Source organism: Meleagris gallopavo, chromosome 3 (genome assembly GCF_905368555.1).
Source record: "Meleagris gallopavo chromosome 3, MGAL_WU_HG_1.1, whole genome shotgun sequence".
Taxonomy (NCBI): domain Eukaryota; kingdom Metazoa; phylum Chordata; class Aves; order Galliformes; family Phasianidae; genus Meleagris; species Meleagris gallopavo.
The window spans coordinates 8,607,889-9,761,321 of record NC_139406.1 but is presented as its reverse complement, the minus strand read 5'-3'; the positions used below and the strand labels follow the sequence as shown (position 1 = coordinate 9,761,321).

General features: G+C 41.2%; 15 protein-coding genes and 7 long non-coding RNA genes across 54 annotated transcripts; 11 read left to right on the top strand and 11 right to left on the bottom strand.

Moving 5' to 3' along the window:
- Positions 1 to 22,631: 22,631 nt before the first annotated feature.
- Positions 22,632 to 30,112, top strand: LOC146544594 (uncharacterized). The gene is made up of 3 exons (XR_014882294.1): positions 22,632 to 23,272; positions 24,449 to 24,563; positions 29,982 to 30,112. It is a non-coding gene; the product is annotated as an uncharacterized LOC146544594 (long non-coding RNA).
- Positions 30,113 to 30,274: 162 nt separating this feature from the next.
- Positions 30,275 to 60,098, bottom strand: ADTRP (androgen dependent TFPI regulating protein). The gene is made up of 6 exons (XM_010708350.4): positions 59,516 to 60,098; positions 52,285 to 52,419; positions 50,829 to 50,930; positions 40,312 to 40,427; positions 35,575 to 35,726; positions 30,275 to 30,400 (listed from the first exon to the last, which is right to left on the bottom strand). Exons 1-6 carry the CDS (start codon positions 59,666 to 59,668, stop codon positions 30,357 to 30,359), a joined length of 702 nt encoding a protein of 233 aa, XP_010706652.1. The 5' UTR covers positions 59,669 to 60,098; the 3' UTR covers positions 30,275 to 30,356.
- On the top strand, positions 45,013 to 53,639 carry LOC146544593 (uncharacterized). 2 transcript variants are annotated; one of them, XR_014882292.1, is made up of 3 exons: positions 45,013 to 47,409; positions 51,213 to 51,275; positions 51,365 to 53,639. It is a non-coding gene; the product is annotated as an uncharacterized LOC146544593 (long non-coding RNA). The 2 variants fall into 2 exon arrangements; XR_014882293.1 differs by having other exon boundaries at positions 45,013 to 51,017.
- A 56,116-nt stretch (positions 60,099 to 116,214) lies between the features above and the next one.
- HIVEP1 (HIVEP zinc finger 1) lies at positions 116,215 to 232,403 on the top strand. 4 transcript variants are annotated; one of them, XR_014882291.1, is made up of 10 exons: positions 116,857 to 117,101; positions 118,587 to 118,733; positions 179,271 to 179,324; positions 196,268 to 202,203; positions 208,440 to 208,573; positions 209,861 to 210,036; positions 212,463 to 212,567; positions 221,745 to 222,262; positions 228,765 to 228,872; positions 232,098 to 232,403. XR_014882291.1 is itself a non-coding variant. In XM_085220199.1 (9 exons), exons 2-9 carry the CDS (start codon positions 118,694 to 118,696, stop codon positions 226,181 to 226,183), a joined length of 8,133 nt encoding a protein of 2,710 aa, XP_085076325.1. In that variant the 5' UTR covers positions 116,215 to 116,356; positions 118,587 to 118,693; the 3' UTR covers positions 226,184 to 226,737. The 4 variants fall into 4 exon arrangements, 3 of the variants coding, with proteins under 3 accessions (XP_085076325.1, XP_085076324.1, XP_085076326.1); XM_085220199.1 differs by lacking the exons at positions 116,857 to 117,101; positions 228,765 to 228,872; positions 232,098 to 232,403 and adding exons at positions 116,215 to 116,356; positions 225,014 to 226,737; XM_085220198.1 differs by lacking the exons at positions 228,765 to 228,872; positions 232,098 to 232,403 and adding an exon at positions 225,014 to 226,737 and having other exon boundaries at positions 116,890 to 117,101.
- Positions 232,404 to 256,997: 24,594 nt separating this feature from the next.
- LOC146544592 (uncharacterized) lies at positions 256,998 to 259,777 on the bottom strand. The gene is made up of 2 exons (XR_014882290.1): positions 258,931 to 259,777; positions 256,998 to 258,817 (listed from the first exon to the last, which is right to left on the bottom strand). It is a non-coding gene; the product is annotated as an uncharacterized LOC146544592 (long non-coding RNA).
- Positions 258,188 to 263,232, top strand: EDN1 (endothelin 1). The gene is made up of 5 exons (XM_085220197.1): positions 258,188 to 258,563; positions 258,647 to 258,800; positions 259,771 to 259,929; positions 260,201 to 260,308; positions 261,959 to 263,232. Exons 1-5 carry the CDS (start codon positions 258,500 to 258,502, stop codon positions 262,095 to 262,097), a joined length of 624 nt encoding a protein of 207 aa, XP_085076323.1. The 5' UTR covers positions 258,188 to 258,499; the 3' UTR covers positions 262,098 to 263,232.
- A 156,285-nt stretch (positions 263,233 to 419,517) lies between these two features.
- PHACTR1 (phosphatase and actin regulator 1) lies at positions 419,518 to 694,865 on the top strand. Its single transcript, XM_085220191.1, has 13 exons — positions 419,518 to 419,677; positions 575,800 to 575,964; positions 623,412 to 623,492; positions 630,049 to 630,234; positions 631,132 to 631,338; positions 639,974 to 640,307; positions 647,105 to 647,313; positions 649,430 to 649,586; positions 676,046 to 676,101; positions 680,690 to 680,751; positions 688,447 to 688,587; positions 691,738 to 691,814; positions 693,862 to 694,865. Exons 1-13 carry the CDS (start codon positions 419,566 to 419,568, stop codon positions 693,875 to 693,877), a joined length of 1,803 nt encoding a protein of 600 aa, XP_085076317.1. The 5' UTR covers positions 419,518 to 419,565; the 3' UTR covers positions 693,878 to 694,865.
- Positions 694,866 to 704,134: 9,269 nt separating this feature from the next.
- On the bottom strand, positions 704,135 to 714,689 carry TBC1D7 (TBC1 domain family member 7). Of its 6 annotated transcripts, none has more exons than XM_003204743.5 (9): positions 714,542 to 714,689; positions 713,702 to 713,900; positions 713,466 to 713,586; positions 712,433 to 712,513; positions 710,594 to 710,781; positions 709,310 to 709,447; positions 707,895 to 708,040; positions 705,172 to 705,301; positions 704,135 to 704,414 (listed from the first exon to the last, which is right to left on the bottom strand). In XM_003204743.5, exons 3-9 carry the CDS (start codon positions 713,575 to 713,577, stop codon positions 704,328 to 704,330), a joined length of 882 nt encoding a protein of 293 aa, XP_003204791.1. In that variant the 5' UTR covers positions 713,578 to 713,586; positions 713,702 to 713,900; positions 714,542 to 714,689; the 3' UTR covers positions 704,135 to 704,327. The 6 variants fall into 6 exon arrangements, with proteins under 6 accessions (XP_003204791.1, XP_010706645.1, XP_085076321.1 ...); XM_010708343.4 differs by having other exon boundaries at positions 713,784 to 713,900; XM_085220195.1 differs by having other exon boundaries at positions 713,702 to 713,808; positions 714,542 to 714,571.
- Positions 714,690 to 723,688: 8,999 nt separating this feature from the next.
- GFOD1 (Gfo/Idh/MocA-like oxidoreductase domain containing 1) lies at positions 723,689 to 793,592 on the bottom strand. 2 transcript variants are annotated; one of them, XR_014882289.1, is made up of 3 exons: positions 793,059 to 793,592; positions 730,178 to 731,150; positions 723,689 to 724,864 (listed from the first exon to the last, which is right to left on the bottom strand). XR_014882289.1 is itself a non-coding variant. In XM_010708342.3 (2 exons), the coding sequence occupies exons 1-2, from the start codon at positions 793,309 to 793,311 to the stop codon at positions 730,231 to 730,233; spliced, it is 1,173 nt and encodes a 390-aa protein (XP_010706644.1). In that variant the 5' UTR covers positions 793,312 to 793,592; the 3' UTR covers positions 723,689 to 730,230. The 2 variants fall into 2 exon arrangements, 1 of the variants encoding a protein (XP_010706644.1); XM_010708342.3 differs by having other exon boundaries at positions 723,689 to 731,150.
- An 18,240-nt stretch (positions 793,593 to 811,832) lies between these two features.
- LOC100550794 (transmembrane protein 14C-like) lies at positions 811,833 to 816,742 on the bottom strand. The gene is made up of 5 exons (XM_010708341.2): positions 816,590 to 816,742; positions 816,294 to 816,370; positions 814,664 to 814,765; positions 812,552 to 812,639; positions 811,833 to 812,359 (listed from the first exon to the last, which is right to left on the bottom strand). Exons 2-5 carry the CDS (start codon positions 816,367 to 816,369, stop codon positions 812,302 to 812,304), a joined length of 324 nt encoding a protein of 107 aa, XP_010706643.1. The 5' UTR covers position 816,370; positions 816,590 to 816,742; the 3' UTR covers positions 811,833 to 812,301.
- Positions 816,743 to 816,881: 139 nt separating this feature from the next.
- Positions 816,882 to 819,541, top strand: LOC146544591 (uncharacterized). The gene is made up of 2 exons (XR_014882288.1): positions 816,882 to 817,073; positions 817,189 to 819,541. It is a non-coding gene; the product is annotated as an uncharacterized LOC146544591 (long non-coding RNA).
- Positions 819,101 to 828,340, bottom strand: PAK1IP1 (PAK1 interacting protein 1). 2 transcript variants are annotated; one of them, XM_085220184.1, is made up of 10 exons: positions 828,205 to 828,340; positions 827,408 to 827,570; positions 825,521 to 825,641; positions 825,351 to 825,425; positions 824,549 to 824,601; positions 823,947 to 824,092; positions 823,763 to 823,860; positions 822,308 to 822,407; positions 820,388 to 820,514; positions 819,101 to 819,631 (listed from the first exon to the last, which is right to left on the bottom strand). In XM_085220184.1, exons 1-10 carry the CDS (start codon positions 828,265 to 828,267, stop codon positions 819,471 to 819,473), a joined length of 1,107 nt encoding a protein of 368 aa, XP_085076310.1. In that variant the 5' UTR covers positions 828,268 to 828,340; the 3' UTR covers positions 819,101 to 819,470. The 2 variants fall into 2 exon arrangements, with proteins under 2 accessions (XP_085076310.1, XP_085076311.1); XM_085220185.1 differs by having other exon boundaries at positions 828,075 to 828,213.
- LOC100548537 (tRNA selenocysteine 1-associated protein 1) lies at positions 827,982 to 841,457 on the top strand. 5 transcript variants are annotated; one of them, XM_085220187.1, is made up of 11 exons: positions 827,982 to 828,140; positions 829,141 to 829,315; positions 831,167 to 831,256; positions 832,258 to 832,334; positions 832,428 to 832,570; positions 833,106 to 833,237; positions 834,114 to 834,233; positions 836,258 to 836,453; positions 836,948 to 836,993; positions 837,783 to 837,951; positions 841,161 to 841,457. In XM_085220187.1, exons 4-10 carry the CDS (start codon positions 832,305 to 832,307, stop codon positions 837,917 to 837,919), a joined length of 804 nt encoding a protein of 267 aa, XP_085076313.1. In that variant the 5' UTR covers positions 827,982 to 828,140; positions 829,141 to 829,315; positions 831,167 to 831,256; positions 832,258 to 832,304; the 3' UTR covers positions 837,920 to 837,951; positions 841,161 to 841,457. The 5 variants fall into 5 exon arrangements, with proteins under 5 accessions (XP_085076313.1, XP_085076315.1, XP_085076312.1 ...); XM_085220186.1 differs by lacking the exon at positions 827,982 to 828,140 and adding an exon at positions 828,336 to 828,475; XM_085220189.1 differs by lacking the exon at positions 832,258 to 832,334 and having other exon boundaries at positions 827,983 to 828,140.
- A 1,546-nt stretch (positions 841,458 to 843,003) lies between these two features.
- Positions 843,004 to 892,321, top strand: NUP153 (nucleoporin 153). Of its 4 annotated transcripts, none has more exons than XM_085220162.1 (22): positions 843,004 to 843,225; positions 861,347 to 861,563; positions 863,719 to 863,967; positions 865,155 to 865,294; positions 865,377 to 865,505; positions 867,649 to 867,765; positions 867,891 to 867,935; positions 868,049 to 868,102; positions 870,111 to 870,257; positions 871,316 to 871,368; positions 874,445 to 874,571; positions 876,075 to 876,212; positions 877,345 to 877,437; positions 877,673 to 877,760; positions 878,080 to 878,199; positions 879,491 to 880,105; positions 881,827 to 882,012; positions 882,540 to 883,382; positions 885,028 to 885,396; positions 887,057 to 887,329; positions 888,431 to 888,590; positions 889,044 to 892,321. In XM_085220162.1, exons 1-22 carry the CDS (start codon positions 843,109 to 843,111, stop codon positions 889,126 to 889,128), a joined length of 4,365 nt encoding a protein of 1,454 aa, XP_085076288.1. In that variant the 5' UTR covers positions 843,004 to 843,108; the 3' UTR covers positions 889,129 to 892,321. The 4 variants fall into 4 exon arrangements, with proteins under 4 accessions (XP_085076288.1, XP_085076286.1, XP_085076287.1 ...); XM_085220160.1 differs by having other exon boundaries at positions 877,670 to 877,760; XM_085220161.1 differs by having other exon boundaries at positions 843,005 to 843,225; positions 861,350 to 861,563; positions 877,670 to 877,760.
- On the bottom strand, positions 891,561 to 898,735 carry FAM8A1 (family with sequence similarity 8 member A1). Its single transcript, XM_010708450.4, has 5 exons — positions 897,942 to 898,735; positions 895,412 to 895,532; positions 893,282 to 893,405; positions 892,932 to 893,071; positions 891,561 to 892,691 (listed from the first exon to the last, which is right to left on the bottom strand). The coding sequence occupies exons 1-5, from the start codon at positions 898,492 to 898,494 to the stop codon at positions 892,547 to 892,549; spliced, it is 1,083 nt and encodes a 360-aa protein (XP_010706752.3). The 5' UTR covers positions 898,495 to 898,735; the 3' UTR covers positions 891,561 to 892,546.
- On the top strand, positions 898,655 to 1,004,354 carry LOC146544590 (uncharacterized). Of its 9 annotated transcripts, none has more exons than XR_014882282.1 (4): positions 898,655 to 900,149; positions 911,169 to 911,211; positions 974,311 to 974,434; positions 1,004,013 to 1,004,289. XR_014882282.1 is itself a non-coding variant. In XM_085220182.1 (4 exons), the coding sequence occupies exons 1-4, from the start codon at positions 968,740 to 968,742 to the stop codon at positions 1,004,300 to 1,004,302; spliced, it is 384 nt and encodes a 127-aa protein (XP_085076308.1). In that variant the 5' UTR covers positions 968,697 to 968,739; the 3' UTR covers positions 1,004,303 to 1,004,354. The 9 variants fall into 9 exon arrangements, 1 of the variants encoding a protein (XP_085076308.1); XR_014882279.1 differs by having other exon boundaries at positions 974,311 to 974,448; XR_014882281.1 differs by lacking the exons at positions 898,655 to 900,149; positions 911,169 to 911,211 and adding an exon at positions 968,691 to 968,826 and having other exon boundaries at positions 974,311 to 974,448; positions 1,004,013 to 1,004,125; positions 1,004,243 to 1,004,354.
- On the bottom strand, positions 902,005 to 968,650 carry CAP2 (cyclase associated actin cytoskeleton regulatory protein 2). Of its 2 annotated transcripts, none has more exons than XM_085220174.1 (13): positions 968,513 to 968,650; positions 957,150 to 957,203; positions 953,556 to 953,656; positions 936,706 to 936,783; positions 924,325 to 924,468; positions 924,009 to 924,094; positions 922,202 to 922,307; positions 910,320 to 910,512; positions 909,290 to 909,465; positions 907,974 to 908,097; positions 907,675 to 907,757; positions 904,862 to 905,002; positions 902,005 to 903,306 (listed from the first exon to the last, which is right to left on the bottom strand). In XM_085220174.1, the coding sequence occupies exons 2-13, from the start codon at positions 957,181 to 957,183 to the stop codon at positions 903,223 to 903,225; spliced, it is 1,350 nt and encodes a 449-aa protein (XP_085076300.1). In that variant the 5' UTR covers positions 957,184 to 957,203; positions 968,513 to 968,650; the 3' UTR covers positions 902,005 to 903,222. The 2 variants fall into 2 exon arrangements, with proteins under 2 accessions (XP_085076300.1, XP_085076299.1); XM_085220173.1 differs by having other exon boundaries at positions 957,150 to 957,274; positions 968,513 to 968,647.
- On the bottom strand, positions 996,020 to 1,006,087 carry RBM24 (RNA binding motif protein 24). Of its 2 annotated transcripts, XM_085220181.1 has the most exons (5): positions 1,005,920 to 1,006,087; positions 1,005,348 to 1,005,471; positions 1,004,284 to 1,004,338; positions 998,995 to 999,046; positions 997,776 to 998,130 (listed from the first exon to the last, which is right to left on the bottom strand). In XM_085220181.1, exons 1-5 carry the CDS (start codon positions 1,006,085 to 1,006,087, stop codon positions 997,975 to 997,977), a joined length of 555 nt encoding a protein of 184 aa, XP_085076307.1. In that variant the 3' UTR covers positions 997,776 to 997,974. The 2 variants fall into 2 exon arrangements, with proteins under 2 accessions (XP_085076306.1, XP_085076307.1); XM_085220180.1 differs by lacking the exon at positions 998,995 to 999,046 and having other exon boundaries at positions 996,020 to 998,130.
- Positions 1,006,088 to 1,020,077: 13,990 nt separating this feature from the next.
- On the bottom strand, positions 1,020,078 to 1,045,535 carry STMND1 (stathmin domain containing 1). Of its 5 annotated transcripts, XM_085220177.1 has the most exons (5): positions 1,045,341 to 1,045,535; positions 1,044,522 to 1,044,702; positions 1,042,211 to 1,042,365; positions 1,037,065 to 1,037,137; positions 1,034,047 to 1,034,893 (listed from the first exon to the last, which is right to left on the bottom strand). In XM_085220177.1, exons 1-5 carry the CDS (start codon positions 1,045,422 to 1,045,424, stop codon positions 1,034,766 to 1,034,768), a joined length of 621 nt encoding a protein of 206 aa, XP_085076303.1. In that variant the 5' UTR covers positions 1,045,425 to 1,045,535; the 3' UTR covers positions 1,034,047 to 1,034,765. The 5 variants fall into 5 exon arrangements, with proteins under 5 accessions (XP_085076305.1, XP_085076303.1, XP_031408598.2 ...); XM_085220179.1 differs by lacking the exons at positions 1,034,047 to 1,034,893; positions 1,037,065 to 1,037,137 and adding an exon at positions 1,020,078 to 1,022,047 and having other exon boundaries at positions 1,045,341 to 1,045,530; XM_031552738.2 differs by lacking the exon at positions 1,034,047 to 1,034,893 and having other exon boundaries at positions 1,035,822 to 1,037,137.
- On the top strand, positions 1,021,396 to 1,024,395 carry LOC104910098 (uncharacterized). Its single transcript, XR_014882287.1, has 2 exons — positions 1,021,396 to 1,021,533; positions 1,022,148 to 1,024,395. It is a non-coding gene; the product is annotated as an uncharacterized LOC104910098 (long non-coding RNA).
- Positions 1,034,811 to 1,092,047, top strand: LOC104910097 (uncharacterized). Its single transcript, XR_014882285.1, has 5 exons — positions 1,034,811 to 1,034,952; positions 1,035,935 to 1,036,025; positions 1,077,565 to 1,077,664; positions 1,079,998 to 1,080,158; positions 1,091,949 to 1,092,047. It is a non-coding gene; the product is annotated as an uncharacterized LOC104910097 (long non-coding RNA).
- A 7,595-nt stretch (positions 1,092,048 to 1,099,642) lies between these two features.
- Positions 1,099,643 to 1,116,575, bottom strand: LOC146544589 (uncharacterized). The gene is made up of 3 exons (XR_014882286.1): positions 1,115,698 to 1,116,575; positions 1,108,268 to 1,108,372; positions 1,099,643 to 1,101,684 (listed from the first exon to the last, which is right to left on the bottom strand). It is a non-coding gene; the product is annotated as an uncharacterized LOC146544589 (long non-coding RNA).
- Positions 1,116,576 to 1,153,433: the final 36,858 nt, after the last annotated feature.

The following is a 1,153,433-nucleotide window of genomic DNA, read 5'->3' as shown; positions in this document are numbered from 1 at the left end:
AAAGGTACAAAACATAATGTAAAATCAAATACAAAATAAAGTTAAAATTAATGCTTACATGACGCATGTTCCTTTAGGCCATAATGGTATGATTCCACAAGCATCTTATTTCTGCTTGATAAATGAAAAAAAAAAAGCCTTTAGTGGTAAATATGTTTGTACCAAGCTAGAGTGAGAGAGACTTTCTCAATTTTTCTCCCCATATTTAATACATTCAGCTTCTGCTGGCTAAATTTTAGCGTGGGGGGGGAAGTCAATAAATGAAATATATGGCTAATTACCTCTGAGGCACTTCCTTCTGTAGAGATATTAAGAATTTATTTATTCAAGTGGCTATGCATAATTTAGAAAAAAGAACAAACGGTGGCAGAAACAAAAAACAGTTTATTTTCTGCAATTCATCATCAAATTGTCAACTAGTAATTAAACGCTATTTGGAAAATATTCTGAGAAAGCATGATGTGTTTTTTCCCTAGCTGATTAATGTTGACCTGTTGAAATGTATTGATGATATTTACTCCTGCTTTTGTCCCTTGTGCTTTGTTTTTAGAGAAGCTTAATTCAGTATGAGTGTATGTCTTAGAGATGCCATTTATACAAACTCTGACGTAAGCTTTGTGGCACTTAAATTAAGTGAAAGTATGGTTTCATTTGCTTTATATTTTATTAAATCAATTGGGCAATATTGATCCTACTTTTTTTTTTTTTCTTTCCATGCAGACTGAGATTATTGCTTTTATAGTCTGCTTCAGCTGATTTCTCATGAACATCTTAAGGGATTCAGGAGAATGTAAAAACAGATTGCTATAACTTAAGGTAGTGTTGCTTTGGTTTTTGCTTGATTTTTTTTTTTTTTTTTTTGTGTATGTGTGTTGTTATTATTTGCAAGTAAATGTTGCTAAGACAAGCTTTTAATGCAGGTGGTAGAGGCACAAGAATGGAAATTGGTCAAAATGCTCAAGTCTTCTGATTACAAACCTTTAAGGGACATGTATGATACTATGTTGCACCTTACACAAAAATATACTTCCATATTAACTGCTAGAAGAAAGCAGCAACTTTAATTTTGTACTCTCTGTGGGTTCTGTCTCTGGGGAGCAGCTTTTGGGTTCTGCCTCTGGCCACAGCTATGCCTCAGAGCCACAGTGCTTCTGGCTGCCTGCCTGATATTTTGGCAGGAACATCTGTGAAAAGCTGAGCTGTGTCTGCATCAAGAGCAGAAGGACAGCAGGAGCTGATGGACCAGAGCTGCTCCAAAGGAGGTCATCCCTGCTCCCAAATGAGTCAAAATGGGCAGTGGATAAAAATCACTTGCTAAGGTATAAAATGGCTTGAGTGGTACGAACTATAGAATATGTTAAAAACAAATACAGGGAACCTACATCCAGTGGAGACGCAGGGCAGCAGGTGAGCATGCCTGAGAGGAAGACGTGCTGGGTTTTGGCATGGAGTTTTTTGTAATGAGTGAAAAGGAAGAGGCCAGGACTGAGGGGGGGAAAAAACTGCAATAGCAAGAGGGTAGATTGCGTGAGCTTAATCTAAAAGGGTAACTATAAAATGGTTTTTTCCTTTCTGCAGGGAGAAATGTATAAGAAGAATTTTTAAAAATACATATATTTAAAACTATAGATATCAGCATCATATATAATCCATTAATGTTACTAGTTTGAATTATGACAGTGTTGTCCACAGTGGTGGCAGGGAGAGAGTAGTGAGATAACAGAAGAAAAGAACTTTTGTTGGAAGCATTAAAGGCAGGTTCAATATAATCTCCTTAATTGCCCATTTGTAAAAGCTCTTTTAGAAGGAAGAAAGCTTTCTTTTACATGTGCCTTATCTTGAGGTTCTTCAGGTATCTCACTGCAGCAAAACATAAGCATGAATCTTTTCCTACTCTTGAATGAAGATACAGTCTTTGCATTAGAATTCTATAACTGTAAAAGGGTTGGAGAGTTTATCTTAGACAAAACTTATATTCAAGTACGTCTTTTGCAAAGCAAAAATTCTGTCACTAGATGGTGATCTTGGCCTTTGCATGCTTTCTGCTCTTCCTTTCTTCTCTCCCACGTTATTTCCATACTGCACTTCCAGTTGGTGACTAAAACAATCACCCTTACCTCCAGTTCAGTTTTAAAGCTGTTTCAAAATATGATTACAAATTAAAAAGTTTTAAGACGTGAAGTCTAAGGGCAAACAGAAACAATTTGTCTGCATCATTCTCCTCCCAGTTTTATCTTTGTATACGATATCCTGTACTCAAGACATTATTATTTATGACTGGTATTGTTCTTATGAGTATTGTGCTGTATAACGTGAATGTTTTTAAAACTCAAGCTACAGAAACAGATAAGAAAACATAGAGCTGGAACACTTACGTGAATACTGGATTACTCTTTATATGACTAGCAGGTAATATAGTTGATTGTTAGTTTTTTAATAGAAGAGTGGAACAGTACTGTCTTGATTTTTGTAGTCCAGGATACAGAACTTTTGACTGGTGTAAATAGGAGAGTTGTTGTCAAACTGGTACAGAATCAAATCTCTCCTTGAAATTTTGACTCCTTACAGCATGTTTTTTTTTTTTTTTTTTTTGTCTACATTCTTTCATTCCATGTGATGCAAATCTAATTCTGCCCCCTTAGAGACATCCAGTGAAAGCAGGGAATTTTTTTAGTAGTTTACTAACCATTTACTAAACTGTATTCTGTGTTTGCCAGTGCAAGTCAGAACTCGGTCTTGCATAGTCCTGCTTTAGGCTCACTTACGTCAGTACAATGGCATTCCATTAAAACTGTTATTCCATCTCGTGTTTTGGAAAGTGAAGCTCCCTTTGGCATTCTCTTTGGTTGGGTTCCTTTGCTTGTAAATATGAAACATATTTCCAAAATGGAAATTTCAAGGATATTAAAACATTTACATGAAACTTCACTTTCTTATTCTTCAGTTTTGTGGCTATACCGCCAGTCAGTTTTCTGCACAAGGGAATGTGAACAAAAAGGGAAGTCTATAAACTTTTCCCTTTTGTCCTTCTGTTAAACATCTATCTAAATGTTCTTCCTTACATGTTCTGCTTTTTCTTTAGAAAATTCCACTCCTGGGTCTTACATATCCAATGTGACCATGCTGGTATCTGGCTGAATGTGTCTCCCAGAGTAAGTGATGTACCAGAAGCCTTCTTGCTGTTAGTATTCTTCTCCGTAGCTCTTGTGGTAGAAATAGAACTACTCACCTGTCAGTTAATCATTGCATTATGTAATGGTGAAGATACTCTTCTTCGATGTTATCCTGTTTGTATCACTTTATAGGTAGCAGTAGTGATTATTTTGTTCTATGCTAAACAAATTATTTGGTGGCAAAAAGGAAGAAAAAGAGATGTAGAAATAACTATGGTGAGTTTTTTGAGTATTTTCTTCTATAGTTCATGTTTTTCTTCCCACCTCTAGAAGTTCAAGAGTTCTGTTTTCTATAGTAGATAGTTGAGAATGAGACACTTTGGTATTAAGACAGGGTCTTGCATTTCAGTCATTACAAAGGACTAACCATCTGCTTAAGTAATTTCTTTGCTGACGGACAGGATCCAGGTCAACTGATGTCCTGACTGGCCTGCTTCATGAAAAGATCAGTCTTATAAACAGTGAGGTCAGTCAAAATTAGATTGGAATTGACTGAGAGAGAAAACTATCAATTCCCATTGAAAGCAGAGCTATTATACAGGACCTCATCTCCCAAACTGTTCTGTAGTGAACTTCAACTCCATCAATAATTACAATGCAAAAGGAAAGTGCCTGAAATTCCTGAGATAAACATAAAACAAACAAACAAAAAAGTACTTTCTCTTATCTGTTTAAACAGTCTCATAATCACAGTGATTTTTTTTTTATGCCCAGACTTGAGCTACTCATTCTCATATTTAAGTTTTAACTTCAAACCTGATTCTACTTCCCAGAAGGTCTTTTAGAAATTGACATTTTGAACAATTCTGTTCATAGCGTGCCTTGGATTTGATAAATATTATTTTCCAGATTGAGTGATTGCTTCAGGAGATTTATTTCAGAGAAATATGCTGATTTGAGCATGTGGTGTTGCAGAACGTTGAGGAAATTCAATACTATTTTGGAATAGAGGAATGAATGCTAGGTGACCTAATGTGGAAGGAGCTGTTTCTCAAGTGTTCTTTTATGTTTTAAATAATGAAGTCTGTCTTTTTTGAAATTTTCTGGCACTATTGCAAGAAAAATAGCAGCACTTGCATTACTTTCCATGTTTGACAATTTTCATCTTGATTGAGAAGCATTCTATGATATAACACAAACTTGTCTGCTGTGTTTGTTAATATTGTTTTTATTGATTTTAATGAAAATGTATTATTTTGTAATGAAATGGAAGAAAGAAAGGACTTTTCGGAGATCTTTAGCAGTTTAATGTGAATTTCTTTTTTGCATCAGAAAGGTAATTTTACTTTATTAGCACATGAGTATGGATTTCAATAAGGTTAATACCAAAATCAAAATTTGGAGATGTCTTTTTTTTTTTTTTGAGGTTTTTTTTTTTCTAAGCAGTCTAAATGTATCTTTTCAGTTTTCAGAGCTCACCTGCTAATTGAAGTCATCCAACTAATTACTTGAGTAGGGAAAAATCTGTAGCAACTATAAACATCAGGATATTTTATGGAAAGTTCTAGTCGAGAAATGAATGGTGAGTCCCTATTACAGACTTTCTGTGCTAATAACAATAATGCTCTGACCTTTACCATAGGTCTGAGGGGGTGTGAGTTTTCTGGTAAGCTTGCAGTGCAGCAGTTGAAAGTGTCTGCCTTTGCTGAGAGGCCTCTGAGCACGTACCACATAGTGTGTGGGTCACGTGTCTGAAAGATACTTTAAATAAACTTTGCATGAGATTTATTACTCCAATAATTGAACAAAAAGGGTAAGGCAAACATTTATTAAATGCCAGAAGTTGCGTGATGGGCTATTGTTCCTGCTGTCAAAACATAACTTAGAAGTGCTGGAAGATTCATTGCATACATTCAAACACTTCCAGTTTTGAACTTGAAACTTGCAGAGCTGTGAATTCTGCAGAAATAATGCCCTCATTCAAAAATAAAACTGAAAGGTCAGACTGAATTCTGAAAGTGTAAGAGGAATGAGTGCTGGTAGCAGCTTTCCTTCTGAGACCAAGCAGTGCAGTGTAACCCCTCTGGAAACCCTGTGCTGATCAGTACTGTGATCTGGATGAGGATGTGCAGCTACAGCTGACTGCGAGATTGTTGCTCCTGAATTTGGATGTTAGGGTGAGGGAAGGAGATGATCTGTTGGTGAAGTTTCAGTTAGCTAGACTATGAGCCTTATCCGACTGCAGATGTGTGCATACGAGGCTTTAAAGTGCCTTTGCTGTTTGGTAAAGTGGCTACTAAGAATTTTAATGCACGTCTTTGCATTAATGCTCCTTTGCAAGGTGCAGCTTAGTGCACGGCTTCTTCAGACTTCTCTTTGGTTGATCTTCCTCAGGGTTTGGTATCGCTCTGCCTTGGCTCAAAAAGGTTCAGCCCGCTGATTTCATCCTATACCCAAATCAGTGATTTAAGTCTGAATGTCCAGTAGCCCCATGCCCACAAGAGCAGTTTATAGTGCAGCACCTGTGTAAAACTGTTAGTGACTGTAACACCATCAGCCCAATTACTACTTCTGAATGATGATCAGGTAATATCAATTGATCTCTTCTGCTTCTCTTTTAGAATTGTCAGGAAGCTTCTCTTTCCAAGCTCAGTTTCACAAACATGCAATTTAATATTAGTGTGGTTGAATTGCTTGGCTTGGGCTGTTACCTGGAAATAAAGACTGAGAGCTCCTGTGTCTCATGATGTAAGAGCATGCACCATTTAGGGGATGGGGTTGAGGGGGTCATAGCATTTGCAGCTAAACCATAGTGTAAAAGAGATGTGCAGACAGTGAACTCGATGTAAGTTTTACTTCTACCTGCAGCAGTGAACGTTCTGTGAGATCTCCCAAGTTCTTACATAGTCTCTGCTTTTGTATAAATAGCATGTGGAGTTGTAGTGTGTTCTAAGGCTGAGCGAGGTGTGAACAGCTTTAGGAGTAGCTTGTTTTCTTCCTTCCAAATCACTAATAGGTGCTACTCTACTACCTTGTCATTTACAGGTTGTTGATGTGGTTATTGCAGCAGCATTCTGCTGAAAGGCTGTAATTTACATACACTTATCTCTGCTCCCTTCTGCTTCCTCTGGCCTCCTGCAATTTGCTTGTTACAGTGAGTATGATATTAAGTAAAAACGTGGAACATTTTTCTTTCATTGTTGTAGTCAGCTGAAGTATTTTGGTACAAAAGAAGTCCTCCAGGCATGCACTGCCTCATATGTTTGCTCACCAAGATAATACAAGCTGGAATGAAGGCATAATTCCTACTGTGTGCTAGTCTTGCAATTCACAACTTCATTAATTTACTATTAATATGTTTTTAAGAGTCTCTAAATCTCAGCTGTCTGCTAGAACATATTCATGCTGTATGTTTGTACCTATGTTAAATCTAAGTCTCCATTTTTGCGATGATAACTTTCTTCCAAATCACTCTTAATTTCTGCTGAGGATTTCTCTCTGATTTTCCTTTTTTTTTTTTTTTTTTAATTAAGAGGATTTTAATGGTTTTATTTATATTCTGATGTTAAATGACAGCTGCTTCTGCATGTCTTGGCACCACTCCCCTGTTGGAACTTGAAATATTCAAAATGATTTGTCTTTAATTGCCTGGGACAGTTGGTATTAAAATTATGGTGCTATGCATGGACAACGTCATATTCCTTTTCTCTAGGATTTGTTTTTGTCTGTATCTTGTTGGCTGTATTCTTTATCTGGGCTACAGAACGTTTCCTTTATGCAGTTTGAGATGGATATTAAGCAGTCTAAAAATATCTATTTTAAAATCTATGACAAGTATGAACTGAAAGAAAAAAAAATACCATAGTAGGGTCAAGCAAAATTGTTAGCTATGGACAGTGGCACTGAGAATCTTTTTGTCTGGTATCCTAACCCCTACTGCCCTAACCAGCTGTGGCATGTCTGATTGCTTTCAGCTGTACTAAAGAAATAGAATGGCTGATTTATGTCAGGCAAGATGATGTCAGCACATAGAATGTAGTTCTTGGTTTTAGGAGACTGGAGAGTCTTACAGGTGTACAATGTGAAAAATCTTCTCTTTGCCTTTCCCGAAGTACCAAGGAACGATCTCCAGGGAGCTGCAGGGAAAATCAAGCTGAAGATGTGTGAGATTTTTCAAGTGTGCCTACATTTTGTTGCTCCTTTTTTGCCATGACAAAATTGTGTTGCAGACAGTGGACAAAGGAGAAAAGATATATTGAGCTATTAACATCCTTTAGGTTGAGAACTGTGGTTGTTTTAGTAAATAGCAAGCCAAGGAGAATGGCTTAGGTTAACAGTATTCCCTAGCTAGAAGAGGACTACTGCACCGTTAGCTAGAGAACATGCAATGTTTTAAATTTAGTTTTGATAAGCTGCATATTCAAAGATCTCTGATATATTTTTCTAAGACAAAATACATTAAAAACAAACAACCAAACCAAACAAACAATATATTGATGTTTCATCCTTTGCAAATGACCGTATTGCAAATGCTACCTTAACAATGTGTTACTGTGTTGTAAAAGATGATTTGGATTGAACGGGCTTAGGGTAGAGCAGTTTTCTTCCTGCAAGTGTTCAACATTTCCCTGGGGTAGCAGTATCATGAGAGAAGGGCTGAAGGAGTAGGAAAGGAGAATATGAAGTCCTGTAGCTGTTCTGTGATGTATGAATTAGGAGTCAGGTGAATATTCCCTATCGCAGTACTGATGTTAAGCCCTTCAGGAGAACTAGAACTACTGTTACTTCAAGCACGCTCTGATTTATTTTCCTAGAAATACTTTGGGTAGCTGTTTCATGCCACTTATTTTTGTAAGTAAGCACTCTGTGTTTTGCTGAAGCAGCTATCAAAGGAAGGCATAAATCAGTACGCACTTCTCACCCGTGATTCTTTGTTGCTGTACATTTCATGGGTGCATTGATCCAATGGGTCTGTTTATTTTTAAATTATTCCTCTTGTGATAGCATACTCAATCTACATAAAGACAGACCAAATATCTGATATTTGGAAAAAAGAGGCTGACAAAAATGTGTAGGGCTTGGCTTCCTGCGGATGTTTTCTATAATATGAAATAAAAGCGAAATTCTGCAGTAAGAGGGCCCATGTACACAGCTAGGTGGAAATAGCTAGCCTAGATTATGCGTAGACAAATGATGTTGCAGTAACCTTCTAAGACTGGTGTGTTAAACATCATCATATGGAAGACGCAACTCGTGGGTCCCATGATGCTGGCAGAAATGATCTAAAGACTCCAGCTACTTCCGTAAAATGTTTACTTACGTTCATTACTGGACAACGCACTGATGACAAAGTTCCTAAAACTCTTCACTCATTCTTTTCACCACAATTATGATGTTTCTAAAACAAACCAACAAACAAAACAGTAAGAAATGAAGAAGCAGTTGCTCAACTTGCTAACCTACCTGCTACTTACTGTTTGTGCCTGTGGTATGGTGGCATGTTGTGCACGCTCCTGTGCATCAGCAGTAGTGTGCTATGCTGCTATCTGGAGAACAGACTTCAGTGCATTCATTAGGATATGTTTTCTTCTGGGCAAATGACCATCTGGTGAGAGGAAATGCCAGTGGAAAAAGTTGCTGAGTGATGCGGGACTGTGGAAAGAAGTGAATGAATGGCTGGTGATTTAGGGGGAGAGAAAGAAATGTTACAGGTTGGTTCTTAGAGGGAGAAGCCAAGTATTTCAAGCTAATTGCCTGGGGGAGAGGAGGCAAACAATTAGAATGAATACAAATGTCTTCTGCTTTCTTTGGAAAACATTTTTAAACGTGTTAGGAAAAGAATTAAGGATTTGTAATAACAGAAATGGGAAGTCTGATAATTAGCCAATTTAGCCCAAACAATAGATCCAACACTCATAAATAAGATCACTGTCTTGTCTCTGGCTGTCACTGAGTAAATCAAGCCTTTTGTAAAACATGTTTTGAATGAAGACTAATTCACTTCCATGTAGCAGCTTCTTATTTTCTTATAAAAGATACAACACTAAAACCAAGCAGCAAGATGTTCATTTTGTAAGCTGAAAGGAAAACTGTGAAATTCAGATGCTGAAACTTTTTGCAGAGACGATGATTCTGCGGGGAGGCTGAAGTCTCCATTTAGTACGAATGATCCTAGCTCTGCTACTCAGCTTTATTTTGCAGTTGGTTTTGCAAAAGCAGTAGGTTATCCCCTGGGCCAGCTAGGTACCTAGTCAAATTGTATAAATAGAGAAAATCCTCAGCTGTGTGTTGGGGTTCTGGGGGAGGGAAGCGCTGCATTTGCTGTTGATTGAAAGCTTCATAGCATGCCTATGGCAACATCCTAAGTCCACCTGCCTGGAGGTTAATCACAGGTCAGAGGGTGCATCTTTAACTCCCTTGAATTAGCTTTCTCTATTTCCAGGGCTTCCAGCTCCCTCAGTGCAAATGATGTGGAATTTTTGTGCTCTACTGGGTCTAATGGCCCTGCTTGGCCATCTCGCTCCTCTTAAACTTTTACATCAGGCTTTTCCAGAGTCAGTCCCTGGGATGGATTTTTTTTTTCACCTTTGAACAGTAACTTAACTGGCACGCAGGCAGGAATGGCAGTGCCTGGGGAGGTTGGGAAGGAAAGAATCTTACAGGAAATAATTGTGTAGGAGGTTTCTGAGGGTGAGGAAATTGAAAGCAAGAGTCAAATCTATAATAGAACTGTGATGAATACATATGTTCAACTACAAGTGGTGCCTGAATAGATTATTATTATTATTTTGCTGTTTTTTTTATTGTTCTAATGTGCTGTTCTTGTTTTGTTTTTAACCGAATATATTAACCTCTGCTAGCAGAACTGAATTGGAAAATTAAATCTGAGCAGCTCTGAACACTTGGGAAAATTCAGACTGTAAATCCAAACCCAGAATCCTTTTCCAATGTATGTGAAAAAGTTCATAGAATCATAGAATCCTTAGAGTTGGAAGGGATCTCTAAAGACCATCTAGTCCAACTCCCTTGCAATGACCAGGGACAAGCGCAGCTAGATCTGGTTGCCTAGCTAATCTTGAAAGTCTTCAGGGATGGGACATCAACCACAACACTAGGTAACCTGTTCTAGTGCCTCAGCATCCTCACTGCAAAAGATTTTTTCCATATATATAATCTAAATCTACCCTCTTTGAGTTGGAACCCATTTCCCCTTGTTCTATCACCATGGACCCTGCGGCTTTGCATTTCTTTAGACTCACAGGTGGGGATGCAGGTGTAATGGAGAAAACTTTGTGTGTGGATTGCCAGTGAAACAATGGGCTGATCTTCTTAAATGTACTTTTTGAAAGCAAAGTGAAATTAATCTCAACCTTTGGGTGCTTCTTTGGGAAATAGTTATGCTGACAAATCGCATTTGGAGAGGCTCAAGAGACAAGGCTGGATCAGGCCTTGGGCAACCTGATCAAGCTGTGCATGTCCCCATTGCAGGGGAGTTGGACTAGATGATGTTTAAAGGTCTCTTCCAACTATAAGGACTCTGTGATTCTAAATAGCCTTTCAGCACTTTCTTTGATCAGGTTGACATTTGGGGTATTCTTAATTAGAACCTGCTGGAAAGCTTGTGGATCATGTTCAGTCCTTGCAAAATTACAATGACTGTTAACATGTCACTGTAATTTTAAGTATGGTGATCTAAACAGTGCCCTATGAGGTCTGTGAGAGATCTGTCGTGTACATGGAGCTAGAAATAAAGCCTGGCATAAGCATCCGTACAGTACCCACAAATGACACAGCGACAGAAATACATTAAACAACGGTGGCAGAAATGAAAACTATCGCCTAGGACACCCACCTGTGTTTGCTGTTTGATAGTTTTGTGGTCCTGTGGTCTTAGACCCTTGCACAGCAGATGGGTGTTTTGTAATTTGGTGTTGCTTGGGGGGGGGAGGTGGGTTTTTTTTTTTTTTCTGTGGATGTGTTTTGTATACATGGTGACAAACTTGCTGCAATTCAGCTAACTGGCAGGAAGGCCTTCATCTCACTGTGGAAATGGTGTGCTGTGATACTCTGTTATGGAGAAGCGATCTTTGATGACTGAAGAATTTTTAACAGAACAACACCATAGAGATCTGTGTTATTTGTACTGCTGCCAGCAGGAATATCTGAGTGCTTCACATCTGAAATAAGCTTGGGATTTTGCTGCTTCCAGCACCGATTGAAAGCAAGGTGAGGTAGTAAGCTTGCTCTGATTCACAAAAGTGCAATGTAATTTCTTTGAGTTCTGGGTTGCTCTTGATCATCCTTTCCACGGTTCCCAGAAGGACACTGTGAGCTGTACTACTGTTAAATCTGATACTGCAGCCCATGTTTCATACACACATACTAGAACCGTGTCTGCTACCCTAGCATGGGAGTTCTGTTTGGTCTGCCATTCACCTTCACCTCTTTTCCCTCAGCCTATGGTACTTGGTTTGTAAGCCAGCATAGTAACCAACAATGAATAATAAATGCTTGCTGTAGTCATTTCATGATGTTTATTAGCATAGGCTGATCCCTGAGCAGTGGCAGAGAATAAAAGAATGAGTACCTCAGAGTGTACTCAATTTACAAGCAGCAGTGAAGGGACTACAAAGGGCAATGCAATGCCTAAATGAAAAGGGTAAGAAGTCCAACTTGGAGAGATGGGTTGGGTTTAACCTTCCTAGCTGGTGTTTAACGCTACATCTAGACTAGTAGTTATTTCTAATATACAATGGAACTACTTGTTTATCAACTCAAAACTATGGCGTTTACTTTATTTTCAATCCATCTTGAATGTGTATGGGTGTTTTCTGTGTCCTTAAAAAAAAAAAAAAAAACCTACTTAAAAAGTCTTAAAGTCACTTTCTGCTGTCACTAAAGTGTCACTTGAAGGCCAGTCCCTCTCAAAAATCCATGGCTCTTTGATTTTTTGTTTTCGGAAAAAAAGCCAGAAGTGACAGAAGTTGCCAAATCTTTCCTTTTCCTTGAAAGCACAGATGTCTAAGGGAGCCCTGCTTTGCAAGGACTTTTGCAACCTTTGTTTTTTGACTCCTCAGGAATGTGACACATTGTTATCACAGTTGCCTAAGACGCTTTAGCAGCAGGTTTATCATATACTGCAGGCTCATGAACCGTTTCCCTGGGGACCACGCTTCATTCTTGATTTACATGGCGTCTCCTCACTAGCCAGCACCATTCAATTCCTGTCCTCTTGGCATCCTGTCTTAAAAACTGACCTTCTATTCTATGTTAGCTGCCCTGAGTTGCTATTGAAAGAATGCCTGCTGTTCAGGAAGACGCACAGTGGTGTCTGGCAAGGGAAAACAGTGCTGGAGTTTCAGTGATGCAAAGGCATACATACTAAAAGCCATCTCAGGAAAAGCAGCCATGTTTATGTTCCTGTCGTTGAATTGATAAACTGTACATATTTGGAATTTTCCTATATTAATACAGGTGCAGAAGAATATAGAGGCACATTAAAAAAAAAAAAAAAAAAAAGCCAACACGTCAAGCCCCAGCTTCCAAAACACTTGCTGATTTCCAACATGCATTTAGGGAGATGCCAGTGTGGAGTTTTGGTGTCTTGATGATTGTTTTTGTGTATGTTTGTGTCTTTTCATTTTAATTTTTTAAGTAATTTGGTTTTGAGATAAGAAAATAAATATTCCCTTTCTGGGAATACGCTGCCAAATTGTCAAAATTTCTTGGAGTTCTTGAATAATAATAATAATGTAGATCTTGATGAAGACATCTGTGGCCCTTGCAGGATCCTTGCAGGACATCTTTAATTTGATGGACACTATCTTAATTGAGGATACAGGTAAAGCTATGTTGTGTATTTGCAAACATGCTCACTGTCAACTCTGCATGGAGGAGTGACCCTCTGAAAGACACCATTTCGTAATAGGAAAGCGCTCATATTCTTAAGCATCTCAGAAATAAGTGTGCCAATTAGAATTCTGCACCCACAAGAGCTTTTAGAGTTGGCACAAAGAAAACATTCTTATCTTACGTTCATTAAGATTTCATTCCAAACTGCCCACGTGCTCCTGCTTTAGAAAATGGATCAATAAGCAAAAATACATTTCTGGATTTATTTTGTACCAGCTCCTTGCAAGTCTTACAGTTCCCAATTTATCAAGGTAGCAAAGTGCATGTGCAGCTTTGTGTGTGCTGTTTTCAGTGAGTTAATGATGGAGTTCATACTTAGGCACATTGGCAAGGAGTTTATCTTGTGCAGTCTGATCAGTTTGCTATTTTTAAGAAACACAATCTAGCTGAGCCTAAGAGCATTGCATATATGGAAACCCATTTGCATTATGTATGGACTTTTGGAATATCTCTATGTGCTTATGCACGTGATGTCTCTACAGCATATAGATCTATGATCAAGTGATCATATGTCTAAATACATTTTTAACGAGTATAGGCTGGGCAGTGTGTTAATGAATAAAGCAAGATAACAGTTTGTTCCATCTATTGCTCTCCTATGAGTAAATCCCCTCCCTGGGCTGTATATCTGGAAACAGAGGTGCTCCTGAGTAGGTTAGCAACTCTAAAACAGTGTGGTTTGGCAGATCTCTGACCTTATTCAGAGGCGTCACAGGGAAGTGTTTGTTCCTTTATTTTGAATATATGTTCATTTCTCTAGAATGTTTGAAAGCCCTGCCAAAGAGCAGTGCCCTAATATAGCCTGGCTTGCTACTCAAGCATTTTTTTGCTTATGATTCAGTTTCAAAAATAGCGCTTGTCATTAAGACTAATCTCAAAACAATAAAAATGTAACAATAATAACAAATCCACGTCTTCCAGAGAGATTAGATAGAAGTTCATGGCCTGATCTTTCTTTCAAATGTAATCTTTCCTAGTCATAGTTTTTAATGCAATTTGAATGTTAGCGGAGACTGAACAAATGGTCATGTTACACAGAGCACTGAGCAGGAAGGTTTTCCCTTATTTTAATGTTTGAAAGATTCATAACTGTAAATTTTGTTCTCTTCAGATATTTGTCTTCAATGCCGACAAAGCTGATACCAAGAGTCAGAAGCTAATGTCATCAGGCATGTACTTTTCCAGTTCTCTGTAAGTTTTAGGGTAAATGACGTTTTGATGGAGATGGCGCTGAGGAGCCTGGTCTAGTAGTTGACAACCCTGCCTGTGGCAGGGGGTTGAAACCAGATGATCTTTGAGATCCTTTTCAACCCAGGCCATTCTATGATTTTAGGGATGGGGAAGAGCTTACAACTACAAAAGCTTTCACCACCTTCAGTGCTAGGGGGCGTCCTGCTGTTACTCTGTGCCGAGCTGGGAGCGCTTTCAGCCTGTAACTCTCTTCTTCATATCATTCCCTGATCTTTATTTGGACATTAAAAAGCAGTGATGTAGTATGCATACAGTCTGATGTGATTATATGCTCACGTGAGTGCTTTTGTGTTAGTCCTTGGCTTTAATCGCATAGATTCGGTGAATAGAATACCTGAAACACTGCTATCTTTCCTAAATGAACTCCTGCTTATGTAGTAATGTGTTTATTTTTTTAATTGCATCATTAAATAGCATGATCGTAATTGCAGTGCATTTGAAATTTGTGAGATTAATTGGTAACGGGGATAAAAATGCTAGCTGAAATCCATCACCTGAATGACACAGGGATACAGCTGGAGGTAATGAAAAACAACGAATAACACAAACACAGGAAAAAAACCACAAATTGCTCAACTGGACTACTAGTGTCTCTGTGCAGTGTCTTTACATTCCTGACTAGTTAGATATGTTTCTTTGCAGCAATTATGTATTCATCCCCCCAGGGGCCCATGTCCTCGTGTAAGTGTCAACATCCATTCCTCTCTGATAGTTTTTGGGTCATGATAATTAGAGGTAGTAAAGACCCTTTGGATCACCATGTCTTTTCCCCAGCCAATACACTTCTGTGTTTTGTTTTCAGATTTTAATAGGAGATAAAATTTCCAAAGCTTTGTCAAATCAATTTTCAAGTGACTCAAGATGATGCAACTACTCAGCAGGGAGACTGTTTTGCATCATATAGACCTGAAGAATGGTCTTTTTAATGATGTTTTCTTGTTTTTCTTTGCTACTGTTATTTTTTTCATTTGATAGGCACCTAAGAATTCCCTACAACTATTGAATTTTGAGCTTGTTCTGTCATGAGCAACTGACTAGCTAATCATGTCATGCATTATCTCTATCCCAGAGTAGACATTGGGTTCAGAACTCAGCATGATGTGACGTTTTATTGTATTGTTTTTGATCTGCTTTCTTCCCTGGAAACTCTTATGCTGTCCTGGACTTAAAGTCAAGTTTGCTACATGAACAAATGCATATCAAATGAAGCCAGATCTGCAAGTGAAGATTTTGGTCAGAGGATCCACACAAGGCACACACAGTGGACAAGACGACCTCTGGGAGCAACCAGTACAGCATCATCAGGGCCAAGATGGGCCTTGTTTTGAAGAGATGAATGGACTAGTGGATTTCTGCAGGTCCTCATCACAATCTCCTACCTTATCCTAATGGATGGCCGGGAGAAGGCCTTGATGATTAGTAACAGGGCAAAGTGTGGCCACACTGAGGGCCTTTTGCTTTGGAGTGGCTCTGCCAAGCCATTTTGCTGGCAGAGTGAAATGCTTCCTCTCTGGAACTGGACCTGCTCTCCACCTCCCCGTACTTGTCCTCAGCTCCATCCCCATCCCACAACTGGAGTCCTCTCAGTTAGTTGGTGGCAACAGCTCACGATCTTTGTTTGTTTTCTGACCTTATAAAATCAAACTTAGTTCCCTTTAGGACAAGATTACCAATCTAGTTGACCAAAGGAATCCAGTATATGTAATGTTTTACGATTTTAGCAAAAGTTTTGATACTGTTCCTACAGTATCCTTAAAATTCTTCTAGACAAAATGTCCAGCGTGCAGCTAGAAAAATGTGTGGTACAATGTGTGAGCAATGTAGATCTCTTCCAAGTCAGGATATTCCATGTTTCTTTGACTGATCTGCTGCTATGTTTTGTGCCCTGCTATGGAAGGTCTGACTTCATTTTCCATCACGCGTTGGGTGTGCCTCTTGTCCTCAAACTGAGATGCCTCCTTCTCTTCCATTCCCATGTCATCTTTCTCCCTGCTGCAGAGCCTTGTGTTAATTGAATGCCTCATGTGAGGGCAGACTCAATCAGAGTCTAGATTCGTTAAGTAAACATTACTTGTGCAATAAAGTACTGTTACTGTTCACACAGAAGCAAAATAAGTCTGAATATCTGATGTTCTGTTCTTCCTCTGGAGCTCCGTATTGCACTAGTCTAATGTTAAACAATTTCTTGTGCATGTCATATTTAATTATGAGCATTGTCTGACTACAGCAGTAAGATAGCTAACAAGTCTCCAGCACAAAACTAATCTACGCCACTCATTTTTTTTGTTCTGATGTGAATTTGATACAATGACAGACCAACTGTATTAGAAATTATGCTTCATGAGTGGCGTTCATTTCTTTCATTAGTTACACTATTTCTAATAATATGCAAACTGTTCTGTACCCTAATGGAAACCAAAAGGTTTCTCAGGATGTGCAGAATAGGTGATGTCCCAGTCACACTGAGGTAAAGAAAATATAGGTGTTGCTTACAACTGTGAATCAATTCTAAATGGACCTTCTGTCTTTGTTAGCTGCCTAGTTTAGATACCTATTTTATTAGTATAAAAGTTAGGGAGATAATTAAAAAGGTAATAATAAAGATTATTTTATTACCATCATTAAGAATAAATAATATTTTTTTCACTTCTGAAATCTCAAATTTCAGGTAAAAATCTCAGTACTGCTTGACACCTGCTGCTCTAAAAGGATGTTGCTTCTTGTTCCATCTAAGGAGGAAAAGTCTTCCTCATGCTGATTGAGTATTCACAAACAAACTTGGATTTAATGAAAGCTAACCAATACTATGCTTAAAAAAAATCATTTCTGAAGAAAACAAAAAGGAGAGGAATATTAATTACCATTCTGTTTCTTAATAAGTCAGTTACTGCAGTTTTTGTCTTGAGAAATCCTGAGCAGATCCTTCCCTTATATTTTGAGAAGGATTAAAGATGTCTGTCTGCTGTATCACACCTGACCTATACTCTCTTATCAGAGAATTGCTTATGTCTTTTCCCTTCATGGTCTGGGGGATTCCAAGAGTTGTTATCTCTGAGGACTTGGCTTCATCTGTTCTGAGATGCTGACTGATCTGTAGAAGTCTGGTTTTGTCACCGTATTTGGAACAACTCAAAGCTGACAAAAGGGTAAGTATTTCTGTTTAATTAAAATGACTGTGGTTCTCCGTGGAGGAAACTTCCTGGTTTCATTTGTGATAACCACAATCCAACTATGAATTACTTTGCTAACAAGGAGCTTGTTATCTGTGTGTGGTCCATGAATAAACTGAGTTTAAACAGATTTTGAAAATGGGAACCCTACTGGATTTGGGGGTAGTTACCATTCTTTCATCTTAAGCTGAAGAACACAAGAGATACTGAATGTCTTCTCTATACAGAGAAGCTGAGAACAACAAAAAAAGACTGAATACAAACATAGCATGAACTCAGTAATGTAGTCCAACTTACGGCTATTTTCTCACATTTCACACGTGGAGTGAAGTGTCAGCTAATAATTAATTTGGTGTAGATTACCAGACAACCCTTTTTCCAAATAGAAGGGGAAAGCTTTCTAAAATGACAGGGGTCTTAATTTTTACGTAGGTTAAACGCTACTATTGTCAGTGCAGCTAAGAACAGGATTTGATCCATCATTTCACTCTTCCATGTGCACTTGTATTTCAAAATGCCTGATTGTGTGGGAATGTGATGAAATTGTTTGTTTGAAATCATGATGAGATGTTAAAGAAGATCCAATCCCTTTTTTCTCTCTCATTTCTGTTCTTGTGGAGGAATTCTCAATCTATTTTGCTATTTGAATCCACTGGCTATAAGCAGCCTGGCTTGAGGTTGAACTCAGGGCTGCACAGCTGCAAACTGTGTACTTTGAGATCAAGTGGTGCCTCTTTACTGTAAATTCATTCACTGCCATGTTGTTGCCAAAGCATGCCCCTGTCAAAATATCAGTTTAGATTGGTACAAAGATAAGACTGTCTTCAACTGTCTGCATGGTACAGTCACCCATCACAGCAAAGTAAGAATAAACTGCTCTGAGCTGCTATGCTGGCAGTAGGAAGAGAGGACAGGGGAAGGTGAGCGTGTGTGAATAAAACAAACATGGAGCTGTAATTGTGACAAAAGAACTTGCATGCTTATTTGAATGCTTCATTTTAGTATGACCATGTCAACTTTGTGGCCAAAACTTTACTGAAACAATGGATGAGTTTTGTTTTTTGCTAATTAAAACCATAATGTGATCATATGGGCATGCATAGTTGAGTGGATGGCCGAAGTTAAAGCCTGATGTAAAAGAAACAATTTTGCCAGCACTGATTCAAAGACCAGTACAAATAAAGGGAATAAAATAGTGATCTTGTGCTGGGAGCCAGAAGGCCTCTTCTGTTAAACCTGCAGTGTTCTGGAAGGACATTCTAGCTGGAAGTGGTATGGAAGTAGCTTTTGGTTTATGTGCTTTTCTAATTGAGAGTAATACAGGCAGCACAAGCCCCCTATGACATGGTCATCAACAGTACTGTAAGGCAACCTTTTCCCCTTCCATTTGTTGTGTGGAGCTGTCCTGGAAATTCAGTCTAGATATGTTTTCACATGCTTCCATCCAGAAGCAGTGGATATGACCAAGTTCCTAGGTCTTGTGTTCTCAAGGCCGTTTCCCTGCTTGTAAATGTGATATGTGATATAAAGTCTTCATCCCACTTTCAGGTTTAGTTAATATTTTGGTGGGTATTCTGATAACTTCAAGTGAAAGAAGAATTATGCTAGGTCAATGACTCTAAATGTGAACTGATTTGCTGCCACTGACTTCAAATAGAGCTGTGCTGATACCCAACTTACGATCCTACCCAAAGTACCTGCAGATCTATTCAAACAAAGCATTGTTTAATATGCTCTTAGGAAGAAGGTCAATCTGCTGAAAGAGAATTTATGATCATTATGCTCTGACATCCAGTCACGCTTAAAGCAGCAAGGAAGCCATTGCTCTGGGATATCAAAAACTCTATTAATACCTAGCAAACTATAAAAGTTTACCTGAAAATCTCTTCATTAGCTTAGGGTTAAGAATGTTCTGTCATACTACCTTGTCTGCCTCAGAGCAGAAGTTTAGAACCAGAGAGTAAGGAGATTCAGTGTTTTAGTGAGGTCCTGAGGGAGGGAGGAGAGAATCTTTGAGCAGGAAAGAGATTCTTTGCAGAGAGTGGTGAGTGGCATCTGCCAGGGAGTCAAGTTTGGGGTGGAGGTAGCGGAAAGGAGAGATAAAAAGAAGTAAGAAGGCTTTCAGTTAACTCAAAGTAATCTGTTTAAGGCAGACAGGGAAAGTTGGAATGACAGAAGAGAGGTGGTCCTTATGTTTCCAGCTCCTCCGGGGGAACAAGGGAATGCCCTGGAGGAGAAATTGAGAAGAGCTACAAAGGCAAAGCTTGCATTCAAATTTAAATGCATTCTTCAATATTTAGCTTTTAGAAATGCTTTCAAGAATCAGCTGAAGGACAGATTGTATAACAGAGGTTGAAGTGGTGACAATTACTTTTTTGGATAAGAGCAGCCTTGTCAAGGAAGAAACTGTGAAGTTTTTCTTGTAGGGAAGCTGGGAGAACAGAGTGGAGAGCAACTAAATGGGGCAGCTGGAAGGTTGTCATATTAATTGGTGGTTTTTCTGGGTTATACAAAGCGTTGTCAAGTTTTGAAGCCTAGTTAAAATTATGGCAAAGGGAATTACAGTTGAATGTATTCTGGAACAAATATAAAGGGGAAAAATAAGGGAGATGTTTGGGAATAGGACAGAGCTGTTTCTAAGGCTCAGAAAAAGATAAAAACAGCAGTTGTCTTTGGGGTGGTTACAGCCATTGATTCACAAGGCAAAGGCTCATGTGATGTATACTTGTAGGAGAGGACTGGAGCATCATCTGAGATGTCCTCAGATGACATCCCCGTGTGACCCTGCCCACGGCAGGGGGGTTGAAACTACATGGCTTTGAGGTCCTTTTCAACCCCGACCATTCTATGATTCCATGCCAGAGGCTCAGTGGCTGTGAGCTGTTATGAAAGTGATGGAGGAAAGAGAGAAGGGAAAGAGAAGGGGGAAGTGTAATCTCTCCTGCAAAAAAAAAAAAAGGTTTGTAAGGAGAGGCTATCTCATAGTCAGAAGCCAAGACCAGCTCTGTGCAGAGGAATGCTGTACAGAATCAATATCAAATATGTGCAGAAATAAGAACTACACGCAAGCACAATGAAGCACGATGGCAGACCGATGGCAGAACTCTAAGAAAGCACAACGCATTTCAGACTTGAAAATCTGAAATAACAGAATGCACTTGACCTGCCAGCCCTAAGTGGCACCTGTAGAACTTCTGTCGCAAGTACGTGCAAAACAAGTGGACAACTGTGTCCTTCGTGTTATTTCCTCTCTGCTGCAGTCACTGCTGCAGAAACACACCCTGGCTGCTGCACAGATCCACGTTGCTGGGTAAGCTGTTGTTCCTCAGAAAACAACACGCCGAACGAGGAGTCCAGTGCATAACAGTGCACTCGTGTCACTTTGGCACAAGCGGAGCAAGCTGCTCTCCTCCCAGCCCCCCCTCCTCACACAGGAATACCCTAATCAGGGAAATATGTGCTGGCTGCTTAGCGGAGGGGTCAGATCCATTTGGATGAAATTCCAGGGCTGCTGTGATAACAATGGCAGGAAGCGGGGTCCTTGAGCTGGCTGTGGTGGCTGCCTGCCCTCAGCAGTAGGGTGCTGGAAGCTCTTCCCACCATCTGCTGCTCCGTGCTGCCCAAAAAGCCTTGGTTGTTCCCTGCACCATGGAGAACCAAAAGCTGACCGAATGCCATCAGAGCTAAAAGGCAGGAAGCCCTCTGTAACCAGTGAACGTTATTCTGTGACTGAACCTGAATCACCTCCTTAACTCTTTGGGAGTGAGAAGCTGTAATGCACTTCATGTGGTCATATGTTAGCAGACAGTGAATTCCCCTCTGCCCAGTGGAAATTCCTCCTGCATGAACATTGCTATAGGAATGCATTACAAGCCTGATTCTCAGATATTTTCAGTTTGTTCTAGTAATTCAAACCCGCCCGAAGGAAATTTTGCACTGTTTATTGCTCTTCAAAGTATATGGGGTAGTACACAAATAATTTCACAAGCTTGTTACTAAACTTCTAATACAATAGTTAATTTTCATTCTCTCAGCCTCTGTTTTGTTTTGTTGTTGTTGTTGTTGTGTTCTGCTTGACTGAACCTTCCCATCAGTTAAGACAGGTGTGCAAAAGGATCCAACCTAGGGCAAGGGAGCACGTCTGGCATTTCCTGGAGCAGCACAACAGTGCAAGTGCTGTGCACTGCGGGAGATGTTTGCCTATCTCACTGTGACCCTGAGATGACAAGGAGGAGGAACCTGAAGGCAAGTGCAAGCTGAAAAGAGCATGAACACATTTTTCATTTCTAACATGCCATGGAGTACTTCGATTGCCCGATAGCAACTGTATGGGAAAATTCTGCCTTATCTCTTAGTTTCAAATTTCTTTCTCCTCTGGGGACAGGAGACAGCACTTACATGCGCAGGCAAAAAATGTGGGAGTACTCTGTGAATTCTCTGATGAGTAGGAAACTCCAGACTCCAATAACTTAACAAAACAAACCCAAAACTCCTAAACGGCACCACCTCAGCTGTGAAAAGGAAACGCATTTTTTCTGTCAGTGTATTCACCATTTCAATCTCATTCCTGTTGTGACTGTTTTTTTTTTTTTCCCTCTCCCCAGCTCCCCAGCTGCTGACAACAGTGCACTTGTGCAACTATTTCCTGCACTTCCCTGCAGGTCACTTCCTTTCCTCCAGCTCTGGAAGGAGGTTGCACCGTGTCACCTCAGCTGACCAGACCTGCACCCACATACTTGTTTCCCATGTGGATGGATGCTGGGGTCCCAGCGAGGGTGTTGCTGCTCCCACACGTGGAATATACTTTTGTGATGAGCATACACACGTTCCCCTGGGGCAGGCATGTCCAACCCGTGGCCCACATGTGGCCTGGCCCAGTCCATCCTGCAGTCACCCTGTGCCACCATGGCGATGGCTCTGCCCCACTGAGTGGCCCGGCCTGGCCCTAGCTCACACCCATTGCTCACAACAGCCACACACAGGTGTGCAATTGGCACTGTATAGACTGGAACCGGGATGTGGAGGGGTCACGGTGCAGTGCTGACTCAAGTGATGGCAAATTATTGTGTGCGTTCTGGCACATTGGCCAAACACAGTCCTGTGAGCAGAAAAATATGTAGCTGCGCTTTCGGTTTTGATATAGTAACAAGAGAATAGGTTTCAAGACTGCCAATCAATATTTCAGTTTATTTGTGACTCCATTTTCAGGCAACTTAAATACATTACTTGTGAATTTTCAAGTGGAATGTATAGAGTTGCAGTCAAATGTTCAACTCAAACAAAAATATGATCATGTCCCTTCCATAAGCTCTCTCCTACTGGAGAAATATCCCTCACTTCACAACTGCACCTTATTTGTGTCTTCATTCATTGGCAGTGCAAGCACTTGTGAGCAATTGTTTTCAAGGATGAAGCACAGGAAGAGCAAAATTTCGTCAGAAATCTCTGACAAACACCTTGAGAGCTCCCTAAGAATGGCAACTCCTGATATCAAACTACGCTCATCTATTAGTTCCTCAAAAACAAGGTCACATATTCCAGCAGATTTATGGTTTTCTTATTTTAATTAAAAATATTGAAGCTTAAAATAAGTTCTGTTACTTATATGCATTAACTATACAATATATTTGACAAGGGCTGCTCTGGAATTAATGGCTTCTATTTCATTATGTAGGCCTGCAGTGTCAGAGGCAGACGTTGGTGGTACAGCAGCAGAGGTTGAACCTTCGCACCAATACTGTAACGTGTTGTTGCTGTGTGACAGATGGCAACAAAGGGGCAGTCTGACAGAATGGCATCTGATATGGAAGTGCATATGGAGCAAAGGTGTGTCAATGAATTCCTCCATGCAGGGTATATACCAATACCCACAGACGTTCATTGATGCTTGCTGAACGTTTAGGGATACCAAACAGTGGATGTGAGCACAGTGAGATGGTGCACGGTGTGTTTCAGCAGTGGTGACAGTGGGTCGCCTCCATCGGTATGGATTTTTATGAGCGCAGTATGCAGGCTCTTGTTCATTGCTGGCAAAAATGCAGAGCTCATGGTGATGACTATATTGAAAAACAGTGTTTTGTAGTTGAGAATTTGCTTTATTAGTGTTATTGAGCTCTTTGTATCTGCTGTTGTCTCAATGGAAATAATTAGGAGGCATTAATTTCAGAGCATCCTTTGTGTATACGACCCTAGACAATTCGTATCCATGCAGTGCACCGTCTGCGAGGTTTGAGGCATGTGTCCAACCTTAATGCTTGCCTGGGCTGTACTGTGTCAAGAGGAATTGTCTAGGGTTGCATATACAAAAATTGCTCTGAAAGGGACAGGGCAGCTGAATGGCACAGGCTTTGCCTACAGCGCTTTAAATATGTTGGTATTTTTCTCCCTTATAAGGTATGTTCGCATTTAAAGAGAGCATAACTCAATCTCCCTCAGGGGCTGGTCTTTTTGGCCACTTGGGGCCTGACTGTTGTTTCCTTTTCTTATTTTTTCTTCTTCAATGTTTCTCTGCTATTCTGTGACCTTGTAATGCCACGGATCATTCATCGAATACCCAGCAATGGCCAAACAGAGGCCCATTACAGCAAGCATACGCAGCATTTTGCCAGCAACAAATATGCTGTGGTTAGTAAACATTGTGTAATTAGATAGCATTACATAGAAATCAGCTTTGGTGTTTGCCAGATATTCAAGTTGTACTTTAAAAAGAAAAACTAGATAATAGCTGCCATCTGAGATAGCTGAGGTGATATTTTTGGCCCATTATGGTTTTGCTACACTTACGATTCAGAACTTAGGTTAAAGTTCAGAGCTCTATTTGATCAGAATCCAGAACTCAGATTTTGAATGACTGAGATGTCTGATAACAAGATGTGAATGAAAACTTGAAACTGTGGATTTTCTCCTTTTGTTCAGAGTGTTCTTTATCAGTGAGATAAATATAAAACTACAGAGAGTGAATGACCGACAGCATAGAGACTGTCACCTTTATTTTGTATCTAGAAATATGCAGAAAGCAACAGTACAAAGTTCTCCTGGATGACCAAGATGCCTTAGCCGTGACTTGGGCTGTTGACAGCAGAAAAGGCAAGCTGCTCCTTCACTTTTTGGGCTCCAGGTAGGAAATAAATAAATTCAGTTGCTAAGGAAGAAAGTCACTGATGCCTATGGTTTCCAAATATTTTGCCTTCACGTTTCCCAGCCGAGACTGGTCACCATTTCATGGTACCTCACAAACTGTTATTCAAATTTGTTTCTTGAGAACTAACACAGGCAAATGCTTTTTAAAAAAGCTTTTCATCAGAAAAGTTAAAGAAAGAAGCCGTAGGAGAAAAATTACCTCAGCTTTCCTTACATTTCCCCTCTTTGAAATTAATTTTCTCTCTCAAATCAGAGCAGTATAAAAGTAGAACTAATCGTGTAAGTGTGTAACTTCTGTGCTCAAGAATAACATAAAATTCTGAGAGACCATAGAGATGTGGTACCTAAATACTTGTGTTCTGCTCTCACCTACACGAGGCAGCAACGCAGGACAGCCCCTTAAAACTCTGCAAGCTTTTAATGTGTGAACTCTTCCTCGTCGTGTGTTTCCCTCTTGCATCCCCTGCCTCTTTCTTCTTCCTGCTTCCCCCACTCCCAATGTTTCTACATGTGATCCAAGTTGTTCTGCTCCTTCCTGGTTTATTTGTGCTGCACACCATCCATAGTCAACCCTGGAAATAAGTGCTTTTGCAAAGACAAGTGTGGGAAAGCAGTCGCATTCTGTATTATTTTTGGCAAGGTAATCTGGGAACAATGGCAGCTAGCAACAAGGCTGCTTTAGCGAGATGGCAGCTTAAAGCCAAGAGGGGACTGCTCCTCAGAAGGCCGTGATCCATTTCAAGCTATGCATTCGCGGTGGGTGTGAGCGCGGCGGGTAACGCTGGGTGCAGGTGAGGAAACCAAGCGCGGCCGGCCGCCAGGTGGCGCTGTGGCGCCTCGTAATCGCGGGTCGGGCCGCCCCTGCCCTCTGCCCGCCTCGGCCTCTGGAAATTGGAAAATCCCCCCCAAAAATCACAGTGTCACGTTCTACCGCGAAGCCAAGCGGCTCAACTCGAGTTCCTTTTGCTGGGGCGGCAAGTGAAGATTTGTCATGTGTGCTCTTGTGGCAGTGAGAGGTGGCTTTAGCTCAAGAACAGGCAGCCAATAGCATCTTCCTATGGGATGAGTGGTTAAGCAGCAAAGATAAACACCAATGAAAAGGATTATGAACCCATATATGAATACCGTGGTTTTATTCCAATAGTTATTGAATACCTTGCCTGGGAAATGGGTGTTTGTTTGGCTCTCATGGATGACTCTAAACCTCCTCTTTCCAATACCGCAGAGGGTCTATGAGTAATTTTGTGGCACAAAGTATTTAATTATGTGCTCTGCCAAGTGAAGGCAAGGTCTCCAATTGAATTTTAACCTCTCTGGACAACTATTTTGGACTAAAATGCATATTTTCTGCATGCCAGATTCTAGCCCCATAACCATCAAAGAGTAAATCTTCAACAAGTTCCACTGAAGGCTTTGAACAGGCAGGCTGGTAACAGTGGACAAGAAGGCTGAGGAACTCCACAGCTTTTATGCTTCAGTCTTCACTGGCAAGTATTCTTCGCACATCCCTCTAACAGAAAGTGGGGACTGGAGGAGCAGTGTCCCTCCCATTGCAAGTGAAAGTCAAGTTCACAACCACCCGAGAATCCTGAATATCCTATGGGTTCCAAGAGATGCATCCTAGAGTGTAGAGGGAACTGGCTGATGTAGGGACCAAGCCATTCTCAATTACATTTGGAACATCTTGGCAGTCAGGTGGTCTCTGGTGAATGAAGAAAAGGCAAAGCTGTACCCATTTTTAAGTGGAATGGAAAGAATGACCAGGGAACTACTGACCTATCAGCCTTACCTCCGTGCTGGGGAAGATCATGGAACAGGTCCTCCTGGAAGCTGTGCTAAGGTGAATGGAGACAGGCGATATGGGAGAACCAGGCTGGCTTTACCAAAGGCAACGCCTGCCTGACCAGCCTTGTTGGTTTTTATGATGATGTAGCTGTGTGAACTGGGGAACAGACACTGATGTAATCTATCTGGACTTCAGTAAGGCCTTAGACATGGTCCCCCATAACATTCTTCTCTCCAGATTGGAAATATATGGTTTTGGTAGGTGGACTGCTTAATGGATGAGGAACTGGTTACGAGATCATACCCAGAGAGTGGTGGTCAATGGCTCAATGTCTGGAAGCAGATCAGTGATGAGTGGTGTCCCTCAGGGGTCTGTAGTGGGACTGATGCTCTTAACATCTTCATCAATGACATTGACAGTGGGATCAAGTCACCCTCAGTAAGTTTGCAGATGACACCAAGCTGTGTGATGTGGTCAACATGCCTGAGGGACAGGACGCCATCCAGAGAGACCTAGACAGGCTTGAGCAGTGGACCCGGGTGAACCTCATGAGGTTCCATAAAGTCAAGTGCAAGGGCTTGCACCTGGATCATCACAACCCCCACGTGGGAGATAAAAGTCAAGGGAGGTGATCCTGCCCCTCTGCTGAGTGCTGGTGAGACCTCACCTGAAGTACTGTGTCCAGGTGTGGAGTCCTCAGTACAGGACCTGATGTCCCTCATGTCCAGAGGGGCACAAAAATGATGCAAGGGATGGAATACCTCCCCTGTGAGGACAGGCTGAGAGAGCTGGAGCTGCTCCATCTGTAGAAGAGAAGGCTCCTGGGAGATCTGAGAGCCACCTTTCAGTATCTAAAGGGAGTCTATAGAAAGAAGGAGACAGGCTCTTTAGCAGGGTCTGTTGTGACAGGACATGGGGAAATGGTTTCAAACTAAAAGAGGGGAGATTTAGACTGGATATAAGGAGGATGTTTTTTTACAGTAACAGTAGTGAGGCACTGGAACAGGTTGCCCAGAGAGGTGGTGGAAGCCCCATACCTGGAAATGTTCAAGGTCAGGCAGGATGGGGATCTGAGCACCGTGATGTAGCTGTCCCTTTTCACTGCAGAGGAGTTGGAGTGTAGGTGACCTTCAAGTGTTCTTTCCAACTCAAACAATGCTATGGTTGTACGAACAGCACTCAGTCATGTTGTTGAGGTTGAATCTTGACCTTAAAACCCTGGCAGAGACCCAGACCAAGAAATCCATGTGGGAAATTGGAGAGGGAATAAATTAGCATGTCTATGCTTTTTGCAGAAGTAAACTGGTGACGAAGGCGTGAGCTGGGATGGAAGCTCCTCAACATGGTGGAGACTGTCTCCAGCTGCTGCTGCTAGAAATAGCTTGGGGTGAGTGTACTGGATAGGTCCATCTGGTGCTGCTCTGCCACAAATAGCAATCCCTTTTATGTTTACCAGTGCACTCTTCTCAAAAGAAAACAGAAAAACACAATTTTGTAAGAAAAAAAAAAAAAAGTCCAGTAATAGGTTATGGTGGTAGGTTGTTTTTTTTTTATGTGCTTTTCCTCTGGTGAATTTAAACCTTCATTTTCTCTCTGCCGAACAAAAGTGGCAGGTCTAAGGAGTATTAGGTAATTGCGGTTGTCAGATTGCACATAGTGTTGGGGAAATATTAATTGCTGTGTTTTTGCCCAAGGCTTTATGCAGCAGCCCCTTCATTTACCTGGGAGCAGGTCATTTCCCTCCCGTTCCAGACTGTGTACTGTTGAGCAGCATGAAAGGATTCCTGTACGGCTGCATTGTGTGTGTAGGCGGGCATCTCATTCAGTAATAATTTCTAATTTATACAGCCATGAAAATCTGCAGCTATAAATAAACAGTTCTGACTGACTTTGCATGCTTACTCAAAACAAAATGTGTGAGAGAGAGAAAGAGGCTGAAAGAAAAATCTAGTGTAAATGTCATAAAGACCAGTGTTCCTCAGTGAAGCCCATCACAGAATCATAGAATGGCCTGGGTTGAAAAGGACCACAGTGATCATCTAGTTACAACCCCCCTGCTATGTGCAGGGTCGCCAACCACCAGACCAGGCTGCCCAGAGCCCTTCTGAAATCAAAGGGAAAATGTTTGTGATCAACAATGTACAGTTTTTTCCATATGCAGCTTCATGTGTGCATGAGAGAAAAAGGAGCAAAGCAAAGCTGAGATCCTGCTGTTTGTGTCTTTGAGGCGAGTATTCCTGATCTCCCTCTCAAAGCACATAACCCAGACCCAGCCTCTCCCTCCTCCAGGCAGCAGGCGGAACGTGGCTGAGAGCAGAGCCTTCCTTGAGTTCTCACTAAAGCAAGTAATGAATGCAAGCAATCCTCCTCACGCTTCTGCAGTCCAGCAGGAAGGTCTTCAGCCTTAAAAGCCGCAGCAGGAGCCCTTTAGATCCTCTGGCTAGTGGGTGGGGAAAGAACAGTCCCATTGTCAGGCCCCAGGCTTTGTATTGAGCTTCCAACATTTAAAATGCTTGCATTAGGTTATCAGTTAAAAAATAAACAAACAAACAAAAAAGCCCAAAATAGCCGTATAAGGAGTATCCTGAACTCTCTCCTCTTCCCTAACTCACTGCATGGCTTTCCTCTGTCTGCCTCTCAGAAATATTTCCTCTGACCAGTGTCTTTTAGCTGAACCCTTTCCACTCTCTCCTTCAACAGAAAAACTGTGTCTAATTTCCTATATTCCCCCAGCAAAGTTAGCTGGAGTGCATTATCTAGATGGACTATGAGCTGTTGAATGTGCACATGCATCTCACTGCATATAGTCAGTTTGCAGCCTAGTTCTAGTGTGTAAACTACCCAGTCTAGAACTTAATCAGGTGCTTAACACCTGAGAAAAACAATTGTACGTACACATAATTTTTTATTGCTCACAGGCAGCTTACAACGTGTTTCGTTTTTCTTAAGCTACAGCAGCACTAAAAAGATGAGAACAAGACCCTGGTGAGCTGTGTGTGCAGTAACTCTGAGCTATGGGTTTGGGCAGTGAAGGCAGAAGTATTGCAGCTGGTTTCAAATCCTCATTGAAATGCAACGCTAATAACAGAGATCTCTCCTGTTCGCATTGACCATGAAGGAGTGCTTACACCACTGCCAGTTTTGTCTGTTTATTGGAGTTTACAAAGCACATCTCCAGTGTTTTAGATGTTAACAAGATGTTGGGGCTAATAACAGAAATCAACTATATTGAGCGAGTTTAGTAAACATGTGAATGGGGTGTAATTATATGGCAGGCAGCTTTATGTTAAACAGTGCTTTAAATTAACGTGCTTTCTGTCAAAGCAATCATACAGTCAGTATAATTAGGTTACTTTTGCTACAAGATTAACTGAAACCAAGAAAAAGGAAAAAAAAGTTGCGTTCAGATTTCATGTTAATGTGGAAGGGGGAGGGAGGATATTTTGCACGTTAATATTCCAGAATGTTTCTCATTAGAAGAATTTGGCTTCGTGGTGAACTTTCTGAGCAAACATTCCTAATTGCAGTCCTTGTTAGCCCAATTTGTTATCTATCTAGCTTGGAAGTCGCAGCAGTGTTAAAATTATCCCTCGTCTTAATTTCTTCCAGACTTGATGAAAGGCAATCCAAACAAGAGCTGGCTTGCGTGCACGGGTCCTTCACGGTGTGTTGCCAACTTGTGAGGGAGTTCATTTACCAGTGACAAGCTTTAACCATGGACACATCCTGATGTACGTTGTGCAAGAGACGAGAAATCTGTGTAAACAGATGAACACGATTTTCTGATTCATAGCAGTTGCGGAGTTATCATGTAAGAGGCAAACGTTTCACATTTTCCACCAGTTTTCCATATGTCTGATGACATAATGGCTTCACCAGAAGCTGCAACGCATTGGAGAAAGGATTTATCACAGCTGCATTTATTTTCCTCTACTTCATGGCTTCAGCATTCATGGAGAGATTGTTTGGCTTGAAGAGGAGCGTTCACTTGCCTTTCCGTTTGTAGTCCAGTATTACTATTGAATCTCCTGTTCCAAGGCAGGGGAAAAAAGAATGTTTTAAAAAAAAAAAAAAAGGTAGAATAGAGAAAGAAGTCCTCAGATAAATCAGGCATGCTGCTGGGAGGTGGCTGTGAACCTGTCCCCAGCCTGCCAGCAGGATCTGAGCTCGGTGGGGATTAGGAGCAAAATGCCTTGGACCAGCTGCCTGCAGGAGTCAAAGGAGCTTGGGATGTCCCTGGCAAGTAAGGGATTGCTCAGTTTCTGCAGGAGGGACTTCTAATCTGCCAAGGACCACATCCTTGGTTGGGAATAGTGGTGCTTCACTAGTGGAAAAAGCGTCTGCCACTGAGCAGCCTGGTTCGCTGTAACAACATGTGAGAAGCTTTCAAAATAAAGCACCTCTGAAAAGGCAGCAGATATGAATCCAAGCAGCTGGGATATCTGTAGGATGGCACAGGACTTACTGTTGAACCACAGCTTTTTGAGAGCATCTGTGCTGCCATGGCACCTAGCATGGCAATAACCAAGTATGTTGGGGTACCTTTATCATCTGAAGCGCTGTCTCAGCCCCTGTTCCTCTGTGCTGATGATCACTTACAGGGAGCCCCTATTTAAAGGTGCTGTATTTGTCTGCAGTCCTCAGAGGGCCTGAAACACTGTAATTGCTGGGTTGTATCTAACTCCAGCCTGCACAGCATGTGGTGATTGACCTGATAAGTAACAAAGTCCTGACATTTCTTCCTTCCTAAACGATCCTGTGAGCATTTAGTGCTGACCAGTACAAAGACTGCAGGGAATAACAGATCAGCCTATGGGACCAGAGACAGCATATTAGCAAACACCTGTTTGTATCTGCCCTCCAGTGATGAAATTGTAAGCCCCGGGTTGCCTGAGCTTCCGCCTGTGTGTCCCTCTCTCCCCTGCAGATCATCAGATAAACCTGTCAGCACCACCAGGGCATGTGACAGATGGTGCGGGTTCCCTTTAAACAGCTGAACTCCTGTACCAAGGGGTAATCTGCAGCTCGGGGGAGTGGCAAGTGTGACGGATATAAATATGCCATCCCAAGTCTGTGGCATAACTAGGATGAATGAATGAGGCAAAAGTGGGTATTCATACGTGGCTTGCAAACTCTGGCCTCTAAACCCTCTTAAATGTGAGTCCCGTTCGTCACTGGCAATACTGCGAGACTGCAGACAAAAACATTATTCGTTCACTGAAATAAATGGATATACCTCGGACTGTTACTCTCCAGTCCTAAAGGCTCAATAGAACAAATGCTCTTGATAGAACAAATGAAGATATATTCTAGAAAAGAGGCTCTGTTTAAAAATCCCTGCTGGACCGTACAGAAACAAGAGGACTGTCATAACGAAGGGTGGATTCCATCTCTATGCTGACAATCACCTGCAGAGCATCAGCATTTTAGGGTTCATAATAAAGCTGCTGTTGTGAGCCTGTGCCAGCACAACGGTAGGATGACTTCTCAACCCACACAGCTTTGCTTTGTACCCCTTCATTTGCCACTTTGCCACTTTGCCACTACATCTCAACTCAGTAGCTGCTCAGGAGGTGTCAAGACTTCAATTGTATGGAGGTATTACTTTGTATTGTGCAGGTTCCCCTGCCCCACGCAGGCTGTGTATCCCAATAGCTGCGCACTGGGTATTAAGGGAGCTTGGCTTCACAAGCATATAAGAACAAAAATAAAAGCCAGGGAAAACAACCCAGCTCCTAAAACAAGTTATATGGTTCTGTAAAATAAATTTTGCACAGAGGTGCTTCAAAAAGAAGAGGGAAAATATGTTAACGAGAAGATTGCCCTCTAATTTTAGCTTAGCCTTGGGTGAATGTATTTCAGCTAAGGCTTTCCAAAGCATTCAGGAGCTCCTACAGGTTCTGTAAGAGCACATTCATCTACGCCTGAGGCTGTTGCTAGTTGCTCACCTATTGCTCCTGCTCACCTGCACTTCACAACATGAAAATGAAACAGCTGCTGAACGTTTTATCAGACGTGCTAGACAAAAGGCAAATGAATCCTCTGCATCTTCAAACACTGGTGCCAGAGACCTCATCTGAAATGTTGCTTTGTCTGCAATGGAGAACTTTGATCCAGAGGATCTGTTTGTCTCAGCTGGAGCAAAACCTGAGGGAAGCTTGCTTGGCTTTTGCTGTTCAGGGTTCTAGTTTTTGCAGATCAAAGTTGCCTGCATGATGTTTCCTACCCGTCAGGAACAAGAGAAGCTATCACACGGTTCATCTTTGGCACCCTGACCCTGCAGCCAAATCCTTGGGCCGAGATAAATGTATGGCAATGAAAGAATCAGCCCATTGTTTCCAATTATCCTCTTTGGAGTTTCTGTATTACTCAACATTGTCTAGTACTCCAGAAACTCTGGGATTTAAAACAAAACAAAAAAAAAAATCATTACTTGGTACTATTTTCTGTGCCTCTCGGCCTGTGCAGCTGGGTTGCCTTAGTTACCATGAATCCAACTGTGCGACTGGAGGGAAAAGCAAGTGAGAAATAATACATTTTTAAAGCCTCTAATACTATATGAGGCAGTTTGTCTATAAATAATAAAACAAATTTAGGATCTGGCATCTTTGGACTATTCTGAAAAGGAAAAAAAACAAGGTTATATTATTAAACAGCCTGCATTTTTAGCTCGCAGAAATGATGCTGCATCTCTCTGGTGGAGCACAGGACATAGCTTTGAAATAACATGCCCTAAGCTGAAAGTCACTATTGTTGGACTTTGGAATAATTTGGAGCTAAATATACCTTTATGGGTGGAAAAAACAGTAAACATTTACGTAGCTGATGCTCTGTTTTGGCAGAAGTGGTGGTGGCCTGAAGCTACAGAGGAACGTGGCAGAGTCCTTCCGGAGCACAGTGCTGTGGGACAAGCTTCATTTGCTGCCTACAGTTTTCCCCAGGATGCCAGTGCTCCAGGAAACCAGGTGTGATGCTCTCACTGAGCTATTTGCTAATCACTTCTTGCTTCTTCAAATAAGCACAGCTTATCTCCATTGCTCTAGGCAGAGTCTCAGGCAGCAGCAGCCCAGGCAGGTTTTGTCCATTCCCACTGCAAATTGCTTTGCTTTGTTGGTTTGGGTTTTGTTTTGGTTTGGTTTCATGCGTGTGTGTTTCTTTCCACCGGCTTATTTTAACTGTATCATCTCTTACTGTGATGAGAAGGTGAGATGGGAAAGGGTAGGATGGAAAAAAAAAGTACGTGGAGGCATTTTTACTGCAAGAAGAAAGGTATGTTGGAATTGCATCTTCATTCTATTTGCAGCTGTTTTTACTCTGGCAGTGCTGAGCAGATTTGTTTCAGTCAGGAATATATTAAGACTCTGGCACACTGTAATTTGGAATACCTTCCCCCTGGCTGTGTTTCAACACTATTGGGATCTTGTTATCAATACCAGCTTAAGGAAGTCCTACCTTTCTCTTGGGTGGAAATGGATCGGCAAAATGATCTGAGTTAAAAACAACCCCTGCTCACAAGAAACAGGCATGTGTGGTGGAGTAGGAAAGAGTTGGAGGTGGTGGGCAGGAGCTCATTGAGATGTTATTGCTCCCAAAGCCCTTGTATAATCATGCTGCAGATGCCACAGAGGGACCAGCTATTGGGGTGCAGCTTGCAGCTTTTTATATCAGTGTGCTGTAAATCTAGGGAATGCCATCAGTCCTGGAGGTAAGCAGCTGAGGATGCATTTAAAGAAATAAGGACAAAGTGAAAAATATAAATGGAGAGATAGATCCAGCACATGGAGAGGCCTTCATGGATTGTGAGAGCACATCAGACATCAACAGAGAATTATCATGTATGCTGCACACATATATATTATCTGCAGTTACATTAGCACGCACTGTAGACCTGAAATTGTTACTACCTACTCCTTGGTGAAAAAAATCTGATTCTTATTTAATATAAGACCTTATATCTAACACGAGACCTAAGCTGTCTTGTGGTGATTGTGTCGTGGTCTTTGATTAAACAGAGAGGTCAGAAATTACTCGTAGTAATGGTTGCTATTTATACGATGCCTCTTTAACCAGAGCTAGTGCAGAGTGCATGCAGATCTGTTTTCAGTTACTCAGAATCCTCATCATGCATCGTATTTATGCAAGAATAAAATTCATCCAAAATTTCCAAACTTGGTATGTAGAGCAAGTGTCTTGTTTGCAAAGGTATGAACCACTGAACTTGGTTATTCAGCACATTTGAAATTCAATCTGCTGCTCTGAGGTAGCTGGGTACGGCTGGTGAGAGACTAGCTACAGACACTCCACTTTGGCTTGACAGGCATGTGAGACTTCACAAAATGGATCAGGCATCAAATGCTCCCTGAGAACAGAGGGAGGTTGTCTTATTTACTTTCAGAGGTGTTTCTGCAGGGCTTTTTCTTTCATCAGAAATCTAGTTTAAGAAATTGCAAATGTTCACACATTTGTCCTAAATAAAATACACACGTTTTCTTGACAGAAACGCTTTCATCCTCAAAAACTTAATCTTGAATGAAAAAGGAAAGAGGCAACCAGAAGGGAAAATAATTAATAATAATCAAGTCTCACCTAAGACTCTCAAGCTTTGTCAGTTCTCTTTCCTCGTCCAGTGTTGTCCTTCTAAGAGACATCGTTTTTCCTAACTGCTCATTTATCCAAGTAAGGTTGACTTTCATTTTCTTTAAAGCATTACTGATCATGCCACTACTGAAGCCAAAGAGAGATGTTTCAACAGCCCATTAAAATTTCCCAAAGTGCTGCTGCATTCACGGAGCTTTCCCTTGGATAGACTAATGCCTTTCTATAAATTGTTAGTAAACCATTCCTGAGTCTGATAAACACCACACGACATAAGTAAGAGAGTTTTAGGCAGAGCTATTTTGCTTCTCTGAACCACTGTTTGAGAAGGAATTCAAAATACAGTGATTATGCTGGTGAAGGCTCTTCTCAAGCCACACTGGAGAAAACTGGCCGAGACATTTGTTTTTGTTTGGTAGAGTTGGCAACCTTCCGGTTTGTCCTGCTTGTTACTAAATACTTAGGACGTGGCAATCTCTATCCAGATGTCACCCCCTGCCCCAATGTATGTGTCTTCCTCTCCCCACCTGCTTTGGTGATCATAGGAATTCTTTTTTTTTTTTTTTTTTCATACGGATAGAAATAAAAAAAAAAAAATTGGACTGACCCCATATCATACGGTTTAGGAACTCTCCAAAATTGTAGAAACAGACGACGATGGCAAGGCTGCTGATGAAAAAGGCTCCTAGCCCAGCTGGGCTGAATGAAGCAAAGAGAGGGTATACCCACTCTCCTGTTACAAAATAAATCCACAAAACCCTAGGTGAGAGGAGAAACAACATTTGGTTAGGGCTATTCAGTGAGAAGAATCACTTGTTGATTTCTGGCTTCTAAAGGGCCACGTTATCAAAACAGTATTGATACAGAGAAGATTAGCTCAGCAGTTGATGCATCTCCTCAATATTTGGGCTATTTTCTGTGTAGCACACTTGAATCACTGCTAAATTAGATGGATTTTGGTGCAGCTTGAAATACACACGGTGTTCTGCTGTCACCTTGGTGGCATTGGCTATTAAAACAGTAAAACAACAGTAAAATAGTAAAATGCTCAGAAATACAGGTGTGCACTTCAGTATAGAAGTGAGGCTTGTTCAAATAAGCCCCTACATAGGTGTTTGCTCTTTAGTTACTCTGACTTTTTGGTCCCTATCCAGAATCCAGGGGTCTATGGTGACAAAGGTGCTGTTTCTCATTCTTTCTATCCTGCTGATATTGAATGCTTTAGAAAGCAAGAAGAGAGGTTTCAGGAGATGACAGGGCATGGACTATTCTCTTAAGTCCAAAATTAGGAGAGGAGGAACAAGTGGGTAGGAAAGAGATGTACTCACTTTGCTCTTTTGTTCCAGGACCAATTGCTAGGCACTGGTTTGGAAGAGGGAAAGAATGAAAAAGAAGAGAATGACCGTCTGATGTAGGCCCTCTCTTTCTGCCTTTTTCTTCTCTTAAGATGAGACGTGACTGCTGCCAGTTCACTAATACTATTTATTCCATTACTTACAGCTCATAAGAGTGGATGGAAGCAAGTGCATACATTTATGAACATAAAAATGGTGTCTAGATATATATTTGAATGGAATATGTAGAGAATATAAAATATATGGCAGGTCTCCAGTGATTTCTATGAGGCTGTGCCCTTATAGCGTAGGGCTGAACTTACCTAAAATGGTCATTTGGGACAAAAGAATCTTGAAAAGATTTAATGATTGACTGGAAAATAGACCCATTGAGTACTTCCCACTACCAGTGCTGACATGGGAACACCATGGCACTCTCTGAAGGTGCCCTGCCTTGCTGGGGGCATCATGCCTCAGGGAGAGAAATGGAAACAGGTTGTTCCACCAGCATGTCACAGAACTAAGATACGAGAGAGCACTGAGGAATAAAACATGGCTGAAAGGATGGCTTCCTGTTTCTCCAAGTAGAAAAGGAAGAGGTAGATTGGAGAGATGAAGAGGGTTAGTGATGGAGCTGTCTTTGCATGAAGATGTGAAGTCTGCAGATTCATTTGCCCAGAGAGGTGGTGAATGTCCCATTCCTGGAGGCATTCAAGGTCAGACCAGACAGGGCTCTGAGCAACCTGATGCCCCTGTTCAATGGAGGACAGTTGGACTAGATGACCTTTAAGGATCCTTTCCAACTCAAATGATTCTATGATTCTATGGTTTTCCAGATTCAAGAGAGGTTCTCTCATCAGACAACCTGGGCTGCAACACAGCCATAAACAGAAAAAGGCCTGTGCAAAGGCCAGGGAAAGATGAGTAGGAATGTCAAAGACCTGGTGCTAACCGAAGCCTGTACAATACAGATATCCATATGCATTCTTCACTGTTCTGAGTCTGCTGTTTTCTTAATACATCTCAAACAGTAAAACAGAGTGAAAAAATGCCTTTATATATTGAGGAACTAGATTTATCTTGATCTAATTTAGCTGCCTGGAATGCCTGATAGGAAGCACTTCAACTGGAAATTCTGAACTTAAAAAATTACTCGACTGTTCAGAAGCACTAAAGCGCTTTCAGTTTTCTGACCTGTGGAAGCCGTGTTTAGCTAGGTTTTTATCTTGGGACATACATTCAGGGTCATGAGTTTATTCATTTTGACTACAGAATGGTTGACAGATTTTTATTTTATTTTATTTTATTTTATTTTATTTTATTTTATTTTATTTTATTTTGCTAGGGATTTCATAAAATGCAACCCAACAACTTGCAAATGCATGTTGCCTCTTTCTTGTGGGCAACGAGCTGTTCAACATACATGAAGCATTCAGAAGTTGATTATTCTGAACATTTAGTTACACCAAAATTCAATGTTTAGCAAGCTTCTGCAGTGATAATTTAGATCTATAGAATGCCCAGAATTATGGAGGAGATAGACAGAAAACAACCTGGGTATAACCAAAGCTGCCAAACTGCTGTGAGACTGAGGACAACATTTAGATAGTGGAGGAAAGTGATGTGCAGCAGTCTGAGAAGGCAGTTTGATGCAAAGGAGAGGTTTACCCTCTCCTTTTGTTTATCTGCCCATTAAAGTTAATGGGAGCTCTGCATTCACTGGAGGAAAAATAAAAATGTTTCCCTAGGAAATTGTTGAATGGGAAGATCCAGAAAGGAGGAGAACATATTGGCCACATTTGAGTTTTCTGAGGTGGTGGTTAATGCAAAATTAAAAGGTTTTTAACTGAAAATGAGCGTACAGTAAAAGAAAAACATTTTGATTCCTAGCAGAGATGAAATATGGGCATATTTTAAGAAAGCCATCAGTTTCTAGATTTTTTTTTTTTTTTTTTTTTTAGGTCTTTATAGATGGTGTGCAATCTATAATGATTTATATTCCCTTACATTGGTAGTTTGATCTTTTCTCCAAAAACACATGCACAGCTGTGAAGAGTAAGATTTATTTTATCCTGATCTTTATTGCTAAATTGATATTGCCACTGAAATGGGAAAGAGCTTGCTATTGTTACCTCCTTTCCAAGATTTAAAAGTGACAGTTCTGAAATTTATATATTCTTCACAGCTTTCAGTGTGATGGCTCCAAGAATAAGGCAGGAGATGCAAGATCCATCCATGCGAGAATTAACATACCGAGCAGTTCTCTTTGCCCTGATGACCTGTAGCTGGAAGCTGCCTTTTCTTTTTAATCCTATGGGTATTCAAAGCTATCAGAGGCAAGTATCTGGTGCAAAAAATCACCAACTGCTTGATTTCTCACTGCCTTGGAGGGACCTGGAAGCTCTCAGCCCATCGATACTAGAGGACGGACAGTGTGATGACAACAGTGACAACTCAAAAAGAGGCTTTAAGGGAGCACTCTGTGTTGTTTGTGAAACATAAGGCACCCAAATGGGGCTATTTAATCAGCAGGTTGCAGCACCAACAGTAAAATATGTGCACATGTTAAGTACGCAGACTGAAAACCTCTTCTGTTAGTTGGAAGCTTTTGTCTCAGGCTTCAGGAACAAGGAAGGCAGACGGGAGGTTCCTCACTGTCTCAGAAGGAGAGAAAGCAACAGCACTGTACTCCCAAGAAGCCCAGATCCAGGTACCAGGGCCCTGGGCCACAGCGGACAAGCACAACAAGGAGCCCAGTGCCGTGCAAGGCCAATTCAGAGAAGATACAAGAAAGACTGAAACATGCAGTCTGATCAATTGCTGACTGAACAGGATATGTGAAAGCTTGCCCCCACCATTATCATTCCCTGACTGGAAACTGGGGGCAGGAGACGTTGTCCTATAGGCATGGCACACAGCAGTTTGCTTCTGCATCAACTTGTGGCCTTCAAGGCTGAGACAGAGCACTTGCTGGGGAGCCAAGGGAGGTGGTAGTCCTGTGTGCTTCAGGCTTCCTCATGGGCATCAGGCAGGACTGACTGGAAAGGACTTGGCAGGGAAACACGTCTCTCACAGCTGTAATAGTATTAGGCTGTGGGCCGGATTAGGATAAATGGCTCCAAACTGGGTTGCATAACATAGAGCTAAAGTCTGCTGCTTCCAAAGCCGCTCCTACGGGTCTCACATCACGGGAGTGTTTCATCTGGGCCGCTTATTTTCTGTTCCTGTATTTCAAACAGTGGGCTGAGGTTACTCTCATCTAACAGGTGGGTGGAAGTGGGAAGGCTGGATCCCTGCGTGGTTCCAGATGCTTCTCAGAAAACTTTGGGTGAGCGCACCCTGAAACTATGCAGATCCACTCCAGAGCTGAGTCTCAGAGTGATCTGAAATGCTAGCAGCTGCCCATAACCTGGATGCTATGAGCTGGAATGGATGCAAAGACAGCTCCAGGGGTGTGCAGCACAAAGAGGAAGTGGGTGGAGGGCTGTGGACAGGGTGTTAGATGGCCTTTATTTTCTCAGGATCCCTCTCAGACAGGGTGGTGGTAAAATTGGGCACATTGCTGGCAATGTAGGCGGTGTCCACCAGTGGAGACGGAGGTGGTAGTGGGACAGATGCCTCCCCAGTACCCATCACTTTGCACCTGCCTCTGAGTATCACTTTCTAACTTTCTAAATCCAGTCCTGTGCCCCTGTGAGATATAAAACTAAGATCTGCTCCCCTGGCTCCTGAACTTTGAGAGTTGATGTTTCTGATAATATATGGTCTTCTTTAAAGAGGCTATGAAAGAGCAGGGGATACAGGTGCGGCCTCAGCAGCTGTACTTAGTTAGAAGAAACCCGCTCTGCCTGTGTCTGGAAATGATCTTCATGAGCCTCACTGGTGTTTAAATGGCTTATCCACAGACCAGATTGTTGTCTGAGAGGGAACTTAGCGTATGTGTAGAGTGTGGTCTTGATGTACCAAAGCAGATCACTTGAAGTATGTGTTCTAAAGTATGTGGTTCTTACCAACTGACATAAAGAAAAGAGGCACAGCCTAACAGGAACAGTCCCTTCTTCTTGGCTGGGTAGCGATGCGGTGTGGCAAGAATTTCCAGAAAAGCAAGTGGTAATACAGCCGTGTGCTGCAGAGAAAAAAAAGAGTGTGTCAAAATGGTTGCAGCGCTGCTCACAAAGCTCAAGAGCTGGCATGTGGGCAAAGGGTATGCTTAGACAGGAGAAAACTATTGCAAAGTCATTGGTAGCTGATGGGAGAAGGTGAGCAGGATAGCAGAGAAAGATGCATAGATTTAAAAAATAGAGGGAGAAAGAAAAAAAAGAAAAACACTGAATTAGTAATTTTTTGTTTCCCCTGTGAAGTCACAACCTGCTGGATGCATAGCATGATGTTTCCTCTTGTCCAAAGGAAGTGGTTCTATTACTTTCAATGTTTATGTTTGTCAGAAACTGTGCTGAGTGTAAGATATGGTAGTATGATATCAAAATTTATTGCTGTATGTAGTATGAGATACCACAAATACGCATGAAATTCTTTAGATGCACATCAGTCTCTAAATGCACACATGTACAGCATGGATGAAAATGCTCTTTATCTATTTCTTTAAGAGGCAGACATCCATTTTTGTCTGTTGCTGCCAAGTAACAGCTGACTGTACGTACTCCCTCAAGACCCCCAGTGCACCCCCAGGAGTTGCTATTCATACCTGACTGTCACACTACCAAAACAACCCATCTGTCTCAGTTATCATTTCTCAGAGAAAACAGAGAGAAAATATTTACTTGATGTTCCAGTTTCTTTCACTTACTGGCACCAATATTTTCTTCTGTTCTGCTTCACAAAGATATTCTTCAGCTCTATGACCCTGACAGTTGATGGGAGAGGTCTAGTTGCATCAGTACAAATGATTCCCTCACTCATTTAACCAGAAAAATGCCTCCAGTGCATACACTCTCTTTCATATATGGTCCCTGTGACTGTCTGTCACTCCAAAATCTTTGCATTAGGGTGCATACCACTGTCGTAACGGTAGTTATGTTTTGGGTTTTTTTTTCTACGAGCGGGCAACTGTTTGTCTTCAAACAAAAATGAGATGCCCATGGAAGACAGCTATGATGGAAAACTTCTTTGTCCTCACAATTAGGCTTTAGCCATTCACAGTGGATTTGTCCATTTTGCAAAGCGGATATAAGTTCTGGTTTTCATCTGACGTGCAACAGCCTACAAAATTCCTTTGGGTAACAAGAAATGTCCTTGCTAGTCCTTTAATTAATTTAAACACTTTTAACAGCTATAAGGTGGTTGCTCCTGCTTGTATTTTTGCTGTACTGAGAAGAATTTAGTACTAGTGACCTGGTGAAATAATCCTTCGTTAAAGCAAACAGTTTTCAGGTAAGGGTTATTTTATATACTTTTTTCCTCAGTTTGGGGCTTTTTGCTCTCAGAGTGAACACAAAATAAGCACAATTCACCAGTATGATGCTCCTTTAATAGAAAAAGTATATGATGCTCTGGGACAGTATTAACAGGAATGTTGTGTATAAGAGCTGGGAAGTTACTGTTCTACTCTATTTGACACAGATGAGATTTTGGCTTGCATTCTACCTCTCATCAAGGACACCCCATTTTGACAGGGGCAAATAATTTGGAACACACCCAGAGAAAGAACAGCACAAATGACAAGAGAACACGTGAATGGGAAAGCAGCCCAAAGACAAGTAGAAACACATTATTGAATCTTGAGAGAAAAGGAAAATGAGATTGACTTTTAAAGACTTAAGATGCTGATACAGCAATGATGATTGCGTTCTCCATATCCATCACAAGTAGGACCAAGAGTGATTGACTCAGTTTCCCTCAAGAGAGATTTGGCTTTATATTGGGAAACACCTCGTAAGGACAAGCAGAGAAGCAAGGACCTAGGGCAGCTGAGCAACCACTTTACAGAAGAAGCTAAGACAAAAGATTGGGTATGTTTCTGCCAAGCCTCAGTCTTCCTCTTACTTAACCATCTGAACCAGCTCACCAAGGGTTATCATGCAGACTCCAAAGCTGATGCAAGAGCAGAGGATGAAAGCATGGAGAAACAGGGGGTCTCCTTTTCTGGTAAGAACACAGTCACAACTAAGACCACTGGCTCTGGGCAGCCTGGTGTAGTGGTTGGCGACTCTGCCCATGGCAGGGGAGTTGAAACCAGATGATCATTATGGTCTTTTTCAACTCAGGTCACTCTATGATTCTATGATTCTATGATTCTATGATGATGACCACCAGCATCTCTACTTGCTTAACAATCCCCTATCTCAATTCATGCATCTTTGTGCTGTCTTACAGTACGGGGATCCCACAGGTAAAGAGAAAGAGGAGAGAAAGGCACCTCATTTGCAATTTCTCAATTTCTCTCTTCCATCAGATGATTGCTCAAGGCATCCCACTGCAGCACTTTGACCTCATCAGACAGCAGAGCAGTGCTCTCTGATACATTCACAGGGAGCAACAAAGGCAAGCCTACTGAGCTAACACGCATGTTGGCACTGGGGAAGTTTAGGAAACCAGCAGTGGTTGTGAGAGACTGTTGGAAGCTCTCCTTTTTATTATATGTTGATTTAGAAAATGCTGATCTGCTAAACTAGTTATTTTTTGGTGGGTTCTCCTCTGTTGGAGGAGATAGAGAAAATACTCAGGGGCCTGTAGATCAAAAAAAGTTTGAAAGTCTCTAGCAAAGCTGAAAATATGGAAACTTTTGGAAATAAACAAGAGTTTAGAGATAGGGACAAGTTCAGATTTCTGCTCTGCCTGATTTATAAGGTCTTGAAGACAAGTTTCTTTCTCACTGGAAGAGTACTGCCACCACCAAGAGCAGGAAAACTGTTTGGGAGTAGGCCTCCTGCCTCTTGTTTTGTGAACAGTTTATCTCAGATCATGAATCTACCCAGATTTGGGAGAGGAAAAAGGAGAAAGAGAAAAAAGTAGAAGAAATATACAATGAAAAGAAAGTAATCTGTTGTAGTGTAGGAAGGCTTTTTTTCCTCCCAAGTTTAATAATGACACTGGTATAGAATTTATTAATGCACGTGCTGTGTTTTCTATACAAATCATTGTAGATTTCTAAACATATTTTGCCATACATTAACCCAGTTTTACATAGCAATGTATTTTCAGCTTTTCCTCGCTAGAAAGACACTGTGTATGTTAACAAGTTGCTCTGTCAAGGGCCATTTATAATTACCATGCAGATAACTTCTCAAGACAGATAGTTCTCAGTTAGTTCATGCACATTCAGCATGATATTGTTTAACCTTTTGGTTTTGGATATGAAGTTTCTCTTTTCTTTACATGTACAACCTAGTAACCAATTGCTGGCTTGGAGAATGTGTGGTGAAATCTTTCCTTGTGTCTCTGCTATCCTAGAGTCTGCTGGTGACTTCACCTGTTTCTGCCAAGGCCAGTTTGTCCATGAGCGGTAAAATGACGGTACAATTTCTGCTGAATAACAGAGCATGTTTACAAGAGCAGATGAGTTCCTCACGACACATATTTATGCAGCAGATACCAGAAGAAAGCATAGCTTGCCACAGAATGCAGAGCCTGCCCTTTGCCTATGACACTCCGTTAGCTTTCCAGATGACTTCCCTCTCATAGCTGATAGACGCTGACTTTGGCAGCATCATTAGCGATAGGCTGTGTATCATAGCTAATCATATCTGCTGAAAGGCTTTAAAGTCTTTTCACATCCTCCTCAAAAAAGATGTATTTTTCCCTCTCATTATTTTTACCACTGGTTTCTAGTCCACAGTTCATTAAGCAAACTTTCAACCCTGTTTAGGTATGCTTTGTCTAAAGAGCACAGCGTTTGTACGGGACCAAATTCAAAGACAAAGTTTTGCTTCTTTCTTTAAAGAAAACATAATAATTAAGCTCAGATTGACACAGATCAAAACATTGGCAAAAATTGCTGGAAACATTGACTCAGGTTTTTTTTTATTTCAATTAACAGTTTCTCAGTTTCCCGTATAAACAGTGAAAGTGTCAAAAATAATTATCCTGGAGAATAAACTATTTTACTGCAAGGTATGGAAAACTGGATGTAACAACAGTGGTGTGTACTGGTCTGCCTGTTGGTGAACTGAACTGAATCACAGAGACGTTTTTTCTCTTGGTAGGAAACCTGTTAGTACTTATTTTTCTGTTCTTTTAAGTATTAATTTACTTGTCTAACAACCTCTGTTTGTCACTTGTAAGCTCTTAGCGTACAAGTTGAGTAAGGATAGAAGCATTCAGAGTGGCAATTCTTTTATTTGTAGAGTGGGAAGAAGAAGGATATGGGACTTTCAAAATTGTCATTTTATTAACAAAAGCATTTGTTTTTCTGAATTATTTTTCCAGTCATTTGACTGAAAAGTCCTCCGTGGCTCTTTTTGTCACTTAGGGTATTCAGCTTGGATTTGATTTCTTTGCTCTGACAAACTCAGGTGAATCTGACCTAATTATAAAATTGCACATTCTTCTTTTTGCTCATGAACTTTGGCATTTGACTACAGGGGAAAAGGTTTCTTAAATGTATGTTGAACTTTGTCTGAAATATTGGCATGCTATCTTGTCTCCTACAGAGAATGATGAAATTATAACATTTTCCTGTTTCTCTCTTCTTTTGTTTCCTGCCCTATGTTGTCAGTTGTTTCCTAGGATACATTTCAGGTTCATGAGTTTAAACTGAGATAAACAGTCCTCACTGGATGTTATTTCCACTGTTGGGTAAGACCACATGGAATTTTCACTTCCAGTACATGTTATTTTTGAGTAATTGTGTTTGTTTATTCAACATTATATACTTGCTGTGCCCTTGAGAATATAAGTGAAAGCAAGTTTCCTAGGGCTAAGAAGACGGGGTTGGTTAGAGCTGTTGTTCAGCTGTAGGTTCCAGCTTTGCTAAGCTTTAAGTCCATGAATATTCTCCCCAGAGCTGCTGAGATCACTCACACGCCTAACGCGTGCATTTCAGTTTGACTCAGCTTGACCCTGTTTGACTCCACAGTCAAGGAAATGATGCCACGGCTGACCATAGCTGTTTGTTTCTCATTTGTCTGCATTTACATACCCTCTGTGTCTGCTTTTCATTAATATGTGAGACTTTAGCAGGGGATTTTCACAAACATTTACCACTGGCCAAACTAAATTTAATTGGGCTCAGTTGGACACCATTGAGTGCTTTTGAAAAATTGCCCATCTTTTTTTAAGACAAATTCCCAAGAGTGCTTGTGAGCTGAAAACCATTCATGGTAGATACCCGTGTTTGTGTCTTCTCATAATAAAACTAAATGGCTTCCTGTCACCATAGACACTGTTTAGCTTTATATACTCCTCATAACTTTCTGGATCCCGGCATTCTTCTCCTTTCTTGGCTTCATCTTGAGATAAATTCCCTCTTTGGATTTATTTTGCTAAGATACTCTCTTTATTCAAATGCCTCCGTTAAAATCTTATTTTATAGTTTGTCTGCATCCATTTTTAATTCTTCTCTGAACCTCCTCTTTTTTTTCTTTTTCTTTTTTTTTTTTTTTTGGAGTGGAAAAAGGTTTAAGCAGCATTGTTCATTGAGATATTCATTAAGATATTTAGCAACATAACTGATTTTCTCTCAGAGTTGTCAGCTGTCTCTTACAATCTTAGCCATGCGAGCATGCTCAAGAACTCACTATTCAAACATAGATAGAGTAGGAAGTACAAGGAGCCCTATTACAAGCACACGTGGTACCAAATTAATTGGGAAGCTACTGCTCAATTCAAGTCCAGTAGCACTCTGCACTGAATTTCAGCTACTGTCTGTGTCTCCCTTTCCCGAGCCTATTCATGTTCATCTTAAAGGCATTATTTTTTTCCATGTTTTTATTTTTTTTGTACACATAGGTAGTTTGGGAGCATGTTTGGGAAAATGGATGAAACATCAGACCAACTGTATGATCAAAGGTAAAGCAGTATCAGAGATTTCCTGTGGGCATTTTTGCGAACAGGGTTCCTGGCTGAATATCTGAATTGTTAGTAGAAAATGTTTTGTTTCAGTGTCAAAGACAGAATTTTAATTGCATTTCTGCCTGGCATTAGATGCATAGTCTAGGAGCTGATGTTGCACTGCAGATGGAAGCGGACGTGGGACTCAGGTGACATCCTTCATTGCAGAATACTTTCATCCAGATGTTCCTTCTCGGGGTGGGATATGGGGGCTGCACCTGTGCACACCAGAGTAGCAGCAGCCAGGGAGGATTCCCTGCCATAACATGTGTCTGTGAAACACATACTTTCTCCCTGAGGAAATGAGCTTATGTCAACAAAAATGGGAACTTCAAAAAAATATATGTAGTGCTGGGAAAAGCAAAGCATCTTTGCTTTGTGGGGTGATTAATTTAATGTGTCATAGCCCTCATGCACACATTCTTCTTCTTTGCCAAAAGCTGAATGTAATTGGAAACCTATGAATGTCCATAGGTGCCAGACAGCTTAAAATTGAGATTCTATGAAATGCAAACAAATTGAAATGTTTGTCTCTTGTATAAGTAACAAGAATTATTAAGCATTAAATACCAATTGCAAGAAGAATTGTTTGAGATGGCCAAAAATGAAACTGTTCTTGTGTACACATTTGGAGCAGGAGTCTAATTGGAGTGGCTTGGACAAGCAGGCTCTGCTCTACACAGTGGTTCTGCATGCCCCAGGCTGGTCAATGTCACAGCAGCTTCCTCAAATATTGAAAGATATATTCATACCCTCATACATGAGTAAGAGTGAATTGCGTGCATACACCTCATTTTCTTTTCCAGATGGAGGTAAACCATACTCTTGCAACACAACATTTCTGTTGGTGTAGCTGTGTCCTCATAGGGAAGGCAGTGATTTAGCTAGGTACAAGCAGCTTGTAGACACCAAGAAGCTCCAAGATGAGAAGAAGACTGTCAAGTCTTGATCCAGTTCTTACTGTCGGGGCACCCAAGTCTGTGACTCCGCGGTATTTCCTTTTTACTTTCAGTTTCACCTTGGCATTTTAGCTTCACCAGAGCAGAGTTCGAAGGTAGATGATGTGGCTTATGTTGTCTACTTTGCTGAGAGTCTGCCAGGTAAGTGGTTTCTTTTTTCTTTGCCTCTGTTTATCATTGCTCCTTTTTAAGTCCTAGCTATTATTCTTACAAGATCTTCAGAACAGTAACTACTCATAACTACACGTCATTAAAATGCCTGGGGTACTAAAATGCTGAATTTTTTTTTTCAAGAAGGAGGAGTAGTATGGCTACATAATAATGTAGGAAAAAGATAGCTAAGCTAAAATTAGCCACAACCTAAAAATAAAGGAAAATGTATTTTTTGAAAGAAAAATTGTGTTTTACAGGAATTGTGACTTGTAGACTAAAATAAAATAAAATAAAATAAAATACAAACCTCCTTTCTGGAAACACAACTATAGTATTTCCATTTTTGGAAATGCATCTGCTCAACATTGACGTATTTTTGAGTGATCTCTTCTGACCCACCATTGCCCTTTTTTGTTCAGCATCCAATTCCATCAGCCCCATCAAAATGTGGTATTCCCCTAAACTACCATTAAGTTGAATAATACATGCATATGATTTAATCCAAGCTGTCTCCAGCAGTTAGTGGTCTTCTGGAGAGTATCCAGATACTGCATGAAAAGAGATAACTGGGAAAGAAATAAACAATTTTGCTTGACAAATGGACCAGTGTATCTTTTGTCCCAGCCATCTTACTCTAGTAAAAAGTCTTGTTCAAATACAATTATTTTCTTGGAGACATAAATCGTAGTTTTTTCTTCTTCTGTGATTCTCAAAGCTTGGTACAAAAGCAGCATTGTTATCCCAGCCAAACAGGAGATGGAACTGAGGCAAAGCCTTTGGGTTAAACTCAGTAGTAAGCTATAAGAGAACCCCAGGTAGCTGGAAGCTATTAGTAAGATTCTTTTCTGCATTAGCCGTCTTTTCTGCAGAATAGGAAATGTTTCGGCTGAAACTGCTAAAACTTGCCTAAAATGGAAGCTCTGGATGATTCTGGCTACGTGGTGGGAAGGCACTGACACCTTCCCACTCTGAGAGCAGGGAGTGAGAAAAATAAGTGGCTAGTTCATTTTTGCAGGGAAAGTGCTGGAGCATCACTGTGGACTGAAGAAGCTTTATATTCCTGAAGTGATTTTGTATGCTTGTTTTTTAGGCTCACTCTTTAGTTACATAACAACATATGCTTTCCCTATTTACCATGTTAAAATAGGCTGAGATAAACTCCCACTGCAAATGATACAGCACTGACATATACTGCTGATACACTGATGTCTTTTTCCACCTCAGTCAGATAGATGCTGCCTCAATCTGCTGTGAAATGTCTGTAATTTCTGAGCCATAAAGCACAGCAATGTGAGAGAAAAAGTGTTTGCTTGGCAATCAGTACCTGAGAGATTGCCCCTTAAAATGTTGGTAGCTCCCCAGATCCTCCCAGTGAATATTTTTGATTGGAAGAAAGAAATACCTCAGCTAAGACTGAAGACCTGAATGCTGTTGGGCTGGAAAATAAAGCTTTTTGTAATGCTAAAAGAGAGCTTTTTTTCTGGAGGGCATTGAAGATTTATTTCCAAATCTTTATCGTGGCATTATTAGAATTTTTGCCTCTGGCAAAAAGAACTTTGCTACACACCTCACCTGTTTCCACAGTGAGGAAGAAGTGGTAGTTCTATCAAATACTTTCTTTTGGAGGCTTTATCAGATTTTTTCCAAGAAGGACAGTGCAGTGCAGTGCACACTGCGCTCTGGTGAGTGATGTGCAGATGATTTCTAAGAGGCCCCACGATGAAAAAGTGTCCCAAAACACACAGATTGTCAATAGCAAGGATCAGTCTGCACTCGTGGCAGATGTCTTACACTCAATAACTAAGGAAAGGAAAATTTACCACCCAGAAACTGTCAAGCACAAGATGTCTGCAGTGTATTAAGAGCTTTAGAAATAAAATACCAGGTTGTGATAGAGGTTTGCTTTATGTGAAGTTTCTCTCGTCAAAATAATTTTGAGGAAGAATTGTTTTCCTTTTTTAACACTCGTTTTTGACATTTCTGAAATGGAAAAGCTTTTTGTTATTGTCAAAATGACTCTGTTATGAAATGTAGATGTAGGTAGGGTAAGGAAGATGTTATAACGAACACGTTTTAGGAGTTCCTGCAAATAGTTCTACCTCATGAAATAAAACTGTAAGTTCTTGCAGCTCCTAACCTTCCGTGTCATAAACAAATGTGGAAATGGAAAGGGCAAATTCTCAGCTGTGTGCCGGGATTAAAACAAGAAGCAGAGCCTGTCTCCCCTCACCACCATCCTGTACCCTCCCCTTCCCCAGGACATCTCCTACTGTGAAGAGTTTAAAATTCAGCAAGCCATCAATACCCAATTCTGAACCTAAAGCCAGTATGATATTGAAGACTAAAGGAATGTTTTCTGGATTTAAGAAGGAACGGTGCCCTTTTCCATCTATTCAGAGGTTTGCACTGGTGCTTAAGAGCCCCAGTGGAGATAGATTGGTGGGCAGAGAGCAGGTGATAAGGTTAAAAGTGCACGATGGCTGCTGTTTATCAGCATATCAGCAGTGCAAACGTGCCTATCTGTGTTTGGGTTCCAGACACATACATTCAAAAACACGTATCTCAACCAAAGGGCTTTTCAAAACTCTTTACAAATTTACCTTAAAAGCACAGCTGAGCTGCTGCAGTGGGTTGGAAAGGGGTGCACTGAAGAAATGAAGTCTGGAGAGAAGTGAAGCTGAGACTTCTGTGTGCTTATTTCATACTTTCTGGCTCCTCCAGTTCAGTCTAGCTCTGAACCTCTCCCTTCTCTCCCCCTTCCCATGAGCCCCATGAGGCCTCCCTGACCTTACAATCCACCCACGGTTTCCATGTTACTGTCATCCTCCTTACACTTGACTGATGAGAAATATGTGATTATTTAACACATCATAAAAACAGCCAGAGCAAATGAAGGAGAAATCTGGAAAGTATTTTTAGAAATCTGTAAACAATCATTTCGATTCAGCAATTCAAAGCTGTGCACACGTTAGCTTATTAGCTGTTGAGCTGTTAGATGTTCTTTGGTTCTTTCACCTTTTTAAAATAAAATTAAGAAACACTTTGTTATACTCCCAGCCATTTTGTATGTCATAGACTTCTGTTTGCAGAAACAATTTCTTTTTTGAGCTACAATAAACAGAGAAGGTTTTTCTTCCCTGTGACTGCACATCATTACATTGGCTTCAGAGGTTTGACAAGCAATGATTCACTGACATTCCTGGTGTGCTAAAAGGCTTCTCAAGGCAACTTCAGGCACATGCATCTGTTTGTTGTGTACAGCTCAACATCAGCGTCAGATAAGCAGGAAGGAGGAGGTGAGAAAGAAGAAGCTGTAAAACTTTTCTGGAAAGATGCCCAACGCAATGGTGGGACACACATTGCCAAGGCTCTCTGCTGTGCAAGAGGCAGGAGTGTTTGTTACTCACCATGGTGTGATTTAGCCACGTTGGAATGACTCCATCAAGGCTTTGGGGATAAACCAGCTCTCGGTTGTAGGTGTACAGGATCCAAAAGGATACAGAAACAAACTGGAAACAGAACGCAAGAGGGAAGACATTTCAAAAGGAAAGAAATGGAATTGATGGCATTTAGACAGTGCTTTCGTTTTCGAGAAGGTAAAATATCTCCCATATGAAAAATGGTGATATTGCCAGATAATCTTATATATCTCGCATGTTACAACATAGAGAATTTACATTGAGGTGCAGTGTTCTGTGCTGATAATGTGAGAAAACTCCTTTTATAAACTGACAGCACTGGCATTTCTGTGGAATGTGTGATCAACTTTAAATGTTTTTTTTCCTTTGCAGATGGGATTTTTTGATGGTCCAGAAGTTCTCTTTGAGGGATTGGCTGTCAAGCCACACTGCTTGGTAATGAAGTAAAAACAGAGCTTGCTAGAGCAGTTCACCTAAAACTTACTCTACCTTCACAATTCGTAAGCTTAATTTCTAATTTTCAGGTGCAAGCAACATGGTGGGAACCCATCTTTTCCAATAAAAGGAGGACTTACAGTGGGAGAACTGAAAAGGAGGAAACAAACTCTGGTGTCAGCAACCAACAGCTGGAAACTGATTTGCAGTTTCTTGTCCTGGCTTTGTAGTTGGGCATACATTGTGTCTCCTGGAAATAAGCTGAAAGAATGTGACTATGTCATGCCTCTGTGCTGGTGAAGATGCATGGGGGATAGGACAAGTACATGGTGAATATTGCTGTGCAGGGAAGATAAAAAAGCCTTCTCTATCCCTGGCAGAAATTCTTTAGTGAGCCAGCTGGCTGAGCTGCTTGGGGACAAGATTTAAGCAGAGTTTCTCAGCCCTGTGAGATTCAGAGGTGATTGCAGGCTTCATTCACACGCAGTGGTACCCATGGGTTCCAACACTCAGCAGCAAACAGTGCCGTCTGTGAGGGAGTAGGTGATCCATGGTGAATCTGATGTAGACCATGACAACAATTAATGTCCTGTGAAGCTGTATCTCTCTGGTGCTTATTTTAAGTCATGCTGGAATTGGAGAAGGAGGTGTGAGGCGTTGTTGTCTCCCAAGCATCCTCTCATGTCCTCCTGGCCCATGCTGCCCTTTTGAGAAATGCCATAAGTGGATCATTCCAAAGCTATTTGGAACATAAGATTAACAGAGGGGTTATACTTCACCCTTTGGGGTCAATCTCTGTTCATTTGGGGACAGTAACCCTACAGTTTTCACAAGAAGCTTTGTATTCAATCGTGGATGCTAAAGGCTTACACTGTCTGCTCTTCTAGATGGTCCAAATCTGTTTTCAAATGGTAAAAGAAGGTCTGCAATCCTTATCTGTTTGACATAGGTGCATGTTTTGCTATTCACATCTATGCAAATGTTATTTGTATGTACAGAGGTTACTTACTGTGGACACTGGGAAAGCCAGGACACTGAAAAGAAGGTCTCTGCTGGAAATTACGCACTTAGCACATCGCAGTTCCTTAATTAGCCTCAAGACATCAGCCAGGAAGGACACCCCATAGAAGACAGCCTGCAAAAACTAAAGTAATTACATCTAATGAGGAAAACTCATCCAGCTTTAATTAGCATGTTCCTTACTGAACTCCATTCTTGCTCTTCAGGGAGCTGTTTTGTTCGTGAGCTGCAAGCCCGCGTGAGGGAAATAGCTTTGGGCTAAATCTTTTTTACTAACTGAAAGTGATTAAATAAAGTAGTTTGGGAGATAACTTTAACGGTATCTCGTTTAACAGACTAAACAGAGATGTGTCATGTGATTCGGATCAAGGAATGGAAGGACATGTTGAAAGCAGCTCCATCGCGCCCTGTATGTTAATTGTTATGTTCAGTGTATCTGAGCAGGAACAGAAGTAAACAAAATTTGGCATGTGCCAGGAGATGTTTCCTGTAAGGGAACTGCTCGATAGCTTCTCCCATGGTTTAGTCAATGCAGGGTCTTCTCTCTGGGTACTCACAGTGCAGCTGACTCCAGGGCTGTACGAGCCAAGGAGCTCAGAATGCTCCAGTATGAAAATCAGCTGCAGAAGTCACCAAACCAGAACCTCTGTTGCTTAACTCAGGGGGATTCAGGGAAGGATTTCAAGTGCTTGGAAGCAGAGATCCAGACTTTACTAACACTGAGTACATTAAAACATAACTAATGAATTTCAGAGTGCATGTGGGATCTTTCTTACAAATCATATGTAAGGTATGAGTGTAAGGCTGCTTAGGGAAGATGGTAGGAGGATTTTGTAAACGATCAGGTAAGTGCAATGTGACAAAACAGAATTCTGCAAATTGCGTGTGAAATTGTGTGTGAAATTGTGTATGAAATTGTCAGAATATTGTGGTTTAAGCCAATACTGCTTTTTCTGATTACTTTGTTTTCTCTCACAGTGCTATCACAGCAACTCATGCTGAACCAGATGTGTCAGACACACAAAGCCAAGCAGAAAAAAATCTGCTATCTCGCATTCAGACAGCTGAGTCTAGTTTGGTTCTGTTAATTCATGGGGTGGCCTCTTTTTTAAGGCTAGAGTGGACCAAAGTGATGCAACATGGGGAAATCAGCCTACCACAAATTCTGGACAGCTACTGATGCTCAAATGCTGTGTTACAGCTTTCAGGATGAGATCTCTTTTGCCATGATCTTATTCTGAATCAATGTTTGTTTCAAGAAAAGTATCTGAAGTTTTTGCTGATTACTTCATTAGTTTGTGAAGGAGCTGAGAAGGGTGGTGCTTGGGAGGGGACAGAATTAGTGCAGCACTTCTCCTTCTAAAATCCCTGTTATGAAAAGGATTGAGGGAAGGAAGGACTGATTTCACCATACCCATCTTCACAGTAGGACTTCTGCACCATGGAGCTTCTGGAAGCTTTGATAGAATATTTTAGAGACCAAGATGTCTTGCATGTGGCCACTCAGGATGAGGTCATGCATCACCTGGTTCAGCTGCAAAACCTCACGTTTCCTCTCTGGAGCATGAGGTGAACAGCTGTATTTTTAATATAAAAATGCACACATGGTTTTGTTCAACTCCAAGGTATCTAAACCAGCTCTTTAAATGTGGTTCCTAGCATAACTTCATACAATTGTAAAATGGCTTGGGTAGGAAGAGACCTCAGGGATCATCCAGTTCCAGTCACCTGCCACAGACAGGATTGCCACTCAGTGCCAGCCAGGGCCCCATGCGACCTGGCCTTAATTGCCTCCAGTAATGGAGCATCCGCAGCTTCTCTGGGCATGAATCTGAGTCCACTTGGGGATTCAGCCCTCCAAGTCATGGTTCTGATACACAGAAGTATGTGCCAGGGTGTAGTGTGCTTAGAGCCATACACATGCTCAACCCAAACACATGTCCGAGTGCGTGGCCTCACAGGACACCAAAACCAAGTCCTTGTAGAGCTAAGAGAAGCCTGGTAATAAACAGAAGCTCTTGTTACACTCTGTAGAGCCAACAGTAACTTTCTGTAAAAAGCCTGAAAAATGAGCATGAGGGTGGTGATGATCTGGTGACACATAGTGACTAATGACCAATAAAGCAGTTAGGGGAAGGCATGGTTCCCAGAGGATGGGGCTATTATTATCTCGTTCGTGTTCAGCCTTATATTAGTCATGGGACAGAGATAAGCTTCTCCCTCCCCATGGCCCTTCAAAATTAATTAAAACAAACAAATCTGAAAAGAAACACAGAGTTCCAAAACAGCCGTGTTGGTCTGTTAAGTATTCTGTCTTATTTAGGGGAGAAGAATGTTATCTTCTGAATGGAAAGTACTCATCCAAATATGTAGCCTGATCCCTTTCTGTAGCTGAGCACTAAGAGCATCTCCTGGAGAAGTTTTAATTCTGTCTCAGCAGCTCATTTTATGTACTGCTGATAGCTCAACCCATGTCCATTGGTATGGATCCAAATGGCATTCAGTCACTTTCTGGTCACCCTGTATTTTCAGAAGCAATGGAAAGACATACAAATAATTTTCAGAGAAGAAAATTGAACCTAGCAAGAACCATCTCTCTGACAGGATGAGAAACAGTGACTTAAATCAGAGCTCCCAACTTGCAGTCGTCCAAACTTGCTCTTACTCTTGTAAGAAAAAAGTGTATCCAAATCTTGCAGCCCTTCTCTAATGGACTAAATGATCTTTAAAGCTCCCTTCCAGCTCAAATTATTCTATGAACGTTGAGAAACGTTGGGAAAATGTTGAGATTTAAAAAAAAAAAAAAAAATTGACATGAAAACATGAAATTATCCCAGATGTCCTGTGAATTTCCCAAAGATTGGAAGCATTCAGAAGACTAACAACTAACCCAAGGGAGAGAGTACGGATATGACTATCCCTTTTGGAGAGATGTTGCTTTCCTTTGCAGACCCTGCACAGCTCCATGGTGCAAGGTGCTTTAGCAACCCTTCATTTGCCAGATCCGTTTTCCAAACTAAGAGTCATTGTGACAAAGGAAAACCGTAATTTTTATCTGCTTCACTGATCAAAGGGGTGTTTCTGCTCTGGCATGATTCACTTTCACATGTAAGATCAGCTGTATGTACATACTGAACTCTCAAACTTGTAGAAATAAACTGGGCTCCAGACTGTGCCCTGAAGGGGAAACAAATCTAATGATTTGGACTGACCTAATAGATATAACAGTCCACATTTAGTGCAGATACATGTCCCTTCACACATCTGAAAAATAGGTGTACTAAATGCGAGGTCTATTTGGAAATATGTAAAAAAAACTTTCAGAAGAACTGAAAATATTTCAGTTATATGAGGCAAAAGCATAAGGACTGAAATGGGGCAGGAATGCAATTAATGGTTTTTAAAGGTGCAGTGTGCTCACTGTTCAATGATTTATTAAGAGATTTATGGCAGAGAGCAGATTTTCATGAGCTCAGCTATTTCAGGCAGTGAATGATTCTGTTGGTATTCTTCTGTATCACAGACAAATAAATACAGAACTAATTTTATCTAACATTTCTGCTCGTTCCCTAGTCGGTCAATTAACTCCTTTAGTGGAAAATCCACTTTGCTTTTTTTTATTTCAACAAAAATATTGTTTACCTTCTGAATCTCGATTGCTATGATCACTTGATAAATGAAAGTGAAGGAACGTGAGAGCTGCAGCTCTCCTGGGAGCACCACATGGCAATGCATTGTGCACAGTGCTCAAAGAGAACCGTATCTAGAAGAAATTCCTCCAGCATCTCTCCAGCAGAGCTGGGAGTCAAACTGCATTCCCATCTCCTGGAAATCATCATGTTTCCCCATATTTCCATAGCAGATTAGAGTGAGCTGGCCACAGCAGCTTTCTGCTGGATTGAATTTAGTGCATTTTTAAAATGCAATTCTGAGCTGGTAGGAGGAATTTTTTGGGAAAGATTCCAAACGATGCCAGAAGCCAGGCAATCATGGCCTGGCAGGAAAGAAAGAGAAGAGCTGAACCAGAGGTCTGTACGGCTCTGGGGAAAGCTTCAGGGGCACAGCTCAGCACGGCAGCTCCTCTGCATCAGCACAGCGTACTGGGAGCCTCTCAACTCTTCCACGGCACTGTGCTTCCGGCACCCAAGGGCACTCCTGGGCCTATTCCCAGTTGTGCAGAAGCACAGCACAGTGGTTGTTTGTGGGCACTGGTATAGGGAAGGAGCTATTTGGGCAACCACTGGTTTTCAGGGGATGCAAGGAAATACAATGCTGGAGATGTGCATCTTAGGACTGGGCTTGATCCCATGCAGCAGAGTTGGGGGGTCAGGCAGCTTCTTTGAGGCAGAAGGGCTGTCGACCATGGAAGAGGAATTTTGTACTCCCTGCGCTGTTGCCACCTTTTCTGTGTCAGAGCAAGGCAGCCCCTCACTACCTTCCTGCTGGCTGACAGCTCCATTGTAGAGTTGGTACCAGAATCAATGCATGGTTAAAGACTGGAGATGAAAGGCTAGAGAAGTGGAGCAAGGGCCCCAGCTCAAAGAGATTTAATGGGACCTGAGCTGCTCAGCGGATTCATAAATGAGCTGGGGAAGGGAGTGAATGTGAAGATGGCAAAGCTTTGTAAGTCTTTTTCTATTTTTTTTTTCTGTCGAAGCTAAGCCTGACTGTAAAACTGCCAAAGAATCTCAGGACACCGAGTGCCTGAGAGATCAAATAGAAAGGCAGAAATCAGTGTTGGTAAATGCAGTGCGGAGTATTTCAGGATAAAAAGCATCTTCGGTTACATGTTTTGAAATGGTGGGCTCTAAATTAGCTATGGCTCTTCAGGGAAGAAATCTGGGGCTTAGTGTGGACAGCTGCCTCATACTGCTGGCTCCTTGCTCAACGGTCATCAGAAAAAAGAAACAGAAAATTAAGGCTTTTTAAGAAACAAACAGACTGGGAAACAACCTTAAGCCACTGTATACATATGTGTGATGTGTTCAGAGCTCAACTACTGCAGTCTGTCCTACTTAGCCCTTCCTGAAACTAGAAAGCATAAGGAGAAAGGCAACAAGGAAGTCTTAATGAAAGAAGTGGCCCTTTGTGAAGAGAGATGAAAAAGACTGAGACTTTCAGCTTGAAGAAAAGAATAACCAGGGGAGGAAATCTCATAGAGGTCTGTAATGAGTAGCAAAGAGAAAGTGAACAAGGACGGACAATTAAATTGTAACATAGCAGTAAATGGGTGCCCAATTCATGGTGAAAATGAAAAGCTCTTTCAAAATGAATTGCTCTTTCACACAAGGCATGGTATTGTGGAACTCATTGCCGTGGGACATGGAAGGAACCAGAAGTATAAACAGGTTTGATTTTCGTTTATAGAGATGAGAAGTAGGTTTTGAATAAGTACTAGCTATCTCAGCTTAGGTTTACCTTCTGGTTGGGTAAGTCCACGTGCCACTGGAAAGTAAGATGGCAGAACTGTGGAAAGGTCATTTTACACCTCCACATAGTCTTGTCTTTGTGCATGTAGCCTTTCCCTGATCAACCGCTGGATACTAAGGTCAAGGGAACCTAAATATCCATTCCAATGGATATTTCTGCTTCCCAAAATGCTGGGAGAGGGGAACTTGTTTTCTCTTTTCAATCTAATGCTTCAGGGGTTTGTGGTGTACTGGGTGGTAGATCTCAATATGACTGTGTCTGGGGATGCAGGATGGAGGTGCTGCTTTGACAAAGGGCATGGCTGGTGCTTTAGAGGGGACAGCTTTAATCCAAAAAAAAAAAAACACAAAGGAGAGGAGCTGGGCACACAGGGAGCAGCTTGTCCAGGACTTAACTATAGATGTTTTAGGCTACTGACAGATGTCCCAGCATGAAGTACTGAATATCCATAAGGCAGTTGAATCCTGGCCATTTGATTGTTGGCATTTCAGAATAAAATAAAATAAAATAAAATAAAATAAAATAAAATAAAATAAATAGAAAATTTCACAAAAAGTCTAAGTGTACTGATATGAAAATAAGTCAACAACAAACCACTCATATGTCATCCTGACTGAAGCAATACATATGTCCTTGTCCTTCCATTTGGCGCTTGCCCACTGACAAGGACCCTGTGGCTCCTTGAAGCCAGGCTGGCATCTGCCACTTTGTGTGCCATTAATTTGGTTGCAAATATTTCCTTGAATAACAGAAAGAGTGAGGCTGGAAGGGACCTAAATTTCCCAAGATCCCTGAGTGTGTCCAAAAGCCCTGCTTGGAGTTGGAGACACCTTAGGCTTCCAATGAACACTGCAGCGAGGTGTCTCCTTCTTAAGAGTAAAATTAAATATAAATACATCCAGTGCCAGGCTTCCCACTGATACTTAACTCTGACTGTCACATAGAACAAACAGAAGACCGAAGTGACCTCCATCCCCTTGGTCACTTTCAGGTTAGCTGAAATCTGTCACCTGCAGGAACCCTCTCCCTGTGCTCAGCTTTTCCACCCCACTGCTGCCATCATCACGAGTCACTGATGAACCTTTTGGAAAAAGTGCTCAACCTCAGAATATCTCAGGCACTTTCATTTTATGTCTGCTTCATATAACATCAGCATTATAGGAGAACCAGAACGCATTATGGTCCACATTTTTCAGCGTAATTTTAGGAAATGCAGCAAACAGTTGACAGCACTATTAAAACACAAGTAATAATGTCACAAGCATCTCTCTGTAGGCTGGAATATCTTCCCCTCGTGTTCTAAAGTGATTTTCAAACTGTGAATGCTTAAATTAGCATTATGCCATGCTTTTTTTCACCCTTTCTTGAATTTACAGGAAATGCAACCTACTAAAGAGAGGAAGTCAAATTGCAAGCAGCACGATAACATGCACTGCTGTTGCTTAACTGTTAGTTAAGGGTTAGATTGCATGCATCAGTCCTGCTGGACATACTCTACTTTGTTCCCCCCTTCTCACTGGTAGCTCATCTGTCACAAAGAGGCAGCTTGCTGTGGAGTACTCACTTTTCAGAAGCCAAGCAGCTTGCCAGCCAATGCTCTTTCTGCATAAAACCTGTGACTACATTTCACTGCACCAAGCACAGGCACCCACTGAGCTCCCTTTGGGCTATAAACCATTAAAGGAAGCAGTTTAACAGCAGCAAATCCACCAGCTGCATATGTCTTGAGGCACAGACGGCAGACAAACAAATAGACATATTGGTATCACTGTACAACACAATTTGCTTACCAGATTGAGGACTGTCAAATATTTCCACTGCCCACCGTAAAGGAACACTTCAGATGGCCGTTCTTCTGTTCTTAGATGTGTGAGTGAATAGAGGACGAAAAAATACCAGACAAGAACAAGGCAATGGTAAGCTGCAAGAGTAGAGATTTCCATGCTTTAGCAAAAAGCGAGTGGTAATCGGTCTGAAAGCAGCTTTTCTTTTAAGGCCCTCGGTGGCTGTGCATGGAGGCAGCAGGGAGGGAGGGATTGCTGCCTCTGAGCAGACTCGGGCCCCTGTGCCACTTTATCACGTTGGTAGGAACATTCACAGTGCTGTGAACCTTGCTTCTGTTTTTCCCCTTTTTACTGCAAAGAGAGGCTGGAGGGGGACGGGGCGAGAGGAAGAATAGGCTTACTCCCTGGATTTAAATGCCTTGCTCAAGATTAGCAAAGATTAGTTGCAGAGTTACATAAGTTTTTTGGTGGTTGGTTGGTTTTTTTTTTTAATGCAGAAGTCTGGGGGAGCTTTGCTACTGATTTTGTGTAACTGACTGCGGTGCAAACAAGTGAGTGAGAACAGACATTCTGCTTGCTTGTAGCTCCAGGTACAGGCACAGCTCTGATTCACTTTGAGCAGCCTTTGTGACTGCCTTCCCTTGTGCCAAAGGGAAACACAGTGCTCAGTGAAAGAGAAACTGAGTTGTTAATAGGCTGGGGAGGTGGGAGGGAAGCCGAGAAGATTAGTAGGCAAAGGTTCTCTGAGTTGAAAAACAGTGAGTGTTGACATTTTTTATGGGAAAAAGCTCAGCCTCTTCCACTCTGCTGTGTGCAGCTGGAGCCCTTCACACAGGAAACCCCAGAGGGCATGGAGCATGGGTATGGGTGACAATGCCAGAGCACTGCACAGAGCTCCTCACCCACCTGCTCCCCTAGCGCTGCCATCCAGACAACCTCTTCCACAATGTGACCAGCTGAGGTAAAGGAGAGCAGAACTAGCACTCACACCGTGGACACAGAGTGAAGATCTCATGGAAATGCTCATTTTTTCCTCCTCACCCACCTTGCCAAAGTGCCTTGATTAGCTCTGGACATTACACCCAACACTTCCTATCTGGGCCCCCATAATCGCAGTGCTGCTGGCAGTAATATGCACCTGGGTATTTTTCCATGCTCGAGCCCTGCAGGATGTGGCAATGGGGTGCTCCTCTCGTCACTGCAAAGGCTTTCCTTGAGCAGGGCTTGGCTTTGGCCAAGCACACTGCATAAAATGAAGTCTTTTTGCATTTCCAGTTGTCCTAGAGGAAGCATTGAGCAATCTGCTGTGTTTTGAATTGGTTTGTTTTTTTTTCCCTTGGATTTATTTTTCCCCTCTGATACTGGACATAAGGCTCCATGTGGGTTGATTTGCTATGAGCTCAGGCAATGATTTGCATGTATGTTGGGAAGTAGTCCTTTCAGTAAGACTTCACTGACCTTTCCCCTGGTTCAGACTACCCACATCCCAATACCCTAAGCATTCCAGCCCAAATGAGATAGTTCTGACTTGTTTAGGAAGATGTAGATGTAGATGTTTTTGTGGTTGTTTGAGGTTGGAGGAGAAAACCAGAAAAAAAAAAAAAAACAGTGAAGGAAGAAAAAAGGAATATGTTTTTGGACATTGACAAGGCCATTGGCCTTTTCCAAAGAAAGGCAGCGGGAAACAGTGTTCAGTTGCCTTTACAGACAGTCTGATGAGGGGCAGTGTGGGATGAGAGGTAAAGACCTCAATTTGCATCCTTCAGGTTGGATATTAGTAAAGAAATTATTCTCTGAACAGTGGTAATGCACTGGCACAGTTTCCCCAGAGAGGCGGTGGAGTCACTGTCCCTGGAGGTGTCCAAGACATGTGTGGATATGGCACTGAGGGTTATGGTTAGCAAGCATGGTGGGGGGCAGGTTAGTGATAATTTCAGTGGTCTTTTCCAACCTTAATGGTTTTATGATTCATGAACTTCTTCCTCTGCAGCTCACCAGGACATATTAAGACTCATCCCTGCAACAAAAGGCAGGAGTAGAATAGGAGTATGGCCTGGAAGGGCCCTTTTTATTATTGATTTGCATATCAAAGGCACCTGGCATTCAGCACTTAAGTTATCTTCACACCAGTCTTTTTGATGGATTTGCTACAGTGCAACTTTAAAAACAGGAAGGCGTCTGCTTTTGCTCAGCAGGTTCGTGAATTCATGCAAATAAATGTAAATATATGCAAAATGGCAAGGTATGTTTTTCTTTTCTGGAAAATCGTGGCCGGTAGGGCTGAGAAAGTGTCAAGTATGGTGACAGTTTTTTGATGTGGACACCTGTCCCTCAGACTGAGACCATCTGCTTTGTTTTCCTATCTACAAGAAACAGGATACGTATCCTTCAGCCTAGCTACAGAATGCAGTTTGAATGCAGAAAAATCGCAAAGGAAGGATGAGTGCCAGGTATGTCTGAAGTCTCACACACCGTGATTCACAGAGTCTTCTTGTGCTGCCAGTGCAACGCAGGGAGGAAATACACTGGAAAAGCAGTACATTGCGCCTTCTCCCCGTTGGGATAAACAGCTATTCAAAGTTCAATGGAACAGAAAATTCAACCCAAAACTTTTTTTTTTTTTTTGGCAAGAATTGAAGATGAAGAAGAAAGAGCGAGCACATCAGGATGCAGACATATCTAGCACTGCTGCAGAGCAGACAGGATCGGCAAAGGATAACCCATTATCCATCTGGTTGGTCCCACATCCCAGCTCACGTGTGCAGCTGAACTACGTGAATGTATTAATGCTCCCAGTATGCTGCAGGGGCTCATCTGGTTTGAGCAGTGATAGCTGAGTTTTTGCTGAAGGAAACTGAAGGCTCCCACTTGGTGCAATAATGTGTTAAACTAAAGGGCAGTGATGACTAACCAGAGCTGTGAAACACCTTACATATGCAAAATGTCCTCTGCTCATATTCTCTTCTAGGGGAGAGATTTAAGCCAGTTTACCTGGTTTTTCTGTGAAATGGCCTTCAATCACTCATTAGAAACTCTTTACTCAGAGAGCAGCGAGGCACCAGCACAGGATGCTCAGAGAAGATGTCAGTGCCCTTTCCCTGGAGGCATTCAAGGCCAGGTTGGATGGGGCTCTGGGCAGCCTGATCTGCTGGGTGGCTGCCCTGCCAACAGCACAGGTTTGGAACTGGGTGGGCTTTAAGGTCCCTTCCTACCCAAACCATTCTGTGATTCTATGATTATTATGGTTCAGGTAGGGGATGGTATTATCATAGACCAACACGTCTGTTTGAGATGCAACAGTGTGTCTCCAATGGTTGGCACAGTACCTCCAGGCTCCCAAGCACTCCTCTTATTAAGCATGTTGTTACCATGCAGTGCTTGGTTCACACCTCAGCCTGTCTGTAATGAGAGTATAAAAGGGAGTGATGAGCCCTCATCCCCATGATGTGTTTGTGTGATTATGTACTCAAATGGGCTGCAAGGTGTAACACACAGAAAAGGCTCCATGCAGGGACTTGAAAGCTGCCTCTGTTGATAGAAACAAACATTCTTGCTTTCTCATGGGCTAGCAATTGGTGAGGTGCCTTTCTTATTATACTTTACACTGGCAAGTTTTGCTTTCTGCCAGAGATGCCTCCATTGATGGCAAAATGAGGCTGAGCAGGAAATCGCCAGCAGGTGGTTGCCTCTAAGGGCAGGTGGGAGGGAAGGACTCAAAGCCAAGGAAGCCACACAGGAAAGGTTTTGGGGATGTGAAAGCCAAGCTGGGTCTTTGTGCCTAGCTTCTTTCCTAGACACGCTCTAAGAATCTGTGAGTGATGTGAAAACAGAACTTGCTCCTATCAGAGGGATTTTATTGGGTGAACAAAGCACGAAGAGTGAGGTAAGTACAGTTTTTCTTCTAATTTTCTGCTGCTTGTTTTTGTCCTCAATGCAATTCTGTTATCCTAGGCTTGAATGCCATAAATAGTTCATTGTTAATTTATTGCTGTCATAAGCTGGCGTGTGTTGAGGATGGCATCCCCTAAAGCAGGACCCATAGCTGCCCTTCTGTGGCATCTTCTGTATTTTATGTGAGCGTTTCCAGAGCTAATAGAGCATATCTCAGCTGTGTTCTGGTAGCTGTTGGTGTTGTAGGGGTTTGTGTAAAGATGCATCGTCTGATGAATATTAGCCAAGAAAGATTTTAGCATGTAGAAGTAGTCTGCCTGAGCTTTATATCCTTGGGGACGTTTGTAATAACGGTTACAGAAACAATTCTGTAGCTGTTCTGACATTCAAAATGAAGCATAATTGACAAAATTGCAAGCCTGGTGTAGTTTGCTCCAAGCATCCTCAAATCCTGAGGAAAGCTCCTGGAAATCATGTGGTTAGTGTAAATCATGAGACGTAATTCATTCTGATTTTATTTGTCGTGGGCTTTAGTAGCTTCTAGGGGTCTGATTTTTCCAGCTCTTCCTCACAGCTGTGTGAGTGACAAATGTAAAGATGCTCTAACTGCTAATCTGGGACGAGGGCTTTGCCTTATTGCATGGCAGTGATAGCTACAACCAATAAAAAACAAATATCCTGAGACCCTGTTTGCTCTCCAGATTTTAGTGCTACTTGCTGCTCATGGAAAGAACAGTTCAACAACATCATGCATCCTTCTGCATGGGCCTCTCATTCTTACCTTCTGTGAGATTTTCTTCATGTGGATGTTTAAGGCCAAGATGGGAAGTGGTTTATCTCATCTTGATAGGCTTCTTCTGAATGTTTTTTTAAAACTTGTTCTATGTTGTCAAAGTTCAGAGGGGTTTTTCAGTCCTGTGGTGACAATTGGTGTGCTGGCAGAAGCTGGATGCAGCAGGTGGCCCTATTTGTGTCTGTGCCCCGATTTCAGTCTGTGCAATACCGTGAGTTGTATTGGTGTTTAAGCTGTGCATTTATTCACACTGCTCAATGAAATGTCACTGTGATACAGAAACAACTCTGTAACAATAACTAGCTTGACACTTCTGACAGAGTTAAATGAATGAAAATTATGACATTACAGTGAAATATTTCCAGCAAAGATAAGAAGGGAGAACTGGCTTCAACAGACACGGAGAAGGCTGAGGTACTCAGTGTGTTCTTTGCCTTGGTCTTTGCTGGCAGCCAGGCTTCCCACATCTCTCGTGTTTCGGAACCATAAGGTAGGAGTTAGGGGATTAAAATCTCTTTTGCTTTAAGGCCAAGTGCAAGGTGTTGCACTCGAGCTGGGGCAGTCCCAGATATGAATACAGACTGGGAGAAGCAGCCCTGCGGAGAAGGACTTGGGGATCCTGGTGGATGAAAAGCTGGACGTAAGCCAGCAGTGTGTGCTCGCAACCCAGGAGGCCAGCAGTATCCTGGGCTGCATCAAAAGATGCATAGCCAGCAGGGAGAGGGAGGTGATTGTCCCCCTCTGCTCTGCCCTTGTGAGGCCCTATGTGGAGAACTTCATCCAGACCTGGGGCACCCAGCACAAGAAAGATGTGGGACTCTTGCAGCAGGTGTAGGGGAGGCTCACAAAGATGATCAGAGGACTGGAACACCTCTCCTTTGAAGACAGGCTGAGGGAGCTGGGTCTGTTAGCCCAGAGAGGAGAAGGCTCTGGGGAGTGACTGAGGTGACAGTGAGAGTGCATTATCTCCTTCCTCAGTCTTGCACTCTCTGACTGCAAGCTTAGGGAAGGAGGGAACAGCTGGACTTACCTCTTTCTGCCCAGACCTGCCTGCTTCTTGCACTGTGTCACATCCTGTGGATTGAGTCAGTGCAGAGATGGCATCTCAAAGAGCACCTTGCTATTGCTGCTTGCAAGGCAAGCTGTTGCTATTAACTTCTTAAGGTAATTTCATGTAGGAATGGACTTTGTTTAGGGAATAGGAGAGAAAACAAACAAAAATATTTTTTTTCCATCCTTACTGATAAAATCCACCTTAACGTTGTTGTTGTTGCTGCTGGCTTTGTTAGATGCAGCACATTGGCATGCTTCTTTTCCTTGTGGCTATCTTCAGGGCTGAGTAAAAGTGCCTCCAGCTTTTTCAACACTTCACTTGGCTATTGGTAGATAATCAGATTTACCTGTGAGGAATCCGAGCTTGGGATAGGCCATTTGCTACAGAACTCTTGTACTGATATGATCCTTTTTGCAGTCCTCTGAAAACACGCTTCATGAATGTTTCACTACTTTTGAGGGACCTGAGATTTGTTGGTCTGTGTGCTTTAGGTTCCTAATGAAATCTGAGGTTGTCCATAGATCTTTGTCTCCTGGACAGCTGCCGTGGGGCAGTGGTTTTTGCTGTTGGCTTTCTGTTTCATATACTTGAAATTTTCTTTCGTTCTTCCTTCCTGAAAGTGGGGGTGGAGAAGAAATAAAGAAACCTGCCCCTGCCAAATTCAAGATGCTGGTTATCAGTACTTTTTACTGTTTACCATTCACGCAGCTGAAAGCTTCCTGTATTTGGCAGTGAGTTTGAGTTCATCTGCAGCCTGCAGGACAGAGCTTCCTCCTTGTTTTCTAAAGAAGCTTTCTTCTGTTGTTTGAGTTTAGACTTAGGAGTGATCCATAGCAGTGCTTTCTGTTTGCACTTTGTGGAGCCCTTTAAAAAGGGAAAGCATTGTGACTCCTGCTGTGAAGGAAACCTGAGCTCCTGGACAAATTGCTCAGGGGTTCTGATCCCAAAGTAATAGGTGGGAATTGGTGAAAAGACGATGGTTTTGAGTTGTCTTTTCTTTCCAAACCATGCCCTGCTGTAGTGGCACTGCCTATATTCACATGGGTGAATGCTGCAGGTGGTTTTGAGTGTCTTACTGGTGATGGCCACGGCTGGTGACCAAGGCATGGGGTAAAGAGGCAATGAATTGAAGAGCACCCAAACCTGGAGGAGACTGTTGCTGGATACCATTAACACCAGACTTGTGTGAGCCCAGCTGGTATTTGGCTGAGGCTGAAGCTGGGCAGTGCCAGCTCCCACAGAGAGGAGTGCTGGTGCCACCTAATGAGGCATCAGTGCCACTTCTCTCTATGCCCTGGGCTGCCAAGAGGAAATATCGGCTTCTGCGTCATTAGTGACAGCTTCATGGTGCTGAACGAGCCTTTGATCCCTTTCTCCCTTGCAAAACTGCGTAGTGGGTGGTAAATTAATCCCTGGAGTTCAGCCCAGCATGTGTACAGAAAGCATAGTGGAAAACGTAGGTGGTGTGCACTGATATTCAAAGCCAGAAGTGTGCTCTTGGGATCTGTTTGGCATGGTTTCCCTGGCTTTGGTGGCAGAAGCTCCCTTGTGCAGGTGTTCGCAAACATGTCCTCCTCTCTGGAGGAGTAACATTATCATTGTGGAGCAGTGTTATCAAAAAAGCTGAGCTGGGTGATGCTAAAATTCCAGAACTGTTTCTTGCTCAGAACTCACCTTTGTGGTTTGCCAGTGTCTCCACAACAGTCGCTGTGATGCTGGACTTGCAGAAGCCATTCCAGCAGCACCTCCAGCTTGCAGAGGTACAGTAACAGCCCTCATCAGCAAGCCTAGTTCTGTGGGAAGCAGCAGGCAAACTCTGAGAACACAAGCCCTTCTTTAGTTGTCTTGTGCTGCACTGTATGGCTACTCTGAATGTGTATAGCCCCCAGAAAATGGGATACCCTGATTACTTATTTGTACTTTGTTCCAGATATATGGTGGGGAAAAAAAGTCAAACACTGTGGAAAATGTGGAGAAAATAGATGTAAGCAAGCTCTACTCTGTTTCAATAGTACAATGACCTGGGCATCTTGATGGTTTTGGGGATTGCTGTTGCAAATCAGGCTTGCCACCTCAGTCTGTAGGACACATGCAGACTTTTAAAAATGTGTTTGAAACGTATTTCTACAGCGAAGGCAAAAAAAGCCCTCCATTCTAATTGGTCTCACTGAATTCACCTTCACTTTGTGAGCTTCAGTGGTTAGCTTTGCATTTAGGCCACGGAGAGTTTAGCAGGCAAAAAAAGATGAAGGCAAGGAATGAAAAATATCCTACAATCTACAGGAAGAAAGTATGCAGATGAAAACAGACAGCAAGAAATGGAAAGAAGAGAGAGCACACAGCTTTCAGGAAGCTGGAGTATGATTCTTCCAGCTGTCCTGCTTTTCAAATGCAGCAGCTGATCTGTGCAAGCAGGTAGCTGTCAGCAGCAGCAGTTATGCTGCTTGTTGCCTTTGGGTGCTCTCTTCTTAAAGGAGGACATGTTGTGAATGCTGTTGGTTTAGAATCAAGAATTGGTTTGGTGAAGTAGAGAGGGGAATTCTGTCTCTTGGAATCCCTGTATTTAAATATATGTATGTATATAGATGTATTGTTTTGTCCACCTGCTGATGAGCCTTCCCTGGGTTGCTTCATTTACAGTAGAGCAGCTCTATGGTGGAGGAAGGAGATTATCTGAATAGCACTTTGGTATGACACCCTGCTATTGGACTCTTCCGGCTCAGAGGTTGCATTTAACTTGCAGTTTGCTTATTTTTTGATTACAGCACTGTCTAAAGCAGGATGAATGGAAATGTTGATTAAGTCCAACATATCTCCAGTGTGCTGCTTAGTACCTGTGTTATGTAACTGGTAGGTCTTCAGTGAAAATCACAAAGCATCAGCAGTGCAGACTTTGTCAAAAAGTTGTGGGAAATCATTAGCAAGCATCTTTTCTTCTTGCCTTGTTCATTTTCCAGCCAGTTAGGTTTTTAGGGGTAGGTGAAGTAGTTTGCAGTGGTGGTTGTCTGCTGTGAACAAGTGGAGAGGCACAGTGCAGTGTGTTGAGATTTGAGTGAAGCATTGAGGAAAGGGATCTGGGCTTCTTGGGGATACAATAGTTGTAAAGAACTGCTGTGTGAGTCACTAGTGTTGTCCTATTAACCTCCCGTCCTTTCCCCAAATCAGGCTGTCCTACCAGCTGCCATGAGGACTCTTGCTCTGCGTTAATGCATTTATTCCTTCCTCCTCAGTCACTGCAGTTGGCAGTTGCCACTCAATGGCAAACTCATGACTCTCCTTCTTGCTCAACTGTTGAGGTGAAATAGTAGTTAATGGTAATCAAGCTCTTCCTCTCTCTTCATATAAATCACTCTGTTACCCCTAATGAATGAGGCTTTGTTCCCTCAAGGTAATCCTATCTTTCCTTGCTTCTGGTGGAATCTTTCACTGAGGACAAACTTGTTTGTTTTTTTTCTTTTTTCCCCAGATGTGGGGAAGTGGGGGAAAAGCAGAAGATAGGCATGCTTTTTCACATTGATTTCATTTGAGTTTTGGTAAGCCTTGCTTGGAAGCTGCTCAAAGCTCGTTGGCCTGACATGTTTGTTTTGGAGACATTGTTCCTTATTAAGTTAGTGGTGGTTACATGCAATGTAAGTTCTTTAAGTGGGTCAGCTACACAGAGGTCCCAGAGGATGATATGTTTTTACAGAGAGGATGCTGGAGTGGGTGAAAAAGTGTCATGAGGGGGTGAACAACACAGAAATCTTTGCTCCAGAGAAAGTAACAACCATCTGACCTCTCTCTGCTTTAGCTTTCAGCCCTCCTTGAGCACCTGCTGGGCTTCCCTCCTAGGGCTGAGGGCATCTGAAGCCTGGTGCAGGTCATGCTGCTCACTTCCTTCCCCATCTCTTGGGACTTTTGGGTTGGGGATGCTAGTTATGATGGTGTCAGGCCACAAGGCATATGGAGAGGAGCTGTATCTGGAGATGTTGTGATACAGGAGTTGATCCTTGTAGAAAGAGGAAGAGCATGGAGTTCCCCAGTGAGAATGACTAAATGCGTCACTTTATGCCAACATCAGAAATGCAGGGTGTGTACTTTCCCCTCCCCCTTTCACTTCTCTATTTTTATTTAGAGCAAAGGAGAATCCCCAGAACCAATAAAAATAAAAAAAACTTTTGCATTTGTTTCATTTTCACACATATGTCATGATTTGGGTATTCCTGTGGTTCTGCAATGGCCATTCTTGAGTGTGCACAACTGAGGGAAGCCAGAGGCAACTGGGACCACTCAGCATGAGGGTTTGGTTTCACAGAGCAAGGCCCTCCTCGGGGCTTTGTCTTCCACTCCCCGGGGTGCTCAGAAGGGGCTGGTGCCTGCAGAGGTTGCTGCTCTTGTGCAACAGCTGCAAATCATCTCCTAAACCCATCCTCAGCCAACAATGAGCACGGCTTTGTTTTGATTTCCTGAGTACTGTGAGGTGCTCAGCAGTCCCAGGGGTTGCAGTGCTTCAGGGCTGCCCTATAGGTGAGCCCATCCAGGGCTGGGGATGCTCACAGCTGGTCAGGACAATTTGTCTTTAGAGACCAGCCGTCCTTAGGAATACAGCAGAAAAACAAACTACTCTCCTTTCATTTATTTCTTTTTTTTTCTTTTTTTTTTTCTTCCCCTCCTGCTTAGCACTCCCCTGGTGCTTCGCCCTCCCTCGCGATGCTCCCACAGCTCCTCTGCCAGCATCTCCCTCCCGGCCGCAGCCCGCAATTACCGCCGTCGCTCCCCAGGGATGCCCGTGTTTAGCACTGTGCCACCAGGGACACCCCACGTGGCACAAAGCAGCCCAGCCTGCAGATGCAAGGCACTGCACTGTGCTCATATACACGTATGCCTATAGGAAAGAGATGATTTAGCTGCATAAACTCTCATTAACGGCAATGAGATCGCACGGCTGACAGCTCCAGGAAGCTGTTTGATAGCTTGCTCCTGACGTGCAGATTTTGAAGCCCGTGGCCATACCTGGTGATTAGCTTTTCAGCAATAATCTGCTGCCATGAAAACAGCCTCTCAGTGGCTCGCGTGAAAAGGCTCCTGAGCGAGCGCCGTGATTCATGGCCAAAAATAATACATCTCCCTTAAACAATGCCAGCTCTGTGGTCCAGGCTGACAAAAGCCAGTTAAATTTAAAGGGACCCTGTTAGAACAGGCCTAAAAATAACTTCAGCCAGCTGTGTTTTGGTGAGTGGGTGCATGCTCACATGGTGCTGTCCTTCTGCTCTGCCAATTTTGTTTTTTGTTGTTGTTGTTCTTTTTCTTGCTTGACTTTGTCTCGCTCTTCTCATGAAGCAAACACAGGCTTTGTATGTCTAAGTATGTTCCTCTTTCCCTGTCCTCCTCCTGGACAAGTGAAATAAAATACATAGAGTGTGCATGTATGGAGCACAGCTGCTTGCAGAGCAGAAACAGAAGAGCTTCAGTTGGTTTCCCCATCTGAAGCAGAAATCAGAGCAGATCTGTGTTTCTCAACATCGTTTGCCAACTAATTTTCCCGAGTCCCCTTCCCTGTGTTTGGAGCGGTATAACTGCTGCTGGAGAATCCCTTGCAGAGGCCATGATAGGAGACATCATCCATCTCCTCAGAGGCAACTGCTCCGTTTGCTCATCCCTCTCCCACGTACCCACCAATATTGCTGGGGATGTTACTCTGAATGGTTCCTGCTCATTTGGAATAACATGCCCAAATTGCACAATTACTGACCGAGATAATAACAAAATGGCCCAAGCATTTCCTTCCCACTCTTTTTCTTGTAGGTATAGATAGGGATTGCCACACTGAAAAGTGAAGCAGAGGTTGTTTTGAAGAGAGAATACCAATGCTGTTCAAGCACAAGGAAACCATAAAATATGATCGGGTGTCTTAGAATTGACAGTGTTCACTTCCTAATGTTATTTCCAAAAGAAATCATGAGTGAATGCTGACATCTTGACTTTGCTATGCTTTGATTTTGCTGGAATGCCATTTTCCAAGGGATCTCTCCCCAGGGTGGTTTATCTACAGTGGATGCTTTTGGCATCAGAGGGATCTGATGTGCACTTTGCTGTAACAGTACGATGCAGTTGGCTACAAATTTGGCTAGTGATAGGATATTTTAACTGCTGCTTGCAATTTAGCAGGTTCCTTTTCTAGAGCATTCTTCCTTGGCTTTGGGTTTACAAATACTTCAGAGGACAGCAGTGTTCAAGGGTGAAGAGGGTATCTGCCACCAGGGGAAGCAAAGAGAATGGAGACTATCAGATAGTCTCAGATATTCCTGCAGGCTTACACTGGTTGGAGGTATAACAAGCAAGAAACCCTTCATTTTGATCTCATTACTGTCACTGAAGTGACAATGGAGTTCAAAAGGCTTTTCATCTTAAGAAGCAGAGAGGATGTCTTCAAGATATTCTTCTGAAAATAGTTAAATGGAAGACCCCAAATCTGTAGGTTTTTTTTTTTTTTTGCATTCATTGATCTGATCTTAGGCAAGGCAGACCAAAAAAGTTCACTTCAGAACTCTTTGACTTTCCATGTCAGCAAATTGTCCAGAGCTTATCAGCATGGATTCATTACTTGCCTGAAGAACCAGAGTCAAAGCAAGCACTGCAGAAAAATTTTGTAAAAAATAGATTCCCATTTCTGCAAGAAGCTACTGGAGTACATCCACCTTTTTGCTAACTTTCTGCAAATTGACTTACTGGTGAGAGTGCTGTGGATTTTTTATTTTTTTAAAGAAAAGGCAAATGTCACACAGTAGTCCCCAAAAAGCAAATTATGAATTAATAATAAACATCAGCATTTTTCCCCCCAAAATTGGAGTTAATCATTCAAATACAGCAGGACTTCTTGATTTGTCTTCAATCAGGACTAATCAGCACAGTCTGAATTTTGAATGTTAAATGCTTATGGAGTCTGCTCATAACTGATCTACATGATAAATTATGCAGACAGTTACATGTTTGATTATTTCAACAATGTATATCCAAAGGTTGGTATCTGCTGGTGGACACTGTCCAACTGAGGCGGATGTGAAGGAATACAGACAGTAATTTCCTACGAACAGTTTACTCATTTCTAAGCTTGATTCTGAGGTTTACAGTTCTTAGCTTTTTTACAATGCCTGTTGCTGTACATTCACGAGGGAGCCTTCTCTCATTGAAAAGTTCTGGGTGTGCCTTGGAGGGAAGCATCTTAGCACTACTGAGATGTGGTTGGCACAGGTCATGTATGGTGCTGCCTCTGGAACAAGATGCCTTTTGAATGTGTGGTGCTCCCATCTGGCTGTTGATGCCATTCCCCTCTTGTTTACGGTCAGTGGTTGTTTTGTTAGCCTGTGCCCTTCTGTGGGGTGGCATTATGTAGAAAGGAACATCTTCTCTTTGGTACCAACTTATCACAGCCCAATGGGAGCATGATCTAATTTGAAGCATGCAAGTTTGGACTTTCTGATGATTTTTATAGGGTTAAGGAGAAGAGTAATATTGTGTTTTGGGCTTGGATTACACGATAGGCTGCGTAGCTAATTAGGACTTTCTTATTTTGGCACAATTTGTATCTGCGGAAAGAGCCTCAAAACGGCCTGACACAGCAATCAAATGTATGTGGTAGGAATGATAACATATACAATATTTTTGCCAAAATGTTAATTTGAAGTAGATTTTATCAAGCTGAATTTCACCCAAGGTTTTCGTTAAGGATAAATCCTAAAAATAGATTAAATAAATAAAACCCTACAAACCAGAAATCCCTTTGTTAGAGGGACCCTGGGCTCTCCCGTTGCTATCATTATCATCTTCCTGTGACCTTGTGAACAATGAGAGTTTTCTGACATTGTCATCTTCATCTATTGGAATGCATTTCTCATTTTGCCACAAATTAGGCAGTGATAGGAAAAGAGTTGTAGAAAATGCCTTTTTTTTTTTTTTTTAAGAAGTTCAATTGTCAGCTGCTGTTTTTCATCCACAGCTCTATCCCTTCCCTGCTTCTGTCTTTGCAACTAAATCCCACCAGTGAAACTGAACCATAAATAAAGATGAAATTAGCTTGGTTATCCAATTTGAGAAAGGTGCAAGAAATGAAAAGTGTACTCATAAGTCAGAGGGATTGTCCTTACTATTTTTTCTTTATTAATAGGGTTTTCAGTCATCAGATAGAGCAAGTACATTTATTTGGGGCCGTTACACTTGTACTGTATTTTCAATGAAGAATTAAGTATGGGGCAAACAAAGGTGTAACACAAGGCAAGATCACCTAGGAAGTTCACACATGGCTTTGCCTCCCTGAGTGATAGGCCTCTCTGCTGGAGGTGAGAACAGAAGGCTTCTGATCTGCAAGAGGAACATTCCATTTCACTTTCTCCAGTCAAAACTCACTCGTACCACAGGGCAGCTCGCTGTGATGCGCTTCTTCAAAAAGTCTCATCCAGGAAATTAGAGGTTTCGTTCTCAGTCTGTTGAAGCCTGTAGAGATCTCTCTTCATTATTTCAGCTAGTGCTGGAACAGGGGCATAACTGATCCTGAAGGAAAATGAAAATGTTCTGGAGAATCCACAATAGCTTTCAAAAAGTACATTGCTGTGTATACGGTGAAGATGCCTTGCTAGATGAAGGAAAATTATATGGAAGTTAATATGCTTTAATTTATAAAGAAGAAAAAAAAAAACACAATCAGGGAAGTTGGCTAGTTGACTAGATAACAAAAATATCCCAAACTCCACAAGTGTATGACAGCAAGTACGCACCAACAGCTTGAAAGAATCTCTAAATACTGGAGATTAGGGAGAGGTCTAGTCAGGCAACCATGTGTTTTAACTCTTTCTTAACTTAATTCACTGCAGTGAATTGTATTTTCCCCAAGGGAAAAGTAGAAAAGAAGATGAAGTGAAACTGGCTTAGTTGTTCCTCTGCCCCAAAAAACGCTGATATGATCCATGCAAAATGTTCAGTTCACCACCCCTGTTGCTCTTTGTGATGGGATAAGGTGAACAGAAAGTTGGCTGTGCAGTTCTTGGGCATAACAGAACAGAAGGACCCCTCAGACTTGATAATCCTGTTTCAAGGCCCAGTGCTACTGGCATGGTGTGGGGTGTGTGAAGACATCAGAAAATAAAAGAAAAAGGAAAGAAGAGAGAGAATTCATTTAATCTTGAAGATTTGTTGCTCACTTGTATAGTGAAACATATGGTGGTTGTTTTGTGAGAGAACTCAATATCACCAATCACCTAGATAGTACCTGCAGACTTATTTGATCTTCCATTATACAGTGGTCCTATCCATTACCTATGGGATTTGTTTCTTCTCAGAAGGATGGCTTGGGTAAAACAAGGCACTTCATGCATTTACACGATGAAATAAATGCTTCTAAGGTCATAATCTCCATTGCTGGAGATATTCAGAAGCTGTTTAGGTGTGGTCCTGAGCAGATGAATGAAGTGTTGAACCTCAGGAAATCTCTTGCAATCTCAGCTATTTCCAGTGGGTATTGTTCTTGGTGATGCATGGCAGCAGGACAAGGAGTAACGACCTGAATCTTGAACACAGAAAGCTGTGTACTACCATGCAGAAGAACTTCTTTATGGTAAGGGTGATAGAGCACTGGAACAGGTTGCCCAGAGAGGTTGTGGAGTTTCCTTCTATGGAGATATTCAAGATCCGTCTGGATGCCTCCCTGTGCAATCTGTTGCAGGGAACCTGCTTTAGCAGGGGATTGGACTCGATGATCTTTTGAGGTCCCTTTCTGCCCTGTCATTGCCATCCTGTCTGACTCAGCTTGGTCTCTCAGAAGTATGCCAATGAGCCTGTCTGAAGGTTTGTTCATACTGCTTAACAGCTAGCTCTGTTTTGGACATCTGCTGGAACTGTCCAAGATGTGCTGCTCTTGTTAAGGTTATCCATAATGCAGTACCTGTGTCAGGGCTGGGGTTCATTCCTGGTCCCCTCTTGGTAGTGTTGAGTTGAGTGTCTCACCAGTTTCCAGTCTTGGTGAGAGAGAATAATAATGAGATGAAGAATGGTGGAGCCTTTTCAACACTTCAGGGCAATGAAAAGTGAACTCTTCAGACCATGCTGCAGTAATTGTGTGTGCTTCCTCTATTGATAAATGTCTCCATGGTTCTGGCTACAACTTCTCATAATAGCAAATGTCAGGGGGAAAAGATAAAATATGTCTAGCAGAACAACTAGACTAGCAATAATACCCCCCAGACATGCCTTTTCCAACCCAAACCTTGAAACACAAGATGGAAAAACATGCCAGAATCTACTTCATTCCTTTTGAAGCTGTCCTTTATCTATAATTTCACCCACTCTGAAGCCAATGCAGTAAGAAGGAATTTGACTGTCAGTTTTTCTCAACTTCAGATACTGTCCATCTAGATTTCCTCTAATGCTTCCAATGCAGACTGTGTTAGAGGAACATATAGTGTGTGCCTGCTTGTACCAGACATGAGCAGTGAACAAGGAAGGCAACTGATGGGTGCCTGATGGCAGTGTCATCTTCAGTGTCTGAGGTGCTGCAGCAATTGGTGATAGCCATGGAGGCAGCGGGGTAAGCTTGAAGAGAGTACGGGGCAGGTACTTTGTTTTGGTCATCCACAGACTACCTGGAATAAACGTTTTGAATCCAAGGTGGAAAGCTGAAACTCTACTAAAAGCAGAGTGTTCTTGGTTCTCACTTTTGTAGAGATGTTTACCCAGAAGTCTGGAATTGCAGCATCCCAAGTTCTTCTGTAGCTCTGTTTATGATCCATTTCCTCCTCCTTAAAAAATAAAATAAAATAAAGCTGTCTCTGAAGGACAGTGAGAGCTTAGTGCCATCTTTTGTGTTTGTTGTTGTTTTTTTTCTGGAGAAGTATGAGATGTGGCAACAAGGAACAATGCAGTACAACGACTTAGCGGAAAGGGAGATACTGTAATTTGGCGTCTTGCGCGGCACACGAGCAGTAGTTTCAGATATGCTTTTCCACATGGATGAATGTCAGCATTGCTAGCAAGTCTTTCTTCTCCAATTCTAATCAGCCCTGTAGCAAAGACACAAAACTGTATTCATAAGTGCTTATATATACGTAAGGGTGGCAAACGGTAGAACCGAAGGCCTGAAAATGGAATTCAAAGGACCAATCATCCTTGTGATTGTTTTTGTTATGAAACAGTCTTATGATGATACCTGTATTTTACAGAAAGGGAGATGTGTTTCCTCCCAGGCTGCCAGAGGAAGCTGCTCTGTCTCTGTTTCATTTTTCCTGGTAATGAAATGTGGAGTTTTTCACCTGACAGATCAATAGCCTTTCAACATCTTTTTTTTTTTTTTTTTTTCTGTCCCCCGTGCTTCCTAAATGAATGTCTGTTGTTTGGAAGCCTAACAGAAAAAAAGAGAAAATGACTACAGAAAAATTTGAAGCAGAATCTTTCATTTAAGCAACTGTAATGCAAGAAAAAAGGATGAAATCCAATTGTTGTTTTTTTTTTTTCCTTCTTTGCGGTGAATGAGGCTGTTACTGCATAATGACTTTGGTAGATGTTGGGTCCTTTTTTGATGACAGACAATCAACCAGAATCAGCGTCTTCACTAACATACTCTGCACCTGGCATTTCAAAAACTTTTAACGTAGATATCCCCAACTTTTGCTGGGTGCCTGGCAATGACTGCTTTGAGTAGGCTGGATTGGTCTTGCTCTTGTTTCCAGCTAGGCAACTGGATGTACTCAAAGTTATCCCAATAAAGCTTAAGTATTGCCAAGACAACAGGATTTGCCTCTCTGCAAAGCAAAGATGCTTAAAAGTGTTCCTACGTTGCTGCTGTGGAGATTCCTGAGAAATTAAAGTTTTGCCTTTATAAAAAATAGGAAAAGAATCTGTGGGCAGACCATCCACCAGTGCAAGTATCTTCTTTTCCAATTACTTCTGAGGAATCAGGACAGCAGCAGATCTTGCTTGTCTCTGGTGGGTACCAGATCCATGAAGGAAGAAGAGTAGGCTGAAAAAAAGTAGCGGGTATGGGCTTCTCAAACCTCTGGTGGATTAGAGAACCCAAAAGGGAGGCAATGTAGGGAGCAGTAGTTTTAGCAGGCTCTAGGCCACTGGGGGTATTTAAGACTCACAGGCAAGATTTTGGCACTCCACTGAAGTTTGTATTTCCAATCTCAGCTACATTTTACACTAGCCTTTGTCCCGAATGAATGTTGCCTTTTATTCAGGACAAGTTGTCTTTTCAGCAATGTTTAAATGTATTTTTAATGTGAATTATCATGTATGGTACAGCTTCTGAAACAGAAAGAGAGGCTTTGAGAAAGCTTTTTGCTGGCAGTAAATTAGATTCAAGTTTCTGTGATAAGCTGTAATAGCTCTTCAGAGCAGATGTGTTTTATCAATTTAAGAACACAGACTCAGAAAACATGTACTGCGTTTAGACTTTCAAAAATGTATTTTCATGTTAGTGTTTACACAGTCAGCAATAAATTTATAGAAGCCATTACTTTCTTTCAGTTAAACATGATGCAGCTTGCAGTGCACCTATTACTTACATATTGAGTGTTGGAGGAGCTTTTCAAGCCACATGTTGCTTCCTACAGTGAAGCTGGGTGCTGGCTGAAATGATGGGCTACCAGCCTAGGTTTGGCCAAAGGAAAAAACATCCTCCAAGGCAGATAATCCACATGCTGTTGTATAGACCCATAGCACACAGGAGAAGACTCCCACAGTTATATCTGTGATCCAGTTCCCTGACATAGGGGCTGCTGTGGCTACTGCTTCACGTGGCAAGAGATGCATCCCTGACATCTCCTCCGCCTCCCAAATGTTGCTCTCAGCCCTGGGGGAGGACATGGTCCAAGCTGCCAGCTTGGGCTGTGCTAAACTCCCAGCAATGCTCTCTCATTGCAGCACTGCCCATGCATCTCCCTCTGCTCAGAGGGATGGCCCTGCATGGTGGTACAAAAGATGTAGCTAAATTGTACAGCCCTGTGATGGCGATCCACAAGAGAATCAACATGGTCCCCATCTCATAGGTGCTTCTGTGGCAAATCACTATTGAGTTTTATAGAGGAAAGAGGTCCAGATTTTCTGGGTATTGTATGGTAGGAATGGAATAAAGTCCTTTCCATTGCATGGCCATCTACTTCTGTTTTGCAACAGCACCAGTCTGTAAATGAGGCACTTTTACTCACCCCAGCTATAAGAATTGATGAACACTGCCAAACCAACACTTTTAAAATCTTTTTCCTGGGAAGAGCATATCTCAGAGCAGGCTGCTCATTTCTGCACAAATGTCTGTTTTTCAACCAGGCTGTGAAAATAGTCAACAGAATTTTCATGACATTTTCACCAGAAAAAGCAGTCAAATGAGGGAAGGTTTTGCAAAGCAGCAGGCTGATTTCTTCACTGCTGTAGAATATAGGGTGCCCATATATTGAGAGAGAGGCCTTGAATAGGACCTTTCCAATACTGCCCACATTACTTCTGTGCATGGAACATTTACCAGTCCTACTGGTAAACTGACTTGCTAGGATTAGAGAATTAAGAGGCTAGGAAAGAGGCTACTTGAAATTTATTTCTTTCTAGCAAGGCTTTCCTAAGGAAGCAAGTCTTATGCAACAGCATTAACTGTCTGGACCGGATCTCTCAGTGGCTGAATTCTTTGGTTATTTTAGGGAGTCCTGCAAAGGAAAATGGTCTGAGTCGTTGGTAAATTCCATCTGTCATGAATATTAGAGCTCAAAAAGTAAAAGGCAAAATGTTTGCCCCAGATTCAGGCAAAGTCTGCAACATTATCATGTTTGTTGCTAACTGCTCAAGTGCCCATATTAGAGAGATAGTTTACGGATGTCCCAACCAAAAAGCTCCCTTGAGAGCTTGAAATCAACCACAAGACACAGACCTGCAAGAAGCTAGTTTTCATTTGGTTCAAGTGTGTGAGGGACTGGCTCTCAAACCTCTGATTCCCCTCACCAGCACCATTTCTGTATGGCTTGATTTCTTTCTGAAATGTTCTCTGCAGCCTTGGAAAAAAAATGCTCAGATCTCAAGTATCTAAGGCAACTTTCCCCTGCGTAAGGCAATGGGTGCTGGTAGACTTGCACACTCAGGGCGTACAAGGAATTTTCCAGCAACCCTTGCAGAGCTGAGGTCAAGTAGAGGGAGTCAGATATTTTCTAACTCGTTCAGTTGTCTTCAATCCTCAGAAAAGCCTCTAGGGTTTTCCAGGCTGGTTCCATTGATGTGACACGATGCTGGCTGTGTTGTTTTCTCTGATAGTTAGATGTTTTTCTGTTTCATTCTGTGGTTAGGTTGAAAGGGGTTGCCCATGGTTTGGGATTTCCACCTCAGTTCCTTCTTTCAGCATGGAGGAAATTCACAACTTCTCCTCTCAGTGCGACGTGATGTGGATCATGACTATTTTTATGAAAATCCTTTTCTAGTCCCATTCTGCCTGGAGTTTCATGACAGCAACCAAAACAGATCTGTTCACTTTCAGTTATTTGCACAGAGTGGAACAGCTCCAACTGTAAATACTGAATCTGATGGCGGAGGAGCCAGCAGCCCTGTGGTACAAGTCCATACGGGCATCTCCAGCCTGAGTGATATGGGAACCTGAAGTGGTTCTGTCTGCTCGAGTACCCTTACATCAGACCATCCCCTTTGTGCTCAGAGTAATAGGCTTTGGACAGGATTGGGTCAAGAGCAGAGAAACTGGTAAATGCCAGTATGGTGTGTAGGAGGAAGTGGTTGTGCCAAAGAAAGCCGCAGAAAACACAGCTTTACATTACCTCATCTCTATTTCACGTTCTTCGTCTGTGGGGCTGAGTTGTCCTGGGGCAGATTTTCTCGTTAATCTGTGCTCCTTGATTCCTCATTTTAGGGCCAGGTGCTCAGCAGGATGAGTGCTACCTCTTATTGCAAGATTCTGTAGGGTCTGCCACCATGGGTACTGTTATGGGCAAATTGTGAGATCTCTTAGCTTTATCCTGAAGTGCAGAAAAACAGCCCTTGTGAATACATTGGTTGCCTATAAAGTTCTGGTGGGTGGCTAACTAGGCTTGGAAGGAGATATTGTAAGAAAAAAGTGCTTGCTTATACCCAGATTGATTGGTCTTCTGGTGGCTGAAAGCAGTGCTGGCAGGGAAATGTTGTATTTTCCTATTGCACTTCACTTGTTTGGCCCCAGGAAATGAGAACCAGAGGTTGTGGTTTCTGCAGCTGCTGATTCAGTTTCACAGATTGCTGTCCCTGGTTGGCAGGTGGATCTGCTGACTGACTTTGGAACGTGGCAATGAAGCCCTGGCCCACGAAGGTGCTCTCGAGGAGTACAGATCAGCAAAATTCCACTTTTCATTTGCTTCAAAGCAGGAATGTAATTTTCCCTTAGATGCAATTCCTCCTTAAAACAAAACCTCCGTGTACAAAACAAAGTTGTGATTTTGGATTGCAGTAGGGGGAAAAGATGAGTCACGTGGTTGTAGTCATGCAACCGCCGTAACTTTACTTTCTGCAGCAGCCACATAAGGCTAATATCTACTAGACACATTAGAAAGAAAGAGTTCAGAGGTATGATTGTGTGATTTAAGAGGAAGAGTGCTAGAAGACTTTCTTAGAAAGGTTTATTTGTGTGTTCTTATGCACTGAAAGCCATTTGCTTGACAAATTCCATGAGCATCTACGGTGTTACTGCTGTGACTGAAAGGCTGAGGCTCGTGTCAGTGCGCATACAAACCCTCTGACAAGAGCAGGTGACATGGTAAGTTCAAACCAGCCAAACAAAAATACTGGCAAAGCCAAAGGTTGTTATTTTGTTTGGGAAAACTTAAGAATGAGTGACCGTGACCTTGGGTAGGAGGGCAGTGAATGTTCCTATTTTTTTTTTTTTTTTTTAAAAGGCAAATTTCTACAAGCTGTCATCACAACTATGGACAGAAGGTGACTGCGCACCAAGCAGAGCAGAAAGCTTTCTGGACATGTTTCACAAGCTCTCCCATACTCAACCTGTTACGGAAACCCCCTGAACAATCTGGCTATTTCATAGTGCTTAAACTAAAACTACACTTTCAGCTTGCAGATGAAGCATTTGGATTTGTGAAAGCACTGCTCAGCACACATGCATGCAGCGTTTCTCTTGCAGGAACACTCTGCAGGCAGGGGAAGCAGTGGGGCTGGAGGAGTCCTGGGTGCAGCCGAGTCACCGTGACTCAAACAGGTCCTCTGTTCTTGCAGGTGGGAAAATGCTCCTCTCGGAGCTGTCTGGGCTTTCTGTATCTCTAAGGGCACCGTCACTGTTATAAATAGCAGTGCTGGGCTACGAAGGAATGCAGGGCTGTGACTAATGCTCTGTTTGAATAAAGCGCCTTCTGCTGTGGATTTACGTTTTTATTTGCAGTTTACATCCAACATTTACAATTTCCCTGTCCTGGAGTGCATGACAAATTTGGTAGGGCGAAGCTTTACTTCCTATTGGTAAACTACAACGACTCCCAGTGTTGGGCCTTTTGCAGATCTCTGCCCAAACGTGGGTCACAGCATAAGAAGGTGTAATTTACTGCAAGAAGGACTCTAAGGCTATATCTGTGGGCTAACATATTGTGTGGAACATTATTCGGGTGTGCAGATGTTAAAGCATCTTTCAGGAGCAAATCATTTTTTTTATATGTAAGCGGAGATGAGAAGTTTACTGGCACAGACTTCATCCTGGGTGAAACAATCAAAGCATTCCTCCAGATTCAATTGCTATTTAATGAAGAATTCAAAATTCAGTAGTATAAACAAAAATATCAGTCTGCAAACATTTTCCTAATCCTCTCAAGCTCGTTTAGAAAGCCTTGCTGCTTAGTAGGATCAAAGCTGGCTTCAAGGAGCAATGGGAAACAAATTGGACTGGGACCATACAAAAGGCCTTGCAGAATTCCTGTTAGACAATATCAATTGCTCTTCCTTTGTCAACTGATGCAGTCACTCCATTGTAGAAGGTAGAAGGCCACCAGATCATGGATGTGATATGCCCTTGATGAAGCCATGCTGACTGTTTTAGATCATTTCCCTGCCTTGTCCATGTGTTTGCATGTGTTCCAGGAGAATCTGTTCTACGGCCTTTCCAGGCACGAGGGTGAGGCTCACTGTAATTCTTCAGATCTTCCTTTCTATCCTTCTTAAAATGGTAAAAACTCAGCATCCTTAATTGTGTTCTTATTGTAGATCAGTATGGGGCTCCTCTACCAGTATGCAGGACAGGGTATGCTCAACCCAGCTGCTTCTGACCAGTGGGAAATCCCACTGGGGGAGTATCAGCGGTGAAATAAAGCCCTTGCTTCAAGAACTCTGCTTTTCTGCCACGTTGCAAGCACAAACTGTGAGGAAGTGAGATAGTGGCTGTTGATTCTGGGGACTTCTGACAGGCACCCATTGCATCCATTGATGTTGTGAAGGGTCCTGGAGGGGATGAGGAGCCTCTGCCAGTGATTGATCACAGACCTTCAGCCTCTTCAGTGTAATATGTGCATCTGACCCTGAGGCTGAAGAGAATAAATGCTTGCTCTCATGACACACAGCAGGTGAGATCATTACTTGAGGAATGCCAGACAGTGTTGTAATAGTCTCACATGCTCATCTTCTGGATGGGCTAATTTTGCTTGAGCTTTAGAAGACAATTTTTTGTTACTTCTGAGGTGCTTTCTTTCCTGATAAGCTGTTGTAAACGGCAATAAAATCTGCTTTATGTTCTCAGCTTTCCAGAGAAACAGCAACTCTCAGGTCAGGTCTGCATGTTGCAGATGGCCAAGCACTGCAGTTGGATTGATGACTTCTAACTTGAGAGCTGTCTGACTGCCATGTACACAGGGTCTGCCCTAGGAAGGCTGCATCTCATTTAAATAATTGAGCTGTACCCAGAGAACCACCCAAACCCAAGCTGCTCACCTCCCTTCCACTTTCCATCTTGTCAAGAAAAATGGAGGTGGATTATTGGCAGAAAGGGCCTACCTCATCATTCTCAGGGACCACAGCATCAGTGCAGCCCTGCAGCTGGACCACAGGAGTGGTGAAGATGCACCTATGAACCTGGCCACCATGGTGTGTGCTTTTGTGGCTCTTGTGACCTCTGCTCCCAGGTCACAGGGTTGCTTCAAGCTGCACTTCTGAGAAAGGGAAATGTCCTAATTGCACTCAGTTTACCTCATGCTGCTCTAGTTCTGTTTATTATACTGAACTCTTTTCTTTTACTAGATCACTTCTGCTTCCCCTACAGTAAAGAGTGCTGACCAGATCATACATTATTCAGAAAATACACTGGGCCTTGTTACATAATTTAGCATTTTTTCCTCCTGTTCAAGCATCTCCAAAATTTACATCATGGAAATTAATTTTCTTTCCTTAAAATCTTCCAATTACTGAATGCCAATACTGAAAGTAACTACAAATTTCTGTTTCATAGAGCAGATAAAAGGTAAGAGGATGCACAGCCTTCTTTGTACCCCGCTAAAAGTTAATGGAATCTCTTTGTTTCACTCTTCTACAGTTATAAAAGTGCTGCCTTATATTGCAGTCTCTAGAAACATAAACCTGTGTATTTATGCACATAGATGGTGACTCAACTGCTTCAGTTAAAAGAGTCTTCCAAAATTGCCATCTGATATGGGAGAGGGGAAAAATTTAGCAAGTAATGCTCAATGTGATGCAAAATTAAATAAGCAGCAAAATAGCAATTCTAACTACCCTGCTCTAAAGTATCAGATGTGTGTATTGACGCAAACAAGAAAACAGGGCTTAACCAGTATTCACTCCGGTATCTTGCAGTACGTAATGTTGGAATATCTCAAAATATAACGGCTTTTGTCCTCATTGGGATAGGTTTTGTCTTGACATAAGCAGGAACAGATAGTGCAGGATGGCTGATACTGTTCATGGTTGGTAACCAGCTTTAACAGCCACCTGAATGTGTGATTTCTGCCAGTCCCTGGTCAAGCAGAGGGTAAGCAGGGGAGTAATGCTGCACTTTCCCTGCCTGAGCTGATTTACTGCACTGGTAATTCTGTCACTAATAATAGAGCAACCGAAGCCAAGGGGAACTCTAAGGCAAAGCAGGGATTTACAGTAACCAGAAAGCGAGGGTTTAAAGCAGCCAGGAAGAGAGATAATTGCAAGTTGCAGTGTTATTAAATTGTAATATCAGGTGCAAAGCATTACGGGACTAACCTAACAGCATGCATGCATGCAGATCTGCACAAAACACTTGCGTGTTCCTCTAGGGTTATGTTGGCATCAACTCAACAATCCCCTAACACAGCCTGAGCATAGATCTAATCCAGCAAGGAAATGCTTGGAGGTGAGATCTCTCAGTGTCTTGCAGTGCATTTAGAACTGATCTGAGTACCGAAACTTCCGTTCCAAATGCATTGCTTAGAGTCCCATTTGGACAGGTGAGAGCTTTATTTACCAGGCAGCCACTCCTCCTGTGCCATGCACAGTCTGAATTTGTGTATGTGGCGAGACAATGCAAGATGTATTGCTGCTGGAGAGCACCACAGTTAGAGGAGGGATTTGAAACAGAAGAGATATCAGTAAGTTTGAGGGGGGGAAAAAAAAATAGCAAAGCAAGGTTTTTACCATCAGGAAGGGAGACCCCTTGTAGCTTTTATCCTGAGTTTTTGGAGGTGGGTACTAGTTTCTGGTACCCTGGCAGAGTGCTACTTGGGGCTGCTGCTTTTTTTCAGTTTTGTGTGATCCATGATCCAATTAGCTGCTGGGCTTTTATAGAGATTTAAAATGTGTCCCTTTCTCCCCATCTTCATATGATATTTGCATTTATTAACTGTATGTACAACAGCAGTGTTCTTCAGCTTAGTTTTCAGGTAAGAAACAAAAAGAAGTCGTAGCATTGTTGTTGCTGCACAGGGGCAATGTCTACTTTTAGAACTAAAAAGACTGTCAAAATAAGGATTATTTTTTTTGCTGCTGCCCTGTGCCACATGCCGGGTTGGGGGACAGTATGGGAGGCCAGTGTTGTGCAGGAGGATGGGGCACAGGACCTCCATTCTCGGCTGAGCTGGAGCAGCCAGGTGAATGGACATGTCCTGCACCACACCTTGGCTCCTGTGGGAACCCGCATTGTTCAGGCATGGGGCAACCCTCCCCGGGCTGTGCTTACAGGTCTATTTTTGCTGCTGCTAGGTTTCAGTTCCCTATAAGCTATTGAGTAGGGCAGAAAAAAAATTCTTCTGGGAAAAATGACTCCGTTGCCCTTTTGGATGCAGTGCTGTGATCTGACCGCCGGCCCAGCGTAGGGCTATTTTTCCAACACCGGGAAACACAGGAGCTGTTGAAGTGACACTTTCTCACTCAGATATATTAGGCCACACACCAGCTGATGATGTCCCTTCCAAAGCAGGTCTGAAGGATTTGTTTGTCTCTGAAAAGATAATTTCTGTTAAACTAACCCTTCCAGCAGTATGCCATTTCTGTGTTCCTGGCCAGACGGCACTTATCTAAATACATTACAAACCAGTACTTAGATCAATGTTTCTCTCTTATATCTTCACCTGAATGATTTTATCTATTTTAAAGCTATGCTATTTTACAGAAGCCAAAATAATGGCTCTTTCTTTCCAGCAAGCATACCTGAAAGCTTCATTAAACTAAGCTTACCTGGGACGTTATACCCCAGACAATTTTGACAAATCAATCACGCTGTCTTAATTCAGAAACAATGACGAGTTTTACTGTTCTTGTGTGAAGTTCTTTTGTTTTTATCTTCTTGGTGCGATTATCGCTCTGATTATCATAGAAGGATTTCATCCGACTTTGAGTTTCGGTGTACTTGAATTCATTATACTGTCTAATTTATATTTGATATAAAATGACAATAGCTAGGAATTGTATTGACAGAACTTTATTGAAGATAATTACTCAATAGGAATCATTTTGGATGAGTTAATCAGATTGAAAATTTGCTTCAATTTTACAGCACTCCTGCGATAAGAAGTGCAGCTATACACATTTTCCTTGCTAAATTGTAGCTATAATTTTGTTTAAAACTCTTTGAGTTCTATCAGGTAAATTTGAGCTCCCCAGAGAAGCCTGTAACACCTAAGCTCAACTTCTGAGATTTGATTAATTCACAGTTGAAGATGATATTGCTGCAGGCAGACATCTTGCTCGTTTCCCTGCGATGGCAGGTTGTCACTTGCTTCAGGAAGATGGCTTGGTGGGAAGGCTGGGAGAAGCTGCTGCCTCCCTTGATGTTATTGAGGCAAGGGGCTGTTCTCCTTTTGTTAAACTGGCAGGAAAACTGGCTGATGCCACCAGAGTCTGGGGTTTTCTCTCCTTCATCCAAACCCCAGGGAAGAGCTTGAGGCCCAGGTTCCCCCCCAGCCCCTTTTCCCTCCAAGTTTCAATCACTGACCTCCATGGGACTAGACACAGGCTCTCATTTAACCTGCTTTGGGATTTCAGAGGCCTTATGCTCAGCGCTTTGCAGAATCAATATACCGACATAAGAAATATTGATTGTAGCTTTCAGTGTGGTTATGCACATTTTCCCTCAATAGGCTGTAGTAATTTGCTCACTCGGTTATGATCTATGTCCACTTGAAAGAGTTGTCATAATTGAAAACCTAAAATTTGCCTTCTTGTTAATCTATTAAAATCCACTCAGAAGCATGGGTCTTCTCTGTGATTTAGTGGCTGTTTCCCATCTTTGGCTGGAAACTGGTATGCATAGGACTGGTTTTCCTGTAATTGCCTTCTGACGAGATGCTCCAGAAATGATTTTCAGCCAGAAGAAAAAAGAAAAAAATTCTGATAGTAAACAATGGAGTGAAGGGAAGAAAGAGACTAACAATTGGCCATGCAGTGAGGTACATCTACGCTGTGCTCACACAGAGGAGGCATTCAGTGGCCACAATAGCTTATATAGGCTTGACCTAGTAAGTGGTGTAATTGTCACTCAGACATATTCAACTGGTATTTATTTCATGTCATATCTAAAAATGAATTGAGTCATAAAAGTGAGAAATAAAGAATACTGAAGATAGGGAGACAGATGTAGAAGGCAGATGAAGACAGAACGATCATGCTGAGAAGTCATATTGAGAGTGTGCAGTGTGGATCAGTTAATTCTTTCGTAGACTATTAATTCAGGGTTTATTTCTCCTTGCTGAAGCCTCATTGTCCTAATGCATTTAGGCAGAGGAATAAAATGAAAAGATGGAGTGGGTATGATTCAACAGCCAGAGAAAAGAGTTGCAGTGTGTGTCCCACCCTTCCACATATTCCATACTTCCCACCATAAAACAATTTCAGATTCTCTTCTAAATCTTGGAAATCACTTATGCTATTGTGCTTCAGCTGGTTTATTGTGTTCATTTTCCTCTTAGCCAAATAGGACTGTTTCTTGGGAAGCATTACAGAACATTGCTGTGTGTTCAACTTATTTTAGTTTGTCTGTTTGCTTTCTGCAAGTCTCAGAGGTTGCCAGCTGCTTGTTCTGAGGGTCTGGGCCAGCCAATTATTAGTGTTTATCTTAACAGTGATTCCAAAGCCTTTACGTAGCTTTGTACGGATTTTTATATTGCTGTTCATATCTGTCTTATCAGCTCTGGGACATCCTAACTCTGGGTGCAAACCAGTCAGCAGAGAGGAGAAAAAGGCAGTCACTGCCTTAAAGGCTGTACAAACGTTTTCTTGATCTTCAGTTCAGGAGATATAAAAGACAATGCAATGTTTGTCTTGTGGTAGCACGCTGACATGACTTCTCCCTCCATCTCATCTTCAAGGCTGGGTCCAGACACTGTTAATTAGCATCAGCTAATTAGCAAGCACAGTTCCATAGTGTCATATCTCAGCAACCCTATTCCTGGTGTCAGATGCAGCACCTGGAGTGAAGCAGTAACTGGGAGTGCTGCTGGAGTGCAATCTTATAAGGGGGAAATGGCATGATGAGCCTGCAAAAGCACCACGTGCCCCTGCAGATGTCTTCAGCCCTGGTGGAAACAGCAGACATGAAAGCTGTACAAAGCTGAGAATGTATATTTGTGGGGAGAACTGCTGGATTTGCTAGACCTGATCTGTTCTGATCCAGAGGGCAGAAGGGCTACACTATCTCCATCTAGCAGGATGTGGCCATTGCCATTTGCATTGTTGTAGCACCCTGTGCAACCACACAACTGTGGGTTCTGCTGTGGTTGCCCAAAGTTCTGGGACAAGGACATAATTTCAGTGTCATGCTTTCTTTGCTTGGCTGGGATGCAGATGGCCATACTAAGTAATCCTGGGGCACTGTGACATAAATCATGTCTGTCAGTATAACATCTAACTGTTTCTTGAACACCTTAAGGTCTTCAAGGATGGGGACTCAACCATCTTCCTGGGCAGCCCATTTCTGTGCTTCACCACTCTTTTGGAGAAGAAATTTTTCCTAATATCCAACCTAAATCTTCCTTGATGCAACTTGAGGCCATTTCCTCTCATCCTGTTGCTAGTTAGAGGCCAACTGTCACCTCACTACAACCTCCCTTCAGGTAGCTGTAGAGAGCTATTAAGGTCTCCTCTTCTTAAGAGCCTCCTCTTCTCCAGACTGACCCCTCAGCTGCTCCCCATAAGACCTGTGCTCCAGACCCCACACAGCTTCATTGTCCTTCTCTGGAAACACTCCAAGACCTCAGTGTCTTTCTTGTAGTGAGGGGCCCAAAACTGAACACAGTAGTAAAGGTGTGGCCTCACTCAGAATCATTTGAATTGGAAGGGACCATTAAAGGTCCTCAGTTGACCTGGGGCAGGAAGGTTAAAAATGAAAATGGAGTTGAAGTAATGGGCTATTTGCAGAAAGGTTGCAGAAAATTAGAACAGAGTTATGGTGTCATTCATAGACAGCAAAACTGTGTTGGTGGCTTTCCCTGAGTTTGGCACTGGGTGAAAAAAAAGCTCAAGAGGACTTCAAAGGACTCCCAGAGATGGGAGTGGCTTTTTGTTCTTTTGATTGTTTGTTTTATCAAATCTGTACTTGGAGAAACTACAGATTTGGTTTTCTCCATCTTGAATGTTTGTAATAGTGTACTATAGTAAGAGAAATTTTGAAATTGAAAGTAACTTTAGAATAATGTGATTGATGGATATGCCTTCTTCAGTGTTGCAACATGGAATTTTAGCCACCTCTTGTCTAAAAATATATAGCACGTATATTTCAAGGAGAGCAGAAGAAAATAATGAAGTTTTGACAAGAATGTAGATTTTCCTCCTTCTCTGGGGGGAGCATCTGACTGCCAGAGCACTAGAAAGAAATTTCTGTAGCAGGAAGCCATCCCTTAATTGTCTTCCATAGAATTTGTCTCTGGTGGACGCCACTTGTATCACAATGACACAACTTTCATCGTTTCATTTTGATGAGAGTTTTTCACACCTCGTGTTCCCACTGAAGTACAGTTTATGCTGCAGTGAAAGATGTGTGACAAAATGTAGAGATACAGATTGCACTCTTTTCTTGTTCAGTCTATTGTGCAACTCTTCCCAGGTTAAATTTGCGAATTAAACTCCAAGTTATTCATATTTTATGACAAGTCTGTAGTGAGGGCTGAAGTTTGGGGCTTTCATCCATTTGCTAACATTCATATCTTTCAAGGTCTACAGTAATAAGTCAGACTTACCCAAGGTCCCCTGCACTGTTATCTCTGTTTAAGGCAAGTCATTCTTGGGAGTACAGATATAGCTGTGTGTGATTTCATTATGAGTTTGCCCTGTGTTTTTATTGAAAAGGGCACTGGAATCAGATTATGTTATTGAAGCATTTTATCTTCTGGTTAAAAACTGGACTTCTGGATTGTAGTTTTGGTTAAACTCACATCACTCTGTACTTGGACTTTTGAACAGTTTTCGTGCAGATTCTGTAATTTACCACTTAGAACAACTAACAAGTTAAATCCATGAGATCCAAAATTACTTCAAGTGTTGAGCTGCAAATGAGGAAGCTCATATTAATGAAGAAATTGAAGGCAATTTGTGTGTTTTAATTCTAGAAAATCGTAACTGGTGACTAAGTCAAAGCGCTGGGCATGCAGTATTTCTCCAGGCTGCTCTGGAAGTACTTCTTGTCTTGACTTGTACAAAGATATTCCAGGCACTAGAGGGAGAAAGGCCAGGTGCTGTGATCAGGTTGTACAAAGGGATGTGTAACCACTGCACAACACATTGCTTTCATATAATAGAAAGATCTTCTGAGAGAGTGAAGAACAACTGTGCAGGAAATGTCCTCTCATCTGATCTTGTCTTATAGTACAGCATGACTGGTTTACTTGCAGATCTTTTCTGGTGCAGTTATGCCAAATTCTTAAACAAGAATATGGTTTAGTAGTAGTGTTAAGGGAATGCATAGAAGGTGTACCAGTGCTGAAGTGTGTAGTCATTGAAAAAAAAAAAAAAAAAGAAAGAAAGAAAAGAAAGAAAAAATCTTCATGTTTCTATAAGAGGTAAAATTCTGTATTTGCTGGACAGGATTAAGGGAAAACTGCCAATGTAAGAAATATGGGGCTGGGTTATGTACGTGTTACCAAGCTTCCCTCACCTGAAGTGATCAAGTACTTCAGCTCAGCTTATCTGGTAGCAGAAACTTATGAGTCATTTTTGCATTGCTTGACCCTGACACCAGCAAATAAATCCTCTGAACTGGGAGGGACGCTCAAAAGGAGAAAATAAGATAATACATAGCCAGACTGAGAGATGTGCCTGATTTGCTAGCTAAAGAAATATGCCTTCGCATTTTTCCTCTTGCTCAGAGAATGCAACTCTTTATCTTCTTACTGCCAAGGAAAAGCTTGGTCACCCCTCTCAGATAAAGCGATCTACTTATCTCATCAGTTCCCGCTGACCCATTATTTATTTCACAAGTTAGAAAGTTGTCAGCATTGCGTAAGAACCATCAGCATGCATATTTGATGACCACAGCTCCCATAAGCAAAACAAATCTGATATACTGCTAGCAGCCATTAAATATTCTGTTTACTCCATAAATGTACGTTTTTAGAAATCTATTGAGAGACGCTGTCCAAGGAGATTTGATGCTTGGTATTTATTATGAAGCTTAGTTTTGAATATAAATGATGCAGTTCCCTGAGAGTCTAGTCAACATTTACATCCTCAGTACATATCCGACATTTAATGAATGCTTAGAACGCATCATTGCTTTTGCTTCTGACTATTGTGCAATGAAATGCAATGACTTTTCGGTTTACACTCTACTGGGATGCATCTGAAAGCTACATGAGCAAGTTCATATTTTAATACGTACCAGTATTTTTAAAAAGTGGAATCACTTTAAACTATGTTTTATGCAATACTTGCTTGTAAATGCACATTCTTGCAATTTTCAATCCTGTTAAAACTTTAACAGCTTTGCCTTTATGCAAGAAAATCTCCCCGGATTTGCAAGTAGACTTCTTTGTGTTTTGCTATCTCTGTTCAGTGCTGCAGAGATTTGATTTATCTGTGCTGAAATGTATGGCTCCAGTGACTTACACTGTGAATAATGCCAACTCTTTCTCCAAACTTTGGAGTTCTAGATAAAATAAATAGATTTACAGCAAGATTTGGGTTATAGTTGTTTTTATTACAAACCTCAAAAACTTGTTACACAGACAGACAGTTAGGAGTGTTCATTAGGGACTGGTATGCCCAGCCTATTGGGATATTTAAGTGAAGGTGTCAAATTTGGGTACCAGGAGGAAGAAGAGAGTCTTTTGCTCAGCAGTTCACCCATAGAGAAGATGTTGAGCTTTTTTGAAACCCAGCCATTTATTTTAGGAGAGATGTTTGGAACTAAATCTTCCTGAAAACCTGTCCCCAGAATGGAAATTGTTTGCACAGAAGTGTGGGGAGGCAGGGAGTACAAATGGGCATCACATGGTCAGGAGGCCAGAGCATGGCGGGCTGATTCTCTACGGGTAACCAAAGAGTGCACTACACAAATCCCCTGTTTAAAGGATTCTCAATTCCCATGAGGTCTAGTTGCATGTCAGGATTGTGTGTTTGTGTGGAAAGAGCAATTGTATTCTATGATGTATCTACGTTTTTTTCCCCAGTGGTACAAAACAGAAAGGCAAAATCATCTAGGGATACATAATATGCAAGTTTCACCATAGCAGATGAACAAAACCTACATTCATTTTTTCTGTATTCAAGGACACCACAGATTTCCAGTAGCTTCTATAAATTTTTTAACCATGCTCCCTGCTTCACATACTTTTACAGACTTTTGTATCGGTATTTGTGGTAGACGTTCTGCTGGTAGCATCAGAATAGCTACAACTTTTCCATGAAGCCTAGGTTGGCTAGCATGTGATTAGATGTTTATATTTTAGAAGCCCTGAACAATGAGCAGAATTACCTGCACCTCACTCTTAGCACTCACTGAAAGAAATAGAAAATTTCGTGTTTCAAACAGGTGTGGCAAAAAGCAGCGCAGTGGTGACAATCTGAATCCATCGTGCCACACAACGCAAGGCCTTTGCTTCTTGGCTAGCAAAATATGGATCTGATTGAGCTGAACATTTTAAATCTGCATCTTTAAAATAATAATTTAAAAAAAAGTGCTTACACCATATTAGTGAACAGGAAAAACTATGCAAAACAGTCAGAAAAGAAAATGAAGTATCAGTTGCACTTTTTAAATGTTTTTTCTTCTCTTTGCCAATGGGTATAACATCGCTGTCGGAGTCTGAAATTAAACCATTTCCCTGTTGATTTGGTTTGGCTTTTTCCAGTTGGAAAGAAAGAAAAGAATATGCTTTTCTCTTCTCTTCTCTTCTTTTTCTAGCATTGCAAAACCCCGCAAGGATTCCCTTCAAAGAAATCTGATCGGTGATTTAACACAATATAAAATGTTATGTAAAAGCACTACGAAATATTCTCATAGAAGCCATTTGGGAAGGAAAAAGAGACAAAAACAAATGTTTCAGACAACATTTCCAAACAAAGATCTATCATTTTAATTATTTTTAGACTCAATTTTTTTCTCACTCAAGCACATAAAGAATTGGCTTTTCATACGTGTTTTGTGCCAGAGCCCAAGCTGGGAACAAGGCGTCTTTCTGCTCTTCAGTATTTGTGGTGGGGGAATTCAGGATCCTGAGGGGAGAAAATGTGGCTAAAAGCAGGATTACAGCCGGGGACTTTAGGAGAGCAGGATTTGGCCTCTTCAGGCCCTGCTTGGAAGAATCCCATGGGAAATGGCCGTGGAAACAAGAAGGGTCCAGGAAACATGGTTGACTTGCAAGGATCACCTGCTCCTGTCTCAAGAATGGTCCATCCCAATGAGCAGGAAAATAAGAAAAGGGGTCAGGAGGCTTGCATGTATGAACAAGGAAAATAAAGTGTACAAGAGGTGTAAGGTGGGCACCACCTGGGCAGGTGACTCGAAAGGAATATATGGGCACTGCTGGAGTGTGCAGGGAGTGGTTAAGAAAAGCCAAAAGTCATCTGGATTTGAATCTCATGGGGGACATAAAAGGTGACAGGAGGGCTTTCTCTAGGTACACTGGCATGACCTAATGTCATTGATGACACAATTTGGTATAATCGATGTGCCTCAGAGGCTGATACATATGCCAATGCTGTTCAGGCTCTTCGCTGATGATCTGTATGATGGCATATGGCACACGCTCTACAATGTTGTTGGAAGGAGTGTTTGACAGGGCAAGAGGGCTGTGCTGTCATGCAGAGGGACTTCAACAGGCTGGAGAAATGGCTGGCAAGAACCTCACCACCGATGGCAGAGGTGCTTCTGCTATGCTGCTGGGGCTAGCGCTGCTCCACAAGAGCTGTGGGCTGTAATAGTGTCAAAACTCTGATGCGAGCGGCTTCCCCACTTTACAGAAAGCAGAAACGGATGCAGCTCCTTGTTAGGGTCATCCCACTTTAGCACAGGGTAACTGTTACCTCATCTAGTGAAATTCCTCTGGATAGTTTTGTGCTGTTGTGAGAGGAGGGGAAAAAAAAGGCTGCTAATTTTGGACATCGTTGCTGTGAGAGTTAAAACTACAGAGAATTTTATTGGCCTGCTGTGCTAGAAGTTAAATATAGGGGCATCAGGAATTTCCCTCCAGGCCAGATAAGTCCCACATAAAATATTTGAACTTTGCAGGCATGCACACCCCATAAGGCAATGTTGAGCATTTAATCTCAGTAGTAATATAAAGAGAGCTTACTCTTCAGAAGCTCTATGCAAGAAGGCAGCTTATTCCTTTTTCTGTATTTTCTTCTTATGCTGCTACGCATGAGGTCTGCTCACCATCCTCCTTACTCCTGCCTGTGCAGTCCCCTTCTCTGATCCTTCCCAGCAACACAGAGCTGAATTTACACTGACTCCATCGTGTGGTGTTACTTCATCTGTGTTACTCCAGCATACCTGAGAAAGTTATTTACCTATTTTTTTTTTTTTAAAGTTCTGGAGTTTGTTCTCTCATTCCTTAATGTTTTTTCTCTCACTTCTTAGAAGTCCCTATGGGAGGTGTTTGTCAACATAAAGATAAAAAGTAAAACTAAAAATAAAGGTAAAAAATAAAAGATATTTAAAAAAAGAGAGAGAGAGGAGAAAATCTACCCGTTTCCAGCAAATCGATCTGTTCTGAAACCAGCCCTCTTTGGATAGATCCCAAACATTCACTCTCTGTGCAGACACCCAGAAATCCCAGGATAAATAACTGATATTGTTCCAGTGTAAACTCCTACTCACATGTAAGCACTCACGGACAGCTCGTTGCCTGGAGAGGGAGGGGACACAAGATGTCTGGTATGAAAGAGCAGGTCAATGGAATTATTCCTAGAAACTTTTGAGATGTTTCTGGAATGAGCTCACTGTGTTAATGACTGCTGCTTTCCTATGACTGAGTGTGCTGGTCGGGTAGAGGAAGAGCGTGCTGTGGTCATGCACTTGAGTTTTGTATGCTTTACAAAGAAAGTGCTCTGACTGGGAGTGGGCTGGGGGTCTTTGGTTCCCCCCATGGGGCTGGGGGAGTGAATGAATAACATAGATAAATAAGGAAAATTACAGCCAGCCAGCGAGACCCACACCAAAAAGGACAGCATAGGCATGTAGCTAAACTTAAGATTTCTTCCAGAAGTGAATACAAGGAAAAAAGTCATATAAGTCTATTTTCTTGTTATATAAGTTGTATTATTTGAAACAGATCATTTAAAGTTTATGCTTATTCTCTTTAATCTTCTCCCAATAAAACAACAAGTAAAAATACATCTTTTCAGCTTTTCCTTATGCCTCCAGCATTTGATACTTAATGGAAAGGGAGTTTACAGTAATCACTTTGTACAACAAGGGAAAAGTTGTATTGTCTCAATCACGTCTTAGAGCTTTTCTGTTTCAGAAATATTACTTCGCAGCATTCTCCTGTGCCTGTAGATATTAATAAGACTGCGTCATTCAGATCAGAGCACCACATGAATTCACCAAACTAACTGCAAAGTAGAATTAATGGAACTTGTCTCATAGTCCTATTATCTGTATGCAGTAGGTAAGCTGGGCAACTGCTGTAAAATTTAGAGCCGTGCACTTGTGTTTGAAGGTACAAGCAGAAATCATTGTTGTGCAAAAACTTGTGATGCAGTCTTCCTTCAGGTACTCCATCCTCAGTTTGTGTTTCTTCTCTGCTTTAAATTGGATATTCTTATTGGGGAAAATAGGGTGATCAAAATGAGCGAGCAAACTGGAAACAAACCTGCCAGCATCTTTCCAGCCTTCTGGCTGATAGCACAAGGCAGAACGTTGCAACCTTCCCAAAAAGAAAGTGCAGAGCAGTCAGCTACTCTGAACTCAGCCATAGCATATGCAGTATTGCTGGCTGCAGTGTGAACGCTTCAGGGCTGAGAGAAGCTTGTGTCAAGGGAGGGTATGACATAGGCTTCCACCATGGTTCCACCAGAAAGGCACAACGAGAAGGAGAGGTGCATCCTGTGTGCCCTTTTGCTGATGCCGTCTGATTTGTTTAGTCTCTGTGTCTTTCTGCAAAACTGCGAGCATTGGTTTTGTTGAGCTAATTGTGCTCTTGAAAGTGACAGACCAGGAAATTCTGATTGCAACACTCATTCAGGAGGCTGCTTTTGGTAGGATGCAGTCTGCATCAATCTGTAAAGCTGTGCCGTGAAAAGTCATTTTATTTTGTGGAGGATTTTGATCTTGCAAAATCTGCCTGCTTTCCAGATTGGAATGAAATCTAAATTTCAACATTTTCCATGAAAAGAAAAATCCTTGGGGTCACTGTGTTTCTGGCAGGCTGCTGGAAAAGGGAGGATGCTGGAAACTCAGGACTTTACATGTGAATAGCAGGACCAGAAGCAGTGGGCTTGCAAACCAGAGCGTTTCCCACCTTCCTGCAGTCCTGGGAGGTTGTGTGTTGGTGATTCAGTTCCTCACCCCAGCAGTTTGCATAGTGAGTCCTAGAGATCTCAACGCTGTATGTCTAGCTCTGCCTTCCCTTCTCCATGCATGAGTTGGTCCAGTCTGTAGAGTGTTTGCTTCATGGCTTTGAGTTTCCAGGCATATTCCTGAAGCGAACATCCCCTTCTGAGAACCAAGAACTTGGCACCCTGCTCTGTAAGAGCTTTGGCATCCAGTGCCAAATTCATGTAGCTGACTTGTCTTTGGTGCCAGCTCAAATCTTTGTCAGAGCTGAACTTGACCTCCATGTAGTGATTTGCTGTCACTGATACAGGCCCTAAGAGTGGTGTCAGGTCTCAGAGACTCCCTGACAACTTAATCAAACCCTTTCCCAGAGCACAACTCTGTGGGTATTCTGGCAGATTGCCTCTGTAGGGACACATGATAGCTGCAACATATAGAGCAGCCTTTGCAAAAGGTTTCCAACCACATCCCCACACTCCCTTCCTGCCCCCTCGACACTATTTATTTTAGGCAGCATGAGAGCAGTACAGATCTAGACAAAACAGTAAAATGTCTGTGTGCCATAGAGGGCCTCAGTTTTCTCACCATATCAGGACATTCTTGAGTACTTTCCTGGGCTGTGCTGTTGGGAACGCAGAGCATCTTCTCTCTGGGCCTGACCCTACACCATGGACCACAGCAGCTTTCCTTTCCTTTAGTGAGCTCTACCTATGCCTTCCTCCTTCCTTCAGGATTAACATCAGTCAGAATGACAGAACTTGACACTGTTTTCCTTAGCACACCTTCCACACTGTCAAAACCTGTTGGAAATGTCAGCGACCCATCTAGTCCCTTACCTCAGATAGACCTGTACTTTCCTTTCACGTATGTACATCCACGCTTCATCCATCCACTGTTCAAGCACTAGCCCCAGGAAAGGTCTCCAAATGTGAGAGGTCATGCAGCAGTCAACAACTGGACATTTGCTAATCAGTGTATCTTCAGAGCATGTGATGTAGATGAGTCAGCATCTTCAGACAGCTTCTGATCACAGAGGACCATTAAGTGTTGCACTTGTGATTCACTTTGAGACTGAACATGCCAAGTTATGTGACTGCAAAAGGGAAAATGGTTTCTAAGGATGGGAAATGTTGCCACCATTCCCCATTTTAAATGTGCCCAAGGACATTAGGAGTCATAGTATAATACTGGACAAATGTAGACACACTTCTACATCTACTTCAAGAGCCAAATTAGACTTCTAAGAGCTTAGTCTGGGCGTCTTCAGCTTCACCTGAACACAAAGAGGGTTGCTGGTGCTTAACATTTCTGGGAAGTAGGCCTAGCATGCACTGGGTTGTGTTGGTGCTCAGCCAAGAGCTTAGGAAGCACAGTCTTTTCTCTCCTTCTGCAGCTTTGGGGCAATCTGTTTTCTTGCAACAATACAGAACTAGTACCAAGAATTTATATGTTTTTTTGAATGGTGGCAGACACTTGATGGAAATCTCCATATGTAGGTCTGGATAGAGATCTGAGTTTGTTTTCATTTTTCCTTTTTTGTTTGACCATCTAGAAACTTTGTACAGAAGACCAGAAGAGCTTAGCTTGTTTAACAAATCAAAACCCGAGTTGCAAGAGTGGTTATAAATACCTGGTAAATAGTGGAAAGAACATTGGTGCTAATGGATAACGTTACCTAAGACAAGATCTAGCTGGAAACAAGGCACTTATAAATGGAAAGCATACTTTTAAGGGGAATGATAGAATTGCCCGCCCCCTTCCTTTTAAAGATAGAGCTTTATCACTTATAAGTGGTTCAGATATACTATGTCTGCCAGCCACAGCAGGGAGTGAAAATCAGACACCCAGGAAATCTTTCCAGCTCTAAGGTCCTATAAGAAGCCTGTGCTATTGAACTGATAGAAAGCTGCCAGAAAAGGAATGCTATCTGAGCCTAAGCCTGCTCATGGTGAATTCATTTGAAAATTCAAGCAGATGATTTCAGGGTAATTATTATTATGTTGCTTGCTTAGCTGCAGCTGTGATTTTCTTTCTGTATAGTGCAGACAGAGCTTTACAAAATGTTTCCCAGCACCTTCTGTGATAATTAACAGCTATATGTAAACCCTGCCTATTGTTGCAGATAGCACAACATGTTCTTAATTGCATGTTTCAGATTAGAAATGGATCAAAATATGAAAAGACAAAACAATAAAATCTTTAGAATTGGTTTCAGTCTTAGAATTTGTTTCAGTGTCTATAATTACTCTTGGTTATATTCTCTTTCTATTGCATACGCGAGAACCCAACTGGTCTTTCATGGAAGCTTTGTGAAAAAGATGAGAAATGACCACTCTTCTCCAAAATTCAAGAGGTGCTTTGATATCTGGTTGTACAAGAGTATATGAGAGAATTTTCTTCTCTTCAAAAGAATATTTGGTCTTATTTCCTTTTCTCTAGTATCTCTGATGATTGATTATGTTTACTAAGACCATGGTACCAAAAAGCACAAGGATAGATTGTGCTGCAGAATTTTATATGGGAATCAAATGGCTGTTTCTCTCAAGAAAAGGTCCCATGAGCTCACAGCTTGCCCCCAGATAATCACAGGTAGGATGAAGGCTGAAGATGCCCAGGTCCCTTATAGACGGTCTGCTGTAGGAATGAGACAGGCAGGTGGTTAAGATATTAAGCTGTAGGACGTGGGTGTCCAGCCTTTTGTGTGCCTGGGCCTCATTTAGTGAATAAAAATTGTCTTGGGCTGCATATATGTAGGTCACTCCAAAAGTAATCCTACTTATTTCCATGGGAACTACAACAGATAAAAAGAGCACAATAACACTGTTTGATAAAGCAAATCTGAGCTACAAAACACTGCTTTTCAACATAGTGACCACCATAAGCTCTGCATTTTCACCAACAATGAACAAGAGCCTGCATGCTGTGCTCTTAAAAATCTGCACCAGCAGAGATGACCAATTGTCACCACAGCTGAAACACACCACGCACCATCTCACTGTGCTCACATCCACTGTTTGGTCTGGATGGGGCTCAATGAGCTGGGGATGTCCCTGTTCATTACAGGGAAGTTGGACTAGATGACCTTTAAAGGTCTCTTCCAACTATAAAGATTCTATGAGACTATGGGTTTTATTTTCAAATTCCTTTATCAAAATGGAAAGCATGCTGTGTATTCTTCACTGTTCAGAGCCATGTGTTTAGCCAGTGTGTCAAAATGAATACAATATCTGCCATCGCTTGTCCCAGCACCGCCCTCCCGGCACCCTGCTTTCAGTGGACACAGCACTAATAGCCTACTGATGGTTTGGTTGTTGCTGAGCAATGGGCACGTGCCCAAAGAGCCACAGCCTTTAAATTGTGGAGAGGGGGTGGGCTGCGCTGCGAGCTGTGCTGGGTCTCATTGCAAGCCATGTTGGGCCACACGTGGCCCGTGGGCTGGGTGTGCCTGCTGCAGGGAATAATGAAATCATGGCCTCTAGTGCAAGAGAGATAGGTCTACTTAACAGAATTGGTCAAGGCTCTGTGCTTGAGCTGAACTGTGTCATCAGCAGCTGCACATGCTCACCTTATGACTAATCAACAGCATAGTTAGGCAGAGTGGAGGATCTGCTATAAAGCGAGCTTGGGGAGAACTGTATAAATACATGAAAGGAGGAGGAGACACGAGGAAAAGATGGAGATGATAGAAAGAATGTTTGGATGCAGTGTCCCTCCTGCACTAGGCGAGTTATTGTGAAATAGATTTGAGTGGAAGATGGAATTACTTCTTAATTGAAATTAGAAAGGAAAATAAATATTGAAATATCGTCACTAGCCCAGTGGACCAGCAGTGATCAGAAAACCAGAGAATATTCTACGGCACTGAGAGGGATTTTATGCAGATGATATCATTCTTTCTTTGAATGAGTGTTATTAATCTGCATCTGAAGCATAAAACCATGAGGTAATGGAATACATTAATTGCTCCAAGCTGCCAGTGTCTCTAGGCCAGCAGTTGCCAGCAGTTTTGGAGCAAGCTTTTGCACTGGCACCTTGACATTTTTTCCTCCCCTTGTACCTAGTAGGTAACTTTCATGTTTGCCACAGGTTCCCGTTTTAGCCTCCCATCACCCAGAGATTTTCTGCTGATTACTGTCCCATATCCCAGCTCCCTGTGTTCCTGCTGCTTTTTCCTGCTGCCAGCTCTGGGAACAAGAGTGCAGAGACCAGCAGAGCTTATTTGCCTGGACTCCTGCACTCTGCTGAGCCTCATCTGCACTGTGGGCACACCTTACTGGTTGGGAAATCTTGCGTTACCTGAACCATTCCCCTAGCTCATCTGCAGTGGTGAAAGGAAAGGTGGAAACAGGGAATATGAGTGGTGTTTTTCCATCACTAATTAAGCACCTTTAAGAACCTTTGGTTCAGGTGGGACCTCATTACTACTTTCTCCCAGCTACTCAGCTTCTGCTCACGAGGAAAGCTCAGAGGATTTTCAGAGCACTGTGTAAATGACCTTGCAGAGCAAGCTATTAGCATTCACTGAGTATGTCCAAGAGCAGAAACTTATGTTAAAGCAATAGTCTGAGATGTAGCACTTCCATTAATGGCTTAACATCTAATTAGATTGTACATCCTCTAGGCCAGATTCTTCTATGTCCAATATAATATGAATAGATAGCTGATACGCAATAGATGTTTTATAGTAGTGCTTAAGGGTTAGAAGGACAAAGATTGATCTGGCTATTTTTCATCTCCAGGTCTCTAACCCCAAAGTCTGGCCCGCCACTCCCAGAGGACCAGAGTTCAAACCTTGTTGTATCTAAGTTGTATATAAGCTATATATTTTTTATTTGTGCAGCTGACAAGCTGAGGTACTCACGGTGTCTGAGAGCAGTTTAAGATATCTGCATGGACACAGTCCACTCTGTGCATGGATGCAGCTTCCACTCAGCCCTGGGTGAAAGGGACAAAAGCAGTCTGTGTCTGTAGTTCCTGCTGCAATTTTTTGGACAGAGCAAATTACTGAAGTCTTCAAATGGTTCATCTCTCCATCACTGATAATCCATCCATATGCCAGCAGACAAGCAGTTTGGAGAGAGAAGTTGAGGGAGAGGAAACTGGGAGATGGGTTTTAAGAGAAGACATAAAGCTAAGAGGAAGTAAGATAACAAGCTTGTTAAGGAGATGGAGCCCATAGAAAGAAGGCTTAGAATGAGGACTGGAGAGAGGAGTCAGCCTTGGTCCAACAATGTGGTTGGAAAATTGGTCTAGCTATGGGACAAGGAAAGGAATTAGGATGAGACAAGACAGAAGGCTAAGGTTGGGCGAAGCGTGTGTTGGGGAATCCCAGTGGGCTCAGACAGTTTTTAGGAGAAGTTGGTGGTAGAGCTAGGACTGCTTGGGCAAGGAGAGCGGAGGAAGAGAATGCATCTGGAGCTGGGAGACTACAAGTAAGGGGAAGCTGGCAAAAAAGAAGGACTGAAGGGAGGGAGGGACTCAATAAGAGGAGAGTGGTTGGGCAAGGAGGCAGGGATGGTGATATGCAACCCATAGGAGGGAGGAAGGAAGAGAGGAAGGAAGGGGTGCATCCATGGAGAATAATCAAAACAGGAATGGCGTTGTGGGGTGGGGCAGAGTTAATCAAGGTTGGGAAAGAAAAGCAGAAGAGTGTGTGCCTCTTGTAACACGTATTTCTTTGGTACGTGCTTACTAGCACTGAAACCCACTGGGAAAGTCTCCCTCTGTCTCTCAATCGCACACATAGACATGCTGGCTGATAGACAGAGCAGTGGTCAAACACTGGTGGAAGATGTCCTTTAGTTGAAGTGGTAGACATCTTCCAACCTACTGTGCAGGTTCCTGTGTGCTAATGACTGAAGTGTTCAGAAACAACAGCAGCACATTTGGCTTTTAGTGTGCTTTTATAAAACAAGGAAATAACGATTATGTCATTTTCTGTTTTCTTTATATTAACATTTAAAAATCAAGTCTATGGGCAATATTATTATTATTAATTATTATTATTAATAATATAAAAATTAAGGTTGTCTGTGGAGCAAAATACTCTCACTTACGAGATTTTCACCTTTAATTTGATGATCATACACTATTTTTTCCTGGGGGATGTAGCTGAAAGTGCAAGATAGATCTCCTGTGGGATGGATTCAGGCTTTTTTTCCTCTTTTTTTTTTTTTTTTTTAACATAGAAATCAGCAGACATATATTACATGAAATGAGTATTAACGAAGGAGACTCGAGCTTGACAGAGCTGTGTCTTGCCCTGAAAAATAAAAATCTCTCCATGGTTCTGCTCTAATTCCTGTATGATGCTAGTAAGGTCTTGACAGCTTATTTTAAAAAGTATATTTCTTATATCCCATGTTCCAAACTTCAGATGCTGATGCTTATGCTTGTAGCAAAAGTCAACATCTGTTGTTCCGTGATCAATTAAAGTGCTGTATAATGTTGAAGCTTCTACAAATAATAATTTTTAAAAAGATAATCAAATTAGGCACTTAAAATTAATGAACAAATGGATATTTGTGATACTACAGTGGTGGGTGTTGCAGGCAGTAGTAATTCTGTCTTCACCACAGGGTTTGACAGATACCATTACTTCAGCTTCGGTACCATGCTTTGAGCAATATGGTGAAAAAGAAATATTGAACAGGAGCTCATTAATGGTGCAATCAGACACAATGTTCTCGCTGCAGCAGATCCTGGCTCATAGGTTGCTGACCCTTCAGATCTGCTAGTAGAACAGCACTTCTGGCTGCTCCTCGGTTTTGTGAAAATGGTCTGGCTCGGTAGGGGCACTGTTTTCTCTGCCCTTTAAAAATACATACACTCCCCACAAAAGAAACAACAAACCTCAGATCATTTGACAGAATTTGTGTTAGGAAATGAGTACAGATGGATCTGTGCTGGCAGATCAGGAAGTGTGATTGCATGCCTGGCAGACAAGGGGTGATGAGCAGCTGGCGGGAGAGCCAGGGCAGTAGGACTCTAACTTGGGATGAGCTGTGATCAAAACACATCTGACCCTGCTCCTCTGAAGGGCCATCCTCAGCCACACTGTGCACAGTGGGGTTTCCACCCGGAGATAAGTATCACAAAGTTGGTCTTTAATGCCCACTGCTGAGGACCACGCTATTGCTGCGTGGGCAGCCTTCCTTGCTGGGCTTCTTATCTACTAAGTGATGAGCTTTATAGTCTGAATAATGCTTTCTGAGCAGGTTTTTGTGCCTAAGTATACATGTTACGTAAAGTTTATGTTATTGTGCATGTGTTTGATTTTTCACAACAAGCTGTATCTTTCTGCTGTCCATTCTTTGCCATCTACCTCGAAATACTCAAGGCACAAATGAATCAGTCTTATACCATGGCCAGAATCACAATAAGTCTATCAAATGGACCTCACAGGGAACATTTAAATCCCACAGGTATTTGAGAGACACTGAGTAACTTCTGGTACTCCTTAAATATTAACAGCTGCTCTGGACTGTTGGGTGAATGATAGTTTGGAAAGCATTCTGTGCAGATCCATGACATAACTGTGTCTCAGCTGAACAGGAATGCTTCCTTTAATCGAATCATTGTGTAACATGTCTGATTCACCGTGGAGTTGCTAAGAGTTGTGTCCCAAGTCTCTCTGCAGCAGATCAGCACATGGCATAACTTGGGGGTAGAAGTGGAAAAGAGAAAATTTTTAAGCCGTGCTTGCACTCTGAATCTTTGTCTGCAGGCTGGCTGGATGCAAAACTGTTTTCCCAACCTAAACCGGAGCCTCAAGGCTTATTTGATTTGTGACCCAAGAACAGTCACAGAAGAGAAAGCAAATGGGCTCAGTGCAGCAATCAAGCACTGCCTGGCAGTGGGGATGTCCTAGCTGTACACCATATGTCATCCTCAGCAAAGATATGCAGATCTAGAAGTGGTTCTGTTAGCTTTATGGTACCAAGCCAGGCAATGACCCCAGCATGAAGCTGGATGGTTTTTAGGCCGCTTCATGTTGTATCTGTTATTTCCAAAGTCTGCAGTGCAAGTACATAAGCTGAATCGGCAAACCTGCTTCTGCTGTGGTGTTCTTTGAGTGACTTTCATGTGCAAAGCTTTTGATTTGATTAAGAAGACTTTACCAGTGCAAAAGAGATTGAAAGGTAGTTACAACGTGAGATCCATTTTGTCTCAGTTTAAAAGACAGCAAAATGTGCAACACTATGGTGACACAGGTTTACTAGACCAGGAGGGTCTGGGGCACATTACCAGCATGTAAACCTTCCTTGAGGGAACTAATTTTATCTGTTGGAAGAAAAATAATCAATTGTCCTTCGAAAAAGAAAACTGAGTTTAAAAATGGAAATGGTCTTCTGCTGAATAGCCATAAAGCTGGAGAGAGCTTGATGAGACATGCTGGATGTGATAGCCTGGAGTAAGTGCCAGTCAGCTGGAGAGGCTATCCACATGGTAACCATTTATGATATGTACAAGTATGCAATTGATTTTTGTAATCCCAGACAAAAGTAGACACTTCTGAAGCATTATCAGCTTGTGAAAAGCTTCCAAAGACCAAAACTACTGCTGAAAAGCCAGTGGGGTGGCTAGCTTCCAGCTTGGCATCTGCCCTGAATGTTCCATTTACCTGAAATTGCCATTATAACATAGTCAGAAAAGGCATTTTTCATTTCCTGCTCCACATTGATGTGCAGAGTTAATCTGCACTATTAGCAACTAAACAGCGGTTTTCAGTTCAAAAACAAATGCCTTTTATTGAGGGCTGAATCCTGGCAGCTTCTCCTTAACAGTGGAGAGGAATGAGGGTTCAAGAAGCTGCCTGGACACAAATGTATCAGAACAGTGCATTTTCCATCAAGTTAGATTTTGTTTTTCTGCTCTTCATAGCTTTAGTTTCTTACACATGAAACCTCTCCCGTGATGCAACCATGCTCGTGTAATGTGAAGAAAAGCCCTTGCTGCTTCTCTCCAGTAGGCTGCTCTGTAGTTTCTAAAGCATTTCAGACTTCTGGTTAGATATGATGTGCAACTGCTATCCTACAATTCAGAACATGGTGGCTCTCCTGGTGGTTGAGTTCACTGTGAGTCTTGTTCATTTTCTCTGAAGTTGCTTCAGAAAGTGAAACTGCCCTTCTCCTCTTCCTGGATAATCCCCTTCTGCCAGTGATCACGAATCACCCTGGGTGAATTCTTACGCGGAGATGGTTCTGAAGTTCTGTTGAGTCATCTGTGCAATCTGAGAGGGTTTGCTTTGCACTGGCTCCAAAACAACCGAGAGGGAATTGCCCTGTGTAATCGCTCACTGTGTTCTGTTATGCTCATATGTAATACCCTGTGCAGTTCTTCTTTGCCACCTCCACCACTCTTTCCAGAGCTTAACTCCGCTCTTGTGGTATTCTTGCTTTCCTGGTTTTAATTAAGTTAGGTTGTGAACATGTCTTTACTTTGCAGTTATCTCTTCTGGTTGAAGATATTGCTGCTCCAGGTATTCATTATTGTTCCTGTGCCAGAGGTCACCATTCCCACTGATATGCCAGCAGCTGGAAATATGCTTACGTGTCCCATTTGCTGCTTTACAAAATTAACTTGTTTAACTTGAACCACTGAAGAAGGCAGTCAGAACCACCCCACAAGTAGTGAGGCAGCTTAGGGAAGCATCCACATAACCTCTCCTGCTGTCTGAATCACAGAATCACAGAATCATAGAATCACAGAATGGCCTGGGTTGAAAAGGACCACAGTGCTCGTCTAGTTCCAACCCCCTGCTTTGTGCAGGATCGCCAACCACCAGACCAGGCTGCCCAGAGCCACATCCAGCCTGGTCCTGAATGCCTCCAGGGATGGGGCATCCACAGCCTCCTTGGGCAACCTGTTCCAGTGTGTCACCACCCTCTGTGTAGAATACAACTTCTAATCTTCATGTGGGACAATAAAACTGCATCTGAAAAGGAAGAGTGAGTAGCAGACATTTATGCACAGCCTTGACAACCAGTTGACTTCCACCTGCACCATTGGTAAAGGTGATGCTAGGGCATGGGATTCTAAATATTAGCAAATTCCATCACAAAATAAATTAAAATCTAATTACAAATCTGCAGCAAAGAGGGAAGAATAAATGCAATATCTGAACTCTGTTAAAGGATTTACATTTGTATGGAAACATTTGTAAAATTAAATGCTTAAAAAAATTATTTGTCCAGGAATAATTATGGCTTTAAACAGACTGTAAATGCAGAGAAAACCAAATTAAGCTGGGACATGAGGTAGAGGAAGTTAGTCATAAGAACAATTGCTTTAATTTAATATACTTTCCCAGCAGTCCTGGAAGGTCCATTAGGATCTAATCCTTGTCCCAGGAAACACAGCTGTTGCAAGCCTGATGCTGTGTGTGTGCATGCACATCTCTGTGTACACTGCTTGTAACAACCTGGACAACAACTCTGAATACTGCAAGTATAAAGAGCAGCTTGGAAAGGTTACCCGTGTGGACTGGAAATATCAAATGGAAAATCAGCTTGGGGAAAATAGTTGAAAAGTAAACAAAAAGTGCAGTAGCAGGAGTAGAAAGCAATAATGCAAATAAAAATATAGGCAGAATGCAGGAAGTGCAGAAGGAGTCTCTGTGGAATTATAATAATTTGTAGCAAGGCAAAATAAACGTCCTTTAAGAGATTTTAATGTAGCCTTGATATAAGTCCAAGTGCAGGCAAGATTATTTGCAGCTTGGAATTTAAATTTAAACTTGCAATCTTTTTATTGCAGCTGTGTATTTCTTTAACTTTTCAGTCTTTTCTTTCCTTGTGGTATTAGATACATTTTTAGAAATTGAGACTGCTCCAAGCCATAGAGAATCTAAAATCATAAGCCAGATGTTTGGAAATGAAGAGAAGGTGTTTAAGAAACACAGCTTTAACATGATGACATTATGCTTTTTATATATATATATATATATACAGAAAGATATACCAGTACAATATACAAGTACAGTTTTCCAATTCTTTTGCTTGTTTTTTGGGTCACACCCTGAGGGGCACTAACAGGTCTTGATGTCCTGACCAGATTCACTGAAGCCTCTACCAGTCTTAAAAGCTCTCAGAAAATATGTAAAGCTTAACATGAGCTATTTGGAGGAGTGCTGGTCTTCGGCTCAGCTCTGCCTGACTACGGACTCCTTTTTCTTTTACGTTTACGATGTGGTTTGGCCTGACAGCTTGAACTTGTCTTTGCCTCACCACCACATTCCCTCCTGGAGTTCACTGGGTGCAACCTATGGACTGGCTTGACCTCAGCTCTGCTCTATCACTATGCTTTGGGCTTGTTGGACATGGCCATCATCTGTGGGTCTGTGCAGCTTGGTGCTGTGAGCAGGCCATGGGATCACCTCAGCTTCTGGCCTCCTCTTCTCTAAAGGAGAAAAACTGCTCTTGGTGCTCTCTGACACTCTCTTGAAATACATATGTGAGTGTGTAGGGATGAGCTAGTGTGGACATTGGTACCAAAATAATAGCTGTCCCTTGTGCAGAAACTTGCTAACTGAAGTCACCTTTATGTCTAATGAAGGACTTGTCTCTAACTGACCTCTTTTCCCCTACACAGGAAACAAAGGAGTGAACGATGGCATAGGTAAGGAACTGAAATGTTCAGTAACACTGCTGTTCCAACACACAGAAAATCTAGATAATACTTTTATTTGTGAAGATGTGAAAATCTGTGACTCAGTTTTGGCGAGAGACCTTTGACCACAATTAAAGATAATCCTATATTCATTGTTATACCTCACGGGCTTGAGCCTGCAAAGCATTGCTTGTCTAGGTAAGAAGTATTTACCAATGTAGTTCATGTGAGTGTTTCAAGAGCTTAGCATTTAAATTGTGCTCCCATAAGGAGCTGCTTAAGAGGCATGTACCAGATGGTCAGCCAACAGGGTAGGAAGATAGAAAAGTGCATGAAGGAAGCTTCCTTCTCCCTCCTAACCTACAACTTCTCAAAAGATGCATCCAGTCTGGGAGGAAATAAAGTATAACATACAATGTCTCCTCATTTGACCTGGATAAGGAAAAGCTGTTGGGAGAAAAGTAGTATGGTGAAGAATGGACAAAGAGACAAAACAGTAGCATGATCAGCCCTGGAAATGGGAGTGGGGAATGAAGAAGTAATTAAAATGCATGAGAAAAGGGTGCTTAAAATAACAAAATCTTATTGGCAGCTTGTGGGAAGAAAGAAGAAATGAAAAGGTGGGTACCACGAGTTTGGCCTCTATAAACCTAACTGAAACTGTCTCATCTACTTCATTCTACAGTCCATAGCAATGCAGGGAAGCGATTCCACATCTCTTGACTTGTGTGATTAAAATGTTCTTGGCATCAGCTTTGGTTTTAATGCGATTGGTTTGTAACATAATTAGAAGGGATTTTGCAGCTTTGTGTATTTTTATTTAAGAGACAACAAAAGTAGTGCACAGTTGTGTTTTTTACTTGGAAAGGATTGCTAAAGCATTATACCAGAATGGCAGTACAGTCTTGATAATAAGATCATGCATAGCAAGCATTGCAGAACAAGCTCTTAATTTTTTCACACAATGCTTCTGACTCAAAAAAACCAAACAAACAAAAAAAAGAAGACAACCTCTGGTTTGTTAGCCATGATCTCAGTCACATTGTGCAAGCTGTTTGCGGGATTGGATCACAAAACAGACCCTGAAATGGTGGCGGGGGTGTCAGTTATGTTTCAGTTCTCTGAGCTTTCTGGATTTGTTAATATTCCCTATGGGTTTTTTTTTGTTTCCATACAAAGTTTACTGCTGAGGCCGCAGTAAGACTGTCAGGGATGTTATGCATGAGTGGTCCCACTAAGCCAATAGGATAACTCATGTGTTCAAATAATGCCTGTAAAATTTGATACAAGGAGCATTTAAGCATATGCTCTCTCTTCCTCAGAGCACTCTTGCTGGCATTAGTGGGACTTAACAGGCACACAAACTCTTTCCTGATGATACACACAGAAAGAATTACTCCACAAGGCATGTATCTCCCCAAGAAGGGTTCATACCTGTGCTACCCTCCCCACCTCTCATACCCCTGTGCCCAGAGCCTCGTGGAAGTGAGTTTGCTCTTTGCAAGCTCCTCTCTTATCCGTGCCCAGCATCTGCGGCATGTGCCTTTGGCTTCTTATCTCTGTAGGCCTGGCCTCCATGCTGAGCTTCTACTGGAGAAGTACCCACTTGGGTGTTTGACACCCCTGCCAACTTCCATGCTGTTACAAGGTGCCTGCAGGCCATGTTTGGGATTTCACTAGACTAGCCAGGTGCTCTACCATCTCCAATAGGATCTTGATAGCAATGATACAATTTACGTATCTCAGTGGAACTGTGCCAATTAAAACCCATGGAGAATCTGATGTCTTAATTTCTCCTTGATTGGCTGTGAGAATATCTGCAAGGCTAATTGTGCTCCATGCCATGTTTTCCTCTCCACAAACACACACACGTTCAATTCATCGGTATGGTTATTCCACTGTTCAGTCAAAATACAATATATGCTATATTTTCGTGACATAGGAGAAGCCTCTGCAACTGGCTGCAAAGAGGGACCTGGGGAACAATTCACCTCTGAAGGAAACAAAGTGTTGCCTTTTCTGTTGTACCACTTAAGCCAACAGATGAGCAATTTTGAGGCTCCCTATTGTGCCCTAGAGTATGTTTTGATATTGCATTTTAAGACATCGCATTGTTTAAATAGAAGATATAGTCAGTTCTGAAATGTTTTGTCCCTTCTCAGAGAAAAGGAGCTTTGCCACCAGGATGCAAGAGCCCATGGCACAACCTCCTGGAAGGGGTGTAACCAGACTTGAAGAAGCCCAGACAAAAGTGGCCTAGTCAGCAGGGCTGTTCTGTGCCAGACAAAAACGTAGTATGTCTCTTTTAGTGCTGCTTACTGGAGTGACAAGCCAGCCTTGAGCCAGGTACCCTATTTGTATCACTTTTGCTCTCTCCGCCTAATTTCCCCCTGTCTTTTATGCCACATAGGTAATTGTTCATCCATGTGTGAAAATCGGTATATGATGGAGTCATGCTGCTCTGATAGGATTTTAGAGAATGAGACCCATGGCTCTTACTCTCTCGGCCTTGTGAAATTTTGGGACAGCTGCAAGACTGCAAGTGCCACATTTTCAGCTTGGATTTGTTTGCTAAAGCACGTTTTGAAACTGTGCTCCTCAGCATTGGAGCCTGACACTTGTTAGCCTTACTTTAAAAAATGTGTATATATAAAGACTTAACAAACTCACTGAACACAGCTGGAGGAACTGATTTCTCAGGAGACCCCATAAAGAGAGAAATTACACAGCAAGGTTATTAACAGAAAGGCATCAAGGTCATTTAGTTATTGCTATAGTCCTTTGGATTTAAAAGAGACTGCAAAACTTGAAATGATTGGAAATACCATAGCTTATAAAAATGCTACATGGCCGGCTTGTGATGCACCACTGCAAATACTTTGTGTATTACTTGAATGCCATTTCAGTCAGGGAAATGAGGCTAAAGGAACCTGAAGCTTCGTTGTTGATCTGCAGCTAATGATTCCTAGTCTGTCTGGCAAATTAAACATCCCAGTAATCAGAAATTTTAGCTTGAGTTTTTCAATGGAAGAGGGATTTTTTCATCTTTGTGGATTTCCTATACTCATATATGTACTGGAAAGGGTATGAAGGGAAAATAAATACAGAGAAAAAAGTCAGGAAATAACTAAAACATCGCTAATCCTGCAACCTTTGAGCTGCTAAACTATTTTTATGTTTTCAAAAAACGACATTTAAAGAGACCTCTGCCATATACATCTGTGGCAAATATAATGCTAGAGTGACATTGAATAGTCAAACATTAAAATTTTAATAGATAAATGTAAAGAAAAAGTATACTATTGTAAAGACCTTGGTAAGGTGGATATGTGTTAAGTGCATATATGCCTTCTGGTTCTTTAATAGATAAAATAAAAGGCTTTAGGGGAAAAAAAAAAAAGCTGGCAAACCATGCTGTATTTAAATGAACTGTTCAGAACTTAAAGATGCTGAAAAAGAAAGATCAGAGCAAACCTCCAAGCTGAAGCAGAGGGAGATAACAGTGGAAAATGTGAGCACTTTACCAAAAAATTCAGAGGTAGCAAGAAACCTGTCAAGCCCAGTTGAAAGTAGAACTACATGGCTGCAAGGAAGTAAAATGGTGCAAAATACAGAATCTATCAAGCTACAGATATAAAATTCTTTCTGAAAAGACAAAAGCAATACTCAGTGGAAAGCCTAAAGCTCACTTTTTTGGATGCATCTATGCTAGCTTCAAAGCACGAGCCCAAGCTCAAACTTGCCTCATGTTTGGACACAAGACTGTGCTCAGGGCCTTGGGTGAGCTCCATCTTGGGGAAGAGGAAGGGAGTCAGAGCTGGCTCAGCCCTTTAATATAACCCCAATGGTATCATGCCCTGCATGGCACATGAGCCTTTGCCTTCTCCCAAATCCTCCTCTGACCTCCTCATAATTCTGCTTGGAAACAACTCCCTCCCAGACAGGCTTAACATCACATCTCATAAAACTCCGCTAGATGTGTGGTGTGCTGAGTCTGAGGTGGTCCAGCCTGCTCAGCAGCGGCATGGGTACAGCCTACCCCAGGCACTGGGGCTGCCTTTTGGAGAAAAGAGTGCTACTGGTTTAACTTGGCTACTATTTCTGTTTCTTTCTTTTCTTTCCCCTTAGATTTTGTCACACTGTCATGGAGGCTTTGGCCAGGCAGGGCCAGGTGCAGCCAGCCTGCAGGGTGCTGAGGAGCTCTTGGGCCTCACCGCCTTCCTCTGCAGTGAGGACTGGTCTCATGTACCCTATGCACGTGGCTTGGGCATGGTGCTACAGCCTCAACAGAGCTGTGGTGCCAAAGGAGACCACACAGGGACGCTACTAGAAGGTATCTTCCTCAGCAACTGCTTTGCTCTGTGACTGTGACTGGACAAACGAGGCCTGGTATGCTGACAGGAAAGAGGGCTGATGCCAGGCCATGGTGACAGTTTGGGTAAGAGGGCATTGCTTCCCATGCCCACAGGAGCTACAGCTGGGAATCACAGAATCATTAAGGTTGGAAAGCCCACTAAGCTCATCTAGTCCAACTGCCAACCCATCCCCACAACACCAAGAAACCATGACCCTCAGTGCCACATCCACATGGTTCTTAAGCACCTCCAGCAATGGTGACTCCACCACCTCTATGGGCAGCCTGTTCCAGTGCCTCACCACTCTTTATGGAAATAAATTTTTCCTAATATCCAACCAGGAAGCTCTCCAGTGAACACATGTAAGAAAGTGGCCCAGCTGTAATGGCTCTTCCGAGGAGAGAGGACAAATGCTGACCCAAACAGATGTTAGCATGGCATCATAAACACAGGTACTTGTTTGAGGCACTCCCACACTAATGATGAACGTGGTACAATTAACTAGATATGGCATCAGCGACTGTGAAGCTCACTGAATGTCCTGTTGAATTTCTGGTTAATAATACCCAACAGAGTTTGAAGATCTGTCAGTAAATTGTACCCCACATCACTTTGTTAACCTGGAGCTGGCCACCACACGCAGCTGCAGTACCTGGGAGAAGCAGAAAATAAGGTTGGACCAGAATTCCTCAGTGAAGCATTTTTCCAGCACATTCGGACAAACACTGCCAGTTTGTCCGAATCAGAAAGTGAATCAGTTTGCAGGATGCCCTGGGAGGGCAGACAGAAGGCAGTGCCATGCAGAAGGTTCCCAAGCAGCTGATGCTCAGGGCAGCAGGCGCTGCCAGGTCCCTGCCTGCCTCCAGCAGAGCACCTGGCTGCTGCTGACAAGGGAGAGGTGTGAGTATACGGGGTGACAGCTACTGCTGGAGGAAAGTGGGAGCAGATGCTGTCCTAACTCTCTGGCCCGGCCGCAAGTGTGGTGAGCCCTGGAAGTGCTCTGAGCAGCAGCTGGCACCAGGTAAGCCAAGATCCTTCCAGTTGAATGGCACTGAATGAGGAGCCCCAGAGCACAAGCTATTAGATAGCAATTTCCTTGACAGAGCCTTTATGTTAATTCAGTACAGACTACTTACAGAATTTCCCTTCTCTGAGAAAATTTCAACTTTTACAGAGAAATGGTGCTCGGTCTTTTTTTTTCCCCTCCTTCCTTTTCAGAACTTCAGAAGTTACCTCAAAAAATTCCCCGAAGCCTTAATAATAAAGATACTCTGTTGTGTGCCAGGATGTAATGTACAATATAACATTTTTACATTTGATGCTCAGTGCAGTTAAATTTACCACAGCGCTTCGCATTCAATATATACTGAGAATTCCAGCGAAATCACACGCTGTTCAATGAGAGATTTATCATGGGGTGCTTAACAATGAATTATTTAAGAGTACCTAATGTATCATGGTTTCCTGAGAGCCTAATGTGTGCGTGTGTATATACTTATACATAAAATACCTATGAGCCATTATAGAATACCGGTTTCTGAGTTTAGGGATTTCAAGTTAAATCTAGAGGATGTTTAAAAATAGGTGTCCTCTTGAAAATGCAGCGGAGTTTTAGCAGGAAAAAAGCCTTAATCTCCCCCATTCGGATACACACACAGAGTCATTTAAAAGGAATCTTGTAGGTGAAACTCTTAAAAGTATCTAAATTCTGCTATGGAAGGTATTCTCAAGGTGCACATCAGTGTGGCATTTCAGATGTTGCTGAAAACTTTTTAAAAAACGTCCCTCGTTTGCAGGTTGGAGGATATTACTCTGTGCCTCCTACAAGCAAGCATACATAGCACTTTTCCCAAAGTTCTGTACTGAGTGGGTATGCATTTCCTTTCTACGATGGAAAAACAGAAAAGGATGAAGCGATCTGGTGTGCCCAGCAGACACAGGCAGGGAACACACAGACTGTCTGTCTGCCTTCTCGGAGCTTTCCCAGGGCTGCCCTCAGGACTGTAATTTCTGCCACCCTGGAGATGAGCTGGAGCCCACTCTTTGGCCCCTACCCCTGTCCATGTGAGATGTTCAGGCTGAGTCTCTCTGGCTGCTTTTTCGGCTCATGGTGGGAACAACTTCATGGGGCCAGACTCTTGGCTTTGCATTGTGTTCTTTGACCCAAACTGCCTTCCAGATGGCTGTTTGCATGTTGAAGTGTGTATCAGCTGGCACCATCTGATACGGAATCACAGAACAGCCCAAGTTGGAAGGGACTGATAAATAAGGATTGTGGACTTCCAACTCCTGGCCCCACACAGGACTATCACCCCATTGTCCTCTTTGTCTCCTCTCCCCTATCAAGGACCTGTCTCCTCTTTGCCACCTCGCTAAGTTGTTATTATAAGACAGCAGTGCTTGTTTGCTGAAGAAGGGCACCTATCACTCTCCTGTACATGATGGTGTGCTGAGAGGACTGGGCTTTCAAATTGCTGGGTGACTTCTTTCAGTAGAACACTTTCCTGCTGGCTCCAGTGGGGTTGCTGTTGTCCACCATTCCATCTTGCAGATGGGAGCTCTGCTTTGAACTTGCTCAGGACCTCACAAAGAGAATGTGGCTGGGGAACTTCCTTCACCACCAGCAGCAGCTGCACTATGTCCCTGTTCTCAGGCACTGTATGAGGAAGGGCAGCATTTGGTGCTTCCTCCCTTATTAAGGCAAGGCGACGACAACCTAAAGCTTTCAGGGTGTGGGTAGGAAGGGAAGAATGCAGCGTGCTGCAAAGGCCAGTGGGACAGATTCAATAGAACAGCTGAACAGGACAAGTCAAAGTCTAGAGATAATTTCAGAGGTCACTCGATCTCAGATTCGCAACCGGTCAGATCTGGAGGACTAGTTTAAGCTAACAGCACCTGCTGGATCATATTCACGTTAATATGATCAGCCTGGTGGCAACTCTGTTCTTTAGCAGCAGCCCTAAATCTGAAAGCCAGAGGGAGACGAACAAAAGCCCCTACCGGGGAGTTCATCTCGTTCGACAAGAAGCAGGGGAACGTTCCTCCTAGAGGTGCTCCCTGAGGGTCTGATCCTCCCATAAATCTCTCATTAGCAGTGGTGATGCACACCACCTCCAGATGGTTTGAAGGCGCGCTGTCCCCCTGGGCTTTTGTCTTCCGCGGAAGGAACGCTACTCCCGGGCAGGAGGCAGGGAGCCCACCGAAGCGCCTCGTCAGCCCTGAGCGTTTTCAAGGTACGGATTAAGTGAGCTCAAGAGGGAAGATGGCCGAGGCTGTGGCCAAGGGCCGGTCTCACGCCTGCACGCAGCTCTGCAGCCCGCACGCAGCTCCGCACCTTCCCACTTCGCTTTCTCCCGTCTCGCTCACAAAAGCCTCGTGCGATTAAATGCCGTTAGATAAGGGAGCTCTGCAAAACTCGAGACCTCTGCAGACGGTGGTCCCCGGCTCGCAGCCCAAGCAAAACACAAATCCCAGGCAGACCCCGAGGATCTCTCCCACCCCCCCCCCCCAACCACGCCGCCCGGAGCCCCTCCCAGCCCGAGCTGCCCGCCCCGCACAGCTGATGGGCGCAGCGCAGCCCCCGGCCCCCTCCCACCTCCCCGCGGCCCGGGCCAAAAAAGGGGCGCCGCGACGGCGAGCTCGACGCGCCTCCTCCTCGTATTTCCTCCCCCGCCCACTTCCAGCGGCGGAGGGGCTCGCTGCCGCCGCCGGCTGCCGCCCGGCATGAAAAGTTCCCGGCCGCAGGATGCGCGGCGCGGCGGTGAGTTCCCCCGGCGGGGCCGCGGGGAAGCCCGGGCGGGGAGGGACGGACGGAGGGAGGGAGGGAGGGAGGAAGGAAGAGAGGGAGGAACCTCCGGGATCTCCGCGTCAAGCCGCGGCGCTGCGTGTGCGTGGCCGTGCCGGTGCCCCGGGGGCCGGGCGGCGGCAGGGGGGAGCGCGACGCGCACAGCGCCCGGCGGCGGCGGAGCGGGGCTGAGGGAGAGGGAGCGCGGGTACGGCCCGCCGGGGGGCACGGAAACCCCCTCGGTGACCCCTCCCCCACCCCCTCCCGCTCGGGCCGGCGGCGGGGCGTGGGGGCGTGGCCGGGAGACCCGGTGACGTCACTGCTCCGGCCCGGCTTCCTGCAATAGAAAGTGAGGGACGGTAAAACACCCCCCCGCCCCCACCCTCCCGCTCGGCCCCACCCCCCCGCCCTGCCCCGGTCACGGCGCGGCTCTCCCCGAGGGGAGCCCGGCGGGGGCCTCCCGCCCCGCCCCCGGCCACGCCCCGCCCCTCGGCGCCGGGGGGCGGAGCCTGGGCCGGCCCGGGAGCGGCGGGGTGGGGGGGGCACGGCGCGGGGAGGAGAGGAGAGGAGAGGAGAAGAGGAGGGCCGGGGCCGCGCGAGGCGGCGGTGGCGGCGCTGGGTCATGTTTGTGTTGGAGGCTGTCAGGGGAAGGAGGCTGCCGCCCGCCCGCCTCCCCGCGCGCCGCCATCGGCCGCCGCCGCCGCCACGGCACCTCCGCCAGGTTTGTAGTGGGTCCGGGGATGGGGGGGGTTGCTGGGCTGCCCTGGAGCTCCCTCCTGGCTGGGGGGAAGCGGGCGGGCGCTTCTCCTTCCTATCTGCATGGACCGAGTGCTTCTCTAAACCTGATTTTAATTTCTTAAATTAATTTTTAATTTTTTTTTCTTTCAATATCTTGTTCTTCTTTTTCTTCTCCCTTGCGTTGCTCCCCCCCACGTCCCCCCCTTCCCCCCCGCCGCCGTCCATCCCCCCCTTCCCCCCCCCCCCCCCCCGGCGCGTACACGCGCAGCGCTTTGTTCGCTGTTCGGCGCGGCGTTGCGGAGGGGTTTTCCCAGGCTCCGCCCTCCGCATTCATTCATGTTTTTTGTTTTTTTTTTTTTTTTTCCGCCCCCCTCCCTCCTCCTTTCCCTTCCCTCTCTCCTCTCTCCGTACCGCGGTGCCACCCGGCCCCCCCTTCCTCCCCTCCCTTCCCCACCGCCACCTCCCCCGTCCTTCGCACAAAGCAGCCCCCCGCTCGGTATTCCGTCCCCGATCCCGCAGATCCCTCTTGTTGCTCCCTTTGTGTCCGTGCCTGCCCCTCGTTGAGTCCGTGCTGCAGCCACAGACAAAAGCAGCGTTAAACGTTAATGTTTCTCTGAGCTGGGGAGTGCGAGTGGAGTGCTTGAAAGGGTTCTGAATTCGGTTTTTAACCAAACGTCCGGCTTGAAAATGCTAAAAACCCTACACGCTCTCTCCTATCAGCAGTCATTGTGCCCGTATTAAGAGCTGTGTTGAAGTTTATATAAATCCAACTAAATTCTTCCTGCTGCTAACTAAGAAAATGTCTCAACTCGAGGTAGTATGACTATAAAAATAAGTGGCATTTCGTTCGGTTGAGCTGGAGCAGTGCAACAGCTCCACTTATACTCTCTATAAGTTCTATAAGTACTTTGCTATAGGTCTGTAAGGGATTTCAGGTAACGAAGCATGCAGGAATTATAGCAGCAGATCATTGGAAAAGGGAGAAAGTGCTGTGAGCGTTCTGTTCCCTGCTGCATGCATAGTGCTTCCCTAGGAGTTCCTCCAGACCTCGAGAGCTGTGGCTTTCCCTGTGTGTGTGCCGGTTCTGCCTTTCCCCTGCACATGAGCATCCCTTATCTTGAAGCCCGATGTCAAGTTTAGTTTAGTTTTCTGGATTTATTTGCGTGAGACACAAGTTGCTGCAAGTCGTTTTCAGGCTAGGAAACAGCTGATGAATGTGGAAAATAAAAAAGGCTCTTGGTTTCCTCGTGCCTCCTGAGAAATGCCAAAATCAGTGTCCCCCTTTTTTAGTTATCGTATTTGAACACCCTGTTCCATAAAAGGATAGGTACAGAAATATTTTGTGCTCCTCACTCTTTTCCATAGCTGATTTAGGCAGGTAGATAGCTTTTTTTTTTTTTTCCCCTTGTTAATTCACACATCTCTTAACTTTTCTCTCTTTTTTTTTTTTTTTTTTTTCTCCTATTAGCATATGGATTAACTGACCCCTCTGACAAGTTTATGGAGCTGCCACCTCTCTGCTTGCTGTACTTTTCATTTCTGGGAGGAGAAAGCAGTGTACGAGATTAGAGGAAAATGCCTCGGACGAAGCAGATACATCCCAGAAATCTCAGAGGTATGTTGCTATCAAGTGAGGAAAAAGGGCTTTTTGGGAAACTTGGGGACGCTTCCAGCTATGGGAGGTTGAAGGAACGTGTGCTTAAGGAGGTCGTTTTGATCCAAACACTGTTTGCCAGCAATTCTAGGAGTAACCCAGGAGGCTTCTCAAATTTTGAGAGAAATAAGCAGAATCTGTTCTTATTCTTGCACTGTTCATGACAGCACTCTCGTTATGCTTAAAGCAGTAGCCAGCTTGAGCTTGGAAAACGCATTGTTTCCTTACTGAAGAATTTACAACTGAAATATACCAGGAGGTGGGAAGTGAGTGTGTAATGTAGGGGCAGTGTGAGAGCTGTCAGCCAGGGGTTGTTTTTCTTAATAGTAATCAGCGTGCCTTGCTGTTGGGGGGATCGGGCTCTTCTCCCAGGCTGCCCTCGCACTATTTATCACCTCTGTCACCGTGCTGCCTCAGGAATCTCTGGGTTTGACCTTGGTCTCCTTGCTGCACTCCCTTACACACAGCTGAGCTCAGAGAGGAGCAGGCGTGTGAGTGACCTCCCCATAAACTGGGCATCTCCTTGAATAGTATCCCAGCACACTGTGCAGAGCCAGGGGTGGCAGATGAACACCAGCAATCTGATCCTGCGATTGTTGCTGTCTTGGTCAAAGTGGCCCTGGAGGAATTAAATAAGGGGGGAAAAATACAGATTAGTTCAAGAGCAGATGTGTGTGCAGAAGGAAAGCACACTTCCACTGCTGCTCTGATCAGCAGCAGTCAAGAGACACGCTTCCACCTGCACCCTCACGTGTGGCTGTGATCAGCCCTTTTAAGGTGAGCTTCACAGCTGCACTAGGGAAACATCCCTTTAGAAAATAAAAGCAGTGACAAGAAGTTTCAGAGGCAGGAACAGCATTTGTTTCTGTGCTACGTCTTGTTTTGATGGGTGGTTGTTTTTTTTTGTTTTGTTTTTTTAAACAGCAACACCCAACAAATGTAAGCATATGTTTCACTTAGAGTACAGTTGAGAGGCTTTTAAGCACCGGTGTATGCAGCTGTACCAAAGGCATTGCATTTGTGACCTGTATCACTGCTACCACGTGGCAGCTCTGCTGTAGAAGACATTTTAGCAGTGTCTTCATTCAGGAAGTGCTGAGTAGTGTTGTTCAGCACGATGGATCAACTTCCATCACAGATCCTGTGAAAGGAAAAGCAACAGTGGGCAACTCAGCAATGCCTGATATTTGGTGCTGCTGTTTCCCCTTCTGAGCAATAAATTAGGTCTCTGTTTTTAATATTGCTGCTTACGAACTTGCTGATACAGCTGACGTTATTTTTCCAATCAAATAGAAAGGTGATCTGATTTTAGTGTTCTGTTATCTACTCTTGTATTGCTTCAAACTGAAAAGGAGTTGAATCTGATGTGAAGTTTTCTCTAGCTTTTTGTTCAGTAAATGCTTAAAATAAATAATTACATTCTTAATTGTGTAAGAAAATAATTACTTTTTTTTCCCTTGCGTAATTTCCCCAGTCACTTAGCTTTTCTTGCCCCTATTAGAGAATTTTTCATCAATTTATATTTCTCCATAACAAACAGAGGTTTCAAATAAATCAAGATGGGTTACATGTTGGGAAAAGAAATAGAGGTAGAGAATGAGCCCATAATTAGAAAGGACAACAAAACCTTTTATTAACAGATAGAAATGGTTGTTGAAACTACCCAGATTCTGCAAACTTCTCCATGTTGTGAGCATATATTGCTACTAAATGGGTTATTAGAGGTGAAGTGATTTGAAAAATCAGTTTACTTCTCATTAGTTATGCCCTATTTCCATTTTTAGTCTAGATAATGAGGAAAGCTGGATTTCAGTTTCTTTATTTTACTTGTTTCTGAGAATGTATCAGAAGGTGCTTGCTGAAAACATCAGATTTTGATGGAATTGGAAGAGGCTGAAAGATTCTGTATTTCTGTTCTCCCAAGCTTATTTTTGTGTATGGGAGGTTGGACCAGCTTCAAATTGAGAGTTTTAACCATTAAAAGTAAAAAACAAACAAACAAACAAAAAAACAAACAAAAAAAACCCAACTAACCAAATGTGTTCTATGTCTGTGGTGTTTAATTTATGGCTATTGGTACAGATAATAACAAGATCTGTAAAAAGAATGTGTGGCTGTGATCTAAGATGAAATAAAGATGCAATATTAAGTGGCTTTTGTTCTCAGGATAAAAGGCATGTTTACATTGTCTAAACTTAATTATTACCTCCTGCACTATGTGCTAAGAATGCCCCATGCCCCAACCTGGCTTCTTCCTTCCTTGTCTCAACCCCTCTGGTTGCCCCATAGTGACTGAATGGCCAGTGGCTTTACCTGGGCTTGTCTGGGATCCATCAATGTTTAACTTTTCTGAGAGAGCACTGTCTAACAACCCTTGGCTGCTCTGTTGTGCATTGGATGAGTTGCTGGGTTTGCACTTGCTTTCCAAGTAAGCCTGAAGAATAAACAACCAGGTCCAAGAACCTAAAATATGTATACAAATTCTGAAGCAAAAGAAAACCAAAGTAACCAAACTCATAACTTTTCCTCCTCCTCCAACTCCTCCCTCCAATCCCCCTTCCCCCTAAAAAAAAAAAAAAGTTAATTTGTGGGTTTCTGCAGCATAGAAATAAGTTCTGAAGGTTTTAATGTTGCCTTTGTTTACTGTAAGTAATGTTTTTGTCTGAGGAAAATGAAATTGCATTGTTTAATGTGTAGGGCGAAATTCAAGGTTTTGGCAAGAAACCTGAAGGCCCTTCTCTTTTTTGACATAGCTTTATTTTACTTATTTTGTATGCTTTTAATAGCATGGATGGCCTCTGTAAAGATCAGATTTGCTTACTTATTTATTAAGTGTGTCTGATTTTTGTTTTGGAGTGTAATGAGCTCCTGTACCCTCTTCCTCTGTCTTGGTTTCCACCTTCTGTTTGTAGATGAGTCAATATATAGTGCCATACTAACCTGATTTTTACAGCAGGAAAGAACCTGTGTCAAGAGGGGAAGCATTATTTTGCAAATAAAATTTATTTATCTGTATATATGTGTATAAAACCAACAGAATAAGCCAGCCGTTTGTTTTCATGATTATGTGCTAGTGACATGGTTTTAATGCTCGACTGCAGCTGAATGAGCGTGTTGTATCTGATGCCTTATGTCAGTGAGGCATCAGCTATGCTATGCTTGTTTTGTTATTTTGTTTTGTCACGTCAGTCTTCCCTGCTTCTCGATGCAAATAGGTCCCTAGGTTTAAAAGCATTAGCATCAGCAGGGGACTGCTTTGGTGAGGAATCGTGTGGTATCAGACTTAAGATGGTGAAGGGGGGGGGGGAAAACCAAAACGCTAACCAGATATCTGAGTTACCTGTCAGCCACGCAACCAGAGTGGATTTCATAAGCAGACATTCCTGATGTTGTCTCAGCCCCTTGGATGGATGTTTCAGCCATATATCACGTTGCTAACGAAAGTGTTGTCATCCTCCAGAAAATGAGTGTGCTGTCAAAGAGGAAAACATCCGTCTTGCTCAGGAGGTGGGCTGGAAACAGTGGGATCGTTGCAGTCTTTACTGCTTACAAGACATCCAGAGCGTTGTCTTTCTTAGAATTAACCTTTTTTTGTTGTGTCATGTTTTAGGCAGCTGGTAGAAGACTGCTTTGCGTGCAGTCACACTATATATTTACATGACCAGTGGATACATGGATGTAGCAAACATTTCACAGAAGCAGAAATGTATTCCCGGAGGTACAGCTACATTAGAGAATCATGCTTTTAACAGTACAGAGTGAGCTTGGTTTGTTGTCAGATGGTTGTGAGGATATAGGAGGAAAAACAGCTCATGTTTTTGTTTGCTTTGGTGTACCCAATTGCAGAGATTAAACTGAGAAGTTATTTATTCTTTGTACTCTGTTTAGCAGAACTGTGATGCACTGATATGAAATTGTTGCAAATATTTTGAACTCGTTCTTTTTCCTAGATAAGCTTTTTTTTTTTTTTTTGAAAATACAAATTCTGCTGTTTCTGTTTTTCCTTCTCAGTCAAATATTTCCATTTGAAACAAATGGTGGATGGGCCCATAAACTTCAAGAACTGTGTCTAAATCTCTTTAACACTTTCTGCTTGTTAAGGAAGTGCAAGTATAATACGTTTTGTTTTGTTCAATAGCTTGATAGCTTTGTTGTAATCTGAAAAGTGTGCCTGAAGTAACTGGCTTCCCAGCAACCTTCTGTGTCTGATTTCCAGGAGAGTGAGGTGTCTGTGATGTCTGAAGAGTAGTTTAGCGAAGGCTCTTAGAGTTAGTTGAAAATTATAATGTGCTTTCAATATTGAAATAAGCTTTCAATGTTGACATTGGAAGCTGATGGGTTAATATTTTGCATTAGTGCTTAGTCATGTAGTCTGTAAGACTTGGGAATCGATCACTGTGCTGTGCTGTAACTCATGATTTGCATTTAAAAAAAAAAAAGGAGAAAAAGCAGTTTTTTATGGGATTCACATCTGTAACTTGTGCCTGGTCTGAATAAGAAATCTGCAGGTGTAACAGTTGACTTTCAGCTCATAGTATTGCTTCTGATATAAATATCAGAATAATGCACCATGTCAGGGCAGCTCAACGTGTATCTTGCCGAAATTTCTGGAGCATGTGTGACACAGGTGGAACAAGAACTCAGAGCTTTGTCTTGGTGATTCTGTTAGAAATACGCATGGATTTGGCAGCAAGTGTTGCTTTCGTGTATCAGATTGTTTCTAATAATTTCACTTCAAACTAAAATCTGCCTGGTAAAGTTAGAAGGATCACCTGGTTCTGTAGGTATCAGCTGGCTGGCCTGCCTGCAATGCAGTGCGTAGTTCATATCTCCCATGACCGTGGGAGCAGTCTCTCTGTGCCTCATGTTTCTCAGTCTGGATGTGGAATGATAAAATTTCTGTTGTTTTTGGTTTTGTTTTATGTATCTGAAGTGCGAGTGTGAGCTTGCATGTTAATAAGAGAGCTTCTTGGCTGCAGCCATTAAAGTCCATTGTAATGTCAATAATATATATTTTTATATTTGAAAAACTAAGATATTCTGCAGTGTAAGAAAGTCTGAATTGAAAGCTGTAGTTTGCCATCCTTTACCTGGTATACATCCCCAAACTTGATTGTGTAAGCGTTTTTGTCAGGGTCTGATCCTGTTCACTGCTCAGGACGGCTGGGCCCCTTCTGTCAGTGGCCACAGGCGATGGTCAAATGTCTGCTGAGAGTGGATTGCAACAGAGGAAAGGCTGGAAGAATGGATAAGACTGCACTGCCTGAAGAGAGCTGCATTTTGTTCTTGCCTCTGCCTTCAAGCTTCTTGTGTGAGGTTGAGTGATTCTGTTAAACCAAGATTCTGCAGCCAGCTGCTAGTTGTGTTCTCTGTTTTGCCAAAGCTGAGGTGCCATGGCACAAATTCTCAGTTTCTGTAACTGTGGTTTGTGTTTTTTGTTCAAATTGTAGCCATGACCTTGCTGAAATGAATTAATTTAATTGGGACCTAGGTGACTCAAGTTGAAGACCCGAGATTAGCCAATGCTTTTGGTACATCTTTTAATCTCTGTTTCCTGCCTGTGAATTGGAGATACCACATCAGTTCCTAAGGGCCTAGAGGATAAGGTGGTTAGTATTGTAAGGCAGGCACTCAGTGCCTAAATAGTGGAAAAGATGGAGAAACTGCTATTCTAATCTTGTGTTTGGGGTATACTGCAAGCAAGGCCCGGAGCCAAGCTGGCTTCCTTTGGGTAAGCAACCTTACTTTTGTCATTCCCTACCTTCAGTGCTTTGCTTCACCGTCTTAACATTTCAAATATATTCTTAAATGTTACTTCCTAGCTGTCAAAACAGCAAACTTGAAAAAGAAAAAAGAATAACACACACAAAAAAAGTAGGAAAACCCCAAGAAATTCCATCGTATCTAACCACAGTGCTTCCCATATGAGTCAGTGCTCTGCTGGGTGGGCATTCAGCACGTAGGCTGTGCCCTCATGGAACAGAATTAGGGATGGAGGAGGAAACTTGTCCTCTGAGTGAGCTTTTTGACGATTGGTGCTGGTGTTAAGAGATGCTAGGGCCTTTGGAGAGAATGAGGCTTATGGGTTTTAAATGTTTGTACCATTTTCTGTAATAGCCTGCTTCATGTGCTTGGCATAATGTCCCTGAGAAAGCCCCTGGGTGCAGGGAGAGTCTTTAGAGAGGAACGTCATTAAGGTCATAGCTTCCCAAGTGGTACTGAAGTTGTTTTAGTTCTGCTAAGACCGAGGGCAGGGAGCGGTTTTTAGGCTGGATCAGCCCTCCCTGGTCCCACACACCCCACTGCCTGCAGGATTGTGTCCAGGGAGAGACAGCACAAAGGCAGGCATAGCTAAAACCCTCCTTGTTTCATGTTGCTTGGGCTTACGAGTGTTTGTGCTGGTCTAAGAGTGGGGAATGGAGAGGAGAAAAAAAGAAGTGCCTGAAGCAGAGCAGGTAGAATTACTGATTTTATTTTATTTTTTAACCTTATTCCTTTCAGTGCATTGAATTGCAACTTGAACTCATTGTGAAACTACACTGGAAACATGTATTTGCCATGTATAAGCAGGCTTTTTGAGAGTCTTAAATTGCCCAGAGATGAGTATATATTTTTATCAGGATAACATTAGATCTGTTCCTTACATCTGGGCTGTTTGCTTTTCCCTGCAAAGCCGCCTCCTTTTGGCAAATTTCAAAACTGAGCAATGGGAGTGACTAAGAATTTTAGTATACTGGTAAACCAAGAGGGAACTGAACTTTTCCTAGTTAACACACTAATTAAAAACACAAGAAAATACAAACAACAAAAAATACCTGTTCCTAAAACTTGACATTCAACTGTCATGCAAAATGGACAAAATATGACTAAAGTTGAAGTAAAAAAAAAAAAAAAAAACATCAAAACACAAGCACGCTTAATTGTAGTTGTAACTGTCAACCCTGATTATTTCTGTATATAGATTGTTGTGTAGCACGTGCTAAATATTAGAAAAAGGGAATAATGCAGAGTGAGCCTGCTGGATGCAGACAGTAGCAAAAATAGGTGCTTCCAGAGGGAGCTAAAATAACATTAGAAAGGGGGATAAAGAAATGGTGTTCCAGGTAAAAGGATTGCAGAGGCACATCTGCACGGATGACGATTTAAAAATAAATAAATAAATAAAAATGGAGGAAACAGCTTAATGGTAGAAAAGAACAAATTGCTTTGTATGGACTGGAAATCTTATCATTGCAGTTAGAATCAGGATGAAGCTTGAAGAAATTATTGAAGAGTAAAATAAAGGTTAAAAAAAATAATTGATACAAACTAAAAAACAGCCATAGAATGGGGCTTGAATATACTGAATATACCTTAGCAGCAAGTTAGATTTGAGGAACAAAAGTGAAGTGAAACAATGCCGATAGATAATTCTGTCTTAACTTTGCATCCTGTATCTTGCTGATTGTTAATTGAGCAAAGCATATGAAATGCTACAGGACTGGGCATTTGCTGAAGCACGAGCTCCAACGTATTTAGAGGGACTGGGGGGAAAAAAACACGTGTAATTGTAGCTGTACAAAGAAAAACAAAAAGTAAGATTTCCACAGTTGTTCTTTGAAACATATCTATTAGAGCAGGTATTTAGCTTTGGGGTGAAACTGAGTCAATTTTTTGGACTCTGAAACAATTACATTTTGTGAGAGATGTTTTCTTGTGAGCGTTTAGAAGAATAGAACTTAAAAAAATAAAAAAATAAAAAAAATTGCCAGCCTGTATCATCCTCACAGCTTAGACCAGATGTTGGTTTGCAGTGATTGTATATGTAGCGTAGCTGTTTTAATGTCCTGTGTAGGCAGTGAACTTGCCCACACAAACAATAATATAATAGCTACTTTCAGGATGTCCCCTTTAGAAAATAGCAGGTAGACAACAAAAAGAGCTTATTTATCAGAGCCTCCTCACAGTTTGAGGGTCACTGATACCCTGAATTACCTGTTACAAAAGAGGACAGACAGGCTTGTGGTCTCACATTTTCTCAAATATTTTTCTTGCTCTAAAACTTTGCAAGTTCTCGCTTGCGTCTGTATTTTCAAAATTTCTATACATCAGTCTTCCAGACTTTGTAGTTGTGTGCTGCTTTATTGCACATCTCCTTTTATATCTAGCAAAACAATCTTTCCAAGTGCGTTGTAAGCATTTAAAAATACTCGGTTGCGATGACTTGTCTGTAAGTAAAGAAGTAACAATGAAATATGCAGCAGTTTCCTTCCAAGCGTACCTTGATCCTACTTCATGGTGCTTGAAAAGAATGGTATGGGAAGTACTTGTTTGCTGCTCCAGGCAAACACCTCTGGGTTCCCTGGAAGGGAGGTGTGCTGGGCCTCCCTATGCTGCCTGCACACGGGGCTGGTGGTGGGGAGTAGCATCTGTCTGACAGAACGCTTTGCTCAACTGCTGAAGAGGTGAAAACTCTTGTTGTAGCCACAGTCATTTGTTGTTATCATCAGAACAGTCTCCTTGTATTCTGACTTGAAAAGAATAGTCCTCTGGTTTTGGGCTTCCGTTGAGTTTGTGTTTGAATCCTGAAATTGTTCCCTTTTGGTGCAGAAGGCATGTCGCTTGAGTTTCTTGTGATCAGACAATTTGATTTCAAATTGCAAACTGCTCTAAATATTTATGCCAGAAAGCATAAATGAGACTTTCCAGAGCTGTGCATTTTCGAGGAGCTAGTTATACAAGTACGTGCTTCCTAGACTTGTTCATTCTTTGGTATGTCGGCCTTCTGAAGCAAGGATTTTAGCTCAGTAATGGCTTTTGAGATTATGAGGAGGGAAATTGAGGCTCTCTGCTCATTTGGAAAAGTAAGACTTTCCTTTCTGTATTAAAGGAGATGAATCAGCTGGACTTTACATTTCCAAATTGCGCAAGGTGCAGTCTTTCCATCCACTTGTTAAGTGTACCATCACTCAGAATATTTACATTAAGAAGGAGGTGGGGGGGGGGGAAAAAAAGTACAGCAGATGTTTGGAGCCTTCAGTGACGCATTTGTGGAGGGAGTGGGGAAGCTCTCGTTTAGTAGGGCTGGGCAGGACTGTTTGTTTTTGTACAATAACTTATAAAATGTCTGTAAAGTTTCTCTCAGAACGAGACAGCTCAGAGAATGTGCTGACATAGCATTTCCCTTATGACCTCTGGTGACTGGAAAAAAAGAAAAAGCTTTGTAATGACCTGCAGGTGTGAACAGTGGAGGACTAAAGCTGAGAAAGTCTGCGTGTGTGTGGCTTTAATCTTTGACTTCAGATTTTGTCTATGCTCATAATTGCATCTGGTTAGTGTAATAAACTGCACTTAACATCTTTGGTTGACAGCTGAAGCAGTGAGCAGAGAATGTGTGATAAAGAGGACCGTGAATCCATACGTTAAAATGCCCTGTGAACTGTTTTCCCCCAAATTCCTATGTGTTTAAAAGATAAGTTTGTGCTCAGTCCCCTTTGTAAATCCTTCTCTTGGGCTAAAACTGCACAAAGTTTGGAAAGAGGTGCGGAAAGGAAAAAGTGGTGGTTGAGCAGGATCCTGTGGTCTAACGTAGCTACAAAACAACTGTGTATGTGTTCCTAGTTACCTATGAAATATGTGGCTCGAGCCCTGCCAAGGAGTGGTAGTCATGGAATATCCAGAGCATGCCACATGATTTCCTCTGATTTTTTTGACCTAATTTTGGGTGCTAGGAAGGAGAAGTTAATGCTGAGCTGTATTGTTTTTAACTACTGAGTGCTGCTAAATCAGATGGAGGATCAAACGCTTGCTCTTAGTCTAAAGATTGCGATGCAGTTGTGATACCGAGCCAGGAAAAAGAAAGGAATGTTTAGAAATGGAACGTAAAATATAGTTTCTCTGATGGTTTTGCTATTCCATTACCTCTGTGGAACCTCTAGCAGTTGTGCCTTTTGAAAAGGAGCACATCTCAGACAGCAGATATACAGTTTATACTCCCTGCTTCAGGATTTCATACAGCAAGAAGTGTTTGTATTTCTGTCCCGGTTCTACCAAGGAAACACGGTGGTGTGTATGTAGTAATCGTATTTAAAATATTTTTACTCTGTAATTTTTATTAGTAAAATACATCCCATGTCAAAATGTTCCTGTAATTCTCAGCTGTCAAGCAGCAGAGCTAAGTATGCATATTGTGATAGTTTAATGCATTGAATCTTAAAAGAGAATTGCCTCCTTCAGTATAAGGACAATGCTTTTGTGAGGCAGATTAGGAACTGTGAAAATACAGAACTTCATTACAGGGCTGATTTAATAATTTTCCAGTAAATCTTTGTGCAGTGTACCCAGTGAATTTGTCTTGCACACATTTGTCGACGTATTCTTTTTCATGGCACTGATTTATGGAACGTTTCAGTTAGTTTTCTTATGTTGTTTTTCCTTTAAAAAGGAAAAAAAATAAAAGCCAGTATATTTCTGTGTACGTGAAACTTACTTACTTTAAAATGGTTTCTGATGTTTAATAAGTCCAGATAATTGTTCATAGGTATGTTTGAAAATAGTGTTTTGTGGATTTTTTTCTTCTGATCATTTTGGAATATAATGTACCAACAGTGATGCAACTTCTGAAGAGACTGTCCTAAGAGCTTCTTCAACAAAGTTCTGTACCAAGATGACAGCATCTTAAAGAGCCTTCTGCACAGGCAAGAAACCCATCACCCCAAGAGCAAGCCTGCGTTTGTTGTTGGCTGCTGAATACACACCTGCTTCCTGCCCAAATGGTCCATCTTCTCTCTTTCAAGCTCTTTAAGCAGGCTTCTCCTTTTCTGAAGCATTCAGTTGCCTCAATTCGCTATTAACATATGCAGGAAGTCTCCCCAGGCAAACTCAGAAGTTGTGGGCTGGAGGAGGAATCTCCCTCTGGGGACCTTTGCCTGAGGGATGCTGTCTGCCCGAGTGAGTGGGTGGGCACCCCAGGCGGAGCCGGGCATGTCCCAGTGCTCCTGGGAGACTTTCACAGGCAGGATATGGCCTTGGCACAAACAGGTTTTAATTTTTAATGTTCTTTCAGTATCTTATGGCTGCCTTCTGCCATGCTTTTTCAAAAATAAGTGAATAGAAAAGTCTTTTTTAAGACTACCAGTTCAGCTTTTTTTACTTAACAACTTTTAAGTGAGTTGCGCTTTTCCTTCTCTTATTCTGCTTCTCTGTAATAAATTCTCACTGTCTACAGATATGGTTTCGTTGCCGTATGGCCTCCTAGCAATCGAGTGATGCTTTAAAAACAGGAAAACTGTACTGTCTTTTTATTCCTTCCTTACTTTTCTTCCTATTCTTAAATTTCACAGACCTTTTGATATTGCTGACATCTTATGCATTCTGGTTTTCTCACTGATCAGAGCTGTGGATAGAAAGATGCTTCAGAGGAAATGACCCTGAGTTTACACGAGGCTTTAGAATCACTGAATTCTTTCAGTTAACCAGATGTGTTCCTCAGGAACAACATCTCATAGTGCAGTGAGAAAGCAGAACAAGGAGTTCTCTATAGAGAAACATGGTATATTAAGAGCCAAGGCTCAGAGATTTGAAGAATGTGATATCTGCCCGTAACGTGCTCAGAAAGCGTTGCCAAGTAATGGATTTTCAGTATATCTGAAAATGGACTCTAAGTGGTAGTTCTGCAGTCTCCTCAAAATAAAAGAGTGAGCGTGTGGATGGTTATATTTCTGGTATGTCTATCAACACACTTAGAACTGCTAGGAGTGCAAAAGGTGTATGAATATTGAAACACTTTCCCCAACCTGCACAGTAATTTTTTGTGCTTTTCTTCCATCTTGTGTGAAAGTTCTTGATTCTCCATTCAGTTGAAGGTCCACACTTGAGCAGCTTTCCTTCTGAGCGAGCAGCCTCTGTGCTTCAGTAAAGCGCTGCCCAGAATTGCACACTAGATAGCTACTATTTGCTGCCTTGAACTGTTAAAAGAACTTCAGTAAAGGGAGAGTGTGTGCTGAGCAGGCTGGTGTGCCCCTCACAGCTTCTTTTTCCATGTATATTTGTAACATCAAGGGCAAGAGAGGTATTGAACCTGTTTGGGTATTTTCTGGAGAACCTTAGTATGCTGTCTGTGGCCAGATGTTAAAAGCTTATACATGCTTGCAAATTTCCTGTTTTCAGTTGGGCTGGGATAGTCTGAGCTCAGTGATGTTGGGCTTCTGTAGCTGGATATGGTAATTATAAAAAGCTATTTAAAAATCCTTAGGAGCAGGGAGGAGTCTGAAAGTTAATGCCTTTTTGGCAGGAGAAAATGGCTCGGCAATCATGTAGTGGTCAGTGTTTTCCTGAGCTTGAAAGTTTCTGGTTAACCACTTAATTCTGTGAGGGCATGCAGAACTTTGAAATGCTTTAAAATTTACCAATGCTTGGAAAAAGGGCAGAGAAATCTGTTTTGGAGCTACCAGAAGGGGTTAATGTTTGTGCACAGTTACGTACTTACTACCTGCAAGTTAATGTGAATGTTGCTTTTCTAGCAAATGCTGACACACAACTCTTCTCTTAAGCCAGTAAGATAACTGTTCAGCTTTCTCCATGAAGCTCTGAAGATACACTTTTGGCGACAGTAGCTATGATGATGTCTTACAGAAGAACCCTCAGAAAATGGAAGGAAAGCTAGCAATCAGTTTTGATTAACAGATCTGCATTCAGTGACTTAAATGTCTCGATGAGCCTGTATGCTGCATTTAAATATGCAGTTCTGTATAAACAGAATGTGGTGTTTGGGGAACAGAAGGAGTCTTTTGAATGCTGAAGACTGAGGATGTGAGGTAGAAATGCGCAGGGGATGCACCTGCCATCCACGCCAGTCTTTAGGCATGACATCTGTGGGACTGATAGTTTCAGTTAGCTGTAAGGTTATGGGGTTTCCTAATCAGATAAGGGAAAAGAAAGTGTGTGTGTGTGTGTGTGTGTGTGTGTGTGTGTGTGTGGAGGTAAGTTATTGTTGTTAGTGTTTGGTTTCTCTTTAGCGCCAAAGAAAGTCGAGCATGTACAAAAACTAGAGATGTTCTGGATTATTTAGCATCTGCTCATTTAAATCTGTATTTTTATTGTGATGTTTGCTTCATATGTGTATGCAGGATAGTTACTCGTACGTTGTTGATTAAGTTTTATTCTTTCTTGTCAAAGCACAGTTCTTTGGTACCAGAATATTGTGGCTTGCTTTGCTGACTCGCTTGTGTTGCTCCTTTGGCCAAAAGGCCAAAAGCCTCAACTTTGCACGTATATCTTTCTGGGTTACAGATCCTGGCTTTGGGGGAGACTGACTGAGCAGAGGTTGGCCTGCCACGTAAGCACACAGTAAAAAATGAGCTTTGGGCAGCTCTGTGGCTTTATGTAGCGGATCTGACAAAAGCATATGGAAAATTCATGCAACAGGGATATTGTATCAAAACAAATCCTGTAGAGAGGCAAACCCAGGGCTTTTCCCTTGCTTCTTCCCTCCCTTGCTTTCTGCATTGTTTGCTTCTCATCTTCTGCATCTTAAATGATTCATTTTTAAAAAATCAACATCATTTGCAAATACTGAACAGTTCCTCAAAGAGTTTGAGGCAAAATGATTGAACTTGGAAGGGAAATGTTCACACGGTGAGAGCATCAGGGAGGTGAGGCACACTGGAAAAAAAACATGGTTTCCTTTCTGCTCACTAACTACCCAAAAAGAGAGAGCATGCTGTACTAACACATCAGGAAGATAAGTCCTGTGTAGAATAATCTTTTCAGTATTTTTAATTTAGCAAATGTTGTAGCTTATGTGTATAGTCTTCCAAAGCGTGCTTGGTTCTATTTCTGTGCCTTCTGACTACTCAGGCTCCTACCTGTCCGCAGGTATGTTTTTGTTAGGGTACTTTTGAAATTCTGTGGAAGGTTTGGAATCTACCTTCTTCCTGGGCTTAGGGAGCAGAGGCTTCCTCTGTTTGCACAGAAGGGCTTCTGTTGTTTGTGGTGAACTGGCAGAGGTTTTGAGCACTGAGAAGGAGTAGAAAGAAAACACATGCAAGCAACAAATAAAACAATTGCCTTTCATAGCAAGCAAGTCTGCAACTGATCTTGCCAACTTTTTTTTGTAGGCATTTTCTTTTCTTTTCTCCTCCCCTTCTGCCTCAAATGTTTTAAAAACTGTTAGACATAAGCAGTACCAAAAATAAGTAATTTGCAATTGTCAATCTTTCTGCATATGCAATATCCAAACTTCTCAGTGCTCTGTTGGTACACTGTTGTTGGTACAGAACCATTCATACAGCCTGCTCTCTTGTCTCTGCCAGAGAGCAATGAAGAAAATCACCAGAACTGACTTATGCATTTATCCTGTCATTTTTCTCCTTACTGTCTCGAAGTGGTCCAAAATCAGCAACAATTGAACAGTAGCATTTTTCACCATCTGTCATTTGGGCTCCGTTGTTCTTCTGTTGTGCTGCTTTTATCTGGCCCTGCAAAATAAGGTGATTCTGCTGCATCCACTCCAGGGCAAGAAGATGAGATGCAGAAGAGTTGAGCAGGCTTCTGACCAAGCTGTGTGGACGCTTCCTAGCCACTAAAGCCTGAGGAGCTGCTGTGGTCAGGGGCGTTGCTGGATCAGGCCCCGCAGTGGACATTTGGGGTCATGGTGGAGATTGTAGCCGGGTCTTTCTTGGCTATCCCATGCAGCAGCATTCCTGCTTGACTTGTTCTCCAGCAGAACCCTTTCCTGAACTCTTTGAGCTGCATGGCTCTCCTTATAAATTTTTATTTGCCTCATGAGCATAGGGCATGAACAGGCAGAAAGTGCTGTGCATTCTAAGACCTAATTCACATGCTCTTCATTCTGACCGTGGCGGGGTTATATTGCCTTTCGTTTGAGGGAGGCTCTTCATGGTGAATGAATTATTGAAATGAAGTGCCTGAAGGTACAGTTAGGCTTCAGCTCATGCTGAAAAGTAATTAACAGCTGGATGTCTCCCCGCTGAGAATTAATTCCTTTCGGTAGTGCCCAGGTTCTCCTCTGTGTCCCTGCAACTACATCACTGTTTCTTCAGCTGAGTGGGTCTGTGCAAGAAACACGGCAAGTATCTGTGTAAATGTACTGGACCTTGCATATAGGAGGCTCATGCTCTTCATTCAATTTCTGAAGCAAGTGCTGGGAGCGTGGGTTTCACATCTGGCTGCAGCCTCCTCTTTGTGCCTGGGAACCTGTGCTCTTCTAGCCTAGGAACCACAGAACATGAATCGTGGGGATTAGATCCTCAGAATAAGATAAAGGGAACAGGCTTCTGGTTGTGTGAAGGTGGGAAAGGCTTTTCTTCATCGCTGTTGCCATCTCTGTGCCCAGGTGTGTGAAGGAACTTAGTGTGGCTATGTGGTGAAGGTTGTTGTGTGTTGATTTTTTTTATGTGCCTATGTGAGAAAAGGATGCTTTTGTAAATGAATTCTAAAATATGTTCCTGTTTCATATGTAAATCCAAACGTGGGAATTGCATATCAGCTAGCTTTGCACTTGGAAGCCGTACAGGGCTAACGGTGATGCAGCATGGGTTGAGTGAAACCATGCTCTGGCTTTTTGTGTCCTTGTGCTGCACAGCTGTTAGCAAACCAATCAGGAGTCCTCCAGTGGGGAGGACAGGGGGGCTGAGCCTCTCCTGGTGCATTAATCCTTTGCTCCCCTGGTAAATCTCTGATAGATAACAACTGGCTTTGCTTTTTTTGGAGCTAAGTCATACTGAACAATCATTGTAACAACACCACAGACCTTTACATGAAAAGCCCATTGGAAAAAAAGCTGAGTGTTTTTCCAGAGATGCATCCAATCTTTCCACCTCCTTTCTTTCTTTTCAGAAAATGCATCTCAGAGATCATTAATACAGTATTATCTTCCCGAGTTAGTGTTCATTTCACTCCCTTCATACTAACCCTGCTGCTGTGCTGGTGAGGAAGTGAAGAAATGCTCTGGAACTCACCCCATCACCCTTGATACAGTAACAAAACAAGTATTAGTTTGAGGTGAGGTAGATAAACATACTCCGGAAGCACAGCTTTGTCCATACCTGTCTGTAGCTGCTGATGTTGGAGCATGCTGCTAAGGGGAAGAGGTGAATAAGTATTCCAGCTGAGTTGTCCTTGCTTCCTCCTAGTTATCCCTTTCCATTTCTGCTTAGGGCCCATGGAAATGCTATGTAATTCCTTAGATTGAAATTTGGAAATTAGGAAAGTGGATCTGTGGTTTTTTTTTTTTATTTGATACTGATTTGTTTTTTATGTGTACTGCTGTCCTGTATTGAGCTCAGTTTTTTTTTTTTCCCTTTTCTTCTTACTTTCACAGAAAAGAGAAGCGTGTACTCATGTCAAGAGCATAATTCCTGCTTGTTTTCAGCAGGTGCTTAAACACATTTGTAAGTTCCAGCTTATCACAGAACAATTCACCTTCTATTCTTTGTATGTAAATTCAGAGCAGAGGACACAAGGACTGGTTTGAGTGTATAAATTATACCTTTCATAAGTGTGGAATTCCCATTGAGAGACTAGGCCTAAAAATACCAAATGTTTCCACAAACAATCCCTGTGCACAGCATGTTGAGTAATACAGCTACAATAAGGAGAGAGTTTCTACTGACAATTTCCCAAATCAAGCTGGAGTCCAAGCTGAGCTTGTTTATATATAGTTTTTATTACTGGTCATATGGTTTTTATCAGAAATCTGGATGCATTTGAATCATGCAGCTTAGTGACACGAAATGACTGCTGCAGGATGGCAGATTTTTGTGTGGCATAGATGTGATAGGGCATCTTCCAGCTAATGGCTTCAAAATATTTTGCAGAATGCAAATGAGCAAGTTAAGGCACGTAAACAAAAGTTGTCAGACTTCTTTTCAAGGTCGGCATGCGAATTATGTGTTTCTGTAATGTGACTGGAGGTAAAAAGGAAATTCAAAAGATAGGGCTGAAGCATGGGTGTCCAACCTTTTGGCTTACCTGGGTCACATTAAGTAAAGAGGAATGGTCTAGGGATCCAAAAGTAATGCTTGCTATTTATTTCCATGGAAGCTACAACAGAAACATAGAACTAAAATAACACACGACAGGCAAAATTTATTCTGAACTAGTACAAAATCTTGTAGAAGGGAACCTGAATTGGTTCATTTTCAGGTTTCAACACGGCAAAAATTTGGGTGCCTGCTAATCTGGAACACAAAGTTCAGTGTGAAAATTGTTGGGATTATGAGTCCAGATACTTGGTGGTGTTTATGTCAAGTAGTAGCATAAGTGTATTTGTGCTGCATTAAGCACCCTAGTTTATTTGTTTTGCCCCACTGTGCCTCCTTTGGAGACATCCTAGTCAAGTGACGATGGATGAAGGTGATGTAGAGAAGCTGTTTATAGTGATAAAAATGATGGTATAGATACCTCTACCACCCATAAATTTTCTCCTTGCTTGTTGGGAAAGAGCTTTTTTTCACTCTTGTAAACCTGTTAGTTGATCTAATTTGTATTTCTGCTTGTAATAGTCTTTGTGAGATGTCAGGCTGTCATTCACGAGTGACACTTGGGCAGTGCAGCTGTTGGGTCAGAGGCACTGATGGCTACTCTGGGGATGGTCAGGTGCCTTCCAGCCTTTGATCATTGTGGTGGCTAATGCTATTCTGTTTAGTCCTGGTAAAACTCACTGAAAATAGTCAGAGGTTTGTGCATACTAACATCATCTTCTTTCTAAATATGATAATGATGTTGGTAGGAACACAGAAATTCCTAAGGCAAACACAGTGTTGACACAAGTGTTTTCTCATGGGACATCAGCACTGAGTTCATTCTGAGTTATTCCTTATACGTACCTATACTTCTAGGCTTGTAGTATTCTCTGAAAAGAAGCTTTATTAGATGTATGCTTCCTGAACTCTCCAACTAGGTTATCTTTGATATTGTAGTCATAATTGAGGTCATATCTAGAAGCAAGATAGCCCAGGTTATATATACGTGTGGGAATGATAGAAGGGGGCAGGAGCAGGACAAGGGTCTGTGGAGGAATCAGTGTGTAGCTTACTTCCCAGTATGAGAAATGTCTGCATCTGTGTATAAATGAAATTTCCAAAGGCCTTTTGCAAACCTGAATTTTGTATTTGCTTGAAATGGAAGTAGTGGAGAGAGAGATGATGTTACCAGAGATTATGGAGTACATTCTTATAGGAGTACAGATTGTCCTGTTCTGAAGAATTTTTTTTTTTAAATTATTGGTGTGACTGAACAGCAGATCTGAAAATGCGTACTAAAAAGCTAAGAACCAAGGACAGACAGTTAATGATAAATAAAAGTCAGCAAATCCCCCAAAACAAAGACAACAAAATGCAAACACAGCCCAACACAACTGGATCCAGATGGAGGAAGTGGGATCTATATTGTTTAGCTGCAGAAAGACTGTCCAGTATTTATCCCTGTTTCCCATTATTTCCAGCACAATGTGAGGAATTCTCCTACATTCATGTATTGGAACCGAGAGTAAGAAAGTAGTAATGAGTCCGTTGTCAGCGTGTTGTGCTTTCTTTAATTTATAGCATCATCACTGTGCTGTGCTGCCTTGAAGGACAGAATATATCCTTTGTCCTTATTCAACATTAGCAGAACCAACAATGATGCATGCAGTTGGCAAAAACCTAAATACAAAGTCCCCATTCATTGTTGCGGAGTAGTTTGTTTTAGCTTTGTGCATGGTGCCTCTGTTGCGTAAGCCATTTGTGGTATAATTTGGGACATCGCACAGAATAATATTGGGCATGAATATCTAGCTGTTGTGCTGCTGAGTTGGGGAAAAAAAATACGTTGTTGCACTGTAGGCCTTCGAACATTTGCTGAATTGAAATACTTTGACCCATTCCCTTGGCAGCATCATATGGCAAGCGCTAGCAGCAATAATGTGTGAGTGCAATCGATGTCCTACTTGCAGAAACATATACAGTTTTACCCTTCAGGAACCTACTGCCAGCTCAGGTGGTTTGTCAGGTGGAATAGATGGAATAGACAGGTAGGAGAAAGTTGAACGTGAAAATACGTACTATGAGTTACCAGTCTGATAGTGTAACAGCGATGTTTTAGTGGAGCTGTAGGAACTACAAAGCAAATAAGAATTTTGTCATTGAGCTCTGGAAAGTTGCTGCCATTAGACATCATTTGTCCTGAAGGTATATCCACCTGCCTTTTGCAATTAGCATTTTGAGCATGCAAAACAGTACGAAGTAGAATATTTTTGACTGCAAGGGAAGGCAATGCTAAGAAGTTAAAAAGAGCCCCTAAAATACATCAAATGGTGATGATGATACTGGAAAAACTGCTTTCTTATCCTGAATGCTATTTAACAAAGTAGTAAAATGCTGTACAGGACTCTTCAGTTAACGTGAGGAGTCTGTGCATTGTGTTTTGAAGGGAAATAAAGAAATAAAAGCAGGTGTTTCTCAGACTCATTTTGCCATTTCAGACTCAGTTGTCTTTGTTGTCTGAACTTTGCTAGGAAGGCACTGGATGTGTCCTGCTAGGCAAAAAAAAAAAAAAAAAAAAAGTTTTTCTTGGCATTTGTTACCACAAGTCCTCAATGTGATCTTGCAAAGTGACTGGAGATGCTGGAGACACTTCAAGTGAAAACAGATTTTTTATCAGCCAAGTGATGGGTTAATTTGTTCATTGCTGAGTAAGCACAAACAAAAAACAATCAGCATTAACAACCAAGCGTAGACTGGGCGATTAATGTCATATACTGTGTTTTGCTTGTTTCTCTAGGATTTTGTCTGAGGTACTTACCGTTACGGAAACCTGAGGGTTCATCGCTGTGTGGGTGTTCTTTATAGTGCTCACTTTCAAAGGTGGAATTAAAGGAAGAAAATTTTGGATCACGTTTCTGTTGATATTTTTGAGTTTTCTTTTTTTTTTTTCCTGTTTTCTTGTCTTTAGTTACATGGCAACCATGATAGCAGTGGTGTGTTATTCCTTAAGCTTATCTGCGAACAAGTCTTGATGATGAGTAGGAGGATGTTCACAATTCCTGTGCTTTACCTTTTAGGCACTGAGTTCATGTACCGCTGTTTTCTAGAGCTATCGCACTTCATAGTGAGATATATGCCATTAACATGCACTGTTAGTTTTACTTCAAGACCAAACCTGATGCGTTAAATCGATGACAGGCTTGGCCTTAGAGGGTCATACTTGTACGCTGTCCTCAACTGTAGCCTGTTCTACGTTTTGCCACTTTTGGGGGCTGGCCGTCGCAGTGGTGAATTACAAATACCATTTGAGAACCTAATTCCATTGTCACTGCAGTTTTTTGCGTTCATAAACAGAAGTGGATAGGAATGTTGATAACAAATTCCAGGTCATCTTGATGTTTTTGGAGGCTTCTTCGTTTGACTGTAAAATTGAAAATACCCAGCTGAATCAGATCTTCTGTACGTAGGGAATGCGTCAATAAATGAATGAGGAGTTCTTGTATTTGGAGACTAATTAGGATGTAAAGGAGGCATGACCGTAAAACGCAAGGAGTGCTCCACCTTCATGGACATGCTTATTCTGGGACAAACTAGTCCTCTGTGTATGTTTAACATTACCCATTTTTGAAGTATTTAATCAAGAATAGCTTGTAGCTGTGAGTAGCTAGGCTTTGTGTATGGAATTTGTGTGTTTTGCTTGGCTTCTTAAAGAGGCAATATCGAAGTATTATTTCACTATCAGATTTCAGGCTGAATATTTTGAGTTACTTGTTTTCCAAGCCCCTGAAATTGCTGTAACTGAGAGAAAGGAAGCAAAAAGTGTAGTTTATACTTTCGATAACAGTATGTTTGTAATCGGCACCTCCTGCTTAATGAATTAGTTGACTGTTTCTTTCATACATCAATAGGAGGGAAGACTGCTGGGATAATCAGCAAGCATTGGCAGAGGGATTCAGCAATGTATATCAGCTAATATTTCTTCTAAATAGTTTCTGTGCAGACTAGATCAAAATTTTGATCGTGTCCCTCTGTGTGTCTAATTATTTTCCAGAAATGGAGTCAAGTTAAATATCGTGATCTGTACAGTACTTATGTTCTTAAACCTGAAGGAAGCATACTGAGTGACTTTATTTCCCTTCTACAATGCAATCACAGCCTACAGAATAAACTCTTACTTTCGATTTAATGTTTTTAACATATTTGAAGGCTTTTCTTTCCAAAGAATTTTCCTGTAATGTCAGTATCAATACCTCTCTTTTTTTTTTTTTTTTTCTTGAATGGTAATAAGATTGTTCTTTTAAAGATACCAGTTGTGCTTGCAGCGTAGTAAGTTGGTTCATCAACACAGAAGCAACAGTGCACACAGACTACTTGAAATTGTTGAGCCTGAATGTGTGTGTACTCATCCCATGTCTGAAGGCTGCCAAATTCTAGATGCCATCTTTCCTGGGAACTAACCAATGCTCTCTGGCATGATTTTAACTTCCCCTTATGTCTATATTTGAAAAAAAAAAAACATACGTGTTGTCTTTAAATGAATATAGTGGTTAACAAGCTATGGATTACAACCCGCAAAACATATTTTCTTAAGTAAGTTTCATAATGCCTAATGGAAAACAAATATCAGAACTACTAAAACAAGAATATTGCTGTACATACATATACTTCATGCATAAGAAAAGGTGCAGGAGAAATCCCCTTCTGAGTCTTTCTTGATTCTGCTTCCTCCTCTTGGCTTTACTTTGCTAAAAATCTGGGGAAATAACCTGTTCGTTGCTGCACATACATTTCCTTGATAGGGCAAGATGTTTGTATGGAGGGAACTGCAAGCTACTATCATTACATTCCCTGCCCTCCCCATAACACCTGCTGGATGCTCTTGGGAAAGATGAGGAGCAGACCCAGGCTGGGAAGGAGTGTGCTGGGATAGAGCAAATTTTCCTTCCATCAACAAATTGCCAAGCTTGCTTGCAGTTCTTTGCTGCCCATCCTGGGTAGCACTGAGTTAGGGAGCTAATTCAGCTAGCAACTGCTAACTTGAACACAGCACAAAATTAGGGGTTTTGATTACAAAGGGCTTGTTTAGTACCGTTCTTAACGTCAGGGGCTCTATGTTGAGCTAAGGCTTTCTGAACTTGGCTTAAACTATATGATTTTTGAAATTTCAGAAGGAAGGAAGGAACCTGAGATGTGTTTATTTGCCTTCTTTCATCTGTTACTCGTGCATTTGCTTCTTCCGTATGATTGTACTGTTGTGAAAGTTAAGAACTTAAGAAGCAAATGAGATTTCTGTAACCTTTTGATTCCTCTGTCAAACCTCTTGAGAAATTATCAAACACTGCCAAGGTTTATGATATAACTAAAGAATTGAATACGTTTTATGATTGCCTAATGCTCCAAGTAGAAGACAAAAAATTGGTTGTAGAATAATGTGTAATCACACATACATATTAACTTTTAGGTGCTTGTGTAAGCACTCTCAGTTCTGGTAAGTGGAAATTGTAAGATGAGATGGTCAGCACTTCTGATCTGAACCACACCTTCCCACCCCTACCCCCCCTTGCCATTAGTTTCTCAATAGTTTGTTGATACTAGTGCAATTTCCATTTAGGAAATAGAAGGTATCTTCCATATTAGCTGCCTCTTTTGATTACAGTGGCTACTGTGAAACGTCTACCCATCTTTCAGAATTCAATTTTTTTTCCATTTTGTGCGTAATAAAGCAGCTTTTTTGTATATGCATGCGTACCCTAATATATATATGTTATTCAGCTAGGAAAACTGTAGTTACTAATGTGGGAAGTTTCTGTGGTTTTCTGATTTATAACCTTATACAACCAGAAAGAGCTTGCCTTTCTTGTTTCAAAATGAGTTGAAGCATGGCTCCTAGGTACTTTCCAAATGAGTACATCATGACATCTCAAGTAGCTAGCCAATACAAATCTCACTCAGTACCAGCTGTTGTTACCCTGTCAAGTACATCTTGTGAAGCCAAAGGCCGTTTCTGCCATGGACTTGTTTAAGGTTTTGGATATTTCAAGAAAAATGAGGATTGATGTGATAGTTATAAGTAAAAGTATTACTACAGCTTAACATCGTTTATTTTTCTTGGGCTTTGGAGCATATGTGCATGTGTAGGATATAGAAACTTTCCATCAAGCAAAGCCCAGTATTACAACAATCCTAATCTACTTCCATGGAACAACAAAAGGAAATAACCCCTTCAGTTAAGGCTGTTTGTACTACAAAACAAAAAGTATGTGTCCAACAATGATTCTAATAACTTGGCAAAAGCTGTTGTATCTAAACTCAACAGTTGTTTTGCATGAGACGTGAGTCCAGAACGATAGTGATGCATGTGCTGTGGACAAGGCTTTGGTAAATGAAAAGTATGGTAATACTGTAAGTGCTGAGGTGTTCTGTGCTGTCTGAATTATTTCCTTGGAGGGCTACGGTTCTTTAAACCTTTCCACTCACTGTGTTGCCAGTAAGAGCCAAAAGAACGTGTCAGTACTATGGCTGAGATCTTCACTAAGGCTGCAGCCCTACAAATATCTCATAAAGCTATAGTAAAGGGTGTTTGTAATCTACCATGCTTGGAGAACATATTTCATCTCTGGAGTCATGTTGGAAGCCATACTGTGAAAGACCGCGTGTATGTGACAGTACTCTTGCCTTTAAGACACGATGATCAGTAAACAAAATTCTCCATAAAATGGAGCTCCAGGCATCCTGGTGATGGCAGAGCCCGTCCAAGCCTTGGAGCAGTCCAGAGACAGGAGAACACAAAATGTTTTTTGAAGCCACCTGCATTGTTCTGTGATCTGTGCTTTGTCCTTTAGAGGCACTGTAGTTTGTATCCCAAATTTTTAAGACATTACTGCAATGTCTGTCTTCTTATCTAGTCTTACTAAGTGTTCTGCATCTTCCATCACTCCTTCAATGTTACTTTCTTTTTCCACCCTCTCTCTGTACATGAAATATTTCTTAATTTACTCAACCTTGATAGAAGAACAAAATTTGATGTTGTCTTTATGGATCGCTGAAGTTTGGAGACATTTGTTTGGAGCAGGAAGGCACTGGGAGTGTCCCTGTTTTACTGGAGTTCAATTTGCTTGACCCTTCACATTTTTCTTCTCTCCCCTATTGTGTGGCATATGGAAATTAGGAGCAGCAATTGAGAAGAGGAGCTAGTGAAAACCAGAAAAGGGTGGAAGGAGAAGAGAGAGCGGAGAGAAATAAAGGGAAAACAGGATTAAAATAATAACAATTAATTACAAAAAGAAAGCTTAGTTGTGAAATGGGGGAAAAAAAGAATACTTTTTATAGGATAAACCCAAACTAAATCCCAGGGAGATGAGAGATATGACTCATTTGTTTGGACATCTGATGGGTGATGGATCTCTATAATCCAACAGAGAGATCTCTGTTTTGCTAGGTATGGAATAAAGAAGCAAGTTAGTTTTTAGCCCCAACTGCTAGTAGTTTGTGTAGACAAAATATACTTGTGAGTGGGGAAAGCAGTATTTTTAACTTAGATGTGCAGAGAAGCTAATTTCAGCAAACAATATGCATTCTTTGCTGCTACAGTGTAGAGAAGTCAGAGGTGATGTTCCAGTAGATTTTTGCAGTTAAATATGTGTAGACCTTGTGGTATCTAACTATGAACCACTCTATTCTGTTTTCTCTGTAGCGTGTTACATGGACTTTGGTTTTTTCCTTGGTTCAGGTGACTCGCAGGACTCGCATCGCTACGTCACTGTTTACTGTTCAGCTGTAGGCTTACTGCTGGGCCAGGGTGTACCTGACCTTTGCCCAGGATTACTGGGGACATCAAGACCAAAGCCTCTCCTCTTTCTGTATTTGGAAATTAAAGGGACTGCTCCTCTCTTGGTGGGCACTTGGTGCTGGGAAAAGAATGAAGAGGTCTGCATAAATGCAGAGTCACAGGGGTTGAACTATATCCTCAAGAAATGATCTAAACAGCTTGCCCTGAAACGAACCTGGCTAGGGCTTGATCACTTCTGACAGGATCTAGCATCTTCATACATACATACATATATATGTATATATACAAGATGAAGGTAACTTATGAAATGAGCAACATAGATGCTCTCTACTCCCCCCCTCTCCGACCCCATGCAATATATAATATCACACACACATGTTCTGTTGAAGCGCATTTCTTTGTCAGAAACATTTGCTTACTGTTTTGGTACAGTCTTTGGTATTGTAATTTGTTATTCTGGCCATGGATAAGGAGAAGTTTCTTTCCTCTTGGTGTTATCCTTCTGCGCGATTGAAGACTCTTTACCTTGGCTCCCTTCAGTTTTCCTTTGTTTAGATTAGATAAGTAATTTATCCTTTCTCTGCTCTCTTTGAAGTATCTTGTGATTTGTCTGTGCCTTTCTGACTGCAGCAACAAAAGTTGACCAAAATGCTCCTGCTTACACTCAGTTATAGAATCATAGAATCACCATGGTTGGAAAAGCTCTCTAAGAACATTCAGTCCAGCTGTTCACCTGTCACCAATATTTCCCAGTGAACCACGTCCCTCAGTACAGCAGTTATGGTGGGTACAGCAGAAGGCTTTCCTCACAAACCTCTGTTCCTGTCTGTGCATTCCAACACAATATTGGCTTTTTTGCAATAATTTCTTATTGTGCACTGCTGTTTCTAGCTCTTTTTCTCAGAGCTTCTCTCTAGCTGTGAGAGTGGAGACGGACTGGTTGATAAAAGGTGGAAAATTTGGTAGTGAGACTAGAAATGGGATCATGGAATGGGAGGAAGGACAACAATTACTCGGTTAGTTGGAGGAAAACTGTTGGACTAAAGAGCGCAAAAATATTTCAATGGACAAAGCTTAGCAGACTTCATGCATATGTTTTTCATGGTCACTAAATTTGATGCCAAAAGGATTTCAGCAATAAATGTGCTGCAGTCTAGCTTGGGTGTAAATGATATGATCTGACTTAGACTAGGAGATAGCCAACGGAATCTGTTTTTGTTGTATGTACAAGACGGTACTATTATTCGTATTAGTGTTAAAAGTATGAATGTTTACATTTCCTTGGTTGTGTGCCTGAATGCTGTCACTTCATAGCCCAAGTAGCTTGACCTTTTCATACCCTTTGTTCAAAAAAACACTTCCGCTGAAGTAATTTTTATATAAAGTGCTAGAGAAACTCTTTTATTTATGCGTATCTTCTTTTGAATAGTAATAGTAATTTTGTACGTTTGAAGGAATGGTACTTGACAATTTTCCTGAATTTGTTTGTCTCACATTTGGAATGTCAAAGTATTGCTGCTGCGTTATGATCTGGGGTGGGTACATGTGCAGAATAGGATGTTTTTAGCTGTTTAGGCGATGTTACACATGCATAGTGAGTTTCTGCATTTTGAAAAGAGGGGAAATCCTCACTCATTGAAACAATTTGTCTTTCAGATTAGGCAAAAAACTGTGGGTCTTTGTAGTGGGCTAAAAGCCTGCAAAATCTCACCACTGTATTTTTTTCCAGTAATCCGAAGATTGTTTGCTCAGCTGCTTCCATTCAGTGTAGCACTTAATATGAGTACTTCAAAAAAGAGAGGTGGCTAAAGCAAGGAATATATATATTTTGAAGTTGACATACACTGCTTGTTTCAAACCTCCTTCCGTGGTTATGTTATTTATTTTGTGTGTGCACGTGTGTGTGAGGAGTTTGTTTGGTGCATAAGCACTCTGGGGAGGGATGTCAGCAATTTTTGCAACCGAATCAGCAGAAGTTGTTGGAAAATGGACAGAAGTGTAGCAACTGTTGTGGTGAGCACTGCGGTTCACGTCGTAGTGTCTGATTCCGATTATGGGCCTTAAGCTCATACTGACAGGCACACTCCCATTGTTTATGAATCGACCTCTAAATGCTTTCTTTTGGAGTTGCACGCAACCATGAGCACGTTGCAGTTCGTTTTGATATTTCCTCATTAGCCTTGAAGGAGCTCTCTTGAAACCTGCTGCCCACTCGTTGTCTTACATCACAGTGAAAGTTCCCAGCTGAGTAGTGCTGGGTAGGGACTGGTGCTGGTCCTAGGTCAGGGGACGGCAGGAAGAACACAAGGGAAAGCTCCCCAGCAGACCCACCTCCATGGAGGAAAGTGCGATGTGAGACTTTGCTGCCTCATTGACTCCTGCCTTCCAGATGGGGAGAAAACCCAACTGGTAACGCAAGAATCTGGGAGCTTTAATTTCTCTATTGATACTTCACTTTGTACCATTTTGAGCCAAAACTTCTGCTTTGTTTTTGAATAAATGTACTGCTCTGAATGCTTGCACATGGTGCCATTGGCCGCGTAGCCAAGGGGTGTTGGTTGTAGCGTTGACCTGGTACTATGCCTTGCAACGCCTGCTTATTGTTAAGTACATTATTTGTTCTTTAGCACGTTTTGTGATCAGTGCTGAACTTCAAGAGTTACACATTTCTCAGAGATGCTGAGTAACTACTGATTCTCTTTTATTTTGTTGTAAATAATTCAAACAGATGCTTATACAAAGCTGTGGGTGCCCTACTGCATAATTAATGCTACAACAAAACCACAGCAGCATTAAAATAAATTAGTTGAAGAGGATCTCTGCCTGCCTGCTACCTACAGAGAAAACTCTGTCCTACCTTTTTAATGTACTGGATATGTATCTCTAGGTCTCTATAGGAGGAGTTTAGAATGGATAGCATGGCTGAAGTCTTTGTGTTGATGTTTAAGAGGGGGTAGAAAGAATAGGAACAAAGATAGCATTCTCACAGACAGTTCAGAGGCCATTTGGAAAGGACCAGTGGATGTGAAGTGAGATCAAGGATTTGATCTAAGATGAGATCTGCATCCATCAGTTTCAATAAGGGCACCACATGTGCAAGTAGGAGGTGGGATGCAAAAAATTAAGGTGGGCATTGGGTATCAACTTGGTAAGTTGCACAATTATGTTTTCCACACTGTTTGCAAAAGAACCTAATATGAACTGCAGACTATACCTTCATTGTGAACTTTTTTTAGATTTGTGTACTAAGTACTTTCAGTACAGATCTTGAAAGTTGGCAATGATTACTTTGCATAGTGATCCTTTTTGAAGTAAAAGAGCCCTGTATCTAGAAGAAAACATTAAACAGAAGAAAGCATTCTGCTTTTAAGTCTCTATTTTGTATATAGATGTCGTCTGAATCTTTTTAGCACAGTATAAGTTAACGTGAATATTTACATATTTTTACATACAAAAATAGAATTTTGAACTATTTATTTGAATATGCAAGTATTCTGCCCTGTTTTGTTTCTGTTTTCTAAATAGTCAGCAGATAACTTTAAGGCTTTGGTATTTCATGCCCTTGTCACAGTAATTTCAGCTCTTGAGTGCTGATACTTGGTTCTATCTTAGCTGTCAGGTTCTGAAGTTTCTCAGAAAGCTTTTACAACTATATTCACTGTCAGAACTGCTCAGCTCATTTCCTTCTTCTTTTTTGCTGTTCATTTGTTTTTTAAGTCTCATTCTTAGCATTTATCACAACATTTCCTAAATCATTTCACATCTCATGGTTTCAGCTAGAAAACTGGTGATGTTGCCATCTTTGGCTGAACATCCCAATGTTGTAGCCTGCAGCAGTGTGGTGGTGCTGGGACCTGGTGAGCAGCTGGTCTGAGAGCATCAGGAGTGTTAATAGTCAGCTCTCTTGAACCTTGCTGAGCACAAAGCACAGTGCAACTGCCCAGGTCATGAATCTATGTCTAGCCCTTTGAAGGCTGTGTTGTCCCATGTCAATGAATACTGTTATTGGTCACTTCAAGCATTTTCTCTGACTAGCAGCCTAGTGACCCATCTTCCAGCTGAGCTTCAAGGCTTATTCTTCCAGAGCTCAAGAGATATGTGCTCACCTTGGCTGTGTGCTTGGTGAATCCGTTTCCTTTACCTTTGTGCTCAGGGAGAGCTCAAACACAGCTCTTCCCTTCCTCATCTTCATGGAAGAGGAAGGCACCTCATGGTAGTTAGTTTGCGCAGCAGGACACTGTTGTGGTATAAAAGAACCTTTTGTACACCTTCATAGAAGACACTGAAAGATTTTTGGCCACCTCAGGGATGAGCACCACAGAAGTCCTTCTTGGAGAACCAGCATCAGCATGGGGTGAGCAGCCATTCTGTTGTCTTCTCCCATGAAGCTGCTGAAAAGATGTGTAATAAATACATCTTTGATCAGCTCTGCAGAATGCCTTCTGACAGACAGCCTTGCTTAGGGGGCTGTATCTTCGGGATTCTGTTGAGTCATGCTGATGATTATTTAAATGTAAATAATAATTGACACACTTGAAAATCTGAATTTCATTATGTGAGGGTACTAGACGTAGATACATGAATTCTTTTTTACATAGCACACTGTAACATACATACTAGTTTTGACAAAGATTCCCCCCCCCCCCACACCCCGACAGAGATGGCAGATAATAATAAGCAACCAGACAGGGTTATACAACAGGGGAATATTTTAATCATCTTTGTCTGGGAGGAGACAGGCCAATGTGAGTTAGCTCTTAGACAGTCTGCGTTACTGATACTTAGCTTCAGCAGATTGACAGCATCTCAGAAAAGAAAATAAGTGTTTGCTATTCCTGTCATAGACTTCTTTCAATCACTGCGACAGATGTTCCAAGCATGTTGTTCCTCTGTTAGGTTTCTCTAGTAGTAAAAATACTGCAGTTTAAATATAGTTTAAACTTGTTGAGATACTTTGAGCATGGTTCAAAATTGCATTATACCCGGTTTAAATCACAGTGTAGTGGGACAAAACCACTGGATAGACTATGCAAGATTTTTTTCAAAACCAGGTAAAACTTTTTATTCAATCATTTTTGCAGCAGTTCCAACAAAGTGCCATGTTTTTCTACCATGTCTTGCTATCTGAGTTAGGATGAAGACTACATATCGTACTGAGTTTTTATTTCCAGAATTTGTTATTTAGAAATGGAAGAAAAGAGTTAACTGGCTCTCTCTTCCTGTATCTGTAGTCTTGTCACTTGTGACAGCTGTATGTTACACATCAGAAATGTGCACATTTTGTTTCAGTTTTTAATGAAAATAGAATTTAGAATTGGGCAATAGATGAAGTAACTGAGCTGAGACTGATAACCGAAATGTATATGAAAGATAGCTATGTTTAGTATTGGGAAACTCAGAAGGTAAAAGGACTGTGGCCTTCCCCACCCCTGTTCTCTCTGTCAGCGAGTTGCAGTTCAGAACTCCCCTCTGTCATCTCCCCTGCTCATACACCTCTGGAAACCACTGGGTCAGCCAACAAGATGCTGCAGGCAGAATGCTGGACAAGTAGATGGTAAACAGCTTCTCCTCTTTATTACTCTGCTCACTTGCTATCTGGATGACTTCTTGATATTCATGAGACCCACTCTGGGAGACTACCACCTCCCTGTAGCTGCTGCTGCTGGCTCTGCCTGGAATTGCATTACAGGGCTCTTCCAGTAAGCTCCGGCTTCCCCTGTGATTTCAACTGCAATTCTAGTCAGTGACATCGATCAGGGAAACTCTTGTTTGGCTGCTGGCTCTATGCAGGCTTTCTGCTCTCTCTTCATGACATCTGTCATCAGGACACGTGTACAGATTAAAATTGCTTAAGTTGCACTGTCTGGGATGAGGCACTCATCTGTTTCGAAAAGCAATGAGTAGATCAGCAGTGGGACACAGTTCAAGGTCTATTTCATCACCTGGACTTTCACTCTGGTGGAATAGGTTGGGTTTTCAACTTCAGAAAATGGAGACTGTCACTTTGCAATCTGTTTCATTACTGGTTAGTTTTGTAATACGCCATAACATTACTCCAAGAAGGAGGTAGAGAAACAGTAGTGCTGTGGTCCCTAGAGCCTAATGACTGGAAACAGCTGACATCCTTGGTGTTCTTGGAGGAGGGGAGAGAAGCTTGCACAGTAATCCCCATTCTGTGAATCTGGTGGCATTAGAAGCAGCGTCTTGATGGTTCTGCTTCTGAGTGAAAACTCGCTTAGTTCAGCAATTTTCTGCCTTAGCAGGAGAGAGTAGCCATTTGGGTCCCCACTGTCATCTCATGTAAGTGGTCTTTGTTTTTTTCCCTGTGCTTGTTTTACAACCTTAGATCAGTATGAACGATCTCTCTTTTGTTAATTTTGAGGGGTTTTGCACAGCAGTGATCACAGAATTGTAGGGTTTGGAAAGGACCTCTGGAGACCATCTAGTCCAACTCCCCTGCTAAAGCAGGTTCCCCACAGCATGTCACATAGGAGAGTGTCCAAGTTTTTGAATATCTCAAGAGAAGTAGACTCCACAGCCTCTCTGGGCAGCCTGTTCCAGTGCTCTGTCACCCTTGAAGGAAAGAAGTTCTTCCTTGTGATTGTATGGAACTTCCTGTGTTCTAGTTTTTGCCTCAGAGCAATGGCTGTAGCTATTTACTCAGTTATTTCTTTATGCTACTTGTGTTGATTTAGTGCCTGTATGTATTTAAACTGTGAGAACAGTGGGAAAAACCTTGAACATTTAACTTCTGTCCCTTTTTGCATTACTCTTCTGATTTAGCAGCAGCCTTGTCACATTTACCCTAGGAGGTTCTTTTTGAAATTCTTGGGGCAGTTTTACTACCCACAGGCTGCTGAACAAGCTGTCTCTTTTTTTTTTCCCAGGGTGATGGTGGTCTTCTCTTAAATGTTTTTGTGAAACATTGTGAAATGTTTTATGAAAGAAAATTATTTGTGCAAGATCATTAACCTTCTTCTTTGGGCGTTAGTCCCTATGGTGGGGCAGTTACACCATTAGGGTTTCAGATTAATTTCTTTTGTTCAGCTCACGTGCGTAGCTGCAAGAGCATGGTGAAACCATTATTTCCTGAAAGGTAAATCATAGAATCATACAATTGCTCAGGTTGGAAAAGACCTGAAAGATTATCAAGTGCAACCTAACCATACTAGCCTAACAAACAACCCCCTGCCAAATCATGTCCCTAAGCATCACATTCAAATGTTTTTTAAACACATTCAGGGATGGTGACTCAAATAGGGACAGATGCCTGAGATTCTTCCTCATTTATTTGTCCCTACCCATTTATGACAGTGGGGTTTGCCGGAAGGTAATGGAGCCTTTAGCTTGGGATTGAACAGTGCTAATTACTGCAGGTGAGGAGAAGAGGTAACGAGGGTAATAAAGATGGTCTTGCATGCCATAGCACTTGGATATAGCTAACAAGAATGGGAGATACCTTGATCCTAATGTAATCTTCTGGCAGGGTGCTTTGCCATCTGTCTCAAGGCCTGCAGTAGATCAGTGCCTCCCACAAGCTCTCCCCTCAAGGCTGTCTCCCCCAAAGGCAAAAAGGAACAGAAGAGCTGCATAAAAATGTTTGCCTTCAAAACTCTCTATTATAAAACTCATCCAAAACTCTGAGCTGAGTCTAAAACTGGTGCAAACTGTTTCCCAAAGTCTCTTTTTCTGCGTGTATAAAGAACATAAATAAAGCAACAACTTAGTACGTGGGGCATAATATTACTAAATGACAGCAAGGAGAGCCACAGGCATGGATTCACTATTCAGTAAGATCTCTTCCTCCAACAGAGGATACAATTTCTTTGTAGGAAATCAGCAGCTGAGAGCGCTGGTGGTGTGTTGTGAAAGAGAAACTGACATGGTTGCAGCCGTTTCACCTCACTGCCGAACGTTAGTGAGCTGTGATGTTTGTATGTAAGGTATGGAACTTGTTCCCTATGCTATTTGTCAGAAGTTTGGGGGGCTTCAAGAGCAGGTTGGGTGTCACTTGTGCAACCGGCAAAGACCTCAGCCTTTGCTTGTAACCTCGTTTGAACTGAGAAGCAGCCGTCTTATCTGCGGCTGTTAATGGCAGAAATACGTTCTGGCTGCAGCATTTTAAAGTTGGCTTCAGAAGGGATCATCAGTGGATAAAGAAGATGCATGCATCGCTCTGTGTGATCCCTCCTGGCTTGCAGCTGCGCATTGAGGGAACCACGTTGGCTTGTCGTGGGCACAGGTGATTCTGCTGGCTTCAGGCTTCTTCCTTCTGAAAGGTACTCATTAGTAGGGACGTGGGGCGGTAGCAGCCTGTTGGTCCTACAGAGGGGAAAAAAAAAAAAAAGACAAAGTATGAAGTTGGGTTTGTCCTCTTAATGGAAAGCGAAACTTCTTTTCTGTTTTCATTCCCTGCTTTAATTTGAAAGAAGGCAGAGAGGGTGTTAAAATTACACGAGGGCAGTTCATTCGGTTGGTTCACAGGGGCTTGGATGGAGTTGGGGAAAAACTGTACGTCCTTAGTCAACACGGTGCTTAAGGACTGCCGTTTGAGGACGCTGTGAGAACCTTCAGCACATGCTTACGGGCTGCCCTGAGTAGCAGTTGGTTTAAGAACACGCTGAAGTGTTTTCCTGAAGGAAGACCTAAGTCTCCCGCGCTATAGCTGGGCGTATCGATTTTTCCACTCCTTGGCCGGCTCCCGAGGGCTGTAGCGGCAACCTGAGCTGCCCGGCAGCCCGGCACCGGCCCGCGGCCTCGCGGCGGCGGCGCTTCCTGCGCCCTCCTCTTGCGTAAGAGGCGGGCCCGGCCGCGCCGCACCGCGGTTGCCATGGCGCAGTGGCGGGGGAGGGCCCGGGGATCGCGGCCGGCCCGCGGCCTCACCGCCGCCTCCGTGGCCGCCGAGCCCGGAGCGGGCGGCGGCCCCGCGGCTTTGGCGGCTCTGGGGCCGCCCTCGGGGAAAGGACGCGCCGGGCCGGGCCGGGTGGGCGCGTTGAGGAGCGTGCCCGGTTCTGGGAGCCTTGCGCTGCGTGCGTAGGTGCTGCGCCGCGAGCCGCACGACGGCATCGCGTGCCGAGGTCCCGCGCGGGACGGCTGCACCATGCGTGGCGGGCATGGCGGAGGGGGACGGCGGCGCCTGCTCCGGTGAGTCCGCTCGGTGCCGCCGCCGGCTGCGTTTCCTCCCGCAGCTGGGGACGGGCGGCGGCTCGGCGTGCTCCCGGCCGGGCTGTAAGTTGGGAAAAGGCGATGTCTCGTCTGGAAGTGGAGCGTTCTGCTGTAAAAGCGTGTCTGGGGAGAGCGAACCCTGCCCTGCTTAGTAGGGCTGTTGTATCGAGCTGCAAACAACGCGTGTAGGGGGGAAAACCGAAGTGGATTTAACTTGCTGAAGCTGTTTTCCAGCGGAGGGGTGAGAAAGGCGTTAGGATGTGAGAGCATGCTACTGGGAAATAAGCTTGCAGTACACCCACGGAGCATTTACTGTATGTTAGTTATAACCCTGTTGTTTTTGTTGTCTGCAATTAATTGAGTAATTTCTTCCGTGACTGAAACTGCGGGTTGAGCGTGTTTGCTCTGAGACGGCCCTCCAGAGCGGGCGGCCTTGGGCTTACGGCATTAATGAGCTCTTGTGCGGTGCTCTGGGGATGGATTCCTGAAAGGTGTCGGTGGGGGTTAATTCCCTGTTACATAAACAGCCAATAACAGCATCTGGCTGTGCTGGAGCAGCTCAAAAATAGTTATTAGCTCCTAGGCTATTACTGGGGGAAAAGGCTCTGTTGGTGTGCGTGAGCAAAGGCACTTTGTTGCAAACGTTATTTGTAGGAAAAAAGGCAAAAATGGATTAGAAGAATTTTTAAGAATTAAAGCGAAAATGCAGCTATATAAGTAGGGAAAGCCTGACCTCGGGCTGTAGCACAGCTTTAGCACTTGATTTTACAGCTGGGACGGTTTCTATTTCCCTGGTTGAAGTGGGAGGGTGAAACAAAGTCCCCGCAAACCGATTTTCAGGAAGTTTGAGCGTTGCACAAAGACGTTTCGAAACAGCGTTGTTGTTTCCATCAGCAAAGTGCTGCCTGTGTGTGACAGGTGTGCGCATAGGCATCTGACAGTGATGTCAGAGCTTGCCAGTGCACCCAGCCGAGTAACATCACTCCAAGATACAAGCACACGAGCAGCAAGGTGAAGCCCAGCCTTGCATTTATTGCTGCGGTATGATGCAAGAGTTCAGCAGGCTCTGGGCCGTGCAAGGAGAGAAATGCGCTGGAAGCTGAAGTGCTGCGGCAGGTAAGGTGGGTGCTTCAGTCCCAGGGGCGTGCTGGGGAGCGTGCATTGCTCCCAGTCAGAGCTGTTTGAAGTTTCGAAGCAGGAAGCAGCTAGCTGATGTGGTCTGGTGGGTAAAACAGGCCCGCTACCTGTTGAAGAAGCCTGCAGAACCGATGCTGGCTGGCATCGACATGCTTTTGGCTGACTGTAGAATAGCATACAGCTGTTCTTTTGAGGGTAATGAAGATACTCCTTAGGATGCTTCTCTGTGAGAAAGCAGCTTTGTGTTTAACTCAGCTTTTTATTTCTCTGATGCTCGTTAGTATTGGCAACTACTTTTCAAGAGAAGAAGTAACTCATGTTTCAGTTGTTTCAGCTCTAGGGATTTGACACATCATTTTAAAAAACAGCATTACTCGACATCACAGCAGCTATTTATTTAGGCTTGTAAGGCAAACATATGCTTTTGCATTAACCTTTCTTTCCCTCACCTCCCCTGACCCCAGAGCAGTTCAGGCTGAAACTCAGTAAGTTAATCACAGTTACCTTGGCAAAACTAAAAACAAATGAAGATGGATGAAGCTTTGATATTATTTTGGATAGGCTGGGCACGCACAGCTGAAGGAATGAGTCGCTGCTGTTTTGGCAGCTACTTTTGACAGTATAGTGTTTCACCATGTACTTCCCTCGTGGAGAAAGTGACACCTGCCCTGTCTGCTTTCCTCCTGGAGCCTCTCTGAAGCTCCCAGGATTGACAGAGAGCCTTCAGCACAGTTTTATAGATGTGCAAATGTCTGAACAGCCTGGCCATAGCACTTAGCTAGTGTCAGGGATCTTCGTCTTGGTATAGGTATGCTTGGCATAGCGAATCGAGTGTCTGTGCATTCCTTAGAAACAGCAGATGTTTAGTGCAGTCAATATAATTATACAGGAGTTCATGACATTTTAAATTAGGAAGAGTTTTTTCTCCTTTGTCTGTTATGTATTATGATTCGATTATTAATCCCAGCCATGCTGATGGTGCTGGAGATGACAGATGACAAGACACAGAATGATGTAGAGAGTCAGCTATTAATATCAGCTCATCCATTCCTGGCTCAGATTGTGAAAAGACATTGAGAAGGCGCCTACAGTACAACAGTGGGATTTATTTTAAGGGAGAAGCCACAAGAAAACCCAAGCTCAAATCTTCCATTAATACATTTGGAGATCTTTTTGTAATATCAAGTCTGATGGGTAAGTTCATGAGGCATGTTTTACCAAATATGAACTACAAGCTTGCTTTCATCTAGGAAGTGGGTTAATACAGGGAGACTGAGAAGCAGAAAGAAGTCTCTTGGACTTTCTCTCTGCCAGCATCATTCTGCTAACCGGGCTGGTAGAGGTTGAGCTTTAAAGCAGCGCACCCACTTCTTTTGGTGTGGTCCAGCTGTCCAGTTGAGACTCCTTATGGGCGTATCATGCTGTTTAGATCTTGACTCTCTGGATCACAAACTAGCTCATGTTGAGCACAGTAAGATTTGAGTCTGGTTGAACATGCCTTTATGTACGAGGTCTTTACTGCCACTGTGAGTTAAAATGGCATTTTTTTATTACTTCATAATTAAGTTTTATCTTTAAAGATCACTCTCAAAGAGATTGAAATAGGCTGTAACCGCGCCTGGAAGTTACGAGTGTAGTCATCAGGAGCTCCTTGAAGTTGAGATGGATGATCGCTGTTTTAATTGCTGTTTTACTGTTGTAAAAACTTGGGGAAAATTAGTTAAAGCCCATCACTAGTATTTTGAGGATACTCAAGAGTTTTGATTGTGGAAGTAATTGCTGCAGGTCAGAAGAAGAGAATGTTTTCTAACTATGCTAATTTTGTGCTGTGCATGCAATAATTAGCTTACACTGTATTTAGGAGGCACATACAGAAGCCAAGTGTTTTTGCAAAAGAGGTTTTGACAGTTTACTTTGCATGGATCCAACTGAAAACAATTTAATAGGGTCTGATTTTTAGAACACGCCTTGCTGAAAATCAAGCTGTTTTAGGAGAACTGTGGTTGCTTACCTTCACTCAACAGCTGCTTTGGAAGCCTTTGGCCCAACTATTTAGCATGCCCTGCCAGAGTTTTTAAGGGCAGGAGGAGTTCATGCCCCCACTTTAGATACAACAGCCATATGTGATGAAATAGTAATACTCAGGCTTCCTTTAAATTGTCATGCGCTAAATGAGAAGATGCTAAGGAGGGCATATAATGGGTTAACTTGAGAGAGTGTTTTATGTGAGCTCTTGGCAATAAGCTGTCTAAATATCTCTGAGACTTCATCTCTGCAGCAAATGTGTTCCTTAGAAACATCCAATAACTCATCATTACAATAAATCACGGCAGCATGGAAATGCTGTTGTGAGCTGAGACGCACGGGAAGGCTGGGGTTGGCGCCAGCACTGAACCCGCCTGATCCAAGGCAAGTTCCTTAACTCTGAGACTAGGATTTTCCCTCCATAAATATTCCCTTATGCACCTCCCCAGCCTCATCCTGCATGTTCTCTTCATTTCTCTCACTGAACTGCACAAAAGCAAGCGTCCCCTTCCCTGTTCTCCATCTGACAAGGAACACTGTGCTGCTGGTAGGCATATTGCTACCTGTTTTCATTGCTCCATTCCTGGACGCTTTCCAATGCAGCCAAGTCCTTGCTTTCATCTATGCCCTGGGATTCCAGAGGAGCTGTGAAGAAGCAAACCTTTGTGTGAGATTTGGCTGCTTTACAGAGTCGCTTGCCACAGGGGAATGGAAGTAATAACAAGGGAGTTCCCACAGATGGATGGATATTGTGGGGCTGTGCCAGGAAGTTTGGTTTCCTAATAAAACTGTGAGATGAAGTCTTCATTCTGTTAAAATTGTTCAAAGCGTTACAGCTGGCCTGAGCACAGTCTGAATTTCGGTGAAGGAGCACAGTTAACAATTTTCTGATACTTAAGATTCTCTCTGCTTTGTAGATGCTCGAGTTCCAAGCATAGGATCACTGTTTTTGGTCCTCTGGTAACATCTTGGTGGAGGAGCAGTGTCTAGAAGTGAGTTAAGGATGAGATATCAGCTTCCTCATTTATTCCATGCTGCATAGAGTTACCTGCATACAAGTGTATGGAACGTGTATATACAACAAAGAAAAAGCTCAGAATTTTAGCATCTTTCATCAGGTCTGTAGTTTGCAATGCATATGGTGCTGTTTGTACAAAAAGCAAAACATAGCCCTATTAAACCACTTAAAACCCAGGTATTTTCAGAATGAATCCTCTGAACATCAGTGTAGCTGTTAATTGAATTGAATGAACAATAGGTGTTAAATCCACACTTGGTAAGCATGTGCCAAACTGTTCCTTATGGGTATATCAGATGATTGGGGCAGTAGATTTGGAGTCTATTTCTGTATCTGCACTTAAAATACGTTGGAATTATGTTCACAGTCCACTGGTGACATTTCTTTTAGAAATGTGTTTCTGTTATTCTTTACAACTTTTATGATTTTAATTTTCACATTTAAAAGAAGACAACGTTCCGTGCTTCTGCAGTTTGTGATGGAAATAAGTATTAATGCAGAGTATTTAACTGTTATAAACTTCAAACACTTGGACTTGAATCTCACTTCTTGAACTACACTTGGCTGTTCTTCACATAACTCAATCAAACAAATGGAAGAAAGCTTTGGATGACACTTTTTTTTTTCTTCTTCAGTTGGGAAACGACAACTTTTCTGGAAAAATATTTCATAATGCAGGACTTGCAAAAGCCCATACATTCCACAAGCAGTTTAGATTTAGGTAACGTGTTTTCTGACAAAGTGTTTCTTTATAGATTTCCTCAAAACAGCATCTTCCTATCAGCATAACAGCCTACAGTGTTCCTGGGGAAGCAGGGCATCAGTCTAGCCTATGCCATTTCCTAAGCTATAGAAAATTGGCCAGCTACTACAACTCTACAGTGCTAGCAGTGCCCTCTGGTAATAGCAAAGGAGAAATAGCCATTAGATCACTAAATAAAATTTAAATTCATTTAGGGTTTTGGAACACCATAATCCTGAAATGAGTATTGACTCTTGTGTTCATAATGCTCAGCTGCAGGATGTGCGTGTATCTTAACAGTGTGCTTACCAACCATAACGTGTTTCAGTTTGTTTTGCTATCACTTTATGGACATGTGTTCCTTGATTTCGGGATAATTCTGGGGATAATGTGCCATATAATGCATTTTACTCTCTAGTACTAAGATATCAATCTGATCTCTTTGAAAACAAGTTCTTATGAAAGAATCTTAAAGGACAGTGTATGGTTTGATGTGCTTCGTCTATTTCTTGTTAGAGGGGATTTGTGGTACAATGCTTAAAGCTCCTGTGCAGAAATTCTTATTGGCATCTACAGGGTATTCCCAAAATGTTTTTATTAGTGCGTTTTACTGCAGCCTTCTGGGTTTTTCTGGCATTAAGCTTTACTGTTAGACTGTTTGGTTTCAAGTTTTACTTTTAAAATGTAAATCAGACATGATTTATAAAGCAAATATCTTTATAAAGCAAAATTTTGTAAATGAGATGGCTGGCCACATTACAAATCTGAACAGGAAATAATATATTGCTAATAAAATTTGTGTTTGCTTTGCCTGAGTCTTGTTAAATAGTGCAATAAAGAGTTACAGTTTCCCATTGTGTGTCTTCAGCCCTCAGTAGTATAGCAAGAATCTAAGGAGTTACTTAAATTTTGTTTTTTTTTTTCGCCATAGATCTTAAGTTCAAAAGCATTGGAGAGAAACACAGCACGTTCATTTTTAGTGTATATTTCTTGGTCATGTAGATCAAAACATGAACAGCTTTTTGGAGGTTGCGTTTTTTAAATCCTGACAACTTCATATTTACTCTCCTTCCTATAAAAATGTCTGATTTCCCTCAGACAACTGAATGTTTTTCTCCCACTTGAAGCAATGCCAAAGACAAAATAAATATTTGTCAATGTCTCTTCAACCTGCTGGTACCACTGGTGCCTCGGAGGAAGTCTGCAGCAGCCCTGGCTGTAGCTGGTGATGGACAGCACGCCACAGGGCTAGAAAGAAGGAAAAAGGTAGACATAATTAAAATATCAGGATGTGCTTTGCTACTAATCCCCGAACAGTCACTTATGCTTGTTTTTAGCCTATGTAGAAACCTCTTGGTCTCAGTTTCTCCTCTACTGGTCTGTAAGCTCTCATACAGTCTGATGGCTGTTCGTGAGTCTTTGTGGAAATGAAGTCGTTCTTCTGCTGCAGAACATGGAATAGCTGAGGAGTACTGCAAGGAGCAGACTGATGTAGTGACTTACTCTGTCTATTGTGCCAAGTCTGTTGGCTGTGAAAACTCAGAGATGGAGTTGGGAAACCTTACAATACTTTCAAAGATAGGATGTTTATAAAATTTGCCTTTGGGTAAGATGACTAAAAATAGTGTTTTGGATGAAAGAATGAATGGTACCTCAGCCACGATGACTTTGTCATGGGACGTAGGACCTTGAGCACAGGTATGGATTTCAGGATTATGGAATGCTTATGAAATACAGTAACTATTTTTGATAGTATATTTAATTTAACCTTCTTGGGAGAAGAAGGGCTAACTTGTTCCCCCTCTCCCTTTTGTAGTGTCTGGTACCATGCTCAATAAACAAGGTCTTGATGCTTAGCAGGCTGTGTTTCTAATAGTAATTTCCATTTGTGGTCTCCAGACCCGTTCCATTATAATCGTGCATCATCATGGGGGTGATTTGCGTTCCTTCATACTTTTAAATTCTCAGATCACTATCTCCCATTCCTACTTAAAAGTGATCGGAGATCTGTTGGATGCTACATGGCATAGATCTATTGATTGATGATGGACGTGATATGTATCTTCACTGAGTGTGTTGTGTTTTTCCTGGACATCTATCCAAATGGAAGGTTTCCATAGTTTTTGCATGGCTTTCAGCTGAAAACCTGTTGAGAAGGGAGAATGTATTTTAAAGAAGCTGTGGGGAGCTACACATCCTTGTAGTAAGGCTCTTGTGACCTATGTGTAGGTGCCTCACCGACTTGACTTTGTTGATGGCTATTTAAATGCAGGGTGCAATTTTCTACATCTTGCTGAATAATCTGCGTTGTCTTGGCTGCTGCTGCCTCCCAAATGCTCTGTCCCATTGGCTTTTTAGTATCCTGCCCTTTGCCATTTTCTTGTGAAATGAGTTAAAGGCTTTCATTTAAAATAGGATAGGTCAGAAAGCTGGTGCCTTTGTTTTGGGTGGTGAGAGGTGGTGAGGCTTGCTGGCGTAGCTTGCTGTTTTATATGGCTTCCAGAAGAATGTTCCATCGAAACTTGATGACCTGCTGTAGGAGGAAGAAGGTGCACGGGTGAAAATGGAGGAGGTTCCTGTGAGTGTCGAGGCACTGCCAATAAGCTAATTTACACATCTGTGGGGGTCCTGAGGGTCTCGGTTACACCGTGTTCAGAGCACCCCTGTAACGTTGCTTTCAGACCTATGTTTGAAAAGAAGTTCCAACTGGAATCAAACCATATTTTTTAAAAATTTAAAAAATAAAAAAAGTGCCTTGGAGTGCTTTGGGTGTGTTGGGTAATTGTGTACACAAGAAATGAAGTTACATAAGTGAAGACACTCCTGTAACCCTAGCCTGGCAGGAAGACACAGCAGAAAACTCACTCATTGCCAAAGAGCTCTGGTAGGTTGGAAAATGGGGAAGTTCCAGCACTCGTGTTGCATTTCGTCAGAGAGAGCTGCTGTCTCTGGCATCTCTGCTTGGTTTTGGAGGAGTCCCGCTTTTTAGCCTGGGGGAGCTGCTCCTTCTTGCTGGAGTTGTGAGTCTCTGTCTCCTTCTCCATCACGGAAGGGGAGAGGTGGGCATTTTCTGCAGGTCAGCACCGGTCTCCTGCTGCCAGAAGCCAGGTAAGGTCCTTCTGGAGGCAGGGTGGTAGTTGGTAATGGAATTCTGGGCAGCAGCTCTGGCTGCCTTCCAGGTGCTGCCTGAGAGGAAAGGGGAAGGACGAGGACGGGTTTAGGGACAGTGTTTGGGACAGCACTGCGTATCAGTTCCCAGGGCAGAAAGGAAAACCTACATGAATTCTAAGTAGAGGACAGTGACATCCAGCTCTAAATTACACTCTTAGCAGTGTGGTTTAGAGAAGTTTTAAAAGAAGGAAGGGTATGGGGCAAAAAAGGTATGTGTATTTCCAAGCTATGCTACATTAAGAAGTATGAATATTTTCAGTTATCGTGATTTATGAAACATATGAGCAGAGCCTAACTGTTTGCTTATGTTGCTTGTGCTACATATGGCAGATTTAAATGAATATGGAACTGTTTCATGTGTTTCTTATATTTATTTCAAATGTAATTTGCTTTGACTGTGAAAACACTTCATGAGTTAAGTTTGGGGTGTGCAGCGGAACAGCAGAGATATTTAATACTTTGCTTAATTTAGAAAAATGACCTTTCAGAGAAAAACACTGTGCTTGTCAGAAATACACTGATGAATTATTTTCTTGTGATGCCAGTGTGTTAGCTGACTTTTGAGAACAACCTTGTAGATAATGAGTCTTATTTTTATCTAAGATCTGTCTGATTGTAGCGCCTCTCGCAAATCCGGTCACTTTAGTGCTGTAAATACATAGCAAGATTTGGAAGCAAAAACAAAAACCAACAAAAAAGCCAAAGAAAGCCCAACAAAAGACCATCTAGAGCCCTCTGATCAGCATGGAGGGAATTTGAAACAGTAAGACCAGCTCCCCTTTGCACTCCTCCGTTCCAGTTCCTCCAAATCACCCTTGCAATGCTATCGAACGCTGTATACTCTTCCCCTGCTTTTAAGTGGCCTTAATAAAAACTGTTGTATGTGTATTACCTGTTTTCACAGACAAAAGCCATGACAAAATGATAAAGACAATAAGAAATTTTAAAGAAACTTCAGAACTTTTAGGTTTCTGACTGCTTTAATTAATTTACATGTGGTAGCTGGTCTTGCTCAGTAAGAAGTCAGCGACTTCAATGTCTTTATTTGTGCAAACGGAGTGAGAGATTCAGCTTTTGGTTAAAACAAACAAACTTGCAGCTTTCTGGTCCATGAGAACTATTTTCTTACCGTTAATTCAACATCATGAAAAATGTGTGCATTCCTACACGTATGCAGAGGGAGAGATGGCAGTTTTGTTTGCAAGCTGTTGAGCTTTGTTTTGCTTTTAGTTTTAGTTTGAGTCAGGACAGTCTCCAGGATGTTCAGATAACTGAAACTCAAAAGTCAGGGGACAAGCTAACATATGTTGTATCATTTACTGAATATTGGTGTTAGGAAGCGCCATTGTACCAAATTATTTCAGTATATTGCTTTGCCAATTACTCTTGTTTTGCCTGGTGTGGTCCCTTGAGTGCTGCTTACATGGGTAGGGCTGAGTGGCAGCATGTAGCTTTGCTTTCCCTCCAAGCCATCTGCTGTCCGTGGGGCTCCTGGAAGATTGCAGGAGCTGGCTCAGCACGGACAGTCTCGTGAGTGGGTTTATACAGACTAAAATATTGCAGATCTCTGATAAGCCCACCGCTAGAGACAGAAAAGTTGCTGCTGAAAATAGGAAAGCCTGCATTGCTATTTTGATCGGTGGTTTTTTTGTTTGACTCAGTGAGCTATGAGTTATATTTTGATGGTTACAGTCAGGTCTACTCCAAAGCAGATGCAGCTGAGCATTTTTGGTAATATTGAGAGAGCATACTCCTAACTTTGCTACAGCAAACTTACTGTAAATCTGCAGTGACCTCTTTTTGGGTGGTAGCTTCTCAGAATAGCTTTAGTTGTTGTTGGAATAGTGGCAAGTCTAAACTGTATTGCACGCATGTAATGTTATTTCATCTGAAGCAAAACAAAGGATTTCAGTGTCTAAGGCAGCCAGAATAATTTTTAACTCTTTCCTTGTTTCTTCAAAGCAAAACTGGACTGATTTATCCCTATCCTAACAATGACAAGCAGAGTGTTTCTGAGGGAGAACACCAACTGTTTCAGTGGGCACCTTTGCAAGAAACAGCTGTAGACCATGAGTGTTTTGTTTTCTGTTTTGCTGTTGCTGTTTTTTAGCTTTCCACACCATGCAATTAGTAGCTGGTTGTTGTTCTGAAAATCACATTTGATCTCTGTCAAGAACACTGTCTGTTTGCCTTTACCAGGGTCTGTTCTTATTAAGGAGCATCAAGATTCTCCTGTACATACCTTCATTATTGTGTGACAAAAACCCAAGAGCCTATACCTTGTTGTGCTTAAAAGGATTTCTTTTCAATGTCAGGAGACAGAATTGATCAATGAATTCATTTATGATAGGAAAGCTACATCTAAAGCACATATAAATATCTGTGTGATAGCAGGGAGGAAAATGAGAGTTGAGATAAATTGGTTAAACAAAGCCTGTGGGAAGTTCAGCTGCTAAGGCTTACATCTTGATATTACAAATAAGATTTATGAGTTTTCAATTTGGTCTTTTTTTCCAGTAGTCCTCAGCTTGACCTTCCCTAGGACATTTATTATTTTAGATACTTGTATTAAGTCAACTATTTTCCACCTCTCTGTAAATTAAACTGCTGTGCTCTTTTGGACTTTTCTCATACTGACTCTTCAGCCGTCTCCTAAGTAATTTTATTGCCCTTTGAACTTTTTCTGTTTCTGGTACTTTCCTTTCAAGATGAGGCAATCAGCATAGAACATGGTCCTTGCTCACAGCACTGCACTAGTTGGATTATTGTTATTATCGCCAGTATTTTTTTCCTAATACACCCCCCAAAATTAATAAAAACAAGCAAAAACAACAACAAACCTTGTGCATTAAATGACTGTTTTCAGAGAGTTGGCAAGAACTGTGGGTCAGTTTTTCAGTGCCATACACCAACAGGTTATAAATTAATTATGCGAGTAGTTGAAACAGATTAGGGATTTGTTATCTTCATTTCCTTCTCTATTTCAGTGCTTTCATCTTTTTTTTTTTTTTTTTTAAATCTCTTAGCATAATTTTAAGACAACCTTCCAGATAAAAGCATTTTTCTATAATTCTCAATTTAGGCTTCTGATGTACTGGTTGGGTTGCATTGCTCATGCTGTCTTATAAGGAGGTGACTCCTGTGGTGTCATGTAATAGACTGTATTTAAATTGTGGATTAAGTTAGGTACTTAAATTATTTGCATACTGAGAACTATATTCTGTTAATAATTTGAAAATTGTATCTATTTTTCCATATTTCAGCCTTGCTTTTTAAAGATCTTCTAATAAGTGCAGTTGTGTTTGCCTCTGCTTTTGTACTACATTTGGAGTAACAATATCTAATCGTTTACCATAACACATAAGCTAATGAAATGGCAGTCACCAGAATCTTCAAAATTATCTGCTTAGGAGTGTGAAGGTATAAATTTTATCCAGCTAGTAATTAGCAATTAAGGTCAGATTCTGTTACTGAATTCTGGCTTGAGTTCATAATAAATATCTGCTAAGTATTTAATTTGAATAAAACTTAATTTCTGGAGGTTCCTAAGAAGAGAACAGTGTAGTTGGAAGCAGTCACTAAATGGGATAACCCAGATGAGAACTATTATTTAACAATAATAATATTTAAACAATCAAACCATAAACTGATCTGATTTGGAGGTACTGTTATTGTTTGGTTTGGTTATTTTTGGAGGAAAGGTATTAGATGCTTAACATTCATTCTATAGCGTGAGGCCAGAAGCAAAATACCTGTCTACATATGAAACTGCTTAATCTTGAGTCATATAGTAGGCAATTAAGTTTGACTTGTGATTATGAATTGTAATTAAAGAAATTGAGAAGCTGGACAGAATAACTGCCAAAGGTGTGAAATCATCAGGGCGTCCATTGTGAGAGCGTATCTTCAGGTTAACTACTGCTTGCCAGTAAAATAGTGTCTGATGGTTATTTCCAAGGGAAATCATGTGGTTATTTTCTGTATCTTTTCCTAAGCAGAGACCTAAAAGTGTATGCTAATCTATGGTCTTCTTAAGAGGAGGCAAAAATGGTAATTTCTGATGCGTAGACTACACTTATCAGCTTTGTACTTCTGTCTCTCTTCCTGCTTTTGTTTTTTCTCCTTTTCGCTCACCTATTTCTGTACAGAGCAGTGTTTGCCCTGCTGTTTTAAGAAAACACAAAAAGGAACCGAGATCCTCCTCCACATATCATGTTAGAGACAGCAGACGCCTCTGGCCTACTGCAGTGTGTGGTGGACTTACAGGAACAAATTTGGGGAAGATACAAGTATTAGGGAGAAGATTATTTGGAGACAACTAATTATTAGGGAAACAGGACTTGGTCCTTGGCAGGTAATTATTCCTGGTTTGTTGAGAAAATCCAGGATAATAACACCCATACACTAGGGCCAGAAGACATCTCCAGTGAGATCTCCCACCAGGCCAACTGCATGCGTCAGTGGAAAGTGATGCATCTCTGTCTTTCATCACCACATGTCATCGGGAGAAATGGCAAACTGACAACTATGGACTGTTTTTTCCTCTCACCTAACACCTTTTTGCTTTCTCCAGGTGTAATGCTTCTTAGGTCTGGTTAAAACAGCATGCCATAGGGGACAACCATGCCCTGGGGTGCATTGGGCCCAGCCCTGCCACCGGGTGAGGGAAGGAGTTGCCTGAGCCATTCTGATCAGCAAGCAGCTCCAGGTCAGGGAGCCTTGGGTGAGCCAGTTGCTTATTGGCAGATGTGATTCTTCTTGGAGAAATTAAAAAGCGCTGTGTTGTCTGGTTGGCCTCCCTCTCTCACACCCTTCTGTTCTTCATGTATGTGAAGTTCGCGGTGTTATTTTTCTTCCTATTTACAATGCAAATTTTTTGTTTCAACTGCACTTCCTCTGACTGGAAATGTGAAATATTTGAGTAGACATTTATTTCATCTGAGCTGTTTAAAAAAAAAATAAAATTCTGTAAATAGGTAAGATGTCTTGTATTTAAACCTGAAATTAACAGATTGGGATATATATGGGAAGAAGGCTATTTAAAAGCTTAATAGTATTATGCGTTTGAGACTGTTTCTTAAGGGATTAATTTTAGTGCTACCGTGAAAAATTCTGAACAGGCATATTAAAAACAAACACAAAAAGTAGTTCCAGGCCATTATACTGGTTTTGAATTTTCATTATTTTAGTCAAGCAATGCATTCTAATTCCTCTTCCCACTCACCGTATTTTTTAGAAGCCATCATTCCAAAAACAATAATTCTTACCATAAATGAGTTGGGTGTGAGTCTTTCTACTTTGTTGTGGCACAGGCTTTACATGGGTAAAATCTTCTTGCTGGAGGACAAAGCTCTCGAGGGCTTGCATCCCTGTCCACACACTTTGGCATGGGGCTCGTGGAGCGAGCTCCCTGCAGGCTTTGTTGCTCGCTTCCCCATGCGACTTGGAGTTGGATGTGTGGCAGCTTGCTATGGCTTTCTGCCATGCGTTCCGCACCGCCCCCTCATCTTCAACCAGACAACGCAAAACGGAGCGTAAATTCTAAATAAGAAAGGAAAAAACACATGAGGTGGTGTTCAGATTGCAGAGTGCCATCAGTTTGTAGGCGTCTGAGAAGCAGCGAGTTAATTACCTTTCCAAACTTGCAAGTAGATAAAGAAAACTTAAGCAGCGTGCTTGGGAAAGGAGTAAGCTTTTGTTTCAGTTCATGTTTTTCTTGTTTTGTAAGAAATCATAGTAGTTTGTTGTTCCATGGGAGCAGGAAGTGTGCTTTGCATGGGATGATTTATAAAATGGTGAAGAAGGTAAATAATGCAAGTAGTTTTGTAGAATTTTAGCTTTATTTTTCAAAAGAGATCTCTATTTGAAATAGTGTGTTAATGTACGCAAATAACTATAACGTATATGACTACATTTTTTCCTCTCTTCACTAGGTAACACCTAGTTTCTTGTAATAAGTAGTTTTTTGTACTTAAAAAAAAAAAAAAGATTAATGAGCTAAATTTGCAGTGTCAGTGTTCCAGGATGTTTTTCCCTGAGTGCTTGTTTGTTGTTCAGGGATATCTTTGAGATCATCAAAGAAGGAATGCTGAGAAGATTCCTCAGCCTACTTCCTTTTTTTTTCTAGGGGGGAGAAGTGGAGGAAGCAGGTTTTGGTTTGTTTTTTGTTTTTTTGGAAGCTTTGGGGTTTTTTTTTTTCCTTCAGATTTGGTGCTGATTAGAATTGAGGATATAGAGGATTTTCTTTTATACACACACATATATGTGTATTACAAACAATGCCCTCTAAAGCCCCACAAAGGCACCTCCAGGTTGTGGTGAAGAACCTGTTGCTATCTGTTTTGGGCACTCTGCAAGACTAGAGTACAGTTTCTGCTTTCATTGGTGATTAGTGGCTTTGTAACTTTAGAACTCATTCCTAAAAGCTCTAGAAGGTAGTGAAACAAAAAGCTGCAGCATTGCTTGTAATTTCAGATCATCCTGGTTTGCTGGGAGCATATTGGTGAATCTACAATCTAATCCTTTCTTAATTCCTTTCTGCTTTGAATCAAGCCACACTGAACTCCTCCCTGATACGTCTGATTTCATGTATGCCTGTCTGCTAAATTGCTCCCTTCTTCTCAGAGTAGCAGCTTGGGAAGTGTCTGGTAGAGTTGCACAATTTAAGCCAATCTGCCCACGACTTTCCTGCTGATTTTAATTTTCTCCAATTAATTCCCTCATCTTTCTCCTACCTGTGTTGTACTTTTCCCTTGAGAGCCGTTTTGTCCCTAGAACAAAGAAGCTAGAACAGAGCACTGGAGGACACCATGGGCTCCTCACATCCTTCTCACAGGTCTGCAGGAATTCCCATGCCCAGACTTCCATATTGCCCCTGGCTCTTTGTTGTCTGTGTTCCTAAACCCAGGCTGCTCACACAATGTTCCTAAACAGTCTATCACTTTTTCATGTTCAGAATTCCCATCTGCATTTTAACTGTTTACCCAGAGAAGCAAATGTGTATTCCTTATGTCAGAGACGTTTGCAAGCCCCTTTGAATGGCTGATCCCACGTTCAGGGCTGGAGCACCCAGCTGACAAGAACATCGCTCTACTGTGCCTCTGATTAAGTTTTGTGTTTCAGGTGCTCCTGCATCACCTTGTAGCCTCAACAGTTTTTTAATGTATTTTGCTTTCTGTCAATCTAGTATCTGTTCACTGTTTTTCTAGAAAGCGGCAACCCATAACATTTAATTCAGCGTATTAAAGAAAAGGTTGGGGAGGAAAAAAAAAAGATTACTTTAGAAAGATAGACTTGAAAAGTCCACAGAAAAAGATCTAGTGTAAGACTTGAGTGTGAGATTTTGGTGGTTTGGTTTTCTTCAGCAGTAAGACTGACTGATGCCATTCTGAATGTCATATGATAGAGTTTATTTGCACACTTCAGCGGGTGACCTGTTAAATCCTTGGAAAAAGAAGCAAGCAAAAAATGAGATGCATTAGTTTGAATAATGGAAAGCTTTAAATTTGCATTTAGTATATAGTTTACTAAAGAGGGATTGAATTTGAAGATAAATGTGATAAACGTGATTGTGTAGCAATGTTCCAAGCGGATTTACTGAACAGCGTAGAATTTAAAAATGAGATACTTTTTGGAGAAGCAAGTATTGACATGCTGTGTTCCAATCAGTATAGAGGTCAGGCAGGGGGGAAAAAAAAAAAAAGGTGGAGTAGAAACATTCTTCTAGAGAAGACCTCAGATTGTGTTAGAGTGGGCCCAGTTATAAGGCCAATTAATGCAGATGCTGTGGTTCTAGTAAGAGCTGGTGAGAAGAATGTTGTGTGTGCCTGGAGATGAGGGGACAGAGGACAATGGTAAGAGTCATAGAATCTTTTGAGTTGGAGCTGACACTTAAAGGTCATCTAGTCCAACTCCCTTGCGACGAGTGGGGACACCTACAGCTACGTTAGGTTGCCCAGAGCCCTGTTCAGCTTTAGCTTGAATGTCTTCAAGAATGGGGCTTCCACCACCTCTCTGGGCAACCTGTTCCAGTGCCTCACCGCCCTTATTGTAAAAAGTTTTTTTCTTATGCCCAATTGTCCTATCATATCCTGCTCGAGAGTCTGTCCCTTCCTTTCTTACAGCCCCACTTTAGATACTGAAAAGTCACTCTCAGATTTCCCCAGACCCTTCTCTTTTCCAGGCTGAACAGCCCCAGCTCTCTCAGCCTGTCCTCATAAGGAAGATGTTCCATGCCCTGGATCATTTTTGTGATCCTCCTATACTGAGGATTCCACATCTGGATGCAGTACTCCAGGTGAGGTCTCACCAGTGCAAAGTGGAGAAGTCAGATCACTTCCCTCAACCAACTGGCCACTCTTCTCTTGATGCAGCATGATTTTGAAAGCAGATGGAGTATTGAGTGAGCTCTCCCTATGCTCATACCTCTAAAAACAAAATTTATCACGTGACTGATATTTACACATTTTGCAGTTAATACCTGTTCCTTAGCAGGCAAACACTGCCTGTCATTTTGCAGTTAATAAAAATGTGCATCTGTCAATTTCAGTTCTTCCCAGCGATTCGGGGCAGAGCAGCAGTAGTGAGGTGACAGTGTTGCTGATTTGATGCACTTTAGCCATGGTAGTAAAGATGAAGATGCAAAATGAAATGCAGAGGATTTCAAAATGCAATTAGGTTGCTGTGCAACCATGTTATAAAATGACAAATGAAATTCAGTGCAGATAAATGCAAAGTGATGTCCATGGGGGAAAAAAAAATATTCCAACTTTTCATATAAATTGAGTTGCTAGTTAACAATCAGGGATGAGATCTCTAGGTCATATATTTGTGTGGAGATGTCAACTGTATACTCAGTAGCTGTCAAAAAGCAAATAAAACATTAGCAATGTTTATGGCAACTGTAGAGGAAAAATAGAGGAAAAACGTATCTGTCACAGTATGCATCTGAGATGCACCTTCATCTTAAATAGTGGGATTCATTCTGACATCTTTCTCCTAATTCTCTTCTCCTTCCTCACTTCCACCTACAAAGAGCATAAAATAGTACTGCAGAAGCTGTCGGTCACACAAAAGGCTATTGAACGGCCTTTGCGTAAGGGATGATGAAGTAGATGCAGCTCTGTAGTCTGGAGAAGAGATGATGGGCAGAAGAAGGATAGGAGGTTCAGGCCATGGTAGAGCTGTGCAAAGGCCCCGGAGGTAAAGATGTTCTGGAGTGGGAGGTGGTAGGATGAAGCCAACCAGAAAGGCAGTCCTTTGTGGCAGGAACCTAGCTGTGGAGCTCCTTGCCACAGAAAGAGTGGGAAGAATTAACATAAGAATTATCTGTGGGACCTGTTGTATGCAAATACAGCTTGTGGGGCTTGCATCACAGCTACATTTCTGCAGTCCAGGACTGTTGTTCAGAAAATGGCAATGAAGCCATGAGACATCTGGAGTGCAAGTCTTAAGAGGAGTGGCTGAGGGAACTTGGATTGTTTCCTCTGGAGAAGAGGAGAGGCCATATTGCTCTCTGCAGCTACCTGAAGGAAGGTTGTGTTGAGGTGGGGGTCAACCTCTTCTCTTGGATAACAGCAGTAGGATAAGGGGAAATGGCCTCAAGTTGCACCAAGGGAGGTTTAGGTTGGATGTTAGGAAATACTTCTTTGCCAAAAGAGTGATCAGGCAATGGGACAGGCTGCCCAGGAAGGTGGTGGAGTCACAGTCCCTGGAGGTGTTCAATAAACATTTAGATGCTGTAGTAAGGGGCATGGTTTAGTGGGGAAATGTCATTGCTGGGTGGATGGATGGACTGAATGATCTTGGGGTCTTTTCCAGCCTTAGTGATTCCAAGACTTACCACTTGCTCAGCTCTGTTTTTTCCCTTGACTCCAGCTCTTGGCAGCTGCTGGAAGCAAGATACTGGACTGGACTTTGGGCTTTAATTGTAGGGGACTTCTTTGTACTTTTTATTTACTTTTTGAGTCTCATCAAAATTGTATTTTGGTTGTTTTCACAGATAGTAATACCACTTATTTACTTAATATCTGATCATTATGACAACTTCAGTATCTAACATCCTACTGAGATTTAATTATTTCAACCATTTACATCAGTCAGAATTTTAGGATCTCATTAAAGAGATAACTGTTCAAATATGCCAATCTTAAGAAAATTAAGATGTTTTCAATAGTACTGCTGGTGCTTTAGGTTCCTGAATGCTGAGTTTATCTACTTGCATGGTTTCTGCCTCATAAACTCCTTGCACTTGAGGAACTCCAGAAATAGAAGGAGAAATTAAAAAGCAGTTTGACTCATCAGAGAACTTGAAGAAAGTCTCCAACCTGTTGTCTCAGGTGATGAAACACAAGCTCTTGATGTTGCTCTGCTTGCAGAACCAGTTCTGGTACTTGCTGGGTTTGGTGAGCCTTCCTGCAGCAGACTTCTACTTGACTTCAAGTGCTTTTGGAGCACCAGAAAGATTAATGGAAGTTGTTCCATGTTTGGCTGGGGAGTGGTGCTTTGGCTCCTTGGCATAGAGGCTGTGTTTGAGACAGTATAGAAATTAAAGAAATCTTTTGGACTCCATGTATTGTTATTTAATTTCTGTGTCAGTCCTTAAATACATGAATGAAAAACACATTTTTTTTCTCCCCAGTTTTGGGGCATAAGATCAAAAGACAGCAAATAGACCAGTGTAGAGGAAGGAGAGGGGACCCTGTGACAGCACAGGAGGTGTACAGATGCTCGTGGCAGCAGCCTAGAGAAGGCAGTGAGCTAAGGGCAACTTTAATAATTTAACTTTTAACTCGATACTGGGGTAAGTGTAGAAAAAATCATAAAGCCAAAATGAAGCCTGGAGTAGTGAATGTTTTAAGAGGCTTTTGAATAATTATTAAGCGAAATGCAGTGATAGCAATCACCGGTAGAACCTGGCTGACAATGCTGTAAACATCAGCATAGCAATGTTGTAATTATTTTATTAGATGGCTGATTAGAAGCTATGGAAATGTAAATGCAATCAGTACCTGTGTTCCTGCTTTGTTTGAAACAATGTGTAAATGAATTATCTCTTGTGTCAGGCTCATGTCTCTCTTGGGAGTAAACAAAGGAGCAGGGACTGGCCTTCAGAAGCATAGCTGCTTCCAGGGGTGAAGAGATGCCCGTGGAAAGATGCTGAGCAGGAGCTCATTCCAAGGAAGAGCCTCACCTGCATGTCAGTTCTTGTGCTAGATGGTTACCTAGCCTCTGCCCATAGGTGCCTCACTGTGCACTGTATGCCTCCACTGGCCCTGGAAGGAGGCATCCAAAAAAATCCTTCCCTGCAACCCTCGTTTGCTCAGCTTTTCATAAGTCTAAAAGCTACGTGATTAAAAAAACAAAACAAAACAAAAAAAAACCAGCAGTTATATCCAAAGCAGTTGATGGTTCCACAGTCATACATCTATGATAGAGACTGAGCTTGGGTTCATATGCAGAGTGTATATGTAATTTATGCACGTATACCATGTCAGTCACATCAGGAGTCATTGCTGTGCTTAAGTAATATGTATGTGATGGCACGGATAGAGCTGTTATATACATAATTTATGTACAACCTCTGCATTGACTGTTTTATTGTATATGCAGTATAACCATACATTGCTGATACTAGTCTAATCTCTAGAGTACAGATTGCATTTTCAAACATGCAAGCAAGGTGTTTTTTTTTTTTGTTAAATGAAAAATAGGGATCTTTATATTCTATTTTTAAGGGAGTTACGTAAAGTATCTGTCATCGGTTTTTCATTTTTAGATGCAAATAATTATATATGGCAGGGAGCATGATGAGCATTCAAAGTTGACATTAGAATGAAAATGCATAAAGTTTTCCTGAAAAGCTGATCAAGTAGGTCATCAGTCAAGGTTATGATCACGACTAGAAGAACATGTTTTAAATCTCATTTAAAATGTATTAAAGAAAAAGATAACTGCTCTTGCATCTTCATACTAGTTACCGAGAGTGTTAAATTCACATTTCCTAATTTTTAGGGGGATTTTTTTATTTCCCCTACCTTACAGCTGCATGAGGAACCTTGAAACCTATTGCTGATTGACAAATGGAGATTTCATCTGTTTCACCTTGCATGTATGGTGGGCTGGGATCAGCCTTGCTAGCAGCTGTCATGCTCGTACCAGTGTCTGGTAACCTACTGAGCCCTGGGCTTTGACTCTCCAAGCCCCCACGGTGGAAAGGAGAAACCAAAGCAAGTGCCAGAAGATGTCAGGTTCCCACACTGTAAAATTAAAGAGAAGATTTAGAGACTACTTTTGCTTCATCTGATCTTTCCTTTTAATCTTGAACATTCCTCATTAAATGAGCGAAGTGAAACGTTTGGGGACAGAAGAATGGTTTTTAATTAGAAGCAGATTTAAATTTGAATGTCATATAGGCTTTGCAAAATGTCTTTTTGCTGCTGTTTGCCAACTTTGCAGGATTTAATTTTGCAGCAGGAAGGCAACGGTGGGAATTTAGGGCCATCAAAGAAGTCTTTGGCACAACTGGCATAGTGTTCTGCCAGGTCTCCCACCTTTGCTTGCTCGGGGATGAGCTCATCCTGCACCAGCACTGCTGCCGCCACCTCTCCTTCTCACCCTCAGTGAAGGGCAGGCTTCTTCGGTGTTGGAGGCACCTCTGAGTTGAAGGAAAACCAGAAAGCTTCTACTTTCTCTGTCCTTTTTCTCCATCCTTCATCCTACCATCATAGCCTGCTGCTGTGTTCGCTTTAGTACACTTTCTTTGTTCTTTTTATTGTCTTTTTTTTTTTTTCCTTCAGTTAGCTACAGGGAAGTCTTAGGATTGATCTCAGTTAGAATTCATCTACTTAATGTTTGGACTGAATGATGCCTGCAGTGCTGAGGAACGAGCTCATGGGTATCCCCTGCATCCTCCCGTGGCCTGCTGGAGCAGGGTGAAATCATCACCCAGGGCAACAATCCAAGCTCAGTTCAACCATCAACTCTCCTGTATCCCTGGGTGAGCTTTAGGATACAAACTCCTGAAGCACAAGGGTTTTTTTTGAGAGAGGTGGACAGTTGCTCCGCATGAGTGTGGAGATGGGTTGTGGTCACTCCATGGGAAGTCTGAGCTGTTCTCAGTGCCAGTATGCTGGTTCATGTAGAGCTGGGTATTTTATTTTATTGTAATTTTTTTTTTTTAAAACCTGGTAGTATTCTTAATGTTTACAGAAGCAACTCTTGTGCACTCAAATACAGGGCAGTGACATAGTGGTTTTAGTCTGATGGGTTTCAGTAATCAGAAGATGGAGATTTCTGCACAGCATCTCAACCTCATGTCACTTACTGTTCTCAAGCTGTGTTTCTCCCTGCTAAAAACCACAAAAATCCCACTTAACGTTCTGATTTCAGCAATACTTCCCAATGCACGTAGCATGATTACATTAATGCACTTTAACAGAAGAATATTTGGTCTGAGCAGTTTTCCTCTCCCCCAGTGATCCAACAGAGAAAAACTAGATTTATATCTTCCATTGTGTCCACTGAAAAACACGAAAAGCATTTTTTAAAGTTATGTTTTAAATGTCATCTGATGGAGAAAGGTAAGAGAGAGTGGGTTTTCTTTAGAAAGCCGCACGAAGCACTTGTCATCTGAAGTTGTTTTGCTGGAGGTATTTTTAGGATGACTCAGGCGTAAGGTCTGAGAGTTCTTCTTGCATTTAACTGAAGGGGGAAAAAAAAGCTGACATTTTCCTTCCAGCTGTTTCGGTTAAATATTTGAATATAAAAACCCAACCTTTTGGACAAAAAAGGATTTTTTTATTTTTAAGTTCTGGTACAGATTTGCACCATATTAAGTGCTAATTCTCCAGTTATCCATAGAGAAGTAGGTTATATTTGAATGCCAGTGAATATTTACCACCTCCTACTCCCTTGTAAAATATCCTGGTGGCTTAAAAGTAGGATTGTTTCCTTTGTTCGTTTGTTTAAAAACAACAAAGCCAAAGCCATAATCAAACCCACAAATGAAAGATTGCACTTGCTTCATCTTAAATTCTTGACAGAAGTTACTGGTTTCGTATTCTGCATACCTCATGCTGTTCAGTAGTTTTGCTTTACTTGCTGAAATTCCTAAACCTTTATTTATCAAACCTTAATTTATTTTTCTTCGCTGACCACAATGCCTTTAAAGTTTTCCATGTGTGAAATGACAATTTTAATACGTGTAATCACATTTCTGTTTGTAGGTGTTGATGTCTTCAAAAAATCTGAAAGTCTTTTAAAACTATATTCTGCTTGTGATGTATTTAAATCCACGTGGTTATGTCCTCGGTGAATATTGGAAATAGAGAACATAAAGCTGGTGAAAGTTTTCATTTATTTTTGCTTTTATTTTTCATCCATCACAGCCCTACCACCTCAAACTCACTCTATCTTCTTAAAGTATCCTCTTAAGGATCTTCCATAGCAGGAGACATAAATCAGCAACCATCTTTTTCTGCGTGTAAGCCTCCTTGCTCACATTCCTAGAAAGCATGGTTACATTATATATTTAAAACCCAAGGAATTAACTGTTTATTCTATGCAGCGGACATCTACTAGTGGATGTGTTGGACAGTAACATGAAAGCCTTTAAAAGTAGAGAAAGAAAAGCCATTCCTTTGCTGCAAATGCTGTAAGAGAAGTACAAGTCTTCTTGTTTGGATGGAGCGTGATGGCAGTGGCACTGTGATGGTCCTGAGCAAGTTGCATTCATAGCTCAGGCAACTGGACTGCAATATAGCACTGTTGGTGCAGATGCTTGAACTGTCTTGCTGCAGGGAAGTGGGCTGAATGCAGCCAGGACAGACAGACAGACAGCTGAAGTGGGTGTTGGTGCAGTGCTGCAGTTCATGGGCACCTGCAGCTACAGCCAGGCTTAATATCGGGAATTGCTACATCTCATAGGCACTCACTGGCTTTTCTTTTTTCCTCTTTGTACTCGTGTTGTGTCATTGTTTTTTATATACATTGCTATTAGGCTGTGTTACCTACAGTTCACTATTTTGTGGTATGCACCTGTCTCTGATAATCAAGAGCTGACTCCATGATCGTTATATGATGTGGCATCTTCGATCTCTTCACATCACGAATGCACGATGATTTCATTATCGTTCCTCTCTAGTGAGCACTTGATGAGAAGTGTCCTCTCCCTTAAATAAGAATTTGTGTGTCACACATTCATCATTTGCTTTAGATGTGCGCCTCTCCAGCAGAACATCTACTGGTGGCACTAGAATGTATCTTACAAGACTCCACAATCCACCGAGGCACTGTTTATAGGATCACAGAATAGTTTGGATTGGAAGGGACCTTAGAGATCACCCAGTTCCAGCCCCCTGCCATGGGCAGGGCTGCCACCCACCAGATGATGCTGCCCAGGGCCCCATCCAACCTGGTCTCAAATGCCTCCAGGGATGTTCTGTCATTGTATGGGCAATAAAGAGGGAGCTGCAACTGCAGCATAGCAAGAATTTCCATTAGTTGTATTATTTTCTGTTGTCCTAGCAAAAAGCAAATGAAGTTCATTTAACTTCATTGGGTGGCTCACTCACCTGTGTGCTTTTCTTCCAGTTCTGCGGCGTTTCAGGGTAAGTTAGTTCTTCTTTCAGCTTAAAGCCTCACACATTGAGGAGATGGCCGCCAGTGTGGCGTCTGGAGCTGTAAAATGCAGTGGGTTGTCAGCGTAAATCTAGTGCTGGGTTGTGAAACATGCCTCAGTGCCTTGGTAAGAAAGGTCATGACCCTTATCAGATGGCTGCCAAGGATGTAGTGCTGTTTGCAGGTAATGGCAGCACAAAGATGCTTCTACAGGTAGGGGTACATCTATGCAATAGGTGTCACTCACTGAGGAAAGCGTTTGAGGAGATGCACGAAGTATAGGAGACTTTTTGGCTAGGTACAGAGTATGTGGTTATCTAGTTATTGTTTTGGTTATCTGTGGTTCTTTGTTTGGAATGAATCTGACAGAGAAGCAATCGGCAGTTTCTGATACAAACTCTCTATTTTTTTATCACCTTTTTGGAAATAAGAGATAATTCAGTTTGGGAGATCAAAGTACTTTATCTTTCTGGCAATCTAATGTAGCACGCTTCCAAAATACGTAAATAATTTTATCTGTATAAAATGGAATGATTATGAACTTAAACACATGGATTTATGGTACCATTTATGTGAGGTATGCTGATAATACTTTTAATAATGAAATTGCGTTTGTCTTTGTAGCTGCATATAAATTTTTGTGACAAATCTTTTACATCTTCTCAAGAGCTAGGTGCTCCCTAGTGCATTAGGTATGTTTCTAAATAGAGGAAATGAGTTTGATGACGAGTCTGCACATTTTGTTTTGTTTTTTTTTTTTTTGGTAAAGTGTTAGTGACATACATATGTAAAAGATGCTTTGTTTGTTTTATCAGTGCTTGGTGAATGAGACCAAACAGTGGGTGTGAGCAATGTGAGGCAGTGGGTGGTGTTTCAGCAGTGGTGGCAGTGGGTCATCTCCACTGGTTCAGATACCAGAACATGGTATGCAGCTCTTGTTCATCATTGCTGAAAATGCATAGCTCATAGCTGGTGACTATCCTGAAAACTATTGTTTTGTAACAGAGAACTTGCTCTATCAAATAGTGTTATCGTGCTCTTTGTATCTGTTGTAGTTCCCATGGAAATGAATAGGAGGCATTACTTTTGAAGCAGCCTGCATAAAATAATAAAATTATAGGCTCATACAGTATTTCAGCTGTTCTTTAATCCAGGAAGCCCTTAAATATGAAGTCTTCATTGGTTAAAGCATATCTGTGTAACCAGGTTGATAATGATCCAGTAGAAGGCTGTTTTCTTTTTGAGTAGCTTGTGTTTGTGTTCAGTGGCCAGTGTATAGGTTTAGAAGAAGCTGTGCTTTATGTATATACATTTTGCTAGCCCTGGAAGGAAGAAGTTTGGCTTTTAAAATTGCGGTGGTATTCTTTCTTATCAGCAGCTCAGCTCACTCGTAGCTGTGGGAGTCTGCCTTGTAGCCATTTGTGTGGGTCAATTTGTTAAGTTTCTGAGCTTCAGTGAGAAAAAGAACCTGGAGCTAGATTTAAAAGGCAGAAACATGGAACTGAAGCGTGCTGAACTCAGTCTTAAAACCTCGGAGAAGGGTTTGATTTAGTTACGTTTTTTTTTTTTAGTTCTGCTTATAATATAATGGGAAAACAATTTGGGGCTTTAACTGAAAACAAGTGGTTCCAACTTCCTTTAGTGGTTCAGCTCATAAATATTGGAGAAGTCATTTAAAACCACTTATTTCAAGTCTGTCGAAGAAAGGGCTGTATCCTTGCATTACGTAGGAATGGTGAGTAAATGGACCGATCAAATAACAGCCCTCCCACTGGTGAAGAGAGGTGAGGCCTGTGCGGAGCCATCCTGATCCTCCTCGTTATGGCAGGCAAGAAGCCCAGTCTTTCCTGAACTGGAGCAGTACTGTCAGAGAAGTTTAGGATGATTGCAGTTCTCTTCTGTTCTTTCTATTTAATTTCATAAAAACTGCAGCCCCCCCCAAAAAAAAATATTTCACAGGCATTTTGGGAGATATCAGTGATGTGTGAAAGCCACATTCCGAGCTCAGGCCCTGGTCTGTCACACCGTAGTGCTGCTGCTCCTCGTCCTTATCAACGTGACCTCTTTTTCCTGATGCTTCTCAGAGGGCAGTGTGCTACCAAAAAGAAATGGATCTTAAATTTTTCGCTCATTCCAGCTGCACTTTTCCTTACTTCTTCCTTTGCACACATAAGCACAGGCATACACAGTATGAAGCTGCTCCTCCCAGCAGGATCTGCTGTGCGGCAATAGCAGAAACACAATTCCTTCTACTGCACTGATGAGTTTGGGGGCAGCAGGCGTTTTGCTGAGAACAGTGAGCATAAAGGCTCGAGGCTGCTTTTTGTTCCTGCTGCGTGTGCATGAACGATGGGTGGTTTCGCAGAGGAATGAGTGCTGGGCTGCTGCTCATCCCCCCACCACTCCCATGTGGCCACTTCGTGTATCAAATCCCATTTGCTGTTTATATCACCATGCTTAATGCTGCATTGTCTTGTTCTAACAGCATTTTTCAAAATCGTATTAAAATACTCCGTGTGCATATTAAAATACTCTGTAATGCATGATAATACCTATTCCGAAGAGTCCCCTGACTGCATAAATTCTTACAGATGGCATGAAACTACAGAGGGATTAGCTGTTGACTGCAGATCTGATGCCATTGCTTTTCTCTCTGCAGTTCTGTGTAATTTAACATGTCAATAGCCTTGCTGGTAAAACATGATGAAATTTTATATGACAGTATTACTCATAATGTACTGCGTATTTACGTGTGAATGGTGTTATTCCTAAATATAAACAGCTAGTTTGAGACAGACTTTTGCAAATGGCTTTCTAAAAACTTGCTTCTTTTCTAATATATTTTAATAATTACTTCTTTTTCTTGCAGACAAAATTGAAGAAGCACAAAAACAACTTAATGGAAAAGAAGACCAACAAAGAGGTAATAAACAAAATCAAAATGAAATAAAAAAAAGCACATTGTGATTCTACAGGCTGATGTAAAGCTTTCCTGCGTCAGTGAAACTGGGCTCCACTGGGCCATGGGCATTGGGTGAAGCCCAGGCTATGTGTATTGCTCATCAGCTGCTGTGATCTGTAACACCCCAATTTTGCAGAGACACAAAAGCTTTGTTCTAACCACTTGAGTAGCTGTATTGACCTTGATAAGGCTGCTGAAACTATGGCACTGTAAACTGCACAGTTCATTGACTAAAGCCTTGTACTAACAGTTTGGTTCATAATATGATTTACCTAATCGTTAATAAGCATATTTGGTTTATGACAAGCAATAAGTGATGATTTCTAACAGATGCTGAAAGGAGATTGATCCTCATAGGCTATTTTAAGAAACAGTTGACCTGTGACAGATTAAACCTGTGTGTTAGGGCTTAGAAAGATGGTGAAAAGTCATTGTATTTCAAGGCTGGCTGACTGCAGGAGTACCTGTTAGGTTTTATGTGATAAAGCTCATCTGTGCACCCACAAAGGAGTGCAGAGAAGCAGCATGGGGAGGGAGAAACCAAATAATCCCTGGCTAGGCTCCCCTGGGCAGAGCCATGGAAGACTCATCTCCATAAGCCCAGAGGAGCACAGGGGTATGAGGGCAGGTGAAAACCGCAGTGGGGTGGAGATTCATGATCTTTGAGGTGCCTTCCAACCTTGGTCATTCTGTGATTCTGTGTATGCCTGTGAGTGTGGTGCATCTGTGTGTGTTTGTGTTTGTGCCTATTGGGAATACATTTTTCAGCTTCACTGATGATCGGACCTGGTGTCATGGAGCAACAGCCTCACCTTTCTAAGTCTGGTGGGTCCGGCATGTTGTACTTTCCACATTTCACTGGTTTGTCTTGCTCTGGGTAGATACTCATTGCATTCATGTTAGTGACCTGTCCTTCTGAGCTCTGACACATCTGTGAGCAGCATTGTAAACTGTTGATACTCACTCCTGGACTCAAAGCATTTTACCTTTTCAAACAGTGAATATTACAGAACAAAAGAAATACCCTGCTGGATCCCAGTGGGGCCCATCTGACCCATTATTATGCTTAGGACATGCAGATTGAGGACAACACCTCAGCTTGGCCACTTTATGCAATCTGTTTCCTTTAGGCTGTCTTTGGGATGTCTGCCTCAGCCCTTTTAGGACCTGTTACCATGAATCCTTTTCTTTCAGTGCTGTTTGCCTTCAGCATTCTCTGGCAATGAATTGCAGAAGTTCACTACCGATTACATTAAGGAAGTACATTATTATATCTTTTTTTTTCTCCCAACTTCCTACTAGTTTTAACAGGTGTCCTTTGGTTCAAGCATCGTTTGATTTGTTAAATAAGAGTTCAACATTCACCTTACCAGCTGCTTTTGTGATTTCGCAAACCTTGTCCATATCCCACTCAGCTTTGTTCTCTCCAGACTCATGTTTGAGTTAATTTTTCGAAAGAAGATTTCATACAGGCTGTCTTGAACGGGTACTAAGACTATGATGTTGCTTTATGCCTTTGTAAAAGGTGAAGGAGGAAAAAAATATGTGGCTGGGGGATAAAAGAAGCCTTCTAAACATTTACAGAGACTTTCCAACAAGCTAGGCCTTCAACTGAATAGACTTGTGATGTATTTTGTTTAGCGTCTCATAGGAAAGCGGCATTGTCATCCAAACATAAAAGCTCAGTATGTGAAGTATTACTGTGTGCTCTTGTTGATGTTGGTCCTAAAGAAGTAACATTTCTCTGGGTTGATTTATTTATTTTTGGATAGGCTTGTTCAAGCTGAAGATGAACTGACCTCTATTTTCAGGATTTTCTTCTCAGCTGTGCACCAATACAATCTTTGTGATCCCACGCAAAGGAAGAAACTTTCTCCACTGTGCTCTGAAAGGGATTGGGTTGCAAAGATTTGCGTGATGATAGCACGTGCCTTTCATGGGCTCAGGAGGCAGAAAGATTATGGCTTAATTTTTGTCTCCTAATCTGAATTTGTATGACTAGTTGTTGAAAAAAAATTTCATATAAAATTGATACGGAAACGACTGGGGTAATACAGTGACTTTGTACCTTTTCTTTTCAACTAAGAAATATCCTTTGCCATTTTTATCACTTTCTTAAGTGTCTAATTTTTTTAAATTATTTTTTGTAATATGAAGTAAATTAAATAATTTGTTTGAAGGCCACTGAGAAAAAGGAAAGTATATTTTGAGGTAAACAAACAAAATGTGAATATGTTCACATAAGGTATTTTAATCACAATGCAGTGTATACAGGTTCACCTTAAGATGGCTGTATATTTTTATCGCAAATTAAATACTGCCCTGACAGTACTGGAGCTGTTAGAGGTGTAGCATGTTTGTGGGGAGGAATTCTTCATAAGTTCAATCATATTGGGTTCTCTGCTGACTACTACTGTACATTGATCAGTCAAAACTTTATACATGTGTGGGATTTAAGATGACTTTAATTGACTACAAAAAGATATGTATGTTATGCATCGCGTTTTGCTGTTAGCTGTAATAATCCAATTAAGTGCAAATTGAAATAGATCTCTATTGAACACAAAGGTAGTAAAGAAACAGACATAGTGTTGAAGTTAGCAGAATTCAGTTACTTAGTATGAATTTGCAACTGGAAGATAAATGTATATTTTGATTGATAGTCCACAAATACATTCAGGTTGCAGATACCTGCAAGATGAGACCAGAAATGTATTCTTTAGGGACCAGCTCCACCCTCTTTTCCTGCTCATCAATTGTGTAAGGTGGATAATTCTTTCATCATTTCATCTTTTCGTAATTGCTCAGTTGCCAATATGAATTTTTAGTAGGAGAACCTCAGCATCTTCTCAACTGTGATTGTTGTTGACATGGCAGAGAAAGTCTTGTTTCCCATGAGTAGTCTGTGTGTTGTCCTTTAAAACCTGGAAGGGATGGTGGTCTTGAACAACCAGAACTTTCTCCTTGTGAAAGCAATGAAAGCTTTCCCTGATGATATCCATTTGGGTGTCACGGTCTGGAAAGCAGTTAGCTGAATCTGCTTTGGCTTTGATCTACTGCTGGCCTCCTCCTAAGAAATCCATCCCAAGAAAGTCTCTCTGTCTTCTCCCTTCCAGACTGATAAAGTCAAGTCCTCTCAGATCCTTGTGGTTACCACAGAGGCTTCTGTTTTGGTCATCCTCTGAACCAGTTCAGCCACTGAAGGTCATTATGAAGCACTGTAAGCATTTGTTTTCTTCTTTATCCATTGCAGCAGTTTTCTGCTTATCACAATAGGCTGCATCCTAGAGGCATCAGTTCCACGAGCACTGTCATAGGATTTTAATTTAGGGCTAGTGGCACTTACCCTAGTTATCTTGATACTTGGCACCAGCAATGCTAAGGCTGTTGAATCTCTCATTCTGCTTCTGAAACTTTTCAGGGAACTAAAGTTGGTGACAAACTCCAGCAACACCAAGATTTGCCAAGAAGAGAGGTTGCAGATCCTGTACAGACGCTCAGTACTGTGGAACTCAACAGAGTTGATGTGGCCTAGCGTATATTCCAGAAAACCCACCGATCCCACAAGCTCTCTGCCTCTTAGCCGTATTATTTTGGATAGCTACTTCTTGCTGTGTTACTGAAAAAAAAGAATCAGTGATAAATGGCTATGTCCCAGGGAACATAAGTGTACTTACTCTGCTTCTCCATTGTGGTGATGGCTGTATCTTTAAGTACGTAAGAGCAGAGGTGATAGGGGATGATCTGGGGATGTGTGTATGTTCTTTGGCTTCATTGCAATTTAGACTTGCAGGCTGTCATGGTTGTTTGTCAGGTATAAATTCATCCCTTTAAATAAGCTACTGTTCTTGTTTGAATCTCTACTCATGTTTTTTACTTTCTTCTGACGTGGGTAGAGTTCAAGTACCAGTTTCTTCAACAGATGAAGTTGTAAACAATTTGTTAACTCTCACTGCAAGCTGTGTGCAATGTAACAAATCCATCCTGGACTCAGACTTCCAGTCCCTCTAATGGCATGCAGACGTCTGCCAAACTCCTCTCTTGATCTCTTCCCAGGACTGGTAGGTATGTCCCTATCTAGCTTCAAGGAAAAGGCAGTTTTCACTCTATTTTACCAACAGTCAGCCACATTTCTCTATTTTCACATTTGATCACTTTCAGGTTTCTCAGAGAGCTTCTCCAGTTTTTTTTACTTCCGCTGGAGATGCTTCATAGTGTAATTTGAACATGATGCTGTACATTCTCATGAATCCTCCTTTTTGGATACTTGGCAGCATTGCTACTCACTGCTTGGTCTCTGAAGTTGCCCTTGCCACATTCACAGTTCAAACTGTTGTGACAGATCTGTCTTGATGATAGTGTTCCCTTCCAGAGTCATCACAACCTTTTCCCTAAGGTTGCATTGGAATTTTACCCAAATCAGTTCTCTTTCTGGGGCCTTACGCTTCAATGTTAGTAGTACCCTCTTCACTTGCATCCTTAGACATAGAAACATTTTTGACAGATCAAGAGTTTTGTTTCATTTTGATCAGGGCTTGTGTAAATGGCAGCAGGGTCTTACCTATGTTTGCTGAGAAACTACCAAGATATAACCATCCAAAGCCATGGTTTGGACTCCAGCAAAGTCCAAGCCATTTCTGTGGTGATGTTGGGGGAAAAAACCGAACAGCCCTATACTTCCAGCCTCTGTCTTGAAGGTACCTGAGGCCTCTATCCACTCTTTTTATAGGTGCTAGTCAGTCACAAGCCTTAACAGGCAGACTTGGCATTTGGTGTAGCAGTTCTTTAGTCAGTAACAACTTATGGGACTATGAAATTCACCAATTACTGGCTTATGACCACACTTAGAGTGTGAAACCACTCATGGTGCAAATATACATTTGAACTACCGTGGAAGGAAAGGATAAAGAAAGATTACTTAGCAGCAGCAAGCATTCTCTGAGATGCACAATCTACTTGCACATATGTTCCCCTCCCACACTTACAGCCCCTTCAAAGTAGCATATTGGCATGGAGGAGAGGCAACTGAAATCAAATGCCCTTTACCTTGTTTGCCCATCTGCTATTTTTTTTTTTTAACTAGAATGTTTTTTTTTCTAGTAAATTGCGCTGCACTGAGAGTTAGGGGAGAAAGTTTGGCATTGTAAATAGAAGCAGGAGACATTAGTTCAGAAATATAAGTTCTGCTGCAGATGGACTGTAGTCATATTTTTATATGTTCTGAGTCCTTCAAAACCCTTCCTTATCCCTCTTGTTAAATGAATGTGTTACTGACAAAATTATAAGGGGAGTTTCAAATACAGGATTAAAAAATATACCAGGGTTCTCTCTAGTTAATCAAAATGCTGCATACATCTTAAGATTGAGTGCCTTTTTTATGTAGCCATGTCCCAGCTTACAGCTGACTCTTATTGGCCTACCATCTGGCCTCAAAGGAGCAGCCAGGTCCCTTCCCTCCTCTCCCATCCCCGCAGGCACTCCTTATCCTGCTTCCTGCCACTGCCGCGCTCCGTGCCAAAAAGCAGGTGGGAACACTGCATGCTAGTGATGTACCCTGCCTCACAGTTTATCAGCTGTGGTCAGGGTTGTATTCTTTCATCCCAATATTCAGGGGAAGTGGGAAATTACAGAATCATAGAATGGCTTGGGTTGGAAGGGACCTCAAGGATCATCAAGCTCCAACTCCCCCATCTCAGGCAGAGCCGCCAATCTCCGTATCTAATGCTAGACCAGGCATGGAATAAAAGGGGGATAGGTTAAAAAAAAAAATCTGAAAATGGGGCAATAAACAAGCGTTTTGATTTAGCATCTTAGAATGGTCTCATCCTCCACAGATGTTCCTCAGAATTTTTCATGTAGATTTGTAAGCATGTGAGACTTCTGATTGATTTTTTTTTTTTTCTTCTTTTGTACCGTTGTACTATCATTAGCCCCACATATTTTCTTTCCGTTTTGTATCTATGAAACTGAGCCCTACATTTTGGACAAGAAATATAACTGAGATCCAAAGTTATATTTGATTCTTTTCATCTTTCTGTCCTTATCTTCAACAACCACACAGGCTAGAAATGTCGTTACTCTAAATGGAAGTACATAATCTTCAGAAGTTGAAGGTTACAGCACTGTCCTGTTTGCTACTTAATGCTGGTGAGAGGATTAGCTGGCCTTTTTATTTTTCTGTTGATGCACACCAGAGCTACCTACATACCTACCTTTTACTTTCCAGATGTTTAAAATGACAGCTAACAATGCTATTTCATGCAATTCAGTTGTGCATTTACTTGATGTCTGATTTCATAGTGTTTATATCTCCATTAAAATATGTCAATACATGTGTCTGAGAGGTAATTTATTTAAATTGTTTTGTGTACGTTGAACTGTAAAGCTTTAAATCAAGACTGAATTATCTTCCTCAAATATTTACAGCAGCTCAGACAGCAGTGATTGGCTTAAAGGGGGAACTCTTGATGTCTGTAACTCATGTAATACAAGATCTCACATTTTCATGAAGTCTCACCTATTCCTAAAATCTCTGATGGTTGCAAATTAAGGGAATATTGTATTCTGCTAATAGTAATAAGGATGACTTCAAAGGTTCTTTCAGGCACATTCAGTCGTGGTTTTGTGCCCAGGAAGGACAGTGAGAAAACTCTGCTGACTTCTGTGGGAGCAGAAGTTGTCTCTGATATCATTTATCCCCATTTCTCTCTGTGTTCAGTAGTTAAATATATTTTAATGTCCCCATGGTGCCTGTGCAGGAAAACTGATAAAAATGGAGATGTCTACATGTTCTTTACAGTAAGAAACATTATGAGAATATGAGCTTAACCTAGCGAGTTTGCTGGCTTCTGTAATCCCCCTGGGTTGTGAGTCAATGTCTATCTGTTATTTCTCTTTCTTTGTTTTGTTAGTACTTTTAGTTTAGACTACTAGCAGCTGAAATCTACACAGTTAAGTCCACTGCTGGTGCTAGATGCAGCAAGAACTGGTATTGTTTTGACAGACAGACAAAAAGACATTGTTTTAAACTGAACTTTTCATCCTTTGGAGCTACTGGGAGTTAAAACATTAATGTGATGTTGAAGTAATAGTATTTTGACTCTTCTTTGCAAAGAAGGGCACATCTCTTGAGTGACATTTCGGCAAGAGAAATTCCATCCTGCAAGTATCACTTTCAAAGGGGCATTATAGAAATTATCATGCAAAAACAATTGTCGAAAGAGAATCTTCCTGATAGTAAATGGGAAGAGGCTGTTCCAAGGTAGGTATGGTATATTGTTAAATTAATAGCTATGTACACAGACTCCATTACCGTCTTTATGCATTACGGCCAGGCCAACCTAGAAGGATCTCTTGCAACATCTGAGGACAGAACAAGCTCATTTTTGTGGTGGGAGGATGCTGAGCTAACAAACTAGTTAATTCAAGTGGCATACCTATGTGTGTGGTGTTAGCTCTAGGGTTGCTAATTTTAGTTGGTGTGAGCTGGGAGCAAGCCAGCTGTGGAAATGCAAAATTTTTTGCTTGTTAGCTTCCTTGTAGCCTTTCTAGTGTATGAGTAATGACTGTGTTTTTGGTACTTTCCAGATAATCCTTCAGTTCACGGAGTTGATAATTTCCTTCGGTCTTCTACTAAAGGAAAAATATAACATGTAAATGAATAGTGAATTAGATACAGTATGTCCCTTTTTGATAGCTGTATGCTGTAGGCTGACTTGATGGAGTCTTTCATAGGTATCTCCTAGAAGTGTGTGTACATGTGCATATTCTCTTTTTACCCTCTCACATCTGTGGAAAAAGGCAAGACAGGATGGGGAAGGAGCTTTGAGCAATTCAATGAGCTTGACGATTGAAGACCTCCAAAGCAAACGCTCCCTGGAAGGAAGATCATCCTTCCCACTTTTGGCACAGAGGAATGAGCTTCCACGGTTGGGACATTCCTGGCTTCCACATTTCCAGCAAATCAACTTTTCCTGTTTTTTTTGTCAAGTGCACAACACCATTTAGCTCTAGAAGAAGGGTCTGTTATGTAAGCTTTTTTCTACTCACTTTGCCAGAGCTCTTACTCTTTCCTGTATTTTTAGATAGTACTGTTGTCAAATTTGAGCTCTTTGCTGCTCTTCGTTGCGTTTGCTATAGGCAGTATGGAAATTTCTTCATTTGATCCCTGTTTTTCAAATGGAAGACGATGTCAAAGAAATGCATAGAATATGACTAAGAAGATTTTTCTGTTTGAACATCACTGTGCGCAAAGACAGTGTAGTTAACATCTTGCTCCTTTCATTTCTGTTTTTTTCCCTTCTGACTCATATTTGGGGAGTTTATATTCAATATCTCATCTGACCAGCTAACTGTGGCTGCTTGCTGATAACCCATACGTTGGTCGTCGTTTCATGAGCTGCTCTGTAATTCTGTTTTAATGGCCTTAATGTGCTAGGGTAGAAGTTGCTCTAATGATTTATTAGCCAAACCTATCTCACCAGTAATAACTGATAATCCTTAAATTGCTAACATAATTTATTTGTAAAGCTGTTCATAACATTGAATAATGTTCTAAGAAGGTTTTTGTATGTCCCTCAGGAAATTTCATATTTCCCCAGCATATACTTATCCCCCAGGCATTTCTAACAACACACTTTCGCCAACTAGTTATATTTAAACATCTTTATTCTGTGGATAACTGGGTGAAACTGGCTTCTGCTTAGACTTTGTCTGAGAGCCCATTCACTTGCCTATGGGGGAAGGTATCCTACCTTTTTTCACGTCTTCGGATTATCCAGCAAAGAACTCCTCAGACTGGAATTGCAGGTAACAGCTATCACAACATTGTCTCTCCACCTGCTAGCAGTTGATACGCTTTACCTTAACAGCATTTAAGTGGTGATTAGTTTTCATAGTTTAGTGTTAATTAAGGCTTCTGTTTAGGAAACTTAGTCCAACTGTCAAATGGCTGAAATGTAGAGCAGTATATAAACTCCATAGGGCTAGAAATATAGCAAGTATTTTTTTTTTTTAATTTCAGCATGTTTAAATGAAAACTAGTGCATGGCCTTCTTGAGTGTTCATGTGTTGACATTTTGTGTGCATAGCTACACATGAAACATTGGTTGTATGGTAGGCGATTGCTGTTCCTCTGTTACTTTTTGTTTGTCTTTCAAAGAAGTGCCGGAGTCTTGTGAAATTTTACAGTGATTCATCTCTGCTCTTTTTTTTTTTTTTTTTCCATAACACATATAATGTTGGGAAATCTTGACTGATATCAGGCATTATGTTTAATTTACTGTGTTTCATGCTGGGCAGGAAATTAGCTTTTTTAGGAAAAAAATGATGTGCTTTCACTTTGGTGACTGGTCAGAGTCAGGTCAGATACACTAATAAGTTACATTTCATTCCTGTTCCCGTATGGATGTTGGCCTTTCTCAGCTGAAGCTCATGTGTTGCCTCAGTGATCAGATGTTTATTGCTATTTGTTCTTGATGGTTTTCCTCTTAAGAGAGGTGCTCCAGTCCCTTCATCACCTTGATGACCCTTCGCTGGACTCTTTCCAGTATTATAGAATCATTAAGTTTGGAAAAGACCACTAAGATCATCTAGACCAACTGCCAACCTATCACTGTCATGCCCACTAAACTGTGCCCCTCAGGGCCCCATCCACATGTTTCTTGAACACTCCCAGGGATGGTGACCACCTCCCTGGGCAGCCTATTCAAATGTATTACTGTTCTTTCTGAGAAGAATTCTTTCCTAATATTCAGCATATATACTGGTTGTTAATTTTCTTCACCCAAGCCGAGAAGTTAATTGCATAAAAGGTTTGAAGATGTTCTTAGTGTCGTTAGTATAGAGTCCTTACACCCCTGAGATCTGTCTCCAACAAGCCTTTCTTGATGTGAGTAGCCACAGGACTTGAAAAGATGCTGTCATACAGGCAGCTCTGGATTGCAGCATGCCATTTACTCTCAACCTATCCCAAGGGGGGGAAAAAAAAAAAAGTTGGCAGGTTCTCAGGCTGGGTGAAACTATATCACAGCAGAGCTTCCTGATAAGTCCAAGTTGTGTGCCTGAGGCAAAGATGTCTTGTTTTCTTTATGCTGAGGTATTATTGCTCAATGCCTAAGCCTAATCCACTCTGCACTTGCTAGTGGTTGCACAGTGTTTCATTTAGTGTGTGCAGAGCAGCCTGCGGTACACCTTCCTCTGTGGCTGCACGTTTAAACCTGTCACTCACTTTACTTTGCTCAGTTGGTTTACGTTCTTGATTATCATGGAAGAAATGCTTATGTTTTCAGTTACCCAGTGGAACATTTGTGTCTACGTAGCTTAGGTTTGGTCAGTTCTTTCAGCACTCCCACACCAGCTCTTTTCTCCCTCATGCAATTTTAAAGTATTGCTTCCTTGTATTTCAGGAAGATGTTACTCCAAGGTGAGAAAAGTGTCTCCCTTTCTCTAATGTTATCTTCAAAGTTACAATTTGCTTATTATATTAATATAATTAATTCTGTATTAACATCATTGATCCTGTGTTAAATATTAATATAATTAGTATTCTATATTAATGTTGTGTATTAATATAGAATTATTCGGAGCAGTAGATTAGATAGTTGAAAAGCTACAGTTTATGCTAAACATTGTTAAACAATATTTTCATGTTCTTAACTATTGCTTACTTTTGGTAGCCAACACTGTGAGTGTTTCATGGAATATCACTGACTTTTTCCCCCACGCGATTGAAGGTTACTCTCAGATGTTGTGCTAGCATTGTCCTTGGAGATTTCCAAGATCCAACTGGACAAAGCCCTGAACAACCCAACTGGCTCCTAGAGCTGGCCTTGCTGTGAGCAAGAAGTTGGATGAGAGACCTGTTGAGGTCCCTTCTCACCTGAATTATCTTCTGAAATACTAGCTTTTGAGGAAATTTTAGTGGTAGAGGCACTAGGTTTCTTGGTGTAACTTGAGATACACATATTATAAGTTTATCAGTCTGTGATGGAAAGGAGTGCTAAAATTTAATTTGACTTTGCAGAAATTAATACTGTCACTGTGCTTAAGGGAACTATTCCAGTGAGTGCTGATGCCATATTAGCATAGCTGCACATTCCTTAAATCTTGTGTTGGCAGGATGTTCACTATTTTAGTTAACAAAGGAAAAATATGATAATGAAGGACTTATTTCTGCATGCAAGTTTGGATTGAAATGACTTTTAAAAGAAGACCGGGAAACCTTTTCCTTGTTGAGATTCAGTGTAGTACCTTTGGTGGGCCACAATTCAGCCCAGGGCTTAGTGTTGTCTCTTAAAAATACCAAGAAAAAAAAAATCATATGTTTACAAGCAGTACAAAACCATAAACTCACTTTTACCTATCTATCTAGTATTTGCTGATGTGAACAAAAGGACAGCCATCAGCATAGATGAACCTTTGATCCAGTCCTTATCAGACTACTTTAGTGTTCGAATGTCAGCTCTCCTCCCCTTTTTTTTAAAATGAATTAATGTCAAATTATGATTTGCATACAGAATAAATGGATTTTGAGATTCTGCTCTTATATGCTTGAACTGATGTCCCCAGCCATAAAAGCTCTTTAGCATAGGTTAAGCCTACTGGCAGATTTGCAGATGTCACCTTTGAGTGCCCCAAGTTCATTGACTTGCACCCTGACCTCTAAAATGGTGAGTAACTGCCCTGTGGCTGTCCCAACAAGTATGAAGTGTGCCACCTGAAGTAAACTGTGATTGACTTTAAAATTGACTCTAAGATCCTCTCTGTGCTTAAAATTAAGCATTGCGCTAGGCTTAATTTTGTTCACGTTTTACTGTTGACTGAGAATGTTTTTATAGTTAGTGTGTGCAGTATATGTAATCACGTTGTGTTTTGGGTTTTTTTTAAACACTTAAGACAAACTGTAATTTCAGGAAAAATACTTGTAGCAGTACTTAGCTTGTATGAAGCTAAAGAGGTCATTTAATAATAATAAAAAATAATAATAATGAAAACTTAGCTATGCCCTGCTGTTTAATGTAAGTTCTGGTGGCCTTAAATTTGCTGGTTAGACTTACTTCTTTATCACATAATTATGTTCTTTTACTTATTCATGGAAACAGGCCCAGTGGGGTGATTTATGACTGCTTTGCAATAGTTTCACTGAAATAAAAATTAAATAAGCATCAGATGTCAAATACAAGAATGCTTTGAATATTTTAAGGCACCAGGAAGCTTAGCTTTAATGAGAATAAGATCCTTAGTTACAGTCTCTCTCTTTTGAAGAGCCTTCCATCTTTGAGTGTCTACTGTTGTTAATTGTCAGCAACCTTTTGGCTGTGTGTTTAAGATACAATATTAATTCATTAATATTTAAACGCATTCTGAAGAGGTTGATTTTGCTTTAGGGAGCTGAAGTTCAGGTTTAGGCTCTGAAATTTAGGTACACATATTGAAAATCTGGTCTTTGCATGCAATGATTTGAAAAATTCTGCAATATTAAGTAAACACAAAAGGGGATGGAAATTGTGCCATTCATTGGTCTGTAGGGATATGTAGTGGTTGCTGGCTAAATGCTTCAGAGGGTTCTGGTGGAAAAAAAGGGAGTTTGGTGGTTTGCTTCAGTTCTTTAAGTACAAGCACAGAACTCTACTGGAGGGGAAAGAAAGAGAGTGGGTGTTATAATAACTTACAGGCTTTGAGACAGGCAGTTTTGAAAGTTTCTTAAACAAAACCATTGAGATCATTTTGTCAAGACAATGCCTACTTCACCAGCAAATGCTAGAGAAGAAAAACTCAGATCTTTATTATACCTCTCCTTTATTTGCTGCATGAGTTACTTCTCTAAATTGCTATCGACACCATCACTTGTGTTCTTTTGCTCTATTTCCTGTGCACAGAGCAAAGTTCAGTAGAGAAATTATAGATGAACAAAGCCATGTTTAGAACTATGGAATGTTTTGAGTGCATTCTGCATTGAGTGCAGAATTGATATTGAAGCAAAATAATTAAGAGTCCTGAGAGCAAAGCAGAACAAAGCAGAACCAGGTAGCGCGAGAAAGAGATGCTGTGGTATCTGAAAAGTGATATGTTATGCATAATGGCATTGTTACCTCTCCTCTTAGACTGGGTGACCTGATCCTATTTGATGATATGAATAAGATGCATTTTAGACATCTGATTGAAGTGACAGCACTTGGCAACAAAACCATTTCACCACCTAAAAAGGAGAATTGCTGTAGCAGCTTCACCACCAGCTGAAGGGCTTCGTGAGTGCAAGGGGAGGCAAGCAGAGCGTGGAGTGGGAAAGAGTAAGAAAAGGAAATCAGCTTCCCCCCACCCCCTCTTTCAGGTCAGGTTGTTTTGCATTGCCTTTGTTTAGTTTCACCTTGTTGGTTTGTGACCCTGGCATCGGCCTCCTGTGGCTCCTCCCAAAGGCACAGGAACGTTCAGCATTCTGGGACCCGTGCTTTCTGCCACTTCTTTTATCTCCTGTGGAAATACTGATGCAGCTGATCTTTCTGCAGCCATCTAGCTGCAGGTTATCAAGTGCATAATGGAATATCTTCAGCTTAAAAGGGAAATACTAAAAGAAGACTTAGAAGGAACAAAACATTAAAAATAGGTGAAAATATGTTGTCAGGTGTTCCTTTTGTTTTTGGTTTTTTTTTTAATATGCTAGAATTTTGATTGCTAGCAAACATGAAGACCATATTTCCTTTAACAGTAAGTATTTCTGAGCTATCAAGGAGTAAAGTTCAGCACAGTGCTTGTATTATCATTAAGCTTTGCAAAGCCATTGTAAAGAAAGTATATGTAACAGGATTTTATGGACAGACATAATGAAGTAAAGATGAGACCACATCTCTAGAATCTCGAAAGATGTAGAAATAAGAAACTAATTCTCATCATTTCCGTAGACTGGAATTTGGTAGGTACAGACAGAGCACAGTTACGAATTTATGAAGACTAAAATAAGTGAATATTACTATATGTAGTGCATAACTTGCCTTTTCCCATATTTTTTTTGTTTCTTTTTCGAATAATTTTTATGAGTTTGCATGATTGAATGATACTTTTTTAAAAAAAGTAAAGCAGTAAATAGATTACAGAAAATGCTGGTGTTATTTTCATAATGACTCATGTTTTTAATTGCTTAGTTGGGAGATTGAAGGTAGAAGGTCGTTGTTGTTTGTTTTGTTTTGTTTTTTTTTTAATACTGTTTTTTAGGCTTTTTCAAGCCACACCACATCCTTCAGCCATGGCTTCCAGTCTCCATCGTGGTGCTTTTAAAGTGTGCTTTTTCCTCCGCACTGTAGCACTGAAGCCCAGGCATGCTATTTAACAAGCTGAGGGAGAAGCACATCATTTGATTGTTCAATTATATCATTACAGAACACCTTAGTCTCTCTGTGTATGTCTGCTTGGATGCTCGCTGTTTGTGGCACTTTTGTCTTCCTAGCCATATGTGATCCACCCAGCTTTCCCCCAAGAGCTCAGTCCAGCACCAACACCAGCAATGTGATGATGGCTGTGGGGGCGTGAGGTGACAGGATAAAAAACTGCAGCCTGTGCATAGAAGGAACCAAATTACTTACAGTCAATTAATGTGGTCATACTTTAAGACATCACCAAGCCATGGCTAAAAGCACCTTTTTATAGAATTATCTTGCTGTTTTCTCTCTGATTCATGTGAAATTGGTTTTGTTGTTATTGTAAAAACAGATGCAATAGACTATCACCAATTTTAAAGAAATTGCCACTAATAATATTAGTGTAAGACACACATTTAGTTGGGAAGTGGTGGAAAGTACAAAACATTGTGATGGAAGACAGCTCTGCTTTGAATTTGCTAAATCCAGGCTAATACACATAAGTTCTGGTGCTAAAGCAATAACTGCAAAGTTCATTTAGTGGTTAAATGAACAATCAGTACAGAAATTTCTTCCTGCGTGCACGAGATGAGCGTGAATTCCTCACAGCCAGGATTTCAGAGGTAGTATTTCTAGAGAGGGATTCTAGCACCTCTCTTACATGATGGCAGAATGTGACAAAGCCCTGTCTCACTCTTCACGGTTAAATTTCCACTGGTAGGGCTGGGAAAGCAACAGGTCAGGTTCCACAGGACTTCCATGTGTGCATTGCGTTACGTATGATGTTTATTCATTAATCACTCTGTTTGCTGGGAGATCATCTCAATAGCCATTTGCTCTACCTGAATGCGTGGGTACGTTAAGTTGGCAATGAGTTGAAAACCAGATTTCGAGCTTCTCAAGCCCTGGCCTTAGCACATAGTCCAGTCAGGTTATGTTTTTGCACCAAGTAGTCATGTCATCTTCTTATCACTGGTCACTTTCTTTTCTCATTCCTAGGCAGGCTTTAGACATTGCCTGAGTTTTCTTTAAATGGAGCTGGAATTTCATGCTGGATTCATCAGCACCAGTATCTCTTGTCAGATGCACATTGTGTGTTGGCTTTCCTCCCACCATGTATTGAAGCCAGCTGGTGTTTCTGCAAGAGGATACTCTGTGCCACTGAAAGGGAGTTGTAGGGTGGATTGGTACCGGGAAATTTGAATTTTCTCCATGAATCTGCTTGAGAAGTTAACTGGGAGAATCTGTCCACTTGTATGTAGTCGTAAGGCTTTTCTTACCTAGGAGTGCACATAAACCTCTGTACCTGAGTACCTCCGTGTGCAAGTAACCATGCTACATGGAGTTAGTACTGCTTCCCAAAGTATGTGTGCAGCTGAATATTTCAGAGGTATCAGACTTCTCGTTACATCAGATCCTTACTTTGCATTGAACTCTGGCAATCAGACAAATATGTTTTCTGGCTAACAGCCAAACAGTTATAAAAGTTGGATAAAATGGATTTACACCCATTTAATATTTAGCTTTTTCTGCTAGCTAAGACAGTGGCTCTGATCAAGTGTTTGTATGCTGGGAAGTAGGTTAAACATAATAAACTGACAGATTGTTTATCTTAGCAGCATCATATTTAGAGGTATGTGATGCCAGGTAGCTACTGAAAAAGAAGTTCATAAAAATCAACTCTGAAATTGAGTCTGAGTGTATTTTTTGTTACAGGGAGGTTGGGCTCTTTAGAAATACATCTACTAGCTACAAAATCATTCTGCTGAATATTATTTCAAATTGTTTGCTCTTCGCTACATTCCTGAAGCCCTTTGTGCATACCTGCTTAAGATCAGCAACAAGTGTAGCAAGTAATGAAATAATTCAAATTGAGTTTATTTTGTTTCATGATGCACAAATAAAAAAATCATTGAAGTGTGACTGATTTTATTTATCTGCCGTCGTTGCTCATCTGAAATGCTATTGAAGTTCAGTAACTGGAGGTCTGAAATACAGTATCTGACAGATGGTGTGGGTGGTTTGTGTCATTTCCATGATAAATCTACTTACAAATATAACCACGAGGAAGATGTCTGCAGTCCTTGAGTAGTGCAACATATAGACAGAAAAGGTGACAAATACAACATGAAAATGGATCTGTGTCTTGGTTCTTCATTTTCCTTCTGCAGTGGTTTCAATTGTTGAGCAAGTGCAGAAGAGAGATTTCTTTTTACTTCATCTGAAAAAGAATTGCTATGAATACCAAAATATTCTTTCAGTAGCCTTTCTTTTAGATATTTTTGGAGCCTATCCTATAGTGAATTACTTTTGTAATGTCTTACAACATCAGTAAACATTACACTTACTAGATGAAAACAAAATAGACTTTTGGTAAGATACATTTACAGTTACAGAAACACTGAAGGCAAGATATTGGTCCTGTTGCCCCAGGGCTTTCTCTGTGAACTGCTCTTACAGTTGAAGTTTAGAGATGATAAAATTGTATAAATAAAAATATAGCTGCATTATTCCATTTTAATATTCTTTCTTGCTCTCTTTGTGTTTTAACAGAAATTACAGATTCTGGTACTAGAGGAAACCAAGACACAATTAAGGGTGTGAAAAGAAAAAAAATTGTGACTGAAAACCATCTAAAAAAAATACCAAAATCGCCTTTGAGAAACCCTACGGAAGCCAAGGTTAAACAAAATACAGACCCTTCACCTCTGAAAGTTCTTCAGAATGCCTCAGAACATGCCACAGCACAGGATCACTTACCTGTGCAAAATGGAAATCAGTGTACCAAACAAAATGGGGGAGTGCTTAGTAGCGAGATAAGCACTGAAACAACCAAATCTGAGATACCAATGCGGACAAAGCTTTCATCAACACATCAGTCCTTAGACTTGAGTAAGAAGGCAGTGGAGGATTCTGATGTGAACCAATTAAGCTTGCCAGAGAAGTCGTCTCTCTCCAAGTCCTTATCAAGTAAAACAAAGACTGACAGTAATGAATGTATTACTTTTGCTGATGGTAGTACATCATCCCCATGTACACGTACTGCTTTTGATGTCTTATTGAAAGCTATGGAGCCTGAACTGAACACCTTAGCACAAGAGTGTCCCCCATATGGGATGCAGGTAGAGAAACTGAGACCAAATAAAACTGTAAGCACCTCTGCTAGTCTCGTGTCCAATACAGTGAGCATCCAGAATCAGTCCTCTTTGTCACAAAATGAGTTTGCAGCTGGACCTCGTTATTTCCCGTGTACATTAAACAACATGCATGTAGCAACAGCAGCCAAGAGTGGACAAGCACAGGTCCAGACCATTTCTCCTTCGCAGGATCTTGTTACTAAAACCAGTCAACAGAATCACCAGGTTGTTGTGTGTCCAAGTTTTGCTGGATCTGTGGTGCAGCAGCAGAGCCAAGAAAACCCCAAGCTCCAGCAGATATACAGCATAGCAGTAACTTCGTCTGGCATTCACACCTCATCTTCCACAGTGACTCAGGTTTTTCCTCAAAACCAGTTAGTAGCAAGTTCATCTTCACCTTTGTCAATTAACACATCTAGTTCAACACATTTGTCTATAGGTCCCGTGTATAATTCAGCCCAGATAGCATCAGTTGTAAACCATGGTGTGGAACAAATATGTAACCTCCTAAAAGACCAGAAGCCTAAAAAGCTGGGGAAGTATGTCTGTGAATATTGCAATCGGGCCTGTGCCAAGCCCAGTGTTCTCCAAAAGCACATCCGATCCCATACTGGAGAACGACCTTATCCTTGTGTGACATGTGGATTTTCATTTAAAACCAAAAGCAATCTGTACAAGCACAAAAAATCTCATGCACATGCCATCAAACTTGGACTTGTCCTACAACCAGAATCTGCTGGTCTCTTTTTATCTCATGACTCAGACAAAGCACTTAGCATTAATTCAGACGTAGAAGAAAGTGGAGAAAGTGAAGATGAAGGTACTGCTGATGAAAGACAGGACGATCAGGAACTGGAACCTGCACAAATAGTGAAAGTCATTTCAAGTGCAGAAACGTTACAGAAAGAAAGCCCTATTCCGCTAAGCAATCCAGACTGTATACCAGGTGATTCTTCATTACATGATACAGAACCACAAGTAAGGGCAGCTTTACCAAAAGTAGTAGTTCACCCTGTAAGCGTTTCTCCATTAAGGGCCGATAGCCCCAAAGTAAAAGACCCAGCACCTGAGCTTGCAGCAACGCAGAGAAAAGGAGATTTTAAAGCAACAGATCTTCAGTCAAATTTAACACATACGGCATCACTCAAAGACAGTGACATAAAGCAACATCAGAAAACAGAAATGGGCTCATTAGAGGAGCAGCTGGGATCTGCAGTAGGAGCAGTGCATGCTCAGCTTCAGAGACAGCAGGCAACAGATTGTTCCCAAGAGCAGCAAGGAAAATGTCTTTTGAGCCCTAGAAGTTTAGGTAGTACCGATTCTGGTTATTTCTCTCGTTCTGAAAGTGCTGATCAAACAATGAGCCCACCAGCTCCTTTCGTAAGAGGACTGCTGACCTCTGAGAAGGACTCAAATAAGAGTTTGCCTTCTGTGCCACGAGCAAGTGGAGTGGTAGCATCAGTCGTGCAAACCGTTTGTGCTGAGAAGAATTTAATTCTTTCTGGCCAAATGCGACCTCCCATGGCAACAAAAACCCTCGAGGAGCGTATCTCAAAGTTGATTTCTGATAATGAAGCCGTTGTGGATGACAAACAGTTAGATAGCGTGAAACCAAGAAGAACATCTCTTTCAAGAAGAGGAAGCATAGATTCACCGAAATCCTACATATTTAAGGATTCTTTCCAGTTTGATTTAAAGCCTATGGGAAGAAGAACTAGTTCAAGCTCTGATATACCAAAGTCCCCTTTCACACCCACTGAAAAATCAAAGCAAGTTTTTCTTCTCTCTGTACCATCTCTTGACTGTTTGCCTATTACACGGAGTAATTCCATGCCTACTACCAGTTATTCAGCAGTACCTCCAAATGTAATACCACCATCTCATCCACTTCGAGGAAGTCAGTCATTTGATGATAAAATTGGTTCTTTATACGATGACGTTTTTGTATCTGGACCTGCTGCTCCACTGAACCAGGGTGGACATCCTCGGACTCTTGTTAGACAGGCAGCAATAGAAGATTCTTCTACTGGTGAAAGCCAAGTTCTTGGACCAGCGCGATCTGTAGAAGAAAGTTATCTGGGATGTAATTTATCAAACGACTCTTTATTGCAGAGAAGCAAGTCCCTGGCACAGGCACCAAGTTTAGAAAAAACAAAGAAGACCCCTCAGGTACGAGGAACAATGTTTGAGTGTGAAACCTGCAGAAACAGGTATAGAAAACTGGAAAATTTTGAAAACCACAAGAAATTTTACTGCTCAGAGTTGCATGGACCTAAAACTAAAGCAGCAATCCGAGAGCCTGAGCATAAAACTGTTCCGAATAGTACACAGCCTCAAATTCTGCACTACAGAGTCACTACTTCAACTGGTGTCTGGGAACAGACGCCCCAAATAAGGAAAAGAAGGAAAATGAAAAGTGTGGGAGATGATGATGACCCACAGCAGAATGACACGAGTATGCCATCAAAGAATGCTGAAAGCCAAAGTAAGCCAGCAAATTCTTCCAGTCTGTCAAAACACAGTGCAACTGTACTAGGTTCGCAACAACCAAGCAACCTTTTACTTCAGAGTTCACAGATTCAGCTTGTGGCTCAAGGCACAGATCTGACTGCCGAGACAAAGATGTCTCCGCTCGCTGAAAAGCAGACAAGTTCAGTTATGCAAGAAAAGGTGGAATTGAAAAGACAAGGGACTGGCATTTCAGTAATACAGCACACCAATTCACTGAGCAGAAATAGCTCGTTTGAGAAATCTGAATCCTTTGAAAGAGTATCACCAGTTTCATCTCAAGAGCCCAACAAGGTTGCAAAACACCTCTCTTTGAACACACTTGCAGTCCAAGAGGATAGACACTCGCATCTGAATACTTCCCAGCATCATCAGCCACTGTCATCAGAAGCAGCTAGAGGGGAAGTGCAGGGAAGCCAAATAGTTTCTAATGAGAGAAGCATCCCAGTGCAGCCATCAAGACTTGTTCGCCAGCATAACATCCAGGTTCCTGAGATACTGGTCACAGAAGAACCAGACAGGGACCAAGAAAACCAATGCAGCGATCAAGAAAAGACAGAAAGATTTAACTGGCCACAGCGCAGTGAAACACTGTCTAAGTTGCCAACAGAAAAACTCCCACCAAAGAAGAAAAGAATTCGCTTGGCCGAAATGGAGCATTCATCTGCTGAATCCAGTGTTGACTCCACGCTTTCGAGAAGTCTGAGTCGAGAAAGTAGTTTGTCTCATGCCTCCAGTTTTTCAGCTTCACTTGATAAAGACGAAATTTCAAAGGTGGACAATTCTTCCAAAACAGAGCTTGTTAATAAGTCAGCAGAATTCCTTATGATTCCTGCTGGCTCTCACGTTCTGGGCGTGCCTGGCTCTCATTATAGGGAAATGAGGCGTGCTGCATCAGAGCAGATCAGCTGCACACAGCCCTCAATGGAGGTAGACTACAGGAGTAAGTCTTTTGATTGTGGAAACATATCTCCATCAAAACCTGCTTCGCTCACAGAGATAGCTGCTCCAAAACTGTCATCTGGAAATGGAGTTACTGGACATGTGCCTCTGCTAGAAAGAAGGAGGGGGCCATTTGTGAGACAGATATCTTTAAATATTGCTCCAGAAGGTCATCCAGTGAAATCAACTTCTTCATTTCAGACAGCCCATGCTACTGATGTGCCATTTCACAGGCTGCAGACCTCCAGCAAATCCTTGGTGAAGTTTCCTTCAAGTACTCAGCATTCGCAAACACACTCACGACCTCACTCAGCAATTCAAAATTGCAACCCAGGTAATATGTCTTTGGTTCAGCAGCCTCTAGATCATGTTTTGAATAATCAAGGACAAACATCTTCAATGCATCAGCTTTCTCAGACCTCTACCAAAAAATCAGCCCAAGGGGGGCAAGTGAATACGAACACACTGTCTTGTCATCCTGATGAGAAGAGAGATTGCTTTGCTCCAAAATATCAACTCCAAGTTAAAACATTGCATATAGGTCAGCCATACCCTTCAAAATTGCTAAAAAATAATCTATCGAGTCAGGCAGTCTCAAGTCACGTTGGGGTGGACCAGAACATGCCCTCTTTTGAGTTGCAGGCTAAACTATCCGACAGTATGTCTAACCCATACTCTGTGCCTCCTCTGAAACAGATTATCCCTAACAACTGCAGCAGTCAGTTACATCAGATTCCTCCTTTTGTAGTTCCTGTCCGTATTCACAGTAGTATGCCATCGTATGGCTTTGCAACTGTTACACCCCTTCCTCACATTTTAGTGACTCAGGATCAGGTAAGCCAATCTGCCTGCAAAACAAATGCTGTGACATTGCCAACACTTGAAGGCAAAGCTCAGCTGCCAAAATCTCACAAAGATCATAAGAGGACTTTGCCAAATTCATTTGAATTTGAAAATCCACTACCAGAAAGTGCAACCAGAAACTCACCCTTGTCAAGCTCTTTGAATATTATTCAGAAAGTGCCAGTGAGTGGACTCTTCCCTCAACAAGAAGCTACGGCTTCAAGTAAACGAATGCTTTCCCCAGCCAACAGTTTAGATATTGCCATGGAAAAACAGCAAAAACGTGTTAAAGATGAAAGTGGAGCTGCATGCATGACAGAAGCTAGGCCACTGCATCCACTGAATGTTCGATCTAATGACCCTATTGGTAAACAAAAGAAACCTGTTTTGGTGAGACAGGTTTGCACCACAGAACCTCTCGAAAATCACCTCTTAGATCCTGATGGTGTTGCACAGCATGAAAAAAGCAGCAAAGCCAGTGCTTCAGACCTGCTGTTGCCTAACCGTCATTCATCTGAAACTGGTGTTTCAGAAACTCTGAAGGTATCATCAGAATCAGAAGACCTTAAGTCTTCAGCATCACCAGTGTTTGTAGTTAGAAAACCATCTGAACCATCTCCAGTGAGTAGTCAGAGTTCTATTGTAAAGGCAGTAAGCAGCAGTCAAGAAAGAAGGTCCCCAGGTAATAGTCATGAGAGTGAGCTGATCAATAGCCAGGGCCAAGCAAAGCTACTGACTACGCTAGCTGTGATGAATGCAGGAGAAATGCAGAGGTTGTCATTTCCAAGCCTCAAGACCTCAACAAGTTTTACCTGGTGTTATCTCTTGAAGAGGAAACCATTACACCTGCTGCAAAATGATCAGAAGATTTCAGCCTATTCTACGTGGACCATTAGTCCCAGCAATCCCAATCCACTAGGTTTGTCAACAAAGGTAGCTCTTTCTCTCCTCAACTCGAAACAGAAAGTGGAAAAACCACTGTACACCCAAGCAAGAACTACTCATCCCAGGTCGGATATACTGGTCTATTCAAGCAAGTGGAAGAACAGCTTAACCAAGGTACTTAACCTATGCCTGATGTATATTTATCATTTACAGAGGATTTGCTTTGGAAATCATGGTACTTCGTAGTTTGGAGAATGCAATATGCCTGACATGTATAATATATGTGCTTATTTATTTCTGTTACGCTGGATCAAACCACTAAAGAGATCCAAACTAATTCCATTAAGAAACCTCTTCATAAACATTTATCTCTTTTCATGGAAATTAGTTCCTGGATTTAAATCTGTATATGAAGTATTTATTATGGCAGAAATGCGTATGGCTATTTTTTAAGTACATAGGATATAACAAAAGTAGTTCTGGTATAAGTATTTTTTTAAACATTCACAACTTAAAACAGGTTAATTTCAGATCATAATTGCATATTTTGCCTTAAAAGTCTGCTGGTATTTTCTGTTATAAGAGAGTGCTTTGAGTGAACAGGTGTCCATGGATACGTAGTAAAGATATTTTTCACCATTGCTGATAATTTAGTGTGGGAGGAACAGTGTACCACTTCCCTTTCTCCCACCTAGGTTAGTTGACAGTGTGAAATAATGCCAAAAATAATGAAGTTTAAAACAGAATTGCAGCTTCCATTTAAATACTGACAACTTCTTAGATCAATATAAATCCAAAAATGCTATTAAATCTTGTGCAATGGAATATATTCAGGGTAATGCTTGTGATGTACATAAAACTATGTAATTCCAGAGTCAAATGTAGTTTATTTCATTAACCACCTTAGGGCTGCACAGATATCAGCAGGATTTCATTACTGGACCATACGGTGATTTGTGTTGAATTTGACTTTCCTGCATAATTGATATGCCTCTGTGAATTGGTAAATGCAACACTTGGCCCTGTAGTATGGCAGTGGGTGTCCATGTCTAATGGATCAAGTGCTAGCCTGCGATGGCTCACCTATCGAAGCCATAAAGCTCAGTAAGGAGAGCCTTGGTCTGCAGTGTGGTTTTGTGCTCTTCTTTCTCCTCTGTCGTGCATTGGGTATGCTTGTTTCTATGCTTCTCTTCTGAACCTGGAGGTTCAGAAAAATTGGAGGCCATGGAGCAGTGTTCCTCCAGAATCACTCAGAGGCTGCCTATTTCGTATAAACATGTATAAACGATTTGGGAGGTAAGAGTAATTATAATTATTGCTTGCCTTAATCTTGCAGTCTGCTCTCAGAAAATCTTTCTGGGCATCAGGCTGGGAATTAAGACCCATAGGGCGTGCAGTCACTCTAGAGGAAGCATACCACAGCCTTGGGAAAAAATGTAGTCTTGGTGATGTTGAGTGATGAAGACCAATGCTGTTAAAGGTCACAGCAGGATGTTCTTGTGTTTGCTAAATGTTTTGCTAAAACACAGAGTTGTCAGTGGGGAAAAGAGCTGCAAGATGAGAAACTGTGTAAGAAGAAGAAGTAGTTTCAGAATTACAGGAAGATTTGAGATGATATCCAGAAACCCTTACGGCCAAAAGAGCATTAGAGTTAAATCTGGGACATCTTGATATCAGTGAGAGATTTCACTAGCATTCATATTGGAGGTCAAAACTTTATTTTCTGTATAACACATTACAGATAAATAGATATGTGACTTGGTGCTAGTGCTGTAAGTGAACTGAAGTACTGGTTCCATATTAGCATGTCCCCTTTTTCAGCCTGCTTCCTCATGTGTTATATGAGATGTACTTAAGTAGTGCTTAATTATTAAAAAGAATCGTGTATAGTTGAGCATTTTGTTCTAAGGAAGGCGAGTCGAGTCTCTCTTTAGTTTTGTCATTGACTCGCATTTGTTTTATTTTTAAAGAATGGCCTATTAGTAGAAATGCTCTGATAACAAAGCTGTTGTGTGCTTCATGAAGAATAAATTTTATCAACAAACAAATTCTGTTTAGAATATAAGTAATATATAATAATATTCTGAAAAATATTTTGACAGCACCCTTTTAAACACTTTAAGAGTTCTTAAATGCTGTAATAGGCAGCTGTCAGGTACATTTATACTGCTTCTTCCACAAAAGAACCATAGTTATCAATTTTTCTTCATTCTTTCTTGCTGACGTTTTGAATGAAGTGTGCTGGCACAGTGAAGGTGAAGAGTTTTGAAGCTCTGCTTGAGGCTGATTTACAGGTTTCCCTCGAGGTTGTTACATAGGAAGAACATACAGTGAGAAATGACCATTTAAAGTTTAAATGGCATCTCAGATTGTACGAGCAAGGTTTAGAAGGCAGGAAAAAAGAAATGAAAGGCACGATAGGTACTGTGATCTAAGACCTCCAGAGTTTGCCTCATTTTATTTCGGTGACTCAGGCAGTAGCATTTCAGCCATTTTCCAGGATGATGAGGATGCTGTCAGAAGACAGCTCTGTGTTACTGATCTCCAGTTTGACCTGGTAATGGAATGATGGAATGGCTGGTGCCCTCAAGGAAGAGTCTAGTAGTGTCATCGTAGAAGCTGTCCTGGATGAAGACAAAAACTAACTTCCCCGTCCTGTTCATGCCCATTAATTCTCTCAGTGGCTTTTCTAGAAGAGAACATCGACAGTCCTTTGGGAAGTTAATATTCCATTTTAAACGAAAATTGGAAAAGAAAATAAATTAACAAAGTAATTCTCAAAAAAAAAAAAAAAAAAAAAAGGAAGAAAGAAAAGGAAGAAAGAAAGAAAAATGTGATTGATTTCTTGCTTAAAAGCTTGGCGGTATACCAAGATCCTTGGAGAACCACAGTTTGGGCTGCCAGTTTTCTGGGGTTTGTGACCATTGTTCAGAAGATGTTTTATCAGATGGTTTGCAATTTTAACGCTGACCGGACAGGCAGCTCCAAGTATTATCACAATGCAATTTATAAATAATAGCAGAAAAGCAGTGCTGTTATCCCTCACCTCTTCTCACACAGTCACAACCCTTTTCGGAGCAATGTGCAGCATTCTGCTGGGGTGGCTGTGTCTGCAAATCTTACAAAGACAAAGCGACTTCATCAGCAACCCCTGGTTTTGCCCCCAGAACCTGGTTGTGTTTAATGAGAGCTCACGTTGTTGCACCACTACTAATCACTGCCACAAAGAAGGCAGTTCTTTCAGCAGTGGGAAACGAAGAGACATGTGAGCAGAATGCAAACAAGGAGGAACCCCAGCTCGATGTTTGCTCTTCACAATTCACTGCTCAAAGGCAATAGGTAAAGTTGCCACGTTCCAGTGGTTCAAAGAACAAAGCACAAAATGGTACTGTGAAAGAAGTTTCTGGAATGAATGCAGCATGTTAAAATGTAACATGGGGTTCACCTGTATGGAAAAGGCTTGTTTCATCTCCTTGGTTTTGGGTTTTTTTTTTCCTCTTTTCTGAATGGTTTTGTTGCCTGAAATCATTGGTGTTGTATCAGGGGCTCTTTCTCTATTCTCTGCATTGATTTTGGCTTCCCTCTCTGAGGTGAGTCAGTAAAGCAGCAAAGTTTGGAGTATGCCAACGTGAAGATTTCCCAGTGTAAACAGGCTGAAGAAAGGAAAGCTTCTACTGACTGGAAAGGTTTCCTTTCTTGGATAATGAGCCACAACAGTCCAACTCACCGCTGGAAAGTAGTTAAATGCAGAAGATTTTTATGTGTGAACTAGTAAAAGTTTAAAGATATTAAAAACATTTCTCTCTAGTGGCTTTGTGCCAGTGGGAAAAATGTTTAGTAAATACTATAATCTGAAATTTATAACTTCAATGATTCAGGCTCCAAGCATGTTTGGGTTTTTTTCTTGTTTTGTTATTTTTTTTTTCCCAGTTATGTTTTAAAGTACCAGAAGTATCTATTGAACTCTGGTCTCTGGGCAGCCCTAACAGTAGGTTTTTTCCAGTTTTATACCAGTAATTGGAGACTGTGGGGTGAAATTGGATCAAGACGAATAAAGTAGAAATGAATCATGGTCTTTGTCTCTATGGTAGGAGAGAGAAAACTGCTAGAAATGGAAGCTGTAAGCAATTGTGGAGAGGAGAGGAACATTTTACAACATGGCCATTTTTCTGCCCTTCCCACTGGCATGTGTGGGGAGTTCCTAGGTTTTAGGTGAGGTATGGTAAAGAATTTTCATGCAGGAAACCCATGCAGCTTAGAAGCTGATTGCACTTAGAGACTTACAGGGGAGCCAAATCCTCTTCAACATGGAAATTTTCATAAAAATTAAGCATGTTTTCTTCATTACCTGTGAGCACCTCTGCAGGTTTCTTTGGCAAACTCAGTGTTTCTATCAGAGCATTTCTGGAAAGGCAGTATTTTGCATGTTAAAGACACTGAAACAGCTGCTAAAAGTAGCATATAACCAGTAAATTAAAGTACATCAGTGGGAGGCAGATAGTAATTTGAACATGTTAGCTTGTCTTATCTCTGTACATAATTGTGTGTATTTAAAAAAAAAAAAAAAAAAAGTGGGTGGAGAGGAGGGGAAAATCCCAGAGGTATTTATCCTGGTGTTAGCTTTTGCACTCTAAGTACTTTTGTGAATATATAATATAACAGTATTTCACCACAGTTTATATAATGACACAGACCCAATACATTTGGAATCTTTATTTTTTTTTTCTTTGTCTTTTTATTATTGAAATTGAAATGTGGAAAAAATATTTAGTATTCATCCTTGATCAGTTACTTAATGATTGTGTTATTCCAGCTGCAGAGAATATTTATGTGGTATTGGATTTATTGCATATGTTCTGTTTTTTTTACATTACTCTTTTCCTTGGTAAATTACAAATGTCACCTGGTTACTCTTTGTTTGCAGTGGAAACAAAAGCAATTCATGTGCTAGATAGTATTACAGGAACTATTACATAGTTGAGTTGTAACTGGTAGAGTAAGCTCATCTTCTGATATTTCCTATCCTAAACATCACCTCCCTCCACTTTGTATGAATACTGTTAAAACACGTAGGGTGAAATTTCTTTCTTCCTACACACAGGCCTGGTTGTCATTTATGCTTTGGTAGGACTACTCATATGCTTGAAAATCCAGCCCAAATCAATGTCAGAACCACTTGAACGCTTATGGCTTGGAGCTGTGCATGCAAGCCTGTGCATATTCCTAGGTCTTTGAATCTGATAGGCAGTCACTTTTCCTCTGATTTGTGTTAATTCCTCATCAACCATGGTCGCCTCAGAAGGGAAGATGGATGCTGAGATCTAGGGGTGGATGATGAGCAGGGACCGGGTCCCAGAACAGCGTCACCCTTCAGTGCTCCTAATGCATCAGTCATTTCAAGTCAGCCAGCAAAGCCATTCCTCTTGGCAAGAATTCTCAAGCTTGCAGCATTAGATTTTATAATGAGTAGAAAACATAAGGCCAGTCTTTTTTCTCTCATCATTTTATTCACTTATCAATATGAGCAAATGTGGTGAGTATGCCAGCTCTGTGGGTAGAACAGTTTATAAATACAGCAGTAATAATTGCTGGCTAATTGGATCTTTCCTTCATTGTTGCCCATTTTATAAATATCCTAGACTCTGGAAGGAGTAGATGTTATTTGGCAATTTTAATTTTTTTTTTATATTTGAGGGGAAAAAAGTTCATTAATAATTGAGAAACATGTTTTTGTTCTGCTAGACCACTGTTGCACTTTCTCTTACAGTTTGGTCTGGCAATGAGGATTAGCCATGGAGTCCTGCTCTGGAAGGGTTCTGGTTGTCCGTTACTAACCTTGCCAAACAAAACAGACAGTATCCACACCACAACAGGAATATATTGTGAAAAATACTAGAAAACAAATGTTACTAGTTAGTACCTCCCATTAGTTTTCCCTTTTTCTTCTTTGTTGGGCCACAGGAAATTAGTTTCTCAGTGATGGGCTTCCTTCTCTATCCATGTAACTCGTAGGCAATGGGCAGCTGGAGCTGGGAGGGTGCTACTGAGATGTCATGGGATTTGAGCCTTGAAGAGAAAGCATCACTAATTGGCTGTGAGCTAAAAAAGGCCACCTGTACCTTCCCAGAGGATGGAAGAGGCAACTCCTGTTGTAGATTGAAAGCATTTCAGTTTTCCGGCTGAATCTCCATATATATTTGCCACTCCATTAATAGTCAGCATGTAGTAGAAAAGAAATTCAGTTAAAGATATTTTTTGATTCTTGTATCTTAAAATATGTTAAAATAATCAGTTATTATAATGGTGGTTTGTGAAAGGAGTTATGCATTTATTCCTAATGCTTTACATATTTGGTGTATGAAAGATAGTAATTTTAATGATAAATGTATGAATATCTCATTTTCTTTCAGCGAGCGTTAAATAGGAAAAAAATAACTTCATCTGAATTCAGCAATAAGGAAAGCTCCGAATCAAGCACTGAGCATGATAAAGAAAATTCCTTTATCAAAAGCGAACCAAGAAGGGTGAAAATCTTTGATGGAGGGCAAGTATTGTACTTTATATATTAGATATTGCTGGGAAGATATTTTATCTTGATTTTAGACCTAGCAGAGACGTTGCTTCCTGTTAGATTTATTTTAAACAACAGTTCCCATTCTGTGGTCTGTGAAAGTTGGTTTATGCTTCTGTGAAAAATGGAAATTCATCAGAAGCGTGGAGTCATGAGAGTTGGGAGAGAGTAATGAAATAGAGAACAATAGGCAGCGTGATTCATTTTTTTCCAAAGGGCAAACATTAATCAGCAGTAAAAGCAGCTAGATACAGCCATAGATGTAAATTCTTTTCCTGTATTTCTCTTCTGTGATAAATAATGTGTATTCTATAGTAAGCTAGTGTAATTGTAGCCAGAGAGGACACAGTCCAGGGCTCAGCAACAGACTACAGTTCAGTTGCTATCTGGCAGTTTGTTGAGGTATATGCTGGCTGCAGAAGTCCTGATTTGAAAAGTGCCATGGAAATATTTACTGAGTTCTAGTCCACGCACTGCAATAGTTTTAAATCAGTTGCCTGATCTGCATAACAGTTGCTTTAGCTTTAGCCACAATGTTGTGCCATGTACAGCATCTTATAAAACAGGATTTATAGTAGGAGAATCTGCCAATAACGCTTGTAAAAGCTTGGGCACAAATGGTGCATATTTTATTGTTCTAGTAATTGGTAACAGTCTATAAGGCTTTCCATTTACAAGTTTATAGTTTGAGCCCAGTCCTGGCCAGCAGGTAGGCTATTGCCAGCCACTCTGCTAGAGCACTGCTGTGTGCCTCTGCACAGCCCCAGATGTTACAGGGAGCAAGTTGCAAAAGCTAAACATTTGGCATCCATGAGCAGAGAGATGACTTTTTCAGGGACTTTTTCCATCAGGAGGCAGTCCCAGTAGCATGAAGCACATTAATAGAGCTTTTGAAAGACTTCCCCACTGTCATAACTGATGTTGTTCCTTCTCTGTATCCATCATGAAGCCTCAAAGATGCTCCTTTAAAGCTCTCCCGTGGTCCTCAAACTTACTTCCAAGAACTGACTCTTTAAAGTATGATCCTGTGTTGTGAAGATGAAATTTGAAATCTTGAAATGGTTAGTCTCAAATGGTACCTTTATTTCAAAAGATACACCATTGATTCTAAGCATGTTCATGATTGTAAGTTTAACAAATACATGCACAGGTTGTTTTTATGTTTTTTATAGTTTTTTTAAATTTGATAGATTATAGTTTCTAACTAGATTTTTTTTTTCCCCTACTACAATTGCTTTATTCTTATGGTGCTGCTACTAGGTACAAATCAAATGAAGACTATGTGTATGTCCGGGGGAGAGGAAGAGGGAAATATATCTGTGAAGAATGTGGAATCCGTTGCAAGAAACCCAGTATGCTGAAGAAGCACATTCGCACACATACAGATGTCCGTCCTTACCATTGCAATTACTGCAACTTCTCCTTCAAAACTAAAGGTAGAGGCACTTCTCTTTGTACATTTTTTTCCCTCTTCTCCTTCTGTATTAAAGCACAGTTCTCAAATCTGGCTGCCCATATGCTAAAGAAGTCACCTTGCTGCGGAGTTCTATTGTTTAATGTTTTCCAGTGTTTGCAGTCCTTTCTGTCTGCTTGTTCAGATAATCATGTATTTGTATGAACAAACTGTGGCATCTCGTCTAGGTTAGAAACTGAAATGGAAAAGGAAAATATGGGAGTATGGTGAAAGCTAGGGCTCATCCTGAGCGAAGATAGGAACACAGTTTTAAGTCCCCACTGATTATTTGGACATATGACATATTTTGTGCTGCTGTTGGCACTCAACAAATTACTGTATTAAAATGGTTTTTAGACCCTGGAAGAATGGAGTTCATTTTCCTCCTTAATCTTCTAACCCAAAGACGGTGTTTAAAGTCTGTTTACAACAGTACTTAAGCACATCCAATTTTAATATGTATATTAAACAATGGTAGATCCAGGACTTGTAATAAGTAGAAGAGCTAGGGTATGTTCACAGTCAAAAGACTTCCAGTGAAAAGTTCTAAGCAATCACATTTTTTTCAGCTTTGAACATCATTCAGGTATAATCTCCCCAGCTATAAGCTCAGGAACATTCATACTTACAGTGGGTTTGAGACTACTCAGCTTTTAGGAGGAAAACTTCACAGGACTGCAAAAAATAGGATTGATAGTCTTCAGATGTGTGATGAACTAACATTGCCTCCTCACACCTTAGGGCATCATATTGTTATGTTGCACCATCTTTAAAATTAAATGCTGGATTGTGAACCCCATAAATTCTGATGAGGATTTTTGCATAGTAGGCTTGCTGGCCCAGTTCCATTAATTAAGCTCTGCCCATTTAAAATTCTCTTATGCCTCAGTTGTAGAAGGCACTTGTACTTGCTTAATGTTCTGCATTTGCTAACCATCACTATTGCCACTGCTAGCAAAATGGCAATAGGATGGGATGGATGGATGCTTGAAGTTTGTTAAACTACCCCTCATGAAAAGCCAGTGTAGGCAGTAATTTCACACAGCATGTAAGGCCAAGAATTTTGCTATTTGTGAGCCAATGGCAATGCCACATAGCTTCATAACAATCATTTCAAAATTTGGAGTGAAATCCTACTCTTCCTTCAAAGTAGGAATTAAATATTCCACAGCTATGGAAGCATTTCACCCACTGTAATTTCTTCCATTTGAATACCTCAAAAAAACTGGATTTTGTAAGATAATGTTAAGTCTTAAATAGACTGTTACTTATAATAATATATAGAGATTGCCCTGAAAGTAATGCCTCCTATTCATTTCCGTGGAAACTACAACAGATACAAAGAGCACAGCCACACTATTTGATAGAGCAAATTCTCAGCTACAAAACACTATTTTTCAACAGTCATCACTATTAGCTATGCGTTTTCACCAGTGACCAACAAGAGCCTGCATTTTGCACTTGTAACAATCTCTGTCACCACTGCTGAAACATGTCACCATTTCATCTCCATAAAGGTTCACCAAGCATTGAAGAATATCAGTGGATGCCATTTCTTCCTCATGGAGGAATTCATTGACACACCTTTGCTTCCCCTGCACTTCCATGTCAGTTGTCATTTTGTCAGGCTGCCCCTTTGCTGCCTTCTGTCTCATGGCAGGAAAATGTAATGGGATATCAATGGGAATTGTGGTTCACATTCTACTGCCATACCACCAATATCTGTCTGGGAGGTTGTGGGCCAACAGAATAAAATAGAAGGCGTTACTTTTGGAGTGGCCCTCATACATTTCACATATTCATCATTTAAAACTGTGATCTACTTTTAACTTTTTTGTGATGATATTTGCCATACTTTCTTTCTAAAGGAGGAGGGAATGGCAGCTCATGAAGCTTCCCAAGAGTTATGCATTCACTTCTGAAATTCAGAGCAAACATTTTCAGGCTCATATTTTGAATAAAATTAATGTGTTTGTCTAAGTTGGCAATGGAAATAATTGCAGTGAAATAGAATCCATAAAATACTAAAAGAATTGCAAGATATGAAATTTAGTTCCACATAGTGATTTTCTGTCAATATTATTTTGAAGACTGGATTAGTCTTTCATATTTGCCAGAAGCAAATGACTTTTTTACACATATGTAAAGTGCATAATCTTCTGTGATTTCCATTTTATTCTGTTTTATCTTGGTGAAGAGCTGAGCCAGAGGCTAGTAGCATTTAGGATGACGAACCTGCTGTAGCCCTTGTCAACTTACATTGAAGGGCAAGGCTCTGCCAGATGTGAAATCAGACTGTACATGTGGTTGTAAATGTAGCCGAATGAGATATGGACATGCTGTGTTTATATCACCAGACATCTGTGTAGTCAAAGAGCAGTTCATTTTTGCTTTTATTTGTTTCTTAAGGAAATTTGACAAAACATATGAAGTCAAAGGCACATAGCAAGAAGTGCATGGATTTGGGAGTCTCAGTAGGCTTAATAGATGACCAGGATGGAGAAGAAGAATTTGGTAAGAATTTAAATCTTTTCTTTGCTGCATTGTTAGATTTATTTTATTGTCACCCTTTACTACCCTTTTTTCCAAAGTTTTTAAATTAATGTACAGGAAGAAGATACAGGGAGGAAAATCTTAGACAGTAATCAAAGGGAGCAAGAAATACTGGAAAAACCTTCACCAAAAGAAATGATGAGCATATGCTAAAGATATGTTGCTGCTGAATTTTTCACAAAGTGTTATGCAGTTTAACTTTATCAGTTTCACAGACAAATCTGAGAAGATTGAAAATACCAGAAAAACAGCTGTTTGGCTAGGAAAAAAATAGTAAAATGTAGGATTTTTTTAAAATAGCTTTGCATAAAATTGTCAAATTTTTGTATACATGTTTTGTAAATTGTATTACTGACTCACCACCCAGAACTATAAATATTTGCTGAGTGCTTTGCATAGGCTTTTCAGGGAGACTGATGATCTTCTGATGTAGAGTGCTGACCTCCTTCACAAATATGAATGGGCATAAATCAGTAAGCAGAAACAAAAGATTTTCATCTGGATCTATTCTACTCTTCCACTGATGTTCTTAGCGTTATGAAAATTATTTGCTAATTGAAATTCTGTACGTCCAACATACAAAACAGCTCTACTGAAACGGAGGTGAGATTGAGGAGAGTTGAGGAGGGCCACAGTGGGTTCACATGGATTTTGCTCAGCACGTTAAGAAATGTGTATCTGTACCAGATACAGTGAGATGTATGACAGGACTGTGTGCTAACACTCTCTTTGGGAGTCTTGACATGTCTTGGTGCAGCGGCGGCATTTTCTACATGCTCCTGCTTTTCAGCAGCAGTGTGAGCTTTGCATTGTGTTTTTCTTCTTGAAGTGGAATAGTTTATTAGATCGCAGATGAGGTTTTGAGAAAGGAAAGCAGTGGCGATCTTCATTTAAACAATAAAGGGCAAGAAAGATGAATGCACTTGCTCCCATATGACAACTGCTAGCAGAATAAGCGAATTGGCTTGAATCTAATTCTAAATAATTCCGGGAATATGACTCAACTAGTGTGATTCAGTTGTGCACTAGGTACCAAGAAATCTGCCTTTTCCTTTTTTAGCACTGTTAGATATATTCATTTTTGGTAAGCTAAAAACATATCCTCCTTTGCAATTGAGGTACCAGAAAGAATAACACAGAAGATAAGCAACAGTAAACAGTTTGTGATCCTTCCCTCAAACACAAACAGTGTTCATTAACCTTTTCAGCCTTCACATGACGGAAAAATTGTCACGACTCCCGTAAGCACTGTTCTGTAGCTTTGTTTAATTTGGTTTTAAATAACACCAGCTCTATCTTTTTCCTAGGAAATGAAACCATTTTATTGATTGATAAGTTGATATTCCCAGTTGACATAAGTTTGCAGTTTAGTATAATGGTAAACGCTCCAAATGTTAACAGATTATCAGTAATACCCTACAGAAATAAGCCATTTCAAGCAGTTGTTGAAAGACTGCTTTTCTTTGGCTCTGACTACATAACTGAAAGACAAAGAGTCCTTACATATAATGTAATGGTTTGTTACAGGTGTGTGTAACTATCCTATAAATGAACTACATTCCCTGACATACAATTTTTGTTAGTTAGAATCTTTTGGGGAGAAATAAACAAAAGCCACAGAACAAGGCAAACAATCACTAGGATTTGCCGTGTAAATCCATGAATCCAGATATTGAGTTGTAAGGCTGCAGTGCATTTTTTTTTTTCAGAACAAAACAGGTAACACTTCCTTTTTTGTCTCCTGTTTTTAACTAAGAACTCAAACAAAAAACATTTTAGTGATAAAGTCCCTGTCTTCTCTAAATGATCCGACTCGGATACCCACAGGAAAACCAGCTGTTCAGGACAAAGCACTAAAAGTCCCATCCAAGAGGCAGGGTAATTAAGCCCATGGTAAACACATGTCTGCCCCAGCTAGACCAGTCCTGCCTCTCCAGTTACCACACAGCACAGTGCATTTACAGTTATCCATGGACATTCAGTGAGTAGCTCAACATTTAAAAAATATGATTGAATCTTTCACCTCACCTAGTCGTACTAGAGGATGTTTCTCTGGGTAACTCAGAAACTTGCTTGCTGGCCCATCTTTAAGGCAAAGAGGAGGAAAAAAAAAGAAGTGTGAATTATTTCCATGTGAGCTTTGTAAACGTAGGTGGTTCTGCTGCGCTCTCTGAAATACTAATTTTTTGGCCACATTTGAATACAAGTGAGTGGGGGTTTTTTTGAGGTGTGTAGGTGGTCTCCTTGCATACAGTACCTTTCACCATCCCTTGGTCCCCTTACTCAGGCAGCCCCACTCTGGCAGCAGGGTGGCCTTGGGAAAGGAGCTTGCCCTGGCAGCCAGAGTCAGCTGGGTCTGATGGCTTTTCCTAGCTGAAAGGCAACGGGAGATGATGTAGAGGAATGTCAGAAAATGTAAGAGGGAATAATTCTGACCTCAGAAATAAAATTTCTTCTTTCCCATAAGCTGTGCAAGTTTGTCTGGTTTCCTGACCCACAGAATGTCTGTCTGTCTATTTTTTTTAACTCAAATACTGATTATTCCCTGATGGCAATAGCAGTATCTACAACTTTCAACTTCAAATAACTAAGTTGTATTTCTTCTAGCAGATGTGGAATTAAAGAATTACTTTTGGAGAGTTAGCCATAAATTTAACAAAGCCACCGGCCTTTTATTTGCTAAGGAATTCGGCAGTTCTGCAAGTATTTTGTACATGCTTTTTAAGCACAGGCTGTCATGATTGGAATATATCATTTTTCAGATTGACATTAGAAGATAGCTTTGACCTGATTGTAATTCAGATTAATAACATCAGCATATTGAGTAAGGAGTGCAAAATAGTGCACGATCCTGAACACAGGTATGTAAACACAGAGCCTGCTTTTTCAGTAATTTGAGAAGCTGAAAATTTGTTGTGCTGTCACATCGAGGGAAAAATAAAGAGATGCTCTGTAGCTGTCTGAGAATATATGTGATCAGAGCTTTTAACATAGCATTCTTTGTGTTTGGACTTGTCATCATTTGGGTATTAGTGAATACTTTCTGGCCTGGCTTTTGTATTCAAAACCATTCCCTCATCCATTTATCTTTCATCTTCTGCTCTGAGGAATGTTCTTGTCACCAAAATACAGGGTTACAATGTAAGGAATGTTAATATCTGAATTAAATTGTCAGGCGAGGTGAACTATTTAGTGTGACGGACTGCAACTGGGGATATCCTCTTCTGCCATCGTGACTGGACGTCTTGCTATTCAGTCTTAAAAACTACAATTTGTCTTCGAATTAAAACAGTTATTAAGTTTGAACCCATTATGTTTCACGTGCACGCTCATATGTAAACGGTAGAGTATGCCAGAATAAATGTAAATAGTAGAGTTATTTATCAATGAAATCTATAGAGGTGGAGAAGTTGTTTAAGTGGTCTCTTTGGAAAAAAAGTTATCTAGAAATAATCAGTACTTTACCTGTAAAAAATCCTAATTTTAAGTTTCAGATGCGTATCATATATGTATGCATATATATCGCATATATATATCACATATATAAAACTACATATATATTTAAATTTTCATTTTCTGCAGTATTAAGTAGACCCTTCTAAAGACACAGTGTTTCTAAGTTAATTAGCTATACCTTACTTATCATAGCAGATTTTAAATTAGTTTCCATGGCTCTTCATTAGCTTAATCATGACTCAGTCTGTGTTTTCACTGCACCTGCGTATAAGAAGTAAAAATAAATGGAAATTCTTACAGTGATATCCTCCTTTTGCAAGTAGAATGGAAGGCTGGGTCTGTGTAACTCACAAGACTAATTATTTTTTTTATTTTTATTTTTAATTTTTAATAGCACTGCCTTGTCTTCAACTAGATATACATTAAGTATGCTGGAGCCTTACACCTACAGCCTGTGAGTAGACTAGCTAATGCTGGGGTGGCTTTACAATATATAGGATACCCAGGAGGACTTAGGGATAAATAATCTCTTTGAAGCAACAGAGATTGCTCTTATTTTTTTTTGTTTAGTTCTGCCTAGTTATTTTCCACGCTCATAGGAATGAAAGTCAAAAGCCCACCTTTTTTTTTTTTTTTTTCTCTCTTGTCTGAGCAGCAGTGGCTAGTACCAGTCTGAGTTTAACCCAGTAGATGTCACTGTGAGTCCTGTGTGGTGATGATGAGCAGTGGACAGTAGCTGAAGCGAGACTGAAATCAGTCAATGAAAACCAATGAGCACAGTTGAAAAGTCAAGGAGACGGAGAGTTTGGATGTGGGTGCTAATGTTGTTTCACCCAGCAGTACTTTGTTTACCCTTACTTCTTTTTAAATTTGTTGGAATGGTTGTGAAACTGTCCGCTATAAGACTAATACAATAGGCAAAAGGCAAGTCTGAGCTTGTATTTCTTTAGCAAAACAGAGGTGAGTTGATGACATACAGACCTTATTTTCAAGTTCCCAATAGTATGATGCCATACTCAAAATATTTCTGCCTTCATTGCCCTAGTATATATATATTTTGTTACATCTGATGAAGAACATACATAGAAAGAGAACAAATGCATGCATTACTAGATACTATATATGCTCATAGAGTATATAAATTTTGTATTAATCCCTAACTGAAGATAAGTACACAATTTGATCTGGTAAGGCCTGCTTTGAATTACTCTGGTGCTAAAAGCCATCAAATTTAGTATAATCAATTATGGAAATAGCTAGTGGACAAACAGGTACTTAATAAGATATATCTTTAATCTGTATAAACAGAACTAATAGTGATACCTATAATTAGTCTATATACTTGTTTCCATTTACTTACAAACTTGTAAAACTTAAGTCATTTGGACGTGTGTTTCCAGGTCTTCCTGGCAGTGAAAGAGCTAGAATGCACATTTTACTTTTGTTCAGAAAACTCTACCTGATTATGATCAAAAGCCATTGAAACTTAATGTCATTGTAACTATAGCAGAAATGGCTCATCTGTAGGGCCTGATGAGTCAGGTCATATGATGGACTAATATACGAACATCTCTCTCTTAAAATTACAAGCTGTAAGTTTAGATTCTGAAGAACCTGTCTGATTGATACTTTGTGGCACAGCAGTGACAAGATGACTGTTGGTAAAAGCATGTGCAGTAAGGATTCCTGTAGAAAAAAAAAACCTTTAAATTGTATTGAGATCCCTGCATCAGTTACCTAGTAGCATCACAGAAAAAGCAGTGCATGGACTTAAAAAGCAGTTTGCTAATGGACAAGTTAGGATGCTGATAATTCCAGCTAATGCTATTGTGCTAAAGAACTTCAAAATTTTTCTTTCTTGCTTTGGGGTAAAATATCAGTATAAAAGTGTTTTTGCAGATCTCTCCATCCATAGCAGAAACAAAATACTGAGCTGATTAACAAACTGAGGACTAAGGGCTAAAGAAATAAAGAAGTAAGATTTCTGCCTATGATCTTTATGCATTTACACCACTTCACTGGATTAGAACACCAATTTTAGTAAGTATAATTACAGCTGGAATGCTTGCAAAATCCCTGATCAAAAGTTGTCAGCCTTTCTAGTACAACTTTGTTTTCACTTGTTCCTAATTTTTGCAGAGTTAATATCTGTAGCTAAAAGTACCAAATTCTCCTAGAAGTCCTAGACCTAGAAGTCATCTTTCTAAAGATTTAGAAGAAAAGATTGCAGCTGACAGAGGATGGGAGACATTCCCTCTTTTTTCAGAAACATTCTTTATCAAAGATTGAGGCTGTCTTGAATGGTTTTTCTGTTTAAATGCTAAGATTTGAAAGAGAAGTAGCCTTCATAAAGCATAACAACTTTTGGGTGTTCTTGAGACATGGAATTACAGGTTGAGATCGTGTAGGGCTTTGGATATGCATTTTCAGTAATGTTTGCAAACTCTCAAAGCAAAGGGTAGGAATGAGAGAAGTGCAGCACAGCCAGGAAAGTGCTTTGGGAGCCCCACTGGGAGCGTGCTTTGCTGATGGCAGCTGCTTCGTCCTGAAGCTGAAGGGTATGTGTAAAATGACTTGAAGAAGCTTTGGATCAGCCATGCATTGAAGGAAAGAAAGGCATTCTTCCTTATTAAGTGTTTTTTCTACCTTATTTTTTTAAATTATTGTTTGCTATTGCTGTTTGGTTTTGGTTTTGTTTTCAGAAAAATCCGGGACTTTTCACATCAGAAGCCATTTCCTCACATGCTAGTGGCCCTTGAATTCATGGCATAGCCCACAGCCTCATACAAAGTTGAACACAAATGGAACAGTAGTTCCATTTGGAAACTGAGTTCTAGTTGTATATTTCAGCTACATAATCATACAGTTGTAATTGTGCATAGTTTAAGACAGGAAGCAAAGAATTATTTTTTTCCTAATTAAAACTTAAAATTAAAAGCCTAATTAAAAAAAAATTAAAGCCTAATTAAAACAAGGTAACTTGTAGGCAGAGTGGAATTATCAAAATGGAGCTGGGCCACCACTCGTAGGTTAACAAGATGGTACTTAGGAAGAATCTTTCACCATGAGTGGTCACAGCCGTGATACCACTTTCAAGTAGACCATGCCTGGTTTTGCCACCTCCTTAAGCTCCAGATTCAGGTCCTCTCACAACTCCACAGATGTACAGTGATGCTTAAAGGGACGACTGACTACAGAAGCTTGGGCACCTCTTGTTTCAGTGGATCCACACGCAAGTATAGAAGGCAGAGCGGTCCTTTTCACATTGCCAGAACAGGCAAGTCAGGAATGCTTTGTTTTTCACATCTGATGTTTCAAAGCAGTGTGGGAGTAAGGGAGCTGTATTCACTGCTGTCACCTCGCCTACATTGCAGGCTCTGGCCCCAGGTAACCACTTTTAAATAGAAGCTGGCAAACTCATAAGGGGTGGAGGTAAACAGAGAAACAATAGAGGGAAATTATATCCCACAGAGCACTGCATTTAAGGAGTCTGTGTCCCACGCATAGTTCCCCTTCTCCCTTTCCATGTTTTCCTTCCAGAAGGCCTCTAGAATGCAGAAAATGCTCTGCATAAGCAGGGTTTTATAGTAAATCTTGTAGTGTTTCTAAATGCTGATTTGAAAATTAGATTTCTTACTTTAAATCAGGGCATGTTCAAGCATATATTTTGCCTGTTTTAAAAATGTGGTGTCAGTCTAATTACTTCAAGTAGTTTCTTTTGCCAGTGGAAACAGTCATTTGTGATGGCCGTCCAACTTGATAGAAAAGGTGATTCATTTAGAGAGAAGGAGAAAAAAGAAAAGAAGCAGTACAGTTTCTCAGAGGAGATAGATGTGTGTTGTTAGTAAAGAGGAGAGTACCACACAAAGAGACCCAGTAAAAACTACAGCACGAAACCCAAGACTTTGCAATGCCCCATGCAGTATTTAAAAAGATGGGAGAAATGTATAGGTCACCCTTTAGATGTAAAACACAGAGCAATTTGTGACGTCTGTTACAGAGGCATTGAGGGAATTTATTTCCATTCAAAACTCAAACATATGTGAGCATTCTAACTTTGTAGATTGTTTTGCTTTGCATATTAATTACCAAGAAGTATTAAATAGCAAGAAATGAGGAATGGAAATGACAGAAATGAAGACAAAATGCTGTTGAACAAATTATGTATTTTCTTCTTTGAATGATTTTGTAGATGACAGTTATAAATGAAGACTGGATAAAATCCTAAACCATATTTTTGTTAGTGTTATTCCAATGACCTGGAGGATTTAACGTATTTTTTAATAACATTTTGGTTTCATGCCTGCTGTAGAAAATGTAGAAAATCTATATTTTCCATATTTAGTTAATGTACAAATTACTGTGTAGGCAAGAGGGGGGCAAAATCATTACAGAGGGATTTTTTCAAAGAAGCTATTAGTCTTGTTCCTAATTGCACTGCTCATTTGAAACCATAAAGGCTTATAATGGTAGGTAGCTTGTTGAGAGGTAGCTCAATTAAACCCATTTATTTTACCTACAGCTCAAGATGCTTATTTTCGTTTTGGTAACTTAGCAGCCTAATGTATTTGTAATGCATTCTACTTTTTGAAAAGGTTTCTTTTTTTTTTTTTTTTTCCAGAGTCATTCATTTTGATGGTAAGTTGCTGTGCAGATTTCCCCAGAACAGAATCTCTAAATTTTTAGCTAACCAGCCATCCCTGCTTTTGCAGAGCCAAATGATTTTTATGCTGATATTTTTCTGGGAGCTCAGCAGACAGACCTTTAATCAAGTATGAAATATTAGTGCATCCAAAGCATTTTGTCTTTTTATAAAATGTGATCCCAGACAGTCTGGCTAGGAATCAGATACAGCAGATGGGATTTTGTCTCTTTACTAAAGAAGATTTTTTCTTTCCAACTTGTGGTATAAAAGAAGGAGAAAAGCTGCAGTAGAGCTGTATTACGTAGAAAAATTTACCGATAGACAGCACAAAGTATCTGTGCCAGTTTGACTTTAAGAGTTGAAGTCAGGAAGGCTTCTTCTTAGGAGTAAAATTTCATGCATAAGTAAGTTTTTATAGGATTAGGGCTTTCTTGCCTCTTAGGACATCTCGGGTGACTTGCTCATAATTCTTTAAAACGTGAACGAAGTGAGAAATCTGGTAAGGTCTAATTTGGTCTCTTTTGCCTGCTAACGAGACAGATTCCTGACTAACAGCCTCCAGTCTTTCTGTTTGTATCTTTCAAAACCCTTTGCAGCAGTGATTCATATTGGGTACAAGGACACCCACTTATGAGTCAGAACCAGCTAGAGAGTATCCCACTGTGAAGGTTGGCAGACGAGCTTCTCATGTCGTCACTGGGAACTTAATGAAGCAGGAATCTGCTCACTTCTCCCCAAGCGAAAAGAGCGAAGGGTGACTTTGAGCAAAAGGCTATAAATGGCTTAAAAGAACAACCAAACCCAGAAGGTGGAAAACAACAGGGAAACGGGAGATGAAAGATTATGTAACTGCATAATTTAATATGTATGCTGAAAAACAAAAGTGAAAATCTTCCTTGTTGGTTTGATGACGTGGGAAGAAGTTGAAAGATACACATGGCGTGCATTTTTTTGGCGTTTCTAATCACTCCCTCCTACCTCTTGTCTAATCAATCTGGAACCTTCATTGGCTTCACTTCTGATTCTTGCTTTTGCAGGTGAGAAGCAAAGGCTGGGCTGTGATCGGTCAGGCTTTGATGCGGAGGAATCTGATGGTGCGGATGAAGATGAAAATGACAATGAAGATGATGATGAAGACAGCCAAGCTGAGTCAGTCCTATCCACAACGCCCTCGGTGACAGCCAGCCCCCAGCATCACCCCTCTCGACACGGCCTGCAGGATGCCACAAGTGCTGATGAGGACAGCAGACTGCCAGACTGCTTTGGTGGGATTCACACGGACTCCATGGATGGTCTCCCAAAAGCACTGCTCACAAAGATGACTGTCCTTAGCGCAGCGCAGTCAGTTAGCAGGACCTCCAGGTCACCAGCAGAGTTTACCCACCAGGAAGAAAACGAGGACAAAGCCCAGGAGAGAGGAGCTGGTCCCCACAGTGCGGGTACTACACTGGTGGACTCTGCTCCTGCATCTCCAGGTCGCCATATGTCTGTGGATTACCCCGATCCAGAAACAACTGTGGCCCACTCCTCAGTAGCAACCACAATCCTTACAAAGGTAGGAGTCCAGTTCTGGGGTTGAGAGTGTTATTTAAAGATCACGTTGGTGATTTTTCAGAGGTCTTGCCCTTGATTCTTAGAGTTGTTGGCTCATGCTTTAAAAGAGTTGAAAATAGCTGAAGCACAGATGTGTAGAACTGTAGAGACAACAGTGTTGCAGTGGCACTACTTTTTAAAATTCTGTAATTCTGTCTGCATCGTTTCTGAAAGGATTAATTGTAATGTGGTCATTTCAGATGAATTTTGGAGCTAGTAGAATGTACTGCAAATGAGATTGGATATTACAGATATGTAAAATGAACGTATGGTGGGGGTTATGAAATTTTCAGTGGAAAATGATATAATTCAGAAGTCATTTTACTCTGAAATACAGCAGGAATCATTGGTAACTCCCAAGGAAGACTAATCTAGTCCCAAAGGTTTTTGCCTTACTGCTGTACAAAAAATTGGGCAGTTGCTTATCTCTCCCCAAATATGTTTAACAGTAAATTTAGAATGAGCACCATATGTTCAAGAAATCTAGGGATTGCCTCTGCAGAATAACAAAAGGAGATAGAAGCACAGATTTGAGACCTGAGTTCCCACTGCTCCCAGTTTTTCTCCAAATGAAGGAGCATTTTGATAGGAAAAGGATCATTTTTGCCCATGACTATTCTGGGCAGACAGAAGTGTGGAAAGATGAAGTCAGTCTATGTGCAAGACTGAAGGTGTATTCAGTAACATTTGCAACCAGTGCTTGTAAAGCTACAGGGAGCCAGCAGGTGTTAAGCATTTTACAGTCCAGCAGTATTCTAATGGAGCTTGATGGGGACAGCATAAATCATATACTTCATTGACCCTAATGATATCTTTTGAAAGTTCTGAATTCTTCCTGTGACCATGAGGGCAGTAGGGCTTCCCAGAGTAATGCCCAGAAAAATGTGATGCAAAATATTGCATAGTTTTAAGTAGTGGAGTAATTACCTCCCTCTCCATATGACTTCAACATAGATGCATGCAGTTACAGAAAAATAAGCAGCAGGAAATTTTCAAAATCATAAACAGCAGGTAAAGATTTGATTATAGTTCAAGTACCTAGTGACTTGTTCTTTGAAAATCTCTACTACTGAATTTGTTTTTTAAAGGAGTTAAGATAATGAACTGTTGGCAAGGAAAACCGGTAAAAATTATTGCCATAATTCATTGTTTGACATATCATCATTCCTGCTTGTAAGAACTGTGAGTGCCATGTGGCAAGTAAGAGTTGGAGCAATTTTGTAGTATGACAGGGAATAAGATGTAGTGGTCTCTGGTCACTGCAGACATCTGTCACAAAAGGTAGGACCATAATATTTGTGTTGTCTGTTCAGTTGTTATCCATAGATATCAAGAAGACATTTGACTGATTTTACTCTCTTAATCAAACAGAACCCCTGAAGGCTCAAGAAAATATTCACACAGATAAAATCGTGAAAAGTTCTTAAATTTGTATAACTCTAACAATTCTCCACATTAATATTAAAAAGGCATGTAAGTAATAAAAGGCAGTAATTCCAAACCAGACTGCCTCCTCCTTTCCCAGTCAGAGGAGTGGTAGCTGTGGTTCTAATGTTTAATCTGCAGTCTGTTCCTACCGTGCATGTTTGTGGATCCAACTTCTTGCCATTGAGACAAGGGATCAAGAAAGTTTAGGAAGGCTGTATGTTCTTTCAAAAGTATCTGTACCAGCTTATCAAGATTTCTAGTGAAATGTCAGACACCACTTAGTCCTGAGAAGGACTTTCAGTTCCTTCTGACACATGTCTTCCCATTTAGAATAGATGACACTGCATGGTCAATAAATTCTATTCAGCTTTAACCAGTACATTTCCTACTATCTGTTTTCAAAAACATTTCTGTTACTAATTTGTTTTTGTGCCTGCTCCAGAGATTTTTTGAGAATTTGGTCAGAGCCACTGAATTACAGTTTAGGACTCTGTAAACCAAATAAAGTTGTGCTGTTCTTTGTGTATTACAGACAGGCCTAAAATCAAAAATTAACTTCAACTGCAATTTAACACTTCTTGATTTAGGTGTTTTTAGGAAAGGAGTTGCCAGCCTTGGCCAGTAATAGAGTCTATATGAGAAGAAAAGAGAGTATATAATACAATTGTTTGTCCAGGTCTGTGCACCAGACCAAGGCAAGATGGGGCAGCTGTGGAATGTGGGTCTCACATCTCATTCCAGTGTCCATCCATGACCTCAGCCTCAGTGGGTGCTGCAGTTATCATTCCTTCTCTTGTCACCCATTTTCTGGGCTAGGGTAATAAATGGACAAACAGGTTGTGATGCTATCTCTGCCTTCCTGAGGCTGCAGTGCCTCTGGTAAGTGGATCTGGTGTATCAGAAGTGCCGGCTTATTTAACATATTTGCCTGTGGTGATTTTCACAATAAACAGCTCGCCAAAGCTACCTTCCTCCTTTAGAAAAAACAGCCACATACAGAGGATACTCAGCAATGTTTTTGAGTACTAGTGTTCAAGAGAAACGAACAAGGATAATCATGAGAGGAAAATTCAATTAGTAGGAGAGGAAGGAGTTGGAAAAAGAAAGGAAGGAAATCAGTTCATTGTTCAAGCTGGGCAGCATTTACCGTGAACCAGTCTGTTGTTGTTTTCATCTAAAACGAAGTGTGAGGGGGTGGGCAGCACGCCAAGCAACCTCGAGATTCCATGTAACCTGGGGGCAACAGCAGCCACCCTGTTAACACGTCCCTCTCGTTCTCCCCCAGAGCACGCCCTCTGCCAGCTCTCCCTCCTCACCCGCGGACCAGAGCCTGCGGACCACGACGGCGTCGCCCTACACCGAAATCCAGGAGGAGAAGCTGCCCGGCGCCCCACTGCGCTCCGCCGAGTTGAGGCCAAGCCAGACACACCTCTTCAGCCACCTTCCTCTGCATTCTCAGCAGCAGGCCAAGGCACCCTACGGCATGGTGCCAGTAGGGGGCCTTCAAGTGGTCCCTGCCGGCCTGGCCACCTACTCCACCTTTGTGCCCATTCAAGCGGGCCCGGTGCAACTCACCATTCCCGCCGTCGGCGTCATCCACAGAACTACGAGCGGCCTCGGCGAGGTGGGTTGCACCGCCTCGGGTGCCGCCACGAATCCCATCGGGGTTGCCGAAGTGAACAGCGTGGTGCCGTGTATTCCTATTGGCCAGATCAACGTGCCAGGCATCCAGGGTCTCAGCACGCCCAGCTTGCAGCCTCTCCCACCCCTCGGCATGGAGACGGTGAACATCTTAGGCCTGACAAACACGAACATAGCCCCACAGATGCGCCCGCCTGGAATCACTCTGAATGCCGTGGGCCTCCAGGTCCTGACTGCCAGCGCTACGCCCCAGGGCAAGCCCAGCCCTCAGGCGCACATCCCGGGCTTGCAGATACTGAACATTGCCTTGCCCACCCTCATCCCCTCCATCAGCCCGGTTGGCGCGGATGGGCAAGGAGCCTCCGAACCACCAGCTTCAGGCAGCAAAGCTGGTGACATTCAGCAAGAACCAGCTCCTGCCAGCTTCCCCGATGTGGGCCACGTGGCCAGGGCTGCTTCTCCTCAGGTGGTTGCCGGTGGCCAGCGGTACAGCGTGAAGAGCCTTGCGGAGCCTGCCCCTGCGAGTGACTATGAAAGACTCGATGGGCCGGGGAAAGGTGATGCTGAAAAGACTGACCTCGCCGACCACAATAAGCCAAAGTGCGACGCCTCTTCGGTTCAGGTCAAAAGGGCTTCCCCGGTACAGCCCCGCTCAAAGGTGAATTCTGACGTTTTAACCAAGTCCCCGCTCCATCGAACTGTCTCTCCGGATAGACAGGTACACAGGCCAGCAGCATTGCCCCGGAGGCAAAATACGGTGCAGTTTAGTGATGGCAGCAGTGACGATGAGGATAGACTCGTAATAGCAACCTAGTTTTTGTTTTCCATTGTGTTTATTTTTTTATAACACTTACAGGTTTCTTTGCAAACCTTCCTTTCCTTAAAGCACATTTTTCTGACACAAACCCATTACTAATCTTTGTGCAATCATGAACTCTTGACCAATAATTGTTGTTTCTTGTCAGCTCCAGCCATTTTTGTACATGTTGTATAGACGATTGTGCCTTTTTGGAGTTTTATGTTTAGAAACCTGTACAGATTGTTGAATATATATATATAAAATATATATATATAAAATATGTATATTAAACCCAGGTAGTTGCTTGTGTTTAGTAAGTAAACATCTTATGTCAGATAAATAAATGATTAAATTATATGTTGCACTGTTAAATGTAAATTTTTATGGCTGTGGGACAAAGTTTCTGTGTACAGATCTAGTATGTAAAACTCCATATTTATTGTATCCATATTAGTCTTGGAAAAGGGTCTGTCCATCTTTCTTGTGTAAGACGGTAGCTTTACACTTCAAAGAGAAATACAGTATCTGTGTTATGAAATATTACAGTAAAATTTTGTTTACTGACTTTATCATTGCTTACGTTGTACCTTCTTGATGCAAAGTTGGAGAAGTGCTCGACTCAGTCATTTCAGTGTCATTGCAATTGCTTTCAGCTTAAAAGGATTTGGCGATGGCATATGCCCACTTGATTTCACCTGCTGTAAGAGAAAGGGTACCTTCTTTAGGCATTTGGAAAAAAAGCTTCCACTGCAAAACATCTGGCAATGATGAAGCAGGGAGGGAATCCTTCGTTTTTTTTACAGTAAGCATCCACCAGCCCAATTTTTTTCCTCTTCATACCTTAAATTTGAAAGCTTCCCTGAGGGAAGAGGGTCAAGATGACATATTTTTGTAATGTTGAACTATAAAGCCACTTTTTATTGAAATTAAAATATTGTTAAACAAGAAAGGAATAGTTCTATGTCTGTTTTTAATTGCAAAATCTGCCCAGCAGTTGGTAAAACGAGACAAAGTTAATTGTTCCCTAAATTTGACTTTGCCTTACTCATTCAGTTTTACACATACAATTCATGTGCCCTTATACTGACAAACTTGTTATGGGCATACAAGACATGGATGGATCCCAGAGTCCTGCAACTGAATAAAAATTGTGTTTGCACACAGTGAATACAGTTCAAGGGTGCAGTGAAAATTTTCATGTGTTCAGCTGCTTGAGGAAAGAAGCCTTGCATGCTGTAAGGAAACGCATTTGTGAAAGTTTCAAGCTGACCTGTGATCTTCAAAGAGCTGCTTTTTACGCTGTGCCCTTGCATCACATTCTTGCAGTGATAAAAAGTTTATAAAACTATTTTAACAAACTAATTCCAGTCGAAAACTGGAAGATGTCGATCAGAAGCAGGATTGCCTATATGAAAATAACCAGGATGAGGGCACACAAAGCAGTTGGAGGAAAAGGGTGGGAAGCAAAGCATCGGGAGCAAAGCTGAATGAGAGCTGAGCTGTGTAGTTCACAGACCAACTCCTGCATCCAGCCCAGAGAAGTAATTCACACCTTGTACTGCTCGTATTCAGGAATGGCAATATTCAAGATCCCTTCTTAACCTTTCTTCAGCTTCTGTACTGTACCTGTGTTGTACTCGTTACATTATTCCATTAAGGTGTGTTGTGAATCTGTAGGCGATGTTGAGTGAGCTTTATTAACTTCCAGAGCACTTCAAGACCAGAGAATCATTTATATTACTGTGATCACCTGCCAGTTTTACTAATCCAGCCATTAGAAACGCACATGCTAGAAATGAGAAATTGCTCTCGGATCAGACGTGAACGTTGGTGACATTTCTGATTGTGTGGAGCCTCCGCTGAGGGCTGAGCACCCAAACCACGAAGCACTCTCAACTCACATTGAAGTTAATGAGAGTTAAGAGTTCTCAGCACTCCGCAGCGTCGGACTTCAAAGTTGTGAGTGTCTCGTGTGCAGCCACTGTGCAAAGTGTCACTGTGCTTTTGTATGTTCTTTTCATAAGCGTGTAGTGATGTCAGTGTGTCTTACATCATTATCATTTATACCAAACGTGAAATTACCTCAAACCATTGCTGCATTACGTATTATTTGAGAGCCTTGCTACTGGCACCAGGGGAGGGTTTGTTGTTAATCAATCCCAGAATCTTTGCATTAGTTTTGACTTCTTCAGAGTGAGCTTATACCAGAAAACTAGAACTGTGCTGATTAATTCGAGGCTATTTTCCTATAGCTATTTTCCATCCTGACTGGATCACACAGATTTACAGCAGTGTAAGCCTATCGCCAACATTTTGATTGCTATTGCAAGTATTAGTATTTCTCTGAATTTTATCAGGAAGCATTAAGAAGCGGCTGTTTCACATGCCCTGAAGTCCTGATTCAACTAACCATTTAGAAACTCCAGAGATTTACCATAGACGTATCTTAAATATTTAACTAGCAATTTTTCTGTGCTCTTCTTCTGAGAATTAATGCCAGGAAATACTGTACTGGCACAGAGAAGCAGTCACCAGTTTAACACAAACTTCATCCTGGTGAATCAGATCGTCTACATGTGTCTCTTTTCTGTTCCAGGTGTTTTGAAGACAACAAAGTCAAGAGATGGAAGTGGTATCTTGAAGAGTGGGAATGACAAGGCAACAGATAATGTCATAATGAGGAAAGTTAGATGTCTGTCATTTGGTAAGTCAACAGCAGTAAAATAGAGGAAAAGGACCAGTAAACAGTGTGCAGTCACCACACTTCACCATATAAAGCAGATGAGGAAGTATTCATATGAAGCAGGATCTCTGATACATCTAACTTTGTTCAAATGGAGTTGGGAGGACATCACACTTTTCTAGAAGATTTGCCACCCTGATGACTGTACTGTTTTCTTTCCCTCTAAAATGTTTCAAAATGAGTTTTCCTTGGGGTACTTCTATAGCACTGGGCGAAGGGGAAAAAAATTCTAGGAAAATGACCAAAGCAGGGAGAAGGTTACACTCCCTACCTCTCCTCTGTCAGTGCCTATCAGTTCCATTTTTGTCACGCATGTAACTAATATCTGTATTTGCACAGACCTGGGGATGCTGCTAGCAATTATATTTTCAATCTGAATTAATTCTTTTTCTACTTTAAATTGCATTTTCTTCTTTCAAATCAGTAGTAGTGCACTGTAGTGCATAATTGCACTCCCCTTGCCACAGGGATCCCTCTGTTCAAGTCAGCAGCAAACATCACAGAGATTTGCCAGTTCAGGATTAGGCACTGGCAGTCTTTGGATGGTGTAAATTATCACAGCTGAATTGGAGTAAATAGCACTGGGTTGTTTACTCAGGGATCAATTTTTAACGACTGTCAGACATCCTCTGGCAAATCCAGGACAGCTGTTCAAACATTAAAAGGCCAGGGTGAGTGTTTCTCCTCTGTGCACCCAGGCACAGTCTGGCATCTTCACACAACCTATTCCCATCAACAGGGTGCAAACAGGTGCTGGCTAAAGACTGGGCACAAGTACAGCTACAGTAAGGACATGACATGGTCAGCTTCTGTGAGAGACATGCAGATGCTTCCCTGTTAAAAGCCAGGGGCCCTCCCTAGAAAAAGAATCGAGCGGTTGCCTGGAGCTCTCCTTTCAGCTTGGACTGCAATTGATTTCTCATTGCAGGACGTGATGTTCGCTGGTAAGGTGGATATCAGATTTTGAAGATGGTTTGTTCTCTTGCAGTCCATGTGACAATATTGGTTTTAGGACAGGGACTCTATTAAAATAATGTGACTGTGTGTTTGGGGTTAATAAGCTGCATCATAACCTACCTGTTCCTTCTTAGTACAAAACCTAAAACACTGGCAGCCGCTTCTGCTGTAGTCAGCCTGAGACCTCTCTATCTGCAGCATTACAACCCCATGCCTGACAGAGGCATTTTGCATACACACAAATTGAAACACACATTGAATGTGCTTTATTTCAGACTGCATTCGTTGGCTGAACGCAGCCTCGGTCACCACAAAAACAAACATATACCTTAAAACAAAGACTTATTTTGCTTTACATTCAACTAAAAATTTTGGATGTTTTATTAATGTAGCAATAACAGATCTATCTCGCCTTCAGTGTACTGACACGTATGTTAAACAGAACACAAAATGACTTTTGCGATATTTTTTCCAGAAGCCCTCATTTTTTGCAAGATAGTCCTCACCGAAAGTTTTATCAGCACTTCAGTTTAAACCCATGAACAGCCCTTCAAAGATACTCTTAGCATGGGGATGGTTTCCTCAAAATCAAAACCTAAAAAGATCGGTTTTGGTGTGACTGGCTTGCCAAAAACCAGGGAAACCAAATAATCTACAATGAAGAGTGCTTGCTTGAGACAGCCTTCAGCCGATTCATCTGCAGGGCCTCTACTTCTGTTGCATTTGAAAGTTCCTTTGAGACATCCCCTAGCAGGGGATCTTTACCTTGCTGTCAAGCTTTGTAAGATGAACACCAGCTGTCTCCCACCATAGACTAAGTGTTACGGCCAGTCTGTAATTGTGAATGTTAAATTAGGAATGTCTTATAAAAGCATGTGGCCGGAATTGTCCTTCCGCGCCTTGAGAAATTCTCCTTTGCCTATGGATGGCCATCTTTAATGATATATAAAATATTAGAGCCTTAGGTCACATAGAAACCATTAATGGCTTTTGTGTCGAGGGTCAGACCGCTGTCATAGACCTGCAATTGTTAGCATAACACTGGATTGCTAACTCTATTCTTGGCTGAGGATAAAAGCAGGCTACTCTAAAATACGTCAGATTGTTTATTAGATAATCTTAAGTGGAATGGCTGTGGGTGGATGAGCAAACAGCAACAAGGATGTAACAGCATGTAATTATTTGATTTGATGTTCGTGTTTTGTTCCAGAAATGCTGAATCATAAAAAAGCCTTATGGCAAACATGTTGCTGGCATTATGTTTGCCCCTCCTCTTCTCCCCTCTACACAGACAGGACAGCTCCACATGTTAGGAGATGAATGGTGATTTGCAGATACTCCATGCGAGACCAAAGAAAACCATGCTAGCTGAAAGATGAGCAGGCTACACATTCCTCAGGTTCTGTCATGGAAAGAAAACTTGCCCTAAGACCAGTAAATTAGCCAGGCATGCTTAGTTTTCTTTGGTAATAGGAAGCTTCTTTCCCCTAAGAAGGTCAAATGTTAAGGCCTGTTTGGTTTTGTAGCTGTGTTCTCTTAGTGAATTTGAAATCCATTACCATGCACGAGGCATTGATGCTGGAAATAGGCCAGCTGAAGGCTGTTTGTGAGTTCCAGTATATCCACCATGTCCTCTTTTTGTTAAGTTAGGTGCTTAAAACATTCTCCTTGTGCTTTAGGAGTTCCACCCCTAAACCAACTGCAGGCATTTGTGAGCAAGGCTCTTCAGCGTCGACACCAAATACCTCCTCCTGAAAAACAAAAACCAATTTAGCAGAGGCGTCAGTTGCATCCAATAGATAGCATCTGTCTAATTTTTATTAGAAGGATGTGCATGGCAGGGAGTGTCACTGCACACATCCAGCCACCTGCCAGGAGCACAGGGCTGCCAAGCACCCTGCAGGCAGTGCTCCATGCTGAGGGTTGGGGATGACCAAGTCTCTGGGGTGCTTGGGCACAGGAAGGCAGCATCCTGTGTTTCAGCCCCATTGGCCAGCAGAGGTGTGTCCCCAGTTTGGAAAAACAATCCAGAAGCCAAAACAGAAGCAAATGTTGAAACAGCGGCTCTTTGCAATGTAGATGTTGATGTTTTCTTCTGGACATCAGAGTTTGCTTTGCCAACAGATCCAGTGGGCGTTCAGAAACCATTTTTGACGCTTGGAGGTTTAAATCATGTTTCTTTGTTTATCCCCATCCTTATAATATCCTCTGACTCTCTCTTATTTACAGTGTTTCAGAGCAAGAGCTCCCACACCTAGTGCTGATGAATTCTGCTGAACTGGGTACTTGGCTTCCTTGTGGATATCCTGTTCTCCTGTGAATCACTGTTCCTCCTCAATGCATCCTCCAACTGAGATCAAAGACACAGAATATATTAGGTATGAAGGCATCAGACAGCTCAAACAGATTAGAAAAAGCACACGCAAAGAAATGCATCCCAGCTTCTCTCTTGTGTCCTGCTGAAAATGGGCACAGCGCAAAGCATTTGCAATATAGAAACAGTAGACGGGGGGAAAAAAGTAGGGGGGGGAAAAAAAAAAAAGAGACTTTGGAAATTATGTAGTTTACCCAGAGCCAGCTACAAATTACCCTTTCCCTTACAGTATTTGCATTCTGTACTTTGTTCTTCCTTGCACTTGGGAACTGCATCTGATGGAGGATGACACCTGTGAGCATCAGCAGAGAACACAGCATCAGCACAGACCTTGGTGGTGCTGGTCTCAGTGTTGAGCCTTGCCTGCAAACACACAATTAAAGGAACATGAAAGCATGTGGTCTGTGTCCTTCAAGTTTATGCGTTGCGTTGTGTTCTTGGTGGTTTTATTCGATGGTCCATTTAATGATACAAACAACTGAGAAAATGAGTGAAATGCCAAAACTTGGGGGCACCAGGTCAACATTGATTATCTTAATCACCCCTTCTCCCCTTGCAGTCTCTGAACACAGGTTTGGACTAAGTCAGTTAAGTCTTTATTTTAGCAGTGTTTGATCTTGAAGTCTGCACAAATAATTATTCTTTTAAGATTCTGAACCGTGGTTGCTGGTTTTTCTTTTTTTCAATAGAATTTTAAACTCCCCTTTTAACGTGTGCCTTTTGATCCTTATTATTTAAGAACAAGAGCTGTGTCTGATTTGGGACAGCCGACGATGTGTTTGGATAACGAGAGCCCATTTTTGTGGGAGTGTTGGACAATCTATTGTGATTTTTCAAGAAGCTGTTCCTCCAGTGAGTGCAAATAGCCAAATGGTGGACCAAAGGCTGCGTCAGTCTTACTCCAACTAAGTAACTTACTCCAATCATCAATGCACCAGAAGCAGTGCCTGATCACATCACTTTACAGTGCTGGAGAGAAAGAGGGGCAATGGCTGGTTTTCCAGTAAAGCTGTCTGCACAATGGTTTTTGCATGGGCAATTGAGCTGAAGCCAGCTTTGCCCGTACCCCTGTTGAGTACCTTTCGAGCTTCTGGTACCAACAAAAAAGGGACGAGATCTGAGATGAGGTTGGACTTCGATGCTTTGGAGGAGGAGGTTGAATACTTCTGAAATAATTCATTTTCAGACCATGACCTTGGTGTGATGGGGAGCAGTGTCCTTCTGCCTGCAGGGTGGCCAGGATTTCACTCATGGATCTCAAAGGCTGAAGCAGGGAGGGTATCCAAGCACAGAACGTGGCTATTTCTGGCGCAATGAGGATTGCTGTTAATGACACAGGAAAGAGATTTTTTTTTTTTTTAAGCCTGGCATTGCTCCTTCAAGCAAATTAACGTCTGATACATTTGCATTTCTACGTGTCATTAACCCAGATGCATACTGCAGGCCCTACAAGCTTGTGTCTGCTGGCAAGGCTAAATCTTGCTCTCTCACGTTCCTAACACACTGAGGGAATTTGGAGTCTCTCAGTTTGAAGCTGACTTGCTATTTTGACTAATTGCTTCTGGTAACAGTTAATAGCGTTCTGCAAAGGCGCTTCATCTGCTGACAGCAGATTGATGTAAGGAAGGGACACAGTTCACGTTTCCAAAGGGAGCATCGGGAAACCCATTACCGGCTTCATTAATCTGTTAATAATAAAATTAAAGTACAAATAAAATGTGACAAATTGGGTTCTGTTGTGAAAGTCACTTTAACAGGAGGTTCTGAATAAAGGTCAAAACAGACTCTGATTTCTGCTGTGTTTTAATAGTAGAATCAGAGGAAAGCAGTGTAGAAACACTGTAATTAATCCGGTGGTACTATAATTGTCCCCAAACGATACAGAAAGAGTTTGACAAGTGGTTTTTTTTTTTTAATCTTGAGAGCATTTACAAAACCTGGGACATGAAGCTTTGTCACACAATGTTTAAATGCTAATCCAATTTCACGGGAAGCTTCCAATAATGAAGGTACAGGAGATGAACAGGCTCTCCTTGCCTGCATATCCACGGCTGCCCATACAGTTGAAACTCAAGTTTACCTGGCACAGGGACGAAAGAGGTTGGAAGAGCCTCCCATGTGCAGATCTCCCAGCAGCAGTCTCAGAGATGAGCCTGATATCATAGTGAGGCACTGGAATGGGCTGCCCAGGGACGTGGTGGAATCATCATCCCTGAGGTGCTCAGGAACCGTGTGGATGTGGCAGTGAGGGACACGGTTAGTGGGCATGGTGGGAATGGGTTGGACAAGATGAGCTTACAGGTCTTAATGATTATCATGTCCTGTGATTCTGTGATCAGAAAGAGGCTTCATCAGAGAGTCAAGAAATGAAATGGGACGTCTCTTTTCTGGTAAGACAAGGTTGGCTCGCTGTGGAGACACGGCTGCAAGGAGCAGAGGGCTTCCTTCCTGCAACCTGGCAGAGCGTGGTCTACTGTGGGCTCCCGAACCCACAGCAGCTCCCGAGGGAGCCCGGACAGGCAAACACAGAAACGCATTAACGCGAGGTATTTGGAGGGAACGGCTCATTAAGTCAGGCAGGGTGACTGCATGCAAAACTGCTAGCTGTATTTTAAAAATCAGCAGGCTGTCCTTTTGGTTTGTGTGAGTCAGGAGGAGTCTGCACAGCTTTCTTCTCTGGTCCTTGGAGAGAGAATCTCAGGCCCGCAGAGAGCAGCACCGTGTGGAGTGAGCCATGTCTGCAAGGGGAGGAGGGGGCTGGCAGCAGGGAGGGCAGGCTTGTCACCTCATCCCTGAGAGGGGCAGTGGGAGGTGTGAACAGCCTGGAGAGGATTTACCCCAGTTGATGGGCTGCAGCCTGCAAAAGGCAAGAAGCCTGGAAATCGGATCTGAGCTGGGCTCAGAAATCTGGAAATGAGTGGACTGTGTGACAGGCTATTAAGCACCAAGCACAGGATGCGGAGGGAGACAGCAGGCTGCTCTTTCTCTGGTAAGAAGGGGCTGGAGAGAGGCTCACGCAGCCATGTTGCTTCGGCACAACATCTAGTGATGCTCAGGAGCACCATCCTGACTCCAGCTGCTTGCTTTATACCTTCAGTTTCACATTTAATACTTACTGGCCATAAATGTCAGGTTAGCTCTCTGTTCCTTATTCTGGACTTTGGAAGTGCTGCTATCCAGGAATGAGATTTCTACCTCTGTAGGTAAACTTGGGGCTGCCCAGGATATTCCTGATGGCTATGACACCTACCAGGTTGCTGACTCTTCCTCACAGTGTTTGCTGGCCAGATTAGCTGTGTTTCAAGGAGAGGGCCTTCCTACTGCTGTTACCTACTTAGAGGATCCCACAGCTGCCTGTCATACAGGCAATGGTACCTCTGGTTTTCTTCTTACCCTTTCTGTACAGGACATTCCTCCCTTGGAACTGTTTTCTCTCTCTTCTTCCCAAAGAGTTCCTCTTCAAAGGCAGCAATTGTAACAGCAAGACCCCAGCCTTGATTTTTGGGGTGCCTCTAGTCTTCTAAACTAATCTGCCAGAACTTTTATAATACACGAGATGAGCTATAGCCAACCCAAAATAAATCTGCCAGATATTTCTTTAATGGTTTCACTGCCACCTTCTTTCTGTTCTGCTTTGGATTGCTGACTATAACATTGATTAAATGGCATTTTTAATCCAGGTTTCTGTGTCCTGTCACCAGCTGCAGTACATCTCTCTATAAAGTTAAAAGGAGAGGCCAGGGAAATCTCTGCCTTTGTGTTCAAATCCTCGTTGTTTATGGCCAGCAGCACTGAATTTCGATTTTTGTTCTCTCTTCAGACAGCGAGCAGCAGAGCACACGTGCCATTCTGCATGGAAGATTGGGATTGGTACATACAAAGCAGAAAACATCTATTTCACACTGAGAAATTAAGGATCAGAATGTTTATTAAGGAAGTTAATTGCTTTTCTTGTTTGTTTTCCTTTTGTTTTGTTTCTTTTGTTTCTTTTTCTTTTTGCAATGGCAGTGTCTCAGCATTGTGCTCACAACGCACTTTGTGTCTCCACTGTCACTCCATTTAAAGCTAAATACCTCTCTGCTCTACAGGTCTTCTTTCAGTGGTGACAAGGAGCAGCAAGGCAAGAATGACACCAAGGCTGAGAGCTGAAGCCTCGCTGATGGACAAGGAGCACAGAGCCGCAGCCTCAAGCAGGGAGGGCAGGGAAATAACTAGGGGTAGCCCGAAGTCCAGCTCTCTCCAGGCAAGTCCACAGCAGCCATGCAGGTCCAACCTCAAACCAAGACACTGGCCCACATGTTTGGCCTGGGTCAGTGTTGATCCATGTCCAGGCAGGAGCACAACTGTGACCATCACAGGTGGGGCTGAAGACCAGAGCCTTTGCTAAAGATCAGTGTTCTAGCTAAGCACTTACATGTGCACCTGGTGTGCCAATCTCATCTACAGAAACCATCTCAAAGCTTCCCATACAGCCTAAGTGGCTGCTGTCCCTTTCATGAAGTTTTTTTTCTGCTCTCATGGGCTTCTCACAGTCAAACAAAATAGTAAGAAACAGAAAAGAAATAAGGTTTCAGCAGTAAAACATTAACCAGCCCAAGGAAGATCAGAGAGAAATTTAATACACCTGCTCATAGTTTGGAATACCAAACTATTACTGAAATGATTTAGAAGATCCCAGATGAGGGTGGATCAGTTGTTGTTTTTCCAGGAGACGCCTAAGAGGTGACTAGCTCACTCTTTGTATAAATTATATGAAAGTGTCAGAAAGGAAAGGGCTATTTCCTTGAGTAAAGAAGCAAAATGCAAGCTTCATTGAGCAAAGAAGCATGTTAGACATGTGTGTTGTTGTAAAGATAGAAGGCAAATGAGGATATGTAGTCAACATGTGAACAGTTTCATGTGGGATGTTCCCCATTCCTTTCAGTCTTATGTCAATATTTGGACATTTTTCTCCATGGCTCAGGCAGTACTTTTGAGCTCAGCACAGAATTTATTGAATGAGACTTTTTTGGTCTGTATTAAACAGAAGACAGGAGAGAATCTGAATTGTCCCCATAGCTGAAAAATTGATGTTCATATGAATTTATGGGACTGGAGCTTCCTTTCATTGTAAGACCAGAGCTTATGGCTGGTTGCCTGCCCTGGGGGGAAGGACAGGTACCACCTAGAGGTGCATGTGTTGGACATCAACTGTTACTGCTCTCACAGCACTCCACCTCTCAAAAGCATCCCTGACTGAGTATTTTCAACACACTTTTAAGGGGATATTTTGCATCCTAAAGCCCAGGCCTGAAACCTGCAATGATTTATGTCACTGACACTCTCCAAATCCTGTCACAGTAAGACTGAGGGATGGTCACCAAGTCAATCGCAATCCATAAAATCAGGTGCTTGTCAAGTCAAAGGGACAAGTCACAGCTGTTATGATCAAAACTCAGCAACGTAAGTTTATGAAATTTCAAGGCCTGTAAGGATCAGAACAGGGGGGAAGATACTGTTGGGCCCTGTTGGACCTGGGCAGTCACTGGTGCTGCAGTCTCTTAACAAAATTATAATTCTAGATTATACCCTGATGCTGGAGGAGTAAGGGAAGATCTGTTGAAAATTAAAAATTACAAAAACAACGACAACAAACAAACAGAAAAAAAACCAACACCATATTAAACTACTGTTATTAGACTACTACCAGTGGGAGGCTGAGGTCTGACCCACCATCCTCCTTTTGCCTGGGTAGAGGATGATGTCCTCAGAGCCAGGAGTGCAGCCTGTGGGTAGGAGGAAAGGTGGGATGATGTGGGGCAAGAAAAGCACAGGTTGGCAGGTCCATGCATTTCAGGCAAAAGTCCTCATATCTTCAGAGAAGTGGGACTTTCGGGCCTTTCTCCTCTCTGAAAACCAGGTTACACCAGAGATACATGTATATTTTGCATACGTGGATCTCCACCACAACTGTCTCCCTCTAAGGAGAAGGAAGGCCAGGCAGGCCTCCATATTACTGAGTGCTTTGGCAGCCCAACCTCTGGAAGAAACATAAGGCTGGGATCCAACCACTAAGCGTTCATCAGGGCCATGAGACCATTCCTAATGGGATTCTCTCCCCCACATCCCTCCCTTCTCTTCTTACAGTTGCTTTAGCTGTGTCCCTTTGCTCCTGATGCTTCTTCATTCATGTCTTCCCTAAGTAAGCCTATGCTTATGACATTAAATACATTTACTGTGTGTTGGTATAAAGCAATTGCTTTTAAATGATTATCTTCCCCTTTCTGTTATTACCTCTTTATTTCCTCTGCTACTTTTCTTCGTGAGTTATGTGAGGAAGAAATTACTGCTATTTTGTCTGGAGGTTTCCCTGAGGAACCTTGTCAAAATGAACAGTCCTTTTACTAAGCTTTTCCATAAAGATTGAGCAAAAATAAAACAAAATAATTAAATAGCTCCTGAAAGAATTCAGTGTCTAAAACCCTGGGGGGAAATAATGGCTCCATCTACGCTGTTTTGAAAGCCTTTATTGTAGCTCAGCATTTATATTCTGCATAGGGTCTTTCAGTGTCATCATCATCTCCATGAGATCTGAGTACTTTCCAGGCATGCAGTTAAGTGACGTGACTAACAGGTGCCGTGTGCTCATTCTCATATCCTCTTCCCAAAGGGAGAAACCAGTGTGCTTGGGAGCCTTGTTTTGGAAGCATATTGCTTTTATTTGAGGCATATTTTATTTTTGCTTTTAGTGTACTTGTTATCATCTGTTTCTGTTGAAGGAGTTTAGTATCACTCCAGGAACAAACGTGCCTCCTAACTGCCCATTCTCCCAAGAGCTTTGTTCCTCAATACGAGATCGAGCAGAAGAAAAGAATATTTGGAAACTTTTTCTGAAGTTAGAAACAAGAGGCTGCTGAATACATAATCTGTTCCTGCAAACCAGTACGACAAATAGTGTCTTGGTTCTCTCTGCTGTGCAAAAATATCCTTCATCTGTACAAAGACATGGTTACCACAGCCCCAGGCTTGTTGTGGCAGGGGAACCTTGAACTCCCTTTCTCTTTTTCTTACAAACTGCACGAGGATTCCTAAGCTTTGGAATTTGCCCTTCTCATTGGATCAAATACTCCCAAATTGTTTAGTTTTCTGGCTCATCTGTATCCCCGCTACCTCTCCGAGAGCGAGAATTAATGTGTTCAGTCCTGCAAGACATTGATCTTGCTGGCACCGGTTCAGCAAACCACTTACGCAAGTGTTTAAATTTTAACCAGGCAGGGGAGCTGAGCCACAAAGGTTAATGGGGCTGCAGCGGGGACCGCGGTGGGATCATCTTCCCTGACCCACAGCCTGACCTACCAACATCCCAATGATGCCATAACTTGAGGGTGACCTCAGCACGTTTGTTTGTCCTGGAGTCAAATGAGTATATAGGGACTTCTATGACTCCACCTTAGCTGGCCTGGCCCAAAAGTTGACATCTACACAGAGGAATTACTGGAAAAAAGCAGATATGGATGGGATTGGCTCCAAGATTTTGTCCAACGGCAGCTGGTTATGAACCCCTTGAGGATCTTTGATGTGGACACCCTCCAGGGAGTGCACTCTCCTAGCTGATATGCTACATTTTCTGAGGTTTTCTTGCCTCCTAAAGGGGCTACATGGCACAACAATGGGATACTAGTACCCTATTTTGGGTATTCAGGTTTCTGTAGGCCTGGACCTCAGCAGTTTCCTCCAGCCCTGTACTATAATGGTAAAAGAAGAAGCCAGCACTATGTGCAATGCCTGCAGCATAGACAGGAGCTCGTGCACATTCTTTGTTCTGTACAGAAACAACAACAAAATTCATCTTAAGCGTGATCACTCATAAGCCTTCTGAGGCAGCCAAAATTGACCCATCCTTTTTTTGAGCGAGCGGGTGGAGGGGAAACAAGCTCCAGTGGTCCCAATTACTCCGTTCGGTAGAAAAAGAATTTTCATGTAATGACCTCAGCAGGGAGTGAGCAGCTCCTTTTGTGTATTAAATTAAAATCTCTGGGGGAACATTAGGCCTTGTAATTTGTATTTCTCAGATGCAATTTAAGTCTTTCATCAAAAAACCTCGTAATGACTGAGCTCTGTTCTACCCGGTAGATTCATTTTCATCTGACGGATGAAAATAGCCAGCAACATGCTAACAAATTCCATGGGGAGAACAATGTAATGATAAAAATAATCTGGTGTGGGCATGAGTTCACAAATGCAAACACAGTGCTTTATGGATCACCAAAAAGGAAAAGGCTGTCTTAAACATCTTCTTTATATTAAGAAAGAGGCAGGGAAAAATTCCCTAGCCTGCTCATTAAGGGTGAAGTACATGAGCAGTTTCCAAAGAACTGAGGCCCAAAATGATGCATCTTCATATCTAACTTAGAAAAAAAATATCCTATATGCTAGGATGACTGCTTGCATAAATACCATCTTTTAATGCTGCGTTAAATTGACTGAGGAAAGGGGAGATAGGGGAGCTCTCCCTGAGTAACAACTTTCACATGCAGGTAGCTGCAGAGAAGATTGTTGCTTGCTGTGCTAATAACTGATGTCAGATCAGACCTCATGCTTTGAGGAGCATGTGTGCTATGCCTGAAGTCGTAGGGCTTTTCTGAGAATTACCTGTGAGTGTAGGAGAGAAGCAAGCACCAAGATTCTTCCTCCAGCTTCATCTTGGCTGTTAGACAGCGTCAGCAGAAATGGACTTCAGACAGAAGGGTTTTCTGGTGGGAAAAGCATTCCTCCCCCTCCGGTTGGAAACCTTATCTAACCTCATTGTTTATCAAAGCACAGTCATGAAGGCATGCTTCCACAGTGATTCATCTTCTGGGGAGAAGCAGAGCCTTTGGCAGGACACTTGGTGATACCTACTCAGAGGACGGGTATACCTGGGCAGCCATGGCCTGAAGGCAAGCTGCAAGCTGATCACCCAGGTCAGGGAGGAGGAAAAAGGGAGAAAGAGTAAGATGGAACAACACGAGGGAACACAACACATTTTTTAAAAGCACCAGTCAAAATAATAGATACGGTCTTTGTATTATGTTGTGGTTCAAGTGACTTAAAACATCTGGCAATCTCAAAGAAAGAAAGATGATCCAGCATATTCATGGCTTTGTCTACAATCGTTTCCATTACGAATTTAAGTACAAAATCTGCTTTAGAACAGGTTTGTCACCTGTTCTTGAAATATTTTCCACCAGAACCCCGAGTTTTTGTGCTCGCTCTACTGCTACATCAACCAGAAAAAGAAGACCCAAGAAGGCAAAGCCCTGTTGTCAATATAGGCAGGCTGGTAACAATGGACAAGGAGAAGGTTGAGGTACTGAACAACTTTAAGAAGTTGTGTTCACTGGTGGCTACTATTCACAGACCCCTCAAGTAGATGAGTTAGAAGGTGGGTCCTGGGGGAGCAATGTCCCTCCCACTGTAAGGGAAGATCAACTTCACAACCACCTGAGAGTCTATGGGTCCCAGTAAGATGCATCTCAGAGTCCTGAGGGAATTCACTGACGTAGTCATCAAGCTGCTCTCGATTGTATTTGAAGTCATAGTGTTCAGGTGAAGATCCAGCTGCAGATGTCTCTGTTCATTGCAGGGGAGTCGGACTAGATGGCCTTCAAAGATCTCTTCCAACTCTAACAATTATGTAATTCAATGATTCTATGAAAACTAAGCCAGTTATGTTGGTGTTTCTGGTGATGACTTGCTGTGCCTGTGCTACCATGGTACCAGCAATATCTCCTTGTAATCTCTGTCCTTCACAGCTCCATCAGGAAAAACAAACAACATAAGCCTGTAGTTATGTTTGTCATAAATCACCATGACTGCACTCTGTCTCAGTCCCATTTCTTACTATCCAGATCTTAGGAAACTTACCAGCAAGTTTGTACTTGACACCACGCTGAGTGGTGCAGTTGATAGGACAGAAGGAAGGGATGCCATCCAAAGATGAGGTTTAACAAGGCCAAGTGCAAGTTGTTGCACTTGGGTTGGGGCAATCCCAGATACCGTGTACAGACTGGGAGAACTCCTTGAGAGCAGCCCAGCTGGTGAAGGATACAGCTGCACTAGAAAAGTTACCTAAGTGACAGCAGTTGTAGCTACAGCCTGTAGCTACAGGTTATTCTGCTGAGATGTTAGACTGGCAAAAACAAACAAATACCAAAGATAACAACAAATACAACACAGGACTGTATCTTTGCTAGAAGCCGTCTCCAGAGACAGTCCAGACCAAGAAGACCAAGCTAACATAGACATGGCCCAAGCTATGTGATTAAACTTTAAAGACAGAACATCATCTGCTCCTAAGCTCCTCAGGGGTAACAGAGCAAAGGAAATGATTGGCCTCACCAAATCCTCCCAAGACATTTGTCTCCACAGAGCAGTCTGTTAACCCCAGAGGAGGTATTACAGGCATGCCCTGAGGCAGGGAATGCACCAGCTCCCTGTAACTCAGTGCAGGCCAGCCGAAGCCACCAGAGAAAGAGATGGATTCCTGTCAAGCTTCTTCCACTGCTAATAAATTCTTATTTTCCTCACTGCAAGGGATATTTGCCATTTCCTTCTGCCTTCTTTTTAACCATGGATACCTGAATGCTGAGTTTCTACAAAGCAGAGCCAGTGAGCAGGCTGTTCCTGCTGCAGTTCTCACCATCTTCTTGCAGGAGGAAAGCACCAAACCCCAAACCAAGGAGGAGATGAACAGGCAGAGAAAAAGGCCGGCGTGTTATATAGGAATTTCTTTGTAAGCAAGAATATTAAAAGGATGAAAATCAATTCATAATGAATTCAGGAGGTTCTCTCTACATATTTTAACTGCTTTATCTCACTGAGGAGGCACTCCAGCCTCACTAATGTACTTTGTTACACAAGCAGAGCACTCCGGCATTGATTTTTCTCTTGTAGAGGATTATGAATCAACGTGATTTAAGCCACTGAGAGTAATGGTCAGCCCTGAAAATTGAGCCAAGCACAGGAACTTTCTGGACAGAAGCATCTTCTTTGTATCAGTGCTTTTAATTACATTTGAAGACATGTACTGTCCATTAATATTTGACCTTTAATCATGTTTTTAAGAGGTGGCTCTATTGAAAACCAGTTATATCATGACGATGTGTGCAGAAGCTTAAACCAAACCATTTTTTTTCTTCTTCAGCACTTTCAGGAACAAGTGTCTAAATTAAAAAGCAAATGACTGCGGCCCTGTCTTGCATCTGGAGACACTAAAAGGATGTGATTGCACAGGGGTGTATGTGAGGTACAGCAACCACAGGATTCTGGGGAGTCCCAGAGCAGCCCAGAGCTGGCAGCCCTGCAAAGCTACCTCTTTCCTATCAGCAGGACTGAGAAAAGCTGCTCCAAGGCATCCAGCACCTTCCTGTTGTGCAATACTTCTTAGGCAAGAGCAGGGAGGAAACCTCCCTCTGCATATCCCTAAGAGCATAAATACAATCCGTAGCGATGGTGTAAGCATTTAGGGCTGGAAACACAAACAAAATTGCTTGGACTTGCATTTCCCACTGTGGTGATCAGTAGTTATTTGCTATCTGTGATGGATGCCAAAGGCAGTGACCTTCAGACTAGAGCTGAACAGGGTCCTCTCAGGGGTGGCAGAGGCTCAGCTCTGCCTCCAGGACCCCAGTACCTGCCCCAAACTGAGAAGACTCAAAGGTTCTCCTCTGGTTATCTCCCCTTCCCTCCCTTGAAGCTTCCCAGTCTCCATGCTGTCCAGATGTGCTGATATTATCCAGCAGGCTTTGCATAACTTCCCTCTTGAAAAAAAAAAATAATAATAAAAGTGCTGTAGTAGCAGTTCCTATGGAAATTTATTATTTTAATAAGATCCTCTGAAGTTCTCAAAACCAAACTAACAGCTGTTCAGAGACCAGTTGTTTCCTCTGAATTCATTGAGTTTCTGGGTGAATGTGGACACTTGGGATATAAATTTGAACACTGCTAAAACAGATGCTCAGAAAACATCCAAGCCAGAAACAGTATTCTGATAAAGCTGAAAGCTGAATTTAGCAGTCGGGTCTCTGTTTTCTCTTCCCTCTGAACAGGAGGGAAAGGCTTACTGGTTTATTTCTGTGCTATTAATGGCAGCAATTAGCTTTACATGTGATGTTGGGAAACCTTTTGTGTTAGATATAGGGTCAGACTGCAGAGGTAAGCCAGAGCTCACGTTAAGAAGCCTCAGCATCAAATTCTGTCCTGTGCTTTCTGCCTGGCATCTGTGGATGTCACTGCATTGCTGCTGGCTTACCCCAGTGTAAAGGTAAAGGAAACCTTCCCAGTATGAGGGATAGCCACAGGGCTATGGTGTAGTGCATAATGACCTTCCATGCTGGAAACTGAGGATCATAATGAAATTACTGTGCAGCAGATTTGAAACGAGGTAATCTTTTCTTCACACAGAACACAACTGAACCATAGGAATTTATCATGAAAATCTATGAACGCTAAAATCTTTCTGTTTTCAAAAACTAGGTAACTTTTAGGAATAAGAGCACAAAGAGGACCACTCCATGACAAGTAACACGAGCCACAGTGGGATGAGCAGGGAACTGAATGGATGCACACGGGGATGCAGTGCACACCTGGACCTTGGGAAAGAGGGAGCAAGGGGAGCTGATCCTCTTGGGCAGGAATGGGTCCAAAATCTCACGTGTCTTTTGGCTCTCAGCTTTCCTGACTGCTGGCTAACACAATCCCTCTGGGATGCCACTGAGGAGATCATGGCATATCAGCCCTTCTTCTATTTATTTATTTATTTTTTAAATACAAACTACTCAGGATGGCATTTACCACGCTTCATTTATGTGAATTTGGTAAAGAGGCTGTAGCAGAATTTTTTTCATACACAGACATCCCCAGGTATTAATCAATCTATTTCCCTTCCTGCCTGGAAAAAGAAGAAAGCATGCTGCCTTAGGACCTCCTGGTGCGTATTTTTCCATCTTATATTTGGTCTTAATTTTCTATTAGACAAGTCACCGGGCAGCAGGACTTATGCAGACAGACTGTTTCCTTCACAGTGCTTGTCCAGATGCAACTCATTTTCCTACCTAAGATGTGTGATGTTTCATTAAGCCCCAACCGTGGTCCTACAGCAGATCTGCAAAATAATTGCCATAGATCTGTGCCACCTTTCTTCATAGGTTTGCAAATGAATGTGAGAAGTGGTTATTGCATTTGCTCACATAGAAAGCCTCTGTGTGAGAGCATAATCTGTTCAGAAACTGCAACCTTGGCAGTTTTATTTATAGAAAGAAAATGGACAATCTTTCTGGGCTGCACAGGGAAATACTGGTGCCTTTTCAAGTCTGGCAGGGGTGTCTTTGCAGAGGGGTGTGGGATGAGCTGTGGCAGTGACACTGCTCCTCACTTGGTTTTGAATATAGCAACTGTGAAAGATGGGCGGAAAGGACTTTTGCAATTCAAATTTGCTTAAGCCATCTTTCTTGAGAGAAAAAGTTGAGTATATCCTTAACTTTAAAGGCAGTGTTAATGTCTTTAAGGGTAACTATAGCCTCATGAATTTAAGCAAGCCATTGAGCAATTTTCTGCCTAGTCCCTGCTTTTCCTCCAGACATGGGTTTGAAGATGAACTACAGAAGGAAGCGTATTGATCTGTCTGTGCAAAGACCTAAGCCCAGAAGGATAAGTATGGACAATTAATCCCCCTGCAATAGTGTAAAATGCTTTTAAAGAGTCCCTTCCATTCCTCCTGCTTCACATACTGACAACAGCAGAAGCCAGGCAGACAGTGGGATCTGGCAGTGCTACGTGTCCTTGGGAGGAAACACTGGCTGAAGCCAACTGAACTTCCTCATGGATGTGCCATTAGGTGGGTAGCATCCTTCAGTGCCTCACAATGACATGAGCAGGATTAGGGCTTATGAGAGGCACGCAGCGCACAGCCCTCAAGGTGGGCTTTGTAGGAGGTTCTGCATTCCCCCCCCACACCTGTGTCCTCAATGTATTTTATCTTATTTATGTAACTAACTTCACATCCATTTTCTCCCCAGAGTTCTCGACAGTTCTTTCATTTTCCTCCTTGTCCCATCCACAACCCAGCTATATTTGGCCCCAGTTAGCAGCTATAATCTTCTTTTTTTTTCCATGTTTCTTTTCTTCCTCTTTTGGAGCTGCATAATCCCTTGGATCTGGAGGCTGTGGTGAGAGGTGAAGAAGTTAGAATAAGGGCAAAGAAGCTGGAGATATTCCTTAGATTTATCATAAAAGTTTAAGTTTAGCCCTGAAAACCCTTTCATATCGGAAGTCTAGCATCCTCACCAAGCAGCAGTTTGCACCACAACTTCTCAGGCTGTTGTAGCTCAATGGGAGAAAGAAGCTGGCCCAAAGCAGTGAATGAGCCAGCTCACCAGAAAAGCTGATGAAGATAAACAACAACAGCTGATTTGGTGAGACTAGGAGTCATGAAGAGAAGGAATAGGTTATTTCTAAAAGATTAAAAGGTCAAAGGCCACAACGTGGAAAAGTCAGTTCAAATCCATCCCAAGCTATTAGGATGGGATCATCTGAAAAACAAATCCAAGGGCCAATCCTTCAGCTTGTTCAGAACTGTGTGTACCAGGGAAAAAGTTCTCCTCGCCACTTACCGGGCACACCTTGATTCAGGGATGAACTCTTGTGATGGCATCATCTGATGTCCCTCTGGCTATGACACAATGACACTGCCTCCTCTTTGTCCAAGCTTTGCTTCCCCATTGGATATAAGTATGTGATAACAGGTAGATGGGAGGAAGAAGCCCCAGGGCAAATTCTTCCTCCTCTGACAAAAAAACAAAACAAAACAAAACAGAGCACTGTCATTTCTCTCAGGTGGTTAAAGTGGGGAAGAAAACAGCTCATCTTCCAGGACAGCACCTGTCTGATAGGACAATACAGAGATAGAATATCTCAAGTTGGAAGGGACCCATAAGGATCACCAAGTCCAACTCCTAGCTCCACACAGGACAACTCAAAACCCAACCCCTATACCTAAGAGCACTGTCCAAACACTTCTTGATCTTCATCAGCCTGGGGCCATGACCACAGCCTTGGGCAGCCTGTTCCAGGGCCTGCCCACTCTCTGGTGAAGAATCTTTCCGTAACCCCAACCTCCCCTGACACAGCTCCATGCCGTTCCATCAGGCCCTGTCGCTGTCACACAGAGCAGAGCTCAGCGCTGCCCTCCGCTCCCTGTCAGGAGCTGCAGCTGCCATCAGGCCTCCCTTCCATTTCCAAATCATTGCACTGCCCTTCCTCACAGTCAAGGATGGAGAACAGCTCTACACTATCTACAGGCTTTCTTTGTTCCACAGCTGATTTCAGGAGTTGCTCCTGTCCCACGATTTTAACACAGACCAGGTTCCAAAACAAATAGCAGAGCAGGAAAGAAAAAAGGCATCCACTCACATTCATGACCTACCAGGCTGCCTATTTAACTTCTCCAACACTTCATCCTGAAAGTCAACATCTTTGCTACCTCTCCTTACAGACACCAGTGCTCTTCAGCAAGCCCAAAGCAAAGCAGCTGATGTTACCCCAGGGGTTTAGGGGCCTGTGCTGCAGTTAAAGCCTGTGCTTTAAAGGAAGGGGCCTCAGTGGGCTCAAGATAACACCACGAACTGGCAGACCCCAGCGTCTGATGCTGTGTGGGATCCCTCTAGTTCTCACTGTGGCTCCTTGCCTAAAGCACACCTGTTTTTCTAGCAGACCTTTGGTGATGAGAGCTCAGCAAAAATGCTCAGCAGAATTCAGCCTGAGGCTGCTGCTACTCAGCCCTGGCATTAAACCTGAGAGCAAGGCACCACCTAGAGGCATGTGCTCTGCAGTAAGGCTAGAAGAGAAGCACAAGCAGGCTCCAGCTCTTTCCTGCCGAAACAACGATGTAGCACAGTGCCTATCAAAAACTAAAAGCTTCAGCGTTCCCGTTTTCCTGTTTTTTATTTTGTCTGAACAAGTTGATTAGTTTGAAAAATAAATGCAAACCTGGAATCACCTGAGAGATGGAGCTGTGTTCAGTGTGTGCTAGGAGGGAAAATGAGCCAAACCGCATGGAGTCTGGAGGGAATCTTTAACAGGAGTATAATCCAGGCAAGGTGTGCTCAGTTCCCTCGAGGCTTACCCGAGGCCCTTTGTGAAAGTCCTGGATTCAAAGTTTATGAATTAAACAAATGCCATTTTTGCAGTTGCTCGTTCTCATCATCCAGCATATCACAACCTTTTCTCCTTGACTAGCTGGAGCAGTCTCTACGGGCCAGAAAGGACAAGGATCACAGCACTGCTGAGGCAAAGAGCCATTTTCCTCACACAAGGAACACTGGCTCTTTGGCACTTTGGTATAGAGCTATCAATTCCCTGTTCAGATCCACCACCCAGAACCTGGTGAGCAAACACCTCCTGAAAACAGATACGTACGCCTTAGCTTTCTCCCTCCTCACTTTCTTCTTGTCAAGTTATTCTTTTCCTTTTTATAACCTCTTTTTCCATTGTAAACCTGTTACTGGCCTCTCCCAAGTGAGAAGTTAAGAAATAATTGCCAACCTTGGGAAAGCAGAGTTCCATTTGTTTGTTTTGTGCCCTGGAGTATGCATCATGAAGTTTATTTCATCTCTGAAAACTGTTACTAGTATGCAGTAGCTCTCCATAACAGTAATTATCATAACTAGAGACCATCCCTGGATCTATTTCCACCTCCGAGTCGGTATTTTCTTACGCTTGGTCTCCTTGTTCAGTCAAGCTCTTGAGAATAAACTCCAGTGCCCACTTTAATAACCAGAATAGTGCCTGTGTAATATTTCTAATGTCTCCAGGCATGCTGAAAACATCACTGCATCCTTGCAGTGAGGGAACCACACCTCTGACAGAACTGAATAACATTCCTGATGCCCCTTCAACAAAGGACCCTTTTGCTTTAGCTGCTGTTCAGTTTTTCCCAGGGACAGGCTCCATAAGAGACCACAGCAGGGTGGCCATATGCACTTGTGAGCCCAGAAAGATGAACTTCCTTGCTCAGTGTTCATAAGGCATCTAGAGATATTTGAAACAGCTCTGTCCCCTGCACTCTGCCATATACTGGCACCACAAAGCAGGAGGCACGTCATGGCTTTGCTCTGCAAACCACTTGAGTGCATGCTTAAAGACATTCACGTCAATGGAACTGGTCTTGCAGTTAATGCTGCTGAGCCCAGGTTAGGAGTTCAAGTGAGCCCACCTAGCAATTTTGGCAGCTGCATGGATTTACTGTAGGAATTGTCTCTCTTGAAAGACCCAGCAATTAATATTTCTTCCTGTGTTTCATTTTAAGCTCACTTTTGGGAGGCTCTGCATGTGGCCCTCATAGAAAGGTGCTCCTCAGCAGCAGCAGTTCTTGGAGATGGGAAGTGCTGTCTGTCTTTGCTCTTTTCCTCATTTGCACAGGGACATTTGTAAGGTCCCAGGAGGCAGCTGATTTATTCCAAGTTTGTTTCCACTGTTTTCGCTTTCCCACAAGCATACAGTAGCACATGCAGAGCAAACCCATGGCTGAGACTTGTTTCCAGTAAGTCTCTCAACTACTAGTGCTGGAAATTCTACCTTCTTATTGTAAAAGATATCTTACACAACCCTGAACAAGCCACAGGGAAAACAGGATGTTACCTCCATTAAAGATACGAGCAATGTTTATGGAGAAAGAGGAGTGGCAGTAGGAAAAACTGTGAATAGCGCCTACAGCAAAAGGGCCCTTAGGTGCCCTGCCTTGTCCTTTTCCTATAACAAGGGCAGAAGAAGAAAATGAAACATGCATCTGCTAATTAACACATAGTGTAACTTTTCTAGAAAAGGGAAGTGGGGATTTCTGTTTTACCTAATTTAGAACTGTTTTCCCATGAAGATAAGTGGGTTCTGATTGGGCTCACTTTGCCTTGCTGCTTTTGGCATAGATTTCGCCAGGGAAGCCATCTAGAAATAAATATGCAAAGCCTTAAGCTGTGACATATGGCCCAGTTCAAAGAGCGACTATCAGAAAGGGAAGCTAGGAGTTCTATTATTTCCATAATGTGAAACAATGCATTTTAAAATATAGTGCCAGCTCCTCTTCTGGGAAACAGCAGTTCTGGTCACTGGTGGCTGGAGAAATTTAACAAAACTTGATGACAAGAGAAAATCTTGAAATATGAGGTCTTTGAATCATACCTCTGCTGTTCCTTATGTTTAGCTTGGACTTTCCCTAGATTAAATTTCCTCGTTTGAGCGAAAAGCATGATTTTAAATGCAGGAACAAGACTGCAGGGTTAAGTCACTGCAGTTATGTATCAATAATAAAATTTCAAGTTTTGCTTGAAGGTTTTGCTTTGAGGTTTGGGCCTTCCTTACTGTTTTGTCCTTCTAAAGTAAAATCGAACTGTTCCCGCTTGGTTTCAGCTGGTTTAAAACTAGCTTCACTTTTCAGGAAGAGTATTTTTACAGGAAAAAAAGGGAAATACATTTGCAAGAGCTTGAGCAAAGCTGCTCTGCTTTGTCAGCAGGAGTCAAGAATCCTATCTCGTGATTTATACAGTCCTCATTTTCACAAGACTCATCCTAAACCTGTGTAGGATGCAGCTGTTCCTGGCTATCTCTGTTGAAATCAGAACCAGTACTGCAATTCTACAGCATAATTCTTCTAGGGACGGTGGAATACATTTGTCCTTAAATAAGAAAAAGATGTCAGTAAAAACTGGGAAGGGTTGATTAATGTTGTGAGGATGACATTAGGGACCAATTTTAAGGCAATAGCTGAACGCCTATAGGAAACTGAAGAAGCTGCATTGCTTTCTTTTGCCAAGGCATACAAAACTCCTTGCAGCTGATTCTACAACAGCAGGAAGGTCTGGCTGCAGCCATCAAGCCTGCAGAGGTGTTTCTGTCACTACCAAGTCAGGGTCTGCTGGTGAAAAGCTCTTAATAGCGATGTGCCTCAAGGATGCTGAATGAAGGCAGCTGGCCTCAGCCCTATTCACTGTATGTGTATGTCACACACGGGAAATGTTGTTGCAGGAACATGAAGTTATATTTTGCCCCTTCCCTGCCAGAGGTATCTCACCCCATCACGTTTCCCAGGCACTTTGCTCTGTGCTGGTGGATGTGCCAATGTTGCTGGCTGCATGCAAACTTGAGAACAGGCTCATTGCTGCAACTGGAGACATGGGGTGGAGGATGTAAAGTCATTGTAGCTCAGAAGTATGCCACTGGCAATTTAAAAGCTCTTTTCCACTTTCCAGGCCCTGTCAGGTAACCAAATCTCCTCTTGGTCAGTGACACCCCTGAGTAATTGCTGTAACAACTTCTTGGATCCGTGTAATCCATGTTTTACCGCAGACAAAGAGTAGATATTTTAATATGTGCAGTCCCTTTAAATATAAGAGAATGTCCAAGGCAACAGGAGAGCTTCTGAATTCTATTCATTTTTGTTTATCTCACTTTATCTACAGCTTTTCTCCTCTGACAGTTTTTGGTATAATTTGTTCAAGCTGAAAGCGGGTGCAAGAAGCAGCTGGAGAGTGTTTAATGTAATATTTCCTTTCAAAGCTGACTTCTCTGGGAGAGACAAGGTCAGATAAAGACTAAGAACTGGCAGCTGGAGAGATGCAGTCAGCATTTCTTTAACCAGCAAAGAAGGCCCTGGTCAAAGAAAACGACAGACTCAACCATCTGCCCATATGGACAATGAGTAAAGCTTTAGTGCTTGGAGCTCTGGTACATACAAGGCTACTTTCCTACTCACCTTGCAAGCAATAGAGCTAACAGATCTGGGTGTAAAGCAAACATCTGGAATATGTAAAGAAAGAAAAACAAGGCCATACCCATGGCTCAGGCTGTGTCTCAGTGTTCCTGATACATGCTTGTTGTCTCACAAAGCAGTGGAATTGGCAAGGCTGCTCACCTAACTCCGCTCAAAATGGAGGTGTAAAAACAGCCCCAGAGGGGCTGCAGCAAGAGGGCTGCACTGTAAAGGAAGTTCAACATCATTCTTGGAACAATACATTTGCTAATTGCCTTAATTTCAGCAAGGCTTTTAGACACAAAGGAAAGGGTAGAGCCAGCTAGATCTCAAAATTCTTCTAAGTTGAGTCTTTGGAGACAGTCCCATGCAAAGGTGGAGCAAAGCTACATAATAGGTGGAAAAACACCCGGCATGTGAAAAGAACCATAAAAAGTCAATTTAACTTGTGGATCCAAACAAGTGTCTTTGAGTGAGATGCATGAAATGAAGATCTTGCAAATACTTCTTAAGCAAAGCCACATAAAATCCAAGAGACGTAAAATTGAAAGAGCTAAAAACTGAGTTGTCTACTGGAGAAGGTAGGATACAGGTTTGGGGAGCTTGGTTCATTTCTCCACCCTTCCAGTGATTTATTGAGGGATCACGGACAGGTCACTGACTCAGACTCACCCCCAGCTAACTCTAGACCTTTTAAGGATGATGCCTAAATTTAGGACATCAGCATCTTAGGCCTCTTTCTACCATCAGAGGAAAGCCATTAGTTTTCTAGAGGGCAATTGAGGTGAGCTGAGGTATTCATCTACTTCAGAAACTGTAGCAGAATACCTGTTGTTAGGCTGAGTGCTGATCTCCTTGTTTTAAAACCCAGCTCTGAATATGGGGATGAATTCTTTAACTAGAATATATTGAAGACCCTGAAACTCTCTGATGAAGATGATCCATCGGTTAGTTGTGCACTGTTGTTAGTGTTTTGCTTAGGAAGATTTTCCAAATTGATGCTTTCTTTTTTACTTCCTCACAAGCCAAACGTGCCAAGACATAAGTAAATAAACGTTAAAAAGCACATTTTCTTCTAACCATTATTTGCAAATAAGTACTCTGTCATATGTTGCTGCATTCACAGAAGAGGTTGTATATAGAACCAGATCTGGTTTTGTACAAATGACAATTTCTGTTATTTTCCTTTACTTCACTAAGTCCTTATGTTGCAGTCTTTGAACAAGTCTCTTGTATTTACTGATGACAGTCTTTACTGCAGTTAAATCCCTGCTTGCGTGCCCATTTTTAAGAGGCTGATTATCAAAACATTTTTGGCATCTTTTCACAATTCTAGAAGACAAAAGTCATACTGCTGCTATTTTGACTTGCGATGGACCTCCAGACTATGTAGAAATTCATCTCTTTTTGTCACAAAACTCCTGCTATTATACTTGCTGCTCCTGCCCAAGAGCAAATGCATTCTGTAGAGGACCTCCTACAGTTTGCTGGGACAGGGGACAGCCCAGCACCTTCCATACCCACAGCTCACTTCAGTGGCAAGTGGACATACTTCTTCTCATGACATCCAGAGGCAGGTGGCTAAAGTAGGGGGGAAGTCCCTGTTAACTCTCACCTAAAAGAATCCTTTTTCCTTACTGTCTAAAACTTGGCCTGGCTTCCAGTGACACATTTCCCTGACACTTCCAGTTCTTTGTTGTGGAAATTACAGGCAGGAGGAAGGTTTCACAATGGTGTCTCTGACACCTGAGTCTTTGTAAACCATCCTTTTTGTGTTTCTACTAACAGCAATTTAAGCCCTGGGAGAAACTGTGACCTTTGCTCAGTAAAGTTGATTTTCTCCTTTATTTGAGCTCTGTGCCATTTTGATTTCTGCTATGACCATGTTTTGGCTGCTTGCTTTCTTTTACAGCACTTTACAATAATTATAACTGTTGTAATTAAATTTATCAAGTCATTTCAAGCTCCTTCAGCAAGGAGGACCCGACCTCCTCTATGTTTAAATAAACATAAACATGGTGGGAAGCAAAACTTGGGCATCTCTGACAGCCTGTCCTCAGCCTCACCTTCACACTAGCTTGCCATAGTCTCACTCATTCTTGACCCAACTTTGCCATGGAGATGTAGCAAGTGATATCCAAAAGGTGTGCAAAACAGGGAAAAACCCATCACAGAAATGGCTTTTTCCTCCTCCTTATATGCTGGGGCTCTAACAGCATGAATCTAGTAACTAGTACGTCTGTCTCTTGTACTGACTCTTAGGATAAGAGAGGGTCCTGATGCATGTTTTAAACAGGGGGCTGCAGGTGCTGGGTTAGTAGCAGTGCTTTATGAAGTCCACAACCATAATGTGAGGTGGACATCTGCATCTTTTGAGAAACCCTGCTAATTGCAGATGAGGGGAAATGAGAAAAGTCGGTTGGTTGCTGTTCAGCTTGGAGAAGATCGACAGGGGATCTTATCACTGTTTATAAATATCTGAAGTGCAGCAGTCAAATAGATGAGGTCAGGCTCTTTTCATTAGTGTGTAGCAACAGGGCAAGGCACAAACTGGAACACAAGAAGTTCCATACTAATACAAGGAATACCTTTTTTATTGTGATTGACAGAGCACTGGAACAGGCTGTCCAGAGAGTTTGTGGAGTCTCCTTCTCTACAGATATTCAAGCCTGGATGCTTTCCTGTGCAACCTGCTGCAAGAAACCTGCTTTAGCTGAGGGTTGCACTCGATGAACTCCAGAGGTCCCTTCCAACCCCTGTGATTTGTGAGTCTGTGGCTCAGGGAAATTGCATGTCACTCTAACGGCCCCAAATAGCAGAAGTATCTGGTAAAGGGAATTAGAAACTTTGTAGGCTGGGTAGTGATAAATAAGGCCATTTCCCAGAAGGCTACATAAGTTAGCTATTTAATTTGCATGTTACCTTCCTCTTGTGTAAGATGAGACTGCTAAGAGGAAAAATACTGTGGGAGAGTCAGTCAGTGAAGTAAAGGGACAGCTAATGCAACTTTCACTTAATTGAGAATTGTGTTTCAAATCTGCAGAAAACAGCCTGTTGCTTCCCTTGTTCCCTGGACAGAAAGGCACAGTTTTACAATCTCTTTTTATTGTTTCACTGATAAGCAGGCATTTCAGATTTCTGACACTATGCAAAATGTCCTTCAGAAATTTCAGTCAGCGCCACGGCCTTTCCAGCTGGAACATTAGGCCAGATCCTGGCTGGCTAGCTAAGTTTTCACACCATTACAAAATGTCATATCTGTGCAAGTTACTTGCACTAGAAAGGGAAAAGGTAGCTTCCAAATGGGCAGTACTGCAAACACAGAGCAAATGTTCAGAGCTTTGGGGCAAACTGACTTGGCATGCACCAGAACAACCTGTTGAGCACAACTTTGTACTATTGTGTGTGACTCCGTGCTTCCATTTTGCAAACGCTGGCTGCTAGTTGAAATTCAGTCTTACTCTGCTTATTTTGTAAGATCCCTACTGTGACTCATATGGATTCCCACTGTAAATAGCTACAAAATTAGCAAATCTTCCTTTTTTGGCAAAACTTCCTAGAAATGTTTCTGTGTAGTACGCAGCTGGTACTTCCCTGCATTCAAGGAGGGCTCGGGGTTACCCCTTCCAGCGGTTACCCATCTCCTGACATGGTATTTTCCCTTCTGCACCACTGGCATGTGAATTTGTTTTTGCATTCCTCTGACGAGCAACAGGCTTGCTTGATTCCGGTTAGTCTTAGGACCTGAAAGCAGAGCAGAAATCGCTGCAAGAGAGGATGTGGAGCTCCGACAACAATAATATGTATGAATCCTTACCAAAAAAATGTTTGAAGATATTTTTGTTTTCTAAAAGATGGAAGGAAGGAAGGAAGGAAGGAAGGAAGGAAGGAAGGAAGGAAGGAAGGAAGGAAATAGAGAGAGAAAGAAAGAGAGAGAGAAAGAGAGTGAATGAGAGAGAGAGAAAGTGATGAGAGAGAGATAGAGAGAAAGAGAAAGAAAGTAGGAAAGAGAGAAGGAAGGAGAGAAGGAAAGAAAGAAGGAAAGAAAAAAAGAAAAAAGAGAAAGAAAGAAAGAAAGAAGGAAAGAAAGAAAGAAAGAAAGAAAGAAAGAAAGAAGAAGAAAGAAAGAAAGAGAAGAGAAAGAGAAAAAGAAAGAGAGAGAGAAAGAGAGAAGGAAAGAAGGAAAGAAGGAAAGAAAGAAAGAAAGAAAGAAAGAGAGAGAGAGAGAAAGAGAGAGAGAAAGAGAAAGAGAGAGAGAAAGAGAGAGAGAAAGAGAGAAGAAGGAAGGAAGAAGGAAGGAAGGAAGGAAGGAAGGAAGAAGGAAGAGAAGAAAGAAAGAAAGAAAGAAAGAAAGAAAGAAAGAAAGAAAGAAAGAAAGAAAGAAAGAAGAAGAGAGAGAGAGGAGAGAGAGAGAGAAGGAAAGAATGAAAGAAAGAGAGAGAAAGAGAGAAGGAAAGAAGGAAAGAAGGAAAGAAGGAAAGAAGAAAGAAGAAAGAAAGAAAGAAAGAAAGAAAGAAAGAAAGAAAGAAAGAAAGAAAGAAAGAAAGAAAGAAAGAAAGAAAGAAAGAAAGAAAGAAAGAAAGAACGAACCAACGAACCTTTGGATATCCCCAGGATATCATGTTTCTGCTTTGTTACTCAAAGGAAACGTGTGTCATTTTTAACACCTATCAAAATGCTTTCTAACAAGGCACTTTGACAAAGAAGCAATTATCTGACATTGACATGAGTCACTTTGGCTTTATGTGCACATCTTAGAGAGAGAAACCTCAGGGAAAAAATATTCTTAAATAAGAGCTGGCACGAAGCAGAGTTCCTAAGTGACAGGCCTGGAAAGGTTGTGTCTATTTTATACAGAAACGATCGCTATCTTTCAACCCACATAACTGCACTGCATTTTTTCTTTCTTAACACCAAGCAAACAGAACAAAGCAGAACAAAAACCCACCTGATTTCTTTCCTAACTTGCAAATATTGATAAAGTATATTGTACCAGTGGGCTAGGATTAGTTTTTATTTGTAGCTAGGTGACCTCTGCTGGTAGATTCTTATCATTACTGTAATAGTTCACACATTCAGGCACAGATAGAGTGATATCCCATGGGGTAAGCGCTGCTCTGTGTGGACAAGATGACACAGTGCATAAGCAGATACAATTCCAGCTCTGAAAAAACAGACTCCCACACTGGAAAGGTGTAAGCAACCATACAGCCTAGATTTCTCCACTCACAGAAGCTTTAGAGAGCAGTTTTTAGAGAGCCGCATACAAAAAGCTACAAGCGCTTCAGCTGAGGGTTAGCTAACATTTCAGTTTATTCAGCATCATGGTGGAATGGCGAGTATTGCTCAGAGGGCCCCAAAATTTCATCCCTGGAGGTTATGGCAAAGGGAAAGGTTTGTCTCCACTTGCGTTCCTTTCTTGTTCTCGACCCACGTGCCAACACTTCTGCTGGAGAAAGCTCAGCAGCAATGCAGGCTTTCTTCTGACTCAGCACTCTGCCGACGCTCTGTCCGCTACAATCCAGCAGCACAGAATAACACCATACCGAAAAAAAAAAACACAGGCATTCACCTGAGGTAAAACAATGCGACTCGCAGCTCGCAGCCTCGGTCTTTGTGATACCCAAGGTCACTCCTATTCTTGCAGCACAGTGCGAGGAAATACCACAAATACCGAGAGGGCCTTATCTGTTTATCAGAGGTGGAACTGGCACGCTCTCCGGGACTGCAGCTCCGCGCAGGAGCTCGAATTCATCCCAGCAGCTCCCCAGAGCCTGGGTTTGGAGCCCGCAAGGTGCTCGGCGTGCTCCACACGCGTGTGCGTTCACCGAAACATCGCACCGACGAGGCAGCGGGTACGAAGGTGTTGAAAAAGCCGCGTTCAGGCGGCGTGCACCAAGAATTCGCCCCTTCCTGACCCTGCTGTTAGGCGCCCACACCTCAGACAGTTCGATGCCACCGCCGGGCCCGACGTGCGTCCCGCGGGCACCTCCGCGCTGCAGCCCCGCTGCCGGCACCGCTGGGGCGGAGCGGCTCCCGCCCGCAGGTGCGAGGTGTGAGGCGCGAGGTGTGAGGCGCGAGGTGCGGGACGGCCGTTCTCCCTCTGCCGCTGCCCAGCCCGGTGCCCCCCTCACCCCTCCCCACCCCCCCGCCGCCCGCCGCCGGCGCTCTGAAGTTCGCAGGCGATTTCCTCCCCGGGCCGGCCTTATCTCGAGCCGCACGTTGCCGCGCGGTGACTAATAGCGGCACAACATTGTCTCGGGATAAAATAGCGCCGGGGCTGTTTACCCGCTCCATGGGGGTTCGCTATAAAAGGGAGCCGGGGACCGCCGCGCCAGCCAGACGCGCCGTGCCGCCCCGAGCCGCCGCCTGCCCCCGCGCCCCGCCGCCAGCGGGAGCCAGCGCCCAGCCGGCCACAGGAGAAGCCTCGTCCCTCCTCCCTCCCAGCTCCTCGGCTCTCTATTAAACCCGTCTCGCAACCTTCTCCCGCCGCCCGCTATGGATTGCAGCCGTCTGCTCCTCCCGCTGCTCGTCGCGCTGTGCCCGGCGCTGCTGCCGGCAGGTAGGTCCTTAACCTCGCACGGGGGGCCGGGTGCTGAGCCGGGTGCTGAGCCGGGTGCTGAGCTACTACCGCTCCCTCCGCAGCCCCCGGAGCAGAAGTGAGCGCCGCATCACCGCCGCCGCCGCCCCCCGCCGCCGCTTCGCATCGCCGCGCCCGGCGCTGCTCCTGTTCGTCGCTGCTGGACGAGGAGTGCGTGTACTTCTGCCACCTGGACATCATCTGGATCAACACCCCCGAGTGAGTGTGCCGCTGGGCTGGGGGAGAAGGAGGTGGTGGTGGTGGTGGGATGGGGGCTTGGGAATGCAACAGAAAGGGGAAAACAAAAAGGAAATTTCTACGCACAGGCTCTCCTGCTTCTTCACCCCACCTGCTGCTTTCCTGCTGAGTTCAGCAGCGAGCCGGTTCGCTAGGAGAACACAGAAGGGATCTGAGCACCCGGGCTGAGTGAAGCACTCCTCGTTGCCCTAATGCACCTGTGCTCCCCGGAGCTCTGGGTGCTGCTCTTAGAAGGTGTAGGATGCTCCTTACAGCCTACAGAGTGATTTTGCCAGCCTGCCTTTGCATGAGCATTTTGTCAGGCTGAAGGCGTGTTTGCACACGAGGTGGCCCCTCACCACCTCCTGCAGCGTCTTGCTGCAGAGCAGTGCACTCACAGCGTTCCGAGCTCTATCCTCTTCTGTCATCTCCAGCCTGGACGTGGCTCTGGGCAGCCTGGTCTGGTGGTTGGCAACCCTGTACATAGTAGGGGAGATGAAACTAGATGATCATTGTGGTCCTTTTCAACCCAGGCCATTCTACGATTCAATGATCTCCTCCCAAAAAACGGGGGAGCCAGAGCCTCTCTAATGCCGGCTTTGGAGATCTGCACAACCACTCTGAGCAGAGAGGATCTGTGTTTTTATTGCTTCTTTCAGCATTGGCTTGGTTACCAAAGTTCAAATAGATGAAGCTTTCTATCACACAGGGAGGGATAGCAGCCTTATGAAATCACAATTAGAAGGTCATTAGCTGTGCTAGTAGCCACTCTAATTACTATGTTGCAGGATCATCAGAAGTATTCGCACGGAAATTATGACCAACAAGGCATTCCCAATCCACAACCTTTACTCACACAATCAATCCCATTGATAAGATTGCCCGATATACCCTGCTATTCCAAATCCACAAAATTATTGGAGTGACTTTCATGTTGTCTCTTTGATCATAGGAAGACTGTTCCCTATGGTCTTGGAGGCCCCTCTCGGTCCAGAAGATCACTGAAGGATATAATGCCTGAGATGCTTTCTGGAGGCAGCAACAGATGCCGATGTGCCAGCCAGAGAGACAAGAAATGTCTGAACTTCTGCCAGATGGGAAAAGATCTCTGGTGCGTCTACTGTTGCTACTCTTTAAAAGGCGGCGTGCGAGAATAGGGCTGGACTGTGGTAGACTTACTCATTTTGGCACTTGCTGAGTGAATAATCTCCTCAGAGCCTTGCCTCCTACTTTGGCGCTCATGCTGCTATGATACACTCCATGGTTTGGCCCAGAAAGATTGCTTATTGCATGCCTTGAGGAGTGGTTGGTGAGACACCTCACCTTGTGGATTGCAGACTTGTTTTTTTGTTTTAACAGCAGCACCTTTTCCCTTTTAACAGGGCTCAGTCCACAGCAGAGAAAACCTCACGTCACCGCAACAAAGCTGGTGGTTGCGTTGGACCTAAATGCATGAACCAACAGTTTGTTGACAGCAGGAAAATAAAGAGGTGAGTTTTTTCTCATCCTGCTGTAGTTCCCCAGGACAGCACTATAGGGTGCATAGTTCTCTCCCATTTGGGTCAACACAGGCTTAGCTGTTGGTTGCAAATGGAGAGTTTTGTGGAAATCAGTGAGGATCTTTTCAGAGCTTTGTCCATGTGTTGGAGCCTTGGCTTGAAAAGACAAGAGTACCAAGCTCTGCTTGGTGTTATCCATCTGCTTAGAGAGAGCAAACTCATATTTAAGAAACTATAAAATAATTAAATTATGAAAGAAATAATAGAACTCGGTATTCTAGTATGTTTGGATGTTATCTCAATTACTTAAAAATATGTCCCAGCTATTCTACTATGAAATGGAGTCTGGTTGCCTTTTCGTAGATACTTTCCTCCATTCTGTTGGGTAAAGAAATTCTATCAGGATGTTCAACAGGACAAGGAGAAGTGGTGATAGGACAAGGGGGAATGATTTCAAACTAAAAGATGGGAGATTTAGATTGGGTGTAAGGGAAAAGATTTTCACACTAAAACTGGTGAGGTATAGGAACAGGTTATCCAGAGAGGTGGTGGATACCCCATCCCTGAAGACATTCAAGGTCAAAATGGACAGGACTCTGAGCAACCTGACGGAGCTGTAGGTGTCCCTGTTCATTGCGGGGGAGTTAGACTAGATGGCCTCTAAGAGTCCCTTGCAACTCAAACCATTCTATGATTCATTATATCTGTTGTTCTGGCTGATGTGGCTGGCTTCCTAGAATGCAGGAGGCAGTTTCTGCCTGTTGTGTCATTTACATTGTCTGATTAAATGTATGCAGCGTGAGTACAGGATTCTAGCAATGGAAAATGACAGCCAAAAGGTTGAGGAAAGATGAAAATTAAATGAATATTTGAACCCAACTTAGTATCTGAAACTAAGAGTGTATTTCAGGATTGCCCTTTGAGATCCATGCATTAAAAAGTTGAGTGGTGGTAGGTGGCAGTATCACTACACAGTGCAGTTCAGAGATGCACATATGCATCAGCTTTGGTACTTTTAGGAACCCCACGGAGGTTGGAAGTCAGTTTTGGAGCTGAGCATTGGTACAGCTATGTCACCTTTGGTGTTCAATCTTCAGCCCTAAGCCTGTGTGAAAGCACAGTGTATGCAAAAGCTCTTCCATATAAATGTAGACTCTCAAGTGCTTTGGAAAGGAAAGCAGGGTTTATGCTAGCAGGCAGCCTGATGGTTTTCAGTGATACTTGGGCTCTAGAGGTCTTAAATAATTTCTGGAAATGGGGCTTATGTCTTGAAAAATGCACTCATTCACTGGGACTGGGTCAGTTTTACCTACAAGAAATAAAACAGCTGAAAAGAGTAATACGGAAGACCTCTTGGTTGGATATGTGCTATTTAAAGGCATTTAAATTTAGATGAATGTTTTAAGTTCTTTTAACGTTTGAATTGAAATTCTGAATGACATATTATATTATATATATAATATATATATATAAATTGGTTTAAATTGGTATAATCATGACAGATGTATATCAGTCATTGGTTTCTGAGGGTCCTATGGCAAAAATTGAGACAGGTTTATTTCATCAGACTGCTGAATGTGTGCACACTGAAGATGCATCTTCATTACTGTAACAATAAGAATATATTTCTTATTTTTCCAGGCTGGAGGCTATTGGTAACAGTATCAAAGCTTCCTTCAGTATTGCAAAGCTGAAGGCCGAGCTCCAAAAAGGACGGAAGCTGAAACATAACAGGGCAAGCAAAAGGCAAAGCATCTGGAGAAGCCTGAAAATGTCCTAGTGGGAGGATCATCCTGTCTTTCTTCTTTACATTTGCTGTCAAAGCATCACCAAAACTCTTTGACTTTTAACATTCCACAATGGCAAAGGGCCTATCTGTCCAACTGTTGTGCAGCAGGACGAAACACTGAGGAAGTCCCGTATTTGGAGCTATAAAAGCCAAGGATTTCATCCTATTGGAATTCAGATGAATGGAGAGAAGGAAAATCCACATTAATACAGCTTAAAAGTCATCGTTCTGAAGAAACATTTGAATATTGCTACTGGAATGTTACCCATCAATTGGGCAGCTTTCAGGGTCTACTAAGAATTTTGCAAGGAAGACCTGACTGATGTACTTAGGGAGAACAGCAAGCAAGATCTGAATGGACAAATGTCAAAGTAAAAACTCTTATTTCTTGATTAAAATGCAAAAATGAAAGCCACAGTGCTACTCTTGTCAGGACTTACTGCATATATACATGTCTACCTCGCATACTGTTTATTGCACTCCTGCTAGAGTATTTTTATACCTTGTTATTGCCTTAACTAATCAGCTGCAACCCTTTGCCTTTTTTCAGAAGTCTAGTTTACTTGTACAACCAGAGTTATCTGAATGTGGGTTAGATGCTGTGCTTGTTCACATAGCCAAAGTCCTTTGCCTTTGGATACCAAAGGATCATTCAACAGATAATAAATGTTGGAAGGCGCTGCTAGGTTTCCCATAACAAGGATATCTGGCTAACAAGTTCTAATAATAGAGATTGTTGTGTCTTACACACCACCAAAACAGCACTGTTGTGAAGCTGTACCAGATACTGTTGTGAGATTCATTCAGTGCCTTGTTTGGTAGAAACACGTAGAGACAAAGGGTTGTTCTAAATTATGTCAAAAGGCTAATATTGGGTGAATGTTTATAGCAGTGAATTTGTTCACGTTGTTGAATTTGATGACAGGTTTGGTTTAATTTTATGTGCTTTTTTTTTTTTTTGTATTTATATTTACACAAGTACTTCATTATATTTACCATGTTGAATACACATTGAAGCAGGCCATATTGGTCTATGCGTGTTTTATGTATTTCTGTATGAAATTGGGAAATGCTTTATGCCTATCGAGGTAAATGTCTTCAGAAATAAATATTTTTAATTACTGTATTGGCTTGTTTTCAGTGTGCCCTGCTTTTTCTGTGCGCTGACATACGAAGCTGACTTGGGTGAACTCTGTGCTCATGAATGCCATTCTATCAGACAATCAGGCAATCTTCCACACAAAAACTTGCTGATGAATTTGAGTCGGCCAGATGAGTTCAAACTGCTCTTTATGTTACTAATGTTGTTTTTCATCCAATGCTGAATATACTGTACCTTTAAAATATTGCCAGTAAAGGTTGGATGTTAATCAGCTAGAGGAGAAAAATGCACGCAGTGGATGCTTTGTGGTCTATATTGGCCCCAGTAGGGTTATATTATTTATTACTATGCCATCTCCAAATTCTCAACCCATGCTACCAAAGCTGAAGATGGAGACCTCAATGGGTCCTGGCCCCAAACTAGGAAAGTGCTAGAGCAGGCATTGAACATTGCACATCTCTAGATGATTTGGGCTAATGTAGTTATAGCTGGAAAGATGCATAAAGCAAATCAATGGATGTAATAATCTCTGATTCTGTAGTGGGAGAGGAAAATAATAATAGTTCAAGTTTTTTAGATAAAATTTTATTTTTGAAGAAAACTTTTATGAGCAGATAAAATACAAGGCATGAGACAAAAACTGGCTACGTTGGCTGTTAAAAAATGCTAGTATTGTTCTAGATTTCTTTGTTGATATTCATTTGCTTGCAACTCACTCCGTATCTCAACACCAGAAGTCTATGTGCAGCCTCTGCTCTGTTTTCTTCATGCTATTCTGCTACTTTCTGTGTGATGATAAAAGCCGAGAGGTGGCAGTGTCGGCAGCCTGGCTCTGTGTTAAGTGCTGCTTGCTGTAGTTTGTGTTAACAAGCTGGACCAAAAAACAGAATTCAACAATCTGTCTCAGAGAATAAGCAAAAGGGAGCATCAGGCTCTTTATCTGAAGGCTGGCTCATGTACAAATACCACGATCCCTCCCAAAGCTTTGCTCCTTCTCAAAGTGAGTCCCGTGGCAGAAAGAGCTTCACAACCCCCAGTGAAAAAAAAAAAGAGAGGCATGGTATGTGCTGGGATTTCTGGCACTGAGGATGTGGCAGAGTAAAAGTACATTCTTATTTATAATAAATGATCTGAGTGAAAAAATATTCTACCTGAAGCCAATGGAAACATTGCTCTGATTGCGGAGGCAAGGCTGCAGAATTAGAGCTTTCATTCTTTTATCTAGAACTCATCTCAATTTTTCTCTCACGAAGTAAACCTTTCATGGATATGAACTGTCTGCCAGTAAATGAGAGTTTTCTCTAGTATGAGATGAGATCTGAGAAGGACAGGTGAGAGAAGACGGTTTTCCACAGTGGCCCTACCCTAATGGTCCCAAAATACACCTGAAATCACAACTCAGGTTAAGATCAAGGAATGGCCCAGTTCCTAAGCTGTTACCAAGTTGTATCTCTCATTTTTCATGGATTCATCATGATCATTGCTGAAATAGCAACAATCTGCATTGGAAAAGGCTATTTCTCCCTAATTTATGCTTGCTGTACTGATTTCATTCAACGCTATGTGCGTTTCTTACTTGCTCCATCTGTTTATTTTCGTTTTCTCTGAAGAAAAGTTGTTTTGACTGCATACCAAAGCAAGGTATACAATAAAACAAAGCTTTGACATGTGAGTCAGGCTTGAAGTCAGGAAAATAATACAATGCCACTGAAATTCCTTCCATCTTATCTACATAATTCTGACCTAATTTTTCCAGAAATGGCAACTCTAATCTGTACCATGTTATCATGAACTGCCCTAAAATAATTCACACAGGATGTCCTAATGTTGCCTATAGAAGTTACTAAATACCAGCCTTTTTGTTCATGTTTCCTTACATTAGGATAAATTTAGCCACTACAACACATTTCTATATTTACAAACAGAATGAGCTGGTTGGACCACTGCTTGAATGCTATCTGATGTTTATTTTCTTAGCACTCAGTTATTTGCCTCTGTGTATATAAAACCGTATCAATTTCAGCTTCATCTGCATTGTGGTGCTATTATTAGGTTCCTTGGGTAGAAATCCAGCTCTCTTTCTTGACCAGTATCTTTGTTTAATTTACTATTCTTCCTTTGTGACCCAGGAAACAAAAGGACAGAGTTTTTGATTTATAAGATGCGAATTCTTGGAAGCTGTGACGGTGAGTGTAAGTATGCAAAGAGACAGAATGCCACAGATAAAGTACAAAGATACTGGCAGGATCATTTTTCCCAGAGTAAACATCATGCAAAAGAGATTTTGGGAGCACAGCCAGAATCAGTGGTCAAGTTTTTCTGTACTTTATATCTCTGATAAAATCTGAACTAGGTGAAAAATGATAGGGGAGCCTATTTTTCTATTTCTCAATATGGTTAAACTATCGGCTGCTACGCCTCTGCGGCATGCCTGGGACAAGCTCCTGTATTCTGATCAGGTCAAGGAGACCTGATTCTGTCTGAAGTCCACCGGGTCACTCGGTCAGCCAACAGTTCTCTCAGTATGGAGGCATCATTTATTTCAGTGAAAACAAGAGCAGAGCTTGACCCAGAAAGGCTTTTTTCTCTCTGATATCACCATGAAGAAAGCAAATGGACACTGATTTGCTGATGCTAGCACAAGACTTCAGTGACTTTCATTGCTGCTGTTCTGCCTTTTAATTTTTTCTTGGTTTTGTTTTTTTGTTTTGTTTTTTTTTTTTTTGGTCCCACAGGCATTTGCTAGCAACAAATTTGATAAATATCTCTTTGGGACAGTTTGCCTTTGGCTCAAGAAAGCTGCTCGTAGGAGAAGAAGAGCCCTATGGAACCTGTGGTTTCATCAACCTCTCCAGCTATTTTGGGGGCTGCAGGAATGAGTTCAGCAATTGTACTTCAAGCTCACATTGTTGTGTTTTTTCCCTCAAGTAAATAATAATAATAACAAAAAATTAAACCACTAAAACTAACTTTTTTTTTTTTTTCCCCAGCTAATGGAAATAAATGTTATGTATCAATCATTAGAAACAAAACTGGTCTCTGCTCTTTTGAGAAGAAAGAAGCACTGTTGTGTAGACTGGTTTTACATTTACCTCTGCTTTCTCCATCTCTTGTCACTGGTGTGATTTAATCAAGCACTTGGTGTAGTGTCCATCATGAAAAATGAGTCAATGTCCTTAGGACACGCCTGTTCAAAGGTAGACAGACACATGCATTCAATGTTCTGATGAACCAGAACTACTCCCCCAGTCATCTTCTCATTCAGTCCCGTTGTTTCAAGAGATTTGTTTTTCTTCTACTTCTTGTTCTCATCCTCTCTTATTTCTAACAGAGACATAAAACAGTGATATTCACAAACTATACAGCAAACTAAAGTGGACAGAAAAATTGGGCAAATGGTGCTCACTGTACTCTTTGCAGAAACAGACCTTTACTTAGTCTACTTGTATGCAGAAAAGTTCTTAAATAACTGTGACCTATGACAAGTGATTTAACCCATAACTAGACTGCAAAGAGGTGCTGGCTACTTTGCAAGGACCAAGCTCCCTCCTGGAGGAAGTAGGGATTTCTGTACTTTCTCATGCCCTGAACTTGCTCACCCACTTTAGTGAGTATCCCTGGAGGAGTGTAAGTGAGCATAAAACATGAACTATAACGTCATCCCCTGGAAATGTAAACCATCCTTCCCACTTGGCCACAGGTTTCCCCTGGGTAATGCCAACTGAGCTGCTTTGCAATGGCAGCTCCACCACTGATACGTATGGTCTCCAAATCCTTCCACTGGTTTTGTAGGTTTCTTATAGCAACATTTTCTGAGAAAGCATCTCAGCTGGGGAAGTTGTCCGCTGGTCACAGTTTCCCTACAGATGTACCAACGTGATGTTATGTGGGTTAGCTTGGAGGAGCTCCACTGCTTCACCTGCCTAGGGAAACAGTCACATAGATACAGCACATGAATATGAAATCTACAAATACTTCTACAGAGACTCCTTTGTCCATATTTCTTCCACATGCTCAAAAGAAGAATTGTTTTCATCAGTTTTCCAAAAACTATACTCCTATGTCTTTCTAGAATCTGATGGCCTTTGTTGAGGACTTGGCCCGTGAATTTCCTTCTAGGCCTCTGCTAATCATTAAGTCTTTCTCAGTATGCATCCAGCAGGACACTTTGCAGCTTTGTGCTTTCCAGTGGTTTGAAAACAATGTGCATTAAAGCTGTTAATTTAATTGTAGTTGGCCCCAAGGCTGCTTCATTATAAACAAGAGAACATCTTTCATTTGGATAGAAGGTGAGGTGTCTGCAAGTGCTGTCTTTGCCCTGAATTGGCAATGGATTATGGATTGTTGATTTCAGTGTTGACCCTTTAGGCAAGTCACAAAGTTGGCTGGGTATCATTGTGCAGTAAAACTGTATTCTTTGAACTAGCGACTTTTTGCTGAGTCATTATTTTGCTCCACAAACATTTCTGAAAATGTCCATACATACACAGAGGTCAACTTTCTAAGCCAACTACAACCTTTCCTTCTTCACTATTTATTTTTCTTCTTTCAAGCATTTCTTTGCTGCTTTTGTGGCCAAGTACAGCTTTTGTGAGCTGTTTCTGGACGAAGCTCTGATCATGGTTGTTTGTTCTACCTGTGATCCATGAACGTCTGAAGAACCATGAAATGTGATTAAAGGATGCAAATTCATACATGCTTTGCAACAACCTGCATATGTGAAATTCTTGGAACAGTTTGCACTTCCACTGGGAATTTTTTAGTGGTCCACATTAAATATAAAGTAAATCTCTGTTATACATGGAAAGTATGTTTGAAAAAAGGTTGCAAAAACAAGATGTCAGAATAGACAAGAACAGAATTGAGTCCAGACTCATAGCAAATAAGAAAGATATTCTGATTAAAAAAACTGTTTGTATAACTGCATTAGCAGGTATTGCAAAGTGTGCATGTAGCAGGGCGGATAAGCACAGTGGGGAAAACTCAAAGCACTTGGTAAATCTGCACGTGCAGTTGTAGTATGGACATGAATGCATGTGTAATACAGCACAATGAAGGTGTTTCTGGTGATATACAACACATTTTGGATTTACTTTCTTCTGTCAAAAAACTCTAGTCTCAAGGGGCTCTCTGTCCCTATATTTATCTTTTTTATCCCCTTTTAATACAGCAGACTCTGGTCAATATGGCCAAATTATTCAGGTGTCCTCACCAAGGATGCTTTAGCTGCTGCTCACAGCACCCTGCCCAGTGCTGCACAATGGTTGCCTTTGCCGGGACTTCTGTTTAAAAAGCTCATGTTGTTTACACGGATTTTTTTACTATGAGGTCTACAAACTGCCCTCACTTTTTCCTCCCCAGACAGCACATTTGCACAGCTCTGAATGGTTTATGGCTAATTAGAAACAGAACACAGGTTTGTGGGGTTTTGTTTTTGTCTTTCTGCTGCATTCATTTGCTTAGCCGCTCTGTAGGGATTTGGCAGGGATATTGTCAAGGAGATAAATAAGCTATAGCCTGTGTGACTTCAGCGTGCTAAGAAATGCCTCCTTTTAACCTGACAGCCCCACAAAATTGGATCAGGTGTCGGAAAGACTGACAAAACATCTGAGGACATGAGATATGCAGCAAATGACTGATCTCCACATCCTATCTGGGTCTACAGTAGCTTTGGAGGGGAGCTGATGCAGAACTGCCCTTCTCCCTCTACCTGACAATCTTGAACAGCTGATATATTGCCAGAACTAATTGTTGCTCTGACAGGCCTTTGATCCCTGGAAGAGTCAATTTATAACTGATGAGCTCCTTTTACATACCTCTGCTGGTGGAGCTGTTGAGATAGTTACAGAATCAATAATCGCTGTCATCTGGGGATCCTAAAGGATCCTAAAGTTTTCTCTCATTTATTTAGGAGGCAGTTCTGAGTGTCTGTAAACGTTCATCCCTAACTTCCCAGTACCTTGCCCAGAAAAAGGCAGGCATTGCTACAGAAGTGAGGCTTGGTATGAGGAGAGAATGTGCATCTGAAAAGCGGAAAAGTACAAGTGGATGTGGAGGAGGAAGAAAGACAGTCTCCAGTCTGTACTCAGCCACTTATGATGGTCTTGCCAAGGAGGAAGACATAATTGAAAACAAGGATAGACAAGTCTTTACCTATATGAAGGAACCAGATAATATTTGACTGAATTACGTTCTTATGGGTGAGAGCAAAGGTGCAGAATTTGGACCTATTTTTCAAGGGCATTTCACGACCACTACATGATGGAGAACCCAAAGAAACCTTCTCCTTGGACTCTCTGAGATATTGCTAATTCTTGCATCAGACTCCTCTGCAAAACTGTAAGGATATGGCAGAGGTCATAATACTCCCGCATAGTCATTTGATGATTTCATTTTTCTCTTTCTGGCAGAAAAATAAAATTATGTTTTATTATAGAAAGATACTGACGGTTAGAGGAGATACAGTTGAGCTTTGTGTTCAGCTCTCACAAAGCTCAACTATCAAAGCTTGTTGGACATCTAGAAAGGGGCAGTACCAGCACAGAAATGGTCCTGCTCTTAGTAGACCTCCCTGAGCAAGGCCTGAAGGTACTGACGGAGCAGTGGGCATTACTAATGACGCCAAGAGAGGCTGAGTTCCAAACAGGCCAGCTTACAGGCAGTGTTAGCATCACCACTGCACATCAAGGACTCCCTTTTTCTTGGGCTATCAGAAGCAAAGGACAATTTCAAAGAACACTGCAATAACAGCACTTGGATCTGAAGGAAAATCCTTGCTCTGCTCTTGCTGTTTGCTCACTCTCCAGTTGTGATAACAAAACAGGAGTGCTCCAGCAGGGCCTGGCTGACTCCTGGAAATAAAGTTTGCAGACATGGACTCAGTACCATTACCACTGACAAATTTTTGAAAACACATCCTCGCAGCCATGAGTCTGTCTTGTATCTGGGAACTTTATTTGCACGCAATCCTGTCTTTCAGTACAATCACTTTTCCTGTGCCTGATTATTCTGATGAGAGAGAGCTCATTAGAAAAATGGAACGACACAACCCAAGTGCAAGCATGAACAATAGGAGGTGCTGACTGATGTTTCACTTCTCACTCACCTCTGAAAGCTTACAGACAAATGTGAGGTTTTGTGGTGAGGTTCAGTGTGGTTACTCCGAAGCTGTCTGCGGCCTGGCCACCAAGGCTTGTTCTCACCACAGACAAAGGAGATGATCCCTGAGTGAAATTTCTCTCTGATGTTCTCCAGATTGAGGAACACTTTGACCAAATTGAGAAAGAAATAACTGAGATGTGCTGAATCTTTTGCCTTAAGTATTTCCAAGTACGCTGACTGGGGTCAGCTGTCACTTTCCCAATATAAGTTGGACTTACTGAGCATATTATGATTTCAGAATTTTGAATTACCTAGAGTGGCCTATACGAAGTAAAGACAGGAGATATTGGTAAAAGTGACATAAATGGCACGTGAACATGCTCATACAGTGATACCCAACTCATCTCCAGCCTAATCCTTCACTATCAAGTGATTTATTCTTAATGAGCAATTTATTTTGAAGAACAGGTATGCTTCTCAGCGAGATAAATTGTTCAGAAACACCACTAAGTAAGAAATAAGGGAGGAGAAAAGAAGAGATACACATCCAGCCTAATTTTGAGATAAACGGTTAAATGCAGAGTCTAGGAGATCCTTTCCAAAGAAATGAGATTGCTCCCAAGACATTATGCCATGGAATTCTGATAAAAGAGGCGATATGGGCCAAGAGGACAGGCTTATAAGGAGATGCCAGAAAATATGACAAAGAGTAACTGTGGGGAAACAGTCTTTTGGCAACATGGAGGTTCAGTAGGAAAAATCTTTGTGTCTAGATTGAGCCAGTTTAACTTACATAGCTGACTGATGCACTTGAGCTGAGAAGAATGGTTCTCTGGAGGCATCTGACTTTCTCAATTGACCGGGCAAAGGAGGCTAGAGAGATTACACCACTTTATCTTCATAAAGTAGCTTTTGTGGGGTACAGCTTTATTAAGCAGAAGGAAATGTGCATTTGGACCTACTGTAGTCAATATCTAATATTCTCATGTGAAATCTGAATTTCCCACAGAAGAACAGCAGAACAGCTATATTTTTTTCAGTTATTCTTTCATAGAAAAATAATTATCTTCCAATATCTTCCAAGAAAGTGCTAAGAGCAATATGCACTGGATAACTGCTATGAAATCAACTGAAGGCATAGTGAAGAAAATAAAGGAAACTCATGGCAAGATAAACTCACCTGCCTAAGCTGGATTTCTAAGACAGGTTTGATTATTATGATCAATCTCTAGGACTTTGCATCCTGAAAACGCAAAAAGACAAAGGGAAGAAGAAAGCAAGAGAGAAACAAGTCTGGTGAGAATTTAATTCCCATGAAATTGTGAATGAGGCTAGCTCCTGCAGCCTGGCCCATAACACTCACATAGCTGCGATGACTCAGGGGCATGAAATGGCTAGTATTGATTAACATAATAAGAGAAAAAAAAGATATTCTTGGTCTTTTCTAACTTAATCAAGTAATCAGAAAGACTGCCACATCCAAGAGATGTTATTTTTAATTGTACATTTCCAGGATAATCTTACAATGGGAACCCTTCCATCCTGGAAAAAAGGAAAAGTTAAACTACTGAAAGGAAGCAGTTCAAAATTAAGATGATTAGAAAGTGAGAATTTCAGTGTGGTTAGAAAGGATGTAGAAACAGCATTGAAGCTGTTTCTTTCAAGAGTGTACATGCCAGGATCTCAATAACGATCAGTTCTCACAGTGCTCACTCCCAGTTTGAAGAAACTTTATGAATCCGTGTCACATATGATAGCAATCAGAAAGTCAGATCATTTAGACAACACTGATATTCCTTGAGAGAACTAGTTTAAGCCAAATTTCTCAATATGAGTTTGGCTGGTGAAAAAATTGAAGTCAGGATGGATGTTTCCAGAATGGTATCAAGCATAAAAAGTGACCATGTCCAAGCCCACCACACCCTGCCCTGAAATATCTAGTGATGTAAGTAAAAAGTTATGCTAGCTTTGAGCCAGGTGAGTACTCACTGAAACTTGCTGAAGTGACTTCATGCACTGAAGACAGAGACCAAAGGTGTGGGATGAGGCCACCTTGATTTGAATTGATTTCTCATTAATGTTTGACAACAGAGGGTACAGCCAACTGCTGCAAAAATATTGTAATGGCAAAGAAGTATTCTCCTTAGGTCTTTAATATTCTCAGGTGATCAAATGTGAGTTACATGCTTACTATTATTTTGGATAAGCTGAAATGTGTTTCTCTTCACTGGATGAGATGGTAAAGATATAGGTAACTTCTAAATTGATCATGACTTTTTAGAGCAGACAAAAACAAGGGAAAGGACAACAGTGTGCCTCTTTTGCTCTTAAAAACAAACACACACAAATAGAAGTGATAATATTTGTTGACTTGCCTCCTGATCCAGAGACTTGTATATAATTACAAAGATGGAGCAAGCTTAGCTTATCTCCTGTTTGTTTACTTGGTATAGATGCTGTCCTCAAGTTCACAGCAACTCATTTGATTTTCACAGGATTCGGAACACAAAGAGCTCTGCTGGGGAAGTTCCTGCAAACTTGAATGGAAAGTAACTGTAAGGGAGGCAACTTCAAGAAGTGCCATCCAGGCACCATCCTCTGTGACTTCCCAGATTAGTGATTGCAATAACATTAAAAGTCATGATCAGTCTACATGTCTAACCTATACAGCTTCCAGAATGCTTGTGACTATGGAAAAGAGTAGAAGAGAAAGGTAGACAGGGAGGACATGGCAGTTACACCTTAAGATACCAGCACATATCTACTCCAAGATACTAGATACTTGCTGGCTCTACACAGAAAATAGAAGTCTGGAAATCTTGCAGGAACAGGATTTCTTTTGAGATTTTGAGTAATGCCTGCTTCTAAATTTCTGGCAGGCAATAAGAGAATTAGTGAAAGACAGAGGAGGAAATTTTGCTGTGTCTTATGCAAGCCCTGCATTTGTCCTCTGACATGTGCTCTGTACATTGACTTCTGCAGGACTTCCGCCAATGCCAAAATGTGTTGGAGATGATTTTTTATATATGCTCAAAGAATTAATTAAATCAGAGTGCAAAGTCATGCAAAGAGCTAGATAGAGCTTATTCCACTGTTTATAGCTTGTGACGAAGGGCAAAATTGCTAAGAATCTGTCAGTCTTTTCCAGCTGCTGATACCATCCTTTTAACATTTGCTCTGAGTGACACCATCAGTGTCAATGCTTTTCTGTTTCCCAGTGTACTTATTTGATTTATCTTTCTAGAGCCTAATTTTGCTGATACATTCATAATAGTTTGTCATGCAGTTCTGGAGGTTAAGTAATGGCAGGAACAGTTAGTTAAACTGAAAGGCAGACTCAAGTCTGCAACCCTGGCCATTAAATACTTTCAGCAGCAACTTAGATATATTTAACCTTTTTTTTCCTGCTACTGTTTCAGTTAAATCTGATTCAGACTAATTTGTTTGGGAAATTCAGTTTCAAACTAGCATTCAATTCCTCCAGGATTTCACTGTCTTGTATCATAAAAGATATATTTCCTTATGTGAAATGATGAGCAAAGCTGAGTGAACTGAAATGCTGCTATGTTGCATCTCCAGCACAAGATGCTATTATGGGAAACAGAGAACTGGTGAGAAAGGGATGCTGTCACAAATGAAAGATTTCAGTATTGTAGTCCTTAATTCTGAACAAAGTAATGCTGACATAAGACATAAAATTATTTTTCATTGTGAATCAAGTGACCTGGAAAGATGTGAATTCTTTTTATATTTTAAAAGGGGAAAAAATAAAATAAAATAATAAAAAAGTATTGTATTCAGGACACAATGACATAAAAATAGACGCATTTTATTTAATCATAGAATCATAGAATGGTTTGGGTTGGAAGGAACCTCAAGGATCATGAATCTCCAACCCCCTGCCACACGCAGGGTCACCAACCTCCCCATTTAATAGCAGACCAGGCTGCCCAGGGCCCCATCCAACCTGGCCTTGAACACCTCCAGGGACGGGGCATCCACAACTTCTCTGGGCAGCCTGTTCCAGCACCTCACCACTCTCTCTGTAAAGAACTTCCCCCTGACATCCAACCTAAATCTTCCCTCCCTCAACTTAAAACCATTTCCCCTTGTCTTGCCACTATCTACCCTTGTAAAGACTTGACTCCCCTCCTGCTTGTAGGCTCCCTTTATGTGCTGGAAGGATGTGTCAGCTCCTACTTCTTTCAGAGCTCTGCAATATTGTGAATGTGTATGTCTGAACAATTAACTAAGTTTCCAGTGCAAATGAGTTACAACTGAAGAACTTGGTATTCAAGGTTGGCAAAATTTTGCAGTTTCGTCATGAATGCATCATCTGTTTTTCTTAATATGTAGCTATTTTTAAATTATGTTTCATATCTTTTCTACTGTTCTTTGATGAAGAGCCTAGGAAACAGTTTAGCAAACTCTGACACACTAGACAGAAATAGCTTCAAAAGAATTCTGATGAATATTTCCCTCCAAGTACAGGAGTATTCAGCCACATTTTATTATTTATAAGGTATACTGTTTAGCAGATGCGTATGTTTGCAAGGTGTCCAACTTATTTTTAATAGTTTCCTTAACAGAACTGGTTCATTATTTACAAATTAAATCCTTTTTTAATAGGCACCAAATTCTTGTAGAACTAATAATGGTGTTCTAAATTTTGGTTTTCAAAGCATTTTTGGATGTTTTTTGCTGACATGGACAAAACAGGCCATTTCGTATCAGGAACTTCCCTTCTGTCATTTCTTTCCTCTACATACTTTTGCTTCTATTTTCCACTCTTTTTCAGTAATGGAAATGTTAAATGTGAGGATGGGGAAGGGAAAGAGGAATAACAGTTTAATAGCAATAAAGGAGAAAAGCTTCAGTCCTGGTTTGCTGTTAAAAATAGGCCAGTCTGTTACAATGATCCTCTCTGTTTTTGCAATTACTGTTGTAGCAACAGCAAGTTTTTAGAGAACTGATAAGAAAAAGTCACTTTATTGCTGCTGTTCTTCAAGGACTCTGCTCCTATTTCAGGCTGTTTTGATAGGTTTGTTAACTAGACCAGGGAGTCCTGGGAAGTTCGATTCAGAATAGCTTTGCAAAATTAAGCCTTTTCAGCAATAGCAAGGATCTCAGTGAGAAACAGAAAAATTAAGGGTTCAGTCTTGTCTCCCTTTATCTGAGCTGCCTGCATTTCTTTGGGAAGGGCCCATCTTTGCCCTGCTGAATTCTTCATCTCATGCCTTGCCTGTCTGTTTCAGACTATGGCAGTGAACTCATGAAAGCTGGATTCCACTCTGAGAAACATTTGCCCATTGGGATGGGATGGAGATGCCCACATCAGGCAACCCACCACACAGCTACGGGACCAATAAAGTCATCCTTGAGTTCTAGCAGATTCTCTGATGAATAATTCTACCCAACTGACAGAACTGGAGAACTGAGGCATGGATGCAATGTACCCATCTGCCAACTGAGCTGCATTACCACTGGGACCTGGAAACAAAGCAGTTAGGAAAATTGAGGCATGGAGTCTTTATTGCTCTTCCTCCAGCTTGTCTGGAATGTCATTTCCTACTTAGCATGCCAGTTCGCAGCTATGACATTTTCATCATGTTCTTTTCAAAAGGAAACAGCCCTGGCCCCTAAAGAAGACTTAACCACCATCCAGTCCCAAGTGGCCTCGTCTAGTTGGTCTCTCTTCCAGCTGTCTGTCTCTTGGTTTTAATGAACTGAAGCCATAACAAAGTCCGGACAACAGAAGAGCAATTCAGTACTGAATTTCTTTCAGCAGTGCTAATTCCTTTGGCCTTTAGAGGGGCATTGAACCAGAAACACACCTCAAATGGGCAGACAGTAAAACAGCGCAAACAAACAAGCTGGGGAAACAAACTGGAAGGTTAAAGAAAAGATAACCTATGTCTGTTCTTGGGAAAGTGGAGTGTTTTCCTCCTGTTCAATTCACCTCATGGCCGGGCAGGCCAGGACTGATGGCACTTGGTAGCTCACCTATAAAAACAAATATTGCTCTATCACCGAGTGCTCCACTGTTGACACTCAATGCCTTTTCATTTTTTTAAGACTCTCTCCAGAATAAGAAAAACTCAGTCTGACTAATAAACATGTGTAAATCTTTTGCTTGATTGGATTTTGTGTACCAATGAACATGCAAGAAAGCAGGACCTCCAGGAGGGCCTGAGAAATTGCAAGAGAGAAAGAAGAGATGGGCATGCGAAAATGCCTAGGAATGTGTATGTGTGAAATAGAGATCAAAGAGCCTTTTCCCTTCTTTAATGCTATGTTACAAGATTTCTTTTTTTTAAAAGAATTTCTAAAATGGCACATGATAAAGAATGTAGAGTAATGGGGCATTTCATTTGTATAACTCTTTTTTTTCTGAGCTGTTTAAGTGATGCTGTGCATGACATATGCTGGAAATGATGAAGAGAAATAATAGATAAGAGTACATTTCAGCAGCTTCTGAATAGTGATGTGCAGGGCTGTAGGTCCTTGTCTGGATGTTGGGCATGTCGAGTTAGATGCCACCAAACACACAGCTTATAGCTATTGGATGATCTCTACAACTTTCCTGGTTTAACAGGAGGTTGGGCTGAGAAACTGTTGGACCTTGATTTCCTGCTATTTTTTGCAAGGCATGACCTTGGGACATCCAGAGATACTCTGTAGGATGAGATGTATGAGTTGCCCTTGCCTAGGATCATCAACCCAGCCTACATACTCTACCAAATAACTATTGAGTTAACAGCTTAATCCTTTCTCAGTTCAGCTTGGACCTCACACAGCACCCTGTAAGGAAATTATTTCTCACATCACTTTTATTTCCACTGTACACCTTCCTGCCAAAAGAGGACTGTTCTGGATGTACGGGCACAGATTACTGTATGTACATCAGCAATTCTTTTGGAAAACACCACAGTTCATCACTGGTGATAAAAATCTATGAGCTCTCCCTCGGGCTTTTTATGTGAGTCACAAAACACAGGGAGCTTGAGAGTCAGTGCAAAACTGGAGGAAAAAAATTGGCTTATTACAATGCAAGTCTGCAGCTGAAAAAGGACTATAGGTTTGCAGGCAGGAAGGTTCTCACACACTACTTACTGTGCTTGTAAACACATGCATTAACCAAGGGAAAAGAAAAAAAAAGGCACTGAAATAGAATAGAATTATTCCAGAATTCTCACTTCTTGCTGTCTGAAGCAAGGTTAATGAAATTGCTCAGCCACGCCAATCTGTTGAGCCAAGAGTTTGCTTACCATGCAGACAGCCAAACACAGATAGGAGATCTGTCTGGAAGACAACCCTTGATGTTGTCCTCTTGTCAGAAGCCTCAAACCTGAAAATCTTGGTTGCGGAAGTGAGGCAGAGCCCCTTTTGGTTCCATTTCCCCTCCTATACAAAAGTGACCTGATTCTCCATGACAAAATAATTATACTTCACTGAAATGCAACCCTACAGTGAAAGCCAACACTGTCAGAAGATATGTAGAGTGTGTACCTTAACCATAAGCTCACACAGAAATACAGTTTTATATATTTATACGTACATACATACTTATACACATACATTTGTATGAAAAAATTGTTTACACTGGACCTGACATCAGCTCACTGAAGGAAAAGGTTCTGTATCTCAAAATGTTTCTTGCAGTTAATCTTTAGTCTATGACCAGATCAGGACTTGGGAAGTTTTCAAGCAGTAGCACAACTTATTGGTGAGCAGACGGTTTACAAAATTGTGACAAGAGTAACTGAACTACAGGAAAAAAAAAGAAAAAAAAGAAAAGAAATATAGCTGGGATGCATAATATTAGCTTCATTTTTAAAAGAAAATTAGGGCTTCTCCATAAGAAACATATTTTGTTGTCTTGGTCAGTAAGCCCAAAAGCAACAATGAGACTACTTAAAATTGTCTCTGTTTTGGATGTCTGTTTGCCAAAGATTCAACCATGTCTCCCTGGCTTGTATACAGTAACAGAGGGGATCATAGAATGGCTTGGGTTCCAAGGGACCCCAAGGATCATCAAGTTCCAACCCCTCTGCCATAGGGAGGACTAACAACGTCTATGAGAAGTACTAGATCAGGATGCCCAGGGCCCCATCCAACCTGGCCCTAAACACCTTCAGGGATGAGGAATCTCTTCTGACCACTGGAGCACTTAAATTAACTTCTGATGGTTTAGCTTCTGCAACCAAATAACGTGACAAGCCACAAGTATTATTAGGAACACTAACATGAATTTGAACATTTCTCCTCTTGAAGGTCCTGTCCTGGAGCAAGAAATGAGGTAACAACACAAAAAGGAGTGCTAGTTTAGTGATCCTGTTATTTTTGCTCTGTAGGAAACCTGGCATAGTTTGGGCATCTGCTAAGCACATACCTAACCTGCACTGTAAGAGGTCACTTGTGCCCTTCAACACAAACACGGTAAGAATGCTTCTGCCTTCTTCTGTTCCAAACTGAGCTTATTTTAGCAGAAAAATACGAGCATGAGAAAAAGGGCGGAGGAGTAATCAGAAGAGGCTGAAGCAAAATGCTAACTGGAGAACAGAAATCTGCATAGTTTATACCCTCAATGGCCTCCTGACTGCTTTCTTAAATTTGTTACTTTTTTTCTTGGTTTGTTGCTATTTCAGCATGAAAACTCAGCCTGGACTCTATTAATGGCATTGAGCAATTTTGGCTCTGCTTAAACTTCAAATTCCTCATTAGAAGAATTTTTTTTTCATTTCCAGAAATGACAAAATGTCATCCCTGATCAAGGATACAAGTTCCAACAAATGTGAGTGGGTGCAAATATGAGAACCTTGCACACCTTTAATGCTTTCTTGTCATCCTGCTTCATTGTGCTTTGTCTAAGAAATGTATTAGCTTTCAGTACTTAGCTCGGGTACCTGGTTTGTCTCACCTACACAACTGAAACAACTGCTGTATGTGGTCTGCAAGAAAGCAGCACGTACGTTGCTGTTCTGGCTGATGTGCCTGACATTAAGACTTTTCACCAGCTAACAGTGCTTCTCAACAAATGTCGGGACAATGTCCATTCTGTGGACAGCTTAGATACCAGGGACCAAGTAAAAGCTTTCTAGTTCCCTGTCTCATCCCGAGATCATCCTCAGTCTTGTTCCAGTTCACACCATTTAGCACAGGCCTCTGCAAGTCTGTTTCCGGGTAGTTTGACTCCTCCTCCACTACTTCCCTTCTGCCTTATGGTACCCCAAAATCACAACAAATAAATTTCTTCCACTTCCTTTGGAGATTGCCCCCTTCCAGAAAAGCTTCCTAAAAATGCTTTCTTGTCTGATGTTGCAAAAATTTTACTGCAGGAAGTTAAACAACTCAGGCTTCATGTTCTAAAACCTTCTTTTAGCTAACTTCTGTCTTACAGTAATTTTATACATATAAATATTTGCCTAGCACACAACAGCCTTCCACACACTGTGGTGATCCAGGAAATGTATGTGATGGTCATGTATGACCTCAGCAAAATGCCTCTGGGAGGTCTCCCCGGTGGTATGATGCCCGGACTTGCGCAGGTAAAGAGCCAGATCTGCTCTCTGTGGGAGGTCTGAAATGTGTTGACTCAAAGGCAGTGATGCAACGGCCTTGAGGAGGAGCAGAAAGCATCCTGCTTGCCTGCACCTCCCTGCTCTCAAAGGAATTACATTCCACTTGGAGATCTGAATCCAGAAAAGCACATAGCTATCCTCGGAGCAATGGGGCAAAAATGTGGTAGGTAGGACAGCCTGAATTTTTGTGTTAGCCTTTTGGCACAAATCCATCACAATAACTCTGTTTCTCTGGCTTTTTCTGTGCTGCTTCCAAAATGACACAGATTATATATGTACAGGGCTGGTTACTTACCATTGTAATTTGTGATTTATCCTGAATTGGTCTTTGTATTTAATCCAGTGCAGTAAGGTCTGCTTAACAGAGTGCTATTCTCCAGCAATTTCTCCAGTTCAGTTTATCAGGGGAAATGATATATGATTGATAAAACATGATTCCTTGAGATGATATTTAACTTGGACCCTAAAACAACCAGCATCCTTGTAATCCACTGCAGTTCTGTTGGCTCCACACACAGATCTCAAGGCAAGTAATGAAATATCAGCAATAACAGGAAGCAGCCATTTTCCATTCTCAACTATACCTTTATGGAAAGACTGCTGTAAAGGAAGAACGCAACTTGGCTTCTACATTTAGTACAGCCACTCATGGTAAGCAGTAAATGTTCAAATCAATGTTATAGAAAGTCAAGCACACATCTGCCCTGCAGGATACTTCAATCTTCAATCAATTCAATTTATGGTTAAATAGCAAATGCATCTTCTGAATTTTTTTTATTGTTGTTTTTGTTTTGTTTTGTTTGTTTGTTTTGTTTGTTTGTTTGTTTTTGGGTTTTTTTTTTGTGAATTGCTTTATATTTTTGTCTGTCATGATTTCTGGAGCACCAAGGAGTTCAAGAGCTTGATTATGCTTTTGTAGGGAAAAAAAGTGCTTTCTTTAGCTTGTCTTAAAACTTCTGCTTGGTAAATTGATGCAGTATCAGACTGCATCAGATTCAAGCTTAACAAGGAGTTTCATTACAGTGATTTAAATATCACTGACCATTTTTCCAGTTCTACACATAGATCTGTAGTTTAATTTCCAAACTCTTTGCAGTCCACCAAGGGCAAGGCGGATGCCAGAAGTCAGCATGTTAGTACTTGCACATGCAACTGTGCGTATTACAGAATGATCAAAACCAATTCTATGACAAACATGGAGTAAAACAGAGGTGAGCAAGAGCTGGCCGTTTGTCTAGTTTCATTACTTGAAGTAATCCCTATACCAAGCAGCTGTGTCACTGTGCTTGGAGCCAGGCTGTGATGATATGACTTCTGTTTCCTGGGAATGGCAGGCAACAGGGTAGAGTCCACACCTGAGAGATTCTGGAAAGGAGAGTGAAGGTAAGCTTGGTGAGATGAGTGCTCTGCTCCAAGAAGTATCATTTCTTGCCCGTAGAGACCACAACCCCCCAAAACAATGGTAGATAGTTTGTGAAGTACAAGATAGATATACCCAGCTAATCATAGTTGATACAAAGTTTTGTACCAATCATAGCTTGGTAGCAATCATAGTGCAAATATTTGAGGTACCGAGCCTTTTCCATTAATTGCTATATGTTAAGAAGAAGAAATAGGATAAGGAATCAAATGAAAGTGCAGCACAACAGAAAATATCCACTGTCAACTGAGGAGACTTATCTGGTCAGTCATTGTGCCTAGATGTGCATTTTTTTGTTTGTGCTGCCCATGCAATGCTCTTCTCCCCAGTGAGAGAAAATGAGTGCCCACCCTCCTTAAATGCTGTTTACAGGGCCTATGATGAGGCACACAATCAGTAGACCTCTTGCTTGTATTTTCAGGATCTTCTATATTGGAATTGGAACTCATCAGAGACTTTTGTACTGGAGCACAGAGAGCACTACTTTGAGACTGCATGCTCCCAGGCAAAGCTGTCCTGCATCACAGACAGGAGTGGTGCCTACAAGGCTGTTTTCCAGGCTGCTGAAATGCTGAGCTCTGCCAGTTTGTATAGGAAGAGAAGACCATCCAGGCCCCCTGTCATCACAAACAAACCAAGAAGTAAATGTTTAATCTCAACAGGACCCTAGAGCATTACCTCCACATGCCACTGACTGTTAGAGGCTTCAAAATAGTTTCCTAATGTCCTCTGACAAACTAGGACCTGTGGTAAAGACTGAGAGCCAGAATAAATAATGTGGCAAGTAAATTGGGAAGAAGAGACCCACAGGATGCCCATGTTCAAGAACAATTGTGCAGCAGGAAAATTGTACTGAAAAGTAACAATAGCCTAAGGAAACGAGTTGTATCTCACATACCGGGAAAGACAGCAATCTTCTTCTCCCCAGAAAATTCTTCTTGGCCCCAGATCAAGTGTTTGGTTTAACACAGATATCATGAACAAGATACACTACAAGATTTAACACTGCTAGGATCTGCAAAACATGCTGTCACGTCAGTATCACACCTAGGACCTCAACATTCTCATGTCTTTTCCCAGTACTTATTTTAAGCACTTCTCCAGTATGTTGCTAACAAGATTTTTGATCAGGGTAGTGGAGATGCAGCAAGGCTGGAAGGGCTCAGATATGCTGAACAATAGGCGAGCAAACAAGTTAGCCCTCACAAAGCTACATCTGTTGGAATTGCATGGCCCTAAAGAGCTAATCCTGAATGGACCTGAACAGTGTGCTAGGTCTCTGTCTCCATAGAAGTGTTGTAGGGTCACTGCTGGGCAACATTTAGCTTCCAGCAGTGGTCCAGTGCAATTGCAGGTGAATGTTCTTACTGCTGGAGATACCTTTTTGAAATTACTGCTGCCTGTTTCCTAGGTTGTTATAGTTTTTTTCACACTCTTGAAGATGTCTAACGAAACTTGTCCAACAATAGCAAACAAACAAACAAACAATAAAAAAAAAAAAAAAAAAACCCACACCCACAAATGCATGACTTAGCTATGCAGTAACACTGTACTTTCCCAATTTGATATCCTCACTTGAACAGGAGATTTGCCTGCTGGTCTTGTATTTGGTGGTCATGGCTAATCTCTTCTGCAGTGGATGATTAAATACACAGGGGCTATGAGGCTGTGAAGGAAACAAGCTGCTCCATGAAGGCATCTCCACAACTGGTACTCCTCATTAATAACCTTGGATGGTTTTACTCTCTTACATCCCAACTACCAAAAAGGCTATGCTAGAAATAAAGCTTTCCCATGTGCCTATCTCAGGAGGGCCTTTCAGCAAGACACTGATGTATACAAAGGCCTCAGCTCCACAGTCTCTCCACATTTTGAACTGTACCTTCCCTGCAATCTGAAAGTGTTTTCTGTATTATTTTCTTTTCACTCTGACTTCAGCAGTAATTGCAATTCATGTCTTTTCAACTAGGAAATAAAAGATTAGCTCTAAATCAAAAGAGGAACGAGGTCCCTATCTGTGCCTCATCTAGTTTCAACAATTTTTTTCATTTTTATTTTTTAAATGAGAATGATCACAGGCAAAAAATCTGCTGACGCCTGGAGAAGTTTGACTGGTGTGTTGGAACTTCATCTCCTACTGGGATTCTCTGAACCCAGTGTTACTATCAGTCTGAAGTCAGGACATCTCAACTAACTCAGACCTGCTATATATCAGATTCACATAATGAGAGCTTACAAGTTGACAGGTGACAGACTTGACTGCAACTGCAATTAAATCTGGAGTTTATTAGCATTCCAAATAATTGTTATAGGTTTACTTAGACAATTTCACCAATTTGCCTTTTAAGACAGGCTTTCTTTGCTGTCCATGTGTATATTTGATAACATCTTTATTTCTTAAAGGTAGAATTAAAGGCTTGATTTCATTTTTGAGTCTTAATGTGTCTCTCAACTGTAGAAGAAAAAAAAAATTAACAGCAAAACAGCATACTTTCCTACATGATGTCTGTATATTTTTCCAGTCAGAGGGCTTTGTCTCCCAAGCCCTAAGCACAATCATTGTATGGTAATCTGCTGTTTGTTATTAGTGAGGTTGTCGGCCACTGAGCCTGCCCAGCATGCATCATCAGTAAGTAAAGCTGTCCAGCATTTGGCAATTACAAGTGCAGTCCTCAGAAAGACAAGTGGCTGCAAACTCGCCTGAGTAAATTTAGGCAGTGGTCAAATGAACAAGAATATCAGACCCCTTCAAGCTGAGCATCTTCTGCAGTCAATGTCCCTAGGGAGGATGCACTCTTCTTCATCGTGAGCCATTTCTGTTTTACACATCAGGACATAGCCCATGGGAGACACCTCACTTTACTCTTTATAGATATTTATCCCTATGCTTACATCTGGATACTTTTACTTTTGGATATTTTGCTGGCAGAGACAGAATACATGGACAAAATGGTCCACTGTGTCATCTATATGCTGTTGCACACGAAACAGTGAAGAACTGTAGGTACGGTGTACTTACATAGTGTACAAATCCTGAAGAAACAGTTCAGAAACCATTCTAACTTACCATGAAGCTATGCATTGCTACAGGTGCTGCAGAGCCTAAGGCTCACCATATTAAGCCAAGACTACAACTGCTCTGTCCTGAACTGAGAGGAGGACAGAGTAATCCACACTCCAGCAGAGGGAAAATATGACAGAATCAAAATTCTCCATTCATTTACCTTGTGTAGACCCAGTGTGTCCGGCTGACAATATTCTACATTGAGGGTGGCAAGTACAGTAAAATGGACTAAGGCTCCCCAAAGTAAGGGAGCATCCATGTACCATGAAAGGATGTTTCTCTGCATCAGATGCAGATTCTTCCCTGCAAAATGTTAAAGCTACTAACTGTCTGTAAAAAAATATTCAGGGTAATCAGGATGTTGACAGATAAATGGATGGGATTCTCAGAATAAAAGAGAGAGATGAACAGGAGGCACAGCTCTATGGCCAACCTTGAACCCCATTGTGGCTCTTCTAAATCCAAGCTCACAGCACCAACTCTCCTATGTTGACTAAAAAAGCACTCCCATGGGGCAGTCCACATTTGCAGGTACAATTTCACTTTGGAACAAGCCCTTGTAGCAAGTGGCAGTGATGCTCCCAGGACTCATGTGCCAATTGCTACACTCCCCTGTTCCTGCTCTTTCTTAGTCAGCCTGTTCTGATGAGTAAGTTAAGCCAGGGAATAGTATGTACTGTATGCCCAACCACAGTCTTCTTCTGCGCCAATACCTTTGCCTCATACAATATCTCTGAGGAAGAGAGATGCAGTCACAGAATTGATACATCTCTTTGTAAGGATATTCAAAAAGGAGATAAATTTTGCAGCTTTATCTACGAAATGCCTGAGCTGAGAGAAAGTCACAAGCAGTACTTTTTTGGGACGTGATGAGAGAAATTAAGTATTCCCTTTTGTGCTGCATTCACAGTCAGTTTAGCTCATTCTGGAGTTCTCTCCCTATAAATTTATTCTTTGGAGGGTATCAGTCCATGACTACTGCACTAAAGACTGACTGAAGGTAAATAGTAATGCACAGCCCAGCATGCTGGCCTCTTTCTACAGGTCTCAAAAAGCAAGGTAGTTTTAATCATGTGACATTGCTTTGGAGTATGTTCTTTTATTACCACTGAACACAGAGGGAAACCAAGGCAGATGGCAAAAAGTCATATGATATCTCTTTTAAAGGAAGGCTCTTTGTCAACTAAAACAGGCCTTAATTTGTCCATGGTTGACCCATATCTGTGTATAATTCTCATCATGCTGGATTTTTCAAAGTATAGTGGAAACCAGAGATCAGAGGGAGAAGGTGAGCCGTTTACAAGGGCTGAATGGGAGCTGGAAAACTTCTGAAAGATGATTTTGTTTTCTTCAGTGTGATCTTTGAAGCGAAAAGGACCTTCCAATCCAGACAATTTAGAGGTCTTTAACAATGCTGCCCATTTTTTAAAATCTGGCTCCTACTACTTTACAGGAGACACATTCCTACATCAACTGTAGAAGAAGAGTGATGTTCTTAGACCACTGGATTCTCCAGGACACCTCTTCATGGTGTATGGACGGAGAGTAGAAATCCCTTTGATCCACACCTAAAAAAGTCACAAAGCTTGAGACATGATCAGTTGTAAACGGCTGAACAAATCTACACAATTACTTTAGAACCGTTATTCTCAGTGAAAAAAAAGAAGGGCCAAAATAGCCTGAACAATTTTTGATATGCTTTCATAGATTCTCTGTAAAATATATTGTACTATAAGTCTCAAAATGCCTTTTTCAGTGTACTTTATCCTGACTTGCCAGTTTTGATAATTTACTGGTTCATCCTGAGAACTTTCTTTCATGCTTAAATAAATACATATGTGAATTTCTTGTGTAAAGGCAAATCACTATTGGCTCATTGTCTATCTCCACATTCATGAAAGTGAATTCTGTGCCGACACTAAGCTAATGTTAGTTGCTCACAAGCCATTAATCCAAAGGGCTTTGAAAAGGTCATGTTTTTTTTTTTTTTAGCTAATAGAATAAAATCCACATAATATAACATTCAGATAGATTGAAAGTTTAGGAAGTGTCTTTTGCAAGCTAATTTAATCCCCTGTAGACTAAAATGTCTGGATAAAGCTCACAAAAGATTAAAGACACTGAGGGACCTGATTTTCTAACCCATTGCATTTTCTATCCCAGTGCAAATCCATACAAATCTTTACCTCTTTGAAGTCATTAACAAATCTCTTGGTTTTTTCAATGGGACTTACAACTTCACTTCTGGTAATTACATCAGCCTGCCACTGTGGAACATCACTCCTGGGAAATGTTAATAATAAAGCTGTCCACTGCCAGATCCTCTTTGTACTAAAGCCATTTAATTTAAATAGTTCTTTTCTCTGCCTTGTTGAAGATGCAAGGATGTTACAGGCTTTACAGATGCCCAGATCATCTCAGAAAGGGAGAAGGTGATCTTTTTAATGACAGTTTGAACTCTGACAGTCTGATTGGAGAGATGATCATGGCTACGTAGCCAGATCTCCCAAGGTTTCAGAGGCAGGCTGCTTCAAGGTTCATCTTCTTTCCTCAAGGCACGGCTTTCCTCCACACCATACTCTGACTTGGTACATGCCTGTCATAAACTTCTGCAAATTGCTCTTTTCTGCTACATATCTCCCTCTTCTCCTTTCCAAGACCCATGTTACTGCCTGACCCAATGGGTGCACGGCAGCTCATCAAATCTGACGGCCTGTGCTCAGGCCACGCTCCTGAGAATGACTCCACTTCATTCTATGCACCCTGATGGATCAGCAAGAAATGGAATAAAAATTTGGCTGGATATGAAAGTAGGTCACCTTTTATCAGCAGCCTTGGCAGGCTGATAAATCTTTCCTTTGTGAGCCTTCTCAAATTAACACATTGCAGAGGCATCCTGCACTGGCTGAGGAGCTAATGTTTGCCAAGGGGTACTTTCCATCGCTCTGTGCCCACATCCTGAAATACATCTTTTCATGGCAGCATGATAGATAACGAAAAGGAAACAGAAGATGTGAACTGTGCTGCAAGGAAATAAGGGAAACACACTGCAGAGTCTCCTTCTTTTACTGGTTAAGTTTCCAGCCAAAATACTCCACTGATGGAAGTACTCTGCTTTGTTGGGGCCTTCTGTTTGTTTGTAATACTTCTCCATTGATTTAGATAAAGACACAAATGCACATAGAAAAGCAAAATAAAGCAGAATTCCTGACTAAAGATCTGGATTTTCTGGAGAAACATGGAAATGATTAATTGCAACTACAAAACTCTGCAACATCTGCAGTATCAAATGCTTGTCTGAGGTGGAGTTCACTGTAATCCCATTGCTGAACACTGCCCAAAGGCTCTCTGTTTCAGTAGCAATATGTCTTCCTATTCAAAATTTCATGTTTTGTGGCCTGGCAGGTTGCTAAAGAAAAAGTTTCTTGTGCACTGCAGGATTCTGTTCCTATCGCAATTGCCATTTCTTTTCTCTACAGGGGAACTGTTGACAGAGCAGACAATAAGTAAAAGCCTAGACGATGATCTAGGTGTTGACAGATAAGATCCGTGTGCTTGTTGTCTCAACCTAGGCACTGTTTATCCAGTACAACGATGGGCTAATTTCACTGGCACTCACTCTATGCTAATGCCACCCATAAACGAAGATTTAGGAGTTAATACAACTCCACCTGAATGCCTGTGCTACTCCAGGTAAATGTCAGCTGAAATACCAGATGCAGAGATTGCATGCTCAATGATTTATTTTGACTTAGGTGTTTTTTCTTGGAGTATCAACGTGGTGCAAGTCTGCCATTGTGTCAGCTGCAGGTACTCCTCACTGAATGAAATTCTCTGTGAGATTTAATGCATATCACTCCCTAGGTATCGGGAAAAGTATAGTGGTAAACCAGCATAATTTGAGACTAGAATCACTCTAAATTACGTATTAAATCCTGTGTTATTCCAATACCTTTGATGACACTGTGGCAGATGCAGGCTTGTGCTGTTTAAGGTAGAATCTGAGCTGTTTTCTCCTCTCTAAGCACAAATGCAATCTTTTGGGAGCAGGAAATCACTTTCACATCTGCATGACAAAGAATTATTACATAGAAGAGATAATTAAAAGCATCACTTCACAGATCTTGTTTGAGTCACATAATTAGTTTTGTACCCAGGTGATAAATGAGGGCCTTGCCAAATGGAACCAGTGCTTTCTGACTTACCACCAGAAAGGATTTGCTAGAATTCTGCCAAAACTTTTTTCTCTTACCACTACCTTCTTTGACAAGCACTTGTAACTCCTTTACTTCTCCAACAATATCTCCCTGAAATCATCACTGCAGGATAAGTTCTGTTCCTTAAGTGCTTCCTTCACACCTCTACACTCAAGAAATGGCTGTGAGATTTATGTCCTTGGCAATAATCCCAGAAAGACACTCATTTCTCAATCTCAGTATCAGAGAGACATCTGAAGCAACTTCCAGTCCATGTGCACTGACATTGATTAGGAACCAGCTGCTGGAAAGTGATGAATATTTAGAGGTGCTCTTTGTAATGACTGTAAATCACAATTAGGACCGAATGGAAAATATAAGTAGCTTGCTGAGAAGATGAATTTGCATTTTGTTAATGAATTCCCCCTGATAGTATCTGTGTTTCTTTCTAATGTTTTTGTATTGCACAAACACCTAAATGATAAGGATTTTCTACCCACACAAAACTAGGCTTGTTGAACCAGATAACATTGCTGCAGATGTCCAAAGTGACTGAAGAGGTGTCAGGAGCATTTTTCCCACTTGTGATCAATACTGGAGGGATCCGGGCTTGCACAGCACAGCCTCGCTGAGTGCAAACTGTGGTGGCAAATGCCAGCTCCAAAACAGATACAGCAGTGAGTTACCTGTACTCTAGCAGCACTTACAGCTGTCCCTAATATCCACCCTAACAGGGGAGATGCAGCTCTCCTTCACTAGCTCCAGTATCAATTCTTGAAAACTTCTCTCTAAGCAGAGCACTCAAATGTTACAGTTATATGAGAATTATGCCATTTAACTTGTGCCACAGTTGCTGCTTGTAAAATATTTTAAACTACTAGAATAAGAGGTAATGAATGTTTGTTACTGTGTGATTATCTTTTCTATTTACAGAATGATTGTGCTGTATCCTCTGCTAAACCCTTTTTTCTCCTCTTGAAATACTTACAGTTGAGTCTATCTATGCTAAACTTTGTAATGGTCAGCTGTGTTGTCTTTTGCTTTTTGTTTTTTGTTTTTTTTTTGTAAATAAATATTGTTAACTGGGAACTTTTAAACTTCTTTTATTTGTCAGATTGAGTCAGAACTTTAAAGCAGAAATCAGCTTTGAAGTGAGGCCTGAAGTAAGAAAGAAAAGCCAACAAAACCTTTAATGTTTTATCTGCAGGTTTGCTGACCAAATCCATCTGCTTTATTTGACAACTGATAAAGACTGGCAGGTGCTCTAATGAGCCGGATTTGGCTGCACTTGCAGATCATCCTTTTGAAACTTGCAATGATGTTGTCCTCCAAATAGCTGAAAGACATGATTGACCCCAATGTCAAATGTCTCTGGGGATGTCTGCATGACCATTCTTGTGAGCGTGTCTAAAATATCCTCCCACACCCCCTTGCTGCAGCTCCTTTACTCCTGCTCCTCCTTACCATACACATGCACACACATTATCACCACATTTGGTCTTTTCCCCTTCCATTTTGGGTCCTGATTTTCCTACAACATATACAATCATAGAATCATAGAATGGCCTGGGTTGAAAAGGATCACAATGATTTTCTAGTTCCAACCCCCTGCTATGTGCAGGGTCGCCAACCACCAGACCAGGCTGCCCAGAGCCACATCCAGCCTGGCCTTGAATGTCACCAGGGATGGGCATCCACAACCTCCTTGGGCAACCTGTTTCAGCCATCACTACCCTCTGAGTGAAAAACTTCCTCCTAATATCTAACCTAAATCTCCCCCGTCGCAGTTTTAAAACCATTCTCCCTTGTCCTATCACTATCCACCCTCGTAAACAGCCGTTCCCCCTCCTGTTTATACGCTCCCTTCAAGTACTGGAAGGCTGCAATGAAGTCTCCCCAGATCCTGCTCTTCTCCAAGCTAAACAAGCCCAGTTCCCTCAACCTTTCTTCATAGGAGAGGTGCTCCAGCCCTCTGATCATCTTAGTGGCCCTCTTCTGGACCCATTCCAAGAGCTCTGTATCTTGCTTGTGCTGGGGATCCCAGGCCTGGAAGCATGTCAGTGTCTGATGGAAAGCGGAGTCCAGTTCCTACCTATAGCATTGGTTCCCACCTCTGGAACTCCCCATCATACATAGAAAACTTCAGAGAACTAAAGGGTTTCCACATTTCATCCATCTGAACAATCCACAAAGATCAGAAGGTTTTCACAGCAAAGAGGACAGGAACTCATCTGTAAGAGCTCACATCTGAGAGAAAGCTTACAGAATGGCTTGTGTCACCCCACAGTTTGTATTAAGAGGGGAGAAAAGAACTGGTCAGTGCTCTGGTCCATGGATACTGTTCTCATTCAGGCGACAGAATTTTATCATTAAAAAGGCACAATTTATGGGAAGAGGTAAAATAAAATCTAATAATTGAGTTTGGAAAGGACTTCCAAAGGCCCTTTGCTCTTCTCAAAGTAGGCCCAGTTTCCAAGTTAATGTCTTCAGTATCAATATCTTCTTCTCTACCTCGTCAAGCATCTCAATCTCCCTGTTTTGCAGGCGCAAACTGGAAATGTCTTTTCTCTATCATAGTCTAAGGGGACAGCATAATCAGGTTAAAATTAGAGCAACTGTTCCCAATTTGTATCTAGCTTTTCAGCTTCTTCTATTTTTTGACTCAAAAAAGAATTTCTGTACCCAGACTCTTGTTTGCTTTTCCAGCTATATCAGCCAGTCTGATAAAAACTGTTACCTCCTCCTACAAACCTTGCTTGCATTCTTAGACTCCCTCAGCAAGAACATTATCTTCAGTGGCAGTTTTGACTCAGCAGTGGACAGAAAATTCTTGTCTCTGAGATTACATGTGTTTTATCTCAGAGAAACTACTGAAGCTGTTATTGAGATAAGGAAACTAATCTAAGATTCAATAAGCTTTCTAAAGGCTTAAATTGTACATAAATTCTCAAAAGAGAAATTGAAGTAAAATGGCCAGTGTAAAAACAGTGATTATTTAGTCTGTATGTAGCTAAAATTTATTTATATTATTTATTCATTTCTCTTTTCTTTCTTCCTCTTTTTTTTTTTCTTTCAAACTTTTTATTGCTGAAGTTGACAACATGCTCAGTTTCCCATTCCAAAGGAAACGAGAAAATATTAGGAGAACAGACTCAAAGAAGCAGGGTTGGGCAGAGATGTAAGTAGAAAGATATGCTGTGTCCAAAGTTCATTTATCTTAATTATGGTAAGTGATTAAAGGACATGATCTCATTCAAATCCCTACCCTGACATCTTCCTCTTAAAAGTGAAAGCTAAACTGCTGATGTAAGAGCAACTATCTTTGAATTGGGCTTTACAAGAAAAAACAAAAATTAGGAGAACTCTGTCATTTCATTTTTACCGATAATATTATAGGAATTTCAGAGCAGTCATTTCTCTATGTGGTCCTGCTGTTCCCGACATGACTAGGCACACACACAGCAGATTTTTCACTGGAGTGCAATCTTGCTGCATTTAATCAAGTCAGAAAATTAGAAAAGCTCCAACTGTATCTCCCTGAGCAAGTCTTGACCCTCACAATTACATTTTCTAATGCTTGGGGAAAGAGAAAAGAAAATAAGATGAACTGTTCAAGCTGCCTTGAAAAGAATGCAGATTCCATCAGTATCCATTTCTATCCATCACTGGAAAGGACTCCCAAAAATGCTATCTAAATTAACTGCTCAAGCTTCACCTGTTGGACTAACTACATTTCTTCCAGGTGCCATGTTACCGTAGAATATGATTTACACCAGGAGATCCCTTCATTGTGGACATGGTCTGTCCTTCAAGGAGTTCACAGTCTGATCAAAGCAAAATGAAGGACAGAATAAAGAACCTGTTACCATCACTTACAAACTGGGACTTCAGAAGCAGTGAAGCACTGATATCTTGAGGGGCAGCTTGTGGTTGCTAGGAAAAAGGGCATGAATAAATAAGCTTCTGTCACAACAGGATAAAATAGTTGGCCAGAAATCCCAAGCTCTCAAGGTCTGTCCTGCTCCTCAAGCTTAGAATACCACAGGAGTATCCCTGATCCTGGAGAGAATTTGATGCACTGGCTAAAATCAGCTCTCAGCCACAAACCTTTCCTCTGGACAATAACTCTTCCATCCAAAATTCCATCACAAAAGCATAAACATCAGCAAGGAGAGTGTTTTAGGAGCCACAGCAAGCATGTAGAGCAGGCAACCCACAAGTTTGTGGGAGGAGTGTCAAATAGGGCATTACTGCTCGTGCCGCTGAGTACCCATTGCTTCATGGCACTGGCTCCCTTTAACTTCTCTTCTTTCTTCTTCTTTTTGCCCTACCTTCCACCAGATAATACTGACAGGGAGGCCTGGACTGAAGAAGCAGGAGAGAAAGTGTTGTTTCCCATAATAATAATGGAGAATTTAGTGAGTTACCCCATCACATTAGATCTCTCAATTTGAAATGCTGAGGGACAAATAAGATCAAGAAGCAGAATGGAATTTCTTCCCTTGGTTTCCTTCCCCAAATATGAAATTTCAGCATGCCAAATAACTGGAAAACTGTAATGCAAGCACAATTAGAATCCTGAAGGGCAAAGGAAAATGAAACACATTGCTGTTCATGGAAAACTCATGTCTAAGGTCTGGACAGATAACCCTAATAACTTCCACCACGCCATTTGAACAGTCACACTCAATGTCTAGAAAATTCATCAGCTGAAAAGAGCAGTCTATCCAGGAAAAATAATTTCTCTCAGGCAAACAAGGCAGCTAATGCAGAAATGGCTGGCTGAAATCCCACTGCGATGCAAGTGTGATTATAATGGATATTTGGACGTAATCTGCATTTGCTCCAGCACTGGCTGTGTTCTTTCCTTCAGGTTTGGACCTAAAAATCTGCTTCAGGCCTTTACTCCTTCCTTGTGCAAAGTAAACACTCACTGTGAACAACAGGGACAGGCACTGAGCACAGACACAGACCTTCTGTAGCATCCATTTGAGTAAATGGTGCATGGTCAGCCTATCTGACAGTCCTATCCCAAGAATAATAAGAAAGTGTTTCCTGTAGTAGTCTGGACAATGCACATTCCTCAGCCAGGCACAGAGTACCATAAAAAGAGTTACTACTGGAGTCATGTAAGGTTAGTACGTCATGTGAATGTGGTAACATCTGTATGTTCATGTCCAAAGTATTCCTCCAACAGGGTACTTTCTACAGACTGGCTGTTAAGAGACTCACTCACGTCCCTAACAGAGAGAGTGTGGGATGTCCTGATGTACTCAGAGGGATGGTTCATAAGGCTTATGAGCTGATAAGGTCAGACACAAACAATGGTTGCTAAGCTAAAACTTTGGAAAAGGTGAATGAAATAAAAGAGATAGGGGATAGTAGTACATGTGGGAGCAAAGTGGGCAGGTATATTCTATACATCAGGAAAGACCTCCATCTAGTTACAACTTTGGGAATACCACATATTTTGCAATTGCACTTGAGGATATAAGGATGATACATTCCAAAGTCAGATCACAGATGAGACCTGAAATACACCTAGACTTCTTTTGAACCAAACAATTACCAAATTATCAACACCCAGAGGTGTGTACCTCAGTGCTCCAGCTATTCTGGGTTCTTGCCAACCCCATCAAAAGCAGAAGAAAACTTCTACTGTTACAATGCATCTACTAGAAGTACTAACATCATTTTAAGCCTTTCTTTTAGGTCTGTATTTCTCTTATTGCTGGTCCTTTGCAGAGGGATATTCAGAGATAGCAGCAGCTCTCCCCTATAGTAAGCCTTGCTTTGTTCCTGGGCTTGGTTTTGGAGAACATTACTTGACACGCAGAAGTAATAAAATGCAACATTTCATAAAATCACCATTCTAATACTTGTCTTGGCTTTATTGCTATCTTCTGTGAGTATGAGTGTTTGTATGACTGCTTTTTGTTTGTTTGTTTGTTTTTCTCCAAAAGTTAGTGTTGACAAGCAAGCTTCATCAGAGAACATAAAATAATCTACTTCAATCTGTCAATGGAGATTAAGATGGGAACATTCTGGAAGGTGTATATATTAATTTTAGGAAGTTCTGAGTGGCAGAGCCTTCAAGTTTAGCCACAGGGTTTGTGGATTCCTCAGGCAAGGCCATCAGCGAAATGGAGGAAACAAACTCACAGCTACTTGACACTGATTTCCACCTTCCCTTCTTCTCTCAACCTGGACATCAGGAAAAATCTATCCTTGTGGGCCATATTTTGGGGTTTCTGTTCTCTTCTGATGTTCATAAGCTGGGGATTCCTTTAACAAGCCTGATCATAGTGAGCCCCTGCCCTTTGACCCCACTGTGGCACCCTGTTATCTTGTGTTTTCTGGCCTCCGTTTTATGCTAGAGAAAGTAGCATTGTGCTTTCCCACGTCTACACCTCAGATCCTCTTTCCCGCTCATAAAGTGATGATAAAGGACAGAGGAGGGCCTTTGCAGGTAGAGGCCTGCTGGGTGAACCAGTGTTACTCAGTACTAGGAGCTGCAGCCAGGGGCACCAGGGTTCCGCCATCTTGTGGCCCCTTGCAAAAGCTCCTGGCCTGGGTCTGGCATCCCTCTGCAGCCTGCACTGGGAGGCAGTCAGCAGCACTTGGCACCCAGCATGTGAGACTGGGCCTCCAGACTCTAAGCATCCCCACCAATTAAAATTAAGAGCAAAATTCTTATGTTTCTAGCAGGGTGTTTGTATTTGCTTTGACACAAGTGGTAGCAGCATACAATCTTTTCCTTAGAAATATGTGTGTCCTGTTTGTATGACCCACCCTGTCCCATGTGCACTCATTCTGAGAAAGTAATGTGGCAGTGAAAAGATCAGTGGAAACAGCCTAGCCTTTCAAACCAGAGTCTATCCACAAGCAGTGTTCACAGAGGCTGGGGCTGCACAGCCCTGCCATCCCATAAACCAGCCTATAAGATCCTATCACAGTTTTTGACTGAGGCGTGTTACCTAGTTGGGCACTTTTATCCTGACGGGTAAAATAGTCTTGAAGGAAGAAAACAATGACTAAGCAGGTATCCACAGGAAGAAATGCCCAGAACTTTATGCACAAGTTGCAGTTCTATTTTTTTTTTTTTTTTTTCTTTCCTTAAAGTGCCTTCAAGTCAGAAAAAAGTTGTTCCATGCACTGATTCAAACTTTAAATGTTCTCCTGGTTGTGACTGCACTGCCACAACTGACACTACTAACTAAAAGGATCTTACTAAAGAAAGGCACTCAATAAATTCTGGACCATGATCTCAAACTGCAGAATTGTGTTACTAGCCTCTTGTTAGTTAAACTCATCTTTCTTCTCAAGCTAACAGTATATTAAACCTCACATCCGTTGAATTGGTGAAATAGATACAGTTCTATTTTATATAAGACCTGTGTGTTATGGGAATAAGGTTGGATAATCCAGCTATAGCTGATGAGAAAGGAAGTGATGGATTTTCTAAAACTAAATCTGAATAAAGAGGCAAACCGAATATATCTATTTCTCTTTAATTGAAAAAGCAAGCTGCAGAAAGAAGGTAGCAATGCTATTAGGGCAAAGGTAGCAGAGGAAAGGTGCCTGCTAAATCATATCTTGTCAACCAAACTAAGAGACCTGTGAGGGGCTGTATTTGAGTTACAAGAATTGAATGTACATGTTTGCACTCATATATGGAGGAATAATGAGAAAGGTGGTAGGGTCTATTACCTTTGATGTCTACTGGAAGCTCAGCTTTAAAAAAAACAAAACAACAAAAAAAACCAATAAAACACAAAGCAAATGGGAGATGAAAATCTGCATTTTTATACCCCAAGAAGGCTCTTACTATAGGATTTGAGTCTTCTGTGGTGTAATTCTGTCTGTAATTACATAGGAACAGCATTTGTGGTAGCGTCAGGACATATATTACCTGCGTTAGGTCTTGAACAAACATGACTTGAGAAGCGTAGGTGTTCTCTAACTTACTCTGTCCACAACACTAGTTAATTGATTTTATTGAGTGCTATGGGCACCCCAAATTTTGAAAAATTGTGCCCTCTAGTGGCTATTGCTGCTGTACTTTGCCACTTTCCAAAACTCTTAGTGGTCCTTCAGGCCTTTGGAGCTGGACTTCACAAGCACAGCAGCCTGGCAAGGCTCAGCACCAAGCAAGTCATCTCACTGAATGAACTGAGAGGTTCTCAGTCTCCTTTTTGCTTGAAGAACATAAAGCTTGCTTGTAATGATTTTTTGTAATTCATTTAATATTTGCAGTTGTTAACAGCTTTGTAATATAATTTGTCTCTCACTGTCTCCTGGAGGGAGGAGGAGGATAGGTGAAAATACTGTCTACTGTGTTTGAATACATCTAGCCAAGGTATTTATTTACTCCTGCACCCCTTATGTCATTTACCTCACAGCAATTCTCTTTGGATTTTGTACAGCTCCAATTTAAAGCTTATGCCAGCAAATTAGCATTTTTGGTGTGAGAAACATTCTCAGCAAAAATTGCTTCTCTCTGGGCTTTGTTTGCCTGCAAAGGCAGACCCATCTGGCTGGGTGTCTTTACTGCACAGAGAAACCAAACTATCTGGGAGTAATGTAGTCAAAATCAATAGGCAGGCATGATACTTGAAGTTCTTCAGAGGTGCCCTTATCAACTCCTTCCAACAGCAGATGCAAAATTAGTCTATATGCTTTAATAATTAACAGTAGTGATAAAAGTTTACAAGGTATCTTTAAGTTAGACTTTTCTTCCTTAATAAAGTTTGTAAACTATACCTCTGTCTTTCCATCTGCTTTTTGATCTAAAGCCTATCTTAATAGAGTTATCATCAACAAGCAGAAGGGCGTGTTAACACATTCCTTTTGCTAGCATTGCTACAGGCTAGAAAATACTTGAACTTTAAGAAACGAAGAAAAACCAAAACAATACAGTAAGATCAAAGCAAAATGTCTGATAATTTTTCTTTTACAGAGTTTCCTTCTTTTCCTCCTCATATTTTCAGACATGCTTCTGCACTTGGAGGTCACCCTAAGCTGTTCTTTGGAGAAAGCTGAACGGAAGCCTTGATAGCATTAAAGCGAACTCAAAAGGAATTAGGATCAGATCCGAGGGCAAAATTTCTGCTTCAATCAAGCTGTGGACTGTTCCACTGCTCTTGTTTTGCATACAAGAACTCAAGATGTGAAGCCAATGTGGCAGAAGCAGCTCTGCAATAAACGCTGAAGAGGACGACTTCATTAAGCATTTGGCTTTTTCTTCTTTGAGATAACATGTGGTAATAGAAATAAATCAGAGCTAGAAAGACAGACCGCTTCCCAGCCTTTCACTTAGCAAAATGGACTTATCCTGCAATGGGACGTTTTTCACCAAAACCACTTGTTTGTATGCATCTGCACTGAGTGTGTACTCTCTTTGAATCTGAGTCCACAGGCAGAAGTGGACACCACGTCAGAGGATCCTAAGTAAGTATCATGTATTAGCCAAAAATAGTCCAGTCTGATTTTGTTGGAAAATAGAAACCAATGAAGTAAATGTTATATACAGAGGTATTAGGATACAACTAACTGGTGCTACTTTTAGCCAGAATGCTAGATTGGAGACATGAAATCAGAGTTCTTCTTTTAGCTCTGCTATCAGCCTGACACAAAGGCAAGTCATTGTACTTTTGTGCATCAAACAGGGAGGGAGTCCTGTTCTAAAAATGCTTATAATGAAATTGTCTCCTTCCAGAAGGGGCATGGAAATCCTCTGACGTGGAGGGTAGTATCATTAAGGCATATTATGATTGCGCAGTAATATTAGGGCAGGACTTAGGCTGATGTCCTGGGAAACACAAACATGCCATTGGTCCCAGGTTTCTGATTTAAATATTTTGATGGTTAAATGTCAAACATTAGAAGTACACACTTCTGAATGAGCTGCAGCCAAAGAAGTTACAAAGAAAATACCTGTGGTAAAATCCAAAGAAGAATCCCACTGCAGGATCCAGCAATTTACCAAAATATTCTAGAAGAGAGCAAAGTAAAATCAATTAGGTAGGCTGGCAATTACCAAGTGCATGTTTAACTTCAAAATAATGACTAGGAGTAGCAAATTTAGCCCCTGTGGGGGTCTTTAGCACTCCGTACAGGGGACTTGTGTCATTCTGCACTAGATTAAAGACTTCATGTAAGCATGTCTGCTGGTAGGTATCTCTGGTTTCAGCCTCTGGTAATTGACTAACTAGCAGTGTTTACAGAGAGCAGCTCTGACTGGAAGTGTGGGGTAGACTAGCTTATGGTGGGACACATTGGAAGCAAGTGATGCCCCACAGCTCCCTTAGAGGCTGTGTGCTGTGCCTCTTAGAGATATGAAAGCCTTGCCTCAGTCTCTGATGTATCAAAAAGGTTGGTGGTGCATCTCTAGTGACCAAGGTGTTTTAGTTGGCGTGGGATGAAGATGGTAGAGTTGCTTTTCTTGAGCTGTGAATGGAAAACTGAGGAGACGTGTCCAAGCATGGGAGTTGCAGATATAGCAGTTATTGTAGTGTTCTGTTAATGGAAGTGATTGCTGGTAGCCTTGTACTAACATGTGTCATGGCCCTCTTTACAATCTCACTTGCAGGCCCGCAGGCAGGTGCCTGCATGCAGAAGCTGATGAGTGCAGTCAGCTCTGTTTTACAAAGATCTGGTGCAGTTATTTGGTTCCTGCTAAACTGAAAATGCAGGTTTCCTTGAGCAAAGATTTGAGTGCTGTGTGTTTTAGGGACCATAAGAGAACTTTAAGATGTAAGGACAATCCCTTGTAACGTTCTGCTATACGGTTAAACCCAAAGTTGTTTTCTAGAATATCATCATCTTCCTGTCTATTGTGGTGAGATTTTGATTCCTTTGTTAAAACCTAGCTTGCTGGCAACTGCCATCCCCCTTAAACTTTTAAAACTTCTTGTTCAGATATGTTTTATTTCAGTGTTCATTTTAATTGCATTCTGAGGTTACCTGACAGTCATTGCTTGACTCGTCTGGCACTTACACAAAGGCCCCACCTACAGCTGAGGTATGAGGGAAAACAGAGTATAACCTGATTCCATTGCAATGGGCTCATGTGAAAACTGTGCTGCAACAGTTTTGCAAGATTTGACAAAACATGAGCTGCAAGAAGGGAAAGATCCAGGAACTTTAAAAACAGGGTTTCTATGCTCTTTTTCTTTTTTTTAATTGCAATATAGGGATTGGAAGTGGGGAAGCATTATACCGCTCTGCAGTCAGCTTCCTCTATCTCAAAGATACCTATATTCTCATTTTCAGAGATCTAAAATCATTTCAAAATAAAGGCTTGTCACAAATACACCTGCAATAAAAATACTATGTAAAGTTAAGTCCATTCTGTGACAGAGGCATCCTAGAGTCTGTGTTTTGCAGGGTTGCCTCTCATTCTAGCAATTATTTTATCTTATGACTGGTTTTCTCTTGTCCAGGTGCAATATCTATAGGCGTTGCCTGATTTCTGCCACCAAACTGAGTTAGTCTTGGAGTAACCTGTCCTACAAGGCCTCCCTCTGCTTCTTGGAGCCTCAGTAGAGGACTGCCCTACTTGTTCAAACATCCAAATTCTGTGATCCTGAACACTTAGTCATCTCAAAGAAGAAGTAGGTACGTTATACTGAAAGCTTTAGATACTGCAGGCTGTATTTTATCCTTTCTAAGGCAGCTCGAGACATCTTATATATTTCTTAGACTCTGAGCCTTTAAAAACATACCTTGGTGATATTTTTAAGCTTTGCTTCACTGCGAGGGTAAGACATATTTTATTTTTGTTTTGTATAATTAACACTTTTTAAAAATAATATTTAATTTTTTTTAATGAAATATAAGTCCATAACAATTGTATGACTTAGTAGGACCATGACAAGCAGTAAGACTATTTACTTGCTACGTAGTCAAAACATCTCCAAGTGCATACAGACCTTTCAAATCTACCCATCACTAACCTGTGGGTAGTTTTCATTCTTTTTACATTGTGTGCTAGATAGAAGAAAGAGAAAGTTTAGGAAACGTTATTGCTTCACGCGGTATCTTAATATACATCTACCACCCACTGTGCATATCTAATGCACTATCTACCACCTAGTATAGCCTGATATTGCACCATAACAAAATTCGGCAACAGTTTGGAAGAAGAAAGTAGCTTTTCAGCTTGTGAGTAGGCCTATGTCTTCCCATCTCCATCAGGCAAATCCACTGAAGCATTACTTCCCCTGCCAGCACTGAGGTATTCAGGTTCTGTTAATTTCTACTTGTCATTACTGGACAGATTCATTCAGATTATCTTTCTGAAGATGATATAAAGCATCGGTTTTTCCCCAATCTACTTCCATTCCCAGCACCTCCACTGACTTCTGCAGAAGACCATCTGTATGATGAAAAGATGCTGCACATACAGCCGGCAAAACTGAAATTAGGCCATGCAGACTCGTCTGTGCTGTCAGACTTACTGTTTATGCTTGCAGTTGCCCCTATAAACCGTAATTTCAATTGTTCCAAAATTAAGCATGATATTTTGCTCCAGGTAGCAACTTGATGTGAAAGGCTTTGCAGGTGATTAGTTAATAATATCACTTAATCTGTTTCAGTAATTTAAATATTGTCAGCAGCTGAACGTGCCTATTGCGAAGTAGCTGCTCTAAGGATGCTTAATCTCTTCGTAAAATGCTTTTGAGATCTACTGATGAAAGTTAGGTGGTATTACTATTATTGTTGTTGTGTCATAAATCTGGGTGTATGCTACAAAATATTTTCTCTGAGCACTCACTTTAATTTGGATTTTAAATAGACCATTGTAGCCAACGTGTACTTCTTGCAGGCCTGCTTTCACAAATTTTGCTGGGTGAAGAGTGTCCAGGCTATGTGCATTAAGCCTGAATTCTACAAGCATTAACTTTGTGAGATTGAATAGCTGAGATACTGCTGTTTTCTGATTGTGAAGCTGCTAATACTGTATGGAGTGTGATGGAGGAAGATGGGTCTTTACACAGGGAGGTATAGCTAATGAGTAGATGGATAAACCCACATACTGAGTTTTTCAGTCAGAGACAAACCCAAGGCAAACAAACTCCTAGGTTAAAGGTAGGTAAAAAGATTTGTTAGTCTGCACCACTGATGGCAGGGCTTGTTGTCCTTCCTGGAGCAGAGCACATAAGAAAGCGTGAAGTCCCCATTTCACTTTGTGCTTTCCCTGACTGTGATCCCTGTCCATCTGATGAAGCAAATTTCAAGTTCTGCAAATGCCAATGTGGCAAAACATTGTAATTAGTCACATATTTCAAGTCTTTTGCACTTTATGCAACAAAGAAGAAACCACAAGGAGTATGTTTACTGTATGCACACAAATACAAGGCCTTGAAACTTGTGCTGATATTCTGGCTGGTTTCTGGCACCTCCTGCAACAAAGAGCTTTGGAGGGGAAAGTACAAGAGTTAGAAAGTGTTATGTACAAGTTAGTGATGTTTATTGTATACAGGAGGATATGCAATATCACTTAACCCCATTCTGAAGTTGCTAGGTGTTCCCATAATGATATGTATGAGTCACCTGGCATGTGCCCAGAAGGACAGACATCTAGCTCTCAATGTAAAAGGCTGTCCTGCTATAGTTTCTTCTGCTACAGAAGACCTAGTATGTCCTCTGAGACAAGAAGTCTTCCTTCCCTCTTATAATTGTTATTCTGACCCAAACAACGGTAAATGGACAGCAGTACTGTGAAAAACAAGACACAGTACATTGGGTTTGAATGTACAAGTACATTGGTTAATGGCTGGATCCAGGAGCGGGTCTTTCTGATGTTGTTGAGACAATTGAAATAACCTCACTGATGGATAAGTCTTTCTTTCTGTTTTCAGTGATGCTCTTTAGTGCTAGGTATGAGGAACCAATCTAATATCCTTGCACTACGACAGGATTTGCAGAAACAGTAGCAGGACACTTGAATGGTCCAATTTAGCCTGTGTTACCATGCTCTCTGGGAAGGTCCTGTAAATAAAGAAAATTGCGTGCAAAGAGATTAGGAACAACTACCAGTCCTCAGAATAAGTGTCACCTCAGGGCTATAGGTATAGGATTGCTCTTTGCAGACCTCTCTGTTACCTCAATACTCCAAGGCCTTGCAGATGATATTTCAGGGTCCTACACTGACTGTCTGGAGGAAAGCATTGCATTCTGCAGGGTACAAAACCAAATCTTTATGTGTTTGTTATTTATGTGCATATTTGCTGCTAAGCTTTGTTGTGAGGATGCGGACGTTAAGTGCTCAGAACCTTCCCTGCATGAAGCAGCCCAATGTGCAGCCTGGATGGATGGTGCTGTGAAGAATAGCCTTTGGCTGCACTGAGTAACACTTCCCTGGGGAAGGCTCTGTTTACCACCATGACGTGTCACTGATGGAGGCAGGAGGGAGAAGGTGTCTGTAGTCCATACCCAACCCTAAGAATTCCCCCTGCCTCCCAGGCTCTTCTCTTTATTTCCACAGACACTTTTGGAGCCTGCTGGTAATGAAAATTCAAGATCTATCAAGAGAAAATGAGAGGAACAACAAAGCAAAGAGGATGCCTTAGTGCTTACTATCCTCTCAGTGGCTCTTCTGGGCTGTGGTTGACTATGAAAAAACCCTGCTTCATTCCTGGGAACCAGAAGCTGTTTATGTGAAGGGAGAGAAAAATATGCTAGTAGAGGATTAAAGATTTAATAGTCATAAAGTAAAGCATGTTCTGTAATGAACTATCAACACTAATTGACTAGTTTCTGCTATTTTTACAATTGCCAGGTGTTCTGCAGTGGCATGATCTGCACCTGCCCGTGTTATTTCAGCAGCACAGAGGCTTTCCTCTCTACCAAGCTGTGTCTTGCTCTGCAAATCTCCCCTGAAAGGGATTGGGAGCAGTTGTTGTTTGGCATGTTGCCATGTTTCAACAAGGCAAAGTGCAAGGTCCTACACCTGGGCTGGGACAATTCCCAATTAGAGACTATGTCATGGATTGAAAGCAGCTCTACAGAGAAGGACTAGGATACTGGTGTATTAAAAATTGGACACGAGCACGTGTACACTTGCAGCCTGGAAAGCCAACCATATCCTGGGCTGTATCAAAGAAGTGTGACCAGCAGGACAAGGGAGGTGACTTCTCCCTCTGCTCCACTTGTATGATGCCCCCACCTGCAGTATTGCATCCAGGTCTGGGTCCCCCAACAACAAAAGGACACGGAGCTGTTGGAGCAGGTCCAGAGGAGGGGAGATTTCCAATATACAAGGAGAATATATCAGACAAATGGAGACACTTCTTACCAGGACCTGAAGTGACAGGACGTGCCAGTGGTTTTGAGTTGAGAGTGCATTTAGATTAGATATAACGATAAAAGACTACACCATGAGGGTGGTAAGACACTGGAACATATTGCCCAGAGAAAATGTGAATATTCCATCTCTAGAAATGTTCAAAGTCTCATTGGATGGAACTTTGAGCAATTTGATCTACTGAAGGATGTCCCTGCCCACAAGGTAGTGGATTAAACTAGATTATTTTCAAAGGCTTCTAATCTAAACCACTCTATGGATCCAGAAACCCCTTTGGGCTCATAGTTTTCATACTTGCCTGTTTGGACAAAAGTGGCTGCGGGAGAGCTCCTTGGCAGCCTTCTCCAAGAGAGTCTGGCAGGAGGCTAATGGCTGCCTGGAGGTGCAATGCCACTCCTGCTGTGTGAGGATGTCTGGGAAACCTGATGCACATCTGTGCCAGGCAGGTTCTTGCAGCTCTGTTCCTTGGTCTACTCTAATCTCTCCTACAGAAAATGGTGTGCTCCCTCTGAGGTGAACATGCATGCCAAGCAAAGACTTGGAGCAAATGTGCAGCCTTTGACTACTTGGTCTCTTCAGTCTCTTCAGCATTCAGAGTTTGCAATGGGTGTAGTAGCTTGCTGTTAGTGCTACTGATTGGGTATCAGGAGTGACTATGGCTCAAGTTCATGGCTCAGTGTTGATGTTCAGCAAATTATTCAATGTAATGGATAAGAAAAAAGGAGAAAAACAGCTGATGCTGGATCTGGATTCGTCTGCTTTTGAAGCTATAATAGTACTGTCTTCTGGCAAATTTAATCATCTGATGTCTTTCTTTGAGCTCCACGCTTGATATTCTCCTCATGCAAGGTACACCAATGCCCATACAAACTGTACTTCCAAAGAATGGAGAACAAAACATAAAGAAGCTGTTGTCATATTCCTGTTCCTAGAAGCTGAGGGTGTGGTCAGACAGCCGAGCGAGGCCAGTGTCGCACCCTGCGGAGGATGTCTGTCCCCATCCCTCCCCATCCCTGCACCAGCTCCAACACGTGCCTGTTTGCATGGATTGTTCAGCCCTCTGCCCTGGCCGTGGGCTGTTTTCCTCCTCCTTGAGTTAGTTTCCTGCTGGCTTGAACTGCCTTATCGGCATATCAGCCATGTGCCAGCAGGGAGGGGAGGTGGGCTGGTGTGGACCCACTCTCCTGCAGAGCTTCTGTCAGCCCAACCCCAGCATCGCACCACACCCTCTGACACAGAAGTGAAGGACACTTCAGCTGTTCCCAAGATAGACCTCTGGATAATAACAATAGACAATAAGAGCAGTGTACTGCTCACAAGCATTTTTGGCAGACAGCAGCAATGCGGATACCAGAGTCTGAAGAGCAATGCTATTTGTCTATTTGTTATGGCAAAGCTATTGACACAAAGGCACGCATATCCAAGTGCTTCTCTTTGCCTTCTGTTGCACTTCATCTTGACGGATAAAGATTTATCTGAATAATTGCATCCTGTTATCATAATGGTGGCTACTTTGAAACTGCTGGTAATTATACTTCAGAAATCTGCTACTAAGATTGGTTGAAATTACTGCTCTTTCCATCATTGCATTTCAAAAATATGTACGTTTCCATTTCTGAAATTGTATTAATATGCCATGTTCCTGAGTCTTGGTCCTGAACTGAACTCAGAAAGATGCACATGGTCTCAGATGTATTTTGAAGAAATAAGCCTTTCTAGTGAAAATTATCCTTTTCCTTTCTCTCTGAGCTGGACCACGTCTACAATTTCAAAGGAGTCTAGTTTAAACTTCCACAAGTGAATGCAACAGTAATTGGGAATATGGTTATACCACAGAACTGATGTCTGCTTAAGTTTTAAAACACTTAAGTTTTAAGTACATTTTTCACGGACATGACAAGTTCTAATAAAAACATATGAACTACAGTGACTCTGAGCCCATAAAGATCTGAGCCTCTCAAATATTTCCACTGGCAAATCAAAGGCTGGATAAACCTTCTTGCTCAATCCTTGGTTCAGAAAGCATTTAAACAAATAGATAATCCTGTTCAGTGGGACATTTAACTGCATTGTGCTGAATGACAAAGGCACACTAGAGTTGAGCATGCAAACAGTTCGTCAGAAGAGATTTCAGTGGAGATCAAAATGTCCTCCATCTTTCAGCCATGAAAGACCTCTCAGGGTAAAATCTAAGGCCAAATTTGATTCCCTAGTTCAATCTTAGTAGCTAAAGCTGAGTTTTTAAGATCTAAGCACCTGTAGGATGATATTTCTTCCTATATTTACCTATTTTCACAGGTGCTGAATGCCTCCATTTGTGTCAGAACTGAGAGGCACAGAACAAATAGGGCTTTACAGCTTATTCCTGGTGGCCAGTTGCCAGCTTCCATGAGAAGTTGGCCACTTCTCTTAGTGTTTCCAGGTTATGGGACAATATAAAGAAGCTTGCTAATTAAGGACTTAAATCATGCTCTGATATTTTTTGAAACCATGCCGGAATTGTCCATAATCTTCTGTTTATCAGCTATTGCTAAAGTTCATTTATTTATAAGCATGACAAATAACCCTCATGTACATTCCTCCTGTGATTTATTGTGCAATTGTTTTGCATTCCTCAAATGTAAAATAAGCCATCAGAACAAGACGTGATGGAAGATATTAATTTGTAAGAAACAAATGGAGAATTCCTTGAAATGAACAATGAAAAACATAAACAAACCAGCTGCTCATATTCTAGTTAATAGATAATAATCTAGATAAGATTCTAGTTGAAAAGTTAATTTTGATGAGTGCACCATGAAATGTGTAAATTGTTTTATTGTAGAAAAGATATTGATTACAATATCTGTCACAATGTCACTTAGTGCTCCAATAATTCATAGATTTGCCTGGAAGACTGGGCTGTTGCTGGGCAGCATCAATTTAGGTCCTGCCTCTCATTGACTTTCAGCTGCAGAAAGTGCAATCTAATCCAGATTCCACTAGGGAAAAATAGAGCTGGTTCAGGCATATTGTGCATGGTGTCAATGGTCATGTTTATATTTAGTCTCCACTCCTCCCTTCTCCAGTCTTGTAATAGCTCATGTTCCAGGAAGGTGAGCTGCAATTTAGGCACTATGGGAAGATATGGAAGTTGTACTCTCTTCCAAAGGCTTCAGGAGACATAAGACTGGGACTGCCTGAAAAGTCCTTGCTGTGTAAGGATGTGGTATTTCTTTACTGCCTCCACTGATCTCATCTGTCCTAATTAAAATCATGAGGCAAGAAAACACCCTTGAGTTGCTTGGGGCTTTTGTGTATAAACAAGCACTTTATGTTCCCCCAGAAATCAATGAATATCTAGTGTATGGCACAGAGGGATTCATCTAAGACAAGATTGGAACCTTCTTCACAACCATTAGTTATAAGATCCTTGAATTAACATGACTTCCTTAGCCAAACTTATATTGGCTAATATGTTACACAGGCACTTACGAAATATGTTATAGATTGTGCTCATATGGTCTTACAGGATAATCTAATTCCTAACCATCCAAATAGATATATGAGCAAGCATGTGATGCTGATTACATTGCTTTTGATTATACTATTAGTTTGTCCTGCTTCAGCCTGCTCCAGGCATTCAGAAAAGGTGCCTTGCTACAAACTGCCAATGAGCAAGCAGCTCATGGCAAGCCCTGAATGTGGCTTTTCTTGCTTGTTCACATGTGCTTTGTTGGATGGTCACCCTGCACTCTTTCCCTTGAGTGGCCATTTTCTGTAGTCTCTCTCCTGTTTGTTAATTGCAAGACCTTAACAATCCGTGTAACCTGTGCCCTTCTAGCAGGCTGGTTCATAGAATCATAGAATTACTCAGATTGGAAGGGACCTCAAGGATCATCAAGTCCAACCGCAGCCTAACCATAGTACCTAACTCTAACAACCCTCTGCTAAATCATATCTCTGAGCACCACATCCAAACGGCTCTTAAACACATCCAGGGACGGTGACTCAACCACCTCCCTGGAGAGCCTATTCCAGTGTTTAACCACCCTTTCTGTAAAGAAGTGTTTTCTCATGTCCAACCTAAACTTACCTTGGCACAACTTGAGGCCATTTCCCCTCGTCTTGTCACCTGCCACCAGTGAGAAGACCTACCCCGCTCTCACTGTAAGCATTTTTCAGGTACTGGAGGAGAGTAATAAGGTCTCCCCTCAGCCGCCTCTTCCCCAGACTAAACAGCTCCAGCTCCCTCAGCCTCTCTTCATAGGGCTGATTTTCCAAGTCCTTCACTAGCCTCGTTGTCCTGAGATTGGTCAGAGGGTTCAAGAGCTACTAGAGAAGGCCACACCTGTATCTCTGCTAGCAAGTACAGATGCATACCCATGTGAACAAGCACATTATGATCATGCCTGTTTTTGTAGAAGCCTGATGAAAACCCTACAGAAGCTCTTAGCACTAATGCTAAGAGCCCACTCTTCCAATTGAGAGCAGGGCCAGTCTCTAAAGATCCAGAAAGTCTGTAGTGGAAGTCTCTTAGACAAATGTAACACTGATTAACAGTAATGTAACCAAATTTCATCTTGGCAAGAGCTGAAACAATGTACAGAGCTCTAACATTACTGGAAATTTGTGAAATAAGCGGCTGTTGCTTGGTTGTTTTGTTCTGCTTAATACCAATTGTTTAGAAAAGAAAACTTTTCTGAAAAAGGAAATCAAGAGCATTTCTCCATCCTACTGTTGCTGCAATAACAGGAAACAAAATTCGCATATGCAGAGTTCAGCTGATAAGAGCTGAATTGTAGGGTTTTTTTGTGTGTGGTTTTTTTTTAAGTAGTTGGTGGCAAGTGATCTGAGAGAAAACCAAACTGCTTGCCATTCTAGTTTACAGTGATCTGAACCCTATATCTTCTAGGACCTTTGCAGACACTGGGATGGAGAACCCCAAGGAGCTTTAGGAGACCTCTTTCCTGAACCAGCAAAATGACTCCAAGTTCACCAGTGCACAGCCATTGGTTGGCATGGTGCTGTAGAACTGTCAACGTAAGGTGACCTGGCAACCCAGGGATGGCAAACATGGCCAGTTGTGCCTCTTCCATGAGTTTCTGCAATGCAGGGTCTGTGGCTTTTCTGATAAAATGCCACACTAACAGATGAAGGAAGTAATCCAGGTAGTCTTTAGGCTCCTTGCCGTCGTCAGCTAGTGGTGGTCTTCCCTCACACGGAAAAATCCAGTAGCATTTCAAACTCTGGAACTGGAACTGCCTTGAGTAACCTATGGGATTAAGGTTTCTGCAGCAGTGCAGCACCATGTATGCTCTAGGGAAAAAAAAAAAAAAAAAGCAGAATGGTTCCCTTAATGCTAACAGCAATACAATTATCAACAGAGTTGATGGTGCTCCACAGCTCACCTTGTCAGGAGCTCTGTGATGCTGAGCAGTTTCCCCTTAAGCTTCTGCATCCATTTAGTTTCTTAGGTTAGCATGTAATGTTTTGTTCCACATTCATGTTCACAGATCATGTAGTAATAGCAGTGGATTTCACTTAATCCCTCCTTTTTACCTAGCCTGAGAGTTAATCCTGCTTTCTGGCAGCCTCTTATTGTCTGCTAAACCTGGCAATGATGAAGCATACACTTTCTGAGTTGGGGCTTGCTCTCTGGCTGGTGATATTTGGTATATGCATATAATGTGTTAGTAAAAGAACTGCAAGAGTCTGTCTTCAGCTGTAAAAACCAAAGCATTTTTAAACAGCTGAAATACACACTGTTGTCTTTTGTCAAGCGTGGGCCAAGACACAGGCAGGTACTCATTTCTGGGGACGTGTAGCAGGGGGAGGCTGCAGATAGGGCTTCTGCAAACAAGAGCCTGTGGGAATGCAGAGTTCCTGCCCCAAAGAATTTATAATTTAGGAAATAATGTGTTTCTATAATGTATGTTTCACCCAAAGGTCCAATCACGCAAATTATTTTAAGGACAGAAATTAAGCTTGTTAGGGTAGCATTATTAAACCATCCACATGTTGTTGCCTTTAGGCTGGGCTGCATTGCAGGCATGTCTGCTGGCTGAAATGCTTTTTTGCTTGTCTTGACATAGCAGAAAAACATATTGTTATTGTTTTTTTTTCCTTTTGAGGGAAGATGGAATACTTTGAATAGCATCAGCCTGGCTGGGATTCCTACCCATATGAATTGCTCTATTGCTTAAAATGCAGAGCTAGAAAACTTTCTCTCACTGGTTAACAGCTCCTTCTTACAGGCTCTGACACTGTTCCGTCCACTTGCCCACTGTGCTTCCACTTCCCTCCACAGTGTCCTCTGTTGTGTTTTCTACCTGGGAATGCACCTCTTACCTACCTTCATTTACATAAATTATATTTAGAAAATGTGTTTTCCTCTCTGAAATAAGGAAACAAGCATCACTAAAATGTAAAAATAAAGCAACAAACAGCTCTATCACTAACGTTACTGAATCTTTGGCTGCTTGTGAAGTGGTAGATGATGCTCTGCTTAACACCTGGGTCAACTAAATTTCCATCAGGTGAGGTGTAGCTTGCAAAGCTGCTTGCTGCTGTGACACACAGCTGAGCAATTCTCATCACATCTTAGCAGGGAAATAACTACAGCCCAGCCATTCTACTGCTAATACTTTTTAACTTAACTGGGAAATGTGTCATCTTTAAAAAATCCATAGGAAGTATGTGAGCTGGCAGTGTTGTTTGTGGAAGGCAACAACATCTTCTTGCTTGGCATCTGTTACTCGTGTTTATTGCTTGCATATGAATAGTGAGGTGTAAAAGCGAATATCAACAGCAAACTGGAGCACATGGGTTCACTTGGTGGAGTTTTTAGACATTCATTGCAAGTTCCTCAGAAAAAACAAGCCCAAGTCCTCACTATGGAACTCCAGAGCAGCATCTCTCTCCTACTGAGCTGCTCTAGAATAATTCATGTCTACTCGTAACCAGAGACAATGGATACTCCCTGCTGTCTAGTGACTAACTAAGCTTTAAATGACACCTTCACTGGGATGAGTGCAATTAAATTGTCTTCAGTAGATCTGAGTGGCTAAAACTTCCTGGAACTTAGTCAGCACTTCTGTGGTGATGGGCAAGACCTATTGCCACTTACCACAGTGGTGAGGATCCTCAGCCAAAAATTCCAGGTGTCGACATAGCTGGAGAACACTGGCTGCAAGCAAAAATTAGCTCCGTGAAAACAATTCTTGATTAATAAATCATTGGAAGCTTTCATAAGGCCTAATTTAATGGAATTTAAAGATGAGAGGGGATTAAATGAATAAGAGGAAGCATCCCGCAAGAATTTCCCCCAAAGCACTGAGGGTGAACAAGAGAAGGGAGAGACGAGTGCACTGTGTTGAGCTGTGTTATGCATGCCTCTGAGGGGTGGTGCACATTCCCCCTGGGGCAAACCCCACTTGCTGCGTCCCACACAGGCTCTGATGGGAGAAACCAGTGCTCACAGGGAACAGGTGGGAAAACCCTGCCTTTGCATTCAGCCCGTGAGCCAACAAGGCGTGTTGTGTCTCGCTTGGTTCTCCTTTTCCTCTCTCCCCCAAGCCCTGCAGCAATCTCCTACCTCACATCTCTGAAAATAAGTGCTCCTTTACCAGGTAGCCCCTGTAAGGGACACGATTCAGAGCAACAGAACCCAGCAGCAAATGTATTTGATAGAATGGAAATATTTTCCTGACCAGTTCAGTGGCAAGACTGTTATTCAGATAGAAAGGACTGACTATGTTTCTGCATGAGCTAGATGAGCGTTTTTGTTGGAAGTATAGAACAGTAATGAGAAAGAACAGCTGTAGGTATTAAAAGTAGTTAACGAGAGGAAACAAGAGTGTTGCTTAAACAGGAAGCTTGACAAAGAGTATGTCATCTAAAGCACAACAATGCTTGAAAAATGCCATGAGAACAACAATAATTTTCTGCCACAGAAGTGGGAGTAGGATTCTCTTGAGCCACAGAATATAATAATTTGGAGTAAATCATTCCCCCCGTTCTCACACAAGCACTTTTTAACGTCAAAAACCAACTGTAGTGTGGATAGGGAAAAATATTACTGTTAAACTCCAAACAGCATTTTGTCTACAGGTGTCAACTTTAAATTGCCATATCAAAGAAGAATCCTACTAGCATGTCTTTAATTAAAGGCCATTAATCTCATGGCCCTACTGAGAGTGTCAAAACAAACAAAAAAGTGCATTTTTTTCCTTCTCAGAGCAAGAGCGTTGTTACACGAATGAGGCAGCAGCTATGCAAAAGGTCCCAGAGGGGCAGGAATGAGTAGAGTTGCCCTGCTAACTGCAGGCTGTAACTGGCACAGCTTGGGGAAAAAGAAGGGGAAAGTGTTTGAATATTCTTCTCAGCCTCTAAAATGTTGCAAAGCAATGCTAATTCTCCACCTAACATGATCCAAATGTGGAAAAGGCTCAGCTTGCAAAAAGCAGTATAGACGCATGGCCTAGACCTTGATAAAGTGCTTGTGTGCATTCTCAAGCAGAAGCTCAGTCCTGATTTTTTCTGCCTCCTGCTTGCATATTACACGATTACTTGGTGAGATCTTTTTAGTTTAGCTTTGGAATGCTCCTTAAGGTAAGAGAATGCTAAATAGGAAAGCCCAGAATCTAGAGGACCATCTGAGGTAAGGAATGAGGTTGTGATAGAGGAAGGAGCTCTGCCCATTGCCATTTGCTCTGTCACTTCAGGCCCAGGTGGAAATGGGACACATCCCACAGCAGAATAAGGAAGAAGACTATTCACTGTAGAAATGACAGTGAAGGAAAGGGAGTAATTTCTTAAACTCCCTCCCCCACAACAACTTACGGAGTTACACAAATTTTAGCATCCACACATTGATTTTTCATCAGGTAGAACAACTGTTCTTCCATTCATTGAAATGCAAGAAAGATGAGAAACAGTGAAAAAATGAAACACCTGATGTAGCACAGTAGAAAATCAAATTATCTCTGCAATGGCATAATGTAGTGTTGCAAACTACAGCATACATTTAATGCTCCCAGTCCTTACATCTCTCATGACAGACCACACGTCAGTAGCAGTCATCTGATGGGGAATGAAGGACAGAAAGGAGAAGGAAACCTGAGTCATCTGAGGTAAAATGTTGTTATGGGTTTAAAAGCATAGCAGTTCATTAGGAAGATCCCATTTTTTCAAGTGGGTCAAGGTGCTGAAATATTCTGCTTTTCAACCAAAGCTACTTTGCCAATTTTCAGATGTGCAGACTTTCACTGAAAAAGAGGAGTTTTCCAAGGAAGATGCATAATTTGTATGGAGAAAGAAAAAAAAAAAGCCATATTTTTTGATGAAAACTTCATTTTTCCCCCATCAGATAATGTTTGCTATCACCTTTATTTGAAAGGGAACTTCCTGTTAGCAGTGCTCCAACTCAAACGTGGGTTGATATCAATGAAAGGTTTTGTTTATTCAGAGATGTCAGGATCAGGCTTTAAGTCTGTAGAAACAAGAGGCCATGCTACTGTTTTACTTGTAGATGTGCAGCTGATGGGTGTTCAGCCTCCAGGACTTAAGATTATTGAGATAAGGTTTCAGATAAACATCCAAATGTTTAGATCTTTATCTAACCCAAAGCTCTGAACCTTTAAAGGATTACCCACCTCCAGGGATAATCCTGTAGTGATTTCAACACCTGTACTGAGTCAAAGTGAGTTCATAGTCTCCTGGCCACAAGAAATGGTTCAAGCCCACCCTATCATTTGTTTTGTATGGCTAAGAGCATCCACGTCAGATCTGAACATGATTAGCTGAACATTCTTATTTAAAATGACTCCTTCATGGGGTAGCTCCAAACAGTTGTCAATAGGGTCACTTATTACCACGGAAAAACAACCTGTGACATTATTCTTCAGCCTACAGAGCAGATATGCCCTGGATGTTCTTATGGTGAATCAGAAGCAATAAGTAACCCACATTTTTATAGGTATTTAAATAGGCAGCTTCTCTGTCAGCATTTTGCTTTGGAAATAGACTTTGCTGCCCTCTTTTGCAGTTGTCATGAAAATGTGTTCGTGCTGGCACACAGGAAAGCTATACTGTAGGTTACAGTGTTGATCCTAAAGTTTACCGTCAACGGATACAGAGCACGGCATCTTGAAAGTGGCTATTTCCCTCTGTTACTGCAAGTATCTTAGACATGACTGAGGGAATCTTGTTTTACACCTCTTCCAGATTCTGAAGAGTGCTGAGCACACAGGAGGATGGGCTGTACGCTATTCTCCGTCTGAGGCAGCAGCTTGTCCAAGTGCCCTGAGGAGCAATTGGACTTTGAGCTTTTTTCAAGCTCCTCCCAAAGTAGTAATTCTTAGCAGGTTTACTGCAGTTCTTCTGGCAAATCCAAGAAATTACTCTGGGTGTAGTTTCATTTTGAGACGCTATGCTGATGCCTCACAAAGAAGCAGGAATTGGGAGGAAAGAAAAAACACTTTATACACATGTATGCAAATGCGTGTGTGTATGTATGTAGTTTCACATTACTTCACCATAGATTTGAAAGTGCTTTACACGTGTTAACTGATCATAACACAGAGATCTCCTTTCCTTATTTAAAAAAAAAAAAAAAAGTATTATTCTGACAACAAAATTATAGACAGAATGTAATCTTCTCTGGGGCATTTAGGCAAATCCTTCAGCCTTCCTGAGTCCTCTCTTAGTGTGAAAGGAAGGCAGAGGTTTTTAATAGAAGGGTTGCCCAGTAGACTGAACCTGAGCAATAAAAAAAAAAGGGCTTACTATTCCTCACTTGAGAAGCTCTTCTGCTGTAAGCAAATATACCTCTGGAAACAACTACTGGCTTTGATCACTCCTGAAGTACAACAGTATTTAAGGAAAAGCTGATCTTATTTTAATCACTGGGTCTTCAGATCATCTTTGTAATTAGAAGGAAAGCTTGCCTTGACAGCGCTCAGGTGGAATGCATTGGAAACATATGATTAAATGGTTAGCTTAAGTTTAGCATTTCACTTCCAGAAAGCAAAACAATTTTTGGGCGCAAGAGATACTTGAAATACCAAATTAATTTACAATGGCCTATGTAGTGGGAGGAGACAAAAGGTGAAATCACAGTGAATTAAAGTCACTTGACTCTCTGCTGTTGCTTTCAGTTGGGATAGACCTAGAAGATTCTATTTGAAAATGGAGTCTCTACAGATTTAGTTTTGCATTCATGTTGAGTTGAGTTGCAGGGAAGTTTACTGACAAGGAAAACAAATACAGATTGGGAGTGTTATCTTATGCCATAGCCATCTGATCAGTCTGAACTAGAAGCTCTTCCCTGCCACGTTGTGCATCCTACTGCTCAGTAACTTCAGACAAATGTTTTTAATAGAGTTCTGCTGATTATACTTTCCACAGTATGTTGTAAATCTCTGGAAGTGGAGGAGGATGTTTTCCTGGAGAGAAGAAACTTGTTTATCCTTTTAAATAAAACTGTTCTCTAGTTACTATGTCAATCTGGCTACCGGCAAGCAGAACTCCACAAAATTATGTGTTAGGAATGTTTGGACTTAGGGAAAATTAAGAATTATTCTAGATGTCCGCAGTCAGAGAATTGCAGTCGATGGCTCTGAATCCAATTGGAGGCCAGTAGCAGTGGTATCCCTCAGTGGTCTGTCTTGGAATCAGGGCTCTTCAACATCTTTATCAACAACCTTGACAGTGAAATAAGTGTACCCTCAGCAAGTTTGCTGATGACACCAAGCTGAGTGGTGCAGTTGATATAACAGAAGGCAGGGATGCCATTCAAAGGGACCTGAAAAAGCTTGAAAACATAACATAAAGCTTGAGAACATAATGAGATTCCCCGAGGCCAAGTGTGAAGTGTTGCACTTGGGTTGGGACAATTCCAGTATGTGTACAGACTCAGTGAGAGCAGCCCTGCAGAGAAGGACTTGGAGGGTTTCTGGTGGAAGAAAAGCTGGACGTGAGTCAGTAGCGCACACTTGCAGCCTGGAAGGTCAACAGTATCCTTATCTGCATCAAAAGTGGAATTGCCAGCAAGAAGAGGGAGGTGATTTTCCCCCTCTACTCTGCACTCATGAAGACCCATCTGCCTCCAGCCCTGAGGCACAGAAGGATTTGGAGCGAGTCTAGAAGAAGCTCACGAAGATGATCAAAGGGCTGCAGCGCCTCTCCTGCAAAGAAAAGCTAAAGGAGCTGGGCTTGTTCAGCCTGGAGAAGGCTCCAGGGAGACCTAATAGCAACCTTCCAATACTTAAAAAGAGCTTATAAACAAAAGGGAAACTGACCTTTCATATGATCTGATAGTGAGAGGACAAGGGAGAATGTTTTTAAACTAAAAGAGAGAAGATTTAGGTTAGATGTCAGGAGGAAATTCTTTACTCAGAGAATGGTGAGGCACTGGAACAGGTTGCCCAGAGAAATTATGGATGCCCTGTTCCTGGAGGTATTCAAAGCCAGCTTGGATGAAGCTCTGGGCAATATGATATAGGGAGTGGCAGCCCTGCCCTTGGCAGTGAGGTTGGAACTAGATGTTCTTTAAGTTGGGTTCTTCAAACCCAAACCATTCTGTGATTCTATGATTCTATTCTACCTGTGTTTTTCACCACACAGTCCACATCTAATTTATATAAAGACGTGGTCCAGGGAGTATTTTCACCCACACTACTGTTATTATCATAGGATACCTACTACTTGCATCTCTGATTCATTGCTTATTCCCTCACCATCCCAAGAAAGGTTTATCCTTTTTAGGGATTTAGCAATAGCAATGGGATAAGTTACTGCATGAACAGACAAGGCTGTATTGTGCACTAGGCAGCCAATAATGTTAAGAGTTCCCAGAAGTTCCTCCAGTTCATTCAGCCAATATTTTCTGATATTCTCACCGTCTTCAAATTTCATTCTAGGTTAAGTAAAATTTAATGTGTGCCATTTGAGAAGTGCAAATGCACAGAAAACTTGATAAAGCCATTTCCAGCTCTGTTTTTTTATATGATGGTGAATAAAGTCTTCTCTCACACTTGCTTGTGTTTCTAACACTTGTCTCAGAAGATCATCAGGAAAAATGCCATTTCCTAAACTGGATTTTATAATCTACGCTACAAGATATGATTCATAGAATGGACTTTCTGGAATCTGTCAGGTACTTGAGCCTGGAACATTTTGCTTCCCAACAAGAAGGAATAAAACATGCAGTCTCAGTTCTTACCTGTAGAAAATTATGGCTGGACCAGGATAATGGTGTCCCATGGAAAACCACTGGTAGGAAATGAAATTCTAGATTTTTTCCAATTCGTTTTCAAAATTCTGCTAAGTCAGAGTAGAAGGTATTACTAATAACAAGCCCCCTGAACAATCAGTTTAGGCATTAGATACATCCTTTGATGTCTCCAAAGAGATCCAAAAAAAGTTTTAAAGGTTTCTATATCTCAGATATTCTGGACTAGAGGCTGAAGCTTGTAGATTTTAGGGGAGAGATGAGGTAAGTAGGAGACAGACGAAATATTTGGGTTTAAACTCTAATGTAGATTAAGATTTCAAACTTGTGAAAACATTTCTCCTATTTGGCTGCTTAATTTCAAACTTTGATGTTAGCCTGGCAATTTCTTTTAAGGACAAACATCTTGATAAACAACCACTTAATTCCATTTATTTCCATTTACAGAAGAGCTAAATGAAGCACAAAATGTTCCAGGAGTGCCTGACTCACAGTAAATGGCAGCCAGTCTTTGCTGAGGGCAGCAGCCATGAGACTATGGCCTGGAAAGCGAGGAAAAGAAACACTAATGGCCTGGAAACGTATGGCTTGGAAAGAAACATTGCCCACAAAAGGAGCAGAAACATCTTCCCTCCTACCGCCCCACTGAGTCTCCAGAAAGAATTCTTCTTTTCATTGTGTTCATCCTGCATCGCTGACACTCCCATGAAATCATGAATTTACATCAGCCAAGTTCCTCAGTGAAAGAAATTAACACACTGGACTGTTCTGCAAGGTAAAGTAGTGGGTGTGTACCTGAAAATGAATGAAACAACACAGAGAATACACATGTTTTAGATTCTATAAACCATGGCTCAGACTGTGTGTTGAATAGTTTTGAATGATGAAGTAGCCTGTTGTTATTAGATTGATGTTTATTACCTGGTGAAGCCTCTACAGCTATTAGTTGCATAAGAACACATATTAAACCTGCTGATTGGCAGGAAACAACTAACTCAGTCTTTTCTTTTGATCATATTGCTGCAATATGTTCTTTACCAGGCATTTAGCTTTTTTTGTAATAGTGGTTTCTTTTTCTGTGACATTCTGTGACAGTTGTATTACTGTTCATCTCAGAGAAGGACTGACATAGTACTCAAATCTACTCCCCACGTAAGTGATAAAATACAATTTTTTTGCATATTAGGCATGAAAATCTAAGCTTCCCAGTGCAAAATATTAAGAAAGTTGTTTTGCCTGCAATTCCTTGTCAACTTTCATTTAAAAACTTCTATATCTAGAACATCACATTTTATTGATTAGTAAAAGGAATCTCGGTGATTCTTCCTTGTCCAAAGCTGAACAGACAAGCAAATCCAAACACCACCTCTTTTCAGAATGGATGTTTGCAGAGGTCACCTTGCTGAAATATCTCCTGAGCTATTTCAGTATAAGATGGCAGCTTACACTTCACTGATCACACATTCATAGGGTAAATATTGGACATCAGTGATGAAATAAAATATTGAAAATGGGGAGCATCTGTGAGTCCCTCATCCCTGGCTAGTGAAGTGAGCAGCTCAGCCGTCTCTGTTCCAGTATAACAATACTCCCTCTTACAGCTTCTCAGATTGTGAATGGAATCTAAAGTGCAGCTGCCTGTCAGGGGAAAGTAAGAGAGGAAGACAGGGAAATGGACAGGAATAGGAGGAAAAGAATAGTAATAACAATGCAATGCTTTGAAAAGGTAGGCTTGACTCCAGCTTAACTTCAAAGACCTCTGAGCTGCATGGTAACTTAGCAGCTGGGAGGTTTTCATGATGATATTGTGCACTGTGCTGTAGTGGCTTCTACCACTGCGACCGAGCCACTCTGCAGAAGACCCTGGGGAATTACCTTGGTATTTAATTTGTGTTATGAAAACAGTGAGTTTGACTGCAGCAGGAATAGTTTCTTCCCAAACAGTTACCAGAATCCTATTGTTGTTCTCCTTCTTGTTGACCTTTTTGTTGGTTTTGCGATTGTAAGAATGATTTTCCCGTCTTTGCTATCTTGAATTTGTTTGATTCATATTGTGCCAGGAATTCTGAAGGGGAAAAAGCAACCCATCTCAGGCAAAACGTTCTGCTCAATGATGGATTTTTAGTAATTTTTTTGAATGGAATTGTGACAGGAAACGCAAAGTTTTCCTTTCTTTAAGCATTTTAATTACATATGGCCATCACACACAAACATATGGGTCCATTTTCAGACATTTCTTCTGCTAGCACACAAGCTTTTTAATTCTTTTTGTATTAAATTAAAAACAAATACTAACTTTTTTAGAGTAGAAAGGCTATAAAAAATCTCATAATGGTATTTGCATCCAGAAAATTATTGAGATCAATGATTTCCTTACTTACTTTTGTTCTCTGATAGTATATACTGTGATTTCTACTCTATCTTTCGCATATAATTCCTAACTGAAGAGAAAAACCCTAGCAGTCTGCTTTGGATAGCTATAGATAATCTTTCCTCAGAATCCTGTTTGCTGTATCTCTATGTGCAACCTCTCCTTGACCTCCCATGAAGGTAAGGATCATATTAAGTCTGGTTCAAGCCACGCTTTACCAGTGTATGTCAAAGCAGACAACGGCATAACAAAATCATTTCCAGTTCAATTCTCCTATGCCTTCTGAGACTTAGGCTGTAATTTCTCAAAGTGTCCAAGATGGTCACAATATTAAGAAGGTATTGTGTTGCCTAGCACAGAAACTGCATTGTAAAATTATTTGACTATTAAATATGTTGGATGGGCAACTGGATCATCTTCCCTTTGCCCTCTGCTAATGGCCCAAGACACTAGCACAAGAGAGTGTGTAACTGTGCCTCAGTCTCTGGTCAGCCCATGTTCGCCTTTATATTCTAACATGTCTTGCATTATATCCACTATACAAGTACCAAGCTAAAAATTAGTGAAAGCAAATGTCTGCTAACTTAGACACAGATGAGTAAATGTATGATGTTGTTTTGAAGACCAAGTCACTAAAGAATATAAAATAATTTTTACATTTTTTACTTAAATGTTCTTTATTGTAGGTAGTTGACTATATCTGAGGTAATATTTGCATTTAAAACTATGCACCACTATGATAAGACAACATAGTCATGATAATATTTACTGTGCTTTTACAGTATGTTCATTCTGTTCCTGCACATTACTTTTCATTTACTACTTGTGGCAGTGTTTTAAAAAAAAATTAAACAAACAAATACCTTTTTGTATGTGTGTGTGTATGATTTGTATATGAAACTTATCTATGCTCTGCTGCAGAGCTTACATTTAAATTGACATTTCTTATCTGCAAGGACAAATTTCTACAATTAGAGCAGTGTGCCTTAAGCTATTTATGAACGTCCTGTTGGGAGACAATTATTATAATTATTATATTTATTAATGTTAGAATACTGTTAAAAACATTCTATCCACTTAAAAGATAGAAAAAACACCTCCCCGTCTTATACCCATTTCTTCCAAGACAGCTTGCAATCAGAATCAAAAACATCTGAGAACAACTTTAAAAGTGTGCAGAAGCTGGGAGGCCAAAGTGGCTTTCATGGACTTAAGAAAATGTGAACATAGTCTTAATACATTTTATTAGGACCTAGATGACTGAACTATGGAACTATGCTGTCTACTGTGTATATTTTGTTCTTAAATTACAGTAATATAAGTGAAATAAGGTAAACATGAGTTGCTGGTTTGACACTAACTTTTCCAGCAATGATGTCATTTTGACACCTTCTATAAAGGTCAGAGGTGTTCTTTAAGCTTATTTCTTGTTCTTTCAATGCAGAGGTCATATATACAGAGGGTTCATGAGTTTTTAAGCCTTGAGTCCACCAATAAGCCTGTCTTGTATGATGAAGATAGACCTTTATGTGTTCCACCAGACTTTTTATTATTTTGTTACCAAAGATACAACCAGTTCACAATAGACATCTGGTCTATTTTTCATTATGCATGAGGTTATTTGCATGGATATTTGTAGTAGTAGATTTTAGCACAAGGTAAAGAGGAAGCACAAGGAAAGCAAGATGCTGCATTTGAGCAAAAGAGAAGAAGCTCAATATGAATAGCCCACGGAGCCTCGTTTGTTATTTTGCTCCATTTTTCTTGGCAGCACCAGCTAATACTCGTCCTCTCAGCACAGATGGAAATGACTCAATAAATCTCCACATGGGGAGTATCAAAACCTAGACAGAGTTGAAATATTACTGAAAAAGTAATATAGACATACCTAATACAAAATCAGGAGAATGAATCCAGTGCTGCAACAGAGCTAGAATGCCAGTATTTCTCTCTGTCCTTTGGCCTCCCCTGGGCTGCCTTTAGCCCATGTAGAGCGTATGTGTTCGCGCGTTTCAAACTCTTGAAATTTAAGCTAGTACACTGAAAAGGGAGAATTTGCTTAGTAGCCATGACTCATCCTGAGACACAGAAGAAAACACTTTTACCAGTGCTCTGGCCTAGATCTAGCCTGTTTCTCAAGGGCGGTCTGGCAATCAATAGCTTTGGAAAAACATTTGGATCCCTGCTGCCAGATCCAGACAGGTGGACACTGATCCAACCAGAACTCTTCTGGCAAAGAGCTCCATCCTGCAAGACCATTGAGGCCTCATATCTTGATGTGGTAAATGGTGAAATTAAACTAAGCAGCAGCCTTGCTAATGGAGTTTTGGATGCTATCCTCAAGCAGTAAGAAAGGACCCAAAATATTCGGGAGCAGGTGGTCACTTGGCAGCTGCTGCCAAACAAAATGTTCTCAGGAGTGTGATAAGGCTTCTGAGAAAGGATTTTTGTCTTCACAGAAAGGTCTTAACACTTTGCAGAGGGAGTGTCAGGTGCGTGACTGGAGTTTCAGGTCAGTGTTTTCTCCATATCTGCCAACTGGCACATGGAGAAAGCTACAGCCACTCGAACACAGAAGTTCTGCTTAAATCCCAGGTGCCACAAGAGAGATTAATCTTGATATAGGGTGCTCTGCTGTACATCTGGGTTTTGTGCACAGTGGTGCCAATGTTAAATGAGACTGGGGGAAAGCCACTTATTTGAGATTGCACAGGTAAGGAAGGGAGGCCTGCTCCAGACCTGTAGTCTAGCCTCCAGGTGATGCTTTCCTCTTTATGTGCAAGCACCCAATTTAGTTGTACAGTTCAGGGCAAGAGTTATCTTTCAGTTCCGTGTTTGTACAGTATCTAACACAGTGATGCCTTTCTCTTTGACTACAGCTTAGAGACGTCATCGCAACACACATAGTAAATAATAATCAGGTCAAAGATAACACTGAATTAAACCAGAGCAAAAAGTCTACTGGAGGCTTAAATGGGTCACAGTGCCAGTTGAGGCAACTGGCTCTCAAAACTAAAAGAGAACATTCCTCTACAGAAAAATAAACACTATTCTTTTTCTCTCTAGCTAGATAAAGTGTTGTGTGCTTCCGATAAATCCATATGGTTTGCTTGCTTGCAGAGGAAAGCATGAACAATTCCCCAGATATCTTCCTCAGAAGTTGCATTATCAATAAATGCCTGTAATATCAGTTGGGTTCTTTAGCCGACACATCCGGCCAGTATCTTAATTGCAATAACTTCACGTCCCAAGAAGCCAATGCAGTGATACACAATGGACCTGATTCCAACCCCTAACCTCCCAGAGCCCGGAAAGTCTTTCAGCATTCCTGCAAACTTACATAAGAGAGAATGAGCAGATAACATTGTACGCTCGCAGTCAAAAATGCAGAATGCTTGTGCCCTCTTGCAGAAAGGAGTGAAAGAATGGCCCCTTAGGAAGTGCTTCTCAATTAGAAAATGGTCTTATAGCTGAAGAATTTGGAGTACAAAACACAAGACACTTGGGATTGCCCAAAATAGTTTTTAACTCTCCAGAATGACTTAATTGCCCTTTTTCCCCTAGTCCACAATGCCTGAAACGTACTGAATACAGACAAAGTGGTGTATGTGGTCTTTATCCATATTGAACTAGGCTTCACCAGCAAGACATATGAAGTGGACAGAGGACAGGACTTACTCTTAAGTGGAGAGGGAAATTCACTTTAATTAGAATATTTCCTTTATTTAATTTTAGAATTTAGAATTGCAAACTGTAGGCTAGAACTGGGAAGTCAGACCAGTCTGACTTTCATCATTGTGAAGGCAGTAGATGACTCCATATATCTCTTGGAAAAGAGTCAGCTTCTGCAAAGGGAGTGTCTGTCTCTGGATCTTTAGAAGGGTATCAAAATCTCTTGAGTGAAAATAATCCAATCAACATAACGCATCTGAATTGTCAAAGGCCTCTTACAGTGCTTACAGTGTTCCACAGTGTGGAAGTTGTTAAGAACCTAAATGGCCAGAGGATTGCAGTCAGCAGCAGAGTCCTACAGGGATCGCTGGTATGCCTTCATTCACAATGAAGAGGAAAGAAGTGATGGAATGGTAAAATCTCCAAGTCTGCAGATAATACTAGGTAGTTTTGCACAGTGAAATGCTATGCCATGTTCAGAAGGACCACACAAGTGGACAAAAGGTGGCAGATGAGGTTCAGGTAGGCTAATGAATGGCAATATTTCTTTGAAGATATAGGCTTTTATTGAAGACTTTCTCATTAGGAGCAGTGAGTGACAGTGCTTCTATAGACAAATAGGCTTTGTTTTGATTATGTTTTCTTCTAAACTACTGTTTAATGTCACTGGATTTCATGGGTATATAAAAGTGAATAAGTGAGATGGCATTGATGTAGTTCAATTAGTCATGAAAGTAGTTAATTCAGTGCACAACTTTAAGCAATTGATATCTGAGAGATTCTGAGAAGGAATCAGGGTGAGAGTGGTCTCATGGATTTTGTTGAGCTAAAATCGAACAGTTCCTGAGTTTGGTAAAGGGGAATACTGTCTTCCTGATCAAAGAGGTCATCTTGGCCTTTTCCCTAAAGCTGTAGTTCTGCTCTCTCTTGTCCTCTTTCAGATCTGTTCAGTGCCACTGGAAAGATTACCAAGCATGATATTCTTTCTCATTGTTTCTGTTGCACTCTTAGTTCATTCTTTGGATGAGTGGGACAGGTAGTACTTTAAAATGTAGTTCCTCAGTGCTCACACCATTCCTGTGAATAGGAGTCAAACCTGGGGTAAAATGCCATTAGAGAAGTTGTGGCACAGAGGGAGGAAAATTCAAGTGTTATTTCAGCTGAAGAAAAAGCTTGTACCCGCCTTTGATCACTATTTGTCACTATTGTTAGTAAATGGAAGCATTACCAGCTTTAAAAGGCTTATCTAAACTCCAGGACAGGACTGTAATGTGTTTTGTGAAAGCTCAGTTAACAGAAAGTGGTTGTAATGCAATCAGATCATATCCTGAAGTCAGATTTTTTTAAAATTTCCAAACAGTGGATGCTTTCCTATTTGTTGTTTAGATTAAGTAGTTACAATGGGTTGAACATATATGAAAAACCTCACATGTTATCTGACTTACTACTGTTGTGGTTTGAATCCTGTAAAAAAAAGTTGTTTTTCTTGCCCCTAATGGTTCAAACTCTTGTTCAAAGCCATATGAGCAGTATTTAGGCCAAATCTATGGATATCAGACAAGATAGAAGTTCGAATATGCCCACTACCTAGCCAATTCCAAGTGTTTGCACAGAGTTAAGAAAAGGCTGAATAAGTTACATGGAGTCTTAATTTTGTGCAGTTCTGAAAATTTAAGCAATATTTCTTCTTGTTAAGAAGGAATCTATATCTTCCTGGCACCTATTCTGATCTACCAGGTGTGTGTGGTCTCTTCCCCTTCTGAAGTTGCCCTTTTGTTCTGGCTTTAGCTTTTTGGAGAAAAAAAAAAACAGCTGGACAGCTTTAGTCTGTTAAATAGTCCACATTACTTCCACGGCTACTCTCCTCACTGACCCTTAACAGTTTAGTAGCTATGAGGTTTAAGAGGCTCAGTCTTAATCTATCATCAAAGGAACTGGAATGTGGCCTTTTGATTGTGGTTTTCCCTGAATTTTAGAAACCCATTTTTGTCAGATGGTCACTTGTATGCTTTTATCTAGATGCTAACGGTGGTAAAATTAATGCAATTTAAACAGGCTTGTCTAATGGCTTTTCTTGCTCCTTGATACTTTGCTCCTCTTCTGACATGAGCTCTTGTTAATGTTGTGTTAAACTGCAAACTGCTACCTAGGGGACAAAATGGTCAGAATCCATGGGCGCACAGTCTACAGAAAAAAGGCTGTCAAATGCTCTCTGGATTATAAGTAAAGCCTTTTATTAATGGGGAAAAATGACATACGAATTATGTGATGAATCAATTATAATACTATGTCTACTATTATATAATACTATATAATACTGTGCACGTGATTTCAGAGACTGCTTTTCTGTAATCTGCACAGATGTCAAGACTGGACCCAAAGAAGCTTGTTACTTAGGGAAAATAGTCATTTTCAGCAAGAGGGTTGGCTGCTGGGTGTTGGGCTGTTGGGTGTTGGGCTGGTGTTCTCAGTGGATTTTTCCCAGTGAAGTAGTGTTCTCCCATGATTTCACACAGGTATCATTTGCCACTTCTTACTCTCCTTTGGATCTCTTTGGATCAACTGTGCTCTGAGCAGTAAATATGAAGGGTAACTGTGGCCATGGTCATGAACCTGCACTGATGTAAAGAATGTGTTCAACGCTGACACCTAAGGAGTTTGAATTGGATCCGTTCCTGCTGCTCCAAGATGCATGTGGGTTCCTCTGCAGCATGTGTGCCTGCTGCATGCAAGACCTCAGTTCCACTGGTAGCATTTTTTTTTCTTTCTCTGAGGATGGATGCATTTAAAGAAAGGAAAAAATAGAGTCAGGAAGGAGAAAGGATCAAATTGTACTAATAGTTTCCTTGCAGTATCCAGATTTGTTGGAAGAATTCTAAACCAAGGCGCTAACTATGGGCAATGCGCGGCACTGGACCATGTATGGATGCTCTTGCTTACACTGATGATGCACATGGACCCGCTGGCTTCCCTGGCACAAACACCAATGGCTGATGTTGTGGAAGGCTTTATCAAGATGCTAGGGCCCATGCTGGGCTTCTGTACATTCAAAAGCCTTGACTTCCTTGTGCGACATTCCTTCATATCCTGTCCTCTCTTGCTGACCCTTTATTCCTTGTTTTGCATGTGACTGACGGCCCTTCGAAACACAAAGCAACAGGATAATGTCGGATGGTGGGAGGAAACATTGTCATCGGTCTGGGATATCATTATTGAAACAGCTTCAAGTTATCAACAGCTTCAAGGGGGGAAAAATGCTGATACTTGTTTTTGCCTTGCATACTATTCCCCATTCATTAATTGGTTTCTTGACTTCCTGACCCACTTTCCTGCAATAATAGTACTATGGAAAATCTAATATTTCTTATCCCGATGTCTGTATCCCTCGGCTGAAGGTTTTCAGTTCTGCTTACTGGCAAACCCTTGTAAGATACTTCTGCCTGTAACTAGACAAGGCCTTTCCTTCCTACTGGACTGGAAATCATGTCCTAATTCTTCCCTCTTACTCACTTTTCTGTTTCTTCACTACAGCTGCTAGGAAATCTAAAATGTAATTCTTCCAGAATTACATTCATCTGTTGAACTATTAGGGACCATCGGAGTGAGGGAGAGTAGCAGGTCTCCTTTCTCTGGAGCCACTGTGCTAATTACTTGCATAGCACATCACCAAAGAGGTTTGACTGTAATGATTGGCGTCTCAAAGCCTGCCACTTATCTCATAATCACAGAGCTTTGCAAACATTTGTTAATTACTTTCTCAGAAGCCTGGTTTCTTTAATTTCGCTATTCTAACTTGGTGCCACAGGAGCCACTGTTTTTAGTAAGGTAATTACTAGCTTCACATCAGCATTGTATAAACTGATATACAAAGCGATTACATTAAGTCATTGCCTAGTTAAACACTACATATGCAGCAGGGTGAGGGCTGCTTCTGACTCCTTCAATTCTATTTTGATAACTCGGACAATCTTGCTTTTTAATCCTGTAAATTCATGTAGGGTCTTCCCTAATGCTTCACTATAACAAAAATTGGAGAGAAGAAGTGGGTGGACAAAAAAAAAATCTCCTTTCTTTATCTTTCCTCTGCCCCAAAGCGAAAGCAGAATGCTAACCAACAACAGATTTCTCATCAAGTAGGTGCTAGGAGCTGAGCTGCCATGGAAGCTGAGTTAGCTGTAGATGTTGCCAAGACTATAAAGTGTAAGCAGTTGTGAATAGCTCTTATACTGAGGAAAAAATATCTGCAGAGGTGCGTAGTAGTGGAAAGTTCACCCCAGAACAGGGATCTTCACTGTGAGGTGAAGGAGTGGTAAATATGAGCATTAAAATTGCTATAGTAGTCTGCTAGGGAGCTACACAGGTGAACTATTTATAATTAATAAGCTTGGTATACTTTGAAGATTAGATAATCCACCGAGCATAACCTGTGGCAGATAACACAGGCCATAGGTAGCCATGGACTGGGGCCAGTAACCAGTGGTGCAGTTTCACAGTTGCTTTGAGCAGTATGAGGCCACCATGCTCTGCTTGGTCTCTCCTGTCAGCAAATCTATGCCCTTCTTCTCATGCTCTTTGCTTTGCACCAGCTCTCGTGGTTGTGAGGCTAACTTAAAAGTACCGAAAGAAGTGTTCTTTTCAGTTGGATCTATAATCACAGTGTTTGAAGCCTATGCAAGCAATGAAGTGGGGTGACGCAGCCAGAGGCTGAGAAGATTGTCCATGGCTTGAGTGTTTAAAAGCACCAGGTTACAGTTGGGATCATCTAAAATATCTCTATCTCAGTTCTCAGCTGATCCTGAATCAGAAATGTTGACATTAGGAAACTCCCATCATTGCCATTTCAGTGACATTTTCAGGAACACGGGACTGCCTTCTGCTACATCACCAGAATAGATGGACCTTCTTCTTTGTCAGAAGAAGGTTTTTTTACTTTATTTTTTCTGTCGCTCACACTGGAAAATGTTGAGGAAATATACAAGCTATGCACAAGGTTCTAGTGGTGTGACATGAGGATAGTAGAGAGGGATAGCTTAAAAGACAAAATGACAATTGCATATCTAATCCTACTGTGTAGTTACCGATATTCTATGAAAATCATAGGGCTAGCTAGCATTTAAGACTGAGAAGTTCTTGTCACTGGGCTATTGTCAGTGTCAGCAAGGTCAATGTTTGAATAACTGCAGCATGTAGTAAGTTACAAACAAGGGTCAAATTCCAATGATTGATGGGTACAGTTCAAATTGTGAGGGGAAGGAAGAGAGTTATTTGCTAAGGTGTGATTTATGTATTTGAAGATCATAAAAAGGAAACAATATGGAAGTAACACTTTTTTTTTTTTTTTTAAAGCCCTTTACACAATAATCATTTGTGTGTTACATTTCTCAAAGGTAAAAGCAGTTTCTCTCCAGACTAAGATAATATAAAGCAGTACAAGTGAGCAAAACTGGCTGAGTAGGAGTTATCATTTGGTTAGTTCTAAGCCACATAGTGAAAAGCAGAGCTAAGATACAGCAGAATACACTGACAAGCTGATTGTGCTTCTTTCAGCAATGCATTTATAATCATCCACATGTAAGCACACTATTTTTTGGATACATGTGAAGTTGTGCATAAGTCCTGTTGAAACCAGTGGAAAAATTCATTTCTGATCAATACTTATGGCACTGAAAAAATCCTTTCTCCTTCGAAAGTTTTGCTCTATTCCCATTTTATTGTTTCTTTTACTGAAACCCTCTGGGTGTTGACTTTTTTTCTTTTTAATGCTGGGTTTTGTCCTTATTTTTTACTACTTCTTCAAGCTGTTTCACAGACTTTTTTCCCTCTGATCTGCTGTGAAAGGCCACCTCCTCTTTTGGGTCTCCCCAGAGCCATCAACATTTCTGTGCAGCCTTGTGGATCTTGAATCTCAGAAGCACATGCTTCTGTCTCCTGTGGGAGTTAGCAAGGACAGGGCTTGTGGGGTAGGGCCCTTGGGCTGCAAAGGCAGCAGTGATGTCCCCTCTGGGGTCAGTGCTATCCCTAAGGACTCATTTTCTCAGAGGAAGGTTTGTACCCAAATGCAAAGTCTGGTATTTTCCTTGTTGCTCAGACTGTGTTGGGAAATATTGCCTTCACCTCTAAGCCCATACATGAGACCTTTTGCTCTGTCCCCTCTTTGAGTTCATAGATTTGTGCATATTGTTGTAATCTTGGCCTTTATGTTTTGTGATCCAACAGTGACGGTAATGAACACGATGCTGAAGGCAATGAATTGTCTAAAGGCCTCAAAGACAAACATAATGCTAATACAGAGCACAAATTTATTAGCCTCTTATATTTACAAGCTGGATGGGGGCAGAGAACTTAGCTTGCAAAGTGCCACATGAGAGCTGAAACCATTATAATGGTAGAAAATCTAGCTGGAAAGCGTTGGAAAAGCAGCTGAGAAGACTGCATGATATGCTGGAATAGAGAGAGTTGGCCAGGAGCTCTTGGAAAAATTTAGGCTGAGGGGAGATGACATGATGATAGCAATATAACTAAGTGAAAGGAAATTGCATGAAAGAAAGGAAGAAGGTTATCTGGATTATCAAGAAAGTGGCTGAACAGAGTTTGGTCTAAAATTAAAAATGGAAAAAGAATCAGGCTAGACATTAGGAAAAAAATTCGTAAACTTGAGTGTGACTGGAATAAACTGTCAGACTGACATGGGTGGGTGAGACTAGATAGGGGGAGACAATAGCAAAAATAAAGTAAGGAAATAATCCTTGTGGTAAGAGTGAGTGGAGTGGATGGCCCAACTCATGTTTTTCCAGGCTTGGCTGTCTATGTATAGTTCAAGGTAGACAGTAAGGTCTGTGCACTTGTCACCAGTGGCTGGCTGCAATAGCATGCTGTGATAAGTTTCTTTGTGCCTCCATACAGTTTTATAGTGATGCAGCTGTGAGGGCCAAGTGCTTGCCAGAGGACAAGCTGCAAGAATTACAATGAAATGGAAAAGAGCTAAACTATCAGTCATAGCTGTGGCTCTCAAAATCTTCCAGGCTTTGGGAGCAACTGCAGCTGGAGAGGTTGTTTTGGATGTTGAAATGTTCACCTTTGCTTTTCAACCAAAAGGTCTGCTGCAGCTTCATCATTTGTATGTCTGCTGTCTCTAAACAAATCCCTTCATCTCATTCCTTCTCCAGTGTAGTGATGCAGACTGCAGACCCCAGCAGATGTTATTGATGGGAGAGCTGTAGGCTCCTTTGTAAATTTCAAACGCGATTCGGTTCTGTGCTTACTTGTTTTGTTTCATATTTCATTCATTACTGGGCAGTAAGAAACCGGATGAGGTTCAACACAAGCAAGTGTAGGGTCTTACACCTAGGGAGGAATAATTGCATGCACCAATACAGGCTGGGGGATGAGCTGCTGGAGAGGAGCTCTGCAGAGAGGGACCTGGGCGTCCTGGTGGACGACAGGTTGGCCATGAGCCAGCAGTGTGCCCTCGTGGCCAAAAAGGCCAATGGCATTCTGGGGTGCATTAAGAAGAGCGTGTCCAGCAGGTCGAGGGAGGTGATCCTCCCCCTCTACTCTGCCCTGGTAAGGCCTCATCTGGAGTACTGTGTCCAGTTCTGGGCTCCCCAGTACAAAAAAGACAGGGATCTCTTGGAAAGAGTCCAGCGGAGGGCCACAAAGATGGTGAAGGGCCTGGAGCATCTCCCCTATGAAGAAAGGCTAAGTGAACTGGGTCTGTTTAGCCTTGAGAAAAGACGACTGAGAGGGGACCTGATCCAGGTTTATAAATATCTGAGGTGTGGCGGCCATAGTGGTGAGGCCAGTCTCTTTTCAGTGGTACGTGGAGACAGGACGAGAGGAAACGGACATAAGCTGCAGCATAGGAAGTTTCGCACGAATGTGCGTAAGAACTTCTTCACGGTGAGGTGACGGAGCACTGGAACAGGCTGCCCAGGGAGGTTGTGGAGTCTCCTTCTCTGGAGATATTCAAGTCTCGCCTGGACGCCTACCTGTGCGACCTGGTGTAGGGAACCTGCTTTGGCAGGGGGGTTGGTCTCGATGATCTCTAGAGGTCCCTTCCAACCCCTACAATTCTGTGATTCTGTGATTCTGTGATTCATATTGATGGCATGAGGAAAGAATGGTGTGAAAAATGAAGGGAATGAAAGGTGTGAATTGGCCATGGTGCTTTATTTGTTTGTTTGTTTACCCATGATGTCAGGGTTTGGGAATTGCTTTTTTGTTTTTCCTGAAATTTGCGTTAATGTAACCTCTGTCTCTTTCAGAAGAAAGACACTGAAGAAAAACATCCATTAGAAGCACTTTTGCACTTTCTTTTTGTTCTCTGTGAGAATTTTTGGTTTCATTTTGTAATGATAGGCTCATACTAAGCTAAAATGAACCTTTAGAGGAAGCAATCCTAAATGTGCCTTCAGGTCCATTCTCTCAGACCAGACAGAAATGGAAGAGAAAGCATGAAATTCTCCTTGCAAAGAGAAGGGGTCTGCATTTCTAACCTAATGAGTCATTTTTCCCATATTTGGTGTTAAGTTCCTAAGAGAGTTGCAGTTACATGCTGGAGACATACCAAGGGAAGAAGCAAAATTTTGAAGTACTGCCAAATACTGCACATTGTTACACACCGATGTGCTCTCTGCACACCCTTTGGGTAGTGGTTGTTGGTATGCAAATACTCAGGTAAATTTAGTCATCCTAAATTTACATGCCTCTTCACAGGGAAAATACTGATCCTGTTCCCCAGTAAAGGCATTTGGAACTCTGCTGTTGATTTACTGCTCAGAACAGGCACTGTTTTTAAAGGAATTTAAAGGAATTTAAAGGAATTCTTCAGGAGAGCAGAGAAAACTGGTGGCAGGCTCCATACCCTGAGAAGGAAATCGGTTGGAAAGGTGGCAACTATTTCTTAAAATCAGAAAGTAAAAAGACTGAATGTAATGACGCTGGGCCAAATGTTTCTGTTTCTGGGTGGCAAGAGAGAGAAGAAATGATGCAGACTTGAGGGAGGAGGGGGCAAAACATATTTTCCAAACTTTCTGCAAAAGGGGAATTCCACGAAAAAAAAAAAAAAGAGAGAGAATTGGAACAGAAACATTGTCCAGGAAAACTTTAAAAGTCACTGCGGAGGATGTGTAAGCTTCAGGACATCAGGGGCCAGAGTTCCCAGGACCTCTTGTTTCCTACCTGTGGCCAACCCAGCGATGACTTGCCCTGGAGTGGGGATGACAGCAGCAATTCCCTTTCCCTTTCCCGTTATCACATCAGGTAGCTCAGCAGGAAAACACTTCAGGACCCATCTTACGTGTGCTTTATCAGAAGATTGTCAAACAGACACGTTTCCTAAAGACTGTCATTCTGAATTGCCCTTTTCTAATCTTTTTCACTGGAAAATTCCTGAAATGCTCTAACTACTATTCAAGGATGCAAAAGAAACTGAAAGGTAGCAAGTAAACTGAAAATTATTTTGAACTGTTTTTCCTATGCGATATAATTCAGATATGCAACTCATTAGGCCATGCTGTCTCTCAGGCCAGGAATTTAGCAAGATTTGGAAAGAGCAGGGAATATATGTCGATGTGCTTCTTTGCAGTAGTGTTAAGTAATCCCAAACCATAGTTTGGGAAGGGTTGTGAGAACTATTAAATTTGGACTTAAGCTTGTGCCCTGGCTGCTAAGGTTTAGGATGAGACCTTCATTGATCTCTCTTGCTACAATGGGCTGAAATGTATTACCTATAGATGTGTATTGCAGAGGTTTTTCCTTGTGATTCCCCTGTATGAACAACCAATGAGTTTCACTATCAGAATAATAGTGCTCATTCACTTGTTTCTCATCCTGGTTGGATGGGAGAGGCTTAAATAACAAGATTTCCTATTAAATGGTAAGACTCATCTTTGATGCACTGAAGACATTTAATTTGAGAGATTATTTGCTTGATGTTCTGAGTTGCCATAACTGCCATTGGAAACATAGAGGAAAAGATGTTTTTTCTCTTTGGAGGGGCTTGGGCCAATATTATTGAGACAAGGAGGGTTGGAGGTGAGGAATGGGCAGCAAAAGTTTCTGGGGTGTCAGGTCTGCACAGGGCCATGCAGGTACAATATCCTCCAGAAAGGGAGGGTAGTTTGTAGGAGGAACTGAATGTCTGGCAGACCACATTTCAAATTCCTGAACTGCAAAGTCATGGCCAAGTTTACAATGACAGACTTTTCTGCCTCACTAATTTTGTCAGGTGGGTTAAGGTCAGCATTTCTAGCATAAAAAAATCACCTTTTTGGCATGATTCACCTCACTTAATTTTAGTCATTTAAGACTAAGTCTAGTTATCAAGAGCCCCCATATCCTCGGCACATGGAGAAAAGCCTGTCTACAGGATGATTCATCTCTCTTGTCTCTGATATCTGTCACAGAACAGGTTGAACCATTCTCAGAAGAGCTCATCTCTTTCCACTGACAGGAAGTCCAGACACACCAGGTCGTGCCATATGCGTAATGCTCAGACAATTCAAGTGAAATAAATCTTCCTCCTTGGGTAGCTGTGCTCATAGCAGAAATAGCAAAAAGCACTAATAAACTTTATTATTATTTAATCAACTCATGCTCACTGAAATGGCCAACAAAATGTAAATTGTATGAGTACCAGCAAAGAAGAGGCTGCCTTCAGAACTATGTCAGCAAAGTCCCACAGCTACATTCCTCCCCCTTTCAGTTCTTAGACTTTAATTTCTGTCAAAATCTCTTCTACTTTTTCTCAGAAGTATTTCACATGGAGCTGAGAAAAAATGTAAGAAGATAGGAGCATACCAGCTCTGGTGTGCACCAAAGCTTGCTTGTTTATTGAAAGATACTAGTTTTGCCTACTTCCTATTCTCTTACCATCAAGGCAGCCAGAAAACTACCCTTACCTTGCCCTCAGCTGATCTCTGATGAAGAACATATGCTACACTTGTAGTGAGATAAACTTGTGCTTTTAAAATGTACACTTGTCTATTGGTACCTCAAGCCAGAAGAATTGCTTGTGTCTTGTACAATCAGAACATACTTTAGCATCTCCTGGTGATGAGATGCTCTAATCTGCAAATGGCAACACTTGTGGCTTTTTCATCTAAGAGCTCAAGAGGTTACGTATTTTTGAAAGAGGGATTTTCTGTGTTTTATTCATAAAAGCAAATCGACTTCCAGAAGTCTATAATTTCCTTGACATGAAGGAAGCAGAAATGAATGACAAATAAACCCATACAAGGGACAGACAGTGTTACTCATGCAATGACTGTCTCTTAGAGGAAGAAAACAAATCCCACAGAAAACCTCAGAGGAGAAGCACGCAGGGAATTTCTGTGCTTTGCAAATCCCTCGTTTTGAGTGCGTAACAGCGCTTGCCATCTGGGAGTCTTCTTGCACAGCCACACTTTGGTAGCTGCTCATTGTCCTTCTAGGGAAATATACAGTAAGTCGTGCAAATAGAGGCGGTGTGGAGACTTCCGTCTCCCACTGGCGAGGAATGTGGGTGTGGATCACACCAGGCTCCAGCCCGGCCCCTCTGGGGCACTGCCGTTGCATGGCCTGAAAACAATAACCACGGGGAAGTGTTAAGAGACCTTTGTGATGGGGGAGGAGAGGAGAAAAAAAAATACCATCCCAGTGCATCTCGTAGTGCTATTTCTGGAGGTCAATGGTATGTGCGTATGTTGACATGCTGCTTTTGCTCACCTGTCCAGGATGCTCATAGAAGTGGGTGGCTGATATTACAGCATGGGTGGTGCAGTGGCCTTGGTTTCCCCTAAGGATGACTTGTCCTTGGATGGGCTGCCAGTTCGCTCTATCACAAGCTGTGGCTTTTCACAACTGCCAAAGAGGGGAGCTCTGCAAGCACCGCCTCTTAGGATTCACCTGGTGGAGAGACAGAGAAAGCAGCACCAGCAGAAGCTCAACAGCATCCTAAAATAGCTAGGTACATGTTTACCACCATCTGCTTTGCTAGCCAACTCTCTTGGTCTTCACGCATATCAAAGTAATTAAGTGCTGCAGCTCATTTTCATGTTGTGTGGAGCTGATGTGTGCGTATCCCACCCACGTTGAGGAGAACGACTATTCCCTGTGCTGTGGTTTGGAGCGAGCAGCTTCTGCTAAAGCTTCTTGTGTAACACCATCTCCTTGCTGGCTATTTCTAATTCCAGACTGCCTGCTTGCTTAAAAGACATCTTAAAAAAATCATTGCTGGGAAGCCTTGAAGAAGGCTGCAGTAACCCATCCTTTGGCACCTCCAGTACAAGAGCAGTGCTATACTTCTGGCACAGCCTTCAGCACAGGCATCCTTCTCCAATGGCTACAACCATGACATGTTCTCTAGCAGAGGTTAGTACCACTCATCACAGCTATTGCAACAAAAACACCAACTGTTTTGGTCGGTGGGATCTTATCGCTAGCAGTAACAAAGGAGGGAAATGTAGGTAGCCAGAAAGGACCCACGGGTGCAGCGGTCAGGCAGTGATGCTAATCAGTATTGTAAGAGTGGATTGCCTGTCTGTTGGCCCTCCCAGCCCTGCTAAGTAGCAGGTGCCAGTGGCAGGTTTGATGTTTTTGGACATTATCCGCTGAGGACTGCAGCATCCATTACTGATGTTGCATCCTCTCAAAACTCAGGTCAGTTATTTAGCCATAGTTATCTGGAAGATAACAGTTACTTGTAGGCACTCATGTTTGAAAGTAGCTGAAATCTGACAAATGTCTCTCAGCTGTTACAAAAAAATAAATGTTGCTTTTCTTCTTCTTTGCTCTGGTTTCCCCAGAAGCAAATACAATAGAAGTAAGCAAGTGTGATTGCCTTTAGCTCTGGTTCTGTGCCTCTTGCCCCAGCAATTGCATAGTAAAGCCATTTGCTAGTGTAGATCTTCTGTACTCCCAGTTCTTCATGTAATCCACAAGAAGCTGTGGCAGGTATGATTTTTAGGCTTCTTGTTAGTGTATCTGTATTTAAAACAATAAAATTATGTGATACAGAGGCTTGCTTGAAACATTAAATTTAAAGGAAAAAGTCACTGAAAGAAATAGATTGGACTAGAAACAGCTGATGATCTGCTACTTGGCTGTTGTAAGGCTGTGAATACAGAATAGTGATAGCTTACAGCATCAAGGGATCAGCACATCCCTCTGATAAGCCTCTGGCTGGTTGGTTAGTTTTGGACAAGGAGAATTATTATCCATGCCGAAGATCAGTGTGTTTCACTCATCACGTCTAGGAACTGTTACTTAACATACAAATAAATAGAAAACAGCACTTTCAGTGTGATGGGTTGAGGTGCAAAGTTCAGGAAAGGTACGTGAGAGGGATTTCCAAGACATAGCTTAGGTGATAGTGACTGCTTTTTGTACCAGGGACTTCCTGAGTCACTTTGGCAGAAGCAGTGCTTGGCTCTGTGTTTTTTCCCAGCTACTGCCTGGATTGAACACCCAAACCCATCTTCTTGGGGAGAAAGAGACAAGATGGACTAGCCAGAAAGCACAAGGATATGGCATTCAGAATTTCACATTCTTAGAAGGAAAGAAATATATTTCTGCCATCTCTGCTAGGAATTAGCTTTGCATTCCTGGCTTCACCTCTGTTATGGAGGTGGTGGGAACAGGGGCTTGGCAGGGTCACTGAGCTCTCCAAAGGATGCTATCTGCCCTGAGTTTGGCAAGATCACACTACCCAGAGCTCCATGGCATGGAACTGCCAAATCATGGGTTGGTCTCGATGATCTCTAGAGGTCCGTTCCAACCCCTACAATTCTGTGATTCTGAGATTCTGTGATTCTTTCAGGAGCTGGGGCCCCCAACACAAGAAGAACATGGAGCTGTTGGAGCAGGTCCAGAGGAGGGCCAAAAAAATGATGATCAAAGGGCTGGAGAACCTCCCCTATGGGACAGGTTGAGAGAGTTGGGGCTCTTCAGCCTGAAAAAGAAAAGGCTCTGAGGAGACCTTACAGTGGCCTCCCAGTACCTGAAGGGTAGGAAAGCTGAGGAAGAATTTTTATAAGGCCATGTAGTAACAGGACAAGAGGAAATGGCATTATGTTGGATCAGGGTAGGTTTAGACTAGATATTAGGAATAAATTCTTAACTGTGAAAGTGGTGAGACACTGGAACAGGTTGCCCAGAAAGGTTCTGGATGCTCCCTCCTTGGATGCATGCAAGGCCAGGCTTGATGGGGCTTTGAGCAACCCAGTCTAGAGGGAAGTGTCCCTGTTTATAGCAGTGGAGTTGGAACTAGAAGATCTCAAAGATCCGTTCAACCCAAACCATTCTATAACTCCATGAACTGCACTCTGCCTTCCTTCATTTCTCAGGCTCTTTGGGATTCAGTGCTTTATCTTAGTCTGCTGGCTTTACTTGATGTCTTTGCCATCACTTTGGACTCAATCCTGTTTTATTTTCCCAAGCTCCCCAAACCAGTAACTCAGTAACTGCAATGAGAGTTCTTAGAGAGTCAGGCAACAAAACATTGCCCCCAGACCTGCATATTTATATAACACTTGCTTTTTCAGGCATGCAACCTGTTACCACGCTTCAAAGTAAGTGACTGCCTTTCTCCAGCACTAACAGCCCAGAATGAAGAAGGCACCTTGCCTCAGGGGACGCTTGTGGCTCTGAGTGATGGGTGTCAGTGCAGCAATTAATCTGCCAGCCACTGGGACAGCTGTGCTGGAATTCAGGGCAAACACATCAACATCCATTCTCAATGGGGATGGGCGTTCCATAGGGTGCAGCGGCCCTTTATTTCTGCTTGTGGTGTCTGCAAAGGGCATGGGTCAAGACCTTGGATCTGAGGAGAGGTGGCCTAGATCAGTCAAGGAAGATGTAAGCAGCATCAGGAACCATCTGCAAACAGCCAACAGCAGGCTTCCTTTCTCATAAAATATTCAAAATCCACAGGATCGTCACTGATGGCTGGATTAGTGTAGGCATGAGAAGGTAGCCTCGAGCCAAATGAAAGCACAGCTTTCTTTTTTGTTACACAGCCAGCTCTGCTTGACTTCACCAATTAAGCCAGGCTGTTCTCTTATTTGTTTGTGCATTTGCTTGCTTGTTTGTTTGTTTCAAAAGGAGAAGGGAATGTCTGTGTTGTACTCTACAGTTGTAATTTGATTTATCCTGGCTTTTCATGTGCTGTTGAGACAAGCTGAGTGGAAATTCCAGTTAGATGTTTTCATTTGTTCCCCATTGGCATGTGGGTTATGGGAATAGAGCAGCAGGCCCATTGGCCTACGTGTCATTAATCTTCTGGGAACAATGAAGAGAGAGCATTTGAATGTGTCTTGTGTTTTCCGGTAGGCTCTCTCTGAAGGATTTTTCATTTGTGTGGCAAGAATAACAAAATAAGGGGGAAGAACAATAAGAGGAATCTTTGTGAAGAGAGCGCATGCATCCATGAGTGCCCATCAGCCTTGCTAGATGAGGCCTGCATCCAAATACCAGGAACAAAAGCCAAGGTTGCAGAGGACTGACTCCCTTTCAGAGCTTGAGAAGCCCAAATGTTGATTAGATTCAGCTTTTGGCAAGGAGCTGTGGATCTACACATCCATGCCTCTCCCCTAAAAATTTCCTGAAGGCAAGGCAGAAGGCCTTCTGACCCATCCCTGGAGGCTTTCAAGGCTGGGTTGGATGGGACCTTGGGCAGCCTGATCGGGTGGGTGGCAGCCCTGCCCATGGCAGGCGGTTGGAACTGGGTGAGCTTTGAGGTCTCTTCCAACCCAAGCCATTCTATGATTCTAAGGTTGGTGTCTGCCAACAAACACATTGCTCTCGTGCTTTTGCTTGAGAGCATCCATTAACACTGCAGGTGGAATGTTTTATTCTGCAGCACTGATATTTTTGTAACCTGTATTCCTTATTCTGTGCTGCTCACTTGTAACAGTTACCAGCTATCTCTCTCACAAGCTCTGTGCTGCTGGGTTGTTGTTTATTTAAACAATTATCGTACTGAATGCACCGGGAGCTGACTAGGATTTTCAATGCAGGATGTGCCAGCTTCTGTCTGCAGGCAGGTATATTTTAGCTCATCATTTAGTCTAAGGATTTACAGACCTGCTGGTAAAAGGGGTGTCTGAGGAATATTTTGATTACAGGGCTGGGCAGGCAACAAGAATTCCATTTTGCAAAATATTTCAAGGTGTTGACACTGATGTCAAAGTGGAATGAAACCGAGACTCTCCCAGATGTTTTTGCCAAAAAATAAAAATTAAAAAAGAAGGCAGGGGTGGAGGGGAATACACATGCACAATAACCGACAGCTCATGCATGCAGATACTCACTTGAGAAGTGGGCTGTAATCTGAAAGAGGAAGAGCGCTCTTACCAACTGGCTACTCACCATCCTGGGGTGTGCCTCCCTACACTAGAGATACTTCTCTGCACCCAAGCAAAAAATATTTTCTGTATTCCTCATTGAAAAGCAAGCAAAAACAATAGGTCTTCAAGGACAGTTTTGGTTTTAATTTACTGCGATTTCCAAGGAAACACCCCCTCCCATTTTTTTTTTTTTTTTTCTTTTATCTTCCCTGCCATCTCCAATTATAGCATTCTTTTTATGTGTTCTCCACAGTGGAATGGATCCAAAGCTAGTGGAATTGCTTATCTTTTTCCAATAGAAACAAAAATAATCAGAATTATTCAATGTATAATAGGAATGTTTTGGTATTCAGTATCCCAACAAGCTGTGTTTTGCCTTAGAAGTTAAGTTTCTGCTAATTCTGCAGTTTATTAGAAATGAATTGCAAGCCTTGCCTTTCTGGAAAACTGATGTCTAGAAAAATGGATAAGCTCTAAGGTACAAAGAGCAAGTATGTTCCATGGGCAGGCACCAAACGGCACTCCCTTGGGGAGAAAGGGAGAGTTGCCAGCAACTATTTTCATTGTCCATACAACGAAACAAAGCAAACAAGACATTGCACTTGGTGTCTTGGGGATTTTCTGTCCTCCTGCAGCATGGGGAGGGAGTGTTAATCAGGGTGATAATTTTAAGGTTTTACCAAAGTTTTATTGTTTTTTTCCTAGAGAACCTTGGAAGTGGTCTGTAAGACAACACTCAGTAAGTTCTTGTGCTGCAGTCTGGATATTGTGGCACTGTATTTACTCTAGAATTAAGAGTAAATATTACCGATAGAGGGAAGAAAAAAAAAACATCACATGCCTGAGATTTAATTGTGTTATTGAGATTTTCATCAGTGAAACAATTGAAGGATTAGGCCTTACGTACTGAAGCTGCCTGTTGGAATTGTGTTTGAAAACTTGTATTCACAGGATAAATGCTGGGAAAAATATCAATTCATGTGTCTGCAAGAAAGATGGAAAATATAAGTGTCTTTGAAATAAAGGTTGGTAAGATTGTGCATTTTAAGAAAATAGTAATTCATAAATGATGGTACTTCAAATTTATCTGAACTAAAGTACTGCAGCATCAAAAAGAAATTCCATACGTGGAACAGCATATCTGAAAATTCATAAAGAAAAGGTAACTGCCTGGAAAAATCTTTAGAACATGTCAAAACATATCCACAGGTAGCCAAGAAAATCCAAGTATCTTTTAAATTCTGTTCTAATTTTTACAGAAAGCAAACTCGAAACCAAGGTTTCAGTACTTCTGTTGAAAATATTCCCAAGAAAACTGGTAATTTTTTGTTGTCAAGGAAAGAAAGCAACAAATCACCCATTCATGACCATGAAATCCTGCTCAGAAGACAATCTGCAGTTGGAACAGGAAACCTCTTACCACAGAATCATAGAATTACCAGGGTTGGAAAAGATCTACAAAATCATCCAGTCCAACTTTCCACCTGTCACCAACAGTTCTCACAACATCTAAGCATTCCTTGAATATCTCCAGGGCTGGTAACTCCACCACCTCCTCCACCCAGCCATTCCAGTGCCTGACCATGGGTATTTCCGTCTGTTTTTACCAGTTTCCCTGTGAAAGAGAGAGGTCTCAGAACAGGACCAGCCCAGAGGATGGAACGGTGACATTTACCATCAACAGGGGATGTGAGGGGCTTGTCTTACCCAGCCAAAACATATAAAGGCAGAAACTGCTGATTAATGGAGGTCTGGTGAAGCTTAGCAGCAAGTATGCCTGACCTGCACACCTCCTGGGCCCCAAGCCACTGTTTGCAGTGTTTGTTGCTTTTCTTTATTATTTCTCCTTGGGGGTTAAAACTAATCCAGACCCACCTCAACCTCATGCTCTGTTTTACATCCAGGTCCAAGTCCTTTCACAGCCAGCTCTGCAGTGAGGATGTGAAGAAAGGCCTCTTGCTGGCACCCTGAGCACCCCATTGCTTGGCTTTCTGGGCTCAGGAGCCCCCCATCAGAACATTCACTCATTCTTCCACCCACCAAATCTTAAGGCAAAGATGGCTGTTCCTCCTCCCATTTTACAAGCAGCCTCATAAGGGCTAAAATTCACCTCTGTACGCAGCAGCATTTCTCAGATAACAGCACAGCCTGACTCATGGTTTCCTTTTGTTCCTCCCTGCCTGTGGTAGCCACCTGTGGCATTTCACCTAGCACTTGGTTTGGAAGGCTTTAGGCAGGGCTCCTTTATTTGTTGTATGTTTGCATGCATAGCACAGAGTGGGAAAACCTGAATCATGGCTGATGCTCCTGAATAACACTGTGTTACACATACACACACACAAAAAAAAACCAACTGCAACAAAGACGAGGATTTGTTGGTACTCAAACTGTACTCAGCATCAAGCAAGTGCAAGCTTCAGCCATATGCTGATGGGTTTCAGCTCCACATGTGGGGAAGGATATCTGTCTTTGGGAAAACCCAGTAAATCTCAATATGTCTCAGTTCCTCAGAGGTGTCTTTGTCCTCCCTTGTGGACTCTGCTGCTGCTTGTGGTGATGGAGGCCACCACATGCTGGCTGCCACAGAGGCAAAGCGTTGTGTGGTTAAATGCAGAGATATACTAGGAACTAAATATAATGGCCCTGCTGATGTAAGACAAGAAGTTATCCATCCATTCAAGGCTTAGGGGAATATATCAGTGTGATATGAGTGTGTACTATATGTTGTTTTGAATGAACTAGAAAGATATACGTTTGCTTCCCTAATACATTACTGATATGATATTTTTCTCCCTGTGTGACTGAGATCATGTTTCTCTTGTATCTGCAGTGCATGAGGAAATAATTTCCTTCCATAAAACCTCTTTCAAACAGAAATCTTTTATTTCCTTAGTATTATCAGAGGAAGGCAGGATGGTTTAAAAAGAATGCAGCAGCTTGGAAAGAGAAGAATGCTGCTTTTATTTTTATGCAGGTGTCAATGTTCATATGGGAATAATTGCTAGCAAGAATCTTTGGAACAAATTAACACCTACCAGAAATACCTTCGGCCTCAGACCAGCAAAGCAATTAAACATGTGCTCAGCTCAGAACACTGCCTATTTTGCAAGTCACTTATGTGCATAATGTTAAACAGGGCCTTAATTACTCCACCAAATCATACAAAAGCAGGGTTGGAAGGGACCTCAAGAGACGACCTAGAGCAACCCCGGCTGATGTTTCTCTAACCTTCCTCCAATTGAAGGGTTTGTATAGCCTCCTCTTGGAAGCTTGTTCCAGCCCTGAGCTATCCCTCAAATGAGGGAGATTTTTCCAAGCTGCTAGGTTAAATCGCTGTGCAAAAGGAACCAATTTTTCTGCCAGTACAGAGAACAAAAAAAGCTTTTTTTGTGGTTGTTAACACCTTTTTTTTTTTTTTTTTGTATGCTAGAAGACTAACAGCATCTCTTCTCTCTTGTTTTCCGATTGCTCCTGTTTCTCCACTATTTTCCCCAACCTTCTCGTATGTAACCCCTTTTTCACATCATGTCATCCCCATTGCTCTCTCCTAAACTTTCACTTGTGCGTTGATCTCATTGGAGAGGGCACCAAGCAAATGCCTCACCAGTGTCACTCAGAGCAAGCTGACTGTCTTGTCTCATATCTACTCTCCTATTGATACATGATGAAAAAAGGCTCTGCTTCTTTTTTTTTCTGTTCACATTGAGCTCCTGATCCTCTATAACCCCAAGATCTCTTCCTGGCATGCTGCATCTCTTCTGCTTATTCAGTCTTATTTATTAATGCATTCAGTAACACCTCATCTTCACAGGATTTCATGCTGCCAGTTTGAACTCCCCTTCTCCTCCTCTTTAGATCATCCACTAGCTTTACATCTAGCTCTGTAAGCGCACTGCTCACTGCCATCCTCCTTCTCTAATGAATAAGATGAATAGAGCAGAGATCAGAATAAATGTGTTAAGCACTTCCTTAAATGTCAGACAGTAAACGATCAATAACTGAACTCAAACTTCAGGTTCTTTTCACTCAGTGGCACATTCAAGTGCCATATTTTCCTGTTTTGCTTCTCAGAACATAGTGTAGAAAGATGGCATCCTGCCTCCTTAATTACTAGACTGCTTACACCGTAGAAGAAATGATCTGACATACTTTGTATTTAAAAATAATTAAATAAAAACCCACACTTGCTGATATTTGTCAACATATTGTTCTCTTGAGGGTTATAACTTAGCTATTTAATTATTTGTTCTATTATCTTTCCATTTATCAAAGTCAAGCAGATTAGTTTTGAATTCCCTGGCTCCTCCTTTTTCCTCTCTGTAAAGATAGGTCCTCTCTCTGCCATTTTCCAGCCCCTTGGGATGCCCTCTTTAATCCCTGAATTCTTGCAGATAATGGCTAATAGCTCAGACTGCTTTGATTAGTTCCTTAATTACAGTAGTGTGAGTTTCATCAGGCCTCATGAACTTGAAAGCGTTTATCTTATCTAAAAATTATCCAAGCAATTCTTTTTTCTATCTTTGTCTTTACACCTATCACCTGCTAAATCAATCTCACAGTTCACTTTTTTTTTTTTTTTTCCCCCCAGACTTCAACAGTCTTGTTTTGGCTATTATCTGTCCTCTTTATTCAGTAAGTAGCAGGTTTTCCTGTGTTGACCTGTTGCCTTTGGACATCTGGGAAGCCTTTCATATCCCTTGCTAGCTGCTATTCATATTTGCACTTAAATACTTGCACTATTTCTTTATCCTCATTCATCAACATAAGTCTGCACTTCCACTCCTATAGAGATTTCTTTGTTATAGCAGTCTTTCACAAGCTCCTGGTCCTATCCTGTTGGTTTTAATGATGCTTGCTTTTTTTTTTTTTTTTACCTCTGCAACTCACACTGCTTTGTGACTGTCCAAACAGAGTCTCACACAGTGACTTTTCTGCATTTTTCTACAATTTCTTCTTGCGGGACATGACTTACTACTTCTTGATGCTGCTGGAGTTTTCTGTCTAGAAATAGATGGTTTTGTTTGTTTGTTTGTTTTGTAGATGTTAGTCTTTTCATGAGCTTGACCACTGTGTGACCAACATTATCACACTTACCTTATCTTTGAAAGCTCACCTTCAATTCGTGCAGCACAAAAACTACGTTCTCTCCTTCCCCAGGCAAACAACCTTTTTTTTAAAAATCAAAATGTTTTGGTATGGTGTTCTAAGAACATGATGAAATATGTCCTGCCCTATTTGGTTCATTACTTATGTAACATTTCCCTGCCACCAGGTTTTTATTGCTCTGAGATTTGCAGAACCTCAGCCCAGTTCATGCTGCAGATGCTGCCTTGTATGCTGAGGTCAGACTCAATGCTTTTAGTTTCATTATGAGATGCAGAAGTCAGTAAATTAAACCTTTCACTGAATGATATCGCCTCCAAAGTCTCATCGACCCAGCTACCTTCACATGTTAAACAGAATACTGCTGCTTCAGTTCACAGTCCACTGAAGACCACGCAGCACCTGATGATGGCCAAATGCCTGATAGTCATCTTACTGTGTGCTTTTCTCTAAACGTGTAATTGCATGCATTTAATTAAAGGAGACTTCTCTAAAAACTTAATACTGACAAGACTTGGCAGTCCTGAATACTCTGGGCAAGTGCTGTCTTTGCATTATCTAAAACCTAATGCACCCAAGCTAAAATCCTTAAAAAATATATAAATATATGTATATATTTATATAGAGAGAGTATATAAATATATACATGTATATACTAGGGAGTTGATAATCTCATCCAAAGCATTAGCTGGTTTTGCAGTGGAGGGTTCAGCTTCAGTTATGTAGTCAGTCAGTCTGAAGCAGCATCTCTATCCAATGCTTCTTCTTTTCCTATCTGCAAGGTATTTCCAAATGTGCAGATCTCTGCTGAGGGTCAAAGTTTTCCCACGTGACTGAGGAGGGGCAAGAAGCTCGCTGTGCTCCTACTACCACCTTTCATGCCTTACATATGGATCCGACACTCCTTCACCAAGCAGCTGTTGTCAAAGCACTTCTTGCTGTTGTGTGTTGCTTTGGTGGCTGGCACCACCACCTCGCTCTGCCCATCTGTGCTGCTGGCCCCATGCAAACCTTTGCAGTCCCAGATGGCTTTATCAGAAGGCTCCTTGCTCCTGTTTAACAAGTGCCATGGTTACAAGCACCGCTAGACTGATGATATTCACATGCAGGAAACAATGCAGGGAAAACAGGATTTGCACGGCTCCGGCTGCACTGCCCCAAGAATTGCAGGAAGCGATTGTACTTTATGAAACCGTCTGTGCTCCACTAGATTGTCTATAGCTTTTAAGGTCAAGCCATAGCACACCGTGTTTGAAATGCCTTTTGTAATAATGCAGACTGTTTATGAGCCGAAGTACAGGCTGTATTGTTTACCCTAAGCTTTGGTTAAAAGGTGCTATATTTCAGCCTGTTTTGCAGGATGGCACGGGGAATCTATCATGGGCCTTTCTGGCACGAGCATTGGGCTCAGTTCAAAGGGGGAATGTCCATCATGTCAACTCAAGCATCCCCCAGCATGCAGAAAGTCACGCAGCCAGCACTGCCGCTGCACTGAACAGACAAAAGAGCTGGGGGGAGGGGAATCAGAAGGGTCTGACTGGTGCCTCTCAGAGATGTGCTCAACCCTGCCAGGAGATGTCCCACATCCTTGCCGGGCAGGCACAGTCCCCAGCAGCCCAGAAGTTACGCTGGAGTCTGAAAGCTGAGAAACATCTCCTTTCAGAAAGGAGATTTTGGTTAGAGATCGTGGCAGGTGGGTCAAAACAGGACAGCAGTATGGGGGAACATGGATGAAATCCCCCCCGTGTGGCTCAGTACTGGTGCTTGACTGGCAAGAGCCTGCACGGTGGGCATAGTCTGCTCTTGGTCTTGTTCCTTTTGCTTCATCTGCGTCACAGAGACATCTCCTGGCCTTGCAAGGAAGGTACTTGGCTTGGGTTAGGCAAAATCTCCTCCCAGACCACTGGACCAAACCAGTGAAGAGCACTGTTTTCCAACAAATAACATTTGAGAAGGGGAGTGAAGGGAACACATAATTAACATTTGCCGCAGATGCTGAGGGATGAAACACTTCTGATAGACATCTTTCACATCCCATCACTCCTTTGAATGCTCCCATTTGTCTGTTTTATCCATCTGTTGGATCTTGACATGAATTAAAAAATTGGCCTCAGCTGCACTCTGTGTACGCCTCCTCCCACCCACGTGCTCCGTGTCCTTCTGTATCAGTCTTGGTGTCCAAAAGAATCACTCAGTTTCGTTTCCCTCTCTCTTTATCTAAATTATGGCATCTCATGGCACTGAAACTTTGAGGAGCCTGACCAGTAATCCATACATATTAAGAAGGGACAACAGAGCTGGACACCCACAGACATAACACCACACGCAAGGATATAGGAACTTCTGAGGACCTAGGGACAGATCCATGAGGTGTGGAGATGGAAGAGGTGGTTCAGGGTAACAGAAGGTCTTCCTCGAAGCATTAGTCACTTTAAAAAAATCTTGGCGCAGGTATATCTTGTGTGAGCCGGCATAAGAATCTGGGCTTACTTTTGTTATTAAGTGGCTAATTGTGGTTAATGCACTCGATGCTGTTCAGACACAGTGTGCCATAGCCTCTAGGGTATTTAAAAGCAGAAAAGCAAAGAGTTAGACAAAGCAGACCTTGAGAACAACATTGGCTTGACTGGCTCCACACATACATTTAAGATTAGTCATGAATGAACTTTAGTGGACAAAGAAAAAAGCTCAGCTCTGGGTAGAGCCCTGTTTCTATTAACATGCTGCTCTTCTTTCAGAATGCATTGAACAGTTGTGACGACACCGTATTGTTTGTTACTGCAGGTTTCAGTTGATTATTCACAGTTTTATCAGATATGATCACTTGCTCAGTTTCTTCTTAGTTTTCTTCCTGGAAATGCTTACCCAGGAGGATGACGACCGCATTCCTAGAGAAATACACGACACTTCTGAGGTTGAGAAATACATCCATGTGTGCTCTGTGTGTGAGTAATGAGGATAATGACCTCACGAAAGCATCAAAGCAACACAGCTTGAGACTCGGTTCTCTTTTTCTTCATTTGGTCACTTTTGCATGTCTGGTAGGATGCACAGACAAATGGGATATGCCTGCACTGAAGTACTTCAGCTCTCACCATAAGGTTTTTCCAGGGAAACAATGCAGTGCTGGACAAGGAGAGCTGACTGAAAAACAGAGATATGCAGTCCAATGAAGTAGGAATTTGCAGCTTAAGGGGGAAATATATCAGAACACATTTAAAGACTAAGATTGAGTAAATGAGAAAACAATGAGAAAGAACAAATACTAACAAAGACAAACAAACACTTTTTGGAGGTGTGCCTGGAAGAACTTGGACTTCCTAACTTAGGGCTAAATTAAACCCTTCTGTAGGCAGAAATACTTGGATCAGTTAGAAGATGGAGGTGATAAAGCTGTCAAGCAAGGGAGGAAAGAAGCACCAAGGCTGTAGGTCAGAGCCTGTGCCCAGCATGAAGCAGTACAGAGCAGATGTCGAGGGCTCTTTCCTTCTTTGAGTACCCATGAAAAAGAAGCAGAAATTGAATGGAGGCTGTAAATGTTATTCTTAAGATAAAGAAAGAATTTTTTTTCTTTAAGTGCATAACAAACCCCTGTCCCAGCATTCTGTGTCTAGGCCTTAAAAAATTATCCTATCTCACGCAACTATTTACAGCTTCTCTGACAACAGGAGATGCAGTCAGCGCTTTTATAATAAACCTGAAGCCTCAAATTCATGCACAGAGTCACAGATACTGACTTGGAGCAAACAAGTAGTGTTAGGATTGCTTGCCTGGTTGCCTACTTGCAGACACCTCTGATCTTTTGCTCTCTTTCTCCTCTTGTCCTGTGAAAAAGATGGGAAGACTTCAGGGTTTCCCTTTCCCCGCGTCCATCCCTGGCACTCACCTTGGAGATGTCTGAAGCTGTAGCTGATGAGTGGATCCTGCAAGATGATCTGTAGTCCCCAGCCACCACCAGGGCACAGCTCTCTGGAGAACATAAAAATAAAATTGTCATAGATTACACAGGAAACTCGAGCAGTTTGGCTGCCTGCTTGTAACAACAGCCGTTAAGAGCTCTGCTTTACTTGTGACCAAGAGTAATTCCAAGGTCAGCAGATCATAACCTTTTATCAAATGACAAATATTTGCCTTTATAACCTCAGCACAGCCTGTGCGAGTGGGGCAGGAAGTTAACTTCCACCAAAATATTCTTGTTTGTTTGTTTATGATGAGTGTCCAGCCTTGGCACCAGGCTGTGCTGAGACACCTAACTGTGTGGTTCTGTCCTCCAGCCCTTCACTGTCATGGAGATAACTGATTGACTTTAAAGATCAGCCTGTGCTTGTAAGTCACTTCCCTCATTCAAGAGCTTCACTCCATCGCATTTTTCACGTCTTTGTTTTTCTTACAGTATTCCAAGTGATTCATACTGTTTTAATTCTGAAGCACAAATATGAAAGAATATTAATATGTTTACAGCTTAAGTATGTTGTCAAATGTTTATTTTCTATTGTTATTAATTTTTATTGTTAATTGCTTGCTTTCAGTCAACACTTTAAAACTTCTGTGACATTATGCAAACGCATTCTCACTCAGAAGTTCCCAATCTTCAGCTCAAGAACTGCATTGCCTTTATTTTAAATGTCACAAAGAATCTGGGATTCTCGCTCCTCACATTCTGTCTCTTGGAGGCATTCTAGTGGCATTTCCAAGCTTTTCCCTACAGCTGCACAGACACCCTTCCTCTAAGGGTATGGTGAGCAGCGTAAGAGTACAGAATCTGGGTTTTGGTTGGGCATGAACTATTTCCCAAGTCACAGTAATTTTGGCAGCATCGAAGGTGATTCAGAAGAGATCAGACCATGGTAAAATCAAAAGAAAGGGCTGTAAAGTTGAGATACGTATTTGCATTTAGGCTGCTCTGCAAAGTGCTCGGGTCCTCAGCACAATGCTTAAAATAAATAAAGAGAGGAATGGTATGCATAAAACCCAGCAGGAGTGAAAGTGCTTTCCTCTTTCACGTGAAAAGTTTGCTCAACAGCAAAAAGTCCAGCCCAACAAATGGCTGCTAAAACATTTACCTTGTACTCCTGTAACATGAAAGAAGCCTGAGGAGAGGTTTTTGTGTGCATTTTTAGTTAAAGTGTGTAGAGAGTTTTAAACAAACCTGAAAGGCTGAAATCCTCCGCCACTGCTATATATCCACCTGGCTTAACAAGAAAATCCCTAAAGTATGTTTGTTGACAGACTAGTAACAATTGCAGAGTTAATGCTGCTATTTACCCCTCTCTTTTCTTTTCTTCTGCCTTTTACCCTTGATGCTTGCAGAAGTTTTGCCTGTATGTATTTTATTTGCTCACTGATTTAGCTCAACTCTGTTTTAATCCAGAACAACAAGAGTAAATGAGGCCTAGATTTCTTATTTTTGTTATGATTGCTCTTTTTTTTTTTTCCAGGTACTGTTTGTCTGCAGATTAGGGAGGCCAGGGGAAAAGGGACATTTGAAGTATGTCTCCTAGGATGCCTTATTAAAGGATGGCAGTTCCTTATCACTACTCATCACACAGCTGTGGCCTCTTAATTCCTGTTGTTTCTCAATATGCATTCTTTAAGCATTTCCATGTTGACAGTGATATAATTTGTGGCATGCCCTCCCCTCTTTCCCCTTCTGTTTTTCTCTTATCAGATTTGTTGTTGCATTATTTTTTGTTCTAGAGTTTTTCTCTGAATTTGTAGGGAGCTATTTTTATGTTCACAAAGTTTTAAAACGGAAGAGAAAATAAAAATGAGATCTGGATGGAAGAATAAGCCGCAGATTTGGGGAATGCTGGCAGGCAAGAACAGCATAGACTCTGGATGCTTCTCGAGGAGTGTGGCCTGGTTTTAAACATCTGCTTTTAAAACTGAAATGAAATGCATGTGGTGGTCTTGAATGGCTCTGAGAACTGGAAGTGATGAGGATGCACTAACTAAGGTATGAAATGTATAAATTAGAGGCTTCATAAGATGCTCCTTGATCTCCTTCACTTCACGGGAGGTTGAGAGATGAGCACTGGAGGTCATTACTTCTTGCTTAAGTACAGACCTTGAGTTGGTGGAAGAAAGCCACAGAAAGGTCAACAATACCACAAAAGCTTTTAGAGTGAGGTAAGAGGATGAGACTAGGAGCTTTTCTCCTTCTGGTATAGGGATAGGGCTGCTTAGGAGAAGATATGCCATCACCTTGTGTGGTTTCTTGGCCTTGTGTCCAGTCTGTTCGACCTTGAAGATGGGGTCACATGCAGTTCCTCACCATCACCACAGGGAGCCTCTGGAGGATGCAGCAACGTCCTTGAAAGGTTATGGGACTTCGAATTTCCCTTTTTCAGTAACTGACCTTGGGTTTAGGCACCTCATCTCACCTTTTGTTTTATGTTTTGCTTTTGCTTTTTGTTCACCATGACAGCATGCACGCGCAGAATAAGAAAATATGAGAATGGGGTTCATTAGGAATATAACAGCTCGATGCCAGATTAGTTAGTTACCAAAGCCGTTAACTATTAAAAAAAAAAAAAAAAATCCTTCTCTCCCCAAAATTGCTAGATGTTCCTGCCAGCCAGCTCATAAACTGAATATAAATTAAATAACAGTTTGCAACAGAGCCAGTAAAGTTGCTAAAGAAAGCATCAACAGAACATTTCCGACATAATAAGGAAGAGTTTTCAGTGGCCAAGACATTACAGCACCATCTGAAATTCCCTAGCGTGTCTGTCCTTAGAAGGTCAGCACAGAGAATTATTGAGCAAAACAAAAACAGGTCTGCACAATAGGAACAAACACACAGAAAGGGTGCAACTTGGTTGTTGTGCATTGTGTACCCATGGTGTGCCCATTTCCTTGGACTTGCTGCTGTTTTCCTTCCTTCTAGGCACTGCTTCTCAAGTTTTCTTGTCACTATTGTGCCAAAAGGGGAACTGTTGTCCTCTTTATGGTCTTTCTTCTCTCACTGTAGTATAATTCTGTTAAATGGTCTCTTCTCTTCCCTTTCTCATTTGCAGTGAAATGTTTTCCCCTCTTCCTAAAGTTTACTAGCAAAATGTCTTTGTCATCCCAGGATGATGCAGCTATCATTGTGATAGGGTTGTTATAAACAGATAAATTCTTGTCAACCAACCTATTTGTGAGCCTGTATGTGTGTTGATACTCAGGGTTGGCTTTGCTGACACCTTTTAAAGGCAAAAAGGCAAGCTAAAGAACAGCCTGGTGATTACTCTTGCCTTATCCTTTGGTCTGTCTTGCCTTGGAATATTTGCTCAGGTCCCATGCTGGCAATTCATTTATATTTACTGGAACTCAGGTAAAACACAACATATTTCTGGATTTTTATGGTGTTTATTTCTTGCTGTGGGGATTTTTATTGAGACATTTTCCGCCCGATGGGAAAACTGCTGTACCTCAGAGTCATTTAATGGCTTTCTTCTGATGAAGTCCTTGCTTCAGGTTTCTTGGATGATAAAAGATAGATAAAACTATAAGACTTTTTTTTTTTTTTTTCCTCTTCCTTTCACTAGACAGATTTCTAAACCCAAGATTTCCGAGAATCATACAAAGTCACCCTGTAAGAGGGTCTCAGGAGATCATCTCCTGCATCTATGTATGTGTTCTTATATTATGTATTATACTATAATATGTATTCTTCCACATATTTCACAGCAAGTTTACTGGACATATTGTCAATCCTTCTCAGCATATGTTAATCAAGATTTAACACATGACTCCTTGTTTGCTCCTCACAGGTTGCATTTCACAGCCTTTTGTCATTGCTTTTGCTCAGCTCTGAGCCCAGCTAAACTTGCCCATCTCCTCGCTGAAGTGTATCACCCCGTACCAGAATGTGTTCTGGTACTTGGCAGCACTTGGGAGATGAATAACCCCCTCTCAAACAACACTTTAGGTCAGGAAATAGTTTTGAGAAGATGAACACAAGTGTCATGAGAAGCTGAGGGCTCACCTGGGAGACTGGTATTGCCCCTTCCCTTCTACTACTGATGCCTGCTTTGGAGATAAGTCTCCTTGACATATTAAATATGCAGGGAGTTAGGCACCAGGATGCTCTTCAAGAGGCATATAGTCAACTCTTGGTACTCATAAAATGCCAAATAACCTTAAAAACATCTACTTTTTTTTAATGATTGGGTTTCAGTCAGGGAAGTTGGGTTTTTGCTCACAGCCACCTGTCTCAGGTCTGCTTTGAGCAGATCTCACACTCAGCCTTGCCAAGACTTGCAGAACAAGCACGATGCTGCCTTATTTTACGTGTTGGAAGACTGCTTTCATGTGTACCCTCAACGGTCTTTTTTTCTTACACTTTTAATATACCTCCTCATATTTTCCAATCTTTTTATTGTCAAGAAACTGAGGACATCTGGACACATTACTTCAAGTGAGGCCTCACCAGTGCAGAGTAGAGAGGCAGGATCACCTCCCTTGACCTGCTGGCCACACTTCTTTTGATGCAGCCCAGGATACAGTTGGCTTTCTGGGCTGCAAAGGCACATAACTGGCTCATTTCCAGTTTGCCATCCACCAGTATCCCCAAGTTCTTTTCAGAAGGGCTTTGCATCCTTACATCCTCCAGCTTGTATTGATAGTAGGGGTTGCCACAACTGAGGTACAAGACCCCACACTTGGATTTGTTGAACCTCACCTGGGCCCATTGCTCAAGCTTGTCTAGGTCTCTCTGGATGGCATCCCATCCTTCAGGAGAGTTGACCGCACCACACAACTTGGTGTTATCCACAAACTTACTGAGAGTGCACTCGATCCCACTGTCAGTGTCATTGATGAAGATGTTAAAGAGCGTTGCTCTCAGTACATTCCCCTGAGGGACACCACTCGTCACTGATCTCCGTCCAGACATGGACCCATTGACCACCACTCCCTGGGTGCAATCTCGCACAACCAGTTCCTTGTCCATCAAACAGCCCACCCATCAAATCCATATCTTTTCATATCTTTCTGTCATAACTTTTTGAGAGAAGGATGTTCTGAGGCACTACGTCAAAGACCTGAAGTTCAGATAGATGACATCAGTGGCTCATCTCTTGTCCACTGACACAGTTATGCCATCATAAAAAGCAACAGAATTGGTCAGGCAGGATGTGAAGCCATATTGTTTGTCCCATGTCACCTCTCTCTTTAGTAATTATCTCACTTCTTGTGATGCATCAGACTGCATATACTTAATTGCATAATTTTACTCTTTTCTGTTGTCTTGTTTCTTCTGAAAGTGACTTTTACACAATTCAATTTATTTTGTCAGTGTTGAAAGTTTGCATAATGTTAGGAAAGTTTTCTTATTGAACAGAAAGTTTGAAACCTCCTTGTTAGCCTAAATCTTTTTCTTTTCACATGAAAAACTTTCCGTACTATTATTATCTAACATTTTTATTTCCTTACATGCTAATTCCTAGCTGTGAGCAGGGGAATCATCCACGAACTGTTCCTTTGGATGGTCACAGCAGTCTTGGAGCTAAGCTGAGGTGTTGGTGCCCTCTAGTGAGCATTATTTAATTTCACGAGGAGTGCGTGTCTCGGAAGTCGATTGCTGCTACGAATACCTTCTTCAGCTTGTGCTTTGGTTAGAACTAATTATCAAGTCTGAAATACTAAGCAGCAGTGGCCCATATCTCTGCAGCCCCAGGGGTCGCTGCTAATGAACAAGAATGAACCATTCACAGCGTATAATTCAGGAAACACATTTAAGAGCATTTCCTGCTCTTGTGTTACCTATAGGAAAATTGCTCTTTTCCCAAGCTTGCATAACGCGTGGTGTGAATGTGTTGAACATCCACCTGTTGCCACCCAGATGCTCTTTCCCCGTCTCCCTGGTGCAAACTTGGACACCATGCCTGTGCTACCTTTTCCAGCAGCATTGCACATGCCCAGTCAGTTATCTCTCCTTATCCACTGAGATTTTTTAGTACCTTAAGGTCTGGACAAATTTTTTAGTATGTGTGCACACCATGGAGCTTTGATCTTTGAGTTACCAAGGAGGAGCACGATGATTCACAAATGGATCCAGTGATCAGCTGCAACTGGCTGAAAAAATCATGATGTAATGTTTGGTTCACTGGTTAGAAGTATGTCCCCTGTAAGATAAGTAGATCACAATCTTAAATCTCTCTGAAATCCAGGTGACAGGAATGCTATGTCTGCTACATTTTCCAGAAGGGCTGGGTCAATCTCTGCAAGTTCTTCTTGAAGAAATTTAGGTGTTTATGTTTACATTCATTCAAATTAATAGCATACATGTACAGTTGCATTTCTCTTGGGAAAATATTGACCAGTGTTTCTCTAGTTGACATAACTGAGGCCAGGGTCTGGCAGGACTCTGAGAAATTTGTCCCTCGTGCTGCACCATGCAGGAGAAGCCTAAGATGTACCCATGTGCTTTACTGCTCTGCACAGCACGAACAGGGAAGCAATGATGGCAGTGGGCAGGGAAGCAATGATGGCAAACAAGCAGTTTGTTGCACTCACAACTGTCCAGTAACATTGCGGAAACCATACATGGCATGGCAAGCTGCCCTGGAGAACTGATTTTCCATGTGGATACGAGACCCTGGCAGCAAGGGCTGAGTCCCCTCTGCAGTTCCCCCTGCAGAGGACAGAAGCTGCCTAAGCTCAGAGACGCTACCAGATACTTCTAGCATTAGGCGTTTTCTGTCTTGTCTGAATAAGGCATGTTTCCAGGTCTCACTGAGACTAGGGAAGGCAGAGGCACAGTTCCAAGGCCCGAGGAGATGTAAGCTGTGAGATTAAGTGATGGGGAAATGAGAGCAGTCATGTTGTCTGTGGCACAACAGCCTCCTAGTGACAGTCTGTGTCACATGTAGAAAGTATAAAGTGGCAGAGATTTGTCCTTTGTGTTCCTTCTTCATTTTTATCCAACACTTTCTAACTCCTCAGCACTTTAATCTCAGCTTAATGCCAATGTCCAACTCATCCGTTGGTGATCTGAAGAGGTTCTTGGAATGACAAGGGGTAACAATCATAATGCAGCTCTTCCTCCTGAAAAAGTGCATGACTTGCCAAAAACAAAACAAAACAAAACAACAACAACAACAACAACAAAAACCAACAAAACTAATACAGAATTCCAGCTGTTCTGGACAGCCACAATCTTTCTGTACTCTACACACTGCAATGTCAGGTGGATGCTTTTTCTATCATATTCAGGGCTGAGCTTGGCTGATGGTCACACTTCCATACAGACGTTGCTTCTGTTTGATAGGGATTTCACACACAGGAAACCTGAATCAACTGGAGAGTGCTTATACAGTGACTGCTCAAGTGACACCAGTGAAAAGCAGCTGACAAAGTAAATGCACATAATGCACTTAACTAGTGTGTTTTCTGGGGCGCGTTCAGGTTAACTGTGTGGGTGGGTTAAAAACAGATTTCTCTGACTATGGCTCTCCCCAGCAAATCCTGTCATGATCCTCCTTGTCAAGCAAGCAGAATCTGCAAGTGGAGGAGGAGAAGCTTGGCAGAGCTGTGGAAAATTTCAGAGGAAACTGTCAGAAAATGTCCAAGAATTACAAAATCGCCTTTTTTATAGGAGTTGCAATGTTTTTCAAAGGGCAGCACTCGGACACTATCTGCCTACCTAGGTGCTCCCATAGGTGAAAAGGGAGGATTTAGGCTTCCTCTTAATTTGAGGACTGCTGCAGTGTATTCAGATGACTCTCACATTCAGTTATAGGTTTGCCTGTTGGTGAGAAGAAACCATTTTAGTTACTTAAGAAAAGCAAGTCTATAAATAGCAGTGTGATTCTGCTACAGATGGGCAGAAACTCCATCTCTTAATCTGAACATTTCATGCTTTGGAGCACTTGAAATATGAGTCTGACGTTTGCATCATTAAATGTTTAGAGTCCTCCTACACAAGATTGTAAAACATGCAATTTTCAGCAGATGTTACTTTAGTCAGATTCTCTCCCTGTTTCTCTGCCTCTCTTTCTTTATTTCCCCTTCTCCTGCTGTTGAATCCTAAAGATTTTCACAGAAAATTATTTTTATAGATGTTTTTATTAGAGCACTATCCCTGCTGAACGCATCTATGAAATTCTCAATTAGATTGTACCCACCTACAGACCCTGTGGTTTCCTGTTAGATTTTCAAACTTGATTTCATCCAAGTTTCTCCCTGGGTACACTTTAAATGTCAAATTATAACTTTCAGCCTGTGATGTTATATATAGTAATTTCATCTTCTTCCTTCCAGCTTTCAGAGAAAACTTTTTCTTCCCTTTTGCACATGCAACCTCCACAAAGCTGTCTGATGTTTCCTGTCATAGTTCACAGAGAAATCTCTCTTTGGAGAGATTCAAACCATTAAAAAAAAATCAGCAATGAAAGATTTTTTAGAAAGTTACTATTATGTAAGGGGAGCAGAACTATTATGTAAGGGAAAGAGTGCTATGGGGAGGAAGATGCACAAAATAATCTGAAAACTTAACTCCTTGAAGGCCCGAGGAAAAGATTGAGAGCTTGTGTATTTTCCTCATAGCATCAGTTAGGTTGATAAAGAATATTGCCTCCTTCTTTCACTTGCTGTCTCCAGGTCATGACAAGATGTGGTGATGCTGCTGCTGCAGTGGTAAATCATGTTAAAACAGGACAGCATTACAGCTGTGTGGTGGTGAGGTCAACCCAAGCAGACAGGATCATATATGCTTATATTTTTAAACAGAAAATTAGGCCAACACCTTCATAGAGTCAGACTCATTAGGGTCAGAAAGGACCACTAAGATCATCTAGTCCAACTACAAACCACTCAGTGCGACATTTACCCTTTTCTTGAAAACCTTCAGGGATGGTGACACTCTACCACCTCCTTGGGCAGCCTGTTCCAATACGGCAACACTCTTCTGAGAAGAAAATTTTTTAGGCCATTCCCTCTCGTCCTATCACTAATTATATTGGAGAAGAGGCTGACCACCACATCACTACAACCTCCTTTCAAGGAGTTGTAGGGAGTGTTAAAGGTCTCCCCTGAGCCTCCTCTTCTCCTGAACAATCTCAGTTCCCTCAGCAATTCCTTGTAAGTGTAGTTCTCCAGACATTTCACAGTTTCATTGACCTTCTCTGGACACACTCCAGGGCCTCAGTGTCCTTCTTATAGTGAGGGAACCAAAACTGAACACAGTACTCAAGGTACAGCCTCACTAGAGCTGAGTACAGAGGGACAATCACCTCCTTGCTTCTGCTGACTATACCACTTCTGATGCAAGCCAGGATGCCATTGGCTTTCTTGGACCCCTGGGCACACTGCTGGCTCATGTTCAGCCAGCTGTCAACACTCCCAGATCATTTTCTTCTGCTCAGCTTGCCAGCCACTCTGCCTCAAGTCTTGTTGCAATGCATGGGGTTGTTGTGACTGAATTGCAGGACTTAGTCTTGTTAAAGCTCCCTGTCCATGCTGTCCTGTCAAATGTATGCTAGAACAGTAACTTACAGAGGCAGTTTTAAAGGCTGAAAGCACTGTCTAAGGCTCTTTCATCAGGAGTCCTTCAGCTGCTCCATGCACCCCTGCAGATGGATGAAAATGAGAACTGGTAGAAGCAGAACCCTGGAGAAGCAGGCTGTTCTTCTGATTCAGGCTTCCTAGCCCTCCAGGAGTCAGTAAAAGCTCTGTGCTGCAATTTCCTACCTTATTCACTACTGAACCTGCTTTGCTTGTTTAGCATTTATCAGGTCTACACTTTGCATGCAGACTATATGCTGGATTTACAGAACAGACATACTAAAAGGAGACTTCTAGCTCCGTTTGTAAGAGTCAGGATAGAAAATCCTCTGGAAAATGAACCGGAGGTTTAATATGGTAGCTTTGCTCTTGAACAAATCATTCCTTAAGGTATTAACAGAAACATCAATTTAAATTTCAGTGCTGCTAATGAGACCACAGAAGCATTATTACTATATGCAAAACACTTAGTTTATACTGCCCCCTTCTGTAGTACGCTGAAAATGAAAACATAATTAAGGCCAGGAATTGCTCCAAGAAAAGAAATCCTATTTACTATTAAAGATCCCTCTGTGTAAATTCTCTCTCCAGGCCAGCTTTTCCTTCTGGTTATTTTTTGTGAAAACACTGTCCATAGCCAGAATATAACATTTCATGTTCGTCCTTTCTAAGTTGGCCTTTGCTAATAGCTGTTCTGCAGAGTAGGTGTCACTTCTCAAAATACCACTGTTACGTAAAGCCTGATTGATATGAGCTAAGGTGGGCAGAAAAGAGTTATCAAAATGTGACTGTTTGAAAGAGAAGAATGTATTTTTGTTTAAAACAGTGGGAGGGCATAATTACCTGTGCTGAGGATAGGAAAGAGATGAGCTCACTTTGCCGACGTTAAGGTCTGCGGAGTGCAGACCTCCCTCTTTGTGTGCTTTCCTGTGCCACACTGCCCTGAAATATCCAAAGGGGTTTCCAAAATCCCACCGCAGTTATAAGAGCCAAACGATGCCACGCTGTTTATCCAAAGAGCATTAGCAGTCAGTGCGTTTACACCACGCATACAGAGTTCTATGAGTGCTGAAGGATGCACAGCGAGCAGCTGGCTGGGGTTCACCCTGTTTGCCCTGGCGTGGAGTGGCAAACAGGGTGAGGAGGTCTATCTCCTGGCTTGGAAGCTGTTGAAAGATAGGGTGAAAACCAAAAAATAAAAAAAAAGCCCTGGCACCCAGAGCTTGGTTCATATTCAAGGCATGTTGCTTGCTAAGTTATGAAAGAGAAGCTGGAAAGTGATGCTTTAAATAAAGATCTGTGCAAATTTCCAGCTTCCCTGTTGCAGGGGATTTGGTTTCAATCTACAACTGTGTTTGAAAAGTAGCTCCCAAAGTCTTCCCTTTAACTCCCTAAGCCAGCTATCTGCAGCATTTCATCCCTCTGAGACCCTGGGAACCCTATTCTCTGCAGTGTCTCTGCCAAGCTGTCACCCTTTTGGCAGGCATGCACAGGTTTTCTAAAGGTTTGTTTTGCCCGCAGAAGGCTCTGTTTTAGTTCTATGATGAGGCCTTGCCATGTAAATGCATTAAATTCCATCTACCAAGAAGCTGTTTTGTTCACTCAGTAAATTGTAGAAGAGAGCAGGAGGGACTTGTACATACACAGCATATTGCAGCCTTGATAAATATTGGAGCTGGTGTTCAGATAAAAAAATCCAATAAAAGGCACTGTTTGCTGAAGAAGTTATTTCAAGATACGTTCTCAGTTCTTAATGATCCTTCAATTATCAACTTTCTGACCAATAATGAGAACAGCTGGTGTAAATTGATTAACAGAAACAGTACTTGGCATTTTTGTAAGTATGCTTTACAACCATTATTCTCACATAGATACTACAGTACAGCTGACCTGTACATGTACATAATCATTTCAAAGTAACCTGTCAAAAGTGACATAATGATACTTTTGAACAGCTTAGCCACTGGTTCTTCAGTGACTTTACTACTACTAATATTTGTTCCAGCACTGTATCCTGAAAGAAACAAATATTTAGCAATGGACTAGAAAGCTCTTTTCCCTAAACAGTAGCACATCTTTTCATAGACTCATAGAATCATAGGATCATAGAATGGCCTGGGTTGAAAAGGTCTTCAGAGATCATCTAGTTTCAACCCTCCTGCTACGTGCAGGGTCACCAACCACCAGACCAGGCTGTCCAGAGCCACATCCAGCCTGGCCCTAAATGCTTCCAGGAATGGGGCATCCACAGCCTCCTTGGGCAACCTGTTCCAGAGCATCACCACCCTCTGAGTGAAAAACTACCTCCCAATATCTAACCTAAACCTCCCCTGTCTCAGTTTAAGACCATTCCCATTTTTCCTATCACTATCCACCCTTGTAAACAGTCCCTCCTGTTTATATGCTCCCTTCAAGTACTGGGAGGCCGCAATGAGATCTCCTCAAAGCCTTTTCTTCTCCAAGCTAAACAAGCCCAGTTCCCTCAACCTTTCTTCATAGGAGAGATGCTCCAGACCTCTGATCATCTTAGTGGTCTTCCTCTGGACTCATCCCAAGAGCTCCATGTCTTTTCTGTACTGGGGACCCCAGGCTTGGACTCAGTACTGCAGATGGGGCCTCATAAGAGCTGAGCAGAGGGGGACAATCACTTCCTTCTCCCTGCTGGCCATCCCTTTTTTAATGCAGCCCAGAACACAGTTGGCCTTCCAGGCTGCAAGCGCACACTGCCGGTTCATGTCCAGCTTCTGGTCCACCAGGACCCCCAAGTCCTTCTCCGCAGGGCTGTTCTCAAGGGGTTCTTCACCCAGTCTATATAAATACCTGGGGTTACTCTGCCCAAATGCAACATCCCACACCTGGTCTTGTTGAACCTCATTAGGTTCAACATTTCTTCTCTTTTTCCTCTTGCAGTGAAGATCTTCCAGAATTCTTAAGAAAAACTGGTAAATTCCCTGAATACTTTGCAATACGTATTATTTGGATCTGCTTAGCTCTGATTTGTAAGATATACACACACACATACACACATACACACATATATATTTTTTAAATCTGAATTACCTTGGTTTTTTGTTTTTGTTTTTGTTTTTTTTTTACTTGAATTCCCTTGCTAAATGTTCATATTCTGTCATATTTTTATAGTTAAATTTAGGTTTCTCTACCATCATTCTGGTCACATTTCCTAGAGAATGAAAATTCCCTTTTGTACCACTTGGAAGCTAAAAATAATAGTAAAAAGAATCATTAAAAACTAGAAATGAATTCAAGTAGAAAAATTCAGATTCAGGCATAAGTTCCAAATTCAGGTGAGACCATCAGAGGTGTGAAGGCTCATAACCCCAGTATGACAGCACACATGGATGTCCCCTGTGCTGAGGTGATGGGCAAGAGCAGCTCCAGCACACCAGTGAAGCAAAGGTATGAAGACATTTTCCCTGTTGTTGACCAAAGCATAGTATTTTCCTCTTCTGGGAGCCAAGGTTCACCAGGAGCTACATCTTTGTTTGCAGTGGAAGAAGGGCTTTCACAATAGAAAGCTTCAATAGAAGCAGTTGCTATGTGGGAGGATACTGAAAACAGTGATTGGCACCCACATTCTTTCTTATGTCTTCTCAAGTGCTTGAACCCTATGCATTGCAGGAAGCTTGTGTTCTTGCAGCTAAGTCCATTACCCTCTCCTCTATCCCTCGTTTTCCTGCTCCATTCCTCTGCCAGCAGGCTTGCATCTCCTAGCTCTTGACACTATCACTGGTGTACACCCACATTTTAGTGGCTATCAAATTTCCAGCTGCACTGACAGTGTGCAGTGCTGAGGGCCATGCATCGGCTCCATCCCAGGGCTGAGGCAGCAAGGTGAGCTCTGCCTCCACTGGGGCACATATATATAAGTATCCTGCTGGCTTCCCAGCCTGAGATATGCTCCTGTTTTATCTCATCATTGAGAAAACAGAATTAGAGCCCTTGTTAAAACCAGCCCCTTAGGCTGGCACTTGCTGAAACTTGGCTGTGGTTGAATCTAGTTGAATCAATGATCGCAAGAGAAAGTACAGCTGCAAAAAGAGACTGTCTCACCCCTCTATCAAAATTTGGAGATGCTGTGAAGTGCAAATTTATTTGTGGTCAGCATCACACACAGAATTTTTTATTTATTTTTTAAAGGCTCTTGCAAGGGGAATGGTTGCTAATGGATCACGTGCAGCCCACCTCCCTGTTTTCTAAGTGTGTAGGTAGTGCAGAAAGCCGTTGGAAACCTTTTGTACTTTTGTAAATTGAAAGAGAACAGCTACTGTCTGTTCACAAAGATGAGAGCCAGAAAGTTAGGAGGAAAGTACTATTAACAACTGACTTTGGAAACCTTGATGAAAGAAATGCGATAATGAAAGATGCAGTAATCAGAGAGACAACAACACAAAGGCAGCAGGATTTTTTTAAGCTAGGCAACCACAGTGGTTAGGAGTAGACCTTTCAGTGTATCATTGCCTGCCTGCACACGTTTGCTGAGGTGAAAAGGACACTGAAACGTGTCCTGGAATTGTGCATTGCTCTTTATTATGATTATCAGTGCTACAGCAGTGCCTGACAACTCTAATGAGTACCAGGGCCTCACTGTAGAAGTCAAAGTATGAAGGAGAAATGAAGAAAAAGTGATTTGGCATTTTAGGCAGAAAAGAGCATGAAACAAGTACTCAGAATGCGGGCTTTAAAATACTGGTTCCACGAGACAGAAAATGTGTGAAAAACAAAAGCGTTGTTCAATATTTCTACGTTTTCAACCAATACAGGGAGGCCTGGGGAGAGCTCTGGGAAAGAAATCAGAGGAAGCAAATGACCAGTAGTAAGGAAAGTGTCTGAGACTATTTTAAAAAGGCTTAAAGATACCTTTTGGAAGAAATAAGTGTTTACAGGGCAGAGAAAATTGAAGCACTGAGCTCTCTAAATATTGTTTCCAATTCCTTTCCTCACATTCACATGTTTCTAGGAGTTTGGTCATGGTGTTTCCATATCATTTTCCCTCTACTCAATATTTAATTGTCACTGCTATTGATCTCCTGTCCAGTTGTGAGTGTTCATTAACTGCAGCACACAAATCATTTAGGTGACTTTGCCCTCTCTGCTTAGCAGATTGGCTTCACGTGTGCATGGTGTTTCCTTATCTTGTTTGGTTGTTGTTTTTTGTTTTTTTTTTTCCCCTAAATGAGTGCTGTCACTGGTTTACTATCACTCCCCCCTCTGGCTTGACTTTTCCCATCTCATCAAAAACAAGCTTCTGCTGTGAGCTGATACCATGTCTTTTTTTTTTTTCCCCCCCATGGCTCTGCTGTTCCCCAGATAGGGCCAATATTTCTCAAGATCAATACTTCTTATTTTCAGTAGCCATGCTTTAAGCCTTGTTGCTATTCAGTGTAATTCCTTCCCTGTTCATTGCTTTGCTGAAACCTTCTTCATAAGACTGATGTCTTGATTAATCAATACGTAATAAAACTGAGATAATTCCAGAACCTAAAGGGGAAATCCCAAGGGAAATCCTGGATGTGCTTCTTTTAAAAGACTGTAAGACCTTCATGAACTTCACAGGGCTAATTAAAGGGCTTTACAGAGATCAGGTATCAGAGGACTGAATTTTTGCTTTTCACCTTGACCAAGAGTAACAGATGTCAGTCCACAACCCAATATGAAAATCCATTCCATGAAAGGAGCACCATGAGAAACTGGAGGTTAGTTTCAGTGACCAAATAACTGCACAGTGTATAAGTTCAGCAGAAATCAAGCACATTAAAAATGAAGATACATTTGAATGGTTCCTTTAGACAAGAAGTGGTAGTGAGGGAAGAGGCCTGGATAATACTTGGAGGCCAGAATTATTTATAGACCCTACTCCTTGTACCAGAGGAGACTGAACAGTTATTCAACATCTACATTTGAGACTCACGATTTTGTAGCTCTATGTTTTATTACACCAATCTGCTTCCCAGACTACAGAACTCCTGCCTGTTTCCCTTATGCTCTTAGCAATCTCACTGAATCTTAATGCACAGGTCCCACGTATGGATACTGCAGTCTTGATCTTCTGTCAGCCAGGTCTGGGTTGCAGCACTTAAGAGCGTCTGTCCGAGGACATAGGAGGACATCAGTTCAGGTTCCTAGTTTGTCTGCTTCCAGTCCTTTCAGAGAGATCAACACCAAAAAAAAAAAAAAAAGTGCAGTCATAGAATAGCTCAGGTTGGAAATGGCTTACAGATCATCTAGTTCCAACCCTCCTGCCACAGGCAGGATTGCCAACCACTAGATCAGGTTGCCCAGGATCCCATCCAACATGACCTTGAATGACTCCATAGATGGGGCATCCACAATTTCTCTGGGCTACCTGTCCCAGTGCCTCACCATCTTCTGAGTAAAAAAATTTTTCCTAACATCTACCTGAATCTCCCCTCTTTTAGTTTAATGAGTTCATGTAAAAAAAGTTGGTCCCCCTCCTGCTTCTAAGTTCCCTTCAAGTACTGAAAGGCTGCAATGAGGTCTCCCTGGAGTTTTCTCTTCTCCAGGCTGAAGAAGCCCAGCTCTCTCAACCTTTCTTCATAGGAGAGGTGCCCCAGCCATTTGATCATCTTTGTGGCCCTCCTCTGGACCCACTCCAACAGCTTTGCATCCTTCCTGTACTATAGGCCCCAGGCTGGACACAGTATTCTACATGGAGTCTCACAAGGGCAGAGTAGAAGGGGACAATCATCTCCTTTGCCCAGCTGGCCACCCCTCTTTTGATGCAGCCCAGGATATAGTTATCCTTCCCAGATGTAAGAGCACACTGCTGGCTCATGCTCAGCTTTTTGTCCATCAGAACACCCAAGGCTGCTCTCAGTGAATTCTTTTCCCATATCTGGAAAAAGTATCTGGAATTACCTCAACCCAAGTGCAACGCTTTGCACTTAGCCCTGTTGAACCTCATCAGTCCCCATTTCAAGCACATTCAGGTCCCTCAGGATGATGTCTCTCTCTATCGTTATTGAGGATATACTCTATCCCTGTCATTTGTTACTGATAAAGACATTGATGAACACCAGTCATAAAGCACCTGGGGGACCGTGACCAGGACACAGAGCCATTGACAACTGCCCTCTGCCTATGACTATCCAACCATTTCTTTATCCATTGATTAGTCCAGCCTTCAAATCCAGATCTTACCAATTTAGAGATAAGGATGTGTGATAAGGCCTTTGTGCAAGGCCACGTCAAAGGCCTTGCACAAATCCAGGTAGACAGTATCCGTTGTCCTTCCTTTGTCCACTGATGCCATCACTCCATCACGAAGTTAAACATCTCATAACTGTTAAGAAGTTCAGTCCTTGCTGAATTCAGGAGATGGGTGAAAGTTTTGCCAAGATTGTTGTGAAAGTACATCTCCTTATCCACCTCCACACCAGAGCACGTGTCTTGATAGCAGAGCTCAGACAGTGCTAACAACACTGCCTTTCTCAAGCACTATAGAAAGACACCTTGAGCAATTATGCCATGCTCCACAATGGAAAAGTACATGCACACGGTTGACATCCAAACACTTACTGCTTCTGTATGCAGCACATTCCCAATAGTTCAATTCTGTACTAAACCTTCACTTTTTAAAAAGTTCATTATGTGGGAGAGGATAAAGCAGGGACAGCACAACTTTGTTCAAGAGCATAAATGGGTTTCTCTGGCAACCATCAGCAAACTGCATTACACAGTAACTAAGTGTAGAAACAGCTATATTTAGGTTTTTGGTCTGCTATTGCACTAATTTTTCCACTGCAGAAAATTTATGTCTATCTGCACAGTAAGTCAGGAATATACGTCTTTGAAATCTGAAAAGGTCTGTCTGACCATTTTCTTCTTTGTATGTTTCTCTTTTCTTTTGAGTGCCTTTCCTGTTCTTCACAAGTTTCTCAGTTTCCTCCAGACTTTTCAAATACTTTTGTTCACCTGCTTCTTACTAGGCAATACGTGTTGTCTGTGGTGCTCTCATGAATCTTGAGTCCCAGCTGCATGCTGAGACAAAAGGTGTGCACACAACAATCCCTGTGCATCCTGTGCTACTTCAAGGAGGATGCAGGTGGGTAAGCAAGGCTGCAGTGCACTGTGGTCTTTCAAAGCTGAGCAATCTGGGAACCTGAGCCACTGGGCCATTTGCAGGGCATAGTAAGGCTGAGAGGATCTGGAACAGTTCATCCTTGTATAATCAATGAAGATATAGATGCTATAATTATGAAATATACCAGAGAGTTTGGCTAAGCAGGTTATTACACTAAAAGAGAATAGACAGAGGGCTTACCCTTGTCCTGGGCTTGCTAGAAAACGCCAAAGGAAGAAACTCCAGAAGAAATCCTTCCCCACTGGTAGTCAGCTCTGAAATGGGTTTAGGAGAGGTGGAGCCAGGCTCCACCCATTCCGGCAGCACAGGTGAATTGCCTTCACCTGTGCTCCCAGGGCTGACACATGGCTTGCCTCAGGTGGTCAATCAGAAGTTCAGGTTGTGATTCGGCAGTTCCCATACAATCCTACACATAGAACACAGAGCATGCAAAGGCAGGCTCCTAATTCCCATTTAAATCATCCAAAATATCTTCAAATTTCAGAGCCTGGCTTCTTCAATGCCTGCTATTCTGGCATTACTACAGCCAATGTGAAAGTCAAATGCTTGTTTACCAAACATCCTCAGCACCACCGCAGATGCGTAATACATAGAAATAGGATAACAGCCCCACTTATGATCTGAGTAGACGGGACTGTACAAACCAGAAGGGTTACAAAACCCCCATTTTCAAAATATTTGTGAAATCGGAGAATGCAAAGAGTTGTTAGAAAGTAACAAATGTCACCTTCAGATGACCAGCCTCCAGGAAAATGCGTCCACTTTAGCAACTAAAATAGTGGCACTTAAAATCACAAAATCCCTTTTCTGAAAGTGTTTCTTCTATATATAATACATAGACGCAATAATACAAGTAATATCCAAGGGATATTGAAAATAATTCTGAAATATTCTGGAAGAAATTTATTATAAAGAACTTTTATTGATAATTTTGCAATCTTTAATTTCTATAATTTTCCTTAGTATCAGTTGATTTCTGTAATCCTTTCTCTCAGCTTACTGAGGAGAGAAATTTACAACAGCTATGTACAGAACAGTAAGCATCAAACTAATTACTACAAATGAAATTAAATGAAAAAAAACCTTACATCTCCAAGAACTAAGAAATAATGCATGTACACTGCAGGGCATTATCTACAAACTTACTAAAGACACTAACAACACTGTTTATACATTTTTGGCAGTTGTATCTCAAATCACAGTGATAGCTTGACATCTAGAGATTAGCTCACAGTCTCATTATCTGCTGAATGAGCTTAATGTTTTTTAAATTACTAAATCAAACTTCAGTCTGACATAGCATTATGTAAGTTTTCTTCCAGCACCCACTCTATCCAAGCTGCCCTCCATCTCACAGTATTCTTGATTTTTGCACTAGTTATTTGGCAAAACTCAAGGCAAACCAGCAGCAATTTCACATTCCACAGAAGAAGTCTTCAGCATAAGATTCCACAGCAAGTTATATATTTACGTAATGTTTAAGCTGATAAAAATGTTTTGTTGAGAACTCAAGTGGTTATTATAAGTTACAGATTATTGCATGTCTTCCTCTGGAAATAGAATTTATAATGAAGTTGGTGAGAGATTGAAAGAGGGGGACAATAAATTGAGCGGAAAACATTTGAACTTTCAGGCTCCAAGGGTGCTGATAATGTGAACAAAGTCCAAATGGGGGCCATGTATCCCTGCAGTTCCTCAGAGATCCATAATGGGCACAGTGCTGTTGAGAGTCTTTACTAAGGGAGAGGATGAGAGGAATGAGTGTGCATTCTACAAGTTTTCAGGTGATACCAGAGCAAGAAAGCAGTCAATACACTGAAGAACAGGTTGGACAAATGGCCCAAGGTGAACCTCATGAAGTTCAACAAAGGAAATACCAAGCCCTGCCCTGGTGAGGCACAATCCCACACACAGAATAGGCTGAGGTCTGAGTGGCTGGAGAGCAGCTTTGCAGACAAGGCCTAGGGGTCCTGCTGGACATCAAGTTGACCAAGAGTCAGCAATGAATCCTTGCAGCAAGGAAGGCCCATGGCAGCCTGGACTGTGTTAGCAAGAACGAGGTGATAATTTCTCCTCTATTTTGCACTTGTGAGACTGCATTTGGAGTGGTGCGTCCAACTTTGGTCTCTCCTGTACAAGAAGGGTGTTGATGCTCTGGAGCAAGTCTAGCAGAGGGATACCAAGAAAGTGGCACACATCAAATATGAGAATAGAATGAGAGAAGTGAGAGATCAGCCAGGAGGAAAGAAGTTGAATGGGAGGCCTGCCGTGCGCAAATACTGAACCAGACGTGAAAATGCACATTGGAGGGACAGGAGACAATAGATATATGTCAAAACATGGGAAATTTTGTCGCAATGTAAGAAAAACATTTTTACTGTGTGGGTGGTCACACAATGGGGGAGGTTCCCAGAGAGGGAACACTCAAAGCCCATTTACTGATATCTGGAATTCAGACAAAAGCAGCGAAACCTCAGCATTAACTAGACAGTCACGACAAAGGCAAAATTCTCTCCAAGTCCCAAAGGATTTCCACCTCATAGGCCAAAAGAAAGGCATTCAACCTTAACCTTTCTCTAATTCCAAAGAGGACGGACGAAAACTACCTAACATTGTAAAATGGAACCTAAAGGCAGGCCAAAATGCCAGGGTGCTTCCAAAAGAAGATAATGGCACCTTCCAAGCCATGTTCCTTCCCTCCTGATGGTCTGGATGTGAAAGGCTTATGATACAGCTGTGTATTCAACCTCAGGTTGAGTTCTCTTGCTAAATGGAAACAATATATTGTTTTCTACTCTTAGGTTCAACAAAAAGCAAATTCTTTAATCTTTAGGATTCTGTTGCCTGAAAGACACAGTCAGGAGTATTAAGCAAATTTTAGGTTGTCTTAAGATGTTTTCTGTGTTATTCAGTTTAGGACTAGCCTGCGTTACAAGTATTTAGGGATCTGACACTAGTGGGATAGAAATTGCTGTTACTACTACTTACAGCAGTGGGGGTTTTTAGCTCATAGGAGACCAACAATATAACAAGCAGATGAAATATGTGGACTGTTGCTTACACAGCACTAACATTTTATAAAAGATATGCAACTTTTTTAGATTTACAGGAACTCTGTCACAGACTTACAAAAATAAATATTCCCTCCCCTGTCTTGCTACCATATCTGCCCAAGCATCAAGCCTTATCTCACATACAAATGCTGATTCTAAATGTCTTATCAATTTACCAAAACAAATATTATAAGGAGATTAAATAGAAGTACATATTTGCATTCTTTTTTTTTTTTTTTTTTTTTTTAACATGTGCACCTAATATTTGCTCCCAGGGGAAAAAATAAAAAATTACAAAAAATTTACAGGGAAAAAATAAAAAATAAAAAATAAAAAATCTCCCTGTATTACTCTCCAAAAGCAGTCAGGTAAGGATTGGTAAACATGTTCAAACCTGAATGAAAGCAGACATCACACCTCTAAAAATAGTGTGCACAGTAAATTGAAGTCCAAAGAAAAGAAATACGCACACTATTTCCATATCACCCCATAAATATCCTGAGAGATTTGTAGGTGTTTTTTTAAACACATTGTAGATTTCCTTCTTCATTTTTTCTTTATCTGAGATAGATGTTTGAGAGAAATTAATTATGTTATAAATTATCAACGTCCTAATCAAAATTTGGATTTTTAATAGGTTGTTAATTAAGATTTAGTCAAGAAAAGCACAGAGGTGAGAAATGCCAGACCTAGTGTTCTAGCTGATAAGTTGCTGGGTTGCTGAGACCATTTAGCTGATGTATCTTGTGGACCCCTGGAGCACAAGCATTCAACAGCAAACACTGTCACTGCGGGTTTATGCCCCTTGTGGCTCAGCTCACAGAGTGGTTGCTTTGGGGAAACAGGGAGTAAAAGGAGAGTTTATCCCCATGGAGAAACGGCGGATTAGTAATAGAGAGGTAACCAACATCCAGAGTTTCAAGGTGAAAGCAGAGAAGGGATGCAAGAGGTGCAAGTCTCCTCTGTATATCTGTGAACCTATCTAACCAGAACACAGCATATTTCCCAGGAAAGTTTCAGAAAGATTTTGTGCTCTCTTGTTAAGATAGGTGAACAAAAGTGCCTGGAGAGTTGGTTGTTTTTTTTGTTTTTTGTTTTTCGTTTTTTTTTTTTTAAAGCATGAGTAACTTCTCTTACACAGCAAATTGCAGCTTTTAATAACTCCCGAGTCCTTGAAAGTGAAGCATGAACAGTGAAACAGAAAGAGCAGGCAGTCACGGCAGCCGCCTCTGAGAGGCTGAGCTCGAGGCCACTCTGCCTCCATTTCAGGCAGATGAGAAGCAAGTCATCACTGCTGCTTCAGCACTTCTGGGAGACGGGTCCAGCAAATGTCACCAGATGCCCCGGTCAGACACCCAGGGAGCAGTGCTGAGGTGCACGGCAATGGGCCTCGCCCTGAGCAGTGTGAGAGGCCACGGATAATCACTGCGTGGGTGGGAGAAGTCTTTCCTCTGTCCTTGCCATGTCACGGCCTTTAAGGAAATGGCAGGAAGGGTGAGGACCGCCTGGATACAATGTACCAGAGGGTGGTATGCAACTATTTTGTAAGCAGCTTGATAAAGACCTGCAGCCTGCGCACCTGGCTGCGCCCTGTCCCTCAGCACCTGTCCAGTCTGTGGGGACTCATGAGGGGCCAGACGGAAGGATGCAGGGAACGGGGGCTGAAGAGGGTACAAGCTGCACAGCGAGAAGGGCACAGAGGCTTGAAGCTGGGCTCTCCGTGTCCCACCACCATGGTAGGGATGGCTTTCGCTGCAGCTGCCTCTAGAGGGCTCCTTGCGTTGCTGGAGAGACGGGGCCCTTTGTTCCCGCTTCACGCAGCATCGCAGTCACAGAAACCCTCCGTGCTTTGCTTTGCTTTTTAATCTTCCTTCTGTTCCCTATAAAATCACCCCTGGCTTGATCTCTAAACTGAAGGTGTGAGGTGCGAGGGGGTCTGTTTGCCATCGGGGAGGCACTGGGGAGAGTCCCCTTTGCCACCCTGCAGCCCTTTCAGTGTTTGTGGCCTTAAAAACCGTGTTCCTTTGCTCTTAAACTCTACCTCGTATCTGCTCATACTGACACTTCTGCTGTGGGGCTGACATGGCGTGGGTATTGGTTGTGCTGCCCAGGGTGGGCTGCCAGAAACACTGAGATTCAAGACCAGTGCCACAGCCAGGTTTTGGCATTTGGACAGAAATTCTGCACTCAAAGAGAAAGCCAGACTAAAGATGTTATTTATTAGTCCCATGCCTCAATCAGGCAGATAAACATGCATCTCCAGACATTTGCCAAACCTTCAGAGGTATTCAGGACTGATTTTCTTCTCCGGGACCAGTTGCTAGAAATCACATAATCATAGGAGTTGAAGGAGGGACCTCTGGAGACCATCAAGTCCAACTCCCTGCAAAAGCAGGTTCTCCACAGCAGGTCACATAGGAGAGTGTCCAGGTGGGTTTTGAATATCTCAAGAGAAGGAGACTCAACAACCTCTCTGGGCAGCCAGTTCCTGCACTCTGTCACCCTCAAAGGAAAGAAGTTCTTAAACTTCTTCCTGGTGTTAGTGAACTTTCTTGTGTACGGTATGTTCTTGTTGCCCCTTGTTCGATTGCTGCACACCACTGAAAAGAGCCTGGCCTCATCCACCTGACTCCCACACTTCAGGTATTTATCAACAGTGATGAAATCCTCCCCTCAGTTGTCTCCTGCCCAGGCTGAACAGCCCCAGGTGTTTTAGCCTTTCCTCAGAACAGAGATGTTCCAGGTTTCTCACCATCTTTGTGGCCTTCCACTGGACTCCCTCTAGTAGATCACTGTCTTTTTTGAACTGAGGAACCCAGAACTGGACACAGGGTTAGGGGGGAAGATAGCCTCCCTCAAATTGCTGGCCATGCTCTTCTTGATGAACCCTAGAGTAACTCGCCTTTTTGGCCACAAGGGCACAAGGAATGTAAGCATGCTTTTTTTTTTTTTTTTTTTTTTGTGGGTAGCAGTTATACTTAGAATAAAAGCTGTGAACATGAAGCTTTAACAGTTAGCACCGTTTAGTCATTCATGTGACATTCTTTTGTACTGCACAATTTTTTATCAGTATTAAAGTTTCATCTGCAATTGTCTTGCCCATTCATTTAGTTTTATCCTAATGCAAAAAAACCAGCCAGAACTGCTTTGCAATGCCTGCAGTGTAAAAGCTGAAGCCATTAATTCTGACTAGTGATTCTCCCTCAATTTTTATAAGCTTTAGAAACCTCTGGATTTCATCTGGATTTTGTTAAGACTAGTCCAGATGTGATCATCTCACTTGCCGTACAGCTCCTCCTTACAGGGAGAGTTCAGCTTCCACTCCTTGTAGCTTTTGCCATCTCCCACTGAAGTAAATAGAAAGGCTCTTGTTAGCAAGGTTGGAAGGGTGCAGATCATCAACCCCCAAAAGGCGCATGTGACTTAGCAATACTGCAAGACTCCACAGCACTTCTGGGATATTGCCAGTTGGGCTCATTTCTCTGTCCAGGAAAGAGAAAAAGCTTCTAGCAGGGAGCAGCCCCTGCCATAAGGAGTAAAGCTGAGACTTTCTGGCTACTAAGGTTCAATCTTCTGGCATAAATCTGTGAACACTGTACATGACAACAGTATAACAAGTCTTTACTAAAACGAGAGTGTGAGTCAAAGCAACAGGCAAAACACAAACACCAACCATCAAAAAAGGAACAAACATCTGATTCGGAAACGTTGTGTGCCAAATGCCCCAACACACAACAGGAGACTGTCATGTTGTTGACAGTATTTTGTCAGACTGTTGTGCAATTTGCTTATAGATATTGTTCAGTACAGACAAAGTAGTGATCAGCCTCTCACCAAGGAATAGGTATATAACTCCTGAAAACAGTCTTTATATTCGACCTTCCTTAGTGCCTCTGTGGTAAGAGGATGAGCGTTTGTGCAGACTGAGGAGTTGGGCTGTGCATTTCACAGGCTGCCAGCCTGATTTCATGCAGCCTTGGAGGGGACAGCCTCTGGGGACTGCTCACAATTGCTTTCGTGCCCGTGATGGATGAACACTGTCTCGTGTCTCCATGCAATCGGAAATCCAATTTGCATGTATATTGCTGATGATTATTCAGTCATTATTTTTATTAGGGAACCACACAGAGGCCTCTTCTGACAAGCAGTCCTGTAGGTACTATATAAAAGCTTTATGACAGTCCTTTCACAAAGGCTTTCTGGTACCTAAGAGGAAGAAAAGAGCTTGAGTGTTTACAGCTGCTGCAAAGCTAAATGAGTAGGATCCTTTCTGCAAACTGTTCTTATTTGCACAGAGCTCACTCACAAGCAGCAACCTCTCTTGGGAGAGCAGAGGGCAGCACAGCAAAGTTCTCATAAGCTAGGCCACATTTCTCCTCAGGACCATTTAGGATCAGATTTGCTGGATTTAGGCACTGCAGAGTCTAACCTCGTGTATGAAAATATGTGAATGATCTGCACAGAGTCCTGCAGACATCTCTGTACTTACTGACAGTCACTTTTACCTTGAACCACTGTGAGATTCACACTCTATAACCACATTCCATGGGTTTCCATAGACTTGACAAACTTTGCTCTTCCCATCTGGCTCAAGACAAAATTTTTAATAAATTTTTAATATAACTGGCCCATTGTTGAGAACGTGCTTATTGCACATCCTATTTCATGGATGCTCCATTATCAGATATTCAGCTGCTACTTCTATAGGATAAAAATGCAATAACTATACAGTATACAAAACACTATGCCCTGGAAATTCTAGATATGTCATATCAAAAATGATGGATATGGCATACGTATAACATAAGGCAATAATCTGCTTGCATCTCAGGAAGCAAAGTTTTAATGTTTAATGTTTCATTTATTATTTTTATCATTTCTTTCCATATCTTGAAATGTGTCAGCACTACATACATGTTGCTAGAAGAATTGCCCAATGTGTAGATGAACATCTGGATCACTCTCTCTTTCCTGAGTATCCTGCACCAGAGATGGGGCAGCCCTAGCTATGGCTATATGTACACACTCAGGAATGAGATTCTGGAGAGCAGCCCTGCAGATCTGGGGGTTCTTGTTGACAGCAAGTTGAATGTGAGCCAGTAGCATGCCCTGGCAACCCAAAGGGCCAGCCATACCCTGGAGTGCATGAGGCCCGGCACTGCCACTGGGTGAGGGAAGGGTTGTCCCCTCTGCTCTGTGCTGTGCAGCTGCACCTCCAGCACTGGAGGCAGGTCTGGGTGCCACTGAGGAGGGCACTATTAGAGAGCATCCAAAGGAGGGCTATGAAGATGGTGAATGCAGTAGAGGACAAAGTGTATGAGGAGCAGCTGAGGTCCCTTGGCTGGTTCAGCCCAGAGCAGAGGAGCTGAGGGGAGGCCTGATGGTGGCTGCAGCTCCTCACAGGGAGCAGAGGGTCAGTGCTGAGCTCTGCTCTGTGTGACAAAGGCAGGGCCTGAGGGAACGGCATGGGGCTGCACCAGGGGTGGGGGTCAGGGGAGAGTTAGGAAATGGTTCTTCACCACAGAGTGGTCAGGCCCTGGAACAGGCTGCTGAGGACAGCTGGCACAGCCCTGAGCTGCCAGAGTTCAGAGAATGTTTGGTAAATGCTCTTAGATATGGAGGCTGATCTTCAGTCCTGTGTGGAGCCAGGAGTTGGTCTTGGTGATCCTTGTGAGTTCTTTCCAGTTTGAGATGATTTGTTATTCAGTATGGCAAAATTACATGTGCTCATCCTGAGAAATATTTGTTCAGTTTGATGCCCTTGGAGTGAAAGTTTAATGGCAGATTTTCAAATTCTTTCGGACAGGGAGGCTGCTGCTACCTCCTGTGAGCTGGGTGAACTGTCTTCAGAGGCCATTACATTTCTATCTGCCAAAAAAAGTGTGAACACCTAGGATGCAACAAATTTAACTGCTGTGAATGACCTTTATTTGGGTCATTTTGAAAAAAAAAAAAGTTCATTTCACATCATATAGGAAATATTTCATTCAAGATTTATGCTTAGGTTTTGTCACAACACTGGTGTGTTAATCCAACAGAAGTGAATGAGTAAAAGACTGATGAATTGGGACAGAAGATCCTGATGAAAACCATATGCACTGAATTACTTACACATGAAAAAAAAACCACCAAAACAGAACAACAAAAAACTAACTGAACAGTAACTGGACTGGTATCTGTGACTATACACATAAGTACACTTAGATAAACACCATAATTCATGGCCCAATATGATCAAATGTGTTTAACAGCTTCAGATGATCTGGCCTTAGCACTTGGCTGGCTTTGAGAAAATCTTAGCACCTGATGTTTCTTTTTTGAAAATGTAGCTTACCAAAAATATCCTCAATTTTCTCTGAAAAAGTAGCCACGTGTCCAGTGCATACACAGCTCGTATCTAGCTCTGCATCAAAAATGTGAAGCTCCTTGCAAAGATAAATCCCTCTCATCTAAGTGTCAGAGCTAAGACATTTCAGTTTATGTATCCAAAGGTATTCACAGGCCATCTGCCAGGTGTGCTTTTATTCTCCAAGATTTCTTAATAATATTCAGGACTGAATTGTTAAAAGTTTTCTTTTTTGCAAATAGGCACTGAAACCATAACCCACCCATGTCAGACACATGCCATGGGTGTACTAAGATACTACATACATCTGCCTGCTTTGCATGTCCAGCCTGGCAATTGAATGGTTCTCCCATATGAAGAGGACAACAGTGAACAGTGAAAGAATGAAATCTATCAGGCTGAAGTGAGAGCCAAAATTTGCAGATTTCTGTCTTTGTGTTTGTTCTCCAGTCTATTCAGTGCATCACACCACAGTAACAACTCTGTGTGTAGAACATCAGTGGCATGGGAAAAAATGGCCTACGCACACAGCAAACTTTTTATAGCACTTTAATACTTCCATCAGAAATTACTGGACTCAACAACATGATTAACTCAGTTTTTGTAATTGATTTTACCAACAATTACTGACTAATGAAAAATGCCTGTTGTTTTTCTGGATGCTCTCACCCTGACCCACGACACATATCAAGAGGCAATAAACTATTTTATTCCTGTTTTCACTTCAACAAATGTCCCTTAGAGCATCTCGTACATTCATTCATTAGAACAATTTGGAGTAGATATCCGAAAGCAACTTTCACTGTGGATATAAAAGGTTCATTACCCAAGACTGGATTCCTATCAATATTTCAACAGGGAGTTCTTTTTCCACTTCCAAACGTTCCTCCAGTCTATCAACTTTTATACTGCTACTTAGGGCTGGCTCTAAGTCAGCAGCTTCATTTCCTAACTCAAGTAGCTTTATGCTTGCTTATTCTACAGTATGTGGGCAGTTTGCCCTGGAAAGCCCTATAATTAAAAGAGTTGAGACAAGACCTCAGCACTAAATTGTCCCTGAATACTGAAAGTACACACACACAAGCAGGGAAAGAAAGCACTTTACACATCATAGGATTGAAAGCAATAAATGCTCACATTGTTCATGTCCATTTAAATGGACAGATGGAGCTGTTTGGGCCTATCAGGTCAATAATCCACAGACTAAGAAGGATTTATGTGATAGACCATAATGGCTTAAATCCACTTTAAAAAGGAGAGTTACAATAACTTGGAACAATGCTCAGTATATTCAGGGGACTGATGCGGTAAATGACAATGGACCTTTTCTGAATTAGCATAGTTGTTTAAAAATTGAGCATAGAGGTGAAATAACAGGGTTTTAAAATGCCTGCATTCTGCTAGTTGTCAAACTACAGAAGCTTTAATGCCAAGTGTCAAAACAGTGAGTCAGAGGCAGGTTGGCAGAACAGCATTTCCTCTGGGACTGGTGCAGGGCCAGCCTCTGTTCTGCTTCTTCATTAAGGAAGCAACACGTGCAACCTTGTGATTTAGTGGGACTGTAGTGATTTAGTGTGATTTAGTGCTCACTGTAAGTGCAGCATATGCTGGTTTGAGGCTTTTGAATTCCCGCTGAGCTGACCTCTAGGCAATCCCTAACCTTTCAAAGGCTCTCACCTCCCCAGAAGCATGGTGAGACCAGCCTGAATGGAGCCACTCCAAGTGCATTCAAAGCCCCACTGCTGCCCCATGGGAAGGGGAAGTGGCCTCCACCTGGCCAAAGTGGGTTACTTGTTGTCTGGCACAGGAGTAGGGCAGATAGCACTCCTGAGGATTTTGCTTGTTCCATTTGCATATTTTAAACAATTTAGTACCTTGATTTGGATTGGGCCAATGTGTGACAGAGGTTTTGTACATCCTTTTCTCGCCAAGCAGGAGGAAAATGTTTTGGGTGCATCATGGAGCTGATTTAATGATGTGGGTAAGTGTTTATTTTGCTGCTATGTGTCTGAGTAAGTCTACAAATAGCAGCAAATATGAATTCAAGCTTTCTTCTGCCTTCTGGGGTAGTAGTCTATTTCTGTATTGTCTTTGCCTGTAAAAAGTCTTTGCTATTTCCAGATTCTTGGCTCTGGCTTTATTAGATTCCTACCCTTTTCCTCACATTCTTTCCTTCTCCAAGCTTTCTTTTTCTTTGCTTTTATCTATCTAAAATATTTGAAAGCTTCTATTATTCTGTCCTAGCAACAGTAGCTTGCTTTCTTTTTCTGCCTCTGCGACAGCTTGAAAGTATCTCATAATTGTGTCTCTCAAAAACATTACAAGGCATTAGACCAGGTTTTTCACTATCTGTAGGAAATATGACTTCACAACAAGTAACAAGAGAGTTGAATTTAGTGGTGGTCATCAACTAGAATGAGAAAATATGGAAGTGGAATCCATGGGCACATCTTGCAGAGGAGCAGCTCCCTGTGGACAAGCTCTCTAATGTTCTTCTGGTCACATCAACTCATTTCATCTTTTCACCCAGAGAGCAAAGCTTACTTTCCTCCTGCCACTAAGGAAAGTACACTCAGTTTGAGGTGTTTAGATAAAAATGTGTCATTGAAACCTACAAACAAATGCAGAATAAAACAGAAGCCTAAGGGAATACTCTGAGCTGCAAACCATCACAGCCTTGGATGAATGCTCCTGTTCAAGTCAAGAGCTGTTCTGCTTGCAGCTCAGAAGGTATATGGTTAAATGCACTGACGTATGGTTTTCCTTGTTGCTTTCAAGGAGTTCAAAAGACTTACACCCACCAGCAGCAGAAATTTGTGGGAGCTGAACAAAGAAAGGGTGCTAAGAGTTTAACTTAACTGCTTCTGGTTGGTTCTGTGTGCTTCTTCTCCTGATGTGTGAAAAGTGTGTGTATGCATAAAATATAAGCAGCTCGAATAGCATTTTATATTGAAATGTGTTCTTTTTTTTTTTTTAATATATGTATATACAAATGGAGCCTAGTCTATTCCAAAACGTTTAAATTGTAGAAAAATGAAGAACTGGACTTCAATTTGAATTTAATCTATTCCTAGAGAATGAGGTTACTACACACAGTAACTTCATTAGGCAAGTGCTCTCTGTAAAAATGATGTATCTTCTCTTAATTTCCTTTCTGTTGCTTTACTCAGTCCTGGTTTCTGTGTCTTTAGATTCATCCTCCCACATAGATGTTATTTATCAAAGGACCTTTCAGATACCCAAGAAAATGTCCACAATCTCAAAATACAGAATTGTAGGTCATGCTTTATTTTGCCCCTTTGATGACCAAAATTGTCAGGAACAGCATCTTTGAAATATGTCACCTTCTCATAACTTCTAAAACGCCGTCATCTTCTTTCCATTAAGCAGTGAGGAAAAATATTATTTATAAAACCTGAAGAGGAGAAAGGAGAGCTGGGGAGGCCTTGGTAGTTTGAAGGACCTGGAATTCATATTTATTCAGTGCAGAACCTAAACAGGTACTTGTCTTAGTCTCAGAGCTGAAGACTTGGATCTAGGATTACAGCTGAATTTGAAGAAGGGTTTATTGATTTGCTGACAGCTACAGAAAAAAAAAAGAAGTAATTTTGATTTCAGATGATGAATATTTAAACAAAAAATCACAGAATTAAGAACTAAAAAGAATCACTTCTAGTGAAGATGTGTCTTGATTGGTCTGAAGCAGCGTTGTTTTCAATTTGAGTTTTCTGAATAATTTTTCAATACGTTTTGGAAGTCATTTCAAATGGAAAAGTTGTTTTGTGCTTGAAAAGCAAAATACATCACTACCAAAAACGTCAAGATACAATGTTTTGACTTTTTCAGGTTGGTTTGTTGTGCACTCCCACTACAACTATTTCTAAGAACAGACACTTCAGTAAAATTGACCCAAATTCAAAAAATATTTCTCTATCATCGAAAAAGCTATAGAAGATTTTTCACTTGATGCTTCAGACAAACATTTGTCCAGTTATGAACACAGAAATAGTTAATAACACCTTATTTTTATAATCTTTTGCCCTGCATAATCCTTTAATGACAGAATTTATACAGTGGTTATCCCCAGTGAATGGATAACCCATGAGTGAGCAGAACAGCAAAATATGCAGTGTGTCAGTGTCAGCAGTGAGACATCAGTGTGTCATGGCAGAGTGAGAAAAGATTTAAGTGGAGCTATTTGTCATGTAACTAGCGCAGAGTTGCACACAGATCTGGATAAAGCTGAAGGCTGAATTTCTGGTATGGTACGTACAGGGAATATATATTCATTGGCTGCAAAAGGCTGAACAACATCACCATGCCTGCAAAGGTGCCTTGTGGTGAGGTCAGCTGGAAGAAGCAAGAACAGAAGTATCAAGAGGTCCAAAATGAAATTGTGGCCCTGCTGAACTCATTGGGAACTCTGCCATATGCACTACACTTGACTTCTTCTTGAAAACAGGTTACTTTTGAGCTTGTAAGGCTGAGTGTGCATCCCAGCTTCATACCAAACAGAAACTTACTTGGGCACGTGTTTTGTTTTTCTTCTTGTCTGTGTCCACTCCCCTGGCCCATGTGTGAGCTGTTTTACACAGAAACATGGTGTAAAATCCTACCGTGTTCTAACAGGTACCAGAGCAGATGTCCATTAAAATGTTATGATATACCATAGTAGACAATCAGCTTCCCAGTGTAAAGGAGCAGATGTAACCGGTGAAATGAGGAGTGCAGGTTTCTTCTGGTGATCTATTGGAAAGTCTTCTGCACTGACAGATCAACAGCAGGGAAATCAACTTACACTGAATACGTTCATACAATGAATTAAACAAGATTTCCTGTATGAAGGATATATTATTCTAATGATGAAACATAAAGCTTCTATTTATGTGAATAAGAGCTAGTATCATCTGGAGCTTCTGAGTTCAGATGTTTGTGTCTCTATTTTCTGTAGAATAGAAAGATTTCCACACCCTAAGACAGCCAAAGACTGAGATACCTCATAAATTCTTCAAGCTTAACTTACAGGCACCAAAAATATATTCTGAGTATGTAAAGGTCCTAAAACAATATAAGCAACAGAGAGTAAAGCAAATGGGGAAAAATGACTTTGTAACCTTAGCAGATTTTTTTCCCCATGTTATGGAGAGAGGGCGATACAAGTTCTCTAGCCTCCACCAGTTCAACTTTATGACAGTCTCTTTGGTTTCTGAGTATTCTGGCCTGTGGATACTTTGCATAATCATTGGAGTTGTTTTGATCTTAATCACTAACACTGGCCATAGAAATTCTGACAGCTTGACTGGAGCCTAGAAATAGGATCTCCACAATTGACGATAAGGGTTTTGTTACCCTCACTGGCCCAAGGGTGTTTATCAGAATGTAAGTCACTTTTACCAAATATTTCAGATTTTGTCTGTGTCTTCTAATTAAATAAAACCAACATATTCATATAATCAACATCATCAAAACCAGGTCAGCCTATACTACTCATGAATTATCACAAAGCATCTGTCACATGCTTAATCTCCTTTTAAAGCGGGGAGAATGCCTTTGCTTAAGCCTATGTCTTAAGTTACTGCTTTAGCTCTCTGTGGTTTGACAGGGCGTGATTGGAGGGCATGATTACTTATTGTACAACATGCATTGTAGAAGCTGACTGATTATCAAGCAGTGGCTCTAAGCAGGTTGTTTAAAGCTTTTAGCATTCTAATGTTAGTCCTGAAAAATCGGTTCCCTGGTACCCGGCGTTCGTGAGGCTGCACCTCAAGTGCTGTGTTCAATGTTGGGCCTCTCACTGCAAAAAACACTGAGGTGCTGGTGTGGGTCCAGAGAAGGGTAATGAAGCTCTGAGGGGTCTGGAGCACTGTCCTGTGAAGAGTGGCTGAGGAAATGGGATGGTTCAGTCTAGAGAAGAGGAAGCACAGGGGAGAGCTCATCGTTCCCTACAACTCCTGGAAAGAGGTTGTGGTGAGGTGGGACTTGGCCTCTACTCTCACGTAACAGCAATAGCATGAGAAGTGATGGCCTCGAGTGGCACCACCAAGGGAGGTTCATGTTGGATATTAGGAAGAATTTCTTCTCAGAAAAAGTGTTGAGGCCTTGGCACAGGCTGCCCAGAGAAGTGGTGGGGTTACTGTCCCTGGAGATGTTTAAGCAAAGGATAGATGTGGTACTTAGGGACATGGTTTTGTGGTGGTAGCTGGGCAGTCAGACTAGATGATTTTAGAGGTCTTTTCCAACCTTAATGATTCTGTGATTCTATGAAAATGTTAGCAGAATTGGAAACTGCTGTGTTCGTTATAATGCTTCTTGCACTTGAATAATATTCTGATTTCTTAGGTGAAAAAGTAGACAGTCAGCTTCCATAAGGGCTGTGACAATGGACCTGTCAGTCACTTCAGAATTCTAACTGTGAGAAGTAAATGGTTTTCGTCAAATCTTGAGGAACTTCTTTCACTGCAGTTGCATATATTTGCATATTGATTCACAGATAAGTGTATGCCAATAGCCACTTCTGTGAACAGATGTTGACTTCTAGAAGTATCAGTTCCATGAACAAGTACATATTTTTGCATGCACAGAGAAATGCATAATCTATATGCTTCCAGCATGTATATAGAGTCATAGCACACTCATCAGCCCTTGCAGAAATACTCATTCTTCTCAGTAACATCAAGCAAGAATTTTAAAAAAGGAGACATACAAAAAAGAAATTGTGCTGCAGGAGTATTGCTAATAGAGATACCATATGCAGTACACTGACATATTTTTTGGGAAGAAAAAAAAAAGAAAGCAAGCAACATTCAATTTTAAATGGTGTTTGTCAAAGAGTGTGATGATTAAATATGTTCTTAGTCATAATCATAACAATTATGTAGCAAATATTGAAATAACAGACACTACCGATAAGTTCAAACATTTGGTATGGGAAGTTCTAGTAGTGGATTTGAAGGAATCTACTATGCATTTCTCTGGCATGTTGGTGTTATCAAAATAAATCTTATGAAATAGGGACATTTAATAGAGAGCTGTCATAGACTGGCATCATATATTGGAAAAAAAGAAGTTTCAAATCAAGTTTCAGCAATGTTTTTGAAAAAAAAATACTTTTTAGCTCAAGGGATAAATCTACTTTCCTGATGACTGAAACAAAAGTTTTTATAAATATGTTTTGAGACACTAATATATTTTTCAGACCAAAATGAAATCAGGCAGTATGTAACACAAACTACAAACTACTAGGTAGGGGAGTTAAATACATATATTTGCTCTGGCTCTGTTCCTCCTTGGGCATTCTAAGGCAAGTCAGCAGTTCTTCCCCAGTAACTGGTATTACTAAAGCAGTTTCTATAAAAATGCATTAAAAATCCAAGATACATGAAGACTGCTCTGAAAGTAATGCACCCAATTTTATTATTTTGGCCCACAGTATCAAAGGTGGGTCTTGGTGGTATGCCAGTAGAAGCTGAACCTTCCTGTCAGTATCTCATTACATTTTGTTGCTGTGTTACAGATGGCAACAGAGGGGCAGTGTGACAAAATGGCATCTGACATGGAAGTGTATATGAAACAAAGGTGTGTCACTGAATTCCTCCATGCATAAAAAATGGCTCCCATTAGCATTCATCAGTGCTTGCTGAACATTTCTGGATCCCAAGCAGTTGATGTGAGCACAGTGAGGGGGTGAGTGTTGTGTTATGTCAATGGTGACAGTGACAGTGGGTCACCTCTACTGGTGCAGATTTTTATGAGTGCAGCATGTAGGCTTTTGTTTATCTACAGCATTTTTGAATTTGGTGTTTTGTAGCTGAGAATTTGCTCAATCAAACAGTGTTATTATACTCTTTGTATCTGTTTTAATATCTGTGGAAGCAAATAGGAGGCATTACTTTCAAAGCATCCTGCATACTTAGCTTATGGATTTTTGGTTTGGTTTGGTTTGTTTGTTTGTCTCAGTTTTCTACTATAACTAGCAAAGAATCCATCCACTTTTATTCTGATGCTGCTTTTGCTGTGTTCTTGTGGATAATACTAAATACACTGACACCCTGAACTTTGTTCCATCAGAACATTAAATAATGGGAAATTTGTTTGTCGTCTTCAATATTCTTTACTGTGCTTTCAATTTGTGCCTGAGAAATCAGATTTTCTGTTATGATAAACAGCCTATAACACTTTCCTCTTGTTTTCAACATGGCAAGTAATCTGAAACAGATCCTTAACATCCAGACCTCCTGCTTTATACAGACAGAGGAAGTGGGTGGCTCAATGGGAGCATGCTAGAAAAGAATTAGAAGAGCAGAAAGCAAATATGAAAGAATAGTATAAAAGAATCACAGAATATCCTGAGTTGGAATAGACCCACAAGGATCCTCAAGTCCAATCCCTAGCTCTGCACAGGACCACTCAGAATTCAAACCTGATGTCTGAGAACATTGTCCAAACATTCCCTGAACTCTGGCATCTCAAGGCTGTGACCGCAGCCTTGGGCAGCCTGTTCCAGGGCTGGACCACTCTGTGGTGAAGAACCTTTCCCTAACCCCCAGCTACCCCTCCCCTGACACAGCTCCTTGCCATTCCCTCAGGCCCTGTCACTGTCACACAGAGCAGAGCTCAGCGCTGACCCTCTGCTCCCTGTGAGGAGCTGCAGCCGCCATCAGGCCTTCCCCTCAGCTCCTCTGCTCTGAGCTGAACCGACAAAGTGACCTCAGCCGCTCCTCATACACCTTGTCCTCTACTGCATTCACCATCTTCATAGCCTTCCTTTGGATGCTCTCTAATAGTTTTATGCTCTCCTTATATAGTGGCACCCAGACCTGCCCCCGGTGCTGGAGGTTCAGCCGCACAGCACAGAGCGCAGTCGGACAAACCCTTCCCTCGCCTGGTGGCAGCGCTGGGCCTGATGCACCCCAGGGTACAGTTGGCCTTTTGGACTTCCAGGGTACACTGCTGGCTCTCATTCAACTTGCCACCAACCAGAGTGCCAAAGTCACTTTCAGTGGGGCTGATTTCCAGCCTATCATCCACCGATGTGTACATATTGTCAGGGTGTTCATTTGTTCTTAAAAAGCCAGGAGCCTAAGTCCTGTCTCTGGGTATAAACTGAGAGCTACTTACAACCAAGGCAAGACTTTCATAATGGGTGTTAGGTGTACTTTTTTTTTTTTTAATTCCAAGATGGTTTCCACATGATTTTCTGAATACATGTCTGAAGTTTTGTCCCAGTTTGCTGGCGATGGTATTCTGGTAGTAGGAAGCAGGATATCACATGTAGTTTCACAAAAGATTTAGAACAGTAGCATGATTTTTCCTATTACTAAAAATGCACACATGACAATGGCTGCTGCAGGTGAACAAATTTACCTAATTAAAGGCAAAACATAGAATGAGTTGCTATTTCACTGGAGTCTTCCTATAGGTCTGCCTAAAGAGGAATAATCTCGTGAAAGGAAATGCTGCTCACATTTACATAGATGATTATGTATCTGCAAGAGTCAGTATGTGAAATGGTATATGCATTCCCTTGCAGTTTATGAGCTTAGAGATCTCATTTACTATTTACAGACACAAGAATAGGGCTAAAAGTCTTTTTATTGGTACGTTGTTACGGGCCTTTTTTTTAATTTTCTATTCTTTAAAAGCCAAAGTTTATGTGGAGTTTATCAATGTAATTGTTTCAGTGTTCCTTTGCATTTAAGGAGTTTTCATCAGGAATAGTTTCTGATGCTGTTTATTCTTGCAGACTGAAGCTTTTATCTGGTGACTTTGACCTTGATACTTCTGAAGCATTACTTCATAATACTTCTGATTACTAAAGTTAGATGCCCACCCGTGTTCCTTTTCCTATTTAGTTAGTGAGTCAGTCTCCCTCCTATACCACAAAATCACAAAACTAGAGTTAACTACAGACAGATTTGGGGAAATCCTTCTTTCAATGTGGTAGCTCATATTATTGCAGTTTCTCTGGTGCAATTCTTGAATAAACCTCCTGTATTTCAATTTTTCTTCAGCTGTCTTCCGTGGATTGCCCTCCTAACAAGGTGCTGACACACTTGGTCACCCCTTACATGTTTGTACTTTACACAGACACGAAAAAATAAAATTTGAGCCTCCAAATATATTGTCATTACCTCTTGACTTCCTAGGAATATCCTTATGTGCAATGTCTTGTTTGTGAGATGCTCAAGGGTGAATGAGGCATAGTCTTAGAGCAGAATCCAAAAAAATTAATTTTTGACCATGTCTCAACTGCAACTAGAACTTGACTACCTTCACTTTCTCTGTCTCATGTATGCATAACAAGTGTAAGTTCACAGTTTGTCTACTATCCTTTCAAATCATTCTAGAGAGATTTGAGTCCTTGAATTGTTTCCAAAGATACAAGACTATTCTTCTGACCCATCCACTAATCAGAACGAGTGAGTTGCATTAAGCAAAAATAAATGAGCTTCCTTAATATAAGAAGAAGCTGGAAGGAAAACAAAAAATTATATACAGAAAACTTTGATTGAAGAATAGCTTGGGTCATCTGTAAATGTAGCCTTGACTCTAACTTGAAACAAGGATTTCTTGGAAGCACAAGGACAACAGATTACCTTGAGATTTCTCATCTCTGTTGGTTTGGGTTACCTCCTTTAGCAATTGCCAATGTAAGCTATGCTTTTCTAACTAAAGGAGTAAGCTGTGAATATAGAGCAAATGTCATCTTAATACTTGCAAAAATATGATACTTTGGAGTATGGTGTGTCCAAGCTGGCTGATGAAGAGAAGTGGTATTTAACAGATTCTCCTAAAAATAAGCATGAGTAGATATTCAGTATTCTTAACTGATGAAAATGCGAGTTTTTGAAAGTCTGGTCTTTGGAACAGTTTCACTGATGAACCTCCTTTCCTTTATAATAAAAATAAAATAATTTTTGGCAGGGTTTTCTATACTAAGTTCACAAGTCTAAGTAAGTCTGTTTCCCAAAGGTTATTTTGGTATCCTATTCTTCCACAGTTAATTAGCTAATGAGCAGTGCAAAGTAACAGTAGCCTATGTGGCTGAAGCAGTACCAGTACCGGTCTCACTGAGTGCTGACTAAACAAGAAGTAGTTGGTAGAGCTCTGAGAGGCAGATCAAACATGCTTCTGAGCATCATTAGAATCACTTCCATATGTTTGTCTACAAATCAAAAGAAGTATCATTACTGTTTCTGCAGCAATACATTAAAAATATTCTTGAACCATTACCATGTGATGTGCTTAATGGCAGTGAGAAATTAGCGAGCTGGTTATATTCAACAGTCTGGTCAATTTCTTGGAACACTGCCTGTAATTTAGTCACTGCACAGGAAACAGAAATACCTTTCTTTCCTCTTTACCTGATTTTAGGATCTGAATACTTTCAGGATGCTTGAAGAATATAGGAGTCAAATAATGGGGGACAGCCACCCATGCACTTGTGCCCCTTCTCTCTGAGACCTCCTCTGATGAACCCCATGGGACCCAAGGGAACAGCTGGATATAAGAAAAAGATTCTTGCCAGAATTCAAGAGGTATCTGGATAACGCTTTCCAAAATATGGTTTGAATTTTGGTTGGTCTCATGTGGAGCCAGAAGTTGGTGATCATTATGGATCCCTTCCAAGTTCAGATATTCTATTTCATGTTGTCTGCCTTGGTTTTAGTATACTGTTTAGAACTCTTAGAAGAGTATGCATTGATATCTACTCATCTAGGAGTGTGATTTTTATATGAACTGTGAGTTGAAGGATTTAGGGCCTCGTTAAATACAGATGTATCCAAAACCAGCTTTGGAGGTACCTTTTACACATCCATCTGCTTAAGTAAATTATTTCTGGTACCAGAACAAGCTGGCTATGATCTCTGACATTTACCAAGGATTAATCCCTGTGTCTTCAGTTATGGAATGTGTAGAGCTACTGGTAACCATACTCAGTCCAGCTGACTACTGCTCAGCCCTTCACATGGCTTTGCAACTGGTTCTACAACACTGGCAGAAGTGGCTTCAAGTCCAGGTGGCTCCACTTGCAGCTGAAAGGGCAGAGCAGAAACTCCCCAGATCTCCTACACTCTTCCTACTCTTTCAGTTTAGGGACCCCATGCATGAGAGGAAGAGGGATCTGAAGTCCCTGCTGATCCCTGCGTCCAAGGGAAAGACATTATTTTTTTCAAGAAAAGTGGTACAATGGAGCCATCCCCAGGAAAGTGGCCCTCAGCACCCTTGCTCTTCTTCCTCCTTCAAAACTGAGCCAATTCATAGGCCATAGGCTCCAACTGCTAACACTGCCTTGTTTTTATGTCCATGCAACACCGTTAAATGACAACACCATGGCCTCCTGATGTCACTGCCATCTCACAGTCTTCTGTTCTGAGTGCTATGGGGAGTCTGTGGCTAGAATGCCACAGTCACTGGGTGACTGAAAACAGTGGCTGCTCATTCTCCATGAGAGAATAGTGCTGCTTCTTCCAAGGAGACAGGATGGATACTCCTGCTGCCAAGAAGAGGCAGCTACTGAAGAGGCTCCTGACGATCAAATTAATGAAGATGGATGCACCTGAGAGTGATGGAGAAGCTATGGAGATAGATCCACTGCCAGAGAATGAGCCACTGGAATTTGCAAGGCTGTAATTCTTGTGCATTTTTTTGTATACATAATTGATTAATCTGTACTTTTAACAGTTTAATACATTTCCTCTTTTTAATCTGGAGGTACATGTTTTCATTTTCATTATGTTCCCATTGTCTCTGACTTTTGTTTTTGATTTTCCTGCCTATCACCAGTGGGAACAAGATAGAAAATAACACTCTGAGATTATTGATATAAGGAGAGAATAATACAAAAAGCAAATTAAAAAGGATAATTAAATGAAAATTTGAAGATAAAGACATGAATTTCCTGAAACAGGAGCAGGGAAACTTAAATTACACTTTGTGCCAGCATCTCTCTTGAACTGCAAGGGAAGATAAATGTATTTCCTTCAGTCCTGTGGCAGTGTCACCACAATTCCCTCTGGGGACAGCTGAATCTAGGATCCCACTAAGTTCTCACTTGCAGAAGTCACTTAATCAACAATTCCTCAGATTCCCTTGCTGAACCTCCCAGTATTTTTGAAGATTTAAGGGAAGATCCATTAAAAGACTTAGGGGCTTTTGCAGGTGCTTAAGTGTTGTTGGACATGTACTGATCTGTGTAGACACTGTGCTGTCCTTAGCATCCTCTGCTTTCTCCCCTGTTACATGTTTTGCAGGACAGCATGACAGATTTACTCTAGAAAATGACTCACAAAGCCTGAGTTTCTTGACTTGCATATTACATGGCAAAGCACCAAAACCCCAAAGCTCTTTACTGAATAGGCCCTTGGTGACTCATGATAGCCTTTGTATGGAGGAAAGTCTATCTTCATGCTTTGACTGTCTCTAGGTGAATTTTCAGCCTGTGGGTTTCTGCTATCACAGATTACTGTGATATTCAGACAAAGGAAAAGAAATTGAATGAGGTGTGAGGGAACAGAGATGGAGCATTTTAATCATCCTTCCCATGAATGCACTATGAGTTAGGTTGCAAAGAATCAAATTCAGCACTAGCCAAGGTGCATTGAACAGTCCATCTTTCCTCACCTCTTAAGGATAAGAGCAGCCATCGCTTTGAACAGCAGTCACAAATAGCTTCTCTAGCCAAAGGTGTAATGACCTCCTCTTTCCTCTCTCTTCCTGTTTACCTGCCCTCAGTCTCAGTTACTGGGAACTGAGCATTTGGAAAATTAGCTCATTTCCTCCCTCAGCTACTTAAGATGGCCTAATTATTATTTCTGTAGTGTTTGCACCTTCCTTCTTCCTTCTGAAAACATGCCAGTATGGTTTTATGTGGGACGCCAGGACCCATGCTGAATATATGATCTTCTTACCAGAACTGGAACTGACCTCACTCAGTGAATATCATACAAAAGCTAAATGTCATATAGAAAGCTGATGGTGGAAGAGGAGCTTTGATCATCTGTTCCCAGTGGGAATTTTAGTAGGGCTGGGGAACTAAAGAGCATGACTGTGCACTTGCCTAGTTTGTTAAGGTGCTGATTGTCTTTCTACCGGCAACACCAAGTTGTAAACCTCTCTTATTCACTGATACTCTTGAGGGGGATTCACAGTTTGTCAGCTTCCAAAGAAAATGAGAAAACATGAAGCACTAACATCATTTGCAGGGTTTTGCTTGGTTGGTTTTGTTCTTTAAGATTACTGCTCAGGTAACCTTTTTTTCCCTTTTATTCATTTAAGAAAGCAAAAGAAAGCTTTGTAAGGATGGATAGAAAAACAGAGCAGGTAGCAGAAGATTTCTGAGGGGAAGATTGATGAAAGCAGAAAACTTGCTACTTGATAATCTTATGGTGCAATAATGAAAGAAGCTATATGTTTTTAGGAAAGAAACTAGTCAAGCACCTGCTATCACAAGCACCTAACTACAGTCTTACATTCATCCTTGTTCTGCAGACCGGTGGAAGTAGATGTGACTGAAATATAGCCCTATATTAAAGAAGTGATGTAATGAATAAGGATTGTGCTGAAGTTTGTAAGTATGTGATCAAATCACCACTTCATCCTATGCACTTCTCCTGCTCAAGCCTGGGACTATTAAAGAATTTCCTTAACTAAAGGGAATAGCATTTTACTTATTACAATGCAAATAGTACTTTCAACTAGGTAAAACTTTCTAGTTCTTAACGGGATATTTAAGACTATAATTCCCTTTTTGCACTCTATAATTTGGGTATTAATCTTTGACTCATTCTTGACATTCTACTTACACCTACAAGTGCTGTGGTGCACACTGTGTTTTGGAATTTAACAAAATTAGATACACTGTACTTTGCCAGAGAATGACTAGAGAAAAGGCATCCTATTTTTTAAAAAGCTATATGAGTAAAAACCACATTTCTGCAGCTTTAGCAAGTCTGTGTGCACCAGAGCAGTACATGTGGGTCAGGATAGCTATTTTCATGTTTCATCATTGGGTCTATGTCCACTAGAGATGAACAAACTGTGGAGAATGGAGAAATGGTTTCTATTTTTTGTTTGTTTTACATGCTTTTAAACATGTGCGTATGCATTCCCTATAGAAGCTTTATGCTACAAAAATTCCAGATGGAAAGAGTTCCACTTTCTCTATCCATTTTATATATAGATGGGTCTCTCCATATCATCTGGTTCCAAGGGGCCAGTTATTTACTTATATTTCATTATCTCTCCCACTATCTTCTAGCCTTATTTACTGATTTCGAAAACATAACAGAGTGAAGAAAGCTACTGCTTTCCTTTTTGTAAGTTCAATTCTATTTGTGCTAGTGGGAACTCATGAGAGCCAAATTCTGTGTAGCAGATCAATGACATCTGATCTGAGAGACTGAGGCTGATGATTGCAGCCTCTTAATGATGCCCCTTTTAGTCCTACTGCTCCCTTTGTATGGAGTTACGCTGAAAGTAATACCTCCTCTTTTATCATATTGACCCATGACATCAGAGGCAAATGTTGGTGATAGGGCAGTAAGGTGTGAACCTTCCCTTCAGTATTCCATTACGTTTTGTTACCGTTAGACAGATGGCAGCAGAGGGGCACTCTGACAAAATGACATCTGACATGGGAGTGTGTATGAAGCAAAGGTGTGTCACTGAATTCCTCCACGTGGTAAAAAATGGCACACATTGACATTCATTGATGCTTCTTGAATATTTCTGAAGACCCAACAGTGGATGTGAACACATTGAGGAGGTTGGGTGGTGAGTTTCAGCAGCAGCAGCAGCAGCAGCAGAGACAGTGGGTCACCTCTGCTGGTGCGGATTTTATGAGCATGGCATGCAGGCTTTTGTTCATCACTGGTGAAAACAACACATAGGTAATGGTGGTGATTGTGTTGGAGAACAGTGTTTTGTAACTGAGAATTTGATCTATCAAGTAGTGTAGTTGTGCTCTTTGTGTCCGTAGTTTCTTTGGAAATAAATAGGAAGCATAACTTTTGGATCAACTTAAGTAGACTATATTGAGACACTGTATCTGCAACTCATATTATAGTTGGCACCCCTTGGTCTAGGGCAGGGGGGTGTGTGGCAGTGACCAAGAATTTAAATACATTGTTCTGTGTGTAATTAGTGTGCCAGTTTGAGTGCTGGTGCCAGAATGGCTATGTCTTTGAAGAAACAGTGCACACTGCTGCTTATGCTACCTATCATTAGTTTATGTATTTTTTCCCTTTCTTAACAACAAATGTCAGTGTCCTGAATCTCATGTGGTTGAGTCTCAGTGTGTGGAGGAGCAGCAGATTAAAATTTGCAGAAAGGATGCAATGTTTCCCAGAAGAAAAAAATCTCTGAAAAGGGGGGGAATGGCACTTGGTCACCTCTGGAGTAAATGCAGCGTGGTTATATCTTACTGAAATCTCAGAAGCACTTGTGTGTTGTGCCTGTGAGCTGAAACACAGCAAGACACAGCAGGCTTGTTCTGGTATCCCTTTAATGATAATGCACCTTCTGCTTTCTGTTGTTCCCCTGCTCCTTTTCACTGAGAAGGTATGTTCTTCTCCCAGGAGCTTTAGCTATTGATTTAAATGAGTAAACATTGAGATGGTAAATTCATTCAGGTAGGGATTATTTTTGCATCACCTGACATAGTGGGGCTTTTGAGAAATGCCTATATGTGTTAGGGACTCAGAAAGGCAAATTATGAATAGTAACAGCAGTGAAATAATACAGACTGTAAAGTATTTATTTTTCTGAAAATTTTTAAAGCTAATATATACAGTACTTATCTAAATCTCCCAGTAAAATCCAGATCTGCTGTGAATTGAGGAGTAAAATGTAGCCAGGCTGGAATCATCCCTTCTAATCTCAGCAGAAGGAAGCCATTTGGGTACTTAAGTCATGGACCACTAGGGACTTAAGTCTGCACTCCCAGGTAAGGGCTGGGCTCCTTCTTGCAGCTAGGTTTAGGCAAAACAGAGTTTCATACCAAAGCAGACAGGGCATGGATGCAGTCCTTTAGCAGCAGTGGCTTTGAAACTCATTGCCAGAGGTCTGCTTCAGTCCTTTGTTTTGTCGAGGACTATTGCTCAGCTATTGCTGAGGAGTTTCAGTCCCCCCCAGAATCAGCAGATATGGCTTCCAGCAGCAGTGGAGGTGCCAGCCCAGCTTCTGTGGCAAAAGAGACCTAGCATCCAGGGGGATGCTTGAGCCAGTCTACTTTATACTTGCCAAGTTTTAGCTTTCATCCTGCTCAGGGTATTTATTACCTAACCAAAGCTAGAATACACATCACTGTAGCTACTCTTCACTAACTTCTTGGGGATGAAGTTGGGGGAGTCTGACTGCCTGTTGTCTCAGAGCCTTTTTATCTTATCTTCTGGAGATAACTATGGAATCTCCAACTTGCCATTACCCTACCCTATCTTCAGTTACTGAATACAACTTACAGGAAACAAATCAATGTGGTAGGGACAGAAGCCATCAGAGAGAAAAGACAGTGAGAGGTCTGGGGCTAGATGACAGGAATTTATTTCTTACAGAAATATGCATGAGTTGTAAGTGTAAGGAAGCTCTGGATTTGAAAATTGCACAAGATATTATTAGAATATTAATGATGAATATGCTATGGGGGCTTTTTAAACCAATAACGACCGTATTTATCTCTGTCACTGTGTTCCAGATGATTGGGAAATCCAATGGATTATTAAGTAAACGAAACAAATCCTTTTCTGAGCTGACAAAACATAGGAAAAGGCCTTTACAGAGTGCTTGAAGAGCAGAGTGCTTGAGGAGCTAGGCAGATTTGCATTGAGCACCGTTAACATGTTCTTCATTAAGAAGAAATGTCAACTGTATTCTTCAAAGATTCTCATGGTGGCTTTCTAGTCACTAACAGAGAAATGTGATTCTGCCTTCAGCAAAGTAATTGAATACGTTATCTCTATGTGAAACATTCTAGTTACATCATGTTGCTCAATTATTCACGATATGCGCTGGAGGAAAAGGGGGGAAAAAGAACCAATTTGTAGCAAAGAAATTGGATGATTTTAAGAAGAGAAATAATAACCCTAAATGGTACTGTAACACTAGAAAGGCTTACCAGGGAGGTTGGGCTGTCTTTCAAGGGAGGTTTTAAAGTGTAGATTAGAGAAACATCTGTGAAGAATGAGCTAGGTGAGGTTAATTTTGCCTCATTGCACAGGGACTAGAAAATTTCTCAAGGTCCCCTCAGTTTTCTATTTCTGTGCTTTCATTGCTGTTGTACGCTGTCTTTTTATTGATCTATCCCAGTATGCTGTTTGTCATTTACATTGCAACTCTGCATTAAGTGCTGCCTTCAAGGACTCTTTCCCTCCACAGTAATCCTTCTGCAGAGTACGCTACATCTCTCCTTTAATAAACACATACAATTCATGTGTTCTAGTCCTTACCTCCTCAGGCTTTTACAATTGTTTCCAGCAAATTTCGTTTTCTCATAGGCTCCAGGCATTTAGAGGACAATTACGGCCTAGTCATGAAAGATCACACAAACTAAAAAATGTTAATATCTCCCAATCTGTGCTGTTCACATGAGGTCAAACAATGGGCTCACAGAGGACAGGCATAAAACACATCTTAATTTCAGCAGTGCTAGTGTTTGGCTAAAGGAGCCTGTCATATACAACAGAGAGCTGCTATAGATACTGTCCAAGTACTCCCTTTGGTAAGGGACACCATTTAATTTAGTCCTACCATATCTTGTTTTTGAGCTAAACAAAGTACAGCATTTTCTCTTACTTCTACAGCCAGATGAGTTATGCTCACTAGAGATCCGTGGAAGCCTCATTGTGAGTTGTGAACATTGTGCAGCAAGATCACTACCCTGGACTTCAGAAGAGCTGATTTTGGCCTCACAGAATCACAGAGGCTGGAAGGGACCTCTAGAGATCATCAACCCCCCTGCCAAAGCAGGTTCCCTAGACCAGATTGCATAGATAGGTGTCCAGGCGGGTCTTGAACGTCTCAAGAGAAGGACACTCCACAACCTCTTTAGGCAGCCTGTTCCAGTGCTCCATCATCCTTACCACGAAGAAGTTCTTAAGCACATTTGTGCGAAACTTCCTATGCTTCAGTTTTTGGTCGTTTTTGGCCCCTTGCTCTATTGCCACAGTAAGAAAATCTTCTTTAAGTATGTCGGTGATAGAAGAAAGACCAGGGAAAATGTAGGCCCCTTCTGAAAGGAAATATGATGACCTGGTTACCCAGGATATGGACAGGACTGAGATCAGTGATCCCAAAGATGCTGACAAGTCAGTGTCTTTTTTGCCTGAGTCTTCAATGGCGAGTGCTCTAGGCACACTGCCCAAATCACAGAAGACAAAGGGAGGGAATGGGAGAACGAAGAACCACTTGTTGTAAGAGAAGATCAGGTTAAAGACCAGTGAGGAACCTGAATTTGCACAAGTCCATGGGACCTGATGAGATGCATCTACATGTCCTGAGGGAAGTACCAGAAGAAGTTGCTAAGCTACTGTATTTGAGAAGTTGTGGCAGTTTGCTAGTTTCCAGTGAATGAAAAAGGGAAAGATTAATCCCCCTTTTTTTAAAAAAAGAAAAATGGAATACCTAGGGAACTACAGGCCAGTCAGTCTTATTTCTGTGCCCAGCAAGATTGTGGAGCAGATCCTCCTGGAAATTATGCTAAGGCACACAGGAAGTAAGATGTGATTGATGATATTCAGTATGGCTTCGCTAGGGGCAAATCATGTCTGACAAATGTGGTGCTTTCTGTGACAGATTTACAGAGTTAATAAATAAGGGAAGGACAATTGATACCAGCTATGTTCACCTGTGCAAAGTGTTTGACACTGTCCCACATCATATCTTGCTTCTAAATTGGAGAGAAATGTGTACCATGGATGGAAAACCCAGTGGGTAAGGAATTGGCTATATGGAGGCACTCAGAGTTGTGATCAAGGGTTCAATGTCCAGGTGGAGATCAGTGATGAATGGTGTTTCTCAGTATTGAGACTGGCACTATTTAACAACTTTACCAGCAACATGGACAGTGAGATTGAGTGTACCTTGGCAAATTTGTCAAAGACATCAATCCATCTTGACAAAGTTATGAGAACCTCATAAAGTTTAAAGCCAAATGCAAGACCCTGGCAATCCCAAGCACAAATACAAGCTGGGTGGAGAATGTATTGAAAGCAGCCCTGAGGAGAAGGACTTGGGGTTGTTGGTTGATGAGAAACTTAATGTGAGCCAGCAATGTGCAAATGCAGCCCAGAAAGCCAACTGTATTCTACGCTGCATCAAAAGAATCATGGCCAGCAGGGTGAGGGAGTTCACTGTCCAATTCTGTTCTACCCTCATGAGTTCCCACCTGCATTCAGCTTTGAAGCCCCCAGCACAAGGAAGACATGGAGCTGTTTGAGTGGGTTCAGAGGAGTCCAAAAACATGATCAGAGGGATGAAGCCTTCTCTCTTACGAAGAGAGGCTGGAGAGTTGGGGTTGTTCAGTCTGGAGAAGGTTGCAAGGAGATCTTACAATAGCCTTTCAGTACCTAAAAGGGGAGCCTAGAAGAGAGCTGGAGAAGGACTCTTTATCAAAGAGTGTAGTGACAGGACAAGGGGTGATGGCTTTAAACTAAAAAAGGACAGATTTAGATTAGACATTTAGAAGAAATTCTTCACCATGAGAGTGGTGCACAGAGATGTTGTGAATGTTCCAACTTTGAAAGCGTTCAAGGCTGGGTTGGATGGGGCTTTGGGCAACTTCATCTAGTGGGAGATATCCCTGAAGCAGGGAGGTTGAAACTTTATTAGGTTATTAGGTTATCTTTAAGGTCCCTTCCAACGCAAACTATTCTATGATTCTGATTAATACGTTTATAGAGAATAAAATTGCATATTTAATCTGACCTACTTGAAATTGTGATGCTCTTTGTACATGTTTGGCTACTTTAAAGTGGGTAACAGAAGAAGTAGTTCAGTCCTAGTATGCTTCTTTCCTAGTATTTTTGTACTCCATAATGTGTTTTTCTGTGTGGTATTCTGAAACAGGTACAGATAAAAGATGTAAGTAATAGAGAAGAGCAAGGCAGATGATCTGAAGAGTCTAATAACTGAGAATGTGCTCTCTGTAACAGAAGCTTCATAACACAGAGCTGTGAAGAATAAATATTCCACATCGTCTTCTTCTGAGAAAGGAGATTAAAAAAATCCGTATTACTTTTATCTTTTCATTATTTTCATTTTAATATTATAAGCCCTAAGTTCAAGCTGACTGTAAGTAACTTCTAAAGCTATAAGGGGCCAGGCAAAGGAAGGATTTCTCAGACTGCTTAGCAGCTCTGAAAAGTTTTTTTTGTATGACAGAGATTGCTGATTGCAGCCTGTAAATGTATTAAATAATGTCACTGCTGCTGGTTTGATCATCAGTGTCTGATTTTCATCCCCCCTCCTTCCTTTATTCTCTAAAGACATTGTTGGTTTTAATAACGGGCTTTCTAAAACTACAAATATGACCTCTCAGACTAGATATTTTTGGTCTTTGTTAATTTCATCATCTGCATTTTCAAAATCAGTATTTTTAATTGGTCACTTGAGCTTTTTTGCAGTGACGTTGAACCTCTGATGCATGTCACTTCAGAAGCATTTTCCAAACATTGTAGGCGTCATGGAGCAATTTTAGCATAAAAAGAAGAGTATAACTAGAGATGGCGGGGGAGCAAATTACATTTTGTATATATAGTATTAAATGCTTCCATTAGTTGCCATAGGGATGGGCAGAAGTTGGTCTGAAATGACAGCTTTCCTGATGCTTGATGTGTTTAAAAAGAAAACATTTTGGGGAGGGTTTTTACTGTTATTATTACCCTGGGAATCTTTTATAGGTGAAAGGGATATATTAAAGTCATATTTCTCTAAAAAAACACAATGAGGCTATGTTAACAGACAAGGCATCACCTTCACCTCTCTGCAGAGGCAATGACCTCTATAAAACATGCATCTTTGTAGCTTCACGGCTGCAATTCCACAGCTGCTCCAAGCTTCACATTTCTTCCTGTTGTGCAATGCAGGACCTACCAGGCAACCATTTCTCCTGAGCGCTACCTATAAATCTGTGCAGTAACCCAAGGAAATCTGTGTCCTGCAGTCACTACTGTGCACATCCTGATTGCAACAGAACTAGCAGGACTAATAAGCAAGTGGTATCCTGGTCTCCTTCAGAAGAGGGGTGGTCAGCAGGGACAGGGAGGTGACTGTCCCCATCTACTCTGCTCTTGTGAGGCCCCATCTGCATTACTGTGTCCAGGTGTGGGGCCCCCAGTACAAGAAAGACAGGGAACTGTTGGAGAGGGTCCAGAGGAGGGCCATGAAGATGATCAGGGAACTGGAGCTCCTCCCCTATGAAGACAGACTGAGGGAGCTGGGTTTGTTCAGCCTGGAGAAAAGAAGGCTGCGGGGTGACCTCATTGCAGCCTTTCAGTACCTAAATGGAGCCTACAAACAGGAGAGGAATCAACTCTTTGAAAGGGTAGATAACAGCAGGACAAGGGGAAATGGCTTTAAGTCGAGGGAGGGAAGGTTCTTTACAGAGTGAGTGGGTGAGGTGCTGGAACAGGCTGCCCAGAGAGGTTGTGGATGCCCCATCCCTGGAGGTGTTCAAGGCCAGGTTGGATGGGGCCCTGGGCAGCCTGGGCTGGTATTAAATGGGAAGGTTGGTGGCCCTGAATGTTTTCATGTTTTCAGACGAGGCTTCTGTTTGTTCAGTGTCATAAACATTCACTTGGATGGAATCAACAGAATATGAGACTTCAATTTACAGATATTTTATGAGCTCCTCACAATGATGTCAAAAAGGTGAGAGATGCAAGCCATATCACAGCATGCAATCTAATCCGGTGGCCATCTGATGTTAGAATGCACTCTCATGTCAAGTATGATCAAGAGCAAAATGTCAGCTGTGCTGTCTGCTGACACTTAGGTCCCTGGAAATTGAATGTGGACAGTATGTGTGCCACACAAAGGGGCAGGTTTTGATAACAAAAAGAAGGTTCTGGTTTTGATAACAAAAAGAAAAGTTTCAGAAATGACTACTATATGGCACACAAATGATATCTAACCAGGAGGCTTAATGTCATAACTTCCAGTGTTTCTCAAAGAACTTCATAAGAAAAGGATCCGGCCCATGAGCAATAAAAGTGAAGTGCTACACTTAATAAGCATAATCTAAATTAACTGGACTTTCCATTGACTTCTACTAAGTTCTCAGTCAAGCACCTCTGAAATGGAATTAAAAAAAACAAACAAAACACAACACTATATTCTAGGCTGTGCCCCATGTGTCTTTTTCCTTCATTTTTCTAAAGAATGAAAGTTTTATTAAAATTGCCTATTATCAGCTGGAGGGATGCTGAGCAAACATCAAATGTTATCTTGAGAAGGCCACCCATAGACTGCAAAATGTCATTTGTCAGGGCAATAATTTGCAGCTTGCTGCACATGCTGTTCTACTAGTTCATGAGGATGTACCACACTCACATGATTGTAGTGTTTCTAATAACTAGTGAACGATGGGCACCAGAATAAACATTAATTTTATTCTCAAAGCATTTGACTGGAAATAAGCACAACCCACATAAAACACTATATGTCCTCAGCTGACGTTCTTTTTTAGAAACCATCTAGATTCCAGCACTCTGCTCAAAAACCTGATTTTCCGTCAGGTTAAAGGAACTAGAGGAGAGGATCTGGATTAGATGTTCCACAGTGGGATGCAAATTTGATGTAGTCCTACAAATTTCTACTGAAGGTGTAAAGCAGTTTTGCTCAAAGCTAAATAGAAATACTTTGAAATCATGAGCAACATAAAGAGTTTAAAGCTCTCCTGAGACTGCAGTGTGTGAAAAGGAGGAGGATGTGGGCAGAAAACAGGCATGTCTGAGGAGACAGGAGAACTCGTGCAGCCCCCATCATGCTAATGGAGCATGTAGCTACAATATCTATTCCTGTTTTAGGTCATGCTTTTGCCATCAGGCAGAAGTAACTTGACAGCTCTACCATCTCACTATCATTAAGACAGAATTAGGTTCTTCTGGCTTGCTATTTTACTTGTCATTTTTGACACAGCATAGCCCTGCACTGTGCAGGATCAAATCTTTTCATAAAGTCAGGACAGCACAGTAATACATAGTTGCATATACTTACATATTTGAAATGCACAAAAACATCCAACTTGCACACATGGAAAATTGTATCTAAGGATAGATGTAAACTGTGGAATAACTCTAGTAGTGAGGTACAATGATTATCGTCCAAGTATACTTGAGGTATCGGGATGATTTTGCCTATTACATTTACTTGTTTTGTAAAATATGTGGCTCCTCAGTAGCTCCAGAGGGTAAGAAACAAAAGGCAGGTGGAAGTTTTTACTGAACCTGTCACTGTTGCTCTCCTAGCAAAATTTATCATTCAAAAGGTAGGCCAAACACCTTTGAAAACTTTGTTAGAATCGATGCCGGTTTTGGAGGATGATATGATGTGAAAACAGGAAAGGAGACTGATTTTATGTAAATAATTCAGAGTCTGGCATTCATATGCATTATTTATCTATGTAAGGTGCCCCGTCAATATTAAATCACACCATGCTATTTGAGAACTGTATTTTGTAATTTCATTAATACTCCATTGTTGTGTCTTTGCCTTACATAGAGTCAGTTGACAAGAAGTAATTTGGTTTTCTCCTAACCAGATAGCAATTCCTGGATTTTTATCAAATTTAATCAAGTTACCGTGCTTCTGTCCAGCTGCTCAGTTATTTCAGAATTGTTTATCCCATTTACAACCAGCAGCCAACTGAAAACAGATTTAGGAATGATCCCCTGGCAATGCAATTTCTTAAAGGCCAATGGAAGACTAAACACATATTTTTTTCCAATCTCCCTGTGTTGACTTTTCCCCCCAGCTTTTGATGAAAGCTGAGACTGAGGTCATTTATACCTGCACTGGCGTTTTTTGGGGGGTACAAATGACACCAAACAGGGAGTAAATGTTGATCTACCTGAGGGTAGGAAGGCTCTACAGAGACATCTGGACAGGGAGGATTGATGGACTGAGACCAAGTGTATGAGTTTGGACAAAACCAAGTACTGGGTCCTACAATTTGGTCAAAAAAACCCCATGCATTGCTACAGGCTTGGGGCAGAGTGGCTGGCTGGAAAGATGCATGGAAGAAAACAAGTTGAACATGAGCCAGCAGTGTGCCCAGGTGGCCAAAAAGTCCAATGACATCCTGGTTTGTATCAGAAACAGCGTAGTCAGCAGGAGCAGGGAGGTGATCAGCCCCCTGTACTCAGCATGGGCGAGGCTGCACCTTGAGTACCACATTCAGTTTTAAACTTCTCTCTACAAGAAAGATGCTGAAGCCCTGGAGCATGTCCAGAGAAGGGCAATGAAGCTGGTGAAAGGTCTGGAGCACAAGTCTTGTGAGGAGCAGCTGAGGGAACTGGGATGGAGAAAAAGAGGCTTAGGGTAGGCCTTAATGCTCTCTAGAACTACCTGAAAGGAGACAGTAGCAAAGTGGGGGTGTACAATCAGTGAATATACAGAGGTACAGTATATCCAGGAGCGTGGCTGATATAATTATTTTACTGGAGTAAGAAAAAAGGACACTCACCCTATCCCGGGCTCACATAATGAATTCCAGTAAAGCAGATCTCCAAAAAGGATGTTTCTGCCTCCAACAACTGCTATGTGCTGGTGGGGCCATAGAGGAAACTTATCCAAAAGATCTGTATTACTAGTTTCATCCATGTCCTCTGCCTCACGTAATTCTACACTACTCTGCTTCTCCCCACACCACTTGTGAGAGTAAAAGCGGGAAGTTTTCTTGTTTTTCCCCTTTATTCCAGTGTAGTTTGTTATAAGAATAAAAAATCTAGTTGTGTAATTGAAGATGATGAAGGTCTATTTAATGCAGAAGAACTTCTGCCTATATAAGGACTGAAGGACTAGGCTTTAACACGTGCTCTTCCAAAAGCTCTTCTCTCTAATATGTTTATCATATAATTATGACTTCAACTTCTCCTCCCTCAAATGAAGGCGTATCAAACTGCCATATATCATATTAGAATAGAGTTTTTTATGCAGGATATCTAACCTTTGTTCTCTATGACAGCACTTTAAGATTTTCTTAAATAATAACTTCTGTAACTTCTTGTTCACGTCACAGGATGCTGGAGGTGCTTCTTTTCAAGCTCATGTTTTCTGCGTTGGAAACTAAAATACTTGCTTCAGAACTAAATAATTGGAGTGTGATCCTGATGCTACAAAAGACAAAAACCAAACTTTCTGCTGTTTTTAAAGAGCCAGATCTACCTTTATGATCTGATCCCAGTGTTTCTGGATATTGATAATTTTCATAGCAGAAACATTAGAAACAAGTACGTCCATAATGGGAGCATCTTTTCTTCTGGACATCTTTCCTATAACTCAGATGTGTTATCTTGGGAATCTCAACCTTGTGAACCTGAAGATAGAGTTGTACAAAACCTGTAAAAACTTTGGAAAACATCAATTTTAGTCTCTGTCACTGTGAAGTGCATGTAACTCTCATTTGAGTATTTTTGCTTTTTATTGTATGCTGTGTGTATCCTAGTATTTGTCTTGCATTACAAATAAGAAACAGAGAACACATTTGTGTCCTAATTTTGTTAGCAATCCTCTCTTTTTAATATATCTAAGCATAATACTGATAATTATGATTTTTAAAAACCTACTTTTCATAGCTTAGGGGCTTAAACTTTTACATTCTTCCTTTATTCTGAATGTATCCCTCAGGAAACAACTCTCTGTAATAATCACCTTGCCTACACTTTTTCAGTCACACATTACATTCTCTCTCCCACTTTCTTTCAGGTTAATATTAGTGTTTGTCAGCAGCAGACTTTTTTTTTCTTTTTCTTTTTTTCTTTTTTCTTTTTATTTTTTTCTTTCTTTCTTTCTTTTTCTTTTTTTTTTTTTTAAGCTCTGAGTCACTACAGTTAACAGTTATGTTCTCAATAGAGAGTTCAGGGTAGGAAAAAGAGCCAGCCCTGTTGCCTACATGTATCTGACTATTAGAAAACCAGAAGGCTAGTCACTTCTTTTAAATGCCAAGTGTTCAATTACTTTCCTCTTGAGGGTTGGTTTGTTGATTATTTTTTTTTGGTTCGGTTTTCTTTTTTTAATTTGGGAAAAAGTCAAATGTGATGCAGTAGGTTACTTAAGCATATGATGAAGAATGGCAGCTTTAGATTTTTGCAAAGCGTGACAACTTTTCTCTGAGGTCGGTTGGGTGGTTTTAACATGTAGCTCGCAAACACTTCAGTCTCAGTCTGCTCCTCTGTAGGTATCTGTCCACATTACAAAGCCATTGCAAACCTATCCTGAAGAGGGGTCTGTGCTGATAAGAGGTCTGGTCAACAGCAGAGTCCTTGCATGTTTGGCTTCAGGGGTTGATGGAGCATAGGGAAGCTTTCAGAGAAATGGAGAGTACATTTTCTGGCTCTATCTGTGGTTGCCCTCGAGTGAGCGTGAACAGTACCGCACTTTCTGAGTGAGCTTCAAGTATATATGAAGTCTGATCTGGGAACCATATTCAACTCAGAACTGTTCTGTTTCATCTGAACATTTTTCTAGACATGTAGGCTTTTCAGCTGAACTAGAGGTAATGGATTTCCCTATGGAGGTACTGAAGGTCAAATGTGCGCTGCCATCCTAAAAGCTTTGAAACCAGGCAGGCGAGGATTTCCCTCATTGTGATTAATGCCACAGAAACATATAAATAAAAAGGTGCAGTTTCTTTCTTGTTGCTAAGTGCCCCCTAGTCAGAGAGAGCTCTTTGGCAGCTGTCAGAACTGCTGCACAATAATTTAAAGTGAACCGTAAAACCCTGAGATGGATGAACGTATCGAAATGGTTGATCGTGCAATGGTCAGCAGAGGTTGCTGGTGACTTCAATGGCTGCACTTGTTGGTCAGGATGGAAGTGACAGTGCAGACTGAAAGGATGATGACAAAGGGGATCAGAAGAACACATCAAAGGCTAATGGACAGGTGTTGTAAAACATTCTCCACCATGCAAAGTTGTACTGTTCTCAGCCTCCTTTTGACTGAGAGATCCACTGCCTGTAAAAAGCAAGCAAGCAGATATTTTTGCAGAACGTGAAGAATAATCTTCTTTTATCCTCTTCTTTTCCATCTGTGTGTCTGTTCCTAGTCTTTCTTTCTTTTTTTCTTGGTTTTCTGTTAAAGAAAGTCAGTGAGGCTAAACGGGCAAACAGTCTGTGGTCCAAAATATAATTAATCTAATAATTATCAGGGGACAGATTGGAAGGATCTACTGTTCAGTAGTTGTCAGGGCAAACATAAACTCTCTCAAATACAAGGAGTGCATAGAGAAAAGCTTGTAGTGTTCTTGCTGTTTGTTTTTGCTTTAATTTGTGTTCAGGAATGAAAACGTTTGTCATACCTCAGAAAACAGGAGCACTGTTTGCATAAGCCAGATCCACCATGGAGGTAGCATTGTGAGACGCCTACTCAATCCAATCACATTTAGTAGGGTGCCAGTGTAGGAGCAACCATGCCTGATTCTACCTGAGAACCATGTAGCTCGCCCCTATCTTTGATACTGCCTGGGTGCTTTGCAGATGCATGAAAGAAATTTTTGAGTGGAAATCCATGGTATAGCCTGCCCAGGGTGATTATTACTTTCTAGCCTGCACCAAAGAACCTATACTCTGAGAGTTTATTTATCTTCTTGGGTTTCTTCTTAAAAGCCAAAAAATCTTTGCTATTTGATTTAAAGAGCTGACTGATGCTGAAATGAAAATCTGACCCTTCAGAACCCCCAGTTTTGAGCATCAGCATTGTTTGGTGGCAGTGCACTTCAGAGGGCAGTTACACCCGATCTTTTGAGCAGATCATCTGCAAACGTCCAAATACTAAGCCTGATGCTTCTTTTGGCCAGAACTTCTGAGATTGCTTTATCACTGCCTTTGTCACATTCTGGACCACTTCCAACATTTGGGGACCCATCCTATGAACTGCTGGGCAAAGCAGGTCCTGATCGTCTCATGAGGGATGTCCCATGCAACTTAATAGCAATGCCTTTGTCAGCCCCCAGTGCCTGGCTTCACTAGGGCTCCAAATCCAAACAATGTGAGACTCCAGGAATGTTAAACTAGATTAACTGGAAGCCAACAAAAAATAACTGTGTTATATTTCAGTTTATTAACTGTTCAAGCCCACTTTCAAATTTGAGAAGAGCATATTATTATTGAAAATATCTCAGTAGAATCTTATTCTGCTTTCACAATCTGTGGATATGCATGTTTAAGCTATCATGACATGACACTGTGCTATTTGATTTATGTTTTTACTGATGCTTTGACTGAGTAGTTTGTTGCAATGTACTGCTAAATGGAGGAAAAATCAGAAACTGCATCAGACAACCACTCTGTATTTCATTCTAGAAAATAGCTGGCAATTATAATTACTCACCATGTTTCTGGCTCAGAATAAAAGTGGAATTGCACAAAAACCACACTGAACATTCATCACGATTAGAAAATGCTCCACACCTTGGAGTGCATTGGAGACATAAGAATAATTTTAAATGCAAATTAAATTGTGGGGGTAGCAAAGAGAACAGATAAAAGACAGTAAAACAAAGCCTTTCACTTTCCTCAAATTAGCAGGCTAATGTAGTATAAAAAAAAGCTGTTCTACTCAGATCTGTGCTAAGAGCTTTCACTTCATCATAATATAAAACAGCAGATCCGTCACCTTTCTGTATTCAGTACTCTTGATTTCGAGGTTGAAGTGAAAATTAGAAGCTGTTCATTCTGGCTCACAGACTGGGTTGCATTCGTTCAGTCTTATTCCATGACAGTGGGATGGAAAGAGGTCAGTAACACTGGTAAGTACTTATCTCTTGCATGTGATTTTATTTATTTATTTTTAAAATCCTTCACAGTGCTTCTGCTTTTGATCAATGCATACTTTCTGCAAAAAGCTTCATCCTGTGTTTTTGTACAAGGCTGTACCTCATGCAGAAATGCAACGATTCCTAGATAATGCTTGTATCAAGTATTACAGCATCTTCAAGAAGGAATGAATCACTTAAAAGTAAGAATTCTGGTATAGAAAAGGTTTCTGGATAATTTATATATTTCATAATACTACTGGCATGTTTTGTGTGTTGCTTTTTTCTGTATGCCTTGCCCAGTAAGCAGTACCAGATAAGAACTGAATCTTTCTGAGACATGATTTACATTATATTCATAGCAAAATATTTAACAGTCTCATTACCCTTGTGGTAAATGAAGAAAGTAGGCATTTCACTTACTGGAAGCAAATTTCTACACAAAACATAATCTTATGGTTAATCATTATGAAACACTTAAAAATACCTCAGAATACGAGCTGCAATGAGGAAGATCGGAATGAAAAAAAACAAATTCTTCAGGAAACTTGAAGAAGATTTTTTTTCTTGGGAAAGTTTTTCTCAAATCAAAACCAGGGGCTTAATTTTTCAGTATGAAGGGTGAGGGGGAGTGGAGAGGATGATCATAGTGTCACCTCCTGTTGCTAAGTAACAACATCTCCTGGCCATTTTTATCTGATAAAGGAAGTCCAGTTGACGTTATGCATTATTCATCAGAGTTCCAATCAAACAATCAAAATTGTTTGCTTACACTGGGGACATTTAGTAAGATCAAAGAAACCTTCCTTGAAACTACTGGAGCTTACACGACTGTCAGGCAGCTCTTGATATTTTGCAGTAAGTATAGCTTCTGGCTTGGGAGTGCTACAGTCAAGTTAATTGCTGAGGAATTTTAAAAGTTTCCTTGCCAAGGTAGGCTTCTGAATTTTGGAAAAGACTGCATGTTGATGAAAGCTGAATTGAAGAAAAAAGAAAAAGCTTTGGAACCCCGGTTTCCTGATTTTTGCCAACGTAATTAAAGGAATTGCTTGAAGCAAGGGTCTCAAGTCTCTCTGCCCAAATCTTTCTATTAGGTTTGTATGGAAAAGAACTGGAGGTATTTTTGTCTTTCTGTCTTAAAATAAACGTCGTGCAGTGCTGTTTGCATGTTTATGATTGTGCTGTATCTAACCGAGGTGTGGAGGAGAGATTGGATTGTGCCTTTTCTGCAAACCTTGGATTTTTATGTGAGTTGCTGAGGACAGATGAAAATGAAGGAGGTAGCATGGGTCAGGTTAATGTACATAATCCCAGGAACTCTGCTGGCAGAGGTGTCTTGGACACACAGATGTAACCTGTGGTCTGGACAGACCCAAAGTTCAGAAGGATTCCAAAAATATAAATATCAACTAAGAAACTGTCCTGGGAGTATCCTACCATTTCTTAACTGTCACTCATCACCGCTTTTAAATTTAATGGTGCAGTATTTTGCTGCTACTTCTTTCTGGTCAGTGAGAGGGGAGAAAAAAGGAAAGGTTGGTTTCTGTTCATTCCTCTGTTCATTTCTTTTCTAGTGCTGTGTTTTGTCGTACGCAGCACCAGTGCAGCCTGTTACAGTGGTGACTGCTCAGCGGTCCCAGCATTGCTGCTGCCCTTGGCACTGAGTGACCTGGGCACCCCCAAGGATTTCTGATCTCATTTTTAAGTGCAAATGTAACAGGCAGAGGAACCTAAGTATGTACTGCAAGAAATAGAGAATGTGGCTAGCATAAAGGTGATTGTACTCAAAAAGTAATATTATTGTAGCAGTGCTTCTTTCTTATGTCTTTAGGCAAAGGTTTAAACCAAATATCCTAAAATAGCAAAGGATACTTGTGGAGCTCTATGAATAGCGATTTGAAAATGTTTTGACTCTAATATGCCAAACTACATCTTTTAATGACTGCCTATGCTGTTGTTTTTGTTTGTTTTTTTTTCCCCACCAAGAAACTCAACAGCTTTTTTCTGTCTGACATCTGTGCTGTTTTCCCAGGAATCTGATTGATCATACCAGAGCATTGCACACACACATTAAGTTCCTTCAAAATGGACTACTTTTTGGATGTCGAGTCTGCTCAGAGAATGTTTTACAGTCAAGGAGCCCAAGGTAAGAGACTCTAGCACTATCTCAACAATTACTGTTTTAACCATACAGCTAAGATGTACAGTGCCACGCAATGGCCAGCCCTTGTGACTGAGCTACTGAAATGTACGAAAGCAGAAAGTCTTCAAAATACACAGGGTGTAAAAGTGATTACAAGAGTAATGATTAGACTGATCTGCCTTGTCAGAGGATAAGGAAAAGCTAAGAAGGCTGCTTGGTGTACAGTGGGGGCAAAAGGAACAGATGAGATCCAGGCTGGGGCTGCAGAATCAGACTGGACAAGCTGAAGGGAGCAGGGAACTGCACACTGCAGGACACAGAGGTGTCCTTCCCTTCCTTTCTCGCTTCTCAGTGCTATTGGGATGGCTTGGTACATAGGCTGGTATAATTCTGTTCTGAAGCTATCACTGACTTGGGAAAGCTCTGAGGCATTTCAAAGTGTTGTATGTAAGCAGCACGCTGAGGGTGGTCTGCATCCTTCCCTGTGAAATACTGGCCCCCCCTGAACAGCAAGGGAGCAAAGGAGTAATCAGACTTGTTTGCTTTAAGGTAGCTGAGAACTATTCACGACATAGGTGATATTTTTGGTAAAGTCAGTTCACATTTTCTTTGTCAGTTCTATTTTTGGAGAAAACTTGCAGTTTCAAAGAGGAGGGTTTTTTATTCCTTAAAGCGTTGTACAAAATGGCAGAAAAATGTAGCAAGCCTTTTTCTTTTTACATGTCGTTCTCCAAAATTGTGGTTCAGTAGTTTTTTTCTCCCATTAATTTCATCAGTTGCTACTCCCATTCACAGCTCAGACACCAGAATTTGGCCTTCCCTCTGGAGGCCATCCTCCCAGAGCTGAACCCACCAGGGGAATGCCACCATCCCAGGACACATCAAGGTCAGCAACACTTAACCTTTGGCTCAACTGAGGTGCTGCATTGCCCAGCTGCTGCCCTGGTCACTGTAATGCATTTGCATCTGCACATCACAAAGTAACACTGCCAGAAACCCCTTCTTGTCACAACACTGCCAGAAACCCCTTCTTGTCACAACACTGCCTTCCAAATTGAACAAAAGCAGAAGCAAATGCTAAGCTCTTCAAAGTCAGGTTAAAACCAGCTGAGCATAATGACTAATTTTGCTCGTTTTTTTCTCCATCTCGAAAATGCAATGGATGCCTGAGTATTGCTATAGAAGCAATGTTAGAATAGGTTCTTTGATATCCCTATGGGAACAGATCTCTATTCCATAGAAACAAAAAATCAGAAATGTGCATTTTAATGCTTTATAAGCTGTATCACTTTATCAACATCACATTTCCTGTGCACTGCAAGGTACAGAGAGGACTGTGGAAGAAGTAATATGTATTCGTGCAATGGAAGACTATTACATTAATATGCACAAGGTAGCTAGTAAAAGTTACACAGGTAATATTTACTGTAAATATTTCCAAGAAGACGGGGAAAAAAATGTTATTTTACCCATATTTGGAGAAATTATATTGTTGACAATGAAATGTTCACCTTAGTACTGGTTGATTCCTTGTTTTAATGCAGTTATTTTGCCTTCTAAAACACAAAAAGAGAAAAAAATCCATTATGCAGAAATGTATCATTTATGATCTGTATGATACACAGGTCATCAGCTGGGGTTTGACATTTAGATTTGTCAGAAGGGCTTCTACCCTTTGGACAAAACAAACAGAAACCAGCACTGATAACTGTGGACTTTCTGTCCATCTGCATGTGAACTTTTTTTCAAAGACACCAATGACAATGACACGCTTCCCTTGTGTATCACAGTGTGGTACAGAAGCTCCCAAATCCTTATCACCTCTGTAAGTGGGAACAGCTCATTGATACAAGAGCCAAACTGCACTTACGCTCAGTCCCCTTGAACTTTTCATCTCTTTCTCTGCTGCTATTAATGCATCTTCCCCAGCTTCAGGAGGCGTTCACTGTCTGAAGTTGCATCAAGCACGAGGAAACAGAGATGGCTTCAATGAGCCAAATGATAATCCTCTGGAAAAGCTTCATCTGGAATGTTTCCTAGAGAAGGTGCCTTTTTCACCTCCCTAAGCCCCAAAAGTATTGAGATGATCTCATTCCTCTGAGCTATTTTACCCCCGTGCACAACAAAGAACTCAACCCTCTCCCAGTGTGCAATTGGTGCTTCCTGTACTGTTCTCTTAACTCCTGGCATCTTTGTACCTCATGCCAAATTTTGTTTTCTACAGCATAGGCATTTCTATATGAGATAATGGAATGATTTCTCCAAACATGGGCAAAAGGAACCTATCTCATTCTTTATCTGCCTTCTGAGAAACAATTAAGCTGTGTTAGCTTAAACTTTCAGAAGAAAAAAACAACAACAAACACCCAAAAACACACTGTTTGTGAGGCACCCATCCAACAAAAATAGCTTAGCTAAGTTGCTAGATTGGAACTGAAATGTATTCAAGAAAGCATTGTCACCAGATCTACCTAATGGTATCACAAGAAACTATTTGATGTTAATAAAATAACACGATGTTATTAGCAAATCATGCTATCAAAGAGCTTATATATGTGCATTAAAACCTCGTTATGCTAGAATTGAGTGAAAGAAGACTACAGCATTCTACTATTTAATTAAAAACAATATCAAAATGTATCATATTACTGTATTTACTACTGTTATTACTGTAGTTATTATTACAGTTATTGCATTACAATTTACTCTGTTCATGGATCATATAATAGGGGTTTATGACCCACTTACTCTTCCTGTGAGATTGGAAGACTTCTGCCTTTTAATCCTTTGATCCTCCAGATCAAGAACAAAACCTCCTTTCCAATGTTTTCACATTAATGACATGATAATGTTACAAATAGCAGCTGGAAAGCACTCATTCTCAACTGTACCCACTCCTTGTGAGTGGGAGAGAAGGGAAGGAATAGGGCTGCAAGGTGTTTGGAAGGAACTCAAAGTGCTATGACAGCACTGCTAGCAGATTATACCAAATCCCAACTGACCTCAGGTCTTCTGCAGTTGAGTGCAGGATTCTCTGACCTTAGCAAAGGGACAGAATCAGGGTCTTGGCACCAGCAGCTAGCTGGTTCTCTATCCCATGCTGCCTGCACTAACACCCACAGGCTGTTTCTACCCCTGTAGAAAGCTGCAGAGCTGCCTTTGCTGCTGTAGGGTAGGAGGAGAGAGGTGTTACCTTATCAGCTGCCTCCTCTCCCATCCTCTCCTTCTGCAGCAGAAGCCATCACCTCCCTCCCGTGGGCTGAGTGCAGAACAGAGGATATTGGCCATTTGGGAGCATGTGCTGCTCAAACAGCTGCTCCCCATTTCCTCCACAGAAAGTGAAAGCAGGAGGGATGGAAAAGTCACAAAAGCTGGATCTGGCGGCAAAGATTGTCTAGATTTAGAAAACTTGGTAAATGAAGCCAGCTGGCTGTAGCCTTCAGATACCAGCCAGAAATATCCTGACTGTCTCTTCTGTGACTGTATGTTGGGATCTAGGAGATGGGGTGTCCTTGCCAACTGCGTAATGCCTGGTGACGCATCTGCAAGTCAGAAATGAAAGAAAGGGGACTGTGGTCCTGTATCTAACACCTTTCTGTAGGAAAGTCAGAATCTGAAATGCAGATATGGACTGGGCTTTAGTATTTGAAAATTGTTTTTCCCTTGAAAATACTAGTCACTTTGGAATGTCAGTGTGTTTTAAACACAAATCCGCTACTGCTGAAGGTATACAAGGGGCCTGGAGCAGGATTCAGCTCACCTGCCCCTTGGGCATTCTCAATGAAGATGTGGCCACCTAAGTCATCTAATTAGTTACCTGGCAGGTGTCAGTGGAGAGCAACAATCATTTTGAAAGCAGGGTTCACCTAATCATAGACGTCTTCCATAGGATAATATAAATCACGACTAATGCTCTGCACCAGATCAAGAAGCCTAAGCAGCGAACTCAGAAAACAAGTGTGCTGGTGATATTTGTTTGCATGGAGAAATCTCATGTTGACAGGCAAGAAAACACCCAATTCAGGAAAGGGAGCAACTTCCCTAGAATATGTCAAGCTGTAATGAAGCCCCACACCACAACCGAACAGGGCAGGCTGGACATCGTGGTCAGGATGCTGTTCTGGGCTGTGAGTCCACCTCTTCTCTACAGACCGACTCTCTGTTCCTCTCTGCTCTCAGGCAACTTTTAACTCAGTCATAAAATAATTTCTAATTTCTTCCAGACCGGTATGTCCACTTTTCCAGTCTTATCTCCTTTTACCCAGCAGGGGGCATGAAACTTAAAATTAACTGCATTAATTGAACATTTCCAGGATGCTCCTACAGACGTTGAAGTTGTTTGCCGGTCCATTTGGCAGGATACACTGTGCATACTTAAGTAACTGAACAAAACTCTCTTGAAGGCTTATCTTAAACTATCTTTGTATCTATAAATTATTTATGGATCCACTCGCATGAGATATGCTCAAAGCGGTTGCAACATTCCTGCAAGCTACTTGACGAATGTGAGGAGTAATTTAAAAAATGCAAAGTAGAATAATATGGAAATAAGGAACAACGTAGTATATTGGGCAAGTGGATAACAGTACAGTACATAGGACAGCCAGATAACATATGCATTGGATGGTATAGACACGTAGGGAATGATTACTCAAGAGATACTCCTTTACTGTTTTTCAAAGTTTAATAAAATACTCCCAGTTGAAGTTTTAATTCTACATTCCCCACTCCAACTCTGTTGCTACAATTTATTTCCCTGTGCTTCGCTTTTGCTCACTTATTTTAATTCATACAGTGCTGACTCATTCTTGACATTTGACTTTAATCACTGCTGGCTACTCAGCGCTGCTTCCCTCCTGCTTTTGCATATTAAATGATGGCCAGTACTTCACAAAAGTATTGCTGCAGTATCCCCAAATCTTAGCCCAGATTGATTCCACTGCAGATGTTCGTTGTGAAAAGCAGCATTTGGACACTCCACCTATCAATTTATTTTTGTTTATAACTCATTGTAAAGATCAATATCTCTTTAGAATTATGACATTTTTCAGGTCTTATTAATGTGATGTTATTTGTTCTCAGAATAATGAGATTAATAACAGCGAATTACTAACAGCAAGTGAACATTCCTGATGTAATCAATTTCCATCCCTTTAAATTCCAGGAAGTAAACAATAAACATCTGCCTCGCCCTCATCCTTCTTAAATGTTTTTTCCCCTTCTCACATCTTGTGTCATTATTTAGAAGTTAGGAACTGGTAACTGAGCACCATGGTCTTGCAGTCAGGTGGATTAGCTTCATCAATTCTATTAAAATAGCTCACCGTGTGTTGTAGTAACTACACTTCAACTACTTTTTGGCTATTTATTTCAATATCCAATCAGCCAAACTAAAGTTAAAAGAATAAGAATCTTCTAATTCTCAGTGACATATCTAAATAGAACCAGAATGCTTGAGATTCACTTATCTATACCCTTAAATGCAGAAAATTTTAGAAAACCTCTGCATTCCTCACAGTTGAAAAAGATTGTTTCTGAATGCTAAATGTATTTTGTTCTATTAAAAAAATAATTTAAAACAACTACAAAACTTCTGCTTGCCCCATTTCATAATCATCTAGCTGTTTTTCTTCCCTTCCCTTTCTTTCTCTTCCCTTCCTTTCCCTTCCCTTCCTTTCCTTTCCCTTCCCTTCCCTTCCTTCCCTTTCCCTTCCCTTCCCTTCCCTTCCCTTCCCTTCCCTTTCCCCTTCCTTCCCTTCCCTTCCCTTCCCTTCCCTTCCCTTCCCTTCCCTTCCCTTCCCTTCCCTTCCCTTCCCTTCCCTTCCCTTCCCTTCCCTTCCCTTCCCTTCCTTCCCTTCCCTTCCCTTCCCTTCCCTTCCCTTCCCTTCCCTTCCCTTCCCTTTTGCCCTATGTACTACTGTTTGCAAGTGTGTATCTAAGAACTTTCAGGTTATCAGTGTCCATCAGACTGATGTCAAAGATCTCATCAGCTTCATTTTGCAGCAATCCTTATGTATGTACTTCTGTGTTTATCTGGGAGACATGAGTCTATCCATCATTCTTCATAAATAACGAGTCATGCCCTCTCCAGTGCTTGCACACACGTTCTACTGTTTTCCTTCCCTTCCAGTCATACCCCATTTCACATCTCTAATACTTCCAAAGTTCTTCTTTACCACTTGAAATTTAAAACAAGTCAAAAGTGAAGTGGCACTAAATCAGCCCACAAGATTTTCTGGTAAACATTCATTTGGACCCATTGTTTGACTGACTTTAAAGAAGAATTTTCACAATCTAGTATTTTTTCTAGCACAGATGGGATATCATATTCTAGATGCATCAAAACCTACCTGAATTAATGATTTTAAAGCTTATACCTAGCCAAAACCACATGTCTGTCTGCATTATCTATGTGCGATATTATGGTGAGCCCTTTCCACAAAAGGAGGAAAACTGAAAGAGGAGAGGGTGCTGGGCAGAATATAGGAAATGAAACAAGATGCTCACATCCTTATCTAATGAAAATAACTAGCAAGAAAGACTCCTACTGTTAGCAACAGCAGCACTGCAATTAAATTGGTTTCAAAGGTATTCTACAAATGTGGTCAAAATTTGCCCTAAAAAATGAATTTTTTCCTCCAAAACATCTTAAGGATGCTGTCGTAAAATCAAAATCCCCTTACAGTTATTTCCACGCCATCTGTGATTATACACATCAGAAACATTGCCTTTTCCATTTCAGTCTAGACATCTCCAGCAGAAACGTTTTAGCACCTCACTTGTAGTGGGATCAAAATCAAGGGTTTTGTTTGCAATTCACAGGCAAGAATTAGTGATGCAAATTAGACTTTGTAGATAAAGACTCTGTTAAACCAAAAATGACCAGGGTATTTGAGTCACCACTAAGATATTCTAGCATTTCAGTCAAAGTTAATTGACAAAAGTGGATGGGAAAATCTAGATGAATATTTCACATTTTCTTTGACTCATTTTAGAAGAATGATTTCACCTCTGAAAGCTTTTCTAAAGAAGTGAGTCTTTAAAAAATCAATTATTATAGCTCTTCAAGACATAAAGCTAGACTTTTGGAAAAAAAATTAATACTAATATTTATATTTACATTAAAGTGTACATGTGAAAATTTGTTTTCATGGGAAAAAATGGAAAACAAAAAAAATTCTTTGCAAACCATCCCTCGTGTTTTCAGTGATTTCAGCTTTCAAAAATAGGACCTCCACTCAATGTAACTACACAAATTGAAATTACATGTTTTGAATGCCTCTGAAATTGCACTATAATCCTTCATGCATTTCTCATTCCCCTCTTCCTAACACATACTTGTGTCACATTTCAATAACATGCAGTATAGTCAAAAAAAACAAATATGAGATGATATATAATCAATTCTAATGTCATTACATATGTTACTCAATTTCTTAAGTGTTTTTCCTCCATAAGTAACTGCTTTTGTTCCCTTTCTAACAAATATCAGACACGATGCTGGCAAAATGTGCTGATTCCTGTCATATCAGGAACAATTCAAGCAGAACAAAAGAATTTAGCCAAAATGACTGGTCTGTGTTCCGTGTCAAGGTAGAATTGTTTTAAAGGAGCTTCTGGATGCTGGTCTCAAATCCATTTGCAGTACAAAATGGCCCCTTAACAGTTATCAAAACGTCATTCCCATAGTCCAAGACCTTCAAGGGGATAGTTCCTAATTCTCCTGTAGGGTGATACCCTAAAAATGTGTAGCAGACACTGAGCTCATTTGTGGACAGTATCTGAAGCTAGAGGCTCATTGTTGGTGATGGACACGTGGTCACATGGAGAAATGTTGTCAGCTTTACCAAAAATATGTGGCAAGTCATTTCCATAATATGGAGTGCAATGAATTACAGTAAGGAAAAGAGCATGCACAGCTGTACTCATGACATACATGCATATTGAGTGCCACTGAATGGATATTTGAACGTTTTCAACCATATCTCCCACTTCTATGATTGGGTAAGAATGAATCTTAGCTCCTGTTGCAAAAATATTTACTCCAAATTAACTCCCTCTAAAATGTTCCTATGCTTACTTAAAATTTCAAGTCATTCTTGAAAACTCCTGTTGGTGATATGCATAAAGGGAAGATAATCATGGTGTTAAAATAATATGTAACAATTAATCCAGGAAACATTTTCCTGCATCCACCTACCTCTAATCAAAATGAATACATGCTAGACCCCAATATTTTGACCTCCAAAATAAAAATGACTGATAAATGACTATAGGAAAGTCCACTCATCTTCTGTTTACAAGAAATGTGTATGTAATTTGGTATTTGGTGGTTTGTTTTTTTTCTAAATGGTCTCCTGTGCTGTCATCCATTCACCCCTGAAATGCATGGATGCCTTTTCTCTAACTTTAACTACAGTTACAGCATGCCAGGTTTGAATGATAATTTTTTTACATGGCTCTTTTATGAGATGTTTTTTACAATTCTGACTTCATATACTGATAAATCTTCCTTAAGTGTAAATTTGATGATGCCATAGACAAAATTCTCCCTTGCAGAATTTTTCCATTCTCTTTTATCTTCATTACTGTACATCCCTGTTACAACTGAATAATAGTTTATAGTCTAGTAGCAGTGTTTACTTTAGCTTAATCTAAATAGCTGGCCCCATTAAATCAATTTCAACTCTTGCCCTTTGCTTTTACTTCACCTTCAAATGTTGTGTTAGAAAGGATCAAAAACTTGAAAGGAATCTATTTAAAACCAGAAAACAAATAAGTTAGAGCAGAAATAACTACTACATCCAGCAGCACAGATTTGCATGTTTGGTAAACTATGTAACTCTGCAAATTGGAAAATAGAGCATGACAGCTTTTGTTAAATCACACTAATTATATGCTATCATTCCTAGCACCTAAGTCAGGTTTTAGGCATCAGAAGGCTTCTAATTGACAGGTATTATTTGGACTCTCAAAAAGAAAAAGAAAAAGAAAAAGAAAAGAAAATTAAAGAAAGAATCCAGAGGCTGCAGAGTTTGCACTTAGTCACCATCAGCTCTCCATCCCCAGCAGAAAAATAGAGCTCATTATTAGCTTATTATTAGTGCAGTAGCTTACAAAAGCCCTGAGATATGGGCTTGAAGAAGGTGATGCCCAAACAGCAAGAAATACCCAGGCTTTAGACTAGGGCAGGGCACAGTGGTATGCCAGGTGTGATTTGAGAGCATGTGTGTGTGCATGGCAGACCAGAATCAAACCCTCTGAAGCCCACCTTGAAGTCATAATAAAAGGATAACATGTGAGGGTGTGAAACTCTCAAGCCTTAGATTCTTTTTGCACCTTCTCATTGAAGAGAGAGCAATCTCTCACAGAGTCCCACAGTGATGTGAATAATCCCACATGAAAGGCAAGGAAGGGGTTTCAAGCAGAAATTCTCCTCCCAGCTCTGTATGAGGTAAAGGGAAAAACAACGTACTGGGAAAGTACTTGTGCATGGCACTCACGCTTTCAACGATCAGACAGATCCAATCTAGCATTTGTGATAACCTCTATCTACTCACAGAGCCGAGGTGGATATATTTATAGGGGCTCTTCTGTTTGTGATTTGTAATTTATAGGCACGACACCAAATGTGCTCAACAGACACTCATAATTACATTTTACATTAAAAACACCGACATTAAAGGGACATCATTAAGGCTGTAAGGTCAAGTGCTGAATACTTATGCAATGCCAGAATGAAGGTTGCCTCTGCAACATTAATTCAGTTTTCTAATCCATATGTATTGTGGTTCAATTTCAAATTGTATGATGATGCAGTAATTTTTTTACTATCCTACCACTTGCTTCATCAGTGGGCAGTACTCACATAATGAACTAACATTAAATATTTTGCTTTCTCCTCCTCTAAGGCATGGCAACAAGCAATTTAAAGCCCATACAGAAGATAGAAATATTCATTTCCTCATGAGCTTTTCACTGGTGCTTCACCGAAGTATATGAATACTTTACAAACATGAATGAATTGATATTTTCAGAAAATCCCTCATGAAAGAAACCGATGATTCCACATTTCACAATTAAGACACTAAGATGTGGAGTGATTAAGAACAAAAATTAGCTGTCAATTTGAGTGCACAAATTAAAACACCAAGAAACTGAATTTGGGGTTAGTTTTTACGTGTATCATCTCAGCACTCCAGGGCACGGATTCCACCAAGTCCTGCAAACTAAGTGAACACTTGGCAACTCCCATTACTTAGGCATCACAGTCTGAAAAACAATATTCAGAGAAGGAGGCACTGCAGCTATGGACAAGTTGTGAAGAATGGTTTAAGTGGCCAAACTGGTAACTGTGAACAGGCAGTTCTGTGTCAGAAGCAGTTATTAGCTGTGTCTTTGAGGCGCAGAGTGCCGCAATCTTTCCTCATCTTGGCATCATTTGAGTCAGCCCTTAAGTTCTGCAGCACATGAGGCAGGGACTTCACACCCTCACCTACTACATGCTGCAGATTCAAATTTCCATTGAACAATTTTATTTCTCTTTTCTTCTCTTTTTTCCCCTTCCCATTCTTTGTCTCTCCATTTCCATCTCTCCTACTATTCTCCTCTTCATTCATTCTTTCTTATCAGCTCGTCGGGCAACTCTGCTCACTGTGCCCACACTGATGTCAGCATCTTCTGAGGAAGACATAGACAGGAGACCCATCAGAAGACTCCGCTCTAAGAGTGACACCCCGTACTTAGAAGAAGCTAGAATTTGCTTCAACCTTGACACAGGTAAGAGCACCTTAAGTAAGTACCCCCTTGCTCACCAGTTGCATGGTGGTTCACCAGAGATCCTGGGATGTCACATCTGTTCTGCTGCATGCCCCTACGTATTTATGAATATGGAACCTTTTAAGAATCTTACTGTAAGTGCTGACCAGTGATTTTGTCCGTGTTTGCTGGGGCAAGGCAGTAACATCAGAGCACACGGAATAGCTTTGCAAACAAGATATATTTACACCTTATCCACTGCAGTCACCGAGAAACCTAAAAGTTGTTGTAAACTTTTACAAAGGCATTAAGTCCTAATGGCAAACTTTGGCTTAAGCTGACATTACAACCACAGAAAGAACATCCAGCGTGCTCCAAAACCTTTGCAGGTTTAAGAGGCAAAAGAAGTAAGTGTTGATTCTGCAGGAATGAGTGAGAAAGGCACCCCTAAAACTGCCCTCAGGCCCTGGGCACCTGCCGGCATCCCTTTGGTGCTGAGCTTGACCAGAGCAAAAGACTCTGAGACGGTGACAAATTAACGACCTTAAGTGACCGCCTTCTTGTTAAGCAATCCGAATCTTCCACACACGTGCCAAAGCGACTCGTACACCCAGGTGCTGGCCACGGGCTCCTCTCGTTGGCCCTTCTAAACGCGTGGCCGCGGTTTACCTCATCCCCATCCCCAGAGCGGCTCGGGGAGCCCGCGGCAGGCCGCAGCCCCGCTGTGGGGGCACCTGGGCCGGGTTCTGGGCGGCGGGGGCAGCTCGGCCGGGCTGGGGGCTCCGAGAGCCGCCTCAGCCGTGCCCTCTGCCGTGCCCTCTGCCGGGCGGGGCGGGCGGCGCCGGGCGCCCCGGGGCGGGAGGGGCAGCGGGCAGGGCCGGCGCTCCCGTCCGCGGATCCTTGACGGGTTTTCCCTCTCTCCCTCCCTCCGCTCCTTTCTCCCTTTCCCTCTCTCCCTTCCCCGTCCTCGCCTCCCCTCCCCCCCACCCCCCCCCCCGCCTCTTTCCCTCCGTCCCTCCCGCCCGCCCCCGCCGCCCCCTCCTCTGCCCGGCCGCCCCGCGCCGTTCCGCCGCTCGCCCTCGCCAGCTCGCCGGGCCACGCTGCTCACCGTGCCCACATTAATGGCGGCATCATCCGAGGAGGACATCGACCGCAGACCCATCCGCCGCGTCCGCTCCAAAAGCGACACTCCGTACCTCGCCGAGGCCCGCATCTCCTTCAACCTCGAGGCAGGTGAGAGACGGCCCGGTGCGGGCTGGGGACGGGGAGCGGGGGTCCGCCGAGCACCCCGGGGCCGCTGCCGGGCCCTGCTTCGCACCTTCGGGACCCGCCGGCTGCGGCCCGGCCTCCCCCGGTCCCCCGGGGCCTGCGTTTGGCCCCCGGCCCGCTACCCGCGTGCTGCCCGTCCCGCCGCCCCTGGGCTCCCACGCGGCCCGCTGTCCGCTCGTGCTGGGGTTGGCCCCGCGAAGTGCCGGGGCGGCCGTCCCCGCCTTGCCCACCTGCTCTCCTGAAATCTGCCATTGTCTCGCCGTTGCTTTTCGTCGCTCTCGAGTTGTGCGCGCTCCACCGCTTGCTGGTCTACCTCTGGCTCCCCAAATTCGCTTCCTCCTTCCCGCTTCCCCACTCATATGCTTTAGGACTAGCTTCCCTGCTCAGCCTCTTGCTCCTCTACCTCTGCCCCTTCCTCGCAGTCACCTCATAGCACCTTAGGTTTTGGCTGTCCCACCAGCTCGTACTGCACATGGTGCTTTCCCAGGTGCTAGGCCCTGCTGTTTCCCTCCTCCGACCTTTTCATCCCTTATGGGCTGAACAGTAAACTGCACCCAAACTGATTTGTTCTCTGACACAAAGAAAGAAGAAAGTACTTTCTGTTGGCTTTCTGTACCGCACCGAACTTCCCCTGTTTGTCAGGGTGTGAGGGAGGATTGATAGCTGGGAAGCCCTGCTGCAGCCTTGTGTCCCAGCAGCAGATGGAACAGCCTCCCTGTCCAGTGTGCTTTGGTGCAGCTCCCTCTTTCAGCTCAGCCTGTCAGCTCCTTAAGAGGGGCAAAGAGCTGCCATGGTTGCTTCTTTCCATGCTGCAGGCTCCCTGTGCCTCCTCCCCCTTTCAGCTGGCTGAAAGTTGGAGATGACAGAAAAGAGATGTGTCTTCTCTGTTGGGTGATGGAGGAGATTCCCCTCCCCCTCCTGTCATCCTTGTTGTAATTACACCCTTGGTAATGGGTAATGTGTGGTTTGGTTGTACCATTGACAGAACAGTTGGCTGCGTTGTGCAGCGGGTCATTATTTCTCTCTGATGGTGACTTCTCAAAGACACACCAAGCTGTGGCAAGTTAGTGACATTTCAGGGCACAGACTGGAGTACAGTGTCAGAAACCAGGTCTTAGGTCTAGGAGGATTGAAAACACAAAGAGCAATGCTGTGTGTAAGATGTAAATTGTGCGAGGCTGCATGTGTTTATTGGACTGCTGAAATACTCCTGTGTTGGCTTGCGCTGTCACAGGTAATAATACTATGTCATGTAGTTATAAATAGATAAACCAGTTAAGAGCAAGACTCCTTCAGGTCACCTGGTGCCTCACATCTCTATGCTGAGCCAGGCGTGCTGTCTTTACTACAAGTCCCCAAGGGCTCTCAAGTCTCTAGGTGCCTCTTTTCTGCAATCCACTGGAAAATGTGATGATTACATTTAGCTTCTTTCTGTTCCTCTGCTTTCCTCTCCTCACTTGAATTTACATCTTTACTTTAAGAGGTGGAATTCCTTTAAAAGAAATTATTAAAAGTAGTGTCGGTTTATCAAGAAATATAAATGAAAAGTGTGTTAAGCAGTGCAAGCGTGTGTTTTCATTAATCCATCTGTCAGTGAGTAGTTTGGAGCTTAAAGAAAAAAAGATTTGCTTAGCAACCAGCATTGAGTGAGTGAGCCAAAGTAAGCAAAACATGCCAGCGGTGCCCACTTCATTTCTGAGCTTTTGGATTTACTCCCGTGGTTCTGCAGAAAGCACGAGCCATGCACCCTGAATGCAAAGACTCTGTATTTTAAGGAAACAGGTGCTGGGCATCTTGTTGAGCCACTTTAGCGTGATCTTGCTGCTCGATGTAGGGTTTGGACGTCGGATTGGAGCCTTACTGCTGGGGGTCCTGGAGGTCTCTCCGCGTTCTTTGCGGCTGCGGGCGGAACACGTGTCTGGGAGCTGTCCGCCGCCCGCGGTGCTGAAGCGGCTCCGCGGCGGGGATGTGGCGGCTCTCGCCGTGTCCGGCTCTCCCGTGGGTTACCTGGCGATGCACTCCAACGTACATGTGCTCCCATGCTTGTGCAGGGGAAGAGAGTGGAAAGGAAGCGATGCTTTGTTCTCTGTCTGAACGAAAGTAAGGTGACACGTGGGGCACAGGAAATAACCTCTGCCTTATGTGCTGATCACTTGTTTTCCACGTAATGCATTCCGTAGCTGTGGCTGCTGCTCAACCACTGCTTACAGAGGTATTTTTTTTCCTACAGCTGCTACACATCGGCTCGCACTGCCCAGTCATTGTCTTCTTTCAGGACATGGTCAGGGCTGGGATGCAGCACGCAGCTGCTTTCCTGTATTGGAACTTAAAATCCCCCTTTATTAATGAAACATGAGCAGAATAAGTGAATACTACCCTTCTCCACTCTTAATTACAACCACTGGTTAAGAAGTAGCAGGTTTTTATCTACTTCTGCTGTAAGTTATAATTATACCATTACTGTTGTTATCTATATTGTTGAACAACTGAGAGATTGCATACAGAGTCAATTTGGGGAAAGCAAAGATTTGGTTGGCACTGTAAAAAAAAGTGATTAGCAATGCAAATTTTGTCTGCCCTTCTCTTCAGAACGTATTTACAGTTTTGCTTTGATTGTCCAAAATATCCTAGCTTATTTTGTTCATTTCTAAATATTGCTCAATTAACTTGCAATTATCACCTAGCATGAGTTAAAAATGCTGTTCAATTATTTGTCCCCAGTATATATTTTTGCTGGTCTTCCCAATCTGTTTAAAATACAGAGCTGTTTTCCAAACTCAGGGTTATTTTCCTTACTACTATACATATGCAAATCCTATTAATCTGAGTTATGTGCTCATATCAAGAGGATAATGTTTCCCAAAGGATTTAGATTACCTCTTCTGCCGAAACTAATGTGGCTGCGTAACATAATAAAAATATAGACAGATACAAATTCTTTTTTCATAGTTGATAATGAATCAGTCCACGTACAAAAATGATTTTTTTAATTTTCTGAAAGACTTCCTCCATTGCCACACTAGAGGAATGTGAAATGCTCTCTTGCTTTTGAGTGGCCATCTTTTGTTTTCTTTATTTTGTTTAGCAGTCTGGTATGGCTCCATCTCTTAACGTGAAGCTTTGGCTTTTATTCCACGTCTTCCTAACATCAAATTTCAATTTTTCTTTCTAACCTTCTTATTCAGGCACCTATAAACTAATCCCAAATTGCTTCTGAAAACTTGAGCCTCCATCTGTGACAACTGTTCAATGGCATCATCTCTCTCCTGAGACTGTTCCATCTGAGTAGCTAATGTGTTTTTAGAGGCTTTGACCTATTTCTTTTCCTCTTGTTGTGAAATATTCTAGGTTTACAGTGGCAGTGCATGGTAGGCAACTTTCAAGCTTTATAAATTAGCAGAGGTAGTGAGTGATAAGGAAGTAGACCACTTACAACTCTCACTAAATGATCCAATACGTGTGTTTGTCTTCTGCCATCCCATTTATATCATATCTGTGGGCTGCAGGGGACAGTATTATCTTGAGCTGATCCGACCAAGTTTTCTTCTATATACAGACAGATACTTTTTTCCTAGCTGAAAAGTAAGATTTGTACTACAACCCATTGCAGTGCTGATGTTAGAGAGATTTCTTGTTAAGGGAGCAAGAAGCCATCTTTACCTTATCTGTCTTCAGGGAGGTCACCAAGTGTCAGTCTTCGCTTAAACAAGGTTGGTTGTCTACTTAGAATTTAACTGGGAATGTAAACTTGGGGGAGAAAGAAAGCTAGTGCCTTGGTGATGGTATAAAGGAAGAATGACTGCAGTATCTGTACTTGGTCAGCCAAGAGGATTCCTTATGAAGGAACATATTTAGCCTCTGTGCTGTACAACAAGGAGAGGGGAGCTCTTGAATTTTAACATCTTCCCACCTTAGACTCAAAAGCATGGGCCAGTGATGCAACTGAATGGAAACCCAAGGTCAGAGGGATGCAGGGGTAGGGATTAGTACGGGGGAGCAGGGAGACAGGTACTGAAAGAACAGGCTAGTGGAGCTCTTGCAGGCAGTGCTAGCTCCAGAGTCCACTGGCTCTGTCCATCCTGAGGCACAGCACACATTTCAGGTGCACTGAAGTCTCTCAGAGATCTCACCCAATGTCTGGATCCTCAAGTGATCTAAGTCATTTATAGATTTCAACCAGGGATCTGAGCCAGACTATAGAAATAAACGTCTCTGCTTCCCTTCAGTGATAAAAACTTGGTTTCATCTCTTTGTATGGAATCACATGTTCTCCTGGGATGTGTTCTGGGAAAGCAAAGCTGAGAGGAAAGGGACTGAGTGGCTCTGCACAGTTTTGCCATGCGGAGGGAAGAAAGATTCTTGCATCTAGAAAGGCAAGTCAGCTCAATGCTGTTTAAAGCAGTGATGATTAACTCATTTTGGGGGAAAAAAACAACTCCAAACATCAGCATCAGCCTGTGTTAGTGCTACTGCAAGGAGAATTAATTCACAGGGTGTAAAGGGGGAGGAGGATCCTGGCAGAAACAGCTGAATGGCTAAGACAAATGTTAGTGAGCTGGGAAATGTTCCTGGTTGTTTCTGTGATGCATGGCTGGTGTGAGAGAGCCTGAACACAAAAAACCTGAGAGAGTGGTTGAGTGTTTCAGACACAAGAACTTCCCCAGTCTGAGCTGAGCACAAAGTTCAAATAAAAAATTTCTTCCATTTTTACTGTCCTGACACTTTTGGCAGTCTTTTTGGGCTGTAGAGCTTCTTACAGCCTTTGTGGTAGGTTGTCTCACTGTTATTATTTGTACTGCTATATTAATTCCATCATATAGCTTTAGAGCTGTACTGAGTACTTTTCAGAGGGCAAAATGATGCACAATTTTCTTTTCTAATAGAATGATAATGTCATGCATCTTAGCCTCATCTGTTGATTTATCTATAATATAGTACATTTTTCTTCAGTGAGCAAGGAGCAGGTTGTATTTTATTAAACATTTATAGAGCTCACTGAGATGGGTAAAGTCTAAGAAAGTGAAAACAAAATTAAGTGACTTAGCTGGATTTTCTACAGGAATCTCCATCCCACCTATTTCTGTTTTTTTCCCCTAAAACTCAACGTTTTGCTTAAAAATCTGTTTCTCAGTTTGCCTCTGGTCACCCTTATGTATGATTTAGTACACTAACACAATTGTCTCTCTAGTCATGTTAAATGTTTTTTGAGTTGTGTTTTTTGTTTCTGTTTATTCAGTGTATGTTTGTGTCTACCTATAATAAAGTATTCTATGTGGTTTAATGATTGGAATAATTAGGAATTTAGCCTACTTTGAATTTATGGGATTAGGAATTATGTTTAAGGGGTAATGTGAAGTGTATATTTGTATTTTTAAAAAGACATCCAAATTATGGTGGGCTCATGATTTCAGATAGGAAAGATTGGACTTAGGAGAACAGGGAAGAAACATGCAGTAGTAGGCTTTGTGATGTGTGTGGGATGTTTTATTTCTTTTTGGAGAGAGATTAGTAAAAATGCATGCTTGGAAAAATTCCACCTTCTTTCTCTGTTCTAATCACTCCCTCAGATTATTGTCATGGAGATTCTCCTGTACTTATGAAGTTGTTTCACTGATTTTTGACAAAGTATTTCTGAATACCTGTCTGAAGGGGTTTGAACAGCTGGTCTGTTCTGTAATCAGGCTTTATGTTACCAAAATTCACATCTGCACTTTGTTTTGATTGAATTATGACCATTAGCCTCCAAGCTGCTTATGTTGCAGCACAACTAGAGACCAAATCTGTACCCATCCTTTATTTTGCCAAATCCAGAAAGAGTGCACACCTGTGAAAGCAAGCCTTTAAGACACACTCCACACATCGTACAACAAGAATAAGCCATTTGAGACAGACATCCCTTTCCAGGACTAGATGAAGTTGCTGAAAATGCCTCAGGATCAACACTGTATGTATCAGGCAAATGGTTTGTTTTGAGAGGTCATAACTACAACTGAGCTTCTTCAGTCTTGTACTTGGCTTTGGAGGCAGCCAACACCAATGCAGTCTCCAGCACTGACATAGCTGTGGAATAACTGTGGCAAGAGATAGAAGGAAGGTGCAGGTTTTCTTCTGGGGCAAGATATGCAGACCTGATGCATTTTACAACTGTCTGCATTAGATACAATTGTAAGGCTGCTGTAGAGCTTTGTTGGTAACCCAGTTCTTCTTGGATATCAGTATCATAGAATTCACTGGAGTAAAACGTTCTCTTTATATTTGCCTTTTGCTTGATAAGGTTGTTAATATAATCTAGTTTGTTCCTGCAAGATGAGAGACTGCAAAATCTTTTATTCTTTCTCATTTCATCAGGAGTTGTAGTTTTCATAGTGGAGCTAGGACTTTAAGGAAAACACGTTTTCTAAAACTTTAGATTTTAGATTTCTAAATTGTCAGAACCAGCAATCCTAACTCTGTAATATTAGCATTACAATCTAGTGAAAAGAAAAGGCCTAATTCCCAGTAACAGGTATAATTAGCTCTAATGCTTAATTACTCTGAGTCAACTAATTGGTTTCATTGGGACTACTGACAGTTATACTCACAGCTAGACATGTAAGTAATAATGCCATCAGAACTACTGTTAAAGTTTGTAAGATTTTGCAGTATGACAGAAGTAGTTGGTGCAGAATGTCCAGAACTGCTTTCAGATAATACGAAGTTTCAGTGCTAATGAAATCTCATGTTATTAACAGTTGCTTCTTGTGCTTCAGACCATGGTATCAGTGCGGAATATTGTACTTGTCTGCATTTGTCCTTTCTTTCTGGTGAACAGTTGGAATGGTGCATCTCCTGTGGTGCAAAAAGTGTCAGTTGCACCATTTTAATTATATTAGTTTGTTTTATATGATAATACAGCTTGTTAATAAGGCCATCTCAAATTTTTCTCTTCATTCAGAACATTTTTAAGATAAAATTGTTTGCAGTTCACCATTTATAACCCTGCAATTCTATTGATTTTTCTTAGAGTGCTTTGATGGTCTTATTTTACATTGATATGCTAGGGCCCTACATGGCTGTCTTCCCTAGGTGTCGTTATAGAACTGATGTTATTGAATACTTGAAAGAAGGTAATTATTGCCATTACTGCAGGCTTTGGAAAATGATGTCATGAGAACTTTCATTCCTTGAAACTTAAATTTAACCTGTAAGAAACAAAATGAAGGTGATGCCCAAAGACAACTTTTATTGAGTAGCAAATTCAGCAAGAAAACAGGGAAGCAAAACTGGAAGATAACATGAGTGTTTCTTCAACACTCCAGACTGTCTGTGGTTTTATGCTGGTTATGAAGTACATAAGGGATGGGAAGTATCTGACAAGTGTTTTCATGTTGATATACCGTATGGACACATGCCATTTTAACTATGATGGGTAATGACTGCAGCACATGTTCCAGCTAACCAGAATATCTATGCATAATTTATAGCGCAATATGATTTTTATGATTAGTGCTAACAGTACTTGGACAGAGAGATATCTGCTTAATAGTTTATAAGCAAATTAAATACTTGATATATTATTAAAGTGGAAGAGGAATTTTCATCAAGGCTAAATCTAATTCTTTGCAAGAGCGTTGGAAATAGCAAGTGCTTGTTGCAAGCTTCATGCCCCTCACTGGGCAGGATCTGTTTCTGTGTGACTTTTGTCTGCCTGTATGTCCTTTCTGTCTTGTGGGAAAAAAAAAAAAGATGTGTTAGAAGTGGTGAGGAACCTACTGATGGACATGAGAATAGCTTTCCACTATGTTCTGTTTCAGGTTTGAAAGTGTGTGAGTATGAAGGCTTTGTTGCATGCTCTGTGCTCTACTGACCCATTGTGAAGAGATCCCATGTCGTGCCCTCAGCTTCCCCTATTTCTCTGCCATCTTTTTCATTTGTGTGTATTTATCAGGGCTGCATGGGCTGGCAGCATCATCATGTGAGTGTGCAGTTTCTTGAAGTCTGTGCTGAGTTGCCATATATGCATTGGGCTTTAAATGGTCACTCTGTGTTCTTAGGATCTCTGATAAGGAGCTATATAATGTACAAGGTGCTTCCCTGATTATTGGCAAGCAATAATTCCTTAGAGCAATTGATCCTGCTCTCTGCTTTGTGAGTGCTCTTTGGTTCGTAGACAAAGGAGTTTATTGAAAATACTGACATGAAGAGCTACAAATAAGCTGAATTAAGCTGCTTGTAAGTAGTCGCTGATTAAAGAAATTTGGCATGTTTAGGCATTCGTGAACGATTTAATTTGTCTTATCACTGTCTCATCAGCACCTATTTCTTATGGCTTACGCTACACATAAAGGCTCTTTGTAGATCACTGATGTGATTAACTTTTCAAAAAACTTTTATAGTTTGTCTCAGAGTTATCACAATTATGTAGTAGGTCAAAAAGGCTAAAAATAAGTAGAAAACAATTGGCTGTTTTAATTTTCTCTATGTGGAAGCGTGGCAGAATCTTGGAACATTTCAAAAATAATATAAAAATGAGATGGGATTAACAAATAACCTGCAAAGTAGTCACATATGATTGAGAGGCAAAAAGAGAAATTAGGAAGGACTGAATTGTAAATCAGCCTTATCTCAAAGCTCTGAACAAACCATTTTGTAGAATGAATTCAATAAGGTTGCTACAAATGATATTTTTAGGAACAAATTCATTTATTAATAATGCCTATATTTATTTATTTTTTTAAAGAAAACATAGGCATCAGTTAATAACCTTGGGGTCAGACCTTGAAAGCTTTTCCCCCTGGAAGCAGTGCATCTAACAGCTCTGACAGTGCTAAGGAGACCCAAAGGGAGAGCAATAAAACTGTTTGGTCGGGAAATATCATTATGTAGATGGAATACAGCTTTTTGTTAACATGTTTTATGGCATAATAGTAGGAAACGAGGGGAAAGAGTCACCAAGATTAAGGTGAAAGAGGGCATGGGATGTCAGTAAGAATTGGCAAGGCTAAACTTAGCTGCTGCCAGTTAATGCTGTCTGAGGCAACAGAAGCAAGTTCTTAGCAGGTGCCCCCAAAGTGGCCCCAGATGTACCTACGGATGTGTGTCAGCAGCCTCAGGAGTGCACAGGGACCATCTGCCACCAGTGGAAAAGGCTTCTAGAGGGCAGTGGAAGGATCGCTCCTGACCAGCGAGGTATTTGCTCTTGCAATTACCCACGTCAGTCACAGGAAGACAGGTCAGAGGCTGTGTTAGCTGCTTCCTCCTTGGAGGTGTTTAAGGTTGTGTTTCTGTACGTGTAGCCAACTGCAATATTAGGTAGTAGTGCTTTATGCTGAGAGGGAGCTGAATGCAGGACCTTTGTTTGCTTGTCTCTTCAGAGATACATTCTGCTTTTAAACTCCTTTCTTCCCTCTGTCTGCTAAAGTGAAGTCTTACCAGCTGTATCAGTGTAGTGAATGAAGAGATACTTAGCTTTCATTAAGGCTTGTAAGAGAAAGAAAAAGATTACTGTCAGCAAGATATAGAAGCATATAGCAAGGCAGTAGGTGTGGTAACAGGATTAGGCATAGTAAAATCCATCATTTAGGACATCTGAAGTCCCATGTAACTTTTTGCTGCTATACTGGAACAAGTGACCTTCATTGTTCACTTGTGTGAAACTGATGGATTAGGTTTATGCATGCAGCAGAACTGTTTGTGCCATAGCCATCACTGTACATGCAGCTTCCTTGGTTGAATGGGTTGTTATGAAAGGCTTGCTTTTGAGAACTTGGTGTTTTATCCACTTTAGAATTTTATATTGAATCTGAGCAGAAGTTTAAAGTGCTTTAAGCAAGGAAATATAGGTTGAATCTCCAAGAAGGTGTTCTTGGTAGCTTAGATCTTCTCTCATACCTTGGTTTAGCTAGTGGTGAAATCTTAGGAGACCCAGGGCTGTACATAAAGATGTCCCTCATCTGTTTGTTTTACTGGTGGAGAAGAATATTGCTATTATGATTGCTCCTGCTTACAGCGTGACCTCTTAAGTAACGTGTCATTCAATGAAAAGACAAGAACATACCTGTTGTCCTTATTCTGTCTTCAAGTGTGCCAGGAAAAGTCATCCCCAGCCAGTGTGTATGTCCTTTCCACGAGACAGAGCCTCAGAACACCTAGAAATCACGCAGACAGAAAGAGTGAGAGTGGTGGTGAACGTGTGCTGTGTGTTTCTCTAATCACAATGAACTGACTAAGCGAGCTCTGTAGTTTTACTTAGTTTTTCCCTCTCCAAGTTTTGGAAGGGATCAATACATTTTTTCTGAGAAGCCTCTGTATACATGGAGAAAGGGAAGAAAGGGCAAAGTGAATGTAGTCATTAAGATATGTTTCCTTCCGTGAAAAGAAGAGTGGACAGAGGAAAGATGTTTCTTTGTGCTAGAATTGAATGTGTTGGGATTTTTTTTGTTGTTTGGTGTATTTTTCCCCTACTTATTGGGTTTTATTTTTGATACAGAGGATTGTATTTTTGTTATTTAGCTTCTATAAGTCTGTATACAGAGTATTATATCTGAGTCAAAGATACCTTTTCTTGCTAGATCTTTTGTATCTTGTGGCACAAATGTGCAGGTATTTATGTACCTTCATAAAAAGCTTTTATTCTCCTCTATAAACTAAAACCTGAGTGCCCACCACTTGCTGCTGACAAAGTCCTCTGATGATACTTTCTGTTTCCCTTGGGAATCTCCTGCCTTAATTCTGTGTAGTAGAGTAGATGCTCCCCCCAAACTAAGCACCCTTCCTTCTGAAAACTTCATTGTAGTCATCCTTCTTTTGAGATTGAAGAAATAGCAGTTATTTGTAACAGAGCTTCTCAGTATTTTTCTTCATATTGGCTAAGGATGTGATGATAAAAGCCAGTGCTTTTTCAACTCTTTTATCTACTGACTCTACAATACCCTGAAACCACTTTGGCCTCAGAGCAAAGGTTTAAATCTTGTGCAAAGAAACTTATCTCATTGCAATATCCTGTCACTACACTTGCATGATTTGCCCATTGAGGGTTATGGTGATAGGTTTGTATGCATGTGCTCCTCACCTTAGGAACTTTTTTCTGGCAGCTTCAAAAATTAAATAAAAGCAATGCTTTTCAAAGTTTTTTCACTCTTTTTTGTCCTCCTTTTCCTCCCAGGAAAAGGATACCAAAAAGGGGCAAATAGACTTATTTTTAATACAATTTTAAGTAGTTTATGGGGCTTGAAAACAAAAGAAAATTCTAAAGAGCTCATCGGACTGCTTTCCTATTTGTTTAAATTATACTTGTATCCATAGGCCCTTTTATACAGTACAGTTCCTGGTTCCCAGTGGATACTAAACAGTTACCTGAAGCTCTGGTTACCTTTTACATTGCATGACTCTCCCAAAACAGCTTTTAAAGGGTTGCAGAGTAATTAAAGTTCACTGGTACAACTGTAACTAGGTGGCTGTATTCAATTCCCCTCCCTAAAGGGTGTAATTGCTGCAGGATATTTGAAATGGCTTTTGAGGAAGATAGTGAAGCATGTCTTAGAGGAGCTTCAGTGTGCTGATCGTTGTGATTAGTGCTTAAATTTGCTGCAATGTGAGCTTGTATTACATAGATAACACAGGTCTGTATAGAACACCATTAGCACATCCTTCTTCAAATAGATACAAAAACAGTTCTGTTACAGTAATTGGCCATGGAAAAGAAAGAAATGCTGTATCATGGCTAAGCTGAGTTTCTTAGCCTTCTCCTGGTTTGTCCTATTACGACTGTGAAAGGATCTACTTTAGGAAAGCACTGATGTGTCTTGGTTCACCGTTAACAGCAGAAGAATGTTCCTGAATCTTTCTTTAAAAGGCGAATTAACATGCTAGGGCCTTGTGTTTCCCTTCTTGCACCCTCATTTTCACTTGGGCCTAAGGAAGCATTCCTGTTTAAGGTGAAAGAGAGGATGTCCACATCAATGCTGAGAGGCGTAAAGCCAATTTGATGGATGAAAATCATGTCGTGAAACAAAGTGCCATTGAAGCTGATTGTTACTTGGCTTGAAATGGGCTACTGGAGAAGGGAGTTACAGCTCTTTAAATGATGTTTTTCATTCTCAAGTACTGCTGTTTTTCTTGTTTGGATAGTCATCAAAATGCAATCATTTAATAAAGAAACATCCTTGCAGCTGTTAGATTCTGTGTTGCCTTCAGACTGAGATAGTTCCCTAGGTACTGTGTTTGCATAGATCAGCCTCCTGGAAACCAGAGCCACAGACACGTGTCTGATGTGCACCTTAGTGCATGGCAGTGGTGTGCCTGGGACACATGTACAGCTTTAGGAAGGCAGGAGTGTTCCCCAGATCCCTAATCACAGCACACCATTAATGTTTGCACAGTCTCTCCCCCCTCACTTGGGCTGCTGGCTCATACAGCCTCTGAATATCTCCATGGCTTACAGTTGTCAGATGTGCCAGGTTTCTTCTTGTTTCTGCCCAAACACAGCTTCTCTGCGGGGAAGGAATCCAAGTCTGCAAAACGTTTGCCAGGGATCTCCAGATGTGAAGCAAGCCCATCTGAGCAATAGACTAAGCCTGCCTCTGGACATTTGTAAGTCTATGTACTTTTCTGTATGTTCAAAGAGCTTCTCCACAGAGCATGCATGGTCAATCAGACACGTTCTAGAAATGTCTATATTTCTGTCTAAGAAAAACTATATAGCAGGAGATGCTACCTGCTATAGCCTTACTACTGTCCTCAGGATACCCTGTGGAAAGTAATTTGTGGCTGACCTCACAGTGCTTGCCCTATAAGTAGACTTTTCTGGGCCAGTGAGGACACTGGTATGCTATATATATCGTTGTGTTGGTACACTAGTACAACAGCAAGGAAAAAAACCTGTATTTCTCACCCCATAAGTCCTAGCAGATAAGTATTAATTAACTATATTGAAATATTAATAGACACTGCTGAGTTAGCTGTAGTCTCTGCAGTTAATACAAAGTAATGGATGCACTGAATTGGAGCAGCAGTTCATCAGATCTGAGCTTTTGCTCTCTGTAGTGTCAAAAGAATAGACAAATCAGAGGTACGTGACTGCTGCAGTTCTTCAGTCATTGCAGAACACATTGGCTATGCTCATCAGAAAATCAGAGAAATAATGGGCAAAGTTTACAGAAGTCATATAAATGCTTTTATTTTGGTCATTTGGGGTGCAGAGTGATTCTTTCAATGTTGACTCGTCTTCAGAGCATTGAGTCTTCTGCATTTGAGGAGAGGAATGAGAAATAGATGTAACAGCTAGCAGGTGGGTACATTTCACTAGGCAAATCAAGAGCCTGGAAGTTTTAAACAGGATTTTGATTCTTATAGAGCCGTCTTGCCAGGCACTGGCAGCAGTGATGGAGGTTGATTTCACTGGTTCTGTATTTTTCAGAATAACGTGATGCACATGATGTCCAAAGAATCAGTGAGCTCCCAGCAAAAAGCATATCAGAAATACATGCAAAGCTAGTGAGTTGTTTTCCTGATATAGGGCCTGTTATTTCAGTCAGAGCTTGCTACCCAGTACTGAGAAACTCTGTTCAGCCCTAGTGTGATGGAGAGTTTACTTTGGTGTATGGACTTTGAAAATCCTATGAAAAAGCCCAGTTTACTCCCTAATTCTACATTGCTTTTCAGTGGCTGACCTGCATGTAGTTTTATTAATTGCATGCTTTTCTTGTAGCTTGCTTATGTCTTGGGGTTCTCAACATGATGGCTGTTGGTCTGTTTGTCAGAATCTGAGAGAAAAGCAAGAGAAAATATGACAGTCTTGACTTGTTCACATCCATTTCTTGTCTTTTTGCTGCCATAGATCTGAACTGGAATGGCTACTGGGACATGGAGTTTGCTGGTAGAAGGATATGAAGGGATGGGAAAGGAATCTTACCCAAATGGCTATGTCCTTGAAGGGTCTGATGAACAAACCCAGGCTATGAAATACGGACTGTGTTCTGTCTTTAGCCTCTTCTGTGTTCAAACCAGACTTTCAAGGTGTTTGGGTTCCAAAATTAATTTAATACATTAAAATAGCGGAGGTCAGAATTCCTGCAGGTTTTCTTTAAAGTGCTAATGACTGTCAGATGATGCATTATCTGGCAGTTAACAAGGCAGCAGGAGACCTAGTAGTAGCATCTTAAATGCCAAGAAATAGAAAAGCCAAATATTCTGCACTCTTGAAAAAGATGAAGGTGAAACTGGAGTGCCTGCATTTCCCTTCTTACTTAGGAACTCCTTCTCATGGAGACTAAAGTTAGTGGTGCAGTGCAAAGCATGAGATGATACTGCATCTGAAGTAAGACGGATGTGCAATTTAAGTAACTACTGGTAATTAATAATTAAAATTTTTAAAACAGCATTGTAAAAGTAGAAGATAAGAAAAAGAATAATGTGCTGCTGCAGTGGTGTTCATAGAACAACTTATTTTCTAAAGTGTCTACAATGGACAATAACTAAAAGAAAAAGATCATTTTTTATTATCAGATTTGCAATTGACAGTTACTTTGACTTAACACAACATGAACATTTAAATACGAGTAATAATAATTAGAAAAACAAAAAAAGATGATGGGGCAGAAAGAAGGGAAGAAGAATACCTGTAACTCAGATCTGGGAATATGCAGAGCTTTTTGCTGCTTGTTTCACTGCGAGGAGGCATTTTTATCTTGATGCTGCACAGACTGCTTTGTTACATGAATCACCAGAAACTGGTAATTCTGAGAGTTGGAAGCTTTATGCCAAGTGTGAAGGTGACAGATTTTGAGTAGCAGCTACTTGCTCAAGCAGCCCTGCTCCTTGCAGTGGGACTGCGCTTGTGAGCAGGGATTGCAGAACTGACACGCTGCTGCTGGGGGATCAGGAGGGCAGGAGAGAAAGGCAGCACGCCTCCCAGAGCATTTCCATCTCTGCTATGTGAGATGGGAAGAGCTGCTCTCTGTGCAGTCAGTCTGGACCCCACTGAGCAGTCCTCCTGCTGGGATGTGTGTCACACCAGGGTAGGTGCCTACACCAAGAAGCATTAAGGTCATTCGTGTTTCTCAGCAGCAGCCGTGCTCTGCTCATGTGTCAGGGAAGAAATCTGCCCTTCAGGGCTTCCCTGCTGTGCTGCCATTCTGTGCCGCTGCCCTGTGGATCCAGCCCTTGAAGACAAGAATGTTTGTCACTCAGTATTTGTCTGCTTGAAAAGCGTCAGTGCTTCCTTTTCAGGTTAGGTCTGTGTCAGTGAAAAGGAAATCCTCTGAGTTAAGCTATTATAAACCCAGCAAGAAGGAGATGTAAATAATGCAAGCCTACTTGCTAAAATTATTTAGGTTTTTCCCCTCTCTGCCTTGCTGGTCTGTAGGCAAGATTTTTAGTACAGGAGATGTTCATTGGATTTTTTGGGGCTTTTGCTGAGCGATCCAAACTCAGGGCTAGCAGTGCATTGGTTGTGCTTGCCACTGAAGGAGGATGAAGGTCACACGTCCTGCAACCTGGAGGAAATGCTGCTCGATGCGTATCAGAAAACGCTGAGGCCCCACAGACTTTGGCATCAGCAGGATCCTTCTCTGGCTTTCTTCTACATCCAGCTCTTAAGGAGTCCCAGGGGAGTTGTTTTTCCTCTAAGCAAGTAGAATGACTAAAAATCCGGTAAGCGATCTTTATGAGCACCATTTAAATTCTCCAGGTGGCATTTGAACACTTTATCTCTGGCCAGGCCCTGTGCTGTTCTTCATACTTGTTAGATCCCAGTGCATATGCAGTTGCATGTTCTGCCACCTTTCATCTCCTTTGCCTGGAGACTAATGCATGAAAAATGAAGTCATGAAGATCCCTATCTCAGCCATTCAGATGGTGTTCTGCTGGAAGAGGTCACTTAGTATTGGGGCCAGAACAACCTCTTGATTCATTTTTACCACTGAAATGGGTGTTCTTTTAGAAGAGCCTCAGTGTGCTTACATAGGTGTAGGTTTTGATCGTACCATAATCAGAAATGAGGAGGTAAAATTGGAGTTTCAAATCAATTCTGTCTTGTGTCTGTCCATCCAGTAGGTTTTCTAATTAAGAGTGCTACCTTTATATTTCAGCAGCCTGGTGAATGAAATATGAGCATTTGCTGTAAAGAGCAGTTTAAGAAATACTTGAAAAGTTAGGAGTATGCCAAGTGCAGCTGTAGGAAAGGAGTTGGTGGCTTCTGGGGTTTATTTTGGTTTTGGTTGTTTGTGGTTCAGCTAAAAGCAGAAACTCCTGCTGCTTCCTGTATGCCTTTTTTGGCTATATACTGTATCAAACGCTGCATCCTTGTACTTTATTAATTTCATGCTTTTATTTTGATGCTGATTCATATGATATCTGGGAAATTAGTACTTGACCAGTCAGAAGAAACACAGAAATAATCTCTTAAATCTGTGATTTCAGTCTGCTGTTTTGCTGTATACTATGTGAAAAAGACATCCATTCATACATATACATATGTATATCATCATTCATACACATACATATGTGAAAAAAGACATTCATACATCCAACAGGCAATCTGTGATCCTAATTGTGAAAGACCTTTTCTAGCCTTAATTGTAGTACTTACGAACTGAGACATCCCTGCTACTTTGCTCAAGCTGTTTAGGGATTCTTCCTCATGCCCATGCTCACTAACAGCTTGCCACATTTCAGAATGGTTGAGCCTCACATAGGAAATGGGGCTTGAGTTACCTGTGTTGAGGGCTTTCCTCCCTTACTGTTATTGTGGTTTGTTGGTTTTTATAGCATGTTTTTACCTGGAGTGTCGTAAGGACATGACCTTCCAGGAAATTCTTTTTCTTTCTGCATACCTGTTTCTGGAAATTGGTACTAAAGCCAGGTGCTTTCTGTTTCATAATTTTGGTTGCGTAGAATTAATCAGACCTCAATGTAGAATGAATTGCTGTGGAACAGAGCATCATTTTTGGAGACTATTGTGGAGATATGAAGGAGAAACTTTCTTCCCTTTATGAAACTTCTTTTTTTATAAAAGGAATGCTTTTACTGGTAGGTTATCAAATGCAAACAGCTGAGGTACCACCATCTGTTGTAGATGTAGCACATCCAGTATTAAGGAATGCCTCTGTGGCCATTCAATGAATAAGAAACTAGTCATATATTCAGTGTAATTGAACGTTTGTGGTAATGTGTATTACTGATAATTTGTACTGACAGTACACTGAAAATATCAGTGTGAATATTTTGTGATAAAACTTTCCATGTGACGAACTCTAAATTTGCTGTAGTCGTTTAAAAATGGATGTGATGTCCTCATGTGGCTTCCTGAAGCATTCTGCTACGTTGTGAGCCAGTCATCTAAAGAAAAAACAGATGCATCTCTTTTGAAATGAATGTTGGGTGCCTTAGATAAACGTATATTTCTTTGTATTTACTTTTTAACGCTTCTCAGACCTCTAAGGATATCTTTGGATCACTTCCTGTTTTTTTCTTAATATAAAAGATTACAGACCTACAGGTATCTTCTGGGCATTCCTTGCCTCCATCCTTTCTGATTACTTTTATAGTTCAGTTTTCAAGGTAATTCAGTCTATAGGTAATCCTTAATTTGGTCACAGGCTGATGAAAGGAAAGGAGATAATGAAAATATTCCTTAGGTATCCTTTGCCCTTTTTGCCAAATCTTACTCTGTTTTCTAAGTCACCAGTGACACTGCTTGTAGCTCTAGTTCATTATTCTGAATTTCAGCTGAGATGCTTTTTCTGACCCTTCCACAGATGTGTTAGTTTACTGTTGTCCTGCTTCTAAGAAATATTTCTATTTCAGAGTGGTTTTGAGTGAGCCATCCACATTATCCTTGCCCTCATTAGTTCAGTACTCACTTTTTTTCTTTTAGAAGAGTTTCTATTCTTTTTTGACCGATTAACTGAGTGTTCTTTCCCTATCGTCTTTGTTCTTCTCCAGTTACTGGGTAGTGATGAATGCAATTGCATGTCTTATACCTTTTCAGTAAAGCAACTCATCGTATTTCCTAGGAATTTCTTTGTTTGGTTACTGGAAATCTCAAAAAAAAAAAAAAAAAAGAAAAAGAAAGCAAATGACTAAACAAGAAATCAGTCAGTCTAACAAACAAAAAGCCTCACTCTCACCACCAACAAAAGAGCATAGAACATCACCACCCTTTCAATTGAAATTATTTTCCTGTGGAAGCTCAGATGAAGAGGACTCAGTCGTCTTCACATTCTGTGCAGATGTTTCTAATGTTTAGCCTGTTATTTTAATTGCTACAAATCAGTTGTTCTTTAATCTCCTATATGAAATTGTTTCCTTTTTTATTTGTGAGAACACATTTAAATCAGCTCCTTTCTTCCTACAAGAGTATGTTTTAAAAGTATACAATACATGGTGCTGAGAGTCTTTGCTTAACCAGATTGGGTTTTTAACTGCAATTTTCTTTTCTGAACAAGCCCATCACTTTTTCAAAAATACTAAATACTGTTATGAATAAGATGGCAGGGACACACAGCTGTAATTTCTGCGTATTTCCAGGCATAAGCAAGAGAAGCTACATTTGAACAAGATTTAATAGGAAAGGCAGACCTGCTGTTAGTACAAAACTTGAACTGCTTCATTTTCTGCTCCTTTTTTTTTTTTTCCCATTTTTTTATTCAAACAAATTTAGAACTATTCCTCAGTGCATTCCTGTCTTATCTGTGAGAAAAAAAATTCGGGAGGGAGAAGGAGAGGAAATGTCCTCAGGTATTGATGTACCCCTAATGCTTCTAAGAAGCTTTAATGAGTGTACTTACTCAACTAGCATTGTAAGCGTAAATCTAGATAAGAAAGTTAAAAGATGTTTTTCAATGGATAAATGCGAATAAACTCGTGTTCCTGATGTTAAAGGGGAGAGTCAGCAATGGAAAGTGAAAAATAACTCCAAGGCTGCCTCTGAGGTTCACGGAGAGGTCTTCATTTCCCAAATGGTTCATTGGATTTTCTTCCTGCAGAACACAGGTTTTGTGCAGAGAAATTCTTTAATCTTCTGCTGAGATAGCAGGGATTTTGTGCTTTCAAAATAAACTTGATCAAAGAATTTTACTTGGACAGTTGAAACTGTTAAATCTTTTCAGTCAACTTTTTTGCAGGCCTTCAGCAGATCTGGATTCATCAAAACCAACATGCTTAGCCGTTCAACGTTAGCAGTCCCTGGACTTGATTTCTCTCTTCTCCCTCTGCAGGCTCTCTGACTTTCAGAGATTTTGAAAGCTTCTTGATAATGGAGTGGCTGCTCTTGCAGTGTGTTCTTTTCATGGCAGCACTGCATAAGTATTTTGCTGCGCTGTGTCACGGGGCCTGAGCCACCTGTGACAACTGCAGCTACACATCAGTGAATGAATAATAACTCTTGTGGATTTTCAGCTGACACGGGTGGCTCAAAGTTGGCTAGCTTTAAACATGATTTCCCATACTTCCAGAAAACTAATTTCTGTGAAGTTGTTTTTTTCCTATACTGCTTGTAAATCTGGGAAAATATTATTTTGCTTTTTCACTGCTTGGTTAAAATTTCTGAACATTTTAGCTTCATAAAACCTTCCATGAGTACATGGAAAGAAAAGTGCAAATAGCCTTATAGTATCACTTAACTGAAGATGACAGTTGTTTGTGATTTGAGATTTAAGACCAAAAGCACATATCTGACAAATGCTTGTATTTGAGAGAGCCATCATCGTGGAGCAGAGCCTTGCAGAGTTTGGAAGGGAGGCACTTTGCAGAGCCACTATTGTTTTCTGTGGTTGAACACCATTTCATTATTTCATACTTGGAAACTTGGGATCTACTCTGATGTATAAAGAAATAGTATTGTGGTAGTTTAAATTAATCTGTGTGTCAATTGCCACGATCTGACCTATCCCTGGCCATGTCCTATGTCTTCAGATGGCACTAGCATCTGTCCAGAATGAATAATCCAGTAAAAGAATAGCCCCTCCTAAAAAAGAGTTTTCAGCCAGATCCACTGACTGCACCAGCTCTCTGCATAGCTACCAAGTAGCTGCCTCCTTATGGAAGGGTACAGGCCATTCACAGCTAAGAAAGAAAAATCCCATATCAGTTTGGATTTAAAGCAGATTACATTACCTTGGAACTGTATCTAAACCCACAACGAGGGCAGCAGTTGCTGGCAGAACTTCCCTATTCTGTCCTTGTAGCATCAGTTTTTTGTTGTTTATATACCTTCCTATAGGAAAAAAATGAGACAAGGTTCTGGCTTTTGGGAATGGAGGGATGATGTGGGAGGCATGCAGTAGAATCAGCAGTACATTAAGCAGTTGTAGTGTGGAAGCAAAAAGAGGGATTGTTAAGCCCCTCGTTCCTTTCCAAATGTAGTTTCTTGAGGAACAACTCAACATTTCTTCATTTCCTAGCACAGGTTGTTGTCTTTTCTTACATCTTCATGGTTTCTTGGATATGACGGCTTGCTTATTGTTAAACAGCTAAGGGAAGTGGCCTTGCACACTCTGCCTTCCTACCATGCAGAAAGGAGGACTATCAGCACGAGGATGGCGGCTCTCACATCTTATTTCAAAGCATTGTCAGCTTACTCCTACGCATCAATAAAGCGTCATTAAAATGCAGGGCTGGAAAGAGCTTCAAAGCGATTGCTGAGTCCAACTCCCTGCTTGTGCAGCTTGTCTCAGGGCTGACCTGTACCCTCTCTGCCTGATGAAGAGCTTTGAGCTCTTCATACTTTGAAAGCCCTACAAGCAGCATTACATTGAATAAAGGTGTATGTTTTTCTTTGTTTGCATGCATTTGTTTAGCTAAACATATGTAAAAACATGAATCATATGATGGGGCACTGTTATTGCTGTAAAAACATAGTTTCCCAAACTTAAACAAGCTGTCCTTCTATGAGCAGTAGAGCCATTTCTTTTTTCTGCTTTTAACTATAGACAGTGACTGTCCTAGTTAAAGCAGTAAAACACTGAGATGTGAGCTTAACTGCTCGCCTGGCCTTAAGTATATCAGTGAAACCTAGGAGTGCTCCTGTTGCAGTCCTTGCTCCAGCTAATTGTGCACATTCTTACCTGTAAAAACAACTTGGTTAAGGATTCCAGCAGCAGGATATCAACCTGTTGTTGTAACAATTTCTCACAAGTACAACAGGAAGCGTGCAATGGAAATTCAGAAAATCACCTCTTAAAGCATTCATCTTTTCATTTGCTCACTGGACTGTCACTTTCATACATTTTACAGTATCCATCCAACCTTAATTTTGGCTCCCCAGTATTCTGTATTGTAGCAATGTGCTGTTGAAGGTATACCATTGCTTTCTTTTTATTACTTAATGGATAAGTTTTCACAACTCATTATTTTCAACAGCACGCGTGAGCTTACCTTACAGTACTGTTATTGGCTTCAGTAGTAGCTTGGTCAACAATTAGTGCTTCAGTCCATCTAATTAAAAACTGGTGGGCAGCTTAGTCCCAACATGATCATTCCTTAGGGTGATACAGGAACCTGAAAACTTGCTCAGAGACAGAAATCAGTAGACTTCTGGGATTAAAGACTGTATTTTTCTAACAGGAAGCAGAAGTTTGTGACTTAGATGTTTATCTCAGGCATACAAATCTCTGCTTTAGTAAAGACCACCAAACTGTTAAAATGGCAAATGTTAAACTCCAGTTTGCAATAACCCAAAATACTGTAGAAAAATGTGTTATGTAAACTTTTCCAACACATGCTTAATAATTATTAGGAAGCTAGATATTACACAGCTTTTTTCTTAATTTTTTTTCCCCACAAGCTTCAGGAAGCTGAATGGAACAGGTGTTTGCTACTTGGCATTCCCAGGTGAATTGGCAGATAGAACTTCAGCAATTATAAAGCTTCAGTACTTAAAAGATGTTATGGGGTTTTTGTAGCTAGCGCTGTCTGGAGATTGAGCAGAAGACCAAAGCTTGTGCACTTGTGTGCAGAGGAGCCTCCTGCAACTCTCTGTATCATCTGCTCCTCTTCCTCTCAGTAGAGCACAAGAAAGGAAAGGATCAGAGGCATCCATGTATTTGCTGTAGCAGAGGTCCAATAACTCAGCTTGGCCAAATATTGTCAGTGAGGGGAGCAGTGGCCTCTGGCTTCACACACACACAGCAGTATTCTGCTGGTTCAGAGCCATTGGAGTCAGCTTGTGAAGTAATTAGTGCTCTACTAATGATATGGGATATGCAGTTTTAAAACTGCAGCTGTAAGCCATTCCTTTCTCTTTGTTCCTCACCCATTTGCTTTTTCTTTCTCTGAGCACATTTTTTACTTCCCACACATGCACAGATACATTGGCTTACCAGCATTTGAAGGTGATGAAAACAGACTTGGAGGGAGATTGGATCACAAAGCCAGGTTTTGAACTCAGTCTTGCAAGTGTCTGATTGCACATTCTTCATTGCTTGTGTTGCACTTTGCTAAATTTGTCTTAAACACCATAGTTGAAACAGCCATGAGAGGGTTGTGGGGAACTTTTGGAAGTTCTCACTGGGTAATGAGGTTAGTAATTTTAAAATGAAAGCCCTGTAGTCCCCAGATAGCACCTTCACAATCTATTTGAGGAGCAAGTAAGAGTAAGGAAAGGCTCACGTGTTCTTGTGACAAACTTAAGTGACAAATCCCTGGAAAGGATAAACTATTCAATTGAAATGATTGATTATTCATTTTTGCCCAAAAACAAAGGCCAGAGAACCAAGAGCAGACACATCCTCTCTGCACAGGAAGTCTCCTCTTGCCAGCCTATTTTGAAGTATATCACAAATATTGCCCAATATCATACCAGATAATTCCAGACCAAAAATCAAATGATTCCTTCGTGCTTCATTTAAGCATTTGTGTTTGTGTAAGAGCTGAAAATTACATTTTACTGGAGGCTGTCTAGCTGTGGGTATGACATGGGCTATTTGTCACGATCCAGAAGTCTGCTGAAGAAGTAACGTTGGCTACTGGTATCTTTGACAGATAATACCACTTCTGACTCGTCTGCCCTTACTTGTATGACATTCTCCAGTCACTGCTACACAGGGGATATGATCTATTTCCGTGAAGTAAAGAAGCTTTGTATGCTGAATAGTTGAGGTTGGAAGAGTGCTTTGGAGATTGTCTACCTTGCACAAGCAGGATCAAATACAGCAGGTTGCTCAGGGATATTTCTAGTTGGGTTTTGAGTGTGGATGGAGACTCCACAGCCTCTCTGGGCAACCTATGGCAATGTTTTGACTGTCCTCACTGCAATCATTTTTTCATATGCTTTAATCTAATTTATTTCAGTTTGTGCCCCTTGCCTTTTGTCCTGTCACTGGATACTATTGCGAATGGCCTGACTCCATATCTTCTCTACAGCCTGCCATCAGATATTTATCGTGTTGATATCCTCCTGAGCCTTCTCTTCTACAGGTTGAATAGTACCACCTATTTTAGCCTCTCTACATTCAAAAGAAGCTGTGAGCACTTAATTGTCTTTAATCACCCTTTGCTGGTCTCACTCCAATATATCTCTGTCTTTCTTGGGGAGTACAGAACTTGGGAACCCTAGAACTGGACACTGCCTTTCAGATAGTCTCATACCTTCCTGATCCGTGTGCTGATACTCAAGGTCTTTTGTTTTACTATTATGTTAATGCCTAAGGAGCAGGTCACTACTGAATTACTACTCGTAACAGGAGTTGCACATTTTTACTGCTACCCTTTTTTTGTCCTGAAGATAACAGAAAGGAGTTGGTAGGGCTTATAAATAAAGAAATTAGAAGACTCTTCTGCAGTGTTTCAAAGTGTCCCTGCAGAGGTTAGATTGCTGTCAGCCTCTGAAAACTGATCTCAAACATCAGCTTTAGAAATTTCCTGCATGTTTGATTCCTTATAATGACCATGATATCTTTTTGTGAATTTTTATGCAGTGCTTTGACATCATTAGGTATAAGGGCTTTTTTTGCATGTGTGTAAAAGATCTGTTTTGTTTTTTTTTATAATGTTAACAGGAATGAATTTGTTAATTACATTTGTCTCATAGTGAAGACTTCTTAGCACTAAGAAGTTCTAATGAGAGATATAATGATGCAGAAGTTTGAAAATCATAGAGCTGCTGGTGGCTGTCACTTAGCTATTTTGTGTGACTTAAAGAGAATGTGTATCAAGTGGCATGAGTGACTCACCCGAACAGGGATGACTCAAGTTGTTGCTATGAATTCTGCAAGAGAAGTTAGATGATGATGAGCTCCCACAGTGGCAATGCTGCAAGTCTCTAGGTGACAATGAAGGAGCTTAATTATTAGCAGTGTGATGAAATTACATTAGGTTACGTTCTGGACAAGAACCGAGACTTTTGCAAGTTGCCCAGTTTCACAGGCTTGGAAGACATATATGAGTATGTTACTAAATCATCTCAGATAACTCTCTCAGTAAGGATGAACATAAGGAGAGTGATGTTTATTACAGTACTTCTGATTGTCCTTGTTTGTTTTATGTAAATGATGTAACTCTCTTTAAACACAGGACCAGGTGTCCACCTGGCTCTGATGAAAACTTTAATGAATATACAGGAGTACTAGTAGCCAAGGTATGTCTGGCATGCAGTGAGAGCTGCTCAGTGGTTCCCACAGCCGAAGGTTGATTCATGTTTTGTAGCAGAAGGTCTGAGTGCTATCAAGGATTCTATCATGCTTCCAGGTAACGACAGTTCAGAGCAAAAGTACAGTGGAAGGTCCACAGACCTACTGAGTCCTTGCAGTACTTCCTTTCTTATGGATAGGGGAATCAGCTGTTGAAATGAAGTTGAATTGAGGGCATGAAAGGCAAAGAAAACAGCCCTTCTTCAATAAGAAATCAAAAGGCAAATTGGACTATTTGAATGCAAGACTGCAGAAAGTCCTAAACTAGTGACCCAGGCAGAATGAAAGGAAAGTGAAATCCCCACCTACTTTTGCTGCCTCTGCTAAAAGAAAACAATTAGCACAAATTTTTTGTCTTCTGCTGAAATGTCTGAACTAGGTGTGTTCAGCAGTTAGCTATATGGCATGCCGGATCTGGGTCCCCCAACAGATCTTTATTCCTCAACTGAGTAAAATCAGATAACACAGCAAATGCACTCACTTGCCTTCAAAGAGAATGGATGTTGTTGTGTGATAACCTAAGATGACAAAGCTTCACAAAGGTTTTCATATAATAGCCATAGTGTTACGACACATTTAACTTCAACTGCAAATTTCAGCTACAGAAAAGGATATTCATATTTCATATTAAAAATGACTGGTGTTTAAAGCAAGGGTACTTATTTTAAAAGAAAGCTATTTTATGGCTTTTCTAAAGTTACTGACTATTCAATGATTAGTCTACTGTCCTAAGAGCTGTCTGAGACCCCAGTGTTAATCAGCTGTGTAAACTGCACTTGCAAACCTGTTTTAGCAACCTGTTTCTCACAAAGTGTTTGTATTCTTATTTATGCAGTTGCCATGTGTTTTTATTTCAAGTCCATTGTTTTACTTGCTTGTTTTCCTATCAAACCTCTTGTCAATGTGGAATGCCTGTTTCCTTCAGTAAATCCAATCATAGGATCATAGAGTGGCATAGGTTGTAAGGGACCTTAAAGACCATCCAGTTCCAACCCCTGCCATGGACAGGGTTGCCAACAAGTAGATCAGACTGCTCAGGGCCCCATTCAACCTGACCTTGAGCGTCTCCAGGGATGGGGTCTCCACAGCTTCTCTGGACAGCCTGTGTCAATGCCTTGCCAACAACAACCACAAAAATCTTATACAGGTCAGGTAAAAGTGTGCCTTCTTGAAAGACAGTGACCTACTGATCTTCAGGTATTGCTGGAGTCCTGCTGCCCACAGTATCAGTGTTGGCTTCTCTTTGAAAAAGCCAGGAACAAGAAGCTCTGATGTAGATCTCTCTTAATTCTATAAATTCTTAGAGCCAATTCTGAGGTTCAATTGCTCCACAGTGATTTTTCTGAAGAAATTTACTGGTGACTTTCATGAAGAAATTCTTCGGTACTTTCTTGAAGATTTGGTTAACTGTACTAATTTTGATTCTAGAATAATTATTTGGGAGAGCAGAGATTCAGGTTGAGCTGTGCCAGAGTAGATTTTGACTCATCCAATCAAGATCCGTCTTTCACCTGCCTAGCAGGTGAATTGTCTTGGATTTTCTTTTTAAATCCTTTTGTTACACACCTTTCTAACTGCATTGCAACGAATGTGGAGACAGACACTTGCTAGGTGTCTTTTGGCCTAACGTGTCACTATATCTTTTTGTTGACTTAGTTGATATAACCATAGGAATTCCCTGTCAACAAATCTAAGACAAATTCTGCTCTTATTAATATTGCGGCTACGCCACTGAATTGTATACAAGTCAAAAATAGACATTTCCAACTACTTTTCAAGACGCAAAATATTTAATGTTCTCACATAACAGGTAGCCTGAATAAGAGACTGCAGAGAAATCAGCAAAGCACTTCAGAAACTTCAGCCTTGACTACTCCTACTCATTTGCTATTCTTAGCGCATTCTATTGCCGTCAAAAATCTAGCTCAAAGCTTTGAGATTCTTCTCACTTCATCAGTATCGTAAGATTCTTTTTTTGCATTTTTTATTTTTAGACATGCCGTATCTGGCAATTAATGCAAAACCTCCCTTCCTGGAGAAAAGTGTGATTGTGAAGTACTGTAAAAACAGATTGTGTTTCACAAATGTTTGAGGGTAGAGGATGAACGTTTTCCTATTTTATTCTTACTCCACACCAGGGGCAGATGTTGCTGTATAGCTGATCCTACTTCAGTTCTCTGAGTAAGATTATCTACACTCCTAAAATTCTGTCCTGCACTTGCTTAAATGTTTTACTTGCCTGGAGCTTAGTCTGAAACAATGACTAGGAAGCCTGTTTCAAATTAATGAAATATGCATCAATGAACAAGTGAATAAACACAGCAGATTGCAGAATAAGAAACATGCAGCATAAGAAATGAACTTTGCTCATTTAATAAATACTGCTTGTTTTTCTTATAACTCATGATCATCCTCATGAGAAATAGCACAGAATGATGCCGTGTAGCACAGGAAAAAGGACTGCATATATGAACATGAGATGGAAAAACAAACAGATTGGACAAGGCAACCCTGGGGAATGTGATCCTGCCTGAATGATAGCAGTGCTGCTGGCTGCCAAATTCCCTTTCCTTAGCATCCAGAACAGGTCTGAAGAGGTAACAATGACATTTATTATTGCTTAGTTTATGGTTGTTACTAAACAAGATATAAAGAACTTGTGATTTGAATAGTAGCCCCAGTACACCATAGAGCCTTATGATTCTTTTTTCTTGTGTTTTATTTGTTGTAGCAGCAGAATATTTTTTAACTCCTGTGGAGGACTAATGGTTACTGAGGCATACAAATCAGAAGGGAATTTTTGGATAAGTGTATAAATGATGGTTGTTGAATACCTCCTGGATGGCAGGGAGCAAACTATTTTCAAAAGACATATAGTCACCCTCTCTGCCTTCTTTTCTGGCTCTTTCTCTTGATTCTTCCTGTCTCCCTCCCTCCTTCTAGCAAACAGTGCTGCAACTGTATATATGTATTAAAGGATCTGTTTATAAATATATGCTGACTTGTATGCCACTGGGATAGTACAGAAAAGCAGTCAATCTTTTGCTTGCAATGGCTCAATTAAAACTTTCATGCAGAGAAAGCATAGTTTTGCTGTGTTAGGACCCATTTAGTGCATGTTTTAGAGGCATTTATGCGGGTTCCTTCTCTGCAGGAGCAGAGACTTGCTAAAATGCCTTCCAGATAGAGGGTGCATCCTTGATCAGACATGACTCCATACAGAGGAAGCCAGGGAAGTTCTGATACTGCTCTTGCTTGACCTGAGTGGGGAACCATCATCATGGAATTCAAAGTCAAGGAGAAGGTCAGAGTCACTTAGTTTAATTAAAAAATAATTATCCAAGAACACCAACAGATTGTGATGGTAGATGAGAAACTATGAAACAAATTAGTTCCAAAAATTTTGACTTTTTGCAAAGTAACATGCAGAACACATCAGACACAAACATAACATCTGTCATTATGCTGTTATTCCAACTATGTAATTGCTTCTTTCTAGATTACTGTTTTACCTTTAAGTAGCAGAAAATATGACTACCAATTGGAATGCAGAAACATGGGCATCATCCACCTGATGCTACAGGGTAGCAGCGAAAACAAACTGGTAGGACAATACCTCTTGGTGATAAAAATCTTCAGGGAGCAGAAGCCTTTGGACTGGACAACCACAATCTGTGACTATCCGTAGGAAACAATAAAAGTGCAGTGGTCGGAAGAGAGAAGTTTTATGCTTTGGATTTATTCAGGTTACTGCTCTTGTCTGGAGGGATTATTAAAAGTTTGTCGTAGGGCTCCATTCTTTTAAAATCAATCAGAAGCCCAGACAAGGAGCACTATGAAGAGCCATGTCCTATATTCTGCATGTAGGCCAGCCTTTTTGAAAAGCATCTTTGCATAAGACTTCAACTGGTGTGCTGGGAAGCCATGCAGAAAAATGTAAACTGATTAAAGAGTGTTAGAATTAGGCTGAACAGAGAAAAAGCAGACCTATCTTGCTGGAGTCCTTTGAAGATCTTACTACAAAGGTACAGTAGGTGTTTGTGTGTTTAGTGATTTGTCTTTAGCTGCTAAAATCAAAGCAGTCAGTGCTTTGGTATAGAAACCAAGTGATCACATCCTTACTGCACAAATATTTAGCATATCACTCACCAGATCCTTCAGAGCTCAAGCCTCTATGACTGTGGCCCAGTATAAAACGTGTGGGTCAGCCGTCTTGTTTTTGTTGTTAATTCTATTGATATCATATGTTTAATACTCCTCATCTGAATTAAGACAATGAAAGTTTACCTAAAAACTCACTTGAGAGTCTTTTCCCTCTGTGTATGACTCAACAAATAGACACTGCTGAGAGGATCAGGAATGCTTCTGTTGTCTGCTCAAACAGAAAACTCTGCTAGAAAATGAATTGTTACTTCAAATAAATATTCCAGTCATGTACTTCCCAGAAGAATTTAACATACTTAGAATTACTGCATCAGATCCCACTGGATGTCTTTTATGCTTGGAAAAAGTCAGGAAGCAGCACGCAGTGTGTGCTTTATTTAAAGCAAAGCAAAACCAGAGTGGTTGTTCAAAAACAGTCGTGAAGAATGAGTCTCACACAGCAGACCAGGGAAGTGGCAATATAATTCCTTTCTGTTTGTTTTAAAAGTGACCAAACTCCTGGCTTTTTGTTCTTGACTGGTCAGGCTTTGAGTTTCCCCTCACTGCACTGAGAAAACAGAAGGAGCTCTAGTGTGTTGGCTGTGTCTTGGGTTGCATTTTGTCTGTGTACGTACATACGCACACACATCTTTTGTGCGTATTTGTGTACAAGAGTGCTTTTCTTACAAATAGCATCTATCCGAGACATCAAGCATATGCAGGCACCTTAATGATCTAACAGTTGGAGACATGCTGACTAGAAATATTTGCCCTGCCTATCTTGATGGCAAGTGCAGAATAATTCAGCTCCCACTAGAAAGTGTAGTGCTGCTCAAGCAGTGTTATTTTTGGGTTGTCGATAGCTGCGTCATCATCATTGGTGCTCCAAATGTAACAGCAGCTACTGACCTACCTGTGCTGCCGTCCTGCACAAACCTCATGAGCTATTTCATGCAAAATTACTCTCTAATTAAGTTGCACAGTGGTAGAGCTAGCACAAGCTGTACTGAGTCGGGGATGCCACTTTACAGTAGGTACCAGAAACTCAGCATGGTGTTAAGTAAATGGAATAAATGCCTCTTCACAGCCCGATGCTCTCTGTGTTTGACCTTGCACTGCAGCTATTGAATGTTGGCAAACAGTACCCTTTCTATACTGTAAACCCAAACCTGACAGTGACTCCAGCTTGAACAGTTATGTCCCTACCATATTACCAACTGAATTTTGATTTGAAAGGTAAACCGAGCTATACAGTTATGTTTTGTAACTTGATAATGCTCTGACAGAAAACAACTACCTGAGGCACCTGGAGGAGTTGAAAAGAAAATCAAGAAATAAGAAGGCTGTAGGTATGGATTCTGTTGCTTTCACTGTGACTAGCAGGTGTTACATGAGTAATTTCCATAAGGAAATGCAGTCTTTTGCTGCTGTTCTCAGCATTCTTAAAATGCAGACTATTTTGTGTAAATTCAAACAGCATTTTTATAAGAATTTGTAGATGGAGAATGTATTAAATCTTGCATAAAATGAAGGAAAAATGATACTAGGGAGACATTATCCAGCTACAGAAACTATTCACCTCATTGAAGTGTGAAGAGATGGGAAAGTGAAAGCCATTGATCTGGTAGCGTTAGAAGACTACATGAATTATCTGGGCTGGTGACAAACCAAAAGGCAATTAGGTATGGTTCACGGCTTGAGGTTACTTTAAACACCAGAGATAGAGAAAACAGGGAGAACAGAGCAGTTACTGCAGCAGGGGTAGAGTAGCTTTATGAGGGCCAGCGCCTCTGAGACCATTGCCATCTGTGGCATTCTGTGACCTGTGCTGCCAGCTGCTGTGCATCCAAAAGTCATTCCCAACTGCTTTATGTGCACCTGTGAACTATTATCACTAATCCCAACTGAAAAGTATGGGGGTATTTCTCTTACTCAAAAAGCAATGATACACTTACAGATATGGAAACAGATGCAAAAGGTTTTGTGCATGTACAGAATGCATACTTGCAGACAGTGATGTATAGCCTGGCATTTTGTTGTGGGAGGAGTTACGGTGTTCATGAAGCTGCTGTGCAGCTATCCCTGGAGAATGCTATCCTCCTTACTTATACAGCTCAGTGTGGCCAAGGACGGCATTCCACTGCACAGCATCAAGAGAGGAGTAAGCTGCTCTGACCATTATGTCACATTTTCTGCCATTTGTTTAAAGATGGGATTAAATGACTTTTGATAAATGTCATGGGACCAGCACATGCGGTTTTACTTTGGTTAATTAACATGGACATGGAGCTGGGACATTGCACTCATCTCTAAATGTTCTCCTAGCCTGTTCACACTTCCCTGTGTAAATAAAAGGAGGGTGTTGAATGTTCAGTTTTGACATTCCTCTCTCATCCTGTTGCTAGAGTCAGAAAGTGAGAAGGGATGGGAATGCCAGCTTCTTCATAGGATTCCCTTGTTCTGTATGAGAAATGATCTGTACTTACACAGTGTCAGCTTTACAGTACAGTGTGACTTCTTTCTTTAACGGCCATAAGTCATAGGCTGCTATCACACAGAATCTCAGAATTGTAGGAGTTGGAAGGGACTTTTAGAGGTCATCATATCCAACCCTCCTGCTAAAGCAGGTTCTCTGTTCATCATAGCTTTCTTATAAGGAAACAGTGTGATTAATGAGACTGGTGTTCTCACCCAGCAAAATCCCTCAGACTTTTTCAGTTTCAAGGTTTCTCTTTTTTTTTTTGTCCCTTCAAACTTTAAAGGAAAAGGGAGGAGTGGGGAAAGAACATACCTACAGCAAATGCTCAGAGATTGGATCAAGATAACGTCTGTCATCATTGTGTTTAGACTGCCAAATTAAAATAATGATTGAAAATGAAGATTAAAATTGGAAGTATTCTTTGACATCTAATGAAAATCAATAATCATGGCATAACATATGGTGCTACATTCAACTCTTAGTGCTGTAGGAGTAGTTTGCAGCTGACAGCTCATATGTCTGTACAGTATGCTTCAGAATCCCCAGATTTAGGTATTCCATTGAATCAGTAACTTTTAAGCTTGAAACATACAACTTCCTCTTCCCCTTTATTCTCCTGCTCCATCCCTCATGCTCCTTAAAAGCAAACCTGTAAAAGTTAAGTGTTTCCTAATGCTTTGCAGTTATCCCCTGTGCTAGTTCTGAGTGATCCTCTCCTTTCTGCTTCCACTATTCCTTTGTGCTAACAAGGTGGTACTTGCAGTTCTGTTCAGGTGAACAAAGGATCCCCAGAGAGCATGAGGTGGAATCTCAGAGCTCAGACCTTCCAGGAAAGCCTACTTAGTTGCTAATTTTCAGTTCTGTAAAAATCTCAATGCAACTGACAATATGGGTTTGAGCAAAAAGCATGCGATTTATCTGTATAATGTGATACCATGATTCCTCCCTGACTGACATGGTAAAGGACGTCTCAGCACCGCTTAGGAGAGGATTAATAAAGGATTCCAGTTCCCCAAATCATCTCCGTACCTTCACAGTGCATGAACTCTAATTCATCCAAATGTCCTGAGAATTATTTTCTCCAGGAAGACCACAGAATACGATCAGTAGAGAGTACTCTCATTAATATTGCTTTGCTTGGATCCCTTCAGGGCAAAATGTCAGACATCTTTTTTCATATGGCATTAGATTTTGTTTGTGTTTCATGACCAGTATCATTTGTATCAAAATTTTTATACATTTTATATTGTGCAATTTCAATTCCAAAGCCATATGTATGTTAATTACAATTGATAAAATTCAAAAAAATGTGACTAATGAACACAGAAATAACAATCCTTATTCTGAATCAAAAGTTGTGAATAATACGCATTTGCAAATTCATGAATGTTAGCTCTTCTGAAGGTGAAAATCTAGTGAAAATATAACCATTCAGCATGAAGTTAAGCTTAGGGATGGGCTTTCTTGATGGCTAAGGTGAACTAGATATTGGGAAATATTGGAAGAAGAAATATTTGGCTGCAAAGGTTTGCATATTAAGAGAGCTGGTATTAGGTACCTGAATGCAAAGCTGAATACATTGCAAAGGCATGGCACTTTCCAATATATTCATTCTGTTACTTTAAAAATGAGTTTTCTCTTCACATATGCAGTAGGGCTGTGGGAGATTGTGTTTAATTTGCTCTTTTCATTTGCCTCTGACCATCCATCCATCCATCCATCCATCCATCCATCCATCCATCCATCCATCCATCTTTGTCTCACTGGACAATCCCACTGTGTTACAGGTACTTCCATCAAATTTGTCATTGTGCATCTACACATGGGGCTCTGGTAGCTCCTATTTGTATCCCAGGCTATACGCCTGTGTGAACATGAGAGAGCCTTCTCTAAACCTGCTTTATTCTTTTTCAGAACTCTTAGTAACTTGACTCTCCCTTATCTCCATTCTCCCATTTAATCATGAGCTGTTTTTGCTGTCCCCAAATGTGCCTTGTTTAAAATCCTCTGCACCAGGTTGGCAAGTCTTTTGGCAAAGGTGCTTTTATCCTGCTTACTCAAGTGGGTCTCTCTGCTCCTGTTCCTGAAAGAGGGATCCTTGGCGATAAAACCCAAAGCAGTGCTTGCAACATCTTCATGATCTGTACTTAATCTTGAAGTGGCAACTGTTTGTCTTATTCTAATTATTCATGCTTATTGCATAAAAAAATAGAGATAAAAATGATTTCAGAATCTTTATTTCTTGGTATTTTACAGCTTCACAATGTCTATTCTGTCACCATTCTAAAAAAAAGCCAACAGAGAACATAACAAAAAAAAAACCCACCACCATACTACATCAATAATTGTACTTACTTTAAGTAAATAAGTGAATAATGTCATTACATAAAATGACAAAGATTGATTATTGGCTAAAATAACCCAGAGTTTCTGGAAATTTAATATTTGTTTCCCAGCAGAGTTGGCTCTATACTTACTCAATTTTGCTGAGGAAAAATTATTGCAGTTGAACTGTGTGGACCCCTATCAATCAGAAAAGATTTCAAGAAGAAAAGGTTAAATGTAGAACTGAACAAGTACAAAATCATCTTGAAGACAGAAATCAGAACACTTTGATGGTATTCATGAACCCTTTCATTCATTTTTCATGAGCAGTGATAGAAGTGATGATTTTTTCTGCAAGAATGTCTGCAGAACTCTGTCTCACTGGTGATTCTTCAGTAGTCTTTTAAATGTAGTAACAATTTATAATACCAATAAGATTTTCCTGAGATTTTAGAAAAAGTTTCAACAAGGGAACGTTTAAAAAAAGAAGCAAAACCAAATCACGTAGTGAAGCAGCTCTCAGACAGCTGTTACAACGAAAACTCTTTTGTATTTGGTATTTGAGAAATTTAAGGTATTTGAGAAATTTAAGCAAATTAGGAAGAATTGTAATGAAAAAAAAGCTTGATAATTTCTGGCAATATGTCTTTGATTTATTTTATGCTGGGTTTATTCTTGTCTTCTGTTCCCTTCCCCCTAAGAGTTAACATTTTGAGACAAAAATTGCTTGCTCTTCATAATGTCATGTTCTGAAAACTGATTTCTGTAATCTATCTTTCAGTGCTCATCTTGGATTCTTATGCCATATCCACCATATTTCCATCTTAGTGCAGACCAGCAACATATGGCATATGGTGAAGAAACAGTTTATATTTCTGGTGCAATCTCTAGCAAAGGTGACTAAAAACTAAATAAATCTCGGGTGATTTTTAATAAACAGGTTTTACCTTTTCCATGGTATTTTCTAGCTGGCTTTTAGGAGTATGTGTATGTGCTGCCCTCTAGCAGGATATCTCCCAGCATAGCTATTGTTTCTATTGATATACAGAGACACTGCTTTTTGGTACACAGTAATTGCCCAAAGAAGACAGGCTTACTTTTTGGAGCCTGATTACAAAGGGGAATTCTCACTCAGAGGCCCTCTACCTGTCCCCATGATCACTTCATAAATATTGTTGGTTGTGACATTCCTAGATGTGTGTTGCACAGAAGAAGAATTTCCGAGCACCCGTTGTCTGTTAGTTGGGCTGTCTTCTCTGAATTCTGTGGCAAATATTTGTACTGCCTTGTTTGAAGGCCTTAAGAAATGCCCCAACTGCTCTCCTTGCAGCAGGAGGTAGAACTTTCTTCTTAAAAACAAACAAATCACATTCGGACACCAGTATATCTCTACTGGGACTGTCCAGGTCTGCTGCATGTGTGAAGGGAATTGTTTACATCTGGTAGATAATAATTGTTGAGAGGTAAGTGATCATTTGAGCCAGAATATCGGAGGAAAAGTGCTAGTCTGAATCTTCCAAGAAACTGAAGGATTCCCTGCATGCCTGACATAGAATCATAGAACCATCAAGATTAGAAAAGACCTTCAAGATTATCTAGTCCAACCATCCGCCTACCACCGATGTTTCCCAGTAAACCTTGTCCTTTAGTAGAACATCTGAACATTTCTTGAACACCTCCAGGGTTGGTGACGCAACCACCTCTCTGGGCAGCCTGTTCTAGCACACAACCATTCTTTGGAGAAGAAATTTTTCATAATACCCAACCTGAAACTCCCCTGGCACAACTTGAGGCCATTAACTCTAGTCCTGTTATGCAGGAGAAGAGGCCAACCCTACCTCACCACATCTTATGAATGACATGAAAAATGTCAGGGAAACAAATACATGATTGTCTAGATTTAAAGATGATGTAACACACAGCTTTTCACTGCTGTCAGTTTTTTTTTTTCCTCTGGAATGTTGTAATTTTGTGCCAAGTTTTAATTTCTCTCTAGCATATGAAAAAAATGCTGCTTAATTACATGTAAAATTGATAGGGTACATCTCTGAGGATGAAACTTGACTTATGAAGACTTAACTTATGCCATTTATAGTTAAACGCATTGAAAACTTCAGTTGAAGTCTCATAGTCTGAACCAATTGCTATTTATTTTTCTTTTTCTGAGTAGGTACTTGAATTTTATGAGTGCTTTGAAGTGAAAGTGAAAAACAGTCTTCCCCTAAATTAACTTTCTTTTCAAATTTTCTTAAAGATACAATAGCTTTAAAATAGCAAATATTGCTCCCTGTCTTTTTTTCATGCAGCAAGACCATCTCATTTTCTTTGTTTTGTGTAACACTATGCAGAAGGTATAGGTGTTGGAAGCAGAGGTGAAGAGGATGGAGCTGCTCAAGCCAAGAGAAAGGCCAAATAACAAATCACTCAGGTTGCACAAGCACAGGGGAAAAAAAAACAACAAAACAAGACAAAAGCCTTTTTCTCTTAACTTCATCTGCATAGGAAGAGATGTGGGGCATTACTGCTAATGCAGCCAGCCACTGAGGGATGGAGATGTGACTGAGTGCCCACTGGCTTAGTTTCATTTGTCTTTAAGGTGCACCTTCGGGGCCTGTTTCCTAATTTGGCTTCTTCCCCCTATGTTATTCAGGGAGGGGGAAAGAAAGAGGGAGCTACAAGCTATGTAGTTCCTGCTCTGGCACCTGACAGCTTCTGTAGAGACACGGTGGCATACTGAGCCTTCAGCAGTACTGCACAACTGCTGTAAAGCTTAAATGCAGTCTTTTGACAGACTCTTTCTCTTGCAGGCAAGCTGTCTTCATTTATTCCCATTACCGTGTCAAGTTGTTCAGGCTTTTTTCCTTGCCTTGAAATGACTTTTTTTTTTCTTACCTCTAAGCTGACTTTCTGTAAGGAAAAAGAGTGTAAGATGGCTGTGTTACCAGGCTGTGCTTCCAGGACCTGATACTGAGGGTCCAACCCAAGAGGGGTTGTGTATTCCTGGTGTCATTACCCTACATGTATTTTGCAAGAATGGAGGGACAATGCTATAGGTACAAGCTATAGGTACAAGCTCTTCATAAAACAAGTAAAAGAAACTGTGCTGAATGCTGTGAAGTTGTTTTGAAAAATCATTGTTTGTTGAGAAACTTTAAAGTGTACTTAGAGTGACCTCTTTGACAAATTGCTTGGTTACAGGATTAGATGATGTTTTTCCAAGTGTCTTTCAACATACTGAGAACTAATTTTTCACAAACTGTATTACTAATGTAAGCATATCCTCCTGCACCAGCAGTAATCTTAAATATTTTGCTACTGTTTTGGAGCATGAAGGAGGGGAGACAGCTGGCTGAATTGCTGAAGTAAATTACAAATTTCAAGTCCGGTAGTAAACTTGTAGCAGACACTTTAATTCAGATTAAAACAACACTTATTTGAGGTCTGCCAAGAATTACAACATGCTGATGAATAACAACATTGGGACCTTTGGTACAAAAAGTAGAGTTTCAGAGGTTTCAAGACGATCATTCTGAAAGTAATGCCTCCTATCTAACTACAACAGATACAAAGAGAACAGTAACAGTGTGATAGAACAAATTCTCAATTACAAAACACTGTTTTTCAACATAGTCTCCATCATGAACTACACATTTTCACCAGCGATGAACAAGAGCCTGCATGCCATTCCTGTAAAGATCTGCATGGCCACCTGGAACATGGCTTGTCTTTCACATCGCTGTCACCACTGTGAAACTCATGACCTCTACATCACTGTGCTCACATCCACTGTTTGATCTCCAGAAATATTAAGCAAGTGTTGATGAATGTCAGTGCATTCCATTTTTCCACGTGGATGAATTCAGTGACACACCTCTGCTTCATCCACACTTCCATGTCAGGCACCATTTTGTCAGACTGCCCCTCTATTGCCATCTGTTGCACAGCAACAAAATGTAATGAGATATTAATGGGAAGACTCAACCCCTACTGCCATCCCACCAGCACCCACCTCTGACGTCATGGGCTATCACCTATAATAAAATAGGAGATATTACTTTTAGAGCAGCCCTGGTATTGTAAAAGCTTATAGAAGTACAAGAATAAAAACACATATTATTAATATTTAATTTAGTACTGCATAGGTGTTAGAGCTTTGCTTGGTGCTTTTACAAAGGGACTTTTTACAGAGCTTGCTTTGAACAGGAATCCCAGTACCTTAATCTTGATGCTTGGACCCCTTATATAGCTGAGGGACCAAGGAATGAATTCACCTAGAGCCATAAACTGATCTGAAGGCAAAGTAAGCAAGACAGAAGGAGGTGCTGAGTAAGGGCTTGGGGTCTCATAATTAGTTTTCTCTGATGTCCTGATTTACAGTGTTTCTCATCTGCTGCAACTGTAAGAGGAACAATTTCACTGGATTCACCCAGTGAGATGAAGATGAAGCAGCCCAGGGCTGCTGATTAACTCTTTTGGAATGTGTCTCACTGTGGCTGCTGAAGCTTTTTACTCTGTGTGTCTGCCTGCTTGCTGAAGACTAAAGCTGGCAGAGAAAGACTGTCCTAGGGAGAGCTGCAGAACTTCTCTGACCTATGCCCAGTTAAAAAATTAAGAAAGGTAACATAAGCTGGAACAGATGTGAAGGATGTTCCTCCCAGAATCACATACAGAGAAAGGCACTAGTAATTATCAGTCTTTCCTTCAAATCAGGAAGCAGAAGACTTGGCTGATGGGTTTTCTTCAATGTGTTCAAGGGCTCTGACCAGTGAGCCACTGCCTAGAATGACTTCCATCTCTGGCCTCTCTTGAAAATCACTTACCTGATGATCTTTTGTCTGGTATGGCTAATGTTCTTCCACATTAGTTTCCTTTGCCTTCAGGAAAATTCAGATGTCTAGAATAACTTCCTATGTTTTATTAACTGGAAAGGATGAGAAAGGAAATGAGGCTTTAAGAGATGCTTATTAGCATTACAATTTTCGAGTATTTTGTTCAAATTAATGATTTCACTTCAGGCAAATGTACGAAATGAAAATTTGAATAGCTTTTAATTTGAACATTAATTTGATTACAGTGGCATCTCAATTCACTGTAGATCTTTTAGGTCAAGATTTCAGCATGTTGATTCCAAGTTTGGTCTTGATGATCCTCAGAAGTCCCTTCCATCTCCTACGATTCTGTGATGCATGGGTGACCATACTTAAATCCTTGTTTAAATGTTACATCATTCTTTCACTAATATTAGAAAAACTGAATGCATCCTTATAAAATCCATTCTTAAACAATATGAGGAACTGTCAGTTTCTTGATAGCAGTGGTGTTATCTTTGCTGTTGTTGTAGATGCATGATTGTCAGCTGCACAATAGCAGTAGCTGTTGTTGTATAGGCCTGATTGAACTAAAGTACTGTGATTGGTGATCTCAGTTGAAATCACTTCATGCAAAATTCATAGAATCATTTTTTTTTTACTGAAACACAGTACTTATTTTAAGACTTCAGTGTGTCTACCTACTTTTCCAAGATTATATTGCAAATTTACTACAGTTTCTGTGTAGGACAATGGGAAGTGATTTTACCCTTGAGCTGATTTCCCTGCTAATTCCTGAGGTGATGCATAGCAAGGAACAAGTTTGCCTTGAGCTCTAGGTCAAGCCTCAGAAACATTCTTACATAGTCCATAGAGCAAGAAGAGATGTAGTTTCTCTGTACCTACTGGAAAGAAGAGCCAATGTGATGGTGCTCCTCTTTCTTTTGCTTGAGGGCATCCTTTGCAGGCCTGGCTAGAGTGGAGCCAAATGAAGACTAGTGGAGGAATTGTCACATTCAGCATGGAACATACTTTGTGCTTGAAAAAGTATTTGTCCTCTCTGATACTTTACAAAAAGTGTGAGGAAACAATTCTCTGAGCTTGTTTTGAGCTTGTCTCCTTGCTCCTACACAGGTAAGATGTGCTGGCCTCCTCATTTTCCAGTCAAAAATAAGAAGAGGGAGTATCGTTTAGCTCTGTGACTCCACATTGCAGCAATAAAGTTCCTGATGGGCTGAAAAGTACTAATTTATGTATTATTAATTGTGCTTCTTATTGTGCTTCTTTGTACAGTTTCTTCTAGCTCAGTTGCCTGTGGTCATCAGGTAGGCAGGTTCAGTACAATTGGTACCTGCAAACTACTTTACACTTTGCCAATCCATTAGTCTTTTTTGTCCTTCTTTTTGTTTCCTAATAGTGAAAAAGTAAAAATAAACATGCTTCACTTCTGGGAAGATTTTCTTATGTTTCGTTTCTAGTGTTTTTCTGAATGACTAATGACTAGGTTTCATCGTCAGCCTGCCCAAGAGAGCCTTAATGAACATCACATTACATTTTAAAAACATAAAGGCCTACTTCTTTGGGAGCACATTTTTATGCTCTATTTTCGTCCCCTTCTCCTTTCCCCTTCTCCTTCCCCTTCCCCTTTCCTCTTCTCTTTCCCTTCCCCTTCCCCTTCCCTTCCCTTTCCCCTTTCCCCTTTCCCCTTCCCTTCCTTTCCCTTCCTTTCCCTTCCTTTCCCTTCCTTTCCTTTCCTTTCCTTTCCTTCCCTTCCTTCCCTTCCCTTCCCTTCCCTTCCCTTCCCTTCCCTTCCCTTCCCTTCCCTTCCCTTCCCTTCCCTTCCCTTCCCTTCCCTTCCCTTCCCTTCCCTTCCCTTCCCTTCCCTTCCCTTCCCTTCCCTTCCCTTCCCTTCCCTTCCCTTCCCTTCCCTTCCCTTCCCTTCCCTTCCCTTCCCTTCCCTTCCCTTCCTTTCCCTTCCCTTCCCTTCCCTTCCCTTCCCTTCCCTTCCCTTCCCTTCCCTTCCCTTCCCTTCCCTTCCCTTCCCTTTTTTTTTACTTCTTTTTTTGCCAGTAGATATGACTAAAAGTGCTAAACTTAATTTGCCGTGGTAGAAAATTCCTCTCTGTAAGGCATCCACCTTAAGTGGGAAGGGATAGAGAGGCATTAGTTTAGTTGTAGAACAAGGCTTTTAATGTGGTCAGGGTTGTGTTAGCAGTACATAAAGGCTGACCCCTTTGGATTTTCACTTCTGAAAGCCTGGTTTTACTCAATGAAAGTAGCTTTAAAATTTTATTTTTTAAACAAGTAGATAACATTTTTGTGCTTCAAAATCCTACCCCATCCCACAACTCTTCTTTCAACTCATGTGTAACTTCAAATGTGCAAATTCTGAGCATGCAGATTTACAAGCCTGTTTTTCAGCATTCAGTTACAAACGCTTTTAGGTTAACACAGCACCATTTCAACAGTCTTCTTTGCAGGGTTCTCACAATCACCATTGCCTGGGAAAATAGGCTTGGTACACAAGAGCAAAGCATTTGCTCTGTAGCTCAAGAAGTACTGCTGTAAACTGCAAAACAGCTTTGAGCAAATAAACTTAAAATAGCATACCTACTTGATATTCTATAGATAAAATAGCAGTAATGGTTGTAAACTGAGCAGCTTACTACTGATTACTGTATCCCCGTTCCTGTGTGCTGAGACCTGAATACTTTGGTACAAGTTCCATGTAGCTGTGTTACTTTACAGAAGTAGGACTCAGTAGAGCATACAAGCCAAGTTTAAATGGAGTAGAGAGACCTTCATGTATACATGGGTACTGCTGCACTATCTGACCAGAAGCAAGTAGGTCATGATCAGCTGCTGTGATATCCTGCACCTGCTTTGTGCCTTACGTTTGTGGTAATAAAAGGAATTGAATCAGACGCATTTCCTAAAGTGTTGCTAATCCAAACATGCACATATATTTTATTTAATAAGGAGAAAGCATAGCATAACTGAGCAAAAAAAAAAAAGGGGAAGAAAAGGCTTTCTGGTTCTTAGATACTATTATAGAACATGCCATAGAAATTAGTTGCAAATACTGAATTCAATCTAATACAGTCTTGTGTAATCTAATTATGTAAGTATTTCTGTGGTTCATTTTGTAAATTGAACTGTGGGAGGACTTTAAGAAAAAAAAGTAAGTCAACCTAAGATATAAAGCAATTTCCTTTAAACTGGAAAAACAAGAAATTGCAGCATTATGCATTTAGTCTGCATAGTAATAAATCATATCACATTAAATGCTTTAGATCAGAGAGGTGACAGTGAGCACTGGAAACTTTCCAGGAATCAGAAGTAGTTAAGTGGTGCGCACTGCAAAGTGGTGCAAAGATATAGGCTTTTGTTTCTTGTCTTATTTTAGAGTAGTCTGTTGGAAATAAGAAAATAACAGGATTTCCTGGGCTTGTGTTGGATCGCCAGCATTCATCTAAAAACAAAATTTTTTTACTTTTTTTTTCAGCTAAACTCTATAAAACAAAAGTAAATAGCTTCTGGAAGCTGTATTGCTCAAATTCTGCTAAATTTAATTCTAGAAAGGCCTGTTTTGAAATAGTATGTGAAGCAAAGGAATGAACTCAGTGAATATGAGGGCATGCAGTCTGTGGACTTTTAAGCATATGGCTTTTACTGTTATACTTCAGCTTCTAATTTGTGTCACTTATCCATCTTAGATTTTTCACCTCTTATAAATCAATTGATGTTTCCTATTCTTTTCTCCCATGCTTTAGTGCAGTCCAAGTGAAGAAGATGACAGTTGCTTCTTGGAGACTCAATGGAACAAGCTCTCAGCTAAATTCATACGTTCCTTTCTACTGACTGCTATGTCCTAGCAAGCACAGGAGAAGGCCTCATGGCACTCTGCCATCCTGAGCAGGGAGGTGTACAGAGCCAGCCACACTTGTGGTTGTTCCCATGACACTCCTGAGCTGGTGGTGGTTTGAGTCTGAGGGCCAGCAGTACTTCCAGAAACCAGGGCTGCTTTGGTTGTGCTTTCAGTCTTCTCCCTTGGCAATGCAATAAGGGGTTTGTGAGGCTCTGAGTCCTGTTGTTGCTGGGAAGCAGGGATGCATGTGGAAATGTTAGCATGACTACACAAGAAAGCTACAAAGGGCTATGAAGATACTGAAGGACCTGGAGGGCATTGTGTATGAGAAGCAACTGAGGTCCCTTGGTGTGTTCAGCCTAGAGCAGAGGGGAGGCCTGATGGCAGCTGCAGCTCCTCACAGGGAGCAGAGGGTCAGCACTGAGCTCTGCTCTCTGTGACAGTGGCAGGGCCTGAGGGAATGGCCCTGGAGCTGTGTTAGGGGAGGGTCAAGGTGGGGGTTAGAAAAAGGTTCTTCACTAGAAGGTGTTCAGGCTCTGGAACAGGCTCCCCAGGGCAGTAGGCATGGCCCCAGGCTGCCAGAGTTCAGGCAGTGTTTGGACAACTCTGAGAAATATGGTCATTGCGCAGTCCTGTGTGGAGGCAGGAGGTGGACACCATGATCCTTGTGGGTCCCTTCCAGCTCAGAATATTCTCTAATTCTAGGACACGATATTTTAACCACTCTGCTATTTAGGCCTGTTACAGAAGGAATTAAACATGAGCTGAAATGTCAGCAAGAGCCTGAAACTTGTTTGTCGATACTCATGCAGAGTTGCCTCTGCTGGAAGTAATGTTGGGGAAGAAGTGTTTAACATAAATCTGTCTGTGAATTTGTTCAACTCCCACAAAGTTCAGAACAAGCTATACTTCATTAAAAGAAGGTATGTTATCTGCAGGAGAAACTAGTGCAAAAATGATTCAGTAGAACTGAAAAGACGCTTTTATAACATGAAGGATATTTCATTTTTGGATCATAGCAAAAGTGTTCTTTAGCCCAGTGCACCATCTTTTTGCTAGAGTACTCTTCAAGTTATGTAGAAAATTTGCAATATTTAATCCTATTTAAAACTCCCTATGTGAATGTATCAGCTTAGTTTAAAATGGACTATATCCTGTCAGAAGAATACACGTCTAATCTCAGCTGGATGTCTTTTCAGGGTTTTAAACTAGCTTAATATTCTGGTATAGAACTAACACTTTGCTTTTCCAATGTAGTGTCTATCCAGATGTAAATTCAAACCCGTAATTGGGCCATAATTATCAGGTATATCAATACTGGTGTTCATCAGAATGCAGTTTTGGCTTGCATTGTCCAGCAGCCTTGGAAAGGGGACAGTTTTCACATGCCTGAGGCAGGGCCAGGTTCTGCATGGAGGTACACAGAAAGAAGACAAGAGGCAACTATCAAATTGAAGCAGGGGAAGGGAAATGAAACTATTAATGCAGTCAATGCCTGGACCAGTTAGCCCACAAAAACTGGGCAGTCTCTGGCCAAAACTGTGAGCACTCAAGTCTGTGATTCTGGGTGCTGGGCTTCCCTCAGGTTAAACTAAGCAGGAAGGCATGCTGAAGGAGTATCTGTCATGCTACACACATTAAGAGCTGTTTGTGCATGTGTCTTCAGAGGATATTTGGAAGAGATCAGATGAGTGTGAATGTAATATAAGAGAGAAAGTATTTCTGTGTATAGAGAGCAGAATAGGAGAGAATGCCGACCTGTTTGTAAAAGACTGATGTGGAGACTATTGAAGTATAACACAATGAAGGTGCATGTATGTTTTGTGCTGTGTGCTACATCTTGATCCTCAGGACACGCTAGGCTGCTAAATTGAGCAATTGTTTTGAGACATAGCTTAATAAAACTAAAAGCTGTTCTTTTACCACTTTCCTTCCCACACTCACTTAGTTATGTTGTTCACATGTCTCATAACTGAGAAAAATAATTGTATATGATCTCTGTTTCTTGAAGGGAAACAGATATACAAGTCTTTCTCATCAAGCAGTTCTTCAGGACTAAAGCACATTTACTGCTGATTTAGCTAACCTTTCCCATCTGGGTCCAGATAGTCCACTTAACTGCTCTCTGCTTGCAGAGGCACATGCTGTATCTGTCGTGCTCCTGTCTAGGATTTAGTCTGGCCAGTTATAGAAAGCCCTAGTATCTGTATTTCTGTGGATACTGATTTCTGTGATTTTTATGTTAGTAATTCTGCCTTGGTATCCTTTGGAGTCACACTGTGATGACTTGGAGTGCAGAGCATCTCTGCAAAGCATGCTCTTACTACTGTATGACATTTAGGACAAGTCACACGAGCTTCCAGTCTCTTTGGTATCTCATCTTGTATTGTCAAGCATGACCTGAGTATCGCAGAAGTGAATTTCCAGTGTTGTGCCTTTCCATTCACTTCCAAGTACAAATAGTTCTTTGGGGATGGGGAGAGGCTGGGGGCACTTGTTTTTAATTTATCCACACTCCAACATTCTTTGGAGTACATAAATACTGAAGACTAAAGAAATGAATTACTGCTATTAGTGGGAGATCAGAATTAGTGCAACGTAAACTATTTTTTCAGCAAAACAACATTGCATATATTCCATGGGAGGAACCTGGTAGGAGCCTTGCTTTTCTCAAAATGGCTGCTGTATATACAAGATTTCCAGTCCACAAGACCATTAAAAAATGTAGATTTTTCAGGTTTCCAAATTAGATTTAGTGTGTGCACATCATTACTTCTGTGAAATACTTTCAAATTGCTCTGATTACAAAACACTTCTTGTAATCAGATCAAGATGAACAGGAAATCCCAATGAAGTACAGCATTTTGTGAGTAATTCTATACAAATACTTTAAATAAACTGTGAGCAATTTCTTATGCAGTGGCTTTAGCTAATGTTATTAGAGTACTTAATTGACTTTTCACTGTGTCAGGTTTAGCTACACTGAAATCAGAAGGGAAGAAAACACCTGAAGTTGAGGCACAGTACTTCATTCACATTGAGGCAAGAGTGACAATTTGTCTTTTACAAGTCTCTGTTAAATTCTAAGCTATAAGTCAAATTATTTTTTTCTTTTCTTTTCCTCTGGACTTCAAGTCCTAAGTTTCTTTCCACGTGGAATAAGGAAATTTCAAAGGTAGTTTTCACCACCTCTGTGCATTTGTGAAACACAAGCTTGTTCCTGTCAGCTTCCACTGAAGTGGTTCATAGATTTCTGTTGAATTTTACCAGATTTTAGATTGAGTTCCCTGTGAGAAATGGTTGGTTGGGAAACTTGGCTCTTTTGGCTTGTGTTTCAGAATTCTTATAGTGTATCTTCAGTAGCATTGTTAGCACCTGGAAATAGTGTTGCACACTAAGAATTGGATGTCATCACACTTCCTCTTGTGATTATGATTTAGTTGTTGAATATACATCAAACTCATCATTTGGGTGTTTAATCATATATGCTGATTTTTCTCAGTTATATTTTTTGTTAATAAACAAGACTGCTTTATCTGGTGTAATACAGGATTTGTCCAAAGATAAGTGCAGTGACATAAGCTTGTATACCAGTTGATATGAAATACTGATATACATTTTATGAAATTGAAGTGAAATAGGTGATACCTTCCTACATAACTGACGATCTTTTAATGTCAGCATTAATGTTCAAAGGCTGCCTTTGCAGTTAAAAATACTGTCATTCAACTGTTTAAGACAAAAGTCTATGGAACTAAGTTTAAGCAAACTGATTTGATTTAATGAGAAGCTTGCAAAACTTCATATTTTTGTAATGGTTGCAATGTGAATATTTTACTTTAACAAGCACTACAACTTGTTTTACGAGGTAGTGCAGTAGATATTTACATAAAACAAGAAAATTAAAACTGGACTTCTGTTATTTACTGTAGTGAAAACTCTTAAGCTCTTTTTTCCCTTCCTCCATGAAGAGTATTGGTGAGAAACTCTTTGGAATATTCATGAATATTGCTGAGGGTTGCGGCAGAGACATATTTAATAATTAATGCACTGGAATTATTTATGTCCCTAATATATTGTAAAAGTTTCTCATTTCAGTAATGCGAAGTCTTGATGGTGCAAGAACATTGAGAACATAAAGATGAAAACAGCCATTGAGATTTGTTTGTCTCTTGAATATATGTCTCTTTAAATATTTTAAAGTTAAAGCTATATTAAATACTTACATATTCTTTATGAATCAAAGCTTGTTAGATTTTAGTGAAGCCTTACCAAAATGTCAAAGTGAGATTTTTTTTAATAGAATGTAATTCCTTTCACTAAAAAGTATCATAGAAAATACTGTTCCTGATCTATTATTGTCTGGCTTGTGCTTACACACAAGACTTGTTCTGGATGTGTATTAAGGATTTGGTTTGCACACTTTAGCCATTATTCCAGCATTCATGTTCTGCTTCTGGTTTTCTCACTGTAGCATTGTAGCATTCTCATTGTAGCATTTGTGCTTGGCTTTATTCTGTATTATTTATATGGGACTATTTCATAAATTGATCAAGCTCATTTTTATTTCTAATTGTCTTCTCTAAACCACTGTGCTACTCCTTCAGTCAAAACCCACCCACTCTGATACTATTAGGGTAACTGCTGGAGATACTGAATGTGCCCATGCCAAGGAATGACTTCTCCCCAGAGATCTTACTTAAAACACTCTTTGCTTTGTTCTGAGTGATTAATAGATACTCTTTTAGATACATGTTCTCAACCTGTTGATGAGTCATTTAAAGGAATAGTACCAACAGGCTTAGGAAAACACAATAGTACCAACAGGCTTAGGAAAACACAATGCTTTACATCACCTCTTGTAATATTTCTCCTATTTTTTTCCCCTGACCTTCCTTCTAACACATGAGGTCAAGTAGGAAACTAGGTTGATTAGACTTAAGCTTGTTCTCAGCAAGTCTTTGCGATAATTTGGGATTTAAGATAAGATGAGAAAAGGTGGTAGACAGCTGATTGTTTAAGAATTAATTTAGTATGATTCCAGAAAATCAAGTAGCCTTGTCTGTATGTATTTTTCTTCCCACTCTTACAGATTGGACGTGTTTTTTTCTCCCAAAGGTAACACTTGCTGATTAACAATCTTTCCAGCTTGTTTCTATGGAATAGTGGGTAGATATAATTGTCCTGTTGACTTGAGTAAAAATAACTTCACTAAATACGTCTTGACCTTTTCTTTCTGTATTTTGACCTGTCATTCTCTATTGTTAAATCTAACTTAAGTTCTTAATTACAAATGCTTTTTTTTTTTTTAATTAGATTTTGAATGCTTTTGTAGATTCTATTCTGCCTTGAGAAATGGACCTGTTAAGTAACTGAAATAATGTTCTTCCTCTTGATCCTGATGTATTTAGAGAATCATCAGTTTCAACTTACATAGCCTCTCTACCTAATTTTCTGGTTTTTTTCTCCATATGAATTCAAAACGTTGTGGTTTTGCTTACATGTTTTACATTATTTGCTTCTGATTTTTATGTCTTTAAAGTGTCTCATTGCTTCTTATTATGGCAGTTGTTTGCCATACTTTTATTATGCTCACACCCAGTAACTGCCATTCTTCTGAATATCTCTGAGGTTGTCCTTCCACGGGTTTCTAATTTTGCTACACTTTTTATTTTTTAACAAAACTTGATTGTCCTTACTTTGTATTTATTCATACCCATAAATCACAGAGCATCTATTCAAGTGTTCTATTAAGATTATATTCAGTGTCTAGATTTCCAGACATTTTTCTACTGGACAATACATTAAAGGCATGACTGGTGATCCACTGGCTCACACATCCAGTGTGAGCCAGTGCTGTACCCTTGCTGCAATGAAGGGTAAGGATAACTTGGGCTTCACTGAGAAAAGAGGTACTGGCATGTTGAGAGAGATGATCCTTTCCCTCTGTTTAGCACAGATGAGGCTGCATCTGGAGTCTGATTATGGTCTCCACAGTACAAGATAGGTATGCAGCAAAGGAGTACAAGGATGATGAAGGAGCTGGAGCACCTGTCCAGGGAATCTGAGAGCAGGGACTCTTTAGCCAGGAGAAGGCTCAGAGGGGGATCTCATCAACTTCTATAACTGTGTGAAGGAATAGTGCAGGGCAAACAGAGCCAGGTTCTTTTCATGGCTGCCCAGTGACTTAACTATAGGTATGGGGACAAACTGAAACATAGTTTTGTCTGAACATTTGGAAACACTTTTTTTTTTTTTTTTTAACTGGACGACAGATGGATAACTGGCACATGTTCCAAGGACACTTGTGAAGTCTCCCTCCTTGGAGGTGTTCAGAAGCCTCCTGGTCCTGGACATGTGGTTGTAGGTAACCCTGCTTGAGCAGGGACCAAATTACAACCAGAGGTCACTGGCACCTCAGCCATTCTGTTCTGTGATTATACGACGCATCAGAACTGTGGAACATTCTTGTGTTGCTGTGCTGGTGATTATTATTCATTGAAAACACTTCAGAAGTACCATGGCTTAACATAACACTTTGGAGACTAATTAGGAACTACGGCAGCTTTGGAGATTAACAGGCATCGAGGATAACATCCATGGTCTTTGGGGTGATGTGGCAAAGGGTACCACTGTTTATTGTAGCACAGCTTACTCCAAAATCTGCAGCCTCATCCAGTGTCAGTAGCTCAGCTAAAGAAGGTTTTCTCGTCTGAGCACATAGCAGCTTGACTGCCTTCAGAGCCCAAGCTGGCAAGCCTGTGCTGCGCTGTATTTTTGGCACTTGAACTGCTATTTGCTATGATACCTTTTTGCATCTTATGCTGTAGCCTTTCTGAACTCAGGGCAGAGGTCCCTGGGTTTGTTCAGCCCAAAGCAGAGGAGCTAGAGGAGGCCTCATGGCGGATGCAGCTCCTCATGAAGGGGCAGCGCTGAGCTCTGCTCTCTGTGACAGCAACAGGGCCCGAGGGAATGGCATGGGACTGTATCAGGGGAGAGTCAAGTTGGGGGTTAGGAAGAGGTTCTTCACCAGAGAGTGTTCAGACCCTGAAACAGGCTGCCCAGAGCAGTGTTCACAACCCCAAACTGCCAAAGTTCAAGGAGTATTTGAACAATGCTCTCAGACATATGGTCTGATTTTTGTATGTGCAGAGGCAGAAGTTGGACTCGATGATCCTTTTGGATCCCTTCCAACGCAGGATATTCTATGGTTCTATGATAATATGACAGGGAGCAGTGACATTCATCTGGATGGTTATGACAGTTTTCCTTTTTCTGTCTTTAGAGAATTTTGTTTTTTGTTTGTTTGTTTGGAAATGTCAGAATATCTCCATGGTTGGTTTGAGTTTGAGCTTAGCCAGCCCAGTCAAACATCTTTCAGGAACAAGTCTAAGGGGATACTTTTGTCATCAAGTTCGACTGCTATCATAGACATCACATTAAATGTCTCTTCTCACTAGCAGTTCTCTTCCCTCCATACTGCTTCGCGTACCACCATTCAAGGCCTATTTTCTTTTCTCTGTTACTTGCTAGATGTGGCATCCCAGTATGTGATGATACTTCATGCTGATACCACTTGTATCAAGTAAGTGTCCATCTTCTGTATTGGAAAATCCTGGGAATACATTTAGTTTATCCTTTTTTTCTTCTTCTTTTTCTTTTTTTTTTTTTTGGTTCCTTCAATTGACAGTCAATCAAAGCAACTTCGTTCTATGTCCTTGAAAGCTCCAGTTCTGACAACTAAGAGCTAACGTAGAAATGCTTATTCTGGTTTCTGTTGAAGAGTTTAGAGTAGAATGTCCCTCATACTCCAAAAAATATTGAAATATGTCTGTTATGCTCCTTTATTTTAAAATAAAGAATATATAAATAACATTTTTTTAAAGGAAATAACACAATTTTGGGAGAAGTCTGTATATGTCAAACGTTTCAGTGATCTTAGGAGAATACATTTGATTTAGAGGAAAATACTGAGGAAACATTATCTTGCTGCTGTTTTTCACCCCACAGTAGTGTAATGAAGAGGGAGAAAAGGGAAAGAAAGATAGAGAAAGATAGCACCAGCTTGCATAGATTTTATTCAAATTACTAGTTTGAACAATGTACTTGTCTTTCTTGTGCTCTATATTAAGTTGTATGCATGTGCTGCTGTTATATTATTTGTCCAGTATCTTAAAACATGAGTAACTGTGGCTTGAGGATGACACGACAAGCTCCACCTCACCATTTTTCAGGAGGGACAGTTTCTACTACTGCCCTGAAGCAGCAGACAATTCCTTCTCTTCTTTCCATCAGTGCATTTGCTACTGAAATAGCTTGTTGCAGTCTTGACACGTAGCTGGGCAGATGCCACTGGCTCTTTAAAGAGGTATGGACATCTCATCTGCTGCAGCTTGGAAGAAAATCGAGGTTTCTTCAGCAGAGGGGTGAGGAAGAATCTCCTATCATAGAGACAGGAGTATTTTCAGTTCATCTGCACATGCTAAATCTCAGCAGTAACCAGGCACTCAGCTGCTTGGGCTAGGTTTCCTCATCAGACATGGTGGGTGGAAGCAAGCTGCTTGCCAGGTCTGGCTCCAGGGCTGCCCAATGGATTGCACAAATGTACAGACTTGTTGGCTTATTTTAAAAGTAGGTTTTCATATTTGGAGGGTGAATGATTATATTTCTTTTTCCACCATGGTATATTTGTTGAGTTACTTTTGCAGACAGTCCTTAGCATGTAGAACCTTAACCCGTCTAGGGACTTCCAGTATTATATTGCAGTAAAGTTTTAGGGATATTTCTTGCTTAGAAAGAGGTCATTTTGGTTTATAATCTGTATCTAAAGGTATTCGTGCTTTCAGAGCTTGACTAAGCTGATCTGTTCCTCTAGCTGTTACATGGATAAACCACAGACATGGATCTTCATGCGAAGTATTCTAGGCCACTAGTGTGCCTGAGCTATATGGTACTACTTGAAGATTAACTGATGAGCAAGCAAGTTTGAATCTTCATATTTCTCAACCATCTATCCTGAAAAGTTTAGTCTTCCATTCCTTTATAATTTTCAGGAAAATAACAGGATATTTACAATTTTTTGTCTTAAGCCTTCTAGCTGAGTTGAAAAATCAGATCATCCACGCTGGAGCAGGGTTTTTTTTATGGCTTTATTATTTATGAATTGGTGTTTCAAGAAGCCATTGATTGAATCATAACATATCACCTCTATAGTCTCACTTTGCCTCTCCCATTTCCTCATTCTGAGGGATTTATATGCAACGGACTTACAGTATTCTCTCAACTTGTCTAATGGCCAAATGACACTGTCTTCACTCGAGAGAGTAATGCTGGCACAAAATCTGGGTGAGACTTCAATCAAAGTCAGTGGAGAACATTCCTACTTTAAGAAAAGGCTTAACTTTTTATCTAAATACTCGTGGTAAAAATATCACTCCCATAGTTTCAGTGGTGAGGCATTAGAGGTATAGAGAGCAGCATGACCTGCCAAGATCATGCAGTAGGTTAATAGCAGAGCAAGAAGTAGAAGCAAGTCTCTGACTCACATCCTGGTTATGTGATACTTTGAACCCTATTGTCTTGAGTTACTGCTTGGAGGCCATTGAGGAAGTATTTTGCAGAGGAATAAATAGTTCCCATTGATGCATATTCTTAAGATCATTTCCTTAGAGTGTTTTCTTACCCTCTTATTCTATCATCTCATTTGTTTTTTACTATTTCTAATGAGACAATGAGACTTAATCTCTTCCTTGAATCATCTGCTTGGTCAGCTATAATGTTTCTGACAACAGATTAAAAAAAAATCACGAGAGTAGAAATTGCCTTGTTTTTCTTTCTTATTAAAACTGTGGAAAGGCTGCAAGTCACACATCTAGATCTATTAGCAAGTTAGTCTGTGTAATGGAAGAGGATTTCTTCAGGTTTATAGAGGAAGGTTTTTTATGCTTTAATCTTTACACAGCATCTGAGTTCATCAACCCAAAGGAAAATATATAGGATATGCCTATGTATATGTATGTGTCACGGTGAAGTTGTAGCATAAAGCAAAAAAAAAGAAAAGAAAAAAAAAGTGAAGGCCATTTGCTGAACCTTTGCTTTTTTCTTATAATAGGAAATGAATTTGTCGTTTTAGAAAATTAATGTAGATCCAGTCCTATAGTATTCAATTACAAGAAAAAGTGGTTCCATCTCTGGAACAGCAAAATTAATGCTTTGGTTTTACTTGGCTCCTTGACAGTATTCAGGTTGTTATTTGTGACCAATATGAGCAGAATTCACTTTGTTCTTTGGTTCCTGAGGTTAATAATGGAATAAAAATCATTATTCATGTGTTAAGTCCCACTTTAGTCATTGTTAGTATCCCAGATCATTCACGTCATCCTAGTAAAAAGATGTTGAAAAGGTTACTTCTGTTGAAAATTTATCCATTTATATTTTTCTTAGCTTGGTAACAGTGGAACTGTCCCCCTGTCTGTTAACCGTATTTACTCTGATGAAAACAAGTTTAAGACAACCACTAAGGCTTTCTTGGCAAATAAGTGATTTGAATAAAGATATGAAAAATGTACTTCATTGCTACCTGAATACTTAGTATTCCTGATGTTTTATTATAAGTGTCTGTATACTTTTCTGATTATTTTTTAGTGCAGTGGTACAACTGAGTTGGTCCAGGAAGAGTTGTCCTGATGAGCAGCTTACCAAAGCTTGTAGCACGCCAGTTTCCCCTGGTAGGCCCTAGCTAACTTGCTTCTGCACAGAGCTGTCCTGCAGTTTGTAGCTGTACAAGGATTAGCAATGCTGGCATGCTGTAGTAGATAAAGCCCTGCTTTCTGGTGTTTGTAGCAGTGGTTTGCTTTTTTGGTGACGTATTTTCTCTCTTCCTGAGGGAGAACCTGTATTTTTTCATTTTCAGGCACTGAAGGTACTTTGCAAAGCTCAGACATTCGTCCGGTTGTAGTGAGTTATTTAATCTGATAAATGATTAATCCAATCATGAAAAGAAAGAGCTTTTGCTCTTCATGAAGCTTCAAGAAAGGAAATTAAACTGCCGCAGGAAGGACGCCCAATTAAAACTATCTTCCAGCTGTTCTTTTTTTTTTATTTAAAAATAGCTGCAGTTAAGATATAACAAGAAGCAATTCTGAATCTGAGCACATACAGTCCAACTGATTATTGGCCATCGGATTTTAGTATCTCCTGTAATGGTGGGAACTGCTTAACAGCACCTTAATGGCCTAGTATCTTGTTCTCATTTATTTTTACAGTTGTCTTATACTTCCCAAATTTTATTATGGTTCTCTGTGCAGATGGCTTTCCTAGATCTGAAGTGCCTAAAATCAGAGACGGGGTGAATTACAAAATGGAAGAGTGAGGAAACAAGGAGTTTCTATCTTTTAATTTGCTATTTAGACATCAAAAAAAAAAAAAAAAAGAAAGAAAGAGAAACAAAACAAAACAAAAAAAACACTCAAAAACCTTTCTCGGAAGAATTAATGAGCAGATGATTTTTGCAATGTGAATTGTGAAACAGATCATGCAAGTTAATGCAAGTTCTAAATTTAGTTTGTGTTATTGAAGTTCCATTTTCAGAACTGCAGAACTATTTAATCAGAAATGCAGTTGGGTGAAATTACAAACAATTTCATAGGGTGTAGGAAGTCTACCCAAAATGTATCCATGGATTTACCATACAGTGCTCTGCATACACATGTACATACAATATTCAAATAAGTATATGTGCTTTTTTGTTAGCTCAGAAGTAATTTTTAAAATACCAGCAATTTGCAGTGTATAGAAAAGCTCTTTGAAGGCTTCTCAGCATGTTAGCACAGTAAGAACTATTCGATGCCAGCAAAAGATGCGTATTGCACACACCCACAAAAAAGCATTTGTATTTTGGCCAAGTAGTTACTCACAAATAATTATGTGAACAGTCTTAGTTAATGCATACGGTTTTATCCATGCTCACGTTTTCATCTTTTTATGGCCCTTCAGCATTTTGTATTTTGGGAGATGCTGAAGATCCTTTAGGAGAAGGGAGAACATAATGGTTCTATGGTAAGTGTCTCAGCTGGAAGAGTATGGGCTCAACCAGGAAGGAAAAAGCCATAGAGGTGTTCTAGATCAGTGAAAATGTGGTTTACTCTTGCAGTGCCACTGAATTTGAGTCAGATTCTCACTGCACCTCAGTCCATCCTGCAATCTACAAAAAGAGTAGAGCTCTGCTGTTGTTGGGATGTAGTTGGAGCTGCTTCTGACAGTGAAACAGACACATTACAGTGGCTCCCCATGTCTGTAAGTAGGGATCAGTGGAAACTCCCACTTCAGTCTTCAAGAGTTTACAAATCATCATCAGATAACGTTTCTACTGCTTACAGTGGACTTGGTCGTTATTTCCTAACAAGGTATTATATATCTATAGACTGCATATAGACTTGTGGGCAGGTGTCAGTCTTTCTTTCTCTACAGGAGCCACATTCAGTAGCACAGCAGAACAAATGTTGGATTGACAAAGCAGAAATAGGCTTTTGACATGCCACATGTATCTTCTGATACTTCATTTTACTTTTACTACAGAGATGATGTTTTCTCCTGCTCACTTCAGAATTAATAGTCTCTTCAGCTATAGATATGTTTTCTAATTTACTGTACTTTCATGTTCATATTAAAGGCTTTAGGAACGTTTTTCAGATATCTGCTTTTCCCAGGTTGTACTGTTACACTTCTGTGATTGTGCTGAACTGCAGCTATTGAGTTCAGCAGGCCTGAACACAAGATTTGGGCAGCTATTATGGCCTCCTATGGGACCTTGAGGCTGACACTCAACATCAGTCAGGGAAAGGGAAAGGATGTAAGATGGGACTGCTCCCAAGAACCCAGTAAAGTTCTTAAATGTGATAGAATAGCAATATAACGAAGACCTTGCACTCGATGCTGATGAATTACAACTTATATCCTACTCATATTAGTCTTATTGCTAACTATATTGTCTACCTGCCTATTCTTCACATTAATATTAAATTTCCTTCCCTTTTCAAATGGATGGAGCTTCTGCCTACTATATATTGCTGCATTCTCATTTAATTGAGTTTCCCCTCTCCTGTTGATAAAAGATTAATTTATCTTATTTCTTCCTTTTTCTATCGTCTCAGCTCAAATTTCTTCATAAACAAGGCACATTAAGTTCCACAGTGCCAAACAAAAAAATCAGAACCTTGGTATTGACTAACCTGAAGATTGATCTGTGGGTTTAATTGTGAGTAGGTTTTTACAAGCAAGGCACATGTAATAATTCTATTTAGAAAAACATTGCTAGAACACTGCTAGAACAAATGGAAAATATTGTCTTATGTAATATCAGTGCTAACTCCCCATATTTCTGATTAATTAAACAAATCAAATGATGGCGCTGAAGAATGGAAGAGGCAGGTGAAAATTCTGTGCCAGTCACTGTGTGGATTTTTAATAGCTTGTCTACTAGGTTCTCAGTGCAGAAGGTTTTCCTTCTGTGAATACTTGTTTTGGAAAGACTGAATATTTAAGCTTCCACATCCTTTCAAAAGTGGATGTCAGTTTGTATAATAGAACTTTTATGGCAGACATATGTTTCCTAATAACACTTAATAACATGTTTTTAAGTATCCACAATGAAAATGATAATTTCCAAGTGCTATGTAATTCAAAGCAGTGTACTTACTTACTGAATCCAGTAATCCAAACACTGCAAGGATATCTTTCTTCATTCACAAACATAGAGTATGAACATGTTTTTATACCACATGAGCATTTAAACACTACATTCCAATTTCCCCAAGTCTTCTTTTAGGGGGCTACTTGACTCTAGACTTTCTTTGTGGATGATAAAAAAAAAATGTTTTTTTTTTTTGTTAGTACTGTCTATCTGAGGCTTCTGAGCTTTACTGAAAGAGCTGGATTTCCCAGTTCAGCTGGAGGTTGCTGTAGCCACTTAGGGGCATAAGGCAAGATAATGAAAAACATGGATGGTTGCTTTGGTCAGCCCACACTTCAGTCAGAGGGGAAGTTTTTCATTCCTTTACAGGCTGTTTTAATGCACTTAATCCCCCGTATGGAAGCTACAAATGCAAATCCAGCTCTAGACTTTAAGTTGTTAAACTGAGAATTAATATCAGGGAAGAAAGGCTGTAAGGAGATTTTTTTCATTCATGTGAAATAAATCCTCCATTCAGTGGCTGATCCAGCTTGATACCCTTAGCAGAAGGGCTGCTGAACAAGAATGCTCACTGCTGGGACATTTCTAAATCTGTTTATTGCTGGGTCTGTGGATTTAGAAGCCAGAAGACAACGGGCAGCTGCTTGTTGACTAAGCATAAGCGTTTTTAAGAAGGGTATCCCACTGCAGCCTCCCTAAACTCAGTAAGGATGTATGTGCTTACAGGTGAAAATGCATTTAGCCAGAAATGTGCTTCAAGATTGTACAGGGAAGAAGCCCTTCTTCCCTATTAATGATGTCATCAGGGCATTAATAAGTCATCACCAGCAGTAACAACTTAGCACCTAAACAATGCTTTTCAGCATTAGTACTTCACGCATATCAATTAACGTTATTCACCTCTCTTGAGTCAGCAGCCAGTAATTTTCTTCTCCTTATGAAAAATAAAAATTGCCTCTTGAGATTGACAGTTTATTCAGAGCTAGAATTATCTGCACAAAGAGGGAGCTGTAGGCTGTAGTTGCTTAACTAAACAGCTCCAGTGGCAGTGCATTGAGTGGGCTGACAGTGACAGGGTGGCTGTGACAACGACCACAAGATATGATGGTAGTGCAGCGAAGACACGGGCAGAAGTTTATTTAGCTGTACTTGCTGGACAGAGATTTAATGCTTTCCTTGAATTAGAGTTGAAATTGTCACCTTTTTTTCACAACTGGCCTATGTAGTTTTATTTTTGTGTTGGTAATATGGGCCACATGTCTGTACATACTGAGTTCATCTCCGGATATGAACTCATTTTGGACATGGAGCTCCTTGGGATAAATGACTGTGAGCTATCAGCACTTCAGTGCTGTGCGAAAGCAAACTGAATGCACGCCCATCTGAATAAGCAGTAAAAGCAGGAGCACTTTGTGAGAATGGAAGTGTTTGATGTTTGTTGAGAAGTCCTGGAGAATCATGTAGAGTGAGAACACTTCTATTGTGCTACTCAGTTCTGGTTTTTGTTTTTAAGCTATCTGTACAACCAAGTAGAGAATGGTAAATCTTCTTGTAATTGTAAGAAGTTCAGAACAGAATGAATCCGTGTTAAGTTGTACAGGTAGAAGACTGGTTGTTTTGTTGCTTTTTTATTTATATAATACATATGGAAGTGTGTTTCTGTGTGTAGAAGTGTGCATATATATATACATTTTGGAAAAAAAGTAACACTGAATTTATATTCAACTACATCAGTTGACCATCTCTTACATTTAGTCCAGTGACTTTGTAGAGTAACTTCTGTCAATTTGTCTGCAGTGATTTCAGTCTGTTCTTTTTAGTTTTTCCCCTATGGGTCTTACCCATAAAGATGCCTGAAGAAAAAATGATCAACATTTTGGCTAAAATGTTTCTTGGCAGCATTCTTCCTCCCAGTTCTGCAAGAGGCAATATTTTTCTACCACGTCATGAAATTTTAGGTCACTGATCAATTGTCTCTTAAAGAACTTGAATTCTGCTTGATCAGCATAAGGAAGAGAAGATTGTAAGGCAAAACCTTTACTTGTGCATGTTCAAAGCTCCTACCAAAAATAAAATTTAACTTGATTTGACACAGTTCTTTGCTCTAGTGAAAGTTTTCCTGCCTGAAGGTTTGACTTGGCGCAAGGATGGAGCTGAACTCTTAACTTCTACGGGGCTATTACTTGCCAGAGGAGAGAAGGAAATGCTTGCAGTATAAGAAAATCTGTAGCAGTTACGTAACCATGCAAAATTGATTTTGTTCTCTATACTTAATACATAATGGGAAAGAAGTTTCCCTGAGAGAAACTCTGGTTCCCTTGTGAGTAAACTGAAACAATGGAAGACTAATCAGTTTTTTATTCCAGTAAGAGAATCAATATATTCTGCAGAGCCAGATGGAATATGTTTCCTGACATAGTGAAAATTAATTAGTGTTTCACACTTTATTTTCCTTTCACTTAAATGTATCAGTTGGATCTCCTGTCATTTTAATGAATGGAACTATCTGAAATGTGTAACTCACCCAATACATTTTGCAGTGAAAAGCTTTGGGTCTTGGACTATCTGGTGACTTGCCAAAATCACAATAACAAGTGTTTGACCTTACAAATGGCAATGCTGTTGTTTTCCCAGTTTACTTCTTGCTTTTCCCCCTTAAACCTGCTCAGCAGTGCCATGAAAAGCAAGCAGACATGAATGGTGGTCACTCTTTCAGGAGAGCACTGAATTCATGAGTTTATTTGATTTTAAGTTAGCTTTAAACATGCTCATCAAAAGACTTTTTATCCAAAGACAGAATGTCCTGCATTCTACCATTTCCATCTCTTCTATTTTCGGACCAGTCTATAAAATTGTGTGCTGTTTTTCCTCTGTCAGTAGCAGTATGTTTTACTCAGCTTATCTTTGTACTTCATCGTGGAGCAGCTCAAAATAAAGATGATAAATGCTGTTGCAAGAAAAAAAAAGCTGTTATGGCATTTAGTTTGAAGTCTTTTGCTGGCAGTATTCTTTATAAATGGGGCATGAGAGGAAGGAACTTTCTTGCTTCTGTTGTTGGATGTTCTCTTTTCCCTCAAGATTTACCTGCTCTGAACTGAGACCTCTGAAGTCTGAGGAGAGGCCTATCCCCATCAGACAGGACATCTGCTGCTGTGTTTTTTGCTTGTTCTGGCTCATTTCCAATCTACTTCAGCATCCCACTTTCTCTTGGGAGCCCTCAGCCTGCTCCGGGCATCTGTACACTTCTCATTTCTGGAGTGTCAAAGCAAAATATGATTATTGTTAATTCTATTGTTCTGATTTTTTGTAAGTGAATGGTTTTTACTGAGTTTTAAAGGTGCTGCAGTCCCGAATCGTAAAATCCCCTCCTCTTAGGGAAAGGAATATATGCTTTACAAGTCCTAAAGCTGTGCAGTAAAATTCACCCAACTATGAAGTAATTGGACTTCTGAGCAGGAGCAGTTTTTTTCAATCTAGGAGTTGTACTGTCACTTTTAGCAGTATTGTATCTGGCTGCAGTTCCTCTGTGAGCAACACAGGAGTCTGAGCTTGCAATCAAAAACCCTGAGTGGCAGTAGTAAATGAATACTTTGAATTTAGGTCTGGTTTTGACCAAAAAAAAAAAAAAAAGTAGCTTTAACATAAGCCTAGACGTAAACCCTAGCAGAGAAGTCTCTATGTTTGTTTTTGTTACTATTTTGGATTATTTGCTTTGTTGGTTTTCACCTTACAAGCATATCACATGGCTTCTTGTTAGTGCTTGAACCTTGTCCTTATTTTACTCATGTTCTTGTTGATTTTTCATCATTTGAAAGTTGTTCTAACATGGGAATTTAGTTGCTTGCTGATAGAAGCATTATGACTTCATTATATTGCTTGCAAAACTGAAGACTGACTTTGCTCTAGCGTGGCTGCTTTTCAGAGTGAGCTTCTGGTACTGTTTTGTTCCTCTCCCTGAATCTTTCGCTGAAGACCTTCTGCAGCCAAGCCTTCATTGTGTAGGTACCAAGAACATCGGTTGCAGATGCATTATGAATGCTTTTTTTGCTTCTGGTTGGTCTGTATCAGAAGAAATGTAGCAGAATGGAGACAGAATAGAGGTGGTGAGGATGATGAGAGCTGTGGAAATAACTCTGTGGGAATAACTGATTAGTTTAGGTAAGGTAAAAAAAAAACGTACAGATGTGAGAAGGTACAATGCAGATATATTTAATCAGATAGGAGAGTGGAAAAGGGGAATAGAGATCATCTGGTCAGCACTCCTTCAATATGAAAGCTAAGGGTTGTCAAGTGAAGTTGGAGTGGTGGAGGTTTAAAACCAATGAAAGGATATAGTTCATCAAAGCTTGCTATTAAGCTATGAAATTCCTCAATGCAGGGTGCTGATGCTAAAAGTGTAAGTTTTCAGTGGAAGACTGGAGGAGTTATGAGGCTGGGTCCTTCAGACTGATAAGGGGGGAGTAAGTTCAAACTTCTCAACAGTCTGCTCATTTCTGTACTTTGTGAAAGGTGGGCAGCACCAGCCCATTTTTTTAAGTGGTCAGGTATTACAGTATTTCAGTAGTTTATTCAGTGAGAACCTCCTAGATTGGAGACATTGGTGGGAAGATGTTTATTAGTGGAGTGTTTGATCAGTAAGAGTAAAGAAATTGAGTGTCTGGAAGCGCAGTTCTAGCACACCAGAAAGCTAAGATTAGAAACAAATCCTAGAATTTGTGATTCAAGTACAAGTTGAATCTACTCACAGTTATTTTCTTCATATCTTTTTACGTCAAGACTAGGTCTCTGTCTATACTTAACTTTCAGCTATGGTATCCTGGGGTGCATTAAAAACAGCATGGCCAGAAGGTCAAGGGAGGTGATTCTCTCCCTCTACTCTGCCCTGGTGAGGCCACGTTTAGTCTGCTGTGTCCAGTTCTGGTCTCTCCAGTTCACAAAAGACTGGAATCTCCTAGAAGGAGTCCAGCAGAGGACAACATAGATGACTAAGGGTCTGGAGCATCTCCCCTATGAAGAAAGCTGAGTAACCTGGCTCTATTCAGCTTGGGGAAAAGAAGACGGAGGAAGGATCTGATAAACGTATATAATATCTAAAGGGAGGTGAGAGGCAAATGGATGAGCCCAGGCTCTTCTCGGTGGTATGTAGTGATAGGACAGGGAGCAATGGTCTAAACTTGAACATAGGAAGTTCTGTACTAACATATGGAAGAACTTCGTTACGGTAACAGTGGCAGAGCACTGGCACAGGTTGCCCAGAGAGGTTGTGGAGTCTCTTATGGAGATATTCAAGACCTGTTTGGACGTTTACCTATGCAGTCTGTTGGAGGGTACCTGCTTTAGCAGGGGGTTGGACTCGATGATCTCTTGAGGTCCCTTCCAACTCCTGTGATTCTGTGATTTAGTTTTATCTAGTTGCTAACTTCTAACTCCATTTTACATGAACGTACATACATACATCACAGAATAGTTGTAGTATGACAGCAGTTTTGCAGTGTTTCTGAGACCACCTGGAAATCTGATGGCAATCTGCGTGTTTTCTACTTAGGTTCAAAGCATGATTTTTCAGTTTTGTATGGTGCTGTATTTTTTAATATTAGTCACTGTCCTGCAAACCTAATAGGCGAAGGAGAGCTAAATATGGAGAGGAAAAGAGCAAGAAAATGTTTCTCCATAAATTAAATCTGAATCACAGCCTATTAAAAACACATTGGCGTAGAGGGTATCCTCTTAAAATCAATTTCTGGTGATGGAATTAACGTTAGCAAACCACCATTTTACATCATTCCTTATGACAAGTTAGAGAGACCATTAGAGTTGCTTCAAATTATTATTTTATTGCTAGCTATTCTACTGTTCATTAATAATCTGGAACTTCCTGCCATGAAGAAATACTTCAATTTTAGAAAATGTCAGAGGAGTGAAATTTGAAGCATTTTTTTTTACAGGAGTTGGCTTTCTACATGGCAGTTGACAAATGGGATAAATCTTTTTATACATTGAATTTAAAACCCTTCATGAATATCTCAGGAGATTATTCTCATTTAGGGCATTTAATTTCTTTAGTCAAATTCAGAGTGCTCTTTAAAAATGATAACTTGCTCTATAATCCAGCTGAAGTTTTAAATAACATATGTATTTATGTTCTTCATAAGCATATACTCTTTGCTTTAGCATTTAAGAACTGCAGGCACAGAACAGGATTGTAAAGGTCATTTATGTATAATCTTGTCATAATAAACTTTGCAACATGGTGTCAGTCTAGAATTCTGCCTCCACAGTTTCAGCTGGCACAACTATGAGGAGTCATTTGTCTGCCGCTGTTCTAAGTGCTAAACCAAATTGCAGCATGATCATGCTTACTTCCAGTTAAGTCTAGAAAATAAATGAGCTCTACCTAAAAATATATATGTATATTAAAAAAAAATCCTACCATTATCATCTAGGTGACAGAATAAGTTTGCAACTACACTAGGTTTAAGACCAAGACTTCTTGAATCCTTTTTCCCCCTTTTTTTTCTCTCTGAGTGTGCAGGATGATCCAGGTCTGCAAAGCCAAAGCTAGCTGGTTTTATACAATCTCAGCTGTTTTTGCTGATGCTGCCTTTTGTTTTCTAAAGGATCCTAGCATAGCAAGCAGTCAGCTGAGGTCAGCTTCTTTCCAAGATCAACAAACGTCTTTATAAATTGATGATATTTCATTAAGATGTAAAATTCTTGGACTTAAAACATAGAGATTATCAATTCAAAGGGTTAAAAATGCTTCTTTTGATGCTAATGACAAAGCTAGTAACTATTTTTAAGTCTTTTTAAGCCTTCACCAGAGTTTTTTTCCAGTGAAGTTAGTCAGAGGACAGTAATTCTGTGTAATGACTGCTGTAAGTCTGAAGAGTTTGATTTCATTTTTGGGGGCAATTGGAGACTCATTTAAAGCATTTATTTACAGGACAGAAAATGTCAGTAACTTTTTCTTCCTCCAGAAAATCTAGCTGGAGACCAGAAATATCCAGGTTCAATACTGCCTTATCTTCACTACATAACCTAACGGCAGGATGATTTTACCTAGTTTCTGATGGTTCCTATAATTCAAAAATAGTTGCATATGAAATAAAGAAAATAATTATTACATTGAAAAAGCAACGTTACAGTTTTGCTGCTCCATCTTAGCATGACATTACTGTAGGCACAGTTTTCCTGTGTTTTTCATAAAATACCTCATGGACTTCAGTCAGTGTAATCCCGTACTCATGGTACTGCAGAGCCTGAATGTGGGAGTGGTTTTTTTTACCTTTTAAGCATTCTTAAGATAAGTGCCTAATTACTCTGGAAGGTAAGCCTATGCAGCTATAGAACAGATGCAACAACACAGCTGTAGTTTTGTAGAAAAATTCTGTAGATGTGGAATTGCAATGAAATATAAAATACATCACAATCTATTGTACTGAATTCTAGTCATTTGGGAGATTTCTTAGCTATCAATAAATCTAAATAGTCTTACTAAAGCTAACAGCACAAACGTTTATCATGCAAATGGTCTGCACTGGTGTTTTGTTCACTCAAGGGATGTGTGTGAAGCTGAACTCTGATGACAGTACATCTTGAATCCCATTATTTCTGCAATACTGTCCAAATTAGATATCTCTAATCATTCAAATCTATCCTAAGAGTAAGGATGTTTTGCTGTAAGTTGCATCTCATGTATTTTGAAACAGCTACACGTGTCACTCTAAAAATAAGTGACCGTTTTTCCACTGCTCTCAGAAGTTACTGATCTTCTTTCTGCTCTGTATTGTTAAAATACAACATGTAAGAGCAAAAGATACAGTAAAAACTAATGTATATGTTTTGGAAAGCAAAAAGCTGTCCAAAACCAAATAATTTTATTTGAAAAATATGGCTATCTATGCTTTGTGTCCTTATTGTGTAACTAATCCCAAAGGGCGCATTTGCAAAATGCCTGTAACTTATTTACTGAGTTCACATTCAGAGCCAAAGGTGTGGCAAGTAAAATCAACTAGCATATTGATAAAGGAGCGAAGACAAAATATCTACTCAAGTAGTGCTTGATTCTTCATTCTGTTGGAAATATGTCTAAGCATATTAGTTCAGAAAGCCATACAACAGGAATGGATTATTTGGATTGCTTACCGTCAAAATTTGTAACAAACTATTTTGTATTTGTTCTACATCTCTATCCCATATTGATGATAGCAGCTAGAACATAAAAGAGGAGTTGGAACTATACTGGAGGAAACTGGATGTCGTGCCATCTTGAGTGGTATACAGGGAAGCCAGATGAATTTTTGATAGTGAAAAGAAAAATTTTCAGTTGTGTTTTCCAAATAATGGCATTTCAATTGGAGTTCTAAAGGTGTTTTTCCTTTCAAAACACACCAGTCCCGAAGTATGAGCTTCTCAAATACTTAGGTCACTCCAAAAGTAATGCCTCCGATTTATTTCCACAGAAACTAAAAAAAGATACAAAGAGCACAACCACACTATTTTCTCAGCTACAAAACTGTATTTTCCCACATAACCACCACCATTAGCTATGCATTTTCCCCACTAATGAACAAGAGTCAGCATACCACACCCATAAAAATCTGCACCAGCAGAGGTGACCCACTGTTTTACAGCTGCTATGAGAGTGTTGTTTCTGAAATGCACCACATACAGTCTCACTGTGCTTGCATCCACCGTTTGGTCTCTGTAGATGTTCAGCAAGCATTGATGAATGTCAGTGGGTGCCATTTTTTCCATATGGAGGAATTCAGTGATGCACTTATGCTTCATCCATGCTGCCATGTCAGACATCATTCTGTCACACTGCCCCTTTGCTGCCATCTGTTACACAGCAACAAAATGTAATGGAACATTGGTTGGAAGGTTCGGTCTCTACTGCCATGCTACCAACATCAGCCTCTGATGTTGTGGGCCAACATAAAACAAGGAATGTAACATTATTTTTGACCTTCCCTCATGTTTTGCTGCTGTTCTTCTGGTCCAGTGTACTAGCACATACTCTATCCATCCTTTATTTCCAAGGAACTGTCTTTGTCCACACCATTCTTGTAGAGTACTCATGGGAAAACTTGCTGCAAGATCTTAACATTATTTTTTCTAAATTTAACAGAGTAGTAAAATCAATGCATACAGCTGGTTATTCCGTGGAGTTGGGAAATGAGATCTGATAGTATTAATTCTAGTAACTGTTTACTAACAGAATTTTATTTTTCTTGTTCTGAAGACTTAGAGATGGTAAATTTCTCACAGACTCCAGTATTTTAAAATAGCATTGCATATCCTTGAGAGCTGAAGTATATGATGACTGAGGGAAGTACAACAGCTTCAGTAAGCTGAAACCTGGGTGTCCAACCTTTTGGTTCAAATTGAGTGAAGAGGAATTGTCTTGGTCATATATCACATGTATACAAGTAGCAAAACTTCATTTATATAGATATGTATATTTATTAAAACATAGAAAATAGGGCAACAAAACAGAAAACAAGTGGGTTGCGCATGTATGAGTTGGAAGTGATCTGGAGCAAGTGTATTTCCAATGCTGAGGTTTCTGTTCATGCCTATTTGTGAATGACCACATATGGAGTAGAAGAAATACATCATAAAATATGGATTACAAAGTAACTCGTGAAAAGAAAGGCATTTAAATAGCCCGCAGCATGAAATCTGTCTTTATAAATTAATCAGTGGTTTTCTTAAACATAAATTTTAAAACACAGGATGGGGTGAATCTTAGCCAATTTTTCTGTTTGTACAAGTTGCCTGAAGTTAGGTATTTAACAGCTTTATCTACTGGGCTGCTTTCTTGAAGTTTTGAACTGCAGAGCTCTCATCAGAACGGTCAGATGTATAATTTGATCATACTGTGCTATCTAAAACCTTTTATTCAAAACTTGAAGGAACAGTAGAACATAGACTTTTCTCCTTCGTAGATTTCACCTACAAAGGCATCCAATTTCTTCATTTCTACTTCCCTTTTCATTCCCTTTACAACTTTATGGAAAACTTGTGTTAATCAAAGCTTGGTAAAATATGTCATCAAGAAATATGAATCATAGAATGGCTTAGGTGGAAGGAACCTTAAAGATTATCCAGTTCCAACTCTGTGCCATGGACAGGGTTGCCAACCATGAGATCAGGCTGCCCAGGGCCCCATCCAGTCTGGCTTTGAACGCCTCCAGGGATCATCCACAACCTCCCTGCGCAATCTGTTCCAGTGCCTCACAGACCTCTGAGCAAAAAATTTCTTCCTAACATCCAACCTAAATTTCCCCTCTTTTAGTTTGAAGCTATTCTTCCTTGTCCTGTCACTATCAGACCATATAAAAGGTCAGTTCCCCTCTTGCCTGTAAGCTCCCTTCATGTACTGGAAGGCCATATGTTTCAGTTCTTTAGTAAATTATGCTGTTCTCACTCAAACAGTTCTAACCGTAGTTGAGGCTTATAGATGCAAAATATCTGAGAGTAATATTTGAGCAGTAAGGCCTGTGTTTTCCATTAATTCTGGACAATACTGCACTCAGTAATTGTTCCTGTCGCCAGTGAAGGTGTAACACCAAGTGTGGAGTACTGTGCAGATTCCCAATGGGCTGCATCAACTGGCAGTGTTCTCACTTCAAGTGAATACTAAGACAAGGCCTAAAACAGACGGGAATTTAAGATTTTGTACTCGTCTGCAAAATTGCAACTAATTTCACATACATTTTTGCCTAATTTCATGAATGTGGTGTGTGGTCCAAAACTTGATTCTGCCTTCTACACTGCTTTGCACGTCTCCTGCAAATGTCCACATGGTTGTGAGCTGGGGGCCTGGATTTGTTTTTGTGGTCCTTGTAGAATCTGGCACAAAACCCATGAGATTAAGGAAAGGTTTCTGCTTTCTTTCAAATTAGCTAAGAAAACACTGCTGTGTGTGGTGTCAGGTTATGCTAACACAGCTAAAATTCTTAATATTGCTTTGGAGAAATGCACATCAGTAAAACAGGCATGTCTGCAATTAAACATCTTATGCATAAGTACGCATGAAACACATAACCCCTCTCTTAGGCCTCCATGGGTAGAATGCCCATGCTAGGGATTATAGAGGCTTTTTCTGCTGCCCAGTCTCTCTAGACCTTAGCTGCAGTTGATGAAAGCTTCATTGCAAGTTTTGCTTGCTCACATTTTACCAGGACTACATCTATTGGATGTACCTCCTAACATATGGATTCACATTTGCAGCTTGATTGGCTGATTGACAGAATTTGCTCACTTTGGTGAAGTACCAAAAGGTCCATTCCAACTCAAACCACTCTACTATAAAATTTTCAAATGTTAAAGAATGTCTCAAGTCTGTGTTAAATTGAGGCTGTTTTGCTAGGCTCACTAGTCTTTTCTCAATATGAAATAATCTTTTAGTACTCCTATTTTTAAGAAGGATGTTAATTTTATTGTGAATAAGGATGTGAATTTTGTCAGCTTCCTTTCACTTCTGATGTATTCAGAAGCTCAGCATGCTGGCTAGTGTCTCTCCATCTCTACAAAAAAAGTAATGTGATGGCTCTTACAGGTAACTTATGGTAAGGATTTTTTCATGTGCCTTTAGTTGAAATAGGAAACAAAAGTATTAAAACATTATTAGAAATTACTTGAAGACTAGGGAAAGCTGACCAGTGAGGAGAGAAGATATTCCCACTTCAGTGCAGAAGTAAGGTTGGCTGATGATGCTATAGGTAATGCTATGTTTCTTTAATTTAAAAAAGGTAGATAATCATGCTATAGAGAAGCAGTGTTTGGGTGAATGCTGTAGATTTGTGCAGCTCTTTTCACGCTTGAGATGTGGTTGCCATTTTGCTTTGTGTGGTGCTTGATTGTATGTATGGGGAGGTAGAAGAGAGGGTTTCAGCAACAAGGGGGCTGAGCTCATATCTGAGAACTTTCTTATTTTTGCCTCTATAGTGAATGAGAGGGGTTGTCACAGAAATACCCTATCAGTAGTCAGGATGCTTGGCTGTCTTTCTGTTCTAAGCAAAAGCAAAGGAAGTCAATAGGAAAAAGTTTTTTCCCCACTCTGAAAGTATTTGCTGGTTACTTAATGACACGAAACCCATAGGCCTTATCTTTTCAGTAAATAGAACCTAACCAACCTCATTTTGACCAGTGCAGGGCATTTTGCCTTCTGGAAAGGGAGAGGTTGGCTCTACCCCTTGGACTGCTGCAGGTGCAGAGCCTATGTAACAGCATCTTAAATGCTCCAGGCGCCTGTGGCGTAGCCATAAAAGGGCCCAAATGTGTGGCTGCCAAATTATAGATGTAGAAAGGCTTTTTTGCTGCTGAGAAGATGGAAAAGGCTCCCATTCCCCTCAAATGACCAGGCAGCAGCATGAATTCCAGGTAAGATTGCTTTAGTACAGGCTTTTTCCTTGATGTCCTGAACCCTTTATTTCTTCCCCTTCCCCTCCTCTTAATGCACAATGCCATTAACTCCAGGGGTTAGTTCTGATTAATATTCTGTAGCAAAGGATAGAATGACATCTTCAGGATGAAGTATCTCCTTCAAATAGCCTAGCAGAGATGCAAACTGTTTCTTCTGTTTGTTAAGATTTGCATTCGTTTTGCAGTGGCTCCCAGGATAATGGGAAGGCCCAGCAGGTCTCTGGATGTATGACATAAGGACAGTTTGGACAGGATTCCTGTTCAAGGGAAGTGTCTAAATCTGAGCTAATCCTTTTAGGACGCATTTACAGACAAAAGAATGTATGAGATGCTTAAAGCTTTAAAGGAGCAATTCATTTTCCATATTGTGCTGGCTTACTTTATGGGGAGATCAATTGCTGCTGACTTGTTCCCCACTGACTTTAAAGGGAACTTACAAAGTCTGCCTCTGCAAATGTCAATGCTGCACTGTGTTAATGTGGTGAAATGAATACATGCAAGAAATATTTTTAACTCTACCTTACAACTGCTACTGAATAGTTCAGGATTCATGATACTGTGAAGGAGATCTGTTTGAGTTCAAGTTTAAGAATGCTTTTTTTTTTTTAGCAAACCTGGTACATGAGTACTTACCTGTGACTGGAGCACCCAACAGTGGTAAATAACCATCCAGAAGTGGAACTGTGGCAACCACTCACACTGGATTGATTTTATATGAAGCATCTACAATGTTTTTCTCTTTAGAAACAAACTAAACCACAAGTATATTTTAGATAACACTTGGATTAAAAAAAAAGCAAATCACTGTGTGCTTTCTCTTTTTTAGTTAAAGCTAACTACTTCCAAGGAAATTTAACTTGTTTTTTTTTTCTTAACTATTTGCTTTGAAGCAAATTATAACCTTCTAAATAAAAAGCAGTAAAAAAAAAAAAAGGCAGAAATGTGGTGATCAGAGTCAAACTTCTGTGCAGAACTTGATCAAAGTACCATGTTGTCTTCAGTCCGACTCCCACACGTTGCATACGTTCCTGCGCTGAATAAAGACTGCTGACAATCAGCTGGCTTTCATAGGGTGCTTCTTCACCCCAGACCCTTCAAACTCAGAAGATGTATAACAAAGAGAGCTTTTCTGATGGCTTTGTCTTTGTCCTGTGCTTTAGAGTGGCTCTTCAGTGAGAGTAAGGACAGAAGGAGTTACTATACACTATTTTTCTTCTGCTCTTCAGTGGATACTGCCTGTGTAGCAGGCTTTACATAACCAAAAAGTGTTGGACCTTGAGATAGACAATTGTTTTAAAATATAATGGAGGAAATACTACTGTTTCTCTGCATTCTTCAAAATATGTTTCCAGAAGAAAGTGTTCTCTTGCTTTGACGGTCACTAAGCCCACACTGTTGATCCTCCAACATAGAAGCCTTTGGAATGGCATTGCAGTTCTTTGAAGTCAGAGCTTTTCTGAGTAAACAGGTAAACAGTTTTAAGATCTTTAATAGCTGCAGGGTGGAAAGACCTCCAAATTTTTAGTGGCTAAGCACATTAAGTGGCAGCGTGTTTTGTTCTGACAATTTGAAGAAAGGTCTGTTTCATAACTGGGGGCAACAGCTTCATGAAATAACAAAAGACATTTTTAGCAACAGTAAAGCAACAGTAAAGCAGTAGGTGCTAAAGCACAGACCTACAGCTGTTGTGTATATATGAAGATGTGACTTCATAGGTCAGCAGTGTGTGTTAGAGAGAAATATGTACATCATAGCTGAGCTTCATTAGTTAAACATTGGCGTAATTGTTGTTTCTAATCGAAGATGGTTTTGCCCACTTGTAGTCTATATTGAATAAGGATTTGTTTGGGGTTGTTTTATACACATGTTGAACCTAGTGTCTCAGTGAAGTGAACAGATGATGATACTTGTAAGTAGATGAGCATTGTTCCAGTCTATAATCATCTTTAAGCTGTGTGGGTTTGCACAGAAGAGGTGCTACAATCATCTGATAATCAGTGGATTCAGTTGTGTGTAGGTAGATCCTTATAGTTGTACGTGTTGTTTATGTGCAGAATGGTTTCAGGAGAGCCTCTTCAGCATAGCTACCTTGGCACTTAAGCTGTGGATTTATTCACATTGCTATAGTACCATTAAAGTCAGACACTGTAAATGGTAGTTATACTCCCATGCATCTCCTCCTCATGCTCTGTTTTCCACTTCATCAATACACTGCAGTAATGATACCTCAAGTAATCACTTCTTCAGCATCTCATCCTGTTGAGAATGCTTGGGTTCAAAATCCTGCATACAAAAATCTAATGAGAGAACTTACACAGGGAATGTTTCACCTGCCTTATTAAGTAACAGGGTGCCTGTCAATTGTTCCATTTAAGTGTAAGGAAGTTGTTAAGTACTGTTCTTATAAGCAAAGTACTACCTTGGAGGATGATTTTAAGCTACTTCTGTTTAATCCTGCAAAAGCCTGCTCGACGTTTGCTCAGAGATATCTTTTAACATGTGATGTGGTGTGGTGGGGGTCCCTTCCAGAAATCAATCCTCAGTGTTCATCTGTGATGATCAAAAAATTCACAGCTTCTTCTCAGCAACAAAGTAGTTGATGTTGAATGTGCCAGACCTACCCTGAGATTTTGGGTGAGTTTCTAGATACATAGTTTTTCCCTTGATTTCAACTTCTAACTTATTTAGGATCAGTTTCTTACCCTTGGATGTTCTAAAAACACTTTTTTTTTGTATGTGACAACAGTGACATTTAAACACCTGATCTTAAGATTTCCTTGCAAGTTCTCTAGCCCAACCAAAAAAGCTTCTCACAGAAGTTAATAAAATAGTTAAAGAAAAAATGACTAGAATGACTTGTTGCCTCGTCAGAATTCTTTCTTCTGAAATAAATTTCAGAGAGATTATGAATCCTAGTTCATAATCTGGAAAGCTGCTGTTATTTCTAATTTTAAATGGAAGATGATTAGCTTCTGTGGTTCTCAGCAGCACTGAGAGCATGATGTCTGAACAAATGATGATGAAGAGTGTGTGTTCATTACTCTGCTGTAACTCAGAAGTAACTTGGTTTATTTTCCTACTTTCCTCACGTAGGGAAGAATGTGAAACTATTGCTTATACCCTGGGAGGCACTGATGAGTTCATGATCCTTCCTTATCAGAAGACTCTACAGAGCTTTCCAAGCCTCACCTCTGTCACTTACAGCAGGCAAAATTTCTGATTTCTAAAATAGAGATAGGGAAGAAGTTGGAAGACACTCTGAGCAGGGACAGGAGCATGTGCTGATGACCAATCTCATGTGTTGCAATTTCTAGTGCATTCCGTATTTTGCCCTGACAGTAAAAGGCTTTAGTATTAACACCAGTCTGCGTACTTGAGTGGAGAACAAGCACAAAATAAATGTAGGAGTCCATCAGAAGTTTTTAAATTATGAAGTAACCTTTGATCTGCCCGGTGAGAAATCTTATACCAGCTTAAGGCAAACTCTTCCAGCAGAACTGCTTCTTTTGTTGGACTCACTCCGAATAATCTGTACTAACTGGGGAAAGTAATTTGGGATTTTTCATGATGATGATATTTAAATATACGTGATCTGATGTTTTCCTCTTGTGTGATTAGAAGAATGCTGATGCTGACTAGTGTGAATCTGGTTGCATTATGATCTGCTGAAGAAAAGGAGTCAAATGCATCACTGATCAGCACAGCTATATTTGTTTCAATCTGCACGAGCTGAAGATCCAACCGGAACATTGCCAAGTGATGCTTATTTGTGTGTGTTTTGAAAAGAAGTTCCTTTTAAACATTTTTCCAGTTGCAAATAAACATGACATGTTCTTCTGTATTCTGTTTAAACTGAAAATAAAAGTGAGTGACTGGAAAGGCCCAGAACTATACTATCAATAATAATGATCAAATTGAAGACATGAGTGGGCATTACTCTCTTGATCATCTTCTGAAGAGCTCTAGAGATGTCTTGGCCTGAAGTCCTGCTGCCACAGATAAATGGCTTGTCCTGTAGGAATTTGTGTGGTGACCGTAAGCACAGCTGGTGTCAGACTGACAGCTTGCTTTATATATAGAATTAAATGAGCAGTTACTGATTAACTATAACATGGTTTATTTCTTCCCCCTTGCCTCCAGCACTCTCCTTCCATGAGCTTTGTATACTGCATTAGAAATCAATACTTGCTGGCACACTGGAGGGTCAGCAGGGACAAGTATAAAATCATTAAACTTGTATTGTGCAAGTTTAGGACTAACATTCTTATGATGGCATCATACTAGGAAATCTGAAGATGAAAGAAATGCTGAGGATTTCTTTATTATCACTAAACGTTGCTTACTATTGAGAGGCAGGTATTTCTTCTCAGTTCTGCTATTGTAAGAGCCCATTAATTTCAGTGTTTTTAAATAGCTGAAATAGACTTGCTCAGGGCATCATACTGACTGGATTTTGACTGGCTGACTGGCACCCTGCTGAGAGTAAAAGCCAGCATAAATGGTGCAAGTCTGCAATGTAGCCAGCTGAAACAAACTTTCAGAGTCCAGACCATGCAGGCTCTTGTTCACAGCTAGCGAAACTGCATAGCTAATGGTGATGACTGTGCTGAAACTGTTTTGTAGCTGGAACTTACTCTGTCAAATAGTGTGGTTTTGCTCTTTGTGTCTGTTGTAGTTTCCATGAAAATAGATAGGAGGCATTACTTTTGGGGTGACCTACATACTTAACACCTGACACCATACTGAACCTTTTTTCTCACCTCTCTCTGACTGGAAAAACTTTCACAGTGGAAGATGAGTGACTTTTTTCTTTCTTTTTATTTATTTTCTTGTGCTATAAATCTCTGCAAGTATTTATGCACGCTCAGCTGTGCTCCCCATTTGTGCAAATGTTGCTGTCTGCAAGTGCATGAACTGCTGCCTTCCTGTTTGTGCCCAATGTTTAGAGCAATCCTAAAATAAGTTTCTTCATGCTGGTGGAACTCTGAGCACACCATACCAGTTTGAAAAATTGCGTTTAACAGCATACATGGGAAAAGGAGGTGGCACACCTGACTATGTTTTTGTGATCATGTGCATTTGCTGTTTCAAATAATGATAATAATGAGACTAGCAGAAGAATAATGACTGGAGATAACAGGCCAGTCCCTTGTGTGCTCCCCAAAATAATACTATTTGCAAACCACAGAATCATAAAATGGCCTGAGTTGAAAAAGACTACAGTGATCATCTAGTTTCAATCCCCCTGCTATGTGCAGGGTCACCAACCACCAGACCAGGTGCCCAGAGCCACATCCAGCCTGGCCTGGAATGCCTCCAGGATTGGGCATCCACAGCCTCCTTGGGCAACGTGTTCCCAGTGCTTCACCACCCTCTGTGTGAAATGATCTTATTGTGTCATTCTCATTTCTATGTTATTGTCTCAGAGACGAGCTTATATCCCTTTGCTCTGAGAAAGCAGAAGTGGTTTGTCACTGACTGCTCGTTTAGCAAGTGCACCAGCACCTACTCTTCAGTGGGTGATCTCCACAGGGGAATTTGCTGCTGTCTGCTTTGGGGTGCAGCAGCTTGGTGGCTGCTAGCTGGCTCAGTCTTAATTGTGATTTAGGTTCTCAGCTCTTACTGAACAGGGGGAATTGAGCATCCAGCTGCTTCTTTTGTCCCTGGAAATATTCCCTCTTGCTAAATGATCTCATGATTTTCAGAAAGCTGTCATTTTTACTGGATTTTGCTGCTGATGTAGCAGTTGAGAGGAGATGGAAAACGAATGGTTCCAAAGTAAGGCACCACATGTGGCTCTACAGCATAAAAAAGAACGAAGACAAATTTTTTATAGGCTTTCATTCTGCCTTCAAAATTTTTGCTGTTGAAGAAAGGCACCGTATAAAGCAGACCCTCTCCCTGCAGCTCTCCCTCTCCTCAGGCTCTCTAACTGGATCTGTTCCATCAAGTTAACTAGCACCAGGATGTCTTTCTAAGCAGTCTGGCACTTAAGCCCTTGGTGGGTTTGCCTTAGTGGTACCTGTGGAGGTGAGACTGCCGCCTTTCTCTGCACCAGAGCCAAAGCCTTGCTAGCTGTAGCAGCCTTGTAGGAGGGTGTCTGGCTGGGTTAGATGAACCTCAGCCACTTGGCATCATTTTCCAGTAGCACAGGCTCGACAGCTTCTCATGGTGATGCCTCAAGGCCTGTCAAAAGCTGAGGCCAACAAATCATCCAAGGTTTTTTCCCTCCCTTGTGGAATTACTGTCACTACTAAGATTGCTATGTATGGCTCAGCTTTGGCCACCAGATTTTGAAGCTAGTAGGAAGGACAGAGAGATGGAAATGCAGTGTGTGTCAAGTCAACTTAGTTTCCTCAGGCCACTATTACTATTTTTATTAGAGAGTAAAGTTCATACTGCCGATTTATCTCTTGCAAACTCCAATAACATTTGCTGGAGAAAATGTGCTGACAATTGATGTTGTGTTGTTTTTTTGTGTGTCTATAATTAATTAGTGCCTCAGAACAGTATGTTATTTCTTGACAGCCCACTGAAGTTTGTGAATTGATATTTCTCACAAATAGCTTTGAAACAGAAGGAACATATTTACAGGCAGAGTTGATGGATTTGAAATTGCGATTAAAATAGATTAAATAATCAGCCAGCAGAAATCTGTTACGTAAATGGTTCATATTCATTTTCTGTTTCATTTGTACTCATTTGTTGTTTTCCTAGAGAAATGTTCATTCTTAGAGTGTGTATGACCATCTAAACCATGTAGATTTACAACTAAATGATACTTACTAACTAAAAGCTAGGATTGCTTGGTTAAACTGGCAAATGCACATTATGTAATTGCCTGCATAATTTCATTCCAATGGATGCACATTAAGCATTCTCAATTTCTAGCTTTTTTTTTTTTGAAGTTGGTCAGCTTTATTGGATCTGATTTTTCTGTTGTTGATTTTTTTTTTTAAAACTTCTTCGCAATGCCAGGCAATATGAGAATGGGAACTGATGAAGGTGCAGTTGATATTCATGTTAGTATTTTGAGTTCTTTTTATTTGATAAACTTAACACGCATACTGCCACAGACAGAAGGTTTGTTTAGCCTAGTCTCTTCTACCACCGAATACCAGCTAATAGCTCATGCCTAGGAAAGAATATAATAATGAGGTAAGCATGCATTAATTCTTCCCCAGTGCACTATATTGCTCTCTGGAGATTTGTCACTTATGGATTATATCAACCAAATAAGATTTTTTATGTTTAATATCCCCTGACGGATTTTTTTTTTTTCCATTTATTTGTCTAAGCGCTTTATGAACTCAGTAAGATTTTTAGTATTTCTTCCTATAGCAGGCAGTTCCTGAACTGTGCATGGAAAAAAAAGCCTCCTTTCGCTGTTTTTGTCCTGACACACACTGGACTTATTGTTCTAATTTTATTTCATTAGAAGACACAGTGAATGGTTGTTTCTTATTTATCTCCTGCAAGCTTTATGAATACCTGTCATCTTTCCTTCAGCTATCTCTTGATCCTAATTGGATGTGATCTGCTCAATTATTCTTTACATGGAATATATATTTGATGCATGTCTGATTACCTGTTTGTCTTTCTCTGGACCTTTTCTCATATTATCCTATATAGGGCCTGGTTTTGATAAGCATTCAGGCTGTAGGTATATCACACATTTATACAGGGGGAAAGAAATCACTTTGCTCTTCTTTAGTAATGGCTTTATTTAATATTAAAAGGCTAGGATTAAAAGTTTTTTTGCAGACAGGAAAAAATAAGTTTGCCAAAACATTTTTGTGTTCAAAACTAGCTTACTCATTCACGAAACATTTAATTAGAGTCGGTGGATTTAACTACCAGTTTCCAGTCATGTGCTACTACTTTCATTTTTAGAATTTAAAGATCTAGAAAAGAAACTTCTACTCTGCTGTTTTTATATTTGTTTCGTCAAATCCTGATTGATTTTTTTCAAAGCAGAAAGTTAGCTTGACACCAGAAAAGGTGGTTATGTTCTTATTATTGGGATTTGTGTCAAGATGAATTCTTTTATCTACCTATGAAACAAATGATGCCAAGTACATAATTTCCTGCAGGCCTGTGTTTAAAGGCTAGCATTATGAGAAATTCTTCTAGCTCAACCCTGATGGCCCTGCATGGTAATCTCACTTAACGTATCTTTATTTTCGTCTTTTTAATTTACTGTTTGTTCTATTTGTCATTCATTTGATGCATGTCAGTATTCATAAAATGTTGTGTGCCATTATTCAACTTTCAACACTTAGTCATCATTACCTGGATTCAGTTTAAATATAATAGTAGACACGTGAGTATTTTGTCTTATGAAAAAGAAATAGTGGCATAATCTGTTGTTCCCCTTGGCACTGATGCAATAAAATGTTTTGCAAAACTTCAGGATAGGTTCATCTATCTTGTTTTCTTAAGCTTTTTGATAATCAGTGATACCTTTTTTTTTTTTCAGAAGCAGTGCCATTCATTTTCATAGGACTGTTAATTGACAGAGTAGTTAAGTAGTGATAACCGTGTCAAAGCCCCTAGATTTTGATTTTATTGTACCATAACATTTCAGTGATGGTGTGCCTCTGACAGTTGATAGGTAAGCTGTAGGCAGCTAGATCCTAGATGTAATAGTTTATTTAGGCCTCATCTCAAGTAGTGGTACTCAAGTTTTGGGCCCCCTCACTACAAGGAAAACACTGAGGCCCTGGAGCACGCCCAAAGAAGGGCAACAGAGCTGTGTAGGGTCTGGAGAACAAGTCTTCTGAGGAGAGGCTGAGGGAGCTGGGATTGTTTAGTCTGGAGAAGAGGAGGCTCAGGGGAGCCTTGATTGCTCACTACAGTGACTTGAAAGGAGGCTGTAGCCTCCTGTAGGTGGGGATCATCCTCTTATCCTGAGTAACAGTGATAGGACAAGAAGGAATGGACTTAAGTTGCACCAGGGGAGGTTCAGGCTAGATGTTAGGAAGAAATTCTGCTCCAAAGGTGTGGTCAAGCATTGGAACAGGCTGCCCAGGGTAGTGGTAGAGTCACTGTCCCTGGAGGTGTTCAAGAAATGTGTAGATGTGGCACTGAGGGATGTGTTATAGTGGGCATGGTGACGATGGGTTGACGGATGGACTAGATGATCTTAGTGGTCTTTTCTAACCTTAATGATTCTGTGACTTCTGTGGAACTGTAATTTATATAATATTTCTCTCTATTGTTTTGTATGTTGTTGTTGTGCATCATATGCAGCAAACAGCCCAACTGCCTGGTTTCTTAGGAGTACATCTGTTTCCCTAAACACAACAGCACACATAAATTTAGTATGACCAGGCAGTAGAAAGCATAAAATCAACACTAAATTCTATGTTTAAGATTAAGTAAGATAAGATTTGCTTGGAAAGAAAATATATTTTTCTTAGATAGACAGAAATAGTTGGGAGAAACAGGAAAGCTTATTCTAGCCAACAAGCCTGCCCTCACATTTTGTCAATATAAGAACTTGGTATTTCAAAAATATCATCCAGTAAAATGTATTACAAGTGGAGATCAATATTCTGGCATTTGATAATTAAAATATTTGGTTTTTGTTGTTGTTGTTGTTTTGTTTTGTTTGTTTCTTTGTTTTCTGGGTAGTCAATCTTTGATTGTAATTGTGGCGTGAACTGGGATCTCCATTTCATGGTCTCTGGGTCACCATGTTTAAAGAGGGCAGTCAGCTAGAGAGAGAGTAGACAAGGGAAACAATGGAAAGAGAGTTCACTAATCTCTTGAATCAGACTGCGAATAAATATCAAATGTTTTGCATTTATATTCTTAAAAAGTGTGATATTAGGAGCATGCAGTGTTTCATATTCTGATGAGGTTTCAAGGAGAGGCTGCTGTTATACAATATAATAAGTGAAATATCTGACTTTCTTTCAGTCCTTTCTCATTGTAGATCTATGTAATTAGATCCCTGGGAATTGTGAAGAGAAGCTGCCTGTTTTCAAAACAAGCTGATGCATCCTTTTAAGCATATTAGTGAAACTTGGAATAAGAGCTTGGTTTCAAAACTGAGCTTGATATTATTATTACTGTTTATACTTGTCAAAGATGACTAGTAAGCAAAGGCTGTGAAGAAGACACTAACTACTTGCTTCTGAAATCTGTAGGCACTTGCTTTAAGTACCTGCAGGAGCATCTCTGGATTGTCACACATGCTAAGTAATGAACCACAATTCAGGAAGAGCTTGCTGTTGTAATAAGGATCTGATCACATAGAAAACTGACATGAAGCCTATTGGCCCGAGCAAACTTGACTTACAGTGTTAACCAGAAATGCTAGAAATACAAATATCTCGTTTCTTTAAATCTGTCTTTCCTCCTTAGTTTTCCTCTTGTTTTTATTCTGCTCCAGCCTTGGGAACATAGGCAGCAGGATGGCAGAGAGGACAACTATGTCTTTAGGACCTGAGTTAGGCTGTTTTCTTTCATGAATACCTGTGCTATTCCTTCCCACTCACAATTTAAGCACTGTTCCCAAGCACAGTGACCCATCCTGGCTGCATTGGGGTCCTGCCCCATGTTCAAACGTTGTTCTTTCCTCTGAGATTAACTCATGTGTTATGCATATGGGAAACTGGCAGTGACGTACTTCAAGTTGCTCTGTGGGCCATGTTTATCCCTGTTACTCCTCTGGGTACAGAGAGAATGAATTCAGCCCTTGTCATGTAAAGGCATCAGCTGCTGCAGAATGGCTGCCAGTGTCTCCACTCCTAGTCGTTTCAGTTGTATTTTCTTCCCCTGACATCAGTCAAAGAATTATTGGCAAGTACTAAAGAGACAACCCAATGCTCTTGCCCACACAAAGGATGTCAATAATTAACAAGCTGTGCATTGAAAGTGAAAAGAGAAATGAGAGGGAAGGAATATATTAACTACCTGAATGATTACTGTTATTAGAAAGGTGGATGCTAAGGATTTATAATTTTGGTTAGCACCTTCAAGACTGAAAACATGATGATGATAAATAAGAGACTGTCATCAGATACAATTAAAGGGATGTAGAAAAATTGTATCAAGTGTTTAAGTGCAGAATATAAATCAGTTATGTTGATGGAACAGGTCTCAGTGTGGATGCAGGTCTTTGCAGATGGTGCTCCTTCTCAGTGAAGCTCTTTGGGAAAAATATGTAATGGGGATTTGGACTAAGGCAGCCTGTGTGCACTGTGCTGCCAGGCAGAAATCACAGCCCTGACTTAGGTGTCTTTTTTCCATCTGCTATCTATGAGGAGCTTTTGGCATCTGAACATTAGATACACCAGAGTCCTTGTTTTGCTTAACTTTTCACATGAAATACTTAAAAGTTAGTTTCTAAGAGAAATTGGAACCTATGTTCCTGCTAACTAAGTGCTATGACTTCTGGTTGATTTTCTTCCATTTCCATGTTGGTTGTCCAATGAGGCCATTGGAATGGAACAGTTTAGGGGTTCAGTAATTATGGAATACTCTGCAGCCCACTTTTTTTCCAAGATGGATCACACATTATTTCCTGCCTGCATTTCCATCTGCTATGTGTTCCTTTCATCTGTTTCTTAATTTCATTGCCATTTTCAAAACAAACAACAACAATGTAGTAGTGTATGCAATTAAATTGATACGTGCTTTTACAGCTTTTTTCATATCATTAAGAAAGTGATAACGTGATCCAGGTGACTTCATACTGATTGTGTCAGCTAGCAAAACACAGTCTGCTCATCTCATTGGAAACATATTCTTTATATACGTAAAGTCTATTTCCTGTTGCACGCGGTGCCCTACTTTAGAGTTAAGTTTGTTTTATTTTGTCCATCTGAGCAGTATTTATCTGTAGCAGGCAGTAAGTAATGTCAGTTTACCAGGGGCTCAGGGATTTTTATTCACGTGTATTTTCACACATGCCCTTCATGGAGGTACCTGGAGGAAAAAAGCTGCAAGAGGGCTAAATCTTTGGATACAAGTTACCAGATAAGAGCCATTTTCCTATAAGAGAGGAGTAGTGAAATAGTTATGAGGTTATGTATACACATTTACTTATTTCAGTTAGCTGCACCTATTCTGGGTCCTTCACAGTCTTGCTAAAACAGTACCAGAAGGATGTAATAGACATGCAGGCTAAAGCCAAAATCTGTGTACAACTTGGCACATCCTGAAAAAGCAGAAAGCTTAATGTTTGTTTTTTTTGTGGTTGGCTTTAGGGTTAGGGTTTGTCTTTCTTTCTAAGGCATTCATTTCTCATACAGCTAAGGAGGAAAATAAAGCAACTGTAAAATACAAAGTATGTATATAGCAGAAGCCAGCAAATCAAGCAAATTGCAGGGATAAAGAGTATTCCTGGGAAAGCCTGTCACCAGCAATTGAAGGTGTTGTAGCAGAAGGCTGTCCTCTAGCGCAAATGCTGCTGAGGATAGTACTTGTTGCCACTTGAAAATCTGTCAGAAGGCTGCTCTCAAAATTAATTGATGGTCTTGCTTAGGAGACCTTGGCTATCGTTATGGTTTTGCATTTTAGTTGCTTTTGTTGGCAGTTCTGCCAGAGAAGCTTAAGTGAACATAGGGGGAGACTGTCCTCTCCACGTGGAAACATTTATTTGAGTTTTGACATGACAACTTTAAATTTCAAGTTAAGACGTAAACCTTAGTAAAAGACATAAAAGTTAAGACAAACATTCACTTTTGAATGATACGGTGCATGTAGCACACATTATACTTGTGCATAGCTAATCCACGTTTTGCCAGGACTCTGGGCTGTTGTGAGTCATGCCAGACGCTGCATTAATTATTTCTCTTGCTATTTCTGTGTTCTGTATGCAGATCTCTGAGCTGCATTTTATTGCAAAGCTGCTTTCCTGTTAGCCATGCAACAGGAGTCTAGCTCTCAACCAGTGTTTGGCAAACTTCTTGAAGTACTTAATTTCCTCCATTTTCTTTTAAGTTTTTCAGCTAAAGTGCAAACACATGAACATGTCAAGAGTAACTATTTTTGTTATTTCACACCCAAGTAAAGCTAGAAAGAACAAGCAATCTTTCTCACACATGCACACCCACATCCACTCTTTCCCTCCCATCCCTGTGTGCACACTTCTTCCTTCTTGCGTAATGCTCTTGCACTAAGGAGAGTGGGTGGACTGAAATGAACTGCATGATGCTCATCTGGACTAAAGAGATAAATCTTTCAAGATTTCCTATCTCCACTGCTGTCTATGCTGCAGTTGAGAACCATGTACACTTGAGTCCTTTCCAAGCTGCTTGTTTCAGAATGGTTACATGAAATGGCCAAGCTTTATCTGCTTCTAAATAAAAACAGTCTTTCTTTTGCTGTGTTTTCTTTGCATGATGAAGCCTTTCAAATTCCTCTTAAAATTGCTGAAGTATGGAGATCTTCTATGTTTGGTTAAAATGTTAGTTCTTGGGTAATGCAGGCTTTGCAGTTGTATTAAAGTTTGGTATACAGCAAGACAAGGGTGAGCAAGTTATCAGAATGTTTTGGCACTTAATAATAAGGACTTAGGTAAGACCATCCATATAGGACATGAACTTAGGACTTAAGATCTCTTCAGTGCCTTTGTGAGGACCAAGGGCAACTGGCAGAATCAGCTGCTTTTGCAAAACTTATAAGAACTTCACCCTTGGTGATGGCACATCCATGTGCTAAATGTTTTCCTTCATTCCCAACAGTCCCATGCTCTTCATCTACTCCAGTCTTGGCTTGTGGCTGGAGATGATAGGTCATAAGCAAGTGCACAGGTATGTCATCAGATTTATTTTTCTCGCAATTAGTCTTTGAGCAATGGAAGTAAAACCACCTCTTTTCAGCCTCCTAATAGAGATGCTGCTGCTTCCTTCCATTTTGTGCAGCTATTCACTGTACTGCCACATCAGGGGCTCTCTGCTTACCTTCAGTGTGTTTTTCAGTCAGTCTCAGGTACCTCTGTAAAGTTGCTGGAGAATGAAATCAACTCTGCATTTAGCAATCAGTTCTGGTGCCAACTAAGGAAATATGAATGAGGAGTCTGAAAGTATATATGCAGCTCAGAAGGTACTGTTTTCACAGAAAATATTGTGTTACTGCTGTGATCTCCCAGCTTTAAAAGACACTGTAGAAGTGTTTGTTTTTCTCTCCTACGTATTCCTGGTTGTTTTTTGTTGTTTTTTTCTTTCAGTAGGAAGTCTAATTTGTGTGATACCTGTAACATCTCACAGCTCGCTTCATCTCTCTTCATTCACAAGGTCTTCAATAACTGTTCTGTAGCTTACTGTCAAATGTGGTGGCCAATTTAAGGATACCTGATTAAATACACAGGAGATCTGTACATATCTCCTTCTAGATTGTCTTCAATATGTACTGAAGCCTGTGGAAATTTGTCTTACATTAACAAAGGAAAATGTTTTTATCAAAAGCCTTAACCATTTTTGAGTGAGTATGGTGAACATGACATACAAAAAAGATATAATAGCTTCCCAGGTCTGGAAAGAGGTTCTCTGGGAAACAGGACGAAGTATGTTAGCTGTTTTCCGAGGTGCTCAAATACAGAATTTTCCAAAGTTAAAAGGAATACTTATTCTTCATGCTTTTCTGAGTTCTAACATTCCTACTGGAACTGCTGCCAAAATACAATAAAATTACCTGTTGTGATGGAGTTTGGTTTTTTTTGACCCTCAGGAAGAGAAGAGAGATTCTGAAACTTGTGCAGCGGGTACAGAAGTGATTTAGATAAGGGTATGTTTACACTTACATAAGGATGATCTGCAATCCATAATAAAAATACTAGTGTTGAGTAAAGAGCGAGTTCTGCATTAAAGGCAAAGGAAAGAGGTAAAGCATAGTTCAAATTGATGTTGAAGCCCATAACTACATTGTCTGTGTTACTGTAATTTGGAGTGTGATCATTTGTAAGATGGAAACATCTTATAAACTTTGTTTAAAATAACATCTTTTCAAACACTGTCTAAGTTTTATGTCTATGAAGATTATCGGGGTTTTTGTCTGTGAAAAATGATCAGATCTCGTTTGTTGAGTTAGGAAGCCTGTATTTCAGGATGATTGTTCATGGGAGTTGGAACTGAGTAAAAATGGGTTGTATTTCCAAGTGTGAAAGGCTGCTGCTATGTTTACCTCCCATGTGTGTGATTCAGAGCCTGTTTGGTTTTCCTCCCTGCCATGTCAGCAGGGTCATCCTCCTTCAGAGTGATGCTAGGACATTCTGGATGTTGGCATAAGCATTTTGGGCTTAAACAAAAAGCTGTTTGTATCTTTTTCTGTGTAAACACTACTGATTTTTAGGAACAGCAGTTTGCAGAAGAAGATGAAACACGGTGTCTGACTTAAAGCCAAATGTAGAACCAATTGCAGAAGTCTTAGTTTTCCTGCTTTCTTTTCATAATGCAGTTACTGTGGCTCAGAAGATAGAGTAGACACTGTTTTTTTTTTCCTGGTTAATTGAATCAAATGTTTTTCCCTTTTTCTTTTCTTTTTTTTTCTTTTTTTTTTTTTTTAACTGCTAGTTCATTAGGCTTGGCAGAACAGGCTTAGTAGAAATAGATCTAGCTCAGACCAAATTGAGATAATCACACATTTTTGTATGTGCCACATTTTTAATGAATGATAGTTGTGTGTTTTGCTTTGGTTTGTGGTATCTGAAAGGATTAAGCTGGCTGTAATAGGCTCTTCTGGGCCAGAAGAGCTTGCCAAGCACTGACTTCAGCAAGTTCTCACAGATTACCAATGTTTTATGCCACAAGTTTTAAATGACTAGAACTTTACTGTCTCCACTACTTTATTCTTTCTTTTTCTTGAATGAGAAGAGGACAACACAAAATTTGTCCACTTAAAAAATGAATCACAGGGAAGAACAAACTTTTTTTTTTCTCCAGAGATGCACAAGATGCATTAAATTATAAACATGTATATCAATATCATGAAGAATATTGTTGCTTTGCATCACACTGTGAAGCCTTTCTCGGCCTTCTAGGAGTTGACCTGACTTCCCATACATGCACTAGAATAGGCTAAACCAGAAAGAGGTCACTTATTTGCAAAGTTTCTTAAACTGGCTGCAAAAAAATGGGAATTCAGAAGGTGGTGTCTTCTGGTTGTTTTCTTTTTTTTTTCTATGGATTAGGCATTTGTTGGGTTTTGTACACCTTTGGATTATTCAGGGGAGGATCTATTGTCACTCATTGTAAACTTTGAGCAAAGATGCTACAGAACTCCTCTTTTTTTCCCATGTCTAAATGATGTAGTCAGAAAATATGACATTTCATCTGACAGTTTATGCAATACTTGTGTACGTGACTGAAGCATTTCCCAGTACTTGCATCCATACCCTCATCTTCATTTCCTGCAGGCACTTCCTGTCTGTCTTGTCTCATACTGTACCTTCATATTTTAGAATGCTGTCTTGACCATCCAGCACTTCTCACTCACAGTGAGGAAGAAGAAGAGATTCTTCAGAATCATAAAATAGCCTAAATTGGAAGGGACCCGCAAGGATCACTGAGTTCAACACCTGTCTCCACACAGAACCACCCAATGTTTGAGAGTCTTGTCCAAACACTCCCTGAACTCTGGCATCTGGGGCTCTGACCGCTGCCTTGGGCAGCCTGTTCCAGGGCCCAGTCACCCTGTCTGTAAAGAACCTTTTCCTAACACCCAACCCTCCCCTGACGCAGCCCCATGTGTCCTGTTGCTGTCACCAGAGAGCAGAGCTCAGCGCTTACCCTCTGCTCTGCCATCAGGCCTCCCCTCAGCTCCTCTGCTCCGGCCTGAACAAACCAAGGGATCTCAGTCACTCCTCATACGTCTTGGCCTCTAAATCTGCAATACTATTAGTGCTTTCCTTCCTCACATTTCCCATTTAAACTTACCTTTTGCTTGTGGCCTACAAAATTCTTGTTGATTGTCAGGTGTCTGCATGCACTTCTATATGTTGTGAGAACAGCATCTCTTCCGGGCATGAAATTCTCAACGTGCAATATGGGCATGTTATCCACAACTGCTTTCTGTATTGTATCTCAGCTCTAAATTTGTGTCGTTAACATTTGCATGCGCAGTGCTAAAAAATGATCTCAGCACATAGTCTGTCTAGGCATTGACATACTGTTTTACCTCTAAGAGCTGAGCGTTGATACGTATTTTGCCCCCAGAATAACGAGGAAAGACCTCCAGTGTGTGCTTTGAATCTCCCATTATATTATCCAGCATAGCTAATCTTTTTATGGTGTAGATTGAGCTCTTTGTTGTCTCCAGCAGAAAATAATCCTTCACTTTCCTTTTTCTAATTCACAGCTTTTCCTTTCTCCATATTTTCTCTCCAGTTTCTCCCATTTTGTGCTTTATCCCTATTTTCCCTCATTACTGCCTCCTGGAGCTGGGGGAGAGTTTTTCTTGGAGTGGTTGAGAAGCTATTCTGAGGTGCATGTTCTGTTTGTCTTCATTTTAAGTCTTTCATTCACACCAACCCCTGCCTCCAGGTTCACAAGGCTCCATCAAGGATCATTTTAGTGGTCCCCCATCTCAGTGATTGCAGCTGTGTCAATCTCTCTTCTACTGCTTGTACTCATTAAAGCTCTAATGGTTCTCATTCATGCTGTCCATTACACCCAGAGGAGGAGGAGGATAACAGATTAATCCGTTCATCCCTCACCACTAAGTCCTTTTAGGGATGTGTGTGTGTGTTGGGTTTTAAAGGCTTTATATGAAAATTCCCCTACGTTTTTTCCCATCTATGAAAATCTCTTCCAAATCCCTCAATTGCTAATGAATGTATTTGCTCCACCATCATTTTGGGCTATTTTCATTTTAGCTAAATGCTTTCTTTTGAGTTAACTGTGTATCTTTTCATGGTGGAAGAGACTGCATTATGTGAAATCTTGTGTTAAATCACGTTTTTACCTATGGAACTATAGAGTCTATAAATCTGTCTTGGTCTGTGTGATAATCTCTCGCAGAGATAAAGTAAGTGAGTACCCTCTGCTTTTAGCAAGAAACAAGGAAAATCAGTGATTACTCAGAAATTTTTCCATTGCTGGTTCTCCTTTGATTTTGCTCCAATTGAATGGCAGCAGCATTCATAACTGCTGAGCTCTGCAGCCTTCAAAGTATTTGTTGTGCCCCCTACTGTCTTGGTCAATAGAATCCTGCATTCTGCAAGTACAGTGCAGGGCTCAGAACCTTCTATTAAAGACAGTACTGTAGGTTGCAATTCTAGAGAGTCAGTGATTTTTCTTAGAGAACTCTCATGAATGCTTGTTTTGAGGCACCTATAATGTGAATGATATCATTATTAACAAAATCTTTTTGTTTAAACCTTGGCAAGAACAGCATCACCAGCAAGCACAATAGACCAAACAAACAAGGAAGGGACAAGATACAAATATCTGGGGGAAAAATGCAATGTGAGAACACTTGCTTCAGCATCACACATGCAGTTACATGACAGTGGAATTTCACAAAATGTGTGGACAGTAGGTATTGCAATCTTTGTATGTAACTGAGTTCTCTGTTGTTCAATTACATAAAAACAATGTTGTTCAGTTTTTTTGTTTTTTTTTTTTTTAAGTAGATGAAATACTGAGGTTTGGGTTTCTCCCCAGAATGTCATATATAGAGTCACACAGTTTTATATCACCATGATTCTGATGCTTTCACAGTATGTGGCCCAATTCAGGAGAGAAAGCAATAAATAGTAACACCATCAATTAGAATGTGTTCTTAAACAAGCAAAAAGAAGCAAGACATCCAGGTGATCAAGCTTGTCTTTTCTTGGTGCATTAATCTTCATTAGCTTGTTAATATTTAATATTGGTTTTGAGGATGGCTTTTATTTTATTTTGGGTGCAATGTACAGCAATTCCCAGCATTGTTTTCCTACTGTGTAATAATTAAAAAGGGCAGGTAAAAGATTCTGTCAAAATTAATCAATTCAGGTTTGAATCTTTGTTATAGAAATTCTATTTCCAGACATCCTCACAAAATACCAGCCCTTCCTCACACACAGTGTCATGCCAGGCTGAAATTGCAATCTGGGAGTAGACAACATACCAACAAATAGACTTAGGGCACTAGGTTTAAATATAATGAGCTGTGACACCTGTATCTAATAGGCAATCTATATTTAGCCATATAGTGGAGGAAATGGAAAGTGAGGCAGTCAAGACTAAATACTCAAGGCATATTTTATGTACATTTCATTAGTATTCATATGCACTCACTGATTTCACATTGTCATACTGTTTATCCTATTATTGCTACAATAGTTTTTTTTCTGAGAGACTTGCAATTAAAAAATGGAACATAAACTTGCAAAACATAGGACTTAAATTTGCATGTCTTAATATGATCGAAATGTGCTGTATGCTTTTCCTTTGCTTTAAGTACTTTTCCACAAAGTGTTCTTCTTACTTGCAATGATCTGTTCCTTGAAACTAAAGCTGTTTTTCTAAGAAATTGAAGTGAGAAAACAGGTTTGAAAAATTCTGGAAATTTGGAGATATTCAGAGCTAAATGCGCACTAAGTTAGATTTCATGTTAATTTAGCATACTCTAGAAAGTTCTGTATTTTTATCAAACCTGGTCCACTGTATTACATTTTCTAACATCCTGCCTTGAGATATCAATAGGTAAATCCACAGAGGTTCTGATGATAACATAATTTCATGAACTGGATTTATTCCTGATTTGTTTGAGTAATGACTGTTGCTTATGTGCTTTTTTTCTTCTACTCCTTCAGTTCAATAACGGCTCAATTCCACATCACTTTCATCCATAAAATCTTTACTGCCTGTCACATGTGTGTGGACTGTCCTCATCCTTCATAGAGAAACACAGGAATAAGCAGCTGTGCAAACAGACTTCTGATGACTTTCATAAAATTTGTAGATCAAGGTTTTCACCATAAAACTTGTACATATAATCCAACATGGTTTTCATAGTCGTGGTTTTCATCCTCACACTTTTGTTTAAAAAAAGATTAAATTTCTCTTCTGCTTCCTTTCTCTCCTCCCACTCTCCATTTTGACTGTCTTCCCACTTGGCTCCCAAGTGCAGAGCATCAGGCATCTTTAGAAGGACTCAGATTAAAGATTGTACCTCACCGTTCTAACAGCTATAATAATGAATTAACTCCCTATTCCAGCATAATGAATGGGACGGTGAATTATAGAAGCCCCATCTCAAAACTTTAGAGTCGGTTTCTTATCGTGCTTTTATGGGTTGTTTTTGTTGTTGTTTTCGTTTGTTATAAATAAATAAATAAAAGGAAGCAGCCTGATGTCCTACTGTATGCCCATTTGAGGTTCAGGTAATCCAGAGCAAGTCCTGGACTTTCAGGGGCTTACTCAGCAGGGAGCATTTCAGAGTTTGTCACTTCCTTACCTGAGACACCTTTAAAGTTAGTCCTCTGTCAGGCATAGTTACATTTTCAACAGACTGAAATGCATTAATTGAGCATTAGATTGGGGCCAGGGGGAAAGACTTCCGTTTTTCCCCCTGCTGTGAGTGATGGCTGATGCAAGCTTATCAAATAAGGTGGTTATTGTGAAGCATGACTGATGTGTCTCAGCCCGTATTATTATCCACACCTATAAGCAAAAGCTTGTATTTTACTTTAAATAGCAAAGGAGAGCCTGCGTTATCACAGTATACATGATTTAACAGAGTGATGTAGCTGCATGTACGTCGCCTGATGTCAGTGCTGTGGTGTACCTTTTCTATTGCAAGGAAGACAAACCAACATGCAGGCACCTTGAGTGTCACTCTGTGAGAAGCCAGCACTAAGTGCTGCTTGCCAGAGAGTGCAGTACAGCAGCACGCCTGGCTTTGGATGGAGGTGAGGCAGCATGGAGTGTTGAGGTAACTGGTGCCAGCTGATCTGAGCTCAGAGCTGATCCTTAGCTCAGCCCCAGCTGTGCTGGAAAGAGCCAGAGGAGCCTTTGGCATCCATCACTCATCAGAAAAAGAAGAGCACCATTAGCTCACTGTAGTGGTTTGGATATTTCACAGTGACATGGAGTTTTGGCATCTGGTTCCCAATTTTGGGAATACCTTCTTTCCTAGAACTGCTCTGGGCTTGCCTACTTGGTCAACAATACCATCAAACAACACCCACATCTCTGCACCCAGGAACTGGTATTATTTCAGGGCATTCTGGATATGCTCTGTTTCTTGTGCTGATTGTCATCTCAGCCCGTGTTTATTGCAGAAAAAATGCAGACTGCGTGTTTAATATAAGAAAGAATTGTCCTCCTTTGTGACTTGCCAGCTATTTGCTCTTTATGTTTATTTCCAGATATAGATGCCAAGAGAAAGCTGGTAAATCATTTCCTGACATAATTTCATTCCTACTGTATCTCCAGCTTAGAGAAACAGTTAAAATTACAACTCGGCCGTCCCAAGAGGAAAAACTCTGTGTGTCCAAAAACAACTTTATCTGATTGCTGAGCCGCTCAGCTTCACTGCAATGAGGAAAATAATTCTCTGCCCAGTTTCCAAAACATATTGCAGTATTTGCTGTCTGAGTTTTAATAAATATAACCTGGTTATCTTGTATAGTGATTTTAAAGTATGAGCAGCAGGCAGCTTACAGATCCCTGCCCTGCTTTGTCTCCAGATTTCTATATATACAGAGAAAACCAGAATAATCTTGGTCTTGCAAAGTGACTGCAAACACATACTGGTGAAAGACACTCTTTATGTACTGGTAGAGGAGGTATCCACTTTGTTTCCTGCTTATCTGTACTAGAAAGTCCTTTCCTTTTCCACACAAAATTCCCTAACCTGTAAGAAATCTCCCCTTGGTTTCAGAGCATTGTCCATCACTGGGTCTACATGTCTGTTCACACATCCTAGTTCTTGTACATCTGCATGATGATTAGCAGGAATGTTAACACATTAAAATATACATAATAGACTTAGGATACCTCTGAAAAGTCATTCTTGCTCACCTGTTGAGCTTGTCTTCAGTCTGCAAAAACCTGTAACTAGTTGTTTATTTTGTCTGAGCATCCTATGATAGTTCAGTGCTTTGTATTTTTCTACTCTCTGTAAGGTTATCTGAGGACAGTTGTGTCCTATGTAGCTTCAGTCTTCACTGCATATGTTGTCTGTCTATGATTCAATCTGACCTCTTGGCGGAATATAAAGGAGTAATATAGAGGAAAAAGGAAAAAAAAGGAGAGAATGTTCAGGTTCAGGATACCATAATAGCATTCGAGCACTTTGTGATTACAAGAGTGGGTTGATGCTTATAAAAGGCCTTGAAGTTATCACTTCATTCTTCAACATTGCTGATAGTGCCAAACTGCATGGTAGAATCCAGTCACACTCAACCTGTACCAGACTCCTGGTTCTTATTATGCTGGATGTGGCTGGATATCACCAGAGCCTGCATGCCTGAATTTCCTTCTTGTGGAAGTGTGGGGAGCCATGGAGGTAGAATATGTGCAGGTGCGTGATGTGATGCCAAGGAAGTACTTGCAGGTTGTGTGGTTTTAGACACAGATGGTATGTTTTTGGGAAATCACTTCCATGCATCCTTCTGTACCTCCATTTCCCTAACTGTTCAACATGTGCATGAACAGCATTTTCATATACGTGAGGGAACCTCTCTATCTCCATCTAAAAAGATCTTGCAACGTTTATGGAAGAACTGCTCACAGCACTGTGGGCTGCTCTTGCTCTACAGCTCCAATATTAAGCTTTAATCCTACACAAAAATAGTACAAAATGGGGGGAGGGGGGAGGTAGGGGGAACCAGTTCCTCCTGCAGATCCTTTCTATTTTTTAAAAGTGCATCATTGTTCACAACGATGCAGGGTTGAGCACAGTAATAATGTTCATTGTGTTCAACTCAAATTCTGTGGAGGGTAACTAGTTGACTAATTGCTCCTGAACTGATTCAACTTTCTAGTGCACGATTTTAAACAGTCAGAGATGAGGAGATTTTCGCTATCAACCAATTAATTATTTCAAAAATAATAATCCTCTGGAGCCAGGAGGGGAGAAACACAACAGATCACAGCTTGTTGCACTGTATCAGTCCAGAACCTAAGGCAACACTCAAAGGCTGCTTCTGACACAGTGCTGTGGTTCTTTATTTCACCCCAAATGAAACCCACTCTGACACGTTTTACAATATTTACTTTGTACTGATTTCATCCTAGGCTGCTGAGCAGGGAGCAAGGAGCTAAGAAATCCCCATGCTGCCAGTAACGCTTGGTTGTCAATTAGTTGGTATGAGCAGTGATTATGTACTAGTATGACTCCACACTGGTGAGACTTCAGTTTAATTTTTAAGTTTCATCTCCATCTTATGGTCACACGAAACACTGCATATGAGACGGACTGTTTATTAGTTTCAGGTGGTTCTTAAGTCCCAGTTTTTCAAACTTTCTCATTATCTTATTATGGTATAACTATATCTGTTGTAAATGTGCATTTTTATTTTCTGGGGGGGAGGGTAGATGGATTATTTAATGCCTCTTTTCCACCAAAGCAGTGTTGCTACTCTTAGAGTCATAGAATCATAGAGTGTTTTGAGTTGGAAGGGGCCAACAAGGATCCCTGAGACCAACTCCTGGCTCCACACAGCAACATCCAAAAATCAAACCATATTTCTAAAGCACCGTCCAGGCCTCCCTGAATTCCAGCACCTTGTTGCTGTGACCACAGCCTTGGGGAGCCTGTTCCAAGACTTGACCACTCTCTGGAGAAGAACCTTTTCCTAACTCCCAGCCTGACACTCCTCTAATGCCATTCCCTTTTCCTTATTGCCAACCCTCAGCAATGAGATCCTGGCTTCTTCCTGTGTGCTACCTTGGCTGTTCATAAGCTATTCATTCTTGTTATTGTATCTACTATTTATATTTTTTCTTTTTCCAGATTAGCAAGTCTCTCAAAGGAAGTAGCATGAGTGAGCTGCCTCATGGGAGGAAAGATGGATGCCTTTTGGCAGCCAAAAGCCACTATATTAGTTCAGCTACTAAATGAGACCCTCATTATTAAACCTGAACTGCCAGGAATCATCTTTTTAATGTAATCAAACTCTGAGATTTACTCAGCTATTAGAAAATGAGATATTTTTTGTGGATTTACAGCAGAACCAAATTTAAGTAGGTTTAAAAAGGTGACGTGACCTAAATCACATTTAAGCTTGCTTGATACCTGACCATACTACCACGTGGTAGAATCTCCCCTGGGAAAATCTTGTTGCCTGGAAGACAACACCACCAAGAAGAACCTGGTCTCATCCATTTGCCTCCCACCTCCCTTTAGATATTTATAAACATTTATCAGATCCTCCTTCAGTCTTTTTTGCTCCAGGCTAAACAGACCCACGTTACTCAGCTTTCTCCATAGGGGAAATGCTCCACACCCTTAATCATCTTTGTGGCCCTTCACTGGACTCCTGGGAGGAGATCCTTGTCTTTTTTTTTAACTGTGGAGCCCAGAACTGAACACAGTAGTCCAAACATGGCCTCACCAGGGCAGAGTAGAAGAGGAAGATCACCTCCCTCAATCTGCTGGCCATTCTCTTCTTAATGCACCCCAGGATACCATTGGCATTTTTGGCTTAGAGGCAAGAACTGCTGGCTCATGGGCCAACCTGCTGTCCATCAGAACACCCAGGTCCTTTTGCATTGCTCTACAGGTTCTGCCTCATACTGGGCAGAGCTAACGAGCTGGGAGAGGCAAATACCTATTTGGCGTCTTCTCTGTTCGGGTCACCACTGTACAGTTTGCTTTCCTCCATCACAGTTCTCCGCTTCCTTGGAAGCTAGCAAGTTTTCTGGAGTGTTTCTCTAGGCAAAGACAATCATTCCCTCACCTGGGAATGTCTGGCCCTGCCCTTGAGTATTTGAGGACTGATGTATCAGTTAGCAAATTACTTTTCAATAATGCAGAAGAAACAAGTTAAAAATGAAATACCTTGTGAATTGAGAGCCTTTGTTTTAAAGAGGTACTTGCATGGTAGCCAAGAAAAGCTGCAGAGAGGTACAATTTTTTCCATTAGCAGATGAGATAGAGTTAATGGGAATCTAATTTCTGCTACCAAGTGTCTATCCCTATAGTAAGGCAGTAATTTGGAAATGAATGCTCAAGTTTAAAAACAATTTTTTTCCACATCTGAAAGCTTGATAATGTAGCAAAGAAAGGATCGATTAATTTCCTGGTGCTTTAATGATCCTGAAAATAAAATTTAACCAAGTCAATTTGTCTTATCCATGGGCTCTGATCATGTGCCATTAAAGTGAATGGGAGATTTGTTATTGACTTTAAAATGTGAAAGTTAAAAACTTAAATGTGAAAGGATGCCATATAAAAAGATACTAACATTGTCAGAATTCAGCATATCACTCATACCAAGTCTTATTAATGGAGTCACAATTGTTAAATATTTCTATAATGACTATTGTCTTTACCAGACTGCAAGCCCAGTAACTCTGTTTATGTACAAGAAAATAAAGTCTGTTAAAGAAGCAGTCATTGTGAAGATGCCTATGATAGGTTGTATTGAATTTGGATTTATCTCCTCATAGTGTTTTGTGATTGTATCCTTCTACTATAATCTGCATGCGCTTTCTCAGTATCTCTTTTGTTCCTTAGCTTGTCATGATTTTAAGTCCCTTCAGCGTTCTCTCGTGGATTTGAGGTAATGTCTCCATTATTGGTATTTGGTTCATTCTTTGGAATGTTAGTGCAAACTTGTCCTTTTTCTGTCAATTCAGTAAAGTAGATGGTGTAATAGGAGAGTCCTAAATGGGTTTGAAGATACAGTCACATCATCACTATGCATCTTTTTGATACAGTATTTTTAACATACTCAAAGAGGAAAGGTGTTCATATGCTCTGGTTTGGAAATTGCTAGGGCTCCTTCACCATGACTTAAAAGATTGCTCTGAAAGTGAACTGCAGTGCCCATGTGATGGTTTAATTATCCTGAAATAACAGTTTTGTTGCTAATTACTTAATATACCATCTACCCTTTACTGCAATTAAATTTACAGTGCCTGACTATTAGAAACTGTTGTAAAATAGGGGTTGTTTCCTTTATTTGCTTATGCTGAGTTGCAGAATCTATAATTATATGCACAGATTATCAATTTCAGACTTGTTTGTATAATTATAAGTAATTGAACATGAAAGCAATCTAGGAATATCAGGCTATAAAGTTCTCTGTCTATTGTGGAGTTGGAATAATTACTAGATTAGAGGAATGATTATTACTGAAGAAAAAGCTTCATAATTTTGTAGCGATTTAAATATAATCAACAACAACAACAAAAACAACCATGAATGCAACAGCAGCTTGCCTTGCTTACAATCAGGGGATAGGATCAGCAGTCTTCCTTGGATTAATACCATCTCATACCACTGCCGGGAGCTGAACTGAACACTCGAAGGAGCAAAGTAAGCCAGTTGTAGAAAAAAAACCCACAAACATGGCACCATCTCCGCAAAAAAGACAAAGGGTGCCTCCTTGCAGTGTGATCCATGGTTGTTTTTGTTTGTTTGATTGTTTTTGTCTCGATGGTGACATTTCAAAAACTGAGAGGATGCTTTCTGGTTCCATGTGATTTGGAGATGCGGCTGTTCTGGTGCTCCTTATAGTTATGTAGCACTGACATCTGGTGGTTACAGGCAATGCAGCCTGCACATTGCAGTCCTGCAGAGCTTTAGCAGTCCACACACTTAATGTATTGTTTCCATGTTTTATAGTAAATGCCGCATGCTGGAAAACTAATCAATCATGGAAAATTTGGGGCTCATCAATGCTGTTATGGTAAAAATTGACTAATAATTAAAGCCGATGACAATAAAAAACAAGTAGTAACTATTAAGTGTCAGTTGAAGTTGAGGGGAGAAAATACCCACAGAGATGCAAATTCAAGGCATTCTACTCCTTTCAGCTATGACATCTTTCCAAAGTCGTTTACAAAAAGTAAATGTACGTGCAAATAAAATTGTTAAGCATTCTCTAAAATAACTCTGGGAAATGGTGCAAGGGACAATCCATTTTCTAGTTAGGATTCAGAAATGATAAGGGGTTCATCTAATGATAAGGGGTTCATCTCCTTTCTTTCCTGCCCTGGTTTTTCCCTCTCCCCTTTTCTGCTACACTGCTTCCAGGACAAGTCTCAGCTGTACAGCTGGCTGTCACCAGACTACTTGGAGGATTGCAATAGCAGTGCCAAAAGCAAGAGCTTAAAGTCACGGGACATCCCCTAATGCACTCTAAAGCTTCCTGAAGTACTTTTTGAATAAAATGTGCAATGCTTTTTGTTTGCATTCTGAATTTAAGATGTGAGGAGTCACATTTTCAGGGCTATCTGTATAGATCTAAGGGCTGAGTTTTCCTTCGCTTTCTTTTTTTCTCAGTAACACCAGATGTGATGATGTGATCACCTGGTTCCATGAGCTGAAACTTCCAGAGAGTTGCCAGCTCCTGGGAGAGTTCATAAAAGTGCTGCAGGTTGGCCACTCTGAGAATATGGAGCCACACAAGTCTGCATACCATCACCTATCTTCATACATCTTACTCACTGTTTAACCAGAACTGTGGATTCCTGCAAGAGACAGTCTCATCTCCAATGGCCCCTGCCTGAAATGTTAGTGACAGTTAATAGTTTAACCTTATTTTTGGGTGTGTGCATTAAGATTTTTGAAGAAACAGTTCACAGGATTGTATTTCATATTAGCAGTCTCAGTAAGCTGCAGCTTAAACTCTCTGTGAACTTGCTGGATTTTTATAAGGCAAAAGCTATTTCTCGAAAAGCAAATCTTGTATATTTTTGGTATCTGCTAGGGGGCATCATCTGATAAATAATCCTGTGCGAATAATGCTAAGATCTTTACAGCAATACAGTAAGGCAGAAGCATGATATAGAATTTTTGGGCGTAAACTTCACTTATGGTGCGATGCAGTTAATATTTATTATGTGATATAATTAAGCTTCTGTCATTATTGGCCTCTCTGAAAGAAAATACATAGGTATTAGGCCAGCCATATTCTTACAGATTGGGCATTAGGGAAAGGTTCTTCACCACAGGGTGATTGGGCACTGGAGCAGGCTGCTCAGGGCAGTGGGCACGGTCCCAAGTGCCAGAGTTCAAGGAGTGTTTGGACACTGCTCTCAGACATAGGGTTTGGATTTTGGGTGGTCCTGTGTGGAGCCACGAGTTGGACACCATGATCCTTGTGGGTCCTTTCCAACTCGGGATATCCTATGCTTCTGTACTGATTCTATATTCTGCTGTTTGCAGTACAGTTACGGTATGTTTTACACATTTCTATTCGCTTTGCATTCCATTGTATTTCGCTTAGAAGAAACTCACAGATGCAATCTAGCAACTTCAAACAAATTTCTCGTTGCTGTTGTAAGATTTGCTCATTTATGAAATTCAGGAATGCAAATTCACGTACTTCTTCTAGGACATGCTTACATGCAGGCAGATGGTTGGTATACCCTCTGGGAGCATACATTTTATGAACACGAACAGCATTTGTGAGTAGGAAAGAAATTCACTGTGGAAATAATTCAAGAAAAATATGGTAGAAATAATTCAGTTTCTTTTATTAAAAAACATTTATCACTACCATATTCCTTTAAAACTAATATACAAATGTGAATGCACATTTGTATATTAGCAGAGCATGAATTTTATAAAAGGCAAAGTAAGCACAGACATTAGCAAGCGAGTAATTTTACATACTCGAGTAGTCCAATTGAGTTCTTTGCAGGATGGAGGCTCTGGGGAGTGTGATGAGTGGTTTGATTAGTTTTAAACCATCATATTTAATCAAGTACTGTGCATTCATTCACTCTTAGGAAGGTTTTTTCAGGTCTTTGTATCATTATTGGTTTATGAGACTTCGGAGCCCTAGATCCAGTGTGGAGCAAACCCCATTAATTGACATCACCACATGCTAAAATTAAGGGATTACTCTTGAAGTCTAACTTTGGACTTAAACTCAGATTACATGAAGGAAAAGACATGTTTCAGAGCTAAAACTTTAATTGGGATATGGTTCATCTTCAAAGCATCCAGAGTTCATTCCATTTATAGTTGTGATAAGAAACCAGAAGAGGTGTGCATAATAGGATAGCAAAATGAGGGGAAATATAGCCATATCAGTTAACTTCATTTTGCTGAATGACTTCTTTGAATAAGAGTACCTGTGGGCCAGTGGTTCTTTCTTGGGGCAGTTCCTTCCTGGGACAACTGAAGTGTTTGGTTTATGCTTTTGTAGCTTCATTGAGCGACTGTCAAAGCAAATTAGAAGGGAGCATATAAACAAGAGGGGGAACGGCTATTTACAAGGGTGGATAGTGATAGGACAAGGGGGAATGGTTTTAAACTGAGACAGGGGAGGTTTAGGTTAGATATTAGGAGGAAGTTTTACACACAGACGGTGTTGACACTGGAACAGGATGCCCAAGGAGGCTGTGGATGCCCCATCCCTGGAGGCATTCAAGGCCAGGCTGGATGTGGCTCTGGGCAGCCTGGTCTGGTGGTTGGTGACCCTGCACATAGCAGGGGGTTGAAACTAGATGGTCTTTGTGGTCCTTTTCAACCCAGGCCATTCTATGATTCTGTGATATGGATTTATATTCTTATCTCTTACACACTCCAGTTGTATTAAATGAGCTTGATAAATTTAAAAAGAAGGAAAATGAGGGAGATAGGTTCTTGCTCTGTTGTGATTTTTTGATTAGCTTGAAAGTAAAATATATGAATTATAGCTGCCATGTGGCAGCAGCACACTTGCAACCAAAGCAACCAGTTTAGAACAAACTCTTTGATGCATTAAATAGGTTTCAGCAGGGCTAGTGCTGTAAAGTTAGTGGAGCACAGTCTGTTATTTGGATGTGGAATCTCTGATTCTCCCAGACTCAGAGGACCTGGAAGAGGTTCTCTGTCCAAGATTAGTCTGTGTGGACATGGAGTCCAGACTTCCTGCAGTCCTGCTGGCTTCCTTCATTAGGTGTCTGCTTCATCTGTGCTGTGCAGCATCCCTCTGGGCAGTTCTGGAGTCCTGAGGATAATCTCGGCCAAAGTGATCTGGGCATGTCACACCTCTTGGTGTTAATATTGCACTGTTAACAAATGTAGAAAAATGTATTGGACACTTGAGGTAATTCTAGATGCTTGCTTCTGAAACTGCATGGGCAAAATATATACTTCTCTATAAGCATTGATTCAATATTTTTAAGATTATCACTTCATTTGACCTTTTTGATAAAAAATAAAGTTGCATAATGAATTTCTAGAAGTGCCTTTCCTGAAAAAGGACTGCTGTGAAATTCGGAAGCACGTGCTTAAAATTTTTAAAAGGAACTTTTATCATTTTAACAGAATTCAAAATAGCAAATTAGTTTCACTATCTGCAACAGAAAACAAGAACTGTTTTCTTTACATATTGGACAGCATCACCATGCTCAAGTACTTTGGAGAGACGTGGTTGTCTTCAGTCCTTATTAGTAGCAGTATTATGATGAAAGGTACTAGTTGGCAAACTGTAGCCCCTTCAAGTAGCCTTAGTTCAAGAACAGTCCTTGCTTTGAGGAGTTTACAATCTAAATAAACAAATGGACCAGGAGATAAAGAGAGGTGCTTGCTGAGGAAAAGGCAAGTGACTTGCTCAAAGTCACCCAACTCAATTTGTAATAGAGCTACAGATGTGTTTCCAGCTATCTTCAGAGCAAGGTGAGATTTTCCAGCCAGCGACAGATTTAAGGTTTGCTGCCTCACAGTCTGATCTAGTCTTAGGATTCACAACACTGCAGTAAAATTTATAGTGAATGCTTCTAGGTGTGGAAAGGACTTGAGGTATCAGATCTAAAAACTGTAGGTCTTACATACAGGAAAGGTGTGCTGGGCCACTTTTTGATGCTTCTAAAATTGTCAGACAATTCTCTATCTAGACAGAGAGCACACATAAAATAGAATGAGTAATTTTTTTTTTTTCCCAAATAACTCCTAAGCAACTTTGGGTTTTCTCTGTATGTGGAATAGCCAGTGAAGTGTCTGCCTTGAACTAAATGTTTTACTGGCTTTTGTTAAAAGAAAGGCAAAGTGAAAACATCCCAAGTTCATGACTTCATGTCAGAACAGCAAGCAGTTCTCCATCAAGATGGTTTATTTTTTCTACCTGCAAGGGCTGACTTGTTGCAATTATAGTGTTCTTTGGAACCAATTAAAGACCAACAAGAAAGCAAGCAAATGTTTGCTAGAAATCTATCTGGTTTCCTTTGCCTGGTTTCTGGATCTTTTAAGGAGCTGGGACTGCAGACTCTCTGCTCCTGGGCAGGCTGCTTCTCTACTGGTGCCTCTTGTTCAGCCAACAGGTTCCCTCTCCTTAGTGGGGATGAAGAGCACATAGGAGAAGAGTGGACCCCCTGGGCCCACAGCTGGGAAGAGAGAGCTGTCACTTACCTATATGTGTCTGCAGAAAAGGAGCAAAATTCTGGTCCATGATCTTTTTTTCTGAGTAACCTGCATTTAGTAATGTGGAACACTGATAATGTATTCTTTTTTTTTTTTTTTTTTTTTTTAATTTGCTTTATTTATTTATAGAGAATTGAGGTCTGGGAGAATGAAATACTTTTTTCTTTTTTTTTTTTCTTCTCCCATGGCACAACAAAAACAAGCATAAGAAACTTCCATAAATTGAAATTACTTTTTTTTTTTTTTTTTCCCATAGAGTTCTGCTCTGAAATTAAGAGGCGGGGATGATATTCCAATAATGTTCACTCAGATGCAGTTCTGGTAATTGTTGGCTGGGGGAAGACTTTTACTATGAAAGATGCTCGGTGGTAGAAAGGTCTGGGATTTGCTGTCAAAGAGGATAGGCTGCTGAAGAACCTGAAGAATTCAGTGTATAGCTCAAATGGTTCATGCTAGCCGTGCAATGTGGCTTTCCTGAAATACAGGTGCTGATGAGCATAGCTATAAAGCAGTAAGTCTTAATGATTCCTCTGAAGTTCTGACCGAAAGAACACAAAGGCTTGCCCAGAGCAAGGCTACAGCTTGCAGTGCTACAGAGGTTTCAAGAGAAAATGGGCTTCTGTGAGCTCCCTGTCTGCAGGGAGCTCCCTATGGAGGTACCATAACCTCCATTTTTTCTTTGCTGAACAGTCTACCCTGTACATCTTTGAGGCATGGTACAGAATCTGAAATATTTTTGATGTGATTTGCTTTTGTAGCCATTTCTTTTTATCCTTTTCTGAATGAAATTGCAGAGGTTTAGGGTTTTTTTTTTCTTCTGTGTATGTTTTTCCTTCCCTGGATACATCTGAATGATATATTCCATCTTTATCCTCATGATCAGAGGCATTACAGGTGCTCTAGGAGATGTCGTTTCTTTGCTATATGAACTTTCATGGCCAGATTTTAAACAAAAGCCAATAAATCCACAGAGAGAGAGCTCCAGACTGCACATTATTATATTACTACCACTTGTCCTGACGTACCAAATTAGGGCTCTTACGATAGGAAACATGCTCTCCACACTGTTGTTTGGCATTTGAAGAAATCAAGAAACTGATCAAGAAATTATTGACCATCCACAAGTAATTTGTGGGAAATCTTCTATTAAAAAAAGAAAGTTTCTCAGTGAAGTTTTTTTAAAACAGTAGTTCTGCAGAGATACTCTCATGATATTGTTTTGTTTGTTTTGTCGTGTTGTTAGTGATTCTGCCTTTCTTTGGTCACAGACTGGGAAGGTTGGAAGCTTTAACCTGCTGTGGGGCAACCACCTTTCTGCACTGTGTGAAACCCTTGTTCAGAGTAGAATCGAATGCTGGGTAAATCTCTGCAGGGTGGTTCCTACATCTCCTCCTGTGTGACCTTTTTTCATTGCTGACTTGGGAGTAGTCTGACGTGTTGTCATTGATCTGTTCATATTAGATATAACTTTGCAGCTGAGTTTAGCAGAGTGGCTTGTCTTTGGGCAAATTCAGTTTAGGATTGAATTTATTTTTGTACAAGAAACCAAAAACCTTTGTTGTACCCATATGAGAGTCGTCTCTTTCTTTAGGAGTGGGACTATCATTTCTTCAAATTTGAGATCAGAGAAGCAAAAAAGAATGCTGATTTTGAGGGTATGGAAGACAAGATGATCTCACTGCATTGCAGAGTAGCTTTGTGGACAAATTGAATCGGTATCGGTCACATTAGCCAGCTTTGACGTTTTCCCAATTGCTGTGCTGCTCTCATTGATCTCAGAGCAGTAAATACGTTTTGACACAGTATTTTCAAAAGAATCCCAGCAGTGGACTGTACTCTCTATAATTGTACACAGTGGATAAGGAAATTTGGATGGCTTTCAATGCCTGAACTGTGGTGCATGAGTGAGGCCACATGTCTCAAAGGGCTACAGACCTAAGGAGAGCATCTTAGAGCAAGATAAAAGAGGAACTTCATCCTCCATTAATTCAGTGGATTTCCCCAAAACAAGATTCCTCTGTGTCCTTGAGATGGTCCTCAAATACAAGGAAAACATTTTTTTTTCTGAAGTTGACTCCTGCAGCAGGATTGCATCATCTGCATTGCATTAGTCTTAAATGAGCTCTTGGTATTGTGTCAGGGTTTTGTAGTTACTGGGGGAAAAATTGTGTAAGTTCTTCTGAACGTTTTTCTTGAAGCGTGCAGATGTTTTTTTTCATCTGCACAACTTGTGCAATCTGTGCTCTCTCAAACGTTAAATAAGAGAATAAAAGCATTTCTCTAAAAAGTTAGAAAGCAGAGATGTATTAAAAATAACCATAGCTGGGATTCAGTTTGGATCTTGCCTCTAAAAGATCAAACAGTTCATTTTAGTCTCAGTACTGGCAATTTCTGGTTTAGTCTCATCTACCTTTTCTCTCATGTTTTACTCTCTTTCACACCCTTTCCATCTTTTTCACAACCCATAGCACATAGATGAGGGTCATTTGAATGATTATTAGCTTTGATGTCCTTGCAAAAATTTAAGGAGATCTTACTACTTTCCTACTTTTTCTTCTTAGCTCCTATGGTACAACTCGTTGTAAGTGGCAGTGTCATGTCATGGATGAGTCTTCTGTGGTGGCCCTTTGAAGAGTGTTGTGATGGAAAGTTACTATTTCTGCTGGATATTACATTGAATACAGTGGAGGCAGCTTATGAGTGTTTTATTGCATTTTCTTAGGCAGTCCCTTCAGTCTGGAAAGTTTGAATATCTGAGAATTTAAAAGAGACATAAGCTGTAAATAACTACTACTAGGAGGACGATTTTGCTTGAAAGTATTGAAGCCAGATGAGGAAGCTGGAAGAGGAGCCTGCAGGCTTATTTCAGAACTCCACCAACATAGTCTTCTCCTTATGGTTCACAGCTGGGATTAGACCAAGCTCTGGAATTAAAATATGACTCAAATCCACATCTCTTGAAACTAAATTCAGATTCAGCCCTTTGAGGTTTATTTGTGACAATAAACTTGGCCTGCACAGCACTCAGTAACACTTAAATTGGGTACCTGTATTCCAAACTCAGGATAAATCCACAGACTGGTTTTCCAGATTCTCCCCACAGATAGTGCATATTTTTCTCCGGAGAATAGTTGCTGACTTTTGGAGATTTTATTTGCACAAGGATGCCTAGCCAACAATCTGGATGTTCCTGGGTACTTTCTTTGTTGTAGAAGTTCAGAGGGATTGGAGTGAGGTGCTTTCTGCATGCATCTTCTGATGCTTAATCTACTTAAATGAAGGATCAGAAAAGATTATTCCTTGGTCTCTTTCAGTTCTTAGAAATACAAAAGAATGATCATTTCCGAGGCATTTTGCTGCTGCACCCACCTGATCCCAGCTCTGTGAAAAACTGACCATCTCAAGAGCTTGCAGCTCTTTGTCAGGTCACTCAGGCTGCCTTAGGGCCGTGGGATATATGCAGAATCTAAATATTAAGGGTTTGCTTGCATACCGTGCTGAGCACGGAACTTAAAACTCAGAGTTGAAGACTTGTGTGAGCGAGCTTCCTCAGCCCTCAGGAGAAAGCTTTTTCCCTAACAAACAAAGCTTTCCTCTCCACATCTCTTTTCTCTGTTATTACCTTTATAGAATTTGCCCTGTTGCACTTCCCTGCAGTTGTGTGAGGGAAGATGTGGGCCTGCATGATATTCTGTCATTATCTGTGTGCTGTATTGGCCATTCCATTACCCATTGTCACCTGTTCTCAGAACTTTGCATTCTGAAGTGCATCATTATCACTTGTGTGCATCTCCGCCATCTGAAAGTGTAAGCACCTCTCTTCAGCATTACCCTTGATACCACTGAAAACCTCCTTTATGTAACTTGCAGCAAGTTCTACATATACATGTCTGGAATAAATGGGAGAGAGAAGTCTCTTCCAGTACCCTTGTGAAGGCCACCAGGATGGGCAGTGAAGATGCTTCTAATGACCCCTGTAACCAACATCAGTGTTAAAGCTGAAGTAAAGTAAGAAAAGAAAAAATATATATCTTGTTTATATTTAGATCCAGTGTTAGGTTAATGGGAATTTTCTCAAATTTCCTCTCATTGCAAAGTGTCTTAGGTAAGCAGTGTGGAGCTTTTAAAGAAGTGTATTCAGTGACTGCACCACCAGTGAGCTGCTTTGGTTTCCAGCTGCTGGCCACCATCTGTAGCCAAGGTATGCAGATATCAACAGATTAATGATTTCTCTCTATGACTTGAGCTGTTTTTCTATGCTGCTGTTAGATTTGACCTTGAAGCCAAGACTGATCATGTTTGCTGCTTCTTCCTTTCTTTCTGAATGCTACATGGTTGGATTTTGTGAGCCCACAGCCTACCTTCTTAAAGCAGTTGACAGAACTTAGCAGTGTTTGCTGCCATTTATCATTCCACTCTCAAAGGTTACTAAAAACCAGCCATTTTCATTGTCTTGCTTTTGTTATGGCCCTGGCTGCAGCATTCTGGTTGTTTGGATGGGGGAAACTCATACACTGCCAAACAAATCAGTCTGTACTTTTGTCCTAATCTAGCTGTCTGTGTGTTGCAAAGGATGCAGTGCACATTTGTGGTTAAACAGTGCACTTACTCTACATAGATTCAAAGATATTTCTCTTCTCCCAGAAACTTTTGGCCTTCGGTATAGAGAGAGTTATCACCCTTCTAATTGGGATGGAGTTGGGAAAAGCTTATGTATTTAAGAAGTATTGGTGTATGTGATAACAAAAGTAGTTCTTAAGAAAATAAGATTGCATGTGTGCATGTGCTATATGGAATTCATGCTTCATGTGATTTGAGGTCACATAGCACCGAAATTCCTTTTGTACAGTATTGTGTCACTAAGTGGATAGCCAAAACCGTATAGGAGACGAGACAGTGGATAGCCTCATTTTTCATTTATGCTACACAACATGAAGATCTTCGTCAAATTAGTTGCACCAGGATTTGTCTTACAGCCAGGTAGGAAGGAGTCTGCACTGTGGTAGGCTCTGCACAGAGAACCAGTGAGTAAAAACACTGCAGAAACCTACTTGAGTCACCAGAACTGGAACAGGCTTGGAGCTCTGCGTACACCTTTGATTTTTACCCTTAGGCTTTCCCTGTGTCTTTAGCCAAACAACTTTGCTGTCCTACCTCAGTCCGCCTATCTGAAGAAGGAGAACAGTAAGTTCTGGCTGAGTTTCAGAGGAATGCTGTAAGGATTAATTGCTTTCTTTTTCTGCTGAACGTTGTAGAAAAGGAAAGCAGCTGTATTGCTATTGTTTCCACGATGTTTTTGTTTTGTGAATGTTCTCTGACATACAGCATCTTAAATCTAATGCTGTGGACTTTCTTTTAACACTCATTTAAGTTGTCTGTATGAAATAGTTTATAATAAGAACTGCATTAATAAATTACTTAAAGTTTTACAGACAAAAGACCGAGTTCAGAAACTCCCTCACTGCTTCGTTGTCCCCTGAATTGCTCCGTTACTTTGCAACATTTAATCAAATTTAATCTTCAGCAAATCTCTGTGTCATTAACATTCTGCTAGGCATTACTTTCATATTATTCCTGAAGAGTTTGAAATAGACAAGGTTTGGGATTATTATAAAGTTGAAAGGCACTTATAGTGAGAAAAAGGAAAAATTACGCTCTTGGTGCTTTGAGATACAGCATTAAAAATAAGTCTTCTTGGAAAACTTAAGTATTGCTGACTGTTTCATGTAGGCCCTCCTTGACATTGGATGTTTTTGCCCATTTTCCACTTTCATCTGACTTAGTTGATGAAATGGGTTATATTTTTTCATATTTATCGCTGTGATGCAGAAAAAAATGGACCCACTGTACTGAGTCGAGTGAATCCAGTGAAGCTGCACCAATGATGATAGCTGCCCCAAATATTCAGCCTTTCTGTGTGCAGCACATCTAGACTTCACATAGAGATTCTTCTTAGAAGCCCATCTCCCGGGACTGTGTGGCCATGCAAGAATCTCATATCTTTGGTGAGATTTAGTTTTAAAGCATGGGCCTTGGAGATGAAACTACGTGATGCATCAGAACTCCAGAACTATTTGTGAGACAAGTGTCAGGTGTTTCTTTCCTAATACTTGGAGAGGTACCCTGTGGCATAAGGCCATCTGGCTGTCTTTTGTTCCACTAGTGATTCAAAGTGTGCAGCAGTACTACATACAGTCATCAATATGAAGTTAAAATAGCGTTCTGTGCTCCTTCCAGAGGTCAGTAGCTTTAGGACAGTATGATCACAGAAATCAGAGTAGTCTGTCAACTTTTCACATAAGGTTTTTCATACATGCCAGTTCTCATTTAGATGTCCAGCACTGAACTCATCCTGTGGGCACTTTTTTTTTCAATTTCACAGTGAATATTGATTTCCTGTTGGTTTTCCTGTGCGTGCTTTGTGGGGCTAAGTGGTGTTAGTAAGGAGAGGGCAGCTTGCTGGTGAGAGGAATGTTGAGGTGGTGCCATATCCAAAGTGTGAAGCTCTCCAGAGAGGAAAATAGTGTGGAAATTCTGAGAGACGGCTGGGCTCCAGCTTGGCTTGCTCTGTGCTTGGGAGATCAGTGCAGGCTTGTATTGCTCTTAAGTGAGAACGTCACTGGAGCAGAATGTGCAGCGTGTTACATGAACAGCGTGCTCGGGTATGCATGCTTTCCTAATAATGCCTCCTTTTCCTGAGGATGTTTTCTGGAGCACTGGCTCTCGTGGACATGGCTGGCAGTCACCCCTCATCTGCCTCCTCAGTGGAAGATGATGGTTTGTGGTGATCAGCGGGTGCTTTGGGTGGGCTGCACAGCCCTATAGGCATGAGTGCCCCAGGCCAGATAGGATCAGGGTAGTTTCAGAGGGACAGAAATCATGGATGAGAGGAGAGAAGGCACAGTGCTGTGACCGTTGGTTGGCAACTGGATGTCTTCTGGCATTGTAAATAATATCCCTGATGATAAGGAGAGGCACCAGTAAAACCTGTATTGTGCAGGAGAATGAATGGACCATTATGTGAAATAATCCGTAAAATGAAATTGGCTTCCTTATTTAACAACTTAAACAGAAAGAAGAAAATTAAAAAACAAAACTGTGGTCAGGGAAGAAATATGGCAAGCAGTTTGGTGAAAGAAGTTAAAATGAGTTTGAATCTACCAACTGGAGCAGATGGAGCATTGAGTGGTCCTGGTAGGCAAGCATAACCTAAGGAATATCTCCAACCACATATGGAAAGGGAATGTGATAGCATCCACCAGGCTCCCAAGATCTCTGTAACGTCAGTGCTGGTTGTGCTGATGGAAGTCTGACCTGTAGCTGCAGGAATCTATTGCTACACTCAGATGCACCAAAGCACTGCAGCCACATGGAAGCTGCATTTATGGTGCTTGGTGTTCTGAGAGGGAGAGCACAGGCTAGCTGGACTTTTGGCTTGTTTCCTTTCCCCCACAACAAACTTCTGTCACTGAAAATGGTTTCACCTAAGGCATATCAGAATGAAGGGTCCCTTGGAGACCTAAGCAAGGAGCTAGGAGTTGCTGCCTCACACAGGTAAGCAGCAGTCACAGCTTCCCCAAACTCATGGGATCCTAAATCCATTCCCATAGTTTTGCACTGATATAGGACAGAGGGAGAAAGAGAGCAGCTGGAGAGAAACATGCCAGCAGCCGCTAAAGACCCTCTTCGTTTATAGTTATATATGGGAAGTGGCGGGGGGAGGGGGAAGGGGGAAGGGCCAGATTAAAAACTGAATGTTCTCATTTTACAAAAATCCTTGTGCTGTTTTGGGGACAGTTAATTGCATTGATTGTTTTGACCTCTGTATCTTCCTTTCATACGGGAGCTAGTCATTGAATTGTAACTTGTTTTGCGGCTGGCTGAAGACAGAGGAGAAGAGGCTGTCTGGCACCGCAAGGCTGGATGAGTTTTCAGAATACAGGACTTAAGGAGGCTGTTGCTCAGTTTCAGAAAGCACAAATGTTGCAGAGTGAGGAAGGGAGTGTGGACTCAGCCTTGTGATCTCTATCAGGTAGGCAAATGCACAAGCCTTGCACTTGTTACTGCCTGGTTTTATTTCTTCTAGTGGTGATGTTATTAATCGATAGCATTTGGGTTTGCAATATCCTCTCTTCTGCTTGTGGCAGTCGGATATGGATGATGATAGCAGCTGGGTGTGTTTGCCCAGAAGCTGGTATGTATGAATGAGGAGATCAATAGCTGAGCTAAAAATTACTGAGCCATCTGGGATTTACAGATAGAGGATTGACTTGCAAATCCTACTGCAATTGAGATCTGCAGTAACTGCTGAAGAGCAGCATGCATGATAAAGGTATCATAAAAAGTTATCCAGAAGACCTGAAACAACTTCTTTCAGTCCTCTGTTGCAAAGAAGCTTAGGAAAGGTAGGAAAAAAAAATGCTAAAGCAGAGGGAAATGATGTTCTGCTGATAATTTTTATTTTTTCTTATTGTTGTTGACATTTGATTTTGAACTCGCTGCAGGAGGACCACAAGCAGAGAGAGTAGAAAAGCTTTGTTCAGAAAGGCAGCGGAGAGTGCACTGGGAAATGGAGCTTGCATTTCAAGTCCATCTTATTGTTCTACGCTCTGTGATTATGCAGAACTGCAGCATCTGTCAAAATGCAGAAAGGATCTGGGGAGGAATCATGATCTGAGAGTAGAGTGCAAAAACAGTATTTTTTTGTAGGTGAAGAAGGAGATGCTTTCACAAGAAATTGACTGGTCGTCTTTTGTGGCAGTTTTTATCACGGATTTTAAGAGTAGAATCAGTCTGCTGATCTTTCTCAGTGATAAGCAGTGGTATTTGGTTTTTCTTCCCATGAGGAAACAGGTATGGGTCAGTTATGAGCTGTCATGTGGGTTTCTGCTCAAGCTGTTCTAAAACGTGGCTGGGAGTGGAGAGGCTGATTGCTGGCACAGGATGCTGTGATGATAGACCTGTGTAGCTGTTAGGTAAATACACATGTGCTCATGGTGTGGAGCAAAATAGGTATTCTCCTCTAAGTACTTCTGCTGTCTTTCTTCGTGGCCAAAGGACGGATACTTACACAACCATAACCATACTGAACATCCAGGTACAAGTATTAGTATTTAGAGTCTAGAAAGACTAAACAACTTAGCCAGTATTGAAGAAGTAGTTTGGAAAAGAACTGTAAAAGCAAAATAAATCCTCCAGTATTTTAACTATTAACTCATTGCAGTAAAACAAAGTAACAGCTTTTTTCTCTTAATTATTTGGTTATTCTCCTGGCAGGGCATGACATAACCTTGTGTTAGATTGGATAGTTGTGCTATTCAAGCTTCTAGTTTGAGTAGTGGCTCTGGTATTTATTTTTACAAAGTTACTGTATGGGTATCTACTTTTGAGAGAAAGATTTTGCTGGTGGGTGATGTCATTTCTGAAAAATAAATAGTTTGTAAATAAACATTGTGAGAACACAAAATGTGGTTTATGCTTGGTAGTCCTCCACAGTAACTGTGTTGCTCACAGTGCTGTGTGTTTGGGGGTTTGTCAGGGTTTGCAGTGTTTGCCAAATCTTCTCCCTGCATTTATTTCTCAGTGGAAATATTCACAGTAAAAGGGTTTCAACTAAAACTTTGATAACTAGAAGACGTCTTTCATATGTGTAGCTGTCACTGCATCACACAACAGATGTAGTGGGGACCTAACCCTGCTGCCTTTACTAACATGTTAACAGAGCTACACCTACCACACTGGTGTTCCTAAGCAGGGGCAGCCTTTGTAAAGCTCTATTCTCTTATTCTGAGCCTGTGGCCCTGGTTGTGGTCAGCTGAAACTGAGATACAGCTGATCTTGTCTCTCGTTTTGTCTTCTTGGAGGACAGCTAGTGGAAATGTCTCTTCCTCTAACCTGTTCCAGTGCGTCACCACCCTCTGTGTGAAAAACTTCCTCCCAGTATCCAACCTAAAGCTCCCCTGTCTCAGTTTAAAACCATTCCCTCTCATCCTATCACTACCTACCCTAGTAAACAGTCGTACCCCCTCCTGTTTGTATGCTCCCTTCAAGAATTGGAAGGCCACAATGAGGTCTCCCCAGAGCAATCTTGCATATGTTGACTAGAAGAAAATTATAGCCCACCAGAGGGGTCAAGGTCTGGTAAAGTGTGTTGAGAAACAAGCTAGAACTTAACATTTTTTGCCTGGATCTTCAAGCGACTCTGATGCATACGTGAGTAAAATCCAGATACTTCAAGCTTTCTAATCCTAGCACTACCTGATAGTGCAACAGAAGATGTCTTCAGAGCTTTTCAGAGACTATCAAGCTGGTAAAGTAGCAGATATGCTTGTTAGAAAGCCTGTGGCCTAGCAGTAAAGTGAAACTGGGGAAAAGAGTCTTTGCAGGATTATACTTAGGGAACAGGGAAGCTGTGGAACAGAGCTAACAACAGCTGGGAGTCTGACCAACACTGCAGTATTTCTGCCTCTGTGTAACTCTTGTTTACAACAGCGTTAGTCTTGAGTGGCTCAAAACATCTATTGCAAAATGTGCTTGGTTTTCTAATGCTCTTAACTAATTGTCAGATCACCATAGATTCAGAATACAATTGATAACTGAAGAGAACATTGCGGACTTTTTTGCGTGCAGGTATAATGGGGAAAAAAAAACCCTCTGTGGGTGGAGAGAACATTTTTTGAGAGACAGGCATTACTCAGTGGTTGTTGCCATTCCCTCAAGAAAGGTGAGGGGAAGCCCATGCTAGGGAAGAAGTGATATTCTTGCTTGAAACTAATTTGTGTCTTACTTTGAGTTGTTTCAAGACAGTGAGGTAGGAAAGAGAAAATCCCATGTGATCATCCAGGATTTACTCTGTATCAAAACAAACTGGAGCATTACTCTCTTTTTCTTTTTTCAAACTGTTTTTCTAAATCTAGTTTTTTAGAGATTTTCAACTTGAGTTAAACAACGCTTCCCTGAATTATTTTCCAATGCAGCAAAGTTAATTTCTGAGTAAACCCACACTACTTAGCATTACAGAATATTTGAGACTGGAAAGAGTCTTCTGGATGTCAAGTTATTCTGTGTAATGGTTTAGTGTTAAGATAGTGCTTCATCCTTTGGCAGTTGAGTGGAAAAGTAAGCAAGATTTGACTCTGGAGAACTTAGATTGCTAATCTTAAAAGCTATAGAAGAGATTTGAAGGTTTCCTACAAAGAGGGACCTTGTGCAATCACTTCTGCAGTGAGCTGCTGAGTTTTGCTGAGCACTGCAAGACCAACCATTCCAATAGAAATATATTTTCAAAAATGCACTGCCTTTTTCAGATGTAATGGCAGGCAGGGTTGCAAGTCTCACTTTCTGTGATGTGGTTGTTTTTTCCCTTTGGTACTCACCTAGCTGATAAGTGTGAATTCATCCCAAAATACTTTGAAGCATGGAACATTCATCTTTTTCATCTTCATACTTTATATACACTGAGAAATGGAGTGGGGAAAATGCTTTAAAATAGTAAATCCGAAACACCTTCAGTATCCTGCGGGAGAAAGGTTATCAGGAGAAGCCATCAGTCTGCATGTATTTGACATCAGGTCAGGGCCTCTCCAAGAATGAAATGGATCAGCTTTTCGAGTCAGTGGAGTTAGATGGGATGAATCTGTCTCTCCTTGTACCTTTCCCACCTTTTGCTTAATGTGGTGCAATGAACTAAACCTCCAGACTTGTACAGCACCTCTCCTACTAATAGAAATATCCACAGATTAGTCAGGCTGCGGTACTTAACATTAAATCTTACTTATTATAAATGATTGTTATGTCATGCTAATAAGCTTTCTTTCAGTTTTACTGCCTGCATACTGCTGATCCAGACAGCCAATAATTTTGGTATTATTTTATGCTCAACTATGCCATACTGACTTTTTTCAGGGGCAGGAGTATGAAGGGTAGTAGATAACTCCTCTGTTAAATTTTTATCTGTTGTAAACAAATCTGAAACAAGCAAATAGGAAAGAAAGTTGTGTGTTTAAGCATATGAGGCTTTTGAGCCTCTCATTTCTAATTTACAAAAAACAAATATTGGAAGTATTTTTGTCTTCATTAAATATCTAAAATAATTAATGGGAGTATGTAGGAGAAAACAAGGATCAAATCTTTTGAGAAGTAAGAAAACAAAGGCTTTTCTTCCTTTAGTCCTGCTACCATAAGCAGTGAAGCAGAGTAGATTGAAAAGATCCAAACAATACAACCAGCCACATGTGCTTTCTCCATTCCCCAAATGCCAGTTTGACCTACTCTCTGGAGCCTTGACACAGATCAGACATGCATCTCCTGGGGAAAACTTCAGGTCTTGAAATAAGCACGGTAGGATTCTGGCGGGATCGTTAGTGTTGAAAAAGCCAGTAAATTCTGCTGCTGCTCTCGAGCTAACCCATAGTTTGAAGTTACCTGTCTTGCTCAGGTTTTTCATGTAACTGCTAACCTCACAGCAAGATAGGAGACCTGAGAAGCCTTCATCTGCACAGACACATGTGCTTGGGAGGTGATGTGAGCTTAGGTGATCCTGCCTCTCTACGAAACTACTAAAAGAGGGGAGATTTAGACTGGATATAAGGAAGTTTTTTTCAATAAGGGTAGTGAAGCATTAGAGCAAGTTGCCCAGGGAGGTGGTGGATGCCCTGTCCCTGGAGACATTCAAAGTCAGGCTGGATGGGGCTCTGAGCCCTGATGTGCTGTAGATATCCTTATTCATTGCAAGGGAACTGGACTAGGTGATGTTTAAGTGCCCCTTCCAACTCAAATCATTCTATTATTCTTTGAGGAGAGAGGCAGGCTTGTCATCCAAATGACTTGTATTTATTACTCTTGTTATTAGGGAAGACCTCAAGTCAGAGTAAATGTCACCAACACATTCAGCTCTATGGACTTACGCTGTCTTACACCACCAGTGTATTTAGCTAATTAGTATAGTGTTCTGTGTTCTGCATATTTATATCAACAAGAAAGAAACTTTGTTCCCTTCACAAGCCATGTAGATGCAGTAGCTCCAAAGCCTAAGCATGTAGACAAGCAGCAGGAGTGACAAACCTGCTTGAGAAACTTCCTTTAAGCCTGAGGTGGTAGTTTTCCCCCTTCTGCCAAGACAAGAAGCCATCTGTAGATATAAATAAGTGGTGGCACTGTAATCAGTTATTTACAGATGCCTTAAAATAGCAGAAGCAGTGAAAGAAGTCCAGTCTGGATGTCATGGTATTTAACAGTAGTTGTTATTTTTCCTAAAAATAAATGAATCAAGGAGATTAACCCCCTCCTTCACCAATGTAGAATGGACCCTAAAAGGTCTACTTCAATGAACTGGCAGGCTGTACACTAACTCATTCCCCAGTTATACTGGATTGTATCCATCCCTCCTGTGAGCTGTGCAGGGACTCAGTTTGTGGGAGAACTGATGACTTGGCAACCAACCCTATACGTGTTTGCTTTTCTATTTCTGATGTGTGATTTCTCTGAAGAACAGTATAAGTTTGATTTTCATTTTTTATTTTTTGAAAGCCATTAGATTGGTCAGTTGTTTTGAAGTCTTTGTGGTTTCTTGTATCATTTTGGAGTGATTTTGGCCTGTTTTGTATTCAAGCTTTCTTGCTCGCAAACTACTTTTCTCTGAAAAAGTGTTATTGTAACTCATGTGCTTGCAACCTTACTTCTGTCGTGTACATGACTCTATGCCTCCAGGAAAACCATGGCTTTGTTTTAGGAACTGTGTTTGAAAAGGAAGTGAAAATCGGTGTGGTTTAGACTTATTTTTTCCAAATAATTGGTGCCTTGTTTGCTTCTCAGTGCAGTCAGTTGGGCACATTTTAAAGATTGCTGCCTTTTAGAAAATTTTTGCCCATGCTTTCAGAAATCTTTAGTGCACTTGAAGTTGGGCCATTCATAGTTACTAGTCATATTTGAAAACCTGAGGCTTCAGATTTGCCTTTTTTGTTTTCTTTAAGTCATCTTACTCTGAGACCTCAAGGGAAGGCAAATTAATCACAATCTGGTGACATTCCATTAGGGAAACATAATTCTTTTTAAGTCTCCGTGCAATTATTACAGGGAAGCTTTCACTGTGTCAAAGCCTCAGAGATTGAATGTGATAATACAGCAAAAAAAGTTATCTGTTCCCAGTGTGCAAAAAATATTAAGTTTATATTAGGAACTAGTTTGCAATATAAATTTTTCTCCTTAAACAGACACAACCTAGAACTGGTTATAGCATCAATGAACAAAAGGAATGTCTCAGTTTCTGAGGCCAACTTTCTGCATTGTGTAAATCATAGAATCATAGAATCACAGAATCCTTAGAGTTGGACTAGATGACCTTTAAAGGTCATCCAGCTCCCCTGCAATAAGCTAGATTAGGTTGCCTAGGACCTGATCCAATTTTAGGGATGGGGCATCAACCACATCTCTGGGCAATCTGTTCCAGTGCCTACCACCCTCACTGTAAAAGACTTTTTCCTTATATCCAAGCTAAACCAACCCTCTTTAAGCTTGAAGCCATTTCTCCTTGTTCTATCGCCACAGACCCTGCTAAAGAAACTGTCCATTTCTTTCCTGTAGCTCTCCTTCAGATACTGAAGAGCTGCTATCAAGTCACCTCAGAGCCTCCTTTTCTTCAGGCTGAACAGCCCCAGCCATCTCAGCCTCTCCTCATGGGAGAGGTATTCCATTCCCTGGATTGTTTTTTAGCCCTTCTCTGGACGCACTCCAACAGGTTCATGTCTCTCCTGTGCTGAAGACTCCACATTTGGATGCAGTGCTCCAGATGAGGCCTCACCAGCACAGTGTAAAGGTGCAGGATCACCTCCTTCAAACTACTGGCCATGCTTCTTTTGATGCAGCCCAGGATATGATTGGCTTTCCAGGCTTTGAGGGCATATTGCTGGTCCTGGTTGCCATCCACCAGTACTCCAGGTCTTTTTCACCAGGGCTGCATTCAATCCTTTCATCCTCCAGCTTGTATTGGTATTGAGGGTTGCCATGACCCAGGTGCAAGACCTTTGGATTTGTTGAACCTTGTGAGGTTCACCTTGACCCACTGCTCAAACCTGTCTAGGTCCTTCTGGATACCATCCCATCTCTCTGGTGTGTTGACTGCACCCTGCAGCTTGGTTGTCATCCTTAAACTTGCTGAGGGTACACTTGACCCCACCAGCAATATCATTAAAGATATTAAAGAGTATTGGTCCCAGCATTGACACCTGGGGGGCACTGCTCATCACCAACTTCCATCCAAACATTGAGGCATTGACCACCACTCTGTGGACTCAGTCCTGCAGCCAGTTCTTCATCCATTGAACAGTCCACCCCATCTAATCCACATATTTCCAATTTGGAGAGAAAGATATTGTGGAGTACTATGTCAAAGGCCCAGGTAGATGACATCAGTGGCTCTTCCCTTGTCCATTGATGCAGTGACACCATCATAGAAAGTCACTAAGTTGGTCAAGCAGGATTTGCCCTTGGTGAAGCCATGCTGGTGCTCCATTATCACCTCCCTCTCTTCCATGAGCTTTAGTGTAGCTTCCAGGAGAATCTGCTCCATGATCTTTCCTGGCACAGGGGTCAGACTGACAGGTCAGTAGTTCCCAGGGTCATCCTTTTTACCCTTCTTAAAAATGGGTGTGACACTGCCTTTTTTCCAGTCACCAGGGACTTCACCTGACTGCCACAACACTTGAAATGTCATTGAGAGCAGCTTGGTAACCATATCAGCCAATTCCCTCAGGACACTGGGACACACCTCATCGGGACCTGTAGACTTATGGATGTTCAGGTTCCTCAGATGGTCTCAAACCTCATCTTCACTTACAGTGGGAGGGATGTTGCTTCCCCAGTCCCCTCCTAACAAACCAAACATTTGAGGGCTGTGTGGTGAGCAGTTATCAGAGAAGACCAAGGCAAAAAAGTCCCTTTTCAAGTTTAGGTTAAGCTGGGCCTTGGCTTTCCTGACCCCATTCTACACAGCCTAGCATGCCCATGTTTGTCTAAGTGTGTAGGTCTGGATGTCTCTCAGCAACAAATTACAAGTAATGTTGGAAAGTGAACCAGCAGCTAAGGGTGTGGAGCTCTATACTGAGTTCAGCACTGATGAGTGAGCATGGTAGGTGCTTGGAGTATTTGAAGGCAGGGGATGGGTTGCTCCTGTCTTGCTTACATCTCATTCATCCAAGCAGTTAACAGTATAGCTGACAGACATGTCCAGAGAAGGGTGACAATAAGCAACTCAGCCTTGTTTAGGGATAGAGAGAAAAATGCTTGATTTATAACTTTCCTAACACATTCCTGTTCTTTTTTTGTATGCTATCTTGTCTTTTTTAAAATACGGAATATATATTATCTGAGCAACGAACATGCTTACCATTTGGGGGGTGCCAGAGCAGGGCACCTGTACCTGAGTGGGGTGACTGTTCTGCTAATGAAGTCCTTTTTTCCGGTCACCCTGAAAAAGGAGAGCCCAGAGTACATGCACTATGCTGCATTTTCATCAAAGAAGCAGTGGCTTTCTGGTACCCATTTGTTAACCTTCCAACAGCATCCAAAGAGCTCCTGTTATAATGAAATGCCCAGCTGTCAGATGAAGAAGGGACTGGGCTTCAGCTGAAACTCAACAGTGATATTTTTTGTTGGCTTTATCGAGCAGAATCAAGAAGTTCACAGTCTCTACTTGATGCTGAAATTACATTCTGGCAACACATAATTGGATGCAGACCTGAGCACTCTTGAGATCATAATGAGCCACAAAAGCTTGAGGCCCTAGATATTGCTGGCTTTTATGGTAGGCATCAATTTATCAATTGTCTTTGATACAAATAAGTATCTCACACCATGTTAAAATTATGTTTCTGCAGCAAATCAGAGCTGAGCAGTAGGATTCATATAAAGATGCACAAGTTATAGTTGTGCTTGGCAATGTGCTCCCCGTTTTTCCCATCCTCTTCTTCTGTTTCACAGGGATAGTGAAATCGGCAGTCTTTACTGATAAGTAGTTTAAAAATGAGACCAAAAAAAAAAAAGCTCTAAATACCAGCAATCCAGTGTTCAAAGTGAAAAGCGATTGCTGATAGGAGTCATGTTTCTTTCAGCCACTTCCAAATGTGCTGGTTAGAGGAAGAGGTCAGTTGGTGGCAGTTGCATGCTACATTTCATTACTGTGCCTCTAAGCACACATTTTGGAGCAGCTTGGCTCGTTAGATGACTTTCTGCATGGAGGAAGAGCTGTGTTTTGAGTTTTCTGGGTCTTCAGGTCTCTTCGTGTGAGCATAGTATGTACCCGTGAGGGTGGAAGAGCCTCTATGTGATGCAGCAACACCAGCAATTGGCACTGCGTGCTGCTAGGAAGTCATGCAGGAGTCAGGCATACACTCCTTACCTGCTATTGTTCCTGCTCATCTTTTAAATATAAGTACTACTTTACATTTTCCAATGTTCTCCACCACCTAATATATTCCCTTTGAAATGTAATGGAAAGTTACTGCTTTAATTAACTCATTGATTGTTTGTAACAATTGTTAATTGTACCTGGCTGAGAAGCTGGGAGGATCTTACTGTCACTGATGTGACTGGATAATAATAGATTTTTCTTTTCATATATTTCTATAAAACATGTTTTCTTTTCATGAGCTTTTATTTCTGACCAGCTTTCACTTCCCATGAATGGCAGGTGCAGGCTAGCAATCAGCCCTGGAGCAGTAAGTGGGATGAAGATATTTCAGACTTCAATAACTTTGCTCCCTTAGGGATACTCTAGGCAAACAGTGTATTCATTTTTGTATGTAATGCATGAAAGCTACTACAAAGCTGGAAAAAAAACCCAAAGATCTGTGCCATAGCCAGAAAGTTTGTGTATTACTGGAAACATCGTCTTTGGGTGGCTTCTTCTAGGAGCCCAAATAGGGTTGGTTGTTCACTTTTAGAAAAGGAAACAAATAAATAATAATAAAAAAAAAAAAAGAACCCACGATGAATATCTTGAAAAGCCACCTCTGAGATGCTGCTTCTGCATCTTGGCATAACAGCCGGCACACAGCCTGCCACAACCCACACACGTTCGCCTGTTCTTTTCAAATGGCAACGCGCGGTTGCTAGCTCTTACCACAAATCCTAGGGAAGCTGGCAAAAGTCAGCTCTTTCTTCTTCTGCTTCTCTCAGCTAGATGACAGAACATCTGCATGGCACAGGTAAGGATACGTGCATTACCTTGTGTAGAGGTGTCTTCTCAAAGCAAATTCCAGTCCTTGACCTTGTGCCACTGGCGACTTGTAGTCCCTTCTTCCAGAGATACCAGGAGGCTTTGAAGCAAATATCTTCCATAAGAACTGACTGGAGCCACCATAGAAAGCAAGCTGCTCTCACTTGTTCTGTGTTTTGCAGCTCTTAGATACCCTATGATTTTGTGCATACCATTTCTTTGTCTCGGTTATTTACCCATTAAAAAAAAACAAAACACCCATCTGTAATAGGACAGAGATTCTTCTTGGGTTTTTATTACAGTGACTCGCCCTCATCTCTCTTCTGTATGTCCTCCAGGACATACTGTATTTCAATTGTAAGTAATAATATTTTCTTTGGGAGTTTTGTGTTTGTTTACACAGTGTAGCTACACTTTTGGCTGTTGTCTGTCTTGAGAGATTTTACTGTTTCAGTAATGCTCTAGAAATCACCCTTCTAATGGGCTCATGCTACTTAAGGACAGGATTGAGTAGTACCTTTTCCTGGCTGTGTATCCATAAAATAATACTTATGTGTAAAGCACAACAAATGAAGCCATCCTTACGCGATATGAACCTCACTGAAATAAACATTCTCTTTGAAAAGAACTACCTATAGCATGGCTGGAGAGGTTATAAGTGGTTTTTCTCAGAAAATCACATCTGTATTCCTGGGATCACTTGCTTCATATTGAGCAATGCAAAAGACATCTTACAGCAGTATTTGCATGTATGTGAATCCAGTTTAGCACAGTAGGGGAGTTTAATTTAACATTGATCTGGGCTAAGTTTCTAAGTATTTACTTATATATAGTTTTTTAGTTTACTAAGTTTATAGTAGTTACTATGTGCCTTTATTGGATAAAGGAGAGCTGATGATGAGTTTCCACAGATTTGTTTAATAAGATATTTTTACTGTAAGGCAAGGCCAAAGAGGAATTTCTGAGTGTGAAAGAGGGCAGTTATCAAACAGGCATCAGTTTTGGGCATCTGCTTTAGGAAAGACCTCAAAGTATCGTGTTAAAGGAACAGATTTATGAGGTAGAAAATATGCCTGATTTGTGTGCATTTCAGGACTAGATGCACGGCCTCAGTGCTGCTGACGCTTTTAAACCTCGAGGCTGAGAATGCAGCAGACTGGATGTACTGAGCATAGGAAAAATGTTCTGTAGTTGTGTTTTTTTTCTGTGAGAGGAAGGAGAGGAGATTGCTTGTGTAAAGTCTTATGGACAGGAATTGGTAATATCAGTTTGCCAAGAAAGCTTGTTCTCCAAAGATTCCCAGTTTGACCTAGTTGAATGCAGACAAAATACACTGGATGCTTATTTAAATAATTGTTCACCAGCTTAATGGGTTAGAAGCGATCCTCCCTTTTCCATTTCAGTTCTGATATGAGTGACTCCCTTTAAAAAGCTTAAGAAGCAAAGAAGATTCATTTCCTTAGCCTAGATCTAAACCTAGCCTTGTATGCTACAAATGTTTGTTTCAGTCCAGCTCTGAGGAGGAAAAAAAAACTCAGAGCAAATGTATGAATGAATTTTAAAACTTTCTGACCATATACCAACATTTAAATTCTGTATGTGAATCAAATACCAGCACCTGTCACCAGAAATTAGGATTTTTAACACTCTGCCCTGAAAAACTATGTTTGATAGAATAAGAGAGAAAAAGGAAGATTTAATTTTTAATGCGGGAGATAGTACAAGAGATGGTTTTGCAAAATGCCGTTGATTAGGAGTGTAATGGAAAGGAATCTTAAATGAATAGAAGCTCAGCGTAGTATTTAAAGAAAGCTGGATTTACAATGCTCCAGATGTTTTGCTTAGAATAAGCTTCATTGACCTGGAATATTAAAGTGTCTCAGCGTACTTACTGGAGCATTGTTAATGCCTGCGGTCAGGTTTGTTTCAGGATCTTTAGTTTGAATTTCAATGTATTTCATTTCTGAGCACAGCAATCTACAAGGAATGTTTCTAAAGATTAAAATTATAAAGGTATATCAAGCATCCAGACACAAAGCTTGCACGGTCACTTTTCCCCATTCTGCTTTATTTTTTAAGTCACCACAACTGCAAAGATCCATTGTTGCTGTAAAACCTATTTTTGCAAATGTTGCATTATCAAAACCCTTTATTAGGACTACTGTATTTGAAGGATGGTTTCACGTTTTAAAAAGGCTTGTGTTTTATCTGACCCAATGGCCCAGCCATCTTTTGAGCCAAAGGTACAGAAGCAAATGAAAATCTACAAAAGGAAAAACAAATAGAAAACCTCTGTGATCACCATTAAAATGCTCATTAAACAATATTTTGTTTGCGTTGACTCCAGGTACTATTTTCTTACTGCCTGGCCTCCTAACCAGTAGACAGTTGGGAGTTGTTCAGTTGCAGAGCATTGACTAACACCAATTCAGACCCTTGGGACTAAAAAATATTACAATGTCCCAACTTCTTGTCAACAGATGACCCAGGCCTGCCATATCTCCTCAATCTACTGATGCTTGGGAGAACCACCCTAAACTTTATAAGTATGTTACTCACAGACAGATTGTATTTTTTGTGTTGCTTCCATGAAACAGTTGAACTCGGTGTTCTGTATCTGAATGACCGTACTCAATTTCAAAACCTATAAACAAAAACAAAAGTCAATGTCGTTGTCTTTCATTCCTCAGTATCCTGAGGACCATGACTACTCCTTACTGTTTTCTCCCAAAATGTTGTCCTTGTTTATCCCTGAATGATTTATTATCTTGTAAAACTTAGCATCATCACCCCTGTGATTGGGCAGCTGCAAGCCTTTGAATATCCTGGGATTGCTACAAATGTTGATGTTTATAGAAGGGTCCCAGTGTCATCATTACTGTGCAGCAGAAATGCTTCCGTGCATGATCTATGTCCAATTTGGCAGAAGATAACGTAAAGAGGATACATATTCCATCTGTAGGTTTTTAACGGAAGAAAACATGAAAAGATAATGTAACAGAATGTAGCATTATTTCTGAGAGTAAAGAAGTTCCCTGACTGGTCTGGCCTCTCAACTAGCTTCTAACTTGTTCACCTGAATCCAGCTGGAACAGGTCCCCATTGCTCCATTGTCCAAAATACCTGCTTCTATTTTCCTCAGAGGATGGGGAGAAAAGACAGAAAGAAACAAAGGAAAAGACATCTCTACCTGTGCCACCCAAAGCCAGACTTCCCTTGTTTCTACTTCATCCTCCTTACAAAGCTGTGCTTTTATTGTAGCCATGGGGACATTTTCTTCCACCTCCTCCCTGAGATGCTTTGATTAATGTTACTTAGTCATACCTGAATTAGCACATTCCTGCCTTGGAGACAAAGTTTCTCATTTACAAGTCCTCAAAACCCGCTTCTAAACTCAGTGCTTCAAACTTCTTATAATGGCAACTGTTTTCTTTTTGGGCAAATAGCCAAAACACAAACAAAATGTGATAGCACGTGTTGTGCAGTTCAGCACGGAGAATTGAAGACTGACTCACCTCCCACCTGCCTCCCCTCCATGCGCTTGGTTTTGAGGTGATATTTTAGGGATCCAGGGAAAGTTTTGCAAAGTCCCGTTACTCAACGTGGTTATACATGTCCCAAACTCAATTTATTTTCCTACCTTCCTCCTGTCCTCCAGCTTTTTCACTAATTTTTGGCCCCTTTACCGGTGTGTATTCAGCACTGCCTCTAACCTGTCTACTCATGGCTGCATTTACTGTTTCCAAAACATAAAAAACGGGGGACTAATAATTCTGAGTTGGTAAAAAAAAATTCTGGTAAGGAGTTGAACTACAGCTTGTGACTTGAAAATCCCAGAGCTTCTATGACTGCAACCCAGCAGAAGAGGTAGGTTGTGTGAAGATGTTGTTTATATCTATTGCTAGCGAGCCAGAAGCTGCTGCCTTCCCTTGCTACTAGCTAATGTGCCTTCTCTTTCTCACTGCAGGACTTGTAAGAGCAGAAGCAGGCTCTTTAGGTGCTGGTGAACACTGTGACTAGAAAACGGGTACCTTTTCTTTGTTCTTTGCTTCTTTATGAAGACTTCAGTTGTTCCCAGTGTGCACTGTGCAATTTCTAAACTCCCAAACAGGAGGCATAGCTTGTAATTTGACATGGCTTCAAGTCAGGCTCTGGCACACAGTTTTTTGTAAGACACAAGACAAGCTATGCCCAGTTTCTCTTTGTCATATTGAAATTAAGGTGATACTTCTAGAGTTCTAGCTAGTTGAATCACTACCTTTTCCAGGCTGAGCTGTTTGAAAAATACCTTGTATAAGGTAGCTCCTCATGCAGGTTGAGGTCTTTATTACAGATAATTACTTATGAATAAGCCTTTGTCCTAAAGAGCTTACAGGAGACCAAGCTTATTCCATGCAGCCTGATGAAATAAATCATATGGCATTCACGTTCACTTGGCACTGACTTGACCTGAATTCAATGTGTCTGATATGAAGATGAAAATCTTTTCATATCATTATAAAACCCCTTCAACCATTCATCATCTCTAATTGCTAACTTCGTTATCCCTTAGCTAAGCAGCAAGCCAACTATTCATAATAGCTTTATAATAAGCTACTTCATTTTCTGCAACTCGTGTTCTTGTTTTGTCACCTTTTTCGCTGTTAAGTCCTGCTTTGGTCAGAAGAACAAGAGAAAGAGCAAAGCAAACACTTGTTCCCTCCCTCATTGGTCTCCATGCCCCCTATTGGAGGCCAGATTAGCCTCACAAAATTCCTTTTCTCGCACATGCAGTGTCTGTTAGTGCCTTATATTATCAGGAGCTGGAATCTTTTCCATTTGTACTTCTGTGTTTCTGTTCAGATATCAAGGAAGCTGTTCCTCAGGCACACACTTTGTGTGATACTTGTTGTGTGTGCCCAGAGATTTGTCCTCTGGCAACCAGAGCACAGAGACATGTTCCTTCAGACAGAAGCGGTTCAGAAGTGATGGATGAGCCTCTGTCAGGGAAGGTTACAAGGCATAGTTAGAAAATGTGCATAGTTCAGGATTTCTCAAAGCAGCTACAAAATAGGGCCAGAAGAAAAGCAGCACCTTGATGTGAAAACCTTATTTGCAGCTTATAGTGCACAAGATCTCTCAAGAAGAAGTTGAAGGTCCCATGAGGAAGAAAGGGTTTCTCTGTGAAAACTTTGACAAATTAGGTGTATTCTCATGTGTGCAACTCAGCAGCTTCATAACAAAGGGCTATTAGGATGGTCGTGTCCAACTGAAGTACCTCAGCCAACCAGCTTAAAACTATTACCCAGGCTGTTTACTTGCTTTGCTTGGTTGCTTTGCTTGGTTGCTTTGCAGGCATTGAATGCAGCAGTACGGCATGGCATAAGTTTCTTCATCTTCTTCTATGTTTCTTTTTCTTTTTTTTTTTTTTAAATCAGGAGGCATCTCCATGAGCTAGATTGCCTTTGATTGTTAGCATGAAGGTTTACAAGTCAGAGGAAGATATTATTGACTGCATGTTTTAAAGTCATGGAATAACTTAGGTGGGATGGGATTTTAGGAGCTCAGACCAGGCCCATACTCAGGGACTTGTCCAGCCCAGTGTTGGTAAGCACCAAATTTCATCCTTTCCTGGGCAACTTGGTCACATGCTTGGAGATGAGTAATTAGTAGTCTTACCTCTAAGCCACAAACTGTTGTGGAGAGGTGAAAATACCTTCTTATGCAGACAGGTGTGATCCTGTGCAGGCATCACAGGAGAATGCAAACAGTGTTTCCTCCTGGATCTTCTCCCAGCATAGTCTCATTTAAATGCTGCCCAATAAAAATAGTTATTCGTAGTGGTGCAAGGAACATCAATGTGTTTGGCCTCTTAATGTAAACTTTATCAATAAATTTCCAATCATAATCCAAAACCCATCTGCTGTTGACATCATGATGCACCTAGAGCCTTACCAGAGTCTCAAAGATGGGCAGTTTTAAGCTCAGAAGATTATTGCACTTAGAGAAAATTTGAAGAAAAAAGGTCATTAAGACAAAAAGCTTGTTGAAATATTAACTCAGAGTGCATTGTATAATGCAGTTCCTGAGTTCTGCAGGGATTCCTTGGAGTTTTTGTAATACAAAGCAATAAAAAAGTTCTGAAGTAGGTATTTCCACCATTTTTCTGCATTTCCTCCACTGTGAATGAAATGTATGTTGTACTGCAGACTTTCCACTTCGGGTTTCTGTCTACATTCAAATCCTATTCAAACCTTAAGTAAAAGCAAAATCTTTTTGTACATTTTGTGCTACTCCCACCTTTGTCCTTTGTTTGCTTCAGCATTGTGATCAGCACAGAATCGTGCTGGATCTTGTGGAACAGTTGGATCCATAAAAACCTAAACAAAACTGAAAAAAAAATCCACAAAAAAAAATTAGTAGTAAGTTCTTATAATTTGCACACTCAATGGCTAAGATTTCAAGGAGTAATATAGCTAATACATTTTGACAATACATCACTGAGAAAGCTGATTTAGATTTAAGCCATGGTAGGGCTTAGCGTTTCCTTCTTTTCTAAAAGATCCTGAAAAATTACTAAAATCCAATCTGGATCTTTGGGCTTTATAATTATACGACAGGCAGATGTTAGAAAGCTCAGCAAATTTCACTTAATATGTTCCAGGATTTCATCAAGAACTGATTATACAGCGCTTTCTTCAGATCCTTTAGCACACTCCAGCTTCTTTTGTTGATTTCTATTGAGGGCTTTAAGGAGGAAAGCAATATTTTATATGGCCTTTCATCAGAAAGATGTGTTGAAGGCACGTGTCTTGTCTGTTGGTTTGTAGAGACTACTCTGGTAGCGTTATACTCTGGGGACAGTAAGAAATGATGGCATGGAAATGCTGCAAAGCCAAACTTGTCCCACATGCACTGTGTATGTTGTGCTTCATCCCAGTCCACAGTGAAAGTACAGGCAGCAACTAAGAGGTAGGAATCTGACTGGTGGAAAATGGCTGAGCTGCAACAAAGATAATAAGGGGACTGAAAGGAAGGAAGGAAGAATCCTTTTTTTGCTGCTGTTTGGAGAAAGACTCTTCATGCAGATTTCCATGCTGTTCAGAGGAGTCTGTGTTTGTGCTGAAGGAGGAAAAGATTGAAAAAGAGGCTTATTATATTGTCAGAGGCTTCTTGCTTCATTTCAATACCTTGAGCTGCTAGCTCACTGAGATATATGTATGGAAACTGTATGCTGTTCCTGGAGATCTGTTTTGTCTTTTTTTTTTCTTTTTCTTTTCTAATTTGAGAAAAATATGGGTGCTTATTGAAGTGAGGAGATTGACGGTGTGTGCCACTGTCAGGCCCAGTGGAAGCATATGCTTTTGAAAGTTTCCACTTCCAGCCAGCATGCCTTAATCTTCCTTTGCAGTCGCTCGGGTATTCCGGGTTCCCATACTGTGCAGCTGTAATTACAAAGAGCTTTTTGGTGGTGGGGAAGCTTCTGAAGTTTGGGAGGGCCTGCCAGTTCAAAGGCACCCTGAAAGTGTAACGTCTATTCATTGCTTGTCTAATCTTCTGTCTTTTCCTCCTCCTTCCCATCATCTTTTTTCTCTTCCTGCTGCTTCCGCTACCCTTATGTTTCCTCTTGAATCTCTGCCTGGTTTCCTAATCATTTGAATTGCCCATCATTTGTACTACTTCGCAAGCAGATCGCAGATTGCTCCTTCAGCTTAGCCTCCTGTCTTTCTTCTGGGCTTGGTCGGGGTCTGATCCTACTGGAATTGCTCTCTGGCTTTCCCCACATGAACATCTTTACAGCTTTTACAGCTTATGGCTTTCTCAGGTTGCTTCAAACACAACTGCCCTGAGAATCAGAGGATCTGTCACGAGCAGTGTAACTGAGATGAAAGCTCATTAGTTCTACATGGCTGGCCCGGTGGCCCATGCAAGACCTAGGCCTGGAAAGTTTGAGCAAGTGTATAAACTTACAAGTGAGATCTTTGGGGCAAAGTCTGCAAAACTTATTCTTAATTTACTTCTTCTTATTCTTTTTTTTTTTTTTTTTTAATGGAAGTATTCCCTAAACGAGAGTTCTGCATGCACAGTCACACTCCTGACCTTCAAGTAAATTGTTCTGAACTACGAGCAACAGTCTTAATATGAGTCATTTATAGAGGCAAAAAATCCAGTCATCCCTATTATATTCTGATTGTAACTTTGTCTGCTTTAGACTGGTGATCTCAGTAGCCAGTAGAGAATTTCTGAGATAATAACTGTCCATTTAATTGCTTTGAAATAAGTCTTTTGGTCTGTCTAGCAATTTCAAGCCACACTCTTATTTTTTCTGGATGTATTGCTTCACCAAAGATTTCTACAATCTTATCCTTCGCCAAAATTTGGACCTAAGAAGTGATTATAGAATTACAGATTATCAGCAGGGAATGGTAGTCTATGTATATTCTTTGGGAAGCCATGATATCATCAGGAATTAATTTGATTAGTCATGTTGGCAGAAGTGCAGGGGTAGCTTGTGCTGAGAGCAATGCTTGTGCAAGCTGATTGACTTCATTGCAATTGCCTGTGATGGAAAGTTCAGTTTGACCTATTTTCTTAAATTTTCCTTGAAGCCAGATGACTCTAACGTCTCTGAAGACCAAGCAGCCAGAGCACTATGTGTAGCTCAGTCCTTGAATGCTTGTGACAGGGAATGGAAAGTCTTAGACCGCTGGGATTTTGCGATAATCATGTCTATCCAACACACTGTAAAAAGGGATGGAGTTTCATGATATGTGAAGTGTTATATCTAGAAAGACTGAGTTTTTCTGCACATGCCTGAAGTTGATCACCCAAGATTTCTAGGCACTAGCAATTGCAAGTAGATTTTTTTTTCCAAGTGTTTCTCCCATCTTGAGACATGTACGATTCTAGAGAAAATAGTAAGAAAACCTAGTGATGTTCTGAAAGCTGTTGACTGTGACTAGCTGTACTGTGCTGTCTTTGTGTGCTGGAGTCTCCAGAAAAGGCTATTGCAAGTCGACAGTTTGTCACACGCAGTTTGATCAGTTCCACAATTTCAAATTGCTCCATTGCACATAGCAAATGCAGGGCTTGTGCTGTGTTTTCCATGTTACATTAAGCTAAACATTTGATCGTGTTGTTATGTAACAACTGTAATGCAAATCTCAGGAATCCTCCCATTGCCTTGTTTATTTCATTTTTTAGATGTAGTATTACTTGGAGCCAGCAGAACACAGGTGCCTTATTATTGTATCCGTAAGCAAAGGTATAAAACAAACCCATGATGTGAGAACCGTTCTGCCTGTTTGTCACCCAGAGCAGGCCAGTGTTGGCCTGCCTTTACTGTAAAGTCTTGGACTGCTCCTCTAGACCCTCGTCATTTTTGTGGCTAGGAGCATTTGTGACAATGTCATATCCAGCTTTTCCCCTAGGGGCTTGCTAGGCACGCACACACACAAATGTGCTCTCCCTTTTCCCCTCACTGAGCTTTTGTTAGCGTGCTGTGGGGGAACATAACCCTGTTAGGAGGGATAGATGCAGCCAGATACTTGACTGTGGGTTTGGTTCTATAGTGGTGCTGTTCTTTTTATGTTTTTCTGTGCATATATATAAGATGGCTCTGGTTTTGGCGGGAGGAAGGAGAAGATGCAGAAGTCTTTATTTATGAGCAGAAAGGAAGAGGTATTTTGGGGGTGGGAGGAGTGAAAATCCACAACATGTATTGGACTTGGTATTCTTCCAGTGTCAATCTGCTGCATGTTTAAGTCTTCAGGTCAGCAATTCTGCTGTGTTTTGGTGTGTGTTTTGATGTACAGCAATGTGAGCTGCTGAACTGGCCAGGCAGAACTAGATGCAGATTTCTCTTTTGTTTCAGTCTCAAAATTGCACCAAGGTTTTCAGAACTGCTTTTGTTGGCCTCGAGGTTGTAGCTGTATCTAAATTGGGAGCACAGAAGTGATGTGCAGTGACTTTGCTAGGGAGAACTTCCCCTGTAATTTCAGCATAAAGACTCTCTTCCTTTGATTGTCATCTAATGAGAATGAGTGATTGCTTGCCCAGCTGTTTTACAGATAGACTCCACACTGGCTCATTGTTGATGTTTGCCCTTAGCTTCCTCAGGCCTTTGTGAATTAATTACACATACATGTCTGGGTTTTTGTATGTGTGCACTGTTCAGCATTCAAATGGCAGCTCAGCAACTTCCCGTCTGTCCTGCGGGGTATGATGGCATCTTCCTTTCTATCCTTAGAAGCCCTTCACCATCAGCAGTGCTTCACACTTGCTGCAAACAGGTGTTTGTAAGCTTGTGTGTTTTATGTGTGTAACCTTTTCTGTTCATTTTTATCACACCATATGGTATCACACTGAAATAAAGCAGGGCTTCTCCTAAATATGGAGAAAGCTCCATTATGGAAAAGTGTGTGCACAAGACGTGGAAATTCCTGCAAGTAGAGCAAAAATGAGCCATGAGATGCTTCAGCAGCGCTGCTAAACACAGGATGGCCAAGACAGAGCACTTTCCTTCCTTTCTTCTCCCTTCAGTTTGTTTTTGTTTGTGCAGCACTCATCACCTGGCTCTCTGGGGCTTGTGACTGTGAGTAGTATGGGATTGTTGCTTAAGAATGTGTTTATAGCTGCAGAACTAAAAAGGTCATATTCTATTTTGGCTTGCAGGAGTCTCAAGCTGATTCTCCCTCCTCCCTGCCCTCCTAGTTTTGCTGATGTGCCATGCAGTAAGCAGAAACACACAGAAATGCTGTCAGCCTTGCACCCTGGAGCTCCATCTTAGGCCAGATAATGCTGCACCAACTGCCTGGTGAGCAGCATGTCCAGTTTTGTCACAAGCAGGAGGACTCTCCACCTGACAACACTCCTTTGGCAAATGTTAGCTATCCTAAGGTGGACTTGGGGGATTTCTTCTCCATGAATAGATCATAGAATACCCTGAATTGAAAGGGACCCACCAAAGATCACCAAGTCCAACCCCTGGCTCCACACAAGACCATCCAAAATTCAGTGTCTGAGAATGTTGTTTAAACGCTCCTTGGACTCTAGCACTTGAGGCCCTGATCACTGCCCTGCGTAGCCTGTTCCAGGGCCTGAACACCCTCTGGTGATGAGCCTTTCCCTAACCCCCAGCAACCCCTCCCCTGACACAGCTCCATGCCATTCCCCCATGCCCTGTCACTGTCACACAGAGCAGAGCTCAGCGCTGCTCCTCCACTCCCTGTAAGGAGCTGCAGCCGCCATGAGGCCTCCCCTCAGCTCCTCTGCTCTGGGCTGAACAAACTCAGAGCACTTGGCTGCTCCCTGCATCTCATGCCGTCCAATATGTTGATGCTGCCAAAGGGGGTACAGTGTTAGTATCTGCCTGTTGCTATCACTTGATCAGATTGTACATATTTTCATCTTCTTTGCAAGCTGTGTGTAATATAACGTAGATGTATGCATTAATCACCAGAGCAGCTGGTAATTAGTTAATTTATTTTTTATCTCTTTTTTCATTTTCACTGGATTCACAGTACAGTAGGCAGAAGAAACAGGAAAGATATGGAAATATTTAGATAAAATTGCCAAATACAGAGGCATCCCTGCAAAAACATCACTGTCTAAATAGACAGTAAAACAAGTGAATCATGATGTTTTGGTTAGAAAGGCTAAACTGCTTAGAAAAAGCAATCTTTCCTTGTTAGACTTGGATTTGTGTAGCATTTTGAACTTGTAGCCACCAGGACACCACACTTAGCTTCAGCGTGACACTCAAGGAAGATGTGGCTGTGAGGCTTCCACATGATTTCTGATGTCCATTTATTTGTTCTGGAAGCAGAATGGAACCTGTTCTGCCTGCAGAGAAGCCCCCATGGTTTGGCTGAAAAGCTTAGTGAGGATTTGAGATGTGTCCTTACTGGCACTGGCTGAACAATGACACTGTTTGGAGAACTAAGTAACAAAAAATCTTCTTTTCTGAGGAGTAGAAAATTGACTGTTCTTGGGTGACCAGTTCCAGTATCCTGTTTTGCTTCTCACATATTATTTGAGAGCATGGTGGCCCAAGAAAGATTCAACCAGGGGATTTGAGGCAAGTGAGTCATGTTGCAGGAGAAACAGCGTGGAACTTGAAAGATTTTGGTGTGGATATGAATCCTTCTCTCAGTAGCTGTCTGTTTGAAGGGGATGCTCCTCTATGGACATTGAAAATGGCACTTTTCTTAATGGGAAAGGCTGAGGTAGGAGGAAGATCGCACACATGGTTTCCCAAGGCTATACAAGAAATGAATTTGGACTGGGAATAAAACTCAAGTTTGTTGATTTACTGACTTCCTCTTCATTGATTTTGGTGTCCACTGTGCAATAAAATTATGCCAGCGTTTGCAGCCATATATTGAGGCAGTGGAAGAGTTATTAAGCTTTTTTTTTTTTTTTTTTTTTTTAACTTATCTTTAAAGACAAGACAAAGCAAGTCCTTTTCTGCAGGAATATTGTAGTATGTTCATTCTACATTATTTGTCCTGGAACTGATTAGCAGCAGCAGCTTTCACCATAATTACGCAGATCATAATTAAACATATTTTTGTTTTATGAGCTGTGTGAAATTCAGATTCTCTGTAAGACAGCTCTTAGGAATGAAGGCAATTTGCATGTTGTAGCAAAGTGCATGTTATAAGAGATGTACTGGCAGATGGCTCCAGGACTTGTTTGCATTTAAAATACATAGCACCTGCAAGAAAAAATGCACTGACCTTTCTCTGTGATAATTTTGGGTTCATATCCACATGGAATTGATGAATATGATGCCATGAAGGAGTTGTTTAATTCCTAAATGTCCCCAAACAGCCGGGCTCTTGCAGTCTCCTGCGATCTGCTTGTGAAAGCTCAGTCCATTCCTGTAAACACTCGGTTGTTGTCCCACTGTACCATAGACCTGTGAACCTGGACCAAATTGCTTAAGACTTTTAGGAGTAAACACGTAATCTTATTCAGTCTCTACATGAAGATAGAGAAGGAGGCTGCTCCCATTCATCTCTAAAAGCTGTTTGAGGACAGGAGATAGTGATGGTGTCACTAAAAAAACAGACGGTTTTACATACCAAAACTGTTTACAGATCTGAGGTGTATTTTACAGTTTCAGAATAAAAAGAATTGAAAGAGAAGGACTAAAACACTTGAAAGAAAATCCAAGGATTTTTGAAAATAAAGCATTAAGTTCAAACTGAGTGAACCATTCACACTTAGCCTAATGGAAAGTTTTTGTTTCCTTCTGAAGAGCAGTATTTGAATAGTTTTTGTTCCTTCCCTGTCATATGCAAATACTTTCAGAGCACCTTGCAGTGTGATTTCATAGAATTTGTCTGAGAAACAGAAATATTGATATGGCTGCTCTTTAGCAAAGGAGCTGAGATGTCAAGACAATGTGAGTAATTTGCCCAAGGTCACAGAAGGAGACTACAAAAAACTGATGGACTGACCCAGTTTTCATGCCCCGAGTCCTACCCTGTTCCTTAAGCACATTGCCTCTGAAAACCAGCTTAGCTGGTATCCAGCTCTGCTGAACATATCACTGTAGTTTCCTTTCCTAAAACAGGTGAGGCACAGCACCCCAGTAATGCCCAGAAGACAGCATTTCCAAAATGCAGGGAAGCTGATGTTAGAATTTGCATTCCTTTCCTGATGCATTTCTCTAGCACAGCAGTACTGGATGCCCATGAGAGGTAGCACTGAATTCCGAGGAAGTTCAGGAGGTGAATTCTGGCTGGCCATGTCTTCTGCTTACCTAATTATTTTCTGAATCACGGGTGTTCTCAAAGGCAATAATTAAGTTAGAGGGGAATCCACTGTGAGTGAGCAAACTGCTGTGTGACTGGTAGGGGATCAGATTGTTCTCAGCTTTTTCTTTCCAAACATAGAATTGAGCAAACACTGTCTCAGCATCAAACATTCAAAGGGACAGCTTGTCAGAGCATTAACTTGCAGCTACATGAGATGCACATTTTAGGAATTCATCTGCTTGCTCCTCAGTAGTGCTGCATTTCCTGTTCTCCTCACACTTATATATGAAACTGGTGAGAATTTTAGATGAGCAACCATGCAAAATCAAGTCCTTCAGGGCAATGCTTAACCTGAGGCAACTGACTCCATTCAACATGAGCCTAACCATAGCACAGTGTGCAGGATGCTTTGCATGGCTTAGTGAACGGCATGAAGCCCTCACAGCACCTCGTCTCATTTGTGAGAGCTGCTGAGAAGAGTGAAGGCTCGCAGTTCTTGCTGTGTGACATCTCAAGGCTTCAGCTCCCTGTAGTGCCAGGTGAGAAGTTGGACCCGCATCAGAATGACGCAGAACAAGTAGGTCAGTGGTTTCATTGCATGCATCTTGTGTGTGTGTGTGTGTGTGCATTTGAGAAAATGGAAAAGCAGGCACTGAATCCTTAAGTTTCTGCTCCATCTTTTAGGCAGAATTCTCACTGCCTGCTTCACATGCAGCTGAGGAGGATGAGAGCCATTGTAACCTCTTGTTAGAGAAAATGTGGCAACAAGGTGTGAAAAGAGCAAAGAATTGTGGAATTAGTTGATTTCTTCTAGCATGGAAGAAAGGCTAAAAATAAGGGGAATGGTGTTGTTTTGCCTTGTTTTGCCTGCCCCAATTGCACTCTCTGCTCTGTGCTTGCCAAACAGATAGCTTGCTGAAGACTTAAAGCAACAGTACTCATATTATACTGTAACAACTACCAGAATAGCTGAGGTTACCATCTCTTTGGGCTTTCCTCCCCAAAGCCTGCATGAAGCAGGCATTCTGTCCCTTGCGTCCTCCTGCCCCCTCATCCTTGAGTCACAGGCTCTTTCCTGAGCTTCAGCTTCAACAGGATGGGCAGCTCAGGCTGTTTGCTCTGCTATGGAAAGAGGGCATGCTTTGGGGCATGTGGGCAGCGGGTGATCAGGAAGGCATCTGATCAGAGGTTACAGTTCCCTTCAGGCTGCGTGAACCATGAAAGCACCCAGATATGAGTGCATGCACCTGAGGCTGTCTGGCTGCTCCTTGGGCAGCTGTGTCTTGGGCTAGAGGCAAAGAAAGGGGTGTACATGATGAGCTCTGAAGAAATCCAAACCCTGCCTGCTGCTCAATCTCAGTGTGAGGGAGAGCGGTCCTGTTCAGATGTCCTCAGGCAGTGCCAGCTGCTGTCAATAGCTGTCACTGCAAGCCACACACAGGACAGGAGCAGGCAGAGGCTCTCCTCTGGCTTTAAAAAAGAAGCAAGCAAGGAGAAAAAGCAGAAAGGATTTGGAGGAGAGTAGCTGGCTGCAGCACCCAGGCCCGCCAAAGCCTTGTGCAGGGCTGGGGGGCACAGCCCTCTGCCAGCTGGCAGGCTGGCTCTAGGTGTATAAAATATTGATAACTGTGGAACGGGCTGCACTAGTGCCCATGCATCCTGCCTGGAGACCTGGGGAGGGGCTGCTAGAGCAGGAGACAGGGAACGGGAGGAGGGGAGTGAAGGGAGGATGCTCACAGCGTGGGGGGTGCAGGGGGACACAGAGCATCCTCCAGCCCAGCCCGGCCGGATTGGTGGAGCAGCAGGGTCGTGGGGGGCAGCCGAGCTGGGGAGTGCTGCCGTCTGCCGCCGTCCGCCTCCCCTCTCCCCTAGCCCTCCCCGTGATCCCTGTGGCGTGTGGCAGATGAACACCAAGGCAAGAGCGAGCGGATGGCGGCTTGCACGCGCGCCAGGCAGCCTGGGATGCTGGCTTTTCCTTCTCCTGGCAGCGGGCAGGGCTCTGTTTCAGGCATGAGCGGAGAGAAACCTAAAAAGAAAGCTTTCTATCTAGTGAGGATGAAGCCACTGAAGGAGCCCGCCACTAACAACAATGTCTCGTTCGTGCTACACTGTCACATAGGCAAGGAGATCAAACACATTTGCAGCAACTGCAGTCGCGGGGAGGAAGCCCGTGACGGTGAGTGCGGAGATGCTGTGGGTGTAGAGGCGAGCAGGAGCGTGTGTGCTGGCATGGGCTGCGCGTGTGTGCTTGTGTGCGCTCCGCTCACAGCCTGGGATCGTGGCGTGCCCTGCACAGAGCCCGGGAAAGCAGGAGAGCGAGCGCGGGAGGAACGCACTGGGCATCGATTCAGCGTGTCGATCAGAGGAGTGCCAGTAGGGACAGGTCCCCTAATTTGCCACAGAAGCTTTGTGCTAGCAGTTAAAGAGCCAACTCTTTTTTTTTTCTTTTTTTTTTTTTTTTTCCCCAGTTGCTATAGAAATTGCTGTGTGTATTGATTCTGTTTTGTTACCATTCCCTTGAATTTTAGATTGGGGTTTCTGCCTTGATACATCAACTTTTTCCTCATCGTGCTGCAGTAGAGTTTGCTTGACTCAACTCAGTGTTTGGAAGGACTGCTTTGCATGGAATCCAGCTAGCATGATTTTCACCATGCTGTCAAACGCGTGGGGAAAATCGTATTTTTATTGGAGTTAATACAGTGTTCTTCATCAGACAACTGTTCTCATCCCTTCCCCCTCTCCTTTTGGGACTGAACAAAATCTCCAGAGTGTATTCAGAGAGTGACGGTATAATCGATCACAGGTGTTGCTAGAGGTACGTATGTGCTTTTTATGGTTTTGTGAATGCAAATATTTGAAGTCAACGATGACAAATTATTTGGATTTTGCCAAAGTCAGCAATTAGGTGAAGCTGAGAACTAAAAGAAGGATAAAAGCATTCAGGCAAAAACCAGCCTTACAGATGTTACCTACATTCCTGTTCGATGTTGTATTACTTTGTCTTGCTGTGTGGTTTTTCATGTTACTTGGGATCGAAGGCGCTTGCTTTAGAGCTCCCTAACTGATGAAGTAGGCGGATCTCGTATTCTGAAGGTCAGGGAAAGGCTTTTTGGTGAGAAATGTGAATATTAAATTATTATTTTCTGAGCTGAGGCTTCTCAGCAGTTGTTGGCACTTCATTTTTCAGTTTTTGTATCTGAAAGTGATTGTTATATATTTTATTTAACCAAATCTGGCATGAATTGCTTAGTGCAAAAGAAGGAAATCTTTTGGGATCTAATTGTCTGTTGTCAACTATAGGTTTACAGTTTAATTAAGCGACCGTGGTTTTGCTCATGTCTCTTCAGGATCAGCATTAAGATAGTTTTCTTGGATTAAACCACAGCTAAAGCAGAACAAAATTGCTTTCAGTGTAAAGGGCGAAAACACCCTGGGAAGCCTGGAAACCCACAGTGGGTTAAGCACTCTTACTGCCTATGCCACTACAGCAGAAGGAAGAATCTGATGAATGCTACACAAAATGTTGAGTATTTTCTTTCCTCTTATGTGCTGCTGGTGACAGTAAGCACCACAGATACTAAATGAAGAGCCATGCACAGCAGCAGCAGGTACTTCATGCTGTTAGCATGGATTATTTATCCTTAAAAGCAAATGAAGCCATTTATTAAGAATAAGCTCTCCTAGATTAATTGAATTGACCTGAAAGTCGACTGCATCTATGTCTTTTGCTGTTTTTTTTCCTATTTTTTGCAACCCTTTAGTTTAAATCTTAGCACAGTAAGAAAGGAGCATTGCTTTCCTCCTTTTTAATGGAATACGTATGTGCATGGATGCTTACAAACAGACTAATAGATGTACATTTAAGAACTTTACTTCCTTTTTTTTTTTGTTTGATTGTTTAGCTTCAAACTGTTAGGTAATCTGAGGGGAGAGCATGCCTACTGGAAGGCGATAATCCAGCAACCCCAGAGAGACAAAGAATAGGGCATGGAGGCTTCCAGAGCATCTCATCCACCCATCTCCACCTCCTCATTCTATGGGGTAGGATTTCATTCACCTTCATGCAAATGACTTTCATGGTCATCATTTTAAAAGGATGTAATAACAATACAACCTCACTGCTTTCCCTCCCACCAGCATACACAGCTGTGAGTTTCTATTAGAAAGTAAGGAAATTGTAGTCTCAGGTTTGCTGGCTCGACTCTAACTTAATCATTTTTCAGGCTGGTATCTCCCTGGTTCGTACCAGGGAGACCTTGGAAGTTTGGAGGGAAAGGATTATCTATGAACTGAAATTATGATGTGATTGTGGTATCAGCAAGAAAGATAACGGGTATCAGGTAAAAACCTGTATGGAAAAGCCTGTAGGGATATCTTGGTGTCCATGAAGTTGTACAGCCTGAAGATACCAAAAGTGGGGGCAGCTTAGTTCTTCCTACTAACAAAAATGCACACCTTTTTCCTTCATTGCCAACTTCACCCTCCTATCCAAACCTTTAGATAGTTTAGATAGGTTTCAGGCCTGCAGCTATGTTTAATAGACCAGGTTGTAGCTCCTACAACCTGAGCAATTATTCCATTTGTTGGTACTGCATACAAAGACAAGGATTCAGTCCTTGTATAGGCAAACCAGTGGGGTACTATTGATTTAATGCTGAAATACCTTCCGAATCTAGTTGTGAATGCTGGATTCTAGTCATGATTTTACTCTGCTTTCTCGGCACTGACAAAACTGGGGAAGGAAAATTCATATTGAAAAAGACGAAATCATTCTAAGGCCACTAACCTATCTAGCAAAAGGCACGAGATGAGAGCACAAGAGATAGCAGTGCACCCAAAGGAAACGCTGGAGACAGGTGCTGAGTCCTGTGGTATCTTCAAAGGGAGGTCATTTAATTTGGAGAGAAGTTGCTGAAGGAATTTGGACATGGAGATGGACTCCCTGAAGTAAGGATGAAGGGACAGTGTGGATGCAACATTTTGATGAGGTAAAAAATGAGAAGGGGAAAGCTCAGAGAGGAGCTGGAGGTTACAAGCATGCAGATGGAAATGGGAAATGTTTTAGCCGTCATACTGAAAGTCACAGTTGCATTTAATGCCAAATTCGTCAGAAAATAGAAAACAGAGAGAGGTGTACTGAAAACTTTGGTGAGCAGAAATGACATTGCAGCAGAAATTCCCCCTTCTGAGGGAAGAATGAGGTGTTTGGTTTCATCCTGTGAAGTCTGAGCGGCCGTAGAATATCCAGGGCAGAATGTCAGCAAGGCAGTCAGACATGGTAGGCTGAACTGAGAGGGAGAGGTCAAATGTACAAAGGCATGAGACACCCCAAGGAATAGAAGAGCAATCTGCACTGAGCTCTGAATCCTGCTGGAGTGCTGGGAGGGAAATGCTGGGAGAAGCTGGGTGAGGAGTTACGAAGTCCCAAGATGGGCAAGAACTGGGAGGACAAAAGAAGTGGAGGTATTTTGAAACTACCACAGGTATTGAGGGGGATGAAAATGCTGTCTGAATGTAAACATGGGAAGGTGGATTATAAGCTTCTAGACAACTAGCTTCTAGCCTGAACTAGAAGAGATCCAGATGCACTGAGTGTGTGCGATGCTAACCATCTCCTGGTATGTACAAAGTACTTCTAAATGTACTGTGATTTCAGAGGCCTCTGGGAGGGCTGTGGTGCTGCCGGGCCACTGAAGGTGACATGCTTATGAGCAAGAGAAGAGTAGTTATGGGGACAAAGAAAGGGAGAACACAGTGGCTGGATTTTTCATACACTGAGTTTGAATCTTGGCCTCTTGGAGATGTCTGAGCCTGGTTCTCAATCACTGTTTAGATACATCTCTTCTTTACTGCAGTGAGAAAACTGTTGAGAGTAGAAAGTACCCTGAAAAGATATGAGTAAGTAAAGTGGGTTACTACTGGTTTTTGTGCAAAGGATCTGGAAAGAAATTTCAAGTGGAGAGCAGTTACATAACTGTGTATTGGAGCAGAGGGAGAAAAGTGCATAGAGAAAAGTGATTTTTATTATCGTTACAGACCAGTGTCCTCTGTTGAGAGTTTTGCAATTCCATTCACATTTCTCCGGCAGATCTCTGGGAAGCTTTGGACACATCTCTCCATGTGTTGTCCTGGATCTCAGATCTGTAGCTGTAAAACTGAAATGATGGGATTTCCTTTCATCTGCCTTCTGTGAGATCTTTTTTGGAGGAAACAAGGGGTTGCCTCTTGCTATCTTTATGCCTAGTACCAAGAATCATGGGGATCCAGGATCATGTACAAGTAAAGTGGACATATACATAATATTAAAAATACATATACCCAAAAGATCTCATTCAGAGTTCGTATCCAGTATGTATATCATATGGTGCCATAATTCAGGTTTTTGCTGTTTAAATGGCAATTCTTATCTTGTACATACATACATATATGAAAATCAGCATGGACTGAGATACTGTTGCTGTAGGAATTCCAACACTTGTTTTTCTGCCGTCATCTCTTTTCTTGAACTTCCAGAGGTATTTTTTTTTTTCAAAATTGAACATATATGTGTGACTTTTAACCTGGAACTAAAGACTTTCTGCTATTTTTTTCAACTAGAAAATTCGAGAACATTTACTTTATCATCTCTTAAGAGACTGTCTCTGAGGTGATTATTCTGCTTCCTACAAAAGTAACTATTAAATGAAATAGTTATCTTCTAGAAAAGCAATAGTCCTTGCAAGACCTGTGTATAAATGTTTTTCTTCACTAATTCTCACATTATATCAAACAGTAGCTGCTCTTCCATTACCACCTCCAGAGCATGTGCAGTATGTGGCTATGAGGCATTGCAGTCGTTTACAATTGTACCTGTTCTATCTCCTAAAATATTTTGGAGAATAAAAAAAATAAACCTCACAGAATGGATAAGTAGAAAAGAAAACCAGCACACCTGGTCCTGCTGTGAAGTGTAGGAAGCTGAAAAACATGCTTGGGGTTACAACAGCCCATGTAATTATGCAGTGTGTGTCTTTAGTCTCTGAGGGATAGGTACCTTAAAGAGAGGGGGAAAAAAAGGCATGAGCCTTTCACTGTAGGGTGAAATATGTCTGCTTGACAACACAGATCACAAAATAAACTAGATTTATTTTTGTAAGTTGAACTCTGTAGTGTTTGATTTGAGATGAATGTGATGCTGTGGCAAAGGAACCTGATGCAGGTGAGCAGACATTTTCTGCACACCAGTGGTGCCAGGAGTCTGACAGTGCACCTTGCCCCCACCAGCATCACTTTCTGCTCTGAAAGATGAGTGCTCTCAGCATTTTGTAGGATAAGATAAATGTTTATTTCTAGTGAGAAAGGTGTGATCTTTACTCAGTTTACCATCTTCACTGACACAGTGGGATCAGTCCTTCACCTTAGGAAGCTTGCAGTAGGCACGAGCTTTGTTCCCTTCATATGGCCATCCTTTCAGGAGCTCCATGACATCTGGGGACAAGTCCATGAGCTGCTCATGTGCCTCATAGTTTACGCTATTGACCAAAACAATGAGAAATGTGTAGGTAGAATTATAGATAGTTCACTTGGGTAAGTGAGAGTATGGGTGAAAAGGCTGTATGCAATATCAGGTGCCCCAGAGTGGAGGAACGTGATTGTGGTGACAATCAATTCACAGCCAATGCTGAACTTACGCAGGATTTTCTGTTCCACCTGGATGTATATAAATTTAAGGGATCTGATGGAATTCATCACAAGGTACCCAGAGGGCCAATTTCATTGCAAGACCTCTCTCAATTCTCTCAGTTATTTTTCAATGGTCTTGGGAATCTGGAGACATATCAGTTGACTGAAAGCTGGCTAACATTATAATTTATGAGATTATAATTTAATGTTTTAATTTACGAGAAAAGCAAAAAGGAAGCCCTGGTAATTACAGGCCTGTCAGCCTGTCACTCTTACTTCAATGCCTAGTAAAATCATGGAGAAAATTATGCTGGGAGTTACTGAAAAATGTCTGAAGGACAGTGTGATCATTGGTCACAGTCAACATGGGTTCGTGAGAGGAAGATCCCATTTAACTGACTTAATTTTCTTTTATGAAAAGATCACCCATCTAGTTGACCAAGGTTGATGTTGTCTTTTTGGATTTCAGTGAAGTTTTTTGATACTGTTCTTCACAGTATCCTTATGGACAAAATGTCCAGCAGACACCTAGGCAAAAACATAATGCAGCTGGTGAGCAATTGGCTGATGGATCAGGCCCAAAGGGTTATAATAGTAATAGAGTTACATCAGGCTAGCAGCTAGTTACTAGCAGGATTCCCCAGCGCTCCATTTTAGGGCCAATTCTCTTTAATGTCTTTGTAAATGACTTGGATGTAGGAGTAGAAGGTATTTTGGTTAAGTTGGCTGACAGTATTAAACAAGGAGGAGCTGTTGACTCCGTCAAGACTGGAGAGGCCTTACAGAGACATCTAGACAAATGAGAGAGCTGGGCAATCCCCAACTGTATGAAGTTTAAGAACAAGGGCCGTATTTTCCACCTAGAAGGGGCAACCCTGGCTATACAGGGGATAAGATGCTGGAGAGAAGCCCTGCTGAATGAGATTTGGGGGTCTTGATCAACAGCAAATTGAACATAAGTCAGCAGTGTGCCCAGGTAGCCAGGATGGCCAACTGTATGTTGGATTGCATCAAGCACGGCATTCTTAGCCTGCCAAGGGAAGTGATTGTCCCGCTCTATGCTGTGCTGTGCAGCTTCTCAGTACCATGTGCAGTTTTGGGCACCACTGTACAAAAAGGTCATAAAACTATTAGAGAGTATCCGAAGGAGAGCTGCAAAGATGGGGAAGATGTATAAGGAGAGACTGAGGTCACTTGGTTTGTTCAGCTCAGCAGAAACCTCACTGCAGCCTATGGCTTCCTCACAGGGGAAGTGGAGGGGTAGTGCTGATGTCTTTTTTCTGATGACCAGCGATAGAATGCGAGAGGACAGCATGAAGCTGCATCAGGGAAAGGTCAGGCTGGATATCTGGAAAAGGTTCTTCACCAGAGAGTGATCAGGCACTGAAATAGCCTCCCTAGGGCACTGGTCATGGCACCGAGTTTGTCAAAGTTCAGGAAGCATCTGAACAACTCTCTCAGATGCATGGTCTGATTTTTGGTGGTCCTGTGTGGAGCCAGTAGCTGGACTCAGTGATCCTTATGGGTTCCTTCCAACTCGGGATGTTCTGATTCTGTGATTAAATCAAGTTACATAAACCCATGACTGTCCTGTGTTTTAGGATGAAAATGCCTGTGTTCCTATGGGAGAAATGTAAGCAGCGTCTTCTGGGCTTTATCATTAATGTGAGAAAATTTAAAAATAACAACAAAAAACGGAATTGCTCCCAGTGGCTCATACTCCTTTTGTTTTTATTACACAGTGTTGACATATAAACACTATAAGAGGCCACAGCAATTCCTGTTGTCCTTAGAGTGCAGGTAGCTGACATGTTTCAGCCCCCTCTCTTCTAGTTGATTTCTCTCCTTCTTTAAGCCCATAGCTCCATTGGCATCATTTGATAGCATCTTAGCATCCTATCCTCTATTCAGAGAACCAAGTTGAAAGTACTGGGATATGTAAGCTTCTTAAATATAAACATCAGGCTAACACTGAATATGCAACAAAAAGATTGGTTCCTTACGGGCAGTCTGAAAAAGGAAACAAAATGCCTGTGAGAGTGATGAAAGCAGTACAGCACTTCCTATACTTAACAATTACGATCTTTTCTAGGTATTTATTGTATTTCTGAATAATATGTCTAGTTTTACATCTTCTGTATCAAGTTAAGAATGTCAGCAATACAATACAGAGCTATTTGTTAAACAGCAAAGGGCCACAAGCTCTTCACTCTTAAAGAGAAGGCAGTGTGTAATAGAGGGGCGAAGTGCAGGTTGTGGCACGTGTAATGGAAGGGCAGACTCTCTGCTTGCTCTGCTGTTATCAGAGCATTTGAGACCATCTGATATCAACCTGCCCAAACAAGCTTGGCGTTTTGCATCTTCTTGCGTCATCCCTCTGTCCTATTTTGTGCTCTGATCCCTGCCCATGTGTGCAGTTAATTTCCTCTTCTGTGGTTTTTCTTTTCTGAGTGCATCCCTTACTCACTTTTTTTTTTTAAATAATGGTTTGCCTAGGTGGCTTGTTTCTCTTTTTAAGACTTGGGATTCTTCAGAAGTAAATGAGATTTATAGAAATTGATTTTTTGAATTAAAATCAATTAAAATCAATTTCTGGAATTTTGATCATTAATAACATCACTGCCAGTCACAGCCAGACTGCAGGAAAATATTGGTTATGTGGGAAAGAAATCGGACGAGAGAATCCAGATCAGTGTTCTGTCACAGGAGTGCTCTTCCTTTTTTCTCTTTTTGTCTCATATTTTCAATTTGCAACTGGCGCTATTTTCTATCAGTTCATGCTATTATAATAGCTTCTGCCTCTGTTTAGAAGTAGCTAATACCACATTATGACAGGGTTCACTTATGAGTTCCTTGACTAATGAACAAAACCTATTCTTTCAAGTATACTGTTGTATATATAATGTTATCACTCACTGATGTTACCTCAGCAATATTGTTGTAGTGCATGAGTTTATTTCTTGATTCATTGCAGTGGCTTGCAGTAAATGCACAGCTCTTGCTTTATATCTCCTAAGATTGTCTTGCTTGTAATCAGACAACATTTAGCTTTCTTTTGATGTTGGTTTTTTTTTCGTTGCTCTGAAAAACAACACAGTATAGTTTAAATCGAAAGTAAAATCAGTAATTTTGAAGTCATCTGCTGTAGCTTCTTTGGAATGACTAGTTGTACCATTCTGGCTTTTTTGCACAGACCATTCTCTCTAAAAGATACCCCCATAGTCTTAGAGCCCAACTGCCACCGTGAAGATGTGCTGTTGAGAGGCAACTCAGGGACCATCACTGTTTTTCTCTTGGAGAAAAAGCTCAGTGTGAAAAACTGCTACTAAGGGATGATCAGACCTGACTGACAATCTCTGGAGATTTTCTGTGCTTTGGTAGTGGAAATTTTTGAGGTTTGAAAATGTGACTCCAGAATAAAAGGCAAATTTTTACCCAGATCTTTTTTTTTTTCATAGAAGAAAACTTGTATCAAAAAATGTCCCAAGAAAAGAAGAGGGTAGATATCTCCATATGTGTGTTTCTTACCATGCTAATCATCATGAGAGACAGACTCCAAGAGTTTGGTCTGTGTAACTGAGATTTACCATCTTACCCATTTCTGCAACCAAACTTGGAGAAGTGTTCAATCTGAGTGAGTATGAAGCAAAGGTGTGTCACTGAATTCCTCAGTGTGGAAAAAAAATGGCACCTACTGACATTCATCAACACTTGCTAAATGTTTCTGGAGACCCAACAGTGGCTGTGAGCACAGTGAGGTGGTGGGTGGTGCATTACAGCAGTCGTGACAGTGATGTGAAGTACAAGCCACGTTCTGGGTGGCTATGCACAGCTGTCACACCACAAGATGAGGAGTGTCTCAATCAGCTCACCTGCATGAATTGGTCGATGGTGGTGACTATGTTGTTGTGACTGTAGTTTACAGCTGAGAATTTGCTCTATCGAACAGTGTTAGTGTACTCTTTGTATCTGTTATAATTTCCATGGAAATAAATAGGAAGCGTTACTGCACAGCAACCTTTTGTGCTGAGTTTGAGCCTAAGGTATCTGTAGTTTGGGATATTTTAGAAGGGATGTAATGTGTACGTCATATTTTCTCCCCTTCCTCCCAGCTAAGGAGGTTTAGTCCTGCAGTTCAGCTGACACCCTCCCCTATCACTACTTCAGTGAAGGATCTTGCCCTCTGTCATCTTTTGCGTGACATTTTTCAGGCCATTAGTCTAATAGCTTTGTGCGGTGTGAGTATAGGGAATGAAATTAAAATGGATAAATAGATCCAGTTATTTAATTTATTTTGAGATTTTGATAGCAGAGAATGCTTTTTATTTCACCTTGCCTCCTAAGAGAAGTTTGTTATCTGAAAAACTGGAAAGTAATGATATTTAAAATCCTTTCCTTTTAAAGGTCTGGAAGCATAGGAAGAGTAGTGATGGTAACACAGAGAAAATCAGGTCATTTCAAGAAAGGCATGCCCAAGTTTTGTTGGAAATACTTGATAACCTTCAGCAGTGGGCTCAGGGATGTACAGCTGTAACAAGAATGTCACTGTCCCAGTTTTTAGCTCTTTTAACACAGATTCAATAATCAACGGATGGAAGTGTTGGTTCATCAGTCTTGAATGTAACTGAGATGTTAAATAAGTAGACTAGTCATTAACTACATCCCAACAAATGAACCAGGTCTCAAAATGCCACTATGGTCTACTGCATTCACAGGCCATGTGTTAGAAAGCGTCTTTGAAGTAGTTGTGACCCATATATTCACATCCACATGACCATATGATTCCTAATGTCAGCAGTCCATGTCATAAGGACTATGGCTCTGGCTTTGTCTCTTTACACATCCATTGGGTGCAACTACTTCGACATTTCCGATATTCAAATGCTACTGTAGCATCAGTACTGTGAGTTTTGTTGTTTTGTTTTGTGGTTTTTTTTGATGCTGAAAACTTGAACTCTTCCTCCCATGCACCAGCAAAGCAGGATGCTCTCCTTATACTAGCACACCAGCTTTATTCATTAATAGCCTTGTAGTCTGGGTTCAGAAAGAAGTAAAAGCTAGGTGCAGAGACTTGTGTGTAACTTAGGCTGTTTGAGTCTGAAGCATACCCAACTGAGAAATAGAAGAGTGAGATGACTGAAGTTTTCATCAATATTTACAGACCCAAGGTAATTGTTTGCTGGTTTATAGCCGTAAGAGTTGGAAGTTGAGTTCTAGCTGTCTGCTGTGGTGCTGAAAATGGGATTTTCTGCCTGTTCCAGCATCTGAATTGAGAAGAGCAATTTCTGCTTGTCTGTTCTCTGGCTGCCAGTCTTTGAGTCCTCCAGCAGAGGTTGGAGGTAATTAGGCACAATATCTAACTGAGAAAGCAGGGAGGGACTCATGAGGTTTGGTTATGTAGCTTCCCTTCCCTCAAAGACTCTCCCTAAGTGGCAAGTGTAAACAAGCTGAGATTCAGGAGGTTTCTCTCTTCTCTTTCTTGTGTGTCTCAATAAAATACAGGCTGCATTTTGTCTGCATTGTTCAACTCTAGGAAAGTGCTCCAGTTACTAATGTAGAATTGACTTTCTTTGCATTTCTATCATCGTGCAAACTCCATTCTCCTTATGCTGTGCATGGAAACCCATCAGCCTAATAGAAGATGCAGGGATCCTGCAGTTACAATTGACTGATCGATCGCTCTGTATTCATATCAAGTTGGCAGTACAGCCAGTTCAGTAAGCTGCAGGGTGATTGTCAGTTCAATAATATATTTTCTAGCATTACACAAGAGTTTGAGAAAGACACTTCAGGATTGCTTTTATTTGAGTTTGTTTTCTTTTGTGAGTTTTTCACCCTCAGCCTCCTTTACAAAGTGATCTCTGTGAAAAGTACAAAAAGTAAGAATTAAAATTGCAGGTAAGAGAAATTCTGTATGAAGATGGGTGGTAATTTTAGAAATGAGCTGCTTTGAGCTATTGCCTGTGTTTTGTAGACAAAGATGATGATGTTCTTCACCCACTATGTTAGTTAATTTACTTAAGTTTTTTGCATTGTGATTGCATTTTTTGTTTAATAGGCTCTATTTGTATATGTTTAAGCATATCTGTTTTGTCCTTTCCTAGTTTGTTTCTTAGTTTGTTTCCCCCTAATCACCACAAATCTTGTAAAGCTCGAGATTCTTGGCCAGATGTCGTGGTTGTGGCCAGTCTCTTGCTTGTTAATCTAAAAGTTTAAGTAAAGAGGTTCTTGAAAACCAAGTGTGTGTGGCAAAGACTCCAGCTTAGTTAAAATAGTGTATATGCAAGTTTGCTCAGCTTTCTTCACAATCTGACATTTGACTTGATAGAAAGGAGTCTCTGGTACTTTGTTGTACAAACACTTTGTCCAAAAGAGACCGGTACGTAAAGTTGAGAGCATTGTGCCCCATTGAGTTATATGAACAGAGGCAATTGAAATTGCCAAAAGCTTTCTTCTTTTTGTTAAATATCTGCTTTGTAGCAGAATCTTGATAAATTTGAGAGGAAATCTTCAGCATTTAGGGAAGACAGATTTCATCACTTTGTTATTTGTCCACTGCCAGCAGTGAAAGGGTAAAAAAAGATAAGTGTTTTACTGTAATGAATGTCGGGTTGTGGTTGGCTTTTATTTCTGTATTGAAATGAAATCTCATGCAGATGCCTGCTACAGTTACCTTCATGATATCGCAAAACGAATTTTGCTGCCAATTTTGTGGTCAAATGGCTCTTCATAGGCACACTCCTGTGTGCTTCTGAGATGTTCCACTCAATTCATGGCACGCAAGATGCCTCTGGTTTCTCTCAACCACCACAGAAAGGGGCCATTCCCATCACTACGAATGAAAGCACCCATTAAGACCAAACTGTAAAGTCTTCTCCACCAATTTGTTTTTTCTGTACATGAATTTTAGCATGCCCTTTTACAGCTTTGGCCAGTGAAATCCTCTGACCTCAATAAAGAGGCAGGTTTTAGCGTGCAATCAGTAAGTAAAGCCCAATATGAGAAGCATCACACATAATGAAGTTTATCTTCCATCCTCTTTTCCCTGCTTGTCTCATTAATGTGATCGTCACAAGGAAAGAGCAAAGGACTCTATTTTTCCTTCATTTGCCAAATTTTGACAGATCTGAGGACAAAATATGATCCTATTCCCCAAGATGATCATCCAGTCACTAGATGGCTTGGTAAGGTAACCTACTGCTTGTGACTTTTGCCTTTTAGTTTGGTATGGTCTGTGTTTCATGTGTTTCTGCCACCATTATTACCATGCATAGAATTGATGGAACTATTTCAGTAGGTTTTTCAATGTCAGTGTTTTCTTGACTCCTTGAGGTGTTTTTTTTCCTTCGCTCTGATTTAAACTCTTTCTCATTTTCTGAGCTATTTCTGGTTTCTGGACCTGGAATTATTCATGAACTTCAATCTATGTGCATAGATCCTTTCCTTGACTGTAATGTTTCTTAGGTAGGTATAAGCAACTTGATAACTTGATCAGCTCCATTGTTTTAAAGGCAGGATAAATACAGCTTTATATGGTCCACTGTAGTCAGAATAAACAAAACTCAGAGCCTTTCATCTGAATCTGTGGGGCAAGAGAAATACCCCACAGATCTCAGCAATCATGAGACATCCTAGATGCTAAAAAAAGGTGAAAAAAGTGAAATCACAGTTATGAAATCCACACAGAAATACATCATATATTTTAGCCAGCAAACCAGCATGCTTTATTCATGACTTTAAAGGAGCTGTCGGCGTTTTCTCCCTTCTGAGTATTCAGCTCTGAAACTCAAGTCTCTACCACGAGGGCCTAAACAGAAATTTCACCTCAGCCAAAAGTCTAAACTAGCCATCATTTGAATCAATAAAGGAATTCCTATTCTAACATCAATCAGAGAAAACTGTATGTAGCTATTTTCAGGTACTGAAAGTCTTTTTAATTCCTGAACATGGATATATGGATACAAGCTGTCTCTATTGACTTTTCTTCCTTAATTTTTTCGCTAGGCTCTTTCAGATTTTTTGTTTCGTTAATACTCATATTTATTCTCATATCATCTTATTGGAAGTAATTCCACCCTGGGAACAGCATTACAAATTTTAAATATTCTAAACCCAGTGGTGCTATCCTACTAGTATCACCATAAAAGTAAAAAATGAAGCTTCTAATTACTTTAATGGCAAGAAGAGAAGGAACAAGTTACCTACCTTTAAGAGCTAAAAAGTTCAAACCATTTCCTTGTAAACTCTATACTGAATCTCTTGGGAAAAAGCAATATCTATTTCTGTTCTTTAAAGAAGTTACAGGAAGTTGGCCAAGAGGAAAAGAGTAATTATACCAAATGCACACTTATAATGAGCATAAATATGACTATTAAGGAAACATAAAAATCAGTAACAAATTTAGAAGGCCTTTTAAAGTGCACATCTTTAGTAAGACAAATTAAATTATTGGATATTCCTACTTTTAAGAACTTCAGAAATAAAGATCAGAAATTGGTCACTTGATCAGAAAGTCTCCTACAAAATTAGAAGCACTTAAAATATTTTTTCTAGACTTTCTCAAAATAAACAGACAGCCTTTAGCACTAGCAGTCTCTTTGTGGAAAGGCTGAGCACTTTGCTTAGGGAGAACTTCCCACTGACTCCCATTGTACAGGGAGCAGTGCAAGATGCTGTGCTGTGTCTGCCTCTGTCCAAATGGCAACTAGCAAAATGTAGCAACAAGCCTTCAGGCCTCCATGGTACACATTCTTTTCTTGGATTCCTTTTATATTTTGCAGCTCTACAGAATTTGCAATTCAGGCTGGTATAAGAGAGAAATCCAACCATGAAAATGTTATCATTACCAGCTCCTCCAAGAAGACACTTTAATCAGTTGCAAGGCCTTCACTGAATCAAAATGTGTAAAAATATGTACTGGTTCTTTACTGGAATACATTTCAGAGTTGAAGGTACATGGATTTCAGTGCTGTTTATTCTTGTTGAGTGGATTGAAGACTTGCCTGGAGGAAGGCAGCTTCTCTGCTTCCATAGCATCAAGTTTGGAGAATAATTTGAGCTACAATTAATGAGACTTAACTCTATATTTGATGAGCTAGAGGATGACTCAGAAGTGGTTAGGACTGCCTCTTAGGTAACAGCACAAGCATCTGTACAGATGCAGGCCTGTGCCATTGTTTACAGTCCTACTGCCATGCATTAGATCAGTTACTGGTGTTGCCAAGTTTCAAGTAAGGTGAGGGTCACCAACACTACTACAGCAGCGTTGCCTTGTAACATTTCTTTTGTCGCAAGGTGTAGAGCCTTGGAGTACAGATAGTCCTGTGTAAATCATACTCAGCATTCTCCTCTGAACTTCTGGTGTTGGGAGATTTATTCTCCTTGTAAACTTTGCAAAGTACTTTCTAAGAAGGTTTAAAAAGTAGTATTTTTAATATTATGCACATGACTTAGTAGGCAATTCGATTCCATCTTCTAAACCATCTTCCTGATCTGCTTGTGCTTAGAATCTGCTTAGTTCTTCACGTGCTAAAACACTCTTGGGAGAAGAGTCTTTTTGCTCACAGATGACCGCCCTGACTATTGGGAGCCATGCTTCCACTCATTCTTTCTTTCAAACCCGGTAGGTCTTGAGTTCATCTTAACAATAATTCAGTAGGAGTGATGGGAAATACTCTCCCATCCATCACAGTACAAAGTCCACTGGTGTTCCCAAGGAAATGTTGGGAACATGGGCTTGGACTTTCACAGGGGGATGAAAGAAGTGACCCTGTGATTCTCCTGTCTCCCAGATAAGTGTTCTGTCTGCTCCAACAGTAAGTCCTTCCTATCCCATCATTCTTCCTCTACTCTTCTAAGAGCACAAACTAACAATCTCTTCTCTTTTCCATGTAGGATGGGTAAAATCTAAAATCCCCCTTCCTTTCAAGCTGAAGCTTCTTAATAAAGCACGTATATATTCCTGGGATGTGTGGAATTGCTTCCATATAGGCTTAAGAACTCAGGTTTGCTGGTGCTGGTGCTTTTTTTCTCATGGCTGCTATTTGGTTGAGCTGCACTCCTAGTGGCTGCTCCCAGTCTCCTTTTGGAGCAGCTGAGTCTCTATATATTGTGTGATGTGCCCAAAACAGGTCTGTGGGTTATGCTCCTACATCCAGGCGCTCAAAAGCAAGGTGCTGCAGCACTGTTTGTTGAACATAGCTCTAAATCTATATGTAATAAACACTTAGGAGGTGGGAAATGCAGTGAGTAATGAGAGCAATAAAGCAAAGACAAAACAGCTGAGATCAGTGAAACGCAACGATCCTTATTTTCTATAATTACAGCAATTATGTAGCTATTAATGACATAACCTGATAAAGTGCTTTTGTTGCAAGCCAAAATTCTGCGCATTATCTTAAAATAAGGGAAATGCTTGGCGTTTTGAGAGATTTCATACCAATAAAGACCTATTTATAGTGTAACCTACAATACAGTATAGTTTGCAAAGGCTAAAAAATGGCTTTCAGATTGCAATCGGCATGAATAATTAACGTTTTACGTCAAAGTGTGGGGAAGTCGGAAGCAGGGTCCTAAAGGGATTGGACTTCTGAAGCTATTCATCGCGCTTCTATTCCGCCAAGAGAAATAGAAACACTGAGGTAGAGAGATCACAGCAGAGAGCAGAGCTGTACCATGGTCTGATACCTGTGCTGAAATGGGCAGACATAAACGGTAAGAGATTCAGTTTACGCACGCAATGTAGAGTGATGGCACACCTGGGGAGCGGTAATAATTGGCAGGGCTTTAGAAAGGGGGAGTGCTACTTAGCATGCAGAGAAACGCTACTGACAGTCTCTTCATGGCTCATAAACCCACTGTGCCAGCCCAGCCAGTGGCATTACAAATGCAGACTTCCAGTGGGAGCTGTTGTCAACCAAAGAGCTAATCATCCCCGTCTGGCAAGACTGCCTTCAGTCTGCTGTATGCCATGCCTTGTCTTTCGTTGAGAAGGTAGGGAAAGTTTAAATGGGTAATTCAAATAGTAACAGGAGGGCTGCTGAAAATTAATTCCAGGTGCGGAGGGAAATTAAAGAGATATAACAGTACAGATGATAATAAAGAGCAGAAAATGAACCATTTTGCTGGAAGAAAAACAAGGCGTTATTTTGTTTTGTTTTTTTTAATTGAAAGTGTTCCTGTTCAGGTAAAGAGAAGGCATCAGTGCTCGGCAATCAGAGTAGTCGTTCAAGTTTACTGTTATTTCAAACAGACATTGCCCTTCCACATTTTGGGTAGAACAGAGATTTTAGAGAAAGGTCTGTGAAAAAGCTCAGTACAAAACCTCAAAACAGTAAATGCTTGGAAATTATTCTGTAGAATAAGGACTGATTGGCTGTGGATTGGGAATAAGTATTATGGTTTTTATTTTTTTTAACGTATATACAAGTATTATCCTTAAATGAATGGCATTTTTACTCATATGCATATGTATGGCCAAGATCATTTCCAGGCTGTTGATGGAGATTTGTATAAATATAACAGAAAGCACAATTTAGATATTGGTGTTTCCTAGGAAGGCTTAAAGTCTAACTTTGTGAACTGCCTCTTAAGACATCAATATAACTGAGTATGAGCAATGATGATTAGAAATGGTCAGTGAGAAAAGGGTGTGATTACGAGCAAGGAAGGAAATACTAAAGATCACAGATGGGATAGGTGGGCTTCAAAAATTGCTGTGTACCTGAATGGGAAAACAGTGGCTTTTGTAAAATGGAGCCTGGACTGTATTATATATTGGCAGCATTAATAGAGGCTGTGATTCCCAGACAGACACTGGAATGACAAAATTTGTTCTCTGACAAAACTGAGTACAATGTGTTTTCTTTGAGAGGACCTAGATTTGCCTCCTACACTACTCAAAGCAAGAAAATAGATGATGTTTATGTTTCTCACTGGACCTTTTGGATATCAGTGTCCTAATGAAAGATTTGAGAAGTTTATAAAACACACAGAACATGTCTAACTTGGCCAGGCCTCTTTTTCCTAGGGCTGGTAAATTGTTGTGAAGAAGTGCTTTTTGCAGTGCTCTTCCATGACTTGCTAATTTTGTCCATCTGACATTCATGCATTATGTTTCAACCAGCAAAACTTAAAGTGGCTTTATTTTAAAAATAATCAAAATAAAGGTTATCTGCAAAATGAGAAGAAAAAAAATAGGGAAAGAAATCAGCTTTCAGACCTTGTAGCTTTTTTAGGTCTCGGAAGTATTTTTTAATCATTTTGGCAACATTTGTTTTAAATCACAAATTATTTTAGATTTGTGGTGCTTTTTTTTAATTAGCATCACAGGTCTTGCTTAAGCCCTCCAATCTATATAAACTTCATATGTTTTTGAAGTTTATAGTACAGTCTTAAGAACTGTTTCACAAGCAAAAAAAACCAAACCCAATGTCTTACTTAGTTTTCCCATTGCTATTTTGGGATGACAGCTGGGACAGAAGGAAGTGAGAGAGGAGAGCATCACCCTCTTGCCATGAGTGCAGGTACCAGTATCCTTCTGTTTTTTTGCAAGATCTCTCTTGCGGGTCCTGCAATAAATCAGAACAAGTTCCCAAAAGCACAGAGAATCAGCATCAAAAGTAACCTGTAATCATCACATCTGTGGCACCAGGGTAAAGACAAGACCTCAGCAGTGTGACTCCAGTGTGACAGCAATGGACGCACCAGTTCCCTTTCCTAGGTCAGCAGACTGATCAAGATGGGACTGCCCTTCTCTCTGAAGGCAAAAAATGCTTAGGCCTGGAATGGTTTACACTTGTGCAAGTACCACCTTTTTTGGGAACAGCAAGGGTGTGAAACCAACCCACAGAGCCTGCTGTCAGCAGTGGGTGTCACAGCCCACAGATAGTCAATAGTCATTAGGAGTCAAAAAGGCAGAGAAACCTGGCCAACTCAAAGGAAAGATGCAGCAGAAAATGAGTGCTCAAATCTAGCTTTTGCTTCTTGCATCATGGTCTGGTTTTATTCTTGCTGTATTAAAACTGTCATGGCTTTATGCTAATGTGCTTCGTTCCTAGCCAGTGATTATTATGCTCTGAATTAGCATCGCTCTTTGAGAGTATTTTGCATAGGGAGAAAAAAAAAAAAAAGAAAAAAAAAGAGGTAGTCCTTCTGAAAAATAGGAATGAAAGGGGAAAGGAGAGCTGTTATGCATTAGCTCAGAGCTGTGTGTGTTTGGAGAGGATGAAGGAGAAGGGCCACATCATCTCTTCATGGCTGATGGAGAGCCCAGCAAGGCTCCTGGAACAGATCCACGTAGGACAAAATACTGAAATTCACGGAACAGCAGTCAAAACATGGAACTGGTTTTGACACTGTTTGGCTTTTAAAGAGCCCACCCCTATGGGTAAATTCCTTTTGACTCTAGTATTTGTGTTGCCTGACGGTGAATCCATGCTAGTTTATTCTCAGCGGGAGAAACTTCCTGGGGGCAGTGAGAGCACAGCTAGTGTGCAGCACAGAGAATGTGCTATATGAAATAAGATTTTTAAGGGATGTCATTTCACCTGGAAATGGCCTTGGCAGTAGTAACTAGGACCAAGTCTCAAGAGCTGTGCATCTCTGAGGTTTAGTAGGGTTACTTTGGTAGCAGAAATGTACTAGTAAAGGGCATGGGAGAGAGGGCAAGCAGCAGGAGGAATTTCATTATATTTCAACTGTGGATTTATGTAGCAGAAAGCCTAATTCAGCAGCAGTCGTCTGTCATTTCTAGTTTGTTCAGTGGGTTGCTTCTACACCCCTTGTACCTCAAGCAGGACAGCAAAGACAGTACCAACCCACTGCTTTTAGCAGCATCTGTATAAAATCCCAGCAGTGGATCACAGCGTGGTCTTGTGCTCTTTATAACTAGAGGCATCTTAAAAATAGAGGAGATGGGGAATGGTGTGCTCTCTTTGGATGTGCATATAGAGTAAATTGATCTATATATACCCCTTGCAGGTCTTTGAAGCCCTGCATGTCCCGGTGAATCAGGAAGCATAAGGAAATACCCAGTTTCATCTTTCTACCTTCACAATAATGTGTGTTCAACATAGCTAGGTGACTTGCAGCCTTGATGCAGCATGTCCTATCCCTCCGTAGGACAGTACCTTGTAATGGGTTGTCCTTATAAGCAGGGATTTCTCTAGGCAGTTAGACACAATATGAAGAGCTGAAACAGAATGAAATGTTTTGACTTTTTTTCCCCTCTGTTTTTAATTGGAAAAAAAAAAGTTCTCAGAGATGTCTGTTTCTCTCCATTGCCTCAAAGAATAGTTGTTTTTTACCAGTTCCAGTGATGCACCTTGGCTCTCTGTCCCTTTAGCCATTGTCTTTTCTCAAAAAACTTATAGGCAACTGTATCTGGCATTGATATTTTACAAGATAGAGAATTGTGTTGCCAATGTTAAAAAAAATAAGCAAGAACAAAATAAGCAACTTCCTTGAAAAACTTGAGAAGCTCAAATAATATTTTAGTTTAGAGATTTGATAATAGGATTTCCTTTATGCTAGAGGCATCTCTCTTGGTTCCCACGAAAGCCAACCTAAATTTGGCACACTTAAAGCCTTTTAAAAATTTCCGTTGAGATGCACAAGAATTTGACAGCTAAAATCTCTGGTTAGTTCTATGGCGTAGGTGTGTTCATCCCTTCAGAGCTCTGTTCTTGTTGAGGCTCCAGAGCTTGTGCTCATGACGGAGGTTAATCCTTAAATACTGCTAGCAGAATGAAAACACTGAGCTGCTGATTTCAGAATGGTGTCAGTGAAGATCTATGTTCTGTCTTTATTAATCTAGACTGCCTTTTTGCAGACCACTCACCTCTGTTTTCCTGGCAGTGCTGCATTACAACACAGGGCTGGGAAATGACAGAACAGTTGAGTTGGAAGGGACCATCAAAGATCAATTAGTCCAACCACCTGAACGTTCCAGAGCTCACAGAAGTTACAGCACATTATTGAGGACATTATCAAATGCCTCTTGAACACTGACAGGCATGGGGAATGTACCACTTTCCTAAGAAAGTTGTTCCAGTGTTTGACCATTCTCAACAGAACTTCTTGTACAGAGAGGTTTCCTAAGGTTTCCCAGTCTGAACCAGTCTATGTTGCTCCTGCATGTCTGCTGTTGGTTACCAGGAAGGTGCAGAGCCCGGCATCTCCCTTTGCTTCCTCTCTTCAGGGAGATGCAAAGAGCAATGAAGGCCTCTTGGGCTGTCCCGTATGGAGAAGAGGAGGTCAGGTGTCCTCCACCCCTCCCCACAGTACATGCCTTCCAGCCCTGTTACCAACTTTGGTGCCTCTTTCAGGTGCTTTCACGTACTTCAATATCCTTTTTATACCGTGGAGCTTAGAACTCCAATATCCAATGTGATGCTCCATCAGTGCTGGCCCAGTAGTGTGATAATCGCTTCTTTTGGCCAGCTGGCTGTCCTATGCTTAATGCACCCCAAAATGTGCTTTGCCCCTTGGCTGCCAGGCACAATGCTGCTCACACTGAGCTTGCTGTCTCTTGCACCGCCTTGCCCCTTGCTGCTGAGCTGCTCTCCAGCCACTAATTTCCCAGTCTATTCCTGTGTTTCTGGCATTGCTCCATCCCATGTGCAGGACCCAGTGTTTACTCTTGTTGAATTTCATTACTCTGATAATTACTCAATGCTCCAGATCCCACTGAAATCTAGAAAGACTGCATCCACCACCTTCCTTTCATCTAGCAAGTGGATGGCCTTATCCTAGAAGGGCATTTTGACTTTCCCTTGACAAATGATACTGTTGACTATGCCTGATGATGGCTTTCTTCTTTACATGCCTTTCAATATATCCCAGAGTAATCTTCTCCATAACTTTTCCAGGGACTAGGGTAGACTAACAGGTCAGTATTTTGCTGGGTCTTCTCTCATAGGCCTTTTATGGATAGATGTATGATATCCGTAAGAAATAACATTAATAATAACAAATAAAATACGCCTGCATGCCAACTAAACTGTGCAGACACACTTTCTAGGGGCAGAGGCTGCATGCTTCAGCCCAGGACTAGTAGAGCTCATTGCAGCCTTGGTGGCTGTTGTGTTGAAGGACACTGTGCTTCTCTTAACTTCCTGTAGTTCATGTTTTCCTTTGTGGTCCTGGCTTACCTATTTCCACATATCTAATTACAGAGATGTTCATTCTCGAGAACATCAGCATACTTCTTCCCTGCAAACCTGAGGGAGAGGTCATGCAATATAAATGTGCCAAGTGACAACCCCCAGGTTTCTCTTGCAGTGAGGGAGGGTAATTTAAATTCTTCGGATTTGTCTGTTAGTTTGTTTAAGTATTGAGTCTTCCTTGATGTATTACAATGTAATGACTGCAGAATTTTCTCTTTTAGTTTTAGTCCTTGCCCTTGGTCAACATTAGTTCATGCAAATTTCTCTTGAATCCTATTGTTAATACAGATCTTTACAACAGAGCATGAGTTCAATTGGAAGAAAATAAAGTTAAAATAATAAAGATAAAGCTTTTTTCCCTTTTTTAATAGTTTCTGTAACAATGGAAAAAAATTACCATCTGTGTGGTTCTCTTGATAATTTATTAAAATATCTATTTCACTTTCTTATTTTGTTTCTTTCTCCTTTTCTTGCGGAAAATCCAGCGGAGGAAGTGGAAAGACTGGCTGCAATGCGTTCAGATTCTCTAGTACCTGGGACACACACACCTCCAATCAGAAGAAGAAGCAAATTTGCCACTCTTGGAAGGCTATTTAAGCCATGGAAATGGAGGAAGAAGAAGAGTGAAAAATTCAAACACACTTCTGCAGGTAATAGTCGCTGTCGGGCTGGTTTGTTAATCTTGGACTGTTTGATCAACAAGGCTAAAAGCTGTTAATGCAGCCCCCAATTTATATGCTTCTTATGGTTGTAGCTTGGCTAGCAGAGGTTTCTCAGATTCTAAGTGATCTTTGTTACCAGCCCTTTCTTAAAAGAAGGAAAAAAATAAACACCACATTTCATACACTGATTTAGCAGGCTGTGGATAAAGGAAGTGGTGTGAATGAAAAGGCAAACCAAGTGGAGGGTATAGCCACAATCAAACTCTGTAAGTACAAACAGAGGAACAGAAAAGGAGACAGCAAAGAAGTTGACATTTTCTTGAGTAATTCATGTAACCATAAATTATTTTTTCCATTGGGCTGGAAAAATGTGTCACTTGTTTTCTGAGAAAAACAAATGTCTCTTCCTGCCACACCTCTTCTCCTGTCGTTGCATTTAACATTCCTGATTTAACACTTTTTGTTTATACACTTTTATACACTTTATGTATGTATATAAGTCTATACGTATTTAAGTATAAAGTTTAACACTTTATATATGTGTCTACATGTATTTATGTACATTTATATAGAAAACTGCAAATACATGTTTTTATATTGCAAATTTGTCTGAGCAAGAATCCATGCACTGATTCATAGAAATATGTACCTGATTTGTTTCAGACTCTGTTTTACTTACTTAGAAGGCTTCTTTTCTTTGCTCTTCCATGATGACTAATAATTAGTACGTGTGTTTCAGCAAATCTTAAGTCTGGATTGTGAGAAAACCTGAGTTTTCTTCTGACTTCTTATCATTCTCGCTGGAGCTAGGAACAAAGCAGTTGCCAGAAGATACTTGAATTATAGCCCAGTTGACCTGTTTATTGCACAGTGGAAGCTTTCAGGCAGGGCTGGAGTATACTTTCTGACATCCCTAAGCCTGTACTCTTCCAAATGACCCATAATAGCACAAGAAGTCTGATTTAGCCAAGTGCAAATTCATGCATGAGGTTAAATGCAGAATAAGATTTTGCAGGGTTCAGACCTAAGGGTGCAATGTACTGTGTGGTGTTTAAGCTGCTCCCTGATTTGTCAGGCAAGGACTAATGAGCTGGAATGGATGGCTGTATTACTCTGACTGGTGATTGTATTTTTAGTTTGACAGCTGAAAAACTATTGTCACGAAAATGACATGTTTCTGCAAAACAAAAAGCTTTTCTTTCATGTTCTGTAGCAGCCATAACTGTAGTGCAGCGTAAAGGATTTCTATGAAATTTGCAGTGCACACAAGGAGCATTGGATACGTGGATGTTTAGTGACAACCAGTTTGAAGCTAGTTGCAGCATTCTGGGCTCATTGGTTACATAGCATCCACAGTAATACTGGATGTACCATGGGATGCAGAAATGCCCCTTGTATTTATTTATATGGTTTATCCAGCTCCATTAACTGGGACTGGGCTGCATGCTGCTAGAGTTTGACTAATTAGGTTGAAGCTGGCTTGAATATGCCTGCATGATCTGCTCTGGGCATTGCAAGAGTCGTTATGTAGATTGTCCCCATTTACCAAAAAATTTGGGAAGTGTGCAGGGATTAAAACCAGAGGAAAAACATGTATTTCCTTTTCTCAGGAAGCTTAACCTGACCAGCCAGCATACCTCCTTCTCTTGTAAATGGGACTTCAGTGTCTGAAGAACAAATTAAAAGCAGGGTATCCAGTTTGCAGGAAATGTTTGACTGAGGTACTGAGTTTGATTTCAGCTGAATCCAAAACCTTTTCTTTTTTTTCCCCATTTCTTGTAAGCCAACAATATCCTGCAGCTGCTTGGCAGAATTGGTATTCTTGTCAGCTCCCCTGCTAATAACTACGGCAAAATTGACACAGATGTCAAATTTGCCAAGCACTCTGCAGGAAGCACTGGGGGAGACTTGCTTCTGGACTGTATCAGAGCTGGGGACCCCATAGTTTTCATCATCCACAGCCCTGAGGAATAGGAATCCAGCAGAATCCTGTCAGACCTCTATCTGACAATTCAGCAGCACTGCTTGAACCTACCATATGTAATACAAAATATTTTGCACGCAGAAAACTAGTGTTTTTCCACCTGTGTTTCCATGAACTCTAGTCTGATACCTCTGATCTCACTGGAAAATATATTTAATTTTTACAATGAATCAAAGGACAAGCTTATGAGGTGGCATAATGAGAGTCAGCATGATACTTCTTAATACAGGTTTATTTTCTTCTAGTGCACTGATGAATGTGATGCTTTGAGAAAAAAAAAACCCATTAGTGTCCTGCCGGCATGCACCCAAGCTTTCCTACCTGTACAGAACATCAGTAATTATTAAAAATAAATACTAATACAAATATTTTATTAGCCTTTTTTTGAGGCAACGATAGATTCAATTATTTTAAATGTCAGAAGTGATATGGGTCAGAATGTGTGACCTTATCTGTTGAAAGTTTCTTTGAAATTAATGGGATTTTTTTTTTCTGTGAGAAGAAGCAACAGAGTCAGGCTGATATTGAAGGCTGAAAGGTTGCCTTTTTTGGAGAGTTCCAAGTGATAACATCTTGCATCTATATCTTTAATAGACTAAAAGCTCTGTGCTAAGGATTATTGATTCTTCTTGCACACAAAGTATAGAAATGTTTATTACTGTGGCGCAGCGAAGGGTCTCTCATAGCAGTGAGCAATGTGATAAAGCTTTGGGAGTACAGTCATACCGCCAAGATTATAGCACTTAATGAGACTACTTCCTTCAACTGATGAGCAGCAGCCTTACTTACGGCAAAAGAAGCAAGGGAGAAACTGGGAATTTTCTTTGCCTTAGCTTGTTCCCAGCTGGATGCAGCTGGGACGACTCCAGCGGGCTGCCCAATATTTTTAAAGCTCCATCAAATGTAGTGGGAAGCAGCACAGCAGATAACAGGAAGGAAAGCTGGCCGTCTCCTCAGCTAGACCTTTGTTGTCATTTCCATATCTTGATCTTGCTCTGCTTGCCTTGATGTGAATTTCAAAACAGTTTCTGGGTGTGCTGGTATTTTATTGCACTGCTGCGCACGTGCTGGTGAAATGTCAGTTCTTGGCTGAGTTTTGGAGAAGGAAGTGTGTGTTGTCTTCTGAAGTAAAGAAACTGGAGGGGAGATAGGTTCTAGGATTATTTAAAATACAATTGAAGTGTTTTTTTTATCCCTGCATTCATCAAGAGCTAACTGCTTGCAACCTTTCAGAAAAAAAATTTCAGCTGCTTTCAGGAATCATTACTGGGAAAAACGTCTTGTTTTGCCATTTCAGGTGTCTGGTGACCTTTATTTTAAAGAACTGATGCTTTTCTTTTCCTTCATCCATCCGAAAGTTGCAGTGCTCAGACACAGGGAAGAGGAAGCATGTAATTTCTATCTGGAGGAAAATGGTTGTGCTGAAAAGAGGAAAGCAAGAGTTAAGGGGTCTGGATGGATCTCAGTAGTAAGTAATAGGGGCAAGTGATCTGTCAGTGTTTGGGTTAGGTACACAGGCATCCTGTATAATTAGCAGAGAAAGTCCAGTGTCTGAAGGAAGCTCCACTGCAGCTTTTTTTGCTAACTGGAGGATTGTCTGAGGTAGTAATACTAAAGTGAGAAAAGGAAATCTGCTAATCTCTGCTTTCTCTAGGTACTTCAAAACCTACTTTCACTTGTCTTCCAGATCCTCCTCCTCATAGAAAGCCATGAAACTCCTTCCACGGATCAGTCCTGAGGCCACAGCCTGATATGACAGAGGCCTTGGGCCTGGAGAATTTAGCTCCTGCTTCATATACAGCCTTGTTTGTTTAGAGTACAATTAGAGGTTGTAGAGGTTGGCATTCATCTGTCTCAAGGCGTAGGACTACAGAGTTTGTAGGGATAGAGACTGGGAGTGAACAATGTAGACCGACATATCTGAAGAGCTAAGAAGCAAATGAGCGTAAGCCAGGAAAGATCTGTTGGGCTGGGAAGGGTTGGGCTGGGAGACGGGGGCTTTCAGGACTTGTGAGCATTTTGACCTGCTGCCTGAGTACCTTATGACTCTTCTCCTGGTATGTCGCTCTTCTAAAATAGCTGAGGTCTGTGCACTGAATTTAAAGAATGAAGCCCATTAACAAAGGCAGTGCTGCAAAATGGAGCATCTGGATTCTTTTAGGGAGGTCGTACAAGCACTGCCACGTGCTTTCTCACTCACTCAAACTGTTTAAAGAAAAGCAAGTGTGCCAAAACTATATTCACTCATGAAACTTTTAGCTGTTCTACTTCTGGATCTGTATTAAAACAGACAGTTTGTTTTATGCTCAAGTGCTATTTTTTTTTTTCACTTGCGGAGCCTTATTGCTTCAGTTTTTCCAATCCAGGGTCTTTCAAAAAGCGCTGCATACAATTTCATATGGCAGTGTGTTTATATACAGTAAGCCTTCCAGTCAGCAGAAGGACTGTTTAAATTTAATAACACTTACAGGCAGGGACTTTGAATAATTCTGATTAACACAAGAAGAAAACAAAATGTGATAAATCTGCAATTAGAGGAGTTGTTTTTCATCAGGTGACATCCAAATCATTTTAATTCCTATGGCTGATGATTTCTAACTACAATAGGTAAATATGTTGCACTTTCCTTTTCAGAATATTCTGAACGGTAGAAATTCAATAATTTGTTGCCAGTGCTGCTCTTAAACATTCCTATTCTCTTCTGTTTGGAAAATGATTGCTTTGTGTGCTTCCACAAGGACACCTGTGTTCTAAAACACATTAGGATCTTATTCTGGTCACTTGAATTTTTATTTAATAACTACTGTGATCCCATATGAAAGGTTTAATTAATTCGTTTTTTCAGTTACAACTCCTCTTACACTTTTAGGACAGTCTTTCTCTAGGTTTGGGTATGAAAGACTGAGATAATTATGTTTCTTCTCTTATCAGAGGGCAGAGTCCTCCCCTGCAGTGTAGCTCAGTCTGAGGATACATGGAAACTTGTCCTCTCCTCATCGTTGCTGAAGCTGTTATCTAAATCACGTGTACATTGACTTAAGGACAGTGTACATTGATTTTTATCTGAAGGACAAGCTAGAAATAAGCATATAATATTTCAGTAATTTGTGGATGAATCGTAGGTGTTTTTATTCAGATTTACATTTGTTTCTGTGTTTGAACTAGGTATTGAGTATAGCTAAAAATGTGAACAGCAATTATAAGATGGCCAGACAGGAAAATGTTTCTTTTTCAGGTCTGCTGAAATATTGCACCGTTTGATCTCAAGCAATGGATAAGCAATGAAAATCTTAATTATTATTTAAATAATGATTTCAAATTTAGTGATTAAAATTTTAGATTTCATTTTTTTGCATTGATCTGAAATTGCACGTTCTATGCATTCTTAACTTTTGACGTGAAAAAAAAGAAAAGAGTTCTAGGTCTAAATGCAGGTTGCCTGTGCTTCTTTTTGCATGCATTAATGTTTCCTTACTGCCTCTTGAGAAGCTGGCTCGAAGCTGCACCAGAATTCATTCAGAACTGTTTGAAACTTTAGCATTTCCATATAGTGATCACAAACTAGCCTGCATATCTGCTTACTGCTGCAGAACAAAAGATCCCACAGAGATTTTTAAACCGAATGGTCATTTTCCAACCTGCAATGAGATTAACAACCCAAAGCTTAATTAACCACTATGTAGCAAGGGAAAGCCTGAGTGACACTTGCTTCTTTATTGCTGGAATTATAAATCCTTTGTGTTTTCAAATCTGGCGTTTTGAACAGATTAAAAGAATGCAAATGAGCAGTTATGTTCAGAAGGTGCTGCTTTGATTTGCACACAGAGGGCAGTTACTGCAGTTGTCTATTTTTATACTCAAATTGCCAAATGCAAGCTTCTGTTTCAAAAATGGGGAGTACAGTCACTCACCCAGGTGTGCTTATCCCACTGCAGAGCAGCATCTTTGTGTCTCCTTGAGGGCTGCTGTATTACACTTTCAGGTTTGAAGAAGGAGACATTGCTGAACTGGACTGAAAATGCATTTTGGTGCTGTTGGAGCCCCATCCCAGCTCTGCACACAGCTTTAATAGAGCCATTGAGACGAAGCTCTTAAATGTGTCCCATCTTACAGGAAAGGGATGTTTAATGAGGCTGTTTGGTTTTTATGCTAATTACATTTCCAGCTGCTGTGAAAATTATACGAGGGCATCCGAAGTGTAATACTGTGACATAATTCCACAACAATGTGTTCCTTTTAAAATAATGTAATAATACAATTAATCCATTACAGAATTTACAGCAGATTTTGAGGATTGAAAAATAGATGCTGTTAATTGCATACACTCCTACATGCTACATGGATTAGAGAATGACATTCGCTGGAGATGGCTTCAGAAGTGTTCAGAATGAGCAGTAATAGAGTATCTGGTTTGAGAGAGAGAGAACAAGCACATTTGGAAGGAGCACATTTTTGTTTAAAAAAACGCAGTATATCTTCAGCTGCTATTGCCATGACTCATGAAGGTACAGTCTTCATCAAACTGTGTGCTTACTGATTATTTTAGAATGTTTTCACTTAATAACAAAATACACTGAAGCTTCTTTTTATTTTTAAACTGCATTTGAAGCATGAAAATTAATTACTGTTTCTCAGGCTGCTGGCTTTCATTCTTTAGGTTTTTCATGCTGTCTCCAATGATGTGGAGGGAAGCAGCAGTGTTTTACAGTGACATAGAGGCACGAGGCATTCTGTGTGGTGAGAACAAAGCCTAAAGGGCAGCAGTTGCATGAGGTTGTCCCAGGCACAGCAAGCGGTCCTTTTTCTCCTCTCTGGTAGGATGGTCTCAGGATGTGGCTTTTAAGAAACACGCCAGGGGTCATTTTTGTTGTTCCATGAAAGAAACAGTCATTGGATATTACCACACAAATCACTCATTGGTCAATAACCTACGTTATTCAGGTGCACGTCTTGAGAATCAGCAGAGCTCGTCCATGGCACTGCAGGGTCCAGGTGCTGTGGCTGGAGGAATCTGCTCAGTACATTCTGCTCTTGCTTAGGGGTGAACATCTCTCACTCCCAGAACAACAGTATGAAAAATCCACCACGCGTTTTAGATATCACTGCTACTCACATCACAATGAGTGATTTCCAAATGGGAAATTCGTTAGATGCCTTTGCTTAGAGCTGCTGTTGAGGGAGTTTTATTCCTCGAATACGGCTTTGCTCTTGCTCGCTGTTTCCCATGGGAGAGGAAATGAAGCAGGAATCCCTGAGGCCAGCGTGGCAGCACATCGATTGAGTCCTGCCATATCAGTGACCTGATTGATGGTTGACCCATATTTTTGTTGGGAATTGAGTTGTTACGGTAATGCGAACATGCAGCCCAGTGACTCTAATCTGATAAGATTTTTTAATCACGGTTGCTGCCCTTTATTTCATTGTCTGTGAAATACATTGAAAAGGCACATGCAGCAAGATGAATAGGATTTTGGCAATAGGGATGAGAAATCCCAGATCCACAGGGATCTGAAACGTGGATAGCAGTCACCCAGACAAAGCCGTTAACCGTGCGCTCTTTCCAGGGCTGCTAGGGCTGGCATGTAGAGGAATAATAAACAGTTGCTAGAAAGAGAATCTGAGTTGCCCTATTTTTAGAGATTTAACAGGAAAAAATCAGATTATAAATAGGGAATCAAAGATAGTTTGACAAAGAGCAGTTGTTCTTTAGAAATCTTCATCTAAGTCTTGTTTATTCTATGGCTTGTTTATCTATCGTTACTTGGGAAAGTTGTTCTGAATTATTTAAACTGTAAATATGAAATGGATTAGTTATGTCACTGTAAGCCCTAGGGTGGATGTTTATTCAGTTCATGAACTCATTCATCTTATTTTAATTCATTAAGGCCAATTCAGCTCTGAATTAAAATGTCCACACAAGTATTTAATATAGCATTGCTGATTCTCCTTGAGTTACTTAATTTAGATGGCTTTTCTTGAGAGCCTGTGTAAGTAGCCACAAGAGCTAGCAGGAAGGAATGTAGATTACCGACATGATCTGCCGCAAGATCTAGAGGCCCTATTGGGTTGGTGAGAGCAGTCCTGGCTACCAGGACTGACCACAGGGGCCAGACAGAAGAATCCAGAGGTGGGGATTGGAGCATTTGGTAAGAAGAGAAAACTTGGGCTCTCTTCCAAATTTTGCTGCTGATCTCTCTCCGTCTTGTCCTAAACAACACCTGTAGGTCATGTAGGTTCCAAATATTGCAGATTGTGGTCTTCTCTAATTTTTGGTCAATCTACCAATGTGTGGTACTTTCTTCAGAACTCCTACTTGCTATAAAGGCCTTCAGAGAGAATCTTGGATTCTTGTAATAAAAAGCAAACTACAAAAAGCCCCACGGTTCTGCAGAAGTCTTGGAAACCAAAAGAAGAGAAAAAATATTGTTAGATTTCTTCTAGTATTTAAATTCCATTTTGAAGAACACAGTAGGTGTTTTTAATATTTGTAGTTTGCTTTACTGAATCCAAATACATTTCCAGAGGGATGTTTCTGTTCTGTATTGCAACATCTCTGTAAAGAAAACTGGAGGTGGCTAAAAAGAAGACATATTTTGGTTTGCACTGATTTGTATAGACTGAATATAGTACTCTCTGTTGTTGGCTGCGTTTGAGTTGCTTGTTGTCTACAAGATGTTCCTTTCATTATAACAGTATCTCTTTCTGACCCCCTCCCCCCACACACACACTTCTAGATAGAAGTAATGGGAGGATAGATCAGTGACACTGACAGCACCAGCTATTCCTTTTGCTATTACTCAAGTAGCAGATATATATTGCCAGGCAGAAAACCTGACAATCTCGATTATTTTGCAACTGAATATGAGCATGTACATATTTGAATCTACAGTTCTTATTGCCTCTAAAAAGGTCTTAATTTGATAGTTAACATTCTTGGTCCTTTGTACCTTCAGAGCTCTATGCGTCTTTCCAAGTTAATCATGCAACACAAACAGTTCTGTTTATCAAAGCAGGCAGTAAAAATCAGCCTTTTGCTATGGTGAATCATACTTTTTCAATTTAACCAACAGCATTATTTGCCTAGTTTAAAAGAGAAATTACTCAGGGAATTTACTTTTGCTGCTAGCTACTGCTTTAACCTGAAAACACAAATCCATCACCTCCCTAAGTTTTGCAAAATGCTCATGGTCTCCATGTGCTCATCATTAATTCCACAGTTGCATGGGGCTGACAGCTGAAAGTGCATAGATAAGCAGTGCTCTGAGTGAGGTCCAAAGAGTGCCCAGAAACCCTGCTGCCTGAAGGTGACTCATGTTTGTGCTGAAAGTAGTTGACAATGGGTTTGATTTTTCTTTCTGCTGAAGCTGATGAATTCTGCCTGTCTTCACTGGGTGCAGGGTGCCTGGCAGGCAGTTGCTGAATGCCAAGATCCTTTGCTCATGCAGACAGCCTGCAAAGGCTCCTGCCAGCTGCACAGTCCCCCTTCCGAGGAGCTTTGTATGCAAAAGAAGACAGTGGTGCTCAGTGGGTGCTTGGCTCCTTGCAGTAGTGAGCTTTGTGTCTGCAGGCCAAGGTGTCTCCAGGATGTGTACATGTGCTGAAAACACACAGTTTGCAGCCTTTTAGATTTAAGTTCTGCCTAAAAACACTTGGAAGCTCATGAATTTTCTGTCAACATCATCAAAAATCAATTCTTTGTCCACGCTTATATGCTGGCACTTACATTTTCAAAACTGTACACATATCCCTAAAAGCCTGTGTGCTTTATGGACCCGATCGAAAGCCCAGTAAAAAGGATTGTTGAATCCCCTTTGGTTTTCATGGCCTAGGATCAGGCCTGTATTAAGCAGTCACACTAGCATTCCTCCCAGTTTCATATGTAATGAAAAAATATGCTGTAGGCATATTAAGCATTAGTTAAACAAAGATATAGTTGGTTGTGAATGAAATACTCAGATGGTGTTTGGACTGAAGTTTAGATATGCCTGGGTTGGTTTTTTTTCTTAAATGCTAACTATTTCTAGACACATATCTCTTCTGGAGGATTTTTGTTGATAGCTGTGGGGAAAAGAAGCAAAGCTATAATTCCATAAACAACAGAACTTATGAGAGCTGATTTTATATGGGTTACTCTTTCCTGGATTAATCATGAGACTAGGAATGTAATTTGAATGACTTTCTTCTAGCCAGCCTGCCAGTTTGTCAGAGCTTTAGGAACATAATTTCATGGTCTTTCGTTCCATCACCAAAGATGGCTGAAATTAGAAACAGGTAATGAGTTTATCAGGTAGGGTGGAGAAACACAAGAGATTCAAAATTGCTTCAAGAAATACATGAAAATGAATGAGAGAAAATAGACATTGGCTGGCTGGTGCTAAAAGGTTACCTTGGCTGTTCTGGATTTAGATGGGTTTGGAAGAGTGGCAGTGCTCTTGGCAACCTTATACACCTTCAGTCCTGAGTCCAAAATATTTAAACCAAAGGTAATTCTGTAAGGAAGGATCAGAACTTCTGAAAAATTGTTTACAGAAATAATTGGGGATTTTATGATACCTGTAGATTTTATGATAGGTATAATCTATCCACAGCCTCCTCCTATTTGCGTTGAAAAGGAGGAATTAGGAAGGAAAGAAGATACTGGCATTTCCTAGGGAAGCCTTGTCACCATAAGAGATGCCCATGAACAGAAGAACTCATGTTTCAGAGGCCATGAATAAGTGGTGTGAGGAGTTCACTTCAAGGAGTTTCTGAAAAGGCAGCAGCAAAGGAAAACGAAGCAAATCCCATGTGGAAGAAAATCCACAATTAATCCGTGGCTGTCTTTTATCTGGCATTATTAGAAGGAAAGGAATTAGAAATGAGTAGTATTTATTGAAGTTTGTATTTACCTGTAAGTAATTCTATCATAGTTAGTCTTTTCATGAGAATTACTGAAAATACAATAACCTTTTCCTCCACTTTTTAAAATCAGAAAACTTCAGTTAGCTGCACTCCAAAGAGAACCCCATGGTACAGTGGACACAGGGGGATGCAAGAGGTCGTAACAAAGAAGGAAAAGAAAGCACAGGGTCCTAACAGCCATCACTGGTGATGCAGGGACAATCCTGAGTGTGCTAGCACAGCAATCCGACTGAGAGCTTTCAGTGCTCCTTGCAGTGAACCGTATCAAAGGCAAGGATTATCTTGACTATGCAATAAGTAGTAACTTGGCCTACTTGTTTTTCTCAAGGTAGACAAATGCCCCTGCCACTTGTAAACCTGCTGTACAGATGCTGTGTTCTGATGATGATGACTTCATTTTGAAGGACTTTATAAACCTTTTCTTGACTGTTATTTACCCTTGAACTACGGGATAACTCGTCTCATAATCTCTTCATGTCATCATCTCATTCATCTTTTGCCACACCCTGGAGTTTTGTTCTTGGTTTTTTTCCTTCCTCTGACTATGAGTAATTAATTTTTGAAAAGCCCTTAGACTACTGCCATATCCAGGAATGAATGTGCTGTAATGGCCTCATTCTCTCCTTGAAGAGATCCTCAGTGGTATGGAGGACAGTTTCCTTCTGACAGAACAGGATTATTTGCTGTAGTATGGCCTCTGCCATGTTACATATGATTATCTGTGGATATACAAGGAGAGGGCAGGATCAGAGCCTATACTACACCTGTTCACAATATTTCTGGGTGTACGTATGCACCAGTATATAGCAGAGTCCTGATGGATGTCTAGATAGTTCACCAAACACCACTATTACCTGTTCAGAACAAAAGGAATGACAACCAGAGAAAATTCATGTGTACTGTTTTATAAACTAGAAGAATGCAATCAGTGACAACTACCCATCATATTCAGTGATGGATCTAAACAGACCGTACCACCAGACATCCATCCATAACATGGGAGTCTATCATCTTCGCAAGTACAGCACATGTACTCGTCCCTTGCACCATGCACCATTTTTTTATTTAGATGTGATGTTTATGCCCCAGAAAGCTCATAGTCTGGAACAGCTACCTCTAAATATTGATGTTGACGTTTTGCATCAGAATCCACAAAGGCATTGTGCTGCAACAAGAGGCCAGTGACACTGTGGTATTCCTGGCATTAATGTGCAGACAATACTCCTGTAGGCAAAATGCTCTGCAAGTAGCTGACAAAACCAATCAAAATCCCCCTATCTGTTAGGCTAGTGGATTAGTCCGTGTTCTGGTTTTACTGCAAGGATTGTGAAACTGGCTTGATTCAACTGCTCTTGTTTGAGTGACTGTGTTTAGATCAAGTCATGTCTCAGCTGTACTGTAGTGTAAGCTCATTCTGAACTCACATAGCTGAGACTTGAATTGGCACCATTAAATCAACAAATATCATATGAATTCATTTTTTAATCAAGATATGTTAGGATTCTTGCCTCTATCAAGAGGGAATTGGCTGAGCCTGTCTTGCAGGGAGTCATGAGCTTGACACTGCCACCACCCATGGACTATTCTATATGCTTGGACTTGAACCTGGATTTCCAAAATCCCTGAGCTCCTGCTGTCAATGAAGAGCTGGCAGTTTTACTTATTTACTTATATATACTTACTTACTTATATATACTTATTTACTTATATATACTTAGGCAACTTATTCCTTGTCATCTGGCACTGGTTCATTTACTGAACTGGCTGGCTCTGAACTCATCAGGTTAGCCATGACATCTTCCTCCTATGCTGATCAGAATGACTGCTGGGAAAAAGAAGTTTTATTTGACAAGGATTGTCAGGATTTATCTATGGAATTAAGTGCCCCGAGGGGGAGAGTGGCTTGTGTGTGTGATATCTGTTGTCTTGGTAACATGGTTTTATCCAGAAAATACAGTTTGTATCTGAGCACCCTTGATTCCCAGAGCTGCAATGTGAGTTATATTGGTCTCTTTGCTTTCCTTGCACTCCTAGAGAAGGGGACCATAAAAGTGAGTGCTGGGAGTACTCAGGATAGAAAAGCCACGAGGAAGAGATCTGTGACACTCTCCATCTGTACCAATTAAAAATATGCCAAACCATAGTTCACTGCACAGATAAACTGGACAAAAAGAAAACAGGCTTTGAGGATTGCACTGTCTAATGAAAGCCAACAGTATCTCCAGAAGAGCAGAGCTCTCTCTTTGCTAGTGTTAGAGCAAACATGGTACTGCTATGCATATTACAGACAAATTGCTCTGCATACTTGATGTGAAACTCCCTGTAGATTAAAGATGAACAAAGCAGTAGCTATTCCAAGCACATGTGCTATGGTATGGGCTAAGTACTTTTTCTGTTCAGTTGATATCTGTTGTGCTGCAGAGTAGCTGCATAAAAATAAGGCTAATAGTCAGGAGCCTCAGACTAATGTCATACCAAGTGGTGTAAAGAATCTCCTTACTCATGTAATACTTGCTAGTCCAGTACAACCTTTACACACATATGCTCATGTCCAACTTTTTCCCCTGTAATCTATACACATGTTTGAGCATTGTCCTTCATTACATCACCTTCCCACAGTTGATGATGCATTGCAGCTTTCTGTCTGTTAAACTTGTTGGTAAAAAATCTCATCGCCTCCAGTGATAACAGGCCTGACCCTATGTAAAAATAGGGTGTAGCCAAGAGGCTTTCTTTTGCTTATCTAGGACATCCCAGTTGGTGACAAGCCATTTTAAATAATGTTCTAAGTAAGTAAGTATGTAAGTAAGTAAGAAGACAAAAAAAAAAAGTATGTACATTTATTAAAGGAGATAACTGTGGAACAAATCATGTCATCGAATAATAGAGTGGAAATTGTCTAGAAAATGCTGATTTCTTGGCCATCTTTTTTTTATTTTTATTTTTTTATAACTTTGCTTGAATAATGAAAATGCTTTTTTTTCCCATTAGTCTCCAAATGACCTTTAGTCATTTCCACTTGTAGTTGCTCATGTGAGTTTCCCAAAGTCTTTTGAAGTGGGACTGCTTCTGTGTAGGAAGACACTATCAAGAGACACCTCTCATCCTGTTCCTGTCTCTGTAGCATCCCCATGGAAATTGAACCAACTGCTTATGTGGAAAAGTAATACAAGGAAGCCACTGAGGCAATTTTAGCTGTCTCTTAATGAAATGTAACGGCTGGAAATCAGGAAGCACATGAGCATCATGGGACCAATCTTCCCTCTGTGGAGAAGCAGCAATTGCTGTGTAAACCACAGCCAGTATGTCTCTGAGGAGAACAGCACTACGATGAGTGGGTAGCTAATGCTATGGTGGAGTGCTTAAATCCAAACACTGTTTTAATTAAATTTCAGTAAGTATTAGGTCTAGGAAAAATAAGCAGTGGGCAAGATTTTAGAAATTGGAACCAATCCTGAACTGATGTGAGCATGCTGACCTGCATCTTCTTGCCATCTGCCTGACATTATTTTCAGGCTTTGGGGTATCCTTTCCAGTCAGTGGTCCACCATATTTTAGTAAAACCTGGGCTATTTTCCATTCTATCATTACTGCTCGCTCTGTAATTGCTCAGAGTGTACCCCTGAAAGATTTTATTTCATTTTTCTGTACTTCACATCATGGGAAAATGTCCAAGTCAGATAGCAGCTTCCTCAGTGCAACCCAGGTTGAAGTCTCCAGCTCTTCCTTCCAGAGATGTCCCAGCCAGATGTCAATAGTATCACATTCAATGCAGGGACAGCACAAGATCTCATCCATGGCAGGTCCAGGGCACACACAGAAGATGTGTCATTTTGTAGTTTCCTTTAGAAGATCTATGTGAAAGTTTTCCCTTTTTTTTTATTTATTTATAGTAATTAATATCATCTGGTTAAAATGAGGCAGCAACTAAAAAATGATTTTTACTTATTTGAGATCAAAATTGACTTTGCTTTACATGTTTATTCCAGATATCTTTCAGTATATCCAGGTTTCTGTTTAATTCTTCAGATTGGGTAACATTGACATTGTAAGTAAAAGACTCAGTTGGCTCCACACTCCTTTGTCCATCCAGTCAATTTTAATCTGTTCAGTTACTTGTCTTTTAATTGCAGAGCTAACTCTAGGCAGAAGTAAACCTGTGCTCAGTGCTTGAAGATAATAAGCATGGGGTAGTCTGTATACTCTTTGTAAATGAATAACAAAGAATAGATGCTGAATAAAGATAGCAGGAAGACAAGGAAAGCATGAGTAGGTATCCTATGTATATTTGTGCAGTTAGCACATACTTACACATGCTCACATGCATTAATTCCCACTTTCTTCTTTCTAGTTCTAAAATGCTGGTGAAAATCCATACAGTGGAGATTTGTAGCCCACAATTTAAATTTTGGCTGCACATGCTTGATGTGAATTGATGTGAGCAATTATTCTGTGAGGTTAAATGCATTAAGAAACATTTAATCACTGTGCTTTGGGAGTGAGCCATTCAGAGCAGTTTGTTCAAGGGTAATATAAAAAGTTATTGTATACCTCAATAAACTAGAACAAATTGGACAACCATAAAATGGTATATGTTCTAGTTCCTACTAGCCATGTTTTAATTTGTTAATTTTATTATATAATTTAAAAGCCATTCCAGTTCTTGGTCATTCATGTGTAAAACAGATTTAGCTTAGTTGTGTAAACATATGCATATTTTATATTACTTTTTTATTGAATTTATGGATTGTATGCTACTAAGTAGAAGTAAAAGCAATGGAGCACATAATAGAAATAGGTTCTCTTTTCAGCTTCTAGTTTTGGAATGAGGTACGTGTAATTCAGAGTCTTCTTTCTTACTTGATTTTTGTTGCCCCAGACGTGCATAAGGAGAAGCCTCTACCAAGTAAAACGTTTTGCCAGATTTGCAGAGTTCATAGTGATGTAGGATTATGTATAACAATAACAAGATGTAAAGAGATTCTGTAGTATCCAGGCCCACGGGTCCTCAGACATATGTGCACAGACATATGCTCTTTCCTTTTAAGACTTTATGGTCAAAGCCCATAAAGAGTTTTAAATGGACAGTTCCTAGTAGAATTCAACATAACTGGATGTGTAGAGGCCAAGAAGTTAAGGAAGCTGGGAATATTCATTTATGTGGTTCCTGGTGTTTTCTCTGTGCACCTAGATACTGAAGTGCCCTATTGCTTCACACTGTAGTGTTCAGAGGTGCCCAAGGATGCTACCAGGCATTTTTGTGCATTGCTGAATGATGTGCCAGATCAATGAAGGATGTTCCGTGGGTGAACTGGGCTGTGAGTAACTTCAGCCCTTCGCAGGAACAGTTGGGCATGGGAAACCACACAAAGCAGACCTTGCAGAATAGTTTATCAGGCAGACAGCTTTAGATTTAAGGAAGCTTTGCAACGTGGGGCAGCGTGGTGAGAATGGAGGAAATCTATGGGACACGTTGGATCAGGCAGACACCATGTTCACTGCTGCTCTCACAAACTGCTTGCAGATTCAGAAGAGAAACAGTAGCTTCCTTGGAAATGTAAATCCTGATATAACTATTTTAGTGCACCTCAGATGTTTTGATGTGTGCATGTTTACATGTTTGCAGTTGAGCTCTAAAGGTACATCACATTCAACAGCAGTCCACACTGAAGTGATTGTTTGTAGTGAAACTGTGACTATCTGAAACTGATTCTGATGATTCCAGGGAGAACAAATTACCAATCTTTTTTCAGTGAGCACAAAGATAGGCAGGATTTCAGGAGATGTCACTCCCTCGGCAATTTTAGCATTTGGACTTACTTCCTATTTGAGAATGATAGGTCTTTAAAATTGTATTTCTCGGTGTGCTTTTTTGGAGTCAGTTTTAGGACATATATGGTGCATCTTCCTCTATGCCAGTTCTGGTGAAACTGAACTTCAGTCAAATGCTTCATCTGAAAGTTCTTTGTAATTTTTTCTGAGCTGGGTTTATCACAGAATCACAGAAACACCAAGGTTGGAAAAGATCTACAAGATCGTCCAGTCCAACCATCCACCTATCACCAATAGTTCTCACTAAATCATGTCCCTTGAACACTTCCAGGGTTGGTGGCTCCACCACCTCCCTGGGCAGCCCATTCCACTCCCTGACCACTCTTTCAGAGAAGTAGTATTTCCTAACGTCCAGCCTAAATCTCCCCTAGCACAGTTTGAAGCCAACAGTGCTGGAAAAACACTTCCTGAGTTTTAAACATTTAACAGGGATTTTGTGTTTCTCATGTTCTTTCTCTACTCTGTTCCACTTAATTACAGGAGGGTGAAGTGGAAATACAGTCTTTGTTTACATTTCTTTGTCCCACTTGAGAATAATGGGATTGCTTTGGTGTTCTCAGAGTGGTATCTGACCTACAATGGCAGTAGAACCATCTGCTAATTAAAGGATTTGAGAAAATAATTGCAATTTTCTACTTAAATTAGAAGGTTCATCTTAGTAGGGTTTGTGATTCTTCTTCAGCTTGGGGGATACACAGAAAGAAAGCTTGCATCAGGACAGGCAAATAACTGCTTGTTAACATAACAGACTGGCATCAGGAAGACAAAAGCCACTGTTCTTTATACAGAAAATGAATCATTCTCACCTGGGACACATAATTCTCTCCACCTGTCCCTCTACTTATCTGTGTATACTCACAATTCTTGCCTGATAACTGTTGTTTTAATATTGATCCATAATATTACACAGCACAGCAGCAGTAGGGTTATTTGGGAAAAAGATGAAACATATTATTGCAGCATTTTATGAAGAACAGCAGGAGGTCACAAACCACTTAAGTTTCCATGCCGTAGAAAAATGATTATGTATTTATAAAGATTAATTTTTAATAATGCTGTTAGCTACAAATGTTCCTAGATCACATGTTCCTTGAACTCTGGTGAAGCTCACATCTGAATTCAGAACAATGAAATATGTAAAATATTTCAGCTACCAAATATATAAAATATGCTGGATACACAAAAATGCTTGATATTCAGATATAGTGAAGTTTTCATGATTGAAGATCACTGGAACTTCTGGTTCTTGTATTACAGCTACACTCATCATTCATTTCTTTTAATATCTAGTCAGGATAATGCTGATACTGCAAAGAAAACTGTAATCCTATTATTTTCCTTAAGTGTGTAATTCATGACAATGCAGAAGTGGAATTGAACAAACCAGAAAAACAATTCCTCATAAATTCATATACTGAACATTACCCATCTAAGCATATTTTCAGATAAAAGCATTATAATCTGGAGACTGAAATCTAGTGGTAGTACCAGGATCAGGACTTTGTAGTACCTTCACCTACGCTTCTAGAAGCTGGTAGGTTTTTGCATTGTAAAAATGCTCTGCATTTTGTGTGGAGAAAGAAACCTTACCAAGGACATTAATGAAATTTGGAGGCTCTCTGAAAAAGTAAATTAACTGGAAAAACTGTTTGAATTAGTGGATGCTGCTCCCTGTTGCAGAGAGAAGTTCTCATTAAAGATGTCCTGTGTTTCAAAAGTTTCTTGTCTACACAAGTCATTGGTTTGCACTGTGCAGCCTTACTCAAGTCACTGTTTTTTTAGACACTCTTGCTGGGACCACAATCAAGCCACATTCAGCAGCACCTGTCCCACGTGCAGCTGCTAGGGTTGAAACTATAAAGATGGCTTTTAAAATGTTTTATATTTGTAATGGGTTAATCTTTTCCATATAGTATCTTTGTAAGGTACCACATACATACTGCACAATATTGGGTATTTCTCAAAGGTGAAACTTAAGAGCAAAGCTATTGGGAAAGCTTAGAGACATACATGGAGTAAATATGGAGGGCAATGGAGGAAAGGCTCGATCCAGTCTTACTGAAGGTTTGAGGCATTATTTTGCTGTTACAGATGGCATAGGAACTTACTTGATTCTGATGTACGTGACTGATTCAGAAAGTCATCTGAGAATTTGAGAGTTTTCCACAGAATATGTTACTAGTTGGCTGTCATTTCCCAGACTGCACAATATTATTACAACCTGGAAAAGACTGTGTTAATGTTTATGTTGTAGGTTGTACTCTGCAAGGAAAGCAGTAGTGACACCCCTATAGGCCTGAAGAGTCTTCAGAGGTTCTAATATATGAGATCTTCTCTGGTGTTGCCAAGTTTGTCACATCTTGTCTATATGGTAGATGCCTGTGTTGAGCAAACAATGTTAGCCTCTGTGTTATGAAGAGGCATATTTTATTTTTAAAGTGTTTTATTATTATACTAATAACAGTATTACTGTTTGTCGAAAAGCATGTGGCTGCTCATATCAGAGTATATAGTCTCCTATATACTTTTGGAATAAGTTTAATATCTGCAGTCATTTTGCTGGGCGCAGTAAATCCAGTAGCAGTACTCAGAAAATGCTTAATGCTGTTTAGTGTTTCCAAAATTTCTGCCTCTTCTCAGATACTTCCTCAACATATTTCTCTGGGCTCTTTTGGGCCCTCTGGGAGAAGCTCCCTAACTCTGGCCATCTTTGCCCTTATGTAAAAAAGAACTGGAAAACTCAGGAAGTTCAGGTCCCTCCCTTCTGATTCCTCTTAGGAGGCTGGAGCATTGAACAATTGCTTATTGCAGTTGCTACCTTTGTCTTGCTCAACTTAGCTGAACATTGAGTACACTGTGTCATAGAGCGCCTATACTTTAGCAGATTTTTCTATTAGGAAGTTTTCTTAAAGCAAAAACATTTATATATTATTTTATCATTAAAATTTAGCATACCTCACTTTGAAAAATATTAGCCTGGAAAAGCATCTACCTTTTCACATTTTCTTTTAAGTAATATTCAGATTGCACTTGTGGTTACCCTTAAAAAAGCACATGTAGCAGGCTGGCTTTACTTTTATATGAGAGGGGTTGTATGAAGTAACATAAATTGACAAAGCTTAACAAATCCTGTCACCAGAACTTTAGCCTGATTGAATGAAGATGTGATCCTCACCTAGAACAGTGCAAACCATCTGAACAGAAATGGTCATAGAATCATACTCACAAATGTATATTAGCCATATAATTCATAGCTCAACCTTATTTTTGACCTTTATCTAAAAATGTATGACTCAATAACATTTGGTTTGTGGGACCATACACAATTCACAGCACCAGCACAGACTGTCCTTCACAAATATGTACAGCTCCGGATGAGCTCCTCCATGTATTATCTGAGTGCAGAACCTGAGTGGAGAAGGAAAACAGTGGTGGAAGGGCGAAAGCTGACTCAACTCAGATCATGTCAGCTTGAGGATGTTAGACAGCTTCTGTAAATTTATTTAAAAAATAGTGCACAGATTTTCTTTGCTGCTTTTGAATATGTAAGTAATGTATTTAAGCTCTAGAAATAACTCTAACAGTGTCAAGGAAGGCTGTCTAAACCACTGGAGATATTTTTATTGCCAGTTTTCAGCTACATTTTCTTCTATAAGTTTTACCTTGGCAGTAAGTAGTCTGATAAGTGTACAACTTTCTGTACTTAAGGGCTCAGCACAGGATATAGTTCTTGAGAAACCATTCATCTTTAACCAGATTTATTCCACATAAATGAAGTTCACCAAGGAAATAGGGCCAGTTCTCTAATGTTATCATCAATTACCTGGATGCAGGGCTTGAAGGTATACTAAGTAATTTTGCAGATGACACGAAATTGGAAGGAACTTTTGAATCCCTGGAAGGTAGAGAGGCCTTGCAGAAATACCTTGACAAATTGGAAGGCTGAACAATCATCACCTCCAACCCTCAGTATGAGTGCAGACTGGGGGACAAGAGGCAGAGACACTGGAGAAAAGCAACACGGAAAGGAATTTGGGGATTCTGGCTGCTGGCAAGTTGAATGTGAGCCAGTAGCATGCCCTGGCAGCCCAAAGGGCCAGCCGTACCAAAGAGTGCATGAGGCCCGGCACTGCCACTGGCTGAGGGGAGGGGTTGTCCCCTCTGCTCTATGCACCTCTATGCACCTCCAACAATGGGGACAGGTCTGGGTGCCACAGTATGAGAACACGTTGGACAGATGTTATTATTTGGACAACACTCCTAGACATAGAGTTTGATTTTTGAGTATGGAGCAAAGAGTTGGACTCAATCCCTGTGGGTTCCTTACAACTCAGGACATTCTGTGGTTCTATGAAATTTTTCTCAGGTGACTATTCACAGTCCTTCACACCCCTGGTTCATAAAGGAGCTCAGGACAGCCAACTGGACTCAGGCACCAACAAGAGTGGTCAAGGCCAGCATCTAAAAGGTTAAGAGTGCTGTTACACCCACTAGTTTTCACTGGGTACCCCTTTCTTTTTCTCAGAGCTACAAATTAGACTTTTTCTCACAGATGAATTAGATGTTCAATTCTGGCAGAAATTGTAGCAAGGATGAGGGACTTCTCTGCATCTTTTGCACCATTGTACTTCAAAGTTGATTAAAGTTGCAGTGACGAAGCAGCTGGCCAGGAAATCAGAAAACCCCATTATCTTCTGAGCACTGCTGCCAATCTGCTGACTACAGCAGAGTGAGTGCCCCTTCATTTCTCATTTCTGCAGATTGCTGCTTGCATGTCCTGCCTAGCTTAGGCAGCAGCTTTATAGGGCTGAGTATCAGTGGGATGTCATCCTGGAACTGCACACAAAATGCTTCCAATACTTGTGTGCAGATACTTGTGCTTCTCTGCAAAGTGAGCTTCTCATCCCTACTCTTCACTTTCTCTTTTCTGACCTTTCAAGACTTACTAAGTTCTTGCTCCTCAACCTTGCTGCCCTGAACATTAATGTAAGCCTTAACCTGGTGCTTTCAACCTGCCCAGCAACTGGAAACAGCTGGGAAATCGCTCCTGTCAACACTGTGAAACCTCATTAGGCTCTGGATAAGGCTGGTCCAAGCTAGGAAATAGTGCTTGCTACAGACCACAGCTTCCATCCCAGGCAGAAATCTTTTATGTGTAGGAAGATTATGCGTTGCATTTCTCTGCACGGACAGAGTTAAAATCTGTGTCCTGCTGTTGTGGCAATGGGAATTCTGCCTGTGGGAGAGGCTGACGCCCACCCCTGGCACCATGACGCTTCCTGCCAAGGGCTGCACAACTGAGATCTGACCTGGCTCCCAACACAGAACAAGTACTGGCATGACACAGCTCATTTGTAAATCCTGACAGGCACTGGCAGACGTTATAATCTGACTGACAAGCTCAGTCACTGAGCAACTCTTAAGGCCCAAGGGATGCTCCGTGCTGGAGTTACTGTTCGCAAAGAAGCTAGCTAGAGACAGCATAGAATCATAGAATTGCTTAGGTTGGAAAAGACCTTAAAGATCATCAAGTCCAACCTCAACCTAACCATACTACGCTAGCGATAACAACCTTCTTCTAAATCATGTCCCTGGCTATAAAAAATTGAGAAGAATATGCCCATTAAATCAATAGTTATTCCTACTTGATCCCATTTGTAACTAATTTAAGTGGAAGTCTTTTTGAACTTAAAATTTATGTCATAAGTATAAAATGAGCTAAGATTCATAATATGTGGCACCGTGATGCTCAGTGCTTGAGTCTCAAAAGAGGAGAGGCATGCAGGACCTGGGAACCTTGATGGCAAGAATCTCAGCTTCTCCCATCCCAGTATTATCACAAAAGCATAGGAAAGGTCAAGCAGATTTTTGTAACAGTCTAGTTAGGCTAGTTATTCCAAGCAGTCTATTTTTAAAGTAACTTTAAGCAATTAAATGCAGACAATTATGTGCCACCCACTTTCTTCTTTTCATAAGCCTTCTGAGTTTTACAGAGAGTTTTGTTTGCTATGATCCTGTAATAGCCAAATGAACTGACAACATTCTCAGGTAGTCACAAAAGATAAATTAAAAATTGAGATGAAATAAAGCCCACTGTTCAATATGTTCACCACATAAAAAAAAACCCTGACTTTCATATTCAGAGTTTCAGGCTCTATTCTTGTCTGGCATCTGACAAGAACCAGACTCCAATTTTATTCTGACTTCAAATTCAATCCAGGCAGTTGCCTCCCCCAGTCTTGAGGCTGGCAACAAGAAGTAGTCATACAGAAGACTACTGGATATAAGAATAAAAGCACAAAAAGGAATTGGAACTTTTTTTTTTTTCTGGAAGTATTGATAAGAAAGTTGTATGTACTGTAATTTAAAGATTCTCTTTCTCTAAAAGTAATGTTAGTATTGTAAGCATTGCTTTTGACAGTAGGGACCAAAACACTTACAAGGAATTGACTTTTAGAAATATATCATTAAAAGTCCCTTAGGGAGGGACTTTTTAGAAGGCAGCAACAAGATGGGAGGAAATGGCTTTAAACTGGAAAAGGGTAGGTTTAGACTAGATATTAGGAAGAAACTCTTTACTGTGAGGATGGTGATACACAAGAACAGGATGCCCAGAGAGCCTGTTGACCCCTCTCTGGAAGCATTCAAGGCCAGGCTGGATGGGGCTATGAGCAACGTGGTCTAGTGGGAGGTGTCCCTGCCTATAGCAGGGAGTTGGAACCAGAGATCTTCCAGGTCCCTTTCAACCCAAACTGTTTTGTGATTCAAATGCCCTACTTCATCTGTTGTAATACAGGATCTTTAGCTGCCTGATGAGTTAACGCAAGTGATTTTCTATAGGCATCTCACAATTTCCATTGCTTTATTCATCACATTTTGGGGGGAATCCAGTGTAAAATGCAGACATATCAGGATTAGACCTTTGTTTAAAAATATATTAAGTTTTTCATGTTAGCAGAGAAAACCTTTTCTTCGTTTTGTATGTAACCAAGATAGGCTTAAAAAAATTATATTAGAAGCCTCTGAAAACTTAGAGGTTTCTTGTGAAGCCTTTTTCTAACGATAAAGCAGAACAGCATGTTCAATAAGGTTTGTGCCAATGAGTTAACTGCTTATTACCTTGCCATGCTCCTACTTGCATTCTCCCATTCCCTCCTGTACAGCCTTCCTCTTACAATTTCTTTCTTTCCTCCTTCATCCTCAGACATGTCTTCTTTCTTTTGCTGATTAAAACTGATTAGCAAAATCAGCTGTTCTGAAAGATGACCCTCCCAACCCTTATTTGAATCCACAAAAATGTCTGCAAATCTCCCCTCTCCTACACCACAGAAAACATTAAACAATCAGCAGTAGCAGCAGCAGAGTGCCAGCACAGATCAGGATGTGCAGCTGGGTCATCCCTCTGTGCCTTCACTGTGGGGGCACATCCCAAATTGGAGAGTCTCACAGCTGAGCCCCATATACCCAGAAGCATAGATTACTAAGAATATAATAACCTCCATGTGAGTGCAGCTGCATGCAGCCCTCACAACTACTTTTCTCTGCTGTAATCCTCTCTCTGCTTTGGACAATAAAAATAAAGTCCACTCCAATTATTCCATCCATTCTGAACCTCTTTTGGTAGATCCATATCTGTGACTGTGAATATTTTTCGTAGAATGTTTCCTCTGATTTTTTTTTATTTTTAACTTAGTTATAATGAAAAATTGGAATACTGGAAGAGAAATAATACATCTTCTGCTTCATTCTTTTGGCCTTAGACCACACCAGCAGTACCTGATTGCAGGTAGCATTCCAAGTGCATGTGTGCCATGCCCATACTACAACAGCTAACAGTACGATGAGAAATTTCTTATTTGAATGCTTACTTGTAGCTCGGATGCAGAGAGCTATTAGCTAAAAATAAAGCTTAAAAATAATTCTTAAATAGGCCTATAAAGACATGATATGTATTTTTTTTTCTCGTTAAAATGAAACCTTTTCTGTTGCCTAAAATTATCTTTAATTAGAATTGCATCACCTAACAATAAAACTGCTGATGATTAGAATCAGCAGACACATTCAGCTCATGGCTTTAATTAGATAAAGCTCTTCATCGCCAGCAGTAAGAGATGGAGCACTAGACCTCTTCAACATCTAATCTGGAGAATATTTTACAATTGTATTTAATATTGTGTGGCAAAAGTTTACGGTGAGAGAAAAAACAATCTGCCAACATCTTTGTATATGATGTATCTTTGTATATTGCTTAGCTGTTTGTCACGTCTTAAAGATAGATTGCTTTGGGAGAGGGATCAACATGGGGAGGGGGTCTCCCTGCATAGTCTCATAAAGCTCGTGCATTCCTATACCACATAAGATGGTAGTTCACTAATGATCAAATTTATTAGCCTCCCCAGGGTTGCAGACTGTGAATTCCCAGTGCAAGCACTGGAGGCACAGAATACTTCCTGCCTGCACAGAGTACAAAGCTATCACTGCCCAGCAGCAGTACCAAGAGTGTTTCATTGAGCTTTGCTCAAATCAGCACTGCTCACCCCTCCTGTATTTCTCTGACACCCTTGAGAATTTGGGATCAAGCTCAGCTCCACTTTTGGGACTGATAAACTGTCATTTTTCAGTTCTTTAAACTCAGTAGTACGTTGCATTGTGGGAGCATTTACCTTGAGCAGCCACACTCAGAGATATGTTACATGGTCTTTGAAAATAAAAGTGTTACGTTTTACTAGGACAATACTTCATTTTATCTTCCGTCTCATTTCACTAAGTTCCTCTTAATTGAACCTCTCACTACAAACCTATCTGACGTAATTGATCACTGTGATATGTGTCCTTATTTCCAGGCAGAAAAATACTGTAATTAGAAAGACATTTTCTAAGGTATTTTTAAATCAGATGTCTCCGATTGTGAAGACTTCTTAGACATCTTAAACTTTTTATTTATTTATATTGAAACCATTTTTTCTCATTTAAACTCAATTCAAGTTTCCCCAGCAAACTTTCTATTTTACTTGTACATTTAAAGATGGAATTTGTAATGTTTTCAAAATGATCCTGAAGTGTTTGCCTCAAATTAGTTCAAAAGGAAAACATTTTTTTTCACTTTAGAAGATTTCATTTTACAATCCATAAGATTATGGGTTGAGTATGGCATTATTTTTTTGGAGATAGATGTGGAGGTGCTGCTTTGTAATTATTGGTGGAACTTTGTAATTTTTGGATGGAACTTGTGATGTTAACCAGATAAAGAGAGTAACCACAAAAGGAGTACAATTAGTGCCTTCATCTTCAGGATATCATAACAATCTAAACTGAGATAAATGCTATCAGTTGGGGTTAGTAGTAAAACTATGAGTTTTTTTCTCATTTTCTAAACAAGTGAGTGGTTTCTATATTTTGTGCAGTAATTGTCTTGTGTAGGGCTGCAAGATCTGTGAGGCAGAGAGGTATTTCATCCTCCAGCATTAGCTGCCCAAGAATGGGGAAACCTTATTCACAGGTCAAGCACCAAACACAGATGTGGGCTTTGTCTTCAATTTCCAATAGGAATAATACCTGAGAGAGATGTTAAGACACTACTCTAATGGTTGAGCTCTTTGATCTTCTTCAACAGAAGCCAGTGTTGAAATGCAAATTATTTCTTAATTATAGCACAGCATCTCACAGGATAAGGGATTTGGGTTGTTCTGTAATTTTTCGACCAGTAAAAAACCTTTAACCAGTAAAAAACTTCACGAGGATAGGGGAGCCTGACAAAAATAAAAGAGTACTCAAGCACAGATTCAGCAGTACAGTTAAGCACTTACTTTGCTTGAAAAACTTACTTTGCCTGTTCTCCAGTCCCCCTCTCTATAGTTATTGCATATTTCCAGGGACTGAAGGAAGGGAAAGGACTCAAAATATGAGAAAAAGTACAAATTCAGCAGAGTGAACAAACAGTGATTCATCTTGGCTATGGTTGTCTATCGTGGTAAGAAGATACTGGCTCTCTTGGGATTTGATAATTTTGTTTGGATACAATTAGCCCTTGAGTTACTCATCCACTTGCCACGTTCCAAAGCTACAGGGTTTTGCAGTTTAAAGGAAGTGTTTTATTGTGCTCATAGAAACTGGCTTAAGGAAGTGTTTTTCAGTAAAACACTGGAAGAATGGTATTTTAAAATAGTAAGAAGAAATTAACCACATACACACACACAAACAGAGCTTATTGTGGTACTGCAGAAAATTTCACCTCTCCTCCTTAGGAAACATGGTTAAAAGGCTGCCAGCGTTGAGAATAGAAGGAAGGCTGGCCTAATACCAGGCTTAACTTAACCCATAATTAAGTTAGTGGGATGTGAACAACTCAGTCTTTTTTGCACCACTTACCAATAAAGTGAAATGAGCAGACTTCTGTTCTCTTCTGTAAAAACTTATTTGTTACCTAGAACAATGCTACAGCATGCAGTTCCATTTGAATACGAGGAGATTTAGGGGACTACTGCAGTGAAAATAGTAAAATATCGCTAATGGTACATTGTCCTGAAGGAAAATATCTGTGTTTATGTATTTATCTATTCATTATTTCTAGAAAGTTAAATTCTGTCATGTTTTCTTAGATGTACTTGGGGAAAAGCTAGGAAAACTTTCCTGCATTATCAAGCTATTTGCACTGTAGACATGCTAAATCAATGAATTTCATCAAGTCCAAATTCATAAATAATCAATATTTCCACAAATAAGTTTAGCTTGTTTGAGTTTCATTTGCCAGCAGGCAGTACAACTTTGTCATGGGGAGCCATAGGAAAGAGCTTGTGCAGAGGAATTAGCTGTGTGGTCACCTAGGTAGACACAGCTGGATTATGATATCAGGTCTGTGCCTTTCCAGAGGGACACGTTGGTTTTGCTTGCTTGTAGTGAAGGTTAAGTTCTTTGTATTTGTTTTGTGCCTTGTGGTTTTCATGCTTTCTAGGAGAATCAGCAGAGATGTGACAAAAGTGTCACTAACTGGCCCACAAGGTCCACTGTGTTCTGTGAATGTAAATTATTGCATTACCAGGTGTTAGTAAGAAAAGTCACACTGACAAAGATGGACAAAGGAAAGCAGGCATTAACTACTGCTTGCAGTCACTGAAAATACATTAGGAATTTTCACAAGTGCACACGAGAACCACTGTTAGGATCAAGTTCCACCTCGGGCAGTTCTTTACCCTTTTCCTTTCATACTTTCCTGTGCATTTTCAACTCATTACTTGGTTTTTTGTGCTTTTTTTTTCTGCATTCCCTCAAGAGCTCTCTGTGTGACTTGCACATCACAATTATTGCTTTCCACCTCTGCACTGGCTGCATTTCAGGGGTGGCTGAGTAATCTGTTTATGTAGGCTCAGGATGTATTACCCTCTTCCTGATGAAAGATGTAATACCAAAAGCAATTTTAATGTGACAATTGATATTTTTTTAGTTTGATTTGGTTGTCAGAGCCTGTACCTAATGCTTATGTTACTGTAATTGCTCTTCTTATAGCATACCAGGCCTAAATAAAGGGATAGAGCAGAATGCAATCAAAAAGTCACTTGGAAAAAAAATGCCTCTTCTTTACAAAGAATGTGGAAAATCAAACACATCATAGATCTTCCTTTGAGCTCTGCTGTCTGAATTTTGGTAAAAGTAACCTACAATGGGAGGAGGACTTCAATTTCCATTTACATGGAGATGGAGATTATTATGCATGTATATCTGCATTTTCTCCTGTATTAAAAATGCAGATCTTATCTGCCCTGGAAGATGCTTATCCTGAATAATTCAAATTCCCCTCTCAAGAAGAGAGTGGCAAAAAAAGTGTTTGCAAATCTGCTCAAAGATTTTTCTTAGTAGCATTAATTAGACACATACAATTGATTATTTGAGGAAAGTGAGCAGTTTTATCAAATCCAATAGCACTACACAACAAATATCATTTCAGTTCCCCAATTCATTAACAAATCCAGCCGTAAACAAACATTTCTTTGCATGATATTTCTGAGATGAAATAAAAACCCTATGGAAATAGCAACCATTTCTATGTCATTTCAGACCCTTTTGTGCCAAAGAAGAAAAAACAAATAGGGCAAGCAACAGTAGTAGTTAAAAAAACAATAGAGAGAGGGGTGGGGGGGAGATTCTACCCCTTAATCTTTTTTTTAACTGTGAATTTACACCATTGTTTACAGTAATTTAAGTGAAAATATAGATACCATCTTGCATCAGTTTGCATCCACAGTAAGCACATGAACTTTAGTGAAAGTTTATCTTAGATTTTAATAGGTATAATAGAGCACAAATTGGTTCTGTGGTTGTAGTAATTAGTTACCTAAATAATGCCTTTATTTTTACACCTGAAAAAAAAATAATCAGAACTGACCATAATATGTTGAGATGGAAGGAAGCCAGCTGGCATGTCCATATTATCCATTGACTTTATAAATACACTGTTGTTAAATAATTTTGTGCAAATACAGAATCATAATTATTTAATTATCTCCTGCTTTTTGCCAAGGCAGTAAGCCTGTTGTGAATATGCCTCATTCAACTCAGTATGTAAAACTGCCTGAATGTTTTCCTAAGCAATACTTAACAGTCACACCTGACTGACTCCCCTTCAATGTCTAAAAGGCAAGATAAAGAACAATATAGCTCCAAAATATTCAAATTAATGCTAAGATTTTAAGTCCTCAGGGTTTTTCTACATAAGCATTGCACAGGAGATGCTTGCAAGAAGAGCCCACCTAGTAACTGCTCAGCCTTTGATACATTCATCTCCTTCATTGTGTTTAGCCTTTGGCTTTCTCTTATATGCAGCCTGCAAAACCCTAATATGTCATCTGAATCCCAGTGAAAAAGAAAATCTATTTTCAAGTTTCACCATTTATCTGCTGTTTGTTCTTGTTTTAATCTTTTAATAACTTTTCATTCTGCTTTGTGGCTAATCCTGTATTTCTGTGGTTGATGTCAGTTTGCACTTATAAATTATCAGATATCTCAAAGCAGTCTAGAAATGCTGCCCATATTCATGGACGTGTCTAGACTGTTTGGCTAAGGTATGTTATATGGAAATTGCAAATACTATGGCATTGACATCTCATTTATTTTTAACTATTACTCATTAAATAAACAAAGAAATGGGAAAAAATGGCAACTACCTTCTGTCCAGCAAACAAATCTAATCCCAAAAGGAAGAGAGGCTTCTGAAAGGTCTAATGTTCTTGAGAGTTAGTTTCAGTTAGTTTTCTCAGTCTATCTGGGAGTCTAGGAAATTTCCACAGACCTCAGTGGGAGAGGCATCTGAAGACATTCCAGGGCAGAGACCCAGGTTCATAGTAAGTTCCTGCTAATCTACATTGTTTACAATAGGAAGTATTATAATTCAGTTTTCCAGTTAAAAATAAATAACTAAGTAAATTCCTGAATCTTTCCATAAACTTAAAGTCCAACAAACCTTTTTATTTCATAAAAAGCAGGTAAAATATGTGACTTCAGTTGTTTTCCTTTTAGAAAGTCTCCATGCTTTCTGGTCCTTATTTTTTGTCCAGTCATGTAAGGGTGCGTGATATCGTAGGAGGGAATAAGTCTTCTCCTTTTTAAGTTGTAACTTCAGTGAGTTATGAGTTGTGTTAATCAATATATCTGTAATTAAGAAAAGAATTGTCTAAACTTGTGATTTTGTGATTTGCAAAATACCTGGTCACTTCCACTGATCTAGAAGTATCTAGATCATTGATTCTCAAGTAATTGTTTCTCTCATTTGTGAAGACCACCTCAAGGTTCTCTTTTATGACAAAGAGATAACACATAAAAATAAGTGTCATGATCTCAATTAAATGTTTACAGAATCAGGACTGCATTAAGTCTCACTCATTCTAGTAGATTCAGTGCAAAAGATGTTACTCCTTCATTACTGCAGTAAAAAAATCAGGAAACTGCTACTTGAGTTCATGAAAATTGCACATCTGTGTCATCTCACAGATTAGATCAGTGAGTCATAGTAGTCATATCCATTTTCAGGAGCTGATTGATAACTGCAGATAAAAGATCTTATAAGAAGTAATTTCCTGTCCCTTAGCCATGCTAGGCATTTGTTGATCACACCACGTGTTTGTCAATGTTGGTCCTAAAAATTTTCGCTGATGATTTTGTAACTCCTCCATCAAATTGCTTGTTCTGCCGCATGACTTCCTTTATTGCTAAAGTAGCTAGAGTAGCATACTCAAAAACTGGGCTTAAATCACATGCATCTAAATGAGTGATCAGAAGCAGCTAGCAGGGGTTTATGAAAGCTAAGGGAAGATGACAAGGCTGTGAATGTTGTCTACCTGGATGTTAGTAAAGCCTTTGACAGTCTTCCACACAGTCATCTTCTCAAGGAGCTCACGGCTTGGACAGGAGTACAGGTTGCTGGCTGGATGGCCAGGCCCACGGAGTCCTAGTGAATGGAGTTAAATCCAGTTGGCAACTGGTCACAGGTGGCATTCCCCACAGCTCAGTTTTGGGGCCAGTTTTTATCGTACTTATCATTGATCTTGATGGGAGAATCAAGCATATCCTCGGTAAGTTTGCAGACGATACCAAGTTGAATGGTTGGACTATATGATCTTGGAGGTCTTTTCCAAGATTGTTGTTTCTATGATTCTAAGTTAGGATAGGCTGTTCATGTACTTGAGGGTAGGAAGGCTGTGCAGAGGGATCTGGATAAGCTAGGTTGATGGGACGCGTCCAACTGTATGATGTTCAAGAAGAGAGGTTACTCAAACACTGGAATTGGCTGCCCAGGGATGGGATGGAGCCCCCATCCCTGGAGGTGTTTAAGAGATGTATGGATGTGTTGCTAAGGAACGTGGTTTAGTGATGGAACACAGTAGGTCAGGTTAATGGTTGGGCTTGGTGATCTTGAAGATCTTTTCCAACGTAAATGATTCTATGATTCTAAATTTGGCTTAATTATAGTTTGGGTAAATCATGGTTTTATTTAGCATGCAGAAACGAAAGGTAGACAGTACATGTCCTCTGCCCAGCCTTGATGAGGAAATGGGAGATGAGTAGTCTCTCGGCTGACCGACATAGTGAAGAAAATTTCTAAACCAGATGCATTTTCAGTTTTGAGTTCATTTAATTGCTTGCTAAGCAGAACTACTTAACAAACACAAACAAAATCAGTTTAACAGCAAGAGGATTCACATCAAATAGCCTAATTGTCAAGCTACCACTTCAGCAGCAGTGGTTAAAAAGGTGAAATAAATGGGTAAGACAGCAGGTGAGTGGATTTTTTTATTTGCTTTGTTTTGTTTTGCCTTATTAAGTAGCAGATGTGAGTTCCTTCATTCTTCATCACATCAGAGTGAGTGATTGGGCATACTGTTATTTCAACTATACTTGCACAAACCAAAGATCTTTCCATTCCAGTATCTTTGAACTCAGAAGGTCTATTGGTACTAAAAACCACTCGGTGGTTGGCCAATCAATCAGTATAAATCCACTGATATTCTGAGTCTCTACAATTCACAATTACTCCACCAAAACTATCGTCTTAGTGAACTTCAGTTCCAGAATACTTGTCTGGTGTTTAAAAAAAATCTATCCAAAGATGGAACGGAAATCTTGGAAGTGTAATTCTGATATCACTCACTCAGCTATGCTCAGGGAGGGGAAGAAATCTTGTTTTGCAAGCAGATGCTTCTCACTTTTCCTTAATGCTTCTCACTTTCCATTCTTGTTTCAGAATTCATCAACTTAGCTTTAAACAGCAATACATAAGAGAGCATTTAGCTTAGTATTTAGTTCAGTCAAGCTTTAAAAAGTCTGTTTCTTCATAAAAGCCTAATTTTGGGAATTTATGTGTATTTTTTTAATGTAGGCCAATTGCTTCATGCTACTGAGGCAGAAAAGGCAAAGATTTACTCATGTTGTCATTTTGGAAGTGTACGCAGTGGCTGTAGGAAAGCAACCTCATTACACACAATCAGTTGTGCAGTTCTCATTACACAATTGAGTTTCACTTTGTAGTGCCAGCCAGCCCTACAGCATAATACAGCATAATGCAAGTGAGTTATGTTGTAAACTGGGAATTTTATTTTTGTCTACTTTGTCCTTCCTCCCTCAGAGAGGTTTGTTAGTGTTACCTGAAAAGTGCAGTTCAATACTTGCCTTTTAAAGAATTATGTCAAGGGGATAATTCTAGCTACTTTTCATGCAGGCACTTGAACACCTGTTTCTCCTTCATTTATCTGCCAAGGAATATTAGTTCAGGATAACACCCACTGATTTCATGTACTACTGCTATTTTGTTTTACCTCATAGTAATAAAGGTGAATAACATAAGTGACTTCTCCAAAGGCAAAATTATATTCAACAAAATCAAGAGATACATAGGTTATATGATCATCTTACTATAACATTAGGCTAAATTTAAGATGCTATCACGTCTTGTTTCTTCAGTGTATCATCTGAAATGCGCTCCCATATTCTCTGAGCCTGCTCTTTACTGTGTCAAATTCTAAAATCTTATAGTTAACTAGTTTCAAGCAACCTTGCAATATTTGAAGATTATCAGTGTCATCCTTTCCTGCTGTTTATTCCTCATTTGCAATTATAATAATCTGTGATATTTCAACCATCTCCACAGCAACTAATTATGATGGCAGAAATAGACTGACATCTATTGCTATTATGCAACAGAAATAACTTTTACAAAAATAAATCATCCCAATCTTCTTAGTGTAAAAATAATAATAGTAATAATAAAACAGGATAAATTGGAAATAGAAAAATATTTAGGTAGATTTAATCACTGTGTTATATTATTTCTTCACTCATGTCTAAATTTTGAATTTACTTCATGAATATTTTAATTAATGTATTTATAACTATCTAATGGCATTTTGATAGTCTTCTGAAAAAAATTTTAAGGTATTATCAACTTCCGTCAACCTTGGAAGTGATCGTGAAATAGTGATTTGCAGCCTCTCTCTATCTCATCTGTGAAGCATTAGTCAGACTCCGAGAACAGCTTGGCTTTATTTTCCTTTGTTACCAGAAACCATCTATAGTTGGGTCATTACCCTACCTTGGGCAGGCTTTCACATTTCAAGTTTGCATTCCATTGACACTTTTCATACTGCACTGTCAAAATGCAATCAATAATAATTAAGATTTGTCCAACATGAAACAAAACAAACAAAAAAATTAAATAACAACAAAAATCCTCACTCAGCTTTCTCAGGAATTAATGAATAAAAATTGCGAAGCCTGCAAGACCTATGATGAAAGTATCCTAAACCTGGCTGACACAATAGCTGGCGTGCTACTTTTGCAACTAACACTACCCAGGCAATGAAAGCTAAATTCATTTTTGTAATTTTAAATGCCAGTATGTTGAACTCTGTATTACTTAACAGCACTGATTTAATCATGCAAGAAAAATCCCTTGACAGGCATAATAAGGAGATAAAATTCAGGTTCCTTTCAAAGGCAAATTAGATGTCTTTGCACATTCCCAACAGTTTGGTAATTGAATACACTGTAGTTTTGTGTGTTAGGATCAAGGGTGTTTTCTCCTGATTCATTAAACACATCCTTTAAAGAAAAATGTGGTTGAAGTGAGATGTAGTAGATCAAACCAAAGTCTGTGCAGTTCAGTATCTTTCTTCAGTCAACAGTTAGATTTAGTAGAAGCAGCCTTTCGGTATATAAAGGTGGGCTGTAAGAAAGGAGGAAACAAACTCTTTAGCAGGGTCTGTTGTGATAGGACAAGGGGAAATGGTTTCAAACTAAAAGAGAGGAAATTTAGTTTGGATATAAGGAAGAAGTTTTATACAGTAAGGGTGGTGAAGCACTGGAATAGGTTATCCAGAGAGATGGCGGAAACTCTGTCCCTGGAGACATTCAAGGTGAGACTGGACAGGGCTCTGAGCATAAGAATGGAGCTGTAGGTGTCCCTGTTCATTGCAGAGGAGTTGCAATAGATGACTTTTAAAGGTGCCTTCTAACTCAAAGGATTCTATGATTCTATGAATATATTAGAAGCAGGGTGAGTATGTACTTATCTATCCTTTCACATACCAAATCAGATCCCAACACTCAGAAATTCATTAGACAAAAGTTGTATCCAGGCCCCCAGATCTAAAAGTCACCTTCTTATCCGTTATTATTTGAATAATGTTATTTTAACCCAATTACATTTTTGGCCTTAATGGACGTCACTTCCCAGTTAATTCCACAAGAGAAAAATACACTGCCCTTTTTTTTTTTTTTCTTTTTTCACATGTTCGTTTGGTGCTCTTTATTTCTTGCATTTTACAAGTGAGTGAATTCTGTTACAAACTTCTACTGTATTCCCAATTAGCAGCCCATTTCCCAGAGAAAAGAGCTCTGTTTTGCAGTGTTTGCTCTAGCATGGCCTATGGTCCCAAGGGCAGATAGTGCAGACTGACTTGCTTCTCTGTGTCGTTATGTCTCCTCATCTGGAGCAATGAAATGTGAGTAGGGTGAATGAGAGCAGGAGCTCCTGCTGCTGCCACAGGTAGTCCCAGAGCAAAAGCCCTTCTACAATGAGTTTTCAGTTATTAGTGGATCCAGAACAGCCTGTGCAGATGCTTTAGAGAGCCAAAGGAGCCATGCGTGGTGCTGCTCCCACCGCTGCATAGAATGTGTGTACTGATGCTGGTTTGTACCCCAATTTCTCCTTCAAGGAAACTATCTGGTTCATGCAGAACACATGCCAACTGCTGACTGCTTCCATGCACTTTTGTGAATGTCAGGGTACCAGAACCTTAATATAAAAGATGACACAAAAAATACAGCTTCACCATTATTGCTTACTCATGTACAAGATATGCCATCCCTTTAATGTGTCTTCTTCCTTTTTCTCCACAACTTGTTTGGTTCTACTGTGTCCTTTTGGCAATTGACAATCAGACTGGCATTAGCCATAGATTCGCACAGAGGAGCTATATTTATTTCGTAATAATTCCTGGTTTCTGTTTCCTGTTTTTCTTTTTTTTTCTTTTTCCTACACTTTCCAAGCACTGTCATTCAGGAGAAATGACTATTAGCTATCACTGTGTGTGTACAGTTAGGGCAGACTTTTCCCAAATGTGTTCTGTTTGCTTTTATCAACGTTGAGTTTTGTCACTTGTCACTCAGTGTCATAAGATCTTCTGTGGCTCTTTACAGTCAGTTCATTTGGCCACAGTCAGCAAATGTTGTTTTCTCTCTATTGCTGCCCTTTCTACAATTAATCTATGTGAAAAAGAGAGCAGACACCTTTCTGTTACATGTATGGGACTTTCCTCCTCACTTTCTAAGTGTTATTAATCCTCTGGAGGACACTCATTCTCATCTTAAGCAATTTTTATTGCTTTAATGACTTTAACAAAAGGTTTTTGGAACTCCAGAAGCACTATATGGAGCAGAACATTCATTCATTGGCTTCTATGAGCTTCTCCCCTCAGGATGATTCTTCTCTCATCTCTCTTCTCTTCTAGGTCTCCTATTTTTAGGTTTATCCTGTGTAGTTTTTCCTAGACTGGTGGTATGGACACCGAGCTCACTGGTCTGTAATTCCTAAGCAACTTTTGGACTCTTCACAATAACCACTTTTTAATCTTACCTAGGTTATATGCCACATAATATTCTTCTAGACTGCTGCTTTTAACCTTAGGTCATCTATGAATCTAATAGTTCTGTGTTTGATTTTCTACATTTTTAACAGATGCACTTTATTAGTCTCTAGGCAGTCGAGACACTTGAACTGGAATGCTGAGATACCAGACTTCATTTCTACCCTTCTTTTATGTAGTGTTATCTACCTTTGTAATGTGATAGAACTGTAAGAAATGTGTCTAGGCTATTATCATATCTCCTTCACTTCATTATCCTTTCTGCCTGTCCGTCTCCAAATTTGGCTCATATCAGTACTTCAGTTCGGAAATGTTATTGTCTAAACTCTTTGGTACCTTCAGCTCTGTTACCCTATCCCAACTATGCTTTTGCAGACAAAAAAAAAAACAAAAAACAACACTAAAATGATATCTAATACTAAATGTAAAAATGGTGCATTTTCTCAGATCACTTCAGCATTGTATTTGCTAGAGAGGAAAAAAAAACCATTTTATCATTGGTACATGTCAAAAATATTAGCTCCAACTTAAATAGTGGAACAATTCATGCTACTAAGCAGGATGATGCATGGAAATTCTCATGAAGCTATTCTGAATTCATATGACTGTGGCTGAGATTGCAATGTCCTCCTCCTTTTTTGATCTGTTGTTTCTGGAGGACTGGCTTGTATTGTGGAAAGTTTCCCTCCATATGGGGAAGTTATGTTTTTAGCCAAAACAGATCAAGACAATCAAAGGCAAACAATCAGACTAAGCCTCTAAATACGTTAAGTATACTGAAATGACAAATGCACAACATTACTTGAACAACTTTCAGCTTCCAAAACAGGAAGTAGACCACGCTATTGCAGTAGGAGACTGGTGTTAAAGATAAATAAATACATAAAACTTTGTTTTATTTCAGCAGTAAGTCTGCTATGTACTGACCAACTAGTGCTGTTGCACAAGCTGGAAATATCATCCAAAGGTAATTGCTGGATGATATGACAGCTGCAATTTGGGAATTTTCATATTTTGAAGGAAGTGTCTGTTGCTCTGTGATTCAGTCATCCCTATAATCAAGTCTTAAATGAATGATTTCCTGTCTAGTTCCTAACAGAGCTCTGTGTTGGAGGGATGTGGGCAGTTCATTCTCATAACAAATGTATTTTTAATTTGTGTGATCTTAGTTGACATTTTCTGGGTGTAAAAAAAGGTTAGTGATGGTCTCCCAGAAGAATTTGATATCCTAATAGCTTCTCTCTCAAAAAGGTGCCAAGACAATTTTGGATTTAAATAGGTATTGCTTAGTTCCAAGCTGTGCTTTGTGATGTTTATTTTAAATAGTTGTACATATGGATGTAGATATACAACTATCCAAACAATCCATCTGCTTTGTGTGTCTATTTGGGAGTCTGCATTGTACTAACCATTCCAGTGTAAATGATTTTTTTTCCTAAACTGTAATTTACAGCAGCAGCATCATGTGTGCATACAAACACTTTGGGGCATCATTTTGTGCTGGTATTTTTCATGTTATCCCACATCCCTATTAGGTGAGTAGGAATTTCTAGTAGATAAAGCTGTCTCGATAGCCGAAGCAAAATTTCATTAAGGAGTAAGGCACTATTTTTGCACATCTGTCTGTGGTTACCAGGCAATTTATGTTGGTAAAGTTATAGCTGGAAGGTAAATCCAAGCTGTAAAATGAACTGCACAGCAGTTTGCTGTCACTATAAGAAGAGCTGTGTTGCTTGTCTTACTGATTGCAGCTGTTTCTTCTATCAGCACCGTGATCCTCCCAGATGGCAAACAGGGGGACCAGACACTGGCCAGTAGTTTGGTTGTCATCTCCCAGTAGTCAGTCCAAGCAATCATCTTCCCTTCCTACCCACCCACTGTAGCTGCTTTAGTTTTATCTTGATATTTTTCCCCATTGTTTCTGCACCATGAAAACTGACTTCTTCATCCTCTAGAAGTTACACTGTATAATCCAGTTTCCTGACATCTGCCAGACATGCTTCTGTATTATCTACTCTGTATTATGCCATCTGGATGCACTGTCTGATGAGGAGCAAATCCAAAAGCAGCAGCTTGCCTGGTTATTTATATCCCATGTGTAAACTATTCTGAAGAGAATTCTTTTCAGCTGCAGAAAGTCACTTGAGTTGTATTATTCAAGCAATGCCCACCATGTAGGTGATTTGGTTCTTGCTCTGAGGAAAGTGCCTTCAAATCTTAGGTAGTGGAACATTGCAAGAAGGCATTTCTGCCATTGCAAATGACACTGCAGATCCCTAACAGCTGCATCATCTGTCTGAGTACCATCTTGGAGCAAAGGGTACCATCTTCAGAAATCTCACCTGGCTGCTCACTGATCATCCTACATCATAGCTGTTGTCTCTTATATTGCAGAAATCTGAGACTGGGAGGTGCCTACAGCAAGCTGAGTTACTTAAAAAAAGCAGCCGTTCTTTGAGCTATGTACTGCTGCTATTCCTACAAATTTCTTTCTAATAATTTCAGATGGCAGTACCAGTCTTATCTGGTTGCAAAAAAAAACCCACATTCTTAGTTTAGTTGATGCTGCAACTTCTGCGTGTTTGTTACAGGGCAGAAGCCTGTAGGAGAAACCATGATTTCATTCACTTGTGATTCATCTGAAGACCCAGGTGGATATTCTATCATTGTGTCAGCTGCCTTCTGCTGGCACTTAGGACACAGCTTCATTTCAGTTAGAACAATGGTGGTAATAGTCATATTCAATTTATCTTTAGTTAATTAGGATGAAGTAGGAATTCAGCGTGGGCTCTTAAAGCCTGCCAGGTTTCTTACTTGGATGAAAATCTTCAGAGAAGGCAGTACCACCTCCTTCCATACTGTTTTTGATGCCTAAATTATATATATTCAGAATTCCCAGGATATGGCTTTCTGTGCTGTAGTCACACTGTAATTGTAGGGCAGGTGTTGTCTAATGTATGCTATGTTACGTTCCTGCTAGTTTCTTTAAATAAGCCACAGAAGCTCATTTTTCATTAAGTGATGTGGAAGCAATATATTTTGGTGATTCAACCTTCCAGTTCTAGTATACATAAGAAATCACAAAAATGCTTTGCTACAGTTCCCAGGAAAGAATGCAAGGAATGCCTTCTCTTCTTCTTCTTTTTTTTTTTTCTTTTTTTTCTTTTTCTTTTCTTCTTTTTTTTTTTTTTTTTCAATATATTCTTGTCAGCTTTCTGAATACTTCCTAGCCTTCTGTACATTCCTACTCAAGTGTGACAAGAAAACCAATTATGTACAAAGAGAGTTGTCCTGGTTTCAGCTGGGACAGAGCTGATTTTCTTCAAAGTGTCTGGTACAACTGGGCTTTGGGAAAGAAACCAATGTTGATTACACACTGATGTTTCAGTTGCTGCTGTACAGAGCCAAGGATGTTTCAGTTTTCAGTTTCTCATATTGCCCGTCCAGCAATGGGGCTTGGGGTGCACAAGAAGCTGGGAGGGGATAGAACCAGGACCTAAACTGGCCAAAGGGATATCCCATTCCACACTGCATCATGTGAACAAACTATAAAACCAGTTGGCTAGGGAGTCTGTTGCTGTTTGGGGACTGGCTGGGCATTGCTCAATGGGTAGTGAGCAGTTGCTTTGTGCATCCCTTGCTTTGTGAGTGTGTGTATATATGTGTGCGTATATATATATACTTATTGTCATTTCTTCTTTTTCTGTCTTGTAAATAGTTTTTTAATAGTTCTACTTTTTTTTTTTTTTTTCCTGATTCTCTCCCCCATCCCACTGGGAGGGTGGGCAGTGAGTGAAAGGCTGTGTGATGTTCCACTGCTTGCCAAGCTAAACCGCAACAAGGGTGAAAATGCAGGTCTTTTCAAAATACTATTTATAGACTATCATATTACACTGACCAAGTGGAGTTCTGCTTTGCTTTTAGCTGAGCAGTTGGGGACAGTGCCATTTTTCTTCTGGATGTCTAGGGACTTGTTTCCTTCTCACTTCCATTCTGTGATATATTTTTTCAAGCCTTTTGTTATATTTGAAAAGATCCTTTATTTTAGCTCGTGTTTTCGTGCATTCATCTGATTACAGACTAGCTCTGTTGAGCCTGTGAAATCCATTATGTTGGGTTTCTTTGGATCTAGTTGAAGTCCAGTACTTTTCTGAGTAAAAGTAGCTTCTTTTATTGAGGAAAGTAGGAAAAGGAGGAAAGTAGCTTCTTTTATTGATTTTTTTAGAGTCATTTTGTATATGAAAAATATACAGTCTGTCTGTACTTGAATGAGATTTCTGATTTCTTTCATTCAGTTCCTTCTTTAATTATATTAGAGGAAATCACTCAAATATTATTTCTCTTGCTTTCCTTGTGTTTGCTGAATTTGGATTTGTGCACTGACCGTATTTCTGATTTTCACTACTGTTTTGTGATCTTCTTTGCTTATTGTGGTTTGTAGTACCTTGATTAGCTCCTGTAATACTATGTTTACAGTTTTGACCTTGAAACTCTTTTATCCTGAGCCTGTCTTCTGACAGTTTACTTTGTATGTAGTAACAATCAGTATAAATCTAGTTTTCTTAAGGTTGGTTTCACCTTTTCTGCAATTTTACTTTCATCAGATTCCATCAGTAGGAAGGAAATAATTCAATTTCCATCTGTAGCCAACAGGTCTGACAACTGTTATACCTTCTAAACCTTTCTAATTAGTAATTTGAGGTTTGAGCCTGTGTTCCCAAAGCAATGTGAACATTCCTACTGTGTAAGTTCAATGGCTAGGCTATAGCAAATGACAATTGTCCATGCTCCTAGTCTAGTGCTTCATACAGGAGATGGGCTGGTGTCTTGAGTTTGTCTAAATGTAAGTGGAAGCAATATGCCCTAATATAATCTCTGTGTTTTCAGTAATCGTAATCTAAAATAAATCTGTTTGTAATTTCAGTACTAAAAATAAAATAAAATCAGTAGTTTGTTTTGGCTTTGGGCCTCTTTTTACCTGTTATTTTATTTGTATTAATTATAGACTAAAAAAATGAGCCTTCTAGTGCATCTAGAAGGCTCATTTTATAGCCTAGTGCGTAGGCCAGGGGCTACGTAATGATTGCTGTTAATTATTGGCAAATGATCAAGTAGGCGATCAGCTGAGTTGTTTCAACTTGTCTGTACCTCCCTTTGCCACTTCTATAGCAACAGTAATATTGCTTTGCTTCTCCTGTGGTTTTAATTGCTCATCCAATTGGGTATCAATACTGTTTTATTAGTCTTATAGCACCTACCACAGATGTTTTCCAAATGATTCACATACTGAAAGGGATTGATTATGTCAACGCAAAGAGTCGCCTGGAGAGATATTTATAGTACTTTATTTTTTAAGAAATCAAGCTTAACTTTTAGTACCCTTACATCTTTTTCCAACTGACGTTCACTTATTTGTAATTTCATATAATGGAAGTGTTTGGCTACAGTCAGAACAGGAAATTCACAGGTAGACATCAGTCAAACAGATGCTTCTAATCCTTTCTAGGTAGTTATCAGAGACAGATTTTGTAGATAGTACTGTTATAGGAAAATCTGGCTGAGGCTACAGAGACCCAAAACTTTTGTAAGAAACTTCAAATCTCAGATACTCAGAAACCTGTTGAGATAGTTTTCCTTCCTTCAGGCTCCAAGACATATACTAATTTTATAAGCAAAAAAAAAAAAAGAAAAAAAAAAAGTGTTTAGGGCTAAGCAAAGCAAAACAGTTATTTCAACCAAGCTATGTTTTAACATTGCTCAAACCTCAAGCTCACAGCAGTGATGCTACAAATACTGAATCAATTCTAAAATTAATAGAACTGTGTATGAGCTGGCACACCTTTGTTTTTCTCAACTTTGTCTGAGACTTTTGTCTATATCTTTCATAAATTTTTCTTCTGTCAATGTTGACTTCAAGATTAGATTCAGTCCTCATTTTGTGCTTCTCCAGCTCAGCTGCTCACTGTTAGCTTCCTTTGCAGTCTGGAAAGAATAACAGGCATTTCCAAGGTGCAGTTTAGCCTGTTTTAGACGCTACATTAGGCTGAGGTCAGTCATGCCTGAGAATTGCTCTTACTGTGTAAGAGGACCAACTTGGAATCAGAAGCTCACACTGTATAAATTTAACAGGTGAATCCTGCTCTGATTATTAAGAAAGTCTACATAGGTAGAAGAGTTTCAGTATGATGCAATATGTTATGATAGATAATCATAGAATCACCAAGACTGGAGAAGACCCCCAAGGTCATCCAGTTCAACCATCTACCTCCCACCAATATTTCCCCACTAAACCATGTCCCTCAGCACAACATCCAAACAGTTCTTGAACACCTACAGGGATGGTGACTCCACCATCTTCCTGGGAAGCTCATTCCAGCACCTGACCACTCTTTTGGAAAAGAAATTTTTCCTAACATCCAACCCAAATCTCCCCTGGAGCAACTTGAGGCCATTCCCTTTTGTCCTATTGCTAGCTACGCAGGAGAAGAGGCCAACTTCCAGCTCACCACAACCTCCTTTCAGGTCATTATAGAGGGCATTGAGGTCTCCCCTGAGCCTCCTCTTCTCCAGAGTAAACAATCCCAGCTCCCTCAGTCATTCTTTATAAGACTTGTGCTCCAGACCCCTCACCAGCTTCATTGCCCTTCTCTGGGCACTCTCCAGAGCCTTAATGTCTTTCTTGTAGTGTGGGGCCCAAAACTGAGCACACAATATTCAAGGTGTGATCTCACTGGGGCTGAATACAGAGGAGTGGTAATTTCCTTGCTCCTGCTGCCTACACTGCTTCCGTTACAAGCCAGGATACCATTGGCCTTCTTGGCCATCTGTGCACACTGCTGGCTCATGTTCAGCCAAGCATCAACCAACACCCCCAGGTCTATTTCCTTCACAGTAATCCATCACACCTGGAAAATTCTCCTTTGCAAATCTAAAGGAAATTAATGATCATTCTTCTTAACATTGCAAAATTATTGGTTCAGTTGTTTCTAGTTATTCAGAACTGAAACATTAGCAAAGCAATTTTTTACCTATTGAATTCAAATATAATTGAAGCACCAGGAAGCTCCTCCTCTGTGCTTCATTCATAGCTAATGATCTTTGCTTCCTAAAATCATCATGAAGATTATAATGACCTTTGAAAGGAAGAACTCATGCAAAGCAGCCCCCAGTGCTCTTCAGGCTTAAGGGCAACCTCAGAAGAAGGCAGGGTTAAGAGTCTGCTGGCTAGCACTGACATAGGCTTTAGTTTTGCTTGCTAGATAAATAGAAAGGGCAGGACTTGTGCGTTTAGTCCACCCCTTGGTTTAAACAGCAACATGACAAGTTATGGGAAGGGGAGATCATGTTGGAAGAGTTCACCTGGGATGTCTTGGTCCTGGGGCAAAGAATGGCAGGACAGAAAGGTCAAATATCCTGACTACATAAACGCCACTTTGGCTGCTTAATAGAACAGCAGAGGCACTTGGCACAAAGGCAGCAGCATGCTTCAACTTCTCAGCTGGAGGAATGGCCCACAAACACTGTCATCGTGGAGCACCGCAGATTATTAGAGGAATAAAGACAAAACTGTGCTTGATTTCCAGAATGGAAGGGGCTGGAAATCCTCGTGACCCTGTCAGGGCTTTACTGTTCTTAATGGGTCTGCCACAGAGAAGAGCTGTGTTTGAACAGTGGAGGGGTACTGCTCCTGCGGGAAGAGTTCAAAAACACTAGCTCAGGAGCATTAATAAAAATATTTCCCACTGTTTATACATCAGAACTTGAAAGTAATAGCTACTGCAGAGCTCAGTGGCAAAATCTGTACATTTATGTCATAAAATACAGACATCTCACTTCTAGAAGCTGGTAACAGTATTTATTGTAAAACGGATGAATTTGTTAAGATAACTAGTTTCTGGTGCAAGCAGTCCCCATGAAGAGGGCTTAATGCTTATTTCTAATCTCCTGGAAGATTGTACAAATGAACAAAATGAGGTTAATCACCAGGGAAAATCACCAATGAAGCAATACATCTTTTATTAAGTATTAATTATATTTTATTTGTTCCCATCACAGAATTTAAAGGGTTCTCATGAATCGAGGATTAATTCAGAGGTTTATTTATTTACTGTACTGTTTTTTATTTATTTTTTTGTACTGTAAATGGATCCCCTCTTAATTGAAAGTGAATGAATTCATTCTGTATCAGCTTTCTGCTTGAGAATAAAATCCTTCGTAAAAGATCTGGCAATCTTTGTCAGAGAAATCCAGGCAGAGTGAAACATTTGATTGTACAAGCTGTTAGAGCCTAATGAGTTCTGCATCTAGACACTTGTATGTTGTTTTTTTTTTTCACTTGATCCTGCGGTAGCATAGCAGTTTACGCATTTAAATGTGCAAGACTTGTTCGGGAGGAAGATTTGTAATAAGAGAAAGCAGCGTGTTCCATCGTTTTAGTATAGCATCTGTTATTATCATTCAGTGCTGCTCTTAGCCCAGCATGCCCTTCCTCTAAATATCTTATTAATTAAACTGGCTTAGTAGGAAAATAATTAATACTTTCAGTTCTATGCCTACTTAGAAAGGATTTGGAAACTGAAAAAAAGATTGCTTTCGTCTAAGCTTCAAACTGACGTGGTTTGATTTGGGTTATGGGGGGGGTGGTTGATTTTCTTTTGGGCATTCTGGAAATAGATTACAACTAAAAGGGGATGTGTGAAAGAACCTATGTATTTAGTCTTCTGAAAATTTAGATAGACTATGCTAGGTGGACTGCAAGATAATCTATGTTTCTGAGAATTCTTGCCCTATGTTTGAGTATGTTGCTCAGTGATACTTTTGGGAAAGTTGCTCCTCTGCTTCTGCATAATATTCACTTTAGGACTCAGACCCCAGAAATATTACTGGGTTTCTTACTGCTGCTTTTATAATGTGATGGGAATGCCTGGCCATGAAGTCAGCAGTAATTGTGCTGCATAACTACATAGCTGACTGTTCACAAGGCAAAAGGGTGGGATGAGGAACGCCAGTGGGTGCCAGTGCCTGTGTAAAATGACAGACATGTTCATGTCCTCAGTGGTTGACTTCGATGGCTTGATCTACACACCCCAGGGGGTCTGTACCTTTTGTTGGCCGTTCTCACCTGGCTTATTTGTGTATATGAAAACCCAGCAGCTAGTATGGAAATCTATCTGCTTGTATACAACATATGGTTATACTCCTGCAGTTATGTGCACAGATTTGTATGTAAAGCGTGAGTCTGTTACTTTGCTATTTCTGGTGAAGTTCAGAAATAGCAGAATTTGCCTCTCTCTTTGTTTTGTGAAGAATGCTCCTGGCCTACAAACAGAAACTGCTGCTTTGCTGCTGGTTTGCCCAGCTTAATTGCCCTCTAACCAACACAAGCTGAGTGCTCTACTCTGTTTGCATTTGGGGAAAATTACTGTTTCTCAGACTTACTGGAAAAGGAGTTCAGTAAGGCCAAATTAGTCTTTAAAGACAGGATTTTAATGATCTGTGTGGTGGGAGAAGGCTCAAGGATTAGCTGTAGATTGTTTTGACTTTTTTTTTTTTTGGAGGGACTGATGGTGGCTGTTCTTAGAGAAGAAGCTTTAAACGCCACACCAGAACGAGGCTGTTTGGATACAATGAAAAGACAGACGGATGGCCAGTCTACAAGGCAACTCCGCAGGCTGATTGTTGGGGTGTCTATCTGTCAAAAGCATATTAGAAATTTAAGTTCTGCTGAAAGGCAGTGAGGTGCCTAAAGCACTCCTTAAACTGGGCTGTTACATTAAGAGCTTCGGAAATAAAACTGTGCCACACAGCGGGCCAATGGGGCTTGTACTGCCATAATTCTGATTGATGTTGAAGCTCAGAGGGTGTGTTCAGAGGAAAACAGGGGTTTTATTAGCTACAGATTGTGTCTGCTGGCTTTCTCAGTCCTAAAGAATACATGTTCAAAGCCGATCTTAAAAATGGAGAAATCTAAATTGATATTATGGAATTGAATGCTTTTTAAATCAGTGCTGCCTTGTTCGTGCTAAGCCACTCGTATCTAACAGCAAATAAATTGCAATGAATGCAGTGTGTCAGTGTGAGCACAGCTAATTCACCAAGTATATTGTGTTCCTCTGGGAACAGAGTACAGCCAGCAGCGCCGGAAAAGGTTACATCCTCATGTTTTCAGGGGCAGAGTGTTTTGGAGCCCCTTTTGCTTTAAATCTGCCTTGGGCAGACTGAAGAAGCAAAGTCCCAGTTCATCTGTGTGTGCATCTGCGCTGTGTCTGATAGGGGAGCATATGGCAGAAGCAATTCGCCCTTAACTGTGCCTCTTTTTTGGCAAGCATGAGCCTGTTTCTCAGAGAGCGCGCACAGTCACAGCCCCTCCTGCACATCACTTCTTGTGCCCCTTGCTTGCTGCCTTTCAGCAATTTGCCTGAATCCATGTCCTTTGTGATGTTTTGGTTAATTGGACATTGTTTTAATTACTGCTGAACTAAACAAACATGAAATTTCTATCTGTCGTCTTGCTGCCCCGGTGACCACAGTCTCCATGCAGCAAATACAGGACGCAGGCTGTTGAGATCTGGTGTTAAATTACTGTCATGGAGTGTCATTTGTTTGTACTTATTTTGGGGAAAACATCCCTCCAGGGAGAAGACTCCATTAAACAGCTCATTTTTGGCACTATTCCGAACGCCTTGTTCTACTCTCATTGGAGTTAGTAGCAAACTAACCTTGTCTTCAGGGCACCAGCAGTGCCAGTCCTCTTCCATGGCCAGAGGACAATCCACAGCCATGTCTTCCTCCATGATCTTTCACATTACCTTCTTTTTTACCTTTCCTTCTCTAGCTTTTGCATTATTTTTTTGTTCGCTCTTTACAAGAAACGTTTGGGTCACGTATCCAAATTGGGAAATGGCAATTGAGACATTCCCTCAAATGAGTCAGTCTATAGACATTTCTCTCAAAATCAGCCTTACTTCAAGACCAAGGAGTTTCTGTGGGCTTTTGACACACTCGTTTGCCACTGATTGTGAGTGGAGAAGAAGCATTTTGAAACATTTCCTTTCTTTTCTGTTAATAATCCCCCTCTCTTTTGCTTTCAGCTTTGGAAAGAAAGATATCAATGAGGCAAAGCAGAGAGGAGCTTATAAAACGAGGAGTGCTAAAGGAAATTTTTGATAAAGGTAAGCGTTCTTCTTTTCACAATGTTAAATTGTCCATATAGTTTTATGGACAGATCTCACTTTGTCATAACATTGAGAACTGGCAGTACCATCTGGAATGTCAGAACCGTACAGAAGAAGGTCTTCAAACATCTCTTGTGGATCTTGCAAATAAACTTGTAATCAGAAATGTAAAGCAGTAAAAATATAAATCACAACATTGTGCAGTAGTCACCTGCTGCAAAACAGCAAGGCATCCCTACTGAAGGGAGATGGAATGGATCTATGCATGCATTTATTATCTCTGGTTGAGTCACTGTAGGATTAATGGTTGTGGAGAAGAGAAATGTTTCTAAGGTTTGGGATTGTGTGATGAGCATAGAACACTTGAAACAACTCAGAATACATAATAATAACATTTCCCCATTCAGAACCATTCATTTGTTGAGTTGGTGATGTATTACTTATGCAAAACACCATTATTTTACATAGGTAGCATAACGAATAATTGATATCTATTACATATTTGTGAGTACTTAACTCCAGCTTTTGTTTGTTTGCTGCTTCTCTTGTCAGTAACTAAGGCAACTAATTAAGCAAACTGTATTGGCATGCCAAGGTTGCATTTTAATTTCAATAGAACTTAGGTATGTGCTTTGATGCCTCATTAATTCCAAGTCTAGAAGTGTTTAACAATACCACAACAAAACCTGGTAAAAGTCAATTGAAGTTATAAACTTCCAGAGTTTTTCTAAGTAGGATCTATCTTATAAAATCTGGACCATTTAAATCTACTTTGATCTAGCTTGTTGGGAAAGAAGAGATGATGTAAGAATTTACTAACCCAAACAAAATCAATGTGCAGCTTGCGATTGCTTTCTATGGTTTTCATCTGTTACCTATTCTAGATGCTTTTTAATCTTTTGAGGGTGCCTGAGCTCTTACTATGGCTAGATATCTTGAAAGTCATCCTAGATGCAAGTGCAGAGTAGAAACCACAACTGACAAAAGATTTTCCCTTCTTGATGCCTTGGTTTTCGCACTTTCTGGACAGTAACTTAGATTGAATATGCAGCCAGGTGTCTCCATTGCCAGCAAGGCTCCCAGTTCAGCACCCTGGGGAGCTTGGAAGTCAGCTTCTGGTCATCCCTACACTCACTTAAAGGCATCCTTAATAAAATCTCTCCTGTGCAACTTGATCCTGTTCTCTGCCTTGAAACTCTGGGAAATTCTCCCTTCTCTCCTGCAAAGGGCTGCAGCAGTCTGTAATCTTCTTTGTTGCCTGGTGAAGCAGGCATTATGTTGTCTGGAGGTCCTCATCATGAAAACAAACAAAAAATCTCCTCTTTGTAGTCATTTTTCACCTTTTCAGATCTAGTATGAAATACATGCTGCCTTTTCCTATTTCCAGTACGAGGAAACTATATAGGAAACTATACAGATAGACTGACATAAGAACAGAAATTCTGGAACTGCAGTGCACTTAGTGTTATTTTATCATCCATGCTGAAGAAAACCAGAATGAGACAGCCAGTTTGTTCTCCTGTTGTGTAGAGTGACACTCTGACTAGTTTGCTTTGGGATTTACTGGCTTTTCAGGTGACTGTGTGATCCAGCAGGTGAGAGCTAACAGAGCGCAGTAAATCACAGTGTTCACACATAGGAGAGTCACTGCATTCCGGCTGCTATTTTTGGGAAACAATAAATGATTTTATTATTTTGGTGACCCTCGTACTTAAACTGTTGAAGTGAAACCACTCCAGACTGAAGTGCAGGGAGCTCATTTCTTGGCAAGGTCCAGACTCATGCCCAAATAACTTTTCGTTCTTTTATAGGTTCTGTAACTTGAATCTTCTGAAAATGTAGGCAAAGTCTTTATTTCAAATACAGTGTACTTTTAGAAAAACAGTACATTGAAGAAGTATCTGATTAGATACCTTTTGTTCTAATAGTTTGTGGACTGGCAGAGCCAAGAGCTCAAACACAAAGATGAATAGCTTTGATTTTAACATCAAACCGTAACCATTTCAAAAGCGACTGTCTATAGAGTTGCCCAGTGTGCTACGATACCAGTCAAAGAATTAAACAGACTGGTAGTATTTTGATACCTCTTCTTTAATCTGAACATAAACAGGTTTTCCTGTAGTGGGAAATCTCTGAATGTGTATACTGATCATTTGCTTCAGAGATAATAATGCAATGATTCCTCAGGGGTGATCTTCATCTTCGTATTTTTGTACTGTCCATCTGAACAAAATGAGGTTTTAAAACCTATATTTCAAATTACCTATATCCTGTCAGGATTTGAAAATGTTCTGTGAACCATAAATAACAGAGCTAAGTGTTGCATCGCCTCGGCATGGATGTGCCCCACCCTTCCTACCCTTCACCATCAAGAATAATTTCCTAGCTGTTCTTACTTGAAAGCAGGCCAGTACTGAAGAAGACAACTGAAAATAGAAAGTAACATGGGATGTAGAATTCTCCGTATCATTTTCATTTCCTTGGTCATTTATCTGTGCAAGGAGCTCATGAGCTTGACATTGTTCAGTCATACGAGAAGTTCTCTATTCCAAGGTGTTCAGAATCAAAAGATATGGTGATAAGGTAGGCAGAGCTCCAAAGAAATGAAACAACAAAAAGACTGGTCTGTACTAGCTAGGCACTGTCCACATGCAAATTGGGCTGCTTCACACTAAAGTCATTTTCGACAAGTACCCAAAAGTGAATCTGGTTAATGAGTTCCTGAGTACAAATCATGCTTAATCATAGAATCACAGAATCATAAAGGCTGGAAAAGACCTCCTTTCATCTCATCCACTAACCTGTGCCACATCTACATGTTCCGTGAACATCTACGGGGATGGTAACTGCACTGCTCCCCAGGGAAGCCTGTTTCAATGTTTGATCACTCTTTCTGAAAATATTTTTTTTCCTAATATTCAACCTGAACCTCCACAGCACAATTTGAGGCTGTTCCCTCTCATCCTATCTCTAGTTACCTGACAGAAGAGATCAACCTCCACCTCTCTACAATATTCTTTCAGGTCGCTGTATAGAGCTATAGGGTCTCTCCTGAGCCTCCTCTTCTCCAGACTAAGCAATCCCAGTTCCCTCAGCTGCTCCTCATAAGACTTGTGTTCCAGACCCTTCTCAGCTTCACTGCCCTTCTCTGGGCACACTCCAGGGCCTCGATGTCTTTCTTGTAGTGAGGGGCTCAATACTGAACACAGATCAGGGTACAGCCTCACCAGTGCTGAGTACAGGAGGACAGTTTCTTCACTAGTGGCATTACTGACCATTACTGACTGGTGCTATTGTATTACTGATACAAACCAGTATGCTCTTGGCCTTCTTGGCCAAGGTGATCTGCTCCATAAACTTCCCTGATACCAAGGTCAGGTTGACAGGCCCATCATTCCCCAGATCCTCCTTATGACCCTTCTTGTAAATGGGTCACACTGACAGTTCTCCGATCACCTGGGAGCTTCCCAGTTGACGAGGTCTGTTGATAAATGATGAAATGTTGTTTGTCAAGCGCTTTTGCCAGTTCCTTCAGTACCCTGGAGTAGATTCCATCTGGCCTCATGAACTTGTGATAGTCTAAGAATTACACTGAGCTGAGAGTTCAAACCCTCATCCTTCAGTAGATAAGACTGGTGCTGGGTGAGCAGACTAGCTGCTAGGCCAAACAAGCTCCCAGGTCAACCTCTTTTGAACATATCATCTCCACATTTCTGAGCCTTCACTCCATATTGTTCTTCTCATATGCAAAGGTGAACCAACAAGTCTGGGTAGAGTTTTCTGCATCGGAGAATTTTCTCTGAGGTTCTGCTGCTTCCATGGCAGGAAGCAGGATCAGCAGGGCAGCATCCTTCACATGCTCATTTTGCTGCAGAGTTCATGTTGTTCACTTTAGTCCCTTCCAGATCAAACTGACTCACACTCCGCCTGCTTTATCAAAAAACCTCATGCATTTAGGGAAAGTCTTTTTCCAGTTAGAAACAGCAGGCTCTGAGAAAATGCAGCAAAGGATTCAGCAAGCATGAGAACAAAAGATTATGTTATCAATGTGCAAAATTAAGTTTAAACTCTTATTCAGTTCCTTAAGACTAATTGATTCATCCATATATATCATAATTGCATTACTAGAATTCTTTTCATTTGTATGTCAGCTAACTAACATAGCTTTTAGTGCTTTAAAAATAGCAATTAATTTGCCGTTTATATCTGATTGTCAAGCATGCCTCTGATCCAGGATTAATTCACACTGAGAGATTCTTCACTCTACGAATGATGATTTTATCTGTGTTTGATCTGTTTTCTGTGTTTTAGCAGCTCCCTTTGTAGCTTTAAGCCAGCTCAAAATTAGGGTATATGTTTCAGTCATGATTCTGTGTCATGTCTGATCATTTCAGTCAAATCTGAGGATGATTTTTAGAGTCTAGATGAAGATTAGAGATATTTGGAGGGAAGATTAAAATAGGTTATGCTGTCAGTACAGAGAACTGTCGTGCTTGTTATTATGTTGAAAAATGAAAGTCAAAACTTTATCTCATGTTTTGCTTCTTCTCAGCCATGCTGAATATACCTTGAGAAGTGCAGAGTGCATTTAAGACTGTAAGATCAACATGTTACAATTGACATCTCACTTCATTAAAATATGTAGATATCCTTAAAGAAAAAATCTTTCTCTTAGGTAAGAATAATAAGGTTAAATTTAGACCTGTGCCGAAATTAGTAAAAACTGCTGGATATAATCACTGTCTTTAGTTCAAAAAGCAGTTATTCTGCTCAGTAGATAGTTATGTCTTTCATGAAACCATGCATCTGAGATAACAGCAGCCTTTTCCTGAGCACCATGAAGGAGTGTTTATAAAAGGGAGACAAATCAAGAACAGGATATATAGTATTTCCACTGAAACAGCTAAGTCAAAAAAACATTCAGCTTAAATGTTGGCTGAACTGTTGTTTGATCTTTGCTGTCTAGGGAAATAAAATGATTTGTATCGAATGACCGAAGCACCTACAGTGAAGCTGTGCTGTGAACAGTTGGCTGAAACCTTCAGTTTTGATTTATGTTGCCACCTTTTGCCAGCTCAGTTGATTGCTCTGAAAGCTACAGGTAGAATTTCAGTCTGCTATGATGTAACAGTACGCAGTAAAAACTCTAGTTCTTCAAAAACACTGCAAGATAGCCAAGAATGTCAAGACCTTGCTATTTCATCTTTACATGTTATACAGAAACTTTACAAGTCAGAAAATAATCTGATTTCTTTCCAGACTTGTTAATTGCAGTGTCTTGACACCTAAGTGAAACTTATCTCTTCAGTGTTTTTTTCCAAAGCGTTATGCACATCTTATCCCTGTGAGGGGAAAATGTGTGCTCACTTGAATGATGTACATCTCTGGTACAGTGAGCAATAATATGGCTAGTCACAGTTGCCCCAAAATCAAGAACTAGATCTGGGTATTCTGAATTTGATTTAAAAAAATGATAATTTGAATGTGTGGTAACATTAGGCTCTCCTTATCTGCCTGCTGGGCTTTCTGCTTTACAGGTCACATTCTGGTTATATTTTCAGGCTTCCACTCTTAGTGGAAGAACACTTCATAAAATTGTAATTGAGATATCTGTGTAGTCTTTGCCTCTAGGTACCAGAGGGCTGTGCATAACAAGTTCTGATATAAAAATCATGTAGGTTGATGCTGTGGGGAATGAGCTGATCCCACCCTTCTGTTTTATATTATTTCTAATGTGAAGTGGTATTAGATAGGAAAAAACCTAACAATTGCTGATCCAGAAATGTTTGCTCAAATTGATAAGTTATTAATAGTGACTTAAAAAAAAAAAAAAAGACTTCTAAAATGTAATCTGTTTTATCTTAATATCAAGACCTTCACCAGGCAAGTATAGAAATTTTTCTTTCCATTACTTATACTCTTGGTCGTGCTGGAAGACTACAGTAGTTTTATTAGTACATAAAAGAGTGGCATATGTCTGTGATTTTGTTTGTGACCCTAATAGTGTAAAAAATGCTGGAAGGGAATAATATTTGTTACTGTTATTATTATTAAAATGTAAATCATGTATTGTTGTGTTTGGTTTTTTAAAGAAAAAAGTTTGATAGCTTCAGTTCCAGTCCATTCTCATTTCTCAGTTCGCAGCTTAAGTGGAGACAGAGGGAAAAACAGATTTTTTCACTCTATCAGATGAAAGGTGACTGGGAGCCATCCAGCTTAGACCACATATCATAAGACATAATTCATACATCACATATCATATCACATAACAACCCTGTCAGGCAAATGAAATGCTGTCACACTTCTGTGAAACTGTTACAGACAGAACGTCAGTCAGATATATTCAAAAATTATTCAACGTAAGTCGTATTCTTGAGATCCGAACCATATTGCTTTGATTGTTATCACTGTCTTCTACATACATACAGTGGCTTAGTTCAGGTTTCTCACTCACAAACAATATATTACTGTTAGCAGGATTCACTTTAAATTCTTTCAGCATCTTATTTATGTGTCTTCTGTTATCATTTTGTTTTCTTCTAAATATTAACAGATGGAGAGCTCTCCATACCAAATGAAGAAGGAGCTTTGGAGAACGGGCAGCCTCTGGGCTCTGGACAAGTGCTGAGTTCCAGCCAGGTATCCCTGCCAGCCCTAGCAGAACTGGAGTCAGGCTCAGCACCTGGGGAACCCTGCTCATACGAGGTGCTCCCAACCACAGAGATCATGGATGGGACAGGTAACATCTCGTTGAAGACCAAGGTCTTCTGGTGGAGAAGGAGATGATAGCAAATAGATTATCATTGAGTGCTCCATAAAAAAATTTTTGCTCTCTCAGCACAGCAGTAACTGCTGCTTCTGCACAGGTCAGCAAGTAAAGCAAAGTCTTTGCATTTTGTGAACTTATAGCTGTGGATTTCTCTCCTGCTACTTCTCAGGTGTGCCAATGAGCTCAAGAGGTCTGACAATATTTTTAAACCCTAGGGTAGGTCTTGTCCTTTTCTCGCCATGTGGTGTTGGGTGACATTTACATCATACAACTTTCAGTAATTAGCAGCCAGCTGCGCTGCCCTAGATGAGGCTATCTAAGCTTCGTCCTCAATCTACAAAGAGACACAACAATCTGTACATCTAAGTTAACCACTCATTCTGTGTAGGACTAAGAGTCGTGGATGAAGGTCAGGTGAGGAAAAGTGACTAGCAAAAGTGCCCATCTGCGATCAGGTGAACTACGTGACCTCTTTGAAATGGAATAGCCCTTGTTAGGTGCTTTTACAGTTCTTGTATAAATCTAAAGACCACTCGCTAACATATAAGGTCCTGAGCAAGCTGTGGTGACAGACCATCCAGGATGTGACATTTGAAACATTTTTATTTGTATTCAACATGTGGGAATACGTCCCAGGCTGGCATAAGGGAGCTGACTTCTGTCAGAGGTAATGGGAAATTCAGCTGTTGTGTAGATGTGTGTTACTCTTTTTCTTTCTTTCCTTCTTTCTGTGTTATACAATGTTTGAGTGAAATCTATTAGTCTTAACCTGCATTCTTGCTCTGCTTTTCACATTCTACGACGGCTGTATCCGCTACTGCTTTGCTCGTAACGTTGTTGCGTCTATGATGTGGTTGTGTCCTCCAGTGTCTGAAGAGAGCCCCACATCCAATGAATCTGGAGTCCTCCTGTCCCAAGATCCTACAGCTAAGCCAGTCCTGCTACTTCCCCCCAAAAAATCTGCTGTTTTCCCTGGAGACCATGAGGACACCCCAGTGAAACAGTTGTCCCTCCTCAAACAGCCCCCTGCCCTGCCTCCTAAACCTATTGCCAGGATTGCCAGCCACTTAACTGGTAAGTTGGTGTTCCTAGACCCTCAGTATTACCATTTCCCTTATAGGAAAAGCCTGCCCTTATAGCAAGGTGCTCTGTGTCCTTCTGTAAAGATGTTCATCCATGTTGTTGTGTGTACTGGTAATGTATGTGTGTTGTACATAGGGCAGGTATCACAAAGCATTTTCAGGCTGCATTCATCAGGATTGCTTCAGGACTTTCCGCTCTCAGACATAATTACCTAATGCCAGCACAGCATTTCCTTCACTCTTTTTTATCAAGATGTACCATTGCCACAAGAATAACAGAATGTGCATCGATGGGAAAGGAAATATCAGGAAAACACTAGATATCTTTAAATGCCTTTAATCATAAGGGGCATTGGAGTTGAGAGGAGAATTTTGCTTGCTGCTATTGCTCTTTGTCACTTCTCCCCTCAACCACCATCTGGGCTGGTCCCACTGCACACACCCTACATTTTTCCCTGTTTCTCTTTCACTTGCCCCCCTGTCCTTACACAGGCTGTACTATCCCATGGCTTCTTGCCATTTTGACTCCCTGCTCACAGTTCCTGCCACCTGCTTCCTCTGGACTCCACTCTTCTGTCTGTCATTTAGGCCACTGAAACAGAGAATTATTTCATTTACACAGAAAAAAAAGGTTCCTTAAGTTCTTGCTTGCATCTTTTGAACAGTCTGCTCATAGTTTCAGCCACTTCCCAGGATGTAGTGCCTTGAAATCCCAAGCTCAAGATGAGATGTGGCTCATCTGTGTAGCGGGGCAGCTCCTGGTGTTCTCACTGGGTTGCTCTTCTGGTGTTAATGCTACTCCAGCCTTTTCAGGGCTAATGTGAAAAATGTTCAGTCTTCATTAATATATACAAGGTACTATTTTTTCCTGGAATTTAATACTTGTTTTATGTAGGTTAAGAAAAATATCAGGAAAGAGCTCATTAGGGAAGAGCATGTTCTGGTTTTCTCTCATAACTGTATGTGGTCTCTTCATGTTTCTGTTTGGATGGCTACACATTTTTGTTCAGTGTAGTTTTTGTTCATTTTATGTGGAATCTTTTTGCTTTCTTGCCTGCCAAAATCTATACATAATTGCCTTATACTACAAACCAAATGGGCATTTCTGCAGCCTGGAAAGCCAGGTAGCAGTATTAATGGCTTCAGGTGAGGAAAGTGACAGCTTCCTATTACCTTCCACTTCATTTTAATTACAAAAAGCGGCTCAAAAATGAGGCCAACATGAAGAAAATATTTAAAAATAATAAAAATTAAAAAGGAATAGTGTAGATAAAAAAATAAGGTGTAGGAAAAACCTCTGGTACTAAGTACTCATCATTCATAAGCCTTCCTTTCATGGAAGATAGCAGAAGCATTGCAGGATGGGTGCTTCTGATGGTTTGGGTTTTTTTTGCAGCTGGAAATTTTGTGTGAAGTAGAATTGGTCTCAAGCATAAATCAATTGCTTGATGGTGATGACTTTCCAATTAAAGTGAAATATAACTGTGACTTCTCTTAGTTCATGGTAGCCTTTACTCATCTCTCATTCAATCATAACTGATCTCTTATATGTGCATATGGACAGACAGTTGTACATGCAGGAGAAAAGAGCTGAGATTCAGATTTGGTTAAGGTATTCCTGCTAGAACAGAAAGCTTCATTTGTACACACTTTATAAATAAACGCATTAAGCTTATTCTTAAGGATCCATTTACATTCATGGTCTAAGGATGTGTTTGTTCAGCTCCTTGTGTTCTCCAGTGGTAATCATATTAGCCATGCATAATTTTTGGAAATGAGCAGTCAATCCTAATGAAGCACCCTCATCAGTGAGAAGCAGAATTAAGGCTATTCTTTTTACTAATAACCCTAGAGACATCCTCAGCTTGTGTATGGGAAAACAGGTAAAATCTGAATCCTGGCATTCGAGGTGAGGATTGTTCTCATTATACACCCATTTCCCTATTAAATATTTTTTGAGAATATTGAAGGAAAGATTAAGAGGTTCTGATCATGACTGGTAGGAAGGAACAGTGGTTAGTGGCCTGTTAGCTATCTCTGTTCAACAAGAGTGCAAGGGAAAATGTGATCTTATGATGAAACACATTTCAGTCAGAAATGCCTCAGGTTCAGTCTTAACATGTTTGTATGTATGTATGCAAATGCGTGTATATGCATAACTATTTATGCATATGTAAATGTGTTTTTAACAAATGTAAATGGGAACATATGTTATAAAATCACTAAAGGTATAAAATCAGTAAAATGATGTCCCTTTGGGGTCAGATCTGGGACCAATACTCTTTAACTTCTTCATCAATGACAGTGACATCTGAAGGTTTGCAGGTGACACCAGGATGTGTGGTGTGGTCAACATGCCTGAGGGACAGGATGCTATTCAGAGAGACCCAGGCAGGCCCAAGTAGTGGGCCCAGGCTCTAGCAGTGGACCTCATGAAATCTAAATGTGAGGTCTTGCACTAGGTTTGCAGCAACCCCCACTATCGGTACAAGCTGGGGGAAGGAAGGAGAGAGCATAGCCCTGCTGAAAAAGTCTGGTAGATGGCAAGTTGGACATGAGCCAGCAATGTTCCCTCATAATGCAGAAAGCCAGCTGTATCAGGGCTGCATCAGAAGAAGCATGGCCAGCAGGTTGAGGGAGGTGATCATACCCCTCTACTTTGTGCTGGTGAGGCCTCACCTGGAGTTCTGGGACTGGATGTGGAGTACAGAAGAGATGTGGACCTGCTGAAGTGATCCAGAGGAAGGCCACAAAAATGATCGAATGGGTGGAACGCCTCCCCTGCAAGTGCAGACTGAGTGAGCTGGGGCTGTTCAGCTTGGAGAAGAGAAGGCTCTGGGGAGACCTGAGAGCGGCATTTCAGTATCTAAAGAGGGGCTGTAAGAAAGAAGGAGACACTCTTTAGTGGCATCTGTTGTAAAAGGACAAGGAGAAATGGTTTCAAACTAAAAGAGAGGCAATTTAGATTGGGTATAAGTAAGAAGTTTTTTACAGTGAAGGTGGTGAGGCACTGGAACAGGTTGTCCAGAGAAGTGGCAGACAGAGACATTCAAGGTCAGGCTGGACAGGGCTAGGAGCAACCTGAGGTAGGTATAAATGTCCCTACAGTGTTCATTGCAAGGAAGTTGGACTTTAAGGGGTCCTTTCCCAACTCAAAAATTCTATGATTCTATAGTTAGGACAAAAAAAAAAAAAAAAAAAAAAAAAAAAAGAATGAATAAACACAGAACTTGAGGAACTAAGAATTTTCTTTGTGTCTGATATGCTTCTTGCTGAGAACTTGCCCCAGAGTTCTTCAGTAATAGTATGAAGACTGACTTGTAGGGTTTGTCAAATAATGTAATACAGGTTTTAGAAATGTCAAAGAAACAGTCTTCACCTCTGAAAGCATGTGCTAATGCAAAGATCGGTCTTTTCCATGATAAGAAATGCACATAAAGAGCAGGCCTAAAATAACCATGTAAAAGCACATATGATTTTGTGGAAAATACAAATGAATAACTGATTTTTAAAATGACAGGAAGATAATTGCCTGTGGCAAATATAAATCACACAGCCATGGCATGACTCTTCTCGAGGCCCAAGTGCCTTAAGAAGGGAATGAAGCCATGCGGGAATGGGGATGGGGCCAAGAGCAGACTGTAGAGCAGTCACTGCTAGGGATGCCTCTGCTGCTGCAGAAGGGTGCTTGGTATTTTTCTCCACATCATCTCCCAATGTTCTTGGTAATGCTGCATCAGCACAGAGCATCCCTGTCACAGTACTGGGTGTGGAAATGCCATCACAGCCTCTCTCTACTTTTTACACTGTTGGATCAAAGCAGCATGCCTCTCTTAATCATTATTTGATTCCGTCCTAGCACAAGATGGGCAGACCTAGCAGAAAAATGCAATTCTTAATTGTTTTGAACCGTCAATTCAGTGCTCTGTATCTCCTGTTGGCCGGTTACCTCCTAGTGAGCTCCTCCTGACTTTCAAATATGATCATTATTAGAGAAACTTCATGAGCAGAATTTCTTTCAATTTTCATTTTCCAATATCCACATGCAGTGCTCAGGCATTTAAGACAACACGTCAGCCCCCTCATTTCATTGAAGATTAAGGAAGAGCTGAAATCATCACCTGGGACCAAATTTAACTGAACTACTGGGATTGAGTCTCTAGATTATCATAAAACTTTTAATGCCTAAACATCTCTTTCGTAATTATGACACACTTATTACTTAACCATGTACAGTTCTGAGTGGTCACAACCCTATTGGGAACCAACATCTTGCAAAATTTCTCATTACTGTGCACATGAAGAATCTAATCCAAAGGAGATTAATCAGACTTGCACACCTGGCTTCACACAGTTGGCTTCTCTTCCGTCACATTAGTGTTTTGTGCAATGATTTAAAACTCTAGTAATCTTCTACAGAGAAGACCGTTATCACAGATTCCTTGCTCATATTTCTCCTACCCAGCTACTTATTTATCTACAAATGTCAATGTCTGATGGATATTCCATACTGGAGACAATAAGCATTTTTATCTCTGCTTCATACATCACAAATATTGTGAAATTAATAAAAGAAAGAACTGTAAAATGTAGTCTCTTTCAGGCTTTTAGGCAAAATGGGCAAGTCATTCTGTCCTTTAATCCACAGTGGTAGTGCCATTCCTAGTAGTATGCCTGGAACCCATGATTTGAGCAAAGTCCCATTTGTTCAGAACACTTGCTAATCAGTGCACTCTGTTTAATTTTCAGTGCAGGGCTTGTCACCATTGCTGATGACAATGAAGACATATTGATATGTTTATGTGTGAATGGATCAAACTTTCCTTCTGTTGCAGTCACTCTCCTTTTAGCCTTTTTTTTTTTAACAGGCACATGTAATTCTCCTGAAGTTAGACGGTAGACGAGTGGATTTAATGCCTCTGGTTCACTTTCAAGGCTGCATTTAGACATTAGCAGCCCAAAATGCTAACCATATCCTGGGGTGCATCAGGCTCAGCATTGCCAGCCGGGCGAGGGAAGGGGTTGTCCCACTGTGCTCTGTGCTGTATGGCCTCACCTTGAGCACTGGGGGCAGTTGTGGGTGCCGCAGTATGAGAAGGGCATAAAACTATTACAGAGTCCATATAAGAGCTACAAAGATGGGGAAGGGTTTAGAGGCCAAGGCATATAAGGAAGAGCTGAAGTCTTTTGGTTCGTTCAGCCCAGAGCAGAGGAGGCTGAGGGGAAGCAAGAGATACCTGCAGTTGGAATCTCTTTTGAATTCACTCTGTATAGCATGTAAAAAAATAATGGTGTATCGTGGCACAGACATTGTCAGGTGAAGATGTTAATTGAGCATAGACAGCAGAAACGAATACAAAACTAACAGGCAGATCTGCACTTTTCGATGTGAAAATGAAGATCTTAGGGTAATCTTTCTAATTCAGGACCAGCTCCTGAAGTAAAATTGCCTGGAGCACAAAATGTATGAACACATTTTGTTACTACAAACCCCTTAGGAGCCTTATGCTCTCAGGGCTCCATATGATTTACTCCCTTTTCTTTTTTATCTTCTATTGAAGATGTGTTCTTTTATGGAGAATACATAAAGAAGATATACACAACTAATGTGTATAAGAAAAACACAGTAACTTGGTGACCTGCTTGTGCTCTCAAAGAAAATCTTGAAAGTCTTTTTTTTCTACTGTACAGTAGACAATCTGCTTTAGTGGAGAGGACAGTAACCTGTCATTTGGCAGTCCCCTGAGTTAGATTTCAGCCTTGATGGAGCCTTCAGAACTTTTGCTTTCAAGAGAGGCAACATTGAGCAGATATCATGTCTGTCAGGCAAAGTTTGTGGCTGTCAGACAAAGTCTTGGTGACTGGAAAGAGGGAAATATCACTCCTATACTCAAGAAAGGGAGAAAGGAAGACCCAGGGAACTAAAGGCCAATGAGCCACATGTTTGTGCTTGGGAAGACATAGAGCAAATCTTCCTGGAAGAGATGTTAGGACATATGCGAGATGTGGAGGTGATCTGAGACAGCCAACTTGGGTTCACCAGGGGCAGATTGTGCCTGACCAGTTCAATGGCCTTTTTTTGGAGCGATGGCATCTGTGGAGAAAGGAAGGGCAACTGATGTCACCTACCTGGACTTGTGCAAGGCCTTTACATAGTTCCACACTACATCATCATTTCTAAATTAGAGAGATATGGGCATGAAGGTTGTACTGTTTGGTGGATAAAGATATGATTGGATGGTCATAGGCAGAGGGTTGTTGCCATGTGGAGGCCAGTCACGAGTGGTGTCCCCCAGGGGTCCGTCCCAGGACCAGTGCTTGTCAACGTCTTCATTAGTGATATAGACAGTGGGTTCGAGTGTACCCTTCACAAGTTTGCTGATGACACCAAGCTGAGTGGTGCAGTTGACAAAAAGCGGGATGCTATCCAGAAGGACCTGCACATACTCAAAAAGTGGACACATGAGAATCTAATGAGGTTTAACAAGGCCACGTGCAAGATGTTGCACTTGAATTGAGGCAATCCCAAATAAGAGAACGACTGGGAGAAGAACTCATTGAGAACAGCTGTGTGGAGAAGGACTTAGCGGTTCTGATGAATGAAGAGCTGGACATGAGCCAGCAGTCTGCCAGCACTTACAGCCCAGAAGACCAACAGTATCCTGGGCTGCACTGAAACAGGAGTAGCCAGCAGGGAGAGGGAGGTGTTTTGTCTCCCTCTACTCTGTGCTAGTGAAGACCCATTTGGAGAACTGTGTTCACGCCTGGGGCCCCCAGTACGGAAGGAATGCAGAGCTGTATGAGTGGGTTCAGAAGAGGGCCACAAGGTGACTGAAGGGCTGGAGTATCTCTTCTATGAAGAAAGATTGAGGGAGTTGGGCTTGTTTAGTTTGGTGAAGAGAAGGCTCTGGGGAGATCTCGGAGGAGTTGGAACTGAGTAATCTTTAAGGTCCCCTCCAACCTCAGCCATTCTGTGATTCTATGATATGATATTGCACTGAAAACAGAAAGACTTGGGTTCTCACATCTGTAACTATCCTACTCTACAATTTGGAAAGAGCACTATCTGTCCATGCCTCCGTTTTATCTTTGCACACCCTTTTCCTCCCTGGTCTGTTGAAGAAAGGGAAGGCTTGCTGTTTGTGTGGGCTTTTTTGTTCTAGAGTAACATCAGTATCAAGTGGATACTGTGGGTGCAGTAAAGCATCCACAGTAGCACTAAGGAAAGTCCAATACTGTGAATGAACTTGGCATTATGCATGGTCTTCTTCCACCTTACTGTCCTTAAGCATTTTCAAGAAGCATTAGATCTTATAAGTCTTGGTATTGACCTTGTGCACCCTGGCTAGTAGATATGGATACTAGTACAAGCAAGCCCAGGATAGTCCTAAGGAGGGAAGGATAAAGAGATCAGAGAGAAGGGTAGTTAACACTAAAAAGAACCATCTGGAAAAGGACTTTAAAAATCAGATATTACTCAGGAGAGTTATGTCATTTGAAACTAGAGAAAGCAGCATCTTACTGCCAAGCTTTCTTGGGCCATAAGAGGATTCTGACCCTTCAATTCCTTTACCATTTTACAGCAAGAAGTGTGAACTGAAGGTACAAGAACCCACAGAGCATGCAAAGCATTGCAGAGCCAAATGTCTGGGGTGGGATTCCATGCTATGTAGGGCTTGGCCTTGCAGCTCACAATATATATATATTTACTCTCATTTTCTTTGCTGCTAGCATATTCTGTGATCATTCCCCACACACATTTTGGGAACTCCAAGCCTTCCCATTATCTCCTCTCCCTTTTGAAACCCTTTCACTACGCAGCTCCAAAAATCTGCATCCTGCAACCTAGTCCAGGCAGAGGTGTTTGTTTATGGACCTCCCTTGACTTTCCATGGAAAACAGGGGAGTTTTTGCTTGACAGAACAACTCTGTTATTCAAGAATATGCCTGGAGTTAAAAAGGTTAAGATTAGAGAAGTGTCTGACAAGTCTTCGGTAAAATAATGTGTTAATCCTAACTATCTTACACCCTTTACCATCTTCTCCTCCTGTATCCTTTATTTTTCCAGTTCACTCCTATTTAACATTCAAACCCTGTCTCATTTCTCTTTTGCCCTTTAATGTAATTTTTGACCCCAGATTTTTTGCACCTTACAAAGCTGTAAGAGAGGTGACTTGTAGTAATTGCATTGCAGTAGCTGAGAAGGGTCAGATATGCCTGAGCTTTCACTCCAGCAGTGATGGTGATGAGTCATCCCATAACTTCAGACTCCAAACTGTTTTCCATGTTTAAGTGCCTGTTGAGTAGGAGAGGTTGTGCTTACTTCTCAGGGCTAGTTTGGGGGGTTAGTGCTTGAAGGTATTGAAGTGTGCCACAAGCCTTGTTAAGCATTGCTTACTATGTTTCTTACGGGGCATGTACAACCTTGGGATGTTTTTATGAGACTCAGATCTGCTGCAAAACAACCAATCTTTAAAAAAAGACAGTGCTGAATGAAAGCTATGCAGAGCTGTCTGTCACATGAGGGAGGGGTAGCACACACCCGCCTTGATTAGCAAACTCAGTACCTGCTCACCTTGGCACTGCCATGAAAATTAACACCAGGGCCTCTCTTTCTTCTGTTCTAGATCCTGGCGCTCCTGTGAAACTGCCTTGTATGCCAGTTAAACTGTCACCTCCACTACCTCCAAAGAAAGTCATGATTTGCATGCCTTTAGGGGGGCCAGACCTCTCCTCTCTCTCATCCTATTCCACGCAGAAGAGCTCCCAGCAGCCTTTGACTCAGCACCATCACACTGTCCTGCCATCCCAGTTAGCAGCTCACCAGCACCAGCTCCAGTACGGCAGCCACAGCCAGCACCTGCCTTCTGGATCCAGCACGTTGCCCATACACCCTTCAGGGTGCCGGATGATAGAGGAACTGAACAAAACACTAGCCATGACCATGCAAAGACTAGAAAGGTAATGGATCAACTTTTAAAATTATGTATTAATGTGCACTGTTTTCCTCCTAGCCTCAATGTCAATATTAACATCGGAGTCATGTTGACAGTTCTGGAATCAAGCCCCTTCTCTGGGGATCTAGCACCTTCAGAGCAGAGTCGTTGTTGGAGGAACAGAGACAAGCTTTTCCAGGCTTGTTAGAGAACTGTGTGGCAGAAAGATGAAAAAGACCAAATTTCCTGAGCCTTTGCCCTATCCTTGCTAGGTTACACTGCTAGTGTAGAAAAGGCTAAGAGAACATGTCTGGTTTGCAGTATATACTGTAGAGTATATAACTGCACAGCTCCAGTTATGTGGAGGATTGCTTAGAAAAAGAAAAAAAAAAAGCAAGTAAAGGAAATGAAAGATTCAGAAAAGAGCATTAAAACCAAACGTGCCACTCAACCAGGACATCTGATTAGAATTACCAATTAGCTCAAAACAACCTTTAAGAACTTTGTACAAGTCATTTAGCAGGGCTTTAATACACTATTTAAATTATTTCAGTTACTTTAAATTAAGTATTTAACCCTTTCCACAGCAGCTCCCTTCTTATTCATTTGCATCTGGAGGAAGGTTGTACATTTAATCAGAAGAGCCTTACCCACCTTGGGGCTGTTTTTCATTACTGTCACTTGTGAGCATCTCTGAATGCTGTTTCAAGTGGTCTGAATAAGAGAAGCATGTTGCATAAATGCAAGCTGTCCTCATAGACTACTAGATCAGCAAGCTTTGGAAAAATTATTTTGACTTTTAGATGAAAATTGAGCAAGTTGCAGAATAGAGAAGATAGTCCAAAAATGACATTCTATTTAGTTACAAGTTTAGCTTTGTAACCAGCTTGTTCTAGGCACATCAGATCATCCTTCTGTTATACAGGAAGCTAAAATATTTGGTCTGACTGACAAAATGCCTAATGACTTGCCCCAATATCTCTTTGTGATAACATTACCTTCATTATATTGCACAGTTAAAAGGATTTCTATTAGAGATGGCAGATTCTCCTTGCTGCCACTAAAAATAGAGGAACAGAGAGTGTCCTCCTCTGTCAGCTTATTTCACTTCCAGGATCTCTGCAGTTAGATCAAGGGGGCTAATGCTTCTGCAGCCTGACAAAATTCTCTGCTGGGGGAAAACTATAAGGACAGTGGTGGAGATCCTGTTCCCATCAATAAAAGAACTGTAGCAGAAGGATTAGAAAGAGCATCTACAAACCATCCTGTGCCCAGTGACCACCTAGTTACTCTCACAATGCTAGCAGGGCTGGTCAGATGCATATGCATCAACCCAGAGCATGGTGCACTGAGTGCAGAGGATAGAAGTGTCTCCCAGAGGCTCCTTTGTGGCAGCTCTGCTAATGCCATCTCCAGCACAGGTTGGATATTGACCTTACAGTCTGGCTCACATTGTGTGCAAAAGGCACAGTGAAATCTCTCAGAGTATGACTTCACTGTGGCATCTGTTGCCCCACAGCAACAAATGCTCCAATTTCTAGGCATCTATCAACTTTACGTCTGCAAGTATGCTTAACTGATTTAAAGGTTATGTTGTTTGGTTTTAACTATTAATTTGAATTCAAAGCTGTACTGCTTGTTAATAATGTAATAAGAGAGGATTCATGCCTTAATATGATGCAGTTGCATCCCTCTGCAGAAGAGAGTAAAAAAGGTTGTGGCACTGATATTTCACATTAAAAATTAAAATGAATCCTAGTTCATGATATTGCAGTTGGTTTTTCGTAGCCTTTTGGGGTGATGAACTGTTATTTCATTCATGAAATAAAGTATTGAGTACTTCAGTTATTCACCTTGTCAAAACAAATCAATAATGTTTCTATTCACAGGAGAGAAAATAGGAAATGACTGTTTCCTCTACTACAGCAATTGTTATTTCATAGTATTGATAGACATTTGCTTTTCTAAGCAAGACTGTGGCCTGTGCAGATTTTTAAGATACACACATCTAACTTGGGAGATTAGTTGTACCAAATACTGCTTTTTTCTAATGCTTCTGACAGTACTTCTTTTCCCTTAATTGCATAAACTCTGGATGGAACCCAATGGAAATCATATTTCAATATCTCTCATTGGACATTTCAGCCCAGAAATATTGAAAGCCTTTTAAAACTGCACAGATCCTAGATCTACTTTCTTCTTTTTAAAATTCAGTAATGTGCTCCCTTCTGTTGCATGCATGAGATAGACAGTGACATCCAGAGCTTTACTGTTCCTTCTGAGATAACACACTACTGGGTCACTGCTCTTGGGCCAACAATCTTGAGGCATTTGTTTTTGCTGATCAGTCTTCATCTTGAAACAGTCCTACATGATAGAATAATAGCCTTTCTACTCCATTTAATACAGATTCCAAGTCTGGTGATTTGGGGGATTATTGTCTTTAATAAAGGAGAATCTCAAAGACAAATACAGATTAGTATCCTGCTCTCCATTTATTTAGTTGTTTCCTATATTAATTATTTTCTCTTCCCTGTGTCTGGTTTTTTGTTCCTGATAGAGTAGAATCTCAACTCTGTTAAATTCCATTGATACACACACCAATTCCACATTTTGTCTGCTAAACTGATCTTATACTTCATAATCTTTCCTTCAACCAGGACTGTGAGTGTGACAGGATGAAAGAAAGAGTGAAACACCCCCTTCTAGCAATCTGGATGGGTTTTTTTTTTTTTTTTCTTTTTCTTTTTTTTTTTTTTGCAGATGGGGTCTCTGGAATTCAGATAGCCTAGCAGCATCTGAAGAACAATATTTGATTTGCCAATGCACTACAGTTTTGGCCAAAGAAAAATGAGCTGTCTCTCTGTACCAGAAAGAAAGCCAGAAGTTATTTTGCTGTGTTTGACCTTGAGAAAGCTACTGAGCTTCTCTTCCTCTAGCTGCTTAAAACTGCAGTTAATTCCCAGATCTTTTATTCAGTTTTATTGCAGACACTATAGAGCATTAGGTTCATTTGCACACTTAAGACTTTTGATTCCAAAAAAAATCTGGTACTTAAAACATCTATTTGTAAACTATTCTTAGAAGGGAAATCTATCATTTGTTGTAATACGATTATTAAGACATCATTTGCACTGCCAGCGTGCCTTCGTTTTCCCTGATAAATTACCAGATTTGTGATAGATTAAGAAGAAACAGAAAGAAGTGTGATTTCCATGTAACCTTTTTTCTGCAACCTCTGTTGGTAATTTTTACCTACTGCAAACAACTTTCAGCTTCAACCCAAAGTATATGTGTTCAGCATAAATCATAGAGTCATGGAATCATAGAATGGCCTGGGCTGGAAAGGACCACAACGATCATCTAGTTTCAACCCCACTGCTATGTGCAAGGTCGCCAATTCTGGCATCATTTTTTACCAATCTGTGATGCATTTTAAGAGATACTGAAGCTCCATTAATTTCTGCAACCAGCATCCACCAAAAGCTTGATCCTCCTGACTGAACTGAAATTGAGAGGAAGGACCGTACCCAAAAGGATCTCAGCAAAATGTAGCAATAGGGGAAGCTTTAGAAAGCCTCTTATGCCATTGTAATATGCCTTTAACTCCAACTTAGTAGTTTCTTGACCTGAAGCCCATGGAATTCCTCATCTGACTGGTAAGACAAGAAATGATTTCAATTACTCTGTGGAATGTTGTAAATAGGAGCTGACTCAGTGCATATACTGAGGAGCTCTTAAGTGTCTGTATCTCACCCTGGACTGGAATTGAATCCATGACAGAGAAGCAGAAAATTGTGCTGTCCAAAAGACAGTTTGTGAGACCATTTCCTCTGGGACATACAGTTCAGCTTCAGACTGTACGTTCACAGAATGAAATGCATTTAATATTCCTGACAGTGTCTTGTAAATCTTATAAAATGTATTTGATTCAGAAAACTTTTATCTTCCATAAAGCTCGTCAAAATAAGTGCTTTTTGTCTAAACTTCAGTATTACCTAAGGAAAGAAACACACAATATTTATACCTCTGCCCTCCTTCTCTCTGTCTCTCACATATACCCAAACAGTATAAATGTACATACAGTCATTTGAATTTTTGTTTTAACTGATAAGTACAGGACAGTGTCCCACGGATCAGAACATGCTGGTAAGAGTGAAACTCTTTATTCCAGATCTAAGAGACTGTGATGACAGAGTTGAAGCATGTGCTTTTTCCCTAGATTTTACAGGAGACATTTCACTTTTTTTTCTATTTACATTTTTTTTCTGTAACATGAGCCACTTATACACCTAAATTCTGGTTTTTCATGAATATCTTTTCCCACCAGGCATTCAAGGCCAGGCTGGATGTGGCTCTGGGCAGCCTGGGCTGGTGGTTGGAGACCCTGCACATAGTAGGGGTTGAAACTAGATGATCATTGTGGTCCTTTTCAACCCAGGCCATTCTATGATTCTGTGATTCACTAGAAATATTGGAAGCTGTAGTAATGTAACATTTTTGCCATTTTGATCACATAAAAATGATACAACAATAAGTGCATAGTCAGCTATGAATTATTCAAATCTATGCATTAAGATACATTTATCTTTTTAAAACAAGTACGTGCTTAGTTATGGCTCTGTTCTCTAATTTTGTGGCAAAAGATGAAGCTGATTTAAAATGGACAGTTTGAAACAACAGTGTGCTTTTCAACAAATAATGATGAAAAATGTGGTGGTGTAGACCACCTGACTATGGTTTTTTTGGCTAATGACCAGAGGAATTTATATGCAGTGAAGTTACACAGTGACCTTGGTTCATCTTTCTTAAGCATACTGCAATAATGCATGTAATTCACAAGCTTTGCTTAGACAGCTGACTTAGTCAAAATGATGTGAAGAAGGCCGAGTTTAGTCAAGAAAAACACAAAACATTAGGAAAAATGAGGGACTTAAAATAGAAAATAGTTTTAGCAAGAAAATGGATGATTCAGAAAAATTACAATGAGATGAGTAGACTTCTATTTCTAGAGCAGTAGTTCAAATAAAGCTCTAGTTTGGTAGTTTGTAAATCTTGTTTCCATTTGATACCTGCTTGGTAACCTACATTGGTGAGCCATTTGGTATCTGCTGCCCTATGCACATATGGATGAATCCGTAACCTACATACATCCTTCACAGAGCAGTGAAGCATCAAATGCTCCTGGGTGCTGAACTATTTTCTGCTGCTTTCATTTGTGTTTCCAGAAGGGACTTAGCCAACATGCACTTATTCTCTGTGAATGTATTGTTTTCAAATCAGGTGAATTAATGATTCAGTGGTTGTGGTCACCATTATTTTAGCAATATTAATAGAATTTCTCTATTCTAGTTTCTCTTGAAAATCCAGGCTTCTGAATTTCCTGCTTTTCTTCTTTAAAGAGCTACAAAAAAATGGGTTACATAGCAAAATTATTTTTCAAATGAAATTAGTAAATTGAATTTTTTTTAAATGTAGCACTACCTTGGGAGTTAATATTTTTAAAGGCTGTAATGCATTTGTGTGTCATTAGGAGAATTCACCTGGTGAGTTCTAATATTACTGCTGCATTGAAAATATCTTAGGTCAAACTTACTGAAGTCTAACACAAATTCACAAGCCAGCTTTTTGTGAGTTTTACATGCATTTTGGTGTGAAACATAGAATATTACTAAGAAAATGGAGTTCCTCTTTTCCATCCAGTAAAGCTATTCTTGGTTAGTCTGTGATAATAAATGTTGCAATTAACAAAACGATTCCTTAGAAACTGAACGCAATGATAACAACATGGTACGGTTTACTCACAGGATCTGAAGCCTTTTATTCTCCTTAATCCCTAAGCTCATTGTGCCCTAGCATTATGTACCCAAAAGTACATTTTTATAACATTCTCTGAGATGTTATTTGGCAGCCACTTGAGAGTCTACGTTAAATTCAGATTAGAAAAAAAGAGAAATGTTTCAAGTTGACTTCACTGAAAATCATTTAAAGAGAAAAATACAACTTTTTTTTTTTTTCAAGATGCGGAATGCCTCTTGTACTCTGAGTAGTACTGAAGAGAACTGAGGCTTCTTAGCACTTGGTAAGGTCACTCCCAAATTTGAGTGCTTCAAGTGCAGCTTGGCCAGCACATTTGATTTCACTCTTGAATTCTTGTGCAAAGTAAAATGAGAATTTGATGCAAAGAGAGTGTCCAACAGGCACATGTTCGTCACCTTTCATGCACTTGTTGTCTCAGCTGGGACTTGGGAGGGAGAACAGTTTCTCCCCAGTCAGGAATGAACTTCAGCAGACATCACCAGGGGGAAGTTTTTCACTCAGAGAGGTGACACACTGTAACAGGTTGCCCAAGGAGGTTGTGGATGCCCCATCCCGGGATACATTCAAGGCCAGGCTGGATGTGGCTCTGGGCAGCCTGGTCTGGTGGTTGGCGATCCTGCACGTAGCAGAGGGTTTGAAACTAGATGATCATTGTGGTCCTTTTCAACCCAGGCCTTTCTATGACTCTATGATTTTGTGATTCTATGATCATTTTTGCCTACGGATCTCTCATTCTCATTTCACGATAGAAAAGCAACATGAGTGATGTTTGACTTCAGTCTTCAACTCTTCATGTTCCTATTTCACTACTTGTATTAGTGTGATCCTTGTTGAAGGACACTGAAATCAGCACATAGGCAGAGCTAAATAGTAGATATTTCTGTTCTAGTTTCTTCTCAAAAAGGGATGCAAGACCATTACTAAAAGCAGTGAGAGAAGCAACCCAGTCTTCCATTGCACTGTTTCCTTTTAGTTTATTTATTTGTTTTTCTTTCCCAACAGCTCTGGTTTACACACAGGTGACAATGTTACAAAAACAGGACCTGGAGGCCTTCCAGACATGAGACAAGTGCCAACTGTTGTGATCGAATGCGATGACAATAAAGAAAATGTGCCTCATGAAGCTGACTATGAAGATTCTTCCTGTCTCTACCCAAGACAGGAAGAGGAGGAAGAGGAAGACGAAGATGAGGATAACTCGTTATTTACAAGTTAGATGCATTCCATTTTTCCTTTCTCATTTAATGAAGTTTTCCTCTGAATTCTCGATACACAAAGGAAACTCGCGGCCTGCGAATTTTCTTTCTTGACCATGGCTTTTGCTTTTCTCAGGGCTTGACTACATGGGGATATTTTGTAAATTAATCGAAAATAATGAGGAGTATGAATTTAAACATGGATTACCCTAATCCATGTGAATCCCTGTATGTGTAGTTCTCATACAGAATTCAAATGACCCTTTTTGTTTTATCTTAGTTTACTTTCAAACTGACTTTCAGACTCACTATTCCAAGTGTCAGTAGTATAGAGAAGCACTGACTTTGGCTTAAGTCAAGATCATCTCAGCAGGGTTACAAAAGTGCCACAGATAGATAATCAGATCTTATGAGCATTGTCAGTATTAAATCACATCAAAATCAGAAGTTCGCACATGCTTCTAGAGGGATCATAACCAGAGAATAAAACCCCTAAATGCAGTCCAAAGATTAGAGGAAATAGTCTTGAAATTTCTATACAGGAAGATATGAATAAAAAGTGGGAGAGGGAGGATCTTATTTTTCTTCCTAGCAGCACACCTACTTAAAAAGCCTGTAGTGTGCAATTTAGATTATGATGGTAGAGAGAATTGTGCAGATGATTGGTATACAGATGCTCTGTTCTGCACAAGAATGCAGCACAGTTCTGCTTTCCACTCTGATGCATTTTACTTTGCAAACAATGTGAGAGTATGTGTGGGAGTAAGTTGGTTTGTGTTTAGATCTCAGTTTTTTTCTCTGTTCTGTTTTTGTTCTTTAGTTTTTTTAATCTATAAACCTGAACTCTTGACTTGATCCTACGTAACAGAGAAAATGAATCTGATTTTACCATACAATGTTTTTGCATGAAGATAACTTATTTTTCTGGAGTTATTTCATATTTGCATCATCGTTAATCAAACTGGGAATCAAATTTATATACCCCGTGCTAACTATCTAACTGCTGTGGGCAGTTCTATACTGGCTTACACTCTGTTGAGGTGCTTGTATCAGCACAACATGAATATAAAATGCCACTGCTGGATTATGTGTGATTTTATTCCAGTTTACTGTGGTCCATAGTACTGGCAAATTGGGCTCAGATATGAATAGGTTAATTGACAGCTGTATTGCAACTACAGTTTGGAGGGACTTTTGCCCCGTTTCTGACCTAAGGGAAAAACAGCCGTCTGGGTGTGCCATCATAGGGCTCTCATGAAGATGAGATACCTTACTTTGTGGTGACACAAAGGACGTCTTGCCATCCTGCAGTTTGAGCTGAAGTTTCAGGCCATTTAATTTTTTTTCTCCTGAAAACCAATAGCAGTATAATCACAGCATTTTTAAAGCACACACAAGTTTCTAAAACAGGCATATTTCATCATCTCAGAATCTTACCTTACCTTGCAAGTGAAATGAGAGTCTTTTGTCTTAAATGAAGAAGCAAAGCAGAAGTGCATTATCTGGCATTCTCCTGACAAAGTCTAAAACCTCTTAGGGGCTTGCGGTCTGCTTGTGCCTCTCTACCCTGCTCAGTCTCCTTTGGGTGCAAACCAAGGGAAGCAAGCTTGTGCCATGGAAGACCACTGATTTTCACCCTGTCTTTGCCACTGTGAGTGCCTGAGAAGCAGAATCAGCTAATGTACTTAAAGGTCTATTCCACTTCTCATAGACTTGATTTTTTTTTCATGCTAACTTGGATGTCTTGGTGTTACACTGCGAGAGAGAGTTGCCTCTCTCTTTCCACACGCTGTAGCTCTGCTGCCCTCTCAGAGGTTTAATTATTCATTCCATTATGAATTCCAGAACACTACAGATGCTTCTAGAAATTATGAAACAAGCCTTTATTCTCTGTTCCCCTCTGCGGAGCAATATTCGTTTTCCTGTGTAACTACAAAATTCATCCTTTCTGTATTATGGCATGAATTGAGGCTAACTGAGAACCAGATGTTAATTGATGCCCCTTTTCCCACAGTCCATACAGTGTAAATAAGAATGTAGCACCCTCCCTTGCCTGCCACTTCCTTGCCTGTTGTATGCTGGAATGAAATGATGACAGCTCTTTTGGCAGAGCCTCTCCTCTCTCCCACAGGTTCCCTGGCAATGAAGGTCTGCAGAAAGGACTCTTTAGCAATCAAACTCAGCAACAGGCCTTCCAAGCGAGAGTTGGAGGAAAAGAACATCCTCCCTATGCAGACTGATGAGGAGAGACTCGAACTTAGGCAGCAGATTGGGACAAAGTTAACAAGGTAGGAGATTAATTTTTTTGTAGCTCTTGCTTTTGGAAATATGTGGTGGGACACACCTTTTTTCTATATTCTGCAAAAATCTGAGATCTGTTTGTTCACAATATGCAAGAGGAAAAGCCATGGGAAAAAAGAAAAAGGCTGTAAGAATTAAAGCTGCTTTACTGTAACATTCCATACAGAGATTTCATTTTCCAGGTGTATAGTACAGGATCTTTGGTTATATAAGTACGTGCATGAACTACGTGGGTTTGGTTGTTTTCAGCGCACTGCTGGGGTTAGTTTAGCTTTGATAACATTTTGGATTGTAGCTATAGGTGCCATTTGATAATCTATTATTTTGATCAAGGGACAGAGGCATAACTTTCTCAGCTGACTGAGTCTCCATTGAGAAGGCAAGTCTTCTTCTCTTCCAAAATACTTTCATCCTTCAGTATTTTTTGTTGTGTCAGGCTTGAACAGATTTGCTTTCGTACACTCTTTCTTCTTTATAACAGCATTTATTCACCAGCTGTTCTGTTTTTCTGTATTGTATGGAACATAGAGGGGTACCCATTAATGAAAAATTCCATCAAGGATTAGTAAAGCAAGGTCAGGTAGGAATGTCTATGAACTTCCTGTGCTCCAGCCATAATTTCTGCAGTTGATCTAACACTCGGTTGATCAGCTCGGTTGTATGTAGAGCCAGTGAGTGCTATTGGTTGCCTTCTGGTTTAACCAAGAAATTCACAAGGAGGACAGCCAGTTTTCTATTGGCTTTTTTTCTTTTTTTCTTTTTTCTTTTTTTTTAATGGGGTAGAGAAGTATTGTTTTTATTGCAGGGATGCAGGACTCGTTTATCCATTCTTTGGAATAAACTAACCACATTGTTCCAGTCCATCTCTGAAAGTCTTTCTTTGTGCTGAATCTCACTTAGCTTTCTCCAAAACCTGTCTAACTCTTCAGTATTTTTGTGAAGAGCTACAACAGTGGTGACCAAAGATGGTGCTGCACTGTTGATGGGCACCAAAATTGTTCAATCCAGTTTTTGTTCAGCTTAATACCTTGTTAAATGGATGTGAAGCTGATGGTCCAAAAGATCAATGCAGGATAACAAGGTCCCAGTCTTGGTCTTACATAATTAATTTTGAACCCTTTGGGGTGAGTGAGGACTTGAAATTTTTATCTTAAGTGAATCTTGATCTGTATCACTTGACCCTATAATGACATTAAATGGCATTTCTTCTGTGCTGCCCATTTGCCTAAATTATTTGTGTTTCTTAAAAGTTTTACTGCTCTGTCTAATGAAGGTAAATAGTGTAACTTGCAAATGTTGACTGTAGCTCACTGTGCTCCAGGTGATTTTTTATTATAAATATTTTATCTTTTATCTCTTCAAAGCATGCTTTTTTCAACATGAAGTATGTTTCTTCAGCATGTGTCTTTTTAACACAGGGAAGCTTATTTTGGCAATACCCAGAACCCTTCCTGTGTAAGCCACCCAATTCTCACAATGTCATTGTTTTTTCCCCAAGTGCATTTGTACTATTATCTGTGCTTATTCAGAGTTTGCGGTATAGTGCTTGAGTTTGTCTTGTAGCATGACTTAGAAGTAATCACATATGCTTCCAATAATTAAAATTGTGTATATACAAACAAAAAAATAGCTGAGCTATTGCTGGTTCATTCTTATTTGTTACCTGTGTAATATCACTGAAATTGGTAGAATTCCAGTAGCCTTATCTGGAAAAATATACTTTTCACTCTGACCTTTTAATGACAAGTGTTTACCATTCAGTATCTCAACTTTTTGAATAATCAAGAAATAAAAGGAGAAAACCACTTTTCTCTAATATGCAAAAAAACACAGATGTCTCAGCATCTAAAAGAAGGGTACATATCTTAACAGTGCCTTTATCTAAATGTGATGTATCAGTGTATACAGGCTGACAAATATTAGATTGAAATAGAGGGAATATTTAAATTTGGACAATATTTCTTTACATCCAGACTTCATTACTCCATCTGTCTTTTGCCATTGCTTAGTAATTGTCCCACAGTAATGCAAATGCCAAGCAAAATTAAAGTGGTGAAGCATTTATAGTCCTTAGAGAAGATGTGAGATGCAGAATATAATTGCAGATGGCAATTTTGGATTTCAGAGGGATTTGTGCTATTCTACCAATGGTCCTCTATGGTTTAAAATAACCAGCCAATGAAATTACATATGCTACTTACAGAAGTAAAAAATGCAAAATAAAAACTTCAGCAAATAGTTATTGTTGTCTGTAATGGATCAAATAATTTTCAGCAAGAGGCTGATTAGGGTACTTCAGTATTTATGCATAATCCTCACAGTATTTAGTTTAGAAGAGCTCATTAGCTGTACCATTTGGTAAATCAAGATTTAGTACTATAAAGAGAATGTTATTTTAAAAGAAGCTTATAGACTGGCATATTGAGAGATTGACCACTGGCATACTGCATTGGACCAAAATCACCCCAACTATTGTCCAGCCTTGTTAGAGTTGCACCAAGAACCAACTTGACTCAGAGCTTTTTGATCGTATCTTATTTAAAAGTAGCAGAAAGTAGCAGTGGCTGCAGAAAAAATTTATGATTTTACTATTGCATCTGCCAGCTGGTAGAGAGACTCCCAAGCTGGCTTAACCACGTAGCTGTTTCCCAAGTTAGCAAAATAGTGTCCTGGCTAATATTGGGCCAGTTGCAAGGATGAGGCTGCAGAGGCTGCATCTTGCAGCAGAATATGGCCCACTACACATCTGAGTATTAGCTTAGTCATGAGACAAATTTGGACTGTTGTGGCCTACTAGGCTAACATTTCACTTGTGGTTCAATGTCTAGTTAGAGGTCTGTAACTAGTGGTGTTCTCCAGGGAGCAGTGCTGGATCCAGTCTTGTTCAGTGACCTGGATGCTGATGATACAAAGCTGGGAGGAGTAACTGACACGCCAGAAGTCTGTGCTGCCATTCAGCAAGACCTGGACAGATTGAAGAGCTGGGCAGAGTCCACTGATGAAATTCAACAAGAGCAAGTGTAGGCTCCTGGGGAGGGATAACCACATACATCAGTACAAGTTAGAGGCTGACCTCCTGGAGAGCAGCTCTGCAGAGAAGGACCTGGGTGTCCTGATGGATAACAGGTTGGCCATGAGCCAGCAGTGTGCCCTTGTGGCCATGAAGGCCAATGGTATCCTGGGGTGCATTGAAGAGCATGGTTAGCAGATCAAGGGAGGTAATCCTCCTCTTCTACTCTGTCCTGATGAGCCTCTGGAGTACCGTGTCCAGTTCTGGTTCCCCTGTTCAAAAAGGACAGGGATCTCCTAGAAAGAGTCCAGCAGAGGCTGACAAAGATGATCAGTGGCCTGGAGCATCTCCCATAGGAGGAAAGGCTTGGAGACCTGGCACTCTTCAGTCTGTAGAAGAGAAGGCTGAGAAGAGATCTCATAACTGTTTATAAGTATGTAAAGTGCAAGAGACAAGTTGACGGGGTGCAGTGGTGTGCAGCAATAGAACAAGAGGCAACGGACAGAAACTGTAACACAGGCAGTTCTGTACTAACACAAGGAAGAAGTTGTTTACTGTCAGAGTGACAGAGCACTGGGACAGGCTGCCCAGAGAGGTTGTAGAGTCTTTCTCTGGAGATATTCAAGACCCATCTGGACACCTAACTGTGTGACCTACTGTAGGGAACCTGCTTTAGCAGGGAGTTGGTCTTGATGGTCTCTAAAGGTCCCTTCCAACCCCTACAATTCTGTGATTCTATGATTCATGTTAATGTATTGTTTCACTGATTTATATCCTGTTTCAAGGCTCAGAAAAGGCAGGCTCAAGCAAAAATTGATCTTACTGCAAAACATACCTGTACCATAGACTGTTTTCTGGCAGTCAGCAACTGCAGCAACTAATTAGAAGACCTTCTCTTCTAAACAAACCAGAATGGATTCCTCCAAAATGTGACACTTAACTATGCATCCAGAAGCAAAAATAGTGAATTAAGTTGCAGAACCACATGACTTGGGGATAGGAAGCGAATGCTAGAGACCATGTTCTTGGCTGTTAAAAACCCTTATAGTTCCATTAACTTCTATTCTGAAATGCAGACCATCTGCACAAATAAATCTTTAAGTGGGTATAATTTTCTTTTTGCTCTGCCTGCTGAGGTTCTCCCAGTCTCCTCCTCCATTTCATCCCTCTGGTGCTTGCATATCTTCACAAGCTACACAAGAAGTGCATATAAGTGGCCATAAGCTAGAAAGAAAAATAGAAGGTAAAACAAGGCCCTGAATATTAGCAAGCAGAGGGAGAAGTCCAATTTCTGCCTTCTGACTGTCATTCTGGCTGTCTAACATTCAGAGAAGCACCGGTTCCCCAGTCATTCAGGTTAGAGCAGGATGGAGGAACTGAACTTTGCTTTCAGTGGAAATCAGTGAGAGGACTGATGTATTTCTGGGCTATGATCGCAAAATCAGGATACAGATAGGAACTGGAACTGATCTTGGAGGGACTCTTGGTACAGTGACAAAGACATGGCCTGTCAGGAGCCTCTGGCAAGGAGGAGGTCCAGCACTGATAGGCAGTGTACAGCAGTGCTGCGTGTCTCCAGAGATTGTGTGACTATCCCCTTCCACCAAGACAAGTGTTCCAGTGCCAGTCCCTGCATTTCTCTTTTCCCAAGAAATCATAGTGGTGATTTTAAGAGATCACACAAGCTTCTTCTGTCGATGTATTATTTAGTAAGCACAAAAGCCCTTTAGAGAAAATGTGTCTGTATATTTCTTTATAGTTATACACTGCTCCAGACTTTTCTGAGGACTCTGTGTTCCCTTGATCTGGTAAGACCTTGTTTCTTTGCATGTCTTTCACAACACCTCTGCCATACCTTGAGACATGTGTCTTTAGACTAGGGGCAATCTGTCATTCATCCTATAAGAGAGACTGTCTAAAACTGTAGCAAAAAGGCTCATCAGCAGTTAGATACAAGAGTCTTGAAACTGAGATTTTGGTCCACTGCTTTTGAAGAATGCATGGCATTGTTCTTATCTGCTCTCACTGAATTGCTTCCCTCATGGCTTTTCAAACCTCCTGGAATAAGGTCAAACAATTATACAAAAGATCTGATAATATAGAATATTATGCTTGACTTTGCCTAACAGTAAGAATCGGTGTTAAGGGACCTTGTTGTTTCTCGATACAGTCTTTATCTCATCAGTGTCATGTCTATCTCATCATATATACTCCTGCCCACCTTAGGGTGCAGGACAGGTTGACTGCAAGTCACAAGCAGGGAAGATTAAAGGCTACCCAGGTGAGCAGAGTGTGTCAGGAGACTGCTGCTGATCATCAGCAGATGCCTCAGGCAATCCAGTAAGATTTTGCATTCTGCGCTGTGCTACTGCCAAGAGCTGTCAGTTGTTGGAGTCATATTTAACCATATCGCCTGTGAAAGCAAAGAGAGATGGAGTAGGGATGCAGCCTTCTGCACATTAACAAAAATAATTAATTTAGAAACAAATAAATAAGAAAGTATCTTCTTGAAGTTTCCTGACATTACCTTTTGCCTCTTCTATGACTTTGATTGATGGACATCCAATTCCTGAGCCCTGTGAGTGTGTTACTGTGTATGTTTTTTTGGCTTTAAGGCAGTGAGTCAGTGGCAAGCCACGCTGACAGATATACAGTAGTGCACTGCGCTGTTTATTGTAGAGCCTTAGATTTATGCACTCTTTAATACATGATGGGATGCTATCCCTACAACAGCAAGTGGAAAATATTGATCTGAAGCAATATAAATAACATATTGCAAGTATCACAAGACGAAGAATAGGAAGTAGGAAGATAGATCAGAGAGACTGTCTCTTTATGCATCTGGCTGTAAATATGTACATATGAAATATAGACATACCTGCCAGATGTGTATATTGTCCCATTGATGCTTTGGTAATAGTTGGAAGATGTCTGTGACTTAAAAATGTAGTGTGAAAAGTCATACATCTTTGTTATGGAGTGGCAAGTTTGACAGATGATGGTTGCCTACCATCTTGATCAGAAAAGTAATTTAATCTCCACACTCTCCAATCAATACTATGTCTTCCCCAGGTGTGCTGAAAAACACTGCCTAGAAACAAATCCTGAGACGAAATGGACTTGGTGAATTGCCACACACATAAAAAATTGCCATCGATTTTAAGTGTCATGTGGCTGCTGTGAGGTTTCTGCACTTGCTCACATCAGCTGTCAGTTATCTTTGTGTCTCTCTGCATGAGGGTGAGTGTGCAGGAAAAAGAGCATTGCGGAATGTTTGTAAACAGAAGAACCATACAGAAAAGTAGAAAATTTAGGCAATATGAGTACAGGATATCTTCTTCAGAGTCACAGTGAAGCTGACAGAGATATTACCAATGTTAAAGGAAGAGCTGATCTGCAAAGGTAGTTGGATCATTTTCTTTACTTGTCTTCAAAATTTCTTTCCATCTTAAACATAATGCTCGTGGAAGACAGTCCAGTTCTGTCCCGTCCATATGCTGTGTCAGGTGTCAGCAGGCAGAGCAGGACTCTCCTCCCGTGCTGGGGGTGTGCTGGCATGGCTGCTCTAAGTTTGCCTCCTGATTCTCGTTTCTCACATCAACAGATGTTTCAGACAAAAAAAAAAATACATCTGAGCTTTGAGAGCAGTGTGTTGCCATGTGGAGGAAATGCTGAGACTGGCAGTGGTACACGGCCATGGCAGGGCACAGGCCACTCCGTAGCACCACAGTCACGTCTCCCTTGGATGCTGGACTGTAAGGTACCTGGCCTCTGGAAATGCACAACAGTTCTTTCAGAACCCTGAGGGGAATGAATAATCCAAAGAGATCTTTTTATTTATCAAAATATTCTGTGGTGAAGAGACTCGGCTCTTTCAAGCAATTAATTATTTAGACTGTGTTGCAGTCCCATTGAGGGGAGGCTTTTTTCAGCCAGCTGATGGAAACGAGATGGCCCCTGTTAGGGCTGAATCTCCTAACCGCTGTTCATCCAGCGCTGTGGAGAGCATTTTGTTTCCTCTTCAACTCAGAGTCATTTAGGGATAGAAAGAGTGGACAGACAGTAGGATTAAGCTTTATTCACAGGCCTCCTTTTGTTGGGTAACATGAAATAATTTCTTCCTAATTACCTCTGACGTCTACAATTCTCACATTTATTGTTAGCTTTCACTAATGAGAGAAAAACAAGTGCCTAAAGCAAGAGCTCATCCCTAACCTCGAACTGCAGCGTGTGTTGTGTGTTGCTTGCCTCTTCATACATCAGGTGCTGGGGATAAATCACATGGAAAATGGGATTGTGGTAAACAAGCTCATCTGAATCCTGGATTAGAGGGGAGGATCGACAGCGCTAGATGCATGAATGGGAGTGACTGGAAAAAGCTGCAGAGGCCTGAGCCTGGGTTTTAGCTGCATTGGTAGCCAGGGAAAATGGTGGTTATGTACCCTTCTATTAAACTTTGTGAGGAAGCCGAACCAAGAAGGTATCTAAATTGGCCTTAGCACCAGACGAAGGCAGCAAAAACAGGTGATTATGTATGGGCAACGAATTTAAAATGAGTTACCATTACACATTTGCGCTTAACACCTGGAGTAAATACAGCTGAACGGATATCAGTCCTATGTAGGGCTATGGATGAGATAAACTCTCAACACCCTTGTCAGCCCTGTTTTCTATTATTGTTATCCTGGTGAGCTGTGTTGCTCTGAAAGGAAAAGTGGCCTTGTAGTTAAAATGCTCTGGAAGGGCTGTGTCTTCTACAGTCTTTCTAACCTAAGAGACTGAAAGATACATACACACATGTACATAAGTATGTTTAAGGTATTCTGAAGTCTCCAAATGTACATATGTACCTATGAACTTTGGAAAAAATCTACTAGTTGACAAACTCTCATTGATAGCAAGTTTGGTGTGCTTTCAAAAAAAAAAGCACCAAGGTATCAGGATCTTTTTAGACATCTAATTCTGTCTCAGTAAAACAAGGATCCTCATTTCTGAATATGTTTCAGACTTGTCTCTATCTATCAGCAGTTTTCATAGGTAGCATCCATCATGGAAAAACACAAGTCTAACATCACAAATGATTCTATTACTGTTGTTTTGGTGTATGAGTTCAAACCATAAACAATAGGAATTTGCTTCATCTGAGTAATTTATGATTATGATTTGCTATGGCAAAAGGTCAGTGGAGCAATCTGGAGAGGAAAAGGTGATGCTGTCACCACAAAACACATCACCCTTACATGCTCCCTTGCCTATGGGATGAACGGTGTCCTTGACCCATGATCTTGATGGGCCTCGGCAGTGTGACCTCTCCTTTGTTGCAGCTCCAACTCAGGATGAGATGAATCCCTGTCACCACCAGTTTTGCTCAGCCAGGGCCTTCTATCTATAAAAGTTCTGCAGACTGGATTCAGTCTGGCTGGTTGTAGTCTCTCCTTGGGCAGATGTGTCTCTTCACATTAGAAGGTGGGGCACCAAATGTGCAGACACAATTTATGTTACCATAGAGGAGAAGACATGCTGAGAAGAGAAATCTCTTAATGGTAGGCAACAAGCAGCAGGAAGCAGCATTGGAATGCAAGGTCTCCCCAGAGGCACCCAGGTGGCCACTGGGGAAAAATGGACAGTATTTGTTCAGCATCAGAATTATCATTTCGGTCAGAGTTGTTGCCAGTCCGGGAAGGTATTTGTTATTCCTGGGATCTCTCACTACTCCTATTCCCTGCTCTCATAGAAGCAGTACAAGTCACTGTTTTTTCATCACAGCAGCTGTTTCTCCCATCTTTTCTCTGCAGAATCTAAACCAGAATGCATTAGTTACAATTTCCTCTTCAGACTTTCCATCCACTTCAGCCCCCTAATTCTTCCTACAGTCTGTATTCAAAATCTAACTTATTCTGACAACAAATATATTTAGTCTACCTTTGTTTCCTTTGCAAATTCAATGGGGTGTGGTATCCTTCATTTCCTGTCCTGAATTGATTGTAGTGTCACTTTTAGTTGTCAAATCACTGTCAGCCTTTACCTCAGAGGAAGCCACATTTCCCTGCCAGGCAAAATTATTCATGGTGATATATAGTGTGTATATAATATAATGAAAGCTTGTGGCAGTAACAAGGAAATAGCTTATGTCAGTAATAGAAATCATCTTTTATTTCTCCAGTAAACAAAAGGCCATGTAGAGTCCACACAGTGCTCTCTTGACTGAAAGTATGACAAATATTAATAAAAATTGAACCAAACTAGGAAGTAATTTCAAGATGTTATGTTCTGGCTTTAGAAAGATTTTTTTTTTTTCTTTTGCTGTTTAATGCTAACAAAAATGGGACGGCCTAGCTGGGAGTTGCACATGCAGTGCAGATGTGGGCCTGGTGCCTTCCACCACCAAGCACCTGTGAGAAAAGCCAGGCTTTGTCCTCTTCCATGTGCCCAGTAAGCAGCTACAGCAGCTAAGAAAACTCAGACCCCTCTCTCCTTAACGTTGATCAAAAGCATTTCTTTCTGTCTGTCCTGGGATGTGGGGTTCCCTGGCCTCTCCCCAGTCCTGAGAGCCTGATGCCAATGTCTTTCCTGTACTGGGAAGACAACGGGAGGACGCAGGAAACCATACCCAGATTCTGGAGTTACTGTTTGTATTTCTCCCCTTGTTATATCCTATTTGACAATACATGTGCAGGAGATTAACATTGGTAACCCACTTTAAGGAGCTAGGCACATAAAACCAATTTTTCATCTGGACTCCAATCTTTTAAAAGCTTTTTTAAACATCTTTTAAAAGCTTTTACAAGCTTTTAAATATACATGTGCTTATGTATGTGTACTGTGGTTATTACTGTGAGCACAAGCTGAACTGCTGGATGCATGGTCATGTCTACATGCAGAAACATGGGGATTCCATACTCGGCTTTTTGTATGTGAGTAAATAGAAATAAGTTGGAACAACTGACCGTGTTGTTAATAGAATTTAATGTTATATATATATGTGTGTTTTATATGAGATTAAATGTCTTTTGGACAAATGGACCAATGTCAAGAAAATTAATTAATTAATTAGTTTATCATGCACACCTGGTGCAAAGTTTGAACTTTGCATGCTTTCCCTAATATATAGTCTTAACATAAGGATCACTTGGAAATGAAGAAACTTTTTGCATACATGCAGGAAATCTCCAACTGGTCTTCTAAAGGTAAGTGCAGATGAGAATTATGCTCATATTTCAGTGCAGTGGAATTCAAAGCCACTTTGCAGACCATATGTGGGGATTAAAGTAAATTCTTTAGCCTCAGACTCGATCATGTAAAATTACTGTTTATGTTAATAACATTAAAGAAGAGGAAGTGTTCTCAATTTCAGTAGAACACATCGATGTATCTCTAAGTATGCTATCTTTAATATTCATTGTTCACCCTTCTGATGAATAATTTGCAAAACCAGCAAACTACAGCAAAAGCATATTTTAGCACCATGGTAAATTCAGCCACATGGTTCTTCACTGACATCCCTGAATTCAGAAGGCAGAACACTGATGGCTAATGAGTAATTAATAAAATAAGCATTTAATATATTGTATTTGCTAAATGAGCAAGCATCTGTAATGCAAGGCTGGACGATTTATCCTGCAGAGTATACAAGTTCTTTGGTGCTCTGGAAAGGTCTTCACAATTCGTTTTGTTGCAGTAATCAAGACAGAAATCATCTTTCTTCCCTGTAATCAACTGTCTTTGATATAAAAGCAAGCCGTGCAAGCAGCAGACCCTGATCTCAAACAGCAGAGGCTGCAAAGATGCCAGACCATTCCTTCAGCAGGGAACACCACTCAAACAAGTCTCTCTTCTTCATGTGCACAGGGCCAGGTGATGATGCTACCAGTGGGGAGGCAGAGGCAGCATGTTTAGGAACCCTTGTCGTCTGGTGGGTTGGCAGATGGCAGTTTAGTTGCACCTGGACCTTGTTGGGGAGCATCCCAGGTGATGCAAACTTCAAGTAAATGCTGTCTTCAGGAGGTCTTTGCAGAAGCTGCAGGGAAAGGTTCTGGGCCATCTGCCATGAAAGTTTTTTCATGGCCCAATCGGCTGGTCCACCTCCAGCTAAGCCCAAAGCAGTGTAAGCAATGAGCATTTGGACTATTTGGCTGTTCTGGGAAATGGGATCACCTGAATTGTGATCTCTGCCTTTCCTAAAGCATTCTCTGTTCCAGTGTAAGGAATTCCCCATCCTCATATCCAGGTTTTGGCTGTAAAAGGAGACAGCCTGCCAGGCAGGAGTCATTTTGTTTGGAGTCAGGCTTACAGCTAGGTTCAACTTATCTCATCTGCACATCACTCTCAAGGCTGAAAGTTCAGTTCCTTCTTGAATGCTCTCCCCAAGACATTCTCCAGCTGCTCCAAAAACCTCCTTTTCTCCTCTTAGACAAACAGGTGCCTGATGTCCCAGGGGCTAAACCATCCCAGAAAATCCCTCCCTTTCCTGTTCCTGACCCTTTGCTGTCTCCCTTAACCCTTTTCTCTTTCAGGTAGTCATATATTCTGAGATAAATATTGTAGTTTATAATACTCCACCATCAATTTCATCTTCTCTTGTAGACCAGTGAATAGTCTAATATACTACTGCAGATAAGAACAGCTGCCAGTATTTTACACTGCACTAATTCTATTGCATTCAGGGCCCCATCATGTTTTCTAATGTAATATGACAGCTGAAAGGATGCTCTGCAGCAGTGAAAATGTCTGATTTTTGCCTCCAAAATCTACCATGTGTGGCACATTTTCAGGGGGTACTTTTATTCCCCTTTCCCTTGACTAATTCTTCTGTTCTAAGTATTTATTCTGTCTTATTTCTCCTCAAAGTTTAGTAGTGCTAGTATATCCACCTCCACCCTCCAGTTCAAGGCACTGTGGAGTACTTGACCTCTGTCTAAAGGATTCTAGAGCAGATGTAAAGAGAGCAATGAGGAAATGCAAGTCATCAGTGGAGGAATGAGAGTCATGCCAGCTCTCTTGTCTCAGCTTCCTCACTCATTGTTGCAAAGCTGACTGCCTCAAATTTGGTTGTACCACCTGCCTTTCATTGTATCTTGCCTTTCTCCGAGTTCTGTTTCTTTGTAACTTGACATTTCATGTTTTAAGAATTAAGGCCAGCGTTAGAACTTTTAAGAGAAGGAAGGGTCCAAGAAACCTGCTTAATATTCAAGGATCGCTTCCTCAAAGCTCAGGAATGGCAAAAATGCCAGGAAGCCTGCATGGATAAATGAGGAGCTCCTGGCCAAATTCAAACACAAAGCAGAAGCATACAGAAGGTGGAGGCACTGTCCAATCATGCAGGGATGAATTTAGGAAAGTTAAAGCCGAAATGGAATTAAATTTGTTTGAAGATGTCAAAAGATACGTTAAATTTGTTCAAATAATGTCAAAATTAATGCCATAGTCTACAAAGAGAAGGCTAGGGAAAATGTGGGACCACTGTTTAATGAGGCAGGAGACCTAATGACACAGGTCATGGAAAAGGATGAGGTGCTTAATGCCTTCTCCTCCTGTCTTTACTAGCAAAGCTTGCCTTCAGGAGTCCCAGGTCTGAGACACAAGTGGAAAATCTGGAGCAAGGAAAATGTATGCTAGTGGAAGAAGTCAGTTCAGGGAATACTTAAGCAAACTGGACATGTTTAAGCCCTAAAAGGGTCCACTTACAAGTGCTGGAAGCTGGCTGATGGTATTGCAAGGCTATTCTCAATCATCTTTTAAACAAGCAGGGTGACCAAGAGAAGTTCCCAAAGACTGGAAGTAAACATACCTCCTATCTCTAGGATGACCCAGAGAACTACAGGCCTGTCAACCTCACCTCATTTTCCAGGAAAGCGATGGAATCACTAATCCTGGAAACCATTTCCAGGCACATGGAAGACCAGGATGTCATCAAGAGCAGTCAGCATGGAATCACTGTGGAGAAGTTGTGCTTGACCAACTTGATAAACTTTTATGATGAATTGACTGGCCTTGGCAAGTTTGTCTGCTGCACAAAACTGGGAGGAGTGACAGCTACTGCATAGGTTCATGCTGTCATCCAGAGGGCACTGGACAAGCTGGAGAAATGGGCTGACAGGAGCTACATAAAGTTCAACAAGAAGTGCCAAGTAGTGTACCTAGGGAGGAACAGCCACTGCATGCTGGCGAACACGTAGCCAGAGAGCAGCCTGACAGGGAAGTACCTGGTGGTCATGGTGAACAACAAATTGAAGGTGAGCCAGCAACACGTCCTTGCTGGAGGATAACAGTATAGTTAGGAGTAACAGTTAGGAGGAGTGTTTCTAGCAGGTTGATGAGGTGATCCTTGCCCTCTCCTCCTGAGACCACAGCTGTACTACTGTGCCCAGATCTGGGCGCTCCAGTAAAACAGAGACAGGGAGCTCCTGGATGGATTCTAAAAAAGGGCCACTAAATGATTGTGCAGGGGAACATTTCACATTTGAGAAAGAGGAGGTGCTGTTAGTCTTGGAGAAGAAGAGTCCTTATCGTGTATAAATCCCTGAGAATGCAAAGAGGATGGAGCGAAGACTCTTCTCAGTGGTGCCCAGTGCCAGGAAAAGAGGCAACAGTCACCAATCAAAACACAGAAGATTTTATCTGAACATCAAGAAACTCTTTTTTATTGTGATGGAAACTGTATAGTGGCAAAAGTTTCTAGAGCTGATTGTGCAGTCTTCTCCCTCAAAGTTATTAATAAGCCATCTGATCTTGGTCTCAGGCAACATGTTCTGGGCGGTCCTGCATGAACAGGGCCTTTAACCCTAACCATTCAGTGATCACATGATAGTGTAAGGCATCAGAAAAAGCTGCACAAGTCTTCAGAGTGTTGGCAACATCTTAGCTTCTTGAAGTGTACAGGATTGTTGGCTGATTTTCATCTGCCTGTGGCAGTGCAGTCAAATTCTGTCTCAGACCTTCCCAAATTCTTAGTCTCTGCCCTCTCCCCCACTCTAAGGTTACTGTATGTCTCATGAAACTATTCCAGTACAATTTCTTACAATGTTTTATTCTGCTTTAGGTTATTCCACAATGGCTGTGCCAACACAGACAATTTAGTCAGGTCACAAGCTCTGACAAATGTCTTACTATCACATGCAGACAGTAAAAGTCTCCAGCTCACTTCAGTTACAAGAGAGTATTGGGTTAGCTATGAAGACCAAAGTCCTCATGCTTTGCTGTGTGGAAAAAATGACCAGAACTCAGTTTCTGAACAAGAACATCTCACAGACACATTGTGTTTGCATGGAAATCGACTCCAGATGCTCAACTTCTAACAAACATTTCCCTCAGCCCTGCATTTCCCCATACTCTCAGTCCTTTCCTGCCATTGCAAATTCTCATTTTCAAATTCTTTGTATATTTTACAGATTTTCCTTTTTTTTTTTTTTTTTTTTTTAGCTTTTCTGACTATCCAAAGCAGAATTTTGAAACGAAAAGGTAATCTGCTTCCAAACTTTCTGTTCCAGAGATAACAAACAGCAATTTATTGCTCTATCTCTGTTTGGGAAAAAGAGATTGTTGCTCTCAGAAATGTCCCAGGCAGCCTGCAGTGCTGCTGTCTGTTATCTTTAGAACAGCAAAGATCTCCAATAGTGCAGAATAAAGTAATGTTCTAATATATCTAATAGGAAGTAGGACGGAGAAATGTATTTGATACACATTTTGCCACTAACACTGTTCAAACCAATCTGACACTGTAGTAATTGTGAGACATTTTTCCCTCCTTTCTTAGCAGCTGGTGTTCATTAGCTGGGCTATGCAGAGCACCACTGTTGCCAAGCAGGAGCAAAGTTGTTATTAGCACAAGATAACCTCCAGTCATGAAAGTGGGCTTAACACCCAATAAACTATAAGGTACAGATGTGAATTTAGTATGCTTGTAAAGCAGAAAGCAAGTCCGCATGGCCTTGGCCCACAGAGGCTGGAAGAAGGGGCTGAGCTCAATGCCAATGCATGAGAGACTGCGCATTTTAATGATGAAGTCAAGCAAAACTAGGAAGCAGACACTGTGTCTGTTTGCACAGACCATCCTGGGCAGTGCGTTTTAATACCAATCTGCAGCCTTTTACAGCAGTAAGTGCAGTCTCCAGTTTTACCAACATTTTGTGTATCAGTACGCGTTCAGAAGGGATTTTATCTGGGTAACTGTGCCAGTTCTACTCAGCCCCCTCTCCTTGCCTTCAGCTGGGGATGCAGGAAACAAGACAGTGACACAAAAACAGTGCACTGGATGCCTAGGACAGAATTTTATCAGTTCTGGCATCTCTAGTCATCTGAGTGTGCCCTGCAGAGAAATCTAGGCCTCTCCTATGGACCTGTCAGCAGCCACAAACAGGCATACTTTGCTTAACTGACATACAAAGCACTCTAAATAATAACCTTCTTTAGCCCTTCTGCCTGAATGCTGGCTAAATAAGTTATTTGGATCAGTAAGGAGCTCAAAAAAACAATGGCTTATTTAAGACAGGAATGAGCTTCTCTCCCATGTTATATCAAGAAGAGGTAACTGGTTGTTTCTTCAACTTTGTTCTAATTAAACAGAAAGAAAAAAAAAAAAGAAAAAAAAAGGAAGAAAGAAGGCTACTGCTCTCCCCTCAGCAGCTATAATGTGATAGTGAAGCAGTTTTTTACTTTGATAGAGTGTCTCAGGAAGCTGGGTAATATGTGTACACACACCTGATCTTAGTTGGAAAACTGACACTGGAGAAACTTCAGTGGGCATTGAACCAATCCCTTGAAACTTCAGGGGAAAAATGTAAAAGCACTGTGCATAAAAAGAAGAAAGACTGCAGCCTATTCAGCATATCACATGCATCCCCCTGGAAATGTTTTGGTTCCTGTGTTTGATTCCGTTTGTTTTGAAGTAAAGAGTATCTGCCTGGAAAGAGGATCTGTGTTACTTTGGAGATTATTGATTCCTGCTGCTAATTCCTTATTCAGTGTAATAAGCTTCTTTATAACATTCCATTTGTTTTTCTGTGGAAATACTTATGAAGCAACAAAAAAGGATTATCACTTTGTGGTCCAAATTTAGCCTCAGGGTAATTATACGCATCTCAGTAATTGCAAGAGAATAAAATGCAGATGGAACAAGACTTCTCCCAAGAAAAAAAATGTCTTGTCATCATGCTTTTAGGCCAGATTTAAATGTAAAGATGGTGATATAAGTCTGATTAGATAGTGTCTGATACCTTGTCAAAATCACAGCCATGCAGTTTCCTAAAGTGTGTGTTTTTAAAGGGTAGACAGGTGAACAATGTCTCTTTTTTTTTTTTTAAACCAGCCATTCTTGGTATCTTCTGCCTTGGGTGCAGTTTGTTTTCACTGATGTTTCAGGAGATGCTGCCATTTAAATATACACATATATATTTCTGGGTTTTGCCAGTGCATAGGGGCAGAAGTAGACCCTGGTAGTTAAGGTGTTAAATATATTCCATCTGGAAGAGGATGGGTTGTGTCCTTGAACAAGGTGGGAATTTAGAGGATAGGAAAATCTCTGGGTAGGGTGATGAAACATGTAGTTACCTGGAAAGATAAGAACTGAATTTGCAAACAGTGAGGCAGATACAAAAGAATCAATGTTGTAAAATACATGCAAAGATTCAGTCTAATCAGCAGGTAGCCCAGATGTAGATGTGACTGTTAAATGGACAGGAATGACCCAGACATCTGCACTGCAGCTGGCAATGCTGCTGCTGGGAAGAGCCAGCCTTGTAAGCTGCTTCAGTAAATCTGTGCTTGTAAATGCTGTCACAGTTACTGCAAGAAGAGTTTTGTCTACTGTAGTTGGCTGAATAAGGAGTTTTTCACATTTGGTACTCAGCTGGAACAAAATAAGTAACAAGTATGGGAGAGAAAACAATAAAAATAGCACAGTGAGGAGTTAAATTTTTATTACAAAATGAAAAATACAATTTCAGGCCAGTACCAAATATTTTATCCAGTGTATTTTTAATGCTTTCTTAAGCTCTTTTAAGTAGTGTCTAGTAAACTGTTTCCTCAGCCGAAACTGTTCACCAAGTTTGACCTCATCTTGTACATAGTTTCTGACCTGCTGGAATTCAATTTTTGGCAATTTTACTGTTTGTCATAAATGTTTGACCCAGGCCTAATTCTCGATCTCCAATTGAACTTTTTGCAATAATTCACTGCTCTTTATAAGCTAGCCTGCCTTTTATATAGTCTGGGAGACTGAAATGTCACTGACACAATATAGTTAATCACTCTTAAAGCTCTCAAAATTGTTCGAGGAATTTTCCACTTCAATAACAAGCCAAAGCATGGATGCCATGCTATTTCCTATGCATCCTTTCTCCCAGAAACGGAATTGTTATGGTTCTGCATTATTGGTACTGCCAACTTCTGTTATGAAAGTGTTTCTTTAGAATTTGTGTATGGTAGATTTTCCGAGTCACCGAGTGTTTTAGATTGTGATTCTTTTCTCAGAAAGTAAGTTGATTTTTTTTTGCATTCCCATACTCAAAGTATTTGGAGATGAATTTGACTTGTGCATTAGTGTTTACTTGCCCTTCTTCATGCTAATGCTGGTAAAGTGGTCTTTAACAAAACAACACAATACCTAAGTCTTCTGTTTGTTTCCATTTTTGAGTGGTCAATTGTTGCTGCAATAACAGAGGAAACTTTTTCAAGTTAGCCATAAAAGTGTTGGGCCTGCCATCAGCAAATTGGAAAAAACTTTCCATGCAAGTTTGCTTCATTAGAATCAACATCTTTTTGTATTTTGAATTTAATTTCATCATCAAATTCACAGATCATTTGGACTATCAAGCAATTTTGGTTGCTTACCTGTTTTAGCTCATTCTGACTTGGTGTTTTTAAGATTGCAGTTGTGCAAGTGGCTATATAAATTAGAAGATAGGTTGCTTTTGCTTTTCTAATTAAGTAAGTTACATGCTTACAGTGCCAGAAGTGTAAGATATCTGTCTACTAATGCACAGGTTATGAAGATACATCATCATGTTGTTCCGTATGTATCACCACATCAACGTGGTAGTACACAAAGGCTCATCAGGAGGTCTTACTTTCATGCTAGCTAAATCAAATGTGTAAAAAAGATGGTTCTTCTGTTATGTGCCCCAGTTCTTAGCACTTCCTTGGAGCCAGCAACTACTTCTCAGGCAAAATGTAAGCCTGTGACAGCTGTAGATATCTCAAAGAAGAACTGTCAGAGGAGGAAAAGATCAGTGGATTTTAGAGTTTTGAGAAATAAAGCTGTGCTCCCATACTCATCTCAGCTTCCCTGCACAGTTCTCTTCACTGAACCCACAGATCTTCCTGCCTAAAAAAATTGCTTCCTACCCACATCTCTAGGCTACTACACATTGTACAAGAATAACTGCTTTATTCCTGTATCAAGCCTTGCTTGAATGAGCTTCCCTGAACATCAGGAGCCAGGGCAGAGGGATCTGTGAAGGTGGAAGTGGACTTTGTTACCTAAACTTTTCCTTGGAGATGAGTGTACTTTCAAGAGTAACTTTTATGGGAATAAGCAGTCAAGGAAACAAGAGGGAGACTCCACATTTATTCAATCTAAGTTTCTAAAAACACCAACCAACTTGTTTGGTTGACAGAGTGAAGGTATCTGGGATTCTGTCAGGTCTGTTGTTTGGTCCTTAAGATAGTCCTAGATCTTCAGCTACAGAAAATGGAGGACACTTTTACAAATGGGATCTGGTATTCTACAGATTCCAAGTACAAAGGCTACACCTCAAAACTGAGAAATTAAGTGCCAGGAGGTAGTAGGAGAAGCCTCCAAACACTGATCTTTGGAGAAAAAGAATATTAAATTTGATGTCTTACGAGGAGTAAGGAAAATAATGTTTCTAAGATTTAGCCTCCAAATTTTTCCTTTAAAAAATACATCTTTAAAGACTTGTTATGTTTGTTCACAGACATAAAACCACGTAACTATAGAGAGAAAAGATTCTAAAAGTAAGTAGCCACAATCATGCCTGTAGATAGCAAGCACGTCTGTTCAAATCAGACTGATTTTCACAGTGCCATTTTATTCATTCAAGTCATTAATGGATTGACCTTGAACTGTGAATTACACTTTGTGAAATCAGCTTTCAGTTGAGTATTACTACTTTTTTAGAAGCAGATGTCTTTTCTCAAAGCTTCACAGGAGGACAATCACTACCACTTTTGAATGTTTTTTTTCTTTAGCCTTCTGCATTTTTAGTAGTCAAAAATATCCAATTTTTACTGTTCCAAAAATACATTCTTGAATTAGATACATAGTAAGTCCTCTCTTCTAAAAAAAGATTGTTCTTTGTTTCCTACTACAGTTGTTGAGCGTTTTGCTGTTGGGGTTAGGGATAAGAGATTTGAGAGCTAATGCTACAAAGCTCATATGGTACAACTTCTAATTCCACCATGCCCTTTTTCAAAATTAAACTTTTATGGTGGTATTTTATGTGAACAGCTAGCATTTGGTTAAAAGGTCTGATGATAATGAAACAATGTGATAATGAAACAGAGGAAGCTCCATTTTAGAGCTCAAGTTGTGTGACTATCTTGTGTGCTCTTGCAGTGTTCAAGATATCAGTAGGCTTTTTGCAGTTAGTATTACTGAAAAAGGAGCTGAAGTCTGAGTTTTTGCAAATGCGTGGCTTTATCTTGAGAAAACAATAAGAAACTGATAATTCCTTGGTGAAAAGCAGGTCTGTGCATTGTGATACCACAGCCTCTTTTGTAAAGGAAGATTCTCTGGAAACTCCTCTTATAAAAGGAGTTTCATCTTATAAAAGATTGTTGACTTGGATGCGTCATTATTAGGTGTATAACCCTGTCTCTGTTCAGAGTTATAGGACTATCTAGTCATTCCTTTAATTTCATAACATGCAGAGTTCACAGAGCAAGATGATCCTGCTTTATTTAGGTATTTTATGGAAATGTGTTCTGTATATGGTAGACAAGATTTTAGCTTAATGTAGGCCCAGTGAATTGTTGAAATCTCCATTTTGAACATGATTCTCTTTCCCCAGGAGACCTAAAATGATCTAATGTGGACAGCCTATTGTTTTGTGAGGAGCTTGTAACTTCCCAAGAGTAAACAAAACCAAAATAAATCAATTCCTCAGTCAGCTTAAACAGAATACATTGAGCAATGAGTCTAGAATGATTCACAAGGGCTAAAGAATGGAAAAAAGGTTTAGACAAAGTGCCCACTTGGTTTTATTTTCCACTATTCAGATGCTGGAGTAAGCAGAAAAAGTACTGATAAGTTTTCCTTAAAGTCTTCACAGCAATGTAGACTAGGTAGAGATTTAAAGCTTATACTGATTGTGCTTCTCAACACAAAGCAAAGTCTGGAATAAGCATGATTTGAGGAGCAGAAGGAGGCTGCTGAAAACCTAAATTAAAATCTGAAGCATTTTTTGTTGAAAATGTTATTTTCTTGCAGAGCCCTTCTAGATGCATGTCTGCAAACATGCTATAGGAGCTGTCATTCTGTTGTTTCATGTGCTGGACCACTTGGTATTTCCTGCAGTGCACTCAGAGGAGGTGCTAAGCCCAAGTGCTACCTCTCTCCTTCAGAGCATGGGACTGCTCTGTCTATCCTGCACCAGGTGGTGCAGCCCAAGGAACAAACTGAGATGCAAAGGCAGCATCAGGAAGTACTTAAATCTCCAACTGATATTTTGAGTTTTGTTTTTGTTTTTTGCTGCAAGCAAGCACATCCTACCAAAATTTCCTAAATAGTTCTCACTGAGACTCTCTCAGTGGTGCTTCTTCTGGGGGTGACCAGGAGTCTCTGCCCCCTGTAGACTACTCTTATCACAGGCCTCTTTTTAGCTGCAGGAGCACTACAGTCTCCAAGAGGCTGAATGCTTAGAATCAATGGGGAAGTGAGGAGTAGTCATTACATGGTAACTGAGTCGTGGCAAATGCTCCTTATGGCTTTATTGCCTTAATTTCTCAAGAAAAACAGTTATAAAGAATGTTACCATGACTGATACCAAAAGACTTGTCACACAAGGAGGAGAGCTTAGAGGAGGAGATAATGTATCCTACAAATTAGCCAACATCTTAATGGAGTCTAGTACAGAAATCGTAATGGTGTATAAGTCTTAGGTTTTCCTCTTTGGGTAGAGATTTTCTATTTAATATCCCTTCAGCTTATTCACTGATGGATAAAACTGTGTTAATCCCATTTTATAAATCCTGTTAGGAGAAAGATAGTTTTCTGTAGACTCTTAAGTCTGCCTGACAGTATCTGGGTTGACAGTTCAGAGAAGGTGAGCTGCTGAGCTTACAGATATTTTTTGCTCATTGTGCAGTGGCATAAGGAAAGGAGGTCATTTTTTTTCTTGCCCTTTGCTAACAGTTAACTGTCACAAGCAAATAAAAGCTTTTCCTCACATCCATTTTCATCTTCCAATTTTCTGCATTTGTCATGGAATTACAAAGAGCCCCTGGTAAGTTATCCTTCATCAATATTGCTTTGCTATCAGCACTATTATTGAGAAAGGCATGCTAAATTAAGCAATAGTAAGACTCTTTACTGCCATTGAATTTTCCTCATGTTGAATTATATAGCTGATTTAAATCAGCGCAGCTCTGCTGGCTTCAGTTGTGCTCATTTATGCCAACTAAAGAGCTATGCGACAAGTAGTTCTTTGCAGCAGCTTCCTTCTCATGTGCCCAGCTCCTCTGTTAGAGCAATCTCTAGGGTGGTATGAACCCAGATGCACTTAAGTAAAAAGATTTGCTTCTAGAGAATTAATTTAAGAGTTACTCCAGAAGATATAACCCCCTGCACTCAGAAGTCACTTGATGTCGTGGTGATTTATACCGTAGGAACAGATTGTGAGCATGGATGAGCTCCAGAATATGTTGGTGGTGTTGTGGGCACCTCTCTATACTTCTGCATGCCCTGTTGTGACCACCTGTGACCTGTTTGCAGCTCAAGGGTCATGCCTGCCAGATGTCACCATTCAAGCACTGGAGAGCTGCTGGATTCTGCCTCTTGTATCTGCAAACTCATGGAGTTAACAAGCCTGGCAAGTAAATGAGGTGTCATTTTCCAGCAAGCCATGTTCTGGATCCGGTTCTTATACTTACGGATGACTCCGTTGTAAGCTCTTATGTGTTCTTGCTCTCTGAAAAGAGACAAAGAGGAATTTTACACATCTAAAAACTGCCAATCCAGCACCATACATTGAATGACATTAACCAAGTCTTTCTCTGAACTCGTGCACAGCACTGCAAGAGACTGCGGCGATAAAACCCATGACTCTTAGTCAGGGGACAGCCTAGGCAGTCAGGAGTGCCTTGCTTCAGAGGTGTTACCAGACAGAAGGGCTGTCATCTCTGCAGATAGATGGCCACTGTCCTGAGAGCTCTCTGGGCATGACTACACTGCAGAGCAAGCTAAGCATCACTGTGCTTAGCCTGCTCTGCACTCTTAAGTTTTTGTTGTTGCCTGGGGAGGTGTACAGCCAGTATTTCTTTGTATTGCACATTGTCGCATTAAGCAGGAACTTCCCATTCTGAGTTTTGAGTTGACTGTGCAGGCTCCAAGCAGTAGCATCCATCAGTGAAAATGCTGCCTGTCCTCCTTCTTACTCCCTGAAGAGACTGCATCCCCACCAGCTAATACTTTAAATTGAGGGCAGTATACTTTGCAAGGGATTGTCCCTCCTGCCCCCAAACTCTTGGTCATCCACCATGACGTGCTCAGCCCTGACCAGAACAAGTTCAAGAAAGCAGAAAGAAAAAAATGGAAATGAAATAAAAACACCATGCAAAGTTTTTACTAAGAAAGGAGCACTGTGTAGTGCTAGCACAAAGACTGTGGTGTGTTTTCATCCTGTAGGGAATTAATTCAGAAAATTAGTTTGCCATCATTTATTTTTATAAATCTGAGCAAACTTTTATTTTTCACTGACATCTCATTTGAATATTATATTTTCAGTGAAATCTTAACAAGGCTTTCTTTATGTCAACAGAAATTTCAAGAAGGTTTGATTTTTATTTATTTATTTATTTATTTATTTATTTATTTTATAGGGAAATCTTTATCAGTGTATTCATAAAACCACTATTACCAATACCACAAAAACGTGTGAAGTGTAAAACAGACAACACATTGCAGAGCACAAGTTACAAGAAGCATGCCTCCCTACCGTCTCGAATGCCTGATGTTTATTACAAAATAAAAAGCATGGCATGTTCACACATGGTTAAGCATGTTTACATGAAGGTCTTTAAATACAGAAAGAACTGTTGAAAGGCTGGTGCTTTCTAAGGCCTGTCTTTTCCTTGGTCAGATATCTACACTCCTGCAGCTCCACAAAACAGAGCTTCCATTCCAATCAATAACTTACATCCCACTTGATTCTGATAGTTTTCATAAGCAGTTCCTTCATTTGCTATTGCAGGAGGTCTGCCACCACATCATTTCTCACCTCCTTTTTCTCCTGTTTGTTCTGATTGTGCTGCTAATTAGACACTTGTTTCCTGACCTCTGGCCTCTTGACAGCCTCATGCAGCCCCTGTGATGTTAAATGAAAGAAGGCACAGCAGCAATCCAGCAATCAGACCTCTGAAATGAGCCTCTGCGATCTAGGTGGGCTTCATTAATATTTTTGTTCTGCGCAACACAGGAAGGAAAGACAAAGAGTGGAGTTATCACATCTACTGTTTGCTAAGATCACAACCGTGCACTGGAGATGGTACACAGAAATTAGGTGTGGGAAAAAAAAATCTACCTTTGCAGCCACAATAACAAAGCAAGAGCTGCTAGCATTTATTTATTTATAGGATAGTACCTAGAACTGAGATGTTCGAAAATGTTAACAGCTGCCCAACCTACAGCAAACCCAAAAGTGAAGAGGGAAAAAGTAAAAACTAAAAGATGGCTTTTCTGAGGAGTTAGAGGAGTTTGTAGAGTTCAAAGATACTTTGGGGATGGAACCCACTGTGGAAGCAAAAGAAATGAAATGAAAAGAGCAGGAGAACGAGAAAAATAATTGTGATAGCGGGGATGAGAAGGAAGGGGTTGTTTCACTGTTTTGCTCATCAGAGAAACAAACAGTGAGGGAGCAGGCCCAGTCAACCCAAAATGAGGTGAAAATGGGAATGTAGCAGCTGTCCATGAAAATCAAGAGCAGACACCAGTCCTGGAGGCCAGGTACTTTCAGAGCTGTTCATTGCCATCCTCACCCTTCACTGCTTCCCCTGTAAAGACTGGTCATGATTTCATTAAGCTGCAAGGTTATTTTATTCCTACTGCTTAAGTTTTGCTTCAGTTCTTGCATATCTAAGAGTCCAGAAACTACCCACAACCTGTGAATATGAACAGCTCTTGATCTCTAGACTGCATCTACCAAAAATACCATGGCTTTTTCTACCACGTGACTTCATCCCTTTAGACCAGTGGTCATCATTGAGGCAGGAGTACATTGCAGCCTGAAAAAAGTATTTTATGGCATCCATAAAATGCTTTGATTCTTGATGGGGAGCACAGGTGTTTCTGACTGGTTTTCACTAGACCCCCTACTGGGCATCTTAGGGAAGAATTGCATACTGTGTAGGTCTCTGAGCTGCACAGGAGATGGTGATACATGTGTAGGGCACACTTGGAGGAAATCCCTCACCTCAGTGTAGAAGCAGTGACTCAGTGAAGTAAAAACTTTGTTTAAATTCGTCTACTTTATGGCAGATACTGAGAAGTAAATACATGGAAGACTTGCTCTTTTATGTCAGTCATTCATGTAGATAGACAAAACCTCTGCCTTTTGTTTGAAATGGTCCAATGTGAACCATTCTTGACAAACCTGTTAGCTGAGTCTTTTAATCATTATTTTCTTCTGGAAGAGGAAGAGTTTTTTGGAAGCCTTCTTTTCAGATTGACGTCTCCACATTTATTGTGTTGTTTCTATAGAAGCTCTGCACACTGGGTGGATGGATGGAGTCTGTCCTGAACATTCATCTGATGCTTCCTCTTGAGAAACATCACAGTGTGGTGGATTAAAAGCTTCATATAACTCAGTTTCTGCAGAAACTCTTAGTGGACCTAAACTTGGCAATTTATTCTCTTTGATTCTCAACTGCCGATAGAAATATAGTAGCTTTAATTTCTTCTTAATACTGAGATGAAGTATTCCATTAGCAACAGCTACTGTATCTTAAAGATGGTAATAGCAAGCATTCGAACAGTACTTTCATCTTCCATGTACTTTGTAGGTGTTCTTTACTTCTGAATTATGTCAAGTTTCTGTCCCTATCGATCCTTTTTCAAGTGAGGTACATGATTGATGTGCCATGGCAAAGAGGCAAAGCCAGTCACTCCAAATTCTGTACTGGAATAGGGCCGTGTTCTGACTTAGCGATGGAAAATGGCCCCACAGGCAGTGCAGCTGGAATCATTTCTGATAGCAGAAATCTTCAGGCTGTGTAAAATCAGTTGCCCAAGCTTCTGCCTTCATACAGAAGGTGAGGCTCCTACCCATCCCATGCGCTCCAGCCCTGTGCACCAGGTGAGGTCAGTCCAGAGGCTGCTGAACGAAGCAGGGGTATTGAACTATCTGGTACAGACGTGATCCCCTGGCTCTGAAGTCTGCCCTTGTTGGATACCTCCCTGAACGACCATGCCTGAGGGATGAGAAGGCGGTGTCCTGTCACTGGCAGCACTGACAAAACTCCCATTGAGCCTGGTGAGAGCAGGAGCAGGCCCAACAGTGTTGACTTCTGATGTCATCGCAGTGGTTGTCTTTGTTTTCCCCAAGATCCCTTTGTGCTTTTCTGCTTTGCTTTGTATTCTGAATATTCAGATTGTTTCTGCTCTCAGGGCCCCCATTTGTAATTAGATTGCATTTGTTGTGAATCTGTCCTACAGGTTGACAAGCAAGTCATGCTGATCTTCACTGTAAGGTTTAATACAAGCCACCAGAGGAGGAGGGGAGTGGAGGAGGAGTGCCACTATTGTTCTGCCCTCAGCACTGCCAAACTGTCCCTTGTTTTTTCTGCAGGCTGCCTGCGTGTTCAGATGCTGTTTGGACAAGCCTGGAGGCTCACAAGAGGGCAGGGAGAGAGTTAGCAGGGTCTCAGCTAGAAATGCTTGTGCGAGTCAGGAAGCAGGCATGGGAGGAAGGAAATTAAGTGAAGACATCTGTGTAGCTTAACTCCCAGCAGCTCTGCCTGGGGTAGGGGTGGGAGTGCTGTGCCTAAGATGACATAACATAGTTCGTCTTTCATGGGCTGAACACAGAGGAAACTGCAAAAGTGAAGCATGGTCTGTGTCACGCATGGGCCACGCACACCAAGTGCATAATGGAGCAGTGTTGGCACTTTCTGCTCTGCCTTTCACACCTCAAAATAACTCTCAAAGACAGTGAGCTGAGGAGGATGTGATATGGTCCAGAAACTGATCTTGGACTTTTTTCGCAGACGACTGAGCCAGAGGCCGACAGCTGAAGAATTGGAGCAGAGGAACATTCTGAAACGTAAGTCCTGATACTACTGACATTGAATCTGAAGGCAGTTAGTTTGCATTAGTTTAGATTTATATTGTGTGGGTTCTTTTTATAAAACATCGGCTATTCCATATGTGCATCACGAATAAAAACGAAGTGCATCATAAATGCAAGTAAATGTGCAAGTCTGCAGCAACATTCAGAGCTGCAGAAATAATTCATTAAAATCGTAGTCAGAAAATTCACATGAATGAACAGCCCTTGGGAAAGAAAAAAAAACAACACTGAATCTTTTTTGCAAGTCCTGTTCCCAACAGAGGATCATTCTGAAAAGCCTTTCTGTGCTGCTCTCACACGGATACGAGCATCCCATTATAAGCTGGTAAAGCCATTAGAGCATGGCTTGATGAGTTTTGCTAAAAACCTTCACAGCAATCTAGACTTAGGTGGAGCCTTTATTTAATTCAAAAAAGAATCCTGTGTTACATGGGATAATTCCAGTGAAATGTTCCCCTGAAACTCTTCCTTTAAATCAGCCAAAAACTTACTGGTAGATCCTCAGATCATTAAAGTATATTTTAAAGAGACAGACTACCATTTGGAGAGCCTGTGCTAAGTTACATTACTAGATCTGTTGTCACCAGTTCCAAGAGAAGCAGGACTGAGTCTTGCACAAACCTTGTAATCTTGTGAATGAATAGGGAAAAAAAAATGCATTTCATTACTCACTCTGAAGTGTTTGATTTTTAACAGGAACACAAAGCTGTTCATCTCATTACTGTTGATACTTTGGAACTGAATAAACAACTTCTTCCTCTTTTAAGTTAGTGAATCCTTCATTCCAGGAAAATTTTAAAAATGAACACAGACAAGAGTATTCCTAAATGGTACCTTAAAAGGGCATCGTAGGTTGGTCCACTGTATGTCTTCTATTGTTGTTCAAACAACAGACTTGCACAGAATCATAGAAGTGTGGTAGCAAAAGACAGATTCTCTGGAAATTAGCAGAAAGGATTGATTAAATTCTTCAGAATCAAACTCCTATATGTTATTCATCTGTTCATGTTGTCATGCGTGGCAGACAAGGGAAGACAGACACACTACTATCAGTGCAAAGAGGAGCAAAGAGTAGACAGCAAAGAGAGTGCAGGGAGCCCAAGGCTGCCAGGAAAGCCATTTCTTTGTGTCAGCCTGTGATAGCCATGCTCCTACTATTCATCCCTAGCTCCTGTGCCAGAAGCTGGGGGAGTTCAGCCTTCAAAGGGGCAGAAACTGGGGAACTGGTGGCACATCCCTCTGTGATTGCGTTGGGGCGGAGGCTATCAGGACAGCTGGAGGAGGGGGAACCTGCAACGTGACCAACAATGAGCTCAGGCTAATGGGGACAGATGACAACAGCTCATGTTGTCATCCTGGCTCTGGCTACCAGCATGAAGCAGCGCGTGCCATGCAGCACCTGGCACTGGTTTGTGACCAGTAAACACCGCCCTGGCACTGGTGCGAGTGGCTGCCAGGGGCTGTGGGAAGGAAAAGGCGTCTCAGGCAGCAGCTCTGGATGAACTGTTTGAAGCAGAGAAGTGACATGACCAAAGCTGGGGTCCTATCAGAGATTTCCTAATCTCTTCCACGCAGAGATTTGTTTTGTTTTTCAGGGGAATTATCCTCTGAGCCTCATCAGTTTCCTTCTGAATTTAGTAAAGGCTCCTAAATGACACAAATGTACCTGAAAATATTGCTGTGAATCCAGAACTATACTTTATTTCCTAAATTGAATTCTTTATCTTGATTCCAAGCACACATCTGCCCCAAACCATGTCTATCCTGGTAGACAAACAACATCATAGTCACAGGAAAAGCTAAGGTGGTATTCTCAAGGCATCATAATTTTTGGTGAAGCACAATAGGACAAACATTTAAAAATAGTTACAGAACTTAAAAAATACATAAAATAATATTCCACTCTTAAACAAGTAAATATAGTGTCTGTTCAGTACAGAATTACTTTGTGTCCTTTCTCTAGATTTCTGAGAATTTTGATAGATACAGTGAAACCTAAGGAGGAAGAGATATAGGACGCAATAATTAAGACTTCAAACTCTCTGTGTAAATAGCTCAAGTTGTTTGCAAAAGCCCAGTTCACAGCACACACCGAAAAGAAACCCCAGCATTCTTCCAGATGAAGTAAATAGGATTTCCTCTGCAGTTAAAGCAGACATTTCCTTGATGCAGTTGTGTTACTGAGTATCTATTTGTTCCTGTGATGTGTAACTGCATTATTACCAGTTGTGATGGGAAGAAATGAGGCAAAATGCAGATGTGCATCCATTCCCTATAAGTGAAGTGATCCTTTCCTAGCTCCATGTTGCAGGGATACTTATGAAAGTCTTTGTTAAATTACAAGAATCCATTACTTGCTTGTAGCAGCAGTAAGATTACAGCAGCCACAGCAAAGAAACTGAGAACAGGGGGACACGTGCTTGACCAGTCCTTCACTGGCATGTATCCAATGCAGTGACTCCTAATGAAATCAAAGGCACACAGTGCAGAGAAGTACAGACTTGTAGGGTTAGTGTGAAGACTAAACTACTTTTTTTGAAATAAATACTTGCAGGCCATGTTAGTTTACAAGGAAGGATGCTTAGATGCCCCAGTACAACTTCTGTGATGGATACAAGTACTTCACTTGTCAGTCTGGCACATCAGGCTTGCATGAATTCCTCATAAAAACTTGGGTGGATGGGGTCTGATGGCCTCAGAATGTGCCTGAGGATATTTAACACTAGCACAGAAATTAGGCCTGAAAACTGTGACCCACTAAACCCTAAAGAAACAGAGCATCTCCTGAATACATAAAATATAGCAACAGTTCTGTAGATCAGTGCTGTTTAATAGAAATTAAAGAAATAGTACTTTCTGTTTTCAGAGGAGAATGTATTCCCAGCTTGTACCTGACCAAGGTTTTCAGCCTGCCTGGCTGTCTCTGAAGGTGGGTAAATGGGCTGAGAAATGAGGAGAAAAGAAAGGCATTGTATGCAGAGTACAAAAGTGAACCACTTTGACTCAGTTTATACATAACTCCTCATATACTTTCAGTTCTGCCCAGGCACCATGTGGACTCCATTTAACATTCTCTCTAGCTTAATCTTAAAGGATTTATTAGTGGCTGTGCTTCTGTGAGTGGCTATTTGCAGTCCTGGCTTCTCCAAATTTGAGACACAACGGGAAGAGCAGAACTGCTGGAAGAGCAATTGCTAAACCAGAATCCAGCCCAGCAGGAAAAGAAACCATTGAAAGATAAAAGTATATGTAACAATATAGGTATTCTAGTTATCATTTAAAAACCTATTTGTAAGCCCATGGTGTCTTCTGATTTTTTGGCTCCAATATCAGTGTCCTTCCTCCAGACAATGCAAGCAGTATTTTGGGGAAAATGGCATTTAAAGGTATTGGGCGTGTTATAAACCATCATACAAACCATTGGTGGGCTCTTTGTCCACTTTGGTGGAGAATTCCCAGTCCTGATGAAGTCAGTGAGCAATCACCTTGGAGTGGCTCTCTGTTGTCCTGAACAGCAAAAAACTGGCGCCCAGCCCAGTTGTTGTGTGACTTTGCCACACAGTCACTTGAACCTTATATCCTATTTTGTTACTACCACTCTGCCAGAGGTGCCTGCTCCCCTTGGATTTATTTTAGATCAAATTTAAGTGATGTAGTTCAAGCCTCCTACCCCAACATGGCCTTGGACGTCTTCTGTATCTTCCCTGCAGAGTTATTGGTGCCTGAGTGAAAACCAAATCACACAAGGGGCACAGGGTACTTGTAGCTGAGTTGCATTTGCTTTCCTTTGGGCTTGATTTTAGTAAGGAGCAATTCAGGTATCAACAAAGCAGTTAAAACAGATCCTAACTGACTGAGTAGTGGATGACACAGAAACCTGTGATTTTATTGACTTTCAGTAAAGTTCAGTGCCAAGACATGCATGAGAGCCTGTTCCTAAATTGAAAAAAAAAGGTAATGTAGTGAAATCTTACTGCCCTCTCAAGTGGTAATGGTTGATGCTTACCCTGGTGAGCATTTGTAGCATGTGATTTTTTGGCTTAATGTTGAAAGTGGATTTCCTAGGATGTGTTTTTGCTCTCCAGTACAATGCTGTGAAGGCTCATGAAGGAGGGAAGGAGACTCTTTTCATTCTGCTCAGGTCATATGAAGTTGTAGATATTGCCTAACATCCCTATTCTGAGTTTTCTATCCATTTCCATTCCATAGAGAGAAAAAAAATTATACGCATGTTTCTTTTTCAGCTGTTGACCTCTCGGAATCAAACCGTATCATAGCTGAACCCCACACAGCAGTGAGATAATGGCTCATTGCCTGGCCCTTTGACAGAGTGGCACACATAAAGAGTACCAGCACAGGGAAAGAAAGATTGTGTAGATGTTTATAAAGTGTGTGAAGAAGCAAAGAAGCTATGGGTCAGGCAGGTTCACCAGTCCCAAAGGGGGATGCTGTGTATCAGAGAGGTCCTGAAACATTAATATACTGATGGACAGGCTTATTTGTTGCATGCTTTGCATATTTGATAAGTCTGCAGCTTGAGATTCCTTTATATCTCTTACAGCCCGAAATGAGCAAGAGGAGCAGGAAGAAAAACGAGAGATAAAGAGAAGATTAACACGTAAGGTGAGGAGCAGCTTTGATCCTATTATAGTGTTACCATAACTTTCTTTCTACTGCACAACTGTTTGCATTTTTTCTTTTCCACAGCGCGATTTTCAAAAGTAAGGTATGAAGTCAGTCTTGAAAGAAGTCTTTAAAAAAAGACATCACCTCTGCTACAGAGTTTAAGTCTGGACAGGGAAGGGAAGTGCTGTGCAGGCTATTAACAGTAACATCTTGAAGTTGGCCAAAGTAAGGTTTAGACTTTATAACAGAAGGAGCTTTGGACTATGCAGGATGCACAGCCTACCATTAGTCTAACTCTGCTCTGTGTAAATGGAATAGCCTACAAAGCTATTACAAGGAGAGAGCAAAGTTAAAACAATGTTGATTGCATTTGAAAGTTCCACCTTAAAAAGCAGTAAACTAGGAAATAAACTTTTTCTGGAAGGGGAGAGTGCCACTTGAGGCATTCCAACTAAATAGAGACAAGCACTTGGAAAATGGTGTATAGTGCAGAAAACAATCGTACAATCTTGTATCAGCAGGGAAAGACGAAGTAAACAGAATAGTTTGGTTTTGGTTTTCCTCCCATTTGAAAGTCATTTGCTCTTAAAACTGAAGAACAGTAATTTCAGATACACATGTTCAGATTCTCGGCTGGTGTAAATGTCTACAGATGTCCCCAATATACATAGCCAACAGTCTGTCCTGTTATTGCAGGTAAACTTTATTTCACCACTCGCTTCTATTTCCCACCTACAGAGCAGGAGAAAGTCCTCTAAAAACTCACAAGCTTATGGAGCAGCACCATTCCTCTGTACGCTTTTATGTGGCTTAGTCTTTTTGGCATATGTGACTGCAAGCTTTTATGGTGCAAATAATGACAGGAAAAGGACTGAGAATATATATGCAAAGCTTACATTCAGGGAGCTGGATTGTTTTCTTTCATGCTTAAAAATCTCAAGACTTTATTCTCAATTAAATCAGCAGAGTTCTCTGACACCAACTGGGTGATACTGCCGTTGTCTGCAGGAACAAAGAATGTGGCCCAGAGAGCTATAATACTATTTTAAAGACATTAATTCCTTCCAACAATGGTAGAGATGCTCTTATCTCCTTATAGCACTGTCTGAAGGAATAGAACCTAGCTGCAGTGCAGAGATTTTGTAGGACTTAAGCTCAGTGCAAAGGCTAGAAGAGCTGCTTCACCAGTCTGTCAATTTCTACATGCATTGAAGAGTAAACATGTACAGGAATCCAGGATGCCATCTGATGAACAACTGTAGTAGATAAAAAAACTTCCCATAGCTAATCTGCTGCATTACAGGTGGGGGCTTGCTAAAGCATCCTGCACTATCACCATAAAGCTCCCATCCTCTGCTCCTGTAGGAAAAGCACATAGCAAATGAATTGTCTATTAGAGATAGAGGCCACAGCTGCATCCTGAACTAAAACATCCAGGCTACAGCATGACTGCTCCCTGAAATCTCAGCAGATTTTTGTAAGGTTTTTTTTTTCTTTGTCTTGTTTGCACTTTTAAATAGGAACAAGCCAGTCCAGGTTCTTGGCAGTTCAGTGTTCATACCAACATTCCAGGCTATGCTTTTAGCCTTTTTTTTTCTTTTCTTTTTTTTTTTTTTTTTTTTTTTGGTCCTTTTACCAAATATTTTCTTTTGCCCCTAGCATGTTTGTGAGGTTGGTAGCAACATAACTTGTGTTGTTTGATTTTGTTATAAATTGTTCCAGAACTAGATGATCTTAGCAGTCTTCCAAACATCGATGATTCTAACCACAGGCTTGGTCTAACAAGGAATTTCATTCTCACCTGCCAAATGTACCATCACAGAGGCTCAGTAATGTCTAGAGGAAAGAACTGAATAAAGTGTGCTAATGGCTAGATGACAACTAGAAATGCCAAGTGCCTAGTGAATCCTGCAAAAATTGTTATTCCCCAGCTCTGTCTTTCATGAACATTTCCCAGATGTGTCGTGTTTGCAGCAGAGTGGCAGGCTCCTTCTGTCGATTTGTACTGAAGTCTTATTACCAAAGGATTTTAAACCTCAGATCAAGCAGAAATTTAATTGAGCACGTCGAGAGCGTTGCCCAGCAGACCTCTCTATTTGCACTGAGTTCTCATGCAGACATGCCCACAGGGTGAATTCAACATAAGGAAAGTATGCCATGTTGCCTTCTTGTATCCATGTCTGGTTGCAATCAGAAGGGTTTCTGCAAAAGCCACTGAAAAGACTTGACTTTACACTGTAGAAATTGTTACTGTTCCGAATTTCCGATGGCGTGATTCCAGCTCCAAGGGTACAACCCATTTCCTCATCCATTAGAAAGCTGTTCCTAAAATTCCTTCAGCAGTCACACTTTGCTGCAGTATAATGATGATGAGTTGTAACATGACATGCTGTAATAACTGAAATTACCTTACTAGGTCTAGGTGTCTTATTAAAGGCAGTAATAAATATCCACTTGAATTCATCATATGGACAGGCAATTTCTAAAAAAACTCTAAGAAGTTGGGTAGTCTGTAGCAAGCTGCACTTTTAAGCACTTTTCATGCTCTCAGACTCGTCTGACTCCAAATTAACTAACTGGGGATAGGAAATAGCTGCCATTCAGAGAGTAAAAAGTAGGCAGATAGTGCTTGAAGCAGTTCCTCAGTAACTTTTTTCCCTCCTGCCAGATGAGGACGAAATATTTGCCTCCCACCTGAGTGCCCAGGGGTAGGTTTTGCACATCTGTCCTGCCCCGTGCTCTCTCCCATGGAGTCCCACTGGCAGCTTTGGTCACCTGGACTTCTACTGTTTGAATTGAGGAACATGAATAAGTGGGGATTTCTCTGAGTTCTGGTTGCAGACACCTACCAAGCCCATTCCAGAACTGTGAATGTGCAGAGATCCTCTGGGAGAAGTGTTGGATCCAGTTACCTTTCACGAGGAGATCTGGGCCTCCAGAAACTACAACTAGAGTTTATCCTCTCCTAGCTGTAGAGAATTTGGTGTAGCACCAAGGCAATTAACATGAGCCTGAACTCCCCCTGAGGTTTTCCACAGAGATAGAGTTGTAGCCTGAATGAATGGAAGATATTACAGATTTACTTGTAAAGAGGAGGCAAAGCTCTGCTTTTCCTGCCTTCTCTCAAATAGCATTATTCTCCCTGTTCCCCAGAGCTGTTCACTGCTTCCTGTCCCCCCACTGTCAGTAGTCTTTCAGTGGCTACAAGACTAAAATTCTTGCAGCAGTAGAAACAACCAAAGTGAAGAGATGTGGATGTTTCTTAAAATCCATGCAATGGTCTGAAGTCTTTGTTCCAGTTAAATTCCTGCTCCAGTACAGCTTAAAGCCTCTATTCATGGGAGAGCAAGCTGGAGCCTCTCCAGGAAGTGCCTTGCTGATAAGTATTTTCTATAATGGACTTCCCTTCACCTGCGTCAGGAGGGGATGTTTGAAATAATGAGTTGTGTGGCAAAGCAGAGGGAGGGGAAAAAAGGGGGGGAAAAGGTCAGAAAGCAGAAAAGGTTAGCTGCTAATTTGGATAAACAGCATTTATAGTCAAAGAGGGAAAAGAGCTTTGGGGCATTTAAGTCACATCCTGCTCCTATGTCTTAGCACAAGAGGTGGGGAGCAAGGAGGTGTGGAGGTTGTTAGCACTGCTAGTTAGAGTCTGTCATTTTTCACTTTGGTTTCTTCCATAAATAACAATTGTAACATTTTAATGAGGTAACAAAGCAAGCAGCGAAGAGACAAGGTAACAAGCTTCGTTGTATCTGACGTAGAGCAAAGTCAGCATTTTACATTTGACTAAATCCCAAGACCAGACTGACAAGACAGGTTTTCCCTCCACTTTACCTAGTGAGAGTGCTTTAGTTTGCTTCATATCCCACGCTGAGAACAGAGGGGTTTGAGTTAAAACTTTCCTTGAAAACAAGCTTAATATCAAGGCTTGTAATGTGCCCATATTTATCTCTCATGATCCAAACATCCAGAGGAAAACTTGGCCTCCCATGACAACAGTTTCTGTTTGCATTCACACTTAAATAATGTGGTGACTTGCCATTGAATTGACATTGTCCCTCAACTCACAAATCTTCATAAATAGATGAACAGGAATGTATATGTCAAGGTGCTACATCCAGACAAGACACACATGGACATCTCTCTAATTATAACATTGGTAAGAAAAAAAAAAAAACAACACTCTTTCTTATACTTGTAAAAAATGCCAATCCTCATGCCGTCTTTTTAAGAAAACATCTGCCTTAAATACCTCCTTCTGGTGCCCCTGAAAAGTTCCCAGATGTCCCAGTGTCCCTGAGGCATGGCTGAACTTGTAGGGAGCCATGGGGTGAGCACAGAGAGAGAGAGAGACCCCTTTTCCCCTGCTTGGAGCAGCACCTCTTGCTGTAAGCAATTGCATCATGTCCTTGAATGTGTCCTTTCCCTGTAACTTTCAAACATTCTTGATTCCTCCTGTCTGTTAGAAGAAGCAGAGCTCATTTTCAGATGTGGGCCATGAAGGATTGTGTAGCATTAAGTAATTTTGATCCAAGAGACCGTAACTCACAGGTCATTAAAATAAATGCCAAGGTGAGATCTCGGGTGAGCTGTGCCCTTGTCACAAACTGACACTGAATGGGCACTTACTGAGTGTTCTGCAAAGCTGTCTGCCAGCTACTGCTGCTCTTAAGATATAAGGGTGCTCTGCATAATGTAGACGTATGGAGAGAGCTTAGCAGTTCGCAAGAAGCCTCTGTAATGGCATGAGAAAGAGGCAGGGCAGTTTGTTAACAGTACAAATAATGAAGCTTTTATTGCTATCTTAAAATAATTGTCCTTTTCTCTCCATTTATTATGATCAGATCTGTGCTTTGGCTTAATATATTGAATATTTGTGTGTGTGTGCTTATGTATGTAAATTATGTAGATTATGACTGTACATTAGCTGTTGGATATAAGGACAGTATTTCAGCCAGAGCACTGGCACAGGAACAGTGCATCTCATGGCACCTCAGAGCTCTGCCATGGGGTCCTGGGTCACTCTGAACTGTTTGCTCTATCTTTGAACTTCACTTGCCCCAGCTGCTCAGTAGGGATGGAGACACAAACCACCACTGTAGTGGGGTGTACAATACCTGACACTGCAGTGGTATTGCAGTGGTTGCATGTTTCCAAAGCAAAGTCAGGGCATCTAAAAACAATATGCAGTTTTAGAGGAAGAGCACAACCAGCTTTTAGTCGGTGTTACATTCACGTGCTACCTAAGAATGAAAAAATCACATTAACACCAAAGTTTAACAATGGGTTTGTGATGCTGTGGCATTCTTGACATCAGCCAAACATCAGGTTGGCACAGCGTGGTGCAGTGGATCAGCAGTCATCTGCCCTCTCCTCTGTAAAACTTGTTCATCCCTAAAATGGATACAAACACGAGAGTCAGCTGGTAAAAGCTGACAGAAGCTGTGAAATAGAGCCAGTCGTTTTCTTCCAGCTTGCAAGGTTTATAGGAATTCCTTTTTCCCTTGGTGCCACTTAGAAACAGAGTTAAGCTGATAGATTTTATTTTTTGCTGATGTCACCATACTCTATGTCATAAAACATTTTATTTGAAAGAATAGTCAAAGTATCATCTGTGCTGTACCCTGAAAAGTTAAAAGCTGAGAATGGTACAGATAATATTGGTGATTCACCCTTTATTCAAGCTGCTGGGAAAAAAAAAAAGAGGAGATGATAGAAGTAAAGATGGAGTCTCACACTCTTATCTTTGCAATATTTGGTTGTAGTCGCATCGTATAAAGATCTTCTCTATCCCCACTGTCCGGGCATAGATTAAAAAAAAAGAAACTGAAAGAAAAATTCTGCTGTGTTGTCTCGTTAGCAGTGCATCAGTGCTAACAAAGCTGCTAGTTCCCAGTAGCAGGAGTGCTAGAAAAACTAGTGATTTGGAATCACATTCCAGATGAGTTGTGGGACAGAGAGAAGCCTCTCTGAGGCTTATGACTTGAGAGACAATACACGAACCACCAAGCTACAACTTGATGGATGCTGCCCTAGACAAAGGCACGACATGGCAGTAGAGGTGTGTGCTTGGTTACACTTCCTTCTGTGATTTCTTTCTCTTCTCTGGGCCATAATGTCTCAGTTGCAGCCAGAACGGGTTGCAGTTCCTGTTGTCCTGAAGCAGCTCACTGGGGTATCAGTGCAGCTTTGCAGCCTTTCTACAAGTGATGTCTGAACCCACTTTGTGAGTGCTGAGGACTGTCTGTGTCAGTAGAGCAGCACCACTGTCACCTCCAGTAGCAACGCTTTCTTATGAAAGAGAAGAGAGAGGCAAGCATCCTCCAGGAATGATCCAAGGAGAGTCACACAGGGATTTAAGTGCAGAGGTGGGATGAGTTGGGGGAGCAGTCCTATCAACCAACCAGCAACCTAGCAATTGGTTGCTGCAAGGAGGTGGGCTTCTTTCCTGTGATCTTGCAGATTTTTCATCCTCCTTTCAGCATCCTCTCTAGTTTGAATGTTAATTCTCCCTGGGAGATGAAGTGAAAGGAACTGAGATGCTTGATTTGGGAGGTAGGTGGAATTGCACGTCAAGATCAAGGAGCCTGAACTCCTTTGCAGAAAAAAGTCTCAAGCATTTTATGAAGTACCTTTCACTGGTCACAGGAGTGAAGTATTGCAAAGCCCACTTATTTCTAGTGAGTGGTAATAGCATGAGATACTGTCTAGCTGAATGTTAGCAGTTTATGGTTATTTTTCCTGGTAATATCATTGTTACAGATGTTTCACTAATGGAGGATTAGCAGCTAATGCACATCCACATGGACACACCTGTTGTGGCTTCTTCAGAAACAGTCATATAATTCCACTTGACATTAACCAGCAAGCTGAGCATCCAAGGAGAACTGATCCCAAAATGCCAGTACCTGTCCTTGGCCATGTAAGCAGCCATTCCATACATGGAATACCTGAGATTGACTCTGACTGCTCTCTCTGCTGAGAATTTTGAAAGAAATGGCTTTGGAACAGTAAAGAGGCTTTCTTGACATGATACAGTCCACCCTTGCAATTTGTTATTTGGCTTGTAGTATGCAGTGTAAGCTGTTGAAGTCAAATATGCTATGGCATAAAATTGAGCTGCAGCATTCAGTGAAACATTCAACAAGCAATAGTCATCATCCTGCCCACCATGTCTGTGCAGGTCTGCAGAATGTCAGAATGGTAAGGAAAGTTGTTTGTCATCTTTTGCAACTAACTCAAGGCAGGATTCACCCTGTTCCTGTGCATAGCCCTTCCCAGGCAGCACTAAAGCATCCACAGCAGCTCAAGACAAGGGAGCATATGCGAGACTGTGAGGTTATAAGGTCTTCATCTCCTGCTAAGGCATCACTGTGCCAGCTGTCTTTGTTGCGTTACATCCAATTTCTGCCAGGGATCGGGGGCTTCTTCCATGGCTGCTTCCCAAACAACAGCGTTCTGCTCCAGCAGCAAGGTGGGATGACAGACAAGGTGCTGCAGCAAACAACAGGTAATCTATCTCCCAGGTAGCAGGTCTGTGAAAGTCTGGTAGAAACAAAAGTCCTGGTGATGTTTGAACTCTCTTATTAATTATCACAGTGGTGGTTGTAGTAAAACTGATCCCCAGGCAGCACTCTGCAGGGAAAAAGTGAAGTTCTGATGTCTTTTTCCACCACTTCTTCAACCATGCAGCTGAGTCAAAGGCCCACGGTAGAGGAGCTGCGTGAGAGGAAGATCCTCATCCGCTTCAGCGACTACGTGGAGGTGGCCGATGCACAGGACTATGACAGGAGGGCAGACAAACCCTGGACACGACTCACGGCTGCCGACAAAGTAAGTGGAGAGACCTGGGGAGAGCCATGACCTGAACAGCTAGAGCATGTCATGGTCAACAGCACCCCTCAGGTCCCACAGCCACCAGGGAGAAACCGTCTGAGCTCTCTTCCCAGTTCACCAGGTTTGTGGTTTGAGTTCTACACCTTTGGCAAGAAGGCTCCTGTGTGTGTGGAAACATAGCAGCATTACATCATTTAAAAAGAGTAAGATCCTTTGAGGAAAAGCCTTGATGGTAGCCCTGTGTTATTTGTTCATTGATTTGGGGCTTGCCGCATAATTCTGCCAGCTGAGAATGCCCACAAGCAATTTTCCACAAGACAGACCTAACAGAGCAGCACCTGCCAGAGCTGAGCAGGCCTGGCTGCAAGAATGCCAGCAGGTCAAATTAGAAAAAGCACCCCCATCCCACCAAGGCCAGGTTACTTTTCTGTAGGGGTTGAGACAGGTGTGACTCTTCAGGATACCTGCCCCCTCACACACAGTACTGTAACCACTAAGCAGAGGCCTTGTGAGCCCACAGATGAAAAACAGCTGCATATTTGGTAATAAGTAAGTGCACTGTCCTCTGAAAACCATCATGAAGCAGTGTCTCTGGTGTCAGCACTGGTGGTAGAGAGGTTAAATTGCTGTCAGATGGTAAAAGTCACATCCTGTGGGTCTAAGTGGTAAAGAAGAATTTAAATACTTTATGGCAGTTGTAAGAAGAGAGGGCTCTGAGTCTGGTAGGTGACTGCTGTGCCTTAAATTCACTCTACGGTGCCCTTGTAATTTCGAAGACATTCAGGCACCTGGATTTGATACCTGCATGTGTCTTTGCTGAGGGCCTGATGCAGTGATGGAGACCAGACCATGATATTCAGTGTTTAAAGGAGCTGGAATTCTGGCTGTGACAATCATTCTTGGTTTGCTTCATAGAGGAAAGGACAGACAGTTTTACTTATTTAACTTATTTAATTGTGAAGTTTTGTACCCACTAGTTTTCTCCTAAGTAGAGGCCCTTTTCAGCTTAGCTTTCAGTAACTTTCATGTAGTATAAACTGATCTGAACAAAAAAATCTTTCTCTGGACTGTCCCCCGACCATAATATAGGGCATTAAATTTGCTTTTCCCATTTTACATCACCATATTGGCTAAATCAGTTGACTGATGTCTTGTCCTATCTATCTATTGGGAGTTACATTCTCCCAGTAGGTGAGAGAAGGAATAAATTTCCAATCAGTTCTTCTGTCTTTGAGAGATTTCTGCACAGAATGGAAGGTGTGGAAATACCTCATCGGGGAAGAGAAGATGAGGTATCCAGAGGTCTTTTCTCACCCTGTATCTGTGGAAAGAACAGTTATCAAATATCACTATGAAACCCAGCCTGGTAAAGAGTTCATGAAAGAGAAGTACTTTGAGGTCACCTTTCCTTCTTTATAACACGTGTGAGGTCAGTACACGAATCAGAGGATTTTTCTCTAAACAAACCTTTTTTTCAGCAAAGCAGGAGAAAAAAAATAATTGTCCTCCCAATATCAATGCCCCTTCTGGCATATTATTCATGTTTGGGTCATGTGGGAAATGTTCTAATTCCTGCCATTGAGATCACCTTCTTTTCCCTACCACTATCTTCTGTTGGGGGGGAAAAAAAAAAAAAAAAAAAAAAGCCAAATTGGAACCAATGCCACAGAACCTAACAAGCTACAGCAAACTATAGCAGATTATTTTCTTCTAAAAGTTCTGATTCAATAACTGCCTTCATTGGTCAGCACAGACTAAATTTATTGCAAAAGTAGATTTTAGTAATGGGCTTTTCTGTTTCTCAGTAAATCTTCCTCTGTGTTCTGGACATGGGGAACTCTGTTCAGCCCGGCTTCATCTTTCCCAAGTCTGACTGTTGGAGGAAGCAGGGCAGCTGAGAGATGCAGGAAGTGATAGATTTCAAACCCAGTGGGAGGTAGCAGCCCATTTGACCTCTTTCACAGTCACTTGAGCAGCAAATGGGTCTGCTGAAGGTAGACCCTTGAGCTGGTGCATAATCATCTCTCTGCTCTGACAGACAAAGGCAGAGCTGTATAGGAAGAACAAGAGGCTTGTTCTATAGATCATACTCACAAGATCTGTCATGTAGGCCTTGTCCAGGCACAGGTCATCGGTGACCAGATCCGTGGTTGCTGTGGAAGCCCTGCTTTGGGCTTGAGCTCTTTATCCTGGTTTAGACTTAATCAAGAAAACATTCTTGACAGCCACAAGTACCTGTAATTGGAGTGGCCGTTTCCAGCCACTGATGTTCCCAGCAGTGGCACACACCTCAGGTTCATGGGAGCACTTGGCCACACTGGCACCTGGCACATCTGTTCTGTATGCTCATGGAGAGGCCCACTTGTGTGCTACAAATATCACAGCACAGTCAGAAGCCTGCAGTGTGGGGATAGAGCCTTTTTTGCTGGGAGCCCTTTCCACGAAGAAGCTGAGTCCCTCAAAGTCAACTTTTCTTCGTCAGTATTCTCCTCATCATTTTCTTTTCCCAAACCACAGAAGCTGAAGGTAACAGGTTCTCCTACTGAAGTTCATCCAACCACTTAAGGTGAATTTGGATGGGTTTGGCAGGTGGAACAACTGGGTCAGAACAGAGAATGAGGGCAGAGGGGCATGGCCTGAGGCAGAGAGAAGAGCAGGGAGCCAGGCCAGCCCCTCTCCCTCTCGAGTAAGCTCAGCCCCAGATTAGGTGGCTTCACCAGGGGGAATTTAGGACCGCATAAAGGGGAGAGACATCTCCGATGTAATTCTGCTGAGATCTACCAACACTAAGTTTACTCACGGTCCATCTCTGAAACAGAGCACAGGGTTTGAGAAGCTCTGGTGCATGATTTTTGTCTCGTACTTACGCTAATTTGGATTTTGTATATGAAAATGTTTACATAATAAACCCAAATTGGCTTTTGTATCAGCACTGTCTGCATTTTCAAATTGATCCATCCCATCAAAGCATTTATTTCTTCCCTTTATGCAATTTAGAACATTTATCTCTTTTCCTTTTCACATGTTGTTGTTTTTTCTCTCTAATACTGTTATTTGTTTCACTTCTAATATATTGTTTTGAGAACAAAGTGAACTTGTTTTGATTTCTGTCATTTATGCATTTATGAGTTTATTTGTCCTTTGCAGGCAGCCATTCGTAAAGAGCTTAATGAATTTAAAAGCTCTGAAATGGAAGTTCATGAATTAAGTAGGCATCTAACAAGGTAAGTTCATTATTTTAAGGGTAGCAATGAATACTGTTGTTTTCCAAAGAATAGAAAACAGCAACCACTTCTCAAGCACCCTGTGAACTCATGACCCCACTTAGAATTACAGGCTGTCAAAGAAACGCACTAATGAACTCGTGCTGCCCTATTGCATGGCTGTATGCAGGCACACACCATTTGCTGTGCAACCTTTTGTTTTAAATCATCATGCTCTGGTGTCAGTTCTGCTGCTATCAAGGGTAAATAGCATTGAAGAGAAGGACAGGAAACTCTCGTTGACTAAGTACATAGAAAGGGATGAATGAGTGCAAATTCTCAGTGCTGTCATCTTGCATTGGCCATGCAGAAGGGGAATAGTTACTCACAACTGTACGTAGTGCCAAAGAGCAATGATATGAATAAGGTCTGGTTGTGAAGCGAGGGCTATTTCTCTGGTAAGAGAGGGCTTATAGAAGTCTGCTGAAGAGACACGGTCAGATTTTTGTGTGAGCTGAATGTGTGATTGCAACTCTATACATTCCATATGAAAATCTGCAGTTCTAATTTATTTATGTTCACTGAAAAGGGAGTCACAAATATACCAAAAAACTGATGTTTTTTTTTTTAATCTTGAAGCTTATTCTCAAGTTCCTTTATCAAAACAGAAAACAAAGCTGAGTATTTTTTGCTGTTCACAGGACCATGGCTAGCCAGTGTATCAGAATGCACACAATTATTTGCCATCACTTGAGTCAGCACTGCACTGTGCCCTCTCTGTGTCCTGGTTTCAGCCCAGACAGAGCTGATAGCACACTGATGTGTTCATCAGATGGGTGGTGGTCATAAAAATTGCAGTTAAGGTCTTTAAGAAAAATACAGAAAAGCTTAAGGCAAAATATTTTTTGCCCTAGGGGATTTTTTTTTTTAATGCATAAATTCTTCATTAAAATTCACCACATTTATAACGCATGTATCCCTTGCTGTAACAATACACCCTGCACTTCCTGTCACGTGCCGCGATGATGCACTGGGGTTTGTAATGATGAAGTGCTGCTAAAGACAAGCAAGCAGCTGCCTTTGAGCCATGAGATCTGGCCAGGTCTGTCAGCTCCAGTGACTGAGGCTTTCAGGAACACTTGGCTCACCGAGCGCATCTAACTTACAAGGGATGAGGCTGTTTAAAAGCAGATGTTGCAACAAGCAGTTGAGCTCCACTGACTTCCCACAGAACTACAGCCTTGTTTCGTTTTCCAGGAGGCCTCTCTACCTGCTTACCTTTTGCAGGTTTCAGAGCAGTATTTTGCTTCTTTTCCACTGCTAGGGTGAGTGGTTACCCTTTGAGTTATGCTCATTTGTGTTTGACAGCTACCACGTGGCTTTGACCCATTCAGGCCTGGGTCAGGCAAACTCACAGCTATAGTTAATACAATAGAAATTGGCACAAGGGTTTGAAGTTCAGCAGGACTTGCTAGTTTGGCAAATGGCCTCAGGAAATACGCACTTGAAGAGAGCAGGCTGAAAGAAAGGAGAGTAATTCCCTTAAATAAACTTAGATAAATCACTATTACAAAATCATTAGCAAGGTAATGACCTATTCGTGTCATTAAGCAGTGGCACGAGCTGGGCTGAGAGTGTTACTGCTGCTTTCCTAGTGGGACAGATTAATTAGTTCAAAAAAATCTCACATTCAAAAAATCAAACCTTAAAAAAATGCATTTGCACAGCTGATAAAACAAGCCTCCTGCTGCTGAGCTCTTGCAGAAATGGTGGCCTTTTCAGCCCTGCTCCTCTCTTCAGACCTACCAGAAACACAGAGAAGCTTCTGATAGATCTGAGTGCTAACTGCTAAATGCCTGTGAGCTGCAAGTCTGGGGAGAACCAAGGAAGTTTCCATTTGTTCTAATTCTGCAGTGCCAGCATGGTGATGTCAGTACTGCAGGAATCCAGCTGCATAATTTTGTAGCAATTAGGTCCCTTTTTTTTTTTTTTCTTTTAATTTGTACCATATATGTGAAAATATTATCTTACTTTTTCTCTCTTTCTTTTTCCCTCCCTTGCATTTTAGGTTTCACAGACCGTAGCAGTTAAATTCTACCTGACTACTATGCTGTCTTCAAAACATAACAAAAAGGAACCATAAGTGCTGGTATTATTCACTTCCCTGTTATGTACAATGTAAATCTTATGAACTGCCTTTCTACAAAAAAAAAAAAAAAAAAAAAAAAAAAAAAAAGTAGATGAATATTTAAAAATATAAAAGAAAATTGTATGTACATGTGATGGGTACTGCAGCATCATCAGACCTGCTGGCTCAAGCTTCAATTACAGAAAATACCCCTGGTGGGAATCGTGCCAAGACGCAGCATTTATGTGTAAGACTTTCCTGGCATGTGGATTTGCCATACGTGTTCAAGCCCAGCTGGTGGGGCATCCATTAGTTCACCTTCAGGTACCTCTCACCCTGACAAGCCTCTGTTGTCAACCTGAGAGAGCCCTGCGATGGTATCCAGGGAACCACAGGCCTGGGTGAAGTCTCCAGCAGACCTGCACCTATGGCACACTAAAGCACTTCCTTATACCAAACACTCCTTTCAGTCTGCAAGCACCTTACAAGGACAGAGAAGAAGCAAAACTACTCTGTGGGCCATTTCATCTGCAACCATCATCTGACTTGAAGCTGCTTGCTTGCCTACCCTGGAAAAGCATATGGCAACGGTTGGCTCCCAAGAAAAAAAAAGGACTCCCTACACAGTCACTGCATGGTATCCTCTCAGTCTGTAGCTTGTTTTTATGCTTAAGCCTCATGATTGTGCGAGGGCCGACACACCTCCAGCATCAAGAAGGGCTGGGATTGCCACCTGTGCTGCAGAGGGCAAGCTGTGGGAAAACTGGAGGTTGACTGGGGACAGTTATCCTCCCTATACCAGGTGTAAAGAACTGATCCTAAATGTGTACTGAGAAAAGCGTCACGGTGCGTTAACCAGCCGAACAAAGAAAAGCTGTTGCATTGGTATGGATGGTGGGACCCCTCACTGGTACGTGCAGCTGAAGCATAAGGACAGAAATCCAGGGGCCTGTTGCTGTATTTTTATTTATTTTTACCGTAGAGGTTTAACATATGAACTGACCCAATAGGGCACAGAGAGTTGGATGCTCTGGGCCTGGTTTACCTGCCTACTTGAGTGAGTGCTTAACGCTAAACAAGCATGCAGACAGTCTCACTGAAATCCAGACCAGGTCTCACAGGCTTCATTGAAGCTGAACACATTTAAGTGTTTTTCTGGATGTAGGCCAACACCTTTTAGATTCAAGTCCTTAACTAGTGCAATGCCAGTAAGCATGGGCAAACATTGCCTACAAGTCCTTTCTAGCTCTCACAAGAAGCTATTATACTGTTTTGGGTCAGTGATCCAAAGCACAATAGCAACATTACTAGAAGTTCCAGATTATTACTTCAGGACACCTTTTTATTTCCATAATAGCTATTATGCTTAGAAGGCTTGAACAGAGAGGCCAGAGTTTAACTAAAGCACTATTATTTTTTCTTTTTCCCTTTCTGTCTTCTAGTATCTATCCACCCTCTGTGCTCTCACTCTGCCTCCATGCTAACCTTGCCCTTCACTGATCGTGGGCCAAGAGGACTCTCTCTTGCATGAGCATTTTCTGGCCAATGGTGCATAACGCCCAGCACTCCTGCCTCATCTCAGGCCTCAGTTTCATTCCTCTAGTGCAAAAGAACCTGCACACAGCCCATGGAGATGCACTCAGCCTGCCCAAATAATGCTTAGACTCCATCTGCGCTTAGTGGTACTCAGTACCTCACAGCTGTGCTCCACTGGAGACAAGAGGCAGCATCTCAGAGCACTGATAGCCAGACAGACAATGCTTTGCAGTTATGTTCCTGAAAAGCTGGGGATCATGGTTGTTGAATTTATTCACACATGCATGTAAGACTGCATCACAGGCTTTAAGAAAGGGGAAAAAAAAACCTCTAGGCTTTTAACCACACACACAGCAGCAGGAAGGGGCTCTGAAGAATGGCTGAGGAGCAACAAGCCCTCCTCTTCCCTGCAGAGAGCTTATGGCACCATGGCTTCATGAGCCTAGAGGTTCGGTATGAAAGGGAAGGAGAGCAGTGACATAGATTGCAGGATGGAATAGGCTAGTGAGAGGGAAAGGAGATTTTTATTTTTTATTTGATTATTAAAATGAAGAGGAAAGAGGTAGAGGCAGGGCTGTTGTCAGTGCTAAAGTCTACAGGGGAATGGGTAGTCTGTGGGCAACATCTCATACTGCTACTGACCTCTGCCAGCTGGTAGCCTAAACAAACCCTACATAACAGCCAGGTCCCAATAAATGCTGGTCAGTCACCAGCCACTGTGCCTTTGGCCAATGGGCCCAAGGCAAGTTCCTGCTGACTTCGGAGCAAGTAGTCTGCCTCTGGCTGCCTCAGGATTCATGTTGTCCCCAGGGCAATGCTTTTATTTTATTTTTTAATTATATTAACTTCTAACAGTCCAAGCAGACACAAGGAAGCAGTGGAAGAACTGCCAGATTTCCCCCAACTCATAAGTATAGCCTGTTACTGAAAAGGAGAAGGAAGAGGATGAAGAAGCAATATGAAGTGTTAGACACCAGTAAGCACTGCAGAACTGGCACCTCAGCTGGCCTTAGCTCCAGCAGTTTGGGATATTTTGCAAAGTTATCCTATGACAAGGCATTCTTCAAGAACTTGTCAGTGCCTGAATATCACAGCGTGGGCAGACCCAACGCTGTTATTCTCGAGAAGTTGCAAGTAGGCTGGGGAAGAGCTAGTCCATTGTTTTAACCTGTTTTCTTGAGCACTCAGTTTTCTCATCTGTGAAAGCCATCTCTACCACAGCTGTGATTCTGATGGGAGAGGGAAAAAGTAGTCCTGATTCCCCCATCAAGCTGGATTATGTGAAGGAAATAAAGACAGCATTCCTGCTGAAGACTCAGTTACCACCAGTCATTCTCATTCATATTAGGAAGAGATTAACAGTAGCAATAAAGAAACTACATCACATTTAGAGAATGGAAGAAGTCAACACAGAACAAAAACTGGTATTCCAGTTTGGATAATGGATGTAATCTACGAGAGTCAAGTTCTGTTGTTTTTTTTATTATCTGCTGAATTGTGGGTTATTCATACTTAAAATGTACAAGTAACAAGACCTGTCCTACAGCCCATGAAAAGATGAGCTGGAAACTGAGCAGGAAGGAAGAAAGAATTGAAGCAGCAACTGCAGAACTTCTAGATGAAAGTTCTATGATTTGGAAAAAAGCAATGGCAAGGTAGCACAAGATTGGCATTGTGTTCCCACCCACACTGTTGCCAGGGCTGGACTACATGGACCTGGCAATGGACTCAGGATCAAGGGGGAAGGTCGGTGTTGTGGCCTTTCTCCACCCTAGGCACCATTGGTTAAGTATTGCATGCTGAAATAGTTTTAGGCTTGAGGCTCCCTGGGATAGGGCTCAGATAATTGGTCTAGACAATTCCAGGTGCACACACTAGATGTTACTGAAAGAGGAAGAAGGAGGAAAAAATAATATAATAGATTTTTATTAACAATGTTATGTCAACTGAAGCTTGGTGGTAAGCCCATTCCACAAATACATTTCAGCCTAAGGTTTACATGTAAAACCACAGCACTTCATCACAACTGGCCACCAAACCCACCATCCACTATTTCTACAGTGCCATCTGTACAGTGGAAACACTACAAACCAAGAGTGGGAGCACTTCCAGCCTGCCTAGTTACATTAACGCACTCATACAAAAAAGGGCAAGATGGAAAACCCATACTTATGTGTGGACAGAGGCTCCCTAACATGCCTGCAAATAACATCACTTTGAATAGCCATGGGAGATGACTACGCTGATAAAAAATCAGGAAAGAAAAAAGGGGACAAATAATTTTCCCCAGGTGTTCAGCCTGCTTGAGCTTGGAACAACTTCTGTAAGCAAAGAGGAGGTGACGGGCACACTATCTGCTTTCCCATGTGTCCCAGTTACTCCTGCACCAGTTGCATTTACCGGTTGATATCCAAGTGTATGTATATAGTTTGTCTTTGTATAGGAGTGAGTGTGGTGGCTGTCAATCATGTGCTCTTCCAGTATTGTAATTTAACAGATTATGGCTGTATGAAAACAATGTAAATAACTAGAAAAAAAATTAAGCTGGATCTCTATGTCCTAGTTTTTGTACATACTGAAACTGCATGCTATTTAAATTATTGTTTGTCCCTGATGTATGCAGTTTCTTAAAAAAAATCATTTAAAAAAAAAAAAAAACAAACATTCTAGTGTCTGTGTGTTTTCTCACATTGTCCCAATGACTGGTAGAGCTGAAGGCAGCAGTTCCCTGCTCCCTGCATGGCAGAAGAGCTGGCCTTACCAGGGCAGGTCTACGGGTCATTGCAGTTGAGTTGGCTGAGCCTCTCAGTTCAGTGAAAGTGGGCAACGGAGAACAATTCAACTCAGCTCCAAAGCTGTACCAACACCAGGCTAATGAAGAAAGAACAAAATCAGCAGTCGGCAGTAGACACACACATATAGATCTAAAAACATCACAGTGTGATTAGAGGAAAATGCCTAGTACTAGCAAGTATTATTGCTGTTCAGCAAAGCAGCCATACCTGCCCATCCCACTACGTTCATAGGGCCTTTCCATCCTCTGATTTCTCTGACCCAAATCCCAGGAGTAGTTTCAATAGCTGGGAAGCATTACTTTAACTGACCAAATTTTGCTGATCTGTGTTGCTGGCATGAATACATACCATGATCAAAAGGCTGGTACTGGGCTTCTCTGTTTCCTTCCATTTAGGCATGTTTTCACTCACCTCCTTCCAGTTGTTTGTGTTTGCATGTATTTCTATTCTAGAAGCCAACAAGTCTGTATCCTGGGAGATGTGGATGAATAAGTTTTTTGTTTTTTTTTTTTTAATCGTTTTTGACTAAAGATCCCCTTTCCCCCAACTACCTACTGATTCCAAAGCAGGATCATATTGTGTTTTAGTTACATACAGGAATTTCAGTGTGTTAAATATATATATATATTATATATATATATTGCTAGGGCTGCAATGTACAAGGAATGTGAGAAGGTAAAGCCAACCTCTTGCACAAGGATCCCTACACAAGGGCTGTGTTTTTACATTTTGACTTCAGCTTTTTGTAAAACTAGCCTGAAGAAAGAGAGAAGTGTGTTCAGTGAAGTCCACTCATTACCTGCAATCAGATTGCTATCTAATGCCACCTGCAGGCAGGAAACCAAGAGAAGGGTTGAAAAAAAGTCAGCTCTCTCCATCAGACACAGCCTCCAGGAACCAGCTCACCTTTATCAGCTGCTTCAAACCACTTTGAGAGATGTGCCCTCTGATGGTAGGCCCACAGAAACACCCAACAGCAAGGTGTAGCTTGCAGTCTCTCTTCTGACATCTATTGTTACTGTGACATGAAATACAACAATCGCTATTTTAGCTTCTATTTGATGAGTGTCCAAGTTTTGCATACATGGATTCATCAAACCTGACTGGTGGCAGCTAGAAGCTAGCTCCAAACACACACAGTTAATCTGCTGTGATTGCAGCCCCAGGTGAGGAGCATTTCCACCTCCTAATGTGGACTACTGCAGCAGAGGCAGTAGACAGCACTGGACAAGACACATACCCAGGCAGATTCCTTTCCCAGGTCTTCACCGACAGCCTGGATTAACAATTAGCATATGAAAGAGGAGCAGTTCCATCCCCCCACACTCTCTTGTACCAAAAGCCTAACAGCATTTCACTGCACTGCTCAGCTAGGAAATTTTATACAGAGTTTTGGACTGGCTTTTGTGAAACCCATTACTGGATACCAACTTGCCCTGTCCAGTGCAAGGTGAGATAGGATAGCACACAGAACAGTAGGGCTCTTCTTCAGCACAGGGATTTCCAGCCATAACAACAAACCTAAGAACCACCAGGACACTAAGGCCTGAGTAACTGTCTTGTAAAGGTAACTACATTGTGAATGCATCCCTCATGCAACAAGAGCCCAGATTTTACCAACTGATCTCCTACCCACAGATACCTGACATATCACTGTTACTTTACCAACCTCTGAGTTATTATTTCAGACACTTAATTCCACTCTCTCCTCCATTTCTTTCCATGTTTTCAAGCCCATCACTAGAGTTCAAATTACTCATCATTTCAAGTACATATTAAAAATAAATTCTTTACTGTGAGGGTGGTGAGACACTGGAACAGGTTGCCCAGAGACAATGTGGATGTCCCTTCCCTGGAAGCATTCAAGGCCGGGCTGGATGGAGCTGTGAGCAACCTGGTCTAGTGGGAAGTGTCCCTGCCTATAGCAGGGGGTTGGAACCAGAGGATCTTCCAGGTCCCCTCCAACCCAAACCATTCTATAATTCTGCGATCATTTTTAAAGTAGCATCCTCTGACATCTGCCATTACTTTTCTTATCTGGAATTTCCATCAGTTATTTGGACTGTAACTGAACAAGAACTGGTGCACGCAACATGGGTGAGTACAGATGTGGCATTCCTCTCAACCTCTCTGGAGGGAAGGCATTGCTTGAGGGGGGAACTGGACAAAAGCAAAGTTGTTTTTCTTGTTTGCAAAGTCCACAAAGATATTTGACATGGGAAGAAGAGGGAGGGGCTTTCGCTCTCCAAAGTGAGTGCTCCAGCATTGTTTCTATCATCTCTGGGGAAAGAAAAAGAAAGAAAAAAATACAACTAAGCTGCTAGTTCTGTATGGAGAAACAAGTGGGTGGTAAGCAGTTACATACTCAGCCAGTTGAGCAGAAATAACGTAAATAAAGAAAAAAAAATTAAGTTTCAAGGTTCTCAGGAAAGAAGAAAAATGACTGTCAGATGACTCATCAGCACACTCCTGTAAAGACACTGGGTGAAAAGAAAACAAATTTGAAAGCTAACCCTTTTCCTTGAATTACTTAGCTAGAGATTTCAGTAGGGTGCACAACTATGTGAAACTGAAAGGAAACTGTAACAACAATAATCTGTAGTAAAGTGACCAAATTGGGATTGTCCACTAAAAATGTACATCTAGAAACTGTATTTATTGCAGTGCTTTAGTGCAAAAGGACAAAGAGCAAACGTTAGCAGCAAACATATCATAGAATGACAGGATGGTTTGGTTGGAAGGGACCTTAAAGGCTGTTTAGTTCCAAGCCCTCTGCAGCAGGCAAGGAAACCTCTCACTAGACCAACCTTTATCCAACGGGGTCTTGAACACCATCCAGGGATTGGGCACCCAACAGCTTCTCTGGGCAGCCTGTACCTCACCCCCCTGTGAGAGAAACTTCTCCCCACTTCCCAAAAGCAGACTCTGTTCTAAACTGGGACTATAAAGACCCTTACTTTGAACTCAAATCTGCTCATTACATGATGGGAACAGTGACAATTCACAGTTTACTGTTCTCCCATTCTCTTACAAAGCAGGCTTCAGAACTAAAGTATTACATTCAACTGAGCAGACATCACTAAAAACAAATTAGTTAGCCACACTCAAACTTTCAACCTTTTAAGAAGTCAGTAAGGCTTGGTTTTGTTTTGTTTTTTTTTCATAAACTATATGCTTCACAAATCCAAAGTAAAAGCTGCAGATTAAGATATACACAAACATCTACTAAGATCAGTGAAAGCAGCATGGAGATGAGCCATTATTTATTCTCTGGAGAACTTCCTTTCTTCAGCATAGTCCAGAATAAATAATGTATTTGGTTATAGAAATATTTCTTTGCATAGAATCATAGAATTGCTCAGGTTGGAAAAGACCTTAAAGATCAACAAGTCCAATCACAACCTAACCATACTACCCTAACTGTAACAACCCTCTGCTAAATCATGACCTGCTGCAGTCCTGTCCAACCTCAGCCAGTCTGTGATTCTGTGCCAATTCTGTGCCTGTCAGAGCAGCTCCAGGGTCTACCCACTGATTGAGAAGGATTCTCTAAATTAAAAGCAAAAAGTTTAAAAAAAAAAAAAATTTGCAGCCCTCAGTCCAATAGTGATTGGAGGAATATGCTCTGACTAGTCTGAAAGCAGAAACACTGAGTGGCACTTTTAATCTTGATTCAGGGCTTCTCTCTTCACAGAGTATGAGTTATTGATTCCCTTTCAGCACTGAAACTGCTAAACACCTTCTGTGTCATCAGTGCTTGGTTTTTGTTTTTTGTGTGAGCGGGGTTTTTTTTAGTAATCTGCAGTGTAAAGGCTTGAATAATGCATACATAACTTACTTGTTGTAAGCTGTGCATCCTAAGGGAAAAATGTTCAAATAAGCACTCTCTGACTCCACTGCTGCTTATTTGAAAAACTTGTGCACTGAATGGTACAGAAAGTAGTGCTGTTATTCACAGAACATATACACTCTTTCTTAACCACATCATTCAGCTTTCACACCTGCTGTAGAAAAACAAGCTCCTTTTTGAAGTGAGCTGAATGGATTACACTACACTACAATGCAGACACAGCAGTGGCTTTCAAAGCAGACACAAACATGCATTTCCTGAACGGGGTAGACTCAGGCATTTCAGGAGCACTAAGGGCAGCATTCAGAATCTCACAGAGATCATCTCACCAGGTTCTTTCCTATAACCTGAGCTGAGCTCCACACTTCCCCAGCCAACCTGTTGGAAGGTTAGCTAACCTGACCTAGTTTAAAACAAATTCAAATGTCTATAGCATCTGAAGTCTGCCCTAAATACACTCTGCATTTAGTCTGCATACTAAATACACAGGAGTAGCAAATGTACTTGGCATAGATGCACCTCTTAGTCGAATAACTAAGCAAAGTATATCAAAATATATGATTCTGTGATCTATATGAGGTGTAGAAATGTAATTTTACACTTTTACAAGGATTAGTTCTCCAGCAACCTGTACCTGTGGCCAATCACTCTGTTTTACCTGCATCATAAATTACATTTCTGCATCTAACTTATTTTTAAAACTAAACCAAACAAGCATAAAACAACAACAAATTCAAGCCACAACAAATAAATGCAGTAAATATGAAATATCTATGTAGTCCCTGCATCATGCTCAGTGGTATTTTTTATTACTTGCCTGTAATTCTGAATTATAATTACTCCTTTCACTGATTTCTTCCATACTTGCCTAAAGTTACACTTCAGTATAGGACAGATCACAGGGTAAATCAGGCTGGAAAGGACTTCTGCATGTCTCTCATCTAACCTGCTGCTCAAAGCAAGGCCTGCTAAGGGATAAGACCAGATTGCTCAGGAACATGACCAGTTGGAACTTGGAAATCTCCCAGAAGTGGAAACTGTACAGTTTCTATGAGCTGTATCTACTCCTCCTTGACTGTCCTCATGGGGGAAAAATTTTTCCCAATAGCCTACCTGAAAACCCTCTCATTTCAGCTTACATCCACAGTCCTGCCACTGCTGTATCACCTGATAATCAACACTCAGTCTGGTTTCATCTGCAAACGTTAAATGGAATAAGCACTCCATCACTTCTCCTACATCACTGATATAGAAGCTGAACAGGACAGGTCCCATCCCAGACACAACCTCCCTTAGAAACATTTCAAATCATGAACCTAAATGAGATGTGGACTTGCTGGCCACATCATTTTGCCATTATAAAACTAGCAGGTGGCCAAAGCTCCTACTTTACACATAGCAATGTTTTCTTTCCAAATAATAATTCTTTAGTACATCTACTATCCAAATACCCAGACACTCCAAAGATGCCTCCTCCTTTGTCAAACCTTAAGATTGCAGTATCGACTACAAACTTAAGAGAAAGAAAAGCTCTTCATTATTTGCAGAGTAATATTTAATTTGGCCAAACCACTGAGCACCTTTCAAGAGCATTTTTCACTGAGCACAAACAAAGTACAGCCATAGACAGGTCATTGGCAGACAGGAAGAAAGCACTTCTAAGATGTTTCAGAAAAATACGACTCACCTGGTCATTGTGATGTCTTTCTCTGCCTCAAATTTGTGATGCCTCTTTTGCATTTACCTACAAATCTATGGTATTGATAGAGCACTGTTAAATTTCCAGCAAAGAAATGTGTTTTGTTCACCGAGTTCCAGCAAAATAAAAGATACCACACGTTCACCTCCAAGTAGTAACTAGTTCTATCAAGTATAAGCTGGCATACAGAAGTATCTTCTACAAGTCAGCCTGCTTACCTTGCTCCAGGAGTTAGATTTACTTCCCCAAAAGCCTTAGAACACACTGTGCAATCAGAATAGTGTAGCTGGCTGGATTAAAATGCCCTAGGCATAATCATATCACCACTCAGTATTTTCACTCCATCCATATTTATTGAAAAATATTTGCACATTGATCCCTAAGCCATGAAATGCTTTAATAGCATCTTTGAATTGGAGAGGAAATGAAGAACATTATACCACAAAGAGGAAGAACAGTAGTAAGAGGAAACTTTTGTAAATGTTTTTTGTTTTTTTTTCCAAGCTGTCATAAATGAAGAAAGTTCTCAGACAGAGTGTGCTGGAGTCCCACAGTGTGTGCGCCACAGATCTACAGCTTTGCTGACAATAGCATCAGTGTTATCTTGAGGAATCTACAAAAGATTGAGTTAAGATGCCTTGTCAGTGCATTTTATGTTGACTGTTTCATTTTAAATACAGATTTTGGATCTCCAATTCAAGTTTCATCTCTTCATACAAAGAGAAACTACAGTCCCACCTCCCTGCCCTAGCATCCCTCACATCCTAGAAGCACCCTCAAGCTTTAGACACAACACTTATTTACAGAACAGGAGAACCCAAGGTTCTCTTACTTTACACCCCTCATCTGTCATCAGACAGGACTTACAATGGCCCATCCATGACCATAAACTCCTCCAATCCAGCTACCCTAGGTCACGTGAGGATTCTACAACCCTGTTGTCACACTCATGTCTTTCCACAAAGGGAAAGTTCAGGGCTAGGTTTAAGATCCCAACACCAAAACAACAAAAAGCATGCCCTGAGCCTACAGGTTCATGCCCAGAAAAGGAACAGGAGGGGTGCAAGACACCAGTCCTGGTAAGAGGGTCTGGAAAAATTAATCCAACTTCATCCATGCTTATTTTCACAGGAAAAAAACAAACGTTATTATCACAAGGAATGGTGTCAAATCTGCACAAACATAAATAACATGTTACCTATAGCCTACAATCCTTTCATTCTATGGAAGCCTTACCTGCTGAAGAAACTATTCCTCTCATCCCTTCTTCTGGTATGTTTAAAACAACAAATGACCGAGGCCAAAAGACATTTTTATGGGCCACGTGAGGTAATTACACAGCACAGAGTAAAGTATTACATTTCACTTACATTTTCCAAAAACTGGGTGATCTTTTCTGCAGTGGCCAGTGTGATTATCTTCATTTTAAAGGTTAACAATATCTCCAAAGCAACAAAAACAAGAATTTTGCAGGATCCACTGATAACTTTGTCCCAAACCCTGGAAAAAAAAAAATGATAAAGGAATCACCAAGCATTACTGTAGTCCTTACCTGCCTGTATATCTGCTAGAACAGCGTTTGTGCAATTATCTTTTTCAGATTGTTTTCCTGAGTAGCAATTAGTATATTGAATTATTCAGGTCACAGTCAATAAAAGACATTTTATCAGTTCCTCAATCTGTACTGAGTGATGGGAAGCAAATGTATTAAGATGGCATGTCCTTGTTTAGAAATGGAACTGCTTACAAGCACAAGTGCAAAAGGCAAATCATGTTTTAACAGCCTGAACTGTAACAACTATTCCATATGGTCTGGTAAGGGTGAGAATTTTTCCTAGTGCAAAAAAAGGAAACAATTTGCTAGCATGCTTAATAGTGAGATTCTTCAAATAATCAGGTAACTGAACATTCAGAAGAATGAAATCCTCAATCACTACATCTCAAGCAGCAAAACATTCCAAGTCATTTCTCTAGAAGATGTAATTATCAGCAAGATTCTGTCCATAATGTTTAATAGTTGTTCCTTGTACCAAATTCAAGTGTTGCATCTCATTCCACTGTGCACAGACTCTCTCAGAACTACAAAGCACTTCTACCTCCTGTAAGAGCCAGGCCTGGTGCTCACAGTTTTAAGGAAACCAGAAGACCAGGCATTCACAGAATGCACGTTCTTTAGCAACAGAACCTCTGTAACTACTGGAAGAGATTCACAGTACAAAAACAGCCTGCAACAATTTGAAACCACCCTTCATCCAGCAGCTCTATTTCAGGCCCAACTCAACAGACAGGGGATGAAAGATTATCCAAAACCGGTGTGAGACCATCTGTCAGATGGCAGCTTTAATGTTCCTGCATTATTTTCAGTTCTTCACATTTAAGAGCCGTGTCAGAAAGACCTTCTGAGGATTAGCTTTCTTTAATCCATCCAGGTACTTGTGGAAAGCGTTTCTCCTTTCAAATAAAACCACAGGAGACAGAGATCACACACCATTCTCTATAATCTCTGAATACAGTTAAGTGGAAAACATCTCCTCCAGCCCACCTATAAACTTGGATCTGCAGGTGTGTTTCTTCAAAAGACAATTCCATTTTGGCATGACCTTTGCTCTTGGAAGAACTTGGACTTCAGCCTGGAGTGCCATGAGAACACAATGCAGGCATAATGAGCTTCAAAGGCCAGATGAGAGTTCCTATCACACCTTTAAGCAAAGTCTTTCTTAATTCATAATATGGAATTTTTGCTGCTGTTATATGTGTCTACTTTTCAAACTCTGACTCAAGTCACATTTTTGTCAGTTTCATCAGGGCAAGCAGAGCAAAAACACTGCATAAGCTCAAAGGAAGTTTCTACATGAAAGCACTCTACATTAGTTCCCAAATCCACTTAAAATAAATTGATGTGCAATTTTTAGCTAGGGTTAAGCACAGGAGTGGCACTGTAAAAGTACATACACCAAATGACAACCCCTGTCAGGAATACAGGAATCCGTCTCACCATTACTGGATAAAATTTCTGTACAGTGTACACAAATCTTGTACATCTTAGAAAAAAAAAGATGAAATTTCAATTTTGCTGCCTGCCAGAGAGGGCTACAACTTAGACATAGCAAGCAACCTCTCTAAGAAATACAGTATTAAATCAGAAGTTAAATTAAATCATAAAACACCACGCTCAAATCAGCTGTCACTTGAAAAATTAAGTAAAACTCGCAGGAGAGCTGGGGAGCTGTTTGCAGTTCTCAGCAGTTCTAATACTGCCATTTGGATGCATTTCAGATAAGCATTTGGGCTTTCAGATTCTGATCCAAACTGAATCTCCAAGCATTAATTAAGTTCATCTGTCACACGCTGCCCACAAAGTATGTTATTTCCTTAGCAAATATGGCCATTTTGATTACAACTGAATAATTTAGAAACCTAAACTGGCAAAGGCAAAGTGCACATCTATCAAGTTGTCATACAAATTGTTGGTAAATAGAACTGTTGTGCCACCAGAAGTTCCAGTGCTCTGATTCTGTAGCTAAAACAAGAGTAAAAGCTTTTAAACTCCGTATTATGGAGCCACAACACAGAATAGACTGCTTACAGGTGCTTGGTGGGCATAACCTGCCACGTAACAACAAGCACACAGGGTAATGCTGAAACTGCAAACTGCAGAATAAGGACTTTATTAACCTAGTGTTGCTAAACGTGCCCTAATATTGTTTTGTTCAAATAAACATTACCAAAATCTATTTCATCTGATAATGATACAGTATAACCATTGCTCCCTAAGCAAGGATTTCAGTTTAAGAGCCTGAGAACTGACTCCTTTCTGCTATCTATCACTAACAGGGGATCAGAAGTTCTAAATCCTAGGAGGTGAGAAGTGCCTAACAGAATAAATTGCTATATTCATCTCCTTCCTTGCTAGAAGTGATCACAAACAGCTTATCTTGTATCAGTAACAAATAGATCAAAACAAAATTATATCATTTCCAAGTCAGCAATGAAGCTAACTCCAAAACTACACAACAGGTAAAATGCACGCGGTAACAACAATTTAAAATTACTATGGAATTACAAACAGAAAGAAAAAAAAAAAAAATCTTGCCTCTGTAAACTGGACTCAGGTAAACAGCCTGCAAAACACTTCTTAAACCAGAGATCATAAGGGAGCTTGCTCATCGCAGCACACGCCTTCAGATGCATCAGAAGCCTATTGTCTTCAATGTTTAAATACTGCTCCAGAATTTTTGGCTGAGAAAGGAAGTGCAAAAGTTTAGATAATTCCCTGCTGCACGCTCTTACACTGTAAAACAAGATGTACCTTCAAAATCCTGTAAGCATAGACATGTTTAAATCATGGATTTGCATTATTTTAAGTAAAAACAGTGTTCCAAAATAGAAGTATTGTTGATTTCTGAAATTAACTCGTTGAATAAACTCACTCAATAAACAGCCCCAGGTTCCTTAAATTGCTGACCACCAGCAGGACTTCAAAAATATACATGCACTCTTCCCTAATGCAGGTGTTGGAGGGCTTAAGGTAATGCAGAGATTCACGCTGCACTAATTACTGTTGTCCTCACAAGTAACACTGAGTTTCATCCACCTTGAAGCTAATTACCTTAGCACACATCATAACAACCTACACACGATGCACCAAAAACAAGAAAATCAATTTTCAGACTAAATCCCTGCACAATAAATAAAAAGCTGGGCATTTATTTACTATTTAAAAGCACAGCATGTATAGAAAGGGCAACAGATGAGCACACAAATAGGCTTAAAAATGTGAATGGTTATCATTTTGCTCAAGCTCTAATGTAACACAATGCATGTTTTCATAAATCCTGGAGTGTCTTTACACTTTTTGTCATAATGAAATAAGGAGTTAATATAGTTGTCAAGGAAAAAAAACCACTTCCTTTATCCATCAGTCTTGGTACAGTGTGCATATTACAGTGACAACTCAGGGATACTCCCTGTGTAATTGAGGCACATAGCTTCTAGAAAAACAGCTGTGCTTTGCCTCATTATCACCCAGTATTGGGTGAGCAGTATTGGACTCTTAAGGACAAGCCAGCAAAGCAGCAGACATGAATCTAAATGTTCTTAAGCTTTTTACATCTTTGTTTTAAACAAAATTCCAAAGTGACTGAGAAACGTAACTCATCTAAATGCAATGTAAGCTTCAGCTAAGCTTAAAAAAACTGTAATTGAGAACTATAATGTAGCAAACAAAACTAATTTTTTTCTAATGTTACATTAGGCAAAGTGTCCTATCAGATAATACAATCACAATTCCAAAAGCACTGCTCCTTCCTCTTAGAACTGTTGCCAGGACAGAATCCACAGGTAATGCCTCTGACACTCCAGCTGTCTCTATTCATTGTGACTACCAGAATGCTCAGAAGGCATCAGAAGCTCAGAAGGCTTCCATGACTTATTTACTTCTTTCCCTCTGACAGTTTTCCTCTCTCACACACACACACACACACACACACAAAAGTATTTTATCCTTACTAGTTGTTGTAATGAATCTTTGTGCTTGCTGTTAAGCTGATTCACAAAGCAACTGACAAGCCAGTAGCATTCTATAGGATCCTCCACCATTTCCTCCATTGCCTTAGCAATTGCAAGAAACACTTCATCTTCTGGTTCCTGGAAAACAAAGTGAAAAACAAACTAACTACGCAGTAGAATTAGACTTACATTATTTGTACATCCCTTTTCCCTGCTCTTCGCAAAAAGAGAATGGAATCTAAGTATATAAAGAGAGATGCCAGCTGTCCCTGACATATTTATAAATAAAGCACTGGGAAACAGCTGCATTATGGTGACAGATATCTAATAAAGAAGAACAAATAAGATTTGTCTTGTTTTTAAAACAAACCATACAATAGGAGTTTGGATCAACTCTGATTCAAAGTTCCCAAATATTCTCAAATGAGAATTCATCTCCTGATGGCACTGCAATATTCCTATTTCTACAACCCACTTTTTTTTTTTTTCCCTTTCCCTTGCCAAACAGGCACCTCAAACACCATTGTCATGGATATTAATTACAGAAGAAAAGAAGACAGCCATGAGCTGTATCCCTACCTTCATCTTATTTATTTGATTTGAGATAAAACACCTTCCCAGAGACAAATAAGCAACTTTTCCAGATGATGATACTCTTATTCCCCACAATACAAGTCTAGAAGTGTGTGATAGGCGCACTATTTCATTTTCTCCAGAAGAAAAGATCCTTGGTACAAGAAGTATCAGGATGCCTAAAACACAGTTCTAAGTGTAACTGCACACAGGATAGAGTTGAGCTAACTATTCTATAGATACACTCTTTTCTACAGATGAAGAGTAATAAGGCTGGGCTCGAGTGAGCACGGAAAGTGAACGTAAAATATAAGGTAATGTCTGCTTCAGAAAGTTCATGGTCCCTTTCATCACCTCTTCTTTTACAGAGGCTTATATACGAAGCCCACAAATCACACTACAGACACAAAATACAAACCTGCTTTACCCATGAGAGAGCATACTGTAAACCAGAGAGTACATGAGTTATATGACAGACCCAGATCAGTTCAGACTAACAGAAAAAGGAAAGCAGAATATTAATATCTGGATTTAAAAGCAAATTACTTTAAAATTTTTAAATTATTTAAATGAGGTGCTGCAAGATATGCTTTAGTAGCTTAGAGGGAAGTAATGATAGGTGAACAGCTGGACTAGATGATCTTATAGGTCCTTTCCAACCTGGTGATTTTATAATTCTACGACTCAAATACTATTAGAATGGAAACTTACCAAAGGATAAGCCAAGTTTCGAGGCAATTTGCCTGATTCCAGTTGATGTATGCGAAGGAAAACATCTACCTGTGGGGTAGAGTCATTGATAAAACGAATTACATGAAGAGCATGGTGGATATCCCAGTACTGCTCCTTCCGGTAGTTCATCACCAAAGCATGAGATTTATGGTGAGGAGGAATAATTCCTAAAAATAATAATAATAATAATAATAATGAAGAAAAAAGAAAAGCATCCATAAAGAGAAAAAACATCAAAACTCTCTTTCCAAGAGATCTGCCTAACTTCAGTTCCTACTAACACTCCAGCCTGTGGAAATGTAGGACCCGGCAGAGAATATACATACAATTAACTAATGCAAAGATGCTATACATTACAGTTTTATTACTTCATTTGATGTTAGATCTCTGCTGGAAACACCTTTGCACACCGTGTTATAGAAATTAATCCTCTCTAAAATCACACCTAGAAGCAAAATCAACCACGTGGTTGAACCAACTGCAGATTAGAATTTAAGAATACCATCCAAGCACCTTTTGATGCAGGGCTTTTGACTTTCTCAGCACAACATAAATAGTTTTCTAGACAGAGCAAATAGATACATATATATCCAAGTAAAGAGGCAGAGAAAACAAAATTGTTTCTGACATCCAGAAGAAACACTCGGCATTTCATTGTTTCCTTTTCCATCCCTGGAGGCATTCAAGGCCAGGCTGGATGTGGCTCTGGGCAGCCTGGTCTGGTGGTTGGTGACCCTGCACACAGCAGGGGGTTTGAAACTAGATGATCATTGTGGTCCTTTTCAACCCAGGCCTTTCTGTGATTCTGTGATTCTAACTCAAAGCTGAATCTTGCAATGCTCACAACAAAGCTGTCACTGGCTACAGTAGAAAGAAGATCTGAGAAACATCAAAATGAAAAAACACCATTTTCATATCACCAATGGAGCAGAATTCTGCCTGTTGTAAAAACCCATGAGAACAAGACATTCTTCAAAACTCACTCTTAAAGCAGGCTACCTGCTGCTTTCGTATTTCATTTGAAAGGGAAGGGGGAGGGGGAGGAATTGCTGTCAAAGTGTTAAACCATGACATGCTTTAGTATCAAGCATGACAGTAACTTATCCTTTATTTCCCAACGACAAACTTATTTGCACTGCAAAAGCTGTGATGGAGCAAGACATTTTTATGTGATCCAACGCATCTGTGTTACGTTACACACTGCCAACTGCTTTTCTTAAGCAGAGAAGACAGAAAAGAATCTTAACACTGGCATGTCTATAAACTATTTCAGCCTCAACACCATCCTGAGTCACACCTGAATGAGAGGTCAACAAGACAGTAGATCACCTTTCTCTTCCAAAGATTCAGTCATGCACCCTATTTCACACTCAATTTGGCAGTGTTGCTTACATTCGGCCCTCTAAGAAAACCTCTCTTGATACCTTTTGTGAGTCAGAACTCCGGGACCCTCCACAATCTGCCCTGTCTCCGAGTGTCATGGTCTCAAATCCAGTAAATCCAACACACTTGACCACTTAGTGAAAAGTGATTAGCGCCTTTCAATTGATCACATGATTAACGAACTCCAAGGAGAATAGAATCTCTGCATGTTTCGTGGGTTTGTTTGTTTTTTTTCATTGTTTCTGGGCTATAAACTTTCTCTGGCTCATATCCTCTTAAACAGCAAATATCATTTAAAGCCAGAAGCAAAAACAGAAGTAATCTTCAAACCAAAATCTTGCAAAACACAACTTCTCCAAAACATAAACATACATTTGCATAGTTTGCCAAGCTTTTTAAACTTAATCACTGCTTTACTCAGATGTTGTTTCATACCTAAAAGAACCTTCCACACCAGCATACGATACATGGATGGGAGAGGGAACCTCTGACTGAAGGTGCAAAGCTTCTCAATATCTGTAGAGAAAGAAAAATTTAAGATAAAAAAGTTTTAATAGAATAACAGTTTTGAGTCTCTGCTTATCTAAATATGACAAATACTTAGTTGCAGGTCAAAATCCACACTTACATGATATATTATTAACAAATGCTTTCACTTGTTCAGTTGAGAATAGAATGTGTCTAATAAACTGCAACAGTATTTCCTCTGAAAAAAAATCATAGAATCATAGAATGGCCTGGGTTGAAAAGAACCACAATGATCATCTAGTTTCAACCCCCCTGCTATGTGCAGGGTCGCCAACCACCAGACCAGGCTGCCCAGAGCCACATCCAGCCTGGCCTTGATTGCCTCCAGGGATGGGGCATCCACATCCTCCTTGGGCAACCTGCACTGACTTGATTTACAATACAACTAAAGCTACCCTACGTCTCATCAGGAAGAAACTACCATTTTTATAAGCATTTTGTAAACTGTGTTGCTATCTCAAAGCAATTAGGGACTTTGCTAAAGGGACATCTATCTTTCCATTCTATTAAAGATGTGGCATTCATAAAAGATAAGCATCAATAACAAAACCATCATGTTACAAAGTTAGATGGAATTAACAGCAGGAGACAATATATTTTCAGATAGAAACTGTTTTCATTAAAAAAAAAAAAAAAGAAAACTTTAAGCTTCTTGACCATAGAGAATGAGAGAATAAAAAAAAAAAGAAAAAAAAACACCAAGCATGCAGATGTTTGATATTTTTTAAAAATCAGGTTCTCAAATTCTTGAAACTCAAGGGATTGCTTGTACTGAAAGATGAAAAGGGAAGGGTGGAAAAAGATGGAAAAAAGAATCCTTGGTAAAGGATGTAAAACTTTAACGTGCACTAAGCACAGTAGCAATACACCATGTATGACTCCCTCCCCATCCAGATGCCAAATCACCAAAGTAATAGAGGAAACATTGAAATCAACTTGCCCAATCGGTCATCTTTTAACAAAATTTCCAATGACTTCTTTTCTTCAACTCCACGAAACCCCACTTTTTCATAATAGACCGAGCGGAAGTTTCTTTGAGAGTCATCGGCCATGGCTGATTCCTTTTGGAGAAAAGGAGAATTCAACTTATGAGTTGCAAAATCTAAGGTACAGAAACCCAAACTGCATACAGCTGTTACGCAGAGAAGTTACAAAATCATCAGGTTCCATACTCACCAGACGAGGCAAGCAGAGACAAGGGCCAACTGACGTCGGCCTCAGTAGCACAGAGGTGACAGGGAAGAACAAGGCAACGTACCGAGCTCTCTTCTTAAGCTGCAGATCTGGATTAAATGTTCACGTTGCTATCAGACACAGGCACAGTTTTGAGTTTATCCTTCCATTACTAGAGAGGCACAACCGTCTCATCCCTATACTGGAAACAACAGTAAACTGCTGCAGCGAGTACCACGTCTTTCCTTACATTTCACCTTTTAAATATCAATTCTCAGTTCTCCCTTGCATGCTTGTGTATATAACAAAGCTCTAATTTTTAATCCAAAGGGTTACAAAGGACCTTAACCTTTAAGGACAGTGATGGCAGCAACGTTGGCAGGCTATCTGGCGGAGCAGCCTTGTTATGACTGAAGGACTCCTCCAGTTAAACTAATCTACTCCTCAATACACCGAAACGCACAGGAGCAGCAAAGCATCTGCAGACATCAACAAAGACCACGTTTTAGCAACAAATCACCACATCAACTAGGCCTAGTTGGTCGTGGTGTTGTTTTTTGGTGGTTTTTTTTTTTTTTTTTCTTTTTTTCAAATTAAGTCCTTTTTCACAGCTTTGTACGATCAAACCCAGACCGGCCAGAAACCATACAGCAGAATACTTTTCGGCAGCGCAGAGCCGAAGCCGGCCGTCCCCCTGTGCCCGCACACGTAAGGCCAGGGACACGCTGGGCAGCACGCAGGCTCAGCTCACGGAAGCCGTGTTGAGGCCGAGAGCCCGGCGAACGGAAGAGGGACGCGAGCGGGACCGAATGCTGAACCCACCCACCGGCCCGCAGCACCTACTGTAGCAGGACGGGCTCCTCACGGCGCATGCGCAGGCACCGCCCGCTCAGAGGGGCGGGTTGGCGCTCACAGGGGTGGAGGCGGGGCTGCCGCTTCTGGCGTCTGCGTCCTCGGTCCTCAGTTCCGCCTCCCTGGGCAGCCCGTTCCAGTGCCTCACAGCTCTTTATGAGAAGAATTTTTTTCCTAATACCCATCCTGAGCCTCCCTTGGCACAACCTGAGGCCGTTCCTCTCGTCCCGTCGCTGTTAGCAAGGCAGTTGTGCTCAGTGAAGTGCTGCTCGCGCATCAGCAGGTGGCAGCCTGCTGCCATCTCTGTGGGTTTGCGATTTTTTGTTTTCCATCGCTAGATGGCTCTTTGGAGCTATTGGAGGCTGGCTGTATCACGAGAATACAGATGATCAGTCATAGAATCATCAAGGCTGGAAACGGGCTTCCAAGATCATCCAGTCCAACCGGCCATCTGTCACCAATATTTCCCACTAAACCACGACCAAGCATCCCGGTCACTGTTGCTATACACATAGCACGTATTGCTATGAAATAAATAATTCAATTCAAGGCTTTCAAAACACAAATGAAATTTAAGCCACAGGCTTAGCATGAATTGCTAACGGTTATTATTATGTGGATGATTATTATTCATCATTTAATGAAAAAAATGATGGCTAAGCTTCTGTTATTATTATTGTTTTAAGACAGCTCTATAAAGAGTTGGACCTTCTTATTTTAACAGCCTTATTTTTTTGTAATTTCTACATACGCCTGCACTGAAAATGGCTAATTGGCTCTATATGCTGTGAATCAGTGTTACCAAGCACACAGGTGATGGCGTGACATATAGAATCATAGAATGGCCTGGGTTGAAAAGGACCACAATGATCATCCAGTTCCAACCTCCTGCTATGTGCAGGGTCGCCAACCACCAGACCAGGCTGCCCAGAGCCACATCCAGCCTGGCCTTGAATGTATCCCGGGATGGGGCATCCACAGCCTCCTTGGGCAACCTGTTCCAGTGCCTCACCACCCTCTGTGTGAAAAACTCCCTCCTAATATCTAACCTAAACCTCCCCTGTCTCAGTTTAAAACCATTCCCCCTTCTATCGCTATCAACCCATGCAAACAGCCATTTCCCCTCCTGTTTATACGCTCCCTTCAAGCACTGAAAGGCCACAATGAGGTCCCCCCAGAGCCTTCTCTTCTCCAGTCTAAAGAAGCCCAGTTCCCTCAACCTTTCTTCATAGGAGAGGTGCTCCAGCCCTCTGATCATCTAAGTGGCCCTCCTCTGGACCCGCTCTTTCATAACCCAAATAAAAGATTTTTTTGCCCTTTGGCTAGAGGTGTTAAATATCTTCATTCCTATTAATGGAATCTATTTGTTGCATTGTAAATGAAAGCAGAATCTCATCACAAATAGCTGCAGGTGTCAACCAGCTGAGTGGAAGAAAAATCATTTGACTGATGTATATCATACCTTCCTAGGCATCTCTCCAAACCGTGGTAGCATATATGCTGAACTTTTGGAGTGCAATAACATAAGAAAAGATAGCATACATGGAAGATAAAAGCAGTACAGTTTTGGAATTGGCTTGGAATTACTGCAGATAGCAAAACCAGAATAATTATTATCCTGCTGATGTACTGCATGTCTCACTTTTATCTCTTACTTTGAGTGGTAATGTGTTTGTTTTATAGTGATGTGTCTGTATTGCACAAGTGAATTAATCACTGGCATACAAAGTCACATGAGAGAGAAGACAAATGGGCATTGCTAATACTTTGGTGGCTTTCTTTCGTTCAAAATATGAACTGTATTGTGCCCGTGGTTCTTGATAATCAATGTTTTTGCTATTAAAGCTGGAATAATTACATGGGAGTGGTATGCTGCTGAATATTGCAGCTCTTGGGAAGGGTACTGGGCTTTGTTCTCTCATATATGACTGATCAATGGAATTACAGATAATCACTGGAAGCATACCTTGCTATGTGAATTTATCAGAAGAAGATGAAAATGGAAAGCAATGGAACATTGATTTTACTCAGCACAGAGGTCCACATTTGCAAGATGACACAACGCATGTTGTTACCTACAAAAAATAAAAACAGCTTTTAGGTGGGCTTTGCTTGCTCTGAACCAATTGAAGATGCACCTTTTTTTTTTTTTTTCTTTTTTTTTCTTTGTAGTACTTTTGCCTGAGAATATCTTCACTGGGTAAGAAAAGCAGTGTATGCTTTCAGCCTTCTGAAGCACCACCTCGTGTTCCTATTGCAGTAGGAGGTGATTCATGTTTTAGAAAGGAGTTATAAGTTTGTAATCTCAGTTTTCCTAAGATACGATTTCTAAGATGCTTCTGTTTCTTCAGAAGCATGAACAGTTGGTGAGCAGGGCTGTGTTAATGGAGTAGAGCTGTGCCAATGGAAAGGACAATTTACTTATACATTCACATCACTTTTTCATCATGAAAATCAACAGATCAAGAAAAGTTTGGTCCCATTTCCTGGCCAAAACAACATCATTCTTCTGTTTACATTCTACCTGAGAGAAGAATGCACGTCAGAACTATAAATGTCCCCAATTTAATCTCTTGTTGAAGTGAGACAGAAAAAAACAACATCACTCTAGGGTAATAAAAATATCATAAAACTCTTGGGCAGCAAAAGGGAGTTTAGCCTTTCATTTCAGCATGGCAGCACAATAACCAGGTCTGTCTCCAAGCAGACAAACTCTGACTCTGTAATCACGATTTCATATCCTCGAATGGCAGCAAGGAAGAGGCCCACGGGGCTGAAAACACCGTGATGAGTGGCTAAACTTGGAATGCTGAGTGCACGTATGTCCTACTTCTCTGTTTTCCCATTTCTCATAGAGAGTGAGAGCATTTCAGAGGTGTCTGCAGACACATAAGGAAAGTACAAGACAATTACTGAGAAAGTAGTAAAATGCAGTTGCTTGTTCCAGTAGTAAATGAATTTATTTAAGACTGTGTTAGTGATTTTTTAGGATGTCTTCTGGATTCCAGACATAACTTGGATTTGTTACTTAACATCAGATACACAATTGTGCACATCCCGATTCTTCTTCTACCAGTCTGACTGGTAGCTGACTAAAAGGACATAATTGATGGCTTTGACTGAAAATGTTCTGAGTTTTTAAATAGTACCAAAAACATGCTTTGTAGTGTATGTATGCATGGCACATTTGGGTCTCCATGTGATAATAAATAGTCTCAAAGCATCTTTCTTCTGCTTTGTAGCTCTTTAATTGGGATGTGTATAACAGGGGGAAAAGTGTTGGTCAGTTTAGACAAATGTTGGGAAAATTAAAGTGATAGGCCTTGAGAGTCATAATCAAGAGGTCATGCATATGGATCAGGTATTTGATTTTACGTGTATGACTAGAGATGGAAAAAGTCCTGTTGCCATATTGCAAGTATCTGCCCTAAGCTCGACAGGGAGAACCAGTGACTTCTCTGGATCACTAATGAGGGGTGAAAGGCTCAGATCTCACCGAAGCCATGCAGCACAGCCAGCAGTTGTACCCCCAAAGAATAATTTGTCACATAATCGCCTCCTTTCAAAAGGACTGCCTACCAAGAGCCTTGTGCACAAGCCGGCTTTTGATCTCAGTGGAGCTCAGGGGGCTTTGTGGCGCATTCGTTTAAAAGACTGAAAAGCAACTAATTAATTACTCTAAATTATATCAGTCATGGTTTCCAGGCTTGTTTTAATGCATGAAGACAAGCTGTTAAACTGGAATGTCTGAGTGATGTTTGTTTTGTGATAGGACAAAGTAGTCTCCACCTCTCTCCTGATCGTGGTTTTCTATACTGACCGTCTAGGTCCATGTTCCCATAGTCATTAAAAGTACTGCCAATGTCCTGCTGCTTGGTTGTTGTCCTGTAGAATAATGGGAAGCTGTAAAAACACAGAACAGTTTACCCCATAAATTCCCAAATTGCAGTAAGATGATTGCCATCTGCCTCTCCAGATGATGATTTGCTGCTGTTAGCACTGAGAAGTTGCCATCAGGAAATAAAAGGAATTTTCTGTAAAGGTTCTTTTTTTACAAGAAATCTTTGCCAAACTAAGCAATGCGAACTGCAGGATGCAGGCAAACATACTCCTCTAACTCCCTTCCTTGCAATGTACAAGAGAAATGGTCCAAGCCAATTGATTATTTTAGTGATTTCCTGGTGAGCACGTAGATTGCTGCTAATTTTATAAGCTTGGTTTTAAAATCAATGTGCAGTGTCTCTCACTTTCCCCTCCATAGATAAAATGTGTTCACTTAAATAAAGCTGTTGGCATTGGCTTTGGTGTTGCTAGAGCTTTCCTAAACTGATAAATTTGAACTTAGGCTGTGCCGACAACACTAGCTTATTTGGCATTCACAAATGGCAGCAGCTTATTAGGCATTAATTATATATGACTAATTATATTAATTATAATGAATGAGATTGTATTAGGCTTAAGAACTATTTAAATTGAACTAGAAATTAAAGCAGCAGGATTTAATATCTGGATGTCATGGATGTGCTCTGTGTGGCCTTGAACAACATGGCATGCCTTTTTTTTTTTTTGGTTTTCCAAAAGACAAGGTGAAGGTAATGAATGGTATGTGCCTCTTTCGTAAAGCCACTGAGCTCCTGCCATAAAAATGAAGATTACTGTGTGTGTTTTAAAACTGCAGACTGCAATTTCAGTTCTTCCAGTTTTAAGATCTTTTTTTGATGCTGTACAGTTCAGATCAGTCAGGCCATAAAAGGAGAAAATCCTACCCAAACTGCCTTTTTTTATGCGTTTTAAAAATATTATTATTTGCAAGAGTATTTCTAAGCAGGCAGGAATTTCATAAAAACCTAAAGTTGTACCCTGTCTAGAATGAGAATTTCAATCTTGGGCATTTGGAGGGTCCTTTGGCAGTGATGCCAAATAGATGGGTGCAGCTACTGGGGGAGGGAACTTCTAATTCAGAAGAAAACAACGCCAGGTAATTCAGAGAAAAGCAACATTTGTCAGAGAATGAGCTCACCAACTTCTCCTCTGCCTCTGCCTTGCCAGCTGCCAAACTGAGATGATCACACAGCTCATTCTGTGGGGACTCGTTCGTGTTTACAAGGCACTTCAAACACGTGAAGCAGTACAGATATTTGCCAAATGTGGGTGGATAGCTCTGTCTAATCAGCGAGTGACTCAGTCCTTTCTCCACGGAGGCCCTGTTCCTCCTGTAGTGCTAACAGAAATTATTCCTAGCCAGAAGTTTCTGAAGCCAGAAGGGCAGGGTGTCCTGCTGCTTTGAAACTTGATTCTGCTGTTTTGAAACTGCAAGCAAAAGGCTCAGAAAAGTGAATGGTAAAATAGTCAATTTCAATCAAATCGCATTGTGCTGGAGCGGCTCGGCACAGCTCATACCTGTATTGCCTCATTCTGGGACAGAGAGAGACTCATTGTTTTAACTCAGTAGTTTAGTAATATCAACATCCACCAATTCTACCAACTCTAAACTGCATCTACAGCAGCAGATGAAGTGCCTGGGACCACCACTCTCTCGGCACCAACATCAATTGGTGCATATGGTCCGTGACCGTGTTATTAACTTCATCACCTCCAAAAGCGGGGGGGTTATAAGCAACTTGCTTAGTGGGAATAGTCTGTGCTGTGTGCTAACTTCAGACTGTGCTGCAGAAGAATACAAGTTGATCTTAGCCAAAAATCATGCTTGGAATGTTTCTAAGAAATTCACAGAATAGAGAGTGGGTCCTTAGCACCCAGGAACGTTCTTGTTCCCTGCATTTCTTGTGAATCTGCTTTTTGTCTTGGTCCTGTCTTCTGCTCTCTGTACCTTCCTTCGCAGTCTGGAGAGCCTGGAACAGTCTGAAGTGTAAGTCCTTTTTTACCATAGACAGAAACAGCACCACTGAAATGTTAAAAAATAAAATCTAGTTGTGTAGAGACAGTAGTGAGAAAAAAGACCGCCAAACAATATGTAGTGTGCTACAAGTCAAGCTCAATTTCCAGCTATCTCTGTATTCTTGAGGGCTGAAATGTAGGATTGAGCTTTTTCGAGTTTCACTGTGAGAAACGTATCTGTGCAGGCAACAAAGCCGGTTGCATTGAGAGGCAGTCATCATTGCCTGGATGTGACATGGTAATTTCTGCAAAAGCCTTTCGTCTGCAAGACGTGATTAGCTGCAAAAGGCAGAGTTAATAAAACAGATTGGAGCAGGCTCTGAAAGGTTCTCTAACACTATGCATACACCACTCCTGCAGCATGAGTTACTGTGCATCGATGTCTGGAGGAGGGGGCCTCCACTCTCCTACAAAACGTTTGCTTACATGTACATCCTTTCTTGTGGAAATACAGAGCTTAAAACTGTTGTCCTTCGTTCATTCCTTTCTTTTTTTTCTTTTGGACTTGTTTATTATTCTACAGTTAGTACACTCAATCTTTGATCCAGTGGGGAGAAAAAAAGCACATTTCTGGCAGTCAAGCAGCCTGGTTTCTATTTGCATTCTGCTATTAAAGCGATCTGGCATAAATTGCTGTCGACAATGGATCAGATGAGGGAGCAGATCTGCCTAAAAACGAGCCCAGCAAAAAGCCGCATTTTTGGTTTCCAGCTAAATGAAGCCACATGAAGCATATGGCTGCACACAACTCTCCCCGCTGCCAGCGCCCGCGGATGACAGGAACGGAGCTGGGGGCAGGAGTGAGGGTTGCTGCTCTCCATCTGCCAGCAGCCCAGCCTCATCCTACGGGCCTTGCTCATGGGGCCGTAGCTGCAAGGAAATGACCACAGTTGTTCATTTGAAGGCAAAGATGGGGTGCCACGCCAAGGTTTGTGGTGCTGAATTCACTGGACGGAGCATTCTCAAGGGGAAAACGTATTACAAGATGTGATGTATGCAGGAGACAAGTAATAGCTGGTACTAGTGAGCCTCCCAAGGGCATCTTCTAGAGGCTGTGTGATGGAGATTGCTTCCATCCACGATGAGTGTGACAGCAGAAGCAGCAGCCAGCACAGGCACAGGTGCTTTGGGTGCTGCTGGGCTGTGGCAGCCATTCCCCAGGCTGCAGGAGGCAGGGCTGTGCTGTCTGGCCTGTAAGGCACTTTGGAGTATTACCTGAACAGAAAATGCCCCGTTGTCCTGTCTGCTACGTATGCTGGCACAGAAATGCAGCTATTGCACCGGCGCATTACAAAGCACTCCACAGCTACCTGACAGGAATTAGCAATGAAGGCATTTGGTGCTGCTGCTCTTTGGCACAGCAGCGCTTTTTAATGGCCCCTTCCCCGGCAAATTCTTCAACTCCGAAGAGAACAATGCAGTGCATTTAACATACCTCTATTTAATATTTATGGCTACGAGCCTTCCATTGTTTTTCCTGTGTGGCTGTTAATCAGCAGGGGCTCCAGAGAACAGCAGAACAAGCCAGTGGGACCACAGAAGCCTTGCATGTTCCAAAGCTATGGAAAATGGGAAGAGATTTCCTCCCTCACCTGCATTTTCACATTACCTACATTTAATAGCAGAACTCTTACTTTGCTTCATAAATCTACACCTCGGTGTCTCACTATACTGACCCACATTTGAAAAAGTTTTACTTTAGCATTTCTATAGCCTCATTAGCATGATATTTTTATACCCACTGCTGCGTTTGCACTTACTGGTATAGTTAAGTACTGTGTGCTGGATTCCACTGCATCTCTGAAGCGTAGGAATTGTTCCCATAGGTGCTGTTTTCCAAAGACTTCTATGTCTTAACCTTTGGAATGGAAGCAGTCTTGGTTTTACTCTTAAGAATATGTCAGGAAGTTTGACCCTGTTTTATTTCAGCGGTTAATTGATCAGTTGGGGCGCTGGACTGGAAGCCTGACTGAGCTGCATTTGCCTGGGCACCAGTTCTCCCTCACTTTGCGTACTTCTCTTCAGTCTAAGAAAACAATGTGTATTAAAACAGATCAAAGTACATTTTATGTGCACATAAACATTGATACATCTTTAAAGTAGTATAGGTGCAATGGTAGTCGTGGAAATGAGTACTATACTGCAGTTTTGTGTTGAAGTAAAACATAACCACTGTGTAGATTTTTGTATATTACAGAAATTTGGAGTTCACAACACCACATGATCTGAGGGAGGTGTGCACTGTCAATGGCTGTGATTTCCCATTCATGCACAGCCTGCTGCCTCAGCCTCGCTGCATGTTCTTGGTGCCTGAGAAATGGGTGAGTACTGACATGAGCAGATCTACCATCTTCCTGAGTGCTCTGCTGCAAGATAGACAAAGCAGCACAGACAATGCTTCCGCCTTTTTGCAACATCTTAAAAGCAATACATCTTTCCTCAGAGCCCAGGATTTCCCACTGCTTCTTATTATCATAGAATCACAGAATGGCCTGGGTTGAAAAGGACCACAATGATCATCCAGTTTCAACCCCCTGCTATGTGCAGGGTTGCCAACCAGCAGACCAGGCTGCCCAGAGCCACATCCAGCCTGGCCTTGAATGCCTCCAGGGATGGGCATCCACAGCCTCCTTGGGCAACCTGTTCCAGTGCATCACCACCCTCTGTGTGAAAAACTTCCTCCTAATATCTAACCTAAACCTCCCCTGTCACAGTTTGAAACCATTCCATCTTGTCCTACCTCCTGTTTCGGCCTTGATGAGGTGTAACAGAGGTGTTACGAGGGATGAGATGAGGGCTGGGCAGATGTAGGTCACTGGAAGGAGCTGAGGATGAGGATGAGGATAAGGAAGGAAAGGCATCCCAGGACACCCGTGGAGAAGTGGGAGGAGGGCCTGAAGTGGTCTCCAGGCTGTGCCCAGGACAGGCATCCTATGTCCTCATTTTCTCTGCTGCCAGCCTGCTGCCTTTGGTGGCACCTTTGGCAATAAAACCAGCTGTCACCCTTAGACACGTGGCTTGGCAGGCATTAGCCCGGGCCTGGCAGCAGCATTAAAACCTCAGACAGGCCAGTGCTAGACCTTCCTTCCCTCTATTCTTCCACCAGAATCACCACCCCAAGTACAATGCCTGGGTGTTTTACTCACACATGATGAACCTACAGGCTGACCAGGAAACACAGGCGAAGGTGAGGGCAATTACCCCACTCCCTGAATACATGGGAAAAAATGACAGCTGGGATCACATCCTTTTATGTCTTTATTTGCCAGTTAAGATCCTTTTAATCCATCGATGCAAATATGCAGAACAACAGGAAACCATGATTTAAGCAGCACATACCAGTTGGCCGAGAATAAACTAACTACATTCCCCAAGCAATGTAAAAGTAACAATGCACATCATCTTCCAGAAGAAGAAACAAACAGATATTGCAGCCGAGAGGCACAGCAGGCAGCTTCCGTACAAAGTAGTTTGGCTGTTTAAAATGCTGGAACCGGCCCTCACCGTCCCTCCAACCCCACCCCCCACCCCAAAAAGTCCTACTATAATTTAAACACTTTTTTTGTTGCTTTTTTTTTTTTTTTTTTGGCTATCTACATAATATATAAAATATAAACTCTGTTTACTTATAACACTTACTTTTCTTGATAAATAGCTCTTTAAAATATCTACTGTACATATGTCCATGCGTTGACATTTTATATATATATATATAGCATTTATATATATGTATGTATGTCTGAAAAACAATAAATATATACTTAATATTGACACAGCAACAAACCGAACATATTCTCATTTTCAAAATCAAATAAAACCAGTACAGAGAGAAACAGTGAGTGTCATTTGTGAAGCACGGCACAGCAGGGAGCCTGGATTCCTGCCCTAGCGGGGGCATCAGGTATGCCATGTACTTGAGTGGTTGTATTGTTAACACCATCTTTAATGGATTTGTCTCCAGAGTTACTTCAAGTCATACATTAGCCACCCTGTATGCCACGTGTAACACAGACTGGGAGCAAACTCAGGGGGAAATGGGGAGACCCGCCTCTTGACTCGCAATGGAATGAAAGAAGGGGAGGTACGCGAGTCTGACGGATGGTGTAAAAAGAAAAGAGAGTAATGGATGGCTGCAAGGTCAAAAATAACCACAGTAAACAAGTTAATAGATTTAAGTGCTTTTAGAGACGATGGCTGGCACTGCTGCAAACAGTATCTTGATTATCTACAGCCAACACCGTGTAATGAACCAGTCTTCCCTTTGCCACAAGAAGATACAAACGAAACCCACATGACCAAATTCAAATGCTGGAAGGGGGTCACTGCTTGACACTGCAAGGGTGCGGGTTCAGAGCTGGACCTGCACGAAGGCAGTGGTATCCACCAAACAGGCATGGGGTTTTTTTAAGTGTGAACCTAAAACAAGAAAAAAACACAACCCCAAACTGTTAATTTCACAAATGCCAAAACATAACAAAAGGGATTTTTTAAAAACTTCATTTCAAAACAGCATTCTTTAGAAATGGAACTTAATCCCAAAAGCAAAATTAAAAAAAAAAAGACCTTCTGCATGTGTTGTGTTCAGTTTTGGATTGACCACAGCTATTTTGTTTGTTCATTTCACAGAAGATGATGAATAAAAGCTATTTCAGTTTGACCCATGCTGATACCCATCACTCTCCAACCCCACTGCTTTGATTTGGCAGCTTTGAAAAAGCCATTACTTGCCTGGGCTCTGGCTTCATACACTCAGTAAGTCATGAGGTTATGACACTGGTTCATGAACGCAGCTTTATGTATAGTCCTGTCTACTGAAAATTTCTTCTTTTCATGAGCAAATGGAAGTGGGCAGTTAATTACTGTGAAGGGGAAGTTGTTTTTACTGGACATACTCCATCCAGCAGCTCAAGAGAGTGGAAATTTTAAAGCAGATACAACTGCCAATGATTATTCAGTCATATGTCATCTCTAAAACTTACAAGCTTTGCTCCCCACAAGTAACAACTCAGTAACAAGAAGCTGCTATCCTGAACAGTCCTGCCATTTCACAACCAGTCCTAAGTACCCAGAGAGCACTGCAGAGGTCAAACAGCCCAGTGCTGTGCTTCGTATGTATTTAAGGCTACATCACTGGGCCACTGGACACCTAGCCAACGTGTGAAGTATCTGCACAAAGCCAAACATCTGCTGGGTGCATTTAGACCTTTGTAAATACACAACTTAACAGTGAAGTGACTTCGCAATTTGTGATGCTTTATACTGGAGGTCAGAGAACAAAGTCAAATTTAAACATTCCCAGAAACAAAAAATTGTCATCAGTAATTTCTGAATCTCTGCAAGGACACCATCAAGCTACTACATTTATCTTTACCCATGAAATAAAATCAGCTTTTTTTTTTTTTTTTTTTGTAGAGAATCTTTTTAATTTGTCTGGGTCTCTTCCACTTTTGTAAGCATGTGGAAATAAACAAGGTAACAGAAATTGAATTGTCTTCATGCTGTGATCACACACAGCAGGAAAGCCTCCTTCTTTGAATGGCTGAACTCTCAGGACAGCTGCACAGTCATCACGATTCAAAAGCTATTGAAAAGAAGGAAACATGAAGTACAAAGTGGAGAGTGCCTCTGATTGCCCCGTGCTGGCTGGGCAGGAATTTGTCATGCTTTCAGCCAATGCCAAAGATGAACTCTGCAAAAGTCCATCCTGAGCCTAAACTTGTCTACACAAGCCCCGATTCTCTGCCTTATTGGCTGCATGGGTAAGGACATTCCATCTCTACTCAGTATTTTTTATCTACACAGCTAAAGTACTACTAATTTAACACATGCACAATATTAGATATAGGAAAACCCAAAGCTCCTGCAGAGGTCTTACACCTCAATGCAGGACTTCACTGAGGTCAGCACTGAGGCTGTGCACGCATCAAGCAGGAGCACAGGGACACAGGGAAGGGTTGCCCTACTACCCCTGGTGTGGAGCCCAAGCTGACTCCCATTGAAAACAAGGCATCATCTTTCAGCTGACCATCCCAGCACTGGAAGAGGCTCCTACAAAGCAGAAGAGCACTTCACCCTGGATACCCCCTTTGGCTCTTTTCGTCTTTGGCAACAGACCATAATGTTCAGTATCCTATGTGCATAGGTAGATGGCAAAGGAAAGAGCCTCTCAACAACAGCCCTGGGAAAAAGGAATTAACATTTATCATCTAGCGTATGAGTAAGCTCATTTGGGGGCCACTGTAATTTCCAGCAGCAGCCTGTTTGGCTTGGCCTGCACCAATTCTAGCAGCGTTCGTCTCACACGTTGTGGCACAGCATTAAAGAACAGCATTAAAAGTGCAATTCCAAATGTATGTTCCCTGGTGTGGTACCGCTTTTGAGTTCAATCAAGTACGTCTCTTCTAACTGCTGCCCAAATTCTCAAAGCCAGCAGGAACTACAGAGGCTATTTAGGGCAACCCAATGTACTTTTCAGCTGTACCAAAAGAGCAGAGGGCTTCATACTGCCAAGGAAGATCCCAGACTGTAAAGTAACATTTATTTTTAGAATTGTAGTACATATTCTATAAATAAACCAATTCCTGGCTCCTCTAAGCCAGGTGGAAGTTAAGTATCTTTACATTTGGAACTACAGCATCCTCGCCTCCCAGAGAATGGAAAAACTGTAATACAATCCTGAACGTATGCAGTCACTGCTGCCGTCCCAGTTAGATAACAGTTCACCTCAATCGAGCCTAAGATCTGTGGTGCTGTCAGAAAAAGATGTCCCCTCTGTCCCTGCCCCTGCTCACCTTGGCTGCCTCTCTAGGAGCTGTGTTCACACAGTGAGCTGTACAGGATCCAACAATACAGGACTAACACAGGTATCAGGTGGCTCTGTAACCAAAGCATTACATTCTATTTCTGCTAAGCAGCAAGTTCTGCATTGCTAAGTCTGCACAGAGTGTGGATGATGACTGACACTGAAACCTCCAGATCCAAGATAGAACAGGTAAGGTCAGGACCTGTCCCTGTTCCTTGTGTTTCACCTGCTGACAGCTCACTGCAGGGAGGGCTGTCTAGGATTCCAGAGTATCTTCTTCCAACTGGAATCATAAAACCCAGAACGACACAGAAAAAAGTAAAATGCAGATAGGAAAAGCTGTCCACATTCATGAACCAAAACAAGGTGCAAAGACATGAGCAGCAATTCCAGCACAAACCACTAAGAAGTAAGATTCACAAACATTTTGGTCCATGTTTAGTTCCAGTTTTGGATGATATTTAACTAGACACGGTTACTTATCTACTGTGCTTACATTCATGACTTGAACTTGCCAGTATTTTCAGTAAAGGGCTTCTGCCTTATTATATTAAAACTCTCTCTTGATCCCTTTCAGGCTTATTCAATTTTTCAGAGGATCAAATTTGGTCTTCTGTATTTTTCTGTGCATTTTAAAGGGCTGTAACTGTACATCATGGTATACCATAACAATTACAATAGGAAATTCCTGTTGGCAAGGACACTACTACAGCAATTCTCAGATAGGTCACTGTAGGAAAAACATTCAAATTTGTCAAAAGCTTCTTCCAAGAAGGAACGATGAAAGCTTGCCTGAGGCCTCTGCAAAAACTGGCTGCCCCAGACACAGTCGCTAAAGCTGGCAGAACAATATGACAGGAACAGTTCTGTTTGGCTGCAGTTTTGTGGTATTACGTTACTCCATCATCAGTCATGCTCTGATACTTAAGGGAATACCTCATGAAAGGTCACACATACATAGCCTTTAAAAATCATGCACTAGTAATTTTGGGGTGGGATTCAAGTTTCCTAACATTAGTGACCTAAAAATGTAGAATCAAGATTTTCTGCACAGACAAAGGAGGAGGACTGGAGTTTCCAGTATGCACTGCTTCCATCTTAATCTGAGGATGAACTGCATCACCCTATGGAGAGTTCTCGTTGTACTGACAATCATGTCCTTGCAGAGCTGATGGAGACAACATACCTGACTTTTAGCTGGCTTGTGTCAGATGAGATGAATCGCACTAATTATACTCTCCTGTTCAAAATCATGCAGCACTAAAACTGGGAACAGGACAGGCAGGAGCATACAGCAATCAGATGGACTCATTTGAAGGAGGTCTTCAGAAGCCCTCAGTGCTCCTAAAAGTAGCAAAACTGTAAGTGCTTTTTAAAAAAGCCTGAATTATTCTGATTGCACTCTTTCTAACACTAACACTAATCTGAAAAGAGGGTCATATTTTCTTATTTACTGTTTGTCCAAATGTTTTCCTCTTTCCCCTAGTCAAAATGAAGAAAAAGAATCCTGAAACGGTTTTTATCAAGTTTAATATAATTTAGTGCTATATGCTTGTTTTCTACTTTTTTTTCCTATCTGAAAACCTAGTGCTGTAAACACATAAGCCCAGGAGCAGCTTTATGCAGAAAAACAGCATCCCCATTTACTGGGATAATACATGTGCCTTTCACTATATTTTTTTAAGAACTGAAAGAATATATTCTTTCAAAACTGCAAACTAAACTATTAAAAAAGACAGTACAAACTTATCAAGAAGGTTTGTCCACCCCTGCACTGATGACAGGGAACGATCACTACAGTACCAGCAGCTAGCCACTTGAAGCAGGTAAAGAGGTGGGATTGCTCTTCCCACCTCTGATAGGTGACAGTAATTTTTTCCCTGGAAATGACAGGAAATTTTCTCATCCCTTTCTATTTTTCACTCACAAGCGCCATTTGGTGGAGGTGAAAGCTTCGGGGTTGAGCTACATGAAATTAACTGTTGGTATAGATGTCTCAAGTGTGACTTCACAAAGGTTTAGAAGAACTGTCTAAGCATAGCAGGGTTTGAGGGTTAGATTTCTACCATTTTGTTATCTACCTAAAACCAAAACGCGAGATGAATTCACTCAAAAGTGAGTGCCACACACAGGAGATTGTGTGCAAACCTTTGTGAGGCTAGCTCGAGTTCAGCTGTGTAATAAAACCCACCAGCACTTTTTCATGCCACCTGCCATTTATGAAGGTTTTTCTCAACCCATTTCAATCAGCAAATCTGTACAGTAAACACTGAAGCTTACCATGAGCTCACAGAAGACCCTCCCTCCCACAATAAATGGGTCATATGCACTGCAATTGAGGGCTACTTTTTTTGTAAAAGCTACACATCTTCCTACATAATTGTGCTTTAAAAGAAAATGACAAAACAATTAACTAAACCAACATATAGAAGCTCCAGCTGTATGAAAAGTGAGCTGCCAAAATTTTCTGCATCACGCAACACTCACACAAAGTCCCATTGTTCTGTGTGTTGGTTGGAGGTGTAGTAGTACAGCATGGTGGTGTCAGCTGTCATGGTAGGAACCATTCATGTCAGACACTACAGAAAATTTGATGACATGACAGTACCTTCACAGCCCTCTGGTAGGTCAGGAAAATCTAAAAGGATCTTCCCAACCTTTCACAGTAAACACAATTGGATAATCTAAAGCACCTGCAAGCAGGAGACGAGTCCATGATACATATTTCCAATAATCCAGATAATACTGTTACTAAAACAGGTAAGTCAGCTCTCAACTTTCCTATCCATTTTGGGCATTTCTAAGGACCTTTCCACTTTGGTATTTAGCCACCAACAGATTTAGTTGATCCAAACACCATATTTCCTTCTCCCCTATTCCTACAGCTGTTTGCAAGATGTTCAAGCCCTTCAAAAGGGCCGAATTACCATTTCCTTTAAGAGCTGTCTGGTTCCTATTCTTTCCTAGAAGCTGAGTGGAGCTAGCAGTACAGAGACATCCTGCTCTTCCGCATGGCTTCACTGATTAAGTACGCTGGGCTCAGTTCTGGCTCCTCAGTCATGATGGAAATGTTCTGCCACTCCCCCAGCTGGTTTGACTTTTTAATGGTGTCCACCACACACAGGGCATATAGGCAGTCATCAAAAGTGGCAGCCATCGTGAGAGGCCTCCCGTCCCAGGTCCTCCTGTCGTCCTGGTCCTCAAAAGCCTGCCGGACAGCTTGGACCATCTTAATGGTGCCTCGGAGGTACGGGGAAGGGATGTCACTGAAGGCCTTCTCCGGAAGCAAGGAGTTGCTGACCGGTGTGGAGTCCTTCAGCAGGAGCTCCCGCTGAGGAGAGTTGTTGCTCTGTCCGTAGAGATCAGTGCCGATGACGATCAGCCGTCCCGCCGAGCCCACCACGATAATATCTTGTTTGAACTCCCCTGGGACGTTGAAGTTGAGCGTCACCGTGCAGCACACGCCACCTTCCAGAACCATCTGAAACGTACAGAAGTCGTCACTGGTGATCTGCCGTATCCCCTTGATGTGGTCCGTCTGCTTCACGAAGGTCTTGAGCAAGCCGTGCACCTTCACAGCCTTCTGGCTGGTGAGGAATGTCAGCAGATCAATGATGTAGGTGCCAACCGAGTGCAAACCTCCGCCCCCCATCAGGTCGTCACAGCTCCAGTTGTACTTCTTGCCCAGCAGGCTTCCGCTGTGAACCTGCACCTCGCACACCAGCAGCTCCCCCACGTAACCCTCCTGGATCAGCTGCTTCATCTTCACAAAGGCGGGCAGGAAGCGCAGTACGTTCCCCATGATGCTCATGAGTTTTGGGTAATAATGAGCTGCAGTCATCATCCTGAAGGCATCCAGCGGAGTCGCTGTTCGGTCACAGATGACATTTTTTCCAATGCCTGAAAAACATTCACAAAAAAAATCAACAAGAATATACTGATGAGTAAAGTTATTGCCTCAAACTAAGCCGTGGAGAAAGACCCCTGAAAGAAAATATATCGATATTGTGTTAAAGACACAAAGATCCCCTCTGGCATTCACGTAATTCTTAAGCCACCATCACCACCATGAAAATGTACCCTTTTTGTTCTTAAAATGCAATCATGTCTCTAAGTAGTACAATAGTGACAGTCTGGATAGATAAGAAAGTAAGCTAGGATAAAGTGGACTACTACCCCACATTTGCTACCTTCAGGAACAGATGCAAAACCAACCCCCTCAGCTCTGCCATCTCACTCGCATCTCTTCTGTGATGTGTGTGGGCTTTCAGGAGCTGAAGCTGTTTCAGATTCGAATCCCTACAGCACATGAGTCACACAGCCTCAGGTCCACAGCGACTTGAAGCAGGTGCACTGGCAGGCCTGGGCTTGTCTTCTCAATGGCCTTGTTCCTTCATCCTTCCCATTCTGACTGTTCAAGGTGCCTTCACCAGAGACACGGAAAGTACTTGGCTTCTTGCATAATTTAGAATGCAGTTGCTTCTCACAGAACACCACGCTATTCTGAAAAAGGCAGGCATTTTTTTGAAGGAGCTCTTGAGTGATGTCAACAACACAACCACAGTGCCAAGGGAGAGCCACAATTGCTCTAAAACAGGTCAAACGTAACTGTGACAATCTGTTCCCTCCCAGAATTGCCCATATGTGCACGGCTTACTGAAGCTTGCACAATGATCCTGTTTTATCTGGCCATCAAGGTATGCAGCTGAATGCAAGCTGAGATGCCTAAATAATGGTTTTCATATTGATTTTCCCTTGTCAAATACTTTCACTCAATATCCATACATACAAATAGTGACAGATGAACAAAGTAACAGGCAGAAGCCTACAGCAGAAACTCATCTGCAGAGAGCAACATGAAGTGTGACCACGGGTAGATTACTTCCCACCTTCCCACGTTCAGCATGAGATGACTGGAGGCATATGTCACAGCAGAAAGGAGTAGTACATTTACATAAGGCCTGCACCTAAGCTTTTGACACAGCATAAAAGAAAAAGAAAATTCTTTAGGGCTCCAGTTTCCTTTATGGTCACAAACCTGGATATTTTTTATGTTTAATGAGCAGTATTAGGTGAGCTATATATAAAAACACCCTATAGCACTAAATATGAACTTTGTCTTGGGAACCCAGGGCTATAGCTGGGTCTGGCATTTAGAAGAGCTGAGTTTGGATCCTGTCTGCTGGAGTCTAGATGAATAAATCCAGTAAATCACTCCATCTCTTTGTGCTTTGAATTCCTTTTTCTTTAAAGAGATGTTGTGAGGATAAAATTTCACATGTTTTGGAGCTGTTTGGATGAAGTCATATAAATACAGACAGATGGTAAGGATCTGCCTGAGCCCGCTTACATGAATATTTAACAGTCTGACTGCAAGAAGAAGGGGGTCACAGTCCAAACATGCAATAACCAGCTTATCCACACTGCCTATTCCCAGTCTTTGTCAGCTGCTATTTGAGTAGCTGAAACTGGAGGGAGGGCTGTCACCACTGAGATGGCAGTCGCATCTAGTAACAGCCAAAAAGGGAAAGATTCCTTCAACTTGACCTATTTACCTACTACACAGTCAGGTAAGCACAGAGGGACTCATTTTCCCCTCATGCTAGCTAAGAATCCTCTATTTAATGGCCACAGACTTCCTTTCTCACCTTTCTCTCTCATCTTTACAGACTACTACTGATGAATTAGTTGCCATTTTCAACTTCATAACATTCCTTTTCCTGCTTCTGAATAATATTTTTCTGGATGTGTTTCCGCATTCATCCACCTGCCCTATATTCCTCTAACTAGTAGATCCAGCTGTGCCACAATACTGATAACTAATATAACAGCCCACTTTGAGTCACAGACTCTTTGCAGAGAGATCATAGTCTGGCAAACTGATTACAAAATAAGGGAAGCCAGTCAAAACTTGCCTACAGTGGAGTCTTCCTGAAAAAGCCATTTCTCCCCAAAGAACCCATTGATACTACCTCATGATCTGACCTCTTCAAACTATTTGACAGGTGTGACTTTCTGCTCCAGATCAGCTTGTGTCTTCCTGCCTCTCAGGTGTCTGTCTCATCTCATCTGGGGTTTGTGCAGGCACTCACCTCTCAAGATATGCAGCTCTACACGTGCATGTGAGGAAAAGGGTTTGCTTTCATTAGGCACTGGAGCCTGGGGACAAACTTCTAGCTGTGTGCTCAGTGGCCAGGCTCAGTGGGGGCTCAGTCATGACTGAATGGGGACAGGAAACAAGGCTGTCCTTATCTACGTACCAAGTGATGATAATAAATAAAGAAAAACTTAAAGAGTTTTCACATTCCTTATATTGAAGAAAAATTGCTATTTACATCATAAGTAAGGCACACATGCAACAAAAAGGGAAGACCCCTAAATATTTGAATGGAGACAGGAAAAATGTGGACTCTTACATTTATTCCTTCTACCATTTCAACCTTTTTGGAAAGCTTGAAGCCTTTTAATTACAGCAAATCCAAAATGCAAATGTTCCTAGAGCCTGTGCATATGCTGATAATACATGCTGTGCTCTCATCCCTGTCAGGGATTTAAGCAGATTTCTGGTTGGCGCTCAGAAAGCTTTTGTACTCCATTAAGGCTCGTCCAAGCTCTTCCAGCATGACACCGCTCAGCACTTGAGCCTGTGCACACTATGTGTCTTTGTCTTCTCTCTAGCTGCAAATCTGCAGGCAGCCACCTTAGCTATCTTGAAACAGGGAGAGGACATAAAAGGTTTGCTTAATTCAATTTATGGGAATAATTTGGTGTGTTTATGCAGCTAGAATAAGAAGCTGGAGGATCAAAACACCGTCATTTTCTGCTCTTCTCCCTTTGCTTCCTTTACAAAGGAGAAGAGCAGCCATTCTCTAAAGCAGCAACATGCACACAGAGGGCAGTGTGGAAGGAAGACCATCCTTCTCAACACTGACAGTCCTGCACTTCTGCCTGCAGACTCCAAAGGAACACAACACTCTTGGGGAACTGACCTGTATACAGTATCCACTCCCATTCTCCGTGTGTAGGCTCTGCAAACGTGGTTTGTCATTTCACACATCCTTGAAAATCACACCATGTACACTGCTAGCTACATGCCTTAGGCCCACTCCATCCCACGGTACTCCAGGCACAGGTGGCCAGAACTGCAAAGATTCTGCGTGAGCAGCCACTGTCCTGTGCTGACAATGAGTCAGTGAGCCCACAGTGGAGGGGCCATGAGAGAACTAGGTTAGACACAAAAATTCTGCTCCCCTAAGCCCCATCAGCAGGAAATAACAATGGTGGACATGGAAGGAGTCCATCCATTAGACAGACCAGATCCCTAGGCCAAAGACTTGGGGTATAGTGTGCTTCCACTGTCCTCAAAACCGTGTAAGGACGTGAGTGTAAGCTAAGTGACACAAGAGAATTTGACTTACAGGTTCGTTTGCTCAAGAGCAGAAAATGACAACATCTGATGACTGCTTGGTTCCTCTTTAAAATGAACATTATGAAACTACTACTAACATTAGCATATTCTCAGTGTTTTACAAGGAAAGATAAGGGCTGAATGGCCCTCCTGGGACTGTTCTGAATCTTCCAAGTAAAACCTCAAAAACTTAAGATACCAATCTGTGCTTATTTTAAGGAGATCTCTGAAGGAGTGTGTGTCCAAACAGATCTCTAGAAACAGCTGAGGAAACAGAAGAAAATTGTTTATGCTATCATTCTTTTGAGTGAAGATTTCTCAAGCACCTTATGCAGAAAAGTCAAATTTTACCAATATGGTTACTAACGGTTTGTCAATCATCTCACAGTAAGTTTTGTCTGGATGTCATGTGACACTCGCAAACTTCAGCCTTTGCTTTAGAAAGTCTTGGTGATACGGAGATAATTCTGAAAGCCAAACAGCCCACAGCTGACAGCAGAATCCCAGAATCATAGAACATCATGAACTGGAAGGGACTCACGAGGATCATCCAGTCCGACCCTTGGCTCCACACAAGATCACCCAAAATTCAAACTTGATGCCCAAACACTCCCTGAACTCCAGGAGTTTGCAGCCCTGACCACTGCCCTGGGCAGCCTGTTCCAGGGTCCCATCAATGTCTGGTGAAGAACCTTTCCCTACACCTCAATCTGACTGTCCCCTGCTGCAGCCCCATGCTGTTCCCTGGGGTCCTGTTGCTGTCACCAGGGAGAGAGACTATATCTACTTCTCCCTAAGGGAAAAGTAGGTACAGTCCAGGTCAGCAGCATTTTTTTTTTATTTTTTTTTTCTGTGTAGAGTAATATTAGTAAGGAGGTGGAATAAGAATTCCAGATTTTGAAATAGCTGAGGTCTGCAGTTCTTCATTTACAAAAGGCCCTAACTCCTCGGTTACCAGTAGCCAAAGTGTCCCTGCAATGCCCCCAAGCTTCACAACCCACAGCTGAGTTCCTGGGCCAGGCCTCACGAACCGCAGGAGGCGCAGCCTTCATCAGCTCTGGACAATGCCATGTCAGCTTGTTCCCATCTGCTCTGATTGCTTTAAATACGGACAAACACATTTTCACAGTAAAATAATAATTAAAGAAGAGTATCCACCACTGAACTGTGGCAAGACTACTTCTCTATCTGTTCAACTTAGGACACGATGCCTCAGTACAGTATTTTCTCCTCCTATTCACAAGAAGATAAAAAAGAGCTTTCTTTAGTGTCTGGGCACATAACCAAAACCCTCACTGACACTGACGAAAGGTTCGTTCGTTAGCAGTCACTACCTACTGGATAGGGCTGAAAGGGAAAGTAAGGCTTTGGTGGCCTAAGCTAAGTTGGTCAGCAGAAAAACACACTTCTAAAGGTTATGGGGTGCTGCTAACACTCAACGAACAGTTCTGAAACACAGGAGCTGTGGAAGAGCTCGCTTACCAGCTTATTTCAAACTGATGATTTTCAACGTTTATATCAGATGATAGCATCTGCTTTAAAACTGTTGTGGTTTTGTTCGTTTGGTTTTTTTAAGAAGCTAACTCAAAATTGCATTCCAAATGGTGGCAATCCACATTATTAATATTAGAAACTATTAATACGTCTCCAATAAATACAGACAAAAGGACAAAAGTTTCTGCTCAGACCTTGACCATTACGGCTGTTGTTGCCTTTGGATCCTATGCAGAATCAGAGAAAATCATCTTTGGCACTCAGCTCTGTTCTTGGTTCATAACACATGTTGCAGCGACATGTGCTATATTATTAGTATACATATTAATAGTTGCAATCAGATCACAGTTTCATGCCTCATGCACTTTGACATTGTTTGAAGATACACAGCAGTATTATCTAACATATGAACGAGGAGTATCTCATTTACATTCTTCCAGCATTATAACACTGAATAATTAAGCTAGGATATACAGCTGCTTTCCTAAACGTGCCCACCTCAACAACAACAAAAAAGTAGCAAATTTAGTTTAAAAGCTCTACTTTGCTGCAAATTGATGTTTTTGGCTATTTCGACCAGACCAGATATTGGCCAGACCTCACCTGGGGAAATATCAAAAATCATAGTCAAAACAGAATCAAAACAAAATGACATATCAGAAGTCACTACTTCTCATTCAGATAGTTTACTTGCAGCAATTTCCTCTTGTGCACAAACATGCACATATTGCCAGCTCTGTGGTTTTGCACAGAAACCATCTCAGAAACCATGTGAGGCGCCAGGAGCCAGTGCACAGTTCCCTGCAGTTAAATTGATGTTTGATATAAGCCGAGCATCAGCAGAGCTGTGTGTTTTGCATATTCCCACACTAGACAGAGATCTGTTTGCAATATTAATCAAGCCAGGGTACTGTGCTGATGCAGCCCCCTTAGGTATTCAAAAAACGCCTTTCCATTTTGATATTGCATAAAAATTTAAATGAATTCTGGTGTATACCTACATGAAAAAACATACAGAATTGGTTGAAGGTAATGACTTCAGAAATCCTCACACCTGTATGAACCACTGCCTTCTATCCTTCTCTTTTAAATCTGCAAACATAGTATTGCAATGCTGTCATTTAGCCAATACCTCAAAGTGTTCTCAGCTATCCAAATTGACTCTTGCCTAAGAGACAACCCTAAATAAAAACAAGGGTTGGTAATCAGAAAGTTCTTTCCTTCCCAAACCCATCATGCCTATAAAAACCCAAAGACAGGGGTAGTGATCTGAGCTGTGAGTGCCCTGAGCTGCTGCCTGCAGGGGACAGCCCTCAGAACTGAGACCAGATGATGCTATTTTTTCTGTTTCACATCCCTCTCTAACATAACCTCAGAGCCATGCTCCCTTTCATCTGAAGCTGGAACAAACCAGTTCAGCACTGCTCTGCATTTCTAGCTCAGGTGTACCATAGAGACACATAACGCTCAGACTGCCTCTCAAAAACTCTATGCTAATACAGAATTTTGGAGCCGTGGCTCATAACAATGCTTTTTATTAAATGTGAGTTCTGATAGTTGGGCTGGCTCTTCAGTCTCTCAGAGATAGAATTCAGCATGCTACAAGCATCACAAGCCATAAGCCATTAGCACTGGCCAACCATCATTTTCTGGTCTGCTCTTCATCTGCTGCAATGTTTCTTGCTGAGCGCTCATCCTTCTTCATCGCAACTCCACAAACTGCCTGGTGCCACTGCTCCTTCTGCATTAAGCTGCAGGGGATGACCACAGGGACACTTTGCCCCTTTGGGCAGATTCTGTAGTCCTAAGTGGGATGCAGCAAAGGAAAAGGGAGAATGTTGCCGATGGAAGGGACAAGGGGACGGGGAACAATGAAGAATGCTACTTGGAGGAAAGAAGGACATGGAAGGGGACAGGAGTTTGCAGCCACCAGCTTAGAGAAACACAGCATACCCAAGTGGCATTGGCAACATCCCCGGGCCTCAGAAGCACATCCCCAAAGGGTCTCCTTCAGTGCAATGCTGGTGTGAGCCCTGCTAGCACTTTTCTGCAGAAAAAATAACAGTGAAATAGGAAGAAAGAGACTGTACCCTCCTGGGCAGGAGGAAGTAATGATGATTAAAGCTATCAACTTTAAAAAAGTGATGGGAGTGCTACTTAAGTGTAGGAATACAAGAAAAACTGTTCAGAGCAGAAGCTGTGGAGCAAGATAAACAGCATGAGAACCAAGGACACCTCTAGAAGTAGAGAGAACATCTCACGGCTCTGATTGGATAAGTGCCTGCAGGCACAGTTGAAGAGTGTTCTGTAGAATGCTCTGTTGACATGTAAAGATGGATGGGAAAGTTGTAGGGGTGGATGGGAAAGCTAGAAAACTTGTGAAGGTATATAGGTGATGTGAGAACTTGTAATAAACAATTTGGATCATTCACATCTGAGCCCGTGCATCAGACGCTGCACTTAAGTTACTGTCCAACTCTACATCAGACTAGAGGAACGTAGTACCAGGGCAGGCTATGCAATGGGCTGATATTCTTTTCTGATGTATCAGATTTGGAGATGAATCACATACTGCAAAGCAGCAAAAAGCTTTGGAATCTCTCAGAAAAATTGTCTGAATAAATATGAGTATGTAATTTCTAGCAGGAGCAGTGAAGAAACTACTGGATTGTTGATCTGCTCTTGGAGTGCATTCTGGGTGACCTCATGACAACAAGCAAGCTTAGTGTGAGGTGATTCAAGCGCATTTTCATACAGGACATTGATTTCTTCTTAGCACATATATGTGTCTCTGCTCTTACTAGAGGCTGCTGCTGTCAATAGTGTGATACAGTAAAACTTTGAGTGACAATAATAGCAATGGTTGTATTTATCATATTCAATGCATGATCTGTCATTCAGTTCCTTAACTGGCTGAGAAAAAAAAGCATTTATTTCCATCAATGGATCTGGCAGGGGAAAATTGATGGCAAGACAATGTTTCTTCGAGGAAACCTTATTTAACAAAACTTTTGACAAGGAGATAAATCTGGGTGATGAATGCCTGCCTAAAAGATTGGCATTAGTCACAGCTCTAACACTGGCTAAGACAATCTCTGATAATCACAGATATATATAGCTGCTGCAAAAAATCAAGTTGCTATAGCATACTGAGTCATAGCTCACAAACTAATTTGTACTAATAGGGCATATGTATGTATTCCTCGTCTGCTCCAAGCGTGAGGTAAAATAACTGTGACGTAAGGAACAGATTTTCCCTCTGCAACTGAAACAGACTAGGGAGGCACACAGAGGGCAAAACACCTCGCTGCTAACTAGCAACAGCTCATTTGGCCATAGGAAGCCAATTGCTTCTACAGATTTTGCAAACCCTGAATCTCTTTCTCTGCATCAAAATATTATGATGTAAATAAACACTTGTACTGTCATATTTCATAGTCAATGGAATGAGATGCACATCACAAATACTAGATGAAGGACTAAATACGTAAGCACACGCCCAAACAGTGCACACCACTACCATCAAACAAGGGGCTCAGCTCATCTATCTTAGAATCACAGAATGGTCTGAGTTGGAAGAGATCCCTAAAGGTCACCTAGTCCAACTTCCCTGCAATGAATACGGAAACCTACAGTTCCATAAGGGTTGCCCTGAGCCCCGTCCAGCCTCACCTCAAATGTCTTCAAGGATGGGGCTTCCACCAACTCTCTGGGCAACCTGTGCTACTGTCTCATCACTGTAACTGTAAAAACACTTCCTTATATCCAGTCTAAATCTCATCTCTTTCAGTTTGAAACAATTTCCCCTTGTCCTATCACAACAGACACTGCTAAAGAGTCTGTCCCTTCTTTCTTATAGCCCTCCTTGAAGGCCCCCTGAAAGGCCACTCTCCGATCTCCCCAGAACTTTCTCTTCTCCAGACTGAACAGCCTCAGCTCTCAGTCTGTCCTTGTAGGGCAGGTATCCCATTCCTTGGAGCATTTTTATGGTCCTCCTCTGGAGGAGGAGCCTCCTCTGGTTCCAACAGGTCCATGTCTCTCTGGTACTGAGGACTCCACACCTGGACCTTGAAGCCACCTGGACCCAGAGCACAGAGTAGAGGGGCAGGATCATCTCCCTCAACCTGCTGGCCACACTTCTTTTGATGCAGCCCAGAGTACGGTTGGCTTTCTAGGCTGTGAGGGCACACTGCTGACTCATGTCCAGTTTGCCATCCACCAGTACCCTGAAGTTCTTTTCAGCAGGGCTGTGCTCTTTCATTCTTCAGCTTGTATTGATAGTAGTTGTCACGACCCAGGTGCATGATCTTGTACTTGGCTTTGTTGAACATCACAAGGTTCACCTGGGCCCACTTCTGGAACCTGTCTAGGTCTCTCTGGATGGCATCCTGTCCTTCAGGTGTGTCGACAGCAACACAGCTTGGAGTCAGCACCATACAGTTTCGTGCCTTCTTCTAGCCCTGGTGTACCATGCTGTGATTCCATGTTTTAGGTTTATCCTTACTGCTGTAATCTCCTTTCCACAGACAAAAAACATTTGAATAAACAGAGGAAAACTGCAATTGCTTCTGCCTTGGCTGCTTTACAGCTGTAGATTAAGACCAAGCGTGCTTCAGTGGTGACAGGTACAATAATAGGAGCACCCTGCAGAGATGGAGCTGCTGCCACTGGAAGTGGCACACAGCTGCATCGGTTGGCACCCATGTGTCACCCAGCTCAGAAGGAGCACAGTACACATGGACAGCTCTGCAGCTGCAAGCCATCACAACAAGCAAGATTTGTGAGCTGTCAATTCTGGGAAACGATCTCAGCTGGATCAGCAGTCTGCAAAACCAGCCTAGGAAATGGGAAGAGAGGCTGGGAACTGTTGTTTTTTGTTTTTTTTTTTTGCTTGGAAAAGATACTGGGTTCTTAGTAGGTGGCTGAGGCAAAGTGTGGTGCTGAGCTGAGCAAGTGCACCTCCTGGCTCCAAGAGATTGTAATGATGCCCGCAGGAAATAGATTGACATCTGAGCAGAACCAGGATGGTAATCAGGATGAGCAAAGACCGTAGTGATATTAGTTTTCATTATCTATTAATATCAGTACTAACTTTGATTTGCGTAGAGGTGGTAATTAGGTTTATGGACTGAGATCATGTCTATGCATATAATGCTGTAGGTACAAATGCTGCTGTAGCAGTATCCAAAGCTCTTAGACACAGTTGCTGTTCATCTGGAGCTTGATACTGGATGAGCACAGCACAGATATATGACCTCTCCTCCACAGATTGTGCATCTGTATTTGAACAATGCCCTGTTGTGAATGTAAGTTTTCCAATAAGAACGTATTAATTTTTGGTCTGTCAGCATGGTTAATCATGTCCTTTTCAACTACAGCCTTTGATGTGGGATTAGAAAGAATACGCATTACCAAATCCCTAGGCAGTGTGCTTGAGAGCAAGCAAAGCAACCAAGTCTTGTATTATGGTGTATGCAAGCACAGTTTGCAAGTCAAAACAAAAGTCTCCAGCTCTTCCCTAACACAGGTGAGTGCAACACTTGGTTCCCATCCCACCTGGTGTGTCATCCTGATCGCTTCTCTGCAGGCACTTATGCAAATAACAACATAGGAAAATGAAATAAATGAAGGACTTAGTGGATTTTAATCTATGTACAAAAACTTTAACTGCTGGGAAATCTAAAGGTGCCGATCCACCCTGACAAACCAGCCAGATGCACGCCCCAAGGAAATGCTCCAGGGGTCCCAGCTTGAGGTTATCTGTTCATGCATTTGAAACATGCTGAGAATTACATTCCCTAAGCCCTACTCGAGTGCTTTCCATGCTCTCATGTGCGCTTGGGAAAATGTATGTGGGACAAACTGTGCCGGCTTTCCCAAATTCCTCTTCAATTTTTATGTATCCAAATCGCCATCAAAACTATATCCCTGCTGAGCACTTTCCTGCACAAGAAAAGAAATGAAAGGCTCCCCTATGTACTGAGATAAACTGACAAAGGGAAATGATTCTGCTTCACTCGACTAAATGCTCGTTAATTTCAGTGGGATTTTAATTGTTTAAAGACTAAATAAAAAACTCACTGAAAATCCCTGTATTTGGTCCTTCACTTGTTCCAATTACTCTCAGTTCCTCTATTCACATTCTTGTGCAAAATGCATGCCATCAGTCCAGCATATTGTAATACCTTCCTTTTCCATAGTGATAAAATCACAGCCTGCGGTCAATCACTACTCTCAGGAGGCATTATTATCCGTCTTTAAATATGTTTCTTTCTGTGTTAGCTGACAACAGCTAAATGCCCAGCTGTTATAAAGGCTTTGGTAGGATTAGGAAAACAGGCAGTTCCATTTTCTTTCAGCTTGCCTTTCCAAAAAGAATTGTTTATGCTTACTGAGTCAGATAAATTTATGGCTGATAATTAATTTTCTTATGTTTCTCTTGCCTACCTCTTCTACTTCCATTAAAAACTATCAAGTTGTAATCAGGTACTAAATAAGGAACTGACAAAAAAGAAACAACAGATTCATGCCTGCAAGTAATTAATGTAGCCATTATTTTGCATATTTTATGGATTCAAGAAGCTTTAAGAACCTTGAAAAAAATACATCTCACCAGCCAAGTGATAGGGAAAATATCAGGAAAACTGAGTTTTAAAAAAACCACCCTATACGTTGCAGTGTCATATCAGTCTGTATCTCACATGGCACCACAGCAAACCCTGTGCCCTCCTGCTCTTTGTATTTCAGGGTTTTCTTTAGTAAACACTCAGTGATACTATCTGTATGAGATGCATTGCAGTTTCTAGTACAATCCTTGCTACATGATTATAGGAAGCATCAGCTTCGCTACCTATGTGACCCAGAACATTTTTTCTAACCTTATCTCTCTCTGATATTTTTAGCTGGAGTATTTCTACTTCTTTCCCTGCACACTGGAGTTTGAAGAATCTCTGTGCTGAAGCAAATGTGAGTAAGCCCTGCAGTGCTGGGTGAATGGAGCATGCATTTGACCTAATTTTCTGATTTGAGTGGTTAAAATAAATTTAAAAATCATTACTTGCCTTCCCAAAAACTGTGCTGACCACAAGGCAGCAAGACTATAGAATGGGATGGGCTATCTTAACTAGACACATCTGAAAACTGTGTCCCACAAACACGTTTGACCTTGGTCTACATGCATGTACAAACAGATTCACATATAGAAAAAGCAATGGGGAGCACTGGGGGAGCTCCTTTCACGCACAGAGATAGAAGGTATAGTGTCATTTCTTTTGCTCAGTAATGAGTATATGTAACATAGAACAACAGAAATGGAAAATGTCAGTTTATAAGAACTGGCCAAACCCCCCCAGAGCCCATCACACTTTGCTTTAGCTGTGGGATCAGATCTTCTGAAGTAATCCAAAGTTAGGCACGGATGGATGAGAGCCAGGTTGTACAAGCTGTCTTAGGGAGGACAGAGTTCTCTCATTTGTTTCCTGCTCGTTGTGTCAGTGGTTCCCTCTCTGCTCGCTGAGTTGCATTAGCATAGGGACCAGAGAGGCTGGCATGATCACTCCTTTCAAAAAATGGAATCAAAAGGCAATCAGGTCTGCTGAAACAACATCTCAACTTTACCCAAGGGGCTGAAGAGCGCCTTTTTTTTTTTTTTTCCTTTTTTTTTTTTCTGGTGTACCATTTCACTAGGATCTGGGAGACTACACAAGCGTAAACACACCAGCCAGGCTGTGGGATGGTATTTTTCCACCTACCTATGTCACCAGAGTTTGCCTGAGACTATTTATGGATGAGGCTATGACTTCATTCCTCATGGCTTCTCATTTCTGCTTCACAGACCAAACCCTCTGGCTCAGAACAGTGTTGGGTTTTACATCTCGCCAAAAGGAAAGGATCACAAGAATCAGGATCACAAGGATCAGGATGACAGCACACAGATGAAGAAAATAAGCTAGCTCTGCCCATTTAAGAAAATCAAGCCAGTTTAACTAAAATACCAGCCATAATGGTATCTCTCTGTTGGGATACTGTCGATCCAAAACGCGTGCTCAGAGAAACCCCACCTCCTCCACATGATGCTGACAAACTCGGCTCTACTGCAGCCATTACTGGGTCTGATTCCTTCTGTCCACATCTTCCATCTTGAAGTTACTGAGTGTTTTGGTAGTGGAGTTTTCAGTGGAGTAAGCACTGAGCCTTAGTAAGCTTCAGGTCAAATTTACCTCAGCTTTAATTTCATTAATTAAAGCAGTCAAATTGGTCATTAGCTAGGCTCTTCCATCAACAAGATCAATGCAACAACAATGCACAGATTAGAGCAACATGTGGTTTAAAATAATTGCATTTTCAGAAACTTTTCAGCCAAAACTACTTCATACTTGAGTTATAAGGTTCTCCAAAAAACTTTAAAGTAAGTTAAAAGCCCCCTGCTCTATCAAAAGACAGTAGGCACTTTTTCAGTTAACATTTTATTCCTGCCAGAGGGAGGTAAGTGCTATTAAACAGGGTTCATTCTGAAAAGCAGCAGCAAGGATGGATCAAAGTGAATCAGCAATTCTAAATACGTGAGACGGTGACATTGCGCTTCACTGGCTCCAACCCAGGATCCATAAGATGGACACTTGACTAATTACTCCCCAGGCTGCAGAGCTTACACAGGAGCCAAGGACTGAGTGCAGCTCAACCAGCTGACTCAGATAGCAATAACTCACTGGGTTCAACCTGCCTGGACTCCAGATTGCCCTGTCTGCAGTCAATCTGTGGGCTAATCCTCCCAAAAGGGTTTCTTGGAAAATACCATTCATGCTCACACTGGCCAAGCGTGCACTGGACAAGACACAGCTATGCTACAGTAGCAGCTGAAACCATATTTCACTAGGCTTTTTCACAGCTTCTTCTAATGGAGACTGGGATCTCTTTCCCACTGCTGTAAATCTGCTGAAAACAAGTCAACCCTGGAAACACTTCCCCACTGAATTCAGTAGGCTGGGTCCAGACAATTGTCACAGCCCAGCTTGTGTTCTTCATCATCAATCTGATCATCATCCTTACTGTCTGCTGTTGATGTATCTTCATTGTAACCCTGGGGCCGAAGATGCTCAACAAGCTCACTGTGGAAAATTAACTTGTATTCACAAATCCATCTTAGTGCTGGATACCCACACAAGAAAGGAAGGTCAATATGGGCAGCTCCTCTTCGCTTTCTGCTATGGGAGAATTGTGGGCCAGGATGCAGGACTTCATGTAACCTTGCCAGGATGCAGTTGTTCTGTCCTCAACCCTCTGAAGCCCCAGGAGAATTTCATGCAATAGCCTAGGGGTAGAAACTTGTGGGGGAAAGCTCTCCTGTACTTGACCTGTGCTGTGGTGGGTGAAAGAAGCAGTGATCTGTACCCATCTAAGGCAGGTATATGCCTGAGTCAATGAAGAATAAAATACCTGTAAAGTGGGTCAGTAATGCTTAGAAAGCACCTGCACTGACATCTCCTTTCAGTAGCCTGCTTAACACACTGATCTTCAAGGAAAAAGAGGGCAGAAAGTACAATTCATTTTCAAGTGAGTAAAAATCCCTTCATTTTGCCAGTATGCAGTTAGAAGCCTTAATCCCTTCAAACACTGTAATTTTCAGCAACAGTCCTTGTCAGTTTGGCTCAGGTTCCCATGCAAAAACAGCCCTAAAAAGTATTTCAGCCTAATATCACAATTTTCCCCAACTACACATCATTTTCTAGTGGTAGTCCCTACAGAAGAAGAGCAAGAAATCTCAGAGTTGACACAGTTTCACTATTAGTCCCATTGAGATTTTAATTCAGACTGATCTGTTCACAGGGGCAACTCACTATGACCAGGAGGCCCAGTGTTGGGATGCTGGAAAGAAGCTTAGGCTAATTAATTGCATTTCTTTTTCTGACTGCAATGTTTTCCTGCTCTGTTGGGTACTCTGAGGCTAGCACTGGTTCCTCTGAATAGCAGCACCTCACCATGATATCAAAAGAAAGGCTGCAGGCAAACAAAAAATATATTTTTGTTAGCATGGATTTGCTGTTGGCAAATAATCATACTTCCCAGTGTTAAAAGGAGATTGTGAATTAACTACAAAAGACATAAAAAATAAAGTGTTCAACAGTTATAGTGCATATGTCAAATGGAAATGACTTCAATTTGCATAGCTCTGCAGTCACATTCAACAGTATCTCAAGTGGCTTCATAATAGCATGCCTGTATCTTTAAAATCATTTAATATAGCCCAGGGTTTTAATAACTTAAAAGACACATCAGTCAGCACAGACTAAAAGTTAGCCAAGGTTTCTTAGTTTTTTTTAGGCTGTGCCTACAAATAGTTTGTTATTATTCCATAATGACGCATGAAAAACATACCATCCCCAAGCATGTTTTTATTGATAAAAAAGTACTTTATGGTGATTTGGCTCACTGCTATAAGCCATTCTTATACCAGTAAAACCAGCCCCATTAGAAGCCATACCACTGTAACTTTGTATATAAAACACCATACCCCACATCCTATACCAGGACTAGTTTACATGTAGGTCAGACAGTTCCTTAGAGGTTTCATAGAACCATTTAAAAGAAAGGATCTCTAAGGTGATCCAGTCCAACTATCCACCTACCACTAATATTTCCCCAACAAAACATGTCCCTTAATACCACATCTATACATTCATTGAACATCTCCAGGGATGATGACTGCACCACCTCACTGGGCAGCTTGTTCCAATATGCATTACCACTCTTTCAGAGAAGTTTTTCCTAACATCCAATCTGAACCTCCTTTGGCACAAATTGAGGCCTTTTCCTCTTACCCTATCTCTGTTATGTGGGAGAAAAGGTCAACTCCCAACTCACCAGCACCTCCTTTCAGGGAGTTGCAGAGAGCAATAAGGCCTCCCCGAGCCTCCTCCAGACTGAACAATCCCAGCTCCCTCAGCCTCTCCTCATAAGACCTGTGCTTCAGACCCCTCACAGCTTTGTTGCTCTTCTCTGGGCACACTCCAGGGCCTCAGTGTCTTTCTTGTAGTGAGGGGCCCACAGCTGAACACAGTACCTGAGGTGCAGCCTTACCAGCACTGTGTACAGGGGACGACCACTTCTGTGCTCCTGCTAGCTATGCTATTTCTGATACAATATTTGTATTCGTATTACTTGGGATGTGCTTCCATCTGTATGATGCCTCCAGTCAGAAAGCAAAATGTGACAGTGGATTCATACAAGAGCTTTACTGCAAACTCCAGCTGAGAAGCACAAGGTCAGAGGCCATCAGAGAAGACCCCTCTTTGGCCAACAACACAAGAGTCTCACTCACTCAGGCTTTGTGTGTCAAGGGCTGATTCCAAATTAATATAATTTTTGTTGCTTAGACGTTTTAATAAAACCACCCTCTTATTTTCCCTTCTGTTTACAAGTCCAGCTTATTGAACTGGGAATCCCCACAGATCAGATAGAAACTACCTAGGACACATCGGAGCGGAGCTTTTTGACCTTTCAATGCCATCACCAATTTCTGCCTCAACTGCAAGTTGGTATCTGCATCCGCTGCTGAAAAATTTAGATTATTCCTTTGCAGGAACAGGAATAACCAACAAGCAACTGTAGTATTAGTGAAATTACTCCCTTGCTAGTTATGTATCACAGTTCACTTGTAGGTCTCCACAAAGCTGAGCAGGCACCATCTCTACCTTATAAAGATCACCAAATTTGCACAGATCTCAAATTCGTATGTTAAAAGCCTGCTTAAAACCAAACACTGTGACTGCAGAGAAAAAAATGTTGAAATGCGATGCTAAACGTATCAGAGAAACTAAAAAAAGAAAAAGCATTTTTTGAAGGGAGCTTTGTAATCATTTTGGTTCACTCTTTAACATCTGGGAGTCAGATTACTGAAGATGGAGGGCACAGAGTAAACATGTCATTAAAAAATGTGCTGAGCAAAAAAAAATAGGTCCACCCCACTCATTCCTTATACAGAAAATAAAAATAAATTAAAAAACACTTATTATCACAGCACATTTTCCTTCCTCCTTCTGCAAAGCCCTTCCATAGGCAGAAGAATATGGCAATGTACAGGTAAGATACTACAGAAGGCACCAGAATATGAGTTGCAATGAATTACAACAACAAAATCCAAAATTCTCAGTAACGTCACTGTTGGAAGTACCTCTCTTAGAGAAATGACAAAACCTCCTTCAAAACTAAATAGAATCACCAGCTGGTCATGGTTATACCAGCTGAGCCTGGCAGCCTCAGCCTTCAGTGCTACAGGTTCTGCAGGGCCCAGCTGAGGTAGATGTCACCAGTGTGTACACTGGAGAATTAGGCTCAGGGTGCAAGAGATTTATTTGCAACATACCTTCTATTCTTCCAACTAGGAGTTAATATTTATCCCACCTAACCAGAAGCAGAGTGCCAAACCCAGGAAAGGCTGATTTGTCTGTGGGCAACTGGTTGCAGGCAAAAGTTCAGCCCAGTGACTCGGTGCACCAAGAGGTGGGTGCCTGAACAACTTTTTGTGCTTTCTCATGAGGCAAGCCTTATTCAAAAGCAGCACTGTGGGAAGCTAGGTTCAAGCAGCAGCATGTACCAAAGGGGTGTTTCAATTGCTGCAGTCAGCATCTCCTATCAAACGCTGCACTGCCCATGCAAACCTACGCAGTTCTGCCAAGGACGTTACAAGCCCTGGCTTTGCCCCCAAGGCTATATGTGCTGGCAGAAATTAAAGTAAGCACGCAACCAAGTCCAAATCAGTCTTCCAGGACAGAGGCCACCTGGGCTATTTTACTGAAGGTGTCCTTAGCTTGCAAGGGCATGTTAACACTGAACAATATGTATGTGTTCCTTCCCCTTCTATTCTTTGGAGAAATATCTGCTGATAGGTCTTCATCTTCCTGAAGATGAAGGGAAACTGTATCAGACAACATAAGGTCAGAGACAGTAGATGGATGATCATTTCCCACAGGAAAATACAGCCAGTGTACCTTTGCACCATGTTATCTGTGTACTCAATGCTGCCTGCTCTGTTTGCACTGCTACCTTAGGAGTGATTTGGCCCTGTGGGTCTGACAGAGCCACACATTATCCCACTGCAGGGTCTTGGTGCAGAGCAGGGGCTGGAGCTCATCAGGAGATAACAGGCTGCTTGGCCTTCAGGGATTTCACACACGAAACAACTGACAAACAACTGCATGCATTTTGTGTGCTGACTGGATATACAGATTCCTTCAGTAAGTTTTTGTCCATTGTACATATATTTAGTTTCAGAAATGCTTTTCTCAAACTGTGCCATTAGTGTTTGTCCTGGAGACATGGCAGGATATAAATACGGCAACATTCTGCAACAGCCTTTCTGTTGCAAGCTCCATTTTGCACCAAAGCAGCCCTGTTAGCAGAGCAGTTTTCCATTTCTGTACAATTATCCGTAGGATGTCATCACACCAATCCAAGTTTTTCTAGCTTGGACAAGCCCTATCTTTACTGTTACAGGTGTGGCTTCCCTTACTAAAATTACTTTTGATGTGGGTGAACAAGGCACATGTCTCTGCTGATGCCAATGATTTTTCAACACAGCAGATTTCAGTTGGCTCTCTTACGCTGAGAAGAAGCTGGGCTTCATAGAAAATTGGATGGTTCCCTTCTGAGTCACATCCAGTTGGGCTATCCTTTGGAAAAAAAAAATGCGTTGTTTGTTCTCAACAAAACCAGCCCTCTTCAGTCTAAGGGAATATTTTGTTCTCCAAACATATGGTCCGGGGCTTCTGTTGTTGCCGTTGTTGTTTTAACTCATCTAAAATGATCTCTTCCAAAGTGAGAATCAACAAAATAGGAATCTGGTCACTTGGTCACAAAATCCTGAGGATAGAAAGTGATGCCAACATTTGCTCAACTCTTGTTCTTCTGCTTCCATTTCAGAAGAGGCTCTGATGCTTCCTTTACAGAAAGCAAATGTTCCCAGCTTGTACATTCACTGCAGCATTGAAGAGTTTTGCTGCCATGCAAATTACCCCTCCAAAGCACATCAAGCAATGAGCTCATCCAGACAAAATATCAGCTGTGACATGCACACCTGCTTTAAGAGGTGAGCCAGTTACCTAGGAAAATTTGAGGATAGGTAGCGAAACATCCATTTCAGAGAAGGGTGGAAGGCAAAAAAGAAGCTAATTCATTGGCTTCTAGCATTACTGTACAAAGCCTGGAAAAAAGGTTACAGTATTATATATTATATAGAACATAGAAAATGAAAAAAGGATGGACTGGGGGGGGAAGGAAAAGTTCTATAGTCCATAATTTAAGCAAGATTTTTTCATCTAAAAATACTCTAACAGTTTTGGTAATTGCTGAAAAAGGCTAGAAGGAAGAAACACATCAAGAAAGAGCTGTCATTCACGCCAATGACCTAGCAGAGGTTTAGCAATCCTACACCACCTATCCCAGTGCTGGAAGCACCTCCAGCTGCCAAATGGAAGCAATTAGTAGTGGAGGAAACAAATGAGCCTGAGGCACACTTGATTAATGACTGCTTCCATGCAAATATGCAGACAGCCACATCACTGCTACCTTACCTTAGGAAAATTTTCATGTTACATGATTTTTATTCACTTGTTTATGCTGTCAAGCACTGGAATTACAGAAGGGATCCAGCCTCCCTTTGAGAGAATAAAGGATGGCTACAGAAGGGTGCAGAGCTTTGCCATCCAGTTCTCCTCACCTAAGTGCACTAAAATGCTGTATCTTTCAGGTCTCGTTTCTACTTGCTAGATGTAAGTGGTTTACTCCCTTCAGCACAAATTGTACCTAAAAAGAACATTACTGCCTTCTATACAATTAGCATACCAGGCAGTACTGGCAGCTTCTGCCTCAAAGTATTCCAAACGCACTCCCAAAAATAATTTTTATTGATTATAGTTACAGGAGAGATCTCTGCAAGGATCTTGGCTGGCTTTACTAGTGCCACAGACCAAGGAACTGTAATCTGGGCTCCCCAGAAAAAGACCTAGACCTCTATTAAGCTGGGAGCAGAACATGCTTCACTATCTCCAGGAGGATGTCAAAGTTTCAAGGCATGGAGCATCCTTTGGTTGTCCAAAGGGGTATCTGTAAGTACTTCCACAGCATACCACCAGGAATTTTAATCTCAGGCTTCTCCATAAAGAAAGCCTTTGAGTGCAGGTATAGAAACTCTAGTGTTAGCTGTAAAACACCGCCACAGCCAGTCTTCAGACACAGGAATTATGGAATCACCAAGGCTGGGGAAGAGCCCCAAGATCATCCAGTCCGACTGTCAACCTACCACCATTATTTCCTCAGTAAAACCACGTCCCTCAGTACAACATCTAAATGTTTCTTGAACACCTCCAGGGATGGTGACTCCACCACCTCCCCAGGCAGCCCGTACCAGTGCCTCACCTCTCTTTCAGAGTTTTTCCTAACATCCTAATCTGAACCTCCTCTGGTACAATTTGAGGACATTTCCTCTCATCCTATTTCTAGTTAAGCATGAGAAGGTATCAACCCCCACCTTGCCACAACCTCTTTTAAGGCAGTTTTAGAGAGCTGTAAGCTCTCCCCTGAGACTTCTCTTCTCTGGACTAAACAATCCCAGTTACTTCAGCTGTCCCCCAGTGAGGGTTATGGAAGGAAAAGGAATATCAGATTCTATTAAAACCAACTTTGCCTGTTTCTGAGTGCTCAGGAATAACTTCCTACCAGTTTGGTTCTCAGCTAAGGGTTCTCAGCCATTTATCTTCAATCTCTCAGGGTCATCGTAGACCTGCACTCCATTCCTCCCAACAGAATTAACATAATTAAGCCCTGCCCTCAGTGCTGGGCTTTTTCCCTCTGTGAAGCATTTCAGTAGGATCAGGCAGTTTTAGAAGAGGGAGGCTAAAAGCAGCCCTTATCCACTCTACAGCTATTTGTTAGAAGCAGCCAGTGCAACTTCTCTGATGTTTCCAGCAAACCTCACATGTTAGTCCACCTCAACACAACACACTCAAGATCATAGCATTTCAGAACATCCCAATATGGAAGGGACCAATAAGGATCATCGAGTCCAACTCCAGGCCCCACACAGCACCAACCAAAACTCAAGCCCAGGGTCTCAGAGCAGTGTCCAAACACTTCTTCAACTCTGGCAGCCTGGTGACATAACCACTGCCCTGGGCAGCCTGTCCCAGTGCCTGACCTCCCTGTCCGTGAAGAACCTTCCACTAATGCCCAGGCCAAATCTCCTCGCCATTCACTCGGGTCCAGTCCCTGCCACCAAAGAGCAGAGCTCAGCGCTGCTCCTCCACTCCCCTCGTGAGGAGCTGCACCGCCATGAGGCCTCCCCTCAGCTCCTCTGCTCTGGGCTGAACAAACCAGGGGATCTCAGCTGCTCCTCATATGTCTCGCCTTCCCCAGATCCTTCATCATCTTTGTTGCTCCAGCTTTCCTCAGGCAGAAAATGAGACCAAAGGAGCAGGAGGAGCCTGCTCTCTGTTCCTTGGGCAAAATCCTGCTCCAGTTGCTTTGCTAATGCTTAATTTGATTTCCCACACAAAATCACCGGGAGCTTCTTCTCTTTACTCCCCTCCAGAAGAGCTGCTTGTTCCCACTTGCCCTACCACTATCACTCCGAAGTGTAATCAGAATCAGTGGCAAGGAGAAACCTGAAGCGAACAAATGTGAATCTGGCTGAAGTCTTCACTTCCCTCCAGAGCACACATAGATGTATGCTGGGGTATAAAGGGACAGTTTCTCCCCAGAGCGAGTGAGAAGAGCACAGAAAGGCTGCAGCAGTCCCCTTGTACTCAAATGCCTCTGAAGGGCTGCAAAGGGACCTCTGAGGTCATACTGCGAGAAGGTGATACATCAAACACTTGTTTATCTTGGCAGCCAGCTCCTAGTAATGCTTCATTCCTGCCATATGGCCAAGTATCACTGATACAGTGCTGGGCTTCTGGGTACATTTTAACCATATAAAAACTAGATGTCTTGCAGTCATTACATTAGGCCATTTTATCATGCTGAAGCATTAGAAAGAATGCAACTGGTCAGCTCCACTGAGGAAGTCATACTCTTCATTGTATGGTTTCATCTGGAGACAGTACATAGCATTTTGTGCCTGCCTGCTTCTGCAACTGCAGTGCTTCATCCTAGGAATGGTTTCAACTCATGGTGAACTTTACAGCATCTGGCATAGCAGCCTTTTTCACACTTACCAATCCTTTTGGGGAACATTTGGGATAAAACATTTATATGTCTATTATTGAGCTATATACCAGATTTTAATAGAGTTTCATTCATTCAAACCCTTAAGGTTTAGACAGTGAAGATAAGAATTGAAGACTAAAGAAACGAAGAGAGCAGTGTAAAAGAGGAGATAAAGCACCCACTCCTTAACAGATAGCAAACAATTTGCAAATCATCTTGACCATTAGAAAATTTCAGAGATTCAATTCTCTGCATTTCTTTATGACAGAATGAGATGGGACTGGCCAAAGAATCACTTCTAGGCGATCTTCACAAAAAAATAAAAGTCAGTGGGATCAGGCTTTGGGTATTATGTGACTTTTTAACATGCTCAGTAATCCCATGTTAAAACAAAAAAAAAGGGGGAGAATTAGGTTTCATTAGTTCTGCTGTTTACAGAACTGTCTGACTCCAGCTCAACGATGTATCGTGACTCCTGAGTAATGGCTATGGCTCTTTAGTAAAGCATGCCTTTACCTTTGCAGGCACAATCTATTGCAAACACAACATACCATGATGACAAGGCAGATATCTCAGAAAAAGAATGAAAGAAACGATATCTCAGAAAAAGAATGAAAGAAACATTTTTTAAAATAAAGCAAAAAAAGAGGAAGAGGAAGAAGGGCTGATGTTCCATTCTCTTCTACTAAATACTGTTGTTCTGACTTGGAAGAGGTTTAGCTTTTAGATGTCAACACACAAGGTGCCAGGCAGAGAAGAGGTAAGCTGTATAAGCAGTAAACAAAAAACTATGCTAACATGTGGCCTTTGCCTGATTCATCTTGAGTAATTCAAGAAAGGCTGAATAATATCCCAGACAGCAAAGAAGCTTGTTAGAGGAAGTCAGTGAGCAGTGCCTAGCTGCAGGGAGCTGGACTATCATCTAGATACAATACTCAAACATTGCTTCCAGACATGGTGGAAAGCCAAACCTGGTAAGATGAAAAGAAAACAACTGGCAACCTCTGTATGCTGGCAGATGATCTCACACATAATCAGCCAATACAAGATACTAATCTTTGAGTTACAGAGGAAAATGTGTCACCAAATATTTAAAGGCTGTCTTTAAAAAATAGTCCTAGTTATATAAAATAAAATCAATTACATTTAATAGCTATTTCTTTCAGCTTGACCTAACCGCTTTTTCAGAAAGGATTTTAAATCATTGCATTAGGAATACAATAGACAATAAAACAAAAAAGATGATCATAAGCCAAACTCTGGAGCTGACTTAGTCAGTCACAGAAGTCTCAGAAGGTTTCTACCTATGGCCAAACTCTAAGCAGCAAGATCCCAAGAGCATTCAGTCCAGTTAAGACAGAGAAATGGGAGGAAATCTCAGTCCAAAGTTCACATTCCTCAGCTCTCCACCCCAGATAAAGATGTGTGGTGTAACAAAATGTGTAACAGGAAAACAGGTAAGTGTAATTATTGTACAGGTATGCTGTGCAAGACTAGGAAATAATCTACAATTTTGATTTAAAAAGGAATCTAAGGTGTTTCTTTGTAATGTATATTAACATGTATAGAAGAGTGAGATAGAAAGATGAACAATTTAAAATCATTGGGCTTCCTTCTTTCAACACACTCCAGGTTGTCTGCCTATATGTGATGGGGTTTTCTTCTGCAAAGTAGAGGAAGGTGAGAAACATCTAACAGTGATACACTTGGAAAAGGTACCACGTGTACTACATGCAGCTTCAGAGCAACCCCAGCCGTGCCAGGATAAGAAAACCTGACAGCCTCTTTGAAGGCAGCTGTTGGTAGCATAAGCGTGACGTGCACCTATGAGTGAAAACATGCTTCCATTCTCATGGTGTAGCACATAGTGGAGATGTCCCACCAGAAACTTACTGAGGAGTAAATGAGAACTGTTACATCACTCATTCATGGAGCCTGCACCGCTTGAGGGATAAAGCATGCAAACTGCCTGCAGGGAAGTAATGTGTTTGTATCGCCACTGTGAGCCAGTGCACTACATTCTTACAGAAAAACACTTAGAGTCTTAATGTTATTCCCTGGTTCTCTCCATAAACACAGACACAAAGGAGTGGGAAAACATTTTCAGCAGTTCATATTAACTGTGAGTCATGCCCTGCTGGGAGTAGAGCTGTGCAGATACACAAGTCTGAGGCCATGGGTGGCTTTTATAACCTATCAGGAAATTGACAATATTCCTGATGAAAATTGAGCAGGATAGAATGGGCAAAACCAAAGCAAATAAATAAACAAAATATATAAAAAATTACCATTACACATTCAATCTCATGCTAAAACAAAGAATTTTTCTCCAGATCAGTGAAGTTGAGTTCAAATAGTGCCTCAGAAATGGCCAGTGCATCTGGCTATGGTGGATGAGATTCACAGAATCATAAAATCATACAATGGCTTGGGTTGGATTGAGTTGGAAGGGACCTCATGGATCACGAAGTTCCAGCCCCTCTGCCACAAGCAGGTTGCCAACTGCTAGATCAAATACTAGATCAGACTGCCCAGGGCCCCATTCAACCTGGCATTAAACATCTCCAGGGAGTGTATCCAACAGCTTCTTTGGGCACCCTGTTCCAGCATGTCATCAATCTCTCAGTAAAAGACCTCCCCCTGACTCTTCTAAACCAACACAAACCTGATCTTGAAGAAAAATCAAATAATTCTGACTAAGCAGGTCTTACCTGGCATACCAGGCATCTCACTGCAACCTTTTTGAAGTCTTTCCAGATTGTCAGGTGGTATGAAACAGATCACCAAAACGCCTTAGATAATACCGCAATGACTTCATACTCCTTTCAGTGGGAGGGGTACTGAGCCAAACCAGATGGTGGTATGTCTTCCTCGCTACCTCACTGGGATGAATGATCCCTAAGGAGAAACTCAAGCACCTTCTAACTCCCATCTCTGCACAATGCACCAAGCACTGAAGATCCTTCATGATGATTCTCCCTCAGCTCACATGGTCAGCTCTGGCCAAGGAGAAACCCAGCTCCTCAGCAGCTGGGCCACAAGAATCTAGCCATATCTCCTGCAGAGAGAAAGCATCACTGTGTTTTTCACAAACTCACAGAACATAGGGGTGTGAGACCCTGTCACAAGGAGGTTCTTAAAAGAGCAGGAAGCAAGTGGCACCTCTGCCTAACAATCTGTTTATTAAATATACAGTTACTGCTCTAACCACATAAGCTGTCTGTGCTTTTGACTTCATAAATTTTATAAACCTAATTGTTTAGGAGGAGGACAAAACTTTTTTCCCACTCAAAGCCACTGTCACTTTATTTGAGGCAGGTTTCCCTTTTGCAAAGCTCACTTAGTCATTTATAAAATCTCTGAGCACTTTCATTATTACCAGCCACCACATCCTGCAAAGCAGCAGATAATCATTAAAGATTTGTATAATCAGTGAAAAGAGACTACAAACCCTGGATTCATTTCTGCTGTTTTCTGCCATTACAAATTTAAGTATCTAGTCTAAATAAAACATCTGGGATTCCTCTGGACTCAACTGATATAAATATACACCTCTGGAAGACTATTTACCTTATCTAATTTAGACACGTATTTCCGAATGGTGCCTGTCTTTCCAGCATCTACAAAGACAGCGTTGGTATCCAGTGACCAGATACCTAAACAGAGTCTAAAGTTAATTGAGACAGGCCTCCACTATAACAGACACAGCAGCAGCAGGAGAGAAAAGTTAATTTGCATCTCTCAGATCTCAGGCTAACGGGCAAAAAATTAGAATGATCCTTCCTGAACTGCACTGTTCCATAATGCCTATTTGGCACATCTGTGCCTGGTCACAGAGGACATCTGTAAAGAGAACAACTGCAAGTCAGTCACGAAAAGTCTGTTCATAAACTGTGGGCTTTTCTTCTGGGCTATGCTTACAGAATGTCTACCTCCTAAAACACACGGCCTTTGTGCCAGTCCTTCTTGTCCTACAAGAGTCACTGCGAGTCTCAATCTTCCAGGGGTGCCATGAGCTTGACAGCTCAGACCTGCAGTGGACCAGCAGGTATACTCACTTGAACAACTGAAAGACAGGTGTCTGGCAAGTTCCAATACTGAACAGAGAGTATGAGCTCAAAATCAAGCCTAAAAAGAGAATTCAGAATTGCTAATCCACGTTTAAGTGGTAAATTCCTATCTCTTTGCCAATGTTTTCAACTGAGTTAGCCAAGTCAATCTAAAAACACACTGTAACAGGAATGGAAAGCTGCTCACTGTAGGCGGAAGCCATGAAAAAGGCATCTGGTCTGAGCTGTTGTATGACTCGTCCTCCTAGCTGGAGACATTTCAAGAAGAGATCTGAAGGGTGGATCAGGCAGAGATTATACAATGCCGATTTCTTCAGCTGAGGAGATGCTGTACGGTCAGAGTGAGCTGAAGGTAACGACAGCACTGCAGTCAGGCTCTGCTGCTCTTCTCTGCAACATCTCTGCATCTGACTTATTATCAACGGGCAGCTGCTGCAGAAATTGAAGCTATGCTGAAATGACAACTCTATTAAAGGGGCAGATGGTCCTACAAGCAAATGTTTCACTAAGGACTGGGTAGATATCATCAAACTCGATTCTCAATGACTCAGAGATGACAGCTGATATCCCAGGAGATGAAATTTCAGTGTTGCTGTACTATGAATACAGGGGGGCTGGAAAATTCCTGAACATGACTTGACTTAAAAATACAACGAAAATGTCTGAAACACAAGTCAGTTGGTATGGTTAGCAGCTTTTATGACAGTCATGGATGAAATGTGCCACTTCTGGAAGGCAGACAAACTTCATATTGCAAGGGAGTGCAGCTGCACCATAAAGCCATAAAATCATGTAGCTTTTTGGATGGATTATCATTCATAATGAAGTAAGAAAATGGAGAAAAATGAAATGAAGAAGATGCCAAAGTGGACCGTATTTACCCCAGAAAAAGTGCTGCTGTTTTTGAGACACTGGAAATCGGATTCACAGGACAATTTTGACTGCATATTAATTCTCCTATTATCTTGATATAAAATTTTGAAATTCAAACTAAATATCGATTTATATTGTCATTTCCCCCGCACACAAAGGATTCAGAATGCCAACTTGTAATGCAATGCCTCTCACAGGTAATGCTTTTTTTCAGTTTTCTCCTTGCAAATTAGAAGATCAAATTTGATATCCTCTGCTATTTATATCCTCCGACCAAAAAACATGGAGATTCTCTGACCACAGTTCAAGGGGGTAAAATATCACAGCTGATCTCTGCCATGGATCTGCGGTCTCCAAGTTTTTCAACTAATCACTTACTGAAACCAGCACAGAACTGCCCTGGTTCAAAATGTGCAATTCATTCAGAGGACATAGGGGTTGAAAGTCACGTAAAGATGATCACTCAGCAAGAAAAGGGATATTTCTTCACTGTTCCTGAGGGAAGATGGCCAACATTGCTTATTATGCAAAGTTAACCCTCCAGGGTTAGCCCTCCATCTGCAGGGAGCAATGACAAAGAAACTTGGAAAACGTAATTCTCACTACAAGACTCATCCTTACTCATGTGGCCAAGCTTAGACTTCAGATTCATTTCTAATCTTAACCTGTGTAAAATATTCTCTCAGTCTAGCTACGAATTCTGAATCACAGAGGTAAGCCCTCCTTTTTAAGGCACTGACAATTACACTGGCAAAATATAAGGGTTATCAAAAAACAAAACAAAACAAAACAGCACTTATGTCCATGTATGGACACACAAAAGCATACTGGGTTCAGATACAACAATACTGCTTACTGTCCTTGGCAACACAACAGCTGGAAATGTTTGTAGGGTTGGGACCATGTGTTAAGCCATTTTATTCAGAAACTGTGAGGTAGTGCTATGTTGTTTTGACCCATCCTATCTTTGTATCTCCTGTAACACGTCATTCACACTTACCATACAAAATAGCAAACATATTACAAAACGCTATTATTTTAGTGTTTTAAAATGTATCTGGCATGTCAATGCCCAGTGAGTATTCAAACTGGAAGCTCTGGTGGTTCTTCTTTGTGGTGAACCGCATAGATTTTAGTTCCACTTACAAGCTCCATCTTTATGAAATTCATAGGCCTACAAAGTATTGTGCATGTTTCTGCTTTCTGCATCTAAAGGAGGATGAAACAAAAAGGTACACAAATGGGCAACTACAATGATTAAAAGGACAAAGAAGCTGCCCTACAAAGAGGCTGAAAGGTCTTTAGCTTAAAAGGAAAAGCATGACAGGGAATATGATCAAAGTTTACAAAGCTATGAAGGCAAAGAAAAAAGTATTTTTCTTCACTTAATTCAGTGATGCAGGAAATTCACTTAGCAGGAAATCATTCAAAATTAATAAAAGTACATTTCTATGAGATAGTAGTGAACTTCTGGAACGTGTTGCCACAGCAATGACCAGTAACACCTGCCACAGCACCAGCAGTTCAAAAAGGGATTAAAAAAATCCAGGTACAAACAGGGTCCATAAACATGGAACAGATAAGAACGTTCCTACTAAAATCTCAAATACAAGAACTGTGTCTGCAGGGGACTGCAACGCAGCCAGGCACTTGCACTCTCTCTGGACAACAATACATTTAGGGCTAGAGAAGAAACTAGATGTAACCCATTTGGGTGTTTCTTAATATTTATATGACTGATGGCTAAAGTGGCTGCTAGTTTGGGGAACATAATTTGGGATTGATTTCCATTAGCATCCACTAACTCACTTGCAGACACCAAAATTCACGAAGCCTACCAAAAAGCGTTTTCTCATTTACCCTGTCTCCGGGGAATGAACTCCACAGCAGATAAGCACTCTTATATATCCCCAGATTTGCAGTTATTTCATTTTCACACCATGGAGGATCCTGGTAAACTCCTTTTATGGCATCCCCTTGGCAAAACCCTCTTCAAACCTGTTTTAATACTAAATATCCCAACTCACAGAATCACAGAATTGTAGGGGTTGGAAGGGACCTCTGGAGATCACCTAGCCCAGCCCTCTGCTAAAGCAGAGGATCACAAAGGAAAATGTTCTCGCAGGTTTTGAATATCTCTGGAGAAGGGGAGTCTCCTCTGTCAGCATCCTGTTCCAGTGTTCACCCCCTCCTCCTGTAAGATTTGCTTTTATCATTCTACTAGGAGCCAGGCATCTAACAGAGTAGCCTGATGAAAGTTCAGAGCTACCCTTAAGCAGTTCATGACAGCCTGGCTTTGCAGGAACACGTTCTCCATGGCGCAGCAAGCAGCATCAGGATGACACTGGGAACAGCAATTACAAACATGCCAGCAAGGCCTGGAGCTCACCTGCTCTGAACAATAAGCACAGGAGGACACTGAGAAAGGACTTCAACAGATGCCAGATGACGTGGAGGAGTGGTTGCCTTGCTGACACCGTCACTGTTGTTTTTCTACTGCAATAATTACCTGACACATAAAGTCTTCATATACACATTGTATAAATCAACATCCTCCAAATAAATTGTTTTCTGTTTAGTGGCCTACTACAGCGATGACTGACAACAGCAACGGGAAGAATGATTCTATCAGGCCCTGCTCGCTCTTATTTTAGCTATCTTTCACCTGCATCTAATCTCCTGGCATAATGCTAAAGGCAAAGAATAGACCAGCAGGAGTCTAACTGGCTGCAAAAATAAAGGGCTTTAGCAAACTTGAGCTTAAATTTTAGAAAAAAATATTTTCAAGTTATACCTCTTGTTTTCTGTCTACATATTAGATGGATCTTAAAATTTTGGCTCCATGTTTAATTTGGTCTTATGAACATTCATGCAAAGCCAATTTGTTCATGCTGAGGAACTTGACTGTCAAATCCAGTAAGACCCCAAGCTTCAACAAAAGACAAGACTGCTTGTGAGTCATCTGTGAAAAGAGTGTGACCCACATAACTTGAAAACTTTGATTCATCCTCGCTTGGATCATCTTAATCCTATGCAGTTTACTGGCTTGTACTTGTTTTCATGTGTTACAATAGGAAGAACAATCAAAGAAACACCTCATCGCTTTTGGATGTAAAGGTTATTTGAAATGGAATGAGCAGTCTTGTCCTAATGTGGGAATATTGCCCACAACAGGGTGAAAACTTAGACTGAAGTCAAGGAAGTTTATGACTTAGTATGTCACTAAAACACTTCTTAACCAGCCCAAATACCCTTGCAACTTAGTAAGATTGTTAATAAAGTGACTGATGTTTCAAGAATTTTAGTACTTGAAGTATCCAAATCAAGGTTAAGTCTCTTTTATTTCCTCCCTTGGTTACACCACTGCATCTTCACTGATGTCACAGTGGCAAAAGGGCAAGAATGAAGCCAATCCCTTTAAGTGCTAGTTAAATCATGCAGCACCTTCAGCAAAATACAGCAGTGGCTGAGGTTTGAGTTTGTTCAGCTTCCAGGGGGCTCATGGACCCAGGCTGCCAGAGTTCAGGGAGTGTTTGGACACTGCTCTCCGACATCTGCTTTGAGTTCGGATTGGTGCTGCGTGGAGCCAGGGGTTGGACTCAATGACCCCTGTGGGAACTTTCCAACTCAGGGTAGTCTGTGAATTTGATTACTCCCTTAGGACCTCTCAGCAGCTTGGACATCAGGGAAAAATCTGACTTCCTTGGGATTATTCTTGATTTCCTCTAAAGAATCGAGTCTTACTGTATCTTCTTTATACAGCTCACTACTACCAAGGAATAAAGTGAAAAAGAGGGGACACACAATCATAGAATTGTTTGAGTTGGAAGGGACCTTTAAAGGTCATCTAGTCCAACTCCACTGCAGTGAACAGGGCATGCTGATGTTTACATTGTAAAGCTTTTATGATTTGCTGTAGGCAGAAAAAACACATCCAAGTTCAACCATATATCTATGAGATGTCCTTTTGTACTAATCTTATGTCATTCTTAAGACAGTTTTATCCTACTTATCAAGTGAGGTAGACTACAGGAGATATTTACTATTGCCTCTCCAATCACTGCTGCTGCTGCCTCTACCACCCCATCCTCACCTTCCTGTGCAGTCCCCATCCACTTGTGGTGTCTACACAGTGTGCAAAGGAATAAATGGGTTTCATGCAGCCACCTCCATGCAGGCTTTGAGGAAATCATAGCAGCTTTTATCCTGAGTAGCAACAAGGTATGAACCTACTAAGTTTGTAGGTCATACATCCACAACCTATTATCTTCTACTGAATGAAGCCCACAATACTACACCTTTAATGATGTCATCACCTGTACCATCATACTGCTAGCACAGATAGATCCACCAGTAACGTAGTAGCATCATACTCTGCTCATGGAACCAGCACCACATATGCTTGGGATTGCCTATCCAAATCCTGTCCTGACTGGCAGAGGATCCTGGCCAAGATTGCTGCAGAAGGCAGTTTTTAGAAATTTATCATACAGAAAGTTACAGTTCTTCTTGAAGAACTAGTGACCATATGCTGTTATCATCATCAATAGTTCACACCCTCTTTGCTATAGATGGAAAATAAAGAAAAGATAAAAATTATTTTTCTCTTTTTTTTTTTCTTCCCATTTGGGGTTTTTGAATTTTAGAACACTGCATGCATTACCAGCCTATCTCCAAAAAACCTGTGCAGGGCTTTTGTGTACAGCAACATTGGCAAGAAAGATATCTTAAAAATAGAAAAATGTGACAAATCATGTGAGCTGTGAAAGGAGTTGTTTTTCTTGTTCCATCTTTATGGTGATACCCAGTGTTCACAATGGGCTCCGATGTGACAAGACAGTGAAAATGCAATATTTGACAAACCAAAATTACCTGTCACAGGCAAAACTTTTAGCTTGTTTTTCTCAAATTGACTCAATTTTCAGCAGATTGTGTCTGTCAGTACCAGTATGAGACCTTCCTCCTGTCCTTCAGATCTCTACCAGGGTGTAAAAAAGAGCCACCATCCTCTCACACCATGCTACACTTGTCACCACCCACTCCTCCCATCTCACTGCTCCTTAAGACACTCGTTTCTGTTCCCAGAACGTATCTTCCAGACAGAATCAAAAGTGATTTCATCTCAGCTGGAAGCCTAAGTCCTTCCATATACTACTGGCTTGGTTCCCTTTGTTTAAACCAAAGGTTTTCCCCAAAAAACTGCACGGAGAAAAGGGCTCTTCAGTTTCTTGGTCTGTGATTTGCTTGCAAAAGTCTCTTGCTGAAGCGTGCAGGGCTCACACTGAGGTTGTTCTAGTCAGAAAAACAGACAAAAGTAACCTCCTGATGGTTGAGCATGCATTGTTTGAATGACAGTTGGACTAGATGATCTTAGAGGTCTTTTCTAACCTACATGATTCTATGAATGGATATGAGGTGCTTTGCTTCACAGACTTTTCTGAGCTCACTGGCCCCAAAATGCTCTAACGATAAAAAAATATGCCACCTAGAATAGTTGAAAGTTTCCTGCTAATTCTTTCTTCTAGAATATCAGAATATGTTTCTGCACAAAGATTCAATTCGTTTAACTGAATTTGTTTAACTGTTTTTGTTACAACTTCCTCTTGGTCTGTCTTTGTGCTCAGTAAGGTCATAAGCTCTCAGAGAAAGGAACATGTATATTTACGGACTTCAAATACAATTTTTTTGGCCCTGAAGAGACCCTACAGATGCCACAGGAAAATAAATAATGAACTTGTTTAAGTTACTGACCTTCTGAATCTGGCCTGCAGCAAACGTCCCTTCTCCTTCTACAACCAGAAAAGGCAAAAGGATGAATACTGCTCAAGGCTAAAATGCTTTACAAAAGCTACCGTAATCCAGGGCTGACCAGATCATATGCTTCTGCATCCTGTCAGCCCCTGCATCACATGGACGTTTCTAAAGAGCAAACAAACATCAAAAGAAACATGGTTCACCATCAGAGTCCCAAATATTTGTGTTTCCTGAGCTCCTGCCAGGCAATGTCTCCTTCCACAAGTGATGCCCTGGAGACAGAGAAAGTATGTACCAAAGAGGAATGCCATGTGGAGTCTGCAACTGAAGCCTGATGTAGCTTAACAAGACAGAAGAAATAAATGCCAAACCCCCTGAGACTGTTCTGGACGCAGACCAGGTCTGAGGGCATCAGTGTGCAAGTGGGGGTGTCTCCCAGGCACCCACACACTGCACGACCCGGGCCAGAAGGCAGGGCACTGGGAAGGAAGCTGTATAAAAACATCTTCACTGTGAGACTGAGCAGAGCTCTGCCAGCTGAACACAGCAGTGCTGCATTTGCACTGACATTAATTTCTCTGTTTAGTTACTATAAGGAAAGTATTTCTTGGCGATTCACAAGGAGCCTTTGTTGTCCAGTTCACAGTCTCTCTGCGTCTGAAGCGCTAAGCTGCTTCCCATGCACAGTAAACCTTTTCATGCTGTGCACAGGCTGGTTAAGACAAGAGACAGGGCAACCTGAAAGCTGAAGAGAAAGACAATTTTCATTTCAGCACCTAGATAACACACAGATATTGCTAAGCATCTTGGAGCAAAAAGTGGGAACTGCAGGCAAAGCCACTGCTGTGTTTACTTTTTCCCAATTTGTATCCTGCTGGGTCTCACAGACATCAAATCACTATGCCTGATCAAAACTCTGTAGTGTTTTTGTTCAAGAGGAAGAATAAATTAGTTCTGCCGTGCCAAATTCTGGTTTGGAAAATTACCATTTACCTACCCATGAATTTCCCCATAATAACAGCATGAGTACTGCTCCCTGCCTGAATGCTGTGAGCATGGGCAGAGTTCCTTTGTGCCTTCTGACAAGTGGCACCTCTCAGCTCTCAGCAAAGCAGCATTTCAGAAACTGGTGAATGAGCTCCCACTGTCTGCAGGGAAAAAAAACCAAAGATCAGAAATATCCTCAATAAATCCAGATATACTTTACAGATACGTGTTTGCCAAATCCAAATGAATTATGAGAAGGGTTTACATTGAACGTAATGCACAGAAGCCTGAACTGCAACTGCAGGATGTATTTGATTCTTTCTCTAAAGATTGAAGCTGCTTTTCCCACAAATATGTGTTCTTACATCTGCAAGCTACGGTGTAGAACTACATAAGCAGCCTCCCATTTTGGTATATACAAAATATTCAATCACATAACTAAAAGAGAACAATTATCTGGTATAGAGTCTCAGGTAAAGGGACTTCAGAAAGCCCAGCACGGAGCAAGGCTGATCACTCCTGGTTACAGTGGTGCAACTACCAGCTCCCATGGCCATCTAGCAAATTACAGGCCTAAGCAGTGATTTTCTTCCTATATTTCCATGTCCAAAGATTGGAAGGGAACCATCCCCTCATTTTGAAATGCTGCCTGTGTGCAGTGCTTATTATTTGCTTTCTGAGCCTGGACTGCACTGTAAGAACAGCTAGCAAGATTCTGCAATGGCTAGTAATTATAGTATCATTAAGGTAGGGGAATGAGCAGCTATCCCTGCAACACTATGAGGTGTTAGGGCAGTTGCTTATTGAGATGGCCCCTCCAATAGTTCTTTCAATCTCACAGATACTATTGACCTTTGTACAGGGCTTAAACACTTGACTGCATTTTATTCTATCTGCAACGTCTCTTGTTCCAACTCGCTGCCTTTTCTAAATGAATGGTTACAATCAACACTTTCAAGAGCAGCCACTGATTCTGGATGATTCTGAATTTGACAGCCTACTACATGACCCAACAACGCTGCTATTTCAGGTGTTCTGAGTGTAACAGTGAGGGCATGTGTTCAGTAGCAATCAAAATCAGGTGCAAGAGATCCCTCTGCTTCCTTACTATTCCGTTGAAATGGAACTCCACTGGCAAGCGGAGTGTGGCTTGCAGAAATGCAAGTGACCAGGGGTGTCACATAGCTGTTGAGGGATTCCACAGTCTCCTCTACACAGAAGGTAGCCAGATGTCTTGGTCATGGGCTGTGCCTTGTCACTTTAGTATCAACAGACAAATGGACAGAGTCATCTCCACAAGGCTAGCACATATGCAACAGAATTACTGACTTCCAAGCCCACACTTCAGCTAGAAGACCACATACATCCTTCTTACTACTAATGGTTCCCCCTTGTGTCTGTTAGCAATGGATGATACAGCATATTCTCAACGACTCCCCAAGGTCTTAAATGACTCAACTGCTTTAGTTTACATGTGCAGGGACACTTTCTATGACTATATTTAGTTTTAGAAAGGGTCTGGAAAAGTGATATAACCACTGGAACGAGGAAGTATTTATCCCCCGACTGGAAACACATGATGATGATGTAAAGCTACTATTTGGAGAGTTCTATTTATACTGTTGTTTCCTGAATCTAACATGACTCAGAGAACGTCAGGACATGCTGTGGTCACTGCTGTAGTCTGCCACAATTTATGTCACAGTTTCGCAAAAGTCTGACCAACAGCAAGTCACCACCGAGCTGTGAGCAAGGGCTGAGCAACAGATGCTGAAATTTAGAGGAAGATTCACCCATCTAAGAAAAACTGGGTCCTGGGGGATAAATAGCATTTTAATTGATTTGGTTGGTTGGGCTTTTCTTCCCATGACTTCAGGTCTCCTGACATATGAGTCAAATAGCCTCTGTGGAAAAAAAATGATATAAAGTCTACACATAGAAATGTACAGGGGAAAAAAAAATACACAACCCAAACTTTTGACAAATTCCCTCCTGCAATGAATCCTCCATTAATAATTTGACCAGTTTGTTACCAGTACCTTTAAACTCTGTATTAATAATGGTAGGCCAGTAGCATAATTATATGGGAAATAGCTAACAACTACTATATAATAAATACACAAGGACAGCCAGTGTGCAGTGAAGCTTTATTTCACTAACTGTTGCTTGTTGTGATTTTTTTTTAATTTTTACAAATCAATAACTGCCTTCCCAAAGCCAATTCCTTCTGCTGCTTGACATGTCTGGCATTTCTGTGATCACCACTTGTTTAGAAGTATTCACTGTAAGGTTTACAGAGGCAGAGGAGATCCAGCTGTAAAACAAGTTCCCAGGAGCAAATCTTGTGAATTCAGCCTGAATGCTTCCACTGTCATTTTGCTCAGACAAGAACAAGAGTCCAGTAAAGGGAATGGCATCCATCTATTTCCCTTTCTTTTTACCTTTAAAAAAATGAAACCATTGCACAACTCTCTGTATTCTGAGAGCAACAGCCAGATGTCCCATGGCTATGACCAGTCTGTCTGATGTAGCAGACTGCGAAAGAACAGGGTAAATGTTGTTAAAAAGAAGAAAGTAAGCAAAATTTCACATTTACAAGTGCCAGTGGATTACGCAAAGCTAGTTAGAAATGTTAGAAATGAGATAAACTGGCATTAGCATTCCTAACGATATTAATACTACCCAACACTAATTGTATACACCAATTACTCTTGCAAAGTCAAGGCGTGTGAACAAAGGATCATCCAAGATGAGGGGTTCCTTAAGCAAATCACAATCTAATGGCTCTGACACACCAAGCAGATCTCCAAATATGATCCTGTATTTCTAGGCCAGTGTTGTTTCTGGAACTCACCCATAGCTGTCAGTCACAATGGTACAGTTATGCTGTATTCAGTACTGGCCTCTCTACCAGCACTTGGTTCAAGCAGAGTATAACTGATACCTTGACAAAGACGCAGCAGTTTTACACCTGCTTTGCACAAAACAGCCAAACAGAATAGCTAATTGAGCCATATTTATAGCTTAGATTTCACCAGTAGTTTATTCAGCTCTTTGACAGTTTAATATTTAACGGAATCATAAGGTGACTAAAAGATGCTACACCGTTCCATTCTAAAGGGCAGAAATCCCCATTTATTACAGCAGCAGGCAGGATGCCTAAGCAGTAAAATCATAGGGGAAAAAGAACAGCTCAGGAAAGAGAGGATCACAGGCAATTATCTTTCTTGAGATACCTCATGTCTCAGCCATGTCAGAAGCAGGCAGACTCGCTTCCAACAAAAAAGAGCTGGGATAAAAGTTCCACAAGACAGCCTCACAAAATTGTTTAAACTTTGGGACAAATGGGAAATAGGGAACAGCTAACTAAAAATCCTCGTGTTGCCGTATCAGTGAGTAGCACTCAGTCATTACAAACATCCAAGGGAGCCACACAGCCTTTGGTTCTCCAGAGACACCAAGGACATAAGGCATCCCCTGCCATCGCCCTGAATAGCCTTACTATTCTGCTCTCACAACAATTTCCCTTGCTCCTACCACTCTTATCCGGCCATTTTAAGTTTTGGCAATGGAAAGCTTAGAGGAGCTGCAAGATGCTTGTAATGTAATCCATATCAGAAGTTCCCCATTGGCCATAGCTTGCTTGCTGAACAACCCTATCCCCAAAAATACTTAGTTGAGGAAGGTAGAAAAAAAATTACATTATCAAATCCACCTTTGTTACTGCTGATATCTTTCACAGAAAGAAAAAATAAACACTGCACCGAGTGGCAGCATTGGCAGTGAGTGATTAATCACCATATAACTTTCGTGTCTCGTTACTGTTGCACACAATATTAATTCAATTGTTTGCCACGGTGAGAATGCTAATATAACCATTGATTGAATATATTCTGCATTACAGAATCGTTGTAACAGCATTAATCATCCAGCATCCAGCATCACAAATGGAACCTGACAACACCACAACAGCATTAATGCAGTAGCTGACTCCTCAGGCATGCAAAAAGAAAAAAAAATTATGACTATCTAGACTTGATTTCTCCTGCTTTACTCATGCCCTCCTTAGCATTCCCTCTAATATTCTATGGTCCTGTTATCTATGATACTCTGAGCAGCTTTTCTTCTTCCTCTGCAGCTTACCACTGAATTATTTTAGCAAATGGTTTCAGCTGTAGCTGAACTGATGATGCACAGAGGTACAACTATTTCCAGACTTCCACTTTCAGCGCTCGGTGAATTCTTAATCTGTCTTTAGGATGGTTCACCAAGAAAATCCACCTTTCAGCTCAAGCACGACAATGTAGAAGTAACGTTTTATTTCCCATCAGATTTCACCACCACTGTTGCTTTTCATCCTAGAGACAACACAGGTCAACCTTGTATTGCTAGCTGTTACCTTGGACATGCACTTTTTAGGTCTGCATATCTGGATTACGCTGAAGATCTTGCTTAGACAGAGCTTCTCCTGACAGCTGCTCCTGGTGTTCCCCAGCTTCACAGGATGCTTTTCTGATGCTTCACTTAGGAGTTAAGCTGAACACAAATTGGACTGTTATTCCCAAACAGAGGCACTACAAGTGCAGTAGATAGTAGAAAACACACTTTAAACCTATTCTAGAGTATTTTGCAAGACAGAGTAGACAGGACATCCTGCAGGTACTTTTTATACAGTGTCTGAACAGTTCTTCCTTTCTTGGGCTTCTGAAACCTGACATATCAAGTTACTCTGACAAAGTTTGCTCAAGTCCTAGTCAAGAGAAACTTGCTCTCCCCCACTCAGAACAGAACACTTCAGCAGAGATTGCTTTCCCAGCCCATCACTATCCCCTCGCTGCTGTCTACACCAGCTCTCTCCACACACTCTTGCATCAAACATAAGCTTCTTTATCTTATCTTTGGCTTCAAAGCTTTCCATCACTTATCTTCACCCTATCTATCATTTCTCACTTGGCACAGAGGTATCGATTCCTGCTGCTGCCAGTGAAGCCTTTCATTATTACCCAACAATCAGACTTTTCAACAAGCACTTCCATACTTTCCTATCCCTACACCTACCTCCTCCACCTTTACCAGACCTGACACCTGGAATGTAAAACAGTGCTTGTCTTCTCTTTACTCTCCCACATATTATCTATAGACACCTGTTATATATTGATTTATATTAAGATGAGAACCTCAGGAAAAGGAATCAGATTTCTCCTTTGTGCTGATACAGTACCTAGCATGGTGGAATCCTGCTCATGTGACAGGTAAGGCCAAGAGTATGGTGATGTGTAACCTAACAATAGTAGATAATGTGTGGTAACGTATGGTAACACAATGCAGATCTAATGCATGGCCATAGGCATATTGGCTTGTTCTGGATATAAGTAGTCTGTATACCAAAATGACTGAGAGGTAAAAGTAAGAAAACAAAATATATCACTGTGTATGCTATTCTTGGCTACACGGGTGTAAACCTGCAATTCTGTAACAAAATATTTCAGAATATGCACATCCTGATTTAATTATATAGCTTATTAGTAGACACCCACAGAAAAGGGAAACCATCATGGTCAGAAGTTGAGAGTCCCTCTTAAAATCTTCCTTAAGCACTCACAGACTCCTCAGCCCATCTGTTGCAAAAAGTTACACGGATATCATGGCTTATTATAGCATAGCTTGTTCCATTTTTTCTTACTGAAAGAAAACCAAACTGGTATAAAACTATCTTTATAGCCATACAGCTGCATCAGCATTAGTGTTTCTGTTGTGCAACCAGCACAAGTTTCATAATAGCTCAACGAGGAAAGTGAAGCCTAGTTGTAGCTCATTGAGTCATATGCTCACGTATAATAGCATCATGTGGAATAATCACTCTGAACAAGAATCATCCAGAAATCTTACATGGGAATTTCCACCTTTAACACACATTATTTTAAGCTTTGTCCCATTTTCAAAAGTAAGCAATTATAATACATCTTCTGAAGGCTTGGTGCTTCCGTGTAGAGAAAGGTCCAGGGCCATGTCTACACTGCAAGCAGAACATGACCACTGTGTGTGTCAACACACTTAAGTTCTATTCTAGCAGTAAGAGTGATGAAAGCACAGTATGGACATTCATGAATTGAAGCATACCTAGTGACTTTACACAGGGTGTGCTGATATTTGTGCTACTCCAGCTCCACTGATGCTGATTTCCACCTAGCTATGTTAAGATATACACGGCACCAACCACACATTTTTGGATTTGAGGACAGCTTTAGGCCACCAGGGTGAAAAACTGAGACTCTCACTCTGCTTTTGTTCCTGTTGTGTACTCTTGTTCTGGGGAGCCTGGGTCCTCAATATCATGGTCCTGAAAGCTTGAGATACAGAAGATGCTCTTCCTGAACGAAATACAGAGCAAATCCTCCTCGTTTTCTGCATGTTGAAAGGATTAAAGCGTGGCCATACCTACGATACAATGTCAAAGGCCTAACCAATCATAGAAAAAAAACTTTTTGCTTCTCCAGACATATAAACCAAGCATAGATTAACCATCTCTGACTGTGCAAGATATTTTTAATCCAGGCTTTTGGGTGACTTAGCAGCATTGGCAAAGGCCTGAATGGTATAAAGCATCAGTAGGGATTTTTACTGCAGAGTCTGCTCAAACTACATGTGCTCACAGTTATGCTATTCTTGCATGCATCAGTGAAGTAGAAAGAGCTTTAGCTAGGTTTGTTAGTCAAAATGCAAAATAAAAATAAAGAACAGAAAGTCCGTTGAAGTTTCACTATGTTTATCTAACCCACAAAAGCTTCTATAACTTTTTTTTTTCTTTTTTTTTTTTTTTAAGTCAAACTTGAAGGAAGGCCTGTATGCTCGAAAGTTTTTTTTTTCCTAATTTCATCAAATATAAGATGCCATGAGTTTCCACACAGCTTGCGTCACCATGACTGCACAATGCCAAAAAGGAAAAGCATTTGCAGTAGAAATTTAAACTCTATTCAAAAAGAGTATGCAGTTCTTAAAAGGTGATGTTCTCCTCTTCTGTATCACATATACACACACACAAACACACACAAAACTGATTTTTCCCAGTTCTTTTTTCTCCATTAAGTATTGCCCTATTAGGTTCACATGCAGCTTTCAGCAATTGTTTTCCTGCAGCCATCATGAAGAGCAGCAAGACCTTATCATCCAACATCTTTGCCATGCACATTTTGCACAGCTGAAAATACTGAAAGGCCAGACACTTCACCTGTGCTTCCACTGGTACTTATTCCCATTCTTGAAGGGAGGAGCATTTCTCAGACTACGGTCTGAAAAAATAAACTCATATAAATGCCAAAACTACTCAAAATGGAGTAGTTACAATTTCAGCCCAGGCTGAAGATACAGTACAGGTCTTAGCTCTTACAAGCACATGGGTTGGAAGGAGCATCAAAAGATCTGAGAAAGGAATGGGAATAGTTCTACCCTCCCACCACCACCTCCAGTTTATAATTCAATCCAGCCAGCACAGCAAGCCAAACCATACTCCCTGTATTTTAAGAATATGCTAATCAGCACATAACTCCTTATTATCCATGCCTACACAGGCCCCAACACATTTTAACTGAGATGGCAATTACACTGTAACCTACATGGACATGTCTAAACAGGGGAGCTATTTTCCACATATTGACTAATTTGTGGCAAAATCCTACTGTAGTCAGAGAAAAGCCATACTTTTAGCATATGCTAGGTAATTACAGCAAGTTGACTTATAAGCTTGAGAATTTGGAATCATTATGAAGCTATGCTTTTTAATTATTATTATGTGATCACTACTTTAAATATCTTTGCATAGTTTCCAACCTGATGTACTTCCATGATTTGGGCTGCGTCAATCTCAAGAGAAAACCATTGACACAAGGTCACTTTCTACCACCTCACAAAGATAATGCACTTATTTCTTTTCTAAACCAAGACAGTTTGCTCCAAGGCAAATGTGCTTCTGAAAATTAGGTCATTTTCTGTGGTTCATCAAGTCCATTGTTTCCAAAAGTAAATAGCCATTATCCTTACTGATTGCGTAATTGTTCTCCTTCCTTAAACCAAGGGCTTTGAAGATGAGAGGGGAAAGGCTGCCTGGCTCAGATAGCCTCAGTGGGAAAGAACAGCCTGCTCTTGTACTTGCAGGAAGACTTGCTCTTGTTTTCGCTGCATTTAGGCTGTGTTTTGTTTACCAGTTAGAAGAATTATCAGAATTCAGAAGAGACTGAAGAACCATCCTGCAACCCTCCAGCAGGATATGGAAGCTGCCATACTAATCTTGCTATCTGTTCAAGTGTAGTTAAGGGCAGCAGAAGCCAGAGAGATCAGGAAAAGGAGTACAGGTTAAGGAGACAGACACCATAGGAGGGCATGTGGATGTTGAAACCTATTCTCTAGTTTCCTTCTCATAGTCATCAAATTTCCCCATAAAAGCTCACAAATCCAGTCAAAAAGCTGCACTAAGCTATGCAGATATCTTTCATGGCCACTAGCGTGGCACATTTGTGCAGAGGAATACAATTCACATTGGCAATGTGATAAAAGGAGCTTCCCAGCTGAGTTTAAGGCACTTGCAAAACCAGCTCTTGAGAGAACACACTGTATCTAACTTGATAAGGCAGTTCTGGCCCCTCCCCTCCATGCTTTTAAACCACTCACAAAGGAAGTTAAATTCAGCAGCCCAGGAAGGCTCAGTGTTTGCTTCCCTGCTCCCACTGCATATAGAAGCAATGAGGCGGAGCATTTCTGGAAAATTCATCTGAGGACCCAGGCCAAAGCTGGCCACAAGCACTGGGAACTCTCGTCATCTTCTATGGGCCCTGGTTCCATTCTAGGCAACATCATCATCCCACAGACCAGTGTCTTTCTTTCAGTCATTTACTGCTCAAAGTTTTCAGTGTCTGAGCTAGAGTAGAATGTATCGTTATTTAAGATCGTTTTCATAACGCCTGCAGTACCTTTGGGAATTCATTTTTTCTCTCCTCCAAATAGCAGTGACTGAATTAAGCTTCTGCTTTCTATGGGCTACTTAGAATAGAAGATCAGTGCTCTCACTAAAAGAGTGCTAGAAAGCACCAGCCACACTGGATCATGCACTCTCACAAGTTTCACACTGAGCCCAGCTTAATTTGTCCAAAGAATCTGGGCAATTCAGTTAATGAGAAGTAGACACGCAACACTCCAGTTATTCAGAGCCTTGTGGAACAGCAGGTATCTGTGCCTTGTGCTCTATCACATATCAGCAAGTGACTCAGAAACTGCAGTCCAAAGGAGGATTTCATATGTATTAACTAAACTACAAAGAAACATCTCAAAGAACAATGAGATGGTTAATAACTTGGAACGAATAACTTTGAATCTAAGAAATGCCATGTAACACACTGCAGGGAAGGATATCCAAAGATTGGTGCTGGTGTACATACCTAGATGTAATTCTTTAAAGGGGTTTCTCCATTAAACAGGGATGAAGATTTATAATGGTACTAGAGAGACAGTGAAGAATTAAAAACAAAACAAAAAAAAAACCAAAAAACTTCTGATTGTAAGAATTTATTTTCCTGAAATCAAAACTGACCATTATTCACTCACATTCAGAGTTCATTGCTGCTTGTCATACAATTCATGGTCGAGTTTCAGAAGCTGTCAGGTCTGACTAATCCAGGTAGAGACAGAGCCTTCCTGATAGGTACCAAAAAGACATTAAGATGACATATTTACAAAGACTGTAAACTAGATGCACATTTCTGTATGAACAAGATCTAATATGCCACATGTTCTTCATGTATTACATTTGGGTCTTGTAATACAACAACTGCAGTTTATTGTTCTTGAATTTAAGGCTGGTGGGAGCATGAGACTGACTTCCCCAGGGACCTGTATGCTGCTCCTGCACAGAACAGCAGCTATGATTTTTTTTCCACAGCATTCAGTCCAGAAAAGACCGAACACCTGAGAGTACAGGGGTTTTGATTTCCTTGTTCATTCAGTCCTCAGCAATCCTTCCAGAGGAAAACAGCCGCCAGGTTATTGCCACGGGTCCACACAATTTAAAGTGTATTGGTACAACTTAGGAAGCTCAACTAAATGTCCTCAGCATCTAATACAGCTAGGCTAACAGCAGAATCCCACTTAGTCTAGCTTTCTTTAGCACTCTCAAAGTGTTCAAAAATAAGATCTGTATATTCAAAATATCATGCCTAGCCATGGGTTTCCTTATATAGCAAAACATGTGAGTTTCCTTGTACAGATCTTACCTTGCTCAAATACTTAAGCATGCCTCCCAAAAAGGCCACAGTGACCTCACAACAGAGTTCTGCCTTGATGCTGTAAAATTACAGCTTCAGTTCAGGACACAGAACTGCAAATGGTTTCCAAAGAGTGCATGTTAGTTTTAAGCAGCTGCTCACCACCCTTTTCCATCAGCTCTCAAATACCACTAGAACATCACCCAGTTGAATGGTGAGAGCTGCTAGACCAAGCTGGTCACTAAAGAGGTGAAAAATCACAGGTACTGTCTATCTGCCCAATATGGCTGTGATCAATGGGCCTAATGGGTTCCAGCAGCATCCCACAGACCAGCTTCATACAGCAGTGTGAAAACACATCACAACCTGTTCAATGCATACAGTAGTAAAGAATGAAGTGGTAAAGAGTGAAAACACAACCCCTCAGCAGTGCAGTTCCAGAAGTTTTGAGAAAACACATGGCAATTTTCTTGCATGTGCTTCTTTCACAATCCATCCAGCTTTACATATTCAGTGTTATCTATGTAGGTTTTAAACAGCTCAAAACCTCTGATGGGTCACCAATATCACATCAGAAGATGGACTGGAACCGCACGCATCATGGAGGCAGCTTCTCTGCTTTTTACCACACCATTTAAGTAAAACCTCTACTGGAACCCAAGTGTGAGGGATTATCCACTTCCAAGCTTTTCCACCATGATGGTTTGACTCTCCAACCATTCCAAATGAATGTCAGTTGCACACAGTTCTAAAGATGATACAAGTCATTAATAAATACGCCTTTCAATGTTGTTGCTGAAATTACGTGTATGACACACCAGTGCAGAAATCTCTAACAGAGGTGGATGTGACTCTGAAGAAGGGAAAATAAAGAATTAAAGAGAACTCACTGAGGTATTAGAAATTGAACTTACATTGGAATAATGGAGCTGAATGAAGAAGATGGTCTGACTGCAAAGCTCAGAGAGTCCTCCAGCAGAGAGACTCACTCGATCTACAACCTTCTGAGGAAAACAGCAAAATCTCCAAATGGGAAAATATTTAAAATGTGATGCAACTCTGCTCTATGCATGACATTGCCTAGGTGACCTCAACAGTTCTGACTACTCAAGTGGTTAGAAATGTATGATGCAGCAGGAGCCTGACTGTTTGAGACAAACCCAAACCTAAATAGCTGTTTTCACGATAAATCCATTGCAGCTAATTCCAAAGATACAATGTGACTGGTTTTCCCAGTATGCCACAATTATGCCAGTTTTCTACCTGAATTTTTTTGTTATTGTTTTTGTTTTGTAATGACTGTTAAAAGAAAGGGCAGTTATGGGACTAAGAACATCATGGCACATCTGTGCAAGCTAAAATATCTACTGCTACACATAGAGCAATAAAAAAAGCTTAGTACAATGCAATCAAATGACGATGTTAATCTGCTCTGTCTGATCACAGTATTTTCAGTGGGTTTTGTTCCTAGTACATTAAAGGTACAACAGCAGTAATCTCATGGCTTAGATGGTAAAGTAAGCAGTGGAGGATGGAAAAGGAAGAAACTGCCATTTTTGCATTGTTGCTGGATTAAAATCAGAGAGAAGGACAACTACCAAGGAAGTCATCAAAATCTGAGCCTCCAGGAATGACAAATACGGTGCGCGGAAAATGGTAGTGGCCATTGACTAATTTTGGTTGATTTTTTTGGGCTTGGTTTTTCTTTGGCTACTCTAACCTATGCAACTCCATGTTTCTGCATCTACTTAGCTCCTCTGTAAAGACATGCTTCATGAAGAAACTGCACCAACTTCCTACAATAATGCCACAGCAATCAGTATGAACAAGACCAGGCTATGCCAGGTTACAGTCAGCTGGGCTGAAACACCTCAGACTCAGCACCATAAGCCTGTTAAATGGATTTGCTGAATTCCTGCTGGGTGAGGTATGCTTTTTGCAAGGTTATGATTCAGAAATACACTGAAGCAGCTTCTGATGAACGTGACAATTATTTTTGTTTTTCACTGCAAAGACAGAGGAGGTAGAAGGATGAGAAGCAATAGGAGAACATGGGGTTACTGCACAGGTAACATGTGCCTAAGCAACCTTTCCCTTCTGCATTGCTTTTGTGTGCTTTAACATTTGGTCACAGTGACTATTGTCTTCCAAACACAGCACTAACAAATCATAAGTGAATTCATGCGGGCTTCCTGAAAATACTCTGAAATTACTGTGCAAACAAGAGGTAATCAATCTAATTATATCAGCAGCCTCTGCTCTCCACTCCACAAGCAGCAGACTCTTCCCAGAGGGCCAGTAAACCAGGTGAAGCAAGCAATCACATTTCTGCACATCCCAGCCCACTGGAGGAGGGTGAGTGCTTGCCGAGTTCATGCATAACACATAATCTGTCTGTGCAGCTCCAGGGACACGGTTCAAATCAGCTTGCAGTCTCTGAAATTATTTTCAGTACACTTGGCCAGTCTCTTTAGTAGGCAAATCAAATTTTGAAATTCTCCGTGCTCAGTTGAGGCTTTCACTACTTCCTGGTACACATGATCTAGGAAAAAAAAGGAGAAGTGATTTTCTGGCCACTTCAGTTTCATGCTGGTGTTACTTGACCGACTTCACTGGATTTATTCTTTGCATACACTGCTGTGACACAGCAAGGTTCAAAGATGGCTTAACAGTATACAGGGATGTACCAGCATTCAAAAAAATGAGTCACCAGAAGATCAAACTGCACGTAACATCATCGATGCCTCCCAAGCAGATGGCTACACATAAGGATCAAAGTAGAGGCTAAACCAGCCTTTTCTTCCATTTTGTATGGGTGGAGTGTGAAATAATGAAGGACCAGCACAAGAGGGAGAGGGTGAAATCACAAAATACTCCTCCACCCTACAGAAAAATCTTCTTAAATTCTGGCTCTTAGGCCAGAGGTTTACCCTAGGGGATAGGGAATCACTACGTCAATGCAGTAGTAGAAGCAAACCTTGAAATGTAATGCACACTCTTTTTTGTAAATCCTATCTAATCCAAAATAACTCGCATGAGAACAACTTGGATAAAAAGAAACCAAGAGAAGAAAGACATAGTTTAACTATACAGAGTCATGCCAACTCAAGAAATAGCCATGTTAGGAAGAAGCTAAGCTGCTCCCTTGGGCCAAGCCAAGCCAGCGACAGGTCCCTTAGCTCTCTACTTCAAATCTAAGGTTCAGAAATGTGCCAGCATGTGCATGGAACTGAGTGAGAGATGGACAACCCTCAACTAGCTGTAACTCACAAGCTGCTCAGCTATTTTTAGTTCAAGGACCACCAGGCTGTTGTGAAAATAAATCAATAAAATTAAGTTGTTTTGTATCTCAGTTCCCCATTTGTGTCATCTGCAACTGTTTAAGTATTAAGTTAAAAAAATCATCGTATTTTTCCCTCTTGGGAATTTAAGAGAAAGTATATGTCTGCAGACAATGTGATGGCACCGCACATTGAGTAACATCACAGGATTTTATTTTTTCCTTCATGTAAAACATCATCCACACCCTCACAGCTGTGCTTCTTTTTTTTGTTCAAGTTATACTCTTCAATTCACAAAGTGGAAAGCCTGCCCCAAGAAAAGAGTTCTGCCATGCATTCACTCTCCAGAGACTAATAGCACATAAAAGCTTCAGGAAGGATTCATGAGGACCTAAACACCTTTCTTCCATTCATCTCATTTCCCGCCAGACACAAAGCCCTTTGCATGTAGCTGAGACATGACCTTAAGCTTTGTCTGACCCAAAGCAGAAGCACTGAGCAAATAAAGCCCCATGTTGCTTGCTGCCCTTCTGCACTGGGGCCTAACTGAGCCACAGGTAATTCTAACAACTCCTACAAGCAATTTGTTGCCTGCCAGCCACTTGAAGGGAACTCCCAAAGTTCTGGAAATACACTCAACTATTGGCGTGCAATACGAAATTCCAGCCTGGGTCTCCAAAAATGAGGTCACGGAGATGCTCTTAGCAGCATTATTTATTTATTTATTTATCATATCACTGGGGCATGTAACTCCAGTTAAATGTGACAACAAGTAAGTTTGTGCACTGCTGCTGGAGCACCTCTCCTGTGAAGGGAAGCTGAGGGAGCTGGGGTTGTTCAGCCTGGAGTAGAGAAGGTTCTAAGGAGAATTCACTGAGGCCTTCCAGCATCTAAAGGGGCCTACAAGAAACCTGGGGAGGGATTGTCAGGGAGCAGAGTGATCAAGGGTAATGGCTTAAACTGAAATAAGTTAAGTTTAGACTGAATATTCTGAATAAATTCCTTTAGAGGGTGATGAGGTGATGGTAAAGGTTGCCCAGAGAAGCTGTGGATGCCCCATCACTGGAAGGTTCAGTGCCAGTTGGATGGGGCCCATAACCCTGCCCATGGCAGAGAAGTTAGAATGGGTGGTCTTTAAGATCCCTTCTAACCCAAACCATTCTGTGATTCTACAGTAATGCCTGCTGCACAGCTGAAACACACAGTAGGTAAACCACTGCCAGAACCAGACAGCATCATAACACAGATCTGGCTAACAGACAGAGCCCTGTAGTGCCTCACCAGAGCTGGGTGACAGCCGAATGAGGCAGATGGCAAGGCTGTGACACAGAGCTGAGGGCAGCAAGTATGACCAAGTCTCGACAGAGCTCTACTCAGTGCTGCTCCCCTTCCCAGAGAATAGAAGCAAAGATTTGCCCTGGAGCAAATCCACGTCTGAGGTTTCAAACAATGTTTACCCACTCTCTAAATATAGGCTGAATTGTCACCAGCTAGGCCACATTGGCTGGTGCACTTCAGCAACTGAGGCAAGAAGCAGACTTGAGCCTGGGCAACTTCTGATGCATCTCCACATCACATCAAGCCAAACAGATCTTACTGGCTTTGGCAAAATCTGAAGTTATTCAGCAAAGTTCTTATTAAACATCTTGTGGCTTAGTGATGCTGAAGTAGATATTCACTGCCACTGCTTAATAAATAACAGCCTGTAACTATGCTCAACTTCTCTTTGTCTTCTTTTTCTTCTAAGAAAGGCTAACTTTTCATGTATCATTGCAACAGAGATATCCTCAGTAAGCTGCTGCATTTGGTGCCTAAACTGATTTCTGCCAGAGCAGGACACTGCTTGTCATGCATGCCCTGCACATGGAAATTCAGATTGGAGCCAGTGGTGCCAGGCAAGTGCCTGTATTTCTCAGTCAAATCCATGAAGTTCATTTCCACAGAGAGAGAGCTTACATGTAGAGCACCATCCTCAGGTAAGCTCTAGCTAGTCTGCAGAAAGAACATTAGAAGATGCACACCACTTTAATTATTTTTTAAAGCACTTTTACTTCCAAGGAAGGTTCATTAACTCACTGTGTATCAGTGCTGGAAATGCTACAGCTCCCACTGAATTCTTTCCCACCAAATTCAGTTATGTCTTCCTCCACTCCAGCATCCCTTCAGGTTCTCCCTTCCCCAGCACAACGCAAGCCCTGCCCCAGGACCAGCCTCACCCACCTCCTCCCAGTTGCATCCCATCACCCACTTCTATAGACACTTTTGGGGCAACTTCTGCTCAGTCTTCTGAGGGTAGGCAAATACAGACCAGCAAGAGGGTAAGGAGGTGGGAACACAGCCCACACCCATCTAGGAAGTGAGCGAAGGAGTGTTCTGAACTGCTGACACAGCCACCGGCTACACCCTCCTTCCCCTTCCGTTTGCTGCAAGTCCTGCTGCAGCAGCACTGCGCTACTCCTCTCCTACTCCCTCACCACATTCACTCCTCACAGACCTTTATTCAGCTGGTTTCCTCTGGCCACATTTGTCAGCATCATGGGTCTCCATTTCAACTTTCCATAGTCATCTTTCTTTCTGTTTCCAACAAGGGAGGTGTCTCATACTCAGGCCCTGAGGATAGCCCCTGAAACACATCCTCCTCTTCCAGTCAGATGTTACCTGATGGTTCCTAGCTCTGGATAAGTGTGTTTTTTCAAAGTCTAGAAAGGCAAAAGCACATTACACTCCTTCAATGTGAGGTTTTACAAAGAGATGGGTACAGCCTCCCACATTTGCTTCATATTCAAGAAACCTGCAGCAAGCATCTGGCTCCTGCAAAAGGCGACAAAGAAAAGATGTGAGACTACATGGCTTCTATGCCTTGTACAGGGATGTGGGGACAGCTTGGGCTGCCAGTGATCAAAGCCCTGGACATGTTCCGTCTTTGGTACTGCTTTCAAATGAAGGCAACAAGTCAAATGAAAGATGCTGAATAAGAAAACCAGCCATGCAAAAACAATACAGTATTTTCTGTTTTGGCAAAAGCTTGCTGCTGCTTAAGCTATACAACAGTTCAGTACTCACAGGTTTCACTACACATTTCCATTATTAATGGCACTCTCTTTATCCCAAATCCAGCGTTTACAGATTAACCACGTGCTCCAACACAAAACTTGGCAATTAAGGTATCAGCCCTAAAGCAAACATTACACACAAAAAAGGTATCTGTTTAAAAAAAACCACTCTATCTAGTCCTTTTCTAATATCACAGAAACCCCAGGACAGTGCAACTGATTGGGTTTGGCTTCTCATTTTGTCTAACACTATGTTTGGTAGCATACTAGTTTCTTTGGAAGTCTGGAACAAAATAGGCACGGCTGGAAAGCAAGCAACTTCAAAGACAACCTTCTGCCAGTAACAAATGAGAAGCTTTCTTTTTATTTCAAGCACACAAAAGCTCTTTTAGAGTCCTCAGTACTACTCAAACTCTAGGTGGGTCAATTTGAAAGGTCTGGAAGGTTTATGTTGTCTCAACAGAAACACAGAACAACTTGAGTTGGAGGGGACCTTAAAGACCACCTAGTTTCAAGCCTCCAGCCATGGGCACGGCTGCTACCCACCAGATCAGGTTGCTCAGGGCCCCATCCATACTGCCCTTGAATGCTTTCAGGAATGGGGCCATCCACAGCTTCTCTGGGCAGCCTGTGCCAGTGTCTCACCAGACCTTTCAGGATTTGACTTTTAAAGCATGATGCAGTAGAGTCTTCCTGGTTGCCTCTCACCAAATAATAGTCATCTCAGCACTGCCAACTTAGTATACTGACTGCCTATTGGACAACTGCACGTATCCCCCTGCTTTTCACCAAAAGAGACACAGGGCAAGCTATCTAAGAGTCAAGTCACAGTAAAACCTCTTGTCAGAGCTCTGAAAAAAGAACAGAAGAAAAGTATCTTCACAGTTCTACATTAAGGGCTATAGGTCCCGTGAAATTGGGAACCAGATGCATACAGATGCCTGACCCCAGCTGTCCAAGTTCTTCACTCTACCTCTTCATAATTCAATTAAAAACATGGGAAGAATAAACTATATCCATATATTCATGGGAAAAAGCCTGAGTTGCATTAGCATACAACTCAGATAGACAGAAGTACAAACACCAAAGATTAAATTCTTTAAGGAAATCTAGAGATAAATCTCAGATATTGTTACTCACATGAGCCATGGTATTTTAATTAATATCCTAACCACTGCCCACATCAATCCATCTCTCATACTCTTGTAATTACAGGTTTAGAGATGGAATAGCACAGCTATATTGTATCAAAACTCAGGGTCACAGTATAGTTTTCCAATCCAAGGTGCAAAAGAGTTTGTCTTAGTCTGAAACTCATTTTCTGATATCAATAGTTGCAGTCACTTCACAAGCCTCATACTCCAGCACACAGCTATCCAAAGTGTGTTCTAAGTAGAGATTTTGATACACGTAAGAATATGCACGTATATTCACACTCATTAGAACCATAAGACTATAATTGACATGATGTGATCAATTCCACCATGCAGTTTCCAGCTTTATGCAACTTCCAGCCCATGCAAAACTTAGGCTGGCATTACAAGATCAGGAAGAAAGTTTTAAATATTGAAAGTATTGGTCATTATTACCTTGGTGGCATTGGTAGAGGTGCAAACACCCAATAATGCCGAGCAGGAAACTTTATCAGTGTGTTTGTGAATTCTAAAAATATGCAATCCTCTTGAATACAGAGTGAAAGCCATGTCCTGCCTTGATAAAATACATTCCTTAGTAGCCAAACAACAGTTTCTTATTCTTTTATGCTATCAAACTAACCTCACATCTTAGTCACTTCCCGAACAGCTAACTTTTATTCATTCTTTTCAACAAAAGGATATATGAGAGAAAGCAGTAAAAAGCCTCAAAATCCTCTCCCTTCCTTACCCCCACCCATTACTGCAGAGCTCACAAGGTCACTTAATACTGCACTTACTGCAGTGTATTTCAGATGCTTCAGGAGAAGTTTTAATGCCTTGCCAAAAGATAGATTGATGGATCGTCCCAGCTTTCCTTTGAGCACCAACTGATAGGAACGTTTTTAACAGCTTTGCCTACCTATCTGGGCAAAAGCAGATGCAGACAGAGAAGGAAAGGTCTTGCATGTGGTTCTTGGCAGCTCAATTCTATTTGGTGCAAACTCCTTTCAAGTACAGCTACATGGAGAACACGGAGAGAGGCTGCAGCAACTACCAGCACTCTGCTGATTTTCACCCAGCATCCTCAGGTTATTCTGCCAGAATGAGAAGGCCCTGAGCAAACAGTCTTAAAAGACAGAACAGGACTGAAAAATACTCTTCAGGTAGTTGTAGAGAGCAATAAAGTAACCCTTCAGGCCTACTTCTCTCCAGAGTGAACAATCCCAGCTCCCTCAGCCACTCCCCATAAGACTTGTGCTCTAGATCCCCTCACAGTTTCATTGCCCTTCTGCAGACATGCTTTAGGGTCTGTGTCTTTCTTGTAGTGAGGGGCCCAAAACTGAAGACAGTACTCGAGGTGCAGGGCTGAGTACAGGGGGATGATCACTTCCCTGCTCCTGCTGGCAACACTATTTCTGATACAAACCAGGATGCCACTGGCCTTCTTGGCCACCTGAGCACACTGCTGGCTCATGTCCAGCTGAGTGTCAACACTCCATTTCTACCACACAATCTTCCAGCCACTCTGCCCCAAGCCCGTAGTGATGCCTGGGGTTGTTGCGGTCAAAGTGCAGGACCCAGCACTTGGTCTCGTTGAACTTCATCCCACTGGCCTCAGCCCAGCCAACCAGCCAGTCCAGATCCCACCCTGCAGGGCCACCCTATCCCCACACAGATCGACACTTCCTGCCAACCTGGTGTCATCTGCAAATTCACTGAATGTGCACTCAGTGCTTTCATCCAAGTCATCAACAAAGATAAATATCTTTGTACACTTAAACTCTACTCAACAGCAGCTGCAAATCTGAACTTTATCACAACCCTGAGTAACGGCTTAAGCTGATGTATTTGCAAACAGCATTGCATACATGCATGCTATTGTTGATCACTCAAAAAAAAAAAAAAAAGCAATTCCTCCCTCCAGCCCAGCCACACCCTCCCTGTTTGCTGAAGAAAAGGTTTTCCCAGTCTGCATTACACAAAGAGAAACTCCCATTAAAAATAAATATACAAACCTCCCAGCTGCTGATCTATCACTGCTCATAGAAAACTGAATTCATAATATTTTTTATAGCATCTGTTAAATACAGGACCGATACTGAGATGATTACTCGCAACAGCAACCTCCAGAATATTCAGTGCCAGATACAATTCTACAGCTCAACACTGCCACCGATCACTGCCAACTGTGAATACTCCCTGAAGAACAAAGTCCCTCCAAATTCCCAAATTCCATTTCCTTCAGAAGCTGCTTTGCTCCCTCTGCACAGTGGGAAATACCTGGGTGAAGCAGATCTGCAGTTTCTGACAGCAGCACTCACAGTATCAATGCAGATTTACATGAAGAGTCGCAAGGCTAATGACATTATGATCACAGACAAAGAAATCTACTAACCTACACCAAGTCACACCACATGGGCAAACAGATGAGTACTTACAAGATGCATTCATCAGACAGATGACTCACAAGCATGAGATCTTGCTCAATTTAGGCACACAAAGTATCAGAATGCTTTTTCCTAAAGGTTAGAGGATGGAGTCCAGCAAAAAAAATGACTAGCAGCGCTAACATTTCAGGTGTGTGGCTCTCAGAAACTATGCTAGCAGTCACAAACCACATCCAAACACACTTTGGCTATTTTAGCAAAGTAGGACATCACAATTTGAGCATCTCACTACAGTAATTTTTAAGCAGAATTCTTCAGCAACATCAGCAATGAGTTCTACCTCTAAGTCAAAAATACAAAGCTCAGGTCACCTTCATATGTGTTTGGAAAATGCTGTATTTGCATTCACAAGCTAATTTCGGGGACTACAGTTAGTGCTCTGCCTTAGAAATGAGTCTTTATCAGAGCATCTCATCTTCTCTAATCATAAAGCATTTTTCCCAACAAGTTCCTTCAAAGAAATTCACAAGTCACAAAAGAATTCATCAAGTACCATTACACTCATTGGCCAATTGACTTTCACAGGCTGGGGCTCATGTTTCTATTCACCTCTGCTCCAAACTCTTTCACTCTTACAGTCACACTACCATAACACGTTCCACAAGTGCAACCATACCAAGCTGTGGAATTACACAGATGTAGCTTAATTTCATTTAATTGTTTTTTTGTTGTTGTTGAACCGGCACAAGTGCAGTTTGCATGCCAATTCCTACTGACGTGAATTATTACACCCAACAAATATTCCCTGTAAGCAATCAGGGTCTTTCTCTTCAAGAAGACTACCAAAGTCAGCAAAGATTTGCACAACGGCATCCCAAGACTCCTCTCAATCAGTTCCTAAATGGACACAACACATCTTTGTTTGGAGGACACATTTCTGCAAGGCCAACCTGCTCTCCCCGCTGTGTGGCTGATTTTCCTCCAGACCACCACGGATTCTCAGTAACGTCAACTATTTCCTCTGATTCAGCAGAGCTTTACAGGCATTCACAGTGGAGTAAGCAACATCAAAATCCGAGCTATTAAATGCCTCTTTCAGAGATACATTTCTGACATTTATTTTAATGTACACGAGCTTGACTAGCATTATGGACAGCAAAGCACTTTCCAGATGTTCTCTAAGCAATTATCTCATCCCTTTCCTACTCTCACATAAACCAGTAGCAACTGCATTGTCTTTTATGGATGGAGGAAGTAAAGGAAAGGGAGGAACTTCCAGGAATTTTTTAATTTAAATATTTTTCAGCTGAACATTACTCAACTCTTATGCACATAAATGTACATATATGTGTACATATATGTGTATATTTATACGTACAAATGTAAGTACACATGTGCATAATGCATATGATTAAATACCTAGAGAAAGAACTGCGAGTGCTCAGTTTAGTCTTGTTTCACATTTCTAAGCAACATCAATTCAGCAGTAAGGATAACTACTATTTTATGGTTCTCTGTCCTTGCTTGACTCTTTGGATTTTGAAAAGCTCTCTATATTAAGGCCTCTCATTAGTTGTGTGAAGCCCAGTACCCTAGAGACAGTATTTAATTCAACCATGACCTCTCTTCTGGGCATTTCCTGGCAAATAATGACCAGATGGAAGAGCTAGAGCTGCCAAACATTCACTGCAAGGAAGTGCCAAAACAAGGGTCTTTATTGCTGATAAAAGCCATGGAAACATCAGAATGCAAAACAAAGCTGCTACCTTTTTTTCCACCCCCATCTGCTTCACTAAAGCTATAACTGCTGTTGCAATGGCACTGAAGGCATCACGTTTTACCCTGAAGTTAAACTCAGACACAGACGCAAATGACCAAAATTATTTTGAACCCTGTGTTAAATCTTTATGTTTATCTTCTATCACTGACAATCATTAGAGCCACTTATATACCTCATTTGCAAATTTCTCTCACCATGTTCTCATTTTCTGTGTTCATCACCATGCTGAGACCTAGAAGTTATGCTTCACAAATAACTTTCATCACTAGCCCCGGCTGGGCTGAAATGAAGGCTGCTATGATCTCCTCACAAAAGAAAAGAGGGGATACATCCAATGTGACACCATCCACGGCAACACCATAAGACTCCTGTCAGTCTGTGAGTCAGGCTGCTGACTTGCGCATTACTAAAATCTGTACTTCTGCCACCTTGGATGCCAGTTCCACTGCAGCTACAGGAGACACCTATAGCACTCAACGTTAGAGGGTAACTTTTCAAGCTTTATTATGCCTACAGTAACAAGGAGCGTTTATCCTGTGCAATGCTGGAGTAATGAGGGCAATCAGTGCCAGTTCTACTATGCAGTGAGGCTCAGACTCCCCTGCTCTTCACCACCTTTTTAGAGCAGCCACCTTCTGAACAAATACAGAAAAAGAAAAATCTTTAAACCCTCCGGGGCTTTTGCTCAAAGGCCTTCAAGCTCATACTGACCTGAAAGCCAAACTGCATTCCTCCCAACATCTACAAAAATAAATCACCTGAACTGATGCATCACCAGCCTTCATAGAAAGTACAGCTCATTGAGTCACTGAATAGCCCAAGCTGAAAGGGACCCATACGGACCCTCCAGTCCAACTCCTGCCCTCTTATATCATGGTCCCAGACTTGCTCCCAGTGCTGGAAGTGCAGCCACACAGCACAGAGCGGAGGGGACAACCCCTCCCCTGTGGGGAGGCCCAGCACTACCCCATCCAGTGGTAGTGCTGGGCCTGATGCACCGCAAGGTACGGTTGGCCCTTGGGTCTGCCAGGGCACACTGCTGCCTTGTCACCTACCACAATCTCTTCATCCCTTTCTGCAGGGCTTCACTGCAGCCTCTTATCCCCCACTTCACGTGGTCAGTGACTGCCCAGTCATCCCTAGATGGCCAAGATCTATGTGCAAGGCCTCTCTACCCTTGAAGGAGTCAGTCATCTCCTGATTTAGTACCATTTGCAACCAATGCTAAATAGAACTGGCTCTATAATGCACCAGTACAGTCAGAGCTGGACCATACTTGTAGTAAAGACAAATTCATACTAGCTAAATGCTCTGCATGTACATACAAGTGGCCATTTGCACCTCCATAGGAGAGAGAAATTATTAAGGGTGAAGAATGGCACACACACCAGCTGGACTTCTAATGGCCACGGAACTACTATTACATTCAAGAAATCATACCCTAGCAGTCATAATTACACCACTACAAAATCTACGTGCAGACCAGGCCTTAAATCAATTTAGGGAACCTAATGAGGGATTGTTTCTTACATAGCTATTTAAATAAATCTGTTTAAATCAAGTCTTAAGACCTGAGATCATTTTTCTGTGAGGATTGTGGTTTTGTTGCACGCACGCTGACCTTGTAAATTAGGTCTCTGACTTTGACAGCTCACTCATGTGAGCTGCAGGGTTATTAAACGAGTAACAAAAAACACACGGCAGGGTAAAGGCTTCTGCTTTGGTAGTTTGAGGAAATCAGAACAATTCTTAGCAAGTCCGGATAACGCTGTGGCAAGCTGATATTAACAGTGAAGGGTGTTGTTGCACTGTAGCAGCTTGTGGAAAACACCAGCCCTGGCTGCCTGGAATTTAACTCCGTTTTAATCCTTGGTGCTTTGCTATCACTACTGCTAAATGGACAAAAATCTTTGTACATACAGAGAAGAGGGCAATAAGCTGCAGTATGCCTCAGCACGATTTAGGTCTCAAATAAGCAGACAGTTCAGTGTGTTCAGGCTCAGCTACCCACCTCTGAAGTCACATGGCAAATCTCTGTTATGTGGCGTCAGACTCGAGCATTAAGAGGTCTTTAGAGGAGAGTAGAAGCAACACTGGGAAACCTGAAAACTGTTCTCTTATTTGCCCAGGAGATTCTCCTTTCTCTGCATTTATCTACGCATTCTTTGTAAACCCCTTTAATTAACATCCCCCTTAAGCTGGAAACTCTAGGAGAGGACCTAGTTCCTTCACCTGCTGACAGAGTGCCGAGCTCATGCTGACAGTCCTTTATGCTGACAGGTTGTGCAGATCAAGGACAAGCCCCAAACCCCGTAACGTGAAAGGAAGTCATTGCAGTAAAGGTGTGGGCAAGGACCAGTCAGCCCAGCACTGTAGCACGTAGAACAGCTGCCACTACAATTAAGAACAAAGATATAGGGTCAAGAAAAATAATGACAAAATATCTATCTTCTGCGTTATAGGGCTCAGTCTGTCAGGGATGTTGTAATTTATTCCTGAAGTTAAATAACTGCAATACTCTACATACAGGTAGAGCTATAAACACACCTTTTCTCAGAACTTCTTTAGTCTTAGAAAGGAGGGTGCCCATACCCTGGTACCCCATGCTGCTGTTCTAAGTCCAGTGACTGAGGGCTTGGGCAGGCATTTTTTTTTTAGCCAAGGCAGCCATAGGCAGAGTAACCTCTGACACAGCCTCACTTGGTGCAGCACAAGGATTTTTGATCCCTGCTCCTCAGCCTCAGCAAACTCGGGTGTGTCACTGCAACGAGAATTCAGTGCCTCAGCACCCCCAGTGCTCCATACTGGGCATTCGAATTACATTACCACCCCAGAACCTGAACTGGCATTTACTTTCACCAGGAAAAAGTGGGAAAGTGCATTTGATCTAAAAGCCAGGAAGGAAACAAGGTGTTTTTGTTTGTTTTGTTCATTTTACAACGGTACCTGAATAGTCATCTCTATCTTAACTGTCTTGTGCACTCAGTCCTAGGAGTTTCACTGGAACCAGAATGAAATTGAAGGTCTGCAGTACTGAAAAAAAGGCAATGGGAAAGCTGTGTGCTATGTTCTGCTTCTTCTAAAATACACACGGCCATCACTCTAGCAAGATGAAGGCTTGCAGCTGCCTGCCAGCACACTCTCTGGACTCACTTTCTCACGTCTGTCATGTGAGAAAAGAGTAGCACTGCCCTTCCTTCCCAACTCTGCAAACTGAAGATAGACAGCCCTGCATCTGACCTTTTCTTCTGCAATAAGATGCCCATAATTCACTTTTAATACGTTGCAAAGTCGCTTGCCTTCCAAGCACAAGAGCTTATTCTGTTCAATGTCACTGCTTGTCAGGCAGTTTTAAATTCAATATTGTGGGACAAATATTACAATGATATTCATAATTGTGATAGTATCTTACCTTAATAGAGGATCTTAGCACATTATAAAACGTGGATCACAGAAGCTGTTCCACAGCTAGAACCCGGTAACCTCTTAATAATTTGTATGAGTGAGTGCAAAGGAATGTGTACATGAATTACAGATTACATCAGATCTGTGAATTACTTCAGCACAGGTGATGTTTCTTTGATCTCAGGGGTAGGCCCAGCAATACTCTGCCATCATTTCATCACCTCCAGGCTCCCACAAACACCTTCCAAACAACAGGCCTGCACCATCTGTCTGCGCAAAGGGAAGGCAGGAGCCCAGCAGCATAATTTATGTCCCTTTATTCATGAAGATGTTCCCTCATGACCACGATCAAGTACAGAAGCACTGGTCAGCAAACAAATTTAAGTGCTCTTAAGAGGAACAAGCTGCAGAGGGCTGGGAAAGTTGTACTCTGCCTGCACAGTCCCCAGGCAGAATAGACTCCTACCAGGTACTACTGCAACATAAACATTTCAAAAATAATGCTGTGCAGACATGGCTGCGAGTATGCAGTGGATACTTATCATGTAGCTTAGTGCTTCTGTCCATAGCTGAACATGAGAGGAAGCAAAAACAGCCAGTAGGTTAACACCTCCAGAAACACGCTTGAAGAACATCTGGCATTTAGTGCCAGTGCAAAACATAAGCATTCACAGGAACCTTCACAATAAATTCTCTTCAGTTAAACTGACTTGAGTCAAGTACCAAAGCAACCAGAAACACAGAAATGGCTGCAGCTTTCCCTAAAACACAGACATGAAATGTCATCAAGGGCTTCTCAGCTCCACCTGCAGCAATCACTTCAAGTGATGCAGCAGCTATTCAGTCACACGGTGCAAATTCCAGTGAGCATCTGAAGAAAGCCATATTTAAATGACTCGGTTAAATATGGTAGAGGGATTACGCTGACAATTTCTAATGAGGTGGAGGCTTGCACTGTACCAGGATCCCTTCTGATGCTAAACACGAGTAAGGGTTCTGGTGACATACTGTGTCTGCATGCAAACCCATCCCTTTTCCTGGCCAGGCCTGAGATACAACTGCATTGCTGGTGCACACAGGCAGGGTGAAAGCAGAATGATGCTAGCAGACATGCTGAACATTTCTGCTCAGTGAGAAGGGAAAACATTCTTACTCAACACTCAGACTGGTTTCTAGGCTCACCCAAATATTTAAGTGCAGATCCTTCCTGATTACCAAGCAGTAAGTCAGCTGAGAACTGCAGAACAGGCCCCTGAACTGGATCTGGCTCTGTTTCTAACATAGATAAGCAAAAGATACCAGTGGAAAAGTTATCAGGAGGGAAATAGAGCTTTTAAGCTTGCCATTTTCTCCCTCCCTGCTTCCAGGAAGCTACATTTTGGGGGACTTCCTGAACCAAGGCTGAATTCACACTTTTGCATTGTAGTAGTGGTTGAAGGGCTGGGCCACCGTGCCCAAAATAAGCATAAAGCAGCAATACGTGTCACAGCACTAGCATAAAGCATAAAGCAGCAATACGTGTCACAGCACTAGCAACAACAACACAACCGCACGCTTCCTGTGGCACTGCTTGAGCACACAGCTGTGAGGACACCTGCCTGGTCCCACACCACCTCCAGTGCCCACACCAGAAAGAAGGCAGTGGGCTGAAGGCACTGAGAACTCACAGTGCAAACACAGGCATGTGATGGAAACCCACCGGCTGCTGCTCCAGGCTCTTGCTTTTTGATAACGAAACCTCTTTGCCTGAAAACAGCGCTTCTAGCAACAAGGGACTTCAAAAAGCAAAATATAAGTTAGGGAAAAAAATGGAGCCCGCAGCTTTCCAGGACAGACATGCCTCTCTCCACATGGAAACCAGATCAGGGTGTATCAATGAACAACACCGGCTTTCTTCAATCTCCTGCAGTGCAGGACATCACTTTCAGCCCTCTTGAAGACGAGGTTCGATGAGTAGAACCTCTGGTACAGCTGCCCACATCCTACCACTGGCTACCACACAGTGCTTTGTGCATGAAGCTCCAGGAGGAAAACAAAAATATCAAAAAAAGAAAGATGTGGTGTTGTTTTTTTAAAAAGAGCCACATCTTTTCCTTATCATAGGAAGGAACTGTTCACGCTGGTCAGAGGACCCTGAAGCCCCACTTGATAAACGCCAAGCCCAGCAGCAGGGCAGAAGCCAGCTCCAGGGCGAGCAGGGACAGAGTGGGGAGGAAGTGAAGGGAGAGCGGCTGCTCGGGAAGCACAGCTCCCATCCCTCGCTACCACCTGCTTCGACACACCACAACTTCCATTTCCACGAAATTCAAATTAAAATCGAGCGGCAGACATTTCTCTCAGAAACAACAGGGAGACCGGGGCCGGTTAGTAGGCGTTACTATCTCTACAGCAGGCAAACAGGAGGCACCGAAGTAGCCGGAGGAAAGCAAACTAACCGGAGGTTGAAAGAGAACCGGGCACGGCTCTTCTCCCAGCGAACACCTTTTTGTTTCAATTCTTTCGCTCCGTCGCTAGCAGATTGCATCAGCGAGCTACGGGCTCAGCCACACCGCTTCCCAGCATCATTCGCAAGCCCAGCACGCGACGGGGAGCGGCTACAGACGCTCGGAGAGGGACGAGGCGAAGCGTCACCTCGGGTCCCCCGCGAGCCTCCGCCCGCCCGCCCTGCCCCGAGCCGGGCGCTCTCCCGGGCACCGCCCGCAGCACCACGGCCGCGGGGCCCCGCACTCACCCAGCGTCTTGACGGCGACCTGACGGGTGAGCGGCGGCGGCAGGTTGACGCACACCAGATCCACGTCCTGGTGCAGCAACACCTCGTCGATGCGGCTGGTGTGGAAGGGCACGCTCATCTCCTTAGCCAGCTCCTCCGCCTCCTCGGCCGTGCGGCCCCACAGCGCCTTCACCGCGAAGCCCTCCGCCTGCAGCAGCGGCACGATCACCCGCGCCGTCAGCCCGGTGCCGAACACCCCCACGCCGGGCAGCATGGCGGCGGCGCGGGCGCACGGCTGCCCCCCGCTCGCCCTCAGCGCCGCCCGCACCCGAGGGCGGCCGCCGCGCGGCCGAGAAGGGGACGCCGCTCCCGCTGCTCCCCGCCGTCAGCGGGCCCCGCCGCCGCCCCGCGCCGCCTCAGCAGCGCCGCCATGCCCGCGCCATCCCGCTCCAGACCGCGGGCGGCAGCGCCGCTCCCCCGCCATGTCGGCCGCGGCCGCCCGCCGGCCGCCTCCCCGGGCGGCTCGCCCCGCCCCCGCGGCACCATTGGTGGCTGCCCCTGCCAGGCCCCGCCCCTCCGGCTCCGGCCCCGCCCATCGGGCCGAGCCGCGGGTGTGGGGCTGGGGGCGCGGCGGGCGGGAGGAGCCGAAAATGGCGGCGGTGGGCGGCCTGCTGCCACCGGGGGGCACGGGTCGTGTTCCATTCGAGCTTCCTTCCTTTCAGGTAGGAAGGAAGAATAGAATAAAGAAGGGCGGAAAGACAAAAGCAGTTGAAATAACACTGCTGTGTGGCAAAAAGAAGCTGACCATGCTGTGCTTTCCATGCATTGGTAGCACTGACCTAGAGAAGACGGGTGCTGTGTGGCTCCCTACAGCTGGAACGCGAACTGCAGCCATTTGTCCAGTAACCACACTTGTGGTATTTCCTTGATTCATTGAACCATAGGATATCTCGAATTGGAAGGAACCCTCCAATCAAAGAGCCTCCTGTCTCCACGCAGCACCACTCAAAATTCAAAGCCAATGTCTGATGGTGTTGTCCAAACACTTCTGGAACTCTGGCAGCTTGCAACTCTGACCACCACTCTGAGCAGCCCGTCCCATGCCCACCGCTCTCCAGTGCAGAACCTTTCCCTAACTCCCACCTGACCCTCCCCTGACGCAGCCCCATGCTGTTCCCTTCGGTCCTGTCCCTGCCACCGGAGAGCAGAGCTCAGCCCTGACTCTCCTTTCCACTCTTGAGGAGCTGCAGACTGCCATGAGGTCTCCCTCAGCTCCTCTGCTCTGTGCTGAACCAACCAAGGCACCTCAACTTCTCCTCGTATGTCTCCCCCTCCAGACCCTTCACCAGTTTTGTGACAGGGTGCTTAAAGCGCAACAAGTCCAGCAGAAGCCCACCAAGATGGTCAGGGTGCTGAGCATGAGAACACAGAGCAACACCATTTGTGAATGACTGGACCTGCCCTGGGCTGTGTGCCCCATCAGCTGCAGGGAACCCATTTCAGTCTGCACTAGAGCAAGGCGGTATTCTTCCTCAGTTAACTGTGAAATAGGATGACCATGCTGTGCTCGCCTGTCCCCATGAGCACCCAAAAGGGCCGAGGTCAATAAGCTTCTGAGTAACGTAGAGTATGGTCTCACTGCAATGTAGACAACTGCAATCATCACTGACAGCAGAATCCATGGTAAAATCCACATCACTACTTGTACTGGCTACGTACTGACTTTACATACTATCAAATCCAGTCGATATTTTTGTGCAGTGCAAGAAAGGTTAAGGCAGCACTGAAGTGCTCTGCTTTGAAAACACGTCTAGCTGGAACTGAGGCTCCTTGGGCTGCGTGTACTCCAGGAACTTCGAAGCCTCCTGTGTTCCATTTATCTTTGATGTCTTCCCATTCCTAAGTCTGCCAGTCTTGTCAAGAGAGGCAGCATTTTGTCCTTACAGTTGCTGCAGCTTCCTTCAAGGAATACACACACATGATTTCTCTGATAGAAAACAATTTTGTCCTTAAACAATGAAGAACATAGTTCTTTGGACTATTTCTCATTCTGAAATAAATTATTACCACAAAGCGTAAAGTTGCATTTCTGAATTCTGAATTCTGTAAAGGAAAGCAATCAGCAATAAAGTAATGAAAGCATTATGATCACCATTTTGATCCTATTATGTATTTCAGTTGAGTTTTGCAGCACCACATAATTTACTATGCAGTGTATATCCTGGTACATCACCAACTTTATGTGAGAAATCTCCTCTACAGAAGTCTGATGATGTTGTTTGCAAAGATTTGAAACTGTCTTCTCAGTTGAATTTCATATTTCAGGTAATTTCTGTAGAACAGTATTGGTTTCTTCTTTATTAAATGTTGATATTATACAAATCAGATTTTTTTTATTTTTTTTTTATTTTTACTTTGCATTTCATTATTTTTATTCAACCATTATTTAGCTTTGTACTTCATTTTAATATTACCAATCTAGTTAGTAAGTTGCAGGTACTAGATATTAAAAGATACAAGAGGGTATGAAAGAATCAATCAAGCACACGTGATGTGCAAATGCTTGTTATTGGTTGGCTTAAGGAAAATGCAGAATGTTGTTGGTGGTCTTCCAAATGCAGTCATCTCTTAGCAGATAAAAGTCCTCAATCTACTTGTCAAAATGTGTGAAGGTCTTCCCACGTATTGCACAGGTTTCTGTTCATTGCCCACTGAACTTGCCAGAAAAATGCAGATCTGTTTGATAGAACGTTGGGAACCCAAACTATTTCTTTCTTATTTCTCTGTTCCTGAAATCTGGTCTTTCTCATTTTTTCTGTCAGACTCCACAGCTGCATTTCTCATACATCAGTCTGAACAATGAAAAGAGCTAAATAATACATGGCTTCTGTGAAATCATGAAATGGAGCTCACTGTCTCTCCAAATACTTCTCAAGTTCCAGAATTGTAAGATTAATTAACTAATTTCCTTCTACATACATCAGTATCTTCAAATATGAAGCAGCTGTGAATTTTCATTAACCAGTTGGCTCCTTCTGGGACGTGAGGTTTGTGATTGCCTCTACTGAACTGCTGCATCTTTGAGACTGGAAATTATTTGCTTGGAGATAACACTGTTTCAGAGAGGAGGAAAAAGTGGTGATTCAGACCTGTCTGGTTCTCCCACTCAGCCTTACTGAGTCATCTACCACACTAGAAACGTGTGAACTGTGTTGCTCAAGTCCTTTTTTACATCTAATATAATGCAACTTGCAATTTCTTAGACAAACAGAAGTCTGATCAGCCATACATTTTGTTTTAATGTCTCTCTGAATACATTTCCACTGAGAAAAACTTATTTACTGTGAGGATGACAGAGCACTGGAGCAGGCTGCCCATGGAGTTTGTGGAATCTCCTCTGGACAGTCTTGCCTGAGCAACCTTCTCCAGGCAGCCCACTTTAGCAGGATTTGAAGTAGATGATCTCCAGAGGTCCCTTCCAACCCCTATGATTCAGTAATGCTGTGATCATGTGAAATTTTTTCCTGAGAAGTGCAACCCACAGTGGGGTCTTGTTGTGGGATAGAAGGATGGGAACTGCTTTAACATCTGTGGCATTGATCCAAAGTGCAATGGAGAGCACTAGAAAAAAAGTAGAGTGTGTGCCATTTGTCGTTCTTTTCAGTGGGAGTTTTGTCCATACCCAGACTCTCTTAGCCTGCTCAATATATTTTCAGTTTATTCTTTTCCAGTTTCCAAAGCCATTCTTTGCAAGATACCTATGCCAAGTGTGGATGGGATTTAAGGAAACTAGCAAGGCTTTAAGAAACTACATTGCTAACAAGATACTTCAGAAGTTGTTAGCACTCTGTTCATCAAAGCACATAGAAGGATTTAAGTATGTACAATTTCCACTCTCTATTTATGTAAACATCTAGTGAAGGAAGACAAACAAGTATGAGCATTCCCACTTTACATTGGGTCTTGAGAACTTGTTATTTTGTGGGTATTGAGTGCAACTGAGCACCCAAAATGGTGTACTCGACTTGTAGACCCTTGAAGTTTTGGCCTAGCTGACTTTCATGAGCTCCTGTCAGGCACAGGTCAGTAACAGGCCCTTCTCCTGGAAAGCTCTGGCTGCTGCAAGTGTTCCTGTCAGGCATCCCGAGACCCTGGATGAATGTGAGAGACTGGACAGCAGTAGCTAAATCTTACTAAGCTGCCTTAGCAAATCCATGGCTGCTATCAGGCATAAGTAGACACGTGGAGAAGGGGATTCTCATATTAGTACCATGCAGAAAAAGATTATAACAGAGTGAGCAAGCGTAATGCAAAAGCACCAGCACTTCTGCATGAGGTTTACTGACCCACAAGAAAGTACGCAAAGTTCATCAGTTTAATGAAGAGGTACTCATGTTACCTGGGGTGGCCAATAGAGTGCTTGCCCTGGGATTACCCCCAGCAGGTCCCAGTGGCAGCCAGCAAGAAGTCTGCTAATCCCCCTTAGTACCATTACCATATATATAACAGCGGGAGACAATAAAGCATCACATATAAGCAAGTATAAGCAAGGTATCACATATCACAGTATAAGCAAGGTCATTCACAGAAAGCAAGGATGCTTGATTACATCTACATTGAGTAGTTTCTCAAAACAAATTTCTTCTAGCTGCATGCAGAAGCTAGTGGCAGTTTACTTGTGTTCCAAGTTAACTCAAGCCCTTTCTCACGGGCTACTCGCTTGTTCAGGCCATGATCTGTATTTTTCCACTCAATGAGTCATATTGAAATTCTTAATTCTGAAAAATAGTTTTGAGCCTAAGCAGTAGTTAGTGCCACATCACACTTGTTAAGCACTGTGCAAATAGCTGTAATGTGCTGCGGAAGTGATTATTATTAAAGCAATAGAACATTCCACACCATTCACAGGGCAGCTGAGATGTTTCTTTGGATGAAGGCAGCAGAGCACCATCGATTTATTAGTCGCAGGGGACTGCATGACAGCAAGCATGTGCAGTGTCAAGGTTTTTGAGTCTTTCCATGCAACACGTGTTGTGAAGGAGTTCAGTCAGGTAAAAAACGCACTTTGACAGGAGATGCATGCGAGGATGTTCTGCTCTGCAGTCAGGCAGTTGTCCCCTTGTCTGTGTCCTGTGTCTGGAAGTGACTAGGACTACAATGGGGCTTGCAAGAAGCCATGAAGGAGTCAGTTGTGGGATGAGTTTTAAAGGAAAATAGATCTGCGTGAATAACACATGTTAAGTACTGCAGACTTGGAGAGCCGAGCCCTCCAGCATACTGCAAATCAGCTCCATTTCACAATGGAAAACCTGCTCCTGTTGACAAAGGCTCAGTGATTCAGTCAGGGTAGGCAAGAAATTTTTTGTGCTTGTTACAACAAGCACAGGCACTGTGAGAGCTGGGAAGATGCTGAATCTCTGGAGTATCATTTCCTGGGAGTAGCTGAACCCATCTAACTGTCCCCAAAACCCCCTCAAACCTGAAGCACAATCCTGTCATCCTACACAGTCCTCCTCACTTATTTCAATTTTAACTTCAAACTTATGGCTCATAAATTGGTTTGTGACAATTTTTATCCTGAAGGGAAAAAAAAAAAAAAGCTACTCAAAAAGTCCTTCCTTTTTATGCACCTAGAAAACAAATATTAAGAAAAATAATTGGCTTGGTCTAATCCAGTACCATGGTATGAACAGATACGCCTCCAGATATTTGCAATTACTCTGCACAGCTATTTCTCCCTTAAAATCATGCTCTTTAGGATCTTAATATTTAAATATGAGGCTTTAGATTCACCACTTGTACTGATTAGATCATGTTGAAGTTCATCCTGCATTACCTGCCCTGTGACTTTTCTTCGTTAAATCGATAATGCCCAGTCCTGTGCTCTTTATTTGTTCAAAGGGTAAAATTAATCCCATGCAGTTTCTAGACCTCTGGCTCTTTGCAAATTCTCCTTTAGCTAAAATAGCAAAACCATTATTTAGAGTTCTTTGGTCCACCTTTGGAAGGTTCTTGTCTCTCTGGGTGGAGCATCCCTATCCAGGAAGTACGGAGGTTACACTGTGCAGTGCATGAGGGCATCATGCATTCACAGCACTTAATGATAGTTCACAGGGGTGTTTTGAAGTAGATGTTATGTGCTTTCTTTACCTATGCACCATAGAAGACTTCTCCTTTCCCCATAAGGGCAGTACCCATTTGCCACAGCTATTGTTATGTGCTGTACAGAAGTGGTAGCCTGCCTTGGTGCTTCATTCCCATGTAATCACACATGGAACGCACAGAAAGAAAAAACAAACTTTAATTCTTTCCCTCCTGGTCAACAAGGTATTTCTTAGGTTTTTCAGAGCTGAAGACTTCCTTCTTGAAATTAATCGTTTCCCCTTCCTCTTTCACCTTGCCCAGCATGTGCCATCATTCAGCATCAGCGGAGTGTGAGTGTTGTTCTTTCCTCTCTCAAAGAGGTCTGGTTCTTGGAGCTGGTGGTCTCTGGTACCCAGTTGCCACCCACAGGACAATCAGGGCAGAGCTGCCCTCTCAGACAGTCTGCAAACTAAGACAGGCAATAAGGCACCAGATTTAATGAGGTTATGTTTCTTCAGATGTTCTTTGAAATCAGATCAACTCAATGCTGACACCTTGTTGAAAATAAACAATTTCCACACTAGAAATTCCTGTTAATATTTAAACAAGGCTTAATCTTCGTCCTGAAATGAAAACGCACATTTTCAAAGGAACTTTATTTCAGAGGTGAATGTTTCTTCTGAAGTATTTTAACAGCTCAGAGAACTTCATATCATCAGAAATCAGATATTAATCATCAGGAATAACACAGCTACTATTTTAGGAACCAGTGCAGCATCTGTGCTTGATCAAATACACCTTCATGAAGAACTTGATGACATTTTATTGCAGGGGGGGCTGCAACAGAGAGCTTGCTGGTGCCACATATCTCTCCTCTAGCACACATGGTAATGTAAACTTCAGCTGCATGTGTCTCTATCAGACACACACCTTTTAATACAGGGCAAATGACCAAAAGTGGATGGCTGAGGACTGCTTAGTAATACCAGAATATTTCTTTGAATATGGATAAGTCTGTGATACAGGGCTAAGCACTTTTAATATTAGAAAAGCATCTCAACAACGAAAGTAGGGCAGATTTATTAAGGACATTACGGAACAGGAAGTCTAATATGGTACACATCAGCCTGTGTCCCACATACTTAATGTGGGACACTGTAAGACGTATCAGTGTGCTCTTGTTGTAGTAAGAAGCAGGACAAAGGAGGATATTAAGACAGCACTGCACTCACTGTAGCGTTCGGCTACGTATCTCTACCAGACACATAACTTTTATTATTTACCATGAAAAGCTAGACTAGCTTCAATCACATTTGTAAGGCGTTTTACAAATCCATGTTAGTGCATTTATGTTTAGATTTTGGACTTAACTGGATTTGATCCTGCAGAGGAATGAAATACAGTAAATATTGTGAGTGGAAGACTCCAAGGCAAGTCAAAAAAAAGCACATGGCGCTTGTCCTGAAATCACGGACATCTCGAAAGGCAAGCTGCTTGGGTTTTGTTTTATTCATTTCAGACCTGAAAAAAAATGGAGAACACAATGAAGGGAAGGAAGAGCATTGTGATTAGAGTGCTGGAATGTGACATTTTTGTCTTTGCATTGTTTTTTATCATTTCAGATACCAAGGTATCATTCATCTGGCATAGAAAATGGCCCTTAATTAAATTATGACTCATTTTCACGACAACTAGGGAGGAGAAAATATTAACTCTTTTCCTGCAGTAAATACTCTCAGACTAGATTCACAGTAGCCTTGTGTGATGCAAATCCTGCTCTTCTCCATGTTAAACTCCCACAGTAAATGAAACCACAAAGCTTCCCAACCTCACAGTTATTCCTTTCATTCAAGATGGACATACCTGCCTTGAGTCAGTCCCCCCCCAGCACATTTGCAGTAGCATTAACCAGCAGCCAACATGTTTTAGTGGCCCAGGTGTTGTCTCCCGTTAACCCCTATCCCCTAAGCAGTCCTTCCCTCAGCACTACCAAGCCAGAGCCATTCCAACTGCTGGAGATGTGGCTTCAGCAGGTAGCATGGCATCAATTGGGAACTCTGCCACAGGTGTGCAGGATTGCCAGGCTGCACGTGGGCTGGGGCAGTTTGTGTGAAATTTGGGCAGGATGCATAATGCCAGAATGACCACCAACCAAAGTAGCTCGCTGGCGCTTGAGATCTACAGGGAACACGAATGGGATGAATAAATGTAAAGAGGTGGGTATTGGGGAGAGGAAAGCCAAGCAGCAGTTCAGAGGTGCCTCACTTCTCAGAAGTGCAGGAGAGAGAAATGGGAAGCAAAGTGGACATTTGATGGAAGCTCTTAGCAAATAAGGGCTGTGAATGGATGAAGGTGGACTGAAGGTGCAGCCTGCAGCGACAACACTAGCGGGTTACCCTCCTCCTCTTTTGTGGCCACAGGGACACATCAACTCCCTGCCTTCTGCTGTGCAAAATGAGCTGGGTGGAGTGATTTATGTGCAAGGGATTTAAGCAGTCATTTAATTGACACTTAAAGGAAGAAGTGAGTGACCTTGGTTAAAGTGATCTGCTTTATTCCCACTTTGCATTTGTGCTTAATCATTTTCCCAGAGAGTGCTTGACTCCTCCAGTTGGCAACCACTGAGATTTCTTCCATAGCACCCGAAGCCTTTTGCTATATTTTGTACTCTCTTGTATTTGCTAACTTACTGTGTGACGCATTTAAATACTTAAACAACTACAGTTTTTACTCTAAGACTTCATGTTTACCTCGTATTATATCAGAAATTGGCAAATGATATTTTGTATTTACTAGCTAATTCAATTCCTTCCCTAGGAGTTTTGCTGAATTGCTTTTGGGTAGAAATTAGGTTATAATAACGTGCAAAAAGGCAGCATTGTTTTCTGTTATTAAATAAAGTCATATTAAATGCTTTGGATGTGGAAGAAGAAGGTATGAAAATACATTCTGTATTTAGAGTCAGATGAATTATTAAACAATGAAAATTGTTATTTGTGAAATAATCTGTTAACCAGACAGGTAGGAAAAATATGTTTTCCGCTTCTTAAACCTCTTATTTCATTTCTTATTTCTAATGAACAAGTCATTGACTAAGCTAAAACAAAGACACTGAAATGAAGGAAAATGGTTTCCTCACTTGCAGGGAAGGCTCCAAGTGAAAAGGCCTTGAAGTTTACTTACTGACTTGTCTTTCCATGTCAGTACTCTGCCCTTCTTTAAAGCCTTGTTAGCAAGTGTGTTGCTAAAACACTGAGCTTTTATTTTGAGCGAGGGCTGGAGCTCAGGTCTTCCCTCTTCCTCACAAGCAAATGCCCTGTCTTGTAAAAACCTTAGCAAAACCTAGCAAAACCTTCATTAAGACCCAGAGTTAAGAAGCTTCCAAGGCATCTTTGATACTGATGACCACCTCAAAGCTTACTCCTCTCAAATTAGACTTGCTGCACAGCTGGCTTATGTGGATAGCTTGCGGGGAAGAGCATTCTCTTTTCTTTTAATGCATGGATTACAACCACCCCATCACCAGGATACACAGATGATGCATGCCGTGGGACCTTCCTCTCCATGTAGTTCAGAGGTACTGGCCCTCCACTGGAGGGAATTCAGATTAATTCTGGACAGACAGCACAATGTATGGGGAGATCCATATAAGGCCAAGGAAAATTCCAGAGTGCTAGTCAGGCCATGCTCAGTGCCTGATGCTACAGAGAGATCTCAATTAGACCTCAGCACTGAACAAAGCAAAGTGCACAGCTGAGGATGTGGAGTACGAAAACCGAAATGCTGAATTTCTGGTCCAGTATCACATGATGATAGTAAAGTCCTGATCATTTGCTTACATTCAGATCATCTTCAAGGCCAGGAGGGCTTCGCCATGCCCAACATATGTACAAAGAAAAGTCTTTCCAGTAGGGAAAGAAACATATAGTCTGTACAGTCCTTTCCTTTAAATTAGCCAAGACTGCTGGATGGCCTGAGAGAAAACAGAAATTAGTTGGGCAGGATTGGCTGATCAGTATGTGGAGGCAGTTTCAGTGCCCTTTACAGGAGGCACAAGAGAGGGGAAGAGAAAAGGGAGAACCAAAATTTGCTGCCTTACAGAAGATGAAGATGTTCAAAGAAGTGTCAGGAAAGGCTGGAGAAGTCAGGACCTGGAATAAACCACAGTTCTTAGAAAGTGCTCCAAAGAGAGATGGCACAAAACAAGCACCAAGCAATAGCGCTATCTGGATGACTGCTCTGGCATTTGCTCCCTTTTTGTTATGCAGGAAGCAAAACCCAGAACAGTTTTTTTTTTCCTGGAACAAAGTGTTTGGGGCACCTCATCTCTCTCCAGGAATTCACTATTGCATTAGAGAATCACAAGCACTTACCACAACAGCCACTGAAATCTGGGGCTCCCATGTGGAGCAGAAGCCAATCAGAAACTCTTGATATAAACTTGATATAAAACCCAGTGTTTTATATGAACTATAAGGGGTTTGAAGCTCCTATTTACCACATATTTATATATGTATTGTATATCAGCATGTCAGTACACCCTTTTTCCTCCCCAGCTGTTGCACCTCACTCTTCCCTCTGCGGCACAGCAGACCGGCTCCAGCTGACAGCAGTCCATGTCTTCCTAGCATGTGTGTGATTTCTGATCAAAAGCCAGCAGCTTGGCTGGCAGGAAAAGACTGAAAAATATCACTGCAATTAATATAGAGAATCTCGAAGCTGTAACACTATCAGCAATTCTCCAGGATGAAACACGGCAGTGCAAAAAGACTAAGCGACATTTTGCAAGCCATCTGTTTTGTTTTGCTTTGTTTTGTTTTCCAAGGAAGACTGGACAATTTTTAATGGACTGGTTGGATGGGCAGATTGCTGTGATTGTAGATCAGGGTGTGGAAGGGCAGTAATGCTGCAAGCTTGATAGAGCAAGTGGGTATCAGAACCGCAGAGCATCCAATGCTGCTGGGTAAAAGCAGACAAAACTCTTTCATGGCAATCTGCCTGTGGCAGAGTTGCGGAGCCCATGCCAAATTTGAAAGCAGAAAGCAAGATCAATACGGAGCAGAGCACAAATTAACATAGCTGGGTTTCAAGCGCATCCTTCATTTGTCCTCTAAAATTTCCTTTGTCTCTGCTACAGTTCAATAGAGAACACTGAAATCTCCCTTTAAGCTATGATTCAGGCTGCAAGGAGAAGAATCTACACCATAGACCTTAGTTTTGTCTTAATTATGTGTGGGAAAATAAAATTTAATTACGTGGAGTTTCTTGCCTCCAGAGATTTACTTGAGAAACAGATGTGATTTCTTATCAAAGGCTTTTTCATTCTCCTCAGAGATACGTTTCCTTAAAGCACTTTATCCTGGTATGCACAACATGGTCACATTAGGGCAACATAAATGTCAGGGAAAACAGTGTCTTCTTCTAGGGGCCAGAAGCTGCAGTTGTTTGTCAAAATGACTCCCGGGGAGACTCACTACAGCTTTCTGGTGGGAAGAATCTATTCCCTTGGCAGGGCACCATGGGCTTATACACTGATATCAGTGTATGTGCAGCAGTTCAGCTAGAAATCTAAAATTTGATCAAACTTGATAAAAGCAAGCTTTCTGCTGTTTATTTTTCATTAGGTGCATGACCTGAACAAAGCCACCCTCCCTTTCTTTTCCCACATCTTCTCTTGTTCAAATTTATAGTGTCTTGTGGCAGTTTCACCATGCTGCACCTGCCATAATGCTGAAGAAAGAAATTGCATTTGATTTTGTCATCTGAATTTCATGTATTGCCTGAGACAGGTTGCTGGCGTTTGTGCACTTTCCTGTAGGTTTATAAGAATCCCTGAGAAATTCAGCTGAAGGTGACAGGAATTCCAAATCTTCTGCCAGAAAGGATAACAGGGTGGATGCGGCCAGACTGCATGAATCATGTCGTAATAAGGACCACTGCTGCCTACCCCCAAGTCTGCATGGCTGAAGAAGGCATAAGCAATGCGAGATGGAGCTTGGGTTATTTCCAGCTGAGCCTCACACCCTGAAAGCTACATCCGCTGATGTGCCTTAAAGCATCTCTGTGACTTCTTCAAGTGTGTGGGAGCAAACAGCGGTGTTGCCACCTCTCCTGGCCGGGTACCATGCAGGTGACTCTGTCATGGGCACTAACAATGGAGCACAGCTGGGAACCTTAGCCTAAAATTAACCTGTTTTGCCCCACGCTATGTCTCAAGCCAAAGCCATGCTGACCACCATTTCCCATAAAGAGGGAACTGCTGGGAACAGCTTAGGGAAGTTTCCTGACCAAGAAGGAAAGGCACACCGGCAGCTTGACATGTCAGGTGTCAGGTGCCTCAGACTCCCTTGTCTACAGGCAGAGAGTTCCATAAGTGCAGACTTACTGCACAGCACTTCGAGGTGTGTTGTTGAATATTACTTTACCCAGGCGCAGTGATTAAGCTGAGCCTGAATCAGTCTTGTTCCCAGAGTACCTACAGGAAAGCTCAATGCCTTGCTTTTCTCCTCCTCCATAAATTTCAGAATGACCTCCAGAGAAATTAACACAAAAATACCTTCTCCTTATGTTCTCTGCTGAGAGTTTTTTTGGCAAGATCTGCAAATAGATTCACTCCAGTCATAGCCTTCGAAACTCATCTCATTAACAGATCTCTCTATCTCTCTGCAGAAAATCTCAGGATGTGAGGACAGGTGCTTGGAGGGGCAGCTAACACAGGACAGCACAAATAAGTGAAGAACCTTCTCAGAAACCTTCATTCAGGGCAAAATCTTCACACCACTCCAGATAGCCCACTCTTCCTTTTATTTTTATTTATTTATTTATTTATTTATTTTAGTGTAATCATCTGGCGTTTATTTCTTTACCTTCCTCCCAAAGATGCTACATACACAAACTTATTTCCCCTTAGGGTCAATGGAAACAAAGTGAAAAACCCTCTCCTCAATTTCTGATGCATGTTTGATAAAGAAAAAAAGGATGATGAATGCAGTGGAACTCAAAGCAGGCCTAGAGCTTTCACAGTGTTGCCATCCCGGGTTTTAAACCAAGATGGCAATTAAAGATTGGAATGAGGTCAGCTGCAGTAACCCAGCTAAACGAGATGCAATTAATAGGAGGCTGACCTCCCTCACCCTTCTTCCTCCAAATCTCTTCTTTGTCTGTCTGCACTTACTGCTCCTGTGGAAAGAAAAAAAGGGGGGAAAAAAAAAAAAAAGAATAAATAGCACTAATAAGATGTGACTTAACACGGCCATTTAAATATCTAACTCTCCTCCTTTCTGCTGTATTACTAACACACACATCGCTCCCTGTTTAAGGCTGACAAGGAAGGATCTGAGTGTTTTTAACATCTTCTTTTAGCAGATCTTTTGCTCTGTCCTTACAGAGAATGATATCTAAGGAAAATAATTGCAGGCTGCTGTCTTCTCTGCCTCAGAAAAGCCTGTAGCCTTTTACCATCCACTACAGGGAATATTTGCTGGCTCCTAGGGCGGAGTGACTGATGCACTGCTAAACACTGGGGATGTGTAAGTAGCTGGAGAACGTGGAAGATCATATTCACAGATTATGGGTTCTGATACATTTAGAGGATTTTAGGGTTGCCACTGTGCCTTTTGTCATGGCCCTTGGGTTCTTGCACCCATCACAAAATATTTCCCTTACCTCCCAGTATAGACTTTCTTTCTTCTTAGGTAAGTGGACCATTCTCACCTTGGAGAGACCTATTTTAGGTCTCTTCATAATCCCACAGACTAATGAGAACCTCCACGAAAGGAAATGTCCATCCAGAATTCAAAAGCATTTACTCTGATCCTGCTGCTTTCCATCTATTTTCTCTCCTGCTGTTGTGTGTTTCCTTCCCCTGCTGGCAGTGGTGCTGCATGCTGATGGAACACACCTGGCCCATCCCAGGAGGAAGCTCTGGATGGGTTTACTAGCAAGCAGAGCAACGGGGGGAATTTCAGTGCATCCAGTGACTCTCCTACCTATGGGCTGCCTGCAGGTAGCAGCAGATGCTGCCATTTCCTATGGCCACAGCAGTGCTGCAAGCGTGTGGCCTTCAGAGAAACATATCCAGCATCCTCTCCCTGGTTACATACTGTAAAGCTGTAATGTTTACCTATTTCTTGAGAGAGAAAAATCCCTGTAAGTGCTTGAAAAAGGACATTTGCAATGCTAAACCCCTCAAGCTGGCTGAACCTGCAGATTTTGCTTCTTGATGCAAAAGTGCGTGTGGGAGAAGCTGGGCTTCAAATGCACTTAGGAAGTGATTTCCTTCAGAGGGCACAGGAGGAGAGGACAGGGGCCTTTATCTGTTCTTTGTGCGGCTCTGCACTCCTTAGCAGCACTGGGTGGGATGCTGTAACACTCCTGGTGGGCCCCGTAGCCACGATGGAGAAGCGGCCGGGCTCTCGGATTGGCCTGAGCGAGCCGTTGGCAATCCAAACCTGACATCTGAGGGGGGAACCCCGTCATGGAGGCAGGGGAGCTCGGTTCAGGGTTGCTCATCCCGGCCTCCTCCTGGCCCAGCAGAACGTCGGATGGGCACTGCCGCCCTCTGCCGGCCCCCCAGCGCACGTAAACGAAAAACCAAACCCAAACCGAACTAAAAATGAGTAATAATAACAAAGAAAAGAATAAAACCAACCGAACCGACCAAAGAAACAAAAAACTCAGCACGAATATGCAAGACCAGATCACAGAGGAGCACAGGGAACACGCTGCTTGCTTCTGGATTTTGCTCAGCGCATCATAGCACTGTTCATACCTCAGTGCTCCTGAAGCAGGGGGCTGTTTCTGCCAGCAGGCTGCTTGGAGAGATAGGGAGGGGCCAGCACAGAGCTCTCTGGGAAAAGAGTGGAAGAATCTCCACGTAATGAGGAAATTGGGAAGCGGTGCTTTCAGCAAGCACTGTTGCCCTTTTGTGTCATTGGGCTCACAGAAGGAAACATCCTCCTCCTAATCTCCCTCCCAAAATCTGGAATCCTTTCTTCATCTTTGAAAATGAAATATGGTAAGTGCTAATACTAAAACTCAACTCAACTTATAGTTCTTAGAGGAGGGGATTTTAATGTACTATGCAAGGAGTTGGGCTTGGTCCCTTCCAACTAAGAATATTCTATGATTCTATGAAATGCTAACATTTAATGTAATGATAGAAGGAAAATAACTCTACTGTAATTTTTCTTGCTATTTTTTAAAAGAGGATCAAATTAAAACAAGGATAGGCTGTGTTAATTACTAGCAATAAGCTGGCATCAAACCTACTGCTCCTTGCTCCTCGGGCAGGGAACGTGTAATGCCATGCTATCCATGTTACCATCAGGGATGTAGAAAACAGCGTGCAGGAGAGGAGAAAGAAAACATTATCTCCAATTCACATGTTGAGAAGAAAGGCACAGGAATACAAAAACCATCCAAAGTCACCTGTGAACTGAGCTGGGGATACGGCACAAAAGCCTGAGTGCTTTGATCTGCTCCATTGTGGCACTTCAAGGAAGCAGGAGAGGAGACGTATCTGGATGTCTTTGTGCCACTATTGATGCAGAGCTTTACCATTTTTTTCTTGTAGGGATTCTGGGGGAACAAAGACTTTCCTCCTTCTGCTGTCACTGCCTGGAGGTTCTCTTGACCATTTTTTCCCCTCTCATTTTTCCAGGTGATTAAATTGTTCAGTCAGAAAGCATGAATGCATTGCCAAGAAGCTAGGAATTTTACCACCACAGAAATGGTAATTGCTGAATACTTCAGGCCATATTAGTTTCAGCACAGACTGCCCCTCAGCCAGGGATGACAGAGTGCCAGCAGCTCCAGCACAGTGACTGACAGAACTGGGACGTGGCAAATGGCATTTCCAAAGCCTGCAGCAGAAGGAGAGCTAGAGGATATGCTTTGCATTAAAAACAGTCATTGACTATATTCTTAGAACTTAGGGATAAAGTAGAATGGGCCATGACTACTTCCCCCTCTAAACCATTTCACTCGAAACATTTCCATCCTCTCATTTTCCTTTGCTACACTGAAAGACTGGCACCTGTTCTACCAGCATAACCTTACCTACATTCCTAAACTACATTATGTATTTGTACTAAATGAAAGGGATTTTGCTAGCCATGGAAGTCATATGAATTGAAAGAACAGTTTAGGGTGTGACATCCATTTATAGGTGCGTAAAAGGACTTTTTCCTCCCCTCAACTCAACGCTGCCATTGAGCCTTAGTACTTCATTGCTGTATTCAACGTCTCTAAAGCACCATTGAGGCACTGAAGATTTTGACCCCAAAACAACCTCCATTCCAGCCAGCTGTGTGGTTTGTAACATTCCCAGCACATCCATGCCTGGCACTGCCCAGGTGTGAGCAACTCACCCCAGCCAGAAGTGATCCCGCAATGGGACTCCAGCAATGCCTCGCTATCGGGAACAACAAAGCACCACTGCAAGGTTTTAAGGAGTAACTGGGAGACCACAAGTAAGATCCTGAATGTGAATAGACCTGGGGCTAGCCCCAGAGAAAACATATAGCATAAATGAAATGTAGGTTGTCTCTTGGGTTTTCTATCTGGTAAGGGACATCCCAGGTTCCATTCCTCAGCTTCAGGACTGATTCTGTATTCTTACCAGTTACTACGTGGCTTTAAAAGAAGACTAGCAAATAGTTGCTTCTATTCACACATGTTCCAGGCACTTTGCAATCTCTTCTGTGGTGTGCTGGCTTCCCAGGCAATATCCCACTATGGGCAGCTCATGGCCTGAGCTATGGAGGCCTTTCCTGGGAGAGAACAGAGCTCAGGGCTGTCCCTCCACTCCCCTCATGAGGAGCTGCAGTCACCATGAGGTCTCCCCTCAGCTCCTCTGCTCTGGGCAGAAAAGACCAAGGGCCCTCATCCGCTCCTCATACACCTTGACCTCCAGAATCTTCACCATCTTTGTAGCCCTCCTTTGGATGCTCCCTAAGTCTTTCTTCATATGGGAAGCATGTACTATGAACAAGACTCTTGTACACCCTCTTGACAAAGTGTAAGGCTATCTCCTGTTTTCAAAGGATCATTTATCTACCAAAATGAATACAAAATTCCCTCCTGCAGTCTTTGAGGCCCTCAGGAGAGGGATGAAGTTCTTCACATTACCTGTTGTCACCCAACACTTTGTGTGGCACTTTGAGTATGATGGTGCATGTGGAATAGAAGCTTGGGCTTTCAGTCTGCAGAATAAAGATTTGCCTACCTAAATACTCTTGTTCCTTCATTACTATGATGTATTTATTGAGTTCTGGAGGCACAACCAAACTCCTATTTGTTCAAGTCTGATAACTCAGTCTATGTAGTTTCCCTTTTCCATGTCTAAAAAAGTGGCACTCTTTCCATGCTTTTTTCATGCTATCCACTATCAGCAATATTTAACTTCTTTCTAGTTTCAGAGTCTGCTTTGAAAAGACTAGCCATAGCTTAATTATTTTAACGTAACTTTAATTATTTTAACAATTCATTTCCTGCAAATAATTAAATTTTAAAAAGTTAAATCACTCTTTAAAAATGTTACGTCCAGAAACAACCTGAGTAACAGCATGGAGTTTCTCTGAAGCCATGGCATGGTCTCAGGATGAATTCAATGCAAAAGGAATAATCTCAGTTTATATAGATCCCACCCTCGGTGGAAGAAAAATACAACACCAAAACCAAAACCTACACAATAAAATAGGAAGTGGAATTTATAGAACTGCCTAATACTCAGCTTTTTAAGAGTATTAATGTATTTTATTCTTGAATAGCTCAAGAAAATTTCATAGCAGGGATGGAATTTTCCATTCGGTTTCATACAGTGAATTAAAAATATTCTAGGGTCGTTACAAAAATGCCACTAGGTTTTACTTACAGCACGGTCAAAAGAGAACTGTGATTTAACTAAGACTAGAAATCCAGACATAATTTTACATGCTTTCAGCATTGCTCCCTGCAGATCGGGTTATTTATGGGTTAAGTGCCCAGAAACAAGGGAGGTCACAGTGTGAAATATGTTTGAAAACCTAGAATTAATTTGATAACTTTTGTTAAGAGAATTAATAAAACACTGCACGATTGGCCCAGCATCTACAGATCCACCTTCATTCTTACTTTCTACTGTAACAATGCTTAATCTACTACATGTGGGTTTCCATTGATCCAAAACAATGCAATTGTCACTCAGGCTCAACGCTGTTAAATGAAATGCTCAGAACAAGAAATACATCTTTGGCAATGGCCAAAGAAAGAGAGTAATTAAGAGTAATTAAGTGGTTTAAAATCAGCTCGATGTACTTCCCAAGAGAATTGTTATATACTCCTTTCAGCACTACAAAATGAGAAGTAGTTGCATAACATTTAAGTTATATATCTTTTATATGTCATGCTGTTGACAAAGGTTTGGTACCCTTCATGGCATAGAGGTCCCAAAGTAAAAGCTTAAGTAGTCACTGCATAAAATATCACTTTAGATTATGAGTTACAATCTGTAAGTACTCAGCATGTCAGTGACTGAAGATCAATAAAAGGTAGTGTGTTAACAAAGGCCCATAACTTAATCTTCTGCTCTTCCACTCAGAAAGTGATTTTTGAATACCATCAGAAGACAACACTCGTAGAGTGGTTCACTACAGAGACTGAGGTAAGGACAAGAAGGTAAAAATAAAATATACCTCATAGGCACAGAAAGGATCACAAAAACATACCAAATAAAGGTTTGCAACAGGTTTTACTTGTAGAAAAGCAACATTTCAGCATCATTTCACAATAAAAAGAGAAGATTTGTTTGGTGTTATACAGACGTGATATATCGACTCAGGATACAGCAGGTAAAGCATACTGTAGTACTTGGTATAAAAGTTATGAGATACAGTGCTGTATTCAGCCAGCTGTTTCTGGTGACACTTCATGGTTGCTTGCTTAATTACAGATCCACTCTACTTCTTATGTGTCATCAGTATATTTTGGGATATAAAAATCAAAAGTATCAAAATACAATGAAATGTGTTTCAAAAAAAACAACCAGGACCAAATTCTCACTGCACAGTAAGAGCTCTACCAGATTCTTGAAATAAATGGCACTTTGTACGTAAACTATCCATCCTGATTTTCTTGCTTCTGTGTTCGCAGTGTCATTATCAGGTTTCCTCATCCAAGTGATAAGCAGTAAAATGAGCAGTTATTTTTCATGGGGCTTCTCCACCATCTTCAGTGCTAATCTTCCAACCATCAGCAAACTGTATAAGGTGAAAAGGACCCAGTAAATTCACAGAATTAAACAACAAGTTATAACTTACAAGTCATTTTCAAATATTTCTCACATAACAGGTGCAGAGAAACAAAAGATGAAGAAAATAAGATTTACTCCATCTCAGTTTAATTAAGGAAGTAAAAAAAAAAACAAAACAGAACAGTATAGTGTGTTGTACCTGACACCAGCAATCAGTCCTGCAGGCATGAACTTTCCAGAGTTGTAAAACCTTGTTCCCATTACAGCAGTCAGTGTTCCAGATGTAACTAAAATGAAAGATTAAAGAGTCCGGTCAGCAGAGATGTAGATGTGTAAGAGAGATGCTAAAGTTCAGAACAGAAGTAAGTAGTACCACCAAGTAAAAAGTGGAAAGGGTTGTTTCACATGATGGATTAAAAAAACAAAAAGGAAAATAAACTGTAAATTTTGGAGTGCCTCAGTGCATGAAGAGTGGATATTCTAAACCAACTTCTGCAGATGCTGCGCCCTGTGCTTCTGCACACACACTCTGCAAGTCTGTTTGTCAAAGTGTGCTTCTTTAGAGACTGGAAATAATCTACAGTATATTATCCTGGAACTCGACTCTCTCCCAACAAACCACTAAGCCTGTACATGTAATTTCCCCACTTCTTGTAAGAGGGAGATAGCATTTTCTTATCTGTTACCAACCCTTTACAGCCCTGCTTCACCTACTGCTAAGATCAGAGATAGCTATCCACCCTGACCATCTGACACTGAGAAAAGCGAAGGAGTTTCACCCAGATAGTAAAATAGAAAGGGCAATCTCTAGAACACTGGATCTTGAAGAAATTCCACAGAAAATTATATGGAAATGATACCGATGAAATGCTTAGCATGTAGGTGCTATCCAGGGGTAACAGCTGCATGTAACAATGTGATTGGAACAACATGTTATCTGGTTGCACTGCTTCTGGTGTGATAGCTGGGCTGGCAGGGCCCAGCTCATTCTCACCTCTAGTCATGGCATTCTTCCTCCCTAACGCTGCTAATAGGGCCCTAACTCTAAATATTGTCACTGACATCTAACAGTCTCATGTAATTACACATGTAAAACACTGGGAGCACAATCCAACAAGAAGAAAATTATTTCAATATTCAAATACCTCCAGCTCTGATCCATAGCCAGTATTCAGAATGTGCACACCAAACTGTCATTTTGTCTAAAACATACCTTCTCCAAAAACCTCAAAGCATGAATAGGAGAATGAAAAAGCCTCTCTGTGTTACTGAATATCAAAAAAGTATCTGACTGTCACTGACATTTGGGAAAATATTTGGTCTCAGTCCAGTTCATCTGGCTGTGCTCACAGCTGATGCCAGTCGATGAGGCATGACTGTGCACAGCCTTTGACCTGTCTACTAGCTGGGGAAATGGAAGTTTCCCCTGCACTGCACACAACGCTAAAACAGAGAAATGCTGGGCCTTCTCCTTTCACTTCCAACTTTCATATGTATGAAAAAGAGTGAGGTGCTATGGCACAGCCTCAGCAAATGAATGCTCTGTCAGTAGCACCCCTTTAAGCATGGAGTAAGCAGTGATCCTTGGCTTGTTGGCTTCTCAAAGGGGAGGGAGGAAGAAGAAATAGAACTCCTGAAGCTTGCTTCTCTGTTAAATCTCCAGAAACGTGCACGCATCCATCAAACATAAAAATAAGCCAATTACAATCTCTGCTATTTTCAGCAATAAGAAAATAACCTGTTGGGGGCACAGGCAGCCTGCAGGGAAATTTCTCCTCCTGAAATGCTCCAGACTCATGCTGGCTGCTGATCCAGCCAAAAAGAGGACACGCGGAGGTCAGACATCAATTTATTAGAATCTTCCTTTCACCGTGATCTTCCAAATACCCCAGTGTGAGACAGGCGCATGGTGGCATCACCAGTTCAGCCAGTCCAGGGGGACTACACCTTGGCTGGCATCAGAGAACACTCACATGCTGTGGGAACAATGTCTTCTGCAGATCGGGAATGGAGAGAAGATACAGCTAACACAAAGACTAGCAAAAGAATTACCAACAATGCACTTCTACAAGCATCTGAGATGTAGCAGCCTAAAATCTAAGCAATGCAGACAGCTCATATTCCAGAGAGAACAGTGGAGTTTGGCCAATATTAGAGATTTTCACTAAATAAGTTTAAAGTTCTGCTTTAAACTAAATTTATAGTACTATCAGTTTAATTCCTCAGCAAAAACCTGCAGGTGTTCATTTTTAGTATCCAGATGTTTTAGGGTAAATATACTCCTTAGTAAATAAAATGCTGAAAGACTTACTCAGAGAAATCCAAACATTACTTGGATTCTGGGACAGCTGATAGGCACCCAGACCAGCCAGACTTCCAAAGAGCAGCCCAGCAGCCAGCGATGGAACACTGCCTGAATAAAGAAAAGACAACACATGTACTGGAAGCTCAAGAACAAACACATTACTTGTTTTGTAAAACACTATCAATAACAAAAAATGTGGCCATTTGTTGTTATGAAACAGACTGAGGAACATGAGGGGGAAGGAGGGGTCTTATAAGATTTTAAGGCCATGCTGACTGAACCAAGAATCATATCAGATACTCTTGCACGAGATACAAACAGCATCAGTATTTAAATCCTTAAGTCATGAATACATTTATGGCAGAAAGACCAATGAGAAAAGTGAAAGAATTGATGTTTTCTTTTTGCAGACAAAAGTACATTGTTTCAATGCAACAATTCCAGAATTTCTTGAAAAGCTGAGCATGTTTAAGATCAGAGAAAAGAGATGAGAACTGAAGTAGGTGGGAGGGCATTTACACAAACGAGAAGTTTCCAAAGTAGAAAGGAGTCCAACACCCTGAGCTCACCTAGATCAAGGGATCAAGTTCTCAGCACAAGTGATAATCCTGAGCTACAGAACATTGGTAATTTGTTCATTGAGCAATGAAGTGACAAGACCACTGGGGGGTGAGTGCTTTCAGTCAGGCAAATGCAGAGCTCAGGATTTACTGCTCATGATCTGAATTCCCACAACCACGTCCTCCCTGCGCAGTAAGACATCTCCCACACCATAATGGCCTCGGAGTAATTCTGATGAAATTAGTTACTGAAGTTCTCAGTATTTGTGCCAGGGGAAGTTTGGGTTGGATATCAGGAAACACTTCTTTACAGAAAGGGTTGTTAAGCACTGCAACAGGCTGCCCAAGGAGGTGGTTGAGTCACCATCCCTGGACGTGTTTAAAACCATTTGGATGTGGTGCTCAGGGACATGATTTAGCAGAGGGTTGTTAGAGTTAGGGCAGTATGGTTAGGTTGTGGTTGGACTCGATGATCTTTAAGGTCTTTTCCAACCTGAGCAATTATATGATTCTATTGTCTCTCCTGCTCTGAACTCCACTGGCAGCCCAAAGGAGAAAGCAAGCCAACAGAAAGCAGGCTGGAGTGGGCATGAACACCTGTGTGGTCGTATCTACTGGGATGCTTCTTGGTGTCTTCCATAACGAACTCATACACCTTCGTATTGCAAACATTATGACAGTTAAAGGACTTTCCCAGTAGAAAGTTTCAGGAGGGATGAATCCACGCCTCTGCCCGGAGCAAGACAAACTGGGCAAGCGAAAGCAACAGGGTGGCAACTAAGCACGTGACGGGGAGTGCAGGAAAGGAGCGAGTTAACAACAGGAGAAGAGTATTTCTGAAGCAACCCTACGCCAATACAGCCGCATCGCCCAACGCCGAACCGGGCTATCGGCGCGCCGCAGGAGGCGGACTGCGGCTTATCGGGCCCGGCAGCAGCTCTTCCCTACGGCACCGCGCCCCGAGCCCCGCTATCAGCGCCGGCACAGCCTCACGCGCTTCTGCCCCTCGGGACCGCGAGGTGGGGGCTGTCGGAACAAGCAGGGAAGAGGGTCGGAAGGCTTTTCCAGCACCGTACCTGCTTTAGCGTAGCCAATGAGCCCTCCCGATGTCACCAGAGCGGCGTAGCCGAACCCGATCCAATCCACGGCCATGCTGAAAACCGGAAAATAAAGCGGGGGGGAGGGGGAGTCGTTCTAAACGCGGTGGGGGGGGAGGGGGAGGCAAATAATAACAAGGATATTTTTTGCCGCGGGAGGACCTGCCCCAACCCCAAGCCAAGAAGTGACACGCAGGATGGGTTGGGAAAGCAGCCGTGGGGCCGGCTGTGGGGCTGGCCGCAGGCAGGAGCGGTGCCCGGCCGTGCCCACCTACCGGCCTGGAGCGGGGCGGAGCGGGGCGCCTTGCGGAAGGGGAGGCGAGAGAGGGCCGTGCGGCACGGGGCCGCCCCGTGTCCGTCCGATTCGAGGAAGAAATGCGATAAGAGCCCGCCCGTGCTGATGGGTGGGAATCGGCCGCGTCTTCTCATTCGGCTAGAGTTGCGAATAAAGCGCCTGGGGTGCTGAGGAGGCCTCCAGGCTGCTGCTTCTGGTTTGCTTCGAGGTTCTTGTGGCGTTTTAGCACTGCCACCCAACTCGCTATTCTTAATGTAGGATGAGCTTTTTCATTTCTGGTACCTCTTTGGGTCGGCCTCCCCAGGTGACGCCGATAGGGCAAGAGGGAACGGCCTCAAGTTGCACCAAGGCAGGTTCAGGTTAGATGTTAGGAAAGATTTCTTCTCCTCGGAGCGGTCAGGCACTGGAATGGGCTGCCCGGGGAGGTGGTCAAGAGCTGTGTGGATGTAACACTGCAGGACGTGGTTAGTGGGCATGGTGTGGGTGGGTTGGCAGTTGGACTTAATGATCTCAGTTGTCTTTTCCAACCTTAACGATTCTCTGATTCTTTTTCTCTGCTGCTGCCTTCTATTGTTCTAGCTAGTTCCCTGAAAACCAGAATGGAAGACGTTCTGAAAGGGACAGTGTGTACCAGAGAATGAATTGCAGTTCTGCCAACTGCTGGTTGGTAGCCAAGCATGCACTCAAGGTATATGAAACAAGCTTTGCTTCCAAGACTTTTTGCATTTCATCTTAGAAGCTGTTTGCACTTGACTTAGAATCACCAAGGTTGGAAAAGACCTAAAAGATCATCCAGTCCAACCGTTCACCTATTACCAATAGCTCCCACTAAACCATGTCCCTCAACACAACATCCAGTCTTTCCTTGAACACCCCCAGGGTTGGTGACTCCACGACCTCCCTGGAACGGGAGACTTCTCAGTCTCCTGTTCACAAATTGTTCTGAATCTGATGAGATGAGATGTTAGTAGCCAGGGAGTTTGGATTTTTACAAATGTGCAATTTGACTTGTAAGCCTAAAGCTCTGAACCAAAGATCGATGGAATTTTTGCTTTTTCATTCTTAAAATGATGTGCAGTCTGCGTTTTTGCTGGTGCTCGTGACACCTGGCTTCAATAGCAGTGACGCTCATGGCCATGGGCTCATGTATTTGAAATTTCAATGGAAACTGTTCTACTAGTGACAGCCATTTTCCAAGCACAGACATAAAACAAAAATTTTAAATCTCTTGTACTTTATAAAGTATAAACTTCAATGAGAGAAAAATCTAAGTTCTATGTTAGCTGTAGGAGCCTATTTAAGTTAAAAACAATCCTTTATTGCTAGGCTCATTTAAACTGAGTATACTGCCTATTCAGACGTGGTGTTCTCATAATTCATCTACACAAAGGAAACAGTTGCAAGGGAGAAATACAGACATCTGCCTTCAAGAGAATATTGCTATTGGCACATGAGCAATCTCATAACACTTCAGATGCTCTGTTTCATTGTCTGAGCATTCACAGAGGTAGGCTGGAGTTGTATCTTATTTTACAACCCTAAGGCAGGAGGCTGCATTTCTGGTTCCATTGGGCTCACTCTTTTTCCTGTTTTTTTTTCCTCTACCTTTTCTCTGGTGACACAGATATGGAAGAGCGTTTGTTATTAAACTGAGTAAGAATAAAGCCTAATTCCAATTACCTTATGAAAACGGAATAAATAACGACTACTCTAGTAGTATAGGAAAACAAAACATCAGAATCCCTTCATTTAAAAGAACAAAGAGAACTTTGAGCTGGACAAGGTCAAATACTAAACTTTGTTTTTCCCACTGTGTAACTGAAATAAGACTTAGGACAAAATTCTGTTCCCACTGACTGAGAATGCTGAGAATGCACTTTCTGTTTAAGTGCAAAACAGATGGCTGACATTTTATCAAGGTGACAAATGTTTCAAATGTTAGACTTCTTTTTTTTTTAAACAGCATGATTCAGATCAAGGACATGAAAAAATATGGGTATGGAGAAGAGAAAGTAAAACCCTATTAACTCTTCCATGTAAACATACATACTGTATTCTGAAGAAAGGATTTCAATCATGTGAACCCCCCCAAAGCTAATCTATCCACATTTCATTCACACTGGAATTTTGGAAGTTCTTGAAAGTATACTATGTAAACTTTTAATAAACACTCTTAAAGTGTTTAACTGAGTCAGGAAACTCCTATAAAAAGGGGGGACCTAGACTTTATATAGGGCTGCAAGGAACTTGAAGAAAAAATTAAACGCATAGAGTAAAAAACCAAATATTCTGTTTATAAAATCTCTGCATAACTGTAGGTTAAGAACTAAAAAGCATTTTTTTTGTGACTGTATGAATGAAAAGTGATAATATTTTAAATAATTTGAATATGTTCCTTCTTAAAGTAGAAGTCGTGAGAAACAAAGGAGATTATATTTTCAGTGGACTGAACAGAGAATTTTCAACATAAGAATGATTTATGAATAAAGAATTAAAGAATATAACTTTAATATGTATTTAGCTGAGACACAAAAATTTAACTGAGACAGATGTAGCTATTTTTATCATTTTAGTTGGCTATTTCATAATCTGTTAAAAAGTGTATGCTGTTGTAAATATAAAAATATAAGTATTACGTACTGTGAGTTTATTTGAGCCTCATTCTCTCAGGCAAAGTTGCCATGCCTTTTACTATTTCTCAGAATGATCAACCAATTCATCTGGGTAAAGAATAAATCATTACTCTTGAAAACCGCATCAGTTCAGAGGTGTTTGTCCCATCAAGAAGTGTAAAAACACCCTTGTAAAAACTCCAGCAACACCAGCATTTACTTCTTATTCAGGAGAAAAAGCATTCGCCTTCATTCTGAGCTATTCTGCTTCTTTTTCTTCTTTTGCAGTGGAGCTTCCAATTTTCGCTTAGCTGGAACAATTTTTCTGTGTTGTTTTGTCAATTTGCCACTTTTATTCGTCCCACAGACTTTCTTCTTCTTGTCTACGGATGGTTTCTCATCTTCATTTGCTGAAAAAAGCAAGAAATTATTCACTCTGACATTTATTTCCAGTCTGTAGTCTAAAATATTACAGAGCCTTATTTGTATCTCCCATTAAAAAAGGAGGAATTTAAACCATAATTGATTTACAGTGGAGTGTGTCATCTATGCTACTTTTGTGTTAAGAAAATACCAAAAGATCAAATATGGAAGTAATTCACTATACAGGAAAACAACAATAGCAGAAATAATCAACAACTCATTGCCACCAAGCAACCAACCCCTAGGCCAGACTTCCTAAGTTAGCCCAACTGCACTGGCATCAGATCTAATTTTGTTCACAGCAATACAAGAACATTCAGTTCTATCAAACTGTTTATTCTTTTGTTGTCTGTCCTGAAAGCTTCAGAGTTTCCCTCAGTATGTTATTCCACTAAAGAGAAACAAAGCTTTCATATCATAAAAGTGAAAAGATGTCCTCTGATTACAATGCAATGTATCACAAATTAAGTTTCCACATACAAAAGAACTATTTCCCTCAATTCCAAATCATCACTCAGTTCCTGTGTGTGTCTGCTTACAAATAGTTTCCATAGTTGTGGCTTTATTACGTGCAGGCCTGAGACTATTAAATGGGTGTAGATCTGTATGCAACTTGCCAGTGTCACATCCCCAGTTCTTTAAACTACAAAAGCTTTTTCCAAGGCATGCAGTGAAAACCTCCCATTCACTATCTTATATTTCACAGTCACGTTAACAACTGAAAATACAGATAATTTTATTACCTTGAGTTGATGTTGCAGTTTTTTCACAATTTTCTTTCATTTCTGAAGCTTGGTCAAGCCACACTGCAAGGCATGTCAGCCTAGCTTTGGTGCTGACTTCACATAATAAAGATGGCATGTTTTTAATCTGAACATGGAAAAAGAAAATTAATTAAACATCACTTCTATTTAAAAATTTACTAAACTATCTAAACTGAGGAAGTATTTTATGGCCCAGTTCCCACTTCTTTTCTGGGGAATCAGAGAATCACAGAAAGGCCTGGGTTGAAAAGGACCACAACGCTCATCCAGTTCCAACCCCCTGCTATGTGCAGGGTCACCAACCAGCAGACCAGGCTGCCCAGAGCCACATCCAGCCTGGCCTTGAATGCCTCCAGGGATGGGGCATCCACAGCCTCCTTGGGCAACCTGTTCCAGTGCCTCACCACCCTCTGGGTGAAAAACCTTGTCCTAAAAATGATAGGGTGCCTAACAATGTTAAGAACCAGAGGCTGCATGCAGGTTAATGGTCACAGTTACAGCCCTGTTTCTGCTACCACTCCTCAGTGGTGCTTTTTATAAAAAACTCCCAAGAGCTGCAAGTGCACATCTTGATAAGTGAGATCAGCATGCTTTGCCATGCAGAGGTGATCCGACACGATGAATAAGCAGACGAGTCACAGGCCCACAAAAAAAAAGTGAATGTTTTCAGAAGTTCATCCAGATTACAAGGCGTTTTCAGTAGAGTTAAAATAATTTGAATTAAGTTACTGCACCAGGTTCTTTGTCTCTCCTCACAAAAACATGGCTGCTGATTGAAAATAATCCCTATGTAGCGTGTTTCAGATTGCTTAACTGTATCTGTATGCTCAGCTCTGGAACTGTTGAGCAAATATCCTACTACAGGTATCAAGGATAATGTGTCACAAACACACGTGCATGACAGCAGCACCGATCCTCTAGAAACTACTTCTAGTAAAGGCATTGTGCCTCTCAGGGCTGGGCAGAGCAACCCACAGAGTTATGCAGGGGTTCACAAAGATTTGTCTGTGCAGTAAAAAGAAAAAAAAAATCACACATTTGGTCAAAGTAAAAACAACGTTACAGAGAAAGTTAAACAGTTCCTTGATCATTACTTCAATCATGCAAAAGCAGACCTGGGATTTCAGACAAAGGGGAAAAAAGGATTTTCACTACTGCACTTAAAAGAATATAAAGACCATCACGAGGGCTGAAATTAAAAATTTATGAACTCAGAATAGAAATACAAAGTGAGATTTATTTCAATGTTAAGATATTTATAGCAGAATACAGTAGAGCCCTTAATATTGGGCATTAAATAAAAACTCTAATTCTGATTTTACAAGGCAAGTCCCAGAACTAAACAGTAAAGGAGGGGAACTTTAAAGATAAGGCACAATTCCTTGTTAAATTGTGAGTGCTATTCAGACTATTCAGAATTGTTTGAAAATACATGAAATAAATGTACACAGAATAGTAATGGACTTGATGATCTTTAAGGTCTTTTCCAACCTGAGCAATTCTACGATTCTGTGATCTGTGTTTTTCAATACAACAGCACCTTTCAGCACCTTTAAATGGTCAGCAACAGCCAACAGCACTAAAAAACTTCACTGCAGTCATTACAACATACATAACTGTTTGGACAGTGGTAAATTTTGCAAGGTCTACTTGAAGAGAAACGTGATTTCATGTACAGAAGAGATTTTATAGCTTGTTAAAACAAAAGATGCCAAAATATACAGGTGCATAAATTATGTGTAGACATACATACATGCACTGAACACAATGGGGAGAAGGATCAAAACATGCAGATTACAAATAAAATTCCACCAGTGCTTTAAAATTGATTATTACAACAAAACACACCACAATTTTGACTGATGCTTTTCCATAAGTCGAGCAGTTTAACAGACTGACCTTATTAAGATCCAGATTCCACACTTTAATGTAACCATCACTGGATGCAGTAACAATAACATGTTGTCCTTCCCTTTCAAAACTATATATATCTTTTATTCTGTGAAGAAAATGTTATACTTGGTTACTAGGTAACATGGCAGATCCCTTCAGAACAGTAAGCTGACAGCAATTAAAGATGCACAGGCTACAATGTAGAAGTCAGTCTAAACAGTAAAAAACCCACAAAGGCCAGGCTGTAACTTGGAAAGATAATCCATTTTGAGTGCTGTCATTTACAGTAGGAACACATGTCCTTGCTAGGCAGTTAGGATTCAATTCAGAATGTTTCTTTAAGTACACACTATTATCTGCATCAGTGACACAGTAGCTAAAGTTTTCCTGCTTTGATTAATTAAAATAATTAAAAATCAGAACTAGGAAAAATACTTGGTATACAACAACAGAGAATATCCTATTGTCTGAAATGAATACAGCTGGTATGTTTTATGTAAGTATCCTAAGCAATTAGAAACTGTAAAGGCTAAACATTCTTTAGACAGTCTTGCCTACTTGCCAAATACCAATGCCCACTTTCAGAAATACATGAAATACACTGAGAAAAATTGTACACATATATATGTAAGCACGTATATAAAAATGTTACATATATATAACATGCATTTGATATCAAATCAAATAATTTGGTAGAACCTTTTCTGGTTTGATCTGCCCACCTAGCAGCTTTCCACTGCAAAGACACCAGGGTGACCAGACATTCAGAGGAACAGCCACCCTTGAGCAGCTCCCCACCAACCTGCCGGATAATTCACAACTGCCAAGGATTGTAGCTGTCATGAGGACTGACCCAACTATGAAAGACAGACATCACAAGATGTCTTATTTCAAATGTGCCTGCCCACTACATTCCAGTTTTGCAGTGGAAACCCCGATGAGCAATTTTCATTTCACTGGCTGAGAAGCACTACAGAACCCAATGGCTCCATGAAGGTTTTGGTATTATAAGTTGTAGAGATGTCTCAGTTCAGACACAACAAAGCTTTGAGGAGGGAAAAGAGAGGAAGATCTTCCTTGTGAAAAAAGTATTAAGCACAGGCATATCAGTACATGTAGGTCTTATATCTAAGACATACATTTAGATATGATCTATACTGATCTTATACTTAAGGCCTTAATATTTTATACAGTACTTAAATTGTTAAGGTTAGAACTGTAATATTCCCAATTCTAAACCCAGCTGTTTTTGTAGCATGCAAGGATAACACAGTACTTCTGCTTATGCCAAAAGCAAACAAGTCTGTTCCAAACTTGGAATTTAGCACATTAAGTAAATTTACTTTCTATATGAATACAAGAACAGTAGTAAAATGTGTGAACACTGCAAGTCACTGAACTTTGTATACTAAGTACTCAGCACTGCCATAAATATTTAAATAGTACACAAATATAAAATACCTGTTTTCATGAGCTTTAAATTCACACAGACATTTTTGAGAATCACAGCTGTAGAACCTTATAATTTCATCATCTCCAGCTATGGCAAGGACAGAATCCTTGAAATGGGAAAAAAGAAATGCAAGTGTGATTAAATTTGTATGTTTCAAAGCAGTTAGCTTCCCAGCTTTTCTTTTGTACTTACTGTAATAAATCTAATGGAAGAAATTCTTTTCTCTATTGTGATAGTGCCAGTGATTGAAGCTGTATCGAGTTTGTAGATATCCACTTTATTTGTTATCACAGTCACATATTTCTCTCCATCAGGGGACCATTTAATTATGTGGGCATCTGTAGACAGAGGAACATTCTTATATACACAATTTTTTGTATATGTGAGACATAAAAGTAAACATCCTTCTAGTGGCTACATACTATGTTCTAGGTGAAACAGAGAAAAATTCAGAAAAAAAAATCTAGTAAATGTATGCTCTTAAATGTTCATTTCTGATTAACAGAAGTGCATAAAGGAAGGAGAAAAAACCACCATATTTATTTAGCTGTCCTGATATCAAACTTCAAGAGGGGAAAAAAGGATTTTTACTGTCACTACGTTTTCCTTTCGGTAAATGACTACTATTCATGGACACGTACTTTCCAGCATGTGTAAAATACATTGTGAAAATAGCTCACAATTAACTGACTTGTTGATTTAACACAGTCTGCATTTCCTTCTAAAAAAAAGCAAACAAAAAAACCCCAACTACCTAATTCCACTTATTAGTGGATTTAGACTGATAAACTCACTTTGCTTCAAGTTTTTGATAAAGGCTGATCGTCCTTCTACAAGATTCCAAGTTCTGAAAGACAACAATAGATAACGTGCATTCTGGTTAAACAGCACAGTGAAACTGAAGTCCTATCAGCTGACATCTGAAGAAAGCTTTTAAGCATCTCTCTAACCTTCAGTGCTTTCCTTAATGCAGGAGAAATTGATGACTTAATATATTGCTTGTACACTGAATCTGTGATATTTATTTTATACATCAGTTTGCAATGCAGAGCACGAAAGGAAGCCAAATACCAATTTGTCTTGATAATACAGCCAGCTTAAAATACTTGTACATATATATGGCAACTCATATACACTCCAAGTAAAAATTTACTTTTCTAACACTGAATAAAACTTGATGGCTTTCAGTATTTAATTTTTATTCCAGAAAGCAAATGCATACATCTACAAGTGACTAAAAAGAGTTAGAATTCAGCAAGAAGAATCATAGAATCATAGAATGGCCTGGGTTGAAAAGGACCACAACGCTCATCTAGTTTCAACCCCCTGCTATGTGCAGGGTCACCAACCACCAGCCCAGGCTGCCCAGAGCCACATCCAGCCTGGCCATGAATGCCTCCAGGGATGAAGCTAGAAATAGAAAAGACTATTATTACTTGTACTTAGAACTTAAAAAGACAAACAAATGACTTCACGAGAAGATACGTTTCATCAGTCTCACACAGTCTAGTCACAACAAGGAATTGTTGCTTATAGCAGAATTTACTGAATTACTGAACTATAATTCTGAGCCCTTTTTCATTAACTTGGACTCACCTTAATGTTTTATCTGTTCCTACTGACAAAGCTAATTTCCCGGATGGATGAATAGAAAGAGATGTCACATGTCCTCTGATAAAAACAAAACAAAGTGTTAGCCACACATATTATTTACAAGGAAAATAATTATGAAAACTCATCTGAATATGCAGATTTAAGAAACTCACTTATGCGCCTTAATGGATTTCAGGCATTCCCATCTCTTTGTGTTCCAGATACAAATTAGTCCATCTTCAGCCCCACTCAGTAGATGTGCAGTACCATAGAACTCCAGACAAGTTATTGTGCCTAGAAATTCAAACCAGAGCTATCAACAATCTCGTACATACTGAACAGTTACCACAAAGAGAACATATTAACTAACAGAGGTGCTTCTAGCATTGAAACTAGCTACAAACATTCCTGTTATATTTATTGATGTGCTCTATTAGTTCCTCTACAGTCCTACATGTCTGAAGTGTCTGATCTGCTCTCTGATATAGCACTACTTGGTCAGCATGGTGCAGGTGACACACAGGTTCTACCACTGATGTGCAGTTTTCTTACATCAAAGCCCTGATCTTGGCACACAGCTGAATTTACCACTGTCCTAGTTTCAGGTGGGACAGAGTTCATTTTCTTTATAGTGCTTGATATGATGCTGTGTTTTGGCTCTAGAAGAAAAGCAACGCTGATAACACAGACGTTTCAGATGTTGCTGAGCAGTGTTGCACAGAGCCAAAGACATTTATCAGCTTCTCATACTGCCCTGCGAGTGATGGGCTGGGGGGGGACAAGGAACTAGGAGTGGACAGAACCAGGACAGCTGACCTAAACTGGCCAAAGGGATATCCCATACCATATGTCATCGTGTGAACAAACTATAAAACTGGGGGAAATTGGCTGGGGGGTGCAGCTGCTGCTTGGGGACTGGCTGGGAACTAGTAGTGAGCAATTGCATTGTGCATCACTTGTGCTGTATAAACATAATTACCATCATTGCTATTTCCTTTTTCCCCGTCTTAGCAAATAGTTTTTAAGTTCTTTTTTTCCCTGATTCTCTCCTCCATCCCACTGGTGGGGATGGTGAGCAAATGGCTGTGTGGTGCTGAGCTGCCAGCCAGGTTCAACTGTAACAGAAGCACCCTGTTTACTGTACATAAGTTGAATGCAGGTATCACGGTGAATTTAGCTCCGTTATACTTCTAGACTATCAGGAGAAAAAGGACAGCTGGGATTGAGCCCCAGGTGACTTGAACACATTTTTATGGACTAATATCAACTGTCTTTTTGATGACTGTAATTTAGGAAGCACACAGATCAGGCAAGGTGATGAGGAGGATGTGATGAGGCCTCTTCTCCCAGGCAACAAACAGAACCTGAGGAAACAGCCACAAGTTGTACCAGAGGAAGTTTAGGTTACACATAAGGAAAAACTTTTTCTCTCAGCGAGTGGTCAGGCACTGGAATGGCTGCCCAGGGAGGTGGTGGAGTCGCCATCCTTGACAGTGTTCAAGGGGCGTGGATGAGGAGCTATGAGATATGGTTTAGTGCTTGTGGTAGCAATGGTGATGGGAGGATGGTTGGACTAGATGATCTTGTAGGTTCTTTCCAACCTTGTGATTCTATGATTCTATGATTTTAAGGTACAAGGCAACACTTGTAGTAGCAGCAGCCTGTCCTTACATACAAACTATCTCTTTTGGGTGGATGATGGAACAAGGACACTGAGAAAGATGGCTGTTTGGAGCAGGCGTGGTCTGGAGAAACTGTCTTGGTAGAACAAAAATCATTCTTTAAGTCATTTCTGGGCCATACATTCTGAAATGGGTAAAACTAAAAACATTTGGAAGCAGCAGATGTATTTGTGGTCCGACGCCCAAAACAACGTTTGGATTTTCATGCTCTAAATCTTGCCTTGTTTGTATCCTCAGACCACGGTGGCTGAACCACCACCACTACTGAAGACAACAGCCTTATGATAAGCAGAACAATCTGAGTTTTCTTCTTCTGGTAACGAACAAATGTTCAGTTCTGAGTTTCTATCCCTGATGCTCATCGCAAAGCTCCCTTACCATTGTGCTGCAGCAGCGCCCCATGCTCCACCTTCTTCCTCATGTCATAGATCTGGATCGACTCATCCCTGCTCCCCGTGACCACATACTTGCTGTTCACGGCTACGGCCGACAGGGAAGCGGTGTGGGCATGGTGTGTAAAATCGGGGGTAACCGTCCAGGGCTGTGAAGGAAACACAAAACGAAGGGATCTTTCTGAAAAAAAGGATCCTCACGGCTTCATCAGCCAAGAAGCGACCAAGGTAAGAGTTCACAAAATCTGAAAAAGCCGACGTGTAAAACGCAAAGAAATCACACTTAGCGACAAGGATGATGGAGCAGCATCGAGTTAACGTGCTGTTACACGATCAGACAGGGCGATCTCAGCGCCCAGACCACCTGCCGCAATCAGCCCCGCTTTCAGACGCGGCTGTGCGCACACAGGACCCGCACGCAGCTACAAGAGAAGAACTTTGGCGGGCCGACTTCCTCGTTCTCCCCCGCTAACACCCGCACGCCTCCCGCCCGGCGCCGGCCCTCGGGACCACGTGGCGGCTGCCGGTGCGACGAGGCCGGCAGGAAGGCAGCAGGGCAACGAGCCGCGAAGGACCCGCCGCTCCCACGCGCCGTGGGCAGAGCCCGTGCTCGCGGGCGGCCGCCCCGCCCCCGCCGAGCTTTAAAAGCCCACCCCGAGGCGGCCCTGAGGCCACGGTCCGAGCGAGAGCGGCGACGACGAGCAGTAGGGCTGCCTCAGGTGGGTGGCGGCCGCTGGGCCTCGGCACGCAGTTCGCCTGCCTGTCTTCCTTGCGCCGCGTTACCTGTCCGGGCTGCGCGGCGAAGCCGAAGAGGACCTGCTCGTAGCAGCCGGCCACCAGCTCCATCGGCGCGGTCGCCCCGCTGCGCCCCGTCGCCGGCTCTCGGCCCGTCCTCGGCGGTGCCTGCCGGGGGGCGGAGGCGCTCTGAGGGGCGGCGGGGGAAGGCGCGGCGCCGCGGAGTCAGGCGCGCCGCGGGGCAGCCCGACTGAGGGGTCCTCGCGGGGCGGAAGCGCGGGGCGCGCGGCTCCCGATGGCGGCGCGGACGGCGAGAGACGTTAGTGCGGGCCGGGGGCGGGAGAGCCGGGCTCGAGGGGCGGGAGGCGCGCGGTGGAGCGACGCCGGGCAGGGAGAAGCGGCGCCTCCCGCAGCTCGGCGCACCGAGGCCGCCCCGACGGAGCTCGCGGGGCGTGGAGGCCGCGGCCGTTAGGCCGCGTCACTCCCGCGGCGGCGGGGGGAACCGAGCGGCACCGCCGTGTCCGCCCAGCTCCCCCCCCACTCTCGGTGTGCTTCCTCGTGATGTTTCTATTTTCTGGCGCTTTTTATTGGCGCGGGGCGTAGCAGGAAAAGGGCAGCGCGGCCCCGGCGCCAGGCTGCCGCGGCGGAGGACTTTGGCCGGGCGGGGCGCTGTTGTCGTCCGCGGAGCGGCACGGTGGCAAACAACCCCCTCACGTCCCTCTCTATGGTAGGCCGGGAGGGGCGGCCCGGCCCGGCGCTACTGAAACGGCGGGGCGGGCGTATTTACAGCTAATGGGCAGCCAAGGTGAAAAGCCCGGTGGAGAGCCTACGTAAGCCAGAGAAGGAACTGCTTGAGTTCCGGAAGTTAAACCTGCCCCACCGGAGGGATAAACGTGCTGTGAGCGTAGGTGGGCTTGAAGGTGTATGTGCCACGTCACATGCGTGCTCTCTTAACTGCTGTTTAAATGTGCTTTTGACTTGCAGTGAAAAGAAGCACCACTGAAGAGCGGATGAGAGAAGAGTACAAGAGCAGTTCTGCATGAGTCTGCAGTAACTGTGGTCGCAGAGTTATTGCATCGTTTGCCCTCTCATACTTTTTTTTAGTGTAAAGTTGTGTTGTGTTTGGCATCTCCTGGTAAATCTGCACGAGTGAAGAGCGGTAAGTTTTCTGAAAATAACTAAAATAAAGCATTATGTACTGGGGAATACAAAGATTAGTATTCCAATATTGAAGGCATTATTCTTAAGTTAAGGAACTTAAGGCTGTTCTTATTAATATAACCTCCTTAACTGGAAAAAATATGCTGATGATCATCCCTCAGCACAGTTATGTTTAGTGAGAGGTTATACACTGACCTTACTGGTATGTACCTGTATTTAAGGGCTTGTTTGTACTTTACAATTTCATTGGCTGTCAAATGGGTATGGAGATGAAGTGCATAGCTATCTTGTGTAACACCATGGCTGTCCTGTGTCAGGATAGCATAACCCATTTTCAGAAGCACCGTGCTGAACTGTTCACCTGCATGGTCACGCCTCTAGAGCATTACAAATACTCTGTAATTATATGAATATGACTCCAACCAATCAGTTTGTAGAGTGTTACATAACTCGTTACGTGGAAATGGGAGTTAAATTCCAGCAATCCAGTGTCTGCTTTGAAGAGTTACTTTGGATATAAAAACAAAAAGTAGTGGTGAATGAACAGTTGTGTGCAAGGGGATAATATATAAGTTGCTCTGATAGTGATGATTCCCATTTATTTCCACGAAAGCTACAACAGATATAAAAAGCATAATAGCACTGTTTTTCAACATAGTCACCAGCATTAGCTGTGTGCTTTTGGTAGCAATGAACAAGAGCCTGCAAATCTGTACCAGCAGAGGTGACCCACTGTTGCTACTGTTGAAATACATCATTTACTGTGCTCACATCTACCTTTTGGTCTCCTTAAATGTTCAGCAAATGTTGATGAATGTCAGTGGGTGCTGTTTTTTCTCCATGGTGGAATTAAATTCCCCCCCTTTGCTTCATCCACACTTCTATGTCAGATGCCATTTTTGTCAGAATGCCCTTCTGCTGCTGTCTGTCCCATGGCAACAACATGGAATGAGCTATTGGTGGGAAGGTTCTGCCTTTACTGCCATACTAACAGCATCCACCTCTGACATTGAGGGTCAACATAATAACATAGGGGGCATTACTTTTAGAGCAGCCCTTATATTCTTTAAATGAAAATGTTTTCTGAGGTGACTTGGATGAGGAATAGGAAAGGTTATCAATTGGGAATAGCTATATGCCTCTTAAGTGAACGGTGTCCAGGATTTTAGTAGTAGGAAAAGGTCCCTCTTTGTTGTTAATTCATTCTTAGGGAAGTATGTCTGAGAAGAGACAAAAGACAAGATACAACTAAGGAAAGATTCAGAAGGATCAATTGGATCAATTTTACCTTTACTATTCTTTCTTTATTTACTCTCTTATTCATCAATGCGTAGGAAGTAACACTGCTCCTTTTCAGTTGTATAACTTTGTGCCACAGGAAGTTACAAATTCTTATTTGGCTCAAAAGAGGGTGGAGAGTGGGGTGAAGCAGAGCTTGAGATATTGTAGAAAACAGCTTGTATTCTGTTGCCTTGTTTTTAATTATTTTAGAACTTGTAAACTATGATTTGGTATGTTTTCTAGACATAAGTAAACTGTAGGTAACTAAAAAGCTGTTTATAAAATTTTACGGTGCTTTGGACAATAGGAAAAATCTGTGAACTGCCAGAACTTCTAATTGTAATACCCTTAGTCATATATCATTGCTTTATAGTCATATATCCATTATCCAAGGAATATCATTGCTTTATGGTCATATATCCATTGCTTTAGCAATGACAAGTCAGAACTTAAATTCCCTAGCTGTGAATTAATAATGTTAAAACTGTTAGACAGTGAACATCCTTGAAATTAATTGATTTCAGAATTGAGATTCTTGGTCCTCCCTCACATTTTTTTTTTTTTTCAGCTGAAGGATTGCAATAAGCTGAACTGTTGCATCTGTGTCCCTTGAAGAAGGCAGAAGACAGATTATTTTTTTTCAACCATGGCGAGCCAGGTAAGATCATTTGGTGAGAAACTCAGGTTTGTAGTGTCTAAATGGGTTCCAGAACATTCAAAATCCCCGGTGAATGTAAAGCTGAAATAGCTAGCTCACTCTGAGTGGGGTATTCTTCTAGTCCCATGATTTCCTCTGGTAGTTTGGTAATTGGTGGTTGTCCTCTGTATGCTTAATTGTAACAACCGAAACAGGTTGGGAGCATGGCATTAAACTTTGCAGTTTGGATTATTTGAGCATGAGTTCTTCTGAAGGATCTTGCAAATAACACTCTCTATGTAAGTTATGTAGAGGTGTTCTAGAGGAAGAACATTAAACGCTGCGTAAGTAAAGTTGCTGAAAAATACCATTCTTATTTTTGGAAATTGTTCTTCAGAATATTAAACGAGGGAGGCAACCTGTTAATACGGCTGTTTCTTTTTTTTTTTTTTTTAGTTACCCCACATTTTTTAAACTGGCTTTTGGGGTTTGCAATTGTGGTTTCTGGTTTTTTGTTTTTGAGGTGCTTTTTATGCCTCTTTCTTCCTGGCCTTGCATCTGGGTTTAGCGTTTTCCCTCAGCCGAGTTGGTGCCTGTTTGTGGTCTTCTTTCTTCTTACATTCCATTAATGGGCCTCCTGTTGTTGTTCCTGGCCCGGGAGAGCGGCCCACTGCTAGGTAGCGAGGAGAGGCATCACACAGAAGCAAAGAAGAATTCCTAAGAGAGGAGAGATAGGGACAGTTGAGATCCCTTTCTGAGCGAAAGTGACATATATATATATATATATTTTTTTTTTGGCTCACTGTGCCACTGAAGGCTTTTTTTTTTTTTTTGAGAGTCTTAGAGCTCAGGTGGAGCACAATCCAGTCCTGGAGCTACTTAACATTTAGGATTGACCAGCATCGAAGGACTAACTGCTTTCTTCCGAATTCCAAGAGGAAGCTGTCAATCCGTTAGCCAGCTTGACAAGTCAGGGGAATGTGGCTGTTCATACAATCCTTTGGCTCTGTTATTTTTGCCAGGCATTTTCCCCAGAGGCTGCTTTCCCTCATGGGAGGCGGAGGGAGAAATGGGACCCCAGGCTTCTTTCAAGGGCAAGGTGAATATGGGGAAATCACCTGTGGTGATGGGGAGAGGGAGGGAGGAATGTAAATGAGGCTAAATACTATAGAGGTGTTTTTTATCCCAACAGGATTTACTTGGGAAAAAGCGAGAGTGTCTCCAGGCCTACAGCTGGTGGAGAACACCGCAGAAGAAACGGAAGAAAAAGAACAAAATAAAACCAGGAAGAATAGAGTTCGTTAGTGCTACTACTACCACCAGTAGTACAGTCAGGTAAAGTCCTTTTAACATGAAAAGCTCTGCCTGTCTTTATCTGCTGAGGTTGATGGTGACCACTGAATGTCATCACTCTCTTGAAAGATTCCGTGATTGCTGGCAGGTGGTGGCAAAATAGTCATAGCCATGGCTGTAGTATGAGTTAATTTTTCATTGTATTTCTGTGCCTCTTGTTTGGGCAATCATAGAATGGTTTGGGTTGGAAAGGACCTTTTAAGATCATCTAGTTCCAACCCCCTGCTATATATATATATATCTCCAAATAAATGTGTTGATCTTTGAAACAAATTTCTGGAAGTTTTCAGAAAATGGATCCTTGTTGCTAAAGCAGTAGGATTAGACCTGCAGTACTAGAGAACTATATGCTGCTGGGGTGGCATTGCAGTTCTGTACATTTCAGTGTGTTTTTGCACTGAAATACTCTAGACTAATTTGTCTGGTTTTAACAAACTGTAATATAATAATTGTTTAAATACTGGAATCGGTATTTTGGTCTAAAAGTTTTAAAGCTGTTTTCTTTATCTTCTTAAAGACCGGATTATTCAATATTTGTTGGGGAGCTTACTCCAGAAGTGGATGATTTCCAGCTCTATGACTATTTCCTAAAGAGGTATCCCTCATGTCTTGACTGCAAAATAGCAACAGACCTGCTGGGATATTCCAGGTAACTCAGTGTAAATTTGTAATGCAATTGGTTGTGTTTGCTTCTGTAGTAATATATAAGAACTTGTGTTAGAACTTCCCTACTTTTTTTTCCTGAGGCAAGAGGAATGAAATTAGTCTTAAGCACTGCTTTTCTTAGCAGCACAGGTCCTTGAGTTTCTAAAAGGCTAGTTTAAGCAGTTAGTTAACTTTTGAAAAGCTTTGATTTAGTCATGTAGATTTACATTTAAAAAAAAAAAAAATCATGCTGGGAGAAGGGAAAGCTGTGCACTGAAATTGGTGCAGCTTTGTATCATCTGCAATACTGAGGTCAAAATTCCCATTTTTTTATGTGTGGGGGGGAAAAGCATGAGGCCTGGCAAATCTAAGGGGTTTGGGAGATTGAATGCAATTTTACTGATAGTAAATAAAGCCTAGCTGAAACTGTTGGTCATGCAGTGAGTCAAGCAGGAATGAGGGAGTTTACTATTCAGACAGTGCTGCCTGTAACAGACTAATTCAAGAAACTTAAGAGAAGGCAGATAAAAAGAATACTAGTGTTCTACAGTAGTAGGAGTGTGTTAATAACTGATAAATGAGCTCTGTATATGCAGAAATATAGAATCTGATTACTTATGCAGATAGCAATTAAAATGTATTGTTCTGCTGGCTCTCAGCAAGTTTTATTGCTACCAAAGAGCAGGCTTTTTGCTTCTGGCCCAAGTTTTTAATTTGGAGACAGCCTCTTCCGTGCATGTGCGTATGCCAGAGAGGTTGCTTAACTAATAGAAGCTATACTAGCTGCTTCCTTCTGTTTTTGTAGAAGACAAATTGAATTAATTAGTTTTGTAACTGTTATGCATACTAGAATTTGTTTTCTCCCTTTTGAAAATTGTAGAGGGTATGCCTATGTCAGATTTGGTGAGCAAGGTGATCAGATGAGGGCACTGCAAGACTGCCAGAATGCACCAGGTCTGGGGGGAAAACGAATCCGGCTGAGCATAGGAATTTCTAAAAGGTAACCAATGAGTTGTGCATTGATACAGTTATTCTAAATAATCAGATTCTTGTAGCTCTGCCTTTGTAAAGTCTGTGGCCCTTGCTGTAATGGCTTTAACACTGGCTGTAGGATGCAGTCTACAAAATCAAAAATGCAGAGAGATTGTTTTGACTCCCTGGATTTATCAGCCTGTTTTAGGATTGCTGGGGGAATCCAACTCCAATCTAACCACACAGTGTAGCTTGGGCTTATCTGCTCTTGCAGCCAGCTTTATTTCTCAAGGAGCAAAGCTGAATGCATTTGTAAATATTTTCCAGGTTTGGGCCTGAATAAAGTAGAAGGGACAGGGAGCTTTTGTTCTTAGACCTTTCCCTCTAGTTTGAGGAAAGAAGCACGTCACTAGTTTTACAGTAGGCTGGTGGGGGAAGAGATGTAGGAATACAGGGAGAAAGCCAAGGGAAACTTTACTGGAATGGTTTTCAAAGTACTGTTCTTTGCTTTCCAGTAGCTTAGGGCAGTGGGGAGTGTAGCACTTTCTGAGAGGGATTTTACTCTTTTCATCTCAAGTCTGTCAGTTACTTAAAGCAATTCAACCATTTAAAAGAATTAATTCTAAATTTGATAAACTTTGATCCAGGATACTGGGAAAAAACCCTGCATATGAACAATTTCAGTATGTACATGAGGTTAGCTTGCATATTCTGTTCAATAGTAAAAAAATGCTACTTCTGTTTCTGTTTACCTGGCATAATTCTGCAGATGTTGCCTCTTTTTGCTTTAGAATGGAAGTGCTGTTGCCTGAGAGAGCACTATCTAAAATTGCTGTGACCATAATTATTTTAGAGACAGGAACAGGTCACACAGATGTGTTTCCTTGCTTCTGCTATCCAGAAGGATGTCAATGGTACTTTGAAGGAGGAATGCAGTTGGAAGCAGAAGACTCAAGATAATTGTTCGCTACAGTAGCAGGACAATAGAATATCTGTATTAAGACTTATGTACTTTACAGTAATGAAACAAATGCAATGTAGGTATTAAAATATACATTAGTATGTTTCTGAAGGGCTGAGTATCTGTCTTAGCATCAAAATATCCAGTCATCAAATTAAACAGTTTGACATGAATGTTTACTCATTTTGGTGACTGTTTCTGAACTCCTTCAGTTTGTATTCAGCACACAAAAATGTATATCACTGATTTTTCTGCTTCCCCACTAAGAGGAGGTCTGCCTGTATAGAATTAGTGAAAACATGTCTAAAAAGGATTTGCTGGAGTATGTAGCATGGTTATCTGAATGTACTGTATGTAGTGTGCATTAGTTTTAGTTAAGATAACTCGTATCTTAATTCTTGCCACTTGTCTGAGGCTGCCCCAGAGAAAATCTCAGGCAAGGGGGAGTACTGAAGATTAATCATGTGGCCCCTTTCATAGAAAATGAAGTGTATTTCCTAGTTTCCCACTGATTTGGTCATCTTACTGAACAGTTAGAAGTATGGTGTAAAGCAAGACTGGCTTCACCTGACAGCTGTACTTGGCAACTATTGAATGCTTGATGGACTAAACTGCAGGTAGAGGCAAACTAGCAGGCAGTGTAAGATGCTTCTCTGAAATGGATAATCTGATTTCATTCACTTCTTTCTGGAAGAAATATCTAGTAATTAACCAAACAAAATATGAAAGGGCTAAGACTGCATCTTTAAAGCAGCTGTGCTTGATAAATGTCTCTGGTCTTAAATTAACCTTTGCAGAGCACAAAGGCTTATGAGCAGCTTGCTTATGCCAACACTAAGAATACTCTGTATGATAACAGTGTCAAAGCTCTGGATTTGATGAAAAACAATTACTTTTGATATTGGCAAAGGTGAGGACTTCTGCTTCTGTTTAAGTACAAGATCTTGTGCTGTGCCTTAACCTGTCACTTAATGCAGCTATATAGGAAAGCTTCCTTTTAAGCTTTGGAATGTGTAAGCTGGCACGTTGTTTAACTGGAAAACTGGGTTTACAGTTTGTGGTTCTCAAATTCTTAACTTTTCATGTTTCAGACTGAAAGCAGAATTCCAGCGGTACCAGTCATACAACTATAATGATTATTACCAGGATTATCAGAACTACTACTCACAGTGGAATTATGATGCATATGCTGAGTATAACTACAACTCCTATGCTGCCTATGATAGCATGCAAGCTATTGGAGACTGCTCTTTAGGAGAAGCTGTTATGGCTCCAGCTGTTTTTGAGGTAAAACATACTACACACCTGTCTTAAATAAAGAAACTTTATGGATAGCTGTACAAATTGTGTGAATTGGAGCAGATATGTCCTAAAACTAAAATTATGCTCTCTGCTTAGCATGGAGATTAGAATAGCAGACTACATTCAGAGGTATCTGTGCTTGTAGTTTTTGCATAGAATTAGTGGTTTATACGTTGTTTATCTATATCAAATAACAGTTTTGACAACACAATGATGTATGCTTCTTCTGTTCCTCTTTTTTCCCCAGTATGCTTTGCTTAGAGCAGATAGCTGTTGTTAGTGATCTTATTTTGGTCAGTTGGTCAGTTATGACCTGCACAAGTCCCTTCCAACCTGTACTGTAACATTGGCTTTCTTTTAAAAGTAACTGCAAGGGTAAATGGCATTCTGTATGTCTGTGGAAAGAGAGAATGTCCCAGGGTAACAACGTTATTTTGAATTTATAAAGCTTTGTAAAATGATTAAATTCTGTCTTGCAGGAATCTTCGGCTATGGCTGAAATCAGTGATGACCTACTTACTGAAGGTAATGATGATTCTGTCATTGTCTTTTCTGTTCAGCCATACTTGTGCCCTTAAACAATACAAGACTGGATGAACTGGAAGAGCATCTTGGAAATCGAGCTGATACAAGGGTCAGCTCTCTATGTGGTTCATCTGAGATCACTTAGGGGTTTTAAAGCTGATATGACATGCTACATGAAATAAAATGAGGAATCTACAGTAGGGTTCCTGTAAATTATGCCTTCAGTCCGTTTTGGAAAGTTCTAATATAGGATTTACTTTCCTTGGATTGATCCACTAAGCAGATTCTATATGAGAAACTCATTCATAAGCACGAGCTTTGTTTTCCATACCATGAGGTAAAAGCTTTACATTGCAGGTTCTAAAGGGAGGTTTTACCTTGCACTTACAGATGTGGTACAAAATGTAATTCTGTGTCTTGGGAAGCTTGCAGGCAGTTCCTTGTATGGAGGCATCTTGTTCTAGTGTTCAGAGCTTTATTACACAGAATACATAGTATAGCAGGAATGAATAAATGATTTTTGTGAAGGTTTTGTTGTTGATTATTTCTAAACGGTGTGATTTTATCTTGAATGACAAATAGAGTCCTAGCCTTTGAATACACAAATCCCCAGAAGAAAATTGGAATTGTCAGGTTTGTTTAAAGTTCTAGGGGAATAAATGTCTTATTAAAATTATTACTAAATCTATTTATTTTGCTTAGCAAAAATGTTTTACTTGGCATTTCTCTTGATTTTTTGTGTGCATACCTCAGTGCTGATGCTTGTACTTACTGGGCTTTTATTTTCAGATCCACAGTTGTATTTGGATGTTGATGAAATGAACAGACAATTTATGGAGACAAGTGAAGAACTCTATGATTCGCTTATGAATTGTCACTGGCAACCTCTGGATACGGTCACTTCTGAAATCCCCTCTGCTATTTAAGTGTCTTATATAGCATGGCCGTTATGACCAAGGTGCTAAAACTACACTTCTACATTATTCTAGATCATAAGTTTTAAAGCACAACGATAGGTTGGATTTTTTTTTTGCTATGCTTTTGACTGTTTTTCTGTAATCTTTTTTTTGTTGTTCATCACTCTATTCTTGGAGCATCATGAAATCATGTAAATATTCTAGAAATGTAAAGAGTTAATTGAGGTCTAAAGATAGACTTGCCTGTGTAAATAAAATTTTGTTTCTGCAAACCTGCCAGCAAGGGACTTCAATCTTACATGTGGGTAGGACATTCTCTTCTGGCTTCCAGGATTTAATTGGGAGTAGTAAGGATATCTCATTCATCTTTATTTTTGTATGGGTGTTAGGACACTAGCAAAATCTAGCACTCACTTGTAGACTACTTGTTTAGTTTAAAAGTATAGGGTGGGAGATATTCCCAGGTTTTGCTATGAAATTTCTTGTGCTCCCCTCCTCCTGCAGGCATCTGGCACTGTTATTAATCTGCTACGTCAGTTAAAATTGGTTTATAAATGTGGTATTTTAAGCATACAGAAGTGCAGACTTCAGCTGCAATAGCTGCAAAAGTTCCATGACTAAGGATGATCCCTGCTGTCAATTTCAGCCTCAGCATTCAGCTTTTGCTTACCTTTCTAAGTGTTAGGCTTCTCAGCTCACACTTCATACATTTACAGTATGTATATTGTGTACGCATGTATACAAGACACTTTTCAACCTGAAAATTATTGGAGATAACAACTTGCTGGCTTAAAGGCAGGCATAACATATTGGGAACAACAAAAAGCAACCAAAAACACAAATATCTTAGTAACAACTCTTTAATTTCCTCCTAACCATTGACGATTTCTGTGGTATTCCTGATGATTAAATGTTTTTATAGTTATGAGGTTAGAGAACTTTGAAGTGATGACTGTATTCAAAGAAAGGAAGGGAGGAAAATTAGTTTTAAGCTAGTGGTGCCTCTAACCTACTCTCACCTTGAAAGGTATAAATTATTTTCCAGGTGTATTATTTAGTTAACCCTCTGTGTATTGGATTACTTGTTACTTAATGTATGTAATGATAAATAGGTCAGGCTGGAGACAGTAGAATATTCTAGGAAAAAAGAGAGCAGAAATTGCTGTAACAATAGCTGTGGAAGCTGCTAAAGCCAGGTGAGGTGGTTTGATACTACTATGTGTATTGTAGGGGAAATCTGACTGCTGTGATGGCAGGCAAGAATCAAGTTCTTTGGCCTTTTTTTTATGACATGGTGTAGGTTATGACTTGAGTCAGGTAATGAAAGTAGTGGTTATAAACTATGTACTACTCCTGAATGAGCTGATGACCAGAAATTCCCTCTGTTTTCTTCACTGTTTAACTTGTGGTGGTAATATTGGCATAACCTTGCCATGAAGCCAGGATGTTCTGAAATAGAAGAGGCCTTTGGACTACTAGAATTGCGTTCTTCCTGCTTTTAGTGCAGGCATGTGTGTGTAGGAAGGCAGGGGTAATGGCATCACTTTCAGCAGCTGCAGGTAGCTCTCCCCGAAGCAGAGAAGCACTGGAGCTAGGTACAGGGATTTGGTGGGCCATTCTCCTGTGTGAGGTGAGTCTTTGGAGTGTTAGGTTGAGGGGATTTAGTAACAAGAACATGATGTTAGGTAGAGGTGAAAGATGAAGCAGAGAGAATTTAGAGGGAAATAACTTGCTTGTGCATATATGGAATTGTTTCAGGGGACTGAGCAGGGAAGAAACTCAAGATGATAAGCATAGGCTTCTTGAATTTGGATGGCAGTGTTAAAGATTAGCTTACAAGGTCTGCTACTTCAGTTGTACATAGCTGTGGTGCTTGAACTTAAAAGTACAAATTGGTCAGCTAAGCAAAGGGTTTTATATCTAGCATCCTTACTAGCAGCAAGACTGCTTCCAGGTCTGTGCCTGCATAATAACTGCTTTGACAAAGTTTGCATAGCATCACTGAACCCTGTGCTTAGGTTGCCTTTGTTATTTTATGGAAATATTTGTTGTTACCCACCAAAAATGTGATACTAGGGATATCTGTTGGCCTAACAGAAATACTGTGAAGTATCTGTGCTGATTTTTTTCTTTTTTTTTTTTTTTCTGGTCTGTAATATGTGAATTGTGTAATGAGGGGCCCATGTAGGTATGTGATTTCACTTAATCTGATGCAGTGATGGTGTATGACCAAAGTATATGAACCTCAGAAAAACAAGTCTGTGGCCACCCCACTTTGTGCAGACTTCACTTACCAACAGTCTTTATGCTCTATGTTAGAGACTGTTCTCAGATACACGCTCCTTCTGTTCTGGACTATAAAGTGCCTAGATAGTGAAAGTACTATTTTTTGTAGTTCAGTGAATGAGAATTATTTGGGCTATTAATTCTCCAGATCTGAAAAATGTTGGGAGCGTATTCTCTTGCAGTCAACAGAAACAGAAATGAGGTGAGAGAGAGGTGTTGGTTGCAGCTGGTGCGCAACAGTTCTGCAACAGTTTTCTGACCTTTTTCCTGACTCCTGAGACTTACTGGTGTATTCCTCTTTCCTGGTAGGAGTACGTACATGGGATTATAGGATAGTGTGTGCAGTACAATTCTTTACCATAAGAGCATAGAGAATGGCAGGTTTCTTCCTGTGCTGTTACCAGTGAATGGTGAGTACAGGAAGATGAAATTGCACCAAAACTGCTGGAGTGCTTTGCTGTCTTTTTTACTAAGTAAACTCACAGCTGTTTGACAACTGCCAGCCTTTTTTTAGCTGAACACATCATGTGGGTGTCTGCTGTCAGTTTATCAGATCTGCAAAGATGTGATGGCAATGGGAGCTTGATTTGCTTCAGACTTGTTAAATTAAAAATATATATACTTTTACAACCCTACTATAGCTTGCTTCTAGTTCTGTTTTGTTTCACCCAGCTGAACTGGTGTTTATTTTTGTTTCAAGTTTTCTACAAGAATACCCAGTAATTTTTTCATAAACTCTTTTCATTGGGTACAGCTGCAATAGAGTACCTTTACACAAAACCTGCTAGATTGTTCAAGAATAGTAGTGTTTTGTTTCCTATCTCTTCTGTGATCAGGAAGGTTTGAGGGGCTACTACTAATCTCGTAGTCAGTGAGCAAGGAAAAAGCAACTGTCAAGAAAGAGTTCTTAAAAGGATGCATGAAGAGTAAATGGTACTTAAGCCATGAATGTTTCTTTTTGCAGGGATGCTCTGGACCAACCGCTTCTTTCTAGCGCTACCTCAAAGTAACGTGCAGATATAACTCACAGGGAAGATTGATCAAATGGTGATGATCATTATCATTCTGCTGGATGCATATATCTTTGCCTTTTTGTTTTGGCTCACTTTTAGCAACAATTAACTTAAGTGACACATGTTAATGGACACTGACTACATTTGCAAATATTTCTGAGTCATGAGTGTCATTAAAGGCCTCTCACTGTTTAGAAATTGTTCTAAATAAGAAAAATGGAAGCAAAATAAATAAAGCAGCATTTGAATTTATGGAGAAAACAGCGTAGCTGCCTTTGATGCTGAGCTGAAAAAGAAAATCATGTTACCATAATATGGTTACCTTAATGTAGTTAGTGTGCAAGAGAAAAAGGGAATTGTATTTTACCTCTGTCTAGCTATTAGATAGCCAACGCAGATGTGATTTTAGTCAGTTCCCTAAGGAGATGCCATTCCAGAAGTCAGCATTTTCTCTGCTCAAAGTGTTATCAAAGGGCAATTTATCTCTCTTTGCGAATCTTGCTCCTCCCAGAATGGAAATGCATTGTGTAACCCTTCCTTTAAGTTAGAATTTAACATGATAATCATGTTCTAGACTAAAGATGAGGCTTTCCATGTTCTGGAAGGAAGATGTTGATGCAAACCATTCTGCTGCAACTGAAGATGTACTGACAGCAGGTGGGAGAAGAAAGCTCTGAAAGTGAAGTGTGTGATGTGACCTACCTGGCAAGTAATTCTGTCTGGGGGGTTTCAGAAGTCCTTTATATGGCAGTGGAGACAGGATGGAGGAAAAGAGAGCTAGCAAATCCTGGAAAGCAGCTGGGAAAACACCAGAGAGGGGTTAAAAAAAAAAAAAAAAAAAAAAAGGCTGAAACAAGAAGCAGAGATTTAGTGCAAAATCCTGAGAGACTCCTGCAGCAGTTCCTTTGCTGCTCACTGATCAGCGTTTCCCTCAGGTGTAGACTTTGGGTGGACACAGGTGAAAGGGATGTGGGCATCCTAAGGGCACTGCCACTGAGACCCTGTGATGGCCTCGGTTACCTTCTAGGTCCTCTCCACCTGAAGACATTCTATAATCGCCATCTCCTACACGATTTTTAGCACTTCTCTGTACTTGAGGATGCATGTTTGTGCTGAATTCTGTGCAATGAAGGTGCTGCACCTCCCTGCTCTGCTCACCCCCCCACAAACCAGCGCGCTAAACGTACCACAGCCACAGCTATACCCTTTCAGCACCACACTACAAAGGAACAATTATTTTGTTTTTTCAAAAGGAAAGGCGTTTTCCCTTTCGAGGAAGCACAGGCCGCGTTGCAGACCGAGTCCTTCTTCCCCCCCCTCCCCCCCGCTCGCCCAGTGACGCCGTGCCCCGCCCGCTTTAATCGCCCTTCCCGCTCCGCGCGCCACCAGCCCACGCGCCCTGCGCTCGCGCCGGGGTTTCCCGCGCAGCCCCGCCCACCCCGCGGCGCGGTGCACGCCGGTCCGTCGCGGCCGGATGACGTGACGGCGCGGCCGGTTGACGAGGAGGCGCCTTGTGGTTGGTCGGAGCCGGAGCCGGAGCCCGGAGGGGGGTGGGGGCGGGGCGCAGCGGCTCGGCCGCGAGCGGGCGGGCGGGCAGGACGGGGCCGGCCGGCGCTGAGCGCGGGAGGCGGGAGCGGGCGAAGGGCGTGCGGCAGCGGGGTGAGGGGGAGCGCGCGCACGGCCGAGGAGAAGGGGTACGCGCGCGCGCGCGGAGGAAGGCCGGCGGAGCGGAGCTTTGCCGAGCGGGGCGGAGGGCAGGGGAGGGGAGGGGCAGGCCGCGCGGGGCCCCCGCTTCTTCCAGGCCGCGCGGCGCGTGGAGGGCGGGGGGCGGGCGGTGACAGCGCGGAGAGGGGAAGCGGCCCGGCGGGGCGGCGGGCGGCCGAGGGGCCGCGTCCCAGCATGGCCTCGGGCGGCGGCGGAGGAGCGGGAGGAGGAGCCGGCGGCGGCGGCGGCAAGATCCGGACCCGGCGGTACCACCTGGGCGCCGCGAAGCCTCCGTACGGCAGGAGCAGGCAGGTGAGGCGCGGCGGGGAACGGCGGAGCGGGGCCGGCTCTCTCTCGGTCCCCACGTGCGAGGCGCCGGGCGGGGGCGGGCCCGGGGCGGCCCCTTTTGTTCCCCTCGGTGCCGGCGGCGGGACCGGCGGGAGAGCGGAGCGCCGTGGGAGAGGCCTCACCGCCCGGCGGCGGGGCGCGGGGAGGGCAGCGGCCCTCGGCCGTCTCTCGCCGCCCGCCTCGCGCACCGCGTGCGGCCCGGGACGAGGAGGGGGCGAGTAACAAAGGCCGGGAGCTCGGGGCCCCTCGGGGCGGGCGGGGAGCCCGGCGGTGCCCGCCGCACGGGGGGCTTCGGGGCGCCTTCCTCGCGCGCCTGGAGTTGGCCGTGCGGGCGGACCTCGCGTCTGTTCCAATAGGAACGCGAGCGACGGCGCTGCGTGCCGGGCGCGGAAGTCGGGGCGCGTCCCGCGTGTGCTGCTGCCTGAGCCGCGTCCGGAGCTTTGGAGGAGCGCTGAGTCTCGCACGCTCCGTTGACTGAGCGACGTTGTCCACGTGAGGCTGCCGGCACTTTGTGAGGAGCGTCGCCGCGCTGACAGAGTGCTGAAAGCTCTTAGTGAACGAGCGTTCAAGTTGTCGTGAATTTCCTGCGCTGATACTGCGTCGATAACTGATAAGCTTCACGGTTGCGTTTAAAGTAATCAGCAGAGATGGTTTTCTAGCCCTGCTATTGTCTGATGTCTCGAGGCGTTTCTCAGCAGGTTTGTTTAGGCAGCACAGTGTGCTGGGGGATGGATGTTTAACGGCTGTTTATGAGGCTGGATAGTGATAGGACAAGGGACAATGGTTTTAAACTGAGACAGGGGAGGTTTTCTGTTAGATGTTAGGAGGAAGTTTTTCACTCAGAAGGTGATGACACACTGGACGAGGTTGCTCAGGGAGGTTGTGGATGCCCCACCTCTGGAGGCATTCAAGACCAGGCTGGATGTGGCTCTGGGCAGCCTGGCCTGGTGGTTGGCGACCTTGCACATAGCAGGGGATTGGAACTGGATGAGCGTTGTGGTCCTGGAAAGTTGAGAGAGGGAAGATTTAGATTGGATATCAGGGGAAAGTTCTCTCTTTCTCTCTCTCAGGGAGAGTGGTGAGGTGCTGGAACAGCTGCCCAGAGAGGTTGTGGATGCCCCGTCCCTGGAGGTATTCAAGGCCAGATTAGATGGGGCCCTGGGCAGCCTGGTCTGGTATTAAATGGGTGGTTGGTGGCCCTACACGTGGCAGGGGGTTGGAGATTCATGATCCTTGAGGTCCCTTCCAACCCTGGCCATTCTGTGATTCTGTCCTTTCAACCCAAGTCATTCTATGATTTTGTGATTCTTTGATCCTATGTCTGTGGATTTTGCCCTGGTAGTGGGTGCTGCAGAGCCAACGTGTAGGGCAGAACAACAGCAGCTTGTCAGAGGGGAAAAGTGTAGTCAGTTAGTAAATGGCAGACTGAGAGGTGTACTTATCATAGTGAATAGCTTTTTAACTGTATGAATTGTGTAAACTTGTATTACATAAAAGAATGAGTTCTGGGTAGATAGCTAACTGAAAACGGAGTTGAAGTTGAAATTAATGAACGTATGTTCCTGTTTTCAATATAACATTCGCTTTCCAGATTTATTGGTCTCAGAGATGAGTTTGGGAGGACCTGAGAGCAATGGTGTAATTTCAAGATAAAATCACACCTCTGATTCTGATCTTCCCCCCTCCAACTTTTATCATTGAGTAGATTCACTGAGAGTAAACCTGGTTGAGATGCTCGTGGTCAAAATTGTGGCCCTGAAAACCCTCAGTCTCATACCATCAAGCTCAGAGGGTGCCTGGGCACTGTGGGCAGCATAGCTGACAGCTTTGAATTTCTGGGAAATCGAATTGATGATTTTTTCCCACTTGTACGAGGGATGATTAGCGAGATGCCTAGTTCATCCTGCTTTCTGGGTGGTGTTCTTTGATTGTAGTTCCTGGGGATTTTTGTCAGGTGGGAATTCTCCAATCGTCTCCAATATATGCTGCAGTCGCTCTTCTATAAAATACAGTGACAGCTTTGGAAGGCATTTGCAAGAGGAGGTGCTGATGCTTTTAAAAAACTATTAGTTAAAGCATTTGTTCAGAATGTGGTAGACCCTGCTTCAGTTTCCTTTTTTGCCTGAAGCAATCAACCTACATCTTCCACTTTCCAGGCAGATATCCCAGTCGTCAAGCTGAGTGTTATCCTCAGTTCTCTTGGTTGAAGCTGTGCTGCTATCCAGAAAAAGAAAGCATGATTCACTGAGCCAGAAAGAGGATATATAAGAAAATGCTGCCCTCCAAGAATGGAGGTGTGCAGGCTCTGGTCCATGGTTTCAAAACTTGTTTTACATTAGATGTTCCTGCAGCAAGCGTCCGAAGCCTGTTATTTCCTGCCTGTGTGCTTGATGATTAATCTTTAGAGCCATGCTTCATTATGTTTTATTTGCTTGTTTGTTTTCAAGTCTAGTGCTTTTTTAAAACCAACCATGATAGGAGAGGTGAACAGACGCTGCCTGGAGAAGAACACTTGGTGACTTGCAGTTTGTGTGCTGTCCTGGGAGATGGAGATATGGATAATGATTGCCCCACTAGTGAAGAAACTTAGGTCATGGTGCTTTCCCTCCAGGATTGCCATCCTACCTTACAACAGAGGGCACCCTCAGTAGCTGTGTTATCAAACAAACAAGCAAAAAGTAGCAGCACTGCTAAGTAAAGGTAGTACAGACTCGCCCACTGTGAAGGATTCTAGGTTGGCAATCCTCAGAGACAAAAGGCCCTTCTGTATTCCTGGTTAGGCATTCTGGAGGTAGAATTTAGGAGTCCCTCCCAGCGACTGGGTTTCCCTAATGGCTGAATGATGACAGCTCCATGCTGATTGTGTTGACTTTAGGTAATACCACACTTGGCATGCTACCTGTTCACTCAGCTGTCTTGTGCTGAGACTTCCATTCTCCTGCTCTACATAAAGTGTTTGGACAGTTGGCTTAAAGTCATGTCTGTGCTCTGAGAGCTAAGTGTGGTTGGACAAGGGAGCTGTTGTGCCTGGCGTGAGTTTCATCTTCCGGACGTGGCCAGAAGTGCTTTAAATGCTGGGTTGTCCTGGTCATTTAGGTAGGCTGATGACTGCAATTACTAGGGTGGGTATGTTAATGGGATGACTGTTGACATTATTAAGTTATTAAACAGCTTCTTTATTATATCTCTGTGTTCTTATTGTTAGCTTTATGTTTAGCTTTGCTTTTTTGTGTATGTGTACCGATTAGCCTGGAATGGTGCCATTCTGTTCCAGGTAGAGGTAAGCTTCAGAGATTCAAAATTGTCATCATAGGAGAAGAGACTCAAATAACCTTTGGGGTTATTATTTATTTGCTAATCAATCATTCAAGTGAAAATGTCAGAGAACTTGGATTCTCCTGGACTCTAAAAAGAAGATTCAGGCATGAGAAAAACATAATCAGTTATACTTGAGAAGCCTTTTTAACCTTCCAATAAATCTGTTTGCTTATGCTAAGCTTCAAATTAGAGGTTTTTGGTAACTGGCCATCATATTTCTAGACTGAAACATCAGGTGGTTTTTACTTTTTCTCAAACATATACATATGTTCTAGTTTGTATTCACAGCGATGCTACCCTGGTATAAAACAAAGCAATCTAGATGCTTTCATCTAGAAAGAGATTTCTAGAGAAACCAGCAGAAGTTCTACATGTTTGTGAATAGTGTGATTGTGGCGTCCTTGCGATGATATCAGAAAGAGGGGGGAGGTGCATTTTCTGCGGGTCCCAATCGTGAAGCACCTCTGCTTGGATGGGTGAGGTTTAGAGTCACGTGTGATGTCACGTAAGGACAGAGTAGTTATGGGATCAGGAATCTAAACTGTGTGCAGCAATGCCTGAATCATTACATTATCACCTGATTGTGTAATGAAGATGGGCCAGTTATAAACTCATACTTGATTTATGCCTGGGATTTTCTTGGTCTGCAGTGCCTGCAGGCGTGGGCTGGAGTTTTATAAATTGCTGGGTTTATTTGGGGGTGAAATCTTGAAATTAATGCAAAGAGTTCCTAGAATATCCTGTTGAGTAATGTAAATTAGTTCTTGTTTCGTGAATCTTAGGAAGCAAAGTATTAATCTAGAAAAATCTTTAATCTATGAAGAATGTCCATATGGAACTAAGCAAGTATGACTATTGGTTTAATTCTTATCGATAGGATTATACCTCAAAGTGTGCTTAGCTGGTTGTGTTTATACCTGATGTCTCTCTCTGCTAGTTTTGATTTAGTAGTTGGTTAGCACCTTGGGCTAAATGCTAAATGTTTGTAAACTTTAAGAAATGTTCAGAATGTCATCCTTAAATGATGTTTTGCCTCTGTTCCAGCAATATCAAATTGTATTAGCAAAACAGATGTTTAAATACATTACTTGGCTTTGGACTGGCATCACAAGCAAATTATGTATCCTGGTTGGGAAGACCTTAGCTGAGATGCAGACAGTTTCCCTTCACTTAAGCTAGCAGTGCTGTCAGTGGTACAGCAAACAGTAGACTCTCATTGCTGTCCCATTTTATGAATATTTTGGTTTTTGTCTTGCAAAGTGTTTTCACGACAGCCTTGGGGAAGAGCAGTATTAGTGAGCGGTGTCTTCAGACAGGAGATTTTGAACTAGATGAAAGAATTGTCCCTGAGCTGGGACGCTGACATTGCCTTCGTTTGCTAGCAGCTCGTCATTTCCTCTGCGTTATTTATTCCTCCAGTCAGTAATTAGCATTGGTTCTTGCTTCCCTGCTGTGCAGGAACTGAGCTGCTGATTCAGAAGACTGAGGATAGAGTACCAAATTTCTTCTGCTTACCTGAAAAAGTTTGAGCAGAGCTATTTCGGATCAGCATGAACACTACTGCAGCATTGTGTAACAAATTTAACACAAGCAGGTTGGATGTCTGGCTCAGTCAGCGTGGCTCACCTGGAGATCAGCAAGTCTCTCAGCATGGTCTTCTGTATTATTCTTGTAGACAAATTGGTGAAATACGTGCTCATCAAGTAGACTGCCAAGTGGTTGGAAGACTAACTGGACCATTGGCCTTAAAGGGTTGTGATGGGTGGTACTGAGAGACACTGACAGCCAATTGTTAAGAGTCTCCTGGGGGGTTGATATTTGGACTAACTCTGTTTTATGTCTTTAGTAAGCAGCAGGGATGAGAGAAGGGCAGCACTCCCTCTGGGTTCTTGGATGATAACAAACTTAAGGAACCTCCAAATGCTGAAAGGCAAGGTGTTGGAGTTTCTTGACAGTAATGGGCTGGCAGGAACCTCGTGTTGTTGGGGCATAACAGCTCCATGCAGCGGTACAGGCTGGGGAAGTGTGGCTGTAAAGCTGTCCAGCAGAAAAGGAGCTGGAGGTGTTAGTCAGCAGCCAGCTGAATGTGAGCCGTCAGTGTGCCCAAGTGGCCAAGGACGCCAATGGCATCCTGGTCTGTGTCAGAAATAGTGCGGCCAGCAGGACTGGGGAAGGAATTGTCCCTCTGTATGCAATGTTAGTGATGCACATGTCAAATCAGACAGTGATAGAATTGTTTAAGTTGGAAAGGACCTTTAAGGGTCACTAGTCCAACTCCCCTGCAATGAACAGGGACACCTACAGCTACATCAGGTTGCCCAGAGCCCCGTCCAGCCTGACCTTGGGTGTCTCCAGGGCTGGGTCATTGATCACCTCCATGGGCAGCCTGTTCCAGTGCTTCATTACCTTTATTGAGAAAAATGTCTTCCTTATATCCAGTCAGAATCTTCCCTCTTTTAGTTTGAGACCATTTCCCCATATCCTATCACAACAGTCCCTGCTAAAGAGTCTGTCTCCTTTTTTCTTACAGCCCTCCTGAAAGGCTGCTATCATGACCCTCTGAAGAGAGGCTGAACATCCTCAACTCTCTCAGCCTGTCCTCAGATTTTTGTGGCCGTTCTCTGGATGTGCTTGAACAGGTTCATGTCTCCACATCTGGATGCAGTTCAATTTTGGGCCTCTCACTACCAAAAGGAAATAAAGTTGCTCGAGTGCATCCAGGAAAGAGTAGTGAAGCTTGTGAAGAGACTAGAAAATATGTCTTTTTGAGGGAATTAGGGCTGTTCAGTGTTGAGAAGAGGAGGCTGAGGGGAGATGTCATTGCTCTCTACAACTATATGACAGAAGGCTGTAGCAAGGAGGGTTCCAGCATCTTTTCTCAGGTGACAAGTAGTAGGATGTAAGTGATAGCATGGGGGAGGCCTAGATTGGGTATTGTGAAGAATTTCTTCATGGGGGAATGATCAAACACTGAAATGGGCTGTCCAGGGAAGTGTTGGATTCACTGTCCCTGGAGGTATGTTAGAGATGTGTGAATGTTGTAAGGACGTGGTTTAGTGATAAGTCTTAGTAGATCAGGTTGATGTTTTGATTTAAAGCATGTTATTGAGAACACTATCCAAATTCTTGAACACTGGCAGTTGTGGGACATCAACCACCAATGTAGGAAGCCTGTTTTTGCTGTTTTCCTCCTCTGGATGCATTCAGGTTTTTAAATATATATTGTATACTGTGGAGCTTAGAACTGCACATAGTATTCAAGGTGAGGCTGCACCAACACTAAGTGCAGCTGGAGATGCACCTCTTGACCAGCTGGCTGTACTGTGCTTAATGCACCCCAAAATGCACTTTGCCCCCCGGCTACCAGACACTGCAGCTCATGCTAAACCTGCTGTCACCTGCACTTCCAGGTCCCTCTTTGCTGAGCTGCTCTCCAGCCACTTCTCTTCCAGTCTTTGCTCATGTCTGGCATTGCTCTGTCCTAGGTGCAGCACTTGCATTTGTTCGACTTCATACCGTTGCTGATGACTGAGAGAGGCTCCTGCCTGTCTTGATCCCACTTCAAGGCTTCTCGTCCCTCCAGGGAACCAGCAGCACCTCCAAGCTTACTGTCATTGGCAGTCTTGCTAAGGATGCAGTCCAGTCCCCCATCCAGATAGCTGATGTAAATGTTGAATAGGTCTGGCCCTAGAATTGAGCCCTGGGGAACACTACTGGTAACCACCTGCCAGCCAGGTGTAACCCCACTCACTACAACCCTTTGAACTCTGCTGTTCTGCCAGTTCATCCTCCAGTGCAGTGTGAACCTGTTTACCTCGCTATTGGACAGTCTTTCCAGAAGTGTGATGTGAAGAATGCTATCAAAGGCCTTACTGAAATCCAGAAAGACTACAAGGCATCTACAGCCTTCCCTGCATCCACCGAGTGGGTGACCTTATCCTAGAAGGAGGTCGGATTACTAAGGCAGGACGTTCCCTTGATGAACCCACAGTAACTACACCTGATCTTTAAATGCCTTCTATATTCCCTAGGATAATCTCTCTAACTTTTCCAGGCACTTATGTCAGATTAACAAGTCTGTAGTTTCCTGGGTCTTGGCTCATGCCCTTTTTGTAGCTGGGTATGAGGTTGGCTAGCTTCCACTCAGTGGAGACTTCCCCAGACTCCTGTGATGTTTGGTAAGTTGTTGAGCCAACTCCTCAGTACTCAAGTGAGTCCAGTCAGGCCCAACAGGCATATGTATATTCAGCTTGATGATATATTGAAGATGTTTTCCAACCTCAATGATTCTATGATTCTATGACAAAAGCAAAAAAGTCCTTCATCTGGAACAAGACAACTCCCCAAAGCTGCTGGACTACAAGTTGGACCTGTGTCAGCAGCATGCGCTTGGGGCAGGGGAGGCCAACTGTGTGCTGGGCAGTATTAGTAAGTTTGTGGGCAGGAGGCTGGGGGAGGTGGTTGTTCCCCTCTGTACTGCACATCCAGGAGTGTTGTGTATTGGAGTTGCCAAAGCTGGACACACAAACACGCACGCACACACACACAGACATTGACGTACTGGAGTTGCCAAAGCTGGACGGACGGACGGACACACACACAGACATTGACGTACTGGAGTTGCCAAAGCTGGACGGACGGACGGACACACACACACACGGACACACACACACACACACACAGACATTGACGTCCTGGGGTGAATCTAGCTGAGAGCCAGCAAGATGGCTAAGATTGGGACACACAGAACAAGGAGAGACTGAGAGAGCTGGACGTGTTCACCTTAAGAAGGGGAGGTGAAGGGGAGACCTGTTGTCAGCAAATGCCTGTGGAGTGTATAGGAAAGGTGGAAAAATGTTCCTTTTGCCATTTCTGGATGGTCAAAGCAGTAGGTAAAGAGGCAATGAATTTAAGTTTCAAAATGGGGCATTCTTTTTCATTGTAGCATAGTGTTTTATCTGCAAGAGAAGACCTGTCGGAAGAACTTCTCAGAGAGGTTTCCATCCTTGGAGATGCTTGAAGCCCTGCTGGACGCAGCCCTTGGCTTGGCAGCCTGCTCTTCCTGTCCTTTCTCTGAGTTGGACAAGATAACCTGTGGTGCTGTGCAGCCTCTGGCGTTGCTGCTGTTGGACCATGCAGGTGTGGTTTCAGCATAAATGCCAATTCAGGTGCACAGTCCTTTTTGTTGAGGGAAGTGTCTTAAGGGCAGTGCTGCTTTTTGAGGAAAGAAATAACACTTCCATCATGCTCTGGCATGTTATCTAAAGTAAATTGCAGGGTTGCCCTCAAGAAGAGCACCGCTGAAGTGACTTCTGTAGGGTTGCAATTTCCAAATCGTTTTTTAAAGTATCTTCTGTATTTTTAATGATAGGTCGTGCAATATAGTTTGCCATGGTTTTTTTCCAGTATTAATCGAGAAGTGATTGTACAATTAGGAACTGTTGAACAGTGGTATTTATAGAAGCATGATTGAATGCATCCCCCAATACACACCTTTGGTGTGTTCTTCAAAGACAACGTGATGAAAACTCTCCTTTGTGCTTTTTGTAACATAATATGCACATCTGAGACTGAAGAATTATTCAATGTCTGTAATGTTTTTCTAATGAAGAATTTTAGCTATTAGGTAGATTTTCTTACTACTACTACTATTTAGTAATTCATCTATTTAGCTTCATGAGCAACTCTCCTGAATTTGGGTGTTTGTACCAATGTCTTGTGCCGTGCATCTCCCATTCATGCCACTATGTTCTGTTTGTTTTTTTTTCCAAATAGTTCTGCATTAAAGCCTGGACTTACTTTCTCCTTTTGCCCAGGCCTTCTTTACCTGTTTCGATGTTGAATCAAAGACATGATTTATGTTCATTTTTGAAGCTAAAGAGATGTTAATTTTGCTAACAGTTGAGGCACTTGAAGCTGGTGTTACTCACAGCTGGTGTTACTCACACACTTCAGCTTCTTACTCCCTCACCTCTGTTAGTGAAAGGGACTGGAAGATTACCCTGAGCCCTTTCAAGCCAAGGCAGATGGGTCATCTGAAAATGGGGCCAAGGCGAGTAGGAACTAGCTTGTTTGACTGCCTGAAGCATAAGGCATTTTGCAACTTGCTGATACAGTATTTGTCATTGTGGTATTCTAGATTGCTTTACAAAAATGCTTATTAATAAAAAGATCCTCTCAACTCTGATGTTTGCTTTTCTTTGTTGTTATTGGAGAGATTATAGATACATCCCCTTTCTTTTGACAAGAGAGGACTTGAAGTTATTTTTCCGCTGTCTAGGAAATAGCACAGCACTGAAGCTGTTGTGTTGGGGCAGTACTGCTGACGTTTTCAGGGCGGCAGTTCCTTTTGAGATTCTGTAACTCATCTTATAATTGCACTTTGCATTTAATTATAGTGTCTGTATGTGTGCTTGGCATGGTTGTGATCTCCATCTTTTTTTAAAGTAAGCATAAGCTCCTGATAATCTCTATTGTTGTGGAAAAAATGTGTGTGTTAACATTTATACCTCTAGCGCTAAGCTTAAAGCTACAGTTTTAACACACGTGCTTGCTTTGCAAATACCTGTGCCAGCAGAAAATTTTCTTTCTTCTTGGTAAAGTTGTTTATTACTGTCTCCATAGCTCTGCTTTTTGGGAGGAGTTGTGCAAGTGTGTCCTGAAAAAATAGCTGACTTTGCTTTGAAGCTGTAGTCTGTTTTGAGTCTAACTCTTTTCTGCACGCACTGGGTCTCGTGGTTCCTTCCCCTCTTAGTGCTCTACCTCTGGTTGCCTCCAAGACCAACCAAAGATTTGAACTGTTCATCTGCACCAGGCACATGGTCATTCTAACGTCACAACTGCTGTAATGTCAGCCTTAATGAGTTGTTAATAAACTTAGTATGCAGAGCTGTAGACTATATACAGGTTTATAGAATTGTATACTATTATTTAGAGCCACTGAATAGATCTCTGTGCAGTGACAATCTTTTTTTTTTGTATTAGTGGTAAGAGAAAGGTATTTAGAGATCCATTGCGAGATGCTCTTGATTCTGTCAGATGAACTGTGGAGAAGGCACGTGGCCAGAAATATGTTGCTGCCCCTATTTGCTGGAGATTACGGCCCTGCAGCAGAGGTGAACCTGTGTTGGCTTTGCCGTTTCAGAATATTAGCTTAAAATGTCAAAGAATATAACCATAGCTGCAGCTAAAGCAGCTGTGTCTGAGTCAGCATTTTAGTTTGTCTTAAACCTGGTCAGAAATGTGTGCAGCAGGATCAAATGTAGTACAATTTTAAAAACTCCTGCCCTGTTTAATTGCGGGTTCTGCTGACTTAGTTGAATTGTGAGATCTAACTTGCACATACTAAACAGCACTGATGCGTGATGCTTCCAAAGTAAGAAGGCTTAGAGCTTTGCTGACTTTCAGGTGAGGGCAGAGAATAACTAAAGGTGATTCTTTGATTACTTAGTTTTAACTTGCAAGGTCAAGCTGGTGTATAAGAAAAAAAGATGCCGTGTTTAACGGGATTGGCCTGATAGATTTTGTGTGCCCACCAACGTATGCTATGATCAGCTCAGTTTGTAGATCACTAGTTGTTCAGAGGGTGCGTAAGGGTAGTTGGCCATCTTTTATTAACACCACACATAATGAAAAAATGTAGTTCCAGTCTTCTTGTTATGAATTTATGATTTACTCTGGAGTGACTGGAAGCACTTCAAGTTATCTGTAACATCTGCACTAGAAAACATTGGACTTGGAGATGAACATCAGCAAGCTGTGAGTTGCCCCTGAATGGCATTTAACCATTGCTTCAGAAGCTGCTGTGGGATTTGGCCTGCTCTTGCTTGTAGTTTACCCACATAATGTGTCCTCTCTGCTCAGAGCTGTAGCTCGTGGGTGCGTTTAGGCAAAGTGGCAGTGAAAATATTGTTTAATTAATTGCTGGGAGTCAAATATATTATCAGAGGTAGCAGATGCATAGGATGTGATGTGATATGTGGAAAGCATACATTTGTATGCATAGACTTATTTCCTGTGAAGGGGGAGGAACAGAAAGGTTGCCATTTCTTTTGGCAGATATCTTTGATCATGTTGAAATACTGTAATGAATCGTGTCTTATTGTACAGAGAATATCTACAGATAAGATTTTATGCCTAAGCTCTATTTAAATCCTAAATATAAATGTTTGTTATACATCTTGCTAAATCTCATAGCTTGTACTAGTGGCCTTGTAAAGACCATCTGCTGCTTTGGGAAGTGTATTTTTTGATAATTTTAACTTTGGACCATTTAGACTGTGTATCTGTGTGGTTGTGAGAGTTTGCTACCCTGGTACCATGCGTTGTTTTAGATGTTGAATAAAAATAGTTTAGACTGTAGGGGTACCCTTACAGGAAAAGAAAAAGAAATCTGAGCTGAGTTTTGGTTGGTAAAATTAGGGCCCTCGCAGCTGTGCTGCAGACACACCGCATTGTGCAGCAGTCTTTCAATAAAAAATATACTGATAGCCTTAGATTCTTTCTTAGATTCTTAGATTGAAAATGAATTAGTTCAAAACAGCTCATGAAGTTGTAAGTGCAGGTTGTCTCCTTAGTCCTAATTTTTGTTTTTGATGCTGATAGGTCTCAGTGTCTACCACTCCATATGCACTTCATAATTTGCAGCACCATCTCTTGATTTCTGCTGAGGATTGGCTGGAGCCTCGCGCAGTGCTGGTACCAAGAAGGGAGGTGTCCTTACATTGCTCCCTCTTTTGAAAATGTGGCTGTAAGCGTGGACTAAACTTGAGATAAAACTGTTTGGTGTCACTAGGATTTAACCTGGGGGTTAAGTGGGTTAGATGCTGGTTTACCTACAGGAGCACACGCTGGCTTTTTGCACTTGGATGGAAACAGTAATGATGGGCTGTTGTCTTCCTCGTGGAAACGTGCAGGCAGTGCCAGAATGCAGAACAGCTCTAGTGTCTCTGGATGTTCATCCTAGAGCTAGGCTGAGAAAGGCTCATTTCACACAGTAAGAAGGAAGTACTTGCATCTGGAGGCATAACTTTCTTCGTGGTCTTTGGAAATAAATTTGTACTAGTCCAGTTTCCTGAAATAAAACAGTTGTTTTTTTCCACTGTCATATAATTGATGACATTCCTGTAACATATTGTTCTTATTAAGTCATAAGTTTTATTGTCTTCTAAATGAAATATCAAACTTTGCTGTCCTACATCCAGACTGAAACCACTCCCTAAAGGAAAAGAGCACAGCTAGTTCGGAGCTGGTCTGTGTCTGTGCTGCTGCAGGAGACAACCATGTCACGTCTCCATTTCTATCCTTGCTTTTGCACTAGCACCACTGTAACCAAATGGTGAGCTGTTGCAAGGCGTAGGTGAAATTTTGGCTGAGTCAGTTCGATGCAGCCCTATTATGGATGTTACATGACTGAGTATCTGTGCATATTTGGTCAGAGGAAGGGAGAAGTCTTGCTGCTTCTTTCTCTTGTCCTGCTGCCCGATCTTTCTCTTTCTCCTGAGCCATTTTTGTTGCACTGCGCCAGCTGAGCTCATTAGTCCAGCAGAGAAACATGTGCTTTTTGCCAGATTAACAAATTCAGCTAGTAAGGAGAACAGCCTGCTGTGCCAGAGCTGGCACTGGGTAACGTGGGGGATGGAGGGAGCCCGAGTTCTGTCAGCGGTGGTGGGAAGTGCTGCTTCTCACTGAACTTCACCCTCAGGTGCAGGCTTTCTTTTTGAGGACTTACTGATTTGTATGTTTTAAGAGCTTGAGCTTTGAAATGGGAAGCAAAATAAAAAAAATCTAAGTTGGCCTTGATGCTTTTAGAGGTGTGTGTGTAGGGAAGTAGAAATTGGCTCTCCTGTCAGGTTGTGCTTTTCGCATCTGTGAAGGGTTCATGTCAGTGTTTAGCCCTTCTGTTTTTTTTTTTTTTTCTTTTTTTAATACATCCCTTGTTGTACAGTGGGATTTACTTAAGCCTCTTGGATTGAAATCAACTCAATTACAGAAACCAGAACCGTGTTTTCTGGTAACGCCTTGTTTCTGAGTATTTCTGCCATCACTCTGCCCCCGCTGCTATGTGAGAGACCCCTGAGGAGCTAGACAAACTGTCCAGTTCATAAATAATTATTGCCAGGAGATGGCCTGCTTGTAAGGTTGAAAGTCAAACTGTAACTGAAACCTATTGGTTTTTATTTCTTTATATAAACTCTTTCAGAAAATGGCATTTCAAAGTAGTGAATTAGGACACCTGCTTGTTTACTCTCGGGTGCCTACAGCACATCACTTGTTTGGAGTCGCATCCCAAGGCAGCGTGCCTCAGAGCTGCAGCTGTAGTTACTGTTGCTGTGGTGGTGCATGTATGTGTTGGTGGAGACATAGCCAGCAGTGCTGCAGGCGCTTGGGATGCACGGCGTTCGAAGCACTGTTGTAAATACCTATTCATAAGCTATTGGATCTCTTCTCCGTGTTCTGTGCTTTGTTCTGCTTTCCTGCTGCTATTTTTGGATGAGCGTAGTGTGAGTGCATTTAACATCAGCAGACAACTGTTGGAACTGAGAGCAGCTCTCAAACTGCTGAAATCAGTGAGTTAATTCTGAATCTGCTGAAGGACCAAAACGTATTCACTGACTGAATTGCTGCTACTCACAACTGGGATTCTCCCTGTCACTGTATCACGGTGCTGAGCCTCCTGGTCCGGTAGCAATGAGAAACAACAGAGCTGCCCCTCCTCTGAGCACAGGGCTGGCACCAGAGAAGTTGTGGTGTGGCAGCATGCTGGGCGTTGTGTAGTGAGTTCAGGTGACAAGGGAGAGCCTGGTAAGTAACTGTGGTGTGAGGAGGTGAGGGGTTGAGCACTACACAGGCATGTCTTGTTACTAAAGGAGGCATGTCTGATTTTTGGGTTGTTTCCTTTTTTTCCTGCATTGCATACATTGTCCAATATATTCCAGGAATTGCAAGATTCATTAAACTTTTTTTTTTTTTTTTTTTAAATGAAATCAGCTTGGAAGTTGTAGGTGAAATAAATATAGGTGGCGGTTTACTTGTATTTAATTTGCTTCACCATATGCATTGATGGATTGATGGGCTCGGGCCAGTTGTATGAGGTTCATTGAGTGCCAGCTCCCGCATTTTGCTCACAACAACCCCATGCAATGCTACAGGCTTGGGGCAGTGTGGCTGGCAAGCTGTGCGGAAGAAAATGATCTGGAAGTGCTAGTCAACAGCTGGCTGAACATAAGCCAGCAGTGTCTCCAGGTGGCCGAGAAGGCAGCCTGGCTTGTATCAGAACTAGTGTTGCCAGCAGCAGCGAGGAAGTGATCATATCATCTCTCTCTTCTCAGCACTGATGAGGCCACATCTCAAGTACTGTGTTCAGTTTTGGGCCCCTCACTGCAAGAAAGATTTTGAGGCCCTGGAGCACATTCAGAGAAGGGCAACAAAGCTGTGAAGGATCTGGAGTCTTAGGGGGAATGTCTGAGGGAACTGGGATTGTTCAGTCTGGAGGAGACCCAGGAGAGTCCTCATTTCTCTCCACAGTGACCTGAGAGGAGGTTGTAGCCAGGTGGGGGCTAGCCTCTTCTCCTGGATAACTGGTGATACAATGAGAGGTAATGGTCTTAAGTTGCACCTGGGGAAGTTCTGGTTGGATATTAAGAAAAATTTCTCCTCTAAAACAGTGATGAGGCGTTGGAACAGGCTGCCCGTGGAGGTGGTGGAGTCACTATCCTTGGAGGTGTTCAAGAAACACGTAGATTTGGCACCAAGGGACATAGATTAGTGGGCATGGTGGGGATGGTTTGGCAGGCGGTCTAGATGAGCCCAACCTTTATGATCCTATGCATCCTACTGAAAGCATCAGATTTGATCTCTGGAGAGCTGCTGCTATGGATGGGGTATACAGCATCCTTGTTGGCCTGTGTTATCCCACCCGGTGGGTTGTGAGGAAGGTGAATCTTTGGATTCCCCCAAGTAGGACAGTCCCTGGTCCACAGGGGTTGTGGAGGTGACAGGGTCAGACAACTCAGAGCAGCAATACAAAACAATTTGAGTTTTCCAACTAAAAATAGTCAACTACCTTGAGACGAAATTAGGCAGCTTTCTAACAACAGTAAACATTTTTTATGGATAAAAAATACTGACACAGGCGTTATTTCCTAGTCAGCTACTCTGAGGCACATTTAGGCAATGGCTATTAGAGAAAACAAATGAAAAGAGATCAAGGGGAGAAACAGGAAGACAGTGAAAGATAGACAAAACAAAAGTGAAAGAGATTTTTCACCACGTTCTTGGAGCCTTGATCTGTGGGTGGAGACTCAGCCAACAACAAAATATACGTGTTCACCATCACGTAGTCCAGTTGGTTACAGACTGCCCTGGAGGTGGCAGGTCCCTCACGTCTGCTCAGCTGGGGGGTTCCAGAAGAATGGGGAGTTGATAATGGCCTCTGGTGCTCGTATGCCCTCTCCTCAGAAGTTGCCAAGAGGAAGTGGGTAAAACTGCTCGTTGCCCTGCCTCTGCAGGACCCAGACCTCCTGTCTTGAACTCAAGTCGTTGAGTCAGTTTCCCACTGGTCCCTTACACCGCCTTTGGAGGGACTGCTGATGCCCAAGCAGGGAACCTGGAACGTACCGTCAGTACTTTGCAGTATGGCTGTGTGGAGACTGCCAGCTTCTGAATTGTTTAAGGAATTATCCTGGGTTCAGAAAGGTGGTAGCGTGGACAACAGTGGCAAGGCTGCCATGTGCAAGAAAGGGTCAGAGCAGGTTGGCTTTAGATGTGGATGATAAAACCTCCTTTCTAACTGCTTGTCTAGCCAGACTCTCCAATTACTCATTTGGATTACTACAGATTGACAGGGTGATTGCTCTTCTGAATGCCTGCAGCTTCTTCCTTGAATCTTTGGCAGCGCTGAGCACTGGTGGGATTTCTTCAGCAAGAGAAACCTGTGGGCCTGTTGTAACAGCCGTGCTCTGTGAGCAGCTCTCCAGCAATACTACGTGAAGCGGTGCCTTTTGTGAAAGAACGCTGCTTTGGATGCCTGAGCATTTGCTCTTTTTTTGCAAATGTTATCCTGTATGATGCTTTGTCCCAATGCTCTTTCATTCGTAGGGCTGGTAAAAAGTGGAATGTGTCAGAGAAAAAGGTGTCAACGAGGGGCTGGGGGATTAGAAGGAGCCGCTCTGCTGACACCGTGTGTTGAACTGCTTGTGAACTCTGGCATCATCTGCATTTGTGGTTTCTGCAGGAAAGCTGAGGCTTAGTGTTTAAGAGAAGAATAGCAACGTTCTGAGCACTTTGTTCTCGTGTGCATTTTAATGTAGTAATTGTGATGGATGTGTTTATTCCGTGGTATCCTGGGTGGCTGAAACTGTCCCCTATGCTGTCCTTGTGCAAGTAAACAATAGAATAACAGATAATTAGGAAAAATGTCTAGTTGTGAATTAGGATGATTTTCTTCCTGTGAAAAGGCTTTTTGTTTTCTACTCTTTCCTCTTCCCTTACCTCCCTCCTAGTTCTGGATTCAAGGGTGTATCAGTGTTTACAATTCTTGTACCTCAGTGTTTGCACTGTTGTCTGTGGAATACTTCAATGATACAGGCTTCTATTTTGGTTATATGGGGCTTTTTGTTGTTTTTGTGTGTGTGCATGGTTGTTATCTCAGAATTTTGTTAGACTGTAACTAACTTCAGCATGTTCAAAGCATGTTATCAGTTTTTTATACCCAAATAATAATTTCAGCTAGAAAGTTCTATTTCCCAAAGCCAGAAAAGTGGTAGAGCAGGACTGTTGGTACAGAACCAGGCAAAACTTGGGTGCACACATCAGCAATCGCTGATCAGATTTTTTGCTGTATTCCATTCACTTTTGTCACTTCTTAGTTTTCAATGTTGGAGTTGCTGAGTCAGCCTTCGTGTTTGCTTGTAGCGTAAGGAGCCAAGCAGCTCCGTGGCTGTCAGCAGTGTGAGAGGGAGTCCTGCAAGCACTTGGACAGAAAGGATGCTAAAGTTTTGAGGGAATGAAAGGAAAAAGTAAACATCTATAACATGGTAAATCAGCTGTCTTTTGATCTGGAATGTAAGAATTGCAAAGGATTTGTAAATGGCAAAATGGAAATGGCTGTTAAGCATATAGTAGTTGTGGAGCAATAGTGTTTGGAGGTCCAAAACTTTAATGTCTGTAAACTGAAATTTGATCAGAAGGGGTCTATTTAACATACCTGTTGTGATGCAGCTGATACTGCAGCTGTAGCTGTGTTTCTTCCTGGATTTTGATTAGGTCACACTGACTGTTCAGAGTATAGCAATGTTTTTTTGATGCATGTTATTACTGTGATTCAGCATGAGAAAAAACAGCAATATTTAGACTCCCTGCTTTTAGTGGATGGAATGATCCTCACTATCACTGCAGATAACTGCTGGGTTTCTGTTTTAGGTAGTTTCCAATTGAGTATGTGGAGGAGAAGTTGTGGAACAAGTATGTAGATCTGGAGTTATGTAGAAGTAGTTTCCTAATGGCCTTGTGAATTGACAAGTTGCTGGAGAACTTTGGTGGAAGCTTCAGAACTTTGAATATTAATAGGTAGTCAGGAATCAATCTTAGGAGAATTTTAGGCGTCCCAGAAGCGCAGCAATCCTGTACTAAGGATCAACCTCTGCATCTTATTCTTGTTCTCAATATTTGCTGCATAACATCTGTCTTTGAGGTCTGTGGAAGATTGTATCCCAGCATATGCTGTTAGCTGGGTTTCTGTAATTAAAGAAGTATTCCTTCTTTCAAGCAGGGAATCATTAGCAGGATGACAGAATCAGTGAAAAACATCGTACCAGGATGGCTACAGAAGTATTTTAATAAAAGTGAAGATGAATGTGTAGATACAAATGAACCTACAAACCAGGAAGAGAATCCAGTAAATTATCATCACGATTATGGAGATGAAGATACCATAATGACCGATGGGAGAGTCACACCTGAACCAGCAGGAATTAACCTGGAAGGTATGTGAAAAATCATTTAGTGTTCCGGTTATCTCTATTTCTTCACAGATTTCTGGTTTTGATTTTTGAAATTTCCAAAGGAATCTGCTAGGAGGGGTTTGATGTAATTAAAACCAGCCCCTCCCCGCAAGTTAACAAAAAAACCAAACCTCAGAACAACAGTTTGTGAAACTGTCTCTTAGCTTTAAACTGTAAGTACAGTTGTAAAGCATAGAACTTAGAACGCTTGGAAGCCATCCATTAACTTCGTGTACTCTATTAGTCAGGTAGCAAATGCTGAAAATACTCATTTACAAGTGTGCTAAGTTGTATTTTCTTTTTTCTTTTTTAGAAGACCTGGAATGAAACTTAGTCTAACTGCCTCAGGCAATTAAAAACATTGATTTGTTTTGAAGTCTCCCGAAAACAAAAAGTAGATTCTAGAATGGCAGAGGAAAAAATTCTTCTCATGTCTTGATTTTTTAAATGTTATTTGTTTACCTTTTGGACTTAAATCAATTTAGTAAAGCTCCTTGTTAGCTTAACGGCAAACTGGGGAACTTGTGCATGTGTTTTATGTCATTATTTTTAGAATATTCAATAAAATTAAGATATGTGTTAGTATCTAGGCTGTTGTCTTTGAAAAGATATTTGGACTCTTGGCAGAGACTTGGAGCCTCTGTACCATGTTAAAAAGTCATCTTTGTTTTAAATCATGTTCCTCTCACTGATTCTGTAGTCCTACTGTGTAAATTTGCATGTGCTTTCAGTTGGGTTCCTTTTTGATAGCTGCTGGGGGACTTGTCTCTTATAAGGAGAGTAGTTTTGTCTGAGCACGTAAAGGTAATTTGTCTGAGCACGTAAAGGTAATCATAGATAATATGGAAAGTCGGTTGCTTCTGTTGTTGTCAGAGTCAAAAATAATGAGGAAGTATCTTTGCCTCCAATGTCATCTAATTGTAAACAAGGAGTTTATTGCTTTCTGTGTTGCTGTAGCTTGGGAGTAAGCTTGAATAAAGCAATAGATAGTGTCTTCACAACTGGGGAACACATGTTGGCTTTTATGTAGAACTGTGTGAAAGAACCTTTTAGTAAGAACAGCTGCACAGCAAACTTACTAACTCTAGAAGATCAGGAGCAGGTGGACAGTTTAGAACCTTTGCTAACTTATGTTGCTGTCTGTGTTTGTTACTTGCTATGTTTAAGATTTGTTATGATTTTTTTTCCTTAAGATGAGTTATTACTACGATTTTAGATAAATGTGTTTCTTCAGCTCTGAGACACCTATGTGCTAGAGCCTGTATTCATTGCTTGGCTGATCAATTATCTCAAGCAATACTGTCCTAAAAATCAGCTGATGTTCTGGAGCACTGATTAGTGGTACTGCAGTGGCTATGGGGATTGAACTAGCTAGTTTAAGCTTCAGTGCAAGTACCAAGGGGAGAGCGGCTCAAAATCATTTGAATTCCCAGGATTCCTGAGAGAGTGAACTTTCATCAGGGAAGATATTTATGAGTAGTTCTGTTCACTTAGCAAGTTGGTGCTGTGAGGCCACCCCCTCCAGGCCACTGGCAGTGTTTGTAGACCCTTTTGTTCCAGAGGAAAAAATGCTTGTTTGGTTACTTGGGCCAACATGCTTACTTGTCTTTTGGCTTAAAATCTCGGAAGTTAACAGATAGGAGATAACGTTTACATGTGGCACGACCTGATTTGTAGATTTGTTTGGGAGGGGAAAAAAAAAAGTACTGCAAACATTCATTTTCATGTTGTATTCAAACTAATGGGATCTTTGTGCCAAGATTATATAAACTGCAGTGCTGTTTGCAACTTGCCACATGATCTCAAATTTTGGAAGTCTATTGCAAGCTTTTCATTCAAGAGGAAGGAGTCTATATGCTTGAGTAGTGAAAGATCCAGCACTTGAGCATGAAGTCAGGACCTGGTGTTATAAAGCCCCATACTTTTTCTTGATGTGATATTAATACTTAGAATTGCAAGTAGTGTTGCTGTTGTAGTCACACAGATGAAACCCTATCTGGATGAGGAAGAAGTTAAATTTGGCTTCTCTATTTTTGTGCTTAGAGCTTGGCAATGGCTTGACTGTTGATAGAAAACAGGTTTTGGCTTCTATGAGCTTGTCTATAGGAAAGCTAATCATCTCTCTGTTTGTATTTAGAACCATCCACGAGTAGATCAGCATTGAACTTTTCAGTTGTGTTAACAAGGCCCTCTCTCCATCGGAGCCATTTGAACTGTACCGTGTTAGATTCCGCTGTACCACCTTGTCAGCCCTCTACATCTTCTACACTTGGCATTGGCAATCCTGGACTGTCTCTTGTAAAAGAAATAAAAGATTCTACCTCTCAGCACGATGATGATAACATCTCAACAACCAGTGGCTTCTCCTCTAGAGCGTCTGATAAAGGTAATTGTCATACTTTCTTTTAATTTTTAGTTTAATTTTTGCATAACGTGAAGTACTTTGCATTCGTTCATATTCCACATCAGCTTAGTAAATAAAATAAATGAATGTCAGCTTTGGAAGTGAGAATTGAATTGAACTTTTAGTGTTTTAGATGTATTTGTTTCAGTCAACATTTTAATATAACTGTGCTCAGAAGTACATTTATGAGACCCTGATGCTACAAAAAATCACTGCTGATTTACATACTTTCAGCTAATTGTATGTAGATTTTGAACTGGGGTGGTAGCAAATGAAAGTGACTTGCTGGCTTGACAGCTAGGTTGATCACTTGGAAGAGTGACTCAGTGTCCAACAGACAGCTAGTTAAAAGTGAGTAACTACAGGTGACAAATGGAAATGCAGGTTGTTTTCTTGTGTTTCACAAAGAGCAGATAAAGGAACTATTCTGGCTGTGTTTGAGCTGCTTTTCTGGCCTTTCTTGAAATAAGGCTTCTGCTGTCGATGCTGCCACGTTTTATGCTGAGCTCACTAAGGAATGCACAATATTTTAAAATAAAAAATGAATGTTGTGTTGATGTAGATGGGTACCTGGGTCACCTCACTGTGAAAGGGCAAACAGCAGGTTTGCAGCTTTTTCTAGTATAGACAGGCTTTGAGGCATTCTCAGCAAGTTTTGTGGAGTACATATTTTTGAAGTTCAGAGTAGATGTTGCCAGGCTTTAGCAATATAACCTTTGCCTACCTTCATGAAAACGTACATGGGAAACAAATTAACTCTGTTAGATCAGCCTTTGGGGAATCTTTCAGGTTTAAAACTTGTGCAGTTATGACCTATCTGGCCTCCAGCTTTTCACCAACACAGGGAAAACTTTGTGTCCTTACAGATGCACTGGTGTTATGCAGTTCCCTTTTATCTTGATATGGAGGAAAAAAAAAAAATCACATTGCATTGGAAACATAGAATTGTCGTCCTAAGATTGCTGAAAAATAACTGTACTTGTGTTGAACAGTTTTCAAGTTCAGAATTGGTACTTCATTTTCAGACCGTATGTGAAATTGATCTGTTTAAAGAATGCTGAAGTCAAGGTTATTTTTTGTATTAAAGAACTCAAGTCAGTGTGACCCTTAATAACGGGAGTTCTTTTTGTACTCAAGGCATTTACTTCCAGTTTGTGTCTTTTTGGCAGACATCGCAGTTTCAAAAACCAATTCAGCACCACTGCTCTGGTCCACAGAAGCTGAAAGATCTCATTCCCTCTCCCAGCATTCTGCATCTAGTTCAAAGAAACCTGCATTCAATTTATCTGCTTTTGGAGCTCTCTCTCCTGTAAGTACTGCACAGTATTTATTTTAATCATTTTAAATGTGTACCCATATTACTAACCAGTTACCATACTGTGTTTCTACAGTCGCTTGGAAACACTTCTGTCTTTAAGACAAGCCAGCTTGGAGATTCTCCATTTTACCCTGGAAAGACCACTTATGGTGGAGCAGCTGCAGCAGCAAGGCAGACAAAAGTGCGAATTGCTCCTTATCAGGTATGGGAAAAACAGCATGGTAAGAAATAGTGGTTGAAATACTAAAGTAGTGTACTGTAGCTTTCAGAGGAGAGATGAGAATGTGGCAACAGCTCCTATTCTCCCTCCTCCACCTGCAAGAGCAGAAATTTAAATAGCAATTGCTATTTAAATTATTTTTAATAGATACTATGTAAATATTTGTTGTAATGAACAAGAATGTCTGTTAAAGCTAGATGTTTGTAGTTGGGATTTCCTCTATTGTTAAGTCTTTAAAAATATTCCATTTGAGTGCCATTGTGTACCTCTAACTGTATCGTGTTAAAATAACGTCACGCAATTAAAACAGTGACAGCATAACATCAAAAATTTGTGTTTATAGTAGCAAAAGCTACATTCAGACCTGTCTGATATTTATCTATAGAACTTACACAGTCATATGTATACTCATGCTATGAATAAATTGTGTAAGGCTGTTCACTCTTTACTGTATCTAAAATGAGCATTACAAATCCTTTATTCTACTACTTCCTAGCGAGGGGTGTGCAAGACTAAAAGCAATCTCAAGGTGAACAGTAGCATTCTTTTTTATTTTAATATGTTTCATGTTGTTCTTGAAAAGAGTTACTTGCCCTTAAGAGTTCTGGGTGCTCTGAAATGAAGCTGTAAATAAGTGCTGATGGCTCTCAGTAGCTAGAGTTGAATAAAAAAGTCAAATTAGGTTTGGTAGGAATGTATTTCAATCAAAATGCCCTTTATAAAAAAAAAATAATAATAAAATCGAAAGGAACTGGAAGGAAATTGAAACACAATTTTCTGAATCTATTCTGGCAATCCATTTCAGGCATGGAACAAGGACAGTGCAAGATTCTGATGCATGAGAAACCTTGAAAACTTGTTTTTAAAACTTCCTGCAAGCTGGGAGCCCTCTTTGATCAGTTATTTTAACTTTTTGCAGTGTAACTGTGGGTTACACCAAAAAGAGGAACCAAAATATTAGGCTTTTAAAGGAGAGAGTAGCTTGCTTATTCCTATTTGCTGTGGATTACAGCAACATACTAGGAAGAGTCCAGAAGAGGGCCAACAAAATGATGAGGGGATTGGAACACTTCTCTTATGAGAAGAGGCCGAGAGAGCTGGCCCTGTTCAGCCAGGATCACAGGAGGTTCACGGAGGATCTCATCAATGTCTGTAAATCCTTGAAGAATGGGTGCCAAGAGGGTGGAGCACTGGGCTTTTTTCACTGGTGCCTTGTGCTGGGACAGCAGGCAGTGGGCACAAACTGGAGCATTGGAGGTTCCATGTAGTTACCAGGAAGCGCTTCTGTGCTGTGCAGGTGGTGGAACGTTGATACAGGCTGTTCAGAGGCTCTTCCTTGGAGATCTCCCTAAGATGCCTTGGTGCAGGCTTGGGCACCCTGCTCTGGGTGTCCCTGCTTGAGCAGGGGCTGGACTTGGTAGACCCAGAGGCCCCTTCCCAGATCAACCATTACATGATCCTGTGAGCCTTGCTGAAGTTTTTGTATGCTGTACAGTTTGCTTCCTATCTTCATATTGTGTGATAAACACAATGTGGTTACACTGCCATGCTGAATTAAATTGTAGTGTAAGTAAAATAGTTTACTTCTTCATTGTAATGTGTTTTGATCTGTTACTGTTCAAGTCAGAGCTTTATCTTATTAAACAGAGAAAAAGATTTGCAGCCTCCCCTCCTGAGAGAGGGGAAGAAGCAAGAGAGAAGTAAAATGAGGAATTCCTGGTTGTGGTTGCATACACTGATTTAAAGATGATGCGCTTGCACCATTATGAAACTCTTCAGGTCTGTGTTGTTAGTGAAAGTGCTTTCTGCATCACAAGCCTTTGCTTCAATTCTGTTTTCCTGATTACTGCTTCAGAGATGCTGGCACTCAACATCTTCCATCTTTACTTTCTACACATGGATTTCTTTTTTAGTTTTATCCCTTGTGCAGGATGTATTGGAGACCCAGTTAAACTGCTATAAACTCAGAACGTATTTTCATTATGTCTTGAACTCCCAGTGAGTGCATTTTTCTCTGTCTTCACAGAATATCGGTTATGTTGTTCGTGTAGCCTGGGGACATAAAATACATGTGTATTTAACTCAAAATTGAACAGCATGACAATTACAATGTTGTTTTTTTCAGACACCAGTAAGAAGGCAAATGAAAGCTAAACAAGCAAATGTGCAATCCTATGGTGTGACAAGTTCCACAGCACGGCGCATCCTACAGTCGCTGGAGAAGATGTCAAGTCCTCTGGCAGTAAGTGGCACTCCTTTTAATCTGCTTTATTCATATACTTATGAAACTTAGTACATGCGCCAGTAAAGAATGAAAGTCTTCCCTATGTTGGGCCCTGTTTAATTTATTGATTATTTCTTTCATAGGACGCTAAAAGAATTCCATCTTCTGTTACCAGTCCACTGTCTTCTGTAAGTTGACTGTGAAACCCACGCATTTCTATTGCATGAAACCCTCTCTCTGGGGAAGAAAAAAAAAAAGGATCTCTGGATCTCTAATATTTAGGCTTTCTTTCTTCCCTTAGCCTGTGGACAGAAGCATGCTGGATATTACGGGCTTCCATTCTACTCGAAAACAGGTAAGAACCAGTAACTACTTAAGCTGAGAAATTTTCTTTGCTTCAGTGTTATCGCAAGAAATTTCACCTTGGTGGCACTGTATGCATGAGTACAAGTTAATGTTAGCATTACGGTTATAAATTCATATCTTGGTTGTGTGAAAATAGCTAAAAAATGTCATTCTACCTGCACTGAATGAAGAGCTGTGAAGATTACTCAGGTTAAACATTATGTGATCTTTGTGTGATGGTGTCTTGATATGTCAAATGAAGAAACAACTTTTCTAGAACACATAAAGTAGTTTTGTCTTGTCCTGCGTCTTGGAGTGAAGCTGTGTGTTAAAATTCCTGCTTAGGAAAGCTTGATCTTGAAGAAGTGATCACAGATAGCAAAGTAATGATCAAGTGGTCATATAGATTTAGTGCAGGCTTCTGTGTTGCTTCAGGTGGAGAAAAAGAGTACTTGTGTTTATTATCACCATCCAGATAATGAAAATGAAAATTGTTAATTTCTGTCCTTTATATAATCCCTTGATTGGATGTATAATTAAGTTTCATTGTTTACAAACATCTGAGACTTCCTGCACCTTCTTTTTGCCGTGTGCTAAATTGCAAGATTACAGAAAAGCAAAGTACAGCATAAGTATTACCCAATTAACTGCAAACAAATCTGGTGTGAATTCTCAGTTAAATTGTAGAACCACACCTGTGATAAAGCATTAAGAACGATCTGCCAGATTTGCAACAGAGAGCTTGAAGTTGTCAGGCAGTAAACGAATGTTGCACACAGCTGTCACTGGGTAAAAGGAGATAGATTGTCTGTTCATAATGCTAGGATTCATAATGTTTGGCAGGAGAAGGGTAGCCTGTGATGAAAAGCAATTATTTGCAAAGGACATGGCTCTCTGTTTTCCTGCTGAGTGAGAGTTGACAGAACTCTTGTATACTCAAGCAAAACTTTTGCAGTGGGTAGCAGTGATGTATGTGGTATTCCACTTATTTCAAGGATCTGCACTGGACAGAATAGCTCTTGGTGTACTAAACAGCTAACTGGGCAGTTTTTATTTACTTAAGTCATTTACTTTTAAAGCCTGCAATGAAACACTGTTCATTCAAAGTAGAACTGTGAATTTAAATAAAACGTGTTTTAGTCAATGTTTCAAATCATTCTTAGAAAGATGTATTTTTAATCAAGTTATAGATAGTGTGAATTTTATTACCAGGTGTTGAGAGAAGTTAAACTTCAGTGTGACGTTTTCTGTTCATGTGAAAGAATAGCAAACTTCATAAAACTGATTCTTCTGTTCATTAAGACTGTGGATGGAGCATTTGGTAAATCTCGTAGCCCTCTGAGTTTGCTTTCTGTTTGACAGTTCAGTGAAGTCAGTTTTGCAGAACATTCAGTGCTTTCTGTTAAAAAAAAAAAAAAAAATCAGCTCTGGTCTGTGAAAATACTTTGAACGGGGAAATTAAACTAGTACTTTAAGTGTACTTAGTACAAATCTAAACTGTTAGATGATGTTTTACTGAATGAGATTATTTTAAGATTATTTGACAACATTTTTTTTTTTTAAGTGCTCTAGTATTTGTTTGGCTTTGAAGGAGGAAAATGTAGGTAGTATGAAGCCCAGAAGGCTGTATCAGTTGCTTAATGCTTTGAATGATAAATCAGTGGATTAAGCTAGTAAAAAATATCACAGTGTAGGCAGAGGAAAAGAGAGGAATATTATAGGAACATGAGTTATTTTGATTATGGTAGCGTGAATTGTTTTGTCTATGAATTAACTGCCCAATTTTGAAATGAGATTTAGTCAAACTTTGGCTACTGCTGCGTAGGCTTCTGGATTTCATCACTAGTTTTCTGGTGATTTCCCTCTGTGAGTTGAATGCTTTTAGAATTTTTTAATGATTATCATTGAGTTCCAAGACTAATGGGATGTTTATAGTTCTGTAATTGTTTTCATCCATAAATACTGCAGTTAAATTTGGTGGGTGTAAGAATAAATTGATTACTGCTTCCCTTTCTAAGATGGAATCTCACCATCCGCCTGTTCAAAAACTGGTGACACCAAAGGCAATCTCTCTGTCAGGAAGTCGGACCCAGTATTTTAAACCATCTCTGACTCCATCTGCTGATTCTAGCAAAATTCACCAGAGAGTAGATACAAAGCACAAAGTAAGTAAATTCTGCAGTCCTTACCTGCCTGGAGTTTCTAACCAATTGCTTTAAGGAGATGCTCTTTCTTTGCAAAGTACTGATAGGATATTTGAGATAGGCATGAAAGCAGTGGGAACTATTGAGAAATAGGTTGAGGTTTTCTGGATTTAACTATGTTTTTGGAATAATTAAGTGGCTTCTGGTGGTTTCACAATGTAATGATGTACTGTAAATAGGGTCAGGCTGTTTTCAGTGAAAGAATATTAAAAGACAGAAGCAATATTTTCCTTTTGTATCTTCCTGTACACAAAGCTGTTCTTGATGGAGCATGCTGATGTTGTGTATAAGCTCTTCCAGGTGAGATATGTGCTCCAACTGAGACTTCTGACAATGATTCCTTTGGTGTAGATGGAGTCTCTGATAAGTTTTCTGTAAAAACAAGAGTGGCATCTCTTTCTGAAAAACCACCACGTTGGTCTGAATGTAAAAATGGCCAGGTGTTAAGTGTGTGGACCTTCTAGGCAAGAGATGAAAGTGGGTAGTCATTACTGATTGGTTACTGCTTTGAAATCTCTCAATCTCTTTATTGTTTAGCCAGCACAATCTTTCTTTAACAGAGTTCTAAAAAAGAGCATAGCAGCAACTGCTTGGGTTTTTTTTTTCCGAAGGGAAGGGTGTGTTGTTTTGTTTTGATCTTTGATTAACGATATAAGCCTTTTTTAATGGGTTTGTAAATTAGCACTAGCTTTATTAAGAAAACTTGGTTTGATTCCCCATCACCCAATACTATTACCATTTTGTTTTGTTTAATTACTTTCTTTGGTAGAGTTTGACAAATGTGATTAACTGTTCTGTCAGTTCATCCTCAATGCTAAGAGAAGCAACAGTACTTGTTTTAGCCCCCAAATTTAGCTGTACGTAGAATACTGAATTAGAGAACAAGATTAATTAGGTAGAGGTGTATTTAGTGGTATAAATTAAAAAACTAGCCAACAAAAATACAGAAAACAACACAATTCATTGTCTGCACTTTGCGTATAGTATGTATGTTCAGCTAAATCTTAAATAATTTGCAGGAAGTGAAAGAGAAGAGTTTGCCTGAAGAACAGCGTGTAGAACCATCTGAAAGGTATGACAGATCTATTAATTTAAGAGTAACTTGTATGAAGAAAACTTTGTAACTGCATTCTGCCTGAATGTCTTCTTGGAAATGCAGTAACAGTTCTAGTAGTGGGAACAAAAATTTTGTCTCTTTTGAGAGCTCTGAATCACATTTGAAGATCAATATAAGTTTGAGAAAATTTTTAAGAAAGGAAGGAAGATAAACAAGAACGAAATTAGATCATCATTGATGTATCAGTAATGATTTTTTTTTTAATGACTTGTCTATCTCCTTAGTAGGATATGAAGGTTGGAAACAAGGTATGTGGTTGTAGCAGAAATGCTAAGTCACACCTGAAGCAGTGATTGAGCACCTGGTGGGAAGGCAGGGCCAACCCAGGGGAGCCCAGGTACATGCAGTGCACCTGAGTGACCAGAAGGGGTTTGGAGCCAGGATCCACCCCTTTCTGGACCTCAGTTAAGGGCTGGCAGTGGAGGTGATGGTATCTTGCTGGAGAGATGCCTGCCTACCTGAGGTCTTCCAAGGGCAAGCAGCTTTTTTCCTTTTTTTCTGCATCTATGGCTGCTGCATTTGGGCTTATCCTCACTTGCTGCAGCCCAGGACTTTGCTACCCTGCTGTCATTGCTGTGTTTTCCATACGTTATATCATTACAGTTATGATGCTGTATCCACTGGAAGGGTATTTGCTATTGGAGGCCTTTTTTCTTTAGGAAGTAAAGGTAGTTTAGTTTTCAATTCAACTAAATCTCTAGTGTTAGAAATTTCAGTTTGGCAGGTATTTTGTAGTTTATCAGTTTACTTATTGGCAATGAAACCATTTATCCATCTCCATATTATCTGGAGTAAGAGCCATTAGTTTTAGTGATTTGTTTAATTTAATTGCTTGAAGCTTGAAAGGGGGTCCTAAAGGAATGATTCTTTCTGAAGGATTCTCTATAAGACAGAGTAGTGTACAGCTCAGGAGTATTTTTGTTGTTATCCTTTGGTTTGTTTGGATGGTTTTTTGTTTGTTTTTTTCAAGAAAGGTGGAGGAAGATTTATTTATTTATTTTCTTATTAAGTTCCTTTCTTGGAGAAGTCGTTTTTCTGCTCTGAGTCAGCATGAACACCAAGAGCTTTACAGAACCTTTTGAGGTGAAATGTTAGCTTGTTTCTAAAACAAAATTTCCAGGGAGTTAACAGTTGTAATTGTCTTGGGAAGATTGTTCTGTGCTACATGGCTTACTTGGTTTAGGTAGATAGAATGAGTTCTCCTCCACACTAGCTAAAAGTGTTTTCAGCAAAGCTTGAGTGGAGGCACTTTGCACTCTAAGGTTATCTTTTTGGGCGTGGATTTTTCTCTTCGATCAACACTAACAGGACTCTGTTCATCTGCCAAGCAATTCCTATGTGACCTGAGGCATTCTTCGGCTCACAGAAAAAACCCAAACAAACCAACAACACCTCAACGCTTTGATTTGGTGTCTAAAAGTTTGACTTCACAACAGCTGCCTTTCCAGGGGTGTGAGATTGGCCTTCAGGTTTTGGTATGAATGCAAAGAGGTGCTGGGTTTGATTTGTGTTTTTTTTTCCCCAAACAGTTTTAAATTGTTGTTTGCAGAAATCCATTCTACTCCTCCATGTAAAAAGGAGATTCAGAAAACATTCTGCATTTTATTTCATTCTTAGTGTTTATTGCAATGTTGCAATGTCTTTCTTTTTGTCTGTAGAGTAGGTAGATGTTGTTTTCTTTCCTTTTTTTTTTTCTTTTCCCCTTTTTTGAAGCCAGTCTTTGTTGTGTGCCATGCTGTAGATCAGGAACACAACACTGATATTCTGGTAAGAGTGGAATACTGGTTAAGCTATTTTCAACCTACCAAAGGCTATTTGTTCTTTAAACTTGTCTGGTTGTAGGATGGATTTACTCAAGGACTGACAAACGTCTTTGCCCCTTGAAGCTGATATGTGTTAAGAGAAAGAATAATAGACTATTATATGCAGGCTATAGTTGTCTGAATAAAGATCTGTTTTGACATAAGACTTTTTTCAGAATTCTGATTGATTGACAGTTTGGTTTAGAGAAAAGCCTGAGCATATGGCCTTAGGGATCTGGCTTCCTCTCAGCAGTTACAGTACTAATCAGACTGCTTTCAAGTATCTGACAAGTTTAGACCAGTTCTTTTCTTCAGTCTTCCAGAAACTGGACTTGGTGTCTTCCAGTGCGATCTAATGTAATTCTTTAATGACTGATTGGATAAGCTTTGATATAGTGATTTTTTTTTTTTTTTTTTCCAGGACTATTTCATTTTGTTGCCATAGTACTTCTGATGTTATTCTTTATTTCACTTCTGGTTTGTGATGTGTTTTTTTCTTTTTCTTCTCTTAGCATTTGCATTAGGAAATCTTTCTGGTTTTGATCAAGGCTTTCATAACAAACAGAGAAATGCCTTTGTATGCATTACAAAAGGGATCTGTGTTCATGTCTGAAAAGAATTCTGGAATGTTGGCACACCCAAACACCTCTGCTGTTCCTTCTGATGGCCACATAAAAGCCTGAGCTGCTTCTGAAACTTCTGCCATATTATCTTACCATCTTAAGGGCTCTCTCTTCCATCAGAGCTGTTGGCAGTGTTTCCCATGTGTGCATACATACACTCTTTGTGTATTTTCATGAGTTGTTCTTTTATATCCTTGCAGAGTTAATGTTCATCACAGAATTGGAGAACCAGTCCATGTCCGGACTATCTAAAAGAAGCATTAGAAATTATCAATATGAATCAGCTCTTCTATTTCAGGTCTTCTGGCTTAGTCATCATTCCCATATGGATGTTGCAACTTCGTATGTCATTTTCCTTGTGTGTTTTTCTTATTTTTATTTTTATTTTTTATTTTAAACTCGATGTTCTAAATAGCAAAAATTGTATTTACCAGCATTTAGGAACTTATGAAGCAGCTTTACTTTTTTCCTGATTCTGATTAACAGGTTTCAGTTCTAGGACTAATGATGGCTATAATAGCTTGAAAATAAATTGACAACTTTTTCTTATTTTTCTTCTTTTTTTTTTTTTTAACCCCCAACCCATGTGTTGTTATTCTGTGCTAGCAATTTGACCTACCCCAAATTCAGTACTCCTGCATCCAATGGTCTGACTTCAGGAATAAGTGGTGGTGGCGGCAAGATGAGAAGGGAAAGAGGGGTGCACTACGTATCAAAGTCTGGACAAGAACAGGTAAGTGACTTTTCCATTGATTGCTGTCTTTGAGATGACTGAAGTGTCAGTTTTATTACCTCACAGGAAATTATAAGAATGCAGCCTTAGGTTTGTGGGGTTTTTTTTCTTGTGGGTTTCAGAGCAAGCTCCTGTTTACTTACTCTGCTTGAGGCTTGCCTATATAGTTCTGAAATTTGTAGTTCTGCTATACTGGAGATTCCTCGTGCTAGAAAGTTTCCCACTAGCAGTTAAAGCAGTTAAATTAATGAGTCTTAAGAACAGGAATGTTTAGGTGGAGGTCTGTATAGTTTCTGTAATGCATTGATTCTTGAAACAAGTGCCAAGTATGTAAACAAAGTGTACTGAATTTATTGTTTCCTATTTAAGTCTCGTAGACATATGGGCCAAGAGTTCATAAGAGAATTAGAGAATGGTGCTCTGCACGTCTGCTAATGATAACTTAGAATTTCTGATACTTACTCAACTTGTTGTGAAAGGGTTTTTTTCTTGTTTTAAAACTGTAGTCACAAATACTCAAAAGATTGTTTTCTGATTGGATGTAATCTGAGCTGCCTGTAACTATATCTTTAGTGTAAGTCTAAGTTGGTCTTTTAGCTGATGCAATATAAAGAAATCATAAACAATGGAGTATGTTTATATAATTCAAATAAAATAGTGATACAGATAAAACTAGCTAGGTTCCATCAACTTTTCAAATCAAAATTGTGAAACACTTGTAAGCCATAGGATAGACTGAGTGTTTGTAGTACCAATTTATCTCTCTGCTTAGTCGTTCATTTCTATTGAGATCTTGGTGCTTCTGTGCAGACTGTGATTAGATTGGTAGTTCTCATTTAAACCCGAACTCATCCAGTCTTACCAGTTAGCAAATAGCTTAAAAGGCAAGAATAAACCCAGTTGTTTTTAAGATGTACTGATTTCTGATCTGTGTGCTCAAACATGGCTGGATTTACCAGAGTACAGTCTTCTGTAGCTTTCTTTGTAGACATTTTGTGTTTTGTGTACTGAACCCACAGACTTTAAATGTTACGTTTTTCTAAATCCACTTGTTATAGTGGCTTCAGAAACTTGAGCAGCTGCCCTGTCTAATTCTGCAAGAACACTTTCTCATTTGTCTTGAGAGTTTATATTAAAGGAAGAAATGTGAGGATATTTAGAAATGGTGATGTTTCACTAGAGCATTAATGACTAAAGCATAGAAAACAACAAGAACAAAAAAGTCTGAAGTCTGATCTGTGCCTCTCTCTGTTCTGCACAGGTAACAATTTTGAGGTAACTTCCAGTATTCTTACTGGACCAGTGGTGAATGTGGTGTAATGTGAAAGCCATGAGTTAAAATGACTGCACAGACTGAGATAGGGAGCGTAGGAATTCCTTTTGAAGACTTGCTTTCTCTTAATCTGTGCTTTTGTTACCTTTAATTTTATTAAGAAGTCAGACTGGAGCAGGATGAGGAAGTAGTATGTTTTGTAAAAGAGAAATTTTAATTTACAACTCTAGGAAGTAGAGGAACCGGTGCTCCCGAAAATATCCCTACCCATCAGTACTGCATCACTGGCTCCTTTCAACTTCAGTTTTCTGACTAGCAGTACTGTCTCATCGTCACCAAGCACTGTTTCTACATCAGTGATGAACAAGGTAAATCTTTGTTGTATGCTATGAATGCTTTCCAGTATGAGTATATATCTGCTTTGTTGCAAGTTAACTTCCGTGCTACTCGTGAAACTAACCAGCATTAGTTCATACTGAGTTGACTAATTCAGAGTTGTATTGCAGTTTGGAGAGAAAAATGCAGTTTTTTGATTGTCAGTCTTAAAATTGCAAAGTTTAAGATAACTTTGGTTAAGATAACTGTATAATTATGGAATTTTAGGGGGGTGGGATTTTATGCCAAGTTGTTCATCCTGGCTTTGGCAGGGATAGAGTAAATTTTCTTTATAGTAGCTATGCAAAGTTGCCAGTCTGTGATGAACGCAGTGTTGATAGCAGACCAGTGTTCAGCTGTTGTTGTGTAATGCTTATACAGCATCAAGGCCATTTCTGCTTCTCATACAGCTTTAGCAGCAAGCAGGCCAAGGTGCACAAGGGCTGGGAGAGGGCTCAGCCAGGACAGTGTCCTGTGTGACCAAAGGGATGAGCCATAAAGGCATTGTGCTCAGCAGTAACATGGGGGGACATGAGGAGGGATGCTCAGGGTTACAGCGTTTGGTTTTCCAAGTGGTCATTATGCTACTGAACTTCTTTTACCTTTCTGATTCTTTTCCCTGGCCATGTGAAAGGAGTGGCTAGCTGCCTACAATGGTTACACCATGACAGGAGGTTATTAAATGGGAGGTAGCATAAGTGGTCATTCAAGCCTTGCATAGAATGAGCCTAGGGTGCAATAATTTATATTACTACAGAAAAATAAACATTAATCTGTTCCAGAATACTTGAAATAATTTTGCATTTTTTTGAAGCAGATACCTGTTTTAAGCTAAGGAAGTTCTTTAGTAGAGCTGAGTTTAGATGTCTTCAATTTCCTGCTTTTCCGTATGTTTAGACCTAAGTAACATCTCATCTTTTTCTCTTGGTTTGTGCAGTGTGGTTTTAAAGATGATGTCTTGTGTACTCATTAGCAGACTTCATTTTGTTTTATTGTTACTTTCATCTGTGGATTAGAAATAACTAAAACATCAGATTTTTGAACTTCTGCAAAACTTCTGTTGGATTCTGAATTCAGGTAGTTGCTGCTCTTAGATATAAACCTTGAATTCTTTTGAAAATGCAGGTGCAACCAACAAGTAATGTTGGCAGTCCTGTGTTCAGATTTTCATCTCCAATTGTGAAATCTACTGAGGCAGAAGTTCTACCTCCATTGTCTGTAAGTAAAAGAAAAAAGCTCAACTTTTTATCGGACGTTTAGTAGAATACTGCAGAACATTAAAACAGAGCTGTGCTAATGGGATAAAAGATTACGTAGGTTTCTGGCTTAAGATTAGTTATCCAGTATGTATACCAAAATTTTGGAGATTTGGTTTCGGATTTGTGTTTGTGTGTGAATTTCATTAAAGTTTCTTTAGTTTCAGACTCTGAAAAACCTCTCTTTTTCGTAGCAGATTGGGTTTACATTTAGTGTTCCTGTTGTAAAATCGGCAGAGCGCTCTGGATGCAGTGATACAGCAGTGACGTCCTTACTTACCCGCGGTAACTGCAGCTTTAGCACTTCAGTTCTGAAGTGCAGATCTTCTTTTTTGTGTTATTAAATACTAAATCTATCCTTTCTGAGCATGCTAGCGATTTCAGACAGTGTTGGGCTTCTGCAGTATTTTTTTTTTTTTTTTTTTTTTTTTTTCAGAGACAGATCTGCTTTTACAAGGTGTAACTAAAAATTGTAAAGCAGGTTGAATTTTAAAGATTCTTAGATTCATGAAAATTGGAAGTTCTTGTTACTGGCAAAAGTGGATGGATTCTGCTCTAATTGGATTGCATCATGAAAAATGTTTGTTTTCTCTTGTCTCTAAAGATACCACCACTGTAAACAGCATCAGCAATAAAAAGGAAGAAAAAGAAGAATATGATGGTCCCTTCAAACCCGCCAAGGTCTTAAAGGAAGGGAGTGTGTTAGACATTCTAAGAAACCCTGGTGAGATAATGAACTTCTTTTTAAAAGATACAGCAAAAAAAAATGCTTACATGGATTTAAAATAAACCAAAAGCTTATATCGTGGTTAATGCAATATCAGCTGTAAATACAAATGTAGGAAAGCACTATGTTAAGTGCTACGTCTGTTAGGATGAATCTGCCCCTTCTAACTGGCTTTTATTGCTGAAAGTAAAACTGCAACTTCAAAACCAGATGGATTACATCTCTGTTGTATTAGAATGTAAATGAATTATGAAGACAGTGAGTCAAATAATCAGTTCTTGATTTTAAGTAAGTAAACTTTATGGAATTGAAAAGGAAATGTTTGTAAATTTCAGCATTCCTGTCCTTCTTTCAACAGTCCTGAAAATATAAATATATATATATAAAAAAAGAAAAAATAAGGGATTTCATTCCTAAATATGTTGCAAAAGCTGCAAATCTTTGGGCCTTAAATTGTAATTTTTTTTTTTTGCACTGGCAGAGTTAAGTGAGAGAAAATTCCTTGGTTTAAGGAAAGACCTCTGAATGAAGTGACAGTCACTTTCTTCTTCAATTTAAGAGAAGCAGGATCTACATCCACATTGTTCAAAGGCTTCATTCCTGACTAAAAAATAAGCCAACAAGACAGTATTTATTTTAGCTTTACAGGCAACTTGAGCTGCTACCGAAGGTGCATTTACTTTACTGTATCTTTGTTAGTAGCTTCTGTTTTCTGTTAAAATTGGCATCTTAAAATAACAAGTTGGCCTGTGTCCAGCACACTTTAAAGGAAGATTGAGACAATTGTTCTACTGTCGTCTTATTAATTAATATTCAGCACCTGTGGGGAAATAATTGTGTGGATCAGTGTTCCAAGGGCAAACTGCTGTGCGGTTACTGAAGTAAATTTGAATAGTTACTACAAGGAATGACTTCAGAAATTTGATTTGCTTGGGCATGGTGTCTTGATGAGACTGAATTATTTCCAGGCCATGATGGACGGTCAGATTTCAGTCAGCCACTGTTTGCTCACACGCGTCAACCAGTGAAAAAATTGATTTCAAACTTTTTCTGAAAGTGAAGAGTTCAGTGAAGCTTTCCGTTGTGTCTCAGTGCAGCATATGAAATTCAATCCGTTTAGATCAGATTTCCAGGGACTTCCTTTTGCACTCAGTCTGAATGTATATTTGTAACTGTTGACACTTGAGTTAAAATTCATGCCCTGTGGTGTCATAAGTAACTCTGGTAACTGTAGTGAGGCACAGCTTTAACAGGAAGATAACTAAATATATGTTTTTTCCTCCTCCAGGATTTACATCTGTAAAACCACACTCCTCTGCATCTGCACAGCCTATCACAAGCACAGTGGTTTATACAAGGCCTGCAATAAGTAGTTTTTCTGCAGGTAAAGAGACCTCTAAACAAGCATCGTCGTATTGGCAGACTGATCCGTGTGACCCATGTTTGCAGAACAAAGCCACAGACAGCAAGTGTGTCACTTGTCAAGCTGCTAAAGTGTCAACAGCTGAGAGTACGAAACAGACGATGAGCTCAAGTTCAAGTGGCTCCACTAAGACAGCAGCCTCTCCAGTAGGGATGCTGGGCTTTGGAGACAAATTCAAGGCAGCGCCTGGAACGTGGGATTGTGATACTTGTCTGGTCCAGAACAAACCTGAAGCTACAAAATGTGTAGCATGTGAGACACCAAAGCCTGGAATGGGAGTAATGCCTACTCTGGCATTGCCAGTGACCACAGAGAGCTCTGTGACTGTGACATCCTCCTCCAGCAGCACTGACACCACAGTCACTCTGGGCTTTGGAGACAAGTTTAAGAAGCCGAAAGGCTCTTGGGACTGTGCAACATGCTTTGTATCAAATAAGGCAGAAGATAGCAAATGTGTAGCCTGTCAGTCTGAGAAACCAGGTATGGCTTTTTTTTTTTTTTTTAAAAACCTCCTGTTGTTTCCATCTTAGTCTGTGATTTTCTTTATGGAATTAAAAATAAATAAATAAATAAATAAAAAATATATATAGAAAATATTTTAAACAGCACAACAGCCAGATGTGATTGATGGGTTAGTGCCTGTCTGCAAGAATGACTACAGGCGCTTTGAAGGTGTCAGCCCAGGTTCCAGCCTATCCCATTAATTGAACGGATTGTGCAGTGTGTTAGTACAGAGCTGAGTCAAAGCAAATACTCCTTGCATTGCTGTTGGTGAGGAAAGATGTCTGAACTGGGTGACTTAATTTAAGAGCTATTCACTGATTTTTCACCAGAAAAAAATGTGAACCCTGTAGAAAGAAAGTTGTTTTTTGTTTTTTTTTTTCAAAAAAAAAAGCTTTTTCTTTTTCAAAAAAGTAAAAATCGTATTTACAAACCACAATCAAAAATATCTCCACTCACCTCTTGTATTACATGAGGGGGAATAGGAAGATGGATTTACTAATCCTAACTAGTCTTCTTAAGCTAAAACAAAACCTGGTGTCCAGGTATCTCAGTGAAGGTCAGTGGTAGGCTTTAAAGATCATGGGTTCTTCAATCTAGTTCTGGATTGTTTCCTGCTATTTGACATTGTAAATGTTTTGACTCTACACATCATTTAATATACTAATATGTCAAAAAACACATTTTCAAATGTATTCCTAAAGAAAAAAAAATGTGGACCAACTAGATTTTGTTTTTGTAATAATCCTGTACAATAAGAGTGAAATTTCATCAGGTAAGATGATGCATTTCAGGGAGAGCTGATTCTCTTGGAAAGCCTCTGAGAACCTTTATCTGAAACTGTATTCATTGCAAGGAGGGATTTTGGAAATGAGGGGCTTACTGTTATCCTCCTGGTGCAGGGAACTGCATGGGTATATTACATCTGTGAAGGGGAAGAGTGTTGAAAATAAGATGAGGATAAAATCTGCTGGGTATACCATGAAAGAGAACACCCTCTCTTTATTGTTTCAAATACAAGGCTTTTTTTTTTTTTTTTTTTTTTTTTTTTTTTTGACTCTCTTAAAAGCTACCCTCAGTGATTTAAAACAGTTGGAGTGAAGATGTCAACATAATGCTTTTGTGCCTTCTGGGTGGCTGCTTCAATCCTCATGCTTACGGAGCTACAAGTTTTCTGCTGTAGCATCAACTATTCCTTTGCAGGGGAGAAAAATCGGAAGGAAAGCAATGGCTTTCAGGCCTCTTTTATGGAGGTTTCTGCTGCTCTTGATGACAGTGCAGTTTGTGTGCTGAACAGAGCTGCGTGTCTGGAAGCTTTGGGTTCCTTTCTGTTTTTTTTTTTTGTTTGTTTGTTTCATGATGGTATAGTTTCCAACATGTCTGATTTTGGAATTTGGAGATAAATAAATCTGATAAATTCTTAGCTTCACATCACTTTACACTCATCATCAATTTGTGTGTACTAACGTTGACTACGGGTTACTTGTGTCAGCAGAAATTATTTTCGTAAGTTTAGTTGATAAGAATATCCATGAATTACATCTGACGTGGGCTGTGTTGTTGTATGAATAGCTGTTGTTTGATGTTTCACTGTTACACTTGTCTGATTTGTAAACTCGAGAGCATTTGAGAGGTTCTTAAAAAACTTCTCATTCGCTTCATAAGTCAAGCAGAGTGTTTAATTACTGCTTATCTCCTAGGGAGTCCAGTGCCTGTGACCAGCAGCAGTGCGTCTGCATTTGCTGCTCCTTCTGGAGAACTTCTGGATTTAGACAAATTCAAGAAGCCTGAAGGAAGCTGGGATTGTGAGGTCCGAAACAAACCGGAGGCCACAAAGTGCGTAGCCTGTGAAAGTGCAAAGCCAGGCACCAAAGCAGAGTTCAAAGGTAATACTTAATGATTAAAAGGAGGATTTCGCATTCTGCAATTTGTTTTGCTTAGACTTTTTTTAAGTTCACTTATTTTTTTTCCTTAGAGCTATGGCAAATTTGTTCATTTTTTCCTTTAGGAATATTGTCTAGATAAGGTCACGTGTATGTTTCCACACATTTTCCCAAGAATAAATGCATGCTTTTTAGAGAAAAGCCTTTTTTAACAACATGCTTGTTCTTACATGATGTTCGTTTGCAGTTTAGACAAAAAGTGTAATAATGTTATGTGTATTACATCTAATACCAGTACACGTCTGAAAACCAAGCAGCAGACAGAAAAATACCATTGTGAAAAGGTTTATTTAGAGACAAGTGTGAGGGAACTTTGTTTTCTGTTTTGATTTTGGATTGTTTTTTGTTTTTGTTTTTGTTTTTTACTGTTTTGATTAGGAAGTTTGGGACTAGAACCCCAGCTAAGTAGCCTTCATGTGCCACTGATGTACCATAGATTACAAAGTAAACGTTATTTCTTACTTCTGCAGGTTTTGATGCTTCTGCTGTGTCCACAAATGCTGCATTGCCATCATTTACATTTGGTGTTCAGTCATCATCCTCTGATTCTCAAACATCGAGTACCACAGGAAGTTTTAAATTTGGAGAACAAGGGGGCTTCAAGTTTGGCATTGCATCTGAATCTGCATCTTCCAACACTGCGTCTGGGGGATTCAAGTTTCCTAGCAGTTCAGGGAACTTTAAATTTGGAGTTTCATCCTCGGACTCTAAATCAGAAGAGAATAAAAAGGAAGATAAAAGTAACAATTTTACCTTTGGCCTTCCGTCTACAAATAGTCCAGCTCCTTTAACATTTCAGTTTGGGACAGCAAGCGTGGGACAGCAGGAAAAGAAAGAGCAACAACCAGTATTGGGAGGTTTCAGTTTTGGTTCAAGTTCTACTTCTTCCATAACTACCAATGAGAATAAAAGCGCAGTCGCTGGCTTCACTTTTGGAACTGTGGCAGAAAATGAAGTTGCGTCAGCTTCTTTTGCATTTAAGAAACCAGATGAGAGAAAGGATGAAACTCCTTCCACAAAGGGAGGCTTCTCTTTTGGTAACGTGGAGTCGGCACCTGCCTCGCAGTTTGTTTCGGGAAGGACAGAAGAGAAACAGGATTCTGTCAGTTCCGCTGCTCCGTTAGTGTTTGGGAAGAAAGCTGACAATGAAGAGTCAAAGGCACAACCTGTCTTTTCTGTCGGGCAGTCTGAGCATACCAAAGAAGAAAGCACAGCAAAACCTATGTTCAACTTCAGCTTTGTTAAACCATCAGAGAAGGAAACTGAGCAGGCAAAGCCAGCTTTTTCATTTGGGGCCCAAGCCAGTACTTCAGGTAAGCAGAATATCTTTTGTCTTCAATTGTCTGAGTCCCTCAAATAGTACCTCTGAAGTCATAAGTTACAAAATCTGTAGGAGCTGATAGGTTCATGGAACGGAGCTTTAGAAAAAGCTTAAATACTGTATGCAGTGTAATTTCTGTTCCAGTTGTTGATGTAGAGACAATTAGTAGCAATTCCTATTTCAATTTCAGTGAGTTTTAAGACTAGGTTTGGTCAAGAAAAGAAAAAATCGTTGCACCTTAAGGAACTTGTATTGCATCTCACGTGAGCACAGATGTTTTGTGTGATTTCTGTGCTAGCAGCATCACTGCTGGTAAGGTCTTTAGTGTGGTGACAGAGGCCTCATGCTATCGTTTTTATAGTGAAGGGAGAGGTGAGAAGGTAGGTGTCTCATGCATGTGTACTTGCAGCTGTGCTGCCGGGTGTAGTGCTGCAATTCTACTGCCACAAAGGTATGGAAGTCACTAAATAGATACTGCACAGTTTTGTGTATCTTCTATCTTCTGAAAGACTGGACTGAAAGATTTTAGTGACATATTACTGTGTAGAAAAATTCTGATTATAATTCCATTTTGTATGACTTATCAACCATGGTCTAGAGAAAAGAGTTCGTTACTAACTTCTGCTAACTTTGGAAGTAATAAAGAAAAGAACAGAGGGAATAAAAGCAGTGCATAGGGTTATGGTGATTTTTAATCTTTGTATTCTTACGATTGAGCTGCTACTGAGCAGATTAGGGATTGTGGGATTTGGTGGAGGGGAGGTGGTTGTATTGTTCTGGCTTTCTTTCTCTTCCAGTTGAAGTTCTGGAGTTTGATTTAGTCATGGGAATGTGACAAAACCCCTTGTGTAAAAAGGAGACTTTAACAAGCCTTCTTCAACACGGCAGAGAGTTCCTTACAAGTGGCATAGAAGAAAAGGGTCCATAACTGCTGGAAAAAACGGCAGTGGGAAATGAAGAACAGGGTTAGGTGTAATAATGAGAGAGCAGAAGCTTAGGGAAAGCTGAATAATTATATACTTTCAAAAATAACTTTAAAATTGTACTCAGTACTTTGTGACAGTTCTGTAACAGAGGGCTGTTCTCCATGGCTCCCAAAAGCAGGTCTTGAAAGTACTGAAGTGCAGTGAGCTTAAGCCTAAGAGCGAGGCTGCAGGATGATCAGCTTAGCTGGCTTTAGGGCTGTAGGCCCAGGGCCCTCATTTCAGGAGAGGGTACAAAAGAAAGTGTTCCATTGGTTTTTGTTTTTCTGTTTTTTTTTTTTCTGTGTCCCATTTAACAAACTATAGAAGTGTTGCAGGTAATTGCTGTTGTTCTTCTGTGAGCATCTGAAAAATATTTTTGTTTGAAGAGATGTACTGGTTAAATCTGGTTCTGATTATTATAGCCAGTGCTTGTGTCTGTCACTGCTAAAGCCTAGAACTGTGGCGGTGTCATCATTCTTCACAGTTCTCCAGTTCCATTAATTGTGAATGGCAGCAATCAGTGTATTAGATCTGGCTCTTAAGTAATCCACAGTAGCTGCATAGTAGTTGAGGCATCATCCAGGGTTTCTCCTTGTACAGCCTTTGGAACAGGGTCTCTGTTGCACGCACTTTGGCGTTTTGCAGCGTTTTGTGTTCTGTTCTCCCTCGCAGATCAAGGAGCAGCAAAGCCATCCTTCAGCTTTTTGAGCTCCAGTTCCTCCAGCACAGCTGCACCCACCACTTCAGCCAACAGCAGCAGCGTGTTTGGCAGCGTCACCTCTTCCTCCAACCCTGCACCGGTTCCCACTCCCTTTGTGTTTGGGCAAGCCAGCAACACTGTGAGCAGCACTGCTTTTGGCAATTCTGCAGAATCTACAGCATCTCAGTCATTTGGCTTCTCTCAAGAAAGCAAACCAGCAACCACATCTTCCACCACTGGTGCAGCAGTTGCTCCGTTTGTCTTCGGGTCAGGAGCCAGCAGTAGCAGTGCAGCAAGTTCTGGCTTTACCTTTGGAGCCACGGCCACGTCGAGTTCAACAGGTATGTTTCAGCAGGTGCTTTAGTTTTTGCTATTAGATCACAAAATAGATAAGTGGAGCAGGGAAATAGTGTTTCATGGAGAACGTGCAGGCAAAACGTATGGAAAGAGAGAAAAGTAGTGACTATTTACATTCAACGATATGTAAACATTGCTAACACTTGGGGCTCAGGTTTTCAGGCAGTCTGGGAAATACAGTTTAGGAATCAACTGGCTGTGCTGTTATTCTGTGCAGTGGACAATCCTTTGCTGGCTTTCATTTGCATAGGAACTTGTCGTCGTGAGAATGAATTTCCCTCTTCTCAGTATCAATCCAGTGCTGAAGGTTAAAAGTCAGTTACAACTGCAGGTTTTTCCCTCCCATACCTAAAACTCTCAAGCATTCTAAATAACATCAAGATTTGTAATGACCATCCTTCACAAGTGTATATTACAAACACAGTATTGATATATGCAACTGCTGCTTTGTAAAGAGTCACTTCTAGTGAGCATTATAGCCAGTCTTTCTTTTTCTTGGTTACCTGAACACAGAAACAAGAATCTGGATTTTTTTTTTTTTTTTTTTTCCCATGTTCTATATGCATTAGCTCACTGAAGTCCAGCATGAATTTAGCAGTTACGGCACAAGGCTAAAGCTTCCAAATAATCTGTATTTCTGCTAGCCCAAAAATTGTTGGCAGTAAAATTGAACCTGTAAGGAAGCTACAACTATTCTGATCAGTTTCCTTAAACTTGTCACTCATGGGAATTAAATCTGTTATTCTTGTATATCAGAAACAGAGAGAGAACAGTCCTAAGTTACAGCAATAAGCAGATCAGTCTAAGCCACTAGCTAGTCAGGACTTCCAGCATCTTTTTGTTAGTAAATGAAGCTATCAAAAATCTTCATAAAAGTATTTAAATACCTTTTAGTCTGTCTTAATTTCTGTTTTCCTTCTTGGAAAAACAGCCGTTCCGAGTTGTGTTGCAGAGATGGATATTTTTTTGTTGCACGACGTCTGCTTAAATTGCAACAGATTAATAGTGCTATTTGGAATGTCTCTTTTTGCTCAGCAGCAGTGCGTGTGTTTGAAGTCACTGTTCAGTCATGTATTTTCTTCTCATTATTTCTGCTGGCTATGCAGAACCGAAGCAGTTGATTGAATGAGCTTGTTTTCTGTTACATGAAGGGACGGAATTATTCTGGTAGCTGAGTTGGGTCCCTGCAAGCCTGATTTGGTCTCCAGAAATGGATAATTGTAAACATTTGGATGAGGAAGGGGTGCAGTTGCTTACAGGGGGAAAGATTTGCATTCTCCTGATTCTAATAGATCAGGAGCTGTATTTTGAATGATTAAAATATTAAAAATAAATGAATGACTATTCTTTAGCTGTGATATAAATAACTCTTAGTAAACACAAATCAGCATGTGCTATTTGTGGGAGTCTGTTTCTAGAACATGAATGGCTAACAGTAATTTGAGTCTAGACGACCAGTGTTTGAGGTGTATGTTGACTGACTCTTGTAAGCACGCTGTTTTTCATCTTACTTACAAGAAAAGGTATAATTCCTATTATGAAGGAGGTACTGTTTGTTGTCTTACCTACCCAGCTGCAAACACAAAGCTCTGTAACAAACAAAACAACCCAGCACATACTGAAATCTCTCTTCTTTTCCCTGAGGGTCGTCCTCTTCATTTGTCTTTGGGTCTGGGTCTTCAGCGCCTGCTGCTGGCCCGGCATTTGGTGCCGGTCAGCTACCAGCATTTGGTCAGAGCCAGGGCTCCGGCCAGCCAAATGCTCCCAGCTTTGGATCCCTGTCAACAACGCTGTTTTCAGCTGGCCCTCAGCCTGCACCTCCTGCCTTCGGCTCTGCGACAAGCAGCACTCAGCCCCCTGTGTTTGGACAGCAGTCGAGCCAACAACCGAGTTTTGGCTCCAGCACCTCCAGTGCTGGTGAGTGTTGACCATCCTCTTCCTTTCTGGTCTCTGGTTGGTATCCATGAAGTGCATCTGAAGTTTAGTGAGTGAGATATGACTTCTGCCTTTCGCACATACTCAACTGTAAGAATTAACCTCCATTAAAGGGGCGGGCGCAGGGTTAAGTAATGTGCATCTGATTCCTGACTGCCAGAGATGTGCTGGAGGTACACTAGCTTCACCAATAGGCTAGAAGCACTGCACAGTTGTTTTTGGATTTGTTACAGAGTACTTCTTAGGGGTTTTTTTGCCAACGTACTTGGACTGGAGGCTTTCTTGTGTGAGATATATTGCTAGTACTAGACATGTATGGGTGTAAGCTTCATTTGAAGTTCTTTTTCTGAAATATGCTGGCAAGAATGATACTTGCAATTTAAGTGTAAGACCTGTTCCACAGTAATAATTATTTTTCAACTAAACACATTTATAGGTAAAACACTTGTATTTGATAACATAGCATCGGATACAGATAAGGGTTAGGGCCAGTTAAAAAAGAAAAGCCTCTTTTCTTCTCAGATGTTTTATTAAAAATACTCTGTGTTGAAAGCAGCCTGCATTTGTATTAATCAGTAATTAGTTGGCACACCATGTTAGTTGTTCTTTCATTCTTTAATGAATGAAGTAGGAGTTTAAAGAGAAAAATCCACGTGGTTTGTCTGTCTTACTTTGATTGTAGGAATGGTTAATGTTATTTTTTAGACTACAGTTACACAACAGAGTTTGTTTAAATGGTAAATCTAGATAATTCAGTGCTGCAATTTGAGACTTCATTAATATATTTCAGTGCATGCAGGCATAAATTAATGGCAATACAGATAGCAGGAAACAGTTCGTTAGCAGTGTGCCAGCAGTCTTACTTAGAATCTCTTTATGATTCTCTACTGAAGCAAATGAAGTTTTCTAAGTGTTGTTCCTGTGGTAATTTAGCATTTCTGGTAAACCTTCCTCCCACCCCAAGCTTTGCCATCTTGAGCAATGTTTGATAGAGGTAGTGGGAGGACGGTGAGGATTTTGCTGTAAAGATGAACTCAAATTTCATTTTCTTATTCCCTTCTGCTTCTACACCATCCTTCTTAGGTCCTGTATTCCAGTTTGGAAGTAGTACTTCTAATTTCAACTTTACAAGTAACCCAGAAGTATTTACTTTTGGTGCAAATCCTCCTGCACCAGCAGCACCGGTACAGCCTTCTGGCTCTTCAGGATTTTCATTCAGCCAGCCTCCTACATTTACAGTGGGGTAAGAGACCATATCAGAATTTCACTTGAGCTTTTGGTAGTGTCAGTGGACTGTGTGCAGCCTCTACTGATGTTAAATTGTGAGGTGCTCAGATGAACCTTGGAATTTATGTCTGAGCGTGGCATCTTTCCTTGCTCTGTTAGCGTGAGCAGCTAAGGAAGCAACGCTAGCTTTAGAGCAGCCTAGTTCTCAGAAATATCACGCACCCATGTGAAATGTTCTTGAAAAATAAGGTCTGCATTTAGCCACTGCGTGCTGCTTACCTGCTGAATGAGAGGTTTAATTGCTTTTGGTTTCTGGAAGTCTCTTCCTGTTTGTCATACACTGTTTGTTGCCAGCTGCTAACTAGCGAGCCAGATGATCCAACAGTTGTTCTGGAATATCTGCTCAGTGCTGCTACTGAATTGTCAACTATACTGTCCTAAACTCTGCACTACTCATTTCTTTTGATAGGACTAATGGAAAAAATATTTTCTCTGCCTCTGGATCTTCAGTTTCTGGTCGGAAGATAAAGACTGCAGTTAGACGTAGAAAGTAATCGCCCGATTGGTAAAGCAACTTTGAGAGCAGCTGCTGCCCTGCATTGTTCAGTTGTTGGGATCGTACCTCGTGCTGGGTTAGCTGAAGTCAGATCTGCCTAAAGGAATATAGAACTCTGCCGCCCTTTCCTTCCCTCCCTCGTTTAGTTTTTTTGTAACAAGTAGAGTTGGCAACAGGGCCGTTCTCAAGCAAAACTATTTTAGAATCCAGCAAGTTACTTCTTTCACTGACTCGGCATGGTTCGGCTATAGAGATGAGTATAGCCCGCACAGTGAATGGCTTGTACAATACCTCTTCATCTGCACCACTATGTGCGCTCATCTGCGTTTACTGACGCCTCCGAATTGTAATTATACCAGTGAGGGGTTCTGTATAGAGTAGAGAATGTTGGTAACGAATGATTTCTATGCTGAGTTTGTGCCGGTGTATGTGTGAAGTGAGTGAGTTTGGGTGTATTGTGCACTAAAATTTTCTGATAGAGGAAGACTGATTACAGGATGATTCATGCTAAGGACTTGTTAGATCTGTAGTTCTCCATTTAATAATTATATGCTATTTCTATATTTTCATTCTTACAGCCCTTTATCACCTGTCTCGCCTTTGTTATTTTATTATGAAACGTGTAAATACCGTTTTGTTTCTCTATGTACTTTTTTGGCATAACAGATCTGTGAAATGGAAATTTTAATTTTGTGTGTTACGGCCATTTTTGTTTAGTATTGTCTCAGATTTTATTATGTAAATCCCATTATTCAAAGTTGCCTAAATCCATTTAGAAAATCTTTAAAATTGGGAATTCTTAAAGTAAGTTTATTGGCTTTTCTGATCCATTTTTGTTTGGACCAAAAACCAGTATTGTACAAAGTATTAAGTATATATTTTTATATTTACTGAAATGGACTGTGGTGACTTTGGATAATAAGGAAAAGTTTAATATTAAAGCCATGTTTATTACAGTATAATTAACATGTTAAACCATGGGATAAATGCCATCAATAAAAATATGAAATATTGTCTGGCAGTTTTAACTCCAAACAAAGGCCTGAGCTTTTGGTAAGCTGTAGCATTTAGTTTATGGTTGAGATCCTGTCATTTCCTGCAGCAAACAGTGAAAGCATCACTTCCCTCTCATATTGCTAAGGGAGAAAAGCCTGTAAGGCCCACCTAGCTTAGAGTTGATATAAATAATTTCAGATACGTTAGTGGTTACTTGGCAGCACTTTTGCCATTCACTGCTGCTTTGCATTTCTACAGCCATCCATGCCCATGTTCTGAAACTTTTCCAACTGTGAGCTACACTTCACAGGAGGACAAAGGCCAACTTTCACTTTTGTCAGTCTCGCAGTATGTGTAGAATTGATTTCTGTACACAGAAAAAGCGTTGAGCAACTGGACGTGAAAAGCACGGAGCTAAGCTGTTATTCAGGTGGTCACATCTTACTGCTGTGGGCAGATTATATGCAGTTAGATATTTCCAGGTCTCTAAATTAGAGAAATGCCACTCAGTTTTCCTCAGTCCTTTTACCTGCCAAACAAACCGAAAAAATTAACAGGCACTTGTCAGGGCAACTGGACATTTGTTTTTCCCTGGCCAGCTTTGGCTTTTCTGAATTGTAATTTTTTCTTTGCCTGTCTGGACAGGGTAGTATTTTTCTCCAGGCTAAGAAAAATCTGAAGCTTTAACACTGCAATTTTATCCAGCTATGGTTCTACCTGCCTCCATCCTGAATCCCAGTTTCTGGATCACCACTATAGGAACTAGACCAAAAATTCTATCTGTATTCATGGTGAAAACATAAATAGACAACACCCAACCCAGAATGGCTTTTGTCAGTTCTAACAACTTCAGCTTCTGTCAGGTTGGACAGCCCCTCCTGAACTTCTAACACTCAAATCAGCAGTGCTGTTCTTCATATTTGGGTACAGGTACATTTTCTGATGATGCATCTGGAAATGGGGTTTCTAGCTAAGACAACCGATTGCTTATAGCAAAGAATCTGAAAGTCATCATCCAAAAAGGTAGCGACTTCATTCTGGAAAGTTCTAGAAAGTTCAGTGAGGAGAAAATGCCGTTGTCAGCAGATGGCAAATAAAGATCAGAACGTATATGCAAAAAGTTCTCTTCATAAACAAAATAGCAGCCCTTGTCAAACTAAACTAATGCAGAATATTAACATGTTACTGCTTTTAAGCTGTTTCACCTGAAGAGAAAAGAGGAGCTCACACAAATACTTCTGTTGTCTACCTCCAGAAGGGAAGAAAGGGTAAGAATTTCAGCACCAGAGCAGCAGATGTGCCTCAGAGAAGAAGAGACCAAAACTGCTCTGGGAGAATTCTAAACTCTTCTTCAAATTTTAATAAAACATAACATTGTTGTAGATAGCCCTTTCCAAGATACTAATGCCATAAGACCAAAATCAAAGCTCTGTATAATCATGCAAAATATTAGGCTTTTTTATTCAGTATTTAAGTTATTCTGAATATACCAACAGTTAGCCAGAATATAAAGTGAAAACAAGTAGTATTTGTACTTCTGTTGACTTACACCCATAGCACGTGTTTCAGTTAATAGTTTCTGCATGCTCCTGGAAACTCAGTCAGCTGTTTTGCTTGATATTATATGCAAGAAATAGACAAATGCTTTCACTCCAGAGAGAAGCAAATGATGTGTGCTGTTCACAGCTCCAAAATTATATACATGGCAATTCACTAACACTGCAGTGTAAAATGCCCTTCCCAGAGAAAAAGCAGCTACCATTTCACCTCATTAGCTTTGACACATTAAATAAATGACAATACTTAAGATAATCATGCAAAAAAACTTGTCACCATCAATATTCAGATAAAATACTTTTAAGAGGTGAGGGAATATGATCTGTGAAGCAGTAATAAGGGCAGGGATGAACACTTTTCTTTCTACGCATCTGTCACTGTAACTCAGTGAATGTGCCTTACTCTCCAACACTGCAGTTCCCTTCCCCTCAAAGAATCTGCAACAACACAACTCAGGCAACTGCTTGGAAAACAACATTTTCTAGTTAGTTACCTCCAATACCCAAAACTGTAGGAAAAACACTTCTTTAGAGGTGGAGTATTTCTCAGTATCTGCTTTCCCCCCCCAGGATGACAAACAGAACTGCACTGTTCTGCAGTTACTAACAGAGTCGCTTATTTTCAAGTTACAGTTAATACATATCATTTCTCTCAAAATTCTTTGGCATTGGTGAGAACTCCAGTACTTTGAAGGTAGCTGCCGGCACCGCTCTGGAGCAACCCATCTCCTTTAGCTTCAGAGTCATTCTGCTTTAATTTGGGCTTAAGATTCGGACGGTCATCTCAATGTCAGTTTCGGGTAGGTCTTTGTTCATTTGGGAACGGTTTTCAAAAACAGTCTGGGAGTCTGTCATCTTTTGCTATCATCTGATTCCATTTCTTCTTACCACAATAGTTCCTGCTACAATATCGTAGGCTGTTCTGTTGTGCTGAAAGAACAGCAGCGTAATGAATGCAGGAAAAAATGAAGCGATAGAAAAATTCTTGATCAAAGCTCTTATTGTAGACCTGAAAAGAGAATAAAAGTATTCAGTGCCTTATTGTCACTTTCCTGCTTTCCCCAAACCCACAACCTCCAGAGTTTAGAGCTTATTTTACCACCTGAACTGGAAAATATTCACAACTGAGTAATTGTTATATTGAAAGAATCTCTTGGCAATCCAATTCCGGCAAAGGCCAGCAATAAAAAAAATGGTGCATTCCCTTCCAAATTGCACACCTTCCATACCATTAGCATGAAATACTTACGTTGTCATACTGACATTAGAAGATGGAATGACTAACACACGACTGGGTGCGATGAGTACAGAAGTATCACACGTCACAACTCGCAGTCCAAGCAAGAACTTCCCTGGGGTCGCTCCGCCTGCTCCCCAAATACAGATTATCTGCAAAAAGAAAAGTTGTTTCAATTCCACACAACACACTGTAGTTCACTGCTATGGCAAACTTAGCTTTCAACTGAAAGTCACGTAGCTTCACAGATCTCAAAGTAAGAAGGATTTACGTCACTGGCCACTGATGATACATTTGTTTTGTTTGTTTATTTGAGAACTGCCACGTATGAATTACAGAAGTTCCGATATAGGAATAGTTACCTCGTAGAAGCAGACTAATAACCTGTAGATGAGAGCTACTACCATCATTTTCTGCAAATCTTCCATGGATGTATCTTCATCTATTTCTTCTATTATGTAATGCATAGCAAATTTAGAGATGTCTCTGTGGAAAATAAGATAACTTTAAAAAAACAACATCACCACAACACTACACAAAAGCCAAAACTCATTTGTCCCTTCTAATACTAGAATTCACTTCTTCAATTCTGTTATTAAAAAAGAATAATAGCTCTTCAGCTTCTATGATATTAAGCCATCCACTAAAATTCCTAACACTGGTAGGTTTCCTTCTGAGTTGCTGTTTGGTTTTTCATTACGAAAAAACTCATTGTTACCACGTTTGCAGAAGGATGGCCTATGTAATGAGCTGCAGAATTGTTAGGAAAACTCATTCTTGAGAGATACACGGGATTCCACAATCATCTAACTAAATACAGGATGCAAGTATCTTCATTAAAAGGTGAGTGAGGGAGATGGGAACCCAAAGCGTTGTTCTCTTGTAAGGCAGAATTTGCAAGTCAGTAAGCAAGCAAAGGACACTTCTTCTTTGCATGACCAGGGTTTGTCTTCTCAGCAGTTTCAAAATGCTTTCACCGAGCAGTTGAAACTTTGAGCCATTTCCCCTAACGAAGCTATGCAAAGCAGCAGTCTGGAATCAGCTGTGCATTTTCACAAGTCAAACCACAGATATGACATCTGATACGTGGAATAGGCACACTTGCAATGTGTACTTGGAAGGCGACTTTTCAGTGACCTATCTAGATTATAATTTCTATTTAAATAGGTGTGGTCCCACCTGAAAACAACCCGTACGTGCACTACTTGCTCTCCTCTCTGTTCAGGATCAAAAAACATAAGGAACTGAGAAAATGATAGTGTGGCACAATCTGCTTTTCCCTTCAGTGCAATGTTGGCCCGAAGTGTTTGTCTTCAGCGAGGACGTGCTTTTTCATGACAGCTCAGCCTGGCCTCCAGCACACAGCTCACCAGGAAGAAACAACCAAATGTTTTTCTGAAGCTGCTTGTAAGCAATTCTGTGGCTCTTGCAAGAGCAGTAATATTCAATATACTGTACATTAGTTCAAAAAGAAAAAGATTCTCTTTCAATCTCCACCACCATTTTTGCAGAAGCAATACACATAACTGTTCTCCAGCTTTCCTGTACCTTCGGTATCATTTTCGGCCTACAAAACCAAGCTAGAAATACAAGCTGCCAGGTTAGAGTTGGAGGCTTTGGCAACTGAACAGAACTGAGAGGTTGGCATTTTATCTGCCTGCTTATTTGAACAACAAACACTGATAATTTACACTAACATTTGTTGTTTTGGATTTAAGCCTCGTCCATACACCTTTCAAGCAGCAGTTCAATCTATCCAAAAGATGTTATCTCTGTAGTATCACTTTACATCCAGTCAACATTTGGAAGGCTGTTTTAGCAGAGAGCTTCAGTTCTGAAATGTAAGTGTATGGACCATACTAAGCCTCCATCTCCTCATGAGACTGAAATATTTGAATATATCGAAGTGGAGGAACTGAATCAGCTATGGAATAAAAACTGTTGCAGAAGGAGAAAGCCTTTGAGGTAATTAATCACTAAAAAAAAAACCCAAATACATCAAGTATAAAAATGTGAAGACTTAAATTCTGGTGCATAGTTGATGCATATGATGCTTACTCCATCTTTCCCTCCAGCTTATGCACAGTAAAGCCTGCAGCATGGCAACGTTCCTAGCAACCTTCCTGTTGATACATATTTGACATGATCTGAAATAGAAACCTTTTTTTTTAAAAAAAAAGATTTCCCACAGAGATTTTTTTTAAAAGCATTTAAAAAAATTCTTGCTAAGTCCCTCAAAATCATACACTGCAGGTCAGTCTAATCAATCCTTAGTAACAAGTTTGTGAGCCTACAGAATTACTCCAAAATTCTTCCCCCTGCCATCAGCTGACTCCAGATCAGGAAATATTTAAAAGGAGGTTATCCTATAGTGGGGCCAGTTAAGAAAGAGACATCAGATGCATAACCACAGCACACATGCATCATGATACCTCAAAGAGCACAAAGACCTTAAAGTTGTATACAAAAAACCTTTATACTGTTCTACTTACTTTATCCCACTGAGGTGCATAATACTTAAAACTATGGTTGCCTTTATAAAGAACAGAATGAAGAAATCCACCATCTCTGCTATGAACCTGTGTGCCAGCGAAGGGATAATGAACTCCCGACCTGCAACAGAAACAGTTAGGATTACCCAGCTCGTACTGCAATAAAAAGTTCAGTTCTCTCAAGGATACTTCACATATACCTTTCTCAAGAACACAACCAAGAGCTTTATCTCAGCTCACACCAAGAATTCTTCTAAAGAAGTCTATCAATTAAAAGAACTCATCTGGATTACTTCAGTTATATGAGCCTTCAGGTCAGACCCAGAAACAGGAGCAGAGGAAAGCATTAGTCACATCTGTCAGAAAGGTCCCTGTGCTGTTTATTATAATACAACACAGCACGCTGCTCTACGAGCCAGAAAATGTAACTTCCCCAGTGCCACTGGCCAAGGGCAGATGGGGGCAAAATAAACAGCATTTCTGCAAATGCCTGTCCCACACACAAGAAAAGGAGAAAAAGGGGGAGAGGGGAAAAAGGAAATTCTCACCCCAATCTCAAAAAAACATCATGAAAAACATCACTGCTCTACGCTGAATTTCACCCAGAATAGTTCAGCTTCCAAAACTGCTACTGCCAGTCCCAGCCTCACAAGCAGTGCATGTAAAGCTGCAAGCCCAGGGCACTTCTGTGCTTTTAAATGCAAGCAGTGATTATGCAAGAGCAAGTTCTTGCTTAATGCAACTCAGCTTGTATCTTCCCTTCATAGCTGTTTACACTGGTAACTCCACATTGATACTATCTGTCAAGCAGCATGACTTACATTTGGAATACTAAAATAGATCCAGTTTGCACTGCTGAAGCGTATCCAAGTTGTCAAATAACTTCTAATGGAAGATTCTGTACCTCAGCATCCCCTGGCCCAGCTCAAGCATGTAGCAGCAGAAAGCACAGAGCAAATGCATTCCTCAAATGCAGCACTGTGGCTGATGGTAGCAGCAGTGCCATCTGGACACACAGACAGAGCGACCGAGTAAGGCAGAAGTGTTTGTGGCTGTGGAAGTATTCAAGTTACATTAAATTCTGCTGAGACTTCAGCGTATTTCCACTGCAGTGATTTAAGGAGATGTTTTTTACATCTGAAGTTAACATTTGTGGTGGGGACAGCAGAAAGCAACGCACAGCTCAAAGCCCAGGCTCTCACATGAAGGAGGGTTCTCACTAATCAGGCAGTGACACACGGCAACTGAAGCCTGAGCATGCTTTGTTCTACTGTGCTCAGTGTAAGAGTGGTAACCTGCTGCAGTAAGGCAGGGAGGGGCAAGGGGACAAAGCATCTTAAACCACAATTAGCATCTAACAAAAGCTTGCTGCTGCCCAGCGTACAACTAATGTACAACTAACATACAACTAACACGTTCTGACACTCGGTTGCAGGCAGACTGAGCTGGGAGAGGCGGTCACCTGCTCTCCTTTTTGACACTCCAATTGGAAATGTGCAAAGTTCAGTTGAAATAAGTGTCAGCTTATGTTACATAAGCACACAGGGCTGTAAACTACAGCAGCACCAGGATGGAAACATGTCCTCTCCTGCCAAGCTTGCTCCAAGGACAATAATCCGCAGCAGAAAAGGAGATGTAATCACTTGAGCTGTTCCAGATGCATCCCCTCACAAGCTGGAGCACAACTGACTGCATCAGAGCACTGGGGCACGCAAAGAATTCCTGTAGGAAGGCCGGGCGTCACGACAGTAATGAGCATTCAGAATGACCACGTTCACCAGTAGGAAGAGCTGTCTGTGCCCCCAGCTGCCTTGGATATACTGCATTTGTTCCTGAAGAGCTACGTAAAAAATCCAGGAAGCATTTCCATCCACCTTTGTATCCTCTGCATTATGCACAGGCAGCTTCTGTTCAAAAGCAATCTAAAAAGCAATCTGTAACCCCGAATGAAAGAAAACACTACTTTGCATCGCAACCTTGTTCAAACAAACCACGTTTGAAAGTCAGAATCCCTTCCCTTCGAAGAGAACAACAAAAAAAAGAAAAAGGAAGGAAAAATGCTCTCCGGGGAGCGAGCTCACACCAACGGCACAGCTCTGCCCGTGCACTTCGCCCTGCGGAGGGCCAGGACAACTGGCTTTTCTCCAGGGGCCTCGGCAGCACAGCCGGATGGATGCCCGTCCATCGGCAGCCCCGGAATAAAGGAAGCGGCCATTCCCCCAGCCAGCGGGGAAGCACCTGCACGCTACCCGCGTTCTCTCACACGCAATCAGTTTGCTTTGCTCTCAAGCGAACACAAACAGAAGCGCTGCTATACACACTCCGCAAATACTGACATCTGAAATGAACTCCAGTTCCTGCTGCCAGCCCCACGGCTCTGCTTCCTCCCTTCGACTTGGCCAGGCGATGTCACCGCGGCACGGAAAGGAGCGGATGAAGTCAGTTCGGCTCTCGTCTCCCGAACCGCGCAAGGAACGAGCCGCATCCACACGAGCACGGCACAAACGCGGCCCAGGCCGCCCTCACTCACCTGCCGGCCGGCCCGCAGCCTCCCGCGGGGCCGCACCGCCGCTGCCGGAGCCGGGAGCCGCGCGGGGCAGCGGGGAGAGCCCGGCGGCAGCCGGCGGCCAAGAGGAGGCGGGGGCGGGCGCGGGGGGGGCGCGGGGCCCCGGAGCGGCAGCGGCGGCGGCGGGCGGCGAGGCGAAGAGGTAGAAGGGGCTGTAGTAGGCTGAGGGAACGGAACCCGGCGGGGCGGAGGGAAGGGGCGGCGGCGGGGCGGCGAGGCGGGCGGCGGGGCCGGCGGCGAGCAGGGCGGGCAGGCCGTAGTGCCAGCTGAGATAGCCGCAGTACGAGTCCCACAGCCACTGGTGCACCCGCCGCGCGTACTCCGCCGCGCTCAGCGCCTTCCCCCCGTCGTCGCTCCCCGCGGCCGTCGGTGCAGAGCGGGGCGGCGGAGGCGGCGACGCGGGAACGGCCTCTCCGCCGCCGTCGCTCCTGTCCTCGGTGCCCCCGGCCGTCGCTACCGCTCCGGCGCCGCTGTGGGCCGTGCCCGGCTCCGTGCCGGGATCCGCCATCTCCGGCATCGCCGCTGACGCCGAACGCCGCCCGAACCGCGCACGCGCCAGGGTGCGCCTCGCCTCTCCCTCTCGGCGGGGCGGGGGTAAGCAGGGAAAGCCGAAAAACACCGAGCGCCGGGAGGGAAGCGGTTTTCCCACCCCTGTGCCGCCAGATGGTATCGCCCTGCGCCGAGGGAGGGCCGCGCTTGGGCCGGGGAGCGTCCGAGCGCCCCTAGCGAGGGGAGCAGCGGCCCCGCAGCCGCCCTGGCTGGGTGCAGGCAGAGCCGCCGCCCCGCCCCCACCCTGCCGTGTGAGGGCGCGAGGTGCCTCAGCTCCTCAGCAACTCAGCGTCTCTTCCTTCCCGCCTCCCTGTGACGCAGTGAAGAGTTTCTTTCGAAATCCGAAAGAAAACGGGCGGATAATGCGACCAATTGGGAAACTGTGGCACTGGGAAACAAGGATCTAATTTGCTAGAATGCTGGGAAGATTTGTGGATTTCAAATGCAGGCTTGAAATTGCTCAGCCTTTTCTCTTCTGTAGCTCTGTTAAGTATTGGCGCCACGATCGGGTTTTTTTATGACCTGCTTTTAATGGAAATGGTGTTAATTGTGGAAGTAGCGGTGTTCAAAAACCAGTCTTAAATTATTCCCACAAGTAGATGTTTTTTCTTCTTCCGCATTCAGTCCCCTCAGACCTTTAACCGAGATGATCTTTTAACGTCTTAACAGTGACGCTTAGAGAGCAGTTTCTCAGTCCCTTGACAGACAGCCTTTGCGAACACGAGTCGAGCGTTAACAGGAACAGCTCGACATTGCCCGCGCCTCAGCTGCTCTCTGCCATCTGGTGGATACGCGGAGTCACTGCTTCGATACTTCCAATTTCCACAAAGGAAGCGATGTTCTGAATAACTAAGCCGATATCGCACAATCGCAGGATGGCTGAGGCTGGCAGGGCTCTCTCTCATGCTCAGAGCCAAGGCCAGGCGGCTTTTGGAGATCTCCAAGGAGGAGACCCCGCAGCCTCTGGGCAGCCTGTGCCTGTCCTCCATCACCTGCACAGCACAGGAGTGATGTCTGGTGGTTAGACAGAACCTCCTGTGTGCCAGTTTGTGCCCAGCGCCCTTTGTTCTGCTGCTTTCTACCTGAGAGGCCCCAGTCTGTCCTGAGTTTGTCCCTTCTCCTCGTTGCGCTTCATGAGGTCCTTTTACAGAGGCTCTATTGAAGAAAGCATGAGATCTCACAAGAAAAACACTGTTTACATATGAAAACTTATGTCAAAATCTTTCATGTATCTCACCAGCTGATTTGCAGCCTAGTGAACATTTGACCCACACAGGTTTATAAAAATGAACAGGCTAGTTACACCATACACATTCATTCCATAACAATGTATGCACCACAGGTACTGCTCTCTGTTTAGATTCAGAACAGAAGCACAATTTCAAAGCAGTGCAGACTGTATGGGAACTGCTGAATTACAGCCTGAACTTCTGATTGACCACCTGAGGCAAGCCATGTGTCAGCCCTGGGAACACAGGTGAAGGCAATTCACCTGTGCTGCCGGAAGGGCTGGAGCCTGGCTCCACCTCTCCTAGACCCTATTTAAGATCTGACTACCAGTGGGAAAGGATCTTTTTCTCGGGAGCTCTTGTTTTGGAGTTTTCTGGCAAGCACAGGACAAGGGTAAGTCCTATGTATTCTTTTTTGGTGTCATAACCTGCTTAGCCAAACTTTCTTGTCTGTTTCTTAATTACAGCATCTGTACATTCATTGATTATACAGCAGACCAATCTGAAGTACATGACATATTTCCTGTGGCAGCATGTAGTAAAAAGAAAGGATTGATGGAATGTTAGGGCTGCTCAGCATTTAGTGCTTCATTCCTTGCTGAAGTCACTCCTTAAGCACAGATCAGACTTGCTGGTGAGGATGTGGACACAACTGACCACAGCTGGGATCTCTCATCAAATCATTCTGCAACTTGGTGACTATTTCTAACTCAAGATGTATGTAATGATTCTTTCAAAAAGGAGTTTTTTTACATTTAATTGTACACGAAGTCATATAGGTTAGAATTAGAACCTCGGATTTATCTTGTTTATTTTGCTTTCCTTTGCATTTTTGAAGACAGGTTGCAGAGAGCAGCCCTAACTACTGAAAGCACACAGCAAATATTTTTCCCAAGGATTACAGCTGACAAAACACAGTTATGGCTTAGTGCCCCACGGCTGACTTTGCATACTTGATAAAAGATGTCTGCATATTTAACAAATCTCTCTCCCATTCTACTTTTCTGGTGCCTAATGCTGTAGACTTCATTGGCCTTTTCTCCAGTTGCCAGCATTACCTTGCGTCTCTTAATGTAAGGCCTCCTTCCTTATCTTGTCAACCTCTGCTCTCTGACAAAGTTCTCCGGTGTGGTCAGATCTTCAAGCACACAGTGTGACTGTTAAGAAACTCATCAACAACTGTGCTTGGATCTTGCATGTTGCAGGAGTGTGAGTGTAGAGAGAAGGCTTAGCCATATGGTAGTTTGCTCTGAAATGTTTAAAAGAAGACTGACAAAAGTAAACCAGCCTTGAGGAGAGAACTGAGCCCTTTGGAAGAACTAAAGGAGTTTGTCCTTACAGCAAGTCAGAGCTGCCTCACTGTTTTTTGTTCACTGGGAAATGTTTTAGACTTGCTTTGTGCCATACCTCCATGGGAGCACGTGGCTTCCTGTCTTTGTGTAACAACTTCATCCATGTTTGATGCTGGATAAAAACATGGCTCAGTCATTCAGATCAGAATGCTCCAGAATGAGATCGTTTCACAGAACAAATCATGATTGTGATCATGGTATGGGACGGACTGCTCCTGGAGCTTGCTAACATGGGAAGGATGTATCTGAAGATATGTAGAAAAACAATTGGAAAAGCTGAAAATAAAAGGTAGACCTTATAAACTTGTTTGGGTCATGACATCTCCCTAGACAAAATCTCTGGAAGATACATACCTAGAAATGAGAACCATGAACAGCTGGGTTCCAGTGCTGTCACAGAAGTTATGTGCACAAAACTTCCCTGCTCACGTGCAGCACAGCCACTATTTGCTGTCAGGTGAGTGGTGGCTGCTGATGTGATGATGTTTCATTAGATGGGAGGAGCAGCTACTACTTCTCAGTTAAGCTAATGAAATGGCATTTAAGATGGGGAGGGCGTATGGGACAACCAGTACGGCACAGTAAGCTCTGAGCAACTTTATATTTAAACAAGTACATTTTTCCTTTTTTTAATTCATAAGAAGTTTACTGTTGAAAAATGGTATATACTAAGGCAAACACATTATACATACAGATTAAAGATCAGATAGCAAAACCTTGCGGAATGAGCACTACTGTTGTTATGTAGGGTTTACAATCAAAGGTAGTTAAAAACCCTCAAGGATTTATGTACTTTCAAGGTAAATTAGGCACAAAATTTAGCTTGTAACTAGCTCTGCAAGCATCTCACTTTGATTTCACCATTACCAAGTATTACAAGTGATCAAAAACATATGCTGGCTGCAAAACTTTAAAATTTTATTGTACTATGTGCTGAAATAGTACAAATGTATACAAGACTCCACCTTGTTAAAAAAGCATGTACAATAGGGACTATAGAAAGTAGAGTTGAAGGGCCAAGTGGGCTTTATTTGGGCTCAACTGATAGGTCATAAATCTATGGCTTTGCTTCGTGGATGTATTTGAAATTGAGTAAGTGTTAGAAATGCAGGGAAGAAATGGAAAGAAATTTTAATTAACAGAAGCTGTGACAGCTGTGATAGATTTTTAAAGGAACTTTAACAAGCAAACTAAGTGAATCTGATGTGTGCCTTTTGCCCTGGGAAAACCACCTGCCCAGTCATGGTATTTCCCCTGCCAGCCTGCTGAATAGCAAAGGTGCAGTTTGCAGGATACAATGTGAAATTTTAAAGCATGAGGGATTTGTTTAAAAACAACAAAAGATAACTGTGGAGCAAAAACTTTCAGGTGGTTTGCTGCAAGCTGTTAGCTCGCATGAGGCTTCAGTTTCAAAAAAATTCCTGATTCTCAAGAAATGAGAGGATTACAGCAGGTCTGTGTGGATCAGAATAAAATCTTGTATCGCTGGAAACACAGGGATCCTCTAAATATGTGTATTAGAAAAGTGTTAGATTAAAATATCACGTTATTTCATCTTCCAGTAGGAAAATGTATTGCTGAAAGTTATCCTTTTTTTTTTTGCTTGCTTAAAAAAAAAAAAGATTGCCACAGAACTACAGGGAGCTGTCAGTTACTTTTCTCCAGGAGTGCATTTGTACTGTGTTACACAGGAGTAGTGTAAGAGGTGAAAATCTCATCTTAGAGTCTTAATGCTGCTTTTGATTAGCAGAAACTTAAAAAGGAATGCCTGGAAGCAATGTGATAACCGAGTGCATCATGCAGTATTTTGGCTTAACGAATAAAGTGTTTCAAACCAGTGAGGTGGCTGGAAGGCGGGGGTTTCAAGCCAATACATTCACATGACATCATTGAGAAGTAAAACTGTAAGTGAAGGCAAACTGTGGAAACTTGAGAAATGCTGAGGTGCCTAACAAAAGCGTGCCAGACGAGTTATTGTTTCTAGCATGCACAGCTAATGCTTGAAGGCCTATGAGAGCAGTAGGAGCTACTGCTATTTCTAGTTCTTCACGTTGCTGCGTTGTTTCTGCTGGCTGTGGTCTGATCACAGTCAGTGAGTGCTGGGTGCTGTTTAGGTTAACCCACGATCTCTGCAGGTTCAGTGACCAACTTAGATCCATCCCATGCTGTCTTGAACTGTTCAGGAACCGGAAATTCTTTCTGGTAAGAAACAAAAGCAACAATGATGATTAGATAAACAGCGGATACCTCATGAAAACTGGTGGAATACTATTAGTGCTACATGACTGGGAAAGCATTGAGAGCTCAGACATGCTGGGATTATAGAGGCCTTCCTCATTACCCTAGGAAGCAATTTTCAATGCCACACAGGAAAAAGCCTTACTGCTACCTAGTTTCAAATAGCCTTGCTGTGGTACTCCTGTGTAAAAATCCTCACACCATTATTTGGGGCAGCTAAGTAAATAAACCTCCCAACAGAAATGACTTTAGGCTCCATCAGCTACTGGCCTGGAAGACATTTAAGGCATCCGATATGGAGATTTAGTGAGGAGACTAATTTTAAAGAGGAAAGCAAATGATATAACACAGAGTAAAATCTAAAATACCAACCTATTAATTTTACATGTGATAAACTTCAAGAGACATAACATTCTTTGTGGGGCAGACAAAACAAAGCAGAACCTTGAAGGAAGTTTCCTTCCATTTCATGTATTCGATGAAAGCATGAGAGCTGTTGGGTCCTCCTCGGTTCTCAGAGAACAAAAGTATGGAGAAAAGGATTTTCTTCTTTCAGATTTTACAGTGTTTTGGTAGCCAGACTTCACACAATAGTGGCAATTTGAGGAGAGAGACTCGAATTTTTTTTTTTTTTTTTAGAAGCAGGTAGGTGTGCACTCACTGAAAATCACTCCCTTTTTATTTCCTTGAAGATGAGCATTCAGTAATCACTTCAGGGAGAAGTGGAGAATGTACATTCTCTTGTCACATCTTTTCTTCTGTAAAGCCTAAACCCTTCTGCCATACAGTATTCCGGAGTGGAAGATTTATGGCAAATTCAAGTTCTATCTTGAGTCATTCAGTGCAACTTCAAAACTACTCTGTTGAATAAGTATGCTTTACCTGCATGTTGCCTTGCTACAATGTGACACAACAGTGGATAGCTTTAGTAGAAATGATGGAGAGCCAAGTATCAAGGTCTTACTAGGACAAAAAAGGAGCCTTTGAGTTAGAAAAGGCACACCTCATGTTTAAGTGATGTATTTTTCAAAATATGGTTCTTAAACTAGAAAGAATTCTACAGATACTACCCATGTATCAACAGTCTTAGAAAAAAAAAAAATAATAAAACTTTATCATTTCACTTGGAGCTGAAAGATTTCTATCTTAACTTTAGTGTCATCCTCTTCAGGCAGAGTGCTCTCAAATAATGCGTGAAGTGAGTCCCACTAGGAGATTATGTTTAGCAACCAACTTAAAAAAAAAAAAAAAGAAAATTAAGTGGACGGGAGATGAAGCCATCATCTGTAAAAATGGGGAGAAGTAATGTCTAATCTTTGAAATTTGTGCCCCTGCCAAAGAAGTCATTCTTACAGCACTGATAGCTGAGAAAATAGAACACAGAAATTCAATGGTTTTGGATCATCTCTTGATCGTGTTCATACGTGTGGTGTGTTAGCTCTTTCTTTCCTAGCAGTTTTATCTAGCAAGGCTAGATGGGTAGAGGGAGACAATCTCTAAAAATAATCTCACTCACGTAATCGCCATCTTGGGGGATGAGGATGTTCATCTCAGAAGACTTGGCACTCACGATCTCACAATCTAATGATTCCTCACTGAGGTAGATGTGACAGCCTTCTGTTTTGTTAATGGAAATGGTTGGCACTTTCCCCATCACCTGGAAATTGAGATATATTCATTATTGAATCTTGAAGCAAAAAAAGACTCTTAATACAATTTTTCTTGCCTGCCAGGTCTAATTTTGCCCAATAATATCTGATCTGTACGTCGTCTGCCTGCATGATGCTTGTATTTGAGATAGAAGCTATCCATTTGCTAAGCACTAGAAGTTCTTGGTGGTGATAACAATGCTCTCTATGCAACTGCAAGCTTATAAGATACAGCAAACTTTTAATGTATGATTTGATACAAGTTTTTTTCTCCATTCTCTCTACTTCCAGTGAAGTTTTTGTACTGATACTCAGACAGCATTCAGCTTGTTCATCAGCAGGATGGCAAGAAATCAAACACATGAACTCCGACCCATTCTAGGCAAATGAAGGATCTCAGCATCCAAAAGAAGTGTTTTATGATGCATTCCAAAGACTTAAAAACTCTTCCTGGATTTATAGCACAGAACAGGAGAGGGTTTTATCCCCTTCAGGTAAAATAGAGCCCTAAAAAAGCATGAAGATCAATTTAATTACATCTTCAAAGGTATTTCTTACATCACGTTAAAAACAAGCACAAGATTTACTTGAGGGGAGAAAGGAAGTAGATTTTCTCATGTTGACCATTCTACAGATTAAAAGGTCTCTACCTGGCTAACTGGCTGACTCACAGCTGTCAGTAAAAATTCCTCCTCCTCCTGCCCACTGGCTAAAAGCAGCAGTATGCTCTGGTCAGCTATTGAAAGGGCAAAGTTTACTTTGAGCTATAAAACAGTAACAGCACGTGACAGATATCTACTCGCTAATAAAAAAAAGTGTCTCCCATCATTTGAGTTTAGAATGTAATTTCAGCTTCAGTTCCTTACATGTGACAGCAACCAAAGAGCAAGTGTCTGTCTATTGCACTACGCCCTCTCCTGAAGTCCGGTCTATGTAATGGATCAGTGCTTCCTAGCCTGATCTTTCCTCTCTTTTGTAGGATCTCATGCAATAGAGGGCAAAAGGAGGCTGTGTTTAATGTTACACATTTAGTAAACATCAGGGAAAAATAAAATGCTACTGGGAGAAAGGAGAGCCAAGGAGTAAGGCACTGAAGTAAGTATAGAAAAAACTGTAGGGTAATTCGTTGTATTAATATGTGATATATTTGCAATTTATGAGCTCAGATCTTCAAAATACTGAGAAAATGGAGGTTCTGAGCACTTGGCATGCTCAAACCCTGCAGAATCAGGCAGTTTATAGCTGGAATCTTAAGTATAACTCCGCTCTGTTCTATGCCATAGAAGCCTTATGCAATATTCATAGAACCTGCTTAATCAAAAGAATTTTTGTTCTTAGTAAAGATATTTCCCCTTTGCATGAATATTAACAACGCCCAGTTTTGCTGTTCCTTACATAGGAGTTTTCTGTCTTTCATGAGAAGCTCTAGCAGTAATGATAAAATTAATCTATTGATTTAGGAAAAAAACCACAAACCAGCCAAATGCCTGTACCATAAGATGTGTAGTGATCATGACTAAACCTGCTTCTTACAGCTCAGAAGATGAGGCGCAGCTGGTAGCAATGTATGTCAGTCCCTTGCAAGAGGTGCAAAACAGCAAAAAAAGTCCTGCTGTTTTTTTAGTGTGGTATCTGCGACCGGTATTTCTGAAGTGTGGAACAAGCCTGCTTATATTTACTGCAGGCACAGCCTTTTAAGCAAAAGACCTCACCTTTTGTGAAGAAGATGGGCAGTTTAATATAATTTAATCACATTTAATTATTTTTCTCTTAATATAAAACATCCCAGAGGCCTTTCTTAAGACAAGATCATCTGTGTTGGTCACAGTTCAGTATGAGAGCTTGTACAGTTAGACCTCTTTGGGACAGAACAAGTGAAGTGCTGTAAATGCCAGGCTGACTGTATTTTGAATAGGGCAATGTTCAGTACAGGGAAGGCAAGATCTGGATTAAGAAAGCGTATATTTTAATTTCAAAAGAACCACAAAAGAAGGTGATCTCTGATGAAATTTTACTCGCTGGTTATCTAGGACAGAACCAGAGACTCACAGTCCGTATCTGGGCAAGTTGTCTGCATTATCTTCTCATGTAGTGAGTCAGGTTGCTGGCAGGGAGATCTTCAAAATCCAAGAGCCTGCTTTCACTTTGTTATTTGTCTTTGATAGTCTATTTGAATGTTTTCATTGAGAGGGGAAAAAAAAAAAAAAGGAAAAAAAAGAAGAAATAACCAACTTCTGGGCTCAGAAACCAATTAGCTAACTGCCAGAATTTGAAGCACTACTAAACTTTCAATTTCAGGAACTGTTTACCATGAAAGCAACAAAATTAAGGCCAGAAGTAATAATATTTCAACCTTGCCCAGGGCATGGGGATTGGAACTGGATGACCTCGAAGGTTTCTTCCAACCCAAGCTATTCTATGATTCTGTGGTTCCATTGAATAGATCTCTCCGTTTCACTGGAACCAGGTGTTGGACTGAATGAAGTTTATTCAGTAACGATCAGTAGTTTTCATAGGCACTTTCTAAATGCATCAGCAGAATTCACTGTATATTAAGATAGGTTTGGCTGCACCAGTTTCTTACTCTTCGTGTGCACGTGAGTTTATAATCATCTCCTGCAGCTACATGTTGGGCTTGTTCTTTCTGCCTTTTCTCTTTGTTTTTCAAACAGATGTTTACCTGAATCTGAATATCCCTGGAATTGATCACTTCCACAATTCCCACAACGTTGTCAAACACAAGGCCAAACTTTTTACAGTTATCTAAAAAAAAAAAAATCATAAATAAGAAAGGCAAGATAAAAGCAAATATATGCACATCGGCTGCATTACATACAAAAGTTTCCAGTCTCACGCTGCATAGCTGATCACTGGTGATCAGCCCATCATGATGAATGAAATGACTCAGATGCATTATTAATTGCATAAGTCAGTTTTTTCAAGATTGGCATTTAAAGTCCAGCTGAGCTATTCACTCACCAATAGTAATTGAATTGACCTTTCCCTTTATCTGAAGTGTAGACTTGTTACACTTGAAGATGTAGGCTACTTGCTTGAGTTCAGTATTGGTAATGACCAGGTCATTCTTATCCTCTTGATATTCCTATTTCAGAAGAAAGTTTATTCATTTGGTTATCTTTAACTATCTATAAATCAGACAGAGCTTAGCACAACACATCATCAAGTCATTGCATCACTGCAACAGAACGATATCCTTCTGGTGGCTTAAAAATCCAGTGTGATTGGTGGCTGGATATTTCACCTACCTCAGCCTTTGGTGATGCATGTGTACATTCTAGAGCTGCAGAACTGAAGAACTTGGCATAGACCGAGACAACCCCACTGACTTGGTAGCAAAGACATTCTGCTCTCAGCAGTGTAAGAATGCCCTCACAGAAGTTTGGCTCTCATTCAACTCAACCAGCACGTTGAAGGCCAAACCAAGTTTTCACTCTCAGCAATGCTATCTAGGGCTGTATACAGTATGTTGTGAGCTGGTGCAGGCAGTACCTTAAACGATAAGGAGGAATATGTGAAGAAATTTTCTTTCATTATGAAGTGCAAAAGGACGTTTACACTCATTGTATGTCAAAGAAAGGCTAGGGACCCACAAGGGAAGTTCCAGGTAGTCCTGATGCAAAATAACAGAGATAGATTGTGGCTATGCTTTGTGCAACCTTTACTCCCCAGTAATGACTGTGTATTGAAACTTCTGCATGACTAAATTGCTTATTGCTTTCTCCCTCTTTAAACCAACACAGTGACATGGCTTTTCACTCCCGGATAGTTGGTATATGCCTCCATAAATTAACTCCCATACTATAAGCAAAACTATCTTTTTCTTCTGTAGATTGAGCAAAAGGAAAATACTTCTGCACTTTTAGCATGAGAAAGGTGCTTGCATGGAATGAGCGACTGAGTGATGAAAAATAAATGTATAACTCCATCAGTTAACAAGGATGGAAAAAGCGCACTCTGCTAATAATGTATGTTTTCTCACAAAAGTGCCCTGCAAAAAGGGATTTTAATTGGAATTTTCCATTGGATTTGTTTCTGGAGCGCTGTCTGATTTTGCTACAATTTATTCATTGGTTTTGACATGACTTTCATGAGGAATTATTTTAGATTCTCAGAGACAAATGATTTAACTTTAGATCTCAGAGAATAATAACAGCTAAACTGGAATAAGGCATGGTAGTTGCAAATTTTAGTTGTTGCTGCTTGATTGTGGACTGCCTTTTGCAAGAAGCTCAGTGCTTTGCAGTGTGCAATTCCGCGCTGCGACTGGAACGCACCACTCTCCATTTTTTCCCCTCTAGCTCCAAGACGGGGGCATGGCTCTGCTGCGGGGAGTTCTTGGGGGAGGTGGGACTTGGAGTATGGCTTTTCGTGGGAGAACGAACGGGTGGACCTTGGGCACGTAGGCTGGGGTTCTTGTGAGTCTTCTGGTCGTCAGAGACATGGCGAAGCCCTTGGGGGAAAAAAAAGGGTCGCTGTTATACAAGAGAATCTGTTGTCTTGTCCTAAGGCTATTCGTATTGAAATAAGAAAGATAGTATCTAACTCATTTCCAATTGTGTTAAATTATCTGATGGGTTGACATTTTTTATTTCCTCATGCTTTGCCTGGGTAACCACCTGAAGTGTAACTGGCGTAGATATTTGTAGCCATTTATATAAAATGTCTTTGACCTGGGATAGACTGTCTTAAAATCTTTACAAGAAATGCAGCAGTCTTTTAGTCCCTCTCCATCTGTAGAGAGCTCTGTGATCTTGCTATTGAGTATTTTTACATCCAGAAAAGTGAGATTCTTTTTCTAATTTGGCACTAGAGGCAGACATATCAATTGCAAGTACTTAAATTCACAGCTATCTACTTTAATTACAACTATCCAGTATAAATACAAAAGGTTTTATCACACTGATTTGTGAGCCATACCTTTCCACGCAACGTATGAGACATTTTGACACAGGTTGGTACACTGACTGTGGGTCAGAAACAGGAATAACTTCTGACTGTAATTGCAACTTTGGAGTTCACCACCTACTGGGGATTGAAGATGTCTAACATGGTTGCATTGAAATGAAATGGAGACTTCGAAATAAGTGGTGTGAATTTCAGGAATACTGAACAATTTTGAGTGCTGCTACTTCTAAAAGAAGGGTTTGGTATGCTGTCTCATCCAGATGGATAAGTACAAGCCTTGGAAAGGTCTCTGTTGCCTAAATGTAGCTTAAAAACATTGGTGGAATTTGGGTCAGTACATGTAACAACTGTTCATGTAGTTTGACTCAAGGGTCAGAATTTGATTTCTTTTCTCCTGACCTTTGGTAATTGCTTCTCCTTGGTTAAGCTGTGCAAACAGGGCTGAGCGAGATGCCGTTCCTTCATCCTTTGGGGGGGTTTCTGTATCAAAGATGGGGGGAGGTCCCGGTGGAGGTGGTGGTGGAGGTGTTGAAGAGGGGCACGACCCACTGGTTAGGACAGATCTCATAGACGTGGGTGATGCGACAGGACCCTGTGTGGGATAGATGGAAATTATTTTTATATACAATGTTTCAAGGAACACTTTATTATGATAGCTCTTACTTGTTAACATCCTTGGATTGTGTTGAGTTTCATTGATTCCAGGCAGCCACGTGTTCAGAAGAACTTCTAGCATCGTAAGTGATTATTATTAAACACTATTAGTCTTTCCTCGCATCAATGGAAACCAGGCTGGAAAGCAGGCAGCCCACACTGCCATTCTGCTGCTGAGCTACTCCACCTAACATGTTTATACAAAATGCTTGCCAAGAGTACTATTAAACATCTTCAATATTAAAGTTTCCATATGATTTACATGTGGTGTGATACATAACTGCTTCTCAGATTTAAAAGCAAAAATCTCTTTTTTTTTTTTCTTGAGATACTGTATTCAGTAACTTGATGTGTGTTCAGAAACATAGAAAACGTTTTGTCTAAAAAAATAACTGAGAGGGTCCTCAAAGGTCAGTTATGCATATGCAAAATTCTCAACTATAAAAAAAATATGTAAAATGCTGTTCTTCGGACGGTTGAAGTAATCTGCAAAGATTTAAATTGCAGCAGAATACAAAGCTATGGTCATTCAAGTCAGTTCTTCATGAAATTCAATATTTTTTGATTTCTAAAAATATTTTTTTTCAATTGCAGGAGGTCACAGCACACGAATAACGAGTGAGGGGACCCTGATAAAGTAAGTAATGCAGTCATTCCATTAGTTTGCATAATCAAAAGTAAATGTTTTGGTCTGAATGGTGATGCTCATGTATAGTATTATCAAACAAACAGGGAATGCTGATAATGAGCTGATTACAATTTTATGCGTCCTACTGATTGAAAAGATACAAAGAAACTGAGAATCACTTTTCCTGTCTTGCCACTGAGTGTCACTCTGATGCCAGAAATTGCTCATCTAGACAGCATCTCTGCAGCAGAGCAGAGACTTTTATAAGAACTGTTACGAAAAAGTTAGGCTGGTCTGATTAATTTAGCTGCCTATCCAAATGTTGTGCATTGCACTAACTCATATTCATCAGGTAGGTAGATACAGTGGAAAAATGACAGACTTGCAGAGTCATGTCTCCTAATTGGCTGCCTTTGTTAGGAGATATATTGTTAAAAATGCATCCCAGGTAACCAATACTGGAAAGAGATATCGCTTAGCTGGACTCAAAGGATATTTTTAATTGTTTCATGTGCCACCACTTTCTGCTTTGCACTAAGTGAAAACATCAAAGCATCCATCTGGTTCATGCATCTCACAGAGTAAAATCTGTAGCTATTTTTTAAACAGTAAACTAGCTTTGGCTTGTGATCTCAAATGTGAAGGGGGCTGAGGTGCACACGCTTTTGTTATTCTTCAGACATCCTTTAAAAAAAAAAAAAAGACTGGCACACTTGAGTACCCAACAGTATTCAGACCTCTCTGTCTGTATGACCCTGATTTAAGCAGCACGGAAAAGTAATAACATTAATTAAGATCTTAGTGTTACCTTTCTCTTGGCACATGAGTCTTCAGCATGTGGGTACTGTTCCATTTGAGGCAACCATTTATGATTATGTCAGTGATAAATACACTGCAAGACACTTTGTCACGTTAGTGGCATTAAAAGTGCACTTGCACTGTAAGACTCAGGTGAGTAACAAAGCCAATGTAACAGCACGGTCTGATTGTTTCTGAAAGGATCTGTGATCCCTTAAAGCAATGAGTTCTCCCCCATGCTATTAAATGATTTTAATCAAATGTCAACAAAAGAGAATCCCCTTTTGGAGTTGATTATCACTTATTGTCAAGATACACCAGAACCAGGTGCTGATGTTGTTTGCTCTTAGAGACATTTCACTGTTGCACGGATACATTTAACTCTGAGCATTTCTGCGTATGTACTTGGTAATTATAGGCTATTATTTCAGACTGGAGACAACTCCCCCACTGGGAACTCGATTTACAGTGCCCATCCTCCTGTCTGTGCTCATGTCAGTAATGTTACCTGCAGCAGAGTCAGCACAACCGTGAATTACTATAGTAAAAAATGAATGTAAGTGGATTTAGTGGCACAATCAGTTATTGCTGCCTGACGTGCAACAGAGACCTTTCCTATCTGTTGCCTGCAACCATAGCAACTGAATCCACTATGTCCTGGTTATCCAGAATTATGAACGTTGCATTTGCAGGTCTTTCTAAAATACTCAGCTACAAAGAAATGGCACTTGCCATCCACACTGCGGTGTGAACCTGCAGCTATGAATTTTGTATGCTTTAAGTGAGTAGATTAATGGTAGTACTGGCAGTAGTGGTTAATAACTTGTGGCTTGAGATAAAAATTTGGCCTTCTGATTTCCCAACATACTTTATAGCTTCCACCTGCATAAATACAGTACTGTGATTTTCCAGAAACTTGTGTGTGATAGAGTCATTGTTTGAGGAGCAACTGCCACCTAGGAGCAGAAGCAGCTGACACTCTTTTGTAATTAACACCAATTAAACTCTGCAAAAGCTACAAAGATGCAGGAGTTATCTGCATGTTCTACATACAACACAGAATAGTGGGTCGCTGCCAATCTCTTTGCTTCAGGTGCTAAAGGCCTATGCCTGATCTATGCAGGAGACTGGGAGCTCAAACGATGATGCTAAGCAGTGTATCAAAGGGCAGTTTTCCAAACAGGAATAAAGGGAAGGGAATGTCCAGTAACCAAAGTAGAAGCAAAATTCAAAGGAATTTAATCGTGGGAAGTGGATGATCCCTCTCCCAGAACTCTGAGAGGAATATCTAGTGAAAACACAAACAAAACAGAAGGATTTTAAATAATCAAATTCAGACATGGTCTTATATGACTGGAGAATGTCTTATTTACTTTTCAAGGGCAGAGGTGGGAAAGGATCTGGGCAATTACAAACATGTTCTTCTAAAGCAGTACTCACAGAGATAAGCCAAGTCTAGTCAAAAACCTCCACTTTTCTTTATAAGCCTGGTCCATCCTCTGAAGTCAGTGGCTATCTCTACTGAGCTCAAAAGATGTTGGGTTATACATAATAACAGTACAGGAGCTATCACGAGGAGAAGACAACTGGGATTCTTCATTTTTCCTTGTAATCTTGTGGAATCACAGAAATAAGAGATGGACTGAAGCTTTGTTGTAGACTTTTCTCCTTTGTGACAAATTCTTGTTTATGACTGAGTTACAGCTACAGAAGCTAACAGAACATGGTGACATTTTCAATTATGTCTAAACATCTATGGCCAGGGTCTGAAAATCTGCTGCCATTCTGAAAACTGCCAACAATTTCAGTCATAATTTAACCTAGGCAAAATGAAAAGGCAAGTCAAAGTCTAAAAAGATTGCTAATGATAGGGCCAGGACTAACTGCTCCACTGTAAATCTACCATCTAATGACACGGATACATGCAATACGACAATCCTCAAATGAAGTAGAGCAGTGTGGAAAAGACACAGAGGTCTGGAAGACTTAGGAAGGCATACAGAGTCATGCTGTATGGAAGGGCTCAATCTCACTCAGCTTTTATCTTCTTTTTTGATTTACCTGGTGGAAATCAAGCTAACAGTCAAGTCGATATGAAATTTTTTCGTGGGAGGAGCGTCTCAGGGTAACACTCAGAAGGGGATGGAAGGCACAAGTGAACTGGAAATGCAGGAAACACAGTGCACTTCTTGCATTGCCTGCATGCCAGGGAGATTGTGTTGGACTAAAACATGCTCATGCCAAGGGCAGTTTTAACACCAGACTAGAGAAGTGGCTCCAGGAACCTTCTTCTTTTGATTAGTTTCGACCTCTATTAATGCATAGACCTCAGTATTATCAACCTAAGTCACTGGAAATTGGTTTCCTTTTCTTAGTCATCTTTCTAAGACCACTTAGATCCTCGGGCTCTAGAATATTTCTGAACCAGACTCTTAAACTGTTCTGGTATATCACAATACTTGTGTATAGTCCTATCCTATTTCAACTAAAGTGCTCTTCACAAAGTCCATTCATTTCTTTTCTGTATAGCATGGTGTTTACGAGAGCTGCTGGGAATAAAATAGCATGTTATATGCCACAAAAGTTCATCTTTCCTAAGGCAGCAGGTGCTTACCAGCTTTGCTATTTGCAAACAACTCTTTATATTAACTTCAAGCAGATGTTAACAACAGTGTGTCTTTACACAAAGAGTATTAAGAGCCATTTGGACTAGCAAAGGCAGTTATTTGCAAGCCGCCTTTCTTCCTCTTTTCTTTCAGCTGTTTGCCTCGGTAACAGCTGCTGTTCTCAGTGCAGTGGTGTCTGTACGCTTTGTGACGAGTTGTGCTGATAGCCAAATGTTCTCATTGCCGTGTTGGTGAGGTCGGTTTTTTCATCATTTGAAAATATGCCCTTTGAAAGAATTGCGAGGGGAATAGATAGCTTCAGCCTTTCTTTATGAAAATGCAACATAGAAACAAGCCATTAATGTTTAACCTGTTTGCTTTGTATCAGAGTGAACTTGATATGTTTTCAATCTTGTTCTTGGGGCTTCCTGAAATATGGGAAAAGATGTCATTCTCTGAGTAAGGTCCTATCAGGATCAGAGGATGAAGGCCCTGTGGTCATATAGAAATAGTTATGAAGAGGACAAAATATTCCAGAATCCTTCTCTCTGGGAAAAGAAAAATGTCTTTGGCCTCCTTCTAAACTATGATCTGAATGAAGTGACAGGAAGGGGTCAGGGATAGCCTTTGCTGGATAGCCCAGAACCATCTGCAGAGGCTCAAGAGCTTCCCAGTGCCTGTGCCTCAGCCATTTCCCTGGAGCCAGTGTCTGAAGCTGCTGACAGCCTTGGGTCTGATAAATGTATATTATCTCAGTGGAAGGGTTTGTGGGATTGCAGTACGAGCTCAGAGTAAGCTGTATTTCTACCTTTATCTTATAGGACTGGCAGAAGGGCGGGGTATTTGTTTTTTTTTTTTTTTTTCCCCAAGCTGTCTGCCTACCTGGCACAGTGGAATAAAGAAGAGACTGTTTATTTTTGGGGCAGCTGGCTAATTAAAATTCATCTGCGCTGAATCTTATTTAATTCCCTTGAAATTACAGTAGAGATGAGTGAAACCCTCGGCTTCTGGGGAGCTAGGCCTTGCATACAGAGCATGTCTACCAAGGGCTTTCCTTGGAGCACAGTGCAGTGGCCAGTCTTGTCAGAGAAACACAACAGTGTCTATACAAGTGCTCTGTAGGTCCTAGGGGCTATATATGCAGCTTGACGGGCTGTTGTGTTTGTAGTATTGTAACAGCAAAGAACCCTAATTAGAATCTCCTGCCTCTGTCACTTGTTCCCGGTGGCAGCTGGGAAGAGCTAAAATGGAAGCATGCAATTTTATCGCATGGGCATGCTGCTGTCTTGGGGGAGGATGAGAAGGTCTTATGGGCCAGGCCCTGTACAAACCACCACAGTATTTCTCTGCGTTTATCTAGCTTTAGCTGACACAGTGCAGCATGGGTACAGGGAGGAACAAAGTTCTTATGGTGGGAATTGGCTGTGGAATATTTAAGTGAACAGCCATCTCTTGTAACTCTAATGGGCGGTTTTAACCAAAGACAAATAAATTCAGTATGAATGTGCACATAATATATATGGTACTTTTGTGTTTGTAATTCACATTAAGATGTAAGTATCTATCTGAGGCTGAGGCAACAAGTGGCTTAGAAATAGGCATAAAATCCCTCCTTTCATTTATTGAAAAGCCATCTTTTCAAGGCAGCAGGTAAATAGAAATCTTAACAGGGACTATATTCTCCTTTTTTTAAAAAAAGAAAAAAAGAAAAGAAACAAAGAAAAAAAGAAACAAAAAAACCTCTCTTTTACTAATTCTAGTTTCACACCTAAAATGATCACAGCATTCTGTATAGTTCTTCTGGTACATTTGCAAAGGCAAAGATAAGAATTGTGGAGCTCAAAATATCATGTGTCAACCTCTGAGAACAGGTGGACTCTGACTGAGGGGCACAGAGCTCTTGTTAAGGTGTTTTTGTGTGTAAAAGTAGCTTAGCACAACAGTCCTATTACGTACTGTATTTATGCCACCTGCCTGCATGGGTTCTGCTGCCCTCAGATACACAATTTACTAGATGAAACAGCTGACTTGCAGGGCCTGTAATCATTGAGAGTTAAATCACAAAACAACAAAAACTAGGCTCTTTTTTTCCTTGTTACTGAGTCCCAGAATTACTTATCAGTTGAGTTAGCAAACTTTTAAGCTCCTTTTAATTCATTTCTGCCATTTGTCACCTGCTGAGGATTTAAAGTGGTCCTCACATCTTCTCAGGTACCCAGTCAGAAATGTTTTACACAGCTAAGGTCTTCTAACCCATCTGAAAGCTGTATCTTAGTTGTCAAGGAGGAACTTGCTCCCACAGGCACACTGAACCATAAACAAAAATCCAGTTAAAAAGAAGATGACTCTACTGCATTACACTGAAGTTTTAACAGATGTTCTTTTTTCCTTTTCTCTCCATTTTACAAGCTTTCAGTTTTCTCTTCCCTTTCCCTTTTCCACTGAAACCAGGTTGCATTATGTTACATGTTGCGTTTGACAGCTGTTGTCAAACAAACCTCTCCCTGCCTCTTCCTTAACATGTCTGAGTGGTGTTGGGTCACTGACGTTGAAAGGACACCACCGATAGCCAGCAGAGACATGTATTTTCAGCCATTTTTTAAATAAGGGAGTAAAACCACTTTTTTCAAAGGGACTTCAACGTCATAGTGGCAAACTCCAACAGAAGCAACTAATTGTAGAGTTGCCAGGATATTTCTAAAATGATGGGCAACTTTTAGGGCAGTTTCCAAATAAGATGTTGCCTTAAGGCAAGGGTTTTTCCTGTGTCTTTCTGGTGGCCTGTTTCTAAATTAATCACATATCAAAACATGTATGTTGACTTTCTCTGAGAAACAAACAGCTAAAGGGAACAAATTTTTAACATAAAATATAAGGAAAGGAGGAGAGGGAGAGGAAGAAGAAAAGGGAATAAAAGGGAAGAGAGAGACAGAAGAGGCAAAGAAAAGCTACGACAAGAAAAACTGAGCACTCTGAAAAAGTCTGTGTCTGTACCTTGGATAAGACATTTAAATCAGTCTATCTGTGCTGCCATTAGTTCTGTCAGAATGAAGCCTCTGGGATTGCAGTTGTGGCTTTGGATGGAATTTGGCACTACAGTTTTGACCTTTAGCTTCAGTGAAGTGGCTCAGACGATGGCTTCTTGATAAGTGAGTCAAACCAAACAGCACAGAAGAGATACTGTAATGATAATAGAAGGCTTTCGCCTGCAGGATTTGGTCTTTTTCAACTTGTTCACATTGGTATTTAGAGAGTTGATACGTTGCAAGAAAGTATTTTGATAGTACAGGAGACAGGCAGAGCCTTTTAATAGGAAAATGTCTGCAGGTGATTATTCTGGGTGAGCATGAAATAGCCAAAGGTTGCATTGAGGCCAGTTGCACTCAGGCTGATGTAGGAAGCGTGATGGCCATTTGTAGAACCTGTGGTGAATTTCAACTTTTAAAGAATGTTTTTAGAACGGTATATGACCATATATGTATATATATATATGTGTATATATATATATATGTATATATATATATGTATATGTATATTAATGAAAGGAAAAAAGACTTCAGGAGGTCCCTTCCAACCCAAGCCATTCTATGATTCAGTGGGAATAGGATATAAATAAATCTCAATTGATTTAACTACATCAACTGCTATGCAGATGCAGGCTTCCTGCTAGCAATTTGTTTTGATTTGTAAACGGGGGTAGGAGAGCATTCATTACTTGAGTGTCATTTTGTGTAAAACCAAACACTGGAAAGAAATTCACCCCTATTTTGTGAATACCTCTTCAAATCCTGCTGTCAAAATTTGTCCTAAATGACAACTGTGTACAAACAGCAAAAACTTACTGCAGCTCTATCTGCAAGTGAGAGGAACGTTTAGGACAATTATCCTTGAGCAAGATCTGTTTCCTAACGCTTATTTGATGTACAGGAAACTACAGCAACCTCTCATTATCGTTAGTTGTTTTCTTGCTGCAGAGTTAACCTGCAGTAATAGGAGCAGAAGTTTCACTTCCCCCAGCTTACTCACGCAGTCCTTGTAGCAAACAAACTTTTATGAGGCATTCTTGTGAGCTTATATTACAGCTGTTCATTTCTTTGCACCACCAAAAGAAAGAAAAAAAGTAGGGAGGAAATAAAGAGCTGTGCTTCAATAGAATCCCTTCTTTAGGAGGTGGGGGGAAGGAAAAGGACACTTGCTATTTTCAGTAAAGACTGAAAAAAGGACGTAGGTCACTGTTACAGCTGTACATTTCATGTTTAAGTCAGAAAGCTGTAGCAAGCAAACATGACAGTTGCTGCATGGGTAAAATACTACACTGGACATTTACAGCATTTCATTTTTTGCATAAAACTCACCAACACTTCAGAGCTTCATATATGGCAGCAAATTAATGCTTGCATATCTCTATTAGGTGGGTAATTACTATCGTTCCAATTATCATGATGCCTTAAATGATATATAGAGAGTATATTGAACTGCTACTCACCACAGGATACATTTATGTGTTTTAGTGCATGTCCTGTAATTTATTAAGACATTTCTGACACTTTTCTCTAAAGTGTCTGCCTGTGTGCTACTGCCAGAGCCAAGAACACTACTGTATGTACCAATGATTTGTTACCAAGTTGGCTGCAGCTGCCCTGCGCAGCTTGATGGATGGGTACATGGGGGCTGGAAATTGCACAGCTTTGTGATACTGCCTTGGAGCACGGCCAGAAATGTGTGTGCCACACCATGCTGCATCTATAGATACAGAGGCAAACTGCCCATTAAAAAAACTGCCCCTTCCTTTTTGGAAACACAAGCTTAGCCTGATCTGGGCTGATGCTATTGGTGTTTTGTTGCAGTCCAAGCTATAATAGTACAGCTCTAAGAAATGCAGTAGTTAATGTTCTCCCTGAATATTTAGTCCCTTTAGAAATACCCAAATATCTCACTTAACAGCTTTTTCTATTAATGCTTCTAGCATTGCTTTGTTGACTTCTGCAGCTATGAAGGCTAAATTATTGCTACAGTGTGCTTATAACTGTGTACTTAACGCTGGTCAAAGGCTTGCTTTCTTTCTCTCTCTCCCTAAAGCAGAATAGCTTTTCTGTATCAACGTCTCCCTTTCATAAATGTACCACCTTCTTAATGCCTTGCCCCACTGTTTTTTTCTTTTATGCATACAAGTGGAAGCTGCTGTGTGCCATGATTAACAACTGTGTACGGAATATTTCTACAACTTTTAAATATTGTATTTCATACATTTCATTTGAGGTGGAAGGGGCCTTTAAAGGTCACCTAGTCCAACTACCCTGCAATGAACAGGGACACCTACAAGTGAGATCAGTGCTCCAGCCTGATCCTGCACATCTCCAGGGATGGGGCATCCACCACATCTCTGGGCAACCTGGGCCACCCTTATTGTAAAAAGCACTTTTCCTTATATCCAATCGAAATGTCACCTCTTTTAGTTTGAAGCCATTTCCCCTTGTTCTATCACAACAAACCCTGCCAAAAAGTCCATCTGCTTCTTTCTTATAGCCTCCCTTTGTGTCTAGACCCTGATTCTGCAGGCCTTCGTGCTTAACTTCACGCAGTTATAAAGTTATGAATCCATCACTTTCATTCTCACCTTAAAATGCATTAAAAAATCACAATATCATTTTAGTAATTCATTGCTTTCACGGATGTAGTTGTTACCAATCTTCATACAAATATTCAAACAACATCTAAACGACAAGGTATTTAAACAACCTGCTAACTTACTGGATTCCAATGTCCTTACACTCACACGAAGTAAAAATTTACCAACCCTTTTCCTGTAGATATATAACCTTTAACTTAATCTTTCTGGCATACACGATATGAATGATAGTTCATGTGATCCATACCTCCAAGACATCTTTCAAATGAAAGCGATACCCGAATTGAGTGACAGCAAGGCTTTAGATGTACTAATAGACTCATCACTCAGGATATAATAAGTACTGTTCACAGTAAACTACAATTAATACGAATAAACAAGTCACACCTAGATTTGGCTTCAGCAATTTGCTGCACATCTAAAGAAAGGAAAATAGAGAGATGTGATGGCTGAGATGCATTTAAGACTAGTCAAATATAATCTGCAATAGCGACACTCTCTGTAAGATTACCAGTACTCACAGCGCTGAGGTTTCCTGCTACACTGTATAACAAATATAACAACTCTCTATAGCACTAGTTCTATTCTTGTAAAATTCAATTTAATTAAAGATGCACTGACACATGTATCTTTCTTTATTAATAGAACTAAACTTGTTCCAGGTTCTTAGGATAATTCTGCTAGCAGGATACTATAATTTCTTGCGCTTTTCTAACAGTCACTTAAAAATCATCAGCTCTTTTCACACTGATTACAGTAGAGTCAGATGTAGCATATCTGAAACTTTGTACTGAATTAAGAAAGAGCATCATATTTAATATTTCAGATTTTTACAACAGAAACCTACAAAGCAGCAGATAAATCCAGTCTTTCAATTTATCAGGTTTAAATATTTTTGCATTGCTTCAAACTAAAGGTACACACAGGTCATGGTGTCTCCTGTGTTTGAATACTGTAAGGACTTGTGCAGTGTCTGTAGCTGAGAACAAGTAGTATATGTTCTACATTCTTCCATATGATTATCTCCTCCATATGTGGGAGATGAAGTAACTTTTCCAGATCCCATGTTAATATACATTCTATCATAAAGATCTGTTTCACTTCCTTGTGTTGTCACCACGATTTGGGTCTAAGAATTAAGTTATCTGATAGTCTATGTCAGCCCTCTTAACAGTCTTTCAATTAAAAATAAAAACATTTGCCTGTACAGAAGTGATAGCCTTGGTATGAATGACTGTATGTGCAAGTATGTGTGTGCACTGGTAAGTTTAGAAAATTATGACAGCAAATCTTGTAACCTGGTAATAAATGTGAGTACATTATTCCAATCTTATGTAGAACGTTGCATGAATGTAGACTGTTGACATAAACTCTCACCTTTATATCTAACAGAAAATTCATTCTTAACGTTTTTTACTTCTTTTAGAGAACAATATTCATTGTGATCATCTTGTTATGCATTTCAGTTGTATCACCCAGAAGATGCTGATACAGACAGCATAAATTGCACAGTTATATATGCTATCTCTGTGAATATATACATGAAGTATATATATTTCAGAAATACTAATTTTATACAGATGGCTATCTGTGGACTAAGAACTTGGCATGAATTCCTTGTGTTTCTTTTTCCTTCACATTTTTTGTTTTTGTTCCCGCGTTCCACTGTATCTGGCCTGGAGAACTGTGCCTGTCTTTCCTCACTATCTGCAACTGGGAATTATAGTTGTAACCATCCCAAACAAATCTTTTTTTCTCAAAAACTGTACCACAGTGGCCTGATAGATCAACTTTGCCTGTCTTTCAAGCCTCTATCATCTTGGCTAGGAAGTTCATTGGCCATGAGTTCTGTTTCTTACCTGGATGTGTATTTTTCTGAGCTAATGACCTACATTAAAAGTCAAATTGGTTACTTATATTTTATGGTTGTTTTTTTTTTTTTCATGAAACAGTAAAGGATGCTTACAGTTTTACTCCAGGTGAGACCTGTAGTATGATGTTCTTTGATATACGCTTGAAGATCAGACCAGATGTTCAAGTACGACTTCACCCAATCAACATGACGTGTATCACTGTAAGAAACAGAAACAGTATTTGTATCTGTGTTTGTACTTCGAATCAGAAAATGCTGCTATTCATGCTTAAAGCAGATAAAGCCTGCAGCCATGGACAAACCAGTTAGCAGGCAGCAAGCCAGCACAGTGCTGAAGATACTCAGGCCTATTACACTGCAAAGTTTTCGGGCCCTTCAGAGGACAAAGAAGGGCAAAGGTGCCTCTAGCACAGCCTGCTTCTTGCTGGTAGGGTGTTACCTCCTCCTGTTCAAACTCACAGTCAACTGAAGAAGCACTGAAGCTATCTGGAACTTGGTAGCAGCTTTCTGGACCCAATCTCAAGGTTCTGAATTTTACAAAATGAACTATTTGTGGGTTACCTACAGTGCTCTAGCTCCCAAGTTCATATGTAGCCAGTGTAATACTAGCGCATGTAATAGGCATCTGACTGAAAAATTTGTACATCAAGAATTTTTATACAAATTAAAAATTGGCTCTGGAATTATTATTTGGAAGGCTTAAGTCTTCCACTGGTACATGAAGTGGGAACAAGAAGTACATACAGACAGAGAAACTGCTTGTAAGATGTGGTCCTTAGGGAACTCCACATAAGAATAATTACTGAACAGTGACTGCCATGGAGTGGATGCTCACAAGTGCTTGGGTACCTACCCCCTGTTTACTTCCTTTGGAGCTTGATGTTTAATACAGCTGGGGATCTGGGACAGTGGGTTTAATCCAAGGCCTAGTGAAGTCAAGAGACAGCTTTCCATTGCTTTGGAAGACATTGTGATCTGGTCAAATATTCAGTTAAAAACATGGGAAGAATTCCTTTTTAGGAGAAGAGCTAACTTTATACCTAGCTAATGCTCCCTCTTTATACCTTGATGTGAGATTTTATTTTGCTTTAGGATAAGTACCTCCGAAGCTGCTTTGTAAAAATGTTCAGTTACCTCGAGCAGATCAACTAAGGCTTCAAAAATAATAATATATAATATATATTTCACATATATAATACATATAAAACAAACTGAAATGTATACATAAAATTATATATTTAAATACATAAGTATATAAAGTTTTCCTCACTAAAGAGAAGAAACTCGACTGCAACCACTATTTTTCACTGAGGATATAAAAATAAAAAGCCAGAATGTGGCCTCCAAAAGTACCAAATAAACAGGATTTGTACATGACATTTGTTAAGAGTGCATAGAAAGGACCTACACTAATTCTCTTTTTTTGATCTCATTCATGGAACTGTTCTGTGAATTCCCTGTGCTCTTTAAGAACAATGCAGTAGTACAGAAAAAAAATCACTTTGAAAGCTATGAGAGTAGATGCTCAACTGTTACACACCTAGCACGTACACACGCATTTCCAAGCAGAGAGAAAAAACAGCAACAGTTTGAGTGCACAAGTGAGACAGGGACACATAGCAGCTAGTTAGCCAACATTCTGGCACTCCAGAAAATTAATCATATTAACTTGCAGAGAACAAAAACCAGCATTGCTTGTGCTGCTGCCATTCTCACTGCGACACACTGCTGGTCTAAGATGAGGAGGGGAAAACAAGCTGCTGTGATCAGATTTTAACAAATGCTTTTTTGTTTACAAAATGTTTTTTGTGTGTGTGTGATGGGATTGTGAACCCTGTTAGCGTGGTTAATGCTCTCTTCTCTCATGGTGGCTAGTAGATACTAGGGCTTTGCAACATACCTGTGCTTGTAGTCCTTTAATACCCTGTTAGTATAAAAGGTAGCAGCATCATTCATCTCCTTGACATAAGGGCCTGGTTTAGGAGACTACGACCATCAACCCACGGTAGCAGGAAACAACAGAAGGAGAAAGGAGGTAAAACATTAGTCAGACACCTTCCCTGATATATTAGGTGTAATATAAAGCAGCTTCTTGGTTGTAGTAGAGTGAAGAACTATGCAGATGAGACTACAAAGTTCTGCAAGATTTGGACCTGTTCTGGGCCACAGCATCCACTGGGTTGACAGCCCTCCCAGCTGGCCTATGTGTGACTTACCACTGCTATCCAGCCGAGCGCAGGTATGCTTTCACTGACGGCTGAGAGATGGTTGAACATTTGACTTCCTCTGTTTCTTTCTCTAAAGTTCTGTATTTCCTGAATCTTCTCTGATATTGGCTTGAGAAGCACTGCCACTTCATTCTGCAAGAAAAAAAGAAAACACTGCTGTTAACAGTCGGCAGTGCAAAAACACCCTATGGTGTAACATTGTCCTCCCTGCCCACTGTGTTAACAGTGGGAGGAAAAGGAAGACATATTCTCCACATTAAAGTAACAGTTTAATTACCCTGCTCTGGCTGTAGCAGCAAAGTGCACTGGCATTAAGTATTAATAACGTGATGTGGCAAAAATTGTTCCCAGCACTGGCAGCATTTTTACATGCCATCCTGGTTAAGGCCCATAGAGACCCCGTATCTCAGAGTTTTAGCATTTTTCATGTGATCTTTCTGGAGCTTTTTCGGAGTTTTTACACTGGCTGGTGCTTTTCATATTAATAACCAAGCTGCTCTTTCTGTAAGAAACAAATTACTTGTTAGTTAGTGACCCCTTATCATCTGGTAGCAAGATTTAGAAAGTAATGCAGTGAAGGCAATATCCATTTTAGATCTCCCTACCACTAAGTTTTAATGTTTAAATTTCCTTTGGCTGCAAGGAATATGGGAACATTTCATGGGAAACACTGCCTGCAAGGCATGGCTTGGAGAAATTCCCCTGTGTTAATCAGAAAGGAATGGTATCCAGGGGAATGACTGTTGAGCGGAAGGAACAGTGTCTGGAGGGAGGAGAAAAGCAGAATGAATGTAAAAGCTATCCAAGCTCTTCTCCTCTGCAAAGTGAATGTTAATCACACAGATCCAGTGTCTCAGAAAAACTAATTTAGAGCACTTACTTGCTGGGAAAAATTCTTTCACTCAGAAACAACTCATTCGGGGAGAAGCAGTCATTAGTTTACAAGCAAAAGAGCTGCTGAATTTTGCTACTTTGCAATAAGTTTCTAGAAAAACAGTCAAAATCTTTATTGCAAAAGTATGCCTGCAGAACCCATGCAATGTCCCACCAAAGAGAGTGCCCCATTCTGAGTTTCCCTAGCTCTTCACTCAGAAGTCACTCAAGGTATTATTTTCCTGTCAAAGTAACAGAACTCCATACTTTCTACTCACCTTTTTTTTTTTTTTTCTCAGTAGTCCTTGTTTAATGGATGTGTTTGCCAGAGGAAACTAATCCTCATAATTTTGAGGACTGTCCTGTTATCACACAAAACAATGTGTATATACCTGCTACTTGGTCTCTGTCTCTACATTACATCTTTCCAGCTTCCCATGAGACCTCAGCTTCACGGAATATTTTGTCATAGAATTATAGAATGATGGAGTAGCTTGGGTTGGGAGGGACCTTGAAGATCATGTCACCTGAAAATAAGCATGTTTGCTATGGATTGAGAAAACTCAAAAGACACTCCTCAAAATAGGACAAAAATAGGTTATGAGGTTTGAAAAGAATTTTGATGCAACAATGGAGCCTTAATATTTTAGTGGTAATGTAGTTTTAAGAAAGGCTTGGGCATCTGAAGTAAATGGGAATATTTGGTCTTCTCCTGCAGCAAAGTGGGCTGGGAGAAAACCAATGTTACAGTACTACTAGGAGATGGAAAGATTTTTGTTTATGACTTAATGACCAGCTCAAGTCATTAAATCTGAAAGAGCCCCGAAACCTCTGTGGTTTGTAGTTAAGAAAAATTGATTCTGTTATCATAACATGTTACACTGTGCAGGAACTCTTCCTTCTAATTTTACTTGTTTACAACACACTGCTGGTTGGTTCTTCGTTTTTTTTTTAGGGAAATCTTTTAAGTATGACAGTAGTTAGCAAAACTGAAATTGAAGAAAGTGCTTGTTCTGCTTTGAAACGATGCCAGTTTTCCTCCTATAAAGTTGAAGGGATATTTACAGTCTTTGGCTTATTGTGAGTCTTCATGGTCCAGTTCCAGACAGAGAGAATATCAGCACTAAAAATACAGCTGTGCAGATGCCTGGCATATCTGGACAGCACTGGGAGGCAGCACGCTTCTGTGGATAGGGCACTGCAGTGGGAGTCTGCAAAGGGAGGTTCTGTTTGCAGCTCTTCTACCAAATCATTGTCGGATTTTAGGAAAGCAGAGTTACCTTCCTGTGCTCCAGCTTCCTCTGTATGAAACAATGTTAATATGGCTGGTTGCCTTTGTAGAACATTTTGATGTTTATATTTATTTTGATAAGAAGGCAACATCAGGGCTGAACATTTTCCTTAGTGGGAACATAAGATCTGCCCCTCCTCCTACTCCGCTTACACCGTTGGAGAAACTCCCAACCACTTTTGTGAGGGTTTCCTCTCACTGGTACAGACAGTATTTCTGTGCCTCAGAACACAGGACTTAACCTGTAGGGAATCAACTGTTAAGAAAATTGTAGTGAATTGAAGTAATTTCACAGAAGTTCAGTGTAAGAGTTTTAAAGGCAAATAATATATTGCTAAGGGAAGTAGCTCAAAGTAATCATTCACTTGGCAAAGAACCACAAAGGGCTTGAGGGTATCTTCAGCTCTATCCTGTCTATTTTGCACTGTAAGAACAGTACAGCTTGCCTTCCATTCTCTGAACACTTATTCTATCTTGTAATGATTTCTGCTTGTCTGTGCATCGTGTGTGTGTGTGTGTGTGTGTGTGTGTGAACTTCTTATGATCTGAACTTCTGTGTAATGGTCAGGAATAAAGGAATACAGACGTGCACAGAACCACTTGAGTCTTATCTCCATGCAGTTGATTCAAAACTTTTAGTTAGTGATTAGACTGCAGATGAATTATAGTGTATATGGCATATGGATATAGAAAGGCTCGTTAATTCTGGCATTAATCTGTCTTGTTTGGCTCTACAGTACAGAACCAGTTGTGCTGAGGGTTCTAGGAGAATGATCTCTTCATGGTAATGACTATACGAACAGTTATTAATTAACTGATTGTCCATATTGTATCTCTAGGAAAAAATGAATTCAAGGAGATGATTCAGAGCTGTTGGAAAAATCTACAGCATGCCTTTGGCATGTGCCAGATAAGATGTCTTGTCATTTAAGACACAGCACAGTTGTTTAACAGAATTTTAACAGTCTTTGTATGAACACCATTCCTATTATAAGATCAGTTTTGCTGAAATATTTAAAAATGCAATAATGGCACAACATAAAAATGTCAAAAGTAACTCCTGTATTCCTTTGTCCCTTCTTAATGATTATTAGAACCAGACTGTCTTTTTAAATATTAATACCCAAACAACTAATCAGCTTTGATCCACAATTCTTAATAGAAAATCAAGAATAGTGAGACTACTGCACTGAGTAGGAAAAAAAAGAAACAACAAAAAAAGTTACAGAATACAAAAAGAAGTGCCTTAGGCTTTGGCTTCAGAGGTTGAACAGTCTAGGTCCAGTCTTACAAAATGGCCTGGAATACCAGTATTCCCACAGAACCTACTGAACACATTTTTTTTTTCCTTCAGATTTTTCATACTACTCACAGAAATTCCACCAATGACAGGTTAACAGGACTGAGGCAAGTGGATTTAATTCAGAGAAAGGCCAAACTGTTGTATTTTGGGATTTGCCTATTAAGGCACAATAAAACTGCTTCAATATGCATAATAAAGCTTGCTTAACATTTAGCTGCTGGAACAAGCGACTAGTTGAAAACCTCAGGCTTCACTGGAGAAAACAGGTATTTTTTCAGGATTGTTGTTGTCCAGAGGCCTGCCAACATGAATTCTGTGCAACAACACAAAACCCAGCAGGTAAATAAAAATATAGCTTTTAAAGAACTTACGTACTTTCTGGCTAATATTACATGGTTTTGAGGGTTGAGATTGTTAGCTGAAGAATTTTTATGTTGATGGGTGGTGACTTTTCAGACCTCACTATTAAAATGTTTAAGCCAACCCAGCCTTCTGTGAAAAAAACATGGCGAGGGAACAAGTAGTCTTTTAAGTTATGTTAAATGAGGGGGTGGCAGCCTTTGGGACAGGACCAGTAAAAGAAAACTGAGAACATCTGAGACCAACAGGCCCTTCATTTTACTCAGCTGCAGCCTGAACAACCTTAGTTCTATGCTATCTCCATTCCACAGTTCTGTTATTTTCTTTTCTTCCATCAGTTCAAAATCTTCATTGCATTCGCATTATATTTTTCACAGGCAAGTCTGAAGCAGAGTTGATTTGAATCATCTCTCTTTGTGCATGTTGGCAAATAGTGCAGCCTAGTAGGAATGGATCTGTAGAGCAAAACGGTGCTGAGGACCTGGCATTCACACTGTATGCATCTCTGGGAGGTTTTTTTGGACTAGCTGTAAACTGTAGTTGAAGTGCTCTATGAGAGTGCAGCAATCTTCCATCTAACGTCATCAGAAAGGTACCCATTTTGCACATTGCACTGCAATGTGATCACAGCACAGTAAGTGGAGCTGACTTGGAGAAAAAGCGTTGCCCCCCTGTGAACTAAACCAGAAATGTAGATTCAGCCATGCCATCCATGTTAACAACCCACACTTTCATGGGGTGAAAGATGTCATGGACAGCATCCACCACATGCAGGTCTAACAGCTTAAGGAATGAGGATCTGCTCTCTCAGCTGAGACTTAATTCCCTCTATTGTAACCGAAGAAAGAGATGTCCCTGAGGAATTCTTTGTCTTTAATAGATGCTACAGTGTGAAGATTCCACTCAAGATGTGCTGCCATTAACTATAAAGAGGGCCCAGAAGACACCTTAAGCAGGATGCCTGCCTTGACTCTTAATGCTGATGAGCACAATCTCATTCTGTTCTATATGTTCTACCCTAATATACAGAATAGTAGTTGTAGTGACCACCAGCGAGGCGCGTTTCGTCTATGGATGGCTCTGATATGAAACTAAAATAGTTTCAGGTCAACTGTACTTTCCCATATTTTGTAGGAGGCAAACTACAAGGAAGACTCGAAAGTTGGAGCTGATCTCTTTTTTTGGCATACATATGGCATCAGAAGGGCTTATCTTTTCTGTGTTGCGTCTGTGTATGTGAATGGAATCAATGTTCAAATTAGGGTGAGGAATAATCTTTCTATGAAGTATATGGAAAATATTTTTTTTTTTCAGAGGTGAATCTAAGCTAGTTCATAACTTTCAGCCTCCAAATCATGCTGCTTGTAGTGAAATTCTGGATTTCTCAGACACTTACATTTTTTTCTTTATCTCATTTGTCCAGTGAAACATTATTATTGGCTGCCACCAAACTTCACTTCACACTGCTTATCTCCATCTCTTGTAGCACGAAGTGTTTCACATCACAGTGTTTCACATTCCCATTTCACACCACAGTGTAACCTACTGCACGTGAACCCAGTGGTTCACATTCCCATCCTTAGAATATACCGATATTTCTAGGGTTCAGAGGTCTCCTAGCTAATGACAGAAAGAGCTTAATTTATTTTGATCTCGTTTTCTTAGCCTGTACATTTTCAGCATAGTGGTATAAGAAGTATTTGTCGATAGTACAGGTTTTGCCACTTCAACTCACTGCTGTGCAGCAGCAGGACTATGGCACAGGGAGACAAATGTGCAGAAATGTCTCGTCAGCTTCATCCACACGGAAGCTTAGACACATTTGTGTGCTTCCAAAGTGACTTAATTGGTATTTGGCATTTATTCCTCTTAGCACATAAATTCTCAATCTAACAGCCAAGTTGAGCTGTAGCAATTTTGTGCTTGTGAAAAAAATGGGAACACAAAAACCAAATCCCACATGACAAATTTAGTCATTTTGAAATGCTAACTCTCAGGAAAGGTAAATGGAGAAGAATATCAAAGAGAATAGCTGCTAACCTGTGGAGAAATCCAGGGCCTGATAGGAGCCGCATGCAGCCACTGCAGCAGTGCCAAATCATACTTTACACTTTTGGACAACACTGTTTTTTAAATGGACTTCAGTGCTCTCTATATTGTTTTCCTTTCCACTGCAGATCCTCATGAGCAGCACCTTTAGCAGAAGGGCACCTCCTGCTTGAGGAACACAGGCCAAAAAACATCCCACACCTCATCAATAAGAAAATTACACAAATGAATTGTTTCCAGCCTATTGATTTACCCCTTGATCTTTGCTGCTGTGATTGTAGTCCATGGGCCCTAGGCCATCTGAACTAGCAAAATTCTTTCAGAAAATGGTATTCTATGGAGCCACAATTGTTCTGTGCATAACACCTGATATCTCACAAGTTTTTGTTAAAGCTGGTTAGGTTCCACATAGGTATCTGCCAGGACAGATATGTTAGATGCTCGGACATTCATGTGGTTCACCTGAGATCTCCCTAGTGAAAAAATATAAAACTGACAAGTTCAATATGTAACCTATGAATGAGCATAACTCTCAGAATTCAAGAGTTAGTTATTGTGGTCAAATTTTTACTAAAATGAATTCAGAAAACTTTGGAATAAACTGCAAACCTGGAAAGCCCTGCTTTTCAGTTGGCTGTTGCCATAGTTCTTTCCCTCTTAGCAGCTCACACATAGTCTAAAAATCCTGGGAAACAATTGGGTAGCACAGTGACAGGAGTGTATTGTTTTGGATTTGCATTTTAACAGAACTAAAGAACATTATGCTAAGGGAAAGGGGACATCCCAACAACACAGTTCAGTGGGCTCTTACATGACACAGTTCGAATATGAGCATTGCTAGAGAGATTGAAAACGAGTCTGGTGATTTTAAGGCATTATCTGAGGGCACAGCAGAATTCAGCAGTAAGAGCCTATGGAATCCCCAGAACTACTTAGTGGGTATGTCAAGTGAAGAGCTAGATAATGTGTGGAGTGCCATCTTGGCTAATGTCTTCCTTATAGGGTGATACTGTTCTTAATCCCAGTATTGATGTATGAAATAAAACAAGGGAAGAAGCCTGTGCTTACTGGAGCCTGGCTTTTGCACTGGACATAGGGTGCTGGAGAGTCTCTGCTTGGCGGTGTTGGCATGAGCCAGTCTAGATGTGTGTGCTGATGTGCATCTCTGCCTCTACTTCCCTTCCATAGTGACTGGGAGATGTGGCACCAATCTGACCCTTCTGTGTTCTCTGGATCCTGAGGTGTCTCTGGGCCTTCTTACAGCCAACTGCTCTGCTTGCGGGACAGAACTGAATTTCACTTGCATTATTCTTTTCACTAAGAGATTATCAATTTGGGAGTTTTGGTAGACACAAGTGAGGAAAGAGACATGGTAAAAGAATACCTACAGATATTAACGACATGATCAGAAAATGTCATGAGCTTAGGCTGCTTAAATGCTATCTAACACTTTTGAGACAACTTTATGAGGTAATAGGTGCCAAGGGGTTATCTGGCAATACACCTGCAACAAAGAAATAATCAAAGATGAAAGCCAGTCTGAAACTAAGAGTTAGCAACAATATCCAGAAATGAGCCTGTGAACACAGCAAGGCAGCAGAATAGCAACTGGAAACTGTCAGTTGGTCCATTGCTGTGGCTGAGACCACACATCTCATGCAGTTGTAGGCGTGCTGATAACAGAAATATGTTAACAGTTTGACAAGATTTCAGAGAAAAGGATGGGGGAAGGGGTTTCCTTTGGAGCTCAGGACTCTCAAGGTCTGTCCATGTCACTCTTTGGCACCTTCTGTAAATTTGAGACCTGAGGACCTTAAAAGGACTGAACCAAATTCTTCCTTAAGCTATTTCTAGATGCAAAGGTGAAGCTTTGCAGCAGTCAACCAACTAAGTAGCGTGGCAGCAAAACTTGGCTCAAACTCTTTAGCGTAAGTAAGTAATGAAATAATGGAGAATATACTGGTCTTTATATTTTTGGAAAAAAGTAAGGTTGATTCTGGTAGGTATGGGGAAAAATAGTGGGAAATGGAATGACATAAGCAAAAACCAAGTCAATATAATTAGAAAACAAAATCCTGCTAGGATGCAGGACTCCAAGGAGTTCTGTTACCAGAGTGATTTAAAAATAGGAGAAAAAAATGACTAATCCTAAACTGAAAGAGAATACGAAACTGTAAATCTCCATCTTTAATTTCTAGAAGAAAAAATCTGAGAATAACTCTATTTAGAGAAATGCCAGAACTATTCTGTTTCTACGATGGAATTTTTGCTTGACCCCTGAAGAAATTAAAAACCTGAGAATTTGTTTCCATGGTTCTCGTTCCAACTTCAAGTACAGTTTCCTGGGCTTACGTTTTCCCACTTTTCTAGGAAAAAAAGAAAAAAGGAAAGCCCTCTCTCACCTCTCACTTCCCTATGTATACATTCTCGATATTTAAGCAGGTATTTCATTGGAATGTTTGTCTACACCATGTTAGTAATTAAATCCATGAGTTCTGCCAGTCACATGAACTCAGCATTTTATTTTAGTTCAATGAGGAGTTATGTAATCATTTATAGTCTGAACTGCATTCGTCACTGTTTGCAGTGCTTCTTACCACGGGATGCATTCGTTCTGAGTTTTGCCTAATTACAAGGACATTTTTCTGTCTGTGGGAAGACTTAAGCTACGCTAAAATGCTTAAAAGTTTCAAGTCACCAATGTCAATTTATGTACCATGACTTCACTAACGAAAACTAACCTTCACATAACAACTCAGAGGATCAAAGTAAATGTGTGTAGCTCCCATTAAACACAGCAGCATCTTACTTTATTCTACCATTATTTGTTAATGTGAGTTTTAGAATTAATAGTTAATAACAACAATATATAAATAATATAAAAATAATACATAAATACATTGTTAAATATTACATAGAACACTATATCACTAATAATATGTGTAATTTAAAATTCTTTGAACGTTTAAAATGAAATGAAGCAACCTATAAGAGGAGATGATATAAGTTACCACTGACAAGGAATTTAGTGCAGTGCCTCATACGTTTGGTGCAGTGATCTCATATGTTTGTGTACAAGATCCTGAATTAAAAAACTTGTTAAACAGACAGAGTTGCTTAGGAAGGCTAATAACTTCTAACATTATTATACAACATAATAACTTTTCAGTCAGAATTGTATTTAATTTAAACTGCTGGGAGAAGAAAATTCACATCCAAAACATGTATCATAAATGTCTTGTGAAGGTTGATGTTTGACGTTTCTTTAACACATTATCTTCTGAATTGCCTGAGCAACATCCTCTCAAAATACCATTTAAAAACATCTCCCAGAATAAAATGACAATGTGATTTGTTTTCCATTCGCCATCTTCTTTCTGCTATCTCTATATAATAAACAACTTCCTACAGACTTTTACTTTTAACATTTGAAGTTTGATGTCAGAATGTAATTTCTGAGAAGCAGATGAACTCAAGTATTCCCTCTTGCTGAATGAGCCTGCACCCAGCAGCCGTTAACTGGGACATACACAAACAGGAATATCAAACGCTGCTTTTGCCATGTGATCTCTTCCACTGCACACACAAATATAGAACATGACCATAAAAAGTAACAGAACATGCTCTCTGCTAAGTAATTTATTGCGGTTGATGCTAGATCGGTATGCCAGCTGGAATTACCTTCCCAGCTCCTACTGTTTTCACATATACAGATAATAAAGGCTATGCACTGCAGCAGATTCCAAACGAAAAAATATCAGCTTTATTATCAAGGAGCAAAACTCTGCAGAAGCAGCTTAAGCAAACTGAACTGAAAATGTTTGCTAGTGACTCACAGAAGGAGTTCAAGATCTGAAAGAATACTTCAGCCTGCAACATTTTCACAGAGGGGAAAAATACTGCTTTTTGTGTGATACCGTTTCTCTTCCTTCTTTGCTAAGCACAGAAAAGTCTAAGGATCATTATACATGTAGGAGCTTTCTTTTAGTCTGAATTCCTTGCTCATTAGTTTATAAGCTGCAAGAGCTGAGCTAATTTATTTTTGCAGGGCATTTTCCCCTCCCCTTTTTTTTTTTTTTTTTTTTAAAGGCACCACGTATGACATCCCAACATGACAGGAACTCAGTAAATCCCCTCAGTCTCCACACCGCTGTCTCTGAATGTCTGCAAAGCTACTATGCCATAATCGCAGCCCGCTGGCTCATTCACAGCTTTACATTATAAAGCAAACAGTCTAGACAGCTGAATGACAGAATTACTCTCTTTTCTCTTGCATTTATAGATATGCTGTCATCTTCATTTGCTTTTCTCTACCCTGTGCATTCTGATACACTAATGACTAGCTTTCCTGTTTGGATTCCACACTGACTCTGTGGCTCTAGGCTGTAAATACAACCAGAGCCCAGATGACATTGCATCAATAAAATCCTGGGGGGTGGGGGGAAAAGGACCCCTGATTCTTTCCCTCCCTGGCGTTATCTGGTGTTAACTAGCTTTTTCAAAACTATTAGCCAATACAGCTTTGCAAAAGGATTCTTTTCCCCATTGAGATGGAGATATAAAAAGCCTGATGCTTTTTTGTGTTGTCAGTCTGCAGTGGAGCATACTATTCAAGTTGCATACAATAGGCTGCCTTCAACTAGTTTCAGGTTGTCTGCTTTATAGCTGCATGTAGGACTGTGCAAAAAGTATGTGCAAAAGAGAGGAAAGGAATTAACAGCTGTAGAGTTTTGGATGCCTATCAAAAATGTGCACCTAAGAGTCTTCACTTTAAAAAACCTTCAGTAATTGGACTGGGTTTGTTGTCGCTGAGAAACGAACCTTAACCTGTAGTATTCCCGGCATTGTAACACATGTATCACCTGGCACTTCCTCTTATCTAAAAGATAATTAAATGATAAAAAAATACTTTTTTTGCCATCAACAAGCTGATCAATTCTGTGCAAGCCTGAAAATGCCCAGCTATACATGTGGCCAACTGTGGTTACATTTATGGCAAGGTTTTTATTATTTGTTGCTTTTCTTAATGCTTCTGCAGCTGCCGTTCTGGATCGCAGGAGAATCTCTTTTTACATTTGATCTTTTTTTTTTTCCTTGCTTATTTTGTTGCCATTTGAAAATGAAAGTTTCTGAGCTTTACAGCTGAAAAAATATCAAATTTTTGACATCAGGTTCAGAAAATGTTAAGGGTAAAATTGAGGAGAAGCCACTCCAATTCTCACTTGAAAAGCAGAGAAAATCAGCCTGGTAACACATCACCAAGTAGTGAGCCAGAGCTTCAACTTTCATCAGAGGGGGGACAATGCCAACAATCTGGAGCACTGCATTACATTAGCGGCCATTGGAAATTGTTCACTGGGGAATATTTTACCAACAAGCACGAAGAGTTTTGTGGGCCTCTGGGTGTGACTGTGTTCACAGCCAATATAGATGACTTCTTGAGGCCTGTACCAGTGGGAATTTTGCTGGTTCTCTGCAAATCATGACTCACTTTTACTCTCTGAGATCAGGGACAGATGGAAAAACAACGGATCCCTTCCCTTGCTTGGAACGACATGAATCAAAAGTCTCATCTGGAATATCTGTGCTTTTTTTTCTTTCTTTTTTTTTTCCTTGAGTACATCAAAAGATACTATTTAGTAAAACTTTCAATTTGTATCTCTACGATCCATAATGACAGCAAAATTTCAATAATTCATCCTAGTTGCAGAGAGCTCAGATTTGAGAATACAGAATTTAGTGAACTATGAGCTACCATAAAAAGACAGAACTGAAAGCTGTGCAAGTAGAGACTTCATTCTCTGCACACTCACAGAAGGAAGGTTGAGAGCAGTCCCACAGAAGGGCTGCCCAATGATTGTTCCCAGGACTCATACAGTGTTACTATCCAAAACACTGTGCCCTGCAGAAACCACAAATGACATTTCATTTCATTTCAAATGACATTTCTTAACAACTCCACAGCCTCCCTGAGCTTTCTACTTGTGAAAGGTTACCACTAAAGTAAATAAATCAACTTGATATAAAATGCCTTTTCCTTTTCTTGATGAAAAGCATTGCCTCTTCCAAAATCAGACTAATCCAGAGCTCTGAGAGTATTCAGTCTAGGGGCTAGTATTGATCTTTTTTTCTCTCAATAGCTTACTCCCTAACTTCCAAGTCTATTATACAACATCCCTGTGGGGTAGCAAGAAGTCATTATATTGCCTAGTATCTTCAGCTTCCAGAGAAAAACTGATCCTACTTACAGCCCTATAATGGAAACCTTTGCTTTCTACAGTGATCTTGTATGTATTGGTTCAGAAAAATTTCTTCACTCTGGTTATTGTAAACTTTCTGCTTATTGCAGTACCATGCTAATAACACTAAAAGCAAGCATCTAAGTACACTGTATAAAGTAACAGATAGAAGCAAATGCAGGGATGATACAAAACATGCAGGAAGACAGCCTTTTAATGCAGTGACTCTTGAAACTGTAGGTCAGTTTTCTTACCTCTTGAGGCTCTTGACATTGAGATGCTAACACCAGGAAAGATCTCTGTGCTTGGAAAGCAGCACGTACCATCTCTGCCTGTAAGGAAAAGAGATAAGTTAAATCTTAGCCTGTGACCTCCAGTACTTCTCTTTGGCAGCTCAAAGTCAAGTGTGACAGCTCAAATTTTTCTTGCTGTTTCTCATCTAAATCACAGCAATGCTGACTGGAAAAAATGTACTATAGTGGCTTAGTTATATATATATATATATATATATATATATATTTTTTTTTTTAAATCTGAAGTTAGGCTTCCTATCTTCTTCAGATAGGAAATAAAACAAGTTGATATGCAGCCTTTTGCTTATCATTTATAAGATAAGTCACAGAAGGACTTAATTTTACCATTTCAGAGAATGTTCAGGCATTTTAATGGCAATGTAATGGCAGTGTTTATACTCAGAGTGCAAGATAACAACTTACTACTGCTGAGACCTGCAGCCTGCAAACTTTCTGCTGAATGGTACCTTAGCCTGTAGTGATGTTCAAGAAGAGTTTGGCATATTTATTGAGAGATGAGGCTGTAACTCATTCCTTTCCTGTATTTCCCTGTGCAGACCCTAAGACTGATGGCTATGAGAGATGAGGGTGGCTGAGGCTTTTTGGGCAATTTCCCCCCCAGAACTCTAGAATTTGGACTAAATCTGCATCTGACAAATTTGTTTTTGAACACTACACATTTTCGTTACATTATGAATGATGTATGTTGATTTGAATCCAATCAGTATTTCAGTATCACCTATATCTTATTCAAGTGGATGAGTAATGACTAGAATGATGAGTTATTAGCAAAGAAAAGAACTATTCATAAATAGTATGTATTAGCTATATAAAACTAAACCAAATGCTGTTAAGTTAATCTAATATGAATGAGTACATTCATAATCACTTTGTGAAAGGGTGGGGAAGTTCATGCTATTTGTCTTTGAGGTTCCTTCAGTCTAAAAAGAAAACAAGAAAATTTTATGTATGGGCCTATGTGGGTGCAACTTAAATTACATTAAAGTTAGGAAGTTCATAGCTCAAAGCCAAATGGTGTTTATCTATCTTAAAATGTGATGGCATGAATAAAACTTAATCTGTTAGGATGAAAATCACTGCAAGGAAAGGTGGTAAAAGAGGGCAACTTGGACACTATTTGTGTAGAAGGGGGATGTTATGCTCTGACAAGTTGAGATTTGTAAGAAGGCAGTCATCTCTATAAATGGATAAATAAATAAATAACAAGGGAAATTATATGAGTACAGGAAACAACCTTTTCAGACAGACAAAAATACTATCAAAATGGCAAGGTTTGGGGTTTTTTTAGGCATTTCAGAAGACTGACTTTTGGTACAGAAATTTGTAAAACAACATGCATGCTATTTTAAGCTTAATTTTTGTGCATAAGGAGGACCTTGCAGACCAGCTGACCAAAAAATAATATCTGAGGAGGAGTGATTATGAATAGATTCAGTTCTTCTGAAACTGCAAGATGGACAAAAATAAATCTACAGGTCGGTATTTTTGAGGGGCCAACTTGTGGAAAATAGAAAAAATCAGTGACTGAAGATGAGTGGCCCAAGGAACTCAATTAACTGAATGCAGGAAAGAATGGATTTGCATTAATAATGGAAACAATCTGCACATGCTGGTCAAGAGAAAAATTAGCTAGTCTCTGGATGCATAAACGACTGAAACAAGATACTAGGTACAGAACCTACAAAGAGTGAGATTATCAAGGAAAATTTGGTTCAGAGATTATGAAATAAAAAAGTAAGGGAATGAAGGATAAGTGCCTTGTTGATCTGTCTTTCACAGAGAAGTAAAACTAAGCCATAGGTTTATTTTAGCTACTGGAACAATAAAGAACTCAAGAGATGAATTGAGGCCATGGTCATGAGCTGAAGAGTAAGCTGAGCATCCTTACATTCTTCTTGATGTATAACTTCATAGAGTTATAGAATGGCTTGTGTTGGAAGGGACTTCAAGGATCATCAGGTTCCAATCTCCCTGCCACAGACAGTTGCCAACCACTACATCAAACATCTGATGAGGCTGCCTGGGGCACCATCCAACCCAGCCTTAAACAGCACCAGGGATGGGCATCCACAGCCTCTCCAGGCGCCCTGTTCCAGCACCTCACCACAGTGAAAAAACTTCCCCTGATACCTAATCTAGATCTTCACTCCTTGAGTTTGAAACCATTTCCCCTTGTCCTATCACTGTCTACCTGTGTAAAAAGTTAATTTCCCTCATGGTTATAATCTTCCTCTAAATATTGGAATGCCATAATGAGGTCTCCCTGCAGTCTTCTCCAGACTGAACAAGCCCAGCTACTTCAGCCTGTCTTCATAGGAGAGGTGCTCCATCCCTCTGATCATCTTCATGGCCCTCCTCTGTACCCTCTCCAAGAGCTCCACATCCTTCCTGTGTTGGGGGCCCCAGGCCTGGACGCAGTACTGCAGATGGGGCCTCAAAGAGCAGAGTAGAAAGGGACAATCACCTTCCTCGCTCTGCTGGCCACTCCTCTCCTGATGCAGCCCAGGATACTGTCGGCCTTCCGAGTTGCAAGCACTCACTGCTGGCTCATTTTGGGTTTTCCATCTACCAGAACCCATAAGTCCTCCTCAGCAGGGCAGCCAACTCTCAAGGTGTTCTTCTCCTAGTTTGTGTATATTTCTGGGATTACCCTGACCCAAGCGCAAAGTCTTGCACTTTGCTTTGCTGAACCTCGTTAGTTTTACATGGGCCCAGTGTTTGAACTTACTAAAATCCCTCTGGATGGCATTGCTTCCTTTTAAGATAACTTTGTTGGCAGAGGTAATATGAACAGGATAAAACTTAGCTATTATGTCCTCTTCCTCCCTCCTAGTTTAAAACAATGCTAAATTTGGGATCTAAACAAGGAATCAATTGATTGGAAATGCTAAAGACTGGTAAATTCAAGTAGAAAAGCCAGGGAGGAGCCTTTCTGAAAAGAGTATATGCAGTTCTACAGCTGATGTGACAAAACAATTTATGGTAGAGTTACAGAAGTCCATTGGAGAGGACACTGTAAGAACCTCTCTGGAATTCTCTGTAAATCACTAGTCATTTTTATTAAAGAAAGATGAGCTTAAATTAGAACTGATGTAGAAAAAAACTATTTGGATATTTAGAGTAATGGAGTAGCTGTCTTACATAGATACATTTTCATAAAGTTTCATTTGTGCTTAGTAGCACAGTGGGTAAGGAATATGATGATTCTTTCTCATACAGAAGGTAAATATCAAAGGAAGAAGAGCTCTGGTCACAGGTCTGTAAACTGGGTCACAAACATAGTCTCATCTTCAGATTTCAGCTAACCCAGAGAGTGAAGTTCAGAAGGGTTCTTCCAAATTCCTACAAAGAGCCAACATTATTTTAAGACAGAACTTTGAATGCTGATAGATTACAAAACAAGACTTTGAAAATAAAAAGTCTGGCTTTTTTTTTTTTTTTTAAATACTGCATTAAATCCATACTTTTGGGTTCCCACTTACACATGTAGACTGAGTAGAACTTCTTTCTCCCCTCAGAGTATGACGTTAACAACTGTTTTTGTGCCTGATTTTTCACTTCTTTTCTGCTGATGCTCTAGCTTTCCACATTATTTTTATTATCCCTTACTTACTGTAGGACATTGGAAACATTCAGTGGTCAGTGGACTCCTATGGACTGGTGATACCATATCCCTGAGATTATCCAGCCCCATAGGCTTTTAGCTGTATAGGGGGAAAAGCACTTACCTTTGAAATTAAATCTTAATCAAAGGATTGTGCTAACACAGATTTTGAATTTTTACGAGCCCAATTTCACAAGACTTCTGCAACAGACACTTCCTTCTTTCTCTAGCAGCATTAAAAATGGGTTTCTGAGTTGAATGTTTCCAAACATGCAGTATTTCTTTCCATGCATCCTACCAAAGTATTAGAAGACCTTCTTCTCATTAAGAATGCATTGGTTCGGTTTATCACCACCTCAATTCTTTCAGTATTTGAAATGTGACACTTCGTTGCTCCTTCCTTCTTCCTTCTTTTTAGCAAGCCGGCTGTGTAACCAAGCAGAAGCACTTTTTAATGTGGAACTGACTCTTTCATTTGACCTCCATATCCACTGAAGTCTAGTAAGTGAAAATGGATCGGAGGGATTTTTCTCAACAGCTTGTGCTGCTCAGCCAAAAGATTGGCACAGAATAAATCAACTGAGATTCTTTCAGTTATAATGAATGATAGTAATGAAGACTGAGTGTCAAAAATGTATGGAGATTGTGAGTAAATTTATCAGAGAGACTAGAACACAAACTTGCACACATTTTTCTGCAGATAAAAATGGGATATTTTGGAACAGCAGATAGATGATATCTCAAAACTTTGGCTAATCCTTTTGGCATTCTTGGGATTATGTACTGATATAGCAATCATCAGATAGATTCTGCAGCTGAGGCAAACATTTTGAAGGAAGCAAGTTCTTCAGAATATTTTCTATTCCGCTAAAGGCTGGAGGAGATGGCTGTGACTTTGGGCTCGAATGCCCAGACTGCCTGCATGCCATTCTCCTCAGTTTCCCAAACAGTAAATTGTAGAAGAAGCTGTCTTAATCCTCTACCTAAGGTGTGCTTCATAGCTGCCTTAGGTGGTTACTGTGACTGGAAGTGAAGAATTCTGACATGTCAGCCCAGTTCCATTCCTGTTGAAATCTGTGTCTGACTACAGGGACTGGCCTCTCCACCAACGTCACAGTAAGAGCATAGGCAGACCTCTTCACAGTTCAGCCTGCAGAAATTAATGGAGGAATCATTTGTCCTTAAGATATCTCTTTCTTATTTTAAACATCTTATTCAATCTAAGTTGCCCATCACACTGGTATCCAAGCACTAATGAATACAAATATTATTTATGTAACAACAGTTTGGCAGCCTACAAGAGGAAGACAAGCACATGCATTCATCTTGTTATGAGTAAATTCAGTTTTTGGAAAAAAAAATAGTAAAATAAAATAGAAATAAGAGAAACAAAAGATTTCCTAATGAAATTCAGTCAATAAAATTAATCTATTGACCCAATAATATAAATTGACAGGTGTGATTGTATTTAATAATGTATTTCCTTAGTCATAGCACTAAAAAGCATAATGTAAATACCAGAATTCACTGAACTTCTGTATTTGGAAAATAATACACATCTGCATATATATACACTCGGACATTAACAGTGATAATTTGCAAATCAAAATACAGATAGATGTACATTTTGGATTTTGAAAATACCCACAATAACTTTGTTCTGAAACAAAATATTAAAGAGGACATTGCAAAAGAGAGTGAGGATTTAGTTAGTGGCCCAGAGTTTTAATCACAGGTTTTGCAGCAATCATTTGAGGTCCTTTTGGTCTAGCAAAAGACACAATGACTGTTGGCAAATAGCAACTACAGATGGAACTTCAGTTTCATGGGCTAATACCCAATCTTTCTGTGAAGGGAACAATACTGCCAGAGAAGGAGAAAGAGTTCATCTTCTACATTCTGCTTTCAAGAGCCTCTACAAAGTGAAGTGGAGAAGTGGCTGGTGGCTTAAATGGAGAAACAAGAAATGGAAAAAGAATGGTGTTTAGATTAAGTATGGGGCTGCCATAGAAACTTCCCAGGCCAGCTGAAGAGATACAATTTGTTTTGTATGGTTAATTGGCTGATATAGATTTCTTTTTAGAATTGAGCCAAATGCTGAAGTTAGTGGCAGTTCTCCAAGCAATGCACTTGATACGGGAAAAGAGAAGAAAGAAAAAAACCTATCACTTTTCTCTTACTGGTGTATGCAGAAAACAGGGTTGAAATTGTGGTCAAAATTGAAGTCAGTGGGAAATTTGCCACTGATTTTGATGGAGCCAGACTGCACCCCAGATGTTTTCTTTTCTATTTTCAGTTACAGATAAATTTGGCTACCACTAATCAGCTGTCCTGTATTTTTATAGTGTTTTTCAGTCTCCATAGCTATGTCTATATTAGGTAATTTTTGCTAATATTTCTCAGCATTGCTTCTGCCTGTCCAGTACCAATCTAAGGTTAGAACAGGGCTGGTCTTTCTAGCAGTTTATATCTATTGGTGTCTTAAACACTGTCATTTAACTGTGCACAGTGCTAGCCAAAGTTATTTATTTGTTGTTTCAGAGAAACATCTGTAACTAAGTTCACCAATTTTACCTTTCAGATAGCTTGACTGTGATTTAAAATACTCAGAGCTCTTACAGCTCTTACTTCCAGTGAAGCTAATGACCTAAGACAGATAGTAATTGTTTGGCACAAATCTTTACTCACCTGTCGTTTTAGTTGTCTGTATTACATGAACTGTATAGATGCAGGGGAGCAAAGGAGAACTTAAAGCTACATCAACTTCTTTTACACAAATTACAAAAATATTGCCCTAGAGAAAGAATATACAGTCTCTTTTGCACTATAAAATTTGCTCCAGTGTTCTAGAATTTATGCTCTACCAGTTTTGAGTGATGTGAACAGGGCTTATTGAGCTTAAGGGACTGTTAATTTTAAAACCTGAAGAATGTCACTAAAATGCCAGCTTTGTTAAATAATTCTTTATTAATTTGCATAGCAGAAGTAGTCAATTATTTTCTTCATCTGTCATTTCAAACAGATAAATATTTGGCTGGAGGGCCACTAAGGCTACTAACTACTGCCGAGCGAAAAAGTAGATCATATTCTTCCAAAACATCTCTAATATCCCCCAACCACTAGAGAAGAAGAGCAATACCAGACCAAATCTGAACTAGTTGATGCTTTCTAACTGCATTTTTCACTTCCAGATTCTTCAGTTCTCCATGAATCTCCTTGCAAATAGCCAAAAATCTCTCATGACCTCTGCTCCTTTCAGCTCTTATAGGGAAGTTCTGAAAACAAATGTAGAGTACTGATGGTTGAAGATTCAGTATAGGAAAGTACTGAGAACTGTGTGCAAGAATTAGTCCAGACATTACTGGAGTTGTGATCTATTTACAGACTAGAGTTTTTGTTTGTTTGTTTGTTTGCTTTCAATACCTTTACTTTGAAGATTTTCAAGAATTCAAGTTTGCCACTAACATGGCAATCTGCTATCTTCTGCAAGGAGCCAGTTACCTGCTAAAGATTTCAAATCTAGATTTCAAATCTACCTCATTGCATTGTGTATAGTTCAGGATCTGCATTTAAAGGACTCTACGCCAGTGGAAGTAAAAGACAGTACTGGCACATTGCAATCTGTGATCTTCCAGCCTCTGGGGCTTATCTGGACATTCCCAACACTGATTCTCAGCTGTGAAGAACTTGTGTTGACATGTTCTGCCTTTATAATACATAAATACTGATCATCATTAAAAATAACCAAACAACTACAACAAAAAAAGCAAAACCAGCTGATAAAAACATCCAGATATTTTAAGAACAAATATAAAAAATAACAAATGGATTCTTTACAATACGGAGGAGACATCACTACAGTCCTTACTAGGCCAGCATTGCTGATTTGAGATTTTAATAACTAAAGACAGTCACAGTATATTTCATGAGATATAGAATATGTGAAGCAGCAGCCAGTGATCAGTTGATTTTGACCTGCCTTCAAATTGCCTCCAGAAGTCCTGAGTTGAAAGGCTAACACTATAAGAGAATGACCACTCAGAAAATGATGCAATTTTCCAAAGAGAATTAATTAATTAATGATATTATGAGAATATTCTTTGTATCACATCAAAGGATGTGCCATCCCAAAATTGTAATTTTCTTTTTAACCAGGGAGGGCAGAGAGAAAGCACCCCAACCTGCACACACATTTACAGAAGTTAGCCACAATCTTTGAAGAAACAGCTCTTATAGCTTCACATCCAGACTACCGTGCAAAAGCAAGTTTGTTTCTCAAAGACAGATGGGAAAGAAAGACCAACTCACTCCAGGACTTGATTAAAGAACAGAAATCACGGTACATTCAAGTCTCACAGACTCCCAAAGCTTATAGTTTCTGCTTTTATTTGGAGCTGCACTCTGTATGTCAGAAAACATGTATTACTTCCTGAAATCAATAGAAACCATATAGTATGTACCAAATAGATGAATTCCAAAATTGACTATTATCAGGGTCAACCATTTTTTAAAATTCAGGTTCCTTTTTTTTCCTGTTGAAGTCCGAGTTCAGAATTCTTGTAGGACCTCACTGCGTGTGTTGAGGAGAAACCTCATTTCCCTGAGTAAAGGTAATTCTACATTTTCTGTAAGGGACAGAAACCATAAAGCTGACAACAGCTGAGGTCCCAGCAATCTGCAGGCCTCTGCAGAAATGTGCTTTTGCCTGCATTGGCTGCTGGAACCCTGGTTATTTCACTGATAGGCTACTTTGCCACTGAGGTTTTCTGATACAGCCAAACTGGAACTGGAAAGGGGTGCAAAGAAGAACAAGAAAGTCTCCAACAGGTACATCAACCATAAAAGAGTTGAAGACCTTCCCTAGTGAGCATTACAGGCAGTCTGGTAACAATGGACAAGGAGAAGGCTGAGCTACTCAGCAACTTTTTGCCTCAGTTTTCACTTGCAACTGCTCTTCACACATCCCTTGTGCAGATGGGTCAGAAAGTGGGACTGGGGAAGAAATGTCCCTCTCACTGTAAGTGAAGATCAAGTGAGCGACCACCTGAGGAACCTGAATATTCATAAGTTCATGGATCCCGACAGAATGCATCCCCAGGTCCTAGAGAATTGGCTGCTGTAGTCGCCAAGTCAATCTCAGCAATATCTGATTGCTGATTTGATTGAACTGTCAGCCTCACCTCTATGTCAGGGAAAATCATGAAACAGATAGAGCCTCTTGGAAGCTATGCTAAAACACACTGAAGACAAGGAGGTGATAAGAGACAACCAGCATCGTTTCACAAAGGGCAAGTCCTCCCTGACCAACTTTGAGGGTACTGGTGGATGGCAAGCTAGACATGTGCCAGTAATGTGCCCTTGCAGCCCAGAAAGCCAACCATATCCTGGGCTGCATCAAAAGAAGCATGGCCAGCAGGTTGAGGGAGGTGATCCTGCCCTTCTACTCTGTGCTGGTGAGGCCTCATCCAGCATACAGCATCCAGGCATGGAGTCCTCAGTACAGGAGGGACAAGGACCTGTTGGAGCACATCCAAAGGAGAGCCACAAAAAAATCCAAGGGTTGGAACACCTTCCCTATAAGGACAGGCTGAGAGAGCTGTTCAGCCCAGAGAAGAGAAGGCTCCAGGAGACCCAAGAGTGGCCTTCCAGTATCTAAAGTGGGGCTATAAGGAAAGAAGGAGATAAACTCCTTAGAAGGGTGAAGATAGGACAAGGGGAAATGGTCCTTGATAGGTCAAGGGGAAATGGTTTCAAACTAAACGAGGCAAGATTTAGACTGGATGTAAGAAATGTATGATAAGGGTAGTGAAGCACTGGAACAGTTTGCCCAGAGAGGCAGTGGATGCCCCATCTCTGAAGACATTCAAGATCAGGCTGGACAGGGATCAGAGCAACCTGATGTAGCTGTAGGTGTCCCTATTGCAGGGGAGTTGGACTGGATGATCTTTGACCTTTAAACACCACTTCCAACTCAAATGATTCTGTGATTCTATGATTCTGTGACATCGAAAGTCCAGGTATATTTATCCAGTCTTGGAGGCTGGATCTCAGGCTCTCTGAAAGGAAAGATGCATCTACATGCATGTTGATGTGATTGAAAAGTAAGACTGCAAAAATGTTGTTCTTTGAACAGAATATGTATTGAAGCAACAAAAAAGAAACATTTCAGCCTCAAAGATCTCCCTTGTTTCCAAATCAATCTTTCATTGCTCTGAGCTCTGGAATAAAACACAGTTAAATACCTGAGACAAAAAAAAGCAAATAACTGAACTGTTTTGCAATTCAGATTAATTATAGAAATACATCAACTTATGGATGTCAAGAGACTAATGGAAGTGAGCAGTGGCAGTGACATGTTTTAATCTCCTCTGATGGACTCTTTAACATCCAGAAATCTTGCTATATGGATCATACAAATCAAACTGGATAAAGAGGCAATACATATTTGTAGCCACATTCTATCCTCATCATTCCTGACAGTATTCTCAGCTTATTAAAAACAACACTGAAACTGCACATTGGTTTCCCTTGTGGCTTAATTTTCATTATTCACTGAACTCCTTTTTGCTAGAAACTGTCTGAAGAGCCAGATTCTGAGCTCATTGTTTGTTTTTTTTTGCTGACTACAATGAACAGCCTTCTCACTTTCCAGTCCTAGCAGTTCTATACACTCAAAACATTTGCAACCACCAACTAACAAAATAAAAGCAGGGCAGGGATGGGGAGGCAGGATGAGTGAGGAGAGCATGCATGTGCTTTTCAGAAAGAATGAGACTGAACATTACAAAAGGCTTGCTCATAGCCTATAGCAACAAATGACGTTAATCAAGCACAGGAGATAAGTGTCACAGTATGGTACCCAAAAAAGAAAAAAGTTCAAAAAACTCAAACATCGATTGATGCGTATTCTGCAGCTTGAAATAAATGAGCTTACATTGTGTTACAGCTTCAATTTGAAGTTGTAGTTCCTCCTATAGCAATAAGAACCATGAGCACTGGTGTCAATAAAGAAAGAGTTTTCAGTCACAAGAAGTTCATCCTGATGATGAAAACAGGAATGTTGTCTCTCTGCTTCTCTGTCTCAGTTTTCCTGATGGATCAATACGGTCTGATTTGTGAGTGATTCACTGCAAATTACTCTTGTAAGAAGCCCAGAGCTCACTTTTCAGAGGACTAACTAAAGATGACTGTCACCTATGTCTTCCCAAGCCCGTATTGCTTTTAATCAGAACAGTAAAAGACTGAAATTTGAAATCTTATCAAGGCTTCTGACAACTCCCTCATGGGCCTTGGGTCTCTGCCATCTCCATGTCTCAAGTCCTTCCTCTAAGATCTGTCCTACCCCATGACTTTGCAACAGGCTCACCGAGAAGCAGCCACACTGTGTTTGCAGCTGGTCCTCACAGAAAAACTACCTGTCATTTGGCTAACTAATTTAGTAACTTCATTACCTTATGGTTTTTGGTTAAATTGCTGCAATGTTCTTCAACTTGTGGGGCACTTCTGCCTCTAGGTCTGCAGTCTACTTGTAATGAATCCATAGAAAAGCACCAAGAAAAACAGTGTTCATGTCAGAAGATTCAAATTTGCTCTTAAAGGGCTTCAATGAAAACATTTTAGAGGATAATAAAATTACCATGAGCTAGAGCATATAATCAGTTCTGACTTAGAGACTTAAAACGGCTGGAGAAACATGATGGAGTTTTAATTTCATTTCCCACTGCTTCTAAGACTTCCCACACAAATCTTTCCGATACCATTTTTCAGGCATCCTTTTGAAATCAGTCTTATTTTACTGGAAAACCACACACAGACATAATTTCTGCTTTAGGGGTATTAGACTCTAATCCAAGAAATGTCCCCTGATCAATTCCACTATGAAACAAACATATTTGAATTTAGTCGGGAACTACTCCATATGCAAAGAAGCAAGCTCCATGAAAACAGGCTATGAAAACTGTTTGACAGCATTGAGAGTTAATGTTTTCTTATGTTTCTGACTGAGGGAATACTGAATGGAACATCTTCATTGTATATTCCAACCACTATTACCCTGAATTTGCAGGTGCTGTTTCTCACGCCAGCAATATACTAATTGCCCAGTACTGGCCACCGTGTCATGTGCTCTTCAGTATGGTCTGCTAGACTCTCCTCCTTGCCTTTTTAAATAAGAGAAAAAGCAGGTTGCGTTTAGTACAATGACATTACTGAGAAACTGTGAGCTTGATCCAGTTTTCATCAAAATTAACAGAAAAACTCCCAGTCTTTCAGGGATTGTTGATTTGGACAAAGCAGGCCAGGTTATTCATGTTTCAGAGCCATTCTTCTTGCCAACCAGGTGTCTTACAGTTAGTCAAGTGTAACCATGCCTTCACCTGACCCAGTAAATCCTGCTTATTTTGTAAACCAGATCCAATCCTTAGTCTAGAAATGAAGTCATCCCTTTGGAGCAGACAAATCAAAAGTTGTAAAGCACCTAAAAATGGTAATTGCTCTGGATTAGCCATTTGGCTTCATTGTGTATACTGTATTTCATATTTAAGCAAACATTTTTCATAGCTTATACTATGAACTATCTTGTTGTACACACGCAGGGTGAGAAATATGATTGCAATATCATTAAAAATCAACTTTAATATTGCCAATAGTTGCTAATAATCCCAAGTTTGTTTTTTCATCGCTGATTATTTGGTTTTGTACTTTTGTTTGTTTTTTATTTTAGTGGATGGCAGTACAGATTTCTATGTTTAGTTTCTTTCTTTCAGCTGTTTTGTTGATGTATAAAAATACTTGTCTTTATTCTTTTTTTTTCTTCATTATTCTATTTTTCCCAGTCCTGTGGTAGCTACTTGGCTTGGTGTTTATTTCATCCACCAGAAAATACCCCTCATAGAAATGCAAAGGCAGCGTGACAGCAAGCTTCTCTTTGGGCATGTTGACATCATCCTCTTCTCTGAGCTCTAATTCAACTTTCAACACAATGCCTAAAACCGCACAGCCTCTGGGCACAAAAGAACAACACGAGAGTACACTTGTGCATTCTGTTGCCCTGTAAGCAAATTGCTTGTTAATGAGGAATCAGCCAGATAATGGGTTTGATAGTCTGTGCTTTGATTAGGTAATATGAAGTGCAGAAGTGTTTTTTGGTGTACCAGAGACAACACATCCTGTTCAAAGTTCAAGCTATGAGAGTCATTGAGTAACTCATCAACATCACTCACAAGAAAAGACAAGATGTGGCTATTTCATGTGTAGTAACTACTTTTTGGATGAAATGAGAAAGCTATGATTTTTTAACTTTGTTGACAGTCCAGACTGGAGCTGCGCTTTTCCAAGAGCAAGTATAAAGATAACTCATTAAATATACCTCATTAAAGATAACTCTTGCCTTCAGATGCCTGACTGTATATACACGGACCATGCCTGGAAAGAGTAGAGGCTTTCACACAATAGATAAAGAAAAGAGAACCTCTGTGAATATAAGCATGCAAATAAAATTTCTGTAATGTGAACGCTGCTTCTCCTGCTCACAATAGTAGAAGATCAGTGCATGCATACAGCCCCTGCGGATGGGATAACATGCTGGAAATTGCTGTTCCCCTGCTATTTGTTTGTGTATCGCACATGTAAATGAGTCGTATCTTAACTGTCCCAGGAAGGAGCAAGGCAACCAACAAACTTTTTATTCCTGGGCACTCTGATGTATGCTCCACAATGTTGCTGGTTATCTGTCTGAGCGCCGCATTTCAGCAGCTGGAAGTTGATGATAGAGAGGAGGAAAAAGATATCAATATTTCTATAGATTTCCTTTCCAGGCTAAATAGCTTGGATGAGAGAAGCAGGAACATAACTGAATCCCCTAGACAATCTGTTCTTTGAAGTGGTGGGGTTGGGAGGTTAGGAGATTTTTACAAATATAAAATAATTAAAATAGGAAGTATTAGTCGATTTGTTTGACAGGAAGTCTGTAATTCTCCTCTGTTCTGTATCACATAAAATACTATAATATGGACATTTTATGTTATCAGTCCTTTTCCTGTAGAATTAGTACATTCTCTTCTTATCACTATGTCCCATCTGGTACATTGTTCAAATTCAAGCCAAAGTATCTCATCACTTGCAATATCACATAAACAAAAACAATGTGACGAAGTTCATCACAAAAATCTACTCGTGGCCTTCTAAGATCCTGCTTGCTTTGCTGTGACATGACAGAGCCCATCAGAGGTGAGTGCCCAGCTTCATCACCGGGATACGATCTGAAGACAGACCGTGTCTCCCACAGGCAGCTCTCCATCATCCTCAGCACATTTTCTGTAGTGGTGGATGCATCTGGGCAATTACTGATAGGACTACATTTTGTGATCTAGCAGTCAGCCACTGCTGTCTATGTGCTGGATATAAGAACACTTTCTATACTGCGGACCCACAATCTATCCTCTACTGCTTTTGAATTCCCTCATTTTGACAGAAGAATGGTCCAATGTTGGCACATACGATCAATCAGCTTCAGGGTGGCTGTTCTAAACTGTAATAGCTGGTGACAGCCTTCAAGACATGGGTATGTCAGGCCTAGGACAGCTGGTTGGCAGCAGTCCTGGCCATATTCACTCTTCCACTGACTTCACATAATCTGTAGTTATGACATGGACAGAATACAAGTTCTTCATAATTCTGTGTCTAGCTACAGCTTCATAAATTATATGCCTGTAGGGCACTTTGCGTGCCACAGAAGTACCCATATAATCACCAGGTCTTTCTGCTGTAGTGACAGGACAGCAAAAGGATCTCATCCTAGGCATTTACATAGGTTAATTTGTTTTAAACAGACTATGTAAAAAACCTAACTATTCTGTCTTTTTAAGTGGCTAGTTTCTGTACTGCGGTTGACCTCAGAGATTCAGCATTGCTTATACTGTAATTTGAATGAGAAATAAGTTGCTTTCAAGACTGAGTCTAAGCAGAACGCTTTTTTGATAAAATAATCTTTGTGAAATCCACTGTGCTGCATGGAGCCAGGAGCTAGCTGCTAGTTCTCTCTTTTTTTTGTTGGCTTTCAATAGACTGTTTCAGCATGCTGAAAGAATAGGAGTTGGGCTCCCCAACGGATATTAGTTATGGCTGTGTTCTTCCTTTCACCAGAAACACAAACCACACAATCCTTACAGCAATCAGCACAAAACACATCATGTTAAATCCTTTATTTCTGTAGCATAATATAAAGCCTCCCTTTCTCTCATATTACCATTCTGGTGAGTCAGGTATGTGAGGTTTTCTAGGCAACAGGTGTTTTCTGAAATAAAATACAATCTTCCCTTCAGCTAATTATGTGGCAGAGACAGCAGCTGCAAGTATAATGCTGAGGACACATAATAAGACACCCAGAAGAAAAATACTCCTTGTTCCACTTGTTAAGGTAAAGCACAGATGTTGCTGCTGTGATAAGTATGAGCATAAGGCAACCACAGTCTGCTTCATCCTATATATTCAGAATCTAAGATTTCAGAATATTTAATAGGCTGCAACCAGAATCACCAATTTCTTTATGTAAAGGAAAGTTGTTTATGTCTAATCTAATAGTCCTAACATACACTCTGTATCTTAGCTTGCATTACACCATCAGCAACAATATGCTGGAGACTATCCACAGACTTGAGAGATAAATTATAAACATTTTTGTATATGGTGATATCAGTGATAAGTGTCAAATATGTAAATTAATATGCTTACTGATTTAAACATTTACAGATACCATCAATTAAAAAGAAAAAATTACAAAAACGTTCCAGTCATTTAGAAAGTTAAATGCATACTTTTTTATTGTGTTGGGGTGCAGTACTGTGGCTATTGCTATTCACAGGTTTAGACTGTTGAGAAATCAACTGCAAAATAATGGTGCCTTATAATCTTTATGGTCAAAGGTAGAACAGATCCTTTCCAGGGATCAATTCCCTGTTCAATTAGAGGTGTACTTCTTTTTCTCAGCTTGTTATTTTTCCCTTATTTATTTTAAGAGCCAAGTACATATACAGTGTCTTATAGTATAACTGTTAAGGTGAAGAGGCTTTCAAATTAAATTGAAGCCTGGCATTTTCTAAAAACATGAGGATCCTCAAGAATCATCTGATCTCCTACTCCCTCTAGTATTTTAGGCCTAACTAGGTCAGAATCTCTACCCTGCTAACGAGAACATATAATATCACAGAAAAAGCACAGACAGAAAAATCCCAGAGCTCTTGCTCTGTGAACAGACTGTTACAGGCTGTCTTGCAAAGTATTTATTATGTCCTTTCAATCCCAGTTTCCTGTACAACTACATGCTTTTCTGGCTACAGGGTTTTTTGTGGAGCAGCAGCTGCAAGGAATTGGGGAACGATTAACACAGGTGGAGAAAGGCCTGATTGCATGGATCTACTAGATGAAGTCAGTAGCTTCACGCTCCTCCACACCAGGCTCAAAGTGATCTTATCTCTTCTGTGTGTGATTTCTTGGCAAGACATCTATAGATAAGCTGTTGTGAACTGCAGTAAAATGAGCCCATTTTTCTCATTCTATCACTAACAAATTTAGAGAAGACAGAATTAAAAAATAAAATGAAACAAACAAACTCTGATCACAAGGTTGCAAACTGGTTTCATCATGAAAATACCATTGTACTTTCTTGCTATGACATACATGGTAAGAAAGAGACACTTCAACGTCTGATGTACCCATCTTTTAGTTTCCTATGTTGTTCCAAATCAAAGAGATAAGAATAAAAAAAAAAGAGAATCAAAACTCTACGTTAATTGGTATGATGACACATCCATGAGACGTTACCACTGCTCTGACCAACCTTTCTTCCTGTTGTTTCTCAGTTGCTGCCACTTGTTCTTAATCATGTTTGTTCCTGTCCTGCAAAGAGCTTAGCAGCCAACAGGACCATTCAATTTGCTTGCACCTAAGAATATTTAGAGGTTTTGTGTATTACAGTGTTTGATCTTGGGTGTTAGAGAAGTCTCTTCGCATGAATGCAAAAGCCCTTCCTCAACCAAATGCCCCCAGTGTGTCATGCCAGTATTAACAGGAACAAATAATTCAGAGAACTGCCATTAAAATTCTCCTCTGCTCAGCCATCAAAGATGATCACATAGCTTCCAAAATTTGTACGTTTATATTATGGGCAGAAAATTTGAGTAATACTCACATGTGTCTTCACATCACCTTCAAGAATCTTGCTGTACCTGAGAAACTCAGCAACGCTTCCATTCAACAGCCTATCAAAGGCCTCCACGTATGGAGCTATGCCTACAGAAGAAGAGCATTCCATTATAATGGGTCCATAAAGTAAACAAAGTATAGGACTTTCCTGTGTAGCACATGAAGGGGGAATAGCAAAGAAATGGGGGAAACTGCTGTAACTTAATTTCTGCTGTATTCATTGATTGTGAAATCAGTGAAAAAGGATGCATTATATATATATATTTTTTTTAGTTTCTAGAAAGGAAAAATACTGCTCCTGGTAAAACTTGTCAAGGAGCACAAAGAGATTTTACTTTGCATACGGTGGGATGCCTCTTTTGTATTAAACTAACAGGTGCTAAAGTAAACATCTCTCAGCCTTTCAAAAGCATAATGGTGCAATAAGGATGGTTGTCTTAGCAAAATTCTATTACCGTACAAAAAACAAATATTACTTCCTAAAAAGAATCTGCACCGTCCTGAACAACTATTTTTATACTATCCACCCATTCCTGAAGATTTCTGCATTGTTTGGGGGCCATTAATAACAAGTCATTAAATTTCCAGCATTTAGAATTTACTGACAGTCAGTTTAGGCAGTGAGATGTGGCACTGCAATCTCCTTATTTTGTTGTGTGACCATAAAAACAGACATTGGAGAAAGAAGGCTCAAACAAATCTTCTAGATGACACATCCCTCTGACTATGTGGTATATATTCTGCCAGAAAAACAGAAATATTGTGTTTTATATAGTATAAAGAGCTACTTTCTGATGAAGCGGACAATCAGAAGATCAAGGTGGGTCTCAGCTTCTTACATAACTGGCTTTCTAAATCACTTCATGTGATATCCTTTAAGATGGCAAAAGAACTCTTTCCTTCAGTGTTTTCCAGCCCTCTCCTTCCTCCCTAGCACATCCTCCTGTCTTGTTGGTGCATCAGAACTTTCGTTAGGTCCAGCATGGGCAACGCATATGTGAATTTATGGCATTTGTAGTATCTGAGAGAATATGGTGAAAATTCTTTCCAGCCTCTCTGCCTGCTTAAAAAAGCCTGGAGACTGCTCTGAAGAGGTACCGGGCTTTCTTCAGAGAGAGTGCTTTAACCTATTGCATCCGAATTCATAATCTTGAAAGCCCTCTTTAGTTCCTAAGAGTCATCTGGCTCCTCGACAGAAAAAAAGAAGGGCTTTGGTAATGGGAATTTGCAATGGCCTGTGTTAAAAAAAAATGTAGTTAGACAACTAGGCGGGATTTCAAGGCTGCTTTTGTTCTCTTGATGTCACTCACCTTTAATTCTGAGGAATTTCTGGGCTTTCTTCCATATTCAGTGCTTGTGTGTAAACCCCTCAAATGACCCAGACTACAAAAGGTTTTAGTTGTAGAGATGCTTTCCAAAGCCTATTTATGTTCTTTGTTGAAATCCGTGCGCGTCTCCAAGAGAATCATTGTAACCTTTTACTTTAGAGCATACTTTTAAATAGCAGTTCACCAAATGGCATTTGTGCTATGCAGAACTAGAAAGCGACTCTGCTATTTTTTACTATTCAATACAGCTAACTCCCAGGAGCATTTACTAGAGTGTGCTGTGAGTTGTGCAGAGCAATTGAATGATTTGTTTGCAATCCCATTGTTGTAGTGCTATTTAGGAAAAAAGTAAAAGCACAGTACATTCCTCTCATGTTCCCCACTATTTTGTTGTTTAAAAAAAAAAAGCCCTAAATTAAAAAACTCAAGCTTATTTTTTTGTGATAGTTCTAGTTATGGAATGGTCATTTAGGGGGAGAGGGCATAGCAGAAGAAAGCAATGTATCTCCATTTCCACTAGGGACTTCAAAAATGTCACGTTCTTGGGCAGAGCATCTGTTTTAAAGTAGAAAAAGAGTTCTGTAAGACTGTCAGCTCTGCAATTGTTGTGGAGACTTGTGGGAGCCTCTGCAAAGTAACAAGAGCATACAGAATTATGTCTGTGGCACTGTTTGTACATCAGTCATTCCAAGTGAAAGACGGATACAGTCTGTCCTAACTGCATCGGCAAAAGCTGATTCCTGAGTTCCAGTGTGAGCCAGCTCAGCCTGGGCAGCTCCCCATGGTGCTGCTCTTATCAGTTTCTTGCTGCTGCTTCTCCCAGCAGGTGTGGTTTACAATCTCACTCATACAACGCTTGTCAGTCCGTTTCTTCAGAGGACCTGCTGAGGCTTTTTAAGGCTCTGCTTCCCTGGGGGGGATTAGGCTCTTCACCTTTCTTCGATTCATAGGGTAGGCTAAGGATATGCTGATTTTCTTGGGGGTGAATTGATCTCCTTTGTAAAAGCAGCCCTGGTTCTGCAGTTCTAAGCTTTGCGTTAGTAGAGACTCACCCAAATTGTTTCATTATAGGATTGAAGCCAATGTTTTTTGAAAAATGTAGACTTCTTAGTAGCAATCAATTTACTTGTACATGGGTCACGTTTCTCCATTATTTGCTAAGGCTTACTAGCTGTCTGGATTTTCTCCACACTGTACACATTTTACTACTGAAGCTCACTGACCAGCTAAGTCCCCTGCTCTGGAAGTCTGCTGGAAGATGCTCCCTTCCTGTCACAGAAACATTGCTTTCAATCAGCTGCTCCACAGCAACTGGTGGCATTTAGGCCTATAGCATGTGTAGCCACATGTGTTGTTGGATAAGGGCTGGCGTACAGTTACAACAAAGCAGCTGACATCACATAGTAACTTGCTTCTGTCAATAAGGGAGCTGCCTGCAACTTTCTACTTTTTCTGCAGCATTCTGTATACCAAGCCCATGACAGGATGTGCTCTTCCATGAATAAGGTGGGGAAGGGCTAAGGAATGTGCAAAGCAACTGATGTGAAGATTAGCCAGGGATATACGCAGGGATTCTGGGTTTAAAAAAAAAAACAAAACAGCTCCTGGGAAAGGAAAGAGGTACTTCTATTAAATCAACATCAGTACTATCACATTTATAAAGTTATTTATCCTATAGATTGCAAGAACAACAAAAAAAATTAGGGGGTGGAAAAAAATGATTTGGCAGTATGAGGAGGACAGGTATTTTTTTCATGTATTTCCAGTTAGTGCTTTGGAGATCCACTTGAGAAAGGAGAGCTCAAGAGTGATGAAAGTAAGGCCAAGGATGTGTGGCAGATCTGAGTGAGCAAGTGCTTATGAACAAACTCATATTTGCTTAAGGATAGTAATCAATTAAATCATGGTGCACAACATGAAATTCAGAGAGCTGGAAAATAGACTCAGTGTTTATACTGCTGATTTCTTTAGGAGTATTTATGCTGTGCATTTTTGGGACGTCTCATTTCTTCTGCTAACTGGGCTCAAGGAGATGTTGTTATCTGGTGAGTTATCTACAACAATATAAATGCTAAAATCGAAAGAGCAATAAAGCTTGAAATATGGACCACGTATTTAAGAGATATAACTAATATTGAATTTTCTAGGCCATATATGTTTATAATCATGCTTAGACGACAAACACACGCTCTTCTTACAAGCTAGGTTTCTAATAACAGAAAGAGGTAGTCCTTAAAAAAAAAAAGACTTACTTCCATTGACACCGTTCATCGCATCACACTCCATTCCACCAGATCTCTGGGAATCTGAAAATAATGATTCAAGTCGAGTCACTGCTTTCTCCAATCTCTCCATCAAGCCATGATTCTCTGCCATTCTAAAAAAGTCATTCAGGAAAGAGCATTAGACCCCTTTGATAAAGCCCATTCTTTACCTCGTGTTCTACTCATCTTATGGCTTTATCAACATTTATGGTAAAAGCTCCTTTTTGTAACTATTGTCATTCCGGCTGTAGTGAAGCAGCCGACAAATGATAACTTACTTCTGTGTCAGCAGGGAATCTGATCAGTGCTCAGCCTTTGCTTTTCCTTGTAAATGGATTCAAACTACTGCTGGTGTAGCTTTGGGCAGTCTGTATTTGGACAGTTTGTGAAATCTTTATAAATGCGACTGGTAGAAACGTATGCCGGCAGTGATTTGCATCAGTCAGTTCCCGGGGCAAAAATACAGATTTGATTAAAACTTGACTAAAAGCCAGCCTTTAACTGTCTATCTCCTGATTTTTCTAAAAATACATGCTGAAATCTGCCTGGGTCTTCTAGGCTTTGTAGTAAGGCTCAACCACTGTACTGAGAGACTGTCGTGAAGAGGCAATTTCGGTTGTTCTTCTGGTGTGATTTCCCATCTCTTAATTATTTTTCTTTTTCTTATGAATGCACCTGATGTCAATCAGTGCATCCCAAGCTTTTCAAATCAGGCACTGATTAATGTTTGGAAAGAAAAAACCAGGAGTCTACTTGCACTGTACTGCAACAGTGCTTTTGATGTAAAATGAAACAGAAATGGGGCTACATTTTGAACGGTTTGCACATCATTTCATTTCTCCATGAAGTGATTGTCTGTTTTCTTACATGTGGGGAAGTGTAGGCATTGACATTTTTGAATGCTAGCCAATGTCTCAGGGAACACTGTGCTCTATACACTACAGACTAAGAAACAGTTACATAAGCAAAGAGAAAGCTATGTTTAAATCTCCCATAGTTTAATATAACAAGTGGTCTTAACTTAAAGTTGTGTGTGCTTTATTCTGAGTGACATACGGCAAGGGAGCTGGTGGTGATCTATGGCTCTTGATGAAAACGTGATCCACATGAGCTCAAGCAGAGCTCCCACACGCTGGCTTATATCCCCTACCCTATGCAATATTTTTCTAGTGAGCAAAACAAATAATGCTGCTTCAGTGTTCCCTCGCCCTGGGGAGAAAGTCTAAATTCTTTTATTAAAAAGTAGAGTAATATGAAAAGAAGGGCTTCTGATTTAAAAATCAGTATTTATAAACCTCATAATCACTTTTATTTTGAAAATTTAAGCGTGAGAAAGACTATGAGGATGGTGGGAGCACATGCAGAGCTCTCATGCTGAGTCATGCTGTCAAACAAGGTGGGGCTTTCAGGCTTTGCCCTGTAAGTATGAGGAGATTCGTGTTTGACCTAAGAGTGAAACAGAAGATTTTACAATGCGAAAGTCTTGGGAGAATCATTCTCATGAGAAAGTTCTGTCTAGAAATTGTGTGTTGTTTTTTTCTTTTCTTTTTCCCCATTTACATTAAATAAAAAAGCAAACCCCTGAAAGAGAATGACATGAATCGATGTGCATATAAGCACTGTCCAAAATTTGGGGGGGGAGGAGGTCTCTTCTGCATGTATTTAAAATGTACATTGTTCTGTTTGAAAAATCAATGAATTCTCCAAGGCAAAACCAAAAAACCCTTCACATCTGTAAGATTACAAGTATCTTCGCAGGAGGAATATGAAGGTGACAGGAGAGCTTCTGAAATGTGCAATTTTTTTCTGAGAATATTAAACTTTTTCTTAAAACAAAGCACTCTTATTCCTCAAAAGTATTAAGGGCACATTCTTTTCGCATTCTACTCTACTACCTAAAAGCCTCAAAACGTGCTTATTTTAAAAGTTACCTTTTAGAGCAGTTTAAAGTCTGGCTCATCTAACTGAAGCATACTAACAGTCAGTTCTTCTCATCAGCATTTTGAAGTATATTTCAGTGTATTTCCAGTTTGTCTTTACTTGAAGACATGGTCTGGTATGTAACTATATTTGTTTCCATCTGCTCCAAAATTTCCACTGATGAAAAGTACAAAATTTCTTTGTAAGAGTGGCTCCTTTTTGTCTCTTTAGCCTGATTTTGCTTGTTGAAGGATTCGGTTCTGATGTGACTACACACACTTGGAGGAATCTTCCGAACAAACAGCAATAGATCAGACTTGTAATGCTCTACCCAAGAAATTGGCCCCTGTGAGATGCTAAAGATATGGATTATGGAGTCAGAAGCTCAGTGGAATAACCCAGTGACCCTGTGGACATTTCTATGCAATACCTTCCAACAGCAATACAGTCTTTTGTTCACAATATTCTTCACAGTTTTATCCAGTTCCAAAACGTTGCAAGACTACAATGTTGTTCTAAAGTCAGATATCAACAGTGGGACAATTACAGAATCATAGAATGGCCTGGGTTGAAAAGGGCCACAATGATCACGTAATTTCAACCCCCCCTGCTATGTGCAGGGTCACCAACCAGCAGAGCAGGCTGCCCAGAGCCACATCCAGCCTGGCCTTGAACGCCTCCAGGGATGGGGCATCCACAGCCTCCTTGGGCAACCTGTTCCAGTGCCTCACCACCATCTGTGCGAAAATAACATTTTGTTCCAATTTCTTTAGACAGAAGTCAAAACCATTTTGACCACAACTTCAATGCTGCCAGTATTTTTGCTGTTTTTAGAAAAAATGTTACTCTTAAGAACTGCTCTATCATCATGTTTATGTTGAATACCCATTTCTATCTGCCTACTTATAGATTCAGTGCATGATTACATGGTATTTGTATCTATACTCATGCACACGTGTGCACATAAGTATTCATTCAGGTACCTCGTCCTTTATGAACAATGTACAAGTGTACTTTTGCCATTAGTGTGTAAAACACTACATCAGCTGTACATACAATAACCTGATATATACATTTGCTTTACTGTCAGTCAGCTAGGTTTCTTACAAACAAGACTGAAACTGAGTTACTGTTCTGAAGTAAAGACTCCACTGGCCAACAGCACAACTCTCTCAATCCGTTTTCAGTCTAAACATTGGCAACTTTGCCTATATTTAGGGATTCACATATTTGACTCATATTATGACAACCTTCATCATTTTCTTGGCCTGTATTTAGAGTCCATCTGATTAGTTATCAGTCCATGCTGCACTCTGCAAGATCAAACTGATGCCACAAATCCAGAGCTCAAAAGAGCTCAGAGCACAAACGGCAGAGCTTGACTCTGTGAAGAAGTCTGTGCAATGTAGTCCTGGAGCTAAAAATTATAAATAAAAATGAGACCAGTCTACTTACGGTGCCAAATAAAACCTTTGCATCTTAATAAAGAGGATGTAAATACATCTGTGGGATGCCTCTACTGCCATGAAGCAAGATTTTACATCAAGCCAGATTCTCTATCTTGTTTTCACTGGGATTTTAATTAAAGCTTTGTTCTTGATCTGGATTACCTGGGTTATTCATACACCTTTCTCAGGTTTGATGCTGATTACCTATAAGGAGTTAAAATCAATAATACTTCAAGTCCACTGTAATCCTGGATCCAGTTTTCTGGGTGGAGAAGCAGAATGTTCTTCATTGAACATACAGTCAGCTAAGAGCTAGGAACAAATTGTTTAAGTGTTGCCATTGCTGTAGTGCACAAAAAGCACAGAGGATTCATAGAGCTGCACTGATTCCTGTTAATGGTATCTTTTGTGCAGTGCTAATGGCATATGGCAATACAACTGTCAATCCTTTCTTCACTTAAAGAAGAGAAAAAGGACACACTGAAGACCAAAAAGCAGATCTGTTTTTATACACAGAACAGCACTGCTCTACTCCCCAATTTGACACCTGTCTCATAGCACCATTTATCTATTATCAATGGAAAAAACTTGTCTGTACATTAGAATCCCCTGATGTGTTCATCCCAAACAGCAGTCAAAGTGTAAGCCAAAACACACAGGTACTGTGCTTGATATCATTGCATGTGACTTCTGACAGAGGACCACATTGTTCTGTCTCAGGAAGATACAAGCTGTAACAAGTCCACAGGGAGGAACAGTCTAGTAGCATAAGAGGTAAAAATAAACGAAGAGTTGATTTGTCAGGCACATAAAAATGGCAGGTTGAATGTAGGAATGGTGCCACCCTGTCATGTATGATATTCTGACAAATATCAGGAGATTCCATGGGTTGTTTTAATTCCTAGTGCTCTTTTAATTTAGAAGAAAAAAGAAGTGTTTTTTTTTTTTCATTTATTTGTTTTGTGCTTGTTTTTATTTATCTTTGTACCACTCCTCCCACATCTGTGACATTAACTAGGTCTGATTCATTTTCATCATCTGAGATGCTACAGGTTAGATTTTGCTTTTCTTCTCTATGCCAAAAAAAGGGCAGTTACCTATGACAGGCAAGAATCTGTTATTTTTATTGCATCTAACATTGCTACGCTGCTCGGAAAAACAGAGTTTTATTCTTGAAAGTATTGCAGCCTTTACATGTGTCCCCTCTTGTAGTCTTTAAAAAACTGCTACTGAGATATGCGATAAACAAAATATGCAAATCCTCACACTGCCAGCTAGTAGTGTCTTACAGCTAGTCACAAATGCCTTTCAGATTGAAAGTATGGTCTCCTCAAAGAGTTCTTCTATACAGTATATATCAAAGGAGGGGAAATGCATACACATTTCTGAATGTCTCTTCAAATTACAAAAGCATCTTACAGCACTTTATACACAGTCAGCTTGAGCCATAACTGGCTAGCTTTCCTGCACTGCCATTCAGCTGTATGTGCCAACTCCAAGCTGTGTAGAGCATGCAGCCTTTTTGCTACCTTTGGCATCAGATCCAAATTCTTGCTCCACCCCATTTTAGTCCAAACGATGAAAACCTATTGGTTTGGGGGTCTCGGGGGCTGCTCATTTCCGAGTAGAACTGAGAAGCAGGCTGTTACCAGATGAATGGTGAGTGAGGTGCTGCTGAAGCTATTTGGTTTATTACCATACAAGCTTTTGGGTGGAGATGACAGAGCAAGCATGTATTGGTTAGAAGAAAATGTGTTGGTAGACAGAAACATTACCTTGTATGGTTTGTGTTTTGTTTCCAATTAGCTGTATGGGAGGAATGTAAACAGGGGCTTGTCAAAGTGATGTCAGGTTGGATTAAAGCAGAGGACCTCTTTGAAAAGGCCTATGTGAGAATGATCCAGGGGTCAAATTAGAGCTTTTGATGACCTTTTAGTCTTGTTTTGTCTCTGTGTCTCCTATAAGTTCCTTTGGAAGCCATGCTCTTCTAAATATAGGGAAATTTTATCTTATTTTATCCAAGTAAAAGATGTACTCTTGTATATTTAAATGTACTTAGAATTATAACAACTTTCTTTCTTTCTTTCTTTCTTTCTTTGGTGAAAATGGCCAAATTTTATATCTGGAATAGCAGACAAAAATTGGTGGCTTCTGCTTTTTGTGTGTAGCTCAATGTGTGTGTTCATATGCTAGAAATGAGAACTGTGTTGCTGTGCACAAAAGTGTGCTACCAAAATAATCTCATCTGTAGACATCTGTTTTTGGCATACTGATTGTTTTTAAAGGGTTATTTTTTATTAGCAGAAAAGATGTAGACCTGGCAAGGTGTAAAAGAGGAAAAGGCAAGTTCATGTTGTACTTCTTCAGTTTAACCTACATTTTTCCTTTGTCTGGCTTTATAGCACCACAAAACATACTTTGCTGCTTGTACACCAGCTCTTGCCCTGCTTCCTTCACTCCCAGTGCTGACTCCCTGCTGATAAAAATAAACAGGCAGGAAAGTAATTGAGGCATTTTTGTATTCCACTATCTTAAGAATATTACAGATTGGCTTTGTAAAACCATCTCTGTTCTGATAGGTATCCCAAAGACTGCTGACTGTTGTTACCATAAAGAAGTACTTCTGCATGTTTGCATGGAACTTCCCGTGTTCGAGTTATAAAATATGTTGTGTTCCTCTATGAGCTTAGTGCTTCCTGGAATATCAGTTCACTTCTAATTATACGTAAGTTTTGTGAAGAGCTCCCACCCCTTGCTGAATAATTCTGGCTGTCTTACCAATTTTGTGATCACAAAGAACAAGTTCGTTATTTAATGATCTACTGAAGCAGTCAAGACTTGGCAGCTTGTGTAAGCATGATTGATTTAAAATAACCAAGGCAACCCAGTTTCCAAGTACATTCTCCTTTCTATGCTCCTTTTTTTAATGTTACTGCTGCTTATAGTCCTTTGTCTTGTTTTTATTTTCTTCTTTCCATCCAATGAAGTGTAAGAGCTTTAGTGTCTCTTCAATCAACTGATACATAGTGTTCTCATCCACTTCATTTACTATGTATCAGCATAGTGATTTTCATGTAATCAAGCATCCTAAAGGCCTTACAAGCCATTTAATTACCTGTCACAAGTCCAATTACTGAATGTAAGCAGACTGCCTTGCTGCTCTGAGAAAACACTACATGCAGGCACTGATTTTATTAAAGGGCTTTAGTTCAGTTCATAATAACTGAACAGTAAGATTATTTACGCTATGATTCCAACCAAATTGAATTTGTACTGCTCAAAAGGGTAGTAAACTCCACAAAGCACAAAACCCTACATTGTGTTTCACTACTTCTGGCATGTGACAGAAAAGCAAATGGAGAAAGTTAACACCAAACAAACAGTGTTTCAAACTCTAAAAATACGAACTATGCAATTATTTTTCGCAGAAAAGATGAGACTGTTGAGTTCCTCAGTACCAGGGTTAGTAATAATGTTGTTTGCTGTCCTTCCAGAACCCCACCGCATCTTACTTTGCTTGCATATCCATATTGAGCAAAAGCTTGAATTTCCTGATTATCAGAGGCTTTCTTCACCATTCACACTGATGGATAATCCCTTCCACTCATGCAGCTATTTCTCATTTCAACCTGCAAGAGTAGGCATGCCAAGTCAACTGTGGAATGCATCCATTGCTTGAACATATCTCAGTTTGAATTCAAAAGTCAGAGGAAGCATTCCTCTGGCTGTGCAAAGGAAGTCACTCCGATGCAATCAATCACATTAAGTGAAACAGCAGCAACTGTGAGTAACAAAGAGTACTACACGTTGAAGTATTGGTGGACATCCGTCAGATGTCAGAATAATTCGGGTTAATTTCAACCAAGTCAGCTTCTCTAGTTCTCTCCCCAGAATGTCCTGCCACAGTTACCAGCTCAGCACTCTGTGTCCGATGCTCTCAGGCTCCTGGTTCTCCCTGCTCAGCCTGCAACCACTGACCCTTCTTTCAGCATGGCAGAAGCCAGGAGGGCTGAAGCAAATTTGCCGTCTGCCTACCCCCTTCACTCCACAAAGACTGTGGCTTCATTGTTTGATCTTCATTGATCACAAAAACTCTACACCCTGGCCTACCTCCCATCATAAATTCTGCAGTGCTACTAGAAATGCAGTGCGTTGTACCTTCATTTCTGATTCAGGATGAAATGGGCACTGCTACTGAAAAAGACCTTTCCATTTCTCTCTGTAATCTGGTAAATCCTTAGAGATCCTGAGTTATAATAATAATCCATGCAACCTTGCTCATGTACAAGATCTGAGATGTTCAGCTTCTTATTCCTCCTCTGTTTCAGCCCAGAAAGATCCAACTGGATTCATCTCAGATGTTTGTAAGAGTAGCCTTTTCAGTACTTCAGAGGACCCAGAGCTGTTAGGTGAATTACTCAACTATTTCTTTTGCCTAAACAATGACAGATTACACATGAAAATGTAAATCGTTCCTTGCATTCCTTCCAGAAAGCAACTAATAGAGTATTTAAAATAATAGAAAACATAGCTGTAATGCACAGGATCTGAGGATGTCTTCTTGGAAAAATAAGACATTATTTCATTAGGGACTTGACCATTTACCTGTTTTTTTTTAAATATAAACCACATTAAGCCTTTGATTCCCAGAATAGCACTACTGCTGTCTTGGATTTTGAAAGCAATTTATCTAATCTCTCAAGTTTAGGGTTTTTTTTCCTCTGAAACACGTGGGTCAGACACAGCATTCTCCTTTAATATATTCAGGAAAGTAGCCTCAATGGGACCTTTTTTGGTAACAAAAACACCCGAGGTTTGACACAGCACATCCAAACCTCTGCAGGAGAAACAAAGACCAAAGTACTCAGTATATAGACTAAGGTGTTACATATGCCATAAAGTCATGCTATCATGGTGACAAAAGTTACAGAAGTTAAAAAGCAAAACAAAACAAAAAAACCTTCATGCTCTTGCTGTACAAAGCTGAATCAGCAGAATCCCTGCCATAGGTGCAGCTGTACTCGTGTGCTTTTGTCATCTCAGTGTTCACTGCTTAGCAGTGGTGTTGATATTCTGGCATAGTTCTAACACTGCCATTCTCCAAAAATAGCTGAGCCTTTTGAGTTCAAAGCATTTCTTATTTGGGGAGTCAGTAAGCCACATCTGTCAAAATCAATAATTTTTCAAAAATATGAGAGCAATCTCAGAAAAAAATCATACTGATGGCAAGTACTCCTACTGCAAAAGATGCATCTAAAATTTTGGAGAAGACAATTAAAATTATTTCTCTATGTTGTGAGTGCTTAATCAAGCAAAAAAAAAATACCTCTTTCCCTAATCTGGCCCCGGGCAACCTGATCTAGCAGTGGATGTCCCTGTTCACTGAAGGGGAGCTGGACCAGATGGCCTTCAGAGGTGCCTTCCAACTCTAAGGATTCTATGATAATAAAATAGCTGCCTGAATAACTGAACTAATTTATACCTGATTTACTGGGGGCATTTTTTTGGTTTTGTTTTTGGCCAATGAACATGATAAAAAATATTCTCTTTCCCTGAGTCAGATGATCTACTAGGCAAAACTACAACTATTGAGTTTTCTACCACTGCACACAACATTTAAAAACATGAAGGATCACGAAGAATATTTTTTAAGATACTTGGTTGTCCACCATTTCTCTCTTTGGAGTTCAAACCTCTCAGAATGTTATTGTCTCTGACAAGCTACAGATTGCAACATGGAAAGGCCCTGTGACTTGCTCCAGGTAATGTTGCAAGTCAGTGTCAAGACTGTGAGCTGAACACAATTGTTCTGCATCCAGTCCTCCTTTCTGCATTATACTTCTTTTTCTAATCCCTGCTAATTCCAATTCCCACAATTTATTTATTTATTTATTTTCTGTGGGAGTTTTAATTCTGTGGTTTTATTTCTAGTTCAGGCTGACTTTCATATTTTAAATGGCTAAAATAGTTAATACACTGGGACTAGAAATTCTAATGGTACGGAATTTTGTTAACAAATGGAATCTTAGCATCCTTGACAAGATCATACGTATGTTGCCACATCTTCTCATGATATATCAAGAATCACCACCTTTTCTCCTCTGAACTGAGTGCCATAGGTGACAAAGAATAATGAAAACATGTCATACAACTGCTCTACAGTAATAGTAAATAATGCATATCTCTTCATTTTTATTTAATTGAGAAAACATATTTTATTCATGACATTTGGAGTTCTGCCTGTCCACCTTCCACATCTGAGCATCATTCACTTGAAGGGAAAGAAACAAAGGAATCATCAGAACATTCTGAAGACTGACGTTTTTGTTATGCCCAAGACCTAAAATGTCATGTTGCTCAGCGCAAATGGCTTTGCTACAGTAACTGTATTGCTTTTTGTTCTTGTGCAGACCTGCTCAATATAGATTCTCTCACTGTCATGAAACCCCCCCTTTTGAAAATACATCAGAATCAGAATCAGAACAGAGTTTTTAATTGTTTGCATAAGAGCTAATTAAAAGGAAATAGTAGGATACAGTTTGCATAAACCTGGATGTCCAACTATTAGTAATGCTTTAAGAGGCTAGCTTTGGGAGTACTGTATTAGTTTCAACTCACTACATCTAACACTCTTCCTATTTTAAATCATGTTTAAAGTTACATTTCTAAAATAGTCCTATTTTTCTGACTGCAGTCTCACAGAACAATGGAGCCATTGCCACGTTTGTCAGACTTAGAAAAAAAGTAATTAAAAAATGAAGTATTGATCCCACTGCAAACTTCACTCCCTTAAATTATTTTACTATTGCAAAATCCTAATTTTATGCAGGATTTTATTTGATTTTCTGAAAACATTTTCTGTCATTCGATGACAACCATGCCTAGGTAATACACATAAAGACAGGTATGGGTTTGTTGGGTTTTTGTTTGTTTTGTTTTTTTTCCCCAGATAGACTTTAAGATTGCCCCTACTCGTTAAGAAGTCAGCATTTTAACTGATTAAAAGCCTCACTGTTGATAAGGTAAGGTACAGCTCAACAGCAACCCTCAAAGCAAAGGACAGATTTACATTTCCAGCTGGGGTCATGGCGAGCTTTCTGCTTTAGTGCTCCTTTCAGTTGTCAAGTTACTGCAAACCGCAGCATCTCAGCTTCACAACTCTTGATTTCTGTCTTCCTCCTGCTGCCCCAGAACACCCTTCAGGATCTGCGGAATCCCTCATACATACACGCATTTATATACAGATGTTACGTTTTTCTTCAGCTCTCTCTCCCCGAGATCCCGTGTAACCCAGCTCTTTGCTCACAGCTTTACCCGGGGGCTGCTCAGCACCCGGATCTCCGCTCACTTCCAACGCACACCTCCGGCTCAACCAACATTTGGGAGCCCGGCTAAGCAGCGAGCCTTAGCCTTCCAGCTGCCTCGCACAAAATGAGATCACCTCGCGCTGATGGAGAGAGGGGCCGGGTGCGCTGCCAGGTCTGCACGAACAAGCAGGGGGTAATTCCAAGACCGACAGGGGTCGGGCCGGGGGCTGCGGGACAACCACCTCCACCCCTCCGGGGTTCGCTCCGGGCTCGTGCTGCCCGAGGGCTCCGAGTCCGACCCCGGAGCGGCACCGTCACCCGCATGCCATTTTTCGGGACTTTTTCTCGCCCTCCGGCTACTTCCTCACGACGAGGGCAGCGGAAGGCTGTGCCGCGCAGGTGGCAGCTGACGGGCGGACCCGAGCCGGCGGCAGCCGGGCCGTGACCCAGATGGCTCTCGGCGCCCATCCCCGAGCCGCGCGTGCCCCGCCGTCCCCTCATCCCCCCCGCAAGATGTCCGCCGCGGCCCAGCCCCTGCCGGGCCCCTCCGCTCCTGCTCGGCGGCGGCGCACCCGCAGCCCCGGGCCCGCCCCAGGCAGCCGGCCGGGGGGAGGTCGGGCCGCTCCGGCTGCTCCCCGCATCCCGCCACTCCCGGCGCTGTCTGCTCTTGAATTACCTGTTTAGATGACACGCGCAGACCCCCTTTTTTTTTTTTTTTTTTTTTTCTCCTCCTTCTCTCTGCAATGACAAGCCGTGGCCGGCCACTCGTTCCCCCCCTCCCTCGCCTCGCCTCTCCTCGCCGTCGCTCTCCCTCCTCCTCCTCCTCCTTCTCCTCCTCCTCCTCCTCAGCGGGAGCCGGTGTCAGTCAGTCACATCAGCTGCCCGGGCAGGCAAGGGAGAGAAATGCCCGTCGGCTTCCGGGAGTGCCAAATAAAGACAAGTCCAGAAAGAGAGAGAGACGGTGACAGAGATGGAGAAAGAAAGCAAAAAGTGGGTGGAGTGTGAAAATGGAAGGAGAGGGAAAGGCTGAGGTGTCTCTTAGCGGTGACGGCAGCGCGGTGCTGGAGAGGAAATGGCAGCCGTGCGGCATCGCGGAGGAGCGGGCAGCGGCCGGGCTGCGACGGCACGGGCACGCAGCACAGGGGCAGCCGTGGCCACAGGTGTGCCGGCCCCGCTTGCCTGCTGAACACGGGTGCGCCGTGCGCTGGGAAACGGGAGCGGGACGGTGTGGGAAGTGTGTGCGGGCAGAGCCAAGGCGTGCTGCAGGCAGTCTGCTGCCTTCTGGGAAGCGGAGTCAATTGCAGCAGCCTGAGCTCTGCGACAGCTGTGTCTGCGGTGGGGTGGCTGCCGTACAGCACGACTTCTCCCCGTAGGCAAACCCACGTGCCTAGGCCTCGTGCGTCGGGCTCCGCGGGCTTCGCACTGGTCCCTACCCTCTGTGACCACATGGGTTGTGCAGTTGTGCGGTGCTCAGCCACGTGCTCCCAAAGGTGTGTGATCACTCACCTGAAATCTGCTTTCCCTCCAGGTAGTGCTGAGCTGACTTTCTGCACAGGAGTCTTGGGGGAAGAGCACGAGTTCATAGCCTTTAATGAAACAGTTTGCTCTGAAATTAAATAGGAGTCATTAGTCAGTCATTCCAAAAAAAAAAAAAAAAAGATTGCAAACATTTTTCCAGGTCAGCCGTGTGGCTGTGCAAAAACCGGTGGCAATTTTCTCTGTCAAATACATAGTTTATTTTAGAAGACTTTGTGTTTGATGTCTGAGCATTTGACAACACTGTAAAATATAAGAAATATTGGTCTCAATTATGCAGTTCTTAAATGAGGGCTGTGGAAAACTGTATCATAAAAAAGATGCCGTAGTTAAAGCAGACCTTAGTATCTGTACAGAAATGAGATGTGGAAACAACAATAAGCAAAAGCAAGCTGACTGCAAGGATCAGCCTAGGATCAAAACACTGCTGTGGACAGTGCTATCATTGGAAGTTGCAAGAAGTCAGAGCTGCAGCTTCCTGTAAACAATGAAAGGAACAACTTCTTGATGTATTAAAAAAAAAAAACAAACACACAGGTGAAATCAGAACAGAACAGCTGTTCTTAAATAAGAGTCTTGGCAAACCTTCCAAGCAGGAAAAACATAGTATGAAACTGAACACCTGGTTGCAAAAATGCTCAGGACACAGACACTGCTTGAGAGAAGCAAGAAAGAAGCTTAGAAGATCTCCTTCTGGAAATGAAGCACAAAAAGTTTAACCAACTGTGGAATAACTAAATGAAATCTCCAGATCCATATACCATACTACAGAGAGAAAAAACACCCCAGTACCTTTGCAGTGTCAGTGGGATAAGTGGAAATTTTGGGGTGCCAAATGCCCTCCAATTTCTTCAGTGTCAATTTAATTTGAGGAAAATATGATGTCATTAACTTAAGAAATATGTTACAAGCTCTTAACGTAAGAGCACAATCAAACACTCCACATCACTCTTTGACATCACAGGCATGTAAAAAGGAGGGGAAAACAGTTGGGCATTTTCTTTACGTGGAACAGTTTACAGGCTACCAGGCTGGCAGATAACTTGTGCGTATGAAGTAAATTCCCTGTAACACATTTTCCCTCCTGACTTCTTCTAGTGCATTCTTCAACTGTAGGAGGTACACAAAACAGTCAAGCTCTTTTGCTCTTTTCACCTCCCCAAGAGGACATTGGCAAACATCAAAGGCTAAGACTAAAGTAAGGAGGACACAAAAAGTGATAAATTTAGCTGGAAAGGAGAAACAAGAGCTTCTGTAATTGTAAAGTGACCTCATAATAAAGAGGAAACCCAGTGACAAGTAGAGATGTAAGATGTAGCTCCTGCCTGAAAACATGAAAACATGATATTAGAGGAGAAAATCTTGCCCACTTTGGTTTCTACATAAATGAAGACAATCTTAAGAGGCAGTTCTATAAAGAATTTCATAGTTAATTCAAGCCTAGCAACAGCCCCCTACAGGGAAGAAAAGAATGAGAGAGATGCAAATTTTGGACTTTGCAAAATATTGAGTAGATGACATACTATTGTTCTAACTCATCCAGGGAAAAAAAAAAAAAAGGCTTGGACTGCAATAAAAATGTGTTTTGAAACTGCTTGGCATTGACATCAAGTGAAACACTGAGTGAGGAAAGCCTGGAAGATCAGATTTTGAGGCTGAGGTTTTTTTTCCTCAGTCTAACAATGCATTCATTTGTTGGTTTATAAGTTGAAAATAAATTGATGCCAGAAATCGCAACATTAAAAGTTAGAAGTTAGAGATTTTTGTGTCTACTTTTTTTTTTTTTTGTACATAAAGAATCAACAACTGCAGAACCAAAAGGTTTAAAAATCTTCTCAAAAGTCTTCTGAAGTCTTCTAAAAGTCTTTAAAATGTAGATACCATGCATTAATGCTGGAAGAAAAAAAAATCTTACAATTCCAGTTCATGGCTGAAGTTATGAGGAGCTCTTCTGTGCAGAAAGTGCAGCAAGAGCCCTCTTGCTGAAAGGCATCCAATTAAAATACAGTATGCCATGAAGAACAGTATACAGCATTTAATGTAACTTTCTAATTTCTTTTTTTCAGTTTCCTTTTTATTTTTGCTCCTGCACACAATCTGTGCCAAGGCTGGTCTATTTTATTTCCTTTTTTAGAAGAATGTATTTCTGAAGTTGTGCAGGGATCCCAAAGTACATGTCAGATGCTGCTCTAGAGACACCAAAATCTCTATAGGATGACAGAATTGCAACCTACTTAGAAGAAAATACTCTGGTGCATATTCAACTTGCATGCTTGTTTTTTTTTTTTTTTTTTACACTGAAGAAAACTGTTGAAAATGTTTATGTCTACCTTCTCAGTATTTGTTGAAAATAGGCTTTGAATGTATGCAGTTGTAAAATTTCCCCATTGATAAAAGTTGCATCTAAATGATTCATAGATGAGTTTGGAGAAAAACACAAATATTGCTTTTTGTATCCTTGATTTCATGGGATTTGTCTTTGCTGGGGCAATACGTAAAAATGAAAATGAATTTAAATTGTGTAAGTACATATTGAGGTGGAAACAAAATGGAATATCTTATGGAAGTCGTGGTAGTGTGAGTTATTAGGTCTACATTTGAGTGCATTTGTCAGGATGCCCTTTGCTTACCAAATCTATTGTTTAGTCTTCCAAATTTGAAAAAACATTCACAGTTAGCTAAATGAATCAGTGAAGAAAGCTCTGTGGGTATCTCACACAGATCCAGTGCCAAGACACACGGATAAAAAAAAAAGAGAAGATTCTGCCAAACAAGTGGACTATCTGTCCTTTTTCAGACTAGTCAGAAATAAGGCTGAATATGTCAACATCCAATCTGGTTGCCTACAAAATAAGATTAAGGGAGATACAAATTCTATTTGGCTGATAAGTTGTCACTGCATTGCTTGTCGTCCCTTCTCTGCATTCTCTCTTTGATTCTGGGAGTGTGGACTCTCATAACTGTGCATTAGTAAGTTGGATGCTTCTCTTTAGGCATGGCAACATGAAAAGTTAAATAAAAAGCACATGCTTAATATGTCATTAAGTATGTGAGTAATGGCATCCTCGTGCAGCAGAGCACTTAGGCATTCCAGTTGTATTTCAGCAGCTTGTCACTTAGGCATGGAATTGCTCACTTGTTTATAATTCAGTATATGCATAAGGGCTTTGCTCAATCCAGAGGGAAAATGTCTTGATCTCACAAATACTAATTTTTGTGACTACTTTCACTAATGACAGTTTGTATAGTTTCAGTAAGGATAGTTTTAATTCCTTTCTGTGGAGCTGTTCTACTGAGAAAGCTGCTCAGAGAATACCATAAGCTTGAGCTTCAGTTCTGCTAATTATTTACATTGCCCTATCTATTTATTATCATGAGATTCTGTTGCACTTCTGTTGCACTGCTAAAAATCTTATTTTGATACAGATTTTGATACAGATTTTGAAACCGATTTTGATACAGATTTTGATACAGATTTCAAGTGAAGTTTCATGATTTTAATTACAGGCAGAAATTTGCAAGGAATACTTTTAATGAGGATGCTTGAACAGAGAATCAGAAGAAGGAAAGCAAAATTTCCAAGTGTGTGACTGTATCTGTCATCTTCAACCATGCTTTTGTTGCATCTGGATGGAACAGTCAAAAGGAATGACAGTGTCTCATTCATTGGTCAGTGCTAGTTTTCCCAACTGCTTTGGCTCATTCAAAGTGTCCCAACATCCTCAGGAGTTCCAATAAATCCAGATTACAGTCATGTTTTTTTCCTCACCCTGAAGATAGAAAGCGTAGGGCCAGCTCTAAACTTTGTCCTGGGATGACTTACTCATGATTCCCTGAGATAAATGCTCTTGTGTGAGAAAGCCCACACAGTCTGAGCAGTAGAAGTACTGAAAAATCCAGACATGGGAAAAATATGAACTTTTGAGTATATTTGAGATTCATGATGTTGCTTTTTCTGAGATTTGAGGGATTAACTAAGTCATGGATTCAAGGTTTTCTGTACAACCCAATGGACTAGAAGCTTAATTTTTCTTTGTCTTCGTTGTGTTAAATCACTAGATTCTAGGAAATGGCAGTTTAAGAAAAACACCAAGTTGTGCAGAATTTATGGTAAAATCATATGAATTGACAACTTGGTTATTTAATTGTTACAGACAGTACACTTCATAGGAAATATAGCCACATGAGTAGATAACCAAAGTATTCTAGCAGACACATATTTAGTGTTGTTTCAAGCTCTTAACTAGGCTATGCCCTTTTTCAGAGAGCTGTGAGTAAGAGATTTAGGTTCTTTATCTGAAATTACCTGTAGTAAATTTGGTGCTAGGTGACTGTTGCTACCCCTTTCTGCAAATAGCATTCCTAGCTGGTTTTGTCCACCTCCAACCTCCTCTGCCTTGGAAGAATGAGAAGTCCTTTCCAACCCAAACTATTCGATGATTCTGTTTTTAAACTGGAAGGGGTTGATTTAGACTAGATTTTAGGAAGAAATTCTTTATTGTGAGGGCAGTGAGACACGGAAACAGGTTGTCCACAAAGGCTGTTGATGTCCCCTCCCTGGAAGCATTCAAGGCCTGGCTGGATGGGGCTTTGAGCAACCTGGTCTAGCAGGGGGCTGGAACTAGATGATCTTAAAGGTCCCTTCTAACCCAAACCACTCTATGATTCTGTGATTCTACGAAGCGAGGGAAAGCAAGATAGGCACTCAGTGTCCATTAGAACAGTTAATTCAGGCAGAGAATAAAGTCCTTTGCCTTGCCATAGTCAGTGTGATTGGGCTTGTCCTGTAAGTAACCATTTAGCTTTTGACATTAGTCTTCTGTGAGCACGCTTGCTAGCCCTAACATAGAAATGAGTGGAAAAGTTTTGAATGTCAGCGTCTGAAATCTTTGACTTAATCTGGAAAGGTACTGAGGTGATTTGTGCTTTTTCATACAGCACTGGAATGCCGAGGGTGACAGCGGTGTGAATTTTCTTCTGCTCCTTCAATCTCTCTCTCAGCTGTGGACTTCAAGACTGAGGATATCTCAATTTTACATCCTGCTGCAAAATGAGACTGCTGGTATGGATCCCTAGGTACAGTACATTGTTTACATTAATATGTAGCTTTGTTGGCCTAAATTACTGTTTTTCAAATGATGATTGCCTACATTAGATATGAGGAGCTGATCAAGTACAGCAGCACAGAGCCACGCAAAATCATTTACTCTACTTTTCATCTCCATGGCAAATGAAGAGAAAACGTTTTTTTCAGTACTCTGAGAGCTTTCTGAGACCAGCCCCATTATTAATCCCTATCAACACATGCTTTTCTCATTTAGATGAGGTAGAAGAGTTTCTTCTGGTAAGTGAAAAAGTGGTTTTCCTTTTATAGACCTTAGCTGAGACACTTTGCATAATGGCTTGCTTTTTTTCCCTTGCTATCTGAATTACCATCATCTGTGTATTGAGTCCTTCTATGAAAACAGAAGAAGAAATATAAAGCCAGAAAATGATTCTGCCTTTTTAGCCCGATGATCTTCCGGTAGCCAGATTGTCTTTCCTCTACCTTTTATTTTTTTGTTGTTTTTTCCCAAAAAAGGAAGGAGGAGCAAACAGAAGTTAAAAAAAAAAAAAAATTATTTGATGCCTAAAATGGTTTAGAAAGAATTACAAATATTTTGCTCTGCTGAGGTGAAATCCTATTCCTCCTCAAGTCAGTGTGTGTTTTGCCACTGGCTGATGAGCTTTCACCCTAAATTTTCACCTTAATGTTTCACTTGAATAAATATAGACTGATGATTCAAGCACTAGAAAAAAACGTTTTGTTTCAAAACGAGTCATTTATTTAATTCTTATTTTCCTGCTTTACTGTATTTACATGGGCCCTGTACCTAGTGTACCATATTTCTAGAAGCTATCATTTTCTTTAGAGAATATTGTTTGCTCTGCTGAATAATTTATCTTGGAGATCTCCTTTAATCCCCCATCAAATGTGCCACTCTTGTAACTTCATAGAGGAAAAAAAAAGGAACACAACACTGCAAAGCTGATTTATGAATTAGGCCATGAGAGTTAAAAATAAATAAAGTGTTGGTGTAAGTAAGAACATCAGCTTAGATTCTGGTTCAGTTATATCAGTGTCTCTGAAACAAAACTGTTGGTTCTGTACAGATTTCCACTAACGTAACAAAGATCTGGCTCTGACTTACCACAGAGTATAAAAAAGGAGGATGGGAGAAGCGTGGTGACAATTTGGTATTTAGATGTCAGATAATTTGTCTGGCAATGTATGTAAGTTTTGAAGGAAAACAGAACCGCTTAGAATACAATATAAATTCAAGAGTAAATAACATGCAGTCGAATCCAAAATTCTATGTATCTTATCAGGTTAAAATATAAATGTTTTAGATGGAAAGGAAATACTCCAGAAGTATCTTCATAGTGAATTTGTGGTCCACAAACACTTTTAAGATCTTTCATTGGATTTATACATTTGTTATAAGCAACTCCAATTAATTTTCTGCATATAAGATAGATTCAGGTACTGCACCTCTTACAAAGTGTTGTTTCAAAGCCGTGTGTCTTGTGGTAATTGTAAAACATTAAAAGGAAATAATCAAAACAGTTGCATACTTGAAGAATGTATTCCCTGCAAAGTCAAACCAGTATTAAAGGCGCATATCAGTCCCGCAGCATATAAAAGATGATTGCTTGTATCTGAGCTGACCAATTCAGAAATGTCAGCCTCTTCCAGCCACCAGCTTCATTCAGCCTGTAATAATCAGCCAAATTATCAGCTTGTGCAAGGGTTTTGTCTGGCTACTGTGACCTCCTGTGTACGTACCTTAGTCTTAAGCAAAATTATGGGCTATACTGGGGGACCTCAGGCATTGCAGGGAATGAACTGCTGCAAGTTCCTCTGTATAGCACTTAACAAAAGGAAAACAAAATAAATTAGAGAAACAATGGAGTGAAATCTTCTGGAGAAACAAAAGAGAAGATGATTCCTACATTAACATTCTTGGAACATCAGGCTGATGTCCATCACCTGTTGTGGTGAACAACCCATATAATCCCTTCTTTCTGAGTCATCTATCAACATCAGTAGTTCCTCACCAGTGTTAATGTGATATTAAAAAAAAAAAATAAATCATTCTGTAGTGTAGCTTTGCTAGGAATCTTCAGTGTTTTCATAGCAGGTCTTCCTTCTTTTTGCTTTTCAATATTATCAAACAAATTTGGTGGAGAACCTGATGCTCCATACGTGGAGTTCAAGATTGATTTCTTCATTGATTGTCCTCATTTTTATTGTGGTACATGTCCTCAGCCCAAAGGTTGTATGTTTTGTGTGGTCATTGGTCATTAGGTTAATAAAAACAGACCTGAAGGGCCTATTATTTGCTTTCTTTCACTAGTCATTTAACTTGTCGCTTTCCTGTTGGATGTCAGTTCTAGGACTTTAAACACTACCATTTCAATTTTTTCATTTTCTGAAATACAAATATTGGTTTTGTAAAGGATACAAACAAAACTTAGATTCACAGTCACCTTGCCAGATGTCTGACTATTGGCTGGATGCTAACAAATATGAGCATTAGAAGAATTAGCTTCATGTATATTTTCGAGGAAGAGAGAAATGAATGAAAGGTCAGATCCTCAGAGCTGTTCAGGTCTCTTACAAGAATGTATTTCCCTAAATAGAAGATCACCAGTGCTGATTCACTTTTATTTATCTTGAAGCTGTTTTTAGACCTTGGAAGTTCATACAAGAACCTTTCTGAGTGAAACACCTGCTGGTTTTATTCTGGTTTTGTTTGCGGGAGAGCCCCACGCTTAAAGGTCTATTTGTTACAGGATGATTGAAGTCAATGCAAGTTTACCCATTGACTGGAAAGAGCAGGTGGCAGTTCTTATGGGTCTACTCCTGTACCAGCTGAAGTCAACCAAGCCGCTACTTTTATTTAATCGGAGATAGCCATAATTCAACAAATAATTAGCGAAAATGTCAGTGCAAACCTCCTGAAGCCTTTGTGCAGCTGAGTCAGCTCACCTCTGAAGAATGTTGTTCACCTCCTCCAGATACCGGGTCTACTGACTGCAGTAGCAGTAGCAGATGCTGTGTGGGTGTTTGTGTGTGCATCATGCCCTGCAACCTCATTCATTGCCTGTGATTTCACCTTCAGGCTCCACCTGCACAGAGCATTATTACTCAGTTTCTACACGGCAGCACTGGGTTCTGCCTGGTTTTTATACTTGGTTGAAAAGCAACCACATTCTCGCTTTTTTTTTTTTTTTTCTTTTTTCAATTTTAAAAATCTTTGGATTTAGGAATGTGTTTGTGGCTCCCCTTACACAGTGTACACGAATTTCAGACTGGCTGAAGAGGTGTGACCACGTATAGGATGATAAGAACAAATGCGCCAGTATAGTATTAGGACTGGTTTACCATGTGTTTACAAAAGTGATCTATTTTGTCTGAGGAATTCCAATACCAGTAGCCATAATAGTTATTGTTGTTATGCATATTACTATTAATATCTTCATCAATTACACTGACAGTGGGGTCAAATGCACATTCAGCAAGTTTGCGGATGATACCAAGACATGGGATGCAGTCTGCAAACCAGATGGATGGAACGACATCCAGAGGGACTTAGACAGGTCCAGGTGAACCTCATGAGGTTCAACAAATCCAAGTGCAAGGTCTTGAACGTGGTCAAAAGGAACATCCACCTATCAATTGCAATCTGGAGAATGAAAGGATTGAGCACAGTCCTGCCATAACGGACCTGAGGGTACTGGTGAATGGGAAGCTGGACATGAGCCAACAGTGTGCCCTCACAGCTCAGAAATCCAACCGTACCCTGGGCTGCATTAAAAGAAGTGTGACCAGCATGTCAAGGGAGGTGATCTTGCTCCTCTACTCTGCATTGGTGAAGCCTCACCTGGAGTAGTAACTATGTCTGGATGTGGAGTCTTCAGTCCAGGAGAGACATGGAGCTGTTGGAACATGTCCAGAGGAGCACCACAAAAAAGATCCAAGGGATGTAATACCTCTCCTATGAGGACAGATTGAAAGAGCTGGAGCTGTTCAGCTTGGAGAAGAGAAGGCTCCAAGGTGACCTGAGAATGGCCTCTCGATTTCTAAAGGGGAACTGCAGAAAAGAAGGGGGCAGACTCTTGAGCAGGGTTTGTGGTGATGGAACAAGGGGAAATGGTTTCAAGTTTAGAGAGGGTAGATTTAGGTTAGGTATAAGGAAAAGTCTTTTGCAGCGAGGATGCTGAGGTACTGGGACAGGTTGCCCAGAGATGTGGTGGATATCCCATCCTCGGAGGCTTTCAGGGCATGGCTGGATCAGGCCCTGGCAACCTGATGTAGCTGTGCACATCCTTGTTTATTGCAGGGGAGTTGGACTAGATGGCCTCTAAAGGTCCCTTCCAACTCTAAGGATTCTATGATTCTATGATATTGAATTGCAGGGTGCCATTAAAATATCTGGTCAATAATGTAGAAATATTCTTTTTTCTCATTTACTTTTTTTAAATTTAAAATATCTTAATTTCAGCAAGGGAGTCCTTTCATGCAGTTGCTTCTGCCTTATGTATGACATTTTTTTTCTGATGCAACCCAAAAAACATGGAACCAGCGAGGTACATATAAAAATATCTAAAATAAATAAAATAAATACACTTTAAAAAAAAAGCAACATCATTTAGTCTGAAATAATTATCGCAAAGTTCAACAATGTACCAACATTTGCTCCTTTGAAATTAATAATGATGTATGATTTATAGTATCTGCAACTCTATATCTGAGTTATTATCTGATTGTTTAAAATCATCACTGTGAGTTTTTGTCTCTTCAAAAACTGGTTTGACCGTCCCGTGTGTGAATCCACACCCTGAAAAAATGAAAGGCTTTGCACGCATTGTTTGAGTTTTAACCTAGTATCAGGGTAAAACCTGTTTCACTTTGTTGTTCCATTACTTTAAGTGCAGTAGAACTCAAGGATTTCTATGTGCTTGTTTAGCAAATCGGTCTATTATAATCTGTCATGGCTTAGAACTTGCTGCCTGCGGTCTGAGCTGCACAGTGTGTTTATATTCCACTAAAAATACTTTCAACTGCATTAATGTAACAAGAGAGCCAGCATGACAGCATTGTAAGCCACAATCTTGGGTTTTGTTGGAGCGGACAAGAGATGATCAGACCTCCTCCCAGAAACACAGAACCCTTTAGCCTTTGACTTAAGTGCAGCTGTTCTTACGTGCTGAGGCTTTCAGCAATGGTCACAGCTGTTGATCACCAAGAACTGGACTGATATCACCTCCTATTGCTCCTGTGTTCCTGAAAAGGTTTTGTAGGAACTAAAAAAGTGACTTATTAATTCATATTTTTTTAGGCTGTCATGATACTACAGTCGGAAAGACCTCTAACTTTAGAGCAGCAGAAACCCTGGGAAGTTCAGGAACCCAGCTCCATGGTGACCTTTTCTGAAAAAAAAAAAGGTCAACATGCCACATGCAGACTTGCCAAGTCAACTACTTTTCTCCATAAACTAATGCTTTGTGGTCTTATCCACATATGGGTTAAGAAACTTGGCCAAGTAGCTGCTTTTTGTTGTTTTAGGCACAAAATATGTGTGATTTGTCTGTTGAACGGAGTTTCATACTAAATAAGACCAATTTCAGTAAAGTGGAAGTAAACCTTGCATTGAAAATGCTTAAAATACATCCTGTGGCTCCCTCTACATTATCTCCAAATTTTTACAGTTTTAATTCAGATTTCCTATATTTATTCCTAGGATTTGGTTCTGTTCAAATCTCACTCTCCCATTTTTATGGTTCTTATCCTTTTGTTCCCTGGAAGTTGAAAGAGGAATAGTCTTATTTGATACATTGGAGAATGATCTTCCAAGGATTTAAAAACAACCTAATTTGCTGCCACCTCATAATTACTACCTGATTGTTTCCTATACCAAAGAATTTTTGCCATGGATATTTATTTTGGTGTCATTTTTTTGGCTACAGAATCTGGACACACCATAACTCGTTACTTTAAATACAACCATAGATTTTTTATTTTATTTATTTATTTATTTATTTTTTGCTGTTGAGAATGGCTTTGGGTTTTTGCTTTGACTCTGATTTTGTCTGCAAATGAAATCTGGGCATTCTCTCCAACCTCTTCAAACTTCTTTTTGTGAGATAAATGCACATTAATATTGATAAGACTGCAAATTGAAGATTTTATTGTATTAAATCTCTCTGGTAGCATAGTTTCTCTCACTTTATCTCTAGATGATGTTGGTACCTCTTTAGGGCAAGAATTATGTCTTGGAATATTATTAATTGGCTAATATATACCATGATAAATGCTTTTTCTTAATATTTTAGAAGTTGACTCTTACCTGTAACAACTATATTTACCTATTAAGTATTCAAGATCGAATTATCAGTCCTTCTGGATCACTGAACCATTACTGAAAGTTGTAGAGATCTGCTGATTTATAGCCATTGTATGTCTGTCCCAGTGTTCATGCAACTGGGTAAATTCTTTAAAATACAATCTGAAACCAGAAATGTTAATGATTTAGGACTATATTTATGTGACTGCAGCAAAAACATGTGCCAGTCAACAGTGGCTTCTCTGACAATTGAACATTGTCTGTCATTGTCCAGTCATGCCTGCAAAGGCTCTCCAGAGACACAGTTCTGGACACAGGTGTGATAGCAGGAGGTGGGAGGTGAGTGGGAGCTGTGAGGTTGTGCAATAGGCATCGGTGAACAATGGGCTGAGCTGAGGACGTTACTCAGTTAACTTTTTATTAACCACATAGGAAGCCTCCATCAAGGTTCTTGCAGCAAAGGATGAATGTGTCAAATTCCTGTGTGAGTCACAGACCAAATGCTGTGGATCAAAAGCTCAGTTGTTGAACTTTGCATTGGGCTTTAATAGAATAGTTTGAGCTTGAGAGTCCCGGTGACACGTGTCGTGCTGTGGGTTCTGCATTCAGATAGCTCTGCAGTGTTACAGCTCAACACGAATACATTCATTTAGAATGTATTATAGGCTTTAAGAAATAACTTGCCATTAAGCCTGTGTGTTAGTAGTTATATAGGTAGTGAGTAAAGTTCACGGCCGTGGCAAAAAAGCAGGGGAATTTATGTTACTTGGTTCTCCAGTTGCTTTATGATGCAGCTGGCTTGTTTGGCTCAAATCAGGTTTTATGATACAGCTGTCCCTTCAGTTACCTTAGGATACTTTTCCAGTCAAGTTCCATTTGTTTCAGAAGGGTAACAGTTCTGAACTTGTGGAACTCTTGTCCTTTGGTATTATCAGAAGGACATAGTGAGGTATTTAGAGTTTGGCAGCACTATTGGCTATTTTGGCTGGTGGTGTGCAAGCCAAATTGGGATTGGCCATTACTAGCTCCGGGGGTGTGTATAGCAGCAAACATTTGGTTGTCTCTGTGGGTTACATGTACTGCCAGGATACAGCAATGTCCTAAAAAGACAAAGGAGGATAGTAATTATGCATAACCTAATGCTCATAGTTATACATGTGCTGTACTTAATAACTGAGGGAATGTTGGATGATCCTTGAATGTTGAGGCTGTGAAATTCTGGTGCAACTTTATAAAGTACCGAAACTTTCTAAAAATCATTTTTGCTTATATGCAGCAACTTTTAAAACTTTTTCACAACTTTTAAATAATCTGCCTTTCAAAGTTACAGATCTGCTATGACTACTCCCTTGTAAATAACCGCTTGCTTTCTTTTGTCTGAAGAAAAGTCATTTAACAAACACATTTGCTATTGGTCCCTTGTCCTAGCCAGATAGATATGGCCAGTAAAGCTACAATAACTTCTGCTCATCAGTCAATAATTTTGAAAGAACTTACAAAATCTGCACCTCTTATATTGTAAGGAAATGTCTGTATTTCCCTAGCAGTTCTTTTTTTCCTCAGGAGCACCCACCACACAGTGTTATCAGACAAACTTAAAGAAGGCTACACAAGGATAATATCTGTCCCACTTAGCTTGTTTGAAACTCTCCTCCTCTATGCAGTCCCTGAGGCATTTGGGTTCACACCTTTGTGCTACCAAACCCATGCTAGTTCCACGATGGGTGCATCTTTTATATTCCACACATTGTCTGGCTCTTAATCCACATGCAGATGCATGCACATATATTCATACTACATTGAGCAAGTGTCATCAGAAAGAGCTGATGCCCTGCAACTTCTTTACGGAGAGGGAGGCCAAGCATTGGAATGGGCTGTTCAGGGAAGTGCCTGAGTGCCTGTCCCTGGAGGTATTTAAGATACACGTGGACATGGCACTAAGAATCATGGTTTAAAGAAGGGGCTTGGTAGGTCAGGTTGATGGTTGAATTTGGTGATCTTGAAGGATTTTCCAACTTAGATGAGTCTATGATTCAATAACACAGTAGAAATAGTCTGTGTGGGAAAGTCTGTGTAGAGAAGGCTTTTAGATAGCTGTGTTCATCTAAGCGTGTGCCTGTGTAAGCAAGCAACTTTGTCTCAACATTAAAGGAATTTGTGGGTTAAAGGAATAAACTCATGATGCAAAAGAAAAGTTTCTGTTTTGTACTTAAAATGACTGTGTTGCATATGTGTTTGGTATTCCAGTATATCTCAGATAAAATTCGGTATGCAGCTATGTGAAATCATTTACTATATTTGATTAATTCCTCTCATTCTTTCATACCTTAGTGTTCAGTGATAGGGATTCAAATCTGTGACATCTGTTCTTCAATTACAGTGTGTGGCTTTTAGAGAGTTACAAATGTTCATTTGCAGAATCTGCATGGAAATATGTATCCATGTAATATAAACACTGTGCAGTATCCTCACTGTGTCAGCTCACAGATGCTGACGAGAGACTTATTGGAAGATAAAGCTTAAAAATTAGTAAAAACAATAGTAATAGTCCTTCTCTTCAAGCCATTAGAGGTCCTTGTGCACTTCATTCACCCTCCAAAATGAACATTTAAATGGACTATGGACTTATGGAAGTTTGCTGTTATTATTTTGTTTCAGAAAAACACTGTTCATTTCTTAAACAAATTTTTCCTTCTTTGTTGAACCATTTACTGAAGATGTGGCTTTTACAATTGACTAGGAATTCTCACAAAATAAATCCATCTTGATACTTCTGAAATTAGTTGAAATATATCATGAACATAATCCTCCAGTGGTTTCAAATGGTCTATTTAGACACAAGCTATGTCAGTAGCTTATTTGCTACTGACAACTTTGAATGTCATAAGCTAAGGTTATATCTTCAGGGCTGCTAGCGATTGTTCTATGAATTAGCAATGAATTACCATTGCTGTTGATACAATCCACTCATAATTTACTGTGTTGCTGTATTCTTTTATGATAGTGTCTATGAACTGTCTTCAGGACTTAGTTCAGTTTTAATCAGAGGTGCAAAATTAGTCAAGCCCTGACTTATGCTTTACGTAGAAGGAAACAAAACTCGATGGAGAATCCTCAGAAGCAAGCTTTACCATAGATGAACTCATCCCCCTTACCTCTTTTTCCATGCATCCAAAAGAAGCTCCTTCCAACAGTAACTCAGAGGATCTACGTGTCTCCTGTCTGTATCCAGGGAACAAGCTAATTTTTCTAGAATAAGGTCAGGCCTGTGGAAATTACTGTGTCTCTATTGGACACAATTTCTGCTTTGTGTCAGATCATAGTATTCAGCACTTGTAAAATACGGTACCAAAAATTGTAGTAGTTGTCATTGGCAGACAGTGCTTGTGTGATGATTGCCTTAAGGGGAGGACGAGAAGGGGAAGACACATTTGGAGGAAGGAGAGGGCATATCTCTTATTGTTGTGTTTGTGATGTTTGTTTTTTTTTTTAAGAGGGAAAACATTTGATCCTATTTTTGCCTTTTAATTTGATGTAAGCCTGATTATAGAAGGTGATGCTGTAGTTTGTATACTGAATATATAATCCCTTTCTCGTTCATCACTGTCAAATATATCTGGTGATCTCATGTGGAAAGTAGAGAGTGCTGTGTCACAGTCCTATTTGGTTTCTTTGGAGCCAGGCAACCTCAGCTTAGTCTAATCCAAATAATGCCATTTCTTATAATAGGGTTCTTTTTAGAGTAGCATTAGTACTTGGCAGGTATAGAGAGCTGTGTGCTAGATGACTGCCTAGTTAATTGTGGAATTTGATTCTCCTTTGTTTCATGAGCTGATTTGTAAAGCCTTTCAAAATCATCAGAGAAGGTTTTTGGGAATACCAGAAACCCAACTGGAAAGGAACCTCGAGTTATTGTTCTCAGGTTGGGTAACAATCATAGATGCTGCGAAGAACCCAAAGCTGTCCTGACTCCATCCATGCCAAGGTGTGTTTGAAAGTGCTTGTTAATACACTTTACTTAAGCCCTCTAGCCTGGATACAAGATCACAAGACCTGATCTAAAGGTCTTTTAAGGTATCTGGAGAACTTTAAATCATTTCACTGTACCATGGAGAAGGACGCTATGTCCAAATGTCTGTGATGCTCTTTAAAATCTTTCTTCCAGCCTCTCCTCTATTTTGCCCTGCCAGCTTTATGTTTGCTTCTCTCTCAACCACTGTGGTAACTAAATCAACTCTTAAACTGCAAACTCCTACTGATATTTTTTGAAACCTAAGGAGACTGTTTCTTTTTCCTTCTAATTGTTTAGAACAAGCTGATCCAAAGTCCTTTTTTGCTCTGCCTGTGATGGGAGATTCAGCAAGAGAAAGACAAGAGGATGAGGAGGGGAGCCTTTCTGCATAGTGGCAGAGGAGGGTTCCTTCCTTGGGCAGTTCCAAATATATTCCCTTTCTGCAGTCTGCTGTGATGGTTATAAATGGATTTTCCAAGTTTGTGACCTATTTCAAAGCAAGTGCTGGATGCCAACACATTTTGTCCTGGCTTGCCTTTGGACTGTGGGCACCTGTTGCAGAGAAAGTACTTCAGCCAGTATGCTCCAGTGGTAAATCTAAGCTTCTATCAGGGTATATGAATATAAATATCCTTTCCTGAACCTTCATGCATGTTTATTCAAATGACATTGTTGAAAGGGAGATTATAGAAGGCCCAATTAAGATTCCATAATATTTAAGCACCTCCCCCAGCCATATTTTCATTTGGCTTTTGCCAAAGTTTTGGAGGAAAGAAAGTCTAATAGCTTTGAAATTTAAATTTGAGTAAATTTAATTAGATGGTAATTAAGTTTTTTCAACAGTTACATAAGTTTGGTATAAAATTTTGCAAAACCAAGATAAAATGAAAGCGTTACTCATTTCTTAAAGGGCAAAACAGTGTGAGAATAGCCACCAAGTGTGTGTTTAGACTGTCATTTACACAGTTAAGAGGAATTGATTTACAAAGTTTATTTCTTGACTATGAAAGTCAAAGGATTCACACCTACTGAAGTGCAGTGTTTCTTAAAAACACATAAAGCCTTTTCCACGTTGGCCCAGAGTCTGCAGTCTGCAAGAGTAACAACAATTTTGACACTATTGGGCAAGAGATTCTAAACTGTAACCCGGGATTTCTTCTAAACTTCAGAACTTTCGTACGTACTGTGGGAGCTTGGGCACTATTTAGAGTCCAGAGAGCACAATACATGAGATGTGTGAAACAGCAGGAGGTGAGATTTCATTATCTGATCATTGATGTGTTTTTAGCACCTTGGGGATTTTAGCAGCATGCCCTTCACCTTCCCAGTGTTGACAGATAGCCCCAAATTTTTTAGTTGGGTGCACGAAAATCTTGACAGGATTTGAACGAAATTCCTATTAGGGCAGAAAAAGGCTTTGGAAACTTGTTGTCATCCCATTAGCCTTCAGAAACACTCCAAAGCGACATATTCTGAGAGGGAGAGAGAATGAAAAGTATCTAGAGCACAAATGTGGCAGCTGGAAATGATTTAAAAAAAAATACACAAGATGAGTGGGCCAGTAATGTTGTGAGGGGTAAGAGAGGCAGCTGGGAGATGTAAAAGAGAAGGCCTGAGAGCAGCTGAAAGATGCCAGCAGTTTGCTAAAGAGAGAATCTGAGAGCTAAGTGGCCTTACGTGAGAAGAGAAAGCATGCCACAATGATAAGAAAAACAGCTGGAGAAAAACAGAATTCCAAAGCTTCTGAGACAGGAATGGATATGCAAATTCTGTTAACTCTACTGAAAGAGTGAATTAATTAATCTTTTCTTTTTCCTGGTCTGCTTCCATACTTTCGTCTTGTTTTCACAAACGAACCCTTTCTGCAGGATCTCCAGGAGTTCTTTTCTGCTCCTTCCATCTTGAATTGATCTTTTGGTTTTTGGGTGTTTCCTCCACAGAAAGTAGGTCGCTCTGAAAAATATTGTTTACTTGTTAGTAGTCTCTTAAGTTACTGCTTTAGCAGTTTATCTTGTATTTCCTGACCTTATCAAGACGTTCCCTACTAATAGTTTGGCATGTGAATGCCTTTCATTGGAATACCATTCCACTTGAAGAAAACGTGCTGGTGGCAGTTGATTTTAATAGTTCAGAACACATTATTGTAGGTCCTGTTAGATTTAGATAGCTTTGTATTCCAGAGAGCGAGCTGGAGGAGGCGAATTTGGCAGGCTTGAATGGTCTGACAGTCTTTAGAATTTGGCAGGGTCTAAAACAAGTTTGTAATAAGAACATGGTGACTGTAGAAAATAAACTATAAGAATGTACAATGGGACAGATTTTTAAGGCTTTATGCATTGCACTTATATTTTATTATACGTACAGCTTTTAATTTACTCGCATATATAGACAGTAAAGCACCTGGTCATATACTTGAATCCAGTCTGGGTGAGTGCATCAGTGATGTAAAGACATATGCCAATGTCTGTGTACACTAGCATGTTCTTTACTTTTGAAATTGTGGCTCTGCTGTTTTTCAGCCACGAAAGCAAGAAACAGTATGCGAGTATCTTTCCTGTGTCATTAGGAACAAAGAGCTTATGTGAAAAGAAGAGTACAGGAGAAGATCTTAAGAGATTCTGTCCCATCAAAAACTGAAATACAGCACCATGAAAAGAGCAAACATGCTGTCTAACTTCTCTGAAGCTGTTTGCTAATGACCTCCAATGAACTCGAAAATGTTAGAGAGCCTGGTCTCAGCTTGAAGCCTGAGAGGAGAAAAAATAGCAGGCAGAGAGAATGGAAAGAAAGTGGAAAAGGGAATGGAGGTAGTCAATAATTATTTTTCAACAACAACAGCAGCAACAAAAATGGGCAGCAAATTTTTGACAGCTTTCATGCTGCCTGACCTGCACTGCTGTATCTGAGCTAGCAGAGAAAAAGAGCAACAGCAGCTGTTTTGGAGGTCATGAAGGTAAAGTCACAGAATAATAAAATAATTGAGCAAATTATAAGAGGCGGAGGGTATAAAATGCAAATTAAGTATATTAGACCAAACATTTTATGATAGAGACTTGAATGATTACCACTTATTGGTGAAATATTAGATTATGTAGCATATAGTAAGTACTTAAAGGAAAAGGTTTGTGCCAGAAAACTTACAATCAAATCTGATAAAATATCACATGAGACACAGAGAGATAGAACTTTTGCCAAGGAAAGCTACGTGTGTTTGGCATAGGGAAAAATGCATGAAATGACTGAGAAGAAATGTTCACAGTGCAGGTTAATTATTTTTAAAGAAAGAATTTGCATTCACTTTTCAGATACCCGAAAGCCTTTGACTGTGTATTTAAAAGATAATCTTTTGTTTTGGAAAACCTTGACCTTACATTCCCGTAACAGGAACGCTTAGTCAAAAGCATAAACTGATTCAAAATCTCACATGTATGACCTAATGTTGCACTTCTAACTCTTAAGTAAATTTCTCTCTTGCAAAAAGAAACTTCAGATTCCGTGTATGCCGAACTCCTTGTTTTCTCCATGATTTGCAGCAGACTAGGCAATTTATTATTTTACATTCTTATGTGAATATAGATGTCATCTATTTTTAGAAAGTGAGTTTATGAGAAATGAGTGCAGGTGCACTTATCTGGAGAGAAATGAGATAGTGAATTTGAGAAATAATGAGGGAGGCAGTGTCCATCTGTTTTTTCAATGAATTGCCTATGATAAGTGAAATAACTCTGCCTTCTAAATATCCAGCTTTCCAGCCTATAGGTTAAGAAGATCTTTGCCAGTAGCTTTGCACCACCTGGTGACTTAGAAGAATTTCCCTAACAAGGCTCTTCAGGTTCATGTCACCGTAGTGCTTGAGAAAGAGGAGAGTTTTCAGTTGTAGAAGGAAGAACAGTTAGGCCAGTTTTATTTTTAATTGAAATGAGACAGTGGTGGAAAGTCTGAATTTGTACAACCTCATATAGTAGGATCATGAACACCTAAATCCAGACAAGCTTCCATGAAGCCTACAAAGTAGAGATGTGCTTAGGTGGCTGCATTATCTAGTCCTCCAACTTCATAGTTGACATTTTTTACCCAGATGCTTCTCTTGGAATGATCTTACTCCATATCATTTGTCCCCACATCCCTAGATGCAGTGCTTTCTACAGCTTCTCAGGAACGGGAGCAGCATGAGAAATTTCGTCACTGATAGTATCATAGTGAGCAGCAGAATTATCCTACCACCATATGCATGCAAGGATTGGAATGTATTGCCACGATACAGATTTTATAGCAAGTCAGTGCCTAGTAGAGCAAAGTGATGTTTGTAGGTTTACCTGCAACTTGCTTTGTTCAGCATTTTGTGGTGTTCTCTGGAGGAGTCAGATGCTCTTGCGAAGATCTTCTAAATAACAGGATCTATCAACAGTGCAGTAAAATAGCTATGGTTTTTTTTGTTTGTTTGTTTGTTTTGAGGTCATTGCTGATGTAGGAATTCAAAGCAAAATATTATCGTTACATCTTTTACCAGTGCAACTGGCAGAACCTGGGACTTTGCAGGTAACCCTGCCTACATTTAGTAATATCATTTTGTTCTCCTGTTGGCATATTTGTCTTCACACGTTAACAAATAGGCAAACATTGCACTCATTACTACTCAACCAGTAAAGACATGAAAGATCTCCTTTTAGATTTAAAACTCTTAACAATTGTTCCATCATGCTAAGCACATAAAATAAATACCGCAGTAAATGTTAAAAAAAAAAAAAAAAAAAAAAAAGGAAAATGTGAAAACTTATGTTTGCAAGCAATAGCACTTTCATGGCCACTGAACAGACTGTACTTCAAAATGAACCTCTCTGACCTCCTACAAATCCCTCAGATTCTTGCAGATCTTCTGCTCTCAGTCTGGGCCCTGGCTGCAGTCCTAGGGTAGCAAGCCCATCTCCATTGTGCCCAAAGCTTGCTATTCTGCCCTCTGCAGCAATGGCTGTGGCAATTAGCAGCCACGCAGCCCTCCTGGAAGAAAATACCTTTAATACAGTGCTGTTGTCACATAAGCCATATCTTACATACTATAGAAGGCAGAGTAGACACAATGCCTGCTTCTCCCTAGTACTGCCATTCTCTGAGTTTAGGAAAGCCAGATTCCTTGATGCTCTTCTACAGACATTGTCTATGCCAACCTTTATTCTTAGAGAGCTCCTAGCAAGCACTGCTACCACGGGTGGGGTCAGATCAAGGCACTGTGTTACAGAGTGCATTAAGCAGAGGACAGGATTTTTGAAGGCAGCTTGGTATTTTGAAGTTCCACGGAGCACCAAGATTTTCTACCGTAGAGAGTTGCTACAGTGCAGTCGTGTTTGCCTTTTGCTTAGCCTTTATTAAGCTAAACCATTGCATTCGCACAAGAGAGCCTTTCAACTGCTTGTGCCCTTTGCATGCCTTCAGCTGAGCTGCACCAGCCCCAAGAGGACCAGCTTCCTCCCCACACAAGTCCTCTGAATGCTGAAGGACACGATCCTGTTTTCACACTTAGCCACTGCTCCTGAAGCTTTACATTGGGTTCTGATTTCTTTTGGTAAGATTCCAGGTGCTGTTACAGCAGGCAGGAAAATGGCTGCTCTTGATAAGGTCAGTGGAAAACCAGTCTAAAGATACAGTAGGGTAAGTGGAACTGATGATATTTATAGAAGAATAAAGCCTGAGGTTCTTTATATTCTCTGTTACATGAAAAACATGAATTATGTTAGTGAAAGGATGCACTTTACAGAAAATGAGAAAAGAGTCTGTGTATTTAATTGATAAAATTATTCACTAATAAAAAAAGAAGGTAATATTGATGAAATTTGGGAAACAATAATGCTTAAATTTGCATACTGTAATTACCTAATGTTTGATTTATGAAGACCACTTCTTCCTTAAGCAGTGTATGTAAAATATGTTTATGCCTAGGAACGTGCACTGCTCCATAACTGTGTGTTGAAAAACACAGACAGTGGACATCCCTGATCACACTGATATGCTACTTACCATCTCCCATCTGTGGAAGAAAGATCTCTGCACTTTCATTGTTTCTGTTTTCATTCAGAAATATTGCTAGTGATCAAATTAGGAGAAGAATTCCAGTGGTTTGAGCAAATAGCTTGGGAATCCTAATTTTTGGCATCAGTATGGCATCCACAGCCTTGAGCAAGTAATCAGCCCTCCCTTTGAAGCAGCTGGAAAATATACTGAAGCAGAACTCTTTTGGAAACTATTCAATTGTAATGGCTCATGCTGGGAAAAATCAGGACATTCTACTCTAATACTTTCTTAATGCAGGGATATTTTCTTTTAAAGAATTCATGATTTTTTAAAACAGTTTTAACTATTTTTTTAAATTAACAAAACGCAGATTTTTTTTAATATATATTATTTTTCTGAATTGTGTTTTTATTTTTCTCATTTCTACAAACCAGGAATATAAAACAACCACCAAAAAAACTAACAATAAATGTGCTGGATAAAAACTTTTCCAGTTCTTCAAAGATTGATTCACAGCCTTTGCAAGTTCAGTGACAAAGCTCTATTAACAAATGAATAGCAGGCAGAAGAATCACTGAGCTTTCCTTATTTGCTACTTCTATCAGTTTTGCCATTTTGATATTTTTGTTCTGGTCTCAAGTGAAGTAAATAAATTCAGAAGAAGATGAATGGTGGGTATGAAGGCTTCCTTTGTAAAGATTTTTTTTTTTCCCCCCAGATTTCTTAAAGTTCAAAAAAGTTTGAGGTGAAAGACTAGAGGCTTGTCTTAATGCAACTGACACATTTTACCCACTCTTAAGCAGGAAATGCATAGGCACTACAAGACCCCTTGCTCTGTTTGGAAGTGGAGAACGTATGGCCCACCACAGCCACATTTAGAGAGAGAAGTAGCAGGCACACTTATGAAGTCTTGTCCAAAGACTTAACATGGTTATATTGAGCTAAGAGTGTATCTGTCTCAGAGACCTCTCACCAATTAATTTGGATTTCTGCAACACCTGATTTTCAGATGTTTGGTGATGAAGCAGACTTTCGTGGGTTCCTCCCTTAATCCAAGACTGACTAGGTCAAAAATAATGATACTGTAAGCTAACCCGTATTGGGGGCTTATCACAGCAAAGCTGGCACAGTGAACTGGGAAAAGGAGTTTGTTTTCCTCAAGTGGAGAGAAGGAGATAATTGTTCTGTGTGCATATCTGTATGCTTGAGCGCCGTTGTAGTTGCAGTTTTCTCTTTGGTCTTTGGCACTGTGTCAAGTTTATTTGTTCTCATAATTTTTGACTGGGCTTAAGGGGAAAAAAGAACACAAACACAAACTCCCAAAGCCCAGTCATCATTCACAGTATACATAATGCAAATTCATCCATAACTGTACTATTTTCAAAGCTACTCAACGTATTTGCTTGGTTTTGCTAAACGTAGTATATATAATATAAATAATACAAAGAACCTGTGCCTTGGGACCCTTATTTCTAGTAGTATGGTGGCATGAAGTAATAAACTAGTTTAAAAGAGCATTTCCTTATTGTTTGCAGGATACACTTGGAATAGTTGGATGTAAACTTTTAGCGCACACCCTGTGTAACCTTACTAGTCAATAGGATGCATGTTTTGAGCAGAACTGGGGAACTGCTCAGTTTGAAAGGGCCCGGTATCTGATTAGCAAGGCTAAGGGGTGCTATGAACGGTTGCGTCGTATTTTAATCCTAATATATTCCTTTCACTTTTAAAAATCCAACAGTAATAGATGCAACAAACTCTAGTAATGACAAATTATGTTCACAAGTTATTAGGAAAATGCAAACATTCAGAAAAATTGCAATTCTAGCAGCTTCAGCTCATACATGCAACATTTCAAGGCATGACACCTTTTCCATCTACACACTGCTGAACAAATGTGTTCCTTCTCCATCCCACTCTGCAAGGAGCTCAGCACTGGTCACTTTTCCGTGTCAAATCTCTTTTGAAGATTTTGGTGACAGAACTGGAAGTTTTTTTGTATGCAACTTGTTGCTACTTGCATATATGCCATCTCTCAAGTAAAATGCTAACATTTGTGCTGAGTATTAGCAATTCACAATTAAGTGTTTTTATTTCTCAGTTATTTTATGTCCTGGTAACATGAACTATTTCCATTTCATGTATGTGGAATCTTATTGATATATGTTTTATATCCAGAGGCCTGTTCATCTACACATTTAGCAAGAATAAGATAGCGTTTGTGTTGTATGTCCAAAGCTAAGTTTGCTAGTAGAACATGTACATTTTTGCTGAGGATATTTAAGTTGTCAAGTTACAGAGCCAGCATACAATTGACCTTTGTAAACTGAATCATAAGCTTGCTCTGTCCCTGTTGTGGCTTACCTCAACACAGCCCCCGTCCAGGGCAGCAATCGTTGGCTATCGCACCCCACCCTGGGCTATCACTCATCTGTGAATGGAGACCAGAGAAGGTCCCAGGAATGGCAGGAGCGTATCTGTGTAGGGCAAAGATGTCTTCTTTATCCTAGATTAAGCAAGATATTACTGTACCGCATATTTTCATGAGACATCTGTGCTCTCCTTCTTCCTTCCACAGGTGTGTCTGGTTTTAATTCTTACTTGCTACTATGTCCTATGGACAGACCTTCTCTAGGGAAGATCATGAAGAGGAAATGGTAGAAGAGAGTAGAAAATGGAATTGGGTAGATAGTCACAGCCAGAGGATTGCAGTCAATGGCTTTATGTCCAGGTGAAGGCCAGTGTAGAATGGTGTCTCCCAGAGGTCTTTCTTGCAGTCAGTGCTCTTCATCATCTTTATCGATGAGCTGGGTGGGGGGTTTGAGTGTACTCTCAGTAAGTGTACACCACCAAGCTGAGTGGTGCAATTGATAAAGTAGAATGAAGGAATGCCATCCAAAGGAACCTGGACATGCTTGAAAAGTGAGCTCACAAGAACCTAATGAGATTCAACTAGGCCAAGTACAAGGTGTTGCATTTGGGTTGCAGCAATCCCAGTTATGTGTACTGTCTAGGAGAACTCACTGAGCGCACCCCTCCAGAGAAGAACTAAAGGATCCTGTTGGATGAAAATCTTCGTGTGAGCCAACAATGTATGCTTGTAACCTGGAAAGCCAATTGTATCCTGGACTGGAGGTGATTGTCCTCTTCTACTCTGCCCTTGTGAGGTCTGGATTACTGGGGTCCCTCAGCACAAGAAATATGTGTAGCTGTTGGAGCAGGTCCAGAAAAGGGCCACAAAGATGATCAGAGGAGCATCTCTCCTACAGGCTGAGGGAGCTGGGATTGTTCAATCTGGAGAAGAGAAGGCTCAGAGGTCACCTCATTGCAGCCTTCCAGTACTTGAAGAGAGCTTAAAAATAAGAGAGACACCAACTTTTTACACATTGCATTAGTAATAGTACTAGGGAGAATGGTTTTAAACTAAAAGAGTGGAGATTTTGATGATATATTAGGAGGAAATTCTTTACTCAAAAGGATGGTGTGGCATGGGAGCTGGTTACCTAGTGAAGCTGTGGATGCCCCATCCCCAGAAGCATTCAAGGCTAGGTTGGATGAGACCCTGGCAGCCTGATCTAGTTGGTGACAGTCCTGCCTCTGGCAGGGGGTATTGGAAATGGATGGCCTTTAAGGTCTCTTGCATCATGATTTTGTGATTCCATTATATGATTCCTGCCTCTTCCCAGATGAACTGCAGCTATGGATATAGGAGGGCTGGATGTTGCCATTGTGAGGCTGCTCGCTATCTTTGGAAGGGTACAGAGATCAGGATCTGCATTATTGAAGAAAGGCAAGTAATGCACCCATCTTCAGTGGGGCAAGGAGAATCCAGAGAACTGCAGGACAGTCAGTTTCTGGGACAATAACAGTGCAGGCAATATTAGAAGTAATAATTTATTGGCACATGAAGAAGAAGGTAGTAATTGAGAAGAGTCAGCATGAATATACAAGTGTAAACTGTGCCAGACCAAACTGATTGCCTCCTATGACCAAATGACTTCATTGTGGATGAGGGGAAAGCAGAGGTCTACCTTGAGTTTAGCAAGGCTTTTTGTGCCTTGGATACAGAATCCTTGTATCCAATTTCAGATGTTTCAGTCTGGATGGGCAAAATCCTAACCAGATTGATGTTCAGAAGGGCTCATACTGTGCCTGAAAGTTGGTTACAAATCAAATTCCACAGGAATTGTCCTGTCTGATGTCTTTGTCAATGACCTAGATGCAGAGGCAGGATGCAGTACTTTCAGCCTATCACTGATGATACTAAATGGATGGTGTAGTTGATGTGCTTTAGATCAGACCTGCCATTCAGAGAGATTCATGTTTGCTAGCAGATAGGGCCAACAGGAACCCCATGAAATTCAGTGTGGACAAATATAGCATCCTGCACCTCAGATGGACTAGGAGCCTGCACAGGCTTATAAGGCATGGCTGGCCTGGTAACAGCTCTGCTGGAAAGGGCATGCAAGGCCTTGTGTCGGGCTGAGTGTGAGTTAGTGGCAAAGCCTGGCAGCACTGAAAGTGCATTAGACCATGTGAACAGCAGCACAGGTGGCAGATGAAGGGAATTGGTAATTCCCTTTCACTCAGTGCTCATTAGATCACATCTGGCAGAGTGAGTCCAGTCTTGACTCCCAGCATATGAAAGCTTTTGATAAACCCTAATGAATCCATTGGAAGAACAGAAAGATGGCTGGGGGTTGAAGCATGAAATTTAAGAGCAGAGGCTCAGGCAATGGGGTTTGTCCAGCCCACAGAAGAGAACAGCAACTTTCCAGTTGCTAAGTGGAGGTTACTGAGAAGATAGGGTTGGGCTCTCTGCCAGAGAATGAGAGATGAAGGTCATAAATAATCAGGAAGGCTTGGGCTACATAAAGGAAAAGAAAAAAAAGATACTATGTGGACAATTAGGCAACAAAATGGTTCACGTAGTCGGGTTTTTCAGCTTCTGAATGGAGGATTTTAAGACTGAACTGTACAAAGACATAAGCAACCTGGTCTGGGATTTGATGAACTCCCAGAGTCCCTTCCACCCACAGTTATTTTATGATAACCCTTAGGATGGATCTTCTCCATTTTCTCTGTAGAGTTTTCTCCATTTTATTCAGTTTACATTTTGTACACTTGAAGACACTACACTGTTCACCCCACAGAGCAAGAAAATTATATAAAAGCTTGGCCCTCAATTTTAGCTCGACAAGATCTAAGACAATTTAAGCAAAGACATCAAGAGACAAGATGCGACGACATTTTTTATTGTTTTTAATATGAGTGAATTGATTAAAAGATCTGAAATGTTGTAAAGCAATATACATACTGAATAAATAATATGCACAGAAGAGTCATGTCTACATTGTAACACTGGCTAGTACTCAGAATACTTAAAATAAATCCAGTGACATTGGATAAAAGTCCATAAAAATGCTATCCTGTCTTCCCTTGTATGAAATTGTTCAAGTATAAAAAAATCCAATACAGTGTAAAATATTAAATTCCATTTCGGTCAAGAATAAAAATTGCAAGTATTGTAGTTTCACAGGACAATGTAAAGCAGCATTTCCTAGCAAAGGGAAAAATAGTCAGTCTACATACAGATGAGTGAGAAAACTGCACTAATGTACTTGAGAGGTCTACATGAAGAACTATTAGAGGGAAAAAGAATGAACTAGCAATATTTAATGTAAAAACCTGAAAAAAAAAAGTGTTAATTTAAGAGTACCCTCATACAGTGCACATACTGAATTTAAATAAATCCAAGTCAACATCCTTAGTTAATTAGGTTAATATTTAATATGCTACATCTAAGTCTACTAAATAATTTATGCCATGAGATGAATACATAATTATACAGTGTCACATCTAAAGTTGCTTTCTTTAGAGCACAGCATAGTAAAACTTTCAAAATAAATATTTGTTTTTAAATAGCATAACAATTAAGGCACAGTATAAATCACATACCATTAACCCTTCAAGAACTGCAGTCTTGGTAACAAAAGTTGCCTTGTGTAATGTACGTTCACTAATAAATATTTTAAATATAGTCCTGAAATAGATATTAAAATCGTACAAATGGTTTCAGAAAAGAAAATTCCCTTAAAACAGTTCTTAAAAGTTTTAATTCATTAAGCTTCTTCCTGCCTTTATTCACAAGTTACGAATAGATGCAATAAATAGAAAGAGAAGGCTGTTGTAGTAAAGGGCTGATCCTATTTTAGAATCAGAATAGCTGACACCAGCAGTTAAAGTTTCCCAAAAGTGAAACAGGATGGGGCGAGGGATTAGGATGTGACAAGCTCATCACATGAGCATGAGTGATGTGTTCTGTCCAGAACTGTCTGTGTTATTGATTGTCTCTACAGCTGTTGCACCCCTTACTTCCACATCACTTGCTCCATAGTTCCACTCATCCAGAGGACAGATAAGAAAATAACTTTGGTGCCTGTCCGCCATCTTACTAGCAGGCCATCTTCCTTGGGTTGTTCGATGCCCGTTAGTGAAACGGTGGGAAGATGCCATCTCACGAAGACAGCTTCTGAAAGCTACACGGGACAATCAGTGCTTTAAGCTTGTTTCCTCTTAAATGGATAAAGGTTACATATTGCTGACTCAGTTTTTTCCCCTGGTTCGAATTTTTTGAATACCACTTTCTCACTTATAAAAGGCAGTTTTGCTTCCCTGATACTGTAAAAATGCACCTTTGCTTTTTTGGTTCTCGTTTCTTTTAAAATACGAAGTCCCATTGCTACTCCTGCCACTCTTTCATGACAGTACAGTATGTTTTCCCCATTTTCTTCTGGATCGATACTCGAAACTAGCCATGCCGCACTACCCCTCCCCTCTAACAACAAGATTTGGATGCGTACTGTATGAAGACAGTGGAATAAAAACTCTTTAGTTTCGCAATAGCGTCGCTTTCCTTAAAGCTCCTTGGTTAACATCAATTGTCTCTGATTAACTACTTATACTGGAAGGCCAAAAAGAGGAAGAGAAAGAACGAGCTTCCCTCGGGAGTCCGTCTGCTATTGCATACGATCCGTCTGCAGCTGTTGGGGCTGGTACTGGCCAAAAGCCGCAGCCGCCGCAGCCGCCGTCCCCGGTGCCGCTGCGGTGATGGGCTGCTGCACCGCGTAGCCGTAGCCCCCCGCCGCCACGTAGCCGGCAGCGGCGGCCGGAGAGGCGGCGTACGGGTATTGCTCATAGGCCGCCGCCGCCGCCGAGTACTGGGCGTAGGCAGCTCCGGTGTAATCGATGTAGGGCGTAGTGGAGGCAGCGGCTGCCGCGGGTTGAACGTGGGGAATTACCACTCCGGGCTGCACAAAAGCCTGTGGATAGACATAGTGAGCTGGGATCCTGTTGAAAGATGGGAGAAGGAGTCAGAGGTGGTAGGCGAGTCAGCGCCTAAGCGTCGTATCCATACTCCGAAGTCAGACAAACTCAATTTAGTTGTTGTTATGTGCATAGGGTTGCCACAATAACTAGGTGGAACAGACCGGTTATCAGTTTGTTGGCCTGAAAACATAAGTTGCTCTGAAGCACAGCCTTATAGCCGAGTTAAACGGGAGCGTTTAATGTTGCTTGAGGATGTTACGTGGGATGTTATCAAACCCTTTAGCAGGCCCGGGATAACTGATGTCAGTTTAAGGCAACTCTGAAGGAGTAGGCTTGATTGCAGCATTTGTTTTTCAAAACACCTCAAGTGGTTTTCGTGATCCTGCTTCTCGCCGAACTGCTTGACTCTTAGTGAAATTATTTCCTGTGAGTACTGTTATTATTAGTAACACAGCGGTTTGACAGCCTCGCTGTTTGACAATGGCCAGTAAGGCAACAAAACAGCTTAGCCCTGATTTTACCTAAAGTGTTCTGTGGGGAGCAGGAAAGAAAGGTGTATTGTGGCAACCCTACTTAAGTTGCTATGCAGACTCAGCACACATTAATTTCTCTGCAACCTCAGTCACCCTTATTAAAAATAAGAAAAACAAAAACAACAACAACAACAAAAAAACCAACACAGGCGACAAAAGAGTTTAAATAAAGTTCACAAGTGTGGTAAACACAGCAAGAATCACACTTTCCAAACGAACTATAGTGCAGCTCACTCCGTCACAAGAGGCCATTGAGGGAAGCTACATAGATGCTATTAAAATCCATAACAGTGACTCCTAAGTACATGTGCATCACACTTTTAAAAAGTTCATAAGGACACAAGGGTCAAACCTGTTTGATTATCAGGCCACTGCTGTCCTGTTTTGTGCCAGCTTGTTTATTTCTATGCAAGACATACAGCATAGAGTTTTTTGGAAGGTGGGAATAGGATTAAGTCTAAATAGATCTGGTGCTTAACAAAAGCAAGAAAAAAAAAAAAAAAACACCAACCAAACAAGCAAACAAAAACAAACAAACAAATGTATGGCTTAAGCAATAACCATTCTGAACAAATCAGTACACACACTTTCCTGTCTTCTCCACAAGAGAAGTGTACACACAAATTCATCTCAAAATTGTGTTTGATCACATAATACAGTTTTTTAAAACGATGCATCTGATATGATTTTCATTTAAAATCCATAGCTCTGTCTCACATCTGGATTTTCACTGAGAAGTCCTTCATATTCCGAACTCATTTCCAGAAAGTGAGTTTTTGTAAACTCATGTAAAACTGCTTGTGCAAATTTACTGCTATTTAATAATGAAATTTACCTTTACAGACAACTCTGAAGACTGCACCAGCCTTTTAGTGCACTGTAGCATAGATGCAACCTGCAGTAGTACACTGTGTCCTCCAATTGCAAGTTCTAATGGAAAGCTTTTTTGTTTTTTTTATTTTTAAAATGACATCAAGATTTACCTAAATGGTCAACAAGGAAGCATTTCAATCAGAAGGGGCACTGTCACCTAGATTCATAGCAAAGAAATAGTATAAAATACATGAAAACCAGACTTTGGAACAGCCTGGTTTTCTTTTTTAAGAAAAAGAAGAGCTCAGTGGCGTGAATAGGAAAAACCATAGTTATAAAAACCCAACGTGTCAATGGAATTCACTTCCTACTGTATGAAGGGAGAAATGAAAAAAAAAAAAAAAAAGATGGGAAAGGAAAGAAAACGTAAGATAAAACAATAAGTTGGGTTTTTAAAACTCACCTAATTTATGATGTGATTAGCCAGAACTGCATTTGAAGCATATTTAAGCTGGCTCTGTGCATTTAAATACACATCATTACCTGAGCTCCCCATACAAGATGGATGAGCAAGAGCATGCATTCTGTATTGGTCACCAGCCAAGGACAATCTCAATAAATATAACATCAGGTTTTTTAAGTATTAAGTAAAGAGGAATAAAAACGACTTTAAAGTCGCTGAGAGCCCCTTCTGCATCATGTAAGAGTCCATTCAACATCACATCACAGGAATTTTTACGTACAGCATTTATGAAATAGAATAATTCTAACAGAAATGATACAGCGAGAAGGCTTATCTAAGTGCTCGTGTTGTCTGAAACTGATGTTACTAGAATTTTCTTAGGACATTAGGACACTCGATCGGATCCTTGGACAAGACAGAAAGATACATGTGCTCCCACTTAAACTCTTATGACTTGTTTCATTAAGCCAAGAAACTAACAGGTGGTGAAGTTATGAAACATTACCCATTTGCCACATCTTACCCTACAACAAACACAAACCCCGGGCAGGCTCCTCACCACCGGGCCATTTCACACATGGTGATTGACAGCGTAAGCTGCACTGGGGTTATTTTTGATCATCTGTCATGCTACAACTGTTTTGAGTCGAGTGAAACGGCTTTATATGGCCAAAGTAAATTTCTACCTACTGCAGAGGCCAGCACGTGCAGAGCCTGGCCATTCAGAACCCAACTGCTTTTAGTGCTCTGCCAGGTCAAAAGTTGAAAAAGAAAGCCTAATAGTTCTGAATATCCTTAGTGTCAATAATTTTAAATAAAAGCTGCTGCTTTGTTCTTGAAAGTAAGTGTGGGAATTGCACGTGGTTTGAACTTTCTTTCTTGACAGTAGTTTTTATTTTGGAACACGTATTTGTTGTTTTAAGCTCTTGCACTGAAGGAAAAGGAAAGCCACATTTAACTTCAGCAGCAACTATAGCTTTGGGATATTCAAAATGAAATGACATCCACGCCTGCCGTGTGCCTTACGACTTCCCCTGTAGTTATAACAGAAGATGTGTTTTTAACTAAGACCTCCCAAAATAATCCTATAAGCTATAATAAGGCGACAGCTAATTGTTTTAAAGGAAAGGACAGTTTAGACTAATGCAGAGAGCTGTGTCATGCAGCCTTAGTAACACATAATTGAAATCTCAATGCTACACTATTAAGAAGGTGGTTACTTAACTTTGAATGACATGTTTTGCTTCAGACCATGGTAAGGTTTGGTGAGCATAACTATCGAGTAGAATTTAGTCAATGAAGAGCTTTCCTGATAATAAAAATAGGTCACAGAAGGATCAAGGCATCCCCTTAAGGTGCTCCCTTTTGAATTTGTGTCTGATAATAGCAAGAGGACATTTAGTGATCTGCAGGTTCACTTCTGACTGTTCTGGCTTCATTCCCTAGATCCTGGTTAGCAGCAGTCTGATAGTACACAGGTCTCCCGATCACAAACTAAAAGAGGGCTTCTCCTTCTCTCCCAAGGAAGGCAGAACTGCCTGGCTATAGACAGAACTACAGGAGACAGTAACAAGCAGGCAGTGTCAGCTAACCATTTCATAGCAGCCTTATCAACTTGAGATTTAACTCTGGTCTTACTAAAAAGAGTGGGAATGGGAACATCCTCATTTTGATTGAGGCACTACAGGTTCTAGAAAAAAATACAGGGACAAACTCTGACAGAACAAGTCATATCCTACACCAGACCCTCTTCATAATCCCGTATTTTTCCTCCATAATATTAAAATAAAAATTATGTAAGCAAAATGAGAAAACCTGTTTTAGGAGACAGAGTTATTTTTCCCTCTCCTTAAATTCCTATTGAATTCAGGGGTAGTATTTCAATAAGCAATTCTGAAAACAAAGCTGTAGATAACCAGTCCTGTGACCAAACAGCTTCCTTCGTGCAGTGAAGCTAACTTAGTTGCTAGCTCCCTCCACCGCAGTAAAAGTTGTATTTAATTTGGAATACTGTATTTCTACATCTTTTCAGTAAAGTAGTTTGACATACTCCAGTTATCTTCAGTTTCTTGCTTGTTAGGTGGGCAATCATGACAAAACTCTGTTGACCATACCGGAGTATGGCAGCACCTTACTAATCTGCATTCTGATTGATAGGGAAAAACAAAATAAAACATTTGCAGCTTCTATGTAAGAGTTAGCAGAGTGTTGGTAATGAATCATTACTACAATCCATTTAACAGAGCATATTAGTAAAATGTTTTTTTTTTTTTTTTTTAAGTGCAACTGCATGGGAGGATGAGAGGTTTTAAGGTGTGCAAATATTTCAGTGCAATCCATGCAGCATCATCTGAGAGTGAGCTCTTAATAAATATAGATTCAAGCACTGAAACAGCCCATCAGAATTATCAAGGAATATAGAGAATGAAGCTTTTCATTTATCCTAATGAATGCTGTCCTTCCTAATCTGAACTACATCCCTTAGAAAATACACAGGCCATTGGAAATTTCCAGGGGGAAGCAGGTTTAGTAATCTCCTTTGTCTGTATGTAGCAAAAGAAAGGCAAAAAGCAAGGATTAAAAATGACTAATTTGATATATACACGACCCTGGTACCAACATTCCTCTCCTCAGATTTATATACTTTGCATTAGAAATAAAACCTTATTCAGCCTGCTGGAAGAATTCCCCTGACCTAAGCAAGATTTAAATGATCTATTGTTGGCTCGGGGTAGGGAAAGCAAGAAGGAGCCCTCCACTTGCACAGTGCTTTAAGCAACAGATTGCATAGGTTCTCCTTTTCTGTTATGCTCAGCAAATACTCTCTCCACGGCTGGCCCCTGGGCAGTTCACTGGTTCCTCTTTGCAGCAGGGCTGTAACAGCTCTGCAGACCACGCACTCCACCTCCTGCCCTCCTCGGTGCTGGCGTCACACACTGAGCACCGCGCACACGCTGCCGTCTCCTCACACTTCAAAGAAGTCAAGCAAAATGCAGCAGAGGAAGGAGAAAAAAAAAGACAGAAAGTTTTCCACAGCCTCCTCAGGTGTCTCAGGAAAGCAAACGTTCTCCTCTAAAAGTGCATAAAGCTTCTAGGAGAACTTTTTCCTACAGTTACCTACAGCTTTGATGAAGCTAACTATCGAGAAGCTATTCCTGCTTAGTAGCAGCTGGGTACACTACGCTGAAGCTATTCTAGTCAAAGGAAGAAAATGCAGTTGTGACACGTTTTCCATACTTGGTGGTTAGCTTTTTCATTAATTAGCCAAATGCATTATTTTGCAATGAGTTTCTCAGCCAGTGTGCGTTAGTGAAGTGACGCCGTATTGGAAGTTTCAAGCAGACCTCACCTCCTAATTAAATGCCTATAGGAAGCAAGAGTTAGAGATACTTAGGAGCAGTAGACTTGAGTAAAGGAGAAATGTGCTACGTATTAAAGTCAGACCGAAGGAAAAAATCTCCAATTAGAAAGCCCAACAGGACGCACATTGTTAATAGGGAGCTCCACACCCCTCCCGAGAACAAACCCCCCCAAAATTATGAACATGCAAGCAATATGTTGATTCACTTAAAAAAACCAAGAAGTCACACCATTTAGCACTCACTACAAAATAAGGTTAAAAAAGTCACAAGCTACAGCTTGAAAGCAAGGAAACAAAAAAAGGCCCTTTGCTCCCCATGGCAAAGTCACTCCTCAACAACAAAAACAAAATTAAAAAGACCCCCCCAAAAAAACACTTTCACTACAGCTCTTTCGAGTAAATAAAAGCACACAGTTTAGCTATCAACACCACTTCATTACCGTAATAAATAAATGAAAAAAAGCACACGGAGGTCTATTGACTATATGAAAAAAACATACATGCATCGTTAATCACCATTTTAGCTTGTTTGTGTTTGAGTCTACTGGTTACAGAGTTTAATTCCAAACAGAACTATTCCACCTCTTATCATCATATCCTTCTGATCAGTTATCTTAACTGTAAACGATCCCTGTCAGATTAGAAAGAGATAAATAACATTGAGTCAAGCTGAAAAAAGAGAAACGGGGCACAGCAATCTTGCATAAAGTCATACCTCCTTGTTTTATCATAGGGTCATACGGGACCGGGCTGCTTAGGTGGAGGGGACGCGTCCCACACAACTTGACTCGGCTACAGCATTCAGAACGTTACCGACAAGGAGAGCACAGTTACAGGCATACGTTTGTAAGTCTGCAATCTGCAGTACTGCTGCTGTGTTTATAAGGGTGCTACTGCCAGAGGCCTTCAAGGATCATACTTTTGCTTTCCGTTTTTTTTCTTTCTTTTTTTTTTTTTTTAAAGATTTCTCCTCCCCTGTTTGAGGTCCCATTGAACAGACTTACCCAAAAGGCCTCTGTATGAGAGCTGGATGAAGCTGCTGAACACCAAAGGCAAAACCTACCAAGGAAAACACATCACATTCTCTGTATGAGTGTTCCTTTGGCTATTTGCCACACACACGCACACAAACGCAGGGTAACAGCTTCCAGTGGTGGTGTCTCTAAGGCTGGAGAACCACAAACCAGAAAGCAAAACACATCGCTCCCTATACACACGCACACAGACATCCATGCAGAAATTAAAACAGTGCAGCTCACGCTTCCCTAGTAGTGTTTAGAAGAATGACTCTGGCTAAATAACAAGCACAAAGTTTTCATTAACTTTTGATTTTGTGCTCCATTCTGGTCCTTACTGTCAATCTACATATGGCCCTTTTTAACCATCGATGTATCTGTGCTGTTTTTACAGACTTAAGCCTTAGCCCTCTCCACATGAGGATTTAGCAGGGGTTCAAATCCTAGACTTTGTTTCTGCTCTCCAAATGCCCAAGCACAAAATCCCTTTCCTGTGTGGGCACTGACCTACTCACAGTGCTCCCAGGGCTCAACAGCTTCACAGCACAGACATTTACACGCGCTGTGCCCGCAGCTCTCAGGGTGCGAGGCAGCACTTTGGGAAGTGGCAAGGACATCAGATTGGCTCAGATGTGGCCTTGGGAAACGCTATTTCATTTTAAAATCCTTCTCATAGCTCCCATCTGTTTTAGGACTTTCCTTTAAGGTGCTGTTTGTATTAATAAGACCTCACACACTGGAAGTGATTCATTCCTGGGCCACTCTTTCCCTGCAATGATACTGTAAATGGTCAGCTGCACCACCTTCCCAGCAGTGGAAATAGCCAACGAAGAATCTGAACTGTGCAAATCCTTCTGGAGAACTTGGGATATTGCATCTTCAATTGCTTTTAGAGCTTAAACAAATTGCCACAAAGTTACTAAGTGCTGCATTTAGAGACAAAAGCACACCTGACCACCCAACGCGCTTCGGGGGAGTGCGGCCCAGCACTCCCTTTCCCAAAGTTCAACTCCCTTCAGGATCCCAAGGTGCACGCAGGGCCGTGTCCTCACCTGGCTGCATGATCCTCGGCTTGGCACCCAGGTACGCCAAGTTGACGTTGGCCTTCCTACCATCGATGATGGGGTTGGGGTCCTTACACGCTCGTTCTGCAGCGGCTCTGTCGGCCATGGTGACCTTCAGGGACGAGGCTCTGCGTTAGATCTCTCCCTCGGGGCGGCTGGGAGAAGCCCCCCGCCCCGGTTCACCCGAGGCTTCCCCCGCCTCGCCTTCCTGCTCCGGGGCAGCCGGCAGCCGCCGAGGGCGCGGGCCGAGCTCCGCCGGCGGCAGATAACCCTCGGCGAGGCCGTATCAGGGAGCAACAGGCTGGGCGAGAAGCGACGGGATTCGCCCTCCATCTCCTTTTTCAGTAATCCTCCCCCCGCCTCTCTCCGAAGTGCCCAGCAGGGAGGGGAAAAAAAAAAAACACAACAAAACAAAACAAACAAACAAAAAAAAAAAACAAGAAAGAAAGAAAGAAAGGAAGGAAGGAAGAAAGGAAGATCCTCCAAGCCCTCCCGCTCCCCACGCAGCGACCCTCGCAGAAGTTTCTCCCGACGGCGGCCGCAGCCGTCCCCGCACTTACAAAGCCGTATCCCCGGGACTTGCCCGTCTGCCGGTCGGTGATGACCACCGCCTCCTCGATGTCGCCGAACACCTCGAAGTACTTGCGCAGGCTGGAGTCGGTGGTGTGGTAGGGCAAGCCCCCGACGAAGATCTTGGTGTAGGTGGTGTCCTTCTGCGTCGTGTGCATCTTCCGCCCGGCCCTGAGCTCTGCACCCACGCGTGGCCGCCGGGGCGTGCGGGTCCTGGGCGCCGAGACCCGCTCCCAGAGTCAGCCCTCGCTGTTCTCCTGCCTTCTTTTTCCTCCTCTCTGCCTCCCGTCTCCCCCCCGCCACCCGGTCACGGCGCGGCTCCCCGCTGCTTCTGCCCGCCCAGCTGCCTCCTGCTCCGGGCGTGGAGCCCCGCAGCCCGCGGGGGACTCGAGGTAGGTGCCGGGGACGGGAGGGGCAGCGGCCGGGCAGCGGCCAGCCCGGCGGAGCGGCGGCGGGCGGAGGAGCGCTAAGCGGCGAGTGGCCTCCCCCCCTAAAAGCCACCGGGTCGGGCACTCTCGGTTCCTCCTCCTCCTCCCGCAGGGGCGGGGACGGCGGCGGGGCGGCCCCCGCGCTCGGCCGCGGCTCGGCCGGGGCTGGCACACAGCTGGCGGCAACAGCTGGATGCCGTCGGGACGGGGGCTGCTGCCGGAGGGCCCGGCGGGGAGGCTGCGCGTGTCCCCAAGCTGCTTTGCCCCGGGCTTGGGCAGATAAGCAGTGCCGGCGGGGTTGTGGGGTCACCGCTGCGAGCCGGCAGCCCCCGGATGCTTACATCCCAACCCAAACGCCGGCGGTGACCCCCAGCAGCGTCACCTGCCTTACACCCCAAGCTGGAAGAGCCGGGGCCCGGCAGCATTTCCATTACTACTGTTATTGTGGGGCTGGTGGTTGTTATTGTTCTGCACGCAGGGCCAAAGCAATTGGTTAAGCTGCTTCCCTACTCTTTCTCTCCTCTTGCTGCCTCGGCCCTGTGCTGCGCTGAGAAGGATGCGGCAGAACAAAAGAAAGGACACGGAGGGCTGTGGGAGCCGGGAGGCAGGGAGGCTCACAGGGAGACAGGAAGGATGGGAGGAAGGTTACAGATTGGAGAAACATATGTGCACATGTGTATAGACTTCTGAACCATACCCTTGTGGTCACAACGCCTTGATAAGTGCTAGTGCCTCTTTCTCCTTGTGCTTTTGTCTTTCCTGTGAAGTCCCCTCTCCTTAACAAATAGGAGCGATGCATCCAGAAATAACTTTCAAGAACTTTTCAGTCCCTCTAGTACCAAATGTTACCCATAATGACATCAATCCTAGTCTTAGGCCCAGCTTGCCCCATATCTAATATTGGCCCTGCCTGATTTTCTTCAGCAGTCATTGTACCTGTTCTAATGGCCTAGAATGTGCAGAACCAGGCTGTGCTGTCACTAAAACTAACCCCAAACCCCACACCATTCTTTAGATTCTGCAGATTAAACAATCTGTGATATTATGTTAGAACTAACTGAGATTTAAGCTCAGGAAACCTAGCAGGATCCTGAGAGATGAAAGAATGAGAGACGACTTTATAGCCTGGAAAAGAGGAGGCTCAGGAGGTATCCCTTCAGTGTCTAAATACCTAAAGGGAGGATGTGATGAAGACGGGGCCAGGCTGTTTTCAGTGATGCCCAGTGCCAGGACAAGAGGCAGTTGAGCACAGGAGGTTCCCTCTGAACACCAGGCAGAACTTCTGTGCTGTGTGGGAAATGGAGCACTGGCAGAGAATGTCCAGACAAGTTTTGGAGTCTCATCCTGGACATGGGTTTGGGTACCCTGCTCTGACTGCTGGACCAAGTGGACCCAGAGGGCCCTTTGTCACTTCAACCATTTTGTGATTCTTGATCCAGACATAAATGTTGCTTTTCACTACCTGTGATGACAAGGCATTAACCTTGGCCTGAATCCAGTAAAGCCATTAACTCTGCCCCGAGACATCTCCCAGCATACTTCTTAGAGTGGTCTGGAACCCTCTGTTAAACACAACACAGCCAATTCTGCTCTGATGGTTAATTGTCACCTTAAGCTCTGGCCCAGTGACCTGAACTTACGTAGTATTCCTACTCAAGGTGTCAGCGCACCATAGAGCACTACAGCACACTGCTTAGGAGAAATGTAAACTTCTCGCCCCTTTGAGGACCAAAAGGATGAACTTTACCTAAAACCTACCATAGCATTCCCTGTCCCATTCTGTGCCCAACACTCCTGCTTGTCTTGTGATGTCTGCAGGAATGGAGAATTAGCCTAGTTTTGTAATCATTGTAGTCCATGTAGTCATGGATTCTTGCATTAAGGCCAGAAAAGTAATGTTTGGCTATCCCAGAAGTAATTGCAGCTGTAGTAAGGAATTTGCCTCTTTCATCCCAGACACCAGACTTTTATCTTTATTCTCTTGCCCATCAACTTTTGATTGCTGTAGTGTGATTTCTTACAGCTAACTACATCATCCATCCGCCAAATATTGTCAGCCCTCTATAGCCACCTAATGCTAGTAGATCTTCGGTACAAAGCTTCCTTAAAACCTCGAACCTGTCATCAGATCTGATCCAATAGAGGGGTTTTTGGAAACAAATTTTCGGCTTAATTGGCCTCTGAGATCCAGTAACAAATTCAGTTTGTTTGCTGTAACTGAGCAATGCCTTCATATTGTCAGTGCACATACCAGACCTGCGGACTTACAGACTTCAGGCATAAACAGAACAGTCACACTGCTTTGATATCTTTAATCTTGGATCTCACTTCAGCAAATGAATCCTCTTCCTATCCTGTTTGCTCGGGTTCTCTCTCCAAACCTGCAACTGCCTGCTGTACAGCTAAGAAATCTGTCCTTACTTCTAGCTGCAGTCACTCAAGAAATTCTTTCCTTCCCACAATCTTAAGTGTGTTGCATCTGCAAAGGCAGCACTCCTCTTCCCAGCCTTCTAGCCTATAAAGCCTGCGGCAACAGATGGAGCTGATCTATCTCATCAGTTTCAAGCTGTATCCACAGCCCAACACAAAACTGAGCCCGAGTGGAAGACTGGTGATTTTGGCTGACTGAGTCCAAAACAGCTGGTCTTCCAGGATCCAGAAACAAAACTTAATTTTCCATATCTATATCCCAATAAAGGGCAAAATTCTTATGTTTAGACAGGATTCATCAGCTGGCCCTAGTCTGAGTCCGTCTGTCACAAATCAAACACAGCCACAGTGACATAATTAACTTGAGGTCCAGGAAGCATTTCTTAAGGAAAAAACACAGCTTAATTCCCTCTGATGCCTCCACTCTTCTTACTGCTTTTGCAGCCCTTGTGAGTTCCTGCAATGAACAAGCCTTTTCAGGTCCTTCTCTCCTAAGGTACACATGTGATTCCAAGCAATCGTAGCCTTCAACTTCAAGGAAAGGTAACTCTCACAGCAATAGACCTAACTTGCGCTACAACACTACCATCATGCTACAGACATACAGACCCTACATGAACCAGAAATATATTTTCACCTCATTCTGTCCTGTAATGGTTTTAATCATGAGTTTAAAATATAGTTGAGCAGACCTTTTTTAAGCGTTTTCCCAACTAGTACTGCCAGCTTTTTCTACTCCGTCACCTCTTCTAATTCATCCATCTATCTTCTCCAAAAGCTGCATCTCTTCTTTCATCTTAATCATAGGTTAAATCCTAGGCTAGTTATCTTCATTTTCCCATTCTCATTCTTGGTCTGTTTATCTAAAGCACAGCGATCCTTTCCTAAACCCATACAGCCTGTGCAGGAGTTCTTTCCCAGCCAGCATAGAACTAGCTCTTCAACCTCTGCTTCCTTTTTGCACAGTAGGTCTAACTTTCCCCCATTCTTGAATTCTGTCACCTACCTCAATCCTGCTTGGAGTTCACAAGGGCTGCCAATCTGAGCTTGTTGCAGTGGATGCCATAATCCTGTGAAGACTGAGCCGAAGCCTTCTGTCGATCAGGATAGAAAAGCACAAATTTGTCTGGACAAACAACAGGGTTATTTCTTTGTTCTGTGTGTTGAGTTCAGTTCAGAGAATTTGAGAAGCCAAGGGCAGAATAACTTCATTTGTTGCTGGATCCATGGGATTAATATGGTCACTAACAAGGGGTTGGAGCCATGGGATCCAGTGCTCAATTTGGGTTAAGGTGAACTGGGAATGGCTTTCATGTCACCCTTTGGAAGAGCCATGGTGCTCAACTACTTCCAGGAATGTTTAGGGTATGAGTAGTTTTGTCTGGGCAGAAGTGACAGACCTAACTACAATTTTGAGATAAAGAGTTCTGGGCAGGAAGTGCTAATAAACTTATCTGGATCAAAATCAAGAGTGGTGCTCACTGGTGTTTAAGATACTTCTGTGGCAGACAGAGAACTCTAGGCTTGGTCAGGATTGAGTTTTGGTGGCCCCTGCAGGAAGGAGAAATGACAGCAGATCTTCAACCCTTTGTGTCTTAGAAAGTAGCTATCACCTGTTCCATTCAGCCTCGTCCTCTCAGGAAACAGCTGTCAACTGAGTATATAGTTCCCACAGAATTCAGAAATAAACTCAGCGTTCCAACACCAGTTCTTAATCCTAATACTAGCCTTGACTCAGGAGAGTGAGCACAATCATCCAAACCCAAATTGTCACCCATTACATTTTCTTGTGTACTAAACCTCATTCTACTCAATGGCTCCTGCAGGCTTCACGTTTAATACCAGCAGTCCCTGCCCTTCTTTTCCTAACCTTGAACTGACTATCAATGACACCACATCTTTTGCCAAACCCAGTGTTCCTAGAACCATAATTCTATCATCTCATTTCTCTCACATCCTAATACCAATCTTCTAGCTAGCCACAGTTTAATTTAAGAGGTGACTGTTGTGAGTATCGTGTGCAACCTCTCTGATACCATCCCTTTTCTTCTTTGATATTTCCTCAAAGATTAAGATGGTCACACAATTCTCCATATAGTTCTCACTCAAACCTTAGCTTTTCCTAATACTAAGCACTTAATGTAGCCTTAAGATGTTCCTAAACAATTTTCATATTACTTCAGCATATTAACAGATTCTCTTTTCTAAAACAAGGAGAGATGTCCCTGGCCATTAACAGATGACAATTCCAGTGAAATTCAGAAATAAATACAGTACTCCCAATGATTATTTCCTTTAGCCCGACCACATCACTAAGATAAACACAAGAGGAGAACCCCTACTATTGAGGGGTAACCCCCCAAAACAGTTTTTATCCTTTCAGCTCTGCCAGCATTAAACCTCTTCCTACTTTGATGGTCTTGACATAATGTAGGGTGAACATTTCCAGCCTTTGGATACCTCAGGAATTCTAGCCTAAATCCCAGAGAGGTGCTGCAGCTGACTCTCGTGTATTCAGTATTGTCAACGTGAGCCTGTATTTTTGCATACCCTATGAAAAACAAACACAGCCCTCTGACTCTCACAATGGTGATCTTTACTATCCTGTGACCAAATTAAGGCTGATTTGGCATTACCGTACCAGCCTATATCTTATTTAAGCAGCTATCAGAAAGTAAAATATTTTCAACTCTTTCTCAATCTTAATTATCAGTTTAACTCCATGCTTCCCAAAGAGAAGTGACCTCAACCATCTGGAAATACATTCAAGACCATCTGAATACTACTTTGTTCAGGCATACAATGTATGCTTCTTTCCTAAACTGTACCCTAACCCCAAATGTTAAGGTAGCCTTAATCCAAGGGAGCTGACCACAAACACTCCAGAAGGGTCAATCCTTACTGAGAGGACATCAATCTCATATATGTTCTGGCCTGATCAGGCCTTGTATCTTTTTGCTATAGGTCAGGGTTCAGCACAGTGAAGCCTGAAGATGTCCTGTGGAACCTGTAGGTATCACAGGAAACTGATGAAGTTGGATGAATTCTGAGATGAGGATGACTCCAGGGTTACCTGTTGGTTGATTGGTGTTTACCTGACTACACTGGATGTATGACTAAGTTTGCAGTCAGACTAGTGGGTTTGAAGATTTAAAGACAAGGACTGTACTGCATCTGGTTTGCTGCAGTGAGGTCTGTAGGCAGCTACACCATAGTTATTATCTCAATTGCTTGTAATAATTTGTATTTTATATTTGTGGATGGGCCACTGGGATGACTCACGGCTAGGGATCAGGTTGTAGCTTTGAAATGCAAGTGTGGAAGAAATACATGTATTCCTATATCCTCCAGATTTTGCAGTAGTGATGCTATTGGTGAAAGTGTGATTTTTCAAGCAAGCAGTGAGAATGTGGAGAGACAGATCTATGTAGAGCATTCCTGGGAGAGATGAGAAACTGGGATCTGTAGATCATAGAGAGGTTTGAAAACTGAACCTGGCTCAATCATATTTCAGTAAGCACCACTGTTATAAAACCCAAGAGCAGTACCTGTCCATTAGGTGGCTATTCTGGCATTTTCAGGATCTCAGTTTTGAGTGTAAGTAAAATATAGGCACCTTGGTTCTGCTTCACTCTTTGATACTGCTGTGAATCTCTACCAGGCATATAGATATTGTTGCTGACTGCTATTGCAGCTGAAAAATCCCTCCCTAATAATTTTAATTGTTATTGTAAGTATATCTGAAGCTATACATTAAAGAGCAGTCTAGTGTTTCTTTTGGAACCTAGTAATGTGACTTCATTGGAGGAAACTGTAAAAGCTATCAGTTACAATTAATTGTTTTTACTCAGATATTTTGTGTTTTTGTTGTCAAGGTAAGATAGAGTAGACAACTTGCCAGCTTACCAAATGTTACCACTCGGTGGTATCAACCTAACTGTATCATCAGGCTTTTTATTTATTTATGAACACCATATGCCTGTCATGTCAAAAAGCGGTGGATGTCATGTGTTCATTCATTAGGTTTCTGAAAATAACAAAGACCCCTGATTATATTGCACGCCATTCATTCTTGCTGGCGCTTTTTTCAGTAAATAAGAAAGGTCGTCAGAACATTCAGTACATCGTGAAGTAAACACAGCCAAGTGAAATTCCAAAATTTCTCCGTATATTTATATATATACATATACACACACTGATTTGCTACTGCTATTACTAGAATGCTTAGTGCCTAAAACTCCATGGGTTTTGAGTAGGGCTGAAAAGTAATTATTTTTCTGTTAAAGTAACAAGGACGATCAGTTTGGACAGTGAGACATTTCTGCTGAAGTTCCATAATGCCATAGCTCTGTGAAAGCATTCAGCTAATAACATCAGACATGGCTTTGTCTTCTAATCCACCAACCACATTCTGTTACAGAGAGGAGCAGCGTGTCTCTGCTCAGTGGCTTGGGCAATGTTTGACTGCATCTGGGAAGCATACCGTAAAGTAGTAGGCAGTGCACTCTTATGTTCTTGAGAAACTTAGAAACCTCAACATCCTCATCATCTTCTCATTCTCACTGATGTATAGGCCTTATCTATGATTACTTCTTGAATTGTCAATTTCTGTTAGAAAAATCTTAATTGGTAAAGCTCCTACTATGTCTCTCCTGGCAGTATGCCTGTTAGAACAGATTTCACCATAGGATTTTTTTTTTTCCCGAAACCAATTAATCTCACTGTTTTCCAAAGTCTCTTTCTCTATAATATCTGAACACTAATTAGCATGATCTTTGTCTACCGTAAACCTCACTACTCCCAGTTTTATCACCAAATGTAGAGCACCAAGGATAGTTTTCAATCTGATGTGGTTGTTCTTCCCTTTCAAGGGCAGTGGAAGAGCTGACACAAAATTTCATTGATTCAGCAAACAAAATTCAAAGCTTGTGAAACTCTGTATGAAAGACATATTGCCTGTATATAAGAAAGTAATAGGTATGTCAGATGAAGCAGGGGTGAATGATAACTGTACGCAGAATGTTGAATGCATCCATAAAGGGTTCTGCAAGCACATGCTGGTGGTAGGGGAACACATGGCAAGGCTTATGAATACCAAAGCATGAATGCCATACTGAATAGTGCTGCTCAGCTTGCTAGAGCAAGTTCTGAAGTTGTCCTATGATGGTCATATGCTCTATGAATGGAAGGAAGCTCTCACACTTGCCATATGAACAAGTAGTGTCAGGAGAACAATAATTAATAATGTCAACATTAGGGGAAGGAATAAATGTAGATTTGCAGACTAGCTGAAGCTTGGAAGTAGAAATGTTAAACACTAGATTTATTTGTCCTGGCCACAGGCAGCTATGAGACAGAATCACAGAATGGTCTGGGTTGGAAGGGACCTCAAGGACCACGGATCTCCAACCCCCTGCCACAGGCAGAGCCAACAACCTCCCCATTCAGTACTAGACCAGGCTGCCCAGGGCCCCAACCAACCTGGCTTTGAATACCTCCAGGGATGGACAGGGCATCCACAACCTCTCTGGGCAGCCTGTTCCAGCACCTCATCACTCTCATGGTAAAGAATTTCCCCCTGACAACCAACCTAAATCTTCCCTCCCTCAACTTAAAAACATTTCCCCTTGTCCTGCTGAGGACAGGTATCTAGAAAGTATCTAGCAAGTTTACAAAACCATACTGAATTTTGCTTGGCATAACATGACTCTGTAAGAAGCACAACCCTCTCTATCCAACTCCTGCACATCTTTAAAATGTCTCATACCCCCCTCATCTTGTTATTTCGTGGAAGAACAAGTGGTCAGAGCTGCCTGCTAAGCCATACACATGTAGCCTGAACTGATAGACCCATATAACTCATTGCTTGCTTGTATTTCATACACAAAACAAAAAGTCTTAGTAAAGGAATATCACTGTGAAAAAATTCTGTGCCAGTCCAAATTGGTGTATCTCTGCTAAGGGCAGTGAAACAAAACCCAGTTACATCACGTTGAATCTAGACTTCAGTCAAGATAAGCAAGAAAAAAAAGAAACACAAATACTGGGATTCTGATGAAAGACAGAAGCCATTAAACCCTAGTTAGTTACTATTACAAGGGATTAAACAGACAGAAAGCAGTGCACATATATTGATAGGATAGTAGAAAAGAAAAAGAAAAGGTGATAGGTAGAGAAAGGAAAGAGGAAAGTGGATAGGTGGAGAGAAATACAGAGAAAAGGTCATTCAAACAGACTTTATTCCCTTCAGTTCTTAGCCATGTTGGAGGAATTTGCTTCTGGGGCAAGTTCTTAGTGAGCAACTAATTACCTGTCACGTGAACATCTCAGTATTGCAGCTCTGGATCCAGGAATCAACTTCTGTGTGGTTCATGCACTCTCAGCCCTCCAGAGAAATGACTTGCACATTCCTGTCAGAGAGCTGAAAGGCTCTAATTTATGGCCTGCAGATACCACATCCTCATTTGTGAAGTTCAGTCCAACACTTCTTTTTTAAAAGGACTTAGTTCCTCTTGCACTGCTTGTCCTGGGGAAACCAAGCTTGCAGGCAACTTTCATCTAACCACTGAGACAATCAGAGCAGAGGTCCAAAATGTGCCTTTGCCTATGTCACATTAAGAGGAAAAGCAGGGTTTTAGTGTTCCTCTGTCCTTGCCCAGGGATATACTTGCTAATCCCAGCACGAAGAGAGAAAAAGAGAAGGATGAGCTGCTCCATTGAACTGTCCTCCACTTCCCTTTGAAGGCATCTGGGGTGTGGAGAAACATGGAGGAAGAAGGGAGGCAACAAATCTGTGCTCTGTTTTCTTCGCCTGAATGTAAGAATCCCTTATATTCTGATTCAGACACTCAAACTAAAGCTTTACAAGTGCTGGAAGAGAGTCTGGGAGGGCACAGGAACTTCACCCACTGGGCATCCCGCTTGCATGCTGCCTTCTCAGGACAAACAGCATATTGACAGCCTTGTCCCTACTGAGCCGGAGAGTTGTGCTGTGGGAATACACAACTGTTCTTACTACCTCAGCTGTGTTTTCTGATCCAAAGGTATCAAATCTTGCCATCAGGTATTTTTAGCCCAAGCTTTTTACCATTCAGTCTACTTTGCAGGCTTGGTTTCTTCAACTAAAAATAGTGCCGAGCCAACAATAGCTTTTAGGTGGCTCTGCTTTTTGGATTAGACGTCATTTGTTAAAAAAAAGCAGTGACACAAGACAGCAGTTTGGTGCCTCCGTTCCAGAAGGATCTCACGGGGATTGACTGGCCTGCACTGCGTGTGGTACAGCTAGTTCTGCACTGTGACACAGCATTCCTCTCCTTCGAGGACTGTCAGAGCAGATTATCTTCTCTTGTTCAGAGATATTATTTTTCTGGCTGGGATTGAAAAAAATATTGTTTCTTATTTCATTTTGGTAGGTAGATTTAGCTATGTTAGCATTTGGCCAGAGCCCCAAAGTGGAACGAGCTTCCTGCTGAGAAGAACCACGGTGATTTTCTTCATTCTCCCCCAGAAGGTCAGGATCTCTGCAGCACACGGTGCTGGTAAGGTGACACTTGCAGCACACGGCTCTCCTCCGCCCATCTTCCTGTCAAGTCTTCACAGAAGTGACTCAGGAGGGAGGAGTGCTGCAATTGCCATTGCTTTCTGTATTCATCCTACTAAGCTGAAAGTCAGTTTTGTCAAAAAATTCTGTTTAACCTGCAGGCTACAGCTTCAAAATGCACAGTAGATTGGATTTTTTTTTTTTTTTTTTTTTGGTTGGTTCGCTCTGTTTATCAGTGGAAATTCAAGCAAGTTACACTTTGTCAACGTAGCATCTACATCTTCATTTCTGCAACCAAAAAAGTTTATGTGCGGTTTTTAAGCATTCTTGTAGCCTTTATTGCCTTCATTCGGAAAATGCATGGCTTTTGTCTTTAACAAGAAGGAGAAAACCCTTCTGACTTTGTCATGAGGATAAAAATAGTACTGTTTGGCTGGCTTGTACTGTTAGACCCTTAGTCTTAACTTTCACAGTTCATCTAAGGTGTGAGGTTATGAAGTAGGACACGGCAAACGTGTCATGTTCTAATGCTTCCATTTTCCCCTCTGGAAAGGACCTTTGCTAAGATGCTACAGCTGTGAGCGTGCTAAGTTAGTGCTGCAGAAAAGCTAACACGTTGCCTTTTGGTTAGCCATGCACAGGGATCAAGTTGGATTTAATTCCACTGAGGAATTTTCATGGATTTGAAAAACAGACTCTGCCAACACGAAACAAGTTAGATGTTCTGCTTATTGCTTATAGGGTTCAGGTACAATGCTTGGATTTTCTGTAGGCTGTCTCTTCCGCCCTGCAGCATCTAATCTACCCAGTTAGCTTTTGTCAAAGTCTATTCATTTGCTGTGAGGTTTACCAAATCAACACTTTTTAAAATCAGTCTGAGCAATAATTTTTCTGAAATTTGAACATTTTACCAAGATCTGCTAAAGAGTTAAGCAAGGTCAGGTAAGCAAGAATTAATCCACCAGTTGACCCAATCTCACAGACTTTGGGTCCTGCTGGTATGTTGTGTTGCAGCATCTCTAGGTAATTTGAAAGAAAGTAAGAAATGCAGGAGTGTTATCTGGGACCTTGGTGAGGATTGTGCAGAACTGACTAGCTGCTGGTCTGTACACATTCTGTCATTAGAATAGGCTTGCTCTAGACAAAATTGCCCCAGTTCTAAGCACAACAGTAATTTAGGAATCTAGAATCCAATATCACTGAATCAATATTAAGAGAAGAAATTTGAATCCTGCACATCGGAAAACAGGATTTTGATGCTCTGGCTTGCTAGCTATTGTCATACATAGATTGTCATACATTCCATATTAGGAGTTGTATTAAATGAAATACCAAGACCACAAAAACTTAGTATTAAAACTTTTTTTTTACTTCCCTGGGAAGAAAGCACATGGTTGTTTCAGCCTATCAACTATTTCTGTGGTATTTATTTTTCTCTGTTCATCTTTGAAACTCAGGAAGGAAATAAAATACCAACATAAATAAATGAAGAAGGAGCTTTCTCAACACCAATAAGCTAGACAAAAGAAACAGAACACGAGATAATGTTTACTTATTCATGATATCTTCATGAATGCCATACTTCAGAGGGAAAGGGAGATTTTTGTTCTTGTTTGTCTCTCAAGCGTGTTAATCGGCTTTTATTAAAGTGGGGATGGGAGAAAGCTAGCCTGAAAAAGCTAAATGCAATCCAGATTAGAAGTTCATGTGAAATACTGGAGCGTGAGAGGAATTGTTTAAAGTTGGGATGATATGCAAGGGGATAGGAAAATATTTTCATATTCTTATATACAAGGAGGAAATGTTTTTGAAAGGATGCATGGGCGTGTGGTAGAAGTAGTGATTCTGTTCTTAGGGGCACCTGGTTCAGATCCCTGTTCTGTAAAAATGTCTTATGTAAGTTTTAGTGCTTTTGTCTGTGCTGCCAGTCTATCTGATATGCGTCTTCTGGGCCCCTAGAAAATAAAGGAATTCCTTGTAATGAGTTAAGTACATGCATAAGTGTGTTTGAGAAGTCAGAGTATTTCTGTCATTCAGATCCACTCTGTCTTTCTCTTGCTGTGACTGTTTTGTGTTAGCGTGTTGCACAGGGAGCTCTTGTGTTGAGTTCCTCCATGATGCTGTGACCTTGGAAGTGTCAGGAAAACAGTCCTGAAAGTTAAAGCTAGGTACTATGCAGCAGTTTTCTCACCTGGCTAATTGAGATTTGACAGAAAAGCATAAAAAGATTAATGCAGGGAAAGAGTCCCCTGCACTGGCAAGGGATAAACTGAAATGTCAGATCAGTCCCAGCCAGTTGACACTTCTCAGAGCTCTCTCCTTGCAATACACTGCATAGCTGCTCTCAGTACAGAGGTCTGGGAGTCCGTTTGTGTCTAGCCATCTAAAAGGCTATGTGGAGAAAAAGCATCTCATAGGATCAGGTTCAAAAACACAGTCACTAGAGCCTGTTCACTGTTTGTATGGTCTGGCTAATGTCATTGCAAGTTACCTGATAGCAGCTCTTAAAATGCTGGCAGTTTCCATGCTGTTAGGCAAATGAGACATGGAAGAATTAACTTATATACACAGTCAACAACATAATATGAAGCAATATGCTTGTATTTTTCATTGAATGAATTCCTCATAGATCCTCTTCTGTCCCCAGGATTCCTTTGCATTTATTTACACTTTCATTATTCTTTTTTAAACGTACATTAGGAAGCAAAACATCAGATAACACCACAGTGTAGCTGTAACTCATTAACAAACAGCCACACTGGGGCTGGGCGTACGCTCTCAGTTCCCTGTCATGCTAAGCTATTCAACCTTGAAAGACTTCAGATTTGTATGAATCTTTTACTCACACAGGGAAGCGAGATATTTCTTTAAGAGGTCTGGTAGCCTTTAATTTTACTAGAAATACTGGCTTTTTAAAGACTGTACTAATAAATACAACGCAAGAAGCCTAGCTGTAAGCTCAGGAACCAGCAGCAGCTGGTGCAGTGGGTCCTGCTGCCATGGGGTGCATGTGGCTGAGAGGTCACATGTTTCCTTTGCTATCCTCAGAAGGTGACTTGGGCCAGGAGGGGCTTGAAAGCTGAAGATTAGAAGGTAGTCATGGCAGCTCTTTCGTTTTGTTCCGGATTTTCTAAATGCCTTATCTCAATAGCTACTTTGCTAACTTGAGTTTCTTCCAATAGATGTAAAAAAAAAAAAACTACAAGAAAACCCACAAAGCTCAAAATGAATGCTGTGAATTTGCAAATCAGAGACTAATCATGGATTTCCCTTCTTCCAGCTTCTCTGTTTTGCTCTGCCATCATTTTGGTTGTGTGAACAGTGTAGCTTCCAGCCGTCTGATAACAGTGACTTAAAAAGGTGCCCATTGCTGCTGAAGCTTCTCACACAGCTGAGGCAATCACAAGCGTGTGCACTTTTTGGTTTCCAGCTCTGATGTGGATTCTTGCAAAAAGAGAGCAATCTAGCTTTCCTAACAGTAAGGACATGGAAAGGATCTTTGTTCTCTACCAGTGACCTATTTTCATGAAATTTAACAGTGAAACCATACCTCCTTTGCTACATTTGGTTAACACTGAATAAAATAGATTTCTAGTGATTAAGAGGAGGGAAAAAAATACATGGACAGACACATGTTCTGACCACACACATTTGAGGCCCCTGTTTCTGAAAACAGGAAAGTAAAAGCAGATTGGAATCATACATCTGTCCTGTACATACCATCTCATTTGGCAGTGTGCAAGACTGGTGTTTGTTTGAAAGCTTATTTAATATTTGGTTTAATCTACTCAAGAAAAGAAATGAAAAAGACAAAAAGAAAAGAAGCTCACACAACCACTCGACATCTCTGAGCTCCACACAAGTGCAGACAAGCTCTTGAAGTCCTTGGAGGTATCCACTGCCCACCAAAGACTCCCAGTCCACAAAGCACGGCCTTCACAAAGCTGTGAGGAGGTTGTGGATTCATTTGGCAAATTCAGCAACAAGGCATAGACATGACTTGGACATTTCTACTGTGTACTGCACGTAGAGTCTCACTGGTGTGATTGACATGGCCAGGAGTGTGTTTTGCAGATGGGGCTGGCAAAGCGTCAGCACCTTTTATTTTCTATTTTTGCCTGGTGTGGACACAAGGGTCAGCCAAGACTGTCTGTTGAAAACAACAGGTTGTTCTCTGCCGTCATTTTTCCAGCCGTGCTCAGTCAGTGGTGGAGGGGTCACTTTAATAACAAAAAGCAGTCAGCATCTACGGATTCGCTCAGTATCCCAGAGACTCTCAGCACACTAGTCAGGAATATGAGGGGGCAAGAAGAAGAAGAATCCAATTGTGGATCCCGGTGAGACGTTACTGGAGAGGAATCTTTGTCTAAAATACTCAGACTTCAAGTTTATCTTACTCTGAAGGAAGACGTTCAATACAAGCTAAAAAGGTCAACAACTTTTGCCATCATAAGGAATGTGGGGAGGCCATTGCTGATCAGCAGCAAAACTACATCCAGGAAATATTTGTTGCCATGGTGACCATATTAAGTTGATTCCTTTTTCTGCTGTACAGAGCTGACTTAATTAATTCAGATATTTATAAATAGCTTCCTGTAGGGCCAAAACTAATAGCTTCAAAGTGAAGTTGCGCAGGCTTTGTGCAACTTTATACAGACAGATGGAGGCCCTACTTCAACAGAGGAGTTGGTGTGAGCGCACAGCTTTCAGTGTTATACTGCATTCAACGTGGCTGCATGTGTGCTTAAACTCACATAGACGCTGAAATAGGTTGCTGCAATTGACAGCAGATTAGCGAGCATTTCTGTTTTAAACAGTGTGTTGTGTTTTGATTAATTTTCAAAGACTGGTGAAAATAAGTAGTTGCATCGTTAGTCATACTAAGAGTGGTCAGTTGCTCAGAAGTTGCTGTGAGCGTTACGGAAAATATAGGTATGTACACCTTTGGTGGATTCATCTTCTCTTCACTAATACTCAGCCTCTGTGGGTTGTCCTTGCTTCCTTACTGTTGTGTATACTGGTACCAGTGAAATTGTTGAAACGTGCAATTTATAATGGTCTAAATCAGACGTTTTTTCTGGGAGTGGGTAAATCGAGCATGCAGTGTGTATAATCACCAACATTTCTGGTCCCTTCTCTAGGAAATTGTCTTGAAAACTTCATCACAGACAAGTCTTTCAGCCGCTCAGCATCATTTGCGTAGAATGTGAGTTCCACATCCATTGACTCTGTGTTGTCCCAGGTGTTAATTCTGCTTTGCAAACACAATCACACTGTCACTTTAGGGGAGAGAGGCAAGAGGAAAAGGTTAAGGGAATTACTATTCCTGCTGCTTTTCAGAGCTTTCATCCCCTCCAGTAGAGCATGGCCTATGCAAATGGGTTGCTCCGCATTTGGCATGTCAGGGGGCATTAGCCTGTTGTCCAGTGTCAGGATAGCAAGGAACAGCTGAAACTGGGAGAACAGAGAGGGAAAAGTCCAGAAGCATCTTAAAAATGATAATGATGCAAAATGCCATCTGCAAAGACAATGAGAAAACTGGATGTTTCGTTAACACTCTTACATCATCTTCATCCATACTCCTCTTCCATTTTTTCAGACCATACTTTCTATCTGACATTTGACACCTTTTCTAGTTTTCTTTGCTGTTGTTTTTTCTAAGCGTGGCTTTAGCATTGCAAATTGATTTTTATCTAAGAGTGAGAATCCAGGCGGTATCTCTACAAAAAAAAAAAAAAAAAAAGTGCTGTTTTTGTTGTTGTTATTTGGTTCGTTGGTTTTAATGCACCCTGAGGTACGGTTCTCATTTTTTCCACCCAGAAATTACCCGGTCTTTGATATTTTCTTAGACTGATGGAGACCCAGGCTTGAGGTCCCTCAAACTGCATACACAGAGGGGAGTCAAGAGACCTGATCTTCAGAATTTCCTCTATCACCTGCAATAGGAATCCATTGGAAACAGCTAAGACATCTTCAGATAGTATCAGCAAACTTCCCATAGAAAAATTTAAGCCATGGGGCCCTTATCTCTCCCTGCAAGGCAAGACTTGATCAGAGAAGTTTCTGGGACAAAATGCCCCTCCTGAAGCTGGTAGGCCCATGCAACTGCTTGACAGGACCAAGATCTCCTCCTGCATCATTTATTTTGGAATATCCATCAGCTCCAGAGGCCTGCTGTCTGCTTTCCTTTTTGTAAGTGTCTGTGAGCAACTTCTCTTCATTTTTCCATGTAGAAGTGTTTTGGGAAGGGCAGCAGGATTCCTTTTCCACAGAGGACCTTTTCAGAGAGGACCAGCAGTCTCCCTGGAGCTGGGGCAAGGAATAGGAAAGGAGTCTTGTTCTGTCTCCTTCCTGTTCCATCTCCTGTCTCATAGAAACATGCACAGCAGCATCTCGCACAGCAAGAATCTTTCTAGGATGTTCATTTGATAATTTTGAGCTTTTCCACTCTGCAGTCCTCACAATAGTTTTTCTCTGAGTAACAGTTGCATCAAACTTTGTTCAGTTAAGTAAGAGGTTCAAATAAATAAGATGTTTTTAACCCAAGTTTGTGTCTTAAGAGCAGTGATGCCATGACAACTAGCTGTTTTTGTTGTGGTGCCGTATTTATCAGAGATTTGGAACTTTTACACCCCCAAATAAGGCAACTGATGTGAAAAGGAAAAGTCCTCTCTTCCCCATCTCATCACACCTCTGAGTGAGGAGGGCCTTTTTGTGCCAGAAGAAAAGCCAGATACAATCAAATGAAGGAGAAAAGGAGTGGCATTTCTCCGCCTGGGAAAAGCCAGAAAAGGACATGCTGGAGACCCCTCACAGGAGGACCCGGGCAATCTCAGAGGGATTAAGCTGCAGTGTACTGTACAGAGAAACCAGAGCTGAACCTGGAAACATGCAGCTCCATGAAGCATGGCTCCTGTGCCCTGTGTGCAAGAGGCTGTTGTCCGTCAGCTAAAGCATAGCCCCATGCACAGTGTTATGACAGCTGTTGGAAACTGTTATGTCAGTGTACCTTTTCTGTCTCTTCAGGAATAGAAGATGCTGTGCTCCTTTGGATTTTTTAATGCCCTGCTTAGTCTGGATCACAAGCCAGTGAGACATTGATAATTTTAACCACAGACTGCATGAGCCTATTTGTTTATATTGCTGGGACAAACATTTCCAGAGGAAGCCTGTGCCAAAAGTGACTGGAATAACTTCTCTTCCTTTACACCTTTATCTTCTCTCCTTTTTCTGCAGAACATTGCTGCATTATCACTGCTTTCTTCGAAAAGCACAATCTTCTCTGTCTGTAGTTTCCTTTTGGAACTGTGTTATTCCTTTCTAGTAAATTGTAAGGAACTTTTGTAATTTCATAACAAATGCACTAAAACAGACCCCAAACCTGCACAAATCCACTGTAATGCCAATTTTACAATTGCATTCTTTGCTTTTTTATCCCTGCTGCTGTTTGATTTTCAAAGGGAAAGAGAGAAGTTAAATATTTATACAGGGGAAACTGAATTTACACAATAAATAAAGAGAAAAAAGCAGAAAAATAATCCCCCCCCACTCTTTAATTTTCACTAACACTGCATGTATGCTGTTTCACAAAGAAGTGTGCCTCCTACTTTCATCCCATATTCAGCAGATGTGCTCTTAACTGCTCTTACTCCTTTTTAATTCCTTTACATAAAATAAAAACTTCCATTGTGTTTCACAAATTCAACATGATATGGAGGTTGTTTTGTTTTGTTTTGTTTTTTTTTTTTAAAAAGAAATACGTCCTGCTTAACCTTAGTATGGCAAGGAAATTTGATTATCACTTGTTGAAAGGCATGCAGGTCACGTCAAGTGTTTCTGACATTTTAAGTTTCTGTCTATTTTAAGTTAAGTTAGAATTTGTATTTGGATTAGGAGAGAGTAAAAAGACTTGGACAATAGATAAGTCTTTGCCTGTGAATGAAAACTGGAATATGCAAGTTATGGAGTTATGGTCAGACAGACTTCTTTTAGGGATGTGAGGCTTCGGCTGGGTCACCGCCCAGATGTCCTAATTAAAAAAAAAAAAAAAAAAAAGGAAACAAAAGAGCCCACACCATCCTCCCTCCTGTTACTTTGAAAGAGAGAAACATGATCAAAGCCACACAGGAGAACTAATGTGAAATTGCTTGTGAAAATTAACTAGAGTTTTTCTTCCTGTGCATTTTAGTCCAGTAGTAAATTATCCACCTCCTTCTACTTAACTTTTTGTTTTATATTCCAGAAACCTGTGTTTCTGTAACATTGCTTTAACTGTTAAAAACATCACAGGTCTTGGCTCCTTCAGCTTGCAGCAGCACCTAACTCAATTGGAGTCAGCAGCTGTGCCCAGAATGAAATTGCTGTCTGGTCAGGAGCTGAGTTTCAGCATACTCTCATGCCTCCAGCAGAAGCAACATTGCTACACATTCCTCCATGAGCTCCAGCAATTGCTGGAGCAAGCTGAAGTACTCCACATCCCTGGGTCTGAAACCAGGGGTCATATCTCTGCATGGGGCCTGTAAAGTTAGGAGCAAAGTACAGAGCCCAGTTAGGAGCCATTTATCCACGCCCATATGTGGGGTCAAGGGCTCATCAGAAGTGGAGTCTCAAATTGAAACAGGGTCATGACCAGAAAATGTCTGAAAATGGCTAACAAGGATGCCAGGTTTGAGAGTTGTTCTTGGTAGAAAAAATGTTAAGTGTTGCTTTCCAAGCAATTATCATGTGACGTTTGGAGGGGAGGGCTGCACTGGTCACCGTTCAGCTCGCTCCTTTTGGAAGCAGGCTGGTTCTTGGAAGAAAAAGTCTGAAGATCTGAGTTGTTTCTGCTGAGAGAGATGCTGAGGCTTTGCTGGATTCGGTGCCTGTTTAGTCTGTAGCCAGCTCTGAGCTGAAAGGCAACACTTGTGATAATACATTTTCTTCACCATAGAGACAAGTGCACCTCCTGAGGGAAAAACAGTTGCTTTGACATTTCAGGCTGGGAAACCTGTCCTTGACACATGCACAGCCCTGATACATGGTGCCTTGGCTGCGGTACTTAGGGCTGTCGGGAGACTGGCACCAGCCCTGCTTGGAGGCAGCGGTGTGCCAGCAGTGCAGAGCAGCCAGTCCCCAGCAGAGATGTTTGCCCTGGGAAGGCAGCAGGGCACTGCAAATACAGTCTCTGTCACAGGAGATCTGTTCTCTGCATTAACTGCAGCGCCGAGCACTTGCTTACACACGGTAACGTATTTATGTTAGCAAAAGCCCCAGTGGGACAAGGGAAAGGAGAAACCAAGCTTATGTTATGCTGTGACTGCCAGCAGTCACAAACTGCACCATGGCAGGAACTGAGTGTGAGAATCAACTGTGTTCTCAGACTTCTAGGAGCTGCAGTCTTGATTTGCAGAGCTGCCAAAGACCTGCAGCTCTCCTGCCTTCAGCTAGATGGGGGAGCAGCCTATCTGGAAATGTGCCCACGGGATTTAAAATCAAGACCCTGGCTGGTAACAGAGCTTTACAACCAAACATTGGTGCCCAAAGGGCTAGGCAGCAAAAGCATAGAAAAAACGACTGGGCAGAGAGGTGACTATGCTGGAACATATATCGTGGATGGTTTATGGTTGGACTAGATTATTTTAGTGTTCTTTCCAGCTGTAATGGTTCTATGATTCTACAATTAATGCGAGTGACAACGTGAAGCACAAATAAAGTCACATCGTACTTTACAGTCTTACACCGTGGTTCTGCATCCATAGTCACTGTTTCATAACACTGGCTGGCCAAGACCATGCTAAAACTCAATCTTAACAAACGTACCCTTGGCTCAGTGAAAGTGATGGGGCTCCAATAGTAACGAAGAATTCAATACAGCCAGCTTTACTGCCTGTTTGTGCTTCTTCACCGTTATAATTCACTTTCAGAAAAATAAGTGCTTATTCACTAGCTGATTACAGAGGTGAGAGGTTATGGGCCCATGAACCAGGGAACACTAAGAGGTGATCCGTACATGTGACAGATGAGCAATCATGTCCAAACACAAACTATGCCATCAGTGTTACTTACTTTTAAAGCGCTATTATCCCTGCATTGTTCTCTCTCCTCAACAATTAGTCATTCAGGCTCTTGAGAACTTTAATTCAATAATCCATACAAGCTCATCAAGCAAATCTCACACAATCACAATGTTACATACAAGATTTATAGGACAGAACTGGTTGGATGTGAATGTGGGAGTAATGGTCCATAAACAAATGTGACATAAAAAGAAGTCAGCCAGGGAAGCAGCCTCCTGAACTCAGAAAGCCTAGCAGTAGTGGGAGATGCTGTTATTGCAAAATGTCTTCAATCTTTTGAGAGGAAAAGGAGTTATTTTGTCACAGGAGAAGAAGTAACTGCATAATGTTCATGGTGTTTACATACAAATCAATGAAAGGCAGTCCCTGGTTTTGAAATCATGTAGAGCTGTACGCATTTTCCTTTTGAATGTGGCATTAAGGGAGCCTGTGCTCCTCTGTTCCCTCCCTCTTCTTTGCCTTCTTTTTTTCAGCAGAAAAAGACCTCACCGACGAAGAGAAAATAGATTGAAAGCTCTTGCATCCAGACTGTTTCAAGCAAAGCTTGGAGAGACTTTGGCACATAATGTCTCTGACATTATGTTCGCTGCCCTTAGAAAGCAATAACCAAATACATTCTGCTGGCAGTTAGCAACTGCAGTGATTTCAACACAGATGAGAGAAAAGAGGACAAAGAAAGAATATGCTTAGTGCATCCCTTTCACTACGAACCTATGGGCCAGCTGGAATGTTTACAAAGCTCTAAGGCCAGCCAGCAGGGAGTTGCAATAATCTAATTTTAATTATGTGACAAAAGCATGAAGAATCATTTCAAGGGCCAACAGAGGGAAATGGTTGCAGCTTGCCAATATTCCTTAGATGGTAAAAGGAGACAAGTTAACCCACAGAATTTAGTTGTTTCTCAAAAGGCTAAATGGATCTATCAAAACTCCCAGCCCGTTGTTGTTAGAGAACAAGTTCGTTGCCAGAAAAAAGAAGCTTTAGATGTTAAAGAAAGTTTCAAAAAAGCATCTAGGCAAAACAGCAATACCTGTGCCCCTCTTCATAAATAAAAAATGTACTTCAGTAATGAGAAAACAAAGTCCCATAATCATATTAAACTGGCTAATATGAAATGCAGAGTATACGTGTTGCTAGGAACAAGCTGACAGAGCTTCAGCCTGCATTCTCCAGCCTCACAGCCTTCTGGCAGGATCACAAAAATAAAAGAGCTGTTATGCTCTCCCTAAGCAAAGCACAGTTAAAAAAGAAAGAAAAAAAAAAAGAAAAGAAAGAAGAAGAAAAGAGGAGCATAGCTGAAATCCTCCTGCTCTGCACACATCACAGCCCTTTGGGAGAAAAGGACTGCTGCCTCCTGGCAATCATAGGACGGAGCTGACAGCAACCACCGAAATCACTTTGACTCCATTGAGTAGATGGCCATCGTAAAACGTGAAAATGAGTTATATTTCATGCTAATGGGAGATTAACCCATGGGGTTAACACACACTGCCATCACCCTTGGATCAGGGCCAGCTTTAGGCACTGATAAATAAGTCACAAAATGACAGAATCATAGGGGTTGGAAGGGACCTCATCAAGTCCAACCCCCAGCTAACGTATATTAGTACATTCTTTTGGGATGCACTGAATCTAAACTTTTAATACAGGTTGTCCTTTTTTCATTGTTCAGTAGTGCTTTATACTATCTCATGGTTCTCTTTCATCTGCTGTTACATAGGGATTTTGTACTTTGGTTTTATTATTGCTTGAGGAGAAAAAGGAGGAGGAGGAGGAGGAAGAGGAGCAAACAAAATTTCAGTCTTTTGTGAAGACATTATTGGAAATACTGCATTTCCAAAATTAACATTCAGTAACTTAACAGTCTCTCGGGCTTCATGGAAACTTTCAAATAATAGCATAGAATGATTCAAAGCTTGGTGATGTGCTTGAGCTATATCTTGCCACAACATCACTTTGATGACAGCATTACAAAGGATGCCAAAAAGTGCAAGCAGTCTGTTTCTGCTTCTACTCTTTGTTATTCCACTAAGTGAAATAACACGTTGCAAAAAAAGTGCATGACTTTCAAGTTCAAGAAATGTTAACCTTGTCTTCCATACAGAAGAGCTTCAGTTAAAGTACATTATCATAATTTAGAGCAATTGCCATTTGAAATGGGAGTACACTACAACGATGTGTATGATAAGCAACCACTGAATGTGGTGTGCATAGTCACTGTGTTGGCATAGTCCTATTTCCACCTGGCTATGCAACTTTGCAGAGCAGTTATGTCATGGAAATAGGATTTGTCTCCTGTACAACCAATGGAAATTCAGGTGAAAGTGATTTTATATCTGCTTTGCATCTCCTCAATATGTGAGAGGTTCCCTTCAGAAAATCTATTGGGTATTCCTGTAGAGAGACTTTAACAAAAGCCTCTATGTAAGTAGAAATAATTGTTAATAAGGAACTGTGTAAATCTTTATTAATAAAGTAACAAACTTAAAACTTTTCTCTGCTGACATTCTATATTGCTCTCTTCTTTAGAATGATATCAATAATGACTCAGGGTAATTATTCCCAATAACACTATCAATGTTTATTGCCACTTGCAAGGTATTTTTCCCCATGATGTGACCATGACATTCTCATTCTTGATCAACGCTATCATTCAGATTTGTACAACTTGAGGTCTTTTTCTGTGAAACTAAACACTCTTGTGTAGGATTTCCTTCCAGTGTCAAATGCTTCTGGCTCACTTCAGTTGTGCCTTTTTTGCATTTGTCTGTAGTAGGATTTAAGGTGTGATGTTTGTATTAATTTGCTTATATTCAAGCCATTCCTAGCCAGGTTTTAACACAGGTATATTGCATGTGTTAACACATACTGCCGTCACCCTTGGATCAGGGCCAGCTTTAGGCACTAATAAGTCACAAAATGACAGAATCATAGGGGTTGGAAGGGACCTCATCAAGTCCAACCCCCAGCTAAAGCAGATTCCCTACAGAAGCCTGCACAGGAAAGTGTCCAGGCTTGAGTATCTCCATAAAAGGAGACTCTACAACCTCACTGGGCAACCTGTTCCAGTGCTCTGTCACCCTCAAAGTAAAGCTCTTCCTCATGTTCAGGTGGAACCTCCTATGTTCTAGTTTGTGCCCATTGCCCCTTGTCCTGTCACTGGACACCACCAAAAAGAGACTGTCAGTCTCCTGTGTCCTGAAGTCTGTCCTCCTCAGTGACTGTCCATGGCAGCTGTGCTAGATGAGGTGAGATTGAGCTGTCTAACCACAGTGTGCTGCCTGTGCATCACTTCTGCTGCTGTTGTTACCAGGGACTGCAAGGGTCAAGGCAAGATGGGGAATGAGCTGAATAAGGCTGTAATTACTGCTGTGGGGTCTTCCTTCTTCCTTGCAGTAAAAGTCATTGTCAGATCTCCTGAGAGATGAAGTCAGGGTTGGTGAGAGATGCAGTGTGATGCTACATTGGGTCATAAAATGCAAAATAAATTGTTTTTGCAGTCAGACAACACTCATTAGACAGTTGATGCTTGAAATTCCATTAACTAACAGCTTTACATGAGTAAATGAAACTTTTGTTTTTGAGTCCTAACCAAGCTGTAATTTGTTCCTCCTGTCTTAGGAGTATGCAAGAAGTCAGACTGATGGATTCTGTGCAAATCATTGGACAAATTTAGGAAGCATGTTAGAAAAGAGCGAGGAAAAAATTAGGAGAAGAATTTGGGGTTGCCATCAGCTTTCTGATTATATAAATGTTTGCATATAGTTATATATCTGCTGACATGAATAATTCTTCAGATAGCTCTCAAGTAATCATTTTATATTCTATGGTTATTTCCTTAGTAATCTGGCAAGGGACACTTGCAGTTTCTGGAAAATTAAAGTCATTTGCCATGAAATTGGCAACTTTGGGTACTGCAGACTTTGATAAATAGCCTGGAGTGGAAAAAGCAAGAAAGGGTAAGACCTCAAAGTGTCACTTCTGAAACAATCTGGTTTCACTTTTCATTTTAAAAGTGACCCCCTTTCGTTTTCACAATGAGGTTTAAAATAGATGGTCTTGAAGCTAAATTGAATAATTCCGTATTCAACTCACATGGGTTTTTTTTGTTTGTTTTTTTTCTCCCACATTTATTCGATGCCTTGAAGTGGAAAGTAGATTATTCAATCAGCTCCAAAGGGTGTTCATTTGAGAAGCCAGAACAGGGAACTGAGGTGACAGAGCAAGGCACAGTGGAGGGATTGATAAGCTAAGCACTAGCTGTTGGCTGACAGAGATTGTTTTTGTTAAGGGAAGGGTTGGAAATATCTCCTATCCATTTCTATCGTTTGTTTGTTAAAGAAAAGTGAATTTCACAGTGGCATTCTCAAATGATTAAAAGGTATATATGAGGGTTGCTCTGAAAGTAATGCTCCCTATTTTATTACGTTGGCCCACAACATCAGAGGTGGATGTTGGTGGTGTGGCAGTAGAGGTTGAACCTTCCCACCAACATTCCATCACATTTTACTGCTGTGCGACAGATGGCAGCAGAAGGGCAAACTGAGAAAATGGCATCTGACATGGAAGTGTGAATGAAGCAAAGGTGTGTCACTGAATTCCTCCATGCAGAAAATATAGCACCTACTGACATTCATCAATACTTGCTGAATGGTTATGGAGACCAAGCAGTGGAAGTGAGCACAGTGAGGTGGTGGGTTGTGCATTTCAGCAGTGGTGACAGTGACATGAAAGACAAGCCACGTTCTGGATGGCCATGCAGATTTTTATGAGCATGGCATGCTGGCTCTTATTCATTGCTGGTGAAAATCCATAGTTCATGGTGGTCACTGTTGAAAAACACTGTTTTGTAGTTGAAAATTTGCTCTATCAAGCAGTATTTTTGTGCTCTTTGTATCTGTTGTCACTTCCAAGGAAATAAATAGGAGACGTTACTGTCAGAGTGACCTGTGTACAACAGCCCTCTCTCTCCTTCCAAGTTACCTTTAGAATCATGATGCTGTTTTCTAACAATATGCTTTTTTCCCTTTCAATAAGGTAACTTTTTCTCCATGTGGGAAAATGTCTGGAAGCCTAAACAGGTGCCTTAAGAAAACTCAGCTCAAATTCCGAGTGGGCTATCTGGTAACTTCATGGATTGGATATGAGCACTAAAAGAGTACAGAAGCTTGCCCGCTGCTCCATCTAGTGCTTGTATCTTATAGGATCATGAAGTATCTTTTACTTTTGAATGCTCATATCCTAGGAGAGGCATGAATGTGCTGAGAAGTGGCTTAGCTGCTGGGGAGCACTTCTAGTCCACTGGCTTTCTAGCTCATGAGCTGTTGGTTAGAAAGTCTTCTCTTTCACTGGTCTCACTTTTGCTTGCCAGCCTGCCGTAGAGAACAAGAGTTCCTATAGGAAGACTGAACTGCCTTTGCAGAGGAGAGGGGTGATTTTCCAGGATCTGTCAGGGAATAGGTAGAACACGAGTCTAATCAGTCGCTAGGATCATGGTGATAAAATCTCAGAGCTTCTATCAAGAATTCTGGGTTCAGTTTAATGAATTTTGTGTTGAATATGATAGTCACTAAAATAGCTCATTTCTATCTCGTATGTAAGAAATCAGGGGATAATTAAGTCTCTTGGCCATGTAATCGAAAGGACATAATATAGAGAAGAGGGACCATCACATAAGTTAGAAAGATGAGAAAAAATAGTTTCAGACAGTGTCCACTCTAGTAATTTAAACAGTGGCCAGGAAGGTTTCCAAATATAAACGAAACTGTCCAAACAATCTCCAGCAGTTTTTACATTTCCCAATTAGTGCTTTCCAAGGCAGCTCCAGGTTACAATTCAGAAGATATTATGATCGAGGACCATTCCTGTGTTCAGATACAGACATTTTTTAGTGATGATAGAATTTGATAGGATGGTTATTGATGTTCCATGCCATCTGGCCCAGACATGTTTGATTTTCCAGCATAGATGAAGTCACAGCATAACACTGTGTTACTGAGAATTTAGATCCTTTGCAGTTCCAGCCTGGGAGCATTGTCTCTGTAACTTCAGCTATTCATGTCTCCAGTTCTAAGCATCCAGCGAGTGTAACAGGGCAGGTGACAACCACGTGAGAGGACAACATCAGAAGGAAATTTTTAGTTCCTCGCAGGACTTTCTACATTTTGCAGATCTGCAGCTGGTTCTCATACATTTGATTTTTAAGTACAACTCCAGTCTAAGCAGCTCTTAGAGATGCTGTTGCTAATAATCATCATTCCATATCATAGCTGGCTTTATATTTATTTACGTTCTTCCAGAATATAAATAGGCTCAAAATAACGGAAGCAGTCCTATCAGCATACTGGAGTGGTTGGGCACTACATGCTGCCACAGCGCACTAAAAACTCCCATCTGGAGCAGAAAAAAATTTCCCTGTGCTGTCTTTGTAAATCTCTTCTCTGCATTTGTTTACCTCCTTCATTGTCTTTCTCTCACTATCCTCTCTGAAACAAAAACACTTTATACAGCAAAACTGCCAGAGAAGGAAGAAAGCAAAACATCAGTGAAGTGGGAAAGCTTTGTAGACAGCAAGCATATTCTGCTGTTCATTGATCTGTCAGGTCTCTATTTCAGAACAAATCACTGCACAGCATAAAATCCCAGCAGAAACATTAGCAGGGTAGCTTGGAGTGAGGGCACTCAGGGGTTATACAGTTGGGAAGGGTGGTTGCACCCTGCTCCGTCCTCACCACCTTGAGATAGCCTCTATCAGCTTGTTTGGGAGCACATTTCCCCGGCGAGCTGCCTCGTGGTGAGAGGGGCTGGGACCCGAGCCTCTGGAGTTATCTGGAGGGAGGGCTCCATTAATATCCCTGACAAGATCTCTTTATCCCGTGCCTTCCTAATCTGCAAGACAACAGGAAAAGAGGGGGAATTCACCGAGCAAAATGGAGTCCCTGCTGGGTGTGACTGTTGCCATTTCTACTTTGTAAAAGTTGTGTCTTTGTTTTATCGAATGGCTTGGTTTTTCAAAAGGAGAAGGAGGGAAATATTTTTGTTATTCCCGCTCTGGGAGGGGTTGTGCAGCAGAGGCTTCTCTGTCCGAAAGCATTCCATTTCCCACCCTCTCTCCTCCTGAGTCCACCCTCTGCTGTGCCCTCTGCCCCCAGACTCCCCCTCGTGCTGTGCGACCTGGGATCTTCTGCCAGTTAGGATTTCTTCAGTAGTGGCTTATGCAATCACTAACATCTCTTCTCAGTACTCGCCGGCTCTGTGCTGGGAAGAGAAATGATGGTTTCTCTTGATGTACTGCCTGAAATCAGAAGTTACCGCTCCTCAAAGGGAAACCAGCACTTCTGACAGCACTTGAAAAGCAGCCAAGTTATTTTGAAATGTCAAATTAACGTAGGAAAACAAAGCAAGGTTGGAGGGCCCTGATTCTGATTTTTTTGTTTAAGATCTCTCTGTACCCCTGAGTACTACGGCCAGTAATTAAACACGATGTTCTGTATGTGCAGGAGGTCAGATGACATTGTTTAATAGCCCTTCCCAGCATGGAAGGCTTCCTGAATTCGTGCCAAAGCATCGCCGCAGATAGCTGAGTTTTACCCCCACCACGTAATGACTCTGCTTGGCCTTAGGTACATTTAAAGAGGCAGGCAGCTAAAGCACAACTTGGGTAAAGCTTTAGGGACTGATTTGGGTTTAATCATTCCAGGTGGTATTGAAATGCACACGGAGCAAATTAGGGAAGGGTGCAGCTCCATAGGGCACAGCTGTGAGCGTGCTGTGGTGCAGCACTCAGCCCCTCGGGCTGCTTACAGAGCAAGATGCACACCGAGTTCAAGCGCTCCTCGGTCAGAGATCTCACTTCTTGCCATCCCCATCCTGCGAAGATGTAGAGAACTGCAGAGCAACAAGGACGAGATGGAGACTGCCCGCAGGCTGGAGAGAAAAGGGAACTGGGTCAAACAGAAAGAACGCCGGAGGAACAGAGTAGCCAAACGAGGAAAGTAAGAGGGAATGAGAGAGAAAAGCTGCCCCGAGGCAGCGCCGAGCAGGGCCGCGGCGGGGCGGCAGCGAGCAGGGGCTGGCGGCCTGAGACCGGGAGCGGGGCGCGGCGGGGCGTTGCGCGGGGCAGGGTGACACCTGCTGGGCATGGGGGCGGCGGGGCCGAGCGTGGAGCTGGGCGCGCCCGGCTCGTTGTGTGGAGGCCGAAGGGAGGCCTCGTGGCGGCTCCTCACGGGGAGCGGAGGGGAAGCGCTGAGCTCTGCTCTCTGTGATAGCGACAGGGAGCGGCGTGGGGCTGCGTGGTGATTTAAAAGCAGACATGGTGCACCTCGCTCGTGTCTGCGCCTGCTAATTGCTCTGTCGTTGTCAGATGCATGCCAACGTTGGTTTATTCACTGGAACGGTCGCAACATCTCATTCCTCTGGGTGCAGGCAGAACAGCAGTCAGCTCTTGCTCAGAGACGTAGCTCTGTTCTCCCTGCTTTGCTACTGTGCACTGAGGGATGAGTCCAACATCTGCTGAAGGCAATGGGAAGACATGGATGCCTTTCAATAGGAATTATATTAGTTTTCAGGTAAATACAGTAAGGCAAACTTTAACCGCTTTTCTTATTAGTAAAGCAAACATTACCAGCAGAAAGATTTGAACTTTGTCTTAAAATGACACCTTCAGAAGTTCTCCTGTTCACTGTTGCTTTTCTTGGGCTGTCCTTGCCCTGTGGTTGATGTGGGAAAGCAGTGTGTTTGACACAGCTGAGCCATGCAGGAGCCCACAGGTGGTCACAGTGCAGAAAGGCACCTTGCCTGCTGCTGTGCTTTTCTCTCTGTGTCACGAGGCCTTTTGTGCTGCAGGGAGCTAAAATCCTTATCTGGGAAATAGTGGAAGAAAGGACATTGTGTGGGGACAGGCAACTGTTTGTCCCATCCTTCTGAAACCACAGGAAGGCTTTGGGAAACTACTAGTGCTTGGGTGTCTTTACCTTCCTTTAAAAGGAGGCTAATCAGCTCAGTACAACAGCCTGTATGGATATATGTACACACAGACGCATGTTTTCATTCCATGCCTGGCTAGGCAGCTTTAACTTAAAGTATCTGAGAGAAAATTTGGTGAACAACATTGGTTAACTGTATGCTGAAAACACATCCTCAATCTCCTGCTTCCCCTGTCTGTCAGACTGTTGGATGACTTCGAGTCAACTGACCAAAGTTCTTCTTTTTCCTAAGTTGTTTCTCTTTTTCTTCAGTATTTTTACAGTTCTTTCCAGGTAACACAGGGTAATTTTCAGTATTGCTTTTCTATTTGCTACTGTGTCCCATCTTTTTCTTAAAAACCAACAACATGGCCAAACCTGAAGCACTGGTCTCTTCCTGATGAGCTTACTCACTCAGCTGCTCAGGTGGGATCCCAGTTGCTTGAGTAATGAGATGAGATCTTGTTCCTACCTTTAACGTTTCAGCGCAAGCATTGTTTATTTATTTATTTAATTTCCTGGGAGTAACAGGGAGAACCACAATGAGGCTGTACAAATAAAGGCTAAGATTTTCTCTTTTCTATAGTACCTGGTGAAGAGAGCAGTGGTCCTGTACTGTACCTGAATTTCCTTGGCTTGGAAGGCAGAAAGGAAGAATGCGTCATCAGGAGCTGGAGGTAAAGAATTAAAAAAAGCCAGCGCAGGAGGTGGGCATGAGTGTGGTATGGAAGTAAGGATTAGCATGTTTAGAGATGAACCAGAAGGGGATAGTAGGGCTGGTAAGAGGCAAAGCACAAATGCAACCATTTCTGTTACACTGGTTTTGGAAAAGCTGGGTATATTAGATGTTGCACATGTATAACAGGTAGGGAATGAGAGATTGCAAATTTATTGCTCTGTTATGGAAACAGTTCTATCCTTCCCATGGAGACCGATCACATTCTTCCTGTCTGGATGGGTAACTCACCTGTGCTTTGCATATCTCAGCCAATTAGTTGTTTTCTCCACTGCAGTTTCAGTATTAGTCCTTGCTCTGTGTACACAGAAGTTCCTGTGGCCTGTTGTTGCCTTAATGTCTGAAGTTTCATATCTCTGCCTGCACAATAGGTTAAAGCTCTCTGTTCTTATGTTTAGGTCTCCACTGTGTTTTACTACCCCAAATCTTGTAGCTGTTCAGGCTTTTTTTCTTCCTTGCACGCTCCTCCTTTTGTGCCTTTCCATATGTTTACAATGCCTTTCCAAATTCCTGTTCTCTGCTCTCTAGAAAAAGGGATTTCTAGAGTTAAGTGTAATAGAAGCATGTTCATGTGTATGTACTCCAACTTAGAGACTGGCAGGTCACTAATTTGCCTCTTCCTTTTCTTATTTGTTTTGTTTCCCTCAACTAGAGTGTGAAAATGTGAAATTAGAGTTTTCCAAGGTGAAATAGGTAACCACAGCTCAGGATAAATCATCTAGTTAAGCCCCGAGATAAAAAGCAGCAGGGAGCAGAGAGGTTCCTTCTTTGCAGGGTGGCTTAGATCCAGATTGTTTCATTGATACAGTTGTAAGTTATATCAGACTCAATGGTAAAGTCCTCAGTGTAATAATTTGTGGTTTCTTCTGCAGTTATTTCCTGCAGCGGTACACTTATCTCCCCATGTAAAGGTGATGACTGAGGGGCATCTATGCTTTCTTGACTTTGAAAACTTGGGCAGTCCTTTTCAGTCTGTTTACCTGTAGTTTGGTGGGCTGTTGCTGGATAAAATGCACTGTGTTGTGGTCTCCTGTTTAGCTCCTTTTCCCTAACCTAAAACAAAACAGAAAAACCCCAGTGCTCTGTAAAGAGGGATGGAAGTAGGAAGAAGATTTATCGATCATATGCAGCATTTATTTCTATCTTCCTACCCATTGCAATCAGAACATCACTCTAGTTAGCACTGAACTTAGACAATTTACTCTTGTGTCCATAGAATATGCATTTTTTTTTTTTATTGCGGGAAAAACTGCTTTAGAAGCTTCCCCTCCTGCATATTTTTAGGATAATCTTTCAGGCTTTCAGCAAAATTAAACTATTAACTTGGCCTTTCAAAATCTATGAGAGGAATACAGGATCCACTTGCTGCCATTGATTGCATTTTGGTAGCAGCCTGCACAAAAACTGTCTGCCTTAGGTCAGTTTGTAAAAAGCAGAAGATTTCATGTGGTAAAGCAAATGCTGAAGAATACACAACAGAATCAGATGACCTCTTTTTTTTTTTTTCCTTCAGCAGTCTTCATGTCCTTTGCTGTAAAAAATCATTCACTTCCTTGTTTCCAAACCACATTTTTTCCAGCCTAGCTGGTGGTTTCTTCAGTATCTTTTCCAGGGCATCTTTCTGTAGAGACATTAAAAGATTTCAGCAGAGTCTATTTTGATGTTGGAGTGACATTTTGCTGCTTGCCTTCTGCTTTTTTTTTATTCTTTTTTTTTTTTTTTTTTTCTTTCCATGCATAGAAGTGATAGACTCAGGTAGCAAATGAAGCCTGTAAATAGCAATGTGGTAATAACCTGAGTGTTTACTTGCTCAGAGTGCTGCTGCAATGAGAGTTCCCATTTTCTGGCAAGAGATGAGTCTGTGAAGCTTCTAATGTTGCTGTGTACCCAGTTGATGTGGGAATTCAGTAAAGAAAAGGAAGCTACTTTACTTCTGCTGAAGAAATTTAAGGATGGTTTTGTTAAAGCTTCATAATCACATTACTGCTGGCCTCTGCTGCATGCAAATGAGCAGCCCAGTCCTAGATCTCTATTCCTGGAAAGATGCAGTGATTATGTGAGCAGCCAGGAGGAAGAAGTCTACTATAAGCAGTTTTAACAGTGTTGAAGTCAAACCAGGGACTTCTGGTTGCTGAAATACACACTGTCCTGTTTATAAATCTCCTGGGATATCTGCTTGCCATACTTTTACAGCCTTAAATAATTCTATAAGTCAGACCTCACTGCCAGAAGTGTTAAGTGCTGCAAATAGTGTAGAGGGTGACTCATTTAGTGAGATGAAGGTGGAGCATGAATCAGTAGGAAGAAAACCAATATTCAGAGGGGGTGTTCTGAATGCAGGTGACATTACTACGAATCTGCACAATGTTCAATCATTGTAAAAATGAAACAACTGTTTTCTTCCAAAAGGGGAAAAAAAAAACAAACAACTCTTCTTTCTATTGACAAAGGACTTTCTAACAGAAGCCTAATGTGGGAAGGTATTGCATGCTGATATTGCCATTCCTCACCAAAGATAAACTGTGGATTACATTGGAAGAGGCAAATTAAATTCTTCCCTATGGGTCTGAACTGAATGGGGTGCTCAGCAACAATGTTGCTTTCCAGGTAGTTCTCTGATTATGTAAGCTGAGAAAATAATTCATCTTTGATTTAAACAGCTGTAAGAGATCAGGAGTCTTCATAGGTCCAAGGAATCATAGAATCACAGAATGACTTGGGTTGGAAGGGACCTCAAGGATCATCGAGCTCCAACACCCCTGCCTGTGGTAGGGCTGCCAACCTCCATATCTAATACCAGACCAGGTGGCCCAGGGTCCCATGCAACCTGGCCTTGAACACCTCCAGGGATGGGGCAGCCACAACCTCTCTGGGCAGCCTGTTCCAGCACCTCACCACTCTCTTGGTAAAGAACTTTCTCCTGATATCCAACCTAAATCTTCCCTCCTTCAACTTAAAACCATTTCCCCTTGTTCTGCCATTATCCATCCTTGTAAAGAGTTGATTCCCCTCCTGTTTGTAGGCTCCCTTTAGGTACTGGAAGGCTGAATGAGGTCACCCTGCAGCCTTCTCCAGGCTGAACAAGCCCAGCTCCCTCAGCCTGTTTCCAGAGGGTAGGTGCTCCAGTCCCCTGATCATCTTTGTGACCCTTCTCTGGACCCTCCTCAACAGCTCTCTATCTTTCTTGTACTGGGGGCCCCAGACCTGGACACAGTACTCCAGATGGGGCCTCACAAGGGCAGAGTAGGCATGGACAATCACCTCCCTGTCCGTGCTGGCCACTCCTCTTCTGATGGAGCTCAGGATACCATTTGCTTTCTGAGCTGCAGGAGCTCACTGCTGGCTCACGTTCAGTTTTTCATCCACCAGGATACCCAGGTCCTTCTCTGCTCTCAAGGCTGCTCTCAAGGATTGCTCCTCTCAGTCTGTATTCCTGGGATTCCTCCGGCCCAAGTGCAAAACCTTGCACTTTCTTTTCCTTGCTCCCTTTCTTATAACTGGGAGTGACGTGACCCTTTTTCCAGTCACCTGGGACCTCACCTGACAGCCAAGACTTTTTGAATATGATGGAGAGTGGCTTGGCAACCACCTCAGCTCCTTCAGAACCCATGGAGCTCATAGTGAAAGCTAACTGCAATGGAAAAGCTAAAATAATTACCTATGCATATCTTCTGTAAATGGGAACTCATAAGTAGATCAAATTCCCATAGGCAGCTCCATTTGAGACAATATATTTGGGTCCTTCTGGTTACCCCCTAGCTCACACACATCAGAGTGTTTCTAAAGGTAGACTTGGAAAAAAGGTACCTGATTGATTATATGCTACAACTAGCCACTAATGAACTAAAGAAAAGCTTAATGTAGCTTGGCAGTGGTGAGGATGAAAATCTGTCACATTGGACTTCAGCTAAAATATTTTTAAGCGCTGGAAGAAAAATAGTAGTTATTTAAAAAAAAAAAAAAACAACAAAAAACAAAAAAACAAAAAAAAAAGCGCCTAAATGCTAAAACACAATCGCACAAAGAAACTTTGATATCTGCAATTTAGGTGGAAGTAATTTTGGTAATAGCCACTGTTAAAGTTACAGAGAGTAGTTTATCTTGTTGTATGAGCAGCTCTTCCTGGCTCTGTTAAGATTAGCCCCCCACAACACTCTCTCAGAAGTGCTTACCCTTTAGAGCAGTAATGCTTAGAAACAAGCATGTTAGCCTTTACTGCTCAGAATTCATTTGGTTCAGGATGAAGTGAAGTACAAGTCAAAAGACTCAAGGCCTCTAGTGCAGTGATTTCAGAGTTTTGGCAATGGTAGGAAATCTTGAGAAGACAAGTAATGCTACCACAGCTTAAGGGATGCAGAGTAGAATTACACACAGGAAAGGAAAGCTCCCACAAGGAGATCTCAGTCTCCAATATTGTAAAAATAAACCCAAACATGGTTGAACTGGTCTTTCATAGTGCTGTGAAGTCTGAGCTCTTTTCTTTGTTGAACCTGAAATTTACTACAAAGCCATTTGTTCTTATGTTTGGTCAATTCCAAAATTTTAGGTGTGAATTTACCCATGTGTTAATGCTCCAAATCCAGCACCACGTGTTGTAATTTGGAATGTGTTAGGGTAATAACCCTTTTCTACTGTCTGTATTCAGTGCATTTAGTCCCTCTGTTCATCGATAATCTTCTGGATTTTTAGCTCTAACGTAATAAATTATTCTTACAGGAGGCAGCACAGGCCAATTTTTCAATGGCTACTAAGGGAGAGCTAACAGCTAGTGGCAGATTTATGTTTTCAGTTGTAGGTTGCCCAGCAGTGGGCCCAGCTCAAATGTGAAACATCACTTGGAAAATCTGGCTTTTTTGGTGAAAAGTTCAAGGCTCACTTTTTTAAAGCTGTACTAATGTATACATTAATTAATTTTTAAATTTTGTTGAGGGGGGAAAAAGACAAACAACATAGGACTCTCCTTCTGTAAGGAGGTGGTATACAGAAATTCCCTAAGGAGAAGTAGCTCAGACTGAGCTTCTGTCAGTAAAAGAGTATGTGTCATTTAAGAGCAGACAGCTTTTTAATACAGGAGGGAAAAAAAGAACAGATGCTCACCTGTTTTGTGAAGGGGAAAAATACAAAACCTGCCTGCAGGATGTTAACTAAATGTAGCTACAGAGGGAATATTCCTCTCAGATACTCCAAAAAATAAAAAATAAATGTCTGAGCAAGGGAAGTAAAGGCTAGGAGAAGCTGCACTCAGGTGTTTTTCAGTCCCTATTTCCAAAGTGCTCACAGTAGGAAGTGCATTGTGCTGTACCACTAGCCAGACCATTACGTGAGACTTGTTCAGTGCTTTTTATGAAAGGTTCCACGTTACCTTAATGTAAGTGGTCAAGGTTAGAGATGAGTGAATGGCATGCCTCAAACTTCAAAGCTACTCAGAATCATCCTTGATCTGAGCTTGAATTGTTTGTGTCCGGTCAGCCCAAGAATTGTGCTTTGGATACAGCCACAAATGGTGTTAAACTTCTTACAATCTCCTTATGGATTTTCTCCCTCCCACCGTCTGTATTTGAAGCCCAATCTGTAAAAAGCAACTGATCCTTAGCACAATGCTTAACAACAAAGAATGAGCTTGAGTTCAGAAGCCAAAATAAGCCTCAGGTTATTATTCAGAATGAAAAGAAAATGGACACTTGTTTCTTAATCCAATACTTGTTCTATAAAATTATTTTAAAAATATCAAAACAACAACCAGACAAAAAAGCTCACATTTTATAATGTTTTTTTGGTCTGAGATCAAATGCAAATGTAATTATTAGTAATTAATAATTATTAGTGATGTTTCTCATAGTTTTGTGGACTTGAGAAACAAGTTTGTGGCATGTATTCTCCAGTGAGTTTTTCAAAGAACTGGTCTCTTAATACTTCCCCTTTCTCTTCTGGACCCATTTGAAACAAGCCTGGAAGCTGTAAACAACTGAATGAATACTACTGCCAGCTTCTGTTTTATTAGCATCCTCATTGTACAGTTTTATGTTCAACATCTTGCCTCTAAAATCGTAGAGGTTTGTCTGGATGCTGTGCATGCAGAGAAATTGACTCTTGTGGAGCTCACAAGAGTCATGTAATGATGCTCACCTTGTGTTCATGTGCTTCTCCAGTCCTGGCAGTAGTACTTTGGCTCCTGATTATTCCCTGCATCCTCAGCTCCTCAAGAATGTCTGATGATTTTTGTCTCTCTGTTTCTTGTAAGGGCTGTGATTTGCCAATGAATCCACTGGTGAGCAGTGCATCTTGAAAAGATGAAAACATCAGAACTTTTTTGCTTGCAAAGCACTTAAATTATGAGGTTTTGTTTGAACGCCATCTTCAAGGTGAGCTTTTAATTGAAGAGATTGCATTCTGAGAACATATTGTAGAAAAGGCCTGCTTGAGGCTCTCTTCATGACTTAAATGCTGAGTAAGCTTTCAAATGGCTGGAAAACTGGAGTTCAGTTTCCCAGTATGGCCAGTTATACCCAGAAGGCCAAATGGATGGAAGCAGGTGCTGAAAGTTTGTGAAGACAATATGTTCCCAAGCAGAGGCTATAGACAGCTGTTTATAATTCAAGTTCTTAAGCATTGTGTGAGCTGGTTAGAGAGGACTCACTAATAGGCTTGTATTATCCCATCTTACACTGGCTGTCTTGTAAAAATCACTGTGCTCTTCTGTTAGATGAATGCAAATTTTCATATGCTCTCATGGCTTATGATTTTTGTTGCAACAGTGCCGCTACATTTACGCATTATCACATGCATTCCAACACTTAATCATGTAGTTATAAACAGCAGTTAAGAATAAATCCAAATTATTTTGATAACCCTTCTGAAGAGCTGTTTAGTTTCCACTTATTAGACATGAATAAGCAACGAGTTTGCCAAGACCTATCAGGTATTTCAACCCTCAGCTGACAGTTATCCCATCTGCCCCGTCTCTACTGGCAGGAAATAGAGCTTTTGTATGAAGAATACTTGGACCAAGTCAAAATCACAGTTATTTGATATCTGCCCATCTTTTTAAGCAAAGTGACTATCACAGTGTTGGCTGGTTGTAAAACGCAAATACAAAACATCTACCATCTTGTATAAGTTGATTTCCTCTATCTCCTAAACTATCTCCTAAATTAACTGAATCAGTCACCCAAAAGGCACCGGGGCTCAGATGTCAGTCAGTGCACGTAAATATCAGAAGGCTGTATATGCTAAAACATCCTTTGGCAAATAAATAAAAGCATGATAAATAGACAACATTGATTAGCAATGTCAATTTGTATGGCTTTCACTAATACATTCATTCAGGAGAAAAAAAAGAAGCTACAGTATCTCTTTTTTGTTTCTTGAAACAGAAGCTTGAAGGATGATTTCAAAAATTCTGTTTAGAAATTTCCTGTGAAGTTATCTTTTTAGCAAGGACAAAGGAAAGGAATTCAACATTAAATGAAACACTTTATTTCAGAGCAAGCAAATCATTTTGTTCAATCTGAAATGAAATCCTTTCATCACATCCTTCTGTGGCGTTGGGAGTTAAGTCCTCTTTAATGAATAGCAAACATCAGTAATTACTCCTTTTGTGTTCAATTTGGAATATTTTATTGGAGCCCTTCTATATAAGAAAGAGTAAATAGCCACTTTAGATTTTCTGTTCAGTGTTTTGTGAAATATAAGCTGTTCATAGCACTTGAAAAGTGAACTACAAAACTAGGGCGTTTGTATTCACCAAAGACAGTACTGCTTTTCCATCAACATCTCTCACATCAGTATCCTAAGACTACACGAGAGTTTCAACTTAAATGTTCCCTTGCACTTAAGAAAATAAGTTCTTAGCAGCTCTCTGCTTCATGCTGTGATAACTTTGGGAAATTGTTGTTTTCTTTATATGATAACTTGCCCTGAAACTTTTTGCTGCAATCTTAAGTAATAGCGTGGCATTTACTTGCTGTCTACACCTGATGCTAGTTAAGAGAATGGCGTTGGGCATTCTGTTTGGGGGGAAGGGGAAAGAAAAAAGAAGAAGGAAAGCTTGACTTGATAGCATCAGACTGAGAGCACTAGCGTGGGCAACGTATGTTCCCAATGTGCCGTGCCATAATCCCTGTTAGCGAGTGCTACCTCTGGAGACAACGAGGCTGAGTATGTTCCCCTGGTCTGTTCCCAGAGTCTGCCAAGAAAAGTATATACCCTTCTGCCTGTTCTGGTAGCGAGAGCTGACTCATGCTGCAGAACATAACAAGTGGTTAGGAAATACTTTCCACTACTATTGCAAGGCTTCAAACCAGTATAAAGAGCTCAGTCCTTGTGGTGTCACGGCAAGAACATTACTGTGAATTGAAGAGGGCTGGCAATAGGCTCAAGATAGTTCATTTCTAGGTCTCTCTCTATGGAGCTGATATGACCTTCAACTACTATTCACCTGTGCTTTGTGCGTTGCTTCTTTTTTCAGAAGGTGTAAATCTTTCTGTTGATTTCTCAGGAAAGCCTCCCTCGCTGGCTTCAACTTCAAGTTTGCTTCCATTCTCTGAAGTGTCCCCTGTCCAAGCTGCGCCCTCCTGTGAGGTGGCAGCCCACGTTCTGTCAGCACTGTCACTTATAGTCTGCGAGAAAATGAAGAAACGAATGAGAGAAGTTCTTGAGGACTCCTAAGTGTGTAAGGAGAAAGCAGTCTCTAGAATAATCCCGTAGGCTTGACATGTTCAAAGTGGAATACAGTGACATTCCTGATACTTATCTGTGTTTTGTCACAAATTGATTGATGTTCATGGGGATGAAAGGTCTCATAATTTCAGAAGGGAAGGAATGACCTTAATCTTGAATATGTCCATAATTCCATTGCCTGTACTGCTGTATTTGTTTTTTAGTACTTCTAAGTGCTGTCTGTATGTTGGACGTTGGTTAGGAATTTCAACTCCAAGAGTTTTTAAAATAAACACATGGTAAGGTCTTTTTTTGAGACAATATCTACCCTGCTGAAGTGCTGCAAAATGATGCAGACTGTGAAAGGCAAATTTTCAGATGCTGTACAATCAGGTCATGCACGTGGCCAAATGGTGAGTCTGATTCCCCTCTGGCTTAAGACTTATATGAAGCTAAGAGATAACACTGTTCATAAAGAGCTCCCTGACAGCCTCTGAGATACAGCAAAACCAATTCTCTGTATAAATATATCCTTGTACACTCCCATGATAAGACATCTCATAACATACTCTGTACAGAGACTGGAAGAAATCACTACCTGGCTTCTGGCTTCATGGTTGTTCTGTAGCTCCTCAGAAGACAGCTGTGCTGCAGCAACCCTGTTAGATGTGTTACAGCCCATGATGAAATGGGGACCATCTGCTTCTCCCTGTTGCAAGTCCAAGCAGTAGAAATGCCCTTATCTCATCACTGGGAGTTTGGTTATTCATGATCACCATGGCATCAAACTGTTGCCCGGGCCTGTTGCTACAATAAATAGGACCACAGGAGGCTTTCATGTTGTGTCCTGGCGTGCAGGCATCATTGTCTTTGACCAGGCTCCCTCATCTGAAGCTGAGAGGGAATGTGCTGCTTCTCAGCTAGCTGGAGATGTTGATCTGTTGGTCATTGAGAGAGTCAGTGAACCTCCTGAGGGAACTGAACTGCAAACACTTGATTGTCTCTAGCTTCTTATCTTCTTTTTTTTTCTTTAGGAATAACATACTATCAGATAAAGTAAAACATACATTATCAGTCTCTGGTCAGATTTCTTAAGTATTCCTCATCTCTGTTAGAAATTGGGAAAAAAAATAACTCCCAATTTTAGCATTCCAAACAGCTTGGCAAATTTTTAAATGAGAGGAGATGTAGTCAGGAAACAGGCTGGCTGTGGTTAAGGAAAATGTTTTAAACGTCCTCTGAAATCATTGTATAATTTCTTGATTACTGTTTGCATCTGCTCACATCCTTTGAGATAGATGTTTGTAGGAGATGGAGGGGGGAAGAACCCAACACCACAGTTTATGCTTCCAAGAAGGTTTTGTAAAAGCTGTCAGAGAAATATGAACAGAGTGCTGCCAGTTGAAGATCATAACTGATCATGTCTCGGGTTACTTTAGCTGAGATCAACAAGTACTGAAGTTGAAAGAAATAATTATTTCTACAAATAATGAAAGAAGCAGGCATTTTGCATAAAATCAAAGTGTTCAAAATACTCCAGTGAGACAGTATTTTTGTTGTGTCCTGAGATCCTGGTAACAAATCAATGTCAGCTTGTGACCTTACTCTGGTTCATACTGGAAAACCAACTGTAAAACTTGCCATTTGTTTTTCCATGTATGTGAAACTGAGATGTTTACATGACAAATGAGCCCTTCAAGTGGTAAGGTTGATGAGATTTCAGAATCAAACAAACCCCAGCACTGAGAGAACGACTCCAGCCTGGGAGATCATTCTGGAGGCATGGTTGCAGGCAGCCCTCTGTGTTTCTCTTGTCTGCAGTCCAAACCAGTCAGCTGGGGTGGCTGGAAAGCCACAAACTCTTTTACGTGGCAGTGAGCCTGAAGTAATCTCTGCCTCAGCACGCCTTATTCTGTTGTGCAAAGCACTGCACTAAGATAACCTTAGTTATGGTTTGCAGGATGTAGCTAACACCTCTCTGTGTATGGCTGTTCGTACCTACCTGTGCTGGCATCCTAGAGCTGCCGGAAAGAATCGAATGTGATTATCCTGTCTCTTAAGAAATGAGTCTGTAGAATTTTTCTTCTTTTTCTCCCTTTTATGCACAATCAAAGGAGACCTGTTTCTTATGTCTACTTTGAACTCACACAGAACTCAAGTCAACCTTTTGGTGCGCTGATTCATTGTTGTTGCTTTTCTGTTGTTCCTTTCCACTAGCAGAGGTTTGTAGGTTTGTGTGGTAATGCTGAAACATAATTGCTACTCAGTGTGTGTCAGGACGTGATGTACAGGTTGAATTTCTTGTTTGAATTTCTGATTAAGCACTTGCAGGGATGGTGCAATTCTAAAACTTGTTTGTAAGTAAACGGTAGGTGATATTTTAGTCATTGCAGAAAGGTGATTTTTATTTGCTCCTTCAAATGCAAGTAATAAAATAGAAACTGAAGTTCAGTTTCTAAAGTGAGGAAATTGATTAAGTATAAGATTGTAGGTTCTAGCATAACTGGAAACAAGGTAAGCTTTATGATTCGTATTTTACAAATTAATTCTTGGTATATAAAAAGAAAAATAAGTGATCATTTGAAGAAATAGAATATGCAGGATATAACAAATGGCATGAGAATTGCACTCGTTTATTTTGTTGAAATGAAAAGAGCCTTCTCAGATCTTTACAGTTTGTACACCTAAAGTCTGAGCCTTGATATCTCATGCATGTGATTAAATTGTCATGCTGGTCATTGTTTTCAAGCAATAGGAGCTGCACACTTTCAAGATCAGACTGCTCTCAAATCGACACTGACCGAAAATTATGGAAAATCTTCCCCTCATTTTAGAAGCTTTTCATGGATTTGTAAAATGGATAACAAGCAAATTTTAGTACCATCAATGTGCAAGGATGTATGGTGTTGTTTGAAAGAGGGCAGTTCTTCATAAATACAAATACAGGATATTTCCCTTTAAGAAAACCCATGGAATACAGCATATGTGAACCACAACATTAAAACTGGAAAGAGAGAGGAGCTGTGAAAAAGCCAGTAATGGTGGGAAGGGGAAATGTGCTGGCCTGAATGTCTTGTCTTGTGAGAATGCAAACCAAAGCCAGTCACACGGATGTGCATGTTGGGGAAAAATGACAATGAAATTAGAAACAGCTGTCTCCATAATTGCTTGTGTTACATGGAGGAAATTGAAATGCATGTATATTTTAAAATGAGAAGAGTTGTTTTCAGAACTCAAATCTGAAGTTGTTAGGTGATTTGCAGGATTGTTTTGAAAACTGAATGGGAGCAAGGGCATCTCAGTGTCTGCAACCTTATCAGCTGTCTCCTCTGTAAGCTCCTCAATTAGTGAGCTACTGCAGAGAAGTGAGAACAGGACCATCCGTGGAATGGCTTTCCTGATACAGAGCAGCATTTTGTTGATCTCAGTAAGTAGAAGATTTCTCATGTAATACCACCAGCCTGATATGTCTGCAGATGAAAAAAAACTCTCCCTTAATGTCCTGAGGCTGGTTCAGGTGATTGAAAAAACTTATGAAATTTTTAGTCTTACAACATTCCTATTGAGTTTGAACAATAGGAAACTACAGGGCTGAGAGGGACAGAAGACAGAAAACAAGCTGAGTTGTACAGTGAGCAGAAGGAGAGGACAGGGACAGAAATCATAGGTTGAGCAAGAAGATACGGGCCTTACTGTGTGAGGTGACCAGAAACACTGGATGTAGACCAAAACTAAGAAGTCTTGTAACAGAAATCAAAGCCTCTGAAGACCACAGGCTGCATTTCAAAGGTTGTTGCTTAGTTGAATCCAAGTAGGCTTTAATAGCCTTGCACTGTATAATGTTTCTTTCCCCACCGTTTCTTCTACTTCCGTCTTATGTGGTTGGAAGTGGATCAATTTGTCAGGGCTTTCACCTTAAGGGTAACCCCCAGCTACAGGACAGATGAAGACCAGCTCTGCCTGAAATGCTGAATTTCCATGCCATCAGCATGCTACACTTTCAGCATGTATCCACAGCGAGTTTGACTCCTGCTGAGAAATTTTCACCCTGCTACCTCCACAGAGCATCACGGGGATGACAAAAGGCACTTGAGACAAACATAGGCCTCCTGCCTAATTTTGACGTAGAGCAATGGGGCACAAGAGCTTTTCAAAGAGTAGCAGCACAAAAAAAGTGGTGGTGAGTGGGAGAGTTTCAGCCCAAACATATCAGCTGTTTTCAGTATATGGAAAATAAGTCTACATTTTTGGGCTGAAGCATTCGTCCAAGAGGGCATTGCCTCACTGAAGGTTTACCCCAGATCTACAAGATGTCTAGGCTGTCTGGGAAGTGCCTAAAAGCTGACCTTCCCTTCCCAAAAGGGCTAAACACCTCACAGAGCTGGGCGCTGGGCTTTCACGTGGAACCCTAGCTGTGGCATGAGCCTTAATATTTGGAAAAACTAGGAAGGGAAGATGACTAGAAGGAGATGAGCTGACTGGCTGGCTGTAGTCAATAAGGACTGATTGGTGGTTGTGTATAGCTAAACCAGCTCCATGGCTGACTTTCCTGTGTGTGTTGTATTTCAGTATTGTGTGTGATCCAAGTAGCATACGTAATCTCTCCATGGTGACTGCATGGCATTTGTTTCTATTTAAGGAGAGAAAGAGGTTTGGGTTTTCTGCCAGAATTCCCACTCAGGTAATTACGCTTCTGCCTGCAGAATTTCCCTCTAGCTTCAATTGTAGTAGTTGTTCTTCACTCCCACTCCTAAAAAGCACCAGCACAGACCTGCTGATGCATTTCAGGAGTGTGGCATTGGTTGCTGTGCTGACACAAGGGAAGTGACCCTGCCATGCACTGCTTCTACTTGGTTTGTTTCTAGTCAAGATTGCTGCACCTAGTCACTCTGCTCTGCAGTTCTCCTCTTTCTATGCCTGACTTCAGCATAACAAGTTGGTCTTGCTGGTGATACTGCTAGATGATAGTGAGACAGCCAGCTGGAAGCCAATGAAAAGATGATTAAGAGCCAAGAAAAAAACATATGGAGAGAGAGGGATTTCTTTTCGCAGAGTTTTAAGTAAAAGTGTTTGTCTTTGGATCCCACTAACAGTTTTTTCCCTTCTTTCCATCAATTTTATGGGTGGCAAGTAGTTACAGTTGATTAACAAATTCTACCAGATCTCTTTAGCTAGAACAAATGTTGTATACAGGAGAGAACTCTGTCAATATTAAAAATCAGCTGGCCAGCCTTTTGATGAAAATAAATATTTAATGGCCAGTAGGCTGATGTTAACTACAATGCTACGTGTGTTACCAACATTCTATAAATAATAGTTTTGCAAAATATGATCTATTGAATGAAAGGTCTTTTGTCTCAAATTTAGATGATGTGGTGATTTTTCTGAACTTAGGACAGCAGAGCAAATAGAGAGCAGCAGAGTCTGGAAAGCAGTTCTGCAGATTCTTCACTCTCTTTGAAGTCAAAGAAAATACAGGCCTTGTTCACTCAGTCCTATGCAGAGATTTAACGTGGATAATGTCCAATATTAATAAAACATTAATAAGCTAATACTCAGCAAATATAGCATAGTAAACAAAACCAAGGCAATTGAAACAAATTATCGATTCATGGAATTTAGTCTTTCTCTTGACAGAATGTTCACATGCAGCTTGTGTTGCTATTGAATACATTTCTTATTCAGATTTACTAAATGAATGTTATGGTGAGAGTGTGGGTTTAAAAAAAAAATCAGTATAGTTCACATCCTCAAGAATCAAGCTGTTTCACATATGTTATTGTTTCAGTTTCCCTAACTGACTAAATTCTGTTCAACTAAATAGCACCAAATCCCCACTTGAATCTCTGTGAGGGGTAGAGATGCTCACATTCTCTTTTTGGGGCTGCAGTTTTCTCACGAACATGTTGCAGTTCAAGAAAAGGCTCCTAAGTAGGAAGTGAGAGTTTGGGGACCAAACTTAGTGTCTTTCTTTTCAGAAAGAACAACTTAATTCTGCCAGTTGCTGTTCCTAGAAGATTCATTCAGGTACTGTGCTCCTTATTAATTGGGAGTGCTCGTTTTTCTCTTACTGTAGTGTTCAGAAGTGGCTTTTGGGTAGTACTGTTTTGAATAAGAATTCAGGCTGGCCTTCAGTGGCTTTAATTGTAATGTGGTGAAATGAAGTGTGTGTGTGTGGGGATGGGGGGCACTGGTATCTGACTGTAAGGCTGCCCTGGCTGTTTGAGGGACAGAACTTCATGGTTTTCACGACCTCTGTGTTGCATCCTGCTTCTGCATCCAGTTCTGTGCAGAATGCAGTTGGCCTGGACCAGGAAGACATAAGAGCTCTTTCCTTCTCTGTCCAGCTGGAAAGGCTTCATAACGTTGAAGGATGACACTTATCTGAAATGTGTTGTTTGCCTGCATCTCTTTTTTTGTTCTTTCCCCCCCCCAGAATAACGTCAAACTCTTCGTGCTCCTCTTTTAAACTTGGAGTGCTACTCATGTCCCCATCTCAGATGCTTCTGCTGTCAACCAAATGCAGCAGCTTTTTCCATCCTTACTGAAACTGCCGATGTAAGTGTATCTGTTGGTCTCAACAGGATCTGTGTTGTCAATCTAATGGGAATTGGTGGATTTTCTGGTCTTCTGAAGAAGTATTGTTTGTACCCTTGAAGATTTCTCGCAGATAGTATGAAAGAGTCCTGTGCCCTTCATTAACAGTTGTATTTGATCTTCTGCACAGAGTGTTTTTGTAGTAAATGTCAGTGGCAGAAGGCAACCTCTCTATCAGATGGGTTGGGAATAGACCAGAGGTCTCGCTTTGATTTGCTGGGCTGCGATTGCCTGCTCTTTAGGCTTAATACTTGATGCCAGATTTTTTTTTTTACTCTTTCTGTCTGATTTGGTGGTGATAGGCTGAAGCATATAAAGCCTATGACGCTAATGATGAAGCTTTTCAAGATGCAGTAGAAATTGCCAGGGGTTCTTCTTCCACGTTTCTGGGTTAAGTCCAAATGTGCTTTGCCAAGGGAATACAGGAGCCTGGAATTGCATGCCACTGTACTGGATTCAGTGAAAGCCCTCTGTCAGAACGGGGGAACTTCTGCATGGTAGGAAGGGTGAGCATAAATCAACATCTCCTGGCAATGTCTCTCCATCCCTTGAAACAAGCTGTGAGGTGATGTGGTGATGGGGGGGGAAGCGTGGATGTACACAGTCCCACCTTGAGCTTCTGGGTAAGACTGCAGTTTGGGGAAATTTATCCCACAGGGGCTGAAGGAGGCCCAAGACTCCAGATCCCATGCACTTGTAATTGTTGGAGCAGGTAGGGAATGTTCTGGTCATCAGCCTCACCATGAGAAGTGATGCTAGAGCACCTTTCTGTGGGACAGGATGGCTCTGTTCATGGAAGACGGCTGTCCAGAGACAGCCCCAGCTGGCTCCAGAGCAACCTCGGGTGTGGGCAGCCTTCCAGCCCAAGTAGCCAGCAGCCTCACTTGTTCCTGCCTGATTCTGGGCTTTGTGGAAGGGCTTGGGAGAATGCTGTTGTCTGGAATCTAGGTGCCTAGCAGAAGTGCACAGAAACTCTGCCTGACTTCCCTGTAGCTTTCCCTTGTAAGAGGTAAGAGAGTTCTGTGATGTTAATTAGACTCCAGATTTGAACTTTTCTTATGAGTATTTGAATCTGGCATTCTCCTTTCAGCTCATCTGCATTTAATGCTGCTACACGTTGGACTTGGGATGTTCCTGAAATGAGAAATGGAGCATATAATATAGATGTTTTCCAGGGACCGCCTAGTCAGAATCTATTTCAGCTCTTTGCCTTATGGATTAAAGTCAGAGCATTCACATACTGCTTAGATTTTATTTCTTTTTAAACAGTTTGCTGAGGTGAAATCTGTGCTGTTAATTAGAGCACCGCTGTTGTTTGCAGAACGCAGGCCATGCTGAGCAAAGCTTTTCAGGCTCAGTTTTCTGAACTGGAACAGGCAAAGCACAAAGCGTTGGCCTCACGTTCCCTTGGCAGGCAGCAGTGAGGTGGGGAACTGCTTGTTCCTAGTGGCATTTCTCTTCTGCTGGGAGACAGGCCATGCAATGAGGGGAAGCCATCTCCTTGGACCACCAAATGCAGTTCATCATTACTGTGAGCATCTCATCATAAACATAATTTTTGCACAGTGACCAACTGCCACTTTAGCAGCTGTTTAACACAAAATTGTCAGAGCTTCTAAAGTAACTGTGCCACAGCCTTACTCCTCTGTTTGTTGGCAGCTTCCTTCAGACTCCCAGCCACCTTTATAGACAACAGGTTCATAGGCTTGTATTTGTATTTTAACCTTTTGCAATCTCTTCTTCCACCTCTTGCTTCAGCAGGCCCTTTGTCAGGCAATATCCCTCTGCTTCTCTTCCTCTTCCTTTCCTATGAGTGAGGACATTCACTCTTTGTCTGTTATTGCCCTGGGCTGGTTCTGTTTCATCTGTTGTCTTGGTTTCTTGTGGGACGTGGGCTGTAGCTTTCGTTGTTTGCAAACACCTGCACAAACAGAGTGTTGGCCTGCTAAAAGTTTTTGACATTCTTGTAGCGAGAAGTAGTAGGAACAGATTTCTCATATCTGTATTCAAAGAATTAGCTGAATAGTTATCCTTATTTAACCTTGATTTGTGTTCTATTCCTGAAGTCCTCTGCTATACATTTATGCAGAGTCATAATGCAAAAGGAGTTCACAAATAGATTGATTCAACTGCTCTGTCTAAATGAGAGGAGGGTTAAGGTCAGAAACCTGCTGTTTGTTCCATTTAAATGGAGTGTGCTTTAAAAAAAAAGACACAAAATAATAAAAAAAAAGAACAATACCCAAATAGATTCCAAAGCCTTTCCTGAAACGTTTTTCACTGTTACATGCTTTCGAGAAGATTAGCAGAAACATGTTCTAGCAGTTATGCAGATTGAATTTAAAAACAAACAAACAAACAAACAAAAAAAAAAAAAAAAGGAAGAAAAGGCAAGAGTTAAAATAGTGGGAAGGCAGGAGTTAAAATAGTGTGCTTCTAATAAACACTCTTCCACCTATCTGTGTGGCTGGGATAACTTTTAGGTTGGAAAAATATTACAGGTCTGCTCATTTTACACATGGGCAAACAGTGATATACCAGAGTGCTGTGCATTGTGTAAATGCTGCGTGTAAAAATGCCTTGCTCTGAAGAAGCCTCCATCTCTGGAGTGGAGGCAGCACCTATTTTTAGTGGTGTGCTGCAGCATTACACAGGAGAATATAGGATGATGCCCTTTCCCAGCTCACTTTGTAGATGACTTGTAATTTACTAAGGAAGTGTCAGATGACAAAGCCAGCCAAGCTGTGCTGCAGAGCAGTTGTTTCTTAATGGATGCTGTTGCTGTTCGAACCCCATTTGATGGAGATTTAACCAATTCTTGGACTGGGTGCCATCCTCTTTGTATGCATGAGACTTATTCTGCATTCCCAAGAAATAAATAACACCGATCTCATGTCTTTCTGACATGAGCGGTCAGTCTGAGGTGAAATCCTAACATGAAATCTCACAGTGAAAGCTCATAGTACTGCTGTGGGTGTGTGGTCAGCTTTGCCAGGTTACTGGAGTTTGGGTCAAATTTCACTTGGGCAATGATAATAAGACCATCACAGTTACTCTTCTATGACAACTGCATTGCTGATTTCCCTCAGCAGATGCTTTTGGGTTTTGCAAGTATAACTGGTGAAGAGCCATGTGAGTGTGACAGAACAGTCTGTTACTGCAGTAAATGGAAAAAGCAAAATGCAAACACGCTGTCAAAATCTCTCCTCTTGTATTCTAATTGCTCACTTTTAAAACCGTTATGGTTGACGTTTGGTGGAGTTATTTTATGCTGTCTCTTTCCTGGTGTGCGTGCATGAGTGTTTTGTTTTTTTTTTTTTAATCCAACAAAGGCTAGACTTATTTTAACATAAAGGTTATTTTGTGCCCAAGAGCCTGCTGTCATTGTGGGTGGTAATGCATGCAGTTCAGTGAGGTAGTTACTAAAGGACATTATTTCAGCAGTAGTCAGAGAATAGATGTGCAAAATGTAGGGCTGTCTAAACCAGCAACTGCGTGCAAGATCTGAGTTTTCCTGATTAGCAGAAGTGCTAGAGTTATAAAAACACAGCATAATTGCAGGTCATTCTGTTTTGATGATTTTCTTCAAGAAAACTGAAATAATCACATAAAAACGTGATTAAAAGTGATGGATTTCAATGCAGTTTAAAGACCTGTGAGGATCCTATCCTTACCTTCTATAGAAAGCCTTGCAAGAATGTTATAAGTTTGTCCTCCTCATTTATAACAACACATGGTGACACTGGGAGGAGAAATGATGTTTCATTTTGCATGTGCGAGCAGGGACCCTCAGCTGTAATCACAATATGAATATGGAAAATATACTGATAGAAAATCAATTGGTCGCATTACAAGCTCTGGCACCTGAGCTACTGTAAAGGAAGATGGCAAATGGCTCTGAAATCTGTTTCAAACTGTGACTTGGTTTGTGTACCTGTCACTGTAGGTCTTTAATGCTGTATGTGGTTTAACATATGACCAACATAATAGTACTGGTGACGTTTCTCTGCAGATTGAACTAAGCAAATGTTCAGCCTTTAAATAGCTGTGATAATTTCTACTGTTGTTTACAAGCGACTCCCATTGAGGCCATTAAAGAAAAACATATGGCTTGTTAATATAATGTCAGCTCCTCAAAGTATTTCATGCTGTGCCTGTTCCAGAATGGATGGGTATGTGACATGCACTCTGGAGCACTGAGAAAGAAAAATGTCTTTAGATGTCAAAAACAGTTCCCAGGTGAGAGCCTCACAGCTGAAAGGAACAAAAAGTGACCCTTGGCCTTTGATCATCCATTACCTCCCATGCTCTTCTCAGGTATATCAACTTATGTTTAACTGCCTCTGAAAGGAATTTCTAGCTTTCAATGTCACTTTTCGTCTAATACAAACCTTTACAGCATAATTCACTATTAGTTGTAGGATGTCCACACCACGTGGTGAGTGTGAGCACTCTGTCCTCTTTAAAATTAGAGTACTGCAATAAGTTCTACGGTGTGGCCTTTGTAGTTTTCTCTAAGAGCTCGGACAGGTACAATTTGATAGGTTTTGCTGTGATCTTCTAGAGGAGAAAAACAAACAATAGAACAACAGCGGGGATTTATGCACTATTTCTATTGGCATAGGTGTTCTGGATTCAAAGCCGCTGATTCATGTGAAGTAAGACCTCTGTTTTAGAGCTGGTTCAAACACACAAACCCAGACTTGGCTGCCAGAGGCACACATATCATGGTGTGGCCAATGCAAGCTGGATCAGAGCAGCTTCAAGGTGCAGCCCAACCACGGAACAGCAATTAAATCAGCAGGTGCCAGCCACAGGGCTGAGTGGCACAGGAATGTGGTGTGGGCTGGGCAGAAGGATAGTGGTCTGGCTCAGAGGCCCCGCTGTGGGGCGTTTGGCTGCTTGTCTGTTGGGTGAGTCTGCTTAGCCTTCTGGCCTGGGTGCTCAGTAAAGTCAGCTCTGAGTCAGGGTTCAGGTGTTTCCTTAATGGAAAGCTTTTTGGGTTGGGAAATTAAACCAAGTTGACCTTGTGAATCTATATCCCGGCTTGCAAGCAGTCACATAACACGTAGTACGTAGCATGGCACAAAGGTACCAGCCTGGCAGTGACTGAGCAGTGCTCTGCACAAAGCAGGAGCCGTGTTTCCCAGAAGCACCAGCTCTTCCATAAGCCAACCCAGCTTTCACGCAAAGCACCTGCAGTGTATCTTTTGGGGGGCTGCTTCTTCAAACCTGAAAGGCTTGGCTTTGATAGAGCTTTTTAGTAGTAGTCTAGCAAGTGTCTGCTGCTTCTCCTCCTTTGCCTGGTGAGAGTTTATTTATGCACATTCCCAGCACCTCTTCAGAAAACAAGGTTTATCCACTGGTTTTGCAAAACACAAGCTTCTGCCTTAAGTCCTCTTCCCTATCTCAGTGTTCTCCTTGTGTTCTGCAAGGACTGTATCTACAGCTAGGAAAACAATTTGGCTTGCCCTACCTTCAATACATTCATCCTTGAAATAGCCCTGTAGGTAGGGAACTGTTATATCTCTAGCACAGTTGTGCAACTCATCACATAGGAACTCTGTGACAGAGCTGAGACTCAAACCTGCATTTCTCCAGGGCAAAGCTGGGCTCCATGCATAGAAGTGGCTGCTTGTCAGTCCTTGCTTGCTGTTCTTGCTGAAGTTGCCAGTGGCCAATATGAGAGAAAAAAATGCTCACTTTTTGAAAGCCCTGCTCACAGTCATGCTCTGAACATGCAGTTCAAAATACATTTTCTTGCTTAGCATATCTCCCTCCTGACTTTTCAGAGACCATATTAATAGTATTATTTCTCATCAAACATTCATCCATACATCATTTTTGCCAGTTGAAGCATGAGTAGGCTGCACAGTTCTATTTGCCAAACAAGTGTTCCTTTCAGTTGCTGCCTGGACTCTGTGGTCGTGGTGTTAGCAGCTGGCTGTTTGGGTTGTGTTTTTGTTAAGTGGAGATCCTATTTATAGGTGGCAGAACACATGCATGTCCTTGTCTGTGCTACTGCAGATCCTGGTTAATCTCTTCTGTTACAAAAGCCTAGCCAACCAGTTAGCATGCTCTATATTAAAATTAGCGTGGGAGAGCCTTAGAGGGCTTTTTCTTCCTCCCCCTCTTTCCATCGCTATCTCGAAGCTTTGGAGCAGACTGATAGCACAGAGACAGGCTGCTTGTCTGAAAGCTAGGGGCAAATATTTCCCTTGCAGCTGGTCTCTTCCAGGTTATGGATCTGTGGCAGTGATGCCCAACGCAAAATGTCATTAGTTCTGACGCATTTTTGTGGCAAAGGATCTGATTTTAAATGAGGTGTTTAATAAGTGTGCATCACTCCCCAGGCTTTACCCAGAGGAGGGCAGAGTTAGGTTCTGTTTGCTTCTTGAAAATTAGACAGCAGGCAAGGTATCTGTGGTGACAGGAGGCTGGCAGCTGTCACATTGCTGCTCAAGGGCTGAGGGAGTAGAAGGTGTTGGTTAACACCCAGCAGAGGAAAACTGATCTGTATCTGCACACTTGGCACTGTTGGTGAGATGGGGAGTACGACCTGGTGCCTTCGGGCACTCGAGCAGTCTGTGGCACTGAGCTATTTAGAGGTGCTGCTTGCTTGTGTCACTTCTGTTGCTGGTTGTGCTTAAAATTACTATTCAAGCATAGCACCAAAGTATTTAATTATAAAATTGAAAGCAAAGTTAAAGAGAAAAATAAATTACTACAGCATAATTCTATATATTAAACAAGTTGTGGGTTTTTTTTTTTTTTGTTTGTTTGTTTGTTTTGGTGGTGGGTTTTTTTGTTTTTTGTTTTCCCCTTAGTTGCTCTAGCAGCTCTGCCATCTTAGGAAGTAGGAGATTTTATGGGAGAGAGTACGAAACCAGGCCCTCCTTTCTGTACTTGTCTCCTCTAGGGTTCATACAGTTCTGGGCTATTTTTCTGTCCTTATGTTCAGGAAGGAATTCCCTCAATTTCACACATCTTTCTTTGCTTCTCTCTTCCTGACTCACGCTGTTATTTGCTTCACATGTAGGAAGGAAGTACAGTCTCCCAATGCACCAGGCCCTGGGAGCTGCTTTGCTTTTATAGTTGTACCATAATTCTTCTTCAGCACTTTCTACACCACTGGTCACAGTATTTTCAAGGACTGTTGCAATATTTTAGGAATCCCAGACGAAAGGATGCCTTTGGTGACCATAAATCTTACTGAATGCCAAGTCTCTGGCCTTTTTAAAATGTTTCTAGACTTGTCCTCTGCATAGCCTGAAAGTGGGACAAGTGTGGCTTCTCTACCACTTGTGCACAAGCATTATCTGCACAGGGAACCAAATGTAAGTGAGTGTGTGTGAGGGATGGAGCATGTCTGGGTCTTTCACTATCATGGCTAGCATATAAGCATGGGCCAAACAGCTGAGCATCACTCCAGACTGTGCTAGAAATGCAGCCATGGGGTCATAGCTGAAGAAGTTGTAACATGGGCTACACACTTGGCATTTAGAGGGCTTTTAATATATCCTACACCAATATTACAGGTTAGCCAGTCAGTATTTACTAAACAGGGAGCACTGTGCAGTTACATCAGGCTATAGTGGCAGATTTTCAGAGATCACATTCTGAATGGACAAACTGTGGAGGCTGAAGGAGTTCCTTGGTATAGCCTTGAAGTCTCTGCCCTTGATGGAGGCAAGCTCCAAGTCTTTCTTTTGCATAAGTGATAATTTGATTTGTGACTTTAAAGTCGCAGGTTATGTCTCTGGGTATTCATCTTTAAGTACATGAGAGAAATTCCTGTTGTGGGAAGAGATCTGCTTTTGTTTGTGAACTGGGTACGAATTAGCTGATAATTTGTAAATGTGCAAATGTACTTTGCTTGCCTGACTCAAAATGATTTCATCCACAAATACTTAGGATGACAAGAGGGAAAAAAAAAAAGCTGGCAGTGTTTCACAGTGTGCTTTAGAAAATGACTCATTACTGCAAGGATTGTCAGGGGTATTTCTCAGGGTACTTTTCTGATCTCCCTGATGAGCCATACGTACAGGGCACATGTAGGTGTGAAGTGTCCTCTCCAGTGTGTTGTTCAGGAACTGCCTTCCCTTTGGGAAGAATGACTGTAACGACTGTCTTTTCCCACCAGAAGATTCTGCCTCTGTCTACGACTGCAACGTGCTCAGTCCTTGAACTTGAAATGAGCTTTTTAAGGAACTTTCTAGGGAAGAAGCATTTCCAAACTGTTACCCAAATCTTACATAAATCAGTGCCTGGATGAAAGGCTAGTATCCTCAGCCAAAAGATATTGCTGAGTAATGTGCCTTAATAGAGAGGAGAAAGATGTTCTGTCTGGCTGTCCTGCTGGTGAGAACAGTGCTGCGGACTGCTCAGACAGAAAGCACATGGGCATTTTGGGAATACCTGGTGAGCTAACAATGCTCTGGTAAGAAGACAAAGGAAAGACGTGTACTGCAAAGAATGGTGTCCAGAAAAATCCAATTATTTTCCAGTCTTAGAGTCTGGCTGTTACAAACAGGACATGAAGACAGGAAACAAACTGTTAGAGCTGTAGAATCACTTTTTTCTGTGTTTAAAGTGTTGTTATTTCTGACATGTGCATCACACAAGTGTCTAGGAACAATGTGATGGTTCACATTGTTTTACATTCATGGGTATGTCTCTATTTTAATGCCATGTGTCTGGGAAAAAAAAGACAGATGCTGCTCTGTATTGTGCAGAATATAGAACAACCTGGTTTATCTGTTATTTTCTTCTCAACCTGTCCTTTTTCATATAGTTCACTGCTATTGAGAGTTTAGAAATAGGTTCAATATGTGGCTGTGCTAGGAGAACTGTGTAAGCCTTAAGCTGTTTTGGCCACTGCTTTATGATGGGTATAAATAGGTATGTACTTCTGTGGATACTGTGTAATGTCAGTCTGCATTACCTGAGCATTACCTATGAAGATCACATTCATATATCTGGGATATGATCAGCACTGACCAGAAAGATATTGCTAGCAAAGGATGCAGAACAACAACAAAGCTCTGGTGATTTTTGCAGGGCTGCACATCAGCCTGTTACAGCTAATGGGGAAGAGCTGAGCAAATACTTTACATCTCTCTGTAAATTCTCCCTGTTCTGTCAGAAAGGCAACTCATTTAAATAAAAACATAAATGTAAGGGATGCAATTAAATCATGCCATTCACAAGGAAGGTCCAAAGACTGACTCTAGGTGCCTGTCTGGTTGTGCTAGATTCTCAAGGCTTTGAAGCATATACACGTCTGGAAAAGTGGTTCATGAACTTCTGAAGGTCTGAGATGATTTCTGAAGGATATTGGAAATGTAAGTAAGAGGCAAGATGCTTGTTGTAGGGACTTAAATCTACTGTGCAGGAGTACAGCAGATGTTAGAAAATGCTGAGGTTTGTGAAATGAAAAAAGTTGACAGTTATGTGTCTGGGCTTTTTCCTATCGTTAGATCTTGAAGATGAAGTAATACTGTAGGGTCTCTGGCATTCAGTGCCAAGATAGTTCTGCCTTCTCTGTATCAGAACCAGAATCTGTGGGACCTAGCTTTGGTTAGTGTTGGGGTTTAACCTGGCAGGCAGCTAAGTACTGCACAGCCAGTGGGGTGAGGAAGAAAATCAGAAAAAAACAACAACCACTCAAGAAAATAGAATTTGTGGGTTGGAATAAAAACTATTTACTAAGACAGAAGAAGAAGATAGGAAAAAAAAATAATTACAAAATGAGTGAGTGAGTGACACACAATGCAGTTGCTTACCACTGATGCCCAGTCAGTCCCCAAGCAGCAGCTGCTCCCCACCTCTCTGGCCAACTCCCCCCATTTTTATAGTTTTTTCACATACTGTCTACAGCATGGGACATCCCTTGGGGCAGTTTGTGTCAACTATTCTGATTCTGTCCTCTCCCAGTTTCTTGTGCCTCCCAAGTCCCTTGCTGGCAGGGCAGTATGAGAAGCTGAAGTGTCCTTGGCTCTGTACAGCCACTGCCCAGCAACAACTGAAACATCCATGTGTTATCAACATTGGTTTCCTCCCAAAAGCAAAATATAGCATCATACTAGATACTATAAAGAAAAAACAACAGCTGAAACCAGGACAGTCTGCTGGTTGTTAATATATTACCTCCCCCCGAGCCCACTCAGTCCTGGTGGAGTTGCTCCTGTAAGGAGCTGATCAAGCTGCTTTCACTTGCTTTCATATGTTGTACCACTGTCTTCTTTAATTTCACACATCTGAGTGTAGGTCTAGTTTTTCTCAAAAAAAAAAAAAAAAACCAAAAACAAAAACAAACTTCTGCAGGTTTTTTAGACTTCCCAGTTCTTCCAGAGATCTCTTAGTTGCTCGAGTACGACTTACCTTAGAGCCACAAGGAAGTGGGCCTACTCTGTATTCACAGCCCTTTGTGGACAAATGGTAGGGAAACAGGTTGTGCTAAGGTTTTCAGAGCCAGTCTCTTCTGGAAGCATAAAAAATGTTCAGTATGGAGTATGGAAAACAACATCTGGATGTTTTTCCTTGTTTTAGTTTACTTACCACTATTGAGTGCTCTTTAGAATTAGAGATTACTGGCAAGTGCCAAGATGAAAGGCTTACCTTCTTGCCCAAATTGGTTTGTCTGTAAGCAGTGTTTGGTTCTGTGCTGTGGGAGGATCCCTTTACTCTGGTAGGCATGCAGGCAGCACTTAGCAGAAAGTATGCAGACTGAATCAGAGGTTGGGAATGACAGGCTAGAAATATGCTTAAGCAGACTAAATCAAACTGTGGCTTGTAAGATGTACATATATGCAAATTCTCAGAAATGCACTTTCTTTGGGAAGGGCTTGAAAACAGTAGATGTGTTTGTGGCAAAGTGTTTGAGAACTGAAGTGTGGAAAATGAGGGTTAATTATCCAGGGAAATGAGGGTTGCATGTTTAGTGCTGCAAGCATGGAATGGCCTGAAATCTCCTGCCTTGCAACAGTAAATACGCTCCCCAGTTCTCCTGTCTCCCTCGCAGGGAGAAACAGACCTGGCTCCTGGAGAGCAGGTCGCAGAGGGGTTGCATGGGGCAGCTTGTTTGTTCCTTGGAACCCAAGGAAACAAGGCTTGGATGGGTGATGACGTGATGGAGCAGGATGCAGAAACTGCTGGATGGTGGCAGTTCACTCTGCCCATCAAGGTGGGCTTGTTTATTTTTCACTCTCTCCATGCTGGGCTAGCAACAAGCCATTCTTTCCCCAGCTAAGTGGCATCCTATTTGAAATTTGGAAATCAATAGGAGCTTTTTTTTGCCGTTGATCTATTCTGCTGCCCTTGAATCTCTATTAGGTGGCTGGTATTGCTGAACCGTCTCTGGAGTAACGGGAGAGCAAATGTTCTGTGAGGTTTGTGCTTGCACAAACAGCTGAATTAAAAGGAGGGGCGGCTGCACACTGACAGAATGGGATGATGATAGTGTTCGGATCTCCTTGGTAGGCTCATGCCTCCGGCCGTGGAGCAGCCATTACAGAAAATCGTTAGCCGCGGGACCGCAGGCCTCTGTGCAGCGCGCCCCGGGTTGAGCACCTTCAGCCGGCTGGAGCAGGGGAGCGGGAGGGGAAGGCGGCAGCAGAAAGCCGCCGGCAGTGGCGGGGTGCGGCCGCCAGGGGGCGCGGTGCTGCCGCTGCGCCGCTACCTGAGGCCCTCCCGAGCCCGGCGCTGAGGGGCAGAAGGAGGCTGTGGTGTTGTTCCACGCTTTTCACTTCCCTCCCCCCCCCCATCTTTCTTTCATTCTGTCTTTCTTTTCTAACTTAAAAACTCTCCGATGAGAAGGATGCCAGGACCCTCTGAGTAGCCCGTTCTGTGTAATTACACCTACTGCTGGAAAGGTTTTTCCCTGGATAATGAACTAAATCCACAGACCACGTTAATGGTACTACATGAATAAAGAAAGTTGCAAAATCTTCACTTTATTCAAAAAGCCACCAAAAACCCCTTCTGTTTCTTGGGAACATACCTCTCCTCACTTCTTTCTGACTAAACAAACCATTGTTTTAACCTTCCCTTTTTATTATTGTTTTCTAAACCCTTTCAGCCTCACTGCCCCTTTTTGTATTCCTTCTAATTCATCTACATGCTTCGTAGTTTGCCTCACCACAGTGGATACAGTACCACACAGTTGCCACCATGGCACGTAATGATTATATCTCCTCTGAATGCCTGCAGCACATGCTTATGAAATCATTGGGAGCTTTGCTACATTTATTATAGCTTAGTTCTTTCAGGCTGGCATCCTTACAGCAACGCTTTAGATTGGAGGAAAAATAGCAGAGCTTTTATCCCTAGATGAAACCTGTTCCTCAGTCACCTTATTTCAAGTAACTATCCTAATAAAATTAAAGTGAATCTATATCCCTCGTGCTGCAAAGTGTTGCTTAGGGCTTGAGTAGGGCTTTCACTGTGCAATTAGTCTTTAGTATAAAAAAATAAAAAAATCTTGATACATGCATTTTTTTCCTTCTACACTGATTTAATTTTCAAAAAGATTTCTCACAGCAAAGCTTACAACAGTGTGTACTGTTCACATGGCACTTGTATGTTTTGAATGGCAGAAAGCTCTGTTGCTCACATCAGCACATTTCTTCTTGATGTGCCTGCCCTGAAGGTCTGCCTTGCCTTGCAGAGGAGCAGTGCATGGGGAATTAATTGGGTTGTAATTGGAATTCAGGATGGTCTGACAAGGCATTGCTGCTATTTTTTATAGACTGAACAACTAGTCTGCAAATCTGTTGACATGCCAGTGCCTGGAAGGGGAAGCCCACAGATCATAGAATCACCAAGGCTGGAAAAGACCTGTAAGATCATCCAGTGCAGTCGTTCACCTATCACCAATAATTCCCACTAAACCATGTCCCTCAGTACAACATCTAAACGTTTCTTCAACACCTCCAGGGACAGTGACTCCAACACCTCCCCAGGCAGCCCGTTCCAATGCCTGACCACTCTCTCAGAGAAGTAGCACTTCCTAACATCCAACCTGAATTTCCCCTGGTACAACTTGAGGCCATTCCTTCCAGTCCTGTTGCTTGCTATGAATGATAATCCATCACTTCTTCTGAAACCAGAGAAAATAAGAGATAGGCAGATAGTTGCAGCCCAACATACAGCTCCCAGATTGAGTTAAAAGTTTCACAGAACATTTGAAAGTAGACTTCTATGAGCTGTCCTCACAGTGTGTAATTGGTATGTTTTCTTCTGAGTTTTATGGTTGTGTGAACATTACAGCAGACATGGCACAAATTGACATGCACAATTGTCTCCACATGCACTTAAGAGATCACACAGGAACAAGCACTTACGTTGTAATTGTGCTTCAGCTATGGGTTTTATGCTGGCATTTTAGGCTGTTTCTGCCACTTCTGTTGTCCCTGCTGTTCTGGTCTGTAGGATGGGACTGTAGAATGAGATCTGTGAGCCTGAAATAAGTCTTACACAAGAGGGTGCAGGCAGCATCTCTGATTGTCTTTGACTGAATAACTGTAGAGTACCCTTCAGGCTGCTCTTCATGTTCAGAACTTCACTACTTTTTCCTCTAAGCTAGATTTGATATATCTGTATGCCTCTTAGTGTTTCGTTTAGCTTGTCCTCTTGCCACATATTAAGCCCTGTGTCGACTTTTTTAGCATCCTAGCTGTTTCTGTAGTTATTTCTTTTTTCTGTTGGCATATTGGTATGCAGCCCACCAGGCACAACATTTAATCTTCAATTTTATGTGCAGCTTTTTTTGGTTCTAGTTTAGCAACATATCTGCCTGTTACATTATCATTGTGTAACATCCTTTACCTTGTGCTTCATTCTGAGTTTTAGTAACTTATTTAAGCAAATAACTTATTTAAGCTGCACCAGGGAAATGGCTTGTTATTACTTTTGTGTTTTGAAGAACTTGCATAGAACTTGCTATATAAAAGTGCTGCTTTAGATAAATAATACTGCTCAGGGGAAGAATGGGAAAGAAGGGAGTCTACACAGTTGCTGTAAATGTTCATGTATTTTCTGGTGGCTGTTATCTTTTTTTGTACCCCACTGTTTTTTCCTATGCTGTGGAGACTTCCCATGACCACATCTGAGAGAGGTTGTGGGGGATCCAAGGGAAGCAAGATGGTGAAGGCAGAGAAGATGTTTCTTATCTTTGATAACTTTTTCCTATTTTGTTGTACTCCTACAGGCTCTTTCAACTTTCTGCTGTTCCCTCCCTGTTCATCTAAGTCACACACATTGCTCTGTCAGTTGGGGACCTCTTCCAGGGCCTGAAGTGACAGGAAAAGAGGCAATGGCTTTAAAGTGAGGAGGATAGATTTAGACTGGATATAAAGAATAAATTTTTCATGCTGAGGTTGTGAGACACTGGAACTGGTTGCCTAGAGAAGCTGTGGATGCCCCATCATTGGAAGTGTTCAAAGTCAGGTTGCATACTGAGCCTTGGCAAACCTGACAGTTGTTAACGTCACATTATCAGTTGTTAACGTGATAGATCTGCTAAGCACAGATTATGAGTGTGAAAGTTACCCAAAGACTAGATCATCTGTATAGAAGAGCTTTAGATGAGCAGAGAGCAGTCTCAAATATCAAACTAGCATCCTAGCCACTCATTTCTCTTTAATTTCATCAGTAATGTTTTTATAATAGGTGTGAGCAGCCCATGGATGTTTTCATTTTAAAAAACAGAATTTTTCAAATTCTCTGAGAAGGACCTCATTGCTATCTCAGTAAATATTTTTTAAACTGCTTTTGCAAGCTTTAAGTACCTTATTCTGATATGACATAGTTAGTTTGTTATAACTCTGAATGATTTCTTAGTGTATAACTTTGAATGCATTAGCATGAACTTATATTTTCCAGTTAGAAATGGTTTTTCTTTTCAACCTTGTCTGTTCTCCATTTCTGAAATGACAGCAGGTGCTCTAATTGCTTACTGTATACTTAACCCTGTTACACTCTGACTTGTGTTGTGACTACCTACGGATATGTCAAGCTGCTCATCTTTCAACAGCCTTAGTTAGATGGTCTCTTGGTGTTCTGCCCCTAAAGGTGAACCCTGAGATAATCTCATCATGTATTAAATTTTTATTTTGGTTTTAATTTTGATAGGCTTCAGTTCTCTGGGCAATGCTGTTGAATATACTGAACTTTATAGAGTGTGAGATTATCAACTGATGGCACATCACAGTAAAAGAATAGTAATAATTCTCCCTCCTGATACGTTCTTATTTTTCTCCTTTTGCATGGTTTTTGTAGAGAAATGTTACGTATTTGTTACAACTTAGTTGTCCTGATAGAAGCTTTAAATACAGCAGAGAACTATTTACCTTCTGGAATGGCTTTGCTATGTCTCAGCTTTTTTTTTTTTTCTAATATTATCACTATTCGGGAACACAGATATCACGAAGGATAACAACAACTAGTAGTAAGTTTTGAGCGTTTGCAAAGAAAATTTCAAATTTCCTTCTAAGACTCCAACTTCCCAATTTCTGTTAGCTCTCCAAAACTTTAAAAAACAAAACAAAACAAAACAAAAACAACAAAAGAACTTGTTCCAAGTAATGAAAATCTGTAATCTACATTAGACGTGAGACTTTGAACAACTATTAAGCCAAGTAGTTATAGAAAATATGGGGATGAAATTTATCTCTGACTCTGAAATGGGATTGGAAGATTACACAAATGTTAAGCTGGAAGGAACTTCTCAATCTTGTAGTCTAATCCACACACAAAGCAGGACCAGCTCCAACAGATTGTCCAGGACCATGTCCAGTTTATTCTGGGTATCTCTAGGGAAGAAGACTCCACTACTTCTCTCAGCAACCCAGATTTTGACCACCCTCAGTACACACACACACACACACACACACACACACACATAATTTATATATATGATATATGTTATATTTATATATTTTTATACATGTAATATAACATATATATATATTTAAAGAAAAATTGTTTTCTTGTGTTCTGATGCAACCGTCTATATTTCAGTTTGCGCCTATTGCCCTGTCCATTGGCACAACTGAGAGGAGCCTGGCTCCCTCTTCATTCTTTCAGATCATGTATTTATAAATATTGATAAGGTAGTACCTGAGCCATCTCTTTTCCAGGCTGGACATTCCCACCTCTATCAGCATCTCTATGATGAGAGGCTATATTCAGACACTTTATCATTTTTGTGACCCTACACTGGACTCATACTAGACAATCCTTATCTTTCTTGTACTGGGAAGCCAGGAGCTGGATGCAGTATTTTAGATACTGCCTCACCAGTGATGCATGGAGAACAAGGATCACCTCCCTCAACCTGATGCCAGTCCCTTACACAGCCCTGTGTTTCAGAAAGATGGTGAAATGTGGAAGCATAATTTTGTTCTACTGCACCAAAATTAGCATTTGAATCACAGAATGGCCCAGGTTGGAAGGGATCTCAAGGATAACGAAGCTCCAACCTCCCTGCCTGCAGCAGGGCCACCAACTTCCATATCTAATACTGGACCAGGCTGCCCAGGGCCCCATCCAACCTGGCCTTGAACAACTCCAGGGATGGGACAGCCACAACCTCTCTGGGCAGCCTGTTCCAGCACCTCACCTCTCCTAGTAAAGAACTTGAAGGGCAGTGCTGCTTAGTAAATGAGATAGTGGAAGACATGTATTGGAGACAAATGGTTTGACTATGTTTATTTCTGCATTCATTACCAATTTTGAGAGAAAGCTGCTGGGATTGCTGTGATGATGAATGATTTTACTATAGGTGTATGCACTCAGCTTATGATTCTTCCACATGCATATGGACAGTGTATTAAGTATATTGTGTGTTGATATTCTTTTTTTCTTTTTAAAAGCAGTGTCTAATTAGAAGATGTAATTATTTTGCTTCTACTGAAAGCAGTCAGGCTTCCAATGTATTGCTCGTTGTTTTTTTTTTTTTTTTTCCCTTTTTTTTTTCCCCCTCAATAATTATTACAATGTTTCCTGGCATTCATCAACACTTCTCAATTACTAGGAAGAATGTGATTAGTCATTCACTTCCTTATGCTTCCTACCAGACATACAGAGATCATTGCAGGCAAGTTGAAATAAGCCTTTTCAAATTTTCAAAATGTGCTGCAACTAATGGAAATTTGGGGGAAGCCAGTTTAAACAGTCTATCAACAGATTGCAGTACAAAAGGCAACTTAGTGTCTGACTGTAGCTGAGAATCTGATGACTAACAGAGGATGAGTTATCTGTGAGGAAGGATTTCTGTCACTGAAGTAAATAAAAATCTGTTGAAGTGGCTCACGGAGTTCAAGTCCAGCCTGAATACATCTCAAAGCAACCTGAGAAAGCAGAGTTCACGTGTCAAAAGTCCCAAATTCTGAGCCAGACCTCGAGAGCTGACAGTGCTGTGTTCCTACTTGGATTCATATGAGTTTGCTGTATTCAGTCAGAATTCATATACATAAAAGTTCACTCAGGCCAAAAAGAGTTGGTAAGCCAAATAGACAAGTGCAAAACGCAAAGATGAGAATTTTCATCTTTATCCTGCAAATGTGGAACATCTGTATGTCTTGCATGAACTGAACTTGTGTTAGGCTTTCAGAAATAGTTGCAGTCTAATTTCCCCGCACTCTACCTATTTGCTCAGATTTTAAAATGAGAGCTTAGCTCTTCACTGCAGCCTATAGGGACAGAAAATGCCTTCTCAAACAATTTGTCAGCAAAAGCTTGAATCCACACTACTTTACAAACTTGTATCATCCCTGCATCCCTGCAATGAAAGCATCGCCAGCAATGAAAGCATCGAGCAGCAGCCAAGTGTGTTTAACGTGCTGCCCCATGAAGAGGGCAGGAGCATTCTGGGCAAAAAGTTTGTGGAAGTGCATGGCTTGATTTCTTCTGAAAGAATGAGGTGATCCCTTTGTGTCCACATAGGACAGTAATGTTTTTCTCTCCTTCTTCTGCAGTCTCCTTTTCTAGAAACAAGTTCTAAATAGCATAGTGCAGTATCATGAATGGACATTCGAGACCAACATCTGTTGCTATAGGATATAACCCCTTGTTTATTAAAAAAAAAAAAAAAAAAAGCCTTACATAGTCATTTAATCATTATTATTATTATTGAAAGTTTGGATACCCATTTTAATATGGTAATCAACTACCATGTTTCACCCTAGGTTCTGTGGTATAGGAAATGTGTGCTAAAATGCACGTACATCTGGCTCAACAAAGGCTTCCAACTGAAATAAGTCATAGGATTTCTTTTAAGTTGGATGTGAACTCTTTTCCCCCTCTCCCTTCCCTCTATTCTGAAATTCTGGAAACCTGATTGCTGGTTTGGAACATCAATAAAGTGAAGTCTCTTCACCATTTCTATTTTTTATGCTTTATTTTGAGCTGCTGCTACTCAAATGAAGGAGTATTTTTTCTGAATGCTTCCTGAAGACCCGTTTTCTCCCAGCTGCACATGAGTTGACATTAACTTGCTATTTGACTAGCTCCTTCTTACTAGTGTTCGATTATATGATGTCATTAGGTGTTAGAGGTAAAGCCTGCTATTGTAGTGGAAGTGGAAACAACCAGAGGAGAGAGTGTCTGTCCTCGCCTGGTAACTGACTGACTGGGGAAGTACTTGAGTCTGCTTCAGGCTACGAGGCTTCGACTCAGCTTGTTGAAGGCATTTGGCCAAAGACAGCCTCACACCTGCACTGTGAAGGATGGCCATGGAGGCTCGGTGCAGCAACAGCAGGACGTGTAGGTTCCTTGTTTAGTCCTGTTGTAGACGAAGCATGTTCTTTTTCTTAGCCTGCTTCCTTTAGAGTTAAGTCTTCTGCCTTTATGTTCCTGACAATAAAGGAAGTTAAGTGTTTTACATACTGCAGGAGTCCTAGAAGTAGGTCCAAGTGAATTTCCATATGGGGGAATTCTGAGGAAGTGGGTCCTGTGGGCCGTGAGGGGGAAAGGTAATTGCTGTGTTGGCCACGAATCCTGTCCATGGAGGAATGGCTGTTGCTGGAGGGTTGCCTATCAGACAGAGTGAACTTATAATCTGTTTGTAGCGGCAAAGGTAAAATAAGCTGCAGCAAATTCCATGTTTGGCTTATTGCAATGCCTCAGTCTGAGATGATTATTGAGTTTGAAAAGAAGGACAGGGATGAAAACCTGTCTCAGAAAACGTAATTCAAAAGAAAGCAGAGAGCAATTCAGCACCTTTTCTTCTCTCTGGTACTTCAGCTGCTGAAAGCACCGCGCCCTTATTCACCCAGCGTGCTGTGAGGAAGGTCCTATCATAGCAATCACATTAAAGAGTTATTGGTTACAGTTCTGTGTTAGGTACAATTTGGGGGTAATAAACACTACTGAAATAATCCAGCATTACTTATTTTCAGATCACTCTGGTATTGATGCATTCCCTTGCATGTTCTCTGCTCGTGACCTATTTTTGATGAGTTTCACATCTGCTTTAGCAGCTCTTTGACAACCAGAAAACAGAGCTGTTTACTGAGTTCACAGCTGCTGCTAATATTGATGCAACTAGCCAGAAATGACTGTTTTCTTGGTTAGCTCATCCTGTTGAATGAACCTCTCGGCAGGGTTTGTTGCAAGTTTGTTTCAATTGGAACGCTGTCAAAAGTCCCCACATCTGTGAAATTCTCGTACTTCAGCCTTCCTAGAAACCCAGAAACGTATACACCCCTGCTAATTCCAGTAATTTTCTTATATTTCCCATGGCTTGGCTGCACTGGCTTTTCACAGATAGGGAAAGCATGACAGCTTGTTATAAATGGGACAAAATTCCTCTTGTCATTAGTGAATACTAATGCTACTGACAGCTTCACACTTAACACGGTCTTTAAGGATACGAGACTCCTGATTTAGCTTAAGGACATTGCTTCATGTTTTATATTAAAGCGGTTTTTTTTATGGTACCAAAGTATATAAACAAAGTACCTTAGTTTTCATACTGTCTTTCTATGAAGATAAGAGTTAAACTGGTGGGAATGTAAAATAGTGTTTCAGTGATGTGTTTCTTTTTCTCACCTTTGTTGTACTCGGTGACTGGTTTGTTCACAGTGCATAATTTCTCAGTGAGGCTGCATTCTTAAAGGCTGAATACCTAGTTGTGCTGAGCGATTGACTGTTTATGGACACTTTGATGCTCTTGCACTTACTCCTCTATGGATTAGTTACTTGTGAAACACTTGTTCTTACAAATCAAAGAGATTTTCGGACCTCTGGGGTTTAGGTGGAAGAAGTTGCAGCTGTGTGAAGTCCGAACACAGCTTTTTGTTTTGCCTTTAGGCATTGATTAATAGCCTAGTACTGCAGGGTGTCTGTGCACACTGCTGGAAGCAGAGAGATTCCAGGCTTCACGAGAGCACGTTGCTTCAGGTCCAGCTCTGAGGGCTCGTGTCTGGGGCCGTCTTTCCTGTAGCTGAGATACTGTTTGGCGGTGTTAGCAATAATTGCACATGCTTTTTATAACTGTAATTCTCAAACCTTTCCTTGGATCTCAAAAAGCGTTTCAGCTTTCCTATATCCTCATGAGATAATTGTTGCAGGCTACACATAATCTGAATTACAGATGTGGAAGCAAAGGCACAAAGAGTATAAAAGATACACTGGAGTCATTCCAGTGTGTAAGAGACAAAATTAGGTGATAAGCTTTTTGATTCCTACCTGTGTCATACTCTTTCAGCAAGTTTCATGTTTCATTCAGCTTGGGAGCTGCTAGTGTCACAGTACCTCACAGGTAGCTTTCATTTCTTAATGGCTTTGAACCATCTGTTTTTAAGTTCACTTCCAGCTATTGAAGAAGCTTATCTTGAATTTCCTTTAGTCCACGTTAAAGCTTGTGGTGTTGACTGATGAAGTGCCTTGTGATCCATCCCTGCTTGTTCTTAGATTATGATGGAAAATGTGCTGACCAGCCTTTGCTTTCATTTTGCCAACTACAACCAAAAGGAGATACTGGAACACTCATTTGAGCTGTTTTTAGATAGACTAAAACATTTAATTGCAAATATGCTTTTCAGTTTGCATTGTTTCACTCTAGAAGAAAAGTGTTGCGTGGTAACTTAAAAGCATTCATTGTGACAAATAACTGCATTTATAATACCATGCATATTTGTACCACAGCAGCAAGGGAAGACACAGACGAGGTGAGCCCCCAGCATAGGAAGTTCCAAAAAAATCTGTAATCTCACCAGAATGCCTCTTAAACACATTTTGATACCTGAAAGTTCCATATCCAGTTTCTTTCAGTGCCAATGGAGAACAACAAATCTATCTAGAGTTCTTTGTATTCCACCTGTCTCAAATACTTGTCTTAGAAAATGAAGTCTGTTCTTATGGGATCTCTGTTTCATTGATTCATTGTAAGAGGATCCCAGCTGAATAGCTGATGTTTAAGCTTATAAGTTTTAGTTGTCTGAATCTATCCAAGACGAATCCCACCTGAGTTTGAGGCAAAACATAAACATGGTAGAAGAAATATCTTGTGAGTAGGTGGTGTGGAGCTGAAAGTGGGCAGAAGTGTCTTATGTTGTGGTTATACAAGTCTCAGAATTCTTGTCTTATTGTGAAGTATGAAGAAGGAGAAATTAATTCAGTCAAGATAGCTGTTTGTGGACCTTCTCTGTGGCAAGAGTCTTTGCCAACACGTCACTGGTCCAGCATCTGCAAGGATCGTCTAAGCTTTCTATGTTGAGTCATCCTGCATCAAAACGCAGCTTTGAGGCTGTAGGGATGGCAGATTTTCATCATGGCAGTTCTACTCAGTTGACTCCTAGCCAGACAGATGTTAGCAGCATTTCATATAGATAGGAGAGTGTTTTTAATGGTTTCATAGGGCCTTGCTGCTGTATCATTTCCCACCTGCATACAGCAGTGTATTAACTGGTAAGCTGACCTGTATGCATTAATTAAGTCCCTACGTGTTTGTTGGAGGTGTCCATGGAACAGTGGAGGAAGAGCAAATGCTATGATAGAGCAATCATCTCCTTCCATGGAGAAATTCTGTCACACAATGGCAGAGATTGGAAGGGACCACTAGAAATGGCCCAGTCCAGCCCTACTGCTCAGAGTTGCCCAGAGCAGATTGCCAAACATTTAAAATGAGTTCCAGCAAAACTTGGAGGAAGGAAGCAAAGTACTAGCTTGCAGTAAGGCTGGGAATTTAGTAGCAAAAATGCTGAATTTCTATGGCACAGAACAAATCAGCAGATTCTACAGATTGGAACAGGGGAATCCTTCCATCCCCAACTGAGATAAATGAGGTAGTTCACACCTTTCAAAACTGCAATTTAAGGCAGCCTGAAAAATGATGGAGAGAGCACTCTGTCAGCATACGCTCAGTGCATGTTCTCAATTTGATCTGTACATGTGAGAACAAGACAATTGTCTTATTTTTCAGATGCATGCCGGATTTCTCCAGTACAGTTCTGTGGCAATGGGTGAATTCCACAGAAAAGCTTGACAGCCGCAGAACATAAAGTCTGGAACATGGATAAACTGGTTAGGATAAAATAGAAACCAGCAAAAACCTCTGCCAAAATCTGAAGTGAAATGAATAGAGGTTCAAAACAAGTTCATTCAGTACGCCTGGCTCCTTGCTTCCATCATTTAGGAATAATTACATTTTTGTCACTAACATTGTTTTTAAATGTCAATAGAAACCAGACAACTAGATTTGTAAACCCTGCCCTGTCATATTGAATATATTAGGTTTTCCAATAGCAGTCTCTTTTAAGTAAGGGTGAAGAAGCATTAAAAGCTCGCTAGCTCACAAGTGTGAGGAAGCTATTGAAATAGCTTGTTAGGCCCTATGACAAGCAAGCTGGAATATAATAGGCCCAGTGCTTTGTGAAGGAGCCAGCAAGTTGTGGTTGAAGGGAGGACAGTGCCCGAGAGTTTGGAGGCCAGATGATTTGTGCAAAGGGGGTGTTGGAAGGTTCACTGCAAAATAAACAAATGGGGCTGCCACAGGGACAGCATTAAACTGAGACCAAAATGCTTCCTTTTCTTAGCTTCTAAATGTAAGTTTAGAGTTTGTCTATCCGAAAATGGTCTTTTCACTTAGCATTTCTTTCTTCCTGTACCAATGGCCGAGGAGATGTTTTCTGTTACCAAATTCACTTACATTTGTTCCGAACCAAATTTTCCTTGTCCTTTTAAATAGTGAGACTGTGGTCTTTCTGCTAATCCAGAACAGCATGTGATTCTTTTCTTGCAGTCTTAGATATGATCTGTTAACTCTGTCCAATTCTACTGTTTCTGTTCTTATCCTTCTGCTTTGGTACTCTGCTTAAATATGCTTCCTGCTTTGCACCTATCATTTACTTTGTCAGAAATTAGAAGATTCTGACGTCTTCTACTAGAGCTGCTTTGGGTACCTGGGAAATGGAAGCTAGCTTCTGGCAACACAGATCCCCACTGACAAATGAGGCATTTTCCATATCCTTAGGTAAACCACTGTGGATGACTAACAACAGGACTGATACATTGACAAAAGCTTGCTCCTAGCATTTAGAGCTTTGAAGGCAAATTTGAGGATGCAAGTTGTACTGCCAGATGCAGTGGAACTTCTATGTCTCCCGAAGGCCTCCTTGAACTGTAGCTCAGAAGTGTGGAACTAGTCTTATTTATTCACACCAGCTGAGGACTGAGAGCTCCCCAGGAATTTTCCTTAAAATAAACCAAAAACCAACAACGCTGTCTTCAATGGAGAGATGCACTGTAAAGAAAATGTAAGTCTACAGGGACTTCTTGGACCTACATTAATCCCTGCATTCAGTTTCTGGGGTTTAACAGTATATAATTCTTGGATGTGTCAAAATGCAACAGAGCTTACATCTTATCTAAGATTGAAGACCTCAATACGTATGCTCAGGGCCTCTAGAACCATCATTAGCATATGTCATCTCATGAAATATTCTCTCAAAAAGTACATCAGGAAACTGTTAGATCTAAGGGGTTGTTATAGCTGTTGATGGCTAACTAGAGAATATTGCATTATGCTAACTCAATTTTTCCCAAAGGATAGGAATTTTTTATGCCTATTTCCTTTTTCACAGAGATGACAGATATGGGATATGTAAAGCAGAAGAGAATAGGGAAGCAGGAACGTTTTCAAAATCAGTAGTTTGAAATCCGAGTTTTCAATTACCTTCTTAAATTACATATTTATTTTCTCTTTCTTTTACATAACGTAGCTGGCTGCAAAGGAATCATCTTTCCTGTTTAGGCTGTAGATTACCAGTGTCCATTACTGAAGTTTCTGAGTCATCCCATGTCAACATAAAATTATTGCTACACCGTATGCACGTCACCAGGCCTTCACCAAAGAAAGGTTAGCCCTAACTCTCTCTGCAAGCACTATGTCTCTGAGGCACTGCCAGTTCTTCCTGTAGTTCCATCACTCCTGAGCAATGCAGAAGGGCCCAACTCTTTCCAGTCCTACCAACGCATTCCTAGCTGAGTCAGGGAGGACACATAGCCTTTACATAACTCCACTGATGTGCAGAAACATTACCATCTATCAACAACACAGTCAACAGATCTTTATGCAAAAAAAAAAAAAAAATCAACACAGTAAGACATGAAAGCAGCTTTGTCACCAGCATGTATAGGAACCAATCTGATCTGCCTGCTTTATGCATTGCACCACATAAAGCTCAGTCTGAAGAATGAAAGGGATTTAGTTATCAAAAAACAAGCACAAACAAAAACCTCAAAACAAACAAAAATGTAAAAACTAAAATGGGATGTGCTTTGTCTAAAATTAAAGCAGTATGATGTATGCTTGTTATACAAACCTATGTTCCTCTGAAGTCACATCTTGTAGACTGTAGGGAACCACCTTGTGCAGTAATACATGGCCACAGAACAACCCAGGCCTGGATCTCTTTACTTCACGTTCACATATACCGTATTTCTTTGCATACTCTTTACTTAACAAGGACTTTAGAGCTTGTTGTGCTGCTTCATTGTATGCTGATGGACTGGACAAGAGTCCCAAGTTTAGAAGCCGCATTGCTGAACTTGCAAAGCATCATTCTCTCCCATTTCATGGTTCGTATTTTGCTACTGACCCATTAGCTTTTCTGTAATTGCAGTTCTGCTGCGTTAAGTTAAAGTTGTGAAAATCTAGAACTATCCCTATCTTTTTGTTTTCACGTGATGAATTTCTCAGGGCCTCTTTGAGAGTTGTGTAGATGGATAGTGAAGCAGACTCAGAACAGCATCTTATTTGCTGTTTGCATTATAATCACTGTATGCCCTTCACAAATGCTGTAGTCCTCATTTTACTATTATTCCCTTGGAACAGATTTTAGAGTCAGAGAAAACTCCTGCATAGCTAACCTTGGTAGCATCCAATGTGTCCAGCAGATGCCAAGTGAAATGTTCTGAAATAAAACATCTTTAGCTAGATCTTTTCCAATACAGCAAGTAAAATATATGAATATGTTACGATAGCAAATGCATATTGTGCAAACCTCATGATGGTTTCTAGCCTCTAAAAATGCAGGTGGTGAATGTTAGTGCTGAGGTGAATAATTTGAGAAGGAAGGAATTTAAAATTGAAGGTATCCTGAATTCATGTTGCTTAGTATAGGTGCCTTAATTTTCATGGGAATTTTTTTTTTTTTTTAACACTTTCTTTCACTTTTTACTCTTGCTCATCTGAGGGGAGAATGAAGTTTTGAAAACTCAGGAGAGCATCTTGTAGCTCTGTAGAACTTTCCTTAGCTCTGTTTGGAGCATAACTTTTAGTCTTAAAATACACACATAAGAAGAAAACTTTTTCCGGGAGGTAGATTGCACTTAATCAGTGATACTGCATGTGTTCAAATCAATTACTCAAAGAAAATACAAAAAATATTTTAACTGTTAATAGTACCCAAGTGCAATGTAAATAATGCACTCCTCTCTAAAACCTGGAGAAATATTTCTCTCAGCAGGGTTAAGTGAATTCATTTATTTTCCTTTAAAGACGCAAAAGTAGTATCCTGGTTCTTTTCTTATCTTTTTTCTGGGTACTATTTTAAGATTATTTCCCTTCCCTCCCCTTCCCTTCCCTTCCCTCCTGAAAGAAGATGAATGAACTCACCTGGTACTAAAGATTAAAGTAATTTTCTAACATCTGCTGGCAAGTGATTTGTTTATTTTTCACATGGATAAATTTTGAGGTGAAATGATTTATCTGTGTCCAGCTTCTCTTTTTAGGGATATTCAGCTTTAGAAAATGAATCAGAAGAAAGAACTTCAGAAGAGCTGGGAAGGATAGAAGAGAAAAATGAAGTGAACTTTAAGGTCAGCGTCATTCATAAAGATATCCACCTAACCTGATTATTGCCCGTCCCTCTGGAGAGGGGAAAATCTTACACAACTGCATTAAAGTTGAGAAAAATGAGAAGCTGAAAAGAAGTTGTATTACTCTCTGATTACATTGCACAGTTAACAAATGATCACTATTTACATTTTTTTTTTTAATGTATATATGTTTTTAAAGCATAAATTGTTGAAGTCACATAACTGAGCAAGAAAAGGTAAATATAAAAACAAAGCAAGTGAGGTGGGTTATTATTTAACGTTCAACTGGTTTCTTTTTCATAGGGGACTAAATAAATGTCCTCCACTAACAGCAATCTGTTATTTATGGATTCAGAAAGGTTTGTTCTGTATCCTAATAATTACTCCACGATGGCAATATAAAATCTGAATGGTGTTCTAGCAGCCATTTTTAATGACTTTACAGCTTTGCCTCCCTGAGCACCTGAGGTTATTTCTAGGCTGATGTTCAGCTTAGTGAGAAATTCCTGGGGAACAAACCAAAGAGCAAGGCTCTCTTTTTATCATGCTGCGTATCCCATAACATTCACCTTAGCCACAGGGCTGTGTTACCTGGGGGAGAAAAGCACTGGGGACAGAAATGCTCATTTTGAGTCCAATAGCACACGCTGTTGAAACAGGCTTACGAACAATGCTTAAATTACTTGTCTGTTGCAATTTAGAGTAGATGCATTTAGATTAACAGTTGTTTGTGCACTAAATATGCTTTTTTGTCTTTCACCTGTGTGTGGATTTGAAATGCAAAACTCTAAATGATGATGCCAATTTGGTTTCATTTATTGGAAGTAGCATGTGCATATCTGATGTTTATCTTGGATTTTATGTATAATATACATGCGCATGTTTCTCCCAGTTGATACGAGGACAAGATGAGAGATACTGGGCTCAGCAGCATGGTTGATAACTGCTTTGATGGATACATAGGTGGGATAATAATTACGCTTGGATTTCTTGAAAACTTTTGGTGGAGACTGTTTGAAAATGGTTACATAGAAATGTTACTGTACTGGGCAATGTTGTCCTTTAGCCAGGCCTGATGTGAAGAGAAATGATTTGTTTGCTGCTGTGCTGCTTTGAACTATAGAAACTTATATCACAGGCATGAGTTTACTTTTCCTTTTGTTGGACTGAGGGCTTTAGAAAAGTGCAGAGCAGAGAATACAGACATTTTTTCCCCTGTAACAACTTAAAGTTTAGAGCTGCTGCCAACGCAGAAGGAAATACCATTAGATAGATACAAGAAAAGCCAATATTCTACGTTATTCGTGCAGACAACCAATGGTTGAAACTTGCACGAACTGCTTCCACTTAAAAGCTGTCACTCACATTGGTTATAAAAAGCCCAGAGCACTTAGGGACTGTCAATCACTTTCTAGAAGAGATAGCTGACACCTTAACATTTACTTTGCCGGTATTTACCAGATGCAGAAAACCAAAGGGTGAAAATGCAAATGAAAACACACATTCTCACTGATCATATAATACAAGGGAAACATTTGGATCAGTTATTGTAGTTGCTCACCTAGGAGCCTCCAATCATGAGAAGATTTCTCTCTCTTGCTCTATGAATAGAACTGTTGCAGGCTGGCTCTCCGTTGTCAGAGAGAACGCTCCTGCAGGCAGTGCCTGTGGAGGTCTGCCACAGTGTCATCAGGAGAGGAAACAGATTGACTCTGGCCCATTATGATTGGAGGAGCAGTGGGAAAGTATGTAGAAAGAAGACCTGAGAAGGGCACATGAAGGGCATCCACTTTGCTTTTTTTTCTTTCCTTATGATAATAGGGATGTGGGCGTTGTAATTACCATAGACTGACAACTTTTTCTCTTGCAAGAAGGGGATTGGCAGGGAAGGGAATAGGAGGAACCAGTTAATTCAAATCCATATCCATCTTTTGCTCTTTATCTGTAGGCTTCTAGATTTAGTTATCCCCGGATTGCTTAGGTATCAGTGCTGGTGCTTTGGAGGGATGGCAGCTGTTGAAAGCACAGTTCAGGAGCCTCAGCCTCCTCTTGGGACCACTGCAGGAGGTCTAGCTGCAGCAGTGAGCAAGGTGCAGAACTGCTGTGTTCATTTATCACAGGGCCAAATGCACTGTTGTGCTGCTTTACTGCTGAGCCCTGTCTCATGCAGTATCATTTTGAGGTGCACTGTGAAGGTAAAAGTTATCTCCTTGGGGCTGCCTCTAGAAATTCAGCGAGTTCTTTCACTGCACCTGAGCACCAAGTGTTGTGTTCCCACAAACACATGCACCTGAAGTGATCCATAATTGACTAGTAACTCTTTTTTTGACCAGAATATTACCTGACACACCAACTGAGGAAATGCTGAAGAACTTTGCTTTAAGTAATCACTCACGTGAGTGCCTGTTTACCAGTCCAGTCCACCAGTGAGCAACTTCGACCGTTTACTCCTCTTGGACCGGTGCATCCAGCACCTGCAGCACATCATCTGCTGGTGAGTCCAGAGGTTTTGTTCACTTTACATATCTGGACATTAACAATCGTTTGGCTCAACAAGTCATCTTCCATGGAAAGTTCCTCAAATAAGTGATGTATTGCCATTCGGAATTGAATTTGGCCAATTTGGCCCCAGGTTAAACCCCCCTAGATGAGGTTTTTGGAGATGTAGTGTATGTGTAGATACTTATGCATAAATTCATAAAATAACAGAATTATTTTCCCATTGCAGTCAGTGAAAACACAGTCCATGCAATTGATGGAATTGAGTTTTTTAATTTACCTTGGAGTAGGTACCTCTCAGATATCTCTAGCTGAATAGCTGAATAGCTCTATATGCTTTACATATGTGGAATTACCATAGTTACTGTAGCAGTAGGACTATATGACATGGTATATGTATACTTCAACCTTTCTGGCATCTTTACCTTCAGTACAGGTTGTCTTACAGTGCTCTGGAGGTTGCTTCAGTTAAGTAGACCAAGTATTTAGCAGTAATTTCTGATTTGTGTGTATGTTTTTATCAGATTTCTATATTATCCAGTGGTTTGAAGAACAACAATTTAGATTATGGTTATGAATAAACTAATTACATGTTAGTCAGGAATATCTTGCTGCTGAGTGTGTATAAATGCATGCATGCACCTGTGCTTAAGGAAGCTGTTAAATGCCACAAGCAGATTACAGAGAAGTTGGGGTAGTACAATGAGATCAAAGGATAGATATCAAGGATACTTACCAAAGAAAAAGTATTCTCTTACCGTTTCTTCCATGCTGCATCTCTTTTTATAAATGGGCCAGGACTGTATTTTCTAGTAGTTTATTTTCACATTAGGAAGTTCTTCCTTCCCTTAGGGAGGCTCTTTGTGCTCATCTCAAGGGTAAATAAAGAATGCTTCTCACCATAATAAATCTAGAGAAAGGAGAAGAAAACAAAATGTCCCTGTATTCATCTTGAATAGCTGATAGATGGTTACATCAATTCTCTGTTCAGATTTTAGGGCCAAAAAATGAAAGGCCGTGATTAGTTTGGATCAGAGGCTGAGGCTAAGAGAAGAAGTTCAACAGTTCAATTTGAGAACACTTACAGTGAATGTGCATTGAGTAGTTTCCTAATAGAGGTATCTACTAGTATGATAATGATAGTAGTCTCCTATGGTCCACTGGTGATTGTTAAATAAAATGGAGATCTCTCTCTCTTTTTTTTTTTTTTTTAACTTCTCAAAACATCAGGAAGGTGATGCATGAAGAATACAGTGCCAAAGAGAGCTGCTGATAATAGTATCTTCTCCTCTTCATACTTAGGTCCACATCTCAGGGCTCTTTGCTGTACTACAGTTAAGATACACTGGTCAGAGAGTCAGGAAAGCAGTCGCAAACTCCTGCATGCACTGATTATGTTCTTTTGTTCCCTTCCAACAATACAGAAAACTAGCAAGTCCTTAAAGTTGGAACTTAGAGCTCTATCAAACAAAAAGATTGTTACATCTGGGAGAGTCTAGGACTTATATACCTCCAGCCTGGTGCGTAGACATGGCAACAGTATGTAATTCCCTGGAGTGTTGATTTCTCCTCTGCAGATCATGAGCTGGAGTCCTGCTGTTGCACAAGTTACTTTTACTGGTTGAGTGCCAGTGTGTAGTACGGGAGATATTGCTCTTCGGAACTAAACAAATTTAATCCCTTCATTCTTGTCAGAGAATTTGAGGGTTAACTTATGTGCCTTGATTTTTTACAAGTCTAGTCTTAGGCAGTTTGAGAAGGCCTAACAAAATCAAATTGCATCATCTCAAATCTGCTCAGCTTAAAGTAAATTTCAGATTGTGTCCTTGGTTCCTTTAGAAAAGTGATTTATTCTAAATTATGGAAGAACTTCCCTATTTTCATCAAATGATCATAACTAAACTACAAGAGGAACTCCACCAAAAAGCAAAGAGGAGCTGACCTAGAATATTGACTTCATTCTGGGAAAATCACCGGCTAGCAATGGCAGCATGTACTTGACAATGCTTCTATCTCTGAACAGCATCCAAGCTATCAGACATGATATTAAAGACAGTAAAATAACGTGTGAAGTTGTGATTGTGATCTGATATTTCTTGAGGCTTAACAGACTTGTATAACATGCCTTTTAGAAGGCCTTTTTAATTTGAGCAATTGTGAGGCTGCCTCATTGTGGCCTTCCAATATTTGAAGGGAGCATATAGACAGGAGGGGGAATGGCTGTTTACGAGGGTAGATAGTGATAGGACAAGGGAGAATGGTTTTAAACTGAGACAGGGGAGCTTTAGGTTAGATGTTATGAGGGAGTTTTCCACTCACAAGGTGGTGAGGCACTGGAACAGGTTGCCCAAGGAGGTTGTGGATGCCCCATCCCTGGAGGCATTCAAGGCCAGGCTGGATGTGGCTCTGGGCAGCCTGGTCTGCTGGTTGGCAACCCTGCACATAGCAGGGAGGTTGAAACTAGATGAGCATTGTGGTCCTTTTCAACCCAGGCTATTCTATGATTCTCTGACTTTGTCAGCTATAAGCAGTGCTCATGACATTTTGGGAAAATTTATTACAATTCTTGTATGCAGATATTGAAAATAGATTAACTTTTCCAATTTATTGCAAAATTTTGATTTTGACCTAAAAAGATGAATAGACTGGAATTCTAAAATACATGGGAATTTGAGAAAACTGGACATAGGGTTAATGCAGGTACTCCTTTTGCAAATTACAGATGTCTTCTTCGGCTGTTGCAGTAGGGCAGAGTGTTACTAATGCCACACATTGGTGGGTCAGGTCCTGAAATGTCTTATTTTCATTGGTCTTATTTTCATTTGTATTTTGATGCATTTCTGTGACACTCTTCCCTTATTTTTTATTTTTTTTTAATCTCTGGGCTTTACTCTTCCTAGTTTTCTCCAATACAGGAAAGTTAATATACGTATTTTCTTTAGCAAAACCCAAGGTTGATATAAAATTAAATGACTTCATAAAAAGGGTCTTCAAGACAAACATCAAATACTACAAGATACACAGTGAAGTCTTAGGATTCTGCAGCATAAAAGGAGGGGTATTTGCAAAAGGCTCCCCAGAGAGTGATGTGTGAAGGGAGTGGGGCCTCTGGAGGACCACCAGCATAGTTAGGTCAAGCCTCTCCTCTGGATCACCTTGCTCTCCATCAGAGCTGCTTCCTCTACCATCTATAGAAAAATCTGTGATCTCACTAGGCTGAGGTTAGCTTTTGTGAGTAGCTCTTTAAGTGCCACATGAAGAGAGGCTTTTAATGTAAGGAGCTGCGCTTCTAATCCCACGTAAGTGCCAATTTCCAAAGACACGGGGGCTGTAACTGTCCTGAATTAGATGCAGTGCCTACTAGAGAGGTAGTGTTTGTGTGTGCGTATATCAGTACTGAGTGGCTACTGCTGGATACCGGCCTGGATTTGGGAGTTGGTTGATAAACAGCTTTGTGACAGCCCGTTTGATATTTGTGACGCTAATAGCTTGAAAGAGCACTCGGTAGGTAGAGAACCGCTGTGCGAAATTAGTCAGGCACCAATCTGCTCACAGCTCTGTGCTCATAGTGGGCTGCAAACTTGAGCCAGACGGTTTGTGAGCTCTCCTGTAGGCATCCAGACAAGCCTGTTCCGAGATGACATTTGCTTCTCCACAGATATGTCACGGATCATTTTTCACAGCCCTGTTGAAGTGGCTTATTTATTATCATCTGTTCTGGTGTTACATCCTGGACATGGGAGAACTGTTTACTGTATCGCGGTGCCAGGAATTCCTTGTTACTGTGCAATCTGACTCCAGGATAGTGCTCAGGATGAGGCCAGTGCTTTCCTCAAGGCTGACTCTGCTGAAGTTGGAAATGACGAGGCGAATCTGAGGTGTTACAGCAGAAGTTGGCTGTTTGGTACATAAGTGACCTCTAAGTGAAGAGCTACCGCATTCATTGCTATTCCACTTGCCCTAGCTGTAGACCTCAAATCCATATTTGAAGTCATCAGAACAAATTGGTCTTGGATTTCAGCAACCCTGTTGTTAGCCCACACTTTGCAAGAGCAGTGGTTCTTAGCTGGTCCTGTGAAGCTGTGCTGCCTTAAACGGTTAACGTTATAAGGCATTGGGGTAGACCACTGTGAATTCAGAAAGCTGACAGTGATCCATGAACAAAATGGTAGGGAATTACTGCCACTGCTGCTCTAGAGCATGAAGTTTCCAGTGTTACTTTAGGAAAATAAGCTAATCTGTTTCAGGAATGGCAGCAGAACCCGGCTGCTGTGTTTTTACTGAATCATTTTTACAGTTGTATTTCTTTACTCTGTATCAAAATAACTTTCACAGTGAGTGAATGTTGTAAAACCGCATTTTCAGGAGAGTCACTCACCTTTTCTGAGTCTGCTCTTCTGATTGGATTTGTGTTGCTATGCTAGAATAATATTTCCCCAAATCTGTATCAGTATGTATGATCAATTAAATTAATGGCTAAAATCTGTCATCCAAGATGACTCTCTGTTGTTATTAGGAGGGAATCAGATCGATTTTCGTTGGAACCAGGCTAGTGCAAAATGTCAATTACCACGGGGAAAGTATCCTGCTGTATACGCTGCAGAAAATGAAGCTGAGTCCACTTAAGATCAGTGTATATAGGTTTTAAAGTGCCCCAGCGTACTTTTGTTTCTAATTGTTTTTGTTATCTGTATCAGAGTAGCACTGGGAAGCTCCAAACAGTGGCATGACCCCATTGTGTCTTGCACAAACACTCACTTCCAATTGAAAGAGTCTGATTGAAAAAGGAGATAAAAGCAGTCTTTTCTCCAGTCTTACTGGAGGTAGGACAGATGGATCGCTGAGATTGCGTGGAAGGGAACTAATGCTTCTTGTGCTGACAGTTACAGCCATTTCACCTTTCTGCTTCCCCTTCTGGGCCCAATATCACCCAGTTTAGGAATGGGCAACAGCAGAGGCTTTCCTGGCAGAGCAATCAGTGGTGGGGTAAGAGCAAGAATTCCTTTATCAAGCTAGAATAAGTTATCTGGGTCTTGAAGCAATGAAGTGACATAAAGTATTAAAAAATAGTCTGAAGATAACTTTAAAGGAAGTGTTATCACTTAGTGAGTACATTGCTTTGCCAGCTAGTGTAAGTCCAAATACTATCATTGCTAGCAATTATTTTTTAAGAAACTGTAGCATAAATGGAAAATTTTTGGAAGATGTTGGGACTTTGTTTTTCTGAAAGAAAATGGAGCCTTGTTACTAAGCTAGAGCTTGAAAAGTGGCTAGAAAGAAAACTAAAACAAATTAGTCTTTTATAATCCAACAGAATACAAAAGTAAACATAAAACAATGATAAAAAAAGTGAACCCAGATTTACATTTCCTTTATTATAATTTAGGAGCCATAAGTAACAAAGGAAAGTCATTTTGTTTATTTTGTGGAGTTTGTTGGATTAGCAGTGTCCTTTGAGAATACTGTACCTCAGGCAACGGAGTACAGGATTTTCCAAAACGTGTTTAAATATTCTTATTTCTAGAGTATGACTAAAACAGGAAAATTATAACACACAGTGCTCCACATTCTAGCATAATGTTTTAATTTGCTGAACGCGAGTGAGGATTCGTTTAAAAATCTGATGTCTGCTGTCCCCATCCTTTCTCCTAAACACGCCTGGTTACCTGATTGAGAGCTGCTGTGGTTAGGTGGGGGTGTATGTGTCAGTGTTGGTCAGTCAGGTGCTTTGCATTACCCTTTGCTGTCACTGAAAGTAGCTGATGCATCAGAGCTGTTCTGGGTCTATAGGTGTATAACCAGCAGTGTTGGCCTCTGGGTTGTTAATAGAGGCAAAATGTGTTTATTCTGTTAGGCATACTTCCTAATGAAAAAAAGGCATTACGCATTAGAACAAACTATATAAATTATTAATCTCTCCTTCCACATGATGTGACCAATCTTTTATGAACTCATGGTCTATTGTAACCTAATTTGATAGGGGACTGGTATGTATTAAGAGTCTGTGAAGTTCTCAGAAGGAAATGCCTGGGTAGGAGTGAGAAATGGCTGAGGTTTGCAGGCTGCAGAATCCAGAACCTGGTCCTTGTTAGACACCGCAGTTTCTAGGCCGGAACAAAACCCTGAGACAGGTGCTGATAGGATCTGCTGCTCACGAAGCTCCTTCTCTGCAAGGAAGAGAAAAAGCACTTATTACTCCAGACAGACTGTTTCTGCTCAGGGCTGTAAATTATTTTGTATTTTTGAAGTAGATACTGCTTTGTCTGAGGGAGAAAGCCTAGGACTTTTATTTGTATCCTGCAGCACGACAGTCCTTGGGGCATCAATGCCAACATTAAAAGCCTACTGTCTACATTCCCTGTTTTCCTTCTGCTTCTTTCCATCCCCCTGTCCCAGTTGCATCATTCTTTCTTCCCATAAGTTCCAGCTTCATCACCCATCCAGCCTCTTCCATTCAGCTGGTCTTGTTTTCTGCCACGTTTGCAGGTTGAATCAGCACACAGATGGAAGCAGACAGCTCCCTGCTCCTCAGTTTCATGGAAGCAGACCCCAGTTGCTGTCTTGGTAAAAGATTGGGTGCTGTCAGGACCCTCCTCTGGCCTACAGCCACCTTCTGGGAATGGGAAGCAGAAACAAGCCATTGGGTGTGTAGGAGGGCCTGACTGCAGCTGTGTCTCCTGCTCAGTTTGAAAAGCTTGCTACCAAGCAAAAGTAAAAGTAGTACTTTCATCCCTTCCTGCTTTTCTTTCTGTGACAATTGTTAGAGTGCTGCATTGTAGGGAGCAAGCTGAAAACTGAGTTGGCAGAAAATCCTCAGCTCCTCCCCACCTTCCAAAATGTTACAGGCACTACCTACAGTACTGACAACATTGGCTGTGCTGCCATCAGGAAAAAAAGCAGTAAGAGATACAGCAAAAGCAAACTGGGTTACTGTGTGCTCTGTGGCTCACAGCCAAAAAAGCATCTCAGCACTGGTTATAAGATGCTGAATTAAGTAACAGTGTTGTCTGCTGTGACCATGAAGTGATTCTCATTTCATTACACAAAACCCAAATGTATACATTTTGTTGTTTGTGTACATGGTCTTGGCAAACCAGAAAACATTTTGTTTAAACCTGTTACTTGCAGATAGGATAGTTTTAAGTAATTTCCTTTGTGCAGTAAATTGCAATACCTTTCTCTTACATTCAGGGAGCAATATACTGCTTGTGGCTAATTTTAACATCTCTGTGTTCCTGTGCACAGGAAACTAAAAGATTCTGCTTTCTTGGCAGGAAACGGAGTTCAAATCCTATTAAATTTAAGTCAGTATGGTGATTTCTTTTGCAATGAGACAAGTGTCAAGAGAAAACAATTGTACAAAGTTCACACCTAAGGCAAAGAAAAAGATTATCTGTTAAAGAGTCTGACTAGCTTAGGGACTGTGGTCTCATTTTCAAAAGGAATGAATTTCCTGCATGTCCAACAAAGTGTGGGCACCTTAAAGGGAGGTCTTGTACGGTACAGCTCATAGAAGCTTAGGATGAGTCTAGAGCTGCTATTAAACCCTTCACTTTCCTACATAGGGAGTACCAAAGCTGTCGGCTAGAGCTGCAGCCCTACCTTCCTGCAAGCTCTTGGACAAGGTACAGTGACAGAGCCGAGCCCAGCCTCCACATCAGGAGCTCATGCAGCTTGTCTTTTGTCTTTTTCTGACATTAGTTTTGAGCAAGAGTGTTCTCACAGTTCTGCCTCAAGCTCGTGCTTACTTCATAGGGCAGGGAAGTGTCACAAATTAATATTGATGGAAATGGGGGTGAGGGAGTACAAATTCTCATGTCATATCTGTTTGCTCTGGCACTGTGTTATTTGACTTAATTTTCCCTGTTTCTGTTTTGCAAAGATATTTTCTGTCCTTTGACTCTCTGCTTTTCTAGTTGGTCCACCTTTGCTAAATATCCATATTAATTCAATCAACAAGTAGACCATTAAATAAGGAATCCTGCAGTTTGGATACAAAACTCTGATTCATACAGGAAGTGTTCTTTTCTTTGTTTTAATGAAAACAGGCTCAGCAGCTCACAGACAAAAAAAAAAAAAAAAAAAAAATCCAACAACAACAAAAAAAAAAACACATGGAAAATGTGTGCAATCTGTTTGTGCTTCAGCATTGAGGAAAATGTTTATATTGTGCCATGGCTAATACAAATTAAATTATTGTTAAATTCCCAAATGATTTTTTTTGTTGTTTCAAAGCAGGATAGGCCCATGCCCTTTTTTATTTGTAGAACCAAGCAGAAAACAGAAAATGGTCTTACTGAAATGATTTGTTGCTTTGGTTTACAACCATGAAAGGGAATGGCATTTCCAGGGCCGTATGTGTCCCTCGCTGTGGGCAGCACACATTTCTATGGTTAGGATGTAAGATTATTCCTAGAAAAAATGTCTTCTAGCACTGAACAGTCCGGCTTTTATGTCCTGAAAGTGGCTAATGTGTGCCTACAATAAACTTAACTTTTCCAAAAGCAGATAATCATAAGCATACTTCATTGCATTTCCACAGAACCTCCCGCTCTCTTTTCCTTAAAGCTTCTGAAATTTACATCAAATTTATGAATGAGCAGAATGTGAATGGTACACAATTTAGCATAAGGACAGTCTGTCTGTACTGCTTTGAAAGCCACCAGTCTTAAAAGATTGGCACTTTTCAGATGTAAAATATTGACAGAGGTTTAAACATTCATGCCCTACTTTTCCCCCTTTTGGTTTGTGGATCCCAGATTCAATTATGCTTCTTATGTAAAATTGCTTTTTAAATTCAGAAGTTCAAGTACCATTTATCTGAGCTGTCTGGTTTCTTTTCAGGAAGGACGGGTACATTTCCAAAGTGCTGTTTTTGTCTTCTAACTACTAGATTCACCTGAGGCTTTGGAAGCAAATTTTTTTTTTATATACCAGTTCTAATATAAAAAAATGGAGGAAATCCCATAATCAAGAACTGAATAATCTAGGCTCCTTATTTTTCCTATTTCTGCCGTCCATCTGCACTGTTGATAATATGGGAAATTAAAATACCCTTATTTTAAAAAGGCATATAGAGACCAAGCTGAAAGTCCAGGTGGCTTTTAGATAAATTAAAGAATTGAAAAAAACCATGAAGAAATCCTGCTTTGTACAAGGAGGTCCATCCCTGCCTGCAAGCCCAACGGGGAAAATAAGTAACCTAAAAAGGTTAATAATAATAACCTAGAAAGGTGTGTGTGCTATAAACTTTACTTGTGGACTTGTTTTCTGTTTCAGTTTGTTTGTTTTTGTTCATTACCTGACTCTCTTTCTTACTCTTCAGGCACAACAATCAAAATTTCCTTTTCCAATAGTGATGCTGAAATTTTCCACTGGTCACTGGTCTTCTTAAGAAAAATTAGTTACTCAAATATTTGTTTCGTGGGAAATCAGTGCATTAAACTTTTGGGGTTTCAAATAGTGTTTGGGAAATATGTCCTGTAGTTATTGGGATATATATGTATTTAATTTCATTATGAAAAGAAAAGTAGTAACTCTCGAGCATGCAGGATTTTATGAGATAATAACTTGAGAAATTAACTTAATCTTCATTGTAATGAGGAATAGTTTAAAAGCAGTAAGTAAGGGATGAGCATACAGATTAAGCAACTTCATGGAAAATATGGAAGGATTACAGTTTTAGCTCTTTATTAGCTACTGTACATATGGAACTAAGAAATAGACTGCAAAGCACATGGGCTAGTGAATCCAATCCTTGATTCTGACCTGCACTTCTCAAAACAATGTACTCTTTGTCTTAGAAAAACCTCTGCCTTTGCAGGTTGCACTGGAATATATATGTTTCCTTACTTGCAAAGCTGAAACCATGAGTTATATTCAGGATTTTCTTCATTTTTTAATTTCATTCTAGTTTTCTAGACGTTTCAAACTTGCCTTTATGTGTTTATTAAGAAATGTATTGAAAATATGTGTCATCTCTCTTTAATATTTTTCACTTTAACTTTTAAGAAAACTTTATTATTCTTGCTGATATGATTCTTGTTAGATCTTTCTTTTTTCTTTCTTTCTTTTTTCTGGACTCAGAGAGTCTTTTATAAAATGAGAGGGAAGTTGTTTTGTTTTCTTCTCTCTTTCTCTGTCTATTCCCTCCCTTGGAATTCGGGTAGCAGAACCAAGATTTTTGTCTCTATAATAATATATTGTCAACAATGACAAGAGGTGTAATTACCTTCGTAATCAGATTATATCATGAATCATAATCTCTCAAATGTTTAATTCCATTGGCTGTGAGTCCAGACAGCTACCCAGAACTGCCAAGTACATCAGTGTTTGCAGGTCTGTTATTTGTTTCCATAAACTCAAGTACAAGTAACTTGTAAAAAATTTGAGTCTCCTGTTCAGGTTTTAAATAACCATCTTTCTGTAGCAAAGATTCAGTTGCTCTAAAATCATCACATGTGCGCATATCAACCATGGATTTCAATAGGGAAGGATATTTATTTTTTTTTAATTTGGTATGTGTTAAATTCTTTCTATATGCAAGGTGAAAAGTACTGCCGCTTAGAAGCCAAGGGAGCATGAGAGAACACAGTACTGGATTTGTCTGGACCAGACTGGGCACACTGGATAAAGCCTAATGAATTAAACAGGCTTTTGAAAAATCACTGGTATTTTAAATAGCACCTTTGGACTTGTTCAATTGCTCCAGAGACTTAAAATGATGTAGTAGGTAACTGTCAGGGACTTTAGGTTAGGAATAAGGGTCACATCTTGGTGCCATGGAAATGAACAACAGAAGTCCCACGGATTTCAGGAAGGGGCTGTAATTTAACCCAGCATTCCACTTTTTCCTCTTGCCAAAGCAGACACTAAAACACAAAGTGATTGCTAGAGAGAGCAAAGGAGAAGCGAGAATTTTCCATGCAAACAGACATTAATCAAACAAGCCATTTTATTAAGAAAGACATAATAAAGAGGGCTTACTCACAGTTAAGGGAATTTTTATGTCCCAGAGTTTTTCCAGCTTTGCCAGATGCCAAGTTGAAAACAAGGCAGGAGGAGGAAGACGACGACCATAGAAAGAAATGTCTTGCCTACTCTTGAGACTGTGCGGAGAATCAAGCATCTCAAGTTCATGAAATAGTTTTAAAGTACACATCCAAAGGGAAACATCAGAAAAAAGTCCAGAACTGTAACAAAAGCATAAGTGAACCCAGATCAATGGAAAGTTTGCTGTGATTCTGACAAGGCTTAATTTGCCAAAATCGTGTTTGTACTGCAGTAGATTCCCTATATCCCCACAGTGCAGATGTCTTCAGGAGTAGGAGGAATGCTCCTCCCATTCCAGTTTCCTAGAAATGATGAAAGCTTAGAGATTTCTAAATGCAGCATTATTTTTTTCCCACCAGCAGACCTATTTCTCAATTGGAATTTTTCATTTCTCTTTCTATGTGAAAGTCTTTTACAATTCCTTGCCACTGGGGGCAATCTAATACAGATATTGATGCGACCAGCACTTGTTCTTTACAACCAGAGTCCTGTGGAGTTCATTATAGTTTAACTATTTAACTTAAAAAAAAAAATACGGTAAGACCAGATTAAAAAAAAAAAAATGCATCCACTCTGTTTCACTAGAAAATGAGAAGATATTTATCTCTGAGTAAGAAGGAAAGATGATAGCAACTTTAAGATTTAAATTGATCCAAGTATATGATGCTAAGGATCCTAAATGGTTTCAAATTGCGGAAGATTATCTTGTAATTTGTATATATTGCTTCTGTAGGCTGCTGAGGAAGCTAATTGCGATACATCCTGTGGTTAAGTTATCATCTTTCTCAATGACTGAAGATCATAATTTTATCTTTAGGTGAGTTTAATGCTACCCGTCTGTTACGTTCATTTGTATGCTGGAGCAGTGCTGACAAGCCTCCTGTTGTTCCATGTAGCATTTGTGTCAGCCAACCAGGTTAGTGGAAGATTCACTTCTATGAAATTACAACACAGGAAACAAGCTCAGCCCCCAGAGAGCAGCTTTCCTTTTTTCTGAGCGTGGCCGGTGAATAGCAGCTGTGGCTGGAAACAGGCTCTCAGGCTGTGTTCACATAGGTCCTGACTGACCTGGCTGCTCGTCTGCAAATAACAAAGTGTGTGATATCAAAGCAGATGGAGATGAGAGATACCGTCACTGGGGAAAACTGGCTGTTGTGTTGAACAGCGTTCACCTTGCTGCATGATGACTGCATAAGAGCAGCCTACAGAGGACAGTAGCTGAAAAAATGTGAGAGCTGAACCACTCTTTTTGACCTCACCTCAGCAGCACAAACACTGACCACGGAAGGAAGAGTTGCACACATCGGCTTTGTTCCAGTGTTGTATTTTATTCTTTATCTAGCATAATAGATACAGACCAGATCAGAGAAGCTGCCAGGGAAACATGAGCAGAAAGGTAAATGAAACACTGGATGGGTTTCTTAGTTTTCAAATGATCTTTGATACCGTAGCATGAAAAAGGGGGGGCCCTGTGAAAGACTGCACCAATTCTGGACATGTTGTGTCCAGCTGGATGGCTGTGGAATTGTGGTAGAGGACAGTAGGTTCTTCTGCTGCTGTATCCTCTTTTTCTTTTCAAGTGCTGTCAGAGCTCTACAATAGCATAAATTTGGATCTTCTGCATGTGAGACTCTTTTCTTAGCTTGCTAAAGTGAAAAGTGGGGAATGACAAAAGGAAGATGTGTGTAACTGTAAAGCAAGGGCAGGAGCAAATGAATTCCAGCTATGTTAAAAAGGCACGTAGGTTTAAGAAAAAAAAGAAGAAAGAGAGAGAGAGAGAGAATAATAATCTAGGTGTGTGTATTGTTGTTTTGGTTTTCTTTTTTGTGCTCACACTTAAGTGTTTTATTTTTGACTAGGCCAAATGAGACAAGGTAATCTTGGGAATTCTGGGATAGGAAGAATACTCTGTAAAGACTGAAGTCTGGGGGAAAAAAAAGTGGGATAAAAAGAAGAAAATAGCTTAGCAGCATTGTGTTCAGAATCAGCTTATAGTTGAAGTGAAATTGTCCCCCCCTTTTAATTTGAGTACAGCATCCAGAAATGTTTGGGTTAGTTTGGATTTAGGCCTAATTTTGGGAGACAACTTGGAGATTCATCCAATCTGAAGTTTGTCATTATTCATGCTAATTAAAGAATAGATGTCAGGACTTGTTTCTATTCAGCAACAGAAGATGAGGTGAAGGAAACTCTTCTCGTTGCTCATTTTGAAGTCAATAATTAGATCTGATGTCAGCATGCTTGAGTAAGCATTATATTTAGGGACTAGGGCAGGAACATTGCTGGGCATCAGATTGTAGTGATTGGGATGGATAAGAGGCAGTTTCCAGTGGAAGGTGGCCAAACATTTTGGGCTGCTGGGTGATGAGGTGTAGGCTGGAGATAGATGTGAGATAAGGAGATGGGAAACAACTAAGAGGTGCTAATTCTTGGTATGGTTTCTGGCTAGGCATGGCACCACTGCTGGACAAATCTGTTGATGAGAGTTGTGAACCATCTTGGGAGTAAAGATGTCGGGTAGAAAACTGTCCACACATTTCTTAGCCTTTCAAAAAGTTTAGGTTTTGTGTGAATGCTGATGGTGACTTGGTTGGTTGTAGATGTCAGCAGCAATTCTTGCCTTTTGAAAGTTGAGATTTAAGGCTGTCATATTCTGAAAACGCTCTCTCTGCTAAATAACCTTTAAAAATAACTAACCTTTACAAATGCATATGTGCTAACATCTGTGTGAAAGGCAACTTCCCACACTGACCAGCCCTCCATCTGGCTGCAGGCGGTTTGGGGGAAGTATGAGAGACTGTCAGCCCTCATGGATGGGGTTCAGCTAATGTATGTGGGTGACCCTGCCAGAGGTACATTAGTTTGGCTAAAACTTTGGAAGCTACCTCTGCAGTCTGAGTGTCAAAGTTAATCCTGTAAAAAGGTGTTATCTATAAAAATAGAAATGAGCTATTTCTCAGTGCTGTTCTAGCAGTGTTCAAATCCCGGACTGGTTGAAATAGCTGGAGACAGATTTTAGACTGGTTCAATAGGCCAGCTGAGGTCATGAGTGCCAATTCTGTTCAGCCTACCATGCTGAGCAGTGTTTTTCCTAAACACACAACAGTGTGGATGCCCTGAGAAGTGAGTGGAAGCAATTGCGTTGATTAAAGCAAAGAATCCAAGCATTTATTCAATGAGTTTTTTGCCTCAGTCTTGACTGGCAGCCAGGATTCTCACATCCCTGAACCTGAACTCCGTGTGGGATCTGGGGGAGCAAATTCCCCCCCAACACTGTAAGGGCATAGCAAGTCTGAGACTGACTCGCGAGACTGAATGTGCATGGGGCCAGATGACATGCATCCAAGGATCCTAAGGGAGCTGGCTGGTGTCGTTGCTGAGCTGCTCTCCATCATATTGAGAAGTCATGACTGTCAGGCAAAATGCTCAAGGACTGGACAAAGAGAAGCACTCCCATTTACAAGAAAGGGAAGAAGAACCTGGGAAACCACAGGCTGGTGCACCTCACCTCTGTGCCTGGGAAGGTCATGGAATAGAGCCTCCTGGAAGACACATTAAAGTGCATCAGGGATGAGCAGGTGATTCAGGACAGTCATCAAGGCTTTACCAAGGGAATGTCACCAATCTGTGATGGAGTAACTGCGTTGGTGGTCAAAGGGAAGGTAACTGATGTTATCTACCTGGATTCTGCAAGGCCTCTGACATGGTCCCCCACCATATCGTTATCTCTGAATTGGAGAGATATGGATTTGAAGAGTGGACTATTCAGTGGACAAGGAATTGTTTGGAAGGTTGCAGTCAGAGGGTTGTGGTCAATGGCTCTACATCCTGATGGAGGCCGGTAATGAGCAATTTCCCCTAGGTGTCCACCTTGGGACCAGTACTCTTTAATACATTTATCAGTGACATAGATGATGGGATTGAATGCACCCTCAGCAGGTTTGCTGATGACACCAAGCTGAGTGGTGTGGTTGATACCACACAAGGAAGGGATTCCTTCCAGAAGGACCTTGATAAACTCAAAAGATGGGCTCTTGTAAACCTAATGAGGTTCAACAAAGCAAAGTGCAAGGCTATGCACTTGGGTCATGGTAATCCCAGATATGTATACAAACTGAAAGAACTCCTTGAGAGTAGCCCTGCTGAGAAGGATTTAGGGGTCCTGATTGATGAAAAACTTAAAGTGAGCCAACAGTCTGTGCTTGTAGCCTGGAAGGCAGACAGTATCCTGGGCTGCATCGGGAGAGGGGTGGCCAGCATGGACAGAGAGGGGATTGTCCCCCTCTTTTCTGCCCTTGTGAAGTCCCATCTGGAGTGTTCAAGTCTGGAGCTTCCAGTACAGGAGAGATGTGGAGCTTTTGTAAAAGGGTCCAAACCAGAGTAGGGCCGCAAAGATAATTGGAGGGCTGGAGTGCCTCTCCTATGAAGATAGGCAGAAGGAACTGGGCTTGTTCAACCTGGAAAAGTGAAGGCTGCAGGAAGACCTCATTGTGACCTTCCAAAATTTAAAGACAGCTAATAAACTTGAGGGAAATCAACGTTTTACACAGGTGGATAGTGATTGGACAAGGGGGAATGGTTTTAAAATAAGGAGGGGAGATTTAGATTAGCTGTCAGGGGAAGTTTTTTCACTGAGAGAGTGGTGAGGTGCTGGAACAGGCTGCTTGGAGAGGTTGTGAATGCCCCATTCCTGGAACTGTTCAAAGCCAGGTTGGATGGAGCCCTGGGCAATCTGATCTAGCAGTTCCCAAACCTGCCTGTGGCTAGGGGGTTGGAACTTCGTGATTCTTGTGATTCTGCTTCACCCAACCCATTTTATGATTACTCAACAGGAAACAAACTGGCCACTGTATCTCCATACTGGTTTGTGACTGAGGCTTGCTGAGGCTTAGGACTTGTCATACAACAAATTGGGGCGGCAGGAATTTGCAACTTTTCCATTTTGGAGTGAAAATACTTCTGCCATGGTCTTCTTGCTTATTCCTCTTAGTGAGGAGCATGTTATTAGCTGACCTTTTGGCTACAATCTGCTGTGTAGGTTGTGACATGCCTCGGCGGTGGTTGGAGGGGAAAGAAGCAGTACGATATGTCTTTGACTTTACACCACATGTTTCGGAATGCTGTAGTTCACTCTCACATTTTATAAAATCAATTTCCATTCTGTTGTGGTATTTCACACATTCACATTCTGAATAAGTTAGAGAAAATTCTACAACTTACTAAAATAACTTTAATTTTCCCTATTACATGAAGAAGCCTATCCATACTTTATCTGTTACAGATGGAAAAACTACATATGGAGAAGTCAGATCTATTAATTAGTTTATAAGTACAAAGTCCCCTAAAGAGTGCCACAGATCCATGTGTTATTCTTAAGAGCTGTCTGAAGTACTTGCACTGAATAATTTATTTCAATTTAGCCCTGTTTCTGCTGTTAATTATCTAAGATCAAACTTTGCTTTTTGGGATTTCATTTTATCTTTTACCATTCAGTCCATTGCCTAAATTCATTGAAATGCTCTCTGAACATATTTCAGCCTACCAAGGTAATCAAACCATCAACACTCATTGACTGTTCTATCTTGTCATTAAGGCGTGATAGGATGATAACTAATTTTGTTGTTTTTATTCCTTCAATCATTAAATTCTAAGAGAAAGAGGAAAGAGGGAGGAAAGTATGAGAATATCAAAATCAACCTCATGGGAACCCTGGATAGCATTATTATTTAATCTTTGACTCTTTTGAGACCCTACCTAAGGATCTGGCCCTGTTATGCTAGGAAATATCAGCCAACTAGCATCTTCCTAATGACATGGAAATCTTTTACCTTGGAGAAGGTTAGGGTTAGCTACGTGGGACCAGAGAGCTCTGATCCCAAGTTCAGACCTGGTAACTTCTCTTTTCTGAGCTGAGCTGCTTCAGACTCCACTATGGGATACTTTCAGCAGGTAAGGCAAGAAGGGTCATGGCAGTAAGTTGGTAAAGAGTTGGGTTGACAGATCTGAGGTAGAAAAGTGGCTGCAATCTGAAAGATGTATTTTTGGTTGTGGATAATTTTGTGTGAGGCTTTAGCTGGCCTATTTATAAAATAAAACCAGGAAAATATATGGTCTAGATAAGCTTCTGTACAGCAATGTGGCAGGGTAATGTTATGTGCATCCTCATTGATTTACTGTAAATTTTGTCTGCTAAATTATAATTGTTCAACTTCTGTTGATAAAAAATGCTGAAGAAGCATTTTTGGGTGCATCTCCTATTGTGTGGTATAGTTGTGGTAGTATTTATGGAGGAACTATCCAGCAAAACTAAATTAAGCTCTATTAAAATCTATGGCTTTTTACCACTGCATGTTTTATTCTTCTAGCATCACCCTGTTCTTGCCACTTCTACGTTTGGCAACGTACAAACTGTGTTGGACATGGTATTTGAGGGTGTAAGGCCAGATCTGGTGAGCATTTGCAGGCACTTAGGGATAGGCACTCAAGGGCAAAGCAGAGTGACTGATGGGATGGTCAAGAATGATGGTTACAGCTTTAACTGTCAGAAAACCTTTTGAAATCCATGGTTTATCCAAAATAGACAAGAAAAGCAAAAAGAACTGGAGAAAAATGTCCACAACTGTGTGCTACCCAGGGGGCCTCAAAGGAGAAAGAGGCTTTCCAAGAATTAGAGAATCTGAAGCAGTGCTGGACTTTGAACCAGCTCTTACGGTATATTGCTATAAATGCAGAGCACATAAATGATTTTGGACAATGAATGAGGAAAAAGGGTCAAAAATAAAATTCAAGGTAATTCACAGCAGTGTGAAAAAAATATTTGCGGATGTATCCTCTTGGTCATTCCTCTCTGTCAGTAGTATGTTTTGCATATGCAACTCTGTAATAAATGGAAGATTTAAATAGCTATATGTGATGCATTAGTTTATTTAGGTAACTCCCTCCGGTACTATTCATGGAGTTGTGCGTTTTTATATTCTGGGAAGTCAGCAAAATTCTATGTGTTGCTGAACAACTTGAATGTAAGCAAATAAACATGGTGTGGAGCCCCAGTTCTTTTGATTAGGTCAGGCTTTCAAAAAGGTTTTCTGTATGTCTTCATATCTCTTACTGGATGTTATGGCCCTGATTTGGCACTGAGACTTCTGGGCTGCTGCCAGTCCTTGTACACAAAGGCTGCATTGATACACTTGTGATAAGGACTCGGTGAAAGATAAAGGTTATGCTTTGGCCCAATGGCTTGACCTTGTTCTCGCTGAGCCGACAGCAAGAGACTTACTGATTTCAGAGAGAATGGGACTCTGTCATACATTTTCATTCTCGAGTGCTCTGTGCAGGCAGATGGGAGGGACTGCTTGTGGTGATGCCGAGTGCAGTTTGTTGATATACAGGTGCCTGTTCTTGTGAGAATCAGTCCTACTTTTGGCACGGCAGCTTTATGTATCCGTGTTTTATGTGTGAATGCAATGTTTGTCAGGCACTAGTTTGGCAGCTCTCTGTGCACTGAGTGTCTGTCTTGGTGGTGCTGAATTTGAGTTACGTTGTGATGCGTGCCAGTGTATCAGAAGGCAGGTCTGAGACATTGGTGAGTGTTCACCAAGCCTGTTAATCCTCTCAGGCTGTAGCCACACAGTTGAGTTTGGTATTCTCATCACCTAAATTCCTAAATGTACTTCTAAGGCATATTCCCTTTTAACGCAAGCTGCCCAAACATCTGTGGCGAGACTAAAGAAAACATGGAGAAAAAGACCCAAAGATGAATATTTCAGCAGAAACGTGGGAAGGAATGCAATGTAGCTCACGCAAAACCTTCTGTAGTGTATGCCATAAATTAACACAATATAAATTTATACATATTTACACCACATAGACTAAAATATATAAATCCTCAATACTCAGCCTTCTGTAGTAGGTGTAAGCAAGCAGTCCATATGCTTAGCTGATTTCTGGGGAGCTCTAGGGAACAAAATGTATCTTTGTAGAACTCATGATATTAAAGAGATTATAAACTAGGGTAATCAGTGCGTTTCTCAAAATGGGCTGTCTTTTCTGCAAGCTGAAAACCAGCAGTGAACTCTTGATTTGCTATCTAAGGCTAAGGCTTTAATTCTTCAGCCAGGTGCTAAAATACACATGTAACATTTATGTGCGTGAATAGTACTATTGATGTTGAAGGCCTAAAGATCAGTCCATCACTCTTTGGATTTTCCTGGCTTCAGGCTGTATGATTCTGTTTTCCTCTTGAATTTGTGTACTTTCATTACAAAATACAAGCTTGTAACGTCTCATTAAGTAGCAGATGTTTCCCTTTTCACCATTTCACACTTACTATTCTAAACCTCTAACGTGCATCCCTCTTTTGTACAGCTGCACGGTAAAGAATTTGATCTCTAACATTTGTTCTGTTGCTGCTTTTTATAATAAGGACATTTGGTATATTTTTAATGTATGAGATTTTGGGTCAAAATGTCAGGATTCTCTTCCCATCAGTACAGTAGTTTTTAGGTATTAGTGGAATTGCATGATTCATGACCAATCTTTTTTTATTTTTATCTGAAAAGCTAGGAACAATTCCACTTCAGAGAGGTGCTAAGAGAAGGAAGGTGAAATGAAGAGGAAAAGAAAATGGAGGAATTCCTTGTAAGCTTTATGATGAACTGTCCTGCCACATGTTGTTCGGTACAAGGATGATATCAAATTAGGCATCTGATTTGATGCCTGAACGAGGGTCTAGATAGCCTCTGGAGAGGGAAAGAAGCCCTTCCAAAGTGCTGTAAGATTTTCTTGTGCAGCAGGATCAGCACACCTTCTACTTCATTTCATGGTCCTAATCCCCCAGCCATTCACAAATGGCTTCAGAAGTATCTCACTGGGCCCAGCACTTGCAAGCTGCACCACTGAGGTGTTGCCACAAAGAGATGCTTAGCATGGAAGTGTGTAAAGGGATGCTTAGCGTGTAAGTTATCAACACAGAGGGGTGCAGCCAAGGATCTGACAGTAAACATCAAATGGGAACTGAGGTCTTAATATGTGCAAGGAGCAGCAAAGTCTGCCCTTCTTGCACACCATAGCAGTGTAGCTCTTGCAGGCACTTCAGAATTTCTTCTCATCCTGATGGAGGGTAAGGGAGAAGGAGAAAAGGCAAAATCTTTGTTGAATGATGTGGATGATATTGTGAGGAGCACCAGGCAGCTGGAAGCCAAGTATTGATTAAATGCTGGGTATGAGGGAGAGAGGAAGCTCTCCATTCCCTCCATTGCAAAAGGTGTTGGTTGCAGAGCACTAGGAGCTGGTGTCACTTCACGTTACAGCTAATATAATTGGATTGCCCTGCACCATCACCTCACAAGATGTTTATTTTTTCTTTCTTTTTTGTCTGTGCCTAAGAACATACTTATCCTCATTCCGTTACACAGAAACTGTTGGGCCATTTATTATGGCTGTACAGTCCACACAAGCTGAGGTGGCAAAATGTACTCTCCCAGCTTGCAGGATATGGTAACTCATTGGGATGAGGCTGGTGATACAGCGGAAGTGAAAAATCCTGGTTATACAGACCTCTGCCTTCTTCCTTGCTCTTGCTCATTAGCTCATAGAGTACAGAATGTTTCAGCAGGGCTTGGAGAAATGAAGCTTCCAGATGCTTCCTCCCTTTATTGTAGTTGAGAAAAAATGCAAACCAGTTGTTGTTTCTTGAAATGTATGAGCACAGAACTTTGAACTGGTCATTTTAGTTTGTCTTGACATTTTGTGGCACATAAATGCTTTACTGTGAAGGAATCAGCTGGAGGGCTCAGGATACAGTGCGGTCTGATCTTTTGTTCACTTTAGTTCATCGTATCTGGAAATTTATATTGGATCAGCCTCATGCTATCTGAGCAGTCCCAGTGTGAAGTCATCAGCTTTTGATCTCCGGTGGAACTGCTGGCAAAGTTGGCCACAGACATGGAAGTTCTTCTGAGGCAGAGATTTTATCCTAGCCAGTTGGACTAACAAGTTATTTTAACGTCAGTGCTTGAATAAGGTGTCTCTGGTAACTCATTGTAGTCAGAGACTGACTACTAGATCAACTGAGAATGTTTCTTGTACAAGTCACCTTATGAATACAGCAATAGGAGTGGGTAAGTGTGATACACTGTCTAACTGAATGCATCCTCCTTGAAGGAAGGCAAAGAGCAACCACTGAATGCAAGAGAAGACTAATCTGGTGCATCTTCTAAGTGTCTTTATTTAGAAGGAAACAGAAAAAAGGTGTTATCTTTGATGTTACTCCAGAAGTACAAATGGAGTCCCAGTAGAATGAATTTCATTCCTCCAGTCTTGGGATTGGGCTTCCAGCTGGCTAAATACTGAGATACTCAGTCTGAGTGTTCTTCTTTTTGGAACGAATTCCCCTTGGAGTCATTCCCATCTGGCCCCTAAGGAGAATCCAACACACAAGCTCATTCCCATAAATGACCCAGCATTAAGCTCTAAAAGAAAAAAAAAACAGCAGAATTTAGAAACTGTCTCTCCATCTCCTTCCTCCTCTCTGCCACTTCTCATTCCATACCAAAACTCTGTCACCAGTGTTTCAGCATGATTTCTCTGCTACCTGTTAAGATTTGCTGTTCTCTCCTGAGCAAAACACATGAACAGCATGAGTTTACATGGAATTATTTATTTATTTATTTATTTTATTTATTTATTTTTACATTTTTTCTTCAGTTGAGTTCTTCCCCTTTGTTTTACTCTGTACAATTATTACCATGTGATTTAATTGCATTGCCCTTTTGTATCCATCAGTGGAGGCCAAGCATGCTGGAAATGAAAGGCAGCGTGTAGCCTTCTGAAATCTGTAATTGTAGTACTACAGGTGAGCTGCGTAACAGATTATTGTAAATTTTATTCTGAAGTTCTTTGCTGTTCAAATTGGACAACAGCAGGAGAGAGAACAAAAGCTATTTTCTACCTGATGTTCTTGGAAACCTGTTCCCAATTCTTTGTGGAGGACTGCTGCTTTACATGAATATATTAAAATAGGGACATATGAATGACATTGATACTCTGCAGTGGAAATAGCTGCGCCTTTTGTATTCTCCTTCCCATTGCATGAGAGTTATGATAATCTGCTTCTTTCTCTAAATGGAAACCCTCCAGGGAAGTTTTGTGTACTCTAAATAGCATCTCTGTATGATCAGAGGCTTGGCTTCATGTGCATGTAATGCATAATAGATAAAGATATGAGAATGTAAATGCAAATTAAAGGTTATTCAGTCAAGGCAAGCCTTTTCAGTGGCAGGGGGGGCATGTTATGGAAATGCCAAATAATAAAGTATTACTCCTAAAATTTCTGGCAAATCTCCCTGGTTTTTTTTGTTTGTTTGCTTGCTTGCTTGTTTGTCTTTTCCAAAACTTTGTTATAGCTGTGCAGAGCAAATAGGATCTTTCTGATAAGTACCTATGTCTAAACCATTTACCTTCCTTACATGTAAACTCAGCACATAAACACATTAACTTTTCTTTCTCTTTATTGCTTTGAATTTAATATAGCAAGTGATCTCAGTGCTGAAAATATTCTGCCAATAGAGATTAAAAGAATACTTACATCCTCAAAACAGTGCATGAACATTAGTTGATCAAGCCCATTAACAGCATTGGGATACAAGTAAGTAGCATTAAATCTGTTTTCTATACTCAATCTGATGGAGAAAACTGCCCCAGCTTAGCCTCAGTGCAAAGAGATGCCTCTCAGCTTTGATCGTAGCAGGACCAGTGGCTTCTTAGTTGAGTGAGTATACTTGTCTTTCCTGTTTGTCAGAAGATGATCAGAGAATTGCCTTTGGATCGGGGTTGTCTACAAAAAAAAAATCTAATGTGCATGATGCTCTGATGAAAGCTGGTAATACATTAGCGGTGTGGACTAATTCTTTATGTATCTTTATGCTCTGACAATTCTCTTTTTACTGGCAAGAAGATGACCCAAAACTGACTCTCCTACAGAAGTATCTCTGTCATCTTATTGCTACTTCTGTCTTTTTTTTAAAAAAAGGAAGTTTTCTTTTTGTTTCTGTAGGCTATATGACAGAAGCACCAATGACATACTCTCATTACAACATGTTCAGGGCCATATGATTACGGAGAAGTAATAGTCATTCCTTCTGGTAAAGTGAAAAATTTGGTACAGTTATTCAAAAAACAAGTAAAGGGGGAGAGGCTTGGTTGCTATTGTCCTTGAACATTTCTCTCCTGACCCAGTTGACGTTTCAGAGGGAAACAGTGGTTACAGTAAGGAGCCATTTACTATTTCTGGATGAGAGGTTCTGTAATAGAAAAATAAGTCCTTTTATGACCAATTGCAAGGGAACGTGGATCCATTCCTGCAGCAACAGTAGATGGAACCATTTTGTTTAACCCCGAATACATGATACATATTCAGGCAGGTAGTGAACTTGAAAGTATTGCCCACAGATACTGTGTGCCAAGTTTCTGTCATAAGATCCTCAGCCTGGAAAAATGCAAGTCCCAGAATTATGAGTAACCATATATTTGCCCCTAAGTGCCCAGTGGGCTGGCTGAAGAGAGGTATCTAAGTTGCCTTTATTTTTCTCTGTCTTTTAATTTTAATGTTTGTAGTTTACTGAAATAGGATAGCCAGTGCTAGCTGAAACTAGCTAGTGAACTCAACATATATTTGCAAATACTTTGGAATAATAAAAGCTGTATTCATTGGTGAATTTGCTACTTGCTGAATTCCCTTTCCTAATTCAAATCCCAGCTCACTTTATGGGTATTTTTTTGCACAATAATATTTTGCCTTCTGTCAAAGCAGTTTAGAAATGAAGGACAGAATCCAGAATGGCAAGTAAAGCTCTTTGTAGATACAGAACATATTGCCAACACATTTAGGAGTCCAAATTCTGCTCGCAGCCACAGTTCTTCCTGTCCTCTTTAGGACTCCAGGACTTTCGCAACTTAGAGAGGAATTTGCCAGTGAACGACCACCTCAGCCACCTTAGCCATCCCCAGGATACAACAGATTTAAGCACAGAAATTGTCTTTGCAGAAAACCAAGAGCAGACAAATGACTGCTAGCTGGATTTGCTGTTCAAAGTGTCAGATGAGTAAGTAGGGTAAGTTCCAGTTAAGAAGCTCTTTAGCCCCTGAACAGTCGTGAATGATGAAGTCAATTATGGAACAAGGCTTTATTCATGTGGGTGTAATCGTCTTGTTCTTATATCAGTTTTGAAGGTGGAACTTCAGCTTCTAGGTCTTGTTATAAGTTTTCCAAAGAAGCTACCACTCTAAGCTACTGCCAGTTTTTCTATTGTGTGCATATATAAAAATCTCATTTTGAATCTCGATAAGCTCTTGGCTTTAATAATGGCTCGAGACTGCGAGTTTCATAGCTTATTTATCATGCACTGAATAAATAAAAAATCCTTTTGTTGTTGGTAAATTCACTGCCTTTCAGTTTCCTTGAGCATCAGCTTGGTTTGTATTGTCTGAGGAGATAAAGGGGAACACCTCACTTAACCTCTCAACATCATTCTGCACTCCCTTTTTAAGTAATTTTCATATGCCTGTAATAGTGTGTACTTTTTATAAACGCTACCTTTTAAGAGAAAATAATGCCATCTTTTAGTATCCATATAATGAACTATTCTGTTACATTCCACTGCCTAATAGCATTGTGGTTTTTCCACTGAAGGATGCCTGATTCGATCGTTCTGACAAACTGCTGTTTTCTTGTAGCAAAATTGTTCAACATAGTGTTTTTACTGTTTTGTCAATAAGCAGAGGAAATAAAAACCTTATGGGATTTGAACAAGAACATTCACACTCCGTATGTGAGCAGCGTTTGGAGTGTGGTGGGGAAGCAGAGTATAGTATGCAACCTGTTTACTGAAGTGCATGCCAGCTAAGTGAGATTTTCTTCTCATTTGCTAGGATCTTACTTTGGGCCCATTTGCTCTCTCCTTTTTTTTGCAACCAATCCCAGTTATTCCCCTCCCCCCAGTATCTGATGTTAGCAGCTTTTTCCCTTATTTGCTTATTTCTATGAGGAATTGCTAGTTTTGGACTCACTCTTTTTCTTTTAAAGCCTTCAGCCTAACAGTGGAATCACAAGATGAAACTGTGCAGTACGTGCTGTAGCAAAATGTTTCTGGGAAGAACTGCAGTGCCTTGGAGCATGGTCAGGCAACTGGGAGCTCAGCAGAAGGGAAGAAGTGGATCTCTGAGCAGAGAACTAGGGATAGTTCTCAATTTAGGCCATGTCTACAACTGATCTTCAGTTTTTTGATGATGAATTAATGAATGGTATAAAAGCCTGGACCGAGTGGAACTTTTTGTTGTTTTTTTTTCTAATTGTATGAGGCAAAGATTGAATGCCGTAAATTTGAATTCAAGCAGATCAGTCCTATATAATACCCATTAAACTTGTGGAATACATTGCCACGAGTCATCTACAGATGCTTCTAAGGGAAAAAAAAATCACCCAGAACTGCTTTAAGTAAGACTTAAAATGTGTCAGAGGACAGTGAGCTGAAAGTGGAGGAAGTCCTTCACTGATGGGCTGCTGTTTGTGAGCTGACCACTTAGGTAGTGTTGTCTGCTGGTCTCTGGTGCTTGTTAGAAGCACCCTGAATTAAATGAACATTATGCCAGTTCTCTGACATTGTGTTGCAGTTCCTGTGCTTGCTACCAGTAGTGAGTTTAAACAGGTTCAAATTATGTTGGTTAGCCTGTTTTGATGTCTGTGTTGCCTATGTGGTGAGGCCAACACATCTCCACCCACCTATTAAGGAATATGCTGATTAACTCCTGTTAAACATCTAAATATGGCTCCATAGTCAGACAGATAGTGACAGCCAGTGGCCCTGTGGAACATAAATGGTTTCTCACTATAATTGATACTCTCCGCTGCTGAAAACGCTTCTTACTTTTTCGGACTTCCACTCACTTAACTCCCTCAGGCGGTTGTTTACAGAACTGAAGTGCAACTAAGAGTTCAAACAGGGTAGCCTTAAAAGCTGCCTTAATGACATCTATAGAAAAATCATCTAACTCGGCTTTCATCTTCAGACAGAAGGTCAGAGTTCATGGATTTTGTCGTTAGGCAGCTTCCATTTCAACCTCCTTCTCCCTCTCCACCATCTAGCCAGTGGGTTAAAAAGGCTTCTTAAAATAACCAGTTTCTTTCTCGATGCATCTGGAGCCTCAAATACTCTGGGGATCAAGAAAAACGCAAAAACAATGTTTCAGCTCTCTTAGTTCCAGATGGACCTGTTTTCTAACGTTATTTATTTCAACTTCACAAATGGAACAGATCCTATTTCAGAGCAGTATTTGTGTTCAGCTTTGGGAAGGACAGTCGGAGCTTGGAGTTAACATGGTGCCATTAGGAATCTTCTGGGCTGGGTCCAGATGAGCACATCACAGGCTCTCTCATAGCTATTGGAAGGTGGGTTGTGTTCTGGGTTGCCTCTCTTTGACTGGGAGAAGTGTGTGTAAGGTTGTGAGCTGGAAGGGGGGAAGTTCGTAGCATGTACCTCTTCCTTCTTTCACCCAGGTCACGAAAATTAATATAGCCAGGCCAGAGTGGTTATTATTCTGGCCAGAATTTGTGCATGGGAATCTTGGGTCATTACATTTCTTTGGTGATCTCATGGAAAAACTTCCAATCAACTCTATCTCTAAGGATCCCTGTAGAGTCCCTAGATTTTCCATGTGTAGCAAACCAACTCTAAATCACACCTCTGGGTCCCAGTACCATTCCCTCTGCTTTATGCTTCCTTCATGCACTCAGTTTTTAATATCTGTTAAGACTCTAAATTCAACTATCATTGCTATAACTGCGAAAAAGTATGTGGAGCTTTTTTGTGACAAACCTGTGCTGCTGTATGAAGGAAATTCTGGCATAACTGTGGTACATACCTTCAAAATGGTATTTGTAGAGAGTATAAAATAGTTTTCCGGAATGTTCCTATATAGGAATGTCATAGTATTGAATTTATTTACTTGCTACAAACTATACTACTCACTTGTGCTTAATGTTGGTCAGCGTTAGCCTGAGCTAACCCTTCTGTCACAGGAGAAGAGGTGTTAATTCCTTTTCTGTGCCACAGCAGCCCAAGCTTTGACCAAAGATCATACGTACATTGAACCATGGAAACTTACAGGCTTGTAATTAGACATTGTACTATCAACTGTATATTTTTTTTAATTATCAGGTTCAGATGAAACAAGTATCATGTTCTGTAAATATGAAAGTTAATTGGTCACTGGGAGAAGGATCCAGATGTGGGTTTTTGAAGATTTTCTTGGGCTTGGTGGGCATGGAAGTTTTGGTCATTTTATGCAGAGCTGACTTGAAATCTGAACCAGCAGTTAAAGATGAATGAGCTGCAGATCCATAATGACCCAGATATGAAATGGGAAGGAGATTAATGCAGGACATTTGGAAACCAAGAGGTGCCAGTGAAAGGAGTCAGGCTTTATTGGGTGATATAGATGGATTAATTGAGGAAGATTTGTTTGCTTTAGGGCATGACTAGTTGCACTTGAAGCAACACACAGTTTCTCATTTGGAGGAGGAAAGGGAGCACGGTACATGTTTTCACAGAGGACAATGGAAACCTTGTACCTGTGGCATATGGCTGTGGTATTGTTTAGAGCAGGTTACATAAAGATCTGGTTGTACTCCATATACTGTTGATGTTAATCTCTGGGTGTTCCATGTGGGAGATGCCATTAGTGCTGAGGAGCAGGCAGCGATTGCAAGAGTTTGGCTAAGTAGACCTATCTGAGCAAAGAGACCAATAAATGACGTAGGACATGATGATGGCAGTGCTGGGAGACAGAGGGGCCTGGGAATTACTCTGGGAATTGTAACAGAGGTAGAGCTTTGTTAATCCAGAAAACGTGTGGGTAGACTATTTCCAGCAGCAGTTATTTCTCTTTTGGTGCTTCCTGCAAAACTTGCAATACTCTGTGGTTAAACAGTAAGGTAGGATGGACGAAAACTGCATTTTGTTCCTTGGAGAAACTTACATGATAGTATTGTTTCCTTACCTACTGATAGTTCTTGCTGAAGTTCAGTTTTTCCATTAAGATGCCTGCACTACAAGCAAAAGCATCTGTCAGTCTGCAGGGTTAGGTCAAGAAAGATGCACCAGCCTGAATAACAGAAGAAGGAGTTAATGTTTGGTCTTTTTCTCACAAGAGGAAGAGAATGAGTGAACATAGATCAGGTGGACAGCAGTAGCCAAGCATTGCCAAAGCCACATTATGGGCAGTGAGGATCTATCTGATAGGGAAAGGCAGTAAAACATTATTTGTATGTAGAAGAGAATGTCACAAGGGCAGTGTTAATTCACTTAGTTATAATTTTTTGTTATGACTAAGAAGTTCCAGTCCAGATGGGTTTGTTCAAAGAGAGAGTCTGACAATACTTCTGACCACATTTCAAGTTTTTTGAAAGAATGCACATAAAATCCTAGAGACGTGTCCAGTCATTACATTATTCCCATGGGGTATGTTGTAAAGCCACACGAGGGTGAGATTGTTATGAAGTTCCAAACTGAATAATGAGCCTAGACATAAAAATGTTCTGAACAAGATCTATATTAACTCGGTATGCAAGAAGTTTCATTTTCATCTACAACAAAGCATGCATTATTCTTGATACCTAGTTCTGTGTGCCCTGCTGTATCAGCTGTGCAGACAGCTATATCTTGGAGAATTTGTTATCTGTAATGTATTTCTCTTTGCAACCAATCTTGTAACCTCAATGAAGCCAGCTATTGAGGGGGAATAATTTGTGCTGAAGTCAAAAACATGTTCAGCCTGAAAGTGTGTAATAGTCCTTTCTTTATAAGACCATGTGAGAGGATGTACTCTCTGTGTGGTTCATTCTGTGAAAGAGAACTGTTGTAAAAACTTTGCATAAACTTTGGATAAATGAATCCACCTATTCTGAGAAGAGTTACTGTGTGATATTTAACAAAGATAGTGGTGCGAGCGAGCCTTGAAGAGACTTGAAGGCCAAAGATCTACTGATGCTGAGTGTGCTCATGTTGAAAACAAATCCTCTGTTTTGACTATGTCTCTTTAGGATTTGGCTGCAAATCTGAAGGTTTTTTGTACGTTTATCATCTTGAATCTTGAAGCTTCTGTTCAGCAAAAAGCCAGATTTATACACTCACTGAGGTAGGTCACGGTCATTTTTGTGACTTCTATGGAGTGTGTCTGGGAATTGGAGTGGTTTGACTCTCAGAAGTGCTTAAAGAAGTATTTACTAGTGACGAAAGCAATAGTTCCAAACAAAATGAGTTATGCTTCATTTTTCTTTTTTCTCTTTCTTTGCAAACCACTTCTTTTCCTGAAAGCATCGAAACAGCCAAACAGCACTAGTGACCAAACAACATCATTACAAGTAGAAATAATTACAGACATTAGAAAGCCTTCTGATTTCCATTGTAGATCCAGGAAATACATGTGAAATTAAGGTCTGTATTTCCCAAGTTCAGGTATTTATATTTGAGGTTCTGATTTTGGCATTGGCCTGTCCTACTTCTAGCTAACCAGTTTGCTACAGTTTCCTTTGGATGTTTTTCCTGAGTGGGCCTTTTTGCTCTGACTCATGCAGGATAAAGCAACTAGCTGGGGTGCCTGAAAGCAGACTTACAGCAAGGAAAACTGTATCAATCCTAGGCATACTAAAGATCTCCTGTCTTTTACAACTGGTATAACCATTCTCCAGATGGAGCAATGCCTACAGCTTAGAACTGTTTTTTTGTCCTGGTCCAGTTAGACAGTATGTTGCAAGTAGCAGAGAGCAGCTGCTATTAGTTCTGCTGGGGAAAGAACAAAGAGAAATGCAATTCAATGACTAAACAAGAAATCAACTAGGAAGGTGGGAAAACAGAATTTTCAAACAAATCCATTGAAACAATTTTCTTTCAGCTAGTGGGGTAATGTATTGTGGCACATAGACTAACCCCCATAACTGAATATTTTATTGCTGGGCAGACAGGAAAATTAAGTAATTCCATTTGCTTTTGATGCCTGAGTTGACGTTGTGTTAATGCTAAATGTTGTCTTGTGTTATTGCTAAATACTATATTCAAATTTACTTTCAGGTCTTTTCCTTTTAAGATATTGATCAGATATGCCCCTTAGTTTTGTCAGGGGAAAATTACGGATTTTTACATTGTCGTTTACAGCTTATCTACTAGTCTCCAACCCTGCTGTAAGCTTCTCTTAAATTCACTAACAAAATCTTAAAGTATAATACCTAAGTAGGCTTGTGGGAAGGAAAAATGTGTTTACTTTTATTAATAAAACATAGCATATATTGTTTATAGCCAAGAAAAAGCTGTGGAAAACACTGGTGATCTTATCCTACTGCAGTATATTTTCAAAACCCACAATGACATAGCCATTAAGCTATGACATTTCCCCTTTATGTTGAAAATACGTGGTGCCTCTCTGTGCATAGGATAATCACAGGTCCTGGCTTCTGCATTTGTTAGTAGCCTTGTAATATTGGGAATCTCTCTCCCCTGACAGCCTGAATGTCACCTAGCAGTGTGCATTCACCGGAGCAAGTGAACCCACTGATTGGAAGCAAATGCATGGCAGTTCTTGGAGTCTTTGTTGTGTTCTTCTTAAAGCCTGTATCACATTGGGGTTGTGTGACTGGGGGAGATAAGCAGTGATTTTAATTTAATTTAATTATTATTATTTTAAAGTCACTTCTAGGCCTCTTACTGGTGAAAATGCCCTGAAATGTAATGTCCATAAAGCCTCAAAATGTAAGGGGGTAAAGTCAAAAACTCAGAAAAATTAAAAAAAAACAAAAAAATCAAAAGCCTCAAAAGTCTCCTTAAACCAGTCTCATTATTTTGAGGCAAAGAAAAAACTCATGCCTGTTTAATGCTTCAGATTGCTGCCTCTGAGGCTTTCGAGACTGTATTTTTGGGTTGTCTTCATGTAGTGAATTACTTTATAGCTTGTTGGGGGTTTTGGAGGTGGGAGGGTTGTGTTGTTTACATGCTGTGGAATGACTGCAAGCAGTTTCCCAGAGAATATTCAATATCTGAAATTTCAGCCAATTTGATTAGCTGTGAATGCTTGCATATGCTGTGTGGCATTGTTCCAGTTCCTGGATTGAATGAGCGTAACAACTTTGGCAGTCTGCATTTTGCAAAGTACTGATGGTGTCTAGAAGGCACCAGGTTCCCCCATCTCTACTTGCCAAAATCAGAGCAGCAGTCCATGCTTAGGGTGGAACTAGGTGACATTTAAGGTCCCTTCCAATGCAAGCCATTCCATGGAAGCTGATGACGCCTCACTCTTCTTTCTTGGATGGTTGCGTAACTCTCCCCAGTGCCACTTCTTGTGAACATGGGGAGCACTTTGAGCAGCAGAAGAATTGGTTATGTCTCTTGCTGCTTTTTTCCAGCGCTTAATCAGCTGTCAGAGGTAGAACTCAAAGCTGAATTTAAACAGGAGCAACAATGGTAGAGTGGAACTAGGGAGAGATGCAGTGATGAACACAATACGCTTCTGCAGTTAAAAGCTGTACTGTAAACCCTTTAAGTGTGTGTTATTCTTTGAATCCAGAGGGCTGTATTTGTTTGAATCTTTTCTTGTCACTCTTTGGTGTGATTGGCAGCATATCTGTTGAGAGATAGAGTAACAGCCAGGGAGAGGTTTGGCAGGTCAGGAAAGTAAGCAAGCAAAGCTGTCCAGCATATGGAAATCTGCCGCATCGCAGCAGGCAGCTGGGGACAGGCGCTGCTCTCTTAAATTCCCAGAAACCCAAAAATCCCTGGAATTCCTTCAGTGTAACAGAACAGAAATTTGGCCCCAAGGAGTGGGCCCTAGCTATTCAAATCAGGCTATTTGTGGATGTATTTTCTTTTTGGGGGGCACAAATATATGTGCTGAGAGGGCTCTAAATGGCATCACGTGAATGTGCTCTGAAAAGGGGTGGTCCATATTAGAATTAGGTCCATATTGCCCATATTAGAAGCAGCAATGTACTCCTTATTTTGGTTTAGAACAAGTTGCATTTCCTTTTGTTCTTTCAACAGGTTAGTAATTACTGTTGCAGTAATTAGGCTTGATGGAGAGTATATAAGACGATAAATGGTTATTCTGTGCAGTAGTGGGGGGATATTTGGTGCCAAGCTTATTATTTTCAGTCAAAGCTAATTATCTCTATTATAATACATGACTCTCTTTCTTGAATTATGAGTGGGAAACTGCTGAATAGATTTTTTTCAAAGTGCCCTGAACCATGGAGAGAAATGAAAATTAAAAACAATGAAAAGCTTGTTAGACAATGAGAAGACTCATCTGTAAAGCTATTTCTGACAGATTTTTTCCCCCCTCTCTCTTCTCCGCTTGTATAAATATCAAATGCTAATCACGAAATCAATTGCTGCTCTACACACAGTGCGGGTGTAGAAGTTGAGCTGAGGTGGTGGGGGAGCTGTGCGGGATGCGGGATGGCCGGCAGTAGGCCGACCCCTGCCATCAGGGGATTTGCAGATGTTCCTAGCGAAAGCCATCGCGATATACTGGCTACCAAGAATAGCCATCTGTTTTGCTCGTATTTATGACCTGCCCTGGAAATCTGGAGCGGGAAGCTGAGAGCAATGTCATATGGGATTATGCCCGCCGGCTGGTTTACCTCTGGAGATAAGGTCAGCGGAGAGAGTGAGATTTTGATGAGCAGGGCTTGCCTTCACTATGGATGCCACCCCGTCATTCGTGAATAATGCAGCTGTCCCCTCCTCCATTTACATCATGGTTTCAATTTGTAACAGCAACAGGGCCACAGATCTCCTTTCCAGTCCTCTCACCTCACCTCACTCGGTCGAGTCACACCGTAATCTGACGCTCTGGCAAAGCCCATAGTACAGCTTGGCCCCACTTTCTCTCAGCTCCTGACCCCTTGCCTGAGTTCCCTTCCCACAGCCCTGCTCTGCCTTGGTGCCCCATCGGACGGCGCTGGCATGGGCAGATAGATTTTTCCTAACTTTTAGAAACTGGGGTTGAAGTTGAAATCAATTGCTGACAGAAAAGAATGAGCAAAGCTCTCTTGCATGCTTACAAGGCAGCTTTCCTTAGAAATCCTGTGGAGTGCTTTTCCGTGTTCTATGCAGCAGATGTTAGAAGTCAGGGAGACAAGCAGTACAGAGGGGAGCTGAGTTACTAAGACAGATAAAATTTTCACAGCAGTAGTATTTACCTGTCTTCGGTTACCGCCAGGAAGACCACATCAGACTCGCATGGCAGTGCCCATCTGCAGTCTGTGCTGGGATCTGCTTGACTCCTGTCTGAAATTCCATGCTTTGCCTTTACACTGATTTTTTTTTTCCCCAGCAGCCCAGCGTGTCTCGCTAATGCACTGTTTATTGCTCATATAGATTTTATACCTCACCTAAACTGCTTGGTTTTCTGTATTAGTGCTGTTCATACACAGAGCTGGTGTAATTGGGCTGCTGCTTTGAAGATACAGGTATTATTTATGTGAATGTATGGTGTAATACAAACATCTTTCTCAAGGTGAGCCAGGTCGTGTGAACTCTGTGCAGGGAGCTCCATACAGGGAGCTCAGCCTGGAGATTTCTGTGCCTAATGTTGAGTTTTTCATTGCACTGTTTCAAACCTTAGCTCAGGTTAGTGACAGCTCTCAAAAGCTACCTCTGATGGATGAATCAGGAGAGCCATGGCAAAATGTCTTACAAATGGCCAGTGTCCTTGAAATCCAGCTGGATGAAAATGAAAGGTGTGTTTCATCATATTGCTTACAGATCCTTTTAGGTACTAGCCATACGCTCAGTAATAGAAGCAAGAAATTAAAAAGGAATAATAGAGGCAGACGCTATTCAAAGGTGTTGTTTCAATTCTTTTCATAATGCTATTATCAATTAAGGAAGTTGCTGAGTGAGGTAGAGTTTGCATATGTTAGCATTTGATAATAGTTACTCATGTGAAAGAGTGTTATAGGATAAGGCCATGGACTGGCTATAGAGCTAATGGAAACTGTGTAAGGGCTACCAAGGAAACAATAACGTGTAAAGTTTAATCAGTGCACTCAGCTGTATTTTAAATTGCATTTAAATAGGGGAATTAAAAAAATTGGAGAAACATAAGCCTTTTGACTTTCTCGGGGCAAATATATCTATAGTGCAAACAGACAAAAATAGAGACCACTTTCACATAAATCAAACGTGTGTAGCTCTCTCTACTTCATTCCTTGGGTCCAAGAATCACAAGTTTAGTAGCTAATAAGAAAATATTGTAAAACATAGTATTAGTTGATTAGATCTGTTGAGAAGCAAAACTCCAGATGGGGAGCTTTCAGTACCAGAGAGCAGGAACATCCATTAAACCATACACACCAGTAACTCATAGCTGTAATTCTGTATAGATGTGTCTGTAAACTATAATTCAAAAAGCCAAACTAACCCATTTACAGCTGCAGACATCTCAACAGAATAGCTTTAGATGCTGTTAGCCTATTTTTATTTTATGTCTCTCTTTTATAGCGGCAACCTAACTATTTTAAAGTGTATCTCTGTGGGAATTGATGGGTTTTATTATGTACATTTCTGTACTATAAGAACAGGATGATCGATTTTCTTTATGCTGGTTGTTGTTTGTTTGGCTGCATGACAAGGTTGCTATCAACAGAAAGTATGAAGCATGAGGTAATGACTACAACTTAAATGAGAACACTTGTCATACCTGCTTTTTGCTCAAAATGATCAGGGCATAGTCAAATGCCATGTGTGTGCACTTTCATGTTTACAAACTGGCAAGCTTAATGGAAGGTAATCTCTGACATTTCTTAACAGTCTTCCTTGCCTCTGAAACCAAAGATACTCGTATTGTGCTAAACTACTTAAGATCTTCTGAGAGTTAGAGAAAAATGCTAGGTGAACTACATACAGTGAACACTTATTAGAGATGAATTTTAAATTGTTTTACTTATTTATTATGTGGAAGAAATTAAAGTTCCTCCTTCCAGGCACTATTTAAGAAAAATTGTATACCTGCTGTCCTTCCTGTTCTCAGAAGTGCTGGATAATAACCCAGCAGGACTTACGTGAGCAAGCTGATCTGTTTTCGGCTGTAGCATAGAACAGATCATACTGCATAAAGTTGCTTGTAACGTTAGGGCAATCCCACAAGGAAAAGAAGAAGCTATACTGGTGATAAAAAGCATTTACATTAGTCCAGGGCTGCAGCTACAGGTTCTATCATGCATATTTCCCAGCCAGCTGAGAAAGCTACTACCAATAGCAATCTTCTACCTGGAGATTTATTACTGACATCAGAGGTTACTGGCCAGTCTGACTTGTGGCTCAGCATTGTGGGGACCACTCATAAACCTGCTTAACTCAGGACAAATTAGGTGAGCAAAGACTAAATATTTAAACATCTTGAGTAAGTTTTGCTCATTTTACCTGAAAAATACTCACTCTAGCAGGTCAATTTGCTGTATCTTCTGACAGGGGTGAGAAGCAGCTGGAAAGATCATCTTCAGCTGCCATAGCTAGAGCTGAAAAAGGACTTTATCTCTGGCTTTGTTCTGTTCTAGACATACTCTGCATCTGACTAATTCAGTTTTTAAAAGAAACCCACTGAATGCTTACCCAAAGAATTCTGCTGCCACAGCATTCCTGCTAAGAGGAAGAACGAGCTAGAACCTTGTCTTGGTGTGAAAGATAAGATACTTGTTCTGTCTAAATGTCAGGATGCACTTATGTGCTGTGTGAGCGATAAAGCACTGGAACAGGCTGCCAGAGAGGATGTGATCTCCCCTCTGGAGATCTCCAGAAGCCACCTGGATGTGGGCCTGGGCACCCCGCTCTGGGTGGTCCTATGTGAGCAGGGGTTAGACCAGATGAGCTCCAGAGGGTCCTGCCACCCTCAACCATTTTGTGATCCTCTGCAATTTCATATTTGCAACTACTGTTCTAGCCTGGAGTGAAGTGGCTGGGTAGGAGTTGGACAAACTGTGAGAGAATTGCTGCTCAGAGATGAGGACTGCAACATCCAGTGGGCACTACCTTCAAGGTACACCTGAACTTCCTTGGTTGATGAGCTGTGGAAACATGAGGAACAGAAACCATTTGAAGAAAGCAGGGAAAAAAAGAGAAAAGAGATGCTGGATAAACCTAAGTCTGACAGAGGCAAACAATTGAGGACAAATGCTCTGTGAAAAGGCCTTATGTTGTTGCAGTGAACTTAAAGAGAACTTAGACAGGAGATTTTAGTAAGTTGCCATCGTGATCTTAAAATGTTTGTTCCTGGATTCTCATATGTAATAACTGCTAGTTTTTTCTTTCTTCCAGACTGGCTCCTACAATGTTCTAGTAAAGATTATGTAAGTCTTAATTCAGGAAAGACTTAGGGTCCCTCTGTTGGGACCACTTCATAAACAAGGCTCCTAGCTGCATGAGGGCTCCTCGTTTCAAGGCTACACCTGGCACTGCTGCAGAAATGCATGACAAATTGCAATTGCTCTTACTGCCAGAGATGAGCAAAAGACCACCCAGGCATGCTTAAGCTCTCCATTCTGGGCAACTAAGCATGTCCAAAATGTACTGTTGGTGTGGAAACAAACCCTTCAGCCTCCAGTGTCTTTTACAAATACTGGATGTGTTCTGACATCCCCACAGCCACACTTTCCTCCAGTGCTCTTCTGCTCCATACGTGCTGGATCATGAATACTATGGGTCTTAGTCATTCCTTTGTAGATTTACCATTGCTCACTGCTGTGACCCTCACCTCTTACAGGACTTTTTTTGTCATTTCCTGACATACTGTTCTCTAAGCCAGATAGTGGTACATTTACCTCATAATCAAACAAGTGGATCTTTATTCCACAGGTCAAATATACAGAATGATAGCAGCAGGTGAAGAGGTACAGAAATAAGGTTTTTCAGAACTGGAAGTTGTTTTTTAATAGGTTCATGTGGTAGTGCATGGATGCACTGCATGATGGATGGTACTGCAGTTATTAAAATACACATTCTATAGTAATGAAAAATAGGCATAGAAGTGTCTCATATGAACCCAAGGGCCAATGCTTATATAAATTAAAAAATAAAGGGAGAAGCAGTAAGTATGCAGGACTTATAATAACTCAAACAACAGAGTTCTGCATTTCTGGATGTGCTGGAGATTTTCCACAGATACTTCCTATGGAAAGAATTTATGAATCAAAGTACAAGAGTTGTCCAGGGAAGATTGGTCCCACATGGATACTGTTGCTGTTTTAACTCAGCCAGATTTTCTAAACTATTCACTATGAACAGATTGTATTCATAAGTACAGGAAGCATTTGCATTTAGTGTAGCAAAATCAGCTGAAGCAGAAATTAACACACTCCATATAGTGTTTAATCAGAAAACAGAATAGTTGTTTGGTCAGAACAAGACATTTAGAGGGAAAGGATACAGCAAGCCAAGTTTTGTTCTTGGTTGGCATTGCCATGAGAGTGCAGCAGCACAGTTTAGAGCAAAATATATCCAGATGAATTTACTTTGTACTTGAGTTGGCTTCTTGTGAGTTATTTCCTATTTATGAAGAAAGAGGGGGCTGAAACCTGAGGTTTTTTTAGTAGCATAACAAATGGCCAAGACTATTTTATTCAGGGTGGTATTACCTAGTGTACATTTGAGGGAGGAGTTAGATGACGGGAGGGAGGAGTTAGATGAGTTTTTCAGCTTTCTGGATATTCATATTTCATATTTCTACTTTCCCTTTTCTCTTCAAGAAGTCCAAAGCAGTACCATTCTCAGAACAACTTCTGACCTGAGACTGTGAGGTTGGAACCAACCTCAGCTCTTCTAGAAGCAAATAGGGTAAGAAAGGATTGGGGATTCTCAACACTTTGCATTCTCAACACATTTAGTAATCCACATGATTGCAACTCAAGACTAAAAACAAGACTTGGAGTTCTCTTTAAATTATCTTCCCCAGCATGAAAATTTTGTAACCAGCTTATCTGTATTAGGGTTGTACTTGTTTAAGTTCATTAGATAACACATCTACACTTGGAAGAAGATTAAGGTTGGGCAGAAATGCTACCAGTGTTTCATCATGTTTATGCAAATCCTTTTTCTCTAGAAATATCTTGAGTACTAGAAAACTGTTGTTTCACAGCTGTATCCTGGACTGATTCAGTGAAGTGCATGATACTTTAAAGCTAAAGCTTTGGAAAAGTAAATTCCTGATTTGAATTTTAGGAATTGGTTTAACTGGTGTTCCCATTGTTGCAAAGTATACTGTTCAGAGTTGTAAAGCAATGTGGAGAGTCATGTTCAGGAATTCAAGAGAAAAGAGTATTGGGATTGGCAGAAGTTTCCTTGCAGTCACGGGAGCTGGGGGATTCAGCTCTGCTAAGTTCTGGCTCCTCATCCACCGTGGAGCTGATCCCTAATGTCCCTCTTGCTGATCTTCCTAGGGAAGAAAATTTTTATCTCTTATCTCAAGGGCTGCATCCTTTTAAATCCATGGGATATCTGTGAAGTTCTTAACAAAGCTTTAAGAACTTTTCCATTGGTTTCTGGGAATGCTGAGCAGTGGCTGGGTATGACCTCTGAAGTTTTCCTGGTGCAGAAGCAAATGCATTTCTCTAACAGTGCAAGACTATCATTGGTGTGCCAGTCTAATGTTAATGCAGTTTGTCCAACACTGAACGCATGCCACAGGCTCTTAGTTTAGATCTGGGTCTTCAAGAACCCTTCAGAGCTACATAGAACCAAGCATGTTTAAGGAATTTTTGGAGGAGGTGGTTCCTAAGGACACCTGGGAAAGCGTTCTTAGGAACATAGGGATGGTAACTCTTTAATACACTTTTCTGAGAGCACAAGAGCTCTCCATCACCCAGTATAAGAAATCAAGCAGAGGAGGTAGGAAATCAGCATGGCTGAACAAGGACCTGCTGGTCAGACTGAGGAATAAGAAGGAAAAGTACAGACCGTTGAAGCAGGGATGAGTACCATGGGAGCTATGCAGGGATGCTGTCTGGACATGCAGAGATGGGATCAGGAAAATTTAGATGCACGTGTAACTGAACTTGGCAAGGGATATGAAAAAACAGTAAGGGATTCTTTACATACAATGGTCAGAAGAGACAGGCTAAGGAGAATGTACCCCTCTGATAAATGAGGAGGGAGAACTGGCTTCAACAAACATGGAGAAGGCTGTGGTATTCAGTGAGTTTTTTGCTTTGGTATTCACTGGCAGCCAGGCTTCCCATACCTCTCATGTCCCTGAACCTCCATGAGGAAACAGTGGGAAGCAAAATCCCTTCCACTGTAAGAGTTTGAAACTGCCACATGAGGCTGGATGTGTATCAGTCTATGGGGCCAGACAATATGCATCCTAGGGTCCTGAAAGAACTGGCTGATGTGGTTACCAAGCCACTCTCCATCATATTTGAAAAGCCATGGCTGTCAAACAAAAACCCTAGTGACTGAAAAAAGGGACAAGGACAAATAACTCCCAATTTTAAGAAAGGGAGAAAGGAAGACCTGGGGAACTACAGGCTGGTGAGCCTCATACTTGTGCTTGGGAAGACCACAGAGCTGATCCTCTTGGAAGAGATGTTAAGGTACCTGTGATACAAGGAGGAGATCTGAGACAGCCAGTGTAGCTTCACCAAGAGCAGATCATGTCTGATCAGTCTGGTGGCCTTCTGTGATGGAGTGATGGCATTGGTGGGCAAAGGAAGGTCAACTGATGTCATCTATCAGGACTTGTGCAAGGCCTTTGACAAGGACCCACATCATATCCTCATCTCTAAATTGGAGAGATATGGATTTGAAGGCTGGACTAGTCAGTGAACAAAGAGTTGGTTGTATGGTCACAGCAAGACAATTGTGGTCAACATATCTATGTCCAAGTGGAGGCTGGTCATGAGTGGTGTCCCCTGGGAGTCTGTCGTGGCAGCAGTGCTCTTCAAAATCTTTATGAATGATATAGACAGTGGGAACGAGCGCACCCCCAGCAAGTTTGCTGGTGACAGACCAAGATGAGTAGTGCAGTTGATAAAATAGAAGGAAGGGATGCCATTCATAGGGATCTCAACAGCCTTGAAAAGTGGACACATGAGAGTTGAATGAAGTTTAATAAAGCTAAGTGCAAGGTGTTGCACTTGAGTTGGAGCAATCCCAGGCATGAGTGCAGATAGGTTCCTTGAGAGCAGCCCTGCGGAGAAGGACTTGTGAGTCCTGTTGGATGAAAAGCTGTATATGATCCACCAGTGCAACTCAGGAAGCCAACAGTATCCTAGGCTGCCCCTATCAAAAGGGGGTGGCAGCAGGGAGAGGGAGGGGATTGTCCCCCTCTACTCTGCCCTCGTGAAGCTCCATCTGGAGTACTGTGTCCAGGCCTGTGGCCCCTGACACAGGGAAGATATGGAGCTTTTGGAGAGGATCCGGAGGAGGGCTATGTAGATGATCAAAGAGTTGGAGCATCTCTTCTATGAAGAGAGGTTGAAGGAGTTGGGCTTGTTTAGCGTGGAGAGGACTCCAGGGAGACCTCATTGTGGCCCTCCAGTACTTGAAGGGAGCTTATAAATGAGAGGAGGACCAACTTTTTATATGGGCTGATAGTGATAGGACAAGGAGGAATGGTCCTAAATTAAAAAAGGGGAAATTTAAGTTACATGCCGGGCAGAAATTCTTTACTCAGAGCGTGGTGAGGCACTTGAACAGATTGCCTAGGGATGTTGTGAATGTCCCATCCCTGGAGGTGTTCAAGGCCTCTGCAACCTGATCTGGTGGGTGTCTGCCTTGTCCATGGCTGAAGGGTTGGAACCAGATGATCTCTGAGGTTCCCTGCAACCCATTCTATGTTTCTATAGAAACTTAATGTTAAGGGGAAACATAAGGATATACCTCTACCTTCCTGTGTTTGATTCTACCCTCCTCTTTGATTTTCACAGCCACCCTGAGAGCTAGAAGAGAGCAGCAGTGCACAGTTTTTGCATAGTCTGGAAAACAAGGTGACTGGTATTGAGAGGAGCACTGCAACGTGTGCTTCAACAGTCTCCCAGCTCTCCGTCTGGATATCTTTTCAAAACAGGGTTTTTGCATGCTGGCACAGCGCTGTGAAGAAGTGTGCACTGCCGTTGCAGTATGCTTTCTGAGACATATGGAAATATTTCAGTTCCTCAGTTTTCTCACTCTAGCATCTATTGCAAAAAGAAAAAAAAAAAAAAAAAAAAGGAAGTTTGATAAGGTAGTATTTAGTTATTCTTTCTGCATGAGAAACAAGCAAAGCATCTACTGTTAATCATGGATGTTTAAAAACCATAAACTTGTTGTCCGTGTTTGCTAGCAGTTGGGGAAGAAAGTTGATCTTTCCTAAAAGCACTGAAGCAGATGCAAGCAGTGTGAATGCCAGAATATCCCTACAAATTCTCCTAACATGAAACAGTTTTGGACAGTTCAGGACATCTGGAGTGAATATGGAAGAGGGAAATGAAAAATTTCTTGAATGTACTTAAAGGCTGAAATAGAATCACAGTGGCGTAGACATGCAGAAACCCTGAATGAAATACACACATGGATATGGCAGAACGCTTAAGAGGAAGTCAGCCTGCTAGGAGCAGAACTATTTTTAGTCTTCTAATGAAGAAAGCAGCTGTATTTAAGAAAGCCAGTCACTCACTGCTTGGAAAATCAGCTGGAACTCTTTCTGGGTCCTGATGTTCTTGGTTTCAAGAGGAAAATCTTATGTGTAAGCTCTTTCAGCCCTCAAGAACCTTAAATGGCAGTCATCTTGGGTTTTGAAGCACAGTTGGGAGCTTCTTGGGAACGTATTCACAGACTTCTGTTGGAGCCCATGATCACTCTGCGGTGTTCAACCACTCCTGGAATGAGCACTTCTTTAGGAGAGAGCGAGGATCCAGCAAAGTCCTCTGAGATGTGCATTGAGCACAGCATTGAATTGTGCTTTTTTTGTTGGTTCTGTGCTCTGCTGCTTGTTATACAACTTTTATTTCCGTTCTTAGTTTTCCCAGCGGTAATGGGGAGCAGCAGTTTATCCAACGTGTTGTAAAACCTGTCTTTTCTTATCTGTGTAGTGCGTGTGTTAGGTGTGGGGATGGAGCAGAGCCACTTCATTTTGCTGCCCTAGTGAAACTGGAAGCAAAATTGTGAAAACTTGCTATTCTTTGTTATGTACCTTCTTTATACAGAATAGCTCTTTTGTAAGGCTTTTTTAGTGTAAAAATATAGAGATGTCTTTTTCTGTCATATTGCTGACTTAAACAAATGCTCGAAGTGAATTATGTGTATTCTGGCTGTGACAGGAATGGACAATAGTTATCTCAAGGTCAAATCCATTGAATGTGCTTGCAGAAAGTAAAAGAGACAGCTTGATTTTCTGCTGGGTTGAGAAATCATTTCTGAATCAGTTAAAGTAGATGCATCACAAAAGGCTGTATTTAGAGGAAAGGGATTTATGCTTAACCTAAGTGTCAGGGAATTGTAACTGAAGTCATCTGCATGAGATAGCTGTGCATTTTCAATGAGAAGATGGGCTTAGTGAGGAAGTAGTTTTGGAAACCTTCTGCAGAAGGTCTTTCAGTTTTTAGCCGCTGGTCAGCACCATCAGAAACAGGACAAGATCCTAAAGGCAAGACAAAGGTACAACAGGGCTCTGAGGCCTGCAGGTGTTCCTTTTGCTGGACAACTTCAGTGGATTCCTTTGGTCACTTCCAGCTCCCAGCCTTGCATTTGGAGCCATGTCCCTTGCTTGCCTGTCCTAGGTTTTCATGCATGCAGTGTCTCATACAGTGGGGAGAGTGGGCAGGAACGAAGGGGTTGTAAGCTACAGGAACAATGTCCCAGTCTCTCTTTTTTCAGTAAGACCACAGCCTGGGGAAGAGATTGATGCTCCCAGCCATTTGTTTGTCCCCCACCATTTGCCTCTGCAGATCTCACAGCAGTCTCCTGTATGATCAGTCCCTAGATCTCTGCCTGCTTAAACAATATCATTTAAAAAAATAACTTCTGTTAGAAGATGGGGAAGATCATTCCAACTGAATTTCATAAGGAGCAATTATGTGAGTATTTACTCTGGCACACACCGGGCAGCTTGGGGACAGTGACAGGCAGCTGGCGGGGCTTGGAATACAGAGTCCCTCTGTCTGACCCAGGGCAGTAACACATCTGGCTACAGCCTCTGTTATCTGCTGCAAGTACCTGAGGTTTACAGCTGGTTTCAGCAGAGCCTGTTTTGCATAAACCACTTCTATTTTCCCATTACTCATATGTCCTTTTGTTAATAACATAATGTAAATAATTCTGGGCTGGATTTGGCATTCATTTAAACAGGTGTAACACTAAAGCAGCCTTAATTGGTTTCAGTGTTTCTGGCGTTCTTTCTGGCTGCACTTTCTAAAGGAGTTGACTTGCTTTTGAAGGCTTGTTACCATAATTCACCCATCAGTCTGCTGCTTTTAATGTTAATTCAGTTTCAGAGGAGGCAAGACAAAATGTCTCAGGCTGCATCCTCAGGTTATTCTCTGCGTGGACAGTGTTTTCACTGGATGCAGTGGGCTTCTGTGAAGGGAGGCCTGTGATATTTTTAGTCCTCAGGAATCTGTAAAAGTGAAAAAATGATTATCTGGTTTCTGTATAAATACCACATCCAAAGCACACCTGTCTTCTGCCATGTGGTCCAGCTAATTGGTTTTTGATCTATTTTTACTGTTCTTAGCTGAAAGGCATATATTTTTTTTTTTGTTAAGTTTCACAGAAAGCTGTAGAGCTGTTTTAGGGTTTTGTAGCTGTGAAAAATAGCCATGGTTCTGTTTTTTAAAAAGCATTCTCAAGGAATAATTACAATGATTGAGCATGTTGCTTAAAAAAACCAGAAGCGTGTACATTTTTCATAGCTACACAGCTCTAAAACGGCTTTGTGGGTTTCTTCACAGATTCAGGAAACTTAAAAATAAAAAGGAGCAAATCTATCTGTGAGCTTGGCAACAACTGAAGTTTATATTTCACAAGTATCTGAAAATGGGTTCCTCCCCATTTGCAGACGCATATGCCAAAGTTTTAAACTGACAGCGCAAAGTTTATGCTGCAAGCTTTGTGAGGGAGCAAAGCAGCATTTTTCTGCTCTCTGCCATCCTGCAATTTGCATGGCCAGTTGGGTAGTTATTATTATTGTTTATGAATTCCTTGCCTTGAGGTTGTGCGTAACAGCGAGTCGGCATTGTTGAACTGGGAACTGTAGACATGCAAATAGCAGAAAGGTTGCCCCTGCTGCTAAACTTTTGGCAGTATTTTGTATTCCATTCTTGTCTGTATTAAAACACAGAATGTACTGAATGGGCCAAACTCTGAAATCCTTATTTGGTTATTATGAGGAGAGAGAAAAGGCTGTGATTCATTAGGAAGGGGATGAATAGGAGACAGCGGAGAAGGTCTATGAAAGATAGTTGGGGAGCTGCTGTTCCCTTGTCCCATAACCCAGCAACACAGGAATCATCTGAGCGTGGCGAGGTGGCTCTGTCAGGAGTGATGCATGGGATATTCCTCACGCTGGAACAAACATAGGAGAGAGGCTGCTGCAGTATGGTGCAGCTCAGCACCGTGCAGGGTTAATGGAAAAGGGAAGCCCTGGAGAGCTCCTGGTAGAAGCTTGCCACTGCAAAGGTGGCCTGGGTGAAAATTGTTGCATGGATGCTCCTAAACAAATTATTCAGAAAGACTGAGGTTCTTTGTTTTTAATTCTAATGGAAGGCTAATGTATCTGGAGTTGTGTCTTGGGTCAAGCCAAAGCAGTGCGGACAGGGGAATGAAAGCTGCAGTCAGAGCAGGCTCCAAGTGACAGTCTACTAATCCCACATCCGTGTTTCGCCTGGAGCAGCAGGAGTTACAGATGTTTGCTTGCATCATTGCAGTGCAGTCTCTGATGATGGTGGTTTGTGTTGTTGTAATCCCACAGAAATTATACTTTGGCTTCAGTACTGCGGCTTGCCCGGGCATGGCTGATCATTATCTGCTCTTCAAGATTAGTGCTGTGAACTTCATGGCAGAGGAGAATGAATTTGGGGCTGGGCCTCCAAGACTACAGCATAAAAAAGCTGTTGGCTTTATTCCCCCATAGTGACAAGCAGAAAAGGAAGCAGAGAGCCATGCACAGCAGCTAGTTTGCTGGGGGTACGTTCAGGTACTGAACCAGCTGCACAGCCCACCACAGTGCTGATAGGCAGCCTTTCAGCACAGGCCTGAGTGCCACAAATGGCATCGAGAGGAGAGATCCTCATTCCCCCTGCTTCTCTTTATGTTAGAGAGAAGCTGGGTGCTGCTGCATGGGCTGCGCCACTACCTGTGAGGAGAGGAGGTTTGCTGCGGCCTGCAGAGCGCTCTGGGCACTGTGCAGCTGTCTGTGTGCAGTCACAAAGTCTCTTCTCATTTTGCAGAGATCAGAGGGGACAGACATTTAAATACTAGCTCAGCTATTTAAACCCTGTGGCAACACCAGTCTCCTTGGCACAGAGTGTTGCATCTAACGATAAGACGCTCAGTCAGTCGGCTGGTGACCCTCACGGCACTGTAAGAAATACACGGATAATTTCAGTGCGAGGGACAGGAGGAACAGAACTGATGGTAAGTTTTACGACGATTGCTAATCTCAGAATCTGCCAGCAACCTGTGCTGAGAGATCTATGCTGTCACTCTCCAGTAAACTCTGTTTTCCCAGTGGCTTCCAGAGGATTCATGGAGAAGTGGTACTGCAGATGATAGAGTGACATAAAAAAACCCCCATCTCTTCAACAAAAGCTTTATGCAGGAAAATGTTTTCTGGTAAATAATTACATTTTTGTCCGCTAGATGGCTTCTCCCTTCCCCCCCCAACCTGTGGCCCGATAGGGTTACATGTAGTTGATTTTACATGTGGTTGATTCAGATTGCTCTATCTAAAGCAGTATTATCTGAGGCTTAATTCAGACACTGGTAACACTTTGCTCAAAAAAAAAAAAAAAAAAAAAAAGAAAAAGAAAAAAATCTAATTAAGTACAGCATACAGGGCTTATGTATCCTGTTATGTAAATTTTCCTACTTGGAGCAAAGTCTCCTGTACGTTGGCACAAAGAAGAATTCAAGTTAAGATGTTTTTAGCAAAAATGTTGGCCAGCAAACAATGTTTGCTTATGATATGAAGTTATTAAAGATCATAGAGCACATTCTGTGGTTATTAAGTCCTCAACACTGACATTGAAAACTAATGCAAAATCTTCCAGACCTTGTTTTGGTTTGACTGGGGGATTTTAGGAATCGGAAATAGAGGAGTTGTCCCCCCTTACCCACCCATCCTGTAGTATAATATTAATTAATGATGTTTGGAAGCAAATTTAGGTTCTGCAATTACTGTAATTAAGTGAGACAGATGGGATAGAACTCTGCATTATGTGGCTTAAGCCAAATCAAATGGAGTGCAAAAAAAAGAAAAAGATTAATTTACATTATTTACATAGAGGAAAGTCTCTCTTTGAGTGACTGTGTGAGTCCCAGGGACCGCTGAGGTACCAGCAGGGCTGTTGTGTTTCTCAGGTGAATGAATAAGACAGTGGTCCAGGGAAGAGCAATCTGAATTAGGGTATGACGAATACTGAAATAATAGTACATTCCAGCAAACATTATTATTTTTTAGTAATTATTTTCATTGAAAAAGCATAACGTAGTGGAATAAAAAGAATACTCACCAAGCTGACATTCACCATTTCACTGCACAAAATAGAAGAAAACTGGTGCAGTTTTAGATCAGTGAAAAGTTCTCAAGAAATGTACCTGCAAGATTGATTTGGGAACTCACCCCTGCATGAAGGCCAGACAACTTCTGTCATAAACTATTACTGTCCTCCCAAGAAGCTCAGTCCCTTGCTCCTACCAGTTCTGGGGACTTCCTGCAAGGAAATGGCTGCGGGACCGTGCTTGGAGATACAGTTCCTTGGTTCATTTAATAGTCAGTAAGTATCTGCTCAGGGCGAAGCTCCCATTTCTAGTTGTTGAACAAGAGCAGGCCTTTCTTTTCCTGTCAACTTCCTGGTAGCCACATGAGAAAAAAGTACGTTCTCATTTCAGCATCTCTCGCTCTCCTTGCTTTTCTGAAGAGGAAACAAGCAAGCTATTTCTGTTACTCATCCTTTCCTCCAGCCTCCTTCTTTCAGGATCTTTATCTCCTGTGAATCATTCCAGTGTCCGTTCCTGCCTCTGGTTCCAGCTTTCACAAGCTTCAGCATGAAGTTAAGGGGCTGCTGGGCTGCTCTGTGCAGCACACGGACCCCCCAAGAGATCAGGATGTCCTCTCAGTAATTTCATTCGGTGCTGGGATGGAGGAACAGCACAGACACAAGAGCTGCTTCTCTGCAAATTCAGCAAGCCAGTGTTGCAACAGTTTGCATTGGGTATGAACTTGAAAAAGTTATTTTGCTACTGTGAGTCTGATTTTTTTTCTTATTAAAGCTTAGATTCTGTGGGAAATAATGACTGAGACCAGTGTCCGCACTTGCCAGGAAAATCTTGCAACTGAAAAGCACCTGAGAGGGTTTTTAAGCCCCATTTGACTAATCCCAGAAGGATTAGCATTTTTTTTATCAGTGCCAACACAAGAAAAACTCACGTACTTTAAGCTGAAGGATACATATATATGGGTGTTGCTGAGCTAAGGTTATGAAGATCATGGTGTATAAAATCCAGGTACACTCATGGCCTTGGGGCATGGAGAGTTTCAGGCTAAGCCAGCTATTGTGCTACTTGTCTCTTGAATGAATGAGATGGAGGGACATGCTCTTTTGGCTCCTGAGTGAGATGACATAGTTTGGCGTTCTGAGTGTAGGAAGTGTAAAACACTAAATTAGGACTGTAAATCCAGTGGTGGTCAGCTAAGCAAGTTGGTTAGAAACATTAGTGGTGATACATATGCATAGGTTTTTGAACCTCTTCTGCTTTCAGTTCCACCTGTATAAGTTTTGACTTCCTCGACTTCCCACATCAGGCTTATTTCAGTGCTCTTTGGGGCAGAGAAGAGGGCAGAGAAGGAAGGAGAAAGGTAAATGGAACCAAAATGCATCCTCCAGTTTTGCTATATGTACTGCATGTTCCTTTCCACATGTTTCAACCATCTAGCCAGGTAGAGCGTGATCCTCTGGACCAACAGGAACTGTGAAGCCACATTAAAAACCAAGCAGTAGTAGTTGAGACTTCTGCAGTAGCATCAGTGCTATAGAGATGTTTTTAGGGAAAAGCTTCTCTTGTACAGAAATGTGTGTGCTAATGAATGTGCAGTGGTAACAGTCTCAGTTTTTATATCTCTTCTCCTGTCTAGCTATCTGCCAGTCGTAAGTTGAAGAGACCAAGCAAGGTTCTCCAACCCCAACTAGAGTAATCCAGAAACTATACCATTGAAAACATTTGGGTTTTTTTGTTGAAAAAGGATAAAAGTCTCAACACAATGTAAAAATTGCTTGGGAGGTGATGTGTGGGTTTCCTGTCTCGGTGCTGCAGGTATCTGGCATGTTGTGAAGTCTGAGCACTTATTAGGTGCAGTGGGAGTTGGGAAGAGCCAGGTCATGCTGTTTTTGAACTCCCTGTAACAGCAAATCCAAAAGGCAGTAAATAATATCTTAGCACTCAGTCCTTACCTGTGCTGATCCCATGAAATTCAGGATAAGGGAGCAAAGATTGAACTAAGCCACCTTTAATCCATCTTCAATCTTAGCATTGGCCAAAGATCTCCTTTAACTGCAGTTTATTAGAGTACTGCAGCTCTTGTTCCAGCAATCCCAAGCGTGCTCACAGTGAGTCTTCAGTTGGAGGTGGGCAGGTTGCATACAGATCAGCAATGTTCATTGCAGCTCTCCTGTGCCACTGTTGCACCTCCATAAAGATCATGCTAAGGTCCTTTCATCTCACTGTGCATTCCCCTCTCTCTCTAGGCCAAAGAAAAATGCTCTTTACCACCTGGAAACCTGTCACAGTGATGCGAGTAACCCAAACACAACTCTGCAAAGGAAATATGGATTCAATTCCTTTTGTGTATCTGAGATACTGCTGCTGAACCTGTGCTACGAAAGGTCAGGGACAAGAAGAAGTGAGCAAACCACAAGTATTCTGTAACACAAGGCCAAGAAGTTGTGCACGTCTCTGGAAATAAATTTGGTGCCGGGCTAAACAGAAGAGGGCTTGCTGAAATTTTTCTCTGTCTTTTCAGTTGAGACATGGGCTTCCAAAGCCGAACACAGCCCTTCAGATTCGATCTCATGCTGATGTGGGTGAGGAGCGGCTTTGCGGACCTGACCAGGCACATGGGCTCTTGGCTAGATCAGAGACCTTCCCCAGCCGCAGTACCTGGATGCCAGGCACACCAATGGGCTGTAGCTGCCCTGCCCTATCACATCAGCTTCGTGAACACAGCACTGCCTTGCTGGTGTAGGGCTCCCTTTAGCACCACAGAAAGACAACTATGTTTCTTCTCAGGATTTGATGGGATCCAGGGTTGCTTACATCCTAATGATCAGCCATGAAAAACGTGAGTGACACATGCCTGTTATGAATTAGCATATGCCGTTAGTTGAGCCTTTGAATGTGTGTTTAATTTTCAGTTAGATGCTTAATTACTGTGTGACCTGTTTAACATTTCAGACTCATTCCTTTTAAAGACTGGGAAAAAAAAAAAAAAAGAAAGAAAAAAAAGGGAAGAAAAAAAGTTACATCCAAGCTGGAATGAGAAATACAAAAGAATTTTTCTGTACCATTTTAAAAAGGTTTATGAACAAATTTCTTTTCAAAGTGGTTTGCTCTCAATCCTAAAAAGACATCTGCCAGCAGCTGGCTGGGAAAATGCTGAAGTTAGTCTGAAAAGTAATAAAACTCGCATGATGTGAAACTGCACAATGCTGAGCCCATTTGTAACCACAACTAGATTTCCTTGTCATTCTGGAAAAAAATGTGAGGTGTCTGGGGGTTTTCTATGTTGCAAATTTTCTTAAAGGGATTTTCTTTTAGGAAGGCAGCACAGAAGGGATTTTTGTTGGTTAGTTTTCAGTCAAAACTTCGTGATAATGGGCAAGCAATAGGATTTTGGCAGGGAAGTATCACATCCTGCATTATAGAATGAGTTGTTCCCTTGTTATGCACCAAGTGAGAGCCCTTTCTGGATTTATCCATTTTTCTATGTGTTTGCATAGGAAGTCATTACAGCACCTTTTTAACTGATAAAGCTTGCACACTGTTGCATGTTTCTGCATGTCTTACAGCTCCCTGGACAAGCTATTGATCCGGTAAGTTGCTCTAAAGAAGCAGAAAGTTGTTCTTTTGCAGTTTCATGGGTGAGACGTGAGCCTGGTTGCTATTCCACAGCGTCCTGGCTCTCCTCTCCCTCTTTGCACAGAGCACGCTAACTTCAGAAATGACTTGCTCCTTTCTATTTGAGATTGCCAGCCTGACACATCACAGGGGAAAAAAGAAAAGGAAAAAGCACAACTTCTCAGATGGAGGAAACACAGTCCTTTTCCTTGTAGGAGTCAAAAAAAGCGATGCTTGCCCAGCTCTGCCGTTTCCATGTTGCTTTGAGTGCTAAAAATGTTGCACACGTGTTACGTTGGGGCGTTATTCAGGGACTGCATATTCATTCAGATTCAGGTAACCATTGACCAGAAGCAAGGTTAAGTCGAGCCTGTTTAAAAATTAACCCATTAAAAAAAAAAAAAAGAAAAGAAAAAAAAAAGAAAAAGAAAAAAAATTACATAACGCTGCAACGCTCTTCAGGCAAAAGAGCAGTCAGCTTTCTCGCGTTAAGTCGTCTCCGATGGTGTGCGGGCTGTGCTTAAAGGCAACACATCGCCAGCAGCTGCTATGCCTGAAAAGTTTTGTGCTGTTGCTTTCAACTGGTAATTCTTTGATGATCTTTCTGATCTTACAGCCTGGGAACAAGTATGTATACTCATTTCTGCATTCATTTTCATGAACACCATCTTCCAGAAATATGTGTAGGTCTCTCCGAAAGTAATGCTTCTTATTTAATTCCATGGAAACTGCAACAGATACGAAGAGCACAATGACACTATTTGGTAGAGCAAATTCTCAGCTACTGAACAGTGTTTTTCATTAGAATCGTCACCATAAGGTGAACATTTTTGCCAGAATGACGAACGAGAGCCTGCATGCTGCACTTGTAAAAATTTGCACCAGAGGAGGGACCCACTGTCCCTGTTGCCACTGCTGAAAGAGACCACCCATCACCTCACTGTGCTCACATCCACTGTTCGGTTTCCATCAACATTCAGCAGGCATCAGTGAACGTCAATGGGTGCCATTTTTTCTGCATGGAGGAATTCAATGACACACCTTTGCTTCATCCACACTTCCATGTCAGATGCCATTCTGTTGGACTGTCCCTCTGCTGCCATCTGTCACATTGCAGCAAAATGTGATGGAATAGTGGCAGAAAGGTTCAGCCTCTACTGCCATACCACGAACATCCACCTTTGACACTGTGGGCCAACATAATAAAATAGGAGGAGGCATCACTTTCAGAGCAGCCCTCATATCTTTCAACGCACCCATTTCTAATTCTGCGCCCCAAAGGAGATGAAGCACAGGGTGTGAGAAAGTATAGGAAACTGCAGGTGTTTTAGGAGTGCTCTCTGCGAAGGTTCCATCTCCCTTTGAGCCTGTGATTTGTCCGTCGGTGCAGGGGAAGGTGAGAGGAGTGTGTTAGGTGGCAATACTCCATGGCTCGAGGTAAATTTAAACCCCGTAATTCAGAGTTAGCTGTGATTCCTGCTGTCAGGAGCACAGAGCTAAGTAAAGGTTAGATTTCCTCTCCCACTGCATTTTCATTCAGATTAATATTTAAGCCACGCTGGCGGTGCGTCCAGGAGAACAGTCGGTCCTTTTACAGCCACCAGCGGCAAGAGGCCGGGCTGCCGGAGCTCGCCCATCAGCTGTCTGAGCAGGGTGAGCACCATGGTGCAGCTGGCCCCGCACCGTGCGTTTCCACAGCTCTCTCACTCCCGTGCTCGCTCGTCGGCCGCAGCTCTCACCTTCCTTGTGGTGCCTGCTGCTGACAATGTATCTCTCCTCAACTGAGATTACTGCATGTGACCTACTTTGAAAATGGTGTGAACCAAGGTTCACAAATTATCTTGGAAGGATGCCACGAGGTTGGTGTGCAAACATGCGCAGGCGGGGAGGCTGCTGTCAGAGCAGAACTGGCTGTCTCCGCGTCCTTCCAGATGCAGCGCGCGTTCCTCCGCCGGCCCCGGCTTCACAATTCATCTTTGTGCTCTCGAGTGCGGCATATTGATTTCCTGGGCAGGCCGCGAGGTTAGAGAGCCTCTGGCCAATGAGCCCTCCGTGCCTTCTGGCTCTCAGAGCAGCTGAAGTAGTAACAGAGATGAATAAAGGGCTTTAGGCGGAGCTGTCAGCTGGAGCCTCGCAGCCGTAGTAGCTGTAGTAAAAGCAGCAGCAGTGGTATCAGAATACAAGTCACAAAGGAGAGAGGGCGGCGATACTTTATTTACACAGTTCATCTGTTTACTATAATCCACTTGTTTGTAATGTAATGTAAACTTGCAATTACCAAAGCTGCTTTTCCATGCCAGACCAACGGTTTAACCTGCGTGTCATTCCAAAATGCTGATAGAGGAGAGAATGGAACTGCCGGGAGGATTGCAGCCTGAAAGCTGCACGGGTTTGATTTTCTCTTCTTTCCCTTCCTTATATAAGCCCTGTGCCGCAGAGGAAAGTTTCCACAGACTGAGAAGATCATCTGCAATCTCAAATCCACTTGAACGATAAGGTGTTTTTTTTCCCCCAAGGCTAACATATTACATACCTACTCAGCACAGGGCTGCATGTTATCTGATAAGATAATTAGCATCAGACAGTACGAAAAGCACATGTACTTTTAAAAAGCAGCATTACTGAGGCTCACGGAGAGAGTAAAAGCGCATGCTTATCAGAGCTTTTCCATGCAGAAGGCTTGCACTAGTCTTTAACTTTGGGTCAAGAAGTTCTTTATTAAATTAGCAATGCAAATGTGTTTTACTTTATTCATGTGGAATTTTAGCGTGTCGGACAGCCTCCCTCTCCAGCACTTCAGGGCTTTTTACAGATTTACTGTGGGCCAAAAGTTCCAGCTCCAGCTCTGAGTATTTTTGTTTGTTTTACCTTCTGCAAAGACATCTGTTCTACATGGCTCTCCACCTTGGCTGTGGTTCAATTTCCACCCGCCTCCATGAACTCCATTAAGAAACCCAAGCGTAAGCCTGCCTTTGCACCAGGACCAGCTCATGACTTGAACACGGACTTGAGGCTTCCAAATGCCCTCAGCCCCCCGTCCTGAAGCACCTGGCTGTGGGGAGCAACCACCACCTTGCAGTAGCCATACCTTCTCCTCCAGCCTAACTGGCAGCCACCAGCCCTCAAAGCCACGCTGGAGTAGTTTAAAAATAGGGAAAGCTGAAACAAGGACCTTTATCAGCTGTAAAACTGAGACAACACTGATGCTTACCCTGCCTGATATGGTCTTTGCCAGATGCTGAACAGATACAATGATCCAGGGTGGTCAAAGGGGAAGAAGGCAGGATATGAAACGAGAACTTGACATCTGACACTCATGAGTCCTGTTTGTGGAGCAGTTGGCCTGCAGGCAGGAACTCCTGTCTGAGCATGTCGGCTGCATCCTCTGCTGCAAACCCTGCTGGCCTGGCATTGTGGTAATACATAGTGTAACTAGGCTGATCCTGTGGCCTGGCAGAGACTTAAGTCTCAACTGGGAGTGATTGTTTTATTGAAACATGTTAATAGGCAGATGGTTTGCCAGTGAGTCGTTAGTTCTCATGTAAAAGGCACCAAGTTGTTTTTGGTGGTGGTTGCTTTATAATAGCACAGGATATGTGGGGCTTCTTGGGGCATGTTGCACCTCCCCACCAAAAACGTGGGGCAAGACTCTGAAAAGTGCCCAGTGTCCTTGTCATGTGCATAGTTCGGTGTGGCCTTCTGAGATGCGATGGCAGCTGGGAGAAATTAAGCCAAAGTTATTGGTGTTGTGATGGGGCTGACAGCAAAGAATTGGAGTTCTGAGCCTACCTGAAGGGGACAGGGGTGCCTGCATGCAGGTTATTGCAGATGGGAACATCATCTGCACAGGAAATGTTTCTCCTCAAGACATTTTTGCAATTACTTGCAACGGAAGGAACAGCCGCTGATGCAGGGAGGTGGTGAATTCTTCCCATCCCTGATAAGTCCTCTTAGTCTGACACCCAACATGTCAGCTTCTCTAAGCATTCAGCAATAACTAAACAGATTGCAAAGACGGACCATGGTTGGAACAGTACAAAACCAGACATGGGGGAGCACTAGAGCAGAACAGGAAGACATCCCGCGAGTGCTGGTAGAAGAACTGTTGCCTGACAGAAATATGGACACCAAGTGGAACTTGCCAAATACTCTGATGTTACCAAAAGAGCCTAGTGTTGCTTTATAAATGTCAGTCGATGCTAGTCACCTTGTCACATTGCGTGTGAGATGTCTCATTTCACAGCCTCTACTGAAACATCACAGGCACGTAAGCTAAACTTGGAGAAGAAATGTAATGTAGTCTTCTAAATTTGAGCAAATAGGTATGGAAACAGGGTATTTGGGTCATAATGGAGGTTATGACCTCCTGCTTTGATTTGAGTCTTCCATCACGGTTAATATGTGCTCTCATAAGATTCAGTCATCCACCTGTCTTTTGAAGAGCAATCTTCTAACTACCACCCAAACCTTTAATGTTCTCTGCTAATCGAGTTGACAAAATTTAATCTCTAACATCAGCTGTGAGGCAGTCAGTAACTTGATCACTGAGGTTTCAGGAAAGCACAGGGTACTGAAACTGCCCTTGTAACTTCAATCTGTGGGAACTGGTAGTGCTTAATGATATGTTCTCTTGGTATTTTATACTGTTGATCATCAAATGCCACTAACCTGTGTGAAGAAACTATGCATATCAATGGAAGCCCCGTGAAATCATTCTCATCTTCCTCCTAAAACAGAGCTACACAAGTCACAAGGAGTAGCTGTCTTCTTCTTTTCAAGTCCTCATTTCTGGAAGCTGACAGGGTTTCTACTATATGCAGATAAAACTGGCTGCTGGGGAGACCACGTGGTGAGCTGAAGGGCCTGCTCTTATACAGGTGATATCTATGATTTCATATTCCTTACTGCAACCGTGGTTACTGCCATCCCAAGTCTTAGTGACTGCTTAAAGTTGGCACTGCACTGCAGAGCACATGGCCCAAAAGGAACCAGGCAAGCCTAAGGTCTCAACTGTATGTATGTAGTTGTGCTAGCTTAAGACCAGTTTATTTGCAAGTACGAAATCAGATCCTTAACTGGTTTAAGCTTAAACCAAAACATGATTTAACACTGAAATATGAAAATGCCCACTCTGTCTTTTATGCCAGCTCAACTAAAAGGGAATTTAAATGGAAACTAATATTAAACTAACGTAAATTTTCCTAGTAGTTGAGACTTAGGTGATGACTGTAGCAGCAGACAAGAAATCTGTATTTCTGTAACTATTCCAAGTGCTGAGGGCTTCTGAAGCTTGTTACACTTTTGTGAACTTTTGAGCATCAGTACCTGCCCACAGAACCGGCGCAGAAATAGGAAGGATCCATCTGTTCTGCAGGGACTGGGCTGCTGTCTGTACTTTCTTGCATGCAGTGCAGCTGCAGTGGTACCTGTAAAATAATAACTGCATTAAAAATCATTTGCGCAGAGAATGGGAGCAAATGGGAGCAATCTTTACCATGCTCACTGGGAGCAATCGTTGCCATAGACTTGTTTATAAATGCAATAGGCCTGTTGTTTATGAATGTCTCCCCATTTTCTTCTCTCTACTCTGCATGGAAGCTGTGCTCCATTGTGTGGAGTTCAGAGTAAGTTTCCATTTTTGATCCTGGAAGGCTTCCAAGGAAGTGGCCTTCACTGATTCTGAGACTGGGCGTTCCTTTATGACCATGATCACATGCAAGTGCATTTCATAGAAGCAATGAAACTGTCAAGCTAGAGAAAGCAGCTTCTGGACACACAGCTTTCCCAGAAGCTCAAACTAGACTGAGGAAATGCCTTTCCGCATTGAATAAGATGTCTGTAGACTCTGTCACGTTCAGAAAGTGTCAAACTCCTGCTGTAAGGTATAGAAACACCCAAGTGCGTATCTAACCCTATAGGATTAATTAAGCTCTTTCTCCTGGGGGGTGCTAAGGAAGGAAAAGTGGGAGAGATTATTGTTGCTATTTTTACTTGCTTGGGAGCTGCTAAGCAATTGTAATAACGGGTGTCATAAATCACCACTTCACAGTGAACTGACTCCTTAGAGAAATATAGGATAGGTATTCTGAATGGCAGGCACTGCAGAGGAGAGGCCTCACACTCTAGGAGGGGGAGACCGTATGGGTGAACCTAAATTTCTATTCTGCTCTCCCTGTTTGAATTGCTTTGCAGTACAAGCATAGCAGGCACCGCTTTTGCAGTCTGCAAGAGTTTGGTGAAGGCATTCACACCTGCTACCTGAAGGGTAGTTCAGCAAAAGAAATTCAGAAGTTTATTCAGTGTATTCTTTTTTCCTCTTGCTGTTCCCAAAAAAAGAAGCTCATTCATATGCACTTGACAGTGAGAGGTACATTTTCAGTGCAGCGCAAGGTGACTTACCCACATTATTCCTAGGATTGGTGGCAGGAATGCTGCAGCAAAATCCTCATGCCAAAGCATGTAAAGTAAGTATAGATGAATCCCATGGCCTGTGGCAATGGGAATCCTGGTCAATGAATTTTGTGCTGAGTGCTGAAACAAATAAAATCCATGCCACAAATCTCCTGTCTGCAGCACTGTGATTCTCTCTATTTTAGATTCTGTGCAGACTTCTTCCTGGTGCATTGCATTAATATTAAATTAACAACACACTACTCACATGGAACTTACATTCTAAAAAAAGCTCACATTATGCTGTAAGCCTTTTATTACAAAATAATAGCAGTCGTGAGGTTAAAGTTTGTTCATACAGTTTTCTATAGAACATCTGTACATTTTTTATGCAGGATAAAAGCTACGTTCCATGTGTAGCTTAGTCATATGAATATAGATAATGAGTAGTTTCTTGAATTTCCTTTTAGATTTTACCATTCACTTATATTCATCTGAAGCCTTTCCATGCAAAACATACCAGATTTTTGTAAGTGGTGCTTTCTTTTCAGAAACACTAATTTCTCTGTCAGTGTTCTGCAGGGAATGTGACCTGATATGAAAAGGACCTATTCCTCTAGGATTTAGCTTGTAGCTGGAGGCATAACTCAAAGATTCTCTGAAGTGGACTGTAATCCACGTTGGAGACAATAAAGAGAAATCGTTAGGTCCATATGGAGTGGGACCTTGAAAAGCTTTATGAGGACCACATTCGCTGGAATCGTTACCCAGCATCCAAACCATGGGAGCCCACAAAAGCTTCAAAACCAAAATATTTCAGGGCTTTTGTGGCCTTCCATGATGCGGAAACTGGGCAGAATTTTTATTGAATCTGGCCCTAAATGAGCAAAAGAATTTTGTAATCAGTGTATGGTTTGACAGGAAGACAGAAAGATTCTTTTAATATTGGAGTGATATGGTGGGAATGTTTAGCCCTAGATACAGTGCTGGCTGCTGAGCTCAGGAGAAATTTCCCTGCAAGCAAAACTAGCTGGGAATACAGGAAACTAGTAATTAATCTGAAGGGAAAAACGTTATCTATTTTAATCTTTTTTTTTTTCTTTTTTCTTTTTCTTTTTTTTTTAAACTCTGTGTACATAAGCCATACCTTACTTTTCAAATGCTGACCCTTTGTCTCACAAAAATGTTTTTAATACTATAAATAGACTCAGTTGTTGAATGCTAATCCCTCTCTTGTCTTGTAGCAGCACTTTCAGTCATTGATAGGGAAGCTCTGGAAACAGAGCCAGAACTCTTAATGCCATTCCAGGTGTCAGACAGCAGGTACTATTAGAAAGCAATATGTAGAAATTCTCAACTGATGGTATTTCAGCGTCCAGCCTAGACCCTGGAACAGTTGCTTGCTGTATTGCCAAATGTCTTACAGATGAAAGCTTTGGCATTATCAATCTGAAACATGCAAATGGGTGACCATTGCATGATGATCTAGTTTCAGAAATGACTGCATCAAATTATGCTGTGAACTTGGTATCTCTCTGGTGCTCTCCACTGAGTCTTGGGTCATGGACAGACTTACCGGGAGAGACATTGTGACTCCAATTGTGTTTTCTCAAATTGAAATTTTGTTGTTGTGTTTTAAATGCAGAGATAGCATGGGGAAAAAAAAAAAAAAAAAAAGTCCAGAGAATCATTAACCAACATCTCAGAGAGTTCTGCAGATCCAGATAACTGGATGGGTCTTATTTAGGGACCAGATGAGTGGATCTGAGCTCATTCCTTTAGCTTCAGAGTCTACCTGTAAGTGATGGTTTCACCCAGAGCAGTATATAAGCATTTCAATAAACAGGGCGTGCATTGTGTAGCAAAATCAAAGCTATGCAGTAATAACTACCCTGCAGCTAAATGGATGCTTTTTCCACAGATGAATCCTTTGAGAGATGATGTAGTGTTTAGTCATTCATCTCCTTGTGACTTATTAAGACAATTAACAGGCAAAAAAGTGGTTATTTTGAGTGGCTTTGCTAAGACTACACAGAATGAAGTTCAGGCAGAGTGAGTTTCTATCTCTGTCGGTAGCAGTGTGGAGTGGCCAGGGCTGTGGTTCTCCTCTTAGCTCCCCTTCTAACTAACTGTTTGACCTTGGAAAAATTCCCTGACTGTCCTGGGATTTATGAACTTGAGACAGGAATTGGCTTTTCTAGAAGATTTGCAGGGTCTTGGGGCAAATCTGGACCTGGCTTTAGGGTTCAACCTGATGGGTTTATAATTTGAGAGCTGTGTGCATGAGTTTTGAGGTTTTGACATATAACCAGATGAAAACATAATGGTTTCAGTTGAGTTTTGCTTTGAATTTTTGGGTTCAACTGTACTCCTTGCTTAAAGGCAAGGCCTGAAAGTGGTGAAGCTAACTGAAGAAAGTACCCACTAAGGGCTTCTAGGGGAAAACCCGATAGTTTCACTCCTTCTGATTGAAAATTGAAGGCCTGGCTGTATGTTTTACAGTGGATTTGAAAAACTGCAACTGCCTGTTTCCTGTTCTAGGAGGAGAATGTAAGAGAGGTAGGTATGTAAAGCTGGACACCTGCAGGATGCCTTGGACAGAGGATCTCTACACACAACCCTGGAAACATTGTGAGCAGTAATGAAAGTTTTTACTTTTTAAATTTCCTTGCCTTTCTTCTATTTCTTCCTTCCTAGCCACCCTTCATCCAAACAACGCAATGCAAACAAAACCTGCAGTCAATTTAACTGCAATGTATCTCAAGACTTGCAGGACTGGTCTTTTAACTTCTCTACCAGATGGCAAAGAGATACCATGTTAGTCTGCATGCACTGCATGTCCTTTGTCGAGGTTGCTGTGTTTGGCTCCTACTTTTGGTGACAGAACAAGAAGAAATGGTTTTAAGCTCAAAGAGGATAGATGTAGGTTAGATATAAGGAAAAAATCGTTTACAGTGAGGGTGGCGAGGCACTGGAACAGGTTGCCCAGTGATGTAGTGGCTGTCCCATCCCTGGAGACTTTCAAGGCAAGGCTGACTAAGGCCCTGGGCAACCTGGTCTAACTGTGGTGTCCCTGTTCATTGCAGTGGAGTAGGACTAGATGGCTTTCAGAGGTCCCTTCCAGCACTAAGGATTCTATGATTCTATGATTCTGTTTGCTAGATCCACCTGGCTCTTGCCTGGACATCAGCAATGCTTTTGATGTAGAAGTCTTCCAAGATTGAAAAAGCCAGTGGAGCCTGAAATCAACTCTAGTTTGTCAGTGGCTGAAACTTGTTTTTGTGCTCTAGTGTTATGGACACTCCAACCCATGCCTTGACACGAAGGCAGAGAGCTAAGTAATACAAGTTTAGCAGAAGAGGTTTCTACAAACCATTGCTATGCCATCAGGCAGGGGCATCAAGGCAGAATGAGTGCACTAGTTCTAGGCTGCGTGACACTGATGGCCAGTGCAGGACTCAGCAGGCCCGTGTGGGCTGTGCCCCAACATGGCAATGGTTGGGGCCTACCCTGCTCCACAGTGGGCTGGAGGGACCCTCAAGCCGGCCTGGCTCAGGTCTGAGCCATGGATGGGGTTTGCTGAGGCACCTGGGGCCCAGCAGACCCTGGGGGAGCACTCGGCCAGGCCTAGAGGGGAGCTGTGGTGGGCAGAGTCTGGCACCAGGCTGCCTAACTTCATTCTAAAGCACTAACTGTGATTTTTATGGGGAGAGTTTGCGTGCCAGAAGTATAGCTCTTTTTATTTAGTGAAATATCCTTTGGAAAACTGTAAAATCATGACAGGTTTTCATATTTATTTTACATTCAGCTCAGGATTATACACGATCAGCTTTAGGGCCTTGTAGGAGCCAAGAGAATATAAAGGTTGTCAGAAAATTGGAAGCTTTATACCAGGCTGTTCTGATTTAACTGGCAGACCATTTAAAGTTACTGAGATGTGGGGAGAAGGAGAGGTTTTCAGAAATGTCAGACTACTAAGAAGGGTGCTGCTGCTTCTGGCTGGCACCCATTCTCCAAAGCACTGACCTTGGCACCGGCAGGAGAATGGCAGCAGCATCTTTCAGTTCTATTTTGTTGTTATTGTTCTGAAGTTTCCCCCTCTCTGAATAGATAAGTTTCCCCCGGAGATGTAGTAGCATCTGGGCTTTCTTGCAGCTGAGCTGAAAACTGCCTGATTCCCCGAAATGAAGTGACAGCTTTTAGTCTTCCACAGGAACGTGTGAATGTATTCAGGTTCATTTATAACACAGAGAGAAGAAAATTGATATTAGAGGGGAAAAGATAAAAAGGAAAGAGAAAAAAAATCTTTGAGGGCTTCATCTGCCTGGGCTGGGAAGTGGTATAACAGTAGTATAATGCATCCCCACACTTGAGTCCACGTGAGCAGAGTAGCAATGAGGTACACACGCACGCAGGCTGGGATCCTTGTCAACTAGTCAAATCATTCCTTCATCCAGAGGTATTTTTCTCATTTCTAATAATAATTGCTGAAACTTGGGGCTAGTGCAACACACAAAGATAGCCTTTAATATACACAACGCGGATTACATCGAACTGTGTCCAGTATACAATGACCACATTGTTCCCCTTCTTTTTTTCCACAAAAGTATAAAAGAGCATCATGCTACAGACAGCACATTTTAGTCTGAAGTGGAACTGGCAGAGGATTTCAATGGAAAGTTGATTTATTTCAAGGGATTATGGGAGTCCAGGGATAAAGCTGGCACCTGGCCACAGGGAGAGCCCTTGACCTAGAAGCAGGAACAGTTTTCAAAGCTGTGCATGTACATAACTGAGCAGAACACTTTAATTTAGTGCAGAGCATAACCTGAATTCCTTCTCTGAGGGAAGATGAAAGAAACAGTTTTTACTTCTTAGTAGGACATTAGAAGCTCTTTGCCTATTTTACATCTTATTCCAAGCATTGCAGGAAGCGATTGCTTGTGACAAAAAGGCCACTTTCTTCCCTTTGTAACTGGGGAAGTAAATTGAGCTGCCACTCATAAAGCTGACTGGATACGGGATTAATTTGCTTTTCCTGATAGATGAAGCAAGTTAACAGGCCACTGCAGGTTACTCTCTGAATCAACATATGAAACATAATTTCATTGTCTTTCCTTCCCTCTTCCTCCAGGCCTTGAGCTGTAATTATAAAGACTTCAAATCTCCCTAGTGACATCAGCTGGTTAAAAAAATTTGGATCACAGGAGTAATGTAACCCAGAGTCGGCTTTCTGCAGCACTGTTCACAGTCCAGAGAAAGTCATTCTATACAAAATACTCTTCTGTAACTATGGTCTATTAATGTTAGTGATAATTTTTAGTAAGCTTCACATGGGGACCCATCTAATCCATCGCTTTGACAGGAGGTACAGAGCGCTACAGCAACAGAATTAGTCTTTAATATGATATTTTGGAGCATTTCACAAAGACCTTGTATTAAATCAAACATGCTATAATAATTACATTTGCTAAAACTTCCTAAGCAGTAACAGGCTTCCAGCTCAGCTGCCCTTGAAATCAATCATAAACTCCAGCCGCTTAATTAAGTGCTTTATTCTGCAGCTCCCAGTCCGGCCAAACGTCCGCAGGCATCTGCAGGTATCTGACCTGAATCAAGGACTCCAGGTTTGAGTCCTGTGTTTCCAGACAGCGTGTCTGACTGATAGAGTAAAACCGCAAAATGCCAGATGGTTTCAACATATTACATAGCTCTCTGTATGGGCATCCACCAACAGTGTGTGCCTTCCTGTAAAATTTCACATGCTGAAGCAACTTCTTGCAGTGTGGAGACAGCACGGCATCTGAAAACAAAGATTTAATGGTACTGGTGTTGCTCAGCCTCCTGTCAACTTCTGGACTGGGAAAAATTTTCAGCTGTTCTAAAATTAGAAGATAATGTAGTGCTGGCTAGAATAGGGCATAGTCTGGGCAGGCTTCTTTGTTATCAGCTTCCTCGTTGAACTTTAATCCCTGTTTTTATGACCATTCAGCTGTTTTGGGTTTAGCTTGCATCATGGTCACAGACTGCCAGCCCTGTTTGATTTGCATGGTGATTTTGCCACGTGCATTCAAATGAGATTGATGAGTTCACCTCACCTGTTAGTTCCAGCAGGGGACTACGGGACCTTCCTATCCCACGGTGTCCCTGGCTGAGAGCACAAGAGCTGCAGGGCAGCCAAGTGGAGGCTCTGCAAACCTGGATGGCTTAGGTGCCAGGGGGGGCTGCTTGGTGGTCCAGGAGGCAGGCAGTGGGCTCCTTCCACCGTGTTACCTAAAACAGTCTCAACTTTGGTCTCCTAACAGGCTAGGTGCTCTGTGGGTTTCCTGATAACTCTCACTCAAGTTCCCCGAATCTGTAGAGAAATGGCAAAGGGCTGCTGGGCAGGTTTGTGTGGCTTGGATTAGTGCTGGCACTTGAAACTCTGGATCTAGCACTGGTACTGTAGAAGTTACAAGCAGCAAAGTGCATGGGCTCAAACCTGACTGCCTTTGTTAAGCAGGGGAGTTTGAGAGCCCCTCCCAGGGCAGGAACCACTGCAGCAGCATGTTCAGAGGCTCAGGCCAAGGCTTCCAGAGCTGCCATCCCATCTCCTGTCCTGTCCTGCCCTGCCTTGGCCTAGCCCCATACCTCACCAGGAATCAGGGCTGATGTGAACGTGGGCCTGCATTAACTCAGACAGTTGCCATTGCACCAGAGATGGTGCTAATAGATGGAGATGGAGACCACATTCTCCATTCCCTTCCCCTCATGAATCCAGTGTGATTAAACGTAGACCAGCGCTAAGCCCAAATACAAGCAGTATGCATTTTTGTGTGTTAGCACATACAAGTCTTAGTTATAGGCTTATGCCCTGATGCATATATCCCCTTGGCCATTCTCCCCATGAGTCTTTTCTGAAGAAGTCTTGGGTCTGAAATGTTACAAGTTCTCCAGGAGTTGCTGAAGACCTTGCAAGCAAGGCTACCTGAGCCCATAGCACAGCCTTCTGGGGAAGGCACAGTGCACTGGGATTTCATGAAGAGATGGGGAAGACCAGAGGAATGCATTTTCTTTAAAGAATAAAAAATTGTAAATATTATTTCTTTGTGTGCTAAAAGCCCTTTGTGGGCAGGTTACCAGAGACACCCCATGCTGACAGCTGAGCCTGAACTCACATTCAGTTTGTGTTGTAACTCCCCTTCTTGGCATTGGTACCAGTGAATTTGTAATCAAATACATGGCAGCTGCACCAATGGGCCAACAGAGTCACTTTTAATTCATGTCTGTGGTTCGGTGGGGAAAATATAATTATGAAACCCCTTGGGAAATGGCTGTCTTGATGTGGCCAGGCATCTTACCCATAGCTAATATTTATGCAGCATCTTTTTACTGACAGGAAAAAAAAAAAAAGAAAAAACAACAAAACAAGACAGAAGATTAGAAACACTTTGTAGCTTTTACACAGCAAGAAAACATGTAGCTGATTTTACTGTGTGTTGCCCATAATCACTCCGTTCCCAATCTACTAATTATAGCAAAGAACAGCTGAACTCCAATGACAGTAGTGTTAACCGAATAAAATTTTAGTTACTTCAGCTTCAGTGAATAATTTGTCTTCCTCAACTTGATTTACTAATATCTGAGTTGACAAGGCTCCCCATTCTGAGTATTCATTTTATAGTTAGAGAGGGATTGTTTATAATTTACAGTTTTAAGTGTGAGCGCCATTATTTTGAGCTGTCAAATGGCATCTGTTATCGTACATAGCTCATCATATGTCAGTGCCACAAAAAACAAAGCAAACCAGACACAGAAGCAGTTTTATGAGTACCCTGCAACATTCAACAGTGTAAAAGCAAATATATTTTGAAAGGGCAGGGGGCTTGTACAGTGGAGTGAGTCTGTGTTATGTGTGTGGCATTCATTCATATCAGCCATGTGATTCAGGTTCAACTCTGTGCTTCCCAGAGTGGGGTAAAATCCAGGGTAAGATTTGTTTGTAGGCATTAGGTTGTCTCCATCACCAAGCTATCACTGCAGGCATCCTGAGGCTCTAAACACAGGCTTTCCAGGAGATAGCCTAGGTATGTTCAGCCTCTGTAGTACAACTTACAGGGAGACTGTAACCAGAAGATCTAAATAAGATATAACCATGTGGAGGCAAACTCCAGCATAGCTGTCTTTGCCAGTACTGACAGGAGCAAGCCATTTCAAAGCATGCTGGAATGAATGTTGTTTACCTTGTGACCAAAAAAAAAACTAACAACCCCAAGCCGCTTCAATGAACCCAAGCAAGAAACCTGTCAAAAGGGTTAGTTATGAATCTTTGTTTTCTTTATGCTTAGTTATAAATCCTTATTTCATTTTGTTTGTTTGTTTACCTGCTGAGCACAGTAACACAGCAGTAAGAGAGGTTCTCTTCACTCTCCCTTGCTGGAGAGGGCAGAGAGTCTCGACAGTGCAGCTGCCACCAGGCAGTTCTGCTCTTGTTGGCCTAAATGGAACTGCACGAGGCTTTTCCAATTCTGGCAAGAGCACCTTTTTCCAGTCATGCTACAGCTTTGAACTCATAGCATTGTTCTGTTGCTATGATTATCCTGCTTCTTCCTACAAAAACATCAGTTGCACCTTCACTGATCAAACCAAACCATGCACTGACGCATAGGAGCTTAACTGTGTTCTGCACGGGCTTTCTATGCAGCTAAAACTGTAGCCTAGCAAGCCTTGACAGAGCATTTTTTTCCAGAGTAAAGCTGATTGTCTACAGCTGTAATAGTAGCTCACGCTTATCTCAGCTGAAGCTGTGGATTCTCATCACTGTGAAAAATCAGGCCTTATGTTACCTGTTAAAGACCACACAGCTCGTCGGTGCTGTGCGCTGTACTTTTTCCAGCTATTCATGGACTCGCAGACGTAGAAGGTTTAGAAGAACATGAAGAAACATCTTTAAATGTCATAAAGTTTAAACAACAAAAGCTTGTGCATTGCTGGTTACATCAAGCATTTATTGTTCCATTCTACTTCGCATTTCCTTTGATCTATTTTTAAGTCATTGCAAACTTTGTTAAAACCTAAATTCCGCAACCTCTCCCTAGAAGTGTCCTTTTGACTTGGGCTCACGTTTTGAGTTAGCAGCCTATTGCTTTTGTATCACTAAAATGCCAAGATTTTAATGGAAAGCTTTATTAAGTTTCCAAATGCTTTTGGCCAATAACAAGAAAAGTTCAGCTCAGTAGTTTTAATCTCAAAAACATCAAATCAGTATTCTCTGCATGCGTGAAGAGCCATGCAGCTCTTAAGAAGATTAAGGCTATAAATTCTAACATTACAGGGGCCAATGCTCTCACAGTCCAGATCAGGCCAGGTTATTTTATGCAAGTTGTTCCACATGTGAATATCAAGGACTATTGATAGCTTTTGGGTTTGCCCAGCCTTTTTTCCCCCTTGTTCTCAGGTATGCCATTTGAAGAAGGCAAATGCGTTGCTTTTTCTTCCGTGCTACGTCGCTGCTTTGTTTTAATGCTAAGTGACAAATTATATCATTTTCATTATCAGCGCAGCTCGGAAAGCCATTTGTTACTCAAAGACATCAGGATCAGCAGTCAGCCACCTCAAAATAAGCAGCTGTAAATCTGGAGTGCCTATACTTTCTAAATGGAGAGAAGCTTTTACATTAATCTCCTGGACTTGCTGAGTAGCTGGTACCGTGCCCAAACGCAAGTTAAACTCGATTAGTAAAAATAGACATGATGTGGCAGTTCAATATATGGCATTTAAGCGTGTGTCCTACAGACTACAAGTGTGCAGTTCAGGTCCCAAAGAATGAGTTTCATACGTATGATTCAGTTATTTTTGTGACTGCCAAATAGCTTGTGAAAATGATGGAGAAGTTTTATTTCCAGAGAGGCAGTGGTGCTGCCATTGACAGGTGTCAGTGTGGGGATGCTCAGCTGACTGCTGCTGGGACTGTGAGCGTTCAGCCTCACTGAATCACAGCATTTTCAGCGGACAGTCGAGAGCCGGTATGCAAACCAGCTTCAGCATCCACATGTTGTACATATGGAGCATTACAAGGAATGTACGCTTCTAAGCAGATAAAAGACATTTGCAACAAGCAGACACTTCTGGGAGCTTTGTTCTATGTAACAGAGCAAGCCTGGATTCACGAATTTGCAGCTTAAGCCTTACGGGAAAGTCTGCTTCTTTACCCTGCTAGCAGCGTGGCAGGCTACACCTCTTTTTCATGGCAAGCTGATCAAAGGGAAGTTATTCAAGTGCAAGTTGTGCGTATGGCGGCGCTGGGCCGAGCAGCAGCAGTGAGGCTGGGGCGTGGTGTGCTTGACCTTCAGGGCCTTTGTCTTCGGCTCCGTTCGCTTCCTGCGTCGGCCTGGTTTCAGGCAGGAGCGCGATGCAGAGAGGGCCTGTTTGTTTTCCGTGCATGCTATGATAGGCTGCTGTTGTGTCAGGACGTGCAGCGCGCAGGATAAAGCACCCTGCTTATTATAGCCTCGTTAAAAGGCCCGTCAGTATTTCCATTTCAAATTCCTATTTTCAGGGGTAGTTTACTACTGAGCCGTAACAAATTGCAGGCAGGAAACTTGGCAGTCGTGTTCCCAGTCTAAGAGCAAATTCTTTTACCAGCTTTAAATAAATAAATTAATTAATATTAATGGCATGCGCTCCCTGCGTGCAGAATAGAGGAGGCTTTATTATTATTTGGTTTTGTCTTATCCTCGAAACAAAAGATGAAGACGAAGGGGAGTATTTACATTCCAAAGGTCCCTAACCAGGAGTGTAGGGAAGGGCCCAGGAGCAATGCCACTGGGTGGTGGAGGCTGTCAGTGGGTGGGCACTGCTGGCAAATGGGCTCATCCTCCAGACAGAAATACCGGTATGGAAGGGACATTAATCAATGCTAACCAGAGATAAGGAGCCTAGGAGAGCAGGAGAAAGCATCATACATCACAAGTAGTTACACCGCCGACAAGCTACAGCTTGATAACCACGATGGGAGAGAGGGAAATTCCTTGAGGTTAGTTTAAAAAGGAACAAAAATCAAAACAAAGCAAAATAGCAACACCGCACAGTCGGAAGGGTTTGAAGGGGAATAACTAATAGCCAAAACATTCCCCTGGTAAACGTATTTTCGGTAGACTGTAGCGGTCCTGACTTTTATTATACAGCCGGGGTTTTAAGTGCTGAAATAAGGAAAAAACAATTTTTATTTTTTTTTTTTCCTGTTATCCAGACAGCAGAGATTTCAAGCTGGTAAATGCTCCCAGCTTACCTTTCTTTCCACTGAAGACTGGAGCGCTATAAGGAGTCTGGGAACTGTTGACCATAAACTACCTGAATCCAATATGCCATTCAAGGAAAGTACAGCCACAGGAATAGCAGACTGAGAGAAAACAGTGTGCAGGAACTTAAGAAACCCACTGAAAATTTTGTCTAGTAAAAAGCATTAAAAATGCTAACATTTAGGAAGATGAGTGAATCCTAAGAATCATAGAATCATGGAATCGCAAGGTTGGAAATGACCTGCAAGATCATCTGGTCCAACCGTCCTCCCATTACCATTGGTACCACAAGCCACTAAACCATATCTTGTAGCTCCTCATCCAGACAATCAAGAAGAAACAAGACAGTCAACAAGAAACCAGAGTAAGTAAAGTTTCTTCAAAGAACAAATAAAAGGGGCTAGGTTGCAGTTCTTGGAATTTCTTTAGTTTTGCTTTTGGGAAATTTGAATTTCATATGTTAAAATAAGAAAATGTTGTCATTTCACCCTTGGGAAGATCTGTCTTTTTGTCCCACTGACCATATGCTATTTCTGAACAATCAGCTGGTGTTAAAAATCCAACTGTTTCTTGAGAGAGAACTGTTCCCAGAGATATGTGTGTCTAACAGTGGAGTGTTCGAATGAATCTTTCACTGTAGACGCATAACCTGTGTCAATTGCCTGGGGAGGAAGCTTGGCCTCATCTAACTGCTGTGAGCATCTAGTTAAAACAGGAAAGGGGCATCGATCCTCATTTAGACATCTGAGGGATTACTAGAATGTAAACAATGATCTTAGGAAATCACAGAAAGAGTAACTTCAATACAAAGGCTTTTATTTCAACTACAGAAATCATGCATGTATTGTGATCTCACTGGAGAGACCTTAAGTGTGCGCAAGGTTGAGATAAATATGTCCTGGTTCAGGTAATAGCTTTTGGAGGCCAGATCATGACTCTTGTACAAATGGAGCCTTTCAGGACTCTCGGGAAGCCCGCAAGCTCTCCCCCTGCAGTATTCAGGATGATCGTTCCAGGCAGCTCCAAGGAACCGATCAGCTTGGCAGAGACTCAGGCTGAGCTGAAAGCTTCTGGGAGCATTCCTGGGAACCTCTGATACTGTGTAGAAACTCTAGTGAGAGACAACACAGGGGCTGGGATGCTTGCCCAGATTGTAAACTGTGCAGGAATTTCTTTACAGCTGATAAGTGCTGCCCAGGACCCTGTGAAGATTATATGCTCTGTCAAAATAGCGCAGGTCTCAGAGGTATCTCTGGGGTGTACATGAGTGCATGCTACTCTGCAGTGGGGAGCTCTGTCTCCACTGCCCCCTCCTGCCACATGGCTTGTCTGTGTGAATTATTGAAGGACTGCTAGCTGTTTCCCACCTTCCCTACTCATGTCCCCATCCCTCTTTATGATTTTAACCAGCAGAGGGAAACAGAGGGGTTCAAAAATTAGAGGGCTTAGGTATAATAAATAATGAAAGCTCTGCTGAATTTGTATCCTCCTATATAAACATAAAAAGAGCTGGAGCCATAAAGCAGCAAGGGAGATAACACCTAGCAAATATGACTTCAGTTTGCAAGATTATAGCAGTGTATTAAGAAAATAAATCCAAAAAATAATAATGCATTAAATTAAATTAAAAATTAAAATTATTAAATTAAAAAATCGTCACGTATAAAAAGACCACAGGTGCTGGTGGGGGGTGGGGGGGTAGTAGTTTTATGTGCAACTCTCATGTTTGATTCTGGGCATAGCATTACTGCTGGGGAAGGTCAGCTAAAAGGAGCAGTGATCATAGAATAGCAGCAAAAGCACTTGTGGGGAGGCAGAAGTGGTCACAGCTGGCAATCTCTCTGGGCTAATTTATATTGCATTTACCGGCAGGCAAAGGGTGTTCATCCTAGCAATTACTGCAGAGTAGCTAGTGTCCTGTAAAACCACACCCTTGATTGCCTCACCATACCTTGTTCACAAAGGCATACCCTCAAGCACATAGTAAACTTTAAATATGTGATTCAGAATCATTACGACAACAGGACAAGTTGTACACCTTAAAGCTGACACCACATTTACACATCTCAGCTGACGATGGGCCAAACAAGGGAGAGAAACGACTTAATTTTTTCTGTCCTAACAAATGGGATTTATCGTGGAAAGAAAGTGGAGAGACAGATTAGATGGCATGAAAATCACTGGGTAATCCAACTTTTGTAGCATTTCAGACTTCTGAGACCTGAGCTGCATGTCAGCATGTGAAATAATCCTCTGAGGTTGCTGGGAGATGTCCTATCGCTTCAGATTTTTAACACCAGAGTAGGTTGGTTGACAGGGATAGTTTGTGAAATGGAAAGGGTTTCAGTCAGCCTGTGTTGCTCAACAAGTATGAAAAAAATGTAGATAGTATCCTGGTTTTATTTTTGTTTATACTGATACTGTTTTCTTTTGTCCTTGATATGTAGAATTGTTGATTTTCTGAGTCCTTGGCTAAGCTTTTGGAAAAGGGGATAATAATGCTTGTAATCCACTGTGTCACCACTGTTTTGCAAGATAACAGATTAATTTTTATGGTCCCTATTTGACAGGCAGAAGAACAGAGGCAATGAAGGTGTGACAAGACTAAGACCGAGATGGAGAAGTCTTCAAATAAAGTGGTTTGTGTAACAACAGCATAGACTAGGCCTTCCCAACTTGGAAGGACAACTAAAGGGGAGTAAGAGAGATGTCTGGGTAGCATGGAGGGTGTGGTTAAAGATTGGCTTCTCTGACTCAGTGCAAGATCCAGGAGCATTGAACGTAGCAGAAACAAACCTGTGCAATGCAACATAGTATGATGTGAATGCATAAAGTTTACATGTGCTCATGGGGAGACTGCACAAGTCTTGAAAGATAAATTTGTCAAGGTTGAGGCAGAAACCACATCCCACTTGAGATATCCTTGAGCTGAAAATAGCAGAAGGCTGGGGAATATGTGGAAGAAGTAGTATGTGGCTGCCCTTGCCTTCTAAAGCATCTGCTTATGACCACTATTGTCTTATGGCCACTGTATGGCCATTATGTCCTTTTGCACAAAGAAAATGAGGGTATGAGCTGTAAATCTATAGCGAGGAACCATTTAAGAACTGGTATCTCTGGCATGGGAATAGCTTGTGATGAGATGGTCCTGCCCCCAGGTGCCCAGTCCACTCTTTTAGCTATTCTCAACCCCAGGACAGAACAATCCCGATGGTAGGAAGTACAGCTCACAAGGGCTTGGATTTTATTATTATGGGAGAAGCCTCGTGGCAAAAGACACACACATTGAGAGAAGGCTGAAGATGTGCTCTGAGCAAGTGTTCCTGATGTACTGGGATGCCTTGCTAAATTCCTGTTGAGAAGACTGTTTTCACAATGCTGTGTTTTTTTTCTTGTAATTGCTATGTGCTAATAGACTTCCAGAACTTTGAATAGGTATCTATCACTACATTATGTACAAATAAATAAATGATATCATATGAGGACAATATGAGAGCCGATGCAAGTTACAAAGACAGGTGCAAATGGAAACTCTTCAGTGGAAAAAGTAGGAAGAGAGAAAGAGAGAGACATAATAAGACATTTTATCCAAGATGGGAACAATTATTATAGGAAAGCCTCTGCTGAAGGGTACAGAAAGAACATGAGAATCTAGAAGATCTCTGAGGGCGAGGTGCTGCCTTCGTATAGTAAGAAGTCAAAGCAGTGCTGGTCTAGTTTTGAACAAATCTACATATGCTGAAATAATTCTAATTTAACCACTGATGACTTGTCACTTTTCTCAGGACATTTTTTTAAATTACAGAGTTTTGGAGTTCCTTAGGACACCACATCCCCAGCGCCTAGCAGAAGAAACTAGAAAAACACCACTTCAACTTGTAATTGGATACAAGGTAAATGTTTACTATGCTTACCTACCTTGTTGGTCAAAGGCTTGCAAGCTGAGGACTTCCTACCCTGCAAGCAATTGACTGTTCTGTCATGTCTGCACTCCTTCTCTGCCTGAAAATTTTTCTATTGATTGTGACTATGGATTAAGTCTTAGAGGGTACTGCAATTGCTTCATCCCTTATTCATCCCACTTAAATTTTTGTTTGATGTTTATGCACTGTTCTAAGTCTTCATTAATGTGCTCAAAGTGGCCGCAGATTTGTGGCACGCAATACCTTTTGAAAACAGCAACAACAAAAAAGAAAATATAACACATTCTCTTCCGTGTACAAGATACATATATTGCAGGACTATCGTTGACTGTGCTTTAGGTTACTACAATGTTAGTGATTGACTTTCCTTTAACATTACTGTGAATAGATAGGTGCAAAATAACTCTAGTATTGGACATAAAGCAACTTATACTTATCTCTTTCTTGAAACCAAGGCAGGAGCCCAGATGTGCCAATATTGGCTGAATTTTGTAAACTTCAGTTCTGAATATGCATGAAAGCTTTGGGGCCAAGGCCCTTGTGTCCTATTTTGTGGAGAGGTAGAGACAATGTGGGGAGAAAAAATAGCTGTTATTCATATGGTGCACTTTTCTCAACAAAAGATGTCATAAAGATTTTTAGCATGTGGACAAAGTGTGAAGCCTTGGCAGCAGGATTAAGCATATTAGTTCTGCAAATTTGTTAGGTTGCTGATCCAGGTAGAACGGATTTCTTCAATAGACCAGAAAAGCTCACTTGTGGCTGTTAAAGTACTGAATTGTCAAAAATCCATGTTTTCAATTCCTAAGTCTGTTCAAACAGGTAAACAGCTCATTGTAGCCCCTTCTCCTCCCATGAGCACTCACTCCACTTACCAAAATATGAATATTATTGATGAGCGAGCCTGTAACAGGCTTTAGAAACCACACTGCCTTATATGCAGGAAAAACACTTTAAGAAAGGACAAGAGTTATTTCCCAATCCAAAGTGTTTACATGATAGATGCTAATCTAATCTGTCTAGACCATAACGCCCGTAACAGAGAAAAAACTGGCAAGGGAACTCCCAGATAAGTCTCTGTACCAGGTATGGTTTAAAGGGGCAACTCGAGTGGACTCTGGCTTCTCTGTGCCAGAAGCAGAGAGCCCTTTCCGAGAAAGTGGCCAGTGAATTCTCATTACTTCTTTGCCTTCCTTTTGGTTGAATGTTAATCCTCATTAACAACACTGCCTTGATGGTCCTGGAAGCCAAGAATTTTCCATGCGATGGAGCCTTCCCTCTG

What these genes read in the sequence shown, in the direction of transcription:
- EDN1 (XM_085220197.1), top strand. Translation starts at nt 258,500, where the DNA reads ATGGATTGCAGCCGTCTGCTCCTCCCGCTGCTCGTCGCGCTGTGCCCG. An exon ending in ATCTGGATCAACACCCCCGA is followed by an intron (nt 258,801 to 259,770) that starts GTGAGTGTGCCG and finishes CTTTGATCATAG; the next exon opens with GAAGACTGTTCCCTATGGTC. An exon ending in GACAGCAGGAAAATAAAGAG is followed by an intron (nt 260,309 to 261,958) that starts GTGAGTTTTTTC and finishes TTATTTTTCCAG; the next exon opens with GCTGGAGGCTATTGGTAACA.
- LOC146544590 (XM_085220182.1), top strand. Translation starts at nt 968,740, where the DNA reads ATGCCCGTCGGCTTCCGGGAGTGCCAAATAAAGACAAGTCCAGAAAGA. An exon ending in ATGGAGAAAGAAAGCAAAAA is followed by an intron (nt 968,827 to 974,310) that starts GTGGGTGGAGTG and finishes TTTTTCATACAG; the next exon opens with CACTGGAATGCCGAGGGTGA. An exon ending in ACAGTTACAGGCATACGTTT is followed by an intron (nt 1,004,126 to 1,004,242) that starts GTAAGTCTGCAA and finishes TTTTTTTTAAAG; the next exon opens with ATTTCTCCTCCCCTGTTTGA.
- TBC1D7 (XM_003204743.5), bottom strand. Translation starts at nt 713,577, where the DNA reads ATGGCCGATGACTCTCAAAGAAACTTCCGCTCGGTCTATTATGAAAAA. An exon ending in GTTAAAAGATGACCGATTGG is followed by an intron (nt 712,514 to 713,465) that starts GCAAGTTGATTT and finishes CTTTCTCTACAG; the next exon opens with ATATTGAGAAGCTTTGCACC. An exon ending in GAAACTTGGCTTATCCTTTG is followed by an intron (nt 709,448 to 710,593) that starts GTAAGTTTCCAT and finishes TTTGTTTTCCAG; the next exon opens with GAACCAGAAGATGAAGTGTT.
- HIVEP1 (XM_085220199.1), top strand. Translation starts at nt 118,694, where the DNA reads ATGCCTCGGACGAAGCAGATACATCCCAGAAATCTCAGAG. An exon ending in AAAAGAAGACCAACAAAGAG is followed by an intron (nt 179,325 to 196,267) that starts GTAATAAACAAA and finishes GTGTTTTAACAG; the next exon opens with AAATTACAGATTCTGGTACT. An exon ending in GGATGGAGAAGAAGAATTTG is followed by an intron (nt 212,568 to 221,744) that starts GTAAGAATTTAA and finishes TTGCTTTTGCAG; the next exon opens with GTGAGAAGCAAAGGCTGGGC.
- CAP2 (XM_085220173.1), bottom strand. Translation starts at nt 957,273, where the DNA reads ATGGCAGAGAATCATGGCTTGATGGAGAGATTGGAGAAAGCAGTGACT. An exon ending in CGCTCGGCTGGATAGCAGTG is followed by an intron (nt 924,095 to 924,324) that starts GTAAGTCACACA and finishes TGATGGTCGTAG; the next exon opens with TCTCCTAAACCAGGCCCTTA. An exon ending in CCAGGGATATTCAGATTCAG is followed by an intron (nt 905,003 to 907,674) that starts GTAAACATCTGT and finishes CTCAATTTCCAG; the next exon opens with GTGATGGGGAAAGTGCCAAC.
- LOC100548537 (XM_085220187.1), top strand. Translation starts at nt 832,305, where the DNA reads ATGGGACCCCAGGCTTCTTTCAAGGGCAAG. An exon ending in GACCTGCTGGGATATTCCAG is followed by an intron (nt 833,238 to 834,113) that starts GTAACTCAGTGT and finishes TGAAAATTGTAG; the next exon opens with AGGGTATGCCTATGTCAGAT. An exon ending in TGGCTCCAGCTGTTTTTGAG is followed by an intron (nt 836,454 to 836,947) that starts GTAAAACATACT and finishes TCTGTCTTGCAG; the next exon opens with GAATCTTCGGCTATGGCTGA.
- NUP153 (XM_085220160.1), top strand. Translation starts at nt 843,109, where the DNA reads ATGGCCTCGGGCGGCGGCGGAGGAGCGGGAGGAGGAGCCGGCGGCGGC. An exon ending in AGCAGGAATTAACCTGGAAG is followed by an intron (nt 861,564 to 863,718) that starts GTATGTGAAAAA and finishes GTTTGTATTTAG; the next exon opens with AACCATCCACGAGTAGATCA. An exon ending in GAGTAGATACAAAGCACAAA is followed by an intron (nt 870,258 to 871,315) that starts GTAAGTAAATTC and finishes AATAATTTGCAG; the next exon opens with GAAGTGAAAGAGAAGAGTTT.
- PHACTR1 (XM_085220191.1), top strand. Translation starts at nt 419,566, where the DNA reads ATGGCGGCATCATCCGAGGAGGACATCGACCGCAGACCCATCCGCCGC. An exon ending in GCAGAGGAACATTCTGAAAC is followed by an intron (nt 676,102 to 680,689) that starts GTAAGTCCTGAT and finishes TATCTCTTACAG; the next exon opens with CCCGAAATGAGCAAGAGGAG. An exon ending in AGAGAAGATTAACACGTAAG is followed by an intron (nt 680,752 to 688,446) that starts GTGAGGAGCAGC and finishes TCAACCATGCAG; the next exon opens with CTGAGTCAAAGGCCCACGGT.
- RBM24 (XM_085220180.1), bottom strand. Translation starts at nt 1,006,087, where the DNA reads ATGCACACGACGCAGAAGGACACCACCTACACCAAGATCTTCGTCGGG. An exon ending in GCCGAGGATCATGCAGCCAG is followed by an intron (nt 1,004,339 to 1,005,347) that starts GTGAGGACACGG and finishes TTTCCTTGGTAG; the next exon opens with GTTTTGCCTTTGGTGTTCAG. An exon ending in CTCATACAGAGGCCTTTTGG is followed by an intron (nt 998,131 to 1,004,283) that starts GTAAGTCTGTTC and finishes ATCTTTCAACAG; the next exon opens with GATCCCAGCTCACTATGTCT.
- LOC100550794 (XM_010708341.2), bottom strand. Translation starts at nt 816,369, where the DNA reads ATGGCCGTGGATTGGATCGGGTTCGGCTACGCCGCTCTGGTGACATCG. An exon ending in TAATGTTTGGATTTCTCTGA is followed by an intron (nt 812,640 to 814,663) that starts GTAAGTCTTTCA and finishes CTTTCATTTTAG; the next exon opens with TTACATCTGGAACACTGACT. An exon ending in GGACTGATTGCTGGTGTCAG is followed by an intron (nt 812,360 to 812,551) that starts GTACAACACACT and finishes CACCTTATACAG; the next exon opens with TTTGCTGATGGTTGGAAGAT.
- PAK1IP1 (XM_085220184.1), bottom strand. Translation starts at nt 828,267, where the DNA reads ATGGAGCTGGTGGCCGGCTGCTACGAGCAGGTCCTCTTCGGCTTCGCC. An exon ending in GGAACAGATAAAACATTAAG is followed by an intron (nt 824,602 to 825,350) that starts GTGAGTCCAAGT and finishes GTTGTCTTTCAG; the next exon opens with AACTTGGAATCTTGTAGAAG. An exon ending in CTTCCATTAGATTTATTACA is followed by an intron (nt 823,861 to 823,946) that starts GTAAGTACAAAA and finishes TCCCATTTCAAG; the next exon opens with GATTCTGTCCTTGCCATAGC.
- GFOD1 (XM_010708342.3), bottom strand. Translation starts at nt 793,311, where the DNA reads ATGCTGCCCGGCGTGGGGGTGTTCGGCACCGGGCTGACGGCGCGGGTG. An exon ending in GGTCGCCGTCAAGACGCTGG is followed by an intron (nt 731,151 to 793,058) that starts GTGAGTGCGGGG and finishes AATGTTTTTCAG; the next exon opens with GCATTGGAAAAAATGTCATC.
- ADTRP (XM_010708350.4), bottom strand. Translation starts at nt 59,668, where the DNA reads ATGGAAATCTCTACTCTTGCAGCTTACCATTGCCTTGTTCTTGTCTGG. An exon ending in ATTTGACAGTCCTCAATCTG is followed by an intron (nt 52,420 to 59,515) that starts GTAAGCAAATTG and finishes TAATTACTTTAG; the next exon opens with TTTTTGCAGGCTGTCTTCTA. An exon ending in TGGCTTTCCCAGTGTCCACA is followed by an intron (nt 50,931 to 52,284) that starts GTAAGTAACCTC and finishes TTCTGTTTCCAG; the next exon opens with TTTGTTTCTGTATCCTTTTG.
- FAM8A1 (XM_010708450.4), bottom strand. Translation starts at nt 898,494, where the DNA reads ATGCCGGAGATGGCGGATCCCGGCACGGAGCCGGGCACGGCCCACAGC. An exon ending in TATTAGTCTGCTTCTACGAG is followed by an intron (nt 893,072 to 893,281) that starts GTAACTATTCCT and finishes TTCTTTTTGCAG; the next exon opens with ATAATCTGTATTTGGGGAGC. An exon ending in TCTAATGTCAGTATGACAAC is followed by an intron (nt 892,692 to 892,931) that starts GTAAGTATTTCA and finishes TTCTCTTTTCAG; the next exon opens with GTCTACAATAAGAGCTTTGA.
- STMND1 (XM_031552738.2), bottom strand. Translation starts at nt 1,045,424, where the DNA reads ATGGGCTGTAACACATCTAACAGGGTTGCTGCAGCACAGCTGTCTTCT. An exon ending in AAGCAACGCACAAAGCACAG is followed by an intron (nt 1,042,366 to 1,044,521) that starts GTGAATAGTAGT and finishes CATCTTTTCAAG; the next exon opens with ATGCACTGCTCACCAGTGGA. An exon ending in GAGAAGCACATGAACACAAG is followed by an intron (nt 1,037,138 to 1,042,210) that starts GTGAGCATCATT and finishes GTTTTGTTTTAG; the next exon opens with GTTAGGGAAAAGGAGCTAAA.